Source organism: Pleurodeles waltl, chromosome 4_1 (assembly GCF_031143425.1).
Source record: "Pleurodeles waltl isolate 20211129_DDA chromosome 4_1, aPleWal1.hap1.20221129, whole genome shotgun sequence".
Lineage (NCBI taxonomy): Eukaryota > Metazoa > Chordata > Amphibia > Caudata > Salamandridae > Pleurodeles > Pleurodeles waltl.
The window spans coordinates 371,933,398-373,086,830 of record NC_090442.1 but is presented as its reverse complement, the minus strand read 5'-3'; the positions used below and the strand labels follow the sequence as shown (position 1 = coordinate 373,086,830).

Below are 1,153,433 nucleotides of genomic sequence, written 5' to 3'. Positions count from 1 at the left end.
CAGGCTTGCCATTCCAAGGCCTGTGTGTGCAGTTTCACTGCCACTTCGACTTGGCATTTAAAAGTACTTGCCAAGCCTAGAACTCCCCTTTTTCTACATATAAGTCACCCCTAATGTGTGCCCTAGGTAACCCCTAGAGCAGGGTGCTGTTTAGGTAAAAGGCAGGACATGTACCTGTGTAGTTATATGTTCTGGTAGTGTAAAACTCCTAAATTCGTTTTTACACTACTGTGAGGCCTGCTCCCTTCATAGGCTAACATTGGGGCTGCTCTCATACATTGTTGAAGTGGCAGCTGCTGATCTGAAAGGAGCAGGAAGGTCATATTTAGTATGGCCAGAATGGTAATACAAAATCCTGCTGACTGGTGAAGTCGGATTTAATATTACTATTCTAGAAATGCCACTTTTAGAAAGTAAGCATTTCTTTGCACTTAAATCTTTCTGTGCCTTACAATCCACGTCTGGCTGGGCTTGGTTGACAGCTCCTTGTGCATTCACTCAGACACACCCCAAACACAGGGTACTCAGCCTCACTTGCATACATCTGCATTTTGAATGGGTCTTCCTGGGCTGGGAGGGTGGAGGGCCTGCTCTCACACAAAGGACTGCCACACCCAATACTGGGACCCTGGCAGACAGGATTGAACTGAAAAGGGACCTGGTGCACTTCTTAGCCACACTTTGAAGTCTCCCCCACTTCAAAGGCACATTTGGGTATAAAACAGGGCCTCTGCCCTACCTCATCAGACACTTGCTGGAGAAGAAACGTGAAGCAGAAACTACATCCTGCCAAGAAGAACTGCCTGGCTGCTCAAAGGACTCACCTGTCTGCTTTCTACAAATGACTGCTGTCTTGCTGTTGGCCTGCTGCCTTGCTGAACTCTTGTCTGGCTGTGAAAGTGCTCTCCAAGGGCTTGGATAGAGCTTGCCTCCTGTTCCCTGAAGTCTCAGGACCAAAAAGACTTCTCTTTTTCACTTGGACGCTTCGTGAGCCAAAATTTTCAACGCAAAGCTTGTTCCGCAGCGAGAAAAACGACGCACACCGACGCTGATCGACGCGACGCCCTCGGGACGACCAGAACTTCGACGCACGGCCTCGCAAGGACAACGCCGCCCGACCTCTTCTTCTGGGGCCCTCTGAGTAGATTTTCCACTCCAAACCAGGTACTTTGTGCTTGAAAGACTTTCTAAACCCTGTGTGGTGTATTTTTGTGGTGCTATAAAGTGGTATTGTATGATTTATTGCACAAATACTTTACACATTGCCTTCTAAGTTAAGCCTGACTGCTCGTGCCAATCTACCAGAGGGTGGGCACAGGCTGATTTTGGATTGTGTGTGACTTACCCTGACTAGAGTGAAGGTTCTTGCTTGGACAGAGGGCAACCTGACTGCCAACCAAAAACCCCATTTCTAACATTGGTGATCAGCGGTGAGGATAGGACTTGTATTTGTGCAGTGACATACAGTAGCTAAGTATTTCACTACCTACCCACAGTTGAAGGTCAACTTGATTTTTATCTCTTTTTGCAAATTCGTTTTTCCTGACAATTTTTAAAAACTAAATCCTCACTCAACATGTCTCTGACTGGGTCTCAAATAGGAGACTTTGACCTAGTCCTGTTGGATACATATACGGTCAAACACCTAAGAGGGTTCTGCAGGGCAATGAGGGTACCCACCCAAGGGGCCTCCAAAAAGGAGGACTTTCAAGTGGCGCTGAGGGCCTGGGCAGAAGCCCATTTAGAAGAGGATGATGAAGAAGAGGAGCCAGAAAAGGGTCCCTCAGAGGATTTGTTGCTATCTGTGGATGATGTTACCACTGTAATTGTGTCCCCTTCCAGACCAGGGAGCAGTGTCTCTGTGCAAAGCCTGACCGCAGAGAGAGAGGAAAGGGAGTTCCAATTGCAAATGGCAAAACTGAAAATTGAGGCTCAACAAGAGGAAAGAAGGGCAGAGAGAGAAGCCAAGCAAGCTGAGGCTGAAAGAGCAGCCAAACAGATTCAAGATGAAGCTGAAAGGGCAGCCAAACAAGTGGAAGCTGAAAGAGCTTTGGCTGAAAAGAAACTATTATTGGCTCATGAACTGAGTCTCAAGGAGCTGGAGATCAAGGCAAGACAGTCTGAATCCAGCAATAATGGTGGCAGCATACAGACAGGACCTGCTGGAGAAAAGAAGGTTTGTATACCCCAAAATGTGGTGCCCAGTTTTGTGGTGGGAGATGACATAGATAAATGGTTAGCTGCTTATGAAGTTGCACTAAGGGCTCATGAGGTTCCTGAAGGGCAATGGGGCGTAGCTATGTGGGGTTATGCACCGCCATTGGGGAGGGACACACTTCTCACATTGGATCAACCTGATCAAAACACATACCCACTTCAGAAAGCCACTTTACTTGCCAAGTTTGGGCTGATCCCTGAGGGATACCGTCAGAGGTTCAGGGACAGCACCAAACAAACCACACAAACATGGGTACATTTCTTTGACTTTTCCAGTAAGGCACTGAATGGATGGGTGCGGGGCAACAAAGTAGATAATTATAAAGGGCTATATGACTTGATTCTGAGAGAGCATATACTCAATGTTACCTATACAGAGTTGCACCAGCACTTGGTAGATAGTAAGCTGACTGATCCCAGGAAGCTTGCTGAGGAGGCAGACCTCTGGGCTAGGACCAGAGTGTCCAAAAAGGTACCTGGGGGGGACTCCCACAAAGGTGGTCAGGGTTCCCAACAGAAGAAAGAGGGGGGAGATAAACTTACAGATAAGGAACTCTCCAAAGGCCTCCAAAAGAATTCCCAGGGAGGGGGTGGCAACCATTCCTTCTCCAGATTTGGGAAAAAGCCAGGGACATATAATAGGACAGGGAAATCCAACCCCAAATTAATGGAGTGTTACCAGTATGGACACTATAAAGGCGACCCCCAGTGCTCCAAAAGGGCACCGTCCACTACTGGACAGACACCTGGGTTGACTAGTGTAGCGCTTGGGGGGGAGATGGACCCAGATAGCTTTGGGGAGCAGGTAGAGATTTCCCTAGTGTCCCTGGGAGAAAGAGAAATGGTGCCCAAAGCCCACATGCCCTGAAATACTTCCAAGTACAGGCAGTGGGTCACCATTAATGGGCAGAAGGTGGAGGCTCTGCGTGACACAGGAGCCAGTATGACTACTATCCAGAGTCAGCTGGTGTCAACAGAGCAGATAGTCCCTAATACATTCCACCAGGTCATAGACGCTGACAATCGTGAGAGTCACCTACCAGTGGCTCTGGTTCCCTTTGAGTGGGGGGGGGTCTCTGGTACTCTGAAAGTAGCTGTGAGTCCTGCCATGCCTGTAGATTGTCTGTTAGGCAATGATCTTGAGCATACTGCTTGGAAAGAAGTAGAGCTCAGATCTCACCTGGAGATGTTAGGGTTACCTGAGTGGGTCTGCATGACCACACGGTCCATGGCTGCCCGGGAAGGGAGTCAAGGGCGTCTGGAGCCTGAAAAGATGGCCCAGACAGCTGCCAAAGAAGGGGGCCAGGGGCGTGGGAAACCCACCTCCAATGTTCCCACGGTGGTAGACGAGGCCCCTGAGGAAGAGGAGGCCCCTGAGCCAACCGGGGAGGACATAGCTGCCCTGGGTAACCTACCTGAACTTGCTGGCTGGCAAGTAGAGGGGGGGCCAACCAGGGAAGCATTCTGCAAGGCGCAGAAATAATGCCCCACCCTTGAGGGTCTGAGGAAGCAGGCCACAGACCACGCAGCAGGTGACGCCTCTGGCGCTCACCATATTTATTGGGAGAATGATATCCTTTACAGCGAGCGTAGGATTCCAGGTCCTGGGGCACACCGTGTGCTGGTCGTCCCCCAGTGTTACCGGAAATTCCTACTAGGCCTGGCTCATGACATTCCCCTGGCAGGACACCTGGGCCAAGACAAGACCTTTGACAGGCTTAACACCCACTTTCATTGGCCCAGAATGAGGAAAGCCTCAGATAACTTCTGCAGAGCTTGCCCCACCTGCCAGGCTAGTGGGAAGGCAGGGAAACGGCTTAAAGCTCCCCTGCTCCCACTCCCAGTCGTTGGCACCCCCTTTGAAAGGGTGGGCATCGACATTGTTGGTCCCTTGGACCCCAAAACTGCCTTGGGCAACAGGTTTATCCTGGTTTTGGTGGACCATGCCACCCGCTATCCAGAGGCAATCCCTCTGAGATCAGTGACTGCAAAGGTGGTGACCAGAGCCCTGTTGGGAATATTTACCCGTGTGGGATTCCCTAAGGAGGTCGTGTCTGACAGGGGCACAAACTTCATGTCTGCATACATGAAGTCCCTGTGGGATGAGTGTGGGGTGACCTACCGGTTTACCACCCCTTGTCATCCTCAAACCAATGGGCTTGTTGATAGATTCAACCAGACCCTGAAAGGCATGATTGGTAGCCTGACTGAGGCCATGAGGCGTAAGTGGGACGTCCTCTTACCCTGCCTGTTGTTTGCTTATAGAGAGGTGCCCCAGAAAGGGGTGGGGTTCAGCCCCTTTGAGCTTCTCTATGGTCACCCTGTCAGGGGACCCCTAAGCATCGTTAAGGAGGGCTGGGAGAGAGCTCCCCAGGCCCCTCCCCAGGATGTGGTCAGCTACATGCTGGCCCTCCGCAAACAAACCCAACGCTTCTGGAAGCAGGCCCAGAGTAACCTTGAGGCCAGTCAAGAGGTGATGAAGGAGTGGTACGACCAGAAGGCCACTCAAGTTGAGTTCTCACCTGGAGACAAAGTTTGGGTGATGGAGCCAGTAGAGCCCAGGGCTCTCCAGGACCGCTGGACTGGCCCCTTTGAGATCAAGGAGTGTAAAGGGGAGGCAACTTACCTAGTGGACCTCAAGACCCCTAGGCAACCCCTAAGGGTCCTCCATCACAACCGGCTCAAACCTCACTTTGAGAGGTCTGAGGTCAGTATGCTCCTAGTCACCGATGAGGGCATGGAAGAGGAGAGTGAACCTCTCCCCGACCTCCTCGCTGTCAAAGAAGGGGATGGGTCAGTAGGTGGTGTCATTCTCTCTGACTCCCTGACTCCAACCCAGAGAGGGGACTGCTATGAGCTGTTAGAGCAGTTCTCTTCCCTGTTCTCCCTTACTCCTGCACTAACCCACCTCTGTGTGCATGACATTGACACAGGTGACAGTGCCCCTGTAAAGAACAAAATTTACAGGTTGTCAGATAAGGTGAAGGCCAGCATCAAGGAGGAGGTCTCCAAGATGTTGACTTTGGAGGTTATTGAGAAATCCAGTAGTCCCTGGGCCAGCCCTGTGGTATTGGTTCCCAAGGCTACTGCTCCAGGTGCGAAGCCAGAACTCCGGTTCTGTGTGGACTACCGGGGTCTCAATTCAGTCACCCGGACTGATGCTCACCCCATCCTCCGAGCTGATGAGCTCGTTGACAGGCTAGGTGCTGCCAAGTTCCTGAGTACGTTCGATCTTACTTCCGGGTACTGGCAGATTGGCCTGACTGAGGGGGCTAAAGAAAGATCCGCTTTTTCCACCCCTGATGGCCATTACCAATTCCGGGTCAAGCCATTTGGGCTGAAAAATGCCCGCTACCTTCCAACGGTTTGTTAACGGGGTCCTAGCTGGTAAAGATGCCTTCTGTGCAGCTTACCTAGACGACATAGCTGTTTACAGTTCCAGCTGGGAGGAACACCTGCTCCACCTCAAGGAGGTGCTTCAGGCCCTGCAACAGGCAGGCCTGACTATCAAGGCTAGTAAGTGCCAGATTGGGCAGGGTTCCGTGGTGTACTTGGGACACCTAGTAGGTGGTGGCAGGGTGCAGCCGCTCCAGGCCAAGATTGAAACTATCAAGGCCTGGCAACCACCTAGAACACAGACTGAGGTGAGAGCCTTTTTGGGCCTCACTGGATACTATCGCAGGTTCGTCAAGGGCTATGGTACCATTGTGTCCCCCTTGACAGAACTCACTTCCAAGAAACAACCTAGGTTGGTGAATTGGACAGAGGCCTGTCAGAAAGCCTTTGATTCTCTGAAGGAAGCCATGTGCACGGCCCCCGTGCTCAAGGCCCCTGACTACTCCCAGGAATTTATTGTTCAGACAGACGCTTCAGAGCATGGCATAGGGGCTGTTCTAGCACAGCTGAATGAGGAGGGCTCAGACCAACCAGTAGTCTTTATTAGCAGAAGACTATTACCACAGGAACAAAGGTGGAGTGCTATTGAGAGAGAAGCATTTGCTGTGGTCTGGGCACTGAAGAAACTAAGACCCTACTTGTTTGGGACTCACTTCCGGGTTCAGACAGACCACAGGCCCCTCAGATGGCTCATGCAGATGAGGGGTGAGAATCCAAAACTCTTGAGATGGTCCATTTCCCTACAGGGGATGGACTTTACGGTGGAGCATCGCCCAGGGGTTGACCACACCAATGCTGATGGTCTCTCCAGATACTTCCGCCTTAGCGATGAGAGCTCCCAGGAGGTCGGGTAGCTCTCCCCACTTTCAGCTGGGGGGGACACATGTTAAACCTGACATGCCTTAGGGTGGTCACCCCTAACTTTTTGCCCGCCTCCCTCCACTTTTTAGACCCTGTTTTGCTGGCTTTTAGACTCTGCGCACTTTACCACTGCTAACCAGTGCTAAAGTGCATATGCTCTCTCCCTTTTTAAACATGTTAACTTTGGATCATACCTGGTTGGACTATTTAATTTACTTATAAGTCCCTAGTAATGTGCACTATATGTGCCTAGGGCCTGTAGATTAAATGCTACTAGTGGACCTGCAGCACTGGTTGTGCCACCCACTTAAGTAGCCCCCTTAACCTTGTCTCAGGCTTGCCATTCCAAGGCCTGTGTTTGCAGTTTCACTGCCACTTCGACTTGGCATTTAAAAGTACTTGCCAAGCCTAGAACTCCCCTTTTTCTACATATAAGTCACCCCTAATGTGTGCCCTAGGTAACCCCTAGAGCAGGGTGCTGTGTAGGTAAAAGGCAGGACATGTACCTGTGTAGTTATATGTCCTGGTAGTGTAAAACTCCTAAATTCGTTTTTACACTACTGTGAGGCCTGCTCCCTTCATAGGCTAACATTGGGGCTGCCCTCATACATTGTTGAAGCGGCAGCTGCTGATCTGAAAGGAGCAGGATGGTCATATTTAGTATGGCCAGAATGGTAATACAAAATCCTGCTGACTGGTGAAGTCGGATTTAATATTACTATTCTAGAAATGCCACTTTTAGAAAGTAAGCATTTCTTTGCACTTAAATCTTTCTGTGCCTTACAATCCATGTCTGGCTGGGCTTGGTTGACAGCTCCTTGTGCATTCACTCAGACACACCCCAAACACAGGGTACTCAGCCTCACTTGCATACATCTGCATTTTGAATGGGTCTTCCTGGGCTGGGAGGGTGGAGGGCCTGCTCTCACACAAAGGACTGCCACACCCCCTTCTGGGACGCTGGCAGACAGGATTGAACTGAAAGGGGACCTGGTGCACTTCTCAGCCACTCTTTGAAGTCTCCCCCACTTCAAAGGCACATTTGGGTATAAAACAGGGCCTCTGCCCTACCTCATCAGACACTTGCTCGAGAAGAAACCTGAACCATAAACTACATCCTGCCAAGAAGAACTGCCTGGCTGCTCAAAGGACTCACCTGTCTGCTTTCTACAAAGGACTGCTGTCTTGCTGTTGGCCTGCTGCCTTGCTGAACTCTTGTCTGGCTGTGAAAGTGCTCTCCAAGGGCTTGGATAGAGCTTGCCTCCTGTTCCCTGAAGTCTCAGGACCAAAAAGACTTCTCTTTTTCACTTGGACGCTTTGTGCGGCAACATTTTCAACGCACAGCTTGTTCCGCGGCGAGAAAAACACCGCACACCGACGCTGATTGACGCAACGACCAGAACTTTGACGCACGGCCTCGAAAGGACAACGCCGCCCGACCTCCAGAGGAGAAAGCGACGCCTGCCGTGAGATCGAAACTTCGACGCACAGCCCCGCAGAACGACGCGCAGCCGGAAAACAAGCAGGAGAATCGACGCACAGACCCGGTACATCTGGTAATCCCCGCGATCCACAGAAAGAGACCGTCCGCGCGCAGGAAAACGGCGCACGACTTACCCGCGTGAAAAATAACGACGCAAGTCCGTGTGTGCTGGGGAGAAATCGACGCACACAACATTTTTCCACGTATCTCTTCTTCTGTGGCCCTCTGAGGAGATTTTCCACTCCAAACCAGGTACTCTGTGCTTGAAAGAGACTTTGGGGGTCATTCTGACCGCGGCGGACGGCAGTCGCCGCCCGCCAAGCGGTTCCCGCCGAAAGACCGCTCCGCGGTCAAAAGACCGCAGCGGTCATTCTGGCTTTCCCACTGGGCCGGCGGGCGACCGCCGAAAGTCCGCCCGCCAGCCCAGCGGGAAACACCCTTCCCACGAGGACGCCGGCTCAGAATGGAGCCGGCGGAGTGGGAAGGTGCGACGGGTGCAGTTGCACCCGTCGCGAATTTCAGTGCCTGCAAAGCAGACACTGAAATTCTTCGTGGGGCCCTCTTACGGGGGCCCCTGCAGTGCCCATGCCATTGGGCACTGCGGCACCCCCTACCGCCATCCTGTTCCTGGCGGGAGAACCGCAAGGAACCGGATGGCGGTAGGGGGTGTCAGAATCCCCATGGTGGCGGAGCGCGCTCCGCCGCCATGGAGGATTCTCAAGGGCAGCGGGAAGTCGGCGGTACACCGCCGACTTTCCGTTTCTGGCCGCGGCTGAACCGCCGCGGTCAGAATGCCCAGCGGTGCACCGCCAGCCTGTTGGCGGTGCTACCGCCGACCTCCGCCATGGCGGTAATTACCGCCAGGGTCAGAATGACCCCCTTTGTTTGCTTTTTAAAGACTTAAGACACTTTATATCACTTTTCAGTAATACATCTACAAACTCACATTGCAACTTTATTCGTTTTGACCTACAGTTATCCTGATAAATAATATATATTTTTCTAAACACTGTGGTGTATTTTTGTGGTGCTATATAGTGGTATTGTATGATTTATTGCACAAATACTTTACACATTGCCTTCTAAGTTAAGCCTGACTGCTCGTGCCAAGCTACCAGAGGGTGGGCACAGGCTGATTTTGGATTGTGTGTGACTTACCCTGACTAGAGTGAGGGTTCTTGCTTGGACAGAGGGCAACCTGACTGCCAACCAAAAACCCCATTTCTAACAGTTTGTAACTGGATTAAAACGTTGATATATCTCAATCTGATTTCTAATGTAAAAAGAATGGCTAAAGCATGCCCTCCCAAATTGTAAACCAGTATCCATTTTGCAATCCCATTTCAGAAATTGATAAACATTTAAGAACTCCTAAAATGGACTGAGTACATAGAGAAAACCTATTTTATGGTCACAAATGCTCCTGTTTTACGAATCGCAGCATTAGTGACCACAAAATAGGTTAGTACATCTGACCCATGTTGCTTTAGGACTCACTAAATACTTACAATATTTCCTTATTAATACTTGCAATCTATTCAGACCTTTTTTTACGACTCCCTTCACTAGGTCTCAGCTACACACAGCTTGAGTACCTTATCAAACATGACAGTTGTCTACTAAAAAAACTCTTACTCCTGGGCAAACTTATGTTTTTTCAGAAATGCCAAACCTTTATTTTTAGAGGGATTTATTTATCAAAAACTAAAAGCTAGAACTAGAAAGCAAAATTAGCACATTTTCTAAAAACAGGGACCTGATGTTTGTGAAGATATTAGCATATTTGGGAACTATCTTTTAAGATGATATTTGAGTGATACCTTTATGCTGGGTTTGGATCTCTTATTGCTAATATTTGGTCTGGCGGGTCCTCCAGAATGTATCTGGAATTTGAACTTGTATTATCTGTTCATCTCAATGCACTGCTATTAGACGTGAGATTTTTAGATCTCTATTACTTCGCTCTCATTCCTGTGTGAAGGATAGTTACTGAAAGGAAGTATAAGTTAGAAGTGAAATCATCTTGCCAAAAAACATACCCACCAGAGGCAGCCACTGTATATGTCAAAGGGGGGCCGGGTGGACGACCAGTAACTACGGGGGGAAAAGACATTTAAAAAAAAAACAGCACTTACCATTTCCAGACACCTCCCTTCTCTTGTGGTGTCCCAGCATTCGCTAGGACACCAGCACAGGCTTCGAAGCAATCCTGGTGCTGCTTACATGCTAAACTTAGCATGAAAGCAACATCAGGATTGGTCTGAGCGGCTCAGACATCCGCTTAGACACAAGCCTGGGGTCTGTGCTGTTTTTCCAGGTGGCCGGCCAAACACACATGGGCACTTATTGCACTCTCCCTTCCTACCTCCCGTGGCCCAGCCCCGCCCCTCCCTGTACACTCTGCTGGCTGAGCCAGCAGATGAAAAATGATGAAAAATAAAACGATATGAAGCTATCGGTTTATTTTTCATATCGATAGCATGCTATCATTTTATTTTTCATCTGCTGGTTCAGCGAGTGGGGCGACGTCCCTCTGGCACTGTGGAGGAGCCACCCCTGATACCCATATTATCCAAACTGATTGTGAAACCTGTAACACGCTAGGCATTTTCTTTCCAAAGTTGTTTCTAACTGTTCTTTGTGAAGGAAACCCCAAACTACTCTTAAAAAATAACTGCCTGGAAAAGCCATTGCTTTCCAGTGAATGGCCTTTGGAAAACTGTTCTGTCACATGCATCATTAGAATAGATCTGTTTCCTCTAAAAAAGTAATTGACAGGAAAGAAGGGTGCTCTCAATTGGGGGAAACAGACTCGGTAGCTTTGCTTGCAAGCATAGTTAAAATACACCCAAAAACGTTCTCAGCTGCCACCTAAACCTACCTTCCTCATTATTTCCCGGGCATTTGCACATAAATAATTTCCTACACCACCTCTAGCGTTTCTTTGCTTCCATGCTTTTTAGTTTCTGATAAATGTATACATCGTGAAAAGTGCAAATTATCAGAATTGTTATTACCGGATTTACACAATGAACCGTGCACTAATCACCATAATTCAACTACTGAGGCCATAAAAGGTAATATTAATTGTTTATGGCTGGTCATGCTAGTCCTCCACATATCTTGTTATCCCTATTCAGGCATAAAGTTGTGTGTACAGACCTATTCTAATTCCGAGTTGCATGAGAATATCCTTAGGCAGAGATTCTTTTCCCACACACATCTTGCAAGGAAATACCACATGAAGGGGGTCATTCTGACCCTGGCGGTAATTACCGCCAGGGCAGAGGTTGGCGGTAGCACCGCCAACAGGCTGGCGGTGCTTCGCCGGGCATTCTGACCGCGGCGGTACAGCCGCGGCCAGAAGCGGAAAGCCGGCGGTGTACCGCCGACTTTCCGCTGCCCATGGGGATTCTGACACCCCATACCGCCATCCTGTTCCTGGCGGTTCGCCCGCCAGGAACAGGATGGCGGTATGGGGTGTCGAGGGGCCCCTGGGGGCCCCTGCAGTGCCCATGCCAATGGCATGGGCACTGCAGGGGCCCCCGTAAGAGGGCCCCACAAAGATTTTCACTGTCTGCTGTGCAGACAGTGAAAATCACGACGGGTGCCACTGCACCCGTTGCACCCCTTCAACTCCGCCGGCTCAATTCTGAGCCGGCTTCCTTGTTGATGGGGCTTTCCCGCTGGGCCGGCCGGCGGTCTTCTGGCGGTCGCCCGCCGGCCCCGCGGGAAAGCCAGAATGACCGCCGCGGTCTTTCGTCGAGAACCGCTTGGCGGGCGGCGACCGCCGACCGCCGCGGTCAGAATCACCCCCGAAATGTGGTTGGCGAATCCCAGGAGATAATCGCTGCAGCAGGAAAACTAAAACAGTGTTCCCTCAATTTTGGTAATAAGGGCCTTTGTGTTGCATCAACTTGAGAGGGGATTTTTTGGACGTTATTAATTTTCGCTAGGAATAATATCTTATAAACAACCAGTTAAACGTCGCTTTCCTTTTCTCTTAGCTAAATATGCCAATAACCTCATTTTCTGCATGTACAAGACAAGCTCGGCAATTGCCTTTGTACTCCTATAAGTGTTTAATCGGACAAAAGAGTATTATCAGTGGATAACGTTGTACTGCTAATACAGTCATCCAGTCTTTGACGACATGAGTGGGCACGCTGAATAGAGAGTTGGTGTTCTGATATTTAGCGTTTGAAAATCAGTGGTACAAGCACACACCCTCATTACAGCTCCTTATGGGAGACCATTTAGTATTCACTTTAGTGTTTTAACCTAAACTTACCAGTTCCCATGCAGCTACGTCTAATCATTTTCTTCTAAACATTGTTGATCTCCCGATTTGTTAACTTTTGTTAGAACATGCTTCTTTTGGCGTTACCAAGTGATGCTTTTTAGCTCTTTACATACATTTCTTGCTCCCGTTTTGTAAGATTTTGGAGTATTAGTTAAGGGGGATGAGAACCCACCTCAAACAATAATTACAGTCCATGTCAGGTGGCCTACTTACACTAAATAAACATGCGCTTAAGCCCCTGCTAGCTTGGCACAAAGCAGTCAGGCTTAACCTAGAGCCAATATGTAAAGTATTTACGCAGTATTCAAACAGTAACAAAGTGAAAACACAAAAAAAAATGCAAACCAATTTCGAAAAATATAGGATATTTTAATAAATACAATGGCATAAACACAACAAAAATCCAATGAAAAAAATCGGAGATATACATTTTTAAATGTTAATTAAAATATTGTGCCATAAACACAAATGGCAAGATTGGGTTAAAGTCAAAAGCAAAGAGACCAATTGCGATAGATCACAGATCTTATACCAGGACTAGGTTTGTCCAGGTGTCCAATCTGATCAAAAGTTTACCTTCTGACTTAGAAAAGTGTATGAAGACAAAAGTGGTCATCGACATGTCATCACCGAGACAAGCTGGATCTGAAGTGGGGCTGGACGACAGCGGGTTATAGAAAGGTGGGGTCCCGGTCCAGTTATTAATGAAGGAGTAAATGAACTGAGGTGCCGAAGTCCAGAGTCCATGCACAGTAACTCCTCAATATGGGTCAACTTTGGCTCGGTATCAGTCTCTGAAACCATTCGGAGACGTTCAGACTCAGAAACCATTCTGGCAGGCGTAGCTCCTCAGCTAGGGCGGAGGAGAGGTGCCCCCGCCAGCAGCAGCAGCTGCAAAGATTTTACCAAAAAAGATAATAAACGAAGTTTATTATCTTTTTTGGTAAAAGGGCCTGGGCCTCAGGCTGTGACATGCACTGTGCATGTATGTTTGGCCTGCCGTCTCTGGCTGGCAAAACACACATGTGCAATAGGCTCTTTCCGGACTGGAGAGAGCAGGCACAGGCTCCCAGACAATCCTAACGCTGCTATGAGAAGCATCAGGATTGGCGCAAGGCAGGCTACAGGCCTGTGCCTGTAGCCTGTCTGCAGGAGAGGAGCAGCGCTGTGGTGACTGAGGTGACAGCGGCGATGATACAGGTAAGTTTTTAAAAAATTACTAATTCCCCTCAACCCGCGCATACAGCCCCACCCCAATTTAGCACAGAGAGCCTCTCCTGTATTTTGGAAGTCACATCTCCTTCAGAGGGGCAAACCAGCAATCTGAGGCTGTCTGGCAATTCAACATTGGGGACTGCGACTTTGACAATGATCCCTGTCTCCTTCAGGTCTCCAGTCAGAAACTTGGCAAAATGTTTTTAAGTCTCAGATCTTGCAAATTAGGGACTGGTGGAGTAGACTCTAACACCTGCCAAGGATTCAGGTCCTGGGGAGGTACCACTTGGGGGTGAAGACTCACTCCAACGGATGCCAGAAGCATGGACCAGCACAGGTCCAGTTGGTACTCGATAGCTTGGCAGTTGCAGGAAAAGTCTTCTGGACGCGTGTTGTGTTCCTGTAGCTCAAAAAAGGAGGCTGGCTAACTGTCATTTGGAAGCACTTATGGGGTCCTTGGTTCAAGGATAGCAGGTCTAGTCCCCCTTCAGGTTCTTCAGACAGCAGGATAGTCCTTCTTCTGATTCTTCACAGGTCCAGGAGCGTTCTGGGAAGGGTACTGGGTGCCACGTTTATTCCCAGAGCAAGCCCGTGGGTGGGGGGAACTCATGGCCACTCCCTAACCAATGGGGTCAAAGTCAATAAGGGTGGCCTGACCCACTTCTGCAGCCCTTCCTGTGTGTTTTACTGTAAACTATCCTACAGTACTCCACTATACCTAATTCCAGCGTGGCAGAACCTTTCTTCCCCTGTCCAGTGCTCCCTGTACCCCCCCAGAGGTGTGGATATGACAATGGGAAAACCCTTCCTTGTGGTAACTCCAAGCCAATTCTGGGGCAGCTCCACTCTTCCCACACATGCACTATACCACTGGTTAGCCAGAGTCAAGTGTACAGAGTCCTATGCCCAACAAAAAATGGCTTCATCAAAAGAAATGTGTAAATACCATGCAAAAGAAATTAATTTCCAACACCTTCTGATTATCAATAGTAGTAGTAACTTACAAAATCTAGCATGTGTTTACTGGGTTAGTTTTGGACTTTGTTCCCTGTCTGAAAGAATAAATGAGGCAAGCAGATTAACACATACATGTGGGTGAGTAATCATGCACATTTGTTAAGGTAGGTAAATTGTCCCTAGTTATGAACTATGATTATTATTATCCTCTCTGCCCTCCATTTGGAATGTCATCATTAGTATGCCTAGTGTGATTAGTGTCTGGTGCTGCATAGCTATTTAGCATTTTTGTTTGAGAATTCACTATTCGGTATGTGACTGATAAATTGGCGATACATATTGTTAATTTAGCTGATCTATCTTGCCCGCTGCTTCATGATGATGTTTATAAGAATTGTACTTTTGGGCCAGATTTATCATATTAAAATCATCATTATCCAAAGATGAAATTAACATTTTCTTCTGCCATTTTTTGAGAAAAGGGGCCTAATCTAGATATTGGCGGATGGGTGACTCCATCACAACGGTGACGGATATCCTGTCTGCCGAAATCTAAATCCCATTAAGTCCTACGGCATTTAGATTTTGGCGGATGGGATATCTGTCATAGTTGTGACAGAGTGACCTGTCCGCCAATATCTAAATCAGGCCCAAAGAGTCTATAAGCTTTCCTTTTTTCCATTTTATTTATTGTTAGTATAAGCATTGTTTGAAAGCCTAACCCCCTTGTCAATTTATGTATGATGTTTATTTAGGTAGAGGTTAAAATTTAAATGCACATTTGATCTTGTTGTTATTCATTGCAATGTGATAATTAAGTCTGCTGTAGTATACTCATGTTTTTTCTGTATGGATCAAATGTCCTTTTCTAGGGACTTTTTAAAAATAATGAACACGATTTCACAGAAGGAGAACACTTCACTTGTCAGGTACTCGAGACTGTACTGTTCATGTTGAGCATAATTTTGAACTGGCTCTCTTCACAATGGCTTAAAACTGTCATTCAAACTCTTATCACAGGCCTGTTGAACTATGGTAACGATCTCTATGTATGTATTTGCTTTGCTACAAACAATTCAAAACGCTGCAATTCATATGGTGTGCAATATTTCTTCGCAATCTCCATCAGTCTCTAGGTTCCGCTTGTTGCCAGTTCAAAAGCATGCCGTTTTCAATCTTCTCTGCCATACACATTCATCGGGCCCCAAGCAAAGATTCCTTCTATAGACCAATTACAGTCCTAAGGTCCTTGCTTCTCACAAACTCATGGTTAAATCACATCATACATTTTAAAAAACCTGCCCTCCAAGCCACCCCACCAGAAAAACCCAAAGCACCATGAAGAAATGGTGCCAAATATTCGAAGAAAACTAGACCAAGACCCTACAGGAACGCCCACCCAACCGGGCACCTCAATGTTGACACCAAGCTTTTCAATATATGGCTCACTAACTGCACTAACCACACCACTCCAACCAGAAACAAGACCTCCAAAAATGACAGTTGACCCAACTAATTCACAAATGACCTCAGGGAGTCCAAGCACCACTGCAAATGACTTGAGAGAAAATGGAGAATCAACAAAAACACCACTGCAGCATCCACATACAAAGATGCCCTCAACTTCTACCACTAACAACTACGAGATGCAAAGAAAAAGGTCTTAACTCTCAGACTCAAAGCAAGCCACAACTATGTCAAATAACTCCTCACCATCGTCAAGCAGTTCTCCAACCCTTCAGCTGCCAACCTCAACATCATCCCATCCAAAGCACCCTGCAAAGACATCTCAAACTTCTTTGAAAAGAAGATTGGCAAGATCTACTACACATTTGACCCACAGCATACCAGTGTGAACACTCAACAGCACACCTTACTTATTGCCAAACAGCAGCTAAGCAATGAGAAGCCCCTCTCAAATGAAGACATCATTGCCCTGATGAGCACCATCCATTCAGGGCTCCCCTCAGTTCAATGCCCCCACTTCATACACAACTCTGGAATAACTGTCCCCTCAGCCATGTTCACGGCTATCATCAACCCCTCCATAACCGATGCCACGTTCCTACCTTGCTGGAAAAATACCAAAGTCAATGCCTTATCAAAGAAACCAACAGCGGACCCTAACACTCTCAGTAGCTACAGACCCGTCTCACCAGTGCCTTTTCCAGCTAAAGTCATAGAGAAAGCCACATGTACCCAACTTGCAGACCACCTAGAACTCTATCGACCCCTAGACAGCTCTCTCAATTTGGCTTTCACACCAACCACAGACCAAACCAGAAACAGTCCTAATTACAGCCACAATGACATCAGAAGCATCCTCTACTGAGGAGAAACAGCCTCACTCATCCTCTGTGAACTCTGCAGCTTTCAATATGGTCTCCCACATCTCACTCATCAGAAAGCTTTAGTACTTGGGTATCTGCGGTCTGGCCCTCAAGTGCATATCCTCCTTCCTCGTGGACAAAACTTAATGAGTTAGACTTCCCCTCTACACCTCAGAACCCAATGACCTCATCTGCAGATTCCCTTAAAGATCGTCTCTCATCCCAACAGTCTTCAGTGCCTACATGACACCCCTCACAGACATCATCAGAGCCCACAGAACCAACAAAGTACCCTACACCAACACCACACAGATCATCCTCTCCATTACTGACTCAACCAGCACCTCCAAAGCAAACTTCACCAACTGCATGAGCAGCGTCACTTCTCGGATGAAAAACCACTGGCTCCAGCTCAACACAGACAAAACCAAAGTACTTCTCTTCCACAACAACCACTCTCCTTGGGATGCCTCTTGGTGTCCCTCCAAACCTGGCACCCCATCCACCTCTACGGACCATGCCAAGAACCTCAGGATCATCCTGGACACCAACCTTTCCATGAACAGACAGATCAACACCGTCGCCTCATCATGGTCCAAATTCCTGAGAATGCTATGCTATGAATCTCACTTAACACCAAACAGTCACCCAGGCTCTTATCAAAAGTAGGCTTGACTACAGAAATGCTCTCTACTTCAGAATCCCACCCCATGTTGTACATCGACTCCAAACCACTCAAAATCTAACCACCATGCCTCAACAATCTCCACTGTTTACCAGGCTACTCACCCACACCTACAAAGTGCTCCACAGCACACCTCCAGTGTACCTCCACCACTGCCTCAACTTCTACCAGTGCACAAGACACCTTCGACCTGCTTCTCAGGCAAGAGCACACATAGGTCACATCAAGAAGGCCAACAGACCAGCATTGACCTCCTGCAACAACTCAGAACCTCCACCACTCTCATGGATTTCTGAAGGAACCTCAAGACATGGCTCTTCCAGATAAAACAGGCATGATCTCCTCCTCCCCCTATGGCCTGCCCTACTCAGTGCCTGGTTCCCCTCACCGGTGATTAGCTATACATATGTTAAAAAACTGTAACTCATAGCCTAAGTTACTTTCTGGAATGAGTTATCATTTCTTAAGATAACTAAGTATAACTATAAGTATAACTATAACTGTAACTAAAACTTTAACTGCTGAATTTCAATGGTGTTGAATGGGTAAAACATGAACCTAACTATAACGACCCTGTCACTTTTTTTTTTTTTTGTGAATTTTTTTTTTTTTACACAAAGTAATTTATAAATACTATCAGTTAATACAAACACCTTCCTGCGACCAACACCCCCACATTCACGATGAGCATAGCTTGTCCCTGCATGGTGGGGGTTTGGTGTGTGAGTTGGTGAAGTTTTCTTCTATTTAGCTTTGGATTTGCAGTTACTGGCGGGGGATCCATGGGTACCCATGGATACCCACAGATCTACTGAGGATCTGTGTCCTTAGATATCTATATTTTATTTCCTTTAATTACTCTGAAACTACAGAGCAGATTCACACCAAATAATAAAATAAGATCTTCCTGGACCAATATCTATTTTTCTGGCAAATTTTGTATAAACCCATTCAGCGGTTTGGGCTGTAGTTTTGTAACAAAATTGCAAAATTCACATAAACATAACACAGGAAAAAGTGTTTTGGGACCCCCTGTTTTCTCAGCCCCTACTAGGTGAATCACCCTGAAACAGCCAAGTTAATTAACTAACGAGTTTTGAAAATGTCATGAAGATTCGTCAAATAGCACCAAAGATTTATATATGTACATATATGTATAAATAATACAGACATATATATAAATATATATATGTGTATATATATATATATATATACATATATATATATATATTTTCAACCTCAACGCAGTCTTCGAAGCAAAGCACTCTGGCTGCTGGTGCTGGTGTAAGGGTCAAGACCACGACCCTTAATATAGAATCACACAAGAGAAAAACACGCACTCCCTGGGAATTCTTTAGCAAGTTGATTTAATGACAGGCAGAATTTCTTAAGCAGCATAAATCAAGCTCCATGACGCGTTTCGACATCTCGTCTTTATCAAATGGTTTAAAGTCTTTTTCAATGCTCTGTCTTTAGTGCGCAGAGGCATTGTGGGATTTATACCTTCATATCCCACACCTGTGATCTTCATTGTTCTGTGAGCAATTGAAAAGACAAGGCAGGTGGCACGAATAATGTTGGTGCAGTGACAAGTAAGTAGTTTGTACCATTAATCTTCCCAAAATCTGTTCACATTTTCATTATTTCAATAATTCAACTCTCCGCACTTCAACATTCGTGCATATGCTCCAATACCTGCACTGTTATATATATATATATGTTTTTTTCCACTACTTCCATTGAGGCGGCCTCCTTGCGCCAGATCGCCAGTGGTGCCCTAAAGGATGCTGTGTCACTGAATCTCATATAACACCTGCCTCCTACCATTCAAAAAGGACAGGAACTCCACGTGGGCAGTAACTGAAGTTTAATCCATTAGGCAGATAAACAAAAATAGAACGCGTTTTGGCAAACTTTTGCCTTTGTCAACCTGCATACAGCCATCTTGCTTTGACATTTTTCCACACACACATATTTTGCCCACCGTGCAATTCAAACTTAGGACTTTCACATTCTGGCTGGATCATTCTCATCAATACACAAAGTAAATTAGAAAAATAATTCAGTTCACAAAAATAATGGATTTTAACTGTTTCAACATTTCAACTATCCACAATGACACTGTTACTGCCTACATGGAGTGCCTGTCCCTTTCAAATAGTAGGAGGTATATATATATATATATATATATATGAGTTTATGTGTTAGACTTTTCATCCTTGGCGTGGTCTCCCTTAACTTTTTGCCTCTGTTCCCCAGGTTGTTGATGTGTGCTGGAATCTGATTTTGCTGTTTTTGTGACTCTGGGCACTTTACCACTGCTAACCAGTGCTAAAGTGCAAGTGCTCCTTTACAAAATGTGTATGTAATTGGCTTAACCATGATTGGCATATTTGATTTATGAATAAGTCCCTAGTACAGTGCACTAGAGGTGCCCAGGGCCTGTAAATTAAATCCTACTAGTGGGCCTGCAGCACTGGTTGTGTCACCCTAATAAGTAGCTCTGTGATCATGTCTCGGACTTGCCATTGCAGTGTCTGTGTGTGCAGTTTTTAACTGTAAATTCGACTTAGCAAGTGTACCCACTTGCCAGGCCAAAATCTTCCCTTTTCTTACATGTCAGACACCTGTAAGGTAGGCCCTAGGTAGCCCCAAGGGCGGGGTGCAGTGTATGGTTAAAGTAGGACATATAGCAATGTGTTTTATATGTCCTGACAGTGAAATATTGCTAAATTCGTTTTTCACTATTGCAAGGCCTGTCCCTCTCATAGGTTAACATGGGGGCTACCTTTAAATCTGATTTAAGTGTAGATGGACATGTGGAGTTTGGGGTTTCTGAGCTCACAATTTAAAAATACATATTTTAGTAAAGTTGATTTTAAGATTGTGTGTTTGAAAATGCCAATTTTAGAACGTGAGCATTTTCTTGCTTATTCCATTTCTGTGACTCTGTCTGTTTGTGGATTCCCTTTTTGACAGATGGGCTGGTTGCACCTCACACTAGACAGTGACACAAAGGGAGCTGGGGTGTAGTCTGCATTTCCTGATGAGACATCTGTGCTAGGAGGAAGGGGGGGACTGGTCACTTACACCTGAAAGGGCTGTGCCTGCTCACACACAATGCAGTCTCCAACCCCCTGGTAAGTGTCTGGGGCCTGGCCTGGGCAAGGTAGGATTTCACATTCAAAAGAGACTTAACTTTGAAGTAGGCCTACTTCAAAAGAGAAAATGGGTATAAGAAGGGCACCCAAAACCACAGACTTCAGAACACTTCTGGAAACCAAGAGGAACCTCTGCCTGGAGAAGAGCTGAAGAGCTGAGGAAGAAGAGCTGCTCTGCCTGTGACTGTGCTTTGTGGAGCTATCCTGCAGTTGCTGCTCCTGCCAGAGTAAGAGGGCAAAGACTGGACTTTGTGTGCCTTCCCTCTTGAGAAGAAATCTCCACGGGCTTGGTTTAGAGCTTGCCTCCTGTTGTTTGAAGTCTCAGGGACCGCAAAGACTTCTCTCTGCCAGCACCTGGAGTCTCTGGAAAGACTCCTACTCTGCCCTGTGGTGCCCATCCAGTTCCTGGGACCCTAAAAGGAGAAGCGGGCAGCCTAAGAGGAGGAAATCCAAGCACAGAGCGCCGTGTGGGGAAAACATCGGTGCAACTCTAATCTGCGGCTGAAGAAACGACGCACCACCGGCTCTGCGGCTGAAAATCAACATTCGCCAGAAACGCGACCGAAGAAGCAACGCACGGAGCTGAAGAAACGATGCTCAGCACCGCTGATGGAGGCTGGGAGATTGCAACCCGTGCTGCGTGGTTTTTGGATCATCGTGCGGCTGGATTTCCAACGCAAGAACCGCTGGGCGCGTAAAAACAATGCAAAGCCTGCCCGGACCCGAGAGTGCTGACCGGATTGACGCATCGTATTCCTGCGGAGAGAAGGAATGACGCGCCCTGACCCGACGAAAGGAGAAACGACGCAAGGTCCCGCTCGTGAGTGAAATCGATGCATCGCAAGCCCTTTTTCACGCACACTCGCCCGGGCGGGGTTATTTTTGATGCACCAAAGGTACATTTTCACGCTAACAGTGTTAGTGTGTGTTTTAAACTACTTAAAGACTCTTTTTGCTTTTTAATTGATAACTTGACTTGTGTATTGTGGATTTATGTCGTTTTGGTCTTGTTTTGTTTAGATAAATATTTCCTAGTTGTCTAAACCTGTGTTGTGTCCTTTTGTAGTGTTTTCATTAAGTTACTGTGTGTGTTGGTACAAATACTTTACACCTAGCACTCTGAAGATAAGTCTACTGCTCTGCCAAGCTACCAAGGGAGTAAGCAGGGGTTAGCTGATGGTGATTCTCTTTTACCCTGACTAGAGTGACGGTCCTTGCTTGAACAGGGGGTAACCTGACTGTCAACCAAAGCTCCCATTTCTAACAATATATATATATATACATATATATTAACTATAAAACAAAAACTCGTGCTCTACTGTAACTATAGCTCGCGCCCCTGCCATGAACAGTTTTCTCAAAATGGGAAAATGTTTCAAAAATCACCTTTTGACCCTGGAAGATTCCCTGGGGGACCTCAGTATCAGGCTCGGGGTCAGGGTTTTTCAACCCTGTCCCTTTTTCCTTATATTTAAGTTTGTTTTTGAGACTCAGCTGAGTAAGAGTTTGAAAATGGCTGCCAATACTGTAGTTCCTGTTTGAAGGGAAGTCAGACAATCAGATATCAGCACAAGGACTGTCGGATCCCCCGAAGATCCGCATTCCTAGTTATCTATATTTCTGTTTCCTTTAATATCTCAAAAACTACTGAATGGATTTACACCAGTAAACAAAAGGCTCTTTCTGCCTAATTTGGAGTCATTCTGTCCAGCGGTTCAGGCTGTAGACGTGTTCAAACACCTAAGGGAAAATTACATGGGGAAAACATGTTTTGGGACTACCCCTTTTTCTGGTCCCACACTTGACAAATCACCCAGAAATTATCAAGACAGCAGCTGAAGTGAGTGGAAAACTGGTTTTAAAAATGCCATGAAGATTTGTGAATTGGCGCCAAAGTTATTAGCAAAACAAAAAATGCTTTTCCTATGGAAACTAGATCCAACCTATAACTACTGACTGGCACAAGATATAGGCCCCCATTACAACCCTGACGGTCAGTGATATAGTGGTGGTAATACCACCAACACTCCGGCAGTAATAAACATGAAATTATAACCACGCCGGAAACCGCTCAGACAGACAGCCACTTTAACATACCGACCGCCAGGATGACATCAACTGGCACCATGGTGGTAACCACCTACAGCCAGGCGGAACAATGTTCCGCCCACTGTATTATGACACACCAATCCGCCACCTTGTCCAGGGCGGTACCAATGACATCAAAAGCCTGTGAGAAACACTGCACAGAAGGGAAACAACTCACCTCTGGAGACTGAAGGAAGAACCACGCCACTATGGAGCCTGAGTTGCATGTGTTCCCCATGCTCTTCTATGTTCTGCTCCATTACGAACACCAACGCCGGCAAAGACAACCACAGTGAGTACTGCAGCCTAGCACACAGGGGAAGGGGGAGGAAAAAGAGACAGACACACATACGCAACACCCCCACCCCCAACACCATACACATAACCAGATGCAATAACATTACATACCCCTCAGGAATAATGCAAGGACAAAATGAATTGATAAAAGTGAGTGTAATAAGATAAAATAGTATAAATATGTGCATCCAAATCAACAACTATATACATATTTACAAATGTAGGGACACTGCCCAGTCCTCAATGTCCGTGGGCCACAGGGCCACATCACATAGTCCAAGGCCCCACCTCACTCCTGCAACAACACGGAGAGAACACCGCAGGGGCATCAGGTCAAAAATAGCCAGGCACCTCAGGGGGACGGGGAATGGGGGGCATCTCAGCCGGACAATGGTACAACGCCACTGGTCCTGGAGGGGGCAACATGCCCATTTCTCTGTCCTGGGGAGTGCAAGGCCACAGTCTCTCAAGTGGGTGACTTGGCCACTGGCTCTGGAGTGGGCAACATGCCCTGTGTTTGGTCCTGGGGAGTGCAAGGCCAGAGTCTCTCAAGTGGGTGACTTGCCCACTGGCTCTGGAGCTTGATCCTGGGGCTTGCAACACCACAGTCTCTCAAGTGGATGGCTTCTTCCACTGGTTCTGGAGGGGGCATTGTGCCCAGGGAGCTTCATTCTGTGGAGGATGGGGTGACTGGATGGCTTCTTCACTGGTTCTGGAGGGGGCATTGTGCCCAGTAAGCTTCATCGTGTGGAGGATAGGGTAAGTGGATGACTTCTCCACTGGTTCTGGAGGGGGGCATTTTGCTCTCTGAGCTTCATCCTGTGGAGGATGGGGTGAGTGGATGGCTTATCCACTGGTTCTGAAGGGGGCATTGTGCCCAGTGAGCTTCATCCTGTGGAGGATGGGGTGAGTGGATTAGTTCTCCACTGGTTCTGGATGGGGCATTTTGCCCTGTGAAGCAGATCTTGGGAAGTGCAAGGTCACAGTCTCTCACCTGGGTGTCATACCCACAGGATTTGATGGGGCCAGGCCCCACAACAGCCCATGGACGCAGGACTACACACTGTCTGCCGGCGGTGACAGCTGCTCAGTGGTAGCAGTGGTGGTGCTGCTGGTGGAGCTGGCAGTGGTGGGGGGAGGCACCAGCCATTCCCCGCAGCCTCGGACAGCTGCACACTGGGGTTGCTGCTGCTGGCGGTGGTGCTGCTGGTGGAGCTGGCAGTGGTGGGGGGAGGCTCCAGCCCATCCCCTGCAGCCTCGGGCAGCTGCCCACTGGGCAAAACAATGCCAACAGGGAAGATATTCATAGGATTTGGGCGCTCACAGTAAGTCCAATCCAGTAATAGTCCAATAAGTTTATGGTATGGTGCTCATGACAAGAGGATCTCCCTTAGTCCTCCCATGTTTCAAGGCAAACACACAGAAAAAGAACAGGTGTCAGAGCACTCATGATATTCCTAATTAGGAGTTATTGATGTATCCAGTCTTCTTAGTCAATCAATCACCGACTCATGTTCATCTCAGAGTCCAGATTTTATTCTCAATGTCTGGAACTCTCCATAAGTATAGTACAGAACAGCCAACACGTGTTTCATCCCATGAGAAGTTAATCTCTTAAGGACTTCATCAGGGCTTAATAAAATTAATTAGTTTAGTAGCGAAATATCCAAACAGGGCCATTGAGCAACCTTAAGTTCTATGTTGCATCCAAAATAAAGTTGCACCGAGGTAAATTCCATATCAATCAGTCGAGATGCGGCACATTGTGACTGGGACGTAGCGGGATGCATTTTGACTCCGTTTCGGTTCCCCATATATAAGTTTGATATTCTATCACAGAAGATTGATATGGAGTTTACCTCGGTGCAACTTTATTTTGGATGCAACATAGAACTTAAGGTTGCTCAATGGCCCTGTTTGGATATTTCGCTACTAAACTAATTAATTTTATTAAGCCCTGATGAAGTCCTTAAGAGATTAACTTCTCATGGGATGAAACACGTGTTGGCTGTTCTGTACTATACTTATGGAGAGTTCCAGACATTGAGAATAAAATCTGGACTCTGAGATGAACATGAGTCGGTGATTGATTGACTAAGAAGACTGGATACATCAATAACTCCTAATTAGGAATATCATGAGTGCTCTGACACCTGTTCTTTAGCTGCCCACTGGGGCTGCTGGTGGTGCTGGTGGCGGTGTTGGCAGTGGTGGGGGGAGGACCTAGCCCATCCCCTGCAGCCTCGGATGGCTGCCCACTGGGGCTTCTGGCAATGGTGCTGGTGACGGTGCTGGTGGCAGTGCTGGCAATGGTGGGGGGAGGCTCCAGCCCATCCCCTGCAGCCTCAGACGGCTGCACAACCAAGGTTGGTGGTCGGGGCTCTGGCTGAGTCCGTGCACCAGGCCCCTTGCCCCTCCTTCCTGCAGCTGGGGCTGCCTCCTTGCCCTTTCGTCCTGCAGCTGGGGCTGCCTCCTTGCCCTTTCATCCTGCAGCTGGGGCTGCCTCCTTGCCCTTCCGTCCTGCAGCTGGGGCTGACTCCTTGCCCTTCCTTCCTGTAGCTGGGGCTGACTCCTTGCCCTCCCTTGACACACTTGGGGCTGGAACCCTGTCCGTCTGGCTGGCTGGTGACCAGGATCCTATCCCACCTGGAGTAGTTGTGGACACTACTGTGCCCGTGGATTGGGTGGCTGATGTGCTTGCCTGGGTTTTGATCACCCTGGCCTGACGTGAGGGATGGGGGAGGGGTAGGGAAGAGGTCAATGGTGGAGAGGAAAAGCCTCTTAGGGACACTGGGGCGGGAGGAGGGAGATGGTTTGGGAGTGGAGGAGGAGGGAGTGGTGGTAGGAGGTGTCTGTCTGCTGTGTTTGGGTGCAGGTGCATGGGCTGGATGCTGTTGTGAGGTGGACGGCTGTTGGGTGTCTGAGTGCTTGGTTTGTGTACTTTGGGAGAAGGGGGCACAGACACAGTGGGAGAGGACACAGGAGACGTGTGCAAAGATGTGGGGGTGGTGACTGTCAGTGAGGGGCGTGTACCGTTACGTGTGCTGGTGATGGTGGTAGAGGATGAGGAAGTAGTGCATGCAGGTGTGAGTGGAAAAGCAACTGGGAGGGAGGTGGACAACGAGGAGGAGGGGGCCACAGTAGAGGAAGTGGATGTTGGTATGTCTGCTTCTGAATGGTGTTTGTGTGAAGGCCTGTGGGTTGAAGTGTGGTGCTTGTGTTTGCCAAGTCCACTCTTGTGTGTTGTCCTGGGTGCATGCTCGTCTGACCGTGTGCTTGGGATAGGTTGGGGTTGAGTGGGATGGGATTGGGAAGAGGAAGTTGGAGAGGGGAGGCTGGAAACAGCGACAAAGGCTGCCATCAGAGAGGAGGCCAGAGCCTGGATTGATCTATGTTAGGCCACCAAGCCAGTGTGAATGTCCTTCAGGAATGCATTTGTCTGTTGCATTTGGGCTGCCAGCCCCTGGATGGCATTCACAACGGTAGACTGCCCAACAGAGATGGATCTCAGCTGGGCTAACTGGGGCAGGGCCTGAGGTGCCTGGGGTGAAGAAGATGCCCACCCTCCTGGGTGAGCGGGCATGGGAAACTCCTGAGGGGCTCCTGGGAGGTCGGTGCTGGTACGGGGTGTCAGCTGTACCTGTAGCTGGTGTGGGCACAGAAGTGTCCACCAGCACCAGGGAGCTCCCATCGGAGGAGGTATCCATGTCCGAACTGTCCCCTCCTGTCTCTGCCGTGGTGCTCCCCTCGCCCTCCGACCCACTGGTGCCCTCACCATTGGTGGATTCGGCCTCCTGGGTCCTGTGGGATGCAGCTCCCTCCTTTGCCGGTGCCTCTGCTCCTCCACCAGATGATGCTAATGCAGATAAGGACAGGGTGACAAAACAAAAAGGGGGGGAAGAGACAAAGGATACACTTGGTCAATGGTGCCAACAACACCACCGTTGACCTACATGACACACTCACACACAGAGAACAGCCCTACGCACTAGGTAATGCACTACCAGTCACAATGCTAGTCACCAGCCCATGGATAGGGACACCTAATGCCAATTGCAGCATACCTGAGACCCACAGGCCCCTGCCCAGTAGTGGATGCCTAGTAGCTTGGTTGGAGTACTTTCACATCAGAACCCTGCCCAACATGGGACCTACCCTGCAATGCCAGGCCTGGGCTAGGGGCACCCACATGGCCCCCACCCGGATACCACCCCACCAGATGCAAGTTGTATATTGGGGCACTGTACTCACCCCCTTGTGGCTGCTGTGATGCTCACCTAGCTCCGGATAGGCCACCGCCACTATGCGGGCCATCAGGGGGGTCAGGGTTCAACAGGCACCCCTTCCTCATTGGGAGGCCATCCCCAGTTGGGCTTCCACCGTCTTCCGTGGCCAGCGTCTCAGATCCTCCCACTGTTTCTGACAGTGGGAGGTCCGCCTGCCGCAGACCCCCAGGGTCCGCACGTTCTTTGCAATGGCACGCCATGTACCCTTCTTTTGATGGGGGCTGACCTGCAGGGAAATACACAGTGAAAGATATTAGCCCGACCATTCTGCCTGTTACACTCATGGCCCACCTTGCGCCTTCCCATCCCCATTAGCACAGACATGGCTGACCATACATGCTGCACGCTGCCCAGGGCACGCTGCCCAGGGCCCACCCACCCCCTACATGAGGCCTTCACACACAGCACTCCATGCATTCAAGCCCCATGCATCGTACTCACAATATACTCACCTGTTGGTCTGGAGGCCCATACAGCAGTCGGTACTGGGGTAGGACCCCATCCACCAGTCGCTCCAACTCCACCAAGGTGAAGGCAGGGGCCCTTTCCCCAGTCACATGAGCCATGGTCAGTTCCAGACACAGGTACCAGCAGCACATGCAGTGTAGGTCCTCTCCTGTTGAAGGTCAGGGAGCAAGTGAGGAATTAGATAGAAAATGGCGGTGACGTCTGCGGCGGTGCATACCATCACCGCCAGCGTACATCACCATTGGCCACTGTACCCCTTAGGGCCCAATGTTAACCAGTGAGGAGTTGCATGGCGGTTCTCGGCCGCCTCCCGCAATGGCGCACAACGTCAGCAGAATTACCTCATTTCCACCTGTCCCTCCATACAGGACAGGCAGATGCCATTTCAGTGGGGGGCAGGCCATGGATCCTAACTACGTCACAGTACACAAATATATCATTTGGACATCTCCAACAAAATACTGTTACAATCACAACATGCATTGAACTGTAGTGGTTGGAATGTAGAGATAATGACCAGCTGCTCACTATTTTACCCCATAGTTTGCAACCGCTGCAGATGAATAGGAGATGGAGACATCCCCTGTGTACAGACCCCTGGTGAACTTGGCAACAATGGAGGACAGGCACATTATCCTCACCTATAGACTTGACAATCACAGAGCTGTGTGCCCAATTGGAGCGTGGCCTAATCTCTGCTATCCGTCACCCCATTGGGATCCCCCCTCTGGTGCAAGTGCTATCAGTGCTCCATTTACTGGCAACTGGCTCCTTCCAAGTGAGACTGGGCTTGGCAGCAGGAGTATCTCAGCCAATGTTCTCAATAGTGATGACCAGAGTGTTGGTGCCCTGATTAAACACATGTGCAGCTACATTGTTTTCTCACAGGTGGAGGATGATGCCACAGTGAAAGCTGATTCCTATGCAATGGGACGTATCCCCAACATTATTGGGGCTATTGATGGAACACAAATTGCATTTGTTTCCCCTCCTCCGACGAAATGAACAGGTGTTCAGAAATCAAAAGAGCTTTCACTCCATGAATGTGCAGATGGTGTGCCTGGTAGACCAGTACATCTCCCACGTCAATGCAAAGTATCCTGGGGCTGTGCATGATGCGTTTATCCTGAGGAATAGCAGCATCCCAAATGTGATGGCTCAACTCCAGAGGCACAGGGTGTGCCTAATAGGTGAGCCTTGGTTCCCACCAAGCATATGGGTATGGAGTGGGCCCCAAGGGTTAGTGTGTGGCTAACAGTTGTCCCTCGAAATTTGCAGGTGACTCTGGTTACTCCAACCTCTCATGGCTACTGACTCCTATGAGGAATCCCAGGACAAGGACAGAGGAACGTTACAATGAGGCACATGGGCGAACAAGAAGAGTTATAAAGAGGTCCTTTGGCCTCCTAAAAGCCAGGTTTCGTTGCCTCCATCTAACAGGTGGATCCCTGTGCTACTCACCCAAGAAGGTCTGCCAGATCATCGTGGCATGCTGCATGTTGCACAACGTTGCCTTGCGTCGCCTGGTGCCTTTTCTGCTGGAGGAGGAGGCTGGAGATGGCCGTTTGGCAGCAGTGGACCCTGTGGACAGTGAAGATGAGGAGGCAGAGGATGAGGATGAGGACAACAGAAGTGCAATCATTCATTAATATTTACAATGACACACAGGTAAGATAGTGTAACTTCACAATTAATTGGCAGTTTTGTGTTTGACATTGTCACTGGCAGGCTGTGATTTCCCACTTCTAGTGCCACTCACTGTACCCTTTGGCAACTCTTTTTGCAGATGTTGCTGCCCCACTATTGCTCCTGCTGTGTTCACTGCAGCCAACTACAGGTCTTTCCTACGTATACATTACTGTACATTTGAACTGCAATGTTTAAACCTTGTTAAACAAGTATATACTTAAATCATTTGACATACTCCAGACTTGTATTTTTTCAAAGGGTGTTTATTTAAGTGCTAAGAAGTAGAGGGGGAAGTGCAATGGGCTGAGTGATGATGGAGGAAAGTCCAGGTTCGAGTCCAGTCTATTTGTATCACAGGTGCATTGCCCAAGGGGGCATAGGAAAGGGAACAATGGTAGTTTAAGGTGGACAAGGTGACTGAGCGGGACATATGGGTGACAATCAGGAGAGTCTTATTTCCTGGCAGGGGTCTGGGCAATTGTCTCTGGCTTCTGCCTGGATCGCAGGGAATGTTTGCAGGGTGGTTCTTCTTCTGCAGTGGGAGGGGTGCTGGTGGCCTGTTGGTCCTGTGGTGGGGGACTCCTGTCCACTAGCGGCAGCGGAGGTGGAGGGCTGTTTGTTGGTTTGGCTAGTGTCAGGGGCCTGGTGGTGTGCCACTACCTCCCTCATTGTGTTGGGCATGTCTTCCAGCACCCCTGCAATAGAGTCTAGGGTGGTGTTGATGTCCTTCAAGTCCTCCCTGATCTCCAGGTACTGTCCCTCCTGCAGCCGCATGTTCTCCTGCAACTTGTCTAGTATCTGGCCCAGCGTATCCTGGGAATGTTGGTATGCTCCCAGGATCACAGTGAGTGCCTCCTGGAGAGTAGGTTTCCTGGGACTGTCCTCCCCCTGTTGCACAGCAGTCCTCCCAGCTTCCCTGTTGTCCTGTGCCTCTGTCCCCTGAACCGTGTGCCCACTACCACTGACCCCAGGTCTCTCATCGTCCTGTGTTTGTGGGGTGCACTGGGGTCCCTGTAGTGGTGGACACACTGCTGTTTGACGTGTCCTGGGGACAGAGGTATGGGCCCGCTGGGTGGGTGCTGTGGTGGTGTTCCCTGAGGGGGAAGGCTCTGTGGTGGTGTGAGACTGTGCCTGGGTAACCGACTGTCCAGAGATCCCTGATGGGCCAGGTTGTTCATCCAGATCCAGACGACCAGAGCTGCTGTCATCACTGTGGGCCTCTTCTGTGGGGGGACTGGATGCTGCTCGCATCTCTTCTCTGGAGACGTTGGCAGGGATACCTGTGGGGATGTAATTGCAGTGTTATTGTTTCTGCGTGTGACATATTGTGCATGGGTGTGTCGCCCTCTATGGTTGTTATTGCCCTGGCAGATTTGCCTTGTGTGAGTTGCTATTTGGTGGGCTAGGTGATTTTCTCCAGTGTGCATGCAGTGGTGATAGGTGTCCATGCAGGTCTGTGAGGGGTGTCCATGCATTGGTGTTGCATGCAGGGCTTGGTATTGGAATGAGTGGGTTGTGATGGTGGGGTATGTGGGAGGTGGTGGAGTGATGAGAGTGAGGGTAAGGGAGGGGGTATGTGATGTCATGCAGGTCGGGGCGATAGTAATAGAAATTTGACTTACCAGAGTCCAGTCTTCCTCCTACTCAGGCCCTCAGGATGCATGATTGCCAAGACTTGCTCCTCCCATGTTGTAAGTTGTGGGGGAGGACGTGGGGGTCCACCGCCAGTCCTCTGTACTGCAAGCTGACGTCTTGCTGCAGTGGAACGCACCTTCCCCCGTAGGTCGTTCCACCTTTTCCTGATGTCATCCCTTGTTCTGGGTGCTGTCCCATGGCTTTCACCCTGTCCACGATTCTCTGCCATAGCCCCATCTTCCGAGCAATGGATGTCTGCTGCACCTGTGATCCAAATAGCGGTGGCTCTACCCGGATGACTTCCTTCACCATGATCCGTAGCTCCTCCTCTGAGAACCTGGGGTGTTGTTGTGGTGCTATGGGTATAGTGTGAGTGGTGTGGGTGTGTGGGGTGATGCGTTAGGGTGTGTGATGTAAGGTGCGTGGGTGGTGTATAGGTGATGGTGTTATGTGGCTCTGGTTGTGTGGGTGCTCTTGCTGTATCTCTCTCTGTTGGCAATTGTTTGTAGTCGTAAAGGGTTGTGAGTAATATGGGTGTGTGTTTTATAGTGGTGTGGGTGTGTTGGTGTGGTGTGTGTATGGGTGTCAGGTGTGTGTAGTTTGAATTGACCAACGTGGTGTTGTATATGTGTGTATTTTGAGCACTGCGGTATATATCGCCAATGGTTTACCGCCATTGAATGTCCGCCGCGGTGATTCGTGAGTCATAATGTGATGGGCGTTGTTTTGTTGGCGTAACGGTGTGGGTTTTGCTACTGCAGGTTAATCACTGACCTTTAGGCTGGCGGACTTGTGTGTGTGGCTGTATAGTGATGAACTGGTGTGTGTGTGTCATAATATGGTTGGTGGTTATCCGCCGCGGCGGCGTTATGTTGGCAGCAGTTGGCATGGCAGTAAGTGGGATTTACCGCCAATGTCAAAATAAGGGCCATAGTTACCTTAGGGCAAAGGTTATAGTTGCTTGAGATAACTAGAACTGGTGAATGTTACTGGCTATGAACGTTTAAAATAATATGCTTTAACTGACATACTCACCTAACTGCCCTGTCACTTTATTTACATGTATATGAACACACACTTACCTTAACTATACTTTCCTTGTAAAGGCATGCATGGTAAAGGCATTTTGTTGTAATGGATGTGACGCAGTGTCGTAAAGACTATCTCCCATGGAGCACCCTGGAACATCACTGACACTCTGAAACTGCTCACCTCACAGACACTGACAGTCCATAATAACTTTCTCTTACATGCTCACTTACTCTCACAATGTAAATCTCTGGAGAACATAGGTTCATTCAATGTATAGTAGAACATATGCTTGTGGCATTAGGACTACCTAACCCCCTACCCCAAGCAAGTCTGTTGAGTTATATTTAGGCTTCCTTGTTATTTCCCCTGCATTTTTGTGAAAAATACTCCTATCAATATACACATACTGCACACATGCACTGCTAACAGTACTGCCATGTTATAGCAGCCAAGTCAGCAAATGTTATGTTTTGAGAAACAAACTTCTCCCATGGGAATTCTTTATGAAAAACATAACACAAGCACTGAGAGAGCCAATATGTCTTGCTTTTGCTATCAGGTGCTGACCTGTTGGCTTTGTCCATTTTTGCCCTAAAGATGCATCTTGTAATGAAATTTCAAATAAATAAAAGGCATTCCATTACGGATGACTGCTGTTCAAGAGTTTGAAACTGTTAGGCCTGGCATCCTTGGCCTGGTTGCTCCAGCCTTTTTTACCTCAGCCTCCTGTATTTTTTGCTGTGTCCTGGATTTCCCTTTTGCTGTTTTGTTGGTACTCTGGGTACTTTACCACTGCTGACCAGTGCTAAAGTGCAAGTGCTCCTAGTGTAAATTGTGACTCTGACTGGTTATCCATAATTAGCATATTTGATTTACTAGTAATTCCCTAGTATAGTGCACTATGTGGGCCCAGGGCCTGTAAATCAAATGTTACTCATAGGCCTACACTACTGACTGTACCACCCACATGAGTAGCCCTGTAAACTTGTCTCAGACCTGCCATTGCAGTGTCTGTGTGTGCAGTTTTAAACTGTCATGTCGACCTGGCAAGTGCACCCACTTACCAAGCCCAAACCCTCCCTTTCAGTACATGTAAGGCACCCCTAAGGTAGGCTCTAGGTAGCACCGTGGGCAGGGAGCATTGTATTTAAAAGGTAGAACATGTAGTGGTATGCTTTACATTTCCTGATAGTAAAATACTGCCAAATTCAGCTTTCACTATTGCAAGGCCTATCTCTCCCATATGTTAACATGGGGATTGCCGCTAAATACCTTTTAAGTGTAATTTCCCATTGGGAGCAGATAGAGATCTGGAGTATGGGGTCTCTGAAATCACAGTTTAAAAATATATCTTTTAGTAAAGATGGTTTTTAGATTGTAAGTTTGAAAATGCCACTTTTAGAAAGTGGGCATTTTCTTGCTTAACCATTCTGTGCCTCTGTGTGGCTGCTGAATACACGTGTGGGTCAGACTGACAGTTGGGCTGTTTCTGAATTCACTCTACACAGTAACACAAAGAGAGCTGAGGTGTGTCCTGCATATCCTGATGGTTCTTCCTGGGCTAGGGTGGAGGGACTAGCTGACACTTGCACCTGAATAGGGCTGTGCCTGTCTTTACACAAAGCAATCTCCAGCCCCCTGGAATGTGTCTTGGGCGAGGACAGGGAAAGGCAGGGTCTTGTGCACTACGCAGACTTTGCTTTGAAGTTTGCCTACTTCAAAGGCAGAAACAAGCATAAGAATTGGACCGCTGACCCCACAACTTTTAAACACTTCTGGATCAAGAGGAACCTCTGCCAAGGAGAAGAGCTGAAGAGGTGTGAGAAGAAGTACTGCCCCTTTGCTGTTAGTGCTTTGCTGGGTTGGCCTGCAGTCGTTGCTTCTGCTTTGGAAAGGACAAAGACTGGACTTTGCTGTGAATCCTGCTTGTGGAGTTTTTCCAAGGGCTTGAACTGAGCTTGCCTCCTGTTAGTAAGTCTCGGGGACAGCAAAGACTTCACCTACCAGCCTCTGGGTTCTCGTAAGTCTCAGGGACAGCAAAGACTTCACCTACCAGCCTCTGGGTTCTCGTGCTGAGGACCCTGACTCCCAGGTGGTGCCCATTCCAGTTCCTGGGCCCTTGGGAGTGAAAACTGGCCTAAAAACAAGAAGAACCAGGTACATTGACACCGGATGACTCCAGAACCGACGCCGCTGTGGACTCCACCTGCACTGAAGCTGTGGTCCCCACTGAAGTGCGACTGACCCTGCAGGCCCAATGCTGCTGCAGCGCCTCTAAAGTCCAATGACATCTGTGGTGTGACCGTGAACCCAAGAGGTTGCCTCATTGTGTCTTGACCCGCCACATCCATCAACCCCTTCAGATCTTAAGGGCCCAAAACTTGCCACTGACGCAATGAACCTCCCCTGCAACCATAAGGAACTGAAGCCTCACCTCCCTTGCCTCGCAGTAAGGAGCTGACACCTCACCCTCCTGTAGTAGTAAAGAGTGGATGTCACACCGGCTCCAGCGACGCCTCCCCTCCCTGACTCCATGCAACATCTTTGTTTCATCGTTTTCAAAGGTACTGTACCTGGGGGTCCTGTGACTGGCACCACACTCACTTGTGATTGGCATCAGATTGTTGGGAACGAGTCGTCAATGATATTGTGATAGCCCCAGTTGGAGCTATTGTGTTTCTAAGCGCTTTATTGGGATTTAATCTTTAAAAATTCATATCTTTGCCTGTGTATGTTGGACTTTTGTTGTTTTGGTCTTGCTTTACGTACATAAATATTGGCTATTCTTCTAAGCTGGTGTGGTGTCCTTTTTTAGTGTTGTGACTGTGTTACTGTGTGTGGGTACAAATACTTAACACATTGCTTCTGAGATAAGCATGACTGCTTGTGCCAAGCTAGGGTGAGCAGGGGTTGTTTCAGGTGTGTGACTCCCTTACCCTGACTAGTGTGAGTGTCCCTACTTGGACAAGGGTGCAAACTGACTGCCAACTAAAGACCCCATTTCTAACAGATACACGACGCAAAGCTACAGTATCCTCTTGAACCTCACTACCATAAGCTTTTGGTGTGTTGACTTAACTTTTCTCTTAATTAAATGGAGGCAACAAAATGTACTTTGATATTTTGGAGCAGCAAAATATCGTGGTGGTAGAGTGAAAGGTGAAATATAACAGTGCTGCCCTTCTATGCAAACTAAAACATACCAGGCAAGTGACAAAAACAATGTTTGGCTGAGTCTGTGACTTATTGGTCACAAATTCAAACTCCAAGAAGGATGACTCTATTTTGTATTCTTCTTAGTCTGAGTAACATTGCATCTCGTCATCTTTTCAAAATTATATCTGTCATGGCATTGTGGATAGGACTGAAAGGCCATACTGAGAAATCAATTCCTTATTCCGATTTTCATTATTTTTCTCTTGCCTGCTCTCATTTTTACACCAACCATCTACTGACCACCCAAAACTAATCACCTAAGAAAGTCTGACTAATAAATGACATCTACAAAAATAATCACATTCCAATAGTTGATTTGTTGAGATTTTGTTCTATAGGCACATGAAAATGAGCATTATGGAACACATACTATTTGCAACTTGTTTTTTTTATTATTCTCATATTCCTCTTCTCTGGTGTACGGTTCCCTTTTGTGGGCCTCCCTGATTTTCAAATCTTGAACAGGAAGTAAGGGATGGAATTGAAGGTCTTCTATGACAAGCCATAGTATAGTGCATTGAATCGCATCCTCCTCACATTTAAGAATTTAGGAACCCAAAACGTGTTAGCCTAATAAAAATATTCTCTCCCAAGGTGGTCTATTTTCGAAATTGTATATTTGTCTGGCAAATGTGATAATGTTCCTACTTCCTCAAAAGACAGCTACAAATAAGAATGAAAGCATGCAGGTCTCTGCGACTACCTGTGCTAATTGTTCTCAAAGACTTAGGCCCTCATTAAGAAAACAGCGGTAAAAACCGCTGTGTTCATGCTGGCGGTCAAAACACTGACCGCCATCGTCCCTGGATCCTCGCCTGCTGCATAAAGAACATTCCTGTGCGCCGGCGGGCGGAAACATTGTTTCTGCCCGCCGGCCCACAGGAAGGCCTAGCCGGGACATTGACGGCAGCTCCACATGGAGCCACCGCCAATACCTCTGTGCAGCGGGTGACCTGCGCGATGAGGCACTGCACTGGGGCACCTGCACTGCCCATGCCAAGTGCATGGGCAGTGCAGGGGCCCCCCGCCAGCGTTTTCCTGGTGGGAAAACCCACCAGGGAAGGCTGGTGGTTGAGGAAACATTATCCGAGGAGCAGCACCGCTGCCCCATCAGATAATGTTTTCGACCGCCGCCAGGCTGCCTGACAGGCAGCCTGGCGGTGAGTGAGGGCTGCCGATGGGGGCCCTCATGGGGTACATTATGTGGCGGTGTGGCCCGCCATGCCGGCTGGCAGTTTTACCCGCCGGCATGGCGGGCCACACCGCCATGTTCATAATGACCGCCTTAGAGTCTGATTCACAAAGGAAAACTTACAATTTTGTGCAAGCTTATGCTTTTTTGCAATTCACAAAACAATTTTATGAATAGTATCTTTACGACTACCTATCCTTTTATGTGTGGAGTTTCCGCCACAAGTGCAGAGGCTCAACAGCCCTAAAGATACTACTCAGAAAAATCCTTTGTGAATTCCAAAAAATAATATACCTACACAAATGTGTAAGTTTATCCTTGTGAATCAGGCCCTCACAAAGCAAAACCTAAGCAGCCAAATTTGCCAGGCAAGTGCAAACAGGAAGGAAAGTTGTGTAGTTCATAGGGGTTTATTAAGCAAAATGTAAATCAAAGAATGATCCTATGAATAATCAACATGGTAGATGCTCAGTGGCGCATCAATAGCCCTAACAGGCCTTGCGGTGCAGGGGGGCCCGGGCTCCAGGACCTTGGCCTAAGAGCCCCTGACTGGGTCTGGAACTTACGGGCCCCCTCCAGGTATTTTGCAGGGGGCCCCCTCAAGTTTTGTTACACCAGAATGCACATTATTACTAACTCTCACTTCTTATTCTATAATGCTTTAGGCAGGAGAACAGTCCATAGAGCTAATTGGCAGTTCAGTGCAGAGGAGTGTGCAGGGGCAGTGGTGCTGGCAGTAACTAGGGAAGAACTACTTCGTCTCTGCATGGAGTAATTCAGCTGCTCTAGTAACTCTACAGAGGGAAGCAGGAAAGTCTGGAGACAAACTACTTTGCCTGTTCATGGGGAGTGATGCAGACTATGACTGTAAGCATTCAGTAAGCAGGCCAAATGCCTGACTACTGGATTCTTACTGACACAGCAAGGAGCAGCAAGTGGTCTGGATGATTACTGATATACCATCGAATAAAGGTTCAACCCACGTCAGCAACTGGCTGCCTTCACTATTCATGAGGGCAACCTGTGGCTGAAATAGGCTGGCACTCAGACTATTTCCATGTCACTGCAATAACGACAATGCAGACATTGAACATTTACCTTCTCCAAAAAAGTCTCTCCTATTCCGAAACCATTCAATTAGAGGACTGATCAGAACTCAAATGGTGGTTAGACCACTTAGAAGCTAGGAACAGCAAAGCAATGTTAAGTGCAGCACCAGATCTTGTTTTAAAATCTGACGCAAGTCAGACTGGTTGGGGCACAAGATGTGGTCAATTCTCGACTGGACACAGGGCACCAAGAGGAGTCATCGCTGTACTTCAACAGCTTAGAGATACTTGTAGCATCCTTTCTGACACAGAGGTTTGCAGAAAACAAAAATAGTTGTTCCATACTCCATACAACATGAATATCATTGACTGATTTGGCCATAAATATTTGAGAATTCTGTCTTTCGGAACAAAATCTCAGTTCAGGCAGAATTTCCCCCAAAGAATCTGAATACCATAGCGGATTGGTGCTCCAGGAATCTTCACGATGTGAATGATTGGCTTCTTGATCCTACAGTATTTTTAAAAAGTTTCTCCTTTGCAGTAGTCCTTTTTACTCCTCATTTAAACATAGAATCATCTTTCAACTTGCAGTTGAACACAATATCCAGCAGTCCTGGCAACAGCTACTTTCCTCCAGGATTGGTCAATCCTGCTAAAATAGGTTTTTCCCCCATTTGTAATGATATCTCACATTCTACAGCAAATATATCATGAGAAAGCTACCTTACTATTGATAACACTTTTCTGGGTCAATCCTTATTCCCCTCTACCCTAGACCTATCAGAAGATCTGCCTGTTCTAATTCTAGCCATTCCCACTCTCTTCTGAACCCACCAGGATTACTTCATGAGCTGAATCTCAATCAGTCCCATCCCTTAATAAGATGGAAGGATTTAGGTCAACCTGGAGAACCCCAAACAAGGAAATGAGAAGTAACAAGGAGAAATAAAGCTATTTCTCCTCATTACGCCTCTGTGTGGTAGGCGCACCATTTTGGTGTAATCCCAGATTTGTAAGTCTTTGTACATCTGGATTTTCCAGTCAAAATATGAGTGGTTGCATGGGAATACCCATGCTCCACCCATGTAACACCTACCCTTCACAAAGTAATGCAAGGCAATGCTAAGCACTGCGTTTAGTTACTGTTTATTTACTAACTCAGGCAAATCTATGCAAAGTAGCTCTGCAAGGCTCAGTAAATGCCAAAAATGATTTTGTGGCTGGACCAAAAACGTGATGCAACCCATTCAAAAAATCAGAGTATTTCTGGGGCTTTGGGCCAGATGTAGCAAGCATTTTGCATGGCGCAAACTGCGAAAATTGCCGCTTGCGCCTAGCAAAATGCCGAATGCGATGCTCATTCACAATTTGCGAGTCGGAACCGACTCGCAAATTGTGAATGCGACTCGCAAATAGGAAGGGGTGTCCCCTTCCTATTTGCGACTCGCATCGCTATGCTAAATTGCTTTGTGACCACAAATGCGGTCGCAAAGCAATTCGCAGTAACCACCAGTGTCACACTGGTGGTAGCTCATTCGCAAAAGGGAAGAGGTCCCCATGGGACCCCTTCCCCTTTGTGAATGTTGCCAAAAAGGGGTTTTCAGAACAGGCAGTGGTCCAATGGACCACTGCCTACTCTGAAAAAACGAAACCAAAAGGTTTTGTTATTTTTTTTGTATTGCAACTCGTTTTCCTTTAAGGAAAACGGGCTGCAATACACACAAAAAACTGCTTTATTTAAAAAGCAGTCACAGACATGGAGGTCTGCTGTCTCCAGCAGGCCACCATCCCTGTCAGTGCAGGGAATCGCTATGGGGTCGCAAAATGCGACCCACCTCATTAATATTAATGAGGTGGGTCTTTGCGACCCCATAGCGATTCGCAGACGGTGTCTGAGACACCGTTCTGCATCCAAATTTGCGATTCGGAAATTGCGAGTCGCACCGACTCGCAATTACCGAATCGCAAATTCGGAACTCGCTACATCTGGCCCTTAGTTACTATTCTCCTGATCCTAGCAGAGCCAGCCTGGACCTGACAGAACTGAACAAACACGGCCCAGTCACATACCTTCCATTCATTGGTAAAAATCATAAGTACAGCCACTACATTGCTAAAGCCCGAATAGAGCTGGTTTCCACAAACCTAATAGGCCACAAGCTTTTGAAACATTGACAAATCAAGCAGTGAAAGATGTAAATAGATTCCATAAGGGCTAAAATTAAAACTTAACTGCAAATATTGTTCATATATTGCAAAAACAGCATATTTAAACCAACAAAGGATATTAATACTAATTATTAATTATTATTTTTTTACAATATTTTTCAATTAATTATTGTTTTACTCTCCATATTTCTAGCCCTCAACTAAATATTATATTATTGATTTTTTTTACTACTAATCCAATACTACATTATACCTACAGTTGGGTCAAAGTGATGATATAATGGAGATTTTGCTAGCTTTAGTGAAAGAAAGTCTTGAGTTTATTAAAGACACAGAGGTGAGGATTATAGCTACTTTTTGTGCCTTAATTTGAACAGCAGACAAGACAAAAATAACCCGTTCCAATCATACCTAGGGAGAAAACTACAGTATACAATCACAAAGGCAACAACCAATTGTGTAGCAGCAACTTTATAGACCTCTTGACTGGGAGAAACAAGTCCTCTTTTGTTGCAAGAGCAGATCAAGAACTTCGAAATATAGGAACAGTAACTATAAAAAATCCTGAAGCCATTAGTAAAGTAAGAAGGTCTCTGATGATATCCAAAAAAAGACCACCACGCTGGGAGTGAGCAGAAGAGCTGCAAGTAGCTTCCTGTCTGTAGTAAAACTGATTGAGAGATGAACAATGTTGTCTCCCAAGGGTATCTCCATTCCTGAAATCCTTTTAGGATGTCTGGTTTGTGGTTGAAACATGCACTATCCGAAAAAAGGGGAGGGTTAAGGATGTCAATGTGATTGGATAATACTTACCACTGTGTAGTTAATAAAATCAGTTTTGTTCACTAAAGCTAAAACTTTCTCCATTTTATTACAAGATAATAGGCTCTTATTATGCTAGCTTAAAGCATAGCAACCACTAAATTAGCAAAATGATAAATAGATTTACAATAAAAGATTCTAAATGTGGAAACATTGAACGAATAATCATATCTGAGAATATCGTCTAGACCCTTGCAACTCAAAGGGCTTTAAATGCCAAAGCACCCCTACGGGAATGATCCCGAAAACAGAGGTGTCAATGCCTGCCAAATTCATGGTCCGTTTCACCCAATGAGCCAGGGTAGGGGATAATAACAGTTTGTGAGGAGTTCTAAAAAAGATTAGGATTTGGGATGAGGAGGGCATTCTCAAATGTTTTATTTTAAATATACATATTTATATACAGCTCCACATACAGTGTTTGAGCTGAAGAGTAAATTAGGGATAGAAAACAGATGTTGATCTTTTTTTATTCTTCTGTGTGCCTGGAAACATGCACCTAATGGGGTATATTGAACAGAAGAGACATCAGAAAGTAATTTCAAAGAGACTAGACAGAGAAGAAGAATTAGCTTTACAGAAAGACATTTTAGTGATGAGGAGGAATTGTCATGCCAATTGAGAAATAAATTCAGAATAATATTAACATCCCTCATGAAATTAAACTTTGGTAAACAAAGTTTCATACATTTTATTCTCTTTAAAGGGTGACATATCAATTGGTGTTCCCCCACCAATTAACCAGCCACTTTTACATGCTCTGCTGATATTGCTGACCTGCATGTTTTGAATATCCTGTAAGCTTTTAATTGGGGAGCTAAAGAAGTAAAAAATTAACCACTAAAACTGTATCTGCTGAAATGTGATCGGCACCCCTGTTCACATACTAGCTATTCCAGAACACCGTAGCTGATCTGTATGATTTTGTTTGTTGCTGGGGCCAAAGACTGGCGAATGAGCTGAGAAACCCCTGCTGGGTTGCTTGTGTTCCAGTTCAGGGAGAACCTGGCCTGGCAGTTCAGGCCAAACTGTTTCCATGAGGAGCAGGGTCAAGTATGATTTGCATATGGGTAGGTCTAAACTGAGGTAGCATGGTAAGCAAAGAACAATGGATTGGGGTGCGGCTCCTAGCGATTGCCAGTGGCTGAGATGAATTATGCATTCCATCCATCAGCTTGCTGTTGTTTGAATAACAACACTGAACAGCAGGATTTGTAGCTAGGTTTTCAAATATGTCAATCTACCAAAGCACATTATTTTTACCCAATACATGAATTTTAACTCTGTGTACTGAGTAGGGTGTCGCGATTAAACAAAATGTACTTTATACACTGATATGTTTGGCTTCATGTTCATTTGGCTATATATAGGTGTATACAACACTTGGGAGCGTTGTTTGTATATTTGTCTGTTGGAGATTTTTGTTCATTTACATTGTCGTGAGTTTGAAGTAATCAAACAATGACATATTTTTCTTGCTCGTGGTGAAAGGCTGAAGAATGTGATCATCCTGAATTGAGTACGTTTTCTATTGGTGATTGTGGGCATGGTTCATAAGCTCTTTACAGGGCCTACTACTTTTGGCTGGTAAAGTAATTGGTCCACTCTCTTTCCGATGACAATGTCATGGGGTGAATCAGTGACAATGGAGTAAGCCCTACATAGCATCCAGCAGCAGACAATCAGAGCTGTACAAAAAAATTCACTCATTTTCAGCAGGAGAAGCCTAAGATGGTTGTCAAAAGCAGACTGTCAAAGAGAAAGGGGGATAATGGAAATCTACAGATGTTAACAGATCTACTGTGGTCTGCAGTTATGGTACAGGCCCAGTTTCAGCTCCTTAATGAAATGGAATTCAGGTTTTGTTTTCACAGCTTTCTGGTCAAGTGGTTAGGTCACAAGGGACAGAAAGTAAGGGCCAGATTTATGAAGATTTGGCATTGTCCTTGCACCACCTAAGAGGGCGCAAGGGCTACGCAAAACATAAATGAGATTTATCAAGCCATATAAGGCATGGCCTAATAAATTTAGAGTAATGGAAGGCAGCACAAATCGCTGTCTTGTATTATTCTGCAGCAGGTAAGTATGCCGTGGTTGGGACATTTGTGTTCCCACACATCAACCCATGGATTCTGACACATTTCCAGATTTACCAACACTGGTAGAGCCACCAGAGGCGCAAAAGGAAAAATATATTTGTCTCTCTTTGTTGTTTCCTCTTTCTGCAGCACACTTAGAAAAGGGAAAATGCCTCTGAGGATTAATTTTGTGCAGGAAGTTATCCCTTTTTGCACAAAAACACTGCCTTGCAAAATGATGCAGGGGTGCCTTTGTTGGCTCTAGTCAACCACAAGTATTCCAGTGCTAGGAAACCACAAAAATACACCATATAGAGGGTCATTCTGACCCTGGCGGGCGGGGGGAACCGCCAAATGGCCGCTCCGTGGTCAGAAGACCGCGGATGCCATTCTGGCTTTCCCGCTGGGTCGGCGGGCGACCGCCAAAAGAGCGCCCGGCGGCCCAGCGGGAAAGGCCCTGCAACAAGGAAGCCGGCTCCGAATGGAGCCGGCGGAGTTGCAGGGGTGCGACGGGTGCAGTTGCACCCGTCGCGATTTTCACTGTCTGCTAAGCAGACAGTGAAAATCTTTATGGGGCCCTGTTAGGGGGCCCATGCCAGTGGCATGGGCAGTGCAGGGGCCCCCAGGGGCCCCACGACACCCGTTCCCGCCATCCTGTTTCTGGCGGTGAAAACTGCCAGAAACAGGCTGGCGGGAAGGGGGTCGGAATCCCCATGGCGGCGGAGGATTCCCCCAGCCGGGGGAAATCCGCCGGAGAACCGCCGGACCCGGCTGGGTGACCGCGGCTCGGAATACAAAATGAAGCACCGCCAGCCTGTTGGCGGTGCTTCAGCCGGCCTCCACCCTGGAGGTCATAGACCGCCAGTGTCAGAATGAGGCCCATAATGTTAAATAATGCATATTCCTGCTCTTTCATGCAGTGCAGCACAGTGGCTTCCTGTGTTGCCCTGCAAGAACGATTGGTAAACATGCCCCTAAGTGCTTATGTGGGGCTCCTAATACAATGACCAGCAGAAGGCAGTCATGGGGATGAGTTCCTCGTGGAGTAAGTGGATCATCTCATGATGCCTGCAGTCATGACATTTGTGGCATTACAGCATCTCCAATAAGTGGTTATTCGTGATGGTTTGTATACCTATTTTTATGTGTTATTTTGTAAAATACTAATGGCTCATATATCTCTGAAACGTTCAATGGGGAGTTCATGACTCGTCCCTCGACAACCAAGGTGATAATACTTGAATTTAAGGCTACGGAACCGATGCAGCCTAACTAGGCTAACTGTCACATTAGCATATTGCATGCTAGAACTTAGATTTCGAGTACAAAGTCCTTTCGTTTTACTTTCGTTCATGCATGCTGGCTGTAAACATCACTAAACTGAGTTCTAGTGTCTTTTGTTTCCTTATGCACAATTATCATGAATTCAAAGTGAAACCTTTTCTCTTGCTTGGCACAGGCTCTATCACTTTGCATCTTCTGCATAGCTCTCTCATCAATTGTTTTTACCAATAAGAATATTATAGTAAGTGATGACGTAGAAGGAGACTAGTACCTTTGTAATTGTAAAGTTTGAAAGATGTCCTTGAAAGATAATTCAGATTTGTTCCATGCAAATTCATGTGTACGTTTTATTTGCAAATATATAAATCGGGGCGAGTGGAGAACGAAATAAGCAGGAGACTGTGAAGGGGAGGCGGGAGGGCAGGAGGGAGCAGAAGAAGGTGCATCCGCACTATTTGGGGGAGATGTAGAGGTATGGGATGGAAGGGAGTTCAATGATTAAAGCCTTTCCGATGTGTTGTAAACCAACAAGCTAGATGTGCATAGAATGTCACTGCCAATTGCATGGCAACTAAACAGTTCTTACAAACCCATGTTCTCTGAGGTCATGAAATTCGGCTGTATTTTTTATATCCATTTTATGCATGTCTGCTCATAACATATTTTCTATGTTTTATTTCTTTTCGTTTGGCAGAGGTTGCGATAGCCACTGGTTTAAATTCCTATTTTTGGATTTGGACAAGCACATTAAGTCAAATGCACATCTTTCTTGTGATGTGTGAAATGCCTGATTGCCCCAAAATTGAAACAAATCACTGACAGTAATACGGGAAACGTAAATCATAACCTAGTAAAACAACAAGCGAAATGCTGCAGTAGGTGGAAGAGACGAATCGCTGTAGGAGTCTGCAATAACCGGGGGTGGAATGCACTACAACAGGTTATTTTTCACACTAGCAAAACATGACCTTTTCCAAGATAAAAAAATATATATGCCATTAACTATTTGTTTGCTAAAAAAACAAGATGCCGTGCTTCCTCTTTCATGGTTATTCAGAAATTAAGTATTTTATGCATGTAGTATATGACTGCTTAGTATCAGCATTGTGATGGTCTTGACATAGAGCTTTCAGTAACCCTTGCAAGGCCTAAAACGCTTTTTCAAATGTTGAGTAGTCACTCCGTTTGTGTAACGGGCAACCTTGGGGGATGAGCTGTCGCCTGTTTTGAACAAGATGGAGATCAGTGAGGTCTCTAACCAAACTAGACTACTCTCTGGCTGTGAGGTTGCCCCATTTCACTCATAAAATTCCGTACATTGATTTTACCCTATTTGTAACAAAAACCTGACCAGGTAGCTAGCCACTTTGAACAACTCCTAAAGATATATTAAAATGTCCAAATGAATTAGCTCAACTTTTAAATCTACTTCAATTAGGGGACATAAGGGCAAGTTCTGTTGGCTTTAAGGTAGCCTGTGGCACTCATAGCCCTATCCATGTTAGCACTAGTCAAGATCAAGAACAAAGTGGAACTCACAGAAAATAAGCAGTCCTTTAAGAGACCTATTTACTTGCTATAGTTTCCACTTCTTGTCGTTTTTAGGTCTCAGTCTACAAGACAGCTCAGCTGTCTGGTTTGCCAAAGACATCTTGGGGGCATTCAGAAAGTTGCATTCAAAGACTGATGTCAAATGTCATGCGAGAGTGCTTGTTTACTTTTCTTTCTCTGACTTCAAAGTGAGAGGATTTATGTGACAATCTTGATGGATACTGGGTTAGGAAATAGTTTTTTTTCTAGCACATGACAACATTTAAATGAACTGTGTAAGTATTGCAGAATATATCAGAATTTGGAACACAATGAAGTGCATTTTTTGTTGTTTTTGAAGTGTGTTAGAAACAAATACTTTAATATGATCAAAACAGGTTATTACCCTAGGTGATGCAATATCTACACATTTTCATCTGCACACTGTATAGGTTTATTAGTAAAACTATATATGCCTGTGCAAATGTAACATCCATTTCAATTGAAAGTGTGATGTCTGTAATGGCACTCTACACCACTCCACAACACTAAACTCTACCACTCCACTTCACCCCACTCCATGCCACTGCACTTTGCACCACTCCACTCCATGCCACTGCACTCTATGCCACTTCACGCTACGCCTCTCTACTCTACCCTGTACCACTCTACTCTATAACAATGCACTCTTTTGCACTCTAAACTACTGCACCTTTCGCCACTGCACTCTACACCACTCCAGTCTAGGCCACACCAATCTACTCTGCACAACTCCAGTCTACACCGCTGTACTCTGAACCTGCACTCTATGCCACTACTGTCTATGCCAATGCACTTTATGCCAATATACTCAATGCCAATGCACTTTACTCTGTAACACTCAACTCTATGCCCCTGAACTCTGCACCAATCCACAATACACCACTCTAATCTACTCTGCATCACTGATCTCTGTGCCACTGCACTCTACACCATGTTATACCATTACACTTAATGCCACTCAACTCTACCCTGCACCACACCACTCTATGCCACTTCACTCTACTCTGAAACAATCTACTCTAGCACTCTATGCCCCTCAACTCTACTCTTCACTCTAAGTCACTGTACTCTATGCCATTCTATGCCACTCAACCCTACACTATGTCACTCCACTTTATGCCACTCAACTGAACTCTGCCAGACTGCACTCTGTGCCACTCTACCTGACTCTGCGCCACCACACTATGCGCCACTCCTCTCTGCACCACTCCTATCTGCACCACTCTACTCTATTATACACCACCCTAGACTATGCTACTGCATTCTACAATGCTGCATTGTATGCTGCTGAATTCAATGCCACTGCACTCAGTGCCACTGCAATCTATGCTACTATACTCTGCAACACTCTACGCAAATGCACTCTTCACCAGTCAACTTTATTCTGTGCCACTCCAGTGTATACCACTCTACGCGACTACGTAATGTGCCACTCCAATACACAAAACTCTCTGCCACTCCACTCTACAACACTCTACTTTATTCTTCGCCATTCCACTCTACGGCACTCCACCCCACTCTCCTCTACACTACTAACTTTTAGCCATGCTGAACAGCAGCCAAGCTGGTGCTTAACATGGCTAAAACACATTGGCCTAACCAATAACTCTTTCGTAGGCAAGACCTATTGGCTTTACCAATTCTTGTTCTACGTAAACTTTCAATGAGAATACAATTTGAGGAAACATCCAAGCTTGAGAGTGTGGGAAACAGCATGATCAGCACATATATGAGGTGCATTTACTAAATGCAAGTGACAGTTCATATTCAACACAAGTGCCCTAAATCAACTCAACAGGTATTTTTGAGCTGGATTTTTAACTATTCAGACCGTTCCGGCAATTTTATTTTGTTTTATTTTTTACAAGAAGTTCCATAGAGACTAGGAGGTGACTGTGACCGTATGTACAGTACCAACGTCCTCTTCCTGTCCTTAGGACTCATCCCCCTTCTTTGTTCAGCTCTTGGACATTTTCCATTTGGATTTTGGAGACCAAGCACCACTCTATTCTTGTCTGCAATGTCTGCTGCATATGTGCCCTGGGAGTCATTGCTTGTTGGAAAAATTAAGTAAGTTCAATGTAGTTCTTTGCAAAAGGAATGCTGCTTTCAGGAGGGCAGATACCATTATTTGTCTTCCTTTTTTCTTTGTTTGTTGCTACATGGCCAGGAGATTGGAGTAGGGGAAAATGTGGGGTTATGGGGCCAGATGTAGGAAAATTGCAAATTGCGACTTGCAATTTGCGAGTCCTTCCGACTCGCAAATTGCAAGTCGCAATTTGCAATGCAGAACGGTGTCTCAGACACCGTCTGCGAGTCGGTATGGGGTCGCAGAGACCCACCTCATTAGTATTAATGAGGTGGGTCGCAAATTGCGGCCCCATACCGACTATAGGCACTCGCAAACATGGAGGCCTGCTGTAGTCAGCAGACCTCCATGTTCGTGACTGCTTTCGGTATTTTTTCAGGGTAGGTAGTGGTCCCTTGGACCACTACCTGCCCTGAAAAAATAATTTGGGGTCCATTCACAAAGAGGAAGGGGTCCCATGGGGACCCCTTCCAATTTGCGAGTGGGTTACCATCCACTTGAAGTGGATGGTAACTGCGACACCATTTGCGACCGCATATGCAGTCGCAAATGGTATTGCATACCACTCCGAATCGCAAATAGGAAGGGAACACCCCTTCCTATTTGCGATTCTGAAATGCATTTTGCGAGTCGGTCCCGACTCGCAATATGCATTTCTGAATAGGAAAATGCGATTTGCGAGTCGCAAACGGCAATTTTTGCCGTTTGCGACTCACAAATGCTTTCCTACATCTGGCCCATGGTTTTCTAAATTTTGGGATGGTAGGTATGAGGTTATATTATATATTACATTTGTTAATCATTTCACTGAGTTGTTGTTTTACTGTTTTTGGCAAAGTCTGCCCCGCAGTAGGCCTTTGGTGTATTTTTTAATGTATTTTCATATTTTTGCTCTGCTGTCCTAAGGTATTTTTTTATCTATTTAGGAGTACGTAGATGACCATGCATTTATGCAACATGTACTTTACTTTTTTGTCTGCATGTGCCTGTTGATGCCTAGAATCAGAGTGACTCCTGCAGTCCAGGTCCAGGTACACAGACATTTTCCTTTGATCTCAGCTACCTTCTTCCCCATGTGTTTGCCCACCATATTTTCTGAGTTTGTATATGTGTGAAATGGTTGATTATTTCTTTCTGCAACTTTTAAATGTATTTTGGGGGAGTTAGATGATGTTGCCATGTGCTGTTTGTGGATGAAGCATATTTAAAGTTTATTTTTGTTTCTAACATTGCTGATGGTGGGTAAGGACAGTCCTATGGGTGGACCCAGGCATATGCTGGATATCTATCTATCTATCTATCTATCTATCTATCTATCTATCTATCTATCTATCTATCTATCTATCTATCTATCTATCTATCTATCTATCTACAGGATTTATCTGGGGGAAGAAGGTGCTCAAAGCAGAATAGGACATCCATCTTCTTTGTTCTCTCTGTCTCCTTCTTTGCATACCATGTGGGCGTGTGATGAGAAACTACTTGACCCAGTGCCTGTTTTTGATTACTCATCATTTTACCATCATTTTATAAATTTTTCTAGAAGTATTGAAATAGAAAAAGTTAATGTAAGATTTCTTCATTTCTTGTTTGTTCCTAAGGTGTGTTTCTGATAGATTTGTGCTTATTTTTGATTGTAGTAGTCTATAATACACAGTTTTAGTTTTTGATTGTGTGATATGATTTTTGCTTGCCACCCACCTCCACAAGAGCCCCAGGGATCAAGGAGGGACACCAGCTATTAGTTTATTATTTTTTCAATTTCTTACAGCCTCCCCCTGCCTCCCAAAGTGGACCCAATGGACCTGCAGGGACACCAATTATTATTTAAATAATTCACTTGATTTTTGCCTGCCTCACAGAGTGGACCCTGTGTGCCCTGGAGGAACACTAGCTTTCATTTAATTAATGTACTTGATTTTTGCCTACCTTCCATAAAGGTTCTTTGGGCCCTGGAGAGACACCAATGCAGATTTCCCTGTGTAATATCCAGTAAAACATAAAGTTAGTTTATGGATGGGTACACTATTGGTAAGCATGTGTGATGATGATGACTTATATTACATTGAATAGATTTCCCAATTCTCACTGACTTCCTGATTAATGTGTGTTGGTGCACAAGAAACAGAGGTAAATCCCCGAATTAGCTGACAGTGAAACCAGAGACCTCTGCTAAGGTCTTCAGCTAATGCTGAGTGCTAACCCATAAATGAAGTCCAGAAGATAGCTCCAAAGATGGAGGTCCCTGCCTAGAAAATGTACAGTGAGAAGAATTAGTCTGTTGTCAGTGCCACCACTGACATCAATCCCTCAAGAAACACAACATACACTCCTCTGGGCAAGGATAGCCTGCAAGAAGGATCACCTATGGATCAATGGCACCACCACCAAAATCAAAGCCCATGTCTCTGCAGTCATAGAGAATACTGATCAATTTATCGGAGCAGCAAACCAAATTTTCACAGTCTTAAACATCTGATCTTCCAGAAGAAGGAGCCGAGTTGGAAATAGAGCAGGGTGTTGTTGTGGCTTCTCTTCCACTGGACAGATCAGGCTCATGATCACTGGCAAGAAAAAGAAAGACCACTCCTCCAGCTTCTCCAAGCCCTCCTTCTGATGATTTTGACATTTATTGGAACCTAACTGAGACCCACGATGAGAGATAAGAATCAAAGGAACGTTTCTACAAGCCTTCAAAGTGACGAAGATGAGGCTAGGCTAGTGATTGTTACTGTGGAGAGTGATACGTTGGAAGTACAGATCGTCCCTTATCAACCTACTCTGAGTCATGTAGTTCCACCAACACCACTTATTTTAATCTTTTCAAGCTGACAAAACTGGGTGTGAGACCTATCGTTAATGTGAGAAAAGGGTATTTTCATTTTCACCACGACTCCCCGTGAGATGTCACATTTTAGAATTCATGCGTTAAGCTGACAGAAATCACCTTTTACAGTTTGGATTTTTGGGCCGGCAGTTGCGACTTTTTGTAAGATTTGCTTAGTCGCCTACAAACAAAAGTGCTGTCATCCCAAAACCAGCACTCTTGCCTAGGAGTGAGAGTCCAACTATGGCACAAGAAGAGGAGCACATATATGAATTCTAAATTTGCTGCACAAAAGTTTAGCATGCTAAGTTAGTTGGACATTGTGCTACTGGAAACAAACTGGCCAATCTGAAAAGTTAACACATAATTGTGTGGGAGGTGAACCTTAAAAAGATAGTTGCTGAAGGGAGAGAAGGAGAAACTGAACTGATAGAAGAAGGGGTGGTGAGGAAGAAGAGGATGTCAGTATCATGTGAAGCAGCCTTGTGACTGCCACTCATTTGTTGTGGGAGAACAAGGAACAGTGGTCCCTAGTTAAAGGAATGTACAGAATCTATATGCAGTCAAATGACAATTTTAAACAAATAAATTACAAAAATGGTGCAGTAAGAGCCAGTGGTGAACAACATGCTCGGTGCTCCTTCACAATTCAAAACACACATGTGATAAACATGATTATCTTATGTGTCAAAACAACAACAACACAGCCTGTCATTATAAATCATATATTCAAAAGTGGGTCTGTGATATAATCAATCAACCGTGTTTCTATCTTCAACGAATACCAAGATCATCATCAGGACTCTCCCAACTATATTAAGCCCGAGTCCACATTAGCAGACACCGTAAACTGAACCTGAAGAAGAAATCAGAATGAATAAAACAAACCCTTCATCAGCCAGGCTAGCTTGAATCCAGGGGCATAGTGAGCCCTGGACCAACATCTGGGCATACCTGGCATACTCAGGGCAACAAAAGCAAACAAACACAAATGATGAACGGAATGCAGAACCAATCAAACATTCACCCCCATTCACAGATCTGGGTTTAATCCATTCCTCTGGATTCAAGCTAGCCTGGCTGATGAAGGATGATATCCTGAAATTTATCCAAGGATGCTTGTTTCTAGTCCAGGGAGGACCTGGCCTGGCACTTTAGGCTGGACTGTTCCCATAAGGAACAGGGTCAATACTGATTTGCATAAGGCTGGGTCCAAACTGGTGTGGCATGGTGAGTAAAATAATTGCTAGATTGAACCCAGATCTGTGACTGGGGGTGAATGTTTGATTTGTTCTGCCTTCCTTCCATCATATGTGTTTGTTTGCTTTAAACTCCAAAATGGGCAGCAGAAGCCAGGGGCCAGTCATATGGGACTTTTTATGAGTGCCCGTGTGTGGTATCATCAGGAGGCAGGCAGAGGCTAGGACGGTCTGACACAGGATACAGGAGCAGACGCAAAGAAGTTCTCATAGCTAAAATAGGTGCAATATCTGATAACTACAACCGTGAAATGGTGGCTGCAATTTTTCAATACTGATAAAGGCCATGTTAGGAGGAATCAGGAAACCAGAAAGGGCCTATTTAGTGGCCACATTGGCAGTAAAAATGCAATAGATAGGGATGTAGAAAGACAAAAAGAGTCAAATATCAGGCCCTAGAGTAGAAGAGAAGGAAATAGGAACAACACAAGGGTATGATGAAGAAATAAGACCTAAGTATCCAGTAAACATAGAAATATATGCACATAAGTACAAGGCCCCAACCATGAGAAATTTATTTAGGAGACATCTCAGTCTTTTTGTTTCAGAAATATGCTCTGGTCATAGAAAAGTGGAGTATGTTATGCTGCAAAACGTATGTGAGCATGTGTCTCTAGATAAATGATGTCCAGTCTTCGTGATGGTTCAGTCTGGAATTCAATGTGTCCAATTTGAGTATCCTCTTCAGCCCCCATTTGTTCAAGAGTTGTTCAAGATGTTCTCCTGCTGATATCGAAATTGTGCGAATCACCAACCATTTCAGATAATTTACATAGTGACTGGAATCCATAAAGTGAACAAATAATTATCCTTCTGAAGTAACCTTCTCTGAAAGCCTCAGAGTTGAGCCTTCATTATGTTTAAGTTAATGAATAACGTGATGCTATTTTGTTTTATCATAGTCTGTTTTGAATGTACTCCCTGTTTTTCTTTTCTTTTTGTTGCCTGTAATGCGGAATGAGAATAATTTGACTTGTTCACCAGCTTGATTCAGAATAGGAAGAACTTTGTTTTTCCTGTAATCTCTTGCTTCTTCCCTGTTAGACACACACTGCCATCAGCATTAAGTCCCTTTGGATAACCCACTACATTAATACATATTGGAGGAATATTGGAGGCATCACTTTTTACTCAGGTACAAAAAGAAGTTCTAAGAACGGGAAGGAGGGGTTGTATTAGCTCTCGGTTGGTAGACACTATTAGTGGTTAAAAGCTACAGTGAATATTGCAACAGCAGTAGGCATACAACTATTATTGATGGGAGGGTGGGAGCTGCTCAGATAAAATACGATCAAGTCATTAACCTCTTCGCTGCCAGGCCTTTTCCCCCTCAGATGCCAAGCCTTTTTTTGGCTATTTGGGGAAGTTTGCGCTTAGGCCCTGATAACGTTTTGTCCACATAAGCTACTCACTCCAAATTTGTGTCCTTTTTTCCAACATCCTAGGGATTCTAGAGTTACCCAGACTTTGTGGGTTCCCCTCAAGGAGACCAAGAAATTAGCCAAAATACAGCGAACATTTAGTTTTTTTTTTTTAAATGGGAAAAAAGGGTTGCAGAAGAAGGCTTGTGTTTTTTTTCTTGAAAATGGCATAAACAAATGGTTTGAGGTGCTAAAATCACCATCTTCCCAGCTTTCATGAACAGGCAGACTTGAATCAGAAAACCCAATTTTTCAACACAATTTTGGCATTTAACTGGGCCATTTCCCATTTTTACTATTTTTTGTGCTTTCAGCCTCCTTCCAGTTAGTGACATAAATGGGTATGAAACCAATGCTGGATCCCAGAAAGTTAAACATTTCTGAAACGTAGATGAAATTCTGAATTCAGCAAGGAGTAATTTGTGTGGATCCTACAAAGGTTTCCTACAGAAAATAACAGCTGAAATAAACAAATATTGAAATTAAGGTAAAAAAAACAGCCATTTTTCTCCACGTTTTACTCTGTGACTTTTTCCTGTGATGAAAATGTACCTTAGGTGTGTAAAAAATCACCTCAAATGGGTGAGTGTGCGTCAAAAAGGGCTTGCGAAGCATCTATTTCACTCACAAGCAAGATTTTGCGTCATTTCTCCTTTCGCTCGGTCGGGATGCTACGGTTCTTCTCTCCGCAGGAGAGCGATGAGTCGATCCGGTCAGCACTCTCGGGTCCAGGCAGGCCTTGCGTTGTTTTTACATGCCCAGAGGTACTTGCGTCGGAAATCCAGCTGCACGATGATCCGAAAACCATGCAGCGCGGGTTGCGATCTCACCAGCCTCCGTCAGCGATGCTGCACATCATTTCCCCAGCTCCGTGCATCGATCTTCCGGTCGCATTGCAGGCGAGCGTCAATTTTCAGCCGCAAAGCCGGCGGAGTGTCAATTTTCCAGCCGCAGATCAGGGTTGCGTCGATCTTTTTCATGCAGTTCTGTGTGTGGATTTCTTCCTCTTAGGCTGCCTGCTTCTCCTTTCAGGGTCCCAGGCAGAGTAGGAGTCTCTCCAGAGAATCCAGGTGCTGGCAAAGAGAAGTTTTTGCTGTCCCTGAGTCTTCAAACAACAGGAGGCAAGCTCTGAAACAAGCCCTTGGAGATCTTCACAAGATGGAAGGCACACAAAGTTCAGTCTTTGCCCTCTTACTCTGGCAGAAGCAGCAACTGCAGGATAGCTCCACAAAGCACAGTCACAGGCAGGGCAGCTCTTCTTCCGCAGCTCTTCAGCTCTTCTCCAGGCAGAGGTTCCTCTTGGTTTCTAGACGTGTTCTAAAGTCTGTGGTTTTGGGTGCCCTTCTTATACCCAATTTCTCCTTTGAAGTAGGCCTACTTCAAAGCAAAGTCTCTCTTAAATGTGAAATCCTGGCTTGCCCAGGCCAGGCCCCAGACACTCACCAGGGGGGTTGGAGACTGCATTGTGTGAGTGCAAGCACAGCCCTTTTAGGTGTAAGTGACCACTCCTCCCCTCCCTCCTAGCACAGATGGCTCATCAGGAAATGCAGGCTACACCCCAGTTCCCTTGGTGTCACTGTCTAGTGTGAGGTGCAACCAGCCCAACTATCAAATTGACCCAGACAGGAATCCACAAACAGGCAGAGTCACAGAAATGGTATAAGTAAGAAAATGCTCACTTTCTAAAAGTGGCATTTTCAAACACACAGTCTTAAAATCAACGTTACTAAAAGATGTATTTTTAAATTGTGAGCTCTGAGACCCCAAACTCAAAATGTCCATCCGCTCCCAAAGGGAATCTACACTTTAATCAGATTTAAAAGTAGCCCCCATGTTAACCTATGAGAGGGACAGGCCTTGCAACAGTGAAACATTTAGCAATATTTCACTGCCAGGACTTATAAAACACATTACTATATGTCCTACCTTAACCATACACTGCATCCTGCCCTTGGGGCTACCTAGGGCCTACCTTAGGGGTGCCTTACATGTAAGAAATGGGAAGGTTTAGGCCTGGCAAGTGGGTACACTTGCCATGTCGAATTTACAGTTAAAAAACTGCACACACAGACAATGCAGTGGCAGGTCTTAGACATGATTACAGAGCTACTTATGTGGGTGGCACAATCAGTGCTGCAGGCCCGCTAGTAGCATTTGATTTACAGGCCCTGGGCAGCTCTAGTGCACTATACTAGGGACTTACTAATAAATCAAATATGCCAATCATGGATAAGCCAATTACATACACATTTTGTAAAGGAGCACTTGCACTTTAGCACTGGTTAGCAGTGGTAAAGTGCCCAGAGTAACAAAAACAGCAAAATCAGAGTCCAGCACACATCAACAACCTGGGAAACAGAGGCAAAAAGTTAAGGGAGCCCACGCCAAGTATAAAAAGTCTTTCATCAAGAACCCTAGATACCCAGAGCCAATAAATGAGCTGCACCTTTGCAATGGGTTTTCATTCTATATTGGGTATACAGCAATTCATTTGCTGAAATATAAAGAGTGAAAAATAGGTATCAAGAAAACGTTTGTATTTCCAAAACGGTGGTTATTTGAACATCTCAGAATTCTGGGGTGCCATGCTAGCATGTGAATTACAGGGCATTTCTCAAATAGACGTCTTTTTTACACACTGTCTTACATTTGGAAGGAAAAAATGTAGAGAAAGACAAGGGGCAATAACACTTGTTTTGCTAGTCTGTGTTCCTCCAAGTCTCCCAATAAAAATGGTATCTCACTTGCGTGGGAAGGACTAATTTTCTAGACATGAAAATGAACATGGACACATCACATTTTTACATTGAAATCTGATGTGTTTTTTGCAAAGTGCCTACCTGTAGATTTTGGCCTCTAACTCAGCCGGCACCTAGGGAAACCTACCAAACCTGCGCATTTTTTAAAACTAGACACCATGTTCTGTTACCTAGAATCCTTTGCAAACCTCAAAATTTGGTCCAAAAAAACACTTTTTCCTCACATTTCGGTGACAGAAAGTTCTGGGATATGAGAGGAGCCACAAATTTCCTTCCACACAGCGTTCCCCCAAGTCCCCGATAAAAATTGTACCTCACTTCTGTGGGTAGGCCTAGCGCCCGCGACAGGAAATGCCCGAAAACACAACGTGGAAACATCACATTTTCCCAAAGAAAACAGAACTGTTTTTTGCAAAGTGCCTAGCTGTAGATTTTGGCCTCTAGCTCAGTCGGCACCTAGGGAACCCACAAAACCTGCACATTTTTTAAAACTAGACACCTAGGGGAATCCAAGATGGGGTGACTTGTGGGACTCTCACCAGGTTCTGTTACCCAGAATCCTTTGCAAACCTCAAAATTTGGCCAAAAAAACACTTCTTCCTCAGATTTCGGTGACAGAAAGTTTGGTGACAAATTTCCTTACAACCAGCGTTCACCCAAGTCTCCCGATAAAAATGGTACCTCACTTGTGTGGGTAGGCCTAGTGCCCGTGAAAGGAAATGTCCCATAACACTATCTGGACACATCAAAATTATCAAATAGAAAACTACCTGTATTTTTGGGGGCATCTGCGTTTTTGGTCCTGGGCTCAGCAGCCATCTAGGGAAACTTACCAAACCAAGACATTTCTGGAAACTAGACACCCGCAGGAGTCCAGGGAGGTGTGAATTGCGTGGATCCCCTAATGTTTTCTTACCCAGAATCCTCAGCAAACCTCAAATTTAGCTAAAGAATCACACCGGGACAAATTTCCTACAACCCAACGTCCCCCTCAGTCTCCCGGTAAAAATGATACCTCACTTGTGTAGGTAGGCCAAGTGCCTGTGACAGCCAAAAACATGTCAAAACTGAGGGGGAACCAAAGCGGGTCCAAAAGGGCAGTTTGAAAAAAAACATTTTTAGGCTGACAAGTGCAGCAGAATTTTTATCAGTATAGATTAGACAATGCTGGGTGGTAGGAATTTTGTGGATTCCTGCAGATTCCGGATGGTTCCATCACAAAAAAGTGGTGAAAATGTGTGATTTCCAGCTAAGTTGGAGGTTTGCAGGACATTGTGGGTAAGAAAATGGTGCGGGTGCATGTGAAGCACACCACCCTGGAATCACCCAGATGTTTATTTTTCAGATGTGTCTAGGTCTTGTGGATTTTTCTACATGGCAGCATCCCAAAGTCAAAAAAGTGCAGCCCTTACCATTCCAAGTGGGACGATTTTGAGAGTTAGCCAAGCTCTCATTGCCCAAATGTAAAACCAAAACCCCAAATAATCAAATGTCCTCATGCTTGCCGTGGAATAAGATCTTTTAGTGTGCGGGGGGAGAGCTGAAAGACTGTAACCCCCTTCAGTTGGTGTGGGGGCATAACCAGGCCAAATACTGGTTGGTAGCCACCACCCCACTATTTTTTTTTATATTCCCTGGCATCTAGTAGACTTTATGCCCCCTGGGGTGTGGATCAGAGGTAATTGCCCCATCTGCCCAATGGTGAGCAGAACAACTTTGGCCCCATTTATTTGGGTTGGGGGTATCACCCTCTTATTTTGAAAAAGCAATCTTCCCTGGTCTCTGGTGGGCTTTCTGCCCCCCCATGGGGCAGATGGGCCTTCCAAATATAGGCCGGTCTGCCACCAAGAGGGGCAGATATGGCCAACAGTAATGTGCCACCTTTGTGAGCAACCCTTGCCCAAGGGGCTGCCCCCCAAACAAAACACACACACACCAATCCCTGGTGCCTAAGTGATTTCTGCCCCCCTCGGGGCAGATCGACCTAAAAGAAATAGGCTGATCTGCCCCCAAGGGGAGCAGAAATGGCCTAAAATAAACTTGTCCCCCTAGGGAAGCGACTCTTGCCTAAGGGGTCGCTCCACTTGCGTGAAATTGGTGCCAAAAGAAAATCCCCGGTGCCTAGTGGTTTCTGCCCCCCTTGGGGGCAGATTGACCTAATAAAAATAGGCCACTCTGCCCCCAAGGGCGGCAGAAATGGCCTAAAATAAATTTGCCCCCCAGGGGAACGACCCTTGCCTAAGGGGTTGCTCCCCTTGCGTGAAATTGACGCAAAAAAATAAAAATCCCTAGTGTCTAGTGGTTTCTGCCCCCTTGGGGTAAATTGGCCAAACAAAAATAGACCGAAATGGCCTAAATACAATTTGCCCCCCAGGGAAAGAACCCTTGCCTAAGGGGTCGCTCCCCATACATAAAAACATAAAGTAAATAAAAAAATAGATATCCCTGGTATCTAGAGGTTTCTACCCGGCCTAATTGTAATAGGCCGATCTGCCCCCAGGAGGGACAGAAAAGGCCTAAAAATAGTTCCCCTTCCCTGGGGAGCGGCCCTTGCCCAAGGGGATGCTCCCCTTATGCGCAAGTATAAAAAAAAGAATCCCTGGTGTCTAGTGGTTTCTGCCCCTCTTAGGGGTAGATTGGCCTAATAAAAATTATCTGATCTGCCCCCAAGAGGGGCAGAAATGGCCTAAATACAATTTGACCCCAGGGGAGCGACCCTTGCCTAAGGGGTTACTCCCCATACATAAAAACATAAAGTCAATAATAAAAAAAATAATATATATATATATATACATGTATATATATATATATATATATATATATCCCTGGTCTCTAGAGGTTTCTGCTCCCCCTGGGGGAAGATCGGCCTAATTATAATAGGCCGATCTGTCCCCGGGCGGGCAGAAAAGGCCTAAAAATATATTGCCCCCCTGGGGAGCGGCCCTTGCCCAGGAGGCCGCTCTCCTTATGCGTAAGTATATTAAAAAAAAATCCCTGGTGTCTAGTGGTTTCTTCCCCCCCGGGGGCAGATCGGCCTAATTATAGTAGGCCGATCTGCCCCCATGGGGGGCAGAAATGGCCTAAAAATAATTTGACCCCCTGGGGAGCGACCCTTGCCTAAGGGGTCGCTCCCCACATTTAAAAAAAAAAGAAACAAAAACAAATTATCCCTGTTGACTAGGGAGTTTCTGCACCCCCTGGGGGCAGATCGGCCTAATTATATTATATTATACTAGGCCGATCTGCCCCCAAATCGGGGGGCAGAAATGGCCTAAAAATATTTTTCCCCCACTGGGGAGCGGCCCTTTCCCACGGGCAGCAGAAATGCTTGCAGAGACATGAAAGGAAAGGCCTTTCCTTTTGTATTATGCCTCTGCCGGCCCCCTCCTCCTAAGCGGAAGAGAAATTCTGAGCATTTCTCTTCCGCATTGCAATGGGAGGTGACCTCTGATGAGGTCAGCATGCAATTGCATGCTATCGTCATCAGACGTCTCTGGGGTGGTCATGGGGGGTCGGGGTGGAAGGGGAAGGGATTCTCCTTCCATCCCCTACTGGAGGTGTTGGAGGGAGGCCCATGGGAGGAGCGCTGGCGTTCCCCCCGTGGGCCTGGTGCAGGACGAGCTGGTCTCATCCCTGGCACACGGGAACCGTGTGCGTGGACGAGACCAGCTCGCCCCAGGCACCCGAGGGGTTAAAGGGAAAGAGTTGGCCTTTTTCATAGGCATATTTCCAACACTGATCACAGTGGGGTGGAATAGAGGCCGTAAGGTAACCTATCTAACCTGGCAAGGAAGCGCAGGTAGAGAGAAACTAAGGAGAAAATGATGGGGATTGTCAGTTAGACAATTGCTTAGAAATGTGTCACGTTTGAGGCTCAGACTCGAGTGTTACTGCATTGGTGGAGCTTCTTGTTTTATTAAGAGGGATGCTAGACCAACTGGTAATACCTAGTAATAAATACAAAAAATAAAAAACATTTATTAATATAGAAATCTAAACTTGTACCCTCACCTCCCACAACAGACAAACCCCTTTCTCTCCAAACCCTTTAAAATCCACAATTACACCATTCTCAACTATTGTTCCCACCCTGTACATAATCTTTCCAAATGTGACTGTGGCTTAACTGGGAAAATAATCTTTTTTTTTACTAGAAGTTATGAAAGGGAAAATCCATTGCTTGGATGAATATGCCCCTGTAGTTATACCAGCTAGAGATGCAACAAGTTATTCTGGCATCAGATAAAAATTATTGGTGGAGGATACTCTAAATATTAGAGCTGGATTCCATTGAGGGAGTGAATGTGTCCACAGAACAGCTGAGATTCTCAATTAATAAGACATTGTTGTTAGGACCTGGCTACTTCAGAGTCATGTCAGAGATATAAGTTCCACAGAATGCAGAAAGCATGGTGGAACTAACAGTTTAAGTAACCTGTGCCCAATAGCACATAATTGGAGCAGGTGCCACATGCTACATCAAATATTTTAGTCAAAAGGCCTACTCCATCCAGGAATTGGTCTTCATTCATTTTCTCTAGGGGATGTATTGGCCTTTATGAGTGTCTCTCTTAAGATGAAAATGTAGATGATCCAGTCAGGATCGATTTCTGCTATCTTCCAAGCCTTATCACAGTTAACATCCTGGATAATTATAAGCTTTAAAGATTCTTCTAATATTCACATGAAATAGTTCCCTTCTCCGTCTACTTTTAATGTATTGGGCAAAGTGATACAGTAGACTACCACTTGTTAGACTAATGGGATAGATGAATGGGGAGGGTCAGGCATTCCATGTTTAGATGATTCAGAATCAAGGCAAAGATGGCTAAGCCCTTGTAGGAATACTGAAAAGAATGAGAGTGGGACTGATAAACTATTCCATACCTCCTTATCATCCTTGGTATACTTTGGAATTTTATTTTACAAGGCACACTTTCTTTATATGCAGTAAAGTAAACCCAATGATTTCAAGGCCAGAATTGTCTTTGCCCTCTTTGTGAATGGTACAGAAGCATGCAAAATTATTTTTAAATGCTTGAACGTAAAGCCCCATGAGTGTGGCAGGCATGATTCTGTTCCCCAAATAGCTAAGGTAGCTCGAAAATATATTTATTCAACTCAGCAATAAAGCTTTTCAGTGCAGTGTTGGGATAAGTTGTATACTGAAATAGAACATAATAACCACTGAGCATTGCCTTAAAAACAGTAGTAAGAAATTGATTGTGAGTAATGCATAAAATTGACATTTAAACATGTGTTCACCTTACACAAGAAGGTAGGCACCACTCTCAAGCATAATCTACTGAGAAACCCTCACTCAATGGTAAGGGATGGCCTTATGGGTCATGACTGCTAAAATATGTCCATGATATCCAGGAGAGGGACACAAGGTGAATAAATACTGTGCAGTATATTTGCAGACAAAATTAGGAAAATGCTAAATAAAGCTATAATAAAATATGCAGTAGTAAGGATCCACGCAGGCCAATAGCTCAAACTGAATGTAGAGAAAGCAGCCAAAAGTGCTAAATTGATTGGATATGTACATGTACAGTGTAGGGTGGAAGTCCTCAATGTAGTATCCATGTGACACGTTGCTGTTGATTTTATGATTTTGGCAGACTTAGTGTGTTTTTGTGTGTAGGAGACTGTGTCATAAGTCTTCTGAAAAGTGATTTGCATGATTTGTTATGCTGCTTTCTCTGCTGGAAGATAGGAATCTTCTAAAAGAAAAGTACTCCTTTCAACTTATGTTGCTACCGCCCCTATAATCAGGTTGTGGCAACTGATTATAGTACTGGAGACAAGCGTTTCTAGGGGTATTCCAGTGGAACAACTAAATATTGGTTCTTCTAGATAAATCCATGTAGTCTATCATAACTGGGCCCCCTCAAGCCCCTGATTGGTATCTGGTGTGTAGGATAGTGCTTGGGTACAAGAAAAGCAGGCAACCGCTGGATTGGGGCCTCCTTTGATGTATGTGGTTCAAGACGTTGTTGGGTGATCCACAAGGTTTTGTGAAAGTCAGTGATAGTATCTTCCCTTCTCTGTGCATGTCCTCTTGTTCACTTGATTTGCCCTTCCCTGTAGTAGTCTTTGTAAAATCAAATAGATCTGTCTGTCTTTAAGTTCATGCCCTGTGACTAAAAGCAGGAAGCCACTTTTGTGATCAGTGGTCCTGGACCAAGCCAGTACTGGCAGGCCAATCTGTGGTCTGACAGAAGCAACACCTAAATGGTAAATGTTATCAAAGACAAAGCTTGCTCAGTTTCTACAAGTACAATGGATTCCAGGCCCTTCCACTGGATCATGTGTCCTGTTCTTCTGGAAAGAGAATTCTTCAGCATCATCACCTGGTATAACATTTGTATGAGGATTGTGCCAGAAGCTGAACTAAAATTCAGTAATTTGAGAAGGGGAGCACATCTTTCACATGCCCTCCATCAATGTGTTAACAGATGCCAAGGTCAGACTGATGCAGAGTATCCTCACCGTCTGAGCAAATCTGATGCAGTGGTGCTCACAGTGAAGTGGGGGCATTTTTCGCAAGTTGCATGGGGAGCAAAGAGCATAAGCGGAACGCTAGATTTCTGCATGGTGTGCAATATATTAAAAATTAGCTGTTACTCCATAGTCAAACCCACACCATGAACTCTTGCAAAGGGGCAGACCAAATTTTATAAACAGCTGTTTCCAAAATGGTGGTCTATGAATTGGAGAGCCTCCCATTCGAAGATGTGGCAGAGCATCTTCCTGTATTGTCACTGTCTGTTGAAAACATATATAAAGGAGGCTTCATGAAAGGACGATGTATGGCACTACATTTTGCACCCTGGTTTTTCATAGCGATCTTCACCCCGCTACTATTTTTGCTTTAAGCAGATTGGTTCACTTTTCTCCAGGGATTATATCTTGGCAAAGCCTGAGTCGTTCCTCTTACTGATATCGGGATGAGTTTGGTGCCTTGTGGATATCTCTATCCTATCTTCATCTTCAATCAAGAATTACAAGATTTATGTTTTTCTCCTAACTGAGATCCAGTTTAAGTGACACTTGACACAGTAAAAGTAAAAGATTTTGTTCGAAAATAGTTTCAAGTATAAGTTTGGTTTAGTTAGCACAACTAGGCCACATTCACAAGAGTACTTGTCACATTACAGAGAAGTACACATGTATTTAGTGTACAAGAGCTGCACTCAATCAGGTGTCTTACTTGTTTTCATAAAATGATTGAAATTCAGCTGCAACCCATTGTCTCTGTCCTTGTGTTCAACTATAACTTATCTCACGCTTCCTAGTAAAGGAGTGTATTTGTGTTGCGACATTGTAAGGCTTAGAGCTAAGCCTCTGTTTTTATGAATGTACAGATGCAGTTCTTTGTTCAATGTATGATTTATTTCTCTGCAGCAATGTATTTAACTGCCAATGAAAGAATACTGGTCTGTGGCACACGTGCCTGCAAGCAGAATTGCCATGCACCTGTTCTATAGTGACATTGACTTCCATGTGAGGCCCATGTGCCTATTCTCCTACATTGCCATGTACTATTTCTTCAGCAAGAACAGTGCCCATTTAAGCTCCCACCATCTGAACTCTTGCCTCGTGAGTACTCATGCCCATATGAGGCCTCAGTGCCATTTGCTTACAACTGGTGCTCTGAAGACTATCCCTTCCTGTTGAGTGGCAGTTGACGCACGAGAACCTGTGCACTTACGTCACCTCTGTCACCCTTCAAATCTTCTGAATTATGACTGCTATGTCTTCACCTGCAGCCAGTGGCTAAAAGACTGCCTGAGTAGTTGCAAGAGCATGTAGAACGGAGTAGTCTGTTTCCCTGCACATGCTCCAGGAAGCTACCTACTTCACAGATGTTGAATCATTGTAAAATAAGGTAACATTGAACAGCAGATGCATTTCTAGGCTTTGTATTGTCATGTGAATTTTGTATCTTTAATATTGTATGTACTCCATTAGAAGCAAAGAGAAATAACAGAAAAGTATTGTAATGGCATAAAGCATATTAAAGTTAGTAGGATGCCATAAAATGTGTTACAGTGTGTAGGTGTATTGCTTTTGCATAAATAAGGTTAATAATAGGTCAGGATATGCCCATAATTACAAGTGACTAGTGACATCAGTGTGGATCCGCTTCATACACTTTGCTGTTCCTGGTTCCAGGGCTCCACTTCTCCCTCCTCAGCAACCTCACCCACCAGCTTACCTCCTTACTCATCCCATCCTCTCACTTTGCAACTTCACTGAAGGAAGTAGGGAGCCCTGTAACACCAGTGAATTGCTCTTCAAAAATGGTACCAGCTGCTGGCCTGGGTGCTTGCTGTCTGTCTGTCTCTATCTCTAAAACTGGACACTTCCTGAGCATGCCTGATGAGAAATTTGCTTTGTCACTGTTGTTTAGTCATGTTGTACAGTTCGGCTAAAAAAGTGACAAAGCCAATAACTCATGTAGGTGAGCTATATTGACTTTGCCAATGCTTGTTGTTTAATTGTTTTTCTATGACACTACCATAGCTTTCTTGTATGTAAAATACTTTTAGAAAAAAACATGAGAACAGAATACCCTGTACAAGGACACAGGATGCAGTGTTACATTCAAACTTATTATCTTAGATTTACCAATCAAAAACGTTGGCAGAGGTGTCCAGTTAATTAAAACATCATGGCTTTAATTTGCTTCAATGTGTAATGACCTAAAGAGAGGAGGAATCCAACACTACTGTAAACAGTACATCTCTCTCACACTCTTTCAGACTTGCATGTGCGTGCACTATCTGCAGTTACTGAAAACGAGATGCACTCATAGGATCACGTTTGGGGTGGAGTGGGGGTGGTGGTTGTTACAGCCCCCCTGTTTACAAGATGTGAACACTCACACAGTCATGGTTGGAGGTGATGATTTTCTGGGGATAGCGGCTTTTCACCCGGCCGCCAGCTCAAAAGATTAAAATTTACTAGGCCGCTGGCTAAATAGTAGAAACTGTTTACCATTTGGTCGGCTGCCTTGAACGTAGCAGAGAAACTTCATTATTTACCTGTATGCTGGCTAAATAATAGATATTATACACTCCTTTGGCCGGCGGCCATAGAAATATCAGATAAACCACTATTTGCTCTGCCGCTGGCTCAATAGTCAAGATTCTGCACTATTTCGCCAGCTGCCATGCAAATATTAGAAAACTTCACTGCTTATCCTGCCTCTGGCTAAACAGTCGAGATTCTGCACTATTCAGCTGTTGGCTGTACAAATATCAGAACACCCTCACGATATACCTGGCCACTGATTAAATAGTAGAAAGTCTGCACTGTTCTGCCACCAGTTGTGCAAATAGCTGCTGGCTAAATAGTTGACCTTCTGCGCTGTTCAGATGGCGGCCTTTTAACTGCAGAAAAACTTCATTAATTACCTGTCTGTTGGCTACATAGTGAAAATTCTCCACTATTTGGCTAGCAGCCATGCAAATACCTAGGAAACATCACTTTTTACCTGGCAACTGACTAAGTAGGATGGGTTTTGTAATATTTGGCCAGCAGTCAAGCAAACAATTAACAGTCCCTCGTTAACTAACCAGCAACTGGCAAAAGAGCAGACATGAATAATTAGGCCAGCAGCCATGCACACACCAAATAAACTTAATTGTTTATGTGACTGCTTGTTAAATAGCAGAAAGTATATACTGTTTAGCCAGTAACCTGTCACATAACAAAGAAATGTCAATATTTATCCGACAGCTGGCAAAGTAGCAGAAATGATGTACTGTATTGTCGTTAGCTATGCAAATAACTTGTGTGCAGGCTATTTTCCTGGATGAAGGTGAGTGTACCAGGGCTGCATCTCAGTCACAGTTCACATTGGTTCCATGATAACATCAACATGAAATGCTCCTCTCCCCGCGCCCAGCATGGATGCTTCCTATATAATAAAACACTGTCTTATCATACTGTGACAGAGGTGCAGAACAACTTCTTTGGCTTCTCTAGAACAATAGTCTTCCATTTTTTTAATGCTGGCCCCCCCCCCCCCCTCATTGGAAAAAAAATCCTCGGCCCCCCTCCACGTTTTTCACAATTATTCTAATAACTTGCCAATGTTGTAATATGTCTACACTTATTTAAACATAGCAGTTAAGTTCTGTTACTGTTTTAAAAATGCTATCAAATACATGATTCCAAACATACTATGCTGATCAGGCACGCCTTACTAATGTGCATATGTATCCACTGGTTGATTATTAGAAGTGGTTGGGGGTTTTCAAGAGTATTTGGAGTCCCTCCCCTTTTGACACATACTCCCAGCTTATTAGTGATGGCCCGTTACAGAGTTGTTTACTGCTGCTAATTTTTTTCATCTTAAAACAAAACTCTGTTATTAGCATAATGCTTCTTTTGACCACAACCTGGCACCCCTCCTGGGATCACTTGAGGCCCCAATAGGGGGGCCCGCCATCCAGTTTGAAGACCCCTGGTCAAGAATAAATAAGTTGTCTCCGAGGAGCAAGAGCGTCGCATTCGTATTGTAAGACCCTGGAACTAAATTTGCAGACTATGGGGCGACAGTACAAACCAGGAATAAGTGCGCATGCAGCACATTCTAGTTTTCGTGGAAAATATGTAAAGAGTCACCATTAGAAAAAAATATCAAGTTAAAAAGGAAATCTAAAATCGAGACTAAGCATTGGCCCTACAACAGTTGTGCTGAAAACAAGGAGTGAACACTTGACATCCATCTCCTTATGAAAGTTGGGGTCAATTCACAAAAAGTGGTTGAAAATTTTGCACATATTTTGTGCTAATGGAATAGTATTTTTCAAACTGAACTATGTATTGTTCGGACAGTTTGCAAAATACTGAATCGCAGGGGTTGCAGAACAACCTGTCTAATTAATATTCATTAGTCAGTTGCTAATTTTGGACCCTTTGTGATTGGTTGTAATCAAAGGGATGGTGGCCTGCAAGGCACAGCATACCATTTATGAGTGCATTCTAAAATTATTTACTTGACTGCTGGTTAAATAGCAGAAATTATATACTATTTGACTGGTACCCTGGCAAAAGGAAAATAAATGTCAATATTTATGTGGCTGCTGGCTAAATAGCACAAATACTGTTTGCCTAGTGGCCTTGCATTATTCACCTGTTAGCTGATGTACAAAACAAGCTTCTTTTTTTATGTAGCTGTGTTCCCTGGAGGAACTAGTGGTGGCTTAAAAAACCAACTGTGGTTTTAAAAAAACTTCTCCTCCCTGAGGCTGCAAACATGGCTTCCAAATGGAAAGGGGTCTTAATGGGTCTCATTCCACTTTGTAAATTAGTTACCCCCATTACTTGGGGGTTGTTAGCTCATTGGTGTTTTTCAACACCAGTTGCAGTCACAAACCATAAATACATTCCTTTCTGAATTGGAAAGGGGAGGAAGGAAACCCCTTTCATGAAGACTCCTATTTGCTATCCAGAAACAATCACAAAACTCTTTTTTACAAGTCAAAAGGAATTTCCAACTTAAAAAAGGGTTTTGTACATAATGATAAGAACCTCTGTGGTCAGAAACCCTGTGATTTTGCAACATGAGGTTCTTTGTGCTACAACTGGTTTAGATGCAGGCACTAACTTATAGGTCTAAGGGTCACAAATGTTTGAATGTTTCCAAGTAATTTTGGCAGACATGGCACAGAATCTCACTCCATTACATCGTGGTCCAACACATAGAGACTTGGCAGGTTCCTTATGAAACTGTCTCGAGCACAAATTCTTCTACTCTTTTACCTGCAGAGCTGACTGTTGATAAAGATGATTAGAACCATTGCAAGGCAAGTTAAAGCTGTTTACTCTTCTAAGGCTATGCACTTGCTCTTACTCACAAAGTTTTGGGAAGGACCAGATATAAGATTATCAAAAGGGTCATTGTTATGAGAACACCTGCACCTTTTATGCAGCAAATCAGTGCATTCTGGAATTATTAACCCAGGTTTAGTTCAATTAAACAAATCAGACTAAAACACCTGAAAACAATGATTTCTAAAAGCAAAAAACAGAACTGGAATTGTTGTTTCTCAGTGACATAGAGCCATCTAATCTGTAGGGTGATTATTATCAAAATAGGAATAATTGCATAGGACCCCTTATGAAGTTACCAACAGAGTATAATTGAAGGGATCCATTCCAACCTCATGACAGAAAGAAGAATTACGTTCTTGATTCAGAGTTTTGAGGACAGAGTGAGAACAATTCCTCTGACATCCTGAGGTACCTCCATCTGCCAAATTTACAGTTGTTTGCTGGCCCTGTGGACAACTCTCTACATTGACAGAAACTACTATCATGGTAGTTTCTCTCTATGCATGAAACATTTGAAGGACAGTAGAGTCAGACATGATGGCCAGCCAGTAAACGCTAAAAGAAAATGTTTGTTTTTCAAAAACAAACTCCCAAAGCAGGAATTTGTTTTTGAAAAAACATTAAGATGAATGGTTCTACACACTGGGAGTTGTCTCCTAGAGTGACTGGGTTATGCTTTTTTCCTGGCCCTTACAGCCAGGTTTTACCATAAACAGGAGAGATGGAAAAGTCCTTCTTTCAAAGGCCCTCTACTCTGTTGGGCCATCAGAAAAAGTATTCTGTCAAGGAGCAACAAGCAAAAAAGGGGATTATAATTAATTGACCTGAATGTCATCGGAATATGAATGTTTTTTCCCAGGAAATCAAAGAAAGACATATAGGCATCTAAGACACACAGGGAAAGAACTCACAGAGATTTTTATTCATTGACTTTGTTACAAATATTGTGAGACATAAGACACTGAATAAACAGAGACATTTTGTTACCACCATTCTTGTGATCTACCAATCAATCATTTCACAGTTCCACTTTAATACTTAGTTTTCCAGACAGGGGATGTGGATCCTCTACTGAGGTTTCAGAACTGATTTGAGGTGTTTCTCTTTCAAATATAGTTTTCTGACTGTAGCTCAGATACATCCCATTGTGCTGGGTGATGGCTCTCACAGCAGTAGCAAATAGTGCTGGCACCAAGCAGAAGTATCCAAAACAAGGTCACAATGAAGCATAAGATCTCAACATCTGGCTGTCAACAGCCTTTCTGAGTAGTCATGAGGCACAGACAAAAAGGCAATCCTAATTAGAAACTTTGACACATTTAACAAAAGAAACCTATGATCTACCTCTTACCATCTACCCTATACCATCACCCAGGAAGAGCTAATCAGCAGCCCTTTGCTAAAAATGACCTCTCAGAACTTCAATGGGATTTCTTTCTCAATTCTCCTTCACTTCAGTTCTGGGTCTTTACTCCCTATTCACAGAGATGCAATTAATGCAGGCCCACTGTGTAGGGAAGTTGTATCACGTCATGCAAAATGCATCACACTGCTCAATGCACTTAGACTTTCATCACACAAGGAGCCTCACTACTAAGCACTTGTCATATACACACCTGTAAGGAAATGCCTCTTTTTTCCATGTTCACCTCCACATTTTTGGACTGATGCTGTTGGTTATCGACTCTGAGATTGCACTGAGGCCTGCTAACCAGTGCCGCTGTTCGAACCTCTCACAGAGTGTGTGTCAAATTGTCTATCCTCAACTGGCAAGGACTGACTTACTTATAAGTCCCTAGTATAAAGTACCCAGGGCACCCAGGGTGTGTAAGGTGAGTGTCCACCCAGGACTGCAGTAATGATTGTACCAACCTGTGTGTAACAAAGGACAAAATGGCTCTAAGCCTGCCACTGCATTCTGGAAGAGCAGTGGTCAAACTGCTAGCTCAACTTTGCTATTCAAACTAATGAAAAAGCCATAACTTCCCTTAACAATATATGTAAGTCTGCCATAAGGAAGGGCGCTACTTGACGAATCTTCGCAAAATTTTCCAAAAAATTAGACAGTTATGTGAGCTGCTGTCTGGAAAATTTTGGGGTGATCCGTCAAGCGGGGGCCAAAAGTATGACGCCCCCAGGTGGGCCAAGTCCCTAGGGCATTTCTTTAGAACTGCAGAGGGGGGGCTTCTTGCCTCCTCCCGCTGCCCTGGGGACCACCACCACCCGGGACAAATATTACAAAAGAAGACCCCCCACCACTCCCTGGGGCTGCACTGAATTTTGAGCAGGGGGCTGTCACGGTTTTCAATGGGCTTACCGTCGAAGTTGAGAAGAGTTGGGGAACGACCCTGGTTCCGGCAGCTTCTGCTCTGGCCGAGGTAGGGGCGACCCCTTCCGGTAGCCACGGTGCTGTTTGACAATAGCAAGCCACTACAGTCCGTGCCCTCCAGAAGGAGTCCCAGAGGAAAAACCCCAGTAGGGTAAAAAACCTCCAACAGGAACTCCCTGAAACAGAAGGAGGACACCAAGGCGTTAGAGCTGAAGATCCAGAGTACAGGAAGACTGGAAACGAAGACAGGTCAGGAGATACTGGATTCACAGGAAGAAACCAGTCAGAGTGTGACTACCACCAAGGAGTGTTCAACGCAATGAACAAGCAGCTGAATTCCCCTTATATACCTCTAGACAGGAAGTAGGAAACAGGAAGTAGAAACACCACCATCTTGGATTGGGGAAAAGAGTATAATAGTGAATCAGGTACATGCGTCCAAACAAAGAAAAACAATGCATGCTGGGAAGAGAGGAAGTGGGCAGCATGCTGGGAAAGGAAAAGGCATGCATAAAAACACCACCATGTGCAAGGGTTCGGCTTTTGCCTGGAGACATTGGTAAGTGGTGAGCAGATGTTTAATTCATAGTACAGGAAGACTGGATGCAAAGCGCACTAAATGCGCTATGCGCGGTCAGGCCTGAAACCCACTCGGGGTCTCAAGCCCTGCCGCGTCTGGCTTTGCGGCAGAACTTAAAGAAAGGGGCGCGGTGAGTGCCGCGACCCCCGACCAGGCCTCTTGATCTTCCCGCGGCTTGCGCGCCAGCCGCGGCCTCTCCCGAGGCTCGCACACAGGCTGCGGCGTGAAGGGAATGCCGCGCTGCGGTGACCAGAGCCCGTGGCCGCCGTAGGAGCCGCGGCGGCCGCGGCGTGACAGTATGTCCCCCCCGAGGCCCCAGGTTTGTGAGGGAAGAGTCGAAAAAAGCGACGGACCAAAAGAGGGGCATGAACTGAAGGGGCATCCTCCCAGGAACACTCACTCATAGGGTAACCTTTCCAATGAATAAGATATTGGAGGCGCCCATGGAAAAACCAAGAGTCACAGATTTCCTGGACCTCGTACTCGGGCACATCATCAACCAACAGAGGAGGGGGACAGGAAAATTGTCTGTGAAAAGGATTAGGAAGGTAAGGTTTAAGTTGAGAGACATGGAATACAGGGTGAATCTTCCACGTCCGGGGCAGGCGAAGACGCACAGACACTGGGTTAATCTTTTTGAGAATTAGGAAGGGACCATAAAAGCGGGGTTTGAATTTGTTCTGAGTGAGTCGGAGAGGTAGGAATCTAGAGGAGAGCCAGACTTTATCATGGACCTGATATTGAGGAGCCGCACAGCGTCTCCTATCTGCTATCCTTTTCATGCGGGACTTAGTGGCCACAAGGTTGGAATGGATAACACGTTGGATACCCCGTAGCTGTCGAACATAGGAGGAGATGGCAGGAAGATTGGATTTATCTCTCAGGGGAGTTGGAAAGGCCTTGGGATGGAAACCGTAGGAGCCATAGAAAAGAGAGACCTTCGAGGCGCTGTGTATGGAGTTGTTATAGGAGAATTCTGCAAGCGGTAAATAGGTAGACCAATTACTCTGCGTAGCATTGCAGAAGCTACGTAAATATTGTTTGAGACCTTGATTGAGTCGTTCCGTCTGTCCATTGGTTTGAGGGTGGAACCCAGATGATAAGGCCACTTTGATTCCCAATGTCTTACAGAATTGATTCCAGAATCAGGAGATATATTGAGGACCCCTATCCGATATAATGACCTGAGGTAATCAGTGAAGCCGAAAGATTTCTTGTGTAAAGATTTGACCCAATTCTTTTGCCGTTGGTAACTTTCTTAAGGCCGTGAAGTGAGCCATCTTGGTGAAGGAGTCCACGGTTACCATTATTACGTGATTTCCCATTGAAGAGGGTAATGCGCACATGAAATCTGTGGAGATAGTGTGCGATGGACCTGGGGGAACTGGTAGTGGGCGGAGTAATCCTACTGGTTTGGTACGGGGTGTCTTGGCTTGAGCACATATAGGACAAGATGATACATATTCCTCAGTATCTGTCTTGAGAGTTGGCCACCAGAAGGAGCGAAGCAGAAGTTCTTGGGTAGCTTTCATTCCTCGATAACCTGCGATAGGGGAATCATGGCACATATGTAAGGCTTCAGTCTGTACTATTTTAGTGGGTAAGAACAGGGCCTCATCATGATAATAATAGCCTTGATCTATATGCAGTTGCGGACGCAACTTATTCAGCTCTGTCTCTTCTAGACGGGCATATTCGGACTTGACTTGGTCTAAAAAAGTCTGTACTACCCCAATGATCTTGTTATTGTCAAATAGGTTCTGTACAGTAGAATCGCTGCACTCAGGGTAACGTCGGGACAAGGCATCCGCCAGGATGTTCTGAGAACCAGGGATGTAAGTGTTATAGAAGTCATATTGGCTGAAAAAGAAAGCCCATCGAGCCTGCCGGCTATTTTGACACTGAAAGTTTCTTAAGCACTGTAGATTTCTGTGGTCTGTCCGGGTTTCAAAAGGTTCCTTTGAGCCCATCAAAAAGTGTCTCCATTCTGTGCAAGCGGTTTTTAAGGCGAGTAATTCACGTTCTAACACGGAATAGTTCAGCTCGGAATCGGATAAAATGTGTGACAGGTAGAATACAGGGTGTTCTAAATCATCATCGTCTTGTCTTTGCAATAAGGCAGCCCCAATGGCTCTTTCTGAGGCGTCTGCGACAACAATGAATTGTTTGCTGGTGTCTGGGTGTCGTAGAATAGGGGCTTGAATAAAGGCTTTCTTTAACTCCTGAAAGGCTAACTCTGTGTCTTGTGTCCAACAAAAGCCCTTCTTTAGATGTTCTTTTTTAAGGGTTTGAGTAATGTAGCTGGTTCTCTGGGCAAAGTCTGCTATGAATTGTCGATAGAAGTTGGCTAATCCCAAAAAACACTGAGTCTCCTTGATGGAAGAAGGAGATGGCCAATTCAATATAGCTTGCACCTTGTCTGAATCCATGGCGACTCGAGTTTGGTTAATGCAATATCCCAAGTATTTTACTTCCGTCTGATCAAACTCGCACTTTTCAGGTTTGCAGAATAAATGGTGTTGTCGGAGTCTCTCTAAAACTTGGCGAACATGCTTAGAGTGTTCCTCTGGATGAACAGAAAAGATTAAAATGTCGTCAAGATACACCACCACAGTTTGTTGCAAAAGATCATAAAAGATAGAATCCATGAACCTTTGAAAAATGGAAGGGGCATTGGTGAGTCCGAATGGCATTACTCTATATTCGAAGTGACCAAAGGGTGTTCTAAAAGCGGTCTTCAACTCATCACCCTTTTTAATTCTTAGAAGATGGTAGGCTCCTCGGAGATCCAGCTTGGTGAATCTCTTTGCCCCTCTGACTGCTTCTAGGATGTCCTTTATGAGGGGTAACGGGTACCGATCTTTAATAGTGATCTTGTTTAATCCTCTGAAATCAATACAGGGACGCAAATCTTTAGTTTTCTTCGGCACAAAGAAAAGAGGAGCCCCTGCAGGTGAAGAAGAGGGAGCAATCAACCCGCTTTGTAGGTTCTCATCAAGGTATTCTTTAAGAATCTGCTTCTCCGGTTCTGTGAGAGAGTACATTCGCCCAAAAGGAACCACTGTATCTGGTTCTAAAGGGATGGCGCAATCGTATTCTCTATGGGGTGGCAGTTCAGGTTTTTCTGGCTTCTGGAATACATCGGCATGCCTGGGAAACTCCCTGTAGGACGTTAATAGAGCATCCCACCTTAGGGGGTGCTGCTAAGAGCCCTTTTGGGGACCAATAATCCCCTGCGAGATAGCAGTGGTGTTGGCAAAAGTGAGAGGATAAGGAAATAGTTCTTGTTTCCCAGTTGATGTAAGGGTTGTGCCGTGTGAGCCATGGAATTCCCAGGATCATGACGTGGTGTGGTGATGAAATTAAATCAAACGAAAGATTTTCTTGGTGTTTCCCAAACTGTAGACAGAAGGTAGGGGTGGTATATTGTACGGTCCTGAGGCCAAGAGTGATCCATCCACCGTGTGTACCTGTTCTGGTACTTCCTTAGGTATTTGTGCTATCTGTCGTTCTTTGGCCCAGGCTTCATCTAAATAGATGCCACTGGCTCTGCAGTCCAATAAGGCCAAGGTTCTTTCTTCCCGGCCATCAGTTAAATGAAGGATAACTGGTAAAAGAAAAAGAGAAGTTCCTTCCTCCCTGGAAGAACAAATGGAAGGTATTTCACGATATCCCGTCCTCACCCTTCTCACTGAGGACGGGAGTTGGCGTTTCCCAAGGGTTTTGGTTGGACGAATGGGGCAGGTGCGAATTAGGTGACCAGCTGCACTACAATATAGTCAAAGCCCCTTCCTTCGTCTATGTTCTCTTTCACTAGCTGATAAAGGTCCTCGAGCCCTGTCAATTTGCATTGGCTCTTCCTCGGTATTCCCCTTAGGTTCAGGACGGACTTCCTCGGTACGATGAGAGAAGGTGCGAGACGTCACTGAGTGAGATGGCAAACGACTCTTCTTTTTCTCCATTCTTTGTTCGTTCAACCGATACTCTATCGTCAGAGTCTGATCCATCAATCCTTTAAGGTTCTCTATTCTAGCAGAGTGCACCAGTTCGTCCTTAATGTCCTCTCTGAGACCTCTACGGAACAGTGTCACCAAGGTACGTTCCACCCAGGATGTTTCTGCTGCTAATTGTCTGAAACGGGTGATGTATTGTAATACATCTTGATTCCCTTGTTGGATTTCGCAAAGAGCTTCTTCTGCCGACGCCTCGAGTCCAGGGCGTTCAAACATCTGTTTAAAAGTAGTGATAAAGGTGGAATAATTAGATAGGCAAGGATCATTTCTTGTCACTAAAGGAGTGGCCCAAGCCAATGCTGGCCCCGATAAGGCGCTAATCAAATACCCCACCTTGGTCTTGTCTTGTACAAAGTGCAAGGGGCGAAAGGCAAAATAAACCGTCAAGGCATCCAGGAATTCTTTTAATTTGTTAGGATCCCCGGAGAAACGAGGTGTAGTGGCAGCTACTGAGGATCCATCTGTGGTCCTGGATGCAAAGGCTTGTCGATAGACAGTATTTTCAGTACGTAGCTGTTGGCGGCTTCTCCCACGGCCTGCACGCCAGCCGCGGCCTCTCCCGAGGCTCGCACACAGGCCGCGGCATGAAGGGAATGCCGCGCTGCGGCGACACGAGCCTGCGGCCGCGGCCGCCATAGGAGCTGCGGCGGCCGCGGCGTGACAGGGGCTGTGCGGCCACCCCAGGGACCACCACCCCCGGGGCAAATTTTAAAAAAAACAAAGGGGGTCCTATGGGACCCTCAAGCCCTGGGGACCACCACTCCCTGTGGCATCTACATACAGGACCTGGGACCACCACCCCTGTGGCAAACAGGAAAAAATTGAAAGGAGGTCTGTTTAGGACCCCCACACTCCTGGGACCACCACCCCCGGGGCTATCTTGATGTTGGAGGTGGGCAACGTGCCCCCCCCGTGGAGCCACTGATGGCCCTGGGGACTGCCACCCCCAGGGTGGCTCCTTCTATGTCCCGGGGGTTCCCACCCCGGGACATAGCTGTTTGCCTTGGCTTGGCTGCAGGTGCAGCAAAGCCACAACAATCACTCTGCTGTTTGACAGCAGGACCTTTAAAGCAGGTCCCACTGTCAAATAGCAGCTTTCATCTCTGTCCCCTGCATGTGTGCAGGGGACAGAGATGTAATGCTTCAGCAAGCAATGAGCTGCTGTCAAAGCAGTTCCGTGCTTGCTCACGCAATGGCACTACAGGGGAACTCCTAAAGTTTCCCCTGCAGTGCCAGGTAGCCCATAATGGCTTTTTATTATAAAAGGTTTTTTAAAAATAAATAAATAAGGAGGGACCACGAGGGTGCCCATAAGGGCTCCCTTGTGGTCCCAGATAGCCCATAACAGACGTATTTTTTTAAAAAAAATAAAAACACAACCCCCATGGATCAGTGCGAAGGTCACTAGACATTCACACTGAGCTTTGGGGATTCAAGTCCATCTGGACTCATTACATTTGTTTTTTGTAATTAAAAAATTGTTTTATTTAAAATAATAAACACATTTTTTTATTTTAAATTGAACACAAATATCATATCTCATTCTAACTAAATGAGATATTCAAGCCTATAAAAACTCTATATCTTTCCTTCTCACTTTCTTTCTCTCATTCTCTCCTTCAATAAATTTCTCCCACTCAGACAATTATGCACCCACTCACACTCACTCAGACGCTCATTCACCCACTCACAGACCCACTTACACCCTCATGTATCTACTCACAATCCGACGCACACACTGACACACCCATTAAAACACTGATGCACCCACTCTCACACCCAGAAAGACAATCTGACAGCCACTCTCACCCTATATACACCCTCTCACATCTATTCTCAAACCCAGAGAGGCCTGGCCCAACTCACGCCGTGCACGGCCACAGACCGGTGTACAGCATGGGGTTGAGTGGTTGGGGGGAGTCGGCTGCAGGGTCTGGAGGCAGGCCAGATCTTGCAGGCAACCTCCCCTGTGCAGGGGTGAAGGCCATGCACGGTGCAAGTTTGGGTGCGTATTAGGAGTTGGCCTCAGGGCCTGGCTGGAAGCCACGCACGGCGGTGGTTGGATTAATGTACAGTAATAAAAATTACTATATGTTAAAAAAAAATAGACATTCACTGAAAAAAACAAATGTTATGGGGAAGTTATGGTTAGAAAATAGATTTTTTGTTAAACATACAAACTCACTGAAAAAACAAAGGTTATAGAGATTTTATAATTAAGAAATAGATTTTTTTTTAAACATAGAAATTCACTGAAGAAACCAAAGGCTACAGGGATGTTATAGTTAGGTTAACACTTCAAACCTACAAAAACAGTGAAATTCAGCAGTTATAGATAACTGAGCTAACCATAACTTGCGCCCCATAATGCAGTGCTTATGACCTCAGATATCACATCACTCATGACATGGTCATTGACATCACTAATGGCATCTAAAATAACAACAGTGATGACATCACTGATCACATCATCCAATAAGTGTAAATGCCTGTATCAATGCATGAATGCTATCTGAGTGGTTGTGTTGATTAGTGACTGGTTGAGTCATTTGCTGTACGGGTCAGTGAGTGGATCTGTAAGTAGGTGTATGGGCTACCAAGTCTCTGTGTGAGTAGGTGTATTTGCTTCACGGAGTGGGTTTGTGAGTGGCTGTATAGGTGAGTGAGTGGATTTCAGAGTGGTTATCTGGGCAAGTGAATGGGTGTCATTGTACTGATGAGTGAGATGATGATGCAGTTACTGAATGGGTGAGTGAGAGAGTGTATGAATGGCTGTAAGTATAATGGGAGTAGCTTTGCCAGTCACTTTATGTGAGAGTGAGTGGGTGTATGAGTTTCTCTTTCCTAAAATGAGTGGGTGTGTCAATTGTTATATGGTGAGAGAGTTGATGTGTGGGTACTTGTGTTATGAATGACTGGGTGTGTGAGTGGCTACATAGCTGACTTACTGGGTGTGTCAGTGCCTGTACATTTGATTGACTGGATGTGTGAATAGTTGCATAGTTGAGTGATTGTGTTCTGACTCCAGTTGGTCACCCAAGAGGGACACCAACCTTCAAAAAGGGATACCACTGAGATTGCTGTGTATGGAGTCCAATAGTCCAGCTGCTGCTGGCCTTTCACTTGCTCAAAGAGGAATTTGAGGGACACCAACCTCTGTGGCCAAAGTTGCCCCACCTGACCCATGGATAGAGGAATACCTACAGAGACCATGTTTACATTCCCTGTCTAATCTGTGGATTAGCTATCCGGAAGGTAATGAGTCAATCAGATCAGGAGCCGAGGATTGGTCAGCCCAAGTTTTAGTTAGAAATGCGAGGTCACGTCTGTGCAAATCCAGGTACTCATGCATTTCATGTTGATGCTTAATAAGAAATCGGACATTCAGCAAAAGGCAATTTACCTTGAGAGACTGGTTATTGGGGCGGGCCTTAGGGGCAGGAAGGCATTTAGCGATGGGGTCATGGAAGGTCAAGACCTGGCATATGAGTTTGCAATTAGTACACTTTAAAAAATATTGAGAAATATTAAAACTAAAATTATTGCAAGCATAAACAGCGCAGTACACATTGTGACCACCAGCCATGGCAATTCGTAGCAATTTGCTGAGAGTCATCATGAAACGTTCCACCTTTCCATTAGCCTGAGGCCAACGAGGGGTGATTTTTTTATAGACAATTCCTCAAGACTGCAGGTATTCAGCAAAGTCCTGGCTTGAGAAAGGGGGCCCATTGTCAGTGCGAATCTCATGCAATAGACCATGGGTGGCCATAATTTTTGCGAGGCGAGGAACGATCTGAGATGCTGTAGTGGATTCTACGATCTCAACCTCCGGATACTTCGAGAAGTTCTCTATCACTACAAACGTACGACGTCCATCAGGCAGACTCCCAAAATCGGCACTGGCTCGAAACCACGGGACAGGATGAATAGGCTCTGTCAGAGTCGCCAGATCCTCGGGTCTATGCACGTTCCCAACACGTCCACCACTGAACAGCTCCAAGACTCTGATAGATGAATCACAGAGGCTGAGAGAGTTCAAGAGGGGAAGAGGGGATTAGGAAAGGGACAGCTGGGAAGGAGACCTGTGGGAAGCAAAAGATCAAACAACAAAACATCAGATTCAAAACCACATTTAGATTCATAAAAACTCTCTGCTGAATCTAGGGTTCAATGATACTTGGAACATGAAATAACACTCTATTGAGTCCAGAGTTCTATGACACTTGGAACATGAAATAACACTCTGTTGAGCCCAGAGTTCAGTGATACTTGAAACACGAAATAACTTTCTGTGAAGTCTAGAGTTCAGTGATACTCAGAACATGAAATAACACTCTATGGAGTCCAGAGTTCTATGACACTCGGAACATGAAATAACACTCTGTTGAGTCTAGAGTTCAGTAATACTTGAAACATGAAATAACACTCTGTTGAGTCTAGAGTTCAGTGATACTCGGAACATGAAATAACACTCTGTTGAGTCTGGAGGTCTGTGATACTTGAAACATGAAATAATACCTAAAACTAAGGAAACATAAATGGCCTAGAACTAGACTCTAATTAGGCCTCACTAAATCTAGGTACCTGGAAAAGAATCAAAAATGGTTAGTGCAATGTTTCATATGGAATTTTCATGAATTGAAAACATACTGTTCTAAGAATACAAGAACCTTTCAGAACAATGTCCCAGAACAAACACAGCCTCATTACATGAGGATAAAGGCCATCCAAACATTCCTTAGAAAACAATAGGAAATGTACCAAAAAAACCTTCCATGGACATAGAATATAATATTAGATTCTTAGAATACAAGAACACGAATTGCGCACATTGCGGATTTCCACAAGAGTCTGTAAATGCCATGAAATAGTTCAGCACAATGGATAACATGAATTAAGCACAAGAAATGAATCGCGCGTCTAGCCAATTCGAATGCCACCATGTAACTTTCAAGAAATGGTAGCGCACAATGAATATCAAGGGTTAAAGCACGAGAAACGAATCGCGCGTTTTGCCGATTTGAATGCCACCATGTAACTGCCAAGAAATGGTAGCGCACAATGAATATCATGAATTAGACACAAGAAATGAATCAAGCGTCTTGCCGATTCGAAGGCCACCATGTGAATGCCAAGAAATGGTAACACGCACAATGAGTAACATGAATTACGCACAGGAAAGAATCGCGCATCTTGCCGATTCAAATGCAACCTTGTAAATGCCATAATATGGTTGCGCACAATATATATATAGATTTGTACGCGAGTAAAGAATCACGCGTCTTGCTGATTCGAATGCAACCTTGTAAATGTCAGAAAATGGTCGCGCACAATGAATATCTAGATTTGTACACGAGTAAAGAATTGCGCGTCTTGCCGATTCGAGTGTAACCTTGTAAATGTCAGAAAATGGTTGCGCGCAATGAATATCTAGATTTGTACACGAGTAAAGAATTGCACGTCTTGGTGATTCAAGTGCAACCTTGTAGATGTCAGAAAATGGTTGGGCACAATGAATATCTAGATTTGTACACGAGTAAAGAATCGCACGTCTTGCCGATTCAAATGCAACCTTGTAAATGTCAGAAAATGGCTGCGCACAATGAATATCTAGATTTGTACACGAGTAAAGAATCACTCATCTTGCCGATTCGAATGCAACCTTGCAAATGTCAGAAAATGGTTGCACACAATGAATATCTAGATTTGCACTCGAGGAAAGAATCGCGCGTCTAGCCGATTCAAATGTCAACATGTAAATGCCATTAAATATCAAGCACACTTTCACACGCACAAGAGCAAAATAGTTTTGTCACACTAATTAGGCCCAAGAACTCGAAATCCCTCGAGAACGGGATCGAGGGTTCAGCCCGTCCTCCGTCTTACCACCCTGATCAAGAATCACCCAGCCAAGTGAAAGGGCGAGGACTGGAAGATCAAAGTAGGCCTCGGGAACCGGAGCTCAGGAAGTTGCTGCTGCTCTGCACCGGGACCTCTGAATAGTGAGCACAATGTTTCATATGGAATTTTCATGAATTGAAAACATACTTTTCTAAGAATACAAGAACCTTCCAGAACAATGTCCCAGAACAAACACGGCCTCATTACATGAGGATAAAGGCCATCCAAACATTCCTTGGAAAACAATAGGAAATGTACTGAAGACCTTACATGGACATAGAATATAATATCCAGAATTCTAGCACTTTAGATTCTTAGAATACAAGAACACGAATTGCACACATTGCGGATTTCCACAAGAGTCTGTAAATGCCATGAAATAGTTGAGCACAATGAATAACATGAATTAAGCACAAGAAATGAATCGCGCGTCTAGCTGATTCGAATGCCACCATGCAACTGTCAAGAAATGGTAGCGCACAATGAATATCAAGGGTTAAAGCACAAGAAACGAATCGTGCGTTTTGCCGATTCAAATGCCACCATGTAGCTTGCAAGAAATGGTAGAGCACAATGAATATCAAGGGTTAAAGCACGAGAAACGAATTGCGCGTTTTGCCGATTCAAATGCCACCATGTAGCTGCCAAGAAATGGTAGCATGCACAATGAGTAACATGAATTACGCACAGGAAACGAATCGCGCGTCTTTCCAATTCGAATGCAACCTTGTAAATGCCATAAAATGGTTGCACACAATATATCTATATAAATTTGTACGCGAGTAAAGAATTGCGCGTCTTGCTGATTCGAGTGTAACCTTGTAAATGTCAGAAAATGGTTGCGCACAATGAATATCTAGATTTGTACACGAGTAAAGAATTGCGCGTCTTGCCGATTCGAATGCAACCTTGTAGATGTCAGAAAATGGTTGCGCACAATGAATATCTAGATTTGTACACGAGTAAAGAATCGCACGTCTTGCCAATTCGAATGCAACCTTGTAAATGTCAGAAAATGGTTGCGCACAATGAATATCTAGATTTGTACACAAGTAAAGAATCGCGCTCTTACCGATTCGAATGCAACCTTGCAAATGTCAGAAAATGGTTGCGCACAATGAATATCTAGATTTGCACTCGAGGAAAGTATTGCGCGTCTAGCCAATTCAAATGTCAACATTTAAATGCCATTAAATATCAAGCGCACTTTCACACGTACAAGAGCAAAATAGATTTGTCATACTAATTAGGCCCAAGAACTCGAAAGCCCTCGAGAACGGGATCGGGGGCCCAGCCCGACCTCCGTCTTACCGCCCTGATCAAGAATCACCCAGCCTAGTGAAAGGGCGAGGCCTGGAAGATCAAAGTAGGCCTCTGGAACAGGAGCTCAGGAAGTTGCTTCTGCTCTGCACCGGGACGTCTGAATAGTGAGCACGTGGAGCTGGGCTGGCTCCCTTATGTAGAGTCTTGGCCCAGCCCACAAACCACACCCAGGCGTGCTGCAGAGGAAGTTTCTAGAAGGCCCTGGAAGGGGACCACACCCTGACACACTCTGAAAGCCTGCAGCAATACATTGCAAATGAACAGTATTTACAGGCACCTTGAACACAAGTCTTCAGGATTAAACTCTGCAATGCAAAAGGTTAAACAACAGCATATCAACATAATGCATGAATTACGTCATCTCATAAGTGCTGGGTTTTTGCATTCCAGTCGCCCGTAGAGCGCGCACTGCCCAGATGTTGACAGGCTCGATCAGAATTGGTGAGGGATGTTCAGCTGGCCCAACCTCTTGACACATCATACACTGACATACCACTCGTTCAACGTGGTCGTCAAGTCCTGGAAACCACACCTTACTTCTCAACCTGGACTTTGTCTTAACTATTCCTTGATGGGAGGCGTGGGCCAGCTCCACTACAGAATGTTGCAACGACAATGCAATCACCAGCCGGTGTCCTCTAAGCAGACATCCTTCAGGAGGCACAGCCAGCTCCTGTCTGACCTTGTGCAATGACAACAGCATGGTTTGGGCCTCTGCCATTCTGAGAGTCACATTTTGAAGTATAGAATGCCATTTTCTGGATCCTACAGCCGCCATCACCAACTGCAGACACTCATCACCATCTGTGGCTACCTTGATTTCTTCAAATGAAAGAGGCAGCAGCCGGGATCCCTCTACAACTAGTCTTACATACTCTTCTACTTCATCCGGATCCGCAACCTCTCGAGGGGTAGCAGCCGGGCATGTCGTGGGTGGTAATCAGCAGGATTCAACGAGCCGGGTCGATATACCACCTGAAAACGATAGTCTTGCAATTGCAAAATCCACTTTTCTATTCGAAGCAGAGGTTTGGCAGAGGATCCATTAAATAAAGGTATCAGGGGTTTGTGATCAGTGTGCACTATAAACGGCTGGCCATAGAGGTAGAGGTGAAAGTGCCTGCAGCCCCAGTGCACTGCGATGGCCTCCTTTTCAATTTGGGAATAACGTTGCCCAGTCTCTGTCAGAGCACGGTTGGAATAGGCCACAGGAGCCCATTCCCCATTCAGTTGTTTTTGTGCCAACACTGCCCCCAACCCAGTGGGGCTAGCATCCACGGACAGCTCACACTCCTTCCGAGGATCAAAATAGACCAGAGTAGCGTGTTCAGACAATGCTGACTTGGTTGTGTGAAATGCAGCATCTTGTTCAGGTCCCCACTCCCGAACTGCATTGGCCTTGATGAGATCTCTGAGAGGAGCCGTCAGAGCTGTTAGGTTTTTGATAAAACGCCCACAGTAATACAGCATGCCTAAATAGCTGCGAACACCGGATACATTGATGGGGACCGTGGCAGATTGAATGTCTTTGACCTTGGCCGGATCCGGCATTACTCCTTTCCCAGAGAAACGGTACCCGAAGAATGCCACTTCGTCTGTAAAATAGAGCATTTGTCTCTGTGAAGAGATAAGCCATACTCTTGAAGCCTTTGGAAGGTTGCTTTGAGCCGAAAAGATGTGATCCTATGGTATGCACGAGTATGTCATCGCTGACATTGGTGACTCCGGGTAGGCCAGCAAGTACCCCATGAAATGTGTCTTGAAACACCTCAGCGGCGCTGGAAATCCCAAAGCTCAAACGCTTATACCTTCTGAGACCTACATGAGTGGAAAAGGTTGTTATGCCTCTGGAGTCAGGATGTAACATGAGCTGGTGGTATCCAGCCCGCAGGTCCATCTTCGAGAACCACCTTGACCCTGCAACCTCTGCAACGATGTCATCCACTGTAGGTGTTAGATGACATTCCCGCTTGATGGCGATATTTGGCAGGCGCATATCAACACAAATCCTAACCTCTCCCGGTTGTTTGGGTTTGATAGCAATCATTGACCTTCTCTATCACATCCTGTTGTTCAAGCTTCCTAAGCTCTTCCTCCACTTTTGGTCGCAGATGGAAAGCAACGGGGCGATGCTTTAATGTTATTGGCTGTATGGACTTGTCAATGTGAAGACGTAGCATGCGGTCTTTCAGGCAACCTATGCCTTCGAATAATGTCCCAAATTCAGTTAAAAGACTCTCTACAGTTTCGAGGTGAACACTGAAGGCAAACGGAATGAGATTTAGCTGCTCTGCCATCCGGCAGCGTAGTAGCATATCAGAATCAGTCTTTGTGACAAATACTCTGGTTTGCATTGCATTCTCCTCATGAGACAGTGTTGTGGTGAAAACACCTGCCAAAGGCAGTGGGTGCGATGACCCAAACTCATACACCTTAGTCGTTGTAGGTCGCAACTTGTGTTGAATAGGAAGACTTTTCAAAAAAGATTGGGCTAGTATATTAATGGAGGCCCTACTGTCAATCAGCGCATCATTCTTTTGTCCTGCCAGAAAAACAAGGCACCTTGGTGCCCGCTTCAGAGGGCACCCACCAGGCTGCAAAGGGTGTATCACATGGATGGTTCCTTCATCTTCCTCATCGTCCTCTAGATCATCATCTTCTCCTGTTACCATAGGTGGTTGCACGAGGTTGACGGCTTTGGACTTCTGTGACTTTAAACGGGTGGCTGACCGGCATACTTTGGCAAAATGATTCAATTTATCGCAACTCGAGCATTTCTTGTCTTGCGCAGGACACACACCTTGATGAGGGAATGGACTGCCACAGGAAAAACAGGTTTGTGATGACGTGGTAACCTTTGGCCGGGTTTTTCTTTCTGTCCACAGCAGCCGCAGTGATGGCATTCACTGGTTCCACTTTGACTTGGGTTTGCAACGCTGCTTCCGTATGAGCCACACGTACTTTAGACAGTTCTTTGTATCTTACCAACATAAGGATGTTTCCCATGGACATGCCAGGTACCTGCAATATGGTCTCCCTCAATTTCACCAAAGCATATCCCTGTATGAATTGCACACGGACCTCATTTTCCACATCCAACAACGTGCAGGTGCTAGCTAGTTCTTTCAATCTGGCATAAAAAGTGTCAACTGATTCGTTTGGGAGTTGCCTGGCCTGTCGTAATAAGAAGCGCTTGTAGTCAGGATTCGCCAAAGGTTCGAAGTGAGCTGTTAGCGCCTGTTTTAATGATTAGGTGAAAAGTGGACCCTCTTCTGCCACTCATCATCGAAGTTTATGAATGGCTGCACCTCCGAAGTGTAGGAGCATGGAACGGAGCATCTCACTATCCAATGTCGTTGCCGCAAAATAGGTTTCCAACCTGTCCACCCACTCTTTCCACTGAGCTGCTTGAGCGGCCTTCGGTGACAAAAGATTCCAACACCGGGACTGACGACATGACTGCAACACAAACTTGCTATGCTTTACCACACCTCCACCTGTGATGTGCACGTGACCAGTTTGCTTATGCATCTTGTCGTGCCGTTGGGGAATTGTCTGTGACACCCACACCACTGCAGAGCCAGCTCCTATGGAAAATAGCGCTTGTGTAAATGGTCTATGCCACTTCAGGTGTTGTGCAATCGCAAAAAATGCGCTGGTGACTCAGGGACAATATCCTTATAGACACGCTGTGTAAGTTCAAATATTGAGCACCTTGTATGTCTCTTGTCAACAGTTTTCTTTGTTACTCACAGTGGATTCGCCACCTAGCACAGTTCCTCCAAAAGATGGAGACACCAAAGAAGAATCACGATCAGACTGCAGTGAGCAGGGAAGAAGAAACAAACTTGCACGCTTTCCCCAGCCAGGAAAAACACGCCCAAAAGCATCCTGCCACCAAGCACGCCGAAAGGCGTGCAGAAAAGAACCCCAGGGGGCCTCCACGCCCCGCGTTGCAGTCACACACTACAGGCATTCCCTCTCGCCGGCTGGTTGCTCCGGCAACAGCTGAAGGAGTCACCTCGGTGCGCTTGGTCGAACTGGCAAACAACCATGCCCCCAACACTCGGAAGCCGCTCAGACACCCGAACGAGTGCTGCGGCAGCTACGCAGGCAGGCGGCAGCAAGACAAAAGAGCCCACGCACACGGTGGTGGCGGTGCACACCGACAGGTGAGAGCGCAGTGAGCTCCGACACAGCGGATCACCTGCCCTCATCGCCAATTTGTTGCGTTTGGAGTTAGGCCACTCCAAGACACAGTTACCTTTAGGAGCGCCACGGTGCACAGAAACTCTGCCACAGTTTGCTGGTTACTGGACGTGCAGGAACCTTCCCTGGTCCTTTTTATTTAATCCGGTTACGTCACTGGTACAACCATTAGCTCACATTACAGCAGGGGAGATTGGCATCATCTCCCTGCAGTAATGAGTGTCATGGGCGGACACATGACCAAACATAACACCAACCTTATTCAGGGATAAAAGAAAATCCCTAGAGTATGTACGAGATGGACCAGGGTTTCTGGTACACGGTGCAGTTCGGCCGCAGAAGGGCGCTGACGGGCTTGCCTGAGTGGGCGTGGTCAGGGGATCTACAGCTACAGCTGCTCTCAGCAAGATATAAAAGAAAAAAGACGAGCCAGGGTCCAGCAACCTCATTAGCCTCTGCGAGCTGCTGGGCGGACTGCAAAGATACTGGTAAATGAAAATTAGTTAAAACAAAGGTGAGAAAGATTTTAACTCATAAACCCAATAAAACAGGTCAAAGACCCACTCCTGTATGGCGCCCACAATTTACAGGAGCCAGGCAACTCCTGAAATCGCATTAGTGTGCCTACAAGGAAAGAAAAGCCGGGCAGTAGTATATCTCCTAAAGGCAGTGCAGACGTGTGATCATGACAACAGAAACAGCCCAAAAAGGCCCGGGGGCATGCCTGAGTAGGTGTGGTCAGCAAATCTGCTGCTAGAGCTGCTCCCAGGGAAATGTGAAAAACAGTAGAGGGTAGAGGAAACAAAAAACACAAACCAGGGTCCAGCAACCCCACTATCCCCCGCCGGGTCCCCGACAGAGTCCAAAGATACTTGTAAATTAAAATTAGTTAAAACAAAGATGAAAAAGAATATAGCTCATAAAACCAATAAAACGGGTCAAAGACCCACTCCAGTATGGAGCCCAAAATCTACAGGAGCCAGGCAACTCCTGAAACAGCACTAGTGTGCCTAAAAGGAAAGAAAATCTGGGCAGTATTTTATCTCCTAATGGCAGTGTGGACGCTATGTCATGACAACAGAACTAGCCCACCAAGGCCCGAGGGCATGTCAGAGGAGGCCTGGTCAGTGAATTCATGCTACAGCTGCTCCCAGGGAGATGTGAAAAGCAAAAGAGGGCGGGGGAAACAAAAAACATGAACCAGGGTCCAGCAACACCACTAGCCCCCTTGGCCAGTGAAGCTTGTTGTCTCAGGGAAATGTGAGTTTGCTGTTGCAGGTACGTTTCTGCTGGAAGGAGAGTCGGTGCACATGGTGGTGGGTGAGAAAATCTTCTCTAGGGTGAGTAGACGTGTGGTGACTTTCTTCTTTACCTAATCTATGTCTTCCCTAAATAGCTGCAAGTTTACATTGATTTGGTTTAGAAGGAGTTTTTGTGTTGGGGACTGATAAATTACATTATTGTTCTTTGTAAATGTTTGCAATTTTTTGGGATCTGTCTCAGTTTTTGTTTCTTTCACCAGTTTTTTGTCAGGGAAATGCTTCCTGGTCACATACCTAATTCCTATTCTCAAGTAGTTGATCCTTGGTCTGGGAGGGCTGTTAGTAGAAAAGTCTAGCTGGGGTCTCTGTGAAATTGTGTAGACTGTAGGGCTACGGTTGTCCATGGGTGTGGTTCTTAGGGCAGGGTTAATAGATTTGAGGTGAAGCTTGGGAGACTGCGTGTGAAACGGGTAACTAGTAAGTTCTGCTGGGGCTGCTGCATGCCTTTTTAGATCACTAAAAAAAGAGTCAAAAGCTTGCAGGTCATTGTCTGCTGCTTGTATAATGGTGTTTTTGTAAATTGACATGGTAGATTTTACTTTGAATGAGGGGGAGAGTGTTATTATGAGTTTTAGACCATAGGGTTTGTTCTGTGTGGCGATGAGAGTGTGAGGAACTAGTGCTGTTTCTCCTCTCCATCCTGGTCCTTCTCTGAGCTCTTCCCTTTCTTTCCTGAGACTCTTGACCTTTGTCCATTTAACCTGGTGCTTCTGATCCTTCGCACCCTGCTTATCTGATTCCTAATACCTCAGTTCCCCGTTCAGCTGGTCCTCCTCAGTCTACCAGCCCTCTTGTGTCACGGTCCTCTTACACCTTGTCCTCTTAGATCCTGTCTTCCTGGTTTGGATCATCCTTGTCCTCCTGGAACTGTGGCTTGTCCTCATCGTCCCTCTGGCACTGCACCCAATGGTCTGGGTCCTCTTGATTTACGTTCCCTTTGTTTGGGTCCCTCCGAGCCTCATCATTTTGATTCTGCCCTCCTGGACATAAAGGTCTAGTCCCCTTAGTCGTCCTGGCTTTTCCAGTCCACCTGATCTTCCTCACCTGGGTTCTGCTACCCCAGGTCCTGCTTGTACTGCTCCATTTGGTACTCTGATCCTTGTTCAATGGTCATGGTCCCCCTAGCATTCCTCTGCAGGTTTCTTGTCCTCTTGGTGTGGATCATTCTAATTCTCTTCACTATGGTTGTTGTCCTCTTAGCTCTGGTCCTCCTGGTATTCTTGGCACAACCCCCTAATCATCATTTCTTATTCTGGCCCCTGGTTTTATTAGCCTGGATCCTGTCTTCATGGGTTTGGCAGTGATCCTCATGGCCTGGGTCTTTCAGTTGCTTGTACTCATGCTTCTATACAAACTCATCATGGTCTTTCTTTATCTGGTCCACCTAGGCCTGGCCATCTAGTTGTTCATCTTCATGGCCATACAGTTCCTAGCCATGTGGCCCAGACCTCCAGTCTGTGACCATCCTAGTCCTGATATCCCAGGTCTTGAGGCTTCTTTTCCTCCTCCCCCTGATCCTTCTATTACTCAAGGACATGTTCCTTTTTGCCGTCACCTTCTTTGTCCCTCTAGTCCTTTGTTTGCTGCCCTCTTAGAATTTTTCCTTTTGACTCTGGTTGTCCCTGGTCTCAGTTACCTAGCACTCCTGGCCAAGATCAGGCTATTCTTGTTTTTCATAGTCCTTTGCTTTCTTGATATTCTGTGTCCATTGTCCCTGACCCTCTTGGTCTTGTTCCTCATAGTTAGGGTTCTCCTGGGCCTAGTCCTCCTGGACCTGGCCAATTTGCTAACCTAGTCTTGGTCCCTTTGGTCCTAGTCATCCAGGTCCTTATTGTCCGATTGTGCTTGTTATCATAAACGTTGCCTTTTGGCCATCACAGGCCGTCTTGGTTCACCCAGTCTTCCCCATCAGGCCCTGTTCCCTTGTGGTCCTCTTAATCCTTGTCACCTTGTCCTGGTTCACCTCACCGTCAACCTCCTAGCCCCGGTGCCACAGGTCCTAGTCCATCTTCCTTCTTGTGTCCTGCCACTCTTCGTCTTTGCCCTCCTGGTTTGAGCTGTCCTGGTTTTCCTGGATCTGTTCCTTTTAGTACTACTGGTAGTGCAACCATGGACCCAGGTCCTCTTGATCCAGGTTCTCCTTGTTCAGAGGCTCCTGAGCCTGGTCATTTTGGCCCTGGTCCTCCATTATACTTGGCCTTATAGGTTCTGTTTGGCCTTTTTACATCGGATCCCCCTCACCTTGGTTCTACCACTTGATTGCTCTGCCCCACTTGGTAACCCAAGCCCTGGTCCTGATCGTCATGACCCTTTTAGCTCTGTTCCTGGTCCTCCTGGTCATGATCCTTTCACTTACTTAGTCCTCTTGCTGTGGTCTTCTGAGTGCCCTTGGCACTGCCCCCCCACCTTTTCAGTCCCTTTCCTACTTATCCTAGTATCCTGGACATACTTTTATTTTTTTTATTTTTTATTTTTAAGAGTTTTCTATAGCGCTAGCAAGACCGAGAGGGTAACAGAGCGCTGTACAACAGAACAGGAAATAAACATAAGAAACACACGAGTCAAGAGTCACTTTGTAGAATGAGGATACATATGGGTTCTCATGAATAGAAGGGTGGCAATTTGAGGAAGGAGGGGTGGTGAGAGAGAGACCCTTATTGATGTGAGGGTTGGTTTAGGAGGAATTCTTTCAGTAGTTTCTTGAAGGTCATGCGGGAGGGGTTAGATCTGATGTGGATGGGTAAGGAGTTCCATATTCTCAGAGCGTTGTTTGTGAAGGAGCATGATCGAGTTTTTTGCTTGTTGGGTTTCGGAAGGAGGAGGAGGAGAGAGTTTGTGCTTCTCAAAGATCTGGTTTGACCAGCTTTCACTAGCTTGTTAGCGAGGTATTCAGGTTTCCCAGTGTGAAGGGCTTTGTGTGTCAGGCAGGCAGTGCGGAACAGGCAACGGGCCTCAATCGAGAGCCATTTCAGACTCTTCAAGGCTGGGGAGATGTGGTCAAATTTCTTAGTTCCCGTCACTAGTCTAGCTGCTGCATGAAGAGTGGACCTCATAGGGGCGAGTCGGTATTTGGCCGTGCCAGTGAGGATAGAGATCCCATAGTCTAGTCTTGAGAGTGCCAGTGCTTGAGTGGCCTGTTTGAGGTCATCTTGGGGAATGAAGGATTTGATTTTGTGAAGAAGTTTAAGGCTGCGGAAGGCATTATTAGCGTTTGACTTAATATGGTCCTGCATGGTCAGGTTGGAGTCCAGAGAGATTCCCAGGGATTTGACCGTGGTAGACGGGGAAAGAGTGCATTTGAGGGCGTCCATAGATTTTAGCCATTCTTGCAGTTGAGGAAGCTGGTTCGATTTCGAGAGGAGGAGTATTTCCGGCTTGTCGTGATTGAGTTTGAGGTGGTTATGTGAGAGCCAGCATAGGGCTTCTTTAAGGGTATTGTTCAGACAGTGGATGTCATCTAAGATAGATAGTTCAATATAGAGTTGCGTGTCATCAGCATAGAGGTGGAAGGGGATATTAGCTCGAGTGAGGATAGTGGTAAGAGGGTCCATGTAGATGTTGAAGAGAGTTGGAGAGAGGACGGAACCCTGGGGGACCCCTCTGGTGATAGGGGAGGTGGGTGAGGTCGAGTTAAGAAGTTTTACTAGTTGTGTTCGGTTTTGTAAGAAGGAGGAAAACCAGCGGAGGACAGTACCTTCAATGCCTACTCTCTTTTGGAGGGAGTCGAGAAGGAGTTTGTGGTCGACAGTGTCAAAGGCTGCTGTAAGATCAAGGAGAATGAGTAGGCAGGGTCTGTCAGAGTCAAGAGAGATGAGGAGGTCATCTACAATGTTGAGGATGGCTGATTCAGTGCTGCAGCCTTTCCGGAAACCAGATTGAAGAGGGTTTAGGAGGCTGTTGGAATCAATGTGTTGGGTTAATTGTTGGAGAGCACATTTTTCAAGAACTTTGGCCAGGAAGGGAAGGTTGGAGACAGGTCTGTAGCTGTGGAGGTTGTTCGGGTCTGCTCCCGGTTTCTTTAAAATTGGCGTGATTTGGCCTAGTTTTAGGCAGTCTAGGAATACGCCCGTCTGGAGGGAGCTATTGATGATCATTGTCCAAGTAGGGGAGAGGGACTGGTGGAGTTTTTTTGCCAAGGAGGAAGGGAGGGGGTCAGCTAGATGGGAGGAGGTTTTGGAGGAGGACATGAGTTTGGAGATGTCCGATACCAGGAGGGGTTGGAAAGAACTCCAGTTAGCGGGGGCCGGCCGCTGCGTCCGGGTGGGGAGACAGATTTCAGTTAAGGGGGACGGGTTGTCGGAGAGGTATAGAGCGGGGATAAGATTGATAGTGGATGGGAGGCGGGGCACAATGTTGGGGGGGGGGTCCCTTGCTAAGGAACATTCAATCTCAGTGATTTTATCGTTGAAGAAATTGGCAAAGTTAACGCAGGTGGCCTCAGTAGTGGGTAAGGGGTTGGGAGCAGGTTTGGTCGTTTGTTGTTTAATGATGTTAAAGAGCTCTTTCGGGCAGTTTATGGCTCTGTCAAGGGTATTCTGGAAGAAGGATCTTTTTTCATTATATATGTGTTTTTTGTAACTTCTCCGTGCACTTCTGAGCTGATCTAAGTAGGTAGAGGAGGGGTCAGATCTCCAAAGTCTTTCAGTGGCTCTGAGTTGTCTTCTCTCTGAGTTGAGGTCATTGTTGAACCAAGCTCTAGATGGGATGTTTCGCAGTCTTTTCAGTTTTAGAGGGGCAAGCTGATCAAGTATGGTAGTTATAGTCGAGTTGTAGTGGGTGGTTAAGTCCATCGTGGAGAGGATGGTCGAAGGGGGGGGAAGAAGAGAGGTGATTTTTTCTTCAAGGGTAGATAGGGGGATTTGGCTGACATTTCTTTTCCAACTAAAGGATTTTTGGGGATGGGGAGTGAGTTGGGGGATATAGCTGAGATGGAAGAGGATGATATGATGATCTGACCAGTCGACAGGAAGGATATCTTCGACCTTGAGGGAATCTTTATGAGCTATAATCGCATCTAGTGTAGCGCCTTTGCTGTGGATTTGGCCCTTGCAGTGTTGGGAAAGGTTGTTGCTGTGAAGGAGGTCATTTAGGGATTGGATGAGTGCATTGTTCTCATCATTCCAGCGAAGGTTGAGATCTCCCAAGATGATAAAATTGGGGTCAGAGAGGGAGCAGTGAGTTATTAGGTCAGCTAGGTGATCCGCAAAAGGTTGGGTATTACCAGGGGGGTGGTAGAGAAGGTGGAAGGTCACCTTAGAGTTGACGCTGGTCTTAAAGGAGGCGTTCAAGTGTTCACAGGAATTGAAAATGAGAGCTTCTTTGAAATCTATTTCTATGGTATTTTTGTGGATGATGGCAATACCTCCCCCCGGTCGGTTCTTTCTCTCTTTGTTGTAGATAGAGTAGCCGGGAGGGACAAGGGTGTCCAAGATTGGTTGCAAGAGTTCAGTTAGCCAGGTCTCTGTGATGAAGGCAATGTCAATGTTATGGTTGAGGATAGCGTCAGCAAGATCCGTAGCATGTTTGACTGCTGATCTACAGTTTATGAGCATGCAGTTGGTGCGAGGATGGATCTTAGGCTCAGGTTTGGAAGGGAGAGGGGGGATATTAATGAGGTGGGCAGGGGGTCTGGGAGAGGGAGGTTGTATACGTTGTCTCCTGAAACCGGTGATGACTTGTATGTTCGAAGGGGGGATCGGGGTGGGGAGGGACGGGTTATAGAAGAGAGCGAGTATGGTGGCTTCCTTGTGGGATAAAGGAGGGATTGTTCTTCTTGGTCTCGAGGTGTTACGAGGAAAGGGTCTAGAGGGCCAGTGGATACTCTGTGAAGAGTTGTTGACCGACAGAAGCGAGAGTGTCTGGGTCGGCACTGGGGGAAACAGTGAGTCGAGGCTTCTCGCTAATTTGTTGATGCCTTGAATGATGAGTTCGAGTTGGGATTCAAGGTTGGAGAGCCGTTCATTGATATTAGTGGAGGGAGAGGAATTAGGGGTGAAGGAGTGGGAGATAAAGTTCTTCTTAGGTAGGGGCTGGGGTGATTGGTTCAGATGGGATATAGGATCATTGGGCAGAAGGTTCAAGGAGGCTGTCGAGGGGTGGGAGGGGTTATAGTCAGAGTAAGGGTTAGGGGAGAAAGGGGGGGCAGGCTTGATATGAGTGTCTCTACAGGTCAACAAGTTAGGTCTAGAGGAGAGCCGGGGGAGAATGGGGGTGTGAGGGGCGATGGAGGGGGGGGAGTCGAAGGGGGGTTTGGAGAATGGAGAGGTATTGTGGGGGAAGATCAAGGGAGTTTGGGAAGAGGAGACAGAGTGGGAGTAGTGACGGGGGTATTGAGGTTAAGGGAGTAAGGGGCATGATTAAGGTGAGAGGGGAAAATGGGGATGAGTGGGTCAGACAGGATGGGGTTGTCGACACTGGGAACCGGGGGGGGGGGTAGGGAGTGGTGATGGGGGGGATAATGGGGGTGGGGTGGGGTGTCGTTAGCTTGAATCATGATGGTTCCATTTCTAAAGATGGAGATGATGACATTTCCCTGGAAAGCCGGGGAACTGGAGATAGAGAGTTTGCAACCGTGAGGGATATTAGTAGTCTTGAAGGGGTGGAGGTGAGTAGTGAGGAGGGTGTTCCATTTAGCCGGGCGTTTAATGAAGAAGATGAGATCAGTCTTTTTCGGGCCTTTATGGGCAGTGAAGTAAGTGTCCACAAGAAGTAGCTCCAGATGTTGCCTGGTAAGTTTGTGTTTGAAGTTTTTCAGCGCAGAGGGGGAGAGGTGATTAGGGGGAGAAATGGAGAAGGAGTTGGGCCCGTGGGGTTTAAGGAAGGGGGAAATGGGTGAGGAGGTGTATCCTGTGGGGAACGACATCAAGTGGACGAGGTGAGGCTGTTGCTCGTGAGGGGGTTAAAAAGGGACTCAGGATAGGGTGGAAAAGGGGGAGGGGGATAAGGCGGAGGGGTCAAGAAGGGGGCCAAGGATCTGGGGGGGGGGTTGACAGGAGGAAAATCAAGGGTAGGAGGCTCGAACTGGGGTAGAGAAGCTCCACAGATTGCGACAGGGAGGGAAAGAGGGGAGAACTAGAAAGGAGTGTTCTTGTTGGGAGATGGGCGGACACAGAGTGGGGAAGGGTGGGAGGGAGACCACTAGTTAAAGGAGGAAGGAAAGGTGGAGCAGGCAAGGGGGTAGGGGCTCCACATCAGGGGATCACTTAGGACTAGCACACAGGGTCAGGATAGGCAGCCTCACTGCTAGTTGGAAAGTTGGATGAGGATCGCATGTGGATGGTGGACGAGAAGATCAGTTAAATAGCAGATCACCCAGATCCAAGGGTCACAGGGAACGTGCAGAACTCAATGCCCAATCTAAGCCCATTGGTGAGCACTGGTAAGCATCAGAAAGGGGTGGGGCAGCTCACTTGCCTCACGCAAACACTGCACGGAAAGGACCCACATGGGAAGGACAGAAGAACCCAGAGCTCCTGCCCCTCCGGGACCTCGGGGAATCAGCCCAGCAGCCAGATCAAAGTTCAAGGACACTCCCTACCTCGGACGGGCGAGACCATATTGAAGATTCCTCCCAGGCTGGAGTCAGGAGTGGTGAAGCAGCACCTCCTGGAAGTATAGCTCCTCCCGTGATGCAGGCGGTGAAACTAAACGTCCCCAATAGCGAGTCAGGGATGGCGAAGCAGCACCTCCTGGGTATGTAGCTCCTCGCGAGCTGCAGGCGGCGCAAAACAGTCTTTACAACAAGGAGACTAGTGTCTGAGTCGGCCCAAGGTTAGCTCCAGTGGACTACCCCAGGTTAGGGGTCTCCAGCATCGGCAAAGATAGCGGACGGGCAGCTCCTCGCGGATGAGAGCCGGAGAAGAGGGCTCCTCCAAGGCTGGGGCCAGAGAAGAGGCTCCAGTAGACCAACCCAGGTTAGGGGCCTCTAGGGACAGTGTAGTCAGGCGGCTCCTCGCGGGTCAGAGCCGGGGGTGGTGAATCCTTAGCAGTTGGAGCCAGAGATGAGGCTCCGGTCCTGCCTTTGACCCGATCCGGTCGGGGAGGGCAGCCCGCCGGCAGTGGGATCAGGGACGCAGAAGAATGCCCATTGGCTGCCTCAGTACAGATGGCGGTCGGGTAGCTTCCCGCGGGCAGGAGCAAGCGACAACAGCTCCTCTGAGGTTGGGGCAAGAGACAAGGCTCCGGGAGAGCGGAGACCTAGTCCAGCGTCTGTCTCACCCGGCATGACCAAAGACGCTGAAAAATGCCCTCAGCTGCCTCAGTGCAAAGACCGCCCGACTGCGGGGATGGGCGAGGCTCCGGGAGAGCGGAGACCTGGTACAGCGTCTGTCTCATCCGGCGGGACCCAAGACGCTGAAAAATGCCCTCGGCTGCCTCAGTGCAAAGGCAGCCCAACTGCGGGGACGGGCGAGGCGCCGGGGACCTGGACGCCAATCGATCCTCAGACCTCGCGCGCAGGGCTCCAAGGCATCAACTAACCCCCAAAAACCCTGTCCGAGCCGGCAGGGTCGAGGGCGGTCGGTGGTAGAGGGGGGGGGCACCAGAGGGAAAGAGGAGAATCAGGACATCAGAAAGTGATCCCGTCCCTCAGGAGCTCCTCGAGGTGCGTCCGTCGCGGCGGCCATCTTGTTACAGCTGCCAGGATCTGCGGTGAAGACCGTACATCCAGGGAGGACTCCCCAGTGGGCGAGGGGCCGATAGAGGGCCGGAGGGAGAGGCGGCCCGTGAATTAAAGGAAGCAGCGCCATGGTGGACCCGTGACCCCGAGCCCGAAGGAGCTGCCTTCCTCTGTGGCGGCCAGGAGAAGATGCAGAGCAGTCCTCGGCTCTCCCCTGATCGATGGCTCTCAGTGTCCCACGGCGGATCCTCCACTCCACCAGGATTCGGGGCCAGCAACAGCTCTAGTGCCCTGCTGGATCCAGGGACCTTCGGCCCCGGACAGGGCGGTGAAATCCCGGGCAGCCCCTGCTGCCACCCCAGGACTGAAGGACTGGAGCTCCGGAGAGGCTTTCCCTGAACAAAGCCCTCCCTCTGGCCGTGTCTGGGACGCAGGACAGTACCCGATCGCTCCCCGGTGCTCGACTGTGCCTGGTGCCTTCCCCGGACAGTCAGTCGGAGGCTGTGGATGGATGTCAGTTCCCGGCCGTTTCCCGGGTGCCCGACTGCTCCTGGAGAGGTCGCTTCCTCGGCAGCAATCAGAAGCTGCGGGCGCAGCACGAGACCGCGCTCTCCGCAGGGAGCGCTGCCCCCATGAGCTCCGGCCCCGGGACGAGGCGATGTTCTCTCCCAAGGCTGGCTACTTCTTTCTTGAGGGAAGCAGGAGCTGTGGGAGCGACAGGAACGACAGATGCCGTAGGTTCTCCGGGGCTGCCTGGGGACTCCCGGTACCGGCGAATGTTCGCTGGGAGCTTTCCTTCCCACCCAGACTAAGACCTTTCCTGGCTGAAGCAGCCTTGGGTGGGACTCCTTGAGTGGGACTCCTACGTTGCCTGAGACGGTCGACAGTAGAGGAGAATCGGGATTTACACCAAAAAGTGATCCCGTCCCTTAGGAGCTCCTCGAGGTGCGTCCGTCGCGGCGGCCATCTAAGTATCTAAGCACCTTTGATTTGACTGCAGGGTATTGGCAGATCAAGTTATCAGAGGATGCAAAAGCAAAAACTGCATTTTCAACCATTGAAGGACATTACCAGTTCACAGTAATGCCTTTTGGATTGAAAAATGCACCTGCCACTTTTCAAAGGTTGGTGAACACAGTCCTGCAAGGGCTGGAAGCTTTTAGTGCAGCATATCTAGATGATATAGCTGTCTTTAGCTCCAGCTGGGATGATCACCTGGTCCACCTACGGAACGTTTTGGAGGCCCTGCAAAAGGCAGGCCTCACTATCAAGGCTTCAAAGTGCCAGATAGGGCAGGGGAAAGTGGTTTATCTGGGACACCTGGTAGGTGGAGAACAGATTGCACCACTTCAGGGGAAAATCCAAACTATTATAGATTGGGTTCCTCCTACAACTCAGACCCAGGTGAGAGCCTTCTTAGGCCTCACTGGGTATTACAGGAGGTTCATAAAGAACTATGGCTCCATTGCAGCCCCTCTTAATGACCTCACATCTAAGAAAATGCCTAAAAAGGTATTGTGGACAGCTAGCTGTCAGAAAGCTTTTGAGGAGCTGAAGCAGGCCATGTGCTCTGCACCTGTCCTGAAAAGCCCATGTTACTCCAAAAAATTCATTGTCCAAACTGATGCATCTGAATTAGGGGTAGAGGCAGTCTTATCACAACTTAATTTTGAGGGTCAGGATCAACCTGTTGCTTTTATCAGCAGGAGGTTGACCCCTAGAGAAAAGCGTTGGTCTGCCATAGAGAGAGAGGCCTTTGCTGTGGTCTGGGCACTGAAGAAGTTGAGGCCATACCTGTTTGGCACTCACTTCATTGTTCAGACAGACCACAAACCTCTACTTTGGCTAAAACAAATGAAAGGTGAAAACCCAAAATTGTTGAGGTGGTCCATATCCCTACAGGGAATGGATTATACAGTGGAACATAGACCTGGGAGTACCCTCTCCAATGCAGATGGACTCTCCAGATATTTCCACTTAGACAATGAAGACTCATCAGGTCATGGCTAGTCTTATTGTCCTTCGTTTGGGGGGGGGGGTTGTGTAGGAAAGTACCATCTTGCCTGGCATGTTACCCCCATATTTCACTGTATATATGTTGTTTTAGTTGTATGTGTCACTGGGACCCTCATAAGTGTGCCCTGTATGTGTTACCTGTGTTATGACTAACTGTCTCACTGAGGCTCTGCTAATCAGAACCTCAGTGGTTATGCTCTCTCATTTCTTTCCAAATTGTCACTAACAGGCTAGTGACCAATTTTACCAATTTACATTGGCATACTGGAACACCCTTATAATTCCCTAGTATATGGTACTGGGGTACCCAGGGTATTGGGGTTCCAGGAGATCCCTATGGGCTGCAGCATTTCTTTTGCCACCCATAGGGAGCTCTGACAATTCTTACACAGGCCTGCCACTGCAGCCTGAGTGAAATAACGTCCACGATATTTGACAGCCATTTTACACTGCACTTAAGTAACTTATAAGTCACCTATATGTCTAACCTTTACCTAGTAAAGGTTGGGTGCTAAGTTACTTAGTGTGTGGGCACCCTAGCACTAGCCAAGATGCCCCCACATTGTTCAGGGCCAATTCCCCAGACTTTGTGAGTGCGGGGACACCATTACACGCGTGCACTATATATAGGTCACTACCTATGTATAGCTTCACAATGGTAACTCCGAATATGGCCATGTAACATGTCTAAGGTCATGGAATTGCCCCACCAATGCCATCCTGGTATTGGGGAGACAATCCCACGATTCCCCGGGTCTCTAGCACAGACCCGGGTACTGCCAAATTGCCTTTCCCGGGGTTTCACTGCAGCTGCTGCCAACCCCTCAGACAGGTTTCTGCCCTCCTGGGGTCCAGCCAGGCTTGGCCCAGGAAGGCAGAACAAAGGACTTCCTCAGAGAGAGGGTGTTACACCCTCTCCCTTTGGAAAAAGGTGTCAGGGCTGGGGAGGAGTAGCCTCCCCCAGCCTCTGGAAATGCTTTGATGGGCACAGATGGTGCCCATCTCTGCATAAGTCAGTCTGCACCGGTTCAGGGATCCCTCAGCCCTGCTCTGGCGCGAAACTGGACTAAGGAAAGGGGAGTGACCACTCCCCTGACCTGCACCTCCCCTAGGAGGTGCCCAGAGCTCCTCCAGTGTGCTCCAGACCTCTGCCATCTTGGAAACAGAGGTGCTTCTGGCACACTGGACTGCTCTGAGTGGCCAGGGCCAGCAGGTGACGTCAGAGACTCCTTCTGATAGGCTCCTTCAGGTGTTGCTAGCCTATCCTCTCTCCTAGGTAGCCAAACCTCCTTTTCTGGCTATTTAGGGTCTCTGCTTTGGGGAATTCCTTAGATAACGAATGCAAGAGCTCATCAGAGTTCCTCTGCATCTCTCTCTTCACCTTCTGCCAAGGAATCGACTGCTGACCGTGCTGGAAGCCTGCAAAACTGCAACAAAGTAGCAAAGATGACTACTGCGACCTTGTAACGCTGATCCTGCCGCCTTCTCGACTGTTTTCCTGGTGGTGCATGCTGTGGGGGTAGTCTGCCTCGTCTCTGCACTAGAAGCTCCGAAGAAATCTCCCGTGGGTCGACGGAATCTTCCCCCTGCAACCGCAGGCACCAAAGAACTGCATCACCGGTCCTCTGGGTCTCCTCTCAGCACGACGAGCGAGGTCCCTTGAACTCAGCAACTCTGTCCAAGTGACTCCCACAGTCCAGTGACTCTTCAGTCCAAGTTTGGTGGAGGTAAGTCCTTGCCTCCCCACGCTAGACTGCATTGCTGGGAACCACGTGTTTTGCAGCTACTCCAGCTCCTGTGCACTCTCCGAGGATTTCCTTTGTGCACAGCCAAGCCTGGGTCCCCGGCACTCTAACCTGCATTGCACGACCTCCTGAGTTGTCCTCCGGCTTCGTGGGACCCTCTTGTGCAACTTTGGGTGAGCTCCGGTTCACTCCACTTTGTAGTGCCTGTTCCGGCACTTATGCGGGTGCTGCTTGCTTCTGAGTGGGCTCTTTGTCTTGCTGGACTTTCCCTCTGTCTCCTCACACAATTGGTGACATCCTGGTCCCTCCTGGGCCACAGCAGCATCCAAAAACCTTAACCGTGACCTTTGCAGCTAGCAAGGCTTGTTGACGGTCTTTCTGCGGGAAAACACTTCTGCACGGCTCTTCACGACGTGGGACATCCATCCTCCAAAGGGAAAGTTTCTAGCCCTTGTCGTTCTTGCAGAATCCTCAGCTTCTACCATCCAGTGGCAGCTTCTTTGCACCCACAGCTGGCATTTCCTGGGCATCTGCCCACTCCCGACTTGATCGTGACTTTTGGACTTGGTCCCCTTGTTCCACAGGTACTCTCGTCTGGAAATCCATAGTTGTTGCATTGCTGGTGTTGGTCTTTCCTGCAGAATTCCCCTATCACGACTTCTGTGCTCTTTGGGGAACTTAGGTGCACTTTGCACCCACTTTTCAGGGTCTTGGGGTGGGCTATTTTTCTAACCCTCACTGTTTTCTTACAGTCCCAGCGACCCTCTACAAGGTCACATACTTGCCCCTGCTCTTCAGGTCCTGATCTTTGTAGTCCTCTTCAATCTGGTCATGATACTCCTGGCCCTTGTTCTCCTGCTCCTTGCCCACATGGTTCTTGTCCTGACACAGATCATCACATGCTTTCCTAGTTATGATGTTTCTTGACAGCTGGTTCATGCTTGTCTAAAAACTTCCTGGCTCTGTACTTCCTGGTCCCTGTTTGACTGGTTGTCATTCCCATGTTCTGCTGCCCCTAGTCCTTTGGATCCTTGGTCTGCTGTTTTACAGGCTCCTGGTCCTGGACTGTTTCATCCTCCGCACCCTAATTCTCATCAATCAGTCCTCCTGGTCCTGCTCCCCTGGTTTATATAGTCCCCACATTTGCCTGTTCCTAATCCATTTGATCCTGGTCCCCATGATCCATGTAGTCCCTGTCCTAGTGTCTGGTACTCTTTTGCCTGGTCCTCATGTACTGGGTTTTCTAGTGCCAGTAACACTGGCATTGGTTTCCCTAGCCCTGCTTGTCCCCATTCCTCTTGCCCCAACCTACTCTTAGTATCCCTCCTGGTCTGCTATTTTGCCTATTCTACCTTGTTCTTCTCAATCTGACCATGGTCTCTTCTACTATGATCCTCTTAGGAATGGTCCTCTTGGGTTTTCTGATCCTGTTCCCACTGTGCCTAGATTTCCATGAATTTTATAAAACCCTTGTCATTCTAATCTAAGGACTCCAAGTCTTGCTAGCCTTTTAAAAAAAAAAGTTTTATTGGTTTTACATTTCAGATACATATTACAAGCTATACTTTTGTCTACAGCAGGATCCCATTTATCTGCATAGGATACATACAAACAACCAAACCCCACAACTTAAGCATGCCACAGAACACTACATAACATTCAATATTGTTGCCTGCTGCAATGGCTGAAGACTTTAGCGTGTGTTGAGTAACTGAAGGGACCCGCACGCGCGGCTAGGGTGGTCCGTTTACTGCTGAGTCTGACCCAAGTGTCGCCTAGTGGTGCCCTTGTATGGGCTCTTTTGCAGGAAGCGGTGGCGAAGCTTGAGTATTTACCCTATGTGTTGTTTAGTATACTTGAGCTGGTGAGCAGGCCAGCTGCCAGCACAGGGAGTGACCGAGCCTGTTCATTGATAGCGAACCACTCGTCAGAGTGCTGCTCCGGCGGGGGGATGTGTAGGCGGAGTTGTGCTGAGCGTGTTTATTCAATGTATTTCCCAGTTCATGGGGGCTTATCCTCATTTTTGGCCTCAAGTTTGGTTACCAATGTTTCCCAGGCGACGCACCCTGTGTTTTGTTGACCCTCCCGTGCCAGTTTCTTTAGCACCTGTTACTCTGTGCGGGCCCAGCGTAGTGTGAGGGTATGCCAGGAATTCTGATCGGGTGCTTTGGGCGCTTTCCAGTGCATTGCAATCAGTCTTTTACACATCAAACAGGCTAGGTCCACAAATGTGTGCAGGTGTCTTTGTTTTTTGGATCTTGTCCTCAGCCCCAGTAGGCAGGACTTAGGGTCCACTGCCAATACAAGACCCGTCAGTTCCGAGATCCCTTGTACCACCTCCATCCATGCTTTTGTATGCTAGGGCACTCCCAGACCATATGGTAGAAGTGTGCCGATGGCGCTTTACATCAAGGGCATGTCGGCTCCGTACCGGGGAACATTCGCTTTATCCTGGCGGGGGACAAGTACGTTTGATGTGTGTAGTTGAACTGGGTGTAACGAAATCGGGGGTTCCTTGACACACCTCGGGCATGGTACACAGCTTTCGGCCATTCTGCTTGTGGGATCGGGTCAGGGAGGACAGTATTCAACCTCTCCCTAGCCCTCTCCATGTGCGGCTCGAAGGGCTTGTTAAGGATTTTGTATAGGCTCGATGTTACTTTTGTTTGGGCATCATATTGTAGTATATGATGTATTATGGGAGAGGACTCTGGTTCTAGGGCTCCTGCCCCCCATGTTTTTTTAATTGCATGACATATGGCATGGTAAGCCAGGAATTGACTGGGGTTCACTTCGGTGAGGGCCCGTATGGCTTCAAATGACATTAGCTTACCGTCTTCAAAGCAGTCGCCCACTGTCTGTACGCCCGCCTCTGTCCACACAGACGGTGGGTACGTGCTGGCCTCAGACCACCCGGGAAGGTGGTCCAGCGGGATATACGGGGAGTAGGGGAGCGTCTTGCTCCCCCTTTGAACATATTTCCCCCAGCATGCGTGCGCCACTGCCAACAGTGGGTTAACAGACTCACTTTTGGGGTGTTTGGTTGTCAGCCACAACAACAGAGGAGTCCCTTTTAACCAAGACTCCAGCCGCACGGACTCTGCCAGAGCCGGTCTGTGAATCCAATTCTGCACCCACTGCAGCTGTGCAGCTGCGTAATAGCGTTCAACATTGGGGGCTCCCAGGCCTCCCGCGTCCACTGGTCGTTGCAGAGTGGTTAGTGCCACTCACACTCTGCCCCCACCCCAAATGAGTTGTAGCAACGCTGCATTCAGATTACCAAAAAAACTTTTGGGGATGATAATCGGCAAGGCCACAAAATAATATAACAGCCTAGGCAATATCAGCATATTCGCGATCGCCACCTTTCCTGGAGGCGATAGCGGTAGCTTGTTCCAGAATCGCAACAAACCTTTTATGGAGGCCAGCGCTCTCCCCAAATTACCATCTCTGAGATCTTCTGTGTTATGGTATATATTTATCCCGAGGTATTTAAACCTTTCGAAGCACCATTTCAGGCGCCCCGGCGGAGCGGTCCCCTGTCTTTCAGGTGACCACCTTGCTAGCGGAAACGCACACGACTTTTCCCAGTTTACCACTAGACCGGACATGCCTACAAACTCAGCCAGTAATGACATTACTGAGGGTATCACCACGTTGCCTTTCCGAATGTATATTAAAGCATCATCTGCATATAGCGAGATTGCGTGATGGATCCCATTCCTGACTATTCCCCAGCTATTTTCCATGGACCGTACTCTTGCCGCTAATGGTTCCATTGCTATAGCGAACAATAACGGGGAGAGGGGGCAGCCCTGTCTCGTGCCCCTGGAGATTGGAAAGCTGTCGGAGATAACTCCGCCCGTCTTCACCCTGGCTTGTGGTTTGGAGTACGATGTCCGGACCCAGCATGTGTAATTGGGGCCTATTCCCATTCGTCACATTGTGGCCAGGAGGAAGTCCCACTCTAGCGTGTCGAATGCCTTTTCAATATCCAGCGATAACACCATTTCATCGCATGCATCCAGTGGGGTGTCTCCCATTATGCTCAATAATCTACGGATATTTAAGAAGGTGTTTCGCTTTGGTATGAAACCATTTTGGTGGTCGTGTATTAGGGTGTGTATGATGGGGGCTAGTCTATTTGCCAGTATTTTGCCCAGTATTTTGCAGTCTAAGTTTAAGAGCGAAAGTGGTCTGTAAGATTTGACATCTGTGGGGTCACGGCCCTGTTTGGGGAACACCACTATCATGGCTTCTCTCTGGGGTATGGGCAGACGTTCATTGGCCCACGCTTCTTCGAACACCTTCAGCAGATGGGGCTTCAAGCGACATGAGTAGGTAGTGTAATACTCCAACGGAAGGCCATCTATACCAGGCGCTTTGTTTCTGGGCATCTGCGCTAGGGCTAAATCTATTTCCCCCGCCGTCATAGGAGCTTCGAGGGAATCCCTGTCTGCTTGAGATAACTGCAGCAGGAGAGAGCCCTCGAGGAAGGACTCGAGTTGTGGAGAAGTGCACGAGGTGCGTTTGGTATATAAATTTGAGTAATATTCTCTGAACGTTTCGTTTATCTCAGCTTGTGTAGTGGCCATGTCATGTGCGTCAACACGTATGGCCCCGATGGGGGATTGCTGTCTGTCCTCCCGCAGCAGCCACGCCAGCATTCTACCCGATCTATCTCCTTCTGTTTGCAGACGCATTAAATGATAATTATAGTCGTGACAGCGGAGTTTGCTGTCTACTTCGTTATATTTTGAGCGCACTTCTTTTAGCACTGTATGGGGGATTTCCTTACGCGCTACTGCTATTTCTACCGCTCTGAGCTCCTTTTCTGCCTGCAAGGTGCGTCTTACTCCCCACGTGGAGGATATGCATTGCCCATGTACCACCGCTTTGTGGGCATCCCACTCTATCGCTCGTGAGTTTGCGGTTGAAACATTTGTTTCCCAGTACCGACTTAATGTGGTTTTCAGTGTTTCTGCAAATGCCTGGTCTTGTAAAGCTTCCACTTGCAGTCGCCACGTAGGGATCGCCTGACATGTCCTACCCCAGTCCAGTGTTACTCTCAGTGGTGCGTGATCTGACAATGTCTTCGCTAGGTATTCTGACCCACTGACCAGTGCTCCTATGTCCTGGGTTCCCCATATTATATCTATTCTAGTGTGAGTTTTGTGTGGGGCTGAGTAGAATGAGTATTCCCTCTGTTGTGGGTGGCTCATACGCCATATATCATATAGGCCCTCATTCCGACCCTGGCGGTTTCAAACCGCCAGGGTGGAGGACCGCGGGAGCACCGCCGACAGGCCGGTGGTGCTCCAATGGGCATTCCGACCGCGGCGGTAAAGCCGCGGTCGGACCGGCAACACTGGCGGTCTCCCGCCAGTGTACCGCCGCCCATAGGAATCCTCCAAGGCGGCGCAGCTAGCTGCGCCGCCGAGGGGATTCCGACCCCCCCTACCGCCATCCAGTTCCCGGCGGTTCTCCCGCCGGGAACCGGATGGCGGTAGGGGGGGTCGCGGGGCCCCTGGGGGCCCCTGCAGTGCCCATGCCACTGGCATGGGCACTGCAGGGGCCCCCGTAAGAGGGCCCCTAAATGTATTTCACTGTCTGCTTTGCAGACAGTGAAATACGCGACGGGTGCAACTGCACCCGTCGCACAGCTTCCACTCCGCCGGCTCGATTCCGAGCCGGCTTCATCGTGGAAGCCTCTTTCCCGCTGGGCTGGCGGGCGGCCTGAAGGCAGCCGCCCGCCAGCCCAGCGGGAAAGTCAGAATCACCGCCGCGGTCTTTCGACTGCGGAACGGTATTCTGGCGGCCCCCGACAGGCCGGCGGCGACCGCCGCCGGCCAATGTCGGAATGAGGGCCATAGTCTCATATCGCCAGCCCATAACTGCAAGGGGCCTGTGGTTTTTCTCTTTGCTATCGAGCTCGCTTGAGCATTGGATCTGTCCAGTGTTGCAGTTGGTGTGCTGTTGAAATCTCCGCCCCAGATGGCCGGAGCCGATGGGTTTGTCAATAGTGTCGGCGTGAGAGTGCCCAGGAAACCTGCAATCCCGCTGTTTGGAGCGTATATACAGCTAGCTGTCTACCATCCAGCTGGCCTTCCACTACCACATATCTGCCCCCCTGGTCTATTTTGTGTGCCGTTTGGAGGAATGGGACACCGCCTGCAATCCAGACCAATACTCCCCTCGCGAAAGCTGAGTATGTAGTGCCTATCAGCTGACCTCCCCACTTCGCGCGTAGCTCCTGCAAGTCCGCTTCCAGCATATGCGTCTCTTGTAAAATAGCAATGTGTACTCCCAGTCGCCTAAGGCGTGCGTGCACTCTGGATCGTTTGCTCGGCGCTCCCAAGCCCCTCACATTCCATGTCACTATAACATACTGGTTTATGGTACTTTTCACGTGAGGCGCCATGTGGGTTTATGAGATATGCCTGTACGTGGGTTCCTGTCATTTAGCTTGGCCTTCCTGGCCACCGCCCCACCAGCAGAGCTATTTATTAAGGGAGCCGTTTGCAGCAGTGTTCCCTGTGTTTTGAGTGAATCCGACGCGTGCATTTTTACTAGTTTACTAACCCCTACCACCCCAATTGGATCCCCAACCCTACTAACAACTTGTGTGAAACTACTAAACCCGTAAGTGTGTGAAAAAACCTGTATCCGATTGGATTTCCGTGGTGGTGTTATCTTGACAACCAGATGTGGCTCTTTTGCGGGGCTCACATCTTTCTGCAGACTTAGGGCCTGATTCTAACTTTGGAGGACGTCCCAAAAGTCCCAAAAGTGGCGGATATACCACCTACCGTATTACGAGTTCCATAGGATATAATGGACTCGTAATACGGTAGGTGGTATATCCGCCCCAAAAGTGGCGGATATACCACCTACCGTATTACGAGTTCCATAGGATATAATGGACTCGTAATACGGTAGGTGGTATATCCGCCACTTTTGGGACGGTTTAACACCGTCCTCCAAAGTTAGAATCAGGCCCATAATCTGCTGATACAATTGGGCGCCCCCAGAATATAGGTCCGCCCCCCTCTCCACCACCCGCGCCCCCCACGTAATTTCCTGAAGCGTTCTTCAACAGATAGATATGAGTTTGTACTAAAGATACTCGTTGCTGGGGGTGCACGCTCTTCAGGTGCCGCCGCCGCCCTGGAGCCCCCAGTGTCCTCTGGTCCCAACCACTATTAGTGCCAGCGTGAAGGTGGGACAGTTGTGTGTGGTTAAAGTTCGTCCGCGGATCTGGGGGTGACAATCGGACCTTTAAACTCTCCTGTTATTGTGGAATCGGAGCTGGCTGTGTCGGAGTCCGTGCACATCTCAGGGGTCGTCCTAGCAATTGCGAAGTTGCTTTGCGTGAGTAGGGGAGTCTCTTTCAACACTCTTGCTCTTTCTTCTGCTACCTGTTGGTCATTGGGTTGACCCCTGGCGCGCCTCCTGGATCGCTTCCTTGGGGCAGAGGTTAGCCATTCCTCATCGCCTTCCGCGCCCTCCTGGGGGCGAGCGAGGCCCTTGGCATTGCAGCCATGTCCAAGCGTCCTCAGGAGAGGTGAATATGTGGGTGCGATCCTCCGATACCACTCTTAGTTTCGCAGGGAACAACAAAGCGTATTTAATATTATGTTCATGCAGACGCTGCTTGATTTTAACATAAGAGTTACATTGACTTTGCACTTCCTGTGTGAAGTCCGGATATGCATTAATGATTGAGTCCTCGTAGTTATATGGGCCTTTATTGCGAAACTGTTGCAAAATTGCGTTGCGGTCCCTGTAGTTTAAAAATCTAGCAATCAGTGGTTTAGGTGGCTGGCCTGGGGTTGGAGGTCTGCCCGGGATTCTGTACGCCCGTTCCACGGAGAAGAACTTGGATGGAGCTCCATTTAACACTTCCTTGATTAGCCATTGTTCCAGGGATATTTCCGAGTTTGGTTGCCGCGTATTTTCAGGAAACCCCAGGAGGCGAACGTTGTTGCGGCGTGCCCTGCTCTCCGTCTCCTCCGATCTTCTCGGGAGCACTTTCAGCTCCACATCTAGGCGCTGAATTTGTTTTTGATTGTCTTGAGCCCTGGGAGTTAGTTCGGACACCCCTTCTTCAGCCGTTTTCACTCTTTCCGACAGTTTACTGTGATCCACTCGAAATAGATTCAGGTCTTGTGAGACTGCATCTATTCCATTTTCCAGGGAGGATTTAGGGCCTGATTTTAACCTTGGCGGACGGCGGAGGCCGTCCGCCAAGGTTCCGCCGCCAAATGACCGCACCGCCTAAATTCTGACCGCGGCGGCCATTCTAACATTTCCTCTGGGCCGGCGGGCGCTCTCGCCGCGGTCAGAATGCTCGTGGGAGCACCGCCAGCCTGTTGGCGGTGCTCCCGTGGTCGGTGGCCCTGGCGGCCACCGGCCGCCAGGGTCAGAATGACCCCCTTAGTGTCCATAATCGCCTGTAATACTTTCTCAAACTGTACGGAGTGTGACATGAGTGTATTTTCTAATGATTGTAGGGACGGGTTTGTCTGCTGGTCGCTGGGTGTCGCTCCATGAATGTTGCGATCTAGGTTCTTGGATGATTTGGACCTGCCAGCCATTGGGTCTGCCTAGTAGGTGCTTTGTGAGGTGCAGCAGCACTCGACTTGGCGTTATCCTCTCAGCAATTTGCCCTTTTGCCGTTTGTTCTTGACGTGATGTGTGCACCCTTACACTCCGGGTTCAACGTTGGCTAGTAGGGCTTGGAGGGGACTTATTCTTAACTTTTGATTAACCAGTTCGTACGTCTGTTTGTTCACGGGCTGACTCAGGGGCTGCCAGCTCACCCGTCAATCTCAGCGTTGGGTCGCCCCGGGGTTATGTGATGCGTCCCTTGCAGGATTTGAGTCACATGCCCGTTGAGCTGGAATGCCAATCGCCCTGGGGGCAACGATGGAGTCAGGCAGCAGTAGCACAACTGGGGGGGGGAGAAGCGGCAGGAAGCAGAGAGAGGGGAGCAAAGCGAGACGAGTCAAAAGGGGGGAGCGGGTGTCTGACCCTCAGGCGGGCCCGCATCCACTCCAGCAGCCGCTGGCCGAGGTCCGGAGGACAGAGAGCAGCCAGTATCTTCTGCCCCCGGCTAGGCAACGTGCCCCAGGTGTGACCCCCCCACTCTTGGGCCAGGCCCGCTCTCGTCCCCCGCGGCCCGCCAGGGTGGGGCCAGTGGGGCCCCTGGATGGCGCTCCGCTAGTGATGCGCCGCCAGTGCAGGGGGGAGAGGCACACGGGTATGGTGCGCCGCTAATTTGAGGCTGCCGGGCAGCCGCACCACGACGGAGAAGGAGCAGGGGGGGAGGAATTCCGGCCGCTCCCCCTCTCGGGAGCCGAGCCCTCCAGGCTACCACCCCCCTCACCTTAGCGTCCTGCGGTCGCTGGTCCAACACTCAGCAGGCCCCGCCGTGGGCCGAGAGCCACAATCTGCGCCGTTCCACAGGCAGGCGTCTCGGCCTGACTCGGTGCAGGCCCTGCTCCTCCCCGTCCGGCACGGCGGCCGAGATTCCCTCCGATGCGGCGCAGTTTAATCCGGCGCGGCGTCCCAGACCGGGGCCCTCGTCTCTTCCTTTCACCGGCACCTCGTCCCGCCGCGGGACCGCCGAGCGCCGCTCCGTTCCTCCGGCCAGTCGGGAGGACCTCCGACCGGCGAGGCAAGAGAGAGGGCTCTCCCGCTCCTGGCGTGCCAGCCGCTCTGGCCACTCAACAGCCCAGGCAGTAGCGCACCAGCCCGCCCCGCGGGCGCTGCCAGGGGGGCGCAATCGGGTCCGTCGATCCGAGGCTGCCTCTCACCGGGCGCAGCCAGGCCAGGCGCCACGTATGACGACTCCCGGCCTCGCGGACAGGCCCCGTCTCATCGGCCCCAATCTGGCCGGCACTAGGCTCCTCTGGGATGCACCAGCCCGCCGAGGGCAGACCACATCCCCCTGTGTGCCGATGGGGTTCCGGGGGCGCCCTGCAGGATATTTATAGCGAGTCCGGGACGGAGCTAGCGAGTTAGGCGTCCATCCCGGGGCCATTTTGGCTCCTCTGCCAAGTCTTGCTTGCCTTGATCCTTTCTGGTTGTGGCCTTCCCAGTCCTGCTCCTTTTGCTTCAGGCCCCTTGGTCCTCCTTGATCTGATCTCTGTCCTGGTACTGGTCCTCTCTGGTCTACACCTGGCCCTGGTTGGTGCTCACAGGCTCTCATAGCCCTTCCTGTTGTTATGGTCCAGGGCATTCTGTTCCTTCTAACTGTGGTCCTTCTGTTCCTTCAGGCCCTTATCCACTGGCTCTTAATCCCCCATTCTACATCCTATTGGCCCTCCTGATCCTTCTCGCTTTGGTCCCAGTACTGCTAGGGCCATTTTTCATTGTCCCTTTTCTCATTGACTATTTGTTCCTGGTCCCCTCTGGCATTGGTATCCTTGGCCCTTGTAGATTAGGTCTTCTTGAGCCTAGTTCTTCTTGTCCTGGTCCTCATGGCACTAGTTGTCCTAGCCCTCCTGGTGGTGGCCCACCTCCTGGCCCTTATCCTGCTGCTTGTCATCCTTCTCCTCCTACTGCTTCCTTCCTCAGCCCCCTCCACAATTACTTTAGTCACGTACAACCTCCAAACCTGTCACACAGGCTTTTTTTTATCTTCCAGATTTCTTTTGCTGAGACAGCACTGCCAGGTATAGAAATGAGGACCCAGAAGAGACAGGTCCTTGTCCACTTCTCCACTTAAAACACTGCTCAACATGTTGAAAATTGAAACTCCCTTTCTCCAGATACATTGTACAGGTGAATAAAATGTCAGTGTGGCTGAAGGGGCCATTCATGACATGGGACCAATAAGCATCAATGCCCTACACCTACTTTGCTCGGTGAATAGTATGGAAAGATGTGTTTATTCACATGCAGCAATTTGAACTCCTCCTGTGAATCACCTAGATGGATTACTTACCTGTCTCCTGCTTTCACTTCCCAATGCCACAGAGGAACCATTACAGTGCCTCATGCAGTTTACCTCCTGCAAGCGCCTCAAAGCCATGTGCCCCCAAGCACCAATTGCCCATGGTATGTGTCGATCCCTTTGGAGTACAGATACCCCCTATCTGTCTGAATTACCTGTTTGCTGCTGTTTGTTGACTGCTGCTACATTGCCAGATTTGAAATACTAAGCAAGCACAATCCTTCTTTCACAGAAGCCTAAAGCTAGCACACCACCTTCCAAAAGAAGCCTTAAACAAACACAACTCTAAGAATTCATCAAGAGGCTCATCAAAAACATTTTAAAAACTATGGCCCTCATTCTGACCTTGGCGGTCTTTTCGCGAGACCGCCGAGTTACCGCCGCGGTGAAGACCGACGACCGCGGCGGTATGCCGCTGTGCGCATTCCGACCGCTGGGAGCGTTCCGCCGGGAAACCGCCAGCAGCCACACTGGCGGCCGGCGGAAAAGTGGAGACTGGTCAACCTCCACCGCCACGCCAGCAGAACACCGCCCACAGAATTACGACCCACATATCTGTGTGGCGGTCTTCTGTTGGCGGTGTTCTGTTGGCGGTCACCTCCCCATGGCTCCCGTCGCCTCCCGGAGGACCAACGCACAAGGTAAGTTGACCGTCCGTGAGGGGAGGGGGAGGGGGGGTGTTGTGTGATGTGGGCGTGCATGGGGGTGTGCGTGTGAGTGTGTAGAGGGGGTGTGTGAGTGCGTGTATGCGGGCGGGGGGTGCTGCTGTGTCTATGGGTAATGTGTGCTGTTCGGCAGGTGCGCATGTCTGCATGTATGTGTGTGGGTATGTGTCCCCGTTGTGTATGTGTGTGTAGGGGGTGTGTATATGTGCATATTGGGGGTGTGTGCATGTCGGGGTGCATGTATGTGCATGTCGGGGTGGGGGTGGGGAGGGGGTTCGTACCACCTCTGGGGGGTGGCAGGGGGGTGGAGGGTGTGGGGGGAGGACTCGGGTGGGTAGTGGGGGGTGGGGGAGACCCCTATCAGTGCCAGGGAAGGAATTCCCTGGCCCCGATAGTGCTTACCGCCATGGTTCGCATGGCGGTTCCCGACCGCCAGAAACCGCGGCGGTAGGCAGGGTCATGATACCGTTGGCGGTCTTGGGACGACCGCCGGGCCGGAGTGCGCAAACTCCAGCCCGGCGGTCATGACCGCCGTGGCGGTCGGAGTGGGGAAGCGGCGGTCGATCGCGGCGGTGACCGCCGCGGTCAGAATGACATTTTTCTGACCGCCGGTCTGTTCGCGGTCCGACCGCCGCCTCTCCGCCGACCGCCAAGGTCAGAATGAGGGCCTATGTATTCTCATGAGTGATTAAAACATTTATGAAACATGTTTTAAAACCATACTTACTACTATTTGTAAACAGCCAAATAGGTCCTAGAAACCAGCGTAAAATATCTGTGTGCCATATCCTGAAGTGTCTGTTTGGTTTCTAAATGTCTTTTTTGAATATTGAAATGACATAAATATTTTTATTTAAATTTTATTTTTCTGTTTTTTCATCTGTAAACAGCTTAGCTCAATTCATGCCATTTTATAACCAATTGTACATTTGTACATGCACTTATGTTCAAATGTGTCACTCATGTTACATCCACGTTGCAAGATGGCCACCAAACTACTATAGAGTGGAGTCTCTTTTTTCTTTATGTCCAGCTTAATAAAGACTGGCTTCACACTATTCATCCGGCCACTGGTCCAATTGTACATTATCTCTACTATTTAGACTGTGACCTGCAAAACAGAAGAAATTATGTACTATTTTGCTGGCTGCTGGGTAAATAGCAGGGATTCTGTACTGTTTGGAAAGTGGCTGGATAAAAAAACAGTTGAGGTGGTCCATTTCCATACAGGGGATGGACTTTACGGTGGAACACCGCTCTGGCACAGAATACGCTAGTGCTGATGGTCTGTCCAGATTCTTCTGCCTTAGCGATGAGAACTCCTATGAGGTATGGTGGTTTCTCCCCACTTTCAGTTCGGGGGCCACATGTTAGACTTGGCATCCTTAGTGTAGTCTCCCCTAACTTTTTGCCTCTGCTTCCCAGGTTGTTGATGTGTGTTGGATTCTGTTTTTGCTGTTTTTGACACACTGTGCACTTTACCACTGCTAACCTCTGTGCACTTTACCACTGCTAACCAGTGCAAAAGTGCAAGTGCTCCTGTGAAAAATGTATGTGTAATTTGCTTTTTCATGATTGCCATACTTGATTGATTAGTAAGTCCCTTGTAAAGTGAACTAGAGGTGCCCAGGGCCTGTAAATCAAATGCTACTAGTGGACCTGCAGTACTGATTGTGCCACCCACATTAGTAGCCCTGTAAACATGGCTCAGACCTGCCACTGCAGTGTCTGTGCATGCAGTCTTGAACTGCTTATTCGACTTGGCAAGTGTACCCACTTGCCAGGCCTAAACCTTCCCTTTTTATACATGTAAGGCACCCCTAAGGTAGACCCCTTCGTAGCCCCATGGCCAGGGTGCTGTACATATTAAAGGTGGGACATGTACTGATGTGTTTTACATGTCCTAACAGTGAAATACTGCTAAATGTGGTGTTCACTGTTGCAAACCTATCTCTCTCATAGGTTGACATGGGGGCTGCCTTTAAATATTACTAAAGTACAGATTCCCTTTGAGAGCAGATGGGAATATTGTGTTTGGGGTCTCTGAACTCACAATCAAAAAATACAGCTTTTAGTGAAGTTGGTTTTTAGATTGTTAATTTGAAAATTACACTTTTAGAAAGTAGGCATTTTGTTGCTTAAACCATTCTGTGACTCTGTCTGTTTGTGGATTCCCGGTCTGGGTCAGTTTGACAGTTGGGCTGTTTGTGAATCCCCTCTAGACCAGGAGACAAAGGGAGCTGGGGTGTAGCCTGCATCTCCTGATGGGCCATTTGTGCTAGAGTGGAGAGAGGAGTGGTCACTTACACCTGAATGGGCTGTGCCTGCCCTCTCACAATGCAGTCTTCTACCCCCTGATGCATGCCTGGGGCCGGCCTGGGCTAAGCAGGATCTTGCAAACAAGAAAGACTCCCCTTTGAAGTTTGCCAACTTCAAAGGAAGAAAGGGTATAAGTATTGTACCCAAAACCCCTCAAAATTAGATCACTTCTGAAACAAAGAAGAACCTCTGCCAAGGCAAAGAGCTGAAGAGCTGAGAAATGTTGCCCCTGTCTGTGACTGTGCTTTGTTGGGCTATCCTGCAGTTGCTGCTCTGCCTGTGAAAGGGGTCAAAGACTGGACTTTGTTGTGCATTCCTGCTCGAAGAAGAATCTCCAAGGGCTTGAACTGAGCTTGCCTCCTGTTTTGAAGTCTCAGGGCCATCAAAGACTTCCTCTGCCAGCACCTGGACCCTCTGCCGATACTCCTGCCCTGCCAAGTGGTGCCCTAATAGACCCAGGGCCCTTGAAAGGTAAAGTTGGCAGAACAAGAGCTGAAATCCATGCACAGAATGCCGTGCAGGGAAATTTTTTCCTCACCATCTGCAACGGGGCTGATAAACGATGCGCCGCCAGCTTTGCGGCTGAAATTTACACTCCACTTGCATCACGGCTAGGAGATCGACATATGGCTGGAGAAATTACACGCTAATCCTGCTTGCAGCTCCTAATAACGACGCAAACCCCACGCAGCACAATTTTCTAACACTGTGCGACCGGATTTGTCATGCATCGTCTCTGGGCGTCAAAGTCATCCAGACCCTGCATGGATCCGAGGTGCCCCGCCAGAAATCAACACATCGCTCTTTTGCAAGAGAGAAAAATGACGCATTGCATGCCCGACTGGAGATGGAAATGACACACAACGTCACTTGGGAGTAAGGAATCAACGCATTGCTAACTTTTCTGATGCACGCTCGCCTGTGCGGCTTTATTTTTGAAGCTAACCAGGTACTTTGTGTAAAATCAACGTTTCCAATGTTTTTTATAGAGTAAAACTCTTATTCTTTTGAAAATTCATATTTTAACTTGCGTATGTTGGATTTTTATTGTTTTGGTCTTGTTTGATTTAGATAAATATTACTTATTTTTCTAAACTGGTGTGGTGTCCATTTTGTAGTGTTTCACTGTGTTACTGTGTGTGTTGGCACAAATACTTTACACATTGCTTCTCAGTTAAGCCTGCCTGCTCATGCCAAGCTACCAAGGGATGAGCGGTCATTAACCAGGTGTGTTTCTCCTTTGTCCTTACTAGAGTGAGGGTCCTTGCTTGGACAGGGGGTAACCTGCCTGCCAACCAAAGACCCCATTTCTAACACCCTTAGTCTTCTACAGAGAGGCCAATGATTGGATAACCATGTATTCTTAACATGTTTTTACCCACTGACAGGTACTGTGAGAATCTCCATTGCCCTAGGCCTCAACTTCAGAACTCTCAACCGTGCCCAAACTCTCAACCATGCCCTGTTATAAACACCTGGCGGTGACAGAGTTCAAAGTACGAGCTTTATATGGGCCATGTGCTATATAAATATAATATAAATACAGTGCTTAATTTGTAAATAAAAACATGCTGGTGCCCAAAGCCCTCCTCTTAAACGCTCGGCTGCTGCAATTAAAAGTGGGAACACGGAATACTGGGGCGGCGTAATCCTGAAGCCACCTCGGACCTCTTCAATCCATTTAAAGTCACTCCCTGCCCCTTCAGCTCACTCTAGCAACTTTCTACATTCTCCCTTTGGGACGCTTTTTCGTTTTTCCCCTTCCTTCGTATTTCCCATATGTGTCTTTTGCTCGCAGCAAATGCTTGAGGCAGAAGAATAAGCGCCGGCGGAAACAAGCACAAATTAAGCACTGTATAAATCAACAAAAGAAGGAAAACATTAACATTTCTGAGATGGTTTTTACATGCGAACACAGAAAAAATAAAAAAGCAGAAACATTTCTTATCCAAATAACGAACGTTTATCTTTTCAAAGCCTTCAAATGTTCTGCTAGTATTTTATTTGGCTCCTTTCAGCCGTACTTAAACTCTGATTAACTTCATAAACATCGCCACTGCCAGGTTTGACATATTTTAGTACAAGGCCAAATAATCCATAAATCACTTTAAAGGAAAAGCACATTTAGAGAGTAAAAAGACTGAAATATCAACATGACATATTCAGTAAAATATGATTCTGCGACCTCAGAAGAAATTTCCATGGAGAAAGATGATTAGAAATCAATGAAATAATCATTATCTGAAGTCGAAGCTATACAGAGTTGTTAATCACAAAAGGCATATTTATTGGTTAAATTAAAGATAACTAAAATACAATGCTATTGGTCACTTCATTTCACTTGCTATGCCCACATAGAGCGGAAGTGTTGACTATTTTGTAAACGGGCCCACCGCTGTAGCGATTTTAGGAGCGGTGTCGTCGGTATAGTGCTTTTTTGTTGTTGTGGAGGGTGGGTGGGGCCAAGCAGTGACAACTGTGGATGTGTGAAAAGCAACAACAGGAGAGAAGGAGGTAGGGATTGATGAAGTTAAAAAAAAAGCTCTTCGATGCAGCCAGCATTAGCTGCTTTCTAACACTTGTTTTGTTTCCAAGGTGGGAGAGGGGGTAACACGGACAATGGAAGGAGGACAGGAGGGACAAGCACTGACATTTGGGCTGGTACATTTGTGTATGTGGCAGTATTCTGTCAGACTGGTGTGTGTATTAATATGGCGAACGGCCGTCACTGTGGCGGTAAGCGGAATTTACCGCCAATGTCATAATGAGGGCCATAGTGCCCAGAAGGCAAACACAGTCATGGGGCCACCTGCCCCCCTATTAGGAAGATTGCTGGAATTTTGAGAGCGAGCCTGCTGGAAGTAGGGCCCTCGAGCATCGGGTTTTAAAGCTAATATGTAGGTGCTTCATTCACGGGAGTTACGGTAGTTATCCCCCAGTGACCCATTCCAGAGTGGGGACACTCCTTTGAGATCTACCCCCGCAAGATCACAGTTCGACAAGCCACTGTGTCCCCCCCAGGTACGTTCCCAAGACACCTGGAGGGCACACATATTATAAGCTCTGGCGGAGATCTCCCTGTGCGCCGACTTACTCTGGGCAGCCATCCCCAAACATTCTGGGTGGCAGCAACAGACACCAAGAGAACAAATGGAGCCACTGAAGACCTCTTTGGGCCTTGCCTGTAGGCTACACTGCTCCATGTCTTGCGACTGTGACACCCAGCTCAGGGTGGCAGTCCCGAGCAGTGGGTTCCACAGAGAGCAGGGGACCCACATCGTCCACTTCTGGGCATTCCCAGATGTGGGGCCACTCTGGCGACAATCAGCCCAAGTACCTCAGTGGCCTGAGGCAGCGGTTGCTGGGTGAAGCAGCAGTTCCTCTTGGGGCGCTTCAAGCTTCCAGAGCTCAGATGACACCCAGTGGCCCGAGAGGCAGCGGTTGCAAGGTGCGGTGGCAATGCTTGCGGTGATTTAAATTCCCCATCTATACTGGGTAGCGGGGAACTGCAGGCTTGTGAAATCAGCAGCACTCATCACACACAAGCTTCTACAGTCAAGGGGCTCCCCAGGTGCTGATAATGATAGTGGCCAGGAGCAACAGCCAGCAGTCACTAGACTCCTGGAAGAACACTTATGGTGGGGGCAGGCAGGCCAGCACACCAAAACAGGTAGTGAGGATAGCAGTTCCTCCTGGTAGTCCCTGTGGGCGTCAAGTCTTTCAAAAATTAGGGAACAGCTAGAAGTAGGGCAATAAGCAGAAAATCAGTCTTGATGAGTCCTTTGTGCCACCCAGCAGTCACCAAGCAGCAGGACAACAAACAGAAGAGCAGCCCAGATGAGTCTCCTGTGCTATTCAGAAGTCTTTTTGACAGAAGTTCGGTCCCAGACCCAAAGGTTCTCTATCACTCATGGGGAGAGAGCCCCTGTACTTATACTCCAGGAGCCCAGCTTCTAGAAGGTGGGAGAAGGTTCCAGCCAGATCTGACCATTTCCAAGAATTTCCCTTCTGCTCTACTCTGGCTCCAGACATCAGTAGCAGGTAAACAAGCCCTTTGTGCAGGACACAGCCTAATCAAGTGTGAAGTGTGCCCTGCCTCCCTCTTCCCAGCCCAGGAAGACCATCAATATGTAGATGAATGCAGATGTAACCCTGTCACACCTAACCCTCTCTGATGAATGGCTGTCTGGGAAGTATACACAAAGTGGAGCTGTCACCCTACAGTAGACATGGATTTGAGTCGTGCTGCAAAGCACCAGTTATAAGCACAGATAAATGCCCACTTTCTAAAAGTAGAATTTCTAAAATACCAGTGTAAAATCTACCTACACCAGTAAGCAGGATTTCTCACTACCATTTCAAGCATGCCAAACAAGTCCATGCTACTCGTTACAGATCAGAAATAACCACTTAGACATATATAAGGAAACCTGAGAGAGGAGCAGCACTCACAGCATTGAAAACAAAATAGGTTGTTTGTCACTACTAGATCATGTAGTACATAAAAATATATGCCCTGCCTTTCACGAACACAGCCCATATGGGCACCCTGCCCATAGGGCTATCTAGGGCCTACCTTAGCGGTACGTTCGGTGTAGTAAAATGTAGTTTAGGCCTTGTCAAGTAGTTTGACTACGCGACAGTAAACTGTTCACGCAGTTTGAAAGGCTATTTCTGTGGGTGGCGCAACTGCGCTGCAAACCTACTTGTAGCATTTAATTTACAGCTTCTGGGTATATGGCATACCACTTTACAATGGACTTACAGGTAAATTAAATAAGCCAAACTGGTGTAAGCCAACTATACCAAGTTTTAGGGGAGAGAGCACGTGCACTTTAGCACTGATTAGCAGTGGTAAAGTACCCAGAATCCAAAAGCCAACATAAAGAGAGTCAGAAAGATAGGAGGAAAAAGGCAAAAGGTTTGGGAATAACCCTGCAGAGAGGGTCATTTCCAACAATTTGTCAACAACTTACTTCAAAGTTATGCCTATATATACGAAGACATAGATCATTGCACATAGTACATCAACAGTCTGGTAGTTAAGAGAACATTCAAGGCTACTAACTTAACACAACAAAAGAAGAGTCCAGGTATGGTGGTGGCAGTATGTTATGCAGTCTACTAGGGTCTAATGTCCCAGTAATTCTGAGCCAGCATTGGGCAATAAAAGGTTACTGAGTCAGCCCGATATGTCATTCTCCAAATTAAGTAGATAGTCTCGTAGCGGTTGCCATATATCTTTGGGTCTGGAAACTTGGGGCTGTAATGATGCATTGTACTTGCTAATTTTATCACACTATGGTGGTCATTCTGACCTCGGTGGTAAAAGGCGCCTACCGCCGGTCAGAAATCCTCCATAATTCCGCTGCGGTCGCGGTAACCCGCCACGGTCATTCTGACCCGCAGCAGCCAAACCTCCGAAAATCCGACAGCCACAACAGACCGCCAGACCAGCGGTCGGCGGAAAAGTGGAGGTGACCAAACCTCCACCGTCACGCCAACAGAAATACGCCCATGCCATTACGACCCACGAATCCACGCGGCGGTCATTCAAACGCGGTTTTCCATTGGCGGTACACACCGCCGCGGTCAGAATACACACAAACGAACAAAACTCAGCCACATTGGCCGATTTGAATTCCACACACCTGATACACATACACACACCACTCCCACACACACAATACAATATAAAACACACACCCACATCACCCACAAACCCCTACGACAAAAAATTCCGAAAGAAGCACCGAGAGACACATCATCGAACACAGAATACCATCACACAGAGGCACACTACATCATCACCCACACAATATCCACACACAAAACAACACACACCACCACACTCAACACACTTAACTACACATACTCCACCCCACACATCATACACACCACTCCATGGCACCCCAAAGACAGCCCCGCTTCTCAGACGAAGAACTCAGGGTCATGGTGGAGGAAATCGTTCGGGTAGAGCCCCAGCTCTTCGGCACACAGGTCCAATACACCAGCATTGCCCGGAGGACGGAGCTATGGCAGAGGATTGTCGACAGGGTCAACGCTGTGGGACAGCACCCCAGAAATCGGGAAGACATCAGGAAGCTATGGAACGACCTACGGGGGAAGGTGCGTTCCATGGTATCCCGGCACAACATCGCCGTGCAGAAGACTGGCGGAGGACCCCCACCTCAACCCCCACAATTTACAACATGGGAGGAGGAAGTCTTGAACATCCTGCATCCTGACGGCCTCGCAGGAGTCGGCGGAGGAATGGACACTGGTAAGTTGAAGCTTCACTACTGCTTCCCCCCCACCTGCATGCCAAATCATACCCCAACCCTCACCCCCATCCTCGAACCCCACCCTCACCCCCACCCCCATTCTCACCCCCACCCTCACCCTCACCCCCACCACCATCCTCACCCCCACCACCATCCTCACCCCCACCCCCAGCACACCTATTCCCTGCCAATGTCTCACCATCACAACCCACACATCCCAAAACCTAGGCCTGCATGCGTCCACTAAGCATGGACACCCATCACCAAAGCATGCCCAATGCATATACACATCCCCCCCACAAGCCACCCTCACCAAAGCCCCCACACACGAATGCCAGCACTTGGGGACACGGGAACCCACAGATACACCCATATGCCACACATTGAAACTATAACCATACCTCTATACCCCTGCAGGACCCGACCGCCAACACACCGCCACGGAGGGCCCAGAATTCTCCACACCCCCCACCCAAGAGGCCGTCAGCGATGACAGCAGCTCTGTCGACCTGGACACCGATGACCAGCCCGGACCATCGGGGACCTCTGGACAGTCGGTTCCCCTCAGACAGCCACAGGCCACCACAGACCCAAACCCCTCTGGGAACACCAGCACAGCTCCCACCCAGCGGGCCCATGCCTCTGTCTCCAGGTCGCGTCAATCTGCGGTGTGTCTACCACTACAGGGCACCCAGGATAACCCACCACCCCAACAACAACAGGGACCTGGGGGCAGTGGTAGTGGGCACACCGGCCAGGGGGCAGAGGCCCAGGGAAACAGGGCAACTCGGAGGGCAGCTGTGCGACAGGGGGGGGACGGGCCCAGGGAACCCACTCTCCACGAGGCCCTCACCACCATCATGGGAGCATACAACCGCTCCCAGGAGACGATGGCGACGGTACTGGCCCGGTTCCAGGAGATCCAGGTACTGCAGGAGGAACACTATCGGGGGTACAGGGAGGACATCAGAGCCCTCACCTCCACCCTGGTTACCATGGTCGGGCTGCTGCAGGACCTCATCAACACCAGGACGGACACTCAACACCAACAAAGGGCCCCTGCCACTAGCCTGGACCAAGAACAGCCAACCACCTCCGCCGGCGCTAGTGGTCAGGAGGCCCCCGCACAACAGCAGCCCACTAGACCCCCACCTCCTGCAGGAGAAGAGCCACCCCGCAAGAGGGCCCTGAGATCTCGCAAGAAGACAGAGTAGGATGTCAAGACCCCCGCCAGCAAAGGATACCACCTGATGTCATCCCACTGTCCCACATTGTCACCCTGTCCATCCTTGAACTGCCCATGCTCCATCTCTCCACAGGCCTCTGGACAATGCACCTGTGTGACTGTTACTCTGGACTCTGCCATGGACATTCCTTCACCATAGCCCCCACCCACTTGAAACCACCCATCCCATTTTGAGCACTTAAATAAACACCCATTTAGCACAAAACTATCTGGAGTCTGGCTGTGATTTCAAAATATTGTAATTGACATGACATTGCAAATATGTCCTTGTACATAGTGAAGTCAACAAACAGCTGCCACAAAGCTGTAGTCCATGGGGAAACGAAGCACAGGACTCGTAGTGGGGACCCCAGATCTGAAATAGGGAGGGAAAAGCCACAACTCAGTCATCATACACTGGGGCAAATAGACAGGCAGCAGAGATGCAGGAGAGTAGTTCACATTCACTAAATTATGTTTGAATTGTTACCTGTGTCCTATTGGAAGTACTGTTCAATGATTCTGTCCCTGTTGTCTGTTTCAGCCCCGTCGTCTTCCTCCTCGTCACTCTCCACAGGTTCCACAGCTGCCACTACACCACCGTCTCGACCATCCTCCTGCAGGAAAGGCACCTGGCGGCGCAAAGCCAGGTTGTGAAGCATGCAGCAGGCCACGATGATGTGACACACCTTCTTAGGTGAGTACATTAGGGATCCACCTGTCATATGCAGGCACCTAAACCTGGCCTTTAGGAGGCCAAAGGTGCGTTCGATCACCCTCCTAGTACGCCCATGGGCCTCATTGTACCGTTCCTCTGCCCTGGTCCGGGGATTCCTTACTGGGGTCAGTAGCCACGACAGGTTGGGGTACCCAGAGTCCCCCAATAGCCATACACGGTGTCTCTCTAGCTGTTCCATCACGTAAGGGATGCTGCTATTCCTCAGGATGAAGGCGTCATGCACTGACCCAGGGAACTTGGCATTTACATGCGAGATGTACTGGTCAGCCAAACACACCACCTAGATGTTCATGGAATGGTAACTCTTTCTGTTCCTGTACACCTGCTCCCTGTCTCTTGGGGGAACCAAAGCCACATGGGTCCCATCAATGGCACCAATGACGTTGGGAATATGTCCAAGGGCGTAGAAATCACCCTTCACTGTAGCCAATTCGCCCACCTCAGGGAAAATGATGTAGCTCCTCACGTATTTCATCAGGGCAGACAACACTCTGGATAACACCTTCGAAAACATGGGCTGAGACATCCCAGAAGCAATTCCCACTGTTGTCTGAAATGACCCACTTGCCAGGAAATGGAGTACTGACAGGACCTGCACCAGAGGGGGAATCCCTGTGGGTTGGCGGATGGGGGACATCAGGTCGGGCTCCAGCTGGGCACACAGTTCATGTATAGTGGCACGGTCAAGCCGGTAGGTCAGGATAATGTGGCGTTCTTCCATTGTTGACAGGTCCACCAGCGGTCGGTACACGCGAGGATTCATCCGTCTCCTCGCCAAACCCAGCGGACGGTGCCTAGGAAGGACAACATGGAGCACAGAGTCAAGCAACCCACAGGTACGTACTCACAGCTTGCACAGTAAACGATTCTCTATGCAGTGAATGGCGTGTCTGAGTGGCTATGCAAGGCCTAGGCCTGTGTGACGCAGTTGAAATTGAGCCATGTGGACCCTCGAAATGGCGGCTGCCTGACCTGTGAAGTGTGACAATGGGATGTGAGGTCAATGCGCTGGCGTGGCACACCGCGGCGGTCGGCGGGCGAAGACCGCGGCGCGAAGCCGCATTGGTTAACATTGAAGCCTATGGGTTTCAGGAGCCAATGGCGAAGGGCGCCGGCGGTGGCGGTACGCACCGCCGCGGTACGCACCGCCGCGGACGTGACCGCCATTTCCTATCTACTTATCCACTTGCGACTTGAACTTTCACAGGAGAGGACCTATACTGCAAGTGTTGCTGTGACCTCGGTCTGGAAGGGACAATGGCTGCTGCGACTGGGGAAAGGGCCCCTGCCTTCACTGGAGAGGAGTTGGAGAAACTTGTGGATGGGGTCCTCCCCCAGTATGCGCTACTCTACGGTCCTCCAGACCAACAAGTGAGTTTAATTCAATATGGATTTGGGGCCACTGGCTGGCTTGGGGGCCTGGCGGGGGGCCTGGCGGGGGGCCTGGCGGGGATGGGGGGCATGTTGGGCCTGGCGGGGGCCTGGCGGGGATGGGGGGCATGTTGGGCCTGGCGGAGGGCCTGGCGGGGGCCCTGGCGGGGATGGGGGGCATGTTGGGCCTGGCGGGGATGGGGGGCATGTTGGGCCTGGCGGGGGGCCTGGCGGGGATGGGGGGCTGGCGGGGGGCCTGGCGGGGATGGGGGGCATGTTGGGCCTGGCGGGGGGCCTGGCGGGGATGGGGGGCATGTTGGGCCTGGCGGGGGGCCTGGCGGGGGGCCTGGCGGGGATGGGGGGCGTTGGGCCACTGGCAACGATAATGCAGACAAACTTGAACGTGGTATTTCTCCCTCCCTGTACGTGTCACATAGGTCCGCGCCCATGAGAAGATCGGGATTTGGCGTGCCATCGCCAAGGAAGTGCGGACCCTGGGGGTCCACCATCGACGGGGCACCCACTGCCGCAAGAGGTGGGAGGACATCCACGTAGGCGGGGTGCCTGCCGTCAACTGACCCCCCTCTCTCCCCCCCCCTTTTTGATTGTCCTTCTGTGCTTGTGTGCATCAGCATCATCAGGCGGAGGAGAAGTGGCATCGGGGTAGGAGGGAGCTGCATCTCACATGGCCCAGGAGGGCCATGCCACAGAGTCTGACTGGACCAGTGAGACGGAGGGCGAGGGGAGCTCCACGACGGGGACGACTGGACCCTGCAGCGACACGGACACGTCCTCGGAAGGGAGCTCCCTTGCGGGGGTGGCACCATCCGTGCCCCCCGCCATTACAGGTACAGCCGCCACCCAGCGCACCATCTCCGCCCTCCCAGCAGCCCCTCAGCGTTCGCCCCGTGCCCGCTCTGCCAGGAAGCCGGGCATCTCCTTCGCCCCAGGCACCTCAGGCCCTGCCCCTGTTACCCCCGCTGCCCTCAGTGAGGAGGTCATTGACCTCCTCCGAACGCTCATTGTTGGGCAGACTACCCTTTTGAATGCCATCCAGGGGGTGGAGAGGGAGGTTCATCGCAGCAATGCGTACCTGGAGGGCATTCATTCGGGTCAGGCTGCCCATCAGCGATCGTTCCAGGCTCTGGCCTCAGCACTGACGGCAGCCATTGTCCCTGTCTCCTGCCTCCCTCTACTAACTCCCTCCTCCCAGTCTCCTGTTCCTCTGCCTGTCCCACCCACACCATCAGACCAGCCTGCACACACCTCAACACCCAAGAGCAGCTCATCCAAACATAAGCACCACAGATCACGCAGACATTCACACAAGCAACATTCCGATGCAGACATGCCAACAGTCACTACCACCTCTGTGACCCCCACCTCCTCGTCTCCCTCCTCCCTCCCTGTGACGTCTACACTCACACCTTCATTCACCTCACCATCAGCCAGTGTTTCCATCACCAGCATACCCTCCACTCCAGTCCGCACACGTGCACTCACCACCCCCACTGCCATTTACACGTCCCCTGTGTCCTCTCCCACTGTGTCTGTCACCCCCTCTTCCACACCACACAAACGCAAACACCCACCCACCCAACAGCCATCCACCTCACGACAGCCTCCCGCTCCTGCACCTGCACCCAAAGACAGCAAACTTGTCTCGCCTACAACCACATCCTCTCCCTCCACTCCCATACCCACTGTACCTAACACTCTCCATTGTCCCAAGAAAATCTATCTCTCTACTGCTACCTTCTTTCCTGACCCTGAGCCCCCCCCTCCTTCTCGTCAGGGTAAAAAGAGCACCTCAGCCACCACCAGCCCTGCAGCCCCCTTGACAAGGGTGCAGGGGTATTGGAGCCCACCAGCCCGCAGGTCTGGATCTTCGCCCAGCAGCAAGGGGACAGCCAGCCCACCCCCTGGGAAGAGGAGCAGAAGGCGGAAGGGCCGCCGCCGGAGCCCGGATTCGATATCCCCCCAGGACACTAGCCAGCCACCGTCAACAGCCACAACTCCAAAGGGAGGAAAGGGCCACAGACTCCCGACTAAGGAGGGCAAGGGCAGCAAGGCGGAGAAGTCAGGCAGCAGGCCTGCTGCCCATGGAGGACCCGTCACAGCTGCCCAGGAGGAGCCCGCAACCCCCATAGCCGCTGCCCCGGGAGGAACCGGCACAGCTGCCCCGGGAGAGCCCACCACCCCCATAGCCGCTGCCCAGGGAGGACCCAGCCCAGCTGGCCAGGAGGGCCCCACCACCCACAGCCCAGGTGGGCATTGAAGGAGCACCATCCCCGCTGCCCAGGAGGGCACCACCAGGCAATGAGCAGTTGGCCATAGAATGGCCGCCGTCTCCAGCACCGCTCCGCTGGGGCCCGCCGTCTCAAGAACCGCTGAACTGGGCCCTTCAAGGCAAGAACCGCTGAACTGGGCCCTTCAAGGCAAGAACCGCTGAACTGGGCCCCGCCGTCTCCAGCACCGCTCCGCTGGGGCCCGCCGTCTCAAGAACCGCTGAACTGGGCCCTTCACGGCAAGAACCACTGAACTGGGCCCTTCAAGGCAAGAACCGCTGAACAGGGCCCCGCCGTCTCCAGCACCGCTCCGCTGGGGCCCGCCGTCTCAAGAACCGCTGAACTGGGCCCTTCAAGGCAAGAACCGCTGAACTGGGCCCTTCAAGGCAAGAACCACAAAACTGGGCCCGCAGTCTCCAGCACCGCTCCGCTGGGGCCCGCCGTCTCAAGAACCGCTGAACTGGGCCCTTCAAGGCAAGAACCGATGAACTGGGCCCTTCAAGGCAAGAACCGCTGAACTGGGCCCCGCCGTCTCCAGCACCGCTCCGCTGGGGCCCGCCGTCTCAAGAACCGCTGAACTGGGCCCTTCAAGGCAAGAACCGATGAACTGGGCCCTTCAAGGCAAGAACCGCTGAACTGGGCCCCGCCGTCTCCAGCACCGCTCCGCTGGGGCCCGCCGTCTCAAGAACCGCTGAACTGGGCCCTTCACGGCAAGAACCGCTGAACTGGGCCCTTCAAGGCAAGAACCGCTGAACTGGGCCCCGCCGTCTCCAGCACCGCTCCGCTGGGGCCCGCCGTCTCAAGAACCGCTGAACTGGGCCCTTCACAGCAAGAACCGCTGAACTGGGCCCTTCAAGGCAAGAACCGCTGAACAGGGCCCCGCCGTCTCCAGCACCGCTCCGCTGGGGCCCGCCGTCTCAAGAACCGCTGAACTGGGCCCTTCACGGCAAGAACCGCTGAACTAGGCCCTTCAAGGCAAGAACCGCTGAACTGGGCCCCGCCGTCTCCAGCACCGCTCCGCTGGGGCCCGCCGTCTCAAGAACCGCTGAACTGGGCCCTTCAAGGCAAGAACCGCTGAACTGGGCCCTTCAAGGCAGGAACCGCTGGCCCTTTGGCAGACGTGGCAGGGCAGGATCTGTCTCGGGCAGGGCTGCAGGATGTCCTCTGGCCAACATGCCTCCTCCAGTGGCAGTGGAGTCTGTTATGGACTGCTTGGACTGTGGCTTTGCTCTCCCCAGGATGGCCCAGTGGGCAGGCCACCCACTGTATGGACTGTGGCTTTGCTCTCCCCAGGATGGCCCAGTGGGCAGGCCAACCACTGTATGGACTGTTTGGACTGTGGCTTTGCTCTCCCCAGGATGGCCCAGTGGGCAGGCCACCCACTGTATGGACTGTGGCTTTGCTCTCCCCAGGATGGCCCAGTGGGCAGGCCACCCACTGTATGGACTGTTTGGACTGTGGCTTTGCTCTCCCCAGGATGGCCCAGTGGGCAGGCCACCCACTGTATGGACTGTTTGGACTGTGGCTTTGCTCTCCCCAGGATGGCCCAGTGGGCAGGCCACCCACTGTATGGACTGTGGATTTGCTCTCCCCAGGATGGCCCAGTGGGCAGGCCACCCACTGTATGGACTGTTTGGACTGTGGCTTTGCTCTCCCCAGGATGGCCCAGTGGGCAGGCCACCCACTGTATGGACTGTATGGACTGTGGCTTTGCTCTCCCCAGGATGGCCCAGTGGGCAGGCCACCCACTGTATGGACTGTTTGGACTGTGGCTTTGCTCTCCCCAGGAAGGGCCAGTGGTCATGGAGTCCCCTCGTGGATCTGGCGTCGTGTACTCAAGTGGCTGAGGTGCCCCCCCTTCCCTTCCCCCTGAGGTGCCTGTCCTTTTTTCTTTCTGATGCCCCTGCAGTGTTCTCTCTGTGGAGTTCTTGTCGTGGGACTGGGCCTTGCCCCTTTGCTCAGGACCCCTGTGGTCCACGGACAGTGGTTGGACTACATTTAGTGGCTGTATATATTTTGTACATAGTTTATTTATTTATTTGGATTACTGCTGTCCATTTTTCAATATATCTGCCCGTTTGAGATCTCTTCTTTTGGTCTTTGCATTAATTCGGAAGGGGGGGGTTTGTGGGTTGTGACAGTGATCTGTGGGAATGCATTGATGTGTGTGTTGTAGTGGGTGTGGGTGGGTGGGTGTGTGCCGGTAATCTTTGCCCTCCCCTGTGTCGTAGGTGCAGTACTCACCGATGTCTTCCGCGCCGCCGGGCGTGCTCCTGGTACAGGAGCAGGTATAGGAGTGCGGGGATGACCTGCAACTCGGGTTCCATACTGCCGGAATCTCGCGTGCTGTATGTGGAGGTGAGCGTTTTCCCGTTCGTAGTCTGTTTCCGCCGTGTTTTTATCGGCGGTGCTCCCGCCCCGGAAAAGGTGGCGGATTGGTGGGTCGTGATAGGGTGGGCGGTACATTGTCTGCTGCCTGGCTGTTGGCGGGGACCGCCGCGCTGTTTGTTTGTTCCGCCGTGGCGGGCGGTGTGTTAATGCGCGGGCTGTGTTGGCGGTTCCCGCCAGGGTCAGAATTGCATATTTTGGACCGCCGGCCTGTTGGCGGGTTGGCCGCCGCTTTATCACCGACCGCCAGGGTCAGAATGAGGGCCTATATCTTGCTTTTCAGCCATGTGGAATCAAAGAGGAAAATCTTACTGCCCCAATGAAATGCCAGACCACATTTTCAAGCAGGAATGCAACATCAGTAAATCAACGGATTGCTTTTGGGAGATCATAAATATAACCCAGAAGAGCCAAGAGTGGGGCAGGTGCAACCATCACTCCTGTCATGTCGGAAATTAAGGAGAAGATTTTATCCCACTATGGTTCTATGCATGGGCATGTCCAAGTTAAATGAGTGAAATCAGTCTCTGTGGCCTGACATATAGGAGATTGGGAAGAGCCTAAGGGATCAATGTGCACTAAATCTCTAGGTGTGATGTAGGCCTTGTGTTAGACATGGGGTCTCTAGTTGGCAGAGGTATACACCCTTGTCCAAATAAGGACCACAATCCTAGTCAGGGTAAGTCACAACACAATCCAAATTATCCTGTGCCCACCCTCTGGTAGCTTGGCACTGAGAAGTCAGGCTTAACTTAGAAGGAAATGTGTAAAGTATTTGTGCAATAAAGCATACAGTAGCACAGTGAAAACACCACAGAAATACACCACACATGTTTAGAAAAATAGATAATATTTCTCTGAATAAAATAAGGTCAAAACGACAAAGATCCAATAAGCACAAGTTGAAATATCACTTTTAAAAGGTTTAAAAGAGTCTCAATCCTTAGAAATTAACAGTTGTTTCTTTGTTACACACAGTACCTGGAATGCGTCAAAAATAACAACGGAGACCACGGAGGAGGAGATGTGTGGAAAAATAAGGTGTTGCGTCCGATTTTCTGGCGCGACATGGACGATGCATTGTTTCTTTTCACACTGCAAGGGTTTGTGCTGTTTTTTGGCACTCAGTCTCGGTTTCTCATTGCAATTGGGGGATATTTTGATGCCCAGGGATGATGCATTGAAAATCCTTGCTGTGCTGGAGACAGGAGCAGATGATGTGTCGATCAGGTAGACAATGCATCAAATTTTCCATCGCAAGACAGGCATTGCATCAAATTTACAGTCGGAAGTCGGTGCTGTGTCGTTCCGGTCCGCTATGCGGTGATTTCTCAGCCGCGATGCTGGGTTTGATTTGATGTCTGCAGGCATTGCATTGATTTTTCGATGCAGAAGGAGTTTCTCAAAGAGATGAAGTCTTTGTTGGCCATGAGACTTCAGAAACAGGAGGCAAGCTCAATCCAAACCCTTGGAGAGCACTTCAGGAGGAAGGCAGAGTCCTTCCAGCAGAGTCAGAGGCCAGCAGGGCAACACGCAGGTCAGCAGTCCTTCTCAGCTAAGCATTCCAGATGAGTCCTTTGGGCAGCCATTACGTTCCTCTGACAGGGTGCAGGTGTAGGTCCAGAAGTGTCTGAGTTGTGTGAGTTGGTGGAATCAGAGACCCAGTTTATCTATCCAAAAATGCCTTTGAAGTAGGGGAGACTTCAAAGAGTGGTTTTCAAGTGCACATGTTCCCCTTTCAGCCCAGTCCTGTCTGCCAATGTCCCTGTGGGGGGTTATCAGTCCTTTCTGTGAGGGCAGGCCACTGGCCCTTGAAACGTAAATGGGAGGCCCTCCACCCTTCCAACCCAGGAAGACCCATTCAGTATGCAGATGAATGCATATGTGACTGAGTGTCCTGTGTTTGTGGTTGTCTGGGTGAAATGCACAAAGGAGCTGTCAACCAGCACAGACCAGACGTGGATTGGAGACAGGCTGTAAGGCACAGATGGTATTAAGTTCAGAGAAATGTCTACTTTCTAAAAGTGGCATTTTTGAAATAGTTATATTAAATCCAACCTCACAAATAAGCATGATTTCTATTACCATCCTGGCCATACTAAGTATGACATGGCTACTCCTTCAAGATCAGATACTACCACTGAAAAGTATATGAGGGCAGTACCAGTGCTAGTCTATGAAAGGAGCAGGCCTCACAGTAGTGGAAAACACATTTCTGAGTTTTTTTTTACTAGGACATATCAAACACATAAGTACATGTCCTGCCTTTTACCTACATAGCACCCTGCCCTATGGGTTACCTAGGGCCTGCCTTAGGGGTGACTTATATGTAGCAAAAGGAGAGTTTAGGGCTTGGCAAGCCACGTGGAAGTGGCCGTGAATCTACTCAAACAGGCCTTACAATGGCAGGTCTGAGACATGGTTAAGGGACTACTTAAGTGGGTGGCACAATCAGTGGTGCAGGCCCACTAGTAGCATTTAATTTACAGGCCCTAGGCACATGTAATGCACTTTATTAGGGACTTACAGGTAAATCAAATATGCCAATTGGGTATGAACCAATGTTACCATGTTTAAGGGAGAGAGACTATGCATTTTAGCCATGGTTAGCAGTGGTAAGTGTGCAGAGTCCTAAGACCAGCAAAAACAGTGTCAGAAACCACCCTAAGGCTGTCAGGTTTAACACCCGCTGTAAAAGTTTGAAATGTAGAAGCTTGTGTTTGTGATTAGAGGATATGAGTTTAAGCTAAGTGCAGCAATATCAGGTATTGATTGCCCTAGGTCACATAATCAGACGCCCCTTGTCTGCCTGGATGGTTCAGGTTTCATTGCTACGCCTGCTTGGTACAATCTAGAAACCAGCCTTAGCCTTCCAGTGTCACAAATAATGAGCATCAATGGAGAAAAATCATCTGGGGTTAGGAGGTAGGAGGGTTCTGAGAACGTAAAGTATTATGGAGTTGCCTGAGCACAAAATTATCCATATGTGTGGCATCACTAAAACAGGTATCGCCACCATGTGTAAGCACATGGCCATCCCGGACGAGGTACCCAATAATATGTAGATCGTATCATAGCAAGGGGCACTGATCCAGCTTTTGTGTGTGAGAGGGAGCCAAGGATTGCCCAAAGGGTATGGCTGGTGAATAAAGGATGCCTCCCCCTAAGCTGTGGTGAAGTTTCTTCCATGCCCAGCTTGAGTTGACAGTGTTTGCATGTCAGATGGGTTCATAGGAACACCCCTTGGGAGTATGGAGGACAATGGGAGTTGCCCTGCTTGATCTTTCTTTCGTGTCATACAGGGGATCTGAGCATCCAGACGACACAAGTGATATGCAAAGTGGCATTGTGCTACAAGGTAATATTACTGGAGGTCAGGCACGCCAAAGCCGCAGCGCTCATAGGGAACCACCAGCATGTCCTATCTAATGCAGGGTCTGCAGCCAGCCCATATAAGGTGTAGTAAGAGGCTATGTAAAGTGGTGAAAAATATATTAGTTCATGAAATTGTTATTTATTTTGAGGAAGAGGTATAAGAAACAAGGGAGGAAGACCATTTTAATGATCGCTACGCTCCTGCCACAGAAAGAGGAAGTTGAATCCAGTGATTGATTTACATAGATAGTTTATCAATGGCAGGTTCATAATTCAGATGAATAATCTGTTCTTTCTCCATTTGTAGGATAATTTCCAGGTATTTGGTGGAGTCGGCACAGCAAGTCAAGGGATAATCAACAGTTACATTTGCATGCAGTCAATAAGGGAGGTTAGCTCTGCCTTAGCCCAGTTTAGGTTAAGACAGAAAGGCCCCCGAATCGTATAATATTACAGACTAAAGGGGTAAGATTATCAGAGGGGTGGCGGACAAATAAAAGTATGTCATCCGCATACATGGACGTCAACAGTGTGCCTATGGTAGATTGTAAACCACAATGCCTGTGTTTCTCCTGAAGATGCATGCCACTGCATTCATAGTGTTAGAAATGGGGTCTCTGGATGGCAGTCAGTTTGCACTCTGCCCAAGCAGGGACCTTCATTCTAGTCAAGCCAAGGGAGATACTCACTTAAGATAACCCCTGCCTACCGCCTTAGTAGCTTGGCTCAAGCACACAGGCTTATCTCAAAGGCAATGTATAAAGTATTTGTACCAACACACACAGTAAGTAATACAGTGAAAAGAGTACAAAATGGACACCACACCAGTTTAGAAAAATAGCCAATATTTATCTAAATCAAAAAATCCCAAAAACAACAAAAATCCAACATACACAATGTTCCGTGCACGGCTTCCTGTGCGTGGATTTCAGTCCTTGTTCTACCAGCTTCACCTTTCAAAGGCCGAGGGACTGGATAGGAAACCACTTGGCAGGGCAGGAGTCTCATCAGAGAATCTAGATGGTGGCAGACGAGGTCTTTGATGGCACAAGATATAAATTTTCAAAATAATAGAATCTTACTCCACAGAAAACAGTGGAAACGTTGTTGTTACACAAAGTACCTGGTTTGCATCAAAAATAAAACCACACAGCTGACCGTGTGTCAAAAAAGTCAGCGATACGTTGATCCCTTACGCGCGACTGAGGCCGTGAGTCGTTTCTTCTCCAGTTGGGTAGGCGATGCATAATTTTTCTCTCCCGCAAGAGAGCAATACGTTGATTTCCAGATGGGGCACCTTGGATCCGTGCAGGTTCGCCATGATTTTGATGCACAGCGATGATGTGTGCAAAATCAGGCTGCACGGTGATGGAAAATCGCACTGCATAGGGTTTGCGTCTATTTTAGCAGCCGCAAGCAGGTGTTGCATTGTTTCTCCAGCCACAATACTGTGATGTGTCGATTTCACAGCTGTGATGCAGGTGGCACGAAGATTTCAGCTGTGAGGCTGGTGGCCCGTCGTTCCTACGGCTTCATTGCAGGTGGTGCTTCAAAATGTTCCCTGCACGGCTTCCTGTGCGTGGATTTCAGTCCTTGTTCTACCAGCTTCACCTTTCAAGGGCCGAGGGACTGGATAGGGAACCACTTGGCAGGGCAGGAGTCTCCTCAGAGAATCTAGATGGTGGCAGAGGAGGTCTTTGATGGCCCGAAGACTTCAAAACAGGAGGTAAGCTCAGTCCAAGCCCTTGGAGATGCTTCACAAGCAGAAATATACCACAAAGTCCTGTCTTTGTCCCCTTTCTCAGGCAGAAGTATCAACTGCAGGATAGTCCAACAAAGCACAATCACAGGCAGGGGCAGCACTTCTCCTTGAGCTCTTCGTCTGGCAGAGGATCTTCTTGAATCCTTCAAGTATTCTAAGGTTTTGGGACCAATACTTAAACCCCTTTCTGCCTTTGAAGTTGGCCAGCTTCAAAGGAAAGTCTCTGTTGTTTACAGGATCCTGCCTTGCCCAGGTCTGGCTCTAGACACACACCACGGGGTTGGAGGCTACTTTGTATGAAGGCAGGCACACCCCTTTCAGGTGTAAGGGATCACTCATCCCTCCAGCCTAGCCCAGATTGCCCATCAGGATATGAAAGTTAGACCCCAGCACCCTTTGTGTCACTGTCTAGTGGAGATGCACAAACAGCACTACTGTCAGTCTGACCCAGAGAAGGAATCCTTAAACAGGTGGAGCCACAGAATGGTTTAAGCAAGAAAAAACCCACTTTCTAATAGTGGCATTTTCAAACTAACAATCTAAAAACCACCTTCACTAAAATATGTGTTTTCAACTTGTGAGTTCAGAGACCCCAAACTCCACATTCCATCTGCTCACAAAGGGAAACTGCATTTTAAGGATATGTAAACGCAGCCCCCATGTTAACCTATGAGAGAGATAGGCCTTGCACCAGTGAAAAATGAATCTGGCAGTATTTCACTGTTAGGACATGTAAAAACACACCAGCACATGTCCTACCTTTAACATACGCTGCACCCTGCCCATGGGGCTACCTAGGGCCTACCTTAGTGGTGATTTACATGTATAAAAAGGGAAGGTTTGAGCTTGGCAAGGGGGTACACTTGCCAAGTCAAATTTTCAGTTTAAAACTGTACACACAGACACTGCAGTGGCAGGTCTGAGCCATGTTTACAGGGCTACTCATGTGGGTGGCACAGTTAGTGCTGCAGGCCCATAGTAGCATTTGATTTACAGGCCCTAGGCACATCTAGTGCACTTTTATAGGGACCTACTAGTAAATCAAATATGCCAATTATGGAAAAGCCAATAGTACATTCAATTTCACATAGGGAACACTTGCAGTTTAGCACTGGTCAGCAGTGTTAAAGTGCCCAGAGTAACAAAAACAGCAAAAACAGAGTCCAGTAAACAGCAACAACCTGGGAAGTAGAGGCAAAAAGATAGGGGAGACTATGCCAAGGATCCCAAGTCTAGCACGTGTCCCCCCAGCTGAAAATAAGGAGAACTACCCACCCTCCTGGAAGTTCTCTTCACTAAGGCGGAAGAACTTGGACAAACCATTAGGATTGGCGTGTTGTGTGCCAGGACAGTTTTCCACCATAAAGTCCATCCCCTATAGGGGAAAAGGACCACCTCAACAGTTTTGGGTTTTCACCCCTTATCTGCATTAACCATCTGAGGGGCCTGTGGTTGGTCTGAACCTGGAAGTGAGTCCCAAACAAGTAGAGTCTTAGCTTCTTCATCGCCCAGACCACAGCAAAAGCTTCACGCTCACTTGAACTCCACCTACCTTCCTGCGGAAGTATCCTCCTACTGATGAAGGCTACAGGTTGATCTAGGCCCTCTTCATTTAGCTGTGACAACACTGCTCCTACACCATGCTCTGAAGCATCAGTCTGCAAGACAAATTCTTGAGAGAAGTCAGGTGCCTTTAACATGGGTGCCGCGCGCATGGCAGCCTTCAGGGCATCAAAAGCTATTTGGCAAGTCTCAGTCCAGATCACTTTCTTTGGTTGCTTTTTGGAAGTTAACTCTGTTAAGGGGGCTACAATGGTGCCATAACCCTTAACAAACCTCTTATAGTAACCTTTGAGACCTAAAAAAGGCTCTCACCTCAGTCTGGGTCTTGGGGGCGTCCCAAGCCAGAATAGTGTCCATCATGGGTTGTAGGGGTTCCACCTGGCCATTCCCTACCTCGTACCCTAAGTACACTACAGAGCCCTGCCCTATTTGGTACTTGCTAGCCTTAATAGTGAGGCCTGCCTTCTGCAGGGCCTCTAATACTTTACAGAGGTGCTGCAAGTGTTCCTCCCAAGTGGAGATGAACACAGCAATGTCATCCAGGTAGGCTGTACTGAAGTCATCCAATCCAGCCAACACCTAGTTAACCTGCCTCTGGAAGGTGGCAGGGGCATTCTTCATCCCAAAGGGCATCACCCTAAACTGGTAATGCCCATCTGAGGTAGAAAATGCAGACCTCTCCTTATCCCCCTCAGTCAGAGCAATCTGCCAATACCTAGAGGTCAGATCAAAAGTACTTAGATATTTGACAGCCCCTAACAGATCAATAAGCTCATCAGCTCGGGGATGGGGAGTGAATCAGTCTTCGTGACCTCATTGAGTAACTGGCAATACACACTGAACGTTCGGGAGTGGCACCAGGAGAAGAAGCTTTTGGGACCAAGCAAGACCACAGGACTGGTCCAGGGAGAGTGGAAAACCCAATAACCCAAAGACCTAACATTTTGGATACCTCATCCTTGATGCTGGCTTTCTCCTTGTTAATCACCCCGTAAACTTTATGTTTCACAGGTGGACTGTCCCCAGTGTCCACATCATGTGTGCACAAGTGCATGACCCCTGGGATCAAGGAAAAGAAAGAGGCAAACTGCCCAACCCTTGAAGACAGTCACTCTGTTCTTCTAGAGTCAGTGAGGGGGAGAAGTTCACACCCTTCAATGAACCATCTTTCTCTTTGGAAGACAGGCGGACAGGAAAAGGCTCACTCTCTTCCTTCACCCCATCATATGTTGCCAAGAGAATAGTCACTTCTGTCCTCTCAAAGTGAGGCTGGAGGTGGTTCACATGCAGGACCCTCAAAGGGTTCCTAGGACTCTGCACGTTCACCAGATAGGTGAGATCACTGTTGCGTTCCACCACCTCAAAATGCCCAGTCCACTTATTTTGGAGAGTGCAAGGCTCCACTGGGGTCATCACCCACACCTTTTGTCCAGGATGAAACTCAACCAGAGCGGCATTCTGGTCATACCACTGTTTCATTTCTTCCTGGCTTGCTTCCAGATTCTCCTGGGCGAGCTTCCTGAAGCTGGAAGTCAGCATGTAACTGAATATATCCTCAGGGGCTTACTGGAGGACTTCTCCAAGCCTTCCCTAACCAGACTCAAAGGTCCCCTGACAGCGTGGCCATACAACAACTCAAAAGGGCTAAATCCAAGACCCTTTTGTGGCACCTCCCTGTAGGCGAACAGAAGGCATGGCAAGAGGATGTCCCACTTATGCCTCATGGGCTCTGAGAGGCTCATAATCATGTCCTTCAAGGTGAAGTTGAATCTGTCAACCAGACCGTTTCTTTGGGGGTGTTAAGGAGTGGTGAACTTGTAGGTTACCCCACACTCCTTCCACAAAGGTTTCATATATGTAGATATGAAATTGGAACCCCTATCAGACACCACCTCTTTGGGGAACTCCATGTGGTTAAAATTCCCATCAGTACACGTCCCACCACAAAGGCAGTGGTTGATTTCAAAGGAATGGCTTCTGGGGACCGTGTGGCATGGTCCATCAAGACCAGGATGAACTTGTTGCTCAAGGCTGCCTTGGGATCCAGAGGGGAAACATCCTTTTTTACGACTTTCTTTTTACGAAAGTCGTGGTTAACGAAAGCGCAACAACGCTTTTTTTAACCACGACTCCGTTTTTTTGTGCCTTAACTACGTATGGTCTGAACAACGAACGTTAAGGTACAAAGAAGGGAGTTGGCGAAGGTAAGTGGTGGGTTTAGGTTTTGGGGAGGGGGTGGGGGGTAAGGGGGTTTTAGGTTTTGGGGTGGGGTTGGGGGGGTGGGGCGTTTTTGGTTTTGGGGAGTGGGTGGGGGGTCAGGGGGTTTTAGGTTTTAGGGTGGGGTTGGGGGGGTGGGGCGTTTTTGGTTTTGGGGAGTGGGTGGGGGATCAGGGGGTTTTAGGTTTTAGGGTGGGGTTGGGGGGGTAGGGTGTTTTTGGTTTTGGGGAGTGGGTGGGGGGTGGGGCGTTTTTGGTTTTGGGGAGTGGGTGGGGGGTCAGGGGGTTTTAGGTTTTGGGGTGGGGTTGGGGGGTTGGGGTGAGGGATGTAGGGTGAATGGTGCCTATTGCTAATGATTTTATCAGGAATGCCTTTACAACGAAATATCGTTGTTAAGGCATTCGTGGTAAAATCATTAGTAGTAGCAACGAGGTCGGTGTTCCGACCTCGTTGTTAAGGCAGTAGTTGTTTTTGAAGTCGTTGTTTCGTCGTACAATCCATCCAGAGGCTCCACAATGTCAATTTCAACCCTTTCAGAGGGGGTGCTTACAACAGGAAAAGGTTTTCCCCCACTCTTGCCACTTCCCTGACAAGTATGGTAAGACCTACGGTGCACATCAGAGTGCCTGCCCATTTGGGGCCAGTACAAGTGGGTGATAAGTCGTTCAAAGGTCTTGTCCTGCCCCAAATGTCCAGCTAAAGGCACATTGTAGGAAAGTGCCACTGTTAGCATCGTTACTCCCCCACTTTTTGCCTAGTGTTGATGCCATCTTTGATTGAAAGTGTGCTGGGACCCTGCTAACCAGGCCCCAGCACCAGTGTTCTTTCCCTAAAACTGTACATTTGTTTCCACAATTGGGACAGCCCTGGCACGCAGTTAAGTCTCTTGTAAAAGATACCCCTGGTACCACGGGCCGTGTCACCAGGGAAGGTCTCTAAGGGCTGCAGCATGTATTATGTCACCCTGAGGGACCCCTCACTTAGCCCATGCACACTGCCTTGCAGCTTGTGTGCGCTGGTGGGGAGAAAAAGACAAAGTCGCCATGGCACCACTCTCAGCGTGCCATGCCCACAAACCACTGCCAGTGGCATAGGTAAGTCACCTCTCTAGCAGGCCTTACAGCCCTAAGGCAGGGTGCACTATACCACAGGTGAAGGCATAGCTGCATGAGCAATATGCCCGACAGTGTCTAAGTCCATTCTTAGACATTGTAAGTACAGTGTTGCCATATAGAGTATATGGTCTGGGAGTTTGTCATTACGAACTCCACAGCTCCATAATGGCTTCACTGAATACTAGGAACTTTGGTATCAAACTTCTCAGCACAATAAACCCACACTGATGCCAGTGTGGGATTTATTGAAAAATGCACACAGAGAGCATCTTAGAGATGTCCTCTGTATCTTAACCAAACTAGTAGTGTAGGACTGACCAGTCTGTGCCAGCCTGCCACATTCAGACGAGTTTCTGACCAAATGGGGTGAGTGCCTTTGTGCACTCTGTGGTCAGAAACAAAGCCTATTCTGCGCGGTGGTGCTTCACACCTCCCCCCTGCAGGAAATGCAACACCTTGCGGTGACCCTTAAAGGCTCAAGCCTTGAATTAAAGTGCCTCAGGGCACTCCAGCTATTGGAGATGCCTGCCCCCCTGACAAAGCCCTACTTTTGGCAGCCAGCCCGGTGGGAAAATGCGGGAAAACAGGGAGGAGTGACCATCTCAGCCAGGATCACCCCTAAGGTGCCCAGAGCTGAGGTGACCCCCACCCTGCAGAATCCTCCATCTTGGTTTGGAGGACATGGACCAATAGGGATAGGAATGTGTCCCCCTCCCCAAAGGGAGTGGACACAAGGAGGGTGTAGCCACCCTCAGGGACAGTAGCCATTGGCTACTGCCCCCTGACCCCTAACATGCCCCTAAATCTAGGATTTAAGGGCCTCCCTGAACCCAGATCACCAGATTCCTGGAGACAAGAAGAAGAAGGACTGCTAAACTGAACACCCCAGCAGAGAAGGATTACGACAACTGCTTTGGCCCCAGCCCTACTGGCCTGTTTCCTGCCTCAGAGAACCTGCAAAAAGACCAGCAACGTGTCCAGCGGGCCCAGCAACCTCTGCGAACCCCAGAGGACTGCCCTGCACCAAAAAGGGCCAAGAACTCCTGAGGAGAGAGGCTCTGTTTAAAGAAACTAACAACTAAGGACTCTCATCTCATTCCAGATGCATGTGTCTTGACCCCTGTGCACCCAAGGCCCACGGTCTGTGTTCACGTGGTCCATCCAGCCGGAGAGGGTCCACAGGCAATTGCTAGCCAGTGCCCTGCTTGGGTTGGCCTTTCCACTCCTCCACGACGACACCAGCAGAGGGAATCCCGAGGGCCCCCCTGACCGCAAAGCTCCGGACGAAGATATCTGATGCCTGAGAACACACTGCACCCGGCTGTCCCTGTGATGCTGAGGATGTTTTTTTGATGCCTACATGTGGCCCCTCCAGTGCTCCTTCAAACCCCCTGGTTTACTCTCCGAGCCGCGGGTACTTATCTGCAGGCAGGCTTGATTCCAAGTACCCCCTGTCTCCATAGGAGCCCATGTTAAATTTGCTCAACTTTGACCCCTGCACCCGACCGGCCCTGTGTTGATGGTGGTGGGTGTTTGGGGTTAACTTGAACGCCAACCAGTGGACTTCCTAAAACCCAGAGACTGTAACTGTAAGTGTTGTACTTACCTGTAAACCAACCTAACATTTCTTCCCCCCAGGGAACCCCTGTTTCTGAAAATTGTACTGTGTAAATTTTTAAAACAGATTATCACCAATAATTCAAAAACTGGGTATTACTTATCTATTTCAAACAAAGTACTGTTGATACCTGTGTGAAATACAAATCTTTTGACGTATTTATCTGCAACTTGAATCGTGTGGTTCTAAAAATAAATTAAGAAAATATATTGTTGATATATAAAAAACATTGGTCTGGAGTTAAGTCATTGAGTGTGTGCTTTATCTATTATCTGTGTGTGTAAAATAAATGCTTTGGACTACCCTCTGATAAGCCTAACTGCTTGACCACACTTCCACAAAAGAGAGCATTAGTATTATCTACCTTAGCCTCTGTTAAGCCTCTGGAGAACCCCTGGACTCTGTGCACACTATGGCCCATATTTATACTTTCTTAGCGCCGCATTTGCGCCGCTTTTAGATGCAAAAGTGGCGCAAACTTACAAATACGATTGTATTTTGTACGTTTGTGCTGCCTTTGCATCAAAAAGTGGCGCAAATGCGGCGCTAAGAAAGTATAAATATGGGCCTATATCTCACTTTGATATAGAATATACAGAGCCAGCTTCCTAGACCCATCATGTGCCAAACCCAGTAGGAAGGCTCTGAAGCACTGGGATACCACCAGCACATGGGCTGCCCCAGGCTCAGCAACCTTACGCTCACTATATAGGAGGCCATCCTCCCAATAAATAAAGTGTGAACCAGACTCCTTGCCAAATGCCTGGTCTGCAGCCTGCTGCCGCAAACCCTCCAGAGTAGGGCATGTTTTTTGTGTCTCACAGAATGCTTCCCTGGTGGGTCCCCTTTCCTGCTGCCAGTGAGCTAGCTTGGGCACCTCCCCCAGTCTAGCCACCTGATCCCCTGTAGGCCCCGGGGCATACCCCTCAGGGTCAGACTCCTTCTGGACTGTGGGAACTGCTGGGGTGGGTTTCCCACACCCTCTCCCTTTCCTCCCTCTGGCAGACACCTGGGCCACTCTTTCAGGCTCCAGGGCCTCCTGATCACCCTGACGGGCTTCCATTTGGGTGGACACACACACACTCCAAGTCAAACCCAACATCTCCAAGTGAGGCCTGTGTTCCAACTCTTTTCAAAAGGAATCCTCCAGGTCATTTCCAAGCAGACAATCTACAGGCATGGTTGGACTCACAGCTACTCTCAAGGCACCTGAGGCCCCTCCCCATTCAAAGGGAGCTTGTGCCATTCTGCACAGGTGCTCTGCTTTGTCTACTGCATCTACTTGGCGAAGTGCATGGGGAACTACCTGCTCCTCAGACACTAGGTGACTTCTTACAGTATTCACACTGGCTCCTATGTCTCTCAGAGCCCCCACCCTCTGTCCATTGATGGTCACCCACTACCTGTACTTCTTAGTGTTCTCAGGTATGAGGTCCTCTGGACCATCTCACTGTCCCCTAGTGAGGCAAGGGTCTCCCCCAAGCGCTACACGGGCCAAACCCTGTGACTGAGCACAAGTGGGTGCCTGTGTACACTTGGGACATTTGTGATCCCCCTCACATGACCCACCTGGTCACATGTATAACACTTGCAGGGGGCCCTCCCTGTAGGTTTCCCTGTAGAGTCCCATGGTTTCTTTTCAAATGGGGGCTGGGAATCCTTACCGTGGGAACTAGGTTGAGGCCCTGTAGAAAACTCCCCACTTCTTATGAGGGGGACTCTGCCCACTCATGGCGGAGTCTCCCCCATACTTCTTCTGGACCCTGGTGCTTTCCTAGTGGTCCGCTTCCTGAGCAAGCTTTCTGGGGTCAATCAGCTTGCTGTCAATTAGGTGCTGGCACAGCTCTGGAAAACAAAGACTATACATGTGCTACCAAGCAATCAAATTGTACAGCCCCTCATAAGTTGTTACCTTACTGCCCTGCCAGTAACCTCCAAAAAAAACACATTCTAACCAGGTTTGGGATTCCTTCTTTTTTTAGGATCTAAACTTGACCTTGTACTGCTCAGTGGTGAGACCATATCTTGTGCTTAGGGCATCCTTCATGATAGTGTATGTGAGTCCCTGAGGATCCCCTAAGGATGTAAGAGTGTCCCTCTTCTCTACCTGAAAGTACTTCGACAGTCCTGTCCCACAATGTGCTTCAGGGACCATGTTCATGTGGAGAGCTGACTCATACTTCTTGAACCACCAATAGATGTCATCCTTCCTCTTGTAATCCTTCACCAGATCTTTAGGAATGTGTACCCTCCTCTCAGGCTGCACTAAGGTACTGCTGCCACCATTTGTGCTTGACTGCCTCCTCTGATTCAGCTCCCTTAAAAATAGCTCATGAGCCAAAAGCATATTTTGCTCTTCAGTAGTCAGCCTACATCTCCATCTTAAGCTTCTCTAGCTCAAACTGGTGCACCCTCTCTGCCTGTCTGTCCTGCAACTCCTCAGTAGTCAGACCCTTGGATGACACACTGCTACCTGCCCTGGAGACCCTCTCCCCCAGGCAAAACAGGTACATCTACTACACCACCTGGATTACGCTGTACTTCCTCACCCTCATCCTCCTCCTCTGTGTGCCTCGGAGCCACCTTGGTTGCCACTCAGGCCCTCAATGCCTTTTGCACTTCCTCCTTTGTGGGGTAGCTCTTGTTTGGGGCGACAAGATCCTTACAAAACTGCTTCAGTTGAGCCACTGTGTACTCCTCCACTTTCTCCAACTCAAAAATAGCCTTTGTAACCACAGCTGTAGATCCCCAGATTGAGACATGTTGATGAGTCCTCAAAAAATGCAAAGTTCCAAAAGAAGTTCAGAGAGTTCCCAAGAGAAGTTCAAAAAATCACAAAAAAATAGAAGGAGAAAAAGTCGAAAAAGAGAAAAAGCAAAAACAAGTAGTATGTGGTCACGTAATGGTCTAAACTGTAAACAGTAGTGTACACTTAATCACTGTATGTCAAATACAAATAACAATTCTATCCTCACCACTGATCACCATTTTTAGATATGGGGTCTCTGGGGTCAGGTTGCACTCTGTCCAAACAGGGACCCTCACTTTAGTCAAGGCAAGGGAGATATTCACTTAAGATAACCCCTGCTCACCCCCTAGGTAGCTTGGCACGAGCAGTCAGGCTTATATCAAAGGCAATGTGTAAAGTATTTGTACCAAGCACACAGTAATAGAGTGAACAGACTACAAAATGGACACCACACTAGTTTAGAAAAATAGCCAATATTTATCTAAATCAAACAAGACCAAAATTGAAAAAAATCCAACATACACAAGTCAAGATATGAATTTTCTAAATAATAAAATCTTACTCCATAGAAAACAATGGAAACATACCTGATTTTCATCAAAAATAAATCTGCACGGGTGAGAGTGCATCGAAAAAGTCAGCGATTGAGGCCATGTGTCGTATCTTCTCTGGTCAGGTAGGCGATGCTTCGTTTTTCTCTCCCGTAAGAGAGCGATGCATCGATTTCCAGAAGGGGCACCTCAGATCCGTGCAGGTTCATGATGATTTTGATGCCCAGCGATGATGCATGCAAAATCCGGCCACACAGTGATGGAAAATCTGCTCTGCATGGGGTTTGTGTCAATTTTAGCAACCTCAAGCGGGTGTTGCATCATTTCTCCAGTCACGATGGAGGTGATGTGTTGATTTCCTAGCTGCAATGCAGTTGGTGAGTCGATTTCAGCTGCGAGGTGGGTGGTGAGTCGTTTTTACAGCTGCGTTGAATGTGGTGCATTGAAATATTCCCCGCATGGCTTCCTGTGCGTGGAGTTCAGTCCTTGTTCTACCAGGTTCACCTTTCAAGGGCTCAGGAACTGGATAGGGCACCACTTGGTAGGGCAGGAATCTCAGCAGAGAGTCCAGGTGCTGACAGAGGAAGTCTTTGATGGCCCTGAGACTTCAAAACAGGAGACAAGCTCAGTCCAAACACTTGGAGACACGTCACAAGCAGGAACATACTACAAAGTCCAGTCTTTGTTTCCTTTCTCAGGCAGAAGCAGCAACTGTAGTTTAGTCCAACAAAGCACAGGCAGGGGCAGCGCTTCTCCTTCAGCTCTTCAGCTCTTCTCCTGGCAGAGATTCCTCTTGAATCCTTGAAGTAATCTAAAGTCTGTGGTTTGGGGTCCAATACTTATAGCCCTTTCTGCCTTTGAAGTTGCCCAACTTCAAAGGAAAGTCTCCGTTGTTTACAGGATCCTGCCTTGCACAGACTTGACTCCAGATACACACCAGGGGTTGGAGACTGCTTTGTGTGAGGGCAGGCACAGCCCTTTCAGGTGGAAGTGATCATTCCTCCCTCGAGCCTAGCCCAAATGGCCCATCAGGATATGCAAGTTACACCCCAACACCCTTTGTGTCACTGTCTAGTGGAGATGCACAAACAGCACAACTGTCAGTCTGACCCAGATGAGGAATCCTCAAACAGGCAGAGTCACAGACTGGTTTAAGCAACAAAATGCCCACTTTCTAAAAGTGGCATTTTCAAAGTAACAGTCTAAAATCCATCTTCACTGAAAGATGTATTTTTAAATTGTGAGTTTAGAGATCCCAAGCTCCATATTTCTATCTGCTCTCAAAGGGAAGCTGCACTTTAAGGATATTTAAAAGCATCCCCCATGTTAACCTTTGAGAGATATGCCTTTCACCAGTGAAAATCAAATTTGGCAGTATTTCACTGTTAGGACATCTAAAAACACACAAACACATGTCCTACCTTTAACATATACTGCACCAGGCCATGGGGCTACCTAGGGCCTACCTTAATGGTGCCTTACATGTATAAAAAGGGAAGGTGTGGGCTGGGCAAGTGGGTACACTTACCAAGTCGAATTGGCAGTTTAAAACTGTACACAGAGACACTGCAGTGGCAGGTCTGAGACATGTTTTCAGTGCTACTCATGTGGGTGGCACAGTCAGTGCTGCAGGCCCACTAGTAGCATTTGATTTACAGGCCCTAGGCACCTCTAGTGCACTTTACTAGGGACTTACTAGTAAATCAAATATGCCAATTATGGAAAAGCCAATTGCACATACAATGCACATAGGGAGCACTTGAATGTTAGCACTGGTCATCAGTGGTAAAATGCACAGAGTAACAAAAACAGCAGAAACTGAGTCAATCACACAGCAACGACCTGGGAAGTAGAGGCAAAAGGTTAAGGGAGACCACCCCAATGATGCCAGGTCTAGCACATAGCGACAATGAAAAGGACTGGAGACAGAGGGTATCCTTGTCTGGTCCCTCTGGCAATAGAGAAGCGGTCAGTAAGAGAGCTGCTCAGTTGCAAGGGAGCCACCTGGCTGGAATACAAGAGAAGTATCAGGGAAGTGAAACCACAGGAAAGACCTAGAATAACTAAGGTTGCTTTTAAAAAGGACCATTCTAAAGAATAAAAAGGACATTTTTACAGCAACTAATAGTGCTACTGCTGCAGGGACCTCAGGAGAGATCTTATTTAACACTGTGAATACCATCCACATGTTTGAAGAGGTGGATCTATGGGGATGAAGCATGTCTGTATGGGAAAAATGGTTTGTTCCATTAGGAGGATTAATCTGGCTCCAAGGACCTTAGCTAAGATTTTATTATCAAAGTTGAGTAGTGAGAGTGGGCAGTAGGAGGTACAAAAGTGGAGGTCTTTCCCGGGTTTCAGTAAGAGCGTGAGCACAGCTCTTTGCAATGTGAGAGGGAGAATACCCCTTTCAAGCGCCTTAGCGTACATTTCGAGCAAGTGTGGTGATAGTAGGTGTTTGTATGCTTTATGGAATGCACCCGTGATGCCATCAAGACTGGGGTCCTTGGGCCTATCGAGAGCATTTACCACATGTATAATTTCCTCGAAGGAGATGGGCTATTTAAGGATTGCTGATGGCCATTGGTGATCCTTACCATCACAATGTCATGCAGGTAGGCTGCAATGGCAGCTGAATCTCCTGATGTGCTAGAAGAGTAAAGTTGTTCATAGTAGAGCAGGCGTTCAATCATAATATCCTCATTGTCAGATAACTGGTCACCAGTAGAGGATTGTAACATGGTGATGGTCCCACTGAGTCTGTTTGGATGAAGAAGTGGCACCATGGGGTGGATGGGGCGTCCCCCTCTCCATATCACCTGGCTGTGGCATATTTCTCCAAATATGCTGTCTCTTTGGCCGCCAGGTCACAGAACTCGGACAGTAAGAGTGAGTGTCAGTGTAGCTGAGGCCTGTGTTGTGATTGGAAGTCCTCGCAGTCAATACCCTGCACCTCATTCTCTATAGGAGTCAGGCAGGTGCATATGCCCTGTAAAACTCCTGCATGATTAGAGATACACACCCCATGAATGAATGAATGCTTTAAAGGCCTCCCACAGGGTAGCCTGAATGGAAACCAAACAATTGTTAAGAGGGAAGTACTTGATGATGGAGTCATGCAGTTCGGAACAGAAGGCTTCATCATGCAGGGCATTATCCAGGAATCACCAGCTGCATTCCAGGCCACCTCCATAAGGTTCTCATAGCACCAGCCGCACCATAGAATCATCCGACAAAGTGCACAGTGTTTGCAGAGATAAACCAGTAATCAAGTCTTGTCCATATGCCATTTGCACAGAATAGAAGGTATAGTCAGAAGTGGAGGTGTGTCGCAGGCACCAGACATTGTGGAGAGCATAGGTGTCCATGATGTCACGCAGGACATGCAGTGCTTGTGGTTTGCTACTCGCCTGTGTGCTAGTGGAGTCCACTAAGGGATCTTGCACCATGTTAAGATGCCCATCCATAATGATTAGGTCTATCTCAACTTGGCCCATCAATGCAGAATGTTTGTGGTAGAAGTGAGGGGTGTCTACAGTTGGAGCATAGACATTTATCAGTAGAACCTGTCTATCAGCCAGTATACCAGCTAGTAGGACATATCAGCCATTAGGGTCTATAAAACTGGCCGTAAGTGTAAAAGGGATACTTTTGTGTATTAGTGTGCACACACCCTGTGACAGGAGCTATAGTAGGTGAAATAGTGATGTGTCCTCCAGGGGGATGCAAATGTCAAGGAATCCCAGGGCAGGAGATGAGTTTCTTGAAGAAAGGCTATTTGGACACAATGGAGCATTAAATAGGGGAGAACCTGTTTGTCCTTACTGGGGGTTTTGAGGCCACGGATGTTCCAGGTCAGGAAAGTGAGTTTTATCTCCCTTTCCCTCCTATCGTGTGGTGCCATCGGAAAGGCAGGTGTATGAATGGTCATGTATTTGTAGGCACACATGCGGTACATACCAGATGGGCATTAATAAACATAAAGTAATTATACAAAGTAAGGAGAAGCCCTCCTCCAACCACAACAGATGACAAGACATCCTTTGAATCCAAAGAACAGTCAAGCAGAAACCCCAACAATCTGCAATAAGGTATACATCTCGGGGGAGAGGCAACGCTGTGGTCAACGGGGCCCATATGATGTGTGATATGTGAAAAAGGAGTGTTAGCACAGGTCACAGTGAGGGAGACCTTAGCAACGAGGCCAATGTGACAGTACAAGGACATTGGAAACAGGGCTGGCAAGTGGAGAATCCATGACAGACAAATCAGGAAGAGCCTTAGTCAGCAGAGAAGTTATTTATCAGTCTAGAGGTGATTGTTCCATGGTCGCACAGGCTGCAGCAGGTGGCTGAGAGCTTCATCAGGATGCAGAGGCAGTCACACTATGTTGTTTGCAAAAGTCAGTGGCATCCCGCTTGTGTTTTTCAACACTGCCCACAGGAAACACCTATCAAATTATCTGAATCTACAGAGTGTGCACCTCCAGCTTCTTCTCTCTGGCAGATACTGCAATTAAGAACAAATCACAAGTACTGTAATACATTTGTTACACTTTTCATCCTTGGCGTGGTCTCCCTTAACTTTTTGCCTCTGTTCCCCAGCTTATTGATGTGTGCTGGACTCTTGATTTTGCTGCTTTTGTTACTCTGGGCACTTTACGACTGCTAACCAGTGCTAAAGTGCAAGTGCTCCTTCACAAAATGTGTATGTAATTGGCTTATCCATGATTGGCATATTTGATTTATTAGTAAGTCCCTAGTACAGTGCACTACAGGTGCCCAAGGCATGTAAATCAAATGCTTCTAGTGGGCCTGCAGCACTGGTTGTGCCACCCACATATGTAGCTCTGTAATCATGTCTCAGACCAGCCACTGCAGTGTCTGTGTGTGCAATTTTAACTGTAAATGCGACATGGCAAGTGTACCCCCTTGCCAGGCCTAAACCTTCCCTTTTCTTACATGTAAGGCACCCCTAAGGTAGGCCCTAGGTAGCCCCAAGGGCAGGGTGCAGTGTATGGTTAAGGTAGGACATGTAGTAATGTGTTTTATATGTCCTGACAGTGAAATATTGCTACATTTGTTTTTCACTGTTGCAAGGCCTGTCCCTCTCATAGGGTAGCATGGGGGCTACCTTTAAATCTGATTAAGGTGTAGATTCCCTTTGGGAGCAGATGGACATGTGGAGTTTGGGGTCTCTGGGCTCACAATTTAAAAATACATCTTTTAGTAAAGCTAAATTTTAAGATTGTGTGTTTGGAAAGGCCACTTTTAGAAAGTGAGCATTTTCTTGCTTATACCATTTCTGTGACTCTGCCTGTTTGTGGAGTCCCTGTCTGGGTCCGTTTGACAGTTCAGCTGGTTGCACCTCACACTAGACAGTGACACAAAGGGAGCTGGGGTGTAGCCTGCATATCCTGATGAGCCAGCTGTGCTAGGAGGGGGGGAGGAGTGGTCACTCACACCTGAAAGGGCTATGCCTGCCCTCACACAATGCAGTCTCCAACCCCCTCATGAGTGTCTGGGGCCTGGCCTGGGCACGGCAGGATTTCACATTCAAAAGAGACTTTACTTTGAAGTAGGCTTGCTTCAAAGGAGAAAATGGGTGTAAGAAGGGCACCCAAAACTACAGACTTCAGAACACTTCTGGAAAGAACAGGAACCTCTGCCTGGAGAAGAGCTGAGGAAGAAGAGCTGCCCTGCCTGTGACTGAGCTATCCTGCAGTTACTCCTTCTGCCAGTGTAAGAGGGCAAAGACTGGACTTTGTGTGCCTTCCATCTTGTGAAGATCTCCAAGCTTGATTTAGAGCTTGCCTCCAGTTATTTGAAGTCTCAAGGACAGCAAATACTTCTTTCTGCCAGCACCTGGAGTCTCTGGAGAGACTCCTACTTTGCCCTGTGGTGCCTATCCAGTTCCTGGGACCCTGAAAGGAGAAGCGGACAGCCTAAGATTGAGAAATCCACGCACAGAGCGCTGTGCGGGGAAAAGATCGACGCAACTCCGATCTGCGGCTGAAGAAACAACGCGCCGCCGGCTCTGCGGCTAAAAATCGATGGTCGCTTGCAACACGACCAAAGAATCGGTGCACGGGGCTGGAGAAACGACGCGCAGCATCGCTGAGGTAGGCTCGGAGATCGCAACCTGCGCTGTGTGGTTTTCGGATCATAATGCAGCTGGATTTCTGATGCAAACACCACTGGGCGTGTAAAAACAACGCAAGGCCTGTCCGGACCCGAGAGTGCTGACTGGATCAATGCATCGCTCTCCTGCGGAGAGAAGAAATGATGCGCTCCAACCTGATGAAAGGAGAAACAACGCAAGGTCTCTCTCGTGAGTGAAATCGACACATCGCAAGCCCTTTTTGACGCACACTCGCCCGTGCTGGGTTATTTTTGACGCACCCAAAGTACATTTTCACGCTAACAGTGTCAGTGTGTGTTTTAACCTACATAAAGACTCTATTTGCTTTTTAATTGATAACTTGACTTGTGTATTGTGGATTTTTGTCGTTTTGGTCTTGTTTTGTTTAGATAAATATTTCCTATTTTTCTAATCCTGTGTTGTGTCATTTTGTAGTGTTTTAATTAAGTTACTGTGTGGGTTGGTGCAAATTATTTACACCTAGCACTCTGAAGTTAAGCCTGCTGCTCTGCCAAGCTACCAAGGGGGTAAGCAGGGGTTAGATGATGGTGATTCTCTTTTACCCTGACTAGAGCGAGGGTCCTTGTGTGAACAGGGGTCAACCTGACTGTCAACCAAAGACCTTATTTCTAACGACTGCTTTTACTTAAAATGTTTACATCCTGGGAATGCAAATACATGGATATTTGGTTTCCTTGGCTAGCCCTAGGTTTGCATCCATTCACAAATTGCCATCTGCACCATCAATATCAATGAAAGTAGCAGGTATTATGAGTGTCTGCAAATATAAATTTTGTGATGTGACAGATTATTATATCATTCACATCACAAAGTGTGCTAAAACAATGGGTAGTTTTCACCTGCTCTATCACACATCCGACCCATATTATTTTAAGAAAGAAATGGAGCTCATCATGCATATATACTTACATTGTAAAAAAAACATACTTTTTTCAATCTGTTACACAAACCACTTACATTAAAATTAAGACCCACGAGTAATTCATTAATTTCTATTTATAATTTTTTGAAATATACGTTTAAACTTACATGTTAAGTTTTATGTTAATGAGCTTTATCTTTACCCTGCCTATTTGGGATCATAATTCAAACTCTGCTATCATTAGAGAATTAGAGGTCTCAGGTACAAAACAATGTTGCAATTGCAAAGCCTTAGATTCGTAAAATCACTGTATTTCCAATGGCAAAAGGGCTTTTCTCCATGTACAAAAGCCCTTTTACGTGCCAGAAAATGCTTTCTGACTTGTAAAAAAGGCTTTTGTGGCCATATCCCAATCGCAAATAGGAGAGGCATGAAATATGTGCCCCCTTCCTATTTATGAGTTGGGTAGGAATGTATCAATGGTTTGTGACTGCCACTGTGATTGCCAACCATTCATCTGGTACAGATACCTCAAAGGGAGTGTTATCTGATTTACAAAGGTGAAAAGTTCTCCTTTGGACCCTTTCCCTTTTGTGGATCTTGAAAACAGTTTCAGGGAGAATTGGCAGTGCTCCACGGGACCATTGCCAACACCCCGTGAAACCTTTTGAAAGAAGAAGGTTTTTTTAAAAACATGGTTCCATTTCCTTTAAAAAACAGGCTGCACTTAAAAAATGTTTTCTTTATTTGTACACAATCACAGACATAGTAGTCTACTGACTGCTGACTGTTGCATGTCGCACTGCAACCCACTGTGATTTTTTTGAACCAACATATTTGTACATAAGTTAGTTTGCAAACTTAGAATTTATTTGCAAATGTTGGTATGCAATTTGCAAGCACTATTTGTAAGTCAGTTCTTAGTACATGTTACTCCAGTATTTTTCTTTTGACTTATTTTTCTTCAAATCAACTTATGTCTGTTAAAAGGGATAATTCCTTTGCAAAATAAAAGCCCTTGACAGGTCAGGCAAAGGCATTTACAGCCATTTACTTCTCAAAAGGATTATCATTTCAACCCGATGTATATGTGACATGTTAAACAATAAGACATAAGTCATCAGATCAGAGGGTTAAGGACCCTAACTAACATAATAGACACATTCCTTGTCAGGGTGAACCACAAAAGTAACTTGTTGTGTAGCCATTTTAGTTAGTTATAGTTCCATATCTGTTATTTTAGCAAACTAGGCCTGCCGCTGTGCACCTTAACCTAGATATATTTTACTCAGCTTTGTTTTATTATTTTGACAATAGCCATATTTGCGATCTTGTTTTATTTTCTCTATCTAGCTGTTCTTTGCCTAGGCCAGCACTGTGTTCTTAAACAAAACTTTTTTCACTCTGTGCTTTTCTCAAGGCTGCAGTAAGATAGGTTGCCAGCAAACGTGGTAATGCTTTGTCTCTAGTGTTCATAGAAATATTCACACTCTTACGTAGGGATTCTTCCTTGGAACATCAGCTGTTTTATTTTAAAAACACTTATCTGTCCCATACACGTTAGAGGGAGATTCCAGCCACATGACCACGACTGTATGCTGATTGCTGAACGCTTCGCTACAGCTGCTTCTGTAGGCTACAGGCCTCTTGCTCAGGTATGAGGGATGATGTCTTCCCAGGAGAAACTGAAGGGCAGAACTAGAGCTTAACATGCTGTGCTCTAATATAGCCTAGGTAGGAATTATTTTAATAATCTTAGTGATAATATGGTAGTGTTATTTTTATGCTTCACTCTCCTTGTCACAATTTTTATCCTGTCATGCTTCATAATCCTCGTTATTGCAGTACATGCTTTATTATCTAAGATGCAGTTGCTTCATTAAAATCTTATTGAAACATATGCTGCCTCTGATTGTCCTTGTATATGTGAGACTAATGTAAATGAGCGAAACAGATTTGATCTCAGTGACCACGATTTCCCTGAGGAGTCAATTGTGTCATGCGCTCAGCCACCCAATCATCCGTGCTCTTAGGTGGAGATGAGGCACTGCTAGTTAGCCGGACCAAAACCCGGATTAGGCCGACAGGTGTCACCTTTAGTGGGTAAGACTCTGTCCCCCACACCACAGGTGATTCTGCCGCTCAAATCCTGTAGTCTCATTAGGATAATGAGAGCCTACGCGACAACTAAATAAACCTGTGCTTACTCCACCAGTAGCTTGGCACAAAAGCAGTCAGGCTTAATTTAGAGGCAATATGTAAACTATTTATGCATCACTCAAACACTAATAAAGTGAAACACAACAAAACAAAAATCCCAAATCAGTTAAGAAAAAAAGAGAAATTTTAATAAATAAAATAACACTAAAATGACAACAATCCAGTAAGTTGCACTGGAGATATGAATTTTTGAAGTTTTAAATAAAAATGGTGCCAAGAAATATAATGCACCAATCTTGTTTGTCTGGTCAAGCTGGACCTGGCCAAAGTCAGAAATTCGGACCAACCATCATGGAGTGAGGGTCAGAATCAGGGACAAGTTTCATCCCCGTGGAAAATGTATCTTCTAACTCAGTCCTGTCCCACACAAGAAGCCTCAGGTGGAATTCCGTGTTGGCGGGGGACTGCAGCCAGTTGTCCGCACCAAGAGTTGGTTGCCAGTTGGAGCTTCGCATTGGCAGCAAATGCAGGGTGGCCATTATTGATGTGAAGAGCACTCTCTGGGTTAAACTGGAGTCTGTAGCTGGGTAGGTCATGTCAGCAGTCTGATACAGGACAGGGTTGGCCTTACTGAAGTCTGCTTTGGTTTGGGATGAGACTTGGGACAGTTGTTTTCAACATGAAGAACCTCTGAACTTACACCTGGAGTCTAGTTTTTGCAGTTTGTTGGTTGGAGAAGTACACTCTGATACCAGCCATGGATCCTGCCCCCTGGGAGTGGCACCTTTTAGGAGGCCGTGACTCACCCCAACACAAGCTAGCAGCAAGGTACAGGCAGTCCAGTTGATGTCGGTCAGCTGTACAGATGCAGGGAAAGCCTCTGGAAGCTTTTTGTGTCTCTGTAGCTTAAACAGGTCAGCCAACGACCCCTTGGGTCATGTCTGAGGACTTGGGTTCAAGGCAAGCAGGTCCAGTCTTTCTTTAGGCTTCAGAAGGCAAGGCAATCCTTCTTCTGAGTCTCCACAGGTCCAGGAGTGTTCTGATTAAGTGTACTGAGGGTGCCACTATTATACCCAATACCAACATGTGTGAGGTGGACACTCCATTTGCCTCACGCTAAACTGTTTACCTGGGTTCACCTCCAATCTGTCTAGGGAAGCAATGGGAGACAGGCCCAGGTGTGGGTTGCATTTGCCAGTGATAGGACAGGCATCTTCAGAAGTCAGGACAAGGGTCAGTACAGCCATCAAACTATCCTTTGAAGCTCTGGAAGGGCTGAATATAACCCACAGGTCAGCTTGCTCTGGAGAGGAACACCCAACACTCAAGGCCCTTTTGTCCCCTGTCTGGAAAGAATACATATCACACCACAGGAGAGCCATTAACAGTCATTTGACCCTGGACACTGGCAGAAGGGTACATTTGGCTTAGGCAGAAAAATGACAACTGTCTAAAGGTGGCCTTTTCAGAATAGTAACTAAAAATATGGCTTTATCATTAAAGAGGGTTTTAAATTACAATTCAAATGAGTGGAAGAGGAATGTCACTAATTGCTCCTAAACTGAAGTTAACATTTTTTAAGTGAAAGAAACAAACCTGTGGTCATCTATAAGAAAGCTAGCCGTGCTGCAGTGAACAATTACTTTGGAGTGTTTTCACTGATAGGACATGTAAAATTTAGGTGGACATGTCCTACTTTTTATATATTATGCACAGCGGTAGCCGACGCAAATCTAAAGAGGTGGTGGGGGAACGACTTGGGACAGGGAAATACTTTAAGAATAAAAAAAGTACTGTTCCCAATGCCGCTGCTTCACTCCTCTGCTCTCCTCCTGGCTCCGTGTGCAATCCTGGTGCTGCTCTCATGCTATACCTAGCATAAGAGCAGCACCAGGATTGGTCTGAGTGGCTTGGTCTGCCGCTCAGACACTGCATGGGAGTCGGTGCAGTTTCTCCAACCTGGCTGTTCTCCGGGTTTGAGAAACTTAAGTGTGCATGTCTGTTTGGCTGGCCTAAGGCAGCCGGCCAAGCAAACATAAGCACTGAGGTGCACTCCACTCCCTCTCCCACCTCCCATTGTCCAGCCCTGACCCTCCCTGCACATGTTGGCTGAGCCAGCAGGTGAAAAATAAAATGAGAATAAAATATATTTTTATTTCTTAGCTGCTGGCTCAGCCAGTGGGGTGGCGCTCCTTCGCCACTGCGTAGGAGCCACCACTGACTATGCACTCTGTACTGTGAGCTGTTAGGGCCTACCTGAGGGGTGACTTATATGTATAAAAATGTAATGTTTTATGTCTGTCAAAAGGTTTATTTTGCCAGGTTGAAATGGCAGTTTAAAACTGCACTACAGGCTGCAGTGGCAGACTTGATACATGTTAGTGTTACTTTTTTGGGTGGCTCAATGAGTGCTGCGGCCCATAGTAGCATTTGATTTGCAGGATCCGGGTACAAGAAGTACTATTTAGTAGAGACTTGTAAGTAAATTAAATGTGCCAATTAAGTGTGTTTAACCATGTTTGAAAGGAGATTAGAAGCACTTTGCCACTGGTTATCAGGAGTAAAGTGCACAGAGTCCTAATGCCAACAAAAACGAGTTTGGCAAAAATAGGTAGAGAAGTAAAAAAAATCAAGTGGATAACACGTAAATGATGGCCTTTTCCAACAGCCTGTCTCATTTTTTATCCCCCTACGTGGTCCATATCCATTGCCTGATGAGCCAAGGATATAATGTATTCAATTATCAGTAAACTTATTGCCGGTAGTTAGTGGTGTCGTGAAAGCTACTATACAATCTGTTCTGTCAGTGGTGTAGCAAGGGTAAACGGAGCCCCAAAATAAGCAAGGAAAGTAGCCCACCGTCATCTTGTGCAGTAAAGCCCTCACACATCTCGGGGCCCCGGTGACACTGCGCCTGCTGCATTATTGTTAGCCATGCCTCTCGTCCTTTCTGTTGTCCAGTAAAATGTATCAATGCAGAAACCAGACACATTTTTGTGCGTTGACCGTCAATTACACGTTCTTGACAGACTGGAAAAAACTGAAACAGTCTGTGGTGTAAGATGCGCTCTGTCAGCTGTGCCCCGTGTTTACGTCCACAGCTGTCACTGGAACGGTGAAATCCGCTGAGTGCTGCTTTCTTAAGGGCTTCCCCATGAGCAGCAAGTTCCATTCGTTCCAAGAAGAAGGGGGTGCTGCACAGCTGTGCAGTACGGTTCCGATCAACTCAGGGTTCCCTTACAACCGTTCTTTAATAAAAAAAAATATATACATTCTCTATGTGCTCATGCTCGATGTGATACATTTGTGGCTGCCTAAGCCCTGTGCTCACTGGAGGCACAGATCCGTTGATTTGAGGGAACCAGCGTGTGGCCCTGCACCCCTTCCCTGAATTGCCTGTAGTCTAGCACTAGAGACGCATTAACTGTTCATTCCGTTACAGTTCACTTTCAAAGCCCGTTGATTTTCTAGAACATTCACTCTAATATGCTTACACGTTCAAGCGTTATGTGCATTGTTTTATATTTATACAGGGCACGTGGATTGAACAAAGCCTTGCCTCTCTAAGTGAAAGCGGCTGTATTAGAGGGATTCCTTCCTGGACAGAACATCTGCTGAAAGCCCCAGCATGTACCAGGGCTTTGAAGCGAGAAGCGAGATTACGCCTGTCCGGGTCTTGGCTGCTGCCCGTGTTAGTGAAGCTGCGCCGCTCACTTGCTCCGCTTCAATCGGTGAATTCCTTTACTACAGCTGCTGTCCAGGGTAAAACCGCAAGGATCCGCTTGTTACACACTGATGCTCGACTGAATGCACTGCCTAGTACATCGGATCACTCCCGCCCCCCACACCCTAGGTAAGTTTACCCCGCTTTGAATCAATGACTCGCTCGCCGCTGTCAGGGGGGACCCGTTCCCGGAGTCAGATGAGAACAAAGGCAGCATGTACTATGCAGGAGTGTTCGGCAGGGCTGTCCTCTGACTCGGACAGAGCTTTGATGCTCCAACAGGAGAATGCATTGCATTGTTTGGGCTGCTGCTCTTACCGAGGTGCTCCGGTGCGTGCGCCTTCACGATTGTTAGGGTCAGCTTTCACGCACTTCGTGTGTTTAATGCGAGATGGAACCGCAGAAAACGTCCGAATAACTATTAGCCTGTAGTGTTATGGCTGAAAACATCTCGCTTTTATCCCATCAGTCGGAGCATGTCGCGATCAGCTGCCGGTGACCAGGTGGTCTGTTTGTCAGACCGCCACGTGCACACTGCAGCCACAGTGCTGTTAGTGCGGCAAATGTAGATCAAAGTACACTAAAGACCCCGTCCTGGGAGACGTGATTTTCAAAGCATATTGAATGGCATTGGCATATCTGCATGAAAAGTAAACATGTAATGCGTCTACCTCCACATGAACGCAGCATAGAAAATTACCGTACACAAGAGCTGTGAGCAGAACACTTAAAATCCTACTGGTGAATAGACCGCAGGCTTTTCCAATGAACACTAACACCAGTCATTATCCTGCACGAGTACACCACCAGTAATAGTAAGCTATAACCTCTGCATATACACGAACTTAGGGCCAAATTTACAAAGCTTTGTTCTTGTCCGTTTGCGCCAAGAAAAAAAGCATTTTGCGGTGTGCAGACCCAATTTTGCGATTCGGAAATCTATTTACCGAATCGCAAAAAGGGTTTGCCAGTCACAATTAGAAAGGTGCGTTCCCTTCCTAGTTGCGCGTTGCAGTGCTATGTATGATTGGTTTGTGACTGTGAATGGTGTCAGAAAACAATCGCAGTCAGCCCCAAATTCAAATTGGTGCTAACCCATTTGCAAACGGGAGCCCTTCCCCTTTGTGAATGGTAGCAAATATAATTTTTCAGAGCAGGCAGTGGACCACTGCCTGCGCTGAAAAAATGAAAATATATATATATATATTTTTTTTTTAAATGCATCCCGTTTTTTTTAACCTCTTTGCTGCCAGGCCTTTTCTCCCCTCAGATGTCAACCCTTTTTTTGGCTGTTTGGTGCAGTTCGCGCTTAGGCCCTCATAACTTTTTGTCCACATAAGCTACCCACGCCAAATTTGCGACCCTTTTTCTCAACATCCTAGGGATTCTAGAGGTACCCAGATTTTGTGGGTTCTCCTGAAGGAGACAAAGAAATTAGCCAAAATACAGCAAACATTTTTATTTTATTTTCAAATTAGAAAAAAAGAGCTGCAGAAGAAAGCTTGTGGTTTTTTCTCTGAAAATGGCATCAACAAAGGGTTTGCAGTGCTAAAATCACTATCTTGCCAGCTTTCAGGTACAGGCAGACTTGAATCAGAAAACCACATTTTCAACACAATTTTAGCATTTTACTGGGACATACACCATGTTACTATTTTGGGTGCTGTCAGCCTCCTTCCAGTTAGTGACAGAAATGGGTGTGAAACCAATGCTGGATCCCAGAAAGCTAAACATTTCTGAAAAGTAGAAAAAATTCTGAATTCAGCAAGGGGTAATTTCTGTAGATCCTACAAGGGTTTCCTACAGAAAACAACAGCTGAAATTAAAAAATATTGAAATTGAGGTGTCAAAACCAGCCATTTTTCCACAGTTTACTCTATAATTTCGTTTTTTTAAAAAAAATGGAAAAAAGGGCTGCGGAAGAAGGCTTGTGGTTTTTCCCCTGAGAATGGCATCAACAAAGGGTTTGCGGTGCTAAAATAACCAGCTTCCCAGCTTTCAGGAAAAGGCAGACTTGAATCAGAAAACTACATTTTTCAACACAATTTTGGCATTTTTCTGAGACATACCCTATTTTTACTATTGTTTGTGCTTTCAGCCTCCTTCCAGTTAGTGACAGAAATGGGTGTGAAACCAGTGCTGGACCCCGGAAAGCTAAATATTTTTGAAAAATAAACAAAATTCTGAATTCAGCAAAGGTTCATTTGTGTAGATCCTACAAGGTTTTCCTACAGAAAATAACAGCTGAAATAAAAAAATATTGAAATTGAGCTGAAAACAACAGCCATTTTTCTTTATGTTTTACTCTGTAACTTTTTACTGCGATGTCAGATTTTTTAAAGCAATATACCATTATGTCTAATGGACTCTTCTGGTTGCGGGGACATATAGGGCTTGTTGGTTGATCAAGAACCCTAGGTACCCAGAGCCAATAAATGAGCTGCACCCTGCAGTGGGTTTTCATTCTATACCGGATATACAGCAATTCATTTGCTAAAATATAAAGAGTGAAAAATAGGTATCAAGAAAACCTTTGTAGTTCCAAAATGGGCACAAGATAAGGTGTTGAGAAGCAGTGGTTATTTGCACATCTTTGAATGCTGGGGTGCCCATACTAGCATGCAAATTACAGGGCATGTCTTACATTTGGAAGGAAAAAATGTAGAGAAAGAAATGGGGCAATAACACTTGTTTTGCTATTCTGTGTTCCCCTAAATCTCCCGATAAAAATGGTACCTCACTTGCGTGGTAGGTCTAATGCTCGCGACAGGAAACGCAACATGGACACATCACATTTTTCCATTTAAATCTGACATGTTTTTTTGCAAAGTGCCTTGCTGTAGATTTTGGCCTCTAGCTCAGCCAGCACCTAGGGAAACCTACCAAACCTGTGCATTTTTTAAAACTAGACACATAGGGGAATACAAGATGGGGTGACTTGTGGGGCTCTCACCAGGTTCTGTTACCCAATATCCTTTGCAAACCTCAAAATATGGCCAAGAAAACAACTTTTCCTCATATTTCGGTTACAGAAAGTTCAGGAATCTGAGAGGAGGCACACATTTGAATCATCCGAAGGGCTAGAGTACAGAAGGGAAGAAAGAATACTAAAGTTAGAACTTGCCAAACAGGACAAGAAGGAGGCCCTAGCCCTTGCCAACTTAGAAAAAGAGCAGGTCCTTGCCAAATTGGAAAGAAAGCAGGCCCTAGCTGAAAAGAGACTAGCCATGGAAGAGAAAAAGATGGCTGTTAGACTTTTCATCCTTGGAGTGGTCTCCCTTAACATTTTGCCTCTGTTTCCAAGGTTGTTGATGTGTGCTGGACTCTGTTACAGCTGTTTTTGTTACTCTGGGCACTTTACCACTGCTAACCAGTGCTAAAGTTCAAGTGCTCCTATACAAACTGTGTATGTAATTGGTTCATCTATGATTGGCATATTTGATTTACAAGTCAGTCCCTAGTACAGTGCACTAGAGGTGCCCAGGGCCTGTAAATCAAATGCTACGAGTGGGCTTGCAGCACTGATTGTGCCACCCACATAAGTAGCCCTGCAATCATGTCTCAGACCTGTCACTGCAGTGTCTGTGTGTGCAGTTTTAAACTGTAAATTCGACTTGGCAAGTGTACCCTCTTGCCAGGCCTAAACCTTACCTTTTCTTACATGTAAGGCACCCCTAAGGTAGGCCCTACGTAGCCCCAAGGGTGGGGTGCAGTGCATGGTTAAGGTAGGACGTATAGTAACGTGTTTTATATGTCCTGACAGTGAAATACTGCTAAATTTGTTTTTCACTGTTGGAAGGCATGTCCCTCTCATAGGTTAACAAGGGGGCTACCTTTAAATATAATTAAAGTGTAGATTCCCTTTGGGAGCGTATAGACATGTGGAGTTTTGGGTCTCTGAGCTCACAATTTAAAAACACATCTTTTAGTAAAGTTGATTTTAAGATTGTGTGCTTGAAAACGCCACTTTTAGAAAGTGAGCATTTTCTTGCTTGAACCATTTCTGTGACTCTGCCTGTTTGTAGATTCCCTGTCTGGGTCAGTTTGACAGTTAGGCTGGTTGCACCTCTCACTAGACAGTGACACAAAGGGAGCTGGGGTGTTGTCTGCATTTCCTGATGAGCCATCTGTGCTAGGAGGGAGGGGAGGAGTGGTCACTCACACCTGAAAGGGCAGTGCTTGCCCTCACACAATGCAGTCTCCAACCCCCTGGAGAGTGTCTGGGGCTTGGCCTGGGCAAGGCAGGATTTCACAAACAAGAGAGACTTTTCTTTGAAGTAGGCCTACTTCAAAGGGCAAAATGGGTATAAGAAGGGCACCCAAAACCACAGTCTTTAGAATACTTCTGCAAACCAAGAGGAACATCTGCCTGGAGAAGAGCTGAGGAAGAAGAGCTCCCCTGCCCGTGACTGTGCTTTGTGGAGATATCCTGCAGTTGAGGCTTCTGCCTGTGCTACAGGACAAAGACTGGACTTTGTGTGCCTTTCATCTTGTGAAGAACTCTCAAAAGGCTTGATTTAGAGCTTGCCTCCTGTTGTTTGAAGTCTCAGGGACAGCAAAGACTTCTCTCTGCCAGCACCTGGAGTCTCTGGAGAGACTCCTACTCTGACAAGTGGTGCCCATCCAGTTCCTTGGACCCTGAAAGGAGAAGCTGGCAGCCTAAGAGTGAGAAATCCACGCACCCACCGCTATGCGGGGAAAAGATCGACGAGACTCTGATCTGCGGCTGAAAAATCGGCGCGCCGCCAGTTTTGTGGCTCAAAATCGATGCGCGCCTGCAACGCGACCAGAAGTTCGACGCCCTGAGCTGGGGAAACGATGCGCAGCATCGCTGATGGAGGCTGGTGAGATCGCAACCCGCGCTGCGTGGTTTTCGGACAATCGCGCGGCTGAATTTCTGACACAAACACCGCTAGGCATGTAAAAACAACGCAAGGCCTGCCCGGACCCAAGAGTGCTGACCAGATCGATGCAATGCTCTCCTGCAGAAAGAAGAAATGACGCACGCCGACCCGACAAAAGGAGAAAAGACACAAGGTCTAGCCCGTGAGTGAAATCGACGCATCGCAAGCCATTTTTGACGCACACTCGCCCATGCGGGGTTATTTTTGACGCACCCAAGGTACTTTTCACGCTAACAGCATTAGCATTGTGTTTAAAACTACATAAGACTCTTTTTGCTTTTTAATTGATAACTTGACTTGTGTATTTTGGATTTGTGTCATTTTGGTCTTGTTTTGTTTATATAAATATTTTCTATTTTTCTAAACCTGTGCTGTGTCATTTTTCTGTGTTTTTTTATTAAGTTACTGTGTGTGATGGTACAAATACCTTACACCTAGCACTCTGAAGTTAAGCCTACTGCTCGTGCCAAGCTACCAAGGGGGTGAGCGGGGGTTAGCTGAGGGTGATTCCCTTTTACCCTGACTAGAGTGAGGGTCCTTGCTTGGACAGGGGGTAACCTGACTGCTAAGCAAAGACCCCATTTCTAACAATGGCCCATGAGCTTAGCCTCAGAGAATTGGTCCTAAAAGCCCTACACATAGGGTCCAATTGTAGTAATGGTAGCAGCACACCTTCTAAGTCCGACAGTGAAAGTAGAGGTAGCATTCCCAAGAAATTAATAAAACTTTTCGGTTGGAGGGGGACATCAATAAATGGTTGGCAACTTATGAGGTGACTTTAACAGTGAGTGGGGTCCCAGAGGAAGTCTGGGGGTAACTTATGGAGGTACTTCTCAAGCTATCCGTGTCCTGGTCAGGAGGGAAGGGGGAAAAGGGTGCAAGACATCTGGGGCCATAGGACCCCCCTTTTGGGCCACCAAGGGCCGAGGTTATAGACACTGGTGGCTGGCGCCACCCTTGGCCTGGTGTTTTTCCAGTGAACTAAGGTGGCCACAGGGGCATGGTCAGAGGTGCTACACCTGGGGAGGAAGGGGCCACAGCCTATTGTGGGTCTCAAGAGCAGCAAAGGGGATCTTACTGGGATCAGAGAGTTCCCACATGGGTTTCCCTACCTAGGAGGTCAGCTCTTCCCTAAGGTTTTGCTGATCCTATGAGTGGGCTTAGGGCCCTGGATATTTTCTAACTGTAAGTACAGTGGAAAAGTGTGCACACCTTTCCTACATATGTTAGGAAGTGGAACCTACCAGTATGTGCACATTTGCACATTGGTGTTCTCATATATATATATGCTGAGCCTGGCCCAGCTCGTCAGGATGTGCGCACTTGCACATTGGCGTTTTCATGATTATATACTGAACCTGGCATAGCAAACCAGTATGTACACACTTGCACAGTGGTGTTTTTATGTATATACTGAGCCTGGCATAGCTTACCAGTATGTGCACACTTGCACAATGGTGATTTCATATATATACTGGGCCTGGCGCAGCTTGCCAGCATGAGCACATTTGCACAGTTGTATTTCTGTGTATATACTGAGCCTAGCATAGCTTACCAGTGTGTTCACATTTGCACAATGGTGTTTTCATATATATATACTGAGCCTGCCATAGCTTGCCAGTATGTGCCCACTTGCAGAGTAATGTTTTCATCTATTTACTGAGCCTGTCACAGCAGGTCTATATGGGCGCACTTGCACCTTTGTGGTGTGCCTAAAACTTGCAGGCTTCTGCATCCTCCAGGGCACATATACCAAGGGAGTGAAAAATACCCATGTGTGTTTTCATTGCCATTGAGAGATGCTTGCACATAGGGTGATGTGGGGGAAAGCTTACAATTAATCCTAGCTGTAATAGTGGGTTGCAGTGGAGCAGCCTCATGATGTTTACTATCATTGGTTACACAATGATAAACCCTTTTCAGTGGTAAAGGTGGATTTGTCAATAATGCCTTGGAAATGGCACTTCTAGAAAGTGGGCATTTCTATGCTCCAAAACGTCTTTTGTGTGCCTTTTTAATTCAGCTTCATTCCTCTGGAAGTGGGGGAAAACACATCTGTGCGTTCCCCAGTGACAACTATAAGATGTGTGCAACTGGAATGACAGACCTCTGCCATTTGAGGACCTGACTAGATAGATAGGAGGAAGAGGTATTGACATTTGGCCTCTAAGTGTCTCATCATGGACCCACTAAAGGTTAAGATCTGCATTCCATGGCCACATGGCAGACATCTCTGAAATTTAGGAGAGACATCTGTAGTCTAAAGGGGAACCCTTTGACACCCCCCCCAACTTCAAAGGCACACCAGTATAACTAAGGGTAACCACACTTCAGCAACACAGATATACACTTGCAGGAATGCAGGACAGAGACCCTGAACTGTGTGGGGCACACTGCCAGAAGAATCTGTAGCGCAGAGGAGTATTTACTGCCCTGAATAGTAGATGAAGTCAATTTGGGATGAGTGCGAGGTAACTTATAATTTTTCCACACCCTATCACCCACAAACAAATGGTCTTGCACAGAGAGAGATTCAACATGACCTTGAAAGCAATGATACTGGTTCTACTTGAGCCCATGGGGTGTCCTCCTGTCATGTCTTTTATTTGCCTATAGGGAGGTGCCACAGGAAGGAGTAGGGTTCAGCCCTTTGAACTCCTCTATGGGCAGCCTCTTAGGGGACCTCTAAGCCTGGTAAAAGAGGGGTGGGAGCAAGCTCCCAGGAAACCACCTCAGGATGTAGTGAGCTGCATGCTGGCCCTCACCAACAGATGCACTGCTTCTGGATAAAGTTGAAAAGTAATCCTGAATCCAGCAAGAAGGTTATGAACCCTCATACAACCAGAAGGTCACTCTAGCAGAGTTTCAACCTGGCCAGAAGGTGTGGGTCATTGAGCACATAGAGCTGAGAGCTTTCCAGAATCACTGGACAGGCCCATATGAGGTGAAGGTGAGGAAGGGAGAGGCCACTTACTTGATGCATCTCCAAACCCCTAGAAGCCCCTCAAGGGTGCTCCATGCCATTTGCCTCAAACTACACTTCAAGAAGTGAACATGCTTCTGGTGACAAATGAGGGAGTTTGAAGAGGAGAGCAATCCTCTTTGCCTAGAAACACGATGGGTCAGTTGAGGGTGTCAACGTTTCCCCTACTCTGACCATTGAAAATCAGAGTGACTGATGACAGCTTGCAGTTTGCTTCTCTGTTCTTCCTCAGCCCTGAACTAACACACCTGTGCATCCATGACATACATACTGGAGGCAGCCCACATGTTAAATTTACAGGTTGTCAGACAAGGTAAGGGCCAGTATTAAGGAGGAAGTCTCCAAGATGCTGGCATTAAAGGTGATTGAGCCCTCCAACAGTCCCTACCCTGTGGTGCTGGTACCCAAGGCTGCCCCAGTAGACGCCACTCTAGAAAGTAGGCTCTGTGGATAACCAGGGTCTCAGTTCTATCACAAAGACTGATGCACAACCCACCCCTCAAGCTGATGAGCTCATTGATTGGCAGAGCACTGCCAGTCGAGTATGTTTGACCTTATATACAGGCAGATTGCTGTGGCTGAGGGGGAAAAAGAGAGGTCAGCATTCACAACCCCAAAGAGACACTTCCAGTTTGGGTGATGCCCTTTGGTTTGAAGAATGCCCCTGCCACTTTTCAAAGGTTGGTCAACAGAGACCTGGCTGGGAAGATGGTATTCTGTGTCACCTACCTGGATGACCTAGCTGTTTACAGCTCCAACTGGGAGCAACAGCTGTACCACCTACAGGAGGTGCTTCAGGCTCGACAGCAAGTGAGCCTGACTATCAAGGCTAGTAAGTACCAGCTAAGGCAAGGGATCTTGGTTTATCTGGGCCACATGATGGGTGGGGACAAGGTGCAGCCCCTCAAGTCCTAGATTAAAACTATCTTGATTATCCCTAAAACTCTTTCAGAAGTGAGGGCCTTTCTGGGCCTCACAGGATACTATAGGAGGCTTGTTAAGGACCATAGTACCATTGTTTCCCCCGAAGAAGCAGCCCAGACAGGTGATCTGGACAGAGGCCTGTCAGGCAGCCTTTGATATAGTCAAGGAGGCCATGTGTACAGCACCTGTACTCAAGGCTCCTGACTTCCCTATTGAGGATGGGTAGTCAGATGCTTCAGAGCATGACCAAAGAGCGGTCTTAACAAGATTAAATGAGGAGGGCCTATGCCAACCAGTAGCCTTCATTAACAGGAGGTTACTTCCACAGGAATAGAGGTGGAATGCAATTGAAAATTAGGCCTTAGCTGTGGTCTGTGCACTGAAGAAGCTGAAACCATACCTATTTGGGACTCACTTACAGGTTCTCGCAGACCACAGGCCCCTCAGATGGCTCATGCAGATGACGGGTGAAAATCCCAAACTGTTGAGGTGGTCCATCTCCATAAAGGGAATGGATGTTACAGTGGAACACCATCCTGGTTCAGACCATGCCAGGGCTGATGGTCTGTCCAGGTTCTTCCACCTTAATGATGAGAACTCCCAAGAGGATGGGTAGTTCTCCCCACTTTCAGCTGAAGGGGCCACATGTTAGACCTCTCAGCTCTTGGCGTAGTTTCCCCTGTCTTTTTGCTTCTGACCTCCTGTTTGTAATCCTGTGCTGATTTTTTTTTTTTCTGGCTTTAGGACTGTGGACACTTTACTACTGCTGACCAGTGCTAAAGTGCAAGTACTCTTTGTCCAAATGGTATTGGTGATTGATTTATCAGTGATTTGCATACTTGACTTACTAGTAGTGCACCATGTGGGCCCAGGGTCTGTAAGTCAAATGTTACTAGTGGGCCAGCACTTGTTGTGCCATCCACATGAGTTGTCCTGTAAACATGTCTCAGACCTGCCACTACAGTGCACCCACTTGCAGGCCTAAACCTTTAATTTTACTACATGTAAGTCACCCTTACAATAGTCCCATGGCAGCCCTGTGGGCGGGTGCATTGTTTTTAAAAGGTAGGACATGTACTGGTGTGTTTGACATGTCCTGAAATACTGCTAAATTCATATTTCACTATTGCAAGGCTGTGGTCTGGGCACTTAAGAAGCTAAGACCCTGCTTGTTTGGGACTCACTTCCGGGTTCGGACACACCACGGGCCCCTCTGATGGTTAAAGCAGATGAGAGGCGACAGTCCTAGACTGTTGAGGTGGTCTATCTCCCTACAGGGAATGGACTTTACGGTGGAACACCGCCCTGGAACAGAACACGCAATGCCCTCCCCCAATTTTTCTGACCTCATTATTGCTGGTATTAGGACTCTGCACACTTTACCAACCCTAACCAGTGTGAAAGGGCTTGTGATTTGTCCTCTAAAACATGGTAATATTAGCTTATCCCTAGTTGGCATCTTTAATTTACTTATAAGCCCCTAGTAAAGTACACTACATGTGCCCAGGGCCTGTAAATTAAATGCTACTAGTGGGACTGCAGCACTGATTGTGGCATACACTCAAGTAGCCCTGTAGACAAATCTCATGCCTGCCACTGGAGAGCTTCTATATGCAGTTTTAAACTGCCATTTTGACCTGCCAAGGTAAACCACTTGCCAGGGACAAACCTACCTTTTTAATACATATAAGTCGCTCCTAGGGTAGGCCCTGAACATCCCAGGCTGCATTAAAAAAGCTGGACAGATACTTTTAAAGTTTACTATCTACTGATTGTGAAAAAACTCTTCTATGTGTTTTTCACTACTGCTTCTCCCAAAGGATAATATTGGATCTGCTGTATTGCATTTTATAAGTGTAATTTCCAAATGGGAAGAGATAACCCCTCCAAGTTTGGTGTCACTGGAATCACCATTTAAAATCCTAACTTACGGTGTCGTTGGGTTTCAAATTCCAATTCCGAAAATGCCACGTTTAGAAAGCTGGTATTTTTTTATTTTAGCCATTTGGTGCCTGCTCTGGTCATTTGACTGGTATAGTTGCCAGTTAGCCTTTATGTATTCCTCAGAGATAGCCACACACAAGGGGAGCTTAAGTGTGACTCAATGGGCCACCTGGGGAAGGTAGAAGGAAGGAGCTGAACACAGGCTCCTGAATAGGCTGAATCCTGTCAACACACAAAGGGCCTTACAGCCCTGTATCCTTGCACTTCAAAGCCACTGTCTGGAAGCTTCTTTCACTTTCCAGAACTAGGGCACTACAGTATAAAAGATGGACCTCAGGCACCACCACTTCAGAACACGTATGGACCTGTGGATGCTCTGTCAGGAAGAAGGACTGCTGTGCTGCTGAAGTACTGCCACTCTGCTGGACTGCACTCTGCTGGCCTCCTGCTTTGCTGTTCTGACTTGGTGCCTGCTGCCTCTTGCCTGAGGGAGAAGGACTGGACCTGCATCTCTTGAACCCAGAACCTAGGATGACTCCATTGGCTAGATGGCTAGCCTCATAATCTGAAGCTTGAAGGACAGAACACACTTCCTACAACCTTGCACCTGCACCCAGACTCTGTCATCTGTGAGTCTACCCTGCTAAGCGGTGCCATCGCAGTCCTGGTCCCTTGGAAATGGGCTTAAGGAGTTTACCAGTGGAACCAACACATTGTCTCTGCTGAGTGGCGCATCTCCGAGCAGAACTGTAACATCTTCTTTACAGATCGGCACATCTCCGAGCAGAAAAGATGCATCACCGCTGCTGCGATTGGACCTTTTGCAAAAGGCTTGCATCACCTGCGCATCCTACAATTTGGTCCAACACATCGCCTTAGGAGCTGCCGCTGTGTGTTGCTTCCCTGGAACAGAGCCTCGCATCTCTTGATGGCAACTTCACCTGTGATGACGAACCTCGACATTGCACCTTCACCGTTCTTCATAAGCAAATCATCACCTCGACTGCACATCACATCTCCCACGCTGGCCTGTGCATCACAAGGCCTGCTGACGGGATCCTTGATGTTGAGGCAACAGGCCCTTGCACCACAGCCTTGCTGCATCTCAGAACCGCTGCACTGCCTCGGCTGCGCAACGAAGCGATGTGGATCCACTCAACCAGGATATAAGGTACTTTGTTCAGTGGGCTTAACTGGGTCCCTGTAGCCAGCCTGCACTCCATCGCTGTCGGCCTGAACTTGTTACATTGTAATGGTTTGGCGTGAGCAGATAAGCCCATTTGGCGCTTTATGCTTTTAGGTGCCATCTTACAGTTTATTCTTTTAAAATTCATAACTTAAATTCTACATATTGAATTTTTGCGATTTTGGTCTTGTTCTATTTATTAAATTCTACTCTGTTGTGAGGCTCTTTTGTGGTGTGTTTTCGCTGTGTTACTGTTTGAAGTGTTGCACAAATATTTTACACATTGCCTCTAAGTTAGGCCTAACTGCTGTGTGCCGAGCTACTAGGGAGTTGAGCACAAGTTGATCTGGGGATTGCTTGTGCCTTACTCTGACAGGGATTTTGGTTGATGCTTGACCAGGGTTGACAACCAACAACCTAATTTCTTACATACATCTTCAGTTATTGAAACCAATGCAGCTGAAGTTACATATGTAAGTCTCAGTGCTCTACCCATGGTGATTTCATGTGGTGATATGCCTGTCTAGAGTTCTCCTGTTTGGAGTACTTATAATTATTAACACAGAGAAAGTGCATCAGGTCATTTTAGACCTATTGAGGCACACACTTTTGACAGTTTGTTCTTCAGCGTATCATTCAACTTCGTCACCATACCGGAAGACTGCACTCGATAACTGTAGTGGCCTTTTTGCTGAATTTCAAAAGCTGTACAAATTATGTGGAGCACTTTATTCTTAAAATGAGTGCCACGATCAGTCTCAACAGAAATTGGGAGGCTGAATCTTGGAATCAACTCCCTCAGCAACAATTTGGCTACTGTAAGGCTATCTGCTCTCCTATTGGGAAATGCTTTGACCCATTTGGGAAACAGACTACTACCACAGATATACTTAAGGTCGTTGCAAAGTGGTATTTCAATAGAGTCTGCTTGCAATCTCATAAATGCTAGCGCATCTGACCTTAAACTTACAAGGGGACACGAATAGGTTGATGACCCTTTTGATTCACAATTAAGATGTTCTTACCATAGCTCCAGTACATAATCAATAACCAATACACAATATCAGTAATCAACAATAATCAATAGCAGTAATAATCAATGGAGTCAGTAATTCTCACACACCATGACCTTTCAGTCATGAATAACCAGACCTTTTAGTAAAAGTTAGAATACTTATTGCCCTATATTAACAATGCTAAGGTCATGTAGATGAACCTCAAAATCAAATGAAACACATACAGAAACAATACTAGCTGTCCAAAGCGGCAGAAGAAATTTATAATCTAATAAAAGCTTGAACTACAACATTCTAAGGTTATGGTACAAGTTAATAACAAAATCAACTGTGTCAGAGTGATTACGTACATTTGAATTCAGCAGAGAAATTCATCAAGCATTATTCCCTATCAGCACAACTTTGTTAGTGAGGATCTTTAACTAACACCAGATTAGCATCAGCATGTTGGGCTTCATGCAAAACAATTTAGTAACGCAAATTTAGGAAACCATCTAAATTTGGCTCTATCAAAACAGTGCAGTTGGTGCCTAGAAAGGAAAAGCAAACATGCATAATAGTCATTAGTCTAAATCATTATACCTATCCTCAGTGTGGATCAGCAAGCAGATTCAGTCTTCTTCCTCTGGACATCAGTCGATCAGAAAGGCATCAAGCTTCAGCATCAAAGTTCAGAAAATGCTAAGTCTTTAAGCATTAAAGTTAAACGTGTCTCTTGTCAAGATGCACAAGAAAATATTGACCTTTCGACCAGCAAAAAAATGGGTAAATTAACCTGTCGTCTCTCACTGCAGCGTCGTTAAATCAAAACTATTAAAATTATTTCCCAAATCCCTATTGGTCAGTTAATCACAGGTTCACACTTTGTCCAATAAAACTAAAACTCCAAATCTATGAATTATACTATTACTGCGTTCACATGTCGTTGATTGGTTGTCCTGCAATGTCCTCATCTTCCGGCTTGTCTGCTAACATTATTGTTGCATTTCCACTCCAGTCAGTATCTCCATTGTTCTCCTCCTGATAAAAGTCGATCCCACACACATTACACACAAAATGTTACATTAACAAGAACAGCATCTTCTAGCAGTCAGTTCTCATGGGAAAGGATTCTCAGGTATAAGCACATTTAAACAATGCAAAATGAAAAATCACAGTTTAACTCTGTAGGACAGCCATTTATTAAACGTTAAGAAATACAGCTTTGACATGAGGCCTGGCAACTAGGCCAAGACCTTTGCTAAGTTGAGGCCTACAATTAATAAAGCTAGAGCATAACGCATAATCTTTAATATGACATATCACTACTTTAGTCAAAAATATATTCAACATTTCACAATATTAATCCACTAGTAAGTACACTTTGTGAACATTGGCGGCTACTCATCATAATGACATTTTCAAATGAGTGTATTATTTTTCTACGTAATTATATGTTCTACACAAACCCCTTATTCAGAATACATGAACACTCATTAATAATTTTCATTAATACACCTGCGCTAGCATATTTGGGCCTTCTGATTTTTCAATGTGATTCATACCAGTAACAGTTTTTTTCCCTTGATTGTTTAGATGGGAAACTAAACACCTGTCACCTATATCTTCAGCAACATGTCAAAATCCTGTGTTTTCCCAATAGTTCCTAAAATGCCTGATTAAACTGGCTCCTTCTGTATTAGTTTGATTATGTGAATCATTACACATGGGCTGCAAAATTGAATTATGTATAATTTACCTCTGATCTTTGTTTACATACAATTCTTGATAACTCTTTTTATAATCACATTTTATCCATTTTAATATCTCATCATCAGGAGAATTTTCCTACAGGTCCCTCAATTCAGTCAAAGAAGTCTGTAATTAATCTAAAAAGTAATGGTTTACATAGTTTAAACCCTGTGTAATATCATCATTTGTAAAATTGTCATCTTAATTTTCCTGAATGATTGTCCCTTCCTTCAAGGGACAATGCCTTGCTATTTGGTCAACATACTTGTTTCCTAATATGACCACATCCATGCCAGCCTTAGGGGCTCGGCAATTTACAACTGCCACTTTTTAGGGTTTTGAATTGCATCCAAACAATTCTATATGTACATAGTATTTATTGGAGTGCCTGAGGATGTCATGAACCCTCGTTGTGGCCAGAGCTGGTCATAGTCTTGCACTTCAAATCCATACTATCTGTATAGATAATCACACTCAAATTCTCTGACAAGCAGAAAGCTGTCATGAAAACAAATAATTCCCCTACTTGTGCTGAAGTTACATTTGGTATGGAGGATGCATCCAATGTTCCTGAAACAGAGCATATTGTATAGACAGCTCTCAATCCTCCATATGACTCACTCAGACAAGAACCATCAACAAACAATGTCAAATCTGAGTCCTCTAGTGGGACTTCCTTAATATCTGGACTTGGCTTTGTATACAACTCAGTCACCTTGATGCAGTCATGCTCCAATTAGTCATCAACAATATTTTCCCTGCCTTCACATGTGAAATCAAAAGCAGTATTGCTGGGTTTAAAACATTACACCTTTGAACTGAATTTGTTCTCTGCTCCAAGTATTACCTGCTCATATCGTGCCAACCGGCTGTTTGTAATGTGCTTTGTTTTCATTGTTGTCAAAAGGATTCCAACAGAGTATGGAGCCCAGGCAATTAAAGTATTGCCCACCACAATCCCTTCGCTTTGTTCTGTTGTCAGATGAACTGCTAAAGCTGTTTTAGACATCGTGGAAGACTGACAGCAACTGGATCCAATACGCCTCATGGACAAGCAATTCGTTGCATAATTCCTCTTTATTTCTGAACAAGTATTGACAGTGCAATTCCTTCTTTTTCATTACAAAGCAAATAGAAAATCATATTTTAGTCAGGCATTGTGAGTGTGGGTGCATGGCACAAGCTCTCCTTCAATTTCCTAAATGATTCAAGGCACATATAATTAAATTGTACCAGATCTTGAACATCATTTCATGTCAGGCTTACTAGAGGCTCTCCAATCTGGGAAAACATTGGAATCCACTGCCAACAATAATCAACAATTCCTAGAAACATCCTAACCTCCATCTAGGTGGTTGTGGGATTCAATTTCAGAATTGCAGAAACTTATTCCTTCAAGACTGTATGCACACCCTTTTCAAGATGTTATCCAAGATAGATAATTTCCATCTCAGAATACTGAATCTCAGTAAATCTTTAGAAATTGATAAACCCCTTGTCTGTTTAACCTAGAAAGGAAATTAAATCAGTACTTCACAAGTCAGGATTCTTACAACAGTAAAACAAAACGATTTCAAGTAAGCAAAGAAGACAGAAAACAAGATTGAATCTCAAACAGCCTACAAACTTCTTGCTAGGCAAACGTCTGACCAGCAGAATTCTACCTCCTGTGCATTCAGGGCAAGCACAGTAACCCAATTTAATCTCCCAAACCTAGAAAAGAAAATGTGTTAATACAGGTCGAAAAGAATGTGTAAGTAGTGCCTCACTCTGCACACCACTATACAGACAAGGTAATAATATCTCAAGGTCTAGGATTTTTGACAAAAACCAATAACCAACTTAATTTTCTCCTATAAACAAATCAACATCAGATGTGTTCAGAAGTGCAAATAATACAACATCAGCATCCAAATAGTAATTAGCCCACCGGATTAAGCCACAATCATCAGGTAACCAAACATCTCACCACAAAAACAGAAATCATCACAAAACACGCACACTTGTGCGTTCAAGTTCTCCCTATTCATACTTACGTTACAAGTTCACTCAGGACTGCACAGGAATTCTGCTCATCACCCCGCAGGAGGATCCAGCATTGGGAAGTTGGCAGAACTCCGAAACTCCTTTCTCCTTGGTTTTAGGTATCTAAAACCAAACATTCTCCAAACATCTTTTGGGGACCTCTTGGAGAAGAGGAGGTGCTCTAATGCTAGCCATCCTCTGCTAACACGTTTGTGGGAGCTGAAACCCAATAATCTCCTGAACCCAATATTTGATCACCCCAAATCTTCATCAAAATAATTAAACTTCAGCATCTTCCGTTGATCTAGCAATTAGAGATTACACGCCTCATCAGGAAAATGACTTTTAGCAGAGTTAAACAATTATCAAATTTTGAAATAAGACAAAAATAAATGTATTACCATGAAGGGCCAATTACAGAAGTACAAGTAAATGCAAAAGTCATATAGCTATATATCCCCTATTTAGGCAGAATCTAAGCAAAAAGTTCAGGTGTCAACTATTAACAGATTCTGCAAAATCAGCACAGTATGGTCATGGTTAGGGTTGCATTGGTAAATCAGAAACAACAGTGTAATAATTACAAACTACACAATTATTTAGCACTTGCCCTTTTCTTAAAGTAAGAGAAATCTTCTGCCTGCTTCCTCAGCAACTGCCCTCCAGCAATGTATAATACAAATGAAACATTTCTTAAAGAGTAGGACATAGAATTAGCACAGCTACCCTAGCACTCCAGTGGAAGTGCTTGAAAATGAACCTTTGGGCACAGAAATGAAGCTCCATTCATAATACATGCTTTCTAACAATGTTATATATCACTAATGCATGTATGTGACTCACTTGATGTTCTGAAGGAACAAAAGAAAGAAAGATGATTTTCAGCAAGACCCTGATTAGGGAGGAAATGAGCAGATGTTGTTGAAGAGAAAACCAAAATATTTACATTTTTAATTGACTTTCGGGTGCAACATCTTTTGTTCATTGGTTACAGTTCTATGCATCACACAAAACACTAATTATCACACATAGGCCCATATTTAAAAGAAAATGAAGGAGCGCGATGCTGTACCAAAATTGGCAAGGCTGCACATATCATTTTCACAATGCAGGGATGCGCTGTATTTAATTGAATATGGCGAACCCCTATGTTGTCCCCTGCGCTGGTGCTAAATTAAGCTGCTTGCGCCAACGCAGGCATCCTTGCTTCATCGTGAAAGGATATCTGCGTTGAGGGGTTTGATTGTTTATGTGTGAGAAGGTGTCCCTTCCTGCACATAAACAATCACTAATGATGATTTGGCACACACAGAAGTGCCAAAGCGTAATTTTGAAATGATTGTTCATGTGCAGGAAGGGACACCTTCGAGCACATAAACAATCATATCTGGCATTTTGCTCTTTCTATGCCTGCTGCATTCTGCATTCTGCATTCTGCAGCCGGCATAGAAAAAGCAAAAACTGAGGAGGAATAAAAGTATTCCTCCTCATTGCCACCCCTGGGCTGGCATTAGATTTTGACGCTGCCTCAGGTTTAGGAAATCTCGTTAATCTGAGGCAGCATCAAAATGCAATGGGTGTTGCTGTGTGCACGTCCACAGCAACACCCATTGCATGCCCCTCTTACGCAGAACACTGCGCCGGATGGTCCATATTTACAAGGAGGCATAACACCACAAAAAAGTGGCATTACACCTCCTTGTAAATATGGAGCAGAGGTTAGCGCCACTGGAGCGTCATGTAAAGTGATGCTCCAGTGGTGCTAAGGGCTCTTAAATATGCCCCATAATTTTCACACAATATTTGCACATTGTGCATATTTAAAAAAAAACACTATAATATACATGAGACCGGTATATAATCACCAAAGGGTATACACCTCTAGTCACATTTTTTGCCATGGCATAACCATATCTAACATTAACGAGCTCGACTTTGTGAGCACAACTTTATAATAAAGTGCTCTTTTTGTAGCAGTGTCTACCACATACAGTGCCTTGGTATACTGGGATATAAATATAAAACTGTAATGGTACTACAGCCTCCCTTTTGGAAAATTTCATATGGAGAATCCGGTCAAAGAGCAAAGAAGGAAAAGCATGAAATGTCATTGTTGATTGAAGGAGAAGCATTGAGATAGGGTCAAAGCCACCCCTCCCTTTATTTGTCAGCCTTCTCTTTTGTATTCTTCATCACAAGTAGGTTACTAGTTACTATGGCCACAGCTTGTTCTCCGACCCCAGCAAAGCAAACGACTTCCCTGTACCCAAATAGCTACGAAATCATTTAGGAAAATGGATGTGACAGGAAAAATGTTTGTGCATATGTATTTAAATTGTATACGTATTATTTGCATGAATAAGGTAAAACCTTTAATAACATATCTAGCTACTTCCATTCTTGCACTATCAGATCAACAATTAATGTGTGCAACAGCGTGGCTACTCTTCATTTTGTAGGACAGACTTTTGAGTTTTGAATTTCACAAATGTGAATTGAACTACAGACAATTTCTCTATTGTCCCCTGTGTGTTCCGGGACTGAAGTGGCTGCATCATTTATGAATAGTTTCCATGTCAATAAAAATAGAATAATGGTAGGGATAATTACATTATAATTGTATTCTATTATGTAACTGACCTTTCTTTAGTGCAGGTCTACCATTACTGTAGTGTTGTAGCGCTGTCAGTTGTTTGTGCCCTCTCCACGCTATTTGTTTGTTACCATCACATCCCTGCATCTACTGATTACGTATGTAGGGTGATATGGCCCATGTGTACCACTTTGTGCGGTAACCTATGTGATTTTTGTTGATTGGTGGATTACTATATAAAGGATAATCTAGAATCCTGCTAAATGATTTTAAAGCCGTGGGCTTTGTGTTTACAATGCTGGAGTCAAAGAAAATGTGGAGAGTGTTTTGCCAATTGCTTTTGCAATTCTGAGGGCAAGAATACGATCCTTGCTTGGTGGATAAAGATAATCTGACCTGGATATTACTATCTGCAGCATGTGATACAACTTTCATTTATGATAGCCAAGTGTATGCCATATCTGATCATCTTGGATGTATGTAAGTTGTTCTGTCTAAAGAGTTCTGCTGGAGTTTTTAGGCAACATCTCTTGATGGTCAGCACTATTAAAAATGATTGACAGCAAGCCATATAGTGAACGTGTTAGATGGATGTGAACTGTTCTGTCTGAAACAAAAGCGTTTTATAGCCTTCCTGAAAGACTGGTGAACCTGAAATACCCTCAGCTGAGTAGGCTGCTTGTACTATTTGTTTGAAGTACCTACACAGACAATGGAAGGTGACAACGAGTGATCTTAAAGCAAGGAACTAGAGCCAAGGTGTAAGAACTTGAACAAGTGCTCTAGTGGTTACTTTACCTCTTATGTAAGAATTCCCTTGTGACAAAAAGCCGGATGAAAGATACATAGGTACCAAAACATAATACATTTCCTCACTGGAAGCAAGTGGAGTTTGACCAAAACTGAAGACCCCTTCCCCCCATACATCTGATGAGAGCAAACTGAAAGAATAAGCATTAACTGTAGATAATAAATGTCTTTCGAAGCTATACTTTGTTTAAGAGCATTACAGTAATTTGGTCATGACACAATAAGGGCATTGTAGACTACCGTTCTGCATTCCATGGAAAGAAATAGCTTACTTTATTCAAAAGTTTGAGATACTAAAAACAGTATAAGGTATATTTATCTGAGTCTCATACATAGTAAATGATCAAGTTTTACTGAATTTTTTTTTACAGCTGCTACTGGGCTAGAAGAGTTACTTAGCTCAGAAAGCTAGCAAGCTGCAACCTAAAACAAACAATCACCCAAAATCAAAAGTTCAAACTTGTCAGTGTTCAGTTTTAACATGTTTTTGACATTCATACGGCAATACCTAGGAGACTAGGTTTAAATTTTTGTTTTGATTTTCCTCTTGGATCAGCAAGTCTTATTTACTAGGTGAGTGTAATCTGGGTAAGTGATGAAAGTAATTCCAAATGATGTAAAAAGCCTGTGCAGTGGGGCTACTTTGATTTTGAATAAAACTGTGCTTAAGTAGGATCCATGCAGACCTTCGTATTTCATCGGCTTAAACTCAGACTGGAAATCTGATGTTCTTACTGCCTGTAGTCTGTCTGAAATGTAGGAGCGCACTCAGTTTAAGACTGAGGCCCTCATTTGGATGTCAATTTCACTGACTGCCAAAGCCCATCCCTCCAGACGACCACCAGTGCTGGCGATCAGCAGACCGCCATATTACGAGTGCTGGCTGTTTTCCCCCATTATTGAGGTGGAAAGCAGCAAGCAGTTGTGCTGGCGGTCGGTGCTGAAAAGGCAGGTCCCTCGCCGGCACCGCCATGCCAGCAGGACTCCGCCCGCCGTTTTACAAGACGTAATACGGTGTGGCGGAGTCCTGCTGGCATGGTGGTGGGGGCGAGGGAAGACCGCCAGGACCCATCCCTTCCTGAAAGTACCCCTAGACTGAGGAGGTAAGTGGGTGTCCGAAGGTGGGGGGAAGGGGTCTGTGTGTTTGGGTGCCTGTGTGAATGTTTGCGGAGGGGGTTGCTGAATGCGTGTGTGTATGTGCGCGTGAATGGGGGTGTCTGTGTTGATGAATGGGATTGGGTGTGTCTGAGTGCATGTATGCGTATGCGGAATGGATGTGTATGCATGCGTGCGTGAAGGGGTGTGGAGGTGTGTGTGTGTGTGGACGGGTGGGGGGCATGTGTGCGGACATCTGTGTATGGGTGTGCCAGCAACAGGATGAAGATTCCTGTTGCTGAGTGCATGACCGCCAGGGTTTTCCTGGGGGGGTGACTGCCACAGAAAGCCTCGCGGTTTGCAGCCTTGTAATCCGGACGGCAGGCTGAGGTCTGCTGCTGAGTTGGAGGTGCTCTCCGCCAGTCACAGCGGTGTGACCGCACCGGCAGGCCTGGCGGGGTTGTGGAGGCTCGGCATCTGTCAAGCCTCACAACTCTTAATGTGGCGGTTCTTATCGCCGGCTCCACTGTGGTAGGACCGCCGTGGCGAGGCTGGCAGTCTCATGACCGCCAGCATCATAATGAGGGCCCGAGTCTCTTATGTCACGTTCATAGAGTTGTTAGGAGAGATGATGTTGAATGTGGAAGGGAAATTCTATAAGATTAGATCTGTTCTGCTATGTTAATCGAACCTCTTTCATATTTCGTCAAACATAACAATCTAGGGTATTTCTTTGGTGTGCAATAATCTAAAGTTAGATTTCGAATTAGTTTCTTCAGATAGGTAGAGAATTGTCTGTTAATATGTTGTTCTTAGATTTACATTGCTATAGGCAATTGAGATGTTGAGCAATATTTGCTGAGAGCACTCGCAATGGTTGTAGTTTTGTCCAGGCTCTGCATCAGTGCTCGGGGGGGGGGGGCTGATTCAGACGGGTGAAGTATCACTGGAAAGGGAGAAATCTCTCCTTTCCAATGGTACCATTCCTGAGTGGATCCTTGCTCTGGGATTGCCAAAGGGGGATGATCCCCAAGCAGGGATTCACTCTATAGACACCAGGGTGGGGGAAACAGCCCCTTAGGCAAGGGCTTGTGCTACACTCTTTCTGCCCATGGGGGGGAAATGGGGGCCATTACCCCCATCTGCCCCTTGGGGGGGTAGTCCACTGGACAGCAGGGATTTTTTTTATTTGTAGGAGGGGTGGTTGCCCCCTATGTACATGACCATGCCCCCACCATCCCAAAATAGAAACAGTCTTTTTGCCCTCCGCTCCAGGGTGGGGGGGGCAGATGGGGCCATTACTCCATCTACCACCCCCCCACCCCGCTGCAGGAAGCTGACTAGATACCAGGAATTGTTTTTATTTTAATTGTATGGGTGGGACCAAGTTCCCCTATATGCCCTTTGGAGGGGGGGGGGGAACATCCACTAGATACCAGGAATTACTTTTTTAATTGTAGTGGTCAAGGCTGTCTAGCATGGGAATGGCCACACCACACCCCATAAAAATTGGGACACAGTCTTTCTGCACCCAAGGGGGCTGATGAAGCAATTACCCAGGGATTACTTTTTGTAATTATAGAGTTGGGGGCTGCCCAGCATAAGCATTGCCATGCCCCCACCCCCACAAAAAGGGAAATAGTCTTTCTTCCCCCCGCCCCCCGGGGCAGATGGGGACAATTATACCCATATGCCTCCCAGAGGGGAAGAAATCCCACTATACACCAGGAACTACCTTTTTAAATTGTATGGATGAGAGCTGGCCATGCCCCCAACACCTCAAAAATGGGGAGTCTTTCTGCCCCCCGGGGGTGGGGGGACTGTGGGGGCAATTACCCCTGATCTGCCCCACGGGGGGAAATCCCACTTTATGGCAGCAGTATATGTTTTAAATACAATAATGGTGTGAGTCTTTCCTAGCCTAACATCAAGCCCTACCCTCACCCATAAGATCTCAAAAGTCTTTCTGCTCCCCTGCAGGCTAAAGCATCTCATCCCAATGCCAAGCATAACGTTATTTGATTCTTTTGGGTGTTGTTTTTTTCAAATGGGCCGGTAGATTTTGGCTACCTCCCAGTATCATCCCACTTGTAATGGTGAACCCTTGCACTTGTTGCACTTGGGTAGGTTGGCACCTGGAAAAACTTACCAGACCCAGGCAGTTCTGAAAACTAGACATCTGAGAAAGTCCACAGTGTTGTGCTTCACAGGCATCACACACCATTTTCTTTCCTACAATGCTCTGCAAACCTCAAACGTTGACTACAAAACACACATTTTCCTCACATTTCTGTAATGGAAACTTCCGTAATCCACAGCAATCTACAAAATTCCTACCACCCACCATTGCCCCACTTCAGCCAATACTAATGCTAGCAACAGGAACAGATCCAAAAGAGGTCATCAGGAGTCACCATGCCAGGACTTCCATTGTCCTTGGTTTGATCCATTCCTGTCGCTGGCACTAGGTACACCAACACAAGTGGTGCAGCATTTCTGTCAGCAGAAGTGGGCAATGCTTGGTGGTAGGAATTGTGTGGATTCCTGCAGATTCTGGAAGTTTCCATCACAGTAATTTAAGGAAAATGTGTGTTTTTAGTCAACGTTAGAGGTTTGTACAGAATTCTGGCTAACAACAACCTGGTGAGAGCAAACCAAGTCAATCCTGGATTTCCCTAGGTGTCTATTTTGTCAAAATATACAGGTTTTCTAGGTTCCCCTTGGTTGTAGCTAAGATAGGGTCAAACATCCATAGCTACCCATTTTGCAAAAAACAGGTCAGTTTTGTGTACAAAAAATTAATGTATCTATGGTGTGTTTTGGGCCATTTCCTGTCACAGGCACTAGGCCTACCCACACAAATGAGGTACCATTTTTTTCAGAAGACTTAGGAAAATGCTGGGTGAAAGGAAGTTTGTGGCTCCCTGCAGATTCTTGAACTTTCCATCACAGAAATGTGAGGAAAATGTGTTTTTAGTGAAAGTTTGAGGTTTGCAAGGGATTCTGGGTAACACTACCTGGAGAGAGCCATGAAAGTCACCCCATCCTAGATTTCCCTAGGTGTCTAATTTTAAAAATGTACAGGTTTGCTAGGTTTATCTAGCTGCCGGCTGAGCTAAGGTCCAAAAACCACAGCTAGCCACTTTGCAAACAATAGTTCAGCTTTGCATAGAAAGATGTAATGTGTCCATGGTGCGTTTCGGGCCATTTCCTGTTGTCTACACTAGGCCTACCCACACAAGTGAGGTACCATTTTTATTGGGAGACTTAGGGGAACACAGCATAGTAGGACAAGTGTTATTACCAACTGTATTTCTCTGTATTTGCACCTTCCAAACGTAAGACAGTGTGTATGAAATAAGTCATTTTGAGAAATCACCTCTAATTCATATGCTAGTATGACAACCCCCAAATTCAGAGATGTGCAAATAATCCCATCTTCTAAACTCTATATCCTGTGCTCATTTCTGAAATATATAGGTTTCCTTGATACCTATTTATCACTATTTATATTTTGTCATAAGAATTGCTCTATACCCGGTACACAATGAAAAACAATTGCAAGGTGCTACTCAGTTACTGGCTCTGGGTACCTCGAGATGTAGGAAACCCCACAAACTGTATATATCCTCACAAAGAGAAGGGTATAGCAGATGTAATGGAATATAGGTTTTGTAAATTGGCCATGGTGATGAGAAGTTAAAAACGAAAATGTTGTCACAAATGCCTGTTTTTCCTACTAATGATCAATATTTTTAATTTCAACCCTTGGCTTCTTTGAGACAAATTTGAAGGATCTACACAAATGACTCCGTGCTGAATTCAGAATTTTGTCTAGTTTTCAGAAATATAGAGCTTTCTGGGGTCCACCATGGGTTTCACTCATGTTTTCACCACAAAATGGAAGGAGGTTGAAAGCACAAACAATAAAGAAAAAGGACTATCTCCCAGTAAAATTCAAAAACTGTGTTAAAGAAATGGTTTTCTGAATTAAGTCTACCTGTTCCAGAAAGCTGGGAAGATGGTAATTTTAGCACTGCAAGTCTTTCATTGATACAATTTTCAGGAAAACAACCAGACACTTTCCTCTGCAGCATCTTTTTCTATTTTTGCCTACAAAAAAACTAAATGTAGCTATATTTTTCCTAATTTTTCAGTCCCCTGAGGGGAACCCACAAACCCTGGATACCTTTAGAATTGTCAGGATGTTGGAAAAAAAGGACACAAATTTGGCATGGATACTTATGTGGACAAAAGGTTATGAAGGCCTCAGCGTGAACAACCCCAAATAGGCAAAAAAAGGCTTCGCAAAAAGTCTGCAAATAACAAAAGAGCATCTCCTCCATTTGGTCCTTCAAAGGTGGCTTTCCCTTGGAATCTCGACTTTTGGGCTCACACTTTCGTGAGAGGGATTCACACTTTTCGCCAGGAGAACTGAAGGATGTCTCAAAACAGTTAGTGTGCAACTGTAAATGGTCACTGGGAAACTTGGGCAACAAAGTGGCAACTTTCTACAATTGCAATTTGTACAAACATTACATTGACTTCAACTACAGCAACAAATCAGGTTTAATGTAACAAGTTTGATTTCTTTACATATCATATTCAGTAGTCTCATTAAGAACTGCTGAGTTGTCAGCGTGTAACCCCATACACACCAATGGGGATACTAGTCTTTCTACAGTAAAAACAGCGGTTTGTACTGTCATGACATGTTAAACTACTTTTAATAAACAACACTCTGACTTGACGCCCATTAGGCCTGCATTAGGGGTGACATATGACATTGGCAAAACAAAAAGGTCTCCCCCATTCAAGAGCTATTGGCTTTGGCAATGTGTTTTTAGACACCAATGTGGTTGCTATTCAGCATGGCTAAAAGTTGGTGGTGTGGAGTCATAGAGAAGAGTGTTGTAGAGTGGATTTGTTGGTGTAGAATGTTGTAGAGTGTAGTGTGGGGAATAGAGCGTTGTAGAGTTAAGTAAAGGGGAGTAGAGATCAGTGATTCAGTGGTAGGGAGTGCCGTAGACTGCAGTGTCATAGAGTGGAGTAGCATATAGTGAAGTGGAGTGGGATGGAAATGGGTGGAGTGGATTGCAGTGGGTTAAGGTAGTGGGGTGGAGTGGATTGGAGTAGAGTGGGAGAGTGGATTGGGGTAGAGTGGGGTGGACTGGAGTGGGTGGACTGGATGGGGTGGTTTGGATTCGAGCAGGAAGGATTGAAATGGGGTCAGGTGGATTGGACTGGGTGGACTGGCGTGAAGTGGAGTAGGGTAAATTAGATTGAATTAGGGTCTGTGGATTAGATTGGAGTTATAGGACTTGGATGGGGTGGATTAGATTGGGGGACTGGATTAGAGTGAGGTGGTTTGGAGTGGGGTGGAGTTGAGTGGAGTAAGATGGATTGGATTGGAATGGAGGGGTGGATTGGGCTGGAGTGGAGTTGACTGGACTGGAGTGGATTGGACTAGAGTGGGGTAGATTGGACTAGAGAGGGGTAGCTTGGAGTGGATTGGGGTGGCTTGGAGTAGAGTAGAACAACTGGCATGGAGTGGGGTGGACTAGAGTGGGGTGGGGGATTGGAGTGGGGTAAACTGGAGTGGGGGAGTTGAATGGGATGGATGGATTTTTCTGAGTGGGTAGTCTGAACTGGGGTGGACTAGACTAGAGTGTGGTGAACTGGATAGAGTGGATTGCATTGGAGGTATAGGTCTGTGATGGGTTGGATTACATTGGGGTAGATTGAATTAGAGTGGGGTAGTTTGGAGTAGGGTGGAGTGGAGTGGGGTGGTTTGGATTGGAGTAGAGGGGTGGATTGGCTGGAGTGGGGTGGACTGGAGTGGACTAGAGTGGGATTGATTGGACTAGAGTGGGGTGAGTTGGACCAGAGAGGAGTGTCTTGGAGTAGATTTAGGTGGTTTGGAGTGGACTAGGATAGATTCAAGTGGAGTGGGGTGGACTAGGGTGGGGTAAGGAATTGGAGTGGGGTAAACTGGAGTGGGAGAGTTGAGTGGGGTAGGCTAAATGGATTTGCCTGAGTGTGTGGACTGAAGTGGGGTGGGGTGGGGTGGACTGGAGTGGGGTGAACTGGATAGGGTGGACTGTATTGGAGGTATAGGACTGGGATGGGTTGGAATACATTGGGGTAGATTGGATTAGAGTGGGGTGGTTTGGATTGGAGTGGAGGGGTGGATTGTAATGGAGTGGGGTGGACCGGAGTGGACTAGAGTGAGGTGGATTGGACTAGAGAAGGGTGGCTTGGAGTGGATTTGGGTGGCCTGGAATGGACTAGGATAGACTGTAGTGGAGTGGTGTGGACTCTTGAGGGCTTCGGGATTGGAGTGGGGTAAACTGGAGTGGGGGAGTGGACTTGGGTGGGCTAGATGGATTACACTGAGTGGGTGGACTGAACTGGTGTTAGGGTGGACTGGAGTGGGATGGGGTGGACTGTATTGGAGTGGGGTGGATTGGTGTGGGGTGCAATGAAATGGGGTGGAAGATTGGATTGGATTAGGGTGGGGTGGGCTGGAGTAGGATGGACTCGAGTGGGATGGGTTGGATTGGAGTGGATATAAATGCATTGAATGGTGGAGATTGGATTGGAGTGGGGTGGGGTGGAATGGATTGGCGTGGGGATGAGGTGAGGTGGATTGGAGAGAATTGGATTACTGGAGTGAGGTGGACTGGATTGAGTCCGGTGGATGGTATTGGGGTGCAGTGGGGTGCACTGGTTTGGGGTGGGGTAAACTTGACTGAGGTAGTGAGGATTGGATTGAGGTGGATTGGATTGGGTGGGGGGATTGAGTGGAGTGGGGTAGAATGTTTGGAGTGGGTGGATTTGATAGGGATGGATTTGATTGGAGTAGGCTGGATTTGAGTGGGGCATATAATAGTGGATTGGACTGGAGTAGAGTGGGACAGATTAAAGTGGTCTGGAGTGGGGTGGATTGGAGTGGGGTGGTTTAAGGTGGACTTGATTGGGATGGATTAAGGTGGATTGCATTGGATGGGTTGGAATGGGGTGGGTGGATTGGACTAAAGTGGAGTGGATTAGGTTGCAGTGGATTGGAGGGGGGCTGGAATGAATTTGAATGTGTTGATTGGGTTGGTATCGATTGATGGGGTGGATATGAGTGGGAAGAATTGGAGTGGGGTGGATTGTTTAGGATTTAAGTGGGGCAGGTTAGAGTAGGGTGGACTATTTTGGATTGGAGTGGGGCAGATTGGAGTGGGACCGATTATTTTGGGTTAGAGTGTGGCAAATTGGAGTGGGGTCAATTATTTTGGATTGTATTAGGGCAGATTAGAGTGGGGTGGATTGTTTTGGAGTTTTAGTGGGGCAGATTGTTTTGGATTGGAGCAGGTCAGATTGTTTTGGATTGGAGTGGGAAAGACTGAAGAGGGGCAAATTGTTTTGGATTGGAGTGGGGCAGACTGGAGTGGAGCAGATCAGAGTGGGACAGATTGTTTTGGATTGGGATGGGGCAGATGGTTTTGGTCGGAGTGGGGCAGATTGTTTTAGATTGAAGTGGGGCTGATTGGAGATGGGTAGATTGTTAAGGATTGGAGTGGGGCAGATTGGAATGGGGCAGATTGAAGTGGGGCAGACTGGAGTAAGGCAGACTGGAGCTGGCTAATTGCTTTGGACGGGAGTGGGGCAGATTGTTTTAGATTGGTGTGGGGCAGACTGGAGTGTGGTAGATTGTTTTGGACTGGAGTGGGGCAGAATGTTTTGGAATGGACTGGGGCAGATTGTTTTGGAATGGGCTGGGGCAGAATGCTCTGCTTTGGAGTGGGACAGACTGGAGTTGGGCTGATTGTTTTGGAAAGGAGTGGGGCCAATTGTTTTGGATTGGAGTGGGACAGATTGTTGTAGGTTGGAGTGGAGCAGATTGGAGTGGGGCAGATTGTTTTAGATTGGAGTGAGGCACATTGTTATGGTCTCGAGCAGGGCTGATTGTTTTGGATTGGAGTGGTGAAGACTGGAGTGGGGCAAATTGTTTTGGATTGAAGTGGGACAGATCCTAGTGGGGCAGATTGTTTTGGTTCAGAGTGGGGTAGATTGTCAATAACTGGAGTGGGGCAGATTGTTTTAGACTGGAGTTGGGCAGATTGTTTTGAAGTGGGGCAATTATTTTAGAGTGGGGTAGGTTGTTTTGAGTGGGGCAGATTGTTTTAGAGTGGGGCAGAATGTTTTGGAGTGAGGCAGATATCTTAGAGTGGGGAAGACTGACCTACGGCTGATTGTTTTGAACTGGAGTGGGGCAGAATCATTTGGTCTGGAATGGGGCAGATTGGAGTGGGGCAGATTGTTTTGAATTGAAGTGGGGCAAACTGGAGTGGGCAGCTTGTTTTGGATTGGAGTGGGGCAGGTTGGTTTGTACCGGAGTGTGGCAGGTTGGTTTGGAGCTGAGTGTGGCAGATTGCTTTGGATTGGATTGAGGCAGATTATTTTGGATTGGAGTAGGGCAAATTGAAGTGTGACAGATTGGAGTGAAATGGGACACATGGGAGTGAGGCAGATTGTTGTGAATTAGAATGGGGCAAATTGGAGTGGGACAGATTGTTTTGGAATGTAGTGGGACAAACTGAAGTGGGACCACCTGTTTTGGATTGGACTGGGGCAGACTGGAGAGGGGCCAATTGTTTTTGATTGAAGTGGGGCAGACTGGAGTGGGGCAGATTGTTTTGGATTGAATTGGGACAGATAGTTTTACATTTGAGTGGTGCAGATTGGAGTGGGGAAGATTATTTTGGAGTGGTGCAGAGTGTATTGGATTGGAGCAAGGCAGATTGGAGAGGGGCTGACTTTTTAGATTGGAGTAGGACATATTGTGTCGATTTGGAGTGGGGCAGACTGGAGTGGGGCAGATTGTTTTGAATTGGACTGGGGCGGATTGTTTAGGATTAGAGTGAGGCAGATAGTTTGGGATTGGAGTGGGGCAGATAATTGTGGATTAGAGTGGGGCATATTGGACTGCAGCAGATTGCTTGGGAAAGGAGTGGGGCAGACTGGAGTGGGGCAGATTGTTTTGGATTAGAGTGGGACAGATTGTTTTATATTGGAGCAGTCTGGAGTGGGGCAGATTGTTTTGGATTGGAGTGGGCAGAATGTTTTGGATTTGAGTCGAACAGATTGCTTTGGATGAGAGTGGGGCAGATTAGATTGGAGCAGATTGTTTTGGATTGGAGTGGAGCAGATTGTTTTGGACTGGAGTGGGACAGATTATTTTGTATTGAAGCGGGCAGATTTGTTTTGGATTGGAGCAGGCAGATTGTTTTGGATTGGAGCAGACTGGAATAGGAAAGGTTGTTTTGGAATGGAGTCGGGCAGAGTGTTTTGGATTGGAGTGGGGCTGACTGTTTTGGATTACAGTGGGACAGATTGGAGTGGGGCAGATTGTTTTGGATTGGAGTGGGGCAGATCATTTTGGATGGGAGCTGGGCAGATTGTTTTGGATTGGAGTAGGGCAGATTATTTTGGAATGGAGCAGGGCAGATTGCAGTGGGGCCATTTGTTTTGGATTGGAGCGGACTGGGGTGGGGCAGATTGTTTTGGATTGGAGTGGTGCAAATTGTTTTGGATTGGAGTGGGGCAGATTGCTTTGGATTGGAGTGGGGCAGATTGTTTTGGAATGTTGCAGATTGTTCTGGATGGGAGTGGGGCAGATTGTATTGGATTGGAGTCTGGCAGATTGTTTTGGATTGGAGTGGGGTAGATTGGAGTGAAGCAGATTGTTTTTTTAATTGGAGCAGACTGGAGTGGGGCAGATTGTTTTGGACTGGACCGGGCAGGCTGTTTTAGATTAGAGTGGGGCAGATTTCTTTGGATTGTAGTGGGACAAATTGAAGTAGGGCATATTGTTTTGAATTGGAGTGGGGCAGATTGTTTTGGATTGGAGCATGGCAGAATGTTTTGGATTGCAGTGGGGCAGATTGGAGTGGGGCAGAGCGTTTTGGAGTGGAGCAGACTGGAGTGTTGCAGATTTTTTGGATTGGAGTAGGGCAGATTGTTTTGGATTGGAGTGTGCAGATTGTTTTGGATTTGAATGGGGCAGATTGTAGTGGGACAGATTGTTCTGGATGAGAGTGGGACAGATTAGATTGGAGCAGATTGTTTTGTATTGAAGCGGGCAGATTTGTTTTGGATTGGAGCAGGCAGATTGTTTTGGATTGGAGCAGACTGGAATAGGGAAGGTTGTTTTGGACTGGAGTGGGGCAGATTGTTTTGGATTGGAGTGGGACAGACTGTTTTGGATTACAGTGGGGCAGATTGGAGTGGATCAGAGTGGGGCAGCTCCTTTTGGATTGGAGCCGGGCAGATTGTTTGGGATTGGAGTGGTGCAGATTGTTTTGGATTGGAGTGGGGCAGATTGCTTTGGATTGGAGCGGAATGGAGAGGGGCCAGATTGTTTTGAATTGGAGTGGTGCAGATTGTTTTGGATTGGAGTGGGGCAGATTGCTTTGGATGGGAGTGGGGCAGATTGTTTTCGATTGGAGTGGGGTAGATTGGAGTGGAGAAGATTTCTTTTGGATTGGAGCAGACTGGAGTGGGCAGATTGTTTTGGACTGGAGTGGGCAGGCTGTTTTGGATTGGAGTGGGGCAGATTGCTTTGGATTGGAGTGGGACAGATTGGAGTAGGGCATATTGTTTTGAATTGGAGTGGGGAAGATTGTTTTGGATTGGAGCATGGCAGAATGTTTTGGATTGCAGTGGGGCAGATTGGAGTGGGGCAGAGCGTTTTGGAGTGGAGCAGACTGGAGTGTTGCAGATTTTTTGGATTGGAGTAGGGCAGATTGTTTTGGATTGGAGTGTGCAGATTGTTTTGGATTTGAATGGGGCAGATTGTAGTGGGACAGATTGTTCTGGATGAGAGTGGGACAGATTAGATTGGAGCAGATTGTTTTGTATTGAAGCGGGCAGATTTGTTTTGGATTGGAGCAGGCAGATTGTTTTGGATTGGAGCAGACTGGAATAGGGAAGGTTGTTTTGGACTGGAGTGGGGCAGATTGTTTTGGATTGGAGTGGGACAGACTGTTTTGGATTACAGTGGGGCAGATTGGAGTGGATCAGAGTGGGGCAGCTCCTTTTGGATTGGAGCCGGGCAGATTGTTTGGGATTGGAGTGGTGCAGATTGTTTTGGATTGGAGTGGGGCAGATTGCTTTGGATTGGAACGGAATGGAGAGGGGCCAGATTGTTTTGAATTGGAGTGGTGCAGATTGTTTTGGATTGGAGTGGGGCAGATTGCTTTGGATGGGAGTGGGGCAGATTGTTTTCGATTGGAGTGGGGTAGATTGGAGTGGAGAAGATTTCTTTTGGATTGGAGCAGACTGGAGTGGGCAGATTGTTTTGGACTGGAGTGGGCAGACTGTTTTGGATTGGAGTGGGGCAGATTGCTTTGGATTGGAGTGGGACAGATTGGAGTAGGGCATATTGTTTTGAATTGGAGTGGGGCGGATTGTTTTGGATTGGAGCATGGCAAAATGTTTTGGATTGCAGTGGGGCAGATTGTTTTGGATTGGAATGGGGCAGATTGTAGTGGGACAGATTGTTCTGGATGAGAGTGGGACAGATTGGAGTGGAGCAGATTGTTTTGGATTGGAGTGGGGCAGATTGTTTTGGATTGGAGCAGACTGGAGTGGGGCAGATTGATTTGGATTGAGGTGGGACAGATTGGAGTGGGGCAAATTGTTTTGGATTGGAGTGGGGCAGATTGTTTTGAACTGGAGTGGGCCAGATTGTTTTGGAGTGGTGCAGATTGTTTTGGATTGAAGTGGAGCAGATTGTTTTGGGTTGGAGTGGGAAGTTGTTTTAGATTGAAGTGGGGTAGATTGGAGTGGGGCAGATTTTTTGCGGGGATTGGAGCAGACTGGGGTGGGGCAGATTGTTTTGGGCTGGAGTGGGCAGATTGTTCTGGATTGGAGTGGAGCAGATTGCTTTGGATTGGTGTGGGACAGATTGTTTTGGAGTGGTGCAGATTGTTTTGGATGGGAGTGGGAAAATTATTTTGGATTGGAGTGGGGCAGATTGTTTCAGATCAGAGTGGGGTAGGTTGGAGTGGATCAGATTATTTTGGGATTGGAGCAGACTGGAGTGGGGCAGATTGTTTTGGACTGGAGTGGGCAGACTGTTTTGGATTCGAGTAGGGCAGATTGCTTTGGATTAGAGTGGGACAGATTGGCGTAGGGCATTGTTTTGAATTGGAGTGGGGCAGATTGTTTTGGATTGGAGCATGGAAGAATGTTTTGGATTGCAATGGGGCAGATTGTTTTGAGGTGGAGCAGACTGGAGTGGGCAGACTTTTTTGATTGGAGTAGGTCAGATTGTTTTGGATTGGATTGGGGCAGATTGTTATGGATTGGAAAATGGCAGATTGTAGTGGGACAGATTGTTCTGGGTGAGAGTGGGAAAGATTGGAGTGGAGCAGATTGTGTTGGTTTGGAGTGGGGCAGATTGTTTTGGACTGGAGTGGGGTAGATTGTTTTGGATTGAGAGTGGGGCAGATTGGAGTGGAGTAGATTGTTTTGGATTGGAGCCGGGCAAATTGGAGAGGGGCTGACTATTTTGGATTGGAGTAGGGCATATTGTTTTGGTTTGGAATGGGACAGACTGGAGTGGGGCAGATTGGTTTGAATTGGACTGTGGCAGATTGTTTTGGATTGGAGTGGGGCAGGTTGTTTTGGATTGGAGTCTGGCATATTGTTTTGGATTGAGGGGGACAGATTGGAGTGGGGCAGATTGTTTTGGATTGGAGTGGGCAGATTGTTTTGGACTGGAGTGGGGTAGATTGTTTTGGATTGAGTGTGGGGCAGATTGGAGTGGAGTAGATTGTTTTGGATTGGAGCCGGGCAGAATGGAGAGGGGCTGACTATTTTGGATTGGAGTAGGGCATATTGTTTTGGTTTGGAGTGGGGCAGACTCGAGTGGGGCAGATTGTTTTGAATTGGACTGGGGCATATTGTTTTGGTTTGGAGTGGGGCAGATTGTTTTGGATTGAGGTGGGACAGATTGGAATGGGGCAGATTGTTTTGGATTGGATTGGGCAGATTGTTTTGGACTGGAGTGGGGTAGATTGTTTTGGATTGAGAGTATGGCAGATTGGAGTGGAGTAGATTGTTTTGGATTGGAGTGGGGCAGATTGTAGAGGGGCTGACTATTTTGGATTGGAATAGGGCATATTGTTTTGGTTTGGGGTGGGGCAGACTGGGGTGGGGGAGATTGTTTTGAATTGGACTGGGGCAGATTGTTTTGGATTGGACTGGGGCAGATAATTTTGGATTAGAGTGGGGCATAGTGGAGTGCAGCAGATTGTTTTGGAATGAGTGGGGCAGATTGGAGTGGGGCAGATTGGTATGGGTTGGAGTGGGACAGATTGTTTTGCATTGGAGCAGTCTGGAGTGGGGCAGATTGTTTTGGATCAGAGTTGGGCAGATTGTAGTGGGACAGATTGTTTTGGATGAGAGTGGGGCTGATTAGATTGGAGCAGATTGTTTTGGACTGGAGTGGGGCAGATTGTTTTGTACTGAAGTGGGGCAGATTATTTTGTATTGAGGTGGGCAGATTTGTTTTGGATTGGAGCAGACAGGAATAGGGAAGGTTGTTTTGGACTGGAGTGGGGCAGATTGTTTTGGATTGGACTGGGCACACTGTTTTCAATTAAAGTTGGACAGATTGGAGTGTGGCAGATTATTTTGGATTGGAGTGGGGCAGATCATTTTGGATAGGAGCCGGGCAAATTGTTTTGGATTAGAGCAGGGCATATTCTTTTGGAATGGAGCAGGGCAGATTGCAGTGGGGCCATTTGTTTTGGATTGGAGCGGACTGGAGTGGGGCAGATTGTTTTGGATTGGAGAGGTGCAAACATTATTTTGGATTGGAGTGGGCCAGATTGCTTTGGATTGGAGTGGGGCAGATTGTTTTGGATTGAAGTGGGGCAGATTGCTTTTGATTGGAATGGTGCAGATTGATTTGGAGTGGTGCAGGTGGTTTTGTTTGGAGTGGGGTAGATTGGAGCAGAGCTAATTATTTTGGGATTTGAGCAGACAGGAGTGGGGCAGATTGGGCAGCCTGTTTTGGATTGGAATGGGGTAGATTGCTTTGGATTGGAGTGGGGCAGATTGTTTTGGATTGGATCATTGCAGAATGTTTTGGATTGCAGTGGGGCAGACTGGAGTGGGGCAGATTGTTTTGAAGTGGAGCAGATTGGAGTGGGGCAGATTTTTTGGATTGGAGTAGGGCATATTGTTTTGGATTGGAATGGGGAAGATTGTAGTGGGACAGATTGTTCTGGATGAGAGTGGAGCAGATTATTTTCGATTGGAGCAGACTGCAGTGGGGCAAATTGTTTTAGATTGGAGTGAGGCAGATTGTTTTGGATTAAGGTGGGACAGATTGGAGTGGGGTAGATTGTTTTGGACTGGAGTGGGGCAGATTGTTTTGGATTGAGAGTGGGGCAGATTGTTTTGGATTGGAGCAGACTGGAGTGGAGCAGATTGTTTTAAATTTTAGTGGTGCAGATTGTTTTGGACTGGAGTGGGGAGATTGTTTTGGAGTGGTGCAGATAGTTTTGGATGGAAGTGGGGCAGATTGTTTTGGACTGGAGTAGGGCAGATTGTTTTGGACTGGAGTGGGGTATTTGTTTTGGATTGGAGTGGGACAGATTTTTTAGATTGGAGCAGACTGGGGTGGGGCAAATTGTTTTACACTGGAGTGGGCAGATTGTTTTGAATCGGACTGGGGCAGGTTGTTTTGGATTGGTGTGGGGCAGACTGTTTTCGATTGGAGTGGAGCAAATCATTTTGGATTAGAGTGGGGCATAGTGGAGTGCAGCAGATTGTTTTGGAATGGAGTGGGGCAGATTGGAGTGGGGCATATTGGTTTGGGTTGGAGTGGGACAGATTGTTTTGTGTTGGAGCAGTCTGGAGTGGGGCAGATTGTTTTGGATTGGAGTTGGGCAGACTGTAGTGGGACAGATTGTTTTGGATGAGAGTGAGGCAGATTAGATTGGAGCAGATTGTTTTGGATTGGAGTGGGGCAGATTGTTTTGGACTGAATTAGGGCAGATTATTTTGTATTGAAGCAGGCAGATTTGTTTTGGATTGGAGCAGACTGGAATAGGGAAGGTTGTTTTGGACTGCCGTGGGGCGGATTGTTTTGGATTGGAGTGGGGCACACTGTTTTGGATTAAAGTGGGACAGATTGGAGTGTGGCAGATTCTTTTGGATTGGAGTGGGGCAGATCATTTTGGATTGGAGCCAGGCAGATTGTTTTGGATTAGAGTAGGGCATATTCTTTTGGAATGGAGCAGGGCAGATTGCAATGGGGCTGTTTGTTTTGGATTGGAGCAAACTGGAGTGGGGCAGATTGTTTTGGATTGGAGAGGTGCAAATTGTTTTGGATTGGAGTGGGGCAGATTGCTTTGGATTGGAGTGGGGCAGATTGTTTTGGATTGGAGTGGGGCAGATTGCTTTGGATTGGAATGGTGCAGATTGATTTGGAGAGGTGCAGATTGTTTTGGATGGGAGTAGGGTAGATTAGAGTGGAGCTAATTATTTTGGGATTTGAGCAGACTGGAGTGGGGCAGATTGTTTCATACTCGAGTGGGCAGACTGTTTTGGATTGGAGTGGGTTAGATTGCTTTGGATAGGAGTGGGGCAGATTGTTTTTGATTGGAGCATGGCAGAATGTTTTGGATTGCAGTGAGGCAGACTGGAGTGGGGCAGATTGTTTTGGAGTGGACCAGATTGGAGTGGGTAGATTTTTTGGATTGGAGTAGGGCAGATTGTTTTGGATTGGAGTGGGTCATATTGTTTTGGATTGGAATGTGGCAGATTGTAGTGGGACAGATTGTTCTGGATGAGAGTGGGACAGATTGGAGTGGAGCAGATTGTTTTGGATTGGAGAGGGAAAGATTGTTTTTGATTGGAGCAGACTGGAGTGGGGCAAATTGTTTTAGATTGGACTGAGACAGATTGTTTTGGATTGACGTGGGGCAGATTGCAGTGGAATAGATTGTTTTGGATTGGACTGAGGCAGATTGTTTTGGTTTGGAGCAGACTGGAGGGGGCAGATTGTTTTGAATTTTAGGGTGCAGATTGTTTTTGATTGGAGTGGGCAGATTGTTTTGGAGTGGTGCAGATTGTTTTGGATGGAAGTGGGGTAGACTGTTTTGGACTTGAGTGGGGGAGTTGTTTTGGATTGAATTGGTGTAGATTGGAGTGGGGCAAATTGTTTTCGATTGGAGCAGACTGGGGTGGGGCAGATTGTTTTACACTGGAGTGGGCAGATTGTTTTGGATTGGAGTGGGACAGATTGCTTTGGACTAGAGTGGGACAGACTGTTTTGGATTAAGGTGGGAGCAGAATGTAGTAGGACAGATTGTTTTGGATTAGAGTGGGACAGATTGGAGTGGGGCATATTGTTTTGATTTGGAATGGGGCAGATTGTTTCGGATTGCAGCATGGCAGAATGTTTTGGTTGCAGTGGGGCAGATTGTTTTGGAGTGGAGCAGATTGAAGTGGGGCAGATTGTTTTGGATTGGAGTGGGGTAGATTGGAGTGGGGCATATCGTTTTGGATTGGAGTGGGGCACATAATTTTGGATTACATTGGGGCAGATTTGAGTGGGACAGATTGTTCTGGATGAGAGTGGGGCAGATTGGATTGGAGCAGATTGTTTTGGATTGGATTTGGGCAGATTGGAGTGGGGCACATTGTTTTGGATTGGAACGGTCAGATTGTTTTGGGTTGGAGCCGTGCAGATTGGACTGGGGCAGATTGTTTTCAACTGCAGCAGACTGGAGTGGTGCAGATTGTTTTGGACTGGAGTGGGGCAGAGTGTTTCTGATAGGAGTGTGACAATTTACTCTGGATTGGAATGGGGTAGACTATTTTAGATTAGAGTGGGGCAGATTGGAGTGGGGCAGTTTGTTATGGATTGGAGTGGGACAGATTGGAGTGGGGCAGATTGCTTTGGATTGGAGCAGACTGGAGTGGGGCAGATTGTTTTGGATTGGAGTGGGGCAGATTTCCTTGTTTTGGAGTGGGGCAAATTGTTTTGGATTGGAGTGGGGCAGATTGTTTTGGAGTGATGCAGATTGCTTTGGATGAGAGTGGGACATATTGTTTTGGTTTGGAGTGAAACAGATTGGAGTGGGGTGGGGTGGGGAAATTGAAGTAAATTGGGGTGAGTGGTTTGGATTAGAGTGGGGTGGATGGGGTGGGGTGGACTGGATTTGTTGGGGGGACTGGAATTATCTGGGATTGATTGATGTGAGGTGGATTGAAGTTGATTGGTGTGGATGGATTGGGGTGCACTGCACAATTATGTGTTAAAATATAGTGTTGGATATTAGAAATAACAAAGAAATAATGTTGCTTTGCAATGTTTAGAACAAGATAATTGTTATCATTTGAGAGCAGTGCCCACCATCAAAAACAAAACAAAACATGAGTGCAAAGTGAAAAAAGAAGACTGGCAAAAGGAAAGAAAGTTAACTATAGAAAATAAAACTTTGCAATTTTTTTGTCATGCTGGCCACGTTTTAGCAAGCCACTTACCTTCTGTTTGCGTGGCACTAAAAGTTAAAAAGAACAAAATAGTACCTCTGTCACGTCAGGAGCGGGGGATGGGCACTTATTAAGTTGAATCAATCTGTGATTAGTCCCTACTCCACAGAGAGGAACGGAAATGATGCCAGGCCTGCAGTGATGATATACAAGGCTGTAAGGAAAAGTGGCAGGCAAGCCAACAAATGGTAAACAATGGGCGGGCTCCAAGCCCTTTTTTGTACACATCAGTTCTTCGTAAGCGAGATGCAAGCGCTAGTGAATGCTCTCGCAGACTCAACTCTAAAAAGGAAGGTTTATGCTTTGCTGTTACTTTTAATGCCACAGCTGAGTTATCAGTTTAAAACTGCCTTACCTGTCTGCAGTGGGAGGCTGGGAGACATGCTTTGCTTTGAGACTCTTGTGGTAGCATATTAAGTGCTGCTGTCCATGAGGGAAACTTGAACTTACAGACCATGGTACCCATGATATCATCTACAAGGGATTTATAAGTAAGTTAACCTATTCCAATTGGGTATAAGCCAATTAATCATACACTTTTAAGGGACAGAGCACATGCAGTGAGTATTAGTTACCAAGGCCCAGTGCATCACAGAGTCTTTACACCAGTACCTAATAGGCAAAATGTGGGGTTAAACCTGCAAAAGCCATTTCCTCATTGTGTTTCAGAAAATCTGTGCGCATTGTAATTATCAACTTTTTATATCTCTTGAGTGCTACTACATATGGTGTTTTTAGTTATGGGTTGTCTTTTCCAGTCTAATTTCTGAGAAATCCAAGCTTTGTAAAACATGTGCATTTCTTCTACCCCAGTTAAATGATCTACTTTTAAAGGGCTAGTGGTGTGCATTCTGATGCTGTCACCTGTATTCTTTCACCATACATGGCCTTTTCTCAAGATTTGATTACTAGGGGAAGAACAACAACCATGTGTCTGCAATTAAAGAAAAGTGCAGGGGGTTCGGTTCATGAAAGAGACCGGCATAACTAATATGATGCTCAATTGAGAAGATTAATTTTAACAAATGCCCTGCATTATGGACGGGAAAGTCAACAAATTGTTTTAGCACTAGGGAGAAGCAAGCCCTCAATCAAGTTGACCGATTCTGTGTAATCTGGACAATTTATCCAGACATTAAAGTCACCAAGCAATAAAAAACTGATGTAAATTCACTATTTATCACCAGGTGTAGACATAAAATGGCTTATTAGAATTGAGAAAGAGACAACTGAACCAAGTCATTCTAATGTAATGCCTTATTCATGAAGTAAATATTTGTCAGTCAGTGTGCTTATAGCTTACTATGGTACGGCCCCATCTTGTTATAAGTTAGAATTTGGGCTTGGAATGCTAGCACATATTGGTCTCATGGTTATAAAATGTACCTCTTCTCGTCATCGCCACTGTCGCCGCCACTTGCTGCCTCAATCCTCTTCTGGTGTCCCAGCATTCACTGGGACACCAGCACAGGCTCCCCAGCAATCCTGGTGCTGCTTTTATGCTAAACCTAGCATGAAAGCAGTGTCAGAATTGGTCTGAATGGCTTGGACTGCTGCTCAGACACAACCCTGTGATCTGTGCAGTTTCTCCAGGCCAGCTGTTCAACACAGCCAGGCTGGAGAAACCTAAGTGCGCATGTTTGTTTGGCCGGCCTGAGACAGCCAGCCAAACACACATGCGCACTTAGGTGCACTCTCTCATCCTTCTACCTCCCACCTCCCGTGGCCCAGCACGCCCCTCCCGTCACATGCTGCTGACTGATCCAGCAGATAAAAGATAAAACAATAAAGAAATATAATTTTATCTTTCAACTCCTGGCTTAGCAAGCAGGGCGATGCTCCTTTGCCATTGGGAAGGAGCCACCCCTGAGTCTACAGTCAACATGTGTATCATCCTTAGTGCCGCTTATGCCAGGGGCTTTTTCAAGGCTGCAACAGAGTACATTGTAGTGAATTTGGTAAAATAATTTACAAAACAAAACATATTCCTCTTTTTTTTTTTAAATCGAGATACTCCTTACAAACTGAAACGAGAAATAACTCTATAAGTATCTCTCTGTGAAGATCTGCAAACGCGGAATGCTGATATGACAGGTGGAAAGGGCATATTGTCATGGACGACAGTTCGCCAAATGCAAGGGTAGAGGAAGTGACGACAGACCCCCCCCTTTAACCTTCACTTTCACATGAACACACATTCATACAGACACACACTCTCACATAAACATACTCTCACCTGCAAACGTGCTCACAGCATAATTTTAAAGCATTTTTGTATTTACCTCAGCAGCCAAGGAAAGTCCTATTCCAGCTACTGGTACTCAATTTCTATTACAATAATAATGAAAAATGTAATTTTCCTCGCTATTAGTGTAATAAAATGATGGAAAACAATGAGAATGACGCTCCAATGGACGTCCATATGGGCGAGCTATGGAGGAGCTGCCGCTCTACCTCAGACACTGATCTTTCTCCCCTAAGGCCAGGAGTCGCAAGAAGTACCAGGGGTCGCGAGGGGCAGACCAAGGGTCTCTGGCGACCCGTAAAAGGCGTCCATGCATCTAGTGAGGAGTGTTTAAATAAATTATACACACGTGCTTCCGTTGCTCATTATGTGGTTTGTAGTGATAATTGGACAGGTCTAGTGTATATTGAAGGACTTAGTCAATTGCAGTAACCATGAGGCTCAGGGTCGGGTACTACCTGTGGTTTTCGTACTTTCTGAAAACTTTGCAGTGAACACGAGAAAATGGCCGGCTCCCTAATAAAAATAGAAAACCCTCCGTGCATTTAAAACAAGACATGTATAGAATGATGCCCAACAATCTATGTTAAAATCTTAAAATGCCATAAAAAACGTTTCCTAATATCACACAGAGACAGGTGCAACATCAACAGTCTATAAAATTGCTAAATATAAATCCTGACTCTTTCAAACTTTCTTCTTTCTATGTCAATCTAAACATTTATTTTCCTTCTCTTTGATTACCTGCAAGTACACCCCTCTTTCAGTTTTTCCTTATTCCCTCTCTTTTTGTGCCTCTGTTTTAATCCCTCCCTGTCTCTTATTCTCACACTCTCGTTTCTCTCTCTACTCCTCTACACTTCCCTCTCACTTTCTCCCATATCAGCATCAGGATGGCTTATATGGTAATCAGGTCGTGTCCGATGACTGGTTTCACTGATCAGTGTGTGTGCCTTTTTTGGGCTGTTTGTGGGCCTGTTTTATGATCTAGAGGGGCTAGATTTTACTGTTAATTTCTCTAATATTACCACAAACTTTGCTTGCGGCAAACACACATTCATGCAGTCTCCCGTACCTTGCTGAACACGTATAAAGCTTGTCTTCACAAGTTTAAAACGTTCCTAATTTTCCACGTTTAGCTATCTGATTCGCTAAAGGGGCCACTTTTAATTTGGTGCCCGGGCCTATTTTGGATCCCAGTCCGACCCTACTTACCATTCCTCGTCTTTAATATCTATAGCTCAGTCCTGTTTACCTCAGCTCATGTCTCTACCTCCTTGCCTCCTTTCTCTAGTGTGTACACTCCCCTCATTCCTCATTTTCTCCATCACAGTTCTCTCCCTTGCTTGTATTTTCCCCACTTCCTCCTCCTTTCAGACCCTTTTTTACTCACTTCTGGGTATCCATTCCTAACCCTTTCTTTCTGTGTCTCCTTTCTCTTCTTTCTTTCTTCTTCTCTTTCTTAACAAATTGTCTCCTTATTTGACAATAACACTAACTCCCTCTTTCTCTTCTTCCTTCTCCTCTCTCTTACTATCACTCTCTACTTCCCTCTTATGCTTACTTCTGTCTTCTTCCTTCTCCCTCCTTCTTGTCTCTCCTGTCTCCTTTTTATGTTTCACCTGCACAGCTCTTGTGCTGTGGTTGCGAAATCTCTTCTATTAAAACAAAACGTAAAAGAGGCTTAGAGCCAATCCATTACTTAACTTTACTTACCATTGACTGTCTCTCATGCCACTCTCATTTCTTTTTTACTATTTGTCAGCACCTCCTCAGCTCCGTCTTCCTCCTGTGCTTCAAGTCTTTATCCTGCCATGGAGCCTGGACCAGGTACTGCTTCCAGTGGGCAGTGTCCTTCCACTACAGGCTCCTGTAGGTGCTCTGGGCCCTCTTTTTTAACCCCACCCATCCCATTTTTGTTATTTTAAAAACCCACTTGCTTGCCGATGTTCTTTTAAAAGCCACTCCCTGCCCTCCCCACACTCACCTTCACCCACCCTCCTGCTTTCCTTTGTTTCTAAACCGTGAGCTCCTTCATGCTTTCCTGTTTTTTCTATCACCACCCCCTCCATTTCTCCCACCACCCTGTCCCACTTTTTATTGGGTTTAACACCCTTGTCCCATCCCCCTTGCAGTAAAGTTGATCTAAGGAGCTGTAAGTGACTCATCTTCTGCCAGGACGTTTAGAACTTATGAGCCACAAGTACTCAATCAATCAATCAATCAATCAATCACAATATTTATAAAGCGCGCTATGTACCTGTCAGGGTTTCGAGGCGCTGGGGGGGGGGGGTGCGCTGCAGTTAGCAGTCGAAGAGCCAGGTCTTGAGGAGTCTCCTGAAGGCGAGGAGGTCCTGGGTCTGGCGTAGAGATGTGGGGAGAGAGTTCCAGGTCTTGGCGGCGAGGAAGGAGAAGGATCTGCCGCCGCAGGTCTTGCGCTGGATTCGGGGGACGACGGCGAGGGCGAGGTTGGCGGATCGAAGTTGACATGTGGGAGCGTAGAAGTTTAGTCTGGAGTTGAGGTAGGAAGGTCCGGTGTTGTGCAGTGCCTTGTGAGCGTGGGTGAGGAGTTTAAAGGTGATCCTCTTCTCCACCGGGAGCCAGTGGAGTTCCCTCAGGTGAGGGGAGATGTGGCATCGGCGGGGTATGTCGAGGATCAGTCGGGCGGAAGCATTTTGGATGCGCTGGAGTCGTTTGATGTCTTTGGTTGGGATGCCTGTGTAGAGTGCGTTGCCGTAGTCCAGTCTGCTGCTGACGAGGGCTTGGGTCACCGTCTTTCTGGACTCTGTTGGAATCCACTTGAAGATTCTGCGGAGCATGCGGAGGGTGTTGAAACAGGAGGAGGAGACGGTGCTGACCTGTTTGGACATGGTGAGGGCCGGGTCCAGGATGAAGCCGAGGTTTCTTGCGTGGTTGGCAGGGGTGGGTGGGGGTCCGAGGTCGGCGGGCCACCAAGAGTCGTTCCAGGCCGAGGGAGAGCGTCCGAGGATGAGGATTTCCGTCTTGTCGGAGTTGAGTTTCAGGCGACTGTTGTTCATCCATTCGGCGATGGATTTTAGTCCCTCGTGGAGGTTTGTTTTGGCGGTGAGTGGGTCTTTGGTCAGGGAGAGGACGAGCTGGGTGTCGTCGGCGTAGGAGATGATGCTGAGGTGATGCTGGCGGGCCAGTTTAGCGAGGGGGGCCATGTAGACGTTGAACAATGTGGGGCTGAGGGAGGATCCTTGGGGGACGCCGCAGATGAGGTTGGTGGCTTTGGAGCGAAAGGGGGAGAGTCGGACTCTCTGAGTTCTGTCGGAGAGAAAGGAAGAGATCCAGTGGAGGGCTTTGTCTTGGATGCCGGCTTCCTGGAGGCGGGTCAGTAGGGTGCGGTGGCAGACTGTGTCGAAAGCGGCTGATAGGTCGAGGAGGATGAGGGCCAAGGTTTCGCCGTTGTCCATTTGATGTCTGATGTCATCTGTGGCGGCGAGGAGAGCAGTCTCCGTGCTGTGGTTTCGTCTGAAACCGGATTGTGAGGGGTCCAGGATGGAGTTGTCTTCGAGGAAGTGGGTGAGTTGTGTGTTGACGATCTTCTCGATGACTTTTGCTGGAAAAGGGAGGAGAGAGATCGGGCGGAAGTTTTTGAGATCGTTGGGGTCGGCCTTGGGTTTCTTGAGGAGGGGTTGGATTTCTGCGTGTTTCCAGCTGTCCGGGAAGGTGGCGGAGGTGAATGAGAGGTTGATGATCTTGCGGAGTTTGGGGGCGATGGTGGCGTTGGCTGAGTTGAAAACATGATGAGGGCATGGGTCCGTGGGGGAGCCTGAGTGGATGGTGTTCATGGTTGTTGTGGTTTCTGCGTCATCCCCGTGGGACCAGGCGGTGAGGCGGCAGTCACGGGTGGAGACGTCGGGGGTGGGGTCTGGCGGTGGGCCGGTGTTGAAGCTGTTGTGGATGGTCACGATTTTCTGGTGGAAGAAGGTGGAGAGGTCGTCGCAGAGTTTCTGGGAGGGCGGGATGTCGTTGGCGTTGGCTTTTGGATTTGAGAGTTCTTTCACGATGCCGAAGAGTTCTTTGCAGTCGTGGGCGTTGTTGTTGATGCGTTCGGTGAAGTGGGCGCGCTTGGCGATGCGGATCCGTTGGTGGTGTTCACGGTTTGCGTCTTTGAGGGAGGCGAGGTTGTCGGGTGTGCGTTCTAGGATCCATTTCTTTTTGAGCTTCTGGCAAAGGCTTTTGGAGGTGGTCAGTTCGTCTGTGAACCAGGCTGGTTTTTTCTTTCCTTGGTTGGCGGTGGGTTTCTTGAGAGGGGCTAAGGTGTTAGCGCATTCGAGGATCCATTGATGGAGGTTGATGGCAGCTGTGTTCGGGTCGGCTGCGTCGGGTGGAGGGTTTTTGACGAGGGTGCTGGTCAGTTGGTCTTGGGTGACTTTGCTCCAGCGGCGGTAGGGGGGTAGATGGATGAGATGCTGCTTGGTAATTTTCTTATAGGAGAAATGGACGCAGTGATGGTCGGTCCAGTGGAGTTCGGAGGTGTGGCTGAAAGAGATGTGGTTGCTTGAGGTGAAGAGGGGGTCGAGGGTGTGTCCGGCGATGTGGGTGGGAGTGTTGACCAGCTGGCGGAGTCCGAGGTTGAGGAGGTTTGAGGTCAGTGCTGCGGTGTTGGCGTCGTTGTTATTTTCCAGATGGTAGTTTAGGTCTCCCAGGAGGATGTAATCCGGGGAAGCGAGGGCGTGGGTGCTTGCGAGGTCGTCGATGGTGTCGCTGAAGGGGGCTCTTGGTCCTGGAGGGCGGTATATGAGGGTTCCTCTGAGGGTCGTGTTGGGGTCCGTGTGGATCTGGAAGTGGAGGTGTTCGGCTGTCTTGAGGGTGTCGTCAGTGTGGGTGTGGATTTTGAGGGTAGCTTTGTGAGCGATGGCTATTCCGCCGCCGATTCCGTTGGTTCGGTCTCTTCTGGTGATTTTATAACCGTCCGGTATGGCGATGGCGATGTCCGGAGCCGAGGAGTCGTTCCACCAGGTTTCGGTCAGGAAGGCCACGTCGGGTGCAGTGGAGTCGAGCAAATCCCAGAGCTCGATGGCGTGTTTTCGTGCGGAGCGGGTGTTGATGAGGATGCAGTTCAGGTGGTTGGGGTTGAGAGTTTTAGTTGTTGGTTTTGTCGTTCTGATGCAGGAGAAATTGCAGGGTCGGCAGGAAAAAGGTCCTTTAGTGTGCTTCGGGGACGCCAGGAAGCACTCTGTGGAGGAGCCGGGGTTGAAAGCGCGGAGATCGTTGGCCGAGTAGCGAGGACCAGGGGGGGTGGCGCTGGGCGCGGTCCAGGCGCGGACGGGCGCAGACGGGCTTGCCTCTGGCGCGCCAGCGGCGCGGACGCGCAGCACCAGCCATTAAGAAGGAGGGGGGAGGGAGGAGCAGCTGGGAGGCGGGAGGCGGGAGGGAGCGGCAAATGGGGGCGCGAGGGGGGCGGGGCCGCAGGGAGGCAGCGGCAGGGATCGGGGAGCGCACAAGGGGCAAAAAAGCACAGAAATCGAGGCAAAATTCAAGGCAGTCACAATACGAAAAAATACACAATAAGAAATACAATACTGGCACAATACACGATCGGGGAGACAGCAATCAGGGGGGCACAATGGGGGCAGAAGCGCCGGCGGCGAGGCGCAGAAAAAACGAAAAACAACTTACGGGACGGCGGAAGCGGCACACGGGTCAAGTGAACCCACTAGCCACCAGGGATGAGGCGCAGGAGGATGCCTGCGGGTGGAGGAGGGCCTCGAACACGCAAACGGCAGCGTGGTCGTGGGACAGAGGCAGGAGGCAGCAGGTTGGTGCTGCGGTCGTGGGGGGCGAGCTCAGGACCTGAAACAGGTCAGAGTTCGCTCACTCGCGACGCGCAGCGCCAGCCATTAAGAAGGGAGGGGGAGGGAGGAGCAGATGGGAGGCGGGAGGGAGCGGCAAATGGGGGCGCGAGGGGGGCGGGGCCGCAGGGAGGCAGCGGCAGGGATCGGGGAGCGCACAAGGGGCAAAAAAGCACAGAAATCGAGGCAAAATTCAAGGCAGTCACAATACGAAAAAATACACAATAAGAAATACAATACTGGCACAATACACGATCGGGGAGACAGCAATCAGGGGGGCACAATGGGGGCAGAAGCGCCGGCGGCGAGGCGCAGAAAAAACGAAAAACAACTTACGGGACGGCGGAAGCGGCACACGGGTCAAGTGAGCCCACTAGCCACCAGGGATGAGGCGCAGGAGGATGCCTGCGGGTGGAGGAGGGCCTCGAACACGCAAACAGCAGCGTGGTCGAGGGACAGAGACAGGAGGCAGCAGGTTGGTGCTGCGGTCGTGGGGGGCGAGCTCAGGACCTGAAACAGGTCAGAGTTCGCTCACTCGCGACGCGCAGCGCCAGCCATTAAGAAGGGAGGGGGGAGGGAGGAGCAGCTGGGAGGCGGGAGGCGGGAGGCGGGAGGGAGCGGCAAATGGGGGCGCGAGGGGGGCGGGGCCGCAGGGAGGCAGCGGCAGGGATCGGGGAGCGCACAAGGGGCAAAAAAGCACAGAAATCGAGGCAAAATTCAAGGCAGTCACAATACGAAAAAATACACAATAAGAAATACAATACTGGCACAATACACGATCGGGGAGACAGCAATCAGGGGGGCACAATGGGGGCAGAAGCGCCGGCGGCGAGGCGCTGAAAAAACGAAAAACAACTTACGGGACGGCGGAAGCGGCACACGGGTCAAGTGAGCCCACTAGCCACCAGGGATGAGGCGCAGGAGGATGCCTGCGGGTGGAGGAGGGCCTCGAACACGCAAACGGCAGCGTGGTCGTGGGACAGAGGCAGGAGGCAGCAGGTTGGTGCTGCGGTCGTGGGGGGCGAGCTCAGGACCTGAAACAGGTCAGAGTTCGCTCACTCGCGACGCGCAGCGCCAGCCATTAAGAAGGGAGGGGGGAGGGAGGAGCAGCTGGGAGGCGGGAGGGAGCGGCAAATGGGGGCGCGAGGGGGGCGGGGCCGCAGGGAGGCAGCGGCAGGGATCGGGGAGCGCACAAGGGGCAAAAAAGCACAGAAATCGAGGCAAAATTCAAGGCAGTCACAATACGAAAAAATACACAATAAGAAATACAATACTGGCACAATACACGATCGGGGAGACAGCAATCAGGGGGGCACAATGGGGGCAAAAGCGCCGGCGGCGAGGCGCAGAAAAAACGAAAAACAACTTACGGGACGGCGGAAGCGGCACACGGGTCAAGTGAGCCCACTAGCCACCAGGGATGAGGCGCAGGAGGATGCCTGCGGGTGGAGGAGGGCCTCGAACACGCAAACGGCAGCGTGGTCGTGGGACAGAGGCAGGAGGCAGCAGGTTGGTGCTGCGGTCGTGGGGGGTGAGCTCAGGACCTGAAACAGGTCAGAGGTCGCTCACTCGCGACGCGCAGCGGCAGCCATTAAGAAGGGAGGGGGGAGGGAGGAGCAGCTGGGAGGCGGGAGGCGGGAGGGAGCGGCAAATGGGGGCGCGAGGGGGGTGGGGCCGCAGGGAGGCAGCGGCAGGGATCGGGGAGCGCACAAGGGGCAAAGAAGCACAGAAATCGAGGCAAAATTCAAGGCAGTCACAATACGAAAAAATACACAATAAGAAATACAATACTGGCACAATACACGATCGGGGAGACAGCAATCAGGGGGGCACAATGGGGGCAGAAGCGCCGGCGGCGAGGCGCAGAAAAAACGAAAAACAACTTACGGGACGGCGGAAACGACACACGGGTCAAGTGAGCCCACTAGCCACCAGGGATGAAGCGCAGGAGGATGCCTGCGGGTGGAGGAGGGCCTAGAACACGCAAATGGCAGCGTGCTCGTGGGACAGAGGCAGGAGGCAGCAGGTTGGTGCTGCGGTTGTGGGGGGCGAGCTCAGGACCTGAAACAGGTCAGAGTTCGCTCACTCGCGACGCGCAGCGCCAGCCATTAAGAAGGGAGGGGGGAGGGAGGAGCAGCTGGGAGGCGGGAGGGAGCGGCAAATGGGGGCGCGAGGGGGGCGGGGCCACAGGGAGGCAGCGGCAGGGATCGGGGAGCGCACAAGGGGCAAAAAAGCACAGAAATCGAGGCAAAATTCAAGGCAGTCACAATACGAAAAAATACACAATAAGAAATACAATACTGGCACAATACACGATCGGGGAGACAGCAATCAGGGGGGCACAATGGGGGCAGAAGCGCCGGCGGCGAGGCGCAGAAAAAACGAAAAACAACTTACGGGACGGCGGAAGCGGCACACGGGTCAAGTGAGCCCACTAGCCACCAGGGATGAGGTGCAGGAGGATGCCTGCGGGTGGAGGAGGGCCTCGAACATGCAAACGGCAGCGTGGTCGTGGGACAGAGGCAGGAGGCAGCAGGTTGGTGCTGCGGTCGTGGGGGGCGAGCTCAGGACCTGAAACAGGTCAGAGTTCGCTCACTCGCGACGTGCAGCGCCAGCCATTAAGAAGGGAGGGGGGAGGGAGGAGCAGCTGGGAGGCGGGAGGCGGGAGGGAGCGGCAAATGGGGGCGCGAGGGGGGCGGGGCCGCAGGGAGGCAGCGGCAGGGATCGGGGAGCGCACAAGGGGCAAAAAAGCACAGAAATCGAGGCAAAATTCAAGGCAGTCACAATACGAAAAAATACACAATAAGAAATACAATACTGGCACAATACACGATCGGGGAGACAGCAATCAGGGGGCAGAAGCGCCGGCGGCGAGGCACAGAAAAAACGAAAAACAACTTACGGGACGGCGGAAGCGGCACACGGGTCAAGTGAGCCCACTAGCCACCAGGGATGAGGCGCAGGAGGATGCCTGCGGGTGGAGGAGGGCCTCGAACACGCAAACGGCAGCGTGGTCGTGGGACAGAGGCAGGAGGCAGCAGGTTGGTGCTGCGGTCGTGGGGGGCGAGCTCAGGACCTGAAACAGGTCAGAGTTCGCTCACTCGCGACGCGCAGCGCCAGCCATTAAGAAGGGAGGGGGGAGGGAGGAGCAGCTGGGAGGCGGGAGGGAGCGGCAAATGGGGGCGCGAGGGGAGCGGGGCCGCAGGGAGGCAGCGGCAGGGATCGGGGAGCGCACAAGGGGCAAAAAAGCACAGAAATCGAGGCAAAATTCAAGGCAGTCACAATACGAAACAATACACAATAAGAAATACAATACTGGCACAATACACGATCGGGGAGACAGCAATCAGGGGGGCACAATGGGGGCAGACGCGCCGGCGGCAAGGCGCAGAAAAAACGAAAAACAACTTACGGGACGGCGGAAGCGGCACACGGGTCAAGTGAGCCCACTAGCCACCAGGGATGAGGCGCAGGAGGATGCCTGCGGGTGGAGGAGGGCCTCGAACACGCAAACGGCAGCGTGGTCGTGGGACAGAGGCAGGAGGCAGCAGGTTGGTGCTGCGGTCGTGGGGGGTGAGCTCAGGACCTGAAACAGGTCAGAGTTCGCTCACTCGCGACGCGCAGCGCCAGCCATTAAGAAGGGAGGGGGGAGGGAGGAGCAGCTGGGAGGCGGGAGGCGGGAGGGAGCGGCAAATGCGGGCGTAAGGGGGGCGGGGCCGCAGGGAGGCAGCGGCAGGGATCGGGGAGCGCACAAGGGGCAAAAAAGCACAGAAATCGAGGCAAAATTCAAGGCAGTCACAATACGAAAAAATACACAATAAGAAATACAATACTGGCACAATACACAATCGGGGAGACAGCAATCAGGGGGGCACAATGGGGGCAGAAGCGCCGGCGGCGAGGCGCAGAAAAAATGAAAAACAACTTACGGGACGGCGGAAGCGGCACACGGGTCAAGTGAGCCCACTAGCCACCAGGGATGAGGCGCAGGAGGATGCCTGCGGGTGGAGGAGGGCCTCGAACACGCGAACGGCAGCGTGGTCGTGGGACAGAGGCAGGAGGCAGCAGGTTGGTGCTGCGGTCGTGGGAGGCGAGCTCAGGACCTGAAACAGGTCAGAGTTCGCTCACTCGCGACGCGCAGCGCCAGCCATTAAGAAGGGAGGGGGGAGGGAGGAGCAGCTGGGAGGCGGGAGGCGGGAGGGAGCAGCAAATGGGGGTGCGAGGGGGGCGGGGCCGCAGGGAGGCAGCGGCAGGGATCGGGGAGCGCATAAAGGGCAAAAAAGCACAGAAATCAAGGCAAAATTCAAGGCAGTCACAAGACGAAAAAATACACAATAAGAAATACAATACTGGCACAATACACGATCGGGGAGACAGCAATCAGGGGGGCACAATGGGGGCAGAAGCGCCGGCGGCGAGGCGCAGAAAAAACGAAAAACAACTTACGGGACGGCGGAAGCGGCACACGGGTCAAGTGAGCCCACTAGCCACCAGGGATGAGGCGCAGGAGGATGCCTGCGGGTGGAGGAGGGCCTCGAACACGCAAACGGCAGCGTGGTCGTGGGACAGAGGCAGGAGGCAGCAGGTTGGTGCTGCGGTCGTGGGGGGCGAGCTCAGGACCTGAAACAGGTCAGAGTTCGCTCACTCGCGACGCGCAGCGCCAGCCATTAAGAAGGGAGGGGGGAGGGAGGAGCAGCTGGGAGGCGGGAGGCGGGAGGGAGCGGCAAATGGGGGCGCGAGGGGGGCGGGGCCACAGGGAGGCAGCGGCAGGGATCGGGGAGCACACAATGGGCAAAAAAGCACAGAAATCGAGGCAAAATTCAAGGCAGTCACAATACGAAAAAATACACAATAAGAAATACAATACTGGCACAATACACGATCGGGGAGAGAGCAATCAGGGGGGCACAATGGGGGCAGAAGCGCCGGCGGCGAGGCGCAGAAAAAACGAAAAACAACTTACGGGACGGCGGAAGCGGCACACGGGTCAAGTGAGCCCACTAGCCACCAGGGATGAAGCGCAGGAGGATGCCTGCGGGTGGAGGAGGGCCTCGAACACGCAAACGGCAGCGTGGTCGTGGGACAGAGGCAGGAGGCAGCAGGTTGGTGCTGCGGTCGTGGGGGGCGAGCTCAGGACCTGAAACAGGTCAGAGTTCGCTCACTCGTGACACGCAGCGCCAGCCATTAAGAAGGGAGGGGGGAGGGAGGAGCAGCTGGGAGGCGGGAGGCGGGAGGGAGCGGCAAATGGGGGCGCGAGGGGGGCGGGGCCGCAGGGAGGCAGCGGCAGGGATCGGGGAGCGCACAAGGGGCAAAAAAGCACAGAAATCGAGGCAAAATTCAAGGCAGTCACAATACGAAAAAATACACAATAAGAAATACAATACTGGCACAATACACGATCGGGGAGACAGCAATCAGGGGGGCACAATGGGGGCAGAAGCGCCGGCGGCGAGGCGCAGAAAAAACGAAAAACAACTTACGGGACGGCGGAAGCGGCACACGGGTCAAGTGAGCCCACTAGCCACCAGGGATGAGGCGCAGGAGGATGCCTGCGGGTGGAGGAGGGCCTCGAACACGCAAACGGCAGCGTGGTCGTGGGACAGAGGCAGCAGGTTGGTGCTGCGGTCGTGGGGGGCGAGCTCAGGACCTGAAACAGGTCAGAGTTCGCTCACTCGTGACGCGCAGCGCCAGCCATTAAGAAGGGAGGGGGGAGGGAGGAGCAGCTGGGAGGCGGGAGGCGGGAGGGAGCGGCAAATGGGGGCGCGAGGGGGGCGGGGCCGCAGGGAGGCAGCGGCAGGGATCGGGGAGCGCACAAGGGGCAAAAAAGCACAGAAATCGAGGCAAAATTCAAGGCAGTCACAATACGAAAAAATACACAATAAGAAATACAATACTGGCACAATACACGATCGGGGAGACAGCAATCAGGGGGGCACAATGGGGGCAGAAGCGCCGGCGGCGAGGCGCAGAAAAAACGAAAAACAACTTACGGGACGGCGGAAGCGGCACACGGGTCAAGTGAGCCCACTAGCCACCAGGGATGAGGCGCAGGAGGATGCCTGCGGTTGGAGGAGGGCCTCGAACACGCAAACGGCAGCATGGTCGTGGGACAGAGGCAGGAGGCAGCAGGTTGGTGCTGCGGTCGTGGGGGGCGAGCTCAGGACCTGAAACAGGTCAGAGTTCGCTCACTCGCGACGCGCAGCGCCAGCCATTAAGAAGGGAGGGGGGAGGGAGGAGCAGCTGGGAGGCGGGAGGCGGGAGGGAGCGGCAAATGGGGGCGCGAGGGGGGCGGGGCCACAGGGAGGCAGCGGCAGGGATCGGGGAGCGCACAATGGGCAAAAAAGCACAGAAATCGAGGCAAAATTCAAGGCAGTCACAATACGAAAAAATACACAATAAGAAATACAATACTGGCACAATACACGATCGGGGAGACAGCAATCAGGGGGGCACAATGGGGGCAGAAGCGCCGGCGGCGAGGCGCAGAAAAAACGAAAAACAACTTACGGGACGGCGGAAGCGGCACACGGGTCAAGTGAGCCCACTAGCCACCAGGGATGAGGCGCAGGAGGATGCCTGCGGGTGGAGGAGGGCCTCGAACACGCAAACGGCAGCGTGTTCGTGGGACAGAGGCAGGAGGCAGCAGGTTGGTGCTGCGGTCGTGGGGGGCGAGCTCAGGACCTGAAACAGGTCAGAGTTCGCTCACTCGTGACGCGCAGCGCCAGCCATTAAGAAGGGAGGGGGGAGGGAGGAGCAGCTGGGAGGCGGGAGGCGGGAGGGAGCGGCAAATGGGGGCGCGAGGGGGGCGGGGCCGCAGGGAGGCAGCGGCAGGGATCGGGGAGCGCACAAGGGGCAAAAAAGCACAGAAATCGAGGCAAAATTCAAGGCAGTCACAATACGAAAAAATACACAATAAGAAATACAATACTGGCACAATACACGATCGGGGAGACAGCAATCAGGGGGGCACAATGGGGGCAGAAGCGCCGGCGGCGAGGCGCAGAAAAAACGAAAAACAACTTACGGGACGGCGGAAGCGGCACACGGGTCAAGTGAGCCCACTAGCCACCAGGGATGAAGCGCAGGAGGATGCCTGCGGGTGGAGGAGGGCCTCGAACACGCAAACGGCAGCGTGGTCGTGGGACAGAGGCAGGAGGCAGCAGGTTGGTGCTGCGGTCGTGGGGGCGAGCTGAGGACCTGAAACAGGTCAGAGTTCGCTCACTCGCGACGCGCAGCGCCAGCCATTAAGAAGGGAGGGGGGAGGGAGGAGCAGCTGGGAGGCGGGAGGCGGGAGGGAGCGGCAAATGGGGGCGCGAGGGGGGCGGGGCCGCAGGGAGGCAGTGGCAGGGATCGGGGAGCGCACAAGGTGCAAAAAAGCACAGAAATCGAGGCAAAATTCAAGGCAGTCACAATACGAAAAAATACACAATAAGAAATACAATACTGGCACAATACACGATCGGGGAGACAGCAATCAGGGGGGCACAATGGGGGCAGAAGCGCCGGCGGCGAGGCGCAGAAAAAACGAAAAACAACTTACGGGACGGCGGAAGCGGCACACGGGTCAAGTGAGCCCACTAGCCACCAGGGATGAGGCGCAGGACGATGCCTGCGGGTGGAGGAGGGCCTCGAACACGCAAACGGCAGCGTGGTCGTGGGACAGAGGCAGGAGGCAGCAGGTTGGTGCTGCGGTCGTGGGGGGCGAGCTCAGGACCTGAAACAGGTCAGAGTTCGCTCACTCGCGACGCGCAGCGCCAGCCATTAAGAAGGGAGGGGGGAGAGAGGAGCAGCTGGGAGGCGGGAGGCGGGAGGGAGCGGCAAATGGGGGCGCGAGGGGGGCGGGGCCGCAGGGAGGCAGCGGCAGGGATCGGGGAGCGCACAAGGGGCAAAAAAGCACAGAAATCGAGGCAAAATTCAAGGCAGTCACAATACGAAAAAATACACAATAAGAAATACAATACTGGCACAATACACGATCGGGGAGACAGCAATCAGGGGGGCACAATGGGGGCAGAAGCGCCGGTGGCGAGGCGCAGAAAAAACGAAAAACAACTTACGGGACGGCGGAAGCGGCACACGGGTCAAGTGAGCCCACTAGCCACCAGGGATGAGGCGCAGGAGGATGCCTGCGGGTGGAGGAGGGCCTCGAACACGCAAACGGCAGCGTGGTCGTGGGACAGAGGCAGGAGGCAGCAGGTTGGTGCTGCGGTCGTGGGGGGCGAGCTCAGGACCTGAAACAGGTCAGAGTTCGCTCACCAACCATTCTGTCTATATTTCGCAATTTTTTAAGGTCTACGATTTGAAGTCATGCCCATACTTCCAGGGTTTAAACTGTAAATAGGAACACTGCATGAACACCGCTGTTTTTCGTACACATTGTTTTTATGTTGGTAGGAAACCTTTTCTTTCCATTTGCCTGGATTTCTGCTGTTGTGCCAGTTTTTCATGAGACAGAGATTTGTCTCTGCTCAGCCCTAGTCCGTTGGTGGGACTGCTTCTTTTCTCTGGTTTCCTCATTATAACTATACAGTGACGCGCTCTGGTTTCAGTTTGGGTGAGAGAATGGTATTCAACAGGGGGCGTCATAGCCTTTGCTCTCTGGCACTGAAATGGTGATTCAATTAGGGTGACCACCTGGCATTGAGGCAAATTCTGGACAGGACTGTAAAAAATTCAGGACAAAGGGTCAAAATTCAGGACAAAAATTCAGGACAAAGGGTCAAAATTCAAGAACAAACGTCAGTTTTACAGACACAGCAAGAGTGGCCATGCCTCACTGTGTTATCAGTGCATTTATTTACTCTTTTTTAACATAGCACTATTTATTCACTGTGGATCTTTTGTGATTGCCTCCTGGTATGCTACATTCAGGTGTCACATTACGTGCTTGTTCAGTAGTAAATTAATGCCCTTCACCGCAAGGCCATCACCCCTACCCAAATCTACCCAATCTTTCCTGAAGAGAAAGTAACAGCAAAATTTTGATTATGTTTCTGAACATTTCCAAACCCCTGGCAAACAGTTTGGGAAACATTAAGGTAATTAACCTTATGCTAGTTTAAACAAATTGAACAAAAACATCTGGCTTACCCCAACCGCCCATGGACTTTCAACCTAATTGTTTTTTAAAGAGGCAGGGCAGATGGTGTGGGTGACAGTCTCACACCTAATGACAGGATGTGATGTACCCATAACTTGTCTGTAGTCTCACTGCACTAGAGTGTATGTTTGGGACTCTACATTTATCTCAGAAATGGGAGCCCAGACTACCAATCAAAGATAATAAAAGAGTAGGATGAAATCGAGATCAAATGGGAGATCAACGGCAAGTAATTCAAAGGGTTGTTGCTAACAACTGGATAAATAAAGAAGAGAAGAACAAGGTGGGAAAATTCCTAAAATCAGACAAGATGGGTCCACCAAGACTATTTGAAGGTATTGGGTACCTGTGGAGTTGTCTCTGCACACAGGAGCGAAACAGAAGGGGCACTGTCAAGTGGTTGAACAATCGACACCCATCCAACTTGGCAAACTCTTCTGGTGCAATGGTTCGCTGTTAGTGCTTGTGAAGGGTGAGCAGGGGCCAGACCCCTTGCAAGGTTGTGCAAGGCAATTGCCCGCTTAGTCCATGTCTTTATATGGTTTTGAAATTGAGCAAAAGCCAAACTAGAGATCTGGGTTATCCCTAAGTGTCAAGTACACATAGAATCTTCAAAATATTTGGGATGTAAATTGCACAAACAAAATTTACAAATTTAAAAATGTAATTTGTGTTTCTTTAACATATGGCACTGTTTTCGCCTTCATAAACAATTAGATCTCAGATTGAACTGGGAACCAGTTACCTTTTGGTACCTAGTGATTAATATCTACCATTCTTACACTGATTTCCAGGATGAAATTCTCGGCAGAGCGAACGGTCCCTCCAAGCCCAGTTTGCTTTTTGGTCTTCTCTTCTGCTTTCTGTAGAGGCCATGTGGCACTAGCGAAGATGGTGTGCTACCCCAAGGATAGTATTATTTTGCAAACCTTCCCCTGCTCGTCCTTCATTCCTTCTTCAGACAGGCCACACATCTGATTTGGTCGCTGCGGCGCCATCAGGAGCTCTTTCCACTCTAAAGCTAACTGTGACTGCGGTGGATTAGATCTTCTGGACTTAGAATGCTTTTATTCAGCTGCAGATGTCCAATGGGTGGCTCAATGGCTTTATGTCCACCTCCCTGCATGAGATGGGGTTTATCCATAAAGACGTTTAAGGAAGGCTTAATGCACTGCTCATTGTTTCCTACTGACCATTCTACGGATCACCATCTGGGGTTATCATGCACAGCTTTCTCTTGCCTTGCCAGAACCTGTAAACTCACTGACACGAAGAAACCCTATGCTCATGCACTACCTTTGCTAAGCCTTCCCACTCGCACAGGATGGCTGTGCTCAGAGCAACTCCATCAGTGGCATGTTGCAGATGTCTTAAAATTGGGGACTTTGTTTCTGAACAGTGAGCTACTAAATTTCCAAACCCTTGTGGCAGACTACCATCTTCACCCCGGTCAACTCCTTACTTACAACTACCTTAAATAATCATTAAATGCCCTGTTTCATGTCTGCTACCTAGCAATAGCCCTACAAGAGGTGTGCCAGAAGCTCTGTACCATAGGAAATGGTGGCAAACTGATAGAATGGGTGTACTGACCTATCCTGCAACATGGAAACCACTCCAGGTCTTCTTGTCATACTACCTGGGTGATTAATGTAGCCAAACCTTTCCAAGGTATGGACTAAAATACTGGACTTTCCCCACAAAGTATCCCACAGCTGTCACTTTAAGTAAATTCATAGTGCTTCCTTGTGAATGCATTCTGCCCGTTGCTTGCCATTGGCCTTGTGGTTTGTAACTCACAATTTGTTGCTTTCAATTTGCTGGCTTTATTTGTTTTAGGCTATGCAGCTTGAATTCGTCCCTTCCCTTGCCAAAACCTTATTTACAGTATCCTGCCGAGTGCTCCCTTTCTGTAAACAGGCCAGTAAATCTTCTTCTTATCTTATCATATTTGCGGTGCATTCAAAGAACAAAGTCAAATGTCAGGCTCTGTCTTCAGTGGGAACTTAGGGCCATATTTATACTTTTCGACGCAAAACTGCGCTAACGCAGTTTTGCGTGAAAAGATTTAGCGCCGTCTAACGCCATTCTGAAGCGCCATGCGGGCACCGTATTTATTGAATGGCGTTAGCCGGCGTTAGCCGACCGGCGCTGCCTGGTGTGCGTGAAAAAAAACGACGTACACCAGGCAGCGCCGGCGTAGGGGAAAATGGCGTTTGGGTGTTCACAAATGGGGTAAGTCAGGCTGAGGCAAAAAAATCGCCTTAACCCGATTTGCGCCTTTTTTTACGACGCCCAACCCCCATTAACATGACTCCTGTCTTAGCAAAGACAGGAGTCATGCCCCCTTGCCCAATGGCCATGCCCAGGGGACTTCTGTCCCCTGGGCATGGTCATTGGGCATAGTGGCATGTAGGGGGGCACAATTCAGGCCCCCCTATGCCACAAAAAAATTAAAAAAAAATACTTACCTGGACTTACCTTAATGTCCCTGGGGTGGGTCCCTCCATCCTTGGGTGTCCTCCTGGGGTGGGCAAGGGTGGCAGGGGGTGTCCCTGGGGGCAGGGGAGGGCACCTCTGGGCTCATTCTGAGCCCACTGGTCCCTTAACGCCTGCCCTGACCCAGGCGTTAAAATCCAGCGCAAATGCGGGTTTTTTTGCCCCGCCCACTCCCGGGCGTCATTTTTGCCCGGGAGTATAAATACCACGCACATGCCTGGGAGTCATTTTTTAAGACGGGAACGCCTACCTTGCATCTCATTAACGCAAGGAAGGTGTTCACGAAAAAAATGACGCTAACTCCATGAACTTTGGCGCTAGATGCGTCTAACGCCAAAGTATAAATATGGAGTTAGTTTTGCGTCGAATTTGCGTAAAAAAAAACGACGCAAATTCGGCGCAAACGGAGTATAAATATGCCCCTTAGTGTTTACTTTCCTTTTTCTGACTTCAAAGTGAGAGGATTTATGCAACAATCTTGCTGGATACTGGGGTTAGGAAAGAGTTTTTTCTATCACTCAACAACATTTAAATAGACTTCAGAATATATCAGAATTGCACCCTACTCTGTATCACTCCACTTTACGCCACTCCATGCCACTGTTCTCTTCTCCATTCGGAACCACTCCACATTATGCCACTGTTCTCTATGCTACTTCACACTATGCCTCTCTACTCTATTCTGTACTACTCTACTCTAAGCCACCGCACTTTGCGCCTCTCTACACCACTGCGCTCTGCTCGTCTGCACGCCATACCACTCCAGTCTAGGCAACATCAATCTAATCTGCACAACTCCACTCTCTGCCACTCTGCAATGCTGCACTGTACGCCACTGCACTCTAAGCTAATACACTCTATGCTAATGCACTTTACTCTGTAACACTCAACTCTATGCCCCCTGCACTCTACATCAATACACTGTACATCATTCTAATCTACTCTGCACTCTATGCCACAGCACTCTACACTACTTTACTCTATGCCATCACACTCTATGCCACTTTATTCAACTCCACTCTAACCTGCACTTCTCCACTCTAAGCCACCTCACTCTACTGTGAAATAATCTACTTTATGCCACTGCACTCTGTGCCACTGCATTCTATGCCACTGCACTCTACCCTGCACCTCTCCACTCTATGCAACTGCACTCTACTCTGAAACAATCTATTCTACGCCACTGTACTCTATACCACTCTGACCACTGCACTCTAGTTCAATGCACTCTACACCACTGCAAGCTGACACTCTGCAACACTGCTCTGGCCGCCACTATACTCTACACCACTCTGCCCTGCACTACTGCATTTTGCACCAATATACTCTATTCCACTGCATTCTATGCCACTCTACTCTGCCCAATGCCACTCTATGCAACTGCACTCTACACCAGTGCACTCTAAACAACTGCACTGCCCTTTACTCTGCAGCACTGTACTCTATGCCACTGTTCTCTGTACCACTCTACACCACTGCACTGACACTCTACTCTGCAACTCTGCACTCTACACCACTCTACTCTATGCCACTGCACTCTAGGCACTATACTCTACTCTACACCACTCTACAATACTCCACTCTGCACCACTCTACACCACTACACTCTATGCCACCTGAGTCTACTCTGCACTCTATGACACTGCACCACTCTGCATTACTGCACTCTCTGCTACTCTATTGTATGCCACTCTACTCCACTGCACTCTATGTAACTCTACCCCATGCCACTCTATGCCACTGCACTCTGCGCCAATGCACTCTAAACAACTGCACTGTACGCCACTGCCCTCTACTCTGTACCACTGTACTCTACGCCACTGCTCTGTGCCACTCTACTCCACTCTACAACACTGCACTGACACTCTACTCTGCATTGTTGCACTCTCCACCACCGTACTATACACCAATGTACTATGTACTACTGCATTCTATGCCTCTGCACTCTATGCCACTCTACTCTGCATCACTCCACTGTACAGCACTTTGCCCTACTCTACACCACTCTACAGTACGCCACTGCACTCCCTGCAACGTGAGTCTACTCTGCAATCTATGCCACTGCACCACTCTACGCTACTGCTCTCTCTGCCAGTCTAATGTATGCCACTCTACTCCACTGCACTCTATGCCACTCTACTCTGTCCCATGCCACTCCATGCCACTGCCCTCTACGCTAACGCACTCTAAACAACTGCACTGTACCCCACTACACTGTACTTTGCACCACTGGGCTGTACGCCACTGCTCCTATGCTACTCTACTCCACTCCACACCACTATGCCACTAGCTTTAAGCCATGCTGAACAGCAGCTACTCTGGTGTATAACATGGCTAATGGCTAAAACACATTAGCAAAGCCAATAACTCTTTTGTAGATGAGACCTATTGCCTTTGCCAATGTTTGTTAGTACTATGAGGTACCAAGGTACCTGAAAGAACTGTGAAAAATACAATTACATCATAATAAAGGCTGCTACAAAATGCGCAAATACATTTCGGTTAAATAAAAAAAAAGTGCTTCTCAAAAACAGATTTGAATAATATACAGTTTATACCTAGGATAAAAAAAAATGATAACACTCCATTAAAACCACACACTCCACAGCTCACCTTGGAACACCATTACAATACCTCTCTGAAAGAAATTTCTTTGCCACCAGAAAACTTCAAGTGACTCCTTTTAGTAAAGTCAGTGCAGGTTTTCAAGCCCCTTTGTATTTGCAGATTTACCAGTTGGGCACATTTGCATGTCTTTAGGGAAGGAGACCCCCTGGCAAGAAGGCCTTTTCTTATCTGTCTGCCCCTCCCTCCCTCGGAGCACAGGAGACCCCCTGCCTTCCAGCCCAGCTGGGGAAACTCCTCTGCTGGTAATTTCGCCCTGCCTCCCTTGCCCTTTAGGTGAAAGGCTAAAATTACAGACAAATGCTGTCCGTTAAAGCTTTCATCACGGACAACGGACAGCAGGGCGAAATTACGGACAGTCCGTGAAATTTACGAACAGGTGGTCACCCTAGATTCAATATGAACTTTAGATCAAAGTGCATTTGGTTAGATTAAAATGAGGGTCCAGCATATGCAAATTATAATGTGTGTGTGAATAGCACACCTTCGAAGTGCTTAGTTTCCGATAGCTGGGCGCTGATTCCCTGCAGTAGAGCAGGGCCGGTGCTAGGCATGTGCAGTGTGGGCAGCTCCCCAGGGCCTCGTAGCTGCTCACATGTAAGGGACCCCACACCAAAAACCCTCTTTCAAAACCTTTGTTGTTACCAGGCCCAGGGAACAGCAGTGGTTCAGCGCTGCGAGGCCCGGGAGAGGTAGAGAGGGGCCCCTTTCCCTGGGCCTTCCAGCCATGGGCTTTAAGGGCTTTAGAAATCTAATCACCGCATTTTCATAAAAAACAGGGATAAAATGGGTGCATTTAGCACGCTTAGGTGTGAAGTGAGCCCTGCCCAGACATGAATGAAAAGCAGGGTGTCCTGCAGGCTGCAGGGCTTCCAAGAAATGAAAGAATTAAGTCCCATCATCAATGGGAATTACTCACCGAGGATGAAATCAAGCAGCATTTCGCAATTTTGTGATCCACAAAATAATTGCAAAATCAGTTAACAAGCACAAAGGAGGCCATAGTTAATATACTGATTGCAAAAAAGAACATTTTGTCTCTCAGCAATGAAAGCAAAATGTTTCATGCTCTCAGAGAGATTTGTTTACTTTAGTTGCTAAATGGCTGTTACAGAATTACCTACCAAGGTACAGCCCAAATAATAGCTGCGTCCTTTTGCAGTTGACCCCAGCAGAAAGCCAGGAGCATGACAAAAGGCCTAATAACAGGCAGAGGTTTGGAGAGGTTGCCCTCAGACATAAAAAACATGAAAATCTTGAGGTTGAGTGGGTCAACACTGATGTCAGTACAGTGCTGAGGAGGAAACTGCACATAACATGTGGGTGTTTTGACATTAATACTTCATATTATAGAAATGCACTGAGAAGTATTTATTATAAGTAATAGTTTTTAAACACGGATTTAGAACTATTCCTGCACCCCATCATAGGGGACTAAGAGGCAAAACAGTTGTCATGTGAACCCTTTATGTGGCCCATATTCTTATATGACAGAGCAAAACTGTAGTCTATTAAACCAACTCAATAGGTTTTGGTACAGATGGCATTCTGAGCTCATTTATTGGAATGTGCTTTGATGTGCAATAGTGAAGAAAAATTAGGATTGCTAAAATGAAATATTTGCATAGGGTCACACAGTTTGGTTAACTGGGAAAGCCATGATTGATCCAGGTATTTTGGTTTCAGCTTGTTCAAATCAGCAACTAAATATCTCTCTTTTGTATCTCATATGTTAATGTTCTGTGTCTATCCCTTGGTGATTGGGGTTAGAGCACGGGTCGTAGGCAGAAGCCACATGAAAGCACAGCTGGTTTTAGGCTCATGGTTTTCAATGGGACTGCGAGCTAAGCCAGAAACATCTTTTGCGAAGGGCTTTCCACTTCCAAGAGTTGCTGCATTTTTAGTAACTTTTTGATCTGTTTGAGCTAATAACAAAATTCGTTTTTGTTAAATGCTGCAGATTATGCAGCCAATGGCTTATGCAGCAAATTCATAATTAAACTGAAAACTCAAAAACATATCATTCTAGTGGCCCTGACTAAGAGACATGTCAGGGTTCATATGTATCCTAAATGTGGCTTAGATTTGTATTAAACATGGAACAAAAGTATAGTTTATTTCATCGAACACAAGAGGTGACTGCACATATTTGTACTTAATGTGTGATAATGATCAAAATAAAGGTTGATTAAATAAAACATTTGCCTAGGATTACACAATTTGTTCAAGTAGGGAAACCAGGATAGATTTTCCAGTTTCCACTGTGCAATTCATCCAGTACATGGGTGCCTGTTTAAAACATTAAAGCTTAATGCTTTGTCTTTAATTGCTGGAATACGAGGCTAAAACCAAGGTGATAAGCACCGTCCACACTGCATTTCTGGCAGTTTTACGTAGCATGAATCGTACCCAAGGATATTAGAATGGTTTACAATAGACCAACTAGGTTCATATTTTTCCACCTTAGAGATTTGCCTGGATTCACAAGATGCTGAGCTGAGGCTGGGATTCAATACATTGTGGGCAGCTGTAGCCACTAGGCCACATCGATCCTGTGAACGTTCGGCTTATTTTGGGCTCAAGGTTCCAAGAGAACTTTGAGCTGAGCGAAGCCACAGGCCTCAGGCTTGAGGTTTCAGTGATTTGCCCAACTATAACAGCATACAAAAGAGAGTAATGCGAAGAGGGAAAGAATCCATGCAAAAAAAAATAAAAAATTCAGAGAGTGAAATGGCTGAAGAGGGATGGATGTAAAGGAGCAGAACAGCTGAAACAAAGTAAGAGGCCAGGGATAGAATGCTTAAAAATAGGAGCATATGGAACGAAGATGTGGATGTAACAGGGACAGAACCCTCAAGAAAAAGCTGGTGTAAAGGGAGAGGTTGATGAAAAGAGGGTAGAATCCATGGAAAAAGTTGAGAGTAGAGAAGGTTAGAGGCTGGTTGGGGAGATGAATGAAATGGAGTAGAGTTTTGATGGGAAAGATGGATGTAGGAATGGCAGAATCAGAAAGAGAAGGTAAGATGCTTGAGAAAAGAAGGTGGAGGACGTAAGTGGACAGAATCAGATCAATCAATCAATCAATCAATCATTGAATTTATAAAGCACGCTACGTACCCGTGAGGGTTTCAAGGCGCTGGGGTGGGGGGGGGGAAGCAGGTGTTACTGGTCGAAGAGCCAGGTCTTGAGGAGTCTTCTGAAGGTGAGTAGGTCTTGAGTCTATCGCAGGTTGGTGGGGAGGGTGTTCCAGGTTTAGGCGGCGAGGTATGAGAAGGATCTGCTGCCGGAGGTCTTTCTTCGGATGCGGGGCACGACGGCGAGGGCGAGGTTAGTGGAGCGGAGCTGACGGGTGGGGGTGTAGAAGCTGAGTCTGTTGTTTAGGTAGGCTGGTGCGGTGTCGTGGAGCGCTTTGTGAGCATGGGTAAGAAGCTTGAAAGTGATCCTTTTGTCCACGGGGAGCCAGTGAAGGTTTCTCAGGTGGTGGGAGATGTGGCTGTGGTGGGGTACGTTGAGGATTAGCAAGGCGGAGGCGTTTTGGATACGTTGGAGGCGTAGTAGGTCTTTTGCTGGGATGCCTGTATAGAGTGCGTTGCCGTAGTCCAGCCTGCTGATGGCGAGGGCCTGTGTCACTGTTCTTCTTGTTTCTGTCGGGATTCACTTGTAGATTCTGCGGAGCAAGCGGAGTGTGTTGTAGCAGGAGGAGGAAACTGCGTTGACCTGGATCAGCAAAAATAGTAAGAGGCTGGAGAAGAGGTAAAAATGACGTTGAGCCAGTGTGTTCTGCTAACTCCATTGAGCCTTCTTCTGAAGTTTGCAATTCCCTATGTCTTTATTTTCCATGTAAATATGTAAACAAAGTCTTAGTTTTGAGATGCATGGAACATCCTTCACAAAGGTTGTGATCTTGAACCATCCTCATTGTATGTACTGTATTTCAGCCTGTTCTGTGTGCTCTCTAGTACTCCTCTTGACCTTTATTTAAAATCACATTCACAGGGGGGGACCCTTTACTGCTCATGTCCTGACTGTGAGATTTAGTAAGCACAGCTCCTGCCCTGAACTCATGTTGAAATATCTTGCTTGCCTTGTTGTAAGTTTCTACCAACGTAAAAACTAAAAAAGTGCTAGTTTTTCTGCTCACAAACTCTTCAGCAGGCTAAAAACTTCTCTGCCTTTTATGACATTTCTTTGCTACCGTTTTCTCGAATGCCCCACAATACCTTTCTGTAAAAGTTAAAAAGCAGAATTTTATTGTAAGACCTTTCTTTTGGGTCAAGGACTATAAGTGATTAAAAAGCAACATCCGAGAAGGATACCATTGTTTATGATTGCTGTTTCAGAACAGATTACTTCATTTAATTTGCATAAAAGTTATTCGTTTTAGAAACGTGTCTCTCCAAACGTGGCAAAAGCGAGCGGTCAAAGCTTATTCCAGAAAGTGATAAAGTTATTGGAACTCAAACACAATATGTCACATTAAGCACCCCAGATTAACACCTCATTCACCCAGCCTATCTATGTCTTTTAAAAATGACTGGTTTAGGGATGATGGTTATGGACTATGACACCAAAAATGTGTTCTGTGACTAATAGTCCCCCAATACCTAACAATCTCCTTTGTGTGCAAAGTGTTCTGCAAAATAATAATGGACAGTAGTCTACCCTGCAAGACTTAAGTGCTACAAGGCCTAGGGAAAGGGCTGAATTCAGGTAGGAAAGGTGTAAAACCCACAGCTGACTGACAGGCCTAAGGCCAGGCAATTTGGTGAAATTATATTTTATGAGAGTGAATAAATTGGGCTACTTGCTTTGGCTAGCTTACCTGCTTGTGCACAACCCTAAAGGCTGCTGTAACCTTAAGGTCAGTGTGAACACAGTTATTCTGAGTGTGCTCACAAAGCCAGCCAGCTCATTGTCGTGTGCAGAATGACAATGGTCCATCCTGGCACACGGTATGAAGTGTGCTTCTTCCCACAACATATAATCTCAGACCTTAGAAAGTAACAAGAGTTAGAAATGGCCTCCTGTGGGGGGTGAACGGAAGAAGGGAGTGTACAGGAGATGGGGACCCTGGGAGAGGAAGGCAGGTGAGAAGCAAAAGGGTGTTCCATAGAGTACATCAACGCACATGTAGTGATCTGCCAAACACTGAGCTCATGCAAGTAATAGCCAGTAGGTTCAGGGAGGCAGATCTTGCATTGGAGGTTGGAAGACCAAAGGTGTTTAGTTAGATACCTGGGGAGGGACTGGAGTTACCTATAGTTGATGGAATGGTCTTGCTCTCAATTGTCTCTTTAACTAAGATCCAGTGGATTTAAGTGAGGGCAGACTCAATATGGCTATTACTTCTTACTCTAAATAAGACTTGAGTGACATGGTTCTGCTCCTTTTGCAATTTGGCAAGTGTCTTCTCAGATCTTAGGGACATGTGATATACATTTATTTAAACTATAAGTCTCTGCTATTACTTTAGCGCTATTTTGCAAGTCACTCGTGACGTACCCCAGCCTATTATGTGTTGCTACACTTCTTTTTCATATAACTGTAAACTGCACAGAGTCTAAATTAGCAAACTTTTTTTATTTTGTTGCTTTCATGTATCTTTTTAGTGACTGGCTCCCAGAATAGGATTTGCAGTCATTTTTGTTTTCCCTGTTCACAAACTGTTTCCCCTTTTTTAGTTAGCTCTTCTGTATATTTTTAAGGTAGTTCTGCTCCCTGCATCTCTTAAAAATTGAGTTTGAGTGTAATTGCTGTGTTTAGGTACTCAGAGTGCAGGAGTGTTCCAGCCTTTGTTGTTTCTGCCTGCCAATATATTAGTCATCCCACCTTTGTATAACATTTGTGCTGCCTCTTCTTCGTCTCATTTAGAATCTGTGCTAATGTTTGCTGCAGGTCATTCAGGTCACTGACCTGATCCAACATGTATCTGTTGTGTTGGTCCCCCATGCCTGCTGAAAACCAAGTGCCACATTTATGAAGCATTTCTGTGGTCTGAAACAGCCGATCAGGCTGTTAGGTATGTAGAAAACACAAATTGAGATTTGGTAAGACGTTACCGAATCGCTACTTATCTTTGTGATTTGGTATTTGGAAGGGACGTGTTTAGGTCATCCCTTCCAAATACCAAATCTGAATGGGGTGTATGAATGTTTTGCAACCAAATTACAGTTGCAAAACATTCATAATTTACCGACCCCTTCCCCTTTCAGAATGGAAAACAAATATTTTTTAAGTATAGGCTGTGATCCCATGAACCAATGCCTACTCTTAAAAAATGAAAATGCAAAGTTTCCTTTTTTCTTTTCAAATACATCCCATTTTCCTTTAAGTTTAAGGAAAAAGGGCTGTATTTAAAACAAAAGATTGCTTTTTAAAAAAGCAATCACAAACATAATGATCTGCTGACCTCAAAAGGCCACCATCCCTGTGATGGCTGCGATTCCTAATGGGTCGCAAATTGCAACCTACCTCATTAATATGCCTGAGTTAAGTCTATTTGCAATCCTCTAGAGATGGCTAATGAAACTCAAAAGAGTTTCATACATTATGAATTCCGATTTCCTGATTGTGATTCAGAGAGAATCGCAGTTAGGAAATTAGTATTCCTCATGTTAGTACATATGGCGCCAAATGACTTATCTATAACTTCACTAGCTTAAAGGGAGGGCTCGGAAGTCACTTAAAATGCCACTGTATAGTTCTTGCTCAATCTGACTTGGAATTTTCATCATGCCCTAATCCGTAAATTTTTAGCGAATACCATAGTAATCATATCAGTTTTGAAGAGACCTAGGCCTAGCTTTTTTAACCACATTATGCAGCTTTATAATATAACTACTTATTTTATTAGGATTATTATTTATATTTTTTGCCATTTTAGAGACATCCACACTAGGTAAGTAGTTTATTGCAAAGTTGCTTCAACAATGCTGAGAAATTAATGTTCAATTGATGTCACTTCCTGTGATGTCACTTCATTTGATGTTACATCTGGCGGGGCTCAGCATCTTTGTATTCTGCCTTGGCCCCCACGACCCCTAGGACTGGCCTAGCAGTGGAGTACCTATTGTTTCAGTCACTTTGTTTTGCCTAACTGGATTCCCTGATATTTTAAGCATCTCCACATGGCAGCATCTCATCTTTTTTTTGTTACGTTTAACATTTTCAGCTGACACCATTTTTTTCATGTTTTTTTGTCAAATCTAATGGCACTGGATGAAGGGCCAAAGTATGCCACATGGTTCTCTAAATTGTGCAGCAAGAAAAAGAAAATTATGTAACATAATGCTGCACATTTTGTGGTAGCGTTTTTTATTTTGTCATTTTTCCTCGTTTGGTGTTAAGTAAAAAAAAAATACTCAGGACTGCACACGTCATAGTGCATTTTTTCTGTAAACCATTTTGCACAGTAGCTCATGCTGCTGTACAATAGGTAAAAAACATTGACATGGAATAGATTAAACCTGTTGGCTTTGCCAATGCTTGTTTTTATTTACCTCCCTTTCTTCCCTTATTTCGTACGGTCTGCGATGCTCCCTCCATGTCCCCCTTTTCTTTCCTTTACTTTCCCTCTCTCTGCTCCTAAAGAGCTAAGCAGCTAACAATTGGAGCTTCTCATCTATAAGGAGGAGTGAAGCTGGGGACCATGTAGGATGTGAAAGAAATCTGAAGGCTCGAAAGGGCGCTCTGAGCGCAGCTCCTCCTTCACCGCCATGTTTCTATTAGCTGCAGCCGCATATTCTACCTCTTTAGACGCCCCATCCTTCGACGATGTGCTTTGTATCAAAGGCCACAGTCTTCTCCGACGGTCTGACCTAGGTCACGTGCCGTTTAAAGTTATATCTGTGATGTCCTGCACAGGGTACAAATCATGTGATGTAATGTCCTGTTGTCATAATTATGCTTGAAACCCGAAAAAGTCCACCTCATTTCTGTGCTGGAATGCTGGTAAGTGTGGAACGTATTGCTCGTCTCCTGCCCGAAAAATGACACTGCTGTTCTTTCTGAAACTGCGCAGACCCACCCAGAAATGTTCACAAACCTTCCCTCAACCTTACGTTTGTGCGAGACATTGTCTACTATTATAGGGAATTTGCCCTTAACGCGCTTTGCTGTACATACTGAAGTTGAACGTATTTGAACTGAGTTGAACTTAGAGTATTGGGCATGAAAACTTAAAAAGAGAAGCCGAGCAAGTTTAGTGGGAGAAGCAACTTGAAAACGATAGAAGTGAAGGAAGTGACAGAGTAGAAGAACAGGTGGATAAACGAAAATAAGGGAACTAAAGGAATGATGTCTAGAAACCTAGAGGATACAAAAAGTGGGGGCAGAATAAGAGTGAGGGAAAAACAAAAAGAGGAACAAAGAGCATCTGGACATAACGAAAGATATTTGATGAGAAACTGGAAAGAAAATGAAAAGAGACAGAGAGGGTAACTGCAAACATATACTACAAAAGAAAAATAACATGTAGATATAAATATATATATATTAGAAACAAGAATGGGATAAAGGCGAGATAGATAGTGTTATAAAGTGGCTACCAGACAGATGAGAAAGAAAGAACGTGATTGCAAAAGGGGGAGAATAATCGTAAGAAAACCAAAGAGTAGATGTGGGGAGAGGAAAGTAAGAGAAAGAATGACAAATATTGATTGAGAGACTAGGATGTAGAAAGGCACGAAGAGAGAAAAAATGTGATTCCCGAAGACTTCTCGCAATTTGGAAACCCGATAGGAGGCAGCAGTTGATCTCAGAAGCTAAAAATAGTTTTCGGTCAGACGGTTGTGAGCAACTCTGTGTACCCCCCACGATCGGAATGAACATTAATTAGGCGGCACATACGGGTCTGGAGTTTGTTTTTAAGGTAAGACAGATTTAATTCTCGATCTAACTTTGAAAGTACAACAATGGGTCTTTATTTTGCGGCTGTCAGTTGCCGTTATCTGCAGTTTTAACAAACGGAACGGAAGGCAGTTTACTTGGGAACCGTAAATGCGCTGTCTTCGCCTCCCTCATGGAAATATCGCTTCTCCTGCCGGGCTGCTCGACACTGTGTCGCAGGGTCTCCGAGCACGAGACGCGCTTCTCAGAGTGGTCTAAACGTCCTACGTGTTCTTTACGGAGGGTAACTTTACACATATTGTTTCATTTTGGTTGCACAGCGTCGGCACCTCGGAAGCCATCCGAGAGCTCGGGCTACCTCCCTTGTTTCGGGTATGTGATTTCTTACACATCTTCAGTACTTGTCGTGACGCTACTGGGCGGCAGGGATGTGACTGTACACACTGTGTAGGTAACCTGTGATTCTGGTACACCCATGCGTATGTACACGTCATTGGACAGTATCATATGCATACGGTGTGTTTCCTGTGTAGCTGTTTGCAGGATGCGACTGTAAACACGTTGTGTACAAATAGGACCACGTTTATCAACACTTTGCACTACTGCGAAGTCACTAAACGTGACGCAAACTGGCACAAAATGTTGATTTGGGGTTTACTTTCCAGCACACACCTTGTGCTCTACTTTGTGCTACTTTATGTCAAGGAGGCTTCAATGGGTGGTGCATAGGCTTTTCCAAGTACCACTCATAATTTTTTATGCAAAGCCCTGTCTACAGGCACTGAGCAGGAAAAAGTAATATTTTCTCCCAAGGTTTCATGTGTGCTGTACTGTACACCACACAAAGTGGGGAAAGTTTTAAAGTATGTCCAAGCATAGTCATTTATACTAGAAGCCTATCCCTCCAGTACAAGACGTATACAGTACTCACAAGGACACCTTTGTATCATGGTGCAGTGGGGTGGGCATGGCACTAGGCAACCTAAAAATGTACCAGTGCTTGAGAAGAGTCTAGCGGCTCCATATTTTAGCAGGCTGGTGCTGTCCTGCTCTCTCCCTCTCATGGAACGCAGAGAAGGCCCTTAGGTTGCTGTGATGAGTGAGATATTAGTAAATCTGCCCGCATTACAACTCTAAAGATGCGCCTGTGTGTGGTCACTTCACACAATTGCAACACTACTGCAAGCGGCATAGGATTTTGGAAGCATTGTCTGTGCAACATTACATTTTGGGAGCAAAGTGTGCACAGCATGTGATTCTTACGGTGAATGATTACTGTCAAAATATGTGGATTGCACACAGCCCTTGGGCCTCGATGTATTAAGGGATGCCTGGGTGCCCACATGGGGCCGTTCAATTTTGTGCTGCAACTGCAAGTCTTTTTAATGGTAAATAAATCGACACAATGCTTTGCGTCACTTGGTGCCATTTGGAATTCTGGTAAATAACTGTGTAAGGGCACTGTGTGGATGCAATGTGGGATTGTGAGAGTAGCAAATGATCTTTAAAGCACTCTGTATGTCTCTAAAGGATGTAATAAAGACACTAAGATGTGTATACAGCTTGTGATCCTAAAAGCAATTCTTGGACATAGCATGTAGCTCCTGGTACTAAATGCTCCATATAATTGAGAGTTATGGAATGCCTTGTATGCAAGAAATATACAATGAAGTAAGCAATTCTGCGAACTCTTTATCCATGGCACACATACTTCTGACACTACAGCAGAGGTCTTCAAACCTTTTGATGACGGGACCCCCCCCTGAAAAATCCTTCAAGAACCTGGTACTCCTCATCATCGACAATCATAAATGTCCCCGATTCCCAGAGCAAATCATTTTTACGGTGAAGAAATAATATTAAACAGTGTTTAGCTAACCAAAGGTCAGTGAGTGTGGTGGAGTGGTCAAATGTGTGGCTAAAAACAAAGGTCCTCATTTATGAGGAATTGGCGTAGGGCAGCGCTGCAAGTCTTCTTGCTACACTGCCCTACGCCAATATAAAAGGGAATGAATGGACCATATTTATGAAATACAGTGGATTCCTGTCCTTTCCCCCTGCGCTGGCTCACAAATTGCTGCCTGGCGCCAATGTAGGTAGGATTGTTTTTGTGCAGGAAGGGGCACCTTCCTGCACAAAAACAATCTGAGAGGTATTTTCCTCTTTTTATGTGCCACAGGATGCAACACGCATGAAAAGAGGAAAAAACGAGGAGAAATGAAAACATTTCTCTTCATTACGTCTGGGGAAGAGTAAGGTTTTGGTACTGCTCCAGTTGACATGATTTTGAAAATCTGGGGCAGCTTCAAAATCCATGTGTGTTGCGTGGGAACAGCCACCACAACGTCCATGGTACGCCTCCTTGGCGCAGAGTAAGGCACACAGCATCTTGCACAGCTTTGCCTTACTCCATATCCATGAGGCCATGCAAAGCCACGTAGGGTGGTTTTGCGTTACCTCATAGATATGATTGGGAGGCTTATGCTGCCGGATTGTCAAAAAAAGTGATACTCTGGTGATGCAAGCCTCTCATAAATAGGCCCCAAAATATTCTGTACGTTTGTTTAGGCCTTTCACTGTCAGGTAGCTACATATAAAATAACAGCCAGCTTAAATGAAAAATAAATAAAAGAAAGTTGTTTCTCAGTGGGAAATGCACTGTAGTGCATTTTGAAACCTCTATTCGTTAATATACTGCAGAGGTCTGTGTGTAAACGGAGAGGACAGAAAGCACTGTGCTTCCAAAATATAGATTTTAGTAATACGCAGACTGTATGTAGTACAATTCTTTTTTACATCACTGTCCCTTCAAGACCTCCTTAGGGGTAGTAAACTCTATGTAAATACAATTACAATGAAAAGCACACACTTCACAGTTCAGTTGTTAACTCTTTTTACTATCACTCAAAAAGAATAAATCTTTGTCATCACAAAGCTTCCAGTGATTCAATCAGTACCGGCTCCCAAGCATCCTTTACATTTGCAGATTAACTGGTAGATTCAGGCAAGCCGTCACCCTGGCAAGAACGCTTCTTTAGATGTCTGCCGCTCCCTCGGATGCACTTAACAGGAGAATCACTGAATAACAATTCCGCTAAAGCTTTTTAAACTGTCTATATTAACCTTCCCAGGACGTTTGTCGTTTTGGATTCGAGGCGGATGTGGCTGAGGAATGTGTGCCCCCTTCCGATGACTCCACGCACCCCTTGGGGATCACGACTCATAGTTTGAAGACCTCTGCACTACATTATGGATGTACCCTGTGTATATACACCACGTGTTTCAGAATTATTCAGGCAGTCGGTAGTATGTGATGTGGTACTCGTGTAGTTCTACTTCACAAAACAAATGAAATGGGAATACGGAGGGAATATTCATGTACAATTTATGCAGTAAGAAAACACTCTGCCTTCTTCGCACTTTTACTAGTGGGAAGTTGGACATTCCAGGCCAATTCACAAAGCCATTTATGAGTATGAGTATGTTAAGTCACTTTACATAGTCAAAATTGCCTATGTAAATTGACACTTAGGCCATATTTATACTTTTTTAGCGACGTATTTACTTCATTTGTTGACGCTAATGCGGTGCTAAAAAAGTATAAATATGGGCTCTAGTACGTAGGCAGCGTGTGATCTTGACACCAATGCATATATATATGACATGTATGGTATGCCAGGATAATGCACTGAGTCTGTCATCACTGCATATACCTGCTTGTGCAAGTGAAAGTTCATCATGTAAAAAGCTTGTGAGTCTGTGCGTTGGAGACACAACTTAACACACTCAGATTGTGCCTGTGTAATTGATCACATTAAAATATTAACAGTGCTAACAAGTAATAGTGAGCATACAGCTCTTTAATCAGGTGTGCACAAAGGTGCAGGCAGAGTCTGGTAATAGCAACGGTACTAGAGAATGTTAACTGAAGTGAGGTTTTGATGGGGGGTTTACTCTCTCTTGTTGACACTGAGCACATCTGCACCACGTCATCAATACAACTAAAGGTAAAAAGCAGTGAGGGATCTCGACCCGTGAACGTATCTATTACATGAAGTCGTTGAAGCAGCATTGGTGCGCATTTGTAGGCAATGGTTCATGAAATGAGGTAAAACAGTTTCACTGCCTCATAGGCACATATTTAAAGAAAACGAAAAACATTTTTTCTCCAGCCTCCATTCTCTCGGAGCAGTTTCACTGATAGCTCTTTTTGGCTCTGTAAACAACAGAACGCAAGGTCAAGTGGATTCCCTTCTCTAAAACAGGAAGCATCTACTTATCCACTGATAAAAACGAGCACAAGCGGCCATGATTATTCCCTCCGAAGAATCTAGCAGGTTTGACGTTAGCCCTGGGAAAAGCTCCACGTGGGCTACGTGCGAATGTCAAACCAGGCTACGCCTAGAAAGAAATCAGTGAACCGATTCAAAACAACTGTTTACCAGTAAATGACACAATTATTTTCGATCAACAACTTTCCAGATCTCTAAATACAACAGCGTGACGATGAGATAAAGAGTTTGTCCTGTACAGGACGTAAGAGACAGGCTGCATATGCTTAAAATGTTTGCAGAGAAAGAGTTCAGTATATTACTCCTGTAAAGGTTCTTGCACAGTTTTCAAGTTGTTGATAAAGTGATTAACTCGCACAAATAATGTCTATTTTTAACCTATCGACATAAATGCGATATAAAATGTGGGGGGTTACCAGCCATTGAATTGCCTGGTGTAGTGTGTTATCTGTCCTTATTCTGCCCATTTCAGACAGTTGGTGGAACAGAAACAATGGAATGTGTGATCATGCATGTCCAATGGACCAGTGGAACACACATGCTTACTCTGAATTCCTAACGTGTGAGAGGCCTTTTCTGTGGCTCTTTGAGTTGTCGGTGGTTACAGGATTTTTACCAAGCTCTTGTGTATTGTTGCACTTTATAATCTTGACCCTCCAAGGGTAGAAAGATTCAGGAGTCAAGACTTCTTCCTGCGATGAGTAATTCTCTGGAAGTCTGATGCAGTATTTCACAGTTTGTTGGGCGGGTCCCTGCAGTGATGGAGGCCCTGCCTGTGCCAGCCCTGCGGTAGTGCACTCACTAAAAAGTGAGGCCCATAATGTCAAGCGGCTGCGCCACCAGTGCGTCACTTCTTGTGTTGCACCAGAGACGCAGGCTGCACACCAATATCTACAAGGCCACTACATGACTTTGTAGATATAGAGTAAGGCAACGCAGCACGTCACTGCGTTGCCTTACTTTTCACCATAGAGGCAATTCCATGGGTGTTCCCTTGCAACACCCATGGATTTTGACGCATTTCCAGATTTACAAGGTTTTATAAACCTGGGAATGCGTCAAAAAGCCTACACCTCTCCAGGGGTGGCGTAAGAGTGGATCAACGGGGAGAAATAACATTAATTCTCCCCATAGTTTCTTCTTTCTATGTGTGCTTCACTCTTCAGCACACATAGAAGGAGGAAACTGCCTCCATTGATTGTTTTTGTGCAGAAATGTGACCCTTCCTGCACAAAAACAATTATCTCCCAACGTAGGCAACCTTGCACCATAGTGCAAGGGTGCCTGCATCGGTGCATGACAGCAATTTGTGCACCATTGCAAGAGGAGAGGACAGAAATACGTTTTATCTTGTAGATACAGTGCATTTCTGGCCTTTCCAGGTGGTGCAGGGCATCGCAGCAAGGTTTTTGCTGTGCCGCTCCGCACCATGGACCTTGTAAGTATGGCCCTGAGTTTGTCTGTTACTCTGAAGAGGTATTTGTGCTGGAAAAAAGACTGGCAACATACCATCATCATGTTTGTTAAAATTGCAATGCTCAGTGGGCTGTCATGTCATGGTCACTCACTCAGCTTTACTTTTGATCTTCAGAAGCATACTCCCGAAGCGGTGGTTTGTTTCTGAAAAACCAATCAACTTGTTTTCCTACGTAATGGGACATTTTTGCTTTTCCCTTCCCTGCCAGGCCTCATGTGGAAGACTCAGGTTGGAAAAATGAGGATCCATCATCCTACCCTATGTACGGCAGTTCTTCTGATATGGGATCGCCTGCAGCACTGTGGTGGGTGGGCCATCAGCAAAGGGTTCCCACAGTGGAACCAGTTGAGGTAGCTTGTCAGAAAGCTGGCAATTCCCCTGCTTCTGAAGGAGGCAGGGTAACAGCCTGTTTGGCTGCCTGAAACCGCCACAGGGTTAGGGCACACATCCATCAAACCCCAAGTGACCTTGTTTTTCTAAAATTACATAATAAAACATTTAGGGCAGTTAACGTTATACAGAACAAAGTAAACCAGAAGTATGCGATTCGGACGTGTTATCACTGGTATTAGAAGTAATTGTTAGGCTGAACTAAACTTTGTGTTTCTATCTCTCACCAGTTACCACATACTGTGGAACATGATGGCCAAGAGTCATCACGGGGAAGCAGGAATAGGATAGGACAAAAAGAGAGGCAGCACAGTACTCTGCTGCCAATTCTAGACAGTAAGGATGTAGCGGCTACTTCCAAAACAAAAATAAATATTACGTAACTTGCCATAACGTGTTCTATGCTTAACTTAATAGTGAAAGGATACCTGAGCAATATCTCCATATATCCAAATATTCGTACTTTTGTTGCAACTTGAGAATAAACAATGTTGAGCATATTGAGGTAAATCTAGGCTCCTTCCACTGCGGGCCAGTTCAGCCACTAGATGCCTTTGTAAGGGGAAAATGAAGCGAAGGAAAGACAAAGAGATAGGTTGGTGGAAAACCCAGCCATGTTGTGGCATGGCACCTTTAGAAATTGTCAAAGTTCAACAGCTTCACACCTTTGGAGAGAGAGCACATTCAGTGGGGATGCACAATAGCGATATTCAGCTATCTTATCATAAAGCTAAGGTATGACTTACCCAGTGCAACATGCTGGAGGACTGTATAACCAGCCCCTACGTGGACCTGGAATCCTGTTCATGAGTTGAAGTAAGATGGAATATCACAGCAGCACCATAAGGTAGAAGGCTGTGAGTAGTGAGATACAAGTAATAAACATGTATGTTAGAAATGGGGTTTCTGGTTGGTTAGGCTATGCACCTAAGCCAGGCAGAGCCCACCCATTCTAGTCAGGGTGAGGGAGTTACACACCCAAGATAACCCCTGCTTACCTCCTTGGTAGCTTGGCACGAGCAGTCAGGCCTATCCCAGGTGCAATGTGTAAAGCGATTGCACAACATACACAAAACACGTGACACAATAAATTGACCACAAAGGAAACACAATACCAAGTTATATAAAAATATACTGTATTGCACAAAGCATCATTAGACCAAACACAACATGTCAGCAATACCCTGCTACACAACCAGTTGTCAGAACATTACTCAGTTATTAGTACTCTGCAAAAGCCAGCAGTAGTCACATAAAACACATAGGTTACTGGGTATCTTACAACGTACACATTGTTAATAAAAATGCACTTATCATGGTAAAACACATATCGTAAGTGTCACAACAGCATCATGAATGCCCATAAAAAGGAAACATCAGAGAAACTCATGGCACCATCGTGAATGCACAGAAAACCCAACATTCCTACGTTGAATAGGTCAGCCTAATCAGATTATCAGGGCTACCATGCCTTAGGGCAAACGGGGACGTCTGTGTCCTGATCCTGGATCTCCTATTCTCTGATTTCTGAGGGGTTCAAAATGACCCCCAGCGGGACGAGGCCTCCGTTTTAGCTTCTGTTCGTCCCCAAGAAAACAAGGCCCCGCCATCCCCAGTAACTATCCAGGGAGGGGGGAAGAAGAAAAAGGAAAGCCCGCACCTAGACGGGAGGCGACCCCACTCTTCACACGGGGGCCGCCTTCATCTAGGAACCCACCTGATGAGGTCCGGGAGTGCTTGCGGCTTTCCGCATCCTTGGAGACCACGCACCTCCCTCACAACACGACAGCCCGTCCTTTGAGCCCACTCGGGGCTGGGAGGCCGCCTCACCTGCCCAGCCGGCGGCGATCCGCTGCTCCTGGATGCTGCTTCACCTCCGGGTGACAAGCGGTAGTCGTGGTTAGTTGAGTGCTCCTCCAGGGGCGTGTCACGGCCACAGCCACTCCTCTGGCCATACACGGCCCTCTGCGGCGGGTCTCCCACACAGGGAGAGACCCGCTTGTTCCAAACTCGGGCTGCGGTGGTGAAGCACCCAAAGTAGGTGCCTGCCTCTGCCCCAGGGGAACTTTACTTAGCGCTCCTCGTCCTGGGGGCACTACAGGGCGTGCGCTCGCTCCGTTTCCCTTTTTTCCCCGTGCTCAGGGAATATTGCACTGGCACACCAGATCCAGCACTTCTCATGCACTGTGAAGAATATAAATCAGGCGCTCTTTCAGCGCTTCAGCAAATAAAAATTGCTAGGGAACAGGGGCCTCAGCACTAAGCCTCTGGAGAAAGCAAACGTGATCACAGGGTAGCAGGGCCCAAGAAAGCAGGCCAACACAAAGGTTTGCAGTTAGAGTAAGGTTCTCCTAGTGACCCAGCCGGTCACAGGTCAACACAACTGCAGCAGTTCAAAGGAGGTTCCTGGCAAGTCCTTCCAGCAGTATCCTGTGTCCTGTTCAGTAGTGCATTAATGTCTCTCTTACATGGGGAAAAACCCCTGTACTTATACTCATTTTGCACAAGCTTTACAAAAGGAGGGTGAGAAGAGGTTCCAACCAGTCCTAACTGGTTCTAGGAGTGTCCCCTCTCTCCTCCAGCACAGTCTCCAGACATAAGTAGAGGTAAACAAGCCCTTTGTGTGAGGCCAGGGCACAGCCTTTGCAAAGGCAGGTGTGCCCTGCCTCTCCTTCTCTCAGCCCAGGAAGACCATTATATATGCAGACGCAGCTCTGTGACACCCCCCTGTGTATGGGTTATCTGAAAAGTATGCACAAAGCCCAGCTGTCACTCTGCCCCAGACGTGGATTGGAGTCAAGATGCAAAACACCAGAGTCATAAGCAGAGTGAAATGCTCACTTTCTAGAAGACATAAGGTAGGGCATTTCCAATGCAATCCTATGAGTAAGGCAGCTCTCACAGCAGTGAGAAACCTAATAGGCTGTTTGTCACTACTAGGACAGACCACACAACCAGGCACATGTCCTGCCTTGTACATACATAACACCCTGCCCATAGGGCTAGCTAGGGCCTACCTTAGGGGTGACTTACATGTAGTAAAAGGGTAGTTCCAGTTCTAGCAAGTAAATTTAGATGCCAGGTCCCTGTAGCAGTAAACTGCGCATGCAGGCCCTGCGCCAGCAGGCCTGAGACGAGTTTGAAAGGCTACTTTTCTGGATGGCCCACTAGTAGCATTTAGGCCCATATTTATACTTTTTGACACAAACCAGCGCCGGCGTTGGTTTGCATAAAAATGTTTACCGCCAGCTAACGCCAATCCTACGGGCCAGGCGGGCCACTAATTTAAGGATTGACATTAGCCGGTGCTGCAGGCTGGTCAGAGTAAAAAAAATAACTCAAACCATGCAGCGCCGGTGTAGGGAAAAATGGGGGTTGTGCGTCAAAAAATGGTGCAAGTCAGGTTAGAGTAAAAAATCATGGCTCAAACCGGACCTGCGCCATTTTTTGACACACAACCCCCACTGAAATGACTCCTGTCTTAGCAAAGACAGAAGTCATGTCCCCTTGCCCAATGGCCATGCCCAGGGGACTTCTGTCCCCTGGACATGGCCATTGGGCACAGTGGCATGTAGGGGGGTCCAAGTTAGGCCCCCCTATGCCACTTTAAAAAAATTATACTTACCTCGACTTACCTGTACTTACCTAGGATGGGTCCCCCCATCCATGGGTGACCTCAGGGGGTAGGCGAGGGTGGCAGGGGGTGTTCCTGGGGGCAGGGAAGGGCACCTCTGGACTGCTTCCATGGTCCGAGACCATGGAAGTGATTACACAGGTCCCTTAACGCCTGCCCTCACCCAGGAGTTTTTTAAGGCCCGCCCCCTCCTGTGCGTCAAAATGACACAGGAGTATAAATAAGATGCACAGGCCTTAAAGTAATTTTTGGGACGGGAACGCCTACCTTGCATGTCATTAACGCAGGGCGGTTTCCCGCATCCAGAAAATGACGCACACAGAGGGATTTTGACGATCGAGGGGCGGGCGTCATAGTACAAATATGGTGTTAGGTTTGCGCCGAATGTGCGTCAAAAGTTTTGATGCACATTCAGCGCACACAGAGTATAACTATGCCCCTTCATTTACTGGCCCTGGGTATATAGATTCCACTATACAAGGGACTTACAGGTAAATTAAATGTGCAATTAGGTGTAAGCCAATCATTCAAACTTTAGAAGGGAGAGCACCTGCACGTTAGCACTGATCAGCAGTGATAAAGTGCCCAGAGTCCTAGAGCCAACAGCAAGAGGTCAGAAAAAATAGGAGGAGGAAGGCAAAAAGTTTGGGGATGACTCTGTAAAAAGGGCCAGGTCCAAGAATATAACAGACTGAAATAAGTACACAAGGAAAATCACACTGAGAAAACCGGGAAGGGAGAAAACAACAAAAGTGAAGGGTCGAGAAGGCTGAGTGAAAACTCACTGCAAAAGTGAAGGATTTGTAACACTCGCTGTTGCCGGACAACTTGCTTACTCATTTGGTAGGTGGTTATTGTAACTCTGCTCTTATTGACCTGGAAGAACTGCCTGTTTGGCTGGTGTGGCACAACCTCCCTGTCTAGCCCTGGAAGCATTTTCCCTTTTGATGCATGGCTCTCTGTGCTCCAGTGTCTGGCATCCTGATACTGCTCCTCTCGAAATACCCTCATAAATCCTGGGTTTAGGCTTTGAAGTATATCTCTTATGAAATGCAGAGGTCAACAAGGAGCACCAGCAATACTTTTTGATACACCATGCCCCTTCCATGCAACAAAATACCTCAACGGTCCCTTACTCAACCTAGAGTCCAAAATAGCCTTGACTTCAAACTCTGTGGTTCCATAAACTAACGTGGTGGCTACAATGAAGAACATGTTGACATGGCTTTAATACGAGCAACATGGTAAACAGGGTTTATCTTCCAATAGTCAGGAAGGTTTAATTTAACTGCAGCTGACACCAATATTTTTACCAGTGAGAAGGGACTTATTTTTTGACAAACTTGAGATGAGTTCCATCTATGGTATTTAGATTTGGGGGAACGGGATATCCATCACCGTTGTGACCGAGTAACCCCTCTGCTGAGATTTAAATCAGGCCCTGAGTCTCTTTGTTTGTCCATCTGTCTGTGGTGAATGGTAGACAGTAGTCCATAACTCCTAGATTTTTTTAACCCCTTCTGTGCCCAGGACGTAATGGTTACGTCCTGAGGCACAGTGCTCGTGTGCTCAGGACGTAACCATTGCGTCCTGGGCACAGAGCCCAGAGGGAGCGCTAGCGCTCCCTCTGTAGAATTTCCCCCAACCCCCCCAAGGCAGGGATGGAAGGGGAAGACCTTCCCCTTCCAACCCGACCCCCCCACCCCCCAGTGACGTCAGCGCGCGATCGTGCGCTGATTGTCACAGAGGGCCTCCTCCATTGCGCTGGAAGCTCAGCTTCCAGCGCGATCGGAAGAGAAATGCAAAGCATTTCTCTTCCGATCACGTGGAGGAGGCAAGAGAGGCTTCAAAGGGAAGGAAAGGAATTTCCTTCCCTTTGAAGTCTCTCTCAGCGTTTTAAAAGCCAGATTGTAAAGCAATCCGTCTTTTGAAACGCCCACTAGACACCAGGGATTTATTTTTCTAAATGAAACTGGTATGAGGGAGCGACACCTTGGGCAAGTGTCACTCCCATAGGGGGCAAATTATATGTAGGCCATTTCTGCCCCCCCTTGGGGGGCAGATTGGCCTATTTTAATGAGGCCGATCTGCCCCCAAGGGAGACAGAAACCACTAGACACCAGGGAGTTTTTTTTTCTGTGAATTTCACGCAAGGGGAGCGACCCCTTAGGCAAGGGTCGTTCCCCTGGGGGGCAAATTTATTTTAGGCCATTTCTGATCAGCCTATTTTAATTAGGCCGATCTGCCCCCAAGGGGGTCAGAAACCACTAGGCAACGGGGATTTTTGTTGTTGTTGTTGTTTTACAGATGGGGAGTGACTCCTTAGGCAAGGGTCGCTCCCTTGGAGGGGCAAATTGTATTTAGGCCATTTCTGCCTGCTTTGGAGGCAGATTGGCCGATTTTAGGTCAATCTGCCCCCAAGGGGGTCAGGAACCACTAGGCACCAGGGATCTTTTTTTTGCACCGTCACGCAAGGGGAGTGATCCCGTAGGCAAGGGTCGCTCCCCCAGGGGGTGGGGGGGGCAAATTTATTTTAGGCCATTTATGCCCCCTCGGGAGCAGATCGGCCTATTGTTATTAGGCCGATCTGCCCCTCGGGGGCAGAAACCTCTAGGCACCAGGGTAATTTTTTTTTGTGTTTTTTTTTGTTTGTTAGTTTTTTTAGAGATGGGGAGTGACCCATTAGGCAAGGGTCGCTCCCTGGGGGCAAATTGTATTTAGACCATTTCTGTCCCCCTTAGGGGCAGATCGGCGGATTTTAGGTCAATCAGCCCCCAAGGGGGGCAGATACAACTAGGCACCGGGGATTTGTTTTTTGTGCCAATGTCACACAAGGGGAGCAACCCCGTAGGCAAGGGTCGCTCCGGGGGGTTTGGAGGGGCAGGAGGGCAAATTTATTTTAGGCCATTTCTGCCCCCCCTGGGGCCGGCTGATCTAGAGGCCAAAATCCACAGGTAGGCACTTTGCAAAAAACACCTCTGTTTTCTGTGAAAAAATTTAATGTGTCCACGTTGTGTTTTGGGCCATTTCCTTTCATGGACGCTAGTTCTACCCACACAAGTGAGGTACCATTTTTATCGGGAGACTTGGGGGAACGCTGGGTGGAAGGAAATTTGTGGCTCCTCTCAGATTCCAGAACTTTCTGTCACCGAAATGAGAGGAAAAAGTGTTTTTTTGGCCACATTTTGAGGTTTGCAAAGGATTCTGGGTAACAGAACCTGGTCAGAGCCCCACAAGTCACCCTATCCTGGATTCCCCTAGGTTTCTAGTTTTAAAAAATGCACTGGTTTGCTAGGTTTCCCCAGGTGCCGGCTGAGCTAGAGGCCAAAATCCACAGGTAGGCACTGTTTTGTGTGAAAAAATGTGATTTGTCCACGTTGTGTTTTGGGCCATTTCCTTTTGTGGGCGCTAGGCCTAGCCACACAAGTGAAGTACCATTTTTATCGAGAGACTTGGGTGAATGCTGGGTGGGAGGAAATTTGTGGCTCCTCTCAGATTCCAGAACTTTCTGTCACCGAAATGAGAGGAAAAAGTGTTTTTTTGGTCAAATGTTGAGGTCTGCAAAGGATTCTGGGTAACAGAACCTTGTCAGATCCCCACAAGTCACCCATTTTGGATTCCCCTAGGTGTCTGGTTTTCAAAAATGTGCTGGTTTGCTAGGTTTCCATAGGTGCCGGCTGAGATAGAGGCCAAAATCCACAGGTAGGCAGTTTGCAAAAAACACCTCTGTTTTCTGTGAAAAAATGTGATGTGTCCATGTTGTGTTTTGGGCCATTTCCTTTCGTTGACGCTAGGCCTACCCATACAAGTGATGTGCCATTTTTTATCGGGAGACGTGGGGGAACGTTGGGTGGAAGGAAATTTGTGGCTCCTCTCAGATTCCAGAACTTTCTGTCACCGAAATGAGAGGAAAAAGTGTTTTTTTGGTCAAATTTTGAGGTTTGCAAAGGATTTTGGGTAACAGAACCTGGTCAGATCCCCACAAGTCACCCCATCTTGGATTCCCCTGGGTGTCTAGTTTTCAAAAATGTGCTGGTTTGCTAGGTTTCCCCAGGTGCCGGCTGAGCTGGAGGCCAAAATCCACAGGTAGTCACTTTGTAAAAAACACCTCTGTTTTCTGTGAATTTTTTTTATGTGTCCATGTTGTGTTTTGGGCCATTTCCTTTCGTTGGCGCTAGGCCTACCCATAAAAGTGATGTGCCATTTTTATCGGGAGACGTGGGGGAACGTTGGGTGGAAGGAAATTTGTGGCTCCTCTCAGATTCCAGAACTTTCTGTCACCGAAATGAGAGGAAAAAGTGTTTTTTGGGTAAAAGTTTGAGGTTTGCAAAGGATTCTGGGTAACAGAATCTGGTCAGATCCCCACAAGTCACCCCATCTTGGATTCCCCTAGGTGTCTAGTTTTAAAAAATGCGCTGGTTTGCTAGGTTTCCCCAGGTGCCGACAGGTAGACACTTTGCAAAAAACACCTTTGTTTTCTGTGAAAAAATGTGATGTGTCCACATTGTGTTTTGAGCCATTTCCTTTCGTGGGTGCTAGGTCTACCCACACAAGTGAGGTACCATTTTTATCGGGACACTTGGGGGAACACAGAATAGCAAAACAAGTGTTATTGCCCATTGTCTTTCTCTACATTTTTTCCTTCCAAATGAAAGGCAGTGTGTAAAAAAGACGTCTATTTGAGAAATGCCCTGTAATTCACATGCTAGTATGGGCACCCCAGAATTCAGAGATGTGCAAATAACCACTGCTTCTCAACACCTTATCTTGTGGCCATTTTGGAAATACAAAGGGTTTCTTGATACCTATTTTTCACTTTTTATATTTCAGCAAATGAATTGCTGTATACCCGGTATAGAATAAAAACCCATTGCAAGGTGCAGCTCATTTATTGGCTCTGGGTACCTAGAGTTCTTGATGAACCTACAAGCCCTATACATCCCCGCAACCAGAAGAGTCCAGCTGACGTAACAGTATATTGCTTTCAAAAATCTGACATCGCAGAAAAAAGTTACAGAGTAAAACGTGGAGAAAAATGGCTGTTTTTCTCACCTCAATTTCAATATTTTGTTATTTCAGCTGTTGTTTCCGTAGGAAACTCTTGTAGTATCTACACAAGTGACCCCTTGCTGAATTCATAATTTTGTCTACTTCTCAGAAATGTTTAGCTTTCTGGGATCCAGCATTGGTTTCTCACCCATTTTGGTCACTAACTGGAAGGAGGCTGAAAGCACACAAAATAGTAAAAATGGGGTATGTCTCAGTAAAATGTCAAAATTGTATTGAAAAATTGGGTTTTCTAATTCAAGTCTGCCTGTTCCTGAAAGCTGGGAAGATGGTGATCTTGCCACCACAAACCCTTTGTTGGTGCCATTGTCAGGGAAAAAACCACGAGCTGCCTTCTGCAGCCCTTTTTTCCAATTTTTTTGAAAAAAACAACATTTTCACTGTATTTTGGGTAATTTCTTGGTTTCCTTCAGGGGAACCCACAAAGTCTGGGTACCTCTAGAATCCCTAGGATGTTGGAAAAAAAGGATGCAAATTTGGCGTTGGTAGCTTATGTGAACAAAAAGTTATGAGGGCCTAAGCGAGAACTGCCCCAAATAGCCAAAAAAAGGCTCGGCAAGGGAGGGGGAAAAGGCCTGGCAGCGAAGGGGTTAAAAATGCCCTTCAAATCTGACTATAAACTTATTCCAGGTCTGTGTTGGTGACTGATGCCAACCCATGGAGCCGCACAATTTCTTTTAGAAAGGTTGCTGCAAAGGTGGGAACTGTAGAAATATTTTTTTAGGGGCATTAATTGTGAGATAGTCTACCATTGAAAGATGGCAAGTTTGTGATAAAATCCCTGAGTATTGTGACCATGGCTGTTGTGATGTAGGTAGTGGTTCACAAGTACCACTGGCTTCTTTAGAACTATTTAATTTGAGCACAGACTGAACAATGTTGTACATTTTGGTCTTATTCATGACTACCAGAAATGGTGTGTGATTGAATCTCTGGTCCTGCTTAGTCCAGGATGTCTAGCAATAGCGGGGAGGAGGTGAGGGCTCATGTCCCACTTCAGTATTTTTTCACTAGTAGTTGTACACCCTTTTCAGGGTGAAGACTTTGGCCTCATTATGAACCTGGCAGTCCATGGACCACCAGGGCCGCAGTGGTGGTCTCACCGCCACTGCACCGGCGGTGCAGACCCCCATATAATGACTGCGGCGGTTTGGCCACTGCCAAACTGCTGCTTCTCTGCCCGTCCCACCGCTTTACCGTCGCCCACCAGGCTGGAGATTTCCACCTCCATCTCGGAGGGAATTGAATAACCGCTGAGGTTATTTCGACTAGGGACACTGCCAGCATTTTCGTGGCAGTCTCACTGCCACAAAAATGCTGGCAGAAAGGTATCCCCATCACAGGAACTTGTGTTTCTGTCTTCAAGACACCCCCACAAACACCTCTGCACACACGCACTCATGCACCTACACACACATACAATCACACACAGACACACCCCCACTCACACATGCACTCACAACATTCACCCCATAGACACGCACACATCCCCATACACATCACACATGCACGCATACACTCTCCATCACCCCACCCCCTCCCTTCAGCTACATACATACATACACAACCCCCACCCCAACTCATCTTCACACAACCACACACGTACATCGCCGCACAGACACACACACACACACCATATACACATGCAAACATACATGCACCTGTATGCACAGACTCACTCACACCCTCCCTTACACCATACTCATTCACCAATGCACACACATCCACCCCATCCACATGCATACACACACACACGCATCACCATCACCACATTTACACACAGACACACTCGCATGCACAAACACACCCCCTCCCCCCACAGTCATGACACACATACACACACTCACACATACCCATTCACACCTCCACCCCTCCCCTTTGCGGATGACACTTACCTCACTAGACAATGTGCTCCTCCGTGAGGGGACAGGACCCGGCATCCCACCGCTGGCAGCCCCTGCGACCAGAAGACCACCACACAGAATTACTGGTTGTAATTCTGTGGGCATTCTTTTTCTGGCGTGGCGGTGCTGGGAGTGGAACCGCTTAAGCACAGCCGACCGCCGCCAGGTGTCCAACGTCTGGCGGTGCAGATGTCCGGAGGCAGTTATAATATGGCTGTCGGAAAAGACCGCCGCAGTCATAATTAGGGTCTTTGTCTTTGTGCCACAGGAGTTGTTTATCATGTCTTCTTTGTGTGAACTTTTGCTATCCACTCTTTCCTATTGATGGTTTGATAGCTCAGAGACAGTTTCTGTAGGAACTGTTTGCATGAGTTGGATGTTTCTGTTTGAATTAGTAGGAGAGACGATGTACTATTAACACTTTCTATTCTTCTACTTGATGAGATACAGCACCCACTACTGTGTCTGTTTGTGGATTTATAGGTAATCTGATAATGGAACTTAGAGAAAAAGAGAGGCCATCTGGAGTGGTTAGTGTTCAGATAATTTATGGATTTAAGCTGTCTCAAATATTTATAATCTTTCCAAATGGTAATACAATGATCATCCATTTCTAAATGATGTCTCCATTGTCTAAAAGTTTCCATAATAGCAAATAATTCTCTACCACAGAGGGTATTATTTATTTCTTTTGATGAAAGGAACGCAAGTAGGTTTATAGTATTGCTCCCCACGCTCGAGCCATAAAGAGTAAACTAGGGGTGGGTGAAACTCGTGGACTTTCACTCTGCAGAATTCCATAGAGTTACAAAACAACTCCACAAGATTCTCTGGGTTTCTGGAAATAGGCAGAAATGAGCACGCTGCGCTCCTCGCACTGATTTTTAGTGCCGGGAGCTCCCACGTGAACAGCAGAATGTGGCATTTCAGAGGCCACTGCTTCTCAAGTTGGTTTTCTTGCTGCTCTGGTACATTTCCTACTCGAGCAGCAGTATTCTCACTGCAAACGGTTGCTACTGTCCATGACTGCCCGCATTGGGAAAATCTTGCCCGGTGCACTCTTAGGGCCTAAAAATTGCACTAGGAAAAGTCAGTTCTCACTTGCACTCACCAACTTACCATTGCTGAGCTAAATGTATGAAAAACCTTGGTGCAGTTGGCCGAATTTGGCTGGTACTCAATGTTACAACGTAATGCAGAATAGCCAAAACTGAGCTAGAATGGCCAAAACTGTGGGTGGGATTTATTGCCCACCCCTAGAACAAACATTGTCTCCAGCAGACTTCCTACAGTGCCCCCGTCCCCCAAAGGCCATCACAAATGGGACTCCTGGGATCGTCAGACTGTCTTGCAAAAACGTTTTACAGAAAAAAAAGAAAAGACTGGATAAAGGCTCTCATGATTGTTCCCCAGGACCAAACCCCTTCCAGTCCACCAAATATAGAAACATATTTCACACATTTCTTGCTGAGACAATTTCAGTCTTACAGTAGCGGGGTTCACAATCTGTTCAATGACAAATAAACCCACACATTTTGGATGCAAATTGGAAGCTTTTTTGAAACACAAATGTTTTGTGAATAAGCTAATTTTCTCACCTACAATGTATTGAGATGAGATGCTTGATTTCTACTATGAACATCAGCTGTAGTTTTTTTCGAGCATCTGACAGGCCACATCAGGAGCTCCCGTCATGTTCCACGGCTAATGTCGAGGCGTTGGAGGCAGTTTGGATTCTGGTGCTAGCGTTTCCATGCCAGGACACAGGCGCAATGCCGGCCTGAGCATGAATGTTTCCATGAACCAGTTTCACCACCCAGAGGAGCCCGTGAACTCCCCTCTCCTCCTCAGAATCAGAGCCGTTCTTCGACTTGGAATCGTATTTGGAAAGCCAGAAAAGCAGCGTGAACTTCGACAACAGCATAGGCAGGGGTGAGTGAACTGTGGGGGGGGGGGGGAAAGAAGTGGCACAGCAGTAAATCAGAGGGGGGGGGTGAGGCATTGTAAAAAGTGCACAAATTAACCCCCCCCGTGAGTTTGGCACTAGAACCTCTTTCGGGGTCAGCACCAGCTTGGCGTGCTATGTAAGTGGCATATGTAGGTATGGGTGCAGTTTGTGGCATCTAAGCTGGTGCGAATAAGTTAATAACGGGGGCTCTGTCACATTTTGAGGAGAATGATACCCAACATAATGAAAAGGATTGCTTGTGAATTCCAGGCTAAGGTACTCCCAACTGGTAAAAATATGAAGGTGGCACGAAATTCGAAGGCCAAATGCCCCTCTTCATTAGATAAAACCTCCAGCCCAGGCTCAACCTTCTCAGTACTGCAAAACCCTTCTCAAACACTATTCACCTCCTTCACTTCTCAAGCTACTCCTAAAGCAAAAATCGTGATTATGGAATCTGAGTGCAATGAACTCAAAATTGGTAACCAGATGGGGGGCAACTTGCAGAACTTCAGTGATAACCAGAGCCTGTCACAAGACTTACGCCTTCCCGAACAGATGAAGCATGGTCAGGAAAGCAACCAACAAAATAGGAATGGGCAGCTACAGACATATCCACTATTTACCTTGACCGGATCCAAAGAGTTCAAGGAACCCCCTAAACTAGCACCTCCAGCGGAGCACTTAACAGAAGGGGGACAGGCTAGACTTAACTCAGTACCTATTCTGCAGTCTCCATCTCCCTATAATTTATTGAATACTCAGTAATGCTCAGACCCTTATATCTCTGCTGGGTCAATAGACAATTCACCTACTTTGGACTCAATTCAAATGGGGGCAACAACAGGGCACCAGGACGTGGGTAAAATAGCGGGAAACATAGGCTCTTCATCCTGTTCAGGTCTTGGTCATTCCGGACTGGCTTTCCACAACCAGACAGGAGGTAAACAAGTGGGAGAAGGTCCTTCAGCTACAGAGGGTCTGCTTCTTCAGATCCTCGGTGAACTTAAGGCTCTAAAACTGTCACAGGAAGAGGCAAATCGAAAGACGGAAGCTCAGCTCAGCCTCATAAACATCAACATGCAGCAATTGAGTACTCGTGTTAAGGAAGTCGAACAACGGGTATCAGACTTAGAAGATGATGGATCACACATGGAAGCATCAATTGGCAGATACCAAGCTGAATTGGCTGATTTCTAGATCCGGGTTGACCATGCTGAGAATCGCTCTTGTTGCTCTAACCTAAGGATCACAGGGATACAAGAAGAGCGAGTGTAGGAAGTTGGCTCTGTATATACTATTTCAAAGTAAGAAATAGTGTGCACAGAGTCCAAGGGTTCCCCTTTGAGTTAAGATAGTGGCAAAATTAGATAATTCTAATGCTCTATTTTGTGGTAGTGTAGTCGAGCATTAGGCTTATCAGAGGGTAGTGTTAAGCATTTGTTGTACACACACAGGCAATAAATGAGGAACACACACTCAAAGACTTACTCCAGGCCAATAGGTTTTTATAAAGAAAAATATATTTTCTTAGTTTATTTTAAGAACCACGAGTTCAAGATTTGAAGTAAATACATAAAATGCAAGGTACTCCACACAGGTAAGTTAGGAACTTTGAATCAAAGCAATATGATATACAGTCTTTGTTTAAATGGCAATAAGCTATTTTAAAAGTGGACACAGTGCAAAAAACAACAGTTCCTGGGGGAGGTAAGTAAAGGTTAGATTGTGAGGTAAGTAAGACACTTACAAGTATCAGTTCTTGGGAATAGGCAGCCCACCGTTGCGGGTTCAAGGCAACCCTAAAGTTACCACACCAGCAGCTCAGGGCGGGTCAGATGCAGAGGTCAGAGGTTCCCAAAACACATAGGCACCTATGGAGAACAGGGGTGCTCCGGTTCCAGTCTGCCAGCAGGTAAGTACCCACATCCTCGGGGGCAGACCAGGGGGGTTTTGGAGAGTACTGGGGGGGGGACACAAGTAGGCACACAAAACACACCCTCAGCGGCACAGGGGCGGCCGGGTGCAGTGTGCAAAGCAGGCATCATCTTTAAGATAGGTTTCAATGGAGGGACCCGGGGATCACTCTAGCTGTGCAGGCAGGCACGGGGGGGCTTCTTGGGACAGCCACCACCTGGGCTAGGCAGAGGATCGCCTGGGGGTCACTCCTGCACTGAGGTTCGGTTCCTTCAGGTGCTGGGGGCTGCGGGTGCAGTGCTTGGTCCCTTGTTACAGGCAGTCGCGGTCAGGGGGAGCCTCTGGATTCCCTCTTCAGGCGTCGCTGTAGGGGTTCAGGGGGTTGTCTCAGGCTACTCACGGGATCGCAGTTGCCGGGGAGTCCTCCCTGTGGTATTTGTTCTCTGGATCTCGAGCCGGGGGCATTGGGTGCAGAGTGTGAAGTCTCACGCTTCCGGTGGGAAGAGTGAGTTCTTTGGAAGGTGCTTCTTTGTTGCAAAGATGTAGCTGTTTTTGAGCAGAGCCACTGCTCACAGGAGTTTCTTGGTCCTGGGGGTCAGGGCAGTCCTCTGAGGCTTCAGAGGTCGCTGGTCCCTGTTGGATGCGTCGCTGGTTGCAGGTTTTCGACTCTGGAGACAGGCCGGTAGGGCTGGGTCCAAAGCAGTTGTCGTCGTCCGTCGTCTCTGCAGGCTTGTAGGTCAGCAGTCCTTCTTTGTAGTTCAGGTTGCAGGAATCTGATTTCCTGGGTTCTGGGGTGTCCCTAAATACTAGATTTAGGGATGTGTTTAGGTCTGGGAGGGCAGTAGCCAATTGCTACTGTCCTGGACGGTGGCTACACCCTCTTTGTGCCTCCTCCCTGTGGAGGGGGGGGGTCTCATCCCTAATCCTATTGGGGGAATCCTCCAAAACTAAGATGGAGGATTTCTAAAGGCAGGGGTCAACTCAGCTCAGGGCACCTTAGGGGCTGTCCTGACTGGTGGGTGACTCCTCCGTGTTTTTCTAATTATCTCCTCCAGCCTTGCCACCAAAAGTGGGGGCAGTGTCCAGAGGGGCGGGCATCTCCACTAGCTGGGATGCCCTGGGGCGCTGTAACAAAGGGGGTGAGCCTTTGAGGCTTACCGCCAGGTGTTACAGTTCCTACAGGGGGAGGTGTGAAGCACTTCCACCCAGTGCAGGCTTTGTTCCTGGCCACAGAGTGACAAAGGCACTCTCCCCATGTGGCCAGCAACTGTAGGAAAGTACCATCTTGCCTGGCATGTTACCCCCATTTTTCACTGTATATATGTTGTTTTAGTGTATGTGTCACTGGGACCCTGGTAACCCAGGGCCCCAGTGCTCATAAGTGTGCCTGAATGTGTTACCTGTGTAGTGACTAACTGTCTCACTGAGGCTCTGCTAATCAGAACCTCAGTGGCTATGCTCTCTCATTTCTTTCCAAATTGTCACTAACAGGCTAGTGACCATTTTTACCAATTTACATTGGCTTACTGGAACACCCTTATAATTCCCTAGTATATGGTACTGAGGTACCCAGGGTATTGGGGTTCCAGGAGATCCCTATGGGCTGCAGCATTTCTTTTGCCACCCATAGGGAGCTCTGACAATTCTTACACAGGCCTGCCACTGCAGCCTGAGTGAAATAACGTCCACGTTATTTCACAGCCATTTTACACTGCACTTAAGTAACTTATATGTCACCTATATGTCTAACCTTTACCTGGTAAAGGTTAGGTGCAAAGTTACTTAGTGTGAGGGCACCCTGGCACTAGCCAAGGTGCCCCCACATTGTTCAGAGCCAATTCCCTGAACTTTGTGAGTGCGGGGACACCATTACACGCGTGCACTACATATAGGTCGCTACCTATATGTAGCTTCACAATGGTAACTCCGAATATGGCCATGTAACATGTCTATGATCATGGAATTGCCCCCTCTATGCCATCCTGGCATAGTTGGCACAATCCCATGATCCCAGTGGTCTGTAGCACAGACCCTGGTACTGCCAAACTGCCCTTCCTGGGGTTTCACTGCGGCTGCTGCTGCTGCCAACCCATCAGACAGGCATCTGCCCTCCTGGGGTCCAGCCAGGCCTGACCCAGGATGGCAGAACAAAGAACTTCCTCTGAGAGAGGGTGTGACACCCTCTCCCTTTGGAAAATGGTGTGAAGGCAGGGGAGGAGTAGCCTCCCCAAGCCTCTGGAAATGCTTTCTTGGGCACAGATGTGCCCAATTCTGCATAAGCCAGTCTACACCGGTTCAGGGGACCCCTTAGCCCTGCTCTGGCGCGAAACTGGACAAAGGAAAGAGGAGTGACCACTCCCCTGACCTGCACCTCCCCTGGGAGGTGTCCAGAGCTCCTCCAGTGTGCTCCAGACCTCTGCCATCTTGGAAACAGAGGTGCTGCTGGCACACTGGACTGCTCTGAGTGGCCAGTGCCACCAGGTGACGTCAGAGACTCCTTGTGATAGGCTCCTTCAGGTGTTGCTAGCCTATCCTCTCTCCTAGGTAGCCAAACCCTCTTTTCTGGCTATTTAGGGTCTCTGTCTCTGGGGAAACTTTAGATAACGAATGCAAGAGCTCATCCGAGTTCCTCTGCATCTCTCGCTTCACCTTCTGCCAAGGAATCGACTGCTGACCGCGCTGGAAGCCTGCAAACCTGCAACCTAGTAGCAAAGACGACTACTGCAACTCTGTAACGCTGATCCTGCCGCATTCTCAACTGTTTTCCTGCTTGTGCATGCTGTGGGGGTAGTCTGCCTCCTCTCTGCACCAGAAGCTCCGAAGAAATCTCCCGTGGGTCGACGGAATCTTCCCCCTGCAACCGCAGGCACCAAAAAGCTGCATTACCGGTCCCTTGGGTCTCCTCTCAGCACGACGAGCGAGGTCCCTCGAATCCATGACTCTGTCCAAGTGACCCCCACAGTCCAGTGACTCTTCAGTCCAAGTTTGGTGGAGGTAAGTCCTTGCCTCACCTCGCTGGGCTGCATTGCTGGGAACCGCGACTTTTGCAGCTACTCCGGCCCCTGTGCACTTCCGGTGGAAATCCTTTGTGCACAGCCAAGCCTAGGTCCACGGCACTCTAACCTGCATTGCACGACATTCTAAGTTGGTCTCCGGGGACGTGGGACTCCTTTGTGTGACTTCGGGTGAGCACCATTTCACGCATCCTCGTAGGGCCTGTTTCTGGCACTTCTCCGGGTGCTACCTGCTGCTGAGAGGGCTCCTTGTCTTGCTCGACGTCCCCTCTCTCTCCTGGTCCAATTTGCGACCTCCTGGTCCCTCCAGGGCTACAGCAGCGTCCAAAAACGCTAACCGCACGATTTGCAGCTAGCAAGACTTGTTGGCATTCTTTCGGCGGGAAAACACTTCTGCACGACTCTCCACGACGGTGAGAGGGATCCGTCCACCAAAGGGGAAGTCTCTAGCCCTTTTCGTTCCTGCAGAAACCTCAGCTTCTTCTGTCCAGTAGAAGCTTCTTTGCATCCACAGCTGGCATTTCCTGGGCATATGCCCATCTCCGACTTGCTTGTGACTTTTGGACTTGGTCCCCTTGTTCCACAGGTACCCTAGATTGGAAATCCACAGTTGTTGCATTGTTGGTTTGTGTCTTTCCTGCATTATTCCTCTAACACGACTTCTTTGTCCTCAGGGGAACTTTAGTGCACTTTGCACTCACTTTTCAGGGTCTTGGGGAGGGTTATTTTTCTAACTCTCACTATTTTCTAATAGTCCCAGCGACCCTCTACAAGGTCACATAGGTTTGGGGTCCATTCGTGGTTCGCATTCCACTTTTGGAGTATATGGTTTGTGTTGCCCCTATCCCTATGTTTCCCCATTGCATCCTATTGTAACTATACATTGTTTGCACTGTTTTCTAAGACTATACTGCATATTTTTGCTATTGTGTATATATATCTTGTGTATATTTCCTATCCTCTCACTGAGGGTACACTCTAAGATACTTTGGCATATTGTCATAAAAATAAAGTACCTTTATTTTTAGTATAACTGTGTATTGTGTTTTCTTATGATATTGTGCATATGACACTAAGTGGTACTGTAGTAGCTTCACACGTCTCCTAGTTCAGCCTAAGCTGCTCTGCTAAGCTACCATTATCTATCAGCCTAAGCTGCTAGACACCCTATACACTAATAAGGGATAACTGGGCCTGGTGCAAGGTGCAAGTACCCCTTGGTACTCACTACAAGCCAGTCCAGCCTCCTACATTGGTTGTGCAGCGGTGGGATAAGTGCTTTGAGACTACTTACCACTCTTGTCATTGTACTTTTCATAAGAGAAAAATATACAAAACAAGGTCAGTGTATATACACATAGCCAAAAAGTTTTGCATTTCCTCTTTTCACTCTTTTCTAAGTGCTGAAAAGTACTTCTAAACTTTCAAAAAGTTCTTAAAAGTTTAAAAAGTTTTTTTTCTGTCTTTCTAAAAAGTTCTGAAAACTTTTTTCTCTTTTTCTATCACTTCTAACTCTCTCTAAAAATGTCTGGCACAGGCCAAAATGTTGATCTGTCCAAACTTGCATATGATCACCTTAGCTGGAAAGGAGCAAGGAGTCTCTGCATAAAGAGAGGTTTGAGTGTAGGGAAGAATCCTTCCTTAGAACTGTTAATTAACATGCTTAGAGAACAGTATAAGGCAAAAAGTGCCCCATCTGTTGAAAAAGTAGCTAATGGTTCTCAATCTGATCCAGGGACTCCCCCAGGAAAAGATTCTGGAAAGAAACTTCCTAGCCTGCCCATTACTAGACAGTCTAGCATAGTTGGTAATGATGATGAGCCACACCATACAAATAGTGTTGTCTCACATCATAGCAAAAGCATTTATTCTCACCATACTGGTAGTGATGTTTCTGTTAGCCAAGCTGTTAGGGTGACTTCTGTAAGGGACAGGTCTCCTTCAGTTCAATCCCATCATACCTCTGTATCTAGGAATGTCCCTCCCACCAACCCTGATGACAGAATGTTAGAGAGGGAACTCAATAAGTTGAGGGTGGAACAAACCAGACTGAAGCTTAAAAAGCAACAGCTGGATTTGGATAGACAGTCTTTTGAACTAGAGAAGGAAAGACAGAAGCTGGGTTTAGAAACCCATGGTGGCAGCAGCAGTATTCCCCATAGTCATCCTGCAAAAGAGCATGATTCCAGGAATCTGCACAAGATAGTTCCCCCTTATAAGGAGGGGGATGACATTAACAAGTGGTTTGCTGCACTTGAGAGGGCCTGTGTTGTACAGGATGTCCCTCAAAGGCAGTGGCTGTTATCCTATGGCTATCATTTAGTGGAAAAGGTAGGGATAGGCTCCTTACTGTGAAAGAAAATGATGCCAATAATTTCCAAGTTCTTAAGAATGCACTCCTGGATGGTTATGGCTTAACCACTGAACAGTACAGGATAAAGTTCAGAGAGATCAAAAAGGAGTCTTCACAAGACTGGGTTGATTTCATTGACCATTCAGTGAAGGCCTTGGAGGGGTGGTTACATGGCAGTAAAGTTACTGATTATGACAGCCTGTATAACTTGATCCTGAGAGAGCATATTCTTAATAATTGTGTGTCTGATTTGTTGCACCAGTACACCAGGAAAGAAGGCAGACAAATGGGTCAGAACAAGGGTGAACAGAATAGTTCATACAGGGGGTGACAAAGATGGCAACAAAAAGAAGGATGGTAAGTCTTCTGACAAGGGTGGGGACAAATCTAAAAATGAGTCTTCATCAGGCCCACAAAAACACTCTGGTGGGGGTGGTGGGCCCAAATCCTCTTTTAATCAGAACAAGGAAAAGAAACCATGGTGCTATTTATGTAAAATAAAAGGCCATTGGACAACAGATCCCAGTTGTCCAAAGAAAAGCACCAATGCTCCTACCACTACAACCCCTACTGCTACCCCTAGTGTCCCTACTAATAGCAGTGGTGGTGGGAGCAAACCTACTAATAGCCAATCCAAGGGAGTAGCTGGGCTCACTATTGGTAACTTAGTTGGGGTTGGCCTTGTTAGGGAGGCCACAGAGGCTGTGTTAGTCTCTGAGGGGGCTATTGATTTAGCCACCTTAGTTGCTTGTCCCCTTAATATGGATAAGTACAAGCAGCTACCCCTAATAAATGGTGTTGAGGTTCAGGCCTACAGGGACACTGGAGCCAGTGTGACTATGGTCATAGAGAAACTGGTCCACCCTGAACAACACCTACTTGGTCACCAGTACCAAGTAACCGATGCTCACAACAACACACTTAGCCACCCCATGGCTGTTGTTAATCTCAACTGGGGGGGGTTACTGGTCCAAAGAAAGTTGTGGTAGCTTCAGATTTACCTGTAGACTGTCTATTAGGGAATGATTTGGAGACATTAGCTTGGTCAGATGTGGAGTTGGAGGCCCATGCAGCAATGCTGGGCATCCCAGGGCATATTTTTGCTTTGACAAGGGCTCAGGCCAAAAAGCAAAAAGGACAGGGAAGCTTGGATCCTTGAACAATGGACCAAGTGCTCCCTAAAGCTAGGGCTAGTAGAAGCAAACCACTTCCTACTATCCCTCCCTCTACAGTGGATTCATCTTCTGAGGAAGAAGAATTCCCTCCCTGTGCAGAACCTACACCAGAGGAGCTGGAAGCAGACACTGCTGAGCCTTTGGGTGAAGGGGGGCCTGCCAGAGAGGAGCTGAGTGTGGCACAGCAAACCTGTCCCACATTAGAGGGTCTCAGACAGCAAGCTGTCAAACAGGCTAATGGGGATGTCAGTGACTCTCACAGAGTTTACTGGGAGGACAACCTCTTGTACACTGAGCATAGGGATCCTAAACCTGGAGCTGCCAGGAGATTAGTGATTCCTCAGGAGTACAGAAAGTTCCTCCTAACCCTGGCACATGACATTCCCCTAGCTGGACACCTGGGTCAAATGAAAACTTGGGACTGATTGGTTCCATTGTTTCATTGGCCTAGGATGTCTGAGGACACAAAGGAATTTTGTAAGTCCTGTGAAACCTGTCAAGCCATTGGCAAGACAGGTGGCACCCCAAAGGCACCCCTTATTCCACTACCTGTGGTTGGGGTTCCCTTTGAAAGGGTAGGGGTTGACATAGTTGGCCCCCTTGACCCTCCTACTGCTTCAGGCAATAGATTTATCTTGGTGGTAGTGGACCATGCCACAAGATATCCTGAAGCTATTCCTTTAAGGACCACTACAGCACCTGCAGTGGCAAAGGCCCTCCTGGGAATATTTTCCAGGGTGGGCTTCCCAAAGGAAGTAGTATCAGACAGGGGAAGCAATTTCATGTCTGCATACTTAAAGGCCATGTGGAAGGAGTGTGGTGTAACGTACAAGTTCACAACACCCTATCATCCACAAACAAATGGACTGGTGGAGAGATTTAATAAAACTCTCAAAGGCATGATTATGGGTCTCCCTGAAAAACTCCGCAGGAGATGGGATATCCTTCTACCATGCCTCCTTTTTGCCTACAGGGAGGTACCCCAGAAAGGAGTGGGCTTCAGCCCCTTTGAACTTCTTTTTGGACACCCTGTTAGGGGTCCACTCACACTTGTAAAGGAGGGTTGGGAACAACCTTTAAAAGCTCCTAAGCAGGATATTGTGGATTGTGTACTTGGCCTCAGATCAAGGATGGCTGAGTACATGAAAAAGGCCAGTAAAAACCTTCAGGCCAGCCAAGAGCTCCAGAAGCAATGGCATGATCAGAAGGCTGTTTTGGTTCAGTACCAACCAGGGCAGAAAGTGTGGGTCTTGGAGCCTGTGGCCCCAAGAGCACTCCAAGATAAATGGAGTGGACCCCACACAATTGGTGAAAATAAGGGAGAAGTCACCTATTTAGTTGACTTAGGCACTGCCAGGCGTCCCCTTAGGGTGCTCCATGTCAACCGCCTGAAACCCTACTATGAGAGGGCTGATCTCACCCTGCTCATGGCAACAGATGAGGGACAGGAAGAAGACAGTGATCCTCTACCTGATCTCTTCTCTTCCACAGAACAAGATGCTCTGGTGGAAGGTGTAGTTTTGGCTGATTGTCTTACTGCTGAGCAGAAAGACAATTGCATAAATCTCCTAGATCAATTCTCTGAACTCTTCTCTACTGTGCCAGGTACCACTTCTTGGTGTGAGCACACTATAGATACTGGAGACAGCTTGCCTGTCAAAAGTAAGATCTATAGGCAGCCTGACCATGTCAGGGACTGCATAAAGCAAGAGGTCCAGAAAATGTTAGAACTAGGAGTGGTTGAGCACTCTGACAGTCCATGGGCTTCTCCTGTGGTACTGGTACCAAAACCCCATTCCAAAGATGGAAAGAAGGAAATGCGGTTTTGTGTAGACTATAGAGGTCTCAACTTGGTAACCAAAACTGATGCTCACCCTATACCCAGGGCAGATGAGCTCATAGATACACTGGCATCTGCCAAGTATCTAAGCACTTTTGACTTGACTGCAGGGTATTGGCAGATCAAATTGTCAGAAGATGCTAAACCTAAGACTGCATTTTCAACCATTGGAGGACATTACCAGTTTACTGTAATGCCTTTTGGTTTGAAAAATGCACCTGCCACTTTTCAGAGGTTGGTGAACACAGTCCTGCAAGGGCTGGAAGCTTTCAGTGCAGCATATTTAGACGATATAGCTGTCTTTAGCTCCAGCTGGGATGATCACCTGGTCCACCTATGGAAAGTTTTGGAGGCCCTGCAAAAGGCAGGCCTCACTATCAAGGCTTCAAAGTGCCAGATAGGGCAGGGTAAGGTGGTTTATCTGGGACACCTTGTTGGTGGGGAACAGATTGCACCACTACAGGGGAAAATCCAAACAATTATTGATTGGGTTCCCCCTACCACTCAGACTCAGGTGAGAGCCTTCCTAGGCCTCACTGAGTATTACAGGAGGTTCATTAGGAACTATGGCTCCATTGCAGCCCCTCTTAATGACCTCACTTCCAAAAGAATGCCTAAAAAGGTATTATGGACAGCAAACTGTCAGAAAGCTTTTGAGGAGCTGAAGCAGGCCATGTGCTCTGCACCTGTCCTGAAAAGCCCTTGTTACTCTAAAAAATTCTATGTCCAAACTGATGCATCTGAATTAGGAGTAGGGGCAGTCCTATCACAACTTAATTCTGAGGGCCAGGATCAACCTGTTGCTTTTATTAGTAGGAGGTTGACCCCTAGAGAAAAGCGTTGGTCTGCCATTGAGAGTGAGGCCTTTGCTGTGGTCTGGGCTCTGAAGAAGTTGAGGCCATACCTGTTTGGCACTCACTTCATTGTTCAGACAGACCACAAACCTCTACTTTGGCTAAAACAAATGAAAGGTGAAAATCCAAAATTGTTTAGGTGGTCCATATCCCTACAGGGAATGGACTATACAGTGGAACATAGACCTGGGAGTAGCCACTCCAATGCAGATGGACTCTCCAGATATTTCCACTTAGACAATGAAGACTCATCAGGTCATGGCTAGTCTTATTGTCCTTCGTTTGGGGGGGGGGTTGTGTAGGAAAGTACTATCTTGCCTGGCATGTTACCCCCATTTTTCACTGTATATATGTTGTTTTAGTGTATGTGTCACTGGGACCCTGGTAACCCAGGGCCCCAGTGCTCATAAGTGTGCCTGAATGTGTTACCTGTGTAGTGACTAACTGTCTCACTGAGGCTCTGCTAATCAGAACCTCAGTGGCTATGCTCTCTCATTTCTTTCCAAATTGTCACTAACAGGCTAGTGACCATTTTTACCAATTTACATTGGCTTGCTGGAACACCCTTATAATTCCCTAGTATATGGTACTGAGGTACCCAGGGTATTGGGGTTCCAGGAGATCCCTATGTGCTGTAGCATTTCTTTTCCCACCCATAGGGAGCTCTGACAATTCTTACACAGGCCTGCCACTGCAGCCTGAGTGAAATAACGTCCACGTTATTTCACAGCCATTTTACACTGCACTTAAGTAACTTATAAGTCACCTATATGTCTAACCTTTACCTGGTAAAGGTTAGGTGCAAAGTTACTTAGTGTGAGGGCACCCTGGCACTAGCCAAGGTGCCCCCACATTGTTCAGAGCCAATTCCCTGAACTTTGTGAGTGCGGGGACACCATTACACGCATGCACTACATATAGGTCACTACCTATATGTAGCTTCACAATGGTAACTCCGAATATGGCCATGTAACATGTCTATGATCATGGAATTGCCCCCTCTATGCCATCCTGGCATAGTTGGCACAATCCCATGACCCCAGTGGTCTGTAGCACAGACCCTGGTACTGCCAAACTGCCCTTCCTGGGGTTTCACTGCAGCTGCTGCCGCTGCCAACCCATCAGACAGGCATCTGCCCTCCTGGGGTCCAGCCAGGCCTGGCCCAGGATGGCAGAACAAAGAACTTCCTCTGAGAGAGGGTGTGACACCCTCTCCCTTTGGAAAATGGTGTGAAGGCAGGGGAGGAGTAGCCTCCCCCAGCCTCTGGAAATGCTTTCTTGGGCACAGATGTGCCCAATTCTGCATAAGCCAGTCTACACCGGTTCAGGGGACCCCTTAGCCCTGCTCTGGCGCGAAACTGGACAAAGGAAAGGGGAGTGACCACTCCCCTGACCTGCACCTCCCCTGGGAGGTGTCCAGAGCTCCTCCAGTGTGCTCCAGACCTCTGCCATCTTGGAAACAGAGGTGCTGCTGGCACACTGGACTGCTCTGAGTGGCCAGTGCCACCAGGTGACGTCAGAGACTCCTTGTGATAGGCTCTTTCAGGTGTTGCTAGCCTATCCTCTCTCCTAGGTAGCCAAACCCTCTTTTCTGGCTATTTAGGGTCTCTGTCTCTGGGGAAACTTTAGATAACGAATGCAAGAGCTCATCCGAGTTCCTCTGCATCTCTCTCTTCACCTTCTGCCAAGGAATCGACTGCTGACCGCGCTGGAAGCCTGCAAACCTGCAACATAGTAGCAAAGACGACTACTGCAACTCTGTAACGCTGATCCTGCCGCCTTCTCGACTGTTTTCCTGCTTGTGCATGCTGTGGGGGTAGTCTGCCTCCTCTCTGCACCAGAAGCTCCGAAGAAATCTCCCGTGCGTCGACGGAATCTTCCCCCTGCAACCGCAGGCACCAAAAAGCTGCATTACCGGTCCCTTGGGTCTCCTCTCAGCACGACGAGCGAGGTCCCTCGAATCCAGCGACTCTGTCCAAGTGACCCCCACAGTCCAGTGACTCTTCAGTCCAAGTTTGGTGGAGGTAAGTCCTTGCCTCACCTCGCTGGGCTGCATTGCTGGGAACCGTGACTTTGGCAGCTACTCCGGCCCCTGTGCACTTCCGGCGGAAATCCTTTGTGCACAGCCAAGCCTGTTTCCACGGCACTCTAACCTGCATTGCACAACATTCTAAGTTGGTCTCCGGCGACGTGGGACTCCTTTGTGCGACTTCAGGTGAGCACCATTTCACGCATCCTCATAGTGCCTGTTTCTGGCACTTCTCCGGGTGCTACCTGCTGCTGAGAGGGCTCTTTGTCTTGCTTGACGTCCCCTCTCTCTCCTGGTCCAATTTGAGACCTCCTGGTTCCTCCAAGGCCACAGCAGTGTCCAAAAACTTAAACCGCACGATTTGCAGCTAGCAAGGCTTGTTGGCGTTTTTTCGGCGGGAAAACACTTTTGCACGACTCTTCACGGCGAGACGGATCCGTCCACCGAAGGGGAAGTCTCTAGCCCTTTTCGTTCCTGCAGAAACTTCAGCTTCTTCTGTCCAGTAGAAGCTTCTTTGCATCCACAGCTGGCATTTCCTGGGCATATGCCCATCTCCGACTTGCTTGTGACTTTTGGACTTGGTCCCCTTGTTCCACAGGTACCCTAGATTGGAAATCCACAGTTGTTGTATTGTTGGTTTGTGTCTTTCCTGCATTATTCCTCTAACACAACTTCTTTGTCCTTAGGGGAACTTTAGTGCACTTTGCACTCACTTTTCAGGGTCTTGGGGAGGGTTATTTTTCAAACTCTCACTATTTTCTAATAGTCCCAGCGACCCTCTACAAGGTCACATAGGTTTGGGGTCCATTCGTGGTTCGCATTCCACTTTTGGAGTATATGGTTTGTGTTGCCCCTATCCCTATGTTTCCCCATTGCATCCTATTGTAACTATACATTGTTTGCACTGTTTTCTAAGACTATACTGCATATTTTTGCTATTGTGTATATATATCTTGTGTATATTTCCTATCCTCTCACTGAGGGTACACTCTAAGATACTTTGGCATATTGTCATAAAAATAAAGTACCTTTATTTTTAGTATAACTGTGTATTGTGTTTTCTTATGATATTCTGCATATGACACTAAGTGGTACTGTAGTAGCTTCACACGTCTCCTAGTTCAGCCTAAGCTGCTCTGCTAAGCTACCATTATCTATCAGCCTAAGCTGCTAGACACCCTATACACTAATAAGGGATAACTGGGCCTGGTGCAAGGTGCAAGTACCCCTTGGTACTCACTACAAGCCAGTCCAGCCTCCTACAGCAACTCATCTGATTGTGGCAGGCTGGCAGAAACTGGTCAGCCCCACACTAGAAGTTGGGTTGGTATTCAGGGGGCATCTCTAAGATGCCCTCTGGTTGCATGTTACAATAAATTGCACACTGGCATCAGTGTGCACTTATTGTGCTGAGAAGTTTAATATCAAACTTCCTAGATTTCAGTGTAGCCATTATGGAACTGTGGAGTTCGTGTTTGACAAACTCCCAGACCATATACTCTTATGGCTACCCTGCACTTACAATGTCTAAGGTTTTTCTTAGACACTGTAGAGGCATAGTGCTCATGCACATATGCCCTCACCTGCGGTATAGTGCACCCTGCCTTAGGGCTGTAAGTCCTGCTAGAGGGGTCACTTACCTATGCCACAGGCAGTGCAAGGTTGGCATGGCATTCTGAGGGGAGTGCCATGTGGACTTAGTCATTTTCTCCCCACCAGCACACACAAGCTGTGAGGCAGTGTGCATGTGCTGAGTGAGGGGTCCCCAGGGTGGCATAAGACATGCTGCAGCCCTTAGAGACCTTCCCTGGCATCAGGGCCCTTGATACCAGGGGTACCAGTTACAAGGGACTTATCTGAGTGCCAGGGCTGTGCCAATTGTGGAAGCAAAGGTACAGTTTAGGGAAAGACTGATGCTGGGGCCTGGTTAGCAGGGTCCCAGCACACTTTCAATCAAAACTTAGCATCAGCAAAGGCAAAAAGTCAGGGGGTAACCATGCCAAGGAGGCATTTCCTTACACAACCCCCCCTCAAACGAAAGAGGATGAGACTAACCTTTCCCAAGAGAGTCTTCATTTTCTAAGTGGAAGAAACTGGAAAGGCCATCAGCGTTGGCATGGGCAGTCCCAGGTCTGTGTTCCACTACAAAGTCCATTCCCTGTAGGGATATGGACCACCTCAACAGTTTAAGGTTTTCTCCTTTCATTTGCATTAGCCATCTGAGAGGTCTGTGGTCAGTTTGAACTGTGAAGTGAGTACCAAAAAGATATGATCTCAACTTCTTCAGGGACCAGACCACAGCAAAGGCCTCCCTCTCAATGGCACTCCAACGCTGCTCTATGGGGAGTAACCTCATGCTAATAAAAGCAACAGGCTGGTCAAGGCCATAATCATTTGTTTGGGACAGGACTGCTCCTATCCTATGTTCAGAGGCATCTGTCTGCATAATTAACTGCTTAGAGTAATCTGGAGCTTTCAAAACTGGTGCTGTACACATTGCTTGCTTCAGGGTGTCAAAGGCCTTTTGACAGTCCACGGTCCAGTTCACTTTCTTGGGCATTTTCTAGGAGGTAAGTTCTGTGAGGGGTGTCACTATTGATCCATAACCCTTCACAAACCTCCTATAGTACCCAGTCAAGCCAAGGAATGCCCTGACTTGATTCTGTTTTTTTTGGAGCTAACCAGTCCAGAATAGTCTGGATCTTGGTTTGGAGTGCCTGAACTTGGCCTCCACCTACAGGGTGACCCAAGTAAATCACAGTACCCTGCCTTATATGACATTTCGATGCCTTGATAGAGAGGCCTGCTGCTTGCAGGGCCTGCAAAACCTTCCTCAAGTGGACCAGGTGATCCTGCCAGCTGGAGCTAAAGACATCAATATCATCAAGATAAGCTGCACTAAAGGACTCCAAGCCAGCAAGGACTTGATAAACAAACCTTTGGAAGGTGGCAGCGGCATTCTTTAAGCCAAAGGGCATCACAGTAAACTGGTAGTGCCCATCCGGTGTAGAGAAGGCTGTTTTCTCTTTTGCTTCCGGTGCCATTTGTATTTGCCAGTATCTTGCTGTTAAGTCAAAGGTACTTAAGTATTTGGCAGCACCCAATTTGTCTATAAGGTCATCTTCCCTTGGAATGTGGTGAGCATCTGTCTTGGTGACAGAGTTAAGCCCTCTGTAGTCCACACAAAATCTCATCTCTCTCTTGCCATCTTTTGTGTGAGGTTTGGGGACCAAGACCACTGGGCTAGCCCAGGGACTGTCAGAGTGCTCAATCACTCCCAACTCCAGCATCTTGTGAACTTCCACTTTGATGCTTCCCTTAACTTGGTCAGACTGTCTAAATATTTTATTTTTGACAGGCATGCTGTCTCCTGTGTCCACATCATGGGTACACAGGTGTGTCTGACCAGGGGTTAAAGAAAAGGGCTCAGAAAACTGCTGGAGGACTTGCCTGCAGTCAGCCTGCTGTTGGCAAAAGAGGGTGTCTGAATAGATCACTCTATCTACTGTGCCATCCTTAGGGTCAGTGGAGAGGAGGTCAGGGAGAGGTTCACTCTCTGCTTCCTGGTCCTCATCTGTAACCATTAACATGTTTACATCTGCCCTATCGTGGAAGAGTTTGAGGCGGTTAACATGGATCACCCTCTTGGGGGTCATGCTAGTGCCTAGGTCCTCCAGGTAGGTGACCTGACTCTTCTTTTCTAGTACTGGGTAAGGACCACTCCATTTGTCCTGAAGTGCCCTGGGAGCCACAGGCTCCAGAACCCAGACTTTCTGCCCTGGCTGAAACTCAACCATAGCAGCCTTTTGGTCATACTACATCTTCTGGAGCTGTTGGCTGGCCTCAAGGTTTTTGCTTGCCTTGTCCATGTACTCTGCCATCCTTGAACGTAGACCTAGTACATAGTATACCACATATTGTTTAGGCTCATGGAGAGGTCTCTCCCAGCCTTCTTTTACAAGAGCTAGTCGTCCCCTAACAGGATGACCAAACAGAAGTTCGAAGGGGGGAAACCCTACTTCCTTCTGAGGCACCTCTCTGTAGGTGAAAAGCAGGCATGGCAAGAGGACATCCCATCTCCTTTTGAGGTTTTCAGGGAGCCCCATGATCATGCCCTTCAATGTCTTGTTAAATCTCTCAACAAGACCATTAGCTTATAGATGGTATGGTGTGGTGAATGTGTAAGTCACCCCACACTCATTCCACATATGTTTTAGGTAAGCTGACATGAAGTTGGTACCTCTGTCAGAAACCACCTCTGTAGGAAATACCACTCTGGTAAAAATACCAATGAGTGCCTTGGCTACTGCAGGGGCAGTAGCGGACCTATGGGGAACTGCTTCAAGGTACCTAGTAGCATGATCCACTACTACTAGGATATACTGATTCCCTGATGCTGTGGGAGGTTCAAGTGGACCCACTATATCTACTCCCACTCTTTCAAAGGGGACCCCCACCACTGGAAGTGGAATGAGGGGGGCCTTTGGATGGCCACCTGTCTTACCACTGGCTTGATAGGTGACACAGGAGATGCAAAACTCCTTCACCTTCTGGAACATATTGGGCCAATAGAAATGGTTGACTAACCTCTCCCATGTCTTGGTTTGTCCCAAATGCCCTGCAAGGGGAATGTCATGGGCTATGGTCAGAATTAACTCCCTAAACTCCTGAGGCACTACCATTCTCCTAGTGGCACCAGGTTTGGGATTTGGGATCTCTTGCCTCATTGTAAAGGAGCCCATCTTCCCAATAGACCCTGTGTGTTCTACTGGCATTTACTTTTTCTTGCTCAGCTGTTTGCTGTCTTAGGCCTTCAAGAGAGGGACACATTTCTTGCCCCTTACACAGCTGTTCCCTTGAGGGGCCCCCTGGGCTCAAGAGCTCAACCTGGTAAGGTTCCAGCTCCATGGACTCAGTTCCCTCAGGGGATAGAACATCTTCCTGTGAAGAGAGGTTCTGTTTCTTGTTCTGTGCTGAAGCTGGTTTCCCAGTCTTCTTTCCTTTTCTCTTGGAAGGTTGGGCCATTATTCCAGACTCCAACACTTCTTTTTCACCCTGAGCCCTGCACTGTGCCCTTGTCTTGCCACACACCAGTTTAGGGATACCCAGCATGGTTGCATGGGTTTTGAGTTCTACCTCAGCCCATGCTGAGGAATCCAGATCATTTCCAAGCAGACATTCTACTGGTATAGCAGAAGAGACTACCACCTGTTTCAAGCCAGTGACCCCTCCCCATTCTAAAGTTACCATTGCCATGGGATGGACTTTAGTCTGATTGTCAGCACTGGTGACTGGATATGTCAGCCCAGCCAGGTATTGTCCTGGGGAAACCAGTTTGCCTGTCACCATAGTGATACTGGCACCTGTATCCCTCAGGGCTTCTACTCTAGTCCCATCCATTAATTAGGAGCTGCTTTTGCATGTTAGGCGGCCAGGAAGCAAGTGTGGCTAGGTCCACCCCACCTTCAGAGACTAAGGCAGCTTCAGTGTGAACCGTGATTTGCTCTGGGCACACTGTTGATCCCACCTGGAGACTGGCTATTCCAGTGCTACAGATGTGACACTAGGCCTTTTTGGGATCAAAGTGTTACCCTTATACCCAAATTAGGATTATGAAGAGGCTTTGGACCCACCCTCCTGAGCAGGTTTTTTTGGGCCCTGTAGAAGACTCTTTACTTTTTCCATTGGATGTCTCAACACTCTTCCCCTGGGGAGGCTTTGTGACCCCTCTCTTTTGGTCACCCCCTGTGGAAGTCTTGGTCACCCTTGTCTTGACCCAGTGATCTGCCTTCTTTCCCAATTCTTGGGGAGAAATTGGGCCTAGGTCTACCAGATGCTGATGCAGTTTATCATTGAAACAATTACTTAAAAGATGTTCTTTCATAAACAAATTATACAGCCCATCATAATCATTTACACCACTGCCTTTAATCCAACCATCTAGTGTTTTGACTGAGAAGTCAACAAAATCAACCCAGGTCTGGCTCGAGGATTTTTGAGCCCCCCTGAACCTAATCCTGTACTCCTCAGTTGAGAATCCAAAGCCCCCAATCAGGGTAGCCTTCATGAGGTCAAGGATTCTGCATCCTTACCAGAGAGTGTGAGGAGTCTATCCCTACACTCCCCAGTGAACATTTCCCAAAGGAGAGCACCCCAGTGAGATTAGTTTACTTTTCTGGTTGCACAAGCCCTTTCAAAAGCTGTGAACCACTTGGTGATATCATCACCATCTTCATATTTTGTTACAATCCCTTTGGGGATTTTTAGCATGTCAGTACTTTCTCTGACCCTATTTATGTTGCTGCCACCATTGATGGGAGCTAAACCCATCTCTTGTCTTTCCCTCTCGATGGCTAGGAGCTGTCTCTCCAAAGCCAGTCTTTTGGCCATCCTGGCTAACAGGAGGTCATCTTCATTGAGGCTGCCCTCAGTGCTTCCAGAGTTACTGGCCTCCCCTGTGGAAGAACCAGTATCTCTTACTATCACTTGTGGAGTCAGGGTGTGAGGGACCCTGTTCTCCCTAACTAGGACAGGAGGGAGGGAATCATCCCCCTAGTCACTAGCTTCCCCCTCTGTAGGATTATCTTCAGAGGGGTGGTCCTTTGCAAAGTCTGCCAAAAGCTCCTGGAGCTTACCTTTGGTAGGGTTGAACTCAGCATTTAAATTTTCTAGCTTACAGAGAGTCCTTAGCTCTAACATCTCTAGATGCAGGTAAAGGGTGAGGTTGAGTTCCACCACCATCTCATCTGTGCTAGACATTATTTCTCTAAAAGTTGAGATAACTTTTTGAGAATCTAAAAATTACTTCTAGAACTTAAATCCAAACTTTTACAAACTTTTAAACTCTAAAAGAAGTGCTAACAGGGACTTACACAAGGCCCTAGCAGGACTTTTAAAAATTTAGAAAAATAGCTCAAATTTCAAAAATCAGTTTCTAATGACAATTTTTGGAATTTAGTTGTGTGATCAGATACTGGCTGAGTAGTCCAGCAAATGCAAAGTCTTAGATCCCACCGCTGCCACCAATGTAGGAAGTTGGCTCTGTATATACTATTTGATACCAAACTTCCCAGATTTCAGTGTAGCCATTATGGAACTGTGGAGTTCGTGTTTGACAAACTCACAGACCATATACTCTTATGGATACCCTGCACTTACAATGTCTAAGGTTTTGCTTAGACACAGTAGGGGCATAGTGCTCATGCACATATGCCCTCACCTGCGGTATAGTGCACCCTGCCTTAGGGCTGTAAGTCCTGCTAGAGGGGTGACTTACCTATGCCACAGGCAGTGTAAGGTTGGCATGGCCTTCTGAGGGGAGTGCCATGTGGACTTAGTCATTTTCTCCCCACCAGCACACACAAGCTGTGAGGCAGTGTGCATGTGCTGAGTGAGGGGTCCCCAGGGTGGCATAAGACATGATGCAGCCCTTAGAGACCTTCCCTGGTATCAGGGCCCTTGGTACCAGGGGTACCAGTTACAAGGGACTTATCTGAGTGCCAGGGCTGTGCCAATTGTGGAAGCAAAGGTACAGTTTAGGGAAAGAACACTGGTGCTGGGGCCTGGTTAGCAGGGTCCCAGCACACTTTCAATTAAAACTTAGCATCTGGAAAGGCAAAAAGTCAGGGGGTAGCCATGCCAAGGAGGCATTTCCTTACAGCGAGAGAATGGTCAGACGCTCATTAAATTAATCTCAGATCTGATAAAACAGTATGTTATAACAGAGCCAGCTGACAATAAGACAGATCTTACCATCACATGTGCCCATTGTGTTCCAGCAGTCCAGCCCCCCAGTGCAAAATATCCACGGACAATAGTGGTCAACTTTGGAGACTATCGCATTAGAGAAAGAATCATTTCACTGGCCAATAAAGCAAGGGCATTTTCACATCCTGGGGACTACTCATTGAAAATCTTCTCTGACATGTCCGCACTCGTAGCACGGTGACACCGAGAGTTTAAAGAATTGATTCCAGTTTTTAAAAAAATGGGGGCACCGGCCAGTCTGGTCCAACAATAAAAATTGAAAGTTTTATACAAAGGACGGTCTAATATATTCCATACGGTGGAGGCTACAAAAGCTCTACTGAGTTCCATACGGAATGCAGATGAGAGGGAGCTGTAGAAACATTACATTGGGTATTAAATGTATTAGTTAACACGTTAACCTGTTCGTGAGGAGCCTCAAGGTGGCATTTGGTGGTTTGGGGGGGCGAGATGGAAAATGCTCTCGGGTGACATTGAGGGAACTTTTCCTATGCTTCATGGTTCTAGGATTGCGAGTGGTAACGTATTGATGAGGGGAAACCAGCCAGAAAAATGGGTCATGTCTGCTAGCATTCGAAAGGGGGAAGTCCACGATGCCTCTCGATGTCTTGACGTCAACAGTGCCATGTCAAGGCACCACTGTAGGGGTAGTGGGGTGGGCAGAGTAACAGGCTAGTAGAGCCAAACCAGGATCATTTGGCAGGATTAAGGGAGGGGGAGTGCTCTGAGAGTCCCTAAACGGGAGGGCCTTGATTGCAGATCACTCAGGGAGGGAGCTCAGGGATGGGGTTGGGGCCAGGGTTCGAGTGGGGGGCAGGACGTGGGTGGTTAAAAGGTTGAGAAAATTCAGGTTTCTTCAAAAGGTAGCAGGCACCAGGATTGACTGGAAAAAAGGCTATCGAAAAGCTAAATAAAGGACATAGTGAAGCTTAAGATTATTTCCTGCAATGCAAATGGAATATCAAATAGGCAGAAGTACGGGGCAATGTTAAAGTGGCTGATATCATTGAACCCCACATCCATTTTCTTTCAAGAAACCCATCTAAAAAGTAATAACCCCAAAGTATATATTCCAAAACAGTCTTCAGTAGCTCTATTCGCATCCTCTGGGCTGGCAGTAGGATGGGTGTCACTTAAGTAATAGAATCGATTGGATTAAAAAACGTTATTAGAGACCCAAAGGGAGATGGATCTGGCTAAAGGGTATACTATCAAGAATTCAAAAGAATCCCATCAACTACTATGGGCCACTCATAGATGAAGTAGAGCCATTAGTACAATTGTATAATATAACAATGAGTGCCACAGGCCTCTTTATTATTGGAGGGGATTTTAACTACACTCAAGATATTACACTAGATACCTCTAATCAGGGGAAGAAATAACTAAAACCCAAAATGAAGAGAATTTTGAATGCAATAAAAAACGATTTTCAGGTTATGGATCCTTGGCGATAAGAGCCACCCAATATACTTCCTTTTCGCACAGCTATAAAGCAGCTTCACAAATAGATTGTTTTTGTCTCTCGTACATTGAAGAATGTTGGCACGCATATATGGTCAAACACTTTTTCTGACCATTCAGCGTCTTATCCAGGTGATTGATTGACACCTGATCTGTTCGATATAAGTCAATAAGGACGCTCAATGAAGGACCACACGCCACTAATCAACACAACTTAGCTTTAATAGATTTTCAATAAAATATATGCATTTGGCACATCAACGAAGTAGAATGAAAAATAGCAATAAAGAGCATCTATTTATATATGCGCACATGACAAAGAGCATCTATTTATATATGAGCACACGACAAAGAGCATCAATTTATATATGAGCAAAGAGTTCACCGATGGGAACGCGGCATTGGTTAACTGTCTATGAAACACAAATTTCAGTTACTGCATCATGTTCACACTAAGACGTTCAAGGAAAAAGCTAATATAAATGAGCAGAATACTTCAGATTATAAACATAGTGCAAGTATGCTAATCAATCAGAATAAAGCAGAGAAACAAAGGCCTTTCATCCCTGGGTGGAACTTAACTTGATCCACAATGCTGGGAAGCCCTCTCCCGCCTGCTCGAACCTCTCTCCCCCTCGAGCGTCACGGTCTAAGAACAGCACATCCAGGGAGGCAGCGATGTGGGCGATGGCAGCTTGCACAACTCCATCTGTGAGCTTCAATCCCCTCACCCGCACTTCAGTGCTTAAATAACCTGAAGCTTGGATTCAATCCCTTTCTCGCATCTTCTAGCTATGTTATCAGCACATGTCCCTTGGCTGCTCTGTTGTTCACTAGCCATTGTTTTTCCTCTCCTTTTCCTGTACTCCCTTTCTCAGGGTTAGAACGACCTTCGCGTCTCTCTCCCACACTTCCTGCTTCTTGCACATGCAGCTGCGCATAATTTTATCGATGGAATGTTGTAAAACAACCTTGAAAGCAACATTGTGGACTTTTCCACGTTGTTTCAGGTTTTTGCAGGCACCACGCTCATCTACACTGTTCAGACTAATTAACCCTTTGCGTCACAGTGCCTTCCGCACCTTTCCCTACACTGATCAAGCAGTCATGGTGATGACAGAGTTAGAGGCAGCTAGCAAGGAAAGACCCAGATGGCAGTTCAATAGATCTTTACTCAGCAAACAGGAGTGGGACGCAGATATGAGAAAATTCATACAGGAGTTCTTTCAGTTAAATCAGAATTCTGCATCTTTGTGTGACGTATGGGAGGCTTTCAAAGCTACAGCAAGGGGCAGATTATTTCCTTCAAAGCATCTCCGACTCGGCAGCAAGAGCTTGAAATTAAAAAACTTCAGATGACTATAAATAAGACTACAGATGAATGTATGAAAGCGGGGGGGCAGGAAGTGGCAAGGCGTAATCTCGCTCAAACTAAGGCTAATAAAAAAGATTTTTTATGTTCGAGGAAGTAGCTAGCTCAAGGACTTATCACCAACAGGTTTATGAGAAAAGTCAACAAATAGGTAAATACTTGGCTTTGTCAACTCGTATAAAACACAAAAAGCAGATAATACATCAAATTCAGGATCCTAAGACAAGTGCAATTGTTACACAGGAGAAGGATATTACACGGGTATTTATGTCACATTACTCTAGAATTTATAAGATTAATTACACAGTGTCACTTGCACAGATAGAGCAGTATTATAAGCCAACTATGCTACCAAGGATGCCATTATCCATTCAAAATGAAATAGCACAGACGTTTACGCCCTCTGAGATAAAGGGAGCTATCCAGAAAATGGCAAGTGCAAAAGCGTGCAGAGGTGATGGCTTTCCTATAGAATTTTAAAAAAAAATCTGCAAGGAGCTGATACAGTTCCTGACTGATTTATGCAATGCAATATTTGAGGGCAAATAAATACCCCCAACATTCAAAGAATCAACAATAGTGAGTTTCCTAAATAAAGATTAAAACCAACTGAAGCCAGATTCATATCGCCCAGTCTGCTCAATTCAGATTACAAAATCTTAACAAAGGTTTGGGCTACTAGGATCACAGCAGTTGTGCAACAATTAATACATAGATATCAAAACTGCTTTGAAGCTAACAGACTGATGGCATCCAATACCAATATTTTAATACAGGCAGTGGGGTATTTTTTGGTCAGTACAATCCCTGCGGTAATGATAATGTTAGACGCAGAGAAAGCCTTCGATCTAGTGAACTGGAAAGCCTTATTATATAGTTTGACCAAAGTGCTTGGTAGGATTAATGAGTTTACTCAAATAGGGGGCTAGAGGATTAATCAAAGTAAAACAGAGGTTCTCTTATTTAACACAGGATTAGAGAATCTCCCGTCTGGCTTGTAACAGCAAGCTAACTCGCTCAAACCTATTAGATATTTGGGAATATATGTGATGACAAATTATGGCCATTTGTTTAACATAAACTATGTTAGGATGCTTAAAAAAGTACAAGCACTTTTGGACAGATGGATGGTTTTCCCATTGACTCTGATAGGGAGAGTTTCCTTAATTAAGAAACTTCTGTTCTTTCTTTTTTTATTCAATAATGTACCACTAAGAATAAATAGCTCCTATTTTTGTGAATTGGTTTTATATGGAGGAAAAATACCCCAAGGGCAAGGCTCTCAATCGTGCAGCTCAAGAAATACCAAGGAGGCTTGGCACTTCCTAATTTTCAAGTTTATCATCGGGTCGCATTGCAGGATACATTGGCACATTATTTGGATAACAAAGAGACCCTGGAAATAGTTTTGGTCGATAGAATGGTTGCAGAATCAGCAATACGTCTCCCAGCATTTATCGAAACCACAAAACGTTTAAAAAAAACTCGATATAAATATATTCCCGATCAGGTTATATTTATTTAAACCTGCAGGAGTGTAAATATTTTGGCCTAAATCTTTTAGATGTGGCAATAGCTCAGTGGAATAGCAAAGGTTTCTAAGAGATGATCTCCTACCAAAAGGTAGATATGTAATTTGGGAGGAGGTCACAATAAGAATGGAAAATATATAGACTCTTTTTGAGTTTCTTTCAGATCTCCCATTCTTACAGTTATCCCAGACCTGTAGGAAGGTACCATCTTTTGCCATGGTTACCCCCATTTTCTGCCTGATGTCTGTGTGCTTGACTGTGTTCACTGGGATCCTGCTAACCAGGTCCCCAGTGATTACACTCTCTCTCCTCTAAATTTGGTTGTTGCATTCTGGTAACCCAGTATTTCACTCACAATTGGCATACTGGTGTCCCTTACAAGTCCCTAGTATATGGTACTTAGGTACCCAGGGCATTGGGGTTCCAGGGGATCCCTATGGGCTGCAGCATATCTTTTGCCTCCATTAAGGAGCCCATGCAAAGGTCTCTGCCGGACTGCCATTGCAGCCTGCATGAAAAGGTGTATGCACCCTTTCAGTGTCATTTACACTGCACCAGGTCACTTATTAGTCACCCCATGGCAGGCCCACCAGCCCTGAGGGCGGGGTGCAAAGTACCTGTGTGAGGGCATCCCTGCACTAGCAGAGGTGCCCTGATGACCTCCAGGACCATTTTACCAGACTTCATGAGTGCGGGACGCCATTTTACACATGTACTGGACGTAGGTCAATACCTATGACGAGCTACATAATGGTAACTCTAAATATGGTCATGTTTGGTGTCAAACATGTTGGAATCATACCCCTATGCTAATGCCAGCATTGGTTGTATGATTCCATGCACTCTGGGGTCTCTTTAGAGGACCCCCAGTATTGCCATTACCGCCTTCTGAGGGTTTCCAGACAGCCCCAGCTTCTGCCACCTCCCAGACAGGTTCCTGCCCTCCTGTTGCTTGAGAAGTTCAAGCCCAGAAAGGCACAACAAAGGATTTCCTTTGGGAGAGGGGTGTTACAACATCTCCCTCTGGAAATAAGTGTTACAGGCTTGGGAGAGGTAGCCTCCCCAAGCCACTGGAAATGCTTTGAGGGGCACATTTGGTGCCCTCCTTGCATAATCCAGTGTACACCGGTTCAGGAACCCCAGTACCTGCTCTGGCACGAACTGGACAAAGGAAAGGGGAGTGACTACTCCTCTGCCCATCACCACCCCAGGGGTGGTCATCAGAGCTCCTCCAGATAGTCCCAGGGCTCTGCCATCTTATTTCCAAGGTTGTCAGGGAACTCTGGGAGCATCTGAGTGGCCAGTGCCAGCAGGTGTCATCAGAACCCTCCCCTGATAGGTGCTTACCTGTTTAGGTGACCAATCCCCGTTTCAGGGTTATTTAGGGTGGTTCTTCATATTCGGATTGCAAGACTCCATCAGGAATCCTCTGCATCCTCTACTTCACCCTCTCACTTAAGAAACTGCATCCTACCCTCCAGGAACTCTACGAACAAACAAAGAAGCAAAGATGACTTCTGCAACATTGTATCTTCAGTTCCTGCCAGCAACTGCAACTGTTTCCCATTCGTGCATCCTCAGAGGACAGGCTGTCTTAAGGCCTGCACCAGAGGAGCGAAAGAATCTCCCTTGGAGTGAAGGAGTCACATCCTTGCTTCAGCAGGCACCTCACTGTATCAACCACTGAAGGCATGGGTCCCCTCTCCTTATGAGTTGCGTGGATCTTGCATCACGGGTGGTGGTTCACCACGTGTTTTGCAGTTGCCAAGGCTTGTTGGCATCCTTCCACAAAGTTCTTCATGCACTGTGCATCTCCAACACCCAGCACTCTATCCTGTGATGCACATCTTCCTGAGTGGTTCTCTGACGGCGTGGGAGCCTTTGTTGTAGTGCAGCATGGGTCTCCTTTTGCACCTCCTTTGTCTCCGTACTGTGGCACTCCTGTGCATGCTGCCTGGTCTTCTGTGTGCTCTCTGCTGAGAGCCCCTTCTGATTCCTCCTCCTGGGTAGAGTCCACCTGGTCCTTCCTGGTCCTGGGCAGCGCCATTTTCTGCAAACAGCACGTTTTGCGTGTGCCAAGGCTTGTTGGTGGACTCCAGCGACGCAAACCAGATTGCAATCCTCCATCCAGCATGGGACATCATCTACACCAACCAGGAACCCAAATCCGTCTTCTTGGGTGCAGTACTGACTGTTCTTGTTCACCGGTGGTTCTTCTTTTGCACCTTCATCCGGGCTAACAGGGCCTCCTGTTCTCCCTGAACTCTTCTGTGCTTCTTGGACTTGGTCCCCTTCTTCCACAGGTGTTGAGGTCCAGGAATCCACTGTTGGTGTCTTGCAGTCTCTCCTGGTTCTTGCATAAACTTATTTTTCAATTCTGTGTGTGTTCTGGGAAAGTTATTCTACTTTACTCCTACTTTCCTGGGCTCTAGGGTGGGTTCTAGTACTAACCTTTGGTGGTTTCTAGTCCTCCCAGCCACCCTCTACACACTACCCTTGCCTAGGTGGGAAACCGACATTCACATTCCACTTTCTTAGTATATGGTTTGTGTTCCCCCTAGGCCAATTTCTAACTATTGTGATTTTCACTATTTGCACTGTTTTCTAACTGTTTTTTACACCTGTTTCTGCATACGAGTGTATATAATTTGTGTATTACTTACCTCCTAAGGGAGTATAGTCTTTATGGTATTCTTGGCATTTGTGTCACCAAGATAAAGTACCTTTATTTGTGTAACACTTAGTGTTTTCCTTCATGTGTGTGAATACTGTGTGACAACAGTGGTATTGCATGAGCTTCGCATGTCTCCTAGATAAGCATTGGCTGCTCAGCTACAGCTACCCCTAGATAGCCTGGCTTCTAGACACTGCCTAGATTTCACTAATAAGTGATAACCGGACCTGGCACTCACTACAAACCAGCCCAGCCTCCTACATAAGTAATTTGTGAATCCAACCTGCAAAGAGGGATGCTACTGGTTGGCTAACTGGAAGGTGGAAGGTCTCTCTACTTCTTGAATGTCTAGCGTAAGAGGGAGCAGGGCATCTCACCTGGTGATGTGGTGTCATCAGACATACTGTGATGGACCATAGGAATCACAAAACAAGTCCAATTAATGTTCATGATTGCAACTGTGTGAGAAATAGAATGTTGGCCTAGCAGTTTGGCAGGTAGGCACTACTTTACTAACAGACATATAGAAGGTGCTGCAACAGGAACTTATTCTACAAACTCAGGAAATGTCATAGTAGCTACATTGTAACTGCTTTGTAAATGTTTATGTTACGCTCTGACACGGTAATTTAGTGTAAAGAGCTTTATTCAGAAACCACCAACCCAACAGCAGCGTAAGCTCTCCTTCCTTCAACCGTCCAGTATCTCTCTCTCCTCGACTCTCTCGAGACCACTCCATCAGAATCTCAATGACACAGATTCTAGACTGTGCCCAACATTCTTAAGCAGCCACAACACATCCCCCTTATTACACTAGAGAAGGAATACATAAGGATAAAAAAAAAGAAAAGAGAAAATATATATACATATGTGTGTGGATAAAAACAAATAAGCAACAATATGACAATATAATGGCAGAAATTAACATGGTAATACAGAAATCTAAATTGCACAGAAGTATGCAGAAAAAGAAACGTCAGAATTCAAGAAACATAGTCCTTCCACCACAATGGTTTAGAACGGAGTCTGGAAGGAGTTGTCTTGCATGATGTTACCTTGGACTCATCCCTTGCGGTGTGGTTTGCTCCTCGGTTAGCCAGATTATCGGAATCAATCCTGGGACAGTTCCATTTTGCAATTCTGGACATACTCCACACAAGACCATTATCCAGCACAACCACATTTTTCCTCACCTCCTTAATACGGAAAGGACCTTTGAAACGTGACCTCCCTTTTGTTTTGTGATTAGGGTCTTTCAGCCATACCAAGTCATCAACCTTCCATGCAACATCGGACACACAAGATTTGGAATCATACCGCAATTTGTACTTTTGTTGATGATTGCTCCTACGCATTGACGCTTTACCAAGTTTCTCATGGTCAAGTTTCTCAGAAACACATGATCCCAACTTATCTCTGAACCACGCTGGGAACATCTTGTTACAGCCCAACCTTCCCCTCATGTACTCAAAAGGGGCGATTCCAGTAACGCTATTGGGAGTACTACGATATGCCCACCATTGGTCTCTCAGGAGACTCCCAAGAGGAACCCGAGTCTCAACTGCTTCCTGGACACAGTACTTCACCATCCTGTTCATACGTTCTGCAAGACCATTGGCTTGGGGTAAGTACAAGGCAGTTCTCAAATGCACAATAGCTAAAGAGTCCAAGAAGGACTTCATCTCCACGGATGTCAACTGTACCCCGTTATCTGTAACCAAATGGCTGGGTACACCCTCTCGTGAGAATTCCTCCATTAGAAACTCAATCACCGTCCTGGTATCTATGGAGTTAACACACTTGGTCACTACCCATCTTGAAGTATAGTCCACCATGAGAATGACATACCGTTCACTAGCAGGGAGAAGATGGAAAGGGCCCATAAAATCTAGACCTAGCTTCACCCAGGGCCTTTCAGGCACAGTAACTGGGGAAAGTGGGGGTTTCGATACCACTTTACTCTTGTCATTTCGTGCACATGTCACACAATCTTTAACTGTCGCTTCGACCTCACGATCCAACCCTGGCCACCAATATATCAATCTCAACCTTGATTTGGTGAGATTCCTGCCCAAATGACCCTTGTGAGCCAAATTGATGATTTTACTTCTTAAACCAATGGGAGGTATACATTTGGTACCCCTTAATACCTCGCGACCACTTAAAGACAGTTCATCCCTAATGTTCCAGTAACTCTTCAAAGGTTCAGGAATGTCCTTATAGTCCGGCCACCCTCTTACAATGAAACCAGCAAGTTCATGTCTAATGGAATCTTGATCCACAGCAGTCTTCCACTCATCTTCATTTATAGCCAACTCATTCACCCAGCTAATGACACTCTCATCCTCGCTTTCGTCATAACTATCAATCGAACTTCTAGACAAGAAATCTGCTACCGTATTCTTCGGCCCGGGCACATACTCAACAGAAAAATTATACTCCATTAACCCTTCAACCCACCTCTTTATTCTAGATGTCAATCCCTCACTTTTCTTTGAAGAGAAAATTTGTACGAGGGGTCTGTGATCAGTTCTCACAACAAAGGGTAATCCCCAGAGATAGAATCTGAAATGCTTGACTGCCCATGAGCACGCAAGAGCCTCCCTCTCAATAACGGAATACTGTTGTTCTGACCCCTTCAGAGAACGGGAAGCAAAGGCAATGACTTTCTCCTCTTGACTTACTCTTTGGATTAACACCGCCCCCAGTCCAGTTACACTGGCATCAGTGTACAAGAAGGTTTTAGCATGTGTGTCGAAATGGCCTAAGGTGGGCATTTTCCCAATGCAGTCTTTCACAAAGGTGAAAGCCGCTGCACAGTCACCAATCCATACAAATTTGTTTCCCTTTTTCAACAGGGATCTCAAAGGTTGGGTCACGCTCGAAAAGTTGGCAACAAATTTAGAATAATACTCTGCCAGCCCTAAAAAGGATCTCACACCCTCCTTGTTTTTGGGTTCAGGGGCGCTGACAATAGAATCAACCAACTCAAACTTGGGTTTAATCCCTTCACTGGGAATAGTATGACCAAGGTAGGTTACAGAAGAAACTCTAAACTTGCACTTTTCCTTCTTAACCGTGAGGCCAGAACCAGCCAGTCTACACAATACTTCTCTAAGGATTCCGTCATGTTCCTCTAACGTTTTACCATGAACCAAAATGTCGTCCTGAAAGAATAGGACTCCCAAAACCCCCTCCAAAACTTTCCTCATAATGCGTTGGAAACAGGCAGCAGCGGAGGCTAGCCCGAAAGGCATTCTACGAAATTGATAAGCTCCTAGTGGTGTTACAAATGACATGAGGTGTCTAGAGTCTGGGTGTAAAACAACCTGGTGATATGCTGACGACAAATCTAGTACACTAAATACTTTTGAACCACCCAGCCCAGACAATTCCTCAGAAATATTGGGCAGGGGTTGGCGATCAACCCAAATATGCTTATTAAGGTCTCTGAGGTCCACACACATGCGAATACGTCTCCCATTGTCCTTCGGTGCCAGAACAATGGGAGCCAACCATTCAGAGGACTCTATCTCCTCAATCACACCAGCATCCAAAAGCTTGTTAAGCTCCACTTTGAGAGGTTCTAACATTAATTTTGGAACTCTCCTCACTTTATGGCATTCTTCTTAAGAATAATTCTGTGTTCAAAATTGGACAGACAACCTAGTGCTTCTCTGAACACAGTAGGGAAATCCTTCAGAATATTAAGATCCAAGTTGCTATCATTCACTACCATAACCTGACTCTTGGCATTGGGGTCCAATTTAATCCCCATATCACGTTGGTGACGCCATCCTAGTAGATTGTTCCCACGTTTTGCTACATAAACCTTTCCTACAGTGGCCTTACTTTGGAATTGCATACGCATGATCTTATAGCCAATCACTTCTATTTTAGACCCCCCATAACTGACAGGGTTGATATCAGGTGCTGTTAACGAATGGAAATCCTCCCCAAAAATTGCCCGGTAATTCTTGTCACCCACCATGGTATAAGGAGAACCCGAGTCAGCTAATACTGTCACCATTTTCCCATCAAGCTTAATAGCACACTCAGGCATGGTTACAGGTCCTACATCTACCATTCCAGAATCATTCACAATGTTGCCGGAATCCGAATCAATGCATAGGATCATCTTGTTAACATTCTCAGTGACAGCATCTATATTGTTCTTGTCACTATTGCAGACTCTAGCATAGTGCCCTTTCTTCCCACACTTCCTGCACTGAGAATTCCGTGCGAAACAATTAGGACTGTTCGCAGTGTGTCCTGTATTACCACAACGGAAACAACGTTGAAGTCTAGGCTCTCTCTTCCTCTCTTGGGTAAATCCTGGGGTTTTACTGTCACTGTCACTGCTAACCTTCAAGACTTCCTCCCGAAGATGCAGTGCTTGAACCATGCACAAATCGTTCTCTCCATTCATCTCCTTAATCCAACTATTGGTGCTCTCCATCCCTTCAACAATTGCAATGGCCTCTCTTAAGTCTGGATTTTTCGTCAGTAGCTTCTCTTGAACTCTCTTGTTGTTAGTACATCGGACGAGTTGGTCACGGATCAAAGAATCCGTGATGTCACCAAAATCACAAGTGCGTGCTAACGTGCGCAAAACAGCAACGTAATTACCCACACTTTCAGACTTCCCTTGTGAGCGTGCAAAAAACTTGTGTCTCTCAAGAACAACATTGAGTTTGAATTCAAAGTGTGCTGCTAAAATGGCCACAGACATCTCATAGCAGTCTCTGGGTTCGCCTTCTGCCCCTCCAAAGGACAAGGTCTCAAGACTATCATAGATATTCCTGCCTTCAATTCCTAAATTGTGCAACAAGACTGCCTGTTTCCTTGCAGGAGAGAACTTTTCCCCTCTTATCGCTATTAAATAGGAATCAAAAAGATTCTTCCAACGCTTCCACGGAAGAATCGGGTCGCCTTTATCCGTTAGAAAAGGAGGAGGCTGAGACATTGTAGGAGTAGCCATAATGTGTATACAATAAGGTAACTTGCAGTTGTAAGTCTTAAGTCCAATGTAGAAGAAGGTCTCTTTAAACAATGTAACACTGCACAACAAATAATATATATGTATCTGGCTTGGACAATTGAAACGCAAGCGCATTACAAGGCAGCGTTGCTATGGCTGCGCACGCAATGCAGGCTTGCGTTATTAGGCCTTTCGTATGCTTCCCGTTGCCAGGGCCGCGTTGCTAGGCTCCTATAGCAACAAATGCGCGTGCACCCTCGAGCGCGCCAGGTCCGTTAGAGGCCCGCGCTGGTCTAAAACTGTAGCCGGCTAGAAAATGAGAATGGAAAAAAAACAAAAGGAAAACGAAAACAAATCCACTGTTCAGAACAGATAGGAAATGTTCCTGGACCGTGTGTTCACACCCACCAAATGGAGACCGCGGAAAACGCTTACACTGCCGCTGACACAGGGAAGACTCGATGGAGGCCGCCGGAGACGCTCACTCTGCCGTCAACACAGAGAAGACCATCCTTACAACCAGGAAAACAGGCACCTTCATCCGAGCAGGTAGGAAAAGCGCAGCAAACCCATGGGGGATGGCGTAACGATAGAAGAGCAGAGTAGGAAAGTCCGTGGGTTCTGGGTTGGTGGTCACCTCATCGCCAGTGTTACGCTCTGACACGGTAATTTTGTGTAAAGAGCTTTATTCAGAAACCACCAACCCAACAGCAGCGTAAGCTCTCCTTCCTTCAACCGTCCAGTATCTCTCTCTCCTCGACTCTCTCGAGACCACTCCATCAGAATCTCAATGACACAGATTCTAGACTGTGCCCAACATTCTTAAGCAGCCACAACAGTTTAATTATAACTCTTTAACATTGTCATGTTCAAGGACCTATACATTTGTCTTTTAACTACAAATTCAGCTGTCTCCCCTTTTGAAACAATATTAAATTGATATTGTTTGATATAGTACTTCCAGTGAACAACTAGTAGAAAATACAAAGACACTTTCAGAATGTTCTAATTGACATAAACACTGAACCTGATAAGTTTGTGAGCTTTACTTATCATTCTATTTGAATGGTTTGTGATTAATTAAAATTCAGTATTTTATTCTGTCTTAATTAGTTGATATTTCAAAGCAGGAAACACTATATAAAAGTATTCAACAACAGTCAACATTCAATAAACATGGTGAAGCTAGGCTCAAAAGAGGAGCTAGAGTTGCAAAGTATAAAACTCATTCCCCCTATGCTCATGCAATTGATTGTATTTATTATTTTGCAAAGGTCTTTATTTTAAGGCCTCAGGGGAGTGGATCTGTTTCATAGTCTTGCAATTTCTCCATCCCTTGAGAGATGGTGCAGTCCCTTCTTCTCTTCCCCCATCCGTTTACTACTAGACGATTGAAATTTAAATATTGTCCTGTCAATATATTGCGGCCATAATATCAACTACCAGACTATCATGAAGTGAATATAGGTGAATGTTAGAAATGGGGACTCTTGTTGGCAGTCAGATTGCACTCTGTCCAAGCAGGAACCCTCACTCTAGTCAGGGTAAGGAAAATACACACCTAGGGTAACCCCTGCTCACCCCCTTGGTAGCTTGGCACAAGCAGTCAGGTTCATCTCAGAGGCAATGTGTAAAGTATTTGTACCAACACACACATTAACACAGTGAAAACACCACAAAGGGACTACACAACAGGTTAGACAAATAACCAATATTTGTCTAAATCAAAGAAGACCAAAACAACCAAAATCCAACATACACAAGCAAAGAAATGAATTTTTAGAGTAAAAAGAGTTGTAATCCATACAAATCAATAGATATGTTGTTTTAGCACAAGGTAACTGGTATGCGTCAAAAATAAAGCTGCATGGGCGAGCGTGCTTTGGAAAAGCAAGCAATGCATCGATTCCTTACTCACAAGTGAGGCCATGCGTCTATTCATTCTCCACCGGACAAACGATGCATCCATTCTTTCATCACAGGGAAGAGATGTGTTGATTTCTGGACAAGCAGCCTCAGGTCAGTGCGGTGCTGTTGCAGGTTTTGACACCCAAGAACAATGCGTGGAAAATCTGGACGCACAGCAACAATGAAAATGCGCTGAGTTGGTCCTGATTAAATTTCACTGGAGCTGAGTCTATTTTTTAGCTGTGTTGCAGGCACTGCATCGATTATTCTGCTGCTCAGTGTGGATTTTCACCTTAGGTTTATCAGATTCTCCTTTCAAGGGCACAGGGATTGGATGTGGAACCACTTGGCAGGATAGGGGTCTCAGCAAGAGAGCCCAGGTGCTGGCAGGTGAAATCTTTGATGGCCCTGAGACCTCAAAACAGGGGGCAAGCTCAGTCCAAACCCTTGGAGAATATTCACAAAAAGGATACACACAAAAGTTTGTTTTTTGTCCTCTTTAAGGCTGAAGGAGCAACTGCAGGCCAACCCAGCAAAGCACACACAGCAAAGGGGCAGTACCCCTCCTCCAGCTCTTCAGCTCTTCTCCTTGGCAGAGATTTGTCTTGATCCAGAAGTATTCTAAAAGTCTCTGGTTTTGGGTCCACTACTTATACTCATTTCTGCTTTTGAAGAAGGCAAACTTCAAAGAAATATCTCTGTTGTTCACAAGATCCTGCCTTGCCCCGACCTGGCCCCAGACACACACCAAGGGGCTGGAAACTGCATTGTGTTAGGACAGACACATCCCTTTCATGTGCAGGTGTCAGCTCCTCCCTCCCCACTCTAGCCCAGGAGACTCATTAGGATATGCAGGACACACCTCAGCTCCCTTCGTGTCACTGTCTGGAGAGAATTCACAAACAGCCCAACTGTCAGTGTGACCCAGATGTGGTTTCCACAGGCATGCAGAGGCACAGAATGGTTAAGCAAGAAAATGCCCACTTTCTAAAAAACATCTCTAAAAAAAAGACATATATTTTGAGTTTAGAGACCCCAAATTACCTATCTCTATCTGCTCTTAATGGGAAACTGCACTTAAAAAGGTATTTAAAGGCTGTCCCCATGTTAACCTGAGGGACAGATAGGCCTTGCAATAATGAAAAATGAATTTGGCAGTATTTCACTGTTTGGACATGTAAAACACATCAGTACATGTCCCACCTTTAACATACACTGCACCCTGCCTACTGGGCTACCTATGGCCTACTGTAGGGGTGCCTTACATGTATAAAAAGGGAGGGTTTGAGCCTGGCAAGTGGGTACACTTGCCAGGTCGAATTGGCAGTTTACAATTGCACACAGAGACACTGCAGTGGCAGGTCTGAGCCATGTTTACAGGGCTACTTGTGGGAGGCACAATCAGTGCTGCATGCCCACTAGTAGCATTTGATTTACAGCCCAGGGCACCTATAGTGCACCTTACTAGGGACTTACCTGTAAATCAAACATGCCATTCGGGGATAACCAATCATAATCACAATTTATACAGGGAGCACTTGCACTTTAACACTGGTCAGCAGTTGTAAAGTGCCCAGAGTACCAAAACCCAGCAAAAATGAAGTCCAGCACACAGTCCAAAATACAGGAAGCAGAGGCAAAAAGACAGGGAAACCACGCCAAGGATGCCGGGTCTAACAGTGGGTGTAGGTGTACAATCCCTAACTCTATATATGTACCTTGACAATATCTTGAAGATATTTTGATGTGGAATTAAAAACAATACATCCATGCTTGCTAACATATACTTACATTGACAAAGCTCTAGTAGTTGATATTTTGCCAGCAATCATTTGTTAGGTTGATATTTTTGTCTTTAATATTCTACCATGGAACCCTGTTACTACCTTATTCGTTACTTTCACCTCGCCTCTCCCCCACCATTAGAAACATGATGCTGTATCTCTGGTGGAAGTGAAGTTGACCTGATTCCTTGTACTGATGATGCATGTGCTGCTTGTTCACTTTCTATAATATTTTTACTGGATTATAAATTAAGCTATGAGTGTTTTAAATTGTTTGAACATTCTAACTTGTATTCTCTAGCACGTATTTGCAGAAGGTCAAGGAAAAGCTGTCTGGAGCTCTTACTTCACTGTATTGTTTCCCTTTTCAACAAGTTGGGGTATGGAATCATGCCCGTCAAAAGCTGGATTATTGCTATGCATCGTTCTAGATAATTCAGCTACCCTGATTTTATGAGCACTTTGTTCAATAATTTTGGTTACAGCAGTCAAAGTAATTGCTCCTCTTTTGGTTTTCTCTGATTTCAGTCCATTGAAGTAAACCTGACTAAGTGCAATGAGCCTCTCATTCTGTGGCAATGACAGCAGCGCTTCTTACAATGTCAACAACGGAGTCTTAAAGAATTTTTGTTTCTTGGACGCCCTCAACTTGGTACCTCATGTTTTTCTGTTATTTATCACATTTCCGATACTGTTTATTGGTAAGTACATGGCATCTTGTATGGATGTACTGCTACATATCTTGAACATTGCTAAGTTTTTGATCTTTTTAAATTTCATATTACCAATTCCAATTAATGTAAATGATTTGTAATTACCATTAATATGGATAGATAGTAAAGAAGCATGTTTGTACTGGAAGACCATGAAGATAATGTGAAGTAAAATTTCAAAATATTGGCACAGTAATTTGTGCTTTGTAGTTATTTGATTGTTTAAGGCACATTTAAGTCATAAATAATCTTGTGAAGGAAACCACTGGATGTAGTTTCCCTTTTATAGTCATATCTTTGTATAGGTAGCTACTAAGAATGGCACACATAAGAGCAAATAATCAGTTACATATAATTCATATGGAACAAATGTTATGCTTTTTTTCCATTTTCAGAGCCTGCTAATGATACGAGATGAGTGTTTTAAAATATAATATGTATACATATATATATCAAAGTCGCCCAAAGAGTCTTGAACCCCAGTGCACCCTGAAGCCATCCTACAAATATAAGAACTACACAACTTCCTAAACTATTTCTTATTTGAACAATTCAAAATGCTCCGGTAAATAATAGGCTACAGCCACTTCACAGGTTCCAAAGACACAACACTTTGGGAACGGACACCCACAGTTTTCATTCTCCAACAATCTTCAAATAATCATCTTCCTGCTACGAAACCTTCGACCAAGCAGTGACCCCCGTGAACCATACCCCATGGGTAGCAGTGATAAGTGTCTAGGTGCCAGAGTATATCAATACCTTTTTTGGGTATAGGAGTTTCAGAGATGATTTTCTAACTGGTATGCATTCTATTTTGAATGTACAAATTTCAGTCACAAGATTGATAGATAATCTTGAAATTGCTTTATTACTTTAGGATTGTGTGTGATTATGAACCCAAAGATTTAGAATTCGGAATTAGATGTACATTTTCTTTAGGAATGAAGTTTTCTGTTACTAAAAAACAGGGCTGTTGTGTCATAGATAAGGGCCTATAGGCAATTCCATGTATGTCTATCTCAAATAGAACGACCAACACCAATGTGATATTTCTTTATCTGCCTTTTTATTGAACCCCTGTTGCAAACTTTCAGAATAATGCACAGAACAAGCTACGTGCTGTACATGGTTATCTAAACAAGCCTTAACTAAGCCTATAGTTTTGGTTTTGCATTTTGTGTACAGAAAAGTTTTTCAGAGGTTGATGGGTGGAAGCGGGTGGAGGAAGGAAGAGGCCCAGCTTTGAACCATAAGGGAGAAAGAAGGAGGACAAGAGGACTGTAGCCTTAGGCTTGGACAGGAGCTTAGGAGCAGATAGTGACACTCCAAGTAATTCAGGTATTCAGGGAAGCATTCCTGAAGTGTATGTCTTTTGAGAGTGCCTTGCTCTGTCCTGCCCGGTATCCTGTTCTTACAAAGAGGACTCCACATCTCCCCATTTCAAGCTTCAGCGAGCTTCAGAGGGACATGTGGTTTTCCCTCTACCATTGGGGTCATTTCCTGTTGGCTGCAGCTCGTTGGGACTGTGAAGGTTTTAACAGCCTCTCTCAGCTTCAGTGTTAGGGAATAATTTGTTTAAAGTTGTGTTTGACTACAGGTACTAAATCCCAAGTCTTTTCCCACACAGGCCAACCTTATGGGTGCAGCAGGTGCCCGAATCTCATTGGTGCCCACACTTACTTGAAAACCTCAAATGTGACTGCAAGGTTACACAATATTCAACTGGAAAGTTTGGTCCTCCTAGGGGACATTGCTCCTAATATCCATCTAACACCAAGCCTGTCTTCACTGACGGTGAGATCAGTCATTTAGTCCAACTAGTTGCACTTTTCCATTGTGTCCATTGTAGCATATTGTCTACCTCTTTACTGGGCACCAAGACATGGATGAACTGATCATTGGCACCCCAAAAAACATTTTGGGTGTGGCATGTAAATAAAGACATGTTTCTTTTTCAGTGCTAAATGTCAGTACACATTGAGGGCTAGGTTAATGAAAAATGTTTCAAATCTGCATCCATAGAGATATATTTCTGTTGAGTTCAACTTTGTTCAGTTGACAGAAAATTCTATGAGTCCATCTAGTGCGCCAGTCATAGGTTTCCATCGATGATCCTGTGTATATGTGGCTTTCCTTTTTTGTGTTGGAATTTTATCACTGTTGAATTATGCACACAGTGCGTTTCTGTGTTGTGCTGTGCCAGCTCAGCTGTGCATTTTCACATTTTTGACCTTTTTTTCTTCTACCCAATGAACCTATTATTCTCCGTGGAGAAACCACTTTCTCTCCACACCTACAAAGAATGAGGGATGCACTGTTCCCCTATTCACTCTAAAAAGGTATTTACTACAACCTTTGTGTTCAATAACTCTTCAGTGTTTTCTAGGGTGGGAAAGGCTCACAGAGGAGTTTGTGAATGGCAATCAATCAATCAATCAAGGATTTATAGAGCGCACTAATCACCTGTTAGGGTCTCAAGGTGCTGGGGGAGGGGGAGCTACTGGTCGTAGAGCCATGTCTTGAGGCATTTCTTGAATGTCAAGAGGTCTTGGGTCTGGTGAAGGTGGAGCGGTAGGGAGTTCCAGGTCTTGGCGTCTTGGTGAGAGAAGGATCTTCCTCCGGCGGTGGACCAACACACGTATTTGAGCATTGTCAAACTTTCAACCCTTATTATGACTTGAAACACTCACTACTCACACTTAAATGGAATTATAACATTACACTGTTGAAAGGTTGTCATACATAGGAGCAACATGATCTCTGATTACCAGATCTCCTTTAGTGAACGCATAGCAGCCATGTATCCTGCCATTTGCACATATAAAACGATGCTACAAACTCATATGGCACTGTGAATCAGACCGTGAGTTAACTTTGTGCTATTTATTGAGTCCTGTTGTATTTAACTTTCTAAACCATTATCACTCGGTAAAAGCATTGACTTCTTAACCCTGCTACCTCTGGAGTGGCAAGTGCCACAATGGAGTATCATAGATATCCAATTTTAGTACCACCACGCTAGTGGCTCTAAGACACCAGTGGCGAACCCATCACAAATTAAGCTCAGGAAACGATTCGTTATGTTATGCTGAAGGAATTGCAAAATATCACCGGTGTATGTTATTTTATGCTAAAGTTGTGTTCTGCATGCGCGATGTCAACCGACTTGAGGTGGCGCTGCGCAAAAATTAGGGGCTTGATGTACCAAGACCTGGTCGTTCCTCAGATGTTTTTCCCAATATGTGTGTCTGCGATGCAACCGAAAAATGTTTGTTTTTTTTGCTGTGTCAGATGTGCTTCTCTGGGAGGGTGTGAAAATATAATTTGCAAGCATTCGCAGAAATTCTACTTCATGAAAATTATCGAAGCAGTATTCCTCCTGTAATTTGTTGCCTATCTCTTCGATTGTATCGAAGGATGCCTGCTAGGAAGAGCATTCCTCCATCCCTAGACATTCGCAATCACAAAATACTGGCATTGCTGGCAGTTGTATGTTTTGATTTGGGGTTTTGCACGCGCAAAACCTTCCGTTCAGAGCATCGCAGACTTTACAAATGCAGAATCCCTTATGTAGGCAGCCAAGAGTGGTACATAAAGCGAACAATGGAAACAATGTGTGCATTCTTGGAAGAAGACAGCGAAATTAAACTGTTCACTGAAAAATGCCATTGCCACCCCCGTCAGGAAAGCACAAGATTTGTGTGGTTCACAAGATTACCTATTCTCTGCCTACACTTTTTAATAATGTGTGGCAGTAGAAACAACCAGCCCTGCCCGGTAACATCATGATAGAAGGATGATTGCATGGGTAAGAGAGAAATGTTGACACTTTTGTATACAGAAGTAACTAGGCAATAATGAGTATTTTTTTGACTATTTGTTTTTTTCTTATTTAACTAGTGATTAAGTGGACATTCAGGGCTGACTAGGCCACTGCAAGGTCAACCACAGTTTTCTAATTAGGTACAGTTTTAACACCCAAAGTGATGGCTGAACAGTTCTGAGTTTCTTACACACATAACAGACATTATGTTCGTCTATTTAATTCCTAGAGCTCTGTATTTTTGGCGACCTCTAACGCAAGTTTCATTTGGTAAAAAGAAGCGCAGATATTATTTTAATTATATTCTCAATGTATTTTGTTTTAGGGGCTGGAATGTGTAAATTATTGGTAAGGCAAAGGTATGGCCAGAGACTGCTTTTAAATGTTTGTCAGCGCATACGTGGTGATAAAAAATACAGAAAGGCCACAACCACTTTCAGCCGCTGGTTGCACTGGGTCAGCCTTCTTTATCCAATCCTTAACGGAAGTGTTACTATCGTTTTTAATCAGCCCACGTGTACATTTGACCTTCACTGACATCCAACTATGTTCACTGGTGAATGCAGTGTGTGTGTCTGCCTGTGAAATGCCTTCATTGCAATGCATTGGCCGTTCAGACATAAAAAGAACTACCGGGGCGTCAAACATACTCTCAAAGACTCTTCCCTGACATGCATTGTGTGTTTATGGGGTACTGTGTTCTCTATTCATATTGAGAGCTAGTTCATTAAAAAATAACTTATAGTGACTTTCTTTGATCGTCTTCATTTTCCATTGTGGATTGAACAATATGGGGCTCCCTTTTTCTTATCTCTGCCCCCTGACCTCTGCCCAGATTTCGGCTGGCCCCAGTCCTCGTGATTGTAGTATGTGCGACGACAGGAACACTGAACAAAACACTGCCAAACATATTGTAGGCGTGTCCTGGACATCATCCCCACACACTGGAGTTTCCTTTTATTTAGCCCGAATGCTATGTCTGAAAACGCAGGTACCAGCATGTGTGTGAGGCAAGGACTACTAGCTGGCCAGCCATTGAGGGCCTGTGCACTAGAGGCATAACAGTCATAGTACTGCTCTGCAGTCTAATCCCTGTTGTGCATTAGTGCAAGGACTGGGGCCCCCGGAACCAACACTACTTCAGGGAGCCGGGATACAATGATACAAGTTCGTACATTTCCAACATGGCACCCATGCTCGCCAGAAATCAAAACAGGTTAGAAAGGATTGGAAATGTCGATTCTCACACATACACATTTCTTTTTTTCATTCAGACTTTAAAGATCCCTGGTATAGAACAAATACAGCTGCAGCATCAAACAGGCAATAGCATTAGTTGAGAAATGAGAGTTCCACAGGGCTAAGCCACGGCTTGCTTGACAAGAGAAGTCTCGATCCAACTGCGGGAAGAAGATGGTCAAAAAAGTCGATGGCTGGAAGGGGGCCGGCAATACCCAGACCTAAAAAAGGAGAAACTCTTTACTCTACAGACCCCTCTGCCTGGACGCTGGAGGCCACCTCTTCCTGACACTACAAATACCCATCCCTGATAAGAGTCCCTATTCGTACCACAGAGACCTCCTTAGTGTTAATAGCCCTACTTAACACCACATACACACCTCTTTGACACCAAGACAAGCCCTCCCTGAAAATAGCCCTCTCCAAACATCAAAACACAGCTGACATCATAAGCACCTCGCCCAATCTCTGCTGCCTACTACCTCCTCTTTCCCTCATTACCCCCGCCTCTGTGAGGGAAGATTCTATTCTTTATTGCACCCCGTGCGTGCGTGAGAGAAGTTTCCACAGCTGTTGTGTGTGACGGAAAATATGCCTCTTCTTTTAGATAATGGAAGGTGTACTATAGCTGCTTGTGGTGTGTGTTTTCTGTTTATGATGAAATATTTCACTTGCACTGCCGGTGCTGTGTCTACCACGTAGAGAACGAAGCTTGCCTTGCTTGCGCGTCTGCTGAACCAACCACAAGCATGGTGAGTGCACCACAGGTGTAGCATGTGCTGGACAGGTGTAGTTTGGGTTGCTGGTGGGTCATAGACACATCAATCCGTGAGCTATCCCACTAGGAGCAAAACATATGACAGACAACCTAACACAGAAATGTCTGCGCTATCTGTACACTATTTGTAACCAGGACTTAATTCTGGAAAATGCAGCCCAGCACAGATCTCTTAAGTAAGTGCTAATAACCATTATGTCATTTTACAGGCATTGAAAACGGTGACTTGCACATTACACATATATTGCTGCAGCGAACGCAGCGACAGTCTAAGCCACAAAAGATTAGAAACTGACTTGCATGTTCTGCAAAGATCTCTGGGAAGTGCATCAAATCACTGCACTGGCCAAGATTCAAGTTTCTTACATTTAAGTTACAAACAGATATCTGTGTGTCATATTAATGTCTGTCGGTTGCAGTCAACATGTAGAGGATCTCACCCTGGCAGTCCAGAAGAAGCGGAGATCCATCATTGTACCTCAGAGACAGAACCACGGTCAGGCGCTGGACTCTGAGGGGCATATTTATACTCCGTTTGCGCCGTAATCGCGTCGTTTTTTTTGACGCAATTTCGACGCAAAACTAACTCCATATTTATACTTTGGCGTTAGACGCGTCTAGCGCCAAAGTCCATGGAGTTAGCGTAATTTTTTAGCGTGGACACCTACTTTGCGTTAATTATATGCAAGGTAGGCGTTCCCGTCTAAAAAATCGACTCCGAGGCATGTGCGTGGGATTTATACTCCCGGGCAAAAATCACGCCCGGGAGTGGGCGGGTCTAAAAAACCCGCATTAGCGCCGGATTTTAACGCCTGGGTCAGGGCAGGCGTTAAGGGACCTGTGGGCTCAGAATGAGCCCAGAGGTGCCCTCCCCTGCCCCCAGGGACACCCCCTGCCACCCTTGCCCACCCCAGGAGGACACCCAAGGATGGAGGGACCCACCCCAGGGACATTAAGGTAAGTTCAGGTAAGTATATATATATATTATTTTTTTTGGCATAGGGGTGCCTGATTTGTGCCCCCCTACATGCCACTATGCCCAATGACCATGCCCAGGGGACAGAAGTCCCCTGGGCATGGCCATTGGGCAAGGGGGCATGACTCCTGTCTTTGCTAAGACAGGAGTCATTTCAATGGGGGTTGGGAGTGAAAAAAAAATGGCGCAAATCGGGTTGAGGCGATTTTTTTGCCTCAGCCTGACTTGCACCATTTGTGGATGCCCATACGCCATTTTCCCCCTACGCTGGCGCTGCCTGGTGTACGTCGATTAGAAACTGACTTGCATGTTCTGCAAAGATCTCTGGGAAGTGCATCAAATCACTGCACTGGCCAAGATTCAAGTTTCTTACATTTAAGTTACAAACAGATATCTGTGTGTCATATTAATGTCTGTCGGTTGCAGTCAACATGTAGAGGATCTCACCCTGGCAGTCCAGAAGAAGCGGAGATCCATCATTGTACCTCAGAGACAGAACCACGGTCAGGCGCTGGACTCTGAGGGGCATATTTATACTCCGTTTGCGCCGTAATCGCGTCGTTTTTTTTGACGCAATTTCGACGCAAAACTAACTCCATATTTATACTTTGGCGTTAGACGCGTCTAGCGCCAAAGTCCATGGAGTTAGCGTAATTTTTTAGCGTGGACACCTACTTTGCGTTAATTATATGCAAGGTAGGCGTTCCCGTCTAAAAAATCGACTCCGAGGCATGTGCGTGGGATTTATACTCCCGGGCAAAAATCACGCCCGGGAGTGGGCGGGTCTAAAAAACCCGCATTAGCGCCGGATTTTAACGCCTGGGTCAGGGCAGGCGTTAAGGGACCTGTGGGCTCAGAATGAGCCCAGAGGTGCCCTCCCCTGCCCCCAGGGACACCCCCTGCCACCCTTGCCCACCCCAGGAGGACACCCAAGGATGGAGGGACCCACCCCAGGGACATTAAGGTAAGTTCAGGTAAGTATATATATATATATTTTTTTTTGGCATAGGGGTGCCTGATTTGTGCCCCCCTACATGCCACTATGCCCAATGACCATGCCCAGGGGACAGAAGTCCCCTGGGCATGGCCATTGGGCAAGGGGGCATGACTCCTGTCTTTGCTAAGACAGGAGTCATTTCAATGGGGGTTGGGAGTGAAAAAAAAATGTCGCAAATCGGGTTGAGGCGATTTTTTTGCCTCAGCCTGACTTGCACCATTTGTGGATGCCCATACGCCATTTTCCCCCTACGCTGGCGCTGCCTGGTGTACGTCGTTTTTTTTAACGCACACCAGACAGCGCCGGCGGCTAACGCCGGCTAACGTCATTCAATAAATAAGGCGCCCGCATGGCGCTTCAGAATGGCGTTAGCCGGCGCTAATTTTTTTGATGCAAAACTGCGTTGGCGCAGTTTTGCGTCAAAAAGTATAAATATGGGCCTGAGTACCTTATATCCTGTACATCAGACATGAGCTCGGCTTGCTACACCTCATTTAAGCACGCGCTAGGCTCCCAGTACCTTATATCTTGCACATCGGGCATGAGCTAGGCTCACTCCACGTTAAATGCAATCCTCCAGGTGCTAGATTTGTCAGTACCTTCGACTAGAGCAGCATCCGAAGCTAGGCTCGGAGTACTTCAGAGACGGTAGTAAGAACTCTGAATTAAGTACCCTGGATATTGTGCCTCTCGTGGTACTCAAAGCCAGTACCTCAAAGCTCTACACAAACGATCTCAGGCACAGTAATTCGCATGTTACTTTGGAATGTTTATAGTACCGGAGATATATTTACGTCCTTCCTCAGTGACTTCAAGGACTCAATTCACCCAAAAGACAAACAGGTCAAATATGTAGAAGCCTTCCTGGGCACTGGCATCCTCCTGCTGCCAGGACCAAGCCAGGCCCCCTGGTCTGGGGGAGTAGTTGTGTGCTAAATATCACATTACTGAATTAATCGTGGGCATTGTCTGCGCAGAACAAAAACAAAGACCTCACAATTGCTGCTCGTGAACAATGCAGAGATAGGCAAAGGGAGCTATCCAAATTATATTCCTGTGGTTGTGACAATGGGTGCATGTAGAAATAAATTAGTAGTTGGAAGACTACACGGATGATAAAGTGGATGGACGAGTGAGCGATTAAATGAAAGGCCAAATTGGTTAGTAAGTGCATGGATGGCTAGCTGAATGGGTTAGTATCTGTATGGTAAATATGTGCATGGGTATAGAAGTTCTGTTCACGGATTAAAGTCTGCATGAATGGATGAATTGCTGAGTCAGTGGCTGATTGATACATCAGTCTATGTACCTGGTCACCCAGTCCTCCATACACGTGTGCCTTTATCCACCGACCCACTGAATCTTTGTCACTTTCATCTGCTTGCCTAGCATGAATCGGCACCTAGACGATCGGTCCAATATTAGATTATCGTCCCAAGTGGCTGGCAAAGACTACCAATTTAACACGCAGATGATCTCACCAAGCACAAGAATCAATTCTTCATGTCACACAAAATTGCCAATCAATGGTAGACCAATTGATTTTACTGGTGGTTGTTAATTTTGATATATTTATGTAGACAACATTCCTTTGACATCACAAGAAGAGCGGAGTCTCGACCAGGAAGTGAAATAATGCATCACATACATTACATCTGCAAAGGAGCGTGTTTGCAGGTTTGCATCACAGTCCGAGTTTGGGTCTCTAATCCTCTTTTACATAAACAGTTGCTTAGCAAAAAACTTTTAAGAGCTCTTGAGGGCAAATGATGTACTTGAGCTTGTTAGAAAAATTATTCTGAATATGTACTTTCATCGTAAATGAGACTGAATAAACAAGATCATCTTACTGATTTACTGTTTAGTTCAGCCCGCAATATGATTTTTAATCTAAGGTTCTGCCACAATCTCGCTTTAAGATGGACCTGGAATTCTGGGCAGGTTTCCTTTCACCAGTTCACTACATTATAAATCAAAACACAATACATGAGTAATGGAGAGGGGTGATCCTGCACCCAGTAAATAAAGGTGGTTGCAAATCATATCCACTGAATTATTGGATCATAGCTTTACTGGGTAGTGTGGCAAAATACTATGCCAGCCTCCTTTTACAAGATATGTAATCCTGGGCTGATGAGCATAATATCTTCCTGTTTAATCAGACCAGTTCCTAGTTCCTGTTATGGGCACTTTACCAAACCTAGCTGACCTTATCTTAATGGCCAACAGGGTTCACAAAACAAAATCAAGTTTGTGCACCTGCTTTGTGGACCAAAAGGGAGCCTTCTACTGGGTAGAAAGGTTGTTGCTCTGGAGGAAGTTCACAAATTGGGGGATACCAGGAGAACTCCTGACAGCAGTTCAGTTGCTCTAAACTGATATCTGGATCAGAATTAAGCTCAGTAATGGTGCTAGCGTGCCTTGTCCTTAATAAGTAAACTTACAAGGGGACGCGCATAGGTCGATGAACCTTTTGATTCGCATGGAGTATCCTAGCTAGGATATGGCTGGTACTCAATACACAACTCAATAAACATTAGTCATCATCAGCAATGAATCAAAAGAACACAACACCCATGACCCTCCAGTCATGAATAACCACAACTAGTTATACGTTTTAGTGATTTTTATTTCCCTATTTGTACAATACTAAGTCATAAGCTTAATTCAATGCAATTCAAATAAAATAAAAATAATTTCATATTAGTTTATTATAAGGTGCCAAAACATAATCTAACCAAAACTTGCATCAAAACATATTCTAATGCATTAGTAAAATTCAATAGAAAGATCAAAGGTAATAAGTCTTCCCTATTCATAGAGTTCAGTAAAACAGTCTGTCAATCATTGTCTCTAAATCAGTCAGTTGTCATATAAGAGAAACCTCATCTAGTCCAGATTAGCATCAGCATGTCGGACTTCATGCATAAACAATTTAGAACAAGAATTTTGGAAAAATCATCTAGCTAAGAAAACTATTAGACAGCACATTTGGTACCTAGAAAGAAAAGGCACAAAGTTATATTCAGTCACATTATCATATCTACCTGTCCTCGGTATGGATTAGCAACAGAGTCCGTCTTCGTCTTCAGGTCATCAGTCGGTCAGCATCACATCAGACTCACAAAAGTATGTGTGCAATGACAGAATCTCGAATCACCTCAGTAACATCTAGCATCTGCGTCTGGCATCTGACACCTCTCTCCATCAGTCTAATCTGTCGTCTCTCTATCACGTTGTTATATCGAAGATACCCAGACTATCCCCCAATTCCCAATTGGTCAATTAATCACAAGTTACGACTCACTACCCAATAGTTGTTTTATTCAAAATCTATGAATTCTAATATTTCACAGTTCTCATGTCGTTGATTGGTCCGCCTTATGATGTCCTCATCATCCGGCTCGTCAGGTATCGAAAATGTTGCATCTTCTTCAGTCAGTGCCTTCATTGTTCAAGTCCTGGGAAGGTACAGTCAGTGCGCTTTAAACTCTTAATCGTTACAATTCTAGTTCCATCATCTCCTGTCCATCGGTTCACATAGAGGTTTCAGCCAAGCAAATGTTATTAAACAATGAGCAGTTCACTGTTAGTTCAGCTTGTCAGCATTTTCCATTAAACAAAAAGAAATACAGCTTCTGCATGAGGCCTGGCAAAACTAGACCAAGACATTAGCTAGGTTAAGGCCTATTATCATTGTAAAACATAGGTTATATCTCTCAATATGACACATTACTACATTCATTTTATACGTTTTTCTATTTTTCATGTACACTAGTCATTTATTAGTACATTCGAGAATCTTGGAGGACAATCTCCGAGGTCACAATTTCAAATGTGCACATTCATTTCCCTACATTAATAATTTTCTAACAAACTCATTATTTGACACATAAACACATTAATAATTTTAAGTAAGTCATTTTTGCGTTAACAATGGTAACAGCATATCTCAGTAGGTAACCATGAACATCGGTCTGAAACAGGGCTGCGTCCTTGCTCCAACTTAGATATTTTCACCTCTGGCCTCCTGAACAAATTAGACTTGGTAAGTGCCAATCTCCCAAACTAGGAGGGAAGCCCCTTCCAAGCATTTCTATGTCATGTGAGACAAGAAGCATTTGTGAAATTCTGTTACAAACTAAAAAAACGCTGGTCTGACTTCACTTGACCACCTGCTCTGGTAAAAAAAATATTAAACCCAGACAGCAGATGCCCTTTTACTTACTGGCAATCTTCATTAAGTGTTCCCGGTGGAAGGAGTGGGGTAGGGGTTCCAGCATTTCTTGTGTTCTTTTTTCTGTTGTGGAGATAGGATTTATCTCCATAAATAATGATTGGGACGAGGAATGGAGGGACATGGGGGTAATCGACTTTTAGAGACTTGATTATGATCAGTTTGAAATCACTTCAAGTATGGCAGTTATGGGACATGACTATTTCTTTTGCTTTAAAAAAAATAATAATAATAACAATTGCACTCTGTAGGAGGCTGGCCTGGTTTGTAGTGGGTACCAGAGGTACTTACACCTTGTGCCAGGTCCAGTTATCCCTTATTAGTGTAGAAGAGGTGTTTCTAGCAGCTTAGGCTGATAGAAGGTAGCTATGGCAAAGCAGCTTAGGCTGAACTAGGAGACGTGTAAAGCTCCTACTATACCACTGGTGTCATATACACAATATCATAAGAAAACACAATACACAGAAGTACTACAAATAAAGGTACTTTATTTTTATGACAATATGCCAAAAGTATCTCAGTGAGTACCCCCAGTATGAGGATATGTTATATACACAAGATATATGTACACCAACCAAAATGATGCAGATAATAGCAAAAGGAAGTAATGCAAGCAATGTAAAATTACAGTAGATTGCAATAGGAGCACATAGGTATAGGGGCAACACAAACCATATACTCCAAAAGTGGAATGCGAACCACGAATGGACCCCAAACCTATGTGAGCTTGAAGAGGGTCGCTGGGACTGTAAGAAAACAGTGAGGGTTAGAAAAATAGCCCACCCCAAGACCCTGAAAGGTAGGTGTAAAGTGCACCTACTACCCCAAGAGAGCACAGAAATCGTGATAGGGGGATTCTGCAGGAAGAACAAACACCAGCAATGCAACAACAGTGGATTTCCGGACCTGAGTACCTGTAAGACAAGGGGACCAAGTCCAATAGTTGCGACAGTGTCGAGAGTGGGCAGGAGCCCAGGAAATGCCAGCTGCGGGTGCAAGGAAGCTGCCACCTGTTGGAAGAAGCTTGGAGTTCTGCAAGAAAGAAGAGAGCTAGGAACTTCTCCTTTGGAGGATGGATGTCCCACATCGCAATGAAGCTTGCAGAGGTGTTCCCACGCAGAAAGACCACAAACAAGCCTTGCTAGCTGCAAGGGTCACAGTTAGGGTTTTTGGGTGCTGCTGTGGCCCAGGATGGACCAGGATGTCGCCACTCGGAGGAGGAGACAGAGTGTGGGCGCCCAGCAAGTCAGGGAGCCCTCACAGAAGCAAGCAGCACCCGCAGAAGTACCTGAACAGGCACTTGGAAGAAGAGTGAACCGGAGTCCATGCAAAGTCACAAAAGGGAGTCCCACGACGCTGGAGGACAACTCAGAAGGTTGTGCACCGCAGGTTAGAGTGTCGGGGACCCAGGCTTGGCTGTGCATGAGGGAAATCCTGGAAGATTGCACAGGAGTCGGAGCAGCTGCAAATCACGCAGTATGCAGCAATGCAGTCTAGCGTGGGGAGACAAGGACTTACCTCCACCAAACTTGGACTGAAGAGTCACTGGACTGTGGGAGTCACTTGGACAGAGTTGCTGAGTTCCAGGGACCACGCTCGTCATGCTGAGAGGGGACCCAGAGGACCAGTGATGCAGTCTTTTGGTGCCTGCGGTTGAAGGGGGAAGATTCCTTCGACCCACAGGAGATTTCTTCAGAGCTCCTGGTTCAGAGAGGAGGCAGGCTACCCCCAGAGCATGCACCACCTGGAAACAGGCGGGAAAGCCGGCAGGATGAAGCGATACAAGGTTGCTAGTAGTCATCTTGCTACTTTGTTGCAGTGTTGCAGGCGTCCTGAGCAGTCAGCGGTCGATCCTTTGGCAGAAGGTGAAGAGGGAGATGCAGAGGAACTCTGATGAGCTCTTGCATTCGTTATCTGGTGAGATCCCCAAAGCAGAGACTCTAAATAGCCAGAAAAGGAGGTTTGGCTACCTAGGAAGGAGGATTGGCTACCAAGAGAGGTAAGAGCCTATCAGAAGGAGCCTCTGATGTCACCTGCTGGCACTGGCCACTCAGAGCAGTCTAGTGTGCTACAAACACCTCTGTTTCCAAGATGACAGAGGTCTGGGACACACTGGAGGAGGTCTGGGCACCTCCCCTGGGAGGTGCAGGTCAGGGGAGTGGTCACTCCCCTTTCCTTTGTCCAGTTTCACGTCAGAGCAGGGCTGGGGGATCCCTGAACCTGTGTAGACTGGCTTATGCAGAGATGGGCACAATCTGTGCCCATCAAAGCATTTCCAGAGGCTGGGGGAGGCTACTCCTCCCCAGCCCTCACACCTATTTCCAAAGGGAGAGGGTGTTACACCCTCTCTCAGAGGAAGCCCTTTGTTCTGCCTTCCTGGGCCAGGGCTGCCTGGACCCCAGGAGGGCAGAAACCTGTCTGAGGGGTTGGCAGCAGCAGCAGCTGCAGTGGAGACCCCGGAAAGGCAGTTTGGCAGTACCCGGGTTCTGTGCTAGAGACCCGGGGATCATGGAATTGTCCCCCCAATGCCAGAATGGAATTGGGGTGACAATTCCATGATCTTAGACATGTTACATGGCCATGTTCGGAGTTACCATTGTGACGCTGTACATAGGTAGTGACCTATGTATAGTGCACACGTGTAATGGTGTCCCCGCACTCACAAAGTCCGGGGAATTTTCCCTGAACGATGTGGGGGCACCTTGGCTACTGCCAGGGTGCCCACACACTAAGTAACTTTGCACCCAACCTTCACCAGGTGAAGGTTAGACATATAGGTGACTTATAAGTTACTTAAGTGCAGTGGTAGATGGCTGTGAAATAACGTGGACGTTATTTCACTCAGGCTGCACTGGCAGGCCTGTGTAAGAATTGTCAGAGCTCCCTATGGGTGGCAAAAGAAATGCTGCAGCCCATAGGGATCTCCTGGAACCCCAATACCCTGGGTACCTCAGTACCATATACTAGGGAATTATATGGGTGTACCAGTATGCCAATGTGAATTGGTAAATTTAGTCACTAGCTTGTTAGTGACACATTTGGAAAGCAGAGAGAGCATAACCACTGAGGTTCTGGTTAGCAGAGCCTCAGTGAGACAGTTAGGCATCACACAGGGAACACATACATATAAGCCACAAACCTATGAGCACGGGGGTCCTGGCTAGCAGGGTCCCAGTGACACATAACAAACATACTGACAACATAGGGTTTTCACTATGAGCACTGGGCCCTGGCTAGCAGGATCCCAGTGAGACAGTGAAAACACCCTGACATATACTCACAAACAGGCCAAAAGTGGGGGCAACAAGGCTAGAAAGAGGCTACTTTCTCACACACTCTTCAGCTATCTTTTCTGTAAGGCAAAAACACGTTAGCCAACAGGCATCATGCTTGAATCAGGATAAAAACCTTTAGCCAGTGTGGTAGCAACCCTACCTGACAGATGTTACTCGACAACTATTAGACCCCATTTCATGAACCAGCACCTGGACAATCTGCCAGTCTTAGATTATCAGCCCAAATGGCTTGAAAGACTACCGATTTAACATGCAGATGATCTCACCAAGCACAAAAATCAATTTCTCATGTTATCTGCATTTGTCCCGCACCCTACCACACATCAAACTCTTTCTGCGCCCACACTTTATTTCCTTGAGAGCGCGTGGTTGTAGAAAATCCGTCATCGAGTGCTACAACAGAAACATCAGACTCAACTCCCAGGTAATTAAATTTCTAGTTGAGTGAAACGTTAAACTTGCACCCTCGGCCCTTCAGAGCTATTGGTACAAATTACATTTTACGCTCATTTCTTTTAATAATGTAATTTTAACTTTCTGGAAGCGCATATTTGAGGAACTTTCTAACTTGTATTATGATTTGTTTTTAACTTACTGTTCGTTGGCTTTGCACAGGTTTTAATTAACTATGCAATAAAATTCATTTAATATTTCATTAAAGTTCTACCTTCTTTCATTTGCCGAGTTCAGACATAGTTGGCCTTCTTTTGCAAATAAAACTGTGCCTATTAAGAAGAATACCCCCCCCCCTACATTTTCTGTGTGTGCCATGTGGGTTTAGAAGGGCAAAAGCCTGGTTTGTCCGATTTTTTCAGAATGGTATAAGACGCATTGTTGAGGCTGTCCCGATTTGAAAGAGCCATTCTTGATGCGTAAAACGTGAAACTGCTAGATCGTATACAGAGAACGTTCAGTTTTACGTTTTTATTAAATGTTCTCTTTTGTTTAAATAAATCGACCGGCTTCTAATTTTAGATTGCAATTTTAGATAGAAGCTTGATCGGTTTTATATAAGTTTATGTTATTTGTACATTGTATGCGTTTGATTATGAATTAATTAATAAACAAAGAATTTCTCTGTCTCTCTAGAGCTCTCCTTTGGCATTCTTGTACGTTTAAATCCTAAAGGAAGAGCACTGACTGCAAATGTTGATTATTCTCCCCAAACTTTCAAATGTTTACAATATAGCTTTTATTGAAATGTCAAAGTTGAAAACATACACATAAAAACTACAGAGCAAAGTTACTACTATCTACGTTGGAAAGTCACTTGCTTTAAATCATAAAACTGACTTTCAGTTTCCAAAGGAATGACGCCAAAGGCATGGGATAGAGAAAGCTTCTGCTTATCTATTGTACTGCATCTTAGCTTGTAAAGAGAGGAATGTATTGGTCTAGCAGTCTCGCTTTAGTATAGCCCCACACCTCTGTACCATAGAGAGCTGCTGTTGACCAGGTAGACTATCAGGGTTTGGGCTTCATAGCTCACTTACCTGGCAGTCCCGCCTGCAAAAATCCACAGATAGGTTCAGACCATACTGTAATGCACTTCTTAGATTTGTCACAAAGATAGGCAGCCAGCCCCTAACTGAAGGTCTACAAGCAGGAAGCTGTTGCAGCAGCTCTCTATGGTGCAGAGGTTTGGGGCTATGCTCAGGGGCGTAGCTTAGTCAGTTAGATTTCGGGTGTGTGGAACAGAGTTTTCCCAACCATCAGTGCCACTGAAATTTAAAAGGCTTCTCTGTGCCACATATAAGCCATCCAGTCCTTTGTTTATTCTTGGCCTGTTTTGTGTGAGAGGGAAGAGCGGGGGGGGGTGGATTTATACAAGCTCTGCAAAGTTTCATAGAGACGTGTTTCTGTGCTATGATGGCCAGGGCCGGCTTTAGCGCTGGTGGCACCCTATGCAACCCCGACCCCATGACCACCTCCTCGGATTCACTCACTACCACCCGACAAATTCACCCCTCATCTCCCCATAGGCCCATTTCACATACATTCATCTGTTTTAAAGCGCTGGTAGAAGCTGGCTTTACTAATCCACTCAGCTATCCACATAAAATATAGTTCTGTTCTTTGCAGCAGGCACATTAGCCCTCTATGCTACAATATGGTGAGTCAAAGCTGCTGCTAGAAAAAAATTCCCATCTCTCTCCCTAGCAGGAACATTAATTACAAGAGTATCTTGACATTTTAATTGCTTCCTGAAGGCTGGACACTCAATGAACGTTTCAGCAGGTGCTTTTAAATCGAAAATTTCGTACGTCATTGCAAAACACAGCACCCCCCTGAGGTCAGCGCCCCCCCCAATCCAGGTCAGCATCTGATGCGTCTGCACTGCTCACACCGCCCTAAAGCCGGCCCTGATGATGGTGACATATTTAAGTGAAAATGTGAATACAGACACTGCTAGCCCAACTGGAGGCCCCTGGACCCAACTACACACACTAGAATCCGTTTATTATGGAGGTGTCACACCTTAACACCCCCAGGAGCTACCACCCTGGCTATACTAAAGCTAGAGATCTGCAAACAGTCCAAAACAATTTACTGCGTACTTTGTTAAAATTGGGCTCTGGGGCACCTTCACTTCCTCTGTACGTAGAATTGGGTGTATATCCAGTATCAGATATAGTTGCCAGTCTCATACTGGGTTGAGTTAAACAGAAACCATTCAGCAAGTGTGTACATGCAATCTGGCATGGAAATACTAGCCATAGAACGTACAAAGGGGCATAGCAAGGTATAAAGATAGATGCAAGCGCAGTGAGTCTTCAGTAGTCTCTTTATTTAGTAATGCGCAGAAGGAGCGGCACCGTCTGCTAGCACCGTTTATATCCCAACCTCCAACTGCCACCCCAGCATTCCACAATCCACACTCTGATCCCTCATTCCACACCTACGTTCTACGTCCTAACATTCTATATTCTAGCACTCGATGCCACACAAGGGTTAACATGTAAGCAAAATACTCAGTGAGCTAGGCCTGGGGATTCTGCTGGTGAAAAATACAAGAACCCTGCAGTTGTTAAAAAGGCATACTGACACCCGAAATATTTTGCTGCTAGTAACATCATGATTCTCTCAACTGACAATTATTCAGCGAGCTACACCCATAGCTAAACTACATATCTGGATCTGCTACATCCAGAACAGAAATGTAGATTATACATAAAGTTCAAGTTAGAAATACTGCCAACTTGAGCGTACCACTCCAAATGGGTAGCACGCCTGTCCCAAGACTGCACAAGCACTTTAAGAGGCAAGGATACAGTATTACACTTTTTTATTTTTTTGTACAAATACTGCAAATCTAAGGCAAAATTGGCTGCGTCCTCCTTATAATAAGTTTGGAAAAAAGTTTTATCACAATGCCTTATCATTGCGCTTCAGGACAGACGATATTGCTATAGTTTGTACTGTTGCCTTCTATTTATGGTCTGCCTGGTACATGTTGAGTAAAGAAGAAATAGGGGGCTGATACACAGTACCTGTCTGGTAGGTTGATTTTATTCACATAATTAATTCTTGAGGTGTGTTTATGCATTATTAATATAATGAACTTTTATTGATGGTCTCATTGTTCTCATTGCGATTTTAACATTGATGTGCTCAGTTGTTATTTTTGATGTTTTATTTGCAAGCTAGTTTTATCTTTTCATGTTCGGCTGTAATTGTATGTATGTTATGGCTATAAGCTGAACCCTTTGTAATTAATTGAAATTTAATTGAAATTGAGTGACCTGACCTGGCTTTCTGGTCTCCACTGTTCCCATTGGAAAATGAGCAAGTCTGGATTGCATAGAGTGTGAGAGTGATAGTGGGCAAAGTACAAGTGGCTGTGAATAATTCAGCCATTCAGTTACCCTAATAGCAACAGGTATATCCAGACGGGGTCGAGATGGGATATTGCCTGGCATTGATCCTGAAATATTCCTGATCGTATGTTTGGAAAACCATCACGTTTTCTTTTTCTTCTCACTTCTCACACAGCCCATCAGCTCTCTTGCATCACACTGACCACCACTTCATTCTTGTTCCACTACTATACATTTCTAACTCTTGTTTCCCACCACCAGAGTTTACTGGTTGGCCCATGGCTGCCTGTTTCTTAAAACAGCCACCAATGTCAGCTCCCTTCTTTGTTTTGTTTGTTCTTTGATAACCAGTGCCAACAAATCCCACTGCCAACCAACACTACACATTGCCTACCAATACTTGCTTCTCACGAAACCAACAAAGAGCTGCTACTCATAGAATCACCTTATGTCAACCCCTCACACTGTACAGTAGTACCAGCCCTCCAACCTCTTCACTAATCTACAGCCCTCATATTGTCAACTAAAGAAAGCTACTTGTGCTTCCCACTAGCATCAGTTCATCACATTGCCTACCACTACAACCTCCTCACAGTACTCATCAGTGCCTTTTCCTTTTTCTGTCCATCAGCTGCAGCTTTACACATTTTCCACCAATGTGTGTTTTCCACTTGGCCCACTAGTACTCATTACTCAGACTACCAACCAGTCCATGCACCTCACATTTCCCACCCAACTCAGCACCTCACACTGCTCCTCTACCTGTACAGCAGTGCCATCTCTGAACACCGTCTGCCTTTTCCATCTCCTCAAGCCACTCAGCAATACTTTATTTTCACATTGACCCCAATGCAGTATTTAATTTCATTGAATACCTCACGATGCCCACTAATGTGACTTTCAAACTCCTTCTTTAACTGCCACCTCCTGATGCTGACAATCAATCAGGAATAGCCTCTCAACACTCCTCATCAATGCAGCCTCTCATACTGCCAAAGGCAAATGCTGAAAAACCTTAAAGGCCAGGCACCATCAGGCTATGAAAGGACATATGACTCCACAATAAGGCGATCAAAAGGGAGAGACACATCACTCCCACCATGGATGATATCATCACTGACCACAGTGGGAAGAAACTGTTTTCCAGACTAGACCTCAAAGTGGGGCACCATCAACTGTAGCTAGACAAAGGCAGTCACTACATTCTGACCTCCTCAACACATCTGGACGTGAGGCGCTGTGAAAAATTGGGTTTCTGGTTAAGGGGGTAAAACCCTACTCATGCAGAAACCACTATCCTTGTCAGGGTGAGGCACAAGCAACCCTCAAATTAGCCTGTGCTCAACCCTCTGGTAGCTTGGCACAGAGCAGTCAGGGTTAACTTCGAAGGCAATGTGTAAAGCATTTGTGCAGCACTCCAAACAGTAATAAAGTGAAAACAGAACACAAGAAAAATCCCACACCAATTTAGAATAATAGAACTATTTTATATAAGTATAAGACCAAAATGACAAAAATCCAATGATTAGAACCGGAAATATGAAAGTTTAAATATTTCAGTAAATACAGCACCAAAAAGCACAAAGTAGCAACTGTGGATATCTGGTCACAGTCACAAGCTCAGGCCAATTGCGATGGAGTACGGCCCAGCTACAGGGACCCAGTTAGTCCAAATGAGCAAGAGTACCTTAAGGCCTGGTGGCAGAGTATAGTGAGATCCCATGTTGAGGATGCGTTGCCAAAGTGAGGAGCTCCAATATGAGGTCCTGCATCATCACTGAAGATCCTATCAATGAGAGGGCTTGCGATGCAAAGTCAGGCATCAAGAATGTGTTGTGCAGTTGAGGTGATGCATCAGTTTTGAAGAACTGCCAGGTTGTGATACGAGAACCAGCACTGTCGTCGATGCTGCCGTCGACAAGAGAAGTGTGATGGGATGTCCTGTGTAGATGAAGCTTCCACCTTGGCCTTGCACAGTGATGGTCCCAATGTGGGCTGAGAGGTTGATGCAGAGTCCTTGCACTAGGAAAACCCTTGCGTTAGAGGCACTGCATCCATTCTGCTTTGGATTGCGTCAATTCTGCTAGATCCACAGATTGGTAGAGCATCTTCGGGCCCATTCCAAGGGTCAAGGACTGGGGTGACACCACTTGGCAGGGTAAGACTCACAGATGGCAGAGTCCAGGTGCTGGGTTCAAGGTTGTTGGAGACTTCGGTCCCTGAGGCTCTAGTCAGGAGGGCAGCCAACTATCCCTTGGAGTCACTTTGGGGTCCTGCATTCAACAGATGCAGGTTCAGTCCTTCTCACCCAGGCAAGAGGGCAGCTGGTCAGCATAGCAGGGCAGCAGTGCAGCAGAGTGGCAGTCCTTGCAGCAGCTCAGCAGTCCTTCACCCTGGCATAGTGTCCACAGGTCCAGAATTCTACTGACGAGTTGGTGCCTGAGGTCCAATATTTAGACTTGGGCCTTCTTTTGAAGTAGGAGAAGCTTCCAGAGGTTTTCTTTTGAAGTCTGCAGGCATCTTGCCTTCCCTGCCCTGGTTCCTGAGGGTATGCCGGACTTTGTGTGGAGGCAGGACACAGCCTATTCAAGTGTAAGTAGATCTGTGCCCAGCGGAGCCCTCCATCCTGTCAGTGATGGCCCATCCAGGCACACCTAAGCTCTCTATTGTGTGTGGCTGTCTAGGAGGAATATATTTGTATTTAAAATGTATAGAGCGCATTGAACCAAAAAGACATCAAAGGACTAAAAGAAGGGAAGCCTCTAAGAAAGATAGGAGAGACAGAAAGACAGGAGAGTCAACACAAACTGCCATCAATGAGGGGAAAAAAACATCCCTTCCAAATATTCCAATGAGAAAAGCCATGTTTTAACCTGTCTACGAAATGGCAGATGAGAGCTCAAACATCTAATATGACTAGGGAGGAAGTTCCACGGCCTGGCTTCTGCAACTGTGACAGACTGTGCACCCCATCTAGTTTTCCTGCAACACGGTACAGTCACCATGAACTGTCCCGTGGATCTCTACATTCTCGTTGGTACATACCAATTCAAGGTAGTTCTAAGGTAGTGTGATTCCTGCACATAAAGAGCTTTATGGGTCAAATAGAGTGCTTTAAAAAGCACACTCTTCTTGATGGGTAACCAATGCAATTATCTCAGCTCCTCACTGACGAACATTGTCTAGGTAGACCAAGAACCAGATGGGCAGCAATATTCTGGATGATTTGAAGCTTGTTAAGAGAAAATTGGTTCGCGTTGAGACACACGGCATTGCAGTAATCTAGGCATGATTTAATTAAAGCAATGGTCACTGCGCCCCTGAGATCTCTAGGAAGAAAGACCTAACCCTTCTTCAAAATACTGACCATACAAAAACAAGAACTCACAGTTCTGTTAATCTTAGTATCAAATCATAAGGTGTTGTCAAACAATACCTCTTTGGATACTTTAACTGGGACAGGTAAAGCACCACAATTTCCTGGCCAACAGCCATCATTCCAGATAGTGCTGTCCGTTCTGAACATCATGATCTCTGTTACTACATATACAAAGCCCAGCTGTCAGCTACACCCACTCATGTTACACAAAATCAAGCTGCAGGAACTAATTGGGTAAAACAGGAAAATGGCAACTTTTTCAAAGTGCCCTTTTGTGAAACTGTAATTTAAAACCTTGAGTGAGGATTTTTCATTACAGTTCCAAAGACAACCGACATGATGTGGTTACCTGTTCCCTTTGGAAAGTATCACTTATTAAATGTAATAAGGTACCTCTAATGTTTTCCTATGGGGGAGGCAGTCCTTAAAGTAGTGAAAAATGCTTCTTAAGTGGGTGGCACAATCAGTGCTGGAGGTCTACGCGTAGTATTTAACTTACAGGCCCTAGACACAAGCAGTGCCACCTTACTAGGGACTTACAAGTAAATTAAATATGCCAGTTGGCTATAAGACAATTCTACCACGTTTTAAGAACAAAGCACAAGCACTTTAGCACTGGTTAACAGTGGTAAAGTGTGCAGTCTTAAAATGAACAAAAAGTAATTCAGCAAAACAGGTGGGTTAAAGGGAAACAGGGGGAAAACCATGCCAAGGGTGCCACGTCTAACACGCGCTATTGGAGATTAAACTTTGGAACATCGACAGCAGCTGAAGTGTTTCAGAATATCATCCCCAAAACACTTTCAGGACTGCTGGGAGTCATGAACGTTAATGATGACATCTTCATATATTCCATGGCACTCGAAAATCACCACCACTGGCTGCAACACTGAAGAGACTTAGCGATCAGGGGCTCACCTTAAACCCTGAGAAATGCTCATTCTTTGAGTCGCAGATAGGGTTCTTTGGCTATGTGTTCATGAGTGACTGAGTCAAGCTAGAGCCTAAGAAACCTGAAGTGATCCAAAATGCATCAGCCCTTCGCAGGCTACAAAGGTACACAGCTTCTTGGGCATGGCTACGTACCATGGCTAGTTCATCCATCTTCTCAACACCCTATCAGAGCCACTCTGAGCACTCAAGAGTCTAGATGTGAAATGGCCCTGGACTCCCAAGGAAGCTGGAGCATTTGAGAAAGTGAAACAGGCCCTCCTTAAGGATGTCACAATGGCATATTTTGACCTAAAAAAGGTAACAGGACCGGTCGTTAATGCAAGGTTAGTGGGCCTCAGAGCATGCTAACCCAATTGGGTTAGCACCAGATTAGTCAGGCGCTCAACCCAGAGAACCAGATTAGTCAGGCGCTCAACCCCACGATGACCCAGTATGCCCAAATCAAAGGAGAAGCCCTGGCCATAAAATGGGGTGCAGACACTTTCATGTATGTGTGCGACCATGAGTCCAGAGTCCTAGGAACAGTTCCACTCCTGCCCCCTCGCATTAAGCTGTGTCTGTGCAACTGCAACAGTCCAGGTTTACTGTTGTATCCCGAACTGGTGTGAAAACCCCCACACCTTCCTGTCTCAGCATCCGGCTGCTCAGGAATCAAACCATGTCAGACTAAACTCCAAAATGGAAGGCAAATGATGAGCGATAGCACCAGCTCAAAAGCCTTAATGTTTGAAGACATCAACCACAGCACATGCGAGGATAAAGTCCTACAGAAAGTAATCACCACCCTCCAGAAAGGGGTGTGGTAATTATTCCTCAACAATGCCAACCAGTGGTAACTCCTGACAAATAGCAACTATCCCAACTGTGGAGGGTTTGAAAGAAGTCAGCGTGACACAGGATGGACTGATACTGAAAGAATACTCCATCATCATATCGGTAACACTGTGCATAAGGTTGGTCGAGGTAGCACATTCCAGACACCAAAGAGCAGCGAAGACGAAGCCCTGTCTCAAAGGGAAAGTGTGGTTTCCAGGACTCAACTCATCCATCATTGCCATGGCAAAAAAATGCCCAGCCTGCCAACTGGCCAGCAAGGTGGAGGCCCTGGCATCAGAGGCCACCTAAGACAACTGAGTGGCCCCATGACGCAATGTCTGTATCGACTTTGGCAGTTATTCTGATGGGCACCTGACAGTAGTGTTGGTCAATGCATACTCCAAGTATCCAGTGATAGAGCTAGCCAAATCAACTGCATTTGCAAGGGTAGCCCCAACCTAGTGAAGATCTTTGTGCTATTTGGCATCCCGGAGAGAGTTGGATGGATAACGGACCCTCCTTCACAGTGCAAAATTCAGAGAGTTTCTGGATTGCCTTGGAGTTCAACACAGAAAGAAAACACCGCAATGGCCACAGGCCAATGGCAATGTCAAGTGGTTCATGCGCACCGTGAACAAAGCAATGTGCCTAGCAGTGAACGAAGGAGCTGATCTGAAAACAAGTCTGCACAAGCTCCTCAGAGCATACCAGAGCTCTCCGCATTGTACAACTCAGTGCTTATTGTAGTTCCTAATGCTGAATTGCGGTGGACGCGGCACAATCCCCACCACCCCTGGAGGAAAAGGCACTAGAGCCTGATCCCAGAGAGACAGAGAGCTGGAGAATGAGGAGCAATGACAAAGTGAGCGAGTACAGGAGAGCCCGAGCACCAAGTATTGCACCAGGGAACAAGTGTTAATCTGCGACAGGCACCCAGAGTGGAAATTCCACACACCCTACAAGAGAGGGTTATGGATTGTGGTGGCCATAAAGAGCACTTTGGTGTCTGCCCAAAGCGGAAGAGAGATGGTAGCCCAGAACGTTTTACGGTTCAAAAAAGTGTGACACTCCAACAAGGGGAAGGATCAAGACAACAGTGAATACCCGGAATGGGACAACTATGGCTCCCCGAACACGACTCTCAGAGACTCAATCACAGAAAAGACTAGCCATGGCATCCAACAAGATCAAGAAATACCAACCGCTCCCACCTGGGACTCCAGGGCATGTGGCAAACGTCAACCCAGGAGACGCAATAGGAGTTTCAGGATCCACCAGGAGCCACCAATACAATCCGAGCCATGACCCAACCCCAAGACTCCATGATTTTGTTTGTCTGACCCATTTGTTACCGGAAAAGTACTTTGGCTATGTTTGGCAATATGGGTTGTATGCAGTGCTTAATTTGTGCTAGTTGTTTCCGGTGCGGAGCACCGGCACTTATTTTTGAGGGCCGGGGCTTATTCTTCAGCCTCAAGCATTTCCTGCGAGCAAAAGACACATATGGGAAAGACGGAGGAAGGGAGAAACAAAAAAGAGTCTCAAAGGGAGAAAGTAGAAAGCTGCAAGAGTGAGTTTAACGGGGAGGGAGTGGCTTTATATCGATTAAAGAGGCCCGAGATGGCTTCAGGATTACGCTGCCTCAGTATTCCATGTTCACACATTTAATTGCAGCAGCCGCGTGTTTAAGAGGAGGGCTTTGAGCACCAGCACCTTTTTACTTACAAATTAAGCACTGGTTGTATGTAATAAGCCACCCGGCTCTTCAATGTAACCCCTGATCCCATGATGGACAGGCACGCAGTCCTGCGGCTGGGCGCGACCGTAGGGTATAAATAAAAGGGACTGAGGCCGCGGAAGGCCCAGCCCACACCACATTCAGCTTGTGTGTGTCACTTATTGCTCCTACTGCACCAGAGCCCTCACGGAAGTCAGCACCGGCCTGCGCTATACCACAGGAATGTCTGTCCTCTCCCTCGAAGTAGCCTGGTGAGTCAATCAGTAACACACCCAGCAGATTGGAATACACAGCTCTTCACAAACCGAAGATTATCAGAGAACAGTTTCCTCCTGTAAATTACCTCTGGAATGATCACACGTTCATTCTCCTGGTTTCACACAGTGCCTAGCAGATGCATACAACAGGCAAAATCAATCCAGTCGCAGTCCTTAAACAGCGGCAGAGCCTTTACTTCAGGCTTCACCAGTGTGGTGGCAGTACAGCTCGGAAACATAAAATGCTATGTCTGATCTGATGTTCGCGTGTGTCAGCTTTATATCAAGGATTGGCTAAGGCAATAAACCGTGTTTTTATTAAACAGGCAATGGTAAATCTAAGAAGTCTAGACGTTTATTAGAGTAGGTTTCTGGTACTAGATGTGGGTGTGTTCCAGCTGTTCAGGAAAGAAAATACCACAATGAAGCACCCGTTTGAACAACGACAGTAGGAAGCAGGGCACATTGGGTGAAAATGCCACATTAGCAGTTGTAAACTGTATGCTCAAAGAAGAGTGTCCTAAAAAGCTGTCAGAAGCTGACGTTTGCTTTGCAAGTGGTTAATTTAAAAGGTATAAAAACCAAAATGCTCGGTAGTGAATACGTTTAATAATGGGCCAGCATTTCGGTACTGAAAGTCAATAGCTGAAGTGGGCTGACTGAAAGTTCACTATTTGAACTATTTTTTAAGTACAGGTAACATGAGGTCTCCCAGACAAATAAAGCTCTCTGTAGTGAGACCTAAAACAATAAGGAACAAGCGCAGTTGTCAGTTGTACTCATGAAAGTTGAGCTGTGTACACCTAAAAGTGCAGTTATGCATGCCTGTATATGCAAGCTCGTTTGCTCTTTGGCATGCGTTGCCTTATAGCCATTCACATGCACCTCAACTGTTCCTTTATTAAATATAAGTCTCAAACACTTTCAGGCTGTTTGAATCATATTTACCTTGGTGGCCTTGTAGGCTGCTGCTGACTCTCACACCTGGGAATCACGACTTTCACTTGTGAGATGATTTGGCCAAAACACTCAAATATCATGTTATAGCATCGATGAATAAATACATACAAATTGATAGGAAATTAGGATCACAATGTGATACAGTCTGTAAATGTTCCTGTAGGCTGCAATACTCTGGACTCATCTTAATCTCCATCACTCTGGTTTGTTCTGGTTTTAGGTTATTCCAGATTAACTACACCATGATGTTTCAAATTATATTATACACTTAAATCAATTTCAATGACGTAAAGCTGTTTCTTGCTTTCACCATTTCTTCGTGAAACAGCTTCAGCGCGCTATTTCAAATTCTGTCAGATTCCATGAGATAAAACTATCACCCACACTTGGATGTTCAAATTAGACCATCGGGACATGTTCATCTTCACCAGTGGTGCCATCAAAAAGGAAACTCCGCCATGACGGCACAGAAATAAAAAGGAAAATGTCTCTACTGTACACATTAGGTACTCCTCCTTTCCTAAATACTCATCAAAAATAAAGCGTGTACAGTCAAAGTAGGGTTGTGAAAATATAAGAATGATCGAACGAATGTTTGCAAAAAGCTCAACTACTTGCAATTGTTCAGTTGGTGCTGCACCGAGTAAAGAACAATGGTGATGTGAGCAACGCTCGAAAGGTCTCTTTTACTGATAGTTGCTCGAAGTAAGATTCCAGTTGTTTTTACAACTTTGGACTTTCGACAGACACTGCCAATAGGCAATACAGCCTCGGTCCTACTTCAGTAGGAACTGTCTAGCACGAACTGCCAGATCAGTCCTGCTCTAAATGGGAACAAAAGCAACCCCAGACTATTATTGGCCTACTTAAGCTTCATCATTGCGGTGCAGCTTGAGTCCTGTCGTGCAGTGGGCACCAGTCACATCTAGTGCTTTACGCTGATGAAAACACATGGGTGGTGTGATGAATGCTTACAAACATCTCAGGCATTGGCAATTGCTCTGGCCCCATTCCAGTCAATTGCGTTTCACCCACTGCTCTACTTCAGAGACAGATCAACCATTTGCTAATTAATCTTGGTCTTGCTTCAGTAGGAAGATTCCAGCAGACTGTGTGCAGATCCCCTCTGAACTGGACTACAAACAGGTCCAGAGTTGCTTTTGCTTTCTTTGGCCTCATCAGTGATGTATAACACGAGTCTAGTGGCATAGTTAGCACAGGACACACTTCTGGGCATACCTGTCAAAATATCCCTGTAAATGACTACACAATATTTTCCTAATGAACACATTTTAAATGTTATTTTCACTATGCCAAAGAACATGCACAACTGGCTCAGACCATAGTGAGGACTCCATCATGTGAGCAAAGCCAAGTTAAAGTATCATGGAAGGCAGCAGAGCTACAAATTGGCACACATGAATGCCCATCAATCGCAAGACCTTCAGTGCACCAGTTGGAAAAGTAGTAGAGCTAAAATCACTCGACAGATCAAAGCTGCTTATTATCTTTTGGATCCACGAGTGTGTTCAGCCTGATAATCTAAACGGAAGGGGAAGACACTAAAATAAGCTCTGTACCAATTGAAGTCAATTACTCATAGAAGCTGAACAATGACTAAGTATTATTTCTTTCCAGTCCCCTGATTGGCCTATTGAAGTCAATGGGGTGGGCACAGTCTCTTAGCTAGGAGATGAAGTGAATTAAACATTTAAAAAGAGCATGTTGCAAGCTGTGCACAGCTGACAGTGACGAATCTGAGCATTGCAGTAATGCAGACAGTTACCGAAAATGCATTACTACAACCTTTAATATGTGACAGTTCGTTGGGTGGCAGCCTTATTAGAGTAACACTTGCCCTCAAGCCCTGACAAAAGCAATAACCAAACATGCCTGCTGCAGTGAAAACATTTGAACATGATTGTGTAGTGCACGCAATGCATATAGGAGATCAATTTAATTTGTGAGGACAAAACATGCATTTTAAATTTCAAATTGCTTTCTCATATGTTCCAGTGGAGTTGAAAGGATGCACCTCAACATGCAATAGGAAACAGCAAAATGATGGTACTCCTGTGACTACGTTGACAATGTGATTGAAAATGTCTGAAGCCAATAGCTTAAGGCTTCTGCCTATCTCTGAAGAAAGATGGCCCAAAGCCTCTTTCTTTATGTAAAGGGAATTTGCTGTATGCAATATGTTTGCAACAAATCTAAAAAAGGGCAGGAAAAAAAAACCTGGCTTGAGAAGGAGGATGCAATTTGAACAGGATCAAAAGAAGTTCTGCAGCAGGTACTGCGTGCATGTTATTTACTGCACCCCACCTTATGATAGCCGAACGTGTATGGATAGTTTATTTTTCTATCTCTCAGAAATACCCAAATATTTCTGATCTCTTGCTAGAATTCAATTTGGATGAAGTCTTATCAAATTAAATTATAGATTAAATTTTTTTTTTAAATGTAATATTTAATAGGGTGCGTGGAGTCTATGGGATCTACTGTGTCAATAATAGGTGATGCGCAAACTGGTGGACTGGACTATGTCACTGGCTGCCTAAATGTGCAGTTTGACCAGGAAATATCAACAAAGGTGGCTGGGGTCTCATGTAAAGCTTTCATCTTGGGCTAGAAAAGCGAGTACGATCCTTATTAAACTATCCCTCAGCCATTGGATGAGTCTTTCATTGTAGCACTACAAGATAAACGTAAGGTGAGTAAAGTAGAGCAGAATATGTATACGACAGCACCACTGATTGTTTGTGATGTAAAATACATTGAGGGGAAAAAGTCTTTGAGCTCTATCGACTTTCAGGATGGAGGCATATAAATGCATTCATATTTAACCTTAGTTCTGGAATAGAAACAAGGAATATGGGATATATGTACAAAGCTGTTTTGTGATTGCAAAGGCTCTGATTCACAAAATAGGAGCCTTTGTGACTGTAAAATAGCTTTGGTTATGCACAAAAACCAAACTGTAGTTCAGTAACACATTCCTGAATCATAAGATAGGTTACAGAGTACTTTCTGAATCAAATATTGGAAGGCATGTGTTTAGGGTGTCCCTTCAAATTTGCGATTCCTTGAGGTATGTTCCAATGGTTCACAGCTGCAATTGCGGCCACAAACCATTGATGGGCTACCAACACCTACAAGGTGGTAGTAACCCATTCACAAACGAAAAGGAATCCACAAGGAACCACTTCCCCATTGTGAATGTTGACAAAAACCTTTAAGAAAAAATGTTTGTGAAACTTCTACATTTTTTTTAAAACATCCTGTTTCGTATTCCTTTATTTCAAAGCAATCAGAGACATAGTGGTCTGCTGATCCCAGCAGGCCGCCAACCCTGTGATTGCAGTGAATGGTAGCTCAGTTTGCAAAATACTGCATCAAAATGGGTCCCAATTTGACCTACTTCATGAATATTAAGGAAGTAGGTCACATATTGTGAACCACTAGGATTCAGCATTTTGTGAACTGACCTGTTAATATATAGGTCAATTTGCAAAATTGCAGTGCATTTGGTAAAAGTCGGTGTGCAAATTGCAACTACTTTTATTGAATGCATTTTTGTACATAAGGCCCAAAGTCTCTTATTGCTGAAGATGAGATTGGGCTTCCATTTTAAGAGAAACAGAAGAATGTGGTGGGACTTAACCAATTTAAATGTTTATGTAATTGCAATTTGGCTCATAAAACACCATATTACTTACTGGTTTGATATGTCCACTTGTTCCGATGTAGAGGATTATACATCCAGGGCCACTAGAATTATGTGGTAGAGGAGGACCTAATTATGCTGCAGGATTGACTAAATTATGCAGCTTAATGTGCCACATTTTGTGACACTTACTTCATTATTTTGTAATTTTGTTTACATATAAGCTCTGTCTTCCTAGAGCTTTCACTTCATCAGTACAAGTTCCACATGGACCTACAGCTATAATAAACTGGTAGCTGACGAGTCAACCTTTGTAAATGACATTTTACTGTGGAGCAGTATGTGTTGCAGCAACTTTAGTAACTTTTGATCCGTTTGAGCTAGAATTTTCTTTTTGTTAAAGCAGATGAGTATGTGGCAAATGCAGAAATTTCATAATTATGCTGCTGCCTCAGAATTACACAATTCCAGTAGTCCTGCACACATCTAAAGCTTTTTTGCGCCTCTGTTTTACACATGGTATAAGAAGCATTTCATTTGTTTACTGATGTAGACACTCCTGATGTTGCATACAAAGAGCACAGTGCAGGATGCCTTTAACTATTTTTTTTATATATTGCATGTGTTTTTGAAAACGTTTGTTTTGCATTTATTATTATGATTACTATAATTATAATTATTATTATAATAATTATTATTATTATTATTGTTATTGTTATTATTAATATTGTTGTTGTTGTTTGCAAATGTGCTTAATAACAATACCCACATATTTAAACCTGAAAGTGCTGAGGAAAGACTGTGACACTGTTGGCAGTGTGTCTCCAGCAGAGACTTATGACTTGCCAGCTCTCAAACACCACACCCGACTGGACATTCTCCAACAACGGAGATCCTAGCTATGACTGTAACTCTCTTTCAGAGTGTAGTCTTCATTAATAGCTGTTCCGAATATTGGGTGACAGCAAGGCATGTTGACCATGGGAAAGAATTCGGTGCAGCCAGGTTAGGAAAATCCTAACAAGTCTAATTTTTTCACGTTGTTCTAGAATGTTCTGACATTGTAGGATACTAGATTAGTAAACTATGAGAGAGGAGCCTCATCTTGATACGAGATGGGACTGAGCTCTTCAAAGCCAAAACAATGTAGTCTGTGAGGGAACAGTGCTTATCTTTGATGGCTTGTCACAAACAGCAAGGGATTCTTCAGGGAATCTCGAATGTGGCACATTCAAAGGAACAATACTGCTTAAAAAAGAAGGCAAGAGGGCCATACTGACTTTGTTCAAAAAGAACAAAATGCAATGACTAAAATGACACAAAGATAAAAGAGATGTGATCGAGAAGGTACGGGGTATTGCAAAATGAAATTAATATATTTTTTTTAATCAACAACAGTTTTTTGAAGTTAAAACTAGGGACACAAATGAGCTGGCTTCGATTCTCAAAAACAGCTATCAGCAACTTTTAGTTTTTGCTACTGAACCAAAGCAAAGCCACAAGAAAATAGTTTTAATAGGGAATAGTTTTTGGGTAGATGCTGTTCTCTATAAACACTCATTCATTCATGTACAGCTGGTGTTCTAGTAGCTGAACAAAAAAAACAAATCCCTAGACTTTTATAATGTCTACCCTGGTGCTCCTAGAGCCCCAGTCGTGCATGATTTCCAGGACAACTGCGTGAAGAGCCGACTTTTCCCTGTTTATCTCAATCATCGTTGTTACTGTCACTACAGGGCCTGATGATTTTCCTTCAGGTAAATATGTGTGGCTATGATTTTCTACTGTTTCCCAGCTACAGGGAAGTACGTTACAAACAGCAGTTAGGACTCTGCTGATCATATCTGATGGACCTTGCTTGTCATTGTGAGGTAAGGAAGAGGCTAATTCTATTAGCACTTGTAGCATGCTTTTAGAATTTTGGATTCAAGACAAAACAGGAAACACCTCTCCCCAGATCTTCATCAAATAGATGGAAGTTCTTCCAGTGTATAAAAGGCAGTTTTCTCTCTTTTTCAGTCTCAATCATCTCTAATTTGAAAGTGGTTCTGCAGCATTTCATATAGGTCAGTCTTTCTGCAGTCTGCTTTTCATTGTAGGACTAGCACTGGGATACGTTGTTGCTGAGGCAGCTATGCACTCTAGAAAACTTATATCATAATATAACATAGAGAATCAACAGCTGTTAAAAAACACATGCCAACTACTGGCCCATCTCTCTGCCCCCCTTACTTGTGAAAGTCATGGGGAAGGTAATGAACAAACATCTAGTTGCCCAACGAAGCAACAACAACAACCTCATGGATACCACCCAGTCTGGCTTCAGACCCAACCACAGCACAAAAACTGCTCTCATCACCTCCACAGATGACGTCCGACTGATCATGGACAGAAGAAGCGCTGCTGCCCTCATCATTCTGGATCTACCCACCACCTTTAATACCATCTCCCAGCCCATTCTCATTCAACGCATACTTGATGTGGGGATTCTGGGACCAAAACAATAGAGCAGGATGAATGAGGGGGATAAATTAAAATATTCTAAATGCTCAATCACATCCTTAATTGTCACTGGGAATACATTTATTACTCAGAGTATTTCATTTCAGAACAATTGCAAAAGAAAATTCCAACGGCTTCCCCACAACCGTAAGTTGTAACATTAGATTCTTTTGACAAATTTACTTACACAAACATAAATGAACACACAATGAACACACAATGAAAAGATCACACAAGACGTTCTTTATAGGATTCCTTGTGCCTTCCCCAAAGTTTAAAAGCAAGGTGGTTGCGACCAGTCGACTACGCATCAAATCCATCCAGGGTAGTCCAACCTCTGCCAAGGTTTGTGGGCCCAATGGCCTCCTATTACACCTGGCTATCACTTTTCAAGCTAAATTTTACCCTTTTTTTGGACTCCTTTCAAAGATTGTTGACACGTTTCGGCCATCACCATTTTGGCCTTATCAGGACACCAGAAGACAAAGAAAGTCCATCAAACCTATCAGAAACACATCACAAGTGCACATGAACAAATACCTCAATAATTATATTTAAAAAGTATGTCTAAGAAGACTGGGCTGAGCCACCACATAATGTTGGTGGGCACCTCTCTTAATGAAGTGCAAATAGTGCTGTTGTGACCATTCACATGCATATTTAAGTGTCATCATGCAGACCTGTTTTCCGTGCACTATGTTAGTAATATCCACCATGCCACCCTAGGTGTTAATTCTCCAAAAATGTGGTTTCTGACAAGTAAAAAATCCCTAATTCATGCAATTTTCATGCAACAGGCAACATTTAACCAATACCAGATGAGCAGCACATACCTGCGCAAGGTGTAATGTATGCAGGGTGGGCGTCCCAATGTTAAATGCTATGCACAACTGGTGCAGTGAAATTTACTACATTTCACTGCGTCATTCTGCGCCTTCAAAGCGTCACTTTTATAATGCATGCTCAGAGCAGGCATTAAAGTGACATTGGGCTTTTTACCTTTGGACCCTTGTCACGTTGCTGGAGTAGCATCAGATTGCCGGTGCTACACCAGCACTGCGCCACATTTACACCAACAGATGCCCCAGCATTTCTGGAGCATCTGTGGAATTACACGCTATGGAGCACTGCATCATAAATACAGTGCTACTATGGCGTCCTTAAGGGGTCTGGGGCTGGTGCTAGAAAGCTGGAGCTTGAGACCCTTAGTTTTTAACACATTGTGATACATGTCCTGCTCCAGCTAAGATATCCAGGAGTTGAGTGTACCACAGAAATCCAGCATGGTAGACCTAATCCTTACTGAGATTTTTCTCCCTTTCTGTCCAGTCCTCCAACCCCAGAGGATGAAAGGAAAAGCACATTTCTCATGGGTTCATCTGCTGACACTCCATGTGGCTAACTGTTCTCATTAATCTGTGAGGCAAGTCCTTTGGCTCCTCTCTCCAGGTAGAGGTGAGAGTACGATCTTTGTGCCCAGGACCCTTCAATTTGGGCTTTAATTAACTGCCTTCTAGGAGAAGGTGCTGTGAACAATTATCTGTTGGACCCAAGGTCCTCTGCCACAGTTTAGGAATTGAGATTACCATTTTAGACTTGTCATTTTAAAGAAAGAGATGTAAAAACCTCGTAAAAGTCACCTTTGCATCCTATAATATAAACAGCATATTTAATACATGTCTAGTATCATTAATTATGTTTATGTTACTTCACTAACTATATGCTTTTAGGGTTAGAGAAAAATAGGTTTCAACAACTGCACAGCTTAAATGTTGGCAGATGACTAATGCCACTCATTCATAACATGCCACTTAAACTATGTTGCATTCAGAACTTAATTTGAGCCAGTGGCTGCCCTTTGGGGCCCACCAGTGCACATTTTTGGGAACCAGCAATAATTTTTCCTCATCAAACGTTGGCTGAGCGCTAACTAGGGAAAAATAAGCCCAGGGAAAGAACTGTGGATGCTGAATGCAGCACACCCGCAAAGAGGAAATAACAAGGAGAAATAAAGATATTTCTCATTACACCAAGGATGGGTAGGTGCACCATTGTGGTGCAATCTCAGGTTTACTGATAATAGTAAACCTTGGTTTGCATCAAAAAGCACGAGTGGACGCTTGGGAACACCTACTCTCCACCCAAATAACGCTTCCCAAAGCAGGGAAACGCAAGGAAGTGCAAGGTGCTGTGTTGCGACGCAAATATCGATTTCTGTGATTTTGTAAATGTCGCTTAGGCACCTGCATTGTCTTGCGTCGACTTGAGTCAATAAGTGACTACGCATGTGCCTAGAAATTCTGGGCCCTGATGTGCAGAGGCAGGATTTCATTTTCCCTTTCCCACAAACAGCAGCCACCATGAGGCAGAATGCTGACAGCCCTTGAAAAAGAAGCCTGTCCAGGTGCATGGCTCACAGAGCTGTGGCGCACCTTTCATAACACCTCTAGTGATAAAAGATACGCCTTGGGTTGAAGGGGTATCACAACTACGTCTATTAGTCAGGCAGCATGCGGTAATTATAGCCTTTCATGTTTAGAAGAGATTAGATTTTTGGCATGCACCTATAAAGTGGGAGTTACTTTGAAATGAGTAGAATGCAGATGTCTTGTGACTGAAAAAAACAAACAGTAATATAATATAGCCCCAGTCAATGGGGATGTTATTTGTTAGAGTGCTCACTGTACATTATATAAGGATGTTGTATCAAATAATCTGCATTCTGTGCCCCACAACAGTGAACGAGAATAATTTGCAGAAAGGGATGGCGCAGTCCAAGTAGATGCAACTAGTGGGGGAGATCAATTTGAACAATGATTTGTATTGTAACAGCACACCACATATTTATGCAAGCATGTTTGTGATTGTTCTTCTCTTGGCAGGATGGGGAAGCCAAAGCTCGAAAGTTCAGATTCATCACAACACGTGGCTGCATTTCCCCGGGCACAACCTGCGATGGATTCTTACCTTTGTCCTTTTATTTGTTCACGTTTGCGAAATAGCAGAGGGAATCGCTTCAGATGGGTAAGCCACTATATTTACCTACACCTTTCACCACTGGCAGAACACATGAAGCACCACAACAACACATTGTGTTAATATGTATGCAAAGCAAACCAGAGATGGAGAAACAGGTACATGTTTTTGGCAATACATCTCTACATAGCTAATTGTGCTGCCTCAATTTCATCTCCAAATGATTTGCACATCTCACCATCAAATGCCCACAACTGTAATGCATCACAGTTTATCTGCACACTGGAAGAATCTAGTCAATTGGCACCACTACACTTTCTGCAATAAACAGCAACAGTGTAACACAAACAGCAAATATAATTAAGCATGGAAATTGCAGGGTTTCGTTAAACATAAAAAACATTCACAAATTAGAAAAGATGAGCAATTTATGAAGACAAATTCACAGACATATTTACACAATAACACCGTTTCAAAAGACATTTAAGGTCTTGCCTTCTGTTCCTGTAGAGAAATCTGTCCATTTGCAGGGATCAAACAAATGGAGCGGCGTGAAAATAGTGTGGCCTAGACTATGCCCAGCAGCGGTCAAGACTTTTTCATTTACATCAAAAGTCATGCAGCTTACGCTTGTATTTCTTATGAGGAACTGTCTACCCCTAACAAACAATATGATAGTATATTTGTGTGAAACTGAATTATTGTCATATAAGGATCCTTCTGATTTTAGGGTCATGAAAGCAGGGTCTACTTGCAAACATTTTACAATGGTGGGACATTCACTTGTAAATGTTAACACGTCAGTAACAGCCTTTATTAGAATTTAGATTCTACAAACTTAATACAAAAACATAAATCAAAACACAAGACGTTCCCATGACAGTGCTAAAACATTAAAGCTCCATTGCTACATACTGGACTCAAGCTAAAAGTACAGGCTTCCAACCTTTAAAAGACATATCCGTTTTCTAGCCCCACAGTGGATCACTGTGGAGCCTGGTGTCAGAAACGTGGCCTGCACAGCAGTACTGCAACATCAGTTCCAGACTTGCTCTCTAAATGACACTGGAAATGTGAATATGAATCCATTCCTAGAAGGAAGTGGTGGAGGATTAAATGAAAAAAACACAAGATCTAGTATCTTATTTACAGCTGAGAAGGGTTGTCATGTGGTCTGAAAGTTCGGTCTACGAGTCATTGCATTTAATCTTTTGTGAATTACTATCCCAAAACAGCATATGTAGCACACAATTCTTTGAGCTCTTACCTGCTTTTTTTAAAGCCCAGATGCTGATGTGCTCATGGGTGACCGGCATACAACCCTTAAACACAGGAGAACCGGAATGGAACACTGCAGCACTAAAATAGTTGAGTTGCACTCAAATTGTGGTGCTACAGCTTACACGGCATTAATACATCTCTTTTGCCTTCGCCAGTTAAATGGTAACCACCTAGGAAGTGGACATAATAGGAAGAAGTGCTTTAGCGAGCTCCAACAATTTCTTCACACACATAGTTGTTAGAAATGGGGTCTTTGGTTGACAGTCAGGTTACCCCCTGTCCAAGCAAGGACCCTGACTCTAGTCAGGATAAAAGTGAATCACCCTCAGCTAACCCCCGCTCACCCTCTTGGTAGCTTGGCGCGGGCAGGCAGGCTTAACTTCAGAGTGCTAGGTGTAAAGTATTTGTACCAACACTCTATGACACACTACAAAATGACACAACACAGGTTTAGAAAAATAGAAAATATTTATCTAAACAAAACAAGACCAAAATGACAAAAATCCACCATACACAAGTGAAGTTATTAATTAAAATGTGAAAAGACTCTTGATGTGCTTTTAAACACAATGCTAATGCTGTTAGCGTGAAAATGTATCTGCGTTACATCAAAATAATCTGCACAGGCGAGTGTGTGCCGAAGAAGGTAAGCAGTGTGTCAATTTCTCACCCGCAACCGAGGTCGTGCGTCATTTCTGCTTTTCCGGTCCGATCGGCGTGCGTCATTTCATCCCTGCAGGAGAGAGATGCGTTGATCCAGACAAAACACCTTGGGTCCGGGCAGGCTTGCGTTGTATTTCCACGGCCAGCGATGTTGCGTCATTGCAGCCTCTGTCAGCGATGCCGAGCGTTGTTTCTCCAGACGCATGCATCGATTTCCCAGCGGTGCTGCAAGGACTGCGTCAATTTCAGCCGCGGAGCCGGCGGTGCATAATTTCTTTAGCCGCTCTCGGAGGTTGCGCCCGGCTGTCTGCGCGTGCATTTCCAACCTTGGTACACCAGCTTCATATGTCAAGGCCCCAGGAACCGGATATGGCACCACTTGGCACAGCAGGAGTCTCAGCAGAGAGTCCAGGTGCTGGCAGAAAGAAGTCTTTGCTGTCCCTGAGACTTCAACAACAGGAGGCAAGCTCAGTTTCAACCCCTTGGAGAATTCTTCACAAGCAGGAAGGCACATAAAGTCCAGCCTTTGTCCTCTTGCACAGGCAGAAGCAGCAACTGCAGGATAGCTCCACAAAGCACAGTCACAGGCAGGGCAGCTCTTCTTCCTCAGCTCTTCAGCTCCTCTCCAGACAGAGTTTCAGAAGTGATTTAAAGTCTTTGGTTTTGGGTGCCCTTCTTATACCCATTTTGCCCTTTGAAGTAGGCTTACTTTTACTTCTAAGAAAAGTCTCTCTTGTTTGTGAAATGTTGTCTTGCCCAGGCCAGGCCCCAGACACACACCAGGGGGTTGAAGATGGCACTGTGTGAGGGCAGGCACAGCCCTTTCAGGTGTGAGTGACCACTCCTCCCCTCCCTCTTAGCACAGATGGCTCATCAGGATATGCAGGCTACACCCCAGCTCTCTTTGTGTCACTGTCTAGTGAGATGTGCAACCAGCTCAACTGTCAAACTGACCCAGACAGGGAATCCACAAACAGGCAGAGTCACAGAAATGGTTTAAGCAAGAAAATGCTCAATTTCTAAAAGTGGCATTTTCAAACACACAATCTTAAAATCAACTTTATTAAAAGATGTATTCTTAAATTGTGAGCTCAGAGACCCCAAGCTCCACATGTCTATCCCCTCCCAAAGGGAATGTACACTTTAATCATATTTGAAGGTAGCACCCATGTTAACCTATAAGAGGGACAGGCCTTGTAACAGTGAAAAACTAATTTAGCAGTATTTCATTGTCAGGACATATAAAACACATTACTATGGGGGTGATTCTAATTCTGGCGGGCGGCGGAGGCCGCCCGCCAGAATTCCGCCCCCATAATACCGCTCCGCGGTCAGAAGACCGCGGAGGGTATTATGAGTTTTTCCCTGGGCTGGCGGGCGGTCTCCAAAAGACCGCCCGCCAGCCCAGGGAAAAACTCCCTTCCCACGAGGATGCCGGCTCGTAATCGAGCCGGCGGAGTGGGAAGGTGCGACGGGTGCAGTAGCACCCGTCGCGTATTTCAGTGTCTGCAAGGCAGACACTGAAATACCTTGCGGGGCCCTCTTACGGGGGCCCCTGCCGTGCCCATGCCATTGGCATGGGCACGGCAGGGGCCCCCAGGGGCCCCGCGACCCCCCCCTACCGCCATCCTGTTCATGGCGGCTTTCCCGCCATGAACAGGATGGCGGTAGGGGGGGTCAGAATCCCCCATGGCGGCGCAGCAAGCTGCGCCGCCATGGGGGATTCTGAGGGCAGCGGTAAACCGGCGGGAGACCGCCGGTTTACCCTTTCTGACCGCGGCCAAAGCGCCGCGGTCAGAATGCCCTGCGGGGCACCGCCGGCCTGTCGGCGGTGCTCCCGCCGACCCTCGACCGCCGGGGTTAGAATCAGCCCCTATATGTCCTATCCGAACCATACACTGCACCCTGCCCTTGGGGCTACATAGGGCCTACCTTAGGTGTGCCTCACATGTAAGAAAAAGGAAGGTTTAGGCCTGGCAAGTGGGTACACTTGCCAAGTCAAATTTACAGTTTAAAACTGCACACACAGACACTGCAGTGGCAGGTCTGAGCCATGTTTACAGAGCTACTAATGTGGGTAGCACAACCAGTGCTGCAGGCCCACTAGTAGCATTTGATTTACAGGACCTGGGCACCTCTAATTCACAGTACTAGGGACCTACTAGTATAACAGATATGCCAATCATGGATGAACCAATTACATATACATTTTGTATAGGAGCACTTGCACTTTAGCACTGTTTAGCAGTGGTAAAGTGCCCAGAGTAACAAAAAAAGCAAAAACAAAGTCCAGCACACATCACCAACCTGGGAAACAGAGGCAAAAAGTTAAGGGAGACCACGCCAAGGACGAAAAGTCTAACAATAGGCATGCTCTTTTCAAGGCGTATGTGCTTCTTGCACTCTCTTCTTGTAATGTAGTAGGTGATCTTAGACAGATAATGTTTGCATTTCCACAGTGGGATTATTTCAAAATGCTTTATTGAGATCTGGCTGATTCCTGCCTTGTCGAACACCTTCTCCAGGCTCTGTCCACTTGCTCTTCACTTTGTATTCCAAAGCCAGACTGGACCATCCTCTTGGGACTAGTCTTATTTTTCTAATTGCCAACATCATGGGTGGCATACTTTTCTCTTTCAGCTAGAGCTCTGGATGTAGCAAGATTGAATCCAGCAGACAACAGGACATGTTGACACAGGCAAGGTCTCCCAAATATGTGCAATTAAAGATATGTGTCTCCACATTGTTTCAGAAAAATGGGCAATCAGAGACCTAATGTCTGAGTTTAATATTACCTCTATCGGAAAAAAGCAGATTTTGGTCTCACAGCAGAGTTCTGGTATGAGACCCTTATTGACAGGTAACAATGCCAATTTCTCATAGTGTTACATTTCAAAGTTTACCTGCTTTTATATTAGCATTTGACAGTTGAGGTTAAGCCTTGCATCTGTGTCTTCAGCAAACACAATTATGGGTAATGATGTCTCTTCCCCCTTTAACGAAGCAGAAGCACATGTCCTGGGCCTCAGCATCATGATGTTGTTCTTACATGTTGAAAATGCATATTCCTAGGAAGACTGTTACACCTGTAGAGTGTGCTAAAATACCTGATGCATTTGGATGGCATACAAATGTCAGATACAGGAATATAAAAAAAATTGAGTGTAAAGGGATAGCTATTTATAGTGCAGCAGGTGCAACTGCATCAGGGACCAAAGTGGAGTGATGGCACCCACTATTTTATACTGTTACACTAGGGCGTGTGGGTCAGTTGTCCTTTATTGAATTTGTGCTCATGACAACTTTGCTATGTAACTGAGTAAAGTAGGTTCATTCCAGTTTACAACTATAGGAAATTGGGTTGCTGGTTGAGGGGGTGCAAGCCTACTCAAGCAGCAACTACAATTCTTGTCAGGGTGAAACATATACAACCCTCCGGTTCTTAACCCTCTGGTAGCTAGGCACAAAGCAGTCAGGCTTAACTTAGAGGCAATTTGTAAAGTATTTATGCAGTACTTCAAACGATAATGAAATGAAAACACAACACAATAAAAATCCCACATCAATTTAAGAAAACAGAGTAATCTGTAATAAATTATTTGAGAACAAGACGACAACATTCCAATCAGTAGAACTGGAGATATGCAGTTTTAAAGATTTAGGTAAAAATAATGCATAAAAGCTGAAAGTGATAACTGGGGTTTCCTGGTTGCGCCAGACCGGGACAAAGTCACAATTTCAGGCCAACTGTAATGGAGAGTGGGCCAGTTACAGGGACCATGGTAGGCCCCTCTGGTGCACAATCTGCACGGCATTGCTTTATGAGACTTTGCATTGTCCGGCACTGGTTTTGAGGAGCTATGAGAGCTGTGATGAGAGGTTCTTTATCGAGTTGCATTGTGCTGCATTGTTTCCATGAGGGTGTGTTTGAGGCTTTGCAAGGCTTTGTGTCAGCTAGCATCAGTTCCCATGAAACTGGCAGCTGGGAGGCGAGGCTTTTCAGGGCTTTGCATCACTCAGCATTAATTCAGTTGAAGCTGATAGCTGAGCAGTGAGCCTTTGCGGAGCTTTGGATTGCTCGGCATCAGTTCCTTTTGAGCTTGTAGTTGTGCAGCGAGGCTTTGCGGGCCTGTGCATCACTTTGTGCCAGATTTGGTGAAAACGACAGGTGGGCAAGCAAGGCAGCTTTAACCCCACTTCCAAGGGTGCAGGATTGAAGGGACACTGTTTGGGAGCGTTAGGAAATGCAGCAGTCAGAGTCTAGGTACAGTGTTCAAGAGAGTTGGAGCCTCTTTTGTCCGCGAGGCACTGACCAGGAGGTCAGCCAACTAGCTCTTGGAGTCACTGTGGTGGTCCTGGGTTCTAGATGCTGATCCAGACCTTCTCACTCAGACAGCAGCTCGCCAGTGTATCAGTCCCTTTTCTGAGTCTTCCACAGGTCCAGAGGTGTACTGAAGAGTTGGGTCTGAGGGTCCAATATATATAATTAGTGCCAGCTTTGAAGTAGGAGAAGAGTATGGAGGTTTTCAACCCAGAGGTGTTTGGAATTTCCTTGCTTCCTGCCCTGGCTCCAGCGTGTCTTGGGACATAAAAGAGTAGTGTCAAACCCTTTCCAAATGTCCTCAGGCACAGGCTTTGTGATGTGCAGTCCTTCCCACTATCAGTTCAGTGATGGCCCTTCCTGGTAACACAATTCCCCCTTTTTCTCACTGTCTTTGACCAATACACAAAGACCAATTGCTAGCTACACCTAGTTATGTGACCCAGGATATAGGATGCAGGCACAAAAGAGTTGAGACAAGAGAATGCCTACCTTCTAGCAGTGGCATTTTCAGAATAGTGACTTAAAATCCAACTTTACCATTAAAGCAGGTTTTAAATTACAGTTTTTGACACATAAGTCAACATTTCTGTCTACTTCTATATGGAAGTTAGACCTTACTAATTCTAATAGGATAACACCAGTGTTTTTACCCTATGGGAAACATAGGCCTTGCAAATTAAGGAGTTTGTCATTACCAGAACATGTAAAAGTTGAAAGTACATGTCTAGCATTTTAAATACACTACACTCTCCTGTATAGGCTATTTAGGGCCTACTCTAGGGGTGACATATGTGTATTAAAAACAAAGGTTTAGGCCTGCCAAGAGATTTATTTTGCCAGGTCAAGATGGCAGTTTAAACTCCACCCATAGGCTTCAATGGTGGGCCTGAGACAGCTTTAAAGGGCTGCTAATGTGGGTGGCACAATAAGTGCTGAAGGCCCACTAGTAGCATTTAATTTACAGGTGCAGGTAGTACCACTGTATTAGGGATGTACAAGTAAAATGTGCCTTTTGGGTGTAAGCCAATGTTACCGCATTTAAGGGAGTGAGCACACACCCTTTATCATTAGTTAGCAGTTGAAAAGTACATAGAGCCCTAAGGCCAACAAAAGTGAGATCAGAAAAAGTGGAAAAGTAAGGCAAAAAGTTTGGGGGAAGACCACTCTAAGGCTGACAGGTCTAACAACAACGTATATTTTCCCTATATTATCTAGTTTATTGTATTTTATTGCTTTTGTAAATTACAAATGTTTGCTTTTTATATTATTGTGGATAATGGTGATTGCAATTATGGAGGTGTAGAATTTTTCAGAAGATGTCTACAATAATTTTGTCTTGTTTTGCATATTGATTGTACAGTTCCTTTACTTGGTCTGTAATGTTTCTACATTTACTGTTAGACCAGAATTTGTGGAACATAAGAGGCAAGCTGAAAAAACATACATCATGGTGTTAGTGTAAGCCTAGTCAACATTCGTATCTGTAATTCACTTGTGTGTCATTTCTTTTCTTAGATTTATGAAGACTCGCCATCTCCATCTCTTCATGCCCGCCATTATGGGCTTTGTGGCAGCCACAACTTCTATTGTCTACTATCACAACATTGAAACTTCGAACTTCCCAAAATTACTCTTAGGTAAGTTCATGATAGAAGCAGATGGGAAAGGAGGCCCTTGCTCTTCACAGCGAGTATGTTTATCATGCATTGGTGCTGATTTTGAAAGCTGACTCTCATATATATTTTCAGATGTGTTATATCAAAAGAATCAATGATATAGCCCAAGAAATACCACTATCATTAACATAGAGTATCCAAAAAATGTGAAATCACTTACTAATGCATCAAATAAAGTTCACAGATATCTCATAACATTTTCTCAAATGCATAACAAAATCATTGCATCATTCTCATTTAGTCTCAAATCCAGATATGCATCTCAACAATTCAATACTGTTAAAAAGAAACAAAAAACCTTAGCAAAGTCAATTGACCTCAGTAGTAATCGGCTGAGATAATAGCTTTGCCAATGCTTTTTTGCAGACATTTGGCCACTTAGCCATCCATCTTGGAATGAGTTATGTACGTGTCAGGCACCATCATGAATAGTTGCTCATGTCATATGAGGCACCAGCAGCCATTTTTAGGTCGAGCATTCGAGACCTCTTGTATATACTTTAGTATACATTTCATATACTTCTTTTTGGGTCCTGTCCTTTTTCATTGGTTTGTTTCAGTGTCCTTAAAAAATCCTCGCTTGCTAGTGGTCAATCCTTCCTCTTTGTCCCACCTTTTTCTCAGTTGTACACTCCCCTGGAGCATGGCCCCAGTACTTGCACCCTTCAACTTGTGCCACTGTAGCATGTGCCTAGGGACTACTTTTTTCTTGGGCTCATAGCTTTTGACCAGAGAGCTGGATGTTTTCAGTGGCTCCAGTCCGTTTCAGTAAACAGGGATGTATATTATGTTCTTCTCTGGTAACATGTGCTGTGAATTCAAAGACCGAGGTCAAAGGTTAGAGGCTGTTTTATGAGGGCCCCTGTTTCTGCCTCTGCGCAAAGACAATTGTGACCACAGCTATGTTTACATTGATTTCCTCACGCACGGGCGATGCATAGAGAAAATCGGTACCATTACTATATTTAAAGTATATTGCTTCAAATTAAGATGGCGGCTGCACGTCATGCACGATGACCTCATTAAGGTCATAATGAGGCCATCTCTTTTCCTTTGCCATTGCTTGGTTACCTATTTGACAGCTCTGGAAAGCAGCCACCCTAGCCCCCAACCCCCGCTACTTCTGTGAATGAGCAGGCACTGAGCTGCATGTGTTCTTCACTCCTCCTTCTGTTTTCTGTGTATTGGCTCCGGGTTCAATCGTCGAGGCTGCAGCTGGTTCCTTAAGTGTCAGGCTGTTCTGAGAATAGCCATCAGCCTAAGGCCAGGTAGCCTTTTCACCCTCCTAAGTCTGGCAGGAGACACTGGACAAGTGAGTATTGTATTCGCTTTGGGGACTTGTAGCTTAATCCGCCTCATGCAAACCGTATTAAGAACCATAACAGCTTCTGAGTTGCAAGCCACAGCTGAGGGCCACATGGTCTAGCTCACATCATAGCTCATCTTCTGCTGCCAGCCCTCAGCATGCCCTCTGCTTTCTTTTCCACCAGGCTGCATGGACTCATGCATGCAGGCAGACCCCAGTTGCACCGGTCAGCACTGGGCAACATTTATCCCAAGTTTTGAGTTCCACCTTTATTTCCTCGCACCACCTGGCTGTGGCCAATGTCCTTCCCTTCCCAGTTCTGCCAGTGGGCGTCTCTGCTTCTTCCTGGAGAAGATACAGAGTGGCACTCAAGTAGGAGCTTCTTCTCTTATAACTGCTACCCTTGATCTGCTGACTAAGTGCTTTCATGTGTGTCGCTTGAACTGCCCATAAAAAGAATCTTGCGGATAATATGATGTTTTCTAGAAATAAGGTGTGCATGCATTATCTGCTCAAGCACAGACATAAATGCTGCATCGGCAGATGAAGTGTGAGGCACTTGCGGATAGGCAGTACAAGTGAAAATGAGAAGCAAATCTTTTATATGATGCTGGGGTTACAGATCCTAATTTTAGTTAGTCAAATTAAAATACATCCAATGGATTAATCAAATCAAGTCTGATTGCAATTTGAGATGAAGTGTGCCATGCAGGGAATATTAACTCCCTTTAGTGACAGAGTGAAATTCCAAAGAGTATCGAACACAAAACATTGCTTGTTAAACTATCAGCTGTTGTCCACGGTCAGCCTATCTCAAATGCCAAAAGGGATTCAGTCACTAAGTGGTTGAAATGCATAAAGAAAAGTATGGGATTGTGGTCTCTGTAATAGTGTAGGATGTTGCACCTGTCATTTGTATTGAATATTCTGTGATTAAATAATTGTTACAAAATTAGGAAACACGTGTTTTAACATGTCAACTTGCTGGGCATCCATTTCTGAGATGAGCTCGCCTAAGGTTAGCTGCTGATTTGATGTCACTGGGCCAAAGAGTTTTCAGCTCTAATCTTGACTAGTTAGTTTACTTAATTAGTTCTTAACTAATATGTGTATTCCTGGAGACCTATTCTTGTTTTGGTTCCATTGAACCAATTCAGCCAGAAACCAATGGTCTGAAAATGCTGCTTCCCAGTGACCCGGATTCTTCAGTGACAAGCATGTGTAAGCAAAAACAGATTTATTAGGCATAAACCTGTTTGGCAGGCATCATTGCCAGGGTCCTATTCCAAACTTCTAGAAAATAACCCCACACCTTTAGAATAGCAGTTTCACATCAGAACACACAATGAACTCAACATTATCACTTAGACACTAACCAACCAGGACTACACCAAACCTGCCTCCTCAAATAAACAAAGTCTAATATTCTAGACTTTGATTTTAATCTTTCAACTATTTTGGTAACCTAATCCTTCAGTGATGTGTCTATTCAACACACCATTGTTGTCTTCGCTAAGTTCTCACATTTGTATTTCAAAAGACAATGTACAGTAATATCTCACAAAAATATTGTTTCCTATATATCGTTTCTAAACATATGCTCCTATTGGGTGTAGATGACTGAATACTCTTGATATGTTTGGCTGACCCTTCTAGTTTATTTCTCCTGTTATTCCTCCATGGTTGTCTTGTGTCAGCAACTCTGATTGTGGGGTTGTGAAATTGGTATTCTATTGGAATTAGCATGGCAGGTTTAAATTAGGATGCTAAATGCCAACCTTTTAATTTTTGGCTGCAGATTGAGAAAGAAGGTAAATGGAAGTGCTTTAGTTATATGCAGGGCCAGCATATTTATGTGGCAGTAAAAGACCAAATTATGAGGCTGGGTTGACTAATTTTTATTGCAAGAAAAGTTTATTTATGAATTTACAACTCCAATAGCTCCAACTCAAGCAAATGTGTGACCTATTGCATTGCAAATGCTTGCTAATGTTAAGTGTACAATTCCAACAAAGTGAACACCCTTTTTACAATGGTTAATTAAAAGCAAACAATGAAAGTACGCAGGTGCACTTTACAGCTTCCAGATGCTAACTAAAATACATGAATACATACATAAGTAAAATGAAAATAGGCAATGGGACGAGGAGCCTTGGGGAGGCAACTGATGACCATGGGATAGGGAGACAGAGAGAAAAAGAAACTGAGGTGATGGGGGGGGGCAGCAATGCAGGAGGAATAAGGAAAACACATGCTGTAAGAAACTAGTTGTGGAAGTGTGAAACCCTACTCAAGCAGTAACCAAAATCCTTGTCCCAGTGAGGCACAAGCAAACCCCAACTTAACCTTTGCTCATCTCTCTGGTAACTCGGCACAGAGCAGTCAGGCTTAACTTAGAATCAATGTGTAAAGTATTTTTGAAACACTTCAAACATAATAAAGTGACAGCACCACTTAAAAGGGATCCCACACCAGTTTAAAAAAACACAGAGTAATTTTTCATAAATAAGGCAGGACAAAAACAGCATAAATCCAATCAGAAGATCTGGAGATATGCAAGCTTGAAGATTTCAGTAATTATACTGTCAAAAAGCGCAAAGTGCCAACTGTGGACATCTGGTCACACAGGACCGGGACAAACTCACAAATTCAGGGAGACTGCTATAGAGTTCAGGCCGCCTACAAGGAACCAGTTAGGCCCACTGAACAAATTTACCTTAAGTCTGGGTTGCGGAGTATTGTGAGGTCCTGGTCAGGATGCCTCACGCAGCCAGGCTGATGCTCCGGTTCTGAGGCACTACAGAGCTGTTATGTGTGACCCTATGTCATTGTCGAGGATGTGTCATAGAGCCAACGTGATGCATTGGTTCCAAAGACCGGTGAGGCTGCGATGCGAGAACCTGCTTTGTCGTTGAGGCTGCCAACAAATAGAGTTATGAAATGTGAGGGCCTGCGTCAGTGAAGTTTTGCACAGAGGTGGTTCTGATGCAAGCTGCAAGGTTGTTGCAGTCTTTGCAGGCAGAGCACCCTCACAGTAGAAGCGATGCATCAGTTCTACGTGGGATTGTGCTGCACAGCAGAGAAGATGCATCCTTTCTGCTAGCACCACAGGTGGGCTGAAAGAGCACCTTAAGTCCCACGTCCAGGGGTGGTACAGAACTAGGGTGTCACCACTTGGCAGAGTAGGACACTCATATGACTGAGTCCAGGTGCTGGGTTCAAGGTTGTTGGAGCTTTCTGTCTCTGAGGCTCTAAACAGGAGGCCAGCTAACGAGACCTTGGAGTCACTTTGGGGTCCTGGGTTCAACAGATGCATATCCAGCCCTTCTCACCCAGGCAAGAGGGCAGCAGGTCAGCACAGCAGGGCAGCAATTCTTTCAGGGCAACAGTCCAGCAGAGTGCCAGTCCTTTATCAACAGTCCTTCTTCCTGGCTGAGTATCCACGAGTCTAGAAGTGTGCTGAAGAGTTGGTGTCTGAGATCTAGTATTCATACCCTATTGTGCCATTGAAGTTGGGAAGAAGCTTCTAGAGGTTTCCTTTTGAAGTCTCCAGACATATTGCCTTCCCTTCCTGTCTCCAGACTAACTACAGGGGGTATGCAGCCGTTAGTGTGGAGGTATGATACAGCCCCTTCAATTGTAGGTAGGCCTGGTTCCAGCTACCGCCTCCCATCCTGCTGGTAATGGCCCATCCAGGCATATCCAAGCTCTCTGTTGTGTGCAGCTGTCTAGTAGGAATACTCAAAGCTCAACTATCAGCTATTCGCAGTCATGTGACCAAAGACAGGCTGCAGGCACTAAATGGCTAAGGCAGGAAATTGCTGACTTTATAAAAGTGGTGTTTTGAAAAATTTAATTTAAAATCAGTCTTCACCATGAGAGATATTTTTTCATTACAATTCCAAAGAGGCCCAACATGAACTGGTTACTCATTCCCATTTGGAAATTACAGCTGATTGAATGTAATTAGTTAATTCTAGTATTATCCTATATGTTTTGCAGTAGTGAAAAATTAATTTAAGAGTTTTTCATTACCAGGACATGTAAAAACCTAAAAGTACATGTCCGCCCTACTCTAGGAGTGACACATATGTTTTAAAAAAGAAGGCTTGTGCTTGGCAAAAAAGTTTATTTTGTCATATCAAAATAGCAGTTTACAAACTGTATCCACACATTATAATGGCAGGCCTGAGACATACTTAAAGTCTTACTTAAGTGGGTGGCACAATAAGTGCTGCAGGCCCACTTGTAGTATTTAAGTTATAGGCCATCTGTACATATAGTGCCAATTTACTAGCGACTTATAATTAAATTATATATGCCAGTTAGCTGGTGGTAAAGAAATCACAGTGGCATTTGCAATAAGAACATTGAAGGATGTAGAAGTTAGAAGTTAAGTAAGGTATTGTTGAGTGCAATGCCTTAGGTTGTGTGTGGGCCCACATAAATTTAAAACATAAATTTGGGGCATTTCATGCATGCAGATCACAAACAATTAGTATATCTGTTAAGTGACAATGGACTGGGCAAATCCTTACGCAGTTAGACTACTTCTTAAAATAGAAGAGCATGACATGCATGTTAACAATATAAAAGGTACTGCACATTTCAGTGCTGTGAGCAGCATGATGATGATGAAGATGATCATGAATGTTTGATGGCTGTAATTGATTTAGTTTTGAAACTAAGGGCCTCATTATGATTCTTAAGACTGCCAAAGTTGTGGTGGCAGTTGGACTGCTGCACTCCTGGCAGTCTGACCACCAGATTACAACCCTGGTGGTTGGACCGTCAGGGGACTGCCGCCACCCTAGGGATCACGCATCCCGATGGGGTGGCAGCAGTCAGAGTCATGGTCAGCCACGGCAGTGTCCATGGCAGCACCACCATGCTCATCATGATTCCTTCTGACAGCCTTTCTATGTTGGTTTCACCAACATGGAAAGGCTGGTGGAAATCCAGTGCTGGGGTCCCCATGCCAGCACTCTCAGAATGCGTACTGTCTGCATAGCTATGCAGGCAGCACGCATTCCGAGGGTACTGTTGTGTGACGGCATTGGCCTTGGCTCCTTAAGTGAACTGAGGCCAATGCTGTGGCACTGTTTCTCCTGGGCCGACTACCAGAAATGTTGTATTTTACCAGAAATGTCGATGTTTTTGCTAGTGGAACCATTGTAATACGACGGGGGTGAGGCCGCCGGTATGACTGTAGCCTCACCCCCTTAAGTTCGGCAGTCTAACGGGTGCACCTTGAAACTCGTAATCAGTCCCTATGACTATTTCTGAGGATGATTGGTTGTCTACTACTAACCACAATTCTGTTTTGCTGAAAGTCTACAGTTGGCTCTTTGTGCTTTTTCACACTATTCATGGTTAAAACGTTAATATTCAATTACTCCTGCTCTATTGGTTGGATTTTTTGCTGTTTTGGTCTTGATTTATTTATTCAATTTGACTCTATTTTTCTAAATTAATGTGGGAATTTTCATTTGTTGTGTTTTTGCTTTATTACTGGTAGAAGTGTTGCCCACATACTTTACACATCAACCCTAAGTTTAGCCTGACTGCTCAGTGCCAAGACATAAAATGGTTGAGCATATTTTAATTTAGGGTTTACTTGTGACTTCACCCTGAGAAGAATTGTGCTTGCTTCTTGAGAAGCAGTTCACCCCTCAATCAACAACCCAATTTCTTTCATCCACCATGTGAAGAAGAAATCACTACAATGTCTGATTTTTATGAGTGTGAGTGTAGCATAGTTCAGTCAGTGTAGCCACCGGATTTAGAAACTAACATTTGCAAAACAATTATGAAAGCATTAATTTGCAGTAACAGCATGTGCTCTACCTTTGTAGGCAGGTATATGGTTTCACTTGTATATGACCGTTTCAAAAACTGCTTAGCAAGAAAATTTTGTATATTTGTAGGCAACATGGGAGTGTAGAAACCAGGGCGGGACTGCCCATCCTGCCTTTCTTCTTAGGAAGTAGATCACTAATACAATATGGTGGTAAATATATTGTGGATAAAAAATATTTCATCAAAAGTAACATTTACCACAATATCATGCTCCTATACTTATAATGGTAAGTACCAAAATATTGAAAAAATTAGTTGATGCTAATATCTTCCAAAAATACGCAAAGATATTGATCTCTTTTAATATAAATTAATTTTAAAGTAGTAAATGTTAATTATTTTAATTTAGAAATCAGCTCAAATCAAATCAATCTTTATTTGGGTGCTTTAATCATCCTTAAAATAATAAAACAATGCACCACATTATCAACACATATCAATAGCATTGCTAAAACAAATTAAAATCATCTAAAATCCTCATCCTTCCCTAATATTTAAAGTGCATGCATAACGTAAGCCCTCCTCATAAGATAAAAAGTGTTCCTTCAACAAAATAGGATGTAGAAACCTCAATCTAGGTGAGCCATATAATGTGCAAAATAGCATAAGGTGTGAGGTAGACTGCACGGTCAGCCCATTACAAGGTAGGTGGGAAGAAAACCAAGATCCACACACTGGGATGGCCATCAAATAATGAATAGTATTAAGCCTAAATCTGGTGAGAGCAACTCTATACTGTAACTTGTATATCCACAGGACATATGGTTCTATACTAGCAGTCATACTAATTTGCATGCATCTCATTACTGCAGAGCTCTTTACAACACTAATCAATCTTGCTTCTTCTTTAACCAAAACATAAGCTTCTATTAATTTTGTCTTAGAATTTGCAGTAATACTCTCTGGCTTATCAAAGATGTGCACACACCCTAAGGTATGAAAGGAATGCTTTATTTACGCCAACCAAGGGATCAATGCCACATTATTTAGCTTCAAACAATCATTCAATACATCCCTGGAAATTTTTACTTTAGGGTTACTCCATATCTTTATCAACAGGAGTAGTGGAGACAGCTTTATATGAACATCTATGTACCATACCCCTAATTCAGTATGGACAGTGAAACTTGCAGTGGATATTGGAATGGCTAAAAGCCTACACAAAAACACATTTTTTACTGATTCAAGTTTGCCTGCTGCTGAATAACCCCACACACCAGCACCATATGTTTTCACCACTAAACTTTTATTCTTATAAAGCTGGACCAGCTCATGTATAGGCTTCTGACCCAGGCTTCTCACAAATCTAAATATAGACTCTCCTATTATCCTCATTTTAGCTGCCCTTTGTGACATCAGCTGATCCCAGCTTCCATTTGAGTTAAAAAGAATACTCAAGTAATTGAACGTTGTTGTCTTAACAATTGGTCTCCCCATAGGCAAAATAAACTTGATTTATGTTTTTTTGGGCCTCCTGACATCACAAATGATTTTTGATGGTTTACCTTAAGTTTGAGATCTGTCATAAAGCTGTTAAAACCATCAAGACGTTTTGGCAAATTGTTTGCTGTGCGTGCTAAAAGGACAGCATCATCTGCGTACAGCAAAACCGGCAATGGGGGATTCCCAAATTTGGGCACATCCTTCGTGTAGCCATTTAGAGCTGTATCTAAGGAGTTGATGTACAATAAGAATAAAAAGGGGGCCAATATACATCCCAGCCTTACTCCATTTACCACTTTAATTTGTGCTGTACAATCACCATCCCTTGAGTAACATACTCTAGTGGTAGTCTCCCAGTGAAGTCTTTTATGAGACCCAATAGGTGAATATCTGTGCTCGCCTGCTTCATCATGGACTATAATAACTCTTTATCCACTGTATTGAAGGCATAAGAGAAGTCCATAAAGGCCATATACAGGGGCCCCTTCCCTGGCCGTCATATATTTGCCCGCAATTAAAGTGAGGTTAAATTTCTGTTCTACCGTCCCCATGTCCGAGCAAAAACCATATTGTAATAGGCTGAAAAAAGAAGGCTCCTCTTCCCTAGACTCTAGCTTGTCAAGGATCACCTGGCCCAAAATCTTCATGGATAAGTCAATCAACGCTATAGGGCTATAATATGCAGGCAAGTTCTTGTCCCCCTTCTTATAAATAGGGACTATTATTGATTCCCTCCAAGAAGAGGGAGGTCCATTTTTTACTGCTGCTCTCAATTCATTAGTAATCAGTGGTGCCCAGAAGTCTAGATTTGCTTTGAACAGGTTAACTGGGATCCCCCCAGGGCAAGGGGCTTTACCAGGGGTTGCATTCTTAATAGCACTTATAACAGAAGTTAGATCTACAAAGTTTGCAACACAGCCTTACTCATACTCCTGCCCAATCTCCTCTCCTCCTATATTTTCCATATTTATGGGGTTACAAACTGTTGAGAAATGGTTACCCACTCGTGCTCCATAATATGACAGATAATTCCATCCGACGTGGTGGGTTTAAAAAAGGGCTGATTAACAACACTCCAAAATAATTTGGAGGCTTTTAATTGGGCAGCCTTCTGCAGGTCTTCCCAAGCACATACCCTTATCTCCTGTTTCCTCTGCATAAAATTGCCTTGCTTTTCTAACATTGTCACTGATCCACAGAATGCTATTTATTGCCACCTTAGGTGCTTGAAGAGCGACTGTACTTTCGTGGGAAAACCATGACTTAATTGGCCAAATACTTTTTGATCTTTTTTTAGTCAAACTCCCTGATATGGATTTACAAAGGGCCTCATACGTTCCCGGATCATCTGACATCGAGACACCCTAGGGTTTCCTTACAATTTTCAGAGATCAGGTTTTCCAGAAAACTAATATGCTCAATGGAACCCCCTGAAAATGAACCCCTGGTTTACTGAATGGGTAACTGGGGCAAATATGCCCCCAAGAAGCCTTAGATGGAGAGGTGATCGGAATTTATAAATTTAATACAAAGTAAATTAGATTAATTTCCATATTACTTAATAATATATTTGTATGTAAATATATATATGTGTTTTATATATATATATATACATATACATATTGCAACATAATTAAGAAGAATATTTTTAACATTATTTAATTTATTAATGTTTTAAATGTATAAATCTTTCTATTGATCTATCTTAATAAAAATATAAACAATTCAATTAGAAAAAATATGTGAATTAATGAAGACAATAATAAATATTAAAAATTTAAAATCTCAAAACAACATTTACTAAAAATACTATAAATATTACTATACTTTCAAAAATAAAAACAATTATTGGTAAACATTAAAATCAAACAAGTAATGCTAGAAGACCTATTTAACCAATATTATGAAAACTATTGGAGTCTAGGAATAGTAAATATGCTATTGCTACACTAGTTTATGCAATAGTAGGAAAAGGTTTGGACTTCGGAGGGGTTAGATTTACTAATCCTACTCCAGTCAGTGCAATAGTAGGAAAAGTGTTGCACTTCAGAGGAGTTAGAATTACTCTTCCTAGTCCAGTCAGCACAACAATAGGTAAAACTTTGGACTTCGGAGGTGTTAAGTTTACTATTGCCACTCCAACCTAAGCAACAGTAGGGAAAGTGTTGTACTTTGGAGGGGTAAATTTACTATTCCCACTCCAGTTTGTACAACAGTAAGGAAAGTGTTGCTCTTCAGATGGTTTAAATTAACTATTCCCACTCCAAACACGTAACAGCAGGGAAAGTGTTGGACTTGAAAGGGGTTAATTTTACTATTCCTTCTGTAGTCTAAGGAAATGTAGGGAAAGTACTGTACTTCAAAGACATTGCATATATGAGTAGCCTCATCAAGGAAGAAAAAAAATAAACTCCTACTAGATAAATTATGAATTAACATGAATAAAATATTTATGTATTAATAAAATGAAAAACAATTAATCAATTTAGATAATTACTATTCAATAATTATCAATCAGTAAATAGTCAATTGTTAATTAATAATTACTTAATTACCTTCCTATTCTGTACCCCTACAAACCTAGCAGTCTGAACCTAAAATATTCCCAACAAATAGGTAATCCATAATTTAAATATTTAAATGTCAATGAAATAATTAACAGTTAATTATTAATTAATATTTACTTAATTACCTTCCTATTCTAGACCCCTACAAACCTAGCAGCCTGCAACTAAACTATAATTAAGATAAATAGGTATTCCATAATTGACATATTTGAAATTCAATTAAATAATTAATTTAGTCATGATAATTAATAGTTAGTTAATTATTCCTTAATTTACTTACCACACAATACCCTTATGCACCTAGCAGCCAGCAACTGAAATATAAGTACATCAGTATTCCACATTTCAAGTACTTAAAAATCAGTTACAAATAATTGCCAATTAATAAATTGTTAATTCATTACTACTTAACTAACTTTCCACCTTAGACCCTCACAAAACTAGCAGCCCACAACTAAAATGTAAGCGAAATAAATTAGTATACCATAAATTCAATAACTGAAAATCAATGAAATAATTACTTAATAATTGATTGTTAATTATTACTTGATTAACTCTCTGCTGGATATCTCTACAAACCTAATGGACCGCCAATAACATGCAACAAAAATAAATCAATATTACATAATAATACCATCATAGAAGCAAGGACTTTGCTGTATGAAATGTAACCTATTCAAGAATTCTTTTACTACTTGACCTCCAATGGAGAGGTATAGTGATACAATTGTTTTTAGAAATAAAATATAATGATGCTTGCTGCGAACACATTCTATTTATGATTGAATGGAGGAGGGAAACCTGCTCAGTGCATTGTCCTTCTGTTCCAGTATTGATTCACACATTAAATGTTGCAAACCGACTCTCATGCCTCTCACCACCATGTTTCAGTGCCTTATTTCAGCACAGAGAAGGCCCTCAACCACTCAAACATGCACTGAATACTGCACTACATAAGTAGCCAAACATTAAACATTACTTTTTTACTTAGGGTCTACTTAGAAGCCAGATTATGATCCTGGAGGTCAGACCGCCAGGAAACTTCCACCACCACCAGGATCATGGCTCCTGATGAGTTGGCGGTGGTGCAATTTATGGTCAAGCACGGCGGTGCTGATGTTAGCACCATTGTGCTGATCACAACTTGCCTTTCCGCCAGCCTTCTCATGGTGGGGACACAGCCACAAAAAGGCTGGCAGAAGGGCAGAGATGGAGCCATAGAGGGGGTCCCTGCACTGCCCATAACCATGTCATGGGCAGTGCAGAGGCATACTCGGAATGCGTACTGTCTGGCATGAGAGCCAAAGCCAATGCCGCTACACTGTCTGCGACGCCCAGCCTGGTGGGGAACTCATAATACAGCAGTGGGGAGGCCACCGGCTTGGCCCCTGCCTCCCCATCGTCGTATTGGCGGTCCGGTGGTGGACCGCCAACATCATAATAAGGCCCTAAGTGTCATTTGATATCCACAGCCTTCGCTGCCTAGAAGGGACACTCTTAGCCTACATTGAAGAGAATTGGCCTTTGAGGGATTTCAATTCTGGAATTTAGCATTTTCGAGATTATCAACATTTGTGAAAATCTGCTCTTATCCATAGATCAAGAATCTTGTGCCTTACTTAACCTGTATCTCCTGATGGCTTTCCACACACTTGAACCGATAATACTGCTTAAGCAATAAGTTGTCTTCCCCAGATATGAAACACCATGTATAATGTTGTTTCTATTTACAGCTTACATCCTCCGATTGTTTGGTATTTCTGACTGCCTTCTTTCACTATACTACTAAATCCCTGCATGAAAAATTGACCATGACCTACTTCCGCTTGATTCCCCTCTTTTTTTCCAGAGTGATGCTCTTCTTACCTTCCATCTACTGCAAGCCTTCTATTTCTGAGTATAGCCTCATCCCATTCTCATGCCTGTCTGCCTTAATCATTCTTATTATAATTCCATTATAATTCTGCAATTGGCTTATGCCTCATTTTATAGATTACAACCTCTCCTCTTTAAAACCACATCCCTGCAACCTAACATTATCTAATATCCTTCAACCATTCACCTGAAACAACATTGCTCCCCCAAAGATCGCACCTAACTGATATTAATATAATTTATTGCTACATACCTATTGTAAATGCATGCATTTTTTTCTTGGGAGCACATGACTATCGCAATACTTACTACTAGATTACCTGCTGACCTTGGGTACTGGTGTAGCGTGCAACCTGTCGTAAAAGGCTTCAACGCCTCTTCAGGAGTAGTAAGCGATATATAAATAGAATTACAGTTACAATAATAAATATTTATCATATATTTGAATAAAATGTATTACATAATAAATAATTAGTTATTACCTAATTAACTTCTGACCCTATCCCCAACAAACTCAACAACACACTATGACACTATAAATTATTAATAAATAAAAAATTCCAAATCACTAAAAATTAAATGTCACATTTAAAAAATGAATAACATTTAAATGAACACTAGTAACACATAAAATTAACAAATCAACTAAAACACAATAAAATAATTAAAAATATATTTTTAATCGATATATTACTGAAAACAGTATTAAAAATATCAATATTTATTTAAAACAACATTACTTATCTCAAAAACAATATTTTTGTCAGTGATATTTTTGCATCACAATATTTATGTATCACAATATTTTGTTTCCGATATGTTGGTTTCCTGATATTTACAACTCAATATTTTGTACAAACACCGTAGTAAGGAAGCTAGGGGGCCCAATTTTGCCCAGACTGAAAAAAGGATGGCTACTGTTTAGTCAAATGACATTGAGATATCCAATCAAGAACAATGTCTTAAAACGGTATAAAATGTTTCAGGTCTGAATAGAGAGGAAGAATGACCTAGTTATGAGTTGTGTCCCCTTGAAATGAGGAAGTGAACTGTCTTGCTGCACGCCATCTCACCTGTCACCCTATTAAACTGGGAAAGCTTTGGAAATAGCTTAGTGTAAAAGATAAATAAAATCATTATGGAAAAGATATTCCCTCATCCGCCAATCAATCTAAAGTTATTATCTTAGATAATATAGCTTTTCCTCTGTTCTGAAACAATTTGATTTGTATTCCGTTACACACTTCCCATTTGTAAGTAAAAGAATAAATTAAGGGGTTGGTGTCAAATTGCTAGATTTCTTTTATCACAATGATTTTTTAGTATTTTATCAATCACGATTCAGACTATGGTGTTTAAAGGACATGTCTGACTTTTTAGAGGTGAACAAAGTGCTTGTTATGCTGGAAAGTGAACAGCTCTACCTACATGCACTGCTGGGTTTCTCTGCTTGATTCTGTAGATAAGGTAATAAATAAACAATTCCAAATCACTAAAAATTAAATGTCACATTTAAAAAATGAATAACATTTAAATGAACACTAGTAACACATAAAATTAACAAATCAACTAAAACACAATAAAATAATTAAAAATATATTTTTAATCGATATATTACTGAAACCAGTATTGAAAATATCAATATTTATTTAAAACAACATTACTTATCTCAAAAACAATATTTTTGTCAGTGATATTTTAGCATCACAATATTTATGTATCACAATATTTCGTTTCCGATATGTTGGTTTCCTGATATTTACAACTCAATATTTTGTACAAACACCGTAGGAAGGAAGCTAGGGGGCCCAATTTTGCCCAGACTGAAAAAAGGATGGCTACTGTTTAGTCAAATGACATTGAGATATCCAATCAAGAACAATGTCTTAAAACGGTATGACATGTTTCAGGTCTGAATAGAGAGGAAGAATGACCTAGTTATGAGTTGTGTCCACTTGAAATGAAGAAGTGAACTGTCTTGCTGCACGCCATCTCACCTGTCACCCTATTAAACTGGGAAAGCTTTGGAAATAGCTTAGTGTAAAAGATAAATAAAATCATTATGGAAAAGATATTCCCTCATCCGCCAATCAATCTAAAGTTATTATCTTATGTAATATAGCTTTTCCTCTGTTCTGAAACAATTTGATTTGTATTCCGTTACACACTTCCCATTTGTAGGTAAAAGAATAAATTAAGGGGTTGGTGTCAAATTGCTAGATTTCTTTTATCACAATGATTTTTTAGTATTTTATCAATCAGGATTCAGACTATGGTGTTTAAAGGACATGTCTGACTTTTTAGAGGTGAACAAAGTGCTTGTTATGCTGGAAAGTGAACAGCTCTACCCACTGCTGGGTTTCTCTGCTTGATTCTGTAGATAAGGTACCAATACAGCAAATGTGATGTACGTTTGCCCTTTGTGGTTCACTAACAAGTACTGCTGTGCAACTGTTAGGAGAAATAACATCACTGTGTATATCCTAATCGTATAATGCTGATTTTCTCTTTATAGCTCTTTTCCTATATTGGGTTATGGCATTTGTCTCCAAAACAATCAAGTTGGTGAAGTACTGCGAACATGAGGTGGGAGTGTCTCAACTTCGTTTCTGCATTACTTTGACTATGGTCATCCTCTATGGGCTGCTAATGGCTGTGGAGATCAACGTTATTCGAGTTAGGGTAATGCATGTTTAATATTATGTTTCTGTGTTTTTTGTTGTAAGGATGATTAGGTGGTTGTATGTACCTCATTTTACAGTGCATTTTTGCGAACAGTGAGAGCCTTGAAACCCTATTCAAGGACTACTTAGACTCCGTGAAATATATTTTCAGTGAATATGTAGACAGAAACAGGCAAAGTAAGTACAGAACTGACCCATTAAAAGTGCAACCATTAGGATCCTAGTGCATCCATTAGGATCATGAGAATCAATGTCAGACAATCCATTGTGTTTGGAGTTTCTCACTTCTTACTTCACATGAGGAGAATTAGACAAAAAAAGTTTGTTGTATTGAATATTATTTGCTGTACTTTGCCAGAATAAGTTATTTTAAGTCTATATAGTCTTGTTATTTCAGTTTTGTATAGTGTATTGTGTTTGATTGGCTCCAACAATTTTACAACGTATCTATTACACTTATATTTTAATTGATTTTATGTAATATATTGTGACAGTTTCCATGTGCTTTTGTGGATGCTTAGCTGACTAAAGATTTAGATGATGATAAGTAAAAGTATTGGAGTGCTGATAAGAAGCACACACATGTACTTTCTCAGAAGAAAGGGCAATAAATACTTAAAGCCTGACAGTAGATGACCATTTGAGGTTCTTTCCAACTTTTTCATTGTTTATCAATGTTTAAAATTTGACTTAGGGCCTCATTATGACATTGGTGGTTGGACCAGCTGACCACCAAAGCCCCGGGGAGGAGGCCACCATCAATCCAGCAGCCTTCCCCCGGTCATATTACAATGTTTTCACCGGCTGACCGGCGGAAACATTGTATTTCAATATTTCCACCCAGTGGAAAGAGTGCCATGGCATTGGAGCTGAGGCCAATGCCTTTGCACAACAGCACCCTCAGAATGCACACTGTCTGCACTGCAGACCAGACAGTGCACATTCCGAGGGTGCTGGCAGGGGGGGCATTGCAAATATTATGGCATGGGCAGTGCACCGGCTCTCCTGTGGCCCCCAGCACTGGCTTTCTGCCAGCCTCTCCATCTGGTGGCATAGTGAGCACAAGACCCACGTCTGGGCATACCCTTCCCACTTGCGGTAACAAATGCAAAAAGAACAGTTGATGGACGGAATGTAGACCAAATCAAACCTTCACCCCATTGAAACAGTCCAGCCCACAATGCCAGGCCACTTCCTCCCTGGACCAGAAACAAGCATCCTGGGAACAGTTTCAGGGTATCGTCAATCCTTTATGTTTGTTTGCTTTTGTTGACATAAGTGTGCTGGGTATGCCCAGATGTGGGTCTCGGGCTCACTATGCCACTGGATTCAAGCTAGCCTGGCTGATGAAGGGTGATACCCTGAAACCGGTCCCAGGATGCTTGTTTCTAGTCCAGGGAGGGACCTGGGTTGGCAGTTCATGCTGGACTGTTCCCATTGGGGAACAGGGTCAAGATTGATTTGCATATGGCTGGGTCTAAACCGGGGTGGCATGGTGAGCAAAATATTTGATAGATTAAACCCAGATCTGTGACTGGGGTGAATGTTTGATTGGTTCCGCTTTCCGTCCATCAATTGCGTTTGTTTGCTTTTGTCGCCATAAGTGCGCCAGATATGCCCAGATGTCGGTCCCGGGCTCCCTATGCCACTGGATTCAAGCGAGCCTGGCTGATGAATGGTGATACCCTAAAACTGCTCCCAGGATGCTTGTTTCCAGTCCAGGGAGGACCTGGCCTGGCAGTTCGGGCTGGACTGTTCCCTTTGGGGAACAGGGTCAAGACTGATTTGCATATGGCTGGATCCAAACTGGGGTGGCATGGTGAGCAAATTAATTGATGGATTAAACCCAGATCTGTGACGGGGGTGAATTTTTGATTGGTTCCGCATTCTGTCCATCATTTGTGTTTGTTTGCAGAATAATATTGAGACAAGTTATTAGGTAAGGATTTGAACCTACTTACAAAGTTTTCAAAGTCAGCAGCTCTAGCCACCAGGTCACATCTCACACCTGTAACTCACTTGTAAGACTCCATATTAGTTGGTCATCTTAAAGTTAGTTCACTGCTTGTACATCATGCAGTTTCCATCAGGAGCTTTCCTTTGAAAGACTGCCTAAACTATGTATGACAAGCTCCTTGCAAACAAAGACAGTAGTAAATAATGGGATCTCTTTGACCTTTTTGCTTAAACAGCAGCGATCACTTGAGGTATTAAAAGAGAGCCATTGGCCCCATAATTCAAACAGATCTAAAAACAAGAAGCAGATTTGTATAAATGTTTTTCCATTAATGCTTCCATAGAAAACATTATCATGTAACATAGTTCAGAATCCTTCTACAATGAAACTCAACACAATTGTTAAATCTACACTTGAATTTAACATTAGATTTGGCCCCAAACTTTAAATGTGTTACAGTCCACCAAGAAGCAAAGCTCCACTTGAATCTTTAAAGTATTTTGACTATGACTTATCTTTCCACTGTGCCTTCCTAAGCTAGGCTCAAAGGGAGACAAATATTTTGGAAATTAAACTTTGCTGTGCCTTTTTGTCTCATCAGTTTGAATTATATTTTCATGTGGCTTTGGATGTGTATTCTTTTTTTTTGGGTTGGTATGTGATATATAGTCTATTGTGAGATATGATGTGTGGTTTAAGGGAAGGATTATAACATCCAGTGTGAGTTCTGTTGTGTAATATAGTGTGTGCAGTAGTTATGATAATTTATTGATGAGTGACGTTACAATGCAGGCAATTACCATGCATTTCTTTACAATGCATGCATTTACCACGCATACCTTTACCACGCAGGTAAGTATAAATGAGGCATATTAATTTTATTTCTTATTGGGGGAAAATCCCCAAGGCCCCCCTTATCAATTAGCTTTATCATGCTATGCCCCCACCACCCAAAAATCCTAAAATAACCTTACCACCCTATGCCCCTACCCACCCCTAAAACCACAATAACCCATAACACCCAATATCCCTAACCACCCCAAACCCTAAAAATACCTTTACCGCCCTATGCCCCTACCTACCTCATAACCCTAAAATACGTTTGTCACCCTATACAATTACCCACCCCTAAACCCTAAAAATACCTTTACCATCAAAAACAATTACACACCCCTAAAACCAGTGTGCATGTCTAGCACAAAAGGCACTAAGTATGTCACTGTTGTGCAGTTTGGCTGGAAGGTCAAGGTGACAAGGGCAGAAATCTCCATCTGTTTTATCAAAAGTACCACTGGGGATAAAAGCTTTACTTTCTTTTGCTCTATCTATCTACCAGTGCATAAAATGAGGCAGACATGAGCAAAATCTCCAAGACAGACATAAGCAAAATCACTAGGATGGGCCTCGGTCCTGAGGGGGGCAACGCAGTATGTTCGTTCAGCTAGCTAAAGTAGGAAGACTAAAAGAAGCAACAGTGCTAACTTCGGTAATGAGTCACATTGAGAGTATGGTTAATAGTGTTAAAGCCTAAATCTGAACATCACCCAGTGATTGTGAAAAGCTGAACACCAGGAGATAATCTCGCCATGAAAGATCAGAAATGAGCTCAGCAAGTATTCCTCCTGTTTTGAAAACATGCATGAGGCCTGGAAACAAAAATCACTTTTAATGTTGGTAAATTGACAAATCATTGAAATAATATTTTGGGCACGTTTTTGCTAGGTCAGAAAAGGTGGGTCGATAGAACTTGATTGCTAAGACTCTTTCTCCAGATAACAATATGCAATTCTGGCCTAAGGGTGGTGTGATCAAGGGGTAGCATGCTTCACTAAAGATACTATGATACAGCCCTGTAATGTCTTAGGGCTTCAAGGAGTACTAAATGGAACCAACAAACTCTCACTTTGACTTTGGTTTACACACAGAACCTGAGCAAAAGAAATGGTCAATGTACATGGGTTTTAAAATGTTTTTGTTGCTACTCTAAAACAGCAAAATCACAAGAGTGTCAATGAAGAGTGCCACAAAGTCCATTTCTGTGGCATTTTGAAGGCTCTGAATTTCCGGGTGACCTTGAAAATGCTTAAGCCCAAACATAAGATGGATGGAGCTGGGACACTTAAAATCTAAAGGCACTATGCAGAGTTGGGCTGATGCAGAACATTCACCAAAAACAATGATGTCCCTTACATTCTAGTTAGAGTACATTTTGACTTTATGCACTGTAATTAGAGTAGATGGGACATCCACCAACCTCTGGTGACTGCTTTAGGTTTGATATTGGTAAACAATCATGTATGTTAATATGGATATGGGCAGAAAAGCTCTATTGTACATCATTAAGTAATGCTGACTTTAATAAAGATTTGACCATGACTCTTTGTGATAATGACCTCATTGAATGGGTTGATGGCCAATAGGGCATTCCAATGGTCACTATCCCTGCAAAGAAGCTATTTGTTCTTGAAATATTTGTTACTTTCTGTCAGAGTCACCATATCTCGGGGTCTGTGCACGTTCCCAACACGTCCACCACTGAACAGCTCCAAGACTCTGATAGATAAATCACAGAGACTGAGAGAGTCCAAGAAGGGAAGAGGGGATTAGGAAGGGAACAGCTGGGAAGGAGACCTGTAGTAAGAAAAAGGTTAGAACACACAATATGAAAATTATATCTCCTGAAATCAATACTAGACTATGATTCTAAGCCTAGTCACTCTGAAAACATGAACAATCTAAGAGTTAAGTTTAAAATGACTAAGTTTCAAGATGGCCGGATACCGGTAGGGGAATCAAGATGAATTAAATGAAAACTTTCTTATTCAAGTACTTTCCTTTACATGAGAATCAGAAAAAAACATTCTGACTACATTTTAAACCAGTCAGATAAATCCTGTTTTGAGAATGTATACTAGGACCATACAATATTGCATCTAGAAACTCTGGCCTTCTGTGTACTCTTAAAATGTTTCAACACAAATTGCGCATATTGCAGATATATATATAGTAAACACCATAAAAGGATTGTGCACCATGAATAACAGAATATGGATTCAGGAAACAGATCACATAACTTGTCAACTCGAATAGTACATAATAAATATCTTAGAATAGTAGCATACAATAAACAACATGAATTAAACTCGAGGAGAGAATCGTGCGTCTTGCCAATTCAAGTGTTATCATGTAAAATACCATGAAATGGTAGCACGCAATGGATATCAAAGTCAAATCATCATTAATCGAATCGCGGGTCTTGCCGATTCGTAAAACACGATGTAAATGTCAAGGAATAACAGCTCACAATAAATAACAAGATCAAAGTACAATGAAACGAATCGCGCTTCTTTTGCCGATTCTTAAGCCACCATGTAAAATGTCAAGAAATGGTAGCGCGCAATGAACAACAAAGTTAAATGCTCATGAAACGAGTTGTGCATCTTGCCAATTCGTAAAACATCATGTAAATGTCAAGAAATAGTAGTGCGCAATGGACAACAATGTTTAAACACCATAAAACGAATCGCGCGTCTTGCCAATTCTTAAGCCACCATGTAAATGTCAAGAAATGGTAGGGTGCAATGAATAACAAAGTCAAACCTTTATGAAATAAATTGCGCGTCTTGCCTATTTGTAAACTACCATATAAATGTCAAGAAATGGTAGCGCGCAAGTAATCTGTTACTCATTTAAGAATTTAAACCAAGAATATGAAAATTCTAAATAACAGTGTTTGGACAGTCCAACCACCGTCTTACCGCCTGGAACAATGATCACCAATGAAGGATTAGGCCAGAAGACTGGAAGATCCAAATAGGCCGCCGGGACAGGAGCTCAGAAAGAAGCTGCTGCTCTGCACCGGGACCTCTGAATAGTGAGCACTGGGAGTTGGGCTGGCTCTCTTTTATAGAGTCTTGGCCCAGCCCAGAACCACGCCCAGGCATGTTGCAGGGAAAGTCTCTGGAAGGCCCTGGAAAAGGGCCACACCCTAACACACTCTGAAAACCTTCAGCAATACATTGCAAAGGAACAGTATTTGTAAGCATATTAAAAATAAGTTTTCAGGATTGAACTCTGCATTGCAAAAGGTTAAACCACAACATATCACCACAATGCATAAATTACTTTGTTTTGAGAGTGCTGGGTTTTTGCATTTTTGTCGCCAATAGAGCGCGTATCGCTCTGGTGTTGACACTTTCTCTTCATTGTCTAAAGGTTCTGAATTTAATGCTTTTTCCCTTCAGATAATTCAATACTCGATAGTCAATGTGAGGTCTCAAGGACAACTGTTTTGAATTATACATTTGTTGCCGTGGCATTGTTGCAAAATGTCCACAGTTCAGTTTGGAAAGTGATATTGCACTGAAGAATATATGCTTGCCAGACAACTGTACTAAAGAACTCAGTTGGTTCATGTGGTGATAATAGGTTATGGCATAACTGAAACAGGTGAAATTGTGACTGTCTGCTTGATGTGAAACACTTTATTTGAACAGAACTACGGTTACTAACACATTTAAACTTTGGCACTCTGCCTGCATCACCCTTCTCCTTACCTTTTTTGGATAGCACCTTGCCCAAGGCAAACATGGTAGTGGCACCAACAGATGCTAAGCTAGCCAACTTGCAGTGTCAGCAGCCTCCAAAAAATGCATTGAATTATATAAGTTCAAGAGAATTATTCCACTTCTGTTTGTCAAAACTCAACTAGTGGTATTTGAGGTAGCTGGAGTGCATAATGGCATCTTGCAAAGTTTGCTAAGTAAAATAACGGCCTGATTACAACTTTGGTGGTCCCACCACGGGACCACCAAAGCAGCGAGGAGGACTCCACCGCCATGGTGCTGACATCCCACCGAGTGTATTACAATGTTCCCGCCGGGGCTGAATGGCAGGAACTTTGTAATACGCACTTCTGCTGGGCTGAGGGTGGGAACAATGCTATGAAATTGGTTTTGGCTCCCTTAAGGAAGCTGAGGTCTATATCGTAGCACTTCAGCAGACAGTGAACATTCCAATGGTGCTAGGCAGTGCTGCCCCCGTAACCCCCTGCACTAGCTTTCACTACCCTACTTTCCTAGTCAAAAGTAGGTTTATGATCAGCAAGGCAGTGTTGAGTTCAGCACTACCATGGCTGGTTACAACTCCGATTGGCGTCGACCTATCAGGAACCATGTTCTCAGTGGGGGGTGGCAGTCCCCTTGTGGGTCTGCCTGCCAGGATTGTAATGTGGCCAGTCGGACTGCCACACTTGTAGTGGTCCAACAGTCACTGCGAGGCTGGCGGTCCTGGGACCGGCAGCTTCCTAATCAGGCTCTAAATCATTTAACACACTGTGTTTTGCCTGCCATTTGCATTACAAACACAGGACTAAGATAATTAAGATACTGCTTTGATTTATTAGTTGTAAGTGACACTCATAGTTAAATGTCACCTATTGGGTGAACGTGACAAGGTACTGATGCCTACTGCTTTGGCTATTCGCACAAAGGGGCTTATTATGACTTTGGTGGACGAAAAAGCCCGCCTGCCGAAGTCCCGATGGGTAGGTTGCCGCCAGTGTGGCAGCCTCCCCCCCGGGCCCATTACGAGTTTCCTGCTGGGTCAGCGGGCGGGATCCAGCGGGAAACGGCCTACAGCATTGTCTCCGACTCGTAGTAGAGCCAGCGGCAATGGTGTAGTGTGTAGGGTGCACCAGCACCCATTGCAATATTTCCTGTCTGCAAAGCAGACAGTGAACATTGCGACCGGGCTGGCCATGGGGGCCCCTGCACTGCCCATGCCAAGTGCATGGGCAGTGCAGGGGCCCCCTGGGGCACTCTGTACCCTGTCTCTGTCAGCCTTTTCATGGCGGGGTTACCGCCTTGAAATCACTGGTGGAGAAGGGGTTCATATTCCCCAGGCAGAGCTGCTTGCAGCGCTACCCTGGTGGGTTAGAACCGCAGCACTGCCAGACCATTGAGTAGATGAAATCTGGTGGTACTGGAGGTCCAACCGCGGTGCTACCTCCGCAGTCATAATATGGTGCTTTGACTGCCGCATTGGCAGCGGTCCGACCACCCCTGTGACCCTAGCAGTCATTAGACCACCAGGGTCATAATGAGGCCCAAAGGATAGAATTAGAAGAGGCAGAACTTTTGGACACAATCTTTTCCAGCCATTTTCTATGGACATAGATTGTTTTGCAGCATACATGCATGTATATAATTATGAGTCAGATCCTTTCCCACGATTGCAGCTGTCGTAAGTTAATTTCTAAGTCAAGGCAGCTATCTGTAATTTCAATAAATCATGTGCTAATTTCCTTTTCAGAGATATGTATTTTTGATGAACCCCCAGAAAGTGAAACCACCAGAAGATCTACAGGACCTGGGTGTGCGTTTTCTTCAGCCATTTGTTAATTTGCTTTCAAAGGCAACCTACTGGTGGATGAACACGCTAATCATCTCAGCGCATAAACGACCCATAGACCTGAAGACAATCGGAAAACTGCCCATTGCTATGAGGGCTCTTACCAACTATGTCAGCCTGAAAGATGCCTATGAAGAACAAAAGGTAAAATACTGAATCCTCAGTATTTAAAATCTAAGTGAGTCCAAAATCACATTGAAGCAAGAAATGCACCTGCTCATTTATGGATGATGTAAAAATCATATGATTGCTAGGGTTTCAGTAAAAGGCTAGTTCATATTCATCTCCATAGTATGCAATGTTTTTTATTTGATCTTGTCTATACACAGGTTTGGAAGCCTGTTATCAAAGATTGTTGTCTACAATATAATAATGCATATAGTGGACTTTGGGTCAGCCCCTTGCTTATGATTGAACAGCTTTATTGCCTGTCTCATTTCGATGCTCCTCCATATTCTTGTTTTTGTTGCATTCCAATAGAATGGATTTTTACTATTGTCTTGATTGGATGAGTTGTTTTCTTCCACTTGTGACATCAACAAACTATTTTTCCTTTGTCTTTTAGCATTCTGTGGGAGCATATGCCCCTTATTTCTATCTTTTAAAAATAAAATATTTCTGCTAGGACCTGACAGTTGCTCAGTTTCCATAACCCTCACTTTACACAACAATGTCCTTAAATTTTATTTTTAAATGGCTGTCAGTTAACATAGAAAAGTTAAGTAGCAACATTTTCCAAGAAGTAAGTACTTTGCACGGTAGTCCAGTTTACATTCACTTTGGACCACAGGTCAGCCTTTATCTAGCTAAGGTTACCAAGTGGTTTTCTACCCCTCCTACCTTTCTGTCAGAAGAAGCAAATAATATTCAGGCAGTCCTGTCTCACCTAAAAACTATAATTGATTCTGCACTTGCCTGCATCTCATAGGCTAAAGAAACTTCACCTGGTTCCAACCCAATTATATTGTCTTATCTTTAACCTAAAGCATTCATACATCATCCTTATACCCTTACAAAAGTCTCAATATATTCATAGCCAACAAAAAATACTTAGGGGGACCTTATGAACATGGTGGTCCATGGCGGAAATTACTGCCACCGACATGGAGGTGTGGACCGCCATATTACGAACACAAGGGGACCGCCATAGGTGGCCCTCCGCCACTGCCAGGCAGATTGACGATGGTGGAGCATTCTATCTAACAGTGCAGCGCTGCCCTCCAGATAAAGAAACCGTGTTCCTCCAGCCTTTCCCTGGTGGTTTACCCCGCCAGGGAAAGGCTGGCAGAAGGGGTGCTCTGGGGCCCCCCTGGGGGCCCCTGCACTGCCCATGCACTTGGCATGGGCAGTGCATGGCCCCCTGTGCACAGACCCATGAAATGTGCAACGGGTGCTGCTGTACCCACAGGACTGCGGCATTGACGACGGCTGCATGTGGAGCCACTGGCAATGTCCAGGCCCAGCATTCCGCTGGGCCGGTGGGCGGAAATACTGTTTCCGCTCCCCGGCTCAGCAGAATGTTGTTAATACGGCCGGCGGGGTCAACCGGCTGGCGGTCTGTGTTCAGACCACAAGCATGAACACAGTGGGGATTCCCGCCTTCTTCATAATGACCCCCTAATTCTTAGGCTGCTCTTCCTTGATTACAAATCAATCGATGCAAAAACATTCCAGTGCAGAGTTGCAAATAGTGTCTCTGTAGGTATGATTAAATCTCCATTTAAAGAAAATTACTGTTTTGCTTTGGTTCTATCTTTGCTGGCATCGCATAATCTGCATAAAATGTCTCTTATTCAAACCAGGTAGGTTCTAGTGTATTGAGGTTCATGTAGATCCATCTGGTGGCAGTTATGGGGCAATATAAAACCTGCAGGTTTTATTTCTTAAAGTATATTTTATAAGCATGTTTTAAATGATTTGAAACTGAAAAAGAATCCTCTTCCAGTGAGGACGCTTAACCCCAGAGGAAAGTTTGTCATAGCAGCACCATTTGAATGCAAGTGCACCAAACTTAACATGAAATTGAACTTTTCTCAGAATGCACAAAAAATGCAGCATGAAGGGACATTATGGGTCTGAAATACAAATATCATATCTCCCAAGCAAACAGAGCACTTCAGAAGCTACTGGCCACAGCCTAGATTGGATCCATGTTAGCTTACTGTATGTTTATATAACTCCATCAGTAAGGCAAGTTATAAGTAGGAGATGATGCATGGCTTTGATGCGACCTCTGCATATTTTGCACATTATGTCACTTTAAAAAGTTTTAATTTAACAGTTGCTGTCTAGTGGAGGACTTTGGTTTAGCAGTTAGGCGGCAATTTTACCTGTATTGGAGAGTTTACTTAGATGCACCATTTTGGAGCACTGCATACTCCCTTATTTTCAGTTTTCCCCTGACAGTCACTGTAAGGAAATGCCTCCTTGGCATGGTTACCCCCTGACTTTTTGCCTTTGCTGATGCCAAGTTATGATTTGAAAGTGTGCTGGGACCCTGCTAACCAGGTCCCAGCACCAGTGTTCTTTCCCTAAACTGTACCTTTGTCTCCACAATTGGAACAACCCTGGCACCCAGGTAAGTCCCTTGTAACTGGTACCCCTGGTATCAAGGGCCCTGATGCCAGGGAAGGTCTCTAAGGGCTGCAGGATGTCTTATGCCACCCTGGGGACCCCTCACTCAGCACATACACACTGCTTGCCAGCTTGTGTGAGCTGGTGGGGAGAAAATGACTAAGTCGACATGGCGCACCCCTCAGAGTGCCATGCCAACCTCACACTGCCTATGCCATAGAAAAGTCACCCCTCTAGCAGGCCTTACAGCCCTAAGGCAGGGTACACTATACCACAGGTGAGGGAATAGGTGCATGAGCACTATGCCCCTACAGTGTCTAAGCAAAATCTTAGACATTGTAAGTGCAGGGTAGCCATAAGAGTATATGGTCTGGGAGTCTGTCAAACACGAACTCCACAGCCCCATAGTGGCTACACTGAAAACTGTGAAGTTTGCTATCAAACTACTCAGCACAATAAATGCACACTGATGCCAGTGTGCACTTTATTGTAAAAATACACCCAGAGGGCATCTTAGAGATGCCCCCTGAAAACATACCCGACTCCAATGTGGGCTGACTAGTTTTTGCCAGCCTGCCACACACCAGACATGTTGCTGGCCACATGGGGAGAGTGCCTTTGTCACTCTGTGGCCAGGAACAAAGCCTGTACTGGGTGGAGGTGCTTCTCACCTCCCCCTGCAGGATCTGTAACACCTGGCGGTGAGCCTTAAAGGCTCACCCCCTTTGTTACAGCGCCACAGGGCATCCCAGCTAGTGGAGATGCCCGCCCCTCTGGCCACTGCCCCCACTTTTGGTGGCAAGGCTGGAGGAGATAATGAGAAAAACAAGGAGAAGTCACCCCCTAGTCAGGACAGCCCCTAAGGTATCCTGAGCTGAGGTGACTCTTACTTTTAGAAGTCCTCCATCTTGTAGATGGAGGATTCCTCCAATAGGATTAGGGATGTGCCCCCCTCCCCACAGGGAGGAGGCACAAAGAGGGTGTAGCCACCCTCAGGGCCAGTAGCCATCGGCTACTGACCTCCCAGACCTAAACACACCCCTAAATTGAGTATTTAGGGGCTCCTAGAACTGAGGAAGATAGATTCCTGCAACCTAAAGAAGAAGAAGGACTGCTGACCTGAAGCCCTGCAGTGAAGACGGAGACGACAACTGATTTGGCCCCAGCCCCACCGGCCTGTCTCCCTACTTCGAAGAAAACTGCAACAGCGATGCATCCCACAGGGTCCAGCGACCTCTGAAGCCTCAGAGGACTACTCTGCATCAAAAGGACCAAGAAGCTCCCGAGAACAGCAGCCCTGTTCAAGAAACTGCAACTTTTGGAAACAAAGAAGCAACTTTTAAAGATCACACGTTTTCTGCCGGAAGCTTGAGACTTTCTAATCTGCACCCGACGCCCCCGGCTCGACCTGCGGAAAACTAACACTATAGGGAGGACTCCACGGCGACTGCGAGCCCATGAGTAGCCAGAGTTGAGCCCCCTGAGCCCCCACAGCGACGCCTGCAGAGGAAATCCAGAGGCTCCCCCTGACCGTGACTGCCTGCTTCAAGGAACCCGACGCCTGGAAACCACACTGCACCCGCAGCCCTCAGGACCTGAAGGAACCGAACTCCAGTGCAGGAGCGACCCCCAGGCGACCCTCTACCTAGCCCAGGTGGTGGCTACCCCGAGGAACCCCCCCTGTGCCTGCCTGCATCGTTGAAGAGACCCCCGGGTCTCCCAATTGATTCCTATTGAAAACCCGACCCCTGTTTGCACTCTGCACCTGGCCGCCCCTGTGCCGCTGAGGGTGTGCTTCCTGTGCCTGTTTGTATCCCCCCCGGTGCCCTACAAAACCCCCCTGGTCTGCCCTTCAAAGTCACGGCTACTTACCTGCTGGCAGACTGGGACCGGGCCCCCCTATTTCCATTGAAGCCTGTGTGTATAGGGCACCACTTTGACCTTTGCACCTGACCGGCCCTGAGCTGCTGGTGTGGCAACTTTGGGGTTGCCTTGAACCCCTAATGGTGGGCTACCTTGGACCCAACTTTGAACCCTGTAAGTGTTTTACTTACCTGTGAACTTAACATTTACTTACTTCCCCCAGGAACTGTTGATTTTTGCAGTGTGTCCACTTTTAAAATAGCTTATTGCCATTTTTGTCAGAACTGTACATGCTATTGTGATTATTCAAAGTTCCTAGAATACCTGAGTGAAATACCTTTCATTTAAAGTCTTGTTTGTAAATCTTGAACCTGTGGTTCTTAAAATAAACTAAGAAAATATATTTTTCTATATAAAAACCTATTGGCCTGGAATTGTCTTTGAATGTGTGTTCCTCATTTATTACCGGTGTGTGTACAACAAATGCTTAACACTACCCTCTGATAAGCCTACTGCTCGACCACACTACCACAAAATAGAGCATTAGAATTATCTCTTTTTGCCACTATCTTACCTCTAAGGGGAGCCCTTGGACTCTGTGCACACTATTTCTTACTTTGAAATAGTATATACAGAGCCAACTTCCTACAGTCATGCTCATATTGGTTATGCTCTATCTAACACAAGCATCAGCTGGACGTGCTAATTGTAAGTGGGAGACCTTGCACAATTTTGATTCTTACTCTGCGTAATTTGCACATTAAAAAACAAATTGTGGATTTTGTCATTTTGATAGCTCTGTCGTGTGGGGGGGGCTGTGTTGTACAATGTATTTGTTATGCTCTTGGTTTAGGTTTGAGACAGCCATTTTTACCTATGCCCAAGGGCATACATAGAGGCACCATTTTGGGGCAGAATGTGCTCTAGTTTCCTTTAGGTTTTCTCTCACAGTCATGCTCACACCATCCATGCCAGTCAGCAGTGTGGACACACAGTGGATGTGCTGCTGAAGTGATGAAGGAGCACCAAAGGCAAGCCTGTTTGCACCCGTCCACATCCAGAACTCACCCAGCACTAGCCATGTTGCTCACTGGAACTATAAATGTTAAATCTCTACATAAACATGCCTTAGATATATTAGAACTTTTAACTCCTGCTTTGTGGGATATCATATTTCTTACTGAAACCTGGATCACCAATTCTTTGTCCCTGACTTTGCGCGTCCTATGCCCCCAGGCCATTCAATTTCCTACCTTGATTAATAGGATCACAGAGGAGGTGGATATTATATACTCATCCTCCTTTGAGTGTAAATCAGCCAATTAAAATCAATTAGCCACCACTGAAGGCATAGTATTTACTACAATTATCACTGCTCGTTTTTGGGCACTCTGATATATCTCCTGGATGCTCTTCAGCTGAGTACACTGTGTCACAGTGCCCTTTCCTCGGGATCTGCACGCTGCTAAACAAAAGGCCCACCTCCCGGCGTCACCGACTCCGAAGGCTATTATAGCACAGAGTTATGATGAAGCCAGGCGGGGGGAAGGGAATTATGGTAGGGAACTGCAGGGAGAGAGATCTGAAAAGAAACAGTTAGAACAAATATGGATACATTCATTCATAACAGTATAACTCACCAGTAGACTCCTGAATAAAGGCGTCTCTGTGATATCAGATTGAGACCTTTTGTGAATTGGGTGTAGCCCCTACTTTGAATCATGGAACAAGAACAAACTGCAACCTCTAAACCTAGAGATGGCAAGAGCTTTGGACTATGATCATACTCTAAATATCAATCATGTAACAATTATTCATTCATAAGATAAACGTTTGTTCTCCGCGTAGAAATTCTCAAAGACTTAAATATGTATCTCACATATTATGCTTCCCAAAAAACAATGAAACTATAATTTGCTTATCTCTGAAACGTTTTCACATTTACTACCTAGGACTGAAAGTTTACTCATTCAACTTGAAGTGTTTTTTCCTTGGGCAGAAGTGCCTTGCTTGTTGTTCATGAAGCGCTTTAATCATCATACATGAAGCGCCTTGTTCATAATGCCAGAGAGCGCTTTTACTTGCTTTGTCTGAAGTGCTACGCTCGTTATTGAATGACTCCAAAATGTTGGCTTCTGTTTGTTGGCCCAGAATTAGATACATTCTTTCTTATCCAAGAGGTGACAATCAATCATTGTCTCACCTTGTATGTCATCTTCTAAGGAACTAAACTACAGATTGCCACAGAATTCATCTTAAATTGTGTTTACAGTCTACATGGCCCTTTTTGCAGCAACCATTCAGTCCTATGGCCTCAGTGTAGTTTTGTATATTGATGACATACCATTACTCAAAAAGCCTTCAAATTATTCCTTACTCAGGTTGTTCAATGATCTTTGGTGGCTCACAGTCAATCTGGTTGAGGGGCTGGTGGCCCAGGGAATCGCAAGACTCTCCTTGGCCCTCCAAGACGAAGAGAAATCTTGGAGTCAAATTTGACCACAATTATTTTTTTGTCCTTAGATAGTGGCCCTTGGTAGCACCTGTTTCTCTTTGCTTTGATCACTGAAAACGTTTCTGGACTTCCTACCTGTCTCAGTGTGAAAAACTGTTGTGCATGCTCCTCTCATGGCCAAAGTGGATTAAACCATTTTTCTCTACGATGGACTACCCCAGTATCTTGTCAGTTGGCTTTGATTGGTTCAAAATGCCGCAGCCATGCACCACCACTTCTCCCTATTTCTAAAACAAAACCACTTTTGGAATATTATTTCAAGAAGCAAGTATGAGACTTCATATTCTGAATGTTACATTTATATTCAGTCTTCTCATCTGCATGGTAGTCATGTATTTTCCATTAACTGAACTTAAGACATGCTTTCTAAGAGAATGTTTTTTACTGAAAGTTATCCTACTTTTGCGTAATATATTCTTGCATGACGTTAATAATAGCAAGTATTTGTTCAGGAAAATGAGCCAGTTTGACAAATGATCAATTATGACTTATGAAGTATTTCTTTCTTTCACAATACATGGTCTGTTCTTGAGTACTGAAGCACAGAAAGATGTGTTGCTCTGGCAGCAGGGAAAAGGCTGCATGACGGAGTCACGGGATGATTAGCGCTACTCCTCACATAGACTTGCTGAGGTGGTGCATTTTAACGAGCTACTTCACCTTGGTTACAAACAAGAAGAAAAAGTAAATACTTTGGCACATGTGCTAACTTCGTGGTTTGAACAGTGCAGCTAAGTGCTCTTCTGAGGAATTTTAGCTCTTGCTTCCTATATAGAGGCTTGTCAAAGGTTCCTGTTTCTTCTCTATGATCAAATAGACTGGTAACGGGTAAAGGAGAATATTTCTTCTGGAATACTTCTGCAGAACTTGTCTTTGTTGGTTTTTTTGGTAAAATTAACACAGCAATTCTTTACAGGAGGAATTAGGGCACACTATTTGAGTATCAGTGAAAAAAATAGGTTTACTTTTAAATTTACATTGTTTGACATACTCAATATATTCCCTAGATTTACTGTATAGTTTGTCCTAGTGAAATACTTGAGCAATTGTATAATGCAGAACATAACAGCTCCCTGTTTTCCCACACCCCAGGAGTGCCACCCATTAGATAGAAAAAAAAGGAAACACGTTTTTAAAAGATATGCTAGGGTATGTGGCACTAGTTTAAGTTCAGAGAGGAAAACAGCACTATTACTACATTGCTTAGGTCCAGAGGATCAGAAAGTTTTTGACTACTTAACAGAAATTATTGATGAAAATGCTATAGACCTCAATGAATAGGAAATCTGTGTAAAGAAACTTGATAAGCACTATCTTCCTAAAGTGAGCACTATATTGGAAAGGTACCACTTTGGTAAATGTAATCAAAAAGAGTGAGAGTGTAGTGATGATCTTAGTTTCCCAGAAGGAAAATGGAACAAAGCCAGTAGATTGAAGCTGTAATGGGTTTATTGTAGCATAAATCCAGGGAAAGGAAACTCAATCCACAACAGTCAGTGTCCAAGCTCCAGCCCACAGCTGCTCTAGTAGGATGGAAGGACCAGTCCATTCCATTCTACTGAAACAGCAAAATAATAGTGGGAGAAGGAACATACCAATATATACAGAATAAATAAAAGAACATAAAATACATAAAGAAAACACTAATAAAGAAATCAAATCTACACAATACCACAGAGAGTCTTTTGAAAACTATATAACAGATCTAAGAAAGTTGGCTCTATCATGTAAATGTGCAGGGCTACTCGGAGAGGAAATTTGTGATCAATTCATGTTATGATGTAATATTGAGAGAGAGAGATCGAAGATCTTTGGAAGAAAGGTGATCCAACTTTTGGTGAAGTGTTGATAGTTGCCAAGACTATTGAACACTCCCTTAAGTGTTTGGAAACCATAAAAAGGAAAGTACTGGTGGAAAAGATGTTCCAGTGGTCAATACACCCGTTTTTTTCAGCGCCTTGCCTCCTTGCGCTGCTGCCCCCGTTGTGCCCCTCTGATTGCTGTACCGCTAGTGTAACTTGTGCCATTATTGTATTTTGTGCCTTTTTTAAGTTTGTTTCCTTACTGTTTTGTGCCTTTTTCCCTGGTCTTTTTTCGCCCCTTGGGCGCTCCCCCTTGCTGATCTCCCCTTGCCGCTGCCTCCCTGCAGCCCGCCCCCCTCGTACCCCCATTCGCCGCTCCCTCCCGCCTCCCGCCTCCCGCCTCCCAGCTGCTCCTCCCTCCCCCCTCCCTTCTTAATGGCTGGCGCTGCGCGGCGCGAGTGAGCGACCTCTGACCTGTTTTTGGTCCAGAGCTCGCCCCCACGTCCGCAGCACCAACCTGCTGTCTCCTGCCTCTGACCCCCGCCCACGCTGCTGCTAGCGTGTTCGAGGCCGTGAGAAGCCTCACTTGACCCGTGTAGCGCTTTTCGCCGTCTGTAAGTGTTTTTCCGTTTTTTCCAGCGCCTTGCCTCCTTGCGCTTCTGCCCCCGTTGTGCCCCTCTGATTGCTGTACCCCGAGTGTAACTTGTGCCATTATTGTATTTTGTGCCTTTTTTAAGTTTGTTTCCTTACTGTTTTGTGCCTTTTTCCCTGGTCTTTTTTCGCCCCTTGGGCGCTCCCCCTTGCTGATCTCCCCTTGCCCCTGCCTCCCTGCGAGCAAGGCCCGTGGAGCAAAGCATGGACCGCGCCCAGCGCCACCCCCCCTGGTCCTCACGCCCCCCGCGCCCCATGCCTTTGCTACTCGGCCAGCGAACTCCTCGCCCTCAACCCTGGCCCCTCCTCAGAGTGCTTCCTGGCCACCCCGAAGCACACCAAAGGACCTTTTTCCTGCCGCACCTGCAACTTCACCTGCAACAAAACAACGAAACCAGCAACAACCAACACCAACCACCTGCACTGCATCCTCCTCAACACACGCTCCGCACGAAAGCACGCCATCGAACTCTGGGACCTGCTCGACACCACCGCCCCAGACATAGCCTTCCTGACCGAAACCTGGTGGAACGACTCCTCGGCCCCTGACATCGCCATCGCCATCCCTGACGGCTACAAGATCACCAGAAGAGATCGCACCAATGGAATCGGCGGAGGAATAGCCATCGCCCACAAATCTACCCTTAAGATCCGCACCCACACGGACGACACCCTCAAGACAGCCGAACACCTCCACTTCCAGATTCACACAGACCCCAACACTACCCTCAGAGGAACCCTCATTTACTGCCCTCCAGGACCCAGAGCCCTCTTCAGCGACGCCGTCTCCGACCTCGCAAGCACCCACGCCCTCGCCTCTTCAGACTACATCCTCCTGGGAGACCTAAACTTCCACCTGGAAAACAAGAATGACGTTAATACCGCATCCCTGACCACCAACCTCTCCAACCTCGGACTGCGCCAGCTGGTCAACACTTCCACCCACATCTCCGGCCACAACCTTGACCCACTCTTCACTTCAAGCAACCACATCTCCTTCAGCCACACCTCCGAACTCCACTGGACCGACCATCACTGTGTCCATTTCTCCTTCCAGAAAAACACCGAACACCACCGCACCCCCCTACCGCCTCACCGCCGCTGGGGAAAAGTCACCGAAGATCAACTTACCAACACCCTCGCCAAAAACCCACCACCGGACCCCACCGACCCGGACTCCGCCGCCATCAACCTCCAACAATGGATCCTCGACTGCGCCAACATCCTAGCCCCACTAAAGAGACCCACCGCCAATTAAGAAAAGAAAAAAACAGCCTGGTTCACAGATGAACTGACCACCTCCAAACGCACCTGCTAGAAACTCAAGAAAAAATGGATCCTCGAGCGCACACCCGAGAACCTCGCTACCCTCAAGGAAGCCAACCGTGAACACCACCGACGGATCCGACTCGCAAAGCGCTCCCACTTCACAGAACGCCTCAACAACAACGCTCACGACTGCAAGGAACTCTTCGGCATCGTGAAGGAACTTGCCAACCCCAACGCCATTATCAACGACATCCCTCCATCCCAGAAACTCTGCAACGATCTCTCCACCTTCTTCTACCAGAAAATTGCAGCCATCCACGACAGCTTCAACAATCCACCTCCGCCAGACCCCACCCCCAACAACTCCTCCCACGCCGACCACATCACCACCTGGACCCAAGTAGACGACGCCGAAACCCTAAAGACCATGAACTCCATCCACTCAGGATCTCCCTCTGACCCCTGCCCACACCACGTGTTCAACAAAGCCGACGCCACCATCGCCCCCGCACTCCGAAAGATCATCAACCTTTCCTTCAACACCGCTACCTTCCCGGACAGCTAGAAGCACGCAGAAATCCAACCCCTCCTCAAGAAACCTAAGGCTGACCTCAATGATCTCAAAAACCTCCGACTGACCTCCCTCCTCCCTTTCCCAGCGAAAGTCATCGAGAAGATCGTCAACGCACAGCTCACCAACTACCTAGAAGACAACTCCATCCTTGACCCCTCCCAATCTGGCTTCAGACGAAACCACAGCACAGAGACTGCACTCCTCGCTGCCACTGATGACATCAGACTACAAATGGACAACGGCGAAACCTCAGCCCTGATCCTCCTAGACCTATCAGCCGCCTTCGATACAGTCTGCCACCGCACCCTACTAACCCGCCTACACGAAGCCGGCGTCCAAGAAAAGGCCCTCAAATGGATCTCCTCCTTTCTCTCCGGCAGAACCCAGAGAGTCCGTCTCTCACCTTTCCGCTCCAATGCCACCAACCTCATCTGCGGCGTACCCCAAGGCTCATCACTTAGCCCAACGCTGTTCAACGTCTACATGGCCCCCCTCGCACAACTGGCCCACCAGCACAACCTCAGCATCCTCACCTACGCCGACGACACACAACTCGTCCTCTCCCTGACCAAAGATCCTCTCACCGCCAAAGCCAACCTCCACGAGGGACTGAAATCCATCGCCGAGTGGATGAACAACAGCCGCCTGAAACTCAACTCCGACAAGACGGAAGTCCTCATCCTCGGGCGCACCCCCTCGGCCTGGAACGACTCGTGGTGGCCGACCGCCCTGGGACCCCCACCCACCCCAGCCAGCCACGCACGAAATCTCGGCTTCATCCTCGACTCCACCCTCACCATGTCCAAACAGGTCAACGCAGTCTCATCCTCCTGTTTCAACACCCTCCGATTACTCCGCAGAATCTTCAAGTGGATTCCAACAGGAACCAGAAAGACGGTAACCCAAGCCCTCGTCGGTAGCAGACTCGACTACGGCAACGCACTCTACACAGGCATCCCAACAAAAGACATCAAACGACTCCAGAACGCATCCGCCCGCCTGATCCTCGACATACCCCGCCGATGTCACATCTCCCCTCACCTGAAGGACCTCCACTGGCTCCCCGTGGACAAGAGGATCACCTTTAATCTCCTCACCCACGCACACAAGGCTCTACATGACACCGGACCCGCCTACCTGAACACCAAACTCAACTTCTACATTCCCTCACGACAACTACGCTCTGCCAACCTTGCCCTCGCCATCGTCCCCCGAATCCAGGGCAAGACATCTGGCGGCAGATCCTTCTCCTACCTCGCCACCAAAACCTGGAACTCACTCCCGACCTCACTGCGCCAGACCCAGGACCTCCTCACCTTCAGGAGACTCCTCAAGACATGGCTCTTCGAACGATAGCAGCACACCCCCCCCAATGCCTCCCCCCCAGCACCTCGAAACCCTAACGGGTATATAGCGCGCTTTATAAATTATTGATTGATTGATTGATTGATTGAAAAGAATAAATATGTTACAACTGAGAAAAATAATGAGTTTTCAGGGAACTGGTATAGATGTGGGAAAATATGACACATGGTCAATGGCAAGAATTGTCCTACCATCAAAGCTTCTTGCAATTTTTGAAGAAAACAAGGTCATTTTTCAAATGTATGTAAATAGAAAAATTGGTCAGCAGTAAAGATGTTTGAAATATATGGCAATATCAGTGAGAATGAAAAAGAAACAGATTGTGAGTGTGGGCAGAATATGCCTCAAGTTGGAGAGATAAATCACATTAATCCTGGAGATGAAGTAAGAGTAAACAGGAAGAAATCCAGGATGTTGTACAATTCTGGAGAAAAAATTGCCATAATTTCATGGACTCTTCATGATGTTATACTTAAGGAAAGTTTGATTCGCACAGTCCGGACACAGTCCTGACATAAGACCATATGTCTATGTTGGCAAACCAATTGAACTTCATGGCTACTTTGAGGGCATGATTGAATACAAACAGAGGTATATTCATGCAAAATGTATGTTTCACCAGATGGAGATAGCATATTAAGTTGCTTTCACCAGTTGGCTTTACGGGTTATGCTTGATCCAAACAATGTTCCTCCTATTCTGCTAAGAGAAAATTACATGGTATGAAAAATTGATGAATGTGAAACCCTTGGTGATGCGTTTGTTCAGGAGGTGAAGTTGGAGTTTCCTAAGGTATTTCAAGGCAGGTTGGGATGCATGACAGGCTAGGTTTATAAGATCTATGCTAGCCCCTGCTAAACCTGTCAGTGACAAACTTTGTAATGTACCGACTGCTGTGACAAAGGATGTACATTTGGAATTGAAGAGACTTAAGTCTGATTAAATTATTGAAGAGGTTGAAGCCACAGAATTGTGAGCACCAATCGTGGTAGCTAAGGAGGCCAATGGAAGTTTGGGCTTGTGTGTTGACCTCAGAGAACTCAATGAAAATGTAGTGATTGTCCTGTATCCTCTAGCGAACATTGCTGACATGCTCCTGTTACTTGATGGAGCCATGGATTTTGCAAGCATTGACTTGATGTCAGCTTTCCACCAGACTGACTAGGAGAAGCCAATTTGAGATCTCACAGCCTTTATCGCTCCTTTTGGAACCTTCAGGTATGCTAAATTGCCGTTCGGTTCAGTTTTTGTAGCCTCTATCTTTTGGAGAGCTTTAGAAAGAGTGTTGACAGGTTTGGAAGGTATCAAGGTCTATCTGGATGATGTTTTAGTGTTCAGAAGACATTTCTATGAACATTACTTCAGGGTGAAACAAGTGTTCACTATATTTGAAGAACATATTCCTCCGGTGAAGGTTGAGAAGTGCAAGTTTAGAAGGAATTCTATTGATTATCTGGGACATACTGGGGAAGGCATTACTCCCAAAGAAAAGTTTGTTAGATTCCATATGCAGTTTGAAGTCACCCAGCAACAAAGAAGAACTGCAAAGGTTCTTGGGTACGGCTGAAAACTATAATAAATTTGTTACAGTCTTTGTGGAGACTTGTCTCAACATGAGAAAACTGCTCTGGAGAAGTGTAAACTCTGCGTGGGATGGTGAGTGTGAGGCTGGATTCAAGGAGGTGACAGAAAAGTTTAGTTGTACACCCAAATTTAGAAACTTTGATCCAAAAGGGAAATCGATCCTTACCACGAATGCTAGTCTGAAGAGTCTGGGAGCTGTTTTGCAACAAGATGAAGGTGATTCACAGAGTACTGTTTTGTTCTTATCGTGGAGTTTAAAGAAACCAGAGGCTAGGTATTCAGTCATAGAAAGAGAGGCATCAGCAGTGTACTGGGCATTAGAGGAGGCTTAAATAATTCTTGTGGTAAGGAAAATTTGAAATCAAGATAGACCACAAACCTCTGTGTGAGGTATTCATGAAAAAGGGCATTGATGATGTCTCTGGTAGAATTATGAAGTGGGTATTTGCCCTTCAAGAGCATGACTTTGTGATAATGTATATTCCAGGTGTGGAAAGCATGGTAGCAGGTTCTTTATCTAGCTCAGTTTCACAAGCTTTAATCAGGAATATGAGAGATTTGAGGATGATCTCATACCTCGCCCCCAAAACCTGGAACTCCCTCCCCACCAACCTCCACAAAACCAAAGACCTCCTGCTTTTCAGAAAAAACCTCAAGACATGGTTGTTCGAACAATGAACCCCCTAACCCTCCCACCCCCCCCAGCACCTCCAAGCACCTTGAGACCCTCACAGGTGAGTAGCGCGCTCTATAAAGCATTTTAATTGATTGATTGATTGATTCATGATGATGAATTTGTTGATGAGGTGGTTTGTGGTATTGATACTCTAGTGATATTGGTGGAAAAGTGACACAAAGAGTTGCAGTCCGATATTACCAAGCAGGAGGTTCTCTTGTTGAGGGTAGGGTGGGGTGCCAAGAACAAAGGAAGTGAAGAAACTAAGAGATTCTGATGTGTCTAAGATTAATTGTCTGATTGGCAAGGGTTGTTATTACGTGGCACCAGATTAGTCCCTCTCTGCCCCATTAGAGAAAAATTGATCTCCCTGGCTCATTGTGGCCATCAGGGTATGTCTAAAACCAAAGAGAGGATCTTAGGACTGCATGATGGTGGCCTGGTATGGAGTTGCAGGTTGACACAATGATGAAGGTATGCTTACAATGTGCTCTCAGTGAGAAAACTATGAAGCACAGAGAGCAACACATGGCTATTAGAGAGTGTCCTGTTTGTCCTTGGCAGGCACATGCATTGGACCTACTGGGTCCAATACATGGGGATGGGTTTGAAAGTTATGTGATGGGTTGAGGGACATGTACTCCAGGTAGCCTAGGATATGTTTCACAAGAGGTATTGAGGCCAAACATGCAATACAATTTCTGAGAGATGTGTCTGAGAGAGAATGTTTGCCCATGAGTGTTATTAACTGATAATGGTGTAAAACCTGTGCCCGGTGAGTTGGAGAATTTTTCGCAAGAGTGTGGCATAAACCATAAAAAATGAGCGCTCTATCATCCCTAAACCAATAAAATAGTGGAGAGTTTCAACATAGTTCTGAAAGAGACAATACATATGGCTAAGGATAATGGGTTGCTGGGGACGTATAAGGTCTTCAAGAGGGATCGAAGCATACAGATTTACTCTGCACTCTAGCACAGGGAAAACTGCTTTCAAGTTATTTCGTGGAAGGCAACCAAGTAACCTTATGGTTTCTAATTGAGTAAATTATTTAGTAGGGAAATCAGATGGGACGACTGAAAGTAACAATTTGAGACTGAGAAAGGAGGGAAAATTGAAAGATCACAAGAAAACATTGACTGGAGAAAATCTATCAAGAGAATGATAGTGAGGGTTGGTGATTGGGTCATGATCAGAAAACATTTGGCAAGGAAAGGAGAGTGTCTCTCTAAGCCTTCAAGAGACACAAAACTATTAACCAATGCTGTGAAAACTGAGGATTCCCGCATTTCGAATCTTAACAGAGTTGTTCCCAATAAAAGAAAGATAATTCCAACAAGAAAATCTGATGTCCAAGTTTAAATCACAAGGGAGAGTGATGGAGCTTTGAGTAAAAGATCCCATAGAGAAATTAAATATCCTGCTTATTTGAAAGATTATACGGAATGCGTTACATTGGTTTGCATAATGCATTAATCATTGCACCACTTGTTTGCTTATATTCTTCCCTTCATATCATAGTTTCCTTTTGGGAACGTAATCATTTTAATAATGTAGGCTTGATGTATTTTTATCCACTCTGGGGTGGTATTATTTATTTTTTGTTTAATAATTTTTGTTTGTTTCACTTTCCATTGTGAAATGAGAAATATAACCCATATTTATACTTTTTTTGTGCTGTATTTGCGTAATTTTTTTACGCAAAAGCAGTGCAAACTTACAAAATACAATTATATTTTGTACATTTGCGCCGCTTTTATGTCAAAACATGATGCATATTAGGTGTAAAAAAAAAGTATAAATATGGGCCTTAGTTTGTTGTAAAGAGGAAGATTTGTGTTATGCGACCTGTAACATGTTCCTTAAGAAGGGAATAGAATGCAGTGAGATCAGGATAGAATCTAGAAGACTGAGGGTGGCAATTAGAGCTGTTGAGGGGAGGCAATGGAGATGCTGTATGGGAGGGAATCTTCCTTTGATGAATGAACTCCCTCTGCCCTCCTACTACAGCTCGATGTGATACTTTCATGAAGACCCCTTGTTACATATACACAAAGACGCTGTCAGAAGCCTTATTTTTTGTCAACAAGTGCAAGGTGACCGGCAGCATTGAAGATAATATGATATTCGGTGGGAATCTGCATAGGGCATAAAGTCTTTCTGATGAGGTCTGATTCTCTCTGTTATTTACTCACAGCATGAATACTTGTGACTATGGGCCATATGTACGAACACATTTTTCCATTGACACAGAATGGGAAAAACCCTTTGCTACATCTGGCCCTATGTGTTTTTGTAAGCTGTCTACTGGTACGGAACAGCAAACAGTGGTATTTTTGTTATTTATGATATTGCATGTTGCATAGATTTCTTTATGGATAATTATTACTCATTTTATGACCATATTTTTGTGAAAACGCTTTGTTTTGGGGGTTCGAGTGTAACTTTTCCTTAACGTTTGTAGAAAAAAGTGGCAGACCAGCCGAATGTGAACCCATCCATATGGCGGGCGATGTACAGGGCCTTTGGTAGACCCATCCTGCTGAGCAGCACCTTCCGGTACTTGGCTGACCTGTTAGGCTTTGCTGGTCCACTCTGCATTTCTGGGATAGTTCAGCAACTTGGTAACAACGACACCAACACAGGCATAGCAGGAGTTAATGTGAGTATGATAATGCTCGTGCTCTGAATAAAAACGATGAAGTAGGATATAAAACGTGCTCCTGTGGTTTAACTGCACTACCAGTCGCAGGAACATGCCTCCTTCTGTGGTATGTTTGAATTATCCAATTGGACAGTGTCATTGACAATGCGGGGAGCATGGAGGCGTGCCCCCTTTCATCGAGCATGTTCATAATGCACTGAACACGTGTTGAAATGGAAAAAAATAGATGTCACCATTGCATCAACGGTGGTAACACAGAAACAAACGAAGAGGTTCACACTGTAATGCTTTCAAACTAATGTAACAGTATGAATGAGTAAACTACAATTTATGTAGAATACAAATGCTTCTTACAGAAAAAATGTACATTCTCTATGACTATAGTGGAGACTCAAAGCGGATCATTGAGCCTAATGTTTCCAAATGTTTTCATGTGTTCTTACAAAGGTGGCCTTGATAGTTAAGAATGCAGTTCAAGCATCCTAAACAAACGCTGATCCATTATCCTGCAGAAAGCAAAACCCAGAAAAGCTCTGCAAATGTCGGTACCGAAATTTCATGGCCCCTATTATGTGCGGTGTGACACAATAGAAGGACACAAGACGAAAATAGGAGAAACTAGAAGCGTCAAAAGTATTTACTGTACAAATGTACCATGGAACAAAAGCCCAAAAGGCAGAACATGAACGACTTTCCACCAGAGCTGCCCGGAACGCAATAGCCGTACTGCATTCCAGATATCACCTGGAGCGAAAGGAAGGTTCAAATCCCGTAAACTAGCAAAGGGTCACAAGCACGATATAACAACCTACTAACAAAATAATACATCAATGAAAACTACACAATACATAATTCACATACACTAACAGCCAACCCAAAATACAATTAACGTATATCTGACTCAGTAAAAGGGGGAGTGAGACGCACACGGATTAATATGCACAGGTGGTTCTAGGTATTGGGAAGCAGCACTCATTTTTACAGACCAGAACTTATTTTTTTATCATCAGCCCTTTACCCCGAACAACATAGAGGAAAGCATGGTAGAGATAAAAAAAGGATCGCTCACAGTGATAGACAGCGAAAGGAATAATAAGGCAGTGGAAGAAACAGGCATGAGGTTGAATCAAGATGAGTCAGTTTTGAGAGTCGGCATCCCCTGTGTCTAGACCTGCCAGCAGCAGGATCCTCGTTTAAAAAACGATCATCACTTATCATCTCAGCTAGGGAGGAGATTTGATTTACCAAGAGTTACTTATTGTCTGTCTAGAAAAAGGCCTCTTTGTACATGCTCACTCCAATTTGTTTGGACTGATGCTGCTGTTTTATGACTTTGTGCACTGGGGCTGTGCTAACTAGGCCGAAGTGAAGGTGCTGTGACCCCTAAAAGTTATAGAGATTGTTTTTTCTCCTAATTGGCATATTTCACTTGCCTAAAAGTCCCTAGCATATAGTATAAAGTATACCCAGGGCCTATAAGTTAATGTCACTGGTGGGTGGCAGCACACATTACGCTACCCACTGCAGTGACAGTGCAAACCTCACTGTGGCCCCACCACTGTAGCTTTCTCTGCAGTTTTCAAACTGCAAATATGACCTGTCAAAATAATTCCTTTTGACAGACCTAAACCCTCCTGAAAATATTAATTAGTTGCCCCTAAGTAGGCCTTTATGCCTGTGAGGCACAGTGTGTGATATTCAAATGCAGGGCATGTAAAATGTCAAGGTAAAACATGTCTTTATAGCCACAAGGCCCCAAAGGCTATTTTCACATAGCAGCGTTAGCTGTCTCATTGAAAAGCATTGGGATATAATATTAAATTTAAATAATATTGTCCCCACCTAAGAATCAGCAACAAAATAAGGTCTTCAACGTTTTAAAATATTTATTACAGGCCCAATTCATTGGTAATGTCTGATTTCTACAAAATATTTTAGAAATGGTAATTTCTCATGGTATCCATACATTTCACATGTTGCAAAGCACAGCTCTGTGAACTGAAATCCAAGGATATAGCACACCATACTTGATCTAGTGTGTCGAATAGATATGCTCCAGATTAGGAACTGGCCAAGCATTTACAGTGAATAGAGGGATTTTTTTTACCAACCTCATAGGATTCTTTGTAATATTAAAAACACAAGCCCACTTCATTGGCAGAGGGTGACTTGTAAAAGATATTTTGCAAAATATACTTTTAAAAAGTCACCTTTTAACTGGCAAAAGCCTCTAGAAGCCCATTTGTTTGAGCTTCCAACTGTCACTCAAGATCTGGCTAGCCCTTTTGCTAAGGTGTGCACTCGCTTCCAGAGCCTAGGGTGTGAGGGAGTGTTTGGTTTCTCTGACAGGGTGACCATCTCAGCAGTACCCAGGAAACTAAATTCAAAGATGCATACCCTGTCACAGGCCGTTGTATCTAACACCTGGGCTACATAACACAACTAGCTGCTAAGAGCCTTTTTCATGAAGAGCCCATCTGACCATTTCCTACTGAACCTTCCAAGGATCCTGCTGGTGACTTCTGCTGGAGTGAGTATTGACACCTAATTGCTGTTCCTGAGGTATTGGTACCCTGAGCTGAGTAAAAGAGTATTTTGTACTTCTCTGTGAGAAAACAGGGCTGATTGCAGAGGCCCACCAACTTTTTGCCCACATTTTTCACTTTTTGCTGGTGTTTTCTTGACTCTAATGGTACTCTGGGTACTGCTAACCAGTCCCAGGGCCTGTGCTCTGTGTAAAATCAGTATGGAAATAAGGCTAATTATAATTGGCTAAGTCAACCTTCCTATAAATCCCTAGTATGTTGTAGGGCATGTAGGTTTAGGGACCCCAGCATAGGTGGTGCCCCTATAGGTGCACTGCTGAGGTGCCCAATGTCATTTTAAAGGCAGGCCTGCCTTGCTGCCTGCTTTTAAATTAAAGTTACTTGCAAATTCGTCTTTGGAATTATAAGTAGTTCCAAAGTCTTAAACTACCTTATTTTTACATATGTCACCCCTAAGGTGTGCCCTACATGCCGCCCATAGTGCTCAGTGCCATGTAACTATAAGCAGGGACCTTATAAAAATAGTTGTATAAGCCCTGGTGAGGTAAAACTTCCAAACTCATTGTAGTGAATGGCGTTCATAGGCTAGAATGGGGAGACTTTATTTCAATTTTAAAAGTCCTCTTAAGTAACAGATACAACAAGTTTGGTATCAAATTAATTGTTATAATAAATCCCACAACTTCCAGTTGTTGGATTTAATATAACTTGATCAGGTAAAGAGTTTTAAACTTTACCTGAAAAGTTGCCAACTTCAGCCCTGCAGTGTTTTTACTGCTTTGCTCTGATTGGCCAGCCTCTGGCAGCCTGGCCAGGCTGCCTGGATGAGGTGTGAAATGGCCTGGCTCAACACAAAGAGATGTGCCTGGGGGAGGAGATCTCCCCTCAGCATTTGGGGAAGCAGGAAGGGGGGAGGACTGCCAAACTGGTCTTCAATGGCAGGAAAGGACATTTGGAGCAACCCAGCAATACCCTCACATCCTGCAAACCCAGACAAATATGTGCCCCCTTGATTAGACTAGGAGAAGGCAGGAGAGGGATGTGTTTAGGATTTTTAACCACACCAGTGGGTGAGCTCAGCCAGATGTAACCTGAAAAAATCACTTTCAGCCATGATGGATTTTTGAGGAATGTTGCCCCCTGGGATTGGTTTTTGCCACACTTCCCAGGAAATGGTCATCACAGTGTGAAGGACACTGTCCCTGATTGGAGAACCAGGACCCCCCTGTTTTTCACCCATGAACAATGATAAAACTGGCATACCTGCTCCCGCACCTCAGATCCCTATCTGATTCCAACAAGGAAGAACTACAGAAGAAGAAGAAGGACTGCCCTGCTGGACCCCTGACCTGCACCTGGACACTGCACTTTGGAGGATTGCACCAGCTGCACACTTGGGCTTCAACACAAGAAGGACTTTGCCTGGCTTCAACTGGTTCAAGGAGGGGCTCCCTGTTTGCTACAGGTGAAAACTTGCTAACCAGAGTTCCCTGCACCAACTCCTGAAGAAACCAACCAGCTGACCACTGCCCAGTGGCCAAAAAGGAGTTGGCACCAGGTGCATTCTGGGAGTTGTAGTCCGCACCCTCAAGGAGCATCTCAGAGCTTCTGGAACCTTGGGGTGAGCTGTGGACCTCAAAAGACCCCTAAACGGACATCTGGAAGAAGATCCAGAAGTTTGGAGAACTCTGGGGAACTTTTGGAAAAAAAGCTGCATAAAGGGACCAACCCGCTGCAGCAACTCTAGCCGTCTTGCCTCAACCGTGACCCGGCTTGACTTGCAGGTTCGTCCCGGTGAAGAAAATCTCAGAAAAAGTGACTAAGTCCAAACATAGGAAGTTGACCGGGACCTCCCAGGCAGTATATCCGAAGAGGTCTCCAAGGACATCAGATCAAGATTCAGGTTTGCCCTTGGTCGAAGGATTTTCACCTCAAAAAAACAACTAAGTCCGAAGGTAAAAATCTCCACCGAGGGCTCCCGCGACGCGTATCCGAGGAAGAGTTCCAGGAGGTTGGATTGGACTGGGGACTTGGTCCCGCTGAAGAAAATCTCCAGAAAAACGACGAAGTCCTTAGGTAAACTTTTGACAGAGGCCTCCCGCGGGCTGTAGCCGAGCCGGACTCCATCGCGGTCGGCCTTAAGGTTTCACATTGCCCCGGTCGAGGTGTGACCAGATGACCAGATTGACCCTTTTTGTTTCTATGCGCTAGAAAGCATTAATTCTTTAAAAATTCATATCTCCGGTTCCCCTTATCTGATTTTATTCGTTTTGGTGTCATTTTAAAGATAGACATATAATCTATTTTTATAAATTGGTGTCGGATTTTTATTGTGTTTTGTGTTTTACTTATGTACTGTTTTGTGATTTTTAAATGCTTTACACATATGTCTCCTAAGTTAAGCCTTGTCGCTCGTTGCCAAGCTACCAAGGGTTGAGCTGGGTTTAATTTATTGAGACCTAACTGGACCTAAGTGGAGGTTAGTGGCCTATTGCTAAGTGTAGGTACTTACCTGTCCTTACCAATAACCCATTTTCCAACATTCTCCTAAGAGAAACCTGGGTCTTCTAAACTTTTTGGTTCTGAAGACCTAAGGTCAATAGGGACAAACCTGCTAAGTCAATCTGATGAAGATCCATTGCTGCTGGAGCAAGGATTCAGGATGCTCTCATGTGGTGTTCTTCCGCAGCAGCATATCCGTTTCAGTAGGACATCGTGTAGAGGCTATCTGGCCCTGTGGAGCCCTGTTTGGCTACCACTTGCAACCTTGCCTGTTGGATTAATCTTAACTTCAAAAATAGTGGCTCAGTCCGAATGTAGAAATCCTCACCGGGCAAAGGTGCCAAAGGTATCTAGCTGGTGCAAGGACCTTCATTTGGCATGCATTTGGAATTTTGTGGACCTTTTTCATACGCAGTCTGTTATATCTCCCCACTTAGCATTTTTAAGTTTCATTTCAGACACTAAATCAGAAGATTAAATTTCAATTTGAAACAAACTTGGATTCTGTATCCGATCAGTGACTGATCATGGCTAGCCTTTAATAGTGCCTTGGTCCTGGTAAAGTGAAACCAGAAGACCGAGATTTGGCTTTTGGTGGGTTTTATGCTCATTAAATTAATCTCTATTTTTAGACATTTGTGTAGGATTTTTATTGCGTTTTCAACTTTTTAACTATTTTGGTACTTCTAAATGCTTTTCACATTTTCTTAAGTTAAGCCTGTCTGCTCTGGGCTGTAGCTACCAGGCTGAGCCAGAACTTTGGGTTGTGCTTCATGCTTGACTATGCTGTGCAGCGTTCTAGAGAACAGCACAAATTACCTAAGAAGGCTACTCCTAGATTACAGTATGTGACTACAGTATGTGTCCGTTAAATCTGGGCTTTGGACATCTGATTAGTTAGTATGCTCCCTTTAGCATATGCTTTCAAGTCTGAGATTTATTAGACTTACCGAGAACTGAATGGGGCTGTGAAAAAATCATGTTCCCTCAGTGTGTGCCACACATAATTCTGTCATGGCATTGTGCCACCCTGCATGTTTTAAGTTCAATATTGCAGCATACCTGTTTGTAGAAGAATGTGTGAGCTTATGAAGTGCACTTCATTCAAAAACGATCCCCCTGTCAGTGATTAGAGTATTTATTCTTTCAGGCTTATGCCTCCACTATGCACCCCCAGATGTGCCAACACTCATGCCAACACATGGTCTCACTGTGTGCTACAAGATAATGGAGTTCTTCACATATGCTCCTGGTGAAGATCTGGTATGATATCATGAACATAGGGTCTCAGAATGGGTTTCTAGCTGGTGTATGAAGGCACTGCAGTGCAGATACATGTGTCTTTAAAGCTTCAGAAACAGTTTCCTATCTCCCATGGGCATACAAGGGTGGCTCAGAAGCCTTTTTAGGTGCCTGGTTAGCACTGAATGCTCAATTTGTGCACAGCATAAGGACTGCCCCTTTTCCTGCACTCCCCCGCCCGGGCTGCTTAAGCTGTGATGTGCCCAGGGCCCCATCCATCCCTCCCCACCTCACCCCGTCCGTGGACCCTGATCATTCCTCGTTGTTTCAAATATTACTGTAAAATTTGTGTTATTTCTAGATCATGCAGTCCTCTCTTGATATGTTGATGCATTTCAAACGTGTGTTGTCGGGTCTCAGTACAGGGATGACTGAAGGACGGTCCTTGTTTGTAGTACGTTTTGGACATAATTAGTCCTGGAATTTGAGAGTTCTCCGAAAGCGACAAACCCTGGTTGTGCTTTATGTAGTTCATGCACTAGCTGGAAGAAATTAAGGCCCATATTTATACTTTTTGACGCACAACTGCGCCAACGCAGTTGTGCGTCAAAACATTTACCACCGGCTAACGCCTTTCCAACGCACCATGCGGGCGCCTTTATTTATGGAATGACGTTAGCCGGCGCTGCGGACTGGTGTGCGTCAAAAAAAATGACTCACACCAGGCAGCGCCGGCGTCTGGGAAAATGGAGGTTGGGCGTCAAAAAATGGGGCAAGTCAGGTCTGAGGCAAAATTCAGGCCTCAACCCGATTTGCGCCATTGTTTTTGACGCACAACCTCCATTGACATGACTCCTGTCTTAGCAAAGACAGGAGTCATGCCCCCTTGCCCAATGGCCATGCCCAGGGGACTTATGTCCCCTGGGCATGGTCATTGGGCATAGTGGCATGTAGTGGGCCCCAAATCAGGCCCCCCTATGCCACAAAAAAAATACTTACCCCAACTTACCTCAACTTCCCTGGGATGGGTCCCTCCATTCTTGGGTGTCCTCCTGGGGTGGGCAAGGGTGGCAGGGGGTGTCCCTGGGGGCATGGGAGGGCACCTCTGGGCTCCTTCTGAGCCCACAGGTCCCTTAACGCCTGCCCTGACCCAGGCGTTAAAAAACGGCGCCCATCAGGCTGTGCGTCGTTCTTTAAGGTCTGCCCCCTCCTGTGCGTCAAAATGACGTCAGGGTATAAATATGGGGCACAGGCCTTAAAGTCATTTTTTGGAAGGGAACGCCTACCTTGCATATAATTAACGCAAGGCTGGTTCCCCCTTCCAAAAAATGGCGCACATGGTGGAACTTTGACGCTCGCGGCGTCGGACATCAAAGTATAAATATGGGGTAGGGTTTGCGCCGATTGTGCGTCAAAAATTTTGACGCACATTCGGCGCAAATAGAGTATAAATATGCCTCTAAGAGTTACATTTATTTGCTCCAAAAACGCAGGTGCTCAGCTCTGCACTGCGATACCCAACTGTTCAAAATATGGACCCAGAAACCACATCTCTGATGCTTTTGATTGTGTTATAATGCAGTAAAAGAGCACATGAGAGCCAACCGTGGATTGGTTTAGGAGCAGACTGCTTAAAAATACTTGTGTAAAAAATTATACTGCCATACTGAAACCCCTCGCGCTGAACATGCCAGAAGAAGAACAGAAGGAACTAAATATTCTTTCTAGTCTTTTCTGAGAAGAGGCATAAATACAGGAACACATAACAAGGCAAAACTATTCTGAATGTCCTGATAAGGGGCAGGGTGAAGAGGTCCTGCGTCCTTTACTAAAGAAAACCAAGCAGAACAGTCCCGATGCCTGCCTGAATCCACACTAGAAGAATGTATTGCTAATGAGACTAGGGGCGTTAGTCTCCTGATTGACTCCCAGGCACATTGGAGTCTCATGCTAATGTGATTATTGTAACTTTTGTTTGGTGTCTTTTTCATAGGCCTGGGCTGCTGTTGTAGCTAAATTGTTTTGAAGACCAATGAGTAAGAGAAGAACTCCTTCCACTCGTTGGAAGGACTTTTAGACCAATTGTACCCAGTTGAAATGAGTTCAAAAGGGTTAATGAAGAAGAAAATGTAGTCACTTTATAATCTCAGTGTGTAGCGCTCACGTATTACTAGAGATGCCTGACAGCTAAATGAGTTCTGGGGTATAGACAACTGCACCCTGCAGAGGAGGATCTACAGAGTAGGACTCCAGGTATCTTGACCTGGTGGAGGTTTTAAAATGCTATTGTAAAGCCTGTGACATCACCAGAGAAAAACAGTTTGCATCAAATGAGGTAAATGACAACATCCCAGCCCAAACAGCCTCTATAGACAGTCTTGACATGATGATGACGCTTAGCAAACAATCTTATTATACTACTGCACTATTTTATATTGGTTATGCATGTTTCCTCTTTTTCACGTTTGACTGCTATATGACTAGGGTATCCTTCCCACAAAGAGACTGTCTTTATTGTCACTTTTTTACATTTTTGTTTTATGTTTACCTGTTTGCAGCCAAAGGGATGAAGGGACCATTACATCCCTAAAGTCTACGTTTCATCACTCTCACTTATCTTTCTATAGATTGTTTGTAACATTGAGTTAATGCAGCTCACTAAAATTTGGCTTGGATCTATATGTTTTTTATTACATATTACACATCACATCACAAAGGCCCTTTGTCCATTTGTATCTCCTGCTTTGTAAAAGCAATCCCAGCGCCCAAGACATGTACATGTGAGCTGTGAACTTGAGGTCATGTAATTATGGTTAACTAAAATTTGAAACAAGAAAAAAGTTTAGTTTACCTTACGTTTATAGAATGTTGCATACATTTGCACAGTGAAAGTGTATTTTCATATTGTGAGTATAACGTTTCCCAACAAATTATTAACGTTCTCATTGTTGATTTGCTTTCAGGCAACCAATTCGTCACTAGAAAATGACACGATTGGTGTCTATTTTCTCTCTTCAAAACAGTTCCTAGAGAATGCATATGTTTTGGCAGTGCTTCTCTTCCTTGCACTTATATTACAAAGAACATTTTTACAAGCATCATACTATGTCACTATAGAAACTGGCATCAACCTGCGTGGTGCCTTACTGGTGAGTACCAACGGTTTATGTTTTGTTTTAGGAAAATATAAAAGCATACCTCAAACCTTTTCATACCTCTGTTTGGTAAAATAACCCTGTTAGTAAAAACATGTACATTATTCTAAAACTATGCTGTATCACAATCTCTACAACTTCATATAAATGCAAAATGCATTAATTTCATTTTATGCATACATACCTTTCACTTCTCAACTGTTAATAGCATTGTTTTATGAGAAAAGATGTGGTGTAAGTAAACAAACAGTTTCCTTTGATTCCTATAAAACCTCCAGAATGTTTCGGAATAGAAAGTTGTGTAAGTAGCTTTGTGCTGCAGACCTGAGGCTAAGCCAGAAAGCCAGTAAACTCCTTGTATTCCCAGTTAAACCTGCTTGACTCTTATTGAAGCGGTGGAATATTTGCTGCCGGGGATTGCGGGTTATCAAGGTCCAAAGGGTTTTAAAGTATTTTAAGTGCATTACTAGGACATCGTTCAAGGCCGGACTCGCGGTACCCAGCATTGGACGTTTCCTGAGAGGCTGGAAGGGTGGGGGCCATTTTTTGTTATGGGAAGGCTGGTTTTGTAGCATTGCGGCAGTTTTAAAAGCACTGCAGAGTTTCTTGTATATTCAACAACTTTTAGGCAACAATAAAAATGCCAAATTAACTCTGATGATCAATGTACCTGCTGGCGAGAGAGCAGATTTTTGTCTAGTGGCAGTTTTGACTCATCAGAGTGTACTATGCAGATCACACAATCGTATTTTATGTGTATAGCTCAAAGAGATACTGTTTTTGTCATGGAGATCCTTTTGTTATTGTGCAGTTCAAAAGTTACAATCATAATCTAGCACAGTGAGCTATGAAATGCCATCAAAGAGCTGCATGCAAACTGCATTAGTACAGGTTAGAAAGTTTTTTTTTTTTTCCCAGTCTTTGATTATCCAAACTTTTCTAAAAAAGGGGTTTGTGTGGATAGACATAAATTGTTAGTAGGCAATCCAACCCTAACCATTGTGTTACATTCTGAATCCTGGGGTTATGCTTCCCCAGACCAAGCACTCTTAAAAAATGCCTACCAGTATGGATAGCATGTGAATCCTACACCTTGTAGCCCTCTTTGTCTTATGTAAAATTTTCTATACACTGATTTACACACGTATGATTCATTGTGACGTAAAGTGCTCCAACACCCTACGCTGGTAAGAGAGGCGCTATAAAACAAACTAAATACATATGAGAGAGGGACTATGGAACGAGGAGAGGCACTGTTAGAGGGTGATAGTAAGGGAATCATTGAAGAGCCCCAACAAAGATTGCTGGATCCTGGTGGACTGTAAGGTCCTCACTTACTATGCTTTAAGGACTAATAAAATTGAGTATATATAAATATAAATGTGTTGTAGAATGCACTGTTTTTGCCATATTTTCCCAAAGTTTCTTGAGTGAGGGGTAGACTCCCCCACTGTAGTGGTCAGGCTTGCTCGGTATGCACCCTAAGGGGCCTGGTCTGACAAAATTTGCCAGGGCTGCTTTGGGTTCTCAGTCAAGCCCTGACATAATTCAAACATGTTCAGCTTTGTTTCCAGGAATGCGTAGCTCTTTTCCAGGGATGTGCAAAATGTACATAATTTGCTTTTGCATAGTTGCACACAATTCCATGCAATTAATGCAAAGTCTGCCATTTAGCACTCTATTTTAGTGTGAAATATGCCTTTGCTGCAGTTTTTCACACAAACAGAAATTTCACGCTAAAGAAAACTTGCCAAAACCCAATTGCCACAAACCTACAGACAGCTGCTCACATTCTGGTTGTTCATGTTGTTCCTGCAGTTTTGTCTCAAACAGAGGCACAATTATGCAGTGTGGAAGAATGGTGTAATTTCGGGAATTCTGTGAAATCTTCGGTCCTACATGAATTATGCCTGCATAATTTAAATTTCACCCTGGCCTACTATTTTCTTTGTATGATCACCTTTTTATCTATAAAGCCAGAGCTTTCCTGGGTGCAATACTCTGATTAAAGACCAAAGTTATTTGTTTTACTTTTCAAATTAGTTATATTAGGTGTGATCTTATTCTGACTATTGGCATAAATAAAAGAACACATGTAAGTTATGCTGTATGCCTTGAGTCTGCAATAACAAATGTGCTTTTTAGCTTGCTGGAGAGATTGTGTGTTTTCGTCTTCAATTGAAATAAAGTAGCAGTTCAAATCCAGCACAATTCTGACATTATGCAATCAAAATTCAAATTACTTAGACTAGTCTAAAAACATTATTTTTATGTTTGAACTCCTTATTAATCTAGCATCTTAGACATTTGAAGGACTGACATCAGCAGTTAGTCAACAAAGCCCTTAGAAATAACAAAGACCAGTGACCAGACACGAGGCCTCATGATTGGTCCACGTCTTTTTCTCCTGGTAATGTTGCAAAGACGTTTCTATCTATCTAAGCAACATGACTCCATCATCATGGAGGAAATTCATTTAGCTTTTCCTTAAAATATAATTATGACCTGTTACTAGGTTCTCCTTCCTTCCATATATGTGATTGTTAGACTTGGTATCCTTGGCTAGGTCTCCCCTAACATTTTGCCTCTGTTTCCCAGGTTGATATGTGCTGGACTTTGTTTTTGCAATTTTTGATACTCTGGGCACTGTACCACTGCTCTCCAGTGCTAAAGTGCAAGTGCTCCTATGTGAAATGTATGTGTAATTGGCTTTCAATGATTGACATATTTGATTTACTAGTAAGTCCCTAGTACAGTGCACTAGAGCTGCCCAGGGCCTGTAAACCAAATGCTACTAGTGGGCCTGCGGCACTAGTTGTGCCACCACATTAGTAGCCCTGTAAACATGGCTCAGACCTGCCACTGCAGTGTATGTGTGGGCAGTTTTAAACTGCCAGTTCGACTTGGCACGTGTACCCACTTGCCAGGCCTGAACCTTCCTTTTTCTTACATGTAAGGCTCCCCTAAGGTAGGCCGTAGGTTGCCCCATTGGCAGGGTGCTCTGTATGTTTAAATTAGGACATATGCTAATGTGTTTTATATGTACTGACAGTGAAATACTGCCAAATTCGGTTTTCACTGTGCAAGGTCTATCCCTCTCATAGGTTAACATGGGGGCTACCTTTAAATATTATTAAAGTGCAGATTCCCTTTGGGAGCAGATATAAATTTGGAGTTTAGGGTCTCTGAACTCACAATTTAAAAATACATCTTTTAGTAAAGTTTGTTTTTAGATTGTGTGTTTGAAAATTCCACTTTTAGAAAGTAGGCATTTTCTTGCTTTAACCGTTCTGTGACTGTATGTATGTGGATTCCCTGTCTGGGTCAGTTTGACAGTTGGGCTGTCTGCACCTCTCCTCTAGACAGTGACTCTAAGGGCGCTGGGGTGTAGCCTGCATAGCTTGATGAACCATCTGTGCTGGGAGGGAGGGAAGGAGTGGTCGCTCACACCTGAATGGACTGTGCCTGCCCTCACACAATGCAGTCTCCAACCCTCTGATGTGTGTCTGGGGCCTGGTCTGGGCAAGGCAGGATCTTACAAATAAGAGAGACTTTCCTTGGAAGTTCACCTACTTCAAATGCAGAAAGGGGTATAAGTAGTGGATCTAAAACCCCTGAAAATTAGATCACTTCTGGAATCAAGAGGAACCTCTGCCAAGGAGAAGAGCGAAGAGCTGAGGAGAAGTGCTGCCCCTGCCTGTGACTGTGCTTTGTTGGGCTATCCTGAAGTTGCTGGTTCTGCCTGTGAAAGGGGACAAAGAATGGACTTTGTTGTGCATTCCTGCTTGAGAAGAATCTCCAAGGGCTTGAACTGAGCTTGCCTCTTGTTGTTGAAGTCTCAGGGCCATCAAAGACTTCACCTGCTAGCACCTGGACTTTCTGCTGAGACTCCTGCCCTGCCAAGTGGTGCCCTATCCAGTCCCTGGTCTCTTGAAAGGTGAATCTGGCAGACAAGAACTGAAAATCCAGGCACAGAACGCAGTGCAGGGAAAATTGCAACACACCTTCTGCAATGCAACTGATAAACGACATGCCGCCAGCTAGGAGATTCTATCTAGTGTGGACAGTCCAATTATTTTTTCTGTCCACCATGAAAAACCTGATGATGAGGGACAGAAATAAAACTACTAACCCCACATCTTGGGAGAAACCTCCCAGGGATGAAAAACTAAAAATGTTAAAAGTTTGGAGGACAGCCCTCAAAACCAATAGTGGCTGTCCACCAAACATTTTGTACATTGAAGAGAACCACATTAACAATGGTTCCTCTCAACGTGCAGAGAAGACCACTGGGCTGACAATCATCCCTACCGAGAATGCACTACCATTTTTAAGGGTGGTGGAGGTTAAGTCCTTTGCTAGCCTGATAAACAATAGTCCATCATCCAGGCTATAAATAAGCCTCATCCCTACCTGACTCTGCTCTTGAGATTGTCCGAAATACTTCATAGACTCAAATTAAGACTCCTCAAATTAGTTACATTTTCACATTTCCATTAAGCCTTGCTTAGTAATATTCTTATTTGCTACACACTGAAGACATAACTAATATAAAACATTGTTTATGATGGTTGCAGCTTAATTAAAAGACTATTGTCTATGTCTTCTGGCACAAGTAGACATAATCTATGTTTGTTTCATCAAGGGGCATTGGGTGGATCAACTGCAGGATTGTACCCACCCTATCACACTTAAGCAAATTTCTGGAAATTGAAAGATTATTTTGTGTAAATTACATCTTAATTTCTTAAACAAAGGAAATATATATTCAGACATTAGTCATTTGTTTGGCAATTGTATGTTTTATCGAATGAAATACAACTAAATTCAGACTTGATTTTACTTTCATCAGTCTGCTGTGCTTTAAACTTTGCTGAGCAAAGACTGTAGGTGAATAACCACAAATAAAGATTTCTTTGACCAGCAACTTAGTATTATTTTTAGTTAACTATTTATTAATTTGAAAGTTAAAAATCTAACGTACACAGATTACCCTTGTCAATATAACACACCCTGAAATGAGCATGCTTCACAAAATGTGAACAGTCAGAGCACATTTTACCCTTAATTGCATGTTAATCAGTGTATTATATTATTCAGATTGACATTTCTTGTGTAAGGTAGCATACTTCAACATCTATGACTGTGCTATCTATCAATAAGGGCTCCACCTCTTCTTAATTAACCCTTCTATGTCTATGCCCCAAAATTCCCTCCATGGGGCCCATATCTAATCATATTTTCTGGGCCACCCCTTTCTTTATGTCCATGTTTTTAGTAATTTAGGGCCAGATGTAGCAAAGGTTTTTACCCATTCTGTGTCTATGGGAAAAAGTGTTCGTACATATGGCCCCTAGTGATTAACATTGCTCTATATTTTTCTTCCACTCCTCCAGTAAGGGGGGGGCTGTGGCTACTCCCGATTGTCGAGCTACACCCTGGCATGTTAAAATCAGGCCTAAGTTGCTCAGCAACTTTATAAACTTTGGAGGGATATCATTTCCCCCAAGGCTCCCAACATTGAGAGATTCCCATCATTTTGCAGGTGTACTCCAGGCATCCATTCTAGGCAGGTTCTTACTACCTCCTAGAAGGGCCCCATCCATGGGCAATCACAATTAAAGTTGTCCCTACCTAGCCACACTCCCTCAGACAATGTATTCTGAGTCTAGTATAGTAAATTATGAAGGATCGTAATTTGGAATAGTCTAAGTCCACCTACGGGCCACCTCTCTTTGCCACTGTAAAGCTTCCTTGTAATCCAAGTCCTCCTTTTCCCCAAGGACTACCACCCATTTGTCCCTGAGCCTGCTCAATGCGTCTGGTAAGTTGTTTGATGCCTTCACATGTATGTGTGCTATTGCCTTTCTATGTTGTGGCTCCATGAGGATGCAACATTCTAAAGGCGAGCATTTCATCAACATAGTAGCACAACCCAGGCATACATTTGCAGCCCTCCACACCTTTATCATTGCCTGTCTATCTGTCTGTATTTGGTATGAAGTTCTAATACAAAGACTCCATTGATATTATTATGCACACGGTGCATTTTCCTTGTTTGCACCAGGCACACCTTCCAAAAGCTGCACCCTGTGCAAACAAGGAGAATGTGCCATATTAAAATGAAATACATATTCACTGAAAAAGACAAAGGTTAAAGGGATGTTATAGTTAGGAAAAAGAACTAAAAAAAACATATTATAGTTAGGAAAAAGAACTTTAAAAAAACATAGAAATTCACTTAAAAATTAGAGTTAGATTTGGAATTTCCTCGCACAAATCCATAGAAACCATAGAAATTCAGGAGTAACAATAACTCATGGCCTAAGGAAACTATAACTCATACCCTTACAATGCACTGTTAATTACCCCAGATATCATAGCACTCATGATGTTTTATATCATCATTGTGATAATATCACTGCAACATTTGCAGTACAATTATTGATTAGAAAACTGTGCACGGCGGGGGCGCAAGTATTAGTTACCTTCGGGCATGCTTTATAGTTACTTGAAATAATGCTAGCTATAACAGGTGAATTTCTATGGTTTTGTACTTTCAAAATGTGAGCCTAACTATAACGTCCCTGTAACCTTTGGATTTTTAAGTCAATTCCTATGTTTTTCCTAACTGTAACATCCCTGTAACCTTTGGGTTTCAGTTAATTACAAGGTTTTATTTAACATAAAGTAATTTTAATTACTATATGTTAATCCAGCCACCAGTGTGCACGGCCACTGGCCGTATGCGGCAGAGGTTGGCCGTAGGGCCTGGCCTGCAACAAGGCCTTATAGCCAACCCCCTATAACCACTCAACCCTGCATCAACCCCCAAGTGACTCCTTGCTATGCAGTTTCCAGACATTCAACCCAAATACTTTGATGGCAAAAAGACTTAAATGTTCCATCACTAGGAATGTTTAACTTTCAAAACACTATTAAATAAACAAACTACCATGAATACTAAAATTTTAACTTTCAACTTACTGAGTGACAGTCGAAGAGCTTTACCAGTGAGCTACAAGAGACTCTGTGCCTCAAAACATAACTTTAACATTTGCAACCAAACATCATGCCAGTGTGACACTTTGAAGTTGTTGCAGGAAGGGACAATTGCAATAACAATCTCTCTTTCTCTCTTTGATCCCTTTTTGGGATCCCTTTTTTGGGACCAGCTCCCCACATTCTGTGCAACCGGCATTGCTCCTGGAAACAGGGAGATGCTTGAAATAGATTGAAAATGTATTTATAGAGATTAGCCCTGGGGAGGTGGGGGGGCTGTGAGGGGGCTGTGCAGGCTTCCTCGCATTATTTTACAAGATTTTCCCCAAGGAGGTGGCTGTCCCCGGGCCTGTGTGGGGGACAATGCAGGTCCCCCCACAAAAAGTTTACATTTAGCCCTAGGGGGGTAGCAGATCCCAGGGCTTCAGGGGGGCCAGCTGGCACATGGCATTCATATTTTTAGGTGGCCTGGGGAGATGGTAGTTTCCGGGGCTGTGGGGGGGGGCACATGCAGGCCCCCCACTTTTATTTGTAGCGATTAGCCATGGGGAGGTGGCGGTCTCCGGGACTGGGAGGGACTGTGCGGGCCCCCACATTATTTTAATGAGATTTTCCCCAGAGAGGTGGCGGTCGTTGAGGTTGCAGGGGGGCCCTGCATATATTAGTCTGTGCCCTCAGGAGGTGGCATCCCTGAGGCTTTCATAAGTGCCCAGTGTGCCCCCCTCCTATTTTTATGGTATGCCCCCGGGTCCTGGCCCACCCAGAGGAAAAAAAAATGAAAGTGAGACTGTGCTTGCTTTTCTTTAAAATTGAAGCAGAATTAATGGATTTGATGTGATTTTCACCATGATTTAAAATAAAATACTTTTAAGCCGTGCAGGGGTCCCCTTGGGGGACCCTTGCACCAAGGCTAGGGAGGTAGGGCAACAGTACCCTACCCCCTTTTCATTTTTTTTGGTTGAAGTGTTGGCAGCCAATCGGATCCTTGCAGGACAGGGGGTGGATTTGCAAAGCCTTTGCGCCTCTTCATATACAAATTAGTTTTTCCTTTAATTTCTCCTAAAGTACCAGGCAGATTTACACCAACTAACAAAAAGAGTAATCTTCGTACCAAAAGCTATCTTTCTGCCAAATGTGGTGTAATACTATTGAGTGGCTTGTGTAGTCACGTTCAAAACTCCTATGGAAATTAAAATGGGAAATACACTTTTTTTGACTTCCCATTTTTCCTTAGCCCGCTTGACAGATCACCCTGAAACTTGCCATGCACAACAAGATTCTTTAGCATACTTTGGCGGTCATTCCGACCCGGGGACCGTGGAAGCACCGCCAACAGGCTGGCGGTGCTTCCTGGGCCATTCTGACCGCGGCGGTAAAGCCGCGGTCAGAAAAGGGCAACCGGCGGTTTCCCGCCGGTTTACCCCTGGCCCAGGGAATCCTCCATGGCGGCGCTGCTTGCATCGCCGCCATGGGGATTCCGACCCCCTTCCGCCATCCTGTTCCTGGCGGTTTTTACCGCCAGGAACAGGATGGCGGGAACAGGTGTCGTGGGGCCCCTGGGGGCCCCTGCACTGCCCATGCCACTGGCATGGGCAGTGCAGGGGCCCCCTAACAGGGCCCCATAAAGATTTTCAGTGTCTGCTTTGCAGACACTGAAAATCGCGACGGGTGCCACTGCACCCGTAGCACCCCTACAACTCCGCCGGCTCCATTCGGAGCCGGCTTCATTGTTGAGGGGGGTTTCCCGCTGGGCCGGCGGGCGGCCTTCTGGCGGTCGCCCGCCGGCCCAGCGGGAAAGCCAGAATGGCCGCCGCGGTCTTTTGACTGCGGTACGGTCATTCGGCGGTTCCCTCCAGGCAGGCGGCTCCTGCCGCCCGCCGGGGTCAGAATGACCCCCTTTGTTTGGAATATTTTGTGAAGATTCATCAAACAGAGCAAACAATATAGGCAAGTCAAATATTATATATACTGTGATACTGAAAACCTTTCTGGTTTATTTTTACTGGGAAGTTGTGATATAAGCTCTGGGACCAATCCCCTACTGAATAGGGCACATATTTGTTTTAGCTGATCCCTAAATCAGAAATCCAAAGTTCTGATCATCTGTTGTAGTCTGGGTATGGTGTACTCAAGCTGAGCAATATAAAGAAAGATACAACCAACAGAGAGTGAACTTTACTCATCCCATCCTCCTTTCCAACTCTGTCTTTAATCAATGCCCTTCCTTCAACAATAGGGCAAGTTTTCATGAAATACAGGGGGCATTACTGTCTGAGACATGTCTCACATCAGAATAAGTCTGACAGTACCTCATTTACTCTGACTTGAGCCAACATCCTGTCACAGATAAATTACCCTTGTTATGAGAAATATATTGGTCCAAAACCCATTTTGTTGAAACCTGCAAACATGTGTAGCCATTCAATGGATTCAAAGGCTTTGGTTGCATCTGTAGTTTTGGAATTGGCCCTTTTTTCAGAATCTTCCACAGGTTTTTTCCTTCTGTTACTGCACCCGTTTTTGTTTGCATTAGACCTCTGTGCATGTTTTCCCTGCTAACCGGTGGTAAAGTGCTTTTGCTCTCTCCTTAAAACATGGTACAATTGATTTATTGATTGACATGGTTTGATTGGCATCCACCTGATTGGTGCATTTAATTTACTTGTAAGTCTCTAGTCTTATAACAGATAAGTACCCAGGGCCTGTACATTAAATGCTACTAGTAGGCCTGCAGCCACTAAAGTAGCCTTTTAAAACATGTCTCAGGCCTGCCACTGCAGGTCGTCGTTTTTGTTTTAAACTGTCATTTTGGTCTGGCAAAATAAACCTCTTGCCAGGACTCAACCTTCCTTTTTAATTGTTTAAAGTCACCTGAAGGTAGGCCCTAAAGTCTACGAGGGTAGGGTGCATTGAATTTAAACAGTAGGATATGTGTGTTTAGGTGCTCATGTCCACAATTCTTAAAATGTCACATTTAGAAAGCTGGCATTTTCTTGTCCTGACAATTTGGTTCTTCTGCCAGAGTCCTAGTCCCATGACTGAATGGCTCAGCTTTTGGGGGCTGTGTATTGCTTCCACATGCAAAGGGGGCTTAGGCATGGACAGATTGGGCCATCCTTGTAGGATGACTGAGAGGAGCTGTACACTTCGAAGGGCTTTGCCTCGTGCAAATACAAAGAAAGATGACACTAGGCTGCTATGTCTTTTGTCACCCCTGACAGTTTAGAGCCTTGGCAGGGAAGGACTTTCCAGAACCAGATTTGGGGGAAGGACAGGGAATTCCCCTATACAAAGGCTGGCTATAGGAATAAATATTGGACCTCCAAAGCCACTCTTCAGTACACTTATGGGCCTGTGGGTATTACAGAAGAACTACCCTGCTGCTACCAGAGGACTGCCCTGTTGCTGCCAGAGGACTGCCCTGCTGCTTGGGGACTGCTGTGCTTTCTGAAAAGGAAGAATGGACCTGCTCACCTCATTCCAGGTTAACCAGAATGACTCCATGGGTCAGTTGGCTGACCTGCTGTCTGAACTACAGGGACTCAACAAGCTCCAGAGGCCTCTTTGCAACTACCTGACTGACCTGCTGCACTGGACCTGCATGGCTCTGCAACTGGACCTGACTGAGCCCTGCTGGCCTCTGCTGGAGTGAGGTCCTGATCCCCACTTGATGCCTTCCCAGGTCTTGGACATTTGGCTGGCATCAGGCGAGGTCCCCCTAATAGGTAAGGTGACATTCTGAAGTTTTAAACTGTTTGAAGCCCCGAATGTGTCAGTTTTTCACTGAGCCTCTGATGCATGCAAGTCGACACTTCACACTACAGTGACCATCAGCAGTGACTAGCAATACTAGATTTACACTTCATGCTCCAGCAGCAACAGCCCACAGTGACTGCCAACGCAAAAGTCCAGCAACAACCTTCTGGGACACCCGATAAGCTGTGCACACTACATTGATGACAGCCTCTGCTATGTGGCCTGCTCTTTGTGCTACAGCAAAGACCATCCTCAACGCTCTCTCTGCTCCTCTTTTCCGCTTCCACTTCAAACAGAACTCTTTGTGCCAGAGTTTCAGAAGGTAACATGTTCAGCTGGATTAGCCCAGTCCCTTTAACAAGCCTATGCTCCATCACGGTTGGCCTAAACTTATGACCTTCCCCCGGTCTAGCACCACCAAATGACTGGGAGATGCACTTTGTGCTCTTATGTGGTATTTTCACTAAAAAATTCAAACTAAATATCCCCAGTTTTACTGATTGTTTTTGTGTTCTTCTGGTATCATTATTTATTGAATATAATTCACTCAATTTTTCTAAATTGGTTTGGAATATTTTGTGTTGTATTTTCACTTTATTACTGTGTGTGTACTGTTTAAAAAGTAAGTTAAGCCGGACTATTATGTGCAAAGTTACCAGAGGGATAAGCAAATGTTAATTTAGTGATTTATTTTGGTTCACCCTGAGAAGGTTGTTGTCTGAGTGGGACTTCCATCTACTGTAACCATTAACCCAGTTTCTTACATAAAGACATTACTACTGCAAGTTCTGCAGTATTTTCAGTGTATTCAGTACAACCATTTAGAAGCCTCAGATTCAGCTTCATTATCCATTTTTTAAGTACGAACTCCAGTTGGTCAGAGAATACACATTCCTGCACAACTTTGCTCAGGACAGGGAATTTGCAAGTATATTAAGCTCTGCATTTGATATGGGCCTTTATGATGAACATTCATTTTTGGGTTTCCCCTGTTTTTGTATTATCACTGCAGTAGCTAAATGCCTATTTCTTTCGGTGGCATTGGCCGCAGCTGAGTTAATTTGCTAGCTTTTATATTAAATCTGTTTATTTGTAAACCATTCAGTCTGGGGCTTTTTCAAATGGCAGCTAATTTGTTGCATAGTTAACTGTGTATAGTTCTTTCTCTTCTTTAGCAATTCTGGAAGTTACAAGTCTGGAAAGTGGCAGGTCAGACACAACTCTCCCAATCCACTAAAACTATGCTTTTATTGTGAAACGTACCTTGACTGAGAATATTTGCTGAAAGTGCAGGCTATGTTGGTGTTGTCCTTGGCTATTTCACTGACATTTCTACCTTGGTGGCCTTATGTATCCTGGTCTTTTGGTCTTTTCTAGAGCTGGGTGCCTGAAGTTTCTTCCCCACAGATTACTTCCTTATAATCTTCCAAATTCACTGATCCTCTAGGAAATATTTTAATGTGATCTAGTATAATTTGTCAGCCACTGATTTGTCCTGTAATATCCATGTGGACGTCCACCATCCATGAATGGCAGTCGGTCCTGGGGCTGTTCTCTCTCCATATAGGAGTGTGAGCAGACACTCCCCTGGTCAAAAACCTGGTGTTCATATATATATATATATATATATATATATATATATATATATATATACATACATGTACAGATGGATAATGAGTATTCCATACAATAAGATAATCAATCTGGGAAGAATGCTTTATTACATCCTGGGTAGTATGTGAATTGTCTAGTGCTAGGGTGTTGAGTCCTCCAAATGTCCTCTAGTCCTAGAGTTCAGAAGATCCTCTGTAAACAGGTGTCAACACATTTTCTTTTGGTCTGTGATCTATCAACACTCTCTAACAGCACCATGCAAACTGCCACTTACCAACTCCATGCTCCCTGGCACTTGTACCATGAAAAGGCTGATATTATCCATTACATTTCACATTTCATAAACCAAGCCTTTCCCCATTCCATGTACCCCATATGATTGTGTAGCAACACTGATGTTCCCTTCAGATATTTTCTGATATGAACAGTGTTGAGCCCTTTCCATGATTGCTACTTCCCTGGAATTTGATATAAAGCCCATGTGTTCCATTAAAGTGTAGCTTACCTGTCCCAGCACTCTACAGTATGTGTTCCTGAGATGCATCTCGTATAGGAAGGTGATATAGGCTCAATGCCCTTTCAACATTTGCATCACCACTCCTTTTTAGGTCGAGCGTCAGCGTTCGACCTGCTGTATACTTTTAAGCATACTATAGAGTGAGTTCCAGCATTTTCATTTGTTAGTTGTAGTGTCCTTCAAAAATCCTTGCTTGCTAGTGGTCAGTTCTGCCTCTTTGTCCTGCCTTTTTTCATTTTGGGAGCAGCACAAAGTACTGTGTAATTACGCTATGTTCTGTTTATCTCTTCTGTAAGATACCTTTTTTAGCATTTGCCTGTTTCACTTCAACACTGTGGGTGCTTGTTCAGTCCCTCCTCCCCACCACCTCCATTTGCAAACATAATAAAACAGAGGGGGGCTTTTCCAGGGCAAGCTTGCTCTCCCCTCACTGTTTTTTTATGTTGTGTAAACATGATTTCGTTTCTCGTGCTTATTTTTTAAAGGTCACAAAACATGACCCATGTGTTTTTGCGAGTTGAGCTCTACAGCTTATTGTTTTCTTCCCTGTGTTCGCTGATCGGCGCAACGGGTCTCGCATTTGCTCGAGTTAGAGCTATTAGCGTTGTAAACTCCTAACTGGACTTTTCTTGCCACACAAATTAAAAGAAAAAAAACGCAGCGCGATTGCGCTGGGGTTTACATAGTGCGATCGCGCTGCGTTTTTCTTTTCATTTGTGTGGCAAGAAATGTCCGGTTAGGAGTTTCCAAAGCTAATAGCAACGGGTCTCGCATTTGCTCGAGTTAGAGCTATTAGCATTGTAGACTCCTAACTGGACTTTTCTTGCCACACAAATCAAAAGACGATCGCGCTGTGTTTTTTTTTTCCGTTTGTGTGGCAAGAAAAGTCCGGTTAGGAGTTTACAAAGCTAATAGCAACCGGCCTCACATTTGCTTGAGTTACAGCTATTAGCGTTGTAAACTCCTAACTGGACTTTTCTTGCCACACAAATGAAAAGAAAAAAAAAACGCATTGCGATCGCGTGTGGCAAGAGAAGTCCGATTAGGAGTTTACAAAGCTAATAGCTCTAACTCGAGCAAATGCGAGACCAGTTGCTTTGAAAATTCTTGTTTACCTTGCAGCCTAATCTGCTGACATTCCAGGAGACAATATTTAGATGCTGTCAGATGTGACAACAATGTTACTAACTTATCCACCGCCTATCTGCCACCCTCCAGACTGATTATCAACCCCTCCTGCAACTCCATGGACAATCAAGTGGCAATAAAATTAGCAAACCTCTTAACAAACCTCTGCTACCACAGATAAAAGGCTCCCACTTTGACTTTGTACATTCATTGTGAAGTCAGGGAAGGGAAGTTGAGAAGTTTTGATTTCTCATACTCTGTGGGACCCAGTCATCTGGCCACCTGTAGGAGGACATCTTCATAGTAAAACTCCCTGGCTATTATAACTATGTGTCACACATGGGAAGGGAAGGGTGGCAATTGGTCAACCAGCATGGCTGAAATGGCAGAGAAGTCTTCACTGTTCATCCCTGACCCCCTCATTGCAGCACTTCACTCTCCATTTTCTTCCTCCTTTCGGAGTTGCAAGGATAATTAGGGAAAACTCTGAAAATACCTGTTTATTTGTCACGTCCCTCCAAACCTCCACTCTCCCCTTTCAGCTTTCCATCAGTTTGCTACTGCTTTGCAGCTTGTTTCAATTGCTTCCTTTGTTGACTGCACTATGTATACCCCAGTCAGCCAGCCTTTGAAGCAGATAGGCTTGGAAGGACCTACATGATTATAAGGGGATATGAAGTAGAGGAACAAGCTGACACAGATTCACTGCCCCAACCACTTTGTCGCAGCCTTTCACTTCCCCCAGGGGGCTCCTTCCCGATTGTCTATTCCTTTGCCTTTCCCCCAGCCAATGTTGCCTCCCAGGGACTGGAGGGGTGAAGGCGGGGTGAACCTGAAGCGCCAGCTACTCTATTGTGCTCTGCTGGACTTCTGCTCCTCTCCCAGCTTTGTCTTCCACCCAGTCAACCACCTCTCATATATCTCCCCAGTTGAAGTGGGAAGGGTAGTGCTGCAGGCTTTCCAATCAGCTGTCTCTTGTCAACCCTTTGCTGACATTATCAGGGTGATGATGATCCATTCCCCAAGTGTTGCCACCCATTTAAGCACTAGTGTTTGGATCTTTGTGAGGGTATTTTGAGGACAGGGCCTCACCACAGAGAGCTCTTCTAGATTTCAGCCTTCTTGCTCAGTCGCTGATCATGCCCCAGCAACTTAGTATCCTTGAATTATGCTTATTTTACTTATTTGTTGCTTTTATGCAACTGATTGTATTGATTTCTAGCTGTAACATTCGAGAATTTATTGTTTTTCCTTATATATTACCACAGCTTTATTTATCAAATACAATACCGTTTTTATTAATAATTTGTATTCTTGAGGAAGCACTATATGATTTCACTATATGAGTGTTACAGAACGTTATGTTCATGATGATCATTTTATTCTCTACAATGTCTGATTGATTAAAACTGTCAAACATTGATTTCAGGCGATGATATATAATAAGATCCTGAAACTTTCTACATCGAACATGTCCATGGGAGAGATGACATTGGGCCAGATCAACAACCTGGTTGCAATAGAAACAAATCAACTGATGTGGTTCTTGTTTCTTTGCCCCAATCTGTGGGCAATGCCTGTTCAGGTATAGCATCAAATTAAGGGTTCCTTTTTTTAAACCGTAATTAAAAGCCAGAAGAAATCTATCTACAGTTATGTGAGGCTGACAAGGGACCAGCATTGATAATGAATCACTTTGAAATGTTTGCAAAGCCATGCTTGGAAATTATTGTTGTACTGATGTGTAAAGATTAGCCCAAATCAATTGCAAGCCCCACAAGACTTAAATTAGGCCTTCACTATGAGACAATTTTCAACCAGGTATTTCAATTAGATGTTGTTTTACACAGTACATTGCATCTGTGCTGTTAAAATCCCACCTACCTACCCAATTTAGGCCTTAATTTTGAGTGCCTCATTACATTTCCACCACCATGCAAAACTATGTTTCAACAGAACTTGGACGTATGGTACGTCTGAAAAATCAGAAAGATTTTTTTACCCATTTCGGCAAGTTAATCTGTCAAAATGTACTGAGAGACAAAGACCATGTTAATAAGGAGATGTAGATATTGGAGCGGTATGCACCAAAAAGTGCCAGTTATGCCCTTTTTGAGGCCAAAACACGTAATGCCATATGAATCGCATCCAATATATAAGGGAATGCACGGTATTTTTATTCATTAGATGTGATAAATAATGCCACAATAATGAAGAAATGTTGATTGAATACTACGTTCTTGGGAAGCGATAGTGAGACAAAAAGGTGAACGTTTTCTCTTGCCATTCTATTAAAAAAAGATCAATAATTTAAAAAGTGTTTTGATGCTCTCTCTACTATTCTCTTCTTTATCTCCTAATGTACCCATATTGTTTATATTCTAGGTAAAACCCATGATAGCAGTTCAAAAACTAGACAGATCTGTCAAGGAAGAAGAAGTCTGATTAAATTCACATTTTAGATATAACATTAAAGCAGTAAAATGTAATTTCTGGACTTTGCTGTTTTCTTGCGAAATTATGCAACTAAAACTCTTCCATGCGTGTAGTTGAAGCTAACTCCTAAAGAATTGCATGGTATTTAGGTAATGCTGCTGATCTGTTTGGTTTCCGGCTTTGGATTCAATTTCTGAATTAGAGCGGGCTGGACCTAGAACTCCTGATTCTCGGTAATTCCACATTTCTCCAGAGAACCTCAAGTTTCCATCTTTTATCCCCTTCAACCTGCTACCCACCACTTCCCCCAGTACCCGAGGTACCATCCAGGTAGCAGACTTAACCACGAGAAATCCAGTCCATTCATATAGAGTGTTATAGTGTCTTCTTTGTACTCCCCAATTAGGCTTGTTCTTTCCTTGGCCTTACCTTGAAATGGTAGAGTGTAGTCAATGTATAAATCGTTTCAATGCTGAGCTGACTGGGTCACATTAAGTTACATCTTTGTTTTCCTTTAGATTACAATGGGAGTGATTCTTCTCTATAAGTTGCTGGACGTCAGTGCGCTTGTGGGTGCGGCTGTTATCGTACTGCTCGCTCCGATTCAGTATTTTATAGCTACAAAACTGGCTGATGCTCAGAAGAGCACCCTTGTAAGTAAAATCTTCAGGCTACTAATGATTGTTAGCAATGATCTTATCCATGTAATATTCCTAGTATATAATGAAGATAATGCAAGCAGACGTAGTTCTTCCAATGTGCTTAGGATGCTATCCTTACATTTTTCTGTGAAAATGTTTATATTCCCAATTCTTTTTACGAGAGATAACAAGTTTTTGCCTGCCTTCTCTTTGGCTAAGCGCTTGTCCAAAGTTTAAATACAGTAACATTGAAACTGCAACTTTAGAGATGCAAAGGGGTTAGGTGAATTTCCAAGACTACGTAGATGTTTTCCTGTATATTTCTTTCTACAGGTCAATGGAAGTATGGCATGCGTGTTCTAATGTCCTACATTAGTAGCCTCCAACTATAGCCACCTGCCATCATTTTTTCATTTTTTATTTTTATGCTACACATGCTCTCTATCATGATTGCAAGATCGTATCCATTCAGGACTTGCAAATAGAACATAGTCAACAGTGTAATTACTGAATGTACATTATGCAGTTTTTAACTGTTTGAAATGATATAACTTATTTCCAAGGCATTTAAAGGCAGACTGAAGTCCTGAGGAGTTGAACAATTGCAAAGAGGGTGTGCTTCAGAGCTAAGCTCAAAGTGGGTGCTTGAGCTTTTACAATGAGACTCATTTGTAATTGAAAATAAACGGTGCTGGCAATCTAACTTATACGGAAAGATAAACATGTAATTGAAACAAAAAACAATCATAAGAAAATTCCACTGAAATTTTGGATCCTACATAAAGTTGTAATAATCAGGCAAACAGTGATCACATTGAGTTATGACCTGGTACATGTAAAGCAAACAGATAAAAATTAAAAGATCGATATCGAGCGGCAGCTGGTGTATGTAGTCAAGGTATAGGTTATGGGTTAATGTTCATTTGTTGTTGTTTGGTGTATCTTTACTGTATTGTGTTTTTCCTACCCACAAAGGACTACTCTACTGAGAGATTAAAGAAAACCAACGAGATCCTGAAAGGCATCAAACTTTTGAAATTGTATGCCTGGGAACACATTTTCTGTGCCAGCGTGGAAGAAACACGAATGAAGGAACTGAAAAGTCTCAAAACCTTCGCGCTTCACACATCTCTTTCAAGTAAGAAAATATACTTTATGAGGGAATACATTGTAAAATACATAAAATGTGATTATGGGAGCTTGTTCAAACAGGAGGGATCATGTTTACTGAGTAAACTCACATTTTGGATTTGTGGGTGTACTGTGAGCGTACCTAATAAAAGCCAGTGCTATAGTTTCAAAAGTTTGATTGTTTGATGACAAGACTACAGAACCAGAAACGTTGACTTGCAACTTCAAGCAATCAAATACAACTGTAATTTATGCGTGGATACATTCCGTTAGGAGGTGATGACCCATAAACCTGTGTGGTAAATATGAAAAACCTAGTTCCATATATACACACTTAATTGAAAGTTTGTATTTTGACAATGCTGGTAGTGTGGCGAAGAACAACATGTTTCCTAACATTTCTGAATAAGATAAAAAGTCCTGTACTCCTGCTGACCTGCCTCTGTTACTGAAGAATCATCAACTGCAAGTCCGCATTTAGCATGAGTATTTCTACTCATACCTCCTGCTAGGGATACACTAGAACTTTTTAAGCACTGCTAATAAAGCTGTTGGCAGTTGAAGGAGGATGAAAAAAGTGAACTATCCTGTGAGACTTTCGCTTCTAAGAGGATGTGAAAAAGTTAGTTCCATTGAGCCATGTGGTTAAACAAGAATACGCTAGTATAAAAGAGTGACTTGTAGACATCCGACTGTGGACATTTCACCACATGGAAAACAGCAACTCACTCTGGACGCTGGTGTTTACCCCACTGTGATTGCTGCTTTCTCTTTTTTAACAAAGAGCTGCTCCTGCATGCCCCCAGTCCATGAACGTCAATTCACCAAAATGCCAGGGGTGGCGGAAGTGACATCACACGCCCTTTGAATTTCAATTTCACTCACATGCTTACACATACACATTTACACTTGCACACACAGTCACACTTACACACACACTTTCTCTCTTATGTAAATACACACTAACCTGCAAGCACACACACAACATACATTTGAAACCATTTTTACTTACTTCAGCTGCAAGGGAAGGTCATATTCCAACCAATTATACATCATGTTTTATTACACTAATATTGAATAATAAAATATTATTGACTATTAGTGCACTAAAAAAATTATAGAAAACAGAGTGGAGCCACAGCGACAGCTGTAGGGACTAAGGACAAGCTGCCTATGTGTTCCTGGCACTGAGTTTGCAACTTCTGAGGCCAGGGTCTCAAAATGAGTGGCAGGGGTCGCCAGGGGCTAGCCAGGGGTCACAGGTGCGACCCCTAAATGATGCCTATGCCCCATTCCCTTCCCACCCTGCCTTCGGGCATTTCAACACTTACAACTGCAGCTCTGTTTCATCAGGTACTGCAGTGGAGGCAGCGAAATGCCCATTGGCAAGTATGATGGATGCGCCACAAAGTTTGTATACCATAAAGACTCACCAAGGAGTAAGCTTTACATGGATACACCAGACCTTTGATACTCATTTATTCTATATTTTAATTTAAATGTGATGCACGTTATCGAAATGTCTTTAGGAAAAATATTTATCGACTTTTGAAGAACATGTTTGAAATGCTTAAATACTCTAACTTACTTTGTGAACTCTTTTCTGTAGTTTTTATGAATGCAGCAATTCCAATCGCAGCAGTCCTTGCAGTAAGTCCCCTTACATTTTGTTATAATACTTGTTACTTTGCATTTTTGTGCAATAAAATGAAAAAATAACCCAACCTTTGTGGAAAAAACTACGTGCTCATGTAGATTATCAAAAACCAGCGCTCATAAGGTATGTAAAAGCGTGTATGGCTGGCCTGCTGGTTGTCACCCAGATTATGAAACGGTGTGAAATGCATTTTGTTGGGTAAGGTTGGGGCGAAAACAGTAGTAACCTTATAAACATCCCAGGACAGAGGTCGAAAAGAGAGAGCTGTCCTATGGCAAAGGGAAGTTGCAGAGAACTGCAGACCAAGGAAGTCTTTTAGACCTTTGTGCTAATACAACACACAAAACAAATAACATTTGTGTCGATTCATTGGCAGTACTTTTGCCCCCTCATTTAGAGGTTGTTACTAAAAAGATAGAATTACGGCTACATACTGGGGGTCCCGGTAATTTCGAGGGTTGGAAATAACGAGGATTACACGTGGGAATCCAGTGCAGAAATTGGTGTTTCCATGCCGATTTCCGCATGTTTTCCCAAGTGTTTCAGATGAACACTTCGGCTTCTACCTGCGTGTGAAACAAACTTAATTTATAATTCGGATGCCCCCTGTAGATCTTGTTGCAGGCCCATTGAATTGCTTTGCCCACTCGTAATGAGGGACTTTTACAGACTCCTGAGTTTTAGGTGCATCTAAACATAATGGTATTTTTATGTGTGCTCATGATTGACTTTTGGAATATCATTTAATATATTTTCATTTGTTCCGTAGACATTTGTTACCCATGCCTATGTAAACACAAAACCATTAACGCCAGCAAACGCCTTTGCATCTTTGTCTCTGTTCCACATCCTGGTCACACCACTGTTCCTGCTTTCCACCGTCGTCAGATTTGCAGTCAAAGCTCTAGTGAGGTACTTAAAACCATTCCTTTTCCTGCTAGACAATACTGACAACAAAGGCAATGACATAGGTAATAAAAGACGTAATCGTTTTCACTCTAATGTGCTTGTGTCCTAGGTTTTGGTTTAAGTCTCTTTGCAACAGGCTGTGTGATGTGTGGAGGGAAACGAAAATGCTTCTTTTCTGATATATACAACATATGCTACCAATTCAATGAATAAGTAAATGGAAGAAAACCGTGATTTGTGGCAGTGACCTGGAAAGGTTTCCAGACTCAGTTGATATACCCAAGACCTCGGGCAGTGTTATGAAAAGTGTCCCTTGGGGCACAACAGGCACATATGCCGGCTTTTTGCACCCCGGGGAAACTACTGTGTTACCGAAGTTGGATCTTTCTGTGATACAGACTATGCTGATGCATAGGTGGCATTGGTGTGATCTCAAGATCCTACCTATGTTAGGAAGGGGTGGTTATGGACGTGGTTGAGGTGCTGTACCCAAGAGGATCCTTTTAAAAAGGTACTCCACATACCTGGGGCAGGTGCAGCGCTGGCTACTAGGGAACTTGGGCATCCAGAATGACGGACCTCTGCTATTTGGGGCCTGGGATAGATTGATTGGGTGGAGAGGTTTCTGACACGTTGCCTCTCAGCATGGCCCACTAAAGATAAAGATCTACATTCCATGGCGTTGGTGTGGGCAGGGATTACATTTATGGGCGGCATCTGTGGTTATATGGAAAACCCTTTGAACCACCCTGAACTTCAAAGGCACGCTTTAGTATAATTAGGGATACTACCTTTCAGCAAGGGGGAGTCACGTTTACAACAATGAGGGACCAGTACTGCTGGACTTTGTTGTGCGCACAGCCAGAGGAATCTGTTGTGTACAAGAGGATAACTGTCCAAGGAAGGGACCTGCTCACCCTTCCTGTATTGTGGCTGGCCTGAGCCGACTGCCTGTTGCTATGTAGTAACCCAAAGTGTGCTCTCCGAGGGCAGGTTGGCCTGCCCCTTGTTCTGTATGGAGGTCTTAGGGATATCAAAGACCTCCTGCAAGGGACTTTTATCATCTGCCAGTATCATCTGGAGGACGGTCCTCTCTTCTGCGCCTACATCATATACTGGACTCCAACTGGCAGCAGCGGCATGAGTGTGGACTATGTATTGTGTCTGGAGATGGGAATTGCCTGCTGCAGAGCTTGCCAAGTACTGCCCACACTTCAGGTGAGTGGCCCTTCATTGTGGGGACCACTGCACACTGAAACATCTTGTGGTGTGAGCAGGATCACCCAGTGTGGGATTCTGCTGTTGTCGAGAATGTCACATTTCTCTTGTGTAACTCTCGGCGGCATGTGCATTGTGTGCTGTTCATAGGTGGTGACCCTTGGAGGTGGGGGTGCAACTGGGGTTGTGCCATACTTGCATGGCATAGCTGAACTTGCATCAAAGTGAGTGATTGGGGAGTCTGTACAACTAAAGTCATAGCGTACCAGAGGTTGTGCCTCATTCCAGAGAGGTATGGAAGCAAAGGGGCAGATTTAAGATCCCCTGTCGCCACTTTAGTGCTGCCTTAACATCATCTGTTTAAGGCGGCGCTAAGGTGGCCTTTTCCCTCTGTCATATTTCCAAAGTGGCATGATGCATACCACTTTGTGACCCTTTGCGAAACATTATGCATGTGTCATGCATAATGTATGCAAAGAGGTCATTCCAGCGCAAGGGGGACCGCAAAAATGGCGCAACTAATTCTACAAGACTTCATTGTGCCATTTTTGGTATTATTTTTAACGCCTACTGAAAGCAGGCATTAAAAGGACACACCCATTGTAATCAATGGGCCTCCTTGCACTCTAAATTTTTAACACTAGTTGAGCAAAGCGCCTCAATAGCGTAAACAATCTTGACGCTATTGTTCCTCATACGCCATAGTGCGGCGTATCATAAATTTGGGGCACACATGGTGGCATTCGGGGGGTGCAGGAGGGCACAAGAAAAGTTGTGCTGTATTGGATGGAGTGCTACATTTCTTAAATTCGGCCTGAAGTTTCTTGTGTGACTGGATTGTCTAGATCAGTCACTCCCAACCTTTTGACTCCTGAGGACTCCCACTGAATCAGTACTGGAAGCCGGGGACCCCCAAGCAATTTGTGCGATTTAAATTTCAAACAGTAATATGCAAGAACTACACAAACAAGTACACACCAAACAAATACTCGAATTACTAAAGACATAATAATTTTATATTGAAAAAATATGCAAAAATCAAAAACTTTTAATGGAAGAGTTGGCGCTGCACCTCAGTAACTTACTTTCCAATGTTTGGTTTTATTTAGGAAAGCTGACTCCTCAGGTCAGATTCAACATTTCCCAAGTGATTTCCGTTTGTATTTTTTAGATACATAACATCTGTAAAAGCTTTTTCACATAAATATGTGGTGGGGAAAGGAAGTAAACCCAAAATGGCCTCTCATCTCTCCACAGCCTTTCTGTCACATGTAATTCATTTGTTTTATAGCACCTCTCATACCAGTGTAGGGTGTCAGAGAACTTTAGAGGGAACTACAAGGTGTAGGATTCACATGTCAACCATACTGCCAGGCATTTTCTAAGAATGCTTGGTCTGGAGAAGCACAGACTTAGGATTCAGAACATAACACAGTGGTTAGAGTTGACTTTAATAATAATAATGTATTTCTATGGAAGCAAACCTTCTTTTAGCAGAATAAGGATAATGAAAGACTGGGAAGAAACATAACTTAATAATTTGTGCCATGCTGTTTGTATGCAGCTCTTTGATAGCAGTTCATAGCTCACTATGCTAGATTATGATTGAAACTTATGAACAGCACAGTAACAAAAGGATCTTTGTGACAAAAGCAGTAACCCTCTGTGCTATGCACATAAAATACTATCCTTTGCATGATCCAAGTTCTTTGCAGCAGGCATATTAACCATCTGTGCTATCCTTAGATGAGTCAAAACTGCCACTAGACAAAACTCCAATCTCTCTCCAGCAGGTACATTAATCACCAGAGTTATCTTGATGCTTTTATTTTAGCCCGAAAGCTGCTGGATGTACAAAGCACTTTGTAGTGCTTTTAAAACTGCTGTACAGACAAAGTAATACATATAAAAACACACACCGAGAAGCCACAGCTAGAGAAGTGCCTTCCTGCCAGCACAGGCCTGTGCTGACCTCCTGGGAATGTGTCACAGACCCCTGGGAGTCCAAGGACCACAGGTTGGGAACCGCTGGTCTCGACTGACTCAAGTCAATGAGGGCTGAACACTGTGCCTCATTCCAAAGGGGTGCAGGATTTATGTTCTCCGTGGGAGTGTCCAGGACTGTCTGGTTCAGTTCAAGTCATCACGCACCAGTCTAGTGCCTCTTTCTGAGGAAGTACCTCATTGGGAATTGTCTTTGAAGTGATCGTACGGTTGGGGACGACCCAGGTCATCGGGCCCTTGACGTTGTGCCTCATTTTTGTGGAGGTACAGCACTGAGCACTTTTCAAGTGGGATCGGAACCGTCTGGTGCAACTCAAGTCTTCTGCACTAGACTTAATTAATAAAAATGGAATGGGAACGGAAAACAAAAACCTTTCAGTAGGACCAGAGATATTGAATTGTAATGGTTTAGGAATATATAGCTCCTAAAAGCACACAGCGCCAATTACAGGTTTCTGGTCCTGCTGAACCAGGACAAAGACACAAGTTCAGGCCAACCATAATGGAGCACAGGCCAGTCACATGGCAAAGTTTAGCCTGCGGAGAGTTGTACCTTATGTCATTGGTGTGAGGTCTTCATGGCATTGCTTTGCGAGGCTTTGCGGTGTTCTGCGGTGGTTCCAATTAGGCTTTCAGCTGTCCAGCAGGACTTTGCTCTCCATCACTTCTGATGAAGCCTATAGTTTTGCGGTGAGGCTTCACAGGACTTTACATTGCTCGGCATCAGTTCTGATGAACCTTTTAGCTGTGGGGGGAGGCATTGCATTGCTTGATGTTGGTTCTGCTGAAACTTTCAGCTGTGCAGCGAGGCTTTGTGGGGTTTCATGCCACTTCACTCCAGACTTGGAGTTAAGGCAGTAAGAGCTCTCTCTAATGCTAGCCAAGGGTCCAAGACCTGGGGAGGCACCTCTTGGGGATCAAGAACTCACACCAGCAGAGACCAAAAGGGCTGAGGCAGGTCCAGCTGCAGTTTCAGTGCAGCAGGTCAGCTAGGCATTTTGCAGGGAGGCCTTTGGAGCTTGCTGTGTCCCTGTAGCTGAGACAGGAGATCAGCCAACTAAGTTATTCAGTGTTCAATCTCTGATAGAAGGGCAGGCCTCAAGCAGCAGGCCATTCCTCTGAGGAACATGGCATTCCTTCTACTGTTGGATTCATGGATCCAGAAGCGTACTGATACATGGCTTAGGAGGTCCAATATTCAGACCTAGTGCCAGGCTTTGAAGTGGGGGGACTTCAATATTACCTCCACATCTGGTTCTGAAAAGTTCTTCCCTTCCCCTGCCAAGGCCCCAAGTAGTCTTGGGTTATAAAAGGCTGGCCACTGGTACCTTTGTATATGCGCTAGAGACAGCAGTTTCAAATGTAAGTGGGGCATAAAACAGCTCTTCCATAGGAGAAACGGATATATATTTGGTTTGCTTAAGTTCTGGACAATTTCTGTTCCTAAGAGAATTTGCATTCCAGGTAACGTACATGTTTTCCCAAAGTCAATTAAATGTATCAGAGGACCTTGTTTAGACACTCTTTTTCAAGAGGAATAGGGTAGATCTAGGAATGGAGGGAACGATGAGTCAAATTCTGCAACTAAAATGTTAAAATATGTATTAATCTGTTTGCATTTGCTTATCTGAAACACAATTACCCAAATACATGTTAAATGTGTATATAAAATATTCCTTTGTTTCTTGTTTGTTTCAGTGTACAGAAGCTGAATGAATTCTTTATAAGTGATGAAATTGGTAATGAAGGGTGGAGGAATGGAGGTTCTTCAAGCCCCTTCGAATCATGCAGAAAACACACAGGAGTTGTAAGTTTTCAAAACACCTCATTGTAAACTTGTTCTTAAAATGTCAGTTTGATTTCATTAAAGCTATAATTTGGTGTTTTCTAAAACTCTCACTAGCTTATGCTTATTAGCTAGTCCTTTTGCTTATAAAATCCAATAGATTTGGCCACAATAAGATATTTATTTAGGATCACCTAGAAAAGAAGGTCTGTTGTAACACATGGATTTATGTAAATAAGAAGACTTGGTTTTATCATGTACTCATGTAACCCCTGAATCCAGATTTCAGTTACCTTTTCTAAGTTTCACGGAGAGCAAAGAAATTCTTTAAGTCCCACTAAGTCACAGAGGTTTCTTAAAAATCTTGAGGCCTTTAAGAAATTGGGTTACTCCTTTAGGAAGTGGGGGTGAAACCCTACTCAAGTAGCAACCACAATCCTTGTGAGGGTGAAGTCACAAGCAAATCCCAAATTAACCTGCACTTGACTTTCTGGTAGCTTGAGGCAATGTGTAAAGTATTTATGCAGCACTGCAAACAGTAATAAAATTAAAACACAACACAAGAACAATCCCACACCAACTCAGAACATTAAAGTAAATCTTAATGAATAAATCAAGACCCAAATGACAAATATCCAATCAGTACAACTGGAGATATGAAAGTTTAAAGATTTCAGTGAAAATAGCATCAAAAAGCACCAAGCACCAACTGTAGTTGTGTGGTCACTCAAGATCAGCACAAAGTTACAAGTTCAGGTCGACCACTATGGAGCACTGGCCCCCTAAAGGGACCAACTTATGTCTGCTGAACACAGTACTTTAATACTTGTTGCAAAAAGATGGGCAGTCCTTCACCGAGGATGTGTAGCGTAGCAGAGGCGATGTAAGGTTCAGGCGAGGAGAGGCATCATGCAGCTGTGGTTCCAGAGAGCTGCAAAGTGCCATGTGATGTCAGTGCCTTTGTGGTCTGCAAGTGTGTTAGGTGACAGCTCCTCCGTCTCATTATCTCAGAGTGTCCCATCCTGTCAACACCTATCTTCCCTTTCTCTCACTCTTTGGGAGGAATTCACAAAGACCAATGGCCAACTTTCTAGAACTGCCATTTTCAGAATTGTGACTAAAAGTATCAATTTACCATTACAGAAGGCTTTTAATAATAATTCATTAGACCCAATCTCAGGATCCGGATCTACTCCTAATTAAAAGTTATCACTTATTAGATGTAATAAGTAACCAATTGTTATCCTATGGAAGAGATAGGCCTCACAGTAGTGAAAAAGTAATTTAAGGGTTTTTCACTACGAGGACATGCAAAACTTAAAAGTACACGCCCAACTTTTTAGACACAGTGCACCCTGTCCTCTGGGCTGTGTAGGGCGTACTGTAGGGCCTGTGGGGAGACACATGTATTAAAAAGGGAAGTTTTGGCCTGGCAAGAGGTTTAGATCACCAGATTGAAATGGCAGTTGAAAGCTGCACACGTAGCCTCAATGGCAGCCTGGGACATGTTTACAGGGCTACTTAAGTGGGTGTCACAATAAGTGCTGCAAGCCACTAGTAGCTTTCATTTATATGCCATGGGTACATGTAGTGCCACTTCATTATGGACTTAAAAGGAAAATTAAATATGACAACTGGGTGTAAGCCAAATTTCCCATGTGTAAAGAAGGGGCACTTTAGCACTGCTTAACAGTGGTAAAGTGTGCATAGACCTAAGACCAGAAAAATCAAAGTCAGCAAAATAAGGAGGCTGGAGTGTTTGGGGTAAAACCACTCCAAAGATGGAATATTCCGAGGGTAAAATATTACATTTATGCATGTCTTAATTTCCGTAATAGTTCAGCTTTGAGGATGAATAGAACTGATATGCAAGATGAGGCTCAGTTTGTCATTGTTGAATATAATTGAGATGATGTGTCTGCTAACTATTGCTAGAGTGTGCCTCGACTTAAAGTAATGGCCAGCAACAGTAAAATATTATGAGATGCTTTGAAACCTTATTACACTGATCAACGATTGGCTACAGGTGGTTTCGAATTACTACATGTGATTAGTTTACTGGTAACAAAACGTAATTTCTATCAAAATGTTGGGATGCTACAGTGTGGCAGATGTTTGAAGATATGATCATGATTACAAAGGTGCAGCTACCTGGCTCAAAGGATGTAGGAGGTTTTTAGGGATAGTATGCCCGGATAAACTAGTTCTCTCTGCAATTAGACAGAGTATTGTGCAATATTTATATGTTTTCTCACAAGGTGTGTGAGAAGATGTTCTCCTGATTATGATATGTTGGAACAGCAGTGCAAAGGATAGTAGAGAATAAAACGTTCATATGTAGGGTCATATATGGAGTCTGTTGGCTATTTGTGTAGCATTAATAGGCATCACTAATTATTGTGTATGCAGAACATACATAGGCTATATTGGCATAATAACAATAAACGTTTGCATAACATTGTAGCACCAGGTCTAGCATTGTACAAAGGGTGGAGTTTATACATAATAAGTTATCGGCTATAAACTATAGATCATAGGTCAGTGAAGTGAAGAGGTTGCCTAAAAAGCTCTCTGGCAATATGGAAACAAGAACATATGTACTGTGAGACCTAGGCCCTGATGCCTAAAACTATAAAAGGTAGTTAGTACGGGTAATTAGTAAGACACTACGCTCTATAATATGGGTTATTGGCCTGAAATGATGTGGGTGTAAGGGACAAAATAAAGAAATCGCCCCAAGGGGACAAAAGAACTTCAAAGGTGATGCTTTCATCAATTACAACAGTGAATGGACTTCTCCTAATACCTCAGGTTAGTGGCAAATCATGGCTGGTGGATGGTAAGTCAGACTCAAGTGGTGTTACCGACAAGTGGAGCCGTTGATTAGGCAAATCCTATTGTGAACTTACGACAAACGTAACCTTACCCATGTTTCTTGAACATGTAGGCTAATGTGTTGATGCATCATCGTGTTTTCATGTTGGGTGTATGTTGTGTTGCATGCAGGATCACTAAAGTCCTAAAGTGGCCTCCAGTTTTCTACTGGGACATTTAGAAAGGGGTTGAGCCCAACTTTGGCTGACTGTGTGTACATCAAGACTGTCAAAATTGGGGGAGCCTGGCCAGACGCTGATGAAGTAGGTCACACTGTTCAGGACTCCAGCCTGGTAGTCCCCCATCCGGCATCATCCTGAGTCAAATAATGCACAGGGCACCTGACCCGAGCAGAAGGGCCCCCCACCCCACTGTCTGTACTGCCTGGCTGTCGGTGAGGTAGAGAGGCATTGTGGAGACTTTGGCAGCCGCTGACAGAGCCACAGATCAGCGGCCCACAGGCCGATTGTTGGCAACAGCTGTGCAACACAGACCCAGGCCCACTCTGACACCTCAGCCCAAACGGAGGAGCCGTGAGCCTGATGACTGGGCTGCAGCTGCAAGCTTTTTGGAGTCAGGGCTCCCGCAGCAGTGGCCGACTGAGAAGATATGGGAGCAGCACACTGCGAAGCTGCGGCCTGCAGGTAGTGAACAGCGGTGATGGAGGATAGCCCGCCAGGCCTGCAGACGGTGACCGTGAGTGCTGAAGACTGAGATTGGTGCCAGAAAAGCTGGTGGGGCATGCCCTGAGTCCTGGGCTAGTGATGAGGCAAAGTAGGAGAGCCCGGGCCCTTGCTGGCGTGCTGAGCAGGCAGGGAGAAGAGCTGACTCCCCTGTGTTTCTCTGCCTCATGAGGCCCAGCTGGGGACCTGATATGGGAGAGTCAGGGAGTCGTGGTTTGAGGCCGACTGGTCTTCTCCTTTGGTCCAGACTGCTCTTGTGAAGGATCAACGGTAAGTGTTCCCAATGTGGTGGCGGCTTTTGGGGGGTCAGATGGTGTAGGATCAGCTCCCTGATGGAGTACAGAGTACTGGAAAGTGCAGAAAAACATTGATCAGACTTACGACAAGGCAGCTGGCTGGTGGGCACATTGAGTTTACCTATCATGTCACTGGAAGGCTGGCTGGAGAACTGGGCCCGGACAAGGCAGTGCCTTGGCACCCAAAGGTCTCCCTGAAACTGAGGCTTCACGCAGAGTCATGCTGGGGCCCTTAAGACATCTGGTCCCATGCACCTAATAGATAACTTACTGCAGTGTTGCCTGGGGAATTGCTGAGAGCTGATTATTGTCTGTGGCCCCTACAACTCCTTGTACTACTTGATACTGGTGAGGGGCAGAGAATACTGTCTGGCCTAATGCAAAGAGTAACCTGCTGTTCGAGGTGCAGGGAACTGAGGGTGCCTCAGGGTGGGTTGGTGCTACTGGTGGGTCCATGGCCCCTGAGGTTTGATGCCCCTGACCACTACCTCACTGCACCGCTGTCGGACCGCTCAGATAGGTTACTGAACATTGCCTGCCCACCCTGCTCCTGGACCGGGTGTCCAGCCCTCTACCAAAATAGTGCACTTTTTGCTCTGGACTGCAGTGGGGGGGAGCACATTGACTCTCTTCTTTTCCTCCCATGATCGGACAGACCCCATTGGCAAGGTGTTCTAGAGAAAGGACTCAGACACGGGGTAACGACCTTGAGCGATCCTGCTGAACACATGCAGAATGGTGAGGCGTTGGCTCTGCAGGTGGGAAATCCTGGGGGGCCTACCCTTCAGGATATTTTGCTGCCCATCACTGCCTCATTAGATGTGCTGGAGATGAAAATAGGCACACTGGAAGCTGATCTGGGCATTCAGAAAGATGATCACCATCACCTGGCAGAGTGAGTCACAACTGCGGAGAGGGGACCGATGGAGATCCACTCAGAGCTTGTAACGATGCGAGAAAGACTCACAACAATGGAGGGTAAGAAACCTAACCTGGAGCTCAGGGCAGATGACGGAACAACATCCATGTGATAGGGTTGCCAGAGAGGGGGGAGGGCAGCAGTATGTTGGACTATCTATAACGATGACTGCATGAAGAAGAAGTGGCATTGGAAGGCCTAGCCCCCTTTTATGCTCTAGAGAGATCTCATAGAATCATGGTGTGACCACTGCTGCCAGGGGCGCTGCCTAGGTGGGTGGAAGCCAGACTATTGCACTACAAGGACCTGGACCCCATTCTGGACAAAGCCAGGCAGAGGGGGGGGGGGGAAATCAGAGTTGAAAACAGTAAAATCATGATATTTCCAGATTTCAGTCAAGAGGTTCAGAACAGCAACTACCACTTCTGGATGCTAAAAGATGTCTGCACTGCATGGGCCTGCTCAAATGCAGGTAACAATTTAGGATGGGGTGCAGTTTTTCTGCAATCCCCACGAAGTTTGGGAATGGATCGACCTGCAGCCACTGGCGGGCCCTAGCAGGAGATCCTCACAACAAAAATCTACAAAGGCCAGATTCAAACACAGCGCTTAGAGTGCAAGCAGGGTGGTGCCTTCAGGGGAGATGGTCCAGCACGAAAAGTGGAAAGCAGTGGAGGTGGTTGCAGTGATGAGTGGTGGTTGAGCGAGCGTGGCTCATCGGTGGAAGGGACCAAAAACCGAGATTCGGACTCTGACTCAAGGTCCAGCTTGAAGGGGTACTCAGACTTGGAACTGCCCCAGGTGACTACCGGAACTGCTGACTAGTTGATTTGATGTAGGCGATGTGTGGTAAGACTTGAACACTGAACTATTTTCTGGGAATTGAGCCCTTAGCGACTCCTGGGGGGCCCTAAGAGTGTTCATACCCATTGCTTTCTACCCAGTGGGAGGGAAGCGGGCGGGGGGCTCATGACTGGGTTTAACTCCTTTATTTGCAGTTTGCCTGGGTTCACCCATTAGTGTTTGAGAGTTAACTATAAGTTCGGATTGGGGGTAGTTACCTATTTGTCCTGGAGCAAGGGAGTTGGGCTGTTTGGGGGATACACACCAGGGCAAAGAGATACAAGGTGTTTTCATATCATAACAGAGGAGGGATTCAAATAGCGCTCCTACAGGAAACACACGTAACCACTAAAGAGGGAGCAGCTCTGCAGAGGAGGTGGCAGGATCAAGCCTATTACACTACTTATTCAGCTTATGCGAGAGGGATGCTAATATGGATATGCCCAGGGGCCCCCTTCCAACACACTGGCAACCTGATTGACCCAGCGGGTCAGTTTGTGGCAGTGACTGATTGTTGGAAAATGGGTTATTGGTAAGGGCAGGTAAGTACCTACACTTAGCAATAGGCCACTAACCTCCAGTTAGGTGCAGTTAGGTCTCAGTATATCAAACCTAGCTCAACCCTTGGTAGCTTGGCAACGAGCGACAAGGCTTAACTTAGGAGACAAAGCGTAATGCATTCAAATTTTACAAAACAGTAATTAAATAAAACACAGGAAACAGTTTAAAAATCCAAAATCAATTTATACAAATATATAACATTTTTATCTTTAAAATGACACCAAAACGAATAAAATCGGATAAGGGGAACCAGAGATATGATTTTTTAAAGAATTAATGCTTAATAGCGCATAGAAGCAACTAGCGCTCATAGGGTTAAAAAAGGTCACACTGGAAAAGAACAAAGTCCAGAGTTCAGGCCACCCATGAGGTAACACTGTCACACTTACTTTCAGAACTGTTTGATTCAGGAAAGTGGTCCACAGCACCAGCCAAGGGTTCAGAGGCTCTGGTGTGCCTCGTAGGGTCTGGGACTACAGAGGTCCTTTTTGTGTCCTTGAAGTGTCCACAACTTGATATAAGGTTCCAGAAGCTCTGAGTTGCTCCTTGGGAGTTGGGACTACAATTCCCAGAATGCACCTGGTCAGAATTCTCAAATGGCCACTAGACGCTGGTCAGCTGGACTCTGCTTGCCGGACTTGATGCAGGGGACTTTGGGCAGCACCTTTGTACCTGTAGCAAACAGGGAGTCACATCTTGAAGCAGTTGGAGACAGGTAAAGTCCTTTTAGTGGTGAAGCCCAAGTGTGCAGCTGGTGCAGTCCTCCAGAGTGCAGTGTCCAGGTGCAGGTCAGGGGTCCAGCAGGGCAGTCCTTCTCCTGTAGTTCTTCCTTGTTGGAATCTGATAGGGATCTGAGGTGTGGGTGCAGGTCTGCCAGTTTTATCCTTGCTCCTGGGTGAAAAACAGGGGGGTCCTGGTTCTCCAATCAGGGGCAGGGTCCTTCACCCTGTGATGACCACTTCCTGGGAAGTGTGGCAAAAATCAATCCCAGGGAGCAATATTCCTCAAAAATCCATCATGGCTGAAAGTGATTTTTGGAGGTTACATCTGGCAGCCCTCCCCCTTCTGCTTCACCATCTGTTGAGGGGAGATCTCCTTCCCCAGGCACATATCTTTGTTGCTGAGCCAGGCCACTACACACCTCATCAAGGCAGCCTGGCCAGGCTGATAGAGGCTGGCCAATCAGAACACAGCAGCAAAAACACTGCAGGGCTGAAGTTGGCAACTTTTCAGGTAAAGTTTAAACACTTTGCCTGAACAAGTTATATTAAATCCCACAACTGAAAGTTGTGGGATTTATTATAACAATTAATTTGATACCAAACTTCTTGTATCTGTTACTTAAGGGGATTTTTAAAATTAAAATAACGTCTCCTCTTTCTAGCCTATAGAGGCCATTCACTACAATGAGGGAAAAACAAATTTGGCTGTTTTACCTCACCAGGGCTTATAAAACTATTTTTATAAGGTCCCTGCTTATAGTTACATGGCACCCAGCTCTAGGGGCACATAGGGCACACCTTAGGGGTGACATATGTGTAAAAATAAGGTAGCTAAAGACTTTGGAACTACTTTTAATTCCAAAGTCGAATTTGCATGTAACTTTAATTTAAAAGCAGCCAGCAAGGCAGGCCTGCCTTTAAAATGACACTGGGCACCTCAGCAGTGCACGGTGCACTGCCTATGCTGGGGTCCCTAAACCTACATGCCCTACCATATACTAGGGACTTATAGGTAGGTTGACATAGCCAATTATAATTACACTAATTGGCATACTGATTTTATACAGAGCACAGGCCCTGGGACTGGTTAGCAGTACCCAGGGCATCATCATAGTCAGGAAACACCAGCAAAAAGTGGAAAATGGGGGCAAAAAGTTAGGGGGCCTCTGCAATCAGCCCTGTTCTCTCACACTGGTCACCTAGATGGTCGGGATGTTGCAATTATTAACATTTATGCCACAAATCTAGATTTGGGGCATTCCTCCCAGACCTCTCAAAATCTCTGGCCACCTACCTGGAGGGTCGGTCATTATAGGTGGGGATTATAACTGTGTAGCAGACCCTACGCTTGATCACTGCCCCCACCCCCCAATGCAGGACTCTCCAGCTACTAGAGTGGCCTGGCTATTTAGGGGCTAGCAGTCAAAGCTGGAACTCATAGACTCCTGGCATTTGACGTGCCCATTAGATTGGGATTACTCCTTTTTCTCACTGCTATATGGTCACGTTCACCTGGACATGTTTCTTTGTACCACAGATGTCCATGGGTCGGTACTTAACGCTGATTACCTCCTGGGAGCCATATTGGACCATAATCCGGTCCTTTTTTACTTGGGGTGGGAGAGGACACAACCCTGCATACCGGTATGGAGACTGAAGCTGGAATCCTTTGAGTACCTGGTTTATCAAGACACCATTGGGGTTGCATACAGCAATACTTTGAGAACAATGCAGGAATGGCATCATCTCTGCAGGTGGAAGGGGATGCCTTTAAGGTAGTACTCAGCGGGAAGTGTATAGCAGAACTGGGAGGAGCGCTGCACACCTTTTTGACTGGTCTATTCCTCGGAAGAGGCACTAAGGGAGGTACAAGAGCCTTGGCTTGGTTGTCCTGACTTGCAAGCAGCCCGGTTAGAAGCCAAGAAGAAAGCTGCACAGCAGGTAAAAAAAACCTCAGATGTTTTGACTACAGAGCCTATATGACCTGGGTGCACGCGGAATCCCACTGCACTGGTTTGCTTTTGGCCTGGCTCACAAATCCTACTAAGCGGGGCTCGGTTATTGTGGAGCTTGAAGCTGATTGTGGCACCAGTCTGTATGGCCAAGCAGCCATCAACCAGCAATTTTGCAGTTATTACTCTGATGTTTACACGAACACCTTCGAACAGTGAGGTGATGATATTGAAAATTTTCTACCACCTCTGTCTCCCCCAAATCTCTGGTACGCGGAGGCTGAATAGCTGGTGGGAGATTTCTGTACAGGAAATCCAGGTGACTATAAAAACTCTGACACAAAGCAAAACACCAGGAACAGATGGGTTGCCGGTTGAGTTTTTTATGTGGATGAGTTGGCCTTTAAGCTGGTGGACCTATACAAAGTGGCTCGGGAAACATGCTTTCTGCCTTCCTCCACTCAAGAGGTACAGGTAGTGCAACTGTTAAAACCTTGAGGCCAGTACATGATATGGAGCCCTACTGACCACTGTTAATGCTTAACATCGACTATAAGATCCGTAGCTGGATTCTTGCCAATAGACTCCTTTCTCACAAACTAAAATAATTAACACTATCAAGCGGGGTTCATTCCAGGTCACAATACTCTGCTCAATATTCAGGGACTCTTAACACTTCTAGAAACTATCACCTACAATTATGCAGCAGTAGCGATTTGACTCAGTTGTTGTATATGGACCCCACAGCCAGAGGCTAGACAAGATGGATTATCTCAGAGAGTTAAAAGGTGGGTCGCAGAACCAGACAGGGGTGTCCTTAATTACCACTATTGTTCGCCCTAGCAATGGAGCCGCTGACCGGCTATGCCAGAGCTGGGGACAGCTATCAGGGCATAGCGATTGGGGGACAGACCCACTACACTGCCCTGTGTGCGGATGACCTACTGATCGTCCTTCAAAACACAACAACGACTCAGGCAGGTGCTAGGAGATTACTAGGGGAGTTTGGGAAGCTCTCAGGACTCAGAGTCAATTGGTAGAACTCACGCATATTCCTGATGTAAGCGAATCATGATCTCCCAGAGGGGCTGGAGGTGTTGCAATGGGAGTCCCGCTGCCTTCAATACCTTAGTGTGAAAACATACCACCATCCAGCTGATCTGCTAGAAGGAAATGTCAGGCTGCGATTTGGGCCCTCAGAGCGAGCACCAACTTCTGGAAAACACTTCCCCTTCGTGTTGTGGGATGAGAGGCACTGCTAAAAATGGTTGTGCTGCCCCGTCTGCTGTTCTTCTTCATGGTGCTACCGGTGGAGACCCTCCATGCAATGTTCAGGGACCTTGACTAGCTTGTCATTGGTTTCATATAGGGATCAGGCTGCAGATGAGTGACTCTGATTACATTGCAGAGGCCATTAAAAGATGGGTGTCTGGCAGTCCCTGCAACCGAGTCTTATCATCTTACCTCACAACTCCAGTCCAGTGCTTGACACAATGGATCGTGGACAGACTGATCCCAGGGAGGAAGATGTGTCATTCAGCACCTGAGCGTCACCAGCTGATCAGAGTACTAATAAAATTTAAGTGCCCTCTTCGATATGATACTTCTGAATTTCGAGTGCTGCAGCACTGTTGGACTCAGTGCCTGCAAAAGGCATGTGTGAGGGTCCCGTACTCACCTGATATACCCATGAAAACGTTGGAAGTGCTGCCCATGGGTGGGACTGGCAGGCTCTCATGGACTGGATGGTTGCAGATGCAACAATGATGGGTAACTTAATTAGAACTGTGGAGCTCCTTCCAGTTGAGGAGATGTGATCGGAGCATGACCTGCCCCTGGGACACTTTCTTCTCCATAGAGCGGTGATGGCTGCAGTCCATGGACATAGGGATGTGGGCCCCTCAGAGCCGCCACACCATAAAATTGTCACTATATAGTCACCTCTTCGGGTACCTACAAGGCTGATACCTTTTTATATCAAACAATTAGAGATTACATTATTTTGCCCCTGAATACCCCTCGGTTCTGGTGGAAGGAAGACTTGGGATTCCTATTCCAGGGGGCAACTAGGTGACTATATTAGAACGAGTGCTTAAAGTATTGAGAAATGCCCCTTTCAAGTTAATTCATTTTTACATATTACACAAGGTGTACCTCACCTCCATAGGATTCAATAGTTATTTCCATTCACTGGGAGAGATCATTCTGAAATGAGGGAATGTGGAAGTGGAGTTTATTCACATATTCTGGAGTTGCCAGGTGCTCATCACCAACTGGAACAGAAGTCATGAGCATGTTAGCCGATTTAATTGAAAGAGTGGTCCCATGCATCTCAGTGTACTGCTCACTAAGCTAGTTTCCGCATACAGGTAGGACCAGGGCCACAGGTGGGCTCCAAGACCTGCCCTTTATATTAGCAAAGTGGGAAATCACTAGGAATTGGAGGGCTCCTGCTGGACCCCAAGTGGCAACACGGCACAGAGAGCTGGATGGGATAATAAAGCACAGTATTGCTTCGAGAAGCCTTGCGTGGCCACAGCTCTTTTGATCTGGCCAGGGCCTGGGAGACACTAGTGGAATGCATGAAAGATCCAGATCCCCCATCATTTGTGGTATCACCAGGTGCCCCCTTAAGGGTACTCCCATCTAAGTAATGCTGTCCGATTTGAACCATGAACTGCAGAGACTTGCACTCTCAGGCTTCCACAGGGCCTAGAATTTAGGCTACTGATTGCCAGTTAGTGAATGTCCTATGATGATCCTAGCTGGGACGTGAGCATCCGTTGAACTGATCGTTGAGCATGACCAGAGGTAGTGGGTGAGCAATGTAAGCTGGGTTCTAAAAGTTATTACGGATGGTATTAAATAATTAAGGCTTTGTACGCCTGGGAGATTACTGTCCTAATTTCGATTATCTGGTGTTGGCTAATGATGGAAAATCAATGAAGTCTGTTTAAAAAAAAATCGATACTGTCACCATTGCCCCCAGATAGTAACTCATCCATGCAATATTTTCGTCCTGCTAGATGCTCACACCATTCCACATGACTCCACGTGGGGGTAGCTGTCGCATATGGACCTTTGTCCCTTGCTTTCTTATTTTTTTATATGTGAACACCCCCTTAATGTGAAACTCCATTTATCGCAGTCTGCGTTAATCATGCTATCTGAGTGGCATACATGTTTCATCCTTTATCTATGCTTCAGAAATAGAGTGAGAGTTACGTTTTATACTGTTGTTACCTAACACATACTAGTTACAATTACCCTATAGCAGCCATTTGCCACATTCACAATTGACTGAGAGATAAACAACAACATGTGTTTGTGCGAAGAGGTGGTACAAGAGTGTCAGATTTGGTACGTCACTGGTTCATCATGTATTCTTTGTGACCCGACACTGTTCACAGTGGTGCATGTGATGCTAAAATGCAAAGATATGATCCATGGCCAAGCTCCGTATCCCCTGGTGGTCCTTGGATGATCTAGCCCATCCACATTGTACACATTTGTTCAATGCTTCTACACGATCTGACAATGTGGTAGCTCATTCCTGACTCTGTGGTCCTCCGAATACCATTAAAATAGAAACTCTCCCCTCGTTGGTGAATCTGTTTATAGTCCTTACTATCTGTACCCAGGGTCACAAGTAAAATTCAGGCATAGACTATTCCCACTTGCAAGACTCTTATGCTAATGCCAGGCTAGCGGGCCCCTATCCCGTCCACTTCGGATCACTTGAGTGGTTCTTGCAATCCTCCATATCATGGCTGTGCGAGTACGCTGTGTGATATAATATGTTTGCCTTTCCACAGCCTGGCACGGACTATGGAACTAGCCTTCACCATGAGTTGACTCATTAATCTGGGCTCCTGTTCAACGGCCTCCTCCACCAGGACTTGTAGCTGCCTTTCAAAAAATCAACTTTTCCAGGTGTCTTGGACAGCAGCTGAAGGAGACATGTGAGAGTAGATTGCACTGGTTCATTCTGCAGCTACTTCATCTGGAGATTATGGCTTTCTGCTTAAGGCTGCCTTCCTGTAGGTCAAGGAAAGAGAGTTGTACTCTGAAACATTTGGATAAAATGTAGATGATGTGCTTGCTTTCAAACTTGACTTTTGCGTTTATTGCATATTCATGACGTATATGTTGCCTTTCCTTTCCAAAATCAGTAATTTAAAACCAAATATATTGTTTAACCCAGTTCAATTGTATTTACGTTCTGTACATAATATTGAAATAGCCCTGTTAGCTGTGTCTGCTGATCTCAGATCTTCACTCGAACATGGAGGATCTGCTGCCTTACTCTTACTTGATCCCTTGGATGTCTTCGATACAGTTTCTCATATTATCCCATTATAACGTCTACAGTGTATCTTTAAACAAGCCCTGGACTGTTTTTGATCCTTTCTCATGGACAGATCACAAACTGCCCTTTTTCCTCCCTTTCAGTCCAAGTTCTGCTCTGTTACTTTTGGTTTTCCACTGGGATATTCCCTCAGTCTGACACTTTATAACATTTACGTGTGATATATTTAGGATATGCTCATGACACACAGTTCGTCATGTCATATCACCTTACTCATATTTTTTTTTAATGCATGACAACTGTGGTGTTTTGGATGGCCTGTATTTCCCTTAAGCTTAAAAGCAACAAAACTGAAATTGCTTTTGTTCTCCTACTTGTTGGCACCCTGACCTAGAACTCCTTACCACTCCTTTCCTGTGGCTTTAGTCAGGAATCTGGTGATCACCTTGTACAGTAACTCCTTTTAAAACTCATAGTTTTAAGGTCGCTGCTACCAGTTTCCATATTCTTCACATGTTAAGGCAAACCTTTCCTCCTTCACCTGCTTTCCCTTGGAAGACAATAATTCAATCTTTTGTTAGCTTGTGCATGGACCATGCCAACTCTTTACACGTAAGTCTTGCTGAATTTACTGTTCATCATCTTCTGGTGGTGCAGAACGCCTTATCTCATTTATTTCTGAATATATTGCCCTTGACAACTCATGCCATTTCATCTCATTAAACTCCATTGGCTCCCATTTCCACAAATCTCTACTTTTAAATTGCTTTGACTCGTGTACTACAGAATTTTTCCACAGACAGGTAATGAAAAGCGCTTTGTGATACATCAGACCCTTTGTCTGGTCTACAGGACTATTCATAAAAATGATCCTGCCTATCTCCAGCACAGATCCTGCACCTACTGTCCTCCATGTAGTCTTCATTCTTGAAGTCCTCAGCTCATTCAGATTCCACGCTTTAGACACAGTTGACTGGGTGGACGCTCTTTTTCTTTTCTTGCTGAGAAATTCAAGGACATTCTTCACTTTTCCTTGCTCATGGCATTCTCCTTCAACCTCTTTAGGAAATGCTTGAAATAAGCTGTATTCTCGACTGTAATCCTTGGATTGGCTTCTGTCCTCAGTAGGGATGCTCATACATCTATCACCAGGATGCCATGTCAGGTAGTAGTTCTACTTTGCAAAATCTCATTCATTTATTAATACATTTGTTCCTGATTTGTTCCTGATAATAACAGGTGAAGCAATACCACACCTGGGGCCAGAATTTGTAAAGGATTAGGTGGCCTTTGCGTCATGCAAGGTGACACAAGGGCAACGCAAGCCTTAAGTGAGATTTACTATGCTACGTAGAGCCACCTTACATGGCAACACAACACAGTGTCCTGGGAAGGCATTCCATGGGTGAAGCATGGGTGTTCCCATGCATCAACCCATGGATTTTGGCACATTTCCAGATTGACTTCCAGTAGTAAACCTGGAAGTGCATCATAAAGGTACATCATCCAAGAAAAGGAGCAACGAGGAGAAATAAATGTATTTATCCTTGTTTTTCCTCATTCTATGTGTGCTGCATTCTTCAGCACTCGTAGAAAGAGGAAAATGCCTGTAAGGATAGTTTTGTGCAGGAAGATGTCCCTTTCTACACTAAAATATTCCAATCTGTAACAAAGGCACCCTTACATCATGGTGCAAGGGTGGCTGCATTGGTGCTAGGCTGCAGTGTGTACACTATCAGAGGGAGCAAGAAAGAATGTGTCACATCTTCATAGATATGGCACCTTAGTGCCCTCTCCACATGTTGCAGCACAGCAAGTTATCTTGGTGCATTGCAATGTGTCACATTTTTGTAAATCTGGCCCTTGGTATTTTCTCATGGAAAATCAACCAGTTCTATAAATCTGTATCTGACAATATTGATAACGCATGCCCGAGGCTACAAATCACTCTGTGTTATAGCTAATTGTGAGTGTGGATTTACCGCTCATGGTAAAGTGGAGACATCTAAGCTTTTGAATACACATAGCTCAAACTGGTACAACAAATATATCGACTGAATGCTCACAGAGCAGAGTGGGAATCTCAGCTGATTTTAAGGTCAGGATGGCTCACCTCTGACTTGTGCCATCAAGCAGTGTGTGGTTCCTCTCCATCTTTGAATGACAGCTGTACATACCTTTGATTTAGCAGGACAGGAGAATGAGTTCTTTCACAGAGTGTAAAGCCCAGATCTCTTTTTAATTTTAGAAACTGTAGCAAGCTTGCTCTTCACAAATGATCACAAGGTAAATCTTGTGGATTCGATTAAACATGCGAGCCCTTCTTCAAAGATACAGCCCAACACCAGTACAATCTATGCAATCTGGCCAGGGTGTATTATATGGCACAGACTCCCATGCTGTGAGGAGCATGAAGAATAGCAGCTGGATTTAAAGAGGTAATTTAAAAGCAGAAATAGGTCATTGCAGTATGGCTTTCAGTGAAACAACTGGTAAGCTAGCAGTATTTCATTTTACTGAGGTCGATGCATTCTGTACTATCACATTTCTTACGAGTAACACCTGTTTGAGAATGTTAACAAAGACTGCATAAATTATTGTAAAATGTTAATAAATTGATTGGTTTAGCTTGTCGGAGTATATCCTGCGTCTATATTTCATTGCCTGCTAGTTTGGATGTGTTTACTAGCTCTGTCTCTACGTCTGGTTATTTTTCTCCGACTGCTCTTTCTGTTTGTCCCTGTTAATCTCTGTTAAATTTGTACGTCTCTTTAAACTTTTGAAAATGATTGCTCCCTCTTTATCCATGTCAGTGGCTGTCATGAACTTCCATGTTAAATAACTTGAGGGTGAACTGTTGTAATTGACCTATGTTTCAGAATAATATTGCCATATGCTGCCAAATAAAACCACAGCAATTATTTTTTTTTTCAGCACACTAAAGCCATCAACAGGAAGCAGCCACTCAGGTATCAGCTGGAGGGCTACGAACAACCGTCCAGGAGACAACTGCGCCCCTCCGAGACCGAGGAAGTGGCTTTGAAGGTGGTTTGCGAGAGTACCGTTGGTACAGTGATTATTATCGGATCTCCCTGATGGAAATGTCTGCACTAAGCACATTAAAGAGGGATGGAAATAACTGTTGGCTATTAGTTGTTCATAATGAAGGCCAACATGCTATATTTCCACAGGGGTGATATGCAGGAAGAAATAACACAATCACTAATTGCAATCAAATTACATCTCACCTTATTTTCCCCCCATTGTGGCCAAAATGTTAACTGATGAGGGGCACCAGAGCTGATATATTAGTGTACATTTCCGAAAACAGTTCTTTTCTGACGACAGACATTTTGTTCAAATTAAGCTGGTTAAAACCAAGTAACGATGATGCTCTGTTACCAGGAAACTAATCCACAGCAGGATTTTTTTCAATTTGCAATTCAATTTGCTTGCCAGTGCCTGTTTAATTAAATTATTTCCAGCGGGCCTTTGGAACGTTATTGTTTTCACCGTGTCAGATATCTGCATTGACCTCATAGTCTAAGGGTATATGCTGTATCTAGGCCGAAAACATATGTTTTACCACTCCAGAAGGTACCAGACAACTGGCTGCTTTGTACCTGACACTTTGTTAGTAATGGAACAGTGATCAGTGTTGTAAGTACCACACATATATGTATGGGATGGATGGGGTAAGCATGTTTTATTTAAGGACATTTGTAAAGCACTGCATCCGCTCTTTAAGAGTTTGTTGGCGCTACTCAGGACAAAGCATTGCACAGAGGTGAAGTATAACCATTGGGACCCATCCGATACCTCCAAAAGTACCATTACAGGACAGGATGGGATCTAGGTCAGACCCACAGCCAATTGTTTATGATGCAAAAAGCCAAGATTTCATTTTAGTTTCTGAACCTTATTAAAATAGTTACAGAAAGTAGAGACAACAGGAGCTGATTACACAACTCAGCGGCTGCCAACTCGGGAAGGAGAATGTTCAACAATTTTCTTACTTACAAACGAGGGCCCGTTGATATCATACATTTTGTGGGTCATACATGCCACTTTGAGTTGCACCTGCTTACAGACTGGCAACCACTGCAGCTGTGTGAGATGTGGTGAAACACTGCCCATCTCAGGTAAAGTGAGAAGCGGCTTTTGTCACTGCTCGAAGTGGCAAATTGAAGGATAATTTGCAGTCTAATGGGATGCCTACATTCCTGGCCACTTTCACTAGGACAGCAGCTTGAGTCCTGATGAGTTCCTGGAGCGATTTCTTGTTTGGAAGGGTTTAACTTTAAGAAGTCCCTGCCCATCCAACTACAATATAGTCTTCTGCGCCTGAAAGACCCTCATTAAAAGCGCCTTTATTTTCTGCAAGATTAGTTAACTGTTTACCATCTGCAGACATGCGGGTAATGACCTAAAACACATGCACAGCGGCGAGTGGTATTACAAAACGTTTAAATGAAATAGTAGACATGGACGATCTCTGTGGGACACCTCAATGTAGGTCTTAAGAGATTGAATTCAAAAGACCCAGTTAGGTAACTTGACTGCAGTGGGCCAGAAAAACAGAAAATCGAGCTATCTCCCAGGCTCCAATATCACTCTCTCTAACAATTTTGCCAGCTAGGGACGACAGAGATAGGAAATAGTTTCAAAGATCTTCAGCATCATGTACGATTTTTTTTTAAAGAGATGACACATTTTGGCTTTCTTCCACTCCTTGGGCATTGTTTCAGATTCAACAGAAAATGTATACTCGCTGTCACTAAAGGTGCGCGTTCAGTGCAAGCCTTCTTTTGTTTATATTTATTTTTCATTTGGGAAGTAACGAAACATATCAAATCAATATACATGAACATTAGACAGCACAGATAGTCATCCGTAAAAACCACCAGAGCAATCCATACTTTTATCATCAAACACATCTAAATATAAAATTGAACTCTTTGAAGTATATTCACACTTCAGAGGTCTCAAACGCCTATAGATTCTTATGGGGAACCATAACCCACGCAACTTGTCTTCATAATAATAGACCCCCAACCCATACAGCAATATTGAAACCAAGCTTTAGAATCAGGAGGATCGCTTTAAAGCCATGCCTGGGCAGTGCCCAGCCTGGCCACTTCGACATTAAAGAAGTAAATGCCTCTAAAATTAAGGGGTATATTATAAGATGAGCCGAGCAACATCACTTTGGGATCGGATTGAATATCAGCACCCGTCGAAGTTTTTAATTTAGCAAAGACCTCAGACCAATAGGAGCCCAGTGAGGGGCAGGAAATGAAAACTTGTGCAAAGTCCTTTTCCAGTGTCTGACATCTAAGGCATTTGAGTTTGGCTGCCATCCAATTTTGAACAGTCAGCAGGGAATACAATATTACCATGGATTATTTTAAACGAGTGAACTCTGAGTCAAAACACAATGAGAGCTTACTGAGCCAATCCGTTTGAATAGCTGATATCTTCAGAAGAAACCGAGATGGCTAAACGGTTGGACCACTTATCAACCAGTTGGCCAAAATAATGTGCTTGTGGGCGATTACTCAGCAAGATCGGATGGAAAGTATAAACACAGCCTTGTTTAAGTCCATTACCAAAAGTACATAAAAATTGATTTTGATGGACAGAGATTGTGAGAGTGTGCAAATGACAAAGGTACCCACGAACCTGGAGATAACAAAAAACGGTTAATGCACCTGAAGCCTTCTGCAGTTCTTCAAGAGACAGAAAAGTGCCCTCAGAAAAAAATACTGTCCCAGTCGTTCAGTGACAGCAGACATCAGAAACTGGATTTAGCCATCATGAATAATAGATGGAATATTGGGGTAGAAGCCCAGAGTTCTGTAATAATTGCGCCTAGAGATTTTACAGCAGCTACTCAGACTTTGTTAAAAATGGCAAAAGTCTTGAATCTTGTGCATTAAAGTACATAGTGTCAACAATCCCTTGTGCAGGTCGTTGTACAGTTTGAGAGTGGAAGTAATCAGGATAGAAACCTGCCGGCTGCCAATTCCCTGACCGCATTACTGCAGAAATGCACAGCATAAAGGAGGAGATCAAATACAACCAAAGTGATGGTAGTGCCATGCCACCTATTGCCTGAGGATGTTGTAGATCGTGAATAGTGCCACATAGCTTTTTATATAGCCATATAAAGTGTTGCCACCTGGCATACACCTTCCTAAAAAAGCTTAGAGAGGAAAAGCAGAGTTGTACAGAATAGAAATAAGAAGCACAGGCAAATTATCATTTTAGTTGCATCTACCAATAGTTCCAAAATGCAACCGATTCCATTTCCTAAACACAGCTGCAGATTTTTGATACAGCCTATCGTAATTAAGAGTCAAGATGTCTAGTAGTACTAGAGACTTGAACACCAATGCATGTAGCCCTTTTAACAAAACGAGGGTTAGGGGGTTCCGGCCTCAGATTCGTGATGACCTGAGTTTTGTGTACATTGAACTTATATCCAGCAGCCATTGATGTTAGGGAGGGCCTTAGATGGAGAATACGTCTTTATGGCGATATCATCCGCATGTGTTAATACATTAGAAGAAAACTAATTGAGACTCAGAGAGGGAGTGGACTCAGCTGCTTTAAGCTTTTGAATGAATGGGTCGAGATAGAGGGAGAAAAGTAAAGGGGATAAAGGACATCCCTGTCTGCTGATGCAATGGATACACACATTGACAGACATCCGTCACATCAGGATGATTCAGGCCTATCATGAACGTTAGAGGGACTTGATAGCAGATACAAAGTTTTCACCTAGGCCTACTTGCCTCATAACTACCTAAGCAGGCCCACCTGCCACAAAACTACCCATAACAATTTCAAGGAGACCCTGTTGAATGCTTTTTCTGCATCCCACAGGATTATCGCAGCAGGTTCACACAATTCTTCTGCAACATCCAGAAGAAGAAATGGCAAGACTGATATGAGCCCAGGTATCCCTTGCAGGGATAAACCCATGCTGCACCAGATCAACCTATGAGGTGATAATAGATGAAGGTCAGTTGGCCGGAACCTGTGTATATAGTTTGGTATCAGAGTTCATCAATAACATGGACCGGTATGAACTGCAGAGAAGATAGTCTTTTCCCTTTTTTAAGAAAACCGCAATATGTGCCTCCCTCCAGGTCCTTCGTACCGCAGAAGAGAAGAAAGAGGAATCAGAAGGGTCCACAAAATGCATATGATGCTGTCTGAAAAGGTTTTTATAAAATTCAATAGTAATAGAATCAAGATCAGAGGCTTTATCCATCCTTAGTTGAAAGAGGACTTTCTTACTTTCTGCTATCACTAGCAGAGTGCCCAGAACTGCCCCTAAGATCCGTCTGATTTCCTTGCTATTTTCAAAACAGGCTGCATGCTTCCTACACCATGTTTGGCTAGCCCTATCCCACACATTGTGCTGAAACAGCATCCGGGTAGCAGTTAGCTGTTCAAAAATCCTCTCTGCATGATGTACCATTTGATAGGCCAGGCAACAAGAGCAATTGTTTTCAAGTTTCAGGAGCTCCACACATAACCGCCACTCCAGTTCTCTGGCCTTATGGTATCTCCAAATTGAGAAGCTAAGAGTCTGTCCCCTAATTGTGGCTTTTAGTGCACCGCAAACAATAGTGGGTGAGGCTGACCCATTATTGATAACTAATAATTCTTTTAAAACAGAAGTCATAAGCACATCATAATCCAAACCCTTTTCCAACTGAAAGTCCAACACAGCGAGCAAGTCTCACCCGAAGCGGGATGGTATCTAACAAACAATTAGGGGGTGCTATGATCTGATAACACCCGTGGATGTCTCCTAATCGTGTGAGCCAGGATAATGTTGTTGCTAACTAAAACCAAATCAATTTGTAACATCATGTCATGTGGGGCTGAGTAAAATGTAAAACCTGCCTCAGACCCCCAACAAGCCCGCCACGTGTCCAGCAGAGCATGAAAGCCCATAACTTGATCGGGAGTCGCACATGATCACCTCATTTGTCTGGCACTTGCCTTACTTGAAGAGGTTGAATCCACACAAGGTTCCAAGACCAGGCTGAGGTCTGCATACATAATAATCAGTCTACTTCACTGGCTCAGCTGAACCAGCAGCTCAATCCAATTGCAATCTACAGTTCAGTATACTCAGGGTGTTGTAGCATGAGGCTAAGATTGCAAGCATTACATATAAATTGGAGGACATGTAAAATCAGACACCATAGCAATTTGTGGATGCTCGGAACACCCAATGGTCAGGATGGGGACCATGCCAGAGGGTATATTGTCCACCTATTTAGGCAGGCTTTTCCACAATTCAATAATTGGGACATTGGCAGTCTAATACAAAGGGTGCATCATTTTCCTTTTTCAAAACCAGCTCAGGGTCGGGCCTCGCAATTTCCTTGAGCGATTCTGATCTACGTGGGAAATTATACTTTTTGTCAGATGATCTTCCAACATGCTCAATCACGTAATCCCATCAAGTCTTGTGGTGTGTAGTTTTTTGTCCACTATGACATTTGTCATGCAACTGTGGAGTTCAGATGGAAGCTTAGAAAACTGATACCTGCATACGTCAATTTAGGCATCGCTGTCTCCCTGTTGGAACCTGCTAAACTTAAACTCTGTTATCAGGGACAAACGCATTTCTGTCAGGATTCGTCAATGGCTCAGTACCTTCTAAAAATGTTGGGTACCTGATCCATTAATGATGAATAACAATGCCAAACATGGGCCTGGGTTTCTCTCAGATGCTTTCTCACCCTCTTGTCTTTCTGGCTGCATTGGGGGTGTCCTGTTGACTTTCTTCCCTTTATATGCCTTAAAATAATGTACAGCTTTAACTCATAAGGGTATGTTTAATAATTTTGAGTCTGATTTCACTCTTTTCCATTTTCACCATCATTTTATTTCCATTATAGTCTCTTACCTCTTTCTCATAGCACACCATTGGGGTCTGGTGGTCCGGGCTTTGTGGGGTAGACTGGTGTTTGTCAAATATCTTGCAGCTTTATGCTGGGTTGGGGATGTAGCAGAGTGGTTTGAGGGGGCCAGAGATCCTCATTCCCCTAGGCTAATCAGGATAGGTTTGGGTCTGGGGAGAGTCTTGGTAAGGGCACTCAGGGTAGCGGTCAGAGAGGGAGAGCAGGGCTTATTGTGAAATAAGTCGATTCACTCAGGGTTTGCAAATGTTTCAGAACAGGAATGTATAAACATGGGAGGGTCAAAATGTATTCACACGCAGAGATCCTACTCGTTTTGATGCTTGGGAAGAGGAGCCAGGGGAGCCAAACTATCCATATACTTAGCTGGAATGTTTGAGAGACATCACCGAGCTTAGGTGTGTTAAGGAGGAGCTTGTCCTGCTTCACAAAGAGTTAGTATGCTTGTAGGAGACTAGGCCTGGGCAAAATTGGCAGAGTTTCAGTCCACGGAATTCTGTGGAATTACATTAAAGTTCTGTGGAATTCTGCAGAATTCCAGGGAGGGACAGAGGGCACACTGCAGAGACTGACACATCAGAGCCCCTTGTGCCACAATGCTTGCAGTGGCAGTAAAAACATGCAGGCTCGTGCAGCGTGGTTTACTCACACTGTTGGCGTTGCAAACACAAAAGAAAGGCCTCCCGCCTCCCTGGTCTGCCACAAAGTGAGGGATTTGGCTCTGAAAGTTAACCGATAATGGACATATGTCCTATGCTTTGCTCCATAACAGCAGATTTGGCAACGTAGGACAGTTCCTGGGCAGCTAAATATGCACATTTTATAAAAACGTATATAGATGTAACTCAGCATTGAAGCCGTAAACGTTCCAGCGCTGTCCGACCCAGGGGGATCATGGCGGGTCCTGGCGTGATGGTGAAGGAGTCTGTGCCACCGTCTTTTCCTCTCTTCTTTACTGATGATAGGCGCCAGTTCGATTTCAGGAGGCAAGTTGACTAACTACCTGCAACAATTACACAACCCCAACCTCACCCTATCCACACTCCCTACTGGACAATCTTTCAGAGCTCTTTGTTGTGATTGGACAAGCTTCCCGTATGCATGATCCAGAGATGTGTTTGTACAGAAATATTTAGAGGCTCTCCGTCTGGTTCTTGTCTTGCTGGAATTTAAAATCTCACTATAACAGATTTTTTGACGGTAGATATTAAAATTAAGAAGACATATGCGTGAACCGTTAGTGTGAATTTGATCAATGTGATTTAAAAGTAAAAGAAATGGGTAAATGGGATTTATAACTGCCTGAAAATAGTAGAGAACACCTAGGCCCATATTTATACTTTTTTAGCGCTGCATTTGCGCCGCTTTTTGATGCAAAAATGGCGCAAACTTACAAAATACAATTGTATTTTACAAGTTTGTGCCATTTCTGTGTCAAAAAATGACGCAAATGCAGCGCTAAAAAAGTATAAATATGGGCCCTAGTGTAATAAAAGGCACCCTGTTACTTTCTGCTAAAGAGACACTTCTCTGAACCCGGCCTTGTTAGCATGTAATCCCTGAGGTCAGCACCTCGACTGCTCGGAGGCCGTTAATACGCATTAAAATAATAAAAATAAAACGAAGCAAAGCTTGAGCCAGACTGAGGCCCGTATTTATACTTTTTTAGCGCTGCATTTGCGTCATTTTTTACCTAAATACGGTGCTAACTTACAAAATACAATTGCATTTTGTAAGTTTGCTCCGCTTTTGCGTCAATAAATGACGCAAATGCGGCATTAAAAAAGTATAAATATGGGCCTAAGTGAGTAGTATTGTGTAGAAATGTAACCCTTCTGACCCTGCGAGGTGGAGACATAGCTTCTAATTCATTGCTTGGAGCCCCCCTGCTACCCTCCATTCCACTAGACCCTCCCTCCGCTCGGACCAGGAGGCTCAGAGAGCACGACATCTTAACATATCTAAACACCCCAGAAAAGAACACTTTCCACATCATTACCAAATCACCCAGAAGCTCCATGCCCCCCTGCCGTGCCCTCACCGTGCAGCCAGAGGACAGTATGGGTAGATGGAGGGCAATGGGGCAAATTTGGGGGGGAACAAGAAGAGGAGTGGGCAGAGCAGAGAGTTGAAGTAAAATGAGAGATATATATACAGAGTAGGAGCCAAGGTATTGTGGGCAGAAAGGTGAGAAACTTGCAGTGCTTATTTTTAATTTCGCCTGTGGGCAGAGTGATGGAGTTCATTAGCAATTATGAGTTATATGAGTAACGCAGAATTACGAAATTCCTCCAATTCCACCGGCGGAATAAAAAATTCTAGCTACCCCTACTAGAGACCCATTTAGGCCTATGGAAGGTTCAGAAAGTTGAGAGCTTGGGCTATAAGATCTTGCCTTTTGCTGGCTCACAGAGGGGCGTTGCACTGCTTGCTAGGAATAACAGATGGTCCCCTATTCAAGCTAGTGCTGATAAAGGAGTCTGCTGGCTAATCGCTCAGATAGTGAAAGCTAACTGTCAAATTACATTCTGTGGACTATATGTTTCTAATATGGATAAATGAATGATATGTTTTATAAAGCTCACTGTCCCTCCCCAAGGAGCATCCTAGCGCTGCTCAAGGCAGCATGAGTATCCCTAATTCACAGAATCAATGAGTAGCATACTGGGCCCAGAATTCCAAAAATCCAAGTATTTAGTTGCTTTAGAAAGATCTCTTCAGAATTAAGAGATCGCAGGGCCATAGGGAGATTATTCCATGCCTTTTCCCCAAGACTGCAAAGGACTTTCCTCCCTTTGACTTGAATCTAAAATCCGGAATCTTAATAAGATTAGCCAATGAGGAACTGAACAGTGGGAGGTAGTGTAATGAGTGCCTCTAGCAGTTAGATATCTTGGTCCCAAATTTCTGTACTCTCTGAACCTTAATAGGAGGATTTTAAACAAAGTCCTTTTATGGATCGGAAGCCAGTACAAAGCTCTCAGGGCTGGAGATGCTGATGAGCAGCAAGGCAGGTTCAAAATCAATCTAGCTGCCACTTGTTGGACAGTCTGTTGTTTTTGAATGGCTTGTTTAACTAAACCTGAAACTGTTGCAATAATCTAATCTTGAAGTTATAAGCGCCACAGCAACTGTTTTCCTAGCCTCAGGATAAAAAAGATCAAGAAACTTTTTCAGGGATTTGATGAGGTTAAAATATGTGCCTGCTAATGTAGATGCTTGAGGGTGGAAAGACTAGGTATTGTCAAATTTGACACCGAGATTCCTGGCAACCTGAACTGCAGGCGAGAGGGTGGGAGTGGAGGTAGGCCACCATATCAAGGGGTTAAATGTATTTGAATTCTCAAATAGCATAACTTCTATTTTATCGGTGTTGCCTTTGAGGTGATTATCTTCAGATAAACAATTTTTAAAATTGAGTTCCAAGCCGAAAGAGTCTTTATCCAGGGACAGAATCAATTGTGTGTCATTGGCGTAAGAGGTGACCTCATTGCTGAAGGAGGATATCAATGTAATCAGGAAGGCCATATGTATATTATATAGCTCAGGGCTCAAAGAGGAGCCTTGCAGAACTCCTAGGCTGATTGACTTTTCAGGGAAGTAGAAGGATGATCCTACCATTTCAATTTTTTTATTAGTGAAGGTGCACAAGACTCATTTAGAATGGAAGCAGGGCTGACATCTATAGGGGAACCCACTGCTCTACTGTGATTCATGAGAGCTGTCAGTTCCTCCCTTGAGAGGACCCTAAAGTCAAACAATTTAAATGGCCTTCTATCCGTTCTTTACGCATCTAAGCCAGATGGCCTGTTATCATTGTTTGCTGTCTCAGAAAAGCCATCCTCTGATCCATGCATCTGTAGAGTTGCCAGATGATCTCTAATCTTATCCATTTCTCATAAAAATAGTCTGCAAATTTGTGAGTGATAAACTGGGAAGGGCTGAGCATATGACACTATGCAGTCTGGTAATTCAGGTTTTAAATGGCAGATTTCTTTAGAAGTGTATTTGGTTGCTTGATAATATTGTTGTCATGATAAATTCTTTATGTCCCTCTGTTGGCATAGAGAAACTTAGACAGTGCTTGAAAATATTTTATTTTATCAGATGCTCTTAACATTAGCACACGATGGCCTCAATCTGTCATTTTCTGCAGTTTTAATCAGATGTGAATCATCGACAACAGTAATTTCCTTCAGGAGAGATATTGCCATGAGTGTAGGAGTTAGTAATTAATTGCAATTATCATTATCAGAAGACACGACACCCTGGTTACCACTCATACAGGAGAAGTCATTAAACGGCAGCAACTATTTTTTTCTGTTTTTTTTCTCTATTTCTTATGAATTAGAGTGATGTTTTAATAATATTTCAAAATAAATCCAGTAATCATCACTCCATGCTATTTTCATGGCCTATGTAAAAATCACTCCCTGCTTCAATCAAAAAATCAATTCTAGGTTGTGACAATCTTTAGGTGTGGGTCCGTTAATAATTTGTTCATGAATTAAAAGCCAGATGTACAAAAATAGAAATCGCTATTTAAGAAATGCAAAATGCTATGTACAAAAGTACCGATTTCCTAATAGCGATTCCAACAAAGTAGGAAATGCTATTAGGAAATCGGTATTAAGAAATCCCATTGCATTTGAATCAATGGGCCGGGTTTACGAATCTAAACAGTGATTTCCTATTAAGAAATCACTGTCGAGATTGCAAAACAAGGGATGCAAATGGGAAAAAGGCCCCCTTATGTGTACCCCATAAATATGGGTGCACCTGTAGAGCACACAGATGCCTAAGGGGCATCTGTGTGCTCTATTGCAATTTTAAAAAAAGCACAGTGGGTGCTTTTTTAGAAATTGCACCTGGTTAACACCGACTTCAAGTTGGATGGAAATTATATCTTCACAGTGCCCAAATGGCATTTTGGAAATGCATGATTTTTCAGAATAGGAAATGCAAATATAAAATCCCTATTTGCATTTCCTATCCTGGGAAACGCAAATTGGGATTTCTACATGATAGAAATCCCAATTTGCAAATCCTTAAAGGGCTTGGGGCCAGATGTATGACCCTTTGGTATTGCGACTCGCAATTTGCGAATCCTCGTGATTCGCAAATTGCGAGTCACAATACCAAATGTACCACAGTGTAACTCACACTGTTTGCGATTCCCAATGGGGTCGCAAATGAATTACCTCATTAATATTCATGAGGTAGGTCGCAATTTGCGACTCCTTTGGGAATGGCCGCACTCACCGGGATGGTGGCCTGCTGGGTACAGCAGACCACCATGTCTGTGACTGCTTTTGATTAAAGCAGTTTCTTTTTAAAATGCAGCCCGTTTTCCTTAAAGGACTGTCCAACTGTCTAAGAGGGGCCAATGTTAGAACTAAGAAAATAGTACTGGCGCTGTCTAAACTGAGTGGGGGGTTGTGATCGGTCAAGTCATGGGTCAATTATACAGTTAAAGTCACCCCTTACATCCATGGTGTATGTGCCCATTGTGTTAATACAGTAGTTATTCGAGAGAAAAAGGCAGGTTGTGCCGTGTTAGGGGCATATATACTACCTAGTAACTCTGCCTCCCCATCCAAGAGCCCCTCCACAAGCATATATCTACCATCAGGATCAACATCTGTCCTCAGTGTTTGGAAGGGAACTCCAGGGCAGATCCACACCAGGGCCCCTTGAGCAAGGCCCGAGTATGTGGTACAGTAGCAATGACTATAAGTGTTCTTCCTCCCCTTTTATCACATGTTTTTTGCAAGAAATAAATTTATATACTTTGCCCCGTAGGTATTGCTGCACAGAATGTCTCTTTCTGGTGGAGCCCATACCTTGGACATTCCACATCATTAAGATATACTTAGCCATCCCGTATACATTTTAAAATGAGCCCCTTGTATCAGCTGGCCCTGGGTCCGTGCATCGCCACACTGTTTCTCAATACCCAAGCCAGACCTGTGAAGAAAAGTTGTTAGTGCATTATATGTTTTAAATAATTGTACAACCAGAACTCCCAACTCCCATCCCAGGGCAATCCTGGAACCGGGGGTTACCCAAACAATGAACATTGTAACCCATTGATTTGGCGCTCCCACGCTGGCCGTCATGGGCTCCAACTGCAGGGGGGAGGGGGAGCAGTGTTGTCAGAAGCTCAGTGCTTTACACCAAGGTTAATAAGCAGTACTTGAATGAGCTATGAGCCAGAGAACCCTGTGACTGTCAAACAGCCGCTTCCTGCAGATTTTCGTGAGCTGCAAGCCCGACTGTGGAACCTAGAAATATTGCCACCATCCCTCAATGCTAGTGCCCATCCTGCCATGGTGTCAGAGAATCTCATCCACCATTTGAGGCGTGACATCAGGCAAAGGTTACAAAGTTACACTGTCTTTAGAATGCATGGAGGCAGAGTCGGTTGCAACTTTATCTAGAGAAGAGCCTAGCCCCAAGCACCTAACTGCCCAACAATAGTGACCACCATGGCCAACACATGTGCACATTCTTCCCTGGCATGTTCTGGTGAAGGGGCCCCTTGGGCCGTGGCTCTCAGGCAGCGGCGTGGCCCCTGCCGCCATCTGCCCGTAGTCTTTATGCTCTGGTGCTGCCACTCCGGGAAGGGCGGTGACATGGCCTCGTAGCGGCGCTGCTCCACCGAGTCCCAGGCATCTATTGGTTCTGTGAAGAAGAAGGTCTTGCTGTCTGCTATCACCTTCAGCTTCGCCAGAAACTGAACTGAGTAGCGTACGCCGGCCAGCTGCAACCTACACTTCATGTCAAAGAAAGAGGCCCTGCCGCTTTGCACCACTAGATTGTAGTCTGGGGAGATGTGAACCATGGCGTTGTCATACAGTAGAGGGGATGCTACCTGCACCACCCACAGGAGGGCCTCCTTATCTCTATAGTTCAGGATGCGGGCTACCACATGCCTGAGGGGGACCTCGGTGGAGGACGTTGCACCGGCACCCTGTGGGCACACTCCACCAGGAAGATCTCTGACAATTGCTCTGGGTCACTTGCTGCCTCAGCCAATTCTCAAAGAAGGCAGTGGGGTCTGTACCCTCCACACCCTCCGGGAATGCCACAATGCAGATATTATTCTGATCCCTCGGCGTTCTCAGCTTGGCTTCCAGTTCTCGTGCCTTAGAGGCAAGGGAGTCCATCTGTCCCTTCAACTCACGAACAGTTGGGCGAAGCTCTGACACCTCTTTCTCTTCTTGTGTGACCCTGCCCGTCAGTTTCTGCTGATCAGCTCTGAGCAGTCCCAGTTCAATAGTCACAGCGTCCACCTTGCTGCTAAGCTCCTGTTTGGTATCGGCTATGGCCCCAAGTATTTGGTCCAGTTTGTCATTGGTGGTGGACACTGCCACTGAAGGAGTAGGGGGGGGGCAAGGGTCACACATCCCAGAGCCCTGGGCACTCCCAGTGCTCATCTTCTGCATAAGATGTCCTGTTCCACCCCTCCAGCCCATTTTCGTTGTCACTGGGCCTTTTATAATGCCATCCGCAAGGACCAGTATTGCATAGCTAGCGATACTTCATATGTGGTGGGTCTCCTGGTCTGGGACCTCACCCACAGCCGAGGTGCTGCATAATTCTCAGACCTTGTAGCGGGAAACTCGGTGAGGGGCACTCCCACCATCTCTCAGGTCAGCACTGCCACACATGTACTGAACCCACAGGAAAAGATGTACTGGTGAGGGGCACTCTCTGGTGTTGACGTCCACCCCTGTCAAATGCCACACCTGCAGGTTCCTAGGGAGGGGTGTATCCTAGATGTTCTTCATTAGTGGTACGTTGATTGCCGGGAATTGCTCACTTTCATTCCATCCACTCTGACTCTATGGAGAGGTAGGCTGCTGTACCTTGGGGTGAGATCTCCAGCAATGCAGGGCAGTCCTTTCACTATAGCCGCCCCATGCCGCCTACCACTCCACTGCTTTACCTGGTCAGCCGCAGGCCAAAGGGTGTCCCTGATACTAGTCTACTACTTTGCACGTGCCAGCCAGGCTTCGCCGCTCTCGAGGGGGGTGTTTCACTGCTCATTGAGTCGGTGGGCCAGTGAAGTAAAGAGGAAAATTTGCAGCACTGCAGACACAGGAGGAGGGGTGCGGAGGTTCAGGTCGCCACAGCAACGCATGCAGCACCAGCCGCGCTCCCGGTCGCAGTCCCTTAAATGGTGCTCCCGCCAGCCTCCTCCAGCCCCCTTGTCTGGACTACTTCAGCACCAGGTGTCCCAGTCATGGTGGAGATCTCCGGGTTTCCGAGTTTGTTTCTCTCCTGTCTGCCATTTCGGGAACAGTGGTTGCGGCAGTCAAAGGAGATTACTGCTATCCCCGCAAGCCCAGATGGAACAGCAAACGGGCCTTGCATAGGTCCCCGGGCTCCTCACTGCCTGCGACCGCTCACACAGCAGTTTCGTCCCCGACTGGGCCTTTTTACCACTCTGCTGAATCGGGGCGCTTCGAGCTGCGATCTCAGCCCCTAGACCTCTCCTGCATGTCCACCCATTGGCTCTTTAACTGTGTGGGCTACACAGCCAGGAATGGCAGTAACTCACCCACCATCTTGCGTAGCTGGCCACTCCCTCCAATGATCTGCATCAAAAGATAGGGTTGCTTTTTTGGCTCACATCTTAAATTGCCACATGGGCTGAATCTTTGCTACCTGGATAAATATATTGCTGATAATTTGGAATTATAAATCCCACAGTCTGCATAATGAAGATGAGCTTTTCGTACTGGTCCCTCAAATGGAACTTAAAAGTATTTGGGCAGGAGATTCATATGCCTTATCCTGAAGGCAATAGGGTCAGCTGTATCAAAGTTCCGTTTTGCATTTCCTAAATAGGGAATTTTAGTTAATCACTATTTAGGAAATGCAAAATGGAATGTAACAAAATAGCGATTTCCTAATAGCGATTCCTACAGAGTCACAATAGCTATTAGGTAATTGCGCTATTATGAACTGTGACCCCATTTGTTCCTACGGGTCTTTAGGCCCATAGGTGCTAATGGTTTTGCATATCCTAATTTGCAATTTCTTATTAGAGAATCGCAAATTAGGAAATGCAAACCCAAGGGTGCTGAGGGCCTACGTCCCCCTTTGATGCACTGCAAAAATTAACTGTGCACATGTGAAGTGTACACATGCTCTAGGGGCATGTGTGCGCTACATGGTACTTTTAAAAATGCATTTTAAAAAATTGCACATGGTTACTATCAACTTGGAGTTGATGGTAATAGCATTTCCTAAATGCCTATTTCGCATTTAGGTAATGCTTAATACATGTGCTTATGAATCACAAATAGGTAATCCCTATTTGCTATTTCATATTTAGGGAATCACAAATTGCAATTCCCTATTTGGAGTCCCAATTTCAGGGAATCACAAAAAATGAGACTGGCAACGACTTTCAAACATTCGGAAAGGCCATTTTGCATTCACAAGCAGTGGCATTTTTCGATTTGCACCGTTTGTGAATGCAAAATAATTTGATACATCTGGCATTAGTGTGTAGAATATAAATGAAATAAATAAAGCAATCCGTTTAGCCTAGTATTTATAAATACACATGGAACTTAAAGATTTTCCTCCACCAAAATGTAATCACCATCACCCAAATGGAAATCTTTACAGAAATTCACCATTCCGCAAAGCCCTAGTGGTCATTACACTAGGCGCTATCTATTTTATGGCCATTTAAATGCTGGGTGTTGCTAAAGGTTGTTTCGAATTTAAGTTGGGATTCTCAGAAAGGAATACAAATTCACATGGTTCTGTTGCTTGCCTGGAATCGATTCATATTCAGGTGATGACTTGTTTGGTCATTTAGCTTTGAAAAGTCACAACCACGTCTTGGGACCATTGAACGAAAATCTAGAGTATTTGATTTGTGGTGCAGTTGAGCTATTGTTATCTTGATTTTAGCATAGAGAAAACCTATACGTTTAAATAAAGCCTATCAAACGCTGAAAGAAAAACACTGCCCAGAATCAAATTTATACCAAAACACACAAACGGAGCAATAATAATGAACAAACTCCAAATAGTTCTCCTCCTTATCACATGTAGTGTAGAGCACCCCACGTTTCAGACCAAGTTCCAAAAAACATGATTCATCTACAAATGCCAAATCGAATCTATGATGACATTTATTTCACCAGGATACAGCAGCCAATGAAAATGTTTGCTTCATTCCTGAATAATTGATCAGCTAAGTATTGTTTAGGGTATCTAAGGGATCCTGCTTTCACTTTTCATTGTTATTCTGAAAGAAACCAACAAAAGTGTTTCAAAAGATCAAGATTTACAGTTCAGTGGATGGGTACTCCATGACTAACATATTGGATATCCCTTCATCTTCTTGCAGGAGCAGAATGTCCAGATGCACCTGTATATGGCAAATGGTATACCCATTACAAACATGAAGGAGTACCCATCCACTAAACTCTAAATCAGTGGTTAGGAAGGTTAAAAACCACCCACCCATTCTACATTCTAAGGCTTGCTGAAGTCAACCCCAAGAATGTCATTACCAGTGGTTTACTTTCTTCTTGCATTTCTATGCACAAGCAAGATGGTAGCCTCCACTCGAGATCTAACTTGAAGCTTCTCAAATAGGTACGCCCTTGATAGTGGAACAGGGTAAATCGTTGGAGCAGTTACGGGGTCCAAACTATACAACAGAGATGCCGTTATTAATGAAAGAAATATATTCTGGAATTAAAAGTGGTACACATCTCGGCTACTAAGGCTGTTTTACAGATTAATACAAAGAGAACACATTACACCAGCATTAAAGAAGGTATACCGGATTACAGTTGAGGCTAAACTGAAATACAAAACCATGACCCTGGCCCTGAAGCTTATGCCCCTGAATACCTATAAAACGTCCACGACCTGTCAGCCAGAAAGGCAACTAAGATGCAGTGGCAAATAGTTAATTATCCTGGAAACCTTAAAAACAGCTCGAGTAGGAGGAAAGTCTTTTGCAGACAAGAAGGAGGCTTGTGGAATGAGCTTTATGAAGAAATAGGATGAAAGCACCTACTGCCTGCCCAGTGGAATAACAAACGTTCTTATTTTAATGGCTAAATGCAGCTGAAATAGGCACCTGAAAGGTCTTGGATCCCTAACTTGTTCAGTGCATATAAAGAAAATAATAAATACATAGATGGATGGTGGAGCATCTTGAAATATCAACAAATCTCTTAACTCATAAAAATATCTTCTCACATACAAAATTGTTCCGAATGTATTTCACTTCAGTGTTTTACTGAGTCTAGAAAAGTAAAGTAGGGACTGAATTGCAAAGTTGTTGTGTATAAAGCATTTAACTTTGCTTTCTTTATTTTTCTTTGTTTATTTTATTGCACTTTAGAGCCAACAGAGTATAGTTTTACAAACTATGGGCCAGATCTACAAGAAACTAGTGCATCGCGGTGCTGCACCAAAAATAGCAGCGCCACCCCAGTTTTGAAACGCAGGGATGCGCCATATTTACTAGAATAAAGCGCACCTACGCGTTCCCCCCTGTGCCGGCGCTAAATTAAGCAGCCTGCACCAAAGCATGGGGCAAAGGGGTCTGCGTTGAGTGAAATGATTGTTTATGTGCAGGAAGGTGTGTCTTCCTGCACATAAACAATCTGCAATGTCAATTTGGCACTTCTATATGTGCTGCAAAATGCAGCACACATAGAAGTACCAAATCGTCATTTTTGAATGATTGTTTATGCGCAGGAAGGAACACCTCCCTGAACATAAACAACCATTCATGGCCTTTTGCTCTTTCAATGTGTCCTGCAATAAAGGTATTTCTCCTCTTTGTGCCATGCGCGTTAGTTTGCGGCGTTGCCAGATATTTACGCCTTTTAGTAAATCTGTACTGTAAAGCACACAATGTTCATGGAGGAATCATTTGCATACAAATATTTCAGCAATATTAATTACTATTAATGTTGTAATTAACCATAGCTCAAATTCCATAAATGAATAAATCTTCAAACAGCATGTAATTTGTTTATGAGAAAATTAATTTTTATATATTCACTAATAATAATATTTTTGAAGTAACTTTTCACTAGATACCCATTACTGGTCAGGTAGATGTGATCCTTAAAAATGTTGCGATCCCTTAAGTCTGCCACTTATTCATTTTTGCTTTTTATCCTGTGCTAGTCAAAAAGCAATAAATAACAAAAAATACATTTGTATAAAATAGCCATTACACAGAATTTAAAATTGGGCAAAATAAACGAAGATTGCTATCTTGGAGAAACTTAAATCATGAAAAGTGCACAAATTTACCAGTTCTCTATTTCTTTTTTAATGAGACTGTATTTTTTTGCAGGTCTGCAATGGTTACTTTTCATGGGGAAGTAACCTGGCTACGTTATCCAGTATTGACATCAGAATTCCTACAGGTATGCATGATTCATGCTAACAATATCATTGCTTTTCAGAAGCTTTCTTAAAACCCCTGCTTTAGGAATGTGAAGAGATATCAGTTAACTCTACTCTCTGGGAGAAAGTTGTCAAGGCTTTGTCTGTGGCATTAGGCTAGAGGATGGTAATATAATCCTAACTAGCGATTCTATGGATCTTTGGAGAGACTGGCCGACGCTAAGTCAAGAAGCTATGGCTAATGATCACTAAACAATCTGGGAGTGCCCGATATCACTGTCAGAGTAGATATAATGGATGGATTAATGCAGAAAAGGTGATCTATACCATCGTGTATCCTTATAACTCTCAGAAAATGTGGGAATCCTGGCCAGATTGTTTTAGTCTATGGGAAAGGGCTGAACAAGTTAGGTAGACTTACTAGGGCATATCCAAAGTTAAGCTGTAATTAGAGTGACTCATAACAGGGGCGTAGTTCATTGCATGTCTTTTGTGCTTTTTCTTTTATGTTGATACAAGTTGATCTGCTATGCATGGTTTCATTTAAGGTTCCTGATTTTCCTTAAAAATATAAGCTATGTGACATTACATTTTGGGTGAACAGTAGGAGAGCATTTTAGTAGGAGGAGTAGTGCAATTGTGGACTGCTACCCACGAGCCCCTGAGTATTCATTATCTGAAATCACAACTGAGATTTTTCTTGTCATCACTGTTCCTTTGGCTTCCCTTAAAAATGAGGATTTTGGTTACTTGAAACCTCAGTTTGTATTGGATTCTGGATTTGCTGTCAACTCCACATTTAGCCCAGGGGCAAATCTTTCACAACCCCACTGCACTCCTCCTGCAAGTCCCCTCCATATGTCACTCGTCACTCTTTGTTTTTGTTCCTCTCAAAGTAATTTTACAATGTGCCACATTCTCTGCACTCACTACCACCATCTAAACTCAATTAAATGTATTTTTAATCAGAGTTTTTGCGTAGAGCTACTAGCGACTTCTATGCAGATGCTTAGTGCTATTGTATTATATTGCCATTAAGGGAACATCCTTAGGTATTTTGCCTAAAACATTCCTCCTTTTTCATTGAGCACCTCCACATCACATAAATTTTTTCTAACTCGTGTTATATTTTTTCTTGCCACACATACATCCCAGTCCTACAGGTAATTCTGGCCCACTCTTCCTCTTTGCCACATCAGTGGCTTCCTCCTCTGTCCACAGAGTGAACAATTTGAATTTCAAGCAATTCAGTCTCGCTTTTTGTATTCATACACCTAACTGTAGCTTCTTAGTTGCTGAATATGTTATGATACTCCTTCTTCAGGTGCATTTGCCACCGGACATCACTGTTTTCTCCCCAAAGTTGATGTTTCAGTGCAGCTCCTTAGTTGCAGTTTATGAGACTTAGGTGGTCATTACAACCCTGGCGGACGGTGTTAAAGCTGCGGAAATACCGCAAACAGGTCGGCGGCCAAAAAAAGGGAATTATGACCCTGGTGGAAACCGCCAACAAAGACAGCCACTTTAACACTCCGACCGCCACGGCAGTACAGACAAACAGAGCGGCGGTTACCGCCAACAGACAGGCGGGAGACAATGTAGCGCCCACACTATTACAACCCACCAACCCGCCACCTTTTCCGGGGCGGATTCACCGTGGATAAAAACACGGCGGAAACAGCATTTGCTATGGGAAAACGCTCACCTGAACACATCTCACTAGGGACGACGACTCCATGGACCCGGAATTACAAATACTCCCTGCCCTTGTCTTCCTGCTCCTCTACGAACAACAGCTACGTTTGCGCAGAAGACACCGGTGATTACTGCACCTACGACACGGGGGAGGCAAAAGTTAGGGGGACACCCACCAAACACCCCCACCCTCGCATATCACAACATACACACCAATGCATTCACAAAAATCACAAGGACAACCGACAATCCCCCCGGAAGAATGAAAACACAATGCGAATTTCGGTCAAACATTATAATGTGCCAATATACATGTCATACAAAAATATACTGATATATATTAGAAAATCACTCATAATTATATACAATACGAGAAGTAGTGCAGATATGTACACAACAATGTCCGTGCACCAACAGTCCAAAAATGCATGGGCGAGGTCCACAAACGACACCTGACCACAATCGGAGAGAACACTGCCGGGGCATCAGATAGAAATACTACAGGCACCTCAGGGGGAAGGAAAGGAGGGGCACCTCAGCCAGATGAATGCGAAGCCAGATCCACGACGGGGCACCATGCCCATTGATGTATCCTGGGGAGTGCAACGCCACAGTCTCTCAAGTCTCTACAGTGGGTGGCTTGCCCACTGTGCCATCCTGGGGAGTGCAAAGCCACAGTATCTCAAGTCTCTACAGTGGGTGGGTTGCCCACTGTGCCTTCCTGGGGAGTGCAAAGCCACAGTCTCTCAAGTCTATACAGTGGGTGGGTTGTCCACTGTGCCATCCTGGGGAGTGCAAAGCTACAGTCTCTCAAGTAGATGCAGTTCTCTACTGGTACTGGGGGGGACTGGTGCCCATACTGGATGAGTCTCCATGTGAAAGTTCCTGTCCTGTCACTGTCCCAGCTGCACATGGGATAAGGATGCCTGATGTGGCGGTCCATTCATTCCTACACGGTGCCTGCCCTGTTCAGCGGTCTTCACCATGGCTGTCTTTGCCCTGTTCAGCGGTGCTTCGCCATGGTGGTCTTTGCCCTGTTCAGCGGTGCTTTGCCATAGCGGTCTTTGCCCTGTTCAGCGGTCTTCACCATGGCGGTCTTTGCCCTGTTCAGTGGTGCTTTGCCATAGCGGTCTTTGCCCTGTTCAGTGGTCTTCACCATGGCGGTCTTTGCCCTGTTCAGTGGTGCTTTGCCATAGCGGTCTTTGCCCTGTTCAGCGGTCTTCACCATGGCGGTCTTTGCCCTGCTCAGCGGTGCTTTGCCATAGCGGTCTTTGCCCTGTTCAGCGGTCTTCACCATGGCGGTCTTTGCCCTGTTCAGCGGTGCATTGCCATAGCGGTCTTTGCCCTGTTCAGCGGTGCTTTGCCATAGCAGTCTTTGCCCTGTTCAGTGGTGCTTTGCCATAGCAGTCTTTGCCCTGTTCAGCGGTCTTCACCATGGCGGTCTTTGCCCTGTTCAGCGGTCCTTTGCCATAGCGGTCTTTGCCCTGTTCAGCGGTGCTTGACCATGGCGGTCTTTGCCCTGTTCAGTGGTGCTTTGCCATAGCGGTCTTTGCCCTGTTCAGCGGTGCTTTGCCATAGCGGTCTTTGCCCTGTTCAGCAGTGCTTTGCCATAGCGGTCTTTGCCCTGTTCAGCAGTCTTCACCATGGCGGTCTTTGCCCTGTTCAGCGGTGCTTTGCCAAAGCGGTCTTTGCCCTGTTCAGCGGTGCTTTGCCATAGCGGTCTTTGCCCTGTTCAGCGGTGCTTTGCCTTGGTGGTTCTGGTACGGACATTGGTGTGTGGCATGACTTTCCCTACACTGGGCATTGGTGTGTGGCATGACGATCTCTACATTGGGCATTGGTGTGTGGCATGACGTTCCATCATTGTCCAGCGGGGCTGTGGCAGCCGGGGCCCTCCTGGGCTGTGACTCTGGCGGTGGTCTCTGGACCACTGACGATACTTGGGCCCTCCTGGGCTGTGACTCTGGTGGTGGTCTCTGGACCAGTGACGATACTTGGGCCCTCCTGGGCTGTGACTCTGGCGGTGGTCTCTGGACCAGTGACGATACTTGGGCCCTCCTGGGCTGTGACCCTGGCAGTGGACTCTGGACCAGTGACGACGGTGCTGGCGGTTGTGTCTGAACCGCCGGAAATGATGGCGCACTTCTCCGCCGTGACACTCACAACAGGCTGGCAAGACTTCCTCTGGACCTTCCCCACCTTTGGTGGAGTCACAGTTGACTCTACAATCCCCTCCGAACCCAGGTCAGTTGTTGTCCCACCAGGAGTCTTAACACGGTCCCGTCGTCCACTCTCCAATTTTAGAGCCTTTACCGGGGGTGGGCTGCCAGTGCCTTGGCTCCAGGTCCTACTGCCTGCCCTAGTGGCCGGTGCACTCCACAATCCCTGAACACGCACCACTGGTATTGGAGGCTTCTTGGCTGAGGCGCTACGACGGGACTGATGAATTGGAGGGGGGGGGGGGGGCAAAAAGGTCAATTTTACACAGGGACAGATTCTGACGAACACTGGGATGGGTAGCTGGATGGGGGTCTGGGAGTGGAGGAAGAAGAGGTGGTTGTAGGAGGTGTTACTTTAGCTGTTTTGGGTGCAGGTGCAGGTACAGGAGGCTGTCGTGAGGTGGATGGATGTTGGGTGAGTGATTGCCGGCGTTTGTGTACTTTCGGAGGGGGCGTCACAGAGACACTGGGAGAGGACACAGGGGACGTGTAAATGGCAGCGGAGGTGGTGAGTGCAGGTGAGTGGCTTGTGGTGCTGGGTGTCCTTGTGCGATTCCTGGTGCCTGGAGATGTGGTGCATGCAGGTGTGTGTGTAGACGAGACTGGGAGGGAGGAGGGAGAAGAGGAGGAGGGGGACACAGTGGAGACAGTGGATGTTGCTGTGTCTGTATGGGTGTGATGCTTGTGTGAGTGCCTGTGGGATGTGTGGTGCCTATGTTTGCTTGAGCTACTTTTGGGTGTTGACTTGTGTGCCTGCTGGTCTGTAGGTGTGCTTGGGATGGGCTGGGGTACAGGGGATTGGGTCTGGGTGGAGGAGGTTGGAGGGGGGAGGCTCGACACAGGGACAATGGCTGCCATCAGTGCTGAGTCCAGAGATTGCAGGGTTCACTGAAGGACAGCCTGACCAGAATGAATGCCCTCCAGGAATGCATTACCGTGTTGTAACTGTCGTTCTACACCCTGGATGGCATTCACAATGGTAGACTGGCCAACAGTGAGTGACCCGAGGAGGTCAATGGCCTCCTCACTGAGGGCAGCAGGGGTGACTGGGGCAGGGCCTGAGGTGCCTGGGGCGAAGGTGATGCCCACCCTCCTGGGCGAGCGGGCACGGGGCGAACGCTGAGGGGCTGCTGGGAGGGTGGTGCTGGTAGGGGAGGTGGCGACTGTACCTGTAGAAGTGGTGCGCACAGATGGTGCCGCCACCACAGGGGAGCTCCCATCGGCGGACGAGTCCGTGTCGCTGGTTGGTGATCCAGTGGCCGACGTGAAGCTCCCCTCGCCCTCCGTCCCACTGGTGCATTCAGAGTCCGTGGTGTGGCCCTCCATGGCCATGTGGGATGCAGCTCCCTCGTGCTCCAGTGCCACTGTACCTCGGCCTGTTGATGCTGATGTACAAAAGGACAGGGAGAGCAGGAAAAGGGGGGGAGACAGAAGAACAAGAGTTTTAGTGCATGGTATTCCGCTACCGTTGGCGGACAAGACAGACGCAGCAGCCCCCTGCATTACGCCGTGCTCCTGCACTCTGCACACGCAATTTCTGGGTTATGGCCTACATGGCAATGGTGGACATCTGCGCACATGGATGCCACAGGGGCAAATATACCTCGACTTGGCACTCTGCTGAGGTGGGGTTGAGTGCCACATTGCCTACATAACGGAGGGGCCTTGCCTACCTAACTCGCCCTGGCCTAGGGACACCCACAGCCCACCTCCCCCACCCAGACACCTCCACTGCACGCAAAGTCCCCAGAATGAGGTTGTACTCACCCCCTTGTGTCTGCTGTGATATCCTCAAGCGGCCATCCAACTCCGGGTAGGCCACCGCCAGGATCCCGTACATCAGGGGGGTCATGGTGCGACGGGCACCCCTCCCACGTTGGGAGGCCATCCCTAGCTGAGCCTCCGCCGTCTTCTTGCTGCAGCGGCGAATGTCCTCCCATCTCTTCCGGCAGTGGGTGCCCCGTCTGTGGTGGGCCCCCAGGGTCCGGACCTCCTTGGGGATGGCACGCCAGATGTCCCTCTTCTGGTGGGCGCTGACCTACATGACATGCACAAGGGAAGTGGAACAGTCATTACCAACTGCACCGTCATTGTGAGTGGCCCCCTCCCTACTCTGGCCATGTGGCCCATTCATTTGCATGCATTGATGTTCAATCAACTCTGCCCACTTACCTCTTCCACCCACCCCTCTCCACCCAGGCCTAGCCCATACAACGTGCTCCCTGTGTTCTAACCTGTTGGTCTGGAGGACCGTAGAGTAGTGTGTGCTGGGGGAGGACCCCATCCACAAGTTTCTCCAACTCCTGTGCAGTGAAGGCAGGGGCCCTTTCCCCAGACGCAGCAGCCATCGTTGCTTCCAGACCGAGGTCACAGCAGCACTAGCAGTGTAGGTCCTCTCCTGTCGAAGGTCAGGTATCTAGTAATTGAACAGATAGAAAATGGCGGTGACGTCCACAGCGGTGACGTCCGCGCCGGTGCGCATCATCACCGCCGGCACACCTGTTCATTGGCTCCTGGGACCCATAGGGTCCACTGTTAACCAATGCAGCATTGCGCTGCGGTCTACGACCGCCTACCGCGACGGTGTGCAACGCCAGCGCAGTTACCCCACAATCCCATTGTCCCAGTTTAGAGGTCAGGCAGCCGCCATTTCAGGGGCCCACATGGCTTCATTTACTACTGCGTCACACATAGCTAGGCCTACACTCAACACACATACAGGAAGGGTTTTGTGAGTGGTGTAGTCTTGTGTGTAACTGTGGGTACATACCTGGAGGAACAGTGACTGGTTCTTCGCTGTTGTCCTTCGTAGGCACCGTCAGCAGGGACATATGAGAAGATGGCGGAATCCTCTGGTGTACCGACCGCTGGTGGACCTTTTGACAATGGAAGAAAGACATATCATCGTCACTTAAAGGTTTGACCGTGCCACTATCCAGGAACTATGTACCCAGTTGGAGCCAAACGTGATCTCACCGATCCGCCATCCGACTGGAATCCCCGCTGACGTGCAGGTGCTGTCAGTGCTCCATTTCCTTGCAAGTGGGTATTTTCAGACAACAGTGGCCATGTCATCAGGGATGTCCCAGCCTATGTTTTCCAACGTGCTGTCCAGAGTGTTGTCTGCCCTGCTGAAACACGTAAGGAGATACATCATTTTCCCTCAGGTGAAGGGTGACTTCTATGCCCTTGGACATATCCCCAACGTCATAGGTGCCATTGATGGGACCCATGTAGCTCTGGTCCCCCCCGCAGGAGTGAACAGGTGTACAGGAACAGGAAGAATTATCATTCCATGAATGTCCAGATGGTCTGTTTGGCAGACCAGTACATCTCGCAGATAAATGCTATGTTCTCTGGCTCAGTGCATGATGCCTACATCCTGCAGAATAGTAGCATCCCTGATATGATGGGTCAACTCCAGAGCAACCGGGTATGGCTATTGGGGGACTGTGGTTACCCCAGCCTGTCCTGGCTATTGACCCCAGTGAGGAATCCCAGGACCAAGGCAGAGGAACGGTACAATGATGCCCATGGGCGGATTAGGAGGGTGATCGAACGCACCTTCGGCCTCCTGAAGGCCAGGTTCAGGTGCCTCCATATGACAGGTGGATCCCTATTCTACTCACCGAAGAAGGTGTGCGACATCATCATCGCCTGCTCCATGCTCCATAATTTGGTTTTGCAACGCCAGGTGCCTTTTCTGCAGGAGGATGATCCAGATGACGGTGTTGTAGCAGCTGTGGAGCCTGTGGAGCCTGTGGACAGTGATGAGGATGAAGCTGAGGAAGAAGAAAACGACAACAGGGAGTCAGTCATACAGCAATATTTCCAGTGACACACATGTGAGGACATTTTCAGATTTTACATTACATTCACTGTCACACGTCTACCTCTATCCTGTTTGTCTATTTCAATCACAATTTGTTAACTGAGTTGTACCCTTCCATTATGGTTTCACAGGTGTGGTAACCTATGTGTCAACTGCTTGCATCCTTCAAGGGCTTGTGATGTGTGACATAGGTATGTTAGCCTTACAATGGTACAGCCATTATGACACTGTCATTCATAATACAAAGTACAAAATCATAGACTGACTCCAGATTGTTTTGTGTTTCAAGGGTGTTTATTTAAGTGCTAATTTTTTAAGGGGGTGGTAAAATGGAGAGGGGGGATGGTGGAGGAATGTCCATGGCAGAGTCCAGTCTATTAGTCTCACAGGTGCACTGCCCATCTGGGCATAGGAAGTGGAGCTGGGGCAGTTCGAATATAGACAGGGTAACAAAGTGGGACAGTGGGATGACAATCAGGGTGGTCTCATTTTCTGGCGGGGGTCTTGCCATCTTGCTCTGTCCTGTTCCTGGATCTCAGGGACCGCTTGCGTGGTGGTTGTCCGTCTGCAGGGGGTGGGGTGCTGGTGTGGTGGTCCTGTGGCGGGGCGTCCTGTCCACTAGCGCCGTCGGAGGTGGTGGGCATTTCATCGTCCTGGCTAGTGTCAGGGGCCCCTTGGAGTGCCACGGTGTCCCTCAAGGTCTGCTGTATGTCCTTCAGCACCCCTACGATGGTGCCCAGGGTGGAGCTGATGGTCCTGAGTTCCTCCCTGAACCCCAAATACTGCTCCTCCTGCAGGGTCTCCTGCAACTTGTCCAGGACCGTCGCCATCGTCTCCTGTGAGTGGTGGTAGGCTCCCATGATGGAGGAGAGGGCCTCGTGGAGAGTGGATTCCCTTGGCCTGTCCTCCCTCTGTCGCACAGCAGCCCTCCCAGTTCCCCTATGTTCCTGTGCCTCCGTCCCCTGGACCGTGTGCCCACTACCACTGCCCCCAGGTCCCTGTTGTTGTTGGGAGGGTGGGTTACCCTGGGTGCCCTGTAGTGGTGGACACACCGCTGATTGACCTGTCCTGGGTAGGGAGGTTTGGGCCCGCTGGGTGGGTGCTGTGCTGGTGTTGCCAGAGGGTGGAAGGTCGGTGTTGGGATGTGCCTGTGCAAGGGGAACCGACTGTCCTGAGGCCCACGATGGTCCGGGCTGGTCATCAGGATCGAGTAGGGCAGAGCTGCTCTCGTCACTGTGGGCCTCTTCTGGGGGTGGAGTGGTGTTGTCTGGACCCTCTGGTGTGGTGACGGTCCTTCGTGTTCCTGCAGGGGCATAAGAGCATGATTATTGCATGTGTGTGTGTAATGGTGTGCAATGGGTGGCTGTGCGTGAACCCCAGTGCAAGCATTCCTGTTTGGGGGCTTGTGTGATGATGGTTGGGGGGTTGTTCTGGGTATGTGCAGTGAGCATGCTTTGGTGAGGGGTGACCATGCTTAGTTGTGTCATGCAAGGCTTGGTGTTGGGATGTGTGGTTTGTGTTATGGGTACATTAGTGATGAGTTGTAGTGATAGGGGAGGGTGTGAGGGTGGGGGTGTGTGATAGCATGCAGGTAGGGTGGGGGATCTGATAGTTGAGATTTGACTTACCAGTGTCCCATCCTCCACCGACTCCTCCGAGGCCCTCAGGATGCAGGATGGTCAAGACTTGCTCCTCCCATGTTGTTAGTTGTGGGGGAGGAGGTGGGGGTCTGCCGCCAGTCCGCTGTACCGCGATGTTTTGCCTGGAGACCGTAGAACGCACCTTCCCCTGTAGGTCGTTCCACCTCTTCCTGATGTCCTCCCTATTTCTTGGGTGCTGTCCCACAGTGTTGACCCTGTCAACTATTCTGCGCCATAACTCCATCTTCCTGGCTATTGATGTGTGCTGTACCTGTGAGCCAAATAGCTGTGGCTCTACCCGTACGATTTCCTCCACCATGACCCTGAGCTCCTCCTCGGAGAAGCAGGGGTGTCTTTGGCGTGCCATGGGGTGGTGTGTGTGATGTGTGGGGTGGTGTATGTGTTGATGATTGTGGTGAGTGCAGTGTTGTGTGGTGTTTTGTGCGTGGAAGTTGTGTGGGTGATGGTGTTGTGTGCCTCTGTGTGATGGGGTTGTCAATTGCTGTGCTGTCTCACTGGCCTTCTTTCAGAATTTGTGGTCATAGGGGTTTGTGGGTGATGTGGGTGTGTGTTTTATATAGTATTGGGTGTGTGGGAGTGATGTTTGTATGTGTATCAGGTGTGTATATTTCAAATTGTCCAATGTGGCGGTGTTTTGGAGATGTGTGTGTATTTTGAGCGCGGCGGTGTGTATCGCCAATGGTATACCGCGGTTGAAAGACCGCTGCGTGGATTCGTGGGTCGTAATAGCATGGGCGTGTTTCTGTTGGCGTGGAGGTGGAGGATTTGTTTCTGCATGTTTATCACTGACCTTTGGTGTGGCGGTGTTGTGTGGGTGTCTGAATTTCGGCGGATTCCGAGATGTGTGTCATAATAGCTGTGGCGGTCTACCGCGGCCGCGTCGGTGTATTGGCGGTCTTCTGCACGGCGGTAAGCGACTTTTACCGCCAATGTTATAATGACCACCTTAGTGCCATGTTTATGAAAAATGGTGCACAGCTGCGCTAATGCAGTCGTGCTTCATTTTTTTAACGCCAGCTAACCTCATTCCCTAACGCCATTGTGCACCATATTTATAAAATGACGCATAATGGCGCTAAGGAATGGCTAGCTTTTCAAAAAAGGACGCTAACTGGTGAGGGATGGTGTTAGGGAAAATGGCGCTAGTGGGTGAGAAATTACATTAGGCTGGTTAGCGGCAAAATTCGTGCCGCTAGTCAGCCTAGCATCATTGTTTGTCGCACAAACAGCCAAAAAATGACTCCTGTCTAAGTTTAGACATGAGTCATTACCCCTACCACAATGCCCAAACACAGGGGACCAGTGTCCCCTGGTCAAACCCTACATACCCAGTGCCAGGCAGGGGGCCCCATGAAAGGGGCACCCAATGGCACCCCAGACACATACACAAACGCTTACCTGCAACTTACCTGGGATAGGCTTCCTCCTCATTGAGCGTCCCTGTGGTGTGGGTGGTGGTGTTGCTGGGGGTTGGGGTGGGTATCTCTGTGCCCATTTCATGGTGTTTACCCATGGAAAGGGGCATACCTGTACTTTAACGTCTGGTCTGACCAGGCATTAAATAATGACACTAAACGGGCTTAGCGCCATTATTTAGGCCTGCCTCCCAGTTGCACGTCGTTTTTATATCAGGAGTTAAATATGGCACTGGCTAGCATCAGAAATAAAGCCTGCCCGGACCCAACGTGCCCATGTGGAAATTGATGCATCGCTCTCTTGCAAGGGAGAAAAACAACGCATTGCCAACCCGACCGGAGAATGAAACGACGCACAGCCTCTTTTGCGAGTAAGGAATTGACGCATGTCTGACTTTCCTGAAGCACGCTTGCCCATGCGGCTTTATTTTTTACGCAAACCAGGTACTTTGTGTAACAACAGCGTTCTCACTGTTTTCTAAGGGTTAAGACTCATTATTTTTTAAATTCATATCTTGACTTGTGTTTGTTGGATTTTTGTCGTTAAGGTCTTGTTTGATTTAGATAAATATTACCTATTTTTCTAAACTGGTGTGGTGTCCATTTTGTAGTGTTTTCACTGTATTACTGCGTGTGTTGGTACAAATACTTTACACACTTACTTCTGAAGTTGAGCCTGCCTGCTCATGCCAAGCTACCAAGGGGGTCAGCGGGGGTTAACTGAGGGTGATTCTCCTTTACCCTGACTAGAATGAAGGTCCTTGCTTGGACAGGGGGTAACCTTGCACTTTTGATTTGCCATCATGCCCCAATCTGGATATACACCAGCTGAGGCTGTTTTTGAATTAGGGAAACTGGAAAGTTACACAGTGGATCAGTTGAAACAGTTCTGTAAGGATCTTGTCTGTCCTATTAGGAGCTCCACCAGGAAGGAGGAGCTGCAAAAGGCACTGAGGGCCTACATGGCAGCCCAGGAAGCTGGAGGGCACACAGAAGAATAGGATGTTGATGAGGAGGTGCAGAGTATACACAATGGTATACAATGCCTGGGGGGAGGGTCTCCAGGGCAAGTAGTAGTGTGTAATCCAAAGGTCTGACTCCTGAAGAGTTGCAGGACAGACAGACAGAGAGGGCTTACCAGTTGGAGTTGGAGAAAATAAGGCCATAGAAGAGAAGAAGATTCTACTGGCTCATGAGCTCAGTTTGAGGGAGCTTGATCAGGGGAGCCAGTCCAGTAGGGATGGTGGCAGCAATACCACGGTGCAGCCTGAGAGGAGGAGGCACATTCCTAAAGATCTGGTGAAGGATTACAAGAGGGAGGATGATTTATACTTGTGGTTCAAAGGGTATGAGTCTGCTCTCCACATGAATCTGGTCCCTGAAGCACATTGGGAGGCGGGTCTGTGGAAGCACTTTGAGGTAGAGGGGAGGGATACTCTGACATCATATGGGGATCCTCAGGGGCTCACTTACTCTATCATAAAGGACGCCCTAATCACAAGGTATGGTCTCATCCCTGAGCAGTACAATGACAAGTTTAGGTCCTATAAAAAGAAGGAAACCCAAACATGGTTGTAATGTGTTGATTCTGTTTGCAGGTCACTGGATGGTTGGGTGAAGTGCAGTAAGGTAACAACTTTAAGGGGCTGTACAATTTGATTGCTTGGGAGCAGTTGTATAGTCTTTGTTTTCCAGAGCTGCGCCAGCACCTGATTGATAGCAACCTGTCTGATCCCAGGAAGCTTGAGCAGGAAGTGGCGGTTGGGAAAGCACCAGGGTCCAGAAGAGGTACAGGGGAGACCATGCAAAGGGTGGGCAGGGTCACTCTCAGAAGAAAGGGGGGTAAGGGTAAACAGGGGGAGTTCTCTAAAGGGCCCCAACCTAGTTCGCAGTCTAAGGATTCCCAGCCGCCCAGTGAGAAGAAGTCATGGTTCTCCAAAGGGAAACCTGCGAATAGGGTCCCCGCAAGTCTTATGCATGTGACCAGTGGGTCATATGAGAGGGGCCCCAAATGTCCCAAGGGTACACCAGCAACCACTGATGCTCAGTCACAGGGTTTGGCTAGTGTAGCACTTGGGGAGGAGTTGGTTCCAGGTGGGTGGGAGCAAGCTGAGATGACCCTTGTCTCACTAGGGGACAGTGAGATGGTCCAGAGAACCCTAGTGCCTGAGAACACTAAGAAATACAGGCAGTGGGTGACCATCAAGGGGCGGAGGTTGGAGGCTCTGGGAGACACAGAAGCCAGTGTGACTACAGTGAGGAGTCACCTGGTGTCTGAAGAGCAGATAGATCTCTCTGTACCTCACCAAGTAGTTGCAGTGGACAACTCAGAGCATTTGTGCAGAGTGGCACAGGTTCCCTTTTAATGGAGGGGGGTCTCAAGTTCCATGAAAGTTGCTGTGAGTCCAGCCATGCCCGTGTATTGTTTGCTTGGCAATGACCTGGATGATTCCCTTTGGAAGGAGGTGGAACACAGGTCACACTTGGAGATATTGGTGTCTGCCTGGGTGGGAATGCGTATCTACCTGGTCAATGGCAGCTCCCAAGGGTGGTGAGAAGTCCCTGGAGCCTGAAACAGTAGCCCAGGGGTCTGCCACTAAGAGGAAGGGCAAGGGGCACAGGAAACTGGGCCCAGAAGTTCCCATGGTACGGGAGGAGGCTGAACCTGTGGGTAATACCCCAGAGCCTACAGAGGAACAGGTGGCTGAGTTGGGGGAGGTCACTGAGCTGTCACAGGGAGGCATTCTATGAGGCACAGAAAGTATGTCCTACTCTGGAGGGTTTGCCACAGCAGGCTGCAGACCAGGCGGCTGGCAAGGAGCCAGGATCTCACCTGATCGATTGGGAGGACGGCCTCCTGTATAGTGAGCCTGAGGTTACTGAGCCTGGGTCAGCCTGTGTGCTGGTGGTACCCCAGTGCTTCAGAGCCTTCCTACTGGGTCTGGCTCATGATGTGCCTTTAGCTGGGCATTTGGGGTGAGACAAGACCTTTAACAGGCTTGTCACCCACTTCCATTGGCCCCAGATGTGCAGGCAGTCAGATGTTCATTGTAGGTCTTGCCAGACTTGTCAGGCAAGTGGCAAAATGGGGGAGAGTGCAAGGCTCCCCTCCACCATTTTGCTGTGGTTAGTACCCCCCTTTGAAAGGGTTGGTATTGACATTGTGGGGCCTCTGGATCCCAAGACTGCCATGGGTAACAGGTTTATCCTGGTCTTGGTGGACCATGCCAATCAGTACCCAGAAGCCATTCCTCTGAGGTCACTCACCTCCCCTGTGGTGGGACGTGCATTGATGTTTTTTTTTACCCACATGGGGTTCCCCAAGGAAGTGGTATCTGATAGGGGTACCAACTTCATATCTACTTATATGAAGTCCCTGTGGCAGGAGTGTGGGGTAATGTATAAGTACAGCACTTCTTACCACCCGTAAAGCAATGGTCTGATTGAAAGGTTCAACCGCATCTTGAAAGGGATGATTATGGGTGTGTCAGAGCCCTTGAGGCGTAAGAGGGATGTCCTCTTACCATACCTTCTGTTCGCCTTCAGGGAGGTGCATCAAAAAGGGTTTTTATTTAGTCCTTTTGAGTTACTTAATGACCACCCTGTAAGGGGACCTTTTGAGTCTGGTGAAGGAGGGCTTAGAGAAAGCCCCCAGCAAACCTTCCCAGGATGTATTCAGTTACATGCTGGCCTTCAGATACCAGACTGCCCGCTTCAGAGCTCTCGCCCAAGAGAACTAGAAGCAAGCCAGGAAGACAGGAAACAGTGGTATGACCAGAACGCCACTCTGGTCGAGTTTCAACCTAATTAGAAAGTGTGGGTGATGGTGCCAGTGGAGCGTAGGGTGCTCCAGGGCATGTGGACTGGGCCATTTGAGGTAGTGGAGTGCAAGAGTGAGGCCACCTACCTGGTGAACTTACGCACTCCCAGGAACCCCTTGAAGCACCTCAAGCCACACTTTGAGCAGACTGAAATGTCTATGCTCCTAGCAACAGATGATGCAGTGGAGAAAGAGAGTGAGCCTCTTCCTGACCTCCTGGCTGCTGGAGAGAAGGATGGGTCTGTAGAAGGAGTCAACCTCACCCCTTCACTGACCTCAGAAAACTAGAGGGACTGTTGCCAGGTGTTGGGTCAGTTCACCTCCTTGTTCTCCTTAGTCCCAGGGGTCACACACTTGTGTACACATGATGTGGACACTGGGAACAGTCCACTTGTTAAACAGAAAGTTTGCAGGGTGACTGATAAGGTCAGGGCTAGCATCAAAGATGAAGTATCAAAGATGTTATCCCGAGGGGTAATTGAGTTTTCTAGTAGTCCTTCGGCCAGCCCTGTGGTCTTAGTCCCAAAGGCTGCTGCTCCTGACGCCACACCAGAACTCCGGTTCTGCATGGATTACCGGGGTCTCAATGCGGTCACAAAGACTGATGCACACCCCATCCCCTGAGGTGAAGATCTCATCGATTGGTTGGGAGCTGCCAATTACCAGAGCACATTTGAATTGACGTCTGGGTATTGGCAGATTGCTTTAACTGAGGGGGCCAAGGAGAGGTCAGCATTTTCTACCCCAGATGGGCACTACCAGTTTAAAGTAATGCCCTTTGGGATGAAAACTCCCCCTGCCACCTTTCAGAGGTTGGTCAACCAGGCGTTGGCTGGACTGGATGTTTTCAGTGCAGCCACCCTGAACAACAATGCTATGTTCAATTCCACTTGGGAGAAACACCTGTAGCACCTCTGCAGAGTGTCGGAGGCCCTGCAAAAGGCAGGCCTCACTATTAAGGCCAGCAAGTGCCAGATAGGGCAGGGTTCAGTGGTGTATTTGGGACACCGGGTATGGAGTGGCCAGGTGGCACCCCTACAGCCAAAAAATGACACCATTCTGGCTTGGGAGCTTCCCAAAACCCAGACTGGTGTGAGATTCTTTTTTGGGCCTCACTGGCTATTACAGACGTTTTGTCAAGGGGTATTGTACCATTGTTGCCCCCTTTAATGAGTTGACTTCCAAGAAGCAACCACGGAAGGTGATATGAGACGTGGGTCCCGTGCTCACTGTGCCACTGGATTCAAGCTAGCCTGGCTGATGAAGGGTGATACCCTGAAACCGGTCCCAGGATGCTTGTTTCCAGTCCAGGGAGGACCTGGCCTGGCTGTTCGGGCTGGACTATTCCCATGAGGAACAGGGTCAAGACTGATTTGCATATGGCTGGGTCCAAACTGGGGTGGCATGGTGAGCAAAAGAACAATGGATTAAGCCCAGATCTGTGACTGGGGTGAGTATTTCCATTGTTCAGCACTCCGTCCATCATCCTTTTGTGTTACTAAAGGATCTTGTGAACAACAGAGAGTTTCCTTTGAAGTAGGCCTACTTCAAAGGCGGAAAGGGGTATAAGTATTGGACCCAAAATCCCTGAAAATTAGATCTCTTGTGGATTCAAGAGGAACCACTGCCAAGGAGAAGAGCTGAAGAGCTGAGGAGAAGTGCTGCCCCCTCCTGTAACTGTGCTTGTTGGGCTATCCTGCAGTTGCTGCTTCTGCCTGTGAAAGGGGACAAAGACTGGACTTTGTGCTATATTCCTGCTTATAAAGAATCTCCAAGGTCTTGAGTTGAACTTGCGTCCTGTTGTTGAAGTCTTAGGGCCATCAAAGACTTCCTCTTCCAGCACCTGGACTCTCTGGTGAGACTCCTGCCCTGCCACATGGTGCCCCATCCAGTCCCTGGGCCCTTGAAAGGTGAAGCTGGTGGAAAAGGACTGAAATGCATGCAAAGACCACTGTTAAGGGAAGTTTTCAATGCACCATCTGCAACGCGGCTGATAAACGACATGCTGCCGGCATCGCGACTGAAAACAATGCTCTGCCTGCATCGCGGCTGGAAGATCGACACATCGCAGCTGGAGAAATGACGCCCAACACCCTCTTGCGGCTGTTGATAATAACGCAAACAACACGTAGTGCATTTTTCTGACACCATGCAACCCGATTTCAACACAACATCGCTGGGAGTGAAAAATTGACTCAAAGCCTGTCCGGACCCATGGTGCCCTTCGGGAAATTGACTCATCCCTCTCTTGCAAGGGAGAAAAACGACCCATCGCTGACCCGACCAGAGAAGGAAACAAAGCACAGCCTCACTTGCAAGTAAGGAATTGACGCATCTCTGACTTTCCAGAAGCACGCTTGTCCATGCGGCTTTATTTTTCACGCAAACCAGGTACTTTGTGTAACAACGGCATTCTTACTGTTTTCTAAGGGTTAAGACTCATTATTTTTAAAATTCATATCTTGACTTGTGTATGTTGGATTTTTGTCGTTATGGTCTTGTTTGATTTAGATAAATATTACCTATTTTTCTAAACTGGTCTGGTGTCCATTTTGTAGTGTTTTCACTGTATTACTGTATGTGTTGGAACAAATACTTTACACACTTGCTTCTGAAGTTGAGCCTGCCTACTCGTGCCAAGCTACCAAATGGGTGAGTGGTGGTTAACTAAGGGTGACTCTCCTTTATCCTGACTAGAGTGAGGGTCCTTGCTTGGACAGAGGGTAACCTGACTGCCAACCAAAGACCTCATTTCTAACATTTCCTCAGTGAGATTTACAGTATAAAAGAGACTTAGGATTGTTAATGAGAAATTGAAGCATAACCCACAGGCGTCCCAGCTGACCTTACATAAGTACCTGTGGTCCCGAAAGGGTGGCCGCTGCCTTCGTGGTGACCACCCTGCCGGAGTTATTAAGAATTTCACGCTAGGTTGGTGGGCAGAAACCTCAGTTTCCACCTGCCGGACTAGCGGGAAAAAGGGCTACAGCATTGTCTCTGGCTCATAATTGAGCCACCGGCAATGCTGTAGCCCGAAGGGTGCAAAAGCACCCTAGCAATGTTCACTGTCTGACAAGCAGACTGTGAACATTGAGATGGTGCTGGGCAGGGGAGCCCTACATTGTCCATACCAAGTGCATATGCAGTGCAGGGGCCCTCCTGTGGCCCCCTGCACCTGTTCTCCACCAGCCCATTCATGGAAGTGTTACCCTCATGAAAAGGCTGGCAGAGAACAACGTTGTAATCCCCAGGGCAGCAATTACCTGGCAGATTACGATCCGGTGCTGGTAGTTCCCTGGTGGTCTGACCACCTGGGTTCTAATGTGGTGGTCGGACTGCCGCAACAGCGGCTTTCCTGACCGCCACCGCGAGTGTGGCAGTCTGTAGACTGCCACACTCGAAATGAGGCCCTTAATCTTGATCTTAGTCCATATTACTGCATGGCAAACACCTCAATTTCGTTTTGTTGTTAGAACTCAAATGTCATGGATTCCAAATAATAACTTGTTTGTTTTTTCCTTGTTTTTAGGCCAATTAACAATGATTGTTGGTCAAGTTGGATGTGGTAAATCGTCCCTTCTCCTTGCAATACTCGGTGAAATGCAGGCCCTGGAAGGGAAGGTTTTCTGGAGCAAGTAGGAATATATTTACTATTAACTATTATTACCTGATTCAATTGTTTTGATAATTTGTTAAATGTGCAGAATAAGCATTTCACCTTAAATACCTCTATCATGCATTATACCAATAATGTATTGCTCAATGATTCTCACTTGTCGCAATGATTTCATGGCTTTTGTAAGACAGGTCAGGTCCATTTTCTAATGCTAGTTTTTAATTACGTTTCAGTTTTATATTGTAAACTGTTTAATCAAGGCATGTCTTAAAAGTCACAGAATGACACTCAACTGAAGACTATATTGTTGCTGTTTCACTGCATATAATACATTTCTGCTTGGCAACCTACTGTATACCCATGAACCTTTACTTTTAGTTGAGTCAAAAGGAAACACCCCAAAGGGGTAAGTAAATACTTGCATTATATTGTTCCTGCCTCACCACAGCCCTGTGTCTAGGACATGCTAGCAGACATCAAAAAAGGAACAAACAACGTGTTTGTGGAACTTATGAATAAGGATATTGAACACTTATGATCTAGCACTGTCAACTAGAAAGATTTCCACTGAACTGGGGCACAGCATAATTTCCTACAGTATGTTGCAAATAAAGATAATAAGACATTTGATATACCCATTGTTTACATAAATCAGTACTACATTTTTTGTCTTCATTTAGTTTGTTACACTTATAAATAAAGACTATGGGGGTTATTACTACTTTGGAGGAGGTGTTAATCCGTCCCAAAAGTGACAGTAAAGTGACGGATATACCACCAGCCGTATTACGAGTCCATTATATCCTATAGAACTCGTAATACGGCTGGTGGTATATCCGTCACTTTACCGTCACTTTTGGGACGGATTAACACCTCCTCCAAAGTTGTAATAACCCCCTATATTAGGATAGCAATGCTTAGTTGGAAGCAGATACACACAACATGAACGCAGCTGGAAGAAACATCAACTAAAGGAGATGCTACATGGAGCGATCCCACCATAACAACGTAAACTAAAAAGTCCTTTTCTGCTGGACTTTTCAGCAAAGATGGCGAGTCCTTCCAAGATTTAGGGGCTCAGCTGATAGCATTGGATATTGGATAGGATTTAACATTTTGTGCTGTGCTAGCCTTTGTTTACTTTCAATGAGAATGATGGCAAAAGTGAAGTCAAGAAGCATAGACTTTCAGTAATGGGTATCTAAGAACAAGAAGAGTCTAATGTATCAGGAGACATGGGGGTTTTACGGATTGTGTCATGATGAATGGTGACTGAAGGGCGAGTCAGTGGTGTAGCAGGAAATTGCTTGAGTTAGACAACTTGAAGAACACTTGATGGACTGGGAAACTAATGCAAGCACTTGTACAGTGGTTGAGCTAAACTGTAGACTAAAAAACTTTGTGATGATGCCCATGAATTGCTATAGTTAAAATGTGGACAGAGAAGAGGAAAGGACATGGGAGGAGGCTGCTGGAATAGTAACTTTAATAAAGGTATATGGGCAGTGATTGTGAGCTTAAAGTGGATATTGTGTATATTGGTAGTGAGCTGTAGTTAAGCTGAAAGTGCAAAGTTTCTGTTTGAGGACAAAATGTACACTGAACTTTCAAGGATAGTGGAAGAGAAGAAAGGAGACTGTGGTTGGTCGGTAGATGGTAAATGTTAATATCTTTTCCTTGGTTGAGCATGTGGCAACTCCTGGCAATCTTGCAACGGGTGGAGAAGAAACACTCATATTGGAACGTTTGAAATTAGTAAGACACAGAGATGGCATGGACAGTCGACCCACGGTGCTTCATCTGCAAAGTGTGTAAAGGTTTGTCAATGGTCCAAATTATCGAACATGATAGGATGTCATGAAGGAAGTGAATGGAGGATTGAGCTATGATGTAAGGCTTTTGTTAGAGCTAACGCACGGAAGAGAGAAAACTCAGTTTTGCATCTTTTTAGGAAAGAGACTGGAAGTGATAGATATAACTGTTTGTTGACAGGTGGTAAGTCACTTCACTGCTTCAGTTCTGAATGGATGGGAGGGGGAGGCAGGACTTGGCCTTGACTGTGATGGCCTTGTTCTGGGTAGCTCAAAGGCCTGGTTGCTCAAAACATGAATTTGCTGGACTCCTGTGTGGTCTTTTATTGGACTTAATGCACATGTAGTATTCTGACAAGATAGCATAAAAATATTACAGTTCACAAGTACCATGTCAAAAATAATGTGCTGTCAAAATTGTTGTGGGACAAAATATAGACTGTAAAAATATCATCTTTATGTAGTTAATATTGTTTTGTAAATACAGTCCTGTGAAATGTTGTTTTATTTTACATTCTTGTATAAAATAATATTTTGTAAATTAGTTTTAATAATATTAGTTACTCAGTAGTACAGGCTGTTACTATTAAAATAATACGCATGCTTTATATGAGTAGGTGAGTTTGTGAGTTTTTATACGATTTTTTCAACTTTCATTCGAAATTGTTAACTTTTTGCTATTGCTATTGTGGTTTGTTAATTTGTAATAATTCTAAATTGGTTGAGAAGTGTAATTATCAAATTGTGTTAAACATCTATATTTAGTACCTGTTTTAATTTCAGTTTTGTCTTTAATAAATAATGTATCTATAATTTTTCCTTTTAATAGTGTTACTTATTTTTTATTCATTTTAAATGTTTGTTGGTGTTTATTTTTATGATATTAGGGAGGGAAGGGTTTTAGGTGAAAATATTTTAAGTATTTTTTAGACATTTTAACTTATGTTTTGTAATATACGTTTGAATAAATCTATTTTCTTAATGTATTTTATTTTTCATCTATATTTAAATGTTATGTGTTGGAGTGAGAATACTACATCTCCAAAATAAATTAAGACTTTCTCTACTTTTGTTTACATTGAAGTGTTGATTGTAAATCTGAGCCGTCCAAAGTCCAACACTTTCTTTGAAATTTGAGTGTAAATAGTAAATCTGACTTCTAACATTTCAGGACTTTTGCTTACGCTGGAGTGCAAATAGTAAATCTGACCACTCCAAAGTTCAATATTGCTGCTCAGATTGGAGTGGGAATAGTAATTTTGACCCCTCCAAAGTTTCAACGCTTACCTTACTGTGCTGAGGTGGCTGGAGTGGGAGTAGTGAATTTTACCTAAGTTAAATATTTGTATTAGATTTTTTTAAAGTTGTTTTAATGTACGTGTTTTTGTTTTAATTTGAAAAGTTATTCTAATGTGAATTATATTGTATATGTTTTTTTGTTACGTTTTGCTGATTTATTTTTTATTTATATATGTTTTTATTTTAAATAACGGGTTTTTGATATAAACAATTTTTATTCCTTTTTAATATTTATGTTTAAATAATAATTTGATCTTTTAATTATTATGTTTATTATTTTTCCCAATGCAATTATTTTTCCCAATTAAAGTATATATTTATATTTGATATTTGTTAGTTGCATTTTTTTCCCTATATTTGTATAGTATAAATATATTTTTTAATATAAACATTTTCTAAAGTTAATATATGTGGCACACCACCTCCTTCAATGGAGATGAGAGTAGAATCAGCAACCTGCTTTTGCTGCGGGGCACCATATGGCTGATCTGGGTTGCTCCGGGATGTCCTGGGTGCCCTGGCTGCTCTATGCCTGTTAATTGTTAGATGACATGGTGATAGTTTTATGCCTGGGCAAGCAGTCATTTTGGATTGGGATTATCCCTTTTTAATGACAGCATGATAAATTAAGGGGGCACCATGATAATTGGTAGCTTGCATGTTTTTTTGCTGCCTTGCCCCATCTAGTAGTTCATTAAAGAGCTGCACAATTAGGATTGCTTCACAGAGGCACTCAATGCTGAACAGTAGCTTATCTGCAGACACACAAAAGGGATCCCAAAGTCTTAAATGAAGAACATATAACCTACACACCTATAATAAATAGAAATAGCAGGAGGCTGATGGAGGAAGCTGGATGACAAATGTGGAGGGAAACACTCACAGCTCTTACAAGGGGGAATTTTTAAAGACAACATACCTTTGCAGTGTTAAACGCAAAATGTCTTCATTTCTCGAGAATTAATTACAGGGCAATTCCATCAAGAGACAAGTCACCATGCCAGCTCCTGTTTTCGGAAGTAGTTTCTGGGGGCATTAACAGCGTCAGCAGTATTAATATGATATGAATATGACAGCAGTGACTCTGGCGTCTTTAAAGGCAAAACCAAAAGGAATTTAGATCACAGTGACCACTGCAGAAATGGTCAGGGCTGGCACCAATAAAGAGCTGAGAACTCCACGAAGAACTAGTGAGTTTTAAGGGTTGGGAGGTGAAATCTGGAACCTTAAAAGTAAGATGATTGATCTTGCAGATAGAAGTAGAAGAGACAATATACAACTTTTTTAGTCTCCCATAGTCTGAAGGTGTTTTAAAGATACGTTAAAATTCTGGACTGATTTGCTGCCCAATCTTACAGTTACGACCTGAATTATCAGGAGCGAGTGCCCTCAAGCATCACAGTGGATGACTGGCATCATCATCGGGTAATGCTCCTCGCCAGGCCGGCAGTGCAACGCCTGACGGGCTCCCCACGTAGGGGGGGCACTAAGCCGTGTTGTACCGATGGTCACTACAAAAAATGCTTGAGGGCACTCGCTCCTGATAATTCAGGTCTCCCTAGTTCATTCATTTTTTTATTGTATGGAACACTGTACTTGTGTATTGTCGTACTATTATTGGGAGAATGTACACTGGACCAATGAATCTCCCGGTCCCTCCTCTTTTTCCCGTACAATCTTACAGTTATACAGTTATAGTTACTCCACTTGAATTTCAAAGCTTACATTGACTCAGACAGAAACTGTGACACTCCAAAACAAATACTTGGCCTATTGTAGCCTGCCTACTGTAACACCAGCATGTCTGGCAGCTTCCTGAATCCTCCAGGAACCATGTGCCATATGACTATAAAGAATGTAACATTTCTATTGTAGCAAATGGTTTTCTTGATAAGAAGCTTGTTAGGAAAAACATATTTGCTCTTCCCACATGAAGAAAAAATTAAATGCCTAAATGCCGGATATGGTCTGTTCGATTTAGTAAAATTGTTGATGACACTTGATTGAGAAACCAGGACATTTTGAGACCCCACAAGTTGGATAAATTCATATCAGAAACAGAACAGTGTCCAAGTGCACCAAATATGAGACAAAGATATGCCTCACTCATCACAAGAACAAGGAACTGTTGATCAATATCCAGAAGCTCCATATAACAAGCACCCCACTACACAGAAATGTTTATAAGGACCATAATGTGGACAATTAATTTGTGTAAGTGAGTGATAAATAAAGATCACCACTGAAAGCTTAACCTAATGTGAATTTGAATCTCAATGGCAGTGACCAATACAAAATTGTTTATCACCACATCTTATCTGAATGCACAAAATGGATTGAAATCGTAAATTAACCAACTACTCATGAGAGCAAAAGGCCACAGAGGGAAACACAGCATGCCTGTTTAAAGTTAGCGACCTTTCACTTCTTCTCAAGTTTTTTTCCACGTTAATTTGCCATTTTCCGATTCACATATTGAATATTGACCCCTCCTATTCCAAAATCGAGAAGTACATGGCTAGTGGCCACTGCAGTCCTTTAGGAGATATTTCTATACTGTATTCTGACTACCACCCTGCACAATCTTTAACCTTACAACAATCATAGACCACTTTACAAGGTTTAATACAACATACCATACCTCCTTTTACCAGAGCCTTATCTATATGGTCTTTCACCATTAATGGTCTCTCAACAGTTCTTAGCCATAAAAAGATTCTGACATACCTACTATCTAATAATCCAGACATTGTCCTCTTCTAGAACACACACTTCTCTGCAAAGGAATCCAAAAAGGGTAAAGGAGACATGGTAGGTAAAGTATTCTCCTTTGACGAGGATGTGGACAATAGCAACAATCTACCCCGCAATCGTTACCATATAGGAAAAAAGGAGTGGCCATCCTAATTCACAAGTCTTTACAGGGGAGAAAACTAAAGACATGGATTGATCCAGACAGATGATAAGTTTTCAGCAAACTGTCAATTCAGAATGTATTTTGGTTGTGAGATCTGTGTATGTCCCGAATGTTCAGAAAGGAATTTTCCTTTCCAGACTCAACACTTTATGCATTGAATTTAGTCAGTCAAAACTCCTTATTGGAGGAGGCTGGAATCTACCATTTGGCCCAGTGTTGGACGGGTCATGTAGACCAACCTTAAGTTACGATTCGAACAGGATTAAGGATCTGATTCCTGATCATGGATTGGCGGATCCATGGTGACTATATCACAGGGATTATAGCATTCTTTCCTGTTGCCATGGAGAAGAAACGGGGATTAACTACTTCCTGATAAACAATGAGTTACTACCTAAGGACCTTGGCTGTGACATTATAACAGCAGAGCTTTCAGATCATGCCCTTCTAATGCTGGTGCTTGACCTTTAAATTACTGCTTCAAAAAAAAGATTTGGATAAGGAATGCACTTTATTATAGACAGCCAGATGAAAAGATAAATCTTTTTAATCATGTACAGGAATATTTGGAAATGAGAGGTCAGTCGCTTCACTACAAATACTTTGGGCTGCAGAGAAAGTGTATCAGGGAACAATGATGAGGGAAATGCTGATCAGACATAACATAAAGTGCAATCACAGAAGCAAATTGGCAAAGGAGATCCTAGATATGCAGCAAAGGTATCAAGCCACACCTACAGCCAAACACCTCAGAGTACTTACTAGGATGAAGTGTAAGTTAAACACCATGTACTGGTCTATAACAGGAAAAGCCCTACCGTGGATATGCAGCAATCTTTATGAACATAGTGAAAAAGTTTGGAGATTGGTTGTAATGCAACTGAAACAAAAAGAAGCCAAATTGACTATTCCAGTGTTATGAGGATCAAAAGGGGTGTTGATACTTAACCCTCTCAACATCACCAAAGAATCCGCCTCCTATTACATGCAATTGCATAGTAAAGCATTTTCAGGGGTCAGTCACAAAGAAGACAACTTTATGAATCATTTACCTATTCTGAAGCTGACACTGGATTTATGACCTCACTTGGATCAGATAATTGCAGGTAAAGAGTTCGAGGCGATTAAGTCTATGACATCTGTGAAGGCATCAGGAGATGATGGCTTTTCTGTTGCCTTCTATAAAACCACGGCCAAATCTACCTCACCAATGTTGACACAAGGTTCAGAGGGCAATATGGACCCAAAATTTACCAAAGAGTATATTTTGCTGATGCCAAAATCTGGAAGGGAGCTCCTCTGTTATAGGAACTACAGACTAATATCACTGTTAACATTTGACCTTAAAGTACTAGCAAAAGAGCCAGCTAATAGGCTGAAAAAAGTGATTTCACTCTTGCTACACAAAAATCAGGTGTGAATTATGCCATTGTAAGACTTCATGGGATACCTAAGAATTCGGATGCATTTACTCTGGCAAACTAGGAGTGATAAAGACAAAATAGTGGTCCTTTCCCTTGATGCTGAGAAGGTGTTTGATGGATGGTGGAATGGGGCTACTTGTTTTGAATCATGAGACAAATGGGATTTGGTGAAAAATTAATTAGGATGGTCCAAATACCAGATAATAAGCCTACTGCTTAAATTAACTGTAACAGTTTGCTTTCTGACAGGGTAGTGGTTAGGAGAGAAACAAGCAAATGATTTTCCCTGTTCCCATCATTTTTTCTGCTTGCTTTGGAACTCTTGGCTATTTCTATCAACAAGACCCCTACCATCAAGTGGGTGAAAACAGCTTACAGAGATCTAAGCTTAATATTATATGCAGATGATATCTCACTGACATTAGCATCACTGGTCCTACCTATACCTCTGCCGATAATAAATAGCACTGCCTTATCACCTTTACAGGTTATAAAATTAACTAGTCAAAGAGTGGAGTTTTGCCCATGGGCAGAGTCACTACTGAAGACTTGTTGCTGGAATTTCCCTTTAAGTGGATATCATGTAAGCTGAAGTACATGTTCTTGTAAGTGTTGAAATTTGGCGTATATTGCAAGTAAACCTATTGATCTTGGTGGATCAAATGCACCTAGACTTTGTGAATGGAAGCATCTTCAATTGTCACTATAGGGCAGAATGTAGACTGATTTATTTACATATTTGTCATGTTACCAATATTTATCCACATAAGCTGTTAAAGTTAATTGATGAACTAATAAGCCCAAGCTGCTAATGTTTAAATTATATGTGGAGGCAAGGTACCTGTAAAGGATTTAGCTCAAAATATTGTCCCAGAGGACTGGGTCACTCATTTTAAATCAATTTATCTCCTTTCCTCTGGCAGTAGTAATGTTCACAGTAAACCACCACCTTCTTGTCCTCTTAATATTGCCTTTGAAATTGCATAGGTGTTGCAATTATATATTGCCCTAGTAATAAGGCGCTGGGATCAGATGGGATTCTGTTAGATTAGAGTTTTGGGCACCTCTTTTTACCAACGCTATATATACTGCCTGTAAGTGAGGTACATCTCAGTCATGGAGGTCTGCAACAATTGTTCCGGTATTTAAAAAGGGTAATCGTAGTGACCCACACTGTTACTGCTCATCTCTCTTTTGAACTCAACTGTAAAAATAATAGGCAGAATTTTCCTTGAGAGGCTTCGGTGATGGGCAGCTGAGCATAATATTATTGCTGCTGCACAATATGGTTTTAGGGAAGGGCTTGGAACAATTGGATAGTGTTTGAATGTTTATGTACTGATTTCCAAGTACACTGCGGCTAAGTGCAGCATATTATATATGGTGTTTATGGACCTTAGCTGCACCTTTTACAGTGTAGCTTGTTCTGAGCTGTGGGGGATTCCGATGAGTTTGCGGATTGACTCAGGCCAAGTGAATTGTCTATATGCCCTCCAATATGACCTTCCAGCCTCTGTACATTTTGTTTGTAAAGGGGAATGTGCAACTCATTTGAGCTTGAGGTGGGAAGTAGCCTTGTTGGCCAAAGGAAGGAAATGCCTGTGATTAATTCTAGGCCTGTGCCTGTTCTCCTATATGCGGAGGATGTTGCCATTATGGTGAGAACTCAGAATGGTCTTCAGAATCTTCTGGAGTCATTTGTAAGCTTTATGGAAAATGTACATTTGGAAATTAATTTTACTAAGACCTTTACCATGGCTTGTGGCTCAAAAAAACCTGAAGTCTTGATATTATTGAAGGTAAAATCATTAAAAAGATACCTTGTTTTCCATACTTAAGGATTACTTGCAACTTGGATTACTTGCAACTCCAATTGTACTTGGGGCCCCTGTTCGCGTGCCAGAGAGCAAAGTTTTACTAGTGCTCTCTTTTCCTTGATGACAAACCTTGGTAGAAAACCAATTATGTCCTTTCTAGTAATTTACAAACAGAAGTGATTGCCAATCTTTGTATTTGGGGCTTGAATTTGAGGCTCTGTTGAGGTCAGTTCTTTGCAGACAGAGGAAAATTGGGCCTGTCGTTGGATCCTGGGCATCCCTCCGAGGTGCCCCAATCATGCTTTGCATGAAGAAGTGGGCCTATGTTTTGTGCAAGACACCTCCAAACTTGCACCATTATTGTAATGCCTGTCTATTTGGTGTAATAAATTCACAAGATTGAACATGAAAATTATTAAAGATTGTCTCTCATGTGATCCCGGTCACACTATTCCTTGGCTTATTAATTTAAAATCTATTATGACTAGCCTATGTAGACCTGTCTTGTTTACTGACCTGGAGAATTTGTCTGCCGATGATAAGACCGGGTCATCACAAATTTTCTTAATGCAAGACTTGTAAAGCAAAATGTGGTGGAATTTTTCAAACCTTTGGTGAGAGATTATATTTTGATTCAGACCATCTTATGCATGAAATCTTATTTGGAATATGATGTTGATACATGGAAGTGTTTGTTATTAACCAGGTTTAGAATAAAGATATCAGGAGTCCGCTATCTTTCCCATTGGGCCAATATAACCAGAATTCGGTCTGCTTGTGTCCATGTGACGAAGGTTCGCCACAGACCCTACTTCATTTTATCTTTTTTTGTAAATGTTATGTATGCTTCTCAAAGAGATAGCTTTTGTCAATTTTAAAGGAGCAAGGGTTTGTTAAATGTGAGCCTGTGTTTATTTACATATGCTCCACACGGCAGAAGTATGTGTGAGTGTCTGACTTTTCCTCAAATTTGCTGTCTGCTTCCATAATAGTCTGCTTTTTTTTATCTTGTCTAATTATTTTGCAGGTAGAGTTTTATTTTTGCTTTCAACCTCATTTATACTGACATTACTAAATACATTTAAATATGAATGATTCTTTGTATTTACTTTGCTCTTTTATGATTGTTTACCACTTGAATAATGATTGATTGACTTATTGATTGTTAAATGTGGATACCACATCTGGGGAGGCTCCTCCTTCTTACATTTTAACAATACTGTATGGCTTGTCAGCTGTTGCAGCTAGCAAATCATGTCCAGGATGATCTGCAAACCCATGACCAAATCGCCATAGAACAGCCCATTCAAAATAATGTGCGTGGGGCACAAGTTTTATACAAGAAACAGAATGAAACCAGAGGCTTGCCCAATCTTTGGCCGCACATCACAAATCTCTCAAACAATATGGATTTCCCATTTTGATGCACCTACCTGGAAAAAGTAGAAGTACTTATAGACAATGCTCACTTTTGTTAAGAAATCTGGGCCTATAAAGATAGTCTTAAGGCATGATTACAACATTGGCCATCCTAGGACTTTCAATGCCGCTGTGGCGGTCGGACCGCTGCACTCCAGGTGGTCTGACTGCCACATTACGACTCTGGTGGTCGGACCACAAGGTGAATGCCGTCCCCGCCAGGAACATGGTTCCCAATGGGCTGACGGCAATCGGAGTCGTGGTCTTTCACTGCGGCGCTGAATTCAGTGCTGATGCGCTGATCACGAGTCCAGTTTCAGACAGCCTTTTCATGGTAGGGACCCTGCCATGAAAAGGTTGACAGGAACACAGTGCTGGGGACCACAGGGGAGCCCCTGCACTGCCCACGACATGGCCTGCCCAGCACCCTCGGAATGCACACTGTCTGCTTTGCCTCAAGGAATCCGAGACCAATACCGTAGCACTGTTCCACCAGGCTGACTGGTGGGAATGTCATAATGTGATGTTCCCGCCAGTCAGCCCGGTGGGAACTTCGTAATATGACAGGGGGTGGGGCAAAAGGGTTGGGGGGCGCCTCAGCCCTGCAAGTTTGGCTGTCAGCTTGTCCGACCGCCAAACTCGTAATGAGCTCCTTAATGTTGATCACATTTTGGCTGACTGACTAATGAAATATTTTTGTGACTTTCAAAGAGAATTCAGTCTTGAAGATTATTTGGCTTTGAAGATATTTGGTATTAAAAATATGCATTTCAAAGAAACTAGGGAAGCCACAATATAAACTTACACCTTCTACCATGCATGATCATCTGGCAAAATGGAGTGGCTATAGAAGCGTGGGTATATATAATATGTGATTATTGAAGCAGTGTATTCTAGATCAATAAAACAGCACCTCAGATTAGTGAAAAACCCAAAGAACTTTATTGATGAAGAGACATACACAAATGATAGAGGCACACATGAAGTAAACTTGAATTGTTTTTTTTAAATACTTCTGACTGGCATAGGTTCCCTTTCAAGTTGCATTGGTGCAAAACCTGCCTCAACATCTTGTTGGTGGCGATGTGGTCAATGGAGGCTATTTGATTTATACTCATTGGTACTGCCCTAACATTGCCAGCTACTGGAATGCAGTATGGAATACTCTGAACAACATAAATGAGATGAACATCCAATCTTCGCTACAGCTGGCTATATTACACTTTGAAGATAATGATGCAGATAATATTACAATATCACAATTTATGGTTCAACTGAAGGATGGGTATCAGACCTTTCAGGCTTAGGGTGGTCTTACCCCAAACACTGTGCCTTCCTCCTCCATTTTTTCGATCTTGTTTTTGCTGGCTTTGGGACTCTGCACACTTTACCACCGCTAACAGCTACTAAAGTGCATGTGCTCACTCCTTATAAACATGATAACATTAGCTCATACCCAATTGGCATATTTAATTTACTGACAAGCCCCTATTAACATTGCACTACCTGTGCCCATGGGCTGTATATTAAGTACTACTAGGGGGCTTGTAGTACTGATTGTGCCACCCACTTAAGTAGCACTTTAAATGACCCTCAGAACTGCCATTGCAGCCTTCATGTGCAGTTGTAAACTGCCAGGATGATCGGGAAAAGTAAACCTTTTGCAAGGCCAAACCTTACTTTTTAATACATGTAAGTCACCCCTTGGGTAGGCCCTAGGCAGCCCAGAACACAGGGTGCAATGTATTTAAAAAGTGGGGCATGTACATTTTAGTTTTACATGTCCTGGTAGTAAAAACTCTTAAATTCATTATTTCATGGCTAGAAGGCCTGCCTTGCCCATAGGATAGCATTGGAGTCATGTTACTACATTTATTAAGCTGTAAATTCCAAATGGGGTCAGGTAACCAGTTTGTGCTTGGCGTCCTTGGAATTGTAATAAAACATCATCTTTCATATTAAAGTCAGATTTTTAATTACCGTTTTGAAAATGCCACTTTTAGAAAGTTGAAATTTTCCCGCCTTAGCCTTTGGCCTGCCCCTGGGTCACACGACTGGGTGTAGTTGACAGTTGGGCTTTGGGTATTCCTCTTCGACAACCACATACAGCAGTGTGCTTAGGTGTGCATGGATAAGCCATCACTGGCAGGATGGGAGGGCAGAACTGGGCCCAGCCCTACTTACACTTGAATAGGCTGTGTCCTGCCTTCACACAAAGGGCTGCATTCCCCTATAGTTAGCCTGGTTATAGGACAGGGAAGGCAGGATGCCTGGGAACTTCAATGTGAATTTGAGAAGCCTCTCCCACCTTCCAAAGGAATGATACAAGCTATAAATATTGGCCCTCAGACACCATAGAGAATACTTTGCCATGAAGAAGGACTGCTGTGCTACTACAAGAACTGCCACTCTGCTGGACTGCTTGCCTGACCTGCTGCTGACTGCTATCTTGCCTAGGTGAGAAAAACTGGACCTGGATCTATTGAACCCAGGACCCTAAACTTGTCTCCAAGGTCTAGTTGGCTGGCCTCCTGACTAGAACCTCAGGGAGAGAAGCCTCAGGGAGAGAAGCCTCTGACAACCTTGAACCAGCCTATGCCATCTCTGAGTCTACCCTGTCAAGTGGTGCCACCCCAGTTCTGGACCCATATAAGTTTGGCTTAAGGTGCTCTGACAGCCTCTGTGAAGCCAGTGGAACAGATGAATCTTCCCTGCTGCATGTTGAAACCCCACGCAGAACGGACGCATCACTGCTGCTGCATGGATCGGACCCATTGCAAAGACCTGAATTGCCGCTGCAGCCTTTTTGGAACCACCGCTGTGAAATGCATTCTCAGCCCCGGCCCCCGCATCCTTATAAGGACACAAGACTCTGCACCACAGCATTGCAGTTCCTTGGAACTGATGTATCACCTGGACTGCACATGGCATTCTCAACGCCAGGCTTCACAAAACAAGCCCTCTTCGACAGGAGCCCTGAAGACAATGCAGGCCCTCGCACCACAGCCTCGCTTCCCCTCAGAACTGATGCATTGCTTTAGCTGCACAACGTATCTTCAACACGAATTCTCGCAGTGCTATTTAAACCACCATTTAAGGTACTTTGTTGAGCAGGCCTTATTGGGTCCTTGTAGGCGCCCAGAGCTGCATCGCAGTAAGTCTGAACTTGTGACTTTGTCCCAGTCTAGTGCGAACATATGTCCACAGCTGCCACTTTGTGCTTTTTGGAACTATTTTCACTAAAACCTTTAAAACTGCATGTCTCCGGATCTACTGAATGAAGTTTTGTCATTTCGGTCTTGTTTTATTTAATAAAAAGTACTCTATTATTTAAACCTGTTGTGGGATCATTTTGTGGTGTGTTTTCACTGTGTTACTGTTTGAAATGTTGCACTACTATTTTGCACATTGACTCTGAGTTACCCTCATTGCTCTGTGCCAATCTACCTGTGGGTAGACCAGAGGTTAATTTAGGGATTGCTTGTGACTTCACCCTGAGAGGAATTGTGTTTGCTGCTTGAGCAGGATTTCATCTCCCTCAACCAGTAACCCAATTTTTGTACAATGGGGTATTCAGAATGATGGATTTTTTGGTCCTTAGGCTGAAACCAAGACTGCATCTGTGTACCTAGTTAATGAGACAAGGAAAGATTTACTTATAAATCTTTTTTGTCAGGGTGTGCTGTGTTGGACAGTGATTAGTTTTGTGCCAAGTTGAAATCAACACATACTTCTATGGTTCAAGATATTGTTACCCTGCTTGTAAAGTTATAGGCTTCGCACATATTAAATTAGTTTGTTTAGTATTTTATATTTTTATTGATTAAATGGTGTAAGTGTTGATACTGTTATTGCCATATCCTTCAGACCACTACCTATTCAATGTCCAATAATAAAACAGGCCTCCTACCTCGTGCCAAATGTTAAAATGAAGGAGGCCATGCAGACCCTTTGATACTGGACAGTGGCGGCTGGCTGTTTTAGGAGGGAGGGGGGCGGGCGGGAAGCACACTCACACTTTCTCACACACACCCACACGCACGCACATCCATTAACAACACTCATCAACATTCAAACATACACGCACGCACCAAACATTTATTTAAAAAGATCACACACTTACCTTCAGCCTCTGAGGTCCCAGGAGGGTTGGGACTGCTGCCTTCCCTCACTGGCTGAGCTTAGGTCAGCCAATGAGGGAAGGCAGCAGTCCCAGCCTTGTCACAGGGTGGGATGGGGCCAGTGAGACAGCTGACCCCACCTCACTCTGTGACGAGGTGTCACTGATTGACACTCGCCCTGGCCACTTCAGGGCTAAACCTGAAGCGCCCAAGTCGAAGTCAATGGGTGATGCTTTCCTCGTCACCCGGGAGAGGGCCTCGGGGCACCTTTGCTGAGCCGAGGAGGTCACGCCCATAGAAGCTGTGACCTCTTCAGCCCAGCAAAGTTCAGCTCAGGCAGCCAGGAGTCTGTGCAAATCATGCATGTCTGCTCCTGGCTGCCTGACCTGAACATAAAGAGTGTCTGTCAGGCTGACCTTTGCTAAGCCTGACAGACACTCTTCATGAGGGGCAAAAGGTGGGGGCGGTGGCCCCTCCCCCCTAAAGGACGGGCCGCTCCTGATACTGGATTTCCAAATAAAATACTGACACTTTTAATTGGTAAATTAAGTCCTTGCTGGTAATGCGGAAAAAACGATAGTGCTTGAAGAAATAGCACATTCAAAATAGTAGAACTTGAGGAATACTAGTTATATAAACTCCGCCATTTCTTCTCAGGTACTTGTAAAGACAATTTTGACGCAAAAATATACATGCTTGTTAGGATAACATCAGGAATATTTTCTGTCCCCATATTATTCTACACCTTTTCTTGTCGACATTGTGAAATAGCATTACTGTTTACTGCTTAAATATCAAAATACACAATTAAAATAAAAAGAAACCAGTGTAAAGCTCATGCTCCCTCCTTTTCACTCAACTACTCGCTTAACAGCAGCATTCACTGTCAGTTTATGAGCACCCTATGGTCAGCAAGCACATGACCAAAACACTGGCAATATTGGCTACACTGCACTACAGCGTTCTCCCAACCAAAAACTCAGAGGAGTGCAGCGTGCTGCCAGTCTGCTCATGCCCCTCGACAGCACATCAGAGGTATGAAGCGCTGAATAAATGCAAATATGTAACACAGTACAATATCGAAGATGTTATTCCATACACAACTATTGATGAAATGCAGCGCGTGGATTTCCTCTTTCATTGCATTTTGTCACTATTTTCATGCCCACAGACATCCCCAATATTGAAGTAATATTCAACCGTTAGTTAAATAAAAAGTAGTATTTTAACTTCTAGCTACCTAAGCCATTCAGAAGTCGTTTGTTGCAAAATGTTTAACATATGTTAAATATGTATTTAGGAGATTAATTCAATAAGTCAAATTCCAGTTCTATGAGGTAGTCTTTTTGTTTGCTGCTGGTGTGTCTTTGGCTTTCATGCGGTTGCAAGCTCACTTTTCTGCAGTTTTTTCACTTGCTTGCCAAACGAAGTCCTTTTAGCACTGCATTTAAATTGGAACATGAAAATGTCCACAGTTTGCGACTGAACGCTGAATTTTACTCAGTTTAATGCCTATGGTAATTTCTTTTTTGTTTTCCACTTTTAAGTGTGAAACCAAAAACTAACATTCTTAAACCTGAAACATCATCAATGAGCACTTACACTTATTTTCCTGGTGATAGTGGGAACCTGTCAAAAGACTGAGAGTTATAATGTATATCCTGAGAACTCTACTATATCATAACATTTGAACATTGTATATGTCTTTGACTGAATGTTCATCATATGTGTCAATAATCGATATTCACTATTGTAACTCATCCACACGTGGTTCTGCTGGGAATTTCAGATGGCCAGAGGCTGAGGTGAATACAGACAGATATCCAAGGTAATAACATATGTTATTAAACTTAACCTTCACCTTTGTTATTTTACCATTTTCATCATCATGTTCATGTAACATACATATCGGGCATGGGGTTGTGTATTCAGGTACTAAGATCAAGAATGCATTTTGGCCTTTCACAGTTTTGGACATAATATCCTCTTGATATGGAAAAATCTTACTTTAATTCTATGAAAACTCATAGGTGGATAGCAGAATCCAAGTAATCTAGTGGCTGTACACCCAATACTGGGGTGGTGGATTGTTTCTACCAGTGTTGATCACTACTCAATTTGTAAATGTAATGAAGACACATTCATTGTTGGTAAAATCTGACCTCACCATTGTTAGTGTATTGAGCTCACTTAGTTCCTGCAGACATTTTTAGCTGCTGCCACTGATTCAACTCATATATTAATTTGGTAAAATATCTGTAACTAACTACAAGAATGATACCAAACATATGCTCATAATTCTCAGGTCAAATAACCAGCCATTGGATGGATGTCAGAAAGATCAAAATAAGTATATCTTAAAGATAGATTCTAGCAATTGGTGCTTGGGAGTACCTGGTCTCGCTTCTGATCCTATATCAGTCATTAGGAAGCTGGTACTCCTAATGGACATTTATTATCCCTGGTGCAATGATCATTAACATTATTTTCATTTTAATACTCTCAAGCAATTTTTCTATCTACTGATCTTCCTACACTGAGTCAGAACAGTTCTAGCATTGTTCATCTAAAAGATACATCATTAGTGTGCATCTTGGCCTATTACAGTATTTCATTTATTGTCTTCAGAGTTTGCAGATGCTCCAGCCTGACACATACTATGTAGGGGCCACTTGCCTTTGGACCAGCACTCCCAACAGTGGCTGCAGGTGGCCAGTAGGTTAAGCTTTAGGATAGTATACACAAAGTATTCAACAAAACAAATGATCTTTTGCAGAAATTAAATAAACATTATGACAGCAGGGTAAACCAGTATATTTAAAAATACGTCTCATTAGGAAAATCAGTAAATTGCTATGCCAAAATGGGATAGCTATCAAACTTCAATCGAGGCTCACATGAGATGTCATGCCTCTAGGATTAAGCTTGGTGGAGGTAGAGCTCAATTAGCTTTATTTAGCTTGGAGTCCCTAAGTGTGACCAATGATACACATAGCTATGTAAACTTTAGTTCTATGGAAAATGGGGAAGTATATCAAAAAGAGAGGAATGTTATTGTGGATAGCTCTAAACTGTGCATGCAATAAGTAGCACTCCAGCATTTGTATTTAGAACTACTTTCCAGTGTGTGAACTTATAGTGTGTAGAACTGTGACATAAGATAGAACACCTTCTGTATCAATTAGTTCAATATTGATGCCATAAATGTTTACAAATTTTATAAAGACATTGTATATTGCATTTTGTTAGAAATGGGGTCTCTGGTTGACAGTCAGGTTACCCCCTGTTCAAGCAAGGACCCTCACTCTAGTTAGGATAAAAGAGAATCACCCTCAGCTAACCCCTGCTTACCCCCTTGGTAGCTTGGCAGAGCAGTAGGCTTAACCTCAGAGTGCTGGGCGTAAAGTATTTGTACCAACACACACAGTAACTTAATGAAAACACTACAAAATGACACAACACCAGTTTAGAAAAATAGGAAATATTTATCTAGACAAAACAAGACCAAAACGACAAAAATCCAACATACACAAGTCAAGTTATGATTTTTTTAAAGGTTTAAAAATAAAAAGAGTCTTTAGGTAGTTGTAACACCACACTAGCGCTGCTAGCGTGAAAATGTACCTGGTTTGCGGCAAAAATAACCCCGCACGGGCGGTGTGCGTCGAAAATAACCCTGCACGGTTATATGCGTCGAAAACAACTCGGCACGGCGATGCGCGTCGAAACAGCCAGCCACGCGACGGTCCGAAAGTCCCGCGGCGCAGGTTGCGATCCCTCAGCCGTCGTCAGCGATGCTGCGCGTCGTTTCTCCTGCTCCGGGCGTCGATTCTCCGGTCGCGTTTCCTGCGGCGTCGTTTCTCAGCTGCGGAGCCGGCGTCGCGTCGTTTTCTCAGCCGCGATCGGATTCGCGTCGATCTTTTCCCCGCACGGCGCTCGGTGCGTGTATTTTTGTCCTTAGGCTGCCAGCCTCTCCTTTCAGGGTCCCAGGAACTGGAAGGGCACCACAGAGCAGAGTAGGGGTCTCTCCAGAGACTCCAGGTGCTGGCAGGAAGAAGTCTTTGCTATCCCTGAGACTTCAATAACAGGAGGCAAGCTCTACATCAAGCCCTTGGAGATTTCTTCTTCAAGATGGAAGGCACACAAAGTCCAGTCTTTGCCCTCTTACTCTGGCAGAAGCAGCACTGCAGGAAAGCTCCACAAAGCACAGTCACAGGCAGGGCAGCACGTTCTCCTCAGCTATCAGCTCTTCTCCAGGCAGAGGTTCCTCTTGGTTCCAGAAGTGTTTCTAAAGCTTGTAAGTTTGGGTGCCCTTCTTATACCCATTTTAGTCTTTGAAGTCACCTTTCTTCAAAGGGGACTCACACCTTCTTGTGAAATCCTGCCTTGCCCAGGCAAGGCCTCAGACACACACCAGGGGGCTGGAGACAGCATTGTCAGAGGCAGGCACAGTCCTTTCAGATGAGAGTGACCACTCCACCCCTCCCTCCTAGCAGAGATGGCTAATCAGGAAATGCAGATCACACCCCAGCTCCCTTTGTGTCACTGTCTGGTGTGAGGTGAAAAACAACCCAACTGTCAAACTGACCCAGACAGGGAATCCACAAACCAGGCAGAGTCACAGAATGGTTTAAGCAAGAAAATGCTCACTTTCTAAAAGTGGCATTTCCAAACGCACAATCTTAAAATCAACTTTACTAAAAGATGTATTTTTAAATTGTGAGTTCAGGGATCCCAAACTCCACATATCCATCTACTCTCTAGGGGAATCTACACTTTAATCATATTTAAAGGTAGCCCCCATATTATCCTATGAGAGAGAGACAGACCTTGCAACAGTGAAAACGAAATTGGCAGTATTTCACTGTCAGGACATATAAACCACATTACTATATGTCCTACCTTATCCATACACTGCACCCTGCCCTTGGGGCTACCTAGGGCCTACCTTAGGGGTGCCTTACATGTAAGGAAAGGGAAGGTTTAGGCCTGGCAAGTGGGTACACTTGCCAAGTCGAATTTACAGTGTAAAAATACACATACAGACACTGCAGGGGCAGGTCTGAGACATGATTACAGAGCTACTTATGTGGGTGGCACAACCAGTGCTGCAGGCCCACTAGTAGCATTTGATTTACAGGCCCTGGCACCTCTAGTGCACATTACTAGGGACTTACTAGTAATTCAAATATGCCAATCATGGATGAACCACTTACATACAATTTCAACAGGAGCACTTGCACTTTAGCACTGGTTAGCAGTGGTAAAGTGCCCAGAGTAACAAAAACAGCAAAATCAGAGTCCAGCACACATCAACAACCTGGGGAACAGAGGCAAAAAGTTAAGGGAGACCACGCCAAGGATGAAAAGTCTAACACATTTGTAAGAGGGTTTATGGACACCCTGTGGATCAGTTTGAAAATGACTAGTTCATACAGTATTTAAAAGGCAAATTCCTTAGGTTCCAAAAAACCTTTGTACGCTGCATTCATTTTTACATAGCAGAGGATAATTGCAGCTGTATTTGATTAAGTTCATTCGCTGCATTTCTTTTCTTTAATTTTTCTGATACTGCAAAAGTAGCTTCATCGCCACATTCCTCCGGTTTCTTGTGAGCAGTAGAGACAAATTGAAGTTTCTGTTTCCAAAGACAGACAGTTGAGCCTTGATCAAATTCTAGTAAGAGGCAGTGAATGTGCCATATTTCAATGTCTTACCACTCAGAAATGTTTCAGGGAGGACCCTCTTCCCAGAATGCACTGCAATGTTCAGTGTCCCTATGAAGATGTACGGGCATTTACCATGTGCTCTTCTGGTGAAAAACCTTGTCTACTTCCTCCAGGCAGCCACTGAAACAGCTATGGCTCATGCAGAGATAGATGGGAAACCCCCAGAGATAAAACAGTGGGGATACCAGGAATGGACTGTCTCTCAGGGCACCCAAATCAAGAACATCCCTTAGGATCTGGGACACCATGCAACGTGGCAAATAACAAAAATACAGGTTCTTTTAGGAACAAAAGAAATTGCACCTTTTTATGCATACCCAGATGTTTAGGTCATAGAATCCTGGGCCTAGGTGTCAATCCTTGCCACTCCAAGGAAGTGTACTTCACTGTATGTTCCAGATTAAGACATAGACCAGACAAAGTGAAGTTGCTCTTCATTGCATGGGAAACAACCTCTGCAAATGAGACAAGTCTCTATGTACTTGAGCAGTATACACAAAAGTGTATTCACAATGGATAAAAGCTCCAGGTCCTTTTCTATACTTCCAAAGTGTGTTATCGGAGCACACACAGTGCAAACCCAGGTTTTCACTACATTGTACGCATTATGAAATACTGCCCAAGTGAATATAAAGTACTACAGATCAAGAAACTGAGGCACATTCAGTGTTTTAGTGGAAATAATAAAAAGGACACAGCATACAATCTCATTTCTGAATGTTGATTGTACTGTTTCTAAAGTTTTATTAAGAAGATATGGCAACTGACATTGCATAAATCATCAGTGATTGACATGGGCATTATTATGTTATTGCCGATTGTGTGGGGTTCCATCTGTCATTGTGGATCATTCCTATGTAGAGTATTGTAGAAAAGTACTCTATTTGTGCAGTGCTATAAGAATGTGATATAGTTGAGAGGAATGTGGAGAGCAACACATATGACTTTAGGATGCTTATTGCACACAGTAGAAAAAAAGGTTTGAGTGATATAAATGTTAAGCAGGAGAATTATGCATTTGATAAAAACATTGGGTAAACTAAGGCTTTGAAACCTGTGCTCGCTCAGAAAAAAGATAAAAGGGAATTAAATACTGTTTAATTTTCCTGCAGCTGGTAAATAGGGAGTCGTAAATGAATAAGCTTATGTAACTCATGATTTTTTTTGCTGGTTGAACAAAATTTCAAATAGAATTGCTCAAAATTTGGCAGTATGGTTTAAGATTAAAACCGGTCAATTAGATCTTAAAAAGAAACACCCAAATTCACCAGAACCAGCAAAGCATGTGAGAAACATGAAACCTTTGCCCAGAAAGAATTGCCATTTGTAAAAGTAACAAAATAATGAAGTAATACTTGCCTTTTCTTGCCACATAATTTAGTTATATCCTGTTGCATAATTTTGGTGCCCCCCTGCCGCACAGTTCAAAAGCTCCTGCCTATGATACGACTTACCTATTTTGCACTTTCTTTCTCTCTCATTATCCCACACACGCTCACTCTCTTCCCTTTTCCTCCTCCTCTCTTTCATACTTTATACACTCTCTCTGTGACACTTGCCCTTACCTTTCCAGACTCATGCTCTGCCTGTCTGAGACTCGCTTGCCTTCACAAACTCACATGCTTACTATCTTCTGCTCTCTTCCTCTCTTGTTTACACTCAAGCTTTGCACTCTCTTTTTCCCTTTTCCGTAGGCTGCTGAGCTCTACAATGCTCTATATTGAGATGCACACAGCAGTGCATTGTTTTAATCTTCTCAGCTAGATTTCTTACTTCTCTGCTTGCATGGGACTTTGCTAGCCACAAATCATCATTTCAAGCTGGTGGATGCTTAGGAAATGTCAAGCAAAACTATTCTTTCTACATGTAGCATCACATTTATGGCATCTAAATGTAAACATATATGCTAACCTTTAAATATTGCGTATTTTCTGAATTCTACAATATATGTGTCCGGCATTTATTATATTTTCTAGTAACATACATGTGTTTGCAATAATTTACAGAGTATTTGAGACTGAACCTTCTAGTGAATCTGCTAAAAGGTACTTCTACTTTTAAAAGCCAGTGCCAATACTCTTCACCTCACTTCATCCATCTCTCCCTTCTCCTTTTTCATAATTTCCTCCCATCACAACCACATTGTTAATAATTATTAATTTAATTAACTAAAAGATGCACTGAGAAATTCGTTTAACAAAATAATTCACTTAAGTAACATATTTAGCAGATTTCCTCAACCGACAAACCTCATACCTATGCAGAGTGAAACCTTTCTAACCCTGTTGTTTTTTTCTAAGGCTCTTAACACAATTATTGTCTTTTCATCATAACTGAATTATTCACCAAGACTGTGCTCACTTTTCTATGATATGTGATTTTCTTACTTTCTTTTTTGTGGTTTCACATGCTATACAAAGAATGATTTTTTAAAGACACTGGGCCTGATTACAACTTTGGAGGAGGTGTTAATCCGTCCCAAATGTGACGAATATACCACCAACCGTATTACGAGTTCCATAGGATATAATGGACTCGTAATACAGCTGGTGGTATATCCGTCACTTTACCGTCACTTTTGGGACGGATTAACACCTCCTCCAAAGTTGTAATCAGGCCCACTATTTCTTAACAAAATGTATTTTTTAGTCTGCATTATATTACATTTGAATATATGAAAACAAATGTCTTGAAAGTATGCAAAACGTATGTTTTGTTTTTCCCATCATATGAAAAAAGTACTGTGTATGCATGTCTCTTTCACATACAAGAAAACGTTTGTTGTAGATTAGACAACAATTATGCGAGATAGCATCAATCAATATGTTTTGTTATAATAAGGTAACTGGTTAAATAAACTAAATCCTTGGTGATCCAATTTCAGCGGTCTACAATGCCAGAGTTTGTTTAGCTAGTGGTGGTGTACAGAGTATGTGGAACACAATTGATATTTTTCTTTCTTTGTAAACCTCAATTAATGCAACATTAATGTTGAAACTGTTCAGATATGTCAACATAGTATGCTCCAAGTCATTGATTTCGAAAGTGGAAGCACTCTTGTAAATAAGGAGTGGATCTAAACCCCAAAAAGTCTTGCCATGTGGCATGGAAGAATCTCGAATTCCTCCAGGGTATTACCGGTGAAATCTCTTACACTACTGTTAAGGCCAAGAACAATGACCTTAACGGTATATCGCATACAAAACTATCTAAGTAAACTATTTTAGTAGTTGTTGTAGCACTGACGAAAATCATGAGCAATTATACCAAAACTAGGGGAATATGAATAGCAGACAGTTTTATTGCAAAATATATGTAACTTTTGCAAAACTATGACAGCTGTATAAAGTCTCCAGAGTTCTATAGAAGATTGTTACCTTCTAAAATTCTTCATTTTTGCAACCATAGTCTTTGCAAGAGTCACTTGCGTTTAGTCACTTATGAAGAAATGAGATGCAATGTATGCACTCACATTCAAGATGTCTTTGAGAAGCCAGTGCACAGTTTCCAAATACTTCGGAGAAAAAGCGAATCAAGGGATTCTATCGCTTACAAAATTAGTGTAAAAAAACACAGAACACATTCACATGAAAAAGTTAAGGAAGGAGCCCACGTGCATGCAGAATCCTCAAGAGTTATAAGCATGACATAGTTTCATAATGCTTACCAGAAAAATTAAGCAAGGAATGCACTTCTACACAAAATGCTAAGAGATTACCAACACCAACTAATACTTGTGAGATAAAACTATGCTAGAACTACATAAACTGTGTAATATGGTAGTATGTAGGAAACTACCAGTAGTCCAATCAGGTGGTATTTGACATTATGCTTTCATAATTAAAGGAATTGAACTGGAAGACCAGCAAGTGACATGCTCGATTTAAACCAGCAGCACATGGGCTTTCCTAGGAACTTATAACAAAATGAGATGCTCTTTCTCAGCTCTCACCTCAGCAGAATAGCATATGAACATACAGAAACAGGAAGCAAATAGATATCTTCTGGCTTCAGTCTGGCATTTGAGGTGTTGAAGTCCTTTTTAACGCAGTCGTTTGTGGTTTGTGGCAATTATCATTGTATTGTAGCAAGGGTTTTAAGGAATAAGCGCATTCAGGGCCTTTTACTTGCATGTCTGAATACATTAATCCTTAATCCAACATGTAGTAAAGCAGAAAAGAATTTGCATTGGTTACTTAATTCACGGCATCACTTTATAAGCATTCTTGCTAAAAAAGGAATCTTGAAGTTATGAACTCTCATTTCTAAAATCTGAAACACAATCACATGGAGAAAGAATACAGAAATTACTCTTGGTCACTTAAATGGAGTAAGAGAAATCCCAAAGTAGCGAAGGTACAACTCAGTATGTTCATCTTTAAAATAACAAACCCAATGTAGTAGGGAGAAGTGCTGGCAACTTTCACCAATTCTATACCAGGAAAACGATAAACCGTAAGAGTGTTGTGTGTTTTCTTAGGGTCCATAGAAATGGCACTTAAAAATTAGAATGACTGTCCATGATATCTCCTTTTTACATGCAAGCAATGAGAGTGGTAAAGAGTAAATATGACTCATTGTGCTTTTTATTTTCTGGCATGCACTATACCAGTTACCCAAAGTGGCCAAGATAGCGTATGTCCAATGAAATTAAATTAGGAAAATTGTTTATCATCTACAAAGTCAGCCTCTGGAACAACATTTTCACATTCCCCCTGCTCACCCATGGCTTCAGCAGTTCATGAAAGATCGGAAGACACATCCTTTCAAGGAGCATCTAATAAACAGATAAAGACCCAATCACACTTTTCCGTTGGGTGATAAAGGACAAACACATCACATTCGTATTTGCTGTTCTCAGAATACTGTATGTGCCACATCCTCACTCATTACCACAGGAAAGCACAGGAATGCTACCCACTGTATAACTACAACTTATAGAGTGTACACAACTGAACTCAGTGATTTATATATATATTATCTTTTAATATTAAATGTTATGAATTGCCTCCCTGCAAGTTTTCATGGATATTGTCAAATAATTTTTGTTAGGTTCCTCTATGCTGGAAGGGTTTTCTACCTCAGGGTCCCTTTCTTTATTATCAATGGGGTTTGCAACCTTTCATTTTTCAGAACATTTATCGTTGATAACAATGGCTTCTGAGATTTGCCCCATAAATCTCCTTCTTTTTATCAGTGTTCATTATATATATTTCAATGGACCATTGTGAGGTTTATTACTTTCCCATGTGTCACTGACAATTCACTCAATGCCAATGTTGTAATAGAACGTTCATGAAGAATACATTTCAGAGGGCTGTATGTTAAAATCAACAATATCAATTTTCAAATGTATTGATCTGCATATATATAATCTCCATAATTTCGACAATCATACTACTTGTCAATGTATACATTCAAGGGAAACTATAGATGTACAATTTTAACTCCACATCTACATACCTTGACTATACAGTGATGGTTGATATTGGGAAGTGGATATGCAGGTCCATTTTTAAAACTCAACATATTGCTGCCACATCTTTCAAGGCCCAATTCATACACTAGAAATGACATGAGCAAAGACCCTCATCGCAATTTGAATAGATGAGGGTATTGTGTTTTTCAATAATGGTTTGGACAAAATATGGGTAAAATAGACATTTGTGCTGATATTAATACCTCAGCACTTTGTGTAAGTTACAATAAAAGCATCCCAGTCACCATTGAGCATACAGAAGTATTGCTGGTGCCAGTTAGGCTCCATTTTACAATTTTGACAAGAAGGAAATCAAAGCCTGCCTGGTCTTAGGAATGTGGAATAATCTTTCCTGACACTGCTTTAGTATCCAGTGATCAACCAAGGATCTTGAACAAGCAGATCTTTATAAGTTCAATGACACTTTACCTTGCTCTGAGGCCAAACTGCCCACATTTTAGGTTATATAAAACGTCTATAAAAATTCTATGCAAATGGCTAGTAAGATTGGGCATTTTCTACCAGTTCAGTGTCTAGTAACTCCTGGTCCCCCACTCTATGTGTATACACAAGCCAACGTCAGGTTTGAAAAGGTGGCCATGAATTTGAGAGTGGAACAACATTCCAGAAGTGGAGGCACAGTAATAATGCAGTTCTGAAGAGGAATTACAAACCTGATATATTATGGATTTACTGTTTATTGGCATGACTGCATTTCTGCAGTTTTTTAACTCCTGAGTGTTAGTCCCCTTCAGGTCTCTCTGATATATATCAATAGAGTTGTAAAGGTCTACTTTACAGTTCATATTCACCTATGAATTTATATCCATGTTACCTATTAAATGTAGTCACATGTTTTCTTTTGCTCTACAAGATAACCTAAATAGCTCTGGGCAGATTCAATTGCCAGAAATGATGCACTGTAGAGCATTACAAATGACTACAATGGCAGTTGGTTTGACACTGGTTTTCCAAAAGTTATCAAACCATCTTTCAGAGGAATCCTGAATGTGCAGTTTTAACAAAAACTGAATAACATTTAGGCCCATATTTATACTCTTTTAGCGCCGCATTTGCGCCGCTTTTTGATGCAAAAACAGCGCAAACTTACAAAATACAATTGTATTTTGTAAGTTTGCACCGTCTCTTCGTCAGGGGTTAATGAAAACAGGAAAGTTAAAACACCATCAGAATCAACATTAGAAAACACGTTTCCCTAAAAAAAAACACTCTCAATGGCTCAATACTACTGATCAAATGCTGTATGTGCACCATGCGATTTTATCATGCCCTGTTGTGTATTTTGATTCTAATACGTCATACTCCAACAGATAGTTACTTCCAACTTACCCTGAAATACTTCAAACCAGCTTATAAATGAAGACCTCCCAATAATGAAAATGCCCTCTTTGTAAAGTTTATGGCTGCTAGAAGCACCACTGTGCTCAGCCTGAGCTGCAGTTTAAAATCACTGTAGTGACACATGGAAAAAGGAAAGGTACCACGTAACAGAACATATTTTTAAATTACATATATATTGTGTATGTATAAGACACTCATTATTTGTGCCATGTAGGCACACAAGGGAGGGTGCTTATTGTATTAAAAAAGTAACACACTACATACTTGATATTGTGATCCCTCACAGTGACTGAATGCCAAGAAACAGTTTTCACTGAGCAGACATGGGCAACATTTTCTAGGGAGACATACCTAGTTATAATTAAAATCTTTAAACTACACATTGACACTGGTAAACTCTAGAAAAATTAGTCAAAGTTATTTTCCAGTCAATTTTCAAAATCGAATTTACTAATGATGATTTTTGATAACCTAAGTGGAGAAGTAACTTTATAAAATATACTTTGGCTGTCCAGGTCAAAACTGGTTCTCATTGCATCTCTAAAGGGCAATACACAATACACTGTAGTTAATGATCCTACTCTCCGGCAGCCACTGGCCTGTCCTCTCTGCCCAGGAAGGCAGGTCTGTGATGTTTCCACAGACAAAGACCCCACTGGCTATCCCAGACCGATGGCACTGTTGACTGTAGGACTTTTAGTCAAAATACATCAGACCATTCACCCTGTTTATGGCCGTTCCAACATATGTTTTATTCCTATTTCGAAAGGCCAAGGAAAGCCTGGCCCACCCAAACAAGAAAACAAATAAATGATCCCCCAGACACTTTGAGAAAACTCCTAATTAGTTTTTTAAAACAAAAAAGGTTGCTGTGCAGGTACTCTGAACATCTTGTACACACAGCAGTGCTTCTGCACATACAGAAATCTTTGCCAGGCAGGGGGATATATCTAAATATGGTTGGCTGTTGTCCACCAAGGTGGAGGATTACATTCCTCTGTTGCCTTGGCGGAAAGCCTTGACCGTCAGCTCACAAAGGGCTAAATAGGCTTAAAGGTCCTAAGGTAAAGCATTTGACCGGGACAACTTGCATAGTGTGACTGCCTATCACAGACAATAGCACTTTACCTTTTTAATGATCGTTTTGCCCTAAAGCTTTAACATTTGATAGCTATGATTCTTATTATGCAAATTCAATCATTTTGCTTTAGTGTATTTTTTAGTTTTCTAATTTGGGTTTGCAGTGCAAGGTCGTTTTCTTTAGTTTAAGATTGTTGGTAGTGCTTGAATTTAACAGTACATCTCTGGAAAGTGCTGTTGCTTATGCTATAGCCACCAAGACTGAGAAAAAAAATCTTTAAGAAGTGGGCTTTGGCTAAAGAAATTGTCTTCAGTAACTTGGTGAGTGTTGCCTGTTTTGAAACTAATAACCCAATTTTTGTCAGACATGTTTTAAACTCACCTGTGTTAGCACCACTAATATTTAGATTTCTTGCTAGAAAAAGGAATTCATCAGGTACCGACCATTGCCTTTGAACGTGTGAATAGCTGGTATGCAACTCTGAAAAGTGTGGTGAATGCCTTGATGCAATTAAAAATGCTGATGATTCCCATCAGATTCTCACTTAGATTCGCAATCGCCCTCTCACCCTTGTAGACACATTTCATGAATCATCTGGAAAAAATGTATATATTGTTTGCACCTACTACTGAAATACTTTTGTTGAAGTACTTTCTTTTTCTTTCTTCAGCAAAAATAGAAACTCTGTTGCATATGCAGCTCAGAAACCCTGGCTACTGAATGCCACAGTGGAGGAGAATATAACGTTTGGAAGTCCATTTAACAAACAGAGGTGGGCAATTTGTTTTCAGAAGTCTAAAACATGATGATCCTTTTCAGTGGTTTTCGTTTATACAGTTGTTTTTATGTTCTACACTAGTGTAACTCTTGAAACCAAATTAAAACATTGTAGGTCTTTTTTTTTATTATTATTATTTTTCAGATTTTTCCGTGTATTAAGAACAGGTTTTGATAATTTTAAATGCATTTGCATACTAAGGAGTTGCTTGTAGACATTCTGCAGGTAAGATTTCGGTAGTCAGTTTGGGATGATGGCAACTACTGTACAAAATTTAGATATTTTATAAATCCAACAATAGTTTTATTCTGGACATACCAGTCACAGTGGTCTACGAGCAGACTACCAGATCCGAATGTCCCACATTTGTTTATAACTTGTTGGTGTCCTTCCCAAAGCACCTTATCAGTGTGATTCCATATCTTCAACAATCCAGAAGTATTAATCGTCACAAAATCCCTCAGTTTGCCTTATTCCACATAATTACTTTAATTTCGAACTTTGAATATTTTATATTTTGATCTTTTGGCAGTTGGGATCACTGAACTGTTCCCAGCAGCAAATGAAAAACAAGTTTGAAATAATGTCGCTTTTTTGGTCTTAGGTAAGATATTTGTAGTGTATTTGCTGCTGGTGAAATAACTGAAGAGGTCAAATTCCAGATGTGAGCATATAGAGGATACTGTATCCACTTATATCTGGAGCAGTGCTCCAACAAGAGATTAAACCAGTGAGAGACAGCACAGTGTGTGCCTAGATCTAAAAGTAAAAAGCAAAGCATGGCTTAGAGCCGTCACTTTGGAGAATGTTTTTAAGGCAAAACACCTTTGGAAAACAAGAACCGAATAACCCTGTATATAAAGGTAAGTGGGAATAGTACAGCAACTTCAGCTTCATTTGCTGAGGGAACATCTTCAATCAGAGCTGAGTCACCCCTTTAAAAACAACCGCAAAGCAACTGAAAGGACCAATCACAACCAATGATAACAGCCAGCTTGGTTGAAGAATTACCATCTGATAGATGAAGGCTTGTGAGAGAGTGTCTCAATTGGGCCCTGAATATCTGGATGTGAATGTTTCTCCAAGGTTTAAGAAAGATAGCTTCTTGATGACCCTAAAGTACAAGCGTTCCAGGTCCTTACCAAAATGAGTCTATATAATGCTGGATTTTCTCTTCCAAGGAATTCAGAGCGTCCCAAGATCTAGTTTCGGAGGGAGCTTTGTCCACCTGGAAGAAAACCAGCATACCAATTGTTAGTACATGTTTGGCTGTGGATCTGACTGGAAATTGTAATGAGTCTTTTCACAACTCGATCCTGCGGCTGGTGTCCACGAAGTCTTACCTGAAAGTTCGGAAAGTACACTGGGGTAGAAGCTACAAAGGTTTTCCTAAAAGTTGAGAATGTAAAAATGTAAATTTCCAGAGGAAGACAAGGGTGAAGGCTTCTTTAATATAAATGACCCCAGTTGCTACATTTTTCTGTGTTGGCCAGCACAGGCCTTTTTGACTGTTGTTAGAAATGGGGGCTATAGTTGGCAGAGGTATACACCCTTGTCCAAATAGGTACCACAATCCTAGTCAGGGTAAGTCACACACAATCTAACTTATCCTGTGCCCACCCTCTGGTAGTTTGGCACTGAGCAGTCAGGCTTAACTTAGAAGGCAATGTGTAAAGTATTTGTGCAATAAATCATGCAATATCACATGAAGAACACCACAAAAAAAACACCACACAGGTTTAGCAAAATATAGGATATTTATCTAGTTAAATTAAGGTCAAAACGATAAAGATTCAGAAAGCACAAGTTGAGATATCACCTTTGCAAGATTAAAAGAGTCTTAGATCTTAAAAGTCAACAGTTGTTTCTTGTTTGCACAAAGTACCTGGTTTGCATCAAAATGATCATGCACGGGGACTGCAGATGAGGAGATGCGTGGAAAAATAAGGTGTGCTTCGGATTTTCCGATGTGGCACAGATGATGCGTTGTTTCTTTCCACGATGCAAGGGGCTTTGCGTTGAAATCCGGCGGTCAGTCTTGGTTCCTCACTGCGATGCAGGGATCTTTGGACGCCCAGGGACAATGCATGGAAATCCTGGGTGTGCAGGACGAAGTCACAGACGTTGCGGCAATCCGGTAGGTGATGAGTCAAATTTTCTGTTGCACTGCAGGCACTGCGGATTCTTCACTCAGGAAGTCAGGCTGCATCATTCTGGCTTGGCTGTGTGTCGATCCAGTAGGGCTGTGCGTCGAATTTCTGGTCACAACACAGGCACTGCGTCGAGCAAAAGTGATGCATAGCTACTTAAAACTTTTTGTCAGTTTCTGCCTTTCACCACACACCATATCGGACACATAATATCTTTCATTCCTGCGTGGCTCCAGCGTGCATGGTTGTCCCTGGACTGTTGATGGAACATGCTCACAGCCAGTGCTGGTGATTGATTTAGAATCATGTTATCAGATGTAGCTAAAATCATGCTGACAAGGGCTTGTATCTATTTCAGTTCCCAGCAGATAGCTCCCCTTTCTTAAACAGGGCATGTCATTATTAGAAACAGAGAAAAATGCAGCGACCTAGGTTTGCGCCAAAATAGGTAAGTGATGCGCATAGCATCCTGTTTTTTTCGTATACTTTCTTTTACTTGTAGCACTGCCTCTATAATGAGAAATGCAAAAGTAGAAGCACCCGAAGGCACAGACAATCTGAGTGTGAATGAACTACTTGCGCTTAGGGCCAGATGTACATAGCATTTTTCCTGTCGCAAACAACCCATCGCACCGTTTCCAACCAGAAAAATGCTTTTTTCTATGTACCAAAGCAAAATGCTACTCAGTAACTTGTTTAACAAATCGTATTTTGCTTTTGCGATTCAGTATTAGGAAGGGTATATTTAGGGTATCCCTTCCTAAGACCAAATTGCACTGGCAAGTACGAATGTTTTGCGACCGTGAATACGGTTGCAAAACATTTGCAGTTCCCACCAACTTCAAGGTGGTGGTAACTCATTCGCCAACAGGAATAGGTCCACAGATACCCCTTCTACTTTGTGAATGGATGTGTAAATATTTTTTCAGATCAGGTAGTGGTCCCACAGACCACTGCCTAAAAATGAAAAGAAAACTTTTCATTTATTATTTTAAATGCATCTCGTTTTCCTTGAAGGAAAATGGGCTATATTTTAAATACAATGCTTTGTTTAAAAGCAGTCACAGACATCGTGATCTGCTGTCCCCAGCAGGCCACCATCCCTATGAGTGTGGCCATTCCCAATAGGGTTGCAAATTGCGACCTACCTCATGAATATTCATGAGGTAGGCCATTTGCGACCCATTAGGAATCGCTAAATTGTTCTGTGACACATTTGTACATTTAATTTTGCCAGTCTCTATTTGCGACTCGCAAAAAGTCACAATTAGATTCTCACGAAATGAAATGGACCTACATCTGACCCCTAAGCACGGCACTGCAGTGGTGTATCAAAGCATATGGCATCTCCCCTGCAAGATGAGCTTAACACCCCCCCCCACACTCACATCATTAGGGGCTCGAGAACCCCCCCCCTCCAGTATGGGTAGGCGTGGGGCCCTCCCGCCCGCTCTGTGGGGACTGTGGGGGCCTCAGTTACACCCCTGCATCACTGCTTGAGATAAAGAATAATACTAGACAAAATGGGAGACTAATGCTATCCTTTCTACACTTTATTGAATAGCAGTCATTTACAATAACATTAAAAAAATACTATTCCCATGAAACCTTGGGAAGCAAAGTAAAAAAGTAAAAACATACAATAAGAAGAAGGTGAATAACATAGCCAATCAAACAATAGTAGTCCTGAACATAGTCTATCATCAGTTTCCCTTCCTCCTCTTTCGTCGCGTGATGCATGCTGTGATTCATTCTCATCCATTTTGTAAACCATCTCAGTTCCTAAGAAGAGAGGACAGGTTTTTAAAATAGAGAAGTTGGTATTTTAAAGGAAAAAAAAATTGTAGAAAAGGAAAACAACAGGTGTTAAACTCAGGAACATGAGGAATCACCATAAGAATCAATATGAATGAGCAGTTAGAGTAATACTTACTAGCTACGGGGAGGGTTCTTTGAATGAAGAAAAAACTAGGGCAGGATATTCCTCACCTCCGGGTCCTTAATAGAATTGAAACTTTCTGTTACGATAGCTAGGAAGTTTTTCATTCTATGTCAGGACCAGAGATGAGAATTATGCTAATTCAAAGCTTGTCCACAACCAATTGAGCCATTTCAAAAACTGGTTTGAAATAGAATCTTTTGAACGTAGAGTGCGAAGACCAGTCTGCTGCATTCATGATATCTTCCAATCAGGCACCTAGACTGAACGCTTTAGAATCCATGGCTCCACATGTGGAACGCACACCAAAAAGAGACAAATTGATTCCAGCTTCTTGCATCACCCAACAAACCCAGCGAGCAATAGTGGGTGAGGATATCGCATTATGTGGCTTTTGTAAAGCAATGAGAAGTTGACGCTCCCAGGAGGATGAAATTCCGAAGACAATTTCTCATACACTTTGAGGCAACGAACAACACATAGCTTTGGGAAGTCTGGGAAGGCAGGATAAGAGATTACTCTGCTGTTACATTTTGTTTGTCTATTTACTGTGAAGGAAACTCCAGATGGAGAAAAAAACCAATTTGAAATATCTAGGGCACGGACATCTGAGACTCTTCTGCAGGCTATGAGACAGAGAAGCATAGCCAACTTAGCTGCAAGCTCCTTTCTGGACAGATATTGGTTAGGTTGCCAGGCCAAAAATAAGTTCAGTACTTGATTGACGTCCCACAGGGATGAATAACGAGGTTCTGGTGGAAGGAAAAGTCTGATTCCTCAAATGCGTCGACACTCAACCTGGTGTTCTCCCAAAGGAGAGCCAGCCACCATAGAATGTCCAAAATGTCTGAAATAGCTGACCTAAAAGTATTAATAGAATGATATGCTATACCATCTGTAGTGAGGCTGGCTAGAAAATTAAGTACATGCACTACATCAGCATCCACGGGATTGAGACGTCATTGAAAACACCATTGGGACCATCGAACCCATTCTGATCTGTAGCGTTTAGATGTGCGAGGAGCCCATGCTTTGGATAAAAGTTCTTCAGTTTGTTGTAAAAGGCCCGGGATGGACCATTGTCCCCTGAAATTCTCCACGCCGTCAGAAATAGAGATCCCTCCAGAACCATCTGATGTGGCATATGGTCCGGGTGAGAATAAGCACGGGAAAAAGGGGGAGTCAGATTGGAAAATCCAAAGAAAGTTCCAGAAGACCTGGAAACCAGACTTGAAACTTCCAAATGGATGTAATCAGGACCAAATTGGCCTGTTGGCGTTGGACTTGAGTGGATGTTCAAGTAATCATCGCAAAAGGGGGAAAAGGATATCTGCTCTCTTGGCTCCAGTCTTGGACAAAAGCATCCATGGCTGTCATCAGGGGATCTGGTTTCCAACTGAAGAATCTGGGAAGTTGATGATCCAACCTGGATGGAAATAGATTTGCCGAGAATGAACCCCACTGATTCTGTAGGTACGAAAAAACATCCGGATGGAGTTTCCAAAGATTGGATTCTCGGAAGTGTCTGGAATGGAAATCCACAATTTGGTTCTCTTCGCCAGGAAAGTACTGAACTGTGACCGGAATTTGTTGATCCAGGAAATATTGCCACAAACTGGTCACCAGGTTAGAAAGGGTCTTCGATCTGGTGCCGCCTAGGTGATTAATATAGTGCTTCGCTGACACGTTGTCCATTTTCAGGAGAATACATGACTGAATTGAATCTTTGGTCCAGCACTTAACTGCAAAAGAACCAGCTAAAAGCTCCAGACAGTTTATATGTAATTTTTGTTCCTCCGGAGACCATAATCCTCCGGTGGAAAAATCTCCACACTGCGCGCCCCAACCTAATCTGTTGGCGTCCGATTCCATGACAAGTTCCGAGGTGGAGCCAAAGATTGTTCTCCCGTTTCAGGCCTCCATGTGTGAAAACCACTAACAGATCTCTTCTTGTGATTCCTCTGATAGGAGAACTGACTGAGAGTATGTCAGACCTCTGCGAAGATGTGCAGCTTTTAGACACTGTAGTGCTCGATAGTGGAGAGGGCAGGGGAAAGATTGCCTGGATAGAAGACAAAAGGAGTCCGACTAAGTGAGCTAACTGCCGAAGTAAAACATGTTGTTTGGCCTGAGTGTGTCGCAATTCATGACATATCTTTGTCATTTTGCAAGATGGAAGACTTAGAGTGACAGAGACTGAATCTATGGTGAAACCTAGAAAAACCTCTTTATGAGAAGGGACCAACAGGGATTTGGATTTGTTTATACAAAACTGAGCTGTTGTTGTAAGTTGACAGCCACCTGCAAATGGAGGGAGAGTTTTCTGGGACACTGAGCCAAAAGTAGCATATCGTTTAGGCATATAATTAGGCGTATCCCCTGCACTCTGAAGTGTTCTACCACTAGTTTGAGAACCTTTGTGCAGTACCATGGTGCTGAGGATAGACCGAACGGAAGGGTTGAGAAATCGAAAGTTTGGTTTAACCAGACAAATTGGAGAAAACGGTTGTGAGGTGGGAAAATAGGTATAGTCAGATAAGCATCATTTAAAACATCGCAAAGAAGGTGAATACCTTCCATTTTGAAATAGCAGTAAACCAGCCGTTCGTTGAATTCGTGTAGATTGATGATTGGTCGTTGATCCCGTTGGCTTTGTTGACCAGGAACAGATTGCAGATTAAACCGCAAGGATGTGACATTGAAGTGAAAATAGCGTCTTTGCTTAGCAATGCCGCAACCGCTGCATCCACCAAAGTGGTGTCATGACAGGAAAAAGGAATGGGACGTGGAAGGAAGTTCTGTCTTTGGGGTGCCATAAAATTCTATCTGAAAACCTCTGATCGTTTTAAGACCCACGAATCCCTTGTGATTGACTCGCAGGCCTGGGTAATATTCACAAGCGACCCCCTACTTTTAGAAAGGAATAGGAGGCTTTGGATGCTTCTCTACCACCCACACCTCGGAAACACTGGCCTCTTGTTGGGTAGAAATTGGTGAAACAGGTCTGACCTTGGAATTGTCCTTGTCAGGAGCCTTGTCTTCTAAAAGAGTTCTGTGTATGAGCACGGCCATCCGAGTGGCCCCTGCCTCGACCGGCCCCATTGGAAATTCAGGAGGGAAAGACTCTTTTAGTAGATGATTGTGCCTTATCCAATGATGTGAATGTGTTCACAAACTTTCCCAATGAAGGGTTCTCCAAATAATGCTCCTTGAGCAACAGCCCCCGCTTCGGAATCAGCCAGGTCTCCTAGCCAGGGTCTACCTTCATCAATGAAGAGCGGAGACGCTCAGTTGAAAGGGCACAGTTTGCATTGCCCAGGAAAATAATAGTACGTTGCTTTCAACCTGAGAGAATCTCTGGAGATATAAAGGAACCTGAGGATTTGGCATCTTCAGCCATGCCTAAGATTTTTGTTAACAGGCCCAGGACATCCAGGAACTTGTCCTGGCATGCATGCCAGGATCTATAAATTCCTGTCTTTGGATCTTTAATAACTTTTTGTAGGAAAGTGGACATTCTGGGGTCCAACTCAGGAGTTAGGGCAACCTCATCCATTAAAGAAGGTAAGGGGCACACATCTCTGAGGCAATTACAGTATTCATTCTCCAATGGTTTCCGGATGCGTCCCGCCGCATAATTCACAACTTTGTCAGACGGGGCCCATTCCGAAGACCGAGGATGAACAATCCCATCAGGATCCAGCATATCAGCAACATCTGGTGCAGAATCCTGAGGTGGAAGTTGAGAAGAAGGGAGCCAAGGTCTAGAGGGAATGGTATCGTCATCCAGATCATAAGAACACTCAGAATACTGATGGATATGGAAGTGGGGGTTGAACAGATAATAGACCTGAGGCATCTAAGGAAAGAGGGGGTTCTAATTAGGACAAAAAAGAGTGTTTGACACAGTCAAAAACATCATGATCAACTCCTGCGTCATGACGATGCTTTGCTGGAGTTGCGCAGATTGTTGAAGACTTGAAATCAAGGAGATGGTAAAGGAGATGCTGAAGGAGTTAGGGAAGAAGATGTTAACTTGGCACACACACGTACAATCTGTTGTGAAAATCTGTCTTCAAGCGGACTAATGGCCTTGGACAGTGCTCTATAAATGGACGCATCTACATCGCCATAGAACTCTTCCTCATAATTAATCTCCATTAGGAATGAGAAATAGTTAGAGTGTTAAATACCACATTAAATGGTAATGGAGGTCAATTAGAGGATACACCTTTATCAAATATGTATGGGCAGAAACCCTTGATGAATGAGAGGGGGTGCTTGGTGTCAGCCTAGATAAATATGCATGGGCGTAGCTGCACTGATAGAGGGTCTCAGCCCGGAATACTGAATCCCTGGTGCATTAAATGAGATGATATTAGGGGTTTTCACCTGGGAGTGTGTACCACAAGGGCTAATATTATGCCCAAATTTACGGACCCCAGCTGGGCATAAGAAGAATAGTACAGACCCCGTGTGGTAACATGGAGCGTCAAAACAGAACATATTTTATCTTTACAGACCCAAAGGAAACTGGGGCGTAACTCTCCAGATGAGGAGGCTCCGAAATAAATTCTGCGCAGCTTTATTCCCAATGTGAGGGAATTCGAAGCTGTATATTCACTTCAGTGCGAGCGTTCTTAACACACGCCACCTAGTGGCCATTGGAAAAACAGAAATGTTGCGAGAGCCGCACCACATAAAAGCAAAGCCGCGAAGGAGCAGAATCATTCCCACGGCTGATAGCGACAATATAACATCGTACAATATATTGTAAAAGTAAAAGATATGAATTATCTTAACCATAACACTATAAAAATACCATATAAACAGTAATAAACAGTGTTAATGAAATATAGAAAAGAGAGAGTGAACTTATCTTGGCTGCAACCAGCAAAGAAAGAAAGAGGAGGAGGGGAAACAGATGATGGACTATGTTCAGGACGAATACTGTTTGATTGGGTATGTTATTCACCTTCTTTCTATTGGATTTTTTTCTCCTTTTATACCTTGATTCGCAAGGTTTCATGGGAGTAGTAGTTTGTTAATGTTATTGTAAACGGCTGCTATTCAATAAAGTGGAGAAAGGATAGCATAGTCCTCTCCTCCAGTCCTGACATAGAATTTTAATTCAGGGAACAATGCCGCTCACTGATTGTTTTGATGTGAGTGGATGAACTGTCACTAGTACCATGTGAAGCCTTGTGTTACAACAGAAAAACAAGCAATTCAGACTTGTTTCTTGTTGGTCGAACCCCCATGTGCCATTTAAAGTACTTCAACCCATGAATAAAGTACCATGAGGACAGGATCACAGACCAAATGGCAAGTAGAGGAAAAGCAGATTCAAGAATCCAAATCAAGTCAACGCCTGTATGTGTGTGCCTAAAGCGGTACATATGCCTCACACCTAAAATAGAATAAGAAACCACGGTATAGGTTAATGCGTCCTGGCTTCCTTCCCTCATGACCGCAGTGACAGTATTTTGTCTTACACATGATGCTCCGAGACCAGGTCCCTCCAGGAATAGAAAACCAACAACTTACTTCCTCTAAAATATTGTTCAGCTAGTCAGGCTGAATCATGGAGAATATTGTTTTCAAGACTGAGTATTACTTTCTTTTGTGGCATCTTGAGAAAGCCATAGGGCTGCATTCTGCAGAGGGCAAAACACATGTTGGCGGCTCTATCTATGAATCCCTATGACAAGTCAATAATGTCAATAAAGTCAATAATGTCGGAAGAGCACTAAGGATTACAATTAAAAAAAAAGTAACATTCATTAAGAAAGATACTCTGTTTTGTACCTAACATACAGAGAAAACCTAAATCTAACTTTAAACCCAAATTCTTAGCTTAAGCCTTTAACTAACCCATAGCCTTCTTTCCTGTTCTCAAATGTTTTGAGGGTCTTTATAGTATAGCCCACTTGTAGGTTATCTTTTAAAATATCCTTTCCATGTGACGTAGACCCCTAAGACAAAAATACCTCTAACTCAAGCATAAACTAAAATATAATATAACACTATATATAAACAATTTGAAGTACCATATAATCATGGCCACTGGAATTATGCGAATATGTGGCTATGGTGTTTTTCGCATAAATATACATTTACCTCTGCCACATAATTCATTATCTGCTGCATAACCTCACATTTTAACAAAAAAAACGTTTATTTCTCAAACAGTTCAAAAATTACAAAAATACAGAAACGTGTTGCTGTGCAGAGGAAGACCCTTTGCAAAGGTTGACTGGTCACCTTTCTTTTGCTTATTGCAATATCTGGGTGTTAAACTGGTATTAGAAAGGTGCAACCAATGTTCAAACAGTGCACAAGTAACAAAATAATGAAGTAATATAGTAAAATATGTTGCATTACGCTGCATAATTTGCCTTTTCCTGCAGCATAAATCACTCAACACTTTCCAATAATTTGGCCCTACCCTCACGTATAATTTCAGCGGCCCTGAATATAATGGGCTCTTTCCTTCTCCCATACTTATGTGTATCAATCATACAGCTTCATTTTTCAGCATTATACAAGGTCTATAATGTCAAACAGTTTTTTACAAGGTTGTAGTACCTAATTTGTAAGTGAACACTACAGTAGGTGTTCTATGTTCAAGATATACTGCATGACGTCTTTTCTACATCTAAAACCACTCTCACATAGCATACTTATCATACTCATATCTTTTAGATATAAGTTCAAAATGCAAAAACAAATATTGCAATTTAAATTGTCTTACCTTGGCTTTCAAAAGAGAATGCCTGGATGGAGGTTAAAGTTGTGATGAGAAAAAACAGCTCTAAAGCCAAGACTACTGCCCTGACTGTGTGTATTCTTACCATACCCCTCCTCCTCAGTTCTGAGGTGTCCAAATCCATAAAATCTAATAATCGGGTCAGAGATGGATCCAGTGTCCAAATCCTACTTTTTCAATTCAAGACCCTCAGTTGAGGTCTTCTGATGGTACCAGATATTTGCAGAGGCTAACTCACCTCTAATTTCTTATTTGTGCATTTAAGGTTGCACTAATAGCATGTCTTTGGACCTTGTTTAAATCCTCCTATGGTGTCTCCAGTGCCATCAAGATGTGGCCTCTCTTCTAGTGAAAATTCCTATAAATGGAAACTGATTTAGCTTATCTTGATCAGCACCCATTTAAACACAGAGAAAAGTGTATTGAGGATCAGTCCTTGTGTTTTAAGGGTAATTTATCATTTCATTTTATCCACCAACAGAGGTTTCCCACCTAAGCCAACTCTACAATATTTAAATAGTATCAAATTGTTTAGCCCTTGATCATACAATAATAACTTGAGCTTGAAAAGGAAAGGACAAGTGCTGACATATATCATCAAGACTGTGAAGGTGATTGGTCATGATACTATTTCAAGATTACCAGTGTGCAGTCTCACTGAAGTCTAACCCGTCTGTGCCAGCCCTATCATACACTGTTCAGCTAAAGAGCTTAGCGGCCTTTCATACCACAAAATCCTCAAAACAACACAATATGCAGTCTGGGAGCTCACTTGCCTGACTTTTAATACTTTCTCAATGGCTGTGGTAAAACCAAGTTCAACCATGCATAAAAGAGCATGCACCTGCTACGACATCATGCATGTTAGTCAACAACAAAACATGTTAAAAAGAGCTATAATTGACAAAACACAGTTTGGATTCACTGATGTCAGTAGATGGGTATTATGCCCCAGAACCACCCATTACTTCAAAGTAGTATAGTCACATAGGAACATACCAGGCAATTTGCAAGCTAAATAACCTGGGTGATCTGTAATAATTTTGGCAATACCAAATACCAGTCCTCCAGCCAACCTTCCATAACCACCCAACCACATGATGTGCAGGGCTGGGTCTTAGCAGCAGTTGACAAGAAATAACCCACTTGTCACAGTCAGTACAAGAGATATTGCACTCGAAAAAAAACAAGGATGCAAACATCTCCATCAAGGATTGCAGCTAACTTTTCAAGGTGGAAATGCAGAGAAAACACACTTGCTTTGCCTTGACTATGCACAAGCAACTAGGATAATTAGTACCTTAGAGAAGAGTGATCTTTTAATAAAGCTGATTAAACAATAAGAAGTGGACCTTGAACTTGGGCACCTGCTTTGTTTATATCTGTAAGTGCTTCCTGTTGATGTTTGATTTCTGTCAAATGATCATCATGCCATAATGAATCCTGCCCAGCGTATTTATCCAAGGAGGCCACAATTTCATGCAGAATGTTTACCCAACTGGAGTAATTTTTAAGTGCTCCTTCGTTGGTGTATGTATAGTGCATCTCCTATACTACAGCTGCTTATGAGACTCCCTGCTAATGTCTCCAGTGACCTTGTGTGTGTTACTTTGCAACTATTATTGTTCCTCAACCATCTTCATCAGATAACTTGTCAAAGCGGAACTGCAGATATGCAGTTTGACCTTAACAATGTATTTATTTAATTTTTCTTTTTACATCGGGGATTGCGGGTGGAGCCTGAGAGCCCCCGCAGTCCCACACAGCTCCCATCTCCTGTGGGAGCCGGCATTGCTCCAGCAAGCAGTGATTTAAATAGCATCTCCATGCTTCTGGGAGCAATGTTTTCATCTCTTTCAAGATGAAAACTCTGCTTTCAGCAAGCGGGAGCTGTTTGGCAGCTACCACTTGCTGAAAGCAAAGTTATGTTTGCTTTTGCTTTGTGGGAGCTGTCAGCTCCCGTCAAGCAAAAGCAAACAGCTGCCTCCTGAGGGTGGGCACTTCGGGAAGTAGCAGGAGCTGGCCCTGAGGGGTTAACAGTCATCTATGGCTTCACGAGGTGGCCTGCATGGCCTCCCTCCTTCATTTAAATGTTGCCCTGGGGAGGTGGCAGTTCCTGAGGCCGGGGTATGTGACCCCAGGGGCCCAGTGGGGTCCATCGGATCCCCCCAATTATTTATTTTGTTATGTTGCCCCAGGGTGGTGGTGGCCCCCAGGACATGGGGGGGGTCCTCAGGACCACCTATTGAATGAATATTTGTCCCGAGGAGGTGGTGGTCCCCGAGGCATGGTGTGGCTGTGCGCCACCCCTGCATACTATATTAACCTAGTCCCGGGGAAGTGGTGGTCCCGGCGGGGGTGGGTTCCGCAGGACCCCCCCCCCAATAATATATAAATTATAAGCCTCAGGAGGTGGTGGTCCCTGGGGCTTTTCTAAGCTCCAGGAGGAGGGCTCTGTGTGCAGCCATAGAGACATCTGCACGAGATCGGGAGAATTCGGTGTACTTCCATCCAGCAGTTCGTACTGTAGTTGTGTTCAAAATCCCTATGGGAATTTAAATGGGAAATGCACTTTTTTCTTGGCAATGCTTGACGGACTACCCTGAAACTTCCCATGCACAACAAAATTCTTGGGCACACTTTTTTCGTGAATATTCCGTGAAGATTCATCAAACGGTGCCAAAGATATAGGCAAGTAAAAAAATACTTTTTCAATGGAAACTGGGTCCTAATTATAACTACCTACTACCTATTGGCGACCGCCCAGTAGGTAAAATATATATATATATATATATATATATATATATATATATATATATATATATATATATATATATATATATAAATATATTCCCAGGTTCCCAGGAAAACCACTTAACAACTGAACTCAGTTTCTCATGAAAAATTAACAGTATTTAATCCATGCCAACAAACACCAACGCATTTCAACTCTGAAGAGTCTTGTTCATCTGTGAAAAAACTTTAATGTCAGTTGAAACATGTTGTTTTAAACAAACAAAACCACTGATATTTATCAATTATATTTATCTCAAGTAACTATAACTCGTGCCCTAATTTGACTACAACTCGCTCCTCTACCTTGCACAGTGTTGTCGTCAATGGTATAATTTTGTATGCTGAGGTGATGTTATCAGTGATCTCATCAAACATGTCATGACTGCTTTGATATGGAATGTAATTTGCAGTACAAGGCAAGGGCACAAGTTATTGTTACTTTAATGAAAGCCTTCAAATCTGAAGAAGATGACTGAGATAAACAAGAAAATCAATCCAGAGACTGGCACGTGGCTGACCCTAATGACACTTTATTTCTATGTAATGAACTGGAAACAGTAGATCGGGTCAACAGACAGCTAAAGTGGTGTCCAGCTAGCTTGTTAACACATCAAGTAATTTGGCTTCTCTGTCACCAGACAAAGATACTGTTTGTTCCAAGATTGGGCACAGATGGAGGCTGGTCCAGGAAGAGGGTTGCCAATGATCCGACCATAGTTACTAAGGGCATGGATGAGCTGAAACTCAATAATAAATTCAGAGTTGTTCTGTTCAGGGGGGCCCAAATTATGTTTGTCTCTGAGCTCTCAAAATCCTTGCAATGTCCCTGGGTACTTCCTCTGCTTTTTGGAAACAGCACCTTCAAAATGATAGGTGTCGGGCATGATTTATTGTTCAGAGTCCATACCACTGTCTGTCATGGTGGAGGAATACATTAAGGGTCTGATTTGGATATTTGCAGAGGAGTTACTCCTTTAAAGCAATGATGGATATCCTGCCGCCAAAATCTAAATCCATCAAATGCCATGGTATTTATATTTTGGTGGACGGGGCATCCATCACTGTTGTGACGGTGTAAGCCATCTGTCAATATCTAAATGAGGCCCTAAGTCTACTGCTGACAAATGTAGAGATAACCGCCAGCTCAGCTGTGATCTCCATACCCTCATATCTGCTGTCTTGGCAGCTTCTCTGAAGGCACTGCGGGTTTGGTGGATGGCCACTGTCTGTTAGAATGCCATTCACCAAGCTTTTTAGTTTTTCAGATACAAACTTTAAGAATGGGAGTTTGTTTCTGAAAAACTAAGTACTAATAACATTCCACACCCTGGGGGGGTTGTTACTTTTTTTCTGTGACTGCTAGGTTTTTCTGGGGAACGACAGCCAGGAAAAAAGTCAGGAGGTCCTCTGCTCTATGTAGGGTGGCGGTCCAATGTCATTACTCCTAAAGGCCCTACTCTGTTGGTCAATGGAGTATGTTTTCTGATGGTGGAGCCAGCATGACCTCTGCCGCCAAAAATCTTACAGTCTAACTCAGCCAAACTCGAAATCATGTCCCTAATCTTAACGCTAATAGTGATATAGTATATTAGCACATTCTTACCATGTTAAGGTATTCCACATAGATTATCGTCAAATTTTCCATGAACCTGAGAGACAGCAAATCCAGAGTTCTAGTAAGCAAAGCTGGTTTTCGTTTTAAGGTAATTCATCATTCAAGCAACCAAAGTCTGTCTACTTCTGTCTATTCCTAATTAGAGTTCAACTCAACGTTTCTCTATTTTACCAAAAATTTTGTGTGCCTCTGTACCAATTGTGAAATCATAGCCACTAAAAGTAATACATTGTCAATTTAATGTTTTCTTTTTCTTTCTAGATATAAAGCTGTCACAGATGCCTGCTCGCTTCAGCCAGACATTGACTTGTTACCATTTGGTGATCAAACAGAAATTGGAGAGAGGGTAAAGAGCATAATGTTTGCTTTTTCTTTAACTTAAAATAGTGTAGTGTCATTTATTTGGAACATTCTTGTAGGGTTCTGTTAGACTTTTCATCCTTGGTGTGGTCTCTCTTAACGTTTTGCCTCTGTTTCCCAGGTTTATGTGTGCTGGACTCTGATTTTGCTGCCTTTGTTACTCTGGGCACTTTACCACTGCTAACCACTGCTAAAGTGCAAGTGCTCCTTTACGCAATGTGTATTTCACTGGCTTATCCAAGATTGGCATATTCTATTTATTAGTAAGTCCCTAGTACAGCACACTAGAGGTGCCCAGGGCCTGTAAATCAAATTCTACCAGTGGGCCTGCAGCACTGGTTGTGCCATCAACATAAGTAGCTCAGTAATCATGTCTCAGACCTGCCACTTCAGTGTCTGGGTGCAGTTTTAACTGTAAATTCGACTTTGCAAGTGAACCCACTTGCCAGGCCTAAACCTTCACTTTTCTTACATGTAAGGCACCCTAAGGTAGGCCCTAGGTAGCCCCAAGGGCAGAATGCAGTGTATGGTTAAGGTAGGACATATAGTAATGTGTTTTATATGTCCTGACAGTGAAATATTGCTAAATTCGTTTTTCACTGTTGCAAGGCCTGTCCCTCTCATAGGTTAACATGGGGGCTACCTTTAAAACTGATTAAAGTGTAGATTCCCTTTGGGAGCGGATGGACATGTGGAGTTTGAGGTCTCTGAGCTCACAATTTAGGAATACATCTTTAAGATTGTGTGTTTGAAAATGCCACTTTTAGAAAGTGAGCATTTTCTTGCTTATACCATTTCTGTGACTCTGCCTGTTTGTGGATTCCCTGTCTGGGCCAGTTTGACAGTTGGGCTGGTTTCACCTCACACTAGACAGTTACACAAAGGGAGCTAGGGTGTACTCTGCATTTCCTGATGAGCCATCTGTGCTAGGAAGGGGGGGTGGAGTGGTCACTCACACCTGAAAGGGCTGTGCCTGTCTTCACACAATGCAGTCTCCAACCCCCTGGTGAGTGTCTGGGGTCTGGCCTGGGCAAGGCAGGATTTCACTTTCAAGAGAGAATTTGCTTTGAAGTAGGCCTACTTCCAAGGGGAAAATAGGTATAAGAAGGGCACCTAAAACCACTGACTTTAGAACACTTCTGGAAACCAAGAGGAACCTCTGCCTGGAGAAGAGCTCAAGAGCTGAGGAAGAAGAGCTGCCCTGCCTGTGACTGTGCTTTGTGGAGCTATCCTACAGTTGCTGCTTCTGCCAGTGTAAGAGGGCAAAGACTGGACTTTGTGTGCCTTCCATCTTGTGAAGAAATCTCCAAGGGCTTGATTTAGAGCTTGCCTCCTGTTGTTTGAAGTCTCAGGGACAGCAAAGACTTCTCTCTGCCAGCACCTGGAGTCTCTGGAGAGACTCCTGCTCTGACAAGTGGTGCCCTATCCAGTCCCTGGGCCCTTGAAAGGAAAGCTGGTGGAAATCAAGGAAATCGACTTCGGACGACTTGGGAACGACACCGCTGCTGAATCTGGTGACACCGCCTGCAACCGACTCTATGATCTTCGCTGGAACGCTATGACCTTCGCAGGCCCGACGCTGCTGCAGCCCTGCTGAAGTCCGCGACTCCGTGGAAGTCGCAGCTCCACATTGTGACCGACGCCACTCGAAGTTCGCGGATTCAACGTTTCCCACAGACGCTGCGATCCCCGACTTCGCACCCTAGGGGTTCCTTAATGTAAGAAAAGAGAACGTTTAGGCCTGGCAAGTGGCTACACTTGCCAATTCGAATTTACAGTTAAAAGTGCACACACAGACCCTGCAATTGCAGGTCTGAGACATGATTACAGAGCTACTTATGTGGGTGGCACAACCAGTGCTGCAGGCCCGCTAGTAGCATTTGATTTACAGGCCCTGGCACCTCTAGTGCACTTTACTAGGGACTTACTAGTAAACTGAATATGCCAATCATGGATAAACCAATTACATACAATTTTACACAGAGAGCATATGCACTTTAGCACTGGTTAGCAGTGGTAAAGTGCTCAGAGTTCAAAAGCCAACAGCAACAGGACAGAATAAATAGGAGGCAGGAGGCAAAAAGATTGGGGATGACCCTGCATAAGCAAAAAAGTCCAACAGGAGCTGAAAACCAATTTAGTTTTATAGTTTACCCCACTCCGTGTTCTGATTGATGTGTTGTGTCATGTGATGGTCTCAGCAATGCCCCTTGACTTGGTGGGCTTTTTAATCATGACACTTGCATGTTTGCACCACTAGTGAGCCAAAGTCAATTCCATTTGCACATGTCCATAACCAGACCACGCATAGTGCTAAAAACCCTAGATCTTCTCCCTGCAAAAGAATGGGGTAAGCATGTTTCTTGAAGGAAACTTTGCTTGTGTTGGGGGGCACATGTATTTCCAAGTGAACACACATTTTTATATCCTGGACCGCAGCTTGATGCCTTTAATCTTCTTTGCCTACAGTGTGTCTTTCTATGTAATCATTTTCTGGAGATTGCTGACCTGGTTACCCTGGTACATTACTATGTGTGGGTTCTTTAGTTGAATGATGCACAGTGGTTAATGTGAACTTAGGGGAAACTAGTTTATTATGTGCTTTAATCATTGCCATGTCTCTGGTGAAAACTAAAGTTGAATTTCAGGATTTTTTCAAGACTCATTCTTTAGATATTATTTTTGTTACCAAAAAGTTGTTGCGTAACACATTGGACCCCGATTGAAACATTGCCATCGTTAGGGGTTATACAATAGCTAGACTTGACTGATCTATTAGAAGAGGGGTTGGACTTACTATTGTGCATCAGGAGTCTTTTGGTTGTACTACTGAGGCCCTCTCTTCAAGGCTTTATGAGGCCCCTTCTTTTAAGATTGTGATCAATTCAAATACCTCCTGGTTAGGAAGCCATGTGCAAATTTTGCACTCAACATAGGGCACCTTTTAGACTCTTTTGTAGTTAAATCAAATTTCACTGCTCTGGGTAACTTTAATCTTCACTTTGACATGATAGGGTTTAATTTAATTCAATTGGTGAATGCCCTTGTACATTTAGTGGGCCGTACATTGATTAGACCTGCCAGTCTTAGCTTGGTCTTTCCCCAAATGTTTTGTCCTCCTTCTCCATTTTTGCTGATCTCCTTTTCACTGGCCTTAGGACTCTGTGCATTTTACTACTGCTAATCAGTACTAAAACGCATGTGCTCACTCCTTAAACCATGGTAGGACTGGCTTATCCCCAACTGCCATATATATTTTTCTTGTAAGTCCTTAGTAAAGTGGTACTTCATGTGCCCAGGGTCTGTAAATTAAATTCCACTAGTGAGTCAGCAGCACTGATTGTGCCACCCACATGTCAACCTTTAAACATGACTCAGACCTGCCATTGCAGTCTATGGGCCTAGAGAAAAAGTGTAAGGTTAGACCTAAAGTCAAACTTTACTCATAGGAAAGTTAGATATTTGGCCTAAGTTTAGACTTTTGGTCTAAGGTTAGACTAAAAGTCTAACTTGACTCATAGTAAAGTTAAACTGTTGGTTTAACTTTACATTTCTGGACTAGGTTTAGACTTTTGGCCTTAGTTTACACTTCAAGTCTAAATTTAGACCAGAAATTTAAAGTTAAACCAAAGGTCTAACTTTACTAAGAGTAAGGTTAGACTTTTGGTCTAAGTTCACACTTTTGGTATAAACTTGGACTTTTTTCTAAGTTTATGTTTAAACTGCAATTTTCCTAGCAGCTCCTAGGGCAGGGTACAATCTGTTTAAAAAAAGTAGGACATTTACGTTTAAGTTTTATATGTTCTAATAGTGAAAAACTCTTAAATAATTTTTTTTCACTATTGCCAGGCAGGCCTACCTTTCCCATAGAATAATATTGGGTTACCTCATTACATTTACTAAGCTGTAACTTCCAAATGGGAACAGGTCAACTGTTCATGTTTTGTAACTTTAGAATTTAATGGAATTAAATAAAAAATCTCCTCGTATGGTGAAGTCCTATATTTTATTACAATTTTGAAAATGCCACTTTGAGAAAGTTGACATTTCCCTGCCTTAGCCATGTAGTGCCTGCATCTGGCCTATGGGTCAGCTGACTGGTGGACTTGACAACAGTTTGTGCGTATTTCTTATAGACAGTTACATACAATAGACAGCTTTGGGGTGCCTGGATGGCCCATCACTGGCTTAATGAGAGAGCGAAGTTAGGCATAGTCCCACTTATTTTGACACATCACCACTGCCGGTGGACATTCCTGCCACCGGGACCCAACTTTGCAGCCTGACAGCTCCTTGGAACATGCGCATTACTTCTTCGGCACGACTCATCCTTGAGGCGGGACTTCGTATCACAAGCCCTCCTCAATGGGATCCTCCTCGACAATGCAGGACCCCGCATTGCAGCCTCGCAGCTTCTTTGGAACTGATACATCCCTTCGACTACTGAATACATCCTCAACACCGGACTTCACATCGCAAGCCCTCATTGACAAGATCCTCAATGATGATGCAGGACCTCAAATCGCAGTCTCGCAGCTCTGCAAAATCAACGCATTGCCTCAAATGTGCAACCAGTACTAAAGTAATCTTGTTCAGCGGGCCTAAATGGGTCCCTTTATCGAGTCCACACTCCATCACGGTCAGTCTGAACTTGTTACTTTGTCCTAGTCTGGTGTGACCAGATATTCTCAGTTAGCACTTTTTGCATTTTGGTGCTATTATCACTAACAATCTTAAAAATTGTGGGAAGGGCTGGGGCAACATGGTGTCGGCGTAGCGAGGCCCATTAGCCACACCCACCGGAACCAAGCGCCACGGCGACGGCAGTCAGCGTGAAGTCAGCGCGAAGAGGAAATCGACCGCGGAGACGCCGCACGGTCACAGTACCGGCCGCTGCACCGGCCGCTCTTGGCCACGCTCGTATTGAGCCGCTGCCGCCCTTTCTCGCACGGCCGGCAGCCGCCTCAGTAGGCTTTGTGCTTCAGAAGCGGATTTTGTGTTCCTCGCGGGATCGCGAGGCGCGGCAGCCACCGCGGCTGGAGGACAGCGGCCCAACCACAACAAGGACCCCCTCGCAGCAAAGAGCGGTAACTTTGGGGTAAGGGGGAGGAGGAGGCTTTACAATCAACTATTAACTGCAAGGGAAAAAAAAAGAAAAACTTTGTTTGCTTGGCACAAGGACGCTATCCTGATTTAGCGAACTGTAGCCCTTGTGGCTGTACAGGAAGCAAGGAAATAAGATTTACTCTGACTTCTTATCCGGGAATTAAGGAGTTGAGGGACCTGGGGCTAAAAATGCAGGCATCATATCCAGATTAAAACCCCCCGAAATGAAAAGAGGGTCTTATTGGCTTTAAAAAGGCGAGATTGGCAGTAGCAGCAGAGGCGTCTAGCAGATGGTGGCCGCATTATTTTGAAGTGGTTTAATCCGGATGAAGGGCGAGTATCATTGAACTCTATAGCCGGCCAGGACCAATAATGATTAAAATGAAGTAGCAACGTGATATGACTTGCTTACTGCTAATGGGGGAAAGCACAGACCGATAGTTTTTTGCAGTGTGTCTATACATGACTTTTGTACTACGTCTGGATACCTTAGAAGTCTGCGCTAAGCCGCAGTAACTATAAAGTTAGCTAGCTACAGCCGCATGGATTGACGCTCTATACACTATGTTCCGCAGTAATAACTGTGCAATACGGATGTAATCATAAAGAGGATTCCCCTTAGGATATCAATATTTCCTGATAGTTCTCCGCGCATCCTACATGAGTTTGGGCTGTCACTTTTGTTACAACAAAAAAATAGAAGGTGCGGTAGGAAGAGAGAGGAGAAACAATTCGGAACAGGGGGTAGAAAAAGACTCTATCTTCCTAGGAAGGAAGGTGTAGTATCTTAGGAAGCGTCAAATGCTCGTAGCCACATACAGAAATGCACTATGGCATATGCCTAATCCTGCACGGTCATTAAGGAGCGTGATTAAGCAAACAATAATAGAGGTACTTGTGGCAGCAGTGGGCATAACGAGAGCCATTAGATCACTATCAAAGGCCATTATAATAAACATGGCACCTAAAGCTAATCGGCATCTGGGAGATAAAAACGAAGGTGCCAAGACTGTTCGCTCTGGCAGAGGAAAAGGAGAACCACTGGGCTCTAATAAACGTCTAGCGTCTACAACCGGAAAAGCGGGTGGGGAGAATGCCTCTATCTTAGGACAGATAACAGACGCAAAGATGAGTACTAAGGCAAGTGATAGTACTACCCCCCTGCTGGAGGACAAAGTGAAAGGTAAAAACCAATCTACTATAACTGCCTTTCTGGCTGGAGGGATGCAAAGAACCTCTGTTGTCATGGCAACCTCTTCCTCTGAAACTGACTGTCTACTAAAAGGATCCTCTTCACTAGACTCAAGTACTAGAAACCCAGACCACGGTGATAATCCTACAGCAAACATGTCAGAAAATCAAGATATCAGTCGGGAAGCAACTAGAAAAGTGCTCAGTCTTTGCGAAAATGGGCAGTTACAAACCCAACAGGTGGAGCAATGCGAACAGGCGGACCTCCAAAATAAGGGGAAACCTGGCGGCCTATCAGGATACACAGCAGAGGAGAATGAACCTGCCAATCCTCCCAGCAGTCCTAAAATACGGGACCAAATTATGGGGGAGGGGAAAAATCTCCAACTAATCGACTGGGGCAGAGAAAGTAGTGATAAGTTTTATTCCTTGACAGAGGAGTCCGACCCTGGTAGCGCTGATTGTAGTTTTAGTGAAACTGACGAGAGCGAGATATCTGAAACAGGCAACAAATCTGCAAGTGGGGAGTGCACAGTACGTAAGGCTCGCCAAAGGAAATCTGTTAAATCACGCTCTGGTTTACAAGAGGGCTCTGAAAGTATGGCATCTAGGAATGGTAGGTCCTTAAGGTGGGACTATACAGGGATTAACTTGGCTGACACTTCTACAGGTGGCAACCAAAGCTCCGCTAAAGATAAAAATGGAAGTGATCCGGGACCTGCAGCCGGAGAGATAGGTGCCACTGGTAGAAACTATGAGATAGGCACCAATGTGGGGATCCTGCAGTCAATTTATAGCTCAATCAAAGAGCTTCAAACGGAGACGCGGATCGATAGCCATCGGGCAAGGGTTGCCACAAAGAGACTGCAATGGTCAGTCCGCAAGGTAGCTAAATCTTGCAAGGAAATCGAAGCGAAGCTATGCTCCATGGAAGATCGGATAGTGGCAGTCGAGGATGACATGGACACTCTCAAAGAACAGAATGCCACCCGAGATGGACAGCTAACGGATGTGATGTGGAAGCTAGAAGATTTGGAAAACAGACAAAGAAGGAACAATCTTCGTTTTCTGGGTATACCAGAAGGACTAGAAGGGGACAATATGCAGGCATACATGGTTACTCTTCTGCGCGGGGCTTTTCCAGAATTAGGGAATCGGGACTGGGACAATGAGGTACAGAGGGCTCACAGGTTCCCGCTAAATACACGGGAGGGTAGCCAACGGGCAGACGCTAAATACCCAAGAGCGGTCCTGGTATATCTAGGGAGCTATCTGGTACGTCAAGAAATTCCTGATAAAACCCCTCCCAGAAATCCGCGTACTTATAATGGGGTTACATTTTTTACCCGCCCAGATTTCTGCCATGCTACAGTTGAGCGGAGATGGCGGCTGCGGCAGCTTATCAAGCCATTTTTTGAGAAAGGAGGTGAGGCCTATCTGCTGGCTCCCGCTAGGCTAAAAACTATAATGAGTGGGAAAATAAGAGTTTTCACGTCAGAAATCAAAGCAAAAGAATATCTGACGGGGGTAAGTGTATAGAGTATAAAGGGGGGGGAAAATAGGGAAGACATAGGCGCTTGGGGTACCGGTGGGCTGGGACAGGCTGACATACGCACGACATCAACATTCAGGCCATTAGGGGTCTGATTGCTCTACAGAATGGGGGGCCAGTGTCAGTGGGGGGGGGCGGACAGGGGTGGGGTAGGGGGCGACTGGCCTGGGGGGAGGGCAAAGGAGAGGGGAAAGGGAAGGGGATGGGGAAAGGGAAAGTAAGAAGGGTGGAGGGAGGATCCATAATGGTAAAACTGGGGAAAAATGTGGAAAGGGAACAGTTAATGGAGACAAGAGATATCGGGGAAAGAAATGGAAAAGGAAGGAAAGGAAACCTAAGGGATGGTGTAGCTAGATATGGAAATTTGAGTGACCCCAAAAAAAAGAGATCCGAAATTATTAAAAAAAAAAAAAGGGGGTATGGTTAGATTCAGAATTGCATCAATTAATACATGTGGTCTGAACGATCCTCATAAAAGAAGGAGAGTTGCTGAAGAATTGAAAACCTTTAAGGCAGATATTTTCTGCCTGCAAGAAACGCACATAGAATATAAAAACTCCGGGATTTTTGGCTCACTGGGCCTAAAGGCAATTGTTTGGTCCAAACAAGAAGCTAGAACTAAAGGAGTGGCGATTTTAGACCGGACCAGCAAATTACAATTTACTCTGCAAAAGGCTGATGCTGGTGGAAGATTGGCAATCTTAGAATGTAGATATGGCCATAGCAGCTTCACTTTATGTTCCATATATGGGGCGGTCACGGACGATCCGATAGTAATTGATACCTTAGCCATTGAGCTCACAGGATGGGTACCTCCCTATATCATATGTGGTGATTTTAACTTTAATGGCTCGTGGGAGGGATTACAGGATGTGTTAGCACTCGCAACTAAAAAGTATCAAGGGCGCAAACCTCGGGTGTATAAGGCCATGGGTGCTTTGCAACAAGAATTAGGGCTAGTGGATGCTTGGGTGAAGCTGCGCAAACCTGATCCCGGTTATACCTATTACTCGGCTCCGCATAAGAAATTAGCACGTCTTGACTATTTTTTAATCTCCCCGGTTTTCTTAAAGCAGGCTAGGATCGAATTATATCCCCGGATGGTTTCAGATCATAACCCTATAGTGCTAGATTTGGAGTTGGAGGGGCTAGAACTAAAGAGTAGTAGATGGACCTTTGAAAGAGGTCTATTAAAAAATCCAGAATACCGTGAACATATGACCAAATGGATAACCGAATTTTTGGGGTTCAATAGGGGATCTGCTTCAGTAGAAATGGTTTGGGATACTCTGAAAGCTGGTATTCGTGGAGAAACATTAAGTTTTAGTATTAATAGGCAAAAGGAGGTTCAAGGGAGAATAATAGAGTTTCAATTAAAGTTGCAGTGTGCAGAGAGACAGCTAGCCATGGCTATAGAAGCTGGAGCAGATATAACGAAAGTACAGGAAGAGGTTGCCATAATCAAAGCAGCAGCAAATGAGACTACAGCTCAAAAAATAGCGGAGAAATATTTAGCGCAGCGGGCACAAAGGCTTGAGTTTGGGGAAAAAGCCGGGCGGCTATTAGCGGCTCGGGCAGTACAGAAAACAGCAGCTGGGGTAATCAGGGAGATCATAGATCGACAAGGACAGCTAATATCAGAGGTGGATAAAATAAGAAAGGTGTTTCATGGGTATTATCAGGAACTATATGATGATACAGCGGCTTATTCGGATGAAGAAGCCTTAGAGTTTTTGTATCCTATCACGACAGGAAAACTAGATAAGAGCGACCAGCTACTCCTTGGAGAACAGATAGACATTACAGCAATAGAAATGGCAATGAACAATCTGCTCACAGGGAAGGCTACTGGCCCTGATGCTATCCCCTTAGAATTTTATAAAGTTTTTAAGTCACCTTTGCTTCCGGTAATGTTGGAGTTGTATGTTCAGGTACAAAAAGGAGGGAAAATCCCCCCGTCTTGGGACCTAGCTAACATAGTCATATTCCAGAAGAAGGGCAAATCCCCGTTAAATCCTGCCTCATATCGCCCGATCACATTAATAAATAGTGATGCCAAGATATATTCAAAGATCTTGGCCGCCCGATTGTCATTGGTGATCAAAAAGCTGGTTTCTCCGTGGCAGCACGGGTTTATTCCAGGGAGAGACACGACTAATCATATTCAGAGAGTCCTAGCACTCTTCGACTCCACGGAAGCTGTTAAAGAGCCTATGGCGGCTATCTTTCTGGATGCAGAGAAAGCTTTTGATCGGGTAAAGTGGAAGTACTTGTGGTTTGTAATGGAACAGCTTGGGCTAGGGAGGCAATTCATTATAGCAATTAGGGCCTTATACAGATCCCCAGCGGTGAAAATACAACTAATGGGAGGACAATCTGAGACTATATTGATTAGGAGAGGAACCAGGCTGGGGTGCCCCTGCTCTCCTCTTCTCTTTGCTCTGTATATAGACCCTTTGCTGAGACAATTGGAAGCGAATAATAAGATACCACCAATTCACAGGCAGGGATGGGATACCAAAGTTCTAGCATACGCAGATGATATAGCCATACTAACCCCATCCCCTGATTCAGCACTAAAAGAAATAGAAGTGGTGGCGAAAAAATTTGGTCGGTTTTCTGGATATTTGTTAAATGGAGCCAAGACACAACTGTTGGCTAATCAATATACAAATATTAAAGATACACAGAGGGTGGATCATGCAGTATACCTAGGTATTAATATCACACCGAATGTAGATAAAGTAGTAAATTTAAATATAGATCCTATACTTGCTAAATTTAGAGAAGATGCACGTAGATGGGATAATCTACATTTAACTATTGTAGGACGATGCAATATGATAAAGATGATTTTCCTTCCGAAGCTGTTGTATCTATTTCGCACTATCCCATTGTATTTCTCCAATCTAAAATTTAAAGAGATCGACAGAATGATCATGAGGTTTATATGGGCATATGGAAAGTGCAGGAGAGCGAGTAAATATATGTCTCTTCCACGGGAAAGGGGTGGATGGTCTTTACCGAATATAAAATTATATCAATTGGCAGCAGCCTTTCAATACATGCGTCCACTATTCGGATTTGATATGGAAGGTACTACAATTGTTGACAGCCCCAACATATATGAGCTGCAGATAGGAGAAGCTGCCAATGGGTGTCTAGTAACATACCATGAGCCTGGATATTACAAAAAAACTAGGTATAAAGTGTTAGAAGCCGCTCACAAGTGGTGGCGATTTTGGTGTAAAAAAAAAGGACTAGGTAGATATAATTATTATACTATGATCAAGAAGAATCCATTACTCCCAGAAATATTTCACGATAAATAAGTGGTGTACATTAGGTGTAACTCGTTAGGAATTTTTTTTGATAACTCGGGGGTCAAGACATTTCGAGACCTACAGGAACAGTATGGGCTACAGAAAAGGGATTTTTTCAAATACTTACAGATAAGGGATTTTTTAGGGAAAAAAACAGGGGGGGCTCAGGGATTTAAAAGTATCCAATTGTTGGACGACATGTTGGCAAAACCCAGCTTAGCCATTAGGTCAACCTACCCTATCTTTTTAGTAGAACAAGCTGACGATTTAGAAAAACACAAGGAGAGGTGGAGTAAGAAAATGGCAGAGGGTAGTAGCAATTTCCTGAGTTCATTGGAGTTGGTATGCACTACTTTATTATCATCTTCCCTACAAGCGCAGCATTATAAGACTATATTTGATTTGTATTATTCACCAGCCCATCTTGTCAAATGGGGATGTACGACAGGAACAAGCTTTCCGAGATGTGGGATGTACGGAACAGATATTATCCATATGATGGCTACCTGTGGGGAATTAAAAGCTTTAAGGGAAGGGATCCAATCTGTTTTGAAGGAAGTAGTGGGCTATGATATAGACCTTACACCTGAAATTATGGTCTTTGGGACAGATGGCGAAATCGCTGGACCTTGTAGGGCATTTATATTCATAGCCATGGCGGTGGCTCGAATTTGTATAGCAACTGCATGGCTGGATCCACGACCCCCGTCCTGGCAACAATGGTTGGCTAGGTTGCTTTCCTCTTACTACTTGGAAAAATCATTGTATGAACGGAAGGGGAGACAGGCCAGGAGGAAGGGGAAGACAATATGGGGTCTGTTTCAGGCCTGGGTACAGGCCCATACCGGCTGGGGTCACCCATCTTCGAATTAAGGGGTACCATTCCCAAGTTAGTATTTGTGGGGTGGTTAGGCTTTGTATTTGATATGAATGATTTAATTTGGTGATTTTTTATTTTTTTATTCTGTACTTTATCTTTTATCCCTTTTTCGTTTATCTTTTCTCTTTACCCCCATAGATTATCTTACTGTAAGTTTTCAGTCTATAATGATTTAAAGATGTATATGTAATATGTTTTCTTCCACCAATAAAAAATAAAAAATAAAAAAAAATACAATCTTAAAAATTGCATATCTAATGGTTATACTCACTAGATTTTTGTGTTTTCACTTTGTTACTGTTCAGACTGTTTCACAAATATTTTATACATTGTCTCTAAGCCTGATTGTGTTTTATTAGGGTTCCACCCCCCTAACCCAGTAACCCAATATACTTCATAGATGCTATAATTACTAACTGCCTTCAGGTGTATCTCAAAAAGGTGCTCCCATTGCCATTGGTGGATCATGTGACTGATGCTTTTAACTTTAATTTTTTAAAAGGATCCAACGGCTCAATGACATTTGAGGAAAGGAAACACTTACATGCATGGAATAAAATCTATAGGGACAAATTTAGGGAGGTATAAGAGAATGTGCATGTGCCTTTTGGGTGTAGAGGAAGAGGCTACAGCCAATGAGATTTGGCTCAGTGAAGAATTAGACTCTGCTTCATTAATTAAAAAAGATGAAAAATAGGCAAGCAGTTCCATCTGCTCCTTGCATCTATGATACACCTAGGCGCTTTATACAGGATTACTGCAGACAAAACAAAAGAGGAGGACAGACTACAGCCTGGCTTAAAATCACTCCCAGGACATATTGTTTGGGATCAAGGACAACAACTTTTCATATTTACTTTGTCCTTGGGACAAGTAGGCCACAACTCGCCGCAGCACAAACCCTGTGGTTGCCAGTTTACAGGCCCACATTATGGATCTGAGGAAGGCATTGTCTTCAGTTAAGGTAATACATGTTTCTGAATGTTAATACTGTTCAAACTTGTATTTATGATTCATTAATACAAACCCTTTATTGTTAGGGTGAGCATTCTAAGGAACTGTTTTAAGGTCGGACTGCACTACTGATAATAGTTCCAGTATAAAATTGTGTACACAAACGTTTGCAAAGTGTAACAATATGAGGCTATGTGTAATGCTCACAGAATGCCCTCTGATTAGATGCAAATATTTCAGAAGCATGAAAGCAAGATTGATGAGTCTCTGCTTTCAGAATAAATTGTTCACACAACAACGCAATTCTGAAAAAGAAACCTTTTCATAAACTACTGTGAAATGTTAGCTAACATTTCTTTAGAGCATCATTTAGCAAAATCTGTTGATGCATGCTAGTATGGGGTGGTATGGTGAGAAAAAGAACAATGGATTTAACCCATATCTGTGACTGGAGTGAGTGTTTCAAAAGTGTCAGCACTCCGTCTATCATCTTCTTGTATTGCTCTGTTCACCTATGTGGTGTTAGAGGTCCAGTACTTGTACCCATTTCTGTCTTTGAAGTAGGCAAACTTCAAAGAGAAGTCTTTGTGGTGCACAAGTCCCTGCCTTTCCCTGCCCTGGCCCCAGACACACTCCGGGCGGTTGGAGACTGCTTTATGTGAGTACAAGCACAGCCCTATTCTGGAACAAGTGTCAGCTCCTCTCACCACTCTAGCTCAGGAAGACCCATCAGGATATGCAGGGCACACCTCAGCTCCTTTTGTGTGACTGTCTACAGTGAATGCACAAATAGCCCAACTGTCATCCTCACCTAGACGTGTTTTCAGTAGACTGGCAATGGCACAGAAAGGTTAAGCAATAAAATGCCCACTTTCTAAATGTGGCATTTTCAAACTTGCAGTTCAAAAAACAACTTCACCAAAATATGTATTTTTAAATTGTGAGTTCAGAGACTCCAAACTCCACATCTCTATCTGCCTCCAATGGGAAGTTACACTTAAATATTTTAGTAGTATTTCACAATCACAACATGTAAATCACACCAGTACATGTCCGACCTTTTAAATACACTGCACTCTGCCCACTAGAGCTGTCTTGGGCTTACTTTAGGGGTAACTTACTTATAGTACAAGGAAAGGTTTGGTCCTGGGAAGGGGGTGTACTTGCCAGGTCGAAATGGCAGTTTAAAGCTGCACTCACAGACACTGCATTGGCAGGCCAAAGCCATATTTACAGGGTTACTCATGTGGGTAACACAATTTGTGCTGCAGGCCCATTAGTAGCACTTGAGTTACAGGCCCTGGGGATACACCGTGCACTGTATTAGGGACTTACTAGTAGATCCAATATGCAAATCATGGTGAAACCAATCACCAATACAATTTAGAGATCAATCACTTGCACTTTAGCACTGGTAAGTAGTGGTAAAGTGCCCAGAGTCCTAAAGCTAGCAAAAACAAAATGCAGCACACAGCCAGAAACAGGAGGTCAAAGGAAAAACGTTTAGGGAACCCTGCAAAAAGGGTCTTTCCAACACAACCTCCTCCTAGCCTAAAGCCAGGGTAGGCCAATCAATTCCGCTGGACTTCCCTGCTTAAGGCAATAGAACTTCAATAATGGCCCCCCACTGCAGGGGCTCTTGCCAGTTCTACCCCTCTTTGAACCCAGATGGATCTCTCTGTCTACACTCTCAGGGCCCACTGAACTAGCACAGGGAGAACCCTTGTCATCTGTGGAATCCATCTGTGCAGCACTTAACCTTACCTTGCTCACAGATGCATCCCAGTAGGCAGACAGTACCACCATGGCCAACAGTGTGATGTGGCCCATTCCAACCCTTGGGTCTGACTTTGGTCCCCAACCCAGGGAAAAATCTGAACACAAGGACAACAACAAACAGAGTCCACTGACAGCTGTCAGTGTCAAGAGCCAGGTCCCAGTCCTCCCTAGGATATCTGACCTCTGAGGTTTCCCAGAGTGGGGGGCAGAAGCCCCAGGTGTTAGGTACACTTTCTCCACTCTTCCTCCCACCAGTTCAGGGGTGGTAACCAGAAAGTGGTCATTCAGCCCAGGATATGTATCCTGAGACTGAACAGGAGTCAGGGGTAAGTCCTTGCTCCCTCTACTCTCCACCATGGGCTTCTCAGTTTGGGAGTGGTATGCCCAGATGTCTGCACCTTCACGGCACTCTTGGTAGTCGCCCCTCCAGGCTCTTCTGTCTTAGGTGGCAGCTAATTCTCCTGAAGGCAGTCTATGGGCAACTGGGAACTAAATATGACCCTTCTCTGGGTCACCTGCCCATCCCACTCCAGGATACCAGGGCCATGGGGTAGACAGATACCTAGCCCTGGATTACCATACACACCTGACCACTGTACTGCTCTGGGGAAACCAGCCTTTCTATCACCATGGTCTGACTGGCCCCAGTGTCCCTCAGAGCAGTGACAGGGACCTCATTCACTTTCACCTGGTGGAAGTGATGACTCCCACCCTCAAGGATCACAATTTCACCCTCTGGGTCTATCTCCCAACTAAGGGAGAGTATGGCATCTTCTATCTCTTGCCTCTGGGGACTACCTCCCCCTAAGGCCACATGGGCCCATCCTGTAGAGTTCCCACCAATAGGTGGTTTCCTTGGACAGACAGAATCCCCTTGCTTGTGTCCTAGTTGAAAACAATCAAAGCAGCAGGGTTGGAAATGGGGTGCTCTGGTGCCACCGCTCACTAGAACCTCCCTCCTTCTTCTCAGAAGTGACATGGGAACCATTTCCTTCCCCCTTACCCTGAGACTTAACTAGGTCTCCCTTGACGTCCCTCTCCTTCTACTGGGGGAACCTGAGCCACCCTTCGTCGAGTCACTTCCAGGCACCTGGTCTGCCTCATCAGAAGGCTTCCTGGGGTCAGTTAGCTTGCTATCTACCAGGTGTTGGCATAGCTCTGTAAAACAGGCATTGAGCATGTGCTCATGCAAGATTAGGTTGCACAGCTCATTGAAATCATTTACCTTGCTGCCCCTCACCCAGCCCTTCAGTGACTTGCTGGCGTAATCAATCAAGTCCACCATAGACTGGTCTGGCAATTTATGGCTGTCCCTGAACCTTTGCCTGTATTTCTCAGGGGTCACCCCAAATTTAGCAAGAAGAATGGCCTTCATGGAGGCATAATTGGTCTGGTCCTCTATCTCTAGTGTCAGGAGTGTATCCCTCCTCACCAGAGGCATATACCTCCACAAGCAACCTCCCCAGTGCTCCTCTGGAACCTTGTGTAACTTCAGGGCTACCTCATAGACATTACCTATATCATCCCTTACCCCATAAGTCTTTGGGTATATGAACTTTCATTTATCCAGTGGACACTGCTGTTTCACTACCACCATTGTTGCTGGACTTCACTTGCTTAGCTTTTATGTCCAGCTCGTTCAGACTCAGTCATGAGCCAGCATGATCTGTTTCTCCTCCATGGCTAATCTCTTTTCCACCATCCTTAGCTTGGCCAGTTCCAACTCCCTCCTAAGTTTCCTTTCCTCCTTCCTGTCCTCCAACTCCACTTGTGACAGGCCTCTAGAAGATACACTGCTCCCTGCCCCATCCCGGGTATCCAGATTCTCCTCCAGGGAGCAGTTCTCCACCTGCAGCTTAGGGATCTCCTCTGGATCTGGCTTCTCTTCCTCATTCTCATTTGGTCCCAGGTCTCCTTCGGGATCATCCTCCTCTGTCGCTCCTTACATCCTCTTGACCTCCTCATGGGCCCGGATGGCTATCAGTAGGTCCACATTGGAAGCCTTCTGGACGACATTCAGCACCCTGTCTTTGCAGAGCTTTTTCAGCTCAGCCCCGGTGGGATTGTTAACATTGGCCAGCTCCACCACCATGGTAGTAGAGGAAATTAGGGTGAATCAAATGTAGGAAAAAAAACAAAAAGAGCCAATACAGACTAAGGAGAAATTTTAAAAATCAGTTCTGATGCCAAATTATGTATTTGGGATTTTTGTGTAACACAAATCACTGTATGGTACTGCACAAACACAGGACCCGATTCACAACGCTGAACACCAATGTGAGAAATTGGGTTGTTGGTTGACAGGGGTGTGAGCCCTTGCAGATTGACCACAAATAGTCACTAATTTAACCTGTGCTTAACCCTGGGTATCTTGGCACAAAAGCAATCACTGTGGAAACACAACACAATAAAATCCCAAACCAATTTAGAAAAATAGAGAACATTTTAATAAATTATTTGACACCAAACCAATGAAAATCCAATTAGTAGAACCAGAGTTCAGAATTTTTAAAATTTAAGGTTCAAAATAGCAAGTCCTCCATTTTGGAAAATGGCCACCTGGCCACATTTAGCACCACAACCAAGGGCCCAGAAATGGATGGAGACTCTTGGGTGTTCAAGACTCACTCAGGCTGGGTCCAGGTGCAGGTTTAAGATGGTGGGAGCCTGTTATTACCCTGTGGAGACTATCTAAACTAGTCCTTGGAGTCACTCTGAAATCCTGGGTGCAGATGGTGATGGAGAGCTCAATAGCAGAGCTGGCCTCTGAAAATTCCCAGCAGGTGCCTGGCAGCAAAGCAGTCCTTCCATGTACAGCATCAGTCTGGCAGAGTGCACAACATGTCACAGCTGCAGGCAGTCCTCTGAGAGTCCTTCCGAAGGTCCAGTAGTGAACTGAAGAGTGGGTCTGAGAGCCCTATTTTGGTACCCTGGTGCCCTGCTCCTAGAAGTTGAGTAAAGTTTCCAGAAAGGTTGTCTGAAGCTCCAGGAATATCCTGCCTCCCCTGCCTTGGCTCCTAGCTGGCTGTACTGACAAAAGAGGGTCATTAAGCCTATTGTGTGGTGGCAAAGCCCAGCCTATTCAGTTGCAAGTGGGGCTGTGCTTAGCCCCCCCCCCCATTAAGTCACTTACTGGCCCATTCAGGCTCCGCTGATCCCTCTATCGTGTGACTGTCTGGGATGAATTCACAAAGTCCTGACTGTCAGTTACACCCAGTCATGTGACCTAAGGCAGGTTACCGGCACAGAGGGCTACGGGCAGGAAAATGCCAACTTTTTAAAAGTGGCATTGTCACACTTGTGATGATACATCCAACTTCACCATTAAAGAAGGTTTATCATTACAAGTTCATATGTACCAAACATGACATATCTACCACCTCTGGTTTAAAAATTACATCATATTATTTTAATGGGGAGTCTCCTATGTTACTTTATGGGATGGGTAGGCCTCTCAGTAATGAGAACATGAATGTGGATGTTATTCACCACTAGGACATGTAAAAGCAAAACATACATGCCTTACCTTTAAATTACACAGCACCCTGCCTTATGGGCTTCCAAGGGCCTACCTTAGGTCTGACTTATATGTAAATAAAGGGGAGTTTAAGGCTTGACAAGGGATTTTAAGTGGCAATTTGACATGGCAGTGGGACACTGCCTTCAGGTTGCAATGGCAGGACTGGGACATGTTTTAAAGTGCTTTCTAAGTGGGTGACACAATAAGTGCTGCAGCCCTACTGGTAGCATTTAATATACAGGCCCTGGCTATATGGTATACCACTCTCCAAGGGGCTTACTTGTAAATTAAATATGCCAATCAGGTACAGGCCAATCAAACCATGATTTAGGAAGAGGGCGCAAGCAGTTTAGCAATGGTTAGCAGTGGTAAAGTAACAGAGTCCTAAGGCCAACAAGCAAAAATCCAGCAAAGCATTGGAGGAGGAAGACAAAACGTTTGGGGGTGACCCTGTAGGGAGGGTCATTTCCAACAGCTACCATAGGGGTGACTTATAGGTAATAAAAGGGAATTGTTAGAAATGGGGTCTTTGGTTGGCAGTCAGGTTACCCCCTGTCCAATACAGGACCAACACTCTAGTCAGGGCAAAGGAGAGGCCCACCTGGTTAACCCCCACTCACTCTCTTGGTAGCTTAGCATGAACAAGCAGGCTTAACTCAGAAGCAATGTGTAAAGTATTTGTACCAACACACACAGTAATACAGTGAAACACATAAAATGGACACCACACCAGTTTAGAAAAATAGTTATATGAATCAAACAAGACCAAAATGACAAAAGTCAACATACACAAGTTAAATTATGAATTTTCAAAAGAATAGGAGTCTTACTCCATAGAAAACAATGGAAACAATTATTTTGCACAAAGTGCCTGGTTTGTGTCAAACATAAAGCTGCACAGGTGAGTGAGCATCGGAGAAGTCAGCGATGCTTCGATTCCTTCCCCGCAAGGGAAGCCGTGAGTCGTTTCTTCTCCGGTCGGGTAGGCGATGCATCGTTTTTCTCTCTCGCAAGAGAGTGATCTGTTAATTTCCGGATGGGGCACCTCGGTTCTGCACAGAGTCAGGATAACTTTGACGCCCAGGGCCGATGCATGGAAAATCTGGTCTCACAGTGTTAGAAAACCACGCTACGTGGGGTTTGTGTCTTTATCAGCAGTCGCAAGCAGGTATTACGAGTTGTTTCTCCAGCCTCAATGCATTGATCTCCCAGCCATGATGAAGGTGGAGCATCGATTTCAGCAAAGCTGGTGGCGTGTCGTTTATCAGCCCTGTTGCAGATGGTGCATCGAAACGTTCCCTGCATGGAATTCTGTGTATGGATTTCAGCTCTTGTTGTGCCAACGTCACCTTTCAAGGTCCCAGGGACTGGATAGGGCACCACTTGGCAGGGCAGAAGTCTCAGCAGAGAGTCCAGGTGCTGGCAGAGGAAGTCTTTGATGGCCCCGAGACTTCAGAACAGGAAGCTAGCTCAGTTGAAGCCATTGGAGAGTCTTCTCAAGCAGAAATGCACAGTAAAGTCCAGACTTTGTCCCCTTTCACAGGCAGAAGCAGCAACTGCAGGATAGCCCAACAAAGCACGGCCACAGAAAGGAGCAGCACTTCTTCTCAGCTCTTCAGCTCTTCTTCTTGACAGACGTTCCTCTTAAATCCAGAAGTGATCTAATTTTCATGGGTTTGGGTCCAATACTATTGTTTGCAAGATCCTGCCTTGCCCAGGGCAGGCCCCAGACACACACCAGGGGGTTGGAGACTACATTGTGAGAGGACAGGCACAGCCCATTCAGTTGTAAGTGACCACTCCTCCCTCCACTCTAGCACAGATGGCCCATCAGGCTATGCAGGCTACACCACAGCTCCCTTTGTCTCACTGTCTAGAGGGGACTCACGAACAGTCAAACTCTCAAGCTGACTCAGACTGGAATTCACAAACAGGCAGAGTCACAGAATGGTTTAAGCAAGAAAATAACTACTTTCTAAAAGTGGCATTTTCAAGCTAACAATGTAAAAATCAACCTCACTAAAAGATGTATTTTTACATTGTTGTTTCAGAGACCCCAATCTCCACATTTCTATCTGCTCTCAAAGGGAATCTGCACTTTAATAATATTTAAAGGCAGCCCCCATGTTAAACTGTGAGAGAGATATGCCTTGCAACAGTGAAAACAGGATTTTCCAGTATTTCACTGTTAGGACATGTAAAACACACCAGTACATGTCCAACCTTTAACATACACTGCACCCTGCCCTAGGGGCTACCTAGGGCCTACCTTAGGTTGCCTTACATGCATAAAAAGGGAAGGTTTGAGCCTGGCAAGTGGATACACTTGCCAGGTTGAATTGACAATTTAAAACTACACACACAGACACTGCAGTAGCAGGTCTGAGTCATGTTTACAGGGCAACTCATGTGGGTGGCACAATCATTGCTGTAGGCCCACTAGTAGCATTCGATTTACAGGCCCTGGGCACCACTACTCAACTTTACTGGGGACCTACTAGTAAATCAGCTATGCCAGTCATGGATAGCCAATTACCCATACATTTTACACAGGAACAGCTGCACTTTAGCACTGGTTAGCAGTGGTAAAGTACCCAGAGTATCATAAAACAGCAAAAGCAGAGTCCAGCACACATCAACAACCTGGGAAGGAGAGGCAAAAAGTTAGGGGAGACCACACCAAGGATGCCAAGTCTAACAGGAATGTTTGGGCCTGGCAAGTGGGTCAAGATGGGTCACCATGGCAGTTTGCAACCATACACACAAACACTGCAATGGCAGGCCTGAGACATGTTTACAGAGCTACTCATGTGGGTGGGGCAATCAGTGCTGCCACTAGTAGCATTTGATTTACAGGGCCTGGGCCCCATGGTGCACTATACTAGAGACTTACTAGTAAATCACATATGCCAGTCATTGATAAATCAATCACCAACACAATTTAGACAGAGAACATGTGCACTTTAGAACTGGTTAGCAGTCTACAGAAACAGGTAATTAACCCCTTTGGTGCCATGGACGTAATGGTTACGTCTGGTGGCAAGGCACTCCTGTGCCATGGACGTTACCATTACGTCCTGGTACCGGCACAAGAGGGGAGCACTAGCACTCCCGCTTGGGTCTCCCACCCACACCCCCCAAGCAGGGATGGCAGGGGTAGCCCTTCCGTTGCCATCCACGACCCCCTTCTCGACCAACCCAGGACATTTGATGATGTCAGCGCGCGATCACTCGCTGACATCATCAGAGGTCACTCCCATCACGCTGGAAGCATAGCTTCCTGCATGTCTGAGAGAGGAACTGATTAGTTTCTCTTCGGGGTGGGAGAGGTCAGAGAGGCATGAAAAGGAAAGGAAAGGCTTTTCCTTTCCTTTCATGTCTCTCTGAGCATTCCTGCAGAAATGTCCACTAGACACCAGGGAGTTTGTTTTTTTAAGGCCATTTGGGCAGATCACCCTATTTTAGTTAGGCCCATCTGCCCTCCAGTGGGGGCAGAAACCTCTAGGCACCAGAGATAATTTTTCTTTTTTTACAGGAGGGGAGCAGCCCCTTGGGCAAGGGTCGGTCCCCTGGGGGAAAAAATTATTTTAGGCCATTTCTGGGCAGATCAGCTTATTTGTATTAGGCCACTCTGCCCCCAAGTGGGGGAGAAACCACTAGACACCAGCAATATTTTTTTTCAAATGTACATACGGGGAGCAGCCTGTTAGGCAAGGGTTGCTCCCCAGGGGGGCATATTATATTAGGTCATTTCTGTCCCCCTTGTGGGCAGATTGGCCTACTTTAATAATAGCCATCTGCCTGCAAGGGAGGGCAAAAACCACTAGACGCAAGGGATTTTGTTTTCATTTTATTTTACATAAGGGAAGCGGCCCCTTGGGCAAGGGCCGTTCCTCATAGGGGCATATTATTTTAGGCCATAAACCACTGAGACACCAGGGATCGGTGTGTCTGTGTGTTTTGTTAGGGGTTCGGCCCCTTGGACAAGGGTCGCTCCCCATAGGGGCACATTGCTGTTGACCATTTCTGCCCTCTTTAGGGGCAGATTGGCCTATTTTCATTAGGCCCATCTGCCACCAAGGGTGGCTGAAACCACTTAGGCACCAAGGATTAGTGTGTGTGTGTTTTGTTTGTGGGGGGAAGCCCCTTGGGCTACAGTCGCTCCCCATGGGGGCACATTACTGATGGCCATTTCTGCCACCCTGGAGGCAGATCAGTCTATTTTTGTAAGGCCCATCTGCCCCAAGGGGGCAGAAAGCCCACTAGACACCAGGGAAGATTTTTTTTTTTAAATAGAGGGTAGGGGTACCACCCTAAATAAATGGGGACAAAGTAATTCTGCCCACTGGTGGGCCGATGGGGTAATTACCCCCGATCCACTCCCCGGGGGGCAGAGAGCCTACTAGATGCCAGGGAATCAAAAAAAGATAGAGGGTTGAGGGCTGACGACCAGTATGGGCATAGTTATGCCCTCCTCTGCAACTGAAGGGGGTAACAGTCTTTCAGCCCCCATGCAAACTAAAGCATCTAATCCCAATGGCAAGCAAGAGGACATTTGATTACTTAGGGTTTTGATTTTACATTTGGGCCAACAGAGCTTGGCTAACTCCCAAAATCTACCCGACCTAGACACATCTGAAAACTGAACATCTGGGGGAGTCCAGGGTGGTGTGCTTCACATGCACCCCACATCATTTTCTTACCCACAATGCCCTACAAACCTCCAACTTTGCTTGAAATTATGCATTTTCCCCACATTTTTGTGATGGAACCTTCTGGAATCCGCAGAAATCCACCAAATTTGTTTGCATTGTTGCATCTAAACCGATATAAATTCTGCCCTACTTGTCAGCCTAAAAACATTTATTTTCAAACTGCCCTTTTAGACTCTCATGGGTTCCCTCTCAATTTCAACATGTTTTTGGCCCTTCCCTGTCATAGGTGACTGGTCCACCTAAACAAGTATCATTTTTATTGGTAGACCAAGGGGAGCATTGGGTGGTGGGAAATTTGTGCCAGTGAGGTAATCCCACACAGAAAGGTGATTTGTAAATGTGAAGTTTGGTGGTGATTCTGGGCAAGAATACACTGAGGGATCCACGCTAGTCACACCTCCCTGGACTCCTTCGAGTTCAGAAATATCTGGGTTTAGTAGGTTTCCCGAGATGGCTGTCCAGCCCACGACCAAAAACGCAGGTACCCTCCTTGCAAAAACTGGTAGTTTTCTAATAGATAATTTTGATGTGTCCATGTGGTGTTTTGGACCCTTCCCTGTCGTGGCCACTAGGCCTACCCACACAAGTGAGGTACCATTTTTATCGGGAGATATAGGGGAATGCTGGGTGGAAGGAAGTTTGTGGCTGCCCTCAGATCCCAGAACTTTACAGCACCAAAATATGAGGAAAAAGTGTTTTTTTAGCCACATTTTGAGGTTTGCAAAAGATTCTGGGTAACAGACCCAGTGAGAGCTCCACAAGTCAACCCATCCTGGATTCCCCTAGGTGACTAGTTTTAAAAAAATGCATGGGTTTTCTAGGTTTTCCCAGGTGCCGACTGAGCTAGAAGCCAAAATCTACAGCTAGGACAGTTTTCATTTGAAAAATGTGATGTGTTCACTCTGTGTTATGGGGCATTTCCTGTCATGGACACTAGGCCTACCCACACAAGTGAGGTACCATTTTATCGGGAGCCTTAGGGGAATGCTGGGTGGAAGGACGTTTGTGGCTTCTCTCAGATTCCAGAACTTTGCAGCACCAAAATGTGAGTGAAAAGTGTTTTTTAGACAGATTTTGAGGTTTGCAAAGGATTTTGGGTGACAGAACCTGGTGAGAGCCCCACAAGTCACACCATCCTGGCTTTCCCTAGGTGTCTAGTTTTCACAAATGCACTGGTTTGCTACGTTTCCCTAGGTGCCGGTTGAGCTAGAGGCCAAAATCTACAAATAGGCACTCAGATTTCAATGTGAAAATGTGATGTGTCCATGTTGTGTTTTGGGGCATTTCCTGTTGTGGGCACTAGGCCTACCCACACAAGTGAGGTATCATGTTTATTGGGAGACTTGGGGAAACACAGAATAGAAGAACAAGTGTAATTGCCCATTGTCTTTCTCTACATTCTTTCCTTCCAAATGTAAGACAGTGTGTAAGAAAGAAGTCTATTTGAGAAATGCCCTGTAATTCACATTCTAGTATGGGGGCAACCGAATTTAGAGATGTGCAAATAACCACTGCTTCTCAACACCTTATCTTGTGCCCATTTTGGAAATACAAAGGTTTCCTTGATACCTATTTTACACTCTTTATATTTTACCAAATGAATTGCTGTGTACCCGGTATACAATGAAAACCCATTGCAAGATGCAGCTCATTTATTGGCTCTGGGTGCCTTGGGTTCTTGATGAACCTACAAGCCCTATGTATCCCCTCAACCAGAAGAGTCCAGTAAACGTAATGTAATATTGCTTTCAAAAGTCTGCCACTGATGGAAAAAGTTACATAAGAAAACATATACAGAAATGGCACTTTTTTCAACTCAATTTCAATATATTTTTTTTCAGCTGTTACTTTCTGTATGAAAACCTTGAAGGATCTACACAAATGACCCCTTGCTGAATTCAGAATTTTGTCTACTTTTAAGAAATGTTTAGCTGTCCATGATCCACCATTAGTTTTGCACCCATTTCTGTCACTAACTGGAAGGAGGCTGAAAGCACAAAAATAGTAAAAATGGGGTATGTCGCAGTAAAATGCCAAAACTGTGTTGAAAAATGTGTTTTTCTGATTCAAGTCTGCCCATTTTCTGAAAGCTGGGAAGATGGTGATTTTAGCACTGCAAACCTTTTGTTGATGCCATTTGTAGCAAAAAAACAAATGCTTTCTTCGGCAGCACTTTTTTCCCATTTCTCCCCAAAAAATCAAATATTAGCTGTATTTTGACTAATTTCTTGGTTTTCTCCAACGGAACCCACTAACTCTGTGTACTTTTAGGATCCCCAGGATGTTGGAAAAAAAGACACAAATTTGGCTTCGATAGCTTATGTGGACAAAAAGTTATGAGGGCTTAAAGGCGAGCTACCCCAAATAGCCCAAAAATGTTTTGCCACAGGAGTGAAAAAGGCCTGGCAGCGAAGGATTAAAAATAGGAGTATGAAGGCAAAACATTTGGGGATAACCATGCAGAAAGGACCAGGTCCAACACATGTGTTACTGGATCAGTTAAGGATTAAAAGCAAAACTTATTTACTTACTTAAATTGTTTCTTTTGGGCAGATCCTAGATGATGATCTGCAATCAATATTGCTCTGAACTGTGGAGTGCCACAAGGATCTTCATTAAACCGAGATCTATTTACATGCCTCTGCTCAAGCTATTCTGATGAGATCCTTTGGTCTATCTGTTTGGTCTTATGCGGACAACATGTAACTAGTGATCAACATATCAGACAATATTCAGGTAACTTCAGAGAATTTCCAAAGATATTCGTGAGCGATTAGCAAATGGATGAATGTTAACTGCCTGTAGTTAATGCTGAGAAAACTGAGGTTATCGTTTTTGGTAAGCAAACTAATATATGGACTACCGCATGGTTCCAGGAGAGTTGACTACTATCCTTGTTCCAGTCAAATCGGCAAGAAATGTAGGTGTTATTTTTTATTCACTCTCTTACCTTAACTAAGCAAGTAAGGTTTGTCATCTCTGCATGTATTTTCATCCTGAAAATGCTTAGGTAACCTTTTCCTTATATTCCTGTGGATTCTTGTAAGTCTGTGGTGTTTTTTAAATTTTATCTAGATTGGACTATTGTGACGCCCTTCATCTGGGCATTAATTTGATGGACTCGAAGAGATTACAAGTAGTCCGAAGTGCGGCAGACCATTTGATCCTGAAGAATGACTAAATATCAATCTATCTCCCCTGAACTTTGCAAACTTCATCAGCTTCCAGTGAGGAAAATGTTTGTTTTTAAATCTCTGTGCATTTCACACAAAACTCTGTAAGGGACAGGTCCCAAATACCTTGAGCAAAATTCTAAATTCATGCTCCACAAAAGGCGTTAAGCTCTACTTCTATGTAAAATAGACAGTGCAGACATTTAAGCGTTGCTGCTGAGGTGGAGGACCTTTGGGTACGTGACTTTAAACTCAGGAATTCACTACCTCAGGATATTCAGGAGATAGGCAGCCGCCTCGCTTTCAGGAAACAATTGAAACCTTGGTTGTTTCCGTCTAGGGTCTAATCTTATTTAGTTCTAGTATTTTTGTGTGTAGAAAACTTACAGGTATTCGAGGGCTTTATAAATGTTTCTTTCTTTCTTTGTAATCAGTAAAATATTAGCTGGTACACGAATTGCCTTAAGAACAATAGGCAAGGTGTATTAAATGCGTATAGTCAGATAGCTAAATCATTAGATTGGGCAATAGAGGGCTCTGCACAACAAAAGCAAAGTGTGCTCAGTGCCCATAAATTGTGCTTTTCTAAAAGTGAGCCCAAATGTGCTGCTTGCCCTTAAAATAAGCAAATTGAGCAAATACATTTGAGTCTTATAATGTTTTGAACAATACGAACAAGTCTTGTATACAAACTAAAAATAATTTTGACACATATTACTATATAGCATTCTGTCAATACAGGAAAGGCAAACAAGATGTTAAATGAAAATAAAAAACAATTTTCTCTTGCCTTCTGTCCATACACCTACATCTTTTAAATACAAATGCAATACAATTTTCTGAGTGAACATTGATTATATTCACATAATCTTTCCACCAGACGTAAAATGTCAATTTCAAAATATATTACACTATTTAATTTCTTTCCACAATATTTCTCTGCACATATTTTTATGCTGGAATGAAGTATACCATAATATATAAAGATTCAACAGGCCAGTCAGCAAGTAGTTTAAAAATATTCACAATATTTTTTTATTTTACAGAGAAAGTAACGCATACACATTTATTTAGTTTTAAAGGCTTTTTGTTTTGTCAATATACTTTCGTAAACACAGCCAACTACTGAGTAAAAATACATAGGCCCTCATTTCAACATTTAGAGTAAAAACCGCCTACCGGCATGGGGACGGACACCAAAAGACCGTCGCCGTGGCTACCATCCGTCTGCCATAATATGACCACAGCCGGATTTCTGCCACAAAAAGGGAGGAAATCCGGCTGTGGCAATACTGGCAGATGGCGTTAAGGTGACGCTGCTACCACCAGCAGTGCCACGCCAGAAGACCGCCACCAGCCGTATTATGACAAATAATACGGCCTGGCGGTGTTCTGCTGGCGGGTACTGCTGGTGGTAGCAGCGCCCCATCCTGTCCCCTGCTGGAAGACCCCCTGGTTCCAGGTAAGTCGGGTTTCCAACATGGGAGGAGGGTGGGGGATGTTGTGTGTGAGGGTGTGTGCATGTATGTATGAGTGTGTGCATGAATGCGAGTGTGTGTGTCGTGTTGTTTGCATGCGTGTATGAATGTGTGTGAGTGTGTGTATGAATGTGTGTGAGGGCGTGTATGAATGTGCGTGAGTGCTTTTATGTATGGAAATGTGTATGCGTGTCAACGTGTATGTTATGAAGTGTGTGTGGATGTGTGTGTGAATGAATGTATGCATGTGTGGATATATGTGTGGATGAGTGTGTCTGCGTGTGTGTGTGTTTTGGGGGGACATCAATGTAGGGGGCCTGGTGGGGTGTCTGGGGAGTGTTGGGGGGAGGGGGCCTCCTATCAGTGACAGGGAATGGATTCCCTGTCACTGATAGGGCCTACCACCATGGTACGAATGCCACGAAAACCATGGTGGTAGGCAGGGACATAATACCGCCGGTGGCACAATGGCGGCTGCGGGCTGGAGATTCCTATCTCCAGCCCGGCGGCTGCTACCGCCATGGTGGTCGGAGTGGCTTCAGCCAACCCGCCAGTGTCATAATGTGTCATAATGTGTCATAATGTGGTGGTAAGTAAGGTTACAGCCACATTAGCTCCAACCGCCGGGGTCATAATGACCCCCATAATGTCGCAGTGAAACTCAAATAGAGCCTAACAATATCACAGCTATGTAGGAGCAAAGATGGCTGGCTATGTACAGGACAAAGATTAAGTACTGGATCCCTGCTACTATAAAGGCCAATATCAGCTCTTCATAGGCCTTGTTGTTACCTACACATCACTTTTTTTTGGTACAGTGTGTGATCTCTAGACTTAAGCTAGACTTATGTCTGCAAGATGTATTGGGGCATAAATAACATAGCATGCACAACACTGTGTAGTAGATTTCAAGGATGCATTTGACAAAGAACAGAAGCCCAAGAATGTTACGAAAAAACACTAAAATCATAAAAGAAAAGGGATCAAATGGGATATAAGTTCCCCTACTGTGATAATATTAATCTTAAATATTCAACAGGGAATTACAGTGAGTGCCACTACAATAAAAGTTTTAAATATATACTTGTTAAAATAAATGCCCTGAAAACACAATCAAAAAATGATTAGGCTTGGATAGATGGGACATTGGAAATGTGTGGTTAAGGGGTGACCTGGAGAAAAAAGTTATCTTCTGATTTATTCTCCCATGTGGATAGAGAAAAACCTCTGAAATGGGCATTGATGGTGATTCTACCTCATGCAGTCTGAATCTCTTGGCCTTAGGTTGAAAACATGTTGAGGTGAGAAAATGTTTCTAGTGGGAGCTGGTGCTCTTGGAGCCTGCAGATGGATCCAATATTGTCACAAAAATGCAGCTGTCTCTTCTAGTCACCGATGTCTGATAAATCAGTAGCACCCTAGGTCTAACACAGAATTTAATGCAGGAAAGCACTGCTGCAGGCATATCACTGTATAGTATATACATTTTGTGCACTGGAGAGTTTAGGAGTTGCAAGTGGCCTTTAGAGTTTAGGAACTGCAGGTAGCTCATCTGGTGAAAAGGTGAAATCACTATGATTCTCAAACTGCTGTTAATCAGAGCTCAAAAAGATGACTTTTTCCCAAGTTGTTAAAGATTCTTCTGTGGATAATGGCGCTATGTGAAATGCTTGAACCAAGTTCCTAAAACACTTAGAACTTGAGTTAGAGTTTGGTGGACAGGTTACTCTATCACAATTGTGAAATATGTCCCTTCAGCCTTATTTCAAGTGCACTATATCCTATGACACTTGTAATAAGGCGAACAGGATATCCATCTCACTGTGACAGTATAACTTGTGCGCCAAACTCTTAATCGGGCCCTTAATGCTAAATCTTTTACCTTGATGTTTCCTGTTTGGCATTATGTGATACTGGTCACAGCACTTTAAGGAGCTTCAGGTCTCCATGGTTTTGGATAAAAATAGATCACTTCATTTATCTCACCCTCAAGGAACACATTGCCAAAAAAACGACGATGTCTTGGTACTAGCTCTCTCTTCTAAAGAAAGTGAAACCATTTCTTCTAGACCACAAGTTCAGAACTGTTGTACAAGACCTCATACTCATCGCCCGGTTTCATGGCCTCCCAGACTCGACTCTGGCACCTGTTAAGGGTACCCTATACACACCAGCACATCTCATCCAGGGCCTGAAGAAATATGATCACTTCCCCCTATTCAGATGGAATTCCATTGACTCCCCTTGCTGGTCCACACTATATTCAAAACCAACTACATCATTTACAAAGCCATCATGACCATCACAACCGCTTATCTTGAAGAGAAGATCACCATCTCTGGTGGCTCTCAGTACACCTGCAGCCAGGCCACCATACGACTGGAAACTAAGAAAAGTAAAAAGTAAAAAAAAGGCAACAGACCTTTTCCCTCTATGAATTCAGGTTTTAGGACAACATCATTATTTTCATAACGACCAACACATGCTTTTAATTTAGAAATTAATTGAAAACACACCTCTTTCAAGAACAATACATCACAATGTAGCAACAATCCATTAACCAGCTACCTCTTCTATGACTCAATAACGTATTGCTTGCCTTTGACCATGTACTGTGCTCCACTGCCTTTTTGGCTAGGTCCGCACTGTACAAATACCACACACATATATACACAGATGGAGCAGGAGTACGGAGCTGGGTTGAGGCCCAAATAAAAGCAATGTGCCTCTCTCTTTAGATCACAGTGTTTCCAGAAGGTACATTCTGGAATGGTGGATTCGAAGTCACCTCATAGGATTGAATGTTTACTCCTGATCAGTCTGAGCTGGTCAAGAGTAAACATTCCCGTATAATCCTTGAGATCATCTTAGTCCTTTAGAGAACCCTTTCGCAAGAAAGGCAAGAAAGCTCTTAACTTGGGAGCTAGGTTTTGAAACTTCAGTTTGCAGTATTTTGGCTAATGAATTTATAAGAATTTATAGTTACTTCAATTGTTGGTGGGACAATATTTGCTTTAAACAATCAAGAAGTGATCCAAACTAGAGGAAAGATTGGAAAAGATAAATTAATTCATAATAAACTGCTTCCACAAGCTAAAGAGACTTTTGTACTGCTTCACTGCAATGAGAAATTAATTAGTTAGCCTACATCCTATGAAATACAGAGTAGTGACTTTCTCCCTTTACTCCACAAGAATAATTAAAGATTCCATCTAGTTCAACAACAAGTGGTTTCCATTCAGATGTGCTATAGTGGCTCAAATGTCTAAGTATTTTCTTTTGATTTTCATTACTGTTAAGGGGACTGCCACTCACCATAGATACCATCTGCTTGTGCCAAAGTGTCTCTCCTGTTTAATGACACTGGCATGCCATATCCTGGTTTACCACTTGGGCGCACTATCATGGAGTGGCCAGTGCACACTTATGCAGTTCAGGTAAGAGAGGATAATCTATACAAATATGAAAACTATGCCCCTGATATAGAGTTTTGTGGGCTGAGTGCTCAGCCAAAAATGTGGCTCAGTAACCTGTCTGCCAAACTGATAGTCTGCCTGCTCTATTTACGTCACGCAGACGCTGGTTTTGCCAGTGGAATCATAACACAGACGACCTAAGAGAATTGGTGCCATCAGCGTAAACACATTGGACCACAAGAAAAGGAAAAATACCCCCACATGGTAGGAGAAAACTCCCAGGGTTTTTTTTTTGTTTTACAGAAACAAACTCCCACTTTGGGAATTTGTTTGTGTAAAACAAATAGTTTGCTGAGTGGCTGCATGGAACATGGAGAATACTCAGCAAACTTTCATTGCCTTCAGGTGATGGCACCTCTTTTGAAAACTTCAAGATCTCTGCCAGTCATGTGAAGATTTCAAAATACGGAAGACGGCAGTCCACCTGGCCAGTGGTCACTACCCCTGTGCTGCACGCAAAAGCCTAAATCAGGCTGCAGTTACTCTGTGGCCTCACGAGGAGGGGATTTTCACAACTCTAGCAGCGTAATGTCTTGAAGTGTGGGAACAGTATCCATAAATTAGGTTACATCAATCTAGAGATAATATAAAAGCAAGCCCTTATTTAATATATTAATAGAAACCATGGCCTACTCCCTCTTCTTCTGTAGGCAAAAGTGGACTCATTTACATATATACCCTCCAAGTCTTTCTACTTCCAAGCACAATTCATCGCATACCACCCGTATTGGGTATCTCCCCTTTGTGCTTTTATCAGTGTCACCACAATGTATTCCACTTCTTTGCATCTTCGTTTTTCCCTCAAACAGAACTTTTTGTCAGAGCTTATGTTGGTTTCTCGACCATAGCTATACAGTTTTGCTACGAGAAGGGCTATGTCAGCAAACCTACACTTGTATTTCACCGTTTTGTGTCAGTGCATATACTTGGCATGTTTAATTTCCATTGGATGATATAGGTCTGGTGTGCAACATTAAATTGATTCAGTTCCAATATCCATTCTACGACACCCCTTTGAAATACTCCTTTACTTTGACCCATTCCACATCCAATAATACAAACTCATGTCATGTTCCTATTAGAGCTTCATGTCTAGGAGGTCATACCCATTGTACTGGAGCCATGTCAGATATGGGCTGTCAGTACCAGGGGCCAAATCCAAGTGTCATTATTATTTTTAAAACGTTGTGTACTTCAGGTTCATTCATAGTATGTGTTAGAGTTGGCATCCTTAGCGTGGTCTCCCCTAACATTTTGCTTTTGCTTCCCAGGTTGTTTCTGTGTGCTGGACTCTGGGTTTGCTGTTTTGTTTGCTCTGGATACTTTACCACTGCTGAGCAGTGCTAAAGTGTACGTGTTCCCTGTGTAAATGATTTGTGTGATTGGCGTTCCATGAATGGCATATTTGATTGACTTGTAAGTCCCTAGTAAAGTGCACTAGAGGTGCATAGGGACTGTAAATTAAATGCTACTAATGGTCCTGCAGCACTGGTTGTGCCACCCACATGAGTAGCCCTGTAGACATGGCTCAGACCTGCCACTGCAGTGTCTGTGTGTGCAGTTTTAAACTGCCAGTTCAACCTGGTAAGTGTACCCACTTGTCAGTCTAAACCTTCCCTTTTTGTACATGTAAGGCACCCCTAAGTTAGGCCCTAGGTAGTCCCATGGGCAGGGTGCAGTATATGTTAAAGGATGGCCATGTACTGATGTGTTTTACATGTCCTAACAGAGAAATACTGCTAAATTCAGTTTTCACTGTTGCAAGGCCTATCTCTCTCATAGGTTAACATGGGGGCTGCCTTTAAATATTATTAAAGTACAGATTCCCTTTCAGGGCAGATAGAAATGTGGAGTTTGGAGACTCTGAACTCACAATTTGAAAATACATCTTTTGGTGAAGGTGGTTTTTAGATTGTTAGTTTGAAAATGCCACTTTTAGAAAGTGGGCATTTTCTTACTTAAACCATTCTGTGACTCTGCCTGTTTGTGGATTGCGTGTCTGGGTCAGACTGACAGTTGGGCTGTTCGTGAATCTCCTCTAGACAGTGTCACAAAGGGAGCTGGAGTGTAGCCTGCATATCCTGATGAGCCATCTGGGCTGGAGGGGAAGAGAGGAGTGCTCACTTACACCTGAATGGGCTGTACCTGCCCTCACACAATGCCGTCTCCAACCTCCTGGTGTGAGTATGTTGCCTGGCCTGGACAAGGCAGGATCTTGCAAACAAGAGAGACTTCCCTTTGAAGGTTGCCAACTTCAAGGCAGAAAGGGGTATAACTATTGCACCCAAACCCCCGAAAATCAGATTACTTCTGGAACCAAGAGGAACCTCTGCCAAAGAGAAGAGCTGGAGAGCTGGAGGAGGAGTACTGCCCCTTTGCCTGTGACTGTGCTTTGCTGTGTTGGTCTGCAGTAGCTGCTTCTGCCAGAGAGAGGACAAAGACTGACTTTTGTGTGACTTCCCACTGGTGAAGAATCTCCATGGGCTTGAACTGAGCTTGCCTCCTATTGTTGAAGTCTGAGGGACATCAAATACTTCTCTCTGCCAGCCTCTGGGCTCTCAGCTGATACTCCTGCCCTGCCAAGTAGGTGCCCTAACCTGTCTCGGGGCCCTTGAAAGGTGAAGCTGGTGGAACAGGACAGAAGTCCACGCGACGCAGTTGATAAACTATGCGCCGTCAACCTCACGGCTGAAATTGACATTCCACCTGCATTGTAGCTGGAAGATCAACGCATTGCAGCTGGAGAACCAACGCGAAACACCCTCTTGTGGCTGCTGATAACGACGTAACCCCCCCCCATGCAGCATGGTTTCCTGACACCATGCAATAGGGATTTTGAAGGCAACATCGCTGGGTGTGAATTTTTTTTACAAAGCCTGCCTGAACCCAAGGTGCCCATCTGCAACGCCGAACCGACCGGAAAAGAAACGACGCACGGCCTCACTTGCGAGTAAGGAATCAACACATCACTGACTTTTCCGATGCACGTGTGGCTTTATTTTTTACACTAACCAGGTACTTTTGTGTAACAACAGTGTTCTCACTGTGTTCTATGGATTAAGACTGTTATTCTTTTTAAATTCATATCTTGATTTGTGTATGTTGGATTATTGTCATTTTGGTCTTGTTTGACTTAAACATTACCTATTTTTCTATACTGGTGTGTTGTCCATTTTTTAGTATTTTCACTTTATTACTGTGTGTGTTGGTACAAATAATTTACACATTGCTTCTGGGGTTAAGCCTTTCTGCTTGGGCTCGGATGAGCAGGGGTTAACCAGGTGTGTTTCTCCTTTGCCATGACTAGAGTGAGGGTCCCTGCTTGGACAGAGTGCAAACTAGTGACTCCATTTCTAACAGTATGGTTGGAAGTTTTGGTTGTTGCCCGTACTACACTCATTTACTCCAGAAATTGACTGGGGGAAGCCTAAACTCCTCTCAAACTTCCTGAAAGGTTCACAGGGCATTTAATTTATACAAGTCCCTACTTGTTTTAGATCCGTCTTTCACCATTTGTTTGTAGACATGTCAAGCTGTGCAAAGCCTCTATGTTTTTATCTACTGTCAAGCAATCAGCTTTACACACAACTGTTCTTTCTAGTGTCCGCATACTCACTTCCAGTTTTGTGATATTCCTAACACCACAAATGTTCTAATGCATGTAGCTAGAAGAATAGCTAACAGTTGCTTTCCCTAGGAGGAACAATCCCTTCATCTTCCATATATTAGTTTACAATAGCATGTCTGATCTCCCCTTGAAAGGCTGCATCTTGTAACACTTTTGCCTGCTTTCTCCATGTGGGGCTACATACAGGTCGTATACCCCATCTCAATGTGAGTAATAACCATTAATAATAATCAGACAATCTTCTGCAAAGATATTCAGTGTCAGCCACTGCACCTACTGAATTAACTGTGTTAGGTAGTGATGGGTGTAGTATATTGTTGTGACTTGAATTGTTGGTATGCATTCTCTCCTTAGTTACCAATTCCCTGCTGCTCAGCCAGTGGGTGTGTGAGGTCACGTAATATTGATGAGTGCCTAGTTGATGTGAAAGGTCAGTTGGTAACAGTGGGCTGAGCAGCAAGGATGCTGCTCCTCGAGGGGTGCCGCCTTAATCCTGTAACCTATAACTAAGCTGAATAAATTTACATTTTATAATCTATAAAGGATCTATGCTTAATTACAACATATATCTAGGCCATTATTCACCACACAGTTATAGTCTATGTCCTAGAACTTTTTTTATGTAACATAACCGGGGAATGTCTTTAGGGTGTAAAGGCATACAATTTGTGGTGGTCTACATGCTAATCTCCCCTCAACTGTCAAACGTCTTTCCTCCCCATTCATTTACATCCATTTGTGCATTATCACTTTCCTTAAAATAAACCAGTCTGACCCAAATTAGTGGCCATCTCGTGTAATGTGAATAAGTCAACCCAAATATCTGTTCTCACCATGTCTTCAGTAGGTGGACCTACTGTAGGAAAGCAAATTGGTCTCCTCAACACTGGATGAGTGCCTGCACTCTATGGTGTTTGGACCAGCCACCGTACCCCTCACAGTCCATCTTATCAACTTTTATTGTTTTGTGGTGTATCCTATTATGAGGCCAGTCTTTGTGCAATGTTAGGGTGTGTTACTACATTGGAACCTCTCTCCTATCCCCACTTGCCAATGCTACCTTCCCCTGTGTAAGTTATGTAAGCTAAGAAAGTTACTGAACATAGACTCCACTGGTCAAAAAATGAATTCCTTAAACAGTCCCTCCCAACACTAGGCAAGCATAGGATATTCCAGCCCACATAACAAACAAATAACTTGTTTCATCAACTATCTATCCTACCTAGTGCAATGTGTGACAGAAAGAATAAGTGTACACAAAGAGTAAAACAACAATTAGAACTGTTACTAGTGACCATCACTGGACCCATACAATGGTTAGTTGGTAGGTCATTCATGTCACCAGTGGACATTGATTTATAATCACCAGGGTCACTGGCCTGAGTAGAATTCCCAGCTTGATTGAGCACCTCTATGGCCACCACAACTCTCTCAAGCAGTCTCTGGATAGGCGCAAGTCTACTAGGTCTATTGTTTTTCACCCTGTGCTGCAGTTTTGGTTTCGATTCAATTTGTTTATGCCCTCTCTATATACTTTCTGCAATTGACAAAATCTCCAAACAGTCCCATGCAACTGTTGCATTTGTCTTCCCGTATCAATTTAAAGTTTGCTGGGAACAGCAGTATGTACTTGAACTTCATATATCTGAGTTTCTATTTCAACCCACTAATTGATGACCAAGTGCCCTTGACTTGTTAGTCCAACAATCCAACCAGTATGGGATTCCTTCAGTGTTGCCTTCGGCCAGACTTCAACTCATGTTTATCTGATTCCTTCAGTTATGCTTCCTACCACTGAAGTGCAGCTTGTGCTATCTCTGTGTGCTTTTCAAGGAGGGTCACAAATCAGTAAGTCAGCAGAAATTACAAACCCTCCGCCAGAACCTACCACCTGATTCCACCCCAGGAAGTGTCAGTAAACAGTGCCTACCTAGCTTGTATGATATAAACATGTCAACAGCCATGTCCCTGCCTTTCTACTACTGATCTGCTGTCCAGGCCCATAGTCTTCAGACACTCATGTCAGGTATTCTCACCTCAACAGCCACCTCCATCGTCCTCTCATATAGCAAGTACATCCTTTGCTCACATTAAATACCTGCTCCCAGTGCCATTCTCCTGTTACCACCTCATATGTAGCTGCTTATAAAGCAGATAGAGGCAGGCGGTTGAGGAAAAAGCTCTCACTTGCAACGCAGTGCCATCCTCAGCTTTGCCCATCGACCATCGCCATATTGCCAGAAGCCCATAGGTTAATATGTCTGTTTCTTGCCATTGCTGATGCTTGCAAATGGGGCAAGAGCTTCTCCACCGAAATTCCTTTCACTGCAGAAGAATTCAGTGAATGGATGGATATTGGTAACACATATAATTCATGGATACCAGGGTTACATGATCAGAGGATGCAGGATTCATGTTGCTGTGGCCATCGTGTTGATCCTGCTACCACCTACTTCACCCCCCACCAGTTTGTTAGACATAGTTAACCTCCAGCACTAAGAATCGTTAAACACCACTACATACATTTTTGTTACAAAAAAATGTAGAAAATATAAAATATTTCTAAGGGTATTTGTGCTTCTCTTGCACTATGCAACATAGTGTAAGCGCAAGACAAGCCCAAAATGAGATTTATGAAGCCACACAAGGCCACCTTGCATGGCCCTCAGTGGTTCCATAAATCTGGAGGAAAGCAACGCAACACAAATAACTGTGTTGCATTACTTTGCCCCAGAAAGATGTTTCATGGGTGTTGGGAGGGAGTTCCCAAGCAACATCAATGGATTTTCACAAGTTCCCAGATTTACCAGAAGTGGTTGACCTGGGAAAGTGCCAAAATGCTATGCCTTTTTAGGTGAGGCGTAAGGAGAAGAGATATCTTTAGTTCTTCTTGTTTTTTCCTCTTTCTGTGTGTGGTGTAGAACACAGCACACAGAGAAAGAGGAACATGCCTCAGGGGATTGTTTTTGTGCAAGAAGGTGCCACTTCCAGCCAAAAATAATCCTTCTTACAACGCAAGCACCCTTGACCCATGGGCGCAAGAGGTCCTGCATTGACACTAGGCAACCAAAATGATGCCAGCACAGAGGCAGACAGGAATGCACTGTATTCTTTTAAATACAACACATTCCTGCCCTTTCCCTGTTACACAGTCCAGCAAGGTGACTTTCTGCCCTGCCTCACTTTGCCATAAATATGCCCCCCACGATTCAAGAAAGAACGTTTTGAAAGTGCCCAGCAGTTGTGTTAAAATCCTTCTCTAGAAAACTCTCTGTAAAGGTTACATATGTCAGTGAATTTAAATCTTAATTGAAGGACAATCATATATCTGAGTTGCTGTTGTTGTCTATGCCCTGCTTTTAATAATACAGGAATAATTAGGATGTTTTATTTTTGTAAGAATAATTTTATAATTGCACAGCGTTCTTTGATTTTTGTAAGATAATGAAAGAATTTTCAAACTGTACTTTCATATTTGTAAGATTTTTTTTTAAATGTGTGATACTTTTGTTCTGTTATTTCCTTTAGGGGATTAATCTAAGTGGTGGCCAAAGACAGCGGATCTGTGTTGCTCGAGCACTCTATCAGAATACCAACATTGTGTTTCTGGTAAGTGTTATTCATTTCTTGCTTTGTTTGACAAGGTTTCAAAGGGCACCTTGGAAAGTGAGTGTAAATAGACCCATGAGACAGCTTTACTTTATCTCATGACCTCAGCTTTTTCCATGTTGTCAGCAAGGTGGGAATGAGAACCTAAAGCCGCCCTGCCCCTGTTGTCGACCAGCCCTGGGGTCACGGGGGGAGGGTCGGGGTGCAAGTGCAAAGCACTGCTGCTTTTATTACAGGGGGCGGATATGACAGCATCCCTGCAAAACCGGACCCCACTGCTGGAAAACCGCCCTGCCCTTTGAGCCTCTTGGGGAAATGCCCAATTCCCGCTATGGCCAATCCGGCCCTGGGTGTCAGTATGAGGTAAATGTACCTAAGCGTTCCTCTGTTAAGGGTACAAAGGGATGTGACAGGACGCAGTCTCCGATCTGTCATACCCTCCTGTATCTGACTGTAGCATCCACAAAGTTAAAGCTTTACTAATTTCAAAGAAACTTGACAAAGAGACAAAATAACCTCAAACTCGGAAACTGGGTATCAGCCAGGTGTAGCCGGACATACATTTCCTATCAACACAGGCTAATTTTCTGTTTTTGGTGGAGGATTAACACTCATTTAACCTTACTCTTTATGATCATAAGGTACTGGAGCTTGTTCATTTCTGCACAATGACTCCTGCATATGAAAAACCAGGCCATATCCATGGGCAGGCAAGTTTCCAGGATTAGGTTAAGCGTTTGTAATTGGGCGTATGCTGTCAAAGCTTCACATCAGCATACTGATGGCATATTAGCCACGTGTATGCATTAATGTGACAGTGCTGCCTTTGTTTGAGAACCACACTTGATCTGCCTGCACAAACCTTCCCTGGTATTAACCTCTGCAACATGTGGGGACATTGATTGGGAAAGGCAAAGCATATCCTTAGACAGCTCCATCACACCATGCCATAACCAATGGCAGCCACCACACTTTACCCACTCATAGGACCTCCTTGTCCCAGTCATTACCATACTTAGGCAGTCCCACCTCCCAACAGGCTCCTAACACAAAAGTCTGTGTTATATGTTTTCTTATCTAAGCCCCTACCACCCGCTTCATTCCTGCTTATTTTCCTGTCCTACAACAGGCGAATGCAACGTGCTTTGGATCTGGTACGTGTGATATTGTGTTTTAAAATTTTTATTGTTTTATTGTTGCTTATACATTCTGTGTGCTCTGCCTTAGCACCATGTGTGAACGGGGTCCATTTCTAGTTCCAGGTGTTACCCTTGGGGCTATTAACTACTATTTAGTTCCAGTTCCAGCTGTGGGTGCTTTGCAGATTTAGGGGTTCTCTGTTTTTCCCTATCTTGATGATTGTTTGATCTGTGCTTCCTCTTCCCCTAAGGCTCTGAAGGCAACATGGCCCTGTTTCACCAATGAGGCTTCAAACTGAACCTGGCAAAATCACAGCTAGTCCCTGTTCAACAGTTGCATCTTATCGGCACATTTTCGACACTCAGATAGGGGTGTTTTTTCTTTCTTTACTCAAAGAGACACACTGCAGCTTCTTCTGTTGGCTCTCTTGTCTCAGCAGTCAGCTCCAACTTGGTTGAAAATCCATGGGTTGATGGCCTCCACCATGGAAGTTGTTCTCTGGGATCATCTTCACCTAAAGCCTCTCATCAATCATCTTTTAGCTCACTGGGATCCCTCCCTTGCAGATTTTGACTCTTAGGTTTCTCTCACATCTGTTCAGGTTCAGGAGTTAGGATGGTGGCTGCGGTCTCCCAACTTGGGGAAGGGGATAGGTTAACAGGTCCTTCCTCCCCTGTTGTTGATGACAGATGACAGTCTGTGGGGCAAGGGGTGCCACGCTGGGATCCTTGGAAGCAAATGGTCAGTGGTTTCTGAGGGACAGCGCTCATTCCTTGAATTGAGAGGAGTTGGCTGCAATTTTAGAAGTGGTGCAATTTTTTAGGACCAGTAGCTAGGGGTGAATCTGTTGGGCTGTGTCAACAATCAGATGGCCTGTTGTTATTTGAATCACCAGGGGGGACACGGAGCACCCCTCTCAATCATCTGGCCTCACTGATTTGTTCCTGGGGGGAGACCCATCTCAGGGTGATGAGGGCGGTCTACATTAACAGTCGGTTAAATTTCTATGCTGACAGCTTGAGCCACAACCTGCATTCTTCAGTTCTGTACCACGTGCCTGTGCCTCTGTTTGGGACATTTGTCTCCAGTTCAGACATCTATGGATCAGCCTCTTTGCCTCTCCCCACAGTGCCCTCCTCCCATGGTTCTGTGGGAGGTGGTTTGTCCTCAGGCATAGGTGGTGAATGCCCTTTCGATTTATTGGCCCTTTGGTCTGCTGTATGCCTTCCCTCCAATTCCGCTCCTCCTAAGGGTGCTTCAGAAGATTCGGTTGGAGAGGGTGTCTGTGATGCTCGTTGTCCCTTTTTGGCCTTGTCACCTTCTTTTGCTTTGGTTGTCCCAGGGCAGGTTTATTTGGTTACCAGTGAACCCATCCCCACTTCAGTTCCCAGTCGTGTCCGTGCCCTTTGTCTGTCAACTGAAACTGACGGCTTGGCTTGAAAGCTTTACTTTGCAGTCTTTGGGATGTTCTTCTCTGGTGACAGTCCAGCAGGGATTCAACACTTAAGTCTTACAATAAGCACTGAGGCTCTTTTATCACATAGTGTACCTCTCATGGGTGGGATCCGGTTGCTGGGGAACTGGTAAATATTCTTGAATTCCTTAGTGGAAGGTTTTAGAATAATCTTGCCACCTCTGCTCTGGCTGCTAAATGGGCTGCTATCTGGTTCTGTAGGGGGTCGGGGGATGCCCTGATGGTATTACTCCTTTGATGGTTTGGTTGTTGTGGAATTTTAGACTCTGCTGACCAATGTCTGCAGTGATGGTTCCTTCCTGGGATTTGATGACTGCCCTGCAGAGTCTCCAAATTGTCCCATTTTGAGCCTTTAATGAAGGCTGATTTGGAGTGGTTATCTGCAAAGTTGGCCTTTTCGTTAGCCTTCACTTTAGCCTGCCAGTTGGGGGAATTGGGACTTTTATTGGTTTCCTATCACTATTTACAATTTTTGCCATATAGGGTGATTCTGTGGTTGGATCCGGCTTTTCTCTGAAAGGTTTTCTTCTAAATTCCATTTGCAGCAGGAGGTTGTTATTCCTGATTTACCTGGGGAGGAGGATGCTCAAGTTCCTTCTGTCTTGGATGTTCTAGGGGCTCTTCGGATTTATCTACAATGCACTCAGGGCTTTTCCTTTCCACTGCTCTGTTTGTGTCGTCTGATTGGGTAGCTAAAGGGAAGAAGGTGTCTACTTCCACTATCAGTAGGTGGGTGTACATATCAGTTTGTCAATCCGTCTATGGAGCTGGATCCTCCGGATCAAGTTCAGAGCATTTCCACTAGGTCTGTGTCCACTTCCTGGGCTGCGGCTGTGGGTTTTTCTATCCTGGAAATGTATAGGGCTGCTACCTGGCAGTCATATCACATGTTAGAAATGGGGTCTCTGGTTGGCAGTCAGTTTGCACCCTTTTCAAGTAGGGACCCTCACCCTAGTCAGGGTAAGGGAGATACACACATATGGTAACCCCTGCTCACCCCCTTGGTAGCTTGGCACAAGCAGTTCGGCTTATCTCAGCGGCAATGTGTGAAGTCTTTGCACCAACACACACAGTAATACAGTGAAAATACCACAAAAGCGATTAACACCAGGTTAGAAAAATAGCCAATATTTATCTAAATCAAATAGGACCACGATAACAAAAATGCAACATACACAAGCAAATATATGAATTTTTAGCTTAAAAAGAGTCTTAATCAATAGAAATTAAAGGATGTGTTATTTTAACACAAAGTACCTGGTTTGTGTCAAAAATAAAGCCGGACGGATGAGCATGCATGCGTCAGAAAAGCAAGCGATGCATAGATTCCTGACTCGCAATTGAGGCCGTGTGTCGATTTTTCTCCGGTCGGGTAGGCGATGCATTGTTTTTCTCTCTCGCAGAAGGGCAATGCATCAATTTCGGGACAAGAAACCTTGGGTCCATGCAGGTTCACTGTGGTTTTGACGCTCAACAATGATGCGTGCGAAATTATGATGGCAAAGAGCCACGCTTCGTGGGTGAATCGTCGATTTCAGCAGCTGCAAGTGGGTGTTTTTCCAGCAGCGATGCTGGTGGTGCATCAATTTTCAGCCGTGAGGCAGGTGCTGCATCAATTTTTCTCTCTCTCGGCTCTGTTCCGTTGATTTCAGCCTTGGTTCCACCAACTTCTCCTTTCAAGGGCCCAGGGACTGGATAGAGCAACAATTGCAGGATAGGAGTCTCAGCAAGAGAGTCCATTTGCTGGCAGAGGAAGTCTTTGACGGCCCTGAGACTTAAAAACAGGGGGCAAACTCAGTTCAAGCCCTTGGAGACACTCCACAAGCAGGAAAACACAGCAAAGTCAAGTCTTTTTCCTCTCTAAGGTATAAGCAGCAACTGCAGGCCAACCCAGCAAAGCACACTCACAGGCAAAGGGGCAGTGCTCTTCCTCAAGCTCTTCAGCTCTTCTCCTTGGCAGAGGTTCCTCTTGATCGACAACTAAACTGGTGTTTGCGGTCCACTACCTATGCTCATTTCTACCTCTGAAGTAGGCAAACTTCAAAGGGAAGTCTCTGTTGTTCACAAGTTCCTGCCTTGCCCAGGCCTGGCCCCAGACACACACCAGGGGGTTGGAGACTGCATTGTGTGAGGACAGGCACAGCCCTTTCAGGTGCAGATGTCAGCTCCTGCCTCCCCACTCTAGCCCAGGAGACTCATCAGGATATGCAAGCCACACATCAGCTCCCTTTGTGTCACTGTCTAGAGGGAATTCAAAAACAGCCCAACTGTCAGTCTGACCCAGACTTAGGGCCTCATCTATGACCGCCAGGGTGGAGGCCGGAGGTAGCACCGCCAACAGGCTGGCGGTGCTACATGGGCAATTCTGACCGCGGCGGTAAAGCCGCGGTCAGAAAAGGGCAACCGGCGGTTTCCCGCCGGTTTACCCCTGCCCAAGGGAATCAAGCAGCGCCGCCATGGGGATTCCGACCCCCTTCCCGCCATCCTGTTCCTGGCGGTTATTACCGCCAGGAACAGGATGGCGGGAACGGGTGTTGTGGGGCCCCTGGGGGCCCCTGCACTGCCCATGCCATTGGCATGGGCAGTGCAGGGGCCCCCTAACAGGGCCCCATTAAGATTTTCAGTGTCTGCCTTGCAGACACTGAAAATCGCGACGGGTGCCACTGCACCCGTCGCACCCCTTCAACTCCGCCGGCTCCATTCGGAGCCGGCTTCATTGTTGAAGGGGCTTTCCATCTGGGCCGGCGGGCGGCCTTCTGGCGGTCGCCTGCCGGCCCAGCGGGAAAGTCGGAATGACCGTCGCGGTCTGTTGACCGCGGAGCGGTCTTCCGACGGGGTTACTTTGGCGGGCGGCCTCCGCTGCCCGCCAAAGTCGGAATGACCCCCTTAGATTTCACAAGCAGGCAGAGGCACAGAATGGTTAAGTAAGAAAATGCCCTCTTTCTAAATGTGGCATTTTCAAACTGACAATCTAAAAACCAACTTTACCAAAAGGTGTATTTTTAAATTGTGAGTTCAGAGACCCCCAAACTCCATATCTCTAGCTGCTCCCAATTGGAAACTGTACTTAAAAGATGTTTAAAGGCTGTTCTCATGTTAACCTATGGGAGAGATAGGCCTTGCAATAGTGAAAAACGAATTTGGCAGTATTTCACTATCAGGGCATCTAAAACACACCAGCACATGTTCTACCTCTTAAATACACTACACCTTGCCCATGGGGCTACCTAGTGCCTACCTTATGGGTGACTTACATGTAGTAAAAGGGAAGCTTTGGGCCAGGCAGGCCGGTACACTCACCAGGTAGGTCGAATTGGCTGTGCAAGACTGCTCACACAGACACTGCAGTGGTAGGTCTGAGACATGTTTACAGGGCTACTCATGTGAGTGGCACAATCAGTGATGCAGCCCACTAGTAGCATTTGGTTTGCAGGTCCTGGGCACCTCTGGTGCACTTTACTCGGAACTTACCATTAAATCAAATATGCCAAACAGGGAAAAGCCACTAACAAATACAGTTTACACAGAGAGCACTTGCACTTTAGCACTGGTTAGCAGTGGTAAAGTGCCCAGAGTACCAAAACCAGCAAAAATGAAGCCCAGCACACAGTCAAAAATACAGGAAGCAGAGGCAAAAAGACAGGGGAAACCACGCTAAGGTTGCCAGGACTAACATCACACTTCTATCAAGCATTATTGGCTAGATGTGTTGCATGCTTCAATGGATAATTTTACTGTCTGTGTTATAAAGGCAGCTGTGTCTTGAGCTTCATTTAATAAAAACTTGAATTGTTCATGAGTTTTCCGTGCCAAGCGTCATTCTTGTGTTAGGGCTTGGGAAGTCCTCAATATGGTAATGACTGGGGTGAGGAGGTCCCATGAGTGGGTAATGTGTTATTGCTTACCGATAATCTTCATTACCCCTTTTATAAGAAAACAGAAAAAACAGACTAGTGTGTTAGGAGCCTCTTGGGCGGTAGGACGGCCTCAATAAGGTAATGACTGGGACAAGAAAGACCTTAATCGGGGTAATGAAGATTACCGGTAAGTAATGACATTGTGGCAAACTACCTCCAAAATGCGCATTCAAATTCTTATGCATAAAGTCTTTCTTGTAGATGTGGGATAGAAAACTGAAGCACTGCTTATTAGAAGACAAGGAAAGAAATGACTAAAATCATACATTATGAACAGTTCCTTGGCAAAAGGGTTAGATAACATTAATTCAACACCCAACTTCATTGTTCCAGTCGTTAACTGAGAGAAGGGTTTCAGAATTCCAGATGGTGCAAAATCATTATCCACCTTACTGGGTTCTGTAAAGGCAGCAGGCATCTCAACATTCTCTTGAAGTATCAACGCCAGCAGTAATGGGTGAGGAGTCTTGTAATGATGCAGACAAGGAAGAGCAGGTCTAGCAGAAATGACAAACAAGGAATCTGGGCACTCAGCAATCGCTCCTGAATTGGCTGGAAAATTACCCCATATCCACATTTCTTTTCCAGGTACTAAGACATTTTAATTCACTGGGTTGTGTGTTACAGTGCAGAAAAAAACTGAAGTTCAACCTACATGCCATCATCCAGTCCCTGAGCCAAACATAAGCCACCACTCTGTCAGTGAATATGAACCTGAAGTAATGGAGAAGATTGCAAAGTAGTTTTACATGCACACTTTGCCGATGATAAATGTCCAGAATTGCAGAGTATGGATGTGAACAAACTAGGGCCCAGTTTTACAAACACTCTGTGCCACGCTTCCATTGCTCCTTTAATACAAACCTGATACAAAGTGTTGTAGTGGGATTAGCGATCCAGCACAGATTGGGATTTGCATTGGAATGAATCCAAAGTAGCGCAAAGCTGTGCAATGTACTGCCTTGTGTTACTTTGCATCAAGGGAGCATTCCATGGATGGTGCATGGCTGGTCCCATGCAACCATCGATGGGCTTTGACACACATCTCTATCTACAATGATTTGTAGACATGGAGTTGCCCTAAATACCAGCATCTCCTCAACGCCTGCATAACGAACAGCACATATGCAAAGTGGGACACACTTTAAAACATAGTTTTTTGTTCCAGAAGGAACTTCTTTCAGAACAAAACCTATGTTGCTTGCAACAGAAAGCAACCTTGCACTATGGCACAAAGGTGTGCTTTGGCACATGGCAGCCAAGAGCAGAAAAGTGCTTCATCATAGTACATATGGTGCTGTTCTGCTCTCTCCCTTTCACGCAACTCAGCACAGCAGCTTTACTTGCTGTGTTGCGTTGCATTATTTCTATGTAACTTGACCCTAGATATAAATGTCAGTTTACACTGCCCCTCTTGCAAGCTGGCTAGGGCCCGCAACATAGAGGTCAAATTTGCATCTAAAACAAGATTGCGAGCTGTTGAAAGGACAACTTCTCACTCAAATAATATAGCAGAACTGTATAGGATAACCATGGCAGTAAAGAGGTGTCAGCTAAATGCTGATAGATGCAATTGCAAACAAACATCCAGGTTATACATTTCAGTGTTTAACTCACTCTGCTAAAATATAGTTTGACATAAACAGTCCTATCTGTCCCGGTTCCATGAATGCCCACCAGAAAAGACATAGCTCCAAAGCACAGGAGTGAATGTTTACTAGAAATGTTACTGAGGAAGACTAGGGAATGGGCAGTAACCATCAGCGTTTAAAGACCTCCGAGTCTGTCATCAGCAATCTGTAGTGCAGTATTTTTATGCATATTTTCTCAAGCGTGAAATGGACCATGCTCAGATCACCAACACTCTTCACCCTTTTCTGGACTGAGATTTTATTATGTCTGTGTGTTTTAGGATATTTGGATTTAGCTGTCCTGGTAATCTGTAAAAAATAAATAAGATATTTAGCATAATCTTTTTTGGTAAAATATCTACGTGCAACTGGTGGAGTGTAGCAAACATGCACCATGAAGACTGCAGTCGAGAATGTTTATCTATCTAGGGGGCAGACCGAAAGAGAAGCAGGCCTCTGTACCTCCTCTGCGGTAAAAGGTACCCCCAGCCCTGAAGAGGTCCCCCATTCTGCCCAAGGCCAGAGAATATCTGCGAAATATGGAAACCTGGGGGAGGGGGACTCAACACATTCTGCGAAGGCATCATTTTGCAACACGCCATGGTGAGGATGTGCAAGAACTGTATCCGTGTCTGCACGTGTGGACTAGAATTGTGGATCTTTTACAATCATTCTTTTAATTGCTTGTAACATTGAGGGGGTGAGGCTTTATATGAATTTGTCTCTACTCTCCTAACCTCACAGCTCACAATCTATGCATGGTTCTGCCACATCTTTTAGGTTTATAGAATGAATCAAGTAATTTATCATAAATATCCACAAACTATTTTGCTGCATTAATTTCATTAGAAAGTAGTCGTTTGTCCTGCTATTGTCAAAGATAAAATGGAGTCTATGCCAATTGCAGAACCATCAGTAAAGGAATACATTCAATGCAGTTTATATTCAAATCTTGAATTAGTGTAATCATCATACCGTGATACTTTTGATTCGGAAGTCATGGCCAAATGACATTGACATATTTTTCCTTCTGCCTCAGGATGACCCTTTCTCTGCACTTGATATTCACCTGAGTGACCATCTGATGCAGGAAGGAATCTTAAAGTTTCTCCAAGATGACAAGAGGACAGTTGTTCTGGTGACACATAAGTTACAATATCTGCCTCATGCAGACTGGGTAAGATACCAGAAACGAGCATTTGTAAAGGAGAATGTGAAGATTTACTGTTTGCAGATGAAATGTGTTAACAAGAATAAAATATTCGACAGAAAAATTCCCATAAATCCACATGTAAAAGCCTATTTTGCTGTGAAAACAACGAGACCCATTTGTCCTAGAGCTGCTCCAAAGAGGGGACTGATAGGGAAGGGTACCGAGCACAACCATTACTGCCATGCATTACACTGGCGCTTGAGGCAGATGTGACTCTGGGGAGCTGTTAAACTGAGCACTCATCTCGTTTTACCCCTCATGTGGGTGGAGTCTGATTTTCATTTGCAACTCCACTGCGCCTATCTAACAGCCTGCCTGTAATATTTGCCATTCAAAGGATGAAACGTTTGATCTGATAGGGCTTGAGTGACCAATAAGCATTTCATGAAAGTCCTCGGTTGTTGACATTTTGCTCTCATGTTGAAATCCCTTCTCAATTCGAGAAACGTGACGGGTCTCAGTTTGAGTGCTATGTTTCAGATGCATCACTGGGTTTTACTAATTGTGTGTCTCGAGTGAAAAGCATTGTTACATAATGCCCTGTGTTAATTGTCCAATTAAGTCAAAAATCAAAGCTTGAAAGAAAAATCCATTTGCTATCCATAAATTTAAGTTTTTGATAACTCTCCCAGGCATTACTCTAGCTGACAGAAATTTGGGATTTCGTAATAAGGTGCCAGGGTACATTTTAGTGACTGTATGCTGCAAGAGAAATACCTTGAATATTTTTAGAAATGCATTTATATGAACAACCACTTTGGAAGCTTGCTTTTGAAAAATATAAAAGTATTTTATATACCAACAGCACTATGACATTGTAAATATTGATAAGTATTGCTTTGTGTTATCAACTGAAATGTAATGTGTACTATTTTGCTTTGCTCATAGATATGACTGTAGACAGCGCAATAAAATAAACCACATTACATATACACATCGGGGTAGCCAGAGCATCAACAACGTACACCATTACCAACAATGAATGATTTTCACAACAATTATATCAATCTTATACATTTATTCAGTAGTGAGTGCTTAGCTGGAAGGGAAAACATCTTCACCCATGTTCTCCAAATAGGAACAAGCATTCGAGTATATAATATGAGCTAGCCTTTGCACACTATTATAAGAATTATAGTCCTTAAATAAAATCATTTTTACGAAGTCATTTTCTGTTCTAGACTTATTTTGCCATAACAAGTTTCTGGGATACTCGAGGATTACGTTGTCATGACCTGGGAAGGCCGAAGACTATAGTTAAAGGGACCCTGTGCTAAAAATCAAAGTGGTGAAGTTTAATTCCTATTGCATGATGCCCAACAAACAGTCTTGGGATATGAAATACATTCTGGCTAAGCTTAGCTGCAGTGCCTGCAGAAAGGTAAACACATTTCTAGATGTTACAAGTCTGTGCTAGCAAAAGAGATGAGTAAAGGTGTTCCCCAAGATCCTTACTTTGAGGTATAGCTGACATTATCTCCTTGACAGGTTCTTCAAATAAATGTGTAGGGGGTTGAGTTCTGTTGTACAAACCATTGTCCCTAATGTATTGCAAGTTGGGTCACTTTATGCATGGTACATAATAGCAGCCATGTGTTCGAAAATGGCTCTCTCTGAAGTGTCACCCTAAACTTTTTGCATTCCTGCTCCTCTTTTTCTGACCTCATGTTTGTTGGCTTTAGGACAATGGGCACTTTCCCACTGCCAACCAGTTTTAAAGTGCATGTGCTCTCTCCCTAAAACATGGTAACATTGGTTCATACGCAATTGGCATATTTAATTTACTTGTAAGTCCCTAGTGAAGTGCACAACATGTGTCCAGGGCCTGTAAATTAAATATAACTATTGGGCCTGCAATACTAATTGTGTGACCCACAGAAGCATCCCCTTAACCATGTCTCAGGCCTTCCTTTGCCAGGCCTGTGTGTGCAGTTTCACTGCCACTTCGATTTGGCATCTAAAACGACTTGCCAAGCCTTAAACTCCTTTTTTATTACATATAAGTCACCATTACTGTAGATCTTAAGTAGCCCACAGGGCAGGGTGCTCTCTAAGTGAAAGGAAGGACATGTCCTAGTAGTGAAAAACACCCAAAGTAGTTTTCACTACTGTGAAGCCTGCTCCTCTCATAGGCCAGCATTGGGAATTCCTTTAAGTGGTAATTTCTGATCTGAGAGGAGTGGCATTGCAATGTTTGGTATGGTTGGAATGATAGTGGGAAATCCTGCTTACTGGTGGAGTTGGATTTACCATTACTATTTTAGAGTGCAACTTTTAGAAAATAGGCATTTCTCTGCACTTGCTGTTCTCTGTGCCTTACAGCCTGTCTTCAATCCACATCTGGTCTATGCTGGTTGACAGCTCCCCTTGTGCATTCCACCCAGACAGCCAAAAAACACAGGACACTCTGCTGCATCTGCATACTGATGGGTCTTCCTGAGCAGGAAGGGTGGAGAGGCTCTCACTTACACTTCAAAGTGGCCTGACCTCACTGATAACCTTCCACAGATCTCTGGCACACATGACCGGGTAGAAAGTGGAACTGGTGCACTTCAAAACCACTCTTTGAAGTTTCCCCTATTTCAAAGGCATATTTGGGTATATGTATTGGATCTGTGACCCCTTCAAATCAGACACTTCCGAACTACAACTGAACTTTGTCAGAAGGACTGTTATGCTGCTCAAAGGACTCATCTGGACTGTTCTTCTTGAAGTACTGCTCTCCTGCTTACTGCCCTGTTGCCTGCTGCTCCCTGACTCTGCTAGAAGGACTTTGCCTTCCCCCACAAGTGATCTCTAAGGGCTTGGACGAAACTTGCCTTCTGTTAAGAAGTCTCAGGCCATCAAAGACTTCACCAGAGGGAGTAAATCCACTATGCCAGAAAAAACGATGGAACACTCTCAAAAATCAACACATTGCCTGCAGAATTGATGCAGTGCCTGTCTCGCGGCTGAGTAATCGCGCAGCACCTTCCGAATCGCTGCAGTGCCTGTTCTATCATTGCAGCGCATTTTAGATTTTCCATGCATTAACTCAGCTGTGCCGAAAAAATAGACACATTGCTTTACTTTTCGATGCATCACCTCCTCTGCGGCCCTCTGCTTCATCGTATTTGGCACATCCCAAGAACGTTGTGTTAAAAAGATACACCCATTGATTCCTATAGACTAAGACTTACGTAAACTTCTAAAAAGTGATATCTTGATGTGTGCATATTGGATTCTGGTCATTTTGGTCTTATTTTTCTCAGATAAATATTATCTATTTATCTAAACTGGTGTGGAGTACCTTTTGCAGTGTTTTCGCTGTGTTACTGTATGAGTTATTGCACAAATACTTTACACATTGCCTGCTAAATTAAGTGTGCCTGCTCTGTGCCAAGCTGCGGGAGGGTGAGCACAGGATAATTTAGGTTGTATTGTGTGACTCACCCTGACTGAAATTGTGGCCCCTACTTGGGCAGGGTGCATACCTGTGCCAAATAGAAACCCAGTTTTTAACACTATGTGCATCAAGTAACTACAACGAGCAAAAGAAGCAACTCTTTAGTGTATCAAACAAGTTTTATCTGAGGTAATACAAGTTAACAGTTAAACTGCAAAAGGCAATGAGAGAGAAAAAAGAAGTCAAAGCCTGTGCTTTCCCTGAAGGACCTCTATGTAGGTATGATGTGAGGGTATAGCTGTCTAATATGAATCTGACAAAGCATTTTCCTACTCAGGATTATGCTTTAAATGAGATCAATAAATCTTTTCACCAAGGATAGGGGAGTGGAGACATAAGGCAGCAACATTTCATAACAAATCAATTTACAACAGTATGATCATATGGATTATACAAGGAAAACACCAGTCTGCAATGAAGTTAAGGGTTTTATTATAAGCTCAGACTCAAAGTTATGCAGACAATTCTCAAAACAAAGTTAAAAAGCTACAGAATCACCATTGGTTGACCAAGGCGATGGAAAAGGTTAAAAGGAATGGGAAACAGCCATTACAGTAGAACGTGGCTGTTACCATGCACAGCCCTTACCACACATATGTTACAATGCATACCCCATTACCATGCATAGCCTTTACCATTTTTACAATGCATATGCCTTTACCATGCATGCCTTTACAAAAAATTAACTTGTAAAGGTATGAATGGTAAGGGCATATGCGTGGTACTGGTGGTAAGGGCATATGCAAGGTAAAGGCAACGGCATGGTAAAGGAAATAGGTGTCATTAGAGGGAACCAAGAGACCCATCTGTTTCCTATTTACGACCTGTGGGGTGCCTGAGAAGAGCTGGCTCGTTTGTGTGGTAAGTGAGGTATAGGGGGGATGGCTTTAGGGCTTAGGGTGGGGGTATGGTTTTAGGGTTTGGGGTGGGGGTAAGGCTTTAGGGCTTGGGATGGAGGTACGGTTTTAGGGCTTGGGAGTATGGTTTTAGGGTGGAGGTACGGCTCTAGGGCTTGGGGCTGGGGCAGAGGGTACAGTTTTAGGGATAAGGGCAGGGGATGGGTATTTTTTACAGGGGCTTGAGGCCAGGGGTTGTCGCACTGGGTTCCAGTTTTAGGGCCTAGGGCAGGTGTTGGGTATTTTTTAGAAGGGCTGTGGTTAAGGGGGGGCATAGGTGTCTTGTTTTAGGGCTCAGGACAGGAGATGGGTATTTTTTACAAGGGCTGGGGGGCAGAGAGGGTTGAGCCGGGGACCACTCTTAGGACTAAGGGCAGGGGTCAGGGAAAACCTTTACAAAGCACATGCCTTTAACATTCATGCTTTTACAATGAAATAAATTTTAAAGGCATGCATGGTAAAGGCATATTTATTGTAAAAAAATGTGTAGTAAAGGTTGCGCGTGGTAATTGCATTTGTGTTGTACGCACAAGTGGTAATGGCATGCGCTGCAATGGAATGCATACATTTGACAAAAGCAATTCAATACATCAGCAGGGTAATCTAATATGCAGAAAACAAGTGGTGTTCAGTTCTTTTAAGCATTAAGACAGTTCAAAATACATCTATGTTTAGCTAGCTAGTGCAAGGGAAATCCCTAGAGATTAGCACTTCAAAAGTTAACATGTGCTGGGCTAAACACATGTCCGAAAAAAAGTGAAAAGAAAAGAACAAAAAGAATTTGAAAAAGATGATATCTGGGGCAAAAGATAACCAAAGTAGGCAAAAAGTAGGTAACGATGGAAAGCATCAGCATGTCAGAAGTTGGTCAAGATTCTTCTTCTTGGGTCAGGGGAAACACTTCTAAGTCTCAGCAAAGCATTTAAAAAAGATGGATAAGCATAGAGAGGATGGTACCTCTAGAGTCCAAGACGATCCAGCCAGAGGAGAAAAGTGGGGAACTCTGGGGAACAATATATTAAAGTCCATAGTGCAAGATGATTCGCTCATCCATCACTCCACATTATTCCGAAGGTGTAGTTGTTCAATCACAGCCCGTATTGGGACATGGAACTGCAACATCAGTGAAGATTCCTTTTACCAACTTGAATACGGCATCCATCTTAGCTCCTCTTTGTGGTTTGAAACAAATGTATCCATAGATTTGTTCCACAGTTCCCAAATGTACTGGGCTCAAGGTTACTTTCTCAGGCTCACTATGTTTAAAACAAAAAGGCATCTATTATCAAGCTAGAATTTCAAGGGAGAGAAATCTGAAAGAAAAGTTAATGTTAACAAGAATTCATAAACAATTTCTGCACTCAGAAAACAGAGCCTTGCAGGCCTCACTTAGGTCAAGCTGAGTGAAGTGAAATGTCACCTTCAATTCTGCAAAATAATGCACATATAACATTCAGAATGATGGATCCAACATTAAAAAGCTTTGCTAACAAAGCACACCACAGTCCATTGTAGTGTAAAAGGCCCTTTACTAGGACAGGATTGCACTTCCACTGTTTCAGTTAGCAAACTGTAACCTTAGTTAACATTACAACACAATAACTTTATTAAACACAACTTAACATGTTCCTGTTTGTTTAAAGCACCTTGCCATCATTCCCCTTATGATCCCCCTTCCAACACAACCCAAACTCGGTTCTTCCATCCAAGCATAGCATCCTTCCTTGCCGATCCCTCACTCTGTCCCATGCATCCCCCACCTTGTCATCCTTCCTCCCCATACTCCCTATTTGTCTGTCCTCCTAAGGTGTGGATGGGCCCGCAGCTGACTCTCCATCCCCTACTACTGCCATCCAGTAAAACCCCGGCAGATGTTTTACTGCTCCACCAGCGAACCCATTGCAACACAACTCATTTATTTTCCCTGCCCCACACTCTCTCATGCCACAGCGACCCCAGCAAATCTCGCAACTCCAGCATATAATAGGCATTTCCCATCTTGGAGGAATGAACCAATCATCCCAAAATGCATTCACATCCTCTTCCTTAATACTCCTGTATACCAAAACCCTGATACCATGACCCCAGCAAAAACCTGCAAAGCCTGATTCCGCCTCCTCTGTACCCTCTCAATTGCCCTGTGCTTCGGCACATCCCTCCATTCCCTGCGAAGAACAAACTCGGTCCAGATCAGTGTAGTCCCAGATTATTTCTGCTGAATAAGCAACAAATCTCTGCATGTGTTGCAGTAGGGTGAGCCCCAAAAGCTGCAGAAAGTAATTCTCCCCCAAATGAAGCACCAGCATGTCCTGGCATCCCCTCCCTGAAATCACAGTAGCCAAAAAAGACAGCAAATTTCCCTACCTCTTCCCACTCTTTCCCCACCAGAAAACCTCATGCCTGCTGCAAGGCAATCCCAGGCTCCGTCTAAAAATCTGCTGTCTGGCATATTTCGCCACTCAATGGATGGGATGAATGAATGCCCCACCAGCCATGTGATCACCTTTTGTCTCGCAGGGCAATCCACGCACCCGACAAGAAAGGAAAAACAGTTAGAGGAAACCTACCATACCCCAAACATCCCAGTCTCTGTCCCTGTCTCATACATCTAATTTCCACACAGATTGTTCACAACAGAGTGATCTTCATTTACCTTTACACCCAATTTGTGCACAACTCCAACCTTAAGAGGCAGCTGCAGTTGCTGCCTATCCAAAATGAGTGAGTGACAAACTCAGTTGAATCCCGGCCCACTCTCTTCCCTGCCATTCTTAACACTGACAGCAACTGGAAAGCTGTAACCTTGTCCTCATTCTCATGACAAAAAATGTTGATCCTGTCACCGCCCAGGACACTATGCCATTCTTTCACTGGACATGCACCTTCCGCCCAACCCTGCTTCAATTATACCCATTTACCCCTTCCAGCTCGTCCATTTTAGATTTTCTGAGCCATATACCCAACTGGCCTGCTCCCATCCTTAGTTCCCCATGCAAGACATCAAACTCCTGACCTAACCCCAACAAGTCCGACACCCTAAATGCTCCAAAGAAACTTCCACACCATACCCAAACTAAAAATCGCCATCTCAAAAATGTCTCTACAACACATTAGCAAAACACCCAAAATGTCCAATAACAACTCAAATGTAATCGCCATCCTCAACCCTGTATTTTGTCCCAACCTCTCCTTTCTCCACCCTTTCAAGATTTTCCCTAAAATGTCATCTTTAGCCGGGTCAAAACCCCAATAAAGCTTTCCCTAATAATAAACCTGTAAATGTTCCTGCTATAGTGGCTGGTGGCAAACCTTTTTCAATTAAGAACATCACAAAAATAATCACTTTATACTCTATGCTCTTATGCCCCATACACCCCAGACCTGTTTGACTTCCCTCAAATGACTCAAATTCGGCCCATGCCAGTTTGTAACTTCTTTTCGTGGTCTTCACTAGTGACTTCTCAATCAGCCTAACAACTTCATTTCCCACTCCCAAATATCTTCCGGGAAGGGTGTCTTGTGCTCTTCTGCTCCTGGGGCCAGGTTGCAAAAACTGCTGCCACTGTGAATGAGATAAAGCATCCACTATACGGTTGCTCACTCCTGGCACATGCTTTACTTTGAAAACAGTGTTCAATTTAAGACAAATTCAAGTCCTCAAGTCCTGTGCCTTCTGGTAATTTACCAGGTCAACCACAGAAATTGTGTCCACGTGGAAAAGCACTGTCATGTGCTGCAGTTCACTTCCCCAGGCAGCCATCACCACCAGTAATGGAGAAACTCCAAAAAGGCAATACTGCACCCATGCAGAAAACCATGCCTGGGGCCATCTTTCAGCACACCACCACCTGTTCCAAAACAGACCAAAACCCAATGCCCCCACTGCATCTGAGAAAATATGTATTTGTCAGATAGTGTCCTCATCCTGAAGCATAGACAACGCCATTGAAATCCTCCAAGAAAAGCATCCAAACTATCAGGTTGGTTCTCACCCCTATAGAAATCCAAATCCTCAGATGCAGCAGCACCGCATCTGACATTGTCATCCCTGGACACCTGAAGAGTGTCCTTCCATGCACTACTCTGCATGCAAAGTGTAAGAAACCATGTAACTGTTGCATCGCCCTCAGCTCCAAACTCCTAACCGCCATCACCACATCCAGAAAAGCCTGCACCTCCCTCACCTTGCCTCTGGTAGCCTTGCTACTAGTGCATGCAAATCCAACTCAATTCCCAAGAAATCAAGACTGTGCTGGGGCCTTCCATGTTTTCAGGGGCCAATGGCACACCAAAAAGCCTCTTTCATGTTTTCAAATTGCCTCAATGCCCCCCTTTCATCCACAAACAGAAATTCAAGCACTGCGACACAAGACGATGACCACTTCCTTTCGTAAGGAGCCACTGCAAGAAACTACTGAATGCTTCAAATAGTGCACACGAAATGGCACAACCTGTGGGCAGGACCCTGTCAACATAGATAGCGCAATCAAACTGCATACCCAGTAGTGAAAAATCACTAAGGTGAACTGGCAACAACCTGAAAGCAGGCAATGTCACATTTTGCCAATTCAGCACCCGGCTGCACCTGTGCACCATTTTGACAGTATCATGCACTGAGGAATATAACACTTGCATGGCCTCAGCTCAATAAAGTCATTTACCTAAGTTCCCTCAATCCAGGACAGGTGGTGTATAAGTCGAAGTTCACCTATCACTTTCTTTGGTACCACTCCTAAAGGACAAATCATCAAATCTGGCAGCGGCCAATCATAGAAAAGGCCCAGTATCCTGCCAAGCTCAATCACTTTCTGCAGTGCTCCTCTCAACCAATTTCTTTCTGTTGTGGCCGACAGTAAATTGTCTTGCCTCTAGGTCCTTGATGGCCCACCGAAAAACCTTCCTTGAAACCCCATTTCAACCTCAGTGCCACTTCCCGGTCAGGGTACCTCAGGAGCTATCGCAGCAATTGCTCCAGTTTAATCGGCATATATGCCTTTGGGCCAACAGGGCCTTGCGCTTCTCTGCCCCTACCTGCCCTCCATTGCTTTGATGGACTTGCCAAGGTGAGGCATTGTGTAACCAGGTGTCGCCCCCGCATTTGATTATTGGTGCTTGAACCTGCAGGGTGTAATAAAACACATTACTATATGTCCTACAATAACCATACACTGCGCCCTGCCCTTGGGACTACCTAGGGCCTACATTAGGGGTGTCTGACATGTAAGAAGAGGGAAGGTTTAGGCCTGGCAAGTGGGTGCACTTGCCAAGTCGAATTTATAGTTAAAACTGTACACACAGACACTGCAGTGGCAGGACTGAGACATGATTGCAGAGCTACTTATGTGGGTGGCACAACCAGTGCTGCAGGCCTACTAGGAGCATTTGATTTCAAGGTCCTGGCACCTCTAGTGCACTTTACTACGGACTCACTAGTAAATCAAATATGCCAATCATGGATAAACCAATCAACAATACAATTTACACAGAGAGCATATGCACTTTAGCACTGGTTAGCAGTGGTAAAGGGCTCAAAGTTCAAAAGCCAACAGCAACAGGTCAGAAAAAATAGGAGGCAGGAGGCAAAAGATTGGGGATGACCCTGCATAAGTAAAAAACTCCAACAGCCTGGATGACCATCCCCCACCCCAGACCCATACCCTCGCAATGTGTGCCTCACTGCCCTTGTTTCCACCTTACTTCCTTCATGCCCCTCAGGTTGGGGCCTCCTGGACCCTGCGATCCCTTCAACCACCTATCTTGTCACACTCCGTTTGCCTTGCCTGTCAAATTAGTAGGCCAGTGCTGTATTACAGTGGAGCTGCTTCAGGTCCCCCTAGACAAAACTAGTGGGGCCTCTTCAACCAGCTGCCCAGTGACCTTGGTGCTTGCTCTCTCCTCATACCCAGGAGCACAACTGCTGCTGCCAGTGCTTCCTCACTCCCTGTGTCAGGTAGACCCTGCTACTTCTGTTCTTGCTGAAATGTGGGTGAGCTGCTGTCAAGCGTGGATGCTGCACTGCCACTGAAAGGCTTCTCTGTCTTTTTGCGCTCTTCATTTTTCCTGCTTCAGGGCATTCACTGCTCCCCACTGTCCGCCTTCCCTGGATTTGCTTTAGGTGAGGTGCATGCGGCCACTGCCGCAGCAACCCCACGTGTTGCTGACCACGTGGGGCAAATCATATCTACTCAAGTCTGGTCCAACACACCAGGCCTGATCAGGTCGGCCCTACCTGCTTTCCTGAGGGTGTGCAGAGTGACCCTAACAGCCTCCACCTGCTCCTGTACCAATATCTTCAGTACAGAGCAGGAAGCAGATGGTCTGCTCCAACCCGAGCCACGACACCAACAAGTGCCGCATTACGGTATCCTCTTTTTTTAGAAATGCTAAAACACTTTGTGCTCCCTTTACTGCTGCGAGGGTGGCCCAGGAAGAGGAATACCCCTTTCCTGTGATCCTTTCTTATACCACTTTTTTCCCATCCCCTTATCCTGTCCTGCCATGCAAAGAATCCTATGGGAAGACCAGGCTGTGCTCTGCTTTCCCATGGGACCCACCAATGTCTAAAAGTTAGACAATTGCCACATCACAAAGCTTTTCTTTATCTGTCATCATTTGGAGTACAGTATTATTATTAAATCAAGTGATTCATGTTCTGATATATATGCATCTAAATTAAATATGCATCCAGGGAGTTTTAGTAGTGGTTTGTACTGTCTAAACTGGCTGGAAATTAGTAGGGGAAGGTCCACGTCTTCACGTTTTTTCTAAAGAGTTGTAATCGAGGTAAATACTGCGCATTGTAGAGAATAGAGCTGCTGAAGCTGTGTGAGGAATAGATTCTCCATTGGTGATGCAAGAAACTGAGCCATCTTCCTGGGGTGTCTGGAAAACTGCCATACATGTTCTGTGAAGAGCGTGGGTTGTGTAAATAACTCATCGATGTTTATGTATGTGCAAAGGCAGACCACTAAAAATCTATGGTCCAGGGCATAAAGTAGGAAGCTTAACAGGTCCTCTGGGCATTGGTGAGGAAAAGGCGAAAATCAGTGGAACGTCATAGGAAGGTGAACGTTGCAAATGATAGCGTGCAATGGACCTAAAACCTTTCCTCATGGTAGATAATTAAAGGCAAGTTCTTAGTTGGTTCACTCATACAGCACAAAAGGCGAACACAAGCATATTGTTTTTTTCCTTAAGTACAAAAACAGAGTAATCCGTGTTAGAAGCTTAAATGGTATGACGCTTAAAATGACCACGTGCTTTGTAGTTCATTGTATTTTTTTAAATGAGTTGACACATAAACACAGCGTGTAAACATGATGATTAAGGATGTATGAACTTGTGGCATGAAAGTATGCTCTTGCAGTTCCTGTTCTTTGGTTTTCTGCCTTACCCCATCTCCACATAGAGTGGATATCAAGTTGATGCACTACCATAGTTAGTGCTTAAACGGTGAACGAAACCAATGTTGTCTAACTTTGTGAAGCTTGTGTAGTTGAATTATATCTTTTTGATGTTCTCTAGATCATAGCAATGAAGGATGGAACTGTGCTGAGGGAGGGAACACTCAAAGACATTCAGAACAAAGACAACGAGCTCTACGAGCACTGGAAAACTCTGATGAACCGCCAAGACCAGGAGCTGGAAAAAGTAAGACAATATCACTTGCCCCTATGAACTGCAGACCGTGAAACAGATAGGAATACTTTAAGAGACAGAGAGAGGGAGGAGAGAAAAACAGAAGGTGTTGGGGTAATAAGGCAAAGGGGAAGTAAGGAAGGGGGGATAGTGTTAGTGTGGGAAGTGATAGTTTTCTAATATAAACAGTTTTTTAGCACATCTGACACAATGAGCATTTTCACTGCGGAAGGTGCCAACTATATTTGTTTCGTGGTTTTACAGAAATCTTAAAACCATTCAAATAAAAATGTGTAAAAACGTGTATTTCCACATTTTGTAATGCAGAATCATAGCAACAGTAATGAAACCTATAAATATATTCTGTGTCAGATTTCTAGATGACCAAACTTCAAGGCTCTTTACCTTAGCATGAGTGTTACTAAAACCAGCCTAAAGCTTAGTTTACCATTATTCCACCATTAAGATTGCAAGAATAGTAAACGGAAATAATAATAAAAAAGAAAAGAGTTAGGAAAAGGGAATACATCATAATATATCCTTTCATCAAATAGTCTAATGCCTGATCAAGAGTTTGTTGATTCATATTTCAAATTCTGTCTTCTAAAAACAATTGCCTCTTTTGCAGGAAGCTTGGTAAAGGAATACGATGTGGAGCAAAAAAATATAACGGGATGGGGTGCAATTCAAGGTCTATTCTTACGGCTAGCAAGGGGCACATTATGTCACCGTCTGTCACTAGAATTAGGGTAAATAATAATGCACAGTTTCTGCGACGTGGCCTGAGGATGTCTTTGCACTACAACGGGTCAACTAAAACATTGCAGCGTTTTCCTTTTCACCTGGTGTGCAAAACGCATAGCCCTGAACAGGATACGTCTACGTTTATTTTTGCAACAGTGAAATTAGGTCAGTTAATATGAGTCTTCCCATAATAATAATAATTGCTACGAACCTTAGAACGTTTTATACTTAAGCATAGCGTTTACACTGATGGTAGAACTTGCAGCACCTTATTGTCTGACAGAGCTGTTTGTTCAATACTGCAATATATACATTGGCATTTTAATAAACTCTATGACATTGAAAACAGGCTACTGTCAATGGGAACCTGTTTACAGCGTATTATTCTGTATATATTCTTCAAATATGAAGGCAACGTCAACATCACTGTCATTTTCAAATTGACTGGAAACATTGAAAATACTGTTTACTGTTGTTTTACAGGATACAGAAGCTGACCAAACAGCCATGGAAAGGAAGACTCTCCGGAGAGCAATGTATTCCAGGGAAGCAAAAGCCCAAATGGAGGATGAGGATGAAGGTATTTTATTACATTCTATACCTTGTGTGGTAGTGATTCAGATGACTTCATTGATGAATATATGTAAACATACTATATAATGCCATAAACATATTAATTGGCAAGGGACAATTGTATAAAAGGAAAGAAACAACACTCGGCCTCAAAGGGAGAGCGTCAACCACTGTAGTCTTAAACGCTGAAGTACTGTTCATTTATTTGCACTCATTTTGTCAGGTACACCATACATTACATTTCGTTGGACTGGCACAATGACAAAGATGTGTGCTAGACCTTTTAAAAATATGTTACTCGATACTTTGCGTAAAAGGATATGGTTTTAAACACCCAGAGGGTCATAGTTTCGCTAGAGGTTGCGGCTCAGCAAAAAAGGTAGCCTACTTCATGAAGCGCACTTGCTCAGGACATGCACTTGGACTTGGGTCGGTGGCTGTCAGCGTTGTAAGGGCATTTTTGAACACATCTCAAATATGCAAATGGTTAATATTCACAAGATTCAACACCATGTATAGCATGTGCTTCCTGTCGCTCAGCCTCATCTGATCAAGAGCATTGGAATGCACAAGCCAATGTTCTGTTTACTTTTATCAAGTGGTCTACTTAGCCAGAGGTTTTTTTTGGCGTTGTAGAAAATGAGAACTGATGGCTGTTGTCCAGACATGGTAACTATTGGACGATGACCCACTTTTTCAAAGTTTTACTGAACGCAATGTATTTAGAAATCCGTCAAAGGCTGAAGAGTAAATGTATTAATTAAACTAATAGCTTGCAATGAAAAAGAACAACATTCAAACTTTTTCCTCTGGTATAGTGGAACTGTTGGAAAACCATGAAATGTTGACACTGGGAAAGAACTAGGACTGTATCTGTAGACTTTGTCCCTCAAAATCGTATTCAAGGTCAAGATTAATAAAAGCTCTGACACAGGGATTTGTAGATAGTCAGTATACACATTGAGAGCAAGTACAGAGCTCATAGTTGTGAAGCGATACACTCATATCTCTTAAGCTTGAGTAGCCTGCTAACTCATCAATGTGTTAATGGCAGATTGGTTTGTAGAACATAATAGTTGCAAGAGAGCCTTGACCAACGGCAGATGCCTGGATCTGGTTTGACAAGAATAAAACCCTGGTGTGGTCAAGGGAATCCTGGACTTAGGTCAAAATTAAGTTGATGTTTAGACATCAATTGTCTTATGCAACTGTGAACTGACAGAAATTAGAACTTATACCAGCCTCCCTTTTTCTTGTTTTCTAAATCCTATACTTCAGTTAATCGATGTTTTGTTTACAATTGATCATTATGAAATTAGTTTTTGGAAAAGGATAGTTCCAATTATTTTAGCAGTGTTAAGCTCTCATGTGTTGCTTTCTCTTTAGAAAGAGGTTCATGTGGAATGTCTACATGTCAATGTCTGTATAAATGACTGATGTCAACATTTTGAGGTGTAATGTGCATGGTCTGTTTTCACCCTTTGCGTTCTGTTTTAATGCCTGACGTCTACTTTCAAGCTCCAGTTTTAATCTGTTGCCTGATATTTCTATTTCCAGCTTCATTTTCACTAACATTACCAGATCTCTATATTTCAAGCTTAATTTTTTTATTTCAATGCGCAATTGGTATATTTCAAGGTTCATTTTTAGTTTTAGTGTACCAGACCAACATATGAAGCTTCATTTTTATCCTGCTTGCTTCTTTCTCGTGGAGGGTGCATATCCACTCCGGCCTCGGCCATATCTCTTCTTCCAATTTCTTCTCCTTTGGGAAATATATGAGTTCCTCTTTCATGAACTTTATTGTTGCCAAATTTACCTTCATAATCTGCATCTGATGGAGCTTCCTAGTAACATTCCTTCTGTCATCTTGTCATTTGTTTTCTTCTTCGATAATAAAATTTTCAGTTTTATGAATTCCTTTTTTATTTGTCTCTAGTGATCCAAGTGTCAGAATGAGCTGGGTGTCCTCAACACACACAAAAAATTCATGCACCATAAATATGGAGCAGGGCTGTAGTGATGAGATGGATGACCCTTGTGAGAGGTCTTGAATGAAGAGATTGACACTTTGTGAGAGAACGTAAGACATTTGTGGATGATTGATGGCATCAAGAGTTATGTCTTATTCTTTTATGTTGCAATATGTTACATTATGTTACAGCTATTGGAAAGTGAAACAATGGGCACAGAACACCTTTTTGAGAACTTCAAATTATCACAGAGACTAAAATGTAACACTGATAATAAGATCGAGGTTTGGATCTACAACTAAGCACATGATAGTGGATATCAAGGGGATGCTTAATACCCTTGCAAATACTAAATCTAAAGTGAGAAGTATATTATTATTGAAGACAGTTTAAATCATTTGAAGAATGGCTTCTTACACGTTCTTTGTCTAATATTGCACATATTGGAAACACCAAGTGTAAAACCTTTCTTCATAGTTCTCTCTGAGACCATAGGGATAACACTGGAATAAAAAGCAATAGCTCATGCAGGGGAGTGGTAGTTGCTAGATGTGTCATCCTTAGGGTAGTCTTCCTTTCTTTAACCTCTCCTATTTTTGCTGAATTAGTTTTCGTTGGCCTTAGCAATTTGCTACTGCTAACCTGTTCTAAAGTGCTTGTGCTCACTCCCTAAATTTTGGTAAAATCGGTCTAAACCTGATTGGCATATTTAATTTAGTTATAAGTACCCAGTAAAATGGTGTACCATAAACCCACAGCTTCTAAATTAAATGGTACTAGTGGGCCTGCAGCACTTCTTGCGCCACTCACTTAACTGCACCTGTAAAACATGTCTCAGGCCTGCCATTGCAGGCTGTAAGAAGTTTTACACTGCCAGTTCGATATGGCAAACTAACCCGTTTGCTGAGCCTAAAACTCAATTTGTATACATATAAGTCACCCCTAGGGTAGGTCCTACACAGTCATAGGGCAGGTTGTATTGTAATTAAAAAACTGGACATGCAAATTTATGTTTTACATGTCCCAGTAGTGAAAAAAACTAATTTGTTTTTCACTACTGTGAGGCCTACCCCTTATAGGGTGACATTGGGTTACCTAATTACATTTAACAAGTGCTAACTTTTGATAGGGAGAAGAGCCATGTTTGGTGTCAGAGAAATAGTAATTTAAAATCTTCCTAAGTAGTTAAGCTGGATTTGGAGTTACAATTTTGAAAATTACACTTTTAGAAAGTTGGCATTTTTCTGTGCTAACTATTTGTGCCTGCAGCTTGTTCCTGGGTCACATGACTAGGTGTGAGTGGCTGTTGTCCTTTGTATACTCCTCCCCTAGACAGCCACACAACACAGGGATTGGGTGTGCCTGGGTGGACCATCTCAGACAGGATGGGGGAGGGGCTGGGCACAGTCCCACTTTCAAGTCAATAGGGTGTGCCCTGCCTTCACACAAACAAAGAACATCAAATCAGTCTATTGGCCCTATAGCCAGGGCAGGGAGCAAGGAAATCCCAAGCACTTCTAAAAGGGGGACTTTTAGAAACGTTTCCTATGTCAAAGAAGGCATCAAGAATAAAAAGGGGACCCTGAGACCCACTCTTCAGATCACTTCAGGACCTGTGTAAGACTCAGAAGAAGGACTGCTCTGCTGCCCTGCTGCTCTGCTGCAAAAAGTACTGCCCAGTCGATATGCCGCAAGAAGGACTGTCCAGCTTCTCTGCTGCCCTGCCTTCTTGTGGTACTGCTCTGCTGTCCGGCTGCAAGAGTAAGATGGACTGGACCCACAACTTAAACCCAGGGCCACAAGAGTGACTGCAAGGGCTATTTGGCTGGCCTCCTGATCAGAGCCTCAGGGACAGAAAAGTCTCCAACTGTCTTAAATTCTGCAACTGGACTCTGCCTGTTGTGAGTCCTAATCTCCCTAGTGATGCCTCTACAGTCCCATCAGATTTGACGCAACCAGATGCAACCCGAAGCAGGACCTTGCATCGTGGCCCAAAAAGTTCCCCAGCAGAAGCAACGATACTCAACTCAACACAGACTATACCTCACAGCTCCTCATCAGAACCAACACAGTGTGATGCAACTTCATGTGGTGCCATGCATCACTCATTAGACCCATCGCTGCATGACTCATCTCAATGCAGGACCCTGCATTGCACCTTGGAACCACCGAGCCGCGTCGGAACTCCCCACATCAAGGACATAAAGTGCAATTGTCAACAGAGCTAACCTGGTCCATGTGTCCAACCTGCACTCTATCGTGGTTGGCCTCAACTTGTTACTTTGTCCCAGTCGGGTGTGACCAGCTAACCACAGTTGGTGCTTTCAGCTTTCAAGCTCTATTTTTACTTAAATCTTTAAAATTGCATATCTTCAGTTCTACTGATTGGATTTTGGTTGCAGAAAGGTACTCTCATTCAGGCGGTAGCTGTTGTGAAAGATTGATAAGAAGAGTTGCTCATAGCATGCTGGCTCATTCTACTTCATTTGTTCTGCTAGTCCATCTTCAGACAATACTTTGAGAAAGTCTTGACAACCATCGACCCACTCCAGGCTAAGATACTAGAGTCCTACACTATGAGTTAAGATGTATGTATACTTTTAGCATAATCTGTTGACATAAATATGTGCCTTAGTTTGGCAGCAGAACACAAATTGAAGCCTGGGCCCGGCGGAGTGCTCTTCAGATAGCCTGGGCTTCAGATGTGGGTGTGGTAACACATGGATATATACATACTAGAAACAATTAAGCAGATAGAAGATTTTTTTCAGGATTGTAATAATTTTGAAATGTTCAATAGAACAACGTATTACCCCAGTCAAAACTCTCCAAAACAACAGTCAGCTTCCACAACTGGAAATTGCATGTTTCGTTAACTGAGAAATTCAGCCTTTTCAATAGCATACCAAATTAGGTCAGACAGTTCCCAATATTATGTCCTCATCCTGTGATACATTTCTTTGAGGATGATATTGAGCTACCAATCATTGTTTTCCCATTTCTTGGGGATACGATCATGCACATGGCAACAACACGTATGTAGTGGCACTTACCTATTTTCCCAGTAGCTTAAGGCAAAACATACTTCATTTAAGTTATACTCACTTCAGGTTTAACTCCAGGAGAGCATCATGTTGTCATGGCAGTGGCAAGAAATTGAGTAGAGATGTTTATCTGTGCTTTGGGTGGACTCTCACAATACCCCTGCGAGGGTTGGAGTATCATTGGCCTCATCCTGCCTTGCCTGACAACAGTGAGATTCTGAAACATGCAAGCATCAACAATGAACAAAACAACAATGTTTAAAGAACTAATATTTGTTTTGTTTACTAGGCACAAGTTAATTGTAATCTGTCCTCTGCCGCTGCTGGACCCCTTCTTTACCCTTGTCTAAAACTCTGATGCTACGAAGAGTTAGTGTAGTTTTCACTCAAAAATACAAATAAAGTGAAGGTTATTAAAATAATAAACATTTATTAACCCCTTTGCAGCCAAGGATGTAACGGATACATCCTGGGCTGCGGTGCTGAGGTGCCAAGGACGTAACCGTTACGTCCTTGGACCGACTCATAGGGGGGGGCGCTAGCGCTCTCCACTTGAAGCTCGCCTCGGCGCCCCCAGGACATGGATGGAAGTGGAATCGCTTCCCCTTCCATCCCCACCCCCCCTTGACCCTCCTGTGGCATCTGATGACGTCAGCGCGTGATCACGCGCTGACCTCATAAGAGGCCTACCCCTCGGATCTGAGGAGAAATGCAAAAGCATTTCTCCTCTGATCAGGTGGAGGGGGTGAGAGAGGCATGAAAGGAGAGGAAGACCTTTCCTCTCCTTTTTTGTCTGTTTCAGCACTTCTGCTGCAGAAATGCCCACTAGACACCAGGGAATTATTATTTTTTATGTTTACTTATAAGGGGAGGGGCCCCTCGGGCAAGGGCAGCTCCCCAAGGGGGCAATTTATTTTTAGGACATTTCTGCCCCCCGGGGCAGATCGGCCTATTATAATTAGGCCAATCAACCCCCAGAGGGGGCAGAAACCCCTAGACACCAGGGATCTTTTTTTTTTTTTTTGTGTTGCTTGTTTTTATATGTGGGGAGCGACGCCTTAGGCAAGGGTCGCTGCTCTAGGGGCAAAATTAACTCTAGGCCATTTCTGCCCTTAGGGGCAGAAACCACTATACACCAGGGATTTTTTTTGTCAGCTTCACATGAGGGGAGTGACCTCTTACATAAGGGGGGGAATTTGTTTTAGTCCATTTCTGCCCCCTTTGGGGGCAGATCAGCCTATTGCAATTAGGCCAATCTGTCCCTAGGTGGGGCAGAAACCCCTAGACACCAGGGATTTATTTGTTTCTTTTGCTTATTTTATTTTTTTATATTTGGGAAGCGATCCTTAGACAAGGGTCACTCCACTGGGGGCAAATTGTATTTAGGCCACTTCTGCCCACCTTGGGGGCAGATCGGCCTATTTTTATTACGCCAAGCTGTCCCCAAGGGGGGCAGAAACCACTACACACCAGGGATTTTTACTTTTTTACGTCAATTTTACACAAGGGGAGCGACTTTTAGGCAAAGGTCGCTCCCCTGGAGGGTAAATTTATATTAGGCCATTTCTGCCACCCTTGGGGGCAGATCGTCCTATTTTTATTAGGCTGATCTGCCCCCAATGAGGGGCAGAAACCATTAGGCCTGGGGATTTTTTTTTGTGCCACTTTCACGCAAGGGTCGCTCCCCTGGGGGAGCAAATTTATTTTAGGCCATTCTTTCTCCCGTTGGGGTAGATCGGCCTATTTCTATTAGGCCAATCTGCCCCCGCTGGGGGGCAGAAACCACTTAGGCACTAGGGATTGGTGTGTGTGTATGTGTGTGTTTTGTTTGGGGGGGCAGCCCCTTGCGCAAGAGTCGCTCCCCATGGGGGCACATTACTGTTGGCCATATCTGCCTCCCTGGGGCAGATCAACCTATTTTTGGAAGGCCCATCTGCCCCAGGAGGCCCACCAGAGACCAGGGAATATTTTTTTTTCAAAATAAGAAGGTGGGGTTATGGCCATACCCCCACCCCAAAGAAATGAGGCCAAAGTTGTTCTGCCCACCAGTGGGCAGATGGGACAGTTAACCCCTATCCACATCTGGGTGCGGGGGGCAGAAAGTCGACTAGATGCCAGGGAATTTTTAAAAAAACAATAAATAGTGGGGTGGTGGCTACCAACCAGCATGGACCTGGCCATGCCCCCATCCCAACTCATTTTTGTAATGGAACCTTCCCGGAACCAGCAGGAATCCACAAAATTCCTACCAGCATTGTCTCATCTATACCAATAAAAATTCTGCCCCACTTGCCAGCCTAGAAATGTTTTTTTGTTTTTCAAACTGCCCTTCTGGACTCGCTTTGGTTCCCCCTCAATTTTAGCATGTTTTTCGCTTTTCCCTGTCACAGGCACTTGGACCACATACACAAGTGAGGTATCATTTTTACTGGGACACTGAGGGCAGCGTTGGGTGGTAGAAAATTTGTCCCGGTGCGGTGATCCCACACAGAAATGTGGGAAAATGTCATTTTTTAGCTAAATTTGAGGTTTGCTGAGGATTCTGGGTAAGAAAACACTGGGGGATCCACGCAAGTCACACCTCCCTGGACTCCCTCAGCTGTCTAGTTTTCAGAAATGTCTGGGTTTGATAGGTTTCCCTGTATGGCTGCTGAGCCCAGGACCAAAAACGCAGGTGCCCCTCCCCCTGCAAAAACAGGTAGGTTTGTATTTGATAGTTTTGATGTGTCCAGATAGTGTTTTAGGACATTTCCTTTTGCAGGCACTGGGCCTACACACACTATTGAGGTACCATTTTTATCCAGAGACTTGGGGGAATGCTGGAAGGAAGGAAATATGTGGCTCCTCTTAGATCCCAGAACTTTCTGTCACCAAAATGTGAGGAAAAAGTGTTTCTTTGACTAAATTTTGAAGTTTGCAAAGGATTCTGTGTTACATAACCTGGTGAGAGCCCCGCAGGTCATCCCATATTGGATTCCACTTGGTGTCTAGTTTTCAAACATGCACAATGGTAGGTTTCCCTAGGTGCCGGCTGAGCTATAGGCCAAAATCCACAGCTAGGCACTTTGCAAAAAACAGCTCTGTTTTCTTTGGGAAAATGTGATGTGTCCACGTTGTGTTTTGGGGCATTTCCTGTCACAGGCACTAGGCCTACCCACACAAGTGAGGTACGATTTTTATTGAGAGACTTGGGGGAATGCTGGGTGGAAGGAAATTTGTGGCTCCTCTCTGATTCTAGAACTTTCTGTCACTGAAATATGAGGAAAAAGTGTTTTTTGGCCAAATTTTGCGGTTTGCAAAGGATTCTGGGTAACAGAACCTGGTGAGAGCCCCATAAGTCTCACAAGCCCCACAAGTCACCCCATCATGGGGTCTAGTTTTCAAAAATGCACAGGTTTGGTAGGTTTCCCTAGGTGCCGGCTATACTAGAGATCAAAATCCACAGCTAGGCACTTTCCAAAAAACACGTCACTTTTCAATGTCAAAATGTGATGTGTCCATGTTGCATTTCCTGTCGGGGCGTTAGGCCTACCCACACAAGTGAGGTACAATTTTTATTGGGAGACTTAGGGGAATACAGAATAGCAGGACAAGTGTTCTTGCCCCTTGTCTTTCTCTACATTTTTTCCTTCCAAATGTAAGACAGTGCGTAAAAAAGACGTCTATTTCAGAAATGCCCTGCTAGTATGGGGACCCCAGATTTCAGAGATGTGCATTTTGGAAATACAAAGGTTTTCTCGATACCTATTTTTCACTCTTTATATTTCACCAAATGAATTGCTGTATACCCTGTATAGAATGAAAACCCATTGCAAGGTACAGCTCATTTATTGGCTCTGGGTACCTAGGGTTCTTCATAAACCTACAAGCCCTATATATCCCCACACCCAGAAGAGTCCAGCAGACGTGACAGTATATTGCTGTCAGAAATCTGACATCTCAGGAAAAAGTTACAGAGTAAAACGTAGAGAAAAATGGCTGTTTTTGTTGAGCTCAGTCTTAATATTTTTTTTCATTTCAGCTGTTATCTTCTGTATGAAAACCTTATAGGATCTACAGAAATTACCCCTTGGTTAATTTAGAATTCAGTCTACTTTTCAGAAATGTTTAGCTTTCCAGGATCCAGCACTGGTATCACACCCATTTCTGTCACTAACTGGAAGGAGGCTTAAAAGCACAAAAAATAGTAAAAATGGGGTATGTCCCAGAAAAGTGCCAAAATTTTGTTGAAAAATGTGGTTTTCTGATTCAAGTCTGTCTGTTCCTGAAAGCTTGAAAACTGGTGATTTTAGAACCTCAAACCCTTTGTTTATGCCACTTTCAGGGGGAAAAAAACACAAGCCTTCTTCTGCAGCCCTTTTTCTCATTTTTGTTTTTAAAAAACGACATTTTTGGTGTATTTTGCCTAATTTCTTGGTCTCCTTCAGGGGAACCCACAAACTCTCTGTACCTCTAGAATCCCTAGGATGTTGGAAAAAAGGACGCAAATTTGGCTTATGTGGACAAAACGTCATGAAGGCCTACGCGTGAACTGCTCCAAATAGCCAAAAGAAAGGCCTGGCACCTGAGGGGGAAAAGGCCTGGCAGCGAATGGGTTAATTAAATATTATGCCTAGGAAAAAGGCTACCCAAATTGTTCTAGTATCGATGCTTCACGTCTTCTGCAGGTTCCACCAGTGTTGGGGAAGTTATCAGAGAGAAAGCAAGGGGATGGATGCTGTCTGACTTTCCTGAAGCAATAGAATGCTGTTTTTCGAATTTATTTATGAATACTGTAATATACATGCTTCAAATGTCACGCTGAATGCACAATATTGGTGACATTATCTGGCAGTGGCTTGATAAGACCACTACTCTGTGAGAGCTTTACAATTTTTTGAGAAGGGTGACATTTGACAGGTTTTTAAGATTATTGACATAGTAACACTTCCTGTTTCGGGATTTTGCATGGATGCCAAATTGAGAACATTTTGAATGTTTTTGATTACATCATCGCATTAGGAAAGTGTTACTGTTTGTGAAGAGGGCCAAGAGGTTATGGCGTGTCTTGGCAGTATGAAGCCTGTGACAGGACAAAAAAGCACATGTTTGTTTTTGCTGAAAGTTCTGCATCTGTAACATTTGTTGTTTATTTCCCTAACAGTTAAATAGAGCATTAGAGTCTGCAGAGGACTGGTGTACATTGGAATTATGTTAGGATTATGAAATAAGAAAATCTTTCTGTGCATTTCTTCTTCCGGCAGACTATCATTTACATTTGTCTACCCTACATTTAACTAGAACTTTGAAAAGTATTATATATTGTACTGGATGCAGCCTTAACAGGTTGTCAGTGTTTGACAGACTGCAATCTGCTTACTGCTTTACAGGCCACACTCTGTAGTAATCATATGTGGCGCAGAATGGCCGGCTCTCAGCATCTGTCAGGTATGAGGCACACAATGCACACTAATTAGCACGTGCTCAGCGCCTTTAGCCACATGCATCAGGCATGTGCAAAAGTGTGGGATTTCTGTGCAGTTTACTTCTTGAACCTGGCCTCTGCTTAGGCTGGGCAGACCCAAATAGTGTGAGGTACAGTGCGGAAAGAAACCATACATCAACTATCCAAACACCGGCCACTCTACCTAGTACAAATGTCACAGAATAGGTTCCGATTACATTTAAGACAGCAGGGCATTGTATCTTTCCCACCAAGAACAAAATTCACCATCAGTGCAACAGAACCTGACTGGATGGAGGACCAAGCACATTTTAAAACGCCAACTACAATGCTTTCACAAGTTCAGAAAGCAGGTACATGTCCTACTTCTAGTCTGCTTGCATGTCCTCAGGCATCGCAAGATGGCACTGCAAGTCCACAACCTATGGTAGCAGCATCACAAAGACAACCACTGCACCGAACGCACAGTACACCCATACACCATGTCCAATGCCATTTCCACACTGAAAATTCCCCAGCCTAATAAGTAACTACAAATGGGAGATTCACCGTGCACAGCAATAGTGTGTTACTAGTTATGCATGATGAATGGTTGCATCGTGCTGTCTGCAATCTAGGCAACAGAAATGTTACCCGTGGCAAGCCTTGAACCAATCAGGGTTTCTCATCTTTAGTGTGTCATCCGAAGAAACGCCATAAACAAAACCACAAACCATCAATCTCTCAGCCACGTGCTGGCATTTGCCCATATTGCAAAAATTGTCACTGGGCAAAGAGAATTACTTGTGCTCACCTCCAATACTGTCAATCCAAGCATATTCCAAGCACCAGTCCAACCACAATAAATCACCCGAATGCGGAGAAATATTAGTATGTAGGTCCTTCTAGGGCAGGGGTCCTCAAGTGATCCCAGGCTCTGGTCAAAACAAGCATTATGCAGATAACAGTGCCTTGTCTTAAGCGTAAAAGAATGTATTGCATTTTTTAAAAGGTAGCATAACTTAACTGCAATGTTTAAATAAGCCTAGACATATTTAAACATTGCCAACGTAATTGAATAATTGTGAACATTTCTGAGGTGTGGCCCGGTGATTATTTTTTTTTCCACTGGGGGGGAGCGGCATTAAAAGGTTTGAAGACCACTGATCTAGGGGCATGCGTCTTGTGGCACTTTGATAAAAGATACCTACACTGGTAAACTGCAACTATTTGTTGCTGAAAATGATTCAATACAAAACGCAAAGAGAGCCTCCCACGATTGGCATATTTGATTTACTAGTAAGTCCCTAGTAAAGTGCACTAGAGGTGCCAGGGCCTGTAAATTAGGATTCTGTGCACTTTACAACTGCTAACCAGTGCTAAAGTGCATATGCTCTCTCCCTTAAACATAGTAGCATTGGTTCATCCCCAATTGGCATTTTTGATGTACTTGTAAGTCCCTAGTAAAGTGCAGAACCTGTGCCCAGGACCTGTAAATTGAATGCTACTAGAGGGCCTGCAGCACTGGTTGTGCCACCCACATAAGTAGCCCCTTAACCATGTCTCAGGCCTGACATTGCATGGCCTGTGTGTGCAGTCTCACTGCCACTTCAACTTGGCATTTAAAAGTACTTGCCAAACCTTAAACTCCCCTTTTTCTACATGTAAGTCACCCCTATGGTAGGCTAGATAACACATAGGGCAGGGTGCTAGGTAGTTAAAAGGCAGGACATGTACTTGTGTATTTTATATGTCATGGTGGCGGAAAACTCCCAAATTCAGTTCTACTACTCTGAGGCCTTCTCCTTTCCTAGGGTAGCATTAGGGCTACAATAATATACTGTGTGAGTGGTAGACCTGATCAGAAAGGGGTAACCAGGTCATATTTAGTATGGCCAGAATGGTGATAGAAAATCCTGCTTATTGGTGAGGTTGGATTTTATGTTACTATTTTAGAAATGCCACTTTTAGAAAGTGAGCATTTCTCTGCACTTAAAATCAATCTGTGCCTTCCAGGCTGTCTCCAATCAATGTCTGCGCTGGGCTGGTTGACAGCTCCCTTGTGCATTTCACTGAGACAACTACAAACACAGGATACTCAGTGACACCTGCACTCATCTGCATACTGAATGGGTTGTCCTGGGCTGGAAAAGTGGAGGGCCTGACACTTACATTTCAAAGGCTAGTGGCCTGCCCTCACACAATGGACTGCCAAACCTGCCAGGGTCCCAGTAGGGGTACTGGGTCCTTGGCAGACAGACCTGTACCACTCTTTGAAGTCTCCCCCACTTCAAAGGCATTTTGGGTAGATAAACAGGGTCCCTGACCCCACCAACTCAGACACTTCTGGACCTGAACCTGCAACCTGTCAAGAGGAACTGCCTGGCTGCCCAAAGGACTCATCTGGACTGCTTTGCTGAGAAGGACTGATGCCCTGCTGTTGCCCTGCTGCCCTACTGGCCTCTGACTTTGCTGAGATATGCTCTCCAGGGGCTTGGATTGAGTGTGCCTCCTGTTTTCTGAAGTCTCAGGGCCAAAAAGACTTCTAGCTTTCTGCTATTTTCTGACTTCAGCGACGCCGGAACGACTTCAGTGACGCTGCAGCCTGCTCCTGTTCTGTGGACATCGCTGCACACAATGACTCCGGTCGGCAACACAAGTCCAACGTTGCCACAACTCCGCTGACTTCACTCAGTGTCATCGCGACATTGCAAAGTCAATACCTCACTTCCTGATGGACCAGAACCAGCTACCCCGCTGGGTCACAAAGGATCGACGCATTGCAGGCGACGGCGCATCAACTCCTCCGGTCTCCGATGCCTCATCTCCTCGGACTCCGTAAGGGACTGATGCTGCACCAACTCCAGCGATGCCCCTCTCCGACTCTGTGTGACGTCCTTGTTCTTCGTTTTCCAAAGGTACTGTACCTGGGGGTCTGTGTGCCTCCGTGACTGGTACCATTGGAGTTGGATTGTTGGGGACGACTCCGTCAATGACTCCGTGATAGCCCCAGTTGGAGCTATTGTGTTTTCGAATTGCTTTAGTTGGATTTAATCTTTAAAAATCCATATCTCTGCTTATGTAAATTTGCTTTTCATCATTTGACCTTATTTTATTCAGATAAATATTATCTATTTTCCTAAACCTATGTGGTGTCTTTCTGTGGTGTTTTCCCTGTGTTACTGTATGATTTACTGCACAAATACTTTACACATTGCCTTCTAAGTTAAGCCTTACTGCTCAGTGCCACACTACCAGAAGGTGGGTACAGGATCATTTGGATTGTGTGTGACTTACCCTGACTAGGATTGTAGTCCATTGTGGTCCCTACTTGGCCAAGGCTGTATACCTATGCCAACTAGTGACCCCATTTCTAACAATAGGTATAGTAGGATAGTGACTGTCAGCTCTTGGCATGGTTTCTCCCTGCCTTTTTGCTTCTGACCTCTTGTTTTTGATCCTGTGCTGAATTTAATTTTTGCTGGCTTTAGAACCCTGGGTACTTTACCACTGCTGACCAGTGCTAAAGTGCAAGTGTTCCCTTGTAAATTGTATTGGTGATTATTTTCTCCATGGTTGGCATATTTGATTTACTAGTATGTCTCTCGTAAAGTGCACTACGTGTGCCCAGGGCCTGTAAATCAAATGCTTCTAGTGGGTCTGTAGCACTGACTGTCCCACCCACACGAGTAGCCCTGTAAACATGTCTCAGACGTGCCACTGCAGTGTTCTTGTGTGCATTGTTAAACTGGCAGTTCGACCTGACAAGTGCACCCATTTTCTAAGCAGAAAACCTTCCATTTTATTACCTGTAAGTCACCCATAAGGTAGACCCAAGGCATCCCCATGACCAGGGTGCAATGTATGTAAAAGAAGGACATGTACTGGTGTGTTGTACATGTCCTAATATTGAAATACTGCTAATTTTGTCTTTCACCATTGCAAGGCCTATCTCTCCCAGAGGGGAACATGGGGATTGCCTTGAAAAACCTATTAAGTGTAATTTCCCATTGGGAGAAGATAGAAATAAGGAGTTTGGGTCTCTGAACTCACAATTTAGAAATGCATCATTTGGAGAAGTTGTTTTATGAATTGTGAGTTTGAAAATACCACTTTTACAAAGTGGGCATTTTCTTGCTTAACCATCTGTGCCTCTGCATGTCTGCTGGATGCTCGTCTGGGTCAGGATGACGGTTGGATTGCTTATGCATTCACTCTAGACCAGTGGTCTCTAAACTTGTTAATGCTGCGCCCCCCCTCTGCTCTACACAGTCACACAAAGGTTGATGTGTGCCCTGCATATCCTGATGGTCCATCACCAGGCTGATGGGTCTTACTGATCTAGAGTGGTGGGTGGAGCTCACACTTGCACCTGAATAGGGCTGTGTCTGCCCTCACACAAAGCAGTCTCCAACCCCCTTGATTGTGTCTGGGGTCAGGGCAGGGAAAGGAAGGGTACTGTGCACTACAAAGACTTCTATTTGAAGTTTGCCTACTTCAAAAACAGAAATAGGTATATGTACTGGACCTCTGACCTCACGCAGTTAAAATCCTTCTGGACTGAGGACATGCTGCCAGAAAGAAGAGCTGGATGGTGTAGGAGGGACTTCCACTCTGTCTGTTGCCTTGCTGTGGTGGCCTGCTGCTTGCTGCTTCTGTCCTGGGATTGAAAGGACTGGACTTGGCTTTCTACATCCTGCTTCCAAAGGTTCTACAAGAGCTTGTACTGAGCTTGTCTCCTGTTAAGAATTCTCAGGGAGATCAAAGACTTTACCTACCAGCACCTGGGCTCTCTTGCATAGAGTCCTGACTTGCCAAGTGGTTCCAAATCCAATTCCTGGGCCCTTGGGAGTGAGTCCAGGTGTAACAAGGAAGAAAAAAGTGCATTGACCTCCAGAACGACTTCAGAACCGGTGCCGCTCCCTGTCCCCAATGCCGCTACCTGCACGGGAGCCGTGTTCCCTGCTGAGTGCAATGACCGCAACTGTGGGCCAGACACCGCTGCAACACCTCAGAAGTCCTGCCACAGCACGAGCCCAGAGCGCCGTGTCACCAACATCCATGGCACCTGATTCCGACTCCACCGCAGCACCTGTGGCCCTGTGGTGTGCTCGTGACACCGCAAAGTCTAAGCCTTTCGTCTTCACCTACTGGATTCATCGACCCCACCTTGTCGTAAGGAACCAACGCCTAGTTGCTAATGTCACATCACCTCCCCTGCAACTGTGAGAACCCCTGCCTTTCAGTAAGGAACCAACTCCTCACCTTCCCGGTGGCAGTAAGGAACTAATGCCGCACCGGCTCTAGCAACACCGCACCTCCCTTACTCCATGCAAGATCCTTGTTTCCTCATCGTTTTCCAAGGTACTGTAATCGGGGTCCATGCAACTCCCTCGTAAGTGGCATTGGACTGTTGGAAATGACTATTTCAAGATGTTGTGATAGCCCCAGTTGGAACTATTGTGTTTCTAAGTGCTATACTAAGTTTTAATCTTTGAAAATGCGTATCTTTGCTTGTGTATGTTGGATATTTGTTGTTTTGGTCTTGTTTTAATCATATAAATATTGCCTATTTTTCTAAACTGGTGCAGAGTACTTTTGTGGTGTTTTTACTGTATTACTGTGTATGTGTACAAATACTTTACACATTACCTGTGAGATAAGCCTGACTGCTCGTGCCAAGCTATCAAGGGAGTGAGCAGAGGTTATCTTAGTTGTGTGGCTCCCTTACCCTGACTAGAGTGAGGGTCTTTACTTTGACAAGGTGCAAACTACTGCCAACTGGAGACTCCATTTCTAACAGTGATGAAAAAGGAAAGTAGTGTCTCTCTGCTTGCTGTTCTCTTAATAAAATGCAAGAATGAGCAGGACCAACAGGCCTGGCTATTTTATGTACAAAGTGATTCTCTACTGATTGGTGAGTTTGTCCATGTGCTGGACAAAAACATACTCATTTACAATGGTAATACAAGTTAACCACTCTTTCACAGGTGCAACCTAAGCTGTTGTGAGGGACTGCATAAAAGCCAAGGCTTGTGGCATGCAGGTAATCCACCCGTGACATTAGATACCAAAATGAGAGATTGGTTTGAAACATGTCATATGTGCTCTTAAAGCCTGAAAATGTTGCTCATCTTAAGAAACGCTTGGTTAATATGGCACATTCAGGAAATAGACTGTAGGTTTACACAAAACAGGTGTGAAGATAAATTGAAAAATCAAATACATTTAATGTAATTTCTTAATGTTTCAGGGGACTGATGCAGCGCCAGTACATGTTAAAAAACGACCATCCCGCACACAGATGCAAACACTTTTACTGTCTGCACCTCTGCACCTGCTGTTTTGCTGTTTACGTTCATCCCACAAGAACCTCGATGTCTGGGGAGGGAGGGCAGCTCAAAACTGGGGCAATGGCCGCCTCTGCATTTTTCTTTCAAGTACCACAGCATGTATTGTGCAGCACCAGGCCTGCTGGTGGCAAATGTGCTACTGACTGACTGGACATTCCACACCTGCTCCACAGGGAAGAGTAGGGTCAACTGGGAGATGCACTACTAAGGGGCATATTTATAAGCCCCTAGCGCCACCTTGCGCCACATTAGCTTCATTTTTTTAACGCTAATATGGCCCAAAAGAGGCCAAAATCCTAGTCCCATATTCACAAAGCAGTGCAATGCATGCATTGCGCCACTTTGTAACCCTTTGCATTACATTATACCTGTGCCAGGCCTAGTGTATGCAAAGGGGGCATTGCCATGTTAGGGGGGGCCGAAAAAATGACGCAGGGAAATCTAAGAGATTTACTTGTGTCATATTGTATGGCACTTTTAATGCCTGCTCAGAGCAGGTGTTAAAAGGGGTCTTTCATTATTTATAATGGGCCCCTATGTATTCTGCAGGAGTACTCCTACAGAGTACATCAATAGTGTCATAAAAAATGATGCTATTTCCCCCTACCCTACACCATGGTGCCCCGTATTTTAAGTACGGCTCACTCGTGGTGGCAGTAAGGGGGCGCTAAGGGACGCAGGGAAAGTAGCGCTGCACCAAGTACAGCGCCACTTTCCATAACTCTGCCCCTTAATGACTGAGACAGGGTGTTGTGCTAATCATTTCGAATTCAATATCCCAGGACCATCTGCTCTTCTCGACAACACATGCTTGAGTTAGTAATGTTTTTGGGAGTTTGCCGAGCAATGCACAGACTTGATGCCCGATTTTTATTTTTCCTGTCTAGACAATCCACCTCTGCATCAGCTGAAACTGTGGGTGTTTTTGTTTATGTGATTGTTTTTCATGAGGCGAGAGGGGCTGCTATCTAGTGAGGGACTACTTTCCTTCCTTCTCAGGCGTGGAAAATGTATGGCCAAAAATTGATACATTTGTGAAATGCAGTGTCCCGTACCACAATTTTAGGAAACTTGCCCCAAAACTGCGAACGCTGGATTTAGTGTCCAAACGACCCTTTTGTATGTCTCTGTATCTGTAAGTATGTGATTGAGTAAGTTATGTTTTGTGATTTGTGTGTGCTGTGTGGTGTCAATATGTCGTTCCAGGCAGGTAAAGTTCTCTGTAGCGAGACCTGAAAGCAAAATATTAAAACTGTAGCAGAAAGCGATTGACTACTTACAATCTCCGAATCTTTGTTACTGTATTAAACACTCGTATTTATCGGGCGTGATCACTAGAACGGATCTCAGGTAGCCATCCTACCTGCTTACCCTGCAGCGACTTAAATAGACTCAGTGGGAGCGAGTGCATGTTTGTGTTTTCTCACGTAGTTGACACCAGCCTATTTATTACCATAAAACATCGTCAAAAATGAGCTGGAGATTAATACATACAATTCTAACTGCATTTTTGACACAACCAACAGGGCCAACTCTTAACATAAATGACAAAGGGGACCAAAGAAATGTCAGATTTCATTATAGAGCTTTAACAACGATATCGTCTAGGAGCTAAGAATATTCGTACAGAATGATACAGGATTTGATGCTAGACACTTTTGAATGGAGGTATAATGAAGGTTCTGCTTGCATATATCGCACCGGTAGGTATTTCAATATTATTAAGCAAGAGCGTTTCATTCCAGTAGACTTAGAAATGGGAAAAATACGAGAGAGCACTTAGGATTCTGACATCACTCTTGAGACTAAAACATATAGCATTGCATTCTAGGACAGAAGGGTGAAGCAGCCGGTTATCTTACTTTCCGATAAATAAGGCGTGAAATTCCGTAGTATATGTATGATTTCGGCTTCTGCTTACTTCGATGTTCATATGAGGTGTAGACTAATATTGGAGAGTAAAGACCAATACTATTGGTTAGAAATGGCTAATAAAATGTTCTTTTCTCATGACGATGGTGTAGAGACGCGTCAAATCGCTTTCAGAGATTTTTTTTTTTTTTTTTAATTTCTACTCGTTGCTTTAAAAATGTAAACTTATTAACAGCAGACACTTTGATATGTTCCTTGCAACGATTAGTGTGTAGAGGTGCATGCTATATGATGGAGTACGATCACAAGTTATTTTCTGAACATATTGAATGAAATAGAAATTGTTCTGTGTCTAGATATATGTTTTTTAACTTTATTGACATTTAGATAACTCTGGACTGGATTTTTTGACGTGTCTGACGCTACTTTACATCAATAAATACTGGCTTCAGATTGCAACAAAAAATACAAGTCTCAGTCTCCACTGCAGTTAAAAAGAGGGCGCAGCCAAACAAATATGTTTGGGGTAATCACCAGGCGATGATGTCCCTGATAGCAGTCTTCAGGTTGTGACTAATGTCCATGAATTCACTGGAGAAATTCGAGCTTCTCTGTGAATCGATAAACAGTATTTCCCCCTTTGGTTGCAGACACCATTGTCTTTACAAAGAAAACTTCTTTTGTTTATTGCTAGCAAATTATAAATATATGTAATTTATTATAAGGGCCCTGAGAAATGTAATACATGCTGTTTAACAATTATCTTTGAAGTGTATGCTTTGTGTTATAAAAACACATTTGATAGCGCATCGAGATAAATAGGCACTTTTTATTTGCCTAAAAACCTACTCTGTACTGCTAAGTAATTATGTTGTTGTTGCTGTTTTTCCTCCTGTTGCAGTGTCTTTAATGAGAAAACGGGCTTTCTTTTAAACACATCTTCTAAAATGTATCAATATTTGCGATTTTACAATGTTATACGTCAGAGTGTATTTCATTTCTGGAAACCTATAGACTATTTTTATCATTAAGTGCTGCCATCCTGGTCTTTCACGTAGGAATCCCAGACATAACGTGTTAGGACAATGTGGCTAAACAGTCAAACATTTTCAAAGTGTATAAAAATAGGCTGTTTCATGAATTACTGCTCAAGGGGGTGACACAATTCAATAAACACTTTTGTGAAGCATGCTAATATTTATTGTACTTCTGGAGCCGAATTAATTCCATTGACTAAATCTGTAACACAGAGGAAGAAGAAGAGGAGGATGAGGAAGATAACATGTCAACTGTGATGCGCCTCAGGACCAAGATGCCTTGGAAGACCTGCTGGAGATACCTCACATCCGGTGGCTTTTTCCTGGTGTTCCTCATGATTTTTTCTAAATTGGTCAAACACTCTGTCATTGTGGCTATAGACTACTGGCTCGCCGATTGGACTTCCAATGAAAATGTTCCAAACAGTTCTAAGGTAAAACATTTATAATTGAACATTTTATACTGGCAGAAATATATCTTCTCTTTGATTGGTCTCATTTATTAAAGAAGCACTCCCAACCAACACTTTTTGACCATTGAATGTTCATTGCCGTAAGTGCTCCACATAAGTACCCTGTGCCTTTATTCTGCTAGAAATAGGTTAGACATTAGCTAGTCGGTAGATAGATGGTGCCAGTTCTGAATGTTGGAACAAAAGTGGCAGAAGGTACAATGGGAAAAAGACAGGCGACTCTGGGATTTTGTATTGTTTGACAGCCAATACCCAATAATGTGTTGGATGAACTTCTCCTTCAGATTCATACTATGCAAACAATTAGACGAGTTGCAGTAGTCTTGTAAGGTTCAGTGCCTAAAGCATAGTTACAGTCCCAAAAACGTCATTTTCTTCTTAAGACATGTGGTTTTAATGCCACCTTTACTATTTACACCCATTCATTTTAATTCTCTGTGTAGCATGTTTCCCTGTCTCTAAGGCTTGTGTTTGTTTGTTCTTTCTCTTCTTCTCTATCTTATCTTCTTTGTCTCCCTTTCTCATTCTCTTTGTCTCTGTATAGATCTTTCATTTTGTTTCTCTGTCTCAATTTTTGTCTCTCTCACTCTGCTAATTCTCATTTTCTTTCTGCTCTTTCTGAGTCACTCCTATACTCTTTCACTCACACTTTTCTCCATAGTTTTTTGTTTTTTTCTCTTCTCTCATTGCCTTTATCTCCATATAATTGTATGTCAAAATATCTATAATAAAATATTACAGGATGTAACTATCCTGGTCTAAATGCGGTTTAAGAAAATAGCTCTGCTGGCTGTAAATTTTCTACTATTAACTCTAATAGGATAATATGTATTAAAATAATATTTAGGACACAATATTTTAGTCAGACAATATTTATGCCAGAGTATTCTGGTGGCATACCGTCCAATTTACCTTTCTTTCTATCATTGCTCTCACTTTTTCTTTCACTCTTTTTCACATTCCTTCTCTTTTACTTTGGGCCTGATTACGAGGCTGGCGGTCTTAAGACCACCAACCTCTCAGTGTTGGTCTGACCGCCACATTATGAGGTTGGTGGGCAGACCCGGCAACCTACCACCATCCCCGCCAGGATCTCAGATCCCGATGGGCTGATGGCAGTGTAGGTTGTAATCAGCCAGGGCGGCGCTGAACTCAGTGACGCCCTGCTGATTACTACCTTGTTCCCCACCAGCCTTTTCATGGGGGTTCAACTGCCCTGAAAAGGCTGGTGGAGAACAAATGCATGGGGCCACTGACCAGCACCCTGCTGTGCAGACAGTGTGCATTCCGATGGTGCTGGTACCCCTGCATGCACCAGCATTGCCAGCAACTCTGTTATGAGCCAGCGACAATGCTGTTGCACCTTTCCCACTGCGCTGACTGATGGGAACCTTGGTTTCCGCCGGTCTTCCAGTGGGAAAGTCTTAATGGGGCCAGTGGGTAGGTTGCAAGCACGGAGGCGACCACCCAGTCGGGAGTTTGGCAGACTGGTGTTTCTGTCCGCCAAACTCCTAATCGGCCCCTTTGTCTCTTGGTTTCCATTCCTCTCCCTCTCACAGTTTCTCTTGTTTTTCTTTCTTTAGCTCTGTGTCTCCCATTTTGTATTCTGTCATCTATCTGTATCCTGGCTCTTGTCATAGCAATGTGCATGCTGGAAAATGATTCACTAAGGATATCAAGAAAACATTTGAAATGCATTTCTTAAACTTTACTCCTAAACATCATTTAGATTTAAGTATGTTCTGAGTCCTACAGAATTCCAGGCATACACTTGTGTTCCAACTTTGCCAAACATGATCTCATTGATTTTCCACTCAATGGAAAATCTTACTAAATGACAGGGAAATGTGTATATGCACATACATGTTTTTCATCTAACAACAAATCCCTTTGGAGAAACTCCAATCAGTACACCCTCAGGAACTCTGGACACCCCCTTCTCTTTCCGATTTTGGAAAAGTACTGCACTTCATAGGAGTAAATATGCCTGTGCTTCCTGTAATGTCCTCTCCAGTGCTGCCAACGATAAATTTACAACAGTTGATAATCTGCCACACTGTGGTATTTACTATTTCGCATGTATATTTGCATATCTAAGAAAAAAGTGTGGGAAATAAACTTAATATGCATATGTTATTTCCTTCCTGATTGTGCAGTATACACTTCTGGACAAATATACGTTCATGCAGTTTCCCAATTGGATAATGCTAGGGACTCTTCTTCACCTAGATTAGAAGCAATGAACTACTGTTTTGTGATCCCCATTTTACAATCTGCCATCCCTGGGTCCAGCTCTGAAGCAGGGACACCGTAGCCTCAGTTGAACCTCTTTTACATGTACGATAAAAAATAAGATCTCAAAAGAATTTTAATCTCTAATTGAAAATTATATTTTTGGGGATAGAATAAATTCAGAACACTTTTGCCCGCCCTTACATTTAGAAACTTTTTTGCAGTTTTTCACTGAGTAAAAAATCGAGCAATAGAATGAATATCTGTGAACATTTATATTCTAATGACAAGAGCGTGATCTGTTTTCTCGTTAATCACCAATAGCTTTATTGTACTGTTTTCAAACCTAATTCAATCTACAGTACACAGAGGGTTGGTATTCGAAATAAAGGGTGGTAATTTCCCTATATTGTGGTGTCCATTTTTGTGTACTGTAGCTCAGTCGATAGAAATATGCATGAAATTAATAAGCATACTGCAAGATGCTAGATTGTGAAAGTGTATTTCATTGCCCACAGGATGCTAAATCAGACCGACCATTTTATGTCGCCGGTTTCACCATACTATGCGGCTCTGGCATCTTCCTTTGCCTTGTGACTTCTCTGACTGTGGAGTGGATGGGACTCACAGCTGCGAAAAATCTTCACCACAACCTTCTTAAGAAAATCATTTTAGCACCAATCAGGTAGAATATTGCAAATTTGGACAATCCAACCAAATGTCATCATGAAAAAGAATGCCATCCAGGCCTGGGCAAAATTTTAATTATTCTGGTGTTACTTATGTATTTTCAAAAAATTCTTGCTATGTGTCACTGTGCATCATTCCACCATTTTGCCAATTTATAATTATGTTTCATTTGTGGTAAAAATTTACAGTGAATGCACAGGAACAACAGAATGTTAGCAGTGTTTATTTGGGGTGCTTTTTTTTTACACTTATGTTAGTGCAAAATAAGCTCTTGCATCAACAACTGATGCAGGGACGCATTTCACACTAAAATTTTGTGCTAATTGATGCATCAGCATTTTGCATAATTGGTCATAATTTCACATAATTTTGCCGACATATCTTATGAGTACGTGAATGCAAATTGCACAAATTTGACACACCCCTAATAAACGGTTTAACAAGATAATGATGCATCTCTTGTGCATGTACAAACAGTATCTTTAAAAAGCTCAGATAGGCCAGATCCCAGATGTGGGCAAATATATGCGCTATTGGGGCAGTGCTACTGGTCTACAAAAAAAGATAAAAATCAGGGTCACTAGAAATCAACACACAAGGTGTCTAAAGGATCACTTAGAGTTTGGGGAAACAGGTGCAGATTCCTTACCACATTTAGACATGCAGTAAATACCAGGTTTTCAGCGGTGGGGCCTCAAATAACTCAGTTGTCGAAAACCCTTGACCTGGCAATCTGACCACCACAGGGACACATGGTCACAGTGATGGATACTTCTAACCTATTTAAGGTTTGACGTCCTCCACTGGCTTTCCTGCCCACTTCTGCCAGCAATAAATTGTCGACATAGGCAGGAAAACAAAGAAATGCCCCTAATGTGCAGGGGGAACTCAACTGTGTATCAGTGCCATTTCTCTTTTGCTTTTCATAAACAAACCCCAGGCTCTGAGACTTGTTTCTGAGAAGTAAAAGAAAACGTTGAGCTCCCACATCAACATGGCAGCCCACTCGGCATTCACTCGGCATGGTGATGCACTTTCATAACAGAAATCCCCGCCATGCAGGTAGGGCCATTGAGGAGTGTGGGTGGCTTCTTACTGAGGGGTCAGAAGCTTCTTCTTCCACTGACCTGGCGACCTGATCAGCGGACTGCCATCGATTAAATGATGCACTTAGTCTACAACAGAAAGTACGTGGTCACGTTAGCTTTCCTAAGTCACGTGGGTGCGATGGACGAGGAGTCCAAATCTTAACTCAAGAGAGGGTGTGCGGGATGTCTGGGTATTATTCAACACAGTACTCCATGGAACTATAAAGTGTTAAAATCCTGCCAAGCATTTCGTTTTGTATGTGCAACTCTCTTAAACACAGCTCATACATTAAATAGACACGCTAAATATTTCAAATCAGAATTGGAAGCACGCAGCAACAAAATACTATCCAATACCAAACGTAGTTCTCAGTAAACAGTAGCGGTACAATGAGCCACCAGTTCCTCTATGAAAAGGGTCACAACAAGAGCAGTTACAAAACACAATGCAGTTGTGAGACTAGTGCCCCTGGCTAAATGCACTATACTATACTTTATGCTATGAGTGCAAAGTGGTAATGCATTAAAATGTTAATGAACTCTTTGCGAGCTCAACGTTTCGCACAGACGCCGCGATCCCCGACTTCGCGCATAGGCTTGTTTTCACTCTTCACCAAAGGTACTGTACTTGGGGGTCTACGCGACTCCATGTCCGGTGCCACTGGTGTCGGCTTGTTGGGAACGACTCCATCACGACGCTGTGTTAACACCTCATTGAAGCATTTTGTGTTTCTAAGCACTATTTTTGAGTTTAATCTTTAAAAATTCATAACTTGACTTGTGTATGCCGGATTATTGTTGTTTTGGTCTTGTTTTGTTTAGATAAATATTTCCTATTTTTCTAAACTGGTGTTGTGTCATTTTGTAGTGTTTTCATTAAGTTACGGTGTGTGTTGGTACAAATACTTTTCATCTAGCACTCTGAAGTTAAGCCTACTGCTCTGCCAAGATACCAAGGGGGTGAGCAGGGGTTAGCTGAGGGTGATTCTCTTTTACCCTGACTAGAGTGAGGGTCCTTGCTTGAACAGGGGGTAACCTGACTGTCAACCAAAGACCCCATTTCTAACAGTGGGCAAGAGCAGCAAGAGAGCAGGCAAGCACAGCTTCCGCAGGGCCTTGGCTTTTTCCCATCAAGAGGAAGTAGGTAGTGCTCGGGATTCAACAAACCTGGCTGATTCTGTAAAAAAAGGATTTCCCTCAGTCCCAAGTTCAAGAAGTTTTTAGTGAGCAACAGTGCAGATCCTAGTTATGTTCTCAAATGAGAACAGCTGGTGGAAAGCCAATGTTTAGTCATTATAATTTGAATGGAGCAACCAGTCAGGCTCAGGTCTAGTTTTGCTCATCAGAAAGGAATGTGGGATACAAGTTGCCTCAAACTCCCTGCAGAAGCACAATTTGAATCTTTCACGGCTTCTCTGGCATGAAGTAAGGTTGATTCCCTCCAAATAGCCTAAACAAAGGAATCAGAGAAAAAACATAGGGTTTGGGGGTGTCTTGTCTGCAGCACCAATATCTCACCTTGCAAATATGATCCTTTTATTACAACAACTGTACACAAACACTTTTGGGTAATTCTAATTTAGGCATGCTTAATGTTTGCTAAGCCTTGCAAATACATAAGACCACCAATCCTATCGGTTAGAAATTGGGTCTCTAGTTTGCAGAGGTATGCACCCTGTCCCAGTAGGGACCACAACCCTAGTCAGAGTAAATTACAACACAACCAGGCAGGCATAACCTAGAAGGCAATGTGTAAAGTACGTGTGTAATAACTCTTACAGTAACACCGCTTTAGGAAAATAGATAATTCTGATCTGTATAAAATAAGACCAAAACATCAAAAATCCAATATGCACAAATCAACATATCCCTTTTTAGAGGTTGAAATGAGTCTTAATCCACAATAATTAGTGGCTGTATCCTTTTAACACACAGTACCTGGGATGTGTAAAAAATAGCGACACAGAGGGGCCGCAGAGGAGGTGATGCATCGGAAAATAAAGCAATGCATCAGTTTTTCCGATGCGGCAAAGGTGTGTCAATTATTTCCATGTGGCAAGGGGATGTGTCGATTACAAGGAGCACAGCCTTGTTTCCTCACTGTGGTGCGGGGATATTTTGACACCCAGGGGCAATGTGTGGAAAATCCACAACGTGCTGGTAGGAAGGAGCAGGCATTGCGTTGACCCAGTAGGCGTACAGCAATTTTTCTGCCTCGAGGCAGGCACTGCATCTGTTTTTATAGGCATTGCATACATTTTTTGACAGGCTAGACTTTCTTCTCTTTTGTGAAGTCTTTGATAGCCCTGAGACTTCAGGACAGCAGGCATGCTTAATCCAAGCCCTTGGAGAGCACTTGTGGAGAAAGGCAGAGTCCTTCCAGCAGTGTTAGGGGCCAGCAGGCAGCATGGCAACAAGCAGGCCAGCAGTCCTTCCAGCAAAGCAGTCCAGAGGGGTCTTTTGTGCAGCCAGGCAGTCCCTCTGACAGAGTCCAGATGTAGGTACGAAAGTGTCTGATTTGGTGGGGTGGCAGACCCATTATATATACCCAAATGTGTCTTTGAAGTGGAGGAAACTTCAAAGAATGGTTTTGAGGTGCCCAAGTTCCCCTTTCAACCCAATCTTGTCTGCCAAGAGATCTGTGGGGGCGATCAGGTCCTTTGTGTGAGGTCAGGCCATTAGCCTTTGAAGTTTAAGTGAGAGCCCGTCCACTCTTCCTGCCCAGGAAGACCCATCAGTATGCAGATGAATGCAGATGCAGCTGAGTATCCTATGATATGGCTGTCTGGGTGGAATGCACAAGAGGAGCTGTCAAGCAGCACAGAACACACGTTAATTGGAGACAGGCTGTAAGGCACAGAAGCATTAAGTGCCTATTTTCTAAAAGTGGTATTTCTGAAATAGTAATTTTAAATCCAACTTCACCAATAAGCAGGACTTCTCACTACCACTACAACCATACCAAACAAGAGAATGCCCCTCCTCTCATATCAGAAATGACCACTTAAAAGTATATAAGGGTAATTTCCAATGCTGCCCTATGAGAGGAGAAGACTTCACAGTTGTGAAAAACACCTTTGGGAGTTTTTCACTACCAGAACATGTAATGTCCTGCCTTTTACTTACATAGCACCCTGCCCTATGGGTACTAGGGCCTACTTTAGGGGAGAGTTATAAGTAGTAAAAGGGGAATTTAAGGCTTGGCAAGTAGTTTTAAATGCCACGTCGAAGTAGCAATGAAACTGCACAGACAGGCCTGGCAAAGGCAGACCTGAGAAATGGTTAAGGGGCTACTTATGTGGGTGGCACAAACAGTACTTCCGGCCCAGTAGTAGCATTTAATTTACAGTCCCTGGGCACATCTAATGCAGTTTACTAGGGACTTAAAGGTAAATTAAATATGCCAATTGAGTAGGATCCAATTTTACCATGTTTACTGGAGAGAGCACAAGCTCTTTAGCCCTGGTTAGCAGTGGTAAAGTGCACAGAGTCCTAAAAATCAGCAAAAAAGAGATCAGAAAAATGGAGGGAGGCAGGCAAAAAGTTGGGGGAAGACCACTCAAAGTCTGTCAGGGCTAACATTATCCAGATCAGCTATGGCATTTCTCTCAAAGGAACAAGCAATTCCACACTGCTTGGCCACATCCCCTCTAAAAAGGATTACATGCAACCACAGATCAGATTTGATTTGGTTGGGCCTCATCATTGAGATGCAACTTTTGACCCTTTGGCACAGTGAACGTAGGATCCTGGTTTGGGCATTTCCTTACTGTTAGAATTGGCATCTTGGGTGTGGTCTCCCCTGACTTTGTTGCCTTCTGACCTCCTGTTTTTCTGACTTCATTTCTGCTAGCTTTAGGACTCTGGGCACTTTACCACTGCTAACCAGTGCTAAAGTGCATGTGCTTTCTACTTAAAACATGGTATCTGTGGCTTATCCACAATTGGCATTTTTAATTTACTTAGAAGTCACCAGTAAAGTGCACTACATGTGCCCAGAGTCTGTATATTACATGCAACTAGTGGGTCTGCAGCCCTGATTGTGCCACACACTTCAGTAGCCGCTTTAAACATGTCTCAGGTATGCCATTGCAGAGTCTGTGTGTGCAATTTTAAACTGCCATGTCGACCTGGTATGTAAGCCCTCTTGTCAGGCTCAGTCCATCCTTTTTAATACATATACGTCACCCCTAAGGTAGGCCCTGGACAGCCCCAAAGGCAGAGTGCAGTGTATTTAAAAAGTTGGAAATGTACGTTTTAGTTTTACATGTTCAGGTAGTGAAAAACCCTTAAATTTGTTTTTCACTACTGCAAGGCCTTTCTCTCCCACAGGTTAACGTTAGAATTACGGGAAGAGATGGGACCCTCAGCTTGGTGTCTCTGGAATCACAATTTAAAATCACAATGTATGGTGGTCAGATTTCAAATTGTAATTCTGAAAATGCCACTTTTAGAAAGTTGGCCTTTTCCTACTTACACCATTCTGTGTCTTCTGCCCGTCTCTAAAAAGAAGTCTGAGATGGGTGACAGCTGGGCTTTGTGCCTTCTCTCCAGACAGCCACACACAAAGGGAACATCCTGATGGGCCATCCTGGGCAAGATGGGAGGGAGGTGCAGACACTTACACCTGTCGCCACACAAAGAGCTGCATATCCCCCTGTAGTGGGTCTACAGCCAGGGCAGGAAGGGCAGGGGGCCTGTGCACCTCGAAGGTCTCTATTTGAAGTCTCCTCCACTTCAAAGGCACAACTGGGTATAGATATTGGACTTTAGACACCAGCACCTTAGTACACTACTGGACCTGAGGACATTCTGCCAGGAAGAATGGATGCTCTGTGTTATTGAAGAGACTGCCTGGACTTTGCTGGACTTCTGCTCTGCTATGCCTGCCCTGCTGCCTGCTTCCCTCATTGCCTGGGAGTGAGAAGGACTGAACCTGCATCTCTACATCCCCAGAACCAAAGTGACTCAGAGGGCTTGCTGGCTTGCCTCCTGTTCTGAAGTCTCAGTGACATCAAAGACTTCCCTTCATCCTGCAACCACACCTGGACTTTGCTTGCTGCACTTCTTGTCCTGCCAAGTGATGCCAATCCAGTCCTTGGCCCTTGGAAGTAGGCATAAAGTGCTGCAACTGCCAGAACCAGTGCATCAAACCATTGCATGGTTCAGAATTGATACGCTCCTTCGGCACTGACACATCACCTGCATTGCCAGCTGCACAACTTGATGGCGCTGCATCACCTACGTCCAGCAAAATCAACACCAATGCATCGCCCCTCTGCTCAACACATTGGGCCCCACCGACAGTGCAAGAAGGTGCTTTTTCAGCAGGACAAGGTTGGTCCCTGTGTCCAACCCACATTCCATTGTGGTCGGCCTGAACTTTAGCATTTATACCCCAGTCAAGCACAACCAGATAGCCTCGGTTGGCACTTTAGGCTTTTAAGAACTACACTTGCAGACATTCTTTAAAAATGAATCAACTTCTACTTGTTGGATTTTTGTTGTTTTGACCTTGTTTGGTCATTAAATTAAGCTCCGCTTTTTTTGCCAGGTGTGTATCTTTTTGCGTGATGTTTTACTGTTTTAAGTGTTGCACAAATACCTTCAACATTGCCTCCTAAGTTAAGCTTGCCTGTGCCAACCTACAAGAGAGTGAGCATAGGTCAATTTATGGTGTGTAGCTGACTTACTCTGATTGCGGTCCCAACTTGGACAGTAGCATACCTCTGACAATGAGTGGCCCAATGTATAACACACACCATGTAGGGTGACTCACTAATGCAACAAAATCCATGAGGTGGCAGCAGAGATAATTTTGGTTATCTAACTAAAACCATGAGGTGGCAGTGTAGACAACAAATACCACTGAGACATGGTAGTAGGGCAAGCTCTGGAGCCATGCTTTTACTATAAGCCTCCACTTGTGTAGCCAGTGGACATCTTCAGTATTTTGTGAGCCCTCGGCCATAAATATGTTGGGGGCCCCTTTCAGAACAGCTTTGAATTTAGGACTGATTCAGCTCTTTCATACCATCTTTGGCCAGGTGCACAGACAAACTCATCCAAATTCTAAATGCATAAAATCTAATTCAGGAGTAGTGATGTGTTTTAAATATTGTAACACAGGAGCAGCATAATAATATTACTTCAAATAATCTCTGTGATACCCTCACATTTCTCATAAATGAGGTCATGCTTTGATCTAAAACAACATTTTTAGTATGGCTGCTGCATTGAATTTAAACTCATTTATCTGAATAATGTCTGTATAACACTCTCACACTTCACCCATTAAAAACAACGCCAAACTATATTGTTTTTAAAACCTTTATGTGTCATTTTAAAAACAAGTGACAACAGACAACAAAGCAGAGCTGCAAACCAAAAAGTTACAGTACAATAGCATCAGGGTCACTCTCAAGCCATCTCATGATCTCATGATAGCAGTTACAATTGCGAAGCACAACAGAGGAGGCAAGAGGTATACCCAAGCACAAACAATAAACCTCGTCCACATAGTTGTGCTCCAACCAGGGTTGGACTGGCTGTACCGTGTATCTGGTGTTTCCCCGGAAGGCTGGAAGGGTGGGGCTGGTTTTATTACAGGTACTGATTTTTCAATGGTGTTGCATTTTGCCCCCCAGTAACAAAAGCAGTAATCCAGCATAATCCACTTACTCTCATTTCCAGCCTCCATGCAGGGGCTGGTCTGACAAAATTGCCAAAGCTGCTTTGGGTTCCCAGTCCTGCCCTGGCCCCAACTCCCCTACCCACCTATGTACTGCCATTCTATAGCTGCACTTCTGTGTACATGGAGTCAACCTCTGAAGCATCCCCCTCCTGCTGCAAGATCTTTTGACACAATATGCCCCAGGCTTCCAGGTCAACTGGAAGTTTAGCATATGTGCTGGTGCATTGCATTTGAGTTTCTGCCATCATTGACCATACTGTAACGCTCCGGACAGATAGTCCCTCAGTAGGAGCCCAACCCCCATCCAAGTGATTGCTACCCATCTCCTTGCCAGCACTAGCTCTAACTGCAGGAACCTGACTGCCATTTTACACTTCTTGAGGTGCAACAAGTTTTCCAGCAGGCATAGCTCACAGGTCAGTGCAGTGGTCCGAGTAACCCTCTTTATTACCCCATCCCAGAAGTCTCTTACCTACGGCTGCCCCACACCAACAGGGACATGCAGTGATGCACTCTGGACTTATTGTGTGCATGCGGGGATCATATAAGTATGATGCACAAAACTAAGGTGTATCAATTTGAACCTGGTGTTACTGGACACAGACTTCAACAATGCACAATCCTAGGTCAGTCCACATCTGAGAATGGAGCCACAAGATCTGCCTCCCAAGCCTTCCTTGCTCTCATCAGGACACTGATTTTATCAGCCTGCAGGGCCTTGTAAAACATCTAGATAAGGTGTCGCCCAGACCACGGTGTCAATAGCTGGCCAGTGTAGTCGATACATGTGGCACCACAGGATAAAATGTCCAGGCCGCCTCACCATATCTGACACACCCACGTACTGCAAAGACTGCCCAGGTACCAACCCAACCCAAACTGATTCCATGCTTCCTCGAAGGACATAAAGACATCATTTGGATACAGGTTTCCAATCAGCCCGCAACCTCCTTAGCTCCAGAATGAAATGACATAACTTCCTCTGTCTGGTGGAACAAAGCTAAGACTCACAGTGGCAACTCCCTATGAAAGCGGGCCCTCCTTATCACCACCCTCACCAGCCTCTGCCACACTGCAGCTGTCTGGATCACCAGATGGGGCACCTTGGAGGACAAACACACAAGCCTGCCATCAGCAACCCCAGTAGTTTGGTCCCCTCCACCAAACCTGCCAAGAGATCGTTCTTCCAGTTATTTCCTTCCTCCATTCTTTTTGCTGTGTGCTGCACATGGGAAGCATAGTAATAATATTCCAGGTTCGGGATACTGAGTCCACCTTTCTCCAGTCCCCTTAAAAATGTGCGACGAGCCACCCTACTCCGACTCTCAGCCCAAATAGGCAGGCTGAGTATGATATTCAGCTGATGGAAGACACACTCTTGGAGTATGTACATTGAATTCTGGATCACATACAAGCAGCAGGTTCCTGAACCACACAGATTCTCGCAGGGAGCACTCACATGCTCAATATTATATGGTAATAGTTTTTTGTGTGTGTTTTGCCACCATTTTACCCAGATATTAAACGTGATCAGTCTCCCACCACAATCCCAAATCTGGAAAATGCTCCCCAGTCAACTCGACCAACACCACCAGTGGGAACAATAAGAACTTTTGTTTATTAATTTTCAGTCTGGACACCTCCCCAAACTCTCTCAGTAACTCCAATAAGATGGCCACAAATGGCCCGGACACCCTAAGGTAAAACAATGTGTCATCCTCGTAGAGTGAAATGATAAGCCTAGTGTGACCCAATTCTGTCACCCATTCATGCATGACCTCGGGTGTCTGTATTGCCAGTGGCCCTACAGCCACGGCAAACAAGAAGGGTGACAGTGGGCATCCCTCTTATGTGCTGTGTTCTATATACCACTGCTCTGATCTATATTGTACCAACTTCACCCGCACACTGGATTGGTGTATAACAATTGAATCCAGGCTCTCAATTGTGATCTATCCCTATGACTTTCATCACCTCTAGCAAGTGCCCCCAGTCCACTGTATCAAGTGCCTTTTCAATATCAATTGAGGCCACCATCATTTCCTTCTGGCTATTCTCTACCTCATGAAGCACATGCACAAGGCGCCTCAAGTTCAAGGTCATACCATGACTCGGAATAAAGCCACACTGACCTACATGAACCAGTCCATTCATCACCAGTCTAATACAATTGGCCAAGAGTTTACATAATATTTTAATGTCAGAATTTGTCATTGTGAGTGGCCAATATGAGGCAAGATCTGAAGTAATCCCCCTAGTTAGAAATGGGGTCTTTGCTTGGCAGTCAGGCTACCCCCTGTCCAAGCAAGGACCCTCACTCTAGTCAGGACAAAGGAAAAACACACCTAGTTAACCCTCACTCACCCTCTTGATAGCTTGGTACGAGGAAAAAGGCTTAACCCAGAAGCAATGTGTAAAGTATTTGTAGCAAACACACAGTATTACAGTGAAAACACTAGAAAATGGACACCACACCAGTTTAGAAAAATAGGCAATATGTATCTAAATCAAACAAGACCAAAATGACAAAAATAAATCATTCACAAGTCAAAATACGAATTTTCAAAAGAAAAAGAGTATTACTTAATAGAAAACAATGGAAACGATGATTTTACACAAAGTACCTGGTTCAGGTCAAAAATAAACCCGCATGGGTGAGAGTGCATTGTAAAAGTCAGCGATGCATGGTTTCCTTACTCGCAGGTGACCCCGTGCTTCATTTTTCTTCTCTGGTCAGTGATGCATCGTATTTCTCCCTCGCAAGGGAGCGATGCGTTGGTTTATGGACAGAGCGCCCCGGATCTGTGCAGGTTCCCATGACTTTGAATCCCAGTGACGATGTGTGAGAAATCCTGTCCCACGGTGATGTAAAACCGCGCTGCATGAAGTTTGCGTTGGTTATCAGCAGCCGCAAGCGGGTGTTCCTTCATTTCTCCAGCCGTGATGCATTGATCTCCCAGCCACGATGCAGGTAGAGTTTCGATTTGAGCCGCGAAGTGAGTGGCAAGTCGTTTATCTGCTGTGTTGCAGATGGTGCGTTGAAAATGTCCCTGCACGTTGTTCTATGCATGAATTTCAGTCCTTGTTCTGCCAACTTCAGCTTTTAAGGGCCCAGGGACTGGATGGGGCACCACTTGGCATGGCAGGAGTCTCAGCAGAGAGTTCAGGGGCTGGCAGAGGAAGTCTTAGATGATCCTGAGACTTCAAAACAGGAGGAAAGCTCAATTCAAGCCCTTGGAGATTCTTCTCAAGCAGGAATGCACAACAAAGTCCAGTCTTTGTCCCCTTTCTCAGGCACAAGCAGCAACTGCAGGATAGCCCAACAAAGCACAGTCAAAGGCAGGGGCAGCACTTCTCCTCAGCTCGTCAGCTCTTCTCCTTGGCAGAGGTTCCTCTTAGTTCCAGAAGTGAATTAAAATCTGGGGTTTTGGGTCCACTACTTATACCCCTTTCTGCCTTTGAAGCAGGCAAACTTCAAAGGAAAGTCTCTGTTATTTCCAGGATCCTGCATGCCCAGGCCAGGCCCCAGACACCCCAGTATGTTGGAGACTGCATTGTGTGAGGGCAGGCACAGCTCTTTCAGGTGTAATTGACCACTCCTCCCTCCACTCTAGCCCAGATGGCTCATCAGGATATGCAGGTTACACCCCAGCGCCCTTTTTGCCACTGTCTATAGGAGATTTACAAACAGCCCAACTGTCAGTTTGACCCAGACAGGGAATCCACAAACAGGCAGAGCCACAGAATGGTTAAAGCAAAAAATGCCTACTTTCTAAAAGTGGCATTTTCAAACTATAAATTTGAAAACCAAGTTCACTCACAGATGTATTTCAAATTGTGAGTTCAGGGATCCCAAACTCCACATTTCCATCTGCTCTCAAAAGGAAACTCTACTTTAAGAATATTTAAAGGAAGCCCCAATGTTAACCTGTGAGAGAGCTAAGCCATGCAACAGTGAAAAACGAATTTGGCAGTGTTTCACTGTTAGGACATGTAAAACACATCAGTACATGTCCCACCTTTAACATACACTGCACCCTGCCAATGGGGCTACCTAGGGCCTACCTTTAGGGTGCCTTTCATGTATGAAAAGGGAAGGTTTGGGCCTGGCAAGTGCGTACACTTGCCAGGTTCAATTGGAAGTTTTAAAACTGCACACAGGCACTGCAGTGACCGGTCTGAGGCTTGTTTACAGGGCTACTTATGTGAGTGGCACAACCAGTGCTGCAGGCCCACTGGTAGCATTTGATTTACAGGCCCTGGGCACCTCTAGTGCACTTTACTATTGACTTACTAGTAAATCAAATGTGCCAATTATGGATAAACACCACCACTCCAATTTCACATAGGGAGCACTTGCACTTTAGCACTAGTCAGCAGTTGTAAAGTGCCCAGAGTAACAAAAAAAACAAAAATAGAGTCCAGCACACAGTCAAAACCTGGGAAGCAGAGGCAAAAAGTTAGGGGAGACTACGCCAAGGATGCCAGGTCTAACACCCTTAAACGTAGATACCTTACAAGTAAAGCCTTCACACATGCTAGACGGGAGATCCCCTTTCACCATAGCTCCTAAGAAAACCTCCATCAAAGGCTGAGTTAATGCCACCATGAACCCCTGATATAATTCAACTGGTAATGCATCCCCACCAGAGCCTTGTTCTTAGGCAGTAAGTGCAAGACATCCCTAAACTCCTCCAACATATCCTCCTCATCTTGCTCAACCACTGCCACTGCTTCCAGCTGAGGTCAATTTAAAGCTGACATTAAAGCTCTTATCCTGTCTAAAGAGCTATTGTGGCCTCCCTTATACGCTTCCTCGAAATATCACTGAAAGGCTGCCACATCCTCTGCTTGTGAATCCTCCAACACTCTATCCCGTTCTGTCAAATGACTCACAGACGGTGGGCCACTCTTCCTTCAGAGAAGCCAAGACAGTAAACTGTCCAACATATTGCCCTCCCGATGCAGTAGTTGCCTGGGTTGTGTAAGCATATATACATCAAGCCTGTCCCACTTTTCTGCTGTATTACGTCAGACCTGCAATTTTTCTCTCTGATGATGCAGGTTGGTCAGGTCTAGACTCTGCATTCCAGGCAGCTCCCCTTCCTCTATGTGCAGCTCCCACAGCAACAGCCAGTGTACCACCTAAGCACTACCCCCCTCATCACAGCCTTCATGGATTCCCATCCAAAGCAAAACTGCGCTTGAAACAATCTTTTTAAGAATTATTCAAGGTACTCAAGGCAAGACACTCTGCAGAACAGAGCTTGCTCTGTCAGGGAGACCCCTGAAAGGCTGAAGCCTATGCCTTAAAATGTCTCTGGGTGCAACTGCAGGTCTGCACCATCCAGGGGTATGCAGTATTAGATAATAATGGAACACCTATTCAGTAGTTTTATGAGCTTCTGACTCTAGAGTGTAACTAGGTCTTGCTGCTCAATGGCTTCAGGGTTCTGCCAGCACAACAGGAAAAATATGATGCCCTTTCTTATGCAGACGCATATATATATTATAACGAAATGCACAAGCAAAGCCTGATACATCGTAATTGACAGTTACAATCAACTGCTGGCTGTCATGTGGAGCGATCAACTTAAGAATGGTCCACACAGTAAGCAATGACTGAAGTGGCTGAATGTTTATTCTGGTATATGGGCGGTATAAATTCTGTGCAAGATATAAAGGTAATTTGGGGTGGCAGCAACCCTTCCAACTTCATAAACACAATCTGGTCCGGCTAAAACATAGTACTTGGAGATTCTCTGCTTAAGACTTGATAGCTAAGGCACAAGCAGTAAGCAGCTCTCCAGAGAAATGTGTCTCAAGGTCACACAGGACCAACAATTTTTAAGTCTAGAATAAACAGAATAAACTTAGATTAAAAAAAAAAAATTAAGAAAAAATAACAAGCAAAATACACCAAAATTATTGAAATTGAATTAGAGGAAAACGTAAGATATAACTTTTTTTAAGTTTTCAGACAATATTCACCTACAACAATAAAGTTCTAATGTAAAATATTATTTCATAGTTGACTGGGACGTAGTAGTGATTTCAGGCAAACTGTTAAGGCATGGAGGTTGGATAGTTTTTGGTGCAAAAATGCTCCCTGGTGGACAAAGAAACATTTCATGGCTATTGAGGTTGTTTCACTGCTGGGAATGATGTGTCATCTCACTCCTGTCCAAAGTTTACCTTCAGGCTTATAACCTTATTTAGAGTTTGTTACATGTGATATTCCATCACAAGTATGACTGATATCCTCTCTAACCATACTATAGCAGTTGTAATATGGCAGACAGGATATCTGCCACATTTATGATGGAGTATCCCTTCTGCAAAACTTCAAATCAGGCACTAAGTCACTTTAATGGTTCTCACAATGCACCAGGTTGGGCATGGGGAGAGGCTGTAGCCAAGCATGGATCCAAAAGGCCGGATTCCTTTCTTGTGAGGTGCTGATGAACTAAATTAAACTGTTACGAAATGCTCCAAAAGAGAATATCTGACTTTCTTTCCAGATGATAGTGCACCTATTCCTGGGAAGCTTCTGTATCTTCTACCCATCCTGAGAAGTGGGATAGTAAATAAGTCCCACTTTTCATCATTTTTAGGAGCCTACTGCCTGAAGGCCCTCACTGTAGGCATCTAGACACCATGTCTCTCACTAGCCAGGGTTGCTGCAGGGACCAGGCCTCTTTGGTCAGCTGAGCCCTCTTAATTTAGGAGTCTTTCTGTCTTTGTTCCGTGCAGCAAACAAAGTGAAAGCCAACCACCTAACCCTTGGAGAGCAGTTCTAAGCCTTGTGAGCCAATAGGCAACAGGAGTAATTAGAGCAATTGGGTCCTTTTACACCAGCAGAGGGTAATTTCTTCAGATGCCAGTCTTAGCTTGTACTTGTCAGTGACTGGCAATTTGTCATCACCCAATCAGGTTGCGTCTTCTCGTACACCTCCCCTAAAGTATGGAACGACCTTCCATAGCATAACAGAGCCTCCTCATGTTCTCTTGAGTTCTGCAAAAAGCTGAAGACCTGGATTTTAAAATAATTAAGGCTTTAGAGACCACTGCCTACCCATCTGTGAAGCATTTGGATAGCCTCACAGTTGATTCGTGCCCTATACGTATAGGCATACCATAATATGACTACTGTGTCTCCCTATCTCACCTCCTTTTCAGAACTTCCTGTTTAGCTTGCTGCAGAGAATCCTGGGTGCCCTAAATCTAAGACGGCTAACCCCTTCTTCCATCTGCATGGACTCCGGCACTCTTCTGAGTCACTCCGATATTTAGATGATGTGCTGTCCCCTCTCTCAGGGTAAACAAATGGTTTTCCCTCCAACAGGGGATGGAGCCAGAAAGTCTAGGATGCTTCTAATAATGAATGAGAGCAGAACCTGCTGGCTCCATTTGGCATCACCAAGTCAGAAATAAGTGTTAAGACTGTCCTTTGGCATGCCAGGCATTCTTGTCTCCCGCCCAGATGTCTAATTCCTCTAAGTGACCAGTTGTTGACAAGATCCATGCCTTTCCTGATCCCAGAGCCCAAGTCATTGTCCTGTAGGAGCATGACTGTTAATTTTCAAGCAGGAATGTGTACTGAACAACTTGAGTGAAGCTGAGGGGAAAAATGGTTCTTAAAAACATTTCTCTCAGGTAGCAAGCACAAAGTACACATTTCAACGTTTCCACTAAAGTTATAAAAATTCTGTTTACTATAGATTTAGATTTTTGAAACTAAGTGCATTTTTTTCAAGCACTTCCACAGGTGGATATAAATTATTAGCATCTAGATCTTTTCACAGAAAATGTAGCCTTTTCTACTCAGCGAAAACTGCTTCTGGGTAATTGTCTGAGAGCACACTGTTCCCAATTTGCAGTATGCTGTTTTTTTATGCATACAGGGGCATATTTATGAGCCCCTTGCACCACCGTTGCATCACGTTTTGTGATGCAATAGTGGAGCAAACCTTGAAATAATTTCTTTGAGGTCACACAAAGACACTTTGTGTGGCTCTGAATGGCCTCATAGATATGGAGTAAGGCAAGGTAGCGCAAATCGTTCCGCCTTACGTTGCACAAGGGAGGGGATCCATGGGCATTGCAGTGGGTGTTCCCACTCAACACCCATGGATTTTGACTTCTTTCCAGACTTACAAGGACTTGTAAACCTGGGAATGCCTTGAAACCTTACGCCTCCCCGGTGGAGGTGTAATGAGGAAAAGTACCTTTATTTCTCCTAATTTTTTCCTCTTTTAGGTGTACTGCATTCTTCAGCATACACAGAAAGAGGGAAAAGCCTTCATGCAACAGAGACACCCTTGTACCATGGTGCACGAGTGCCTGGATTGGTTCTAGGCAGCCCAATGTGTGCCAGTGCAGGGGGAAAGGACACTAATGCGCCATATGCTACAGATACGGTGCATTCCTGCCCTTTCCTTTTGGTGCAGGGCAGTGCAGCAAGGTGATTTTCTGTACTGCCCTGTACCAATGGGCCTAAGAAGCCAGTCTCGTGGGCCTACACAGCGCACCGAGGGACATAGTTATGAGAGGATTGCGCCAATGTCGTGTCACATTTTGTGATGCAGCGGTGGCGCAAATCTCTCAACTGTATCTTTAGGCCGCGAAAGCCACTTTTCATGGCTTTGAATGGCCTCATAGATATGGAGTAAGGCATGGGTTATCCCGCGCAACACCCATGGATGTGGACACATCCCCAGACTTAAGAGAGCCTGTAAACCTGGGGATGCACCAAAACCCTAAGCCACCCTAGGGCAGGCAAAATTAAGAGATATAGCTTCATTGCTCCTTGTTTTTTCCTCTTTCATTCAGCAGCACACATAGAAAAAGGATAACACATTTATGGATTGTTTCTGTGCAACAAGGTGCCCCTTCCTGCACAAAAACAATCCTTCCTACAATGCAGACTCCCTTGCCTGTGTTAAGGCTAGGCTGCCAAAATGGCACCAGCGCAGAGGGAAAGGACAGGAATGCACTGTATTGCACAAATAGCCACAGTTTTCAGAGTCATAATACCAGCAAACAACACGGGACACAAAAAAGGGAAGAAATCTGGGTTGGCCATATGGAAAAGGCAGCGTTTTTACCTCAATAAACATTACTGTCCCTAGCCTGACCTAAAAACAATGGATTTAAGGATTCTGACAAAAATAAAGGCTTTGTTTTGAATACGAGTCAATGAGGTCCTCAATCTGCACATAGAACCAAGGCCCCCTTACCTAATGCATTAAAATATTGCTTGCCTTCGTTTTGGGAAGTTTGAATGTGTGAACTCCACCGTACAAACCATTCTGTGCTCTTAGGGATAGTTCTCAGGGCACCCAGAGGAGAATCCTCATGATTCCGAAATATGGCTAAGATTTGTTAGTTTTCTAGTGAACATTTTGCCTCTGGTAACATTGGATCATTACACATAAGCAGGCAAGAGTGTATTGGTGTGTACTGTGTGACTGGGAGGAGGTTATTTATTTTGCAGACTATGTTCATTGAGCTTGTTTCTGAAGTCACACAAATCTAACAATTGTCCTATCCAACATGTAAAATGCTCTGTCAGAATACTGAAGGTTACAAAACCTGGTTCAGGAAAAGGCATAAATATGTTTGTCTATTTATTAATTTTGATAGACAATAGCTGAACTAATATAATACTGAGACAATATCTTTGGTAACCAACACAGACCACCACACGACCTGCATTGATAAGAGGTAAATGTGCAATTTAAAGGAGAAAAATGTCTAAAAGGTTGAGGTTCAGCTCCCACTTTCTTTTCAATTATGACTGCAGCAACACCCGATATACCTGGTGGCTTCCCCCCTCAAAATATAGTTCCTGGAGGAAAATCCAGAAGGTGGAGGTTTCCATTTCGTTCCCGGGCAACTCTGTCATAAATTACCACAGTTCGGAATCCATGTACATATTGATGTTTCCACCAGTGCCCTGAGCTTTTGCCACGGCAGGGGCTTGACGCAGGCTCCTGCAGCGCGTGGTGGGGGAGTGGGGAGGAAACACCACAGGTGCTCCCTCGACCGTTCGGAGTGAGGGGACATCCAGCCCAACGCCAACGAAAATCTGTGAGATATTGAAGACTAAAAGGGGCCCTTATCACATTCTGCAGGGCGGGCACATCATTTTGTGTTACGCCACTGAAAGATGGCATAATTCTATTGTATCGATCTTTGATAATATGCATTTCACTTCCATCACCAACTGGGAATAACTTCAAGCTACAGCTTTCTCATGAGTAAAATGCCTCCTGTTCCCACCCCTCAAGACAGATTGGTGAAAGCAGCTCTGATTTTACTATGGTAAAAGGAATAATAAATGTAATGTCTCTTCTGAGGTAGAAATTACTCAATAATTGACCGGGATCTGCCTTCTTTAAAACAAATTTGAGAATTCAGTTTTGCCACAGTAAGTGCCACAGATTCAAAAATGAAAATTTTCTGCTGTTTACATATCCAGCCTCATCAATTATGACAAGTCCAGCCTTCTAGTTTGGCAGTTGTCTTTCATTTCCAGAGCACTTAATGTGGTCTTGCTTTTCTTTTGTTTCGCAGGTTCTTTGACACTACACCACTGGGGTTAATACTAAACCGTTTCTCTGCAGACACAAACATTATTGATCAGGTAAGATTCTGAATTCGAGCCAGTTATAACAATGTCAGAATTAAAGGTGAGTTAAATATTAAGTCGATAATGGAAAGTTTGCAAACCAGGAGAATCAGCTTCGCCCACCCATCCACAGAAGGAAACGCATATCGACTCTCAAACGACACTCCTGCTGTGCCAGCACTGGGCCACGTGCTGAACATATCTGCAAACTTGGTTGCACCAACGCCTAGGTGATAAAGATGTGCTAATCAAGGGCACCCCTGAAATGCGGCACTTAGACCTCGGTTATAAATTGTACAAAGCAGAATTCTGCTTTCCAGATTATCAATGGTCTGGTGTTGCAAATTGTATGGATGCGGGAACACTGGACCTCATTTTACCACCTTGAAAATCTGGCCGGTTATCTCGCCTACATAGTGGAGTTTCCACCCTGCTAGTTCCCTGCAACTTGTAATTGGGGCCTAACTGGAATTTGCTTGCATGTCGTTAAAACAGTGACAGCTTGCATTGGGGCTTCGTTATTTTTCTGGTTCTTAATATCCTCCAGAGGCAAAGGGCAATATGCTGCCACCTATTGGATCTTTTCAAAATCCAATATGTCATCATTGAGCCTCCACTTAAGCCTTCAGCTTTGGCATCAATAGCTCTGAGACGGAAAATCAGCATTTTGTAGCAGCCCAGCCACTTTTCTCCTGGGATGAAATTGTTGTTGTGGTCCGAAAACCAAGCACTTCAGATGTAATGACTTTTTTGTTTCTCTGATTCGCCCCACGAGGCAAGTCAGAAGTAGCCAGTGATAACTATGGTGGGCCTGTGGTTGGGTGGAAAATCACTCCTCTCAGTAAACGACAGAAAAGTAAGTTCTGGTCCCCACAAATGAGTGCTGGTGGCCTCCCCCGGCAACTATTAACTCAAATTAAGCACTGTTCCAGGAGGCATATTGTCTCCAGCTTTGTCCTTGCTATTCAGTTAGTTATTGCTTGTTTCTTTGGAAGTACGCCCCCGACATAAGACGTTCCTGACCATGACCACTTGCTTTTTAGTTATAGGCTCCGGAACTCATTACCTTAAGTAGATATTCTGATGCACTGACTTTGAATGCCGTAGCTATGCCACTGGGAGTAGCCTAGAGGCTACCCCTGTTAAAGTCGATGTGTAATTTGCATGCATTATGATTTGCTGCATGAGAGTTCCATGGGCTGTTCTTTGGGTTAAGAAAGGTTTCCTAGTCAGTGCTTCGAAATCTTGTTAACATTCTAGCATGAGTAACTGAGACTAAATCTCTGCAGCCGTGAACTACTCTTTGAAATGAAGCTTAAAAGCACCTATGATTGGTGCTCTGGCTGGGAAGGCAGTAGGGCATTCGGTTGAATGCATGCACCCTCATTTTCTTTGTAAAGTATTTTTCTCATGTGTATTAAAGTACTTTCTATAGTGAATCACAGACTGAACTCACAGTTATTATTTCCTGTTATTCGGTTTACTGATTTCTGAATGCCTAACTCTATGTCGATTTCGTTGGTAAACCTTGGACTCAATCTCGCTATTCTGGGAGCGGTACATGTAATTAGGGTTAGTTTTCTAATTTAGGGCCAGATGTAGCAAAGGGTTTTACCCATTTTGTGTCTATGGGAAAATGTGTTTGTACATTTGGCCCTTAGTGCCTTCCAGACAACTGCAGCGCAGAAACCTCTGACTGCCATGAGGGCCTAGAGACCAGATCTCAGACCGAGCTACTGTAATAATAGACAAGAGCGTGCACCCTCTGAGAAGCACAATTATGCACAGAGGCTTGAAAGACTACTGCATGGCTCTCTCTGAATTTCAGTGTACCCAAAGCGTCTGAGAATAATCTCAATAAAAAGTATTATGGGAAGAAACCATATTCAGTTTTGAAAAGCTCTCGGGGCAGTGCAATTACAAACAACATCACACGAAAGGGCGAAGCTAGTGACTCCATGGGGACAAGTTAGGACTGACTGCCTATAGCCTTAATTCACCGGCACCCCGATTGAACCAACCCCGGGGCACCTCTGCGGCCCATGCACAAACCATTATTACTATTCTCCTGAAATATCAATGGCATAACTCAGAAAACACAATATCGCAAGCAATGCGATGCCAGGTTACATAGAAATCCAGAAACCTGCCATTGAAGAATTTAAAATGGGAGACCATGAATTGGGCTATCTATATATATCGCGGTCAATCTAGAAGGGCAAATCACCCCATCACATTGGTGGAGAACTGGCTGCAAGGCATTAAGATCAGTAATTGGAGACCAAGGCAAGCCCTTTTTTTTATTAAATGTCTACACCAATCCAGCTGCAAAGGAAAAAGGGGGAAAGTGAACCGTTTGATACAAATCATGAGTGATTTAGCCAGTCACCACCCCCAGGCTGATTTATCAATAACAGGGGACTTCAACACAAATCGTTTTCAAGACTCTGCAGAGGTCCTTGAGGGGCCCGATATTTGTAATCATATGCTTCTTCCCGAACAATCTAAGCCAAGAGGCCGTCCTCGTAGTTAGCTGGGTGAGTACATGGTCTTACAGCTAATTAGCATGGGTTGTAAAGTATTTAATGACCGTCCCCTGCAGGATAACCCCCCAAACTGTTTGAGATCACATGGGCGAAGCTGCTCTTTTCTGGATTATACCATTTGTAATGTTGAAATGTTCCCTTTGATTGATTTTTTTTTTAATATCCCCATGGGCAGAGAGTGATCACCGACCCCAGACCATGGTCATAAGGTCCAACCTAAAACATCATTCTGCAGCGAGGGCTGTGGGCGGAGAATCATGCACCGAGACTTTAAAGCATATAAAATGGAGCACTTCCACTTGTGATGCAATAATGGCTGAATGTATGAAATATCTAGATTCTGCCGAAGCCGGTAACGACATGGGCTCGTCTTGTTGCCCAATTGTGGACACGTTTTCAGCAGCCAACCAGTCAACCTGCTCCGTCCAAACAAATTATCACTTCAAGTGTGATAAAAGATTGAAAGAGAGCCTGTAGTAAAGCCACCAGGGCACCTTGAAAGAACCCAAAGTCAAACGACTTACTGATTACATTCAAGCAAGCACAGAAGGCCAACAGGCAGGCTATTTATGAGGAAAAGTGTAAACCCTCAGATAATTTTTGGGCAAAGCTTATTTCTGCAGTCTCCAATTCAAGAAATATTTGGACTCTAATTAATAAACAAGTGAATGGGCCGAGGGGGCTGGACTGTGCAAACATTATAGAAGTGGAGTGGGCATCGTACCTGGCTAATCATTTCTTTGTAAGTGAGTTAGAGGACAATTTTCTGCATAAGGTGTGCAGAGTTCAATTGCAGCTTCAATCAACTCTTTGTCCCAGTCTCAGATTATTTGTATTCTCAGTCTGGAACTACACCGCCCTTCTTGCATAATCTATGGCATATCACATCCAAAGCAAAAAGAAATGGGGCACCAGGCCCCAATGGTTTGCTTCAGGTGCTGTTTAAACAGGACAAAACCTTTTGGGCGGATTGGCTTACAAATTTCTTTGGCTATTGCATGAGGTGCTCGAGAATCATGACGCAGTGCCATAATTCATCCGCTGCATAAAGGAGGCTCAAGGTCGGACCCGAACTATCACAGGGTAATAGCGCTACTTGATGAGGCCAAATACTACGCCAGTTTACTTTTAGAGGATCTGCAGTCTTGGGTTGAGCTGAAGGGGCTATTTCCATTGCACCAAACTGGGTACACTGCTGAATACTGTACATTAACTAACTTAACGGTGGTATATATTCTGATGGACAAGGAAATAACATCATGCTCTCTGCTGCACTGCTGCTTTGTGGATTTCAAGGCAGTGTTTGATTTGGCCCCAACAGGGATTCTGTGGGCCAAATTACAAAAATGGGGAATACCCTCCATGCTCCTGGAGGCAATAATCGAGTTGCATATGGATTCTTGGGTCCGCATTAAAATGGGAGACAGTGTCTCCCTCTTGAGGAAAATCTCCACATCTCATGGTGTGAAGCAGGGATGCATGCTAGCTCCCCTGCTTTTCAATTTTTTTTTATTGTGGATTTGTCAACGCTACTTGCTGCTACTAACTGTCACCCCCCTAAGATCTGTGGTTCATGGATTAGGCACCTGCTGTATGCTGACGATCTGCCAATGTTTAGACACACAAGGGTAGGCCTTCAGTGGCTGCTCAACCAGCTATTGTCCTATACAGGTTCCAATCACTTATAGGTGAACTTGTCAAAATCAAAGGTGGTCTCCTTTGGCAAAAAATAGCATCTGCTAAGCGACTGGCACTACAACAGCAATAAAATCAACTCAGAACAATCCTACAAGTACTTAGGGGTGCATATTGACGCCAGAGGCAGCCTTGTGAAGCAGCAAAAAGAGTTGGAAGCTAAAGCCCTGGCTCTGCAGGTGACCCTTTCGAAATTATTTAAATATCCTTCGGGGGTCAAGTCTTTTGGGGTCTACGCTGCTGAAAGTCATGAGAGCTGACCTGTTGGAAAATTCAGATAAGCAGAGATAGTTGTATGTTGAATAATTTAGTCACCAAGATCTTTAAGAGGGTTTTCCAGCTGTCAAAACGTTTATCTCTTGCCCAGATTAGACTTGAATTTGTCCTCCTGGACCAGTTGATAGCCAGTGCTGGTGCTTATTGCAAGCTGTGTCGCAAGCTACGGGGGCGAAAACAGGCAGTTTGGAGTCATTGTTATGAATGGAAATGAGTTCCAGTGGCATAAAGCAGTCACACTGTTTGTACCTCGAAGACTGCCAGCTGTTATTTAATGTGAAAGATCTTTGGGCTATTAACCCGAACCAACTAACGTTCAAAATAGTCATTAAATAAAGTGTCCAGTGATGGTCTTTTAACTCAGATGGGGCCTCCTCGCGTAAGCACACCTTGGCAGTTCTTAACACCTCTCAGTCAGCCTCCCCAGCCAGGTATCATGCGTGCACTTACAGTATTTATTTAACGGAAAGATGTATGGCCCTTAGAATTAGAGACTGGCATTTTTTGAAAAATTCACCTAGCTGGCGACAGATAGTGGCTGGATTGACTTGCAGGGGCTGCAGCGGATAGGAAGAATCCTTTGCACATATGGTAGGCCTTTGCCCAGCATTACTGAAGGAACACAGATTCAGACAGCGGGGAGAGTGGAATAAACTAGGTGTCAAGCATGTGTGGAAAAGTTAGAATTGCGTCTTTAGACCCCAATAACACAATGCTGAATGTCTTGCTGACAAAATGTCTTATTACTGCCATAAACGGGTTTACCTGCAACTAGGGCTCATAGGTGGCTATGTCGGTGATTCCCGGGGGCCTAGAAGTTAGCTTTTAGTTGCACAAATCGTGAACCTTAGCTGTGTTCCCGCCTACCCTTGTTTCGTTTGACTGTATGATTAGGAGCACTGCGAGCAGTGACTGGCTGTCTGTGAGGGTATTCTTTGCTCTTGCTCCATGGTTGTCTTAGGACAATGTAACTACAACTGGCTCCTGCGCCATACACAGCTTTGATTATTTTTTTTAAGCCAATGTGCTTCTTTTTTTAACACAGCCATTGTGGCACTAAGCACGCTAGTACTTTAGGAAATTATACTGCAGCTTTTAGCAATCACTAGTGCAATATCTTTCACGCTGCGGTCACAGTAGCTGGGCTGTTACGTTAGGTTTAGGCTTCTTCTGTGCTGCTATTGACATGTAGTTGTCCCTATAGCACTGCATGTCAGCTTTCCTGAATATATCTCATTAGCAAGCAGCTTTTGTAGTCACCATTTTCATGTTTTTCATTGTTAATTGCACTGACTGATATGAGTGTTCTGTTTTCAGTTGCAATAATGGTCTTAAAACTTTGTATATGCTTAGGAATTGAGTGTTTTAGATGTTTGTTAAGGGGACTTTTGTTTTTTTAAATTGTAATGCATTTTAATATCTGTACAATGAACACGGATTGGTATTGTATATAGAGTTTCTTGACCAGCCCAGGCGTAAAATGAACACTGTAAAACAATGCATTGTGCCCTACATTGTCTGGAAGACAGAATGAGGGTGTTATTTGATAAGACACATAGGGACAGTCAATATTTTAAGCTGCAGGTTGCAGCTATCTCTATGAAAGGCCAACCCGTAACGTGATATTCAATGTGAACAGCGGTTTCATACATAAAACACAAACACAACAGGAGCCTCACAGACAGAACACAGTAGGATAAGATTTGATACATTGATGAAACTGACAATCTGTTTAGGGCAAAGTAATGGGAACATGGTACACACTTGAGCTGTGTCATTTCTCAAAGAATGTGAAGCTTTTAAGTGTACTGAAGACAAGGACCAGAAGGTTCCCTGGCATTCTGTGGCTAGCGGCTCGGTGTTTCCAGAAGATGTTCCCATATTATTGGCCTAACACAAAAATGAAGAGTGGTCCGGGAAAATGACGTTTCTTGGGACTGTACCTTGCTGTACTTCTAAAGATTGATGACACCATGAGCCAGACACGGCCAGGATATGTTAGTTTGTAAAATGCTCTCAAGCAAATATGCGCGACTGTGTTTTATCAAGCACGTCATCCACATGCCTCGCTGTTTCAATAAGGGGAGTGGTGTAGTCGTAGAGATGACTGTTTTAACTGCGCAGAAGTGAGGGTGCAACGCTTCTGTTAATGCAATTGCTTGCGGTTGGACACGTCAGTGGAATACCTATGTTTCATGTACATTGTTCTGAAGGAATAACTACTCTGACATTATTATTTCCTTTACGACAATGCAAAATGTGTAATTTCTGTCACCAACTTTCAGTTAGTAGCTTAAATCAGCTATTGAAAACAACGTTACACGGAATCAAAGTAGGCATTTTTTTTAAGCCAGACCGTTACTCCCTGCGCGGATGATGACTTCAGCGAACTAGTCACAATTCTGCATGTAATTTCTATGCAACTGGGGTCTATTTACTCGATGACGTGTTTAATGGGTGTCCCTGCCCTAGACAATCAACAGCAATTAGCAGACTGTCGAAGAGCAAGGGGTCCACCCAATGACGTCATCGAGATTCAAAGGTTGTGTGATGTCCACTTTTGTCAACCTTGACGTTTTCATGCTTTGCCATCCCTGGCAGTGTATATGTGTGAAAAATAAAGAAATTATTTTTAATAAATTACATTTTCTAGGAGAGTTTTTGCTGTGTGCCACACTGAGCCAGTAAGCCGATGAAGGTCTCAGCTTTGCTAAAAGTTAGGGCTGCAGGGGGGGTGTGGTCTGGCCACAAAGAAAGATGGCTGCTTAATCGAAAAGCTCTGCGTGCCCGCTGGCGCAGCAGAGGCCAATAGAGTGATTCCGGCTGTGGGGTCATCAGAGCTCTCTGCCTCTCCCGCCCCCTCCCCAGTGTATCGGAGTGGGGGTGGGTGGGAGGCAGGATCACAGCCCTGAGCACAGCGCCCTGCTAAATGTCCGTCTGCAGGAACAACTGCGGGAGACAGTGGGCCAGGCCCGAAACTGCAGCCCACAGTAATGGACCTGCCAGTCTGCATCATGCCTGAATGAGGCACAGGTCCCCGCACTGAGCGCCTTCCAGGTAGTGACGCCTCTTCACCCCAGTGGCTCTTCCCTCAATTTATGCCCATCCGGGTGCAACATCTGCTGTAGGGCACTGGGATTCTTCACATCTTTTCTTACCCTAATTATACAGACCGAAGACATCCTGTGTTTGCCCGCCTGCCCCAAAGTCTGACCCACTGTGACCAGCACCACTGTCCCCCACTCACTTTATGTCATGGCAGCACGGTGAGGAGGGGGGGGGGGGGTAGAGAGAAGACATGTGAGGCCAATGTGGCCCTCCAGGCCTGCTGGCAATCTACTGGGCCCCTTTTGAGGAAGTTTTGGGAACCACGGACAGGGGAGCCTGAAGCAGTAACCATCACAGCACTCAATGATCCACCCAGTCTACAGCCTCAAGACAGTCCAGCCAAGTGAGCGTCCTGGCTTCTAAAGCCCCCCAACCTGCATGCAACTCTACACCTCCATCAGCTTCTGTGCTACAGAACAGGTCCGTGCTCAGACCCTCTCTCTCACTCTCTGATCGCCCAAACTGTGTAAACTGCGTGGTGAAAAGGAGAACCTCCACCACCTGCACATCCACAGCCAACACTGGAGGCCCGTCTTCCTCAACGCCACCCTCCTAGATGGCCTCGCTTTCCCTATGCCACCAGACTATAAACTGCAGGTCTCCACCGTGGCCCCCTCCCCCAGGATTAAATCCCTCATTGGATCCTCCCTCGCTGGTACCCCCTTTACACGTTGGTGCCCCTGCCATGCCACCATCAGTCGTGCATCCCTTACCCAGCTGATCTCCTTGCTGCCCTTCCCTGAGGGGAGGAACAACCGCCACTAGTAGTCTGACCCTCCCCGCCAGCACCTTTGTGGGTTTGGGGCAAAATTGGAACTTTCCTGTCTAGACTCTCCTTCATCCATTGGAGGGACTCTCCTCCACCCGAAGAAAACTGTCTCTGTCAGAACCTCAGCATGTGAGATGTCCTGGGCACACATCTGGGATGCTGTGGGGTCCCACATGGGAGCTCTCCCCATCTGCCCTAAGTTCCCCCTTCTCTGACTTCCACCTTGGAGCTGCCTTCAGCAGGAGTCTACCATGGAGTGCATACTGTAGGAGGGTACGGCGGTAGGCCGACGACTGGAAGGCATGAACTCCAAAATCACAGAGCTGGTGGCTGAAACCAAATCCATCCGCTCAGTGATCGCAGGCTTCCAGGACAGAGTGGAGTGGGTGGGGCAGCGATTGGGGGCCATAGAAGACTGCCCCAACATCATACTGGATAGGGATCAGGAATCATCCTCCTGAGGAACAAACTCATGGACCTATAAGACAAGAGTCAGTGAGACAATGTTTGCTTATTCGTTTTCCCCGAATGTGCAGAGAGGGCAGACATTAAGAATTTCCTCAAGAGCACACTACTCACAGGTCTTACATTCTCCCCCACAGGAGATCCAACATGCACCTGGAATGGGCCCACCGAGACAAGAAACTTTGGGGTGACCTCGCCCTCTGATAGGCTCCATCATGAACAAGCACAACAGCACCTCACTGCGGCTGGGCCCAAAGTTCATACGATTTAGAGGGGCACAAGATCCGTATAGCCACAGACTTCTTGCAGGAGACCAACTATAAGAAGAAAGCGTTCTTGGCCCTCTGGCCCTAACTTCAGCAATTGGACTTCAAATTTGGCATGTTTGAGCCTGCCCGTATGTGGATCATGAAGGATGGCAGATCCAGGGACTTCCTTGACCTGTACACCCTATGCCACTTCTTGGAAGATCTCACTGACCACACCATGAACCATGCTACCCTGAACTGCTGGCTAGTCTCCCGCCCTATGTCCCCCTCCACCACCAGGCCCGGAGGCTGCTGGCACTCTGAACGGTGCCATCATAGGAGCAGAGGAATGGAGTGACTGCCCTGCTCTCAGGATGACAGAGATCTGGCTCTCCAGTCAGTGACAGCTATCACCCAGGACCAGGGTAGTGACCAATCATGTTCACCGATGAATTCTTCCCAGTATGAAGACTGAGATCTCACTTCTGGTGCTGTCATGCCAGCCCCCTCGTTACCTGCCGTGCACTAAACTGTGCTGAACTAGACACGACCCCTGGCTCCATGTCGGCAAACGGATGAGTATACCACTTGCACCTGACTATCTGTCTCTGAGACTGCCTTTGTTGTCAGATGTTATTGCTTGTTGCTTAATGGCCACAATGTATTTCTATGATCCATTACCAATGTTGCTAATGTTCCCAATGTTGCATTATACGTTTGGCTGCACTGTCACCCTTTGTTGCAAGTATACATGCTTATGTACTGCTCTGTGAGAATTGTTGATACTTACACCATTGGGGCTGTTTCCGCCACATTTACTGCACCTGCAACTTGGTGAACGCCCTTGGCACTACTGCCCCCAGGCTCCCCTCCCCCTCACCCTGTGACCTATGACCTACCTTTTCTCACCAGACCTTGCTTCAATCTTCCACCTGTCCTGATCTCACCACCCTCTCCTAGCAGGATCGAGACGGGGTGACTGTCCAATACTGACCTTCCATGGCACACTGACAGACGGCTCCACCTCACCACGTTCCACAAAACACTACCACTGGTTACCATTGGGCCACAATATAGGATAAACCCTGGCCTGACATGGAACCACAACCCCCCAAAGGACTGATTCTGATCATATCCTAATATCTCAGCGAGTGTGTCCACCTCCCGAATCCTTGCTGTGGCCCCTCTGGCATGCTAGTGCTACACGGTTAGACCCACAGTTAATGGAACTAGGTGTTCCCTGGGGCCCACCCCTGGCATAGAATTGGTTTACACTCCCTACCAGAACACTGAGCAGTTTTTCCCGTATTACACCAGAGGATCCCCCACACCAGATCCCTCCCCTTGTAGGAGGCTAGCCCACTATGTAGTGTGCAAAAGCAGGCATGCTGTGTAGAGGGTCCAGGCAACCACGCTTTGGTTTGCAGAGGTAAAAAATAGACCACCTAATGCTCTAATTTTTATGGTAGCTTGGTCGAGCATTTAGGCTAATCTTGGAGAATTGCAAATCATTTGTTGTACACACAGTATCAATAAATAAATACACACATTCAAAAAATAATTCAAGACCAATTTACAAAAATAATTCAGATTTTCATAAAATTTTTAAGACCAAGATCATCTCAATTGGGTGAGTACTTTTTAAGTTATGAATTCTTAAAGTATAGAAAATGTCTCAGTTCTGTGTGTAAATATGCACCATAGGAATCAATAGAGAAATAATTTAAAAATACATACAAAACTAAGCAATGTGTTTACCAATGTCTCCTTTTGCAGATAGGTCGAGGTCATTGGTGGGCCGTGTGGACCAGCTTGAGAAGTTTGAGTGGCTCATGGTTTCGGTGGGAGCAGCTGTAGTAAGTTCTTGGAGCTGGTGCAAGGAGAGTGTGGTGGGTCACCTTGCAGTGGCGCGGTCGCAAGGGGTGGGGGACCCTTAGAGCACAGTTGGATCTTTGGTGCAGGGCACAGGGCAGTCGGGCCCACAGCAAATCAGTCAGCCTGGAGCTGTATGCAAAGTTGACCATGGAAGCAGGAGATAAGTCGCTTTGAGGGTCACTTGCAGGTCAGCAGGGGTACTCTGGTAGGAGGTCCTAGTGGTTTCTGAAGTCTGGGGCTTCCTCCTGGTCCTTTTTCAGTCCAGAATGGAACGTACTTCTGAGAGTCTGATGTGAAGTGACCAGTATCTGGGACTATTACATGGTTTCACCACTGGAGGCTGCAGTGCCACCAAACTTGGCCACTGGTCAGTTTTGTTCTCATGGTTTTGCAGGTGGATATTGGTTCAGCTGCAACATCCAGGCTGTTGGTCAGCAGCAGGAAATTCAGAGGGGTGATTCTCATTTGAAAGTCTCTACCCATAAATGTCCTCAACTCCAGACAGATGCTATGTTTTTGTAAAACTGAAACTTGGGGACCTGATGCTGTGTGTCTGCTCAGTCTATGGTCCCACAGGCTCCAAGCATCCATTCTTCTTACAACTCAATCACCTCCTTACGGAAATTGGCACCTCTCACCATCAGGGGTGACTGGAACCTTGCATGGATGTGGGCTTGAACTGCACTGGACCCTTAGATACTGGAAACAATGCCGACAGGGCCCTCCTAAATGACATGACCTCTGATCATAGCCTGGTAGACCACTGGCGGTTTTCACACGCAGCAGATAAGGAATACACTTTCTTATCCACAGTGCAAGGCACCCAATATCGACTGGACTACTTATTGCTTTCCCACTGGACAGTGGCTCTCGTCCAGGAATCACAAATCCTGGAAGAAGCATTGTCTGATCACTCTCCAGTCTTGCTAGCATTGAACCTAGGTTTAAACTCCCCAAGCCGAAAGCTGTGCCACCTGAGTGTGTCACACTATTGCACCCCTCAGGGCCAAAAACAACTCTGCACTCACATCTTCTTGTACTTGTGTGACCATAAGGGCTTGTGTCTTCTCACACGATCCTATGGGTGGCAGCAAAGGCCACCATATGTGGGCAACTCATGAGAGATGTGGCCCTAGATATTAATAGAGGGCAGCCTAACAGAAATACTTAAAGGTAGACATTGTGACCCTCACATGCCTCTACACTGCAAACCCCCACCGCCCCGCCAAAGGCTTGCATGGCCCTTAATACACTGTTCACCACCAAGGATGCATGCGCACTCAAGAGGCTCAAGGGCTGCCACTATTAATAGGGCGAGAAAGCGGGACCCCTCCTGGCAGCGCAACTGCGACAACAGGAACCAGCATTTGCTATCCCTGCCATATGATCCAAAGATGGCTTGCTACTTACACACCTGCAAGAAATAGTCAACGAATTCGCTTTGCCGCCTTCTACCGGACACTTTATGTGCTGGAGGTGGCAGCAGACCCTACCCATTTGGAGGTTTTTTATGATAGCATCCACCTTCCTAGACTTAATGACTCAGACAGAGACCTATTGGATGAGGAGATCCAAAAAAAAAAATTGCACAAGCCATTTCCGGCTTCCCCTATTATAAGGCCCCGTGGAGTTTTATGAATGGACTGGTGGGGATGTAGTCAACACCCTTCATGACGCCTTCTGTGAACCTGAACAGTCAGGTTTCCTTGTCTCCATCTCATCAAGGCAGCGGTAGAGGTCCTTCCCATGCAAGGACAGGACGATCTCCTCTGTTGAAGCTATAGGCCTATATCACTACTCAACGGGGATATCAAAATACTCGCCATTATCCTCGCAGCCCGCCTTCACAAGGTGATCCCAACCCTGATCCACCACAGGCAGGTGGGTTTCGTCCCCAGTCGCACCTCATGAAATCACTTTCATACCCTCACGCACTCTCTCTGGGCCACCAAGGACCTTCAGGTTAAGGCGCTTGCCCTCTTTCTGGATGCCAAGAAGGTGTTTGACTGTATAGAGTGGGGCTACCTCATTGCGATCGTGCAACAGTTCAGCCTGGAAGAAGGGTTCATCTCCAAGGTTCTCTGGCCCTATGGCTCCCCCTGGCTCAAGTCAACTGCAGCAGCTTCCTGTCAGAATCATTCCTGATTAGACACAGGACCCAACAGTGCAGCCCAGTGTCGCCCCTGCTGTTCCTTTCAGCAATTGAACCCCTCAGGGCGTCCATATGTCAATCCCTGCTACTCTCGGGTGTCCTTATACCAGGAGGGTCCTCCAAGGTCTTTCTGCACGTGGATGAGGTGCTCCTCACCCTCACAGAACACCCACAATCCCTCCTGGCCCTGCTAGACATCACCACCAGCGAAACTCTATCCATCTCCCGAACAACCACTTGTGCGGCAATAGCTGGGTACCTGTTTCATTGGTAAGGATTGCGCCTGGGGTCTATATAAACAGGGGCCTGGAGCGCATGATAAAGGACAACATAGATGCCTTGATAGCCCACATAAAACTTGACTTTGATAAATGGTCTCACCTTGGACTATCTATGTGGGGGTGGTGTACAGGTGGTCCAAATCGTGACCCTGCCACTGTTCACCTATGTACTAGGCATGCGGCCCCTACTGGTCCCACTGACACTATTGAGATCAGTGGATGCTGGCATCCACTCCTTTGTTTAGGGGTCCAACCTCTCTCATCTGGCCCAGTCTAAACTCCTGGCACACAGCTCTTGCTGCTGTATACGTGTGCCCTCAGTTGAACATGGTCTTTATATACCATATTTAGTTTTGGCACTCTGCTGGTGAAACTCTTTACTAGAACTTGGAAGAAAGGAGACCGTCACCCACCAACTTGCAGTTGCAACTTTGAGAGATAAAATCTGTAATGCATTGTATGTTGTTCTGCTCCTTTTGCTTGAAAACCAGAAGAACCAACCTATTTCCAATTTTTATTGCTCGTGGCACAAGACACTGTAAGGGTGCTTTGATCTTATATATGGCTACAGATTCCAAACTAATTTTCAGTCAGGTTTATTCAAATTCTTATGTGGCGGGGAGGGCATCTATACCACTAGCCAACTGTCACTGCTACTGTTTTCAAAAGAATATATCTGTCACGTCATCAACTATTGACTTGTACCTGTGATTGCAGTAAAAATAACTATGTCTGATTGCAAGTCTATTATGGCCCAGGTTTTACTATCTAGGACCACAATTCATCTTTCAAACATCAATCCTCTTGTGTCATATTTGGCAGGGACTACTATCATTGTTGTTACCACACTACCTAAATGTCATCACTCACCTTTTCTTTAGATGTTAAGTTTATTTGTGTGTGAAATTAAGCACCAGGAAGTGCTCTAAATACAACTCAACTAGAAACCTATGCAATTACTAGTCTTTTCAATGTGACTCATTCTATCTCCTGCAAAGGAGGAAAGTCAGATTTGAGCATTTAGAGATTCAGACCACTGGCTTGTGAGTTGCACATACATTATCTGCGGATGCATACTACTTCAAGGTTATTTCGACAACCTTCCCCTATTTGGAAAGTGATTATAACGATAATTTCTAAAAGCAACTTACTGAAAGCATGTTGATTCAAAATACAGTTTCTAGGGTGTGATATGGGTGAAAAAAAAGATTCTGGCAGGTACAAAAATACATGAAAAAGCTAAGTCTAAGAAAAATAAGTTGGTTAAATAAACAGTATAAGTGAATAGGAATCGTAGGCATTGCTGCAGAATGGATTTACTCTTGGCGTCAGATCAGGAGCGGTGTACAGACTTCAATGCACCTGTCTCTCACAATTCTCTTCATAATCTAAATCAAGAATGGACAAAAGACATAAAATAAGCATTTCAGGTAAAGGACGACGGACAAAGAAATCAGTTTCAAGATTTACTCAATTAATTTAAGTACAAAAAGGCATAAACGGATCCCACAATCTGGAGTTAAAAATCATACAGATCAACATAGATTACAGCAAGGAACTCAGTAAAGTTCAGGCATAAATTCAGAATAGCTTTGCCTTCTCAGAATGAGGAAAGGGCCTTCTCCTGGCATGAAGAAGCCACATTCGTTTTCATTGTTTTAGACAAAAGCTTCATACTTTTACTTATTTAGTACATGGTTCACATACTCATGAAAAAGAGAAAGCAGGAAAAGAGCAACAATTACAATAGAATACAATCAGAGATTTTTTTACTAATTCAAATATGAGCTCTAATGTTAATAACATCTGTTCTCAGCACAGGAAATGTTACATTTTATATGAGTCAGTCTGGGACAGTTAACTCTGTCCTTCGGAAGGGATATTTTTCTCAAGCAGCTACAAGAATAATGTTTTCAGCTAGTGAAGTCTACAGGTCTTTATTATGACACAGAATAAACAATAATTCAGGTTACTTGTTTAGACAGTGACATCACGGAAATGGACAACGAGGCTTAAGTTCTCCTAAGTTAGAAAATACATGAATTCATAAGCAGTAAGCATTGTGATTTAACATTTCAAACAATTCACTCTGACACCTCCATTAGTGTAGTCAATAAAATAGAACTTGATCAACAGAGATTGCAAGCTGCTATGTTCTCTGTGGCATTTCCAGAAATCTGCCCCACCACTACTTGTTTTCAACCTTTACATCAGTATTGCAGCTCAGGTAATCAAGTTACACAACCATCAGTACCAGATGTGTGCAGAAGAAACTTAGGTCTTGATTGAAGGTTTGCCAGATGGACAGGAATACATCAGGGTGGCCAAGGACTACCCTACACCAAATTTCAAGATTACCGTCAGCCCAGCGTTCATTTCTGTACATTGAAAAGAACTGCTGTCATGACGGTTCTTTTCAATGTACAATGTACAAAAGGTTTGGTGGATTGCCACAATCAGTTATGATGGTAGTCCACCAAACTTTTCTATTTTTTTCTTTTTCTGAAAAACAAAAAACTATTGACCCCCCCACACATCAGGATGTGGGAGTCTTTATTTTTTTGTATCTCTCGCCACCAGGATTATCCTGGCAGTGACGGACAGGAAAAAAAAGATGTAACACTGACTGACTCCATCATACCATCAGAGGACATTTACCATTGACGGATCCCATGGGGGCTTGGTCAACAGAAAACGTAAGGTACACCCATCTCTAACTGAGGCAGGTGGATCTAGGGTTTGGCAGACATGGTACTCCGTTGTTTGCCACAGTACATGCTGTCAGCCAAATTCCAAAGCCTGCCCTTAGATCTGTGTACTTCTGGATAATGAAGAAGGTCAGGCAGATGAGACAGGTGTAAGATTGATTTTGAGGTGGGTGATAGCCGGGCCTCAGGCAAAAAGTGACAAAAGCTCTGTATACTAGAGTAGTCATGACACTACTGGGAATGTTGACAGACTAGCCATCCAATGTAAGTTATGTCATTCTAACACCATTTTTAGGTCTTGCCGCACACAAATTTTTCTGTCTGCTATGAGAACGTATGTCATTAACTCTTTAAATAGATACAAACAAACAGTATGGAGAGAGAGTAGATGTTGCCGTGCCAACTCATTGGCCTTCCTGTTTTTTCCCATATCAGGTATTGCTTGCATGGTATCTTGTCTACGGTATTTTGCAGAGGAACATATTGTATCATTCACATCACATTATGGTTTTGGGAGTGTGGCAAGAAGTTATTTTCAGTGACTGTAGCTATTGTGACACAGTTTAATGTTCATGATATTGCTAATTTATTTAGCATGGACGGAGTGGTTGAGGCAGAAACATGGTGACACAAGAAGGCAAGTGAGTTTTCGAGCAGGGTTTATAGTGCTTGATGTCAGATCAGCATCTGAAGTGTACTCTGACACTGAGTGTCAACTGTGATGTGAATTTGTCACTGTCCTCATTACAATAAATTTGAATCAGAGTGCGAAGACACTAGCCACTTAGTTAAGCCCCATCATCAACATTCCTGTTATCGCTCCTAACTCCTTTTTCCCCACTCACAATCAGAGCATATTTCCAGCCCCACCTGCTATTCCATTCTTGCATCATTTCTTCCTTTTCCTTCTCCTGCTCTTCCCCATACTGTGCTGCTGCCGTGCAACTTGGCACAGTGGCGTAGCAAAACTTGAGGCCTCCTCTGTAAAGTACCTGGAGGAGGCCCCCTCCCCCATTGACTCATCTGGACTCAGTCATGGGCCTGCTGTCCGTGCACAGTGTACACTTTGCACATGACTCACGGAAACAAAGGGTTAGGGCCTAAGCTTGTCCCCCACTGCATACTACTAGAACCATGCAATCAATGAACTTTCATGTGTCCAATCACCCAAGATTCAACCAGCAGAAACAGAAAAGCATATCCGCTGGGAGTTTAAGGCAGAACACTCAGGAAAACATTAGGCCCAACATAGAACCCTGCCAATCTTGAACAAAATGGCAATCTAACCACTTGCAGTCACCGGTCCTCAATAGAAAGACTGACAAATAACAACAATCTTGGATACAATTTTGTCTTTCATATAATTGGTTCCAAGCAAGGACAGTTAGATGGAACTGTAAAGGAGATTACAGAGCCTATCCTTAAACCTGCCAGTTAGATGTAAAACCCCATATAATTGCACAATTGTTTATGGAATTACTGTGATTGGTGAATAAAGAAGAAGGAACAGCCCTGTCTGTTTGTTAATACTATTTAGAGAGTTGTGTTCTGAGGTAGGGTGGGCTGGCTTAGTGTTGGGTTTCAGAGATGGGAGCTTCTGTGGTAAATTGTAAGGGACCATTGTAACAAAGTTAAGGGCTGCGTCCAGAAGGAAAACGAATATCAAGGAGACTTAATAGCATCTGCTACAGTATAAGTGTAATGTCAAAATACTGAAATTATACTAGTAATTAGTGTTTTGTCTGTGGGAATGGACATGTGCACACAGACTTTACTTTTCTTTACTATTGAACCCTAGCAATAACTTCACCCTTAGTTTTCTGGCTGAGAGCGTTGGGTTTAGAATATCTAGTGTGGAGTGGAAAGGTGGGGGAAGGGAAGCAGGTGCCTCAGCACGTGCCGCAGCAGTCAATAAACTAAGAATTTCCATTTTGAATTTGTTAAATTTAAGGGATTTGGGCGGTCATTGTGAACATGGCGGGTTGGCCCGCCATGCCGGTGTTGGCGGGTGAAACGGCCAGCCGGCATGGTGGGCCAACCCGCCACATAATGATCCCGGTGAGGGCTGCCATCGGCAGCCCTCACTCACCGCCAGGCTGCCTCCGACAGGCAGCCTGGTGGTGGGCAGAAACATTATCCGACAGGGCAGCGCTGCTACCCCTCGGATAATGTTTCCTAATCCTCCAGGCTTTCAAGGCTGGCGGAAGGGGTGTACCTGGGCACCTCTTGGGGACCCTGCACTGGCCATGCACTTTGCATGGGCAGTGCAGGGGCCCCGGTGCAGTGCCCCGTCGCGCAGGTCGATCTGAGCAACTGGTGCAGCTGCACCCGCCGCACAGAGGCGTGGAGCCGCGGTCAATGTCCCGGCCAAGCCTTCCTGTGGGCCGGTGGGCGGAAACAATGTTTCCGCCTGCCAACCCACAGGAAGGTTCATTATTTTACCAGCGGGGATCCGGGGACGCTGGCGGTCATTGTTTTGACCGCCAGCATGAACATGGTGGTTGTTACCGCTGTGTTCATAATAAGGGCCTTGGTCTCCATTTGGTTTTAAGGGACTCTGAGATCTGTGTCTGGAGGTGAGGAGTGAACATGGGAAATGAGAGGAAGATATGTATATCCAGGATTTGGGTAGGGTATATCCCAACAGCCTCGTGACACTGCAACACTGAACAATTGTGTGTAATAGAGAACAGTTACTGTTTTGAGCACTACTTGCCATACCTGCTGAAAACAAGACGGTTTCGAGCCCAGGGGTCTTTCTCTAATAAGAGCTACTTTTGTTCAATGAATAACATCCTGAGCTACTAATATGATTAGCCTTGTAATATTGACCACCCCAGCCAAGATTACGTTAGTGGTCACCATGTGCAAGTTTATCCACAGCGATGACCTCAGCACAACTTGAAGGTTTGCTAGCAGTAATGTACAAAATAATTCAGTGATTTGGAATTCCTCTACATGAGTAGTGCTTAACAGCCATATGCCCCTGGCACCACAATAACATTATGACTTATACATCTCTCCAATACCACATGATTAAGCACTTAAAATATTTTGGAAATCCAACCATTTTTCTCCAAACATTAGTTTAATAGTTCTGAAAATACACACACTTTCATCTCGAATACATGCTTTTCAATTTTGATATGTGTATATTAGTTCAAGAAGCAAAAGCCCCTAATTTAGTATGCGGGGCTGGACACATGAGAGCTACATACAGGTAGCTGGAGAGCTACCAGTAGCTCACAAGCTACTTGTTCGAGAAGCCTGTTTCAGCTTTTTCCCATATACTTTATATACTGGGCACATCAATATTATGTGGTATAGGGATGCTCTTCCTGCATTGCCAAGCTAAACCTCCTGGATCTCTCCCCCTCTATCTTTATTTCACATTTTTCCTTGGAAGTGCATCTTCTTTTGATAAGGTAAGGACCCTCATGGATGACCATGACTGTGACTTGAGGTGAAATTCCTGTTATGCCAGTGTAATCTTGCATACTTTCATTATTTACATGTTACATTTTTGTATGCAAAATTACTCTATTATGACACATTGCGTAAGTACTTGCAAACATTTAGCAGAGGTGTACAGGAAAATGCAAACAACTAGAACGCCAGTGTCAGCCGTTTGTGGTGCTTGTGCTTTTTGTAAAGTTTTTTTTTTTTTTTTTGCCAAATGCGCCCTTACTTTCAAAAACAGATAATTTGATGCTAAAATATAGTGCCAAAATGCTGTTTTTGCATTTCACATAATTATATCTATTTTTTCCAAAATTTCCATAATTATGCAAAAAGTTAATTACGAGAATTACTGGCACCCCTAATTGATATGCACTCCAATATCTTCCTTCCCAGGATTTTGATTTCTTGGTATATTGTTATCCAGTGACAGCATTCAGTGATGTGCCATATGTGAAACATCTGCCAAACGTTCCTTTATTTAGTTCATTTCAGAGGACTCTGGGTGAATTGCAATCATTCATACAATTTGTTTTATTGCTTATGGCACAGCACGTTTTGTTGCTGAGATTTTACCAATATGAGCAGACTCAGTGGTACTTTTATACTGGGTTATGACTTAGCAGTGGAAAGCTTCCCTAGCTCCAGTAGTTGAATACTTATCCTATATATATGTTGTGCACTATGTCATTAAAAAATTATTATGTTTGAATTCTTGTAATTGAATTAAATTTAGTTAGCATCACAACAGAGTTGTGTTGTAGTCAGCAGTAACACGAGAGCATCTGGAATTTTATAATGATATTGAATCCTTTAGCAGAATTGGTATTTTCATGGTTCCTACTCTTGTATACCTACGATTGATGACACTAGGATCAAGTTTTGATTGTAGGTGTACAAGAAATGACAACAGATGCTAGACAGGATCTTTGTTGGATTTTTTTATCATTGTCATCTTTCCTTTTCTTTCCTTTTATTTGCCTGTAAGAACAAGACTTCTGTGAATTGACTTGCTCCTTTAGTCATTTATTTTGGTTTATCTTAACATGATCCCTAAGCCCATGCACTCAAGTGTAACCCACAGTGCGCATCCGTGTATTCAGATAATGAGTGGAGCATGAATGTTTTTTTCTGTTGTACAAAGCCTCCTTCAGAAGACTTTGGTTCTGTATATAAGAAATTTTGCTCACTGATCCATTGCTGAAGGAAAGTATCTCTTGACGCTTAACTCTGAATGTCACTTGGTGACTATAATCTCATCATGTTTAAGATGTTATTTGTGAAGAATGACATAATGTAGCCTTGTAGCATGCTGCTGAGGGCTATATTGGTTGTTAAAGGCCCTGAACCTGAATTATAGCTGAGATGCAGGCGAGGGCTTAAAGGAGGGAGAGAGCTTTTAATACCCTACTTAGCCTGAGGCAGAAGGGCTATAAGACTCTTAGAGCATTCCATCCACTGAGGCTAAAATGTTTAAAATAAAAAGAGAGAAACAGAAAGACTAACATTGGAATGTGGGAGCAGAAAGCTTATACTGGCCATTATTAGCTGTGAGCCACTTCATTGTCTTTAAAGGAGCTCCCAACATTCCAATATTCTAATGATCACTGTGACACCCTCTAGTAGCCTAACAGATAAATAGATGGAAGGAAAGGCTCGCAGAATTAACAAAGAGGACAGTTCTACCCACAACATGTATGAGGATAAATGCACTCATAACTTAACTCTTACTTTGCTACAGAATGTTTGCTTTATTTTTCTAGATTTATTTTGGATTAGATCTACTTGGGGACAATTTCTACAATTATAATATTTTTCACACTTAGGGAAATACATGATACACATTGTTAAGGTAGGTAAGGCAGTGTGAAGTAAGTAAAGAAGACGCTTCTTTACTTTGATGATGTTATTATATCAACTATGTGTGTTTCTAAAATTATTCATGCTAAGTAGGCCCATCCTTTCCTTGACTGATGTATTCCTAGCAAAAAACAATAATGTTTCTGCATACATTTTTTTTGCTGTTCATACAGAAAATCAAATCTGACGCTAAAACAATTTTCAAGGGCTGATTGGGGAAACACTATGTCCCTGAAGCCACACCTCCAAAATGGCCTTGCTTTCCTTTTGTTTCTACAGTGAGTAGAGCTTCTTATCCCAATGCGCACTACTCACTGTTAAAAGACGTTGCGGGCACACCTCCGTGGCTCCTCTTGTGTCGGAGCAATGATTTCTCTCCGTTGCACCAGACTCTTCATTGCTCCTGTAGCTCTTCAGTCACTGCTTCAGTGAAATGCCCTGAATTTAATAGCACCAACAGCACCCTCCACGATATCACCACACGTCGAGGTAGTGCTGGTGTAGAAACGCAGGTCCGTCTTGCTCAGAGTTAACAGCTCATCGCTAAAATGAAGTAAGTAAGTAAGACGCTTATTAACTTTGATGATGTTTATTATATCAATAAAAGCTCTGTAAACATCCTCTGAGTGCTCCGACACAACCTAGCTCAACCGCCAGATCTTTAACGTCATTTCACTCGCGATCCATCCTACACCACAACCTAGCAACTGGAGCCAACATTCTACAAGCTCCAACTTGCGTAACAATTAATCAATCAGAGTATTTGTAAAATGCACTACTCACCTGTGAGGGTCTCAAGGCGCTGAGAGGATGGGGGGGCTGCTACTGCTCGAACAGCCATGTCTTGAGATGTCTCCTGAAGGTAAGTAGGTCCTGTGTCTGACGCATGTGAGTGGGAAGAGTGTTCCACGTCTTGGCGGCGAGGTGGGAGAACGATCTGCCACCAGCAGTTGTTGTGTGGATGCGTGGGACGGTGGCGAGGGCAAGGTCAGCGAAGCGAAGCTTTCAGGTCAGGTGTAACAAAAATAATTACTACACAGTGCAAATGCGGAACATGAGTTCCATTCCTACTCAGTATGCTCACTTTCACCTGCTATTTGTCTTTGCAGGAACCATGGCAGGATGTACAGAAGAAAGTACAACCCACGTATCTGTGGGTCTACCATATTTGTGTATTTTGTGAATGCGTTATTGGCATGTTCCTTCGAGAATTATATCTACATGTACTATTATCCCCCTGTGCCTGCGTGTGTGAATATAATGGCAATTTTAGGATGTTGATTGTGCTGGGGCATGATGAAAGATTAAGGCATCTGCTTATCCAGTTCTGCCATGGAAACCTCAGCAATGCGATTGACATGCTGCCATCATATGCTGTCATGAGCCACTTGGGCCCTTGTGTGTTCTGATGGCTGGTGCACATTGAGTTCCTCATCAGTGCATCAACTTTGACCCATTATGGCAATAGCCTTGGCCCTGTCCAAGCCAGTGTGCATATTTGTGTGCAGGTGCCTTGCAGGGAGAGTGTGATGTTGGCTTATAATAGAAACTTATTTGTCAAGTTAGGTCTCCCATTCCAGTCAACAGATAAACATGCTTCCTTCAGGAATCTTTTGCTCACCACTGGACAATTCCCAGAGAAAATGCAAGAGGTGCTTTGGGTACCACCACAAGTTTATAGCAACCTAATCAAAAAATTTATAATACAGCGCATAAGCGAAGTTTAATCTGAAAAGCTAACAATGTAATGAGAGTTAAATTAACAGATATAGCAGATTGTCCAAAAATTAGAAAAATTTAAAAACATCAGTAAATGTCAGTAAATAAATAGGTCAATATTAGTAAAGGATTAATAAAGTGCCAAGTCAGAAAAACCCTATGATATAGCACCAGGTATAAACCTTTGCAGGGTAAATGGGGTTGTATTGTATTGTATTGTAGCATTTATGTAGCATGTCTTACCCCAATGTGAGGCACAAAAAAGCATATTTGGATGAGTAGCACACTACACTGTTAGGAGTGCATGGCTGGAAGAGTGTTGTAGGAAATTGGGTTATTGGTTGTGCAGAATGTGAGGCCTGTGCAAATAGTAGGTCCACAATTTTCTGTTACTGGATACGAAGAACCCCTTTGTAGCTCTTTACTTTCTCAATGTAGTGAAGAGGACCAGTCCAAGGCCTACTCAGGAAATATGGTGTGGGCTAGTGAGCACCATTCGCTGACATGCAATGATAACACTTAAATAATTGTCCAGTTAGTGCTTTCACTTTAGAAAATGAAAAGTACATTTATTACACACACAGTAATAAATCATATGCATTAATTTACAAATATATACATTAGGCAGATCAAAGATGGCATTGCATAACCACATTTGACCCCTAAGTGAGCATGACCCCCAAAATAACAGTTGTCCCCACCTTTACCAGATAGCAAATCACTATATAGGGGGTATCACTTTAGATAAAAAAAAGGCCTATTGGATTTATTGAGGGTTTTCTCTATTGCCAGAACAACAAACCACATGTTAAAACCACTATCATTTTGGGCCAGATGTATCATCACGGCCCTTTGCGATTCGGAAATAGCGATTTTTAAGAAATCGCTATTTCCGACTCGCAAAGTGGCATGTATCACATTTGCAAATCGGTAATAGCGATTTCTTAAAAATCGCAAATGCTATTACCGAATCGCAGATTGCGATACTGGCCCCAGTCACAGCTATGGGCCTGTTGGCCCATATCTGCAAATTTTTTGCATTTCCAAAATTGCGATTTCTGAACCAGAAATCGCAATTTTGGAAATGCAAAACCCCAGGGTGCTGGGGGGCTAAGGCCCCCTCTGCTGCACCTAAAAATTCTTTTGGGGACATGTAAGGTGCACACATGCCAAAAGGGCATGTGTGCTTTACATGTAAAATTTATAAATGCATTTTAAATGCATTTTAGAATTTTGCACATTGTTACCACCAAGTTCAACTTGGTGGTAATTAGCGATTCCTAAATGCCAAAATCGCATTTAGGAATTGCTTCATACATGTGCTAAGAAATCGCAAATAAGGAATCCGTATTTGCGATTTCTAATTTAGAGAGTCGCAATTTGTGACTCTCTAAACAGGGTCACAATTTTAAGGAATCGCTATTTTAGCGATTCTTTAAAATTGCGCACAGAATGTAATTGCGCACAGAATGTATTTCATACATTCTGAAATGGCATTTTGAATTCGCAAACGGGCATTCACACCGTTTGCGAAGGCAAAATGCTTTCATACACCTGGCCCTTTGTGAGTAAATGCACTTATTAATGTTAATAAAACATTTCCACCTTGATCAATAATCATTGTTCACATGTTTATATATATATAAAGCATTTTAAACTGAACAAAACATGTGACTATGTACTTTTGATATACTTTAAAGCCATTTAAAATGCAATAAAAAAAAACAACCCCCTAGAAAACACCATTTTCTGATCACATAAAATACATCCATAGATTCAGCCACTAGAGGACACTATACCCCACAAACCTTCTTTGGGCCCTATAAATACTCTCATCACCAGCCCCTAGAGAGCACTACAGTTCCAGCTGTAAAGCAAAAGCTCTAACCTTTGGAGCACTTTAAAAAATATGGGAAAATCCTAGAGGATCATGGATTCCTGTATCCTGCAAACGTGGGTAGATGTCCAAACATTATTCCGGGGGTTGGGTGTGAGGAGATGGCTATTGCAACTTCTACAGCCAACCAAAGACCTTTCCCAAATTCGTTTCTGATGCCCCTTGTTAGACCTGACAGCCTTAGGGTGGTCATCCCCCAACTTTTTGCCTGCCTCCCTCCATTTATCTGACACTGTTGTTGTTTTTTGGACTCTGCACACTTTACCACTGCTGACCAGTGCTAAAGTGCATATGCTCTCTCCCTTAAAACATAGTAACATTGGGTTATCCCCAATTGGCCTATTTAATTTACTTATAAATCCCTAGTTGTTAGACCTGACAGCCTTAGGGTGGTCACCCCTAACGTTTTGCCTGCCTCCCTCCACTTTTTGGACACTGTTTTTGCTGATTTTAAGACTCTGCGCACTTTACCACTGCTAACCAGTGCTAAAGTGCTTATGCTCTCTCTCTTTAAACATGGTAACATTGGATCATACCCAACTGGACTACTTAATTTACTTATAAGACCCTAGTAGAGTGCACTATGTGTGCCCAAGGCCTGCAGATTAAATGCTACTAGTGGGCCGGCAGTACTGATTGTACCACCCAGTTAAGTAGCCCCTGAACCTTGTCCCAGGCCTGCCATTGCAAGGCCTGTGTGTGCAGCTTCACTGCCAATTCAACTTGGCATTTAAAAGTACTTGCAAAGCCTAAAGCTTCCCTTTTTCTACATAAGCCCTATGTATGCCCTAGGTAACCCATATGGCAGGGTGTTGTGTAGGCAAAAGGCAGGACATGTACCTTTGTAGTCTACCTGTCCTGGTAGTGTAAAACTCCTAAATTAGTTTTTACGCTCCCTTCATAGGCTAACATTGGGGCTGCCCTCTTACTTTGTTTGAGTGGTAGCTGCTGATCTGAAAGGAGTAGGAAGGTCATATTTAGTATGGCCAGAATGGTGACATTAATTCCTACTGACTTTAATATTACTATTTTAGAAATGCCACTTTTAGAAAGTGAGCATTTCTCTGCACTTAAGTCGTTCTGTGCCTTACAATCCACGTCTGGCTGGGTTCAGTTGACAGCTCCTTGTGCATTCACTCAGACACTTCCTGGAGAAGAAACTTGCAACCAGAACCTGCATCCTGCCAAGAAGAACTGCCTGGCTACCCAAAGGACTCACCTGACTGCTTTCTGTGAGGGACTGTTGCCTTGCTGTTGCCCTGCTGCCTTGCTGCTCTCTGGCGGAGGTGAAGAAGTGCTCTCCAAGGACTTGGATAGAGCTTGTCTCCTGTTACCTGAAGTCTCAGGACCAAAAAGACTTCATCTCTTCAAGCAAAATTCGACGCACAGCCTGCCAGAAATGACGCACAGCCTGCACCACAGTGAAAATTTCACCGTACGGCGAACTGAACGACGCAGCCCGACTTTGCAATGAGATGATTGACGCAGCACCAGCGTAGCGTCTGAAAAGTCGATGCACGGCCCACTGGATCGACGTCAAGCCGGAATGACGCAGCCTGACTTCCAGAGAGGAATGGACGCAGCACCCGCTGTGCGGTAAAAAATTTGATGCAATGCCCACCGGATCGATGTAGCTCCTGTGACTTCGTCCTGCCAGCGCAGGAAATCCATGCACCATCCCAGGGGCCCCTGAAAATCCCGCAACCCGAAGAGGATCCACAACGAAGCGCCGGAAAGCGACGCATAGCCGTCCCTGCATGGAAACTAAATAACGCATCGCTGTGTGCTGCCTGAGAAATCGACGCACATTCCTTTGTTTCCACGCTTCTCCTCCTCTGCTGCCCTTCGCAGAGATTTTTCACGCAAACCATGAACTTTGTGCTTGAAAGAGACTTTGTTTGCTTTTAAAAGACTTAAGATACTTTATATCACTTCTCAGTGATATTTCTACATTTACTTATTGCATCTTTGATCGTTTTGACCTGCATTTATCCAGATAAATATTAGATATTTTTCTAAACACTGCGTGGTGTATTTTTGTGGTGCTGTATGGTGGTATTGTACGATTTATTGCACAAATACTTTACAAATTGCCTTCTAAGGTAAGCCTGACTGCTCAGTGCCAAGCTGCAAGCGGGTGGGCACAGGATGATTTGGATTATGTGTGACTTACCCCAACTAGAGTGAGGGTCCTTTCTTGGAGAGGGGGTAACTGGACTGCCAACCAAAGACCCCATTTCTAACACTAGTAAAGTGCACTATATGTGCCCAGGGCCTGTAAATTAAATACTACTAGTGGCTTGCAGCACTAATTGTGCCACAAACATAAGTAGCCCCTTAACCATGTTTCAGGCCTGCCACTGCAAGGCCTGTTTGTGCAGTTTCACTGCCACTTCAACTTGGCATTTAAAAGTACCTGCCAAGCATTAAATTCCTCTTTTTCTACACAAAAGCCACCCCTAAGGTGGGCCCTAGGTAACCCATAGGGAAGGGTACTGTGTAGGTAAAAGACAGGACATATAGGGGCATATTTATACTCTGTCTATGCCGAATGTGTGTCAAACATTTTGATGCACATTCAGCACAAACCTTGCCCCATATTTAAACTTTGACGTCCGTGGATGACAAAATTCCACTGTGTGCGTCATTGTTTGGATGCGGCAACCCACCTTGCCTTAATGATATGCAAGGTAGGTGTTCCCGTCCAAAAACATGACTTAAATGGCCGTGCGTCGTATTTATGCTTTCGGGCAAAAATGACGCACGGCCGGGAGGCGGAGCCGGAAAATGACGCACAGCCAGATTTGCGTCCAAATTTAACGCCTGGGTCAGGGCAGGCGTTAAAATGGGGCAAACACACCTGTATTTAACCAGAACACACAGAAGCAACAGCAGAGCAGCGGAGCAGCAAAAGGGAGACATGGAGGTGCTCCTCATCCAGCGTGCACGCAGACGCCGAGCCCAGCAGCAACAACAGCAGCTACCACAACACCAGCAGGGACCCCAAAGGCAGCGCAGAAGGCAGGAGAGGATATTCCGCCCCAGAACAACCCATCATGGCCTCAGGGAACATGACATCATCCAGAGGTACAGGTTGAACTGTCAGGCCATTCAGCAGCTGCTGCGCAACATTGAGCCGCAGTTGGCACCCACCTTGCTGACACCCCTCACCATCTCAACAGAAACCAAGCTGCTTACCGTACTTCACATGCTGGTAAGTGGCTCTTTTCAAACAACTGGTGCCCTGGTTGCTGGAATATCACAGCCATCATTCTCTGCCTTTTTGCCCAAAGTACTTGATGCCATCATTGGACTAACACCCCGCCACATCTGCTTCCCTAACACACTGCAGAAGCAGCAGGAAACAAAACAGGGGTTCTACCTCATTAGTGGCTTCCCACATGTGCTTGGTGCAATCGACTGCACACATGTACGCCTTGTGCCATCTGCTGCGACTGAAAACCTCTACCGCAACAGGAAGCACACACATTCCATCAATGTGCAGGCCATTGTCGATCACCAAGGATTGATCACCAACATCGTGGCTAAATATCCTGGGAGTGTCCATGACTCATTCATCTTCCGTCACAGCACCATCAATGAACACTTCCAGGATGGACAGTATAGCAACGGACTACTTGTTGGTAAGTACAAAAACCTACTTATGTACACACTGCACAGCAACCCTCTAGGACACACAACACATACACCACAACAGCAACATGTTGACAGGAACACACTGAGGTTGTCACACCACTAGCCATGTTTCTTAGATCACCATTGAACCTGTCACACATCTGAAATTACTGCACAGCCTAATGTTAAGACGTCAATGATCACAACATTTGGAGTGGGTTGCCTAAATGTCACCTTGCAAATTGTAAGCGTCTCAATTATGTTTACATTAATCCATTGCATAAGTCTAAAGTCATGGGATGCCCAGGGTACATTGATATGAACGTGTCACCACCACTGTCAATTTTAACCTGTGTATGGAACTATCATCTCACCCCCAGTGAAGACACAGGGACACCTGTATCACAAGTCACAATGCTAGGGAGGGCACACTGTACTGCAAATCCCAAAACATACTGCTGACAACTGGTTAGCAGCCAAACACTCGTTCAGCCAAGGAAACAACACAATGTAGATGGTACATCCTACTAGCCTAGGATGCGACATAATAACACAAAAGAGTCACAGACAACACAAGAAAACTACTGCCATGAAAGGTGATTTCAATGGGGCTAGCTACATCAACATGATCCCATTCATTTTCTCTTGCAGCTGACCAGGGGTATGGCATCCAGCCATGGATAATGACACCTATTGACAACCCGAGTACTGCAGCAGAGCGTGCCTACATTGACGCACATAGGAGGACACGCACCATAGTCGAGAGGGCCTTCGGCATCCTCAAGTCGATGTTCTGGTGCCTCGACATCACTGATGGTAGCCTCCTATATTCCCCGGAAATGGTCTGTAAGATCATCCTAACATGTGCTATTCTGCACAACATTTGCATAAAAAGGAACATTCCCTTCCTGGAACCAGAGCCACACATGCCTGAAGAGGAGGAAGAGGATGATGGTGGCCTCCAACATGAGGGGGAACAACAAAACACGGCCGCTGGTTTACGTAGGCGGCAACATATCGTGAGCAATTTATTTTAAATATAATCACGATCTCCCCTTTATGAACTAATTTAAATAAACACCTATAATAATCACCATATCATCGTTTGGCTATTCATTTTTGCACACCTTTATCTCTAACTATCAGATCAAGAGTGTTGCTTCATGGAGCATTGCTGATATACCGATTAGGACACTGAAAATCCCAGAGCAAATGTGATGCGTACCATACAACGGTCACATACACACACACACAGTAAATGACATATATCCTGTATGTTTCACCTTTGAAGGGCAATAGCAGAGGACCACACCTATTTCACACATACATGTTGAAAACATGGTTCATCGCAGCATATGGCTCACAACTAAGACACCATCACTCAATAAGGGGAAAACAAGCCTCATACATGAGGCAGTTGATGTGCTGTTGCATCAGTAACAGGAATGTCTGACCAGACCCTTGACAGCAGTAAGTCCAACTGCATCCAATCTTTGCAAGGACTATCTGTGACTAGAGTTCCATATAAGCAGAACATAGACAGCATAAGTGCCACACATATGAGCAGCATTGCGCACATGACATTCCATGTACATGTCAGCCCATTTCCTAACTCCTGACACACCCATGCACCTGGTCACAACCCACCTGTCTGAAGAGGTCCCTGGAATAGTAAGATGTGTACCCTGATATTCCCTCCTCTACACACACAGTTTGTCAATAGCAATCCAGTGTGCTACACCATTTCCTATGGTATACCATTGTCATAGAACATCTGACTGCATGGACGTCAGGTCAATTAATACACTGGCTTCTAGTTTCCAAGCCCTGTTAGCACCTGTAGATTGCTTCCTATGTGAAAATGTCTGTTGGCCATAATAATGCAAATCTCACCTACAGGACGTGTGAGAAACTGATGCAGCCCACACCTGTGATCACCTCCATGCACACCACCCATTTCAACAAGCACTGCCCCTGCTGATGCCTGGAACAGCATAGGAGTTGCCATTTTGTCAAATGCACCGTTAAGCATTGCTACTAATTAAGCCGTGTAACACAGCACTTGGGTTCATTTGTCACTTTCAAAAACACAGGACATACACAGTTTTACATGTCAACTGTCTAGGTCATCTTCCAAACAGTCTTAGTCAGACCACTGAGTATGTAACTTGTTAAATAGCTGGATCCTGATTCACCCTGCATCCTGTCAGCCTGACCGGCATCTGTCTGTGCATCACCCTAAAGTTTCCCTGTGGCTACATATGTACCACACTTGCGTTAGCAAACCTCTCATTCCTCAGAGGGTAGTTGGGCATGAGCTTCATTAATGCATACCCAAATACATTGTATAGTAACATCTGCCTTTTAATTGTACCATATGAGTTAAATCCCCTGTGAATACCAAAGTTCATGGCCCATCCCTTGTCTGGGTCTCATTTATGCATGAATGACAAAGTGTGACAGTGTCCCAGGGCCGTATGCAGGGATTGGGTACGGGGCCTTCAGCAGAACCAGCAACCTCTGATAATGCCCATGAAAAATCCACACGTCAGGACCCTGACAGTTCACACACAGAATTACATTGCTCATAACATTTTGATGGGCTGTGTGTGGTGAATAGCTGCGAGAATAATCAGCAAAGAGGCTATGATGTTCCGAGATGCAGTGGGAATTGCAGAGGCCAACCTGTGTACAAATGTTTTAATGACACCTGCTGGAACATGACACCCCAGACATTATCTCACTCAGCACACCAAGGCTGCCCTGTTGACTGTCTCATTACACGCCTTCAGTGACAGGGTGGGACCATCGCCATGTAGGTTCTTATGTCCACATCCACTTTACTCACATTGATCAACAAAGGATACTCAGTAGATACAGGAATAGCTGCCACTGACTCATGATGAGAACTGGACCTAACTGTGACAAATTACACCCCTAAAAATATACAGGCTCAACATTGGACCACACACATGAACAAGACACCTCTGTGCAATTGATCACTGGAAATATGTGGACACGTGCTGCCTCGTCTGCTGGTCCACCACAGCCACTGGAGAGTTGTGGCTCAGTTATATGACCTCAACTGTGGCGTCATCATACATTTGTGGTTCACCTTTGGCTGTCTGGGCCAACTACATGGTACCCACTTCCTCAATGCATGTGTCTGACTCACTGTGGGTTTCACCAACAAGTGCCTAGGAAGCTGTTACCAAAATTCTAGGACATAGGATGGTGAAAATGTGGACCATTGACATGAACAAGCGTCTGCCATCTATCTGGTGCATGCTTTGTCATCTGTGGTGACTACGTTACCCTAAATCTTGGAAGTGCACATAACGGATGTTGCTACATGTATGACTAACACATGTCCTCTCTCAGTTCCACAATGACTTGCATCTAAGGTTTGGACACATTGACTTCACATTCATACAAGCATATGTTCAATAATGCATCATGTGATGCACACACACTTGGTCAACAAATACATTAGTTGCCACTGCACACACATTGAGCCATAGGCATTGAGGTATTGTACATATGTGCGTCACATTGCTATGCTCTGTTGATGCCAAACATGCTCAAATTGTGCAATACATATATGTAGGCCACACATATGGTCATCTAGTGCGTCAGCCAACCGTCAAAATACTGTTAAGGAAGTAGCGGGTCATGGTCCGCTGCAGTATGATGTCTCACATGTGAACGTACACCATCAACACCATAGTGGGTGCCATCAGCCTATCTCTGATGTGTCCCAAATGTAACATAACATAAAAACAGAAAGAATGCCCAAAACCAGTTAATGCACTGAAATTTTGATGTTGCTAGCGTTATGCGTCATTTTTTTGCCACAAATACTGTTTGTCTGTCATATGTTTTGACGCACAGGAGTGAAAATTAGGACACATCCAAATAATTGTACAGAATATTTACTATTATTTGGATGCGGGTTAATTTTCACTCCTGTGCGTCGAAAAATATGACGCACAAACTGTATGCGTGAAAAAATATGACGCATAACTCGAAAAACGGCGGCCATTTTATGCAGGAAGTGATGTAATAGGATATCCTGTTTACAGATCATGTATAGTGGGTGTACTTTCACTTTCACTTTGCAGTCTGTGAATCTTCTAGACTGTGTGGCTGTTTACTGAGTGGTGTCCAGTGATTTTGTGCTTTTGTGTCCTGTGTGCTGTCTGAATTGTCAATTTGTGAAATAAATATTGTTGGTGTATAGTGTCCTACTGTGTTTTGTTTACATTTGTCCAGATTTCTAGTGTTTTTGTTGTTTGTGGGAGTCTGTTGTGGGTAGTGCTAGTTTGGGGATAGTTGGGCTCATTTAGTGGTTAAGTTTACTTTTCATCTGTTTTTGTACTCCTACTTTCCCCCTTTTCCCCTTTCTATTTCTTTAACCCATATTCCCCTTCTCATTTGCAAGATGTCTGGTAGGCCACGTCTTGGCAGGATGGGTGAAGAGGAGTTGGGGGGCTTCATATGGCTTGTGTGCCATTTCTTACCACTGATGATCGAGGCAAGGGGCATGGTGATACAGGGGTATCACACTGAGGTGCGCAGAATCCGGTGGGGAAAGGTGCTGCATCACCTGCAGCGTGTGTATGCCAGCCAGAGGAGTGACCACCAGCTGAATCACCGGTGGGCTGACCTTATAACCAGGGAGCAGGATCTCTTGGACCACCTGGGAATCGTGATTGGTGGCACTGTTGGTGAGTACTAATCATGTAAATGTGCATGATGAAATGCTCTGTAGTGACATCAGATGATTTGTACAATATCTGCCAGCTAACTTGCTGACTGCGTGTAATGCTGTGGAAACATACAGGGTACTTGATGCACTATGGGAAGGATCACAATTGCTAGCTGTCAGGAAGCACGTGCTCTGCAAACTTACAGGATACTTTTCCGTTAAGTAAATTGGTGCTGCCTTTGTGTCAGACAACTAAACAAGATAGGAGCAAATCATGTCTATATAGGCCACATTTGCCAGAGAAGTAAAGATGTACTAAAATATTGGCTAACTTTGTTGACGCAATAGCTAGACTGACTTTAGAAACACTACATGATGCAGAAAATGAGTGCTGGCTTCACGTCAATTGAGGATAGCAAAGTGGCCCAGACATATGTCTCATGTGAGTCTGGTGAATGTGGAACGAAAGCGTTCACGGAAGTTCTATGAATGTTAGGGATTATTGTGGTCCTTCATCTTTTTGGATACCTGTCAGATCTGGATTTGAAAACATTGTGAAAAGGTGTAAGGTGCCCTCAGCTAACATCTTAGACTGGTATTTGGAGTTAGTTGTGCCACATTCCAATTAGGGATGGCAGTTCAAAGGTATGCACATGGCTTCACATCTCCATGGTTGGTGCAAATCACCATTGCAGGGCCACATCAAATGAAGAAACTGTAACAACAGGAGGGCTTACAAAAGTCCCTGCCCCTCTGTACATTGTACCTATGTGTATGAAATTTGTCATGGCCATATAGGCTTTTTGACTGGTAATGCAGTCCTCAAGTAACCAGACTTTGGATGTCTCTCTCGGATGCACATGATGAGACGATTGCACTCCATTATTTTTTCTGATCACTAATGACGGGCATGTTTGCCACCACATGATAGTTAGGGCCAATGCATGTGTGCAGATATGTGTGTAACTGTCACAGGAGACCCATGGTATGTACATGTTGGCCGTGATATATCAGATGCAGTATCATCATGTCTGAATGGCTGTCATTTCGTTATTCAGCTTACACATTGTATATGTCTTTGAAATTGTTGGTCAGTGCACAGATTTTGAGCACATTTCTTCCTTTCATGCCTTACAGGTGGACCGGCACCCTACACTGTGGGAGAGGTGGCTACATTTGAGGACCCCGACCACTCCAGTAAGTGTTGATATGTCTGTTATGTGTTGTGTTTGCTGGTGATGTGTGATGGACTTGTGTGTGTTGAACGCATAGCAAGGTGTGATGCGTTGACCAATCATTTGTCTTGTTCCATGAGTGGGACTACAGTTTCTCAAAAGTTTCAGTTGGCCAATGCTTATCCTATTGTATTTTCTAAGGATTGTAGGTCATTCCTGTAGGCCCCACAATAAGTCCTGGGGTGAGTCATGTGAATGACACTTGTATCAACAAGAGTCGCACTAGAAGTCAGCTCAGATTTAGTCAGCCTGTCAGACCCACATTCTCCCAGATTGGTACTGAAAATTGCTCTCCAACAGAGTTCTGCTTCCTTATTTACCAAGGTACTTATTAAACTGTAGGTAGAACTTCCTAGCAGCATGTACTTCCACATGTAGTGCTACATGCATGTGGAACTTGAGTGCAATGGCCTAGGTGTGCATGCTAATCATGATCATGGGTGTTCTTGCAACTCTGCGTCTGGTGTAGTGTAAGTCATGCCTTACTGGAAGTATGTTTTGTGTACCAAGCTCTGCATTTCCTGACATGTGTGGCGCTATGATTGGTCAAGGGCTTGCAGACTCCTAGTTGTTGATAGACCTTACCTGTGGTGTGTGTGTAGAGCCAGACATGTGTGGAGTTTTCTATACACTCCTCAGTGTCCATGTTGTTTGGAATTGTTAGTTGTTTCTCCACCTCCCACAAACACAGGCATGGGTTTGTGAATAGGGTACCTAGGACTGATGCTACCAGTATGTTACATACATGTGAATAAGTGACTGTTTGGTCGGAACCTAGTGTACACACTCAGGTATGGCACATGGGTACTATACAGGCAAGTTCTGTTACAACTTGCAGACCATGTGGCTTTAGTTTTGCATTCCGTACACTGACATTTGTAGCCCAGGTATTGGCGGAGGATATGCAGCATGATTGGTAGCTGATAACTGGCAGAACTCAGATGGCAAGTTGATGCCAGTTGTTACCTATCTCGTAGGTTTTGGATGTGCTATGTGTGATGTGACCTTTGTAGGCTGGCCTGCCATGTACTTCCTCAGGGACATTCAATGATGTGTATGGTGATATGAGCTGTTACAAGTACAGTAGATGTATTGTCTGATGGACTTCTTGTGCCATTTCACACAATGCAGTTCCTAATGTAAATTATTTGCATTTTTCTTCACAGCTGCAAACATGACTCCCGACCAGCGGCGGACCATGAGATACCAGCATATCCTGCTGGTAGAGTCGGGGTTCAGGAGGATGGCCCGTCGATACTGCCATGAACGGGCCTCCGGGGCATGGAGGGCCTTCCCACAGAGTGGCCCGACTTTGCCCACCACAGCCACCACCAGCACAGCCACCAGTTCTACCCAGGTGGCCCCACCCACAGCTGGGACTGTTGTCCCTATGTCTGCTGTACTTCCAGGCCCCAGAATTGCAACAGCTGCAGGACAGCCCACTGGCCTTGGCTCCACACGCACACAAACCTCCTCCGCCTGTACCCAGACTACCCCAGCTCCATCGGTTGACCCTGCAGCATTCCACGAAATGGAACAGAAGATGGACCGTGTCTTGAGGAAGATAAGCAATCTGAGCCGGGATGTTCGCCACATTAACAGGCGTGTGAAGTCCATAAAGCGGAGCCTCCGGAGGGCCAACCTGTAGACTTTATGACAATGGACATGATTCCCTCCCCTCCCTCCTCTTTCCTTGTTCTCATACTTAGTGGGCTTAGGGGGCTTAGTGTTAGGTTAGTATAGTCTGTTAGTTTAGTTAGTGTTACTGGGTGGGGGGGTCCTGATTCTTTCTATTTTTACTTATTATGTGTGTGTGGGGGTGGGTGGGGGGCTATGTTGGGGTTCTTGTGTGTTTAATACAATTTTTTAAAAAAAATACAACAAATATATATTTGTTTAAGATAGTATATTATGTGTTTAGGTTAGTATGTGTTGTCCTCCATGTGTCCCGTCTCATAAGGGGAGTGGGGGTTGATGTTTAGAACGTTTCCTTACATGTGATAAGTAAGTTTAGCTTAGGTTAGTTAGGGACAGTTGTGGGTAATGAGTAGTCAGGGTAGATTAGGATAGGTAAGACTTTTCCCTCAGTTTCCTCTTCTGTGATTACCATTTAATAAATATATAGTTAACCCTTTACAGTATGTGTTAAATGCTACTTGATCATGGCCTTGGCATTAGTGTACAAGAATTTTGTTCTATTACATTTGTGTCCTATGCTACAAACAAATCCAAACTGAGCTGTAAGATTGGCAGCTACCCCAGAGCTACCTTGCAAAGTTTCCACCATTCGTTGCAACCACCAATCACAGTTAATATGGATCCCAACGTGTTTCTGTCGATAAGTATGTTTTCTACACCACAAACAATGCTTCCAGACTTGGTATTGGGGGAACAGTTATAGGTCTGACTGCAGTGTGATGTTCAAGGACACTCTCATAAGATGAGTTCTCGTAAGCAGTCTTGTATTCTTGTCTTCATTACTCACATAGATCATTTGTGACACAGTTCAGCATGAATACCTATTTGGATGTAAACTCAGACAGCTTCATTCATGCAGTTTTTGTAGTGTTTGCTTAGATTTGTGTGCACTGTTATGTGTGTTAGTATTGCATGGTGACAACAGTTTTCTGCCACTATTTGATGACTTAGATATCCCTTGAGGAAGCATTATTCTGTCCAACACAGCATGATGGTGTATGGTTTCTCACTTCATCAGATATTACCCTCAGGAAGGGCAGAGTATGATGCAATCCTGGCCACTGTGCAGATTTATCTGACTACATAATATCAGGACAGTTGTATTGACAAGCTACGTAATTTGACAGTAGGCACATTTCAGTTATCTACTGCACATTTGATGTGTCACATTACCCAGAGACAGATTTGTTGTGTTAGTGCTATTTATTGAAAAGTGCTGTAGTGCTAGGTGTACGTTGTCCATGATTGTGAGTCCATTATAGTGACATCTTACATTGTGATCCTACACAAGGGGTTAAGGAAATGCTTTTGACATGCTGGGGTGATTTATCAGACAGTGCAGAGGGACAGGATTTGCCAATTAGTAAGAGAGAGACAATCACTGTGCAGGCTGACAAGATATACAGTGGTTAGCAGAACAGTCATTAAGTAGAGTTATTGTAAGACTGGCATGTTACAAAACGCAGGACCTTGGCAATAGTTGGCCATGTGGCAGGGACTAGTGCTTCTGGGTACTTTTCCGTGTGAATGTGATCTGTTCCATGTCTTCTTCTTCTGCTGTGTGTGTTGCCTCCTCTGTCCTTGTTGGTGGTGGTTGTGAAGAGGCAACACACACCTCAGTGTTAGAAGACGTGGAGTCAGACATCCCGGTCGCTGCTACCTGTGAAGGTTTTAAGGGCAGTACTGCTGCAAGGAGGATCTGCTGATTCTTAAGAATAGCAGCCACATCACAATGGTAGGCAGCCAGGTCGGCCCTGAGGGGTTCAATGTTGCATTTGTGCACGCGTTGACAGGATTGCTGTTGTAGGTGTTGGGTCAACTGTATTACAGCTGTGCTGATTTCCTTCAGGCTTTTTTGCTGTTCCTGCAAGATAGATGTTAGCGCTCGCATAGTTGCTGCCTGATCTGCAGATGACATCATGCACGAGCGCACCCCCTCAAGGCTGGCTGCCATAGTTTGCATCCCTACCCGCACCTCCTTGGCCAGCTCCCGCTGTACTCGAGTACAGTTCTCTCAAAGCTGGTGCCTGTGTCATCTGATTCCTCAGCTGTATTGGAGCTGGCAGGTCTTACAATTGGGGTGGTGAGTGGGTCCTCTGTGATGGCTGCTTTTTCTGTGATCCTCCTTGTGACTGAAGGTGGGGCCTGGAGGGTTCCAAGGACCTCTTGGATGGTCTCCTGGGGAATGTTTGTCAGCTCGTCATCCATGTCATCAGGGTATTCTGGGACAGGCATATCCGCAGCAGGAGATCCATCTTCCTCTGCAATGAAACGGGGTACAATTAGTGGGTCTGTGTTGTGGCATTAGTGATGTGACATGCCTGCCTTGTGATGAATTCACATTGTGATCTTGTTTCATGTTCATTGCTCCAGTCTTTCAGATGGGCATTCTCCCAGGCCTATGGCCCACCTGCATGTCACATGTATAGTATTAAGTTATTGGACTTCTCTGCATCATCTCCTCTAGTATTGTTTTAGGCCAAATAGTGAATTGCCACCTTCTTGTCCTGCTCAATCCTCCCCCTACTTCCATTCTCATGGTGAGGCCTTTCACTGGCTGTGGGTGTTCTGATTGCACTGGCAGCACACTTAACAATCTGGACCTGCCCCAGTCTCTGATCTTTCACATCCACTTAAATGTAGTTGACATGTAGCATATCCTATGCATAGCATTGTTATGGCACAATATGGATGTTGGCATTGGTAATGTGTACAGCTGATGTTGGGAATGTGTGGTACATTGGATTGCCCTGATAATCGTAGCAGTGTCCTATTTCCTCCTCTGACTGTGCAGGTGTATGTCAGTGACCAGTTACATGTGTCCTCCCCCTCAATGCTGTTATCTGAGCAGTATGACATTTGGGATGTTACATTGTGACCCAGGCACAGGATGGACCCTGACATATGCAGCATGGGTATGTCCTTAGTACTGTGTGGCTCCTATTGTTGTTGACATTGGCTGATGTTTGCGACAACTAAGGGCATTGACATTTGACAGTACTGGGGCCTTTGTCTTTTTTCAGGGGATTACTGGAGCTGTCATCCTCAACCCTCTAGTTTAGGTGTGTATGATCCCTGGGAAGGTTACTGCCATTGGCTACTTGAGCTGCACGCAGAGCGGAGGTGGTAGTGGCAACTGTTGTCGCAGTTACATTCCAGTTGTCGGTATGGCTAGAGGTTATTAATAGGGCCCTAGTTAATGTAGGGGGTATAGTGGCTGACGTGTGCCGGGATGTCAGTTTGACGTTGTGCCCTTCCCTCCTGGCGTCGCTTTACCTTTGCTCCATCGTTGGCATGGCAGCATGCCCCCATGGGACTGTTGGTGTATTGTAATGGTGTGCCCCAACTTCTGTCTGTGCAGGCCATGCCCCCATGCCATCCCCCTTTACCCATGCCACTCCATGTATATGATGATTTCCATGCATTTTGTGGTCAGTATCCCCCCCAGTTGTAGTTGACATTAGTGCTTTAAAATTCCCCATGCGACTTACCCTGCATGTGCGTTGTCTCCTGGTAGTCTGCGCTGTCCTGTCCTTGAATCCCTGTGACGATCTCCTCAGGGATGACGGCTGCGACCATCTCCTCCATGTGGTCCAGGGCCTCCTGGTGTGCTGGACTCCCACCTCCAGTCTGCAGTGCTGCCTTCCTGTTCCTGGACATCTTTTCCTTGGTCCTGCGCTTGCAGTCATGCCAGCATTTCTTGCACTCGATGACTGTTCTGCGTACTTCTGTCACACTGTTGATCTTGTCGACAATTTGTTGCCATATAGCCTCTCTCCTACTAACTGGCAATTTTGAGGTGACATACAGTTGGTGCTGGTGTTCCGTCACCTCTTTAACCAGAATTTCCAGCTCCTCTGCACTGAAGCGACGCTTTCTTTTCTTTTTAAAAGTGTCCTGGTTCTTGTGTGGGTCCTCCTGCTGGTTCCTGGTCTGTTGTCATCTTCCTGGGGTCTGTAGAGGCATCTGGGATCCATTTTGTCTCTCCTCTGGTGAAATGGCAGTGTTCGCAGTTTTTTGTTACGCTATTGCGTCAAAAAACGCTGCATGTCCGGTTTGCGGGGTCGTAAATCCACCCACAGTCATTTCCGTCGCGTTAACGTCGTTTTGCTTTACGACTTGGTGCTGCGGTGTGCGTCAAAAATAATGACTCACACCTGTGGTTTGCGCCGCCGTGCGTCAAAGTATAAATTTGACGCCCGCACGGCGCACCAAAATGGCATTAACCGGCGGTATTATTTTTGACGCAAAATTACGCCGGCGCAGTTTTGCGTCAAAAAGTATAAATATGGCCCATACATTTTTGTTTTATATGTCCTGGTAGTGAACAACTCCTAAATTCGTTTTCAACTACTGTGCAGCCTGCTCCTTTCATAGAGTGCATTAGGTCTGCCCTCATATTCCTTGTGAGTAGTAGATTCTGACCTGAAAGAGTTGACAAGGTCCTATTGAGTATGGCCAGAATGGTAATAGAAAATCCTGCTTATTGGTGAGGTTAGATTTTAAATTACTATTTTAGATAAATGCCAGTTTTAGAAAGTGAGCATTTCTCTGAACTTAAATCCATCTGTGCCTTACAGTCTGTCTCCAATCCATGTCTGGTCTGTGCTAGTTGACAGCTCCCTAGTGCATTCAACCTAGACAACCCCAAACACAGGACACTCAGTCACATCTACATGCATCTGCATATTGAATGGGGCTTCTTGGGTTGGAAGTGTGGAGGGCCTGACACATTTCAAAGGCCAGCGACCTGGCCTCACACAAGGAACTGATCACCCCCCCACAGGGACCCTGGCAGAGAGGACTGGGCTGAAAGGGGAACTTGTGCATTTCAAAACCACTCTTTTAAGTCTCCCCCGCATTTTTGGGTATATTCCACCCCACCAAACTAGACACTTTCTGGACCTGCACCTGAACTCTGTCAGAAGATCTGCCTGGCTGCCCAAAGGACTCACTGGACTGCTTTGCTGCAAAGTACTGCTGTCCTGCTGTTGCTCTGCTGCACTGCTGGCCTCTGACTGTACTAGAAGTACTCTACCTTCCCCCAAAAGTGCTCTCCAAGGGCTTGAATTGAGCTTGCCTCCTGTTTTGGGTCTCAGACACCACAAAGACCTCCACTGCTAGCTTTTTGCTAGCACACTGACTTCAGCGACTTCGGAACTACTTCAGCGACACCAGTGATGCTGCAGCCTGCTCCCGCTCTGTAGACCTCACTGCACGCAACTACCATGGCCTGCAACGCAAGTCCGATGTTGCCACCACTCCACTGACGTCACACAGGATCATTGCAACCCTGCGAAGTTGACACATCACGTCCTGACGGTTCGCAACCAGCGACCCCGCCGGGTCACAAATGATCGATGCATCTCTGACGATGCTGCATCCTCTCCCCTTGCATCCAGATGAGATCGACTTTTCACCTCCACCTGCTTCACAGCACAGAACCGACACCTCTTTCCCTGGATGCTGTAAGGGACTGATGCTGCACCAACTACAGTGTTTCCTCTCTTCGGCTCCGTGCGGGACACTTGTTCTGCATTTGCTTCAATTTCACAAGGTACTGTACCTGGGGGCCTGTGCGACTCTGTGACTGACACCAGCGGGTCAGATTGTTGGGAATGACTCCGTTAGTGACGCTGTGATAGCCCCATTTGGAGCTGTTGTGTCTTCTCTGTATTGTAGTTGCATTTAAACCTCAAAGAACTCATAATTTGATTACTGTAAACTGATTTGGCATCTTTTTGTCAATAACTTAACTAGATAAATATCCTATATTTTTCTAAATCTATGTGGTGTCTTCTTGTGGTTTTTTTGCTGTGTTATTGCAGAAAGTTCTGCACAAATACATTGCACATTACCTTCTAAGTTAAGCCTTACTGCTCAGTGCCAAGCTACCAAAGGTTGGGCACAGGATAATTTGGAGTGTGTGGTGACTTGCCCTGATTAGGATTGTGATTCCTACTTGGACAAGGGTACATACCCCTGGGAACTAACACCCCTGCCTTAGTGAAGTCACCGTAAGAAGAGAAAAACATATGCATATTAGCCCCACAGGGCATTATGAGGCGCCCCCGCCAGGAAGCAGTGAATATTGATTAGGCAGGTCAGCCATATTCTTTTCTTGTGCTGAACCTTGTGTGTCTCACACTTTCCAGCAGCCAATGAGCCCACTCCTGGCTGCCCCTCCGGCTTCTGCATGGCAGCCTCTATTCCCTCGTGAGCCAACAGCTCTGTTCTTCCCAGCCCTCTCTTGCGGGCAGGGCACTGGAATTGGTGGTAGCCGCCCGCTCCCCCAAGCATGGACATGGGGAGTGGACAGGTCCACAACAGAATGGACGAGTGTTACAGCACCTCTCTGTCCTCCTTTGCAGGTCAGGGCCTCGGGTTGAGGATATCAAGCCCCTCCTGCTCCATTTGGGGGATCACAACAGTGCTCCCCTTGTGGCCGCATTGGGACTGGAGTTGGGGTCCTGGGCCCCTGGCTGTCCTCTTGGGGGTGCAACTGTGCTTCTCGCTTCTCTGGCAGTGGTGGGTGGTCCCGGAGTTGGGGTCCCAAACTTACATAAACAAAACTCAGCCCGGGGTTTGGGATTCCTGGGCTGTCTGAGCTCTAAGGAGAGGGCCCATGAATGCCACCTCCCAGGAATACAAATGGAAAATGCACCTTGCAGCAATCTCCGGCCCTGGCTCATCTCACGGGTAATTCCAAACAAAAAGTCAGAGCGCCACAAGCTTGGTTTGTCCGGGCGGGGGCGGGGTTCAAAGCTCAACAGCCTTAAAACAGCCGTAACCCTAGGCCCCTTGGGTCAATTCAGACGATCCTGGGCTCCTTTTACTCATGGTGGTGAACTCTAGCTCTAGCCACCAGGAGCAGGTAGAGCAGGCCTCCTGGCCTACAAAGCAGTGTACCTTGCGGGGAGCTGATTCCACTGGCCTCCTGCACCAGCTCTCCTCCTGATCTTTGTTCTTGGGGGCAGAAGTGCAGTTCTTTTCCACAACTGGTCCTAAAAGGGGCCAGTCTCACTGGCCTTGAAGTGACTCATTGGTCCTGGGGTCAACTGGGGGCAGAGTCCTAAGTTCTAAGGGAGGAGCCCCCACCTGTGTTGGCTTTATATGTCTGGGCTTCCTCCTTTGTGCAGTGAGGATAGGATGTCCCCAATCTGCTACAGTGTTTTTACAATAATTAACAAATGCAGATATTTATCCTTACCCCTTTCCTGCTTAGGAGCTGAGGGAAGCATTGATAATCACTTTTTTGTGTAGAGTGGCCTTCGTTCCTGCTGCTGGAGAAAAAAGTAATTAATATGGCACAGCCGGTTGGGAAAAGGCTTGGGCTCTGATCCAGAGATGAGCTAGAGAAATGAGAAATATGACAATCCTAGATGATCCACATGTTGTGCAAATTTCCTCTTGAAACTCTCAGATTTGGTTTTCTCACACATATTCCATTCCGTGTTGATATGTCACTAGATTTTGTAGGCAAAGTGAAATTAAACTGCACTCTTTTTCCCCTATGTGTATAATAAAGTGTCCCTGCAGACAAGACAGTAAACCACACTGACTTTCTCTGTGAGTGTACACTAACATTAAAAAAAGCCTATCCCAGGTCAATATCTAATCCTGCAGTCTCTTCTCTGTGTCGCCTTGAGACCCTCACAGGTGAGTAGTGCGCTTTACAAATGCTCAGGCAGGCTACTAGTTCGCAGTTACCCGAATGGGCACAAATGTAGTCTCACAAGTGCAGAACTCAAACTTGTGCAAACACGTGTGCAAATGTGTTCACCGGTAACCAGCCAAGTGCCCCTTACCCCTGCTACATGACAAAGGCCTTATCTTAAAAGGCAGACACTGGCTGTAAGCAAGTGCAGTCAATTTACCAGGGGTAAGACACATGTTGTGAGACTCACCCACAGTAAAAAATCCAAGATTGGGTGATCCAAAAAGTAAAACAATCGAGGAGTACTGAATAGGCAGAACACAACTGCAGCTAGTGTTTTATTTGATATGTTGAAATCGTTTTGGTATTGTGAATAAATGGCCAAATAGATCCTCTTATCTTGTCTTGTGAAGCAATGCCTAAGAGTGTGATAGAGAATTTTAGTTAAAACCACATCAAATAGGCAGCTACATTCAGGAATCTAGTGCTGGCAGGTCAAATGCTGTATAAACACACCTTGTGAATGAGGCGTTCTCTTTGCTTTTTCCTAGATTCCAGAGAATATTGCTCTTTCTAGCTTTCTAGGAGGTGGCATACTCATGACCTTTTACATTATCCTCCCAGACAACTTCCACATTTAATATTAGTTGGGAGTGACATTTCAGGGTAAAAACGAGACAGTGTGATGAATTGGGATTGGCCCTGCTTCCATTACTTCAGCTAGAACATCTGCATGAGCTGCAGTTTGCTCTCACTTTTTCAAACTGCTGTGAAGTCCACAAAGCTAAGAAAAGCCAACAATGAAGGTGAGAAGAGATGACTAGGTCAGGAAAGAGAATGAGGGGTAGTGGGCATGGTGGCCTGGAGTGAGGGAAAGTGGGTGGGAGCCAGTAGCGGAGAATGAATCAATCAATGAATGAATCAATGAATTAATCAATTAATTGATTACAATTTGTAGAGCGTGAACAGCTGCTCTATGCTAGACTTAGTAACTGAAAAAATAAAGGGGCAAGGCCCACCTCGGAGAGGAAGAGAGGACAAGGAGTATGGGCCCACCTAAGAAAGGAAAATCGATAGACATGCATCATGAAATGAAAAGACAGATCAATCTGCAGCCCATATAAATGGGCTTCTAGCAGCTTTAGCAAAAGAGTACAGTTAACCTAAAGTGAGGAGCATGCTTCTACCTCTTTTCCAAATGACCTTAAAATTATCAGAGGCACAACACAAGTTCTTTCAGTGCAGCTGGGTCTAAAGAAAGGACCTCACCGGAAGTGAGATGGCGTGACCAAGTCAGGGAGAAGGAATTAGGGGATGGGGGCTACAGTGGAGTATCTCTTACTTTTGATGACTGCAGCCTAAATCATGATTCAGCACGTTGAGCCAACAGAGGGTGCCTATTGCGGTGGTGTCAATCTTGGGGATGTGTAGCTCAAAGTAACAATATCCTAGAAGTTCAGTCAGTTTCTGGTCCAAATGAAAGCGTTCAGAGCTCTAGTAGGAAGATATCTATGCATTTGGCAAGATTAGGTCAAAGCAGCTGTAGCCTCTGCTGGATTAATAATTGAACATCACTTTCAATGTGATGTCAAAGTTGGGTTGGGATCTGAGCATCCAGATGAAAGATGTCAAGTCAACAGAAGTTATTAAGGTGGCCCATTAGGAGACTCTGACAGGCTGAAATAATGTTAATGAGAAAATAGTACAATGTTGCCTCAAAGGCATGTCATTTGAGTTGGTAATTGAAATTAATGTCCAAGTTTTGGATAGTCTCCGGATGACTCGTTAGGAGGGCCTAAAAGTGATTTCTGGGTAGTGTTGTAAGAATTGGTGGTCATTGATTTATATTCCTCATTTCTCGGTAATACTCACATAGGATTTCTTTGTCAATGATTAGTTCAGTAGCAGTGACAGCTCATTCTGTGCAAATGTTGCAAACGTAACTGACTAAAAGTCTCACAACAACACTATCAGGAAAAACTCCAGTAAATTCTGCCCCTGTTGACAATAATGTTTTATACAGAGCTAATGAAGTATGGATGTCCTTGTGATTGTCACAGACTTGGACCATTTGGGTTTGGCTCTCACAGTGATATCCATGTGATTCCTGCTACACTGAGATGCATTTTAAACAAAGATGAAGTATTCTTAAGTGGGGGACAGTACCTGTCACACGGCTTGTGTCACAATTCAGATATACCTTTAAAGACTTTGGGCCTGATTTAAATGTTGACAGCGAGGGAACTCCATTGCAACGACAACGGACTGCCTTCCCCAACAATACTATGGTCTGCCTGCCCGATTTAGAATCGGGTTACCCATAGATTTGACAATGCCGTAGTAGTCTCCTCTGTCATCAAACCCCTCTGAAGGCATGAGAAAATAAGGGCTGTCAAAGTGTTTGGCTATACGTCTGCTCACCTAATTTAGATAGCTAGATATACAGCTGATTTTCAATGCCCGTCACCCCCAGGAAAAACCTGGTGCTAAGGGGCATTGAAAAGTGCTCAATGCCCCACTGGCCCTGGGAGGAAACTCCCATGACAAGGGAGGCATTATGTTTTTTTATTTTTTTAAATAAAATCCTGCTTTGATATTTTATTTAAAAAAAAAAAAACATTGTAAGAGTGGCCCCCTCACGTTGACAGAACCGCCCACCAAACTTACTATGCTTTGGGAGGATCAACAGTGATGAGGGTTCCTGTCAATGTTAGGAATTTCCACTAGGCCGGTGCATATTTCAAAATTTGGCAGGTGTCACATCCGTGAGGGGCAACATCCAAATCAGGCCATATATTAGTTATTTTTGAGGCACCGTTCTGAAATTTAGTTTGTGACATTTATGTCTTTGTGATAATTCTGTTTAATGAGTTCTGAAAGCGATTTTCATAATATTTCCTTAACATGTAATACATGTTCATTTTTACTTGCTTTTTAGCATATTCCACCTACTCTGGAATCCCTCACCAGATCCACCTTGCTATGCTTGTCTGCAATCGGAGTGATTTCATATGCAACTCCAGTATTCCTTGCTGCTCTTCTTCCTTTGGGAGTAGCCTTCTATTTCATTCAGAAATACTTCAGAGTCGCCTCAAAGTAAGTATTGAAGCTCCTTTAAATATTGTTGGTTACTTTGAAATAATTGTTACACCACTTTTTTTGCAATATTATATTTTACCTTGAAAATATTTGTTACGTTTCATCATGACATATGAATTGTTTCTCTGGTCATCTTTCTGTAAAGAAGTATATACCAGATTTTCGTGTGCTTGTATTAAAATTTGACAATGTATTCACAGTTTGAAACATTCACCTACCACGCACAGTCCATAAGATGTTAGGCGTTTTAGTTTATGGAGAAAATGCTTTCACTTTTAAAGAGATGTGCTTGCCCTCTGCTCTTTGTATGTCTTGACTCATAGAAGTTGTTAAAGATCTATTGACTACAATACAATATAAATTGGAAAATGGTGACACCTTAATTTGACATATAATTAAGATCCACAACAACTTGCAAACATGAAATAAAACAAATTCCAATATTTCCAAAATAATTATTGCAAAGTATTTGAAATATATCTAACATAACAATCTTTTGATACACTGAAACAGCCAACATGTGTTTCAACCTTAATAGGACTTTTTCAAGTTAAAAAGTTGTAAACATGGTCAGCGTCAAATTGGGACAGGAAGTAGGCCCAGTCACCAAAAATAAAAGTACCCCCTCCACCAGCAAATCGTATAGCTATAAACGTGCTGACATTTGCAAACCAGGGCATTTTGTAACTTGCACATACACACTATATAGTTATTTTACGAGGCATGGGAGACTTTATGCATTTGTGCTTGTTGCAGACAATGTTTGTTGCATTATCAGGGAAATCAACAGTACAAACTGTCCAACCAGACCATAAAATTAGCCACAAAAGCCAGACAAATAGCGTGCATACTGACTTGTCTGACCAGCCCTTCAGGGCACTGCCTGATTGTCCTGCATGACAGTTTGACCCTGAACATAGTAGCTGACCTCCTTCAATGAATTTAAATTGTAGAATTGTTTTGTAAAATATTTTCAAAGATGAAAGTTTTGTGAGGTTGGAATAATATTTAATTGCATGAAGAGACATCAAGAGAAGTCAAATTATTGTTGGGTATTTAATTTTAAGAGAATCATATTAAGATTCGGCTGTGTTAATTCAAATTATTAGCAACCAACCTGAAAGATTTTACACATAATTGTTCTTCGATGAAGTTTATTATAGCTCTCAGTCCCGGGGTTACTTTTGTAGTTACTTTACTTGTTTACCAGACCAAAAGATCCTAAACGAATTACTGTACCCTTTGTGATTTATGAAAATATTTGCACAGTGAAAACTGTATAGGGGAGTGCATAGAAATGTCATGCAGAAACACTCATTTCGGTAATACTTCCCCATCTCTCAGTGGACAATTTGCAATAGTATCGTTACTGCACATGCCACAATTACCAAACCACACCATTTTAATAATTCCAGATATGTCAATGTGGTACTTCCAAAATATCATGCATGTAGGCAGTTAGGGCCAGATGTACTGAACTTTTTAATGGTCACACACAGACACCTGGTTTGCAAATTCAGAGCGTCTGTGACTGCTAAAAAGTTATTGTCTATGTAATAAACTCATTTCAGGAGTTGGCAAAATTTGGTAACTTCTAAAATGCATTTCGAATTGGATACAGAGTTGGCAAAATTTGGTAACTTCGAAAATGCATTTCGAATTGGATACAGAATCACAATTTATAAAGCGCTTGTTGTGGGCATCCCAAATTGCGGTTCCATAACCCGTGTATTAATAGTTTACGACCGAAAACCCACTGGCAAACCATTGACCAGTTACAGATTCCCAGGTTGAGGTAGTAAGTCATTAACGAGGGGAGAATGAGTCCCTTTGGGGCCCTTTCCCCTTTATGAATCGGGGTGGCAGCCTTAGTCAGTGGCCCATGAGAACACTTCCAACTCTCTATGGAGTTTTTCAAATATTAAAACTTTTTTTAAAGCAGCATTGTTGACTTTTAGTAAATCGTGATGCTTAAAAAAAACGATTCAATTTTAAATGAAAAGACAGGAATGGTGCTCTGCTCTTCCTTGCAGTCTTCTTGCCTTGTCTGTGCCGCCAATTTTAGTGAGTGACGCTATGCGACCGGCCTAATCTTTATTCATTAGACATGTTGTTGCCAATCCGGCAAACACGTTGTCATGCATTCAAGATTCTAGTTAAGGAATGCTTAGCCTTCCTGTCTAAAAATGTTAACTAACACTCTGCCTATACTTTAGACATTTCAATATGTAAGTAGTGTGTGCTTTAAAGCACAAAATACTTTTTTATATCAATGCAAATTGAGTTATTGCCCTTCAGGTGGGTACACTTAATGAATGCAATATAAATGAAGATCGATGAATATATTGTACTGTATTTATTTTTCCTGAGATCTTTTTTCACTAACTACATTGTTGTATTTCGGTTCATTACAGGGATCTTCAAGAACTCGATGACAACACCCAGTTGCCATTACTTTGTCATTTTTCTGAAACAGCAGAAGGCCTTACAACAATTCGAGCATTTAGGTGTGTAATATTTGTGCCCTTTTTGTGTATTTGCTTGTTAAAAACATCAATGGAATAAGTACAAGGTGAATTGCATGTATAAAGAGCAGTTCCTCTTTCAGGAAGGGTGTAATAATTTCACTTAGGAGCAGATTTAAGAGCCCCTAGCACCTCCTTGCGCCACATTAGCGTCATTTTTTTTACGCTAATGTTGCCCATAGAGGCCAAAATCACTGCGCCAAACTTACAAAGTGGTGCAATGCATGCATTGCTCCACTTTGTAACCCTTTGCGCTACATTATGCCTGCACCTGGCATAATGTATGCAAAGGGGGCGTTCCCCATTGGGGAGCTGAAAAAATGGTGCAAAGGAATCTAAGAGATTTCTTTGTGTCATTTTTTTGGCACTTTTAATGCCTGCTCAGAGCAGGCGTTAAAAGTAGGCTACCATTGTTTACAATGGGCCTCAATTGGCTTTGCAGGATTAGTGTCAACATTTTTTACACTAACGCTGCAAAGCTCCAAACTAGCATCAAAACCTTTGATGCTAGTTTCCTAACTACTGCCATGGTGCATTGTATCTTAGATATGGCGCACACATGGTGGTGTTAGGGGGCGCTAAGGGGCGCAAGAAAAGTCACGCTTCACTGGATGCAGTGCCACTTTCCAAATCAGGCTCCAAGTGTCTCCTAGATATTGATCAAATATGACTGCTGCTCCCCAGGTTCAAGAGGGCAAGAAATGGAGGTAGCTCCTTTGGCTAATTGACTCCTAAACTCTGGAATTCCCTTCTATTAAACATTAGAATGATTCAGGAAGAACTATGCTTCTGGAAGCAGCTGAAGACCTTCTTATTCTAGTCTTTGCCGAGGTATGCAAAGATGTCCTGTGGCTTCTGTTGGTTACCAGCGCTAGGAGGTCCTTTGAGTAGCTATGCACTTTAGATATCCCACAGAATAAAATAGAATGAATATCTTGGCTTCAATTATCGTAAAATGATTTTGAACCCAGAATATTGTGGGAACAAGGGTCCATCTTTAGTGCCCTTCTGAATTGGGATCTGCTTTCACCTTGGTCAACTCTGCATGAAATTTGGTTGTTGTCTTTGACAACTTGCTCACTTTCCATGAGGAATTTGCTGTTGTTCTTGTGTCATGATTCTTCTCAAGATCTTATATCTTATTCTGCTTCATTCTTGCAAGATAGTAGTCCAAGCCATCATCCTGTCCTTCATTAACAATGGAAGTTCCCTTTTGCGGGGTCTTTCCAAATATCTTTTGCACTGGATCTAGATTATACAGAATCTTGCTTTTCAGTCTTCCTTTCAGATTCACTATCTCTGGCCACCTTAAGTCTCTTCAGTATCTCCCTGAAGCCCAGAGCTTGATATTTACATATTTGTGTCTCTGTCACCCTGTGCTTCAATAAATAGCCCCTTCCTTAATTCAGAGTGAATTAACCAACTGTGTGCCAGGCTGGGCTTGTAGGTCTGCTAATGCTCATGTCACATCAATTTCTTAAATAAAAAGATCCCACTTGGACTGCCCCCCCTTTTCTCGCTTGCGACCACCCACATAACTGCTCTTCTTCCTGACTTAAGAGCTTAATTACCTCTTTTTCTGGATACATATTTAAAGAGGGTTGTTCTCTTGCCAGGCTCTTAAACATCTGATCATCTAGCTCAGTCCTCCTCTGTTTTCTGCAGGACAAGTGAAGAATCTGGTGGTTATCATCAACGGCCATCAGATAGTGCCACTGAATATTATAATGTGGTAAACTTAATATCTGTTCATCATGAACATTCAAAAGAATCTTCTCACATCTCCATTTCCCTTTTAGAGGTCAGACAATGATTGCACTACTATACCGTGGCCTATCACTAACTCTATTATGAACTCTGCTGTGTCTGAAGAATGCCACTATCTACGTCCTCTATTGCCTGAAGCCTAGGGACCATCTGCCTTCCACTTGCCACTAGCTACAGGTAGACAATGTTACCTAGGGAAAGTCTGCTTTATCATACGTCTCTTTTGTTTACTTTTTGCATGGTTTAGTATGAGAAACAGAACTCCTTTCTCTTCATTTACCCGTGCTAAAGCAATTTTTCAAAATGGACACTTACAAACCTCATCCTCAATATCTTCAATCCTGTGGGGTGCCTCAAGGTTTACATCTCTCTCTAATGGAATTTATTCTTCTTGTGTATTCCATCAGAGACCCTGTGCAATAATATGACATAGTAATTGTTAGAAATGGGGTCTTTGGTGGGCAGTCAGGATACCCCCTGTCCAAGCAAGGACCCTCACTGTAGTCAGGGTAAGTCACACACAATCCAAATTATCCTGTGCCCACCCTCTGGTAGCTTGGCACTGAGCAGTCAGGCTTAACTTAGAAGGCAATGTGTACAGTATTTGTGCAATAAATCATGCAATAACAGTATAAACACCACATAAACACACAACACATGCTTAGAAAAATATAGAATATTTATCTGAGTAGATTATGGTCAAAACGATTTAGATTTGCACTAAGTAAAAGTTGAAATATGAATTTCAAGAGTTTTAAAATAGTCTTTGAATAAGAAACAGACAATAAATGCTTGGTTTTCAAAGTACCTGGTCTGCGTCAGAAATTACGCATATGAGGATCCCAGAAGAGGAGGAGGTGTGGAAAAAGAGAGGGTGTGAATCGGATTTTCCGGCACCCACAAACGATACGTTGTTTCTTTTCGCACAAAACGGGACTTGCTTTGTTTGGTCCAGGTTCCTCACTGTGGTGCAGGGATCTTCTTTGCACCCAAGGATGATGCATGGAAATCCTGGGTGTGCTGGGCGAAGTCACAGGTTTGTGTTTTGTTCCAGTAGCATGTATCGTCGGATTTTCAGGTCGCATGGCAGGTGATGCATTGATTCTCAGTCCGAGAAGTCATGCTGCATCGTTCAGACTTGTCTGTGTGTCAATCCAGGGGGATGTACACCGAATTTCCAGTTGCAACGCAGGCGCTGTGTGATCTTCACTCAGGAAGTTGAGCTGTGCTGTTCCGATTTGGCTGTGTGGGGGATTTCTCGTCACGGTGCAGGCTGTGCGTGGTTTCCAGCAGACTGAGTCAAATGTTCGGAGCACAAGGATTCCTTTGCAGAAAGTGAAGTCTTTTGGCCCTGAGACTTCAGCAACAGGAGGCAAGCTCAGTCCAAGGCCTTGGAGAGCACTTCTCAGCAGGGCCAAAGGCCAGCAGAGCAGCAGGGCAATAGCAAGGCAGCAGTCCTTTACAGCAAAGCAGTCCGAATGATTCTTTTGGGCACCCAGGCAGCTTCTGTTGACAGGTTGCAGGTTCTGGTTCAGAGTTTCTTTCCCAGGAGGTATCTTGTCATGAAGTGTCTGAGTTGGTAGGGTCAGGGACCTGGTTTAAATACCAAAATGTGCCTTTGAAGTGGGGGAGACTTCAAAGAGTGGCTTAGAAGTGCACAAGGTTCCCTTTCAGTACAAGTCTGTCTGACAGGGTCCCATTAGGGGGTGCGCAGTCCTTTGTGTGAGTTCAGGCCACTGTCCTTGTAAATGTAAGTGTCAGGCCCTCCACCCTTCCATCCCAGGAAGACCCATTCAGTATGCAGATATGTGCATGTGTGACTGAACATCCTGTGTTTGTGGTTCTCCGGGTGAAATGCACAAGGGAGCTGTCAACCAGCCCAGCCCAGCCAGATGTGGATTGGAGACAGGCTGTGAGGCACAGAATAATTTGAGTGTAGAGAAATGCTCACTTTCTAAAAGTGGCATTTCTAGAATAGGAATATTAAATCCAACTTCATCAGTAAGCAGGATTTTCTATTGCCATTCTGGCCATGCTAAACATGACCTGGTTACCCCTTTCAGATCAGAATCTACCACTCAAACCATAAATGAGGGTAGTCCTAATGCTATCCTATGAAAGGAGCAGGCCTCACAGTAGTGGAAAACGAATTTAGGAGTTTTACACTACCAGGACATATAACTGCACAGGTACATGTCCTGCCTTTTTATCTACATAGCACCCTGCTCTATCGACTACCTGGGGCCTACCTTAGGGGTGACTTGTATGTAGAAAAAGGGTAGTTTAAGACTTAGCAAGTACTTTTAAATGCCAAGTCGAAGTGGCAGTGAAACTGAGCACACAGGCCTTGCAGTGGCAGGCCTGAGACATGGTCAAGGTTTACTTATATGCGTGGCACAACCAATGCTGCAGGCCCACTAGTATTTAATGTACAGGCCCTTGGCACATGTAGTGCACTTTTCTAGGGACTTACAAGTAAATTAAATGTGCCAATTGGGTATGAGCCAATGTCACCATGTTTTAAGGAGAAAGCATATGTAATTTAGCACTGATTGGCAGTAGTAAAGTGCGCAGAGTCCTAAAGCCAGCAAAAATGAGGGCATAAAAAGAGAAGGAGGAAGACAAAAGGTTTTGGGATGACCCTCTAGAAAGGCAATTTCCAACCGCCATTCATTACTGTATAGAATGACCCTCCTTCTTCTCTTGCCTGGACTTCATCCACTAATGATATATTTTTCCCTGAATGTCTGTCTATGGCAACCTAATCAATACCTGTGTGTCTTTCTGTTACAAAGAGGGTATGTGCTCTGACCCCTAAATATGTCATAAATGGCTTAAAACTAATTGGCACATTTACCTTTCCTATAAGACATTGCAAATAGTTCAGAAATATACCACCAGCATGGAAAGGTAATCATCATATAGCTGTCACATAGGAAAAGTCAAAATATTGATTATACACTTTAATCCTTAACTTTCAACCTGTACCCACGAAATACTCCATTCAAAGACTTATTTTTATATTTAATAAGTATCCAATCTAATGGTGAAGTCTGAATGTTACGAAATATATAGGAAATATATCTTTTAGAAAGTTACATTTAGCCTGCCTGAAGTTGCTGGAGGATAATGTGCATTAGCTGTCCAGTTACTGCCTAGTCTGTCTTTGACTAGAATTAGGTGTGAAAGAGGTGTGAAAACCTCTCCGAAAGCAGAGACAATGGCCTGCAAGTGGGGAGATGTTTTATTCCCGATGAAGAAAGACCAGTTGGGGTGGGTCGAGGAATTTAATCACCTTTAAAGTGGGCTGTCCTGTCAGAAGCAAATGTCAAGCAAATGTTAAGTGAAGTGAAGCAAGAATTTATAAACCACGCTACTGCCCTGGTTGTCTTGGCACTAAAGCTGAAAAGACTGCAAAGACAAATACCCTAAATTTAAATTTAAGAAAACACAGGTTTTAAGTGTTTCCTAATTTGCATGTGGTCAATCATGATTTTAATATGCAGCATAGGACTATTCCACAGTTTCCCTGTAGCAAAAGTAAAACCTCAGCCTGCCCAGGGGTCCCGCTTCATTCTGCATACCACAAAATTTCTAGTAGATGAGGATTGAAACTTTCTACTTGCAGCATACACTGAAATAGAAATCTGATGTACTCTAGTCAAGCACTGTGTAAGGCCTTATGTGCTAAGCAAAGGACCTTAAATACAATACAATTTTTCTCAGGGAGCCAATGAAGCTTGTGTAGAACCTGGGATGATGACTGAAATTTGGGTATATTAAGGAGCATGTGAGTGGATGCATTCTGAAGAGTTTGTAACTCTTCAAAAGGTGTTTTTGCAGGCACACATACAAAGCATTAGAGTGATCAATTTGCAATTAAACTAAGGCAACTATCACCATTTTCCACAAGTCGTGTGGAATACAGGGAAAGATTTTCTTAAGCATTCTTAAAATATAAAAGCAGGAAAAGGATAACCCGGCTGGTTTGGTCAGAACCCTCCCAGATTCTTTGACACTCTGGTGGGGTCAGGAGAGTGCCTAAATCCTGCGGCCACCACAAAGGGGTCCAAAAAGATATATTACTACAAAACAATAGAAACTCTGTTTTTTTTAAACATTTACTTTCAAGCAATTGATTTTTATGCAATTTCCACCATACAGTTGTCGACCCTATTTGCTACATCCTGCACATTACCAGTAATGGAAACTGTATTTTGAGTACTGTCTCCATACAGTACTATTGAGTACCCAAAAGACCGAATGAGCTTAGCTAAAGGCATAACATAAACATTGAACAATGTAGAGCTAAGTGAGGACCCCTGCAGGACCTCAAAAGCAAGGAATATGACTTAGAGATACAATTATTCAGAGTATCAGACTGTTCTCTTTCCGAAAGAAATTAGTTTAGTTGAGCCAGAGCTGGATCTTTGGTCCCCAATTTCTCCAGATAGCCAATCACTAGTATGTGATTAATGGTATCAAACAATGCTGTTAATTCTAGCAAATTAAGCACCACCTTACTTCACCATCCACTATTGACCTGATCTCATTAGTGGTAACAACTAGTGCAGACTCTGTATTATGTCCACCTCTAAAACCAACCTGAGATGGATCCAACAGATTATTAGTACCTAGGAAGGCAGCAAGTTCTGTATATATAGCCTTTTCAAGAACTTTATCTGACAAAGGCATTTGGGAAATAGGACAGTAGCTACCCAAATCCTGCAGATTAAGTGAGAGTTTTGATTAATGGCAGCACTGAAGCTCTTTTCCAAGGATTAGGAATTTGCCCTGTCCTTATAATGTGGTTAAACAACTCCCTAATATGCTTAGAGATGATGAAAGTGACAAGTTGCCTAATTGTAGGGAAGTTGAGGGAGCTCCTGATTTAATTGAGCAAATTATAATTTGCACCTGATGAGCACCAGTAACACATCTTTCTCGTTAACAGGAGGATCCTGGTTAAGTGGTAATTTATTGTTAATCTGAATGTTAGAGGAAAGCTCATAATTGACCAAGTTAACTTGTGCTTGAAAGAAGTTTACTAGGCTTTCATAAAAGATTTGATTCATACCTGTAATGCTTTTATTAGTTTGATTAAAGAGGACTTTAATGGCCAAAAGGAATTCTTTAGCTGAGTTTGTAGCTGACTTAATCTTAGCCGAGAAAAATGCTGATTTTTCCACTAAGATAGTGGCTTTATATTCCTAAATAAATTCTTTGTATTTACATGTCTTAAGAGGGGGGTTGTCATTTTTTTGCCAAAATTGCTCCTGCCTTTGGCATATTTGTTTATGAGATCTCAATTTGTGTAATACCACAAAGCCGAGGGATTTATTCTGTGAATCCTCCACAGCCTTCAGCCTTACCAACTGTATTGAATGATTAATGGCAGCTTGGTCCAAGTCATGTGACAGTTGAGGTTGAGTTCCACTTATCCCACATTAAGCCTGTAAGCATCAATCTTATGCTAGGCCTGTGATCTATGCACATGCCCAGAAGAAGTACCAAGATGTAGTTTATAAGGAACTTTAAGTTTAAAAGTAACTGACCAAGGAAGTGGTAACAGGGAATCAATATTAAGAGACACATCATTTGAAAAGATTACATCAAGTGTGTGTCCTGGTGAGTGCGTGCCACTGTTAACCAATTAGGAGAAGCCAAAGATCATCATAGTGTCTACCAGATGTTCTGTAACCTTATCATCAATTGATCTTAATTAAAAAGTAAAGTCTCCTAAAATCATAATATTTGATGTATAAACGATCTACTAATCCACTAACTGATTGTGCAAAATTCATTCTTGGGCTCAGAAGAATGGCGATAAATTAAAAGACCTGCAAATGTATAATTCTTTGATAATTAAATTAAAAAAAATTGTGCCTCTCAAATTGAGGAAGACAAAGGGTGATATATACCTTGCAAATGTTCATGGTAAATAACAGCAAGACCCCCACCATGCTTATGCAAGCAGTGATGTCTAAAAATAGATTAACCCACTGCTATGGCCATATTCACATCAGGACCTGATATAGGGTCAGTTCATGTTTCTGTGACAATACGGTCTCCATTTAGTAATTATGAACAAACTCAGAGAATTCCACTTTACTTTTAATTACGGACCTGGCATTAATAAGAAAGTAGGTAGAGTGGAGGCATGATAGTTCAGACTATGCCTCACCAGCATACAACCTAGTACCAGCTCTAGAGGGGCCACCGTTCACCCAGTTATCAGTTACAACAAACTTTCACCTATTACTTGTAAAATCAAACTTTTCTGCTACAGAATGTAATTTAATCAGGGTACACAAATTATTTTTACCTGATTTATTAAAAACAAAAAGGTTCCCCTTAGAGTGTCAAAGTGTCCAAGATAGCGAAGAGGCTTGCTGACCAGGGATTCTGGTGCTTGGTGCTGTCGGGTGTTGATGAATGCAGACAGGCTTGCCTTTGGAGCACCTGCTGCGTGGAAATGCTCTGTTGCTGCTTTAAAAGCCTGCCATCAAGGAGGTGTGGCTAAATCTGACAGTGACTCAGCGTGTTGGCAAGTAAGAGCCCTATCTGGAGTCCAGCAAGTGAACTTTGGAAGGCCCCAGCATTTGTCCCCACAGTCAGGCTGACACCAATTACAAAGCTTCCATCTAGAATCAGTTTTGTGTGACTGCTCAGAAAGGGACAGCTCGATACCTTGGCCATACCTCGGGAAGGCGCACAGGTTCTGCACAAAGAGAGAAGGGTTTCCTCAGCCTGGAGTTTGATGGAAAAGGGCACTGTGGGATTGTTTGAAGTAGGAAAAACAGAAACCATTGGCTAGAGAGTGCCCAGGAGTCTTACCCAATTACAGACCCATAAATCCAACAAAGCTGGACCCTCATTCACTCTTTACTTAGAAACATTTCTGGGCCTCCTAAAAATCAGAAGAGGACTGGGCCTGCTGTTGTGACTTAAGAGGAGCCCTGAAAGACTTGACCTGCCCCCTTGTGAACCCAGGACACAGAAGTGAACTCCAGGGATCAGTTATCTCTGTGGCTACAAGGATACAACAAGCTGCAAGAGGCATTTTCCCAGAAATAAACAGCTGAAAATTAGCAATTGAACGGGACTTGACTTTGATGTGGACCTCTGTCTCACACCCTGAGTGTCTCTGAGTGCCCTCCGCTGAGGTCCTGAGGGCCTTAGAATTGTACTTCTGTGGTTTTTTGATAACCAAAAGAAAGTTTGGAAACTCTGAAAAACATTTTCACCATAGCTTCACGAGAACCTTTAGGAGAAAGTATCTGATTGGCAGTTCCAGAGCAGTGGAATACATTTTAGCTTTTTTGCGGTCATGGGTCCAAACAGCTCTTGAAACATGACAAAGCCCCATTCTGCACTCAAAACATTTTCAGCAAGAAATCTTCACTGCTCCATTGCTCCAGTAGGACCAACCTGCCTCACATAACTGACCTTTGGTTCCATGGCAGCTGCTAATATTTGAGTTGTGGCCCTCTCACTTAGGATAATACTTCTCAAAAAGTGACAAAGTCCCTGTCTGTGTCTGAACTTAGAAATTTTTCTAAACTTTCCTGCCTTCCAGACTTTCATCAGGACCAATCTACTTGTTTTTATGCAACTAGGGCTCCATCACGGTCAGCTTCAAATCGTGACCTGGTCCGAGTTTCACAGACTATCATTGCTGTGCTGTGCTTTTTGATGCTATTATTACTTAGGTGGTCATTACAACCCTGGTGGACGGTGTTAAAGCGGCGTTAAGACCGCCAACAGGCCGGCGTAAAATAAATTGGAATTACGACTGTGGCGGAAACCGCCAACAAAGACAGCCACTTTAACACTCCGACCGCCACGGCGGTACAAACAAACAGCGCAGCGGTCACCGCCAACAGACAGGCGGAGGACAATGTACCGCCCACACTATTATGACAGGCCAATCCGCCACTTTTTCCGGGGCGGATTCACTGCGGATAAAAACACAACGGAAACAGGAATTTTGAAGGGAAAACGCTCACCTCTACACACTCCACGAGGAAGGAGGACACCATGGAATCAGAACTCCAAATCCTACCTGCGATAGTCTTCCTGCTCCTGTACCAGGAGCACAAACGCCGGCGGCGAAGACCATGGTGAGTACTGCACCTACAACACAGGGGAGGGGGAGGCAAAAAACAGTGACACACACATGCAGCATGCAACAACCCCACCCTCACCCACTACAACACACACACTAATACATGCGAAGACAAAAGGAAATGAGTGTAACCATTGTAATATATAAAAATGCTGTACGCAAAAATATACATATGTACACTATTAACAAAATATACACCAAGAATAGTAATCCAGGTATTGCACCATTCATAGTCCGTGAACCACTGGGCCCAAAATGCATGGGCGAGGCCCACACAAGATACCCGATCAAAATGGAGAGAACACTGCAGGGGCATCAGATAGAAATACAACAGGCCCCTCAGGGGGAAAGGAAGGGGGGGCACCTCAGAGGGATAAGTGCACAATGCCAGATCAACGAGGGTGCTCCATGCCCATTGATGTATCCTGGGGAGTGCAAAGCCACGGTCTCTCAAGTCTATACAGTGGGTGGTCTGCCCACTGCTGCATCCTGGGGAGTGCAAAGCCACAGTCTCTCAAGTCTATACAGTGGGTGGTTTGCCCACTGCTGCATCCTGGGGAGTGCAAAGCCACAGTCTCTCAAGTCTATACATTGGGTGGTTTTCCCACTGCTTTATCCTGGGGAGTGCAAAGCCACAGTCTCTCAAGTCTATACATTGGGTGGTTTGCCCACTGCTTTATCCTGGGGAGTGCAAAGCCACAGTCTCTCATGTCTATACAGTGGGTGGTTTGCCCACTGCTGCATCCTGGGAAGTGCAAAGCCACAGTCTCTCAAGTGGATAACAGTCTCCACTGGTTCTGGAAGGGGACTGGTGCCCAGAGAGCTTCATCCTGTGAAGGACAGACGGAGTGGATGCATGTCTCCACTGGTACTGGAGGGAGACTGGTGCCCAGAGTGCTTCATCCTGTGAAGGACAGACGGAGTGGATGCATGTCTCCACTGGTTCTGGAGGGGGACTGGTGCCCAGAGTGCTTCATCCTGTGAAGGACAGAGGTAGTGGATGCATGTCTCCACTGGTTCTGGAGGGGGACTGGTGCCCAGAGTACTTCATCCTGTGAAGGACAGAGGTAGTGGATGCATGTCCCCACTGGTTCTGGAGGGGGACTGGTGCCCAGAGTGCTTCATCCTGTGAAGGACAGATGGAGTGGATGCATGTCTCCACTGGTTCTGGAGGGGGCTCTGTGCCCAGAGTGCTTTATCCTGTGAAGGACAGAGGTAGTGGATGTATCTCTTCACTGGTTCTGGAGGGGGACTGGTGCCCAGAGTGCATCACTCACGCCGTGACGGTCCCAGTTGTGTCAGTGCCCCTGCCGCTCATGGGCTAGCGGTGCTTGATTTGGCGGTGCCCTGTTCAGCGGTGCTTGATTTGGCAGTGCCCTGTTCAGCGGTGCTTGAGTTGGCGGTGCCCTGTTCAGCGGTGCTTGATTTGGCGGTGCCCTGTTCAGCGGTGCTTGAGTTGTCGGTGCCCTGTTCAGCGGTGCTTGATTTGGCGGTGCCCTGTTCAGAGGTGCTAGATTTGGCGGTGCCCTGTTCAGCGGTGCTTGAGTTGGCGGTGCCCTGTTCAGCAGTGCTTGAGTTGGCGGTACCCTGTTCAGCGGTGCTTGATTTGGCGGTGCCCTGTTCAGCGGTGCTTGAGTTGGCGGTGCCCTGTTCAGCTGTGCTAGATTTGGCGGTGCCCTGTTCAGCGGTGATTGAGTTGGCGGTGCCCTGTTCAGAGGTGCTTGAGTTGGCGGTGCCCTGTTCAGCAGTGCTTGAGTTGGCGGTGCCCTGTTCAGCAGTGCTTGCCCTGTTCAGCGGTGCTTGCACTGTTCAGCGTTGCTTGCCCTGTTTAGCAGTGCTTGAGTTGGCGGTGCCCTCTTCAGCGGTGCTTGAGTTGGCGGTGCCCGGCCCAGCGGTGCTTGATTTGGCGGTCCTTCATTGCCCAGCTGGGCTGGGGCTGGTGGTCCTTCATTGGTCAGCTGGGCTGTGGCTGGCGGGGCCCTCCTGGTCAGCTGGGATGTGGCTGGCGGGGCCCTCCTGGGCAGCTGGGCTGTGGCTGGCGGTGGCCTCCTGGGCAGTGAGGATGGGGCTGGCGGTGGCCTCCTGGCCAGCGAGGAGGATGGGGCTGGCGGTGGCCTCCTGGGCAGCGAGGAGGATGGGGCTGGCGGTGGCCTCCTGGGCAGCGAGGAGGATGGGGCTGGCGGTGGCCTCCTGGGCAGCGGGGATGGGCCTTGCGGTGGCCTCCTGGCCAGTGAGGATGGGGCTGGCAGTGGCCTCCTGGGCAGCGAGGATGGGGCTGGTGGGGCCCTCCTGGGCAGCGGGGATGATGGCGGTCTTCTCCGCGGTGCTGCTCCTCCCAGACTTGCCGGGTTTCTTATGGCCCTTCCCCACCATGGGAGGTGTCACAGCTGAGTCCACACTCCCACCTGGACCCCTGGGAGCGGATTGGGTGGCTGGAGTCTTCCCCCTCTCCTGCTGGGCACTGGCCAACTACTGGTGCTTCACAGGGGGGGGACTGGCTGTGCTGTGGCTCCGTAACACACTGGCTGTCCTGGTGGCCGGTGCACTCCACATACCTGTGACTTCAGGCACCACTGGTCCTGGAGATGTTGTGGCTGAGGTGCTACTTTGGGACCTATGAGATGGACGGGGGAAATAGGTCACGGCTGGACAGGAAAAGTTTTTGGGACACACTGGGACGGGTAGCTGGAGGGGGTTTGGGAGTGGAGTAAGAGGTGGTGGTAGTAGGAGGTGTACGTTTGGTGACTTTGGGTGCAGGTGAATGCGCTGGAGGCTGTTGTGAGGTGGATGGCTGTTGGGTGGGTGTGTGCCTGTGTTTGTGTATCTTCGGAGGGGGTGTCACAGACACACTGGGAGAGGACACAGGGCAGGTGTGAATGGTAGTTGGGGTGGTGACTCCACGTGAGCGGGGTGTGCTGGTGAGGGACGAAGTGGCTGTAGAGGTAGTGCATGCAGGTGTGAGTGTAGACGAGACTGGGAGGGAGGAGGGAGACGACGACGAGGGGGACACAGTGGAGGCAGTGGATGTTGGTGTGTCTGCATGTGTGTGATGACTTGCGTGAGTGCCTGTTGGATGTGTGGTGCTTATGTTTGCCTGAGCTTCCCTTGTGTGGTGAGGTGTGTGCAGGCTGGTCTGATGGTGTGCTTGGGATAGGCAGAGGTACAGGGGATTGGGTCTGGGTGGAGGAAGTTGGATGGGGGAGGCTGGACACAGGGACAATGGCTGCCATCAGTGCTGAGGCCAGAGTTTGAAAGTCTCGGTGAAGGGCCGCCTGACCAGAATGAATGCCCTCCAGGAATGCATTTGTTTGTTGCACCTGCCTTTCTACACCCTGGATGGCATTCAAAATGGTAGACTGCCCAACAGTGAGTGACCTGAGGAGGTCAATGGCCTCCTCACTAAGGGCAGCAGGGGTGACTGGGGCAGGGCCTGAGGTGCCTGGGGCGAAGGTGATGCCCACCCTCCTGGGTGAGCGGGCACGGGTCGAAGGCTGAGGGGCTGCTGGGAGGGCGGTGCTGGTAGGGGGGGTGGCGGCTGTACCTGTAGATGCGGGGGGCACAGATGTTGCCGCCACCACAAGGAAGCTCCCATCAGAGGACGAGTCTGTGTCGCTGGTCTCAGCTCCTGTCCCTGCCGTGGAGCTCCCCTCGCCCTACGTCCCACTGGTGAATTCTGAGCCCGTAGTGTGGCCCTCCATGGCCATGTGGGATGCAGCTCCCTTGTGCTCCGGTGCCACTGCTCCTCCGCCTGATGATGCTAATGCACACAAGAACAGGGAGACCACAAAAAAGGGGGGGGGAAACAGAAGAAAGACATGTTGAGTGCATGGATTACTGCTACTGTTGGCGGACTAGACAGACAGAGAGCCCCCTGCACTACGCTGCGCTCTTGGGCTCTACAGTGCAGTTCCTGGGAAATGGCATACAAGGCTATGGACGACATCTGCACACATAGATGACACAGGGGCATGACTTGGTGTACTTGCCACTCTACAGTGGTGGGCTGGGGGGCCACAGGGCCATGCCCTACGGAGGGGCCTAGCCTACGGAACTCAACCTGGCCTAGGGAAACCCACAGCCCTCCTCCCCCACCCAGACACCTCCACTGTGCGCAAAGTCAGCAGAATTATAGTGTACTCACCCCCTTGTGTCTGCTGTGATGCCCTCAAGCACCCATCCAACTACGGGTAGGCCACAGCCAGGATCCTGAACATCAGGGGGGTCATGATTCGACGGGCACCCCTCCCACGTTGGGAGGCCATCCCCAGCTGAGCCTCCGCCGTCTTCTTGCTCCAGCGGCGAATGTCCTTCCATCTTTTCCGGCAGTGGGTGCTCTGTCTGTGGTAGACCCCCATTGTCCGGACGTCCTTGGCGATGGCACGCCAAATATCTTTCTTCTGGTGGGCGCTGACCTACATGAAATGTACAGGGGAAGAAGAGAAGTCATTACCAACTGCACCGTCAAAGTGAGTGGCCCCCATCTCTACCCTTGCCATGTGGCACATGCACCCACCGTCTTTCATGTACGCAGAACTCTGCCCCGTTCCTTCTTACAACCAGCCCTCTCCACACAGGCATAGCCCATACAACATGCTCCCTGTGTAGTTACCTGTTTGTCTGGAGGACCGTAGAGTAGCGTGTACTGGGGGAGGACCCCATCGATGAGCTTCTCCAACTCCTCCGATGTGAAGGCAGGGGCCCTTTCCCCAGACGCACGAGCCATTGTCTCTTCCAGACCGAGCTCACAGCAGCACTTGCAGTATAGGTCCTCTCCTGTCAAAGATCAGGTATCGAGTGATTAAACAGATAGAAAATGGCGGTCACGTCCCCGCCGGTGAACATCGTCATTGGCTCCTGGGACCCATAGGGTCCAATGTTAACCAATGCAGCAATGCGCCGCGGTCTCCGACCGCCTACCGCGATGGTGTACAACGCCAGCGCAGTTACCTCACATCCCATTGTCACACTTTAGAGGTCAGGCAGCCGCCATTTCAGGGGCCCACATGGCCTAATTTGCAACTGCGTCACAAATACCTATGCCTAGCCTCAACACACATACAGGCCACATTTTGTGTATGATTGGTGTTCTGTGTAAACTGTGGGTACATACCTCTGAGTTGTTTGACTCTGTGGTCGCTGTTGTTCTTCATAGGCACCGTCCGCTGAGACATGTGAGGAGATGGCGGAATCCTCCGGTGTACCGACCGCTGGTGGACCTGTCAACAATGGAGGAACAACATCTGATAATCACCTACAGGTTTGACCGTGCCACAATCCAGGAACTGTGTGCCCAGTTGGAGCCAGACCTGACATCAGCAATCCGCCATCCCACAGGAATCCCCCCTCAAGTGCAGGTGCTATCAGTGCTCCATTTCCTTGCAAGTGGGTCTTTTCAAACAACTGTGGCCATGGCATCAGGGATGTCCCAGCCTATGTTTTCCAACGTGTTGTCCAGAGCCCTGCTGAAACACATGCGGAGCTACATCGTTTTCCCTCAGGTGGAGGATTTGCCTACAGTAAAAGGTGACTTCTATGCCCTTGGACACATCCCCATAGGTGCCATTGATGGGACACATGTGGCTTTGGTCCCCCCCCACAGGAGTGAACAGGTGTACAGAAACCGGAAGAGTTATCATTCCATGAATGTACAGATGGTATGTTTGGCAGACCAGTACATCTCCCATGTGAATGCCATGTTCCCTGGCTCAGCGCATGACGCCTACATCCTGCGGAATAGCAGCATCCCTTATGTGATGGGTCAACTCCAGAGGCACTGTGTGTGGCTATTAGGTGAGCCCCTGGAAGCAAGACAGTGGGAATGGTTGTCTGGGGTTATCCCTACAGGTTAGTGTGTGTCTAACAGTTGTCCCTCGCCATTTTCAGGTGACTCTGGGTACCCCAACCTGTCATGGCTACTGACCCCAGTGAGGAATCCCAGGACCAGGGCAGAGGAATGCTACAATGAGGCCCATGGGTGAACTAGGAGGGTGATCGAGCGGACCTTCGCCCTCCTGAAGGCCAGATTTAGGTGCCTCCATATGACAGGTGAATCCCTATTCTACTCACCAAAGAAGGTGTGCCAGATCATCGTGGCCTGCTGTATGCTTCACAACTTGGCTTTGCGACGACAGATGCCTTTTCTGCAGGAGGATGGTCCAGATGGCGGTGTTGTGGCAGCTGTGGAGCCTGTGGACAGTGATGAGGATGAAGCAGAGGAAGAAGACATGCAGAACAGGGACTCAGTGATCCTGCAATATTTCCAGTGAAACACAGGTGAGAATACATTCCTGCCTACTACATGTACTTTTACACTACTACCTCTATCCTGTCTGTTGTTTTCACCCAGTGTATGGTCACTGAGTTGTCACTTTCCCTTACGGTTTCACAGGTGTGGGTCCCAACATGTGTCATCTGCTTAGATTCCTCATGGACTAGAGCTGTGTGACATAGGTATGTTGACATTACTATTTAATGAACATTTTGTCACTGTAATTGCAAATACACTATTTCGAAATTACAGACAGACTCCAGATCTTTTTGTGCTTTAGGTGTGTTTATTTAAGTGCAAAATATTGGAGGGGGAAGTTAAATGGTGAGGGGTGATGGCGGAGGATTGTCCATGGCAGAGTCCAGTCTATTAGTCTCACAGGTGCATTGCCCATATGGGCATAGGAAGTGGAGCTGGGGCAGTTTAAATATGGACAGGGTGACAAAGTGGGACAGTGGGATGACAATCAGGGTGGTCTCATTTCTTGGCGGGGGTCTTGGCATTGTGCTCTGTCTTTGTCCTGGATCTCAGGGACCGTTTGCGTGGTGGTTCTCCCTCTGCAGGGGGTGGGGTGCTGGTGTGGTGGTCCTGTGGCGGGGCGTCCTGTCCACTAGCGCCGGCAGAGGTGGTGGGCAGTTCATCGTCCATGCTAGTGTCAGGGGCCCCTTGTAGTGCTACAGTGTCCCTCCTGGTGTTGAGTACTTCCTTCAGCACCCCTACGATGGTGCCCAGGGTGGAGCTGATGTTTCTGAGTTCCTCCCTGAAGCCCAAATACTGTTCCTCCTGCAGCCGCTGGGTCTCCTGAAACTTGGCCAGGACCGTTGCCATCGTCTCCTGGGAGTGGTGGTATGCTCCCATGATGGAGGAGAGGGCCTCGTGGAGAGTGGGTTCCCTTGGCCTGTCAGCCCCCTGTCGCACAGCAGCCCTCCCAGTTCCCCTGTGTTCCTGGGCCTCCGTCCCCTGGACCGTGTGCCCACTGCCACTGCCCCCAGGTTCCTGTTGTTGTTGGGGTGGTGGGTTATCCTGGGTTCCCTGTAGTGGTGGACACACAGCTGATTGACGTGTCCTGGGGACAGAGGTATGGGCCCGCTGGGTGGGTGCTGTGCTGGTGTTTCCAGAGGGGGGAAGGTCTGTGGTGGCCTGTGCCAGTGTGAGGGGAACCGACTGTCCCGAGACCCACGATGGTCCGGGCTGGTCATCTAGATCCAGTTGGACAGAGGTGCTGTCATCACTGTGGGCCTCTTCTGTGGGTGGAGTGGATATGTCTGGACCCTCCTGTCTGGTGACATTGGGTAGTGGTCCTGCAGGGGTGGAAAGGCATGATTATTGCATCTGTGTGTGTCATGGTGTGCAATGGGTGGGTACCGTGTACCCCAGTGCTGGCATTCCTGTGTGTGAGCTTGTGTGATGATGGTTTAGGGGGGTGTATGGGTATGTGCAGTGGGCATGCTTTAGTGATGGGTGTCCATGCGTTGTTGTTGCATGCAGGGCTTGGTGTTGGGATGTGTTGTTTGTGATATTGGTACATTTGTGAGGAGTTGGAGTGGTAGGGGTGAGGGCGAGGGTGGGGGTATGTGATAGCATGCAGGTAGGGTGGGGGATGTAATAGTTAAGATTTGACTTACCAGAGTCCATTCCTCCACCAACTCCTGCGAGGCCCTCAGGATGCAGAATCGCCAAGTCTTGTTCCTCCCATGTTGTTAGTTGTGGGTGAAGAGGTGGGGGTCCGCCGCCAGTCCGCTGAACCGCCTGGTGGTGTCTTGAGAGCACAGAACGCACCTTCCCCCGTAGGTCGTTCCACCTTTTCATGATGTCCTCCCGATTTCTTGGGTGTTGTCCCACTGCGTTGACCCTGTCGACTATTCTTCGCCATAGCTCCATCTTCCTTGTAATTGAGGTGTGCTGCACCTGTGATCCAAATAGCTGTGGCTCTACCCGGATGATTTCCTCCACCATGACCCTGAGCTCCTCCTCCGAGAACCTGGGCTGTCTTTGCCGTGCCATGGGGTGGTGTAGGAGATGTGTGGGGTGGAGTGTGTGGTGATAAGTGTGGTGATATGTAGTGGTGTGTTGTGTGAGGTATGTGGAAGTTATGTATGTGATGGTGTTGTGTGCCTGTGGATGCTAGTATTGTTGATGGTGGTGTCTCTCTCTGGCCTTCGGTCATGAATTTTGGTCGTAGGGGTTTGTGGGTGATGTGGGTGTGTGTTTTATATTGTATTGGGTGTGTGGGAGTGGTGTGTGTATCAGGTGTGTGTATTTCAAATTGGCCAATGTGGCTGTGTTTTGTTTATGTGTGTGTATTTTGAGCGCAGCGGTGTGTACCGCCAATGGAATACCACGGTTGAAAGACCGCTGCGTGGATTCGTGTGTCGTGATAGTGTGGGCGTATTTCTGTTGGCGTGACGGTGGCGGTTTTGTTTTCGCCAGTTTATCACTGACCTTTGGTGTGGCGGACTTGTGTGGGTGTCTGAATTTTGGTGGAATTCGAGCAGTGGGTCATAATGACCGTGGTGGAATTCCGCGGCGGTGTGTTGGCGGTCTTCTGCACGGCGGTAAGCGGCTTTTACTGCCAATGTTGTAATGACCCCCTTAATGTTTAAAACTTCATATAGCCAGTTCCCTTATTGAATTTTTGTCATTTTGATTTAATTTTAGTCATAACATTTTTCTCTTTATTTTAAAAATGGCAGTTGAATACTCTTTTGTATGACTTTATTTTTACAGTGTATACACTGTAAATACTTTACTCATTGCCTTTGATTTAAGCTTGACTGCTTTGTGTCATGTTACCAGGGATTGAGCACAGGTTTATGGTATTTAAAGTATGTGACGTTCAGCATGTGGCAGCCTTATCCTTTGAGGTGGAAAAGTTTCTGTATTTGATTATAAGTTAACAAATAATTTCAATATGTGTGCATTTGTTTGGTCTATACTTGGTTTTGTATTTTTATGTATTGTTTTTAGGTTCAAAGCATAAAAATTTGCTTAAGCTTGGGGTTCCTGTCTTCCAAGAATTACTCTGTGAGGTGTCCCTGGATTCAAGTAACGATTCAGTGAGGGTCCACAGAAGTCAAAAGGTTAAGAAATGCTGCTCTAACCACCCTAAAGCAAATCTATCCCATAACACAACCTTTTAAAAGATAAATACACAAGGATACATAAGCTGTTATTACAATGGGGTCAGGAAATGATGACCTCTACACAAACCCCTGTTTGCATAGGTGTCAGAATTGTGAGTTACATGAGGTTACTACATCTGGGGCAACCCCAGTTGAAGGTCCCTCTCAGACATTCTAGGGGGAAAACAAATTCAGTAATTACTAGGGTATAGAGATTTCTGCGTGGTAAGCACCAAAATCTAAATTGTTTTCTCTGTAACTGGGGGAAAACTCATAATTGGTGCTATATATTTCACCTGATAAGGTCTCAACCACGATGTGCCAGACTTTAACAGGTTGGATAAATACTGAATACAATTTGGATACACTCACATCCAGGGTCATATTAAAGTCATAATGTGTTACTTCAACACTTTGGGACTCCTTACCCAACAGTTATGACTGGTGTCAAACGTTTTATGCTTTGGACAATGCCTTCAGTCATTCCTCCTATTTCTTCTTTATTTTCCATGTGTTGGAAAATGGGTTATTGGTAGGGCAGGTAGGTACCTACACCTAGCAACAAGCCACTAACCTCCACATAGGTACAGTTAGGTCTCAGTAAATTAATCCCAGCTCAACCCTTGGTAGCTTGGCAACGAGCGTCAAGGCTTAATTTAGGAGACAAAGTGTAAAGCATTCAAATATCACAAAACAGTAATTAAATAAAACACAGGAAACAGTTTAAAAATCCAAAACCAATTTATAAAAATAGTTTATATTTTTATCTTTAAAATGACACAAAAACGATTAAAATCGGTTCAGGGGAACCGGAGATATGAATTTTTAAAGTATTATTATTTTCTAGCGCTTAGAAACAAAAAGCGCCAATCGGGTCATCTGGTTGCACCAGGACCGGGGCAAAGTCAAACTTTCAGGCCGACCGCGATGGAGCCCTGCTCGGCTACAAGTCGCGGGAGGCCTCGGTTAAAAAGTTACCTTCTGACTTAGTCTCTTTTTTGATGTTTTTCTTCCCCGGGACGAACCTGCCAGTTGAATCCGACCTCCTGGAGCCCTTGTCCGGATACGCGAAGTCGGTTTCCTCGGTGGTGATTTTTACCTTCGGACTTAGTCGTTTTTTCGAGATGAAAATCCTTCGACCGGGGTAAACCTGGATCTTGATCCGACGTCCGTGGAGCCCTTCTCGGATACGATGGCTGGGAGGTCCTGGTCAACTTTTTACCTTCGGACTTAGTCTCTTTTTTGGATGTTTTTCTTTACCGGGACGAACCACGAAGTCAGGCCGGGTCGCGGTTGAGGCAAGCCGGCTAGAATTTCCGCGTCGGGTCGGTCACTTTATGGAGCTTTTTTTCAAAAATTCTCCAATCTTTTCCAAACTTCTGGGGCTTCACCCAGATGTTCTTTTAAGGTTCTTTTGGGGTCCACAGCTCACCCCAAGGGTCCAGAAGTTGTGTGATGGTCCTTGGGAAGTGCGGACTTCAACTCCCAGAATGCACCTGTCGCAAACTCCTTTTTGGCCACTGGACAGTGGTCAGCTGGTCACTTTTTCAGGAGTTGGTGCAGGGGACTCTGGATAGCAATTTTTCACCTGTAGCAAACAGGGAGTCCCTCCTTGAACCAGTTGAAGCCAGGCAAAGTCCTTCTTGTGGTGAAGCCCAAGTGTGCAGCTGGTGCAGTCTTTCTGAGTGCAGGGTCCAGGTGCAGGCCAGGGGTCCAGCAGGGCAGTCCTTCTTCTCCTTGTAGTTCCTTCTTCTTGACATTTGGTGGGGATCTGAGGTGTGGGTGCAGGTCTGCCAGTTTTATCCTTGCTTCTGGGTGAAAAGCAGGGGGGCCCTGGTTCTCCAATCAGGAACAGGGTCGTCCCCCTGTGATGACCACTTCCTGGGAAGTGTGGCAAAAATCCATCCCAGAAGGCAACAGTCTCTAAAAATCCAACATTGATGAATCTGATTTTTGGAGGTTACATCTGGCTGAGCCCACCCACCGGTGTGGCTAAAAATCATAAACACACCCCTCTCCTGCCCTCTCCTAATCTAATCAAGGGGGCACCTAATTGTCTGGGGTTGCAGGATGTGGGGGTGTTGCTGGGTGCTTCAAATGTCCTTCTCTGCCTTTGAAGACCAGTTTGGCTGCCCTCCCCCTTCCTGCCTCACCATCTGCTGAGGGGAGATTTCTCTCCCCCAAGCACATTCCTTTGTGTGAAGTCAGGCCACTTCACACCTCATCAAGGTAGCCTGGCAGAAGCTGCTGCAGGCTGGCCAATCAGAGCACAGCAGCAAAAACAATGCAGAGCTGAAATTGGCAACTTTTTAGGTAAAGTCTAAACTTTTTACCTGGACAAGTTATATTAAATCCAACAACTGGAAGTTGTGGGATTTATTACAACAATCAATTTGATACCAAATTCTTGCTATGTAACATTTAAGGAGACTTTAAAATTTAAAATAAAGTCTGCCCATTCTAGCCTATGAAGGCCATTTACTTCAATGAGGGAAAAACGAATTTGGCTGTTTTTACCTCACCAGGGCTTATAAATCTATTTTTATAAAGTCCCTGCTTATAGTTACATGGCACCCAGCCCTAGGGGCACATAGGGCACACCTTAGGGGTGACTTATATGTAAAAATAAGGTAGTTTAAGACTTTGGAAGTACCTTTAATTCCAAAGTCGAATTTGCATATAACTTTAATTTAAAAGCAGCCAGCAAGGCAGGCTTGCTTTTAAAATGACACTGGGCACCTCAGCAGTGCACCTAGGTGTGCACCACCTATGCTGTGGTCCCTAAACCTACATGCCCTACCATATACTAGGGACTTATAGGTAGGTTAACTTAGCCAATTATAATTAGCCTAATTTGCATATCCATTTTACACAGAGCACAGGCCCTGGGACTGGTTAGCAGTACCCAGGGCACCATCAAAGTCAGGAAAACACCAGCAAAAAGAGGAAAATGGGGGCAAAAAGTTATGGGGCCTCTGCAATCAGCCCTGTTTTCTCACACCATAACATCAACATAATAGTAATTGCTCTCCATCTTAATTTATCACATGCTATGGATTGATGTATGTATTGATCAGTGTACAGAACTTTGCTGCCATTTTGGCTACATTCACACATCATGATATAAGGCTGAAAAAAATATGTGATATGATTTTCACAGTGCCATGAGACAATTCACTAACTCCTCTTGGGGGCAATGGGAGGAACAGTTTACTAATATCGGTAATGCTGAGGGGGTCTACTAGATCTCAGGCAGAAAAACACCTTATAGGAGATATCACATGGAACCAATGTGCTTACCCTCCCCTAAGTCCCATTGCTCACAACTATTGTTTATCTCTATTTTCTCTCAGTTGTGCACGTGACATAGGGTAATGTACTTGCATGGAAATAGGTTGGAAGGGTGTATGATGCATATGTGATGTATATACTACTTAACAAAATGATTTTACCAAACAGCACACTCAAAAACAGTGACAGGGGATTGAAATTGAATGATGAGATTTATAACGGCTGCTTATGTTTTCACCATTTTGTTACTCAAATCTAAGGGGTTGGAGCTTGTTACTCTCACCTAATTCCATGTTCACTCTGTCACTCTCTTGCTTCTGTGTATGGTGATGTGTTTACCTCTTCATTTTTTCAAACTCATCACTCGTGTCCCAGAATTTTTCCACATGAGGCAAGATTAACTGGCTGAAACTTGCTGAACTATTGTTGTGCTATAGCAGCCTCTGCTGCCTGTCTTCCTCCTTAGTGAAATTTGTGTAATTTCCTTGTGCGTAATTATATGAATCCATCCTTCTGAACTATATTTTAGTGGTAAATGCATCCTTGACTCACTTATTGGTGCAAGAATACCTATAAACAACAGCACCGCAATTAACAGATGCTTGCATTCCTTCGGTGCATTTGCCGTAACGTTTTTCCTCAAATTACCACAAATTGCGCCATTCACTGTAAATCTGAACCATAGAGGGCGCATATTGGACCACCCATTTCAGTAGCCCTCTAAACATGTTTCAGGTCTGTTATTGGAACCTGTGTTTGCAATTTTTAAACTGCCATGTGGAGCTGGTAAAATAAAGTTTTTGCCAGTCCAAACCTTCCTTTCTAATACATGTAAGCCATCCCCAAGGACCCTGGACACCCCAGAGGGCAGGTTGCAGTGTATTTGAAAAGTTGGACATTTACATTTTAGTTTTATGTGTCCTGGTAGTGAAAATTTCTTACATTCACTTTTTCACTACTGCAAGACCTACCTCTCCCATAGAGCGATATTAGAGTTACCTTATTATATTTAATAAGCAATAATTTCCAAATGGGAGCAGGTAACCAGTTCATAATTGGTGTCTTTGGATTTGTAATGAAAATCCTCTCATGGTGGAGTCGGATAACAATCTTGATAATGCCACTTTCAGGCATTTTCCTGCCTTAACTGTTTAATGTCTGCAGCCTGTCTTTGACTCACATAACTCGGAGTAGCTGACAGTTAAGCTTTGTGTATTCCCCCAAGACAGCCACATACAATAGAGAGCTTAGATGTGCCTGGGTAGACCATCACTGGCAGAATGGGAGGACTGTGCTTGACACAGCCCTACTTACACTAGAATAGGCTGTGTCCTGCTTCCTCACAAGGGACTGTTTAATCTCCTGTAGTTAGTCTGGAACCATGGAAGGCAGAGGCCTCAGGACTTCAAAGGGAAAATTCTAGAAGCTTTTCCCACTTCAAAGAAAGGCCCAGGGATAAATATTGGACCTCAGGCACTTTTGGACCTGTGGATACTCTGCCAGTGAGAAGGTCTGCTGTGCTGCTGAACGGACTGCTACTCTGCTGTGTTACTGCTCTGAAGGAACTGCTGCCCGGCTGTGCTGGCCTGCTGTTTGCTGCCCTCTTGCCTGAATCTGTAGAACCCAGGACCCCAGAGTGACTCTGAGGGCTAGTTGGCTGTCCTCTTTTTGAGCCTCAGGGATAGGAGACACCAATAAACTTGAACCCAGCATCTCAACTCTGCCATTTCTGAGTTTCACTCTGCCAAGTGGAGCCACTCTCGGTTTATCCACTTGGAAGGGGACCTGAAGGTGCTCTGCCATCGCATTTGTGGTTTTAGTTGAGATGATGTCTCACCTCTGCTGCACGCACAACCATTAGCAGAACCAACAGATGCCCTCTGTTGCGAAGATTCTCTTAATGCAGAGACACCTCATCAACCTCGCACCCTGCATCAGAACCACAAGCCCTTACCTTGCAAGTCTCTCATCGACTACAGCCTCAAAGATGATGCAGGTTCTCACATCGCAGCCGCGCTGGTCTTCGGAACTGATGCATCTCCTTGACTGCACAACATGTACTGGATGCCAGAGTTTGAAACGCTCTACAACCAGGATTAAGATACTCTTATTCAGCTGGTCTAACTGGGTCCTTGGAGCTGGCCCACTATTCATCACAGTCGGCCTGAACTTGAGACTTTGTCCTGGTCTGGTGCTCCCAAATAATACACAGTTGGCGCTTTGTGATTTTAGGTGCTATTTTCTCTGAAATCTTTAAACTGCATATCTCCAGTTCTACTAGTTAGATTTTTATCATTCTAGTCTTGTTTTAATAAAATAAAATTTACTCTAGTCTTCTAAAATGGTGTGTTTTTTTTTTTGTTTTGTATTTTTATGTTATTACTGTTTGAAGTGTTGTATAAGTACTTTACACATTGCCTATTTGTTAAGTCTGATTGCCCTGTGCCAAGCTAGCAGAGGGATGTCCAAAGGTTAATTTGGGGTTTGCTTGTGTCTTGCCCTGACAAAGATTGTGGTTGCTGCTTGAGTAGGGTTTCACCCCCTCACCGCCAACCAGTAACCCAATTTCTCACAGCACAGAATCATGTGAATCGGCGTAACGGTGTAATATTGGGAATTTCACATAGTGACCGCAAAGAGCAATTTTTCAAATTACGCTGGCCTAATTTAGATTTCAACAATGCCTTCTTCTGATCCTGGTACTAATGCTTGATGCTTCCACATCTCATCCATACAAAGCTCCCATTATCCTTTTCACATTTCTGAGTTTTTGCAGGACTCTTCCTTGCAGTTGCATATCTTTAAAAGGAATCACAAGATACTTTATTTCAGGTATTGTTTTTTTGGAGGTGTGGTCTGTAGATGCATATGAAATGTGATAGGTGTGCTTGAATATCATAGGGGCCTTGGAGCTATATGAAGAGAGCATAAAGTAAGAGGTCATACTCAATGCCAGCTAAGAAGTTCAGGTCTGGTGAAAGAGCCCAGTATTAAGGGAACATCTATATCTGAATACAAAAAGAGATTCTTCACGTAGGAAAGAATCTGGAAGGGAGTTCCACCACTTGGCAGCGCAGATTGCGAATCTACGCCCACCACCAGTTCTGTGCTTAACACCAGTAACTGATAGCCTGTAGAGCAAAGTGATGTAACAGGACAATAGCTTTAAAATGACTGTCTCTTTGAAACGATCAGGGACTGCTGGTGGTGCGGAAAGGTAATCCAAAAAGCAATAGCAGTCTAAAAACCACGTACCTATACTATCTATTGCTGGAAAGCCTCTGCTAGAATGTACACACATCTTTCCAGCTTGGTTATTGTTTGAACGTCTTACAGGTTTAAATATCCACAAGCAGGCTTTGAACAAGTGTAAATTAAGTACATTGTTGCTGTTCTCTTGGTTGTCATTAGATGCCATCAATAATGTATTATACTTGTGGTACTTTATGGCTTACTTCTACTTACTTTTAATGCTTTCATCACTCTTGTGCAGTAAGTTCCCAATTTAGATCCTATTTTTCTATTATTTTTAGTTAACCTTGGCTGTAAATTCCAGAATTTGAATATTTTTTTCCAAAATGTTCTTGTGGGGGGAGAACCCGCGTCTCGCACCAATATTTTTATGTTAAAGCTCATTCGCTGTTTGTACTCTGGTATACAGTTTCCACCCCACCACTTTTAATATCCACCAGCAGCCACAGGCAGCGATGCCATTTAAGAGCATCAGATGCTATGCTTTTCTTGCCCTCTGTTACCCAACGCACCATTCTTGCAATCTGTAGTCTCAGGGGGCATTCTTTCACTGGCAGGAGGAAAAAAATAAACAATGATCTAATAGCCCAGTGTGTTTGTGTGTGTGAGAGAGTGTAGGGTGAGCAAAAATGTTTGTAGATATCCAAATGCAAAAGGTCTCTTTGTGTATTGTTCCCAGTACTGCCAGCTTTTGTTATAGAAACATTTGTGAGTACACCATTACCTATGTTTATTCATATTATTGCTCTCTAATTCTGGTGTGAAATGTGTGTGTGTGTGTGAACCCGCACATACGTGAAGCAGTTCTTAAGGTGGGTATCACAGACTTGGGTTCTCTCCTTACTGCGTGCATCACCAAGATAGGTGCCCTCTTCAATGACCAGAAACTGAATCAGGACCGGACGTTTTGACAGAACGAGACACCTAAGGGAAACGGAAGTTAGAATCTTAGAACTGTTAGCACGTCATACCTTAATAAGCAATCTTACAAGGGGACACAAATAGGTTGATGAACCTTTTGACTTGCATTTAAGATGTTCGCACCACAGATTCAGTACATGCACATCAATAATCAATAACTAATCAGTAACATCAATAATCAATGATAAACAATAGCATTAGTAATCAATGGGAGTCTGTAATTATCACACACCATGACCTTACAGTCATGAATAACCACACCTTTTAGTGAAAATTAGAATATTTATTTCCCTATATTAATAATGCTAATGTTCCTATTGGTCAAGGAATTGTATGTTCACACTTTGTCCAATAAAACTAAAATATCAAATCTAAAGTTTCTACTAGTATACGGTTCACATGTTGCTGATTGGCTTCTCTTGTAATGTCCTCAACATCCGGCTCACAAGGTAGCAATATTGTTGCAGCTTGTACTCCAGTCAGTGCGGTTATTGTTCTCTTCCTGAGAGTCAGTCATTTTTTTTTATTTTTTTTTTTTATTATTTAGAACACAGAGCGGGTTATATGTTTGCAACATAAAAGAAGAGAAACAAAAATAAAGAAAAAGTCATAAGTACATCAATGTTGTCATACAGGGGAACCATGCATTCTATTCTAAATCAATAGTCATAGTTTCTGCTTTTAACGATCTCATATAAGATTACTTATTTAATTAACATATTCTTGAGGCCCCGAGAGCCATGCAGAAAAGGGTGCCCAAACTCTAGTGAGTCTTTTACCGGCCGCTGCTCCTTTTAGTTCATACAGGCTATTCTCCAAGTGATACATAGATAAAAGTCGTGAAAACCATTGATTAAATCGTGGGGGATCTACATCACACCACAGAGATGCTATGCAGCTGCGAAATACCGACATTGCTATGAACAGGAAATATCTGTCTCGACTATTACAGACTGCATGATCAACTCCCAGCAAAACCATTTGAGGTGTCAGATAGATAGTCTGTTTCAAGATTTTCTTCAATATATCGGATATCCCGGTAATCAGGCTTTCCAGCTTTGCGCATTGAAAAAACATATGACAGAGATCTGCATTCGGGCAACCACATCGTGGACACATGATTCCCATCGTTTTACCCCAGCTCGCAATCTTAGCAGGTGTATAATATAAATTATACAATACCATAAAATGTTGAGCTTGCGGGCTCGCAGACAATAAAACAGTCCGTGCCATTTCCATAGATTCACAAACCTCTATCTCTTTAGCTCCAACCCGTCCTTCCCATTTTTTAACAAGTAAAACCCGGTCGTCCAATATAGCATTTAGAAGCAACGGATACAGGTTTTTAATGCCGCAGCTAGTGGGGTGTCGTGAAACTTCCATAAATTTAATCTTGTCTAAATGCCAACCTTGGGTCATACTAGTTAGTAGAAAAGCTCTAATCTGTAAAAATTTTAAAAAGTCTGTTTTTTTCCAGCGCAAATTCCACACTCAGTTCCTCAAATGATTTGAAGTGGCTGCCAGAATGAAAAAGGTCCCCGACTTTCCCCGGTTACTCCACCTCAAACAATAATGGTCTTTAAATATCGCCGGAAACGTGGGAGTAATCCACAAAGGAGTGTAGTAACAAATTCGTCCTATACCTATCTTGCACTTAACCTGGGTCCATGCCTTAAATGCAGCATAAATTACCTTAAATTTAACCTTTTTGTAGTAGCTGGGTTCCAGAATCCGCAGAAAGACTGCATCTGCTTCTTTGCCCAAAATCAGGGTATATATCGAAGGGAGAGCATCTTGCCCAGATCTATCTGTGACATAAAGTGTCTGTGCATACTGAAGCACTGCTGCCAGATAATAAAGTTTAAAGTTGGGAAGTGCCCACCCCCCTTTCTCTCTAGGAATAGTCATATAGTGGAAAGCCCGACGCAGCTTTGTATAGGACCAAATGAAACTATTAACCAATCCCTCTATTAGTTTGAACCAGTCTTGCCCAATCTCTAGGGGGATTGTTCTAAAGAGATAGAGTATTTTGGGTAGAAAGACCATTTTTATCACGTTGCAACGTCCCATAAGTGACAAATGTAGATTGTTAATGCGAGCAAGATCTTTCCTAGTCTTCGTTAAAATCGGGCCCATGTTTATTTTCACAACCTCGTCAAGGTTTACTGTGAGTTTAACACCTAAATATTGTACCTGTGTCAGCGCCCGCTCATCCTTAAAATCTATAGAGTCGTTCACCAACATTTGGCATTTACTTTTGTTCAGCAAATAGCCAGATTTTTTCCCAAACTGCAGGGCTTCCTGCTCTATTTCCAATATAGCAGTCCTGGGGTCCGTGGTCACCACCGCAATATCATCTACATATGCTAAAATCTTAGTACACCCTCCTTTCAATGAGACTGGAATAATCCGATCATTCCTGATCATTCTCCTGATCAAGGGGTCAATATATAGCGCAAATAGCAGTGGTGAACACGGGCACCCTTGTCGCGTACCTCTCTGGATACTGATTGAGGTCGACTTTAGCCCGGCAACTTGTATCGTGGCCGTTGGTTTGTGGTAAAGCTGTTGAATTGCTTTAACAAACCCGTGACCGATTTTATTTTTACGCAAGACGGACCATAAAAAGGGCCAGTGAACCCGATCGAAAGCTTTTTCCGCATCTAGCAAGATTACTGCCATGGGAAGCTTGGCTGTTGCACTAACATCAAGTAACGTGATGACTCGTCTTATATGATCTGCCGTGCTCTTCCCCGGGATGAAGCCATGCTGCCATGGAGATACTAAACCTGAGATTACCAAACTCAGGCGACTGGCAAGTATTTTAGCATAAATTTTGGCATCGCTGTTAATTAGAGAAATTGGGCGATATGAACCAGGCTGTGTGGGTTCCTTGTCCTTTTTCAAAAAGACTACTATCTTAGCCTCCCCCCAGGAGGCCGGTTGAGGAGCCCCTGCTTGTACTTCAATAAATAAATTAAGCAACTGTTTACATATCTCCACAAAAAAAACTTTGTAGAATTCCAGTGGGATTAAATCCCCCCCTGCCGCCTTCCCGCTTGCCAAGGCGCGAGTTGCTATCTCCAATTCTTCCAATGTCATAGGTGCTTCTAAAGCTGCCTTATCTTCCTCTCTTAACTGATCTGATATCTCATTGCCCGTAGCATCGATCCCTTCCTCTTCTTGGTGCTGTTCTTCCTGGGTATATAATTTTTGATAGAATCGTCTAAAAACTTCCATAATCTCTGGACCGTTGTGTACCATCCGCCCCTCTTCATTCACTAAACTTTTAATGCTCCCAAATACCTGCTTTTGTCTTATTCTTAAGGCCAGCTGTTGGCCCCCTTTCCCGCTATACTCATAGCATTTCTGGCGATATACTAAAAATTTTGCAGCAGCCTTATCCATAAAAATCTTAGTGGCTTCTGCCTTAATGATATTCACCTCACACAGAATGTCTGCGATCTCTATTCCACTGCGGATCACTTCCCCTAGTCGCTGCTCTGCTTTAACCAGCTTTGACTGAACTAATTTTAACTGATCCATGCGTATTTTCTCCTTTCTTAACCCATAGCTCAGGGTTTCTCCTCTGACAGCAGCTTTGAATGTATCCCAAACTGTCTGGCAAGAGGCAGAGTCCTGATTTATCTTAAAGAATTCCGGGATCCATTCCTTCATTTTTTGGATATACCCTGGATCGGCTAATAGTGCTCTATCAAATGTCCAAGATCTAGGCTGCGGGCCCTTTCTCCCAATCTCTAAAGCCAAAACCAATGGGTTATGGTCTGATATGATTCTAGGAAGTCTGTTGATCCTTATTTGGTTTTGTAGAAAGGCTGTCACAAAAAAGTAGTCTAACCTGACTAATTTCTTATGCGGGGCAGAGAAAAAGGTGAACCCTGAATCCTGCGGGCAACACAGCTGCCAGACGTCGATCAAGCCATGATTAATGGCCAATGATTGAAGTGCCTTAAAAACTTTATTCTTTCTACCCAGGTAGAGTGTTTGTTCCTGAATGGGTTCTTTATTATCTAAATGTATATTGAAATCTCCACACATTATGATAGGTATTGCCCAGGTCGCAAGTTCTAAATTAAGCCAATCCAGTGTCTCTGGATCATCTGTGTTGGATCCATAAATAGAACATAGAGTGAACCTTAGCCCCTTAGCCGAACATTCCAACAGAACCAGCCTGCCGAGTTTATCAGCGAATTGTTTATGTATAACCAAAGTACTGATCTGAGTTAATATCGCGACCCCTCTAGTGGTTGTGTGTTGTCATGTAAAAACCGCTAGCTTCCAGCCATAAAACTCCATTAGTTGCTTTTGTATAACTGGGATATGTGTTTCCTGCATACAAATAATATCGACATTCCCTGACTTGAAAACCTCTCCTACAAGCTGCTGTTTTTTGTTATTATTGAGCCCACAAACTCTCACTGTGGCAATACGTATTTCACTTAACTGTCCCATTTTCATGGATGTTGGTCCTTCTGGCTCCCCTGTATGCCCCATTCAAATTTGCTGCTTTCACACCCTGTCCCTTTTTCCACTGATGAGAGCCATCCCCACTCCCCCCGCTGTGTGTCCCATTATCCTTTTTGTCCCTGTGACCCCCCCACCCTCCTTTAACCCACCCCCCAACCCTTACCCCTAAAAATGGAATCGCCAGGCTCCTGAGCCTGTAAGATGGTATTAGCCAGTCCCGCTCCCGTTAGCCCACCCATACGTTAAAAAAAAACACCTTCACACATCTATTACCAATCCTTACCCGCGGCCCCTCTTCTTCACCCTCCCGATCGAAACCCTTGACCAATAAACAATTCAAAAAGAAAAAAAGGCCAAAAAAAAAGATACATGAAAAAAATAAAAAATAAAAATAGGAGGGTAAAGAGCGGAATGAGTATCACATACATTTACATATAAACGGCTATTTACGGCAAGCCCTCCCCCCCCTTCTCCCGTACCCCCTGCACTTGACCAGTTTTCAGTTGCTGTACATATTCCCCTGCCTTAATTTCTGAGAGAAAAAATCTTATAGTTGTTTTATAGACAACTTTTAGACGTGCAGGGCTTAACAAGTAGGCTTCTGCCCCCAACTCTTGGAATTGAGCAATCATCTGCCTGAGTCGCCACCGTCTCTCTACAGTGGCGTGTGCAAAGTCTGGCCTACTAAAGAATGATACACCTTCCACCATCACCTTTGAATTGGGGCGAGCTTTTTCAAACACAGCCTGTCTCAATAACAAATTACCAAAATACACTATAATAGCCCGTGGATAGCTCTGGTCTCTACCGGCAGAGGTCAAGGCTTGTTTTTTCCTCATTAACGGAAAACGGTGTGCTCTCTGAATCTCTTTTTCCCAATCCCACCCAATCAGGTCTGGGAATGCTTTCTTAAAAAGTAAAGCTATGTAAGCCCTAGTATCCTGCCCCTCAAGGTCCTCTGCTATACCCAAAATCCTCAAGTTATTCCGCCGCTGGCGGTTTTCCGCATCTTCCAGTTTCCATTGAATATCCGAGGTCTGCTGTCCTTGTGTCGTCGTCTGTGCTGTTGCTGCTTTAACTTCGATTTCCAGCTCCTCTGTTCGAGTCTCCATGGTGGCGATGCGTGCACCAATGTCCTGGCAAGATTTGCCCACTTTTGTAATGGATAATTGTAACTGTCTGTTTGCTGCTTTCATTTTCCTGCTCTCCCTCTGTGCCTGTTCATGATTCTGAACCATTGTTCTGTAGATAAGATCCAACGAGGGAGGCTCTGCAGGGCCACCCATGAAAGGGGGCACTAGGGTACTGCAGGCCGAATCACTTTTCGAAAAGGCCTGTTGGGTGGCCATATAGTCCCACTGCATTTCACCATCCTCCTCTTGAGGCTTAAGCGGGTCTCTCCTAAGATTGGCCCCTGAACTACCCCTAACATCAGTTTGCTCGACTGATTTTCTTCTACATGTTGAGTAGTTGGATACCCAGATACTTGCTGCAGAGCTACTCTCAATATCTGAGTCTGTTAAAGGGATTTCTTCGTCCAAGTCTGAGTCTCTAGACTGATCGGAGAGAGAAAAAAAGTTTTCTGCTGTATCTAATGACCCCTGGTCCATGTTTACTAGTTTCGCCTCTTTCCCCCTCTGGACTGGAGCTGGGGGGGTAGTCTCATATGTCGTTGGAGACTTGGCCATACCCTCAGCTTGTTGCAAGTTTAACTTGCAGCTTAACGTACAAGGTTGTATTTCACATTTCTCTGAATTAGATTCCTGAGGCCCCTGATTTGAATCTTTGGGTTCCTGCTCAGATAATTTCTTACACCCCATTGGGGGGGGGGGCACCACCTCCCCACTCTTTCCTAGACTTGTACTATCAGTCTCTCGACTGGGTGGCTTCCTCCCCCCTGCATTACATATAGGAGTGCGTACTTCAAGAAATGTAGATGCAACAGGGACCAGCTCCTCATTGACTCCTGGCACGTTAGATTGCGAATCACATACTGCCTTTTCCGTGGACCTTTGCTTAAGCCACGTCACGCTAGTAAACATTGTTGGAACAGAGTACCTGGTGTCCTTTTCCATGTCGGTTGTTTTATGCAGGGCCCCTTTCACTTGAGGATTGCTGTGCTCCTTCAATCCGGGGACCGGTAGCTTTTTGTTCTTTCTGGTTCCTGCTGGATCTTGGTTCTGCCGTGCCCGTAAGGAGCGAGGGGTCCTGTTTAACTTCGGCGCCATCAGGGCATCCCACACACCCCACAAGCCAGCCAAAGTTGCCAGGAAACGGCGGGGGTCGCGCTCGGTCGAGAGGAACAGGAGCGCGGGTCTAGGGCGAGCGCCACGCTCGCATCTTCTTGCGGGGCCCTCCGGTGCTTGCCGACGCGGCCCCGATCCTAGCGGAGGCCGCCAGAAAACCGTGAAGCGCCCGCAGCAGTCCGTGCTGCAGGCGCACAGCGTCCGCGGCATCTGCGGCTTTCGCAGGTGAATGGGAGCTGCGTGTGATCTGGAGGTGGGCTAGAGCGGTAGTGGCGATCAGCCGGGAAATCCGGCCGCCATCTTGGATTCCAGGAGAAAGTCAGTCTTACACATATTACACATATTACACATATTACACTTATAATGTTACATTTTACAAAAACAGCATCTTCTAGCAAGTGGTTCTCATGAGAAAGACTTTTAGCTTCGAGCACATTTGGTCAGCACTGTGGAATATCTAAACAAACATTTTATTAATCGGTTTAGAAATACAGCTTGACTTGAGGCCGTGCAACTAGGCCAAGACCTCTGCTAAGTTAAGGCCTACAATTAATAAAGCTAATACATAATGAATTTCCCTCAATATGGTGTATCACTATATTAATCAAACATAAGCTCCATGTTTCATATTAATAAGCCATCAATAAGTACACTTCGTAAACATTAGCGGACACTCACGTGGACACATTTTGAAATGCGTGCATTATTTTTCTCTATATTATTACATTTTCTGTGCAAATCCATTACTCAGAATAGATGAATATTCATTCATATTTTTATTATAACACCTGCTCTAACAATCTCTCCTCTGATGACTAAATGTGTCATCACACTAAACTATCACTCACAAATGTTTGCATCAGCTAAAATTCTGTCATTTCTATCCCTTCAAACCTTTGTTACCTTTTGGAAATTTCCCTGAACAATTTTTCCCTTTTCTTTTCTTTCCTCCTCTGATTATTCTTTGTCTTTTTCAACTTTACACAATTTACATAGTCCCCATATTCTAATTAGGAATACCATGATAATTAGCATCCCCTGTATAATTTTCAATAAGATCCCTTTCCCAATGTTGCTGAGCCAATTTCCCACTGAAACCTTTACCAACTTTCTCCCAAACACCTGGGTCTTTCAATTGTTTCAAATCAGCACTTTCATCAGTCAGATTAGTAAGTAAGCTTCTAATTTCTTTAACTTTAATATTATCAGGAATGAACGAACAACAATGCCTAGAATTAAGCATTCTACAAACTCCGCCATCCTTTGCTAAAAGACTGTCTAAAGCAAGGCGATTTTGAAGAGTCATAGCTCTTTCAGCAGTTAATTCAGTATCTATCAGGAGTATGGCTCCTGAAAATTTTGTCAGCATGTTATCCACAATAGTAGACAACTTTCAAATCTTTATCGAATTCAGAACAACTCCCACTAAAGGAATTATTGCTCCAAATATATCTCCCACTATACCAGGAGACTCTCTCTTCTGTCTCATTTGATGTAATTCAGTCATTTTTGGAAACTCCTTTAAGTAATCCATTTGAAAGATCTTTGGGAAAACTATACCCAAATAACATGTCCCAAACCATCCTCTTGGAAGACGGTAATAAGTATTAGGACCACAGGTGTAATATATCTGAGGAATCGCTAGATCCTGTCCATTCAACATAAACTTGAATGTATTCTGCAACAAAAACACATGTCTACATTTACTCGTTCCCACAAATAAAGTGTCAGTGTGTGATTTAGGCCTATATATACAAAGTTTCCCTACCTGTTGCGCATCTAGACCTAATTTCCATTGTGTTTTAATTGCACTATAAGCATAGTCATTCTTGTAAGTCCTTTTTTCTAAGCCTTTTTATAATGTCTCCTTCAACACCTTTTTCCTGTCATCTGTGTGATCTAAGAAGTTAAGAAGATGTAAGCAAGCATGTCAAATTGTTGCGGTGTGCATAAACCGATGCTTAAAGAAACCTCTAACTAATACTATTTCATTATCCAGCTACCCTACCCAAATACTTAGTTATAAGACAAACGAAAACACCACATCGTAGTTAGAGTAAAAGTACTGGATGTACTCTTGGTCATAGAATCTTGTTAGTAACAGACTACAACTTATCCCATAAGTGAAAGGCAAACTGTGATAAGTAACTCCTTCTTCGAATGATGAAGGAATCTGCATACACACATAACAATTTCTTGCACCCATTGTCTAAACATACTCACTCAGCAAGCGATAGAAGACATTAGAAGAAAGTTCCCCTTGGCCACATGAAAATACTTCTCATCTAACCTAAACTTCTCTATCGCTGTTAGTGCAGTAGTTACTTCAAAAGCAGAGGAATGGTTGGCTTTGCTTTTATCAAGAACAGTCATTCCCACAATCAATACCACAAACAATATCCCACATGCAATTGCCAAACCAATACTTATATATTTACAGCACCTATTTTTCCTACCTATTTTACTAATCTTCTTTCAGCAGTTATTTACAGTGCTCAGTCTTTCTTCCAGGATCCCTTGTCAAAATCAGTAAGCAGCTTGTCAAAATCAGGTTTCAAAAAGTCCAATCAGGTTATCAAAGTTTTTTTCCGGTTACTTTGAACAGTCTTTTGCCCTTAAACTTTCCTCAACAGTTCAGTTCACCAGCTTCCTTCAAGTGCAAAAATATTGACCTGGAATGTCTCTGTCAAAATAAAAAGACAAAAATTATTTCTTCCACGCACTTGGAGTTGCATACGCCCATTCTGGACCTGTGTATATTCGACTTGCTATTCTCTTTCTTTTCAACTTTCGATCACCATTCAATTCTTCTTCACTTAGGGGCAGATGTATCAAGAATGCATTTTGCGAGTCGGTAATAGCGATTTCTTAAAAATCGCAAATGCTATTACCGAAGCGCAAATTGCGATACAGCCCTCATTCGCATCTATAGGCCTGTAGGCCCATATTTGCGAATATTTTGCATGTCCCAAATTGCGAATTCCTAACTGGAATTAGCAATTTTTGGAAATGCAAAATCCAGGGTGCTGGGGGCCTTAGGCCCCCTCTGCTGCACCCCAAAGTATTTTTTTACAACATGTAAGGTGCACACATGCCAAAAGGGCATGTGTGCTTTACATGTAAATTTTGAAAATGAATTTTAAATGCATTTTTTAAATTTGCACATGGTTACCACCAAGTTCAACTTGGTGGTAAATAGCGATTCCTTAATGCATTAAGGAATTGCTTCTTACATGTGCTTTAGAAATCGCAAATAAGAATTCCTTATTTGCGATTTCTTATTTAGAGAGTCGCAATTTGCGACTCTCTAAACACGGTCGCAATTTTAAGGAATCACTATTTTAGCGATTCCTTAAAATTGCATTCAGAATGCCTTTGATACATTCTGAAATGGCTTTTTGCATTCGCAAACGGGCATTCGCACCATTTGCGAATGCAAAAAGCTTTGATACATCTGGCCCTTAGATCTTTTCTCCTTAATGTATCTACTTCTTCTTCAATTGTTGCTTCAACAATTACTTCCTTTCGCTTGGCTTGTACCTCCGGCCACTTTTCTCCTTTCAGTGGACCCTTGGTCAATGTTTTTTTCAGTGTTGAACTTGAAACATCTCCTTGTTCTATGGTGTCTTCTCTTGACAGACCTGCAACTGGTTCAGGAGGAGTCAGATCACAGAGAGTTTGATGCGCCTCAACTCCTTCCCCCTCGGGGCCTGGCAATTGCTCTGCTTGTCTCCCAAAATCATCTGCTTCTAAGAAAGCCCTCCTTTGACTAGGCTCTCCAGCTGCCTTAACTGAGATAGTCTCACCTTCACCCTTCTGGAGGTCTTCTCCTTCATCTTGTTTTGCTGTTGTTGGTACATTCAACGACTCTGCATCTTCATCAGTCGGGCATATCACTTCCTTCATGTGACTGATATGGATCAGGTTTTGAACTCCAGCTCACTTCACAGCCGTGGTAGTTGTCAGAACTACCTGGAAAGGACCCTTCCTATGAGGCTACAAACACGTTTTCATCACATGTTTCCAGACCACAAACCAGTCACCGTCCTTCAGATTGCACCCTGGGTCATGGATTGGTGGCAGTGTGGTGGCTTCCACCTGCCGAGAGAAAGAGTGAACAACATCAGCCAGACCTTTGTAGTAGTCCAACAGCATATCATCTGTAATGCTGACAAGTGCATCCGCAGGCACCGCTGGCAACCTCATGTTTCAGCCCATAAGGATCTCATGCGGCGACAATCCTGTCTTCCTGTCGGGTGTGTTTCTCATTGTCATCAGAACTAAAGGCAGTGTGTCAGGCAATTTCAGATTTGTGGGCGCACACATCTTTGCAACTCTTGACTTCAAGGAGGTACCATTCATTTGTTCCACCAGTCCTGATGCTTAAGGGCAGTACATACAATGCAACTTCTGCTCAACGTTCAATACTTCACACAATAATTTAATTACTTCATTGTTGAAGTGACTTCCCCAATCTGATTCTAAAGAGATCGGAAACCCGAAACATGGTATCAGTTCCCTAAGCAGTAGTTTCACTACTGTGAGAATGTCATTTCCTCGTGTGGGGTAAGCTTCAATCCAGTGACTAAAAATGCAATTACCAACACATATCTCAAACCTCCATACACAGGCATCTCAATAAAATCCATCTGCATTCTGCTGAATGGACCTCCTGCTCTTCCAATGTGGCTCAAATTAACCACTGTCCCTTTCCCTATGTTCATTTGTTGGCAAATGACGCAACAATGGCAAACTGCTTCAGCAACTTGTCTAAACCTTGGGTTGAACGAATCATGCTTGAACAAACAAATCATGGCATCCCTCCCAACATGTGCTTGACCATGATAATACCTAGCCATTTCAAACAACAGACTATTAGGCAAAACTAATTGACCCTCTTCTGAAACCCATAATTCATCTTGTTGCTGCTCACATTTCGTTTTTTTCTATGAACATTTTTCCTCCCTGTGAACATTATTCTGCAACATTTTCAATTCCTCCAACGTATCAATTACTTTCAATGTAAAACTTGAAAATGTTTCACCTTCTTCAGGTAACAGTTCCCACTTATCTTGGAACAATATACAGTTCAATGCGCAAAACCTTGCGACTTGATTCGTATATCCATTTCCCATTGGCACAAAGTCCTGAGACTTCAAATGTACACTGCATTTCACCACGGCAATCTTTTCAGGCACTTGGATAGCATGCAACAGATCTTTAATTATTTCACCATTTCTCACTTGTAAACCAGAAGAGGTCATGAAACCTCTCTGTGTCCACAACTGGCCAAAATCATGGACTATTCCAAATCCATACTGGCTATCCAAATAGATGGTAACTTTCAGCTGAACGGAAGCATGGCACGCTCTATTAAGGGCTATCAGTTCTGTTACTTGGGCAGAATACACTCCCGAAGCCAAGAAGCTTCCAGGATACCAGTAATTGTGCACACGGCATATCCTGCTCTCAGTGTGCCTGTATTGTCTCTTAGACAAGAACCATCAACAAAGGTAATTTGGTCCTTCTCTTCCAATCGAGTGTCTCTAATGTCAGGTGTTGGTTTTGTGCACAAGTCTGTTTTTTCAAGACAATAATGCTCAATGTCTTCCAGTTTTTCAATTTCAACATTTTCATTTGGAAGTAAGGTTGTTGGGTTCAGCACTGTACATCTTTTCAATGGCACATTTAGTGACCCGAGAATACGTTTTGTATCTGGTCAATCTTGCACTAGTCAAATATTGGGTTTTTGTCTTTGTAAGTAGGATCTCAATAGAGTGAGGGACCATCCTAGTCAAGGGATATCCCATCACTATGCCCTCAATCTGTATAAGCCTGTGTCCAACCGCTGCAACTGCACGCAAACAACCTAGTAAGGCTGTTGCACCTGGGTCCAAAGTAGCTGAAATATATGCAACTGGGAGGTTTACACCTCCATGGACCTGTGTCAAGACAGACAAAAACATTCATCATGCTCTTGACAAAGCAATATGAAAGGTTTTGTGTAGTCAGGCATACCCAAATCCGAAGCCTTCCACAGACTCTCACTCAATTCAGTAAACGCTTTTGTTAGAAATGGGGTCTTTTGTTGGCAGTCAAGTTACCCCCTCACTCTAGTCAGGGTAAAAGGGAATCACCCTCAGGTAACCCCTGCTTACCCCCTTGGTAGCTTGTCACGAGCAGTAGGCTTAACTTCAGAGTGCTATGTGTAAAGTATTTGTACCACCACACAAAGTAACAATGAAAACACTTCAAAATGACACAACACAGCTTTAGAAAAATAGGAAATATTTATCTAAACAAAACAAGACAAATATCCAACATACACAAGTCAAGTTATGAATTTTTAAAGATTAAATTAAAAAAATAACGCTTAGAAACACAAAATGCTTCGTTGAGGTGTTAACACAGCGCCGTGACGGAGTCGTTCCCAACAATCCAACACCAGCGACGCCAGCCATGGATTCACACGGACCCCCAGGACAGTACCTTGTTGAAGAGTGAAAACAAGCTGATGCGCGAAGTCAGGGATCGCTGCGTCCGTGCAAAATGTTGAATCCGTGCACTTCGAGCGGCGTCGGTCACGACTTGGTGCGCCTACTTCCACGGAGTCGCGGACTTCGGTGGGGCTGCAGCGGTGTCTGGCCTGCGAAGGTCATCACGTTCCAGCAAAGATCACGGAGTTGGTTGCAGGCGGTGTCACCGGATTCAGCAGCGGCGTCTGTGCAGAGTCGTCCGAAGTCGATTTCCTTGAATTTTCACCAGCTTTTCCTTTCAAGAGCCCAGGGACTGGATAGGGCACCACTTGTCAGGGTAGGAGTCTCAGCAGAGGTGCTGGTAAGGGAAGTCTTTGATGTCCCTGAGACTTCAGAGCAGGGGGCAAGCTCAGTCCAAGCCCTTGGAGAGTCCTTCTCAGGCAGGAATATACCACAAAGTCCAGTCTTTGTCCCCTTGCACAGGCAGAAGCAGCAACTGCAGAATAGCTCCACAAAGCACAGTCACAGGCAGGGCAGCACTTCTCCTCAGCTCTTCAACTCTTCTCCAGGCAGAGGTTCCTCTTGAACTAAAGTCTGTGGTTTTGGGTGCCCTTCTTATACCCAATTTCTCCTTTGAAGTAGGCCTACTAGTAGCATTTGATTTACAGGCCCTGGGCACCTCTAGTGCACTGTACTAGGGACTTACTAATAAATCAAATATGCCAATCGTAAGGAAATGGCTCCCTTTTGCAGTTACCCCCCACTTTTTGCCTGATACTGATGCTGACTTGACTGAGAAGTGTGCTGGGATCCTGCTAACCAGGCCCCAGCACCAGTGTTCCTTCACCTAAAATGTACCATTGTCTCCACAATTGGCACAACACTGGCACCAAGGTAAGTCCCTTGTAACTGGTACCCCTGGTACCAAGGGCCCTGATGCCAGGGAAGGTCTCTAAGGGCTGCAGCATGTCTTATGCCACCCTAGGGACCCCTCACTCAGCACAGACACACTGCTTGCCAGTTTGTGTGTGCTGGTAAGGAGAAAATGACTAAGTTGACATGGCACTCCCCTCAGGGTGGCATGCCAACCTCACACTGCCTGTGGCATATGTAAGTCACCCCTCTAGCAGGCCTTACAGCCCTAAGGCAGGGTGCACTATACCACAGGTGAGGGCACAGCTGCTTGAGCAATATGCCCCTACATTGTCTAAGTCTATTCTTAGACATTGTAAGTACAGTTGTGGCCATATTAAGTATATGGTCTGGGAGTTTGTCAAAAACGAACTCCACAGCTCCATAATGGCTACACTGAATACTGGGAAGAATAATAAACCCACACTGATGCCAGTGTTGGATTTATTAAAAAATGCACACAGAGGGCATCTTAGAGATGCCCCCTGTATTTTACCCAATTGTTCAGTGCAGGACTGATTGGTCTGTGCCAGCCTGCTGCTGAGAGACGAGTTTCTGACCCCATGTGGTGAGGGCCTTTGTGCTCTCTGAGGACAGAAACAAAAGCCTGCTCTGGGTGGAGGTGCTTCACACCTCCCCCCTGCAGGAACTATAACACCTAGCAGTGAGCCTCAAAGGCTCAGGCTTTTTTTTACAATGCCCCAGGGCACTCCAGCTAATGGAGATACCCGCCCCCTGGACACAGCCCCCACTTTTGGCAGCAAGTCCATGGGAGATAATGAGAAAAACAAGGAGGAGTCACCCACCAGTCAGGACAGCCCCTAAGGTGTCCTGAGCTGAGGTGACCCCTGCCTTTAGAAATCCTCCATCTTGATTTTGGAGGATTCCGCCAATAGGAATAGGGATGTGCCCCCTCCCCTCAGGGAGGAGGCACAAAGAGGGTGTAGCCACCCTCAAGGACAGTAGCCATTGGCTACTGCCCTCCCAGACCTAAACACACCACTAAATTCAGTATTTAGGGGCTCTCCAGAACCTAGGAAACTAGATTCCTGCAACCTGAAGACGAAGAAGGACTGCTGACCTGAAAGCCCTGCAGAGAAGACGGAGACACCAACTGCTTTGGCTCCAGCCCTACCGGCCTGTCTCCCCACTTCAAGAAAAACTGCAACAGCGACGCATTCCGCAGGGTCCAGCAACCTCTGAAGCCTCAGAGGACTACCCTGCATCTAAAAGGACCAAGAACTCCTGAGGACAGCGGCTCTGCTCCAAAGAAGAAACAACTTTGCAACAAAGAAACAAACTTTAAAGGACTGCACGTTTCCCGCCGGAAGCGTGAGACATTCCCCTCTGCACCGACGCCCCCGGCTCGACCTGCGGAGAAGCAACACTACAGGGAGGATTCACCGGCGACTGCGACCCTGTGAGTAGCCAGAGTTGACCCCCCTGATCCTCCCCCCCAGCGACGCCTGCAGAGGGAATCCAGAGGCTCCCCCTGACCGCGACTGCCTGCTTCTAAGAACCCGACGCCTGGTAAAGACACTGTACCCGCAGCCCCCAGGACCTGAAGGATCCGACCTCCAGTGCAGAAGCGACCCCCAGGTGGCCCTCTCCCTTGCCCCGGTGGTGGCTACCCCAAGGAGCCCCCCCCTTGCCTGCCTGCTTTGCTGAAGAGACCCCTGGGTCTCCCATTGAACTCCATTGCAAACCCGACGCCTGTTTGCACTCTGCACCCGGCCGCCCCCGTGCCGCTGAGGGTGTACTTTTTGTGCGGACTTGTGTCCCCCCGGTGCCCTACAAAACCCCCCTGGTCTGTACTCCGAAGACGCAGGTACCCCTCTCGCTGGCAGACTGGAACCCGGGCACCCCCTTCTCCATTGAAGCCTATGCGTTTTGGGCACAACTTTGACCTCTGCACCTGACCGGCCCTGAGCTGCTGTGTGGTAACTTTGGGGTTGCCCTGAACCCCCAACGGTGGGCTACCTTGGACCCAACTTTGAACCCTGTAGGTGGTTTACTTCCCTGCAAAACTAACAAACACTTACCTCCCCCAGGAACTGTTGAAAATTGCACTGTGTCTAGTTTTAAAATAGCTTATGGCCATTTTTGTGAAAACTGTACATGCTATTTTGCTGATTCAAAGTTCCTTAGTTACCTAAGTGAAATACCTTTCATTTGAAGTATTACTTGTACATCGTGAACCTGTGGTTCTTAAAATAAACTAAGAAAATATATTTTTCTATACAAAAACCTATTGGCCTGGAATTGCCTTTGAGTGTGTGTTCCTCATTTATTGCCTGTGTGTGTACAACAAATGCTTAACACTACCCTATGATAAGCCTGCTGCTCGACCACACTACCACAAAATAGAGCATTAGAATTATCTCTTTTTGCCACTATCTTACCTCTAAGGGAACCCTTGGACTCTGTGCATGCTATTTCTTACTTTGAAATAGTACATACAGAGCCAACTTCCTACACCAATCATGAATAAGCCAATTACATATACATTTTGTAAAGGAGCTCTTGCACTTTAGCACTGGTTAGCAGTGGTAAAGTGCCCAGAGTAACAAAAGCAGCAAAATCAGAGTCCAGCATACATCAACAACCTGGGGAACAGAGGCAAAAAGTTAAGGGAGACCACGCCAAGGATGAAAAGTCTAACATGTGTCCCGCCGAGCTGAAAGTGGGGAGCAACTACCCAACCTCATGGGAGTTCTCATCACTAAGGCGGAAAAACCTGGACAGACCATCAGCATTGGCGTGTTCTGTACCAGGACGGTGTTCAACCGTAAAGTCCATCCCCTGTAGGGAAATGGACTACCTCAACAGTTTTGGATTCTCACCCCTCATCTGCATTAACCATCTGAGGGGCCTTTGGTCGGTCTGAACACGGATGTGAGTCCCAAACAAGTAGGGTCTTAGCTTCTTCAGTGCCCAGACCACAGCAAATGCTTCACGTTCTATGACACTCCACCTACGTTCCCTGGGTAGTAACCTCCTCCTAATGAAGGCTACGGGTTGATCTAGGCCCTCTTCATTAAGATGTGAGAGTACTGCACCAATACCATGATCTGAGGCATCTGTTTGCACAACAAACTCCTTGGAGTCGTCAGGTGCCTTCAGCACAGGATCTGTGCACATGGCGGCCTTCAGGGCATCAAAAGCGTTCTGGCAAGCCTCTGTCCAGATCACTTTCCTGGGTTGCTTCTTAGAAGTTAACTCGGTTAAGGGGGTAACAATGGTACCATATCCCTTAACAAACTTCCTGTAATATCTTGTGAGACCTAAAAAGGCTCTCACTTCAGTCTGGGTCTTGGGAGGCTCCCAAGCCAGAACTGTATCAATCTTAGGCTGTAGGGGTGCCACTTGGCCACTCCCCACCTGGTGTCCTAAGTACACCACAGAACCCTGCCCTATTTGGCACTTGCTCACCTTAATAGTGAGACCTGCTTTCTGCAGGGCCTCTCACACTCTCCAGAGGTGTTGCAAGTGTTCCTTCCATGTAGAACTAAACACAGCAGTGTCATCCAGGTAGGTGGCACTGAAATCATCCAGTCCGGCCAACACCTGGTTGACCAACCTCTGAAAGGTGGCAGGGGCATTCTTCATCCCAAATGGCATTACTTTAAATTGAAAGCGTCCATCTGGTGTAGAGAATGCTGGCCTCTCCTTGGCCCCCTCAGTTAAGGCAATCTGCCAGTACCCAGATGTTAAATAAAACGTTCTGAGGTACTTGGCAGCTCCCAACTGGTCAATGAGCTCATCAGCTCGGGGGATGGGGTGTGCGTCAGTCTTGCTGACCGCATTGAGACCCCAGTAGTCCACACCGAACCTGAGTTCTGGAGTGGCACCAGGTGCAGCAGCCTTTGGAACCAATACCACTGTGCTGGCCCAAGGACTGCTGCAGAGCTCAATAACACCTAGGGTAAGCATTTTGGATACCTCATCCTTAATGCATGCCCTGACCCTGTCAGTCACCCTGTAAACCTTCTGTTTATGGGTGTACTGTCCCCAGTGTCAACATCATGTGTGCATACAAGTGTGACTCCTGGGATCAGGGAAAACAGTGAGGAAAACTGTCCCAACACGTGGTGACAGTCACCTTGCTGCTCCTCAGTCAGGGAGGGGGAAAGGATCACTCCCTCCACTGACCCATCTTTTTCTCCTGCAGACAGGAGGTCAGGAAACGGCTCCCTCTCCTCCTCCACCCCATCATCTGTTGCAAGGAGCATTGACAGCTAAGTCCGCTCAAAGTATGGCTTGAGGCGGTTGACATGCAGGACCCTTAAAGGGTTCCTTGGAGACCGCAAGTCCACCAAGCAGGTGACTTCACTCTTGCGCTCCACCACCACAAATGGCCCAGTCCACTTATCCTGGAGCACCCTAGGCTCCACTGGTGCCATCACCCACACTTTTTGTCCAGGTTGAAACTCGACCAGAGTGGCATTCTGATCATATCAGCGTTTCATGTCCTCCTGGCTTGCTTCCAGGTTTTCCTTAGCGAGACTCCTGAAGCAGGCAGTCTGGTTTCTCAGATCCAGCATGCAACTGAATACATACTGGGGGGTTTACTAGGAGCTTTCTCCAAAGCTTCCTTAATCAGACTCAAAGGTCCCCTCACAGGGTGGCCATAAATCAGTTCAAAGGGACTAAACCCCAGTCCCTTTTGAGGCACCTTCCTGTAGGCGAACAAAAGGCATGGCAAGAGGATGTCCCACTTCTGCCTCAAGGGCTCTGACAGGCCCATGATTTTTCAGACTCATTATTGGTGAATAACATGGGCTGCTCAGTACTCCCTGCAGAACCCCTTGTTTTACAAATTCTGCAATTATTTGGGCGACCTTCACAAGGACATCTTGTGGTGTGTGGTACTGGGGAATGTGAGGAAAAATAGCATTCGGCTTTACAGTATCTTTAACTGGCTCAATTCCCTTTATCAGACCTACCTCTTTTCCTGTCAGATGCCATACTTTTTCCTTAACCGTTCCTTGTAAATCAGGATGAAGCTCCTTCACTGCGAATACTGGGAAAATTCAATCAGAGGGTATTCCTCATTTATTGTCTCACACTCTGTAATCGAGCATCTTGTTTTACACAGCAAGTCTCCTCCCAGTAGGGACACTGGACTTGAATCACAGACTACAAATTTGTGCAATCCCTGGAAGTTGCCAATTTTAACCTTCACTGGTTCTGTAATCGGGTTGGTCAAATACTGATTCACTACCCCTACAGTCTGAACTGTTTCACCTGAAAGGGGCATGTTAGAACTGGGGTTTTTGGTTGGCAGTCAGATTACCCTCTATCCAAGCAAGAACCCTCACTCTAGTCAGGGTAAGTCACACACAATCCAAATTATCCTGTGCCCACCCTCTGGTAGCTTGGCACTGAGTAGTCAGGCTTAACTTAGAAGGCAATGTGTAAAGTATTTGTGAAATAAATCATACAATATCACAATATAGCACCACAAAAATACACCACACAGTGTTTAGAAAAATATATAATATTTATCTGGATATTTGCAGGTCAAAACGAATAAGGATGCAATATGAAATTGTAGAGATATCACTGAAAAGTGATATAAAGTGCCTTAAGTCTTTAAAAAGCAAACAAAGTCACTTTCAAGCATAAGTACCTGGTTTAAAGTGGAAAATCACCGCAAAGGGCCGCAGAGGAGGAGATACGTGGAAAAATGGTGTGTGCGTCAGTTTCGCCCCTTTACACACGGACTTGCGTCGTTATTTTTCACGCGGGGAAGCCGTGCGTCATTTTCCGGCGCACGTACAGTCTCCTATGGTTTGCGGGATTACCAGATGTCCCGGGGTCTGTGCGTGGAATCCTAGTCCTGTTTTCCGGCTGCGCGTCGTTCCAGTGGGCTGTGCGTAGATTTTTTTCCCTCACGGCAGGCGTTGCGTCGATTTCCTTTCTGAAGTCGGGCGGCGTTGTACAGGCGAGGCCGTGCGTCGAAGTTCCGGTCGCACCGTAGACGTCGCGTTGAGTGGCGTCTTTCCGGATCGGCGTGCGGTGAATTATTCACCACGGAGCAAGCTGTGCATCGAATCTTTGGGCGCACAAGGTGTCCAAATGAAAAAGAGAAGTCTTTTTGGTCCTGAGACTTCAGGGAACAGGAGGCAAGCTCTATCCAAGCCCTTGGAGAGCACTTCAGCAGCAAGGCAAGAGTTCAGCAAGGCAGCAGGGCAACAGCAAGGCAGCAGTCCTTTGTAGAAAGCAGTCAGGTGAGTCCTTTAGGCAGCCAGGCAGTTCTTCTTGGCAGGATGCAGGTTCTGGTTCAGGTTACTTCTCCAGCAAGTGTCTGATGAGGTAGGGCAGAGGCCCTGTTTTATACTAAATTGTGCCTTTGAAGTGGGGGTGACTTCAAAGAGTGGCTAAGAAATGCACCAGGTCCCCTTTCAGTTCAATCCTGTCTGCAAGGGTCCCAGTAGGGGGTGTGGCAGTCCTTTGTGTGAGGGCAGGCCCTCCTCCCTCCCAACCCAGGAAGACCCATTCAAAATGCAGATGTATGCAAGTGAGGCTGAGTACCCTGTGTTTGGGGTGTGTCTGAGTGAATGCACAAGAAGCTGTCAACTAAACCTAGCCAGACGTGGATTGTAAGGCACAGAAAGATTTAAGTGCAAAGAAATGCTCACTTTCTAAAAGTGGCATTTCTAGAATAGCAATATTAAATCCGACTTCACCAGTCAGCAGGATTTTGTATTACCATTCTGGCCATACTAAATATGACCTTCCTGCTCCTTTCAGATCAGCAGCTGCCACTTCAACAATGTATGAGGGCAGCCCCAATGTTAGCCTATGAAGGGAGCAGGCCTCACAGTAGTGTAAAAACAAATTTAGGAGTTTTACACTACCAGGACATATAAACTACACAGGTACATGTCCTGCCTTTTACCCACACCGCACCCTGCTCTAGGGGTTACCTAGGGCACACATTAGGGGTGACTTATATGTAAAAAAAGGGGAGTTTTAGGCTTGGCAAGTACTTTTAAATGCCAAGTCGAAGTGGCAGTGAAACTGCACACACAGGCCTTGCAATGGCAGGCCTGAGACAAGGTTAAGGGGCTACTGTAGTGGGTGGCACAACCAGTGCTGCAGGCCCACTAGTAGCATTTAATCTACAGGCCCTAGGCACATATAGTGCACTCTGCTAGGGTCTTACAAGTAAATTAAATAGCCAATCATGGATAAACCAATCAACAGTACAATTTACACAGAGAGCATATGCACTTTAGCTCTGGTTAGCAGTGGTAAAGTGCCCAGAGTTCAAAAGCCAACAACAACAGGTCAGAAAAAATTGGAGGAAGGAGACAAAAAGTTTGGGGATGACCCTGTCATAAAAGCCAGGTCCAACAGGGCAGGTTTTGAACCTCAATCGATCTTATTGTAGAACGTGTAGGTCCTGTGTCAACCAAGAAAGAAACTCTGTGACATAGGGACCTCTCTAGGCTGCAAGCACACATGGCTCCTCATCTGAACTTTCACTCACCCAATCATCGTTTATTTTTATTATCACTGTGTAACGGGAATTGGTGTACTGTGTTATTACTTTGGTTAAGCTTCTGACTTGTGACCTGTTGAGAAAGCATAATTTGCTGCTGTTTCATTGGGGCTTGAGGTGTTTGAACTTGCTGTGTAGGTTCCATTGGAACCTGCTGTTGCATTGGCTGCAACTGTGTTATTTGTACACGTGTCATTTGCACCTGATGCATGTGTTGAAAATTCTGCACTTGATTCACATTATTTTGAAAGTTTGGATTAGGACCTCTCATTCTCGGTCCTCTCATGTTCTGGAATGAATTGACATAATTAGTCTGTTGAACAACACCTTCCTGCACCAACATCAGACACTCCCGTTTCCAATATCCGACGGCTTTGCCAGCAGGACAAGGCAATAATTTCTTCATTCCTTGCACATCATTCTGAACCACAACAGTACCAAGATCAGGACCATGGTTTATATTACCTCCCCGACCACTACCACTCATCTGGGGCTGAAATACCATGTTTCCCTGTTGCTGCTGTGGTAGCTGCTGTGGAAACTTTCCCTGCATGCCTGTCTGGGCAGCTTCTATCTGCATCACCATTGCCTTCTTTTTCAGCTTTTTCTGCTTCAACTCAATTTCATCACTACAGTATTTTGCATACTGCAATACATCGTCGATCGGCTTTGCTTGCCAGCAAATCAAATGACTCTTAATCATCTGGCTAATTTCATGTTTTAATCCTTCCATGAATCTGAACACAAAATCAATCAGGTCCTTCGCCTCAATTGTCTCTTTACCGCTGTAATGCTTGAACACCTGTAACAATCTCTCATAATACGCATGTATTGACTCCTTTGCTTCCTGAGCTGTCCTGTCAATTCTCTGCAAATCAATGTTCTTGGGTGAAATGCTCTCTTTCAAAAATTCAATCACCTTATAGTAATATTTCATTACCCTGGGAAATGGTGCAGCTGTAATTGTATCTCTCTCTGGTTCTCTTGTTGGCCAAGCTATACTCCTCTTACACTCTATCCACAGATCAGCTGGGACCACTATCTCTAATAAGGTGTTCAAATCCTCCCACAGGTCCTTTGCAAGTTTTACAAACCTATCTGTTTGCTTGTACCATTCTACTGGCTTCTCTCTCAATTTTGGATAATCATTTGTAAATGATAGAATATCACTTCTGCTCCAAGGGACAAGAACAAAATTCCCTCCTGGAATATCTCTCATTGGTAAAATCTTCAATGGATCTTGGCCTTGGTGCACATTTGCAGTCAGCTCCACAGAATCCTCTTTTCTCTTGTATCTTTTCTTTACCCATCTACCTTCCCATTTTATCTAATGCTCCCCAAGTCTGTGACTTGTGACTTCATTCCGGCAGATCTCATGTGTTCAAAATCTTTGGTCTCAAAATCTAATCTGTAACTCCTATTCAAATGCTTCGTTTTCTATGCCGTACTTCTCTGCCAGGTCTGCTAGCTTCTGTTGCGCATTGCACACTTCCCATGTATCCTTTGAACACAGATATCTCAACTCTGCTTCTGTGTAGGATTCCAACCTGTTCACATCCATAGTTCCCTCAATGAGCTCACCTGCTTCTGTGCTTAGTCTAGCGTAGTTCAAATACTCTTCTCCCTTAGGATCACTCTGCAGGGTATTCAGCTTGTCTATCCATACAGTGAACTGCTGAGCAGTCAAACCTTGCAACAAGATGTTGCTGACTTTGACAGATGATACCTGCTGCGCAACTGCATTTGGGGTCTGCAGCATCAGTAATTTCAAGCTCTGACTAATGTGTGACCCTACCATAGTATCTGGAAGTACTTCAAATGGACTAAGGTCTAACAGCGATCTCAATCTGCCAAAAGTCTGTTCCACAGCAGAAACTACTTGAGTACTTTCATTATGTCCTCCCCCATTGTATTCTGTGTCCTAACACTCTGTTCACATACACAAAGACATGGCGCGACACCCTTCTCTTCCATTACAATGTAAGCTGGTGTGCCTTGTGGCGGAGTAGCCTTGCCTATACTCGTTGTAATGTATGTATCTCCCCTTAAAGTACTCTTTAAAGCCTTGAAAAATGTCATCTTTTCGACCTTTATGTTATTCAAAATCAGATCAGGAAGTGACATTTAATCCCAGAATTCTCTTCACCCACCTCCTCAACCAATTGCGCCTCATGGACTGCTGCCAATCCGTCTGCGACCCTTCTTTCTAACCGACCTATCCCAGCGCGGCTCAAATGGCGTCTCAATCACACGTACTGTGGCTGTCAAAGTCTCGCGGCTTGTCTTCCCAAACTTCAATTCACACAAAACTAATGCAAAAAAATTGCGACCTCAAACCAAAATCAAAAAACAAATCTGCTGGTTTACTAAAGGAAAGGTAACACAATCGCTTCAGAAGCTTCGTGGATTTTTCACTGACAGGTCTTCCCGCTCTTTCAGCTACTCCTTTTTTCTCAGCTTCCCTGATTCGCAAGCAAAATTCGACCCACAAATTTTACTGTGAAATGATCAGTGGGTCTGTCCTGGTGCACATAGTACTCGCCAGGTATCATTCGAAATTTTCTTTCACTCACTTTGACTCACACTCTGACTTGTCGACCACGCCTGATGGACCTGCTAAACCAGATAAATTACAACAAAAACAAAACGTGTCTCATACACTTTTCAATATACCCGCAGTCTTAGACCATGCAGTGTCCATACATCAACAACCACGTGGACAATTTTTTAGCACAAAGCGCCACACACATATGAAGTTCGACGACTTCCCTACTCTCACACTGCGGAGTACGCACACTCCTTCTACAACTTCATTTGGAGTGCGCAAACTCCCTAAACCCTCACAAACGTTGCAATTCACCTATGATTTGCATAAGCTGTGCAAGCGCAAATCATACTCCATTCACAGTATCACTAGAATGCCGAGAACATCCTCAAACAACCATTGGCGGGCTCCAAGTCATTTCAGGACTTCAGAAATATTTTCTCTCCAATTTATATAATTCAGAAAATAAATCCAAAACCTCTACTGGGCATCTATGATGGGCTCTTAAGGAGACGAACCAACAGTCTGCTACCACGTCTGTTAGCACATCAGATCTTAATGAGTAAAGTTTCAAGGGAACGCAAATTGGTCAATTGACCTTTTGACTCACATTTAAGATGTTCCCACCATAGATTCAGTACATGCAGATCAATAATCAATAACCAGTCACTAACATCAATAATCAATGATAATCAATAGCATTAGTAATCAATTGGCGTTAGTAATTATCACACTCCATGACCTTTCATTCATGAATAACCACATCTTTTAGTGAAAGTTAGAATACTTATTTCCCTATATTAACAATGCTAATGTCACATAAGATAATCTCAAAATCAAATCACAGGTGCAGAAACATCACTGGCTGCCCAAAGCAGCGAAAGAAACGTAATCTAATCAAGGCTTTAATAATTACACATTCTAAGGTTACGGTGCAAAGTAATAACAAGAACAATTGTGCAAACGATATCACATATATTTAGATTTAGCAAAGGAAAGACATAGACTATTACTCCCTATAACAGACATTCATTAGTGAAGATCCATACCTAACACCAGATTAGCATTACCATGTTGGGATTCATGCTAAACATTTTAGTCAACACAAATTTAGAAAACATCTAACTATGGCTTTATCAAAATAGTGCGGTTGGTACCTAGAAAGAAAAAGCAAAGGTAGTCTTTGTCATCAGGACATCAGCTTGGTCAGAAAGGCATCAGGATTCAGGAACAAGATGCAGGCAACGTAAAGTCTTTAAGCAATTTGAAAGAATAGTGGTAAACCCTTGGGAAGAATTGGGGGAATGGCGCATCTCCTTTAGGTGCAGTCCGGCTAAGTTAGATTTCCTAAAATGACTTCCCAAGTCCCTATTGGTCAAGGGATCGTATGTTCCCACTGTGTCCAATAAAACTAAAATATCAAATCTATAGTTTCTACTAGTACACGGTTCACATGTCACTGATTGGCTTCTCTTGTAATGTCCTCATCTTCTGGCTCGTCAGGTAACAATATTGTTGCAGCTTGTACTCCAGTCAGTGCAGTTATTATTCTCCTCCTGAGAAAGTCAGTCTTACACATATTACACTTATAATGTTTCATTTTACAAAGACTTTTAGCTATGAGCACATTTGGTCAGCACAGTGGAATATCACAATTTAATTCTCTAAGCAAATGTTTTATTAATCAGTTTAGAAATACAGCTTGACATGAGGCCATTCAACTAGGCCAAGACCTCTCCCAGGTTAAGCCCTACAATTAATAAAGCTAATACATAATGTATAACCCTCAATATGATGTATTTATACATTAATCAAACATAACCTTCATGTTTCATATTAATAAGTCATTAATAAGTACACTTCGTGAACATTGGCGGCCATTCACGTGGACACATTTTCAAATCCGTGCATTATTTTCCTCTATATTATTACATTTTATACGCAAATCCATTACTCAGAATACATGAATATTCATTAATATTTTTATTAGAACACCTGCTCTAACAGAACTCACAGACATAGTGGTGAGAAGGAAATATTCCACAATGCATACATAGAAACATTCTAAGGACCAAACCACATGTGACCCATAGTTCTTAGTTTATAGGACTAATCGGGTTAAACTCGAGATTGTGAGACAATTTATTTCAAAGTTGATATATTTCAGCAGTGTATGAAATTGGATTACCCATACGTCAATATTTCATAAAGTTTACTCTTGGCTGTCTCGTTTACAATTTGCTCACAAGTTCTAACACAAAGAACAACAACTTACACTTTATTGTTCACTTCAGCAAGACGCACATTGACCCTTTGCCTCACTTTCAAAAATCGATAGATAAAAAGGAAAAATAAATAGTACTTGTAAACATTACAACACATTCTTTCATACAATTTGTACTCTGAATTAAGGCCAAGATAGCAAAAGGTTACTTTTACTTCAGAAGTCCACACATTCTTCATAAAAACAATACATGTTTTCCCCATCCTAACAAGTAACAATAGGCAGTATATATTTTAGGGAAAATAAAATTAGGTGGAACAACTAAAAAAATCCCATTGTCGCTGCATTGTCCTGTAGTTCAGTGTAGTCCACATCCTCGTGCACTACCATTTGTTGTTATCTCTTTGGAGACTCGGAAATACCAACTCGTCCCTTTTTCCCTGTTTGCGACTGCAGTCACTAAATGAAATGCTGATCGCATTTCTGGAACATTTAGGCCCATATTTATATTTTTTTAGCGCCGCATTTGCGTCATTTTTTGACACAAAAGTGGCGCATACTTACAAAATATAATTGTATTTTGTAAGTTTGTGCCACTTTTGCGTCAAAAAATGACGCAAATGCGGCGCTAAACAAGTATAAATATGGGTCTTAGGGCCGTATTTATACTCTGGTTGCGCCGAATTTGCGTTGTTTTTTTCGACGCAAATTCGACGCTAAACTAACGCCAACTAACGCCATATTTATACTATGGCGTTAGACGCTTCGGGCGCCAAAGTGCCCGGAGTGGGCGTCATTTTTTAGCGTGAACCCCTTCCTTGCGTTAATGATATGCAAGGGAGGCGTTCCCGTCTTAAAAAATGACTCCCAGGCCTTTACGTGGTATTTATACTCCCGGGCAAAAATGACGCCCGGGAGTGGGCGTGGCCAAAAACAGCGCTTTTGCGCCGCTTTTTAACGCCTGGGTCAGGCATGGCGTTAAGGGACAAGTGGGCTCAAAATGAGCCCAGAGGTGCCCTCCCCTGCCCCCAGGGACCCCCCCTGCCACCCTTGCCCACCCCAGGAGGACACCCAAGGACGGAGGGACCCATCCCATGAACATTAAGGTAAGTCCAGGTAAGTATTTTTTTTTTTTTTTTGTGGCATAGGGGGGCCTGATTTGTGCCCCCCTACATGCCACTATGCCCAATGACCATGCCCAGGGGACAGAAGTCCCCTGGGCATGGTCATTGGGCAAGGGGGCATGACTCCTATCTTTACAATGATAGGAGTCATGTTGATGGGGGATGGGCGTCGAAAAAAAATGGCGCAAGTCGGGTTACGACGATTTTTTCGACGTAACCTGACTTGCCCCATTTTAAGACGCCCATACGCCATTTTCCCCCTACGCCGGCGCTGTCTGGTGTACGTGGTTTTTTTCCACGCACACCAGGCAGCGCCGGTCTGATTGCGCCGTCTAACGCCATTCCATAAATACGGCGCCCGCAGGGCGCTTCAGAATGGCGTTAGACGGCGCAAAATTTTTTGACGCTAAACTGCGTTAGCGCAGTTTAGCGTCAAAAAGTATAAATATGGGCCTTAGTGTCAGTTTGCATAGCAATGGCTTGCTGGTCACAAATGCTTTAAAAGATGTCGAAATTTTGTCTTCTGCTGCAGTAGTGCCCATGGCCTCACTCAAAGACCCCATATTGACTTGCATCTTTAACTATTCTCTTAGTTGACTCATGTTTCTGTCCAGACACTCCTTTTGCGTTTCTCCTTAGCTGATAGAGCCTATGCCCCAGAAGCAAGACCACTTCTGCTGCAGTCTGGAATGAGGCTCCATGGACTCCTGGACTGAATGAAACCATGAATTCTTGGGACTTGTTTGCGCCACAATGAGTGTGCTGGGTGACAACTGTGCCTTTGCATAATAATACAGTTTATATGCTGTCCCCGGTGCTGCCATGGACTTGCCTGCCCTGTGGGCAGGGTACTAGTGAAAGATAGACCAGCTGTTTAAAGCCATCGGTACACATTTCATTGTGCAGCTGGCAACACTCCCTTGGGGGGAGAAAGATCCACCTGCAAATGGATAAAATGGAAGGCTCAGAGGCAAAGTGATTCTTAATTTGTAAAAGGCCACGGCCCCATCGAAATAACAGCATGGCCTCTTGTGATCGTTCTGGTAAACATGTAGCGCTGGCAGATCTGTATTATAGATGGTGATGTGCGTCTATGGCCCCTTCTGTAATACAAGTGTCCCAGGGGCACTCAGTGTAATACAGCCCTCAGTGTTCACCACCCGGCCAGGCTTCATGACCTAGGATCATCCCCAAATTATTTAGTTAACATTTCCTGAAATGGTGCATAAATAAGCCATTCCACATGCAAGCAGATCCTTAGGCTAGCTGGCAAAGATGCCTTCCAGGGAGACAAGCACGCTTGTAAAAACTGTTTCTAAAGTTTTTAGTCCAAATTCAAACTTATACAGTGGAAATTGCAATCCTGCATAGAGGTGACTCTTGTGAATTAAAATATGATACTAGACATCCTAGAAGTCTTTGATGTGATGTAGTCTTCTTTCCAACAATGCAGTATTATTGACTGAAGTGTTTCAATCTGGAAGTAATTTGCTGGCACCCACTTGTTGAGTTCCTCAGATCTAAGATCAATCTAAACCAGAACGTACATACATTCTTCTCATTTGGAACTGCAACTATTTTCTCTAAGAAAATACAATCTAAGATCACTCTGTCCTTACATCTTTGTCAGGACAGAGTTGTGTTAATTCAAAACACCTGAACGTGTCAAATCTGTTGCAAAGTTTTTCAGCTATCCCTCCTTATAAACTTGATGACCTGCCTGTCCATTATCACTTTGTCACATGCGTGTGGAAGCTGCAAACTCCAGTCTAGTTTCAGGATAACCAAAAACAGTGTGAGTAATCTCAATTAAAGATAATTATCTGTACATTGTCTTATTACATATTTACTGTGACTATCATAAAATATGTGACTGAATTTTAAAATTCTGTGGATCAGTGAACCAAGTTATAACACTGACAATCTTTCCTTTATTCGTGGGTTAAGCTTTTAGTCTTTTGATCGTGAAGTAACTGAAGACCTGCCATCGTTTTATCCAGATTTATGAAACTCAATCTACTCTTTTCTTGGAATGACAATTCATGCTTATGAACCTCCGGTCCCTTATATGCAATGTCTCCAACCATCAAGCAAACCACAGAATTTCTGAGAAGAGTAAAATAGTGTTCAATTATTAGTAGGGCAGTGCTTGTGGCTTCTGTCACTACCAAAATGTTCTGACTTCTAGCCAAAGCCACTCAACCTTTAGACATCACTGATTTGGATGATCCCATAGCCACACTGGATATTAGCTACTACACCGGTTTTACCATGCTACCTAGTATGACTGGGCAACCTTCTTGAATATGTCTCTGCTTTAATAACCAGTTGATTCACGTGTAGGTTGCAGAATTATATTACATCACCGACGTGGTTAGGTATTTTAATGTCCTGAAAAGCTTCATTTCTGCCATTGTAGCTAGAGCTTAGCTGATCTAGTAACATGCAGCAGCCAGACAATGTCAACACAAACCCATTTGAAGTGATTTAAAGTCTACATTAACATTAGATAAGACTTTGCAGACCACAACATTGAGTAATAGTGGAATCATCATGTCTTTGCAGTAGTAAAATTCTAAAGTGCATTATATGGCTGTGATCAAAGTACAAAGGGTCTATGAGGACAGATGCATACTGATAGAGATCAGGCAAAAGAACAGGAAGAAGCTAATCACATGCACATCCATCTCTAGTGTTTTTACGAATTAACTGAGGCTAGGTGGAGAGCCATCTTTTCAACAGCATTGCCATTGAGTCATTAGTTGGTCATTAGTATTTTGTGTTTCAAAAACAAACTCCAGATTAGGAAATTTGTTTTTGAAGAAAAAAAAAAAGTTGCTGTGTGGCTGCATAAAAGATGGCAGCCGTTCAGCAGATTCTGTGCCCATTAGATGAGCTGCTTTGGCTCCCCTGCAGGCATAGAGGCCTTTGCAGGGCTGTCAGAGATCTGTAAACATGGTGTGCAGTAGTCAGGCCCGGGTGGTTGCGGGAATGACCTCCACCACTCACCAAACTCTAAATGAGGCCATTTGCAACTTCACACACTCCTAGATGAAAGACCAGAATAGGACAACAGAAAGACACTGAAAAATACATATTATATATCGAAATTATCAATGAAACAACAGTCAGACACAGTTTACCAGATTAGGGAGTGAAACTGCCTATTTGACAATTAAAGAAGGATTAAGCAACTGACCACAACAAATTGTTTATGTGCATACCCAACTATAACGTTAAGACCAATTTTTAAATATAGGCCCTCATTACAAAATTGGTGGTAAAAACCCCCTACCACCGCGGCGACGGCTGCCAAAAGACCGTCACTGCGGCTACCAGCCGTCCGCCTTATTATGAAAACAGTCAGATTTCCGCCAGAAGGATGGCGGAAATCCAGCTGTGGCCATGCCGGCGGATGGTGGTAAGGTGGCGCTGCTGCCGTATTGACCAATAATACGGCCTGGCAGTGTTCTTCTGGCAGACGCTGCTGCTGGCTGCAGCACCCCGTCTCCTGCCAGAGGACCCCCTGAACACAGGCAAGTGGGTGCTCTGATAGGGGAGGAGGGTGGGGGGTGTTGTGTGTGTGTGTGGAGATGTGTGTGAATGTTTGTGGGTGCATGTACGTGGGTGTGTGTTTCTTTTTTAATGTGTGTGCATGTATGGAGGCGTGAATGCGCGTATGTTGTGTTGTGGAATGCGTGTCTGCGTGTATGTATGTAAGTGTGTGCGGATGTGTGTGTGAATGGATGTATGCATGTGTGTATGGGTGTGTGTATGCATGTGTGTGTGAAGGGGGTGTATGTGGGGGGGTTGGAGAGGAAGGGGTGCTCTGGAGAGGGAGGGGGAGGCGGGGAGACCCTTATCACTGACAGGGAAGGAATTCCCTGTCACTGATAGTGCCTACCGCCATGGTTTTCGTGGAGGTAAGGAAGCCATGAAAACCGTGGCGGTAGGGGGGGTCATAATCCCATGCGAGGAACAATGAATGGCAGTCAGAGTGGTAAACCAATCCGCCAATTTCATAATATGGCAGTAGGTACTGCCAGCCACCACCGACCATCGGGGTCATATTGAGCCCCATAGTGTCATATGATTTCTTTATGACTTTGGTTGACAAAGCAGCAAACTGGTTTTGCGCTGGTTATGTTGCATTCTTAATAAGAAATATCACATGCTTAGGTTCCACTTTCATATATACAGAGTGATCCCATTCTCTGTTTTGTGAATACAGTGAAAAATTGCAAATTCATTTTCACCACTTTTGTCTTCAGGGCAGAGATATTCATGTCTTTAGTGCAAAAACTGTGCAAAAGAGCTTCTGCTCCATTGTTGTATCTTTGCAACCTATTTTTGTGGTCTATGCAACACGTGCTTTAATTATTGCTTTAAATTGTGTTGTGGATTAATGCGTAATGATTTTTTCTAGACACGAAGCCAGATTTAAACAACGTATGCTGGAGCTGACAGACACTAACAACATTGCCTACTTGTTTTTGTCTGCTGCCAACAGATGGCTGGAGGTCAGAACGGTACGTACTGTTTAGACTGTGATGTGATTCCGAGTTTGTGGAAGAAGACAAGCCTCATCAGATACAAACGACCATGTAATAGAGTGAACTCTATAAAAGGATTTATTACCGCGATGTGCTTAAAATAGCTGAGGCTGCGTTGTGTTACAGTGTAAAGAAATGAGTGCTTGTAGATGTATGCGTTCCATTCCTCCTAAGATAACGCGCTTGCAGGCGATATGTGAATCTGCAATGGAAACTTGGAAGGGATGACTTCGATGAACAGAAATGAACACTGGAAATTAAGAAGCTGCACTTCCGAAAATGCTTTTGTTTGTGAAGTCCTATTTTATTTTGCCGAGAAGCCATCATGTTTTATTTCATAAAACCATTCGGGTGACACCAGATAAAAGGTTTGCCAAGCCTGATCTATAACTACAATATCTGAAATTACAGCTGTATTTTTTTTGCCTTAACGTCGATTCAGACCAAAAGTATCTAAGCACTTGTGTAGTATCTGTTTTAACTTCCTTTGTGAAGGAGCAGCGGCTCAGCCATCTTTGGTGCAGCAGGTGAAAGTGAGCTGGGCCGCGGTGGGGTTCTGACGGCCTGGTGGCAGGAGGCCTCTTTTTCTGGCTTGCATTGGGTCCATTGCATTCTCGCTGTCAGCAAGGGCAGTGACAGACCCCTCCATGCCCTCATAAAACATGTTTCTGTTAAGAGTTCTTCTCTTTAGTACATTTTGTTCACACCTGTCCAGTTTCTGTACTGTGGTTGAAACTTTACATATAATTGTGGTACTTACGTCTGTTTAAAGTGAGTGCATTTTAGGTACTTTGGACGCCAACATCTGCTGTGGGTACTGATGTTCAGGGCCGGACTGGGTACCCAGAGCAGCCCTGGCAAATTTAGTCAGACCAGCCCCCATAGGGTGAATAGTTAGCGAGTCTGAGCACGACAATGGGGTTTGTGGGTTCTGCACCCACCAAGAAAATGTCAGAAAAAATGGCAAAAACTGTGAATTCTACATTTTTCATTATATATTCAATTGTATTCGTTTTTAAAGCGTACTAAATGATGACCTTACAGTGCACCAGGCTACAGCAGTCTATATTGGGGCTCTTCCATGATTCCCTCACCATCACCCTCTAACAGTGTCTCATTTCTCCATAGCCTTTCTCTCACGTGCATTTCATTTGTTTATAGTGCCTCTCTTACCAGCATAAGGTGTTGGAGCACTTTACATCACACACACATACAGAGACAATGAGTTATACATGTGTAAATCAGTGTATAGAAAATGTTACATAAGACAAAGGGGACTACAAGGTGTAGGATTCACATCATTTATACTGGTAGGCATTTTTTAAGCGTGCTTGGTCTGGGGAAGCTTAAACTCATGATTCAGAACGTAACACAGTGGTTAGGGTTGACTTTACTAATAACAAAGTATTTCTACCCAAACAAACCCTTTTTACCAGAATTAGGATAATTAAAAACCTGCACCATGCAATTTGCATGCAGCTGTTTGATGGCAGTTCATAGCTCACTGTGCTAGGTTATGATTACAATTTATGAACTGCACAGTAACAAAGGGACTTCTGTGACAAAAGCAGTATCACACTGAGCAATGCACATAATATAGTGTTCTGTGATCTGCATAGTACATGTTCTTGCAGGAGGCACATTAACCCCCTGTGCTACCTTAGATGAGCCAAAACTGCCATTAGATAAAATTCCAGTCTTTGACTAGCAGGTACATTAATCACCAGAGTTATCTTGGCACTCTATTTGTTGTCTGAAAACTTTTGGATATACCAGGAACTCTGCAATGCTTTTAAGACTGCATCACTGCTACAAACCCCGCCCCGCCCCCCCACCCCATAACAAAAGCAGCCCGCCACCCTTCCAGGGAAATGCACGATGCCCAGTACAGCCAGTCTGGCCTTGCTGATGTTCTGTCTTAGTTCACCAGAAATCTTTGAGTTTTATTCAGTAGCTTCTGCCACATTATAAATTTGCTTCCTGTATTTTGCAGTGAATGGAATTAAACAGAATAAGCTTTTCCTTGTTTTGGGATGTAATTGGACTGTCAGTGAAATGGATTGTACTATGTGTCTTTAAGCTTGTCGGAAGTAATTTTGTTTTATGACCACCAATATCGCATCAGGCTCTTCAAACCACTGCCATCACCAACAGCTCCTCAAATATAATATGGCGGCTTGCCTATCATCTTCTGAATCATTCAATTAAAACAACACTATAGAAAGTACATAATAAAGTGGGGCAGCTGGCAACTAATACTAGGAGCGGGAAATAAGTTGTACCCAGTGCTTGTAGCTCTCAACCGACTTTTAATGGTTTTAGAATCCCGGTTTAGGGCAATGAGACTTATTCTGCAAGATTTTCCAGTGATGGCCCAGAGTACAAAAGCCAAGGAGCCCGCCCATCATCAACCTTCTTGTGCACTCTATTCTGTATTTAGCTGAATGTTTGAAGCTGCATTTAGCTAAAATGCAGTTATCTGTATGTTGTAGCTCGAGTCTCTACAGTGCAGAATCTGCCTTTTATCTTTCAGACGTTGTTCAATTTAATGCCATAAATTAGTTATAGTAACATCCCATAGTTACAGTGATTAGAAACTGCCGAAGTGTAGAATGAATGATAAACTAAAACAAATTATTATTTATTAATAATTATTTAACCTCATATCAAGGTAAAATATTGAAGATTTTAGGAGCACTGCTTTACATCAACAAATACTATTTAGCTTTACCCATTACCCTACCGCAAGCAAGTGACAGATCTAATTGGTGCCTGGAAAAAATGGAGAATTTCCTCTTTCAAAGAGAGTCTAGAAAATATAGCTCGTGAGCAGCCTAAGAGACTTTTACTCCCGACACCTACAGTTAATATGTGCATTAGCCCCATAAACGTTTCTTTGATAGCATCTTATGCTATGCAGAAATATCAGCCTATAAACTCCAGATTGAGGCACCCTGTGCTATTCATGCGTGGAAAAAGGGAAGATAAATGAATAGTATTGTTCTGCCTCTTGTTGTGTTTCCAGCTATTTGAAAGAGAAAGAACTAGGTGCCAGATGTATCGTTTGTTAGTTGCTATGTACTAATATATCTGCACATAAAACTCTGACTTGGAGTGGGTTGCAATATGACCTACCCAATTAACATGTGTTACATAGCCGACTGACTCGGACTGGATGCTATCACAGGGATGGTGGCCAGCAAGAGGCAGCAGAGCACTATGTTTGTGATGGCATTTAAATAAAGAAAGTTTTTAATCAAAACATACCGAGTTTCTTGAAGGAAACGGAGATGTTTAGGGAAAAATTGATTCATTTTTCTTTACTGTTTCTCTGCAAGTTGGCATTGCCTACCCTTCCATATCTCCCTCAGAAATATTTTCTACAACTGACAAAGGGGAGGGAGTCCAACCGGTCCCATCCTCGTTTGTGAATGAATTACCACCCCAACTCAGGAGTCTCAAACTTTTCAGTGGTTTGCAATAGGAATTATGGTGTCAAACTATTGATACATATGGCACAAATTCGATATTTATTAAGGGAAGACCACTACGCATTTGACAGGTTATATGCAGTGCCTAAAAACAATCGAGAATGTCCTCTTTCACTCTAGAAAATATAGGTCACAACCAGCCTACCAGACCCTTACTCCCGACACCTACAGTTATGTGCATTAGTTACCTAAACTTATCTTTGATAGCATATAAACTACAGATTGGGCCACCAGAGATTTAAAAGAGAAAGCACCAGGGGACAAATGTTTTATTCTGTTGGTTGCAGACATTGAAACGGTCCTATGAACTAATATATCAGTTTATAAAACTCTGAATTGGAGTGTGTTGCAATATACCTAATTAATATTTGTTAAGTCGGGTTAAAATTCCGACTCACTCTGACTGGATACTATTACGGGAATGTTGACCAGCATGAGTCAGCAGACCACCATGTCTGTGATGGCATTATACATAAAGAAAGTTTATATTAAAACATACCGATTTCCCTAAAGGAAACGGAGCTGTTTAGAAAAAAAAATCTTAAAAGTTTCTCTGCAAATTGGCTCTAACTACCACCTCCTCCCCCACACAACCCCAGAAATGATTTCCACAACTCATAAAAGGGAGAGAAACCAAGCAGTCCCATCCCCTTTTGTGAATGAGTTACCAGCCGAATTTGGTAGTTTGTAGCTTGTCAGTGATTTGCTATTGGAGTTATGGTGTCTAACCATTGATACATATGGCACAAATTCGATATTTGAAAGGGATGCCCACCGCACACACCTTTCAAATACCAAATCATTATCCAGTCTCAAACTAATTTTGAGATTGAGTAAAAGTTTAGCAACTACTAAAATGGGTGTAGTAAATAAAAAGTACCTATTTTGTGGTTTCAAATCCTATTTTGCCACTCAAAGCATATGCAACCACAATATAGGTTTATGCACCTGGTCCTTTATGAATGTCACCAGAATCTCTGTGAAATCATACATTATTCTTTTCCTGATTGGTTTATAGGGGCATAATGGGTATTTGCAACCGTTTTCGCTGGATTGTGCAATTTGACACCTGAATGTTTGTCACCAGTGTTGTGGTCTTGCCAGGCTCTGGCAGCCCTGTGACGGCTCTATCTCTGGCTGATGTGCATGCCCTGGCAGGATCTCTGAGCCTACTGAGCTGCAACCAAGAGGTGCTTTAACAGGCTTTGCGCCGGTATAGTTGAATTTGTTACTGTGCCTGACAGTTTTTTTGTGCCCTCACTGATAATTTAGCAGCTAATGTAGTTATGTGTTCTGTTCACTCGCTGGTTGTGTTTTTTTGTTTTAATTACATGGGAATAATTTTTTTATTTAAGAAAATGAGCGGAAGCGTTTTACTTAATAATATTCAAAGTTGTGTGTCACATTTTCTTTATAGAAAGCAACAAAGATTTGAACTACTAATTATAATCTTATTTTCACTGATCAAAAATAAAATAATACGAATACTGACAGAATTAAAAACATTGATAAATACATACAATAATGTCAAAAGCAAGTATTGACACAACCAATAGGCTTAGCTTTCTGGTACGTGCATAAAAAGACACAGCATTGAAGCACACATTGACATAGCTCACACCCACAAATGCACATATGCAGGAAGAGCAACACACTTACAGTGTCCAAAACACATACAAACATAATTCAAATCAATAGGTTTCCTTATTTTAAAAGTGATTGCTAGAGGCTTGACATTTTGTAACTTTCAGCATACAAAGCAAATGTTTTATTTTATCTATCATTCTCTTTGCCTTTGAAACCCTTTGTTTAGATGTCACCAGAGACTTAAGAGGTCACTTGTTAGATCAGTTAGTGTACTAATACTGTCTCTTAACCTCACATGGGCTGTCCTGCAACCCTTCTGATTCAACAGTTTCTCACTCGAATGACATTCCTTGCTACCAGGACTGCAAATGAAAACAACAAATGCAATGTCAGAATATGTGCAAGATAAACTCCATTTCAAAAGGATGGTGCTTCCATTCCTCTCTCATTCGACCACTTGCAATGCCTGGAATTATAGAATGCCTTACCCTGCTTATATCATTTTGGGATTTAAAACATTATATGGGCTAAATATAAACCTAAAGCATGCCATTCAACCCGGTGCTTTACTGGTACGCTGTGTCCAAGTAATTTTTCAAGAGTTTTTCAAGAATTGTATTTGATATTGGTCTGCAGAGGACAGCATGGGCCTCATTCAAATGTTATCTGACTCCAGTGAGATGATCCGTGACTAGTAGAGTTTCATTGGTATAGAGCTGGAGCACAATGACGGCTTTGAATGTTGCAATGGTATAAGTAACTTGTTTAGTTGGGGGAATTCCTAAATGTTCATTTTTCATTCGTTTACTGTGGAATTCATCGTTACAATATACTTTATCAGATGTTGGGCTCAATTTGAGGAAAAGTAGAAATTTATCAGTTTCTGTTTCGAGAGTCATGTTTAATGTGCCTTTTGTGGTGCATGTTAAAAAAGTTTGTGTATTGCTATGAAAATGTTATTTTTCCATGTACCTTGGTGCAGAGCGCGAGAGAATGAAAGATTGCGACCAAGAGTATGACCAGGAGGCAGCTCCTTGCTTGAACTCTCGAAGATGGTCAGTGCCAAACCTTGCTCCTGCCTGTCTCCTTAAGTTTATTCCTTACTGGGTTTTAGCCTATTTCACCGATCCTTTAGGAAGGAGTCTGCAGGCTTATCTTGATGTTCTGACTGGGTACTCCACCTGACTTGCTTGGCTCTCGACTCTTGACCCTCTTCGGCTCTTCTGTAGTCCGGTTGTACTGTCACTGCCTTCCACTCTGTGTGTTTGTGCCTCCACCTAAGCTCTGTTTGTACTGCGCTTCCTCCTGTCTTGCTGAGTGTGGCAGATCCGTGCAGCCTCCCATACTCATCTGGTACATCTGCAGGAAGCTCTCCCGGCCTACCCTGTCTCAATGCTGAGGGATGCTGATCTGACATAGGGTCGATGTTTTGTGATGCCACGGCACTGTGAGTAACTGCATTGTTTAAAAGAGGAAGAAGAAGGAAAATGAGAGGGGGGTTGACAAGGCAGGGGTAAAGAAGAAGATGAGCAGGGAGAAAGAAAGGAAAGAAAGAAGACAGAAAAAAGAAAGGGGAAAAGAAGAAAATAAAACATGGGAATAAAAGGGAACAATGAGGGGCAAGAGAAAGGCAGAAAAGAGAGAGACGCTGCAGTGCTGGACTTTGATCTGTACTGATCTATGGATTTATCAGCTTTTCTTAACCTCTCACTTCTTGGCCAGGGAGACAAAAGGCGGAACATGGGGTTTCCTAACTCAAGGAGGAAAAGATTCAAAAACTTTGCCTATCCGAATTATTAGAGTATATGAGACCCTCTACAAATTTTGAGAGTTATCTAAATACTGCTTTCTGCATGAGTCATTAGATTGGTTGTTTGCTATACTGCTGCCACAGTGTATGTTATGGGCATACTTTATACTGTACTACCAAAATGCCTTGGGGATTTTTTTAAATGGTGGGAGCTTGCCTAAAGAAATACCCTTGGGGGGGGGGGGAGCTAGAAATCTGAAAGCAAATACTGCCATGGACAAGTCAGATAACCTGTAGGGAAAAGGAAAGATGCTTTGAAAAAACACCGTCTAGTGAAACCCCTGTTGCAGAGAAATCATTCAGCAACATTTAATGGGTAACAACAATGATCATTGGAGAGAATTCAGTAACAATCTTCCAAGAGATCTCTTGATTACACAAGTGATTACCTTCTTAATACATTCCACACGTAATAACGTAATCTTTTCGTAGCCAATGAGCAGCAATCCTGAGGTGATATTTTACAATATAATCATTACCGTAACTGCAAGGGGTGCTTTTCGATAGCTAATCGAGCATTATTTTGATGATCATTGATGCCCAAAGAATGAGACAATTTGCAACAGCTAGGCAACAACACTTTTGTCCATATTTAGACATCAATTTAAATGTTATGGATTTTGTTATGGGTGTGTCACTCTGCTGACTACGCTTCAGTAAGGCCTATCAGGCCCTATGTTCTAGGTCATATCTGGCTTCTCGGAGAGAGCTGGTCTGTTTAACAGCAAGGCCTCTTTCTTCTCTGTTTCCGAGTGTGGCTGTTCCAGCACTGATATCAACTTCTGTTCATCCTTAGTCAACTTTACCCTTACCTTTACAAGCACACAAAACTACTGCTCGTTCCTTGCTTCTAACAACACCCTTCAGGCTTTAATATGCAACTGAATTGCTGCTCTCGCTCATGCTGCAAAGTCCAAGCTCCAAGCAACACATTATTTTTCTTAGCAAGGTCATGCTAAAGGCTGTACTTTGCTGTACTGTATTTTTCCTCTGCCATAGGTTCCATAGATTATGTAGACAATGCAAATCACAACTTTCCAGGAAAGGGGAGTACAGAATTGACCAGGGAACATGAACGGTTTCTTCTGAATATGACTTACTCCTATAAACAGCAACATTAAATTGGATCTAATGATAGGTCTATTAACGTGACCTGTTCTCAAGGGGAAACATCCTGAACAACTAGGTCGAAACCACTACTTGCCTGAAGCACTACTGCTAAACAACTAAAAAGTCTCTACAACTAAGTACTGAACAACTACTGTCTAAACAACAATTGTACCTGAAAAACAATTGCCTGAACAACTAATTTTAAGGTAAGGTTTTCTTTTTGGTTTTTATGGTTTATTAGTTGTTTAGAATATATATATATATATTAGTTGTTCAGGCAATTGTTATTCAGGCACAATTGTTGTTTAGACAGGAGTTGTTCAGTACTTAGTTGTAGAGACTTTTTAGTTGTTTAGCAGTAGTGGTTTAGGCTATAGTTGTTTACGGGCTAGATGTTCTGTCACATGTTCCTATAATCGTTATTAATACCAGTATTAATACCAGTATTAATCAGTCACTTTCAAGCCCCAGCACTTCCTCTCACTCCGCCGAAGTGAGAAGCCTGTAAAGGCCCACTGGGGTCTCTAAGAAGCAGAGGTATTTACCCCCTTCTGTTAGCTACGAGCAGGGGGCCTCAGGAAGAGACAGCTAACTGTGGCCCTACAGAAGCATAATCATTCTCCACTAAAACCATATACAAGCTATTCGAAGGGGATAAAAAGCATTAATACTTTCCACACAGTCCAAACCCTCAAAAGTGAGCTAGTAAGGACGAGCAGGTTGACTCTTGGAAGATTCCCAAATTTTGGATACAGCAGCCCAGGCACCTCAGCTGAAAAATCAATGCCAGTGGCAGTTGCTCATCCAGGTGAGCATAAAGCAAATCTGATACCATAGGTCAATAACCTATTAAAGAACATCTGTTGGCACCATGGACCTTGAAAACAAAATTGCCAATCTGTCTGTGGCATGAGCAAAATTTTGCTCACTGATGGTGGAAGCCAGACCTAGCACTGTTATTATTTTCATGCTGGATTATCTTCCAATAGAAAACGCTTTCCTGCCAGACAGGGAAAACAGGTACCTTATCACTAAAGGCAGCTATATAGTTTCAGTTTGTCCAGACTTAGCTTGGCAGAGTGCCACTTACCAAAAAGAGATGCTTTTAAGGGTTCCAGCTCCAGAGCTAAAGACCCTTCCATACTTCTGGCCAGTTCTTCAATTAGGATTAACCGGCAATGCTGTTCTACACCTCAGAACCTGCATCGTACTTGTGCCGGTTCTGCACCTGTTTCAACGGTCGCTCAGACCGCGTGATTTTGCACTCCGGGACGTGAACAACTATGACTACCAGTCTCACTGGCACTAAACATATTGCTATTCTTTGCTTCTTACGACCGACTGGATTCCACTGTGCCCTGAAGAAGCCCCCCCTGTGGGCGAAACGCATTGGCTGTCCATCCATTGTTTTGCCTGTCCATCCATTGTCTTACGTGCTTTATTTACGGAACTGTGATAACAGAAAGCATTGGACTTACAAAGAAGTATTAAAAAGAAAGAATTATTCATCTGCATTACTGGAGCACTGGACTCTCTTCTTTTTTCACTTTATACAACGTATATATTTGCGTGGCGGTGCACTGCCTTTTTGGACTTCCTTGAGTAGGGCCAGTCTGGCCTTTTGGCTTCCTTTAAAGCAGAAGCGTTGGTTGAGTTGCATGCTGTTGGACTTTTGCTTATGCAGGGTCATCCCCAGTCTTTTTTGCCTCCTGCCTCCTATTTTTTTCTGACATGTTGCTGTTGGCTTTTCAACTCTGAGCACTTTACCACTGCTAACCAGTGCTAAAGTGCATATGCTCTCCTGTTTAAATTGTATGTAAGTGGTTTATCCATGATTGGCATATTTGATTTACTAGTAAGTCCCTAGTAAGGTGCACTAGAGGTGCCAGGGCCTGTAAATCAAATGCTACTAGTGGGCCTGCAGCACTGGTTGTGCCACCCACATAAGTAGCTCTGTAATCATGTCTCAGACCTGCCACTGCAGTGTCTGTATGTGTATTCTTACACTGTAAATTCGACTTGGCAAGTGTACCCACTTGCCAGGCCTAAACCTTCCCTTTTCTTACATGTAAGGCACCCCTAAGGTAGGCCCTAGGTAGCCCCAAGGGCAGGGTGCAGTGTATGGATAAGGTAGGACATATAGTAATGTGGTTTATATGTCCTGACAGTGAAATACTGCCAATTTCGTTTTCACTGTTGCAAGGTCTGTCTCTCTCTCATAGGATAATATGGGGGCTACCTTTAAATATGATTAAAGTGTAGATTCCCCTAGAGAGTAGATGGACATGTGGAGTTTGGGATCCCTGAACTCACAATTTAAAAATACATCTTTTAGTAAAGTTGATTTTAAGATTGTGCGTTTGGAAATGCCACTTTTAGAAAGTGAGCATTTTCTTGCTTAAACCATTCTGTGACTCTGCCTTGTTTGTGGATTCCCTGTCTGGGTCAGTTTGACAGTTGGGTTGTTTTTCACCTCACACCAGACAGTGACACAAAGGGAGCTGGGGTGTAATCTGCATTTCCTGATTAGCCATCTCTGCTAGGAGGGAGGGGTGGAGTGGTCCCTCTCATCTGAAAGGACTGTGCCTGCCTCTGACAATGCTGTCTCCAACCCCCTGGTGTGTGTCTGAGGCCTTGCCTGGGCAAGGCAGGATTTCACAAGAAGGTGTGAGTCCCCTTTGAAGAAAGGTGACTTCAAAGACTAAAATGGGTATAAGAAGGGCACCCAAACTTACAAACTTTAGAAACACTTCTGGAACCAAGAGGAACCTCTGCCTGGAGAAGAGCTGATAGCTGAGGAAAACGTGCTGCCCTGCCTGTGACTGTGCTTTGTGGAGCTTTCCTGCAGTGCTGCTTCTGCCAGAGTAAGAGGGCAAAGACTGGACTTTGTGTGCCTTCCATCTTGAAGAAGAAATCTCCAAGGGCTTGATGTAGAGCTTGCCTCCTGTTGTTGAAGTCTCAGGGATAGCAAAGACTTCTTCCTGCCAGCACCTGGAGTCTCTGGAGAGACCCCTACTCTGCTCTGTGGTGCCCTTCCAGTTCCTGGGACCCTGAAAGGAGAGGCTGGCAGCCTAAGGACAAAAATACACGCACCGAGCGCCGTGCGGAGAAAAGATCGACGCGAATCCGACCGCGGCTGAGAAAACGACGCGACGCCGGTTCCGCCGCTGAGAAACGACGCCGCAGGAAACGCGACCGAAAAACCGACGCCGGAGCAGGAGAAACGACGCGCAGCATCGCTGACGGAGGCTGAGAGATCGCACCCTGCGCCGCGGGACTTTCGGATCGTCGTGTGGCTGGCTTTTTCAACGCGCACCGCCGTGCCGAGTTGTTTTCGACGCACACAGCCGTGCAGGGTTACTTTCGACGCACACCGCCCGTGCGGGGTTATTTTTGACGCAAACCAGGTACATTTTCACGCTAGCAGCGCTAGTGTGGTGTTACAACTACCTAAAGACTCTTTTTATTTTAAACCTTTAAAAAATCATAACTTGACTTGTGTATGTTGGATTTTTGTCGTTTTGGTCTTGTTTTGTCTAGATAAATATTTCCTATTTTTCTAAACTGGTGTTGTGTCATTTTGTAGTGTTTTCATTAGGTTACTGTGTGTGTTGGTACAAATACTTTACACCTAGCACTCTGAGGTTAAGCCTACTGCTCTGCCAAGCTACCAAGGGGGTAAGCAGGGGTTAGCTGAGGGTGATTCTCTTTTATCCTAACTAGAGTGAGGGTCCTTGCTTGAACAGGGGGTAACCAGACTGTCAACCAAAGACCCCATTTCTAACATTGGTGACCAGCGGTCGGGATTGGACTTGTATTTGTACTTGACATACAGTAATTAAGTGTACACTACTGTTTTGATCTCAGACCACTATGTGACTACATACTACTTGTTTGGCGATCTTTTGCTTTTTCTCTTAAGGACTCCTTTTTGTTCTACTTCCATGATTTTGCTGATCCCTTGACTGATTCTTTTTACTTAATTGGGAACTTATTTTCTGCCTTTGGAACTTTGCACTTGTGACCATCATGTCTCAATCTGAAGATGCAACAGCTGGAGCTGTGTTTGAAATGGAGAAACTGAAGGAGTACTCAGTTGCTCAATTGAAACAGTTCCTTAAAGATCTTGACTGTCCCACTAAGAGCTCCACCAGGGAGGGGGAGCTGCAAAAGGCACAGAGGGCCGGGGTGACAATCAAGAAGGCTGGAGGGCACACAGAGGAGGAGAATGTGGGTGGGGAAGTGCAGAGGATACACAGTGGTGTAGTGGAGGTACCTGTTACGCCTGGGGGGAGGGTCCCCAGGAGGGATGGCAGGGTGTCACCCAAGGGTCTGACTCCTGAAGAGTTACAGGACAGACAGGCAGAGAGGGAGTACCAATGGGAGCTGAAAAAGCTCAATTGGGAGTTGGAAGAAAGGAGGAGGAACTTAGAGATTAAAAAAATGATTTATGCTTACGAGCTTAAATTGAAAGAGCTGGAAGTCATGAGGGCTGAGTCCAGCTGGAATGGTGGCAGCAACAATTGTATATCCAGTGATGCTGCAGAAGTGCACATGCCCAGAGAGGTGGTGCCCTACTTGAAGGAGGGAGTTAACACACGCCAGGAGGTTCAGGGGTATGAGGTAGCTCCAGTGATGCACAGGGTCCCTGAGGTGGATTGGGGAACTGGCATGGGGAGTCATATTCCTACTGGTGGGAGGGACACTCTACTGACTCTAGGTGAGAGTGACAGGGAGAGGGGTTCCCCCCAGGTAGAAGTCCTGGTTATGGAGTGTGAAAACATCCCAGAAGAGTGTGGGTTGAGTGTCAGGGACAGTCAGGTACTGTCTCACCAGTCTCAGGAGGGTGATGTGGGGTGCTTTTTCAAAGCAGAGTCACTGGATGGTTGGGTGAAGGGTACTTTGGTTAATTCATGTGAGGGGCTGAGTGATGTAATTGCTGGAGAGCATATGTCTAGTCCTTATTTTCCAGAGCTATGCCAACACCAGGTGGAGTGTGAGTTCTCTGACCCCAGGGAGCTTACAATGGAGGCAGACTTCTGGGTGAGTACCAGAGAGTCTGAAGAGGCATTTGGGGGTGCTCCTGAGAGGAGTGGTCTAGGTAGTTCCCAACCAGGTGAGGTAGGGAAGGATTGTAGTGTCCCAGGTAGGTCCCAGTGTAGTGGGATGGGTGAGGGACCCCATGTCCAGTCTCAGAGGAGAGGGAATGGGGATGGGTTGAGGCCCAAGGTGCCCGAGATCCGGTCCCAGGTCCTGGAGGGTTCCCTGCGGGAACACCAGGAGGGGAGCCTAGCCTGTACCATAGGGCCATCTGTTGAGGGAGACCCCACAGTGTCAGGAGAACTTGGGGGGGCGGCTGTAGCCAGCGTCCCACCAGTTCTGGTGTCTGGCAGTACCACTCCTAGTGAGGGGGTGCAGAAGTCCAGACAGAGGGTTGAGAGGGGGTTGCGGACCCCAGTGGAGAACCTGGAGGGTCAGGGGTCAGCTCTGAGAGCAGAGCCCCCCATGAATGACCTTGGTGAGACCATTTCTGGGTTGGGGGGAATCCAGACTCTGTCAGATGGGCAGAGGTCAGGAGACCTGCGCCAGCCAGACTCTTGTGTGGCCCTTCGGGACAGTGTGTCCCTTGAGGGGGGTAAGTGTGCCCCCCTGGAAGTCCTGGTGTGCCAGGCAATGGTTCAACCGCAGGGTGGTGACTCTGGGTTGAATGATCAGGTTCAGGGGGTAAACTCTGACCTGATGGGGGGTAAGTGTGCTCCCAAGGAAGTCCTGGTGTGCCAGGCAGTGGTTCAACCGCAGGGTGGTGACCCTGGGTTGGATGACCAGGTTCAGAGGGTAAACTCTGACCTGGTAGGGGGTAGGTATGCCCCCCAGGAAGTCCTGGTTTGCCAGGCAGTGATCCAGTCTGTGGGTACAGACCCTGGATTGGGAGGCCAGGTTAAGGGTGTCCCCCCTGACCTGGAGGAAGGGGCTACTGCTAACAGTGCCCCTACCATGTTGTCTTCTGGGGGGGCCACTCCTAGTTGGGTGGTTCAGGACCCCAGAAGAGAGGGCAGGGGGAGGGAAGCCTCACCCCTGGCCCTGGTCCAACCTGAAGGTACAGACCCCAGGTTGGAGGATCAGTTGCAGGTTAACATCCCTGCACTGGTGGAAGAATTGTGCAGGACTGCTTCTACAAGCACCCTGACAGTTTTTGACTCTGGGGGTGCCGCTTCGGCAGGGAGGTTACAGAGCCCCAGAGGGGAGGACCAGGGTCAGGTTGTCATCCCTGACCTGGTGGAAGAGAGAGTGGTCAAAGGGTGCCAGGCACCTGGGGCTACCACCCCCCACTCTCCACAGTCACAGTGGTTAGAGAGGCCTGAGGTCGGGCTCTCATCCCTGACAGTTGTCTGGGGCCACTGTGGCTTGCTGTCCTGGTGGACAGAGTTGCCCCTGGGGGGGGGGAGGACGAGAGTCACACCCCGGGGGTGGAGTGGGCAACACCACTGTGTTGGCCCTGGTGGTACTATCTGCCCATTGCAATACATCTGTGAGCAAAGTAAAGTTAGGTGTTGCACAGATGGTGTCTGTAGATGTGGAGAAGGGTTCCCCATGGGTTAGCTTAGTGGGCCCTGAGAGTATGGACAGAGGGATCCAACTGGAGTCAGGAAGGCGTAGAACTGGAACATTCCTCTGCTGTTGTGGGCCTGGGTCCCTGTTCTATCGCCCCAATCAGGGAAGTACATCAAGGTATTGATTGTTCTCCCCTGGCTTTAGGCTGGTAGGGGGTCGTGTTGGACTTTTGCTTATGCAGGGTCATCCCCAGTCTTTTTTGCCTCCTGCCTCCTATTTTTTTCTGACATGTTGCTGTTGGCTTTTCAACTCTGAGCACTTTACCACTGCTAACCAGTGCTAAAGTGCATATGCTCTCCTGTTTAAATTGTATGTAAGTGGTTTATCCATGATTGGCATATTTGATTTACTAGTAAGTCCCTAGTAAGGTGCACTAGAGGTGCCAGGGCCTGTAAATCAAATGCTACTAGTGGGCCTGCAGCACTGGTTGTGCCACCCACATAAGTAGCTCTGTAATCATGTCTCAGACCTGCCACTGCAGTGTCTGTATGTGTATTCTTACACTGTAAATTCGACTTGGCAAGTGTACCCACTTGCCAGGCCTAAACCTTCCCTTTTCTTACATGTAAGGCACCCCTAAGGTAGGCCCTAGGTAGCCCCAAGGGCAGGGTGCAGTGTATGGATAAGGTAGGACATATAGTAATGTGGTTTATATGTCCTGACAGTGAAATACTGCCAATTTCGTTTTCACTGTTGCAAGGTCTGTCTCTCTCTCATAGGATAATATGGGGGCTACCTTTAAATATGATTAAAGTGTAGATTCCCCTAGAGAGTAGATGGACATGTGGAGTTTGGGATCCCTGAACTCACAATTTAAAAATACATCTTTTAGTAAAGTTGATTTTAAGATTGTGCGTTTGGAAATGCCACTTTTAGAAAGTGAGCATTTTCTTGCTTAAACCATTCTGTGACTCTGCCTTGTTTGTGGATTCCCTGTCTGGGTCAGTTTGACAGTTGGGTTGTTTTTCACCTCACACCAGACAGTGACACAAAGGGAGCTGGGGTGTAATCTGCATTTCCTGATTAGCCATCTCTGCTAGGAGGGAGGGGTGGAGTGGTCCCTCTCATCTGAAAGGACTGTGCCTGCCTCTGACAATGCTGTCTCCAACCCCCTGGTGTGTGTCTGAGGCCTTGCCTGGGCAAGGCAGGATTTCACAAGAAGGTGTGAGTCCCCTTTGAAGAAAGGTGACTTCAAAGACTAAAATGGGTATAAGAAGGGCACCCAAACTTACAAACTTTAGAAACACTTCTGGAACCAAGAGGAACCTCTGCCTGGAGAAGAGCTGATAGCTGAGGAAAACGTGCTGCCCTGCCTGTGACTGTGCTTTGTGGAGCTTTCCTGCAGTGCTGCTTCTGCCAGAGTAAGAGGGCAAAGACTGGACTTTGTGTGCCTTCCATCTTGAAGAAGAAATCTCCAAGGGCTTGATGTAGAGCTTGCCTCCTGTTGTTGAAGTCTCAGGGATAGCAAAGACTTCTTCCTGCCAGCACCTGGAGTCTCTGGAGAGACCCCTACTCTGCTCTGTGGTGCCCTTCCAGTTCCTGGGACCCTGAAAGGAGAGGCTGGCAGCCTAAGGACAAAAATACACGCACCGAGCGCCGTGCGGAGAAAAGATCGACGCGAATCCGACCGCGGCTGAGAAAACGACGCGACGCCGGTTCCGCCGCTGAGAAACGACGCCGCAGGAAACGCGACCGAAAAACCGACGCCGGAGCAGGAGAAACGACGCGCAGCATCGCTGACGGAGGCTGAGAGATCGCACCCTGCGCCGCGGGACTTTCGGATCGTCGTGTGGCTGGCTTTTTCAACGCGCACCGCCGTGCCGAGTTGTTTTCGACGCACACAGCCGTGCAGGGTTACTTTCGACGCACACCGCCCGTGCGGGGTTATTTTTGACGCAAACCAGGTACATTTTCACGCTAGCAGCGCTAGTGTGGTGTTACAACTACCTAAAGACTCTTTTTATTTTAAACCTTTAAAAAATCATAACTTGACTTGTGTATGTTGGATTTTTGTCGTTTTGGTCTTGTTTTGTCTAGATAAATATTTCCTATTTTTCTAAACTGGTGTTGTGTCATTTTGTAGTGTTTTCATTAGGTTACTGTGTGTGTTGGTACAAATACTTTACACCTAGCACTCTGAGGTTAAGCCTACTGCTCTGCCAAGCTACCAAGGGGGTAAGCAGGGGTTAGCTGAGGGTGATTCTCTTTTATCCTAACTAGAGTGAGGGTCCTTGCTTGAACAGGGGGTAACCAGACTGTCAACCAAAGACCCCATTTCTAACATTGGTGACCAGCGGTCGGGATTGGACTTGTATTTGTACTTGACATACAGTAATTAAGTGTACACTACTGTTTTGATCTCAGACCACTATGTGACCACATACTACTTGTTTGGCGATCTTTTGCTTTTTCTCTTAAGGACTCCTTTTTGTTCTACTTCCATGATTTTGCTGATCCCTTGACTGATTCTTTTTACTTAATTGGGAACTTATTTTCTGCCTTTGGAACTTTGCACTTGTGACCATCATGTCTCAATCTGAAGATGCAACAGCTGGAGCTGTGTTTGAAATGGAGAAACTGAAGGAGTACTCAGTTGCTCAATTGAAACAGTTCCTTAAAGATCTTGACTGTCCCACTAAGAGCTCCACCAGGGAGGGGGAGCTGCAAAAGGCACAGAGGGCCGGGGTGACAATCAAGAAGGCTGGAGGGCACACAGAGGAGGAGAATGTGGGTGGGGAAGTGCAGAGGATACACAGTGGTGTAGTGGAGGTACCTGTTACGCCTGGGGGGAGGGTCCCCAGGAGGGATGGCAGGGTGTCACCCAAGGGTCTGACTCCTGAAGAGTTACAGGACAGACAGGCAGAGAGGGAGTACCAATGGGAGCTGAAAAAGCTCAATTGGGAGTTGGAAGAAAGGAGGAGGAACTTAGAGATTAAAAAAATGATTTATGCTTACGAGCTTAAATTGAAAGAGCTGGAAGTCATGAGGGCTGAGTCCAGCTGGAATGGTGGCAGCAACAATTGTATATCCAGTGATGCTGCAGAAGTGCACATGCCCAGAGAGGTGGTGCCCTACTTGAAGGAGGGAGTTAACACACGCCAGGAGGTTCAGGGGTATGAGGTAGCTCCAGTGATGCACAGGGTCCCTGAGGTGGATTGGGGAACTGGCATGGGGAGTCATATTCCTACTGGTGGGAGGGACACTCTACTGACTCTAGGTGAGAGTGACAGGGAGAGGGGTTCCCCCCAGGTAGAAGTCCTGGTTATGGAGTGTGAAAACATCCCAGAAGAGTGTGGGTTGAGTGTCAGGGACAGTCAGGTACTGTCTCACCAGTCTCAGGAGGGTGATGTGGGGTGCTTTTTCAAAGCAGAGTCACTGGATGGTTGGGTGAAGGGTACTTTGGTTAATTCATGTGAGGGGCTGAGTGATGTAATTGCTGGAGAGCATATGTCTAGTCCTTATTTTCCAGAGCTATGCCAACACCAGGTGGAGTGTGAGTTCTCTGACCCCAGGGAGCTTACAATGGAGGCAGACTTCTGGGTGAGTACCAGAGAGTCTGAAGAGGCATTTGGGGGTGCTCCTGAGAGGAGTGGTCTAGGTAGTTCCCAACCAGGTGAGGTAGGGAAGGATTGTAGTGTCCCAGGTAGGTCCCAGTGTAGTGGGATGGGTGAGGGACCCCATGTCCAGTCTCAGAGGAGAGGGAATGGGGATGGGTTGAGGCCCAAGGTGCCCGAGATCCGGTCCCAGGTCCTGGAGGGTTCCCTGCGGGAACACCAGGAGGGGAGCCTAGCCTGTACCATAGGGCCATCTGTTGAGGGAGACCCCACAGTGTCAGGAGAACTTGGGGGGGCGGCTGTAGCCAGCGTCCCACCAGTTCTGGTGTCTGGCAGTACCACTCCTAGTGAGGGGGTGCAGAAGTCCAGACAGAGGGTTGAGAGGGGGTTGCGGACCCCAGTGGAGAACCTGGAGGGTCAGGGGTCAGCTCTGAGAGCAGAGCCCCCCATGAATGACCTTGGTGAGACCATTTCTGGGTTGGGGGGAATCCAGACTCTGTCAGATGGGCAGAGGTCAGGAGACCTGCGCCAGCCAGACTCTTGTGTGGCCCTTCGGGACAGTGTGTCCCTTGAGGGGGGTAAGTGTGCCCCCCTGGAAGTCCTGGTGTGCCAGGCAATGGTTCAACCGCAGGGTGGTGACTCTGGGTTGAATGATCAGGTTCAGGGGGTAAACTCTGACCTGATGGGGGGTAAGTGTGCTCCCAAGGAAGTCCTGGTGTGCCAGGCAGTGGTTCAACCGCAGGGTGGTGACCCTGGGTTGGATGACCAGGTTCAGAGGGTAAACTCTGACCTGGTAGGGGGTAGGTATGCCCCCCAGGAAGTCCTGGTTTGCCAGGCAGTGATCCAGTCTGTGGGTACAGACCCTGGATTGGGAGGCCAGGTTAAGGGTGTCCCCCCTGACCTGGAGGAAGGGGCTACTGCTAACAGTGCCCCTACCATGTTGTCTTCTGGGGGGGCCACTCCTAGTTGGGTGGTTCAGGACCCCAGAAGAGAGGGCAGGGGGAGGGAAGCCTCACCCCTGGCCCTGGTCCAACCTGAAGGTACAGACCCCAGGTTGGAGGATCAGTTGCAGGTTAACATCCCTGCACTGGTGGAAGAATTGTGCAGGACTGCTTCTACAAGCACCCTGACAGTTTTTGACTCTGGGGGTGCCGCTTCGGCAGGGAGGTTACAGAGCCCCAGAGGGGAGGACCAGGGTCAGGTTGTCATCCCTGACCTGGTGGAAGAGAGAGTGGTCAAAGGGTGCCAGGCACCTGGGGCTACCACCCCCCACTCTCCACAGTCACAGTGGTTAGAGAGGCCTGAGGTCGGGCTCTCATCCCTGACAGTTGTCTGGGGCCACTGTGGCTTGCTGTCCTGGTGGACAGAGTTGCCCCTGGGGGGGGGAGGACGAGAGTCACACCCCGGGGGTGGAGTGGGCAACACCACTGTGTTGGCCCTGGTGGTACTATCTGCCCATTGCAATACATCTGTGAGCAAAGTAAAGTTAGGTGTTGCACAGATGGTGTCTGTAGATGTGGAGAAGGGTTCCCCATGGGTTAGCTTAGTGGGCCCTGAGAGTATGGACAGAGGGATCCAACTGGAGTCAGGAAGGCGTAGAACTGGAACATTCCTCTGCTGTTGTGGGCCTGGGTCCCTGTTCTATCGCCCCAATCAGGGAAGTACATCAAGGTATTGATTGTTCTCCCCTGGCTTTAGGCTGGTAGGGGGTCGTGTTGGACTTTTGCTTATGCAGGGTCATCCCCAGTCTTTTTTGCCTCCTGCCTCCTATTTTTTTCTGACATGTTGCTGTTGGCTTTTCAACTCTGAGCACTTTACCACTGCTAACCAGTGCTAAAGTGCATATGCTCTCCTGTTTAAATTGTATGTAAGTGGTTTATCCATGATTGGCATATTTGATTTACTAGTAAGTCCCTAGTAAGGTGCACTAGAGGTGCCAGGGCCTGTAAATCAAATGCTACTAGTGGGCCTGCAGCACTGGTTGTGCCACCCACATAAGTAGCTCTGTAATCATGTCTCAGACCTGCCACTGCAGTGTCTGTATGTGTATTCTTACACTGTAAATTCGACTTGGCAAGTGTACCCACTTGCCAGGCCTAAACCTTCCCTTTTCTTACATGTAAGGCACCCCTAAGGTAGGCCCTAGGTAGCCCCAAGGGCAGGGTGCAGTGTATGGATAAGGTAGGACATATAGTAATGTGGTTTATATGTCCTGACAGTGAAATACTGCCAATTTCGTTTTCACTGTTGCAAGGTCTGTCTCTCTCTCATAGGATAATATGGGGGCTACCTTTAAATATGATTAAAGTGTAGATTCCCCTAGAGAGTAGATGGACATGTGGAGTTTGGGATCCCTGAACTCACAATTTAAAAATACATCTTTTAGTAAAGTTGATTTTAAGATTGTGCGTTTGGAAATGCCACTTTTAGAAAGTGAGCATTTTCTTGCTTAAACCATTCTGTGACTCTGCCTTGTTTGTGGATTCCCTGTCTGGGTCAGTTTGACAGTTGGGTTGTTTTTCACCTCACACCAGACAGTGACACAAAGGGAGCTGGGGTGTAATCTGCATTTCCTGATTAGCCATCTCTGCTAGGAGGGAGGGGTGGAGTGGTCCCTCTCATCTGAAAGGACTGTGCCTGCCTCTGACAATGCTGTCTCCAACCCCCTGGTGTGTGTCTGAGGCCTTGCCTGGGCAAGGCAGGATTTCACAAGAAGGTGTGAGTCCCCTTTGAAGAAAGGTGACTTCAAAGACTAAAATGGGTATAAGAAGGGCACCCAAACTTACAAACTTTAGAAACACTTCTGGAACCAAGAGGAACCTCTGCCTGGAGAAGAGCTGATAGCTGAGGAAAACGTGCTGCCCTGCCTGTGACTGTGCTTTGTGGAGCTTTCCTGCAGTGCTGCTTCTGCCAGAGTAAGAGGGCAAAGACTGGACTTTGTGTGCCTTCCATCTTGAAGAAGAAATCTCCAAGGGCTTGATGTAGAGCTTGCCTCCTGTTGTTGAAGTCTCAGGGATAGCAAAGACTTCTTCCTGCCAGCACCTGGAGTCTCTGGAGAGACCCCTACTCTGCTCTGTGGTGCCCTTCCAGTTCCTGGGACCCTGAAAGGAGAGGCTGGCAGCCTAAGGACAAAAATACACGCACCGAGCGCCGTGCGGAGAAAAGATCGACGCGAATCCGATCGCGGCTGAGAAAACGACGCGACGCCGGTTCCGCCGCTGAGAAACGACGCCGCAGGAAACGCGACCGAAAAACCGACGCCCGGAGCAGGAGAAACGACGCGCAGCATCGCTGACGGAGGCTGAGAGATCGCACCCTGCGCCGCGGGACTTTCGGATCGTCGTGTGGCTGGCTTTTTCAACGCGCACCGCCGTGCCGAGTTGTTTTCGACGCACACAGCCGTGCAGGGTTACTTTCGACGCACACCGCCCGTGCGGGGTTATTTTTGACGCAAACCAGGTACATTTTCACGCTAGCAGCGCTAGTGTGGTGTTACAACTACCTAAAGACTCTTTTTATTTTAAACCTTTAAAAAATCATAACTTGACTTGTGTATGTTGGATTTTTGTCGTTTTGGTCTTGTTTTGTCTAGATAAATATTTCCTATTTTTCTAAACTGGTGTTGTGTCATTTTGTAGTGTTTTCATTAGGTTACTGTGTGTGTTGGTACAAATACTTTACACCTAGCACTCTGAGGTTAAGCCTACTGCTCTGCCAAGCTACCAAGGGGGTAAGCAGGGGTTAGCTGAGGGTGATTCTCTTTTATCCTAACTAGAGTGAGGGTCCTTGCTTGAACAGGGGGTAACCAGACTGTCAACCAAAGACCCCATTTCTAACACACGCCCATGCTGATGACAAACTAATACACATATACTTTGTTTTGCGAACTACTAGGTACTCATAGGAATTGGTGCGTTGCCTATGAGCTTGCTGCAATTTTTTTTCATGCTAACATAAAAATTCAACAGGAACTTGTATATCAAAAACCCAATGGCTGCAAGAGTCTAAATTCACTTACAAAGATGGTCCATTCTTTTACCATCTAGGTACCCTAGCCACCAAATCATTTTAGGCCCACCTTCAACAACTTATCTCTCAAGGAAGTGGCCATTTCGATTTTTGACTCATCTCTCAGAGTAACTTATCAACTTCAAATGTTAGTGGCCAGATAACTTGAAGGAACTACATATCAATTCAGTTGTAGCACTGACAAAGACTTTCTAGCAGTATATGCTCAGTGTTAAAGTCAATGACACCTCATCACTGCCACTTTATGGTGGCTGAGGATTTTAATTGTATCATGTGCCCTGTGAAAAACACCAGTAGTGTGCAGTGGTGTTATGTAGATGCAGCAAGCACATCAGGCAGTTTTCTTGTTAGCGTACTTCATAGATATCGCTGCTCCATGGAGATTAGAAATCTTTATGAGGATGAACATACCTTCTTTTTTCCATTTCATCATCAATATTTAAGGATATATATGTTTTAAAAAATAGTAACCAGTGCTAAAGTGCATGTATAAACATGGTACTATTGGTGAATCCACACTTTGCATATTTATTTTACTTGTAAGTTCCTTGTAAGGTGGTATCCCATATACCCAGGACCGGTAAATGAAATGCTACTAGTGCCTCCAGCACTGATTGTGCCACCCACTTAATTAGCCCTGTAAACATGTCTCAGGCCTAACACTGCAGAGCCTGTGTATGCAGTTTCACAACCACTTTGACTTTGCCAAGCCTTGAACTCCTCTTTTATTACATATGTCACCCCTAAGGTAGACCCTAGGTAGTCCATAGGGCAAGGTGCTATGTAAGTAAAAGGCAGGACATGTACTTTTGAGTTTTACATGTCCTGGTAGTGAGAAACTCTCAGTTTTTTAAACTACCGTGAGACCTACTCCTCTCATAGGCTAGCATTAGCATTGAGAATTCCTTAATACATCTTTAAGCTGTAATTCCTGATCAGAAAGGAGTAGCTATGTCATGTTTCCTATCATTGGAATGGTCATAATAAATACTATTTACTGCTAAAGTTGGATTTATTATTACTATTTTAGAAATACTACTTTTAGAAAGTGGACATTTCTTTGCTTTCTTTGCTCTCTCTCCTCTGTTTGCCTGAAAGCCTGTCTCCAATACAGGTCTGGGCTTGGCTGGGTGACAGATGCATTTGTGCATTCCCTCTAGACAGCCACAACACAGGACAATCAACTGCATCTACATTCATCTGCATACTGATGTGTCCTCCTGGGCAGGAAGGATGGGAGGGGCTCACATTTATAATTCAAAGTGTAGTGACCTCACCCCAAACAAGGGGCTGTTTACCCCCAAATGATAGTCTGGAGCCTGGGTGGGGATGAAAGGGGGACCTGTGCACTTCAAGGAGCTGCTTTCAAGTCACCACCACTTCAAAGGTACTGTTTAGTTTAAGGACTGGGACTCTGACCCATAAGTACTAGGGCTCTGACCCTAGCAAATCAGATCACTAGTGGACCTGGGAAGATCTCTGCTGGAGTAAAGACTGCTGTGCTATAGGGATTACCACTTTGCCTCGAATGACTATTCCAAAGAACTGCTTCTCTGCTTTGCTGAGCTACCCTGCTGCCAGCTGATCTCTGCCCTGCTGAGGACAAAGGCTGGACCCATCTTGCTGAACTAGAGTGACTCCAAGGGCTTGCTGGCATGCACCCTGTTCTTCTGCAGCCTCAGGAACATCAAAGACTGTCTGCAACTCCCCTGGTGATGCTGGACTCTGCCATCTGTAAGTCCTACCCTTGCCTGAGGTGCCCCTTTCAGTCCTGGGCCTCAGAAGTGGGTTCTGCAGCTGAATTCTGCAAAACTGATATATTGCCACCAATGCATGAGTCAGAACCGCCGAATCACCCCTTCGACGCTAATGCAGAGGCTGTTCAACAACAGTGGACTCACACCCTGCGCGACCCAAGGAAAACACTCTGTGCGGCCCGACAACGACGCGTTGCATTCACTTTGTCAGAGTCGGACGCCCATATGGGACCTAATAGCTAGGCCTGCTGACTGCCCATCTACCAGATTGCACAGATTGGAACCAAAGCATCATGCTCTCGACATTGACGCTCTGCTCCTTCAAAGGTACTTTCTCAGTGGACCCTGCATGGTCTCTGTAGTTGGCCTACCCTCTATCGTGGTCAGCCTGAACTTTGATTTGCCCTCGCAACCTCAAGTAACCTTTTGACCGCTAGTGACTTTTAAGCACTATTTTGAGTTTAATTGTTAAAAATTCATATCTTGACTTCTACTGATTAGATTTTTGTCATTTTACTCTTGTTTTACTCAGATAAATATTATTAAATTTATTAAACCTGCATGGAGTCTTTTTGTGGTGTTTTCATTGTGTTACTGTGTGTGTATGTGTTGCACAAATTCTTTACACATTGCCTCTTAGGTTAAGCCTGACTTCTCTGTGCCAAGAAACCAGAGGGTGCGCACAGGTTACTTTAGGGAGTGTAACTGACTTACCCTGACTAGGATTGTGGTCCCTACTTAGACAGGGTGCATACCTCTGCCAACTGGAGACCCCAATTTCTAACAAAAGAGTAAAAAAAATAAGATTGAGGCAATACAGTCTAATAACTCACATCAACAGATCATTTGGTGTGAACGGGTCTCTACTCAATCTCAGATTATATTACTTTATTCTTGGGCTTTGGTTCAGCAATAAAAAAACATTACTTGTTTTTTGCCACCCATGTTTGCTATAGTATCACATGTCAAACTATTTTAGGGGTTAATGATCACAGCAATAGAAATCTGAGACCATTAAAGCTTTTTCTTATTTCCATAAACAACCCTATTCTGCTTCACAAGGATCATTTCTTTGGGCAAGTATACTGGCCACCCTTGAGTCACACTCAACAAGAAGCAATATGTATGCCATTCATGCTGGAGGAACTTCTAGAAGCTATTTGTGGTACTCCACAAACTAAAGCTACACTAATGCCATTCCATGTGAATTATAGGAACTCAGTAGTAACAAAGTTGCTTCATTCTTCATTTAGTCAATTCACAACATCATGTTAGGATCACCTATATTTTCCTCCTTGAGTTTTGCTTTTATTATTTATCAAATTATAGTTTTGTAAAGCATTAGCTAATATCCAAAAAAGGGTGTCCTGGTGCTAGGAATCTATAAATAGAGGGAACCTACTCTTGCTGAAATAGCCAAGTCTCACGATTTTTCCTAAACAAAGTCGAGGTTGACTAATTTCCAGCAGAGCAAGAGTGAGAAGGAGCTCCAGCATCTTGAAATTTGTCTGAGTACTATTGGGCTTATGGTTTTTCATAGAACGAGCACCAGGCTATGGTGGGAGAGATGGAACCTAGATCCTGGATGCCTGAGCAATTAAAATTCTGCACGGGGTCGAAAGGTCTCTACAGAATTCAGTGACCTAGAATTAAGAGTGTCCTGCAAGTCATTCTGCAATGACTTGCTTGGACCACGAGCACAAGGTGTATGGCTGTGAATGGTATGGGCCCAGATTTTTAGTGGACATGAGATGCCACCTAAAGGGAATTGCCAAGTCTTTCTTACAGTAAACACTTCAAACTCAGCCTGCCAGCGAGAAGGTGAATACATCAACACTTTCTATTCGCGGCTGCGTGAACTAGCTAACAAACGCACGGCTGATGACCAGCCCAAAGAGATAAGTGCACAAATAGTTCAAGGATGCTGCAACAAGATGCTTAGAGGCCTCATCGCAAGGCAACCCAACATTACCCTGGATGACATCTTAATCATGGCTAGATTGCAAGACCTGTCAGCTGCGAGGGCCTCTAAGATGGACATGACTATCAACCAGGCACCAGATAAGACCCCCACTATAAAAGTGGAATACGTTGATCCGATGTACATGAAAGGAAAATCTGCAAAACCCAGAACACCTACTCCTACTGCACCTGGACTTCGCTGTGGATACTGTGGTCGTGGTGAACACCCCCCTGAACGACTGCCTCGCTCAGGGAGGCACATGCTCCAACTGTGAAAAGGCAAATCACTTTCACCGTGTGCTGAGGAGGACACCACAGTAGATAAATAAGAGGAAGACGTGCCCCGACCAGAGCAGTGTGGCATTTGTCACTAGAAGGCTCAAGAATTCACCCAGTACACACAGAGGTACAAAAAGCAGCCCGAAGACTCACAGTCAGAACATGAGGAAGACATCTTTCACATTCACAAGTAAACTGAAGAAACACAGGAGGCCTCAGCCCACATGCATAGTAGAGACCTCTGGATCAGAAGTGAAGGCGCTTATCGATACAGGTATATCAGTCAATGTAATGGGTGTTTAGAAATACTGATGCTTCAAACCAATACCTATACTCTCACCATCTCACACGTAAATATTCACATATGGCAGCCAAGCCCCTCTACCTCTCAAAGGGCGCATGACCGTGCGTGTATGGTCCAATGACCAAGAGATCCATACAACATTCCACATAGTCTACCAAGAAGCTGACACTGTGCTCTGAAGCCATGCAGTCAAAGACCTCAGACTAGTATTGTTCGCACACAGTGTGAGAGTATTACAAACAGACAAACTGCTGCAACAATTCCACAGACTCTTCAGCACCCTCTGATGCCTGAAAGCCCTGCCGGTCAAACTGCACATCGACAAGTCAATCAAGCCTGTGGTGCTTCACCACCGATGCATGCCTTTTCCCCTGCGCCCCCTGGTAAAGCAGGAACTTGAAAGACTTGAGAGCCATAGAGTGATCGAGAAAGTCTCATGACTGACTCCCTGGTTGTCCCTAGTGTAATAGCCAAGGTGCCAAAGCAACCAGGCAAAGTACACTAATGCAGTGCCATGCGGTTGCCTACCAAGGTCATCAGAAGAGAAAGACACCCTATGCTGACCATGGACGACATCATCACTGACCTCAATGGGGCACAATGGTTCTCCAAGTTAGACTTGAATTCTGGTTTCTACCAAGTACTTCTCCTAGAAGAGAATAGGAATGTTATGATGTTTTCAACTCATGTAGGGATACATCAGTATTCAAGACTAAACTTTGGTATCTCTTCAGCGGGCGAAGTATTCCAAGAGGTCATAAAGAAGACTCTCTTGGAGCTCCAATGAGTCAAGAACGTCAGTGATGATATCCTGATTTTTTCAGCAACAACAGAGTAATACCACAAACATCTGTGTGCCACTCAAAAGCACCTGTGGGAGCATGAAAAAAATGTTCCTTCTTCCAAACCTCGATTGACTTCTTTGGATATGTTTACAAGCAAAATTGCATACATGTTGCTCCTTGGCAGTGGCCTACTTCGACCAAAACAAAAGGACCGAGTTGCTCGTCAACAGCAGTCCAGTGGGCCTCCACGCTGTGCTGACCCAAGAAGTCGAACCTGGGAGATGGACGCCACTAGTGTTTGCCAGCAGAGTACTCACTTCAACCAAAGCCCAATGCACCTAAATAGCAAGAGAAGCCTTGGCCATCAAATGGGCCTGAGCCCACTTCCTCCTGTAGCTCTGCGGAGACCATTCACAGTTATCATTGACCATCAGCCATTGGTACCACTATTCCAAGGCACCACGCCTCATCCACCACCTCGGCTCGCTCGGCCATTCAGTAAAAAGACCCAAAGTGCATGCCTAAAAATGATGAGCCAGAAACAGCTTGAAGAAGCCACCAAGGGTGATGCCCTACTGACCAAAGTGGCCAGGGCCCTATTGCAAAGCTCATGGCGGAACTTCCTCAGTGATGCTAACAGCTGGCAAGGACAGACAGAGAAGCTGTAGAGAGTCTGGGATGAGCTCAGTGCCACTCCAAGTGGCGTCATATTGCGGGGTCACCAGCTGGTAAGCCCAGAGAGCCCACAACAATGAGTGGCCACAGGAGCCCACGGTAGAAATCAAGCCACAGTGAAAGTAAAGTCCCGTCTATAAGAAAAGGTGTATTTTCTGAACCCTGAGACAATCATTGATGACATGGTGCATCAATGCCCTGCCTGTCAACTCACCAGCTTTCAGGAAGCAACTGTGCCTGTCATCACAGAGGAACCCTTTACAGCAAAATGGTGCAAAGTAAGCATGTATTTCAGGAGTTTCCTGATTGAAGAGCCAGCATGGTCATCGTAGATGGCTACTTCAAATATCCTGTAGTAGACGTTGATTCAAAAGCATTTACCAATGTTGCACCAGCTCTGGAAAAGATCCTTGCACTATTTGGCCTTCCAGAAGAAATTAAAACTGAGAACGGGCCCCCATTCGATGGAACATGATTTAAAGAACTCCTTGAGCACCTGAGAATCCAATATTGCTGCATTGCCTTGCAGGGGCCACAGGCAAACTGATACATTGAGCGCTACATACACCCCCTCAACAAATCTCTAAGGATGGCCACCTTGAAAAGGCTGACCCTGAACTCAATCTTCACCAAATCCTATGAGAGTATTGAGGAACACCACACTGCATTACGCAGAAAGTCCGGTGGACTCTGATGCTCAAAAGAACTAGGAGGGACACTATCCCATTTCACCCAGCTGATCCTCTCCCTCACCAACGACCCAGCCGCCGCCAGAACCAACCTCCAGGAAGGGATGAAAGACGTGGCCGAGTGGATGATGAACAGCCGCCTGAAACTGAACTCAGACAAGACGGAAGTCCTCATCCTTGGACCATCTCCCTCTGCTTGGGACGACTCCTGGTGGCCCCCCGCCCTGGGCAGCGCACCCAAACCAACAGACCACGCACGCAACCTGGGCTTCATCCTGGACTCCTCCCTTTCGATGACCAGACAAGTCAACGCCGTCTCATCATCATGCTTCAACATCCTACGCATGCTCCGAAAGATCTTCCGATGGATCCCCACCGAAACCAGGAAAACGGTCACCCAGGCACTGGTCACCAGCCGTTTGGACTACGGTAACACCCTCTACACCGGAACCACAGTCAAACTACAGAAAAGACTCCAACGCATCCAGAACGCCTCCGCACGACTCATCCTGGACATCCCCCGTCACAGCCACATCTCCGGACACCTGAAAGACCTGCACTGGCTCCCCGTCAGCAAAAGAATCACGTTCCGACTCCTAACCCACGCACACAAAGCCCTCCACGACCTGGGCCCCAGGTACCTCAACAACCGCCTGACCTTCTACACTCCCACCCGCCAGCTACGTTCTTCCAGCCACGCCCTCGCCGCTGTTCCACGCATTCGAAGAGCCACCATGGGAGGAAGATCCTTCTCCTACCTGGCAGCCAAGACATGGAACTCCCTCCCCATCCACCTCCGTCTTACCCAAGATCACCTCTCCTTCAGGAAGCATCTCAAGACCTGGCTATTCGAGCAGTAGCGGTCCCCCCTTCCCCTAGCGCCTTGAGACCCTCCGGGTGAGTAGCGCGCTTTACAAATTGACTGATTGATTGATTGACCCCGAGTGGACTCCCATGGCCGACGACTCTCAGGAAACACAGGCTCAGCGGATGAAAAACAATGCACAAGTAAGCTTGAAGGGGTGTGCAACAACACAGATAATTGCACAGGCAGACACCATCATACTCTAAGACAGAAGGCCGGGGTGGAATTTCCAATCATTGTTCGAACCAGGAACCTGGATGTGAACCAAGGTAGAGGGCACAATGATAACAGCTTACAAATGTTATGAAATTACTACACAAACATCTCCTGGTTCTGCAAGGTAGCAATACCCATCCTCCTTACACCTGAGGAAAGGGAACGCAACACAATGATAGAAAACTCCTTTGTAGTCAAGGGGGCCCACAGTATGGCTCCAGGAGAGGTCACCCAGGACAGGACCGGGAAGGCAGACACAGTAACCCTGACAGTCGCAGTGAGCCGAGCATGGGAAGGAAGGCCTTTACTGCTCACAACATCATCGGTACAACCTGAGGACAAACTCAATGCCAACTGAGAGACTGAAGGACTTTGAGAGCCAAATTTACATTACCATTTTACTACTGAGTTGGGGAGGGATGTAATGAGCTACCTGGACTGTGCCAGATGCCTCGCTGACCCGGATACATATCCCCACACATCCTCTGGCTAGGCGTGGCCAGAGGCTATAAATTAAGGGATCATAGACCGCACAAGGTCTTTACGCCCGTACAGTTATTCAGTGCCCATGTCAATTTTATTACTATGTTAGCTGCGCACTAGTCGCTGTGCTCCCAATGTCTAAGTGATGAGCCCTCTGCACGACCCCCTCCACATTGCCCTCAGCTTTGCATGGACCTGCTGCAGCATCTGCTTAGTAGCCCGCCATAGGAGGAAGGTGTGGCCCAGACAGCAGCCAGCGCTAATTAGAGCATGGAGGATGGGTAAAATAATGAAAAAACTGTAGCCCAGCTGCTCCTGTATCTCCCAGCAAGCTCCCTTCCTGGTGATACTACTGGGAAGCAAATAATAGTTAAAATAACAGTGAGAAAGCAAATGGATAAAATCAGTAACACAGCTAAGAGCAGTTCTAGAGGAATTGCCCTCAATGTGAAGCTAGGCAACTCCACCAATAATGTACAAACAGACTTCAAGTCCCTGCAGGCAATTGCGTAGAGACACATCCCTGGGTGCCTGGATTCCTAATGTGCACATGCAGCCGCGTCTGCTAAATAACCCATCATGAAGGCTGGGCATGGCGCAGACAGCTACTAACAACCAAACATAATGGCAACACAACATATACAAAGCAATTGTAGAGGGCAGCACTACTCTTTAAGTCCATGGAATTCAGTTTATAGTGGAACCTATATAAAATGTTTATTTGGTTGTAGTTGAGGGTTGGCCTTGCTAAAGCAGGATGATATTTTAGAAATCTTTCATTCCTTCAGGGAGCTAGATTAGCAGACTCATGCAGAGCCAGTGTTCCCACATGTTGATACAGAGCCAGTGTTCCCACATCTTGATGCAGGAGCCAGTTGCAGTTTTGGACCATGCAATATGCTGGGGGGCGGTAAGGGTCCATCCTCATAATGATGTCCATGTATCACCCTTTCTCACTAAGGTGAAAAAAACATTGGAAACAATTTTCTCTACTCTGTATTTATTCTTCACCACCCTAGGAACCCTGTCCAGACGTTTGTTCTCACAACAATGGTCAAACCAGGAGGGTGTTGCAATAAAGGGCCCTGTCTTCCATTGTAGGATTTCCAATCCCCAGGGTTTGAAGGCAGATTTTGGAAGACAATGACCTATCTGAGCAGGCTGTGACATCTATCTCCTCCTGCAGTGATTACTGCACTGCATGACCCTCGGTCTACTGTGGATCCTTTGTTGTGGTATGTTCTTTGCATTTGGAACTTTTACTGTCTACCCTTTTACTATAGATGCACACTTTCCATTCTGGTCTGAGAAGTGCTGCTACCTGGGCAAGGTCTTGTGGTGTGTTGCCCATGCTGAAGGGACACTATTGTGCCTGCTTTGTTATATAGATTTAATTTCGGCTTCACTGATTGGAGGAGCACAGTTGTTTGCATTCTTTCTCCTAGACTTCACCTTTCACTTTGAATAACATGTCTTGAGTGCAAAAATAGATGGCTTTTGTTAGAAATGGGGGTCTTTGGTTGGCAGTCAGGTTACCCACTGTCCAAGCAAGGATCCTCACTCTAGTCAGGGTAGAGGAGAATCACCCTCAGTTAACCCCTCTCACACCCTAGCATCTTGACACGAGCAGGCAGGCTTAACTTCAGAAGCAAGGTGTAAAGTATTTGTACCAACACACACAGTAATTCAGTGGAAACACTACAAAATGACACAACACAGGTTTAGAAAAATAGAAAATATTTATCTAAACAAAACAAGACCAAAATGACAAAAATCCAACATATTCAAATCAAGTTATGAATCTAAAAAGCAAAAGAGTCTTAAATCCTTTAGAAAACAATGAGAACATTGTTAGCGTACAAAAGTACTTGGGTAGCATCAAAATAAAGCAGCACGGGTGAGTGTGAGTCAGAAAAGGCCAGCGATGAGTCGATTTCTCATTCGCAAGTGAGAGCGTTCCTCCTCCAGTTGGGTCGACGTGCGTGGTTTCTTCTTTCCCGCAAGATAGTGACGCGTCGCTCCAGACAGGCACCTCATGTGCGGGCAGGCTTTGCGTTGATTTTCCACGCCCAGCTATGTTGCGTTGAAATCCGGTCACACTGTGTCAAGAAACCGTGCTGCGTGAGGGCTTGCGTCGTTAACAGCAGCCGCTGCGAGTGTTGCACATCGTTTAACCAGCCACGTTGCGTCAATCTCCCCGCTGCGATGCAGGTGGGGTGTCGATTTTAGTGGCAAGGCCGGCGGCCTGTCATTTTTCAGCGACGAAGCAGGTGGTGCATCAAACGTTTCCCCGAATGGCAATCTTTGCGTGGTTTTCTGTCCTTTTCCACCAGCTGCACATTTCAAGGGCCCAGAGACAGGTTAGGGCACCACTTGGCCGGCAGGACTTTCAGCAGAAGGCCGAAGTGCTGGCAGAGAAAAGTCTTTGTTGCCCCTGAGGAGGCAAGCACAGTTCAAGCTCTTGGAGATTCTTCACCAGTGTGAAGTCACACAAAATTTAGTCTTTGTCCTCTCTTAGGAGGAAAGCAGCTACTGCAGGCAAAACCAGCATAGCACAGTCACAGGCAAAGGGGCAGTACTCCTCCTCCAGCTTCTCCAGCTCTTCTCCTTGGCAGAGTTTCCTCTTGGTTCCAGAAGTAATCTGATTTTCAGGGGCTTTGGGTTCTCTTCTTATACCCCTTTCTGCCTTTGAAGTAGGACTACTTCAAAGAGAAGTGTCTGTTGTTTTCAAGATCCTGCCTTGCCCAGGCCAGGCCCAAAACACACACCAGGGGTTTGGAAACTGCATTTTGTGAGGGCAGGCACAGCCCTTTCAGATGTAAGTGAACACTCCTCCCCTCCCCTCAGTCTAGATGGCCCATCAGGATATGCAGGCTACACCCCAGCTCCCTTTTGTGTCACTGTCTAGAGCAGAGGTGCCAATAGCCCAACTGTCAAACTGACCCAGACAGGGAATCCACAAACAAGCAGAGTCACAGAATCGTTTGAGCAAGAAAATGCCTACTTTCTAAAAGTGGCATTTTCAAACCCACAATCTACAAACCAACTTCACTAAAAGATGTATTTTTAAATTGTGAGTTCAGTGACCCTAAACTCCACATGTCTATCAGCACCCAAAGGGAATCTGCGTTTTAACAATATTTAAAGACAGCCCCCATGTTAACCTATGAGAGAGATAGGCCTTGCAACTGTGATAACCGAATTCAGCAGTATTTCACTGTCAGGACATGTAAAACACATAAGTACACGTCCCATCTTTCAAATACATTGCATCCTGCCCATAGGGCTACCTAGGGCCTACCTTAGGGGTGCCTTACATGTATAAAAAGGTAAGGTTTAGGCCTGGCAAGTGGGTACACTTGCCAAGTCAAATTGGCAGTTTAAAACTGCACTCAGAGACACTGCAGTGCCAGTTCTGAGACACGTTTACAGGGCTACTAATGTGGGTGGCACAACCAGTGCTGCAGGCCCACTAGTAGCATTTGGTTTACAGGCCCTGGACACCTTTAGTGCACGTTACTAGGAACGTATTAGTAAATCAAATATGCCAATCATGGATAAGCCAGTTTACACATATAATGTATACAGGGAACACTTACACTTTAGCACTGGTCAGCAGTGGTAAAGTGTCCAGAGCAAACAAAACAGTGGTGGTAGTTTTTGGGACATTTCCTCTGACTCAGGCTAGTTAGCTCACTGTCTGCAGGTTCTCTTGGGCCCTTATTATGCTTCCTCCTGTCTTCTGGATTTTCATGCTTTGGTTTTCTTGTCAAGTATTTTTGATTATGTAGTCTTCAAATAGTTGAGCTTTCTTCTGAAGGGAGTTTGTAGGATTATTTAATTAAGTTCAATATGAACTTACATTTATTTATATTTGTCATCCATTCTCAATAAATTGTTAGTGCTGTAGTCAGCTTATTGTGTTTTTCATTGGTCAGTTGATGTTGACAAGCCCATGTTTATGAAATTATTTCTGGGTGTCATTTGAATGGATTTTATAATGTGCCAGTTGAGGACTGGCCGTTACTTTGTATGTCCTTATCTAACACTACACTGAAAAGGAATGGAGATAAACTGAGGATTATGTCATTACTTACCTGTAACCTTTCAATCCTACTATTTCTTGTCACAGTCCTAAATTCTACTTCTGCCAGAATCTTGTAGGGTTTGTTTCTTTGTCTACAGTGGTACAGCGCAATTATGGAAACAAGGATTTCCAAGTGATAATAAAAGATGTCTTACTTTTAAAGAATTGTAAGGTTGCCTTTGGATATGCGTTCATCATCACAAATTAAACAATGACGTGTCAAGGGCTAGTAGTACCTAGCTTGATGAATGGTATCAAAAAGTGAACAAACTATTATATACATCTTTATTGCTAAGGGATGATTGTTGTTTGCAGTGTGTGTTTGATCCTGGGCATTGTCAAATATCTTTATGATGCATTAGATCAAATATTTTTTTTAATTCAATTTTGCATTTATTTCATGGTAAGATAATTTGCTTGGGCCTTTTGTGAATGGCATGATCAGGTGTTTTTGTTTGTTGTTCACCTTTGCTACATTATGCTTGAGGAAGTTGGCAGCAGAAGTTTTATTTTCCATTCGGAAAGAGTAACCCTGTTTCTCTTTTATGCTTCACGAGCTTTTTCCAGCTTTTATGGGTCCTTGAGTGGCGTGCTTATCCGTGTCATAAGAATTATCATATTTCATCATTTGTTTTTATTTTACACATTTACATTTCTGATGTTTAACAGTTTCCTAAACAATAACTGTCAGAAGGTGGATTAGTTGAAGTGGATGGTAGTCCTTTTTAAGTAATACTTCACTGTTCATGACTAGGTCCAGTTAGGTCGCAATAAGTTAAACCTGAGCTCAACCCTTGGTAGCTGTAGCACAGAGCAGACAGGCTTAACTTAGAAGAAATTTGCTAAGCATTTATCATACCAAATAAGCTAAAAAGTAGTTAAAACAGCACAATAAAAATCCCACTTCAGTTTTTAAAAATAGAGTAAACTTTAATTCAGCAATTAGTAACCTAAACAACAAAATCATATTTAGGTAACCTGATTATGATTTTTCAAATGTTTTGATGTTTCTAGTGCCGAAAAGCATAGGGGGCAAGGCATCAAGCTATGGCCAGAGTTCTGTGGTAGAAGATGTCTACTTTTGAACTCAGAAACTTTTTTGAAAGTAACATTTCTTTCAGCTGGGCAAGCCACTAAGTTGAATTTGAATGGGGATGCAAGGTTAGTGGCTGCGGCTCTGTGCAGTCCAGTGTTAGCCTCTGGTTCTTTTGGAAAAATCCTTGGAAAGGTTTCTAAGTTCCAGCTTTTATGGTGAGACAGGAGGAGTGCCAAAATACCTTAGGGATAAAATGTAAATTAGCACTTGTATAGCGCACTACTCACCCGTTAGGGTCTCAAGGCGCTGTACTCATACCGCTATGGAACCCCTCCTGGCTTTTCCCTGTGAGGCACCCACTCCTGAGCACCCCCAGGGTGAAGCCAGGCATCCAAGCGCTGTGGGGGCCGTTGTGGAGATTAAGCAAGCTATTGCCCAGAGTTGCAGAGTGGAACCCATGAATTAGATTAGGCACCGAGGCGAGAATTATCTGGTCAAGGGGAATTGAGCCCAAGACCTGCCGAAGCGGGACCTGAACCCTGGTCTTGAGCCAGATCTCTGCTTCAGGGTCTGCCGCTCTAACCATTGAGCCACACTTCTCCACCGATAACACTTGGGCATCAGGACTCACTTTAGAGGAAGCCACCAGTAGGATCCAGAGCAAGTCCAGATGGACTTTTTAGGCTGAGCACTTCAGGAAGGTGAGCTTCTTGTATCTTCTTGTGATCCTGTAGCTTAACAGGAGGCTAGCCATATAGCCCTTGGAGTCCACTCTTTCCTATGTTCAAGTGGGATAGGTCCAGCCCTTGGGTTTTTTCTCCACAGGTTACACAAGGTGCAGTCCTCATTTTGAGGTAAGGGATCAGCAGGTGAAGTCTTTCTTCTGTCTTCCTCAGGTCCAGCAGTGTTCTGATGAAGGTTGCCATGGATGTCACTTTTATGCCTGGCACTAGCTTGTGGGTGGGAGTGACCAATAGATTAAGGAATCATGAGGACTTGGCCCTAAACACTCCCAAAGTGGCCTAAAAGCCAATATGGAAGAATTGTCTTCCTTGTTTACAGATCTGGGCACACCCCTGAGTTGTGTCTAGGGAACAGAAGAACTCTGCCACTCTGGCTACCTGGACAATGCCAGGGGTGGGCCTAGGTGTGAGTTAATGCCTGTGATAAGGGCTGCCCCTTGGAAGCTTGTACAGTTAGTGGCCACCTCCCCCAGGCCATGCTGTCTGAAGGAGGTCACACCTCCTACCTGCCAGTGCCCTTTGGTTCCCTTTACTGAGAGCAATTCAAACCCCCAGCAAGCTGCCAGGTGACAGATGGGGATTATCTCTGAAAGAGCTACTAGAGGCTTTTAAGCCAGACTTTTCCAAAAGTGGCATTTTCAAAATAGTAATTTAAAATCTAACCTTATCATCAGACTGGATTTTAAATTCCTATTAAACCGAGTCCTAGAATTGTGGTTCTTGATATTCCCAAACCAAAGTTATACTTTATAAGGTGTAATAATGCAACCCACTGCTTTTCTGTTAGAGGGCCAGACTTGTTGCAGTGAAAAATGACTTTTACGATTTATCACAGCCAGGACATTTAAAACTTCAGTACAAGTCCTACTTTTTAAATGCTATGCACTGCCCCTTATGGGCACTTAGGGCCTACCTTAGGAGTAGCTTACAAGTATTAACAAGCATTTGCAATGCAATGCGCCCCGCATTTGCTCGAGTTAGAGCTATTAGTATTGTAAATTCCTAATTGGACTTTTCTTCCCACATGAATTGAAAATGAAAGGTAAAACAGTTGGCATGAGCAAGCCGATTGAAAGTGCCATGGCTGTCATGAGCACGAAGGAGAGACACAAAAGGAAAAAGAAGTTCGCTCACAGTCAAACGTATTGGCAAAAGTGCAATTATCCATGTAACATGGTCGATAGACAAGGTGGTAACAAAACAGCCCAAACGTGGGACAAACATCAGGCATTTACCAATGACAACAAAAGATTATTGAAAAGCAAGCCCATGAACGAGTGATAGTGATGGGTGTGCGGTTGACGTGGTTAAAAGTCCACTGATAGATTACAACAGGCCAGAGCGCTTGCGTGCTCAACCTATAAATGAGGGTTTAGGCCTGGCTAACTTACAGGCCCTAGGTACACATGGTGGAGACTTATAGGAAATTTAAATATGCCAATAAGGGATTAGTCACTTCTGCATGCATTTAGGGATCAGAGTATATACAAAGGATACTAGACTGCAGTGTATCCGTATTGCAAAAGTCCATATACCAGCAGCATCAGTCCAAATATTAGAGAGTGAGCATGCAAAATAGTGACGTTTTCTTACAATAATAGACTGTAGAAACAGTTATGAGTTTATTCTTAAAATCGCAGTATCTCCAGAAGCCTTATTTAATTCATTAAAGCCCTGTCATTTTTATGGCTGCTCAAGACTGATTAGCCTTTGAATATGAAAGTTGATTTTTTTCTAAAACTGAAAGTCTTATGTACAATATTTGAATTCCTCATGTTTAAGTACGGTCTTTGATCCCTCAGATAACTAACTGTTAACCATAGTTTGGAGCGAGTGTTAAAACCTCAAGGCTTTTTTAGTTACTGGAACCTAATGTTTCAATTGTACCTTTTCTTGGAAGTATTAAGAAAGTTGTCCCTGTTAGGACAGTCTGTGCTCAGGCATTATTGCGCGTCAGAGTTGAAAACCTTGAACGCAGAAGACGACGCTGTAAAGAGCAAGAAACAGATCGCTCGTGAATGTCCATGTATCCTTCGTATAATTTAGATGTTGTGCTTAACATATCTGTTGCAGCTACTCACTTCATTAACTTTCCATGTTTTTTCAATGTTTCCCCACATTATACCTCATTTAGATTCATAAGAGTTGCTATGACAACAGTGTATTCCCAGCCTTAAACTTGATCAAAGACCCTAAAGATCAATTTACTATCAGCGGCATTAATTGAAATCGCAGCGAGAATCGTAATGAGTAGAAAGTTGTTAATGACGTCACACGTCTCCCGATCCCTCCTATCTAACCACCCTTTTCGGCTCCTTCTGTTCTCAAAGCCCTGCCTCACATCAATTCAATAGCCCTGCCAGCTCTCTCACTATTTTGTGGCTCACTGGCGCCTATGGCAGTTTTCATAAACTGGTTGAGTTATTTCAAATGAATGAAAAAATAAACAATTCACAGTGAGAGTTCAACATTCAAGCTGCATCCTTTAACGCTCTGTAAAATGAACGAGATAATACTTAGGTTTACGTTTAAAGTGAGGGGGAAGAAAATTAATAAACGCATTAAAACTCTTTTGCATTTTAACAAAATTCCACACACATCGCAAGTGTATTTATTGAACAATTTTCGCTCGTTCCTGATTATATCAATACTTTTGTACACACAAAAGGCCACAATTACATTGCAAGGAGGATCAGATCACCCAGTTAAGCAGGAAGAGGAGTAGCAGATGATGTTCAGTCCGCATGGGTGCTGAGTGACGTGCGTGAGCCCACAGTAATATGACAAACGCATGCCCAGTGGCCAGCGCACGGTGCAAGCAGGGTAGAACATCTAGGACTCTGCACGTACAATAAGATTATGTCAAGGGCAGAGTCCCACTTGCTGCTAGCAGTGAATAGTGTATATCATCCAGCGCTAGAGACAGTCTTATGCAGGGCTCTATAAATCTATGTCATCACATTTAAAATATAGTCTTCAGTTTTTGATTAGAAAGAAAGATGTCAGTTACTTCAGTATACAGGGGGGCAATATCACGAATGGACATCAGAATTATTCAGTCGCAGAAAAAATATTGCCAGGTAGTGTTGGAAGGATGTGCGTTCTGTCAGTGCCACCCTAAAGGGCCCATTTTAAAGTGAATAGTATTACAGCAAGAAAGTAGCTCTATGAAGAGACAGGCTTTGTAAAAAGACAGTGTTTTAAGACAGAGTTGAAAATGGTCTCACAGATTTATACTGTGGTGTGTTTTTCGTCCTGCACATATTGTCAAGGCCTGGTTAGGATATATGGGATAAAAGTAAATGTTTCTGATATTTCTTTAAATCATTACCAGGATATTGGTATCTTGCTGGCAATTACAAGTTTCTTTCAATTGTCGGCTAGCATTTTGACCAAGAAGCGAGCACGCAAATTGAATTTTTAAGCACTAGTGCACTTTTAATGGACAGCGAGTTTTAAAAATATGGTTTTAGAGAATCCTGCAGTTAGGCTACATGAGAGGTCACAGTTTTCAAGCGAGAAGCGACTGGGATCTCACACTGACCAAACAGAGAGACTCACGAATGCAAACAGTTCAATCTGAGAGTTAACTTGTTTCAAACTAGTAGCTTGAACTGAGCATCAAGGAAGCCCCCAGTGAAAATGCTTGATGTGTTGTCTCTAATAAACGAAACAGGCAAGGGTACCACAATATTGTGAAATAAAAAAAGAACTAGGATTTTTTTTGTTGCCAAGTTTAAGTCAAAAGATAACCATTATATAACTTTGGGGAAAATATTTAGAAGTAAGAAAATATCGCTATTCAAAATCAATAGTAGAATCTGTTATTAAGCATGTTGCAAAAATATTGAAATAATGAAAGAAAAATGTAAGGGTGCTTAGTTAATGATGGACATCCCATTGTAAGAAAAAATGTCTGAGTAGTACTAAAGGACCATGCCATGCGATGTTCTCTGCATAGTGGATAATAGAAATACCTGCTACAGAGACATGATTATTTAACCATTTATCTCTTTTCTGTACAGCTGGAAAAAATTGATGATAACAGAAATGAAAACTCAGAACATGTTTCAATTTCCTGTTATGACCCCAAAGGATCAACATTGTGTTCCCCAATGTTCAGTCGCTGTATAGAGTCACTGAATAGTGAATTAGGTGTCTCCTTCCTTTGGGGCCAATATGCACTCAGATTTATATCATCAGACACATCCAGCACATCGAGCAATGTGTCAGAAGGCAAGCAAATTGTGGACTGGCAAAAATGCCTTATATAGAATTCAACTTGAAACACACATGAGCGGGCAATGATTTGATATTTTGTCTGAAAACGTCTGTATATTCTCAACTTAAAATGAACAACTACATCAGCCAAATTGTCAAATTATTCAGTCTTCACTTTCAGTTCCTCAAGAGGATTAAGGATCCTATTCAATCTGTAGGCTAGCTTTAGTCCTCCATATACCAAATTGACTTGTGGAAGAACATTGCAACTGTTCTGCCTGCAATTTTGGCACCTGTGAAAGCTATTTTCCATGCAATAGCCAGATTAACATACTAAGCAAAAAGGTAACACCATTCCCCCAGCTAAAAGATTTACACTAAAGGTGTCTCAGAGACCAAAATCAAATGTAAACTGTGTTGCATGTCATATCAAGATCGTATCCGTGTCACTATCAACATCTACCTTGCAACCAAACTGAAGATCCAAGAATGTCACAAGTAAATCCATCCTAATAATGAAAAATGTAAAATTCAAAACAAATCAACTATTACACCAAATAATCTTAGGGTTAGCCACCTCTTTTTAATGCTTTGTGTCTCAAATATTGCTCTGGTGATGTCCGGCCCTAGTTGCAGTGAGTGCTCTGCCCAGTCCAACTTTTTACATTTAGCCGTAGAAAAAAATACTCAATTTAGTTCAGCCCAGATGGAAAATGTGTCTCAAATGAGGATGCTTACAAGCTAGATGATGATTGGATGTACAACGTTTGTAAAAAAGGGAAGAGGCTGTGTGTACCACTAGACTATTCAAAGAGAGCTAGCCTTGGTCAGACCAGTGCCCCTAGGTCCCTTAGTCTTCGAGACACTACAAATCTGAATCTTTTTTTCAAAACTCCTGCAGATAGGAATTTTCAAAGCAAAATCTGTAATCAAAGATGACGACTTCTCAAGTTGCATATCTTCCCATTCCATACAACCCAGTCTCAATAAATATATTTGCCTGGGTGTAATCATGACTTGAAACAAGCCCTCAAAGCTCCCCCCTTTTTATTTGAGATTACTCGTATTAAGGAAATCTCCTGTGCACAGATTACTGTTGTCAGTACTGGCACTAGTCTACCCACAAATTCAGCTGTTAAATTTGAAGCATCTAGTTTGTCACCAGCTAGTGCAGATTAATTAGGTTAAAGGACCGCCTTAACATGCCATCATCAGCTTTAGGAGGAATGTTACCCTTTGGCAGAAATATGGTGTGGGTCTGTAGAGGAAACCAACTCTCCTATTCTTGGAAGCAAGTCTTTAGAGTTATGTTTCTAAATAAAGGATGAAAATACTCTTTCAGCTTTCCTCAAGCCAGCAATCAGGGATCATTTTCAATCTCAGGGAGAGAGTCTTCCTATTTTCTCCTTTGTCGTTATTGCTTTCAAGGTTCATTGGCCTGTATGTGGTTCATCGAAGGATAGAACTAGCAAGTTGTTCATTGGCATACCTTGTCCAATCCTAACCTGGTTCCCAATGTGAGCAGTTCAATTTTTCAGACAGCATGATGGTAAATGAGGCTCTGTAAAATTAGATGACTTGTATATTAAGTCTCACAGTGGGCTACAGAGAAAATCTAAAATGGAAGAATTGTCTCGTGTTTGGTCAGTGGCTTGTATCCTTCCAGCTCACCAAAACACAAAGGTGAGCATTTGAAGGTAGGTGCAGTAAACCCATGCAGCGTTGACAAGAAAAGCTGAGTGTAGAACAGCACTGAATATAAGTTCATGAGTTCACATGCAACTTGTGGATATAAATAAATAAATAAATATAAAAGGTCCTTATTTATCTGCATCTGGGGTCACAGGTGCATGCATATTACTCAGTTATTTCTTTTTTCAGAATAATGCATATTACTCAGTTATTTCTTTTTTCAGAATAATGAATGCCAATCTTGTCTCTGTATGAGTACGGTTTCACAATGTTGCAACTTTTGGCGATTGTGGGGGCACTTATCTGGCACAACATTCCTTCTGGCTAGGGGGGAATTAGTATTAAGTAGAGCAGCACCGAAACATAATAGCAGGATTAAGTATATAGTAAGTAAATTAGCACACATTTTAAATGTTTTTGCTTTTTAGGTAATGTGGTGTCGATACATTATACATATGGCAATACTGGATTTATAATGTAGTAGTACCTCTTTACTACAAAGGAAGATCATGTACAATAACACCTGAAAAAAGCTGGTGCTACCTCCAAACTCTTAAATGCAGAAAAAACACAGAGAAATAAAAGTTCCATATGTTATTCCACATTTAAAGTTACCATTGTGGAATACTACAAGTACCGCAGCAGTAAAGGATTAATTGATTCATGATATACCTCAGATTTACTGATCTCCTCCAAGGGAATGACGACGACGAGAACAATAGTATCAATGGGCCAGAAGGAATTAAGAGCAATGGAGCCACAGGGGGAGAAAGAGGAAAAAGCATACACAATAACTAGAATATGCACTTCTAAGGAGTAAGTGAGAAAGGGCGTTGCAATGTGGCAGACACAGAATAGGACAGGGTAGCAAAACATACAGTGGCAGACATGGAGAATTAAATGAAAAGAGGGGAAATGCACCGGTGGAGGATGTGAGGCAGGGACAAATATGACATGATGTTAGGAAGGTGGCAGCCGTATTTGGAGAGGGGCAAGAGCAAACGGTTGGATTGATGCTCAGAAAGATAAAGAAGATATTCTCAAATACAAAAATGTAAACAAATAACAAATATATCGATAAACACCAACTTTTATCTATCTAAAACCGTATGCATTCACTTCATAAAGAAAAGTTAAACATTAAAATTCAGTTTGTTACTTAAATGATTCTGCATCATTTGGCACAGGTGTTTGCTTATTCACTCATTTTATAGGCCTCTATGTGAACCAGATACTTTAAACTGCCTGATGTGCCTAGCCTTGCTGCAGATTGCACTTTAAAGGTAGTAATGAGAAGGCAGACCTACTGTAGAGTCTAACATTGTAGTTATCGCATTCATTCCCTGAAGTTACAGTTCCAGGTTTTGAATTCCGCACCTGGCTAGCCATCAGGATTATATGTGAGCACACGCAGATGCCTTGATTATCCTTGTGCCTTATAAATTGAACTGTGTTTGCCTCCACTGACATGGAAGCCAGAACAAAGAATGCAAGGTGGCTCGAAGGTTCAAAGATATGACACCATGCAGGGCCAGGCAGCCTTTTTTACTGCCCATGGGCTGGAGCCTTGAGGGCCGGTTTTGAAAGCCCAGGACCACTCCTGGTGCCTCTGTCACTTTCTACAACAACTACAAAATGGCTGCCTACAAACAATTAACAACCATGCTGGGATAAATAAGTATTACACTCATTGGAGCATAATAGACGTAAAAGAGTAGGCCAACGTGTATTTCCAGAAAGACTTTTGTCTTGTTTATAAGCAGCCATTTTGTACTTGTTCTACATTGTATCCCCTGGTTTGTGCTGCCTGGTAGTACTTTTCTCAGGGGCCCTCTTTTGAGGTTGGCCTCTGTCACTTTACCCAGCTCCTAAAGGTTATTTGCAGTAGGCACGGGAAAGCTTCAAGAGAGAGAAAGGTAAAGAGAAAGTGATCAAAGAGTTAGAACTAGAGAAGAGGGAAGGTGAGAAAGAGACTAATGGATGGAAAGAGAGAGAGAGAGTGTGAGGAGATGAAGGTAGTGGTGTTGGATTGAGCATTTTTGCTTAGCTTGCCTTTGGCTCCCCAGTCTCACTCTTGTTTGCATGGCACATCAGATGAAAGGTATAGCCACTGCTATACATAAGCTGGTAGTCACTGGAACATCTCCATGGTCAAAGAGAGTACCAGTACTCAGCAGGAAATACAAGCAAGCTGAAAAAAAGTGGGGATGCAGGTGCCACTGACTTCGAAGCTGTCAGAGCGGAGCATGAATATCTGCCACTCACACATTCAAGCAACATTGTAGGCCTCAGTGCTGAGCTCCTGAACTATGCAACAGAGGCCCTCTTGCATTGTTGTCAGAGATTCCCATTTGTTGGGAGGGTCTGCTTTTCTGACTGTACTGTGATTAACACCACAGCACAGGATTCAATCTGGTTCTACCCTGCAAATCACTGTGCTTATGACACATGCTCTTTCATCAATAAACAAACACCTGTGCCTAAGGATGCACCTGGTTGGCACCTGGGCACCTATCCTACCACTTGCCTATGGTCTCCAGTTCCTACTTGTTCCAGCCTGATCAAGTTGCCATGTTTGACCAAGTGACACCGCTGCTGCCTGGGTTTTCCTGTCCGGGTTTTCCCACTCACAGTTCTTTCCACCAACAGAAGACCCGCCCACCCCATGACCTATTTAATGCAGGTTAATGTGCAACCGTGCAGTGTGCCTGCAGCAGGCACACCACCTGGTACACCGAAGCCAGCTCAAGGGCAATCCCATCTGCACATGCCTGTGCCTGGACCACGCTCCAAGCTACGAACCCTGGCCCTCCTGCCCCGCAGATACACAATGTCTGACCTCTACACACTTAATCTCACTGCCACTTCACCTGCAACAGCACACACACCAGCTCACCAAACAGCCCCAACCCAAAAACACCACACACACCCCCTAAGCAAAAACACCAAGTTGCATGTGGCCTTCTTAATCCACGGTCACTCTGGAAACACACCACTGAGATTTTGAACCTCATCTTCACCCTCACACCCAACACCCTCATCCTCACTGAAGCTTGTCTCAACCCCATTTTGGCCCCAGCAAACTCAACAACTACTGACTGATCTCCTTGCTCCTGTTTCCGGCCAAAGTATTAGAAAATGCCATTAACCAACAACTCTACTCACATCTGGAACGGAACCTCCTACTTGACTCCTCCCAATCTGGATTCTGCAGCAACCACAGCACCGAGACAGCCGCCATTGCGACTACTGATGACATCCAAGCCCTACTTGGCTGAGGAGAGAGTTAAGCTCTGATCCTCCTAGACCTCTCGTCAGCCTTCGATACGGTCTCCCACCACACAATCAGCACAAGGCTGCACAACACAGGCATCCAAGGACCCTCTCTTAAATGGATTGCCTATTTCCTCACCTCTAAACCCAAGTAAGTCATCTGTGGAGTACCCCAAGGATTCTCGCTTAGCCCCACCAACTTCAGCTCCTATGTGGGACCTCTGACCAGCATCATCAAAACCCACAGACTCAACATCATATCCTACACCAACAACACACAACTCAATCTCTCTCTCTGCAATGACACCACCAACACCAAGTTCAACTTCCACAATTGCATGATAGAGGTCGCCAACTGGATGAAGGACTGCCTGAAGCTCAACACCGACAGAGGTACTGCTTTTCAGAAACAAAATTTCTCCATAGGATGTATTCTGGTGGCCCTTAGAACTCAGACCTACCTCAAACCCTACCCCCACTAACCACGCTAGGAACCTAGGCATAATTCTGAACAGCAAGCTAACCATGATGACTCATGTCAGCTATGTCTCCTCCTCCTGCCTCTTCATCCTCCTCATGCTTCATAAGATATTCAAATGGCTACCCCAAAGCTCAAGACACACCTTTGCCCAGGCCCTCATCTCCAGCTGACTGGATTGCAGTAACGCTCTCTACACAGGGATCGCAGCTCACCTCCTCTGACGACTACACACTGTACAGAACGCTGCAACCAGACTCATCCTGGCTCTCTCTAGATGAACCCACATCACCCTCTGCCTCAGGGAACCTCACTGCCTCTCTGTACAGAAAAGATGCCAGTTCAAGCTCCTGGCCCACGGATACAAGACCCGTCACAACTGTGGATCCGCCTACTTGAACCACCGCCTGAACTTCCATCAGCCCACCAGTTACCCCCTCTACACGTCCCTTGCTCTAACCTTAACTCCTCGCACCCGATGTAGCAGATGCAGCAGTTGCTCCTTCTCCTACCTGGCAGCAAAGACATGGAACAAGCTTACTTTTCATCTCCGGACCTTCCTATCTCTTCCAGAGTTCTGAAAGATCCTGAAGACCTAGCTATTCAACTAACAAACTAGACCCTGCCAGCACCTGGATACCCTCACGGGTGACGGTAAGTTTTCTATAGATCTACTGTTGATTGATTGATCACCCATTCTGTGCACCTGTAAATCCAGGCAACCAGCTCGGAGTGGGAATCTGATGGAAGAGTTAAGTATTTAAAAAATATCTCAAATGTGTGCATAGATGTTTGCTTGAGCAATTACTGCGCCACAGATAAAACTGAACGAATTGAAATAAATATTTAAATTATTTTATTATTTAAAACACATTTAATTTGATGAGGTAATGTGCTAAAATAATGTTATTTCCAGGGAAAGAATACATATTTTACATTAACCTACATTTAAACATTACATTATTTGTATTTATATTTTTAAATAATAAACTTTATTAAATTTTCCTATACTTTTCAGTAGGGTGATCTCCATCCTCTGGAGATCTCCACCAACTGGGGAAAGTTACTAGAAAAGGACTCTAAAAACGAACAAGGACAGGAGAAGATGCCTGGACACGGCTCCTACTTAATACACTATCTATCATAACATTGACACAATATGAAGCAAACATCCTGCTCAAGGGGCTCCCTTACCCAACACAACAGCAATATGCGATACACAATTTGATCTTTTCAGATTTACTAGCATATACGGTATGTTATGTTAATATGATTTGTATGTTAATATGCTTTGTAAAGTGCATACTGTCCCAATGACGGAGCTTCCCAGAATGGGTGTTGAGCCCTTTGTGCCAGGCTATGGGATGAGGACAGTTATGCTAATACAAAACATACAATATAAGTACAAATTGCATACTACATACTGATTGTACAAATAGGATTTGGCATCCATATATATATGCCTACCTATCTTACAAGCATAAATATTAACAACGCTGCCACTGGAAGAATTTGCCAAGGAATTAGGCACTTCTCTATTATACTCAGGGGAACCGTCTTCACGTTTTAGTTGACCCAATACATATCAATAATACTACATAAATAAATGTCTGTAAAAAGAACGTATGAACAAGTTACAAATCGTGTGAAATAGCAGATTTACCTACAGAAAAAAACCTGTCAATCTATGCAACTAGGCATTAACACATTTGAAGAAGACATAATTAATCATGGAGGTAGATAGGAAGGTCATATTACCTTATTACATAAGTAAGAATGTTTAAATAGCAGAAGCACACAGACAATTATATGATGCTGTTATATACAACTAAACAAAATCTTTCAACTTCTGAACTAGAACCCAAATCTCCAGGATGGACAATGATTATTCACATCAGACAAAAACAATGTATGTATATATTGCACATTCAACACTGAGCAATAGCAGCAATGGCACTTTTCTACATATTACTAGAGCAAACAAATCAGGCTTCTCCCTGTTAATTAAATACTAAACAGCAGCCAACAGCATAATTGTACAGATATTTATTTCACTTTGAACAAAAACATATATCTTCAACAACAAGGAGAAGCAATTGGTTATATTATGCACCCACAAAACATATGACCTATAGAGATGATCTGGCTTTGGGAAAAAACACCTTCAAGAGTACATACCAGAGGTCTTCTCCTGGTGTAGCCACATAGGCAATATCCTCCTCAAGCAGGCGCGGCTCCTCCGCTATGGCGAAGGAGTGTCGCCACCCTCACACCAGCAGCAGGAGCTGCAAAATGAAAAATACAAAAGATAATAAACAGTGTTTATTATCATGTTTATTTTTCAGGGGTGTGGGGCCACGGGTGATGACAGGGACGGAGGGGGAGTGCACAGCACTCCCATCAGTTGCATGTATGTTTGACTGGCAGTCTTGGGCTGGTTAAACACACATGCGCACTGGGCTTTGTCCAACCCGGCACTGTGTTGTCGGGTTGGAGAGAGCAGGCAGAGGCTCACATTCTGCCTCAGAGTGCCAAGCCAGGGGTGCTCCAGCCAATCCTAATGCTGCTGTCATGGGAGAGCAGCATTAGGATTGGTTGCAGGGCTGGCTGGGAGCCTGTCCCTGCAGTGAGTGGAGCAGGAGCCAGACGAGTGGCAAGGCAGCAGCAGCCGAGGTAAGTTTAAAAAAAAAATTTTTTATTCTTTACGTTGTTGTGCCCCTGTCCCGCTGCTTTGCCCCTACAGGAGCCGCCCCTGTCCTCAAGCCAAACAACTTCACACAAGACGTCAGAGAAAACCTACTGCAGTCAACTTAATAGTCCATCCTACTGGCTCTGACCCTGAACATGTGATACAGAACATTCTCAAGTGAGAGTTCTGACCAATAGAAAGACACAGCAGTTGCAACCCAGTAGTTCAAAAAGCTGCAAAACATGCAACAGTAAGTTTCCTGGCACAAGGTAATATGTTTGCCTCAACTGAGTGTATACTCTCAATGAGGTAGGGGACCTAGTATTTGGGGAGGCAGGATTCCCCAATATTTATTGTGAATCATCTGCACATTCCACCTTTAATGACCTGCTTTCTCTTGGACAGTGTCAATACTGGGCAAGGGTCCTGGAGCCAGGGGAAACTAACACTGTATGACATCAGGTCAGGACATGACACACAATGAACTCAAAGACGAGGAAACAGAAACCAATAAAAACGGGAATATGTACCAAATCTGAAAAGTCAAGCAGCAAGCACAAATATGACTACAACTCGATGAGAAGCAAGTCAAAGAACAAACAGTGCACCTCAAAGAATCTAACAATGAACCACATGCATCATTGGAAAAAGACTCCAAAAATGACTACCCCACCCATAGTGCACGTGGGTTAAGTGTATGCAGTGCACCCCACAGGAGCAACATATGAGACATGAACAATTACCTTTCTTAGGCTTCACCCATTGGAGCACCAGCATATAAAACATCCTCCACAAGTTACTTAACTCAAGGAAGAGATCAGTCAATTGATCATGACTCCCCATCCCTCAGAGAGACTCTATATCAGAAAATCCACAATGACAGACAGGCAGTCTGTGCAGGAGCTTAGAGCCCAGTATACCAAACCATTTTGCATTCACAAGCCCTGTTACTCACAAAATCACTTGGTTTGCAACTGTAAAATGGAGTCTGGCCATATAAAAAAGCCCTTTTACGTTGGAAAAGATCTCATTTCATACTTACCTCTTCATGAAAAGGGTTTTTGTGACCCTTTCCAAAATACAAATAAGAGGAATCAACATTTGTTCTCAAACGCAGACTAGTCAATGTGCATACCCATGGTCAGTGAATGGGAATAATCAGTGACGTAACGCAAATGATAGGGCCTCACTGCAGAATGCGATGGGGGGACCCTACGTCTCCCATATCTCACTGAATATTGTCCCCACAAAGACTGTGCCCCCCTACCTCGCAGGGGCTGTGGGGGCCTGTGTTACGCCCCTGGGAATAGTTTGTGCGATTGACCTCATGTGTAAAGCGCTGACAAATATTTTGCTTCTTAAAAACTGTGGAACATCACAGGTGTTGCGTCCTTTGAGTCAAGGGTGGGAAAAAGGGAAAGGCAAATGAGAGTCAGTCTGTATTTCTAAGTCCAAACCACTATTTCCAAAAAAGAAGCACTGAATGCCTTTAAATTTTGTTAGACTAATGGCCTTATTACGACTTTGGCGGATGGGATACTCCATCACAAACATGACGGATATTCCGTCTGCCGTATTACAAGTTCCATTGTGTCCTATGGAACTTGTGAAAGGGCGGGCAGGATATCTGTCACGTTTGTGAGGGAGTATCCCATCTGCCAAGGCCGTAATCAGGCCCTGACAGTCAAACTCTTAGCCATCAGTCATCTTCATCGCCAGGCCATTAAGTAGAGTTGCAATGGATTTTTTTTATATAGCAGATCCCTGCTTCTATTAGGAAAGGATGGATTTTTTTTTAAAAACAAGAAATTTGTAAAGGGCTCTACAGAGTGAGCTGATGCAATGTTCTCAAAATACTGGAGTGCGAAAAGGTGAAAAGCCAGGATCATCGCTGAACAGAATGTTCTTAAGCCTGATCCAAAAGGGCACGCAAACCGACCTGTGTGGCATCAAATAAAAGCAATAAGCACTCCCCCCTCAGATTGCACGCAATTCTAGACGAGAAAGCTGGCTGTGCCTGATTTTACATTCAATGTTATGACTGCGCTAAAAAATAGCAAGTAATATTTGTTTTGCGTAACCTGTTCCTTTTAATAATCAGCCCCTTTAATTAGAATGTTTCCTGTTTTCCACATGCATTCACAAAGATTTACTATGATAACACAACTAATTGTCCGTACCACAAAGGGGAAGAGCAGAGGGACCTTGAGAGAATAGCATTTTTTTAGTTTTCATCAATAAGATATGTGATTACTTTGCTATGCTAAGTGCTTTAATGAATTGATATCATCTTTTTTTTAAACTCACCCTCAACAACATTTTTATTTCTTTTAAATATTTAGCGAACTTAGATAAACATATTTAATTGATATAAACACTTTAAAAACATTTTTGGACAGTTAATTTTTTTTTCAATTGAGTTTGTTATTAAATATTTTTTTTTAAATAAACCATCAAATATATATGTGTGTGTGTAGATATATATATATATATTTATATATATATTAATTTCTTTATATCTACCTTTATAGCTATATCTTGCTCTCTCTCCGCTCGCTCACTGACTCTCTCTCTGTCCCTCTCTCTCTCTCTCTCTCTCTATATATCTCTATATATATATACTGACCATCAGGCGGATGTCAGGATGAACTGCACGAAGTGCTTATATATATATATATATATATATGTGTGTGTGTGTGTGTGTGTGTATGTATACATATATATATATATATATATATATATATATATGGCGGTCGCCACTATGCATAGTTAGGTCTTTTTTCACCGTAGACGGCGCATTTTGTTGTTTTGAGAATTACTTTGACACCACTTGCCAGATCTTCATGAACATTTTAAAACTTACACTTCGGTCAGTTCAGCTGCTCTTTTGAAAATTTCAGGGTGATCCATCAAGATGGGGCTGAGAAAAAGGGGGTCCCAGAACACATCTCCCCCATTTTAAGTCAAGGAGATTTTTTTAAAATTTTTGAACATGACTGCAGCCCAAACCACTGGATTGAATTACACCAAATTTGGCAGAAACTATCTCTTGGTACAGAAAGCGTGTAAATCTGTTCAGTACCTTTAGAGATGTTGAAGGCCAAAAAGTATAGATATATAGGGTTGCAGATTCTACGTGGATCCGCAGGTCCACGAGCGGCAGGAAGCTTCTGATTGGCTGGCCACAACCTGACAGGAAAATTGCAGCCGCCATTTTGTTTTAGCGGAGAACGGTCCCCAGGGCTGAAATGGGGGCTGCAATTCATAGAACGGGGTCAGGGTAAGCATTCCCTGACCCTAGAAGGATGATGTAAATGTGTCTGAGTAATGAATAATCTGTACAAAATGTTTAAAAAGTATTTTTTTTACAGCTTCCCAAATCTACGTATTCACCTGTGAATTCACACCGGGGGAGTGGGGCGCGCTGAGCCCCGCGGATGGATCTGCGGGCCTTGAAAACCATAAAAAAATATATATATAAAATATTAGTGCACACACTCAGGCATTCATACATACACTCTCACACCAGGACATAGCTTGTTACACCCACTCTCACATCCAGACACTGTCACATCTACTTTCACACCAACAGAGACACTCTCACACCCACTCTCAAAGTAAGACATACCGTCTCACATTCACTCTCACACCAAGAGAAACACTCTCACACACACAGACACTCTTACACCCTCTGTCAGACCAAGACGGACACTCTCACGCCCACTCTTACATCCAAACACTTTCACGCTCACTTTAAAACACATACACTCACACACTCTCTCACACTAAGACAGACACTCTCAGACCCACTCTCACATCCAGGGAGACACTCTAACACCCACTTGCACATCAACAAAGATCCTCCCACACCCACTCTCATAGCAAGACAGACACTCTCATACCCAGTCTCACATCCAAACACTCTGAGATCCACTCTGACACCAAGACAGACACTGTTACATCCACTGCCACACCAACAGAGACACTCCAACTTCCATTCTCACACCCAGACAGACACTCTCACACCCTTTCTCACACCAAGACAGACACTTTCACATCATTCTAAAATCCGGAGAGACATTCTCACACCCACTTGTACATCAACAGAAATACTTTCACACTTACTCTCACACCAAGATATACACTGCAACATCCTCTCTCAGACCAAAACAGACACTGACACATCCAGTGTCACACCAACAAAGACACTCTCACACCCATTCTCACAACAAGGAATACCCTCTCACATCCACTCTTGCACCCAGACAGACACTCTCACACTCACTCTCTCACACAGACACTCTGAAACCCTCTCCCACACTAACACACACACACACTGTCACACCCAGTCTCACATCCAGACAAGCACTCTCACACCAAGAGAGACACTTTAACATCCACTGCCATGCCAACAGAGCTTCTCTCACACCCACTCTCATGGTAAGAGATACTCTCTCACATCCATTTTCATATTGAGACAGACATTGTCACATCCACTGTCACACCAACAGAAACACTCTCACATCCACTCTGACAGTAAAACATACCCTCTCACATCCAATCTCACACCCAGAGAAACACTCTGACACTCACTGACCACACATAACTCTCACATCCTCTGTTACACCAAGCAAGGCACTCTCCCATCCATTCTCACATTCACACACTTTCACCCTCTCACTCTCACATACATACACTCTCACACCATCTCTTACACCAAGACAGACACTCTCACATCCACTCTCACATCCAGAGAAAAACTCTCACAACCACCTGCCCATCAACAGAGATACTTTCACACCCACTCTCACAGCAAGACAGACACTCTCACACCCACTTTCATGCCCAGACATACACTCCCATGCCCACTGGCAAATACAGAAATACACTTTCAGACTCACTCTCACACACATACACTATCACACCCTCTCTGATAACAGGACAGACACTGTCACATCCACTCTCACACCCAGAGAGACACTCTCACACCCACCTACACATCAATAGAGATACTCTCACACCCACTCTGACTGAAAGACAGACACTCTCACTCCCACTCTCCTACCCAGACAGACATTCTCACACCCACTCTCACACAAAAAAAAAGACACTCTTACACCTACTGTCACACTAAGACAGACAATCGACACATGCACTCACATCTAAAAATACACTTTCACACCCACTCTGACACACAGACACTATTACACCCACTCTCACATTAAGATAGTCACTATTACACCCACTCTCACACTAAGATAAACACTCTCAAACCCACCCTCACACCCAGACAGACACTCTCACACCCACTGGCCCATCCAGAAATACACTTTCAGAATCACTCTCAAACACATACACACTCACACCCTCTCTCACACCAGGACAGACACTGTCACATCTACTCTCACACCCAGAGAGACACTATCACACCCACTTACACATCAATAGAGACACCCTCGCACCCCCCTCACACCATGACAGACACTCTCACACCCAGTCTCACATCCAGACAAACACTCTCACATCCACTCTCACACCAAGACAGACACTGTCACACCCACTCTCACATCCAGGAAGACACTCTCACACCCTCTTTCATGCCACAACAGACACTCTCACACCCACTCTCACATCCAGAGAGACATACTCTCTCACATACACTCTTACGAGGCAGGCACTCTCACACACAGATGCTCTGACACCCTCTCTCACTCCAAAACAGACACTCTCACACCTAGTCTCACAGCCAGACAGAGACTCTGACACTGACTTTTGCAGCAACAGAAACACTCTCACACCCACTCCTACATGATACAGAAAGTCTCACACCCACTCTCAGACCCATAGAGACAGTCTTACATGCATTCTAATGCTCATAGACAAACTGTTACACCCACTCTCACATTCGGACACAGTCTTTCACACCCACTCTCACATCCAGACATATACTATGTTGTGCCCCATGACAGCCTCTCACATGCACTCCCACAGTTAGACACTCTCATACTCTCACATATCCAGAAACTATGAGGCTGTGTTTAAATACAATACAGAAATGTAGTTGCAAATGCTGATTAAAAGTGAAAAGTTAAAACAACAGTTTTTATTGGCTGTTCTGTGTATGTTAGTACATAAATATAGGTAGTGATATTGTCAGAATAGAAAATGGATGTGGGATTGGCTTTTGAGAAAGTAGTAAAAACTGTTGTTGTTTGTGATATGTGTATTGTTAAAAAAGTCAACCACACCTGCTATTTTTCATTTAAAATGAAGCAGGGTGCTTGCAAAAACTGTTATGCACTTGTGATCTAGTATGCAAGAGAATGTTGGCAACTATGTTACTATGGTAGCACAGCTAGAGGAGCATACGGGAAGGGTATAAAGAGGACTTGACTGTGACTTGGTAGTTAGAGTTCCAGTGGGGAAAAGGTTTTTAAAAGTATGTTTAGGTGAGAATAGATTTGTTTATTCAAGCAGAAGTATAGCATTTCTTTTAGATTAAATACCCAAAAATAATAATTTTGTCCTGCCAAGTGGATCTGTGGATGCAACAGCAAAGTTACACAGGGGGGCGAAGCTGAGCCCCGCGGAGGATCCACCAATCTGGTGAAAACTGGTATAAATTGGGCTATCAGTGTTGGGAAGCGTTAACTATGATATCCAGTCAGAAGATGTGTACCGTAACTTACATGTGAAAGAGAGATTTTGATTAACTTTGTAACTGAGAAACCTTGAAAGCAAAGTTGAAATGTTTGGCATTAATGTTTCATTTGCTTGAGTGTGGTGTACCATTCTTCTGTCTGGTTTTTGTGTATTTTAAGTGAGAGGAAATTGAAAATAATACTGACAGACTAATATGCAGAGCAAGATACACACTTAACAGGTACGTTTAGTATAGTATATTTTAAATTAAAATTTTGTACTAGAGGAATAATAATATATTAAAAGAGTGAGTAGTATGTTCAAATGAAATATAAATAATGTCTATATGGTAAGAATAAACACAGGTATAATGATCAGTAAAGAAAGGTTACACTTCATCTAACCACAGAAAAGGCAAAAGAGAGGTAGACTAGAGGTGGCCATAGAGTACTGTAGCTTGTTATTAGAACATGAAGCATTTTTCTAAGTTGAACTGAGTAATATGTGGCATTGGAGAGTGGTACGGTCACATACATATTAACTCTGAGATAGATACTTGAGGACATATTGCTATTACCATACGGATGGAGCCACTGACACAAAACCTAAATTCTTACAGGGCTGATTGTACACTCATGAGTGCACTTGATGGCATTTATGGTTTTATCAGTATTGTAGAAATATGCATACATAGTCATATAGTCCTGTACTCACTATATTCACTTAAACATCTGGTGGGACACTCATAGACCTACTGATACAGTCAGAAATGTAGCTAAATAGTAACATAACCATAAACATAGTTGTGGCCTACTGCTGGGGACTGAAGATTTGCATTTTTATTGTCAGCTTGAGTACCCATTAGAAAGGCTGCTTGAGAATTCTGAAAGTGTGGATTTAGTACAGTAAATTGAGCACTCGGCTAGCCTTAAGGTAGGTACGTAGGTAATAGAGCACAATGGTTTGTGGTTAAAACATTAAACATGTCCTTCCAAATTTCACTGAGTTAAAGATGTCCTTGGAGATTCACATTCCCACTTATAAAAGCAGTCTTCCACCAGTACCTAAACTGATATATCTATTAAGAAAATGATAGAGCCACTGATACACCTACAAAGACAGTGAGAAGGCTACTTATAGATTCATACACACACCCAGAGAGCAGTTAAGTTTCCAATAGTATTTCAGTCAAGTTGCACACATGCTTGCATACCTCTGTACTCATAATATTTATTTAGACATTTGGTGGGACACTGATATATGTGCTGATACAGTCAGTTGCATATGTACTGAATACTGACACAATCTACTCAACCATCCACACAAACATGGCTTTAAACATGATGCAGGCCTGCAGCTGTACAGTCTGAGTATGTAGATTTCCTGTCAGGGGGACTTGCCATTACAAAGGCTGCTTGTTAAACTGTTGTTTTACTTCTGAAAGTTGAGTACTCAGGTAGGGCATAGGTAACCCATACAGTAAGGAGCATTGTAGTTAAAAGATAAAAGATGTCCTTTTAACTTTCACTGAGTTAGACATGCACTAGCAGAAGTCTATACTAACATATCTAACCAGTGTCCAAGTCATGCTGCAACTCATATAGCTAATAACAAAAGGATAGAACTACTGTAACAGCCAGTCTGAGAGTGAGATGCCTGCTTATAAACTCGTGCACATTCTCAGTCAGTAGCCATGCAGCCAGCAGTACCAGAGCCAGTTGCACGCACACTTACATAATGTTGTATTCAGCAATACTGCTGATTAGCTATTCATACACAGTTACAGACACATTTACAGACCCATAGACTTAGTTAGAGAGCCAGTGATATAATGTCATATTTCGCTAAACGTGTGCTGGTACAGTCACATACAGACTCATACACTAACTCAGATATGTACTAAGGTAGTGATACAAACTAGTCACCTATTCAGAAAGGTTCTTCTTTAAACATGGATTGAGGCTACTTCTACAGAGTGTGAGTGTGAAATTTGTACTGGTACCTCGAGTTGCCATTAGAAATCCATTTGTCAAGCTTTAAAGTGTACTTTTAGTACAAATAAGTTACCCTTCACTTAGACCAGTGGTTCCCAACCTGTGGTCCGGGGACCCCTGGGGGTCCATGAAGCCTCCTCGGGGGGGGGGTCCATGACTGCCTAGAAAATTTGATAATATTAACAGATTAGGCCACTGGCTTTCAGTAATGACTCTTTGGGGGTTCCCCAGATTCCAATACTGAATCCGTGGGGGTCCCTGGGGTCCAATAATGCTAAAGTGGGGGTCCACAGAAGTCAAAAGGTTGGGAATAACTGACTTAGGCAATCAGTGGCATGCAGCTAATAAGATGGTGAGAAGGTCAGTTATACATTTATACATCCACCAAGATAGCAGTTATGTATCCAGCAGTATTGGTGGCAGTTGCACACACAGTTACAGACTCATTTAATCACCATATATACTTAAAAATCTTGTGGGATAGTCATAGAGGTACTGATACACTCAGTACGATATGTACCAAATACTAACACAACCTGCTCAGCTATCCACACAAGTACCCTACCACTGTAGACCCTGAATATACAGTTGTATTGTCAGCTACACTTGCCATTAAAAAGGCTGCTTATCAGTCTATAAATTGTCATTTTATTGGGGAATGTTCAGTTCTCAGGTAGGCTGTAGGTAGGGCAAAGAGCAGGGAGCTTCATATGCAAATGATAAAATGTCCTTCTAAGATTTACTGAGATAGATGTGCAGTAATAGTGTTATCCTCACTTATACATGCAGTGTCCAACTCATACTGCAACTCATATAGCTAATAACAAAACAATAGAGTCACTGATGCAGTTTTGCATCAAACAGTATAGCACCAGCTTGAGCCATTCCAGGACACCAGCCGGGCGCCAAATTGATGGAATGGCGCAATCCAGCACAAACGATGGGCTAACGTCATGGAAAATGACGTTAGCCATGTGGGGGTAGCGCTATGGGAGAATGGTGTTTTGCACCAAAAAATGACGTTAGGCTGGTTAGAGTAAAAAAAGATGACTCAAAGCAGCCTAGTATTATTTCTTGACGCGAAACCATCCAACAGGCCATGAGTCCTGTCTCATAAAAGATGAGTGTATGCTTTGCAACTTAGGTCCACCTACTTGGTTTCTAACACTTAGTTGCACAGAGTATGCATGGGATGATTTGCTACAATTTCTAAGAAAAGCAAACTCTAACATTAAGGATATCCATTTGAAGACAGCAAGAGAACTTTGCTCTTTGGATCCTGCCAATGTATGTAGATATTGCAATCATAAGTTTCAAGCGATGATGAGTTTTATATGCAATAAACAAATCCTCCTCTTGGAGAAGTCACAGATTTCTTTAGAGAAAAGAATACCAGGCAAGAGATGCTCTCCAAATGCACATGTTCTTATGGATAAAGGATGCACAAAAATGTGGCACTGATACTGATGAGTGTGTACTGTCTTTCATAGAACAGTATGTTACGTGTAGTATTCCAGATGAGAAGAAAAACAAAGCTCTGTGACAGCAAGTTGTACGTTTCTAAACACCGAGATTTAGCAAGTATTGCCGATGAAGGTTTCATTTCGAATTTCCGTGACCTATCTTTTCAAAAAGAAAAGTCAACAGCTTTTTATCTGCAGTGAGGCACACATAGGCAAGAAAATAACCAAAAAATACATTCAATCCAAAAAGATCAAATATATTAATAATAATTATAATCCTGTGATCCTAAATTTATGGAATGGAAACATGTTTATACAGTTTGTTACTGACAATTCCATTGCTGTTGCTCGCAATGTCACTTCATACAATACAAAATCAGGAAAAACTGAGACGGAGGAAACATGGGAGGAGGTTTTTTGCAAAAATCTCAATTGAAAACGGTATACAGTTTCAGCTTGAAAATGCTCTCATGTAGAGAGATAAGCTCTTATGAGTGTTGTGATAGGGTAAGTTCAGCTAGTTTATTCTCAAAGTCTAGAGGAATTGTTTGAGTTAGTCTAGGCCTCTCCAACATGCACAACAAAGTCTTGAAATCAGATCCAGAAATTCAGCACTTAGCAGAGTTTGATCCAGACAGTACAGATATTGTATAAACAAACATCCTAGATGCTTACTATCTAAGGAGGAGTCCACAGCTAGAAAATGTGTGTCTTTATGAAATTCTGTGGCACTATAGGTACTAAAATAATGTTTCAGAAAACATTGATGAACGAAAATATGGTTTCCATAAGAAATGGACAAAGATTACGCTCTGCCCTCTTGAGCTTGTTAGAACGCTTGTGCAGTGGCAGAACAAAAATATACTCTGCATCTTGTACTAGAGATCTTCCAGATGTGTGCACTGGATCAGTACAGTTCACTCACAACACTCAAGAAGATGCACAAGAGTTTTTGATTTTCCTACTCGGTGTAATAGAAGAAAAGGTGGTACCTATTAAGCGCTATTTGGACAAAGGTATTCATGGGAGCTTAATTGTGAAAATTGTTCCTTTTCTTCAACAACACAAATAGACTCAGAACGATTTATCTACCTAGCTCTACCAGACTGTAAAACTTACAGTTCTGATAAGTTGTTTAAAGATGCATCACGGGATAATACCTGCAAAAAGTGTAACTCTGCCCTTCTATCCACTTTGAGCATCAGAAGAACTCTCAAGCATCATCTTATTGCTACAACGATGCAAAGGAGATAGAACTAAATTAGAAACTCATATTACCAATCTTAAAGCTGGACAAATCTCTATTTGTGGTAAAGCATACACCTCTACAGCAATTATATTCCATGAAGGAGTAAGTAGTACATCTGGACATTACAGTAACTATATAAAAATTACAACTGGATGGAAAGAGTGCAACAATGGCAAACTTTCATTTAAGCAGAGATTACCCTATAAATTACCAAATGCTTACCTTCTGTTCCTTAAACCAAAGCTCTAAGAAAGATTAATACTGGAGAAGTGGAATAGCACATGTCTGGGACATTCAATGAAACAAAGTAAGACATCATATGGCCTAAAAGGGGTGATGTCTTTCTAAGGAATTTTAAATATTCAAATCTTCTTACTCTTGGAAGGAAACCACATATATACTACTAAACTGAAAATTGAGATCAGAAAGTTTGAACTAGGACACAAATCTAGAGAAGATAAAAAGAAAAACGTCTGTTTCAAGAAGAGCTGGATGATACCAACAATAACACTACTGATATACTATACTAATGTTCAGTTGACTACCATACTTTATGACATTATGTGGCCTACCAAGGCTAATGTCTTTCTACACCTTGTTAACTACTAGTCTAATTCATACACATTAATTAATATTATGAAGCTTTAATATATTTTATTTTATTTCACAACTATAGGTTATAAGAGTAAATGTTTGTGATGAGTGTCATACATAGTAATGTTAATTTGAAATAAAATGCTGTGCTGTTATGTTTTTTTTTTAACGGCCCATATTATTGTTTTTTCCCCCCAATGTTTAAGGATGAGTACCTATACACACTTGATTTATAGTGCAAAAGTATAGCAGCTGAGAACACTGGACCGGGGAGTGTAACATGCTTTAATAATATAAGTGATTGCTATACTGTAATATAAATTTAATATGTTTTGTCATTGACAATGTCATTTTTAATACAGATTGTGAAGTTTAATACATAACTAAATAATTTGAAAGTTTAACTTTTATCTATTTTTTGTCTCTTTTTACACAGATTGAAGGCCATATTTAATGCAGTTATGTAGGTAACAAATTAGATATTTGTTCATTGAGACACAATCTGTAAATATAGCCATACACATAATTATACTGATAAACCAATACAGTAATGCAATACACTTATGGATACAAATAAGCATATACTAACACACTTAGGATATACTGATTCATAAAATAATATAACAAGAAAAACACTAATGCATACACTAACACACACAGACACACACTGGTGCATACACTGGCATATACTTCCACTCACTGATTCACACCGTGGCACACCCAGGCACACACTGGTGCATAGTTGGACACACCAAGGCACAGTGATACATACACTGACACACCCAGGGACACACTAATGTCTGCACTGATACATGCATGTATATACTAATGGCAACACCCACACAGTCAGAGATACACTGATACATACAGGCAAACAGTGATGCATACACTAACACACACAGGCACACCCTGACATGTATGCTGACATACCCAGACAGACTCTGATACATACACTGACATACCCAGGGAAACACTGATCCATACACTAACACACCCAGGCACACACTGATACATACACTAACACACCCTTTACATCCTGATGCATATATTGACACACCCAGACACACGCTTATTCATACAGTACACACCAAGACACACACTCATGAATAGTGGCGGTCAGTGATAAAGTGGCGGTAACAGGCTGGCGGTGATATCCCTGATAGACAGCCAATGTACCACACCTACCACCAGGGTGGAAAGAACGGGCACAACTGCACAACGACAGCTGGCGGTAGGGGCTCTGTGACACCTGCAGGCTCCTTCACCTCCTCTGCAGCTGGTGCAGGCTCCTTCCCTTTCTTTGTGGCTGGTGCAGGCACCTTCACCTTCTTTGTGGCTGGTGCAGGCTCCTTCCCCTTCTTTGTGGCTGGTGCAGGCTCCTTCCCCTTCAGTATTGTTGGCCTGGAATTCTTTCTACCATGAATAGGTGCTGCTCCCGCTAGGCCCATGGACTGTTTGGCTGAGGTGCTTGGCTGGGTCCTTGCTACCCTGGCTATACATGTAGGATGGGGGGGTAGGGAAGAGGTCAAGTTTGGCAAGGAAAAGCTTTTTAGGAACGTTGGGGCGGGAAGAGGGAGGAGTAATTGGAGTGGAGGATGAGGGAGTGGTTGTTGGAGGTGTTTGCTGGATTTGGGTGCAGGTGCATGGGCTGTATGCTGTTGTGAGGTGGAATGCTGTTGTGTGTCTGAGTGTTTGAGGTTGTGCCCTTTAGGAGGGGGGACAGACCCTGTGGGAGAGACACAGGGGACATATGCATGGATGTTGTGGAGGTGTCTGCCATTGAGGTGTGTGCTCTGCTTGGTGTGGTGATGATGCTGGTAGTGGATATTGATGTAGTGCATGCAGGTGTGAGTGTGGATGTAACTGGGTGGGAGATGGAGGAAGAGGAGGAGGAGGGGGAGACAGTGGAAATAGTGGATGTTGTGTCTGCAAATGAATGTTGTTTGTGTGAGTGCCTGTGGGATGAAGTGTGGTGCTTGTGTTTGCCTGTGACAATCTTGGGTGTTGTCCTGTGTGCATGCTCGTCTGCTTGTGTGCTTGGGATGTGTTGGGGCTGCGGAGAATGGGATTGGGAAGTGGAAGTTGGAGGGGGGATGGTTGAAACAGGGACAATGGCTGCCATCAGAGAGGAGGCCAGAACCTGAATCGATTTCTGTTTGGCCACGTATCCACCGTTAATGCCCTACAGGAATGCATTGGATTGCTGCATCTGGGCTGCCAGCCCTTGGATGACATTCCCAATGGTTGTTTGCCCTTCAGAGATGGATCTCAGGAGGTCAATAGCCTCCTCACTCAGGGCAGCAGGGCTCAATGGGGCTGGGCCTGATGTGCCTGGAGCGAAGGAGATGTCCACCCTCCTGGGTGAGCGGACATGGGCAACTCACTGAGGGGCTACTGGGAGGGCGGTGCTGGTAGGAGGTGTGGGGGATGTACCTGCAGCTTGAGTGATCACAGAGGTGTCTGCCACCACCAGGGAGCTCACATCGGAGGAGGTATCAGAGTCTGTGTTGTACCGTCCAGTCTCCGCCGTGGAGCTCACCTTGCCCTTCGTCCCACTGGTGCCCTCAGCAACGGTGGACTCTGCCTCCAGGGTCCTGTGGGATGCAGCTCCCTCTGTCTCCAGTGCCTCTGCTCCTCCACCAGATGATGCTAATGCACATAAGGACAGGATGATAAAACAAGAAAAGGGGAAGAGAGACAAAGGATACACTGGGTCAATGACTGCACCAACACCACCTTTGGCATAAACAGCACCCTCACACAGAGGGAACAGGCCTACGCACTATGCATTACACTACCAGTGAAATGGCTACTCACCAAGGAATGAGGAGGGGTACACACCGCCAACTGCCGCACACCTGGGACCCACGTAGCCCTGACCAGTAGTGAATACTAACAAGCTATGTAAGCAGTATTTCATAATCAAACACTTAGCCACCAGAGGACCTACACTGCTATGTCTGGTCTGGCCTAGGGGCACCCACTGACACACAACCACCACCCGGATACCACCCCACCAGCCGTGAGCTTCAATAATGGCCACTGTACCCACCCCCTTGTGGCTGCTGTGATACCCTCAAGCACCCATCCAGCTCAGGGTAGACCACTGCCAGTATGCAGGCCATTAGGGGCATCAGGGTCTGACGGGCACCCCTTCCTCATTGGGAGGCCAGCCTGAGCTGGGCCTCCATGGTCTTCCATGCCCAGCGTCTCAGGTCCTCCCACCATTTCCGACAGTGGGTGATCCACCTGCCATGGACCCCCAAGGTCTGCACCTCCTTGGGGATGGCACGCCATATTCCCTTCTTTTGATGGGCGCTGACCTGCAGAGGCAATACAGACAGGAGAACACCTTTAGACAAACAGTCCAGCCAGTAACACAAATGGACCACCCGACCCGTTTCCATCACCATTGGCACACACATAGCCCAGCACAAAACGTGCACACCACAAAGAGGACATAACCCACCCCCTTACACGACGCCTTCATTCATACAACTCCATGCATTCATGCCACATGCATCGCGCCCACAGTGTACTCACCTGTTGGTCTAGAGGCCCATACAGCAGTCCGTACTGGGGTAGGACCCCATCCACCAGTCACTCCAACTCCTCAGAAGTGAAGGCTGGGTCCCTTTCCACAGTCACAACGGCCACAGTAGGTTCCAGACACTGGTCACAGCAGCACATGCAGTGTAGATCCTCTCCTATGGAAGGTCAGGAAACAAGTGAGGAATCTGATAGAAAATGGCGGTCACGTCTGCGGCGGTGCATACCGTCACCGCGGCATAGATCCCTATTGGCCATGGAACCCATAGGGCTCCATTATAACCAATAAGGAATTGCACGGCAGTTCACAACCGCCTACCACCGCGGTGCACAATGTCAGCGCCATTACCTCACTTCCACCTGACCCTCCACATAGGACAGATGGATGCCATTTCGGGGGGGGGGACAGGCCTATTGATTAATGCTGCAACACAGACTAAATAGGAACATACTTCACAAATTACACTGTCCCATAACATGTTTGCAGATTGTGAACTGCTGTTGTGGCTCCATTGTTCAGTTTGTGACAGCCTCCTCACTCTTTTGTTCCTTAGATACCTGCCGCTGTGGATGAATAGCAGATGGAGACATACCCCAGTGTACAGACCCTTGATAGACTTGGCTACACTGGAGGACAGGCACATTATAATCACCTATAGACTGGACAGGGCCACAATCACAGAGCTGTGTGCCCAATTGGAGCCCGACCTGATATCTGCTATCCGTCACCCCACTGGAATCCCCCCTCTTCTGCAAGTGTTATCAGTTCTCCATTTCCTGGCAACTGGTTCTTTACAAGTGACAGTGGGCTTGGCAGCAAAAATGGCACAGCCAATGTTCTCAAATGTGCTGAAAATAGTGTTGTCTACCCTGATAAAACACATGTGCAGCTACATTGCATTCCCCCATGTTGAGGATTTGGCCACTGTGAAGGCTAAATTCTATGCAATGGGACATATCCCCATAGTAATTGGTGTGATTGACGGAACACATATTGCATTTGTACCCCCTGTCAGAATGAACAGATATTCAGGAATCATAAGAGTTTCCACTCCATGAATGTGCAGATGGTGTGCTTGGTGGACCAGTATATCTCTCACGTCAATGCTAAGTATCCTGTGTCGGTGCATGATGCCTTTGTCTTGAGGAATAGCAGCATCCCAAATGTGATGGCCCAACTGCAGAGGCACAGGGTGTGGCTAATAGGTGAGCCCTGGTTCCCCCCCGGTATATGTTGGCGTATGACTAGGTGTTGGCCATATAGGATAGTGTGTGGCTAAATGTTGTCCCTCAATATTTGCTGGTGACTCTGGTTACTCAAACCTATCATGGCTGCTGACTCCTTTGAGGACTGCCAGGACAAGGGCAGAAGAACGTTATAATGAGGCACATGGGTGAACCAGAAGGATCATTGAATGGACCTTTGGCCTCCTGAAGGCTAGGTTCGGTTGCCTCCATCTGACAGGTGGATCTCTGTGCTACTCACCTAAGAAGGTCTGCCAGATAGTAGGGGCATGCTGCATGTTGCACATCCTAACCCTCAGACGCCATGTACCTTTTCTGCAGGAGGAGGAGACTGGAGATGCCCCTGTGGCAGCAGTGGACCCTGTGGACAGTGAGGAGGAGGAGGTAGAGGCTGAGGATGTGGACAACAGAACATCTGTGATACGTCAGTACTTCCAATGACACACAGGTGAGACAGTGCAACTTTACATTTCTATGACTTTTGGTTGTATTCTGTGTGGCATTTGTATGCTGGTATTTCCCACTTCTTTGCCCACTTACTGTTACCTCTGGATATTCATTTTGCAGATGTTGGTGATTTGACAAATACTCCTGGTGTGATCACAACAGCCAGCTACAGGTCATTAATTCTATGCTCATTCTATTTACAGTTCATTTGCAATGGTTGTAGCAGTTTCAATGAATACATATTTGAAATACATGACATACTCAAAGTCGATTTTTATCCAAGGGTGTTTATTGTAGTGTTAATGTATAGAGGGGAAAGTGCAATGGGATGGAGTGATGATGGAGGAAAGTCCACAGTATTGTTCCAGTCTGTTCGTAGCACAGGTGCATTGTCCCTGGGGACATAGGAAGGGAAGCAATGGCAGTTCAAGGTGGACAAAGTGTCTGAGTGGGACATTAGGGGGACAATCAGGATAGTCTAATTTCCTGGCAGTGGTCTTGGCAAGTGTCTCTGGCTTCTGTCTGGTTCACAGGGAATGTTTGCGGGGGGGTTCACCTTCTGCAGGGGGAGGGGTGCTGGTGGCCTATTGGTCCTCTGGCTACACCACCTGGCCACTAGCGGCAGCAGAAGTGGAGGGCTGTTCAGATGACGGACTAGTGGCAGGGGTCCGCTGGTGTGACACTGCCTCCCTCATAATGTTGGCCATGTCTGCCAGCACCCTGCTATGGAGATCAGGGTATTGTTGATGGCCTGCAAGTCCTCCCTGATCCCCTGATACTGTATATGGTTGATGTTGCCCTGCCAGCTTTCACTTGTGTATGTTGGTGTATGGTGGGATTGTTAGTTGCCCTATGCTGTGCATGCTTTAGTGATGAGTGTCCATGCACGGCTGTGAGGGGTGTCCATGCACTCGTACAGCATGCATGGCTTGGCATTGCGATTAGTGCAATGTGATGGTGGAGTGTGTGGGATGGGGTGGAGTGATGGGAGTGAAGGTGAGGGTGTGTGATGGCATGCAGTTATGGGGGGTGTCCTCTTCCAACTCCGGCCAGGCCCTCAGGATGCAGTATTGCCAAGACTTGCTACTCTCATGCTGTGAGTTATGGGGAAGGAGGTGGGGGTCCACCGCCAATCCTCTGTATAGCGAGCTGATGTCTTGCTGCAATGGAACATACCTTCCCCCGTAGGTCATTCCACCTCTTCCTGATGTCGTACCTTGTTCTGGGGTGCTGTCCCATGGCGTTGACCTTGTCCAAGATTCTCCGCTATAGATCCATCTTCCTTGCTTTTGATATTTGCCTGTGCTCCAAACAGCTGTAGCTCTACCCTGATGATTTCCTCCACCATGACCCTTAACTCTTCCTCAGTGAAACGAGGGTGCCTTTGTGGTGCCATGGGTGTTATGTGATGTGTGTTGGTGAGGGTGTGTTGGGTAATGTGTTGGGGTGTGTGATGTGGAGTGCATGAGGAGTGTATGGGTGTGAGTGGTGTGTGGCTCTAGTTGTCACAGTGGTCTTGGTGTCAGTCTCGTGCCAATGATTTGTATTCGTAAGGGGTTGTGGGTACTGTGGGTGTGTGTTTTATAGTGATGTGGGGCTGTGGTGTGTGTATGGGTGTCAGGTGTGTGTTGTTTGAATTGGCCAATGTAGTGTTGCTTTGTCTGTGGGTGTCCATTGTGAGCTAGGCGGAATGTACCGCCAATGGTTTACTGCTGTTGAATGTCCGCCGGGGTGATTCGTGTGTCATAATGTGATGGGCATTGTTCTGTTGGCTTAACGGTGTAGGTTTTGGGACCACCAGTTTATCACTGACCTTTTGTCTGGCAGATTTGTGTATGTGGCTGTATTCTGTCGGATTGCTGTGTGTGTGTCATAATATGGTGAACGGATATCTGCCACCGCAGCGGTAAATTGGCAGCCGTCAGCGTGGCGGTAAGCAGGATTTACTGCCAGTGTCATAATGAGGGCCTAATTCATCCAAACACACAATGATGGATACAGTGGCACAGTCTGATGGATACACAGACATACACAAGCACACAGTGATACATACAGTAACACACCCATGCACACACGTATGCATATATTCACACACCTAAGCATGCTCTGATATTTATGCCGACATACCCAGACATACAATGATGAATACACTGACATACCCAGGCAAACACTGATGCACACACTAAGATAGCCAGGGACACATTCATTCATACACTCATACACCCAAACACAGACTGACACATAGCCAAGACACCCAGTCACACACTATTGCATATAGTAACACACCCAGGCAAGCACTAATGCATACAGTTACACACCGAAGCACACACTGACACATAGTCTGACACAACCAATCACACACTAATGCACACACTCGTACACCCAGGTACACCGTGACATATATAATAACATACCCAGACAGACACTGAAGCATACACTGACATACCAAGGCAAACACTGATGCATATATTGACAAACCCAAAAACAAACTCATACATACACAAACACACCCAAAGTGAGGTATACAAAAAGACAACCAGGAACACACTGATGCACATATTGATAAAGCAAAGCACTCACTGATATTCACACTGACACAGCCAGACATTCACTAACATATACAGTGATACACACATATATCAATACAAACACCAACACAAACAGTACTAATAGTCAAAAGACCGCGGCGGCCATTCCGGCTTTCCCGCTGGGCCGGCGGGCGACCGCCAGAAGACCGCCGGACGGCCCAGCGGGACAGCCCCTTCAACAATGAAGCCGGCTCAGAATGGAGCCGGCGGAGTTGAAGGGGTGCGACGGGTGCAGTGGCACCCGTCGCGATTTTCACTGTCTGCACAGCAGACAGTGAAAATCTTTGTGGGACCCTGTTAGGGGGCCCCTGCACTGCCCATGCCAGTGGCATGGGCAGTGCAGGGGCCCCCAGCGGCCCCACAGCAGCCGTTCCCGCCATCCTGGTTCCGGTGGTGGACACCGCCAGAAACAGGCTGGCGGGAAGGCGCTCGGAATCCCCATGGTGGTGCTGCAAGCAGCGCCGCCATGGCGGATTCCCTGGGCCAGCGGGAAACCGGCAGGAAAACGCCGGCTCCCCTTTTCTGACGCGGTCAGAATCGCCCAGGAAGCACCGCCAGCCTGTTGGCGGTGCTTCCGCCGCCCTCCGCCATGGCGGTCATGGACCGCCAAGGTCAGAATGACCCCCTATATCTTCTCAAAAATAAAAGTACAGATACAGCTCTTTATAGTAAATATGGTGGTTCTAAAAAGAACCATTGTTTTAAAAAATGTTTGGGAAAAAACTTTATGATGTTTTTTGGTGTTTTTTCAAAAATAACTTAAAAATAGAAAGTCTCAAAACAGTAAAAGTGCATGCAAAACTGTTGCATATTCAACAAACTAATGTTTTGTAACAGTAACACAGAGAAAACAAATTAAAAACAGTGCTTCTTAACCTTCTCAAGAATGGTAATGATGCCTCCATTTTTCTTAATAACAACTTCCTGGCACTTCTCACAATGAATAACCATATCCTTAAATTTGTTGCACGTTGGTGCCTTAGAGATGTTTCTTTGACCTTCAGCAGCAGAAGATGTCAATAGTACAGCAGTGTACTACTGGAGTGTTAGTGTATCTCTCCCTTATGCTATGCAGGTAGGTTCGCTTATGGTAGCCTCTGATGTGTTTCCACATTGTGGAAGTACCATAGCTATATTTCTTTACGATGCCTCTAGAAAGATGCTTCCCACATATGGTGCATTTCACAAACCTTGCACAGGATTTTTTCTATCACCACTGGGGATCTGAAACCAACTTTAAACATCACTTTCTTTTCAACAAGCTGCTTCCTGATGTTCCTCCTCTTCTACAAATGCTGCATACCTGCCTGGATCTCCACCTTCTGCCATTTTTCTTTCCCAGTAGAATGATCCAACCTTCTTCACCAGCAGATAATACAAAAATGATTCTGCTTGGTGTGGTTCATTTCAAAAGTTGGGTGTGGTTCATATGAACCAACAGAAAAACAGTCTTGTTTTCTAATTCTCCGACTCCATGGATTTTGCGTCAAATCCGTGGATCTGAATCCAAACCAACATGTGATCGGACCAAAAACTATAGAGTTTACCCAACCAACAATCTTGGGGTCTGCAGAAAATCCATAGTTAAAAAGAAAAATAAATGAAACTCTAAGTAATATAGATTATTGGTCTTTTATGTTTTGTTCTTATTGATCATAACTAGATTACTGTTTCTTACCACCATTTGCCATATAATGCATTAGGAAGTCATATTTCTCCTCACTCTTGATTAGTTATGCAAATGAATATATAAAAATTGATAATACTATTTTTTGGAGAAAAAAACATATAAATTCACTGAAAAACCATAGGTTGCAGAGATGTTATAGCTAGGAAATAGAATAAGAGAAAACTGAGAAATGCACTGAGAAAAACCAAGGTTACAGGAACGTTACAGTTAGAATTTAGAATAAAATACAAACATTAGAAATTCACTGGAAAAAATATAGGTTCAAGGGATGTTATAGTTATGCTCACGTTTCATTCATACAAAACCAGGGAAATTCAACTTGAACCTAACTATAACTTACATCCCCTCAATACACTGCTTATAACCTTACATATTACATCACTCATGACATGGTCAAATAATTCACTGATGACATCTCAACTATGAGTGGGTCACTGGGGCTCTGGGCGTCAGTAGGACCCCCCAGTATTTTTTAATATGTAGCCCTGGTGGTCCCCAAGGTGCGAGGGCCATGCAGCCCCCCAGCATAGTTATTACACAGCCTCAGGGAAGTGGTTGTCCCTGGGGCTTTGAAAAACCCTAGCAGGGGGGCCCATGCACCCCTCATATTTTTTAATGCCCTAGTGCCCCTGGTACCTGGCACACCCGGGGACAAAATACATTTAGAGCACAGGAGACCTCACTTTGTATTTTTTTAATTCTCAGAAAAATCAGCAGATCCAAAAAATACGTTTTAGCCCTTGCAGGGCCCTAGGGAGACCCCTGGACTAGGGCTAGGGGCTCAGGGTATTCCTACCCTGGCACCTTTCCCTTTTTTTGGTGTTTTTACTTTGGGACTCGGCTGAAGCCGAGCCTCAAACTGGCTGGCAACACTTCCTTGTTGAAGTCTTGCCAGTCAATCAAATCTAAGCATGGGATCTCCAGGATCCACGGATCCTCCACGTCCCTAGATATCTATATCTTTTAATCTTTAATATCTTTAAAACTAGTGAACAAGTTTACACCAAAACACAAAAAGCACAATCTGCTTACCAAGATCTAGCATAATTCTGTTCAGCGGTTCAGGCTGTAGTCGTGTCTAAAGACCCTATGGGAATTAACTTGGGAAACACCCTTTTTTTCTCACTCCCCGCTTGATGGATCCTCCCGAAACTTTCTATGTGCAACAAAACCCCATAGGACACTTTTTTGGGAACATTTCGTAACTATAACTACTTACTGGCAGTAATATATATATGTATATATATATGGTTTATTAGTAGGTGGAGGTAGGTACCTAGGTACCTACAACTAGTAATAATGCCACAATCACAAGTAAGTTCCAATCAAGTCTCAATAAATTAATTCTTGCTCAACTCTTTGTAGCTTGGTTAACAAACAGTACGATTTAACTGAGGAGACAGGTGTGTAAAGCATGTAATATCACCAAAAACAGTAAATAGTTAAGATACAACAATCAATAAAATCCAACACTAATTTATAAAAAAAGAAAATATTTTTATCTTTAAAATGACACCAAAATGACAAAACAAAAATCCAATGTAGGGAACCAGTGATATGAATTTGTAAAGATTAAATGCAGAAATGTGCTTTCTACCACCTAAAAGTGAAAAGCACCAACTGCAGCTACCTGATCGCACTGGACGAGGACAGAGTCAACGTTTTAGGCCGACCGCAATGGAGCACAGTATCATGTTATAAGAGCACTGCACGTCAGGGTTCTAGGTCCCTGGGGATAAAGGAAACTTGGAGAAAAAGGAAGGCAGGGGACAGAGCCAGAAAGGAGGAGTCAAGGAGGTAGAAGGGATATAGTCAGGAGCAGTAAAGGTGGGTGCTGAAGGAGCTCCTGTTTGCATGCTGAACTAGGGGAATTATTTCACCACACTTCAAAATCTGTCCTAATTGCTACACTCACAACACGACAACCAGCGACAAGGTGTAAGTAACATCCCGCAACAGTGATAGGTCATACCTGCCAGCCTCTCTGCAATGACGTGATTCAAGGAGCCCAACCTGCTCACAGTGCAGAGTTTTAGCGTGTCGCACCAGGCACTACTGAATTAACTGCCACATGACTGGTAGAGCCCACCCCACTCCACACGAGGAGGAATAGTGCTTCATGACTGCGGGAGCCCACCCCGTTCAACCTACGAAGAAACAGTGCTGTGTGCTGTTGGGGACCCATCCCCCTCAGGAGCTTATGGATTTGGCATTACTCTACTTGCACTGCCTGATCTGCAGTTGAGTAAGCGAGGCATTTAGCTGGTGCTGTCCTGCTGGTACAAACCTCCCACACTGACTGCCTATGCAAAGCAAGTCACGCAAGACTACAAGTTTTCCATCAGAGGCCATTTTGAAGTCAGACAGCTCATCCAATGAGCTTCACAGGACCAATGGTGGCCATTTTAAAGTCAGGCGACCCTGCAAAGTGACATCTAGGAAGGTGTTTGTGACTTAACTTCACTCTCCGTTGCAGTCTCATTACTCAGAAACTAGAGACATAGCACATTAGTAACCCAGTACTTGTCCCACTGTGATACAACAACCAAAAAAACGAAATCACAAGATTACAATACAAAGGTATAATTCAATATATTACACACCAAGGGTGGCTATAATTGCTGTGCACACTGGCTGCATGTCAGTGTAAAGGACACTATGCTGCATTTTACTTGTGCATTCTTCTGAATACTCCTCCAGTGCATATATCAACTGAATCTCAAACTGGGCCTTAGAGGTTGTACCTGCGTTTTTACTTGTCAGGTGCCTGTCTGTGACTGTGGCACCTCATCAACACAGCAGTGAGACTTCCTCTAGTTTAATACTCTTTATCATTAAGAGATTCAGTGCAAAATGCCCTACCACAACCAGCCATGCCTGGTGTTTCCTTCATACACTTTCAGGAACCACTCACCCGAGTGTCTGGCAGTAGCATTGGTTCTCAATATTAAGAATTGTTTGATGACATTGAGAACTTCATGAAAGGGTCACAAGTCACTGACTCCAATCAACAGCTCCTTGCCCTGCGCAACTTAATCAGCAAAGATGTTGGTCAAATCATCCAAGAATTGCTGGGGGCTACCACAAAATCCTACTGAGATGAGCAGGAGGCACTCAACAGGAAGTTTCTACACAAAAGAAATGTTGACTGTGATCAGTACACCTTTTATCTAGCCTCACAAGAAAACGACAAATCCATGAGAGAGTTCATATTGCGTCTCAAATGCCTAGCACACAACTGTGATTTTGATAACTACACGACAGAGGATGCGTCCAGCTGCGATTCATAGAAGGGTGCCAATCAGAATCACTGCTTCAATGTCTCCTGAAGAAAAGCTATTCTTTGGATGAAATTGAAGAAATTACCAGAGTCAATGATCAAGCAGAAGAACATACAACGAGAACATACAAAGAGAATGGAGGCGGGAACCCTGAAAAGTGAGAACAGACATTCTGACTCCAAACTTGTCAGAAAAATCAGCACCCGTCAGAGGGCCTGCAGGCTCCTAAGTACAAGGATAATCATCATAGTCCTCAACACGACAGAAACAGAAGGGAGCAACAGCTAGAACCAATGAGGACAAGAATACCTGCATGTAGGGTCATGCCCTGCCATGGGTCAAAGATGTTAACATTGTGGGAAGGACAATCACTATGAGACAGTGTGTAGAGCAGCTCAAAAGTGTGTGACAGACCACCAACTCCACCTGCTCCTCAAGATCAAGTATACGATTGCATGTTACATATAGATTGCAGCGCTCTTGACATGTGGGTCAGAGAGGGTAAGCAGGAGGCCCTAGTCAAGATTTTTGCCTTCGCAAAAAAGTCACTTTTTTGGAGCTTTTTCTCTCGACGTTGAGCGATTGGGCCCTCAGATCTGGATTTTGGTTCGACGTCGGCAGCCTGCTGCAGCACAATGGCTCTGAGAACTTCTCAAGGTTTTTGTGTTTTTCATCCACTGCGAGGAACTGCATAACTTTCAGAGAGACAAACTAATGCGGTTAGGCCGAGTTTCGGTTCGAAGTTGGCGGCTTGACTCTCGACAACAAGCCGATCTTCTTCTGGAGCTCTTTCTAAAAAGTTGTCCAAAACTTCTCAATCTTTCAGGACGTCTTCTGAAAGGTCCTTCGAGGGTCTTGATGGGTCCACAACACCAGCCATGGATACAGAAGCTCTGATTTGCCGCTTTGGGGTTGGGGACTACAATTCCCACAATGCACCTAGTCAATCCCACTAAAGTCCTGGTGAAGCTGGTCAGTTGGGCTTTTCCTTTGTTAGTTAATGCGGGAATGTGGTATACATATGGTATATATACATACATTCATATACACACAAACACACATACAAAACAAGGCTATGAAGTCTGGGTAGTTCCCAACTTTAGATGGAGAGTTGCCCTTGTTGCCTTATTGGAATGCATCTACAACAGCAGTGATACTCTAAATCTGCTCACCGCAAATGTTTGTTTTACTAGTAGAGTTTTTAAGCATGGGATTAGGCAGCGCCATTCATGCCGAGCTGAATGATGAGAAAAACCTTTTGTCCAGTACAGACATAATATTACCCTAAAATACTATTCAAGCCAACCTAGAAGGAATAAAAGCAACCCCTGACGTGTAGTTCGCTCTCATCAGATAGCTTCGGCTCAACACGTGGAGGTACCCAGTATAGGTCAAAACCAAACAATCACAAACTTAAAATGACACAAATATATTATGTGAAACAAGGGTAGATATTCTGGATAGTTCCCAAGTTTAGGTGGAGGCTGCTTTTGTTGGAGCACATCCAGAACACCAGTGACACTCTAAATCTGCCCACCTGAAATGTCTGCTTTTCTAGCAGAGTTGTTAAACATAGGAGTAGCACAGTGCTATCCGTGCCAAGCTAGAAAAATGACATATATATAGTGCAGCGCATTGTAGTGCCAATGTTCAACCATCTAAGACCATTTTAAACAGTTTTAGGGCTGGAGTAACTTTAGAAATGAATTTTCCTATATTCTATTGTTTTTCTGTTTTGTGGGTTGTATGTTTTATATCAATATGTCTGTCCTCACCCCCCCAGCCTGGCACAAAGGGCTCAATCCCCATACTCTACCACCTTGTATTCAGCCTCCACCACCTACCAACCACACCTGCCTCTGCCTAGCTCGAAACGCCAGCACAAACATTGAGAACCCTCTGGAACACCTAGGGAATTAAGCTGCCGACCCCCAATTGTTCTGCATGATTCTCAGAACTAGGCGCAGTGCTGGCCTACACACTCGGACTGGTGCCTTTAATTATGATAGTTATAAGATGTGGAGGGACAAGGCGTAGGTTCCTACAACCACACTGGCTGCCCCACAAGGTATACCTCAAGTATCCTCACTAAGCAAAAAGCTCACTGATATCTCAAACTGCACTGTTGAAATAACCAGCACCTTCTTCCTCTTTAGAAGTTTATAAAACACTCAGTTCACCTCCAAGTCCTGTGTCTCTACAACTGGAACTACATGCTCCATTTTATAAAAAAAAAGCTGGGAAAACACTACTAGGCCTTGCTTCTAGATATGTTTCAAGCAACCATGGATGCCATAATCTTCCATTCTGAAAAACTAGCAAACCAAACGGATCTTCTAAACATGCTGACTGCATGGATACCAAATTAGAGAACTTAACAATGCAAACGAATAGTGTTTTGCCTCAAATCTAGCCTGATTCCCCTTTCTGTATATGCACCCCACCGATCGACAAACTGAGCCTCCTTCTGACCCTGCTACAATCCTTAATCAGTTAGATAAAAACGTATTCAATAACACCTCCACCTAGCAAGAGCGATGTAGAGAGGGCTCCAAAAACCTGGAATAACAGGTGTAATAGCGAGCCACTTGAATACTCAGGAACAGTCCCCTGGGGTTCACACACATCCACCCATCAGTATTATACTCAGGCGATTCAGGTGGCAATTAGCTTTAGTGAACTAGGCCTAGACAATAAACCCTTGTTCACGACCCCACTATTCCAGGTTGGCATCAACTTCAGCACTCCAGTGATGTGCGCTTGTCAATCATCGTCTGTAAGCTCAATGGATTCGCCATTCAATAATAGTACTCAAGGCAAATTAAAGTACAGAAATTCACAAGATGTCAAAAATAAGATGCACCATCTCAGAAAAAGGCAGTGCAAATGACTGGGCAAAGGTAGAAAGAAACTCATTTGATGCCCTTGTTGCAGGAGAAGAGGTCCCCCACCCTGTAAAATGGTATACAGTCTACACATTGGACACCTCAGCTTTGAAATAACAGACAGCTGCTGAAGACGCACAGCAATCAAAACCTCATGGTAAATGCTCCCACTTCAAGCATGAACAGCACAATATCTCTACCAGTCATAGAGCAAGGCCCCAGTCAATCAATCAATCAATCAAATTTGTAGAGCCCTGTAGCATCACCGATGAGGGTCCAGGCACTGGGCGGACAAACTGTCTGATCTTCTATTGGTTGAATATCCAAGTCTTGAGGTCCCTCCTCAACTGCTGGAGCAATGGTGAGGCTCTGAGGTGCAGGGGGAGGTTTTTCCAGGTCTTAGCTGCCAGGTGGGAAAAAGAGCGGCCTCTCCTGTTTGCCTGTGGATGCGACATGTGGCTCCTAGAGGGAATCAGATGGGTTGGTGGAAGTTCACTTGAGCGATAAGGTACGCTGGTCCTTCATTGTGTAGAGCCTTGTAGGTGTGGGTGAGAATCTTGAACTGGCATCTCTTCGCTACTGGGAGCCAGTGGAGTTTCCTGAGGTGAGGGGTGAATTGAGTCCATCTGGGGAGGTCTAGGATGAGTCTGGCTGCGGTGTTCTGGATAATCTAGAGTTTCTTCATGAGTTGGGTGATAGTTCCAACATAGAGGGAGATGCCGTTACTCTATTCTGCTGGTGAGGAGAGCTTGTGTGACTGTTTGCCTGGTGTTGGGTGGGAACCATTTGAAGATCTTCCTAAGCATACGGAGGGTGATGAAGCAAGCGGAGGAGACAGCATTGACCTGCTTCTTCATGAAGAGCAGGCTGTTGAGGATGATACCAAGGTTGCAGGAGTGTTCAGTGGGTTAGGAGGTTGGACCCACCATTCATTGTTCCAGAGGGTGTCCTTGTTGTTTTCCAAAGATGAGTAATTCTGTCAACCAGGTGGCCACATCTTTAATGCATCTTTAGAACCTGATCTTGGTGGTCATGAGGTCATTGGTGAAGGAGAGGATAAGTTGGGTGTCGTCCACTTAGAAGATGATGTTGAGTCTGTGGCTCTTGACAATGTTTGCCAGGGGTGTCATGTATACGTTGAAGAGGGGTGAGCTGAGGGATGACCTTCTGTATTCTACCTGTGAGGAAGGATGTGATCCATTTGAGGGCTGCTCCTTGGATGCCGATCTGGTGGATTCTGTTTAGCATTGTGTGGTGGAATATGGTGTGGAAGGCTGCTGAGAGGTCGAGGAGGATGATGGCTTCCATTTCTCCATGATCCAGTAGCATTCTGATGTCATCCGTGGCTGTGATTAGGGTTGTCTCTTTGCTGTGGTTTGCTCTGAAGCCTGATTAGGAGTGATCCAGAAGGTTGTGGTTCTCCAAGTGTCTGGTGAGCTGGATGTTGATGGGCTTTCTCAATAACTTTGGCTGGGAAAGGGAGGCGGGAGATAGGTCCATAGTTCTTACGTTCTCTGGGTCAGCAGAAGGTTTCTTCAACAGTGGCTTCACATCAGTGTGCTTCCATTTCTAGGGGAAGTGGGCGTAGTGATTGAGGAATTGAGGACCTTGATGAGCTCTTTGCTGATGGGTTGATTGCAGAGGTTGAAGATATGGTGTGGGTTTTGGTCTGCTGGGGCTCAGGAGTAAATGGATCTCATGATGGATGCTGTTTCCTTCTCGGAGAGGATGTTCCATGAGTTTAGCTGTTGTGGCTGTGCGACGGTCAGCATAATGCTGTTGATGCTGTCCTTGGCAGGGTTCGGGGTGCAAAGTCTTCGTAGATGCTATTGATTTTGTTGTGAAAAAAGTCTGCGAGGTTGTCGCAGTGAGCTTGCGAGGGAGTGATGTTGTTTCCTATCGCCAAGGGGTTGGTGAACTCTTTGACTATGTTGAATAGTTCCTTGCTGTTGTTGGTGCTGTCCGTGATGCGGGTGGCTAAGACAGTTTTCTTTGTGTTCTTCAGGAGCTGGTGTTATCTGTTGAGGGCATCTTTGAAGTGTTCACGGTCCCTGGGGTCTTACTGCTGTGCCATCTTCTTTCCTTCTATCTGCATTCCTGTTTATGTGTTTTGGGTTCCTTCGTGAACCAGTTGGGGCGTCGTGTTTATTTCCTGGTGTTGTGTGTTTCGGCGGTGCAACTTCATCAGCGCTTGCCGTGAGCCAGTTCTCAAGGTTGTCCGCCACTTGGTGGTGGTGGGAAGTCAGTAGTTGAGGGTGTTGGTCCAGCGCTGTTCCAATACCTTTTCCCATCTGTGTGATATCTGACTGGCTTTGGAGGTGGGGGTTCTCGGCAGTTCAGAGATTTCTAAGTAGACATAGTGGTGGTCGGTCCAGGTGAGCTCTTCGGCGTGGGTGCATTTCACTTTGTTGCTGGTGGTTAAGATAGAGTCAAGTGTGTGTCCTGTGGTGTGGGTCCGGTTGGTGACGAGCTGTTTGAGTTACAGAAGGGGGGATGGGGTTCTGGAGGTCTGTAGGCAAGGGTGCCTCTGATGGTTGTTTTGCTGTTGGTTTGCAGTTGGAAGTTGAAGTGTTCCATGAAGGGGGGCAGAGTCACCAATGGTGGTGAGGTTTTCCTTCTAAATTATGATGATGCCACTGTGTCTGTTGGATCCGTCCCAGTGTGGGATCTTGTAACCGTCAGGGGTTGCTGTGACGATGTCTGGAGTGGATGCGGGGTTCAGCCAAGTCCCAGTGATGAAGACAGCGTCCAGGTTGTGGGTCATGATGGTGTCCTAGATTTCTGTTACGTGTTTTTTGAGTGAGTGTGCATTGATCAGCAGTGGTTCTTTCCGGAGGTGTTGGCGATAGCCTTGTTGGTGGTTGTGTGTGATGCGATGTGCAAGGTGGACGTGGTGTGGGTGGTCTTGTTGTGGTGCAGGTGAAACAGAATTTCTGGCAGGAAAAAGGGTCTTCAGTGGTCATGGGGGCAAAAGACATAGGCGTAGTTGTTGTTGTCCTGGCATCTGAGGTTAAGGTCTCGAAGTTTGTCCTAGGTGTAGCGATGGCGGTCCATGGGGGTAGGGGTTCCAGTGCTGAGCATGGTCCCGGTGCATGTGCGGCGTGCCCTCTGCATGCGCCTAATGCGTGGTCATGCTGCTATCCAGATGGCGGAGGGGGGAGTGGCACGGAGGGGTAGGAGGCTGTGGACTACCAAGGGGGGAGGGACCTGTTGCAGCAGAGAGGAGGAGGGAGAGCATAGACTACTGGCTGGGCAGGGGCAGCAGGCAGAGCTGGCCCGGGAGGAGGGCAGGCAGTATGAGGGGTGGTGGCATGGGTCAGGAAAGGCCAGGGGAGTACTGTGGGGCAGAAGGCCAAGGGGGGGGGAACAGAGCACAGGGTGAGGCTTCTTACCTGAAGGTTGAGAAGAAAGAGGGGTGGCCCAGCCTCTTCCGGGCTTCGACAGGCATGGACGGGCCCGCCATTGGGCCAGTCTTCACCGAGGCACGGCCCACGCGCATCCTATAATGTGGAAGTGAACAAGCATAGATGAGGCCAGGGGAGGCAGGAAAAACTGCAGGAACCAGTCTCAGCATATCTGTCAGTAGAATACCCGTTAATTCAAACTTCCACAGGAGCAGATGCTTTTTACCCAACTCCCTCCAACAGATGCATACTCAGACTTTAACTGATTACCTGAACCCTGCATCCGCTAGAGGGAAAGGGGAATGGGAATAGAAAAAGAGAAAAAGAGATACCGCCTCCAGATCCAGTTCCAGCCTGTTTCCCAATTGAAGATAGGCTTCTCAGTTTGTGTCTCTGAAAACCTGCACCTTTCTTCTTATTGGGATTTCTTTAAAGGAAGGGCCTGCAGTTGGGTAATAAGAGCATAGATAAGTACATTGCTACTGCACATTCAGCTGTTCAGCCATTCACATTCACCCAGTTGTATCGTTCTCCTAACCTGGACCTTTTGAGAAACTAGCCTCTCTCTAAGAGAACAATGTTAACCTAATATCTTCTTTTCTCCAGGAGAGGTTTCCAAGGTTCTCTGGAGAACAGTTCAAAAGTTCACAAATATACAATCTACTATTTTATTTTACAGAAAATGAAAACTCCTTCTTAAGGTTCAGTTTTCTCAATCACAGTCTCTAGGAATTAGTCTGAGGACTGAGGTTTGTCTCTAACACTGCCAAGTCTCCTAAGCAAAGAGTTCTTGAATATATTTGTACTTATATATATATATTGGCAAGTCTGGAAAGTATACAAAAGAATTCCTTACTGCAGTTGCTTAAAGTTCTGTTAAGCCTAAACAAATTCTCCTCAGAAAGCAGATAGCCAGTTGTTGGAAGGAGGAAAACATTCAGCTGGAAGAATTATCTAGGAAACGAAGCGCCTCAGGAACACTGCTCATTCTTCTCAGGATGACAGTTGAAGTGCAGGGCTCCCAGAGAGATACAGCTGGAGGAAAGCTTCCGCACAAGACTAATGTAGAAACACTAGAGCGCTAAACTCAAAAGGATTTGCAGGCCAACATCTTGAGTGGCAGTTAAACCAGAAGAAGCTAGTTCTAAGAACAGCCTCCGCAAGAGCCACCAGGAGTGAGGATGCCTCTGCAACCAACATAGGTACAAAGGAAAAGGGGAATTGTTTTTGCTGAGGGAAAAACTTAGCAACGCTGGCAATAGTTTTCCTGACAATACCTTTCAGTGGTGGAGGCTGCTGGGAATTGTGGTGCAGAAGAAGGTTATCGGTGAGTCCTGCAAAGCAGGAGTGAGTGAGCATAGATGAGGCTGCGGAGGCAGGAAAAACCATCAGGAATTAGTCCCAGCACACCTCTCAGTGGCAGAGGCTGCGAAGGCTGCTGGGAGTTTTGGTGCAGTGGAGGGGCCTTGTGGAGTTCCCAATAAGACAAAGGTCCAGGACATCAGGGCTCAACACATACAAAATCAGAGTGACCCATCACCCCACAGGAGTAGCTCACCGGAGTACAAAAGGGTAAAAATGGGACCCAGTGGGCATTGCAAAACATCAACAAGAATCATAGACAAACTCTCTTTTGGGATAAAGGTAGTTTCTGAAACTCAGCCTAACTCCCTGCAATAACCAATGCTCAAAGTTCAATCGAACCTCGCTAAACTTACTCTTGTTGGCAACAAAATTTCGATCACTCCAGCATCCGCATCAACAAAAGTCAAGAAGCTGTGTGAGAACATCTACAAAAGAATGCTGAGGTCAAGCAGAGATGCCTTTCTTTTCAATGGCACAGACAGAATGGTCTCATCCCCATGTAAAGTAATGAGCGTCTCTCATGGTCCATGTTGGAAAAGGCACTCTTTAGAGGGCCCCCCACAAGCTTTTTGCCTTCCTCCTCCTAAATGTTGCTGGATTTTGGCCTGTTGGCCTTAGAACTGTTTGCACCATTCCACTGCTGACCAGTGATACAGTGCCTGTGCTCACTCTCCTAAACATGGATTGATTTGCATATACCTGATTGGCATATTAATTTACTTGTAAGTCTTTTGTAGAGTGGTATACCTTACACCCAGTGCCTTTAAATGAAATGCTACCAGTGGGCCTGCAGTACCTACTGTGCCACCCACTTAAGTAGCACTTTAAAACATGTCCCAGGCCTGCCATTGCAGCCTGAATGCAGGGCCCCACTGTCATGTCGACTTTGCATTTAAAACCCCTTGCCAAGCCTTAACCTCTTCCTTTATTATATATAAGTCACCCCTAAGGTAGGCCCTAGGTAACTCATAGTCCAGGGTGCTGTGTAATCAAAAGTTAGGACATGTACCTTTAAGTTTTACATGTTATAGTAGTGAAAAATTCTCAATTGTATTTTTCACTACTGTGAGGCCTTCTCCTCCCATAGGATAACATTAGGAAATCCTTATATTTAATAAGCTGTCATTCTTAAGTGAGAGGAGGTCAATATATCCTGTTTTGTATCTATGAACTGGCAATGATAAATCCTCTTTAATGATAAAGTCAAATTTATCATTACACGTTTGACAAGCCACTTTTAAAAAGTTGGATTTTCTTGCTCTCAGCCCTCTGTGGCTGCAACATGTCCTAGTTCACATAACTGGGTGTAATTGACAGTTAGGACTTTGTGGATTCCCTCCGGACAGTCTCACAGTAATGGGATTAGCATCCTGAATGGCCCACCAACTGGCAGGATGGGAGGAGCAGAGCTGAGCACATCCCCACTTGCACCTGAATAGGCTGTGCCCTGACTCCTAACAATAGTCCTAACAACCCTGTATTGTCAGTGCAACCAACTAGGAGCCAGGGAAGGGGAGGCAGGAAACTCCCGGAACTTCAAAGAACCTTTTCTGGAAACTTCTCCAACCTTTTAGGAGCAGGGTACCATGGTATAAAATAGGGCTCTAATACCTGTTCTCCAGTGCACTACTGGACCTGTGGAAGGACTCATAGAGGACTTCCTGCTGTTGTGATCTGCTGTGCACTCTCGCGGTCTGCTGCTGTACCTGGAAGTGTGCTTTACTGCCTGGGGTCTACCTTGAACACTCAGAGGCCAGCCCCGCTGTTGAGACCTACATCTTCACCTGCACCCAGAACTTCCAGGAGTGACTCCAAGGGCTAGTGTGCTGGCTTACTGTTCAGAGCCACAAGGACATAACAGGCTCCCACCATATTCAGCCTGCACCTGGATTCAGACTGAGTAAGTCCTGAATCCCCAAGAGGTCTCCTCGCACACCTGGACTCTTGGTTGTGGCTCTAAAGGTGACCAGATATCTGTGGTTGGGGTTTATATCTTTTAGGCACCATTTTGAACCTTACATTCTAAAGATTCATAGCTCTGGTTCCACTGATTTGTTTTTTGTTGTTTTGGTGTCAAATGAATTAGTCAAATTAGCTCTATTTTTCTAAACTGGTTTGGGATTTTACTTGTGTTGTGTTTTCACTTTATTACTGTGTGTATGCTGCACAAATACTTTACACATTGCCTCTAAGTTAAGCCGGACTGCTTTTTGTGCCAAGCTACCCAGGGTTAAGCGCAGGTTAATTTAGTGACTTTTTGTGGTTTACCATGCAAGGGATTGTAGCTATTGTTTGACCAGGGCTCACACTCTAGTCAACCAACAACCCAATTTCTCACAACCCCTCTGCAAAATCCCAGATATTTCCTTTCCATAACTAAATCTCTTGACATCCCCATTATGTGCTGAATCAGAGACAAAACATCAGAATCCTAAAAAGAAGAGAGGACCTGGCTTTGTAGTTCGGACTGGACTACGATGGAGAACAGGGTCAAGACTGATTTGCAATGGCTGGGTCCAAACTGGAGTGGCATGGATAGCAAAAAACGATGGATTTAGGCCCAGATCTCTGTACTCGGGGTGAATTTTTGACATTGTTCAGCATTCCATCCATTACTTGTTCTTTTTGCATTTATGTTTGCCCAGCACTCCTCTCGGAGCACATATTTTTGTTGTGTTCTCATTTTAATTTTCTGGGTATATGCGGATTCAGACACACCATAGTAGAGTGCCATATTGAGGACAATATCAGGTTTAATTTACAAGTGATTACTTTTTTAGAATTTGCAGTAAAAAGACTTTCACCTCCATCTGAGTAGTTGCTAATGAACTGGTCAGTTTGCCAAATGGGGAGGTCTGATCTAGCTGGCTCATTACTTAGTGCTACAACACTATGACACTTTGCACTTTATGTGGATTTGCATATGAGCTTAAGCATTTTGCCACTTTGAGCCCAAATCTAGGCTTTAAATCTTTACACTATTACAGTAGTTGCCAATGAACAGGTCTGTCAGCCAAATGGGGATGTTTACACTTGTTGGCATATTTCCCAGTGCTATGACATTATGACACTTTGGCACTTTGAAAGCTCTTGCACATGATCTAAACAATGTCAGTACTTAGACCCTTTGAGTATAATGTAAGGTTAGAAATTATTTTTGTCCTTTAACGAAAAATGGGCTTTTTAAATTTTGTTTCGGCATCAGATTTTTTATTCCTGCACCATGTTCTGTTTATTAAAAGTTACAGTGTCTTAGTGTCTTTTTAAGATTGTCTTCAACTATGCAATAAAAATACAGTTGACATTATTATGCTGGTAATCCAGTAGAACCCTCTTAAATGTACACATTTTTTCATTTTGTTAGATCTTCATAATCAAAACAATACCTTTGTTATGCAAAAATGTAATAGTCTTGCTTTTGTCACCCCAATCATTCATCTCTACTTATATTGTCATGGTATTACTTAGACTTGGCCCTTTCTGCAGCGTCATCCCCAAATATTTTGTTGTCACTCCTCATATTTTTGCTGAATTTGTTTTGGTTGGCATTAGGAATCTGTACCCATTACCACTGCTAACCCATGTTAAAGTGCTTGTGCTCTGTCCTTAAAACATGGTAAAATTGGTGTATATTCAATTGACCTACTTAATTTACTTGTACCTAGTAAAGTGGTACTACCTGTGACCAGGGCCTGTAAATTAAATGCTACTAGGGGGCCTTAAGCACTGATTGTGCCACCCATTTAAGTAGCCTTTTAAACATGTCTCTGGCATGCAATTGCAGCATGTGTGTGCAGTTTTAAACGGTCATTTCGACCTGGAAAAATAGACCTGTTTCCAGGCTCAAGCCTTTTTTATTTTAATACATATGCCAGTCCCCTGGTAGGCCCTCGACAGTCCAGAAGGTAGTGTGCAGTGCACTTAAAAAGTAGGACATGACTCTCCCATAGGATAACATTGAAGTTCCCTTATTACATTTAATAAGTGTTAATTTCCATATGGGAGGAGGTTTTTAATTCATGGTTGGTGTCTTATGAATCATAATGAAACATTCTCTTGCATGGTGAAGTCAAATTTTAAATTACAATTTTGAAAATGCCACTTCAGAAAGTTGCCAGATTCCTACCTTAGCCATTTAGTGCCTGCAGCCTGTCTCTGGGTCACATGACTGGGTGTAGCTGACAGTTGAGATTTGTGTATGCCTCCTAGACAGTCACACACAATAGATAGCTTAGTTGTGCCTGGATGGGCATCACTGGCAGGATGGGAGGGCAGAGCTGGGCACAGTTCTACTTACACATGAATAGGCTGGGTCCTGTCTCATCACGAAGGGCTGCATCAGCCCTCTGCTTAGTCTGGAGCCAGGACAGGGAAGGCAGGCAGTCTGTGAACTTCAAAGCTAAACCTCTAAAAGTTTATCCCACTTTAAAGGAGGCACCAGGCATATATATTGGACCACAGACACCAACTCTTCAGTATGCTTTTGGACCTGTTGAGACTCTGCCATAACAAAAGACTGTTGTTCTGCTGAAAGGACTGTAACTCTGCTGAACTGCTGCTATGAAGAACTCTGCTGCACTGCTGTGTGGGACTGCTGCCCTCTTGCCTGGGTGAGAAGGATTTGTCCTGCCTCTTTTGAAAGCAGGACCGCAGAGTGACTCCAAGGACTAATTGGCTGGCCTCATGACTAGAGCCTCAGGGACAGAAGGCTCCAACAACCCTGTACCCAGTCTTACGCTGCCAAGTGGTGCCACCTCAGGTGCCACCTGGGTATGCGTAGATTCAAAGACACCATAGTAGAGTGCCATCTCAGTCCTAGACCCTTGGAGGTGGGTGTGAAGTTGCTCTGCCAACCCATCTGTGGATACAGCAGAATAACCGCATCACCTCTGTTGCTAGGTGCAATCTCGAACAGAACCAATGCATCGCCTCTGCTGTGAAGATTTTCTCAGTGCAAGGACTCTGCATCATCTTCACAGTTCACATTGGAACTGCTGCTATATGAAGCTTCACCAGCGCAGACCCTCACACTGCAGATCTCTCATCAATGGCAGCCTTGACAACGATGCAGGTTCTCACATCACAGCCTTGCACCTCTTTGGAACCGACGCATCCCCTCGGTTGCACAACATATCTTCGAAGCGGGACCTCGCAGGTCTCCCAACCAGGATTTAAAGTCCCCTTATTCAGCAACCGTAACTGGGTCCCTGTAGCCGGCCTGCATTCCATCATGGTCACCCTGAACTTGTGCCTTTGTCCCAGTCCATTGTGACCAGATATCCACTGTTGGTGCTTTGTGCCCTTTGGCGTTATATTTACTAAAATCTTTTGCATATCTCTGGTTCGACTGATTGGGTTGTTGTTTTTGTCTTGTCTTATTTTTTTAATGTACTTTTTCTAATTTGGTGTGGGATTTTTCTTCTGTGTGTTTTCACTTCATCGCTGTTGAAGTGCTGCATAAATACTTTAAACATTGCCTCTAAGTTAAGCCTCACTTATCTGTGCCAAGCTACCAACGGGTTGGGCACAGGATAATTTAGGGTTGCTTGTGCTTCACCCTGACATTATGATTTATGCTTGAGCAGGGTTTTTCTCTCCTCAACCCATAATCCAATTTCTCACTGCATTCAATTCCTGTTTGCATCTTTCCACATTACGTTTCACAACCGCCTGGCTATAACAGAATGGCACTAATCTTCTACAGCATTGCACCCACATACAAATCATAAGTTTTGATTGTGGACCACTGGAGCTCTTCAATGGCAGGCTCTCTCCTAATGGTAACTCTTACTCTACAAGTCTGCTATACTGTGCACTTTGTCTGCTAGAGATACCCCACGGATGTCCACACTTTTGGCAGTAGGCCAATAGATGTGCTTCCTCAACAAAATTTGATGGGTTCATTATGTCACTAGATTAGTGAATGGGCAGGAGCAGCAAAGCACATATGCTACCCCCTTCCAGTTTGCATGCACTAAATTGCACATCACCCTACAGCTTTGTGGAAAGTATCTTTTGAGACAGAGAAGACTGACAACTACTCTCCCGATGAGTACTGTGACAACTCCCGGTTTGGAAAGTACTAGGAACGTAAAGAAGAGCAGCAGGGATGGAAATAATATTTTTGAGGGAGAATCAAGAACATTGTTAGCAGAGGGTGTAAAGTAACAAGGGACCCAATCTACAAAACATAGTTGAAGATTTTCTCCTGAAGGCTTGTTTCTACTTTCAAAGTACATTTGTGACTTTCATGTAATTCACTAAGGAATCCAAGAATTTTCTCTGAAATCCGTGACAGCTGCATATTTCCATACATTTCATGTTACTCCTTTCTGCATAGCCCTCTAAACATCCTCAAATAATCTGAATGTATGTATTTGTGCTCCTTAACTAGCTAATGTGTTCTCTTCAATAAACTCATTCTCCTACAATAGTAAGAACATTTTGTGTGCTCACTACCTTTTGCCACCCTGAAAACAGATGTGCATCTGTCCATCTGCTCTTGACATAAATGTGCAAGAATACCCACAAACGTACATGCTTGTGATTATTACTCACCATTTGCTGGTGCTCCAACCCTGAAATGTGTACATCACGCTTTTGTGAGAAGAGAGAAAAAGTCATGTTTTTTCAATCACAACCATGAATTTGCTCCTATAAAGTATACCACTTGCACACCTAAGCTAGAATGAGTTATACAAATACCCTGCAAATTAGGCCAAGAGCTATTTTGTGCATTATCAAACAGTGGTGTGCCCTCCCTTAGGGGGAGTCTATTCATCTAGAGTGGAGGCAAGTCCACACTACACCAGGAAGGTGAGAGTCCCACCACACACTTATGGCTTCTATTTTGTAGCCCATGTCGATCATTGTACATTTTTGGCCTATCTTTTAAAGGCTGTTAGGCTAGTACTACACATTGCTTATTTTCAATTTAAGGGAGCGTGTCCCATGGATGTCATTTAGGGGTCCCCAGGGGCTGCAGCTGCGACCCTTGACTTGCCCCTTGGGATCCCTGACACTGCCTTTGCGATCCCTTTCTCCACAGGTGGCAAAATCATGTCAGAAACACAGAGTTGGTTGGGGATCCAGTTTCCTTGTCTTTGGACAAATTTCTATGTCACTAATAGTGAATAATACATTATTTACTATTAGTGTAATAAAGAATGGAGTTCAATTAGTGGGAATATGACACTCCTTGGCAGCTGACGCGAGAGAAGTTGCTAAATTAGCAAATGCGAGCGAGATTTCTGTACATGAGCAGTCATGGTAGACTGGGACCGCTCACAATGAGAGGGCTGCCACTTGCATTGAGGAGGCTGCCACTCGAGTAGAAAATCTACTCAAGCGGCAGAAAGAAGTTTGCACCCTCTGTAACTCTGTGCGATGCAGATCGTGCTGATTTTACAACACAGGAGAAACTCCTGGTGCTGAAAATCAGCACAAACAGCACGACTTACCCAAACTACCCCGCTCGTTGAACTATGCGTTGCACTGTCGAGTTTTTTCAGCACTTCACAGAGTTCTGCTCAGCAGAACTCTGCAAACTCCTCCCAGGAATAGTTATGCCACCATACTAATGTGCAGAGAGCTGCTGTGTGGATGAGGCATGGCATGGGTTGGACTTTTAATGGGTTTTGATGGATGGTGGGACTTTGAAGAGGTTGATATTGATGGACGATGGGACTTTGATGGGGTATGTGAGGGACTTTTTAGTGTGGTCTGGGGGGAACTTTGACAATGGGCTCTAGTTTTCAAGAAGGTGACTAACTAGTACTTTTAGAGGGAACTAGGTGGGAAATTGAGGAGGGCATATTGACTAGGATTTTTAGGAGTGGATAAATATTTATAAAGAGGTATATGACTTTAAAGAGGGGTACTAAATCAGCAACTAGAAATGGATGGCGATTTATAAACTAAATTTTATAGGTCTTTCTTGCTGAGAGAGTGGAATGAGCATTTAATGAAGGGGACTGTATGTCCCCTTTTGTAGGAAGGATTGGGTATTTTAAAGGTCCTCTAATATGATCTTGAAAAGGGAAACACAATGTATTTTTTAAAAGTTAACTGAATTAGTTTTTGCAGAGGTTATATGAAGCTTTCGAGATGATGTGTTGCATTTGGAAATAAGTTAGAGAAAATTGCTTCATGGAAATTTGTTAATGGGTCTGGATAGATCTCCGCAGAGTTGATATGGGTGGATTTTTATAGCAGGGATCTTTTATGAGGCTTTGGAGAGTATGTATAGTCACAAATCTGCAAAAGGGGTAAAAATGGCCATTTGCAGCAAATGTTTGAATAGAACTTTGTAAATTGTGTGCGGATAGACTTTTGTAAAGTGCTTTTCATAGAGGTCTGGATGGAAGCTAGAAGATGAGGGCAGGTTGTGACTTCACTTGGACTTTGTAGAAGTGTTGTTTGGAATGTCATTTCACGCAGGTCTTTTAAATTGAACTCTTAACGGGAGATGCAGATGGAGTTTTTAAATGGGGTTCTTGATGAGTTATTGAAAAGGTGGAGTAAATGGGGTTTCGCATAGGGTTTTGCAACGGATGTCTGAATGGTGCTTTGTAGAATGGGGCATGGGTATGGCTTTGTGGTCTTGGTGGTGCTTTGCAGAGAAAGTGAAGAAAGGACTCTTCAGAAGGTGTCTCTATAGAGCTTGGAAGATGATGTCTAGGTGAGAGTGTTTCAGAGTAAGTCTGGGTGGGAATTTGCAGAATGTTCAGGATAGGACTTGCAGAGTGGATGACACCTGAATGAGCTTTGATGAAGAGGCTTGGATGACGATTTTGCTCCAGTGCAATTTCCAATGGGTAGATGATCCATTAGGTCTTCTTATCCTTGACACATTCCTTCATTAGCATCAATGGAATGGTGCCTACTGAGGTCAACAAACCATAATTGCTCTGATTGCTTTGAAACAAAGCATCCTGTTTGTTTAAATCTTTCCCTAGTCCCTTAAAGGAAAACAGGATGCATTTAAAAAAATGAAAAGTTCTACAAAGACTTGGCAGGACCACTGCTACTCATAAAATGTTTTTGTCACCATTCCAAAAGAAGAAGAAGTGCCTTGGGGACACCTCCTATTTGCGAAAGGGTTAGCACTACCCTTATACAGTCAGTAAAATATTAAGGTTTTGCAACCGAATTTCAGCGAAAAATATTAATTCACCCCATTGCAAATCGCTATTTGGGAGTGACACCATAGACACACCTTTTCCAAATAAGGATTTAACGCCCACAACCAAAATTGCAATTCCGTAACATGTTTCTAAATCGCTGTTCTTTGCAATCGCAGTAATCTGGCCCATCAAACGGTTAATTAAGTGGATGCTTGTGGAATATTTGACGTAACCAACAGAACAATGGAGTTTTGGTTTAGAACAAACTTGCAATTGTATCCATGTCGACATCCACAGTTGTATGATATTAATGTTACTGAAACCGTGGATAGGAAATTACAATCCTCAGATTAGATTTTGAATGTATCCAACTAAGTAGGGCTAGTCCGAACATTTTTGGCACGTTATTGTGAACTGCACAGTAATGCATTTAACCCTGAACACGTGTACACATCAAATTGAAGAGATATTAGCACCGGGTCAAAAATCAGGAATGTAAACTGTTTTTTTTTTTAATGACAACAGCATACCGAACTGAGCGTCCATTTTGCTTCAACTTTAGCCTTTTGGCCTGCTTCAGAAAAGGGTAGCAATCTTCTGCTTAATTTCCTATTTCTTGAGTAGACAAATAGCGTGAAGCCAACTTTCAGCATTTGCGGGTGTCTGAACGTTGTTTTATGAATGGCGCATAATTCTCTTTCAATCTGTGCGAAATTGGGTTGATTCTTTTGAAAAAAAATCTGACCCTGATTTGAAGTTTTCATGAAGTATTAGCTTCAGCTTCATAAGTTTCACAAAACTCGAATAACACGGATTCTACTATGAGTAGGTATCACTTGTAGATTTCTCATTGCTTACACCTGAATTCCGGACTACACCATGGGAACGTAAATTCCAGAAAAAGCTTTGTTTATCAAACCCAGGGCCGGCTTTAGGACTGGCGGCGCCCTGTGCGACAGTTTATTTTGGCACCCTCCAACCTACGACCTCCTCCTCGGTTTCACTCACTACCACCCCGCAAATGTGCCCCTCATCTCTCCATCGCTCCCCTTTCACATACATTCATCTTTTTAAAGCACTTGTAAAGGCTGGCTTTACTAATCCACTCAGCTATGCACATAAAATATAGGGGCATATTTAGGAGCCACTACCACCATTCTAACGCCACATTAGTGTCATTTTGTTTTTATGGTAATGTGACGTTAGAAGGCCAAAAACACCATGCCATATTTACAAAGTGGCGCAATTAATGCATTTCGCCACTTTATAACCCTTTGTGTGGTAGTGATTTCGGCACTCCTAGAGACGCTCTTCACACAGTGCAGTGGCTCAGCATAATTAGGCGCTTAGCCAGGGGCTCGGGGAAAATCAATAAGCCCAGGTAGCAGCGGTGATCTTGGCAGCAGGAAAACGCTTACCAGCGTAAATAGGCAAAATGAAAGCGCTCTCAAGGAGCTACATCAGGACAGTGGGAAGCGCTCCTTATGCACTTCAGGTGGAGTTACAGGGGTCAGGGCCCACAGCACCCTGCTCCTGCCGGAGCACAGGTGGCAGGGCCCAGCAGCAGTCCAGCGCAAGGGGGATGCAGGCAGATGGCAGTCTATCCTAGTGACCCAGCAGATCACAGGTCAGCACAGCAGCAGCAGTCCATGGTGGTTCCTGGTGAGTCCCTCCAACATTTTGTCTCCAGTTCCAAGTAAGTTCCAAAATGTCACCAAATTGTGGGGAAAATTCCCCTGTACTTATCCTCAATTTTACAGTGTGCTTACAAAGCAGGGGAGAGGATGATCCAGCCAGTTGCAACTGGTCCTGGGAGGGCCCCCTCTTTCCTCCAGCACAGATTCCAAACATCAGTTGGGTGTAAATGAACCTTTTGTGTGAGGCCAGGGCACAGCCTTTACAAATGCATGTGTGCCCCGCCTCTCCCTTCTCTCAGCCCAGGAAGCAGTGCTTAATTTGTGCTTATTGTTTCTGGTGCTGAGCACCAGCACTTATTTTTGAGGGCCGGCACTTATTCTTCTGCTTCAAGCATTTGCTGTAAGCAAAATACACATACGGGAAAGACGGAGGAAGAGAAAAAGGAAAAAGCATCTCTAAGGTAGAAAGAAGAAAGCTGCCAAAGTCAGCTAAGGGGCGGGGGTGGTTTTTAATGGATTGAAGAGGCCCGAGCTGGCTTCAGGGTTACGCTGCCTCAGTATTCCGTGCTCGCACACTTAAGTGCAGCAGCCGCGTGTTTGAGAGGAAGGTTTTGGGCACTGGCATGTTTTTATTTACAAATCAATCACTGCAAGGAAGACTATTTAGTATGCGGATGCACCTCTGTGACACCTCCACCCTCCCTGTGTACAGGCTGTCTGAAAAGTATGCACAAAGCTCAACTGTCACTCTGCCCAGACGTGGATAGGAGTCAAGCTGCAAAACACCAGAGTCATAAGCACAGAGAAATGTTCACATTCTAGAAGTGGCATTTCTGTAATAGTAATAACAAATCCACTTACATCAGTAAGCAGCATTTCTCATCACCATTGCAACCATACCAAACATGCTTACACTACCCCTCATAAATCAGACAATACACCCCTACAAATAAGGCAGGGCATTTCCGATGCAATCCTAGGAGAAGTCAGCACTCACAGCAGTGAGAAACCAATAGGCTGTTTGTCACTACCAGGACAGGCCACGCTACTAGCCACATGTCCTGCATTCTACATACATGACACCCTGCCCATAAGGGCTAGCTAGGGCCTACCTAAGGGGTGACTTACATGTAGTACAAGGGAGTTCTGGGCCTGGCAAGTAAATGTAGGTGCCAGGTCCCTGTGGCAGAAAATAGTGCACACAGGCCCTGCGCCAGCAGGCCTGAGAGAGGTCTGAAAGGCTACTTCAGTGGATGGCACAACCAGCGCTGCAGGCCCACTAGTAGCATTTAATTTACAGGCCCTGGGTATAGAGATACAACTGTACAAGGGACTTACAGGTAAATCAAATATGCCAAATAGGTAGAAGCCAGTCATACCAACTTTAGAAGGGAGAGCACTTGCACTTTAGCACTGATCAGCAGTGATAAAATGCTCAGAGTCCTAGAGCCAACAGCAAGAGGTAAGCAAAATAGGAGAAAGGAGGCAAAAAGTCAGGGGATGAACCTGCCATAAGGGCCAGGTCCAAAAAGTGTCAAAAATTCTGACGCTAGTCCCCTAACTACTGCCATGGTATGACGTATTTTAAATACAGCACGCACATGGTGACGTTAGGGGGTGCTAAGGGGCACAGGAAAAGTGGTGCAGCACTGTGTGCAGCACTGTGTGCAGCGCCACTTTGCAGCACCACTTTTTTCAAATACGCCCCATAAGGGCAAATTTAAGAGCCCCTAGTGCCATTCTAACGCCACATTAGTGTAATTTCTTTACGCAAATGTGGCGTTAGAAGGCCAAAAATGCTACACCACAGGGGGGGCCAAAAAAAAGACGCAAAGAAATCTGCATTTCTTTCCAGCACTTTTAACAGCTGCTCAGAGCAGGCATTAAATGAGGCTTCCATTGGTTACAATAGGCCTCTGGGTGCTTTGCAGGATTAGGGTCAACATTTTTTATGCTAATCCTGCAAAGCGCCGGACTAGCATAAAAAATTCTGATGCTAGTCCCCTAACTACCGCCAAGGTGCACCATGTTTTAAATATGACACACACATGGTTGCGTTAGGGGGACGCTCAGGGGCACAAGAAAAGTGGTTCAGCACTGTGTGCAGCGCCACTTTTTTAGAATATGCTCCATAGGGGCATATTTAAAGCCCCTAGTGCCATTCTAACATCTAATGTTGCATTAGAAGGCCAAAAACGCTGCACCATATTTACAAAGTGGTACAAAGCATGCATTGAGCCACTTTGTAACCCTTTGCGCCACATTATGCCTGTGCCAGGCATATTGCATGCAAAGGGGGCATCCTACTGTTAGGGGGGGCCAAAAAAATTACGCAAAGAAATCTGTTACATTTCTTTGTCTCATTTATTTCCGGCACTTTTAACGCCTGTTCAGAGGAGGCTTTAAAAGGAGGCTTCCATTGGTTACAATGGGCATCCGGGTGCTTTGCAAAATTTTTGGCGTTAATCCTGCAAAGCATCGGACTAGCGCAAACAAATCTGAAACTAGTCCCCTATCTACCGCCATGCTGCGCCATATTTAAATATGACGCACACATGGTGGCATTAGGGGGCGCTAAGGGGTGCAAGAAAAGTTGTGCTGGACTATGTGCAGCACAACTTTTCTTTAATATTCCCCATAGTTCTGTTTTTTGCAGCAGCCATCTATGCTACTTTAGATGGAGACAAAGCTGCTGCTAGGCAAAACTCCCATCTCTCTCCCTAGCAGGAACATTAATCACAAGAGGTATCTTGACATTTTAATTGTTTCTTGAATGCTGAACGCACAAGGAACTTTTCAGCAGTTGCTTTTAAATCGCAAGTTTCGGAAGTTATTGCTAAACACAGTGCACCCCTGAGATAAGCGCCCGGTGTGGCCGCACCGCTCACACCGCCCAAAAGCCAGCCCTGATTAGACCCACTGTGTTTAGCTATTCTATGTGTCTCAGGCAACCAGGCTCAAAAAGGTTAAGACTCAAGTTACATACAGTGGTACATTTAGCCATTGCTTATTTTGTAAAAAAAAGCTTACCAGTGCCCAAAGCTCTCCTCTGAAACACGCAGCTGCTGCAATTAAATGTGTGAGCATGGAATACTGTGGCAGTGTAATCCTGAAGCAATCCCGGGCCTCTTTAATCCATTCACAGCCACTCCCTGCTCCTTAAACTCACTCTTGCAGCTTTCTGCTTTCTCCCTTTGTGACTCTTTTTCATTTTTTTCTTCTTCTGTCTTTCCCATATGTGTCTTCTGCTTGCAGTAAATGCTTGAGGCCGAAAAATGAGTTCTGGCCCTCAAAAATAAGTGTCGGTGACCCACACCGGAATTCACCAGCTCAAATTGAGCACTGCATTTAGCGAACAATAATTCACTGGAATGGAAAGCAGGAGGAAATTACTTGGTTTTCTGAGCCACTGGGAAGGTACCTACGCTTTGTCTGATATTTTATTTCCACTATTTACATGCAGTAGGTTATCACCCCGGATAGAAAAATATTTAAATCACAAGAAATTTGTGTTGTCACAAATTGTTTATCACAATCTGAGCAATGGCTTGTGTGCAGAATTGCTGAAGCGTAAGTTCAACTGCATCTACCGTAATGCATTGCAAGCACACTAGTACAACATGTTCAGAGTTTGTAACACCCCCTTGAAATTCCATGAAGTAGAATTGCCCAATGAGTGCTTTGGCTCCGTTGCCCTGCTGTGCGTGGCATGCTTGTGAAATATAATTGATCCAAAGGCGTGTGATACTAGCACAGAGATAGTGATGACCAAGGGTAGAAGAAAGGTTTCTTTTAGGCACTTCATCACGCTGAAGGCTAAGCTACGTAAGATAGAGTTCTCCTTATTATGACACGAGTGGTAACCATACAGACACATAGGCTCCTAGCTATCATACCGCAGCCTTGGGTCTGAGCTCCAGTTTTAAGAAGGATGAGCTAATCAAATTATCCAGAATGAATTGGGAAAGATTAAAGCACGTGTTTTTGTTCTGACTCATGCTGTCAAGTCTTTTCGCTTCGGAATGAAATGCAACTACATTTCTTTTTGCCATTACAGAGCATATGAATTGCTCTTCTTAAGCATAATTGCTAATTATTGGAAATTAGTACTGATAAATCACGTCTGCATTGGCATATGAGATCTCAGCATTGTTCTACCAGTACTTTATTAAGTAAATCAAGGTCTGGATGAGTATAGTAGTATTAAAGAAAGTGAGTTTTGTGTGTATCATATGCCAACGGGATTTTTTAAATCATTTTACTTGTAACTTTTCATTCACTGTTACAGGGAAACCAGCATGATAATCGTTATCACAATCACACTTTTAGCAAGCAATAGCTTGAGTTCAAAGGAAATAGTGCCCGTAGGGAACCAATGGACCCATTTCCATGTATAGTATAAGCAACACTTCATTGCAGGAGTCCACGTGATAGGCACTGGCGACATGTAGCAATGTTCATGTGCATTCGAGGTGCTGAATGATTAGCAGGAGATTTTCCATAACTGTGATTTGTGTAGTAGTTCCGGTATAGACGTTGTATCCCCAAATAACTCGTAATCTTTTCGTGTCTGTTGTTTTTTTCTTGTGAATAGTTTTATTGGTACATTTTGATAACACAAAATATGGGCCCTTGGCCCAGCATATCGATAAGCAAATGTGACCACTCATACAAAGATTCGCAGAGAGAAGCCCAAGTGTGCAACGGGTCATGGAGAAGTTCAGTGACCGTCCCGCAGCATATGTGATTGCATGTGATCTACGTCAGCAATAAACATCAAACAAACGAGAAGGACATAAAGGACACGCAGGGGATGGTCCATGTCTTTTCCCATCTAGCTCTTGGAACTACAGGGGGGCGGGGTCAGGCATCCAAAAGAAAGAGGGATGGAAAGTTGCCCAGTCTCTCTCAAGCTGGAGCGGGGCTTACAGTGGTGGTGTAGGGATGGGGGGCAAATTCCCTATTGTTGGTCAGACAGAGTGCCCCAAAGTTCCTGACGACCCAGGGTGCCTTTATTGTGCCCCAGAATTTCCTTCCAGTACATTTGGATTACGAAGCAGGACCACCAGATTTGGAGAAATGTGCCCATAGCTTGTTGACAGCACCAACATGTTGTGGCGTGGTAGGGGAGATGCAGGGAAGCCAGAAGGTTGTCAGATACCATTGGAACGTGACATTTAAGGTTCTGTTAGGGGTGCTCCTGTGCATTTCAGGGATCTCCCTCCAGAGACGTTGCCATTGTTTGTCCACTATTGGTTGTTCCAGATCGTTCTTCATCGCATCTGGTATGGATACCGGAGCATGGCTAGGACTCATGGATAGTAATATAGTTTTTTTATTATATCAACTCCATGGTGCCCTTGAAAGATCTCATCAGTGATTCAAATAGTGTAAGAGAATGTGTTGCCGCCGGAGAGTTCACAGGGTTTAATTAGCAGTATTACAGACAGGAGGTTTTTCGAAAGTAGGAATTTGTGCTAACATTAATCAAAGATTTTGATGGAGGGGCCATGAAAGAGGTCACTCAAGGTTCTATAGTCCCTTTGGGGTCTAGAGCCCGTCAAAAGTTTCGGTTGCATGCTAGGGGATGTTAGGTGAGGATAAAATGGTAAATTCCCTCCTAACAGCGAGGTGGTCCCAAATATTCAGGACAGTTTTTGTGGGCGTGCTAGGTATGTGCTCTTAGGGATACTGCATTTAGTAAGCCAAACCAGGTCCCACTATGATCTGCGTACCACTGTGCGGTCCATATTTAGCCATAAAGTTTCACTCTTCTGGCCCACTCAATCTTAGATGTGGCTTAGGTGTGCCGCCGAATAGTAATTCACCAAACTGGGGCAGGCCAGACCTCCCCACAAGAGTGGTAGTTTCAGGAGTTTATTGAATACATAAATATCTTTATTGGTACACTTTAATAATATAAAAAAAATATATGGGTCCTTGGCCTAGCATATCGATAAGCAAATGCAATCACCCCTACAAAGATTCATGTTGCATGCCCCCAGATAAAAGTATGTAATTTAATTTGGAGGTTACTGATGTCTGACTCAGGGATGGGGTTGGCAAAAGTTGTTAATGTGTGTTTTGAAAGGAAGCCATACTGCTTTATATTTATGAACTTGATCATGCAATATAGATGATAATTTATTCATTGCATATATGTTCCATTTTTTACCTCACCGCTTATGTAATGGCCCGGCAGTTTGGTGTTCCCATGAGTGCGCTGCAACTGGTCTAGTTGTCAATAATAGGTGTGACATTAATGTACCAATTAGAGTTGTCAATACATGAATTCTACCTACACTGGGGTCAACATAATAACACTGCTAGAGGCTCTAAGGGCAATGTACTCCCCACTATATTCGTTATGTGCGATGGAATTTCTTTCCAGCAAATCTAGACATGCAGATACGTCCACCATATGTAGAGTGAAGTAAGTACCCATTTCACAATAGTTTTTAAATATTTGAATGCCAGGGATCGTATGCTATCACAACACACATAAATAAAAGTGGACTCCAGCCACCTAGAGTAAGAAAATGGTGCCCCATTGTCCCTATTTTGGGGTTACTCCACCAGATAGCACATTGCCCAACTCCGATGAGGATTGTCACTTCTCACCATCAAACAAAGGTGTTGGACCTGGCCCTTTTTGTAGGGTCACCCCCAGATTTATGCTTTCTAATGCTGAACCTGTTTTTGTTGGCAGTGGACTTGTGTCCTCTCCCTAAAACATGGCACAATTGCCATCTACCATATTAGTATACTTAATTTACTTATAAGTCCCCAGTAAATGGTACTACATGTATGTAGTACCTGTAAATTAAATATCACCAGTAGACTGCAGCATTCATTTTGCCTTCCACTAAAGTAGTCTTTTAAAACATGTCTCAGGCCTGCCACTGCAGCCCATAGTGCAGTTTTAGAATGCCATTTTAACCTGGTAAAATAAACCTTTTGCCAGGACTTATCCTTCCTTTTTAACTATTATAGTCACTCCTATGGTAGGCCCTACAGACTCATAGGGCAGGGTGCATTGTACTTAATAAGTAGGACGTGGGTTTAAGTGTTACATGTTCTAGCAATAAAAAACTCCCAATTTCGTTTTTCACGGTTTGTTAGGCCTGTCTTTCTCATTGACTAACACCTTACATTTAATAAGTGATACCTTTGTATTGGGAGAGGATGAAGATATGCTATTTATACTTAAATGACTTGTGATTTAAAATCTTCTTTAATTGCAAAGCCAGATTTAAGTTACAATTCTGAAAATGCCAATTTTAGAAAGTTGGTATTTTCATGTTCCAACCATTTGTGCCTTCTGACTGTTCAGGGTCATACAACTGTGAATGGCTCTGCTGTTGGAGGCTGTGGATTGCTTCCAGACAGTAACTCAAAGGGGGCTTAAGTGTTGACAACATGGGCCATCCTGGTAGGATGACTGAGATGGGCTGTGCCCAGCCCCACTTACATTTCAAAGAGCTTTGCCTCCTGTACACACAAACAAGTCTGACAACATGGCTGCCATGCCTTTTGTCACACTCAGACAGTTCGGAGTCTTGACAGGGGAAAGGGAAGAATGTTCTAGAAATAGTTGTGGGGGTACAACAGGGAATCCCCCACACAAAGACCGGCACCAGTTATAAATATTGGACTACTAAAGTCACTCATCAGGACACTCCTGGATCTATGGGAGTTACATTAGAAGTACTGCCTGCTGCCAGAGGAATGCACTGCTGTTTGAAGGAATGCCTTTCTGTCTGAGATGGAAGACTAGACCTGCTTGCTTACATCCCAGGCTATCCAGAGTGACTCCAATGGTCATTTGACTGACCTCCTGTGTGAGCTACAGAGACAAAACAAGCTTCAACGGTCTCCCTGCAACTGCCCAGTTAACTTGCTCCAACAGGACCTGCCTGGAACTGCAACTGAACTTGCCTGAGTGAGCCCTGCTGGCATCTGTTTGTGTGAGCCCTTAATCCCAAAAGGGTGCCTCAAAACGTAGCTGGCATCAGAGTGTACTCCTTCACAAGGAAAGGTGAAAACTCTGATGTTTTGGGCTCCCGGTGACCACGAAAGGCCCTGTTCATGCAAGACTACTGCAAAACCAATGCTCCTGTGAGACCTGCTCTTCTCCTTGGCAGCGACCACCAGTGACAACCGAAAATGAGAAACCTGCATGTAGCCCTACAGCAACAACATCCCTGGCCAACCGTCAACTCAAAGCTACAGCAGTGATCATCCATGATGCTTGACCACCTTCTCATGCTACAGTGATAACCATTGCGACACACAGCCTGCTCTACGCACTACAGAGGTGACCATCTGTCATTCTCAGTCTGGTTCTCGTAGTATCCTCCACTGCGAATGGAACTCTTTGAGCCGGACTTTGAAAGTAACTCCTCAGCAGGACTTACCTAGCACCTGTACCCGACCCGCACTCAATCAAGTACAACCTGTGGCTCTTCATTGGTCTAGAGCGACCTGATGACTGCAATTGGCACTTTGTGCTTTTAGGTCCAATTTTCACTAAAAACATTCAAATTGAATATCTCCGCTTCTACTGATTGGATTTTTGTTGTTCTGGTTTCGTTTTAGTTTTTAGTTTTTAAAGTATACTCTACTTCCCTAAATTGGTTTGGTATTTTTATTGTGTTGTATAATCACTTGATTACTGTTTGCGTGCTGCATAACTACTTTGTGTATTGCCTCTAGATTAAGCCTGACTACTGTTGTGGCAAGCTACCAGAGGCTTAAGCACAGGTTAATTTAGTGACTTTTGTGGTTCACCTGGGCAAGGATTGTGGTTGTTGCCTCACTGGGATTTCCACCCCCTCAACTAATATTCCAATTCCCGGCATTTGACAAAATGCTGGCCCTGGGCTACTACAGATAATTTTTTACATAAGTTTATTCCCATGGTATATTGATGGTATTAATATCAATATTCTGGCATTGAGATAATGTATGTAACTTTAAACCTAATGGGGCACCCATGACAACAGGCTGGCCTTGCAACAGTGGAGGTAATTTCTGACTTACATTGACACCTTGTCACATTTTGAAAATAATGGGTTCAACTCCTGAAGAGCATCTGGTTTCAACATGGAACAAACATGAATGTTTAATAAGTGATGTTTCAGTGCCTGTGGCGTTTTTACCAAATGTATGTGAAGATGTACTTTTTGGCTCAATTATTTTCAACTTTTTCTCCGCACACCCTGTGACAATCTCCCTACAAGAGGTCTTGTTCACTTGCTTCACTTGGTCACTACAATTCATGGCAATTATTGCACTCTGCCACTTTCATAGATCATGTTAGCACCCCAAAGTATGTGGTATCAAAAATACATGTTTGTATGTGCTGTGTTGTTAAATGAATGGTGCCCTTGTTCAGCGATGTGAATTATTCTAATGTCACAAGGTTAAGGTCATGTGACATCAAGTCCTAGGAAGTTTCAAGATTAACTGGTATCAATTGTCCATTCCTTGAATGTCATTAATATCAAAGGGTGTGTGATGCCACTTCTGCACCTCTGATACAACGCTCATGTGCCTCACACCAACAAGTCTAAAAGTCCAGGCACCACATAATTGTATCTAATATGTCCCTCCTATCTCACACACATATATAAAATCACCACAGGAGCCACACGCATTCTCACTTCTCATACCCACTCATTTGGGGTCACTCTACTCACTCACTTTTTCATACTCACTTATTGATGCTCACTCTCACTCACTCAGTACCTATCACTGACTATCACACACACACTTGTTCATGCAGACACGCACACATACTAATGCTCGCTCACTCACAAACGCACTCTCACCAGCACGAACACAACCTATGTTTAAAAGCATCCTTAACTTACCTCAGCTGCCTCCAAAAGTCCAATTTCTGGTGCTTTACTTATTATCTTACTTATAGTGAATAAAAGAAAAGTATTCACTATTAGACCCTGATTGTTAATTAGTTAGAGGTTACCAACCACTGCGCAAATCCCTGTTGGGCCAAAGCTCGGAATTCTGAATTGGGTGGTATTTAAATACCTCACTCTCCGTTAATTTTTGGCAGTTCAAAAGAAAAAGAATGTAATCTGGTGAAGAGTATGGCATTTACTGAACCATGCAGATTTTTGAGGTTTAAACTCCAAAATCTGCATTTTATTTCCCATAAACTCGGAGTAGGTGCTATTTATTGCACCCAATAAAAACATACCCCACGGTAGCGTTAGTTATCAGTACAGTATAGAGGACCTTTCACTGAGAACAACTCCGAAGCAGGCCCTCTGTTTTATAAAATATGGTTAGAAAACAGAAAGGGTAGAGCTCTGGTGTCCATAACAGTAAGTCGTCCTGTGTTCCTGGCACTGGTTTTTCTCAGATCTGAGCTCAGGTATGGGAAAGGCAGTGCTAGAATTCACGAGAATCAAAACAGAAATTGCAGCTACGACACCTGGCAGCCCCTAAGTGAGGCAATTGTGTGGAATGTTGGTGTTTAGTGGTTGTGATACACTAGACAAGTGTTTTACCAGAACCACAGTTAATGGCTGTTTGGCGTATTAGTCACATAGTTATCGAAGTCAGAGGAGCACTGTGCATGTAGTCGTAGAGAGATCACAAGAAACAACAGCTATCCGACAATGGTAAGAATAGATGTGTGTAAAGTGAAATGGGAATCTGCACAAGGAAAAGGGGATTGCTCCCAATTAAGGTGTACATGCAGGTACAAAGGAAATATTGCCATGCTACTAATTTAGAAATGGTTAAATTAACACATCACCATTCTATCACATCTTTCTAATTTACTGATTGACTTTAGAACAGGTTTGCATGTGCAGCACAGATTTGAAATGTATTGTCTAATATATCGTAGTGCTGAACTAATTTGTTTTGATTGAAAGCTGTCAGAAACAAAATAGACAACACACATATATGCATACACACAATGTACAGGAATACATATACATCCTACGGACGCTGTCATGTACTGAAAACATCTAAAACCACCCAACCAAACAGAACAACAGGCATAATACAACGAGATTTAAAACCACACATGTATGCAGCCTCAAAGATATATACATACCCATTGATCCTCAACATACAGATCAACATGAGTACAGGTACTAAGCACAGAGGCAAAGAGAAATTTAGGCACAAATGTGCACAGATCCTCAATCAGACATCCCCCTATACATCATTGGTCCATATGAGTCAGAGGCACACACAATGTTGAAAAAGAGGTACTTACTGGTAATCTTCATCAACTCCTAATCTTTCTCAGTACAGTCCTCAAATCGTGAGTTTTGTTTTGTTACGCAAACAGAATGTATCTACCCTAGTCCTAAAATAGGATGAAAAATAAGCACTTATGCCCGTTCCCTAACATAGGCCCCTGCATGTTTGCAGTCTGTTAGACCTGCCAGCCTTTAGTGGGTCTTCCCCCAGATATTTTGCCTTACTTCTCTTTATGCTCAAATAGTTTTTATTTGCCTTAGGGCTCTGTGCACTTCACCACTGCTGATCAGTGCTAAAGTACTTGTGCTCTCTCCTTTAAACATGGTAAAGTTGGCTTACACCCAATTAGCACATTTATTTAACTTATACGTCCCCAGTAAAGTGATACTACAAGTACTCAGGACCTAAAAATGAAATGCTACTAGTTGGCCTGCAGCACTTACTGTACCACCCACTTCAGTAGCCTTTTTAAACATTTCAGGCCTGCCATTGCAGCCTTTGAATGCAGTTCAAAACTGGCATTCAACCTGGCAAAATATAGCTTTTGCCAGGCCTAAACCTTCCTGTTTAATAAATATGTCACCTTAGGGTAGGCCCCCAAACAGCCCATATGTCAAGGTGAGTTGTATTTAATAAAGGTGGATATGTACTTTTAAGTTTTACATGTCCTGATAGTAAAACAAAATTGCAAATTCGTTTTTCACTATTGCAAGCCCTACCTCTTCCCTTGTATAATGTTGGGTTACCTTATTACATTTAATAAGTGGGAAATTTAGATTGGGAACAGGTAGGAAGGTCATGTTTGGTATCTGAGAAATTGTAATTTAAATCCCTATTTTGTGATAAACTAGGAATTTAAGTCACAATTCTGAAAATGACGCTTTTAGAAAGTTGGTATATTCTTGTCCTAACCATTTGGTATCAGCAGCATGTTCCTGGGTCATATGACTAGGTATAGTTGCCAGTTGGCTTTTATGCATTTCTTCTAGACAATGTCATAAAGGAGAGTCTGAGTGTTGGCATGGTGGGCCATCTCGGACCTGATAGGGGGGCAAGCTGTCACCTACCACACCTCAAAGGCACTAGCTCAGCTCACAGGCAAAGGACTTCACACTAACCTATTATGTCCCTAGACAGACTTGGACCAGGCCAGGGAGGTAGAAAATTCCAGACACCTTTGTAGGGGGACACTCCATAAGCTTCTCCCACTTCAAAGCTGGTCCCATGCATAAATATTAGGCCCAGAGACTCAACTGTTCAGATCACTTCTAGATTTGTGGAAGGCACAGAAGATGGACTGCTCTGCTGCCATGCTACTCTGCTGCACGGAGGACTACCCAGCTGTTCTGCAAGTGGGACTGCTCTCCTGCCCTACTGCATGAGAAAGGACTGAATCTACAACTTGAACCCAGGACCACGGGAGTGTCTCCAAGGGCTAATTACCTGATCTCCTGTTCTGAGCTACCAGGACTTAATAGGCTCCTCTGCACTGATGGAACCAATTCATCTTGACACAGGACTGAACACTGCAGCTCCAGTTCGGTGTCCTCTCAGCACCATTCCAGTGTGACACATCTCGATGCCAACAACCAACCCAACTTGAAGCACAGGTACTGACCTACTATTGATGTGTTATGGGTGGTTGCCCAGTTCATAACTGGACTGGGTTAAAACACTTGTTATTACCCAATCTGGGGCCCCAGAGTTCTTGCAGAACACCATGATGATGCCTAACGTAGCATGGGCACCTGCTTCACAGAGCTCAGTTCAGCCCAGAAACCCGGAGCTCAAGCTATCAACAAGCCTTCATCCCCCAAAAATGTAGGACAACAGGCAAATTCCAAGTGGCAATCTATCTCAGAGAGGAACCTCATCCAACAAATACTTCACGAAGAAAAAAAGATAAACGAATAGACCATACAATCTTGCTCACTCCTACAAAACGAAGAGGGAAGACCAGACAAATCATAACCTACATAATGCAAGGATCACTATGTAAAAGAGTTGCAGAGTTTAGGTAAAAAAATAAAAACATACCTGTCTCAGGCTATTTATCAACACAAACCAACAGGATGCGAGCCATTCAAACTCATAACAACCACGGTAGATCGTGTTTCTTAATGTGAAAGTTGTTGACTTTTTACTTATTGGGGAAACATGCAAATGCAAACTTGCGATTTAAGATTCAGGCCCCCAAATGCTGATGGCTGCAATAGGACTTAAACTCTTCCGTTTAAGGCCGAGAGTCTGAGATTTCAACCACTAGGTTTTGAGTAGTGTTCCCAAACAACATAGTGGAGAGTGAAATCCTGACTGCAACAGGAACCCTGTGCTCAGAGATTTCCATGATTGACCATCCACACAACATGGGATTTCCCCATAGCTGTAAAAGAACAAAAAGTAAAGAGCACTTAGCACTGAGACGAAGGGCAAAGGCTACCTTCAAGCTGCCTGAAGCCTAACTATAATAGAGAAAACATGCTCTATTAGAGAGGGAACTGAGGAACGTGTGTATAGGAAACAGGAGCTGAAAATTATCTGTACATCTGCACTTTTTTGTGTTCACGAAACGTTCATGAATTCTTCATAGATGATCGACGTCCAAGATGTCCCTCTCCATTCAGGACTATGCTTCCTATTCCTCATGTGTCTGTCCGAGGTTGAGGACGCGCTAATTCTCCTACAGTTATGCTTGTGCAATTCTCAGTAGTTATAAAAGGCATACTGCCTGGCAGAGGGAAAGTCATGGAGAAAATCTAAGTTCTCCATGCTGTCCTGATAAATAAAGTGGAGTATAACGTTTAACCACCCTTGATCACTGCAGGATTTGTGAGCGGGCCAGCATGTGAGATACATGCAGAATCATCAGGATTTTGGAACACACCGAGGCCTGTTGAACTTTCGGCTGTGCTTTCCTGATGTCATGAGAACATGCAGGGGCATGCTTAAGAGCCCCTAGCGCCTCCTTGCACCCCATTATCATCATTGTTTTGACGCTAATGTGGCCCAACGAGGCCAAAATCACTGTGCCATATTTACAAAGTCCACTTTGTACCCCTTTGAGCTACATTATGCCTGCGCCAGGCATAATGTATGGAAAGGGGGCGTTCTTCATTAGGGGGGGAGGGAATGGTGCAAAGAAATCTAAGAGATTTCTTTGCGTCATTTTTTACAGCACTTTTAACGCTTGCTCAGAGCAGGCGTTAAAAGGAGGCACACCATTGATTACAATGGGCCTCAATGGGCTTTGCAGGATTAGTGTCAACATTTTTTACGCTAATCTTGCAAAGCTCCAGACTAGCATAAAAAGTTAAGATGCAGCCCCTAACTACCGCCATGGTGACTGTATTTTAAATATGGGGTACACATGGTGGCGTTAGGGGGGCGCTAAGGGACGCAAGAAAAGTGGCACTGCACTGGGTGCAGAGCCACTTTTCTTAAATATGCCCCACAGAGTGAAGCAATTATGTGCAAATGCCAATTCATATGACAAATCCAACAGTAAACCTTGCCACACATGTAAGATGTACCTTAATGGTTAACATTGTTGCTTCTATTTTATGCATAATGTGAACTGAGGAGTTTAGGAAGGGGGAATGTGAACATTTCTTGTAATCTCATCTCGTCAGTTGTGCATTCCCTTACCCACAGAAGCACTGAAACAGGAAATATAGTGCTTGCAGAGAGTATCATGGGAAATATCATCTGAAATTCCTTCTTTGCTTTCATAACTACATAGGCAGTAATGGGGGCCCTTCTAGGAACAAGTACAAGTGTTGATACACTGTTTGAAACAGATGCTAGCGGAGAGTCTTCCTCTCCATTTCCCTCTTGAGAGGAGAATAATTTAAAAATAAGGAGCCAAAACAAAGTGAAAATATTTATCTGCAGTTATAACCAGGGGCAAGTAGGAGCATGTAGAATAAAATATGTATTCTCTTGAGGAGGCAGTAGGTAAGTCCACAATTCTGAAAATGCTGTCATTAGCCACAAGCTGTAGCTTTCGACTTCTAAGTTTGCCCTTCACAAGGTCATAAATGAAATGATAACCAGACTACTAATACATTGTGTACTAGTAACATGTACTGTTTAATGTGCCGTTGAAATATAAAACAAACAAATATCACAATAATGTGTACTGCTAGAGTTATCATATATGTATATACCTTAGATATATATAACAAGATAGCTTCCATTCTACTAGAGGTTGCATCTTCCCCTGAGACAGTTGATGGTGAAGGAAGTTCTCTTCAAGAAGGCATAGGCTGGGCATGTTTGAAATTAAGGTTCATTGTGCAGAAGCCCTAGATTTCATATTCTACATATAAAGGTTTTTAGTTCCTGTATGCGTGAGGGGGATGACTGTGGAGATTTATTGAGCACAACAAAATATCAGGTGGAGCTTATTGTCCGATTGTTAGACCTGGCTGGAGTTTCAAACCATACTGTAGAATTTACAAGAATAGCACATTGACCATTGAACATAAACTGTTTGGACCTTAATTAGATTTGGCAGTCAGAACTCTTTGGCACACCACCCACCCTACCATACCTGCGGCTTCCTGTTCTATTTAGAGTCAGGGAGACCTCTGAGTAATTTCTGGTGGAGCCTTCCATGGCCCTGCTGGACATCAGTAACCCTTAACTCTGGCATCTGCCAGCCACAGGGCCACTGGGTCACAGTGATGGTTCAGCATGGTGGAGCCATTGATTTTTTCGTGTCCAAAAACAAACTCTGCTTTGAGAGTTTGTTTTCTGAAAACAAATTTGCTGAGTGGTTGCTTTAAACATAGCGCCTACTTGGCAAACTTCAAAGCTGTGAGATCTCAGCCAGGCAGGAAAAGGTTTGCAAACTATGGTGGCTAAATAAGCCCCTTTTTGCTTTAGTATTATCTAGGCTTTCTCTCTATCATCTAGTCAGTCTTCTAAGGGCAAGGCTGTGTCACTTGTCAACTTTATACGCTCCAGCAAAATTTTGTCCTTCTTTGGGCACTTTCACGCACTCACCTGATTCACACTGCAGACGTGATGCTGGAACTCTTATACTCCAGAGTGGAATCCAGGATTAAGGAACTATAAAACTTTAACTCAGCCACTGCCCTACAGGAGAAGAGGGGTTGGGACAAAATAGGAAAAGATAGACTTAAGGCACTGGTCCATCTTTGCTGCCTTGCAACACTCTGTAAGAGGTTTTGCACTCCCTGGACCTTTTGTGTTGGTGTGGATGTAGTGCACTGGAAATACCAAGAAGAATAGTTTACCAGCAGTTCTCAGCATACAAAGATTATGTAGTTATTCATAATATTGTACACTTACAGGTTTCATCACCAGTACTGCATGAGAGCAGGTACAAATCAACATTTAAAACCTGGAGTTTCTGGCATTCCCAAGAATAATTTTACATTCCGTTCTCTGTACAAGTTCCTAAACATATATAGTGTGCTCTAATAAGCCATCTTTCGTTCTTATTGCAAAAAATTGTCAAGAATTGCTGGTGGCCTGATTTCAGTTCTGATATAATTCACGTCCAGAGTGCTCACTCTGTAAAGGAGTTCAGAGCTCTAAAGCTATTGGAAAACGGTAGCATCTGATTTCCGGAAAGCGAGCATTTTCTACTCAGAACTCAGATTTATAGATAGTTTTACGCTTAATCTATGGATTAGTGCACACTAAACTGTGATCAAGTACTTAGCTCTACTCCTCAAGAATGGAATCTGGAGGAAGTCTTTGTAGCTGTAGCCAAAAAGGAAGAAGAATTGCCATACTGGAAGAGAAAACAACAGAAGTGTTGATGACGTCAGGATCACAAGAGCTGCAGGGAGGCTTAGGCTCAGGAAGAACAGAGTGCTAGAGGAATCCGGGCAACTCAGGAGGTGGTGCAGGGATTATACTTGCTCAGGACAGGAATGATGGAAAGGACGATGAGGCAAATACCCTCTAACCCTTATGACCAGGGTAGTAAATGTGGATGGGTTAATGGTCAATGCAAGGGGGAAGTAACCTAGACTTCCACGGTAATCAAATTACTTTATACATTTGATTACCGTGGAAGTCTAGGTTACTTCCCCCTTGCATTGACAATTAACCTATCCACAGGACAGGAATGAGGCAAAGCACCAATTTGAGTTTTGGGTTTAAATACTCTAAATACTCTATGGGTGTGGCTGAAGTCTGAAAGTCACATGGCTCACATGGGAGACAGGTAGGTTCCAATGGACCCTGGGAGAGCCTAATGGTTGTGACCTTTAATGCATATAGGTGCAATCAATTAACATTAGCAGATGGAGTCAATAAGTCACGGAAGTTCAAAACAATAAACAGAAGCTGGTGGAATCTATTAACATTAGCAGATGGAGTCAATAGGTCATGGCAGTTGGAACCATTCACAAAAATAATTGAACAACAATATCAGCATGTTCTAATGGTCCGAGAAGGGGCCTTTCCAGGGGTTAAGTGTAGTGGGACCATGGTGCCTGAGGGTTGTTCATTCTGGGATGGCAAAAGGCCATGAAGTGCTACAGGGGAAATACAAAATTAGCCCTGTGCACCAGACCCACTGTACAGAGGGCACAAGAGGGGGTCGTGACAGGCACTCCACCTCAGTGCTGTGGCAACATCTTGATGGATACAAGCTGGACAGTGGGAGAAAGGACATTAACAATGCAAAGATAGATAGATAGTATGCCAATCTAGTGTCTGTGTTAACAAGATAGTTCAGTGAGATTGTGGAATAGAGTTCGTTAACTTGCCTTCAGATTTGAACATTACCTTATTGGCCAGGAAGTATGCCACAGAGAATGGCACTTCAGGGTGGCATCCTCCACTTTCTACAAACACTTGCAAATGTACCTGACTCTTGTCTCAGGGCTGGATCTGAAATTGGATGTGTGTCGCTAGTTTAAATGTTAAATTACATTATATTTATGCACTCTCTAAAAATGTGTTGATGTTAAATTGTGTAATGATAAATTTGAGTATTATAAAGTAATCATATCAAATGTGGTCTTTGCAATACATGAGTGCAAAGATGACTTCCCGATGCTCGTAAATAGAATTTAAAGTACATTTCTATGTTAAGCAACGGGATATTCATAAAATTGTACGTTTGGAATCCAAATACTAATACAGAAATAGACCTTTTGTTGCAGGGAATTGTCCTGATTTAATTATTCACTCTACCATAAAAACATCTGTATAGTGGATGGATGAAAGGGTCAAAGAGAGAGCAACAGTGGTAGAGAGAGGCAACATGAAACAACAAACATCGGTAATGCCAATAGGTCTGACTTTGTTTTGCTATATCCTGTATTCACCAAAGCACATTCGCCCAGGACTCAAAGGGGAACACCTCTGCCCTGAACTCATAGACACCATCCAATTATATGGGCATTACCCTCTCCATAAACTCACATGGGCATAGTCATCCACTTGTCTTCAAATGTGCATTAACCACCCCCCCCCCCCCACACTGCCATGTGCAGAACCTTCTGCCACCCTAACTGAAGTACATCTCTCACCATGCCTTCACATGGTCAAATGTCTCACCCTACACTCACAAGGGCACACCTTTTATCCTGCCTTACACTGACACACCTGCAACACTGTACGTATACCTCTACTAAACTCTCACTGGTATGCTGCTGACTCTACACCAGGTACATCGCTCACCCTCTTTTCATATGGCACATCTCTTATTTTGTCCTCTAAGAGACACACCCCTCACCCTGTACTCCAACGTCCCACCCTGAACAAATGCATGCACACACCTCATTCTGCCCTCATTGGGACACAATTCTCCCCATGCACTGCTATGGACACACCCTTCCCTCTGAAATCACATAGAAATGTATTCAACCTGTACTCACATAGAAACACACTTCACACTGCATTCACACAAATATACCTGTATCCCTGTACTATTAACCTCACCTTGCACTCATACAGCCACACCCATCACCCTGCACTAATAGAGGTCTCTGACCCTGCACTCCCAAAGACACACCTCTCCCTTGCACTCACACATTCACATCCGTCCTCTTGCACTCAAACTGGCACATGCCTTGCCTAGTACGCATACGGGCACACCTCTTACCTGGCACTCACACAGACACTTTGTTCATCTTTCCCTACAATGGGAACAGCACTTACCCTGCTCTCAGACAGGCAGATTGCTCACCACATCTCTCTCATTGGACTTAGACAGACACACTACTCTTGCACTCAGATGACACACTCCTCCCCTTTTAGTACTTAAGCGGCATTTACGTATGTTGTATGTAGGTATGCATGCATGAATGGCATGTGCAGAATGTATGTAGTATGTGGTACATATGCATGCTTATTGTATGCTGTCTGTTTGTACTATGTATGTTAGATGCATTTATTTAAGTATAGAGCAGGTCATTAGGTCTTGCCCTACAGCACTGATACCAGCGGTCTCTTTGGTGCAGCAGCACCTTCTTGTCACATTCTTGCATGTACCCTCCATGTCAGTGTTCTTGGGTTACAGATGAGGAGAGGGGATTCAGGCAGCTTTCACTGAATGAATGAATAAATGAATGGTGGGGTTTGTGACATGCACAGGAACACCTCTGAGTGTCCTCCAGTGTGAGTATCAAAGCAACTACAAACTGACAGAAACCAAGTCACAGCCTAAAGAGCCAGGTCTTCAAAGAATTTTGGTAAGCCAATTCATCTTCCAAGCTACACACCTTAACCAGAAGGTGACTCCAGGCTTGTGCCACCAAGTAGGAAAAGGATGCACCCCTTTCCTTGTGCATTTAATCTTAGGTATCACAACAAGTAAACTGTGCAAGGAGCATAAGGCCCCCAATCAATGATTGTGTATAAATCTCTCTGTGAAGTATTGTGGACCGGAGGCATAAAACGACCGGTGTGCAAATACCAGCATCTTAAATAAAATCCTTTTGTTAATTGGCAGCCAATGATGAGCAGTGAGATGCTGAGAAATATGATCATGGAGGGAAATAGCGATTCTCTGAATAAAGCGCCTAGAGAATCTGAAATTCATTTAAGACACAGAGGCTAGCATTATGCTATCATTATGCATTACTCTTTTAATGCCACTTCATGCAGCACTTTGAAGAACATGTTACATCATAAAACATTAGGATTCCAGAGCTAGAATCTTCCTCCACACATAAATAGCCCCTTCACTGAATAATCTTCCTCTTTTAAATATGAAACCTTGGTCTTCTCTCTTGTCTTGTCTTAGTACGAATTCTCTTCTTGCACACTTCCGAGAATTCATCCTCAATACACTGAATTATTGATTGTTACCTGAAACAAGAAAAAATGTTAAAAATTCTCCTAAAATACAAGTTAACCAAAGTTATTTTTAAATGTCTTATCCCACTTTGATTTGATTTTTACTCACAAGATAACATATATTACTCCCATGAAATGAGGGAAATGAGGGTAGGATGATGCTAGCCTCCCGGCCTTTTAATGAAATTCAGACTCTCTAGGCACTTTGCTTGGAGAATCGTTATTTTATTACAAGACCGAAGGCTATCATTATGCATGTTGGTTGCCTACTAGTATCACACTTGCCATGTGTACAACAGGCTTGCAATAATGTTTTGCAAACATGGACACATTTGACCAATCAGCCACTCTCATAATGTCTTCTAGTCTCCCACCTTTCCAAAAAGCTTGGCTCACCACTGCACCTCTCAGTGAATGAGCTTTACTTGTTTTGCAAATTGACACTTGCTTGTTGTATTGTATATTTCACCCATCTTGCAGTAGTAGCTGTAGTGACAGCCTTCACAAAAGAAATCAATAATTGGTCCCTCCATTTGGACGATACTCCTCCATTCTAGAATAATACTATTTCATACAATCTACCACACGCAGCTTCTCACATGCTTTGGACTTTGGAAAATAAAGAGTCTCTGATATTGTTTTAGTTCCTTTTGTAATATCAAATGGCACCTCAAAGGGGTCATAGACTCTGTTACTTACCTCCATAGCCTTCACATCTTAAATTCTATAACAAGATATCAAACATAGCAAAGATGCTAACTTCATAGTTAATTTTTTCAACTCCAAATAAATATTACCTGGCCATGAAGTCAATGGGAAAACAACCATATTGACATCTCACAAGACCTCATTTCTCACCCTAGGAGGTCTCCGCAGTCTGATGCTTTTTAGGACCATACAAACCAATACATTCTTACCCACACTTCTGCCATCAAGCTGACTTTGTCAGGCAGACACTGCTGATCTGTAGCAATTTATTGTTCTACAACTAAAGCCTTTTTCAAGTTGTTCCAGCCGAAATTTAATCCCCTCTACTATACGTGCCTCCAAATTCTTTTCCAAGCACCATCATACCCATAATTCCCAAATTCCTTTGTACCTGCGCTGAGGACCCGATGCCAAGATTCCTCAAATATTTCCTCTGCCTTTACCCGAAAGTCTTGACATGCCTGAAGATCTCCTGATACTTTTCAGACAAGAAGGCTCAAAGCCCCTGTTTGCACCATAGGATGTTCCTTTCCATCTATGTCTCTCAACAGACCCTCCATCACAGGAAGATAAAATTGTATTTTGCATGTGAGCTGCAAATGCATTGGAAACCACTCTTGCAAAACCCAAAATGAAGTTACCCGGACTAGAACACATTCCTCTCGCCTAACTTTCTGCAGGACTCTCTGAATCATAGCAAAGGGAGGAAATGCATAAGTGTTTGTTCCCTTCCAATTTTATAGAAAGGCATTTGCTGCTAGGGCCCCTGGATCCGGCATCCAGCTGTAATAATTCTTTACCAAAATTGTCAACCTGCTCGCAAAAGATCTATCTTCAGAGGACCCCTTAACCCATCTATCTTCTTGAAGCACTCCTAATTCAACTTCCAATCGCTATAATCCTTCAAAAACCTTGAATTAAAATCTGCAGTTACATTTTCTTTTCCAGGCAAATATTCTGCCCTCAAACCGATTTTGTGCTATAAACAAAATAACCAAAGCTCTTTTGCCAGTTCCGACAGGCCATGGGACCTTGTGCCCCCTAATCAATTTATATAGGCCTCTGCAGAAACACTGTCCATTTTCAACAAAACTGCGCTGCCTTGCAAAGTTTGTCTGAAACTCATGAGAGCATAGAGCCCTGCTGTTAACTAAACACTTTATGTGTTGCTCCCTCTTCTTGTTTGACCACAATCCTCCTGTCTCCTGTACACCCAAACATGCACCCCACCAGTTGGATTCACACCCCAAACAGTTATATTTGCATCATACTCCAATACGAAATCTGGAGAAAAATCAAATATCGCATGTCCATTCCAAGCTTCTAAATTCTCTAGCCACCTTCCTAATCCCACTTTTGCGTCTTGATCTAGGTCTACTTTGTCTCCATATCATAAGCCTGCCCAAAGGGCTCTTGCTTTCACTCTTTTCAGTGTCCGATAGTATAACAGACCAGGAAACACAGCCTGAGTTGAAGAAGATACCATGGCCATTAGCCTAGGTAATTCCCTTAGAGTCAAAAACTATCTTCTCAACAAATAGTGAATCTCTTTCCTTATTTTGGTCACATTCTTCAAAGGTAGTTATAAAACCACGTTGGTCTTGTCTTTTAGGGACCCTACAAATTCCAGGGTGCATGTTTGAATCAATACTGACTTTTCCTTGTTCACAATAAAGCCTTGCTTTTCCAGTAAATTCTTGACCCTATCCAAATTCTTCATAAGTTGATCCTGACATTGAGGCATTACCAAAATGTCATCTAGATAAATGATCATTTGACTACCCTTCTCTCTTAGGTAAGCTATCACTGCCCTCATTACCTTGATGAAACACAATGGTGCTGAGGGAAGACCAAATGGAAGGGAACAAAACTTATAAATTTGATCCTGCCAAATGAACTGAAGGTAAGGATGGCTGCTCTCTGCCATAGGGATTTTAAAGCAAGCATTCTTCAGATCCAACTTTACCAATTAATCATTCTTCAATAGCATGCCCCTTAAAAGATGGATGCCTTCCATCTTGAAGTGTCAGTAAACTAGAAACTTGCTCAAGTATCTCAAGTTTGTAACAGGTTCCCAACCATTGTCTTTTTTTCTCTACCAGGAAGAGAGCACTCACAAACACTTTGCCCTCTTCTTTAACATAGTCCTCATCTCTTCCTCTACCACACTATGTTGGTCAGAGTTCAAAACCAATTTCCTTCAAGGGTCGTACTGAAACCTTGAATCAATTCCAAAACCCATGGGTCTTTTGCCATAATCTCCCAAAATTTAACAAAGTATTTTAGTCGACCACTTACTATTCCTTGGAAAGAAGTTGTCACTGTACTCACCCTGGAATCCAGCTGACCCCTCACCATGGGACTTATTTCCTCTTTCATGCTGAACACATCCTATGTGAAGTAGAAGGACACACATGCACTGGCTTGTTATCCTCTACTGGAGCTTCTTTGCCTACAATTGTTGTTATGGGACGTTAGGAAACTCAGGTCGGCAGAAAGTCTCCTTCTGCCAGCCCTGTAAATAACACATCCACTAAATACTCTGTGAATGTTATTTTGAGCCTTCTCCAGAGGCTTGAAGGTATCAACATATTTTCCTAATCTCTTGACCATGTCTTCAGCGAACAATAGTCCCTTTGGAGGTTTGCTAGCTTCCTTCCTTGTTAAGTCACCTAAATTTCGGTGTATTTAAATTAAGACCACCTTCCTTCTTTCAGCGTTAATGTTTGCGTTAGCACTGCCCACAAATAAAAGAACTCCAGCCTCTTAACAGGTTGAGATCTAATGGAAGACCTTTGATGTATGCATCATCTGTCATATCAATAATTCACGCTAGAGGATCAACCACATCCAGGAGCCTGTCCTGGCACCCATCCTTTTCAGGGGTCTTTGCCCATCTTAAATATAAAGGTGATAAGCTCAGGATCCAAATTAGGGGTGAGGCATACCTTATTATTGATGACAAGTCTTGAGCATTCAACTTTCAACACATTCCTGACCTCCTTCTCAAATGGGTTTCTAATCCACTTTTTGATAAACCTGCCCACGTGGACCAAGGGCCACCATTCTGCAGTCCTTGGGTTCTTTATATCATTGGGTGAAAAATGTCTTCCCTTACGGGATTTTTAATACAATCCTTTGATGTGGAAGGGATTACATCCACATCAAAGAGGTCATTGTCCCCATCATCCTCCTGTTGGAGGTCTAAAACATACTCATAAACAAATTCTTCGTCATCTTTCAGATATTCATTCTCCAAAACCTCATAATCTTGAGACTCAATCTCATGTGTGCTGCTTGGGACACCCTTTCCATGCGTGACGCAGACAACACCTTTCTTCTTAGATTGCATGCCGTTTCGGGCACCTTTCTCTTTTAAGGTGCTCAGACCTACCACTCAGTTTAAGAGTATGTGCCTTTTTTCAATCTTTTTAGTCTTCCTTTTCTTTTTACCTTTCTTCTCACCATTATCAGAATCTTCCTTTGATTGGGTCCAATATTCATTTTCTGACCCTCTTTTATTTTTCCTTTTCTCCATGACCTTGTCAATAACCCATTGAACACAACTTCTCATTTCATGTTGAATTCATTTCTTTATAATTTCCTCATTAATCTACCCCTCAGGGATTTCAGGTAAATCTTTTGCTTTTTCTGCCATACTAGAGTAATCACCTTAGTCTCAGTAACATAAAAACAATAATATTTGAGTATGATCTTAAACTCCTTATTCCTAACCAAACTATAGCCATCCTGACCTACAGAGCCCTCCCACCATTGTTTTTCTTCAGATGGCAATCCAGGAACTGTCAACTGACAGAGTACAACGTAAGAGCATACTTCTAAAAGAAATGGCTGCGTATTCTATATTATCATCATTGAGCTAAGCCCAAAACAAGGTGTCCCTGAAATGTTGCTGTATTTTGGGCCGCTGTTGCCGATTGCTTTCCTCTAATTAATGGCGCCTTTCTGTCACATCAGTGCAGCTGGCTAGCATGTGGCAGGCTTAGAAATATGGCCTTCATGTGGGGTGGGGGTTCAAACACTGTTCTTTTGATTACGTGCCCCCAAAGGCCTGTTCTCTGCCCCAATGCCTGTAAGCATTCAGGGGATGCAACAACACTTGACCCTGAAGCTGTAATCCATAGCCGCTCCCTGACCACATGTGTCTCACTGGAGATACGTGTTGGTAACCCCTGGACTCGGCCCACACTGACAAATGGAGGCCAAGCTAAAACTGTATAAAACAATTCCTCACCTTTATATATAAGTTCACAGTATAGAGGCCAAAATAAGCATCTTAGCTACTTAGATAATGACATAATTTAGCACACCCAGTACCTAAAGCCTGATAAAAAAATTCTCTACCCAGCACTTTTCCACAGATTGGAAACCATTAAAAACCTGAACATTAAACTCCCTTAGAATGTATACACAAGTACATAAAGTACTTCTTAACTAATTGAGGAGCAGCATTTAAAAGAGGAAGATGATTCAGTTAAGTGACTATTTATGTGTGGAGGAAGATTCTAGCTCTGGAATCTTAATGTTTTATGATGTAACATGTTCTTTAAAGTGCTGCATGGAGTGGCATTAAAAAATGATAGCATAAAGATAGTCTTCGGTCTTGTAATGAATTTTTTATTAGCAAATGTACTGCTGTATTTTGTATCATCTGCAGATGGTTATGAGTGATGCAGTTAGAACTAAGTAGAGCACATTTGTGTAATCCAGCCTTGATGTAATTAAGGCATGGACCACTGTTTACGTCGAATGCATCAACAGGAGAAACAAGAATTTCTTTAAGGACCTAAGTTTACCAAAAACATGATCTCAGTAATGAAGTGTTTTGAGGTTGGAATGATAATTGGCAGTTTAGTTAACTCCAAAGTGCCTGGCTACAGTTGTCGCGTAGGCTCTCACTATCCTAATGAGACTACTGGATTTTTGGGTGGCAGGATCGTTCACAGTGTGGGGGACTAAGTCTAACCCACGGCGAAGGACCCTTGTCACCACCAATCCGGTTTTGCTCTGGCTAACTAGCAGTGCCTCATCTCTCCCAAAGGGAAGAGATAATTGGGCAGCCGAGCGCATGACATCTTAGTGCTTCCCAGGGAAGTTGTGGTCACTCAGATCCCAACCAGTTCTCTCATACCCAGTGTGGTCTCATATACAAATGGCAAAGGCTGTTTGAGTTTTAAAGATTGATTTAATTAAATGACTGCATATTAGATAACAAGGCGTGAGCCGCAATAACCGGAACCATACAGCACAGTAGGATTGAAATAGTAACGAGGAGAGTGAAATATAGGAATAACGCTATCATAGTGCTACTAGATTACGTTCTCTCTTCTAAGTTCTACTTTGAGCACAGCATGTTAAGCTCTAAGCCTGCCTTTCAGGTTCCCCGGGAGGACATCAACCCTCATACCTGAGCAAAGGCCTGTGATCTGGATCAGCATTTGCAACAGGGCATTCAGCGTCTAGTTGTGGTTCCCTGGTCGGAATCTCCCTCTTACGTGTACCAGGACTAGGAAGTGTTTTTATAATTAACACGCCGGTGTTCTAAGAAACGTCTCTACGTAAGAATGTGTACTTTCTATGAATCCTAAAGACTAAACTCCTACCACGTCTATCGGCAATGTACCAGACTGTATCCTTGACTGAAGCACAGAGCGAGCAAGAATGTATTGTTTGAGAACTCCGGTGCTGAATTAAGCTACACAGTGTGATAGAAGAAATAAAACAAGACTGTGAAACTGGTTATTGAAAAATAACAGTGCGAGGCTAAATAAAATGCATCTAGAACAAAGTGCACAAAGGCCTAATGCTTTAAGCAAACGTGCAAAGGCTATATTAAAAATGGCTACACTACACAGTAGCAGGGGGCACTGGAGGGGCCAATGAAGCTACCACCTCAGAGATGTGGATGCCCCAAACAGCAAGATCTCTGTCTTACAAGTGTTGCATTGTAAATTGTTGGTCTGCAGCCAGTCTATTAACTGACCTCAAACAGCATTTAAAAGACTGCAGTTGCTGCTCTTAGAGAGTATTGTGAGCCCTGCTGGCGTCTCCTTCCACGCAACTTGTACAGGAGCCTGGTACAAAGACCCCGGAGGGCACTGATTGGCAACCTGCTCCTTTGCACACAACCCTCGTAGGGGTCCTGGTGACCTGCAGCTTTACCGTGATTTCAAGGCCTCCCTCGGACACAGAAGGAGGATTGCTTGAATCCAGAAGGGCCCTGTTAATCACAAGTGGAGCCGGACATACCAAACAGGAGAGGTTCAGAGCTCGGGGATGTGGGAAGAGAACAAGGTATAGTGGGCCTTAGTGGGACAGAGAAGGCCCGTCTGGAGGGGCGTCTGTGGGAGATCAGACGGGAGGCCACCGTGGCTGGGCAGGGCCCCATGCAACAAACATCAAAGAACACAGCAGACAGAGAGGCCCTGGTAGCCTTTAAAATGTTTACTCGATACAGCGATCCTTGGTGAGAGCCCTCCCATTTGACAGCACATAGTAGTTCTAAGGATCCAGTTAGGACGACCATGGTGACAGCTCGTGCAAAAAAAGACCGGACCATCAGAGAGATCCTCTCAAGACCTACAGAAGGTCCGTCCACTGACCATCCACCTCCCACGGGCCAAGACATGCAGATGGAAGATGAAGGGACAGAGGGCTCTGTGACTCGCTATTTTCTAGAGGCCCTTTTTGCATCTCTCAAAGACGATCTTCAGTTGGTCAAGAAATACCTATCCCAGGATCTGAAGGCGGTGCACAGGGTCGTGGCTGAGCTGGGGGACGGAGTGTACACTCTGGAGGATCATGAAACCGGCAGGGATGAAGAAACTGAACAGCTCCAACAAGAAATCGTCCACCTAAAGGACCAACAGATTGACTTACAAGCACATGCAGATCTGGAAAACAGATCAAGATGCAATAATATTTGCATTAGGAGGGCCCCAACTGTCACAGACAACATTGGGTCTTATGTAAAGGTCCTCTTCACCAAGATCCTGGAATCGTTGCCTGGGACAGACATACAGCTGGACCGGGCGCATAGAGTGGGCCTCCCTTGCTTAGAGCTGCGTCCAAGATTTTTCTCTAAAGCAGAGGACACTGCTCATAGCTAGAGAACTTCACCCCCTGAAGTTTAGGGGTTACACATTGATGCACTATCAGAATCTTTCTGCACTCATGCTACAAAAGAGATGAGGCTTCTGCCCACTAACCTTGTGTCTTCGGGAGCGAGGGATCCCTTATGAATGGAGACACCCCTTCCATATAATCTTCAGCTGTGAGGACGTGCTCCATTCCCTGAAGGCCGCCTACAAAGGTCTGGGGATCAAGGGGGACATGGCCACCCCAATTGGCCCTAGGGATCGACGAGCCATGAAGCGTTCCAAATGGCTGAAGAGCCCAATAGTGTTCCGACACCTACAACCTGACCCTGCAACCATGGCCCAGTAAAGAAGGGCTGTCCTAGAGAAGCTGTCCAGTGACCCAGACAAACAAGAGATGACCTGAAGTGGTCATGAGCCTACTTATTGTTTTAATCGTTTGGGGTGGGGTCAGCCGGCGGGAGGGGAGGGACTACCTCAATATGATTAGAAGTCTGAGCTCTGCCTCGGACCTCTATATTCAAAGAACCACTGGGAAGCCGATGGCTCATGTTGGATCTCTTGACCTGCCAGGGACACTATGGGCCTGATTTAGGAAAAGTGGCTACCGCCACCATGTGTGTGCCATATCTAAGATTTTTTACGCTAGTTCCGAACTTTGCAGGATTAGCGTCAAAAATGTTGACGCTAATCCTGCTAAGCCTATTGAGATCGATTGTAAACAATGGTGTGCCTCCTGAGCAGGCGTTAAAAGTGCCAAAAAAAATGATGCAAAGAAATCTCCCCCTTTTCATACATTATGCGTGGTCCAGGCATACTGTGGCGCAAAGGGTTACAAAGTGTTGCAATGAATGCATTGCGCCAATTTGTAATTTTGGCGCATCGATTTTGGCCTCGTTGGGCCACATTAGCATGAAAACAATGATGATAATGTGGCACAAGGAGGCACTAGGGGCTCTTAAATCTGCCCTTATGTGTGTTATTGTTCACTGTGGAGGGAGTGCTCACACTGCATAGAGATTCCATATGCCAGTACTGAAAATTAGGAGGGGCTCACAAAGGTTCTAAGGAAAACCTATAGTTAGCTAGCCCATACATGTAGATTCTATATTCTCTTACACTTCACGATAAACTATGGATCATTAACATAAGGTCAAAGGGCTTAACAACCCAGCTAAGAGGTGGAGCACCTTGTCTTACTTAGATATATGCCTCCTACATGGGGATGCATCTAACGTCGAGTGATTACCATAAATCTCAGGGTTTTCCACAGCAATTCTTTTCTTCTGCATCCACTAAATCAGCAGGGGTAGCCATTTTAATCTCTTGCTTCGTCCACGGGAAAGTGGGTGTGAACCACTCTGAAATTAGAGGCCAGCTACTATCAGACCACATTAGGGTTGGGGACTATGTTTTTGTTCTTGGCTCCATCTACACCCCTAAAGGAGGGTCAGGAATGTTTCAGTAGTGCAGTTGAAGAGACCATGTCCTCAGCAGACAGGGTGGTATCACTGGGGGAGACCTCAATCTGGTATTTCAGAATGACCTTGACTGACCCACATAGCGACACAGGGGGCTGGGGAGTTATCCCGAGATGACATCCAGTGGCTTCAATGGCTTCTCCAGGATTTATGGCAAGAGTTTCACCCACAAACCCAAGACTACACCTTCTACTCTCATGTCCATAAGATATACACACAACTGGACCACTTCTAAGGGACTAAAGAGGTTCAGGTCTTGGTCACCTCAGAAAGTATTGAACCGCTGTCAATTTATGGTCACACTGCTGTGATGGTGGACCTCACTCTCCCTCCAACAAGACGCACGCTTTAAGCTTGGAGCTTGTGAGAAACCCTCCCTCACAGGCCCAGAGTGGTCAAACAGATCACATTGGCTATCCAAAACTATTTAGCCACCAATGATACAACAGACACTTCAATTGTGGGAGACCTTAAAAGCTGTAATCAGGGAAGAGCTTATTGTGATATTGGGGGCTGGGAACAAACTTTGGCGAGACAAGAAGGAATACCTTCAGAACCAGGTAAGAAAATTGAAATGTGTTCATGACCTAACTGGTGCCCCTAGAGTTGAGTGGCAGCTAGAATCGGCCAGGAAACAACTTGCGAGCCTGGACCTTGTCAGAGCTGAATATTGCCTTCTCCGTCTTAAACACTCCTTCTATGTAGGAGGCAACGGATGTGGGCAACTCCTGCCCAATAGGCTGTGAGCTCAGCATTGGGCTACGAGAGTTGACTCTCTGATGTTGGATGATGGCACAGAGACTACTGACAACAGCCTTATAGATTCCTGATTCTGGGACTTCTACAAAAGACCTGTACTCACACCTCCAGGGTTCGTGCACATCGCAGCTTACAGAAGAACAGGGGACCATGCTCAGTAGCCCCATCTGATTGCAGGAGGTCACATCGGACTTACAAGCCTGGTGGGTCCCCGGTGCAGTTCTACTGGACTTTATACACAACATTAACTCAGATTTTGACCTAGCTATACAAGTCTATTACCGGCTGTTAGACTTTTCATCCTTGGAGTGGTCTCCCTTAACTTTTTGCCTCTGTTCCCCAGGTTATTGATGTGTGCTGGACTCCGATTTTGCTGTTTTTCTTTCTCTGGGCACTTTACCACTGCTAACCAGTGCTAAAGTGCAAGTGCTCCTGTACAAAATTTGTATGTAATTGGCTTATCCATGATTGGCATATTTGATTTACTAGTAAGGGGGTCATTCTGACCCTGGCGGTCGGTGATAAAGCGGCGGCCAACCCGCCAACAGGCCGGCGGTCAAAAAAATGCAATTCTGACCCTGGCGGGAACCGCCAACACAGCCCGCCGCATTAACACTCCGACCGCCACGGCGGAACAAACAAACAGCGCGGCGGTCACCGCCAACAGCCAGGCGGCAGACAATGTACCGCCCACCCTATCACGACCCACCAATCCGCCACCTTTTCCGGGGCGGGAGCACCGCCGATAAAAACACGGCAGAAACAGACATTTCCATTGGAAAACGCTCACCTCGAGACACTCCACGCGGAATCCGGACAGCATGGAACCCGAATTGAACATCATACCTGCTCTCGTCTACCTGCTCATCTACCACGAGTACGAACTCCGGCGCAGACGTCAACGGTGAGTACTGCACCTACGACACACGGGAGGGGGGAGGAAGAAAGGTTACGGGCATACACATATGCGACCCCCCCACCCCCCCAATATGTACACACCAATGCAGAGCAGGAAGTCACAGTGACACCACACAAACACCCTTTAAAAATACAATGACACAACCAAATTTGGAATAAATTTTCATGTTCAAAAAAAGCACCTGGAAATAATTGAGCAACTGTGAAAAATATTTACAAAAACCAAAAATATATACACATCAGTGTATCACTGAAGTAACAAGTCCTGCACATCCTACGAATCTAACATGTCCGTGGGCCAAGGTTCTGCGAAACAAGGGCAAAGCCCACACACGAGACCTGAGTCCTTTGGAGAGAACACTGCAGGGGCATCCGATGTCAAAACTACAGGCACCTCAGGGGGAAGGGAAGGGGGGGCCACCACAGCCACATGAGTCCACGACGCCAGATCCACGAGGAGCCACCATGCCCACTGTACCATCCTGGGGAGTGCAAAGCCACAGTCTCTCAAGTCTCTGCAGTGGGTGGGTTGCCCACTGGACCATCCTGGGGAGTGCAAAGCCACAGTCTCTCAATGTCTCTACAGTGGGTGGGTTGCCCACTGGACCATCCTGGGGAGTGCAAAGCCACAGTCTCTCAAGTCTCTGCAGTGGGTGGGTTGCCCACTGGACCATCCTGGGGAGTGCAAAGCCACAGTCTCTCAGGTGGATTACAGAGTCCACTGGTCAAGGAGGAGGCATGGTGGGCACAGTGAACCATAAACAGTGCCTGAGACGGCGGGACCCAGCGCAACGGTGCATGACATGGCGATGTCCAGCGGAGCGGTGCTTGACAGGAAGGGCCCAGCGGAGCGGTGCTTGACAGGAAGGGCCCAGCGGAGCGGTGCTTGAGACGGCGGGGCCCAGCGGAGCGGTGCTTGAGACGGCGGGGCCCAGCGGAGCGGTGCTTGACAGGAAGGGCCCAGCGGAGTGGTGCTTGAGACGGCGGGGCCCAGCGGAGCGGTGCTTGACAGGAAGGGCCCAGCGGAGCGGTGCTTGAGACGGCGGGGCCCAGCGGAGCGGTGCTTGAGACGGCGGGGCCCAGCGGAGCGGTGCTTGACAGGAAGGGCCCAGCGGAGCGGTGCTTGAGACGGCGGGGCCCAGCGGAGCGGTGCTTGACAGGAAGGGCCCAGCGGAGCGGTGCTTGAGACGGCGGGGCCCAGCGGAGCGGTGCTTGAGACGGCGGGGCCCAGCAGAGCGGTGCTTGACAGGAAGGGCCCAGCGGAGCAGTGCTTGAGACGGCGGGGCCCTGTTCAGCGGTACCTGTCTTCACGGCGGGGCCCTCTTCAGCGGTACCTGTCTTCACGGCGGGGCCCTCTTCAGCGGTACCTGTCTTCACGGCGGGGCCCTCTTCAGCGGTGCTCTTCTGCACGGCGGGGCCCTCTTCAGCGGAAATATGGGAAAAGTGAGTCTGCTATTGGGAATTTAGGCTTTAGTTATATGATGATGAATGTTTGATATTGGTAATTCTGATAACGGTATTTGTTTAATGTTTTAGAAGCTTTACAGTAATAGAAAACACATCCCAGAACAGTAACACATTCCAAACCTGGAAACTAGAGACCAGGATCCAAGAGGTACTTTTAGAAGAGAATTTCTAATAAATAAAGGGATAGTCAGGAACCCATTTAGGAATAGGTTGCACTTATCTGTTCTTTGTTTATGTTTCATTAGGCACCAGTTTCTACAGAAGTCAGAAAGGGCCGCAGATTTGTGCAGCACTTCAACAGTGGAAACGCAAGAACGGTGTTGTCTCTCTTTTTTTTATTTTATCCACTTCCCCCCTTCCCTTGAGCTTCTGTTCTTAGTGCACTGTTTTAAAAACTAGTGTGCTGGAACAAGCAGTTTCAGGGTGGGGTCGGATTGTCTTCAACCTCCATCAGAACTGAACAAGAACTCAGGTGAGCTGGGCTTTGACAGAAGCACAAGCCTTAAAAAATGTCAGTTCTGGTGGACGATGAATACCGGGGAAGAAATAGAGGGCATTGACGTCACGGATATGGCGCAGGCCCTAAATGAGGACCTGGCTCATAATGAATCAGTGTCTGGCATCTTGCAACATATGCAAGAGGAAATAGAGAGATTAAAGATGGAGAATACCTCTTTAAAACAGGATTTAAGCAGGTATAAATTTAGGGGATCTCAGTGGAACACAGCTTCTACGCCTTTGTTTAAAACCTCCTCAGAGACAGGGGCGCCATCAAAACATACAACTTTGCCTTCCCCAGTTGAGGTTACTGTTAATGTTCCTAATGTTGTGCCCTTAGCAGCACCTGAACGTTTTCATGGAGATAGTAACAAATTCCATGTTTTTATCAATCAATGTCAATTACACTTCATTTGTAAGCCACAACAGTTCCCTACTGATGATACGAAAGTGGCATTCGTCTTGTCTTATTTGGGTGGCACAGCAGCCAATTGGTCAATTCCTTTCGTGGATAGAGATGATCCCATCCTCCATAATTGGAATCAATTTAAACGTACCATGACCAGCCTTTTTGCAAAACACACTTTCATGCAGGCAAGTGATAATGAGCTTTTAAATCTTAAACAAGGTAACAAGGATTTATTGACCTATCTCACTAGTTTTAATCGTTTACTCACCGAGACACAGTGGCCAGAAGAAAAGCGTGTCTCCCTTTTTTATAAAGGTTTGAGAGACGAGTTAAAAGACGCGCTGGCTCATATCGTTGATTTGCCAAAAGACTATTCAGACTTTGTAGATTTAGTTGTGAAATTAGAACATAGACTAGGAGAAAGAAAGGGAGATAAATACAAACTGGAATCACGGTTAACTTTTATTAGACACGAGAAGAAAGACACAGATAATAAACTCCCTGAACCAGAGCCTATGCAAATAGGGACACTCAGAGGTCCACTCACATCAGAGGAAAAAGAAAGAAGGAGAAAATTTCAATTATGTTTATATTGTGGCAGGGCAGGTCACTTTGCCAGAGAATGTCCAGTAAAGCCTAAAACTCCACGAAAGGGTGCTGTTTCCTCCACCTCCTCAACTGAATCGGGAAACGATTAAGCTCGACAAGGGGAGAGGTTACTTGTTCGAGAAAACATCTTAATCAAACCTCTAATGCTGCAGCCTTCAGGGTACCGCACATACCTAGACATTTCATAATTCAGGTCGTTTTAATTGTTACTACCCAAGTGAGGCATTCTCTCCCTGTCCTACTGGACTCAGGCGCGACAGGAAATTTTGTGGATAATAAGTTAGCTGAAATCTTAGGACTTCCTATGTGCCTAAAGCCTTGTCCAGAAGCAATATGTGCAGTGGATGGGTCAGAATTGACCTCTGGATTAATCACAAAACAAACAAGTCCACTTGTTATGGTCTGTCAGAACGGGCACACAGAGGTGATTAGCTTTGATCTGATAGATACTCCTAATTTTGGTTTGATTCTCGGGGTACCCTGGTTAACAACTCATAACCCAAAAATTGATTGAGTGAATAGAACTGTTACTTTGGATTCCTCTTTCTGTAGAACCAATTGCTATCAAGAAGCAGGTACAGAACAGAGCACAGTATTACACTGTGCTAGTGTTACACAAGATGAACCAAGTCTCCCTCCTGAATATTCTGACTTTAAAGACGTCTTTGATCCAGTAAAGGCTAGTGTGCTGCCCCCACATCGGTCTTATGACTGCCGTATAGATCTTATCCCAGGGGCCCCTTTACCTAATAACAGAGTATATGCTTTGACTGACGAAGAAACCAAATACTTAAGAACCTACCTCGATGACCTACTACAGTCTGGGTTCATCCGTCATTCCACATCTCCGGTGTCATCTCCACTCTTTTTTATCCCGAAGCCGGATAAATCCCTGCGCGCGTGTATCGATTATAGAGGACTAAATAAGGCTACAATAAAGAATAAATATCCTCTTCCTCTAATACCTGTGTTGTTGGATCAATTAAGACATTCTACTGTATACACTAAACTAGATCTGCGGGGAGCTTACCACCTGGTCCGAGTCAAAGAGGGGGATGAGTGGAAGACAGCTTTCAAGACAAAGTTTGGTTTATTTGAGTACACAGTAATGCCCTTTGGGTTATGTAATGCCCCTGCGGCCTTTCAGTTCTTTATAAATGAGGTCCTACACGAATTCCTGGACGTTTGTGTCATAGTATACATAGACGACATCCTCATTTACTCTAAGAACTCAGAAGAACATACCCAACATGTTCGTGCAGTATTATCAAAGTTAAAAGAAAATCATCTTTTTGCTAAGTTAGAAAAGTGTACTTTTAATGTCAACAAGGTGGACTTTTTAGGATACTGCCTGTCACCTCAAGGAATAACTATGGATGTAAAGAAAATCAGTGCTATTGCTGATTGGCCAGAACCATCCTCTGTAAAAGATATTCAGAAATTTCTGGGTTTCGCCAATTTTTATAGGAGGTTTATTGCACATTTTGCAGACATTGCGGCCCCAATAACTACCTTGTTGCGGAAAGGGCAACGATTTCTTTGGACTGATGAGGCGGCACACGCCTTTCAACTCCTAAAACAAAAGTTCACTTCAGCCCCAATTCTGAAACATCCTGATCCTGACTTGCCCTTTTTTGTTGAAGCGGATGCTTCACAAGTAGCTTTAGGAGGAGTTCTCTCTCAACGAGATGCAGTAGATGGCCAGTTACATCCTATAGCCTTCTATTCCAAAAAGTTATTGCCGGCTGAACAAAATTACACTGTGGCTGAAAGGGAACTACTAGCTATCAAAGTAGCCTTTTCAGAATGGAGGCACCATTTAATGGGAGCCAAGTACCCAGTTACAATCTTTTCTGACCATAAGAACCTACAGTTTTTTGGATCACTTAAAGCACTAACACCACGTCAGATGCGCTGGTTAATTTTTTTTAGCACATTTGACTTTGTTATAACCTATAGACCAGGTGCACAACAAATTCAATCTGATGTGTTATCTAGATACGGACATACCTCAGACATGAAACAAGATAAAATAGGAGAACCCATTATTCCTCCCCAAAAGTTGTTGGCACCAGTACAACAGAAGGATTTCATCACAGATCTATATAATGCACCCATGCAAATAGCACCTCAGGATTGGTTAAAGGATTCCCATAACACAATACAACGAGGTTTATTGTATCACGACAACATGCTGTTAGTGCCCACCTCTGAATTACAAACACAGGTGATAATTTGGCATCACGCCTCACCGTTGGCAGGTCATCCTGGTTGGGTAAAAACCCTGGAAAATGTGCAAAAACACTTTTGGTGGGACACTATAAGAAAGGACATTAAGCAATTTGTAACTACCTGTCCAATTTGTGCAAGACATAAATCTTCTCATAAGGCTCCTGACGGCTTGTTAATACCAATGCCAACACCCAAACAACCTTGGCACACCGTGAGCGTAGACTTTATTGTAGGTTTACCACCTGTAAAATCCTTCACAACAGTGTTGTTTATAGTGGATTTTGTATCTAAAATGGCACATTTTGTACCATTATGGAAATTACCCACGGCGGCAGAATTTGCCGATATTTTTATAAGGGAAATTGTGCGTTTACATGGTTTGCCAAGCAAAGTGGTGTCAGACCGAGGGAGCCAGTTCAACTCCAGATTTTGGAAAAAATTATGTGAAAAACTGAAAATAGATGTGGCCTTATCTACTGCTTTCCACCCAGAGACAGATGGACAGACTGAACGACTGAACCAAACCTTACTTCAAACGCTACGTTGTTTATTGGCTGATTATTCTAGTGAATGGTTGGAAGCTCTCCCTGTAGCAGAGTTTGTTTATAATAATACTGAGCATTCAGCTCTACTTTGCTCACCATTCTATTTCTTGCAGGGGTATCATCCAAGAGCTATACCCATTTTGTTAGAAGATTCCCTGTTGCCTACAGTAACGGATAGACTAACGAGGTTAGGTGACATACAAGACAAAGCCAGGAAACATTTATTAAAGTACAAGGAAAGCATGAAAAGACAAGCAGACAAACACAGGTCTGAGGCCCCAATGTATAAAATTGGTGACAAGGTATGGCTCTCCACAAAGAACCTAAACATAGAGGGATCCCGAAAGCTGCAACCACGTTTCATTGGACCCTTTAGTATAACTGCCATAGTAAACCCGGTAACAGTAAAATTAGATTTACAAAAAGAATATCCAGTACATACTACATTCCATGTGTCCTTGCTTAAGCCGTACAACTCAAAAACCCGACCTGAACCACCACCTCCACCCATACCAATTAAGGGAAATCTGGAATATGAAGTGAAAAGCATAAAAGACTCAAAAAGAATTAGTGGACGTCTGTTTTATTTAGTAGAATGGAAAGGATATGATGAATCTGAGAATTCATGGGAACCAGCATCATATGTACATGCCCCACAGCTGATTAGACGGTTTTATTTAAAAAATCCAGGAAAACCCCGTCCTGTAGAAGGGCCTTTGAGGGGGGCAACTGTTAGGGTTTGTACACAGCAAAGAGCATGTCCCCTCTCACTGCACTAGTGGGTTCTGTAATAGCTCCCTTTTAAACTTACTATTGAAAGCCTTTCTTGTTATCTCACCTTCCCCCCCCCCCTTGGCTTCTGTGTATGTTATTTAATGTGCTGTTTTGTTTACACATTGGGCCTTGCTTTTACCAAGGCTTCTTTAAAACACTCCTCCCTAGGCCATGTGTTAATCCAACTCATTTGCATAATAACTGAAACTCTGCACACCTTTCAAGAACATGTGCAGCATGTGAGGACCACACCCAGCTCTTCAAACCACACCCAGCTCTGCACACCTTCCAAGAACATGTGCAGCATGTGAGGACCACACCCAGCCCTTCAAACCACACCCAGCCCTGTCTATAAAAGGCATCCCCCGAGCCTCACCCAGTGCTTGTGCTCGTCTACCTCCCGCTTACCTGAGAACAGATCCCTCGGCGCTGGCACTCCAGCTCTTTACAGACTTTCATTGACTTCAATGGGCGCAGCTTCTGGCTCTTCCTTCTTCCAGTTTCCGGTTCCTCCTTGCTTCAGCCTCTCTCCTATGAGTAACCTGCAAAAGAGAAAGAAGACAAGGTTAGACTGATCAGTATCTCTTGCCAGCAACAAGTAAGTGCAAAACTTTTTACTACCTGAAAGAACTTTGACAACAATTTCTGGATTCGTGTATAGACAATTCGAAACGAAATACCTTCCACGAACATTGTGATTCAAACTCTTTGTTACAAGAATATTTTGCAGAACTTTGTGAAGCAAACATTGTTTTTTCTCATGGAACTTTTAAGAATCGAACAGTGGAAACCATTAACCGCAAGGCAAACAGTAAATCAAGGACTTGCACAAATTACATGCTGTATTTTGATGTAAAAGTACAGTATTTGTTTTATAAAAGATTCTGGAAATATGGGAAAAGTGAGTCTGCTATTGGGAATTTAGGTGTTTAGTTATATGATGATGAATGTTTGATATTGGTAATTCTGATAACGGTATTTGTTTAATGTTTTAGAAGCTTTACAGTAATAGAAAACACATCCCAGAACAGTAACACATTCCAAACCTGGAAACTAGAGACCAGGATCCAAGAGGTACTTTTAGAAGAGAATTTCTAATAAATAAAGGGATAGTCAGGAACCCATTTAGGAATAGGTTGCACTTATCTGTTCTTTGTTTATGTTTCATTAGGCACCAGTTTCTACAGAAGTCAGAAAGGGCCGCAGATTTGTGCAGCACTTCAACAGTGGAAACGCAAGAACGGTGTTGTCTCTCTTTTTTTTATTTTATCCACTTCCCCCCTTCCCTTGAGCTTCTGTTCTTAGTGCACTGTTTTAAAAACTAGTGTGCTGGAACAAGCAGTTTCAGGGTGGGGTCGGATTGTCTTCAACCTCCATCAGAACTGAACAAGAACTCAGGTGAGCTGGGCTTTGACATCCTGGCCGAGCGGCCACGGAGCGAAGACTGAGGGGCTGCTGGGAGGGCGGTGCTGGTGCGCTGGGTGGCGGCTGTACCTGTTGTTGCGGGGGGCACAGATGTTGCCGCCACCGATAGGGAGCTCCCAAACGAGGACGTGTCCGTGTCGCTGGTGTCTCCACCGGCCCCCGTTGTGGTGCTCCCCTCGCCCTCCGGATCACTGGTGCCCTCGGTGTCTGTGTCAGTGCCCACCGGGGCCTCGTGGCCTGCAGCTCCCTCCTGCTCCGATGCCAAATCTCCTCCGCCTGATGATGCTAAAACACAAGAAAACAAAGATTTAGGGTGGGGGGAGAAATTAAACAAAGTTGAGTGCATGCCTTAGCAATACCCTTTGCGGAGAGGACAGACACAGGTGCCTCGTGCACTAAGTCGCGAACTTGGGGTACACTACTCAGTACTTCTGACTAGGCAAACAGGTCTAGGGACAACACACGCGCACATGGGTGAAGCTGGACCATGGATTGCTGCACTTGGCACCCTACAGAGGTGGGGGGCGGGGGGCGGGGGCACAGGGCCATGCCTAAGGGAGCGGACTACACTACAGAGAGCGCCCGGGCCTAATGTCACCCACAGCCCTCCTCCCCCCCCAGACGCTTCCAATGCGCATACAGATGGGAGAATGTGCGGATACTCACCCCCTTGTGTCTGCTGTGCTGTCCTCAAGCGCCCATCCAAATTAGGGTAGGCCACCGCCAGGATCCGGGACATCAGGGGGGTCATGGTGCGACTGGCACCCCTCCTAGGTCGGGAGGCCATCCCCAGCAGTGTTTCTGCGGTCTTCCTCGTTCCGCGGCGGATGTCCTCCCACCTCTTGCGGCAGTGGGTGCCCCGTCTGTTGTGGACCCCCAAGTTCCGGACTTCCTCGGCGATGGCACGCCAAATATCGATTTTTTGGTGGGCGCTCACCTGTTTGACATGTACAGGGTGGGAAAGAGAAACCGTCACATATCTGCATGTTTGGAGTACATGCCCCCCCTCCCCAACCTTGTCATGGTTCCCATTCTCTCATCTGTCGTGCGTTGCACTCCCCATTCCCTCCACACCCCACCAACTTACATCCCCCCCCTCCACACAGGCATAACCCATTCAATGTGCACTGAGTGTACTCACCTGTTGGTCTGGAGGACCGTAGAGTTGCGCATACTGGGGGAGGACCCCTTCCACGAGCTTCTCCAACTCTTCTGAACTGAAGGCGGGGGCCCTTTCACCAGTAGCAGCAGCCATTGTCACTTCCAGACCGAGTTCACAGCAGCACTTGCAGTATAGGTCCTCTCCTGTGGATGATCAGGTCTCGAATGATTGAGCTGATAGAAAATGGCGGTCACGCCCGCGGCGGTGCGTACCGCGGCGGTGCGTCCCGCGACCGCCGGCGCACATCGTCATTGGCTCCTGAAACCCATAAGCTTCAATGTTAACCAATGCGTCTTCGCACAGCGGTCTTCGACCGCCTACCGCCACGGTGTGCCCCGCCAGCGCAGTGACCTCACATCCCATTGTCCCACTTCACAGGTCAGGCATCGGCCATTTCAAGGGCCCACATGGCTTAATTTCTAATGCGTCACACAGGCCTAGGCCTTGCAATGGCACACATACAAACATATCAAACCATACATTTACCTGTACTGTGCAAGCTGTGTTGTACGTACCTGTGAGTGGATTGACTCTGTACTCCATATTCTCCTTCCTAGGCACCGTCCGCTGGGACTAGCGATGAGAAGGAGGAATCCTCGCGTGTACCGGCCGCTGGTGGACCTGTCGACAATGGAAGAACGCCATATAATACTACGATACCGACTTGACCGTGCCTCCATCCATGAACTGTGTGCCCAGCTGGAGCCAGCCCTGATGTCCCCCATGCGCCAACCCACAGGAATTCCCCCTCTGGTGCAGGTTCTGTCAGTCCTCCATTTCTTTGCAACTGGCTCATTCCAGACAACAGTGGCCATGTCATCTGGGATGTCTCAGCCTATGTTTTCCAAGATCTTATCCAGAGTGTTGTCTGCCCTGATGAAACTCATGCGGAGCTACATCATTTTCCCAGAGGAGGGTGATTTGCCTACAGTGAAAGCTGATTTCTATGCCCTTGGACACATCCCCAACATCATTGGTGCAATTGATGGAACCCATGTGGCTTTAGTCCCCCCAAATGACGATGAACAGGTGTACAGGAACAGGAAGAATTACCATTCAATGAATATCCAGGTGGTCTGTTTGGCTGACCAGTACATCTCCCATGTGAATGCCAAGTTCCCTGGGTCAGTGCATGACGCGTATGTGATGCGAAATAGCAGCATTCCCTATGTGATGGAACAGCTACAGAGACAGCGTGTGTGGCTAATAGGTGACTCTGGTTACCCCAACCTGCCGTGGCTATTGACCCCAGTGAGGAATCCCAGGACCAGGGCAGAGGAACGGTACAATGAGGCCCATGGGCGTACTAGGAGGGTGATTGAGCGAACCTTTGGGCTCCTGAAGGCCAGATTTAGGTGCCTGCATATGACAGGTGGATCCCTAATGTACTCACCAAAGAAGGTGTGCCATATCATCGTGGCGTGCTGTACGCTCCACAACCTGGCTTTGCGACGCCAGGTGCCTTTCCTGCAGGAGGATGGTCCAGATGGTGCTGTTGTAGAAGCCGTGGAGCCTGTGGAGAGTGAAGAGGAGGAAGACTCTGAGGACGACACAGACAATAGGGACAGAGTGATACAACAGTATTTCCAGTAACACCCAGGTAAGAATCACCCACGCCATTTCACAATTGCTTATAGCCTCCTGCATCTGTACTTTCTGTAGTTCCCCACAGATGTTTTTCATTAATTTTTGCCTTTCCCTTCCCTTCTCAGTGCTGTCTGACTCAGTACCTGACTTCTGCTTGGTTCGCACATGAAATACAGCGTATTGACATTGGTATGTTGTCATGACTAATTGACAGAACAGAAATTGAACAGTAATATGTAATACATTTGTTAATAATACAGCATGACTCAAAACAGATTTGTGTGCAAAATGTGATTTATTTACAGTGCTAGATATCGGTACATATGATTCTAAGGGTGATGGGTGGGGGTGGAGGAATATCCATGGCAGAGTCCAGTTCTCAGTCTCACAGGTGCATTGTTCTTTTGCCTGTGGAAGGATGGAGCATAGGCAGTTCATGGTTGGACAGGGTGGCAATGTGGGACAGTGGGAAGACTTGAGGGGGTATGTCCTGCTGGCGGGGGTCTTGACATCCTACTCTGTCTTTTTTTTTGGTCCCAGGCTCCTCTTACGGGGTGGTTGTTCTTCAGCAGGAGGTGGGGTTCTGGGGGGCTGTCGAGGTGTTGGGACCTCCTGTCCACTAGCGCCGGCGGAGGTGGTAGGCTGTTCCTGGTCCGGCCTAGTGACAGGGGCCCTGTGTGGTGCACCATGGTCCCGCAACGCGTCCTCTATCCTGTGGAGGGCCAGGACGATGGTCCCCATTGCGGTCCCGATGATTCTCAGCTCCTCCCTGAACCCCATGTAGCGTTCTTCCTGCTGTGCCTGGATCTCAGTGAACCTGGCCAGTACCGTCGCCATCGTTTCTTGGGAGTGGTGGTATGCCCCCATGATGGTGGTGAGGGCCTCTTGGAGAGTGGGTTCCCTGGGCCTCTCCTCCCCCCCCTGTCGCACAGCAGCCCTCCGAGCTGCCCGGTTTCCCCCGGCCTCTGTCCCCTGGCCGGTGTGCCCGCTACCACTGCCCCCAGGTCCCTGTTGTTGTTGGGGTGTTGGGTTAGCCTGGGTGCCCTGTAGTGGCGGACACACCGCTGATTGAGCTGTCCTAGAGACAGAGGCATGGGCCCGCTGGGTGGGAGCTGTGCTGGTGTTGGCAGAGGGGGTCGGGTCTGGTGTGGCCTGTTCACTGTCGACAGAGCTGCTATCCTCAGTGTGGGCCTGTTCCGGAGGTGGGATGGACACTTCTGGACCCTCCTGGCTGGTGTGTTGTCGTTCGGGTCCTGCATGGGGTAAGAGAGTTTGGTTATTGTTTCTGTGTGTGCAATAGCGTGCGTGTTATGGGTGCCCTTGTCCCCCAGTGCAGGCATTCCCTTGAGGGAGGTGTTGTGAGGGTAGTTAGGGGGGGGGGGTTAGTGCAGTGGTCATGCTTAGGTGATGGGTGCCCATGATTTGTGTTGGCATGCAGGAGTTGGTGTTGGGATGGGTGGGTTGTGCTGGTGAGACATTGTCAGGGAGGATGTGTGCTGGGGGGTTGGGGTGAGGGTGGGGGTGTGGGTTGGCATGCTGGTGGGGTGGGGGGGATATAGTAGTTGAGATTGGACTTACCAGAGTCCATTCCTCCGGCTACTCCTGCGAGGCCCTGAGGATGCAGGATGTTCAAGACGTCTTGCTCCCACGATGTGAATTCGGGAGGGGTGGGTGGGGGTCCGCCGCCAGTCTTCTGGACCACGATGTTGTGCCTGGAGACCATCGATCGGACCTTCCCCCGTAGGTCGTTCCATCTTTTGCGTATGTCCTCCCTATTCCTGGGATGCTGTCCCACCGCGTTGACCCTGTCCACGATCCGCTGCCATAGCTCCGCCTTCCTAGCTATACTGGTGTGCTGCAACTGCGAGCCGAAGAGTTGGGGTTCCACTCTTAGGATTTCCTCCACCATGACCCAGAGTTCTTGGTCCGAAAAGCGTGGGTGCCTTTGGGGTGCCATGGGGTGGTGTGGGTGTGGTGTGGGGTGGTGTATGTGATGATAAGTATGTTGGTGAGTGGTGCTTTGTGCTACTATGTGGTGTGTGTGATGGTGTAGTGTGCCTCAGTGTGTCTTGCTTTGGTTTGTCTGCTGTGTCTCTCTCTCCTTCTCTCAGTAATTCTGGTCGCAGGGGTTTGTGGGTGATGTGGGTGTGTGTTTTATAGTTGGTTGATTGTGTGGGAGTGGTGTGTGTATGTGTATCAGGTGTGTGTATTTCAAATTGTCCAATGTGGCTGTGTTTTGGTGATGTGTGTGTATTCTGACCGCGGCGGTGTGTACCGCCAATGGAATACCGCGTTTGAATGACCGCCGTGTGGATTCATGGGTCGTAATGGCATGGGCGTATTTCTGTTGGCGTGACGGTGGAGGTTTGGTCATCTCCAGTTTATCGCTGCCCGCTGATGTGGCGGCCTGCAGTGGAGGACGGAATTTTGGAGGTTTGGCCGTTGTGGGTCAGAATGACCGTGGCGGTTAACCGCGGCCGCGGCGGTGTTATGGCGGTCTTCTGACCGGCGGTAAGGGCCTTTTACCGCCGAGGTCAGAATGACCCCCTAAGTCTCTAGTAACGTGCACTGGAGGTGCCCAGGGCCTGTGAGTCAAATGCTACTATAAGGCATGCAGCACAGGTTGTGCCACCCACATGAGTAGCTCTGTAATCATGTCTCAGACCTGCCATTGCAGTGTCTGTGTGTGCAGCTTTAACTGTAAATTTATTTGACTTGGCAAGTGTACCCACTTGCCAGGCCTAAACCTTCCCTTTTCTTACACGTAAGGCACCCCTATGGTAGACCCTAGGTAGCCACAAGGGCAGGGTGCTGTGTATGGTTAAGGTAGGACATATAGTAATGTGTTTTATATGTCCTAACAGTGAAATATTGCTAAATTCGTTTTTCACTGTTCATAGGCCTGTCCCTATCATAGGTTAACATGGGAGCTACCTTTAAATCTGATTAAAGTGTAGATTCCCTTTGGGAGCGGATGGACATGTGGAGTTTGGGGTCTCTGAGCTCAAAATGTAAGAATACATCTTTTAGTAAAGTTGTTTTTAAGATTGTGTGTTTGAAAATGCCACTTTTAGAAAGTAAGCACTTTCTTGCTTATAAAATTTCTGTGACTCTGCCTGTTTCTGGATTCCCTGTCTGGGTCAGTTTGACAGGTGGACTGGTTGCACCTCACACTAGACAGTGACACAAAGGGAGCTGGGGTGTAGCCTGCATATCCTGATGAGCCATCTGTGCTAGGAGGGTGGGGATGAGTGGTCACTCACACCTGAAAGGGCTGTGCCTGCCCTCACACAATGCAGTCTCCAACCCCCTGGTGAGTGTCTGGGGCCTGGCCTGGGCAAGGCAGGATTTCACATTCCAAAGAGACTTTACTTTGAAGTAGGCCTACTTCAAAGGAGAAATTGAGTATAAGAACGCCACCCAAAACCCCAGACATTAGACCACTTCTGGACATCAAGAGGAATCTCTGCCTGGAGAAGAGCTGAGGAGAAGTGCTTCCCTGCCTGTGTCTGTGCTTTGTGGAGCTATCCTACAGTTGCTGCTTCTACCTGTGCAAGGGGACAAAGACTGGACTTTGTGGTATGTTCCTGTTTGAGAAGGACTCTCCAAGGGCTTGGACTGAGCTTGCCCCCTGTTCTGAAGTCTCAGGGCCATCATGACTTCCCTTACCAGCACCTGGACTCTCTGCTGAGACTCCTGCCCTGACAAGTGGTGCCCTATCCAGTCCCTGGGCCCTTGAAAGGAAAAGCTGGTGAAAATGAAAGGAAATCGACTTCGGACGACTCCGGACCGACGCCGCTGCTGAATCCGGTGAAGCCGCCTGCAACGGACTCCGTGATCTTCGCTGGAATGCAATGAACTTCGCAGGCCCGACACCACTGCAGCCTAACTGAAGTCTGCGATTCCATGGAAGTTGGCGCACCACGTTGTGACCGACGCCGCTCGAAGTGCGTGGATTCAATGTTTTGCACAGACGCCGCGAGCCCCGACTTCGCGCATCGGCTTGTTTTCATTCTTCACCTAGGTACTGTACCTGGGGGTCTGCCTGACTCCATGGCTGGCACAGTTGGTGTTGGATTGCTGGGAATAACTCCGTCACGACGCCGTGTTAACACCTCATCGAAGCATTTTTGTGTTTCTAAGCGCTATTTTTGAATTTCATCTTTAAAAATTCATAACTTGACTTGTGTATTGTGGATTTTTGTCGTTTTGGTCTTGTTTTGTTTAGATAAATATTTCCTATTTTTCTAAACCTGTGTTGTGTCATTTTGTAGTGTTTTCACTAAGTTACTGTGTGTATTGGTATTAATACTTTACACCTACCACTCTGATGTTAAGCCTACTGCTCTGCCAAGCTACCAAGGGGGTAAGCAGGAGTTAGCTGAGGGTGATTCTTTTTTACCTTGACTAGAGTGAGGGTCCTTGCTTGAACAGGGGGTAACCTGACTGTCAACCAAAGACCCAATTTCTAACAGTAAGTAGTTATAGTTAGGACCAGTGCTTAATTTGGAAATAAAAAGGTGCTGGTGCTCAAAGCCCTCCTCTTAAACACGTGGCTGCTGCAATTAAATGTGTGAACACGGAATACTGAGGCGGCGTAAACCTGATGCCATCTCGGGCCTCTTCAATCCATACAAATCCACTCCCTGCCCCTTCAGCTCACTCTTGCAGCTTTCTACTTTCGCCCTTTGTGACGCTTTTTCGTTTTTCTGCTCATCCGTTTTTCCGATGTGTATTTTGCTCGCAGCAAATGCTTGAGGCAGAAGAATAAGGCCCGGCCCTCAAAAATAAGTGCTGGTGCTAAGCACCGAAAGCAAGCACAAATTAAGCGCTGGCTAGGAACTAGTGTCCATAGAAAAAGCGTTTTTTGATTTATCCATATCTTTGGCACTGTTGGAGGAATCTTCCCGAAATTTTCCAAAAAAGTGTACCCAAGGGTGTTTTTGTGCATGAAGAGTTTGGGGATGATCTGTCAAGCGGGGCCAAGAAAATAGGGGGTGGGGAGAGGGGCAAAATGAAGTGTGCTCCCGTTTTTACTTCCATAGGGATTTTGAATGTCTACAGCCCAAACCGCTGGACGGAATTGCACCAAATTTGGCAGAAAGGTAGCTTTTGCTCCACAAAGAAACCTTTTTGTTATTTTGTGGAAATCCATTCAGTAAATTTCGAGATATTAAAGGAAATCCAAATTTGTATGTGTGGGAGGAGTTAAGCGCAGATCTCACGTGAGATCCGATTGGCTGTTGGCACTTCAAACAGAAAGTGATGGCAGCCATCTTGGGACCAATATACATCATAGCACGCCATTGAAATGCATTATAGTGAATGGGAGGTTTTGAGAGTCATAAAAAGGAGAACAAATAAAGGGTGATAACAGATTTTAGTTACAATATAAATCATTTGTTGCTAGGGTGATTTTACTGTGTGAGAAAGGCTTCTGCTGGGATTGCATGAATCATGTTTGAGAGCAAACAGTTTACTCATGATTTTCCCATTAGAGGTTATGGAAGGTGCTCGAGTAGCTAAAAGGAGAGCATATTTTCTGTAAATTCACATTATCTTTCGCAGTCATATGAGAATGAAGTCTGGCATTCTCAGTAAAACATGTACTTCCAACAGGAGCAGCTTGTCAGTTGATTCCCTTGTGTTTTACTACAGTCTCCCAGAGTGTTTGCAAGAACAACTAGAGTTCTAACTGTCTTACTTATGACAAAAGTGTGACACATCTAAAGCCATCTTGATTGAATCAAACTGTTAAAACTGAAAACATTTAATTTAGAAAGGAACTAACTCAGGGGGTTCAATTTGTCATAGGAATTATGGTTAGTGCTGTAGAAAGAAAAATTAGGACACGTTTTAAGTGAGTTCTCAAATATCTTCCTCTTCTATTTCATTAAAACATTTTGACATGTAGTCTGAAACATGCACCTTATGAATTTATGGCAAAACTGTGGTACATCTGACTGCCATCTTGATGGAATCGAAGTGAAAAACTGAAAGCATTTTCCACTAAAATACTGTTGTAAATGAGGAAATGAGAAGTTTCCTAGCTATAGTGAAGGAAAGTTTCAATTCTTTGAAGGACAAATAGGGGACAATTATGCAGTTCTTTCTTCACATGTATTAAATACAGCAAGTTCAAACAAAAAAAAACATCAGAAATACTCCCACTCCCACTCCGATTAGCCCAGCAATGTAGCCATGGAAACCATAAACCAATCATAAGAGTATCCGAGTGCCATATTAATGTCCGTCGGGTTCAGTCTTTCCTCTTCTTTACTGGAGGAAGTTAAGTTCATGCGACTTCAAATTGTTTTTGAATCGCATCCTAAAACATAAGGAAGATATCAGTGCTCTGGCTTCAAACTAGGGGAAGCTACCCAAAGCAATAGTGTGTTCAAATTCACCATAAACCAATGCTTACAAGTAAAACCAATTTTCCTTCATGATAGCTAGGAAATTCCTCATTCTATATCAGGACTGGAGATGAGGATTATGAAGGTTCAAAGCTTACTTGCCACCAAAGATGCAGCCTCATGTGTAGGTTTGAAATAGAATTTCTTAAAGGTGGATTCTGTTGACCAGTCTGCCACGTTCCTAGTATGCTCCAGTCTACTACCTACCTGTATGGTCTTTGAAGCCATCACTCCTCTGGTAGAATGAGCACCAAAAAGATGGATATAATAATCCATCATACCCACCTGCCAATAGTCGGAGAAGCGACCGCCCTGTGTGGTTTCTTAATAGTGATCAGTAACTCTCTGTCCCCCAGATGCCTTATCTCCTCAGTCATTTCCTCATACGTTTCATGGCATCTTACTACACACAGCTTAGGATGAGAATCAAAGCTAGGGTATGATACTGACCTGGTATTCATATTGGTCCGTCTGGAAACTGTAAATGTAACCTAATCAGGGGTGAAGACCCTTGCCGTAATGTCTAGGGCTCGGACATCTTAGACCCTTTTGCAGGAGATAAGACATAATAACATGGCCAGCTTTGCTGAGATTTGTTTCCTAGATAGGAATTGATTTTCCTGCCTGAAAGAAGGTGGATTACTTTATTGACATCCCATAACCCTGAATATCTGGGTTCCGGAGGTCTAGATAATCTGACTCCTTTCAGAAGCGTACTCACCCAGGGGTGTTCCCCTGTTGGTAAGTTGTTGATAGGTAGGTGTCTTGCTGAAATGGCTGATCTGAAGGAGTTGATCGTGTAGTACACTAGTCCAGAGTTGCACGGTTCCGCTAGGAAGTTGACTGTGAGTGTGACAGATGCCCTTATGGGATCCATGTTCCTCTCCAAACACCAACAAGCCCATCAATTCCAAGCTGATTTATATATCTTAGTCATACCAAGTGCCCAAGATTGTCTGATGAGGTTGCTAGCATCATCTGAAAGCTCAACGACTTGCCATTGTCCCTTGAAATCCTCCAGACCATGAGGTTGAGATGCCCCTGCACCACTAAATGGTATGGGTGTTTTTCCGGGTCCCTCAGGATCCCCATGGAACCTCTCAACTTTAAAGGTGCCATCCAGGAGAGTTCCTGCAGGGTAGGGAACCACGGTTGTGAACTCCAAATTGGGATAACTAGTACTAGAGAAGCTCTCTGCCTCCGGACCTGAGCTGCCACCCTGGGGATCAGAAGAAAAGGAGGGAAGGCATATCCTTGATGCATCGTCCAGGTTTGCAGGAAGGCATCCACTGCTTCTGCTCCCGGGTCCGGTCTCAAACTGAAGTACCTGTGGAGCTGTGTGTTCAATATGGATGCAAAAAGGTCCACGCTGCACAGTCACCATCGATCCATCAGAGAATGGAAAATTGAAGGTCCAGTTGCCAATCGCTGGAATCCTTGAGGTATCAGGAATTCCAATCCGCCACCCTGTTCTGTGATCCCGGGAGATAGTCCGCTGTCACTAGGATCTGCTTCTGCAGGTAGTAGTGCCAAAAATCCTTGGCCAGCTTTGCTAGAGCCTTGGACCCGGTGCCCCCAGTCTGTTCATATACTGAACTGTTGAAGTGTTGTCCATCCTTAAAAGGATGCAACAGGAGACCTTGTCCTGTGTGGGGGATCGGATCGCGAATGAGCCTGTAAGAAGTTCCAAACAGTTGATATGAAGATTTAACTCCTCCTGTGTCCATTGTCCCCCCACGGAGATCTGACACAATGGGCTCCGAGCCCAGTCTGCTGGCATTGGACTTTATTATCATGCCTGGGAGAGAGCCAAAGATCCCTCTTCTGTTCCATGCCTCCATGTGGTCTATCCACAATTTGATCTCCGATCTTGCTTCCAGTGATAGTTCCACCAGTTCTGAGTACGTGAGGCCTTTCTTGAGATTGGATGCCTTCAGTCACTGTAGGGCTCTGTAATGCAGCGGACCAGGGAAGATAGCCTGGATTGAGGATGACAAAAGCCCCAAAGTCCTCGCTATCTGTCTGAGGGAGATCCTGTCTCTCCTTATCACTTTTGAAAGCTCCTTCTTGATCTTGGAGATCTTGCTTTCCAGGAGCTTTAACGTGGCTGGTATGGTATATATTAGGAATCCCAGGAAAATTGTGGCTTGGGACGGGGTCAACATTGACTTCTCCTTGTTGATGAAAAACCAGAGGTCCTGGAGTGTGACAATAGTCATGGTTAGGTGGATCAGCAACTCTGTGTGAGATTGATCCATCAGGAGGATATCATCAAGATAAATTGTGAGCCTGATGCCCTGAGTCCTTAGAGTCTCCACAACTGGTTTCAGTAACTTCATGAAGCACCAAGGTGCAGACGAAGGGCCAAACGCTAGACATTGGAACTCGTATACCTAGTCCTTCCACTGGAACTGCAGGAAGGGACGATGCATCAGGAAGATGGGGACCGTCAGGTAAACATCCTTGAGGTCCAGGTGAACCAGCCAGTCTCCCAGGAGTAAGGTCTTGAAGGAGATGGGTACCCTCCATCTTGAAGTGGCGATAAACTAACCACTCTTGAACTCCTTGAGATTTATTACTGGACGGAAGACCTTGTCCTTCTCTTCGACAAGGAAAAGATTTCTCAAAAAAACCCTTGGTGTAAGTTTGATTGGATGATGGCTTCCTTGGATAGGAGTTCCTGTATCTCTGTCTCTATCATTAGGGAATCCTTTAAGATGACCTGAATAGGGCGTGGTCTCACTTTTTAAATCGGGGTGCCATAGAATTCTATGTAGAAGCCCCTGATTGTTTCCAACACCCAGGGATCAGATGTAATCCATTCCCAATTGTGTGCAAACAGTTTCAATATCCCTCCTAGACCTCAAGGTGAAAAAAGGGTACTTCTTACCGCTACAGCCTCCCGGGGCACTGGCTGCTCCTCTTGCGGTCCAATAAGATCTGCCTCTACTGCCTCCTCAGTTGGGAAAGAAGGCTCCCTGCCTTCCATCATTCCAGCTGTTGTTGTGGCGTGCCCCAGAATACCTGGGGTGTTTGAAACCTGGTCCATGAGCTTGTCCATCCTGTCCTGCAGGGGTGCCAGTGCCTTGGCAATCGCTTGTGATCAGAGTCTGTCGACTTTTGCAGGCAGTTGGACTGAGGAGGCCACTCATTGTCTGCCGCCAGGTTAGGGGCATACACATGGTCCTCAAAGGACTCCATACTAACTTGCCAAATGAGAGAAGTGTTCCACACAGTGCTATTTATTCTGTAGGTATATTCACTGTTGTCTTCACAATCCTATTGTATATATTTATAGGGGTGGGAGCATCTGTCACACACCCTGCTATTATTACCAAGGGCAGCCCCCTGGCTGGTGCTCCAGGCCGTGGTCTAGGGCCCGCCGCTTTTAATGTTGCCCAGATAGGGTGTCTTGGACAGGACCAGAGTCCTGTCAAAGAATCAGTTCTTGCCCTCTGGATCGTTAGATAAAAGCAGGTTTTGTCTGCCACTCACCTCCTAAGGCGGTGTCGGCGAGGGTTGGATGGGAATATACGATCCTGAAGACCCTGAGGACCTGGGTCAGATCGCTCCCCAATCACACACTGGCAGTTTGTTATATGCGCTGCACACAATGCCAAAACATACCGCTGCGCACCTGACCGGACACTTTTGTGGTGCAAAAGTGCACCACCTAGTGGACCCCCAAGGTACCAAAAGGTACGCTTGGGCCATAGCCTGCTGCCTGCTGTCAAGGAGAAAGAATGCTATTACAACAACAACAATAAAACACACTAAGCATTATTAACACAAGGCAATCCCCGGCAACCCAACACGCAAAGAAAATGTTAAGGATGCAAGGGACTTAACTGACGAGTCAGCAGTGAAGAAAGAGGAAGGACTGAACCCATCAGACATTTATATGGACATTCAGATACTGTTATGATTGGTTTATGGGTTCCATGGATATGTTGATAGGTTAAAGGGAGCTTATATAGCACAGACTTGACCCGGAGGTATTGGAGTGCTTTACATAGGCATCAGTTACATTACACAAGAACACATTCCTTTTGGGCTTTAGACATGGGGATATTGAGTGATTTCCCCAGAATCACAGGATGTCAAGCTGATGCTGAAACTCGAACCTGGTTCTCCAGTTGCAAAGTCTGCACCTCTGGCCGACATTCTCTCCCCTAAGTGCAACATATAATCAAGTAATCAACTGGATAAAAAAAATCAAGATAGCAAATAATTTAAAAAGTGCTTTGCCGCTATTTGAGAACTCAGAATATATGTCCTTAGTTTACTTTTTTAGAGTACTACAAATAATTTCTATGAAAACAAGACCCTCTCATTTTTATAAATTCTAAAGGAAATGCTTTAGGTATTACAGTTTTGATGACCTCAAGCGTGCACACTTTTGTACTAAATATAAAATGTTAGCAATCTAGTTGTTCATTACAATACTGTGGGTAGATAGATGCCAGGGGCACAGACACAGATAATTGAGGGCAGGGAGGATGGTGCAGAGGCAACAAATTTACCATGCTGGGGAGGTGGGAGTCGCAGTGACACCACAAGTGACCATTAAGGGCAGAGGAAAGGGGAGCAGGAGCAACAAACCAATCATTCGGGACAGGCAAGGGAGGCTGTGGTAATATAACAGTGCATTGAGGGCGGAAGGAAAAGACTGTGGCAGCACAACCGTACATGCCAACAGACTCGATTCAGACAGGAGACTCCTGCTGTTTTTAAACCCAATGGGCTTTATTTTATCTGTTTCCTCCCTAAAATCTCCTATTTTTCAATGTACTTCAATAGGGAAAATCAATTCTCTACCTTTTTGTTTTAAATCTCCCTCTAAGTTCAAAAGGTTGGCAAGTGTGGTACTTTGGATCACTGAGGGCAGAAGGAATGGGGTAGGGACATGGACTTGTATAACAGACGGCAGGAGGGAGATGAGCAGGGGCACCAAGCTGACCCTACAGGGCAAGCATCAGGGGTTGCAGCAGCACAATACACCATACAAGGCAAACGGATGGCAGTGCAGCACAAAGGACCATGGAAAGCAATAAGGAGGGGCCGGGCCATGCACATGGACAACAGGGAGCAGAGGGGAAAGGGGCAAGGGCAGCAAACTGACCATACCAGCCAGACAGGAGGGACAGTTGCAGCATAACAGACCATGAAGGGCAGGAGAGAGGTTGGGAGGGGCACGATAACGGACCAGACAAGGCAGGAGGGAGTAGATATGGGCCTGCACATGGAAAAAGGAGGGCTGGGAGCAACGGAGCAGCAAGCTGACCATGGTGGGCAAAGGGGATGGGCACTGGAAGCACATTACACCATGGAGGGCAACAGTGAGACTATAATGGCATACAAACAGACAACAGAGGGAAGGTGGGAAGGGGTCCAGGACAGCAAGCTGACCACACAGGGCAGGTGGGAGGGGCTGTGGCAGCACAGAAGTCCATGCATGGCAAGCAGGAGGGTTAGTTGCAGTACAACAGCCAAGGTGGGTAAGCGGGGGAGCAGGGGCATGCACAAAGCACCATGGAGGACAGTAGGCATGGTTAGGGACTGGACACAGGCCACAGAGGGCAGGGAAGGAGCTTCAACATTTACTGCATTGGTTAGGCAGGAGGAGCAGTTGCAGCACAACAGAGCATGGAGGGCAGAAAGGAGTGCCAGCAGAATGGGCCATGGAGAAGAGGAGGGAGGGTATAGGGGCATGGAGGCAGGTGGGAGGGGCAGTAGACACTTAACAGAACATTCAGAGTAGATAGGGGGCAGTGGCAGGTCCATGGAACATTGTGAGCAAAAGGTAGGGAGCAGAGGCAAGCGCACACACATCAGCAGGCAGGGAGAAGGAGGGTAGAGGCAGCAAGCTAAGCACAGCGGCTGAGCAAGAGGGCAGTGATGGGGCATAGAATTGGGCAATGGAGGGCAGGAGGAGTGGGCAGGGACATCAAGCTAAATGGGAGACAGTGGCAGCACATTGAACCATGCTGGGCAGAAGGGAGGGGGCTGGTACATGGACTCTGAGAGGAGAGGTTAGGGAGGAGGTGGATGCGGCAGCAAGCTAACTGTTCAGGGCAGGTGGCCAGGGCAATGGCAAAACAACAGCCACACAGGGCTGTAATGAGAGGGCAGGGGCATGGACTTTAACAATGGATGGAAAGGAGGGGGGGACAGGAGCAACAAGTTTAGGTGGGGGCAACACAATGCCAGACCAGGCCCTTTGTCCAACTCACCCTCCTCCCCAATGTGCATTGCAATGGGCATTTTACTTAACATTAAGAAAACCTACAAATTCACTGAAAAAAAACAAAGGTCACAGGGACATTATATTTAGCAAATAGAATTTAAAAAACCTTAGGAATTCACTAAAAAAAACTTGTGCCCTAACTCATGCCATCGCCTCAGATATTAAATCACTCATTACATCTTTTATGACATCATTGATCACTGTAACATTTGCAGTAAAATTATTGAAGATTGATCAGGAAACTGTGCATGGCGAGGGCATGAGTTATAACTACCTTAGGGGGCAAGTTATAGTTATTTGAAATAACTCTAACTTGCTTGTAAAATCTGAACCTAACTATAACGTCCCTGTAACCTTTTTTTTTTTAGATCTGGCAATGTGGGATCACAGATCAATTCTGTGATTTCTGCCATAGTAGTGACATTCATTATTGCAGTATAAGCTGCCCTGCTATACATCAGGAGAGTGCAATCTTAAATTGTATGGTCATGCTTACGCCCAATTCGTTACACTAGCGACATGTAGTCTGGCAGCCAAGTGGCCTCTATCACTGCGGTTTCACAGATCTGTTAATAATTTAGAACTGCAATGCCATGCATCAGCGTAATTTGCTCCTGGACCACATAATCTTAGCATGATCAGTTCAGGGTGATCTAGCAGTGCAGTACAAGTACACGGTAACTGGACAAGGCAAATTCATGCATCTTTGCATCTTGACCAGGGAGCGTAATATCAAACAGCAGTGCAGTATTACAGCGATGTGCAATATTAACGACCGTTGCAATGTGCAAGGGCTATGCATCAGTGCTGTGTGGCTTACCAATGGTGTATCAAAAATAAGCGGTGATCTGGAAGTGTCGTATATCAGTGCATCATCATACAACATGCAAGTGTGAACCTAAGCGTTATATATGGTATTCTGACAGCGCAGTGAGATTCATCAGAGTAGTATCTAATATAAGTGCAAGTAGCAACGTATTGCCATGGATCACAGTTGTAATGTTGGGCCATGCATCCAGAAGGTGTGAGCTAACAGTGCACTGTCATACCCCACTGAAGTATCAGGCCAGTACGCTAGCAGGGAAGTTTAATAGATCATAGCAGCTGGACATGCAGTATTATCACTGTCACGTGCTCTGGTGGAAGTAAATCCTTGAGCATCGGTTCCATGTAACCTGACCACATAGCGTATAGTGGTTGTTATGTTTGGGAGGGGCGCCCCACAGTTCTCGGCGCACAGGGGTGTTTTGTATGTCTATACCCCGTGCATGTCGGAAGGTTCCAACCTCCCTGTTTATGTGAGCGAGATGGTATGGGCGCCGTGACGCAAGGGAGCTAATAAAGTGTTTGACTCGGCAGGTGGGTGGGACTAAGACCCCCGGCCGAGGAAGCGTAACGATCTACCTGTGTGTCCCGTGTCCATGTCATTTCAATCGCGTGTTTGCGGCCCGCGCGTTACTTACCAGAATGTAAAGCCCCGATCGGCCGGTGCACTTTCATGCGCGCTGCGCACGCAAAAGACAGAACAAATTGGCGACGAGGCGGCGAACCCACGTGGCGAAAGCGGCAGTGTGAAAAAAAAGAGCCGCTGAAGCAAATCAGCGCGAGGCGAAATTAATCCTCCACGTGCCCATACTGGAGTGAGCTGCAGCCCCGGAGAAACGCGCGCTCAGCAAGAAAGAAAGTAGACGGTGTCCTAAGACAATACAACGGCCTGTGGAGACTGGTCGACAGCCCGAGCACAGAAAGGAGGTGAGAGAGAGTACAGCTCACGAACGAAGGGGCACAGACATCTGGGTTTCAATAAATTAAAAAAATAAATAAAAATAAACGTCGAATTAACAGAAGAAGGGACAGGAAAAGAAAAACAAAGCATATTTTGAGAAAACAAAAGGGGAACAACAATAAAAGGCCGGAAAAGTTGGACAAAAGTTAAGGACATAAAGAGGGGACACATATATAAAAAAAAAAAAACAAAAAAAAAAATGGCTACATTCCCGGTCATAGAGCCTTTTATTATGGAAGGACCCCCAACAGCACAGGCAGCAAAGTGGAAATCATGGGTGGAACGGTTAGAAAACTACTTTGCAGCGGTTGCACTAGACCCGGATAGACAAAGACCAATGCTTCTGCACATGGGAGGAGCGATGCTGCACAGAGTCAGCAAGACAGTAGCTGAAGAAGGGCCCCCATTCACGTACCGAACGCTAAAAAGGCCAATAACTGCATATTTTGAACCAATGGCAAATCCAGACTATGAACGATTCCTCCTGCGCCAGGCCAAACAAAGCTCAGATGAACCAGTAGATACATACTATGCAAGGTTAAAGGAATTAGCAAGCACGTGCACACTGCCTGACCCAGATGATGAGATAAGAGCACAATTTATCCAAGGATGCCACTCAACAAAGCTAAGAGAGCACATCCTTCAGGTCCCAGGCATGACGATGGCGAACATGCTGACGATGGGCAGGTCAAAAGAACTGTCCAGGGTAAGAGCCGCACACATGGAAACAGCGCTTGCACAAACTATAAAAACAGAACCGGTAAACGTCATAGCATCAAACAGCATGACAAAAAAGAAAGACAGAACAAAACTGACAGGGGCGCAACGATCATGCTACATGTGTGGAGGATCATTCCCACACCAAGGAAAATGTCCAGCTCAAGGGAAACAATGTGCCAATTGTCAAAAGCTGAATCATTTTGCAAAAGTTTGTCGATCAAACACCAGAACAAAAGGAGAGAGACAAAAGACAAGTCAAGGGGCCAAGGCGATACAACCACCAGATCTCAGTCCTGACATGGATGATGATGATGAGCCAGAAGACACTGTGTACATAATCCATGCAACGAAACCAGGCTGTACAAGCCGGAAAAAAATTCCCAGATGCCAAGTCACAGTAGCGGGACACCAGGTTATGGCCCTCATTGACACAGGGGCGTCAATAAATATACTGGCACAATCTGACTTCGATAAAATGCCATGTCGCCCCCCTTTGCGACTCACCACGGTACAAGCCTTCGCATTCGGATCAACCAGGCCTCTCCCAATGGCGGGAGTCTTCGTGACGGATATCAATCATGAGGAAGAAAAGGTACAATCCAAGGTGTACGTCACCAAAATAGGAACCGGAATGCTGCTCAGCTGCCGCACTGCAGAAGAGTTGAAATTAGTGACGTTCGCATTTAGCATTCACGTCAGGGGGCTAGTCAGTCTACAGGAAAAATACGCAGACATCTTCCAAGGAATTGGCTGCCTAAAAGGCCGCCAAATAAAGCTACATATAGATAAATCAATAGAACCAGTCGCGTTGAAACACCGACGCATTGCATTTCATCTCCGCCCACAAGTGGAGGCGGAACTAAAAAAACTGGAAGAGGCGGATATAATTGAGAAAGTAGAAGGGCCAACCCCATGGGTGTCACCCATAGTGGTCACTAGAAAGCCGAAGCAACCAGGGGAGGTACGCATATGCGTAGACATGCGCCTCCCAAACGTAGCCATCAAGAGGGAGCGCCACCTCACCCCGACGGTAGACGATATAGTGGCAGAGGTCAGCGGGTCCAAGTGGTTCTCAAAAATTGATCTACGAGCAGGATACCACCAAATAATGTTGGCTCCGGAGTCTAGAGCGATCACTACGTTCTCTACCCATGTGGGACTACGCCGGTACCGACGTTTGAGTTTTGGGATTGCCAGCACAGCAGAAGTCTTCCAGGACACAATCAGAGGAGTTCTAGCTGGCCTGGAGGGAGTCATAAACGTGAGTGACGATATCTTGGTACATGCACCCACAGTGGAGGTACACATGCAGAGATTACGGGCAGTATTCCAACGACTGCAGGAAAATGGACTAACTTTGCATCGCGAGAAGTGCGAGTTTTTGAGAAAAGACATTGCTTTCTTTGGGTATCATTTCTCAGAAAAAGGAGTTCGGCCGGACCCAGAGAAAGTAGCAGACATAAAATCAGCACAACCACCCACTTCAGTCACCGGCGTGCGAAGTTTCCTGGGGATGGTAACTTACTGCGGGAGGTTCATTCCCAATCTAACCTCCCTCACGGCCCCCCTCAGGGAGCTCACTAAGGCCCACACTCCGTGGGAGTGGAATGAGACACAAGAGAAGGCATTTCAGGACACAAAACAGGCACTATCAGCAGAGACGACGCTAGTTTTCTTTGACCCAGCAAAAGAAACAGAAATATCAGTGGATGCGAGCCCAACAGGTCTTGGAGCAGTGTTGTCTCAAAAGAAAAAGGAAGGTGACTGGACCCCTGTGGCATATGCCAGTCGAGCATTGACAGAAACGGAACAAAGATATTCACACATAGAAAAGGAGGCACTAGCAGTCAACTGGGCCTGTCGCCACTATCATCTATATATATATGGTCACCCATTCACGGTATACACCGATCACAAGCCGCTGATACCATTATTCAACAAGACAGCCTCACAGCCTCCCCCTAGAATTGAAAAATGGATTCTCCAGTTGCAAGGGTATCAGTTTGCAGTGGTATATCGCCCAGGGGCACAAAACCCAGCAGATTATTTGTCTCGGCATGCAAGACCGTTTACTGAACGGGAAAAGGAGGAGATTGAGAGTATAGAGGAGTACGTGAGGTTGATAGTGGAGAGGTCGAGGCCACTGCCTATATCCCTAAAAGAAATACAAGAGGCAACAAAGGAAGATGAGGTATTGCAATTGGCAATATCCTGTGTAAGCGATGGGAGATGGCATTTGTTGAAGCAGAATCTGAATCTAAGAACCAAGGAAGCCAACCACGATATGCAGGCCTTGTTTCGAGTCAGGCAAGAGCTGGCCGTGTCGCCGGAAAACTGCCTGCTGAGAGGAAGTAGGTTAGTTATTCCGGACCGCCTGAGACAAAGAACTGTTGAGTTGGCCCACAGTGCTCACCAGGGCGTGGTTAAAACAAAAGCTCGACTGAGGAGCAAAGTGTGGTTCCCTGACCTAGACATCTGGGTAGAGAAGATCATACAGAGGTGCCACGCATGTCGAATGGTAGGGCCGACGGATCCGCCGCCCCCCATCCTCACCAAATCCATCCCGGCAAAGCCCTGGCAAAGAGCCAGCGCGGATCTTGGAAGTTTGCCGGATGGAAGACACATGCTAGTTGTGATTGACGATTTCTCCAAATATCCGGAGGTCGAAGTTTTAGAATCGACAGTCACGGAAAAGGTCATACCATGTATAGAGAAAATAATGGCTACGCATGGTTTGATGCAGGAACTAAGGACTGACAACGGTCCCCCATTTTCGAGCAATGAGTTTGCAGCATATCTGGCATCGCATGGCATCCACCACAGAAAAATCACTCCACGATGGCCTCAAGCCAATGGTGAGGCCGAAAGGTTTATGAGGACCCTCAATAAGGTATTGCGGATTGCGGTAGCGAGGGAGAAAAATATAGACTGCGCGATATTTGAGTTTTTGAGAGAGTATCGACTGACCCCTCACAGTACAACTGGTGTCTCCCCGAGCCAGATCTGCATGCCAAGACAAATAAGGGATACCATTCCCCAGGTGGAAACCCTCACCGAGGCATCAGGACAATCAAAGAATAGGCACAAACAAGTGGAAGCGAGACTACGACAGAGACAGGTCCAAAATGAGAGAATGTCAAGGAAAAGGAGAGCGCATCCCAGACGTCTGAGTATAGGGGATGTGGTACTCATGAAAAATCTACATCTGGCCGGGAAGTTCAGAACAACTTTCGAATCGGGCCTGTGGACTGTCACTCGAGTAAAGGGGACGCTAGTGACCGTCACCCGAGGAAGCGAGATGGTAGCCAGGAACATTTCTTGTTTCAAAAAATACCACGGAGATCATTTTATTCATCACAGGAGCGAAAGTGATCGCAGCCATGAGGTAGAAGATGAAGATATAGAGCGACCAGGGTTTTTCCTGGGGAGTGAACTTGAGACTTGTCATACCGGCAACGGGGAGGATGTCAGAGTGGGAGATCTGGCACCTACGGGGGTGTCAACCCCGGTTGAGGAGAGCCTATCTGCAGAGGGGCTGGTGGAGAAATACAGCCGGGTGGTGAGTCAAAGAAGAGGAGAAGGAAGGTATTATCTGAGGTCCCGCATATCACCCCCAGAGCGGCTGAAGGACTATGTGTGTGAGTAAAGTGGACACTGTAAGGGGTGGGTATTATGGTGGTCGAAATGCTAGTGGAAAAGTCAGTGTGTGCAAGGTTACAACCACGTATTCAAGGAAGAACACACTGATGTTTAGTTGTAAGTTAATTTATAGTTGAGGAGGAATGTTATGTTTGGGAGGGGCGCCCCACAGTTCTCGGCGCACAGGGGTGTTTTGTATGTCTAAACCCCGTGCATGCCGGAAGGTTCCAACCTCCCTGTTTATGTGAGCGAGATGGTATGGGTGCCGTGACGCAAGGGAGCTAATAAAGTGTTTGACTCGGCAGGTGGGTGGGACTAAGACCCCCGGCCGAGGAAGCCTAACGATCTACCTGTGTGTCCCGTGTCCATGTCATTTCAACCGCGTGTTTGCGGCCCGCGCGTTACTTACCAGAATGTAAAGCCCCGATCGGCCGGTGCACTTTCATGCGCGCTGCGCACGCAAAAGACAGAACAGTGGTGAGCATCAGCGCAGTGTGCTTTAAGATTGCAGTGTCACACCAGTGTAGCGTGCTCTTGCAGTGCAGATTCATGCTTCGGTGCAGTCCATCAGGTCACTATTGCAGATCATTGAAGTGCTCTATGTCAGTGTAGTATCATTACATGAGTGTAGTTTACGCTGGCAGTGCGGTATCACAGACTACCTTGTGTCAGGCCTGCTGGTCCTAGAATTTAAAAACATCCTTAACAGGTGGAACTACTAAAACACTGGCAAACTTGAGAGCTCTGCTAATGTATGTTGCTCTGCCTTACAAAGCTATGTTTGTAACTTCAAATTATGAAATAAATGTATTGAGTAATAAAAGCGACCCCAGAGGCCTCAAATCACGAATCTCATTCTGGGTTTCTAGAATGCCAGGAAGGGTGTGGCAGTGGGCAGGAGAAAGCACAGGGCCAAAGTATCGAGAAAGTCAAGGAAACGGTAAAGAAGTGCGTGTAAATAAAATAATAAATATACTCCCAGATATTCCATACGTCTGTCTGTGTAGGATCGGATGTTCGGCAATATCTGTGGAGGAGGAAGAGTGCGATGGTCCCTATCTGTCTGAAGAAACTCAGATCAGGGACTACGCATCTGATGCATATCAGATCCTGATGTGAGCACAGCAGGAAGTGCTAGACATGATGAAGCATGTAGTCCCTATAAAACTCATGCTGCAAGCATATAAGCACCTTTCAAAGGCAAAAGGATCTGAACGTTCCAACAGGCAGTTCTCGCTGTATTTAAGTTCCACAACCCAGACGAAGAAGCACACAATGGGGCATATTTACAAGAAACTCATGCATCAGCACTGATGCCCCAGTTTTCTTGCGTCGCCCCTGCCCCACCTAATGACACAATGGATACGCTGTATTTACAATTTAGCACACCATGGTGGTTGTTAGGACAATAGCACCAGAACATTTGACACTATTGTGGCGCTTTTCTGCACTAGCCTCAAAAATGTTGACACTAGTGCAGCAAGGTGTAAGGAGGCCCACATGTTACTATTGGTGCATCATTTTAATGCCTGCTTTGAGCACACGTTAAAAATGATGCCAAAAATGGCGCAGGGAAATGTTGTCGATTTCACTGCACCATTTTCGCGGGCGTCTTAGCGCCAGAACGCCCCCTTGAATATATTATGCCTGATGCAGGCATAATGTGGCACAAGGGGATGCAAAGTGGTGAAATGAATGTATGGCACCACTTTGTAAATACAGCGCAGCAAAAATGCCTCCTTAACACCACACTAGCATAAAAAAATGACACTAATGTGGAGCAAGGAGGCACTAGGGGCTTGTAAATATGCCCCAATATTTCCTCAATCAAATAGTGTAAACACCATGACACCCAACAGGTGGGTGGAGTCAAAGCCCCTCTCCTGGTGATTCCCGCATAATTGTCTGGTGACAGCTGCATTGTCAAATCAGACAATAAAAAAAAAGAAGATGTATTGGGAGAGAGAATTTGATAGAAGAATTGAAAAATGGGGGGAGTGTAAGCAAGGCATAACTTGTAAAGAGAATGGGTAAAGGATAAGAGGGAAGAAAATGGACATCGATTCACCAAAACTCTAGAGGCACCGGAAGTGACATTACATGCCCTTTGACCCCTGACCATGACATCACAGGCAGTTACATCATATGATTTGTCTTCTCAGGAAATAATGTCACATACATAACCTTTGACCATGATAACTCTTCGGAGTTATATTAATAAACTCTACAAACACTACTAAAATACCATCATAGTTAAGGAAGCATGTGTTTTTCCTTACCATGTATACGTAGCTAGAGTGTATGGAGTATTATCAACTCTTCCAAATAGCAACAGTATTATAAATTTTTAGAATTTCAATGCAGAGTGTCAAAGTGAATTAATTTATTACATGCAATAAAACTGGTTTATGGACTTATGGCTCTGTGCTGTCTCCTTCTTAGTCAACACTTAATAACGGATATTGTTGCGTATGTTCTCATTACTCTAATGAGACTACTGGATTTGAGTGGCAGAATTGCCTGGACTGTGGGGGACTGAGACTGAGTCTGCTCCAAGTGACAGCTGTCAGCCAAATCCGGGTTTGTTCTGGCTGACTAGCAATGCCTCAACTCAACCCAAGAGTGTGGATGATTTGGCAACAGGGTGCATGACTTAAATGACTCCTTAGGGAAATCGTGGTCACTCAGATCTCTTCCGTCTCTCCCAGTTACATTAGTCTCACGTATGCAATGACTTTCAGAGGCAGAATAAAATTCAATAAGGTTTTATTGAAGCAACTGCATCTTGGATAGTAAAGCTTGTATTGCAATAACTAGGACGATGAAGCACAACAGGATTAAAAATTAAAAAAGTGACAAGGAGAGTAAAATAGAGGAATAACGCTACCATATTGTCACTAGGGTTTGTATAGATAGTTCCTACCTAGGCTATGTTGGAGCACAGCGTGTTAAGCTCTAATTCTGCCCTTCGGGTTCCCCCTGGGAAGACATCATCCCTCATACCTGGGTAGGAGGCCTGAAGTCTGCATAAGCAGCTGCAGCGAAGCAATCAGCATACAGTCGTGGTCATCTGGCTGGAATCTCCCTCTAACGTACATGTGTCAAGGTAGTGTTTTTATAATAAAACAGCTGATGTTCCAAGAAAATATCCCACCATAAGAGTGTGTATGTTTCTGTGAACAGTGGAGAAAAAATGTACCACTTTCGCCGGCAACCTATCTCACTGCAGCCTTGAGAAAGCACGAAGTGAAAGAAATGTCTTTATTTAGGAACACAGTGCTGACCTGGGCGAGGAGCAACTAGAGAGAGAAAATAAAACAAGACCGCAACTGTAGCTGTTATTAATCTAGGTTAAAGTGCACAGCAGCAGGCCTAGTTTGCTGAAATAACATGTATGGAGATATAACTAAAATGGCTACACAACACCCTCCCCTTGCCAGTTCAAAGGTGGTTCAAATCCTAATTATATGAAAATTACTAAAATCTATCCTCGGGCATATATATAAGGGAATGTCAATAATGAGAAGTCAAAAGACACTTGAGCATGTATTTAAAAAGGAACATTTTAAATGTTAATTGTGACGTCAAGAAAAGCTGATTTTCAAAAGTCAGAGTCATTTTTAAAGTCTCCAATTGAATCCGGGATAATTGTAGACAGGAAGTCCTCCACTTCGGCAGGTGGTAGAGTGGAAAGTTCCCCATCAAGGAAAACCAAGGAGCATTCGTGTTCAAAGCCTGAGCCCCAACCGAGGCAGCAGTATTCCGTGATGTGCCCAACAGTGAGTTTAGAGCTGCATAATCCACGTAGGACAACTCATAAACAGCTTCCCATAGCAAATGCACCCTCAACGCGCATGTCTGGTAATGAGCCCTAAGAGAGAACATCAACAGATCAGCGTCCAATTAAAGCAATTGTTGCTTAGGAAGATAAACTTTCTGTGAATATTCAAAAGTGCACCGCAGGCACTGAAACATGGGCTGCACACAATGCAAAACCGGTCAGTCACACTCCAATTGCTCCAGGAGTTGTGCTCCAAAGTACTGCATCATGTGTTCACGACACAGCTGCGCTGGTGGAAGCTCTTTCAGTTCTCCTTGTTGCGAAGAGACAGCCATTGCACAGAAAAAGTAGCAATAGCAAGAAGCCACGTATTATAGCCAAAGTTATCGGAAATCCCCCGAAAATACTGGAGAATATTGAGTGGATGCCTGAAGGTATTATGCCGAATATAGAGGAGAAGGTGTGAACGAAACCAGAACCAACAGCCTTAAAGAAATTAGCGATTCCAGTAGTACTGGACGCATTAAATATCTGTCCCACGAGTTCACCAAAGTGTCTCAGAAAGTTAGTACTTAAAAGGGACTGTATCTCCGCCTGTGACCTCGCAACCTGAAGCGCATAGTTCTCGCATGCAGATGTGAGTACCACATGTTTTTGAGACAATAAAGCCTTGAGTCTGCTCAACTTGTCAAAATTCACATTTGAAGTAGCGAATTGGGGTCAAATCTCAGCTACTTCCTTGTTTCGTGTAGGAGGAAAAAGTACATTCCCGCAGCATTTAACAATTTTAGAGACCAAAACGATGTAAACTATTTCGGCTCGCATCCCACAACAGCTCTCGCTATTAAGTTAAGGAGCACATAGCTGCCATTCGAGAGCACCTGGAACGCCAGTCTAATCAAGGAGACTGGAACTCCCTTCAGATAACAAGGGAGTTCGTTGATGAAGTGTTAAACCCCTTGCAAGGACAGCTGTTTACAAACCATTGAATAACTGACAGAAGTCCCACATTTGCTACCACTAGGAAAGACCTCCTTCATGCTACTGAGACATTTGTACAAGAAGGGTAGCTCCCACAACTCATGGATGTAACTATATCCTAGCCTTTCTTATCTGCCCACTGGAATGTGTTTTAAGCAGGACGTGAATTGAAGTGTTGAAATAGGTTACCCCGTGCATTAACCACTCAGCAGATGGTATTTCAGCCACAGTGAAAGGTAACTTTTATAATTTCTCGATATTTAACATGACATAAATTGCTTCTTTTTTAGCCATTAGTTGTTGATTTGTCAAACTAAATGTGGATGTTAGACCTGACAGCCTTAGGGTGGTCACCCCTAACTTTTTGCCTGCCTCCCTCCACTTTTTGGACACTGTTTTTGCTGGTTTTAGGACTCTGTGCAGTTTACCATGGCTAACCAGTGCTAAAGTGCATATGCTCTCTTCCTTAAAACATGGTGACATTGGTTCATACCCAATGGGCTTATTTAATCTACTTGTAAGACCCCAGTAAAGTGCACTACAGGTGTCCAGGGCCTGAAGATTAAATGCTACCATTGGGCCTGCAGCACTGATTGTGCCACCCACATAAGTAGCCTCTTAACCATGCCTCAGGCCTGACATTGCAAGACCTGTGTGTGCAGCTTCACTGCCACTTCGGCTTTGAGTGGTAGATTCTGATCTGAAAGGAGTATCAGGGTCATATTTAGTATGGCCAATATGGTAATATAAAATCCTGCTAACTGGTGAAGTTGAATTTAATATTAGTATTTTAGAAATGCCACTTTTAGAAAGAGAGCATTTCTCTGCACTTAAATCTTCTGTGCCTTACAACCCACGTCTGGTTAGGTTACTAGCCAGCTCCCTTGTGGATTTCACTCAGACAACCCCAAACACAGGATGCTCAGTCACACCTGCACACATCTACTGTATATACTGAATGGGTCTTCCTGGGCTGGGAGGGTGGAGGGCCTGACACGTATATTTGAAAGGACAGTGGCCTGCCCTCACACAATGGACTGCCAAACCCCCTACTGGGAACTTGGCAGACAGGATGGAACTGAAAGGGGACCTGATGCTCTTCCAAGCCACCCTTTGAAGTCTCCCCCACTTCAAAGGCAAATTTGGGTATTTAAACATCTGACCCTACTAACTCAGACACTTCTAGAAAATATACCACTGGTGAAGAAACTCTGAACCAGAACCTGCACCCTGCCAAGAGGAACTGCCTGGCTTCCCAAAGGACTTGCCTGACTGCTTTTCTGCAAATGACTGCTGCCTTGCTGTTGCCCTGCTGCCTGTCTGCCCTCTGGCTCTGCTGAGAAGTGCTCTCCAAGGGGATGGATAGAGCTTGCCTCCTGTTCTGTGAAGTCTTGGGACCAAAAAGACTTCATCCTGGGCAGAACTCCTTGTGAGGTGAAAATTCAACACACAGCCTGCATCGCGATGAAAAAATCACTGCACGCCGAACAGGAAGAACGCAGCCTGGAACTTCGACGCACGGCCCAGTGGATCGATGCAAAGCTAAACCTGACCGATCCAGCCCAACTTCCTGCGAGAAGAATCGACGGAGCACCTGCCGTGCAACAGAAATTTCCACGCAATGCCCACCAGATTGATGCAGCTCCTGTGTGGAAATCGACGCCAAAGCCTTCCCTGCATGGCAAATTATTGACGCATCAGAGGTACTTTGTGCTCGCAAGAGACACTTGTTGCTTTTAAAAGACTGAAGATTCTTTTTTATCATTCTCTGAAGTGATATTTTAATTTGTACTTATGAAATCTTGATCATTTTGACCTGCATTTAACCAGATAAATATGATAAAACATGTTCTAAACACTGTGTGGTGTATTTTTGTGGTGCTATACTGTGTTATTGCATGATCTATTGCACAAATACTTTACATATTGTCTTCTAAGTTAAGCCTGACTGCTCAGTGCCAAGTTACCAGAGAGTGGGCACAGGATAATTTGAATTGTGTGTGACTTAACCTGACTAGAGTAAGGGTCCCTGCTTGGACAGGGGGTAACTGGACTGCCAACCAAAGACCCCATTTCTAACAGTGGAAAATATGTCCCTTGTGCTAACGTGTTGCTAGGGAATGCGACCTGCCTTCAGTGTTTGTAGTGTCCAACCTAACTGCATAATGGACCTTAGTTGACTCTCTCAGTGAAGTAAAGAGGGCATGTTGTTCTATATTATGTCTATTGTAGAAGACATTTTGTTGTTTAAGGTGTATATCTGATCAGACAGGGTATTAATCCAATTGTCTACAACAGCTAATGCCTTCTGTAAGTTTTCCTGATCTATTTGCCTAAACCGGGCAGCGGCTTCTTGTTGGGAAAGCTTCCATATTTCATTATAGACTGCATATAAGAAGTGTTTTCTGTGTTGTTTTCTGGGGCCTAACAGGAAATCCTGTAAATCAGTGTCGTTCGACAGGAGATTGAGGTGTTCTTTAACAGCATCTAGTGAGGAAACCTTCAACCATTGCTGGCATATTTTCCCTACTCTGTATGCTGTTACTATACCCATATGTTCAGATGACACATAGTGAGGGTCTGGCCTACTTGTTCTAAAACCCCCGTGGAGTTTACAAAACGTTTATGACACCCATTTGGTATCTACTGGCCACAATAATTACCCACCAGGACATGAAATCGAGGCATTAAATGTGCCGTTTTGGACCCATTCATCGAGCTGATCTTCAGTTGCATTGATACATTTTTGCCACTTGTAAAATTTTTCAGGGGAAGGAATACTGGGCGCAATCAATTCCTTAAATTTTGCTTAGTCTAAATAGATTGTCTGTTGTACAGTTTCATTAAAAAAATATATCATTTGAACAGGTATCAGGCATGCTCTAAACAAAGCTTCCTTTCCCCTTATTTGCCATTTTTTTTGTTCCCCATACACTTTTTAAGTCAATTGACATCAACCAATATTCATAGCCTTCTATAGCCAACCGGGAAACAAAGGAATCAGAATAAATGGACTTTGTATCTGTCAATAATACATGTACATTTTCCATAAATGGCAATTTGAAAAAATATGACTCAGCATTTTTAAAATTGTGCCCAGAAAAATATGGAATCTTTTGTTTTAGAACTTGAGGAGTTGGACAATGTTCCCATTGTGTGTAATTAAAAATATTCTTTGGGGTACTTGCTCTGTGAATGAAATGATGTCCATAATAATTATAGCAGAACATGTCATCATCATTTTCTTTGGATTGATAAACATCTTCACTTTCAAATACAGTAAAATACTACATTTCAGTCATCATAGAATCATCTGTTTTTACATCCCAGTCATCAGGAACAACTCCGGGTATTATTACATCATTCATAGAAAGTTTAAACAACTAAGGTATTTGAATGACCTCTGTCGGGCCGTATATATCAAATGTGACCTTGGGCCAGATGAACGAAATTCCGGCTTTGCGACTCGCAATTTGCGAGTCGCAAAGCCGGATGCAGGATGGTGTCCCTGACACAATCTGCGAGTCACAAGGGGGTCGCAAAGGCCCACCTCATTAATATTAATGAGGTGGGTCACAATTTGCGACCCCCTTGCGAGTCGCAGCACTCACAGGGATGGTGGCCTGCTGGAGACAGCAGACCACCATGTCTGTGAGTGCTTTTAAATAAAACAGCTTTTTTTGTAATACAGCCCGTTTTCCTTAAAGGAAAACGAGATATATTACAAACGAAAAAATGAAACGTGTCAGTTTCATTTTTTCAGAGCAGGCAGTGGTCCATAGGTCCACTGCCTGCTCTGAAAAACATTTTTCAGGGCCATTCACAAAGGGGAAGGAGTCCCATGGGGACCCCTTCCCTTTTGTGAATGGGTTACTACCAGTGTGACACTGGTGGTAACTGCGAATTGCTTTGCGACCGCGTTCGCGGTCACAAAGCAATTCTGCATTGCGATGCGACTGGCAAATAGGAAGGGGAACACCCTCGCATGACTCGCATTCCCATTTTGCGAGTTGGTACCCAGGTTACCGACTCGGAAAATGGTAATGGGCATCGCAATGTGGCTTTTGTGCCTCGCAAACAGCAATTTTTGCTATTTGCGAGGCGCAAAAGCCTTGCTACATCTGGCCCTTTATCTCAGAACAATCCCATCAGGAATTGGTATAGCAAAAATTTTCATGAAAGACAAGTCTCTGCGGACCTTGTGAGAAGAAAAATGTAGTTTTAGGGCCTCATCCACCAGTTCAACTGTTGGTCGTTCAGAAAGGTAATGACCATGTATTGAGAGAAAGAAAGTAATAAAGCCAATCCCTTGGAGGAAAGCTAATACAGTCTAGGAAAGCCACAGATAGCTCCATGGAGAAATAAAATAATTAGTTTTAAGCCAATTTATCCGCTTACGTGTTTTTGGCAGTTCAGATTCAGGAGATGCAGATGAGTCCGAAAAGGTGTCATTGATGTCGGTAAAGTATCCAGAAGCAGTTCATGCAATGGTTCACTGTAAATGACGCCATCCGTTTGTGTAGAAGTCGAGTCAAGTCGATCAGCAATTTCCGTGCTGCTTGTTGTAATCAATCTTCTATGTCTTGTAGAGGGACATTCTGACCAGTACTGAGAGTGATTCGGGAACTACCGGTTGTTCCTGTTGGTCTTCTGTGCAGGATCAGCCACATGGTGTAACTTGACATTGTCGATAGAGACAAAGCGGTTTTCTTTAGAAGCAGGCAGCGGTGGTAAAATGACAGTTCTGGTGCCGTTTACTTCCAGGACTGGGACCGGTGCACGACAGGAAGGACTGAACTCCTTTTTCCCAGCACCTTTTTCACATACTAGATCTCCAACCTTTGGAATTCAGCCGGTAGGTGTTATTGATACATCCTTAGTTCCTACGGAAGCAGCACTGGCAGAAGCGTTGTTGTCACAGAACTGTTCTAATTCCTGCAAGACAGTGACACGTTCATTTACTTCAAAAGGTGTTTCTGCCGCCTCCACGGCAGGAATATCAAGATCTGGAACATACATTTGAGTTCCAAACAGGCACCCGTATGAAGTACGACCACCCCGTTGAACCTTCTAGGCAGATTGTTAAGTGCTCTCTGGACTCCATACAGGTGATTAAGCCAACTATGACCCGTGCCTAATACTCTGGCTGTTAAGGATTGCTCTAATCTCAGTTTTGTCGCTCCATGACACTACTCCCTTTGGGATGAAATGGAGATGAGTAATGGAGCTGGACCTCTAGCAAAGCCATGGTGATCCTGAATGCCCTTGAGGCGAAAGCAGGGCCCTGGTCCGAGTGGAAAGTCACAACTGCATATGTGCAGATAAAGACTTGCAAATCTTAGCGTCCTAGCCTCAGCCCAGCATTGTGGCCACATCCGTAGAAATCTGGAGCAAGAGTCAACAGCGACTAAACTGTATTTTTATGCACTGTCCGGTGTTAGGGGACCACAATAGTCGAAGTACACACATTGTAAAGGTTTGTTGGAAATTAGGAGGGGTGGACCCCTTAATTTGTTGGCAGATGTCACAACAAAGGACATACTGCTTGGTCTGTTTGCATAGACCTGGCCACCAATAACGTGCTTGCAACAATGATATTGTAGCCGCCACACCAGCATGGGCAGAGGCAACCGCCTCATGCGCTGCTTTAATCAACTCTGGTCTTAGGTCTTTATTGGGAATTACTCGAACTCCCATGTCTGGTATTTTTACTTCTGCGTCAAGGAAGCCTCCCATCCTGTAGGAATATTAAGCAGGGAATGCTTTTGGGAAAAGCGTGCCTTCAGGCGTGGCTTTCAGGGCAGCCCATATATCATCGTCCGGTTTCGTTCTAGAAAGAGTTACTGCAGCAACAGAAGCAGTAGCTACTGCTGATTTGGGTGCTTCATCAGCTAGTGTATTTCCAACAACATGTATTCCAATGCGCTGGTGTCCAAGTGTATGTACAACATGAACATTTGGTAGCGTTTCCATCAGATCCACTACTTTCCCCCACAGTAGTTTGTGTTTGATGGGGTTACCTTTGGAATCTCCAGTAATGCAGATATTCATTGGAGGACTGGACACAGTAGTACGAATCACAGACAATCAGCGTAAGCTGGTCGAGACCCGTGTGTTCCAGTGCCATCACCAGAGCCTTTGGCTCTGCTAATTGTGCTGTGCAATCCCCTAGGGTTTGCATAAAGGTATGTTGTGATAGTATTTACTACCCTCCATGTTACCACTCACGACTTCGCAAGCAGCGGAATATTGGTGTTTTGTGCCCATAGCAGGTTGTGCTGAGCCATCGGCTTGGGTGTTGGGAAGAAGGACCAGAACTAATGTGGTGTAGCAGGTATCTTAACATATTGTAGATACTGCCCTCCTCCCAAAATAAAGGAGTCCCCGGCATTGTCTGGATGAGTTGCCTCTCAGGATATGTCACCTAGAGTCTTTTCATCTCTGTACCAACATGGACTTGGCTATCTTCTGGAGCGGTTGTGGGATCCGCAGTGCAAGTTCAGGGCATAAGGGGAATGCTGGAGCACTCTCCTGACTGCTCCCTCTCAAACCTCAGATACTTGACGAATAAAGTAAGGCATGTCTGATGGAACATGGGATCCACTCATTAATAACATGGGCAATGTATTTGCATTGTAGGAGTCCCTCAGAAGGGTCTCCTCCCAACTGTTTGCAGCGTCAACCACTGAACTACTTGTTGTAGCTGTGTTGTCATATAATAGAGCTCTATATTGGGGACCTCTAGACCCCCAAGGCCCCAGTTACTTTTCAGAGTGATCAGCCCCACACGCTTTCAGCTGTTAGTCCACAGTAGATCAATAATGAGGCTTTCAATCATCGTAGAGCTCCTTGGAGAGCGTATACACATCTAGGAAGCATTACCATTTTCATTGTAGTGATTTTGCCCATGAGGGAGAGAGGAAGATCTCTCCAAAATCTCATGGACATGCTCCACCACTCTCTCATATTAAGCTCTAGGAACAATTGTTTGGTAGGTGCCAAAGGGATCCCCAAATAGCAAACGTTATTCAATTCTCAAGGAATCCCCACAGCCAGGAGCATCTCAATCGGTACTCTAGACAGGGATCCCAATGGGAACAATTTAGATTTACATGTAGGCCTGAACTTTCCCCGAACTCATGCATCACATTCAGGAGTATGGGCACAGAATACAGTGGCTGTCGGAAAAATATTAGAGCGTCATCTGAGTTATGTGGTCTCCCCAACCATGATCCCCTAAGGGCCCATTGTTCTGTGCAATCTCTCAGCCATTGGCTCCATCACCAGCTGGAACGTAAGCAGTGACACAGGGCAACACTTCCTTGTCTTGAGATCCACCGTGAGTGCGGACGTGAAGATACTATTGGTAAATGCCCTTTGTGAATTCACAAAATCGTAATCTTAGAGGTTTGGTCTAAGTTTACACCAAATGTCTTAGTTTACCTTGGAGAATCGAGCTCCCGTATGCTTATAATTTTCAACTCCATGAAATATCCACAAAAAAGTTTCTTTTAGATCTAAACAGGACCTCACATATGCCAAACGGGAGAAGAACATAGAGATTATTTGAAATAATATTAGTGAGCTGCTGTTGTCTTACAATATTGAAAACACGCATTTAGATACATTTAGAATTTTGGCCAGTGTGCTTGTCAGTGTGTCAGGGACCTGGCCAATACTGCATGAAAGAGCTGTAATTAGATCGTAAATGCAAAACTGTTCCAAACAGGGGCCCCAAAATACATTAGGCCCGGGGCCCCTGAAATCTTTAAGATGTTCCTGGACTTTTTAGCTATGTCCATACGTTTCTGTAAAGTTTAAAATGCCTGATGTCTTGCATCTTTCAGACAGGGTTAGCCCTTAAGAGTTCTGACTAAAAAATATATTGGTTGCATTCATTGTTTCAGCTTCTGCTCAACATACTGATAACTATAATATTCATTATCGTATAATTAATCCACTATATAGTTAGACAATTGGAACTAATTTTTCCATAATGTTGGGTTTTGTGGATGAAATTCACAACTGAAAGATTTTATATATTTTATCATTGGATCTTATTATATTGTAATGTATTTAATCAACCAACTATGAGCTATTGATGCCTATACGTTTGATAATTAGGTTCATCTCTACTGTAGTGAATTCAGATACAAAGCATTGGAAGAAGTGTGGATGTTAACTGGCTCCTAGTACTGCCTTCTGGTAGCCAGGTGTGGAGGCCAACCTCAGTCCTTAGGTCTCTGACAAATAGGTGGACTGCTTCTATAATGATCATTATCAGGCTGATTTAATTCTTATGCTAAAGAGTTTGTTTCCTGTCCTCTAATTCTGAAGGTTCCTCACAAATCTGTGGGATAGGAGGGCATTCCACTATATTTTTTAACTTGAATGGGCAAATAGGGATTAGGTGTAAATCGGTCAAAATCCATGTCTATGCATAAGTCAAGGAAGTATATGTTGCTGTACAACGTACTATAGACCTTATGAGCGTTGACCACAGATGCTGGAAACATTATCATTCCAGGTTTATTTCACACCCGCCAAAATGGTTAAATTTTATTTCTCAAGGAGCACTTTGGCATGGCTACAGCGTGTCACTCGAAGTTTTATGTATTTAAAATAAAATACAATTAACAAATATATTCACGAGTTACAGCTGTCATGTCACTCTCCTTAAAAGCCTCATATATGACCATTTTGTAGTGTTGAATCTAAAGTTATTTGTTAATTCTTTTGTCAATTGTGATATTTTCAGGTAAATTTATACTGAACAGAAGGTTTATTTTCAGAACCTAATGCATTTTTTTTTATCTCCGTAGGATTACTTAGGAGCATGCATAGTTCTCACAGCTGCAGTTGCATCAATAAGGAATGACCTCAGCTCTGGGCTTGTGGGATTGGGTCTTACCTATGCCCTGACGGTATGTATCAGCAGAAGAATATGCTGACCTGAAGTTACCCTTCACTAATTTTATTCATTAATTAATACATGCTTGTGAGCCATAGAAATTGACACTGCAGTGAGAGGTAACGGATGGCAGTCAATATTTTAGCCAATGGTTTCAATCAGTACTGAAAATAGGCTCAGTTTTACTGGGCAAGTGTGGAAATCACTTGCAGGAGAATGCTATGGAAGTAGACTGGTACTTTCCCAGTGTTCTTTTCAGAATCACGACCACCCTCTTAAAGGGTATTAAAGAAGATTTATAGATTTTACTACATTACATCTGTTTAACTTTCCATAATCCATTATTCAGTCCTGGACAGGCAGGTTTCCAGAGAAAGCTGTTTATTTGCAGGTCGAGCTTAGGCAGCGCATGCGCTGTTTCTTCAAGACATGCTGTAAACTGTTCATGGGCTTTCATCCCGCCCATTAAGTTTACATTTATTATTAGGTGTGTCTTTGGAAAAGGCTTTTTTTGCTATTGGCTAATTTATCTTTTTTTCCCCACCTTGTGCTACCTGAAGCAGGGACTAACTACTTCTATTGTTCCACTGCCGTTCTTATCTGTTGTTTTTGTGCACTATTTTTTTCATTGGTTACTTGACTGCTTCCTTACTGGTTGTGTTTGGAACTCTGATGAACAGCCTTGCACTGCCGGCCACCACGCTTCCTCTGCTCTTTGCTGGCACTGCTCGCTCTCCTCCCCCTGCGGTCACTGGCTCTCATGGGACTGCCCCTCACTCCCTCTCCTCGGGCTGCAGCTGCATCCTTGTCTCTTTTGCTTGTTGTGCTCTTTTTTCCCCCCTCAGCCCTCGCAGTGCAGTTGATCCCCTCCCGCTGTTTTATATGTTGACGGGCTGTTTTCATGAGTGCGTCTGTGGGCGTTTGTTCTTTTTGATGCCAGGCGATTATTAATTGTGTTCTATTGGAGAAATGCTTACAACATGCATCATTAAGGTATTGCAGCTTTATTTATGGTGTATATTTCCTCCCTTCAGCTTTTTTGAAATGGCACCTCTGCTTCTGCAGTGCAGCCGCAGTGCCTTGCTTCAGCTGTCCCACCTGCATGTCTCATCAGTGAATTGTACAGCCAATTATGGGCTTTGCTCGGCAGTAGGTTGCGGTGTGCTCCTGCCCCACAGTAGGCTCCAAATGGCAGAGCAAATACATCATAGTAACCTAAAATGGTGGAACAGCCTCGTCCCATCTGTACAGCACTGGCTGGACTGCCCACCGCCACCTTGGCAGTAGCAAGATTGCACCTGTTGGTTCATATTCCCAGGAGCTGCAGCCACATCAGTCTAACTCCTGTAACAAAATCAAGAGAAGCCCCCTCCTCCATTGGCTAGTAAAACAACAAAAATTGGGGGTCGCTTTCACCCCACATCTCTAAGCCATGATGCCGCTGTACCTGCTAATTGAGATAATCTGTGTTTGGAGTTTGCGATTATACTTTTTCATGCCAGACGATTATTAATTTTCTTATATTGGAGAAATACTTACACCATGTATTATTAAGGTATTGCGACTCTATTTTTGGTTTATATTTTGTCCCTTCTGCTTTTTTAAAATGGTGCTGCTGTGTCCACTGTCCCGCTGGCATGTCACATGAGTGAATTGTACAGCCGATCATGGGCTTTGCCCAGCAATAGGTTGTGACATACTCCTCCACCACTGTAGACTCCAAACAGCAGAGTAAATAGATTATAGAAGCTCAAAATGGCAGAGCTGCCTAGTTCCGTAGATACAACGCTGGCCAGACCACCCACTGCCCCCTTGGCAGTAGTGAATATCACGGCCATTGTTTCACATTCCCAGAACCTGCAGCCGCATCAGTCTCACCACCATTATGAAAGCAAGAGAATCTCTGTCTCCCATTGGCTAGTAAAGCAATCAAAATTGTGGTTCGCTTCCACCCCACATCCCTTAACCATGATGCCGCTGGACCTGCTAACTGAGGTAATCAGTGTTTGGAGTTTGCATTTTGCGTTTGTCCTTTTTCATGCCAGATGATTATTGTTAGAAATGGGGTCTTTGGTTGGCAGTCAGGGTAAATGAGAATCACCCTCACCTAAACCCCGTTCACCCCCTTGGTAGCTTGGCACGAGCAGGCAGGCTTAACTTCAGAGTGCTAGGTGTAAAGTATTTGTACCAACACACACAGTAACTCAATGAAAACACTACAAAATGACACAACACAGGTTTAGAAAAATAGAAAATATTTATCTAAACAAAACAAGACCGAAACGACAAAAATCCACCTTACACAAATCAAGTTATTAATTAAAATGCAAAACAAAAGTCTTCATGTTCTTTTAAAGACAACACTAACACTGTTAGCATGAAAATGTACCTCGGTCACGTCAAAATAACCCGCACGGGCGAGTGTGCGTCGAAAAAGGTAAGCGGTGCGCCAATTTCTCACCCGCAAGTGAGGTAGTGCGCCGTTTGTCCTTCTTAGGTCCGATCAGCGCGCTTCGTATATTTCCCTTCAGGAGAGAGATGCGTCGATCCAGACAAAACACCTTGGGTCCAGGCAGGCTTGCATTGTTTTTCCGCGCCCAGCGATGTTGCATCGTTGCAGCCACCATCAGTGATGCTGAGAGTCATTTCTCCATCCACGTGCATCGATTTCCCATTCGCGCTTCAAGCGCTGCATCGATTTCAGCCACGGAGGTAGGGCGCGTCGTTTCTTTAGCCGGTCTCGGAGGTTGCGCTGGAAATTTCCCCGCATGGCAATCTGTGCATGTATTTCGAACCTTGGTTCACCAGCTTCACCTATGAAGGCCTCAGGAACTGGATAGGGCACCACTTGGCAGGGCAGGAGTCTCAGCAGAGGCTCCAGGTGCTGGTACAGAGAAGTCTTTGCTGTCCCTGAGACTTCAACAACAGGAGGCAAGCTCAGTTTCAAGCCCTTGGAGAGTTCTTCACAAGCAGGAAGGCACACAAAGTCCAGTCTTTGTCCTATTGCACAGGCAGAAGCAGCAACTGTCACAGGCAGGGCAGCCCATCTTCCTCAGCTCTTCAGCTCTTCTCCGGGCAGAGGTTCCTCTTGGTTTTCAGAAGTGATCTAAAGTCTGTGGTTTTGGGTGCCCTTCTTATACTCATTTTGCCCCTTGAAGTAGGTTACTTCAAAGAAAAGTCTCTCTTGTTTGTGAAATCCTGCCTTGACCAGGCCAGGCTCCAGACACACACCAGAGGGTTGGAGACTGCATCAGGATATGCAGGCTACACCCCAGCTCCCTTTGTGTCATTGTCTAGAGAGAGGTGCAAACAGCCCAACTGTCAAACTGACCCAGACAGGGAATCCACAAACAGGCAGAGTCACTGAATGGATTAAACAAGAAAATGCTCACTTTCTGAAAGTGGCATTTTCAAACACACAATCTCAAAATCAACTTTACTAAAAGATGTATTTTTAAATTGGGAGCTCAGAGACTCCAAACTCCACATGTCTATCCGCTCCCAAAGGAAATCTACACTTCAATCAGTTTTAAAGGTTGCCCCCATGTTAGCCTATGAGAGGGACAAGCCTTGCAACAGTGAAAACCAAATTTAGCAGTATTTCACTGTTAGGACATATAAAACACATTAGTATATGTCCTACCTTAAACATACACTGCACCCTGCCCATGGAGTTACCTAGGGCCTACCTTAGGGGTGTCTTATATGTAAGAAAAGGGAAGGCTTAGGCCTGGCAAGTGGGTACACTTGCCAAGTCGAATTGGCAGTTTAAAACTGCACACACAGACATTGCAGTGGTAGTTCTGAGCCATGTTTACAGAGCTACTAATGTGGGTGGCACAACCAGTGCTGCTGGCCCACTAGTAGCATTTGATTGACAGGCCTTGAGCACCTCTAGTTCACTGTACTAGGGACTTACCAATAAATCAAATATGCCAATCATGGATGAACTAATTACATACACATTTTGTATAGGAGCACTTGCACTTTAGCACTGGATAGCAGTGGTAAAGTGCCCGGAGTAAAACAGAGTCCAGCACACATCAACCACCTGGGAAACAGATGCAAAAAGTTAAGGGAGACCACGCCAAGGATGAAAAGACTAACAATTATTAAATGTGCTATATTGGAGAAATGCTTACAACTTGTATCATTAAGGTATTGCAGCTTTATTTTTGGTATATATTTTGTCCCTTCAGCCTTTTAAAGTTATTCTGCCACCTCCGCAGTGCAACAGCAGCACCTTGCTTCCGCTATCCCATTGGCATGTCTCATGGGTGAATTGAACAGCCGACCACGGGCTTTGCCCAGCAATAGGTTGCAGCGTGCTCCTCTGCCATGGAAGACTTCAAACAGTGGACTAAATAGATCATATGAGCCTAAAATGGCAGAGCCACCAAGTCCCATCCATACAGCGCTGGCCGGACCGCCTGCTGCTGCCTTTAGCGAAGTAGCAGTAGCGATGATCGCGTCCGTTGGTTTATATTCCAAGGAGCTGCGGCCACTTCATTCTCGCCCCTGTAAAGAAAGCAAGAGCAGCCCGTCCCCCATTGGATAGTAAAACAACCAAAATCAGAGTTTGCTTCCACCCCACATCCCTTAGCCATGATGCCGCTGCACCTGCGGCATTAATATAATACACGTGTTCACGCAAAAAAAATAATTAACCTGGTCAACTGTTTATAGTCTCACCTGCAAATATTGGTGACTTGCATTTTAATCTCAGCTTCTCCACTTGAATAAATGGTTTGCTCCTGGGCATATTTATTTATCTTCCTCGTACCTCAGCTACATTACCAGTGGGGAATGAAGTATGTCTTTAGCCTACACCCTTAATCGTTAACTTGCACGAGATTTACTCTCTTACCTCTCATGAATGCATACAATTTAGGCTGCTAGCTGTTTACTTGTACACCTTTGTGTGTGTTTAACTAATGCTCCCAGATTACCATTTTATAGTACTTAAAAAGTCACAATTGATATTAAGATACATGACATAGGACAGATTTTAGCAGCTATGCATGATTCTCATTTGTATTTTGACTTGCATTGGGGTCCCCAGTGTACTTCACAATTATTTGCCTTCTGATTACACGCTGTATTATAAATAGTGGCGCACTGGGTGCTATACAAAGGCACAGAAACTAACCTGATTGCTGTTAGTGTGAATTGTTGGGATTTACTATTTGGCCATTTGTATGAGGTGCCTGGTAAACCAAACCTTATCCCAACATATTCAATGCACAGATCAAGACAATACACTTAAAAAAAACACAGAGGCCCTGTTGTTTTATCGGGGTCATTCACACACACACACACACACACACACACACACACCCACACACACACACACACTCTATCTCTCTCTCTCACACACACAGACACACAAATGGCCTAGGCCCTTTGCTTGCTTTTCTACATCAGTAATTCTCCTCCCCTTCTCTCCCCCACACGCTCCTTTGGCATTAACAGACAGGATCAACATGTTGGGCATAGTGTGACTTTGCAAACAGACTTTTCAGTTTTACCATTTACATATTGTGATCTGTATAACCTGTATTTCCAGTAAGAATGTTGGTATCTTAGATGATACGCCATATTGCTGCTACCATCAGATTTAGAAGACTGTAAGCCTGTGGAAAGTTTATTGGACTAATCCTTCACAATTGGTATTGTGTGCTCACCGCATACACAAAACACACTCTGGAATTAGTTCATCATGAGGTCAGTGCAGCCAAACACAGATTGTTAACACTGTTGCAAAACGGTCTCAAATAGAAGATAACTATATCATGTTGCTTCATCTTTTCAATAAGGATTTTTGAATCTTTCTCCAAAACGTGTGTGTGTCCGTGTTTAACGTAGATGGTGTAACGTCTCTGGTTAGCTTTGCTCATCTCTCCCTCACACCTCCACCAACCCTGTTATCTTTCCCTCACACTCCCAGTGCCACCCCTCATCTCTCCCTCCTACTCCCACCGACACTGTCATCTCACTGGCAGTCCAACTGCCCCCTTTCATCTCTCCCTCACACATCCAACAACCCTGTCATCTCTCCTCCACTGCCCCACTGACCCTCTCATCCCTCCCTCCCACTGCTATCTCTCATTTTAAACTCCCACTGCACCCTCTCATCTATCCCTCACACTCACTGTCTCCTCTCTGTACTGCCTGCTCACACATGCTGCCTTCCTGTACCTCCTCAAGCTGTGCACTCGTCCACCTCTCACCACCCCACTCTTAATGGGTGCACCTGCCACTCATCTCGGTGCTGCTCTCACTTATACTCAGAAACTGGAAGATGCACACAGCTTGCTTTTTTTCCTGGCTCACTGTGTCAGCTCACACGCATTTCTCGGTCCGATGCCTATTCTCTGTACTCTGCCATCAGCTGGTGGCTGGCCATTGCCTCCCTGAACACCTGCTTTACTTTAAGGTTAGTATAGTTCTCTTTAGGAAGAGCAACCAGTCCCTCTCTGTCGTACTCTCTCTCTCACCCATCTCGCTTGCTCTCTCACGCACTCTTCCTACCCCTCTCATCTGGTTGACTTAAGGTGCATGACATCAGTTTCTTTCCTGTGCCTTTTCAAGGTTTCCGTCCCTCTATCCAATGCACTCCTCCTCTACTTGTGGTGTCTTCTGTGTACACAGGCACTCTCTATGTCCTATGCAACTTCTGTGTAAGGTTACATTTGTTTTGGAAGTCACAAAACTTCAATTTAATAGTAAGTTTATGAATGTGGAAACTCTGCAGTCATGGTGGGGAATTCTACACATTAAAAGATACAACATGCCTATCTTTTTGTGCACAGAGTTCTCCGCCCTGACTGCGAAGTCTCCTCACTCATAAAATTTCTATTAAAATGCAGCTTTGTGAACTATAAAACAAATATAAACTTACACCAGAGTGTAAGTTTACCTTTGTGAATCCCCTCTGTGTGTGAAAAGGGTGATACTTTTGGGACTCTACTCAAGACATTAAGAGAGTTGGTCTTGAATAGTCCTACTTTGAGTTAGTGAGAGTGGTTGAAGATGAAGGATATACATGAGAAGAAAGGGGATTCTTAGATTTGATGGAAAATAAATATTGAAGCAATGATTCAAAGATGTGACCAAAGTGTTCAACTGACTGTGATTAGGTATGGGCTGGGTTTTGCATCATATTGTCCTAAGGAACAATGATCATGCCTTTATACCACCCAAAAAAAAAAAGAAATGGCTTCCTTGTCCAGATATCTGTTTCACGTTCTAAGTTCCTCTTTCACCATGTCTCAGAATGGTGTTCACCTTAATGTGTGTCATGATATAACTGACTGAAATGATATATCAAAATGTTGGCAGTTTTATTGTTATGATGCCATACTATCTTTCATACCCAAATGTTTTTTGGTCCATTGATCCATGTCTGCCTAATCTGTTGCTAACCCTTGTTAGACCTGGCATCCTTGGTGTGGTTCACCCTAACATTTTGCCCTCTGACCTCCTGTTTTCTGAATTCATGTTTGCTAGCTTTTAGGATTCTGTGCTCTTTATCTCTGCTGACCAGTGCTAAAGTGCAGGTGCTCTGTACTTAAAAAAATTGTAACATTGGCTTATCCACAATTGGCATATTTACTTTACTTATAAGTCCTTAGTGCACTAGATGTGCCCAGTGCATGTAAATTAAATCCTACTAAGGGTTCTGGAGCACCGATTGTGCCAGCCACTACAGTAGCCTTTCAAACATCTCTCAGGCCTGCCACTACAGAGCCTGTGTTTGCAGTTTTAAACAGGCGTTTCAACCTGGCAGTGTACCCACTTACCAGGCCCAATCCTTCCTTTTTATTACACATAATCACACCTAAGGTGGGCTCTGGTTAGGTCTAAGGACAGGGTGCATTATACCTAAATTTTGACATGTCTTTTTTAGTTCAGAGTGTCCAGATAGTGAAAAGCTCTTAAATTTGTTTTTCACTGCTGCAAGGCCTGTCTCTCCTATAGGTTAACTTTGGGATTGCCTTAAAATAGCCTGTAAGTGTAATTCCCAATTGGTCAGAGATATAATAATGGAGTCAGGTGTCCCTGGATTCACAATTTAAACCCACAGCTTATGGTGAAGTTGGATTTTAAATTGTAAGTCTACAAAGGCCACTTTTAGAAAGTTGGTATTTTCTTACCTTAACCATTCTGAGCCTTAACCTGTCTCTGAATAGATGTCTAGGATGGGCTGTGTGACAACTAGACTTTGCGAATAGCATGTAGACTGGCACAAACATAGGACACTCAGCTTTATCTCCACAGACAGACAGACCTAGCATGAAAGGGACCCTTGTGCACTTCCGAGAACTCCTTTGATGTTTCCCCTACATGAAAGGCCTTTATGGGTATACGTACTGGACCCTAAACCCCACCAAACAAGTTCATTTTGGAACCCAGAATATACTCTGCGATCATGAGGAGCTATGCTGCCAGGAGGGACAACCACTTTGCCAGTTTGCTTTGCTGTGTTGGCCTGCTGCATGCTACTTGCTGTGCTGCCTGGAGGGACTGACACTTTGTGCTATGCTCTGCTGTGTTGGCCTGTTGCCTCCGCAGTGAGAAAGGATTGACACTGCCTTCATAACCCCTGCTCTCTCAAGAACTCCATGGGCTTGTTGGCTTGCCCCCTGCAATGAAGACTCAGGATGACAAAGGACTGTCATTCCCTTCTGAATGAAGAAAAGGGACAAACAAAGTTCAAGCAGGATGCTGTGCGACCCGCAAAATATCATCCCAGAATGACTGTGCTGAAGAGCTGATCAAAGTTACTGTATTTTTGGAACAAAAGACGTCACAATGCCGAGGGACACTAGATGGTAGAACTGCTGCGTTGGCCAGGTGATCTGGAGCTCCCTTGTGATGTATCAGTAAATCCTCATCACGTGATTCTGGCCGGAGAGATGACGCTGGCATTGCTGAAACCTCCTTCCCGTTTACTGAACTGAAGGAGAGGACCATCACACCAGGATTCACTGGAGTCTCACTGTAGCCGATGACCCAATCCTGATGCCGCCGGTCCGCTCCCCAGTCCAGGAGACCTCTTTGTTGTAGGGTGCTTCAGCAGACAAGAAGTGCCGGACAGGAAAGCAGCAACGGGCCTGAACCACTCACTGGGGGCCATTTCCAAGACTTCCCCGATCCTGCGTGTGTCGAGACTAGAGTCCCACTTGGGTTGGCGCCCTGAGAGTAAAACTGTTCTAATTGTCAGGAGGTTTCCGCTGCCTAAAGTGCTAGGTGTAGAACACGAGCTAGCACTGCCAAACATTGGGACCAATCACTTCTCCACGTCAGCATTGTGATAGATGTCAAGTCTCTTTGACATCTTATTAGATGGTAGAATGTAAGGGATTTCACTCCTGAGGCAGATGTCATACATGACATCATATTAGATTTTTGGGGGTAGGAATGTTCTAGCTAGAGTTTATGGAGAGCTGATGGAGAGAGATGGATGTCTTCGGTTGTGTGTGGATAAGATACTCCTAATAAGGAACCTACTCATCATACTTGAACATCTCATCTTTATTACTTTTGGCAACGAGCTTATGGAGACTTTGGGAGTATCTTAACACAGTTTCAAGTTTCAAGGAAGTAATTGGTTGGATCTCCTGTTTGGGAACACTATTTCTCTATCTTTCTAAAGAAGATTTGAAAGGAAAACCTGTTTTTTCATCGCCTTTAATCTACATTCCGGTGAGCCAAACTTTATTTCCGTCGCGAACCTTTAAAGATTACTTTTTACCCTTGAAAACGTTATTATTTGAAAATCAACTCACCGCTCATGTTTTGGAGTTGCGCGCCTTCACAATAAGAAGGATTCCAGGCCGCGCCTTCGCGTGCGTGTGTTCGCTCTCTTTCGGTGCCGAGGGGAACTGCATGCGTGCCGCGCGTTGGTCTTTCCTGCTTATCTACCGAGGGCATTCAATTGTGAGCTGTGAGTCACCGAGGAAGACAACGAAGTCTCTGCATTTATGAAGGCATTCAACCTGGGGCTCTCGGAAGAAGTGAAGGAAGTTCTTCGGTAATTATGTCACGGAGTGTACAAGGGAGATTTTATTTAGAAAAAAATACAAATGCTTTTCCATTTTACAACATCATAGACAGCACTAGATAAAGGAAATGTTTGTTAGAGCACCAACCTTTTGCCACATAATATGTCTATAAGGTTGTAATTAGACATATTCTATCCACCGCATCCGTATTTGTTTTTTTATTCTTTTCTTCTTTGAGAAGCAAACAGTGCAGTTGCTCAATTACATATTGGTGAATTTCATAATGCAGAATATATCACCTCCACCCTTTTTCTTGACCATACCTGGAGAACCACCCATAAAATGGTCTAAATGGAAAAACAAATTTCTTCACTATTCCAGAGTATGCAGCACTAATGTATCTAATGAAAGGAAGACGGCTTTGCCTATGCATTGTTTAGGGTGTGAAGGACAAGAAATTTTTGAAACCCTACCCGACACAGGTGATGAAGGAACAGATTTAAATGAGTTTGAAATATGTTTGAAAAAACTAGGCCTGCATTTCTTACCAAAAATGAGTACCATTTTGGAGCTGTACCATTTTGGCATGAGAGAGCAAAAACCTGGGGAGAGTATTGAAGAATACATCACTGCTTTAAGGAAGTTGGCATCTACATGTAAGTTTGGAGCTGCTATTGATGAACGCATTAGAGACCAGTTTATGTTAAGGTGTTCTAGTGATAAAATCAGACAAGAATTATGGAGCAAGGATGATCCATCCTTACATGAGGTGATCATCCTAGCTAAGGGTGTGGAACACACTTTGGCTTTTGTGGAGGAATTAGAAAGAGGAAAAAATACTGCAATAAATAAAATTAATACAAGAAAGGAAAATTTAAGAAAAAGAAGTAGATAGTGATAAAATTAATCAAGGACAGTGGACCAGGTTCAAAGACACAAGGTGTTTCCGTTGTGGGAATACTGGTCATTATGTATGCCTCATATAAGAAATGTCCTGCCATCAATATGACTTGCAAACTGTGCAATAAAAAGGGTCATTTTGCCAAGTGTTGCAAGTCTACCAAAAGTCAAACGTCAGTGAAAGTTGTTGAAGACTGCATTCTATCGGTTTCTACTTGCACTCAGAAGAAAAGACATCCAAGAGATATTGTTTCTATTTTAGGTGTTGAGAGTGAAGTACTGTTTGATTCAGGAGCATGGTTAACGTTGTTATCAAGTAATGTATTTGACAAACATTTAAGTCACAAAGTGAACTTGAAAGATCCTGATGTTACTCCCGGTGCGTATGGTGGGCAAATTATTGAACTGAGAGGTTACTTTGAGTCTGAAATTTCTTTCAAAACGAACACAATTTTTGGTAAAATTTATGTTCCGGTTAAAGGGGACAGTGTTTTGAGTTGGCCGCACCAGAGGGAGCTGAATATTATTCTGGATCCTAATTCATCCACACCTGTTATGATCAAGAATGAGTTTATTGAAAAGTTGCAGATGGTTTGTGAACTTTCTGTGCAAGATGGTAAAGGAGAAGTTCCACGAGAGTTTGTCAAAGATGAGAAGGAAGTGTTCAGTGATAGATTAGGTTGTCTTAAGACGTACGTTCATCGCATAAAGATTAAAAAGGGGTCTGTTCCTGTGGCTGCCAAAGTGCGTCCCATTCCCATCTCTATGAAGGATGATGTTGAGAAAACAATACGTAGATTATGTGATGAAGGGATAATTGAGCCATTAGAATCATCTGAATGGATTTCTCCCATAGTAGCTGCACGCAAACAAATAGGAGAAATTAGATTATGCATGGATTTGAGAAATCTTAATAAGTGTGTGGTCAGTGATCAATTTCCGCTACCTAACATAACTGAGATGGTCACGTTATTACATGGGTCTAAATATTTCAGCAAGTTAGATCTGACATCAGCAAATCATCAAGTTATGTTACATGATGACTCAAAAGACAATACAACGTTCATCACGCCCTTTGGAACTTTCAGATTCAGAAGAATGCATTTTGGACTGGTGTCTGCTGCAGCAGTACTTCAACGTATGATATACAACTTGTTTGGTTCAGAATCTGCAGTAAAATGTTTCCAGGATGACATTTTAATACATGGACAAACTGAAGCAGAACATGAGACGAGAGTTAGGAGGGTTCTTACCATTTTGAAAGATCATGGTTTGACCCTGAAACTTAAGAAGTGCTCTTTCTGCAAAACTGAAATTGAATATCTGGGCCATAAAATCACTTCAAAGGGTTTGTGTCCGAAGGAAGATCTTGTCACCAACATTTTGAAACTACGTAATCCATTCTTGGAATGGTAGAATTCCATGCCAAATTCTTACCAAATCTAGCATCTAAAACAGTTCACATGCGTAAACTGCTAAAAAAGGGGATTGAATTTGTGTGGGATGATAAATGTAAGGAGGAATTTGAAATTATAAAAAAGGAATTGTTAACTGTTGGGAGTTTGAACTCGTTTGATCCGGATAAAAAATGTGTGATCATGACAGATGCCAGCATGAGAGGTCTAGGGCCAATTTTGTTACAGGATATGGGTGAAGGTGATCTCAAGCCCATAGTATACTGTTCTAGGAATTTACGATGTGCTGAAATGAATTATTCTACGATTGAGAAGGAAGCCTTGAGTGTATTTTGGGCAGTCAACAAATTTAAGAATTTTGTGTGGGGAAGAGAATTTCAGATTTTCACTGACCATAAACCTCTGGTGGAGGTTTTCATGAAAAAGGTAGTAGATATGATTTCAAGTTGGATTAGTAGGTGAATTGTCGGACTACAGGATTTCTGTTTCAGGGTGTTCTGGGTTCCAGGACCCAATAACAGGATTGCTGATTGTTTATCAAGGCTTAGTTCTGAAACAGAAGAATGTTTGGTAAAGGATCAGAAAAATGAAGTTTGTGTGTGTAGTATAACAGGAGGAATTGTAGAACAAGATGAATGGTTGAAAGCGGTGGTGGAAGATTCTTTGTTACAGCGTGTGTGCAAAGGACGTAGTAATGGGTGGGGGTCGAATGTGAAGCGTGATGAGAAATTAGGAGGATTTGGGAAAATGAGAGAGGAATTGTCAATGGAGAAAGGCATACTTTTGTGAGGTTTAAGATTAGTTGTTCCTGCTGCTCTGAGAGACAAAATTATAAAATTGGGACATCAGGGACATCAGGGAATGAGTAAGACGAAAGCTAGAATTCGTCTTAACTATTGGTGGCCAGGCATGGACCTCATGATTGAAAGGAAGGTTAGAGAATGTCCAGATTGCTGCAATAGTGACAAAGTGTATAAAACTAGAGTACCACCTATGTGTATTAGAGATGTTCCAAACAAACCTTGGGATGTAGTAGCTGTTGATGTGGTTGGACCTATTCATGGGAAAGATGGATCCAACTATATCCTGGTTTCGGTAGATCAGTTTTCCAGGTGGGCTGAAATAGGTATCAGTGGTAGGATGTAAACCAAGAAAATAATTGAATTCTTTAGTGAAATTTTCAGTCGTGAAGGTTTGCCGAATACTATTGTGACTGAAAATGGGCAGCAGTTTCTGTCTTTTGAAATGGGGGAATACTTTAGGTGTAGAGGAATCGAACATAAAAAGTCTTCTTTATATCATCCCGAAGGAAATGGTACAGTGGAGAGATTTAATAAATGTGTAAAGGAATGTATACAATTGGAAGTTGCAGCAAGCAGGAATTGGAAGGATGGTCTTAAAAGTTTTCTTCATGCTTACAGGTTCTCTCCACACTCTACCACTGGTAAAGTTCCTTTTGAACTTTTTAGAGGTCGGAAAGCTAACACGCAGTTGGCACCAGGTTGGGTATTTTGGGGGGAAAATGACAGTGTATCTTGGCGGGACATGAAAGGGATAAATGATTGGGAGAGGAAATGTATACAAAGAAGGAAAGAATATTTTGATAAAAGAAAGAATACATGTAACATTGAAGTGAAGGTGGGAGATGAAATTCTAGTTAGGAAACCAACCTTATGTAAAAGTGGAAGTAAATTTATGGGTCCATTAGAAGTCATCAAACTATTCAGAAACGCTGTTAAGATTAAGGATGGAAGGGTATGGAATCTCAATTGGGTTGTCATTTCAAAGAAAATTCATGTCTCTAAGTACATGTACATAGTTTTTGTATAGTTTCCTTTGTTTCTATCCTTTTGTTGTGTTTTGTTTTTAATATGTTAACCATGTATTTGGTCTTTAAGGGGGAAGCTGTGTGGTAGATGTCAAGTCTCTTTGACATCTTATTAGACGGTAGAATGTAAGGGATTTCACTCCTGAGGCAGATGTCAGATTCTTGGGGGTAGGACTGTTCTAGCTAGAGCTTATGGAGAGAGATGGATGTATTCGGTTGTGTGTGGATAAAATACTCCTAATAAAGAACCTACTCATCATATTTGAACATCTCATCTTTATTACAAGCGTGCCATTTGGCATCAAAATATTTCTTGCTCAATTAGCCTCACACACTTATGTGGGGAAGATCAAACCTTGAGCAGTTGTAATATCTGATCTAAAAGTATTTGTTAAATTTCCATTGGTTTGATCATACCTTAACCATGTCAAAATTATCAATTTTTCTTTGGTCTGGTGTTGAATCTTTTTGTGGTGTTTTACTGGGTGACTGTAAATCAAGTATTGCACAAATACTTTGCACATTACCTCTTTAGTTAAGCCTGCCAGAAAATTAGCACAGGTTAATGTAGGTTGTGTAACTGACTCACCCTGACTAGGAATGTGGTCCGTACTTGGCCATCGTGTAAACCTCTGACAACAAGTGACTCATTGTCTATCAACCCCAAAGCTCCAATACTGATCAGTCTAAGAATCCCTCTTCTATTCACCTATTGTTATCATGGTCTTCTGCACATGGGGCCCTAACTTTGAGAATTCTATCAAGTGAAGCAGGCAAGCACTCATAAGAATGACACCACTATGAGTAATGGTGTTCAGAAATTATATTTAACAGCAAGGCTCTTCCTGGAAGAACCCTTTGCCAGGGTTGACTCACCAGCAGAAGCAAACGGACAAACAAATTGTTCACAAACATAAATATGTGCGAATGGAGCAAAGATGCTCAAACATCGGCATTTGTATCACATTAGCAAATGAGTACCCTGATTGCTAATGTAGAATCTGTCTGGATACTGTTGTATTCTTCAAAGTGTTTTTCCTCATTAAAAAAATATGACTCAGGTTAGATGCTTGTGATAGACCACAAATTTCTATTTTCCAAGTCTAGATTAGTTAGCTGATGTCCTGTTGTTTTAGCATGTATTCACCAAGCGCAACCTACTTTCACAACAGGTCAGTATTTATTCTATTTCATTGTGGTGTTTATTGGAGGCCACTACATTATGCAGCGGGGGAGGGGTAATCTTAGAACATGCATGTGCCTTCATCTCTAGGGGCGGTCTTGCACTCTTCCATACTCTCAGCAGGAGTTATGGGGACTGATTTGAGGGTGGTGATGTGCACTGCTGTCCTCAACTGTTAACCCACTGTCAGTCCTTAGAATTAGGTAAACTTTGTAAATTTCAAGAAAAAGTTATACATCTCAAGGATAACACTGAAAACTCCCAAGAGTAGAACAGTTACTACTTCCATCCATACAGAGTAAGCAACAACTTATCACACTGAAATAATTTTTGCGTCTAGTAAATAAATGGATTGAACATCAGCTGCGTCCTTAACCAGTCTGGCATAGTAATCACTAATCATTTGTGTCTTAAAAAAGCAGTTTGGGATGGTACCCCTGTCCTTTTTTGAGCTTGCCTGTCCTTTCTCTACTAAGAAGATGAAAAAACGTATAAAAGAACTAAGGTTTTGAGAGTTGCGACAAAGAAAATCAAAAGACAAAGCTCACCTACCTTGTCACAACAGGATACATAAATCATCCAGTAAGAATGTAAAAGCACTAAATTACTTCGTTGGAATATCCGGTACAAAACACCACCCAAAGGTGCTACACAGCATCTTCTTGGAATTCCACAAACTGGAGAGCTCTCCATCAAAGGCCCACACAAACCACCACACAAATCTTGTTTAATAACATCGCAAACAAATTTGTTTCCAAAATATAGAAACGGGAACACTTCTCAAGTGTTTGATGGCTGACATCTACTCTATGAAGACCATAACTAATAAGATGGGCACCCTCTACATTTTGACTCTTTCCAATTACTCCAGGACATCATATTCATGGAATTTATTCACATGTGCCAGTGGACACTGCATCAGACACCTATCAGGCATGAGCCAGCAAGCATTGTCACTTGCGAAGCATTCATACCAAGAAAGCCTAGCCACATCTTGAGCAATCTCCCTCCTCCCCCACCACCAAGACATCAGACCAATCATCAAGAAAAAGAAGTTTAACTTGTCAGAAAAGTAGTTAAATTTGGGCATGTGAACAAACTGACTTCCTTCCAAGTAAAGACACTGACTCTGCCCTGATAGCCATCTGAAATAACCTTGAAAGGATGGTGGCCAGAAATGGGGTGGCTGCTCTACTTTGGTTGTATGAATTTATTGGACTTGTCCCTACAGGGTCACCCCCAAACAGTATGTCTTCGCCATACTACTTTCTGAACTGGTTTTCGTTGGCCTTTAGGACTGCTGCTAACCAGTGCTAAAGTGCCTGGGTTCTCGTCTCTAAACATGGTAGAATTAGTTTACACCGAGTTGTCATATTTAATTTACTTGCAAATCCCTAGTAAAGTGGTGTTATATGTGCCCAGAACCTGTAAATAAAATGCTACTGTTAAGCTTGGAGTACTGAGTGTGCTACTTCCTGAAGTAGCCCCTTAAATGTGTCTCAGGCCTGCCAATGCAGCCTGTGTGTACAATTTTAAACTTCCATTTCGACATGGCAAAATAAACCTTTTGGCAGGACTAAATCTTAATTTTCAATGGACATCATTCACCCCTAGAGTAGGCCCTCATCAGCCCATAGGGCAAGGTGCAGTCTACAGTGCACATGCAGTTTTTAACTTTTAAGTTTGATATGTCCTGGTGGTGAAAACCTCTTAAATTTGTTTTCACGACTGCAAGGCCTACTTCTTTCACAGGATAACATTGGAGTAACCTTATTACATTTAAGACGCTGTAACCTCTAATTGGGAGAAGGCCATGTTATGCAGGGGTACTTGTCAGTTCCATGTCTCTCTGAACTTAAGTTGGATCACCCTGTCTTTGACCTCTGAGGTTTCTCAGAGTGTGGGGCAACAACGCTGGGTGTTAGGCACCCTTCTTCCACCTTCCTTGTCACCAGTACAGGGGTGGTAGCCTGGGGTGGGCTACTCAGTTCACAGTCTGTATTCTCCATTTGGGAGTGGTACCACCAGAAAACTTAACTGTCATGGTGCCCTAGATGGCCACACCTCCAGCTCTCCTGACCCGGGGTCAACTCATAATTCAGAATACAGTCTAGGTGCATCTGTAGACTAACTATGACCCTCTTTTGGGTCACCTCACCATTCCACTCCAGAGATACCAAGGCCATAGGGCACAAAACGTCCTGCCGCTAGGCCTGAGTTACCATACACAGATATTCTGTGGACTGTTCTGGGTAAGCCAACCTTTTCACTTTTCCACTACACTGATCTGGCTGTCCCTAGTGTCTCTCTGAGCAATAACAGGGACCCTATTCACTTTCACCTGTTAGAAGTGATGATCCCACCCCCATTGATCACAAATCTACTCTCTGTGTCCGCTTCACAACTAAGGAAAACTAGGGAATGGTATATCACCTGCCCTTGGAGACTACTTACCACAAAGGCCAAATTGGTGACCACTGTAGAGGTCCCACCAGTGGGTGGTTTCCTAGGACAGACAAAGCCCCCCTGTTTGTCTCGTAACTGGGAACACTGAAAGCAGCGGGCTGGAAATGGGGTGGCCTGGGTCATCGCCCACCAGATCATTCCCCCTGTTTCTCAGAAAGAGTTTAGGAACCCTTACCCCCCACCTTACTCTGGTAAAATGTTGGAGTCATTTTTAACCTCTTCCTCACTCTGCTGAAGGAACCTGAAACATCCTTCTTGGGGTCACCCCAGGTACCCAGACGTCATTCTCCTCAGCATGCTTCCTAGGATCAGTCAGTCTGCTGTCCACTGGGTGCTGGTGCAGCTCTGTAAAATAAGTATTGAGCATGTGCTCTTTTTAGGTTGTATTGCCCTTCATGATCATTAACTTTGCTGCCCCTTATCCAGCTATTTAGTGCCTTATTGGCATAATCGAGAACCTCCTCCCAAGACTGCGTCTGCATCTTTTGACTATCCTAAACCTGACGCAGTGTTTCTCCAGAGCCACCTTCTTTTCCTCCATCTTGAGCTGGGGCATCTGCAACTGAAACCCCGTCTGCCTTTCTGTCTGCAAGCTCACCTGGGGGCAGGCCATACGAAGGGACTCTGCTTCTTGTTATGACAGAGAGCTCCAGCTCAGGAGATGGGTTATCCCCCTCTGCTGAGGGCTGCATCTCTGGGCTGGTATCCAGCCCCTGTTCTGGCTCCTCCACATCATCCTTCTCATTCACATATCCTGTTTTTGTTAGTAACTGGTGGACCTCGGTCCAGGCTCTCAGAGCTTTCTGAAGCTCCCATTTCTAGGTGTCCTACATGATTTTCAGTCCCCTTTCCTTACAGAAGTGTTTGAGCTCAGCCACAATGGAGCTTCCCAAGTTGAGTATCTCAAACTCGATTACTGCAGGTATGGTCACAGGCAGACAGGTAGCATTGAGAGTAGATTTGGAAAAATCAAAAAAAGCAAGTCAAGGAGAATTTAATGAACTCAAAATGGCCTCAAATTATTTATAGAGGAGGGTAATGTAACACAAAGATTATTGTACGGCACTGCACAAACACAAGTCCCAATCCTCCCCGACACCAGTGCATGAAATTGGGCTACTGGTTGACTGGACTGGAGCCCTACTCAAGTAGTACCCACAATTCTTGGGAACAGGTAGACATGTTGAGTTAGGTGTAATGGAATTGTAACTAAAAGCCCTCTTTAATGGTAAAGTTTGATTTTTAATCACAAGGAGTCTTCATGTGAGAGGATTCTGCATCAACCTTTTCAGCCCACAGCCTAATCAGAACCGTTGAAGTGCAATGCATCCCTGAAGCAGGCCCTCCGTTGGCAAGCGCGATGCATCCTTGACATGGGACCACTGCAACCATGATCTAAGGCACTCTTGTTCAGCAGGCCTGACTGGGTCCCTCTAGCTGACCTGCACTCCATCGCAGGTGGCCTGAACTTGTGAAATTGCTCCGGTCCTGTGCAAGCAGATTTCTCACTGTTGGCACTTTGTCTTTTTTTACGCAATTTTCAATGAAATATTTAAACCTACATTTCTCTGGTTCTCCCGATTGATACTGACTCAAGGTATGGGCCAGTAGTAATCTAAGCAGAAGTCAGGTCTATTTTCTGTTAATAACTTTTCCCTCAAATATAGTGGTAGATAGAATGCAGAGGTTCTAGTAGAAATGTGCACAGGATATGCTGCATGTGTGATATGAGTAGGAAGTGAGATTGCAGTGCAAGGTAGATTGGGGTACAAAAAGTAATAAAGACAACAAAACACACTGGAAGCAATTAATGTAAAATCTTATTTTAAAGTACCCCACTGAAAAAAGCTCCACAAAATGTAAAAAAGCGGCCTATAAAGGAAGGGCCAAAAATAGTTTAATTTCCACCACAGATATCAATACAAATAAAAATGCATGTACAGTTTCAACATTCCATTTTCCTTCCCTGGGGGGCTAATAAGGGGACAGGACTTCATTTCCCCCCTTCCTTCCTCCTCCCCCTCCCGGGAGAGAAAATGTATTTTTATAATTGCCAGCAAGGGGCATTGACACTGTCCTCTAGCGGGAATTAATTGTGAAGGAGCACTATTGGAAAGGGGAGACTCTATAATGGTACCCCTCTGTGCTGTGTTCCCTGAGGAGTGGAAAATGGCTCCAGGTACAAATGTTTAAAAAAAAATAAAAAAAATGGGGCATGGCCGCCTAGAGCGAGAGCTCCGTGTCGCGGCAAATCTAGAGGGGCAGCGGGGGCGCAGAGGCAGCTGGAGAACATGCTACACCTGGCGCTATCTGTTTTAACAACTGTTGTGCCTTGGACCGGTGCCCGGAGACACCGTGAAGGCGAGCCAGGAGACTGAGAGCTCGCGACTTGCCCGTGACTCCCTCTCAGCGGAGAGGGTCTGGCTGGAGGGACGGAGTCGCGTCATAGGAGAGCCACGGCTGGTGCGGTTGCAGCGACCGCGGAATGGACTGATGAGCCGGGGGAGCTGCGAACAGCTGCTCGCACACGGTGCCTATATCTCCCAGACTTCAACGGGGAGATCCGCTGAGGCGCCAACGACCTCTCGATCCTCCGAAAGCTGTAGAAAGGGTAGAGGCCTTGCAGGAGAGACGGACCGCGCCTCCCTAACGTAGGCGGAGAGACTCATCCGAAAAGCGCAGATTATCGGAAGTGGAGGTATGGTCTCTCCCCCCCATCCTCCCCAAAGCTGAAAAACATCGGACTGCCGGACTACCCCACAGAACACCCCCCATTGAGACATCGAGCCCAACTCTTCCTCCTCCTCCCCCCAAACTGCAAATAACATTGGTCGAATAGAAGGAGAAGTGGGAGACACAAGAGAGGAGGGGAACAAAGAGGAGCATGGGGTGGCGGGGAGGAGGAAACAGAGAGACGGAGAGAGGGGGACCGGAGGGAGCGGAGAGAGCGAGAAGAGAATGGCAAAGCCGGAGGAGCAGAGAGATAGACAGGAGAGCAGAGAGGTGAAGAAGATGACAGGGAAAACAAACTGCACCCAAACATCTTATACCCCTCTCCCCATAACATATGCTAGAGAGAGACGAAGAAAGAGGGGGCACGACGGCGACAACACAAACCTGAACTAGAAAAGAGGGGGATACATAGAGAAAAGATTGAAAAGGAGGAAAAGAGATAAAAAAGAAAGGATCAGAGGACAACGGGAGAATACCTTAAAAAAAAATCCCCAGAGATAGAAGAAACACCATCAAAAGTAAGACAAAGTGGGAAAAAAAAAAACCCGAAAACGATACAAAAAGATACACAGAAAAAAACACCGTGCAGGGGGCAAGGTGATCTAAGTCCAAAAACTCAGGAGGGCCTCAACATCGCTTATCCCCCCTCCACTCAGATCACTTAAGTTCAAGGGCAGGAGTGAACGCCCCACCTCAATTCATACATTCCAAGAAAATGCCGATGACAATAGACTGAGAATACAGTCACATACAATCCCAACCAGACTAGACGACTGGAAAAGGACCTGGAGGTAGCCATACCCACCCTTTCTCTCTCTCAACGCTCCCTGCATCCAGCACCAATCACAAGTGAGCCTGGTATAGGGAATAGTGAACATAACTTCTCAATACTCTGGGCTATAGCAATTCCCTCACCAGCTCCACCACAGCGCAACTTGTAATAGCCGCCAAGGGGGAAAAAGAAAAAGAAAGAAAGTGGTGAACAACGAATAAGTGAAAACGGAGATTGGAGGGCAAGAAAAAACACAAAAAAGAGGAAGGACAGAATAGAAACAAGAACCGACAGACACAGAAAGCCCAAACCTCTACTGGATCTAGAGGAAGGAAAACTGTGTACTAAGTAGACGATCCTGGTGGACCGTTGAGGCAATGCCCGGTAACAAACCGAATCATAAATCCGCCAGTAAACCCGCATGACAGCTATTATTTTCGGAAGCGCTTCAACACAAATGCTTAACCTCCACCACGACCAGCCCTCAAACATCGCCACCTCCAACCGAGCCCACCACAATGGCTGACAAGAGCCACCCCACAACTATGGACCGGATATTACAGGAAATTACCACTGTCAGCCGCCGCATAGAGGGGATGGACACCTCTATAACTTCGCTAACACTAGAGACCAAATCCATGCAATATGAAATCGCAAGCTTCCAATCCAGAGTGACAGGACTGGAGCGACGCATGGGATTAGTAGAGGCGCAGGCCATTGTGTCCCGGGACCGAGACCAAGACCTCCTCTATCTCAGGAGCAAGCTAACGGACATGGAGGATAGAGATAACATTCGTCTACACGGGATTCCGGAAAATGAAGAAGGCGCGGACATGCAGGCCTTCCTGAGTTCCACTCCCCAAAACTGATCTCACTGGACTTCGACCCACCAATAGAATTCCAACGGGCACATAGAATAGGACCAAAACGCTCCGGCAATCCTTCAAGACCCCGACCAATCATCACATGCTTGCTACGGCATAACCAGACCCATCAAATACTTCAAGCGGCACGCAACCGTGGACCTTTCCGAATAGATCAGCACGACATCCGAATAACTGCCCATTACTCCAAGGAAACCAACAACCGCAGAAAGGCCTTCCTAGCTCTGCGACACCGGCTTCACCAACTGAAGCGTCCTTTTCGATCCTGCAAGAATGTGGGTCACTAAAAACGGAGTATCTAAGGACTTTTACAACCCGAAGAACTGAGGCTTTTTCTAGATTTCTTCCAACCTCAACCTATGGACTCTACCAGCACAAACTGTTCGCATGACAACGCAGGAAACAATGAAGGTACTGGAAATTTCCCCCAGGACAGGAAAAAACGAACATGGCCCTGTGTGACACTGAAGCCGGTCAAAGAGGCAGAGACATAGAGAGACTGGCCAGATCACACGATGACAGGGGCCAGGTCTTACACGCAGTAGTAACTCACACCCAACTTTCAGAAAGGGACAAATCTCGTTCCCCACTAAAACCAGTGACTATACCCCCTGAGAGGAAGACACGATACTGCACACAAGAAAGACATTTGCTTGAAAACTAGAATACTGCAGCAGCTGTCAACCCCGTGGATGGATGAGTACCTATTCAGATCATATATGAGTGCCTTCATTATAATTGTCTAAGATTGTTAATGCTGTTGTCAAAACTAGACATTTCAAAAGTAAATGTTCACTTTAACCCAATATAAGGCCTCACAATGGGTAAATATCAAATAAATTGTAATCTGTCCCAAGGGTATGGCAGAGCATACACATCAACGCAAGGACTAGATTCTCCACCATCTCACAGGCTGCATAAGAGCCCAGACTTGGTTTTACAACATAGCACAAAGGGTATCAAATATTGAACAACCATCACAGAAACCGACACGTTCCCATTGTACTACAGAATACCCTGTACCAAGCACCACAATACAAGCCAATCTTACCCCAGCACACGACACATAAGACTAATACCGATGCCAGAATTAATTAATCCTCATAGATATCCCAGGGGCCACGATCGGGGCAAACCAGGATAAACAAATCTATTCCCTGAGACGCACGCAATACAATTTGACCCATTGTATATCAATACCCCGGCTAACATCATAAACTAAAATTACACAAGAAGAAACAACATACCATATTATAGTATAACAATATGGTGCTCCATACTAAGGCATTGCAATATAAATAGTCAAATATCCCCTCTTGAATGCACACACCCGCCCGCAGATCACCTATCACTGATACCCCTGAATTTCCTCCAGGAAAGGACGATCATGAGGATAGTATGTGCCAAGCTAATAAACTGACTATATCCGAATACAAACCACCTTATAATAGTATTATGATGTAATAATACGCGACAGGGCACCAGTAAGGGGGTGGACCACACAGTATCCTCACACACTACGGGACTTTGCAGCACTCACTGATTACTCTACGATAAATAGCCCAACGCCCAGATTAACAGTTCCTGATATAACAAGGTGATAATGGTAGTAGGACGTATTATGTTAATAATAATTAATAGGTTATAGGAATGTTGAAGTAGGCGAAAATGTGATATTACAGCTGAAAAGTAAAACTCAGGATGTACTGTGTATCTACATCTCTACGTATCTCTATCTGCATATGCACTAGCACTATATTGTTCCGTTTGCCCCCTCTCCTCTTCCACCCCAATCTCCCACTACTTGAATATCCTCTCCTCTCCATAAACTCTGTCCTTACCCGGCAATATCACCGCAGGATTTCCCACCATACATATGCACCTTCGCTCCCCCCAACCCCTGAAACATCAGATATTATGCAACAGGCACTAAGCCCCATCCTGTAATAATTTTCCTATTCTTTCCCCCCCTCCCTCACCTTATTGTCAACTCCCATACACGGTCAATAATAACTTACGCCAGTAACATCCAGGCATGATGATAACCAACTACCCCTCCTACTCCTAAAAGTACATGCTCCAGTTATATAAACGGCTAAACATTACAACTATCACCACCCACTGACAATTAGGCCTGTCTCTTGACTCTCGATATATAACCATGATTCCTACACCTCTCACTGCCATTAACATATAGATAGCCGGCTGCCAGCTGCCTCCCCCGCCCACCCTCCAGACAGGGACCCCCCCCGATGACACACGAGCCCCGAGAGGAACCGGACCCGCCGTCTACAGAACTAGCTAAGGAGTCAGGACCTCCAGCCTCCTTTTTCCTTTTTTTTTTCTTTCTTTTTCTTCTGTTTTCCCTTCTCTCTATAGCTCTCTGCGGCTCTTCCTCTATCTATTCCACTTTCTCCCTCCCTCTTCCACCTCTACCTTTTCTCTTTCTTCTTTTTTCTAGAGAGCACTCCTGACTGCTGCCAGCTGCACCACCCCCCCCATAACCCACTACATCATAACAAGTACAACTCCCACTTGAACAAAAGAGATAGCAGCCACTTCCTTCTCTCCCCCCCGTTGACAACGGAACAAGCGCGACCCTACACACTCGCCCAGGATGCCGAGAAGAGCCCCCCAAACGACACGACCATTGCGCATCCTCTCCTGGAATGTACATGGCATGACGAGCTATGTTAAGCGGAAAAAAATGTTGTCCTATCTTTAATCCAAAAAAGCAGATATCGCCTTGGTACAGGAGACCGACCTTGACACTTTTGAATCCGGTAAAATTAAACAGGATTGGGTAGGGAGGGTTGCTTTCAGTTGCTGCCCAGCGAACCAAGAACCTGGAAGCAGCACACCCCGCAAGTGCGGGGTAGCGATATTAATGCAAAAATCCCTTCCGATCACAATCATTAAAACGTGGAGCGATGCAGAAGGAAGGTACATATTTGCCAAACTAAAAATAGGGAATACCTCTTTATGCGTGGGCTCCGTCTATGCACCAGCCGGCTCAAAACGCACATTCCTCCTACAACTAAACCGTCTCCTGACAGAAATCGGGACTGCCCGATATATAACTGGGGGAGATTGGAGTCTCGCCCAAGACGCCATACTGGATAGGACAGGCCCCATTGATGTAGGCAACAATCACGACGGAGCACTCTTGACAGACATAACTGCGGACGTCGGCCTAGTGGATTATTGGAGAATACAACACCCGAAAGATAAGGAATATACTTTTATATTGGCCGTCCATGGCACCAATCGCGTCTGGACTGCTTTCTGGTATCACACACTGTAATTCCCCACATGCTGGACACCTGCATCCTAGACAGTGGTCTTTCAGACCACTCTCCAACACTAATTTTGATTCAGGTAGGCCTATCCCCCCCAGGTCGAAAACCGTGGCGCCTAGCTGTACGTAGATACCGCTCCCCCCAAGGAAAGGAGCAATTAAGAGCACATGTATCGACATACATGACAGAGAACACAAGCACTGTGACCTCCAAAAGGGTCCTATGGGCAATGGCAAAGGCGACACTGAGAGGGAATATGATGCGAGACGCAGCATTGGCCAACAAAGACAGAATAGCCCGTCAAACCACCCTAGAGACCACAATTCAGAACCTCACTAAACAGTACACCGCCCAACCATCCCCTAGGCTACACCGCTCCTTAGAACAAGCCCTCATGGCACACAATGAACTCTACATGTCCCAGGCTGCATATGCACTGCAAAAATTGCGAGACTGTCATTACGAACAAGGAGAGAAAGCAGGACGCCTCCTAGCAGCCCAGCTCTGACAAAGAGAGGCTGTTTCTGCCATTTCGGCCATAACATCCTCCTCCGGAGCGCTGTTAACTCGTCCACAAGATATTGTGAACGAGTTTGCCAAGTACTACTGACATCTCTATACCTCGGAAACGACGACTGATCAGGCACAGATAGAGGTATTTCTAACACGGCCAATATACCTCAATCTGCCTACACCCTTCCCTACATGCCGTGGCCCCTATAGCAGGGAACAAAAACATAAAAGTAGGAGGGAACCTCCTCATGTGGCCTCAATGGTTCGAGGCAGGAATCCACAATATATCCCATATAATAGATCGAAATAATTTATGAACCTTCGCCTCTCTTCAGGAGGAGTTCGGCATCCATAGTAATCAAGAATGGCGATACATACAGCTTAAACACTGTATTCGTAGAACACTAGGGGCTCCCCCATGGATGTTTAAAACTTCACCCATTGTTACTTATCTCCAGAAATGGGGCCGACATAAAGGCGTTATGGCTGGCCTTTATACCGAGTTAACAAATCATCTCTATTCACTACCCCTTCTTGAACGTCTACGTTTAAAATGGCAGGATAGACTTGAGATTACCTATACGGAAGAAGAGTGGTCAGACATACTAGAAGTCCTTGACAGGGGAGTACGCGAAGCCGCCTGAGATTCTGCCAATTCAAAGTTCTTCAAGACTGTTATTGGACCCCCGTTAAACTTCTCAGGGCAGGACTGCTGCTGCATGCGAAATGTTGGAGATGCATAGAACTCCACTGCGACCTACTTCACATCCTATGTCATTGTCCGACGATACAGCCCTTATGGGATGCGGTACGCCACGCCCTGTTGGACTTTATACAGATTCCAAATCCGACCCCACCACCACTAATTCTCTTACACAATATACGCCCATACCCCTCCCTAACACGAGCCCAAAAAAGGTTATTACACACGGCATTTGCCACGGCCAAAATATGCATACTCCGGCATTGGAGGTCTAGTATTGCCTCCACGCCGACGGAATGGATGACTGCCATGTATCAAACAGCCACCCATGAACGAGTGATCTATAACTTACAGGACCAAGTGGCGCTATTCGAGGAAGTCTGGCGTCCATTTATGACAAAATCATAAAGCAGCTGGAGGATGGCCAATGACCAACAGTCTGCGAGAAACAATTGCCCTCTCAAAATCTTTTACTTTCTTATTCCTCTCCCCCCTGTTCTTTCCTTTTTCTTCTCTAGCTATTCTCCCTACCCTCTCCCCCCCTCTTCCACTTTCTAGTTGCCCCACCCAGACAAACGCATCAGACTTTGGACTGAACAAGCTGACATCTCCCCCTGTCTTTTCACATAACCTGTGTCCGGGAAATTAACATACACAAGAAGAACCCATTCTTTAAAGGACCTCATAATAATGAACAAGTCACTATGGATGACCTCTTTATTTTATTTTCAATGCACTCCCCCTTCGACATTATTCCCCCACAGAGGTTGGAACCCCTACCCTCGCCTTATTCTATACCACAACAAATTAGGACCAAATCCCATATTGCCCACCTTCGAACGATACCCTACGCAGGACAGGGAACCATGGAACAACATACTTTCAGGTCTTGCCAGTCCTAATATGGGGTCTATGGACTTCCTTAATTTATCCACTAGTCTCCCCATTCAGCAGTCCTTCCCCCCAACTCCCCTCTTTTTCCCCCCACCTCCTTCAATCCACAAGACACCCCTATCTATCTCTCCCTTACTATAAGATAAACACTTCATATTGTCTCTCTCTCCCCCACACCTGTTTCTCCCCAAGAGTGTGTATATAATCTTTCAATTATCCAGCCAGGAATACCTGTCAGATTGTATACGTTTGTATACCTATTACAGAAACATCTATTTTAAAAAGGAAAAAGCATTGAAAAGTATATTTCAATATATTTTGTATCACCCTATATCTTTAATAAAACATTTAAAACAAAAAAATGTCCAAACCCCATTCTGCCTTCTATGAATACGAGAACCTGCCATGGATGCGGGTTCAGATCAGACTCCAGGGGAAGAAAAGTGGCATTAATACAAGGGCCTCATACTGGATGGGCTGAATGCACTAGGGCAACCCCCACCCCCCCCCAAAAGAAACAAATCCCTAGTTCTTATTGTTGGACTCCTGTGTAGGGATTGCAGCGTGACAACGTTTGAAGGAGCAATCCATCAAGAATAGGCACCATTAGAAAAGAAGAGATTTTCCCACCTTCCAAGTTTTTTGGTGCTTGGCGGGCTGCGTTACAGCATTGGATGTGGATGCTTAGACCTGCATTTTTCCTTGCCTGCCACAAACTGGAGCATCAATGACAGAATGGGCTAGCACACAAGCACATTGGTGTTGACCTCTAGTAAAGCCCCAAGGAGTGAACCTCTGGAGCAAACACCAGGGGTTTCCCCAGCTGTCCAAAAGAGAATAAGATATCCATGGCCTCCACATCAGCAAGGTATTGTAGAGGATGTGTATGTCTCATCCACCGCACTGAAATGGTTAAAGAACACAATATTTTAATATACAAGCCCATGTAAGTACAAAAATCAAGAAAACAAATATACAATCTGACACATTTGATCTGTTTGTTAGTCCACAGACCTATAGTGTCTGTAAATGCCTTTGGTTTTCTTGTGATCCTTAAATCATGTTTTTTATCACTTCTTTTGAGAGCACTATTTTCTCTGGCCTTTCAAAATAAAATCTTGCAAACCAGATAAGAACGTGAATGGTTTCTGGTTTCTTCACAACAGTATCCTCTGCATACAACAGCTTTTTTCCCCAAAACATCACCTTTTTTAGTCAGATTTTCTGGATTTTTGTATCAGATTTCATGACGATATCCTGTCGTATCACAAGTTCCATAGGCTAAAATGGAATTGTATTACAGCGGCCGGATATCTGTCACATTTGTGATGGAGTAACCTCCTCTGCCAAGCTCTAAATCAGGCCCTTAATCTTTCATCCGTTCACCTGAAGGTATTACCTTCATATCGGAGGGGTCTTTTACTGTGCAGACATCCTTAACCCTCGACAGTTCTGGAATCGGAATACAACATAGTTTACTAAACATTGAAATATCTCATTGCCATTCACTGTTGGTTTTTCAAGTGGACTGATTATCTCCACAACAATATGCAAAAACTGCAATCATAAGTGCTATACCTTACTTCTTCCTGTGCCTCATCTGGTTAATTATAGATAGCAAATACGTCCTCATTCGCCACCAGCTATATAATGAGCCATTATTGGCATATGAAGTTAGGCAACGGTACCAATGCTGTACTCTGAAAATTATATTTTTTTAAATAATTGTCTACTCATTGACAAATGTGATCATGAAATTTACCTGGTGCTATTGTTCGAGTTAATTTCATTGCAGGTCTGTCACATAAAACAGTGTTTGCTCGTGCATTTGCAATGATTGCATTTAAATTGTCTTATATTTTGTGATACAGGTGACAAATTATTTGAACTGGGTGGTACGGAATCTAGCAGATTTAGAGGTGCAGATGGGAGCTGTGAAGAAAGTGAACAGCTTCCTTAACATTGACTCTGAAGACTACGAAGGAACCATTGGTAAAATACATTTTTTTTGGAATGGAATGTCTAATGAAGAAAATAATCACATTATTTTTTTAAACAGGGAAAATGAACTACTCTCTCATCCATCTCAATGCTTATGGCTAAGGTCACTGGAGCAATGCAGTTGTGCAGCTATTGGGGGTTTCCACATTATATTTGCAGCACTTGCTATATCTTCACAATTTCAGTTTCCGGTGTTTATCCTGTAGTCAGTCATTTAAAGATGCGGCAATGCTGGTCGGATAGTATAAACCTTTATATTTCATGGACATTTGGAAGAACCTATGGCTGTATCAGGAAACAAAAAAAATCCATACTTTATTGAAACAGGGTGGATAGAATGATTCCCATTTGTCATGGATTCTGTTTAACTATTAACTCAAATTCATGTTCACATTCCAGACACTGTCCTCAAACCTGTCTTTATTTCAATCTGTCATGCAAACATCAGAATAATTACCAATATGTCGAGTCTATTTTTGGGACCGTTGCCTTGAATCCTAATTTAACTCCCAGTGCAAAGTTATATAAACATATTAAATGTACATTACTGTTCTGCAGAGCTACGTTATTATGTAGAAACTTGCCACCTAGGTACCACAGAATCTGCACACTATAAAACCCTTCCACAGTATCTGGTCCTTTATTGTCACATAATTCCAGTGGCCCTGTGTGTAGGTGGGAAAGCACAAAAATAGTGGGTCATTTACATGAGAACAAAAATTATGACTACGAGTAATATTACACTATAAAATGACTTAGTTATGTTGTGATGTGCATTGTTTTTACACAGGGTTTAAAAAACATTTGAACAAATGTCCTATTTTCCTAGTGCGAAAATGACAATGAATGTGAGAATAATTATATCTAGACAGTTATTTATGTGGATTAAAATTTAAAACTGATGATTTGTAGAGCCAATTAATTGTAAAATTTGGAGGAAGTTAAACTAAATAAGCCTTCTACAGATCCGTATATGGGTTCAAGAAACATGAGAATATTGACTAATAATCAAAAGGAGCAGTATATGTAACAAGTGTAGTTTAGAGTCCAGTCGATGAGTGGCGGCCGGCAGCTTTAGGAGTGAGGCGGGTGGGCAGGAAGCACACACACACACACACACACACACACACTCATTCTTTCACACACAGACACGCACGCATGAACGCACATCCATTAACAACAATTGTAACATTCAAACATGCACACACGCAACAAATATTCATTTTAAAAGTTCACACACCCTCATTCTTTCACACACACACACGCACGCACACACATCCATTAACAACACTCATACCATTCAAACATGCATGCACGCACCAAACATTCATTTAAAACATCACACACACACACTCATTCTTTCACACACACACACGCATGCACGCACCTCCATTAACAACATTCATAACATTAAAAAATGCATGCACGCACCAAACATTCATTTTAAAACATCACACACAACACACTTACCTTCAGCCTTAAGGTCCCACGAGGGTTGGGACTGCTGCCGAGGGAAGGCAGCAGTCCCAGCCTCGTCACAGAGTGGGATAGGGTCAGTGAGACTGCTGACCCACCCCATGCTGTGACGAAGTGTCACTGATTGACACTCGCCCTGGGCGCTTCAGGGCTTAAACCTGAAGCACCCAGGTCAAAGTTAATGGGTGACGCTTTCCTCGTCACCCAGGGGAGGGCCTTGAGGCACCTTTGCTGAGCAGAGGAGGTCACGCCCATAAGAACTGTGACCTCGTCAGCCCAGCAAAGTTCAGCTCAGGCAGCCAGGAGTCTGCGCAAATCACGCATGTCTCACTCCTGGCTGTCTGAGCTGAAAATGAAGAGTGTCTGTCAGGCTGACCTTTGTTCAGCCTGACAGACACTCTTCATGAGGGGCAAAAGGTGGTGGGGGGCGTGGCCCCTCCGCCTTAAAGGACGGGTCGCGCCAGCAGTCGATACACACTGAGATAATACATAAGACGCTATTAATTTGATTTTCTTTAGATTGACTCTTCAATCTCTACTTCACTTTATGGTAGTTCAGCATGGTAAAAGTCAAGGAATACAAACTAAAAAGAATCAATGTGTGCATTTGAAAATAACTTTTTCTGCAAATGCTTCTACGAGAAATTTAACCCAGTTGTTCAAAACTCTCCTAGCATCTGATCTGTTTTACTGGGATTGTAGGTCGCTGGGTACAGAAAAACATGGTCGCTATAGATGGCACCTGGGTCTAGAGGTATGGCGGGCCCATTGTACCCTGTTTATGTCTGTTTTCTTGCCTCAATACAGGAAATGAGGACACCACAATCTCTGCTTGCATTAGGGTCTGGGGCACACTTGGTAGTCATATCCTTCCTAAATCTCAAGATAAAAGCAGATGAGCATCTTTTTTATGTACAGCAACCTTTGAATCTCAAAGTCACAGTTGAATGGTCATTTAAAATGGTTGTTTTAATTGTTAAGATTTAAGCATTAAGTCTTATCAATTAAATTGTTTTGGAGTGCCAAGGGTGCCAGTGTGAATAAAATAATAAGTGAAATTTGATTACAAAAATGTTCCTCTGAAATATATCAAACTGCCATGAATCAGGATTATTATTATTATGATTATTATTATAATTATATTATTATTAGTTGCAGTATTAGTAGAAGTAGTAGTCATTGTTGCAGTAGTATGATCAGCAGTATTAGAAGTATTAATATTACTGTGACTAAATAATAAAAATATTAAATATAACATCATGATAATTTTATGCGTATTTGTAATGTGTGGTATCACCCATGAGGGCAGCTTTGCACTGATCATAATATAATGATAATGATAATGATAATAGTAATAAAACGTTGGACCTGTCGAACTCTATAGGCTGGTCAGAAATCACCAGCAGACCTATACTCCTACCCAGACTCCTCCTAGCACTAGCCGTCCACCATTTTACTGTGGTCCCTTTGTGAGTGAACTGAACTACACAGACAGCCATTCAGTCTGCTCTTTGATACGTCACTTCTGCCAACAGAATCAACCTGGTTTTACAGCAGAGGTCTTCAATGTGTGGTTCGCACCCCCTGGGGAGCCATGGAGTCTTGGAAAGGGGGTTGTGCATTCCCCCAGCAGATCGTTAACATGCTTCAGTTATACTTTTATTGATAGTCTCCTGTGCTGTGAAATTAAGCTGCACAGACAGGTAAAGAATCCTTTGTGCTTGGGGGCCTGCTTTCTAAATTAAATGCAAATGCGAGGTACAAGTTGATCGGCTAATGGTAAAATATACAAATGTAAAGGATGCTTTGGAGCTGGTTCTGGCTTTAGTTGATTGAATCACTCAAAGCTTTGCGATGGCAAAAATTTGTTCTCTTTGAATGGTAGTGCAAAGAGTTAACAACTGGGCTGTGAAGTGTGTGTTTTTAATTGTATATACATAGTGCTTACTACCCCTGATGAGGTGTTGAAGGAACAGCTGTTAGAACATTTATTACATATGGTATGGTGTTACTTAATCTACATTTTGGAAACACAATTTAATTTGAAACCTTTTTTGTGCATTTTATCGTGGCCTATCTTATAGAGTGTGCAATGCAAATATAAAATAATTACTTACATATTCACAGGGCTTTCTGTCACAGGCTGAGACCTCATGGCACTAAAAATACACAAGTCACTATTCTCCACTCAAGAACCAAGATTTAATTGTGTGGCTGTCTGGTTACACACAGACCTCTGCAGTGTATTAACTAATAGAGGTTTTACAATGCAAACATTGTATTTCTCAATGAGTAACCACTTTCTTTTATTTATTTTTCTTTAAGCTGCCTGTTATTTTATATGTAGCAACCTGATGGTGAAAGACCCAAAAAAGACTTACAGAATATTTTGGAGCATATTTATGAGAGGCTCGTGCCACCAGAGCATGCCTTTCATTGACGCTCCAGTGGCACGAGCCTCTCAGGCATACCTATGGGACAACGCACAGCAACCCTAAGCGGCATTGCAAGGCTCCATAGATATGGAGTAAGTCAAAGCAGCGCAAGCCGCTATGTTGCCTTACTCTGTGTCAAGGAGGCATTCCATGGGAGTTGCTGTGGGTGTTCCCATGCAACACCCATGGATTTTGACGCTCCCCCAGATTTACAAAATCATGTAAACTGGAGCAGTGGCTAATCCTTACACAGGCATAATTATGAGAAATGTTTTAATTTCTCCTCTGTTTTACCTCTTTCCATGTGTGTTGCATTCTGCTGCACACCTGGAAAGATGAAAATACCTCTCAGTATGTTTTGTTCAGGAAGGTGCCCCTTCCTGCACAAAAACAATCCTGCCGCCATTCACGGTAGGCAGCGCTGGGGAAAAGTACATGAATGTACTGTATTTCATAAATACAGTGCATTCCTGCCCTTTTATACTCGGGTAGGGCAGGGCGGCACTTCCCCATGCCAATTCCTCTTAAATGATGATCTTTGATTTTAGCCACACCCTTGACCACTCCCCAACACTCACTGAACTTTGGTTTGCTAAACACTATTTCATATTATTTCCTCACCGTAAAAATTATTTGCAGTGGGAATTGAGGATGTTTATGCTTGTCGAGTATGAGGACTACCAGCTTCTAGATTTTTTTGACAGGAAGGGGTCATTATGCCTAAGAGGTTTTGAGAGAGGGTCCCAGCATCAAAAAGTTCGAAGACCTCTGTTTTACAGTGATACAGAGCAAACGGTGTGATACTTTTTTAGTTACCTTTGGATTTAAGAGACTGAGTACTATTACTAGTTCTGCTAGACAATTCCATCAATGTAGGGTCAGGCAAAGGTTTTGCCTTTTCCCATTCAGGCAAAATTTGGAAACTTCGCCTTTGCAAAGGATGTCATACATTCCAGACTTTACCTAGGTGATGGGTGCCCCTCTCGGCTGGCCCAAAGCTGGGTTTATGTGTCAGCTGCAAAAATTCCCTGCACTGAATAAATAGGGGATTCTTTCAGTGGGGATTGAAAAACATGAATGACCGTGGTAGGGACTGGAGTGGTACTAAGGTTCAGTGGGACTGGCGATCTGGAGACAAGACAGTCAGGTTCGGTGGAATGGACCTTGCCAGGGAGGGAGATCATCATCTTAATCAACAGTGGATGGCGGGGCAGGAGTATGGTGAATGATCTGCTGTGAGCCAGCCCTTCTGCCCCAACCCCTGTGGCCACTTGTGTCAGTGAAGAGGGTTTACCACTTCAGGAAAGGGCTACTGAATCTTGTGAAGTACATAAAAACTATGAGATTGTGAGGTGCCTGCCTCAGCAACGTCAGATACGCTAACTGAAAGCTAAGCACCTCCTTTTTGGGCTTTCACCCTCAGGATGGTAGCAAGCTCGAGCAGTCAAGACTTATTCTTGGAGGGCGATGTGGGTTTAGAATATTGCACATTACAGTCAAATATACAGGCAGTTTTATATTGCTGAATAAAGACGTGTTATAACTTAACGAAAAGTGATATCGTTTTGTTTTGGTCCTCTCTCTTTGTTATGTTGACCTTTCATGATCCATAAATTAACCACTCGGGTGCGTGGGGCGAGCTGGTCTCGTCCTCGCACATGGTTCCCGTGTGCCGGGGACGAGACAAGCTCCTCCTGCACCCGGCCCACACTACCCCTGTGGGCCTCCCTCCCACACCCCCCAGTTAAAAGGGGAATCGCTTCCCCTTCCACCCCGATCCCTCCTGACCTCCACAGTGACGTCTGATGAGGTCAGCACGCGATCACATGCTGACCTCATCAGAAGTCACCTCCCATTGCGCTGGAAGCATGCTTCCAGCGCGATGCGGAAGAGAAATGCTCAGCATTTCTCTATCGCTCGGGAGGAGAGGGCAGGCAGAGGCATGAAAGGAAAGGCCTTATCTTTCCTTTCATGTCTCTGCAGGCATTTTTGATGCCTGATCGCAATGTGATTGGGCAGCAGAAATGCCCACTAGACACCAGGGATTTTTTTTGGGTGATACTGACACATAAGGGGAGCAGTCCTTTGGGCAAGGGCAGCTACCCATGGGGCCAAAATATTTTTCTGTCATTTCTGCCCCCCGGGGGCAGATTGACCTAATAGAATTAGGACAACGATACCCCCGTGGGCCTTCCTCCCACCCCCCCAGTTGGGGATGGAAGGGGAATCACTTCCCCTTCCACCCCGACCCCTCCTGACCCCCCCAGTGACATCTGATGAGGTCAGCACGCAATCGCTTGCTGACCTCATCAGAGGTCACCTCCCTTTGCGCTGGAAGCATGCTTCCAGCGCGATGCGGAAGAGAAATGCTCAGCATTCTTCCACTCTGGAGGAGGGGGCAGACAGAGGCATGAAAGGAAAGGCCTTATCTTTCCTTTCATGTCTCTGCAGGCATTTTTGCTGCCCAATCGCAATGTCATCGGGCAGCATAATACACCAGGGAATTTTTTTGGGTGATACTGACACAAAAGGGGAGCTGCCTTTTGGACAAATTCTGCTACCCAGGAGGCCAAATTATTTTTCTGCCATTTCTGTCCCCGGTGGGGGGGGCAGAAAACCCCTAGACACCAGGGGTACATTTTTGGGGGGTTTATTTTTTCTTTTTTATATGTGGGGAGCGATCCCTTAGGCAAAGGTCGCTCCCCAGGGTGCCAAAATATATTTAGGCCATTTCTGCCCCCCGTGGGGGCAGATCAGCCTAATATAATTAGGCCGATCTTCCCCCAGGGGCTGCAGAAACCTCTAAACACCAGGGATATATATATTTTTTTATTTACTTCATGTTTTAATGTTTGGGGAGCGACCCGTTAGGCAAGGGTCGCTCCCCTGGGAGTCAAATTGTATTCAGGCCATTTCTGACCCCCTTGGGGGCAGATCGGGCTATATTTATTAATCCAATCTGCCCCCAAGGGGGGACAGAAACCAAAAGATACCAGGGAATTTTCTTTTTTTATACTTGCGCATAAGGGGAGCGGCCCCTTGGGCAAGGGCCGCTCTACAGGGGAGCAAAATATTTTTAGGCCTTTTCTGCCCCCCTGGGGACAGATTGGCCTATTATAAATAGGCAGATCTGCCCTCGGGGGGCAGAAACCCCTAGACACCAGGTATATATTTTTGTTTATGTTTACTTTTGTTTATTATATATGGGGAGCGACTCCATAGGCAAGGGTCGCTCCCCTGGGGGGCAAATTGTACTTAGGCCTATTTTTGTTAGGCCAATCTGCCCCCAAGGGGGGCAGAAACCACTAGACACCAGGGATTTTTATTTTTTTGTGCCAATTTCATGCAAGGGGAGCGACCCCTTAGGCAAGGGTCGCTGTCCTGGGGGGGGGAGAATTTATTTTAGGCCATTTGTTCTCCCTTTGGGGGCAGATCTGCCTATTTCCATTAGGCCGATCTGCCCCCAAGGGGGGTCACAAACCACTTAGGCACCAGGGATTGGTGTGTGTGTATATGTGTGTGTTTTGTTTGGGGGGCAGCCCCTTGGGCAAGCGTCACTCCCCATGTGGTCACATTACTGTTGGCCATATCTGCCCCCCTTGAGGGCAGATTGGCCTATTTTTCGAAGGCCCATCTACCCCCAAGGGGTGCAGAAAGCCCACCAGGGAAGATTTATTTTTCAAAATAAGAGGGTGGGGGTATGGCCATATCCCCACCCCAAATAAATGGGGCCAAATTTGTTCTACCCACCAGTGGGCAGATGGGGCAATTACCCCTGATCCACACCCTGGAGGGGAAGAAAGTCTACTAGATGCCAGGTAATTAAAAAAAAACAGTGGGGTGGTGGCTACCAACCAATATGGGCCTGGTTATGCCCCCACCCCAACTGAAGGGGGTAACAGTCTTTCAGCTCTTCCCCCATACACTAAAACATCGTATCCCATGGCAAGCAAGAGGACAGTTGATTATTTTGGGTTTTGGTTCTACATTTGGGCCATGAGAGCTTGTCTAGATCTCAAAATCTTCCTACTTGGAATGGTGAGGGCTGCACTTTTTGGACTTTGGGACGCTGCCATGTAGAAAAATCCACAAGACCTAGACACATCTGAAAACTAAACATCTGGGTTATTCCAGGGTGGTGTGCTTCACATGCACCCGACACCATTTTCTTACCCACAATGACCTGCAAACCTACAACTTACATGGAAATCACACATTGTTCCCACATGTTTGTGATGAACCTTCTGGAATCTGAAGGAAGCCACAGAATTCCTACCACCCAGCCTTATCTCATCTATACTGATAATAATTCTGCTGCACTTGTCAGCCTAAATTTTTTTTTTTTCAACCTGCCCTTTTGGACCCGCTTTGGTCCCCCCTCAATTTCGACATGTTTTTGGCTCTTCCCTGTCACAGACACCTGGCTGTGACTGAGGGGAACGTTGGGTAGTAGGAAATGTGTTCCTGTGCGGTGATCTCACACAGAAATGTGGGAAACATTTGATTTTTTAACTAAATTTGAGGTTTGCTGGGGTTTCTGGGAAAGAAAACATTGGGGGATCCACACAAGTCACACCTCCCTGGACTCCCTCGGGTGTCTAGTTTTCAGAAATGTCTGGGTTTGGTAGGTTTCCCTAGATGGCTGCTGAGCCCAGGACCAAAAATGCAGGTGCCCTCCCTCCCCTGCAAAAACAGGTAGTTTTGTATTTGATAATTTTGATGTGTCCAGTTAGTGTTTTGGGTGCATTTCCTTTTGCGGGCACTAGGCCTACCCACACAAGTGAGGTATCATTTTTATCTGGAGACTTGGGGGAATGCTGGGAGGAAGGAAATTTGTGGCTACTCTCAGATTACAGAACTTTCTGTCACCGAAATGAGAGGAAAAAATGTTTTTTGGGCCAAATTTTGAGGTCTGCAAAGGATTCTTGGTAACAGAACCTGGTGAAAATGTGATGTGTCCAGGTTGTGTTTTGGGGCATTTCTTGACACGGGCGCTAGGCCTACCCACACAAGTGAGGTACCATTTTTATTGGGAGACTTGGGGGAACGCTGGATGGAAGGAGATTTGTGGCTCCTCTCAGATTCAAGACATTTTGAAGTTTGCAAAGGATTCTGGGTACCATAACCTGGTGAGAGTCCCACTAGTCACCCCATCTTGGATTCCCCTAGGTGTCTAGTTTTCAAAACTGCACAGGTGTGTTAGGTTTCCCTCGGTGCCAGCTGAGCTAGAGGCCACAATCCACAGCTATACACTTTGCAAAAAACAGCTCTGTTTCCTTTGTGAAAATGTGATGTGTCCACGTTGTGTTTTGGGGCATTTCCTGTTGCCGGCGCTAGGCCTACCCACACAAGTGAGGTACCATTTTTATCTAGAGACTTGGGGGAACGCTTGGTGGAAGGAAAGTTGTGGCTCCTCTCAGATTCCAGAACTTTCTGTCACCGAAATGTGAGGATAAGGTGTTTTTTTGGCCAAATTATGAGGTTTGCAAAGGATTCTGGGTAACAGAACCTGGTGAGAGCCCCACAAGTCACCCCATCTTGGATTCTCCTACGTATCTAGTTTTAAAAAATGCACAGGTTTGATAGGTTTCCCTGGATGCCGGCTCAGCTAGAGGCCCAAATCTACAGCAAGGCCCTTTGCAAAAAACACTTCAGATTTCAATGTAAAAATTTGATGTGTCCATGTTGCATTTCCTGTCGCAAACATTAGGCCTAACCACACAAGTTAGGTACCATTTTGATTGCGAGACTTGGGGGAAGACAGAGTAGCAAAAGAAGTGTTATTACCCCTCGTCTTTCTCTACAATTTTTCCTTCCAGTGTGGAAAAAATACATCTATTTGAGAAAGGCCCTGTAATTCACATGCTAGTATGGGCACCCCAGAATTCGGAGATGTGCAAATAACCACTGCTTCTCAACACCTTATCTTGTGCCCATTTTGGAAATACAAAGGTTTTCTTGATACCTATTTTTCACTCTTTATATTTAAGCAAATGAATTGCTGTATACCCGGTATAGAATGAAAACCCATTGCAAGGTGCAACTCATTTATTGGCTCTGGGTACCTAGGGTTCTTTATGAACCTACAAGCCCTATATATCCCTGCAACCAGAAGAGTCTAGCAGATATAACAGTATATTGCTTTCAAAGATCTGACATCGCAGGAAAAAGTTACAGAGTAAAACGTGGAAAGAAATGTCTGGTTTGTACACCTCAATTTCAATATGTTTTTATTTCAGCTGTTATTTTGTGTAGGAAACCCTTGTCAGATGTACACAAATGACCCCTTGCTTAATTCTGAATTTTGTCTACTTTCAAAAAATGTTTAGCTTTCTGGGATCCAGCATTGGTTTCACACTCATTTCTGTCACTAACTGGAAGGAGGCTGAAAGCCCAAAAAATAGTAAAAATGGGGTATGTCCCAGTAAAATACCAAAATTGTGTGGAAAAATTGGGTTTTCTGATTCACGTCTGCCTGTTCCTGAACGCTGGGAAGATGGTGATTTCAGCACCACAAACCGTTTGTTGATGCCATTTTCAGGTAAAAGAACACAAGCCTTCTTCTGCAGCCCTTTATTCTCATTTTTTTTTTACAAAAACTTAATTTTTGCTGTATTTTGGCGAATTTCTTCGTCTCCTTCAGGGGAACCCAGAAAGTCTGGGTACCTCTAGAATCCCTAGGATGTTGGAAAAAAGGACACAAATTTGGCGTGTGCAGCTTATGTGGACAAAAAGTTATGAGGGCCTAAACATGAACTGCTCAAAACAGCCAAAAAAAGGCTTGGTACCTGAGGGGGAAAAGGCCTGGCAGCGAAGGGGTTAAAGAATATATAACATGTAAAAAATTAAATTGTGCTTATATACTCACAATTTTGTGTGTGTTTCACGAGGAGTAAGAGTGCAGAAAATATTACGAGTGACCGAAAAGATAAATGGTATTAGGTGTGCGTTTTAGCATGTAATCTTCCCTGGTAAACGTCTAGGCTGCAAGTCCTAGAAAGCAGCTTAGGCTCGTACTGCCTGTCAGAATGCGGAAGTCACGTACAATTCACAAATTCGCCGAAATGCAACTTAATGTACCGTCGGGTGATTGGCATTTACTAGTCCAACTTAATGCATGTATCTGGCATCTTTTAGGCACCAGGTGGGTGCATGTCTATTCAGCACAGCTATGGACAACCTCAGTAACAAGGATCTTTCAATACAAGGACTTACTTTGGAAGCGAAACACGACCTATTCATATACCTGTGCATTGAACGGGACAAGTAAACTAGGATGGCGCAGTGCGTAGAAAAACAATCCTTATGGTCCTGTTCAATTCTTTGAGACCTTAAGCGACTGGTACTCTGAGGTTTAAGCTAGGTGGGGGTTCCATGGGTAGCACTGGGCTCTCTGATTCCCATGACTGCGCTGTTTCCTGAATCTCACAGCTTTTAGGGAAATGCCATCATGCTAAGGTATGCTCAGAGGGCCTGACTGGGAGCAATCAGCGCAGGAAAATTAGCAGCACACTCCTAAGAGGCCTCGAGTGATAAGTCCAAAGCCTATCTCCGATTGTTTCTGAGAACAATAAAGATGGAATGTTGTACTGTTGACTGACTTGGAGTTCACATCATTGACAGCATTTCTAGTCTGGCTTTACTGTTTATACCCGCTTTAGTAAGGTTAAAACTGTGCTGGCTGGTGTAAAATTGCCTTTTTGCTGCGACAGTACTCTGCTGTTGCAAGGACGCTCTATTTTATTTCGACACCTCTCGTCTTGATTGCGTTTTATGCACACAAGGTCCGCAAATCTATTTGCAATGCTAAATTTCAGCCAACTTCAGGTTAAACATATTTGCACAGTTTTATTCGCAGTCACGTGTTTCTTGTTTTTTGTTCAAAGGACACCATTATCTTGTACAGTTTCCAATCCTTTAATCTGGTGCAAACACCACCAAAGCTAATAACGTCGGCATTTAGAGTGTAAAATGTGATTTGTGTTAACAAACAGAGGGGGGTTCATGTTGACATAGTGAGGACAGGTAGAAAGGAAAAGCAAAGAAAAGGACAAAGAATCAACAGTGTGGATTGTAGCGAAACAAAGAGGCGAAGGAAAGAGAGGGTAGATTGCTGAGTGCATGAGGGAGGTGGGCAGGTGTTTGTCAGTGAGGGTCAGAGGCAGGGACCGTTACAGGATTTTGGGGCCATGTACAGAAAGGGAATGTGCGAGACCTTTGAAGTTTTTCTTACAATGTCACGCGTTGGAGTCTGTTTGCATCTCAATAGATGAACCCGCCACACCACCCCGAACTTCGGAAGCTGCTCTATGCAGACCCCATCCCGGGCAGCAGCCTTTTCCTCTCAGCCACCCACAAGCACCTCATTTACAGCTCATAAAGGGTTGAAGATGCGAAGGTGTGAGGGGTGCTCTTGTTCTGAGAGGGTAAACTGCTGGGGCACTAACCAAAGGACAATGGATGCCCCTTGGTGCCTCTTTATGAGCAGCAGGGCAGGACAAACCTGCAGAATGTGTTTACTTGCAACTGGGCCCATAGGAGCCCCCCCAGCTCTTGCTGCCATACCCTGTGTCTGTGGGGCTAAAGGAGGGTGGCTCACATGGCCACAATTGCAATGAGACACCTCTGTTAAACCTATCAGCCTTAGGGTGGTCTTTCCCCAAACTTTTGCCGACCTCCTCTGTATTTGCTGATCACGTTCTAGCTGGTCTTAGGACTCTGTGCACTTTTCAACTGCTAGCCAGTGCTAAAGTGCTTGTGCTTACTCCTTAAAACATGGTCACATTGGCTTGCCCCCAATTGGCATATTTAATTTACCTATAAGTCCCTAGTAAAATGCACTACATGTGCACAGGGCCAATAAATGAAATGCTACTAGTGGGCATGCAGCACGAATTACTTTACCCACTTAAGTAGCCCTTTAAACATGTCTCAGGTCTGCATTACAAGGCCTTTGTAAGCGGTTTTGAGCTGCCATTTCAACCTGGCAAAATAAACCTTTTGCCAGGCCCAAATCTTTTTTTTAATAAATATGACACCCCCTAGGGTAGGCCCTGGAAAGTCCAGAGGGCAGGGTGCAATGTATTTAAAATGTAGCACATGTACTTTTTAAATTTACATGTCCTGGTGGTGAAAACTTGTAAATTATTTATTCACCACTTCAAGGTCATCTCTCCCAGAGATTGACTTTGAAATTGTCCTATTATACGTTATTAGCATCATTTCTAAATGTGAAGCGATAACTCCTTGACGTATGACGTCTTGGAATCCCAATTTAAAACCCTGACTTATGGTGAAGTCGGATTATAAATTGCAGTTCTGAAAATGCACTTTTAGAAAGTTGGCATTTTCTTGTCTTAGTTATTTGGTGCCTGCAACCGGTATCTGGCCACATAACTGCGTGTAGTTGGCAGTTGGGCTTTGTATATTCCTGAGCCAGGAGAGGCCCTGGGGACCCCATGCCCTGGGGTTGTTTTTCAAATAAAGGAGGGGGGGCACTTGGTCCCCCTCACCTTTATATATGTTATGGGGTATGGGTACCAGGGGGCTCTCTCCTGGCTTGGGAAAGGGGCAGTGTACCTGCTCCCAGTTATTTGAGTTATCAGCCCTGGGGGATGGGGTCCCAGGGCTCTTTGGAGGCCTGAGGAGGTTGGCCACATGCACCCTCCCCCTTTAATATACCCAGTGGCGGCTGCCATATTTAAAGAGAGGTGGGACGGCATTAGTACAATAATTATAAAAAAGGCACTTACCTTCCTTGGTTTCCACGACCGCCTCCTCGCTCCGGTGTCTTCTGTCTTCGAAGCTCCGGACCCAGGAAACCGCACTACCCAATCCTGGCGCTATTCTCATGCTGTTAAACAGCGTGAGAGAAGTATCAGGACTAAAGGGAGCAGCCTCTCTCATCACTCTTAGGACAGCTGGGTTAGAGAAGTTTAAAATGTGCATGTCAGACTGGCTGTCACATGATGGCTGGCCAAAGGAATATGCACACTTTAAACATAGTGCACAGCTCCCTGTTGCCACTCAGGAGCAATTACCCTGCCCCATTCTGATACTCAGTTCAGGATGAGTTGCTGAAAAATAAAATGGTAATAAATTAACTTTATCTCCATTTTATTTTGCAGGTGCTCTGGGGCATTTTTCCAGCACGGTGATACTCCTCCGCTCTCTCGGAGGAGCTGCTCCTGAATGTACCTCGCGCCCTGCCCTGAACCCTGGCACACTGGGGTAGTATAAACACTTTTGAAAAAGAAAATGGCTGCAGATTCACAGTTCCTCTGTGAATTTGGTGCAAATTTAACAAAATGTTTTTGGGCCAAGGCGGGCCCCTCGGGGACCCCTCAACCACTTTTCACTTTTTATAGAGCTCAGGACTGAGTCCTGAGAGCTAAAATGGCTGCCACCACTTCCTTGTCCATGTGGTGGCAGCTAATCTCATCTCAGCAGGAGATCCATTCGATTGATGGAAGCCCGCGTCCATAAAGATACAACATTTTTGAGCAAAAACAAACAGATTCACACCAAAACACAAAAAGCACTTTCTGGAACAAGATCTAGCTTTCTGCCAAATTTGGTTTAAATCTGTTCAGCGGTTTGGGTTGAAGCTGTTTTTCTATGGAAAAATGAGTGGGAGAAACACAGTTTGGGATTCCCCTTTTTTCTTGGCCCCTGCTTAATGGATCACCCCAGAATGTTCCTGCACGCGCTAGTCAAATAGTAGCATTTTTTTGGAAAGTTTAATGGAGATTCCTCGAACGGCACCACAGTTATTAGCTACAGAAAAAGGCATTTTCTATGGAAACATAATCCTAACTATAACTACCCAGTGTCGACCACCATTGGGCAATATATTTACTGTTTTAAATTAACAAAACAACTGAAACTCACCAGTTATAGTAACTATAACTCACACCATCACCATGTACTGCTAATTACCTCATACATTACATCACTTAATGCATTTTGTATGACATCATTGATAACTTCACTGCAACATGTGAATTATATAATTGATGAGAACACCGTGGATGTTGGATGTGTGAATTATGGTTACTTTAGAGCACAAGACAAAAAATGTCTCTTCATGTTGTGGTCAGCCAATCACAGTTTCATCACATCCTCAAAGTTTTGAATAGCAGTCATATTTAATTGATTGGGGGTCTATGTCTTTGGACTCATGTAACTGCTCTTCAAACATCTTGTATATCTTTCTTACAGCCCCCAAACATTAATAATAATGTGAAGGGGTCACACAATGGGAGCCTAAGTATGACTTGATGGGCCATCCTGGGCAGGATGAGAGGGGGGAACTGGACATAACTGAATAGGCTGTGTCCGTTCTCTACACAAAGGGCTGCATACACTCTGTAGTTAATCTGGAGCAAGGCAGGGAGGGAAGGGCATCTATGCACTTCAAAAACATGTCCTTGAAGTCTCCCCCACATCAAAGGTACCACTGGGTGCAAGAACTGGACCTCAGACTCTATCACTTCAGTATACTTCTGGACCTGTGGATACTCTGCCAGGAAGAAGGGATGCTGTGCTGCTGAAGAACTGCCACTCTGCTGGACTGCCACTCTGTTGGACTCCCGCTTTGCAGGGTTGAACTGTTGCCTGCTTCCCTCTTCCTGGGAGTGAGAAAGACTGGACCTGCATCTCTCCAACCCAGAACTGAGTGACTCCAAGGGCTAGCTGACTGGTCTCCTGATCTATAGTCTCAGGGACAAAAAAGACTTCCAACCATTCTGCTTCTGCACCTGGACTCTTCCATCTGCAAGTCTACCCTACCAAGTGGTGCCACACCAGTCCTGGACCCTTGGAAGTGAGCTGAGGTTGCTTCCTAGTGGAACCAATGCATCTTCTCTAAATGCATCTTCTTCTCTACTGGGTTGCACATTCTCGAGCAGAACGTCTCGGCTGATAGGTGCATCCTCAAGCAGAACCGACGCATCATTGAAGCTGTGTGGATTGGACCCAATGCAGAAGACTCCCATTGCCACTGCATCCAGCATCTTGGGTTCGATGTATCACCTTCAGAACTGCTGCTGTGTGACACTTCCCTGAAGCAGGTCCTCATGTCCCTCGTTGACCACGTCAAAGTTCCACATCGCAGCTTCACCACTCATTGGGATCGATGCATCGACTCGGATGCACAGCGCATACTTGCCACAGTTCTTCACATCGCAAGCCCCATCAACGGGATCCTCGACATGGATGCAAAAGGACCTCACACTGCAGCCTCACAGCAATTCAGAAACAACACATCCCATCGGCTGGGCAACACATCTTTGACTTGGATGCACGCAATGCAACGGACCAAACTGGGTCCCTATAGCCAGCTCGCCCTCCATCACAATTGGCCTGAACTTTTGACTTTGGCTCAGTCCAGTGCAACCAGATAACCCTGGCTGTGACGTTTTCCTTTTAGGAGCTATATCACAGTTTATTCTTCATAACTCTACTGATTGTATTTTTGTTTTTCCGGTCTTGTTTTATTTAATAATTTAAGTTCTAGTGTTCTAATGTGGTGTTTTCCCTGTTTTACTGATTGAAGTGTTGCACAAATACTTTACACATTGTCTTATGTTAAGGCTAACTGCTTTGTGCCTAGAAGAATTGTGGTGGTTACTAGACCAGAGTTCACAGCCCATTCTATCAACAACCCAGTTTCTCACTTGTCACTTCTCGAAAAAGGCAAAAAGCAATCTTGAGGCTAGTCAAGAAGTTATGAACCTCTGGTATGACCAGAAGGCCAGTCTGGTGGAATATCAATGTGGTCACAAGGTGTGGATTACAGATCCTTTGGATCCTAGAGTTCTCCAGGGTCACTGGACAGGCCCATAAGATGTGAAGGAGTAGAAGGGGGAGTCAATTTATCTAGATGATCTCCAGTCCTCTACAAACTCCTTAAGGGTGCTCCACATGAACTGCCTCAAACCACATTGTGAGAGGTCCGAAGGCAGCATGCTCATGTTCATGGATAAAAGGGTGGAAGAGAAGAGCAAGCCTCTCCCTGACCTCCTGTCTGTCCAAGAACATGATGGGTCCATAGAGGGTGTCAACCTTTCCCCTACTCTGACCCCAGAACAGGATAATAACTGTCACCAATTGTTGGGGAAGTTTTCCTCTCTGTTCTCCCTCATCCCTGAACTGACGCACCTATGCATCCATGCCATTGAGACTGGGGACAGTGTGCCGGTAAAATAAGATTTATAGGCTGTCAGATTAGGTGAGGGACAGTTTCATGGTGGAGGTCTCTAAGGTGATGATGTTAGGGGTGATCAAGCCCATCAACAGTCATTGGTTGAGCCCTGTGGTGCTGGTACCCAAGGCTGCCCCATTGAGTGTCACACCATAGCTTAGGTTCTGTGTGGACTATAGAGGACTCAATTCCATCATAAAGACTGATGGACAACCCCTTCCCTGAGCTGATGAGCTCATGGACAGGCAAGGCGCTGCCAAGTTCCTGAGTATCCTTGATCCCACATCAGGGTACTGGCACATTGCTCTGACTGAGGGGGTGAAAGAGAGGTCTGCATTCTCCACCCCAGAGGATCACTTTCAGTTTGGGATGATGTCCTTTCACTTAATGAATGCCCCTGCCACCTTTAATATCTTGGTCAACATAGTCTTGGCTGGGAAGGAGTCATTCTGTGCCTTCTGCCTGGACAACATAGCTGTGTACATCTGCAGCTGGGGAGGCACCTGTACAACATCCAGCAGGTGTTTCAGGCCCTGCAGCAGGTGGGTCTGATTATCAAAGACAGTAAGTCTCTGATAGGGCATGGTTCCATGGTGTATCTGAGCCACATGGTGGAAGAGGGCAAGCTGCAGCACCTCCAGGCCAAGATTGAACTATCCTGGCCTGGCACCCCTCTGAACACAGATGAAGGTGATAGTCTTCCTGGCCATCACAGGATTCTGTAGGTTTGTTAAGGGATATAGCACCATTATTGCCCCTTAACAGATCTGACTTCATAAAAACAGTCCAGAAACGTAATCTGGACAGAGGCCTGTCAGAAAGCCTTTCATGTCCTCAAGAATGCAATGTGTACAGCACCCGTGGTGTACACTCCTGACTTCTCTAATGAATTACAGTGCAGACAGACGCTTCAAAGGATGGCATAGGGGCTGTTTTATGACAGTTAAATGTGGAGGGCATAGACTAACCAGTAGCCTTGATTAGCAGGAGGTTACTTTGCCGTGAACAGAGGTGGAGTGCGACTGAAAGGGATGCCATTGCTTTGGTCTGGGCACCTAAGAAGTTGAGGCCCTACCTGTTTGGAGCTCACTACCTGGTTCAGATAGACCACAGGCCCCTCAGATGATTCATGCAAGTGAGGGGTAAAAATCCCAATCTAATGAGGTGGTCCATCTCCTGACAGGCAATGGACTTTATGGTGGAACACCGTCCTAAGTCAGACCACACCAGTGCTGATGGTCTATCCAGGTTCTTCCACCTTAGTGATGAGAACTTCTAACAATTTGTGTAGTTCTCTCCACTTTCATCTGAGGTGGAGACACATGTTAAACCTGTCAACCTTAGGGTGGTCTTTCCCAAAACTTTTTGCCTACCTCCTCCATTTTTGCTGATCTCGCTTTTGCTGACCTTAGGACTCTCCTCACTTTACCACTGCTGACCAGTGCTAAAGTGCATGTGCTCACTCCTTAAAACATGGTATCATTGGCTTATTCCCAAATGACATATTTACTTACTTATAAGTTCCTAGTAAAGTGGTACTAGATGTACCCAGGGCCTATCAATTAAATGCTACTAGTGGCCCGCAGCACTGGTTGTGCTACCTACTTTACTAGCACTTTTAAATGTCTAATGCCTGCCATTGCAGGCTCTATGTGCAGGCCAAACACACATGCGCACTGAGCTTTTTCCAACCCGGCACTGTGTTGCTGGGTTGGAGACAGCTGACAAAGGCTCCCAGTCTGCCTCGAGGCACTAAACCAGGGCACTGCGGCCAATCGTAATGCTGCTTTTATGTTGCCAACAGCATGAAAACAGCGTTTGGATTGCCCGCATGGCAGGCTGGGAGCCTGGGCCTCCTATGACGAGGACCGAGAAGCAGAGTAAGATAAAAAAAAAATCATTTATTTTTTGTGTTTTTCGTTCCTCCATCCCCCACTACATACCCCGCCCCTTTTCCGTGCCGCGAGCGGCAACTGCCTCGCAGCTTCTTGGAGCCAATGCATCTCCCTGACTACATGACCCATCCTTGACACCAGACTTTAAACTGCAAGCCCTCATTAATGGGTCCCTCGATGTTGACACAGGACCTTGCACTGCAGCCTTGACACATCTCAGAACTGATGCATTGCTTTGGCTGCGTAACACAGCTTCTACATGGATCCTCGCAACACTTCGCATATCAGGAATTGAGGTACTTTGTTCAGCTGGAGTAATTGGATCCCTGTAGCCAGCCCACGCTATCATTATCTGCCTGTACTTGAGACTTTATCCCAGTACAGAACGACTAGCTAGCCACAGTTGCTGCTTTGTGCTTTTTGGCACTATTTTTTACTAAAATCTTTAAAATTGAATATCTCCAATTCTACTGATTGGATTTTTGTTAATTTTTTCTTAATAAAAATCACTCTATTTTTCTAAACTAGATGTGGGCTCCTTTTGTGTTGTGTTTTCACTGTGTTACTGTTTGAAGTATTGTACAAACACTTTACACATTGCCTCTGGGTTAAACCTGACTGTTCTGTGTCATGCTACCTGAGAGTTCAGCACAGGTCAATTTGGTTTTCTTGTGATTTCCCCCTGAGCAGAACTGTGTTTGCTGTTTGAGAAGGGTTTCACCACTCGGAACCATACACACACAATCACATATACACACACTTCCCTCATTTAAACACACTCTTGCCCGCAAGTATTCACACAATATACATTTAAAAGCATGTTTTACTCACCTCAGCTGACAGGGAGGGTCATATTCCAGCTAATTGTACTTTAAATAATATAATATTATTCACTGATAGTGCAATAACAATAGTGTCAAGAAACAAGGAATTTGAATCTCCAACCAATGCCCATAAGGGTGAGCTGCCCCTATGTTCCTGGCACTGATTTTGCCACCTGAGGCCAGGGAATGCAAATGCATTGCCAGGGGTCAGAAGGGGCAAGCCAGGGGTCACAGTTGTGACTTCTGGTGACCCCTAAATGACATCCATGAAATTAAGAGAGCCGGACTATTGAGATCATAGAGAGGAAGCACAGCCGTAATTAGCAAAGGAAAGAAGGTACGCAATTGCAAGATTCCCTTAATCACAAAGCTGATGTAGCATACAAGGCAGCATTAATTAGCCTATGCTTCCCTCACACACAAAACAAGTGCCGAGCATGAAACAGATGCACTGAAAGCTTTCCTCACTCACATTAACACTATTACATGTCATGTTTCTCATGAGAGGTGTGTATGAGCAGAACATTCCTGAGCTGTTGTCTTTCTCCCTTGAATGCCTGAGGACAGCTCAGGGTCTTTCTTAGGGGGAATTTGATAACTGTTTTTCACTTTTAATGGTCATGATCTTTGTTTTGATAATTTTTTAGCGCTGGGCTCTTTTTGGACTTCTTATGGAGGGCCTTGTGCTAATTTTGGGCTTCTGTTTAAGGAGAATTGTGCTTGCTTAGTATTTCAGTTCTGGCAATCCATCAGCAATCAACAAGTAGCAGCAAACAGGCAGTGCAGACAAGCAGGTAGTATCTTAGCCATAGAGGAAGGGGCACATAAGGCAGCTGGTGAGAGGAGGCACAGAGCTATGAGGCTCTTGCAGGGGGTAAATTGGTTGAGACATAGTAATGGTCCTTCTGTTCAACAGGGGAAGTGAAAGCAGGAGAGAAGTGAATAAGTATCTGGGCAGTTTGTGAGAGAAGTTTCAATTCACTCAGATAAATAAACACTTTTTCTTATTATTCACATGGTGGAATGGGTTTCAGGCACGGATCCCATGAAAGTAGTGACCCCTACAGCCATATTGACATTTTTGTCACCTACCAAAGTATCTTGGGAAATGTAATTTCTTATTTAATACTCTAGCAATGCTTTAAGTGGGTTGGGTCCTGTCTCCATTGAGCCCTCATATGTGTCCTTGACAGTGTTGTCTCAGCAAAAGCAATCTGAGAGACAAAAAAAGAAACCTGAGTGACAGGCTTGGAGGTTGTATCCAACTAAAGTAATTGTGCAGTGGGACCTGGGGAAGAAAGAAGGAGGACCGGTAGAAGGATCAGAACTATTAGGACTAGACAAGTAGGACCAGGGAGACCTATTCCACAAGGACCAGGGGGACCAAAGCCAAAGGGGACTGAGAACAACTGGATGAAGAGGGACAGGACCAGGAGAAACAGGGCAAGGGGAAATGGGACCCAGGTGAGAAGGATCAGAGAGACCAGGAGCAAGTGAAATATCAGGATCAGGACCCAGTTGACCAGGGCTAGAAAAAACAGAGGACTTCATTAGGATGAACAGAAGGCCCTGGACCAACATGACGAGGAGGTGTTGGAGAGTCCCATTAGGACCAAAGTTATGGAGAGGATCATGGCCAGGAGTAGCAGACCCAAGTGGACTGACTCAAGAAGACCATTACCAAGAGACAAGGGAGTGGAGAGCGTGAACAAGAAGAGCAGGGCCTTGGAGATCAGATCTAGGATGACCAGAGGGTCATAAGCAAAAGAACCAGGAAGACTGAAACTGGGAAGAAAAATGGCTAGCAGGACCAGGAAGCCCAATTTCAGCAGGACAAGAGGAATTGTAAGGGCAGGACATCCAGGCCCAGTGGATCTAGGATAGGAAGGTCCATGATGGCAGACTTCAGAGGACCCTAAACCAGAATTACAAGGACTACATGGACCACAGTCACTCATGACACAGAACCTGGAGGACCATGGCCATGGGGACAAGGACAAACAAGACCTGATCCAGTAGGATTATTATTAGGATGACCGTAACAGAGGAGACCAGTGTCAGATGGACAATGACAAGGTGAATAAGGCAAATGAGAAGACCAGGAGGATTAGTAGGACTATGATGGGGCAGGAAGATTGGAGGAATTGGGGGGGCTAAGGACACCCACCAATGTCAATGGAACCAGCACCAGAAGGCCAGATTGAGGAGTACCAGACAAAGGAGTGTCAGTACTAAGAAGAAAGGGACAGGGCCATATAGACCAGCAACAGTCATTCTAAAACCAGAAGCACTAGATTCAGGAAACCATACCAGGTTTACCTAGGCTAGGATGACCTTTCTCAGTAGAAGGGCCAAAACAAACCAGAAAAAGAGGACTTTGAACAGGACCAGTAGGAAGCCCAAGACAGAAGGCACAGAAAGATGGAAAGAAGCAGACCTATGTGATTCAAAGCCATGTGTGTTAGCATATTCCTCTTATAAACATTTAGGGCCTCATTATTAGTTTGGTGGGCGGCAGAGGCCTCCTGCCAAACACGTTAGAAGACTGCCATATTATGAGTTTCCCACTAGGCTAGCGTAATTGAGCTGGCGGTAGTGTTGCGGTTCGTCGGGTGCGACAGCACCTGTCATGCTTTTTACTGACTGTAATTCAGACAGTAAAAAGCGTGACGGGACTGCTCGTGGGGGCCCCTGCACTGCCCATACCAAGTGCATGGGCAGAGCAGGGGCCCCCATGGGAACCCCATCTCCGCCAGCCTTTGCATGGTGGTGGAACCACCATGCAAAAGCCGACGGACACAGGAGTCGTAATACCCAGAGCAGCACTGCTTGCAGCGCTGCCCTGGAGGATTAAGACCGCCGTCACCACCAGGCCGTCAGCCGGTGAAAAAATGCCAGTCGGACCGTGGCACTTTTGCCACAGTCATAATGTGGCTGTCGGACTGCTGCATTGGTGGAGGTCTGACCGCCACCGCGAGTCTAGCGGTTCTAGGACCTTATTCTTTATACTTTGTGTTGTTAACCTAAGAACCCCCACCTTTTTTGCTTTTAGAACTGATGGTAAGTATTTGCTGAAAAATCAGAGCATGAACAATTTTAAAAAATCCAAGACCGTGGCACTCTGAGCTCTGAGTTATATGAGATGCTATCTGATAGTGTCACAATGGTCTGAGGACGGGTCAGAAAGCAAAGAGACTGTAACATGGCAGAGGGGTCCAAAAGTGGATAAGTGAAAAGGATTATGGTCTGTGAAGGATGCCAGAAAGGATTTGAAACACTGTGAGGGAAAATGGTTAATGGCTAAAGAAGAGGGCCAAAAGGCTATGGTCATCAGCAAAGGGGATCTCAGGACCACAAAAAGGCTCTGAACAGCAGAAGAGGGGGGCAGGTAGGCAGCAGACAGATGGACTCTTATGGCCCACAGATGGACTCTGAGTAACAAAGGGCTCTTATTCCCACCTAGGTTAACACAGAGAACCAAGGTCACCAAACCTCTGAGGGCAGGTTGGAAAGTGGTGGGAGTACATATGTAACAGAAGAATTTGGAGGGGCAGCAAAGTGGCTGTTAGTGTCAAGACTCATCTGTGCAATTCCTGGTTGTCAGAGGAAGCTAAAAATGGATTGTAGGGTTTGAAAGCTATAGAAAGGGTCCGAAGGGCTGAGACCAGCAGTGATCAAACAGGGGGCTGACAGATTGGCTCTTAGGGCCAATAGAAGACAATTAAAAAGCCAATCAGCCCATTTTAAATACAATAGTGAGGGTGTGAGAGCCATAATTTAGGTTCTGTGGTTATAAATGCGTAACAAATGAGCAACGTAGTCTCTGAGAGATGGCGAATGGTGAGTAGACTTTTTAAGAGGCAGCCAGGCTGGGGCTATGGGAGAGAGTGGAACACGAAAGCTTGACAAACTGAGTATGCCAGGGCCAACAGAGCAATGTGAAGGCTTCCAGGGATCTGGAGGAAGGTCTGAATGCCATGAACATTAAAGAGAATCACAGGATAGCAAGTGGAAGTGAGGACCAGCAAAGGATGATCCAAAATGTCAGTTACAGAGAGTCAGCTGAGGGCCTCACAGAGCCAGAAGAGATGGCACTAAAACATAACAATGAGGGAGGAGGTGTACACTTTAGTATAGAGTGTCTGAGTGTTGACAAAAAGAAGGTGCCTGAAACTTTTCAGACCAGCTGAAAGGTTGTAATGCAGACAAAGGAAGCTGGATGAGATCTTATATCAAGAGAAGTGTAATTAACATTTAGAAAGAGCAGTGTAAGAAACTGGGTTGTTGGTTGACTGGGATGTGAGCCATGGTCAAAGAGCAACTATAATCCTTGTCAGGATAGGGCACAAGCAAACCCCAAATTAACCTATGCTCAACTCACTTTTGGCATGGCACACAGCAGTCGGGCTTTAACTTAGATGCAACATATAAAGTATTTGTGCAACACTTAAAACGGTAACACATTGAAAACACACTAAAAGGAGCCCACAACTGAGTTAAAACAATAGTGTAGTTTTTAATAAATAAAACAAGACCAGAACAACAAAACTCTAATAAGTAGAACCGGAGATATTGAATTTAAAATATTTAAGCAAAAATAGCTCCAAAAAGCACATAGCGTTATTGGGGATATCTGGTCGTGCTCGAACGGGACAAAGCCATAAGTTAAGGCTGACTGTGATGGAGCATGGGCCAGCTACAAGGACCCAGTTAGGCTCACTGAATAAAGTACCTTAAGTCCTGGTTGCAGAGCATTCAGTGGAACGGTATTGAAGATGTGCCAGGTAGCCAAGGTGATGCATTAGTTCTGAGATGGGGCGAGGCTGCGATGCAAAGTCATGTTGCGTCCATATCGAGAATCCCATAAACAGGGCCTGCAATACAAAGGCTGGTGTCGGGGATGTGATGTGCAGTTGAGTTGATGCGTCGATTCTGAAGAGCAGTGAATCTGCACAGCGGAGGTTCGGTGTCATTATTGAAGCTGCCGTTGGAAAAATGCAGCACAGGAGAGTATCCAAAGGCTATGCGTCCGACCCAAGATGCGGGATGCAGTGGTGATGCAATTCTTTTGCGATTGGTCCAATCCACGCAGCAGCGGCATTGTGTTGGTTCTGATCAGTGATGTGCCTCTCAGCCGAGGAGATGCATCGGTTCTTCTCAGGGATGCATCCCTCAGCAGAGAGTATGCATCGGTCTTGCTGTCAAGCACCTTAGACCCACATCCATGGGTCCAGGAATGAGGTGTCACCAGTTGGCAGAGTAGGCTCACAGATGACAGAGCCCAGGTGCAGAAGCAGCGTGGTTGGATGTCTGCTATGTCCCTGAGACATCAGATCAGGAAGCCAGCCAGCTAGCCCTTGGAGTCACTCTGGGTTCTGGGTTCAAGAGATGCAGGTCCAGTCCTTCTCAACCACACAAGAGAGTAGCAGGCAGCAGGTCAGCACAGCAAAGCAGAAGTCGAGCAGAGTGGCAGTTTTTCAGGAGCACAGCACTTCTTCTTCCTGGCAGAGTATCCACAGGTCCAGAAGTACATTGAAGTGGTGGTGTCTGAGGTCCTGTAGTTATACCTTGGTGCCCTGATTCTTGAACGGTGGTGGAACCTCTAGGCAATAGATTTGAAGTGCAAGGAATTCTCTGCCTCTCCTGCCCTGGCTCCAAGCTGGCTGGAGAGACAACACATGTTCGTTAAGCAGAACAGGACATAGCCTATTCAAGTGTAAGTGAGTCTATGCCTAGCTCCTCCCCCCCATCCTGCCCAGAATGACCATCAAGTCACACCTACGCTCCCATTGTGTGGTTGTCTAGGAAGAATATTAAAGGTGACCAGAGATAGGCTGCATGCACCAAATACCTAAGGAAAGAACAGGCCAACTTTCTAAAAGTGGCATTTCCGAATCACAATTTAATATCAAACTTGAACCATAAGTTAGGATTTTAAATTGTGATTTCAGAGATACCAAATCTGAAGGAGTCACTTCTTCCCGTTTGGAAATTACACTTTTAGAATGTAATGAGGCAATTATAATGTTATCCTATAGGAGAGGTCGGCCTTGCAGTAGAACAAAATGAATTAAAGAGTTTTTCACTCCTAGGATATGTAAAACTTGAAAGTAAATGTCCTGCTTTTTAAATACATTACACCCTGCCCCCTGGGCTGCCCAGGGCCTAACATAGTGGTGACTTAGAGGTACTACAAAGGAAGGCTCGTGCTTGGCATAAGGTTTATTTTGCCAGTTTGAAATATCAGTTAAAAACTGCATTACCAGGCTGTGCAATGGCATACCTGAGCCATATTTAAAGGGCTACTTAGGTGGGTGGCACAATCAGTGCAACGGGCCCACCTGTAGAATTTCAATTACAGGTCCAGAGCACATGTAGTGCACTTTCCTAAGTAATTATAAGTAAATTATAAAATGCCAATTGGAGATAAGCCAATATTACCATGTTTAGAGAAGAAAGTACCTGCACTTTAGCACTGGTTAATAGTGCCAAAGTGTGCAGAGTCCTATTACTAGCAAAACGAGGTCAGAAAAGTGGAGGAGGTGAGCAAAATGTTATGGGGAAGACCACCCTAAGGCTGACAGATCTAGGAAGTAGCATATCAGTACTTAGGGGTGAGGCTGCTAGAAATGAACTGAGGACTTGTAGAAAGATCTGACATTCTCTGAGGACCAGTTGAGGGCTGCAAAATCTAGTAAAGAGAGCTGTTTAGGTCAGATGTGCTTTTAGAACTCGAATACAGGATGATCTGCAGCACTCTAAGGACCAGTGTGGAACTGCAAGAGATTGTCAAGAGCCAGTCACACTGGCTTTGAAGCTGTAAACAAGCAAGGAAACTTAGTGGCGCTGGCCTACAGACCCTAACCATTAGTGGTAGTGGAAAGAGAGATAATGAGGGCACTGCATGTTTGCAGTGTGGCTGTTATATCAAGAGGAAACAAGTGTTCCGGGAATTAATGGTCATCATAGGGGATTAATGTCTTTTAGAGCCAATTGGAGGCAGTGTAATCCAGATGGGTTAATGCTCTGAGGGCCAGTGTTGGGTGTTCTGAAGCAAGGCCTTCCAGTATGGTTTGGGGGGTCTTAGAACTACCAGAGGTAATATAGTTGAGACTCTTTGAGTTGGTACAAAAAGTTTATACCTCTCCCCAGAACACCTGATTGCTTATGAAACAGATAATTTGACTTTGTAATTGGCCCTGCAACCACACTAGTTGAGCATGTGCAGAGAGGTCTAGGCCTGTCCATGAAAACACAAGGTTCACATCCTTTTCTGTGGCCTGGGAGTGGCACACTAAATTAGCCCTCATAACTAAAATGTGACTACTATCTATGTACTGGGTTCATCACATGAACTGGTGTTGCAGTGTGCCATGTTTGATGAATTATTAGTCCTAACAGGGACTCACTCCAGCAGAAGACAGCAGGCCTGAGGCAGGTCCAGTTGCATGTCAGGGCAGGTCCAGTTGCAGTAGGTAAGCTTGGCAGTTGCAGGGAGGCCTCTGAAGCTTGTTGTATCCCTGCAGCCCACACAGGCACTCAGCCAATGGACCCTTAGAGGCACTCCCAATCTTCCTTCTCAGACAGCAAGGCAGTCCTTCAAGTAGCAGGTCAGTCATCTGACAGCAGGGTGTACCTTCATCTGTAACTTTCAAAGGTCCAAAGAGTAATCAAGAGAGTGACTCTGAAGGTCCAATATTTATACAAGGTGTCAGCCTTTGTGTGGAAGGATTCCCTCTCCTCTCCCCACGTCTGTTTCTGAAAGGTTCTTCCCCTTCCCCTATCAAGGCTCCAAAAATCTCCATACGTTTAGGATTACAAAATAAAGGACAGGCAAGTGTCAGATTCCTTTGTGTGTGTAGGAGGCAAAGCTCTTTGACATGTAAGTGGGGCTGGGTACAGCTCCTCCCAGTCATCCTGCCAGAATGGTCCATCTTGTCCCCTAACCCCTTTTGAGTCACTTTCTGGATGTTAGGGTTTGTGCACAGCAAAGAGCATGTCCCCTCTCACTGCACTAGTGGGTTCTGTAATAGCTCCCTTTTAAACTTACTATTGAAAGCCTTTCTTGTTATCTCACCTTCCCCCCCCCCCCCCTAGGCTTCTGTGTATGTTGTTTAATGTGCTGTTTTGTTTACACATTGGGCCTTGCTTTTAGCAAGGCTTCTTTAAAACACTCCTCTCTAGGCCATGTGTTATTTAACTCATTTGCATAATAACTGAAACTCTGCACACCTTTCAAGAACATGTGCAGCATGTGAGGACCACACCCAGCTCTTCAAACCACACCCAGCTCTGCACACCTTTCAAGAACATGTGCAGCATGTGAGGACCACACCCAGCCCTGTCTATAAAAGACAGCCCCCGAGCCTCACCCAGTGCTTGTGCTCGTCTACCTCCCGCTTACCTGAGGACAGATTCCTCGGCGCTGGCACTCCTGCTCTCTACAGACTTTCATTGGCTTCAATGGGCGCAGCTGCTGGCTCTTCCTTCTTCCGGTTTCCGGTTCCTCCTTGCCTCAGCCTCTCTCCTACAAGCAACCTGCAAAAGAGAAAGAACACAAGGTTAGACTGATCAGTATCTCTTGCCAGCAACAAGTAAGTGCAAAACCTTTATTACCTGAAAGAACTTTTGACAACAATTTCTGGATTTGTGTATAGACAATTTGAAACAAGATACCTACCACGAACATTGTGATTCAAACTCTTTGTTACAAGAATACTTTGCTCGAACCGTGGAAACCATTAACAGCAAGGCAAACAGTAAATCAAGGACTTGCACAAATTACATGCTGTATTTTGACGTAAAAGTACAGTATTTGTTTTATAAAAGATTCTGGAAATATGGGAAAAGTGAGTCTGCTATTGGGAATTTAGGCTTTAGTTATATTAAGATGAATGTTTGATATTGGTAATTCTGATAACGGTATTTGTTTAATGTTTTAGAAGCTTTAGAGTAATAGAAAGCACATCCCAGAGCAGTAACACATTCCAAACCTGGAAACTAGAGACCAGGATCCAAGAGGTACTTTTAGAAGAAAATTTTTAATAAATAAAGGGATAGTCAGGAACCCAGTTAGGAATAGGTTGTACTTATCTGTTCTTTGTTTATGTTTCATTAGGCACCAGTTTCTACAGAGAGGGCCGCAGATTTGTGCAGCACTTCAACCGTGGAAACGCAAGAACGGTGTTGTCTCTTTATTTTATTTTATCCACTTCCCCCCTTCCCTTGAGCTTCTGTTCTTAGTGCACTGTTTTAAAAACTAGTGTGCTGGAACAAGCAGTTTCAGGGTGGGGTCGGATTGTCTTCAACCTCCATCAGAACTGAACAAGTACTCAGGTGAGCTGGGCTTTGACAGAAGCACAAGCCTTAAAAAAAAAAAAATGTCAGTTCTGGTGGACGATGAATATCGGGGAAGAAATAGAGGGCATTGACGTCACGGATATGGCGCAGGCCCTAAATGAGGACTTGGCTCCTAACGAATCAGTGTCTGGCATCTTGCAACATATGCAAGAGGAAATAGAGAGATTAAAGATGGAGAATACCTCTTTAAAACAGGATTTAAGCAGGTATAAATTTAGGGTATCTCAGTGGAACACAGCTTTTACGCCTTTGTTTAAAACCTCCTCAGAGACAGGGGCGCCATCAAAACATACAACTTTGCCTCCCCCAGTTGAGGTCACTGTTAATGTTCCTAATGCTGTGCCCTTAGCAGCACCTGAACGTTTTCATGGAGATAGTAACGGATAGACTAACGAGGTTAGGTGACATACAAGACAAAGCCAGGAAACATTTATTAAAGTACAAGGAAAGCATGAAAAGACAAGCAGACAAACACAGATCTGAGGCCCCAATGTATAAAATCGGTGACAAGGTATGGCTCTCCACAAAGAACCTAAACATAGAGGGATCCCGAAAGTTGCAACCACGTTTCATTGGACCCTTTAGTATAACTGCCATAGTAAACCCGGTAACAGTAAAATTAGATTTACCAAAAGAATATCCAGTACATACTACATTCCATGTGTCCTTGCTTAAGCCGTACAATCCAAAAACCCGACCTGAACCACCACCTCCACCCATACCAATTAAGGGAAATCTAGAATATGAAGTGAAAAGCATAAAAGACTCAAAAAGAATTAGTGGACGTCTGTTTTATTCAGTAGAATGGAAAGGATATGATGAATCTGAGAATTCATGGGAACCAGCATCATATGTACATGCCCCACAGCTGATTAGACGGTTTTATTTAAAAAATCCAGGAAAACCCCGTCCTGTAGGAGGGCCTTTGAGGGGGGCAACTGTTAGGGTTTGTGCACAGCAAAGAGCATGTCCCCTCTCACTGCACTAGTGGGTTCTGTAATAGCTCCCTTTTAAACTTACTATTGAAAGCCTTTCTTGTTATCTCACCTTCCCCCCCCCCTCTAGGCTTCTGTGTATGTTGTTTAATGTGCTGTTTTGTTTACACATTGGGCCTTGCTTTTACCAAGGCTTCTTTAAAACACTCCTCTCTAGGCCATGTGTTATTTAACTCATTTGCATAATAACTGAAACTCTGCACACCTTTCAAGAACATGTGCAGCATGTGAGGACCACACCCAGCTCTTCAAACCACACCCAGCTCTGCACACCTTTCAAGAACATGTGCAGCATGTGAGGACCACACCCAGCCCTGTCTATAAAAGACAGCCCCCGAGCCTCACCCACTGCTTGTGCTCGTCTACCTCCCGCTTACCTGAGGACAGATCCCTCGGCGCTGGCACTCCTGCTCTCTACAGACTTTCATTGGCTTCAATGGGCGCAGCTGCTGGCTCTTCCTTCTTCCGGTTTCCGGTTCCTCCTTGCCTCAGCCTCTCTCCTACAAGCAACCTGCAAAAGAGAAAGAACACAAGGTTAGACTGATCAGTATCTCTTGCCAGCAACAAGTAAGTGCAAAACCTTTATTACCTGAAAGAACTTTTGACAACAATTTCTGGATTGGTGTATAGACAATTTGAAACAAGATACCTACCACGAACATTGTGATTCAAACTCTTTGTTACAAGAATACTTTGCGGAACTTTGCGAAGCAAACATATTTTTTTTTATGGAACTTTTAAGAATCGAACCGTGGAAACCATTAACAGCAAGGCAAACAGTAAATCAAGGACTTGCACAAATTACATGCTGTATTTTGACATAAAAGTACAGTATTTGTTTTATAAAAGATTCTGGAAATATGGGAAAAGTGAGTCTGCTATTGGGAATTTAGGCTTTAGTTATATTAAGATGAATGTTTGATATTGGTAATTCTGATAACGGTATTTGTTTAATGTTTTAGAAGCTTTAGAGTAATATAAAGCACATCCCAGAGCAGTAACACATTCCAAACCTGGAAACTAGAGACCAGGATCCAAGAGGTACTTTTAGAAGAACATTTTTAATAAATAAAGGGATAGTCAGGAACCCAGTTAGGAATAGGTTGTACTTATCTGTTCTTTGTTTATGTTTCATTAGGCACCAGTTTCTACAGAGAGGGCCGCAGATTTGTGCAGCACTTCAACCGTGGAAACGCAAGAACGGTGTTGTCTCTTTATTTTATTTTATCCACTTCCCCCCTTCCCTTGAGCTTCTGTTCTTAGTGCACTGTTTTAAAAACTAGTGTGCTGGAACAAGCAGTTTCAGGGTGGGGTCGGATTGTCTTCAACCTCCATCAGAACTGAACAAGGACTCAGGTGAGCTGGGCTTTGACACTGGAAGCACTACATAAACCCCAACAGCAGAGCCATTCACAGTGATGTGACCCAGGACACTGACAAAAGGCAAAAATGGCTAGGACAAGAAAATGCTAACTTACTAAAAGTGGCATTTTCAAAATTGTGACTTAAAATCTGACTTTACCAAAAAAGAGGATTTAAAATTACAATTCATTTGAGACTAAACAACAGCTCTCTATCTGCTCCAAATGCAAAGCCATCACTTTTTAAATGTAAGGTGTTACATTATGTAAGTGCTAGTCAATGAGAAATACAGGCCTTACAAACAGTGAAAAATTACATTAAGAGTTTTTCACTGCTAGGACATGTAAAACTTAAACCCACGTGTCCTACTCTTTACCTGCAATGCACCCTGTCCCATAAACCTTTAGGCCTACCTTAGGGTTGACTTATGTGTATTAAAAAGGAAGATTTAGGCTTGGCAAAAGGTTTATTTTGCCAGTTCGAAAGGGAAGTTTAAAGCTGCACTACAGGCTGTAAATGCAGGCCTAATAAGTGTTATAAAAAGATACTTTATTGAGGGTATTTAGACAGAGTAAAGAAAAAAACACATACTTGGTGGGACAAAATATTGTGTCAAAAATATCAAGTACATAAATATTGTGAAAGTAAGTTTCTATAGGTAAGTAAAGTTGTAATATATATAACTCCATTTCTATGTACCTTTACAATATATATTGAAGGTACATAGATCTGGAGTTTTGAATAATAAATCTATACTTATCTATTTGCACTTATCCACTCAGTATTTTGTTTCTGAACATTTTTGACACAATATTCTGTCCACCCGATATATGTGTTTTCAGTATTCTGTCAGTGATTTTTGGTGAGTAGCACAATGAGTGTTGCTACCCTGGGTACATGTAGTACAATTTTCTAGGGACTTACAATTAAATTAAATGTATCTATCAGGTAGATGCCAACTGTACCATATTTTAGGGAGAGAGCACAAGCCCTTTACCACTGGTTAGCAGAGAAAACGTGCACATAGTTCTGATACCAACATAAACAGGTTGAGCAACAGAAGGCTTACATCTGGGGGAGACTGAAAAAATGGATAAGTCTAACATTGTCCTTCTCTGAGTTACATTAAATAATAATTCATAATAACATTCAGTTCAATTAGTTGTAGCCTCATTGTGTCACTAGTCAGGAAGTCATTATCCATGTGTTCACCATGTGGTGCGCTTTCAGATTCTTTGCTCCTTAACCTTCCTCAGGAAGCTCTTCTCTGTCCAGAGAGAAAGCATGGATGTTGATTCATCAAAATGTAAGAAGTAGCGGAAGTGGCATCACATGCCCTTTGACCCTAGTGACATCACAATGACAATGTTTGACCTTCGACCCTGATGATATCACAGGAAATGATGTCCCATGATCATTTACCCTGTTGACATTAACGAAAATGTCATCATTGAAATGTAAAACAACTACAATAAGTGGTTACAAAAAACAACAAAACTATAGCACAATACATAAAATTGTACTTTAGTTATCCACCTCATTTTACTAGGCTTCTGTCGTGATTTCTCAGGGATGCAACCACAAACGAATAGCTGAGTGGAACTGCCATTGAAGACCAGCTGCAGCCACCTACTTCTAAAACATAGCTTCAAATGTTGAGGCACAGACTCACATACCTTAGGCTCAGTCATCGCATGACAGCCATATGTTCCCTTGGTACAGCCCTAACAAGACATAACCTCAAAGACCAAATTTCAGCCTCACATCCCCAAGCAGAATCTATACATGTCAAGGCAAAATCAGTAGATGCCCATGCATAAAGCAGTCATGCCTTTGCTGACTCATAATAGCATATTCATTAATCAAAGGCTGGGTGGTACATATGGGTAAACTATCCTTATAGGAGCCAATCTACAAACAGAATGCATCTACTCAGCCCACATGTGCAAATATACTCAACAAAAACTCAGTCACTCTCCTCACACACAATTTCCAGTCTGTTGGTTTCTCTCCAGTCACAACTGACTGTATGCATAGAACATTTGTGTGCCTTTTCTGGAAATAGCATTTTAGTTTTAGCACTAATTTAGGTAGCGTATGCCTACCTTTGAATGCTAAAGATGCAGTTTTAACACTAGGGGAATCCAGAGAATCAAGCATAAATTGATATTTGCAGGATATTCACTAACTTATTGCATGGAGCTCGCCTTATGGACCTGCTCTGGACATGCCTGACATCTGACATACATGAATTATGTTACTATATATATATATATATATATATATATATATATATATTATATATATATTACCTAGTGGTGGTTGCCATGCCACTAGATAGTTATAGTTAGGACCATGTTTCCATAGAAAAAGCATTTTTTGCTGTGCATGGCCAAAGGCCGTGTGTAGCACAGGCTTGGGTGGTTATAGGAGTTAGATGCAGGCTCTACGGATGAACCGCCACTGTGCATGGCCAAAGACCATGTGGGATGGTGGTTGGATTAACGTATAGTAATGCAGTATGAAAATTACTTTACATTTAAAAAAATTGAAATTCACTGAAAAAAACAAAGGTTACAGTGACGTTATAGTTAGGGAATAGAATAAAAAAAACATAGAAATTCACTTAAGAAAACAAAAGTTACAGGGGTGTTATAGTTAGGCTCACATTTTAAATGTACAAAACAATAGAAATTCACCTATTATAGGTAGAGTTATCTCAAGTAGCTATAACTCGTGCCCTAGGGTAACTATAGTTTGCGCCCCCTTCCACAGAGTGATACAACACAGCAACCTGCGCTGCATTGCATTACTCCAGGTTGTTGAAGCCATTCAAAGCTACGCAAAGGGGCTTTGCATGGCTTCAAAAATCGTATTTAGAGGCTTGCATCACATATATACCATACTGCAAGGTGCAAGCATGACACAAAGCTCTAATAAATATGCCCCTAGTCTCCTCTCATATGTGGGAACTTAGTCCTTCTTACCTATGTATTTTTAGCTCTATTACTGGTATGCACCGATCTCTCTAACCTATTTGCATCTATCACTTCCCCTTGGAGCATATTCCTATCAACTGTTTGCATTCCAGGGCCCTGACTAGGTCACTTGGCACCGTCTCACATTCAGAAGCACAGCCCCCCACTAATGCACCTAGTACCCATTAACAGGTACTTACAAAGTCTCCTCTAACCTGTATCCAGTAATTTCTTCCTCACATGTGTGCCCTGAATGCTCTGTTAGTTATATGTGCCCACACCCTCACGTTTTTGGATCTAGGTTCCTGGCAACTTTTGGAACTCTGCCCCACCCCCAATTTACACATATTGTGTACAGACATTGGCAGAAATGGGTAAGTCCTACATATATTCGTAATAATACATACGATTTGGCACACATTTCTAAAATGCATACATGCACAAATACCTTCCTAGCATTAAAAAAGTCGATTGCCTGCTCACAGTCCAACACATATTCCACACAGAGTCAGACACACATTTCTATGGCTTCCTGTCTATCTCTCATTCACACACAAAACCAGTCATGAGTTAAGCCAAAGTAGGAAGAGTTTGACCTTTAAACTCTCACTAAAAAGATGCATATCCAGGATTCTCCTATGGAGAGAAAGTTAGCTAGCACCAACCTCATGCATCTTAGCTCACTCTGAATATCCTTATAGGTGATGTAAGGGGTGTTATTTGCTTTAATAAACTGTCTTGTATTGCCATCTATGTCCTTTTCCTCTGTGCCCAATGGTTTAGTAATTACATAGAAGGAAGCAACCCAGGAGCCTTCTGCAAATTTTGCTTTAGGTTCGGGCAAAGTTTTTGCTACGCAGGCTTTAACTTGTATAGTTTTTAGCATTTTTTCATTACACTGGCTGTGCCGAATGTCCAAAATTAGACCAGGCTGCGTAATTAAGACACCTTTCAGGGATAACGTGAGCATGGAAACAACATGAACAGAATGAGCAGCTGAGGTTTGCGTTACGTGAGCTTAAATTCTATTTTTATCGAAATATTTGGTTTTGAATTCCTTTCATGCTAAAATATATCTCAAAATGAAAGATTTTGGCTCTTCCATAATTTCCCTGAATTTGTTTGTGATTATGCAACAGGAAGTTATGTGAAATTTTGCAGACTTCTATTTTGCTTGTCCAATGAAAGATAAACTATGCCTCTTTCGAGTAGGGGATAAGCTACATTCCCCTTTTTGCTAACTGTGCTTTATTTTCTTTTATTTATTCTATATTTTGCAGACCTCTCTGTAGAATTGAATGGTCAGACGTCCCATGCCCTAAGCCTGGATGGCTGACAATTGTCAGACATCTTGTATGCTGATGATCTGCTACTGATTAGCAATACCAAAGTAGGGCTACAGAGATTACTGAATTGGCTTGGAGCATATGAAGAGGAGAATGAGTTGGAAATAAATTGTAAAAAAACAAAAGTGATCTTATTGAATCACTTTATTTTAAATCAATGCAAGTGACATCTCAGCGGAAATACAATCGATGAAGCATGGACCTAGGTGTATTTAGGAATTAACCTCTTAGCTGCTGGGCCTTCCGCCCCCCCCCCCCCCCAGTGCTGAGCCCTTTTTTGGCTATTTGGGGTAGTTCGCGCTTAGGCCTTCATAACTTTTTGTCCACATAAGCTATCCACGCCAAATTTGCATCCTTTTTTCCAACATCCTAGGGATTCTAATGGTACCCAGAGTTTGTGGTTTCCCCTGGAGGAGACCAATAAATTAGGCAAAATACAGTGAAAATTTCGTTTTTAACAGCTGAAATAAAAAAATATTGAAAGTGAGCTGAAAAAAGCAACCATTTTTCTCCACGTTTTACTCTGTAACTTTTTCCTGCAATCTTAGATTTTTTAAAGCAATATACCGTTACGTGTGCTGGACTCTTCCGGTTGCGAGGATATATAGGGCTTGTAGGTTCATCAAGATCCCTAGGTACCCAGAGCTAATAAATGAGCTGCACCTTGCAATGGGTTTTCATTCTATACCGGGTATCCAGCAATTCATTTGCTGAAATATAAAGAGTGAAAAATAGGTATCAAGCAAACCTTTGTATTTCCAAAATGGGCATAAGATAAGGTGTTGAGAAGCAGTGGTTATTTGCACATCTCTGAATTCCGGGGTGCCCATACTAGCATGTGAATTTCAGACCATTTCTCAAATAGACGTCTTTTTTACACACTCTCTTACATTTGGAAGGAAAAAATTTAGAGAAAGACAAGGGGCAATAACACTTGTTTTGCTATTCTGTGTTCCCCCAAGTCTCCCGATATAAATGGTACCTCACTTGCGTGGGTAGGCCTAACGCTCGCGACAGGAAACGCAACATGGACACATCACATTTTTACATTGAAATCTGACTGTTTTTTGCAAAGTGCCTAGCTGTAGATTTTGGCCTCTAGCTCAGCCGGCACCTAGGGAAACCTAGCAAACCTTGGCATTTTTGAAAACTAGACACCTAGGGGAATCCAAGATGAGGTGACTTGTGGTGCTCTGACCAGGTTCTGTTACCCAGAATCATTTGCAAACCTCAATATTTGGCTAAAAAAACACATTTTCCTCACATTTCGGTGACAGAAAGTTCTGGAATCTGAGAGGAGCCACAAATTTCCACCCAGCGTTCCCCCAAGTCTCCGGATAAAATTGATACCTCACTTGTGTGGGTAGGCTTAGCACCCGTGACAGGAAATGCCCCAAAACACAACGTGGACATATCCCATTTTTTGACAGAAAACAGATGTGTTTTTTGCAGAGTACCTACCTGTAGATTTTGGCCTCTAGCTCAGCCGGCACCTAGGGAAAGCTACCAAACCTGTGCATTTTTGAAAACTAGAGACCTAGGGGAATCCAAGATGGGGTGACTGGTTCCCCCAAGTTACCCAATACAAATGGTACCTCACTTGTGTGGGTAGGCCTGGTGCCCGCGACAGGAATAGATCACACAACGGTCAATGTTGGTCCTTATATGAGGCAGCTGTTGACCCTGGGGTGATCCATTCCTGACTCAGGCACTATGTGTAGGCACTCAAGTGGGGTAGTGTTTTTATCAGGACAGGTGAGGAATCACTGGGTGGTAGGAATTTTGTGGATCCTAGCATATTCCTGTAGTTTGTGTGACAGAAATGCGAGAAAAATAGAGTTTTTATTCAACATTTCAGCTTTGCAGGGTATTCTGTGGACTCCCCCGAATGTCTAGTTTCCAGAAATGTTTGGGCTTAGTATGTTTCTCTATATGGCCGCCGAACCCAGGACCAAAAACACAGGTGCCTGCCTTACAAAACCAGTTTGTTTTGCAATAGATAATTTTGATGTCTCCACAATACGATTTGGGCGGTGGAATTTGGGGCTGAACTAAATTGGGGAGCTCCCAAGAGAGCACTCTCTCTCTCCGCTTGCCGCCGCATTCACCTGCTCTCTGGTTTGGGCTAACCCACTATTACCCCGTTGCACAGACTGCTTGCGAAGGGACAGCAAGACTGTCCTCATCACCTCCCTCATAATTTACTGGAAGAGGACTCCTCCAACTGAAAAATCACTCCCAGAGTCTGCGCCATTGTCCTATCACTCAGATGCTGTCTCAGTATCTGATGTCTCAGTCTCTGATCCTATGTCAGAGCTGTCCTCTATAACCCGAGTGACGGCAGCAGTCATCCATCAAGATGCCATCTCTGCTATTGGCTAAACTGTTGCTCTAAAACACTAGCCTACGTAGACAGTCACAAAATCGATGGTGCGTGTGAGATACGTGCAATAGTAGAGGCAACCTTACCTGCGCTTCTTCCCTCAATCAGCACGTTATTTCAAGACACTCAAAAAACATCTTGTCACATACCATTCGTCACAGTCTTTGGCACCTCCTGCGCCCATTCCAACAATCATTATTGGAACTCCCACTCCCTCCTCCTCGGATTCCTTCATTACCACCCAGCAAAAGTGCCCTTCATCTCTCCATAGCCGTCCTCCACCCGCACATACATTTCATTTGTATTATAGCGCAGGTAATGGCTGACTTTACTAATGTACTCAGCTATTTACATAAAATACAGATTTGCTCTTTGCAGTAGGCATATAAACCTTCTGCGCTTCTTTATGGCACTAAAACTGCCACTAGACAAGTCTGACCCTTTTGTAGCAGAAACATAATCACAATACTTACTTGACTTTTTTATTGCTGCCTAAAAGCTACAGTTGAAAAGCGTCAGTTGAAGTATGTGCATTGCTTTGAAGACGCAAGCTGCAACTGCAAGACAACTGGTGGCAAATATATATATATATATATATATATATATATATATATATATATATATATAATTTACCAAAAGTATTCACTGCACTTCATGAAGTTTCAATAGTGCCTATTTATTGATGCCAAACTAACAACTATATCACTTTTATATGTGGGTCTGGTTTTCCTGGGGGCTGATCGCAGCCCCCAGGGAAACCACACACGTATTGACAAAAGTGATCTATATATATATATATGTTTATATATATATATAGACCTATCTCTATATATATATATCTATTTACATAGATATATCTATAGATAGATCTATATATATATATACATATATCTAAATATATCTATAGCTATATCCATGTAGAGATATATATATATATATATATATATATATATATATAGATCTATATTTTTTTTAGTTGTTGCATGGTTTCCTCAGGGGCCAAAATGGCCCCCAGGGAAACCCTACAACAACTAATAAAAATATTGCCCCCACAGGGGGTTGCCCTGCCCACGGGCGACCCCCTATCCATTTCTTTTTCTTTAAAAAAAAAAAAAAAAATTTGCCCCTAGGGGGGCGCCTACCTTTTTAAAAAAAAGAATATGCCCCGGGGAGGTGGGCCGTCCCGTTTTCCGAGGGGCCGACCCCCCCAAGTGAAATCCCTGGTGTCTAGTGGTGTTTCCTGGCCCCCAATCGCAGCTGTGCTGCGATCGGGGGCCAGGAAACACTTTCAGGAAGGCCTCGTACGAAAGGGGAGAGCCTCCCCTTTCTTACGAGGCCTTCCCGGACGTGGGGAAGGCTGTTTGTGGCTGTTTTCCCCATTGGAGCAGGAAGCGGCCACAAGGCCGCTTCCTTCTCCGATGGGGAAATCCACAAAGTGACGTCAGCACGCCTCGCGGCGTGCTGATGTCATAAAGGGGCGGGTGGGGGGCGGGGGAGACACGGAAGAGCTTCCGTGTCTTCCGGGGAACAATTTTTTTTAAAAAAATCGTCGGGTGCGATGCACCCGAGGATTTATTAACCCCCTCCCTGGTGTCGCCCACTGGTCGTGACCCTCACCAGGGAGGTAGTGCGGGCGTCGCCCAGTGGCCGATGCCCGCATCCAAGGGGTTAAAATAGATGCAAGAGCAACAATTGTACTGCAAAGAGAGGCGATCAAAGGAAAGGTCAAGCACTCAACCATACCTTTGCGATATTGGCAAGATCCATTCAGGGTCATAATCTCAAACCACTGGTAACAGTAATAAAGGCCAAATTACTACCTACTCTTTCCTATGGATCGAAAATAAGGATAGGTGCAGAGGCCAATCTGCTTGATAAAATCTTGATAAGATCCAAAAAACAACAATTCCGATTACCCAGATGGGCATTGCCTGCCCAAGAGAGGCTGGAGTTTTCATTAACAAAGCAGACACACGCCAGGCCTGTGGCATTCATCAAATGCTGCCATAACTTGCGGTCAGCTGCCGAAGGCACTTTAGTCTAGTCTGAGCAGTAAATAAATGTATTAAACTGCAAAGCTGGACAAACAATAAGGAAAAGGTGTGCAAGCAGTCGCATGGGTGGTTGGTGCTGAAATTGTTTGTCTTTCAAAGAGAGTCACCCCTCCTGGAAGCTACTTATCACCCGAAGATAAAACAGAGTTTATTGGCATTAAGATTCAGTTATATTCCAATATTAGATTTTCCTCCAAAATGGAGGGAAGACGACCAACGAGGGGATAAGAAGTGCCTCCTATCAGTGCTTAATTTGTGCTTGTTGTTTCCGGTGCTGAGCATCAGCACTTATTTTATAGGGCGGGCGCTTAGTCTTCTGCCTCAAGCATTTGCTGCGAGCAAAAGACACATATGCGGAAGACGGAGGACCGGAAAGACGAAAAAGCGTCACAAAGGAAGAAAGTAAAAAGCTGCAGGAGTGAGCTGACGGGGCAGGGAGAGGCTTTATCTGGATTGAAGAGGCCCGAGATGGCTTCAGGATTACGGCGCCTCAGCATTCCACGTTCACACATTTAATTGCAGCAGACGCGTGTTTTGGGCACCGGCACCTCTTTATTTACAAACTAAGCACTGCCTCCCATGTCACCAGGCAGATGAAACCCTACTGAAAGCCATATGTATTTGACCTGCCCTGGCTATTCAGTGAAGAGGTCTGCTGAAAAAATTATTCAGTAATCTAGAGATCAGGTCCAGGAGATCGGAGCTGATGGAGTCACTGGACCAAAGGAACACAATGTTGAACATTAGACTGATACATTTCCTGGACATTTTTAAATCTCTTGTTAAGGCCGATGTACAGTCCTAGGTGAGGTACATGAACGGCAAAGAAGGCCTTTGGAAAAGAACTCTTTTATGTGCCTACACCTGACGGGCTGCTGGGGACCATGCTGTTTTGCTGCTTCCTATCCCCAGGTCGAGCACTGGCTGACATTTTCCTATTTTGTCCTCCGGCTAAATATCAACACCCTTTACGTAAATTTGCTTACTGCTTAGGCTGCCTCCCAGCTTTACACATTATTGTTAGCTCTTCTGCACTTGATGATATATTTTATCCTGTTAGTTTGAAATCACTCTGGTGGTCATTCTGACCCTGGCGGTCTTTGACCGCCAGGGCGGAGGACCGCGGGAGCACCGCCGACAGGCCGGCGGTGCTCCAATGGGGATTCCGACCGCGGCGGTAAAGCCGCGGTCGGACCGGCACCACTGGCGGGGTCCCGCCAGTGTACCGCGGCCCCATTGAATCCTCCGCGGCGGCGCAGCTTGCTGCACCGCCGCGGGGATTCCGACCCCCCCTACCGCCATCCAGATCCCGGCGGTCGGACCGCCGAGATCCGGATGGCGGTAGGGGGGGTCGCGGGGCCCCTGGGGGCCCCTGCAGTGCCCATGCCACTGGCATGGGCATTGCAGGGGCCCCCGTAAGAGGGCCCTTACATGTATTTCACTGTCTGCTGCGCAGACAGTGAAATACGCGACGGGTGCAACTGCACCCGTCGCACAGCTTCCACTCCGCCGGCTCGATTCCGAGCCGGCTTCATCGTGGAAGCCTCTTTCCCGCTGGGCTGGCTGGCGGTCTGAAGGCGACCGCCCGCCAGCCCAGCGGGAAAGTCAGAATTACCGCCGCGGTCTTTCGACCGCGGAACGGTAACCTGACGGCGGGACTTTGGCGGGCGGCCTCCGCCGCCCGCCAAGGTCAGAATGAGGGCCTCTATCTGTCCCCATGGCCAAATATTAGGACTCATAATGTGAATTAGCAAAGTGTATAGGCTGTGTGCCACTTTAATAGAACAACATTGTCACCTTTGTAGTAAATGCCAAGCTGGGCTTCGCAGGTCAAACAAATCCTGTATTAAAGGGTGTTGTCCAAACGAGAAAACAAGCCCTTACAATTGCACTGTATGCGCTATTTGCACGTGCTGATATATTGGACCTACCTGTATGTGTCTGATAACATTAGCGTTAGCTAAATATTAGTTTCTTCAACACTGCTGAGGCTGCTGTTCAGATCTATACATCAATGTCAGCACTTTCGCACCTTATGTTATATCTAACCCGTCAGTCTGATTTTACCTCATCTGCCCTCCTGGCTAAATGTCAGCACCTCTTGCGTGGATCTGCACACCGCACAGGTTGTGTGCCAGTTTTATACAAAAACCTTAGCGCTTTCGCAGTGTAGGTTAAGTTGGTTAATTGCAGGTCCAGCAAACCCTGTGTTAACACGCGTTGTCCAAATGAGAAATAATGTCTGTATGATTGCACTGTATGCACGATTTGAATGTTCTGTTATATCAGAATTGACGTGTATTATTTTAGATCATTATTTATATGTTTTTGATTAGTGTGTTTTAATTGATGTTTATGGCTTTATTGAATAATAAACTAATATACTACCGATAACTGTGCTTCATTTTCTTTCAGTGAACAGACTGGGAAATTATTTTTGCACATGACACTTGCATTGTGTTTTCTCATGAAATGCATCATCCTATAGAATAATTTCTGCGTTTGAAAGTAACAAAATTGAGTCACGATTCCCAAATGCTTCTTTAGTTGCCATAATCAATACTTGATCTTAAAATGTATTATTTTCCATACCACCAGTTACACATATGTCAAACCTAAAATCTTATAATACATTACAGCTAACAGAATGTGTTTTAGTACCATCAAAACTGGATTCAGAGGACAAATCAACTGTCAGTGGTATTCGTTGTTGTGAAAAGCTCTCCTTGGAGGCTCTGTGTGTTTAATTCTGCAACTAGTGAAGGCTTTTACATATTAGTAAAGTAGTAAAGTAGTGTTATAGTGTATATTGACACTGTGTTTAGATAAGACTTCGGGCCCGATTGAATCTTTGGCGGATGGAGTAGCCACCATTGGCCTAGCGGAAGACTTTACATCCACCAGGCAATGACTACTCCGCCCTCCAAATTTATAAATGATGCCTAGCAGGTTGTAATTTATTAAGACATTGAAAGGAACTGTTGTCACATGCCTTTTACTGTATATTTCAGGGCTGTGCCAGAAGGATGCAGCCCTGTAACAAACAGTAATCTTGTTTATTTTCAAAAAGAAAATCCAGAAACAGGATTATCTTTTTGTAAAGAAAAAAGTAATGCTCCCCTAGCCCTGGGAGGCTTTCTTCATGGCGGGGTAGCATTAAATTGTTTTTACTGTTCCTTACTGCCAGGTTTTACCAGGTGCTAAGATACAGAAAAAAATGACTACATGTCCGCTCACCCATAGTGGGTGGCCATACATGTAGCCATTTCTCCAACTGCTTTTACTCCCCAGGGCCCTCAGAGAGGGATAAGTGTGGGGGAGTCAGAGTAGTGATTAACCTGAAGGTCCGCCCGCATCTAAATGCGGCGGGCGGACTCCATTCTTGGTGGTGAGGATACTCTGTCGCCATTGTAACATATCCTTACCACAAAGAATTAAACTGAGCCCTTGGTTTTCTTAGTTTGATCACAACATTTCACAGGTTCATAAACTAGATAAAACAAAATATCTTACAACTCCAGGTATCTGGTTCTTCTGCCAAATACCCTCTAAATTGCACTTGTCGCAGTTTGTGACAGAGCAATGAGATACTGTGTCAAGTAAGAAAGCCAGCATGGTTGTATTCAATGGTTGTGTGTATGTATGTGTGTGATCACTGATGTGAGTGGGGCTTCATTAGAAATTATTTCTGATCTAAGGCTGTAAGGCCCCTGACCTACAGCACTGCGGGTAGCTGCAAACAATTGCTGTGAATAAAACTGGACTCGAAACAGTGGTAAAGAGCAAAAATAGTTAAAAGTTGTCTTCCACAGTCTGGGTCTGCTAAAAAACTCAGCATAGTTATGTTGTGTTGCTCTAAATTGTGGTTTGACAAAGGTAGGAAATAAGCCAAATCAAGTCTGTTTTCATTTTGGCGAAAGGGGTCCCAAACAAACTCGGCAATGTTTTCCTGCAGCAGCAAAGGGGTCACAACTGGGACCCCTGGTGACTCCTAATTGATGTCTATGAGATAAAGAGGTGGCAGTAATTTTCTCTCGTATGTAGCTTGAATGCTCACCCTCCGCTTGAGAATATTCAACTTTTTTTCCATTCACAATCCCTACTTGAGAGAAAGAAGAGGCAATGGCTAGCTCGTGTGTGTAGCTCGAATCTTCCCCAATCTTTCATCTTTTTCTCTATCCTTTATATATAGTGGAGTTCAAACAGGATCCTGGATAGCCTAAAGCATTTGATTTCCAAGTATTGCAGCTTCTACTAGAATGGCCCTACGTCCTGCGATATTCAGATTGGGCAATCAGCTATAAAAGTACTCCTCACTCCATCCTTTTAAAACCTGGCTTGATCCACTTCTCTTTTGCAGTCCTACCATCACATCACTTTAAGAAGGACTCAGAGAATAGGAGTTTACTTGTGATTTATTGCAGTCTGCTATGGCATTCCTTGAGTAGCCTGGATTGTTATCATGGTCGACTCCCTCTGTAACCTCCAGCCACAGCCTGTTGAATTGGCTTCAACAATCCAGTTCCGAGTTTTGCCCAGTTCCGCAATGTTCCACCAAAGCAGTGATGGTGTCTGCTCCTGAGATCCACTCTAAACCTACCATCAACATGCTTTATCTTGTCCTGGTGTTGCCTTTACCTGCTTTATCACTCATCACAAGCAACCAATCCATCCCATATCATTCAAGTTCTAAGTTCTTCATGATTAAGGAAAGGAGGGCTCTGCAGAATACTTGAAGAGCTGTTGTGTGACAAGGGCTGGTGTCTCCACGATAACCAGTCTTCTGAAGGTAATCAGACATCATATGAAGTCTGCACTTTTTGCTGGAGCACCTAAGGCTCTGCTTAGTCCCTGAAAGCCTGCCTGCCTTGTTTTAGATGGAAGAAGAGTGTCCAGGATAAGAAGCCTAGGATTTTCCTGGCAATAGAAACACCCAGCAAAACCTCACTGCCAGGTGGAGGGAAGTCAGGAGTTGACCTGTGTCACGAGGGGTCGACTGCTTTCCATGGGCAGTGAACTGCACCAAGACATTCAACTAAAGAGCAACCTTGTGTCATCTGGCATCCATGCCATGTGTTAAGAGTATAGTGCACCGCTGCTTGATGATTAGGCTGCCACACATTAGGACCTGACGTCACCACTGATCCAAAAGCCCTCAACCATCCTGGGAGTCTGCAAATGCTGAAGGCAAGCACCCACTGGAGATCCAGCCTGAGGATTGCAACTGCTGAAATCAAGACTCTGTCTGTATCCAGTCCGGAATCCACACCTGTTGAAGACAAACACCCACAATGCAGGCTTTTTGTGCTAATCACCGCCCATTGACCCTTGTCATGAGCTTCCATGGTCCTGCATCATCGAAGTCACCATTGCTGCAGGAGCAGACTCGTGGAATGCACCCGGCAATGCCATAAAAGCCACGTCTTTACCTAGTTGCTAAAATGGGGCTCAGCAATAAAAGGATTGAGTGCCAGTCAATCAATGACTTCCTAAATGGGACTCTAGAAATTAGCAGGACTCCTAGAGTGGGGCGAGGGCACCACAGGTGTTACTGTATTCCTATTTGAATTGTGCAGTGTTTCATTTTGCTGTGAGATTAAAGTACTTTCTTGGGCTGGAAAATATGTTAGTGTGTGGGTTGAGTTGTGAGCTCATGTCCTCTGAGAGGTTTCTCTCAGAAATATGACTGATATATAACGTCTATCAAAGATATTTGCATTTAAATTTGAATGGGTTTAACACATGTTGATGACGTGCTTAACCAGCACTATGCAATTGTTTCTATTTTTAAAAGATCATCCAAATTATCAGATGGCACCATGACACTAGGATAAAACTTTTGCAGTTTTTGCCTTTGCATTTACAAATCATTATTTTCAGGTAGTTTGGTTTGAATTGCTTAATTGGACTAAACCAGAATTACTTATTCCAGTATGCACTGTTTTGTTGCATGAAACCAATGGGCAGAAAACGAGGGGCTATGATAACATTGAACCTTTTTTTAATCTTATATTTTGCCCTGGGGCATTCTCATGATTTTTTGCTAAGCAAGAGTACATAACTATAGATGGGTAAACAGCATCCCCATGTCTTGCAAAGGATCTAATCATCTTAATCACTGACCATCTCTTGGCGTAAATGTAACAGAGCAGAAGCAGTTGTGGAGTATGTGACAGCTCCATAGTGGGCCTTTCAAGTCACTGTGGGGGTGATTCTGACCCCGGCTGTCTTAGACCGCCGGGGCCAGGGTCGGCGGGAGCACCGCCGACAGGCCGGCGGTGCCCCGCAGGGCATTCTGACCGCGGCGGTAAAGCCGCGGTCAGACCGGCAACACTGGCGGTCTCCCGCCAGTGTACCGCTGCCCTGTTGAATCCTCCAAGGCGGCGCAGCTAGCTGCGCCGCCGAGGGGATTCCGACCCCCCCTACCGCCATCCAGTTCCCGGCGGTCCGCCCGCCGGGAACCGGATGGCGGTAGGGGGGGTCGCGGGGCCCCTGGGGGCCCCTGCAGTGCCCATGCCACTGGCATGGGCACTGCAGGGGCCCCCGTAAGAGGGCCCCTACAAGTATTTCACTGTCTGCTTGGCAGACAGTGAAATACGCGACGGGTGCAAATGCACCCGTCGCACCTTCCCACTCCGCCGGCTCGATTACGAGCCGGCATCCTCGTGGGAAGGTCGTTTTCCCCTGGGCTGGCGGGCGGCCATTTGGCGGCCGCCCGCCAGCCCAGGGGAAAACTTGAAATACCCGCCGCGGTCTTTTGACCGCGGCGCGGTATTTTGGGGGCGGAATTCTGGCGGGCGGCCTCCGCCGCCCGCCAGAATCAGAATCACCCCCTGTATCTTGACCCTTGGTAAAATGGAGTGCCATTCTGTGCCATGCCTTCCAAATTAACTTGGAAACATTCAAACATTCTCTTCATTGGCTATTGAGACGTCTAGACCCATGGGTTAGTGCTATTTGAGTGCAAATTGTATTTAAGCCAGTTTTAACATTAATTTGCATAAGGAGATGGGTGCCAATTGTGTTCACTAGTTCTTTTCAGTTCTACCAGGTGGTAAGCACATGTTGGAATCTGTGCTAGTCATAAAAATAATAAAGGCAAGCTATTTAGACAGCAGCTGAATTTTGTGTGGTATTTGTGTGCTATTTAGATGGCTACTAGCCAAATTGTGCTGTCTGCTATTTAGTCAGCCACCAGGTGAATAATGAAGTTTATTCGCTGCTTGCAAAGCTGCCGTTCAAACAGTACATAATGTCTGCTATTTAGCCAGCAACCAGGTAAATAGTGACATTTCTTTGCTATTTGTAAGGCTACCACCCTATCAAAGTCCTCTACTCTTGTAGATCTGGATGCGCACCAGGATGCAGCACATCGTGCAGGTATATATTTCAACCACTGAAAGAGGTGATGACATGAATACTCCATCCCCACCCAACAGGCAGAATTCAAGACCACATCTTGCCGTCCTGGGGTCAGATCTGGCTCATATTTGTATCTGCATGAAGGAGACCGGGTTTGACCTTTCATGTACCACCAATGACTGGCCATTTTAGACTCATAACCTGTAGTGGTACATGCGATCTGTTAAGATATGGTAAAACACTTCGAAAGCGAAAGAGTAACATCTAGCTGCCAGTGGTCGTCACAGGATTATGGTTTTATGCAGTAAAACCAGGTTTCTGACCAACTTGGAGAATCTGATTGGTATAATTTGCCCACAGCTACTTTCAGTCACCGAGCTCACACTTCCACATCTCAAATCAATGGCTTGTGCTCTCCCTACTCACTAGTTGTAGTTATGGATCTTTTGCAGGGCTCCTTCCCCCAATCTATGTGGTAGCTGCAGTCATAAGACATTTGTCGTGTGGTTCCGACCCTCATCTGCACCGCTGTGCTTATTAGTTTCACCAGTGACAGGTCTAAAGCAATATAGTGGTCGTGGTCAAACACTTGCATTTCTCATGCCCTTTGTTAAGTGAGCAAAATGTGTTCACTTTGTACTCTCTAAATCTAAATAAATAAATGCTTGTATGCTATCCTTCATTGGTGTAGCTCTCCTTACATTTTAGTACATTTTCTCCCTTTTCACTCGGACGGGAGCTACTGGTGCATACTGAAAAAGGTGCAAAACAGATATGCGACAAGGATCATAAGACTTGCCAAGTGTAATGCTGCAGACATGTGACTTATGTCTGACAACTTTATTTTTTATTTCAGACCTTTCACAGGTTCCTGAAGACTGGCCACAGAACGGTGAAATAAAAATCCACGATTTGTGCGTCCGTTATGAAAGTAACCTGAAGCCAGTCCTTAAGCATGTCAAGGCTTACATTAAACCGGGACAGAAGGTACAGTACACAATGGTATTCTGCTGCCGCCTTGCATACTGATGATATGGGTGTCTGACGAGCGTGTTAATTGTGGCATAGCAGATAAGTCCCGACACGTCATTTACCACTTCTTCGAACGGAGGGGCATGAAACTGGTGATGTGCCGATCTTGTCCCCCAAATGAATACGCAGCAGAAACATTATCAATTGTCTGTCAGAGCACGTGGAGGGCTCTTTCTCTCACCCTCTTTCCCTGCCCATAGCAAGTCAAACAGTCCTCTCAATGTGACTCAGCAATCATCTAGGTGCCGCCATTTCCTGCAAAGACACATCTAAACAGTGACCAAAAGCATCAGGGAGCGGAATCGAAAGTACATACCTAATATTTTCTCTGTAAATCCATACCGTGACCATCTGTGTTGTAACTTCTGGTAGATATTTAAATCTTTGCTAGTCCAGTTTAATTCAGAATTGTTTTTTAAACTGCCAAATTATTCGTTTTTAATCACACAATAGAGAAATATTTCCAAACTGTACATGAATGTCGTAGTTGTAGGCGATGTACATTGCCGTGCAGAGTAAAAAGTATCTGGCTACATTGATTTCCCATATAAACATCAAATATAAATATTGGTTGCCTTTATTTACATTAAGGAAAACATCGTTGATAGTTACTTACATCATTTGAGACAATACGTTGCAATACTATTCAAGTACCAGTAAAGCAACTCAGTGGATTCTAAAAGTAAATACTCTAAGCATACTACCATTGCTGAAACTTGATACCCGTCTTCAGTTTACACAGTGGATGGCAAGGCTCTCATTACCAGTGGCCACTTCACTGCTGGGGCTGGTGACAGTCACTGACAGCCCCTTTGCAATGACTGTCCTGCACTGCCCACGACCATCTTGTGGGCAGTAAAGCCCCCCTCCGCCCAGCACCCTCGAAATGCAATTTGAATTAATAGTTCACTTGACTGAAATAGTGAAGATTTTCTGTTCACCCTCTTGCCCCAGGCTGCGTGAGGTCTCATTTGAAACCTCACGACCACTGCGTGTGGGATGAAGTTGTGATCCTGCAGAAACGGTGCAACAGCTCTTTCTCACATGCTTAATCCCAACACAGAACATATTTCCCCTCCATCCCAGGTGAATAGCTCATTGAGCTCAGAGAATTGACCTGCACTATGTGTGCCAAGCTCATCCCCTGCCCCAAATCAGTTTCAGTTGAGAATTATGGAATGGATATTCATATTCATATCAATAACATAGACGCTTTTAATTCTCAGCTGTTAGGTAAACATAGAACTGCCAACAAACCCAGTATTTTATGGTGCTCCTGATAGTCAAGTGTAATCCAAAAATAAAGGAAATGCTTTAATTAGGACTCTGTAGCACCTCTTGCAGAAAACTGACAGTTTCAGACCAAGTATGCATGCACACACCTCCAAAAAGAATTGCTTTACAGTGGTTCTCTCTTTAGTCTTGAGCTGGATCAAAAACTCACTGCAGAGGTTATTGAGGCAAGCACAATGCCCTGTGCTTACCATGTGCAAAAAGGAAACAGTGAGAGGTCAACCATTCCCATGTATCATAAGTTTAGTGTCACTGATCACAAGATTTACACCTGCACATACACTAAGAAACTGCACTGGGTGGGACAAAGGAACTGTCCGGCAATGACATAACTGAACTTGTTCATGCTTTTCCTTCTGATTTGTTTTAATTTGTACATCTGAGGATCACAGTCAGTAAAAATATATTTCATAGCCTAATCTAGTTGTGTTTTTAGGAAGACCAACTAACACCTGCCCAAGGCTAAGCCATCAGAATATATTTTTTTCTCAAATTAGGAGAATCATACACATTCCAAAAACCAAATAGGCAATCCATTTTGCAAACATCAAGAGGAAGACAGCAACTGGATAGTGTTGGGTGCCCCCAACCCACTTAATATTTCTTGATAAACAAATGATTGTCTCATTTTTGTACCTAACTAATTTTGGCAAAAACCATGTTATAAGCAATGGTGGGGTGTTCAATAAGCACCTGTTTGAAATTTGCTAGGCTCCCTGTTGAAAAGGAGTTCAGGTCAAATCCAAGCAATAGTACTTTGTTGACATTGCAACAGGCCTTGTCATGCCTTCACGGTCCTTGAAGATATTGTTAGAGAAATGATCTCTAGGACAACTGAGTACCAAACTTCCATAGGTCGAGCAGGAATGACATTGGCCTCTGCCATAAAGCCAACCAACATTAAGCAAACAGCTGTTCAGAAGGTTCTTCGGGTTCCAGATAGTGGTAATTATGAAGACTGGATCCTACTGGAGAACTTCTGTTTGAAAAGTACATTTAGGGTTTCTAATGAAAATCCTTTACTCCTAAAACAAAATAGATTCAATATGTTGGTACTCATAGGAGAAAAATAAAACAATGTTTCTGTTATAGGAACTACACACATATTTTGCTTACTGGTACAATTACCAAGGACACTTCAGTGATCATTAAGAAAGACTAGAAACCAATCCTCGCAAATAGGTAAGAGAGCAGGAGAAGAGGTTTTAGTGACATTCAAGGAAGATACAGGCACAGCATCAAACAAATACCCCTTAACAAACTAAGGCCTTAAGGTTGCAACTGAAAGGAACTCAAAGGGAAAACAAATGTGAGTGAGTGCAAATCCCGGAAGACATACTTCAGCAGTGGATGAAATCCACAGCAATAGCACAAATTGCCAGGCACCCAGCAAATTACTGTGAACCTTTGTTTTCTTTTATAGATTTTTATTGTTTTATTCAAACAAGGGACAAACATTCAGCATACAACAGCTGAAATCAAGTCATCTGTGTGCATCGCACAAATTCAAAAGGAAGGAAGGGTATTCCTGTCTGTTTAGCGAGGGGCAGCATCTGTGCGGTAGCATCGCTATGTGCTAGTTCATGTATGTGTAGTAGATGGTATGGGGATGCACGATGAGCTACGGGTGATGAGTATGCCTTCAGGGGTCAGAAAACTAGGCAGAACAAGGGAAGCCGGACTTTACTATCTTTGAACATATTGGGCATGATCAGCACTTTGACGCAGATTGCACGTTGTTATTATGTAGTTTGCAGGGGTGTAGTTAGGGGGCACACTAGCTGGGGGCAGCTGTACTGGCCACAAGGGAAGGAGGGGTCCCCCAAGGGCTGAAGGGGGTCTACCCCTTTTATTGCATAGTAGGGGGTGTTGTCTGGGGGTCACGAAGGCAAGCAGAGAGACCTGCCTCTATAGGTGATATACCTCCTGGTGGCCTAGTATTGTCCCCGGGATGCTGTTTGAAGTGGGAGAAAATCATCGCCCAATGGTGTGAGATGGGGTGGCAATGGCGGCCTAGCACCTCCTTTCTACATAGGGCCTCCTTCTCCTCTGACCCCATTAGCCACAGCTCCTCTCCAGGCTTCCACTCAGGGTGAGACAGGTGATCGCCAGTGTAGTGTGATTGTGCTGACTGCTAGCAGGAGCGTCAATGCCCCGAAGTGGGATCACACTTTATGCATTTTCTTACATTAAAAATGCCTAGGGCACTGGCCTTCTATGTATTCAAGTCTTGTAGCTCCAACATTTCCTTCAGGGTATCATGTATTGTGGACCAGTAAGAGTGAATCATTGGGCATGCCCAGAGCATGTGCAGGAGGTCTGCTTCTTCTTGGGGACAGAGTGGGCATGTGAGGTGTGCCGTGGGGTAATATTTTTTTAGAGGGAATTACGGGAGACTTTCCTGTGGTGGGACAATGCCGTTTCCCATTTCCTGTCGCTCAGTTCCCTACCCAAATCTGTCTCCCATCACTGTCTAAGTGGGTCTGGGGTTACGCAGAAAAATCAAGCGTGGCTTTATATAGCCAGGTTATAAGGTGATGGCTGAGGCCCATAGTATATGTTTTTTCTATGATGGGGTGGTGCTGTGGTTCAGAATCTGTTTGTCCCCATAGTGCCTGCATGGTCGTGCATAGTTTGCAATGGGTGAGAAATTGCCCCAGCGATATATTATCTTTCACTGTGAGTAATTGGCCATCTAGGTATAGATCTCCCACTGTTGTAACGTTGATCGCTGTCCACTCCACTAAGTGGTGTGCTGTGTAGTAGCCTCGGGGTCAGGAAAGGCCCACCAGCAGGACATTAGGTGCATAGCACGGTCTACCTCAGGATAGCCTACGACATCGCAACATGCATGCGCGGACTACCAAGCCCTACAGGGACCAGGGTGAGTAGGATGCCAGCTTCGGGAATAGGAGGCTGCGAATGGTGACTGCGTTAAGAGGACCTTGGGGGCCTATAGCCTCACTATATAGCAACCAGCTGTCCATCGTGATAACCATTGGAGCTGGAATACCTCAATGGGGTACTACTGTTGCAGTTGGTTTGCCACAGGTTCCATTGCTAGAGCAAACAGGAGGGGGAACAGTGGGCAGCCCTGGTGCGTTGCCAGCAGGATAGGGGTTAGAAATGGGGTCTTTGGTTGGCCGTCAGGTTACCAACGCAAGGACCCTCACTCTAGTCAGGGTAAGTCACACACAATCCAAATCATCCTGAGCCCACCCTGTGGTAGCTTGGCACTGAGCAGTCAGGCTTAACTTAGAAGGCAATGTGTAAAGTATTTGTGCAATAAATCATGCAATAACACAGTATAAACACAACAAAAATACACCACACAGGTTTAGAAAAATATAGAATATTTATCTGATTAAATACAGGTCAAAACAATCAAGATTTGATAAGTACACGTTAAAATATCACTTTAGAAAATGATAAAAAGAGTCTTAATTTCTTAAAAAAGCAATTAGTGTCTCTTGCAAGCACAAAGTACCTGGTTTGCATATAAAATATCCGAAAGGGGCTGGAGAGGAGGAAATGCGTGGAAAACTGAGAGATGTGCGTCGGTTTCTCCTGGCGCACACCGACAACGCATTGATATTTTTCACCCAGCCAGGGCCTTGCGTCGATTTCCAGCTCACGGACTTGGATCCTCTTTGGGTTGCAGGGGCAATGCAGAGAAATCCTGGGTGTGCAGAACGAAGTCACAGGAGCTGCGTCGATCTGGTGGGCGAGGTGGGTAAATTTCTGTCACACTGCAGGTGCTGTGTCGATTCTTCTTGCAGGAAGTTAGACTACGTCATTCTGGGTTGGCTATGCGTCAATCAAGTGGGGCGTGCATCGAAGTTCCAGTTGCAACGCTGGTGCTGCGTCGATCTCCACTTGGGGATCCAGGCTGCATCGTTGCGGTTCACCGTGCGGTGATTTTCTCACTGCGATGCAGCTGTACGTTGTTTCTGGCAGGCTGTGCATCGGAATTTCACCGCACAAGGAGTTCTAAGCAGAGATGAAGTCTTTTTGGCCCTGAGACTTCAGAAAACAGGAGGCAAGCTCAATCTAAGCCCTTGGAGAGTACTTCTCAGCAGAGCCAGGGGATAGCAAGGCAGCAGGGCAACAACAGAGCATCAGTCCTTTTCAGTAAAGCAGTCAGGTGAGTCCTTTGGGCAGCCAGGCAGCTTCTCTTGGCAGATTGCAGGTTCTGGTTCAGAATTGCTTCCCCAGTGGTATCTTGTCCAGAAGTGTCTGGGTTTGTAGGGTTAGAGGCCCTGTTTAAATACCCAAATGTGCCTTTGAAGTGCGGGAGACTTCAAAGAGTGGCTTAGAAGTGCACAAGGTCCCCTTTCAGTTCCATCCTGTCTGCCAGGGTCCCAGTAGGGGGTTTGGCAGTCCATTGTGTAACGGCAGGCCACTGTCCTTTGACATGTAAGTGTCAGGCCCTCCAACCTCTCAGCCCAGGAAGACCCATTCAGCATGCAGATGTGTGCAGGTATGACTGAGCATTCTGTGTTTGGGATTGTCTGAGAGAAATGAACAAGGGAGCTGTCAACTAACCCAGCCAGACCTGGACTGTAAGGCACAGAAGGATTTAAATGCAGAGGAATGCTCACTTTCTACAAGTGGTATTTCTAGAATAGTAATCTAGTAATCTAGAATAGAAATATTAAATCCATCTTCACCAACAGGCAGGATTTTATATTACCATTCTGGCCATGTTAAATATGACCTGGTTACTCCTTTCAGATCAGAATCTACCACTCAAACAGTATATGATGGTAGCCCAAATGCTATCCTATGAAAGGAGCAGGCCTCACAGCAGTGTAAAACGAATTTAGGAGCTTTACACTACCAGGGCATACAGAATACACATATTCATGTCCTTCCTTTTAGCTACATTGCACCCTGCCCTATGGGCTACCTAGGGCCTACCTTAGGGGTGACCTATATGTAGGAAAAGGGGAGTTTAAGGCTTGGCAATTACTTTTAAATGCCAAGTAGAAGTGGCAGCGAAACTGCACACACAGGCCTTGCAGTGGCAGGCCTGAGACATTGTTAAGGGCTACTTATGTGGGTGGCACAACCAGTGCTGCAGGCCCACTAGTAGTATTTAATTTACAGGCCCTGGGCACATGTAGTGCACTTTGCTACGAACTTACAAGCAAATTAAATATGCCAATTGGGTATGAGACAATGTCACCATGTTTTAGGGAGAGAGCATATGCACTTCAGCACTGATTAGCAGTGGTAAAGTGTTGAGAGTCCTAAAGCCAGCAAAAATGAGGTCAGAAAAAGAGAAGGAGGAAGGCAAAAAGTTTGAGGGTGACCCTGCAGAAAGGCCATTTCCAACAATAGGGAATGAATTGGAGACTGGGTGACCCAACCTGACCCGGGAGGAAGGATTACTGTACAGGAGGCGGGTGGATGCCAGTAGGTGTTCCCCCACACCCATGCATGTCAGCACCTGAAATAAATAGTCCCATGAAAGGGTATTGAATACCTTCTCCACGTCCAGGATGAAGGCCACTGCATGCGGAAAGGAGTCGCAAAGCTGATGCTGAATTTGGTGGCAGCGGGGATGCACAGGATGGTTATTCATGACAAAAAGTCAGCGAAGGTCTGGGTAGGGGCTGCGGCTGGGGCCTTTTTACATTTGTGCATAATAGTGTGTGAATTCTTGCAGGATTGAGTCCTGGTCCCTCAGCATCCCCCAATTGAGAGTATATTTCTGTGATGGGTGTGTTGCTTGTTTCCTGCCGCATTAGCCAGGCAAGCAATCACCTGGCCCTGTCTACCTCCTGATGTACTGTCACTGCATGGGCCATGATGTTGAAACACCATAGGCATTCCAATTGAGTGGTGAGTGTTTCGTGTGCATGAATTCTCTGCGTGGTAGTATCAATCTGGGAGTCAGGGTACCTGTCCAATGCAACTAGTCGCATCTCCGCTTTGCCTGTCTCACGCTCCAGTGTTCTGCTGACACCTGTTCCCCGTGTGACAGGCTTGCAGGAGTCGCACTGTTTGGCACGGCTCCCTGCAGTGTTGTGATTTTCCAAGAAATATTGCTGTATGTGGGTGTCCAGTGCATGTCTCAAGGTGGGATCTTCCAACGCAATATGCCTAAGGTGCCAGACGGGGACAGGAGGCCATAGGGGCAACCAGGTGAGGTCTACCACATGAGCGGCATGATCTGACATAATTCTTCCTCAGTATTTGGCGTACATTGCCAAGGGGAGTAGAGCATGGGAATTCAGGAAGCGGTCCAGCCGGACATAAAGGTGGTGGGGCACGGAGTAGAATGAGTAAAGTTTCTCAGCTGGGTGCAATGCGCACCAGACATCTCTCAGAGACCAGTGCTCCACCCAGGTCTTGAGGTGCACCGCTTGGTGACAGGGTAGTGTGCAGGACAGGGGTGAGTGAGAGTGTCCAGAACACTGTTGTAGTCGCCCCCCCAAGAGCCATAGGAGATGTATCTTGTGAGCAAGATATTCCGACAGGTGATCCCAGAGGAGGTGTTGTTCCACATTGAGGGCATATATGCTTCCTATTAAGAGTGATTTCCCACTCAGCCTCCCCTCTAATAATACGAAGCGACCCTCTTTGTCGATAATGACCCCTGTTGCCTGAAATTTAGTCTGGGCCGTACCCATATCAGTGCCCTACATGCATATGCAGAATAGGTGGTGGCATGAATGATTCTGCGTCAATGGCAAAGGATCCTTGGTACTTCTTCCGTGGAGGTATGCGTCTCTTGCAATAATATAATATTGGCATTCTGGCACCAGAAGTAGGAGTAGACTGCATAGCACTTGTGTGCAGTATCTACGCCCCTTAAGTTAAGTGTAAGGACACAAACTGTCATTGGTGTGGTCATTGGGGTGATGTAGACCTGCTTGGGGGAGAGGGATGCTTACATCTAACTGCGTGTGCAAAATTGTGCATCTCTGCCTTATGAAAGGCTCAGTGTGCTGCCATCTGAATGGCAAAAGGTCATGCATTATAAGAAAGGAGGATGCTAAGGGAACGTTGAACAAGGGGAGCCCCTCACAACAGGTGAGGCGCCCAAACAGTAAATATATAGTGTCGGATATCAGAGTAGAGGGTGTGGTGGCTAGAGCTGTGGATGCGGGCTGCATTTGCATATCTGCTGGGGACATCTTCTGCGATGCGGGGCCAGCTAGGAAACCGGAGATTGCTACCAGCCTTGCATTGACTCCTTGGGCTATTCTGTTCAATTGTGTAGTTCATGGCGGGGCACCCCACTCAGTGTCAAGTGATGGGGGGATAGGCTCTCAATCTAGCATGCCATATGTCCATTGTAATCTTTTTGCATGTAAAATGGCTTCCCCCGGCCTCCATAAGTGTGGTTTCGTCTGTGCCACCTACGAGATGGGGTAGTTAATCAAAGGCGTTAAGCCCGATCCCTCTAATCAGTCTATCCACCATCTGTTGCATGACAACAGGCAGTGATGGTTGGGTCCTTTGAATCCTCATCTGTCACCATCCCCAGGGGGTTGCAGCAGTCAGCACTGCCTTTCTCTCTTTGATGATCTGTTTTATGGTCTGGAGAGGTGGCTGGGGCCCCTCGGGAGGTGGTCGCCCTCTTATGTATCCAACTCCGCCTCCAGTGACGAGAACGAGGGGACCCCCGAGCACTGCATACAGAGGTATCGCCATCTCGTCTGTCTAGCCATTGTGTCACCTCTGCAGGGTCTGTAAAGAAGTGTGTCTTGTTAACAATGATCCGTAGATGGGCTGGAAAGAGTAGTGAGTACTGAAGTCACAATTTTCAGAGATGGAGTTTAACTGCCACGAATGTAGAGCACTGTTGTTGAACTTGTTTGGTGTAGTCAGGAAATATCATCACTGTTTTGTCTTCAAGCCACAGCGATGCCATCTTTCTATCTGCCCGTAGGATAGTGTGCCTGTTCCAGTAGGGTAGGAGCTTAGCAAGCATGGGGTGCAGTGGTGACCCAGGGGCGGCCAGTGGGAGGGGACCCTATGTGCCCTCTCCAGTGTGTAGAAGGGTGTGAGGTCTGGAGTGAAGGAGCGGAACCAGTTTTCAAGAATCGCCAGAGGGTCCCTCTGCCCCTTCTGGCATCCCAATGAGCCTGATGTTACTCCTGTGGGAGCATCCCTCAGTGTCATCGGCTTGCATCTCCGGGTGCTGAACCTGACTGCAGAGGTCTCGTAGCTCTGATTGGTGTTCACTTTTTTGTGACCGTAATTCAGTGAGTGTCTTTTGCCCCTCAGAAACTTTACCAGCTTTCGGTGGTCGTATTGCAAAAAAGCCAAGCTCCAGGGCCAGTGTTCCCAACTGGGTTTCCATAGAGTGCCTAACTTGGGCTACGGCTACAACTACCTGGACCAGCTTATCAAACATCGTCGGGTCTTCTGCGTTGCACTGAGTCAGGGGTTCTGTGCTTACGGGTATGGGGTGTTGGATGCCGGGGTCTGTGGGGCCAGCAGGATATGGATGTTGTCTGCCCATTCTGGTGGCAAGTCCTGGCTGTTCCCCTCTGACTGTCTCCGGTGCCAGATATCTGCTGCTCCTAGCGCATTGAGTGGGGACTCAACTCAGCGCAACCCTCTAGTGAGCGAGTCCTGTTGGAATCAGGGGCTCCAGGGGTGCATGTGTCTCAGATCCACAACTTTTGTAATGGTAGGGAAGCTGCAATGCATCCCCTCCAGTACCATTCAACTCAGTTCAGTCATATTCTCCTACTGCCAAGGGGATTGTAATCAGATGGGATCCCCCTGGGTTCAACAAAGGTTCAATGGGGCCCCTGGGGTGTCCCCAGTCAGTACCCAGCAGGTGGGGGGCCCTCCTTCAAACATCCCCCGGCACCCACTCACTGTACCATCACCAGGGCCCCCTCAAGATGCACCTGGGCGGTCACGGTTGATCGCAAGTGCAGTCTCCTATCACCAAGCAACATGTCTTGTCTCACCATCTGCCCCAATTCTAGGTGCTCTCAGACGCAGTTTGGCATCATGCAGCCCGTGGGCCCTATGTAGGTCGCTTCCTGCCAGGCCAGGACGCACGCTTTGGTCCAGTCGATGGTCTCAGGTGGGGCCCCCCAGTCACTGTGCTGCTCCCGTTTCCACGCTCTGGGTGATCCCCTCACCTCGTAACTCCATGGCATGTGAATCACGACTGGGCCAGCATCTGTCGGCGAGGAGAATCGGCTCGGGACCTCCCAGGATGCGCTCCTGTTGGGGCGCCACCCCTGGCGGCCAGGTCTGAGGCGCGGCAGTGGTGAATGGGTGGCGATCACACAGGCTGCTCCTGGTTGCGTCGCTTGACCACCCAGTTCCTCCTGTTGGGTGGCCGGATGACAGTGCAGTCACTGGCCACGTTGGGGTCCTTGCCCCTGACTCTTTGGCTCATGGATCACAGCTACAGTTCTTCTGGTTGCACAGCAGGGTGCCCCCAGCCGGGCGGGCGCCCTCTGCCCTCGGGGGCATATGCAGGTAGGCCACACCCACCGGATGGCCCTGCAGAGGCGTGACCCACTCTTTCCTGGTTAGGACTGGCTCCCTATCTTCCCAGGGATCTTGGTGTGTTGCTGGCAAGTGAGTGTTGTCGCCCCAGACGAGGTATCACTTTACGGTTTTGCAGCCCTTGGCGGAGCTGCACTAAGATGCAGCCGCCATGCTGGCTTGCTTGGCCACGCCCCCAATGACCTTGCACCTTACTGTATTAAGTCAACACAGAAGGAAAGTTAGTAAACCATGATGCAGCTCGGACCCCAAGTGTGATGTGCTGATTTGGTCTTACAACAGGGTCGATGCATCCGTTTCTGCTTCCAGCAGGCAGGAGATGCATCAGTTTCACTGGTGTAAGTATCTGGGTCCACTCCCTGTGAACCAGGCACAGGAGCAGGGTCAGAGACTATGAGCCTGATTTATAGTTTGGAAAAGAGGTTACTCCATCAAAAATGTGATAGATAGCCCAACTGCCCTATTATTATCCCATACTATCCTATGGAGATCATAATATGGCGGACGACATGTCTGTCACATTTGTGAAAGAGTAACCCATCCGCAAACTCTAAATTAGGCCTTTGATATCCCTGAGTCTCTTCGCAATAGGAGGCAAGGCAACAAGCCCTTGGAGCTCCTTTAGGGTTCCAGCACAGCAAAAAAGCAGTCCTTCAAGATCAGCAGTCCAGCAGAGTATCAGTCCTTGATGCAGCACAGCAGTTCCCCTGACAGATTTCAGTTGGAGGTCCAGAAGTGTCTGATTTGGTGGGGAGAGAGACCCAGTACTTATACCCAGTTGTGCCTTTGAAGTGGAAGTGACTTCTTAGAAGGGTCTTTGAAGTGCATAAGGTCCTTTCTTCCCAGCCCTGGCTCCAGACTATCAGTAGAGGACAATCAACCTTTTGTGTGGGGACAGGTACTGCCTATTCAGGTGTGTGTCAGCCCCTCCCATCCTTTTTACCCAGGAAGAGCCATCAGAATGCAGATGAGTGTTCAGACACACCTAATCTTCCTGTGTTTGTCTAGAGGAAATGCACAAAGTGTAGCTGTCATCCATCCCAGAGGTGTATTGGAGACAGGATGTATGCACACAGAGATGTAAGAGCAGTGAAATGTCCATTTTCTAAAAGTGACATTTCTAAAATAGTAATGTTAAACCCGAGTTTACCCGTAAAGAGGATTTATAATTATTATTCCAATGATATGAAACATAACATAGCTATTCCTTCTCAATCAGGAATCAGCTTAAAAGTGCAAAAAGAAAATCCCAATGTTAACATATGGGAGGAGTAGGCCTCACAGTAGTGAAAAATGACTTTAGGTGTTCTTCACTACTAGGACATGCAAAACGTAAAAGTGCATGCCCTTCCATTTACTAACACAGCACCCCGCCCTATGGGCTACCTAGGACTACCTTAGGGGTGACTTATGTGTAATAAAGACAGAGTTTAGGACTTGGCAAATGGTTTTAAATGCCAAGTGTAAGTGGCAGTGAAGCTGCCCATGCAGGCTCTGAGGTGGCAGGCCTGACACATGTTTAAAGGGCTTCTTGTGTGGGTGGCACAGGTGTGCTGCAGGCCCACTAGTAGCATTTAATTTAAAGGCCCTTGGTAAATGGTATACCACTTTACAAGGGACTTACACGTAAACTAAATATGCCAGTTGTGCATACAGCAATGTTACCATGTTTAGGGGAGAAGCACATGCACTTTAGCACTGGTCAGCAGTGGCAAAGTGGTCAGAGTCCTAAGGCCAACAAAAACAAATTCAGCTATTGTGGCACTTTGCTGCACTAGCGTCAATGTGCATGAAGGCCCATTGATTACAATGGGTGCATCACTTTAACGCCTGCTTTGAGCAGACGTTAAACATGATGCCAAAAATGGAGCAGTGAAATCTAGTAGATTTCACGGAGCCATTTTTTAGGGCACTCTAAAGCCAGAACGCCCCCCTTGCATACATTATGCCTGATGCAGGCATAATGTGGCGCAAGGGTGTCGCAAATTGGCGCAATGAATGCATTGAGCTACTTTGTGAATATGGCGTGGCGAAAAAGGCCTCCTTGAGCCACATTTGTGTAAAAAGAATTCCACTGGTGTGGCACACAGAGACGCTAGGATCTTGTAAATTTGGCCCTAAGTTTGTTATTTGGAACTTTCGTGAGTGTGTGAATATGGAACATGATCTGAGTGTTCTCAGATCACGCCTAACCCTAAAACTCCTGACAATGGCATTGTATCTTAAAAGGAGACAAAGTATCTGTTATGTTATTTCTTATTCCAAGGATGTGCTGAAGACTGCACTATAACTCATGTAAGCTAAAATCAATCCTTTAATCAATTAAAGCACAAAAATGCTTTTGGCACTCTGCTGATGAATTACTGACATTCTTTCAGACCAAAATATGATTCTCTGGGCGACCATGCAGCTGCCAAATCTTCACTGCTGCTAGAATGCAAACAGTTCTAGCAGGTTACATTTTTTGTGGCCAATTAGTTGGCCCACTATTTATGCCAATGCTTCATGAACCTTGTTTTGAAGATAGATTCAGCACCAACACTCCATCCCACATTAGTTAACAATGGCGCTTCGGAAACAGAGTTAGGAGGCAAAGGATGCTAGACTTTCCCATTAATGACAATTATAAAAGACAACAATAAAAGATGTTATTCTCTACTTTGCTAGTCAAGCAAGTATAGTGATGTGTTTTGTTGAGTTCAGACATTGACTTGCCAATCTGAGAAAACAACTCCACCCATTGTATTGCTCTCTAGATACAATTAAGTGATTTATAACTGATTGAGTCTAAACTTTGTTGGATTCTGTGGAAAAATGACCTTTTTTGTGTTGTCACCCATATTTGTTTGTGGAATTTTATTGGTGGTTTTCAGACTCAGCCACTGAGGCAGTGCTGTCCAGTGCTCCATCTATGTACTTTGAATCTTAAAACATATAAAAATTGGCTAATCCATAGTTGACTTATTTAACTTTCTTATAAGCCCATAGTACATAGTTCAGAAAATGCACCTATGGCATACAAAGTTAAAATGTCACCTGTGGACTGCAGCACTTCTTGTGGCATCCACTAGTGTGACAAAAGAAAACATGGCTTCATGCTTACCACTGTAGCTTGATTGCTGCAATGTGAAAACTGCATAGGGACCTGATAAAAAGAACCCATATTTAACAGGTAAAAACTTCCCTTTTAAACATTCGTAAGTTACCCCTATGTATGCATTGTAGCCCACAACGTAGATTGCATGGTATATAAAAATAGAACATAGAAAATTAATGTTAACATGACCCTAAAATCAGAAGACCCTAGAAGCTGTTTTCACTGTGGCAGGCCTAGCTGTCATATGTAAAAAACAAAGCACAGATTTAAATACTACTACTGTGTATCAGTCCACCACTACTTTTAATAGTTCTTAAAAATCCAATTCATTGGTAAAGTTGGATTTGGAATAAATATTAAGGAAAATATGTTTTAAAATGTTACTCTTCTCCTGCCAGAACTGTGAGAAGGCTGATTAGCATTAGCCTCTGCCAACTCCCAGCCTGTGCTCAATCCGAAAAGAGGTATAAAAGTCCACGCAGGAGCACACAATAGACTGAGCTGAATGGGCAGAGATGACTCCACTATATGCAGGCAGGGGACTGTGTTTTCAAATCCTGCATGACAGTTCTTTCCGAAACACACGTAAATGTTTTGCAGCTTTCAAAGGAAGCAAACAGGATTCACAGACAATCATTATTTGTCACCTGTCTGTGTGTCACAAATGGGAGTCTATGAGAGAGAAAAGTTCCAAACCACTAAATATTATCTCCTTAAGATAACACAAACACAATAAAGGTTAGCGTTCCAAAGTCCCTATGGTCAGCTAGAACATTATTGAGGTTATTTCTAATGTGTCTATGACCATGCTTTGCAGTCATATGATAAAAAGCCCTCACCCACCCTGATTCATCATCGGACCTCTTCTCACATTGCCTGAAAGTAGCAGAGTAGCAGTGTAGACTACAGCCCTCTGTGACAAAAGTGACACACTTAGATGGTTAAGTAGGGAGACAGTCTATGAAGGAGTAGATGTGGGTGTAGGTAGCAGTGTGCAGAGTCAAAGCAACGGTGAAATACTGCCTCTTGGTGGACTTCTAAGATAGTTTATTATTTTTAAAATATCTCCCTAAAATATAACCCATGCAATGTAGATTTACCATAAAGTTAAAAACTAATGCATTTCCGTGCACGCAAACATGGTTATTCAAATGGAAAACCACTGGACAGAAGAAATACTTTTTGCAACTGTGATTTCTCTTACAACATTCATAATTGTGAGAGGAACACTTGCACTGGGAGAAACATTATGATTAACTAAGTTGAGTCAGTTTCACAGAGGAGAACTCTGTCTGCTACAGTTTAGCATGGGAGGCTGAATGAAGACCCACAAAATCCTGCTTGCAGTATAAGTGCATAACAAATTTATCCAGAAGAAGACTGGGAGGTGAAAAAATCTTTCCTCAATCCTGCTACAGTTGAGCAGCGTAGATAGGAACTAGGTTTGTGTTAGTGAACATATGCAAAATTCAGAGAAAGATTACGAGTAAGTTTTCACCACTTTTGTTCTGTCTTATATGACTCCACTGGCCATGAAGAAAGGATCAGATGACTCAGAGAGACTCCCTGGCAGCTTCATTATAGGCCTGTTGCATTTATACGCATGTATCCCAAACCTCAGAGGGGGTTCCCTACACCTTGGGCCCAGCCACTGGGGACCCTACAGGCATCTTCTCCCCGGTGCTTAATTTGGAAATAAAAACGTGCCAGTGTTCAAAGCCCTTGTCTTAAACACGCGGCTCCTGCAATTAAATGTATGAGCACGGATTACCGAGACAGTGTAACCATGAAACCATCTCGGGCCTCTTTAATCCGTTTACAGCCACTCCCTGCCCCTTCAACTCACTCCTGAAGCTTTCTGCTTTCTCCCATTGTGACACTTTTTCGTTTTTCTCTTCCTCCGTCTATACCATATGTGCCTTTTGCTCGCAGTAAATGCTTGAGGCAGAAAAATAAGCACCGGCCTTCAAAAATAGGTGTAGGTGCTCAGCACCGGAATCAACAAGCACAATGTAAGCACTGCTTCTGCCAGACATGGCCGTCCTACACTTGGCTTTGTTGGGCACTGGTTGTCCTTCCCTGCAAAGTAAAAGGCAGCAACATGACCTTCGCTGAGAGTAGCAGAAAGTAGGATAAGGCAGAGGCAATGATGAAACCTGTAGCCCTATACTGGTAATCCTTCTTCCTGATCACTTCCTCGTGCCCAAGCCTCTTGGCTCTCCCTCCCCAGCCTAAAATATGCAGAACAAGGTTGGTGACAAACTCTGCAATGGCGATAGCAAGGGCCTTTACATACACTGAGGCCCTTTGCAGCCAGCCAGAACCAAGTACTGGGCCTTTGAATGTTTGTAGAAGTACAGTCATAGCATGGGAACATTAGTGGCTCTCACTTTGCTTATTCACCTGATTTGCTACTGCCTCCCTCCGCCAAGGTCTAAATTAAGACCTGTACGTTTTATGACCTTTTGATTAACATTGCTTTAGCAGACTCTTCCTATTCGTGCAAGCAAGCCAATGACTAAACAGAAACAATGAATTATTAAACGCGACAGCATAAATGTTATACATTTTGAGCATGTTAATATTCACAGACTTGCTCAATCTGACGTATAATGTTGCACCAAGTCAGTTTTTTTCACTAGCAAACTACTATCTTTTTGGCACAATAACTCTGATAAAGAGCATTTTTTCTGAAAGAAGCGTCATTGCTGCTCTTTTCTTGCAGGTTGGAATCTGCGGTCGCACTGGCAGTGGAAAGTCGTCCTTGTCTCTGGCATTCTTCAGAATGGTGGACATGTTTGAAGGTTAGCGCCTCGAGATGATTCACTGGGCATGTTTAATCTCACTGTCTTTATTTGCCTTTGATGTACAGTTTACTGCACACGGTACCTACAGCGCACTGTATACGTTAATGTTGCTTGCAATGAGTCCGCGCTGAAATATTGTGGATTGCTGGGAACGCGTGTGAGAAGGAAGGCCGTACTCCACTGTGTGAAGAAGTTACTAACATGCTTGAACCAGACGGAAATGCACCCAAATTAAATATACTGAAGTGGTTTAAAATATGATTTGCAATAATATGCTTTACTCTTTGACAGATATCAGTATTCTTGGGGGTAGTAGTGATGTATACACCTTTTAAAAATAAGAGATACATAACTCGTCAATTTAGCACAGAAGTACTTTTTAAATTGAAGTATCTTCCCACACCAACACAGCTTGTGTTATGCACAGACGTTGCAAGGAGTCTTTCACAAATACATTTTCAGATTTTTATTTCTAATTAGAGTCCTAATTGTGCAACAAGTGGACTGTTTTTTGTTTGCACATGGGACACGAGAAAATCCCACCCGGTTTACTGAATTAGTTTTTTTTCTTTTCAGCTACTTAATTTTTCAATGTGATTTCTACTGACTTGTTTGACATTTATTTCTCAGGGTTCACAGAAAAAAATGCAATGGAACAACAGCGTATATCCTTGATACTCTGGTGAAGGAAAAATGTGTGATTGAAGAGGAGGGTGTATGAAGTGCTGGGTGAAAGAGACCTCCGAAACAAACTCTTGCAAATGATTGTCTTTAGGGTGGGACCACCCCAGATTATTAATTTGACTGTTTTCTCCTTACTGTAAAACTTTGTACATTTTACCCACGCCAGTCAGTGGTAGGATGCACGTTCTGCCCTTTCAATATGATGAAATTTGCATACCCCCAATTGACATATTTAACATACCTATACGTCCCTAGTATATAGGGTCCAGAGTATGCCCAGAGCCTGGTTAAACATCACCAGTGGGCAGCAGCATTCATTGCGCCTCTGACTGCAGTGACAATACAGGCATGGCTGCAGTCCTGCCACCAGTAGTCTAGCTGCGCAGGTCTAAACCTCAAATTCGACCTGTCAAAATTACACCTTTTAAGAGGCCTAAAACCCTCCATTTAAATATTTATGTCACCCCTGATTAAGCCTTAGTGCCCAATACGGCAGAATGTATAGTATTGAAAAGTAGGACTTGTAAAGGTTTAATGTTAAACATGCCCTCAGAGAGTCAAAGCACTAAAAGCCATTTTCACCATAGCAAGGTTAGCTGTTCCATAGGGAAATATTGGGGTACAATATTAAATTTAATATTGCTACAGTCATCTAAGAAACACCTACAAAGTTCATGCTTGGGCAGTTTACAAATATTTATTACAAATCTGAATTGGCAACGATTTGTAATAAATACTTGAGAACAGGTTCCTTTAAAAATATGGTTGTTACCTACCTAAAGCCTTTAGAAGCCCAGTTACATGAGCTCCCAACTGTCACCTAGGAGCTAAATAGCTGCTTTCATAAGGCGTGAACTTGCTCCTAGAGTTGAGACAAAGGTCTTGGGTGTGGGAAGGTGTTTATTTTCTCTAGCAGTCTGACCATCTGGACTGTGACTAGGAACTTAAATAACTGGGATAATTGCCAGTGGCTGAGATGCCATTCCATTTATCACCTTGCTGTTTTTGTATCTGCCACCCTAAGAGCACTGGGTATGCCCAGATGTAGGAACTGGGCTAACTGTGTCATTGGATTCAAGCTAGCCTGGCTGATGAGGGGTGATACCTCAAAGCGGTCCAGGGAGGACCTGGCCTGACAGTTCAGGCTAACTATACCCATTGGGGTAGGGTTAAAACTGATTTTCATATGGCTGGGTCCCAACTGGAGTGGTCTGGTGGGCAAAAAATGATGGATTGGGATGCCACCCAAACAATTGTCAGTGGTTGAGATTAATTTCAAACATTCCATCTATCATCTTGTTGTTTTTGAATTTGCAACCCTAAGTGTATACTATACCCTAGGTATGCCCAGATGTGGGACCGGGCACACTTTGCCACTGGATTCAAGCTAGCCTGGCTGATGTGGGATGATAACCTGAAACTGGTCCCAGGATGCTTGTCTCCAGCCCAGGCAGGACCTGGCCTAGCTGTTCATGCTGGACTGTTCTAATGGGGAGCAGGGTAAAGACTGATTTGCATCTGGCTGGGTCCTAACTGGGGGAGCATGGTGAGCAAAAAAATGATGGATTGGGATACGGCCTGAGCAATTGCCAGTGGCTGAGCTTAATTCAAGCATTCCATCCATCACCTTGCTGTTTTTGTATTTGCCATCCTAAGTGTGCCGGGTACTCCCAGACGTGGGTCCCTGGCTCACTATGCCACTGAATTCAAGCTAACCTGGCAGAAGAGGGGGTGATACCCCGAAATCGATCCCAGGATGCTTGTTTCTGTTCCAGGGAGGACCTGATTTGGCAGTCAGGCATGGACTGTTCCCCTGGGGAGCAGGGTCAAGACTGATTTGCCTATTACTCGATCCAAACTGGGGTGGCATGGTGGGCACAAAAATGACAGATTGGATGCAGCCCGATCGATTGCCAGTGGCTGAGATTAATTAAAGCATTCCATCCCTCACCTTGTTGTTTTTGCATTTGCTGTCCTAAGTGCGCTGGGTATACTCAGACGTGGGTTTCAGGCTCACTATTCCACTGGAACCAAGCTATATCTAGCTGAAGAGCCCCAATTAGGGTGAAACCGGTCCTAGGTTGCTAATAATCTGGTTCAGGGAGAACCTGGCCTGGCAGTTGATGCAGAACTATTCTCATGGGGAGCAGGGTCAATACTGATTTGTATATAACTGGGTTCAACCTAGGGTGGCATTGTGGGCAAAAAAACAATGGGTTGGGATGCCACTTGAGCGATTGTCAGTAGCTGAGATTAATTCAAGCATTCCACCCATTACTGTGTTGTTATTGTACTTCCTGCCCTAAGTATGCCAGGTATGCCCATATGTGGGCCGCGGGCTAACTGTGCCACTGGATTCAAGCCTGCCTGGGTGATGATGGGTGATACCCTGAAACCTGTCCAAGGAAGCTTGTTTCCATTCCAGGGAACACCTGGCCTGTCAGTTTGGGCTGGACTATTCCCATGGAAGTAGGGTTAAGACTCAATTGCATATGGCTATGTCCAAACTAGGGAGGCATGGTGGTCAAAGAAACAATGGAAAGGAATGCGGGACAAGGGACTGCCAGTGACTGAGAATAATTCAATCATCCCATCCATCACCTTCTTATTTTTGTATTGGCAGCTGTAAATGTGCTGGGTATACCCAGCCATGGATCATGGGTTACACTGGAACCAAGCTATGCCTAGCTGAAGAGCCCTAACTAGGGCAAAGCAGGTCCTAGGTTGCCTATGTTCTGATCCAGAGAGGACTTGTCCTGGTATCTCAGGCTTGACTGTTCCCAAAAGGAGCAGGGTCAAGACTGATTTGCATATGGCTTTGTCCAAACGGAGGTGGCATGATGGGCAAATAAACAATGGATTTGGATGCAGACTGAGATTTCTAGTGGCTGAGATTAATTCAAGCATTCCATCCATCACTTTGTTTTTTTTTGCATTTGCAGTCATAAATGTGCCAAGTTGCCTAGATGTGGGTCCCAGGCAGGGTCAGCTGTAGGACAGTGTGACAGGTGCATCCACATCTGACACTGACTTTGGTGGGGGGTCGGGCACTGTGTTTAAAACTAATTCATGGGTTTAAAAGTAAGTGAACTTTCTTGTACATCCATCAGTTTTCAGGTGACAATAAAAATGTCAAGATTACTCTGGTGATTAATGTTCCTGCTGGTGACAGATTGTAATGTCTAATGACAGTTTTGAATTATCGTAGTAGTGCAGAGGTTTAATGTGCCTGTTGCAAAGAATGTGTGTCATGCAGATTACAGAACTGAGTGTTAGTCAACTATGAGTAGTGCTATAAAAAATTAAATGTATGTCAGAGAGGGGCTATGGAGAGATATGTGGCACTCCTGGAGGGCGGTAATAGACACATTTTAAAAGAATGAGGCAGAGGGCACAAAAAAAGACTATTGTACCAGGCACCACCAGCGCTAAAGCTGGCCCTGTTCCCAGGCTCACTGTGCCACTGGAATCAAGCTATACCTGTCTGAAGAGCCCTAACTAGGGTAAACCCTGTCCTAAGTTTCTAGTGTTCCGCTTCAAGGAGGCCCTGGCCTGGCAGTTCAGGCTGGACTGTTCCAATGAGGAGCAGGGTTGAGACTGATTTGCATCTGGCTGGGTCCAAACCTGAGGTGGTATGGTGGGCAAATAAGCGATGGATTGGGATGCTGCCCAAGCAATTGCCAGTGGCTGAGTTAATTCAAGCATTCCATCCATCACCTTGCTGTTTTTGCATTTGCTGTGGCGGGTATGCCCAGACATGGGTCGAGGCTCACTATGCCACTGGATTCAAGCTAGCCTGGCTTATGAGGGGTGATACCCCAAAACCTGTCCCAGGATGCTTGTTTATGGTCCAGGGAGGACCTGATCTGGCAGGCAGGCATGGACTGTTCCCATGGAGAGCAAGGTCAAGACTGATTTGGCATGGTCCAAACTGGGGTGGCATGGTGGGCAACAAAAATTACAGATCAGGATGCAGCCTGAGTGATTGCCAGTGGCTGAGATTAATTAAAGCATTACATCCATCACCTTGTTGTTTTTGCATTTGCCACCCTAAATGTGCTGGATATGCCCAAACTTGAGTCTCAGCTTCACTGTGCCATTGGAACCAAGTTATACCTGGCTGAAGAGCCCTAATGAGGGCAAAAGCGGTCCTAGGTTGCTTATGATCCTGTTCAGGGAGGACCTGGCCTTGCAGTTCAGGCTGGGCTGTTCCTATGGGGAGCAGGGTTAAGACTGATTTGCATATGACTGGGTCAAAAAACTTCTCCCCATTTATATGTAGGTGGTTATTGGCTCGAACAATACAAATTGCTTATGCAGGAGGCGAAGCATCAAGTACATATTGTATCTAAATAACTGATTAATTTACTGAATCAGAATGGGATATCTGTAGTTGCGTTGGTCCATTGCATATTTTCAGTGTTAGCTAAATTTGCATTTGCATCTGGAATGGCTTTTGGTTGGTACAGTAGGTGGGATCTGAATTGATTTTGTTAATTTGTAAATATCAAATCCTAAGCCTCACCTGGTCTGAACTGGAAAACCAAAAGCACCCTTGGGAAAACATGCTCAAGCCAGTATTACTCCCTTCGTCTCCTTGCACAATCTCTCTCTTTCCATCCATCCATTCTGTCCCTCTCCACTCTCTCTCTGATTGCATTCTCCCTATATTTGTTCTTCCTCCCTTACTCTCTCTTGAAGCCTCATCATGCCTGCTGCAATTACCGTGCGGGAGCTTGGGAAAGTGACAGAGACACCGGAAGCTGCCCTCAGCTTTAATAACTGGCCTCCAAGGGCTCTATTTTAGCCCATTGTATTAAGGCCCAGTGGAATAAAAGGTCTCTGGAGCCCTGAGCCTGAGATCCAACTTCAGTGAATTTAACTTTGTAGAAGGAGGGTAGGCACTTGCTATATAGTAATGGACAGCTTGTTTTATTCAGACTTTCCCGGCCTGAAAAAAGCAACAGGCAAAGCCTTTTTTCAGCAATATTGTGGACCTACCCTTAAACCTCACTCGAAATGTAAACCTGATTTTTTATTTGGGGAGTGAATGTGGCATAAGAGCCAGAACTGCTGATTTATAAGCTGGGGAACCAAATTCGGGTCTTGGCGCTGGCTCATATATCCTGTGATTCTGGGCAGATCACTTAATCTCCCTGTGTCTACAAAAATGAATGTGTCTTTGTGTATTGTAACTGGTGCTCATGAAAAATGCTCTAATACCTTTGGGTTGAGTTTGCACTATATAAAACTGCAAAATCAAATTGAAAAGCAGCAAGAAAATAGAATGTCTTGTGCTTAATTCAGTGTAATATTTTTACATTTCTAAAGCAAATAGCAAAAAGTTTATTACTCATTATTTCATAAATGAATGACAGTGTTTAGTGGGAGTAGGGTTTAAATGTAAAGTGCATTTTCTTTCTATCATGAAAAGCTTACAATGGATTTGTTATCAGCGAATGACTATAACAATATGTATTGTTTGTGATGGGATCTTTGTGCAGTGCTATTTTCATTGCTAGTAGTTAGCAATCAATAATTAATTGTGGCTGAAAAGCATTAGCAAAGCAAAACGTTATGGACTGCATTTTGAGCAGACATATTAAAAAGGTTTCTGCAAAAAAATTGTTTGCTGTATGTAATACGTCTGTGAAATAAATCATTTTATATGTAGTGATTCAGTTTGCTTCTGAGATGTAAAATGGTTCGTCCTCATCATCATGGCGTGATGCACCAAATAGCTAATAGTACAAAGAGATAGAATGATATATACCACCTAGGCAGTGCTTAATTTGAGGCGCTGGTGGTTTCCAGTGCGGGGCACTGACAGTTATGTTTGAGGGCTGGCACTTATTTCTCTGCCTCAAACATTTACTGCGAACAAAAGACACATATGGGAAAGACAGAGGAAGAGAAAAACAAAAAGCATCACATTATAGAAAGCAGAAAGCTGCAACAGTGATCTGAAGGGGCAGGGAGTGGCTGTAAATGGATTAAAGATGTCCGAGATGACTTCAGGATTACGCTGCCTCAGCATTCCGTGCTCGCACATTTAATTGCAGCAGCCAAGAGTTTCTAAGGAGAGCTTTGGGCACCGGCACATTTTTATTGACAAATTAAACACTGCACCTAGGTGGTGGGTTGGTACACTAGATAGTCAAACGTACGAGCTCAGAGAGAAGGACTCCTTTACATGGAGCCAAATCCCACTTGTATATTTTAAAATCATGGTAACACTATTTCTGGAAATAGGTCTGGGTTATCCAGACTTCGAAAAGCTAATTCAGCATGACCGTGTTCAAAATCCACACTCATGAGAATGCTACAGTAAGTACATCTGAGGTTAATTAAATTATGCCAACAGAGAATTTTGAAGAAGAGTTAAACATCCCGGCCAAGTTAAAAGTTTTATTGTTTGAAATGTTTTTTCATCTTTTACTAGACCACTCCCAGGATGTGCAACCAGCTTGGGATACGGGGTTGGGTTTTAGCTTGTGCAAGAAATAGAAAACTGGGGAGAAATATATTATTTACAAGTTGCAAAATACTGGTTGCAGTTTACAAGCTGTATTTCTGGGACCAGTAAAAAATGTACAAACCCATCTATTAGTACATAGGGCAGTACATAAAAGTTGGATTTGGAGAGGGTGGCCATCCGACCTACCTCATAAATATCATTGATGCAGATTACAAATTGCGTCTCACTCTGATTTGAGGCCATCTAAGAGATGGTGGTCTGCAAAGTTTAGCAAAAATGTAAAATGTAAATGTAAATAAGCACTTGTATAGCGCACTACTCACCTGTCAGGGTCTCAAGGCGCTGTACTCATACCGCTATGGAACCCCTCTTGGCTTTTCCCTGTGAGGCGCCCACTCCTGAGCACCCCCAGGGTGAAGCCAGGCATCCAAGCGCTGTTGGGGCTGTTGTGGAGATTAAGCAAGCTATTGCCCAGAGTTGCACCCATGAATTAGATTAGGCACCGAGGCGAGAATTATCTGGTCAAGGGGAATTGAGCCCAAGACCCGCCGAAGCGGGACTTGAACCCTGGTCTTGAGCCAGATCTCTGCTTCAGGGTCTGCCGCTCTAACCATTGAGCCACACTTCTCCACGACACTAAAGCCTAGATTTAAGAAAAGTGGCGCTTCAAGTCATGAAGCACCACTTTTCTTATGGCCCATTCCCCCCCCCTCTAACGCCACCATGTGTGCGCCATATTTAACATACAGCGCACCATGGCGCAGGTTAGGGACAATAGTGTGATAATTTTTTACGCCATTGTTGTACTTTCCAGGATTAGCGCCACAACTTTTGCTGCTAATCCTGCAAAGTGCATAGAAATTAGAAATAATGGTGTGCCTCCTTTTAACGCATGCTCTGTGCAGGCGCAAAAAATGCTGCTAAAAATGGTGCAGTGGAATCTCATGGATTCCACTGTGCCATTTTTGCAGGTCCCCTAATGGAGGAATGCCCCCCTCCCCCCCTTGTATACTTTATTCCTGGTGCAGGCATAATGTGGTGCAAGTGATTAAAAATGTGTGCGTTGCACCACTTTTTAAATATGGCCCAGCCTTTTTGTCACACTATTGCTACATTAGTGTAAACAAAATTACTCTAATGTGGCGATAGTTGGCGATAGGCCCTTCTTAGATTTGGGCCTATATCTTAGATCGATTTTTGACTTTTTTTCCTTAAAGTCCTTAAAGGAAATGGGCTGCATTTAAAAAAAATATCTACTTTCTTTTTTTAAGTTTGTCAGAGAGTTGGCAGTGGCCCCTGGACCTCTTCAGTTTTTCAAAAGTCTTACCACTCCAACTCAGGAGTACGTAACTTTTCAATGTTATGCAACCAGGCTTCAGGCACAAAATATTGATACATTGCTTACCAAATCGGTATTTGGAAGGACAACACACCCCTTCCAAATTCCAAATCAGTATGGGACCACAATCCCATTCCAGGGATCAATAAAAGTTTACTAATTCCTAAAATGGGATTAGTACATTTAAAAACATTTTTGCTGTAGCAACTCTTAACCAGTGAACCTGTAACCGTAAAACTAATTTGTCCATCTAACCCTTAGGTTCTTAAAACGTTAGGATCAAATGATTTTGTTACATCCTGTGTTTTCATGGGGTTGCTGCTTTGTTCATCTCAGATCTAAATATAAAGAGTGTTTTGGGATATTGGTAGACTATGCTGCAAGAAGATGGCAGGAAATTTATTATGAGATCTATGCAAATGGTGAAGAGTGAGAGAAGGGGAAATGTGCCTTCTTGAATTTCTAAAGGCTTTGTGACATCCAAATAGGAAACATCATGCTTCTCCACTTGGATGTGTTTGTGTAAGAAAGTGGTGAGACATTTAAAAATGTTAATTAATCCCAAAGCAAGATGTCTTAGTGTCAAGGAGGATCAATGTATTTATTGCATTAATTGCCACCGAGAGATTGAGAAGGAAGTGTAGACATGCTTCTCTTTGGTCAAAGATATGATGAGCTATAGAGGATTACTTGCATGGTGTGAATTTGAATTGAGCAACCAGGTCCAAATCTTGATTGATATGTTCTGCGAAGGTTGGATTTAAGTATGTGTGTACGTATTAACTATTTTATGTTTATTATGCATTGTAAGCACAGCTACAAAACAATGTAACACTGTACAAAATGGGGGTATTAAAGTAGGAAGCATGAGGAAAAGGGAGGTATGAAGGGGATCAGTGATACAGCATCAAGGGAATGATTTTACAGCGGAGAGCAGAAGAGTGTTGGAATGTAGCTGAGAATCTGGGCTGGAGTAGTGATGAGAGTGGTATGACTGCTAGTAAGAGAGGTAGTGGACCAAGTCAGTCATGGATATGAAAGACTCTTCTGAGGTGGTCTTTTATCAAGCAGTTGCTCTATGGCAAGCTTTCGTTTGAGGAAATGGGGTTTCAGGTTCCCTGGGGAAGTGGAGAAATGATTAAGTTTAAAATATGTTGACTGATATGGCATCTCTTCTTTTTATTCCAAAAAAAAGTCTAGATATCTGGTTTGGTGATGCTGCTTATGGGTACCATGCATCCTTCACATTAGGTCTTAGTCTTGGTAAATGGGTACTGTGGGTAACAGAAATGACAGCCTTGTAGCCACTTTTGAATATGATGATGCCAAGCAGTTGAGCAATTGGGGTTTTCTGATTGTTGGCTTGATCTCATGGCACATGTAAAATCCTTAATGGGGCATGCAACTGCATTCAAAAGGCTCATCATTGGAGTCAAGAGAGGCATTCAGGGGCTCTGCATGAAGAACCCCATTCCCATTAATAACATAAAGGACTATAGCCTGGACTTCTGACTCTAGAAGCAATAGTATGACTCTGGGGAGCAGAACCAATGTTTCATATTGTGTATAATGTAAGACCTGAAGCTGAGATTAGTGTCAGAGTAGAAGTCCCCTGTTCAGAATTCAAAGAGTGTAATCATTAACATTCATCTTGGCGAGTGAACATGTTATTTGCCATTAGTTGCCAATAGGTCTTTGCCATCTAGGTGAGGCATAGCAAAACAGCGTGTCAGTTGATCAATTTCATAGACAAATGAGCCTTTCAGGTCACGTGAAGTGTCAGATACACACTGATGAATTATTACAGTCTTGGTGACTGACAGGATACACAGAGGGTTTATATATGGGTTCAAGAGCAATGGTGAGGTGGTGAAGCTTTGTGAAAAGCCACCATTGTGCTCAAATTTGAGGGAGCTAGGCTTGTTCTCTAAATATGACACCAACACTTGCAGGATGATGTGTATAAGGGTATTAAGTAGGGCTTTATGTTCAATGATGTCAAAGGCTCCAGAGATGTTGAGCTGGATTTGGAGGCATGGTTTCTCTGTTGTCTTAAATTTGTACCGCATCATCAACCACTTTAGTTATTGCACAATATGATCTTCACTTGAAGATCTGTGATTAATTGGGAGACACATTGGGTTTCTTCAGAAGTAGGAGTCTATGTCCTGACTTGGGAGAGGGATGGTGCTGGTATTATATTATCACTGTATCAAGTGAGGAAGTAGTATTTTGGATGGTTTCTGGCATGCGAGAAATGCATTTTATCTGGCTCTTCTGAGATTTACAAGTTAGGGCTCTTTTAGGGATTTAACAAGTCAACATTACATTTGTTGGCAAGTATAGTTACGGGACGGGGGCTCTAAATAGCAGTTTACTTCTTCAAATAACTTTTGTGCATTTTTGCGGCTTCTGTTTGTGTTTTAGTTGGAGCAACTTTGATCTTTATAAGGTATTTTTATACTGTTTCCTGAGGAAAGTGAATGAGTTTAGCAGCAGAGGGATTAGGTCACCATAATCTTTCATTAGATTATCAGATTTTCTTTCCAAATTTACTTTGGCAGGAAACCACTGAGTATGTTGTTTAATTTCCCTTTTTGTTCCTGGATAGCAGATCAACATACCCATGTGTAGCAGTGCTTCCTTACCTTATTAAAATTGTCAGTCCAAGTAATGTAAACATGTTTTGCCAATATCCTAGGTAGGAGGATTTTTGATGTATGATCTTGGCTAGTTACAGATTTTGTTTCTCAGTCAAATCTGTTTTTCTTCTCAGTTGGCTGATAGTTTTCTACCTTGCTCAGCTTACTGTGATAGCTATGTTGGTTATGTGCTTCATATATGGGATCGTGACTCTCAATATTTTGTAAATGAGTGTTTGGTGTGTGCGTGTATGTTTGAATGCTGATGAGTGTTGTGAATGGATGTGCGTGTGTGAATGAATGCGTGTGAGTGTGCTTCCCACCTGCTCCCTCTCCTAAAATTACCAGCCGCCACTGTCTTTTTGATAGCATAAGCAACAAATATTCTCTTTTACAGGTGCCCATCAATTAAGACATGAAAGTCAAATGTGAATAACCTGACATATGGTACTTTTGGATCACTGCAAAGTGGCTTGTACTGAATGATATTCAAATGGTCAACTAAAATTTGCATGGAAGAGATAAAGGCCTAATAAACAAATCAATAAACGTGGGTTCTGAAAAAGTGCATTTAGATTTCACTTGACAATACAGTTGTATTGGTACTCTTCATGTGTACATTCACGGCCCACTTTTACAATTGGTCTTCTGGGACTCTCTCTACATCTCCCTCTCTCTCTTTCTTTCTTTCTCTCTCTCTCTCTCTCACACTCACACATACACACACACACACACACACGCTCTCTCCCCTTCTGTTTCATGTTAATCCTTCTAATCTCCTGGTAGATTTCCTTGTGGTTATCCTTGCTGCTACTATTTTCAGCAGACGGTTTACCAACAGGGTGTTTGTGCTTGTGCACAACTTTGTTAGTTTCTAGTATAATTCATGCCATGCGGTACTACATATAAACCAGGGTACACAGTTACATCCTTGATTATATGTAGAATTTTTTTTGAAAGACTTTTGTCAGTATTTGTATTCTCCTTTTTCCATGTTTTATTGATGGTGTTTTATGCTTGATCCTCTCACCTCCTGGTTTGTCCTCTAGGCAAAGCCTTTGTTGTTTTTTCTGTTATTGTTTATGCACCTAGCTATGTACAATGAGAGCATGGGAACATGCCACAACATAGTATTTTATGTCAATGAAATGGGTTGCAACATTACTAAATGCGGTTGAGAAAGTGATATTGCTTCCTTTTGAAGTGAGCTGCCCTTGCTTGAAGTAGTATTTTTTTACTTCTACTCCTAATACTTTTTCCCATTTTCATAACAAAGAATTAATATTGTATTAATCTCAGTTTTTCCCAGTTTTCTTAAAGGAAATTTAAAAACAGATCACAAGACCGAACGGTCCTAAATAAACAGTATTTATGTGAATAGGATTTGATAGGAGGCAGGTACAGAAATTGTGAACACCATATCATCCAAAGAAATGCTGATAGTCAGAACTTAAACATCACTGCATTGTAAAGAGGATGTAAAAATGCAATGATCTGAGATAATGATTTTCATTATTGATCAACTAATGAATGGTGATCAATAATAAAGGCTAAGCAACAGCTAGCATATTGATTGGACCATCCTGGGGCTTAAGGACCACTATAATAACCTGTCTCTCAATAGAACGGTGGGTGAATGAGAATTTAAATCATGTAGTTCTAATAGTTTCTTACCCAGTCAGGTTTTTTAAACTTTGAAGGTGATGCATTACTTGAAAAACAAGGTTGTCAGATATTTCCAAAAGAGGAATTCAGATGAGGAATACCAAAACATTGAATAAAGTTAGAGAAGAGATTGATATCCCACATTATGGCAGTAGTCTGAAGTAATATTTTCTCCTTAATTTTCCCAACCATGCACATTCTACGTATTTACTATGCTAGTAATAAATTAAAGTTAGAAGGTAAGAAACAATGCAATTTATTGCTGCCCACAGTAAGGAGAAACAATGCCTTAATCATTGTTTGATCTCATCTCAACTAACTGTCCGCAATCAAATCCATTCCAATATACTACATGACATAAATTAAAACTACTACAGTGAAGAGATATGAAATGTGTGAACAACAAATGAGACATAGGATGTCCCTTCATGTTTTAAACAAGACCATAGAATAAACATAAAATTAAACAAAACAATTAAAGAAAAACAAAAGTCACATAATAACACAAATTACAGACAAAATATTGAACAGGTATAGATACATAAAGGAAGATCCCAATGAAGATAACCTGAAAAGAAATGAGGTCAGAACAAAATAGTTCTAACAGAGTATCTAAATGAACTCACGTCTCCAACATGTCATATGTTTGAAATACATAGACTTGTGCAATATTTGACTTTTGGAAAATCCTTCTGTGCATCTAATCACCTGTGGCCCCATTCAATGTTTAGCTCTTGGACAGACTCATTTGTCAGGCACAGCAGACTCCTCTAATCCCTCCTTTCCAACTCTAACTTTAATCACTAGTTCCTTGTTCCACCATTTCCCAGAATGCAGTTGTACAGCAGACCTAATAACCTCCACTATCCTTTTCTTTGGACCATTTTGAGTGCACCTTTTCTGTCACCTTCTGCTTTCTTGATCATTGCCATATCGCTAATTTTCACATCGAAATCCTTAACCCAATGCAATGTCATATGTCATCTTTATCTTACTTTTTTCATGAACAGCTTTCATTTTCTTCTCCATTTTGGTTCTGACAAAATCATTATATGTTTTTTTCAGTGATCAGTGAAATAGCCTTGCAACCCCTTGAAGTTTTAAAAGATATTATTCCTGAAGAAGAGTGAGGGATGGAACAAAGTGTCCACTATAACTCCCTCAAAGATATTCTATTAACTAAAACCTACCTTCTACCATTGTCTACCAAACTGTTTCCCCTCTCCACCTTCACATTCCCCTGAGGATGGTACAAAGTGGTACATTTGGATCCATGCCCATTTCATTTAGAAATGTTCCCATTTCAGAAGGCATGAATGGAAACTCCATTTTCAGTACAATCCACTTAGGTAGCCATTCTATTGAGAAAATGTCAGTCAAAAAATCTGTTATGGCCTTATGCTGGCTACCCTCATAAACCTTGCTTCTAGTCAAATTGAATAATAATGTACCAGAAATGAAGAATAATGGTCATCACTCTTGCTCACATGCAAAGATGCTAAAAGAGCAATCCAAAGACTTTCTTCCAATTTATCTGAAAGCTCAGTCACCACCATAAGAGTCTTTCCACAACCTAAGTTCTTTTTCAACAATTTATATACTACACAACTCTGCACGTTGTATTCCACTCCTCTATCTATAATGAGCCACCAATACACATCGTGTAATCTCTTTTAACTCGGAGTCATACCTAAATGACCTAAATGTACTGTATTTAACAACTTCCTCCTCACACTGGCGGGAGAACTAAGCATTTTAATTTTTTATGATCAGACTCCATCTGATGCACTTTGGTGGAAAGCTCCAATTGCACCAGCATCCTTTTAACTTGGTCCACAGTAACATAACTCACTACAGCACACTCTGCATGGCATGGTCTTTACCCATGCTCATCCTCTACTCTTGTTAACACAGCAAATTAACTTTCAGCCAGCTAAACATTTTTGAAGGCGAACTCTAGTAGAACACCTATTCATAACCATACAATCAACAAGGGCCCTTGAGACACTGGAAAATGTTATCCAAAGGCTTATTGTTTTTTCCTTCAAAAGCCATAAACTTTGTATAGATTAGAACATAGTTAATTTAATTTCTTTAGGCAAATAAAACTCTTTTTTTTGAAGACGTAGTCCAACAGTCCAATCTGATGGGCAATACAAACTTTAGAAATGCATTCACTTTCTGTCCGCCATCACTTAAGGTACCAATAAAGATATCAACATTTGAAAGAACAGAGCTAAGAGAACAAAATAAGGTAGAATATAGGAAGAGCTGCCTGAGGCCTAATTTAAGAAACAGAAGTTTCAATAAAAAAGAAGGTTACAAGACAATAGCAATATTATAACTGAATCACCTATAAGAGTAGTGTCAAGTGGTGCAAGATATAAATGATTACAAAGGGACACCCCACCAGCCAATTACGTAGCTAAGAATTCTACAGAAAAATAACATCTGAATCCACAAAAGAAAGGGGTGACAGCACATGCGCTGGGGCTGGTTAGCAGTGCCCCAGTAAAAAGTTAAAAAAACAAACAGCAGTGGCAGTCCACAAAAGTGGGGTTGACCATGCATAAAGAGGCACTTTCTCACAGAATCTCTTTTAAGAGAACAAATCTTTGCCCTTAAAAGAAAGAGAATCCAGAGGAAAAATGTAGTTCACCCCAACATCAAAAGTGAGCTCACAACAACTTCACTCAGAGGGATATTAAACCTGCCACCTATGATGGGGACCCACAGCTGTGGCAACCAAAATGTCCGTTCACAAACTAGTGAGAAATCTGAAATAATACATGAAAGTAGTAAGTTCATCAATCAAGAACTTGCCAACTGTAATCCAAAAAAGGTTTATGCATTCTGACTGTCCTACATAGGAAAGAATACCCAAGAAGTAAGAAAAAGAATCATACAACATTAGTCCACGTTTAGATCAAACATCAATCAGCCCAGCTTGTCCAATATTTTTTTAATAAACGTCAGATTTTCGTTGAAGTGTTCTGAAGCCTACAAACCTGAATATGGAAAGGATAGGAGTGCGCAAATGTTTACAGTGTTAAGAATCCACACTAATTTTAAAATTATGGACTGTTGAGATGGTCTTAGTAAGATGTTGGAACTGACAAACATTTCATAACACAGTCTCACAAAATATCTAACATCCGGAAAATATAATTTTTTTGTGAATCTCATTTTTTGGCAAGATAGTGAATACTCATGCAGTATCCTCAGTGAAATTGGAGAATTCAATTACTACTAACAACAACACTATTTAGATAATACTTTTGGAGATAAACGGCAACAAAGAAAGAAAATGTGTAGCTTCATATAGAGAAGTGGTACAGTCAAAGTTTTCTATTGTTGAAATTAGTGGACTACTTTCAGGACTTCAAAATATTGCCAGTAGCAGCTCTACATGCTTATGTGTAATGAATCCTTCACAAATTAGTAATTAGTAATTTCGTTATGTACCAATCACAATATCAAATTGAATGATTACAAGTCCAACAAGAAGTATGAGAGTCATGACACCAACTACAACTCCTACAATGGAGTTCATATCAAGCAGTCAAATGATAAAGCCTGTCCTAAAAAAAGGAATGAAAGGAAAAATATAATACCCCTAACACACATTTGGACTTGAACTAAATCATGGAATTCAACAGGAAGAAGCACCATAATGTCAACAATATAAATGACTTCGATCCACAGTATTTCTGTACCACTTTAATGGCACAAAATAATGAAGAAATAGATGTAACAGAATATACTGGTAAGTATGTGATTCTGAATAAGTGAAATTTAAATTGAGAATGTCAAAAGCGAAATATTTTATTTAAGAATTACGATAGCCAGAAGTTGAAAATTATGATATCAAAGAATTACAACTCTCACAAGAATTACAACATTCAGGAAATTAGGACACAGCGTTCAGGTTCCAGAGTGCTAACAAACCACACCCATACAAAGAAAATGATCCCGTACAATGCTATCCAAGGGAGTCAAATGTCAAAGCAACCACTGTTGTTACCTATTCAAGAAAGTCTGCGAGGGCAAGCCGGGCAGCGAGGGCACCCACTGGGCGAAGGATTCTGCACAGATGGCTGAATTGCAAAGGAGTCAGCCACCCACAGTATAAAGACAAGCAATAGGCCCTTAACTCCCATCATGAAGTGAGTGTCAAACTGTGAATCTGCTGACCAATTGTACCTGTGGACGATTATCTCAAAGGAAGCACACACCACTGCCACAGAACAAAAGCACTGCAAACAACAGCCACTTTTATTCACTCATTCCTGAAGGCCACATTGACAGCATGGGTGTCCACTGGGGGGGGCTCTGGGAGGGGGTGCTCGCTCCCCCGAATTTAGGTACAGCCTGGTGAGCAGGCTCACAGAAAAGTGTGACACTACAGCCGCCGTTGTGTTACGGCGCCTCAGGATGGATGAAGTTAAAATTATGCCCCCCCCCCAAAACATACCCATGGTTCACAGTACAATTTTTTCCTGCAAACTCCATGTAATTACAGGATATGCCAATATAGCATAATTGTGGGTATTTCATTTATTAAAAGTAATATGAAATTGCCAAAATTATGCTAGAAATTATGCTAGAATACGCCAATGTAGTAACATTTTGGACACATATTTACTGTCACGACTCACGTGCTGCTTGCGCCTGGAATCTGCGGATCTCGTGGCGTGGATCTTGAGTGTTCGGCTTTGGCCCAAAAAGGGGTGACTTTTTCTGGTAGCCACGGTGCTGTAGGCAATGGAAACGCCAAGAACAGACTGTGACCTTCAGAAAATAGCGCCAGAGGGAAAAAAAACCTTCCAAAAAAGGGGAAAAAACCTCCAACAGAATGACTCCTGAAAAACAAGAACAAAGAACAGGAATCAAAAAGAACTGAATTCAAATAGCACAGAATTGGCGAATTCCAGAACCAAAAGGCAAGGAAATCAGGAGCAAGGACACCATCTGAACAGAAAGTGTTGCAACGCAAAGAAGAGAAGAAAACACCGCCCTTAAATACCAAAAAACAGGAAGTGACCCACAGGAAGAAAAAGGACACCATTTTAGATAGGGAAAAGTAGATAGAACAGAATAGAGTAGAAACCATAGAGACTAGGGAATGAGGAATGCTGGGAAGAAAAAGGTAACCTGGGAAGGGGGAAAAGACATAAAGGAAAGTGCAGCAAAAACCCAAGAAAGAAGAAAGAAGAAAAAGAAGAAACAAGAACAGGTAAGAGGGGTCAGGAAACCCCCAAAATACGGAGGGAGAGAGCAGTGCGAGGCCCCATGTAAGGTCTGGGGCCTCGTAAAGTACAGGAAAGGCTCGGGGCGCACCGCGTCTTAGAAATGCGATGCGCGGCCCGAGCCGAACGCCCGGCTTGAGCCGAACACTCGGCTCGCGCCGCGCGGTGCGGCGCGACAGTAGGTCCCCCTCCCGAAGGCCCAGGTTTGAGAGGAAATAAACGGTGAAAGCGCTGAATCAGAAGAGGCGCGTGAACAGAAGATGCGTCTTCCCAAGAACATTCACTGAGAGGATAACCCTTCCAATGAATCAGATACTGCAGACGTTTGTGAGAAAGACGAGAGTCACAAATGTCCTGAACCTCATATTCAGGAACATCATCCACTAAGACAGGAGGAGGACAAGGAAACTGACGAGAGTAAGGGTCAGGCACATAAGGTTTAAGCAGGGAGACATGAAAGACTGGATGAATCTTCCACGTATGAGGTAAGTGAAGACGGACAGTGACAGGATTAATCAGCTGAAGAATACGGAAAGGCCCGTAGTAGCGAGGTGTGAACTTGTTCTGAGAAAGACGTGAGGGTAAGAATTTGGAAGAAAGCCAAACTTTATCTTGCAGATGGTAGTCCGGAGTGGACCTACGTTTCTTGTCTGCTACTTTCTTCATATATCTCTTGGTGTGTAATAGATTGGATCGAATTAGTCTATGGATTTGTAGAAGTCATTTGGAGAAATGAGTGATAGCGGGCAGGGGAGAGGTAGACCGAGGAGAAGTAGGAAAAGAGGTAGGATGAAAGCCATAGGAACAGAAAAAAGGAGTGACCTTGGAGGCACTATGGACAGTATTATTGTATGAAAATTCTGCAATAGGGAGATAAGTGTTCCAGTTGCTTTGGTAGAATTGCAAAAACAGCGAAGATATTGCTCTAATCCTTGGTTCAGACGCTCGGTCTGTCCATTGGTCTGAGGATGGAAGCCTGATGACAGGGCTCTATTGATATTTAGTGTTTTACAAAAAAATCTCCAAAACCGGGAAATGTACTGAGGCCCTCTATCGGATACAATGGTATGTGGAAGTCCATGAAGACGGAAGATATGATTGATAAATATCTGGCTCAGTTCTTGGGAGGTAGGTAGCTTTTTCAGGGCAGTGAAGTGAGCCATTTTAGTAAAGGAATCCACTGTGACCATGATTACCCGGTTTCCTGCTGAAGGTGGTAGCGAACACATAAAATCAGTAGAGATGGTGTGCCATGGAGTTGGCAGAACAGGCAAAGGCTGGAGTAATCCTGCAGGTCTGGTACGGGGAATCTTGACTTGAGCGCATGTGGGACAAGCCTGAACGTATCTTTCAATATCCAGTCTCCAGGTAGGCCACCAGAAAAATCGCGAAAGAAGTTCTTGTGTGGCCTTTATGCCTCTATGACCCGCAACCGGTGAATCATGGCACATTTGTAATGCTTTTTCTCTTACTCTGTCAGTAGGGAGGAATAACAGATCTTGATAATAATAGTAACCTTGTCTTTTATGTAATAGAGGCCTTAGTTTCTCTACTTCGTGATCAGATAAGTTGGAGTATTCCAGTTGTACCTCCTCCAGAAAAGACTGAGCTACTCCAATGATCTTACTAGGTTCCAGTAGATGTTGAGATGGGGCAGGAGTACAATCTGGATAACGGCGAGACAGAGCATCAGCCAGAATGTTTTGGGATCCAGGAATATAAGTAATGTAAAAATCATACTGACGGAAGAAAAAGGCCCAACGAGCTTGGCGACTATTCTGGCATACGAAATTTCGTAAACATTGTAAATTACGGTGATCTGTTCTCACCTCAAAAGGCTCCTTGGAACCCATCAGGAACTGTCTCCATTCTAGGCAGGCTGTTTTCAGGGCATATAATTCTCTTTCCAGTACTGAGTAATGTTGTTCTGCTATAGAGAGTATATGGGACAAGTAGAAAACAGGATGTTCAAGACCATCATCCTCTTGTTGTTGAAGTAAGACGGCTCCAATGGCTCTTTCGGAAGCATTGGTAACTACAATAAATTGTTTGTTGGTATCTGGATGTCTTAAGATGGGAGCTTGAGTGAACGCCTTCTTTAAATCTTGAAAGGCTGTTTCGGCCGCCTTAGTCCAGACAAATCCTTTTGTTAAATTTTCCTTCTTTAAAGTGTGAGTTATATGGCTAGTCTGTTTCACAAAGTCTAAGATGAATTGCCGATAAAAGTTCGCTAACCCTAGAAAACATTGTGTTTCTTTAATAGAAGATGGGGAAAGCCAATCTAGAATAGCTTGTACTTTTTCTTGATCCATAGCTATGCCGGTGGGACTTAAATGATAACCCAGATATTTAACTTCCGTTTTTTCAAACTCGCACTTTTCTGGTTTGCAAAATAGCTGATGAGCCCGGAGTCTTTGAAGGACTTGTTTCACATGGGAAGAATGGAGTTCGGGATTTCTAGAATAAATAAGAATATCATCTAAGTAAATTACAACTGTCTGGTTCAGAAGGTCAGAAAACACTGAGTCCATAAATCTCTGGAAGATTGCGGGGGCATTAGTGAGACCAAAAGGCATTACTTTGTATTCAAAGTGACCAAAAGGGGTCCTAAAAGCTGTTTTCCACTCGTCTCCTTCTTTAATGCGTAAAAGGTGGTAGGCTCCCCGTAGATCTAGTTTGGTAAACCGTTGAGCCCCTCTGACTGCTTCTAGAATATCCCTGATGAGAGGCAAAGGATAACGATCTTTAATAGTTATCTTATTCAGGCCTCGAAAATCCAGGCAAGGGCGAAGATCCTTCGATTTCTTGGGTACAAAAAAGAGAGGAGCCCCGGCCGGAGAGGACGATGGAACAATAAGACCACTCTGTATATTTTCTTCCAGATACTCTTTTAGAACTCCCTTTTCAGGTTCCGTGAGGGAATACATCCTTCCAAAAGGAACGATAGTGCCAGGTTCCAAGGGAATAGCACAATCATAGTCCCTATGTGGAGGTAACACAGGTCTGGATGGTTTTTGGAACACATCTTGAAACTCCAAATAGTGTTCAGGGACTCCTTGGACTGTATTAATGGAAGAACTGGTGGTACCTTCCGTAATTATTGATCTCTTAGGTGACCAATACTTGTCAGAAGAAAAACAGTGCTCGTAACAAAATTGTGAAGACAAGGAAACTGTCCGGGTTGCCCAATTCACATACGGATTATGTCTAATGAACCATGGAATTCCAAGAATGATGGTATGGTTGGGGGATGTTATGAGATCAAAGGCAACGTGTTCTTGATGGTTACCGATCTGTAAATTCAGCAGCAGAGTAGTTGTATCAACTGGACCAGAGGATATCAAGGATCCGTCCACTGTGTGCACTTGTTCGGGAATTTCCTTGGGTTGTGTAGGAACTTGTTGAGTAGTGGCCCACGTCTTATCCATGTAAATACCACTAGCACCACAGTCTAGTAAAGCCATAGTCTTTTCTTGACGGCCGTCAGGAAATTGTAACAGGACTGGTACTATGAGTAAGGATGTTGTATTGTCATTAAAGGAACTGATGGAAGGTATGGCAGATAATCCCGTCCCCTCCCTTCTTACAGAGGACGGGAAGTGGCGTTTCCCGATGGCCTTGACGGACGTACAGGACAGGTACGAAGCATATGGCCAGCAGAACCACAGTACAGGCACAACCCTTTCTTTCGCCTGTCTTCCCGCTCGCTAGCGGAGAGAGGACCTCGAGTAGTATCCACCTGCATGTGTTCTCCTTCGATGTCTCTAGCAGGAGGGCGAGGTTCCTCAGAACGGTGCGGATAAACTCGTGAAGTGCTTGGTTGGAAAGACCCTCTACTCCTTCTCTTCTCCGATCTCCGTTCCTGAAGGCGGTATTCAATGGAAAGGGCTTGATCCATCAGGCCACGAAGATCTTCCACTCTGGTGGAATGTACTAATTCATCCTTTATTTCTTCTTTGAGTCCTCTACGAAACAAAGTCACCAGCGTACGTTCCACCCAGGTGGTCTCTGCCGCTAACTGGCGAAAACGTGTTATGTATTGTAGGACATCTTGTGAACCTTGTTGAATGTCGCATAAGGCTTCTTCTTCTGAAGCCTCCAATCCAGGACGACTAAACATTTGTTTGAAGCGATTCACGAAGGCAGAATAGTCCGATAATACCGGATCGTTGGACGATACCATCGGGGTTGCCCAGGCCAAGGCAGGACCGGATAAGGCACTGATTAGATAACCCACCTTTGTTCTGTCTTGGGAGAATTGGGTGGGTCGGAAGGCGAAGTACACCTTTAAGGAATCAAGGAACTCACGCAGTTTGGTTGGTTCACCGGAAAAACGATGGGTAGAAGCTGAAAGCGTTGGAACATCACCACTGCGGAAAGCCAAAGCCTGTCGTAACACAGCATTCTCATTGCGTAGTTGTTGTAATTCTTGAGCTTGTTGCTGAATCGTCGTCAGGAGAGAGTGATCCGGATCTGCAGCAGCCACCACTGTGTCATCCATGGTGTTTGAAGACGTCAGAATGGTTTGGCGCTGCAATCTGTCACGACTCACGTGCTGGTTGTGCCTGGAATCTGTGGATCTCGTGGCGTGGATCTTGAGTGTTCGGCTTTGGCCCAAAAAGGGGCGACTCTTTCTGGTAGCCACGGTGCTGTAGGCAATGGAAACGCCAAGAACAGACCGTGACCTTCAGAAAATAGCACCAGAGGGAAAAAAACCCTTCCAAAAAAGGGGAAAAAACCTCCAACAGAATGACTCCTGAAAAACAAGAACAAAGAACAGGAATCAAAAAGAACTGAATTCAAATAGCACAGAATTGGCGAATTCCAGAACCAAAAGGCAAGGAAATCAGGAGCGAGGACACCATCTGAACAGAAAGTGTTGCAGCGCAAAGAAGAGAAGAAAACACCGCCCTTAAATACCAAAAAACAGAAAGTGACCCACAGGAAGAAAAAGGACACCATTTTAGATAGGGAAAAGTAGATAGAACAGAATAGAGTAGAAACCATAGAGACTAGGGAATGAGGAATGCTGGGAAGAAAAAGGTAACCTGGGAAGGGGGAAAAGACATAAAGGAAAGTGCAGCAAAAACCCAAGAAAGAAGAAAAAGAAGAAACAAGAACAGGTAAGAGGGGTCAGGAAACCCCAAAAATGCGGAGGGAGAGAGCAGTGCGAGGCCCCATGTAAGGTCTGGGGCCTCGTAAAGTACAGGAAAGGCTCGGGGCGTGCTGCGTCTTAGAAATGCGATGCGCGGCCCGAACCGAACGCCCGGCTTGAGCCGAACACTCGGCTCGCGCCGCGCGGTGCGGCGCGACATTTACAGCTCGACAAACCTTAGAGCTTGTCAAATGCCAAATGTCTGAGAGTCTCACATATCTAACATGCATTATTTACTTCTGTCCCAACTGTTCGTCAGTGCGTATTGCATACAACATGCTCCTTGATTTCTGACCGGCACTTCAGCATCAGCTTGTGAACTTTCCACACTATTTGTTGGATTTTGAACAAGTTAAAAACTTCTCTTAGGATTTTCCTAGTGCATCTTGCAACAAGCCAGTCTCTAACTAATTACTCAGTGAAGTTTTTACATTCCCACGAAGGTCTCAAAGTTCTTAGCTCAGCTACAGTAGTATACAGAATTATATAACATTTATACAGCTATAAAATAACTTACGCCTCATTCAGTTCAATGAAGAGATTCATTATTGAAACAAAGGGCCTGAATTGGGTTTGATGGAAAGAGGACTTTATGTCCACCACTCTGGCTTTACTCTATCCACTAAATTTAGAGGTAGCTGTGGGCCCCGAGGGCATCTCTATACATTGGCAGGATCTGCCTGCTGTCATGGCAGTTCTTGTCAATGTAGGAAAAGTTTGATAGATGGCGGCCAGCTTTTTTTTCAAAACAATCAACCAAGAGAGTTTTTATGACCCAAGCACCATAGAAGTTTTCACCCATGGTGTGGGGTCATATTTCTTTTTTACTGTCCCTTCTCCACCAGGATATACCTTGCTGTGATCCACCAGGATATACCTTACTGTGATGGGCAATAAGAAAGTAGTTTAACTGTCCACTCTAATTAAAGCAGATGGTTGGATAACTTACATCTGAAGGCCCCTATGCCTTCAGGCTTTTGGAGGAAAGTTTACATTGAAGGAGTACATTTTACTCCATCAGTATAAATCTAGAGGTCCGTCCACTTCTAAATGGTCACCCTTGTGACGAAGAACCCTCTCCGCAAAATTCTACATTAGCCGCAAAATACCTAAAACTGTGTTTGCAGTTTCTTAAATGTAAATGTTACAGATTTCTTTATAGACATACTGGAGAGAAATATAGGCCCAGATTTTTGTGGGTTTAGTGCCATTCTAACGCCACATTAGCTTCATTTTTTTACGCTAATGTAGCGTTAGAAGGCCAAAAACACTGCGCCATATTTACAAAGTGGCGCAATGCAAACATTGCGCCACTTTGTAACCCTCTGCGCCACATTATGCCTGGGCCAGGCATAATGTACGGAAGGGGGGCGAAAAAATGGTGCAAAGAAATCTATGGGATTTCTTTGCGTCATTTTCATTGGCAGTTTTGTAATGCCTGCAGGCGTTTAAAAGAGGCTCCTATTGTCTTCAATGGGCCTCTAGGTGCTTTGTAGGATTAGAGCCATAATTGTTTACCCTAAACCTGCAAAGCACTGGACTAGTGTGAAAAACTATGATGCTAGTCCCCCTTACCACCCCAGGGTGCACCGTATTTTAAATATGATGCACACATGGTGGCGTTAGGGGGGCATTAAGGGGCGCAAGAAAAGTGGCACTGCACTAGGTACTTTTCATAAATCTGCTCCTTAGTTTGCTTTTAAAGATATGGAATGATGGATAAATTTGTCAGTTCCCAGAATACCTTTCTGATTATTTACTCTGTTGTCTGTAGTCTTTGTGGACTACATATCCTACTCCTACAGCCCTACTACTCCACCTTCATAAATTAATAATCCTCACTGTTTTTTATACCAATGTGAAAATATCGTCTTCAATGATCAAATAGTAACTATACATTTGTCTTTAATTTCGACAGGAAAAATTGTCATTGATGGGATTGATATTGCCAAACTTCCTTTGCACACTCTTCGCTCCAGGCTTTCGATCATTCTGCAAGACCCAATACTTTTCAGTGGTTCTATACGGTAAGGGAATCCCACTATACATTTAAACTGCACTAAAACATAAAGGCTTTATTTTGTGTTCAGGTGTCTCATGGTTTTAAATATTATTTTTTCAATTAAGTAGTATAAAATATGTCACTTCCTTTTCTACTTTCTTATACGCAATCATTGGAACTACTATCTTGCACCAAACAACTGGAAGATATAATAAATTACATTACAGAACTCTGTCAAAAATAATGCAAACTTGTAGAATCTGCATTATTGAAAAATATTAATAAATAATAGGAATAAATAAATAAACTACCATATTATGAAATGTTGTCATACATTAGAAGTTTGTATTAAGTCCCTGATTAACCAACATTAGTGAAACAACTGGAACGTATTTTCTCAATGGATTCTGTGTAGAATTTGACAGTGTACTAATTTATGTTTAATGTGATGTGATTTTGTCAGGTTTTGAATGTACTCATTCTTTATTGCCTATGTAAGGAATTCGCTTTACAGAGAAAGATTTAAATTTTCTCCAATGAGAATTTGTTTGTTTGTACAATGACTGAAGTCAATACATAAAGGAAACATGCCTAAATGGGCAAAACTGAATCTTCTTCAAATGCACATCGTCAAACAAGCAGAAAAGCATTGTAGTGCTTTTTTATTAATATTGTCTCTCTCAATCACTTTCTTTTTGTAATTCACAAGCTATTTTGTGCCACCGCGTCAGTGTCATCAATTCCAACTGGATGCAAGAGAAATATCAAACATATTCCTTTTTGTTTGCTAATTCGTTGTGTAATTATTTCTTGCACTGCATAGGCAGTGCTGTATTGCGTTTATTCCCACTGTTTGAGTTTTTGGGAATATCAATAAAGAGGCCTATAGATTCTGAAAACTAAATACAGCCTGATGACAGCCCTTTCTCAAAATGTTATAGTTACTTGAGATAACTATAACTATGGCAGGTGACTTTCTATACTTTTTGTATGTTGAAAATGTGAGTCTAACTATAACGTCCCTGTAACCTTTGTTTTTTTCAGTGAATATCTGTGGGGGTTTTTTAACGTAAACTAATTTGATTTACTATAAATATGTCCAACTATTTCCTGCAGTCAGAACCTGCGGCCAACCCCCTATAACCTCCCAACCCCGCACTGAGCACAGCTTTCAGTAGGGCGCAGCAAGGGTTGGCTGCAAGGCTTGTCTCTTTGGGTGTGAGAATAGTTGTGAGAGAGTGTCTCTGGGTGTGAGAATGGATGTGAAAGTGTGAGTAGGTTGCCAGTAGGTAGTTATAGTTAAGACCTGGTTTTCATAGCAAAAGTGTTTCTGTTTTGCTAGTAACTTTTGCTCTGTATGACAAATCTTCATGAAATGTTCAAAACTAGTGTGCCAATGAATTCAGCTGCATTCTGGAAAGTTTTGGGGTGATTTCTCAAGCAATGATCAAGAAAAAGGGAGGTCCCAAAACACATTTTCCCCATGCAATTTCCCATAGGAATTTTTAGACACAACCACAGCCTGAACCACTGAACGGAATTAAACCAAATTTGGCAGAAAGCTAGATCTCAGTCCAGAAAGATCTCTTTGTGTAATTTGGTGTAAATCTGTTGAGTAGTTTTGGAGTTATTAAACAAAAAGAGATTTATGTAGATCTAGAGATGTGGGTCCACTGTGATGGATCTGTTGATCCACGCACCAACAACAATACTGTGACTGGCTGGCCGCAACCTGAGAAGAAAGTTGTGGCTACCATTTTGTGTATGGGCACTCAGTTGTGGGTGGGGGGATTTAAAACTGATAGAAGGGGTGGGGGTATAGGTACCATGACCCTGTGAAATTGATAAAGGGATCTATGAGGAACCTTTAATGAGCAAGAAATTGCAGAAAAACATCTTCTTTTGAGGCGCATGAGGTTCTGCGGATCCACCCCGGTGCTCAGCGCTGGCTCCATGTGAACCTGAAATGGATTGGCATGTCCAGACTCCAATTAAAAAAAAAACACTCACTCACACACTTACTCATGCATTCATATACTCACACACACACACACCCATAAAACCACTACCACACCCAGTCATAGTCCCACACAGCCGCTCATACACCCACTCACACACCCACTTACACACCCACACAATCACTCACACACCCACTTATACATTCATACAGCCATTCACCCACCCACTCATCACACCACAAAACCACTTGCATACCTACTCACAGACCCACAGAGCCACTCATACACTCAGTCATAGACCCACACAGCCACTCACACACCAACTCACAGACCCAGTCATCCACACACACACACCCACTTACACACCTACACAACTACTCACACACCCATCCAGCCACTAACACACCCACTCACAGACACACAGCTTGGGGTTAGCTGCAGGTGGGGGATTGGCTGCAGGCGGCTGTTGGATTAATATATGGTAATTAAATATTACTTTACATTACCAAACCCTCAGACCCACAAAACCACTTGCACACCCACGCACAAACCCACACAGTCACTCATACACCAACTCACACACCCACTCACACACTCATAGGCCCACTTATACACCACATTACCACTTACACACCCATACAACCACTCACACACACAATCACAGACCCACTCGCACACCCACTCATACACTTATACACACACACAGACCCAGTCACACACCCATACAGCCACTCACACCCACTCACAGACCCACGGCGTGGGGTTGAGGGCATGCATGGGTTGGCTTCAGGCGGGAGTTGGATTAACATATGTTAATTCAAAATACTTTATGTAAAACAAAAACCTAGAAATTCACCAAAAAAACTCAAAGGTTACACAGAACTTACAGTTAGGAAATAGAATTAAAAGAGCATTTGAAATCCACTAAAAATTCAAATGTTACCAGTTCGTCATAGTTGCACACACAAAACCATAGAAATTCAGCATTTATTGTTATAATTACCTTAAGAAACTATAATTTGTGCCCTAAGGTAACTACAACTCGCACCCTTGTCATGCACTGCTAATTACCCCACATATTACATCAGTCATGCCATCTATGATATCATTGGTAATATCAGTGCAACGTTTACAATAAAATTATTGATGAGAAAACTGTGCAGGGTGGGGGCATGAGTTATAGTTACCTTAGGGCACGTGCAGGAGAGTAGTGTGATCTATATATATATATCTATGTGTGTGTGGTAAAAACTTGCATGGTAAAGGCAATGCATGGTAAAGGCATTGCGTGATAAAGGCTGCATGGTAATCAATGGTAATGAAGTGTACTAACTTTAGAACAAAGTCAACCACCTAGCTTTTGATACTATTCTAAAGAAAAGTGCACATCTTAATAGATGACCACATTCAAGTGAAGGTTATTCAACATTTGTAATAAAGCCCCTCTTGAATTCATTTATTTAAAAGGTGTTCAATTAGGTTTTGGTGAATTGTATTGAGGTTATTTGATGTGCTTGTGTAACTGCTGCGGAAAGCTACAATAAGACCCTCTCCTCAAACAAGGTATGATTTAATGCTTGCTTAATAGGCAACATTGTTCAATTTTAAGGACATAGATATTTAAATCCATGATTTTGGTTCAATAGAGCACTTTCCAAATGCAAATATCCACCTTGAAACTTACATCTATTCTTTATTCCAATGAGATCGTGTTGGAGCTAGGAAACAGAAAATGGATCATGAAAGGATGCATAAAACTTCAACGACACAATTGAGGGCTTCCTCTTTAGTAAATGATCCACTGAAATCCTCAGATCCACATGGAAAAACATATATTTTGGACCTCAGCAACTTGACTTACAGAACGTCTTCTAATAATATTACATGTAAGATGTATATTAATGACTGATTCTGAATCAATGTACACTTCTCCAAACTACTCTCTGTTCCATCGTACTTTACACACTATGCCATGACAGACAAGAGCTACCCATGTGTAAATCATTTGTGTCCCTACCCCAAAGGAAATAATTAATCAGGAAATGATGGATAGTACTCTGGTGAAGGGGTACACAGGTGGGCATCCATAGTTATGCAACCTTCGATATTTCAGCTTTGTAGACCGTATTTATGAGGTGCAACTTGAAATGTTAGACTAAGCTATGATACCCAGTTCTACTTAGAACGACTGGCTAAAAATGGCAATAATGAGACAGATGGAAGTGCTTTGATCAATCTAAAGCAGTAATAAGGACATGCGCCTTTATCTTTGCTATCGTTTAATTTCAAAATGTATTTGCTCACTGAGCCTTTGCCTTATCATTTATGAATCAGCCTTAGCTTGCCCAAATGGAACAGCCTAACTCAGGCACTAAACCACATCTGCTCAAAATATTCAATCTCTGTTAGACATATTTTGATTTTTCAGAACCTCATCAGTAAAGTACGTCTTGACTATCAAGGAAACATTAACATAAAGGACCCTAAGCAGCATTTCTATGTCTCTTAACATAATGCAATCAGCAAAACAAAAAATTATTACTGGAAATGCTTAAATTATTGTGTCTATTTTTTGTTCACTCTGTCAATACAGACAGGGGACAATTATACACATATTAGTCTTACCCTGCCCAAAATGTATCTAACCATTCAAAATTGCTAGGCCAGGCCCACTATAAATTAGTATACAAGCAACTGCAGATGTTTTATCCTTTTTGTTTCAGTTGAGATAACTACTTCCGAATCATTGGTTATTCGTACTGGGTATGATGTATTCAACTGTCCATAAAAAAACTTTAAGTGATTTTGTCAGTTCAAGGTCTAGTATCAAATCTACTCACTCACACTTTTGAGACTGCTATAAGTCAAACTTTTAACACCTTGCTTACACTTAAAACTGATGGTGTCAGGCTTAAATCTTTGGTTGTTAGACAATGAGCACAAACTATAAAACTGTCCTAGTTTAATGAGTATCATTGGAGGAAATTGGGACCAAATAATGGTATTTTGACCTATCAGATAAAAAAATATTGTATTTTGCCAGATTATTTGTATTTACAAGAACTCGTATCACAAGCAAAACCTTTAGTGCTCCCATTATAAATAAGGATCTTTTCCCTATCTCACTGTAGTTGTATACTCTGGACCTCCAAACTGTGATCACCAAATGTGAGAGAGCTAAGAAAGAGAGAAACTTCAAGATAACAGTAGGACACATAGGGCCTGATTCCAACCCTGGCGGGCGGCGCAATCCGCCCCCCAGGCGGGAACGGGCATTTGGCCGCCATGGGGCCAAAATACCGCTTCCCTCATTCCAACATTCCCGCTGGGCCGGCGGGCGCTAACCAAGTTAGCGCCAGCCGGCCCAGCGGGAATGGGGGGCCGCAACACAGGAGCCGGCTCCGAATGGAGCCGGCGGTGTTGCGGCGGTGCGACGGGTGCAGTTGCACCAGTCGCGCTTTTCACTGTCTGCTAAGCAGACAGTGAAAAGCTTCATGGGGCCCTGTTAGGGGGCCCCTGCACTGCCCATGCCAGTGAAAACCGTCAGAAACAGGCTGGCGGTAAGTGGGTCAGAATCCCCAAGTGCTGCCCTGGCGGATTCGCCCAGCTGGGGCAAAAACGGCGGGAAACCGCCAGCCCCGGTTTTCTGACCGCGGCTTTACCGCCGCGGTCAGCATGGGCTTGGAAGCACCGCCAGCCTGTTGGCGGTGCTTCCGTCATTCGTGGCCCTGGCAGTCTTGGACCGCCAGGGTCAGAATGACCCCCATATTGACTTTGTTCACTGATAACAGTGCCTTCTTTCCTCAAGAGTTACAAAAGACAAACATCATTCTGGCAATGTGCTTGACAATTAATTATTTAAATAATACACATAATTGAAGCAGGAACTGGAATATCACTGAAAAGTAACAAGACGTCAACTAAAAAGGAAACATATATTTTGACTTCTTATTTGAGATGTTGACAAGTCTCTGAGTCCTTTCTTCATTGCTCTTTCAGACCTTGTCTGGCAATTCCCGGTGACCTTTGATCATTAAAGAAATGCAAACCGCCACACAGACTTTGTTCTCTCTGTGACTGCATATATTAACACAATCTTCCTCATATGCTTCTTTTGCATCTATAACAGTACAGGTCTCTGGCTGACAGACTATCTTGTGAGGCATGTTCAGTAGGTCCAAAGTGCTATATGTTGGACTTTTGACTGGTACCCAACATGCTTGCTCTCATATGCAAGTTTCAAGTTGAATCCCTCTGTCTTATTTCATAGAGGATTTTATGACCAATATCATAGTATATTCAGGACTTGTTTGCACTAAACAAGCCCTTGATGCCCTTTCCATGAACAATAACCCATTGGTCATGCCTGTTCACCATATGACCTATACTTGGGCCAGCATTGCCCCCTTTGTTCAGATGGCACCTTCATACATTGTCATCTGTTTGAACCAATGGTTTAAGTCTATCCAGCATTCCTTTTACAACCTAGTTCCCTGAGTAAATCCTGACTCACTTTACTGTTGTGTTTAGTTGCGTGTGAGAGCTCTGTGGCCTTGAATAGCATGTGGAGACGTTTCAAAGGCTTACATTCCTACAACAATGAACTCAGAAAAATGTATTCTTTGCTAAGTGAAGCTTCCCCCAGTCTCTCTTCATTCTTTCTGAAATAGTTGAAAGATCTATGGATCATGTTTTTACCTGGAAGGTACAAGCTATAAATATAATTTTTTTCTACTCTACATAAACTCTAATTAAGCAGTATTCTTTTCTCAAGTAAACAATATGTTTGTACATTTGGATGTGAAGTGGGTGACACTTGTACTTAGTTTCTTCTCTTGTTCTGTACAGTTTTAACTTGGATCCAGAATGTACTTGCACTGACGACAGGCTTTGGGAAGCACTTGAAATAGCCCAACTGAAGAATATGGTGAAAGCACTGCCAGGAGGCCTAGGTAAGTGTTGTACTAATTGTAGAAGAGGTGTTTCAACATGCTTATGTCATACTTATGTTAGTTGCAACTAGCATGTGCTCCAAAACGGTTTTGAAATCAAAATTACAATAATTGTTATTTCTATGACTAAGTCAAACTAAGCAAACATTTGGGGGTTGTCTGAGAAAACATCTACCACATAAATATAATGGTATGAAACTACTGTGGCCAAAACATCGTCTACAAAATATCCCTTCTCAATATAATGTAAAGTATGAAAATATTGACTACCAAAATATTGTGGTCCACACTATTGATACTATAACTGTAAATGTATGTATTTAATTGTACTTAACTTTATTACAATTTGAAATAAGTGTTCAGCTAATAAAAAGATAACTTACTACATTATAAAATATAGAAAGCACAACCACGTTAATTTGTATTGGTTAATATATATTTTTTAAAGTATGTATAAATAATTCTTTTTCATTTGAAATAATAAATTATAATCAATTTTGTATCCAAATAAAAATAAATATCATATAATAACATATACTATTGGTTATTTATATGAAGAAATGAAATGCTACAGGAGCATTTAATTATTAACCATTCTTAAAACAAAAAGTTTAAAAAAAAATCAATCTTTATAAATAATATTTGAAATTATCTAATAAAAATAATATTTTAAAATACTAAAAATGTGACAAATAACAAATAATTGAAAGAAAAATAGGCAAACTACTTCAAAGAAATAGAATAATTTAACAAATATATACTTTTCAATTATGTATGTTCAAGATATTTTTTAAACCTTCCAAGATAAAATAACATGTAGTATCTTACTCCAATCCTCTTTAATTAAAAAATTAAACAAATAAAGAACTACTGAAATCCAGTTTCCTAGATACAATACTACAGACATTGGAGGAAAATGCATAGATGCTGTGGGGAGAGGGGGTCAAATTTACTAATCAAACTCCTGTCTAACAAACACTGGGGGAAATGCATTCATTGGCATTGCCAGATTTGCTGTTTGCAATTCCAGTCCAATAAATATGAGGGAAAACGCGCATATTCCACAGGGTCTGATTTTCTATTCTAACTCCAGTGAAACAGATATTGTGGAAAGTCCATACATTGGTGCCATCAGACGTACTCCAATCTAACAAATATTGGCGTAAATGTATATTTTTGTGGGAGGGAGGGAAGATGTACTACTCTAAGTCCAGTTTGACAAACACCGGGAAAAGTGCATAAATGGGGGACAGATGTACTATTCTAAATCCGGTCTAATGATCAGTGGGGAAAATGCACCCACTGCGGATGTGGGAGGTCAAATTTACTATTCTGATTCCAGTCAAACACTGGGAAGGTGCATACATGAGGTAGGGGTTTCACATTTACTATTATAACTCCAGCCTAACAAACGAATAGAAAAATGCATACATTGAGTAGGGTAACATTTACTGTTCCAACTCCGGTCAAACAAACATTGGGGTAAATGTGTACTTAAGGGATTTATTTACTACTCTCACAGCAGTCTGATAAACACTGGGGAAGGGTGGGTTCATGTTTTCTGTTCTAGCTCTAGTCCAACAAACATTGGAGGACGTTCATATATTTGGAAGCAGGGCAGATTCATTATTCTAGCTCCAGTCTTACTATCAATGGGGAAAGTGTAAACATGGGAGTGAGATTTACTATTCTTTTTTTTTTTTTTTTTAAATCTGTTTATTAAACACAATCTTCACACAACAACACAATAGCTGTACGTTATTTTGCAGTTCGTTTATACACTTGTATAATTTACACAGCATTGCTACACCGTAAGGTGTCAAAGAGAGAAGAGGGGAAGGGGGGATGGAAAAAGGAAAACGAGGATAATTGGAAGGGAGAACCTTTATAAAAAATCCTAAGAATGCGAAGTGATTAAGGGCGAGGTAAAAGGCAGGTACAGCAGCATTTAGCGTGCGAGCTATTGTGGGAACTGGTTACAGCTTAAGGGTCTGGCCGATCACTGTCGGTGTCAGTGACTAAGGTGGAGATCACCTCAAGGATATAAGAAGTGTCTGTGGTGTTGACAGATTCAGGGGCAGGGATATTTTACGTGTTATAAATATATGTTACATGCATGTATTAACGTGTAGGGCGTGTCTAGGGCACAGCTTAGAGATATCTTTTGAGGAAGAAGGAGGATATTAGCGATGAGTGTATTTGAGGACAATCAGAATTGATGCCGTGTGGCTAAAGTCTTAACAGTGTCGGCCCAAACTGTGGTGTTTGTATATTGTATCCTGTTCACAGGGATACATGTCGTCTCTGGCCTCTATTGCTACCACGAACGAGTCCCAAACCTCCGGGCCCGCAAGAATGAGACCTCTGTGTTGTAGCAAGTGAAGTGTCTGGGCTTCAGCTTGAAAACGGCTATGTAAATCATGCAGCCATGTCGCATGGGAGGGGACCTGTGGAGCTTTCCAATGTGTTGCTATCAAGCGTTTATACACCACAAATGCCAGGTCTATAAACCTGTGCGTATGTTTGTCTGCTTTGGCTCGATGTCGTATGCCGAGTAAGCAGGAGTCAGGCGTGGGTACCAGGGTGTGAGATGAGATGTCTGCTGTGATCTCCGTCACTCGTTGCCAGGCCGAGTTTATGGAATGGCAACTCCAGACCATATGGTAGAAGTCAGCTGCTGGTGTAGCTCATCTAGGACATGTTGGTGTTGTATTGGGGTAGATTTTTTGGATGCGGGCTGGTGATAAATATGATTGGTGAAGATAATTAAATTGGGTGTAACGTAGGCGAGGATTACGGGATATTGATTTAATTGTTGCGAGGGCGGTAACCCAGGTCTTCTGTGGTAGTGGGGCAGGAAGGACAGAGTCCCAGCGCGCTTTCGCCAGTGGTAGTGTTGTGCATATTGCTTCGAGCAATGCTTTATATAGTGTGGTAATAATGCTCTTTGAGCTGCCAATGGTTAGGATAGTGGTGAGTAGCGAGGACTCGGGAGGTTCCGAGTCTCCTACGCCCCATATATTGTTGAGCAATAGCTTTATGGCATTAAATGTTAGAAAGGCCCCATTTTGCATAATGCCTGCGGTCACCAATTCCGCGAAAGTATGCATAGCGGAGCTAGAGTATAAATCACCTAATTGGAGCTTGTTCATTTCGCGTGTATCATGGTGTATTGACAGGGTTTGGGTGCCCGGCAGTTGAAGCAGTGGCAACAGAGGCGAATAGGGGAAAGATGTAGTCTTATTTTGGACATATCTGCGCCAACAGAATCGGGCTGCCTCTAGTAATATTAGTCTGGGAGACGTATGGGGAGTGCTAGTTAGTATCGAGAGCAGCAGCCCCTGTGGTGCTGTATGTGTCTGTAACATCCTGCTTTCAACGGACGGGGTGTCACGGAACCATGTGGACAGCCATGATAATTGAGCGGCTGCATAATATCTTTCAAAGTTAGGCATTCCCAGTCCACCCATCTCCTGCGGGTGTTGCGTTATTGACAACGCCACTCTGCGTCTATCTTTACCCCAGAGTAAATCAGTTAGTATTGATTGCAGCTTGTTAAAAAAGGAGCATGGTAAGCACAGCGGGAGGGCTGTAAAATAATACAGAAACCTTGGAAGGATGAGCATCTTGGCTATTGCCACACGGCCCATTGGAGATAGGGGGAGTGAGCTCCAGAAGAGTATTGAGCCACGAACGGAGCCAAGGACCCTATCTATATTTCCTTCTTTTAGATCTATAATGGAATGATAGATCTGCACTCCCAGATATTTAAAGGTTATGTACGACCAGGGCAATTTATATTGCGGTAGCGTCGTATGGTGAGCTACCGGAAACGGAGTGATAGGGAATATGCTTGATTTGGACCAGTTGACGTGCAGTCCAGAGGCCAAGGCGAAGGAGTCTAGCATCTGCAATACCTCTGTCATACAGGCCGAGTGGTCGCGCAGATATATTAAGGCGTCGTCTGCATATAAAGATACGATGTGATGGGTGTTAGACTCCGGGATACCCCATATGTGTGCGTAGCTCCGTAGTTTAATCGCTAGTGGCTCCATAGCAATAGCAAATAACAATGGGGATAATGGACAGCCTTGTCTGGTGCCCCTGCCTATGGGGAATGCTTCAGAGATAACTCGTCCATTTTTGACACGGGCAGTGGGCCTGGAGTAAAGCGTTTTGATCCAGTTAATAAAACCGGCGCCAAAACCAAATTCTTTAAGTGTGTGTAAAAGATAGTTCCAACTGAGTGTGTCGAATGCTTTTTCTATATCTAGGGAAAGGGCCACTGCTTCCGAGTTTGTATTGCTGTGTATTATGTGTAAGAGTCTCCTAATATTTAGGAAAGTGCTTCTGCCAGGAATAAAGCCGGATTGATCATGGTGTATTAAGGTCTGTAAATAGGGGAGGAGCCTATTTGCGAGTACTTTTCCTAGTAATTTGCAGTCTGTGTTCAGCAAGGAGAGCGGCCTATATGATTTGACATCTAGAGGGTCTTGGCCCGTTTTTGGAAGGACGACTATCAGAAAGGAAGTTGGTGGGTAGAAGCATATTAAGTCCGATCATTCAGCAGATGTCGTCCGCTGTGCGCGGTGTAAGGAGAGGACCACGTGTGGACTCAGTTGAGTCAGAGTTTGTATCCTGTTCCAGTTCGACTTCCATTTGCATGGGTAGGGCGGCGGAAGAAGCGTTGACTAAATTGGATGTTGTCCGAAGGAGCCGAGAGTGCTCGGATTTTGCCTGCTCAGGTGAGGGTCTAGTTCCTTGTCTCTTGCGTTGCTTACGGTTCAGCGTGGAGAGAGATCTGTTGTCATCCTGAGTGCTTGCGTCTAACGGGTCTGCTAGGCCTTTGGCATGCAGGCAAGTCCAGGCATCTTCCGGGGTGGTAAAAAAGAAAGAGCGAGTATCATCCTGTACCCGAAGTCTGGCTGGGAACATCAGTGCGTATTTGATATCGTGTTTACGGAGGCATGTTTTAACTCGGTAGAAGGAGTTGCGTTTTTTTTGCACTTCTGCTGTAAAGTCTGGATAGGCTGTTATCGTAGCATTTTCATAGCACACTGGGCCCGATTTGCGAAATAATTGGAGGATAAGGTCCCTGTCTCGGTAGTTAAGGAGTCTTATTATAAGAGGTCGTGGCTGTGAGACGGGTGCTGGAGGTCTGCCTGGGATCCTATGTGCTCTTTCAACAGAGAAGAACTTCAGGATATTGTTTTTAAGGATTGTGTCTATGAGCCATTGTTCGATGAACAGTTCTGCGCTTAAGCCCTCTGCACGTTTGGGGAATCCGACCAGGCGTATGTTGTTGCGGCGGGACCTGCCTTCTGCGTCTTCCGTTCTGCGCTTTAAGAAATCAACTTCTGTTGATAGCTGCGTTAGCTGTAGTTGCAGGTCTTTCATGGAGCCAGGTAAGGACGCTGTGTCTTTTTCAAGTTCGGATACTCTATCGGCCAGAGCGTATTGGTCAGTGCGAAGGATGTTGAGATCTTCTGTTACAGAGCCTATTTTGGCTTCCAAGGTGGTCTTAGTGTCTAGAATGGCTTGCAAGATTTTTTCAAATTGTGAAGTGTGTGATTGTAAAGTTAGTTCCAGCTTCTGTAATGTTGATTGCGCAGTGGTGTGAACTTCTGGAGGGGGTGTTGTAGTATGATCCATTTTGGTGAGAGGTGCTCGGTGGTCTTTGGCTTCACCATTTGGGAGACGCAGCTGTGTCCGCGAGTTAATGTTGCGTTTGGGGTCACTGCGGTGAGAGTAGCTTGATCAGATATTGTGGCAAGCCAGTCGAACAGAGCACATGTCCGGAGAATAACTTGGGGAGGAGCAGCTAAAAGCGTTGATTATCTGTTTAAGAGGGCTGCAGTTAGCAGTGTCAGCCGGGTATCACGCTGTTGAAGAGGCGTGGATTTGGCGCTTCCAGATTAGGTAGAAGCTGTGTCTGTGCTGGATGTTTTGGGTTTTTGAAAGGGATATTTGGCGTATTATTAAGTTTCGACCCGGAGAGTGACGCCAGGAGGCTCACCTTGTGTTGTTGTCTGCACCTCTTTTGTCCTAGGGACCCATCCACAGTTTGTACTGCAGCTGCCTCTCTACTCCTGAGAGGAGGAGTATGGTAAAGTTGGTGTAAGCCCGGAATGGCTGTGTAGGGTGGTCAAACTTTACTGATTCTGTCTTTCTTGGTGCCACAGGGGGGCACAGGGGGGCTTGGGGTGATACTGTTGCATAAATGCGGTCACTCAGTGCACCTAGTATGCATCCCGTTCGTGGGGGGCGTTCAAACAGTTTGGTACGCTTTGCCGGTGAAATCGGCACTTCTGGGCCGAAGGACCGGGGCTCTACAGAGGCCTGGAGCACCCAAAATGGCGGCCTTCAATTGTGCGATCGTCCGATACAAGTTCATAATCGGCCCGTTTTACGGGCCGGCGGTGGTGCTTGTTTTAAGTTGCGGAGGTCCCGGGTATGGGACGAGACTTCGGGACGTTCCAACGGGCGTCCGTCGGGTGCCTTCACGAGGGAAGGGAGCGGCCCGAGCTGGCGCGCTCCGGTGTAGCCTGCACTGAGTTGAGCAGGGCTATGAGCGGGAGGTTTCGGCCGGCCCCACGCGCGCCGGGCAGCCCCCGCGGGCCAGCGGTCAGTCCCGGCGCACAGGACAGGGTCGCGGCGCCGACCTCTTACCTCTATGGTAGCGCCGGGGTCCAAGCGACGGCTTTGGGTCGCCGAGCATGCGGCTCCGATCCGCCAGGCCGCGCGGACCTCAAGACGAGCGCGGGACTCAGGGATGCATTTTACTGTGGGAACTCAGCGCCCACGAAGCTGGGGTCTCGGTCGTTAGTGCAGCCCTCCGGGGCCCCCCGAGCAGCCCCCCCACCCCGCACCGGGGGGGCTAGGGACTCAACAGCAGGATAGTTGTGCGGGCTGGGTGACGGAGCTGCAGTTTATGCTGCCGCTCCGATTGCCATCTTGGCCACGCCCCCGATTTACTATTCTATCTCCAGTTTTATAAACTATGGTCCATATTTACGAGGGCCTTGAGACGCTGTTGCATCACTTTTTGTAGTGGAACGGCAGCGCAAACCCCTAAATTATATATATGAAACCACGCGAAGCTTTTTTGTATGGTTTGAATGGCCTCATAAATATGGAGTAAGCCAAGACAGTGCAAATGGCTGCATCGCCTTACTCTGCGCTAGGAAGGCATTACATGGGCTTCGCGGTGGGTGATCCAATGCAGCACCCATGGCTTTTGATATATCCCTAGATTTACAAGACCTTGTAAACCTGAGGGTACACCAAAACTTTACGCCTCCCAGGGGAGACACAACAAAGAGAAATATCTTTATTTCTCTACGGTTTTTCCTCTACCTGTGTGTGCTGCATAGGAAGAGGAAAAAAGCCTTCCAGGATTGTTTTTGTGCAGGAAGGGGCCCCTTCCTGCACAAAAACAATCCTGCATTCAACACAGGCACCCTTTACCATGGAGCAAGGATGCCTGCCTAGGCACTAGCCTGCCAAAACGGAACCAGCGCAGGGGGAGATAGGACAGGATTGCACCATATTGCTTAAATACAGTGCATTCCTGCCTTTTCTCTTTGACACATAGCAGCACATAAATGTGGCTTGTTGAGCTGCCCTGTGCCGAAATCTCGCAAACTTGGGCTTATGTGGAAAGTGTACATGGGGGTGTCGGGCAGATTTACTATTCTAACTTGAGTCTAACAAAGGTTGTGGATCGTGCATACGTTGGGGTAGAGGGGCAGATTCCCTGTTCTAGCTTCAGGTTATCAAACTTTAAGGAAAATGCATAGATGGGAGGGGCAGATTATATATTTGACTTTCAGTCTAACACAAGGGCAAATGCATACATTGCACAGAGTCAGATTTACTATTCTAACTCCAATCCAACACAGATTGGTGAAAGTGCATGTATTGGAAGGGGGTGGGTAAGATTTACTCAAGTTCAACAAGCATTGAGGAAATTTATTAACCTGGAGACAGATTTTCCATTCCGCTTCCAGTCTAACAAACAATTAGGAACGTTTATTCATTGGGTGAGGGAAGTAGATACATTAATCCAGCTCCAGTTCAACAAACATTTGGGAAAATGAATAGATTGGGAAGTCGAGATACACTACATGCAAATAATATAAATACACTTTAAAAATTATTTTACACATGCAATTAAAAAGTTTAAAATCCTAAGTATATAAAATATTGAAAAATTCAAATCATTTTTAAAATGTAATTAACATATGATTTTTTTTTAATGTATTAAATAGATCATATTTAATACAAATAGTGAACTTCACTCCTATGAAAAGACATTAACATAAAAGAAAAGTAATATTATGTTATGACAAAAATGTGCTCTTAATTTAATTATAATTTAACTGTTTTTACTAAACAAATGCTGCCCAAGCATTTTCTCAATATACCCCAGTCCCCAAAAAATAAATAATTTTAAATTAGCAAAAAATGTAAACATATAAAAATAATGCATACACATTGGAAATTTAGGATCTCATTACGAGTTTGATGGATGGGAAAGCCCGTCCATCAAATTCCCGACAGGATGGCCGCCGTCATGGTGGCGACCACCCCACTAAACCCTTTTAGGTATATCCTGCTAGGCCAGTGGATGGAAACCCTGTTTTCTGCCAGCTTTTTCATGGCGGTTTTACTGCCATGAAAAGGCTACCGGAGAACGAGGTCCTATTCCGCAGTCCAGAGCTACCCTGGCGGATTATGATCCCCGCCACCACCAGGCTATCGGGATCATGGATCCCAGCGGTGCTGGCAGAACTCTGGTCATTTGATCGCCAGTGTCATTATGTGGTGGTTGGACTGACACAGCAGCAGCAGTCCTGACTGCCACCATGGGGCTGGCAGTCTGAAAACCGCCAGCCTCGTAATGAGGCCAGTAGCGTGTTCAAGATTCACAATGATTAATATACACTTCATAAATACCATTACTCCTAAACCCCAATCCAACCCATATAAGCTATTATTTTATAATGGCATTAAATATATGGGAAAATAAGCTCCAAATAACATAATTTATACATCAATTGATCAGTATCGACTTTACATATACTGTTTAAATCTTTCGCTGACAGGCCCTTATTTTGAAATTGAGTTGAAAAAAACATCCATTTCTGTCCATGTTTTCTTCTGCAACTTTTTCCAGCTCTTGAAGATTTTTGAAAGTAATATACCATTACGTCTGCCGGACTCTCCTGGGTCCGAGGATATATATAGGGCTTGTAGGTTCGTCAAGAACCCTAGGTACCCAGAGCCAATAAATGAGCTGCACATTGCAATGGGTTTTCATTGTATACCGGATATAAGCAATTCATTTGGTGAAATATAAAGAGTGAAAGATAGGTATCAAGGAAACCTTTCTATTTCCAAAATGGACACAAGATAAGGTGTTGAGAAGCAGTGGTTATTTACATATCTCTGAGTTCCAGGGTCCCCATACTAGCATGTGAATTAAAGGGTATTTCTCAAATATATTTATTTCTTACACACTGTCTTACATTTGGAAGGGAAAAATATAGATAAAGACAAAGGTCAATAACACTTGTTCTTCTATTAGGTGTTCCCCTAATTCTCCTCCAAAAAATGGTACCTCACTTGTGTGGGTAGGCCTAGTGCCTGTGACAGAAAACACCCCAAAACGCAACATAGACACATCACATTTTTACACTGAAAACTGATGTGTTTTTTGGGAAGTGCCTAGATGTGGATTTTGGACTCTAGCTCATCCGGTACCTAGGAAAACCTACCAAACCTCTGCATTTTTTAAAACTATCGCTCATATTTATACTTGGTTTGCGCTAAATTAGCATCTTTTTTTTACGCTAATTCAGCGCAAACCTAACTCCATATTTATGCTTTGGCGCTAGACAAAGTTGCAGATTTAACTTCGTTTTCTGGACGTCAACACCTACCTTGCGTCAATGAGATGCAAGGTAGCCATTAACATCCAGAAAGGGACGATATGGCCTTTGCGCTACATTTATCCCCTTGTGCTAAAATCCAGCACGGGGATGGGGGGCTTAAATAATGGCACTAAGCCTGCTTAGCACCATTATTTAACGCCTGGGTATGGGCAGGCGTAAGGGGACCTGTAGGCATATTTCCATGGTCAGAGACCATGGAAAGTGCCCACAGGTGCCCTTTCTTGGCCCCGGGACACACCACCCACACCAGGAGGACACGTAAGGATGTGGGATCCATCCCAGGTAAGTCCTAGTAACTATACTTTTTTTTATTCTACCCCACTCAGGGGCCCTGACTTTGGGCCCCCTGCATGGCCCTGGATGGTGGTGGGCATGGCTCCTGTCTTTAATAAGTCAGGAGCCATGTCCATGGGGGTTGTGCGCCTGAAAATGGCGCTACACTGCTTAGAGGCAGTTTTTCTGCCTCTGAACAATGTAGCACCATACTTCGTCGCACAAGCCCCAGTTTCCGCTACGCTGCCCCCGCCCTGTTAGCGTCCTTTCCAAGGACACTGACAAGGCATTAGTGCCGGCTAGCGCCATTCCATAAATATGGTGCCCGGTCGGCATCTTGGAATGGCACTAGCCGGCACTATACTTTTTCACGCAAACTGCTCTAATGCAGTTTTGCGTGAAGAAGTATAAATCTGCCCCTAGATACCTAGGTGAACCCAAGATAGGGTAACTTGTGGTGCTCTCACCAGGTTCTGTTACCCAGAATTCTTTGCAAAGCTCAAAATTTAGCTCAAAAAATCACTTTTTCCTCACATTTAGGTGATGGAAAGTTCTGAAATCTGAGAGGAACCACAAATTTCCTTCCACCCAGCATTCCTCCAAGTCTCCCGATAACAATGGTACCTCACTTGTGTGGGTAGGCCTACTGCCCGCGACAGGGGAGGGTCCAAAACACAACATGGACACATCAAATTTTAATCATGAAACTGACCTGTTTTTTGCAAAGTGCCTAGCTGCGGATTTTGGCCTTTAGCTCATCCGGCACCTAGGGAAACCTAGCAAACCTGGACATTTCTGAAAACTAGACACCTAGGGAAGCCCAGGATGGGGTAACATATGGCTCTCTCACCAAGTTCTGTTACCCAGAATGCTTTGTCACCTCAAAAGTTTGCAAAAAACACTTTTTCATTCCATTTCGGTGCTGCAAAGTTCTGGAATTTGAGGGGAGCCACAAACTTCCTGCTACCTAGCATTCCCTCACATCTTCCGATAAAAATGGCACCTCACTTGTGTGGGTAGGCCTAGCGCCCGCGACAGGAAATGCCGCAAAACACTATGGGGGTCATTCTGACTTTGGCGGGCGGCGGAGGCCGCCCGCAAAAGTACCGCCATCAGAATACCGCTGCGCGGTCAAAAGACCGCCGCGGTAATTCTGAGTTTCCCGCTGGGCGGGCGGGCGACCGCCAGAAGGCCGGCCGCCCGCCCGCCCAGCGGGAAACCCCCTTCCACGAGGATGCCGGCTCCGAATGGAGCCGGCAGAGTGGAAAGGGTGCGACGGGTGCAGTTGCACCCGTCGCGATTTTCAGTGTCTGCTATGCAGACACTGAAAATCTTGGTGGGGCCCTGTTAGGGGGCCCCTGCAGTGCCCGTGCCATTCGCATGGGCACTGCAGGGGCCCCCAGGGGCCCCACGACACCCGTTACCGCCAGCCAGGTTCTGGCGGTCAAAACCGCCAGAACCAGGCTGGCGGTAAGGGGGTCGGAATCCCAGGCAGCACCGCCATGGAGGATTCCTCAGGCCAGGGGAAAACCGGCGGGAAACCACCGGTTTCCCTTTTCTGACCGCGGCTTTACCGCCGCGGTCAGAATTGGCCTGGATGCACCGCCAGCCTGTTGGCGGTGCATCCGCGGTCCCCGGCCCTGGTGGTCCATGACCGCCAGGGTCGGAATGACCCCCTATGTGCACACATCAAAATTATCAATTACAAAACTACCAGTTTTTGCCTAGGAGGGCATCTGCGTATTTGGTCCTGGGCTCAACAGCCATCTAGGGAAACCTACCAAACCCAGAAATTTCTGAAAACTAGACACCCGAGGGAGTCCAGGGAGGTGTGACTTGCGTGGATCCCCCAGTGTTTTCTTACCCAGAGTCCTCAGCAAACCTTAAATTCAGCTAAAAAAATCTAATTTTCCCCACATTTCTGTGAGGGACCACGGCATCAGCACAAATTTCCTACCACCCAACGTTCCCCTCAGTCTCCCGATAGAAATGATACCTCACTTGTGTAGGTGGGCCAAGTGCCTGTGACAGAAAAAAGCCAAAAATATGTCAAAATTTAAGGGGAACCAAAGCGGGTCCAAAAGGGCAGTTTGAAAAAAAAACATTTTTAGGCTGACAAGTGTGGCAGAATTTTTATTGGTATAGATGTGACGATGCTGGGTGGTAGGAATTTTGCAGATTCCTGCAGGTTCCGAAAGGTTCCTTCACAAAAATGTGGAGAAAATTTGTGATTACAAGCAAAGTTGGAGGTTTGCAGGGCATTGGGGGTAAGAAAATGGTGCAGGTGCATGTGAAGCACACCACCCTGGACTCACCCAGAGGTTTAGTTTTTAGATGTGTCTAGGTCTAGTAGATTCTTTCTAGATGGCAGCGTCCCAAAGTCCAAAAAGTGCAGCCCTCGCCATTCCAAGTGGGACGATTTTGAGAGTTAGCCAAGCTCTCATGCCCCAAATGTAAAATCAAAACCCAAAATAATCAAATGTCCTCTTGCTTGCCATTGGGATAAGATCTTTTAGTGTGCGTGGGGAAGAGCTAAAAGACTGTCACCCCCTTCAGTTGGGGTGGGGGCATAGCCATGCTCCTACTGGTTGGTAGCCACCATCCCACTATGTTTTTTTTTTTTTTAGATTCCCTGGCATCTACTAGGCTTTCTGCTCCCCCCCCCCCGGGTAGTTGATCGATGGGGTAATCGCCCCATCTGCCCACCGGTGAGCAGAACAACTTTGTCCCCATTTATTTGGAGTGGGGGTATGGCCATACCCCCACCCTCTTTTAAAAAAAAAATCTTTCCCTGGTGTCTAGTGGGCTTTCTGCCCCCCTTCGAGGCAGATGGGCCTCATAAAGTGATGTGCCACCATGGGGAATGACCCTTGCCCAAGGGGCTGCCCTCCCAAACAAAGCACACACACCTAAGTGGTTTCTGCCCCCCCTTGGGGGCAGATGGGTCTAATAGAAATAGGCCAATCTGCCCCAAAGAGGGGCAGAAATGGCAAAAAATAATTTGCCCCCATGGGGAACAACCCTTGCCCAAGGGGTCGCTCTCCTTACGTAAAATATTGCGTAATCTCCTGTTTAGTGGTTTCTGCCCCCCTTGGGGGAAGATTGGCCTAATAAAAGTAGGCCGATGTCGCCCCAAAGGGGGCAGAAATGGCCTAAAATAAAATTGCCCCCATGGGAGCGACTCTTTCCTAAGGAGTCGCTTCCCTTGAGTGTAATTGGCACACAAAAAAATCCCTGGTGTCTAGTGGTTTCTGCCCCCCTTGGGGGCAGATTGGCCTAGTAAAAATAGGCCGATCTGCCCCCATGGTGGGCAGAAATGGCTTAAAATAAAATTGCCCCCCCAGGGGAGCAACCCTTGCCTAAGCGCTCCTTATCTGTAAAAAATAAATAAAAAAAGATCCCTGGTGCCTAGTGGTTTCTGCCCCCCTTGGGGGCAGAGCGGCCTGAATAAAATAGGCCGATATGCTCCCAAGGGGGGAAAAAAGGTCTTTAATAAAATGCCCCTCCCAGGGTAATGACCCTTGCCTAAGGGGTTGCTCTCCTTGTGTTAAATTGGCCTAATAAAAATAGGCCGATCTGCCCCCCAGGAGGGCAGAAATGGCCTAAAATAAACTTGCCTCCCGGGGGAGCGACTCTTGCCTAAGGGGTCGCTTCCCTCGAGTCACTTTAAAAAAACAACAAACTCCCTGGTGTCTAGTGGGCATTTCTGCAGCACGATCGCTATGCGATCATGCTGCAGAAATGCTCAGATAGGCATCGTAAGAAAGTAAAAGCCTTTCTTTTCCTCCAATGCCTCTCCGTCCTGCCCCTTCCCCTTTTTGGAAGAGAAACGCTTTTGTTTCTTTTTCGATGGGGGCAACCTTTGATGAGGGCAGCACGAGATAGCGCGCTGACGTCGTTAGACGTCACTGGGGGGTGTCGAGGTGGCAGGGGAAGCGCTTACCCTGCCATCCCTGACGGGGGGTGTGGATGGGTGGCCCACAGGGGAAGCGATAGTCCTCCCCCCTGGGCTAGTTGCAGGACGAGCAGGTCTCGTCCTCGACACACAGTGACCGTCTCGTTCACGGCACCAAAGGGGTTAAACACCAACTTTGAAATCCCTAAATAGACTCAAATTCTCAAAATAAAAAATATTAAATGATATAAAAGTAAATTTGTAAACAAATAAATACCATTACAAATGATAACATATTAATCAATAAATACCTATTAATATGTAATTAAATGAGAAGACGAATGAGAAGGTCCAGTAAGCATCAGATGTCCATTGAAATTTTACATAGTAGTACGGTGCAGGGGAATCGCACATCCCTCTTGCCTAAATTTGGGAATACATGCTGGACCTACCCTTCAGCTTACTGAACACCGTGTGAATATGGATCTGCTTGAACTCAGCTACTTTTTGTGTTTTTGGCTTGTGGAGCTGGGTGCGGCCCAATAATAATTGGCTGGTAACAAGCCTAAAAGCCCTGTTAAAGCCATGGTAAAGCTCAGATGGTCTTCTCCACTGCTGCAGGGCAAGCCCCCACCCAACCCATAAACTACATAGATGAAGAAATACTGGCTCCAAGCCTTCTCTGACACTCATTTGAGACCACTGAAGAGTGTTATGAGAAACTGCAAATATGAGTGCAGAAGAGCTAATTGGAGACTCTACCTGGCAATCAAATTTGCTTTTGTTTTTTTTATGCATTTCATTGAACCTCCTGTTATAGTAGTCTAGACTGCCAATGGCCAGCCAGCTAGCTACATTGAGAGTTTGAAAGAGAGAAGCCTGCCTGGTCCCAGTGCAACCCTTTTACACCTTTGGGACCCCTTCTCTTTCTGTCATATGATCATGGTCTTAGACCTTCTGCTACTGATATTAGTTACCCTTCCATGTATAGACACTCACGTGGAGCCTAAAGATAGATGAGTACTGTGATACTTGCATTTTGGGTGACAGACATCACCACACTGAGTTCATGTGATAGGCTTAGCTTCCTGGAGCCATTAATGAACTCTTTGAACTTCTACAGCAGCATTTCCCAAACTGTAGGTCAGTTCACCTCACTTTGCGGTCAGAGAAAGAAGAGTAAAAGGAAATATTTGACAGTCTTGCTGAGTTCAGGTGTACAGGCAGAGTGAAAGGAAGGGCTGTTCGATGTCATTTTTTATAATGCACAACAAAATGTAAATACGTATCTGTATATAAACTGTAAACATTCAGCTATTAGGAAAGCAAAAATAAAGCACTTTTTTGAAATTCTGAAGTCTGATGGGCAAAAAGATGTTAATAGGATCAAAACAAATCAAGGTACTTTGGTGATGTACAAATGATAAAAATTCACTGAAATCCTATTTCCACACATTATTATTGTGTGCAATATAGTGTAATCAATAAATGTGTATGTATGACCATTTCCATGGGAAATGTGGTGCCTGTATATGACAGTGCACTACCAATGATGCTTCAGTTACATTAAACAATTGCCCACCTCATGTCATTTAGCATTGTGTGGGTCATGAAAGTTTGGTGTTCTGAAAACATGGTTGACAAGATTGACATGATGGAAATGGGCTTCGTAGAGGTGTGGGCCTATGACCCCAAGATCCTTTCTTAAGTGTAAAACCTCTCACCAGTTCATTATCAATGTACTCCTTGATGGCAAAAGGGTGATTGCCTCTCAGGGCTCTATTTTCTGAGGATCACATTGCTACTTAGACAATTTTAGGCATGATGTAGTTTTTGCTGCAAATCTTACCAGCAGTCATCATCTTGCAGGTTAGAAACATGTGATGCCTGTTGGCAACAAATTCAGGGAGTGGGGAGTGGTGTAAGCTGATTTGCTACATGCACCTGCAGGCTCTTGAGGCATTCTGATAGACCTAGTCCATGACAAATAGTTCCTAGGAGTGTGGCAAGTTTGGGGAAAAACAGAGATGTGGGGGGCCTCCAGGTTTTCCCATACTGGAAGAGGGCCCATGGTCCCCTATGTAGTTGGAGTGCCTCTGCGACATTGTCAAAGGTGGTCGAAATACAGATCAGAAGTTGTTGTCTTGCTACAGCTTGGTGTTCGGAAATTAGAATTTTCCCAGGAGAAAGACAAAAAGTTGCAAATTGTATTTTGTCTTGCTGCTGGTATAGACAGGCCCAGATGGAAGGAAACTCCAGCATATGAGTGGAGAAAGAACTGGACAGGAAGTCACAAGGGGTCCAAGGGTGAAGGTGAAATGGCATTGGAAAAGACTGCTTCAGAAAGATGGGGTTTGAAGAAAAAGAGAGAAAGGGACCATGTGTGTGTGTCTGCGTGTGTGTGAGAGAGAGAGAGATTGTTTCTAAATAGATAGGTGAGAAAGATACAGTGGCATGTGCACGTGCATTTGGGAGACAGTGAGGGAACTAATGAGAGACGAGACAACATGGTTATAAATATACAAACAAGTGAGAAAGACAGATCTGTATGTGTATGTGTGTGTGAGAGAGAGAGACAGCAAGAGAATGAAAGAATAAGAGAAAGCTATGGCAAAGACAAGAGACACGGGTTCAAATTAGGCAAGTTAGAAAGAGACCGCTACAGGGCCTGTGGTGTTAGAAATTGGGTTGGTAAAGGTATGCATCCTGTTCTAGCAGGGACCACAATCCTAGTCAGCGTAAGTCGGATGCACACCATAAATAAAACTGTGCTCTCCCTTTGGTAGCTTTGTACAAATCAGTCATTCTGCATCATTTCTGAGAAGGTGTTTAGCGAGTTTATACGGGGCATGAATTGCTTTGCATCGATCCCAGGGAGCTGTGCAGCAAGGCTTTGTGAAACTTGGCATCGCTTTGCCAATCCCCGGGAGCTCTGCAGCAAGGCATTGTAGGGCTTGGTATCACTGTGCTTCAGTCCTGGTGGGTTGGCTGCTGCGTCGCAAGGCTTTGTGTGGCTTTTCATCACCCAGCGTTGATTCCAGTGAGGCTGGCAGCTGCATGGTGAGGCTTTGCGGGGCTTTGCCGTGGTTCTGATGAGGACCACAAAGGAGAAAGGCACCTTAGGATTACTTCGTAGGGTACAAGACTGGGGTGGCATCACTTGGCAGGGAAGACTCACAGATGGCAGAGTCCAGGTGCTGTAGCAGTAGCTGTAGCACAGATGCATCCCAGTTGGCAAACAGTACCACCATGGCCAACAAAGTGATGTGGCCCATTATACCCCTTGGATCTAACTTCTCTCCCCATCCCAGAGGCCACTGACAGCTGTCAATGTCAAGAGCCAGGCTCCAGGCTATCCAGTCCTCTGCAGTAGCACCAGATGCATTGCTTCCTTTTTCTACTCTACCGCCCATCAGTTCAGGAGTGATATCCTGAAACTGGCCACCCAGCTTAGGATCTGCACCCTGAGGCTGAACATGAGACAGGGGTGGGCTCTTTCTTACCCCGCTCCTCCATCTGTGACCCTGTACCCGCTGCTTGGGAGTGGTAGCCCCAGAAAACTGAACTGTTAGGGTCTCTGCAGTGACTGACTCTTCCTGTTTCCCCTGATACCAGGGGCAAATCATTCACCAGAAGGCAGTCTATGAGCATCTGGGGACTAACAATGACCCTCCTTTGGGGATACCATGGCCATAGAGCAGAAGAAGTCCTGCACATGGGCTGGTATCACCATACACACCTGACTGGTGTACTGCTCTGGGGAAGCTAGCCTTTCTACTATCATGGTCTGGCTAGCCCTGGTGTCCCTCAGAGCAGTGATTAGGACCCCATTCATGGTCACCTGGTGAAAATGATAACTCCCACCCTCAGGGATCACCAACTCGTGCTCTGAGTTGACCTCCTACGAGAGATCATGGCATGGTCTATGACCTGCCCCTGGGAACTACGCACCCTTAAGGCCACACTAGCCATTCCGATAGAGGTCCCACCAAAGGGTGGTTTCTTTGGACAGACAGGGTCTCCCTGCTTGTATCCTAGCTGGGAACAATCACAGTAGCGGGTTGGAAATGAGGGGGCTGGGCCACCACCCACCAGAGCCTATTCCCTGTTTTTAGAAGGGTCATGGAAACCCATTCCTCCACCCTTATTTTGGGACTTTTCTGTGTCTCCCTTGACCTGCCCCTCACTCTGCTGGGGGGAATCTGACCCACCCATCTTGGGGTCACTCCCAGGTACCTTCCTGTGGGCCCGGGTGCTGACCCAGTGGTTCGCCTCCTTAGCAAGCTCTCTGAGGTCAGAGAGCTTACTGTCAACTAGGTGTTGGCACAGATCTAGGAAACAAACACTGACCATGTGCTTTTTTGCAATCAAGTTTTACACCCCCTTTTAGTTCCTTACCTCACTGCCCTTCACCCAACCACCCTGTGCCTTACAAAAAGAATCAACCCATGTCAGTTGGTATAGCTTCTGACTGTCACTAAACTTCTTTCTGTACTTCTTTGGGGTCAGACCACACTTCCTGATCAGGACCTCCTTCATGGGGGTGGTGGGGTGCCTCATCCTGCCTCTCCCATCTAGGGCCAGTAGAGTGTCCCTCCCCTCACTAGGAATGTGCCTCCACAGACTAGCTCCCCAATTCTCCTTAAAGACCTTGTGCATCTGTAAAGCAATCTCATATGCCTCAAACCATCTGTCTATGTCGTTTCCCAGCAAAATGTCAGACACAGGAACCTTGGGTATGTGAATCCTCCTGTCATCGGGCACTGCAGAATTGCTGCCACAACTGTACTCTACTTGCATAGCTTTAGGTCCAGTTCCTTTAGGTTCCTTTCATGAGCCAACCACTCCAGAGCAATCCTCTTCTCTAATCTGACCTTACCAACTCCAATTTTAATTGTCTCTCCTCCCTCTTGTTCCCCAGCTCCTCTAGGGACAGGCCTCTAGATGAAATGCTGCTCCTTGCCCTGGCGGAAACCCCCATTTCATTGTCTCCCTGCCCCTCAGTGAATCCTGGTCCAGCTCTACATCATCCTCTATTTTGTCATTCTCCTCCTCTAGGGTCACAAGTGCATCCCGGGCTGTTAACCAGGCCCTCAGCGCCTTTTGCAGCTCCACCTTTCTAGTGAAGCCTTTTGTAGACAGCCCAACTGCCTTGCTGATATCCTGGAGCTGGGCCACAGTGCAAGTCTCCAGCTTGGCCAGCTCATAGTCCATTTTTGCAGGTGCAGGTGCCGATGTAGGACCTCTAGTCAGACACATGATTTTAAAGAAAAACAAAAATGCCAATCAGGGAGAAAAGAAAAATTACAAATGAAAGTCGAAGAGAGTAGGGAAAAAATGCCAATGAGGATCAGAGCCAATTGATTCTAATGGGTCTTTTATGTGAATTGTAGTGTACCCCAAATTACTGCACAAACACAAGCCCTATCCTCACTGCTGACAACCAATGTTAGAAATTGGGTTTCTGGTTGGCAGAAGTTTGTGCCTGATCATGCAGGAACCACAATCTTAGTCAGGGTAATTCACACACACACCATACATTAACCTTAAGACAGTAAAATGGTACAAACACTACCCCAAAATATACCATACCTGGTTAGAAACATAGAGTTCAATTCAATAAATACAACAAGACCAAAACAACAAAAACACAATAGGTAGATCCTAAGATGTGCAACTTTAAAGATTTAGGTGAAAATTATGCATGCAAAATGCAAACTGTGCTCATCTGTTTGCGCCAGACTATGACAAAGTCACAAGTTCAGGCCAACCATAATGGAGCGTGGGCTGGCTACAGGAACACACTTGGGCCCACTGAACACAGTACCTTAAATCCTTGTGTGTGGTCTGAGTGGTTTACTTTGCAAGGCTTTGCATCCTCTGCCGTTGGTTCTGAGAAGTTGAGAAGCAAGGCTTTGAGGGGCTTGGCGTCACTTTTGTTGTCCCCATGTTGTGCGGCGAGGCTTTGTGGGACTTGGTGTTGCTTTGGAGGAAACTTCAAACAGAGGCCTTTGAAGTGTACAAAGTCTCTGCCCTTCCTTCCCTGTTTCAGGATGATACTTCGAAACCGGTCCCAGGATGCTTGTTCCTGGTCCAGGGAAGACCTGGCTGGGCAGTTTGGGCCGGAATGTTCCCATGGTGAGCAAGGTCAAGACTGATTTGCATATGGCTGGGTTCAAACATGCAAGTCATGGCAATCAAAATAACAATGTATTAAACCCAGATCTGTGTCTGGGGGTGAGTGTTTGAAAAGTTTCAATACTCCATCCCTCATTTTATTTTGGTTTTGCTATGTATGCCCTAAGTGGCAAGGGTGTGCCCAGATGTGGGTCCCTTGCTCGCTGCACCACTGCATTTAAGCTAGCTTGCCTGATGGGGGTGATACCCCAAAACTGGTCCCAGAATTCTTATTTACGGTCTAGGGAGGACCTGGCTTGGCAGTTAGGCTGGACTGCTCCATGGGGAGCTGGGTCAAGATTGATTTGCATATGGCTGGTTCCAAACTGGGGTGACATGGCAAGCAAAATAACGATGGATTAAACTCAGATCTGTGACTGGGGTGAGTGTTTGAAAAGTTTGAACACTCCGTCCATTATTTTATTTTGTTTTTTCTTCCCTGGCTCCAGACACACTACTGTGGGTTTTACGGCTCTTTGAGAGAGATCAGGACACAGCTGATTCAGGTGTGTCAATTTCTCCCTCTCATACTGCCCAGGATGACCCATCAAGATGTTAATGGCCCATCAGGAGCACCTAGCTCACTTTATGTGTGGCCGTTTAGAGGGAATGCACAGGAGCCCAGCTGTCGCCTACCAAGATATGTATTCATCGGCAGGCAGAGGCACAGAATAGTTAAAGAAAGAAAATGTGAACTTTCCAAAAGTCTCATTTTCAGACTTGCAACTTAAAATCCAACTTTATCATCAATTGTATTTTTTAATGTGAATCCAGAGACACAAAACTCGACCTATATATCTTGTCCCAATTGGAAATGACACTTTTAAAATGTGATATGGTAATCCCAATGTTAATCTACGGAAGAGACAGGCCTTGCAGTACTGAAAAACAAATGTAAGAATTTTTCACTACCTGGACATCTAAAATTTATAAGTACATGCCCAACTTTTAAAATACACTGCTCCCTGCCCTTGGGGCTCTCCAGGGCCTACCTTATATATTAAAATGGGAGGTTTGGGGCTGGAAAATGAATTCACTTTCCAGTTCGACATGGCAGTTTAAGCTGTGCACACAGGCTATGCTATGGCAGGCCTGACACATGTTTGAAAGGCTTCTAAAGTGGGTGGCGCAATCAATGCTCCAGGCCCATTAGTAGCATAGTATACAAGCTCTCGGCATAGGTGGTGCACTTTACTAGGGACTTACAAGTAAATTAAGTATGCCAATTTTGTATAAGTCAATGTTAGAGAGCACATGCACTTTAGCACTGGATAGTAGTGGGAAAGTGCCTAGAGTCCTAAAGCAAAAAAAAACAACTTTAGCGAAAAGGGGAGGAGGAAGGCAAAAGGTTTGGGGAGGACCCTGCAGAAAGAGCCAGATCCTACAGGTGGTGTGCAGGTGCACCTGGCACTCATGTGGGAGAGGGCGCACTGTTTAAAATAACTTGGGTCTAAAGCACGTGCTTCAGAGTTCCTTGCGCTTTAGAGTTCCTGGCATGTCTAGCAGTTTTCAAGCAACAATGAAACGTCAAGATAATTCTAGAAATGAATGCTTCTGCTGGAGTGATCGTTGGTTTGTGTCATGGCAGTTTTGTCACATCATAAAGTAGCACAGAGGGTTAATGTGTCTGCTGCAAATAATGTGTACCATGCATATCACAGAACTGAGTGTGCGTGAACTATGAGTAGCACTATAAAAAAATGAAATGTATGTTAAAGAGGGGCTATAGAGATGAGAGGGACTGTTGGAGTGTGGTAGTGAGGGAATTCTCAGAGAAGGAGGTCATTGGGGGAGAAGGGCTCCAAAAACGATTGTCGCACTGGGCGTCTCATGCGCTAAAGCCGGTCCTGGACGACTTTGTATGTGTGTGAGAGAGAGAAAACTAGAGTTAAGCAGAGCAGAGGAAAGGAGTAAAGTGAGAAGAAGACAGCTGGGTGTGTAAGCGTCAAGGGAGGGGAGTGGGAGATTGAGAATGAACGAGGACTACAGCAGAGACAAGAGAGTGGGAGAGAAAGGATGACAAGAGTAAGGAAAAGCTACAAGATAAACTAGGAGAAACGTGCAGAGCAAAAGGCAAGCGTGCACCTGAGAGAGAGGCAGAGATGATAACGAGCTGCATGAGAGATATTTTTTTTAAAAGGCAGGTGAGAAAGAGACAGCAGAAAAAGAAATCGAGATTAAAAAAGGGTACCGGTGACCCAGACGCAGGAGGGAAAGAGAGGTGATATCAAGAGAGAAGAGATTGTGAAAGGAGAGGAGATTTATTAGAAGGCATGTATTTCACAGGGAGATTTCAGCTGAAGTCCAAAAAGATGCAGCAATCATTGTAGAAGCACTGATTCCTGCCTGTTATTCCCTAAAATGTGTAATCCCCATTATTTCCCCATCCTCGGAATTAGCAGTGCCCCTCGTAACAACGTTCTATACTGGGGAATAATGGGGATTACTTTGGACCACTCGTAATCGAGGCCTAGATTTCAATCAGACTGTGCATGTGGGAATGGGGCTCAGGACTAGGAGCAGCACTACCATAAAATACGTCAAGCACTATTTGTGAAGCCAGTAACTGAGGAGTAAAAGCAGCCAGTGTGGACAGGTGTAAATTAAAATAAAATCTTTAATGCTGTGATTTATACTTAAGTGCTCTCGGGTTAGGCTCACTAATACCGCTGCAAGCAATCATTCCCACCTACTCGGTCTGGGATAGTACAGTGAATGTAGCCATCTCTAGCATGATATGATGGCCGTGTGTTATATAATATATAATAATGTATAATCTATTTTTTGTGGGGCAAAACGATGGGTACATAATAAAATGATTAATGCACACTTTTTTTTATAGAACAGTTAGCATATTCCTTGGCAGTTTCGCTGCCATCTTTGTTTTTTGGGTGAGAAGATGTGCTTAAATATTTTCAAAGTGCACTTCAATAAAGCAATGTAATTTTGCTGGCAGCCTAAGGACATAGAGGGTTTGTTTCTAGTAGTAACTTGGTCACCCTTCAATTGATGTGGGCTCCACTGCTATGCACATTTTCATTTGGAGAATTGTGATTCCTTTCCACCACCTGCATATCAAGATTTTGGACTCAATCAGATCTCCCAGGTGCCATCCATAAAATGATGTAAAAGTCCATAAACATTTGAGGTTTTGCCAGATAGAAGACCCAACTGTCAAAAGGCTGACCCTATCTAAAAGATTTGGGGCATATTTATAATGCCCTAGCGCCACCTTGCACCACATTAACGTCATTATTTTTTTACATTAATGTGGCCCAACGAGGCCAAAATCCCTGTGCCTATTTACAGAGTGGCGCAATGCATGCATTTCGCCACTCTGTAACTCTTTGGCTACCTTATGCGTGCGCCAGGCATAAAGCATGCAAAGGGGGCGTTCCCCCATTAGAGGAGCCGGAAAAATGGCGCAAGGAAATCTATGAGATTTCCTTGCGCCATTTTTTACAGCACTTTTAACGCCTGCTTAAGAGCAGGCCTTAAAAGGGGGCTTCCATTCTTTAGAATATGCCCCTATGTACTCTGCAGGAGTACTGCCAACATTATGGCGTTACTCCTGCAGAGTAGATCAATAGCATCATGAAAAATTACGCTATTGCCCCCTGCTCTGTACCATGGTGCTCCGTGTTTTAAATACGGCGCACGCATGGTGGTGGTAGGGCGGTGCTAAGGGGTGCAGGGAAAGTGGCGCTGTGCTCGGTGCAGCGCCACTTTCCATAAATCTGTCCCTTGGTGACTTGAAGCACCTTGGGAAAACAGGACTACACTGACTTAGGAAGTGTTGGTGCCTATGGATAGTCCCACTTTGCCTTTTCAGGTATTTAGGCCCATATTTATACTTTTGGCTGCAAAACTGCGCAAACACAGTATTGCGGCAAAAAGTATAGCGCTGGCTTGTGTCATTCTAAAGTGCCAGCCAGGCGCCAAATTTATGGAATCTCGCAAGCTGGCGCTAAGAGTGGGCTAGCGGCAGGAAAAGTGATGATAGCCGGGTGGGGGTGGCGGTATGGGGGAAAGGGGTTTTGCCTTAAAAAATGACGCCAGGCTGGTTAGAGGCACCAAAACAGCCATTAACCAGCCTAGCGTCATTTCCTGATGCAAAACCATCCATACCACATTACTCCTGTCTGATAAAAGACCGGAGTCATGGCCAGCACAGGAGACCAGTGTCCCTTACCAATACTTACCCTACTTACCTGGGATGGGGTCCCCCATCCTCTGGTATCCTTCTAGTGTGGGTACGGGTATTCATGGGGCTTGGGGTGGGCACCTGTGGGCCCTTTCTATGGTGTTTGACCATGGAACTGAGTCCACAGGTCACCTGCACCTGCTCTGATCCGGGCGTTAAATAATGGCGCTAAGCAGGCTTAGCGCCATTATTTAGGCCCGCCTCCCACCCGGGCACCTTTTTTGCATGGGAGGATAAATAAGGCGCTAAGGGCTTTGAATCATTTTTTTTATGGCATCTTATTGATACAAGGTGGGTTCACACATCCAAAAAATGATGTTAACTGCAATATTGTAGATGGGTCTAGTGTCAAAGTATAAGTAAGGAGTTAAGTTTGAGCCGAATTTGCGTTAAAAATAATGATGCAAATTCAGCGCAAAGTAAGTATGAACATGCCCCTTAGCGTGGCAGGTTTGTTGACACTGGTTCCTGTCTATCATGCTGATAAAGCGAGATAAGGCAGCTTGCTGAAGGCACCATTTCCAAGTGGCAGCAAAGAGAACCATATCGCACCTGAAAGCTACACAGGACTTTTGCGGGAGCAGGGTGGGTGCTGGGGGAAAATCTCACGATGCCTAGATATCGTTCAGCTTGTTCCACAGTCCAAAATACATGCCACTAGTTGAGTTTTGAGCACAAAACAAGAACCCAACATGCAAGTCAGAGATACATATGGCGTTATTGACGTTTTTAAAATTATGCAAACCATGTGCTCTGGATCACGGATAACCCCCTCCCAGCTCGTATTTTCCATTTGGTGACACCGATTATTTAAACTCCTCTGCCAGCTAATAAATTCATCCTATAGGTCCAGTGAACTGTCAGAATATTGGAAAAATGCATGTATATTGCCATTATTTAAAAAAGCAACCCTGCACTACAACCCTATAATTCCCACCATATTTCTCTTCTTTCACTCTGTGCCTCGGTGGCTGAGAAGTCAGTAAACAAGTAACCATCTCAGTTGGTTTCTAACAGTTATTTACTTAGTTCCAGGTAACTTTGCGTCCATCGCTCTCAGCAACTAGTTTGCCCTCAAGGCAGTCCAAAATGTGTGGGACAATGATCTCGAATCGAGGGATAGCAGCCAGCAGCCCTAACACTTTCTGATCCCTGTGCTGCCTTTGACACTGTGATCCACTCGGTTCTGACAGACAAGCTGGCGGTTGTTGGGGATGTCAGAGTTGCCCAAGAGTGGTTGCACTCCTTTCTGAGAGGTAGGAACCAAGCAGTTACCACACCCTCACTCAGGTCTCCTAGAAAGAGTCTCTCTCGGAGTACCACAAGAATCTACTTTCAGTCCTACATTTTCAGTCTTTGCATGACTCCACTGTCACGTGCTATGTGAATGACATTCAAATTATTTAGAGTGGGTGGTCAAAGCTTTGATGAAAATCTTTTCATTTCTCCTCACACTCATAAGGTATCTGCTATCTGTGTCTGTTAATTAAAATGCTAAGGAAAATCCTGCTGTTCATTTCAAAAGATGAGACCCAATCACATGTAAATCAATTTTGGTCCTGCTCCAATAGGAGCAGCTTAGTCTAAACTACCAAGCCCGGTCCTCTGTGAACCAGAGCACAAGCAAACCAAGACCGGTTCTGCCCTGAAGGGGGCTCGTCAGTCAGGTGCAAAACGAATCATGGGCTCTTCGTGTTCAGGTTCGGGGAAGACCTGGCCGGGCAGCTCGGGCTTCACTGTTCCTACTGGATAATTTTCAAGGCTGATTTGCATATGTCTGGGAGTGAATGAGGAAGCAAGGCGCGTAAAAGAATGAAGGCTTAAAATGCAAGCATTGCTCCCATTAACTTTTGAATGTTAGATGTAATGCACATGAAGATTAGCTCTTCAGTCTGTATCCAGAGTTTGAGAGAATGAAATCTGTGGGATAGCTCTGACCCATGAGGACACATGAAGGCAGGAATTAAGAGACCCTGCGGAAGTGAGATGTGGTGGCAGGGGCCCTCCAAAACAAATCAACACCAACACTGTTTCCGTGTCTGGTTATTGTCTAAAGGAAAGTCCCACAGAATTGTTCTGGATTTAATCCCGTAGAATATTTTTTAACTGCCTTTCTGGGCACACTCACGCTTGTCACAGAGGAGTGGAAGGGCAATCCAAGATCTTCCAGAGGTAATGGCATAAGCACTTTCATGGCAAAAGGCCCAGTTCATGCACAAGGCAAACTGCAGCCCCTTAGACAGCCAGGAAACATTCAGAGGGGGTAGGGGGAACTAATCATGGAACCCATAAAGCTGTAAGCTTTAGAGAAAGAGCAGCAAATCACTCGATTGTTTGAAAGAAGATCAGTAATGTATTTCTTGAAAGATCGAACTTAAGGCGCTTAACAATTTTTATTCAATATTGTTCGAAAGTGATGTACTGCTCTTATCCTATGTTTTTGCTTTAAAATATTTAACATATTTTGCATTCCAATATTTCGCTGACAAGTGAGTGAAATTACAATGAGCAAAGATTTATGCCCTTATTTAGGTTTTGGCAGGCATGCCATGGGCCTACAAGTATGATGGAAGAAACCCTCTCCACCAAAGTTGTGGCAGAGGCCACTTCTGGTAAATAATAAACTGTGGTGGGTGGTGAATTTCAAATTGACTGCAGCCCACATGACCCACATCAATAAGTCCACCACGCTTCACCCATTCCGGAGACTCCTCCCCATATCTGCTGACATCTCCTGTCCCCATTTCTAGGCAGTTTGTAGGCATTTGAAATTTACTGCCTGGCCAGGTGTACATTTCCATTACCATCATGAAAACTGTTTCTGGTGTTCTCGGAATTTCCTCAGGGACATTTTATATATGGATTTCTAACAGCTCTTTATGGTTTACAAGGGGGGCTGTCACATGGGGAAGGCACCACCGAAAAGATTCGGCAACTATAATCGAGAGGTAGGCCTGCCTCCATCTTCTGCAAACCATCACTTGCACAAGTGGTACTCGTGTGATAAAGCTAGCGGCGCCTTTTCTTGCCCTTTAAACATCGTACGAAACACAGATATCTGTGGGCAGGACGGCTGACACTATTTGACAAATGTCCCTTACTACCCATCTTTAAATCAGGCCCTAAAAGTGTGAAGCGAATATGAGCCTGCGTGCTTCTTCTATTCCTCCTGTAAATGTATGTGTGATTGGAGTGTGGATGTGTGCCCCACCCTACTTGTGTTATACAAAGATCATTGGAATTGATAGATAAATAAATAACATAATGATGCATATGAAACTTTATTAATTTTCAACTGCCCTAACTGCACCTGCAAAAACCGCTGGACTGTGATACAGAATGCATTAATGTATTGTGTATGACAACATTAAAGGCAATAAAAATGACAACCGGAATCCTCTACCGTGGTGCAGAGGCTCACTAGTGACTCGCATATTCTTAACTTTCTTACAGATGCCATAGTAACTGAAGGTGGAGAAAATTTTAGTGTGGGCCAAAGACAGCTCTTCTGCTTGGCAAGAGCATTTGTTCGCAAAAGCAGCATACTCATCATGGATGAGGCTACTGCCTCTATTGACATGGCCACCGTAAGTAAACATTTAGTTTATTGCACAATTACCTGTTTTTTTGTTACAATGATAACGTAGTAGAACATCTTATCCCATGTCTGGTAAACATAAGTTTAAAAAACTTATTAAAATAAAAAAATTTACAAGGTATGCCATTATAATGACACAAACAGTGAACCAGAAACCACTACGAGGTACTTTGTTGATCACTCTAATTCTTTTACACGGTACTGTATCTGCACTTGTGAAGCTGCACAGCTTGTCATAAATATAAAAAACGAGCAGTTTTTTTTGTCTCGACAACAAATTCCTAACTAGGCAGTTGAGTATTGATAAAGTTAAATGATCAAGTACAGTTTTTCAACGTGAATCTGCAAAGCATTCGATGAATGATGTGTCGTTTCCTATTCAGGTAAAGGTAACACAAACACCATTGCGTACGAAGGCATATGCATACACGCGTACCTACAGGCATACATGCAGGCATTCATACAGTGTTTTACCTAACACGAAAAGCAGGCTTTCTGTAGTTAATCTCTGGACTCAGAAGCAGTTGATACAATATATATTTGTATGTTATAAAATGGTACCCATACGTCTTCCAACCAATCTTGTGACTCCCCTGCCTTATGTAGAGGTGTTGGTACTGCTTGGTCTTTGATGGTGGAGCCTCACCTCATCCTGCTAATGGAAATACTGTTTTTTTCCAGTTCACGACCCGCCAAAAATAAACAAGCATTTGCAATGCAACGGGTCTCGCGTTTGCTCATGTTAGAGCTGATTGCGTTGTAAACTCCTAACCCGACTTTTCATCTATCGGCAAAGGTGCTTTTATGTACGTAACCCGAAAAAGTGAAATTAACTGGGTAAAGCGCTCGACTTCTGCCAAGCGAAATCGCGCTAAGAAAATAGAGAAAAAGTAGTCCACGATCTGACAGAAAACAGCGAGCCTCGCATGTTTTCTGTACTTGGTCGCTGCGCTCGAGGAGGGCTAACCACCGTAAAAGGCATGACGTGTTCATGCCTTCCACTAATGAAAGCAAGCAGATTTTACTAGGCAAGCCCACGAACCAATCAAACACACTGACATGACGTCGACAGGGCTCCGAGACCTTTTCTAATAACTAAAGCGTCTCGCTGCGATACGCATGCGCGAGCGCATGCAACGCAGGCTCGACCCTAAAAAAGGAACAGGAAAAATGGAATAGATCCCAATCATAGGGGAGGAAACTCCCTGTGTACCAGGAATATTTATTTTTTCATTTTCACATACAAAGCTTCGCTTTTAGGCTTTGTTAATGAATACCATAAAAAATGCAGAACAGGACTTTTTTTTAAAATGTTAATCAAAAATGCTCCTGCATGTTTGGTAGGAGGAATGCTGTTTAAAATGAGAATTTAGAATATGGTTTCCTCAAACTCCAACCCCTCGGTTCGTTGTCTTTTGCCGCACACAATCCCCCGAAAATAATTTCACTAGCTACCGGATTGAGAAAAATATTTTTTCTTTATTAGTCAATAATACAAAAAATATGTTTCACAACAATCCAGTTTGAAAGTTCTTCCATCAAATCAGCTCCGTAAAAGGGGTTCGAGTGTGAAGAAATTAAGTTATTTGGACTCCTGTTACCATATCCTTCACCTGCACTGCAGCTGGAATTCCTAGTGCATTACTGACTGCGGCGTGCTAATTCGGCAGCACTGAAAAATGGGAGTGTTGACAAAATCATGCTAGAATATGGTGACTAGATCGTTCCATGCTCCTGTGGAGCAGATTCAATTTCCTTAGCATACTGTTAGAAATTGGGTCTGTAGGTGGTGGAGGTATACACACTTGTCCAAGGGGGGGCCACAGTCCTAGTCAGGGTAAGTCACTACACAACCTAAATTATTCTGTGCTCACACTCTGGTAGCTTGGCACAGAGCATGCAGGTTTAACTTAAAAGGCAATGTGCAAAGTATTTGTGCAATAACTCATACAGTAAGACAGTGAAAATACCACAAAAAGTACTCCACACTAGTTTAGGAAAATAGATAATATTTAACTGAATAAAATAAGACCAAAATGACAATAATCCAATATTCACAAGTCACAATATTACTTTTTAGAGGTTTAAATTAGTCTCAATCCTTAAGAATCAGTGTTTGAATTTCTTTAACACACAGTACCTGGGATGCATAAAAAATAACTATGCACGGGGGCTGCAGCGGAGGAGATGCATTGAAAAATAAGCCTCTGCATCAGATTTTCCTGTGTGGCACAGACAATGCGTCATTTATTTACACGCTGCAAGGTGATACGTCGATTTCCAGGCGCGCACCCTTGAGTCCTCACTGCGATGCAGAGATATTTTGATGCCCAGAGCAGGCGCTGCATAGATTTCTGCAAGCTTTGTGTCAATTTCCCGATGCACGAGGATTTTCTTTGCTTTGGTGTAAGTCTTTGAAGCCCTGAGACCTAAGAATAGGAGGCAAGCTCAACCTAAGCCCATGGAGAGCACTTTTGGGGAAGGTGAGTCTTTTGGGCAGCCAGGCAGTGTCTGATTTGGTGGGGTCATTGACCCACTATATATACACCCAAAAGTGCCTTTGAAGTGGGGGAAACTTCAAAGAGTGATTTTGAAGAGCACAAGGTCCCCTTTCAACCCAGCTCTGTCTGCCAGCAGCCCTGTGGGGGGTTATCAGTCCTTTGTGTGACGGCAGGCCCTGGCCTGGGAAGTACAAAAGAGAGCCCCTCCACAATTCCTGCCCAGGAAAACCCATCTATATGCTGATGAATGCATATGCACCTGATTGTCCTGTGTTTATGGCTGTCTGGGTGGAATGCACAAGGGAAGCTGTAACCAGCATAAACCAGATGTGGATTGGAGACAGGCTGTAAGGCACTGATAGCAGTGAGTGCAGAGAAATGCTAACTTTCTAAAAGTGGCATATCTGAAATAGTAGTGGAAAATCCAACTTCCTCAGTAAGTAGGATTTCTTACTACCATTCCAACCATACACCCAAAAGTGCCTTTGAAGTGGGGGGAAACTTCAAAGAGTGATTTTGAAGAGCACAAGGTCCCCTTTCAACCCAGCTCTGTCTGCCAGCAGCCCTGTGGGGGGTTATCAGTCCTTTGTGTGACGGCAGGCCCTGGCATGGGAAGTACAAAAGAGAGCCCCTCCACAATTCCTGCCCAGGAAAACCCATCTATATGCTGATGAATGCATATGCACCTGATTGTCCTGTGTTTATGGCTGTCTGGGTGGAATGCACAAGGGAAGCTGTAACCAGCATAGACCAGATGTGGATTGGAGACAGGCTGTAAGGCACTGATAGCAGTGAGTGCAGAGAAATGCTAACTTTCTAAAAGTGGCATATCTGAAATAGTAGTGGAAAATCCAACTTCCTCAGTAAGTAGGATTTCTTACTACCATTCCAACCATACACCCAAAAGTGCCTTTGAAGTGGGGGGAAACTTCAAAGAGTGATTTTGAAGAGCACAAGGTCCCCTTTCAACCCAGCTCTGTCTGCCAGCAGCCCTGTGGGGGGTTATCAGTCCTTTGTGTGACGGCAAGCCCTGGCCTGGGAAGTACAAAAGAGAGCCCCTCCACAATTCCTGCCCAGGAAAACCCATCTATATGCTGATGAATGCATATGCACCTGATTGTCCTGTGTTTATGGCTGTCTGGGTGGAATGCACAAGGGAAGCTGTAACCAGCATAGACCAGATGTGGATTGGAGACAGGCTGTAAGGCACTGATAGCAGTGAGTGCAGAGAAATGATAACTTTCTAAAAGTGGCATATCTGAAATAGTAGTGGAAAATCCAACTTCCTCAGTAAGTAGGATTTCTTACTACCATTCCAACCATACCAAATATGACAAGTCTACTCCATTCAGATAAAAATTTACAACTTAAAAGTATATAAGGGAATTTCGAATGCTGGCCTATGAAAGGAACAGGCTTCACAGCAGTGAAAAACGACTCTGGGAGTTTTTCCACTACAAGGACAGGTAAAACTTATAAAAACATGTCCTGCCTTTTACATTCATAGCACCCTGCCCTATGGGTTACCTAAGGTCTGCCTTAGGGGTGACATATGTAAGAGAAGGGCAATTTTAGGCTTGGCAAGTAGTTTTGAATGCCAAGTTGAAGTGGCAGTAAAACTGCACACACAGGCCTTGCAATGGCAGGCCTGAGGGGCAACTTATGTGGGTGGCACAATTAGTGCTACAGGCCCACTAGCAGCAGTTAAGTTACAGGCATGAGCCTTTATTAGGTACTTATAGATAAAATTAATCAGCCAATTGGGTATGAGCTAATGTTACCATGTTTTAGGGAGAGAGCACATGTACTTTAGCAATGGTTAGCGGTGGTAAAGTGCCCAGAGTCCTAAAGCCAACAAATGCAAGACCAGAAAAAGAGGAGGAATGAAGAACGGTTGGGGTAACCCCTCAGAGAGGGCCATTTTCTAACACATACCTTCTCCCATATTCAGAATGAGACCTTGTGTTTTCAAATGGATTTGTGATCAGTCTCTTCCTGGAATTCTTGAATGTAGATGAAGGCTGATTAGTGACTGCTTCCTAGTGTTTATAAAACAGGATTTGCTGAACAGTTAACTTGTGCATCATTTAAGTATACAATCAAAATCATTAAGGAGTTCTAACTTTATTCTACATCCAAATTTGTAAAAATATGCAGTACAAGCATACATTCTTTCCTAAAGAACTATCTCCTTTGGGCAGTTGAGGGGAGTTAGAGGGAATGGTGTTCATCTAAGTCAATGTAGTCTCCGACTCCTCCTTTCCATATTGAGGCCAAGGTGCTCCCTTAAATGTTGAAGCCTTCGAGGACAATGATGTGTAAATGTAAGTACAGAAAGTTTAACCATCTATAGAAATGTTTGTGCCCTCTCTCAACAGCCCATCTGCTGTATTAGGGATCAAAATGGAGACTATCTCTGAAGTATATATTCAGCATCCCTTCAGCGTGGTTTGCTGCAACAGGAGCTTTTTAATGACTTTTCTTAGCACTAGGGGAAGTATTGTTTCATTCATCGCATAGTGAATACAATTTGCTATTACAGAAAGGGCCCTAAGACACCTTCTCTGAGAGCTTTGCAGCAGATTTGCACAGTGCAGTTTATTGATGTAAGCTCAAGTACAGGCTGTACTCAAGTGGGTGGACCTTTAATTCTGGGCTGAGGTTTAATATCAACAAATCATTAATACATCGATGATAGTGAAGCATGTTAGACTGCACTAGGATGAGAGACAATAGTAGATTTGCAAACAATGAAGGTTTATTAGCAGATTGGTAAAGTTATAAACTCAAATCATTCAAATTAGTCATACATATAAAATCATCATATAAATGCTTTGGTAAGTATAATTAACGGTGATTCAAACATAGCAAAATACAAAGATAGACTGTTTAACGTTGTCATAAGCAAATCAAGCAGATTCAATTTCTTATGAAGGTAAGATACCCTAATGTACTAAGCTAAGCAGTCAAAGAATGGAGGAGGTTAAGAAGAAGGTGTCAGCAAGTAATGCCTTCAAAGGCAGAATCGAATCAAGGTTTAATCAAGTAAACAATAATAGATTTGCTCAGGAGTCCAACTATTTTGGCAGGAACAAATAAGGCATCTAGTCTCAAGAGAGTGGAAAAGGCCATCTGAATCTACCTAGCTCAGCAATGCACAATTAAAACACTCAACAAGATGCAACACTGCCCTTGATTTCCATGGGGAGAAGGCCAATCAGGATTGAGTCTTCCCTGAGAAGACAGTTTCACTCTACTTCCAAGCATCACATAATGGAAGTTTTCTGCTGCACAACCTTCAAGAGATATTTCGTAGTAGGATAGTACATCATGGTCAGCATGTTCTCATTACAGGTGTAAAAAAACGGTATTAATTCTCTTTGCATACAGATAAATAATTCTGACAGGAATAAAAAAAAAGTTTGTTGGAGGCCGGTTATTAATAGAGGTAAGTACACACGTACCACTAGCAGTAATTCTCCCAGACACTGTTAAGTCCAGAAAAGCGTCTCAAAACATTACCCCTGGTAGCTTGGAAACAAGGAGATAAGAATGTGAAGCATTTAAATACAACAATACAGTAAATAAGTTAGACACAACACATAATGAAAATCCCACACCAATTTATAAAAACAGTAAATATTTGTATCTTTAAAATTACACCAACAAAACAAAAATCCAAAATAGGGAGCTGGAGGTATGAATTTGTAAAGATTAAATAAAAAAATATGCTTCCTACTGCTTAGAAATCAAAGGCACCAAATGGGGACATCTGGTTGCCCTTGATCGGGACCAAGTCAAAGTTTGAGGTCAACTATGAAGGATCCCTGCTCAGATACACTGTGCAGGAGGCCTTGGTCAAAATGTTTACCTTCACACTTGGAAACTTTTCTGGAGCTTTTCCCTCTCGATGTTGTGCGGTCGTCCTCAGAAAGCCGCTATCGATGCAACATTGTCAAACTGCTGTTCCGTGTGGCCCCGGTCAAACCCTTGAAGTCTGGAGCTCCAGAGTTTTCACTGGGATTAACCTCATCTCCTGCCAAAGTTGCTAGTGAGGGTAGTCAGCTTGATTCATGACAGCGAGTCGATCCACTTATGGAGGTTTTTCCAAAAGTTGCTCCAAACTTCTCCAAACCTCTGGAGGTCCTTCCAGAAGTTCACCTTTGGGTCTCAAAGTGTCCAAATCACAAATCCAAGGGTGTAGGAGCCCTGAGATGGCCTGTGGACATTTGGGACTTCAATTCCCACAATGTAGCTGGCTAAATCCTTGTAAGTCCACTGGACACACTTCAGGCTAGGGACTTTTGTGGGAGCTGGTGCAGTGAAGCTCTTTTAACCCATTGCTTTCAGGGAGTCCACTCCTGAGTCCTTCGAAAAGCAAGGCAATGTTCTTTAGGCTGTTGTTCCAGTATGCAACATGTGCAATACTTCAGTATGCAGTTCTCTGGGTTGCAGGCCAGGGTTACAGCAGCACAATCCTTCTTCTTCTTGTGGTTTCAGGCAGCCAATCTGAGTTCCAGTGCAGATCAGCTACTTTTATTCAATCATCTTGGGGGACTGTCAGTGGGCATCCTTGTCTAATGAGCTGCAGGGTGCCACCCAGAAGCATGGCAACTTCCTCCAAAGTGTGGCATCTTCTTGTACCATAAAGCACTGCACTTCAACATTCCAAGACCTGGCTAAGCCAACCCACTGGTGTAGCTCATTTCCATTAACCTCCCCCTCTGGACATCTGCAAATTCCTTTCCTAAGCGCACTATCTATCTGTGGGGTACAGGGTGAGAGGGCAGGCCTGGCTGCACTCCTTTCTGACTGGCTTCATTTTGAAACCTCAGCTTGATTTGCCCGACCCCCTTCCTGGCCTAGCCTCTGCATCTGCCATCCTCCCCCATCAGATAACCTCCGCTTAGTGCAGGCCACATATCACCTCATCCAGGCAACCTGGCTAACCTGTTGGGGCTGATCAATCAGGAGAGACCACTAGCAGGCTGGAATTTGCCTTGCATAAAAAAACATATAACTTCTCTGTATTAGTTATGATAACTTCAACAATGGCAAGTTGCTGGATTTATCATTACAATCCATTTGAGCCATTTCATGCTAATTTTAGCTCCTTCCTAGCATTACTTATGCTTATGAAAAATATTTCCATTTTAGCCTGTGGAACTAAATTTCTACAATGGGGGGAAGTTAAAGGGGCTGTTTTTCCTACAACAGGACATGTAAAACATCAGTTATAATGTCCCTGCCTACAGTTACATGGCACCCCACCCCTCTGGCACCTAGGGGAGACCTTGGGAGTGACTTATAAAAAGGTAAAAATAAGGTAGATTATAGCTTTGGAAGTACCTATAATTCCAAAGTCAAACTTGCATACATTTTACTTTTTTAAAGAGTCTGCAAGGCAGGGCTGCCTTTAAAAATGACAACAGGCAACACAGCAGTGCAAACCCCAGTGCAGGAACTCGACTAGGCTTCTAAACTTCCCTGCCTTATAATAAACTGGGACTTATAGGTAGTTTACATCCCCCTTGCCCTGTTATTTACAAGGGACTTACAAGGTCTGTCATTGCCAATTGTAATTCTGACACTTTACCATATACCTTTTCTTCATAGCACTGGGCCTGGGCCTGTTTAGCAGAGCCCAGGGCACAGTCATGGTCATTTACCACCAGTATCAGTCAGAAAACATTGGGGTGAAAATGTTGAAAGGATGACTTTCTCACAATTTTGTACGATTCTAACTAACGTGAACTACTGCAGCTTGGGTCCAGAAACGAAAGAAAGAAAAAATACAGAGCTAACACAGAACATTTTGTTTTAACATGAGTTACTTAAACCAATGCCTACATTAACTATGACTTACTTAACGTGAAAATCTAATTATATGTATGTGTATATGCAATACAGCTTAGTGTATATTATGCAAAGTATGAAATAGTGATGGAGTGTCACCAATCGAAAGTTTGTGGCCTGCATTAAATGTGAAAGAATTTCAGCAAAATGCCAGTAGTGCACCACTTGTCAACAGTTTATACAGTAGGGAAGCAAACTGTTCAGTGCAAACCTTGGCAAGGTGTATTATTTGTGAATTCAGCTATAATAATTTCAGCTATTTTCTGAAACCAGAGCAAGCCAATAAAGTTGAAGAATGAAGAACAGTTAATATGGTGTCTGTAAGGAAAAGTTGTTCACATAAAATTCTCTGTGTAAGAATTTGGGTTATTCGTTGAGAGGGATGGAAGTTCCACTCAAATAATGAACACAGTCCTTGTCAGGGTGTACTTCTAAAAGTTACTAAATTAAGCTGTGCTTAACCCTTTGGTAGCTTAGCACAAAAACAGTCCGTCAATGTGTAAAGTATTATGTAGCACGCAAACAGTAAAAGAATGAAAACACAACACAAGAAAAAACCCATACCAATTTAGAAAAATATTTAATATATAAAATGACACCAAATGAATGAAATCCAATCAGTTGAACCAGCATCAATATTTTTTTACGTTTTTGTTGAAAAGTAGTTCCTAAAAGATCACACCACCACCCACAGGATGCTGGTTGTACAAGACTGGGTTAACGTCAAAAGTTAAGGCTGACCGCAACTGAGTGCAGGTTGGATGTATAGGGTGGATTTGGCCCAGCCTCGGGTTACTTTAGGACTAAGAAGAAATTTCAGAAAAAGTTCTTGAGAAATTAGGGTCTCAGCGGGAGCTAGGCAGCAGGCTGTATCCATGATACATCATCGACGATGGGAAGCTGCTGGACAAGGTCTTGTTAAAGAAGTTGATGAAGACAGGAAAATGTTCAGAGCGGTAGAAGCTGGATTTCCAAGCCATAGAAGTTGGTGTCAACAATAGGGTGCTGTTTGTCGTACAGCCCTGTGAAGATTTCTTCCTTCAGACTTTCTGGAGCTTGGATTCACATGGCGGGACGAGGCGGCAGGCTGGAACTAAAGACGTTTTCCACAATCCGTAATCCACTGTTGGGTGGTCCCGCTGAAGAGGATTTGCTGCTGCAGAGAAGAACTTAGCATGAGCTACCGTGAAGTCAGGCCGACCAGCAATGTCCCTTGAGCAGATCAGGTAGCAGTAGGTTTCAGTCTTCTGTTCATTCTTTAAACTGTTCTAAGTTCCAGGTTTTAGGATTAGGCAGGAGGAGCGTCATAAACACAACTTCTAACGGTCCAGGATTTGGGGGCACCACTTGGGGGGTTAGGACTCACCCCAGCAGAGGCCATCAGCATGCCTTCTGAAGCTTATTGGGTCCTTGCAGCTTACAGTGCAGGCCTACCTACTTGTCCTTCAAGTCACTCTGGTGGTCCTTGGTTCAAGTAGCAGATGCAGTCTTCATTCGTCAGGCCGCAGAGCATTTCTTCCAGCAGGATGGGAGCAGAGCAGTCCTTCTGAGTTTTCCGTAAGTCTAGAAGTGATCTGAATAGTGGCTCTGAGTGTCCAATATTTATACCTGTACCAGCTTTTGTGTAGGAGGGGGGCTTCTTGTCCTACTCCCACCTCTAGTTCTGGAATGCTTTTCCATTCCCTTATCAAAAATTCAAACTCTCTGAGGTGAGATTTCTTTGTGCTGGAGGCAAAGCCATTTAAAGTGTAAGTAGGCCAGGGTATATCTCTGCCCCCAGCCATGATGGCAAGATGACCCATCCTGCCCACACCTAGTCCCATTTGTGTCATTTCTCTATCCTCTGCCAATCAAAAGTTAGCGCTTTTTAAAAGTAATAAGGTAACTGAGTGTCAGTCAATGAGAGAGATAGGACTTACCACAGTAAAAAACAACTTTAGCAGTTTTTCACTGCCGGGACATGTAAAATATGAGTACACATGTCCTACTTTTTAAATACTATGCACTCCTCAATAACATCTGCTAAGACCTACCTTATGGGTGATATGTAAATATATATAAGTATACATAATTAAAGGAAGTTTAGACTTGGCCAAAGGCATTCAGGTGTGATTTCAACTCAAGTAAAAAATGGTTCACAATGGCATGAACCAGAAAGTAAACTAGAAATTACAGAGAAAGCCAAAATGTAGGAGGTTGGCAAGAAAGTTAGTATAGAGGTAGATATGCAGTACTTACTCCACTTTACAGTTTTTGTTAAATTAAATACCAGAATGACTTGAATTTACGCAGCAGCAAAAGATAATACATTTTACATGATTATGTGCTAGAGGTGTCACACACATAGCTCAACTGTGAATCAAGATCAGCTCTGGTGAAAATGTTCAAACCAGGACCAGTCTGTTGGAGGGCATGAGTAGAAAGATACCAGAGGTGCATAGTTTGGTCTTGGTAGCCCATCCTTCTTTGAAAACAGTCCCCAGGCCTGCAGCCTTTCAGGAAAATATTGATTAGTTTCTTTCAGAGCAAGAAATCTAGATGAAGGGGGTTGCTATTTATTTGAAAAAAGGGAGACGGAATTTATGTAAAATAAATGAGGAGTGGCAAAAATGGGAGATGGGTTTTTTGGAATCACAACTGTACTATCACAACGTTCTATGGACAAACACTAGATAAAATAGATTCTTCTTTCCAATACATTGAATCTATTCATTTGTGTTAATTTTTTGCTGAACCATTGTTAGTGACCACAGATTCCCTTTGTAACAAAAACAGATACTATAACAGGTATAGTGAACAGCTATCAAATGGATTATGTTTTACTGGGAAGTTTAGGGGTACTGGATATTTGGAGATGGTGCAACCTTAAGTTGTGCAATGATTCTTGTTTTCTTAAGACAGCATGGATCACTACTTTTTAATTAGTTAAAATAGTACACCAAACCAATCAAGGGTAATTTCACATTGTTTCTCTCTGACCTTGCATGCTTTGGTATTTATATTGTGTGCTCTAACTGATCAGCTCTAACTCAGTTCCACATTCAGATTAAAGTTTTTTTGTGAATTTTTGTGTGTTTTTATATGAGTTGAATTCGGTCCTGGGTGTACAGGGAGTGCAGAATTATTAGGCAAGTTGTATTTTTGAGGATACATTTTATTATTGAACAACAACCATGTTCTCAATGAACCCAAAAAACTCATTAATATCAAAGCTGAATATTTTTGGAAGTAGTTTTTAGTTTGTTTTTAGTTTTAGCTATGTTAGGGGGATATCTGTGTGTGCAGGTGACTATTACTGTGCGTAATTATTAGGCAACTTAACAAAAAAAAATATATACCCATTTCAATTATTTATTATTACCAGTGAAACCAATATAACATCTCAACATTCACAAATATACATTTCTGACATTCAAAAACAAAACAAAAACAAATCAGTGACCAATATAGCCACCTTTCTTTGCAAGGACACTCAAAAGCCTGCCATCCATGGATTATGTCAGTGTTTTGATCTGTTCACCATCAACATTGCGTGCAGCAGCAACCACAGCCTCCCAGACACTGTTCAGAGAGGTGTACTGTTTTCCCTCCTTGTAAATCTCACATTTGATGATGGACCACAGGTTCTCAATGGGGTTCAGATCAGGTGAACAAGGAGGCCATGTCATTAGATTTCCTTCTTTTATACCCTTTCTTGCCAGCCACGCTGTGGAGTACTTGGACGCGTGTGATGGAGCATTGTCCTGCATGAAAATCATGTTTCTCTTGAAGGATGCAGACTTCTTCCTGTACCACTGCTTGAAGAAGGTGTCTTCCAGGAACTGGCAGTAGGACTGGGAGTTGAGCTTGACTCCATCCTCAACCCGAAAAGGCCCCACAAGCTCATCTTTGATGATACCAGCCCAAACCAGTACTCCACCTCCACCTTGCTGGCGTCTGAGTCGGACTGGCGCTCTCTGCCCTTTACCAATCCAGCCACGGGCCCATCCATCTGGCCCATCAAGACTCACTCTCATTTCATCAGTCCATAAAACCTTTGAAAAATCAGTCTTGAGATATTTCTTGGCCCAGTCTTGACGTTTCAGCTTGTGTGTCTTGTTCAGTGGTGGTCGTCTTTCAGCCTTTCTTACCTTGGCCATGTCTCTGAGTATTGCACACCTTGTGCTTTTGGGCACTCCAGTGATGTTGCAGCTCTGAAATATGGCCAAACTGGTGGCAAGTGGCATCGTGGCAGCTGCACGCTTGACTTTTCTCAGTTCATGGGCAGTTATTTTGCGCCTTGGTTTTTCCACACGCTTCTTGCGACCCTGTTGACTATTTTGAATGAAACGCTTGATTGTTCGATGATCACGCTTCAGAAGCTTTGCAATTTTAAGAGTGCTGCATCCCTCTGCAAGATATCTCACTATTTTTGACTTTTCTGAGCCTGTCAAGTCCTTCTTTTGACCCATTTTGCCAAAGGAAAGGAAGTTGCCTAATAATTATGCACACCTGATATAGGGTGTTGATGTCATTAGACCACACCCCTTCTCATTACAGAGATGCACATCACCTAATATGCTTAATTGGTAGTAGGCTTTCGAGCCTATACAGCTTGGAGTAAGACAACATGCATAAAGAGGATGATGTGGTCAAAATACTCATTTGCCTAATAATTCTGCACTCCCTGTATAAGAAAGGATGGAAGATAACAATCTAGGCAGTACCAACTCTAAGTACAGGTACACTGGATTAATGTGATTAATCTGCATCTAAAGTTCAGTCAGTCATAATTAAAAATTATTAAAATAAATGATATATATTGAGCAATCAGCCATTGTTTAGTTTGTTATTTGTATACTGAGAAGGACAAGAAAAGCTAGACGAGGATCAAGAGTGCTATTGTTGCACCCATCCAAAGGAAGCAGGACATTTTTAAATTTCATGTAAAATTGTTTAGAAATTAATCTGAAAGAACATTAATAATGAGTATTTTAGGATCCAGCTGCACACTAACAATTGAAATACTACAGTGTATCTTAATCCTTTTTCTGCTGAGAATACATCTACCCATTTGTACTTGGGAAATACTCTTCACCACCAGAGCTTTGTAAAACATAGAGAATATTTATAATGACTATGAAAAATTGGATTGCTGGTTGCCTGGGGTGTGAGCCCTGGTCAGGCAACAGCCACAATCCCTTGTAGGGTGAACCACAAAAAGTCACCAGTTTAACCTGTGCTTAACCCTGGGTAGCTTGGCACAAAATGCAGAGAGCTAATCTTACAGGCACCGTGTTAAGTATTTAGGCAGCACACAAACAGTAATAACGTGAAAACACAACACAAGAAAATCCCAAACCAATTCCAGAAAAAAATATAAAATCTTAATAAATTACTTGACACCACAAACCATCAAAATCCAATCAGTAGAACCAGAGTTATGAATTTTCAAATTTTAAGGTTCAAAATAGCAGGTCCTCAGTTTTGTCGAATGGCCACCTGGGCACTTTTAGCACCACAACCACGGGTTCAGAAGTGACATTTTCAAACTTGTATTGATATATTCAACTTTACCATTGAATACAGTTATCATTACAAGTTCATAGATACCAAGCATGATATAGCAAACTCGTAGGGTTTAGGAATTACAGCTTATTATTTATAATAAAGATTTCCAAATGTTTTCCTACGAGAAGTGTAGGCCTCACAGTAGTGAAAAACAAATTTGGGAGTTTTTCATTACTAGGATATGTAAAACATAAAAGTACATGTCCTACCTTTTAATTACACAGCACCCTGCCTTATGGGTTACCTAGGGCCTCCCTAAGGGATGACTTATATAATAATAAAATGGGAGTTTAAGGCTTGCCAAGGGGTTTTAAATGCCAAGTTGACATGGCCGTTGGACACTGCCTTCAGGCTTCAATGGAATGTGGCACAACAACTACTACAGACCCACTTGTAGCATTTAATCTATAGGCCCTGGTAAATGGTATACCACTCTACATATGACATACATGTAAAATAAATATGACAATCAGGTATATGCCAATCAACCATGTTTTAGGGGAGTGAGCACAATCATTTTAATAATGGTTAGCAGTGGTAAAATGCACACGGTCCTAAGGTCAACACACAAAAATTCAACAGAAGGAGGAAGGCAAAAGATTTGAGGGTGACCCTGTAGAGAGGGCCACTTATAACAATGACTAATGTGGTAATTTGAATTCCAGGTAACAATCCAACAGGGATGTAGCAGGAAGACACTGAGCCTTATAATATTTGAAGCAAGCTGTATAGGGAAGTGTCTGAGTTATTATCTCCTGCACTCTAAAAAAAAAACACCTTCCAGTGGAGAAAGTGGGAATAATCCTAAAACCTTAACATGAGGTATTATTTGTGTATTTCCAAGAAAGGAAACTTCTGGTGTCATGTGGGTCTTATAGATCCATAAACCTGTTAATGTGGGCTCCCAAACCTATTTCAGTGTTGGCTAAACAGTTAGAATCTGTAGTCTCTAAAACTGTAATTCAGTTCCTGGATAATGTATACATGAGCATCCATTGACATGAGCAGGTGCCACAGTGGGTACTGTGAGTAGGCAAGCCAATATGTGATGCTAAATGCATGTACAAAATTTTGAAGATTATGCTGCACCTGCTGTCTGCATTGCAAACAAAATCTCATAACTGGCACACTGTATGTAGGAGTCAAAAACTGTACAAGAAACCAGCAGCTGATTTGGTAAAAAAATGTGAATGTAATGCTGAACAACACAACTTGTAAGATGGCCAATTCACACACCAGGCCACTCATTTGCCCCATCATTTTCTCACAGCTCTGTCACATCAAACATCCAGGTGCAACCTCAGACAGGGCTGAAAGATTCATTAAAAAAATATGATACAGTACACACAACAGCAGGCTTAGTCCTAATATCCCGCTATGAAAAGATATAACACGTAAAATGAGGCAATCAAAGTAGATTCTCAGATTCAAGAGAAAATGTTGAGCTGGTTGAAGTAAAATGGTTAGGGTATGAATAAGAATGATATTGGCACAAAAGAGTGCCCACAACTGATAAAGTCATGTGAAAGAGACTCTGAAGGCGCAACCATAAAACCATCAGGAGACGTAAAAAGCTTACATGGGCCAGTACCACAGTAAATGATTCAAAGGAAATCTTCAGTATTTTCCAAGAAGCTGGTGCGCTTTTCTTACTGTAATTAGGGCCCCACCAGGGGATTTGCGAGCAACATGTGGCGGTGATCACAATTATAGGGAGCACTGTAGCACTACCACTTGGACCATTCGGGTCCGGTCACAGGTTAGGACCTGCGTTTGAGGAGCAAACAAAATACCTGGTGGGGGCCTGCTGAAGCTATTGCCTGGTCTTAATCCTGGGGCCTGCGTCGCTGAGTACTTGTTCCTCTTCTGCAGGTGGGTGAGCCGAGTGGACATCTCACCCAGGCTCCTTGGGCTTGGGCAGTGGCTTGCAGTCATCTGGTCTGCCATTCTATACGAGTGGGCACACCCAGCACTCCCAACAATAAAGCAACAGGCTCAGGGTGCACTATACTGATTATTGTGAAGAGCGCAAGCCCTCAGAGTGCTCCCAAATTAGCAATGCAGGCTTAGAGTTATCAGCGCAGGACTGCCTCTGCAGCAGAGTAGGAGGCCTACAAGGTCATGCAGGGAGATAAGCACAGTTCGCTGGGCCCATGGCAATCGAGCCGACACAGCAGTTTCTTGGGTTTGTGAGGTGTTTAATATCCCTGAGACTTTGGGGAGAACAGGAGGCAAACAGCAAGCCCTTGGAGTCACTCTGGGGTTGCTGTGTCTTAGTCTTCTAGCAGGGCAGGCATCATTAGGCAGCAGGGCAGCTTAACAAAGCAGGGCAGCAATCCCTGGGAACAGTCAGGCACAGCAAGTGGCAATTCTTCCAGTGGAGCAGCCCTAACTCCACTAGAGTTTCTTCCAGGTCCATTAGTGTACTGATTGGATAGGGCCAGAGCCCTGGTACGTATACCCAAATATACCCAAAAGTACCTTTGATGTAGGGGGTGACTTCAAAAGAGTTCTCTGAGGTACACAAGGACTCCTTTCAACCCAGACTTGGCTCCTGCCTGCCAGTAGTGGGTAAAGCAGAGAGCAGGACACACCCTACTCAGATGTATGTATGGACCACCTCTCCCTCTCCCTGCTCAGGAAGACTATCAGTATGCAGATGTATCCCCTGCCACTTCCTCTGTTGTGGTTGTCTAGAGAGTATGCACAAAGTGTAGCTGTCACCTAGGCCAGATGTGGATTGGAGACAGGCTGCAAGGCAGATAGGGCAAGGTAAATATCAGAGAAATGTCCACTTTCTAAAATTGGCATTTCTAAAATAGTACTGTTAAATCCAACTTTACCATTAAAGAGGGTTTATCGTTCCTATTCCAACCATATCAAACTTGATGAAGGTGATCCCCTTTGATCAGGAATTACCACTTAAAAGTTTATAAGGGAATTCCCAATCCTGGCCTATGGAAAGAGTATGCCTCACAGCAATGAAAATAAAGATATTTGTCACTGCTAGGACATACATATAAAACTTAAAAGTAAACCTTCTGCCTTTTAGTTACACAGCACCCTGCCCCTATGTTCACTTAGGGCTTACCTTACGGGTGAGCTATGTGTAATAAAAGGAGAGTCTAAGGCTTAGCAGGTGGTTTTAAATGCCAAGTTGAAGTGGCAGTGAACTGCACAAACAGGCCTTGCAATGGCAGGCCTGAGGCAGGTTTGAAGGGCTACTTCAGTGGGTGGTACTACAGTGCAGCACCATTTAGATTGCACTATATGTATATGGTACACCACCTACAAGGTACTTCTAAGTAAACTAAATATGCCAGTCAGGTATATACAAAAGTCACCATGTTTTAGGGGAGAAGCTCACGCACTTCAGTACTGTTCAGCATAGTAAAGTGCTCATAGTCCTGAGGCCAACAAAAACATACAGCAAAAATGGGAGGCAAAAGGCAAAACGTTGGGGGAAGACAACCCCAAGGATGACAGCTCTGACAAGGTGAGTAGAGAAAGAATGTGCAACTGAGTGGGAAACAGATAGTGCCAGATGATTTGTGCAGTGACATGAAACAAACGCCAGCCCAGTGAGGAAGGGAGCACAGCACCTGCTGGCAGGCAGGGAAGTGTTTGCAAGGTTTCCATCCATGGCGATGGTGGACAGAAGCAATCTTTGGGAGTAGAAGATCAGGGGCATAAGGGAAGGATCAACAGGTGCCCCATATGTTGGAGCAATTTCACTGTGCAGAAGAAGTGGGCCCACAAGAAATCTCTGAGCTGAGTTTGTAGAAAAGATGAGGGCCTCTTCTAACTGCCATCAGAGAAATGCAAACTGGTCAGGAGAGTCTGCACTAATTGTGGGGAGTCACATCTAGAAGATTCTCCCACAGAGAAATTGAAAATGGAAGACTAGAACATAAGAGGGACTGTACTCTTTGGGGAGTGCCACAAGGTATACAGTGACTTCCTGTGAGACTTCGATTGTGAGCTGGAGCAGTATATTCAGGACTTATTCTGATCCCTCTTGAGTAACCCTGATGATGTGGTGAACGAGCTCAACAGAACCTACATAGTTTTAACACCTACCAGACCAAGAACAACCAGCCTTCTGATGTCCAGACCCACATTCATTGCTTCAAAAAAAAAGAAGTAAGTCCAAGGCCAGCAAGAACAACTGACTCTATGGTGTTTCAGGGATTCACAATTTCAATGTGTGAAGATGTTTCTGCTCTAACAGTAGAAAAAAGTAAATCTCAGAAAATAGCCGACCACCTGAGGGCAAAACAGATCCAATACAGATGGTGATACCCATTTATACAACCTTTTGAGGATCAAGAGTAGGCCAGTCTTGATTTCCACAAAAAAGAAGCAACTCCTGATTTTTTAAAGGGAACAATGAAATGCTTATAAGATCACCTTGACAGAAGTGTGAAGAAGCATGAGACAAACCAATGATAATGGGAGAGATAGATGACTGGCAATGTGGACTTGAAAGCTCTGTACCTCTCTACGTGAGTCTATGGACATCTCACCCATGTGACTCTGTTGGGGAAAAGAACATGCAAAACACCAGGATATTTAGAAAGGATAAATGTGAGGGGAACAAAAACATTAGAAAGAGGTGTACAGAGGAAAAGTGAACATAACAAATGAACCAGAACAATGATCAAACCCTGAATGTCCAGATCTTCAATGTTAGGGGTTTAAATGGCCCAATAAACTAAAAAAAACATTCCTCAGCTTGTGACAAATAAAGGGTGCTGATGTGGTGCTCCTTCTGGAAACCAACTTCTTAGTAGCCAATGCCAAAAGGCTTAAGTGGCGCTGTTATCCAATACAATTTCACTCAAATGTACAAACTAAAACTAAGGCAGTAGCCACATTACTGGGGGCTAGCTTTCCCTTCCAAGTAGAAGCAATCCATAATGATAAAGAGGGGAGAAAAGTTAGGATACGGGATGTTTTTTGTTCTTTGGCAAACCATATATGATTGTATTAGTCTATAGGGCCGATGACAACAGGGAAGTTGTTTTTTCCTGTTTATTTCCAACTGTGCCCCATTTTGCAACATATGCTTTGATTGTTGGGGTGACATAACACTTGTCACTGGCCCAAATAGATATAGTTTCATGTGGCACTATGTCAAGATCCCATCCTTGTTGACTAACTCAATCAGGCACCTGAATCTCACAGATATATGGCACTTACAACATGTTAGACCTGACAGCCTTAGGGTGGTTACCCTCAACGTTTTGCCTGCCTCCCTTCACTTTTTGACACTGTTTTTGCGGGTTTTAGGACTCTGCGCAATTTACCACTGCTAACCAGCGTTAAAGTGCTTATGCTCTCTCCCATTGGCTCATTCTCAATTGGCTTATTTTATTTACTTATAAGTCCCAAGTAAAAGTGCACTATATGTGCCCAAGGCCTGTAGATTAAATGCTACTAGTGGGCCTGCAGCACTGATTCTGACACCCACATTAGTAGCTCCCTAACCATGTCTCAGGCCTGCCATTGCAAGGCCTATGTGTGCAGTTTCACTGCCAATTCGACTTGGCATTTAAAGGTACTTGCCAAGCCTTAAACTCCCCTTTTTCTACATATAACTCACCCCTAAGGTAGGCCCTAGGTAACACATAGGACAGGGTGCTATGTAGGTAAAAGGAAGGACATGTACCTGTGTAGTTTAGACGTCCTGGTAGCCTAACACTCCTAAATTAGTTTTAGACTCCTGTGAGGCCTGCTCCTTTCATAGGCTAACATATACTGTTTGAGTGGTGGATTCTGATATGAAAAGAGTAACAAGGTCATAGTTAGAATGGCCAGAATGGTAATACAAAATCCTGCTGACTGGTAAAGTTGGATTTAATATTACTATTTTAGAAATGCCACTTTTAGAAAGTGAGCATTTCTCTGCACTTAAATCCTTCTGTGCCTTGCAATCCACATCTAGCTGGGTTAGTTGACAGCTCCATTGTGCATTTCACTCAGACAACCCCAGACACAGGATGGTCTGTCACTCCTGCACACATCGGGTCTTCCTGGACTGGGAGGATGGAGGGCCTGACACTTACATGTCAAAGGACAGTGGCCTACCCTCACACATTGGACTCCCAAACACCCTACTGGGACCCTGGCAGACAGGATGGAACTGAAATGGGACATAATGCACTTTTAAGCCACTCTTTGAAGTCTCCCCCACTTCAAAGGCACATTTGGGTATTTAGACTCGGTCTCTGATCCTACCTCAGACACTTCAAGTTACTCCTTGGGACAGACACTCTACCCCAGAACCTGCAACCTGCCAAGAGAAACTGCCTGGCTGCCCAAAGAACTCACCTGGACTGCTTTTCTGAGAAGGACTGCTGCCTTGCTGTTGCCCTGCTGCCTTGCTGATCTCAGGCTCTGCGGCAATAATCAATGCCTATCCTGCCGGAATCAATGCACAGCCTGCACCATGGTTAGAAAATCACCGCACACTGAACCAGAACGACCCAGCCCGGCTCCCCGAGTGGAGATCGACGCAGTGCCAGCATTGCGACCGGACCTTCGACACACAGCCCACTGGATCGATGCATTGTGAGCCGGAATGATGCAGTCCGCCTTCCTACGAAGAGGAATCGACACAGCGCCTGTCGTGCAACAGAAATTTCCCAAATTGCCACCAAATCGATGCAGCTCCTGTAACTTCATCCCACATGCCAAGGATTTCTCTGCATCATCCCCGGGGAATCCAAATACCCCACAACCCGAGGAGGATCCAAGTCTGTGCAGCAGAAATTGATGCAAGGCCCTTGAGTGTGGAAAATATAGACATATCATCTGTGTGCGCCCAGATAAACCAACGCACACTTCCCAGTTTTCCACGCATCTCCTCCTCTGCAGTCTTTTGTGGATAATTTAGATACAATCCAGGTACTTTGCGCTTGCAAGAGACACTTAGGCCCATATTTATAATTGTTTTGCGCTGAATTAGCGTAATTTGTTATGCTAATTCAGCGCAATCCTAACTCCATATTTATACTTTGGCTCTGGATACGGCTAGCGCCAAAGTTATGGGGTTTACGTGAGTCTACCCTGAGTCAATGAGATGCAAGGTAGGCATTCTCGTCCAGAAAAGGATGATATGGCCTTTGAGCCATATTTATCCCCTGTGCTAAAATCCAGCACAGGGGGGTGGGGGCCTTAAATAATGGCGCTATGCTTGCTTAGTGCTATTATTTAACTCCTGGGTCTGGGCAGGCGTAAGCAGACCTGTGGGCAGATTTCCATGGTCAGAGACCATGGAAGTTGCCCACAGGTGCCGTTCCCTGTCCCCAGGGACATCCCCACCCACACCAGGAGGTCACCTACGGATGGGGGACCAAGATAAGTCTGGGTGAGTATTTTTTTTTTTGCCAAATGCCGCTCGAGGGCCCTGACTTGGGGCCCCCTGCACGGCGCTGGCCCCAGTGGCCATGCCCAGGGGACATTTGTCCCCTGGGCATGGCCATTGCGGTGGTGGGCATGGCTCCTGTCTTCACTAAGACAGGAGCCATGTCCATGGGGGTTGTGCGCCAGAAAATGTCACAACACAGCTTAGAGGCAATTTTTTGCCTCTAAACAGTGTAGCACCATATTTTGGCGCACACTCCCCGGTTCCCCCTATGCCTCCCCAGCCATGTTAGCGTCCTTTCTTAGGACACTAACAGGGCCTTAGCGCTGGCTAGCGCAATTCCATAAATATGACAACCGGCTGGCGTCTAGGAATGGCACTAGCCTGCGCTATACTTTTTGCTGCAAACCTGCGCTAACACAGGTGTTCGGCCAAAAGTATAAATCTGCCCCTTATTGCTTTTAAGAACTTAAGACTCTTTTTATCATTTTCTAAAGTGATATTTCAACATGTACTTGACAGCTAATCTTGATCGTTTTGACCTGCATTTAATGAGATAAATATTCTATATTTTTCTAAACCAGGTTGGTGTATTTTTGTGGTGTTTATACTGAGTTATTGCCTGATTTATTGCACAAATACTTTACACATTGCCTTCTAAGTAAAGTCTTACTGCTCAGTGCCAAGCTACCAGAGGGTGGGCACAGGATAATTTGGATTGTGTGTGACTGACTCTGACTAGAGTGAGGGTCCTTGCTTGGACAGGGGGTAACCTGACTGCCAACTAAAGACCCCATTTCTAACACAACACAATAAGAAAAAGGAGTATACCTTTATTCCAGTGTTCACAAATCCTATTCCAGAATTGATTACTTGCTTATCTCTAACTGGAAGCCCTGGTGGACTAATGAGATGGCCCCACAAGTTGTTGTAAGCTAATCAAATATACTATGACATAATTATGACTTTGAAATTTGTGGTGACTTATTATTCTAGAAACATTTCCATATTTTCCTCTGGATATTTTTAGGCATTTCTGGTTGAAAGATTACAGGTGATATTCTACAGAGGTATAGCAGTCTAGCCAGGAAATGAATGTTAATATAGTTGTTTCTCCCTGATTGAGTTAATAAGAGGTCTGCAGATAGCATGGCTTGATTATAGCAAAAACGTTATTACTGAACCTATCAAAATAGCTTGCAGCCCCCCCTCAAAAAAAAGAACTAGGTTTCTAGGAAGTTACTGCACCTTCAGGAGTTGTTGAGCACCTGATCTGTAAAGGCCAGGAAGTAAAAGAACTTGCATCATATTAAACATGTATTGATGTTTCTCCACTAGCACTCAGTGAAAGGACTAAGATAAAAAGTGTATTTTTTCCCAATCTCAGCCCCTTGTCACAATTAATCCAGCGACACTTTCTCAATTTGCTGAAGCAAAGCTGCAGAATTCTGGAGATCTTCAGAATGCTGTAGACGTGTCTCCATCCTTATAGTAGATTTCAACTTCTTGCTTGTTGATACATTTATTAAGTGATCATTCAATGACTGCTATCACAAGGTAGCATCTGATGAATGCTGGACCATGATCAAAATAACATGCCCTTTAAGAGCCTTAAAAATGTATGCTGTACACCTGTTTTCAGCTTAGATAAGCTGTGTTAGGGCAAAATATGGGTATATATTTGGCACTGAGCAACATATATAAATAAACACACTCAAAAAGTACTATAACTAGAACAACTGCTCTAACTTGTTGTCATAGACCAGTTTTAACTGAAGATAATGTACCTAATCTTTATGCACCTTGATATGCCATGTGTAGCTGGCATAGCACCCCCATACCTGCTATAAAATACAATGCATTACAAGTCTCTTGGCTTCTACAATCTGCAAACCAACTCACCGTGGTCATCCCCTAATCATAGTACAAATGATAAAGCTGCAGAAAAGTCCCACTTCAAGCATGAGTAATCTGGATCAGTCTTACTAATAACATCTGCTCCTAAACATCATTGATAATACAAACTGCAGGGCAAGCCTGTTAAACCACCCTGAAGCTGGGGCTTAATACAGTAATATCCAATAATGTGGTAAGTGGTCTAAGTTGGGTAAACAGTCAAAGAATTGAGAAAACAATTGGGAGGATGAGGTTATAACAGTGAAGTAGAAAAAATCAAAGTGCTCTGCTAATAATTTTAAAATGAAGTTAATTCATTATCAAAGGAACATAAGATCTGTTGCAATGGTGAGCTATAGACAAGTATTGGCACTCAATTCTCCAGTGATCATACAGTGAAGTAACATATTGACAAAGAATGTGTAGATGAGAAGCAGAGGCAAAAATTGGCATAAACAACAAGGTCAGTCATATTACGCTACAGCCATATACAGGTAACAGCCAATAGTCCCTATTGTTGACAGGGTTTTGATTCCACCAAAAGTAGGGAATCATCATCAGGACCGGAAAGAGGAAGGAGTCACTTGCAAAATTGTTTTTTATTATTGCATCTGATAATCGATGAGCAGCTTCTGTAAATCTGACGAGGGGGAGAAAATACACCCCTTACTCTGTCCCTTGAGACAACGACACATATAACCATGGCTGACTTGATCATGAACCTGTCTTTACAGTAAGACTTGAGGGCCAGGTGCAGGGTGATTTGAAACAATTAGGTTTGTAGTGCTACTATATAAAATGCAAACATAACTATATTGAACATGACATTTATAGTAAATGTAATGGATGCTCTATAGTTTCCCATAAACATCAGTGATAGACCCAGATATTAGCCAAGAGCTGGTAGTTATTACACTTTTTAAATATTTCAACTTGCATGCAATATCGTCATGGATTATCACAATCACAATACCCTGGAGAACCACCCACAAGTTTTTTATTTCATAATTTTATACATTTGTTTGTAATGTATTTCTAGGTGTGAGCTCAAAATTAGCATTTGTGCTTCCTAACTAAGTCTCATAATTTGTATGTTGTATTTCATTTTAGGAAAATATTTTGCAAAAGGTGGTTATGACGGCCTTTTCAGACCGAACAGTGGTTACAATAGCGGTAAGTACAGTATTGTAAGAAGTCCACCTGGCAGACTGAGTACTAAAAATAGTCAAATATTGTTGTAAGTGCTAGGGTGAAATCTCAGGATCACTGCTCACAGACATTATTCAAAGACGCTCAAGTGTTATTTTCACTCACATAGAAAGGTTTGGGCAAGATGCCAATTTATACAATAAAGTATCAGTAGCCAATAGAAAATTCATCTAAATAATGTATGATGCAAGCCGAATTCATGGAAAGGAAATATTTATTAGCTAAAAAGTCTCAATTGCCAGTACCATATGTGTGTTCAGGCAGTATACTCCCAAACTGATATTTCAGTGCCGGCACATTACCAAAATATTGTTTAAAAAATGATCATAGTGCAGCAATCTTGTGTTAAAAATACTGTCCGGTCAAAACTATTGTGCTACAGAATATAAAAGGTAAGAATACCATTTTTTATGTATATAACATTGTATTTTTAACTTCATTGTATATTATATCTTTTACTTTCATATAGTTATATTATATACATTTATTTCATTATATTATGTTTAGTTATTCATATAAATATAGTAATTGTTTTTAATATAGTTTGTAAATGTTCATGTATAGTTAAATGCTTTTATGTTTAGCTAGTAATTTTTTATATAGTAGCAGTTTCTTGGGTTTGTAGGTGAAGAGGCGGGAAACTATTCAAATTATATCTATTTTTTTATTTACATTACTTTTCTGATTATGTACATTATTTAATTTCTAATTGTTACTCAAATTATTTTTATATAGTTTATAATTTATTAAGTATAATTTATATATTTAAAACATTTATTTGCAATCTGTAATTTAGTAGCTTCTGATGGGTTTGGAGGCGATTAACGAAAGTAGTTATTTTAAATATAAATAGCTTTCTATTTTTAAATATTTTTATGCTAATTCAGTAAATTAATTGGTAATAAATGTCTATTTAATTAGTAATTGTTCTTTTTATTGTTTAAGTATATTTTGTGTTTTTAATATATAATTTAATTTTTTTTGCATTTTAATTACTGAGTTATCATTTAGTTGGGGGTGTTAGGTTTGTATAGGATTAGGATGGGATCCTATTGAATATATACATTATTGTTTTTTGTTTGTAATGAGATTTGTAGGTTACCTAAAAGATTAGTTGAAAATTATTTAAATTAATATTTATGTCAATACATTGTGGTATTTGAATTAGGTGTTAATTTGCTGATAAACATATTTAATATTATTATTTTCATGGATGTTTTTTTTATTGTGTGTTTTTACTTTATTTGTTTTATCTAAGTATTAACTAAATGTTAATATTTTATTATGATGTATTTTATTTTTTGTTTATATTTTCATGGTTGGTAGGGAAGGAAGTGTGTTTAATTTTATTTATTTAGGTTGGTAGATATTTAATTATGTTTGTATTGTTATTTTGTATATTATATATAATTGTATTTATTTGTAATGCATACATTTTATTTTAAATATGTTTTAATATGTTTATGTTGTTATATATGTAAATGTTTTTAAATGATTAGGAATTGGAATGATATATCTAAGCCCTCCAAAGACCCAAACGTTCCTTGCTTTTTCTTCAGTTGGTGTGGAAATGGCAAATCTAACCCCTCCAAAGATTTACACATTTCCTGATTTTGTTTACGTTGGAGTGTGAATGATAAATATAATATCTCTAAAGCTCAGTACTTTCCCTACTGTTGCTTAGACTGGGGCGGCAATAGTAAATGTAACCGCTCCAATGTCCAACACTTTCACTACTGTTAATTAGATTGGAATAGGAATGGTAAATGTAACCCATTCAAAGTCTAACACTTTCCCTACTGTTCCTCCAGAGTCCAAACTTTCACCCGTGTTGTTTAGATTGGAGTGAGAATAGTACATCTAACCCTTCCACAGTCCAACACTTTCCTTGATGTTGCTTACATTGGAGTGGAAATAGTAAATCTAATCCCTCCAAAGTCCAGCACTTCCCCACTTTTGCTTACAATGGAGTTAGAATAGTAAATCTGGCTTCTTTGAAGTCCATCACTTTTGCCAGTGTTGTTTATTTTGGAATGTTGGTGTTTTTTTGTTTAAAAAAATATTTAATTTTAATAATATTTATTTGAAAAATGTAATGTTTTAATTACATTTTATTTTTGCTTTATTATATCAATTGAATTTTCTAATTGAGTGCGCTCTATGGCTTGACTGATATGTGCTAATTTTAATTTTCAGGTAATTGTTAATATTTGAATGTATTTTATTTTAGAATTGTTTAAATATTGATTCTATATTATCTTGTGAATATATATATACATATATACGCATATGATATATATATAATTAGCTCACACTAATTATTACAACTATATTTTTATTTCTTTTATTTTTTAAATACGTTTGATATGGTTGTGCATTTTAACTTTCAAGTTAAAGAATATATCTTATATGTATGTAATTTCCATTAGTATTTCAAATTATTTACTTTTATATATATTAATATGTATTTGAATATTTTAAATAAATTACACACACACACACATATATATATATGATTAGATATACTTACTTTTAATTTGATGATATTTTGTTCCACAATGTTTTTGACACTAAGGGCCTCATTTCGAGTTTGGCGGACGGGAAGACCCATCCAACGAACTCCCAATGGGGAGGTTGCCACCTTCCTGGCGACCTCCCCGCCGAACCTATTATGACTTTTCCTCTGGGCTGAAGGGTGGAAACCAAGGTTTCCACACGTCACTCCAGCATGAAAATGGCAGCAGCATTGTCGCCGGCTCGTAATTGAGGTGGGGGCAATGCTGCCACCTGCAGGGGACACTAGCAGCCTTCTAATGCGCACTGTCTGCCAAGCAGAAAGTGCGCATTACGAGGGTGTTGGGCAGGGGCAGTGCAGGGGCCCCCTTTGGCCCACTGCAGCTGTTCTCCGCCATCCTTTTCATGGTGGTGAAATTGCCATGAAAACTCTAGTAGAGAACCAGATCATAATCAGCAGGGCGGCTCTGTGTGCAGGTCCGCCCTGGTTGATTGAGACCTGCACCCGAAGTCAGCCTGTCGGGATCACTGATCCTGGCGGAGACGGTAGTACCTTGGCTGTCTGACCAGCAGGGTCATAATGTGGCAGTCGGACCGCCACCACAGCGGCGGTCCTGACCTCCACTGCGAGTCTGGCGGTCTAGTGACTGCCAGATTCATAATGATGCCCCTATATCTTTGTAGTTTACACACAAGTATGCAAGCTCAATGTTTTCGTAAATTATATTTTTGACACAATATTCTTGTGTCTCAATATAGTTCTCAATATTCTGTCATAATGATTAATGAGTTTGTAAGCCATAGTGTCGGCACATTACTAGCACACTAACAGCACACTTCCAATGGAAAACTAAAACAGTAGACATAGTTCCATCTAATTTCAATGGATACAACCTGAATTAGTCTATGACTTAAACTGAACAGTAAGAGTCAGGAGGCAGCAGAAAAAGAACTTTCACCAAGTTATATTACTGCGGGATACTCAACTAAAGGAAAAACTTGATTTTCTTGCCACTGCTTTGTATAAACCTATGTATATGGGGCAGATAGTTAAGCACACTACATTTCCAACCTAATAGATTATCTGCTTGCATCCATGTCTGTTTGCTTAAAGACCCTAGGGGATAGAGAAGTGGCATCAATGCACTATATAAACATTTAAAACACATAGATTGAAATTGTAGTCCTCCCTTTGTTCATGCCATAAATAATGCAGCTGGATTTAATTTAAGTAGTGCCTCTTTATTTGTTGGTAATGTGCAGAAAATATATTTAGCGCAATTTAGTGGTGCAATAATTTTGCACTCCTTATTACTATGGGCGTATGTATAGTTTGTCTTTTGAGTTCTTCATTTCAATTTAGTTTCACAAATGTGGCTTTGGCGCACCTCCCAAGACTTATAAGGTCTCCCTAGTTAAGCTACAGCCCTGCTGCCTGAAGTGTGAACATTTATTATTTTTCTAATTTGAGAATCCACTTTGTTGCCGGAGACTAAACTGTAAGGTTATCTGAGGGCTAACTTTGATTTCATACATTTGACCCTACAGATTACCTGTCACCTGAAGTATAGCTCTAGCGTCCTGAGCTTGATATTATTATATATATATATATCCCTATAAGGATAAGATTGCTGTCAGATGCCTGAGAACCTATAACCTAAATCACAGCTCAGAATTTATGGGCCTAGTCCTGTAACATCTGTGTAATGTGTGGAATATATGTTCTTGCAGATGCAAGTGCCTGTGAGAGCAATTAATCCTGAAGGATTCCTCTGCAATCAGAGGTCAGCTCTCTGTAACTTAAGTGACAGTTCACAGGTTGTCATAGGCCTAAACATCTAAAGGTGTGTCTAACCTAAGGGATAACTTACCTGTCTAAAGTCTAAGAGCATAATTCACAAAGATCTTTTGGTATTCACTAACATAAAAAGATAGGCATGTTGTATTTTTTATGTGCAGCTTTTAGTGCCCCAACTGCAGAGTCTCCGTAGTCGTAAAATTACTGTTAGTAAAATTAAACCTCTATTTTCTCAATACCAAAAAAATAGTAAACTTACACAAAAGTGTAAGTTTACTTTTGTGAATCAGACCCTCTGTCTTTGATATCTGTGTAATATGATAGTTGCTCTTTAGGGGGCGTTAGTATTGAAGATCCCCGTTTGCTGTTTGAAGCATGCCAGATTAAAGCCAAATTTGGGGTAGTTTTGCTGCCCAAAGTCAGATCCTGTGTAATCTCTGTAGTTGAAACGTTTGAAGACTCAGTTTATTAACCCTCAAACCTGAGGCATTGCTCCCTGTGTCTGTAAGATGTTTAACCAAAGGAATATCTGCTGTACAAAGCCCAAAGAGTTGAGATTAGTACTACAGTATGATAGTTCCTCAGTCTGAGACCTTAGCCAGTAACATCCTGCAATTTTGAAAGACAGAATTGGAATTTCTGGAGGAAGCCTAAAAGAAATGTAACGTATGAAATAGCTCTGGTGTCTGAAATAGGAGCCTGTATTTAGTAGGAGGGATTTTGAGGGCTGAGCCTAGAAGAGCTCTGTAACCTGAAAGATTGCTGAATGATCATGTACGATATGGGTAACCTAAAGAGCAGGGCCACTGAAGTTATGCGATAGTGTGGCTGCTGCATTTTTTTGCATAATTATAGATATTTTTATCACAGAATCTGCAGAGTTTTCTTTTTTTTCTTTGTTACTAGCTCAAACGGTTCAAAGGTTACTAAAAATGCAGCAACACGTGTTGCCTCACAGGGAAGACCCTTTGCAAAGGCTGACTGGTCACCTTTCAGTTGCTTATTTTTGTATTTGGGTGTTAAACTGGTACTAATGAGATGCAACCAGTACCCAGACAGTGTTAACTAGTGTAAAAATGACAAAATAATGAGGTAATAATACCACACAATTTAGTGCATTACACTGCATAATTTGCTTTGTCTTGCCACATAATTTACTCAACTCTGCCACATCATTTTGCACTCCCCTGCTGCATAATTTCAGCTGCCTTGCCTAAGAGTTAGCTTTCCTTTCTTTACTTTGCAAAACCTGAACCTATGAGATCTACGTAACCTCATTGATACTTTTGCTTGAGATGTAAGCCTTTAAAATTGCTAACCCTAGAAATAGGTTTTGATCGAAAGTTTGGGCCTGCAAAATCTATGTAACCCAGATCTATAGCCTGAACATATAAGATCTGTGTGGAAACTGCTATCTGAGCTCTATAATCTTGTTTCAATCTGAGGAATAGTGTGTCTGCAAAAAGCGTGAACCTACGTTAATTGCTGTAAAATTAGAGATAGAGCTCTTCAGTTTTCAAACCAAATCCTGTGTAATTAACCTGGGGGACAGGTGTGTTTTCTCAGGTTGGAACCTTTAACATCTGTGACAACCCCAACTGATTATAATACTAAAACCCTGCCAGAGGTGGGAACTGGAGACCAGACAATGCAGAGGTCTACTTTGACGTCCATTGTTAAGGACCATCAAATCTATAGCTGTGTGCCTATGTCACAATCATAATATTCAGGTGCAGTGCAGTGCAGAGCCTGTATAGTCATATATATTCAATATATATCACATGTATCAACTATCAACACACTGTGAACATGATGAATGTAACCATACACAGCCTCAACATATTATAACCAAGAGGCCTCTGCTGTTGCAACAGCAAGTTCTGCTGTGCAACTCTGAGATCTATGGTGCAAGTCTTCCACTCAAATAAATAGAAGCAACTGTACCTAAGAAATGTTTTGAGTAGTAAGATTATAAAATGAACAGGTAACATAAATTGCTCCTGGGAGGGCAGCAATGCGCTCCACGTTTTGTCCATAATTAATGTAATGAAGCAGTAGTATTAAATGTCTGCCTTTCTAGTGTTTTTTCCCATTATATCCAATAGGACTTAGATTTCAGCAGACAGGATTTCTGTCACTGTTGGGACGGGATATCCATCATTGTTGTGACAGATAACCTCTCCGCCTACTTCTAAATCAGGCCCTTTCATCTAGGGCCGCGACTAATACCTTACACTAATTAAATTGACTATGTTTAGAGCAAACACAGTGTGTGCTCGTGATGTAGCACTGATAATTTCAGTCAAATTGCGCTAATTTCTGCATTTACGCAGAGAACACCCGTAGATCATATTTGGCTGCAAATGACAATTAAAAAAACAGTATCGTGCAAACATGATGCACTTAACTGCTGTGTGCGCATGTTGTTTTATATGTTTTGCACACAGATGATTATCGGGTGTTAAAACACCCGATACCCAAGGCAGTTACCATTTTATCTATGGCGGGTGTTTTTTCACCTATTCTTTAGAACTAGAGCTTCAAAATAGGGCTTTGCCCAGGGCCCTGTCAATCCTTAAAAAAGTTCTGATTCATGCATTATCTTAGAAGAAAGAACACTCGATTTATAAATGCAAAGTGAATATATTCGCAAAGCAAGCCATAAATGATTAAAGATCAACTTGCATGCACAGATGACTGTTTTAAATCCATTTGTATTCAATTTGTCACTTTGGTTTGGCAGTTCATGGCAGGGTTATGATCTGAACAAACACAATTTTTCTGTGGCAATACACTCCTAAGTATGCCGTACAAAGGCCTGTTTTTTTGTATTTGTGTGTAATGATTAGCTTTTTTTTTTTTACAAATGCCTGCCTCAGGAAGTTAATAATAAAAGGATTAACCTTTATGAATGCCTTTGACTGTATTATGATAATATGGGAAAGATTCTAATTGTGGTGAAATTTCAGATATTTTCATTATCTTTCATGTTACTTAGACATAATTTGCACATAAAAAAGACTACTCTGCTTCCTTCACATTTAGCAGGTTACTTTTTCCTTTTCCCCACTTTACCTTATCTATTTGCTTGTACTTAAGGTATCCCTTTTCTGTTTTTAAATCTTTTCTAAAGACTTCTTTCTATTAAAACGTAATTATCTTTTTCACCTGAACTTAACTTTCACTCTCATTTCTTTCTCTTCTCTGTCTTCCTTCCAGCACCGTGTGTCTTCTATCTTGGATGCAGACTGTGTTCTTGTCTTTTCCGAGGGCATTTTAATGGAGAGTGATACTGCCTCAAACCTGCTTTTACACGAAGATGGCATATTCACCAATTTGGTGAAAAGTCACAAATAGACTTCAAAGTATGATTGGTCACAAATGCTCTTTCTCTATGGTTGGTAGCTCAGCATCTCTTCTCTCTTTGCTATAAGATCTATCTGTTGTGTGCAAGTTTCTCAAATCGATACACAGCACGAATTTTGCCTAAATAAATGGTGTGTAACTTGCAATCTTTGGTGCTTCGTGCACTAAAATATGCATGTCCTGGGATTTGCTAGCCATGCGCCCACAGTACATTTTGGCAGATTTGACCTAACGAAATTTATTTGTTTAGTTTAGTCTTTATAGCGCAAATAACAGGGGTTTCACATTCACGTATGCAGATGTTGCAAAGTTTGTTAACTTTCTATGTTCGCTTCTTGTTTTCCAGTCACAATTTATATACATGTGCAGTAAGCACACAGCATAATTTACCATCACACATGATAAATGGCGCGCTAGTAGTCATTTACACATGGCACATCTCACATGTTCATTTTGTCATTCTTATGTATTTTCCATTGTTAGTAATTTTGCATTCTGATCAGAAGAAAAATTAGACATCCAATACGTGTCTCACTACTCATAATAATGGCACTTGCATAACATTTTTATGAAAAAGTTTCAAGGTTCTAGTCAGTCGGATTTGTGGAGAACAGAAAGGAAAAGTTGAAACATAAACAGTGAGGAGGCACGTTTCAAGTCAGTGGCTCGGTGAAAAGGCTATTCAGTGCCTTGGTGTCTACAACCCATAACTGATCACCTATGGAGCAGTTTGTTTTCACTGGAACACCTAAGGGTCTGAGAGGGTAAACAAACTGGAGGGGTATTGTGCCAGCACTTATAGGCTACTCAGCTTGGCTTAAACCTAGTTTTATTAATGGCAAGTAGTTACTGGCATGGGCTTAGCATCCCTACTTTTTTAATTCAAAAAGCATGGTGGCATTTTGAGGCAAATTAAGCCTACTGATAAGATCGGCAGTTAGACCAGTATAATGGATGTTACAGTCTCCCAGGTAGGATGTGACACTCATCCTAACATGTTGGGCCTCCTTCCCTTCAAACCAAATACATTGTATTTGATATAAGGTGAACTACCTAGAAATAATGCATATCCTTTCAGTCTGATTCATTTACATAGTACATTATTTCTGCATAAAGTCCATTATTTTCTTAATGCATGCATTTTTACATAAGGGATCCTTTTAGTACTATTTAGTACTGCAGCAGCATTTTTTTTTAAATGTGTCTCACAGGATCCACATGCAAGCCTGACCTTAAGATGTCTTCGCTTATTAGCTTCCCCTTTCTTATATTGGAATAACATGACCTTAAGATGGCCACCCTGTCTTCAAAGACATTGCCCTGCATTTTCAAGATCAGGCCGCCTGATCTGTTATCAATTGTATTTTTTTGTTTACTTGTAACACAACCATGTCTTGCTACATGGCATTTGTGTGTCCCCATTGGGCCCTGTACACCCATTCAGCACACCCATCTGCTTCCTGTCATCCTCATACCAGGCTGCTGCTCATGGTCAGAGTACTCAGCAGCTCCTTTTCATCTTGCTCCCCCTTACCCACTCCACCTCCCCACGCACCCCATTGCTAGGTTTCAGCATGTCTGGCTCCCCACTTTCATCCTGCTGTCAGTACGCCGCTAACAAGCATTGGTAATACCGATTAGTCTAGGATACAACTGAAAATATAAACTCTTAAATTTCAATCTTCCAAATATGGCCAATTTTAAAACCTTAATAATCTGTGGAGTAGAGCAGCGCCTTTTGAACTAATATTTTATTTAACTACTGAAAATTAGATATTCTCCACTTTGGAGACTCTTCCCTAGTAAAAACCATGTCACTTGTATCACTTATGCATCTACGTTGTGATTAGGGTTGTATAGTGATTTAAGCTCAACGTAAACGAGCAAGAAAAGTTAGCTTACTACAGGAAAACGTCAATAGACTTTGATAATTTCCATATATGTTCTAAAGTAATGTAGACTTTTTTTGTATAGTGTCCATGTGCATATGACACACAGGGCTGATTGGATTTTATCGACTGCAATAAATATAGCATTACAGGCCTCAGGACTCTGGGCTGCGAATTAACAATGAAAGTGTTAAATATAGTGCAGACCACCAATTGAATTAAATGAGGATATTGCGTGTCGCCCCAGTAGGAAGACTATGTAAGAGGAAAGGAAAATGTCGTTCATTTACAATATACTGACTGCAAGCAACCTGCGTTATATGTCACGTTCTGTAATAATAGAACCATGTAAAAGGTTGATGGAAACGTATTCGCAGAAGAACAACTGACCAAGCAAAGGATGTCCATTGAGATTTGTTGTACCTGAATGTATCTCTCTCTCTATAGAGAGAGAGATACATTCAGGTACAACAAATCTCAATGGACATCCTTTGCTTGGTCAGTTGTTCTTCTGCGAATATATATATATGTATATATATATAGAGAGAGAGATACATTCAGGTACAACTGTATATATGTATATATATATATATATATGTATATATTGTAAAAAAACGTCATGGAACTGACCCTCCAAAACGTACATTGATCACACTGGTCTAGATTTTAAGTCTGCCCTTTTCTGATATTTTGTCACATGATGTGTCGTGTCTTCTATTATTCCCAGCACCGGGTACACACTATCCTGACGGCGGACGTGGTCATCGTCATGAGGAGAGGGATTATTTTAGAATACGACACGCCGGAGAATCTTCTGGCACAAGAGGATGGGATCTTTGCGTCCTTTGTTCGCGCTGACATGTAATAGATGCCTCCCACTTTGTATTTTTCTAACCTTTTCAACTGAAGCTTTTATATTTTCTATCAAAAAAAAGTTTCAAGTCAGTTCATCAAAAATATTCTGCTGCTACAGCGTCTTCGAGGTTTTTTAAAAATATTGCGATGCTTGTATGCCTCAAAGCAATACAAAATGTTACTTATCGAATGCATAAATCTGTACTTTGCATGTTCACATCACTTGTACACTACTGTATTTTCTAATATTTTCTATTTCCTGCATTCAAGACTTTCCAGGGCTGGAGTTTCAAAAGTTCATAACTCTTGCAAAAAACTGTTTAGCTTTTTATATGTTATGTTCTAAAATATTTTTATAATGCCTATTACAATAGGTCGGGTCAATGATTTGACGGTCCCTTTTAACAGCGAGCATACAGTATTACCTATTTGGGTAGGTTACAAAGTCTTAAATATCTTATTTTTGGTTTACATTGTATCACAAGTTATAAAAATGCTGCCAGTTCCTCCACAACACACTCAGGTATATTTTTAAGGAGTTCTTCCTGAAGAGAAAGGCCAGTATCTGTCAGTTATGTTAACAAGACTCGCGGCAAATCTTTTGAGCTCTCTTCAGGTACTTGTTTGCGTTGTAACATGTTAACATAAAAAAACAAATGCATTTTCCCAGCTCACATCATTAGAAGTATGACATGTTCTGGCTTAGGAAGTAGATGTGAATCCACTGTAGGTCAGAATAAAAATGGTCATAGAGGGCATGTGATTCTCTACTCAATAAGAAAATGAGCAATAAAATAAATGCATTGCTTTAACACAGAATTTACATGTACCTGTTCTTTCTCCTGCCTGTGTGCCAATTTGCAAAACTGAAATAAATAGATGCTCTTATTTACTTATTCTGCATACTGTTGTAGTTCAATGTTTTATTGTCTTTTTCACAAACGAATATAGTAACTGTTAAGTATTAACATAATCATTAGTGTTCTCAACATCATAGACTGCTCAGAGCAGCGTCAGGATTGGCTGGGAATGCCCAGCCAGAACGCTCCCAGGCAGACTGGGAGCCTGTGCAGGCTCCATCAGTTGCTAGGCTGGAGGAAGCACTGTGCGCATATGTGTTTGGCCGGCCCGAGACGCCAGCCAAATACACATGCACTCTGGGGAGTGCTGAGCACTCCCCCTTACTGCTCGTCACCCCTGTGGCCCCACCCCTTTCACTAAAAATGCTAAGAAACATAGGGGGTTATTCTAACTTTGGAGGAGGTGTTAATCCGTCCCAAAAGTGACGGAAAAGTGACGGATTTACCACCAGCCGTATTACGAGTCCATTATATCCTATGGAACTCGTAATACGGCTGGTGGTATATCCGTCACTTTACCGTCACTTTTGGGACGGATTAACACTCCTCCAAAGTTAGAATAACCCCCATAGTTTCTTATCGTTTTTTAGGAAAAGGTATGCAGCTGCAGCTGCTGGCGGGGAGGCAACACTCCTCCTCCTAAATGGAAGATCCGCCCCTGGACAACCGCAATATTATATACACATTGCTGGAAAATGGCCCTTTTTTCAAGGTAATCCCAAAAGCTTTTGCCTTTCTCCTACTTTCATGGCCCTCTTTTTGTTGATTTTAGGACTCTAGGAATTTTAACTCCTCTAACCAGTGCTAAAGTGCATGCGCTCTCTCCCCTAAAACTTCTGATTGGCTTACACCTGTTTGGCATATTTAATTTATTTGTAAGTCCCTTGTGAATGATATACCATATACCCACGGCCTGTAAATTAAATACTACTAGTGGGCCTGCAGCATTGATTGTGCCACCCCAGAAGTAGCCTTTCAAACTTGTCTCAGGCCTGCCACTGCAGTGCCTGTGTGCACATTTTACTGCCCCATTGACTTGGAAATTCAAACCACTTGCCAAGGCCTAAACTCCCTTTTTACTACACTTAGGTCACCCCTAAGGTAGGCCCCACAATGCCCTATGAGCAGGGTGCTGTGTATATAAAAGGTAGGACATATACCTTTATGTGACACGTCCTATTAGTGACAAACAGTCTGTTTTGTTTTTCACTAGTGTGAGTGTTGCTCTTCTCAAAAGTTTGCATTGGGAATTCCCTTATATACGTCTAAGAGGTCATTTCCGATCAATGAGGAGTAGCGTGGGAATGTTTGGTATATTAGGAAGGGTAGTGAGAAATCCTACTTACTAGTGTCTTTGTATTTTACATTACTGTTGAAAAGTGGATTGTTGGTAAGGGCAGGTAAGTACCCACATCTAGCAATAGGCCACTATCCCCCACTTAGGTCCAGTTAGGTCTAAAAAAAAAATAAAGCCAGCTCAACCCTTGGTAGCTTGGCAATGAGTGACAAGGCTTAACTTAGGAGACAACTGTGTAAGGCATTTAAAAATCACAAAACAGTAAATAGCAAAACACAATAAAACCCCAACACCAATTTATAAAAATATATTATATTTTTACCTTTAAAAAAACACAAAAACGATTAAAAGCTGATAAGGGGAACTGGAGATATGAATTTTTAAAGAATTAATGTTTTCTAGCGCATTGAAGCAACTAGCGTTTAAAGGGTTACAAAAGGTCACACTGGACAGGGACAAAGTCTAGAGTTTAGGCCACCTACGAGGTAACCCTGTTACAGTCACTTTCAGAAGTTTTTCTTGATTCAGAAAAGTGGTCCACAGCAACAGCCAAGGGTTCAGAGGCTCTGGTTTGCCTCTTGGAGTCAGGGACTCCAACTCCAACAATGCACCTCCTTAGCTTATGGAGTTGCTCCAAACATCTGGTTCTTCTTACAAAGGTCCTTTTTGGATCTTTGAAGAGTCCACAACTTGTTCCAAGGTTCCCAAAGCTCTGAGTTGCTCCTTGGGAGTTGAGACTACAATTCCCAGAATGCACCTGGTCAAAATCCTCAAATGGCCACTTCAAGCTGGTCATCTGGGCTCTCTTGTAGGACTTGATGCAGGGGACTCTGGGCAGCTCCTTTGTACCTGTAGCTTACAGGGAGTCCACTCTACAGGGAGTCCACTCCTGCCATTGCAGAAGTAAGGCACAGTCCTTTTCTTGTTAAGGCCCAAAGTGTGCAGCTGGTGCAGTCCTTGTGAGTTCAGTGTCCAGGTGCAGGCCAGGGGTCCAGCAGGGCAGTCCTTCTTCTCCAGTATCTTCTTCCAGCAGGGATCTGAGATGTGGGTGCAACTCTTCCGTATTTATCCTTGCTACTGGGGTAAAAAGCAGGGGTGGGGGATGACTGTCCAATCACAGGCAGGGCACTTTGCCTTGGATGACCACTTCCTGAGAAGTGGGGCAAAAATCAATCCCAGAGAACAAACATTCTTTTAAAAATACAACATGGCTGAAACTGAATTTTGGAAATTAAGTCTGGCTGAGCCCACCCACTAGTGTGGCAAAAAATCCTAAACACACCTCCTGCCTTCTCCTAATCTAGTGAAGAGGGCACCTGGTTGTCTGGGTTTGCAGGAAATGGGGGAGGGGGGTCCTGAGCTGCTCCAAATTTTCTTCCCTCCTGAAGGCCAGTTTGGCTGCTCTTCCCCATCCTGTTTCACCACCTGCTGAGGCAGATCTCCTCGCCCAGGCACATCCTTTGTATTCAGCCCAGGCCACTTCATACCTCATCAAGGCACTCTGGCCAGGCTGCCAGAGACTGGCCAATCAGAGAAGGGCACTACATAGCTGAAGCTGGTAACTTTTAGGAAGTGTTTTAAAACTCTTTCCCTGAACTAGTTATTATATTGAATCCAACAATGGCAAGTTGTGGGATTTATTATAACAATCAATTTGACACTACACTTGCCATATCTTGCTCCTTTGGAGGCTTTATTATTTAAAATAAAGTCTCCCCATTTTATTCTATGATGCCTAGTCACTACAGTGAAGGAAGACACATTTGACTATTTTACCTCACCAAGGCTTATAAAACAATGTTTATAAGGTCCCTGCTTATAGTTACATGGCACCCAACCCTGGCGGCACTTAGGGCACACCTTAGGAGTGACTTATATGTAAAAATAAGGTAGTGTAAGACTTTGGAAATACTTTTAATTCCAAAGTCGAACTTGCATATAACTTTAATTTAAAAGCAGGCGTCCCTTTAAAATGACCCTGGGCACCTCAGCAGTGCTCCTATGGGTGCACCACCTATGCTGGGGTCCCTAAACCTACATTCCCTACCATATACTAGGGACTTATAGGTAGGTTGACATAGGCAATTATAATTAGCCTAATTTGCATACTTCTTTTACACAGAGCACAGGCCCTGGGACTGGTTAGCAGTACCCAGAGAACCATCAGAGTCAGGAAAACACCAGAAAAAGTAAAAATGGGGGCAAAAAGTTAGGGGGCCTCTACAACTAGCCCTGTTTTCTCACAATTACTGTTTTTGAAATGCCACTTTTAGAAAGTGCGCATTTCTCAGTGTTTATAACTCTAGTTCTTGCAGCCTTACTCCAATCCACATCTAGGGCAGATTGACAGCTACACTTGGTGCATAGTTTTCAGACAGCCATAACACAGAAGGGGCTGGATGTGACAGAAGAGGCATCTGTATACTGATAGTCATCCTGAACGGAGGAGAGGGTGTGTTGTTCACACCTTTTCATGTCAATAGGCTGTTTTGTGCCCTCATACAATGAGCTGGGTTGGAAGGGGGATGTGTTTCACTTAAAAGGGTTCCTTTGAAGTTACCCCTGAACAAAGACGTTCTTGAGTATAGATACAGGTGTTCTGAACCCATGGTTTTAGAACACTTTTGGGACCTCGGACTGAACCTCTGCCAGAAGGACTGCAGCACTGCAAGAGGACTCATCTGGACTGCTCTTCTGTTGTTGCCCTGCTAGCTGCTGCTGCTGGGTGGCATAAAAGAGTCACTGGATTAATTTTCTGCTTGTTGCCCTTCTGCCAGCTACTCTCTGGCTATGGACTACCTAAACCCTGCACATTGCCAGGAGAGACCGCCATTATTGCCATCTACTGAGCTGACTGGGCCTGACACCTGCTGTTTGCCAGGCTGCAGGAGTGTCTATCACTCCTTGCCTTGATCTGGATGAGCTGGCCTGCCTGCTTTGTGCCCAACTATGTGATCTCCAGGGATTTAGTTTGCTCAAAGAGGGTGCCGTCATACCAGTGTAAGAGCTCTGCTTGTCAGGAGCATACTGACCTGCCAGCTGGTGTCACCGTGAGATAGGCCCTGTGCGTACGCCCAGTCCCTGAACCATGCCCTGCCAAACTGTCTGCCCCCTGCCTGGAAGAGCTGGAGGAAAAGACTAGGAGAAACTTTTGTACTGGACTGGCTGTGGCATGCTGGGCTCCTTGGGACTGCAGCAGTTGCTGGAGCACCGTGAAGAGTCCTGGTTGCCTCACTCGTGGGGCCCACAGTAGACACAGAGAAGTTGACAACATCAGCCCTGTCTCCTGCCTAGCCTCAAGGGAGCAGGACTTAATGGAGCGCATCTGTGACCTCCTGAGACAACGCTGCTTAGAAACAAGGTGCTGGGGCCATGCTTCATGCAGGGGTAGCTGGACGCTTCTCTGCACAGATCACGCAGGTCCCGTGAGGAACTCCTGTGGATTGGGACTGCTCAGGCCTCCGGGTGTGTGCCGTCTTGGTCCTATCAGCCCTGCATGGGCACAATCCTATTGTCTCTCAGCGCAGGAAGCTACCTATGTGCCCAGCTGCTGTGCCCACCTTCTAAAAAGAAATCACATAAAGAAGGACCCTAACAGCGGAGCAGGCAATGAATTCGACCTAAAGGTACTATGGGGGACTGTCGCCGTGCCTCTCCACCACAGGCACTTTGCTTCAAAATGGTGGCCCAAACAGGGAACACTTGAGAGGTCCTCCATACCTGCAGTTGGCCACAAGCTTGGGCATAAATGAACCTCACCTAGACCGTCGGGTGATTTGCCTCTCTCGCTCTGAAGGAGCCCAGTGATCGATCCCAACAGGGAGTGTTGTTTCAAGATAGTAATTCTAAATCACCACAAACCACCTAAGAGGTGCACTGAATGCCTGGGCCCTGTGTTTAAGAATTGGAATACCGTCCTGCTGATAAGGCACACAGAAACCTACCATACTCTACTTAATAGGAACACAGGTACACCTTATGCACCTTATGATCATTTGTGAAGAATTGTGTGTGTATGTTCTAGCAAGGTACATTTCCCTGCTCTTAATATACACCCATGTTTTTATGGTGATAAGAGATGATTCATGTACTTCCCCTGACCCACGCATTCTTTATGTCAGACAATAATTTATATGTTTTCCTAATACAGCCCATAACCAAGGTGACCTTGTAATGTAAGTTTTGTCTTGCATTGTCAGTGTGCTGAGCTTTATTACAATAATTACTTTGTATGCGCAAATTTTGTGATCTGAGTCATTTTGGTCTACGGATATCTCTGCAACATAAGACATATATTTTTACATAACTCAGTATTTATTGTGTCACTGGTGTGAGTAGGTTGGGCAAATGCTTTACACATGACCTCTAGGAATAATAAGCCTGACTGCTCTGTGCCAAGCTACCAGGGGGTGAGCACAGGTGATCTTTGGTGTGTAATTTACGCGCCTTGACTAGAGTGGTGGGTTCTGCCTGGCTGAGGTGAATGCCATAGCCAACCAGAAACCACATTTCTTAAACATGTTCAGTAGCTATTGCATCAGTGTTGATATTCCCACATCAAATGTTACAATGAGTGTTCTAAACCTCCTATGTCTAGTTTACATTTTTTCATTGCATCCCTATCCCCGTTACCTTCTTAGCATTTTTTCAACCCTATCGATTGTCTCAAAACTCTTTACATCTTTGGTATGTCTAGGATATCCTTCCTAGGTTGCCTACTTCTTATGACCTCACTCCAGCCAAGAAATTCTCATGCTATTGTGTAGGGTGCCTTTATTAAATTAGATCTTAGACCCATCTGTTGAATCCCCAATAAATGTTTAATTCTAACCTGAAAATCAACAACAATGTATTTTCAGTCATATTTTTGCCCTTGGTGTTCTCATATCTTTAATTTAATTTATAGATGGTTTTATCATATTCTGCCACGTTCATATCGCCCAGCCATTTTTCATAATTTGTGTTTAGTGTTGGGATATTTTTTTAGAACAGTGTGATAGTGCAGGTAATACACTATGTCATGCAACAAGACTAGTTTTGCAGTTATGGATTGTAGTTCATTAATTTCTTTTTTCAAAGTATTAATATGCACTACTTTACTACAGCCAAATGTGCATCCCAATCAAATTCATTAATCAATTCAATTATATCAGCAAAACTAATTTGTTTACGAGTTAAAAATTATTATTATCCACTGTGTTAACATCAACAAAATTTCATTGCCATTCATGTCTGCAGATATACATTTCTGTGATCCTCTTACTCATGCATTCATTTTGGAAATGCATTTCGGGCTGTGTCCTTAATCAGTGGATATATATTCATTGCAATGCATTTCCGTAGCAGGTCCTAGGAACTCTGTATCCATTCTTGCCATGTTGCAAGCCTCCAAGAACCATTTGAGTTCTTCTGGGTCACTGTGTTCTTTAGTTTCTCCATCTACAGTGATCAGCATTGCTACTGGCTCCAAGAGAGAGGGCCACATGTCTTCCTTTTATGTTTGTCTAGTAACAGAAGTCTGTTGAAAAGGAGATGTGAGAGTTGTCCAGGTAGCATGGTCCATGTTTCTTAATTGCACTTCTGATCCAGTATGCTTGTGATGACACAGAAAACACCAAAAAAATTGATCTTGTTGTCCCGGCAACTTTACATTTCCAAGTCAGTAGGGTTCCTCATCTCCAGTTCCCATTCTGGTAATTAGTTGACCCTTTTCTCCATTTGCTCCATTCTTGTTTCTGCAATATCCAGTCTTTGTTGGAAGGAGATGATAGCCGCCCATATGCTGTTGTTTGGTTCACAACTGATTCAACTGAGCTGATGGATATTTTGATTTCTGCAAACTCTTCCAGAAGGGTGCCCATTGATGTGTTAGGCATAGCCACTCATTTGGGTTTAAGTGTTTGTTTGACAGTATTAGCGACTGCTTCTGAAAATAGCAATTGTCAAACTGGTTTTTCCTTAGACATTGATAGCTGAAGAGAGTAGTAATGAGGACTTAATTTCATGTGATAGACACCAGGCTCCTGTGGAATGTACTGTTATCTGAAGCTCTACTTATTATATGGTTCAGAAACTAGTATCAACTTCCGCAGCCCTTTCTCTCTACAGACCACCATCTTACTTTCGGCTAGATCAGAAATTTGTCACCCTTCTCCCATTTCAGATGCCTTAGTGTATGTGATGAGCACCTTCGAGTGTGAGGAAGGCCGTCATTTGCCTTGTAATTTTGCTTTTGCGTTGTTGAATTTTATGTATGCAGCTGTTAGGTTAGAGTTCTCAACTTCAAAGAGGTCTTCTTAATTCTTCTTTCTCAGTCCTCTTTCATTTATCATGCTTAGGCATTTGTGAGTAACATTGTCTTCACCAGGGGCAGCACCGAGCTACCTATCCAGCAACCACTGTTCTCGAAGCAAGTTTTCACTTCCCCTGGTGCTGCACTCCTCCTTTGATCATCATGCAGGCTCAACTGGTGCTAGTATGAGCCACCAGAACAGTCACCAGGCAATTCACTGGCACCGCCCTTAAGGGCTGCTCCCACATTGCAGTATGTATTGTCCACTAGCAGCCAAACCTGACCCTCTGATCCTGCTCCCGCACTGCACTCCACCCCAGGGTACCTATTCCGATGGGAGTGTCCACATTCAGTCTTGGAATCTCCTCCACATGGTCCAGTCAATTTTCCACCATAATTCAGCATTGCAAGTTAGTGCTAGACTTATTTGCTTCCACGATTATGAAGATAGTGGTTCATTTGACTCTCTATAGTTGTCTCTGACCCACTGATAATGTAATGGTCTAAACAGATGTTGCCAAGTCCCTTGCTGCCAAGCCCTTCCTTACCTCTTTATCTGGTCATATGTATATGGCTCCACTAGTACTGGTACAGAGATCAGCAGTACTCCCTGCTGAAAGGCCTGTGGGGTAAAGGGAAGTTAGATGTTCATTTAAAGTTGTTCCCTAAAAAGGTGAGACAACAGACGTGCCTTAGTAACTTGCACAGTAAACAACCACATTTAGGGAACAGTAAGATGAGATCCACTCACCCAAATTACATGAAGACCAGCTAAGCATAATGCTGGAAGTTTATTTAAATGAGCGGCCATTGGAACAAAATTCTTATACATAATGTCAAATGGTAAATTGAATTGGCTGCTTGACTATTGTGATAGGTGTGCAGGGTGGTGATAGGTTTCACATGTACACATTTTGCATATTCACAGGTAGTAAAAGAGAAAGAGAGGGCAGGGGCATAGAGGTGGAACTTGATGGTCGATAGTTGTTAGTCCCTATGACATGCAGACACAATCGTGATTTTAACTGTGTGAATTGATGGAAGTGAGTCAATACCATACAAGTCAGTAGGAAAGGAATTTTCACGAAAGATACTAAGGAGGCCTAGAGAACCGAATCTGGATGGCGCACTGCTGATTTAAGGGTATCATGAAATTCAGGCTGCCTGAATGCTTAGATTGTTTGACTGTAACTCCATAATTCTAATTAATGTTCTTTGTCCCAGTACTTATAACATGATGTGCTATCACTACTTTGAGATGGTCACTCTGCCACCAATCTAAAATAAATACATACATTTATCCAGTCATCCCTAGAAAGTATCATCTTTACCAAGATTACTCCTTAGTCAATTACTAAAGCCAATGGACTGCAATGCGAGGTTGGCACTCAATACGTTATATAGGAGAGTCAATAAGGACTGGGGCAAGAAAGGCTACTGAGAGTAATTAGATAATTGATAAGCGATTAATTACCAACTCATCAATTCCTTATCCTAGGGCTTACATCATAAGGGTCTACCCCAGCAGGCACAAGTGGCATTGCTCACCCACCATAGTATCCAACTAGATAAAGCATAACCTAGTCAGAAAGAAGGAAGCACCAAATCCAGAGGATCAACTCAGCTGTGATGAGCAAAACAGAACACCAAGAGGTCTGAGATACCAACAAAGTGGATGCTAGCAAATACTAACTTCTATAAGGAAACAGGAGAACCAAGGAAGCCAAGACCAGCTACCAGCCATCAAACACAATCATTGATATGGAAAAAGAAAGCCATATGGAAAACAGGCATAAAGAACAAGTACCATGTCCACTACTGCCCTACAGCAGAGCAGGCACACCCCAACCTATCCCAGCTGTGCCAGAGGTGGGAATATCAAATGAGAAGGCCAGTAGTCAGCCCAAGACTAAGGCACCAAATCCACCCCACACCTACCACCCTCAGGACACTTCAGTAAGAGCAGAAATAGATACCATCACATTCCTAAAAAGGAAGTAACAAAATCATTCAACTCTAAAATAGTTATCAAAGGTGTACTAAAGAGGAAACCCATGAGAGGACAAAAGGTGCATGCAAGGTAGAAAAGGAGTGCATAACCCCACAAGAGGAGGAGACCCAGACCAATGGATCAAGAACACTGGGTCAAAATAGCCCAAAAAGGGCCATTTGGAAAAGTAAATCCCATATGAAAACAAAGAGCAAGCATGCCATTGAAAATGACAAGCATATATGGTTTAGACAAGCACTCTAGCACCAAAGTCACATACCCACATCAAGCACTGAGTAGTTCATATAAGTGCATAACCCCCACCAGCATAAGCCAAATGGACAAACAAACTCCAAAGAGCATGAGACCAGTAATCAAAAGACTCTACCCACAGGGAGGTTTAAGCCCTGCCATACATCCAACTGGGAGCACAGGGAGATTGCAGACAGAGCACCACATCATAGAAGGATCACAAGAAGGTGGTGAAACCAAGACAAGAATTCACAAAAAAGCATTTGCGGGTAGACCCATACCCAGTCATCATAAGGAGCCTAGGGAGATTCCACAATCAGAACCACCACACCAAAATGGAGGAGGAGAAATCAGGCTGTGCAACAAAAGATTGGAAAACCAGATGAAGCACACCCACTACCCTCTAGCCTCGAAGCCTTAGTCCTAGCAGCCATCTAGGATACCAGACCGCAAGGAAAACCACTAGAGTTCCCATGGGGGGACACAATTGAGGATAAGCAGACTTGGGCAGCAGAAGAAGCTACATCCAGCAGCTAAATCCAAACAAGGACTTTACACAGGGAAGGGCTGGACCACAACAGAAGGGCATAGCAACCCAAAGGCAGCACACAGTAGAAGTTGCAGAGTGATTCACATATGCCACAATGCTTTAGAACCAATGGAGCAATCAACAGTTAACAGTCAGACCTTCACTTCACTCTAAAGGACCCCAACATGAAAGAGGAAAATGGTGCTTCAGGAGCAAGGAGGCACCACCCAAAAGGCTGTTGTAAAGCAGCCCTCAGCATGCCCAAACATTCAAGCCAAGACATGAGAACCATCCAGTGAGACCAAAAAACAGGAGAACCAACATTTTAAGTCCACCCAGGACACAAGGCAAAACTAGTGCAAAGCATCCAACACGCAATTGACACAAGCTCTGCATACATGATCAGGAATACCCAGCCTCAGGGCCGTACATACTAAGGAAAAAAATAAGTTATGTACACACAGCCTGGAATCATTCTGTTTGAACAACCTTCATAGTTCTTTTTATTAGCAAACAAAAGAGGAGGAGGCCAAAGAAGCAGCCAGATCTACCCACATAGGCTAGCACTTCATGACCTCAGATGCGTGAGTAAAATATAAACAAATTAAGCCCAACCTTCTGCTTCAAGAATGCCTTACCAGCCAGACAGAGGGAAGAAAAAAACCCTAGTCAAAAAAGCACAGCAAAAAAGGAAACACAGTGGTAGCGTCAGACCCCAAATGGTGGTCACAGGAAGGGGCACTTGTAGTTTTTTTTTCAATTTTATATAGCACAAACTCAACCCAAATGTATTGGAGGGCTTTACAGGAGCAGCAGTTCCATTACACAAGGCCACATTTATTTCTTGTAGGTACGGGGAGATTAATCAATTTGCCCAGAATCACAGGAGGTTGAGCCGATGTTGAGACTCGACCCTGGTTCCCCAGCTCCACGGACGGCAGCTCTATGCATTACGCCACATCCTCTAGTGAGGCTAGCAGTCTAAAACTTTGCTAGAAGACAATGTGGGGCACAGCTGTTATGTAACAGGGACAATAATTACTGTCCAGCCTCTACTTATTTTTGTGAAAAAGTAGATTGATTTTATACACTCCGAAGTGCAATACTACACAGTAATAATGAAGATATAAGTTCTAAATGTACTACATGAGAGAATGCTTGATGTGTATGTCCCAGGATACAGATATCACTCTTGTGTGAGATCATGAATAGGCCTGATACACCCATCCATACCACAAAGCCAGACTCTGGGACTCGCAACTTACATGATCCTCCAGGCCACAGTGTGCATGCATGATGGTCATGCATGCTAGGCCAAAAGGTTAAATGTAACGGGTACCAGATATAATGCAACTGTGTCACTCAGGCAGTGGTTGCACGTCTATGTTACCATGCTGGGTCACAGCCCACTAGGGAGTGCAGGGAGTATCCACAACAGGACAAAATATGATACACAAAGGACCAACCACCAACTGCTTGTAAGTGGTAAGAAGTTAAGTGCAACTGAAAGAGGCAATAACTCACATGAAGAGTGAAATAACAAACCAGGGAATCCACATGACACACAGCAGCCTAACATCAACAGATAACAAGGACAACCTAACATCAACAGAAAACAAGGGCAAAGACGAAGGTAGAGGGAACAAGTAACACAATGCCAGCCATCCACAAGCCCCAAAAGAGAAAAGGGTGCATATCCACACAAGGGTCAAGAAAACTGCAACAAAACAGGAAGCTGGTGCCAGCCTGGGTCAAAACTCAACCCTGGCCCTAGTACTCATGAGAGAGGTGTCACAAGCAGTCTACTTAAAAACACCCTAGCACAAAAAAGGGCTGAGGGTGTGATAGACATTCAAGCAGTTGCGGCTCATGGGAGGGAGAAAGAGCAGGACGGTGCGACGCATAGAGGGGGGTAGCGACCAAAAAAAAGTAAGTCCAGTCCTAATGCTGCTTTCATGCTGCTCGCATATAATGCAGTGCCCTTTCTTAGATTTGGGCCTATGTGTTGTAAAAAAGTAGGGAATTAATCCAAAAGTTTCTAACTTAACAGAGAGTTTGCTGAGCTTCACTACAAAATAGAAGAAGTGTGGTCCATGCCAGTGCATTAACGTGTAATCTGAAGGGCTGGCTCAACCACAGTATAAACACAGGGATTGGCTCAACACCAAGCACAACCCAATACAAAAGACAATTCAAGAAGGTTGCAATTCTACAGAGAAATTAAAGCATGCAAAGTGACCATCAGCATTTGAGCCTAAGTATGCGCAGAAACACACACTTCAAAACAGATTTAACATATTTAGCATGTAGCACACCAAAAGCAGTCCCAACCCCAGCCTAATACAAAACAGAGAGCAGGAGGCAGCACATCAACAGTGTCCATTTCAAATAAACAAAGGGGCTTATTTATGAAAGGCGTGTGCCGCTGTTGTGTCACTTTTAGTAGTGCAGCGGTGGTGCAGACCTCTCAACCATTTCTATAAGGCCACACAAAGTCACTTTGTGTATCTCTGAATGGCCTCATAGATATGTAGTAAGATAAGGCAAGGCAGCGCAAGTCACTGAGTTGCCTTACTCTGCACCCAGGAAGCGTTCTATTGGCTTTGCAGAGGTGTTTCCAATGCAACTCCCATGGGTTTTGCTGCATTCCCAGATTTACATGGACTTGTAAACCTGGTAATGCACCAAAAACTTACCCCCCTCCTCAGGGCAGGCATAATGAGGAGAAATATTTGTACTTCTACAAATTTTTCCCCTTTACAGAGTGTGCTGCATTCTGCAATACACATAGAAAGAGGAAAACGCCTCTATGGATTTTTTCTGTGGAGGAAAGTGCCTCTTCCTGCACAAAAACAATCCTGCCAACAACACAGGCACCCTTGCACCAAGGTGCAAGGGTGCATGTGTTGACGCTAGGCTGCCGAAATGGTGCCAGAGCAGGGGAAAGGACAGGAATGCACAGTATTGCATAAATATGGTGCACTCCTTTTTTTTTGAGTCGTCATATATAGCCATATACAGACAAGATTAACCACATCAAATTCAGAACCAGGGTCTTGGCCTGGTGGACCACCTGGGCTCAGCTAGCAAAAGGCCCCCATCAGCCTTGGGGGGGAGGGCAGAGCTAATCCGCCCCCAACTTCCAGGTTATTGGATCTTAAAGGCTTAATCATTGAACTCATACAAAAACCAAAACTCAAGCCTAGCTATTTCCCACTGGCCTCATGCCTATGGAGATGGTTCTATAAAAAACAAAAAAGGGCTTCCACATTCTAAGGGACCTGTCTGAGCCGTTACTACAGTCTAAATCAGAGATTCTCTTAACTGACAACAACCAATCCCTATGAGTGGGGGGGAGGGTAGAGATCCGCTTGATACATATTTCTCGCCGGGCTATCAGAACCAAATAGAAAAAGAGATGCATCAAGGGCCTCTCCAATCTATCACACAGACTCCTCTTGGCGGTCTTGAATAACCCAAATACCACCATTGGAAGAGTTATCTCGCTACGCCTATTTATAATAGATGAAATCGAGTTATCCACTTGTTCCCAAAAAGTATGAAGCCCTGGGCACCACCACCAAAGATGTATATCATCTGCCCCCTCTAAATCACACTTTGGGCAGCCGCTCTTACCCTGGGAAATTATTTTAGCAAACCTTTTAGGGGTCCAGTAGGCCTGATACATGGTGAACAAGTGGTTCCGCCGCAAAGGGGCAGATTTAACCACAGACCGGAGAATCTTCATTGAAGTCCGCCAGAGATAAGGGAGATCAAGTGCAGGAAACACCAAGTCCCTTCCCTCTGCAGAGGGTGGGCAAGATGCCTCTTCAGCTTGTATAAGTGCCCAATACCACTTGGAAACCTCTTTTTTTTGGCTTAATGGGCCAGTAATTTCCTTCTCCCATCCTGTAGAGCACCCAGCCTCAGGTTCTCCTTGCAACCATCCTTTAATTTACAGGTAATTAAACCTAGATAATTTAGCATTGGTTACTTCAGATAGGGATTCCCAGGAGCTAACCAAGCCCCCACTGACTAATTGTCCCCACTGCACAATTCCTCCCTCTATCAGTGGTTTAGTTAGTACATCCTGGAGACACATCGGAGTACCAGGAGAGTTCCAGATTGGGGCCAACTCACTGTAATATGGGATACCCAATCTTCTTCTTACTACATACCAGATACTACAAGCATTAAAGAGAGTTTTAAGTCTAACTTTTTTGTAATACTTGGGATGACCAAATTTATAAAGAAACTGTGTACCCTGGGCTCGGAAGCATCCTATCAGAGCCTGGAATCGGGGGAGAGGTGCTCCTTATAAAGAAGTGATCTAACATTTTTCAGCTGGAATGCCCAGTAGTGGAGTTGAAAATCCGGAAGTGCAACTCCCCCATCTAGCTTTTTCTTTCTCAATTTCTTTCCATGCTATTCTGGGTTTTGTATAGGACCAAATGAAGCTAACTAACACTCCCTGCAATCGCCTCAGCCATTCCTTTTTAAAAGATAGAGGGATGGCGTTAAAGATAAAGGTGAATTTTGGTAGTATCACCATCTTTATTAGGTTAGTTCTTCCTAGGATAGAGAGACGTAGATGGGACCATGGAAGGGGTAGCTTCTTTGTTTCCCTTAGATGATGCTTAAAGTTCACCTGGGCCATCTCTGCTAAATTCTTGACCACTTTGACCACTAGATATCGAATTTCGCCTTTTTCCAATGAATTGTCCAAAGGGCCATTCCAAGTCATTACTTCAGATTTATCTGCGTTAAATAAGTAACCTGATATTTCTCCAAAGCTGGCAATGATTTCCAAAAGTGCTGGGAGAGCACATTGGGGGTTCTGTGTGTATATCAGAAGATCGTCCGCATATAGAGCTTCGTTCAGGACCCAGCCGTGATAATGAAAAGGCGCAATTCTCTGGTCTGCCCTGATTCTCCTGCCCAGAGTCTCAATATAAAGATTAAAGAGAAGAGGGGAGAGAGGGCAACCCTGTTGTGTCCCCCGTTTGATCTTAAAGTGTGTGGATAAGATACCATTAACCAGAACCCGAGCTGATGGGGCCTTATAAATAGTTTTAATTGCATTAAGAAAATTGCCTCCTAGGTTATTACGGTCCATAACCGCCTGCAAGAAGAGCCAGTTCACTCGGTCAAAAGCCTTGGCAGCATCGATTGTGGAGATGGTTAAAGACATATTATAGGTGGATGCAATATCAATTGCAGCAACTAGATCATGGGTCAGATCCCCTAAATGTTGATTTCTCATGAAGCCCTTTTGGTTAACATGGACTAGATCACTGATCACTTTATCCAACCTCCTTGCCAACAGTTGCGCAAACATTTTATAATCATTATTAAGCAGAGAAATAGGTCTATACGACTCACATTTTCTAGTATCTTTCTGTGGCTTTAGATTTAAAGTAATAATAGCTTCATTCCAGGAGGACAGAACCTGTGAAGAATCTATACAAATCGAGTTCATTAGCTGAATCTTGACTGGCGTCAGCTCATCTTTCAGTAGTTTATATACTTCAGCATGTATTCCGTCTGGACCGGGAGCCTTCCCATTTTTCAAACCAGCCAGAACACTGTCTATCTCACAAGGGAGAAAGCACTGATTGAGGCTCAGCTTCTTAACTGAATCTAGCTTGGGAAGTGTGTCTCCCTTCAATCATTCTTCAATCGCCTCTGCTGAAATCACTGAGTCGTCTCTATATAGTTGAGAAAATAACTTGACAAATTCTCCTATAGTATCACTCCTTTAATCCTATTCCTATTCCTAATGATATCAGACCTAGTGTTCCAAGCTAATAACTTGCCACAGCCTTCGCCATACTCAAAATGTGGCAGCTTGCTAGCTCCCCCTCTACTCTTCACAATTGATTCTAGCAAGACCTCAAGTGAATTTTGAGCTTCCTGGATCTGATACTGCAGGTCTGCCTGCGTTGTTGGGTCCTAAGAGTATAGCCTTTGGGCTTGCAGAGTATGAAGTTTATACACAAGAGTCTATTGTTATTCTGGTTCTTTTGGCTCTAAAAGCAGCATAGCAAATCAGTTTTCCACAGATAAAGGCCTTATATGTTTCCCAAACCGTGGATATTGGAGCAGAACCTAAGTTGATCTAAAAAAATTCCTTAAAGTCCCTTTTCAACTTTAAAACAATATCTTCTTTTCTCAAAAGGGAGCGATGTAGTGTTCATCTAGTACAAGTACGAGAGACAGATAGACTTATAGTCATCTGAACAACAGAGTGGTCCGAGAGATAGCTTGGCTGGCAGGAGACTGCCATTAGGTTATTTTGAAGTTTAATGTCTATCAGAAAGAAATCAATTCTGGAAGCATGCCCAAGCTTCTTATTCCAGAAAGTGAACCCCTTGGTTTGTCCCATTCTGCTTCGCCAAGGGTCAATCAGGCCAAAATTTTCCATCATATTGTGTAAGCAAGCTCTCATGCTAGGTGTACTAAAAGTCAGTCGGGCGTAGACCTATCTAGGGAAGGATTAAGCAAAACATTAAAATCTCTGCCAGCAATTATTACGTTCTGAGCTCTTCTGGTCAATTGCTCATAAAGATCCCTAAGTGGGCCCGGATCATCCACGTTGGGACCATAATAGGATATTAAAGTGTATTGAAGCCCTCCTAACTTAATATTTGCTAAGACCCATCTCCCCCTAGAATCAGCACTGATGTCTGTCAGCTAACTTTGAACGCTATTCTTTACTATTTTCGCAACCCCTTTCACATTGCAAGATTAATTAGTACAAGCAAAGTGGGCGATCCATCTTTGTGACTTAAGAATCCTCATTCACTCTTCATATCTTAAATGGGTCTTCTGCAGGAGAATGATCTGGCTATCAGACAATCTTAGGAGTTCCAAAATTCTCCTTCTTCTACTGCTCACTTCTAAGGCCATTCACATTCCAGGTCAAAATTTTGAGTTTAACTATATCACCAGGGTGCGCCATCATGTCTTACCCAGTTAATAAAAAACTCTTGTCTGACCTCAACAGTTATACAATCGTGCAAGGACTCAATTCCGTTTTCTTTTTTTCCCCATCTGCTCCCCACCTATTGTGACCTAAATAGAATCATTAAGGCAAAAAGTGCACTGCCCTTCCCCAAACCCTCCCTGGGGAACCCTCCTTGAAACCTTATTGGGTGGCTCATACTACACTTAGGCCCCAACCCTCTGCAAACCGCTAGCTCTCCCCTTTTATCTGATCAATCAGAACCTTAGCTTCTTGGGGATCTTGAAAATTATACATTTTGGTTTTCCACATTACCCACAAGGTGGCGGGAAACCTTAATCGTGGAGTAGCACCCAAGGACTTAAACTCCTGCATAGCCTTCCCCAGCTCCCAGCATCGACCTGACATTGCCCTAGACAAATCAGATCTTATTGGGAATGACCAGCCCTCAAGCCGAAAACCCTGGACTTTGAGAGCTTCTACCAGAATCAGTTCTTTTAGTCGGTATGAGGCAAAATTAACCAGGACCTTTCTAGGTTTCTCCTTATTAGGGTTCCTCTTGAAAGGGTCTCAGTGAACTCTCTGAATTTCCGAGGCCAGATCGTGGGTGGACTCCGCCGGGATATGGTCTTTAATCAAGGATATTATAAAGTCTTAAATGTTGTCCCCTTCCATACCTTCTGGAATGTTCAGAAATCTGAGATTGTTCCTCCTACAGTGATTTTCCAGAGACTCCAATTTCTACCTTAGGTCCTTCTCTCTTCGTTTCAGTGCTTGAACCTCATGAGAATTAAGCTCCACTTCTGCCTGTAATGCCCATATGGAGGATTCCATAGCTCCTAGTCTCTCTGTAAGAATAGTAATTTTCGCATCTAGACCATCGCAAAGCCCCTGAATTTTAGCTTGGTTAGATTCAGAAATGGCAAATTTGTCTCTCATTTCATTCATTAACGACTGGAGGAGGGAGTCCGTGCGTGCTACATTGGTTCTATCAGACTCTACCTCACACGGGAGCACATAATCCCCCCAGCTGTATCCTGATCTTTCTCCTGCATAACCAGAGAGTGCGGCGAAATCAGTGGAGGGGGTAGAGCTTCCGCCAAGTTAGACATACTTGCAGGCTTGTTTACTAAAGAGGTGAGTGCTGTCTGAGAAGCGCAGGACTGGTCTAATATTTTAAAGAAAGACCTAAGGGAGGGGGTAACTTTTTGCCACCTGGAAGTAAAACTTGCAGTGGCTTTAGCCGAAGGGGCTTGAAAGTCCCTCAATTTGCAAGTCTGAAGGTATAGAAATGTTAGAGGTTTTACCTTTTGCCACACGTTTACTTCTTGCACCCGTTCCCAAAGGGGGTGGTGCTTATGGGACTGCAGAGGGAGCTGGGGGGTCCAAACCAGCCTTCAAGAGGGGCAACTTCTGCCCTCGGAGCCGTGTTCTGGCCCCTGGCCCCCAGTTCAGATGGGTGCCTGGGGGTCATGCAGGATGGCTGGTAGGGAGAAGCCTGAGATGAGGGCAGCTCCCAGACATCGAAATCACCAAAAAGTGGCTGCTCCGAGGCTGTCTCGCCTCCTGGATCCTGATGCAAGCAGGGCAAAGCCAGAAGCAAGCATGAGCTGGCTCTGCCTCTGCTACCCTGGAAATGTAATCTGGTCGCCGCCCCTCTATACTTGTGGAGGGACCAGGCAGCCCGAATCCAGTGTGGGCGCAACTGTGGATCTGCCCTGATGCGAGGAGCGCCCATCCGCAGTACTTCAGGTAGGTTTGAGGGGGGGGGAAACAAAAAAGAAAAAGAAAAACGTGACTGAGACTCTTCCCCTGCAGCAGGAGAGCCGGCGACGTGTAGAGCGGAGGGCATGGGACCACGGACGGCACTCTAGAGATCCGCCATGTTCCCAGCTCGTTTGTCACTAACAACTTTTTTCAATATGGCGCACTCCTGTCTTTCATTTTGGCGTAGGGCAGCGCAGAAAGGTGACGATGCGCTGTCCTATGCCAAATGCTGGTAAATATGGACCTAAGTCTGTACAACTGCAATAGGTTTGGCTTTGCCCAACCATCAATTCCAGAATACAGACATGGCTAGGACCAGTATGCTCTGGGTTTTGGAAACAGGGTTGGTCAAGCATGTATACTAGAGTATGTTACATATGTTCACTTGAACTGGTCGCTTATTTTTATGAGCATGCTTAAACATCAATGTTTTGAAAATGATTAAAATGCATACCTTTTCATAGAAAGCACTACTGGTCTGGTATTCTGGACTTCTCTCACCCTGGGGAGCCTTGACTCCATCATGAGTCATGTCTGAATTATCAGGCCACTTAATCACTTAACTACTATTCGAAGTACTCAATAGTGTGCAATAGCTTTTCACCCGTTGGACTTCACAATCCTTTCTCCTTTGCATTAGCCTTCCCTGATGTGTCTACCACGGCTTAACTTGTGATTTCAGTGTTCTGTTGCTGAGTCTTTTGGCGACCATTGTGTCCCCAACTGGTAAACTCTGCAGATTATTCTTGTATATTTTCTCTGACACTCAGCCCGACTGCTCTCATAGCATGGCTCTTATTCTTTTATCTCTCTATGCCAAATAGATACTCCAGCATTATTTCCATTACATTACTCTGATATGACAGAATAAGAGTGGGCATATTGTGATATAATGATGAGGTCGTTGCATAACTGTATTCTCTCAAAGTGTGAACACAACTTTATTTTATGTTCATATTTATGTTTGTCTTTTCTTCTTGTTTTTTCCCTAAGGTCTCGGCCCATACTGCTTTAAGTCCTGATAATCATCCTATAATTATAGGGGATCAAAACAAGATCTACCTATAATACAGATCCGTCTAAATGAGAATAATCTAAAACATATAGATGGAATTGTGTAATTTAAAATTGGATACACACATTACTTTATTAGCACAGAAGTATCATGATTGCCTCTACATGAATATGTTTTTCACTTCTCACTGAAATTCCATGTATATACTGTCTGTTTTTATCTATGTTTAATTTACCATCAAACTTGTTTTAGGTTATGAGATGACAGAGAACTGGCGCACAAAATGGCTGCACTGTTTTGAGGCTTGCACAGTCGGGGAAAATAATCTGGCATAATCCTCTCCCACTCTTTCATGTGACACTATAGGAGGTGATGGACTGCGCTTTATCGGGGCAGGGTCCCCACTGCTTACCTGGGCCCCCTGTTGCAACTCCTTCTGCGATCCTGCCCGCTGAGGGGACTCGGTGCTGCTTCAGTGCTGCTCTGGTCCCTGCGGCTGCAGGTAGGCTGGAAGCGACCATTTCATAAGGCTTGCTGGCACAGTCTGTGGTGCCCATCCTGGTGTACTTGTGGTGGAGAGGCGAAGTGGAGGACTGGTGTGTGTGTGTGGTCTCACCTTGCTCCCTGAAGCCCCTCTTGGCTGTGATATCGGTAGGTGGGCCCTCGACCTCTTCCTCTGCATTGGGCCCGTGGCTACTGGCCTGTTGCCTGATCTCTCCCCCTGTAATTACCTGGGCAGTTTATTAGAGGTGTGACTGTTCCTTATGCCCACCTGGTCACCAGGCCTGCTCATGCCCCCCATCTTTTGTGCCTCACTGGGGGAGTGCTGGGGCTCGTAAACCTTGTGGACCATTAGGGCCCTGCTGTAGAGTGTACTGCTACATCCTGGAGCTTTACTCACCTGCTCCTGTGCTGAGATCTGGCCTTCAGACTGCTCCTACGTGACCTAGCACCTTGCACACGTGCTTCCTTCTTGCACTTGTACTGCGGAGATGCCTGGTCTGGTCATGCCCTCTGCTTTCCTGGTGAGTGAGGGAGTGAGGCGGGACTGGTGCTTGCAGCTGGTGATTTGACTCCCATCTGCCTTGTTATGATTTTGGTGCTGTGTGCTGTTTATTGCTGGTATCTTCTTCTTATTCCATGCTCAATCATTTCTGCTGCATTATGGGGAAGGCAGATGGTTGACAGGTGAAACTTCAATTTGAGGCAGATCACGCTATTTGTGGCTTGGCCCTTAGCTCTGAACTTGTGGACTCACTGGCTCCTCTATCCCCAGCACCTGCCAGCATGCATGACATGAGAAACTTGCTGCTTGCCATCCATTCCAGTCTGTCCTTCAGACTAAAATAGACTCCCAAGGTGCTCGAATGGATGGCATCACTTGTAAAGTAGAAAAACATGATGACAGACTCCTGGAGGCAGAGCAGCGCCTTTCAAAAGTGGAGGACACCTCTTGTGAAGATGTCCTTCTTAATATGAAGTATGTTCTAAGAGTGATTGTAGCCAAGAATGAAGACTTTGAGGCTGTGTTGTGCTGCAATAACTATCATAGGTATCATAGGCATGCCTGAGTCCAATAACACTGTCAAATTGGAGGACTATGTGGAGTGACTCCAAATTTCCCTCTTTGGTACTGACTTGTTCTTCGCCTCCTCATTGTGAACATGCATATCGCACTTTGGCACCCAGACCCCCTCCAGGGGCTCCAGAATGACCCATCATTGCCCATCTTCTAAATTTCAGGGACTGAGACACTGCTTTCCACTTGGCATGTGAGAAATACTCCTTATCATTTGATGACAACTTTGATATTGCAAGATTTCACAGCTGAAGTTCAGGAGGTGCACCAAAAGATTCTTCTGAAAAACAGTGTCTTCTACTGACTGCCATACCTTAGGCTATGCTAGATGAGCCCCGCAGATTGCCCCGTAGACCTCTGATATGAGTTGTTTAGACCGCTGTGCTGTGCTTATTACGTTTATCTTGTTTCTGGCATGAACAGGAATAACCTGGGTGGGTTAGGAGGGAATGGCAACCTGATGAATGTGGGATGGCAGCGTGGATGGGGTTTTGTGCTATCATGAACCTTGTTGCTGTTTCCTCACATTTTGGACATTGTACTTTGCGGATTAGTCTGTACTGTTTCTATGCCACCTGAAGTAACCCAGTCTCCCGCAGGCTTCCACATGCTATACAAGGGTGTCACCTAGAATGTGTGTGCACTTGGTGACCGACTTGGACAGATATAGGATTCAAACTGCAATTTTACGGGAGACCCACCTGGACTCAAATGGTTTCAACCCCTTAGCTACCTCTCTTATGCCTCCTATGCCTGGGCTGTAAGACTCCTGGTGAGACATAGACTCCTGTATACCCCACATAGTTCTCTGGCTGATGATCAGGGTAAATATGTGATGCTACTGTCACATACTATCACCATGGCCAATTGTTATGGTCCTGATATGGACAATCCAGGCTTGTTTGACTGATTATGGGGTCACATTATCTCTACTGGTCCCTCTTTGCTCCTATGGGGTGACAATTTCAACTGCGTGATTTATGAGATTGAGGATCGGTTGCATGTCCCACCTTGCTACCAAATTGTTGCATCTCAACACTTTTGAGACATGATGAGTGACCATGATCTCCTGGACATATGGCGTGTTCGTCGTCCCCTGGCTCGGGGGGGCACCTTCTATTCAGGAGTCCATGGAAGCTGGTAAAGGCTAGATTATTGGTTGCTCTCTCATGGGCTGGCATCCTGGGTAGGAGAGGTTAGTCACCTAGGTCGCATCCTCTCAAATCATTCCCCCATGCTACTCACCTTGTCCAATGCTGTGACTACACCACTCGGCTCAAACTGGCACCTTTCCCCACTTATACTGCTTGAGCATCAATTGGCTGAGGAAGTGCGGCAGGAGATTACTGACTTCTTTGCTTGTAATGTGGACACTGCACCATAGATTAGTACTATCTGGGAGGCTTTTAATGTGACTATCAGGGGGCTTTGTTTGGCTAAGAGTGGTGGTGTCCTCCGCTACCTTCAAGATCATCATGCTCGATTAGAGCGTGATTTGTCTCTGCTAGGGGGTGCTCCATACTGATGCTGCTGAACCGCCCTCATAGCCCAAAAGATTAGGACTGTGTTGACAGAGTACCAGCTACCAGGATCTACCATCCTTGGGCAGCTAATGATGTGTTCAGTATTCGGGGAGCACATAGTCAGCTGCACATGGATACAGTACATATTCTGCAGGCATTCACTGATTTCTACAGCTCTCTCTATACCTCTCAATGTAGCATTTCCATAGAGGTAGGTTCCTATTTAAGCAGACAACCTTAGCTACTACTGACTTGGCTGCTTCATCAGCCAAAGTATTGCCTGTGATATGTATTCCTGCAGGTTGATGTCCCAATGTATGAATTACATGGGCTTTGAGACCTGCTACTTTTCCCAAGAGTAACCTGTGTTTTATGGTGTTTCTTTGTGAATCTCTGAACCCATTCTGACACCAGTAATGTAGATATTCATTGAAGGACTGGCCACAGAAGTACAAATCACAGACTATTAATGTTAGTTGTTCTACATCTGTTTGTTCCAGTGCCATCACCAGAGCCTTAAGCTCTGCCAGTTGTTCAGTACAGTCCCCTAAGGTCTGTGTGTAGGTATTTTGTGGATGGAATTCACCATCTTTCATGTAGCCACTCACAGCTGCACAAGTGCCGGAGTATTGGTATTTAGTGCCTACAGCTGGTTGGGCTGAACCATTGATGTAAATAATTGTTTGATATTGATCAATAGGCAAAGTGTTTGCTGGTATTGGATATTACATTTAATGTTGAAAGAATAGTCGAGTTTGTACTTTTGGGTCAAAAATGTAATTAACATCAGCATTGAATCCTGTGTGGAAATAATGCTTTTACATTTGGACCGCAGGCCTTTTTGACAGCCTCATGGGCTGGATTGGAGAGGCGACAGTAATGCATTTCCCCAGAGCCAGAGATCTCTTTACTGACAGCCATCTGAACCGCAGTCAGAATCTTTTCTGTGGGAACAAAGCGTTGTTCTGCTGTGGAATAGAGGTGTGATTTGTATCTAATAGGGACGGTATTACCCTCAATAAATGTTGAATTGGTACCAGCAGTTACTCTGATGACAACATTTGTTTTTTGTCACTTGTGTGTAGGTGTTTTGCTGCAAGCATGTCCTGTTCCAATGCTCTGAGAATGCGTGTGTGTTTGACTGTCCAATGTTTGCTTGAAAAGTCAGGGAATATTGAGTCATATAATGGTTTAATGCATTGTGCTCAAACTGGAATTTAGGGTCTGCCAAAGTTTTAAAAAAACATTAATGACTGGAGCTTTTTTATGGAATTTGGTGGTTGCAACTGTGTGCACTTTTCTAGAAAGTGGGACGCTAGACTCTTGCCTTCATCTGATAACTTGCATCCCAAAAATACGACACTGAAAAAGGCCATTTTTGTTTTCTTAAAAGTAAATTTATAGCCAAATTCGGTAAACCTCACAACAATGCAAGCCACCCATCTTAGGTGGTGAATGAGATCCTCATCGATTAGGTAAATGTCTCTGACATAGAACAACGCCTCAGGATCAATGACGTGTAAGATGGATGTTACACATGCTGAGAGAAGCCCAGGACTGTTTTTATACCCCTGTGGGAGCCTGCAGATTTTTCTGCGAGCCTAAAGCACTAAATGCCATTAAATCCCTGCTTTCAGGTACTATATTTCCACAGAAAAAGTTATTGACAAAAATCAACGTTGTTTTGTATTTTTTGCGCACTATATTGTTAATGAATGCTGTGCTATGTGCATTTTGTATAGCAAATGTGCGTGTATGACTATAAACTAAGACTATACAATATGAATGGTCTGGTTTAGCAAGGAAAACTATTCAATATAAATGGTTGGGTTTAGAAAGGAGAATAGGGGATTGTTCATTGATGAGACACAGGGCTTAATTACACCCTGGTACTCTAACTGTGTGAGTATCTCTCTCACAGGTACTTTAGCCTCATGCTTAATAGGATATTGATGTTGAGCTATGGATGGGACTTGATTGGTATTATGTCATAGGGAGAATCTTTATCCCACCCAACATGATTCCGATACAGCGGATGCTTGGGTCAATGCCCAATCAAATGAGAACAACTCTTTTAACGCTACAGGAACCAGGGGCAAGAAGGAAGGCTTAATAATCTCTTCCCCCTGTGAAACATCACGGACAAATTCTGGCAGCCAATCTTTTTCAGCCGACAAAATGTCATAAATGCCACTTCATTGTTTACAAAATATAATAATATCAATTGTGTGCTCAATGTCTCCCGCTAATTGTATTTTCATTTTATATACCCTATTTAGAGGGAAGAAACGCATATCTGCAGTTTTGACTTCTAAAAAGTTGTCAGTTGCTTTCACCTCCAGATGCTCTTGAAGTTTCCTGTGAACTATTGTGACCTGCGCAGTCAAGCAGAGCCAGTTCCAAGTTCCTGTTCTTCAATAAAATTATCATCTTGAGTGGCATTTCTTGCAGAAATAGCTGCCAACTTCTTCTTTTTGAATTGTGGTTTTTGTTGTGGACCTTTATCTTCTTTTTTAATTGAACCTTCTAATGAGCATCTTTTTTCGTTGTTCGTTGTCACTTCTCTCACTATGTTTATAAGGTGAGCCCTGAAAGGAACGAGATTGGCGTGTATCAACATATTGATATCTATAGGGAGTTTTTAAATTATCCCTATTTCTTAAGTTATAACGTTTCTCAATGGTCTCCGACTGTGGAATTTTTCCCCTGTCTTTTTCAGATGTGTGTTTTTGTTTATCCCACTATTTTTTAGAACCTGCAGCTGCTTGATGGGGGAGTCCCTATTGGATTTACCTTGTAACTGTGGTTTACTAGGTCTGGCTGCCAAACTATCCTGACCTATACTTGAATAGGTTTTGGCAATAATTTTAGGCAGCTCACATTCTTGCTCCTGTGGAGGAACATCCTGAAGCCACATGCACACTGCCAGTACTACTGCTTCCCCTTTAAGGTTGCTTAATATTATTGAGGACACTGTAGAACAATTGTCCATTAACTGCATCACTAACTACAGGAAAGGGGCAGCCCCCTTTTCATCATGTATTTGTTTTAACACTTCCAGAAGATTGGCAAGTGTTGGTGTACTGTATACAGTAGTGTACAGCGTGGCAAATACTATGCCCCAGGTATTGCCATTCCAAATGGCAATCACATAGCGAGCATTTTGTGCTAACCTTGGGGTCCCATAAAGGGAAACACTGCTTCCAGCACATTTATTTTTTTAACTAACCAAAACAGAATTTATTGACGTTTTGTGGATACTTTACCCAAAATCAAAGGCACCGTAGCAGGGTTAATATCTGGAGTGACTGCGTGCAGTTGTGCAGGAGCAGCCCGTGCTAGGTTAGTATTTAATGTTTGCATTACAAATTGACTTACAGTCCATATATCTCTACAAGCTCAATGCATAAGTATCAGATACCGTCAAGGTGCCTATATCATTGTGTGGTGTGTATATGGCTAATTGAGGCCATGTAGGGCCATCATTGCTCAGAGAACCTAACCTAACATGAAATATTGTAGGTGGGAGGGTGCCATCAAGCCAGTTCTGGTTGTCTTGAAAAGTCAGAGGTATTTCTATGTTTGTGTATGTTCTGTATTGTGCAGGTGCATTAGCACGTGTATAGTCATGAAATGTATTGGTGTTCCCATCAACTGCTAGAAAATTGACCCAAGAATAGAACATGTCTGCTCTATAAGCTGGATGTGCCTCAACCACAAAAGTAAAAGCACCTCCTTGTGCTGTAAGACCATTATTCAATCAATGATTAGTTAGGGGTGGCCTCATGTTTACTGCAATTACCACCCATTGTAGATTTGCCATACTGAATACACTTGTTCAGAGATAAGAATGCCATTTGGGGATTAATCCTTTTAAGGTTCAAGCTTGACCAAACTACAGTCTGAAATTCGTGCCACCTATCCAGTTGAGGAGGACATTCTCGATACCACAGGCATCTCCATATTTAGCACTGGGATGTCTTTAGCACATAGTGAGATACTCAGGAAGATCTGTAATTCAGTGCCTGACCAAACGTTGGCGGCACCATGTCGTGTTGGCTCTCATTATGCCAATCAGACTGCTGGATTTGGGCAGCAGCACTACCGGATTGTGGGGAACTGAGTCCAATCCCACACCATGTGACAACTGTCAGCCTAACCCTACCGGCCAGCTAAAAGTACCTCACCAGCCCCCGAAAGTGGTGGTGATTTGTGGCAATTGTGCTTATGATGTTCTTATTTCTCAGGGAAATCATGGTGGAACAGATTTTATCCTTTTCTTTCAGTTACATTCGTCTCATACATGCAAAGAGAAGGAGAAGCAGGACTTAGTTCAATGTATTTTATTGAATCAACTGCGTTCTAGATAAAATGGCATATACTGCAATGATTAGGATAAGGAAACAATGATAAAAGAGCAGTGACAAAGAAAGTGAAACAGAAGAAAAGTCACACAATAGTGTCACAATGCTAAGTACAGGAATTCCTACCTATGACGCTAAAGTACTAGATTAGAGCACAGCAGTGCTAGCTATCATCCACCCTTCAGGACCCATGGGAAGACACCATCCTCTATACCTGAATATGGTAGTAGCAAAGAGGGCTATTGGTCTGCAGAGAGTCGTCTCCCATGTTGGCAGAAAATACATTAGATCACAGCAGGCAGCTGTAATGAAGCAACAGCATGCAATGGCAGTTTCTAGCTGGAACTTACCTCTAACGTATAGGTGGCAGAGAGATGATTTATAATCAAACAGCTGGTGATCCAAGAAAAGTGAAGTGGAAGGGAATGTGATGATCTACTTTGTACCAACAATATTATCGTGTATAGCCTTGCAGCAGCAGCCACTGCAAATATCAAGGGTGGGGAGTGATGGTGATAGGGGAAACAACTTTAAAAGAAATAACACTTACCTTTCTCGTTGCCACAGCTCACCGCCTCCTGCCGCCTCGCGCTCTTCTTCTGGTTTCTCAGCATTTACTGTGACACAGCAGCACATGCTCCCCAGCAATCCTGGTGCTACTTTCATGCTAAATGTAACATGAAAGCAGCACCAAGATTGGTCTGAGTGGATCGGACTGCCGCTCAGACACAACTCTGGGGTCTGTGCAGTTTCTCCAGCCTGGCAGTGTGCACAGCCGTGTTGGAGAAACCTAAGTGTGCATTTGTGTTTGGCTGGCCTAAGAAGGCTGCCCAATCACACTTGCGCACTTAGGTGCACACTCTCCTCCTCCATCCCACCTCCATGGTCAGTGGATGAAAAATAAAACAATGTCAAACTAGTGTTTTATTTTTCATTTCCTGGCTTTCAGCCAGGTGGGAGATGCTCCTCTGCCATTGAGGAGGACCCACCCCTGCAGCCTTGAGCAAGCACAGAGTGAAGATGTTGTGCTAAGTGTTACAAATGGGGTCTTTGGTTGACAGTCAGGTTACCCCCTGTTCAAGCAAGGACCCTCACTCTAGTCAGGGTAAAAGAGAATCACCCTCAGCTAACCTCTGCTTACCCCCTTGGTTGCTTGGTAGAGCAGTAGGCTTAACTTCAGAGTGCTGGGTGTAAAGTATTTGTACCAACACACACAGTAACTTAATTAAAACGCTACAAAATGACACAACACAGGTTTAGAAAAATAGGCAATATTTATCTAATCAAAACAGGACCAACAAAATGACAAAAATCTACAATACACAAGTCAAGTTATGATTTTTTAAAGATTTCATAAAAAAATAGCGCTTAGAAACACATAATCCTTCGATGAGGTGTTAACACGGCATCGTGACGGAGTGATTTTTACCAATCTGACACCAGAGGCGCCAGCCATGGAGTCACGCAGACCCCCAGGTACAGTACCTTGGTGAAGAATGAAAACAAGCTGATGCACGAAGTCGGGGATCGTGGCGTCTGTGCGAAACATTGAATCCGCGCACTTCGAGCGGCGTCAGTCACGACGTGGTGCGGCGACTTCCATGGAGTCACAGACTTCGGTGGGGCTGCAGCGGTGTCGGGCCTGCGAAAGTCGTTGCGTTCCAGCGAAGATTACAGAGTAGGTTGCAGGTGGCATCATCGGATTCAGCAGCAGCGTCGGTCCTGAGTCGATTTTCTTGAATTTTCACCAGCTTTTCCTTTCAAGGACCCAGGGACTGGCTAGGGCACTACTTGTCAGGGCATGAGTCTTTCCAGAGACTCCAGGTGCTGGCAGAGAGAAGTCTTTGCTGTCCCTGAGACTTCAAACAACAGGAGGCAAGCTCTATTTCAAGCCCTTGGAGATTTCTTCACAAGATGGAAGGCATACAAAGTCCAGTCTTTTCCCTCTTACTCGGGCAGAAGTAGCAACTGCAGGATAGCTCTACAAAGCACAGTCACAGGCAGGGCAGCTCTTCTTCCTCAGCTCTTCAGCTCTTCTCCAGGTAGAGGTTCCTCTTGTTTCCAGAAGTGTTCGAAAGTCTGTAGTTTTGGGTGCCCTTCTTCTACCCAATTTCGCCTTGGAAGGCGGCCTACTTCAAAGCAAAGTCTCTCTTGAATGTGGCCCCAGACACTCACTAGGGGGTTAGAGACTGCACTGTGTGAGGACAAGCACAGCCCTTTCAGGTGTAAGTGATCACTCCTCCCCTCCCTCCTAGCACAGATGGCTTATCAGGAAATGCAGACTACACCCCAGCTCCCTTTGTGTCACTGTCTAGTGTGAGGTGCAACCAGCTCAACTGTCAAACTGACCCAGACTGGGAATCCACAAACAGACGGAGTCACAGACATGGTATAAGCAAGAAAATGCTCACTTTCTAAAAGTGGCATTTTCAAACACACAATCTTAAAATCAACTTTACTAAAAGATGTATTTTTAAATTATGAGCTCAGAGACCCCAAACTCCACATGTCCATCCGCTCCCAAAGGGAATTTACATGTTAATCATATTTAAAGGTAGCCCCCATATTAACCTATGAGAGGGACAGGCCTTGCAACAGTGAAAAACAAATGTAGCAATATTTCACTGTCAGGACATATAAAACACATTTCTATATGTCCTACCTTAACCATACACTGCACCCTGCCCTTGGGGCTACCTAGAGCCTACCTTAGGGGTGTCTGACATGTAAGAAAAGGGACGGTTTAGGCCTGGCAAGTGGGTACACTTGTCAAGTTGAATTCACAGTTAAAACCAAACACACAGACACTGCAGTGGCAGGTCTGAGACATGATTACAGAGATACTTATGTGGGTGGCACAACCAGTGCTGCAGACCCACTTGTAGCATTCGATTTAAAGGACCTGGACACCTCTAGTGCACTGTCCAAGGGACTTACTAACAAATCAAATATTCCAATCATGGATAATCCAATTACATATACATTTTGTAAAGGAGCACTTGCGCTTTAGCACTGGTTAGCAGTGGTAAAGTGCCCAGAGTAACAGACACAGTAAAATCAGAGTCCAGCTCACATCAACAACCTGGGGAACAGAAGCAAAAAGTTAAGGGAGACCACACCAAGGATGAAAAGTCTAACACTAAGAAATTAAAGCAGTTTCTAGGCTGAGGTGTAAGCTTCTGCTCAGAAAATAAAATGAATTAAAATGAATTACTACCATGATAAAGGGCACAAGCTGCCTAAGGCTAAAATAATGTGCCCATAAAAGTAAGCTAAAATAACCTCACAACATCTGGCAATAGAAAGACAGTGCTCCATTCAAATTATGGCAAGACACTAAGGGGTTCATTATGACTCCTGCGGTCCTGGGGGTCTGACCAACACATTATGACCATGGCGGAACCACCATGGTACAACCGCCGACACCGCCAGGCTTCGCCAGCCAGCAGCCTGGCGGTCCCATGGTTGTAATCCGCCAGGGCAGAGCTGCAAGCAGTGCTGCCCTGGGGATTACGAGTCCCCATCCACCAGCCTGTCTAAGACGGTAAACAACGCCATGGAAAGGCAGGTGGAATGGTGGACACTTGGCATGGGCAGTGCAGGAGCCCTCATTCACAGCCCCATCACGCATTCCACTGCCCGAATTACGGGCAATGGAAAGCACAACGGGTGATGCTGCAACCGCTGCACCGCCACATTGAGGACGGCTCCATTAGGAGACGGCTGCAATGTTAAGTTCCTGTTCCCCGCTGGGCGAGCAGGTGGAAACAGTGTTTCCACCCACCGGCCCAGTGGGGAAACCATAATAAGGGCAGCAGGGTTCAGGCCAAACAGGTGGCCTGATGGAGAAATGGAATTGGAGAAATGGAATTGGCGGCCGGCCTCCGCCACCTGCCAATATCATAATGAGGGCCTAAATACCATCACTGATCAGGTCACACATTAGATCCCCCTTCCTTTATCACTGGCCTGTTGTATAGCTTTAAAAAAAATGTTAATCCTTCCACAATTATTATATTTGCTCTTACATCCTTGTCCATCTGCCTCGCCCTTTTTCTACATGCTTAAAACTCAGCTAGCTTGGGATGGGGGGTCAAACCCGAATTAAATGGGATATTCTTACTATGCACATTCAGGAAGGCAGTTTTGAGGTTCCCGATATGGAGCTTTACTATTTATGTGCTCAGGCCCACCATACTATTCATTGGTTCGGACCAACCACCTTTCGTCCTCATTTGGCTATTGAGCAAGGTTATATGGCTCCCATTCCTCCACTCTTTTATGAGTGGGAGTCTGGGGATTAGATCTACATCCTCCTAGAATACTGCACCACCCCGGTCTGGCAGAGGTTGTGTTGTAAGATAGGAAGCAGCCATTTTTACTCCCCTTTGCTTCCTTTGGAATGCCATCCTTTGTTACTGATCACTCACAAAGCTTTAGGACGTCATCAACTCAAATGCAGGGGCCTCATTCATTGGAGGAATCTATATGTCATTGGCACATTCCTCGGACAGGCTGAGTACTTGGGGGAAACTTTGGCCTTGCCCATAGATATTGGCCAATTCTATGGGCTCATTTATATTAGGCTGAAAAGCATTTCTACAGTGGCTACTCCCACCTTCAGTAAGGAGCTCCTCAGCTTTGTTACACAGTATAACATGCCCTAAACACTTGCACAAATATTTAACAAAAAGTGGTGCATCAGCTATCATGAGACAGTTTTTTTTGTGCCCCCCTACCGGCAACTAACAACACCATGTTGCGCCATATTTATAATATGGTGCACTATGGAAGTCATCGGCACAATAGTGTTAAAAAATGTTATGCTACTGGGACACTTTGCTACACTAGCTTAAAAACTTTTGATTCTAGTGCAGCAAAGTGCAAGGAGACCCATAGGTTACTATGGGAGCATCATTTTAATGCTTGCTCTGTCAGGCATTAAAAATAATGCCAAAAATGGTGCAGTGAAATCTATAAAATTTCACTGCTCCATTTTTGCGGGCATCCTAGTGCCAAAACGCCCCTCCTTGCATACATTGTGCCTGGCGCAGCCATAATGTGGAGCAAGGGGTTACAAAGTGGTGCAACATGAATTGCACCACTTTGTAAATATAGCATGGCAGAAAAGCCACTCTAGCACTGCCTTAGAGTAAAAAAATGATGCTATGGCAGCACTAAGGTGGTGCTATGGCCTCTTTAATATGCCCCGTGGTCTCCCTACTATATCACATTTCACAGGGTGAACCGTTGCGCTCTCATAGCAGGGCTCAGAGGTGTTGGGAGCAGGCATTGGGAGTGGCTCTCTCTGATGACTAATGGCGTTACTGCTGCTCCAGGACCTGTTTGTGATATCTGCTAGGAGCAGGCTCAGAATTATTCATTAAAAATACTACAGAGGATGTATTATACTCCTGTCACATTATATAGGTTTGGTCTTAGGTCATGCACCTGGTGTATGCGGTGCGGCTTGGATGAAGCTGACTTTCTACACTTAGCATGGGCACGTGGACCAGTACACTCTTAATGGCTGGAGGTACAAAATGTCCTCTCATGCATGACAGAGGGCAATGTTGTGCTAACACATCTTATGGCCATAGTAGGGTATGTTAAAGATTTGCCTACAACGTCTCAAAAATATGTTGACTTAGCCCTGCTGCTTGCCAAGAGATGTATTGCTTGTTACTGTGGTCATCGGATTTCGCCCAGAATCAAGGACAGGGTCAACAATCTTATCTGTTGTAATGCACAACTGTCATTATATGCAGAGCTTCTACCACTCTCTTCACACCCCAGAGATATATGGCTGACCTTACATGTCTATTTGCAACTCCATCATATGATCCATAGCCCCTGATATATGTCTTTTCTGTTGCCTCTATGCGTGCCTCCATACTCCCCTATGACTGCTGACGTGTACATATTACAGGTGGGGTCCTTTGTTTTAATTCTGTCCTTGATACCTGTCACTCTCCCATGGTTATGCCATATTGTGATTGCTATGCATCTTACACCAGTACTGGCTGTTGAGCTTAGGGATTTGGCTATAATGTCCTACAGTAATTGGAGTTGTGCCAACAAGTATCGATGTTTTTGTGCTATGTCATGATTACTGTTATTATAGTTTTGTACTACTTGCAGAAAACTAATACATAATTTAAAAAAAAATGTTTTGGTTATAACATATTTCTCCATTAAACAGAACCATTGTTAGTACAGAAACCACTGTGCCTTGAATTATCTACCAGTGTTTGTGTCACAAGAGGTTGCTCTACCCTCATGGGTCACTCACACACTTAATATTTGGGAACCAGAAAATCCATGCGGCCTAAGCCCGGTCCAGGATTTCCTACCACTCTGTTCTTGATAATGGCAGGGGACCTATTAGTCCTTCCCCCTCCTATCTACTTAATGGCTCACGGACCACCCAAAATAAACTAAAAACAAAAAAACAACACAGGCTTAATGGAGGTCACAGCACAACCACATTGAACAGGTCCCAGGCCCAGCTCTCCAGCTACTGCTGCATCACTCTTGCTCCTGTCTTCTCCATGCCTTACCCCTGTTTTTGTGTGCCCTCTCCTTGCTTTTCCCTCATTCTCGCTTTCTACTTGTTTTTTCCCCCATTATTCAATCCTTCTCCTTGGTTTTCCGTCATTTTCACTGCTTTCTCTGGGACCTGAAAGCACCTGGATACCCTATTGGGTGATTATCTACTCTTTACAAATATTGATTTATTGACTGATTGATTGACTGCTGTGCCATGTTTTCTGTTGGAAAATTTTGAAAACAAAAAGAACAGATGATGGATGGAATTCTGAACAATGCAAACATTCACACCCAGTCACAAAGATCTGGGTTTAATCCATTGTTTTTTTGCCCATCACGCCACCACAGTTTGGACACAGCCATATGCAAATCAGTCTTGGCCCTGCTCCCTATGAGAACAGTCCAGCCTGAACTGCCAGGCCAGGTCCTCCCTTGCCTGGAAACAAGCATCCTGATACCAGTTTTGGGGTATCAATATTCATCAACCAGGCTAGCTTGCATCCAGTGGTGCAGTGAGCACAGGACCCACATCTGGGCATACCCTTCCCACTTAGGGTGACAAAAGCAAAAAGAACAGATGATGGATGGAATGCTGAACAATGCAGACACTCACCTCCAGTCACAAAGATCTCGGTTTAATCCTTCGTTTTTTTGCCTACCACACCATCCGAGTTTAGACCCAGCCATATGCAAATCAGCCTTGACCCTGATCCTCATGGCTACCACCAGCAGCGCCACATCAGTAGAACGCTGCCAGTCGTATTCTGACAAATAATATGGCCTGGCGGTGTTCTTCTGGCGGGTACTGCTGGCGGTGGCAGCGCCCCGTCCAACCCCTGCCGGAAGACCCCCTGGATCCAGGTAAGTTGGGTTTTCCAACAGCGGAGTGGGGTGGGGGTGTTGTGTTTGTGTGTGGGGGGGTGTGCATAAATGTGTGAGTGTGTGTGTGTGTATGTGAATGTATGTGTAGTGTTGTTTGCATGCTTGTATGCATGTGTGAGAATGCATGTATAAATGGATATGTAAATGCGTGTCTGAGTGTCAGTGTGAATGTGTTACGGATGTGTGCATGAATGAATGGATGCATGCCTGTATGAATGCATGTATGCTTGGGTGAGTGTGTGTATGCGTGGAGCGTGTGTGTGTGTAGGAGGGTGGGGAATTGGAAGGGGGGAGTGTGGATGGAAGGGGGTGGGGGATGTCTGGGGAGTGTTTGGGGGAGGGGGCTTCCTATCAGTGACAGGGAAAGGATTCTCTGTCACCGATAGCGCCTACCGCCATGGTTGGAAAACATGGCGGTAGGAAGGGTCAAAATGCCTGAGGCAGTACAATAGCAGCCACCGGGCTGGAGATTCTTATCTCCAGCCTGGTGGCTGCTACCGCCATGGTCGTCGGAGTGGTACAATGGTGGGTTGGCTTCAGCCAACCATCCAATGTCATAATGTGGTGGTATGTACCGCCACATTACCACCGACTGCCGGGGTCAAAATGACCCCAGTAGTGTGCTAAAATGTATTTGCTATTTTTATAAATCTAAATATGCACAAACATTGTACAGAGTAGTGAAAATTACTGCAACACTTAAAAACAAAATGCAATTCACCACAGACCGCTACAAAAAAAGATATAGAAAATTATGAACAAAATGTTAACTATTACCATTTAAAAATTGGTAATAGATAGTGAACAACAATAAATCCTAATATTTACCTATATATAAGACCCTAACACAGAATGCAGCAAAACACAGACCACAAAACAATGCAAAATTGTTAATAAAACTACATGGCTGCCTTTTACCTTTGGCAAACAGAGACAACCAATTCCATAATCACTTTTTACCCTGTACTATGGTATACCATGACCGTACAACGGTACACCATGGCAGAATATTTCATTAAGTTTTATAAAACTATTAACTTTAACTTTACTTACACTATTTGCATATACTACCATAAAGTACAACTTAAACATCATAATATATATTTTGGACATATAACTTTGAGATAGTTTAACACATTTTAACTGTAAGTCTTATTGCATTTAGACACTCCACTGAATGTCACTCCAAACTTACCATTTCTCTTTATATAACTCCTCTGGACAATATTTACTGTGCACAACTCCAGTTTACAAAACTCCAGTATACGCCACGAAACTGTATACTAATCCACTGTACATCCACTGTACATCACTCCACTGTACTGCATGCCATTTCTCTGTACTCCAGTCTAGTCTACACTATTATACTCTTCACTCGTTATTCTATTACATTCCAGTGTATGCTATTTTACTCTACGCCCATATACTGCACAGTTCGCAACAGTATGTTATTCCACTCTACGCAACTTCACTGTATGCTACTATACTCTATGCTATTGCACACTTTATGGTACACTATCTACTCTATGCTATTCCACTGTAGGCCACCCCACTCTATGTCTCAGTATAGTACTTAAATGGAGTATATTCCACTCTATTCTACCACAGTTCACTCTATGCTATTACACTTTACAACAATAAATTATACACCACTCTAGTAAACACAACTCTACGTCACTACACTGTACACTTCTACAATTAACCCTATTTCACTGTACAACACTGTAATATACACTGCTCCAAAATATGCCACTCTACTGTACGTCACTAGATTTAACACCACTAAACTGAAACTTAGTCATAGTCAACAGTACTGCATGATACGCTACTCCACTGTATGCAACTCCATTGTATGCTACTTCACTATATGCCATTACAACACTGCACGCCACTCCATTGAATGCCACCACACCACACGCTATTTCACTTTAACACACTACAATGTACCTCATTTCACTCTATGTAAGTCCATTATATACCACTCAACTGTATGCCACTCCACTGTGTGCCATTCCACTCTAGGCCACTCCAAGCTACTCTATTTCATTTTACCACACTCCTCTGGACGACACTGCACTGCATGCTTTTCCAGTATAGAATATTTAAGTTTATGCTAGTACACTGTACAGCACTGCAATATATGCCACTGTACTATACGTCATCACACTGTACTTCAATCTACTCAGCAATATTTCACTAGCGCACCTCCGTACCCAGTCTTGTCACCTCACTCGCCACATTACATTAACTATAACTCTCCACCTTACCACGCACTGTGTTGTCTCAAATCAAATGATTTTAGATTTCATAGGTGTTGTTATTAATCTTAGGATTTCACATGCTATCACTTATCCAATATGCAAGGGCATAGGGAGTGCATGGAGAAGAGGCACATTATAGTTAATGTAGTATGGTGAGTGATGTGACAAGACTGTGTACGGAGGTATGCAAGTTATATTAATTGGAAGGTGGTGCGTAAGTATAAATGTGAGTTATAAGTATCATTTTCAGTAATTTGAATGTGGTGTTTAAATGATAAATTTCACATATAACGCCAACTTTAGAATTTCTAATGTTTGTGGAGTTTAATTAGGGTTTGTGACAAATAAGAAATAAATGTGTAAGTGGTGCGTAAATCATACAGTAAGTCATAAGTACACCTTTCAAAATTTCTAATGTTTGTGTAGTTTAGGTTGGGTTTCTATATCAAACATAAATAAAATTTTCCTAACTATAACTTTAACCTACCAGCAGGTAGCCATAGTTAGGACCAACTTTTCCCATTGACAAAATGTTTTACCAATAACTTTAGTGCCGTTTGATGAATCATCATTAAATATTAAAAATTAGTGTACCAGTTACTTAATGCAGTCTGGAAAGTGTTGGGGTGATTCGTCAAACAGGGCCGAGAAAAAAAGGGGACCCAAAGCACTTTTTCCCTGTGGAATGTTTATGAGGATTTTGCAGTTTTAGACATGACTACAGCCCCAACCGCTGAACGGAATTGCACCACATTTTGCATAAAGGTAGACCTTGGTCTAGAAAGAGCCCCTTTTCTTATTTGGTGTAAATCTCTTCAGTAGCTGCAGAGTTATTAAAAAAATAAAAATAAAGATGTTTAGGGTTGTGGATCCTTTATGGATCCAGGGTTATCCGTGGGTACCTGAAGATTTGGGTGAATAGCAAGGCCCTTATTGGCTGGCTGCAACCTGAACGGAAATTTGAAGCCACCCTTTTGTTTCTTGGCTTGGCACCCGGGGAGAAAACATAAATAAAAACACATGTAAGGGTTCAGGATAGAGGTATCCTGACACCATAGGACACATGTTGGGGTTTCTGAGGAACCCCTCATGGGCAAAAAATTGCTAAATTTTCTTTTGCTTGATTCGCGGATCCACTGCAGTGCACAGCATGGCCCCAGTGTATATCTGTGGTGGATCAACGGACTGAAGCCCCAAAAAAATGTCATACACCATTCCCCTCCCTTGCACAACATTCGGCCGTGCACAGGGTGGGGTTGGGTACATGCAGGGGAGTTGACTGAGGCCTGGCCCTGTTGCCAACGCCCCCTCACATGGCCAAAGGCCATGCGCAGCAGTAGCTGTATTAACGTGTGGTAATTATATTTTACTTTACTGAAGAAACCACTCATGCCGTTAAGTAACTTTAGGCCAGGAGTTACAGTTTCTTAACATAAGTATGACTATAACTGCTAAATTTCAATGGTTTTGTGTGAATAAAGTGAGTGAAATATCAACCTAACTATAACGTCCCTGTAACCTTTGGTTGTTGCAGTAAAAAAAACAAAATATATATATATATATGCATGGATATATCTATATATATATATATATATGTATATATATACACATATCTGAGTCTGAAAAAATTAAAGGGTATAGAGACATTTTAGTTAGGAAAACATAATTATAAATAATATAAATATATATTTATAAAACCTTCGAAAACCACCTAAATAAGGTTACAGGGATGTTATCGCTAGGCAAACAAACAGAAATTCAGCAGCTAGAGTTATTTTAAATATCTATAACTTGCGGCCTAAGGTAACTATAAATCGCACCCCCGTCATGAAAAGTTTTTACTTCAATAATTTGACTTCTAATGTTTCATTGATATTTTTTATTTATTTATTTATTGCATTTTAGATATACAACAAGCAAAGTAAAATCCATGCCTAAACAGCAAAAGGCCCATGTAGACTGCAAAAGTTCTAACGAAGTCCCTTATCATAACATGAACATTCATCAATGAGCAAGGCGTGGAAAGGTGGAAAAAAGATGGTAAGATATAGACAGAGAGAAAAGCAGCAGAGGAAGAGGGAGAAGAAAAAAGCAGCGTTGTTACAGAACATTCCTGGAGAGGGGATCAGGTCATCTGAGCACCTCCGGAGGAGGCCGGGCACCTCAGAATAAATCGAAGGGGAGGCCCGAGAAGCTAATCTGCTCCCCGAGCGTGAGCTGCCAGGTACGTCAGCAAGGGGGACCATATATCGCGTGGGCGGGATCCCTCCGGCATCAGCTCCCAATAGATCGCCAATTGTTCCTGACAGTATGAAGCATCCTTCAGCCACTCCGAGCAGCGGGGCACCCGCCCCTGACCCCAGCACATCGCCACCCTACGTTTTGCAAGGAGCAATAACAGGCCCACTAACCTACGAAAGGCAGGGGGGGGCCTCCCGCACATAACCGAGAAGCATCACCAAACAAAGGGGTGGCAGCAGCTCCAGGCCCGTCATCTCATCAAGCGCACCCAGCACCTCAGACCAGTATTCACGCAGCGTCCCGCAGTCCCAGGCCACATGCAAAAAGCCCACTTCCAAAGCTGAACAACGTTCGCAGCGAGCCTCCACCCGCAGCCCCATTCTTTTCAGTCTGCCAGGTGTGTAATATAACCGCTGTAGAAAATTAAAATGTATGAGGCAAAGTCTATAGTTAGGGGAGAGCTCCTTCATCTGGGCACAGCAATAGCTCCATTGATCCTCAGAAATAGACACAGCCAACTCCGCCTCCCAGCGCACTCGAGCCCTAGATTCAGAAAAAACAAACCTGTACTTTGCGAACAGACATATAAACGTGTGATAAGTTGGTGAGCAGATGGCGCTGTGCAGAGTAGCTCTAACGCCTGGCAGAGTGGAGGTTCCTCGGGGAAGCATGGGTACCGCTCCCGCAGTAAAGCCCGTATTCGAAAAAAAAGTAATCGCAGACTCACCATGCTCGCCCAACGCAGCCTCCAGCTAGGCAAACATCCCCGCCGGGAACCAAGCCCCAACAGTAGTCATATCCAACCCCTGGAGTCGCTCAGAAAGCTGACCATCTTCCAATGGACAGGCCCGCTACATCCCGCACCAGCATTGACAGTGCAAAGACTTCACGCAACTCAGCCCGCCGCAGCAAACAAGACAGGCCCTTGCCGAGCACTCCACAGTGCCCACGCCACGGCTATGGGGCTGAGGCGGCCTGCTGATCACCCCGCCCAATCTCTTCGGCCACACCGAATCAGCCTCAGGAGCCAAATGCGGCAGATAACAAACAGGATACAGCCAGAAATAAACAAAGTGGGCCTGTGCACAGTAATAATAAAGTTCCAGGTCTGGGGCCGCTAAGCCACCCCATTCAAACGGCAGTGTCAACTTTTCCCAGAGAATTCTGGGCTGTTTACTGGCCCATACAAGAATCACAAGCAAGGATCGCAGCCGTCTCAGAAAACCGGTGGTAAGAACAAGAGGCAGATTAACAAATAGGTATAAGAACTTAGGCAGCACCACCATCTTGGCTATTGCAATCTACCCGGTCAGAGAAAGTGGCAATGAGCGGCAAACCATCACTCTGTCCTCCAGCCATGCAACTGCTGCTCCATAATTAGCCGTCCAAAGCTCATCCACCCTCGGGCTTAGCCAGACACCCAAATATCGCACCGGCCCATCCGCCCAACATTCACGGTAGCCAGAAGGACACCGCACTGTGTCATCAGTTAAGGGCAGCACCATCGACTTGGACCAATTGATCATAATCCCAGAGATCCAACCGAAATGGACCACTTCATCCAGCAGGATATCAAGATGAAGGTGCGGGTCGCGGATATAGAGCGCAACATCATCCACGTAAAGGGAAATAAAAAACAGGATGCTGCCGAAACGCTAAACCCCTCTGATTGTGATGCTGGCGTAATCGCTCCGCAAGGGGTTCCACAGCTACCACAAAAAGAAGTGATGAGAGAGGGCAGACCTGTCGCGTACCCCGGGCAACCATAAAAGAGTCTGATAGCGACCCGTTGACCCTGAAGCCAGCAGTCGGCTTGGAGTACAGCAAATGTATCAGCTGAAGGAATCACACTTAGGCCCACCCTGGCCAACAGAGCAAACATATATACCTAGGCCAGTTAATCAAATGCCTTTGCGGCGTCCAGGAAAAGCACCACTACTTAATCACCAGGCCCGAGCATATGAGAAATCACAAGAAAGGTACGAAGATTATAAGAAGTCTAGCGAACCGGCACAAAACCCAATTGGTCTGGCAATATCAGGGACAGAAGCAGGGGCTGCAGTTGCATTGCAATAAGTTTTGCCAAGATCTCAGTATCTATATTTATGAGCAAGAGCGGCCGGTAAGAGTCACATCTGCTAGGGTCTTTCCCGGGTTTCAGAATTGTCACTATGAGAGCTTCCCGTAGCAAAAGCGGAAGGACACTGCCCTCAAGGGCCTCAGCGTAAACCTCAAGGAGATGTGGCGCCAGGACATCAGCATTTCCCTTATAAAAGGCAGGTGTCAGCCCATCCAGACCCGGGGCCTTGTCCCCAGGGAGGCTACGTATAGCCTGAATCACATCATCTACAGTGAAGGGGACATCCAGATACTGCCTGTGTGAATCCTCTAGCCAAAGCAGACTAATCTCCTCAAAGTAACTAACAGCATCCGAAGCAGATATTCCCAGGCGCTCAGCGTACAAATCTGAGTACAATTCAGTCATGAGATGCTAAACCTCAGCCGTACCCGTGGGCAGCGTCCCCCCAGAATCAACAAGTTCAACTACATAGTTCCCGGCCCATGGCCTGTGGAGCATGCCACCAACGTCCTCCCAGCACGCTCACCCTCACCATAACGCCGCGCTTTATCCTCTTTACCCAAATAGCAAACCTCACGCTGTGCCACCTCCTCATAATAGGACAATGCCTCCTGAAATTCAGACAGAAGGCTCGCTGACCAGGCAGAGGTCAATCTCTGTTCCAAATCAGCTAGGTGCGTCTCCAACCCTGCCAGTTCTCTACGGAGTGTCCACAGCACACCATGTTGCTTGGCAAGGCAGTATCCCCAAATAACAGCCTTGAAGGCCTCCCAGACACCGAGCCCTGATTTATATTGAAGTAATCGACAATAGCAGTATGAATTTTACTCAGAAGACAGGATCCTGCAGCGCCCCACAAGGCAGCTGCCATGAAAATGCACATCCGGGGCCCCCGGGCACACGCAACTCCAGCAAGACCGGTGCATGGTCCGATAGTGTACGAAGCATATGCTCAACGGAGGTCACCCAGAGACCCACATCCTTGGTACACAACCAGCGATCTATTCTAGACCAGCTACCATGCTTGATGTATGTTCCCTGCCTCTCCTCCCCATGCTTGACTCTCCATAAGTCCACTAAGGCACCTTCCTACATAATATGCGCTAAAGCTCTTGCTGCAGCTGCATGCCGAGGTCTGGCCCTACTCTCCCGGTCCGCGACAGGGTCCGGAACCACATTGAAGTCTCCACCACACAGCAGAGAACCAGGGCCCAGGGAGCTGATCAAGCACCAGACCTCAAAAAAAAAACCAGGATCGCCAACATTGGGGCCATAAAGGGAGACGAGACAAAACAGCCTATCATATAGCGTGCCTTTCAACATCACATTGCGGCCACAGGGATCTAGCAGCACTCTTCCCGTACGCCACGGCAGGCCCTTCCGGATCAGAATCGCAACACCACGCGCATACCCCAAGTAGGTCGCCATATGACCATCACCAATCCAGCCAGCCCTCACCCTCGCCTTCATACCATTTAAGCGTTTCCTGCAACATGCACACATCAATCGCATGATGCTGTACGTACGCTGATATCAGTCTCATCTTGCGGCTATCATTCAGCCCCCTGACATTCCAAGTAAGGCATCTAAGAGGAGGCGCATCTCTAGACACCATCTCGACAATCTCTCAACTGTACATCAACCCCAATCAGCCAACAGGAAGCAACAGCTGCTAAGAAAAGAAAAGAGGGAAAGGAAACAGAAAAGATAGCAACAACTCCATCAAAGAACCCAGTATCTTCCTCCTGCCCACACTGGCTCCCCAATCGAGCCAGGCCAGAGGACCACCCCCCACCCAAACTCGAGAACTGCAGCAAAGCAAAAAAAGACTGATTTGGACTCATCCACCAGGGCATCAGCGAGGCCACCCGATAACCATCCTTTTAGGTGAGCAGGGGTTTCGGGATAGCATTCATAGTCTGGGATCAGCCACCAGCCGGACGGCTCCTCACAAAACAAAGTTCAAGCGCGGCCCATACGCAGAGGTGTAGAGCAATCAGCGGCATCAGCCAAAGGTTAGTCATTATCACTACCATCTGGAGGTGCATCATCCACCTCCCCGCCCGGAGCACAAGACGGAGACACGTTCTTAGGAATAGTCTCAGCATACTTGGCCGCCAGCTTTGGATCCTTGAAAAAATGCAGCTTGCCCCTGTGCATCACAGGTAACTTGGCAGGGTAAATAAGAGAAAACTTAGCATCAGTTTGGCTTGATCGGGAGGAACGCCCGGTGCGCAGCCTGCACCCCAGGCTTGTAGTCCAGAAAAATGCTGAGCTCATTGTTATTGTAAATCACTGGACGTCGCTCCCGAGCAAGCCAAAGTATGGCATCCCTATCGCGATAGTTCAGTAAACGCACAATGATTGGCCACGCTGGTGCCCCCGGTGGAGGCCTGGGGACCAGTGATCGATGCGCCTGCTCCACCACCAGCACCTGAAAGAGCTCGCCCGGAAACAATGATGTGAACATAGTCTCCATATAGTCCTCCATGCATCCCATGGCTGTCGATTCAGGTAGGCCCAAGATATGAACGCCGGAGCGGACATCAAGGTCTTCATTTTTATTATGAATTAGCTCTAGCACGCGTTCCATCCTCACCAATTTCTCTACCTCTTCGCGGAGGCCATCCTCCAAATCCGACGTCCGAGACTCCACATGGTCAATTCGGGTGGCATGGCCATCCACCCTTTCCTTCAAGCAGTCCATCTGCGCAGACAAGTGATCCAACTTGCCGTCAATACTAGCCAGGCTATGCTTGAGGTCTAAAAACAAAGCCTTCCCACTGGACGAATGCATGTCCTCCTCCTAGGAAAGGACATCCAGCAACCTGCTCGTCTGACTACTTTTCTTCTTGCCCTCGAATGTCAGCTTGGGCTGCTTCTGATCCACCTTCCCTATTCTGGGCACGGGCACCGCCACCTGCTGGCAGCCGCCGAAAAAGTTCCAGCTCCAGTGCACATGCCAGGCAAAATAAAAAATGCGCAGGAGGCTCACCCACTGCCCAGCTACGTCAAAGGCTCACACCAGCTCCAACAGTTCCAAATAAAGCTGGTTCAGCGCACCAGACAGGGCCCAGCCACCATGGCGGAAGTACAGCAGTCAGCAAAAAACGGGCGCCAGCGCGAAGTCTCTACGGTGGGCAGCAGTGCCAGAGGATACAAGGCACTAGGCCCAGTCTTCTCGTCCAAGGGCCGCCACCGCGTAAAAAAAGAAACAGGGACCTAGGCCAGGAGCAGGGCCTGTGCCCACTCACCGCACCATGGCGTCCCACTCCACCAGAGGTCAGGGCGGCAGCAGGGCACCCCAAATGTCCAATTTATCTGGCGGGCCCAGGTGTGCAATACGGAGCAGCAGCAAAGCTGTGACAACCCCGCCGGGCCGCCAGCCAGTCCGCGGGGACCCGCAGGCCGATCTGCCCGCCAGCTGGGCCCCGCGAGCCTCCCACCTGCCAGGGGTCTTGTGCAGCTGCGAATTCTCAGCCTCTCCCAGCTCCCAGGAGAGTGGAGCAGAGAGGGGCGCACAGGCTGCAGCCAGCCACGGGAACACCGAGATCCAAGCCTCTCCTGTGATGTAGCCGCGAGGCAGGCGCGAGGTCCAGCGCCGCCTCGCCCCTCCTTACCGCCGCCACCTGTCCCGCAAGGGAATCCGTGGCAGTTCGGGTCTGTGCAGGTGCACCCCTGACCCCCGCACAATGGGGGGCCCCAGCCATCGTCCGATGGCCAATTCCAGCAGGGGAAATGATAGGATAAAATCCCCCGCTCAGCAGAGCCTCACAAAGTGGTGGCCATTAGCTGGAAGGCCAAGCCACGCACCCTGATATTTTATTATTTATTTTACTATAAAAGTTGTCATGAGTGCTGTAATATCAGGGGTAATTAGCAGTGGACTACTCGGGCACGAGTTATAGTTACCTTAGGCCGCAAGTTATAGTTACTTGAAATACCTCTAACTATAACTGCTGAATTTCTAAAGTTTTGTGCAAGTAAAGTCGGAAACTAATTATAAGTACCTGTATCCTTTCGCTGTTCAAGTGAATTTTCAAGGTTTTTATAATTATATTTCCCAACTATAGCGTCCCTGTAACCTTTGGTTTCTTCAGTAAATTTCTGTTTTTTTTTAGCTTAAAATGATTTTCATTACTATACGTTAATCCAAACATCACGGTGCATAGCCTTTGGCCTTTGGCCAGGCCCCACAACCAACACCCCAACCCCACACTACACATGGCCTTTTGCCATGGGCAGCAGGAGTTAGCCACAGGGCCTGTCTCTCTGGGTGTGAGAGAGTGGCTCTGGGTGTGAGAGTAGCTGTGAGAGTGTTTTCTTCGTGTGAGAGTAGCTGTGAGAGTGTTTTCTGGTTGTAAGAGTGGGTGTGAGAGGATCTATGTGGGTTTAAGAGTGGGTGTGCGAGTGTCTGATTGCATTACAATAGATGAAAGATGCATTCACCTCCATGAAGGATTTCAGATTGTTTTTCAATATGGAATCGTGGAGTAAACTCACTTGTTTTGCCTTTGCCAAGCCCAGGAGATAGGATCATTTGTCCTTTCCAGAAGTGGAGCCTCAACTGGGGCACCAGCTACATTTATATTTGTAAGTGCTTCCTGGTGAGGTTTTATTTCTGTGAAATGAACATCATGGGCAGAACGGAAGCTCACCTGCTCCTATATCCGACAAGGTTCCAGAGTTTGCACAAAATGTCTACCCATCTGGGGCACTTTCTACTGTTTGGTTAGTAAGTGCTACCTTGTTGGGGAAATGTGCTATGTGGGGAAGGGCGACTGCACGGCCCTCCTCCCCCGGCCGATTTTAGCCCCAGGCACCCCATCTCCGGGGTTCGGCCTTCTACATTTTTTTCATATTTTTGATCAGGGGACCACGCAGTCCCCTCCCCTAGCCGATCTCAGCCCCAGGGACCTCATCTCCCAGGTCCCTGACATCGGGCCCGACATCTATCCTGGGTACCCCACAGGGCACCCTGTGTGCAATAGAACCGGGGGGGACCCTGAAGGCCCGCCGGGTCCAGGCCGGCTCTCGGCCTCAAGCAGGAGGCGCCATTATGTCACAGACAGGGAGCTGCTAAAGATGCAGCTACATGTCTGTGAAAAAATTATTTCCTCTGTTTCCCTGTCCGCATCTCTGCAGGCAGGGAATCAGAGGAAACATCCACTTCCAGCAAGCAAGAGCTGCTTGACAGCTCTCACTTGCTGGAACTGGAGTGTTTGCTCAGACTTGGCAGGAGCTGTCAAAGCTCCCACCAAGTCAAAGCAATCAGCTATGTCCCAGGGTGGGCACCAAGGAAGATAGCAGGAGTTGGCCCTGGGTGGTGTCACTACCCAGGGCCATCAATGGCTCCATGATGGGGGAAGGCGTTGTATTTGCCGTGGGATTGTGGTGGTCCCCAGGGCCATGGGCCTGCAACAGCCCCTTCATTATTTTATTTCAGCCCTGGGGAGATGGCGGCACCTGGGGATGTGGAAGGCGCACACCTCCCCTGAATTTACATGAATAGCCCCACATTCATTATTTGTTTAGCCCCAGGGAGGGAGTGGTCTGATGAGCTGCAGGAGGGCTGCTCACCCCCCACATTCATTAATTTCTTAGCCCCGGGTAGGTGGCGGTCCCCGAGTTTGCAGGGGGGGGCACATGACCCCACGCATTCATTATGTCTTTAGCCCAGGGGAGGAAGGCCCCCACAGTCTATATAAATTATGCCTCAGGGAGGTGGCGGTCCCCGTAAGTAAGCCCAGAAGGATGACTTATGGGCCCATCTTTTTTATTTTTAACTTGCCCCTGGGACCTGGCCCACCCTTTGGCTTTCTTCAAACTGTGTTTTTTTTATTTTGACTGTGGATTCACAACCTGGTCATTAATTTGTGGTAATGTTTTTTCTTCTAAAAGTACTTTTTTGCCCTTGGAGTTCCCTACGTGACCCCAGCACCAGAGCTAAGGGGTCAGGGTGTCCCTATCCTGGCCCTTTTTTTCATTTTTTACATTTTTTTCTGGGACAAGGCTGAAGCCAAGTCCTAAGATAGTTGCTAACACTTCCTTGTTAACATGTTGGCAGCAATCAGATGTAAGCATGAGACTGGTAGGGTTCACAGAGCCTTCACATTCCCATATATACAAATTTGTTTTTTCTTTATATTTCAAAAACTACTGAACAGATTTATACCAAATAACAAAAAAGGCTCTTTCTGGACCAAGAGCTAGCTTTCTGCCAAAGTTAGTCTAATTTTGTCCAGTGGTTCTGCCTCTATTCCCCTTCAAAATGCCTATGGAAATTAACAAGGAAAAAAACACATTTGGGAAACTCCCTCCCCACCCTCCCATTTGTGGTGGCAGGTCACCCCAAAAATTTCCAGACAGCAGCTGATGTGAGTGTTGTTTTTTTTTTTTTATTGGGAAATATTTATGAAGATTTGTCAACCGGAGCTAAAGATATAGACAAGTAAAAAAACACTTTTTCTATAGAAACTAGATCCTAGCTATAACTACTTAGTTGTGACCAGCACTAGGTAATGTGTAATGTATGTATAGATAAAGAATTAAAGCAACATGAAAAAATATAAATTGAAGTAAAATAAAATCTATCACACAATAATATTTTTTGTGCATATGAGGACACATTTCGTCGAAGTCTTGAACTTGCTGCCTCATTATTTGTTGTTGATTGACATAGAGATCGATTATGAGTTTGGCGCGTCCCTTAAAGAAGCTGAGTGCTATCTTGTAGCACAGAGGGGGCTAACCAGCACCCTCAGAATGTGCACTGTCTGCAAAAATTCTAATGTGGATGGCAGGGATCATCGTCTGTCGGGGGGAAAAGTGGCTGCTGGGACAAGTGGTAATTTACTTTCCTTTCTTAATGCCAACTACTGTATTTGTTAAGGTATTTCTTCCTTTCTACAAAATCCCAGTTAGCAATCCTTTTATGAGCTGTTCCGCCTTCTATGTTACTGTCTCATCCTCTTTTCTTGAATTGGTAAAAGGAAAGTTGTGGAGCCCAATGCTGCCTCATCTTTCACTTCCCCCAGTCTTTTTATCCCAGCCAGCCCAAAAATTATAATCCCATCTCAGCATATGCCACATTTTTCCACAGTTTCTGCCCAATTGAGTACTTTTCATGGCTTCTATTACTGTGCCATCTTCTATCTTCCATTAAACCTGTGATTAAGCCTACTAGTGCATGATGAGCCTGACACCCAACAAGTCCATAGCCAAATATTTACCTAGCCTAAACCCTGTAATGTTTATATCTTACCTTGCCTTACACTACTTTGCTCCATTGCCTAGGCAAGAATATTTGTAGGACATTATTTGGAATGTAGGGTGTAGTGAGGGACTCAGTATGGAACTCAGGATAGAGTAGGATAAGAGGAGAGTGATTAGAATTTATAACGATATATAGTTAGCTGTTCAAGAAAACAACGCTGCCCCACCAGAATTGCTCCATTAACCATGCACATTATATAGTCAAGTAAATTGACAAGCATGAATTTAATGTGCTGCATCAATCACAATATATTTATATCTAGCAGCTATTTAATTTACTAACACAGGCTAAGTGTGTGCTTCACCACAATAAAACTCTTCAACTTTTGATAATTTTAATTAAAAAAAAAAAACAATTTTTAATTATGGTGGACTAATTCACACCATGCACTGCTACTGCACTACATAAAGTACATATTAAAAATAAGATAAATGTTGGCCTTGTGACCAGAATCACATCAAAATAATTTCCATTGGCCCTAGGTGACCAGAAATGCTGTGCTACTTTTCACCTGTATATAAAACGAAGTAGACAGACCCTCCCAAAGACTCAGCTATGGAAGGGGGCGCAGTTGCGGAGGGGGGCCCCTAGAGGGTGATGAGGCACTCATAGCAAAAGTGTTCATAGAGCAACTCTTTGGAGTATTTCGAGAGGACTTTGCCACATTGAAATAGGAAATAGCAAAAGAAGTTAAAGATCTCAGGAAAGATTCTAATCTGGAGCAACTTGTGGACTCACTGAAGCAGACACACAATGCTCATGAAGAAGAATTGGATAGCCACAGGAGAGAACTCCTCACCCTGCAGGACATGAATCAAGAACTGCAGCATCAACTGGGAGACTTAGAAAATAAGTTGCAGCGCTCCAATATTCGCATTAAAGGGGTACCTGCACAGGCAGTCATGGGGAGCCTTGAAAACTTTCTAATTTGCCTCTTTCGCCATGTGGCCCCGATTCTGAAAGATCAGGAAATTATAATTGACCAAACCCATAGATCAGGCCGACCTGCTTGCTCCCCAGACCAGGCTCAGGACATACTCACCTGCTTGCACTACTATAAACAGTGGGAGGCCATACTGTCAGCAGTCCATGATCAGACCACTATTGAATTTGAGGGCTATAGGATAGGCCTTTTCCAAGACTTATCGTTGATGACGCTAAAACACCACAGAGCCCTCCGGCCCGTGACAGATGTCCTCGGGGAGAAAGGAATTAGGTACAAACGGGGCCACCCCTTCTGTCTATAATTTGTCTGGCAGAATGAAACACAAAGCATCCGTAGGCTGATAGATGCTCAGGCGTTACCAGATATGCCATCACAATTGAGGTGCTACACACCAGGAGTCAACTCAAGCTCAGTGGCCACATGCCGAGAAATGTCACAAGGAGCCCACTCATGAAGAAATAAACCAAAGAAGCCCACGAAACTAGAGCGCAAAAAAAGAGAAGGCAGCATTGCTGAGAAGCTTGCAAAATCACAACTGCGCACCAGAAGCGGACTCAGAACACTAGTGTTCCTCTGCAGGGCCTCTCCAGATTCCTCCTCATCTACGCAAATGGTGCTTGTCGCGCTGATCCCTGCAGGTATTATTGCCTCCTGATGGTCGTGGATGGGCAACAGGCAGTGGATGATGGCGTCGGATTGTCAGAGCTCCACTTCCCCTGATGGCGGACAACTGAACAGCGGACCGTTACACTGGTTTGACCCCACAGATATGTTTGCTTCTGCCCTAGGCAGGGAACTATGTTAATTGTTTGTTCCATGTTTACCTTTGTTTTTCCTATTTCCCTGAAAATGGCGTCACTATGTTTACACCCCATATTGATGATGCCTGTGGGTACTCCTTCTGGAGCCCCTCAGCTTTTGGTTGGACAAACAAAATACCCCACTAATAGTCACCATACTTAGGCCCATATTTAAGAAAAGTTTGTACCTCCTTTGCCCCATTTTTTTAATGCCAAAGTGGAGCTAACCTAACGCCATATTTATATTTTCTCGCTGAACCCATCTACCGATAAAATGTAAGAGTTAGCGTTATTTTTTGGGAGCACTACCCCACCTTGCATAGTTTGTGATAATGATATGCAAGGTAGGCGTTCCCTTCCAAAAAATTATGCTAGCCCTTGAGTGCCATATTTACAGCCTGGCGCTAAAACAACGCACATTAAGGAACCAGTCCTGTCAAATTTTAAAATGAGGCCTACACACTAATACATACACACAAAACGAGCATGGGCAACCTCCTGGACAACATGGAACTGTTAATGCTCCAGCTTGGCACACGCCGCAGATGATAGCGACAACAGCCACAACAATAGGTCCCTCCAGCACCATTGCAGCAACCCCAAACACCACCACAGCAGCCACAAAGGCAGAGCAGAAGGTGGGAGAGGATATTTTGACAGCGCACAACCATCCTTGTGCTCAGGGAACAAGCTGTCATCGGAACCTACTGTCTGAAGCGGAAGTCAATTGTACGCCTGCTGCACCACATTGTGCCAGACATCACTGCAAGATTGCAAAGTCCAACAACTATTCCACTCATGACCAAACTCCTGGCAGTCCTCCATATGCTGGCATCGGGATCATTCCAGACAATGGGCGCACAAGTGGCTGGTATCTCCCAAATATCCTTTTCGGCCTTCCTGCCAAAGGTTCTGGATGCAATGATCTGCCTCACACCCCACCACACCTGCTTCCCCAACACCCAGAAACTGCAGCAGGAGACCAAGCAAGGTTCTACCTAATTGCTGGGTTTCCGCATGTGCTGGGTGCAATGGACTGCACCCATGTCCAACTTGTGCCACCTGCTGCAATGGAACACCTCTACAGGAACTGAAAACACACCCATTTAATAAATGTGCATGCCATTGTGGACCACCGTGGGATCTTCACAAACATCCTAGCCAAATATACCAGCACCGTCCATGATGTCTACATATTCTGGCATTCCACCATCAATAAGCGGTTCCAGGATGGGCAATATGGCAATGGGCTACTCGTAGGTAAGCCACCATACCAATCATTACACAGACAACACACCAACCTTGTGGGACAAATAATATATACACCACACTAAACACACATGGACAGGGGAACACAGTTGTGCAGACAAGAACACATATGCCACATGCCACACTACACCTCATTCATTGCACATCCCACACACATACACCCATGTGTACATATTAAAAACACAAACTGACTGGCACACCACATGAAGGACAGGTGGAGCGTACAGAAGCTGGGCCCAAAACAATACAAGTGTTCACTGGTTGACAACTAAATACAGATCCCACACACATAACACCTAACAATGAATAGCTCAGCTATGTGAATGGCATTGGTCAGGTCAATGTAAAGAAAGTCACATATAGCACAGTCCCACATTTGCAATGGGATTGAAGCCTCTGGCAGCACCAATATCAATTGCCATCCAAGTGCTGCCATTACCAACTACATATCACCTAAACATACTAGACGTACCCACTGTGTGCACCTTCACCTGTCTGGTGCATTGTGCCGCACACATAGGAATACATCACCAGCTATGAAAGACCATGGGGCAGATTAATGAAAAGTGGCTCAGCACCTAGTCCAGCAACACTTTACTTGCACCCCTTAGCGTCCCGCTAACATCACCATGTGTGCGCTGTATACAAGAAACGGCGCTCCATGGGAACCCCTTCCCGTTTGCGACTGGGTTACCATCCACTTCAAGTGGATGGTAACTGCGATTCCATTTGCGACCGCTTTCGCGGTCTCAAATGGAATTGAATCGCATTGCGAGTTGCAAATAGGAAGGGAACACCCCTTCCTATTTGCGAGTCGGAAATGCATTTTGCAAGTCGGATCCGACTCGCAAAATGCATTTCTGCATACCGGTGAGGCTTTTGAGCCTCGCAAACGGCGTTTTTTGCAGTTTGCGACTCGCAAACGCTTTGCTACATCTGGCCCTAAGTGTCGTACTGCATGCGTACTTCCACATGGTAACATGGAGGTATTACTTTGGCTTTGTGTGGCTATACAAATGACACCATTGTGGTGCACGGAGTTTTTAATTTCCACTAACATTAGGACACAGCCTCAAATATGGACAACACAACACATATTTGGCTTGGTTGAACTATCAGTTCAGATTTAATTTGACAATCACCAGGTCCCTGAGCCACAACCCATGATAGAAATGTCCATCACCACACACCAATGCAACCATTCCACAAAACAGGAATACACACAATACCAGAAGCAAGTCTGAGTCACCACTCCACCTAAAACTAGCATCTGCCATGGCACATACAAAACCACAAATATGCATGACTGACACATGTTCTCTCATTCCTTTGCAGCCGACCAAGTTTACGGCATCCAGCCATAAGTGATGACTCCTTTTGGCAACCCAACAACGGTGGAAGAGTGGGCATACAATGAAGGGCACAGAAGGACATGAAATATTGTAGAGAGGACATTTGGGCTCCTGAAGTCAAGATTCAGGTGCCTGGCCCTGACAGGAGGAAGCCTGTTCTATGCACCACCCCAGCTATGCAAGATAATCCTTGTATAAGCTACATCGGATAATCTATGTATTTGGACTAATGTTTCCTGGGATGAACTAGTAGATGTCCCCAATGAGGAGGAGGATGACAATGGTGCACTACAGATGGAGGGGTAACAACTAAACACTAGAGCTGGAATTGGCAGGAGACAACAAATTGTACAGAACTACTACACTTAGACACTGTACAACTAATATCACCTTGTAAATATCACCAATAAATCACATTGCACCAGAGTGTCCATTGTGTACTAATTTTCCACTACATATACCATTGGAATGTTGCTCATGCCTAAGAGAGCAGGAAAGAAACACAAGAGTTACAAAGATGGTTTAAACATAGGATGTGATGTAAGAGGGTCTAGTGCCTTCATGACACACATCAGCGTCACATAACGCACGCTCATGTGGCTCTTGAAGGCCTAGATCCATGCACCAGAAAAATTAAATGGCGTTAAAACGGCGTAGTGGAAATTCTACCCCTTTTCCCACATCATCCCCACGTCAGAAAAGATTTATGCAAGGGGGGGCGTACATACGGTAAGGACTGTTTCCAAATGGAGCATTTGAAAATAAGGGGCTAAGCTGTGTCACATCTCAGGGGAGTAGCTGCAATGCCAGCACTGAGCACGTGTGACAAGGGGGGACACCATTGGTATTAATGGACCTTCATGGACTGTTAAGGGTTAGAAACAAAAGTTTGAGCCTAACCCTGCACTGTATATCAATACAATGGGGTTAGGTACCGTCACCACTATTGGCCCAACCCTGCCATATGGTGTGCTGTACCTCAAATATAGCACACACATTTTGGCTGTAGAGTGTGATAAGGGTTGCTGGGCAAATGAAGCAGTAATGGGTGCTGATTCACTCTACACACAGATGCCCCATAGCCAAGAATTAACAATTACATGGAAGAATGCACCACCATATGAATGTGTGGGTTGAATGTAGGCTGTAGCACTTCCTACATACATTCTGACACACGTCACACAATTCTGCTGTCTTGACACATGCCTGCAGATAAGCTGGATATACAAGTAAAGACTGATGTACCTGTGTATGGCCTAGGTAGAAAAGGGTTTGTGTTGGACCTGGCCATTTTTGTAGGGTCATCCCCAAACCCTTTGCCTCCTTCCTCCTATTTTTCCTGACCTGTTTTTGTTGGTTTTAGGACTCTGGTCACTTTACTACTGCTAGCCAGTCCTGAAATGCAGATGCTCTCTGTGTAAATTGTACTGTTGATTGGTTTATCCATGATTGGCATATTTGATTTACTAGTAAGTCCCTAGTAAAGTGCACTAAAGGTGCCCAGGGCCTGCAAATCAAATGCTACTAGTGGGCATGCAGCACTGGTTGTGCCACCCACAAAAGAAGCCATGTAATCATGTATCAGACCTGCCACTGCAGTGTCTGTGTGTGCAGTTTTAAACTGTAAATTTGACTTGGCAGGTGTACCTACTTGCCAGGCCTAACCCTTCCCTTTTCCTACATGTAAGACACCCCTAAGGAAGGGCCTAGGTTGCCCCATGGGCAGGGAGCAGTGTCTGGTTAAGATAGGACATCTACTAATGTGTGACAGTGAAATACTGCCAAATTCGGTTTTCACTGTTGCAAGGCCTATCACTCTCATAGGTTAACATGGGGGCTGCCTTTAAACATGATTAAAGTATAGATTCCCTTTGGGAGCAGATAGACATATGGAGTTTGGGATCTTTGAACTCACAATTTAAAAATACATCTTTTAGTAAAGTTGGTTTTAAGATTGTGTGTTTGAAAATGCCACTTTTAGAAAGTGGGCATTTTCTTGCTTAAACTATTCTGTGACTCTGCCTGTTTGTGGATTTCCTGTCTGGGTTAGTTTGACAGTTGGGCTGGTTGCACCTCTCTCCAGACAGTGGCACAAAGGGGGCTGGGGTGTAGCCTGCATATCCTGATGAGCCATCTGTGCTAGGAGGGAGAGGAGAAGTGGTCACTCACACCTGAAAGGGCTTTGCCTGCCGTCACACAATGCAGTCTCCAACCCCCTGGTGTGTGTCTGAGGCCTTGCCTGGGCAAGGCAGGATTTCACAAACAAGTGAGACGTTCCTTTGATGTAAGCCTACTTCAAAGGCCAAAATTGGTATAAGAAGAGCACCCAAATCACAGACTTTAGACACTTCTGAGGTAGATACTCTACCTGACAAGACACTTCCTGAGAAGAGAACCTGAACCAAAACCTGCATCCTACCAAGAAGAACTGCCTGGCTGCCCAAAGGACTCACCTGACTGCTTTCTGTGAAGGACTGCTACCTTGATGCTGCCCTGCTGCCTTGCTGCTCTCTGGCCGTGCTAAGAAGTGCTCTCCAAGGGCTTGGATTCTGCTTGCCCCCTGTTCCCTTAAGTCTCAGGACCAAACAAGACTTTACTCCTGCAACTGGACTCCTTGTGCAGTGAAAATGTGACACGCAGCCTGCTAAAAACGATGCACAGCCTGCATCACGGTGAAAAATTCACAGCATGGCGAACCGGAATGACGAAGCCCGACTTCCAGAGAGGAATCGACGCAGCGCCTCCTGTGCGGGAGAAATTTCCATGCAACGTTCACCGCACGCCGAACTGGAACGATACAGCCCGACTTCGCAACGAGAAGATTGAGACAGCGCCAGCGTAGCGACCTGGAACTTCGGCGCACGGCCTACTGGATCAACGCACATCCGACCCGGAACAACGTATCCCGACTTCCAGAGAGGAATCGATGCAGCGCCTGTCGTGCAGCAGAAATTTCCACGCAACACCCACTGTATCGATGCAGCACCTGTGACTTCGCTCTGCAAGCCCAGGATTCCACGTATCATCCCCGGGGCGTCCAAAAACCCGCAACCCGAAGAGGATCCAAGACCGTGCGCCGGAAATCGACGCAAAGTCTTACCCTGCGTTAAAAAATAACGATGCAAGTCTGTGTGTGAAGGGACTAAACCGACACACACCTCCCTGTTTTCCAAGCATCTCCCCCCTTGCGAGGATTTTTTAACGCAAACCAGGTACTTTGCACTGCAAGAGACACTTGTTATTTTTAAGAGACTAAAAGACACTTCATATCACTTTTACAGTGATATCTCAATATATACTCATTGCATTTTAATCGTTTTGACCTGCATCTTATCAGATAAATATTATATATTTTTCTAAACACTGTGTGGTGTATTTGTGTGGTGCTATACTGTGTTATTGCATGATTTATTGCACAATTACTTTACATATTGACTTCTAAGTTAAGCCTGAATGCTCAGTGCCAAGCTACCAGAGGGTGGGCACAGGATAATTTGGATTGTGTGTGACTTACACTGACCAGACTGAGGGTCCTTGCTTGGACAGGGGGTAACCTGACTGCCAACCAAAGACCCCATTTCTAACGGTATGTAATTACCTACAATGGTTGATATGTGTCAGCAAGGTAACCAGGTATAGTCTGTATAATACCATTACACACTACATATGAAAACACACCTCTCATTGACACTCACATGCCTGCCCAAGAGAAAGTTACCTATTGGGACAAAATCCCTAAAATGTCTAGGTCTCCAATCCAGTTTGGGTAGTGCATGTAAGTCTAGCAATGTCCAAACATGTCACAGACCCATCCTAAATTGTATGGGTGAAGAAGGAGACAGATATGTTGCATGTAGCAAATACAAAATCCAGAGCTAAGACTGAGCAGAGCTGTACTAACAAGATACGTTCATGGTGTCAGTGAAAAAAGTTATGGAATGCAGATGTGAGTGCATCCTCATGTACACCAAAGGATGTGGATGAACAGCTGAGAGACTCCCACAGATACTTGGAGATACAACATGGGGAGGTCACTTGGACACTACACAAGTGCAGTGGCTGGTGTACTGTCATGTGTGTGTGGAAGTCATGTAATCTCGCAAAGCCTGGAAATGAGAGGAAAACTATCATTCAGCCAGTAGTAGAAGATGTGTACATCTTCAAATTACACAAGTCACACGTAGCATCCTGTTCATGTATGACCGGACAATTTTACAGTAGAAGATGTGTACAAAGCATAAACAGGCCAAATAATGCCAGCAATGTAGGACCAAATCTACTCCAAGTCTATTTCAAATCAAAATATGCTGTTAATATCGGAGAAGGTACACACATAGACCAATAATGACTGTGCAACACAACAATGTTACCATGTGATCACCCGACATATGTTCACAGAGGATGTCTAGGTCATTACATAACCCATTCATGTTTGCTACAACAATAAAGTTGTTGTTGCCTATGGCATACTATTCTGACAGGAGGCAGTGCCAGATGACAGCACCTGTCCTGACAGAAGGCAGTGCCAGATGACAGCATCTGTCCCCTGGGTCATAAAACATAAACAAGTTACACTAGAGATACGTGCCCTAACCAAGTTGTATATGGAAATTACTAACAATGTATAACCATTTCTGTCAGACCATGCCAAATGATGAGACATGTTCTAGATGTACAAGCAGCCAATTCCCTGTACATGATAGGGCAAGCCTGACATCAAGTACCCCAAAGGAAATTGAAAATCCCAGGCCATGTGATCACATTTGTGTAGGTGTCTGTCTCTAGGGGACTGCGCATTGCTCTGCTATAGAGCTATCATGACGAGGGTAGATCCCCACTCAACACCCCCTAACTCCCATGCAGATGCTACATTGACTCTTGAAACAGTCGGTGGCCCGATGCACGTGCACAGAGGACTGAGCTGAGTGGAGCACCATCATCCTGCATTAAAACATGCAACCATGGGTGTATGTGGGCACAAAAAGTCCCACAGTAGCAATGATGACTAGGGTGCCATCATTGCCTGACTGCAACCCAGTTGTATGACATTGTGACAGTCATAACAAATTCAATTGCATGTAACTAGTTTGTGCCTTGCACACATATGTCTGATTTCTCAGCACTTCAATGGTACAGGCCTGGTATTTTGCATTTGAGTCTGCACAAAAGTCAACTTTCCACTAATGAAAATTTGTATCACACGATCATTGATGGACTTAAATGACCATCAGATGTGTTCCCACATATGGAAACACAGGTGGCACTGATATGACTACACTGCCATTTAACAATGTCCAACATATGTCCATCCAGGAAGATAGATTTGTGAGGTTTCATATCCCATGAACACACTGCATTCTTTACACATATGACACCACACGTCTTTCCACACAAACATCACATACAAACCTTCATTGACACACGTGAGTACACCATCTTCTGCATCATAAATGCATGGGGAACCATATGTACATGTGTAGCATAGAATCATGAACCTTGAACCATAAAACACACCATAGTGCGGACACACATGCACTCACATTGCAATGGGTTACGTGAAATCGACCCAGCCATAGTCCACTGCATCCTCTGAGTAAGATTTGTCAAGGGTATCACATGCATGACCCTGTATTGGACATAACCCATCATATCAATTGTGTTGTTGTCAAACATACATTTGGAAATGAGACATGACAATGTGGTAGATCCACAAATATGTGTTACATCACATATGCACAGACCTAGTACACATGTGGTAACATGTATGTGGACAAAGTCTACCAGCACATACACATATGCATAAAGTATCAGTCAACGCGCACACATACAAACATATTTTATCACATTCCAATGTTACTGTTACAATAAGAATGCACATGCACACACAGGTATCCATACCATACTGACTACATACATGCATAGCCCCTGTGATGTGGTATGTGAATCTGGGTGCACTGTCATCCTTTCCAACAAAATCCACTCATTCCTGTTATGCGTCAAACATTTTGATGCAAACAGCAATATTCCATACTACGCTATTTCAAAAAATGATGCCTGGCCCCCACGCATCAATCACAGGTCCACACGCCTTGTCAGCCTTCATGGGAAGGAATACCACGCATGACCACCATGCGTCAAATGTTTTGACACAAATGCCAATACTTCATACTTGGCTAATCAAAAAAAATGACATCTGGCCCCTGGGCTCAATCGCAAGTCCACAAGCCTTGTCAGCCTTAATGGTGAAAAATTGACGCATGACCTTCATACATAAACAAATGATGACTATCAGAAAACGTGACACGCACACACCCAGGAAGTGATGAAACAGGACTTTCTTGCTGCATACATGGTACTGTGATTTCACTGTTACTTTTACTTCACAGTCTTTTTGTCTGTGATTGTGAGAAGGTGTGTGGAGCTGGTGCTGGTCAAGGAGTGGCGATTTTGGAGAGTTCTGTGCTGTGTCCTGTTGCTGTTCTGTGCTTTTTGTATTTTTCCTTAGTCTATTGTATTGTGGGGTGTTTGTCTTGGGGTAGTGTAGTCTGTTGTGGTATTTGGGTTAGGTGGGGTAGTTTCTTATAATTTTGGGGGCTTTTTCATTTGCAGTTAAGTGAAACTGCAAAATGTCCGGGAAAGAGAGTTCAACTAGGATGAGTGGAGATACACTGGGAGGGTTTGTCTGGCTGGTGAGACATTACCTCCGCATGATGTTAACTTCTGGTGGCTGGGTCATAGAGGGCTACCCAACAGAGGCAAGGAAGCTGTGCTGGGGCAAGGTGCTCTACCACCTACGCAGGATTTTCAGAGAAGTGTGCACCAACCACTAGATTAAACACCGTTGGTCAGACCTCATTGCATGGAAGCAAGATCTACTTGATCACCTAGGGATTCAGATTGATGGACCAGTTGATGTGTACCCCATTTGCATTAGAACATTCTCATTTGCATGTGCATGACAGGCAAACATAAGGTTAACTACAGCATGTTTCGCCAAAGGTTAGGACAGGAAATTTTGCGGCTGATTTAAGAGCCTCTAGCACCACCATTGCAAAATAATTTTTGATGCTAAGGCAGCACTAAAGAGGAATTTCCCCGTGCCATATTTAAAGTGGCACAATACATGCATAGTGCCACTTTGTTAACCCTTGCACAACATTATGCCTCTGTGAGGCATAATGCATGCAAAAGGGGGTTCTCCCATTAGGGGGGCCAAAAACTGGCACAGGGAAATCTTAAAGATTTCCTTGCGCCATTTTTTTTGGTACTTGTAATGCCTGCTCAGAGCAGGCATTAAAAGGGGCACATACCATTATCTATAATGGGCCCCTATATACTCTGCAGGAGTGGCACCAAAATGTTGGTGCCACTCCTGCAGAGTACATCAATAGCATCAAAATAAAATTATGCTATTGCCCCCTACCCTGCACCATGGTGCGCCATATTTTAAATATGGCGCACACATGGTGGGGGTAGGAGGGTTCTAAGGGATGTAAGAAAAGTGGTGCTGCACTAGGCGCAGCACCACTTTTCTTAAATCTGCCCCTTTGTGTCTTTAGGCAACAACATTTAAGGGAGTTTAGCTATGCAGCGGGTCCAGAGTACTTACACATTCCTCTTTGTGTACATTGTGTATCACATACACCCCATAAAGTGTCAAATATCAGACACACATGTGCTGATTTTGTACCACAGGCCTGCCCCATATTACCAACAGTACGGGACATCTGCGACAGCACTGGCACATTACTCAGCAGCCTGTGCCAACGCAGGCATACTTAGACCACAGTGCAAGTGTGTCGTGTTGAGGGGAGTGTCTATGTGCAGGTTGGTATCCCTTGCTGGCTGGACATGAACAGTCTACAATGGCGACAGCAGCTTCCCACATAGTAGTGGCAAGACATCTGTAATGTTATTCTGTTATTGTGCGGGAATAGACAACTAAGTGCACATAAGGAAACATCCATGGCATTTTAGCTCTACCGTGTGTGCCTTCAAATGGCACACACATATAAGTAGCAAGAAACAAGGATGTATCAATGCATTTGTTGTGTTGGCTCGCGAGTCGGGTGGAATGTAGAGGGCTCGCGAGTCGGGAGGAATGTAGAGGGTTGGATGGTGACTCGAGGGCTGGAATGCGGGAGGTGTGGCGAGTGGAAAGGAAGGCGGTTGGAGTGGAGCCGGGGACGAATACTGGAGGTGGTTCTTGTTTACCTGGGAAATAAACGTGGATTATACGCCTACCTGTTTCGGCTGATTTATCCTGGATACAACATAATTTTGGCGACGAGGATCTTTGTGGAACCATCTCCGAACCTACGCTCGGTTCATATTTTGAGAAACGGATGCTGCACTGCCAACGGATCTCCGGTGTGAGTGAGATCTTTGTCTTCGCTGGAAAGAGTCACGGAGAGTTTCTGGTATTTAAATGTTGAATCACACGCGCACTCAGACGTCTTTGCCATTCTGTGTGTGATATTTAATATTGATTTATCTTCGGTCCCCGGCCGCGAGCGCTTTCTTGCTTCGCATGTTCACGCGCGCTCTCCTACAACGCGTCTTTGCGTAACTTAGCATTTCAGGACGCTTTGTCAGTTTAAAAAAATAAATAAAAGTAAAGGGGATATAAGGCGAACTTCCCTTAGAAAACGGACCATTGGTTTGAACATTGCCAAAGAGGTTACTTACTCCTACCAAACACACGAGGAGACAGGAACTCGTTTTTGTCAAAACAAGGGGATATTTTCTCTAAAAAAAAAATAAAAGGACCTTTTTGGTTGAGCATTGCCAAAGAGGAGGTTGGTTACTTGTGTTTTTTGTCAGAACTACAGCATAAGTACACTCTTCAGAATTACGTCAGATGTTTCTATGTACGTGGTTTATATTACTATTTAATTTCTACCACTAGATTGTCTAATTATATTTCATAAATATGCAATCTGTTTTGGCTCCTCCTCCTTTTCTTGAAACACCTGGGGAACCACCAGTGGCTTGGTCTCAATGGTTTGATGCTTTTGAGACTTATTTGGGAGCCATTGGGGCATCACGTTATAGACCTGAAAGGAAAAAGTTTTTGTTATTACATTCCCTGGGATTTGAAGGCCGAGAGACATTGAAACATCTTCCTGAAATCGAAATGACTGATAATGAAGAGTTGGATGAATATCAGGAAACAGTGAAGAAGCTGATTGTGAGATTTGACAAACAACCCAGTCTTGTTGTTTTGCGCCACCAATTTTTCAAAAGGATCCAGCTACAAAATGAATCGGTAGACGATTTTGTTAGTGCGCTTCGTAAATTGTGTGCACAGTGCCAATTTGGTGCTTTTCGTGACCAACTAGTCAGGGATCAACTTATTGGGAATTGCTATGATAGACATATTCAACAAAGACTACTTACGATGGGTGATCCTTCACTTGAGGAGGTTATCAAGCAAGCTAAAAGCATTGAACTTGCTCAAATTTCTCTTAAAGAACTTTCGTATCAACGCAAGGAAGATGAAAAAGTTTGTGTCAGCGTTGTCTCATCACGCAAAGAATTCAAGACTAACAATAATCAGTTTTTCAGACGCACTAATATTTGTTTTAGATGTGGGAATGTTCCACATTTGAAGGACTCAAAAGGGTGTCCTGCTAAAAATGTAATTTGTCACAAATGTGGCCGTACGGGCCACTTTGCTAGAGTGTGTCAGAGTGTCAAGAGTGACAAGAAGGTTAATATCAGCAGTGTGTCAGATATTTGTGAAGAGTCCAATCAGTGTTTGGAAAATGAATTCCGTGACATGATTGTGGTTGTCACAGATGAGCAACTGCCGGTGAATGAATGTGAGAAGTGTGTTGACCCGTATGTAGATATTTGTGTGGGGGGTAAAAAACTTCATTTGCTTGTGGATTCTGGGGCACGCATTACTATGATAACTTTAGTCCTGTTCAAGAGTATGTGGGGTCATAGAAAATTGTTTCCACCTGATAGAGCTCCGGTTTCCTATGAAGGAAGGAGGATTGAATTGGAAGGATTCATTGAGGATGTGTTGGAATTCAAGGGGCGCAAGATCCGTGGTAAGGTGTATGTTGCTGTCAAAGGTCTTAATATTTTAGGCTGGTTCCACCAAGGTCTATTTGGGATGGTATTGAGACCAGGTACCACTGAGCAGGTTATGGTGGTTAGAGACTGTGATGACATGAACTTGTCTACTCTTCATTTAATGTTCCCTAGGGTTTTTGGGAAAACTTTAGGATGTATCAAAGGTTTTAGGCATTGTATCAAAGTTAAAGATAATGCTATCCCGATAAAGCACAAGTTAAGAGCAATTCCATTTAGTTTGAGGGAGGACCTTAATTCAGAATTGGAAAAGTTACAATCTTCAGGTGTGATTGAACCGGTTGAATCTAGTTTATGGTTGTCTCCCATTGTCGTTGCTCGCAAACGCAATGGTGAGATCCGTTTATGTATTGACTTAAGAAGTCTCAACAAAGAGATTTGGGTAGGCTCTTTTCCTTTACCTAGAATTTGTGTTCTACTAGAAAAACTTAGTGGCGCAGTCTGGTTTTCAAAAATTGACTTAGCTTCAGCTTATCACCAGGTGGTTCTTGACGAAAACTCTAGGCATTTAACAGCGTTTAAGACCCCGTTTGGTACTTTTCAATTCCGTAGAATGCCTTTCGGCCTTGCTTCAGCTGCTTCAGTCTTCCAACGCATCATGTCATTTTTGCTGAAAGATGTCGAGGGTGTAGTGGTCTTTCAGGATGATGTTTTGATTTTTGCCAAACAGTTACTGGCTCACAATACAGTCCTCAAGATGGTATTACAGATTTTTGAAGATAATGGTGTGGTGGTTAAGGAGGAGAAATGCGAATTTTGGAGGAAAGAGATTGAATTTTTAGGACATGTTGTTTCGTCGGAGGGGGTTAAACCAAGACCAGGGTTAGTGGATGCTGTTCGTCGATGTCTTCCCCCTAAGAATAAAGATGAGTTACGATCATTTGTAGGATTATGTGAATTTTATTCCAGATTTATTCCAAATTATGCCTCCAAGATGAAGTGTTTGTCAAATATGTTGAGGAAAAGTGTTGAATTTAAATGGGACAAGGACTGTCAGGACACATTTGAATTGATAAAAGCTGAAATGACAGATGCTAAAGCTTTACACTCCTATGATCCGGCATTAACGTGTAAAATTATGGTTGATGCCAGCAAATATGGTTTAGGGGCAGTTCTGGTTCAGGACACGGAACATGGTGAAGTCACGATCAGCTATGCGTCTAGAGTGTTGAGGGAGGCTGAAGTCAATTATTCAGTAATAGAAAAGGAATTGTTGGCTTGTGTCTGGGCAAGTGAGAAGTTTAGGAGCTACATTTGGGGCAGGAGGTTTGTTATTGTGACAGATCATAAACCTTTATTATACATTCTCGGTGGGGAAAAAACCAATTACACTACACCACGCATTGCACGTCTCACCACTAAGTTGTTGCAGTACAATATGGAAGTTAAGTTTTCACCAGGGAAGCTCAATGTGAGAGCAGATTTTCTTTCCAGGTTACCTGTGGGAGTGTTGGAGAGTGTTGATGCTGAGGACGATAGAGAGGATTGTTTTATTGCTTCTGTGGATCTACCGATGTCCAGAGCCTATAATAAAGATGATTGGGAGGTGGCTTTTGCAAAGGATCCTGTTTTAAACCAAGTTAAAGGGTTTGTAGTTAATGGGTGGCCAAGTGAAAAGAATGTTCCTTTACCGGTACAACCATTTTGTAAAATTGCAAATGAGATCTCTATAGAAGATCAGATATTGTTGAGGGGTGAAAGGTGCATTCCCCCACACGATTTACGTTCAGGTTTGATTAAAATAGCGCATGAAGGACATTTTGGAGTGACTATGACTAAAAGGAGGTTAAGGGAAAGTTATTGGTGGCCATCTATGGACAAAGAGGTCGATTTGCTTGTCAAGGGGTGTCTTGTTTGTAATTCGGCGGAAAAGGGGTTAAAAGTATCTACTCCACCGTTACATCCTATTGAAATTCCTCCTAGACCGTGGTCTAAGCTGGGGATTGACATGATTGGCCCATTTAATTTTCTTCCTCACAACTTACGATATGCGTTTGTTCTTATGGATTATCATAGTAGATGGCCCGAGGTTCGTTTTTATCCAGTTCCTTCAGCGCTTAATGCTGTGAATTTTCTAAAGGAAGTCTTTTTGCGGGAAGGTTTTCCGGAAATCATTATTTCTGACAATGGTGTGCAATTTGTTAATGCGGAAATGGAGAAATTTTTAAAGCAATCTGGTATTAAGCACTTGAAGAGTTCATTATTTCACCCACAAACAAATGGTTTAGTTGGAAGGATGAATCGGGTGGTTGGTGACTGTATAAAGTGGGCTAGACACAATAGTTATGACGTTTTTGAAGCGGTAAGCACTATGTTGTGGGTTTATCGTTCCACACCTCATTCATTAACTAATGTGTCACCTTTTGAAGCATTAAAAGGGCGTAAACCAACCACCGTTCTCTTTCCCTCTTGGTTGAAGAGTTCGTTGAATACCAAGGGATTATGTGGTAGTAAAAAGGGATTGGAATGGGAAAAGGTGAAGTCAGGTCAAGAACGTATGAAGAGGAGATATGATTTGATCAAAGCCACTAAGTTGTGCAAGGTATTCCCTGGAGATTTGGTGCGTATAAAAAAATGTGTGTCTGTAAGAAAAGGTGATGATTGTTTTGGGAAGCCTGTCAGGGTAAAGAAAGTTTGTGGAAGTGCAATTATGGTTGAAGATGGTCGTTGGTGGAATCTTTCCAGAGTGGTGAAGTCACCTGATGAGCCTGTATTGAATCCTTGTAATATATTGACAGGTGTGCAAATAGGAGTTCTTCCTTACATGTTCAAAACTTACGTAATGTGAATACTCAGAAGTCAGCTTTACAGTATGAGGATGGTTTTCCACGCAGATCTTCCCGTCAAAAGTTTGTGCCATGGAAATTAAGAGCTGATCTATAGTATATATATTTTGTATTGTTATTATTAGGTTTGTGTTTGTTTTTTCCTAGTTTTATCATTTTTGTAGTTATTGTATAGTTTTGTTTTAAGTCTAAAAAAAAAAAAAAGGGAAAAGAGATGGTATGTTGTGTTGGCTCGCGAGTCGGGTGGAATGTAGAGGGCTCGCGAGTCGGGAGGAATGTAGAGGGTTGGATGGTGACTCGAGGGCTGGAATGCGGGAGGTGTGGCGAGTGGAAAGGAAGGCGGTTGGAGTGGTGCCGGGGACGAATACTGGAGGTGGTTCTTGTTTACCTGGGAAATAAACGTGGATTATACGCCTACCTGTTTCGGCTGATTTATCCTGGATACAACAGCATTCCTCAACACTTTGCTATGCTCACTCCACCCTGGGCAATTGTTAGTCTTTTGGCATTGATAATGAGTAAGATGTCATCAACTTCTGGGGCAGCATGAAAAGCAATGGGTGTTACAATGGGACAGCAACTACAACAACCATTGCATGCCCCTGTAATGCAGAATACTGTGTTGTGTTGCCCCACAGGTACATGGAGGTGTAACGCTACAAAAAGCTGCATAACAAATCCATGTCTATAGCGTGTTGTGAAATGCACCACAGAAGCATCATGGAAAGTGACGCTTTGGTGGTGCCCGGGCCTCCATTATCTGGTCCTTTGTCTTACAGACAGAATTTTTATGTTCAGCAGTTGTTCTGTCCTACCACTACGTTGACTTGCTTACTCAGCTCAAAACGTTGAATGTGTAACAGTTGGCCATGTACAGAAATGTTTTAAAAATCACTAAGCTATGTGTTCCTGTCATGTCTGCAGGTGGACCTCCACCCTACACTATTAGAGAAGTGCCCCTATTTGAAAACCCCAATGCAGACAGTAAGTGTCACCTTGTGCATCACATGTGTCATTCCAGGGTTTTGTGTGAGAGGGTATGTTGTGTGCAATCCAGTGATGAAATGTAATGTGTGACCAATGATATGACCTCATCTGAGTTAGGATATGGACATCATGTCTGATGCTATGTTGAGGATTAAGAATGAGTTGATTTTGGCAGAAGTGCCACCGTGTGCTGCTATGGAATTGTGAGAGTTACGAAAAAGAAAGCATGCCCACATACACAGTGATGTCAGTCAAGATATGTGTCAGAGGTGCTGTTTATCTGAAAAGCATGCCTGTTGCCAACATATTTCTCACAGCACTTTTTACAGCATTGCGTGCCACACGTAGCTTTCAGTTACTCAGGAAACAGTACAGATGATGTACATGTGTTGAGGTCTCTAGGGGGCTTATGTAGGAGATACTTGTACCACCGGTGCCTCCCTACTCTTCAGATTTCAAGTGAGGCAGCGGCCGTGCAAGGAGCCTTATTGTGCTGGCCAACAGTCAGTTGAGTACACAATGAGAATACAACTCTTCTCCAGATGGATGTGTGACATGTCTACGGACTGTAGCAAACTAGATGTGTGCAGATTTACCAACATGGTCTACCCATCATATTTGTGAGTGATCTTCGTCACATCACGTGTGCATAGAATGTGAATGCTGAGTGTATACCTGGTACTTAGGAAGTGTTTGACATGCATGTGCACAGGTAGTTCAATAAGCAGGAATACTGTAGCTGCACCCGGTGCAGTGCCAATCTTTCTGTGCACCCATACAGCCACCATGTGTGCGCCACATTACACATTTTGTACACCATACTACAGGCTAGGGGGCAATAGGTACAAACTCTGTAGACAATATAGATGTACAATTCAGTCTTAGGGCAAACTATATGAGCACTAATCCTGAACTGTACACAGGTGCCCATTGCAAGCAATGGTGTGCCCCCTTGTAACACGTTCTCTTAGCAGGTGTTAACCCAAGGACACACGAATGATGCATTGGCAAACCTTAGAAATGCCGGTGCCAATTTTCCTGTCCCCCTATCAGATGACCCCCACCTTACATCCATGATGCCTGGCCAAGGCTTGATGTAGCACTAAGGGTGGCAAAGTGGTGAGTTGCATACATTGCGCTGCTAATTAACTATGGCACAGGGATTTGGGACTTGTTGGGCCACTTGATCCTCACTAGTATGATGACACAAATGTTGTGCAAGGATGCAGTAGTCCACATACCTCTGGGCCCTAATGCTCAACAATGGATAGCCATGACATATCGTGGATAACTGTTAGCAATTTTAGTCTTGATTGGAGAGTGACATTGTTGTGAAATGTGTGGTGGACAGCATGTGTCATCTGAGGATGCTGTGTACAACACGTTTGTTCTACCTCTACCCAATGCTGTATTTGATGCCATGTTCTCCTCATGTTTTAGCTGCCACTATAACCAAAGCATAGAATTGTGCATTTGAAAAGAGGACAGAATGTTACTGCCACATCATGGATGTACAAGCCGGGTACCAAAGGATGGCCAAGAAGAATCGGCGAGAGAAATCTACTGGAGCTTGGCTTGCCTTTCCACATGGGGACCTCCGCTACAGGCCACAACTGTGCAAGCCAGATCAGGCACAACTTCTGGGATCGGGGGAGCTTCTGCTGGTCCTACCCCCTACCCATCATCTGCACCTCTCTGCACTCAGGCGCTGCAACAGCCACTTGCAGCAGCCACATCCTCTACCTTTGAGGCGGACATGAGAAGGGACATGGCAGCCATGATGGCAAGGTGGGACCATTTGGAGAAGGACAATGCCAGGAACTACAAGGTATTAAAATACTGCAATAAAAAGCTAAAGAAAATGTAGACATGTAGTTGCAGAGCCTTGCAGTTGCCTCCCTTCTTCCTTTTTTATTGTTTTCTGTTTTGGTGGGTTTTAGGAGAGTAGTGATAGGTTAGTTAAATAGTTTAGGTTAGTGGAAGTATAGTTGGGGGTGGCTTTTAGTATTTTTTTTATTTTTGGGGGGTTGGGTGGCGGGGGTTACATAAACATGTTTAAAAAAATAAAAAATTATATATATTTATATGTATGTGTATATATATATATATATATATATATATGTATATATATATATATTTGTTTAGGATATCGCTTAGGTTTGTATATCTGTAGCCTTTGTTTAAGCTGTCCTACTTGCATCTTGTCTCTTAAGGGGGCGGGGGGACAATGTTTAGTGTGTGGCATTAAGGCCCTCATTACAACCCTGGCGGTCAGTGTTAAAGCTGCGGTAAGACCGCCAACAGGTCGGCGGTAAAAAAAATGGAATCACAACCATGGCGGAAACCGCCAACAGAGACAGCCACTTTAACTCTCTGACAGCCACGGCGGTACAAACAAACAGCATGGAGGTCACGGCCAACAGACAGGTGGAAGACAATGTACTGTCACACTATTATGAGAGGCCAATTTGCCACCTTTTCCGGGGCGGAACCAACGCGAACAAAAACACGGCGGAAACAGGACTTGGAAGGGGAAACACTCACCTCTACACAACCCACGAGGAACCAGGACGCCATGGAGCCAGAACTCCAAATCCTCCCTGCAATAGTATTCCTGCTCCCCTACCAGGAGCACGAACGTCGGCGGCGACGACCACGGTGATTACTGCACCTACAACACAGGGGAGGGGGAGTGAAAAGAGAGTGACACACACACGCAACACGCAACAACCCCACCCTCACCCACAACAACACACACAACAATACATGCTGCAACATTAGATTTATACCCCCCAAACCCCCCTCGAAGAACGCAATTACAAAAGGAAATGATTGTAACAATTGTAATCAATAAAAATCCATTAGTCAAAACTTTAAATACAGTATAAACAATTATGTACATCAACTATACAAGTCCGGATAGTGCACCATTCATAGTCCGTGAACCACTGGGCCCAAAATGCATGGGCGAGGTCCACACTCGATACCAGACTCCAAATGGAGAGAACACTCCTGGGGCATCAGATGGAAATGAAACAGGCACCTCTGGGGGAAGGGAAGGGGGGGCACCTCAGCCAGATGAATGCACGACGCCTGCTCCACGATGGGGCTCCATGCCCATTGATGTATCCTGGGGAGTGCAAAGCCACAGTCTCTCAAGTCTTTTCAGTGGGTGGTTTGCCCACTGCTTTATCCTGGGGAGTGCAAAGCCAAAGTCTCTCAAGTCTTTTCAGTGGGTGGGTTTCCCACTGCCTTTTCCTGGGGAGTGCAAAGCCACAGTCTCTCAAGTCTTTTCAGTGGGTGGGTTGCTCACAGCTTTATCATGGGGAGTGCAAAGCCACAGTCTCTCAAGTGGATGCCTTTCTCCACTGGTTCTGGAGGGGGCTTTCTGCCCATAGTGCTTCATCCTGCCAAAGACTGAGGTAATGGATGTGATACTCCACTGGTTCTGGAGGGGGCTTAGTGCCCAGAGTGCTTCATCCTGCCAAGGTTTGAGGTAGTGGATGTGATACTCCACTGATTCTGGAGGGTGCTTAGTGCCCAGAGTACTTCATCCTGCCAAGGACTGAGGTAGTGGATGCCTTTCTCCACTGGTTCTGGAGGGGGCTTTGTGCCCAGAGTGCTTCATCCTGACAAGGACTGAGGTAGTGGATGTGATACTCCACTGGTTCTGGAGGGGGCTTTGTGCCCAGAGTGCTTCATCCTGACAAGGACTGAGGTAGTGGATGTGATACGCCACTGGTTCTGGAGGGGGCTTTGTGCCCAGAGTGCTTCATCCTGCCAAGGACTAAGGTAGTGGATGTGATACTCCACCGGTTCTGGTGGGGGCTTTTTGCCCAGAGTGCTTCATCCTGCCAAGGACTGAGGTAGTGGATGCCTTTCTCCACTGGTTCTGGAGGGGGCTTTGTGACCACAGTGCTTCATCCTGACAAAGACTGAGGTAGTGGATGTGATACTCCACTGACGGTGGTGCAACATACAAGCTGTCCAGGCTCCTGGAACTGACCACCATTCTTGTACGACTGACCACTGGGGATGGCAGCCATGTCTGTGGTAGTGTCACTGGCTCAGGATGTCACGGGCCGCTGGTGGTGCTGGCGGTGGTGTCAGTAGCTGCGGTGCTTGCGGCAGACTCTGTGGCATCAGTGCTTGCGGCGGACTCTGTGGCATCGGTGCTGGCAGCGGGCTCTGTGGAAACGGTGCTGGCAGCGGGCTCTGTGGAAACTGTGCTGGCGGTGGGCTCTGTGGAAATGGTGCTGGCGGTCGTCTTTGTGGCAGCGGTGCTGCTGGCAGTCTTTGTGGCGGCGGTGCTGGTGGTGGGCTCACTGACTGCGGTGCTGGTGGCGGGCTCACTGACTGGGGTGCTGGTGGTGGGCTCAGTGTCTGCGGTGCTGGTGGCGGGCTCAGTGTCTGTGGTGCTGGCGGCGGTGTCTGTGGCGGCGGTGCAGGTGGCAGTGATGGTGGCGGTCTTGTCCGCCGTGCAGGTTGGCGTCGACGTGGACCTGCCTTTGATTTTCTGGCCCTTCCCCACCTTGGATGATGGCACAGCTGTCTTGCCACTTTCCACTTTTGTTTTGCCTGAGCACTTGGTGGCAGGTGTTTTTGCCTTCTCCCTCCGGGATGTGGGCAACTTTTTCAGTTTTGGAGGTGGCGGAATGTCCTTGCCCTCGCTCCTTGGGACACTGGCAGCCCTGTTGCTTTGCGCACTCCAAAAACCTGCTATTGCTGGCACCACTGTGCCCGGTGATGTGGTGGCCGAGGTGCTGGGTTGGAACCTGGAAAGGCGGGCCCTAAGGGACGGACGGGGGGAGAGAAGTGTAGGGAAGAGGTCAACATTTGATGGGAAAAGCTTTTTAGACACACTGTGATGGATAGATGGAGGGATTTTGGGAGTGGAGGAAGAGGTAGTGGATGTAGGAGGTGTACATTTGTTGACTTTGGGTTAAGGTGCATGGGCTGGAGGCTGTTGTGAGGTGGATGGCTGTTGGGTAGGTGTGTGACTGCGTTTGTGTACTTTGGGAGGAGGGCTCACAGACACATTGGGAGAGGACACAGGGGATGTGTGAATGGTAGTGGGGGTGGTGAGTGCACGTGAGCGGGGTGTGGTGATGGGCGTGCTGGTGATGGAGGTAGTGGCTGAAGATGTAGTGCATGCAGGTGTGAGTGGAGACGAGACAGGGAGGGAGGAGGGAGATGTGGAGGAGGGGGACACAGTGGAGGCAGTGGATGTTGGCATGTCTGCATAGGTATGATGCTTGTGTGAGTGCCTGTGGGATGTGTGGTGCTTATGTTTGCCTGAGCCACCCTTGTGTGTTGAGGTGTGTGCATGCTGGTCTGAAGGTGTGCTTGGGATAGGCTGAGGTACAGGGGATTGGGTCTGGGTAGAGGATGTTGGAGGGGGGAGGCTGGACACAGGGACAATGGCTGCCATCAGTGCAGAGGCCAGAGCCTGAAATGCTCGCTGTTGGGCTGCCTGGCCAGAATGAATGCCCTCCAGGTATGCATTTGTTTATTGCAACTGCCTCGCTACACCCTGGATGGCATCCAGAATGGTAGACTGCCCAACAGAGAGGGATCTCAGGAGGTCAACAGCCTCCTCACAGAGGCCAGCAGGGCTGACTGGGGCAGGTCCTGAGGTGCCTGGGGCGAAGGAGATGCCCACCCTCCTGGGTGAGCGGCCACGGGACACACGCTGAGGGGCTGCTGGGAGGGCGGTGTTGGTATGGGGTGGCGGCCACCGCAAGGGAGCTCCCATCAGAGGAGGAGTCAGTGTCACTGGTCTCTGCTCCTGTCCCTGCCATGGAGCTCCCCTCGGCCTCCGTCCCACTCGTGACTTCAGACTCCGTTGTCTCGCCCTCCAGGGCCATGTGGGATGCAGCTCCCTCCTGCTCCGGTGGTACTGCTCCTCCTCCTGATGATGTGAATGCACACAAGAACAGGGAGACCACAAAAAGGGGGGGGGAGAAGAAAGACATGTTCAGTGCATGCAATACCACTACCGTTGGCGGACACTACAGACACAGCAGCCCTCTGCACTAGGCCATGCACTTAGAGTTCCCTAATTAATCACAGAGACATGGGATACAAGGCCTATGCCCGATTGCTGCATTCATGGAAGTCACAGGAGCCTGACTAGGAGTAGATGGCTCTTACCACTGGTGGGGTTGGGGTGCCACATAGCCTGCCTCACAAAGGGACCTTGCCTACAAAACTCGCCCTGGCCTAGGGGAACCCACTGCCCATCTCCCCCACCCAGACACCTCGTAATGCGCACAGAGTCAGATGGATGTGACGGTACTCACCCCCTTGTGGCTGCTGTGATGCCCTCAAGCGCCCATCCAACTCCGGATATGCCACCGCCTGGCAGCCCTGTTGCTTGGCGCACTCCAAAATCCCGCTATTGCTGGCACCACTGTGCCCGGTGATGTGGTGGCCGAGGTGCTGGGTTGGGACCTGGAAAGGCGGGCCCTAAGGGACGGACGGGGGGAAAGAAGTGTAGGGAAGAGGTCAACATTTGATGGGAAAAGCTTTTTAGACACACTGTGACGGATAGATGGAGGGAGTTTGGGAGTGGAGGAAGAGGTAGTGGATGTAGGAGGTGTACATTTGTTGACTTTGGGTTAAGGTGCATGGGCTGGAGGCTGTTGTGAGCTGGATGGCTGTTGGGTAGGTGTGTGACTGCGTTTGTGTACTTTGGGAGGAGGGCTCACAAACACACTGGGAGAGGACACAGGGGATGTGTGAATGGTAGTGGGGGTGGTGAGTGCACGTGAGCGGGGTGTGGTGATGGGCGTGCTGGTGATGGAGGTAGTGGCTGAAGATGTAGTGCATGCAGGTGTGAGTGGAGACGAGACAGGGAGGGAGGAGGGAGATGTGGAGGAGGGGGACACAGTGGAGGCAGTGGATGTTGGTATGTCTGCATAGGTATGATGCTTGTGTGAGTACCTGTGGGATGTGTGGTACTTATGTTTGCCTGAGCCACCCTTGTGTGTTGAGGTGTGTGCATGCTGGTCTGAAGGTGTGCTTGGGATAGGCTGAGGTACAGGGGATTGGGTCTGGGTAGAGAAGGTTGGAGGGGGGAGGCTGGACACAGGGACAATGGCTGCCATCAGTGCAGAGGCCAGAGCCTGAAATGCTCGCTGTTGGGCTGCCTGGCCAGAATGAATGCCCTCCAGGTATGCATTTGTTTATTGCAACTGCCTCTCTACACCCTGGATGGCATTCAGAATGGTAGACTGCCCAACAGAGAGGGATCTCAGGAGGTCAACAGCCTCCTCACAGAGGCCAGCAGGGCTGACTGGGGCAGGTCCTGAGGTGCCTGGGGCGAAGGAGATGCCCACCCTCCTGGGTGAGCGGCCACAGGACACACGCTGAGGGGCTGCTGGGAGGGCGGTGTTGGTATGGGGTGGCGGCCACCGCAAGGGAGCTCCCATCAGAGGAGGAGTCAGTGTCACTGGTCTCTGCTCCTGTCCCTGCCGTGGAGCTCCCCTCGCCCTCCGTCCCACTCGTGACTTCAGACTCCGTTGTCTCGTCCTCCAGGGCCATGTGGGATGCAGCTCCCTCCTGCTCCGGTGGTACTGCTCCTCCGCCTGATGATGCGAATGCACACAAGAACAGGGAGACCACAAAAAGGGGGGGGAGAAGAAAGACATGTTCAGTGCATGCAATACCACTACCGTTGGTGGACACTACAGACACAGCAGCCCTCTGCACTACGCCATGCACTTAGAGTTCCCTAATTAATCACAGAGACATGGGGTACAAGGCCTATGCCCGATTGCTGCACACATGGAAGTCACAGGAGCCTGACTAGGTGTAGATGGCTCTTACCACTGGTGGGGTTGGGGTGCCACATAGCCTGCCTCACAAAGGGACCTTGCCTACAAAACTCGCCCTGGCCTAGGGGAACCCACTGCCCATCTCCCCCACCCAGACACCTCGTAATGCGCACAGAGTCAGATGGATGTGACGGTACTCACCCCCTTGTGGCTGCTGTGATGCCCTCAAGCGCCCATCCAACTCCGGATATGCCACCGCCAGGATCCGGAACATCAGGGGGTCATGGTGTGACGGGCACCCCTCCCACGTTGGGAGGCCATCCCCAGCTGGGCCTCCGCCGTCTTCTTACTCCAGTGGTGAATGTCCTCCCATCTTTTCCGTCAGTGGGTGCTCCGTGTGTGGTGGACCCCAAGGGTCCGGACGTCCTTGGCGATGGCACGCCAAATATTCTTCTTCTGGTGGGCGCTGACCCAGAGGAATAGTACAGGGGAAAAGGATGATCTTTAACCGTCCAGACCGTCACAGTCATTGGCACACGTTCCCACCCTTGGCCTGATGCACATACACTCACCGTCCGCTAATTGCAGGCCTCAGTCCCCCCGTATCTTCCATCCACACCACTCCAAACAGGCATTGCCCATACAGCATGCTTACAGTGCACTCACCTGTTTGTCTGGAGGACCGTAGAGTAGCGTGTACTGGGGGAGGACCCCATCCACTAACTTCTCCAACTCCTCCGAAGTGAAGGCAGGGGCCCTTCCCCAGACACATGAGCCATCGTCGCTTCCAGACTGAGGTCACAGCAGCACTTGCAGTGTAGGTCCTCTCCTGTCGAAGGTTAGGTATCAAGTGAGTGAACAGAGAGAAAATGGCGGTCACGTCCGCGGCGGTGCATACCGTCACTGCCAGCGTACATCGTCATTGTCTCCTGGGACCCATAGGGCCCAATGTAAACCAATGCAGGATTTGGCCGCGGTCTTCGACCGCCTACCGCGACGGTGTACAACCCCAGCGCAGTTACCTCATATCCCCTTGTCCCACCTTACAGGTCAGGCAGCTGCCATTTTAGGTGGCCACATGGCATTAATTTGAAATGCGTCACACCTATCTAGGCCTTGCATACACACAGTGACAGGCACATTGCGGATTGACAAATGTGTGCAATAAAAAAAATTTTTTATACCTCAGTGTTGGCTGACTCTGTGCTCCCTGTTCTCGTCCATAGGGCACATCCGCTGGGGCAGGTGAGGAGATGGCGGCATCCTCCGGTGTATAGACCGCTGGTGGACCTGTCGACAATGGAAGACAGACACATCATTATCACTTACAGACTTGATCGTGCCACAATCCAGGAACTGTGTGCCCAGTTGGAGCCAGACCTGATTTCAGCTATCCGCCATCCCACAGGAATCCCCCCTCTAGTGCAGGTCCTGTCAGTACTCCATTTCCTGGCAAGTGTGTCTTTTCAAACAACAGTGGCCATTGCATCAGGGATGTCCCTGCCTATGTTCTCAAACGCGTTGTCCAGAGTGTTGTCTGCCCTCCTGAAACACATGCGCAGCTACATCGTTTTCCCTCAGGTGGAGGATTTGCCCACAGTGAAAGGTGACTTCTAGGGACATACCCCAACATCATAGGTGCCATTGATGGGACACATGTGGCCTTGGTACCCCCCGCAGGTGTGGGTCCCACTGTGTGACCTCTGCTATACTATCTCATGGACTACAGCTGTGTGACATAGGTATGTTGACAATACAATGGACAGTGCTATTTTCCTTAGTATAGCAAATACACATTTGTGAAAGCACAGACTGACTCCAGATTTTTTTTTGATTCATGGGTGTTTATTTAAGTGCAAAATAATGGAGGGGGTTGGAAAATGGTCAGGGATGATGGTGGAGGAATGTCCATGGCAGAGTCCAGTTATTTGTCTCACAGGTGCACTGTCCAAAGGGACATAGGAAGTGGAGCTAGGGCAGTTTAAGGATGGACAGGGTGACGAAGTGGGACAGAAGGATGACATTCAGGGTGGTCTCATTTCTTGGCTGGGGTCTTGGCATCGTTCTCTGTCTTTGTCCTGGATCTCAGGGACCGTTTGTGGGGTGGTTCTCCATCTGCAGGGGGTGGGGTTCTGGTGTCGTGGTCCTGTGGCGGTGACTCCTGTCCACTAGCGCAGGTGGAGGTGGTAGGCTGTTCATCATCGACACTAGTGTCAGGGGCCACTTGTTGTGCCACAGTGTCCCTCCTGGTGTTCACAAGGTCCTTCAGCACCCCTACAATGGTGACCGGGGTGGTGTTGATGGACTTGAGTTCCTCCCTGATCCCCAAATACTATTCCTCCTGCAGCCGCTGGGTCTCCTGAAACTTGGCCAGTACCGTTGCCATCGTCTCCTGGGAATGATGGTACACTCCCATGATGTTGGAGAGGGCCTCTTGGAGAGTGGGTTCCCTGGGCCTGTCCTCCCCCTGTCACACAGCAGTCCTCCCAATTCCCGTGTTTTTCTGTTCCTCTGTCCCCTCAACCGTGTGCCCACTGCCCCCAGGTCCCTGATGTTCTTGGGTTTTTGGGTTTGCCTGGGTTCCCTGTAGTGGTGGACACACTGCTGCTTGACGTGTCCTGGGGACAGAGGGATGGGCCCGCTGGGTGGGTGCTGTGCTTGTGTTTCCTGAGGGGGGAGGCTCTGTGGTGGCATGTGCCAGTGTGTGGGGAACTGACTGTCCCGAGGTCCCAGATGGGCTGGGCTGGTCATCTAGATCCAGTTGGACAGAGCTGCTGTCATCACTGTGGGCCTCTTCTGTGGGGGGTGGACATGTCTGGAACCTCCTGTCCAGTGACGTTGGGTAGGGGTCCTGCAGGGGTGTAAAGGCATGATTATTGCATCTGTGTATGCCATCGTGTGCAATGGGTGGGTGACCCTGTACCCCAGTGCTTACATTCTTGTTTAGGACCTTGTGTGATATTTGGTTTGGGGATATGTGTTGGTATCTGTAGTGGACATTCTTTGGTGATGGGTATCCATGCTTTGGTGTTGCATGCAGGGCTTGGTGTGGGGATGGCCGGGTTATGATTGTGGGACATATGTGAGGAGTTGGAGTGATGGGGTGAGGGTGGGGGTATGTGATAGCATGCAGGTAGGGTGGGGGATGTAGTAGTTAAGATTTGACTTACCAGAGTCCATTCCTCCTGCTACTCCTGCGAGGCCCTCAGGATGCAGTATAGCCAAGACCTGCTCCTCCCATGTTGTTAGTTGTGGGGGAGGAGGTGGGGGTCCGCCGCCAGTCCTCTGAACTGCAATCTGGTGTCTTGAGACCACGGAACGCACCTTCCCCCGTAGGTCGTTCCACCTCTTCCTGATGTCATCCCATGTTCTTGGATGCTGTCCCACTGCGTTGACCCTGTCTACGATTCTGTGCCATAGCTTCATCTTCCTAGCAATGGAGGTGTGCTGCACCTGTGATCCGAATAGCTGTGGCTTTACCCGGACGATTTCTTCCACCATGACCCTGAGCTCCTCCTTAGAGAACCTGGGGTGTCTTTGTGGTGCCATGGTGTGGTGTGGGTGATGTGTGAGGTGGTGTGTGTTGTGATGTCTGAGGGGATGTGTTTGTGTGTGTTGTGTGAGGTGCATGGATGTTGTGTGAGTGATGGTGTTGTGTGCCTGTGGATGCTAGTTTATTGATGGTGGTGTCTCTCTCTGTGCTTCGTTGTCAATTATTGTTGTTGGGGTATATGGGTGATGTGGGTGTGTGTTTTATATTGGATTGGGTGTGTGGGCGTGATGTGTGTATGTGTATCAGGTGTGTGTATTTCTATTTGTCCAATGTGGTTGTGTTTTGTATCTGTGTGTGTATTTTGAGCGCAGCGGTGTGTACCGCCACTGGAATACCGCGGTTGAAAGACCACCACGTGGATTTGTGGGTCGTGATAGTGTGGGCGTATTCCTGTTGGCGTGACGGTGGAGGTTTTGTTATCGCCAGCTTATCACTGACCTTTGGTGTGGCGGACTTGTGTGGATGTCTAGATTTTGGTGGATTCCGGCCTGTGGGTCGTAATAGCTGTAGCAGATTTGCGCGGCCGCAGCGGTGTGTTGGCAGTCTTCTGCACGGCGGTAAGCGGGATTTACCGCCAATGTTGTAATGAAGGCCTAAATGTTTAAGATAAGTTTAGATTAGGATAGATAGCTGTAGAGGAAAGTTAAAATAGGTTACTACAGGTTGATATAGTGTAGGATTGTGTGTAATTTAGATTTTAATAAGGTGTTCTTTTAATGTTTAAAAACATCCAGTTAGTTTTAGACAATTATGTCTTCATGTTGATTGAGTGTCTGGGTGTTCTCATGTGTGCACTGGCCAAGCTAGAGGTATGCCTTAGGGTATGCTTTCTGTATTGATTTACATGTATGACAATTTGTATCTCAATGACCATGGAGCTGTCAGATTGGCTGCAATATGACATCAGCTACTCAAAACATTTGTCATCCCCAGTTCCAGACATTCACATGGTGTATGTATATGGAGTCTTTGACAGGTAAGCATGGAACTTCAACTGTCATCGCAGAGGTCTGTCAGAAATAATGGTGGAAAGTGTGGCATATATTTCATCAACTAATTTAGGGTATGTATCCTTGCACACTGAAAGCTGCCCATCATTGATGAAATTTACCTCTTCTGTTCCACAGATATTAGTCGTGATACTTGGTTCTGACCCAGACATGCCATATGTCAACCTGCATGGATATATGTTCAACACATGTTTTTAAGAGTCTGTAAGTCGGTCACCTTTTTCATGTTACAGTCCTAGTGTGTGGCTTTCTGTCTGACAGTAAGCCACATGTGAGAAAACAGGGCTGACTGCAGAGGCCCCATAACGTTTTCTCCCATTTTCCACTTTTTGCTGTTTTTTTCCTGACTCTGATGGTGCCCTGGGTACTGCTAACCAGTCCCAGGGCCTGTGCTCTGTTTAAAATCAGTATGCAAATTAGGCTAATTATAATTGGCTAAGTCAACCTACCTATAGGTCCCTAGTATATGGTAGGGCATGTAGGTTTAGGGACCCCAGCATAGGTAGTGCACCCATAGGTGCACTGCTGAGGTGCCCAGTGTCATTTTGAATGATTTTAAATTAAAGTTACATGCAAATTCGACTTTGGAATTAAAAGTAATTCCAAAGCCTTAAACTACCTTATTTTTACATATAAGTCACCCCTAAGGTGTGCCCTATGTGCCCTTAGGGCTGGGTGCCATGTAACTATAAGCAGTGACCTTATAAAAATAGTTTTATACGCCCTGGTGAGGTAAAACAGCCAAATTCGTTTTTCTCTCATTGTAGTGAATTTCCTCCATAGGCTAGAATGGGGAGACTTTATTTTAATTTTAAAAGTCCCCTTAAGTAACAGATACCAGAAGTATGGTATCAAATTAATTGTTATAATAAATCACACAACTTCCAGTTGTTGGATTTAATATAACTTGTTCAGGTAAGGAGTTTTAAGCGTTACCTGAAAAGTTGCCAACTTCAGCCCTAGAGTGTTTTTGCTGCTTTGCTCTAATTGACAGCCTCTGACAGCCTGGCTAGGCTGCCTTGATGAGGTGTGAAGTGGCCTGGTTCAACACAAAGAGATGTGCCTGGGGTAGGATATCTTCCCTCAGCATATGGGGGAGAAGGAAGGGGGAGGGCTGCCAAACTGGTCTTCAAAGGCAGGGAAGGACATTTGGAGCAACCCAGTAACACCCTGACATACCGCAAACCCATACAATTAGGTGCCCCCTTGATTAGATTAGGAGAGGGCAGGAGAGGGATGTGTTTAGGATTTTTAGCCACACCAGTGGGTGGGTTCAGCCAGATGCAACCTCCATAAATCCCTTTCAGCCATGATGGATTTTTGAGGAATGTTGCTCCCTGGGATTGATTTTTGCCACACTTCCCAGGAAGTGGTTATCACAGGGGGAAGGACCCTACCCTTGACTGGAGAACCAGGACCCCCTGTTTTTCACCCAGGAGCAAGGATAAAACTGGCAGACCTGCACCCACACCTCAGTTCCCTACCAGATCCCTATCAGATTCCAACAAGGAAGAACTACAGAAAACGATGGACTGCCCTGCAGGACCCCTGGCCTGTACCTGAACACTGCACTCTGGAGGACTGCACCAGCTGCACACTTGTGCTTCACCACAAGAAGGACTTTGCCTGGCTTCAACTGGTTCAAGGAGGGACTCCCTGTTTGCTACAGGTGAATACTTGCTAACCAGAGTCCCCTGCACCAACTCCTGAAGAAACCAACCAGCTGACGACTGTCCAGTGGCCAAAAAGGAGTTTGCGCCAGGTGCACTCTGGGAGTTGTAGTCTGCACCCTCAAGGAGCATCTCAGAGCTTCTGGAACCTTGGGGTGAACTGTGAACCTCAACATCTGGAAGAAGATCCAAAAGTTTGGAGAAGTTTGGAGAACTTTTAGAAAAAAGCTCCATAGAGGGACCGACCCGCCACGGCAACTCTAGCCAGCTTGCCTCAACCGCGACCCGGCCTGACTTGCAGGTTCGTGGCGGTAAAGAAAATCTCCAAAAAAAGTGACTAAGTACGAACGTAGGAAGTTGACCGGGACCTCCCAAGCATTGTATCCGCAGAGGGCTCCAAGGACGTCGGATCAAGATTCAGGTTTTCCCCGGTCGAAGGATTTTCACCTCAAAAAAACGACTAAGTCTGAAGGTAAAAATTTCCACCGAGGGCTCCCGCGACGCGTATCCGAGGAAGAGTTCCAGGAGGTCAGATGGGACTGGCAGGTTCGTCCCGCTGAAGAAAATCTCCAGAAAAACGACCTAGTCCTAAGGTAAACTTTTGACCAAGGCCTCCCACGGCTGTAGCCGAGCCGGTCTCTATCGCGGTCGGCCTTAAACTTTGACTTTGCCCCGGTCGAGGTGCAACCAGATGATCAGATTGGCGCTTTTTGTTTTTATGCGCTAGAAAACATTCAATCTTTTAAAAATCATATCTCCGGTTCCCCTTATCCGATTTTATTTGTTTTGGTGTCATTTTAAAGTTAAAAATATTCCCTATTTTCATAAATTGATTTTGGATTTTTAACTGTTTTCTGTTTAATTTAATTACTGTTTTGAGATATTTGAATGCTTTACGCTTTGTCTCCTAAGTTAAGCCTTGTTGCTCGTTGCCAAGCTACCAAGCGTTGAGCTACATTTAATTTACTGAGACCTAACTGGACCTAAGTGGAGGTTAGTAGCCTATTGCTAAGTGTAGGTACTTATCTGCTCTTACCAATAACCCATTTTCCAACACCACACATGTAAATAGGTTCTGTTCTCATTGACATAGCTTCACACAATGCATACAGTTAGATGATTTAATGGATTGCAGTAAAAGTTTACATGATAAATGTGATAATGGTGATTTATTTACAGGTGCAAGTGTATATTCCTATGCAATACAATGTCCAGTTCACAGACACCATGAGAGATCCTGAGCCATTTGTTGTACATTCAGAGTCCAAGGGTGAGGGAAATGTCATGAGACATGGGTAGGAGAAGTGTGCATTAGTGAGGAGGTGTCCAAATTGGCAATAGGTAGGAACTGAGACGACAGTCCATAGCAGAAAAGTCAACAGTGGTTGAGTGAAGAGGGCACATTGTCAGCTGTCACAACACTGGCATTATCTTAAGCACAGAATTAAGGAGATACAGTCCATGTGGCATAGGCAGGTGCTACCGGGTGGTTTTCAGTGTGAATGTTGTTCCTTCCACATCTTCATCCTCGGATGTGTGTGGTGCCTCCTGCACCATGGGTGGTACTGTTGTTGAGGTTGAGGGGGCCACACACACATCAAGGGATAGAGATGTGGAGTCAAAGGTCCCAGCAGCTGCCATTTGTGGGAACACATAAGACATCACTGCAGAAAGGAGAAAATGCTGTTTTCTCAACACCACAGCAACATCACGGTGGTAGGCAGCCATGTTTCCCCTGAGGGAGGTCACTTCCCACTGTATGGACTCCAGGGTATTCTGAATAGCCCCCAGCCTGTTGTCTATCATGCTGCTGCCACTTTGGGAGGGCAATTGTTAAAGCCTCTGCCTCATGACAGCAGCTATGCCAGCCAGGACTGCTGGAGTCCATGTAGGGGGGAGTGGGTGCCTCTAATGGCAGCTGAGTTGTCCTTATTTGGCCTGAGGGATCTCTGCACTCCCTCTAGGCTGCCTACCATGGTCTCAATCCCCACCTGCACCTGCTTGGCCAGCTCCTGCTGAACTCCGACCACTGTCCTCTGAAAGGTGATGCCTTGGTCCTCAGAGTCTAGGGCTGTGGCAGGACTGGTTGGTGCTCTGTGTTCGTAGCTAGGTGTGGAAACCCCGTAACACTGTGTGTCCTCCCTGCGACTGGAGGTGGTGTCTGGAGGGAACTTAGGACATCCTGGAGAGTCTCTTCATTGACAGTTTACATCTGGTCATCCATTTCATCTGTAAAATCCAGGGCAGGCAGGTCGGCATGAAGTAAGGCATCATCCTCTGCAATGAGATAGTCAAATGTCAATCTTTGACTGTGGTGGCTGTTTACATGGCTCATAATTTACTTGCTACTGGAAGCTCAGTGACATGTAACAACCTTTCAAGATATTTTGTGCATTGATACCACATCACCAACGTCCTTGCAGGCTCCTTGCCCTGCCATTTACATTCCTATTCACCATGGTGGACATTTCCACAGTACTGCAACGTGTGCTGTCACTCTTTTGGTGCTATAGAGCATTGCCACTATGAATGATGGCACTAGTGCAGCAAAGTACAGGTAGGTCCATTGCTTACAATGCTTGTGTTACTTTGTCATCTACCTTTAGAAGGCCCCACACATGTGCTAATTGGATAGGACAGTGAAACCATTATGGATTGTCTGCCCCATTAGTTTATCCCTCCCTACATTTGGGACATTTCCTTGCATATAGCATATCTGTCACAGGCATATGTTAGTGTAAGGATGTAGAATGTGGATCAATGCATGCATTTTGAGACTTTGTTGATGTGGCACAAGGGGAATGTGCAGCGTAGATCCACATGGGCAACTATTTGTATGATGGTACAGTAGCATTATAGGCTAGTGTCATTGTGCCAGTAGTGCAACTTTGATTCCACTTGTGCCAGTTCTTAGTCATGTGCAAGTCTCATTATGCAGAACACCAACCATTCACGCAACATAGACAACCTTGTTAAATGGTGAGATTGAAGCTACTTGTACAGCTGCACAAATGATAGTCACAGACATGTCCCATGTGTTGTATGAGTTCACTTTTGTGCTCATTCCCAAATGGTGCATGGAGGTGTGTGAGAGTTGCTGTTGGTCCACCCTGTGCAGTTTGCGTTCCACAGGTTGCACACTTAGGCCATGATTTTTTCTCAAGTGGCACAGCTCGGTGTAGCAGCGATATTAGTTGCATGGTGCTGCGCCACTTTTGAAAAGCAAGGATGTGCCATGTTTACTGGAATATGGCACACCCCTGCGTTTCTCCCAGCACCTGCGCAGTGTTGTTCTCCCTGCTTCAATGCACACATCCTTGCACCATAGTTAAGGGGTGCCTGCGTTGAGGGTATAGATCATTTATATGCAGAAAGGTGTCCCTTCCAGCACACAA

General features: G+C 44.9%; 1 protein-coding gene across 4 annotated transcripts; it reads left to right on the top strand.

Annotated features, from left to right (window-relative positions):
* Positions 1 to 225,666: 225,666 nt before the first annotated feature.
* On the top strand, positions 225,667 to 1,068,957 carry ABCC9 (ATP binding cassette subfamily C member 9). Of its 4 annotated transcripts, XM_069228544.1 has the most exons (41): positions 225,667 to 225,790; positions 281,673 to 281,845; positions 318,180 to 318,321; positions 326,057 to 326,178; positions 341,783 to 341,949; positions 350,221 to 350,463; positions 367,657 to 367,854; positions 377,111 to 377,296; positions 392,749 to 392,904; positions 394,274 to 394,408; positions 395,372 to 395,534; positions 397,137 to 397,177; positions 397,954 to 398,096; positions 403,014 to 403,122; positions 419,195 to 419,305; positions 437,567 to 437,639; positions 455,791 to 455,896; positions 472,475 to 472,513; positions 478,421 to 478,459; positions 485,007 to 485,108; positions 500,645 to 500,729; positions 539,047 to 539,127; positions 548,329 to 548,466; positions 560,368 to 560,493; positions 561,709 to 561,805; positions 581,713 to 581,933; positions 584,723 to 584,889; positions 603,255 to 603,324; positions 650,240 to 650,397; positions 652,815 to 652,907; positions 711,626 to 711,728; positions 877,954 to 878,055; positions 907,511 to 907,631; positions 956,171 to 956,301; positions 972,954 to 973,032; positions 998,166 to 998,274; positions 1,005,056 to 1,005,159; positions 1,033,118 to 1,033,251; positions 1,057,545 to 1,057,607; positions 1,065,175 to 1,065,352; positions 1,067,938 to 1,068,043. In XM_069228544.1, the coding sequence occupies exons 2-40, from the start codon at positions 281,701 to 281,703 to the stop codon at positions 1,065,310 to 1,065,312; spliced, it is 4,740 nt and encodes a 1,579-aa protein (XP_069084645.1). In that variant the 5' UTR covers positions 225,667 to 225,790; positions 281,673 to 281,700; the 3' UTR covers positions 1,065,313 to 1,065,352; positions 1,067,938 to 1,068,043. The 4 variants fall into 4 exon arrangements, with proteins under 4 accessions (XP_069084645.1, XP_069084641.1, XP_069084644.1 ...); XM_069228540.1 differs by lacking the exon at positions 1,065,175 to 1,065,352 and having other exon boundaries at positions 1,067,938 to 1,068,957; XM_069228543.1 differs by lacking the exons at positions 472,475 to 472,513; positions 478,421 to 478,459.
* Positions 1,068,958 to 1,153,433: the final 84,476 nt, after the last annotated feature.

Coding starts and splice junctions, on each gene's coding strand:
- ABCC9 (XM_069228540.1), top strand. CDS start 281,701: ATGAGCCTCTCATTCTGTGGCAATGACAGCAGCGCTTCTTACAATGTC. Junction 603,325..650,239: donor ACACAAACATTATTGATCAG/GTAAGATTCTGA, acceptor CTTGCTTTTTAG/CATATTCCACCTACTCTGGA. Junction 652,908..711,625: donor ACAACAATTCGAGCATTTAG/GTGTGTAATATT, acceptor GATTTTTTCTAG/ACACGAAGCCAGATTTAAAC.